Here is a 1,139,171-nt window from a genome sequence, read left to right as displayed (position 1 = left end):
CTTTCTGCATATTGCTGTTTTCTCATCTTCCCAGATAGATTCTCACTCGAAACAGGAAACTTATATATTACATTTTCTAATCTTTCTAATATCTTTAATAAGTGTCACAAACCAGTAAATATATTTGTTATTCTTGCAACTGTGACAAGCCACATAGTACAGTGACATTATTTTAGGTTATCAGTAAATGGTGCAAAATAAAAATGGTGCAATTATTTTTTTCCTGCATTTAACCCACAGTAAAACGTAAAGGTGTGTTCTCAAAGTTATTCTGTAGAAATGGATAACTTTCCGATTGGTAGGAGTTTGACCGCTGTGGCCCTCACTGATCCCGAGCATCGGAGCTACCAGCTGAATGGAGCAAAGTTCAATCATGTGCACTAATGCTTCATTCATTCTTAATGGGAGCACTGGAGATTGCTGAGCTCTGTGCTTGGCTGATCTTCAGTGCTCCTATTAGAATGAATGGAGAGGCAGTGCGCATGATTGACCTCCGCTTCATTCATCTGGGTCTGGTTCTCAGAATCGGAGGGAGCCACCAAGGTCGAACTCCCTGCAATCGGAAAGTTATTCTCTGCATGCTGCATGTTTACAAACCTTGGTTGCTATCAAAGAGGTATTGATGGTTCTCTGAGGAAAGTTCTGCCGCGCTGAATGCACTTGGGCAAATCATCAAGATCCGTTGATGGCAGCTACTGTGTAGTCACCGACCAATGACGTCCCCAATGTGCTCGATGGGAGACAAGCCCAGAGACGCTGCAGGCCATAGTAGCAGGTGTAGGGCTCTTAGATTACTAACAGTAACTTGAGCAACATGTGTCCTGTAGTTGTGTTAAAAACGACTCAAGAGACACTTTGGAGAAATGGCCGCACCACTGGCTCCAAGTTTAATCTATTCTGTACTGCAAGTGAAATTGGATGTCACATCCGAAGCCTAAGACATCAGGCAGTGTCTACACAGACCACCAAAAGACGTTTGCACGACACTGGGTTACAAGCCAGACATCCGGCTACAGGTGTCCATTGACCTCACGACAGTGCTCTCAAAGGCACTAATGGTGCAGAGCAAGACGGCAGTGGAGGCTGGAATGGAGGTTTATCCTCTTCAGCGATGAGTCCTGCTTTTGTCTTGGATTCAATGATAGATTGAAATTGGTCTGGAGACCACATGGTCAACGTCATAATGAGTACTTCACGAGGAAATGTCACACCAGTCCTGGTATTATGGTAGGGGTGTCTTAATGTCCAGTAGCCGGACCTCTCTAGTCGTCATTTCAGGTACATTAACCGCTCAACGCTACATTGATTTGCTTGAGGAACCAGTGTTACTGTCATTTCTCCAATGTGTCCCATGTGCCGTTTTTCAAAAAGATAATGCCAGACTGCATGTTGCTCGTGCTACTGGGAGCAGTCTACTTGGGCTATCCCTGCTACCATGGTGTAGCGTCTCAAGACTTGTCTCTCATTGACCACTTCCAATTTTTTATTCTTCTCATATCACTAACATGTCTATCGATCCTGTGATTTTCAGAACTCCATGACTTTTCCTTCTTGATGTTGCAATTTCAATGCTGATAAAGCTATATGTGTGTGTATATTTGTGCCTACTGTAATATCCATGTGCATATGTAGGTGAGACATAATGGACCGGGGGCCCACACATACGGCCTCCCTTTGATGCATAATAAAGTGTATGACACTTACCTGGAGTAGTCATTTAATCTGCAGCCAACTGTTCCGTCATTGGTGCGTCTCATAGTAACATAACATAGTAACATAGTTTGTAAAGCCGAATAAAGACTTGCGTCCATCAAGTTCGACCTGTTAGTTCTGTAATTGCTAAAGTTGATCCAGAGGAGGGCAAAAACCCCAAATGATTTGGCCAATCTTCACCTGAGGAAAAATTCCCTCCCGACTCTGAAACCAGCAGTCAGAATAAATCCCTGTATCAACCTACTATTTTATTTTATTTTTAAGTATATGCTGAAATCTGCCTGGTATCTAGAAATGCATCCAGTCCCCGCTTGAACTGGTGTAGTGAATCCGACATTACCGTCTCCTCACTCAGTAAATTCCATATTCTCACTGCTCTTACCGTAAAGAACCCCTTCCTATGCTGGTGCTGAAACCTTTTCTCTTCCAGTCTTAGTGAATGCCCTCTTGTTACCGTAATATCCTTCCTTTTGAACAAATCTCGGGCAAGATCTCTATACTGTCCCCTAACATATTTGTACACATTTATTATGTCCCCCCTCAACCTTCTCTTTTCCAAGCTGAATAGTCTTAGTTTTGCCAACCTCCCTGGGTATTGCAGTCCCTCCATTCCCTTTATTAATTTTGTTGCCCTCCTTTGTACCTTTTCAAGCTCATTTATATCCTTTCTATATATTGGGGCCCATAACTGAGCACAGTATTCCAAGTGTGGTCTGACCAGTGCTTTGTACAGTGGAAGAACAATGTTCTCATCCTTTGCAGCTATACCTCTTCTGATACATCCCATTACCCTGTTTGCCCTTACAGCAGCGGCCTGACTTTGGGCACTCCAATTTAGTTTGCTATCAATTAAGATGCCCAAGTCCTTCTCCATCTCTGAATTCCCCAATGATTTCCCATTCAGTGAGTACTGGTGACTTCCATTTTTCCTTCCCATATGTATGACCTTACATTTCTCCTCGTTAAACCTCATTTGCCATTTAATGCTCCACCTACCCAGCTTATCCAAATCCCTCTGTAGGTCTGCACTGTCCTCTTTTGTATTAATTGTTTTACATAACTTTGTGTCATCTGCAAATATTGATATTTTACTATTTATCCCGTTGACTATGTCGTTAATAAAGATATTAAATAACATTGGGCCTAGTACAGACCCCTGTGGTACCCCACTAGTGACGCTTACCCAATCTGAGAATATTCCATTTATAACCACCCTCTACCTTCTATCCTTTAGCCAGTTAGCTACCCACTTGCAGACATTTTCCCCCAGCCCCATCATCTGACTGTTGGTGCCGGACAAACCCTTTAAGGAACACAATATATAACAAGGCACGGGTAACTTCATGACTCTTGTACAATGTGATTTTTACACAATTGTTAATTTAGCAATCTGTTGAAATAACAGTATTAAGTCCTCACATGGAGCCCCATTGTGATGAACGTGATTACTGCTAGTCTGGAACAAACTGCTCCTGTCAGAGATTAAGTAAACAGTATTTAGTGAAATTTTGGGATCTCAACTTTACTTACATCATTTGTACTAAACATATTGTATTATGATCCCAGAGGAACCATGTGGAACATGTGTCATGGTATGAAGGCAGATTACATCTGCTGGTGGTGACTTCACTGACACTAGACCTGGGAAGCAAAGAACACAAAGACCAGAGTCCTGCCCAGCTGATGGAACACTGGCACAATGCTTCACATGGACATATGTTTGTCAATAAAAGCTGTCGACTTTTCCTACATATCATTTATGCTATATTTTTTCCAGATGGATAGCATCATGAGGCCGAGTCCTATTATCCCCAATGGTATTAGAGGAATGTACACATTGGTCAGATACAGTAAGAAGCAGCGTTACTCCTTTGGCAGTGCAAGTAGTGAAGAAGTTAGCCAATATTTAGGGGAAGATAAAACTAAAATCAGCATTGGATCTCTGAAGTCTGTTACAGCAGCTTTTCTTTTGAGCGTGCCAAATTTTGTATAGAACCCTTCTTGACAGCTATGTTCACACTGAGTTTTTTAAGTATTTCGAGTTGATCCTCTTCAAAATCCTTCTCAAATTGTCTTAAAAATTTGGAAAACACTTAAAATTAATTTCTATGGGATAGCCACATTGTTCATATGAGCTTTTTTCTATCCTGAAGAGTTTTTGAAAAATGCCTGGTGGAAAAAAGAAAGTGCATGTCACTTCTTTGAAGAGGATCCTGAAGGAATCTGTCCAATCTAAAGGCTGCAAAGAACACTTTAAAGAAAAAAAAAAACCTTTCCAAAACTCTTCAAAACTCCTTCAGGAAACAGGAAAACTCTTCCGAAAACTGCCCAAAAGAGGAGAGTTTCCTCAAGCGGAAAGCTCATAGTTTTTTAACTCCTCAAAAAACTCTGTATGAATATATCCTAAGTGGGCTACCATAGAGGTTCTTATTCTATACTGAACTTTCATGAGATTCCAATTTTATAGTTTTTTTTTCTCCTTTAGAAGGAGTAATTTCAGGAGAGTATATCTTCTTACATTCATCAGATGGAGCCTGAGCAGTGAACAAAGACAATATGGCCAAGGTATTGGTTTAAGTGACCAGGTTAGATTTTGTTCTTGTAGATGCCAGTTAATATTAGATGCCTGTAGATAACCAGTGCTGTCACATTTAAAAGGACTGTCCCATTTTCCCATTTCAACTATTTTTAGTGGACTTCTCAGTGATGTATGGTATTTGTTGATCTGCTGCAGCAGTGACATCCCATTGACAGGAGTGCAGCCAATCACTGGGCTCAGCAGCTTGTGCCGTCTACATCATTGAACATATATAGCTTATAAATATAAATATAGCTTAAAGGAGACAAACCCTTAAAAGGGTTTGCTGGTACTTTAATTTGCTTGTACTTTATTCTGTTATGCAATTTTAAGATAAAATCCTGAATAATATGCTCCCACTAGTTGACTTCAGTGAGTCTCTGATCCATAATATTGTCTGCCTTCATATTCTACATAGCAAAAAAAAAGAAACCAGATGAATTTCATAAAAGTCAACTAAATCCATTGGGATATGATGTGCTTTCCTTTTAATTCGTTGAAATCATTTTTCTCAGTAATGCAAGACATGGGGCCAGTATGAACATATGAACACAGCTTAAGCATACCAATATTAAAGGGGTTGTCTCACAGCTACAACTTGTCAACTATCTACAGGATGGGTGATAAGCAGGGGCGGTTATAGGAAAAGTGGGGCCCCAAATGCTCACCTATTGCACCATCACACAGAAACATTTTGGCTGCATTTACATGCGCTGAGTTCAGGCCGTTAAACGAGTGCGATCGACAATATTGAAGTCGTTTGCTTGTTTCCCGGCCTCTTTACACCGGCTGAGGAAGAATAATGGCACAGAGCGATCAGTAGGAGATCAATCTGTCCCCATACATATCATGTTATCAGCAGCACATCTGCAGTTTTCTCCGGGTGATGTGCTGCTGAGAACAATGATTTACAGTGGGTACGGAAAGTATTCGGACCCCTTTAAATTTTTCACTCTTTGTTTCATTGCAGCCATTTTGTAAATTCTAAAAAGTTCATTTTTTTCTCATTAATGTACACTCTGCCACCCCATCTTGACTAGAACAAAAACAGAAATGTAGACAGTTTTGCAAATTTATTAAAAATGAAAACTGAAATATCACATGGTCATAAGTATTCAGACCCTTTGCTCAGTATTGAATAGAAGCACCCTTTTGAGCAAGTACAGTCATGAGTCTTCTTGGGAATGATGCAACAAGTTTTTCACACCTGGATTTGGGGATCCTCTGCCATTCTTCCTTGTAGATCCTCTCCGATTCCGTCAGGTTGGATGGTGAACGTTGGTGGACAGCCATTTTCAGGTCTCTCCAGAGATGCTCAATTGGGTTTAGGTCAGGGCTTTGGCTGGGCCAGTCAAGAATGGTCACAGAGTTGTTCTGAAGCCACTCTTTTGTTATTTTAGCTGTGTGCTTAGGGTCATTGTCTTATTGGAAGGTGAACCTTCGGCCAAGTCTGAGGTCCAGAGCACTCTAGAAGTGGTTTTCATCCAGGATATCTGTGTACTTGGCCGCATTCATGTTTCCTTCAATTACGACCAGTCGTCCTGTTCCTGCAGCTGAAAAACACCCCTATAGCATGATGCTGCCACCACCATGTTTCACTGTTGGAATTGTATTGGGCAGGTGATGAGCAGTGCCTGGTTTTCTCCACACATACCGCTTAGAACTTTTTGGTGATAATTCTATCTTCATCTCATTAGACCAGAGAATCTTATTTCTTATAGTCTGGGAGTCCTTCATGTGTTTTCGAGCAAACTCTATGTGGGCTTTCATATGTCTTGCACTGAGGAGAGGCTTCTGTCGGGCCACTCTGCCATAAAGGCCCACCTGGTGGAGGGCTGCAGTGATAGTTGACTTTGTGGAACTTTCTCCCATCTCCCTACTGCATCTCTGGAGCTCAGCCACAGTGATCTTGGGGTTCTTCTTTACCTCTCTCACCAAGGCTCTTCTCCCATGATTGCTCAGTTTGGCTGGACGGCCAGGTCTAGGAAGACTTCTGGTGGTCCCAAACTTCTTCCATTTAAGGATTATGGAGGCCACTGTGCTCTAAGGAACCTTGAGTAATGCAGAAATTCTTTTGTAACCTTGGCCAGATCTGTGCCTTGCCACAATTCTGTCTCTGAGCTACTTCGGCAGTTCCTTTGAGCTCATGATTCTCATTTGGTCTGACATGCACTGTGAGCTGTGAGATCTTATATAGACAGGTGTGTGCCTTTCCAAATCAAGTCCTATCAGTTTAATTAAACACAATTGGACTCCAATGAAGGAGTAGAACCATCTCAAGGAGGATCACAAGGAAATGGACAGCATGTGACTTAAATATGAGTGTCTGAGCAAAGGGGCTGAATACTTATGACCATGTGATATTGCAGTTTTTCTTTTTTAATAAATTTGCAAACATTTCTACATTTCTGTTTTTTTCAGTCAAGATGGGGTGCAGAGTGTACTTTAATGAGGAAAAAATGAACTTTTTAGAGTTTACCAAATGGCTACAATTAAACAAAGAGTGAAAAATTTAAAGGGGTCTGAATACTTTCCGTACCCACTGTATGTTCCAGCATAAACAGTTAAATCACTCGATGGATAGGCAGCATTTTGCTTGTTTAGTTTAATGTATCCCATAGTCCTCCATATAGTATAATGTGCCCCATAGTCTTCCATATTGTATAATGCACCCCCCATAGTCTTCCATATTGTATAGTGCACACCCCATAGTATAATGTACAGTCCTTCATACAGTATAATGCACACGTGATACTTAGTCCTCAATATAGTAGAATGCATCCCATAGTCCTCCATATAGTATAATGCTCTCTCCATAGTATATTGCACCCCATAGTCCTTCATATAGTATAATTCATTCCCCATAGTCCTCTATACAGTATAATGCAGCCCCCATATAATACACAGCCTATAGTCCTTGATAGTATAATGCAGCCCCCATATAGTATAATGTAGCCCCATATAATATAATAAAATGTAGCCCCCAAATAGTATAATGTAGCCCCATATAATATAATGTAGCCCTCATATACTGTAGTATAATGTAGCCTCCATATAATATAATGTAGCAAAACAGTCCTGCATTATTATGGCCACCATGTACTCACCGATATATATACTAGCTATTGAACCCGTTCTACTCCCCCGTGGCGAGCATTTTTTATTGGTATATGGTCCCCCATCCTTTTATGTGCTTCCCCCATCCTCTTATGTGCTGTCACCATCCTGCGCCCCCATCCTGGTATTTGTGCTGCCCCCATCCTGGTATTTGTGCTGCCCCCATCCTGGTATTTGTGCTGCCCCTTTCCTGGTATTTGTGCTACCCAATCCTGTTCCACCATAGTGTTATTTGCTGCCCCCATCCTATCCTGGTATGCATGGCCCCCTCATCCCCAATCCTGGTATGTATAGCCCCCTCTTCCCCATCCTGGTATGCATGGAACTCCTCATCCCCAAATCCTGGTATGCATGACACCCTTCATCTCCCAATCCTGGTATGTATGGTACCCCCTCATCCCTATCCTGGTATGCATGGTGCCCCCTCATCTTAGTATGCATGGTACCCCCTCATCTCTATCCTGGTATGCATGGTACCCCTCATCCGTATCCTGGTATGCATGGCAACCCCTCATCCCTCAATCCTGGTATGCATGGCACCCCTCATCCCCCAATCCTGGTATGCATGGCACCCCTCATCCCCCAATCCTGGTATGCATGGCACCCCTCATCCCCCAATCCTGGTATGCATGGCACCCCTTATCCCCCAATCCTGGTATGCATGGCACCCCTTATCCCCCAATCCTGGTATGCATGGCACTCCTCATCCACCAATCCTGGTATGTATGGCACTCCTCATCCACCAATCCTGGTATGTATGGTACCCTCTCATCCGTATCCTGGTATGCATGGTGCCCCCTCATCCCTCATCTTAGTATGCATGGTACCACATCCCTCATCCTGGTATGCATGGTACCCCCTCATCCCTATCCTGGTATGCATAGTACCCCTCATCCGTATCCTGGTATGAATGGCTCCCCCTCATCCCTTTCCTGGTATGCATGGCACCCCTTCATACCTCATCCTGGTATGCATGGTACCCCATCCCTCATCCTGGTATGCATGGTACCCCATCCCTCATCCTGGTATGCATGGTACCCCATCCCTCATCCTGGTATGCATGGTACCCCATCCCTCATCCTGGTATGCATGGTACCCCATCCCTCATCCTGGTATGCATGGTACCCCATCCCTCATCCTGGTATGCATGGTACTCCCCAACCCTCATCCTGGTATGCATGGTACCCCCCATCCCTCATCCTGGTATGCATGGTACTCCCATCCCTCATCCTGGTATGCATGGTACCCCTCATCCCCAATCCTGGTATGCATGGTACCCCTCATCCCCAATCCTGGTGCATAGCACCCCCTCATCCCTTTCCTGGTATGCATGGCACCCCCTTCATCCCTCATCCTGGTATGCATGACACCCCCTTCATCCCTCATCCTGGTATGCATGGCACCCCTCATCCCCAATCCTGGTATGCATGGTACCCCTCATCCCTATCACGCTGCACACACACAAAAAAATAAACACTTATACTCACCTTTCTTCCCTGTGCTCCAGCGCTGCATCCCGTTCTGCCGGAGGCCGGGGGCGGTGTGTGGTGCCGGAGAAAGCGCATGCTTATACCGCGCTGTCCGGCGCCATTTTGCTGAAGACACTCTCCAAACGAGTATTCAGTAAAATGGAGCCGGATAGCGCGCTATATGCCGATTCTGACGCCTCACTCCTGCCCTGGTCTCCGGCTAGAACAGAGGCGCCGCAGCAACACTCCTCCCAGTCAGGTAAGCATGTACAGTACAGACCAAAAGTTTGGACACACCTTCTCATTTAAAGATTTTTCTGTATTTTCATGACTATGAAAATTGCACATTCACACTGAAGGCATCAAAACTATGAATTAACACATGTGGAATTATATAGTTAACAAAAAAGTGTGAAACAACTGAAAATATGTCTTATATTCTAGGTTCTTCAAAGTAGCCACCTTTTGCTTTGATGACTGCTTTGCACACTCTTGGCATTCTCTTGATAAGCTTCAAGAGGTAGTCACCGGAAATGGTTTTCACTTCACAGGTGTGCCCTGTCAGGTTTAATAAGTGGGATTTCTTGCCTTATAAATGGGGTTGGGACCATCAGTTGTGTTGTGCAGAAGTCTGGTGGATACACAGCTGATAGTCCTACTGAGTAGACTGTTAGAATTTGTATTATGGCAAGAAAAAAGCAGCTAAGTAAAGAAAAACGAGTGGCCATCATTACTTTAAGAAATGAAGGTCAGTCAGTGCGAAAAATTGGGCAAACTTTGAAAGTGTCCCCAAGTGCAGTTGCAAAAACCATCAAGAGCTACAAAGAAACTGGCTCACATGAGGACCGCCCCAGGAACGGAAGACCAAGAGTCATCTCTGCTTCTGAGGATAAGTTTATCTGAGTCACCAGCCTCAGAAATCGCAGGTTAACAGCAGCTCAGATTAGAGACGAGATCAATTGCACACAGAGTTCTAGCAGCAGACGCATCTCTACAACAACTGTTAAGAGGAGACTTTGTGCAGCAGGCCTTCATGGTAAAATAGCTGCTAGGAAACCACTGCTAAGGACAGGAAACAAGCAGAAGAGACTTGTTTGGGCTAAAGAACACAAGGAATGGACATTAGACCAGTGGAAATCTGTGCTTTGGTCTGATGAGTCTAAATTTGAGATCTTTGGTTCCAACCACCGTGTCTTTGTGTGACGCAGAAAAGGTGAACGGATGGACTCTACATGCCTGGTTCCCACCGTGAAGCATGGAGGAGGAGGTGTGATGGTGTGGGGGTGCTTTTCTGGTGACACTGTTGGGGATTTATTCAAAATTGAAGGCATACTGAACCAGCATGCCTACCACAGCATCTTGCAGCGGCATGCTATTCCATCCGGTTTGCGTTTAGTTGGACCATCATTTATTTTTCAACAGGACAATGACCCCAAACACACCTCCAGGCTGTGTAAGGGCTATTTGACCAAGCAGGAGAGTGATGGGGTGCTACGCCAGATGACCTGGCCTCCACAGTCACCAGATCTGAACCCAATCGAGATGGTTTGGGGTGAGCTGGACCGCAGAGTGAAGGCATAAGGGCCAACAAGTGCCAAGCATCTCTGGGAACTCCTTCAAGATTGTTGGAAGACCATTTCCGGTGACTACCTCTTGAAGCTCATCAAGAGAATGCCAACAGTGTGCAAAGCAGTCATCAAAGCAAAAGGTGGCTACTTTGAAGAACCTAGAATATAAGACATATTTTCAGTTGTTTCACACTTTTTTGTTAAGTATATAATTCCACATGTGTTAATTCATAGTTTTGATGCCTTCAGTGTGAATGTACAATTTTCATAGTCATGAAAATACAGAAAAATCTTTAAATGAGAAGGTGTGTCCAAACTTTTGGTCTGCACTGTAAGTATGGCGCCGGAGATCGCGGTATGCATACTGCGATCTCCGGCGCCATACACTCCTCTTACCTTTAACGGCTCGATGCGTACTTCTGTCTGGAGCTAGACTGCGCAGGAGCGTCGCGCTTGCGCAGTCTATAAAGGCTTCGGACAGAGGGATGCATCTGCGATTACATTATAGATAACATTCACCTCTCCTTGTTCCCCCGTTGCTCTGGTCTCTGCAGCTCCACTGCCCAGCACAGCGTGGGAGGAGTGTGGTGCCGGAGTACGCGCGTGCCCATACTGCACTGTCCGGCGCCATTTTGCTGAAACACTTTGCAAATGTGTATGCAGTAAAATGGAGCCGGATAGCGCGCCATGCGCCGATTCCAACGCCTCGCTCCTGCCCCGGTCTCCGGCCAGAACAGAGGCACCGCAGCAACACTCCCCCCTGTCAGGTAAGTATGTAAGTATGGTGCCGGAGATCGCGGTATGCGTTCAGTGTCTATGCATACCGCGATCTCCGGCGCCATACACTCCTCTTACCTGTAACGGCTCAATGCGCAGGAGCGTCGCGCTTGCGCAGTCTATAAAGGCTTCAGACAGAGGGATGCATCTGCGATTATATTATAGACTAGCTATTGAACCCGTTCTATGCCCAGGTGGCGAGCATTTTTATTGGTATATGGTCTCCCATGCTGGTATGTGCTGCCCGCCTCCTGTTATTTGTGCTGTCCCCATCATCCTATCCTGGTATGCATGGCACCCCTCACCCCCCAAACCTGGTGTGCGTGGCACCCCTCACCCCCCAAACCTGGTGTGCGTGGCACCCCTCACCCCCCAAACCTGGTGTGCGTGGCACCCCATCCCTCATCCCTATCCTGGTATGTATGGTATCCCTCATCCTTTTATGCATGGGCCCCTCACCCACATCCTGGTATGCATGGCACCCCATCCCTCATTCCTATCCAGGTATGTATGGTATCCCTCATCCTGGTATGCATGGGCCCCTCACCCACATCCTGGTATGCATGGCACCTTTCATCCCGATCCTGGTATGCATGGCACCTCTCATCCCGATCCTGGTATGCATGGCAGCCCTCATGCCCAATCCCGGTATGCATGGTACCCCTCATCGCCCCAATCCCGGTATGCATGGCACCCCTCATTGCCCCAATCCCGGTATGCATGGCACCCCTCATTGCCCCAATCCCGGTATGCATGGCACCCCTCATTGCCCCAATCCCGGTATGCATGGCACCCCTCATTGCCCCAATCCCGGTATGCATGGCACCCCTCATCGCCCCAATCCCGGTATGCATGGCACCCCTCATCGCCCCAATCCCGGTATGCATGGCACCCCTCATCGCCCCAATCCCGGTATGCATAGCACCCCTCATCGCCCCAATCCCGGTATGCATGGTACCCCTCACCCTGGTATGCATGGTCCCCTAACCCCCCAATCCTTGTATGCGTGGTCCCCTTACCCCCCAATCCTTGTACGCGTGGTCCCCTCATGACGTAATCCTTGTACGTGTGGTACCCCACAATCCTGGTATGCGTGGTCCCCTCACTCCCCAATCCTGGTATGCGTGGTCCCCTCACTCCCCAATCCTGGTATGCGTGGTCCCCTCACTCCCCAATCCTGGTATGCGTGGTCCCCTCACTCCCCAATCCTGGTATGCGTGGTCCCCTCACTCCCCAATCCTGGTATGCGTGGTCCCCTCACTCCCCAATCCTGGTATGCGTGGTCCCCTCACCACTTTCATACTGTACACACATACAAAAAAATAAACAGTTATACTCACCTTTCTTCTCTGTGCTCCAGCGCTGCTGCATCCTGTTCTGCCGGAGGCCGGGGGAGGAGTGCGGCGCCGGAGCACCGCGCTGTCCGGCGCCATTTTGCTGAAGACACACTGCAAATGTGTCTTCAGTAAAATGGCGCCGGATAGCGCTATGCGCATGCGCTGATCTGACGCCTCACTCCTGCCCCGGTCTCCGGTGAAGAGAGGCACCGTGGCAACACTCCTCCCAGTCAGGTAAGTATGCAAGTATGGCGCCGGAGATCACGGTATGTGTTCAGTGCCTGTAACGGCTGGATGTGTGATTCTGTCTGGAGCCAGACTGCGCGTCACGCATGCGCAGTCTATAAAGGCTTCAGACAGAGACACGCATCCCCCGTTATATTATAGATAATATTCACCTCTCCTTGCTCCCCCACTGCTCTGGTCTCTGCAGCACCACTGCCCAGCACAGCGTGGAACGATGAAGTGATGTCATGGGGACCACTGCGTCAGAGGTAGAGGGGGAATGTTGGGAGAGGGAGCGTCACATGATGCTCTCCTATCATTGCTTTCAACTGTATCGGCATATACGATGCCGATACAGTTGAATGTGGGAGAGGGGTGGGCCGGCGCCGAGCCCCCTTGACCCACAGCGGCCGCGTGGTGTGCCACTATTAGCGGCACGCCACTGGCTGGGAGCCCCTGGGAGAGATGGGCCCTAGGCAAATGCCTAGTCTGCCTGCCCCTAATGCCACCCCTGGTGATAAGTGATTGCTGGGGGCCTCCCCCGGTCATGAGAAAAAGGGTAAGTCCTATCTTCCTGTTTGAATACAGAAGTTTGTCATACAGCCCAAGTGTTTTTGCACATTTGATAGACACATTTCTTGCATAGAAGTAATTACTAGTTCCAATCAAATCTGAATGAAGGATATAAAGACATTGCTCTGTAGTAAAAGTGCATTCACACATTCGTCTGACATGTCCTAGTGCTGTCCGCTTTTTTGTTACCACTGTAAGGCAGCGCTACTTATTATCCTGGGGGATACTCGCTTCGCTGCGTCATTCAACTCACATATGATCAGCTTTCCGTTTTCCAACAATGCTCAGCAGTTTATTAACTCCATAAACCGTAGTTCACACACATCATAAACAGCTTATTTCCGGGTCCAACTCCGTGACCCGCCGACACACTGATAAAGTCCACGAGCCCAAGTGGCAGACTGGCCCACTTGGCTCTAATTACAGCCTTCCGCAAGGTAATACTAAACAATGTCCATGTAAATGTCCATAACACAAAAGTATTACCTTTTGCCGGCTTCAGCTGTAATAGTCCATTTCATACGCCACCACTGTGGCTCTACGACTTACCACACGTGGTCTCCAGCCGTTACTCCCGTCCAAGGCTTACTGGCATATTGCACATTTCATATCCAGGCTTCACCCTCCAGGACGCTTGTGTGGCACTCCGAGGCTTACTGGCATCCCCCACACTTTCACACAGTGATCCAGGCTTCATCTCCACCGGAGTCCACCAGGCCACTCCAGGCCTCACACGAGCGGTGTTCCCCCCACACACACACAGGTAACAGCCTCGTGCCCCTCACACAGTGCCCACACAGGAGCTCCTACACACCGGAACACACAGGGTTTATATATATACTGCAGCGCACACACACACACACACACACACACACACACACACAGATAGGACCTTAACTGTGTGCATAAGGACCTGTGTGATGTCACGGTCATGTGACCAGTCAGTTAAAGGGGAAGGTACATGGTCATTCAAACTACACTGAACCATTAAAGGGATGTCTGCTACATCACATATTCCCCCCCTCTGTTCAAACTTGTGGGGTTGAACACATAATATACACAAACAGTCTATATCCCACAGTTCACACTGAGACCATGCACTTGACCCTTGCGTTGTCCAGCCCCTGGAACATTCGTCATTGATATTAGCCCACTCCTTAGGGACCTACCATCTGTCAATGTCATCGACTCCGTCAAGTCACATTTCCGGGTCGTAAACTTGTCAGACTTTCCCCGCTCCCAGCGGCTCCCCCGCTCCCAGCGGTCAGTCGTAACCTTGTCAGGTCTCCCCCGCTCCCAGCAGTCAATACAACAGTGTGACTCTACATAGTTCCGTCCTCTATTGGGTCGATTGTATGGGCCACTCAACCCTGAGTCACTGGAGGTCTCACTACCTCCAAACCCACTCCCAGGACATCTTGAAAGGTCCCTAACCTCAGCTGTTCTGATATTTAGGGATCCCTTTCTCTGTCTGGTCTCACACTTTCTAGATGGCTGCCATCTTCTGCTGCTCAGATGATGCTCTCTATCCACTCGCAGTCTAGCGAGATTCAACTTTTCCACCTCTCGCAGGTAGGTCACTCGGTACTCCACCAGCATGCTCATATCTGCAAGACTTTCTTCCGTTCCTACAGCGTAGAACGACACCATGCCGTCTTCATCCGGCATCCAGTCCCGACGATCACGTTGACTGCTTACTTTTACCACACCAGACTTTTTCACCATCATCTGCATGGCTCGGCCATTTCTCCCAATGAGCTCTCTCACCAGAACACGAGGCACCCGGATGACCTCTTCTTGCAGACTGTGAGCCTTTCTCATCAGCTCTAGTTGTCTAGCGGCTTGCTCCGTCTTCAACCGGAGAAACCGCTTCGTGCTAATACATCGCCAATGTATGTCACTCAGGATCGCCACCCTCTTCACTGTGACTTCAGTCGTGGACAGGACCACTAGCTGTCTAGCCTCTGAGGTCAAGTACACCTTACAGGCTCCCACGGCCTTCTTAAACTCCTCATGCACGAACTCACTGGTGCATTCTTCCCTCAAGTCCTCTGGTACATCTGTGAGGCACTTGTACCGAGACGTTTCGGTCTCACCAGTGGTTTCCAGACGATCAACCAGCTCAGGTTTCAGGGACAACTGACTTCCAGCTTCTTCACCCTGGATGCTTCCCCTGAGCTGACTCACAGCTACAACTTCACAACTTTTCGTCTTGACCACCTCCACTTCACCTTTATCTTCCAACACCATACTCTTAGCTCTCCTCAGGTCCACCTTCTCATGGTCTAAGGGAGTATGTGCAACTTGTTTGCCTTTTCCCTTCTCCAGGGAGACCTCGTTCTCCACGTGACACTTTGCTAGGCGACCTTTGAGCTCTAAAACTTCTCCTTCCAGCTCAGTTACTCGCCTCTCAGCAGTCCATCTCTGAAGCTCTTCCTGCTTCAACTGCTCTTCCAGCAGCAGAGCTCTCTCAGACCTCTCCGTCTCCAATGCGCCCACTCGGCTCTCAATAGCCAGTCTCTCATGCTTCTCTTGCGTCCACTGGGCTTGTAACAACTCCTTGAGCTGCTTGATCTTGGCTCCGACATCCACAGAATCCTCCGAGCCCACATCACTCGAGGAGGTATTTGCTTCATACCTCCCATCACCAGCGGTCAACTCCTGGCCCTGGTTTGTGGCTTTTCTGATGGACTCCTCCATCTTCTCTCGCTCAGCTTCCATCTTGCTGACTGTTTCCTTAAGGTACGTCTCCGCCTTCTGGAGAGTATCACAGGACATCTGTAGCTCCTTCACCTGAGCTTCCAGATCTAGGGTCTTTCCCCGGAGATCATCATTCTCCTCACGGATATCTTGCAGAGTGGTCTCAACCACTTGGCACTCTTGCTCTGCATTCGCCTTATCCTCCTCTAGTTTTTCTTTAACTTTGAGGAGATCCTCATAATCTCTCTTAATCCGTTGCAGTTCCTCATTGAACTTTCCATACCTCTTTTCTGCCTCATGGTCATGAGCAGACACTTCAACTTTTATTGCCTCTTTCAGGGTGGATAGCTCCTGGTCTCGCTGGTACAGAGAGTCCTCCAGCCGCTCCTTCTCCTGCATTAGAGGCTTTACTTGGTCCTGGAACTGCTGCAGCTCCTTCATGAGTTCACTACACTCCTTCTTGGAGTCAGACAGTTCCCGGTTGAATTGTTCGCGCAGTCGTACTAGGCCTGGATCTCTTCCAGAACCTCCATCCTGCCGCGCCTCCTTCTCAAGCTTCAACTGCAAAACCTCTTCCTTGATTTTGCGGCGGTCCTCCTTAATTGCGTGAAACATCTTCTTCCACTGGACAACTTCCTCGTTGCTTCCCTTTAGATCTTGCTGTAAGTTCTTCACAACCTGGTATACCCTCTGCCGTTCAGACTCCAGGCTCCGCTGGTCTGAGGACACGTTCTCCAGGTACGTCACCTCCTCTTCTGCCTCTGAAGGAGGATCCACACTTGAAGCAATGGCACACACCATTACATTTTCTTTACTTTCACTTTCAGCAAAGAGTACAGGAACAACCTTTTTGCGGCCCCTGCGCCGTCTACGACGAGAGGTGGACTCTCTCCCCTCGTCTAGCCCCTCCTGACTGACCTCTCCTTCTACTTCCGTAGTGTCACCGTCAGCTTGGGGTCTGTGTCACTTCCCATGGTGTTGTGGACTACCAGGTCACCTCCCACTTTGACTTCACCCCCTTCCACTGGAGCTACCCCGTTATCAACGGTCACCTTGTCATTTTTAGGAGGTACCCACCCACAATCATCAACAATTTCCAGTTTTCTACACTCCATGCTCTTGTGAAAATCTGCCCCCTTTTTACACTCCGCCCCCTTTTTAACAACCACACCTGTAAGGGAATTTTTACAAAAAACATCAGCGACAGTCTTAGGACTCAGTTCACAAGATCTCTTACCACCTCCCCGGGCACTCTGGGACAACACGGGCGCCCCCGGAGAGTCCATAGAATGGTCCATTGCCGCCATTCTATACGGTGCCCACAGCTCCTGCGGTTCCCGCACCATGTCCAGTAAGAGTTTCTCAAATTCCTGCTCCGGTCCCAACCGGCCCCTCAAACGCTTATTAGCTCCAGACACCTCTGCTGCTTTGCTTACAGCCATCACGGTACACTGTTCACACTTGAACTTCACCGCTCTCCCCGAAAAAATTTTCGTGGCCCCGCCGAGCCACCGCAAAACAGGATTTGAGTGCGCCGTCAATCTTCGCAACCCCGCCGAGTTGCAGCAAGATGCTTTGAACTTCGTGAGCCCCGCCGAGCCACAGCAAACCAGGTTTGAGTGCGACGACGACCTTCACAACCCCGCCGAGTTGCAACCAGATGCTCCACCACACTCGTCGACCTGTACAGTTGCTCCCAGCAACCAGACTGCAATTGCCCCTAGCAACCAGACTGCAGAGTGCCCCTAGCAACCAGACTGCAGTTGCCCCTAGCAACCAGACTGCAGTTGCCCCTAGCAACCAGACTGCAGTTGCCCCTAGCAACCAGACTGCAGTTGCCCCTAGCAACCAGACTGCAGTTGCCCCTAGCAACCAGACTGCAGCTGTCAGAAATTCTCCACCACATGTAAGGCAGCGCTACTTATTATCCTGGGGGATACTCGCTTCGCTGCGTCAATCAACTCACATATGATCAGCTTTCCAACAATGCTCAGCAGTTTATTAACTCCATAAACCGTAGTTCACACACATCATAAACAGCTTATTTCCGGGTCCAACTCCGTGACCCGCCGACACACTGATAAAGTCCGCGAGCCCAAGTGGCAGACCGGCCCACTTGGCTCTAATTACAGCCTTCTGCAAGGTAATACTAAACAATGTCCATGTAAATGTCCATAACACAAAAGTATTACCTTTTGCCGGCTTCAGCTGTAATAGTCCATTTCATACGCCACCACTGTGGCTCTACAGCTTACCACACGTGGTCTCCAGCCGTTACTCCCGTCCAAGGCTTACTGGCATATTGCACATTTCATATCCAGGCTTCACCCTCCAGGACGCTTGTGTGGCACTCCGAGGCTTACTGGCATCCCCCACACTTTCACACAGTGATCCAGGCTTCACCTCCACCGGAGTCCACCAGGCCACTCCAGGCCTCACACGAGCGGTGTTCCCCCCACACACACAGGGAACAGCCTCGTGCCCCTCACACAGTGCCCACACAGGAGCTCCTACACACCGGAACACACCCACACAGGAACACACAGGGTTTATATATATACTGCAGCACACACACACACAGATAGGACCTTAACTGTGTGCATAAGGACCTGTGTGATGTCACGGTCATGTGACCAGTCAGTTAAAGGGGAAGGTACATGGTTATTCAAACTACACTGAACCATTAAAGGGATGTCTGCTACATCACACCACATTGACCCATAGTTTGCAGGGCACGTCAATCATTTATTGCATCCCCCCCGACTGCTGAGCCCCATTTAAGGGTCCCATTTTCTTTCTCCTTCCCTCCTGTTTTTTTTACCCGATGATCTTCTTCTTCCTCTTTATAAGCCCAGACCTTGCCTCTTTGTGTCTCTCTCCTCACAAGCGTGGGACTCGGAAGCTGCGTTGTCTGCTGGTGAGAGATGGCCAACGATTTGATTTCGGCAATAAGTGACAGGAACAGGAAGGAAGGTGATTCCTGTCTTATTGGTATTCTGGTTGAGCAGGACGCACCCCCTTCTGAGGTTCATATAAAGAAAATAGAGAAATCCTCCACCGATGGCAAATAGTTAAAAAATTCATCTTTATTGTAGAAAAATTAAAAGATAGAAACACTGGTGGCATCATGCGCACACTCCTGACCTGACCATGCCCCATTCTGCTCTCGCGGCGGCTACAACCCTCTCCTGTCCAAGGGGAAATGTAGCTCTGCTATTTTACACCACTGCGCTCTCCCCAAACATTCTGTCCCATCTTTCAGCCACTATGGGAGGCTAAGCCAGCAGCGGTTCCTCCTCTGTGGAGTAGCCTGCGTGTATAACACACGCTCCACACTCCAGGCACCTTCTATGCAATTCCCAACTCCTGCAGCCAGTGCACACAATTTAAAAAAAACTACTTTTAAGCCACCTCCACCACCCCCTACACAACCTCTACCTCCCCTACAAGTGCCAACTCAACCTCTTACTTTACTCATTCTGATTACAGTGCCCCCTAGTGGTCCTCTCATGCCATCTATATCCACTCCTCACGTCATGGCAGATGCTGGATACTCGGCCCTGACTCCGTGCCGCCATGGGTGTGGTAACCGCACCGCTGGGTCACTATCTACCTTGTCATCCTACAGTCCTGATCAGCGCTGACGTTCTGTTAGAGCTCACAGCAGGTGGAGCAGGCATTCATAAAACTGCTCCAGATCCTCCCGGCGAAGACGTCGATACAGATCCTCACGTTGGCGATCACCTTCGTCCTCGGATGGGTCAACAGATGTATTGGTTAGTCCATATAAGAGTTTGCTTCATAGGTCCAGGCGTCATCGCAGATCACCTGAAATATCTCCAGTCCGCGCTCACCCCAAAAGCGTGGTTTGTCCTGCGCAGACTGTTCTGGTTCATCCCGTTCCGTTCATTCTACAAGGTATCGGGAAGTACCAGTATTTGGCGGATGGTGCGGCCCTTAAAGTGCTATTGGGTCAGGGTGCTAATCTTCCCTCTGGCAAGAAAATTATGGTTAATCCTCTTTTACTAAGCCAAAATCCTCAAAAAGGATAGCATACACAAGGGCGTCTTTTTCCCTGCATTTCCCCCCTCGAGTCTCATTTAGATGACGAGACCGTTAACAAAATTTGGGCCAACGGTTATGTCGATATTTGGTCCCTCGTGTCACCTGACCAACATACAGTTGATAAAGAACGTTGAGCTTCAGATAGACCTTTTTGAACATAAACCGAAAGTTGCAAGGACCATGAAAGATTGGCTGCAAGCCTTTTTTGACATGGGTTGCGTTATGGGCCAAAAGCACCCAGAACGCTGTTCAGAAATGTTTATTTACATAGACATAATTTAGAACTCTTATAACTCAAGCGTTTATTAGGTGTCTAGCCCTACAGCCTCATTTGGGTTGGGGAGTTAAAGATACAGATGCATGGATTCGCCTCATGCTAGCCTTTCACGCAGTGGCCTCTAGTCCCACCGCCGACACAGTCAGCTCCTGTTGGCTGTTTAATGAGGGACACTGTTGTTTTTTCGGACCATGCAAATACAAGCATCGCTCTCTGTTTAGGCCCCCATGCAGCAGTCAAATGCCCTCGCCCTTCCCCAAAATTGCCAACAAAACCCCGCAATAAACCAGAGCCTAAGGACCCCAGTGAACGTAGCTGCGATGGGGCAAGGCTCGACCTCTACCCCAATAAGAAAGCAGGAGACCAATTACGCTTTGGTTTTAGGTAAGGTTTCTTCATCCCCTTCACTTTCAGTAGACAACCGTCGTAACCTGACATCAGCAAGGAATTTTCTACTAATGCTTTTGGAAAAAGTGCAAAAGGAGGTTTCCCTGGGTAGAATAGCAGGTCCATTTTCAATTCCCTCATTTTACAATTTACGCGTTTCCCCTTTAGGAATCGTTCCCAAAAAAGATCCCAGCAAGTTTTGTTTAATTCAGCACGTCTCCCACCCCAGGGGAGCATTGGTAAACTATGGCATTGCTAAAAGCGATGTGTCTGTAATGTACGTTTCCTTTTTCATCGGGCTATCACCTTGATTAGGGAGGCTGGCCCTGGGGCTTTAATGGCAAAATCCGATATTGAATCTGCCTTCCGCCTTTTGCCGGTTCATCTAGATTGTCATCACCTTTTTAGGTTGCTTCATAGATGGTTCTTATTATTATGACATCTGACACCCTATGGGTTGATCTATTTCTTGTTGTTATTTTGAGTTATTCGGTTCTTTTCTAGAGTGGTAGAGGAGAATTGGCGTGCACACAGTTGAGGCGAGGTGCAGGCGTAGTGGGTGAAAAATGCAGAAGTAATGCACGTGTTTCTATTAAACTCTTCCTTTGATTGTTCCACTCCTGATTTTGGTTTACAAATACTGATGAAATACTGAACATGGGCTTATACTCACACGCAGCTCTGCAGTGAGATCAGGAGAGCAGAGTGTATCCATTACACATTACACTGGTAACACCCCCTTTCATTTAAAATAAGCTCTGGAAGAAGATTCTCATGCAGATCTGTGTTTGGCCCAGAGTGCTGAACAGCTCATTTATATATTAGGAAAACTTGTATTTCTCCGGAATAAGACATCGGATGAAGATGTCGAGGTATCATTTTATTCAGCCCATATAGACGGCTTAGGAGATTCCCTTGAAACATAGATGAAAAATGTAAAACATATTTTGGACTTCAGAATTTCATCCATTTTTCATGCTCCATTGTCAAGTCAATGGATAAATATGAGTTCACACAGGCTACATGCTTCAGTTTTTAAATACAGATCACAAAAAACTAATGCAGCGTGGAGGCAAAACGTATAAAACATTTGAGAAAAACTACATTTGACTCTGATGTAAAAATAGATGTGAATGTGTAAATGTAGCCTTACAGTGTCATACAGTCATGGCCGAAAGTGTTGGCACCCTTGAAATTGTTCCACAAAATTAAGCATTTCTCCCAGAAAATTATTGCAAGTGCACGTTTTGTTATACACATGTTTATTTCCTTTATGTGTATTAGAACAACACAAAAAAACTGGGGAAAAAAGTAAATTGGACACAATTTCACACAACCCCCAAAATGTGGGTTCAAGCATGTGATGCTCATTCAAACTCACCTGTGGCAAGTAACAGGTATGGAAAATATGAAACTCACACCTGAAACCAGATAAAAAGGGGAGAAGTTGACCCAATCTCTGCATTGTGCATGGAGAACAGAAAGAGGAGGATAAGAGAACTGACTGAGGACTTGAGATCCAAAATTGTTGAAAAATATCAACAATCTCAATATTAAAAGTGCATCTCCAGAGATCTTGATGTTCCTTTGTCCACGGTGCGCAACATAATCAAGAAGTTTACATCCCATGGCAGTATAGCTAATCTCCTTGGATGTGGACGGCAAAGAAAAATTGATGAAAGGTTGAAATGCGTAATAGTCCGGATGGTGGATAAGCAGCCCCAATCAAGTTCCAAAGAAATTCAAACTGTCCTGCAGGCTCAGGGTGCATCAGTGTCAACGCGAGCTATCCGTTGTAGCATCGGCGTCTCTGCCTCCTGCCGGGCTGAGACGCCGTTCCCCCTCACCGCCGCAGTCCGGGTCCGGCGTCTTCCTGCTGCTGTGGCGGCACCGCGTGCAGCTTACTGGGCACTGTGCTTAGGGTGCGCGCGCTTCCTCCCTCTTTAAAGGGGCTGCGCGCGCTCCCACCCTCTTAAAGGGGCCGCACGTCGCTCTAAAGAGGCCCCGGCCAATGGTCGGAGGACTTCTCCTATATAAGGCACCTCCTCCAAAATGGAGGTGCCTGTGCAAGGTTGTTGTTCCGTGTGCTAACACTTGCTTCAGCCCTCAGGTCCCGCTGCCAGTCAGTCCTGCCCGCCAGTCTGTCTTACAGTCCAGCCCGCCAGTCTGTCTAATAGTTCGGTCCGCCAGTCTGCTAGTAACCTGCCGTGCCCGCCTGACTGCCTACCTGGAGCACCTGCCAGTTACCTGTCATGCCCGACTGGCTGCCTACCTGGAGCACCTGCCAGTTACCTGCCGTGCCTGCCAGCCTGCCTACCCAGGGCACCTGCCAGTTACCTGCCGTGCCCGCCAGCCTGCCTACCTGGAGCACCTGCTAGTTACCTGCCACGCCCGCCAGCCTGCCAAGCCGGAGCACCTGTCTGACTATCTGCAGTACCTGCCTGCTGATATACCCGGACCACCCGTCTGCCCTCCTGCCGTGCTCATCCGCTGTACCGGTCAGTTCCTATCATCTGACCCGTGGGAGTCACCTGCTTTCACACAAGGTCGATCCCAGAGTGGGACCTGGTTCTCCTGCCCGGTCCCTCCCTGGTTCACGAAGTCGACTAAGCCGCCATGTGGCCTGGGTCAGGCCGAGTAGGCACTTAGTCACGCCCCTCTGGTCCCTCCTTGCACCGAAGCACAGAGGTTCCACCACCCGGACCCGTAACAGTTTGCACAGGCCATGGAACCCGGTGGCCCCCAGGCTCCTTCGCTCTCTGACCTGTACCAAGAGGTCTCACGTCAGAGATCCCAACAGGAAACTATCCTGTCCAATATGCGGCCTGTCAACTCCCGCCTGGACACACTGTCCACCCCGTCTGTGTCCGTCTCTAGCTGAGCGGCACCTCAACTCAGTGGTGCTGTGGCTCCCGGCTTTGGACCCCAGCTCTCTGCACCTCCACGTTTTGGTGGTGACCCTGTCTTATGTCGGGGCTTCATAAATCAGTGCACGCTGCACTTTGAACTCCTGGCACACCAGTTCACCTCTGACCGGGCCAAAGTGGCGTTCATCATGTCTCACCTCACTGGGGAGGCATGGCATGGCTAAACCCTCTGTGGGAGAGAGGGGATCCCCTGGTGTCCGATCTTCCGGCTTTCCTCGCTGCCTTCCGGAAGGTCTTCGTTGAGCCTCGCCGAAAATCTTCTACTGCCTCCTCACTTCTCCGTGTCCGCCAAGGGAGTCTCACTGTGGGCCAGTATGCCATATGTTTCCGAACCTTCGCATCTGAACTTGCCTGGAACAACGAGGCCCTGGTGTCCGCCTTTTGGGAGGGTCTTTCCAGACGGATCAAGGATGAGCTAGCCGGTCGTGACATCCTTTCCACCCTGGACGACCTGGTGTTATTAGCTACCCGGATTGACATCCGATTTCTGGAACGTGCTAAGGAGACTACCCGGGAGAGAAGATTTCCGCGTCTCGCTCCAACATTCAAAAGGCCAGCCTCGCAACCAGCAATTCCCCAGGCATGTTCGCCTGTGCCAATGCAAATTGACCAAACCAAGATGGTCAAGTCTCACCTGGAGACGTGCCGAGCCAAGGGGAGTTGCTTCTACTGTGGCAGTATAGAGCATCTGATCCGTTCCTGCCTGGTGAGGCCGGGAAACTCCAGTGTCTAGGACCACTCGGAGAGGTCGTCCTAGGCAAGAGTAAATCCTCTCCGTCCTTCACTCTGTCTGTTTCTATTTCCAGTGGTGAGACCTGCTTCTTCGAGACTGCCCATCTGGATTCTGGAGCCGCTGGGAATCTCATTCAACAGGCTGTTGTGGAGCGGTATCAGATTCCTACCGTACGTCTGGCTGAACCGTTGGCGGTTGCCTCCGTGGATGGGAGGCTTCTTCTGGAAACCATCTTGCTTGTTACAGAGCCTGTATCCCTTCAGGTGGGGATGCTGCACTCGGAGAAGATCTCCTTTCATGTGCTGTCCGGTCTCTCTCACCCCCTCTTGCTTGGTCTACCCTGGTTACAAAGACATGAGCCCATCCTGAATTGGAGATCTGGTGAAGTGCTCCGTTGGGGTCAGGAATGCCATGAGTCCTGTCTGGTTCTGGTTCGTCCTGCTTGACCCCCGTCTACTCCGGCTAATCTACCTGGTCTGCCGGCACCCTACTGGTCCTATGCGGACGTCTTTGACAAAAATAAAGCGGAGACACTACCACCTCATAGGCCGTATGATTGCCCCATCGACCTGGCACCTGGTGCTTCTCCTCCCAGTGGGTGAATCTACCCCTTGTCGCTGGCTGAGACACGGGATATGTCTGAGTACATAGAAGAGAATCTTGCTAGGGGATTTATCCAGAAATCCACCTTTCCGGCTGGAGCAGGATTCTTCTTCGTCAAGAAGAAAGACGGCTCTCTATGTCCCTTTATCGATTACAGGGGCCTTAACCAGATTACCATCAAAAATAAGTACCCCCTGCCTCTCATCTCGGAGCTGTTTGACCGCTTTTAAAGGTGCGAAGATCTTCACCAAGCTCGATCTTCATGGGGCGTACAATTTGGTCTGGATCCGCCAGAGAGACGAGTGGAAGACGGCATTCAACGCCCGGGACGGTCACTACAAATACCGTGTGATGTCCTTTGGTCTCTGTAATGCTCCAGCCGTCTTCCAGGAGCTGGTTAACGACATCTTCCGTGATCTCCTGTATTCTTGCGTGGTGGTGTACCTGGACGATATGTTGGTTTTCTCTTCGTATCTGCCCTCACACCGGAGGGATGTTCGTCAGGTTCTGCTAAGGCTCCGGAAGAATCGCCTATATGCTAAATTCTAGAAATGCCTCTTTGAGCAGACTTCTCTGCCGTTCCTGGGCTATATTATCTCCGAGACTGGTCTGTGGATGGATCCCGAGAAGGTGTCTGCCGTCTTAAAGTGGCCCTGACCGGAGGGGTTGAAGGCGATTCAGCGATTCCTGGGCTTTGCAAACTATTACCGCCTCTTCATTCCTCATTTCTTGTAGCATTGGCGTCTCTGCCCCCTGACAGGCAGAGACGCCGTCCCCCTTACCGCCGCGCTCCCGGCCCGGCGTCTTCCGCCTCTCCTGCTGCTGCCGGCGCGTGCAGCTTCCTGGGCACTGTGCTTAGGGCGCGCGCGCTCCCTCCCTCTTAAAGGGGCCACGCGCGCCGTCCTAAGGAGTCCCCGGCCAATGGCCGGAGGACTTCTCATATAAAAGGCACCTCCTCCAAAATGGAGGTGCCGGTGCAAGGTTGCAACTTTGTGTTCTAAACTCTGCTTCAGCCCTCAGGTCCCGCTGCTAGTCTGACTACCAGTCCAGTCCGCCAGCCTGACTACCAGTCCAGTCCGCCAGCCTGACTACCAGTCCAGTCCGCCAGCCTGACGCCCAGTCCGCCAGCCTGACTACCAGTCCAGTCCGCCAGCCTGACTACCAGTCCAGTCCGACTACCTGTCTCCGCCAGCCAAGTACACCCTCCAGCCCGACGGTCTGCCTACGGTCCAAACCTGCCAGTCTGTCTATGGGTTAGGCTTGCCTGCCTACCCGGAGAACGTACCAGTTACCTACCGTGCCTACCAGCCAGCCTACCTGGAGGCTCCTGCCAGTTACCTGTGGTGTCTGCCAGTCCGTCTACCCGGATCACCCGTCAGCCTGCCTGCCATGCTCATCTGCTGTACCGGTCAGTCCCTGCCTTCTGACCCGTGGGAGTCACCTGCTCTCATACAAGGACTGGCCCAGAGTAGCACCTGGTCCCTCTGCTCGGTCCTTCCCTGGTTCACGGAGTCGATTGAGCCGCCGTGCGACCTTGGTCAGTCTGAGTTGATACCTAGTTACACCCCTCTGGTCCCTCCTTGCACCGCAGCACAGAGGTTCCACCACCCAGATCAGTAACAGTTTGCACGGGCCATGGAACCCGGTGGCCCCCAGGCTCCTTCGCTTGCTGACCTGTACCAGGAGGTTTCTCATCAGAGATCCCAACAGGAAACCATCCTGACCTACCTGCGGTCTGTCAACTCTCGCCTGGACACGCTGTCTGTTCCACCTGTGCCCGTCTCGAGCCGAGCGACACCCGCTCCGGCAGCGCCGCTGCCTACCAGTACCACGGCATCCAGCTCAGGATACAGGCTCTCTGCGCCTCCTTGTTTTGGGGGTAACCGCGTCTTATGTCGGTGTTTTCTGAACCAGTGCACGCTGCACTCTGAACTACTGGCACATCCGTTTCCCTCCGACTGGGCCAAGGTGGCGTTCATCATGTCTCACCTCACCGGGGAAGCATTGGCATGGCTAAACCCTCTATGGTAGAGAGGGGATTCCCTGGTGTCCGACCTTCCGGCTTTCCTCGCGGCCTTCCAGAGGGTCTTCGATGAGCCCAGACGAAGGACTTCTACTGCCTCCTCATTGCTCCGTCTCCGCCAAGGGAGTCGCACCATGGGCCAGTATGCCATACAGTTCCATACCCTCGCTTCTGAGCTTGCCTGGAACAACGAGGCCCTGGCGTCCACCTTCTGGGAGGGTCTTTCCGGTCGGATTAAGGACGAGCTAGCCGGCCGGGACATTCCTACCACCCTGGATGACCTGGTGTCACTAGCTACCCGGATTGACATCCGTTTCCTAGAACGTGCTAAGGAGACTACCCGGGAGAGAAGATTTCCTCGCCTTGCTCCTGTTTTCCAGAAACCTGCCTCCCAACCAGCAACTCCTCGGGCACGCTCGCCCGAACCCATGCAGATCGACCAGACCAAGATGGTCAAGTATTGCCAAGAAACACGCTGAGCCGAGGGGAGCTATTTCTACTGTGGTAGTAAGGAGAATCTGATCCGTTCCTGTCCGGTGAAGCCGGGAAACTCCAGTGTCTAGGACCACTTGGAGAGGTCGTCCTAGGCAAGAGTAAATCCTCTCCGTTCTTGACTTTATCCGTCTCTATTTCCTGTGGAGAGAACCGCTTCTTTGAAACCACCCACCTGGATTCCGGAGCCGCTGGGAATCTCATTTCCCAGTCCCTTGTAGAGAAGTATCAGATTCCTACCAAACCTCTGGCTGAACCATTGGCAGTCGCTTCCATGGATGGAAGACTCCTTCCGGTGACCATCTTGCTCGTCACTGAGCCCGTAACCCTTCAGGTGGGAATGCTGCACTCGGAGAGGATCTCCTTCCATGTGCTATCCAGACTCTCTCACTCACTTTTGCTAGGTCTACCCAGAGACATGAACCCGTTCTGAATTGGCAATCCGGTGAGGTGCTCCGTTGGTGGCAGGATTGCCATGAGACCTGCCTGGTTCTGGTTCGCCCGGTTCGACCTCCGTCTTCTCCGGCTAATTTACCTGGTCTACCGGCACCTTACTGGTCCTATGCAGATGTCTTTGACAAGAAGGAAGCAGAGACACTGCCACCTCATAGGCCATATGATTGCCCTATCGACCTGGTACCCGGTGCCACTCCACCCCGTGGGCGTATCTACCCTTTGCCGTTGGCCGAAACCTGGGCCATGTCGGAGTACATCGAAGAAAATCTGGTTGGGGATTCATCCAAAAATCTATCTCCCCGGCTGGAGCTGGATTCTTCCTCGTAAAAAGAAGCCCCTGTATCGATTATAGAGGACTCAACCTGATTACTATCAAAATAAATGCCCCCTGCCGCTCATCTCTGAGCTGTTCGACCGCCTTAAAGGCGCGAAGATCTTTACCAAGCTTGATCTTCGTGGGGCGTATAGCTTGGTCCGCATCCGCCATGGAGACGAGTGGAAGACTGCATTTAATACCTGAGACGGCCACTATGAATACCGTGTGATGCCCTTCGGCCTCTAATGCTCCCGCCATCTTCCAAGAACTAGTTAATGACATCTTCCGTAACCTCTTATATTCTTGCGTGGTGGTGTACCTGGATGACATCTTGGTCTTCTCTCCGGATCTTCCCACACACCGGAGGGATGTTCGTCAGGTCCAGCTTAGGCTCAGGCAGGATCACCTATACGCGAAATTTGAGAAATGCCTCTTCGAGCAGTCCTCTCTTCCGTTCCTGGGCTATATTATCTCTAAGACAGGTCTACGGATGGACCCCAAGAAGGTCTCTGCCGTCTTAAAGTGGCCCCGTCCGGAGGGGTTGAAGGCGATTCAGCGATTCCTGGGCTTCGCTAACTATTACCGTCTCTTCATCCCACATTTCTCTTCCCGGACTGCACCCATCTCTGCACTCACCCGTAAGGGAGCAAATCCAAAGGAATAGACGTCTGAAGCGGAGGAGGCCTTTCTTTCCTTAAAACAAGCCTTCTCTTCTGCCCTGGTGCTGCACCGTCTGGACTGCAACAAACATTTCTTTCTGGAGGTTGATGCTTCCTCTTCCGGAGCCGAATCGGTGCTCACCCAGGAATCTCCATCCGGGAGAATGGTAACCTGCGGCTTCTTCTCCAAGCTCTTCTCCTCGTCCGAGCGCAACTATTCCATAGGAGACCGAGAACTGCTAGCCATCAAATTGGCGCTGGAGGAGTGGCGTTACCTGCTTGAGGGGGCTCTGCACCCAGTGGTCATCTACACTGACCACAAAAACCTGGCATATCTACAGAATGCCCAAAGACTCAATCCGTGTCAGGCCCTGTGTTCTTTGTTCTTCTCCCGCTTCAACTTTACCCTAAATTACCGCCCTGCGGACAAGAACGTTAAAGCCGACGCCTTGTCCAGATCCTTCCTGTCTTCCGATCAAGAGGAGGAGCCTATGCATATCATCGATCCCTCCAAAGTAATGAATGTGGCTCCCTTGGACCTGTCTCATCTCCCACCCGGTAAGACGTTTGTAGCGGTCCCGGATCGTAAGAAGGTTCTTCACTGGGGTCATTCATCTAAACTAGCCGGCCATGCTGGCCAGAAGAAGACCTTCTTGCTCATTACTCGGCATTACTGGTGGCCTACCCTGCGCAAGGATGTGGTAGACTTCGTCACAGCCTGTTCGTCCTGTGCTGGCTACAAGGTTCCCAGACATCTTCCAGCCGGCCGTCTCCTACCTCTTCCCGTACCTGCTGCCCCGTGGCAACACATTGCTATGGACTTTATTACTGATCTCCCTGTTTCTGCCGGTTGTACTGTCATTTGGGTGGTCACTGACCGCTTTTCTAAAATGGCCCACTTTTTCCCTCTGCCTGGTCTCCCGTCTGCATCTGTGCTGGCTAAGGACTTCATCCATCACATCTTCCGTCTTCACGGCCTACCCCTCCACATTGTGTCTGATCGCGGGGTCCAGTTCACTTCGCGCTTCTGGAGAGCTACATGTAAGCTGCTGGATGTCACCCTGGATTCTCCTCTGCTTACCATCCACAGTCCAATGGCCAAGTGGAACGTATCAACCAGATCCTTACCAGCTTCCTCCGGCACTTCGTCAACGCTCACCATACCGATTGGGCAGAGCTCCTACCATGGGCCGAGTTCTCCTATAATAACCATGAGAGCGAATCTTCTTCCAAGTCCCCGTTCTTTGTGGTCTACTGTCAACATCCCCGGATTCCGTTTCCCGTCTCCGCTTCAGTGGACAACCCTGCCGCGGAGTCTCTGGTCAGCGAATTTTCCACCATTTGGGAGGACACTAGATCCGCACTTCTTCAATCCTCCGAGCAGATGAAGAGACATGCCGACAAGAGACGTCTGGACCCACCTCAATTCCGTCCGGGAGACAAGGTTTGGCTCTCCTCCAAACATGTTCATCTCAAAATACTCTCCTATAAGTTGGGTCCACGGTTCATCGGTCCATTTGAAGTCCTCAAGCAAATCAATCCAGTGGCCTACAAGTTAAAACTCTCGGCCACCTTACGGATTCCCAACTCCTTCCACTTATCTCTCCTCAAACCAGTTGTTCTTAATTATTTTTCTGACGATCCAGGTACCTCCCCAGCTCCGGTCTCCGCTGAGGACATCTATGAGGTAGAGAACATTCTGGCCACCAAGAGGGTAAGAGGAAAAACCTTTTTTCTGGTGGATTGAAAGGGGTTTGGCCCAGAGGAGAGAACTTGGGAACCCAGGTAGAACATCCTTAAAAAAATTTCTTTCAGGCCTAAAAAAGAGGTGGCGTAAAGGGGGGGGGGGGTTACTGTAGCATCAGCGTCTCTGCCCCCTGACAGGCAGAGACGCCTTCCCCCTTACCGCCGTGCTCCTGGCGTCTTCCGGCTCTCCTGCTGCTGCTGCCAGCGCGCGCAGCTTCCCGGGCACTGTACTTATGACGCGCGCGCTCCCTCCCTCTTAAAGGGGCCGTGTGCGCCACCCTAAGGAGTCCCCGGCCAATGGCCGGAGGACTTCTCATATTAAAGGCACCTCCTCCAAAATGGAGGTGCCCGTGCAAGTTTGTAGCTTTGTGTTCTAAACTCTGCTTCAGCCCTCAGGTCCCGCTGCTAGTCTGACTACCAGCCCTGTCCGCCAGCCTGACTACCAGTCCAGTCCGCCAGCCTGACTACCTGTCTCCGCCAGCCAAGTACACCCTCCAGCCCGACAGTCTGCCTACAGTCCAAACCCGCCAGTCTGTTTATGGGCTAGGCTTGCCTGCCTACCCGGAGAACGTACCAGTTACCTGCCGTGCCTACCAGCCAGCCTACCTGGAGGCTCCTGCCAGTTACCTGTGGTGTCTGCCAGTCCGTCTACCCAGATCACCCATCAGCCTGCCTGCCGTGCTCATCTGCTGTACCGGTCAGTCCCTGCCTTCTGACCCGTGGGAGTCACCTGCTCTCATACAAGGACTGGCCCAGAGTAGAACCTGGTCCCTCTGCTCGGTCCTTCCCTGGTTCACGGAGTCGATTGAGCCGCCGTGCGACCTTGGTCAGTCCAAGTTGATACCTAGTTACGCCCTCTGGTCCCTCCTTGCACCACAGCACAGAGGTTCCACCACCCAAATCCGCAACATTTCTCCTCCCGGACTGCTCCCATCTCCGCGCTCACCCGTAAAGGAGCAAATCCCAGGGAATGGACTTCCGAAGCGGAGAAGGCCTTTGTCTCCCTTAAACAAGCCTTCTCCTCCGCTCTTGTGCTGCACCGTCTGGATTGCAACAAGCAGTTCTTCCTGGAGGTTCATGCATCCTCCTCTGGAGCTGGAGCGGTGCTCACCCAGAAATCCTCATCCGGGAGAATGGTAACCTGTGGCTTCTTCTCCAAGCTCTTCTCCTCGTCCGAGCGCAACTACTCCATAGGAGATTGTGAGCAGCTGGCCATCAAATTAGTGCTGGAGGAGTGGCGCTACTTGCTGGAAGGGACTCTGCACCTGGTGGTCATCTACACTGACCACAAAAACCTCATTTATTTGCAGAATGCCCAAAGACTAAATCTGCGTCAGGCCAGGTGGTCTCTATTCTTTACCCGATTCTGCTTCACACTGCTTTACCGCCCGGCAGACAAGAACATTAAAGCTGACGCTCTATCCCGCTCATTCCTGTCTTCCAACCAAGAGGAGGGGCCTCTACATATCATTGACCCCTCCAAAGTAATGACTGTTGCTCCGTTTGACCTTTCTCATCATTCACCCGGTAAGACCTTTGTAGCAGTTCCGGATCGAAAGAAGATTCTACTCTGGGGCCATTCATCCAAACTAGCCGGTTACGCTGGCCAGAGGAAGACCTTTCTGCTCGTCGCCCGACATTACTGGTGGCCTTCCCTGCGCAAGGATGTTGCGGACTTTGTCGCGGCTTGATCCTCTTGTACTCATAATAAGGTTCCCAGGCACCTTCCATGCGGCTGTCTCCTTCCCCTTCCCGTGCCGTCCGCTCCGTGGCAACACATTGCAATGGACTTCATCATGGATCTCCCTGTTTCTGCCGGTTGTACTGTCATTTGGGTGGTAGCTGACCGCTTTTCAAAAATGGCCCACTTCATCCCTCTGCCTGGTCTTCTGTCTGCATCTGTGCTGGCTAAGGACTTCATCCATCACATCTTCCGTCTTCACGGCCTACCCCTCCACATTGTGTCTGATCGCGGAGTTCAGTTCACTTCGTGCTTCTGGAGAGCTACGTGCAAGCTGCTGGATGTCTCTTTGGATTTTTCTTCTGCTTATCATCCTTAGTCCAATGGTCAAGTGGAACGTATCAACCAGATTCTTACCAGCTTTCTTCGGCACTTTGTCAACGCTCACCATAACGATTGGGTTGAGCTCCTGCCCTTGGCCAAGTTCTCTTATAACAACCATGAGAGCGAGTCTTCTACTAAATCCCCGTTTTTTGTGGTCTACAGTTGACACCCCCGGAATCTGTTTCCCATCTCCTCTTCAGTGGACAATCCTGCCGCGGAGTCTCTAATCAGCGAATTTTCAGCTATTTGAGAAGACACTAGATCTGCACTTCTTCAGTCCTCCGAGCGGATGAAGAGACATGCTGATAAGAGACGTCTGGATCCGCCTCAATTCCATCCGGGAGACAAGGTCTGGCTTTCCTCCAAATATGTCCATCTCAAGATACCTTCTTATAAGTTGGGTCCGCGGTTCATCGGTCCATTCAAAGTTCTGAACTAAATCAATCCCGTGGCTTACAAGCTGAAACTCCCGGTCACCTTACGGATTCCCAACTCCTTTCATGTATCTCTCCTCAAACCAGTTGTCCTTAATTCCTTCTCTGACTATAGAGGTACCACTCCAGCTCCAGTCTCCGCTGAGGACGTCTTTGAGGTAGAAAACATTTTGGCCACCAAGAGGGTAAGAGGAAAGACTTTCTTTCTTGTCGACTGGAAGGGGTTTGGCACGGAGGAGAGGTCTTGGGAATCCAGGGAGAACATTCATGCCCCTCATCTTCTTAAAAAATTTATTGCGGGCCTTAAGAAGGGGGGCGTAAAGGGGGGGGGTACTGTAGCATCGGCGTCTCTGCCTCCTTCCGGGCAGAGACACCGTTCCCCTCACCGCCGTGGTCCTTGTCCCGCATCTCCCTGCACCCCTGTTGCTGTGGTGCGCACTGCGCAGCTTCACAGGCACTGTGCTTAGGGCGCGTGCGCCGTCCTAAAGAGTCCCCGGCCGATGGCCGGAGGACTTCTCCTATATAAGGCACCTCCTCCAAAATGGAGGTGCCTGTGCAAGGTTGTTGTTCCGTGTGCTAACACTTGCTTCAGCCCTCAGGTCCCGCTGCCAGTCAGTCCTGCCCGCCAGTCTGTCTTTCAGTCCAGCCCGCCAGTCTGTCTTACAGTCCAGCCCGCCAGTCTGTCTTACAGTTCAACCCGCCAGTCTGTCTAACAGTCCAGCCCGCCAGTCTGTCTAATAGTTCCGCCCGCCAGTCTGCCACTAACCTGCAGTGCCCGCCTGGCTGCCTACCTGGAGCACCTGCCAGTTACCTGCTGTGCTCGCCAGCCTGCCTACCCGGAGCACCTGCCAGTTACCTGCCATGCCTGCCAGCCTGCCTACCCGGAGCACCTGTCTGGCTATCCGCCTTGCCCGCCTGCTTGCCTACCGGAGCACCTGTCTGACTATCTGCCGTACCTGCTTGATGATCTACCCGGACCGCCTGTCTGCCCTCCTGCCGTGCTCATCAGCTGTACTGGTCAGTTCCTGTCATCTGACCCGTGGGAGTCACCTGCTTTCACACAAGGTCAGTGCCAGAGTGGCACTTGGTTCACCTGCCCGGTCCCTCCCTGGTTCACGGAGTCGACTAAGCCGCCGTGTGACCTGGGTCAAGCCGAGTAGGCACTTAGTCACGCCCCTCTGGTCCCTCCTTGCACCGAAGCACAGAGGTTCCACCACCCGGACCCGTAACATCCGTCCACATTTGAATGAAATGAAAAGCTATTGCAGAAGACCCTGGCACAGAGACATAAAAAAGCTAGACTGCAGTTGGCCAAAATGTACATGAGTAAGGCAAAATCCTTCTGTGAAAGCGTCTTGTGGATAGATGAGACCAAAACAGAGCCTTTTACTATAGCACATTAGTCAACTGTTTACCGAAAGCTAAATGAGGTCTACAAAGAAAAGAACACAGTACCTACAGTAAAACATGGTGAAGGTTCAAATATGTTTTGGGGTGGTTTGCTGCCTCTGGCACTGGGTGCCTTGACTGTGTGCAAGGCATCATGAAATCTGAAGATTACCAAAGGATTTTGGGTCGCAAAGCTGGGTTTGTGTCTTAGGTCATGGGTCTTCCAGCAGGACAATGATCCCAAACATACTTCAAGAAGCACCTAGGAATGGATGGAAACAAATGGTTGGAGAGTTCTGAAGTGGCCAGCAATGAGTCATGATCTAAATCCCATTGAACACCTGTGGATAGATCTTAAAATTGCTGTTGGGAGAAGGCACCCTTCAAATATGAGACCTGGAACAGTTTACAAAAGAAGAGCGGTCAAAAATTCCAGTTGAGAGGTGTAAGAAGCTTATTGATGGTTATAGGAAGTGATTGATTGCAGTTATTTATCCCAAAGAGTGTGCAACCAAATATTAAATTGAGAGTGCCAACAATTTTGTCTGGTTCATTTTTGGGGTTTTGTGTGAAATTATGTCCAATTTGCCTTTTTTCTAAGCTTTTTTATGCTGTTCCAATACACACAAAGGAAATAAAAATGTGTATAAAAAAAATGTGCAATTGCTATAACTTTTTGGGAGAAATACTTCATTTTCTGCCACAATTTCAAGGGTGCCAACACTTTTAGCGATTACGGTTTAAGTGACAAGAGCTTCACACTTTTGTAAAAGAGGCATTCAAAGTAAGCTGCAGATGTCCTAGATCAACAGCTTTACTAACTTGGACAACTTAGGTATGCAGACCCATCCTTACCAGAGTTGAATATATTGACCCCTTAGGGCATCGCATCCATCCGGATTGAGCCAAAGTGACGGGAGTCAATGCAGCCCGATCAGCCGTGCTGCTGTGGATCCCTGATCGGCTAACCTCTGCTGCAGCATGTACGACTTGGGGGGAGTACATGCTCTGTGTCTCCTTGGGGCCTTGTGGCAAATATACTACTATGTTTTATAGACCCTGACCGTTTTACAGCCGCAATGTTTATGCTGCCACCAGAGAACAGTCCCGGCAAGGTAAATTCAGTTCCAGTCCAAGGCCACACAGAATAGTGTAGTGCGACTTTAACCCCTCTTCATCAAGACTACTTTTTTTTTTCTTTCGCTTTAGTTTTTTGATCGTATTTTGAGTCGCAATATTTTTACAGATTTTTTTTTGGCAAGGAGATTCTGGCATTTGCTTTTACAACATTCACTGTCTAGTATATAAAAAATATATACTTTATAAAATTTGGATTTTTTTCAGATGAGGTGATAACCAACCATCATGTAAATTTTTTAATTTGTTTTATATAAAGGTAGGGAGAAGGTGGTGGTTTAAATTCAGATGTTTTTTTTTTCTTTCTTTTTTATGACTATTTTTACACATTGTAGTCTCCCTAGGGAACCTATAGCATCATCAGTGTAGCGGTATCACACTTACCTGCCACAGGAGATAGAGATGTTACATCTATCATTGTTGTGACTGCTGCAGTCAATCACTTGTCTCAGTGCTAAAACTTGAGTGCATGTGATATGAACAGTGAAGCAGTAATTGGCTGCAACAGTCACATGAATGATGGACGTCACGCCATTGCTGCAGGCCTAGCTGGGATCACTGAGATGGCAGGAGATTGAATAGGTGAGTAAAAGTTACTTTATTATTTTACCCCATTTCCTGCTCTTAGGCTGTTTTTTAAATCCCGGACAACGCCTTTAAATTAAACTTTCTGCCTAGACACTGAAGGGGACACAGCAGGGAGTAATTCCAATCCTAAATTGTTTTAAGAACATTGGCCCACACTCTATAGAGTTATTGTTGTTCATGTAAGTACAATGGAGTTAATATATGAGAAAGGAAAAAATGAAGCAATATACTTGGAATAGTTTTGTTTTCCAACACGTGGACTCTATTATGAACGTAAGACACTGGGATGACTCCGCCGTCCTTCTGCAGGATCACTGCCACCATCATTGAACACAATGTTTTGATTACACTGATTGTGTGACGGCATGAAGACTTCTAGTCCAAATGTAGAAGGACTGTGACACAATGGCAGAAAAAATGTGTTATTAATTTTATATCTAACAGGTTATCTGGTTTCACATGCAACAGATAGGGCTCAAATAACAATGAAGTATTCACCCTTGGCAATTGGGATCTCTGCCCCTGAAATTAGGGATGATGTATAGTTTCAATTTGGCACTAACATTATTTATCTAGAATCTATTAGTACACTCCTTTAAAGGGAACCTGTCACCAGAAAAAAACGCTATTAACCCGCAGATAAGGGGTTAATCTGCAGGTTAATAGCGTTATAATGCTGACATGTTAATGATGCGCAAATGATGAAAAAATGGAAACAACGTTTTCAAAATATCTCGATTTATTCAATATTGAGTATGAACGCCACCTACAGAAATACATGTAGTAGAGGCGAGAGAGCCTTTAAGAGAACTCTTACATGATGCTTCAAAGATGGAGAGAGACTGCCACCTGCTGGCCAGACACAGTCAAACGGAACCAACATATACAAGAGAAGTTGAAGGGAGAGAAGATTTAGACGCTGGACCCGGTCAGGTGACTTCCATGAAAGAGTTCCTGGAGATAAGAGGCCAGCACGCCAAGCCTGAGGAGTTTTTGGCGCCAAGCAGCAGAGAGGATCAAACGTGTTCGCTGCATGGTGAGAAGCCCCGCGTGGCGGGCCTAAGCCAGAGGCCTGTGAGGTGTCACAGCCGGGCGCCGGTGGAAGAGCTCCGGATCCCTTACAGATGTGACCCGAGTGCAGTGTCTGCTGCGGAGACTCGGAACCTGCTTGCGGTGCTGAGTGAGTTCGCGGAACCCGACGTCGCTCGCCGACAGACCAGGTCTGGACCCACCTACCCAAGGCTTGAAAGATTGCCTTCAACAGTCAAGCAGAGAGGAGTTGAGAGACGGCTGCACAAGGAAAGTCACGCCAGTGAAGGCAAAGGATCTAATTGAATTTGTCCAGAAAAGACTTTCGGCCTAGCGGGAATAACCGGTGACCCCCGCTAGGGCCATATGCAGAGTTAAAGAACTCACGTGGTGTCTCCCATGATTTAGGGCAACACATCACTTTGAGAGACTTCCTATTTTTCTAACATTTCAAATTACTGTTCATTACCCTTTTTGCTAATCCCTTGTCCAGAATACCTGTTTTATATATATATATATATATATATATATATAAACTGTTTATATTCATCTCTGACTGTTCTCACCTTGTGTCTCTGTGCATTGCATTCCGGCACCTGCATTACATTTGGTGTAGTCGGCAGGATGCAACATTCAGGCGCCGAGATGGCAGATCAGTCTGGAGCTGGGTCCGTCCGGAACCATATACCCCTGGGGGCTATGCTCAGTCATCTTCCTAAATTCACGGGGGATGGCATGTCACTGTGGGACTGGATAGAAAGACTGAGAAGTATGCTGCGTATGTACCCCCTCGATCCCCCAGCCCAGGCGGAACTGGCCCTCCTAACCCTTGATGGACAGGCCCTGCAGACTGTGATGTACCGCCCACCTGGGGACCGTGACACCGTAGACAAAGTTATAAAAATCCTAGAGGACATGCATGGTGACACCACAGATCTGGGACACTTGCGCCTACGGTTGTTTCAGCGGTTCCAAGGGGAAAATGAGACCATAAATCAGTATGTTAATGCATTACAGGAAGTGACGGCCCATATCACTAAGAATGCTCGAGATGGGAACCGAGGACTGGGACCATTGGATGAAGTGTTGCGTGACCAACTGATTGCTGGCTTGAAAGACCCTTCCCTGAGACAGATCTTGAAAGAGCGGCTGCGTTTGAGCCCTGATCTGGGCTTCCTGGAGGTAGGGGCTGAAGCTAGAGTCCTGGAGAAAGAAGTTCCTGTTCTCAAAGCCACAGTTAGAAGTCATGAGGCAATTACCCCTGGATTCACCAGCAAGGAGCCTGATTGGGTACGGGAGATACGTCAGGAAATTCGAGATATTCAGGGTGAGCTGAACACTATTAGAAAGGCCCCTGCTGCCTCCTTGCCAATGCATCCTACTGCCCCACGTGGGCGGAGACCAGAACGAGAAAGACGTTCCTACCAGGCTCCAACACGTCATGCACCCGACCTATCGGTAGAACGAAGACCAGAGTGTTGGACCTGCGGTGGTAGGGGGCATATCTCCAAAGACTGTCCAAACCGAGAAAGGAGGAGGCGGGGACAGCCGTTAAACTAAGATGCCCCACGGTTGTCGAGCATACCGTGGGGTCTCGAGCTTCAGAGAGTGGAAGAGGGAGCTCTGAAGACATTGTCTCCGAGAGGCCCATTATCTGGGCTGAATTTAATGGGCAGCGGATCTGCTGTCTAATGTACACCGGGTCTCAAGTGACCACTATGCCTGAGACGTACTTCCAAAGTCACTTTCCTGAAGTTGCTCGTTCCTGGCGGGAACCCACTGTCAAACTGGTGGCGGCTAATCAACTACCTATCCCAGTAGCGGGAGTAATATGGATGTCCGTTCGGGCATGTGGAAAGGACCTCGGTCGGAAAGGGATCGTACTGACCACAGGGCCCGGAGGCGATGGGCCCATTGTAACCCTGGGCATGAATGTGCTGAAGGAGGTCAGACAGTTCCTGGCTGAAGGCTGTAACAAAAACAACTGGACCTGCGCCACTCGAGACCCAGCTAACAGAGTATTCCAGCACCTCGTGCGGGTCAGTCAAATTCAAAAATTGCCCCCTACCTCTCAGTACCTTGGTAAGGTATCGATACCAACCGAAGCCACAATGACACTGCCAGTGGGACAGACTGTACTCACTTTACCGATGCTGGCACATGTGTCCTTAGAGGGCGTGGACATTCAAATTGAACCAATGGAGGGAGTGGAAGCGCCCTCTGGACTCCTGGTTGCTCGGACTCTGGCCACCGTGCGGCATGGTCGAGTGCCCGTGCGTTGCATCAATCTAAGTGGCACGAGCTTACAGTTGTTGCCCCGACAAGAGGTGGCGTGAGTGTGTATAATGCCAGAGGCCCTTACCCGAGCTGACGCTATAGGGCTGGCACCTGTGGAAGGAGAGCCATGGACCCTGGAGGTGTCCCTTAACAGCCAAGAGAATGGAAGAGAACCGTTGGCTGGGCGCCACCTCTTGGAGAAAATGGAGGCTAATCTTACTGAGTTTTCTGCTGGGCAAGTAAGGCAGATCGAACAACTTCTACAGCGATATCAGGGAGTGTTTGCACAACATGAAGACAATTTCGGGTGCACTCGGGACATTCAGCACGAAATACCCACCGGAAATACTGCTCCTATTCGAGAGAGATATCGGCAGATCCCGCCTCAGATGTACCAGGAGGTGAAAGAGCTGTTGGCCCACATGTTGCGGAACGGCGTGATCCGCGAGAGTCAGAGTCCTTGGGCGGCTCCTATCGTGCTGGTCCGGAAGAAGGATGGTACCCTAAGATTCTGTGTAGACTATCGGAAGCTGAATGCCTGTACAGTACGGGACTCCTATCCACTCCCCCGAATTGAAGAGTCTCTATCTGCGCTAGGAAGCGCCAAGTTCTTCTCTTCCCTCGACCTGGCCAGTGGCTATTGGCAGGTCTCAGTAGCTGAGAAGGATCGCCCGAAGACAGCTTTTGTTCTCCCTATGGGCCTGTTTGAGTTCAATTGGATGCCGTTCGGGCTAACAAATGCGCCGGGAACCTTCCAAAGACTGATGGAGAGATGCTTGGGGGACCTCAACTTTGAAGCCACTTTAATATATCTGGACGATATCATTATCTATTCCGCTACGTTTGAAGATCATCTCCGCCGACTGGAACAAGTGTTAGAACGGCTTCGGAGGCACAGCCTGAAGATTAAGCCTCGTAAGTGTCGTCTCTTCAAGCGGGAAATTGAATATCTGGGGCACACTGTGTCCAGTGAGGGAGTGCACCCCACTGCGGAGAAAGTAGCTGCCGTGCAGAAGTGGCCCACACCCGCCAATCTAAGAGAACTGAGGGCATTCCTGGGGCTCGCTGGATACTATCGCAGATTCATTAAAGACTTCGCTAAGATTGCGATCCCGCTCAATGAATTGCTGAGAGGAACGGCTGGGGGAGCCAAGCGGCAGCCCATTCAGTGGGGCCCACAACAAGAAGAGGCATTCCGAGCATTGAAAATGGCGCTAACGGATGCCCCAATTCTGGCCTACGCTGACTTTTCGCAGGCTTTCGTGTTGTACACTGATGGAAGCTTGCATGGACTGGGAGCAGTGCTGGCTCAAGTACAAGGAGGAAAAGAGCGGGTGATTGCGTATGCCAGCAGGTCGCTCCGCGATACGGAGAAGAATCCGGACAACTACAGTTCGTTCAAGCTGGAGCTACTGGCACTGGTGTGGCCCATGACCGAGAAATTTGCTGAGTACTTGTCGGGGTCAGAAGTGCAAGTGCGGACATATAACAACCCTTTGGCCCACTTGGAGAACGCCAAGCTGGGTGCGCTAGAGCAGCGGTGGGTCGCAAGAATGTCCAAATACCAGTATAAGATCGCCTATCGGTCCAAGGCCCTGGGCCGCTCAAGAGACGAGTGGATACATCTGCAACAATCCGACCCAGAGCTGTCAAAGCTGAGAGAATGCGTCGCCCTTGGTCAAAGACCCGACCAGGAAGCCAGGGCCGCTTCACTTCCAACTACCCTACAAATCCTAAGCCAGTGGGAGAGGCTCTTCCTGAAGGATGGCTTGCTGTGCCGAAGAATCCAGCTACCTTGAGAGTTTGATGTTACCTGGCAGGTAGTAGTTCCAGAGGCGCTGGTAACGCAGCTAGCCCAGGAGGCTCATAGAAGAGGTGCTCACTTCGGTGTGGAGAAGACCTTTCGGTGGTTGCAACGGCTGGTGTATTGGCCTCAACTGCGGCAAGAGGTCGAAGGGGTCTGCCGAACATGTCGCCAGTGTGAGTTGAACAAACCCCCGGAACAAAGGGCTCCCATTCAGGCCATCCGAACTTCTGCACCCTTGGAAGTCCTGATGATTGACTACCTGATGATCGGAACTTCATACAATGGTTACGGACACTGTTTGGTAATGACTGATCACTTTACCAAGTTCACAGTAGTGACGCCTACCAAAGACCAGACAGCAGAGGCCGCAGCTAAGGCCATCTGTCAGGATTTCATCCGGATTTATGGGTGTCCAAAGCGAATACATTCTGACCAAGGGGCCTGCTTCCAAGGACGAGTGATGGATGAACTATACCGTATCTATGGGATCGACCGATCCCGAACAATGCCTTACCACCCTCAAGGGAACGGCGCATGCGAGCGCTTCAACCAAACCCTGTTGCAAAGGTTGCGTACGCTGGAAGTGGACAAAAAGATGAAGTGGCCCGAATTTGTGTCCGAGCTGGTGTGGGTGTATAATAATCGAGTTCATGCGATTACTGGCTACACCCCTTACATGTTGCTGTTTGGAAGGAGTGGACGAGAAATTACTGAACTGGAGCTAGACTCAGAAAACTCCGGCCCGGGCAGTAGCCCGAGTATCTGGATTCGAGAGCATAAGCGCCGGCTTCATACGGTGAGAAGATTGGTCGCTCAGAAGTTTCAGGAAGTAGAGCATGCAGATCGGCCCCCGACCTCAGGTGGATCACTGCAGCCAGGAGACCGTGTGCTGGTAAGGGCCAAACGATTTGGGAGTAAACTGGACCATCGTTGGGAGGCGATACCATATCGGGTGGTGAAGAAGATTCACCCCGACAGCCCAGTCTACGAGGTCAGACCTGAAGGGGATGACGCCGCGACACCCAGGATGTTGCACCGTAACATGCTGCGACCTTGCTCTTCTGAAGCAGAGGCCTGTAACGAAGTTGGGCCTTCAAACGAATTGGCTGAGGTGCCGCATACAGGAACCTTGGGGGATGAAGAAGGATGGGCCACAATGCAGTTGGGCCCATCAGAACCGTCGATGCCAACCCCGAGTGGGACCCAGAATGAATCAAGAAGTGACTTGCAATCCCCAGTGGTTGATTCATCGGATATCCCGGAGTCACCTCCGTAGGCGGAGCCTCGCAGAACTGAGCGGGCTAATGCCGGAATTCCTCCTAACCGGTATGCTCAAGAAGAGTTTATCTGGTCTCAGATCCAACAGAAAACGTAGGAGTGTGCCCAACTCCTGTCTGAGCTTGCACTGCCTAGAAAGAGACGTCAATCCTGCAAGAAATTCACTCGCCCGAGGACTGGCAAACAAAAAGGAGGGAGAAATGTAGTAGAGGCGAGAGAGCCTTTAAGAGAACTCTTACATGATGCTTCAAAGATGGAGAGAGACTGCCACCTGCTGGCCAGACACAGTCAAACGGAACCAACATATACAAGAGAAGTTGAAGGGAGAGAAGATTTAGACGCTGGACCCGGTCAGGTGACTTCCAGGAAAGAGTTCCTGGAGATAAGAGGCCAGCGCGCCAAGCCTGAGGAGTTTTTGGCGCCAAGCAGCAGAGAGGATCAGACGTGTTCGCTGCGTGCTGAGAAGCCCGCGTGGTGGGCCTAAACCAGAGGCCTGTAAGGTGCCACAGCCGGGCGCCGGTGGAAGAGCTCCGGATCCCTTACAGATGTGAACCGAGTGCAGTGTCTGCTGCGGAGACTCGGAACCTGCTTGCGGTGCTGAGTGAGTTCGCGGAACCCGACGTCGCTCGCCGACAGACCAGGTCTGGACCCCCCTACCCAAGGCTTGAGAGATTGCCTTCAACAGTCAAGCAGAGAGGAGTTGAGAGACGGCTGCCCAAGGAAAGTCACGCCAGTGAAGGCAAAGGAGCTGCATACGTGAACAGGGCCTTCACTTCTAGTGTTGAGCCACCCCCGTAGTGTTCGGGTTCGGTTCGGTTCATCGAACACCGGGATGTTCGTGGAACTGTTCGTCGAACACCTTAGAACACCATCGAACACCGTTAAAACCAATGGCAGGCAAACAAAAACACATAGAAACACATAGAAAACACCTTCAAAGGTGTCCAAAAGCTGAAAAACTGCTCAGAAGACACTCTCTTTAAAAAAGCCGGCCGGCAATTCAGCAGCGGCATACACCGGTGTCTCTGAAGGATGACAAGCTGGATGGCAGCGCTCAGCTGTGATCCAGCCTGTCATCTCAATGCCATCCCAGCGTGGGAGAATTCTCCTGCTCAAGCGCTGAGCGCTGAGAATTTTCCCACGCTGTCAGTGACGTGCATGAGGTGAGCCGAGTTCATTGGACATGAACTCACCTCATGCACATCACTGACAGCGTGGGAAAATTCTCCTGCACTCACCGCATGCGCAGGAGAATTTTCCCACGCTGTCAGTGACGTGCATGAGGTGAGCTGAGTTCATTGGACATGACCTCGGCTCATCTTTATGCCGTCACAGCCAGACACTGAGAAGCGCAAGCATGCCTGCTCTTCTCAGTCTCTGCGGCATGGCAAGCTGGATGGCAGCGTTCTGCTGCGGTCCAGCATGTCACGTGAATGTAGCAGAACTGAAGCTGTCGTGGGAACCATGGAAAGGTAAGGATGATGTTGCTTTAGTATTTTACTTTTATTGCAGGAGATCGTTGGCTTCAGCTGGAATGGGCGTGATGGTAAGTATGGTTTAATTTAGAACAATAAAGAATTGTCTTTATTTCAATTAAAGGACTTTATTCTGGGTGTTTGTGTTTTTTTTTTAACTTTGACTATGGGGTTAGTAATGGGGGTGTCTTATAGACGCCTCTCCATTACTAACCTGGGCTTGAAGTCAGCTGGCATTATAAGCTGACATCAACCCCCGCCCTATTACCCCACTGCCACCGCTACAGGGCAGTGGGAAGAGCGAGGCTAAGTGCCAGAAGTGGCGCATCCTATGAATGCGCCATTTCTGGGGCGGCTGACGGCTGCTGTTTCTAGCCTGGAAGGGGGCCAATATTCATGGCACCCTTCCTGGGCTATTAATATCAGCCCCCAGCTGTCTGTCTAGCCTTTGCTAGCTATTAAAATAGGGGGGACCCCACGTCATTTTTTTGGGGGTCCCCCATTTTAATAGGTAGTAAAGGCTAGGTATTCAGCTGGGGGCTGATATTAGTAGCCTGGGAAGCTCCGTGGGTATTACCCTCTTCCCAGGCTTCAAACATCTGCCCCAGCCGTCTGCTTAACCTCCGCTAGAGACTAAAATTACAGGGAACCCCACGCCAATTTTTTTTTTAATAAATCCTTTATTTTAACACTAAATGACAAGTACAGTAATCAACACTATCACTGTACTTATATATGTGACTGACATGTTTCTATCTATCTATCTATCTATCTATCTATCTATCTATCTATCTATCTATCTAATCTATGTGTGATGCTCTATTCTTTCTGTTATAAATTGTCGGGTACCGATGCTGAATTGCCGGTCGGCTTTTTTAAAGAGACGGTGCATGAAAACACTAATATTTTTTTTAATAAATCCTTTAACACTAAATGACAAGTACAGTAACCAACACTGTCACTGTACTTCTTATATATGTGACTGACATGTTTCTATCTATCTAGTCTATGTGTGATGCTCTATTCTTTCGGTTCTAAATTGTCGGGTACCAGTGTATGCCGCTGTTGAATTGCCGGCTTTTCATGTTTCACTGTGAGCACTGTTCCCATCGATTTGGGCAACCACTGTAATGCCACAACCACCATGGCTGTGGAATTACAGTGAGTGGCAGACAATCCCTGCATGATTGGTGCTCTAAATAGCGCCAGACATGCAGGACACGCTTTTGGTGCATGAACAGTTATCGAACATAACCTCGAACAGCCGAATTTTTTTCAAATCATTCGCGTTCGTCGAACGACTTGAACACCGCCCAAAACAGCTCGAATTTGAGATAGGCGAACAGTTCTAGTCGAACACCGCTCATTTCTACTCACTTCTACTGTTTACTCACGGTACTGGGGCCAATTGGGTTTAGGTACTCAGGTTGGGAGGGGAACGGTTGGGGCTAAGGAAGCTCAACGTGATCTAATTGAATTTGTCCAGAAAAGACTTTCGGGCTAGCGGGAATAACCGGTGACCCCCACTAGGACCATATGCAGAGTTAAAGAACTCATGTGGTGTCTCCCATGATTTAGGGCAACACATCACTTTGAGAGACTTCCTATTTTTCTAACATTTCAAATTACTGTTCATTACCCTTTTTGCTAATCCCTTGTTCAGAATACCTGTTTTATATATATATATATATATATATATATATATATATATATATAAACTGTTTATATTCATCTCTGACTGTTCTCGCCTTGTGTCTCTGTGCGTTGCATTCCGGCACCTGCATTACATACACATACCTACATGCCTTGGAATGTCATGCTGAATTCACTTTAGGAAATGTAAATCATCATGATGCGCTCCTGACAGCTCCCCTTGCAATTGTTAATGGTGTCCCAGATATGCTCGATGAGAGACAAGTCCGGAGACGCTGCAGGCAATGGTTGTACATTTAAGCCAGGCAGGCTGCCTGCTGGCTGCACAAGCAACATGTGGCATGATGATGTTGTGCAAAGAAACAGCTCCTTGGACAGGTATGACATTCCCTTGTGCAGGCTACTTCATGGTTTTGCCATATATGGTCTCCAAACCAATCTCTGAATATCATTGTGTCCATGACAAAAGAGGGACTTATTGCTAAAGATTATGAACTTCCATTCTATCCTCCATTCCACCCTAAGGTCTCCATCTGGAGACCACATGGGCAATGCCAAGAAGAGACCTTCACGAGGGATACTAGTGTGGCGCCCCTGAGGGTTCAGTCGCCACAGGGGTACTGCACCTCAGATGAGGTGTGGTATCACCACTTCCAGGTAAGGATGGAGGACCCCACTTCACACTCAACACTACGCCACTCCTGTCCTGCAGGGGGCCTTAATGCACCAGGGTGCTGCCCCGTTCCGGGATAGAGGAGATGGGGGGAACCAAAGATAGGGGGAACCTAGTAGTGGGTGAGGGTGGAGGAAACACTTACAGTAAGCACTTATAGAATCATTTATAATAGGTGAACATCTTAAGTTCAAGGTCTTTTGATTGTGGTCTTCTGTCAGGGTCCAGCAAGAGTCTGTAGCTGGCTGAAGATTCACGATCCTCGTTCTCAGGCCTTGAGACGAGGAGCGGGTCAGAGTTAACCAGTGTCTCTGCCCGGTCAGGGTCCCGTTCTAAGAAGGCCTTGGAGGGGAGCAGAGGAGATAGGCTCCACAGGCAAAAGGATCCCAGGGGGATACGGATGGAGCGGAGTCGCCACCTGTATTCTTCACTCTGGCTTAGCCAGAGGGATTCCTGCTGCAAGAGGGGTGACCGGCCCCCGATATCTGACTGTGTACTTCACGTCACTGTTGGAAAAGCCCGGCGGCTTAGTGGATCCCAGGGGGAACACAAGCGGGAGGAGAAGGAGAAGGAGGAGAAGAAGGAGAGGAACACACCAACGGGGTCTTGACAGGTGCTCTTGATCTACCTGGGAAGTGTTGAACCCCCTTCCTGGTTGCTGCAGTACGCCGTGTGAAGCAGAGGGAAGCTTTGCGGCTAAAGTTCATCTAAAGTGAGTAAAACCTGGATGACTTCATTTACCGCCTCAGCTTGGTTATTCCCGCGCGGCACTGCACCCACCATCCATCCACACAGATCATCTAACCCTGCCCTGAGGCCTACTCCGCCTGTGGGGAGTAGTACCAACTGAGCTGCCAGAACATCAGCCTCAGGGGACTGTTGCAGCGCTGGTGGCCTTCACCAGAAACCACAGGTGGCGTAGTCGAACAACCACTCAACCAAAAGCCCATTTTTTTTATGTGACAGCCCTGGGCACGGACAGGGTCAAGGCCGCAACTGCATCCCCCCCAACATCTGCAAGGCCCGGCTCCGAGTATCCCCCATCTGCTCAGGGAGGGCGTCACACTAGGCTTAAGGCATCAAACAGTGTCTACACAAAGCATCAGAAGGCAATGAGTCCCGCTTTTGTCACAATGATAGCTGGAGTTTGTTCTGGAGACCACATAGGTAACACCATGAAGAGGCCTTTATGAGGGAAAATTACACTGGTCCTACTCCTGGGATTATGGTTCTGGGTGGCATAATGTATAGTAGCCATACCCCGCCTAGTCATCATTCCAGGTACAGTAACAGCTTGGTGTTACATTACTTTGGTGGTGAATCCAATGGTATGGATTTCTCCAGTGTCCCAGGAGCTGTTTTTTAACAAGACAACACCAGGCTGCATGTGGCTGGTGATACTATGAACAGTCTGCGTGGTCTAAATATGCTACGATGACCTACAGCATCTCCAGACTTGTCTCGCATTGAGCACATTTGAGACATCATTGACCGCCAACTGCAAGGAGAGCGGCTAGGAGCAGATCTTGATGATTTGCATGCCCAAGTGCATTTAGCATGGCAGAATATTCCCCAGACAACCATTAATTACCTCATTGATAGCTTGTAAAGCTGTGGATTTCTGTAAGTGGCACTCATACTCGATACTGAATAGATAGAGATGTTTTTCAAATTTTATTTCCATTTTACATATCATTAGCATATCTATCCATCCTGTGATTTCCATAATTAGGCAACTTTTCCTTCTTGGTGTTGCAATTTCAATGTTGAGGAGTGTATACATGTGCCTTATGTAATATGTGTGTATATGTGCATGTGTATAGGAGGGTGGAGCATTATGAACCAGGGGGCTGAGAAACACGGCTTGCACAAGGGCCCCACAACTTTTCCTTTTTGATGTTGCAATTTCAGTGTGGAGGAGTGTATGGAGCCGGTTGACTAGTTAGGCATAGTGATTAGATAGGGTTCATAAATTAAATTGGAACCTGTGCTGGTACAGTAAGGAGCCAGAACCCTTAGTTATTGGCCATTTGTCCATAGTACTGTCTGGTTTTTTAATCTATAGTAAAATACCAATAATTCCCCTTAAAGGAAACCTGTCATGTTCAAAACGCTATTAACCTGCAGATGGGTTAAGCTGCTGGTTAATAGCGTTCTGAAGCTGCCGGCGCCTGCATTAAGAGCCACGCTGCCAGGAGGAAATTAACTTTATTCCTCCCGGGGGCCTCGGGTTTTCCATCATAGGGATGGGCCGGCGCGCATTCAGTCACATAGTGAGTGGCAGCTGTAACCGCGCCCTTGGCACTGACTGACAGCGGGCTCAGCACTAGAGCAGTCAGTGCCAGGCACAATGCAGCAAACTGATCCTGTACAGTCCATTCTGGTGGTTTGGGCTCAGAGAAAAGTGTTGACTTGCTGTTCTTCTGTCATCTGACCACAGAGACCTGTGATGGGCTGCAGCAGTCAGGTGACTGAAACGGAACATCCGATGTATCTCTGATTCCAAATAACAGGGATCAGTGATCGTGTGCAGAAGCTATCATTTCCTATCCCAGTATAAGAGGGTGGACAAGCAGTCCTGTCCCGCTCAAGAAGACATCATGTCAAGTGTGTTAAAAAGTTATTTTGTGTGGTTAAAATGTATGCATATTATAACAAAGTATTTAGCCCTTTGGCCAGTGTGTGTTTCAGGTTCCTGCAGGGTTAACTGAAAGGCTGTCCCCAGAGAGTGGGGGAGGGCAGCCCTATAGGGGAACCAGTGGGAAGGTTTTAGGGATATAGGAAGTAAGTAGTCAGTGTTGGGAAGAAGGTGAAAGGAGGAAGACAGGTTTATCGGTTGTAGAACCACAAGGCTCAGCATGGAAAGGAACTAGTTACAGAGGCGGCAGGACATCACAGGCAAGTGGGGACCCCTGCAGAAAGGCGATCTTATAAGTTTTGGAAACTTATAGTCCGGTGGAAGAAGGAGACCTTAGAAAAGGTAGCACCTTGCTGTGAGTACTGAAACTGGGACCATTGTCTTAATGAGCGGCCGTGGGACTGACATAGGCAAAGACTCCGGGTATCAGTGTCATAGCGACACATCAGGACCCGCAGGACCATGCTCTTAGGAGATTAGGAGAATGCAGGCAATTCCAACTTCTCCCCATGCCCCGGCAGTACCTGTGGCCGGAAACAAAATGCAAACAGTAATTATGGGAATGGAGCTGGTGTATTGTGTAGAACAGGGTTCCCCAACTACAGTCCTCAAGGCCCACCTTACAGGTTGTAACATGTTGACATGTCTTTCTAGTAATGAGCTCATATTTATGACAGTGTAAATTTCTCCTGCAATGACTTAGTCCGGCCATTAGGGGTCAGCAAGAAACAAGTAAAGAAAAAGCCCAGGGATCTGTAAAAAAGCCCGGGAAAGAGAGATCCAGGAAGTCCTCTGAGAAGGCGACATGCGTCTGAATGCTGAGTGATGTTGGAGAGCTTGTACAGACTACAGCCAGACGGTGTGTCCAAGAAGAAGCTGTGACTTGTGAGTAACCGAGATATGTGACCAGTCACCAACTGTGTAGTCAGTTAGGGAAAGCTAGTTAGTGATTCCAGTAGTGCTGAGAACTGCCTGGTGTATATCACTGCTGATGGACTGATCAGGCTTGATCCAGAGATTGTGAAGGATCTGGTACTCTAAGACTCTGTGCACGTGGATACTAGTAAGGAGCCCTGTTGGGAACTACACTTTGGGACTGAGATTGATTCTAATTCCTGCTTACACCTGGATGTGCTGGAGAGCTTGGTGAGAAGGAGAAGCTGATCAAACCCCGTGGCCAGAGATCAGGGTCTAATTAAAGGTTTAGTTTGTTAACTGTTTGTATATGTATTAAGTCTGAGAGATTTCTCTTTGCTCTTGTAAAAAGAGAAACTGTACACTGTATAGGTAACGCGTTGGTTAAATATATGTGAGTGTTCTCTAAGGGGAAAACAAGGGTACCCATATCCCATTGTATTAGTGTGGGAGGGGGGTGTAAGGTTATATTCCTGGGAGGACCACGTGCCACGTCCGCGGTAACATCCTGGGTAGGCCCTGTACTGAATAAGGGTGGGAGCAGCATAGCCCAGGGGTAGTTTGGCTCATTCCCGCGAGATTGGCACTTGGGCTCTCTCGGGCTGCATCACTTGTATTTTGTGTTAGTGGCTGTTGTGGCCCATATTTTCTAGAATTGTTTAAACCTGTCATTTTTGTGACCAGTATAAAGAAAGTTATTTGCCACTATACGACATCGGAGTCATTCATAGCAGCGCCGTATCCCTCATACACATTCGACTGGCGTTCCGGTCGTTGCAAGGTCATGTTTTCAGGATTTCCTTAGTATTGCTCAGGTGATAATTGCATCACCTGCACAAGCAATAATCCCATCACCTGTGTAATACTAAGGAAACCCTGAAAACATGACCTGTTGGGGGGCCTTGAGGACTGGAGTTGGGGAACACTGGTGTAGAAGATGGAGAAGAAAGTTTAACCTGTTATCTCGTGTTCACCAATTTGGCCATGCATAAAATGGACATTGTAAAAACTGGTATGGCCTCATGATTGAAAGAATCAAAGTGAGTGATTCTTCACCAAATACATCAGATGGGACTGTGGTAGTAACAGACGCAGGAAAAATTTCGCACATGCACACCCACAACACTCAATTTCCTGTAACTGGCCCTGGCATGGAGAATGTGGCCCACTCACACGACTACCGCCGGGGGCCAGCTTACACCAGTATAGAGCATCCGATCGTTCTTTCCTGGATCCAAGAGGGTTAAAGGTGGGAGTATGCCTGATTTTTATTATTTTAAAGACCTCCTTGTGAATGTTTAAAGGTCGGACAACCCGTTTAACTGTTCTCTGAAAATACAAGCAGTTTGTATCTGTCAGCAGATAAAAATATCCTCCTTCGGTATATGTGTGTGGTGTTGATGTAAGTGTAAAAACCACAAGATTATATTTCTCTTTATTACTTTCCCTTTCTATATGTAAAATAATAAAATAGTATAAGGCTGTGTGCCCACGTAGCGTTTTTCAAGCGTTTATGCTGCGGAATTTCCGCAGCGGAAACGCTTGTAAAACGCTAGGTAATCCGCACCCCATGGTCCCCCAGGGGATTCCGCATGTTCTATGCACATGCTGCGGATTTTTCCGCAGCGCTTATGCTGCGTATAAAAATCCGCAGCATGTCACTTAATTTTGCGGAAGCGCAGCGGAACTCCCGCCATTGACTTGCATTGAGACGCACAGAAACCGCGACTGTACATTTTTACAAGCGGCTTCTATGCGTCTCTATGTGAGGATGGTACCCAGTTCTGGAGGAGAGGAGACTCTCATCCAGACCTGGGTACCATTGTACCTGTAAAAAAAGAATAAAATAAAAAATAAAGTTTATACTCACCTGTCCGGCGTCTTCTCTCTGAATGCCGGCAGCGCTGAAGGACCTTCGGTGACGTCACAGTCATGTGACCGCAGGCCCTTCACCGCTCTGTCTCGCGATATGCCGGCAGCCGGGAACTAGCCAGGAAGCAGCGCTGCAGCACACGCCGGGGCCTCGGGGGTGAGTATAGCTTTATTTGTTTTCATTTTTACGGTTCACACTGTATAAATCCATGCCGTTTGCATGGATTTATATAGTGTGACCTAGTTGTCAAGCACTTTCCAAGTGATGCTATCGCCTGGAAAGCGCTTGTCAATCTGCATGCGGAAACGCATGTGAACCCGCATGTGGATCCGCATGTATTCTGCAGGAAAAACGCATGCACAATCTGTATGCGTTTTTTTCTGCCAGGGAGATGCAGAAATGCTGCAGAAATTTTCTGCTTCATTTCTGCATCGTGGGCACATAGCCTAAAGCTGCATGTAGCCAGTGCTTTCAGATAGTGTCCTATTTCTACCCATTGTCTCCATTTCCACTGTTTGGGGGATCGTCTGCGCACTGTAGACATAATCTCATACACTATAGAAATATAGAGCTTCCACTTTATAATTTTCAGGAAGGACACTTTGCCAGAAATGTATTTTTTTTTTAGCATAACTATCTCCTGCCTTTGCCTAAAAAGACAGATTTCTGAGATCTGACTTATAAAACAACAGCAAATTAATGTTCAACTCAAACCAGATGTTTTTTCCTGTTTTCAGGGACGGTCATTGCCAGAGAAAAACAGACGGAGACTTTCAGATGTTATTGTAGGGAGTTAAACTCTGCAGATCGACATCTAGAAGCCGAAATAAAAATGATCCCTTTAAAGCGAAGGTGGAAAGGATGGATTTCTGTAGGTTTAGTGAGAATTTGGAAGCAGCTATTACACTGGAGAGACTGGACCTTCATGATGAATGATTATCTGCTGCAGATGGTGGAATATTCAGCTGCATCCGGTCAAATCTTAAGTAAAGACAGGTCACGTGACTCACAAATCTCTCAGATCTGCGCACACATTCGTTCTATAATAAATCTGCGCAGCTGTTAGCCAACACTCCTATTCTCACAGGTATCACTTCTATAGATAAATCCAAGAAATCCCAGATGAAAAATTACATGTTTAGAATGCAGATGATATAAATGTATGGTAAAAAGTGAGGGTGCCCGTAGAGACCAATCAGATAACAGCTGTAACTTATAAAGCTATCTGGAAAATTCATTGGTTGCTCTGGACACTTTATCCACGGAATTGTAAAGTCTGCTGGCAACAGCCACCAGGGGGAGCTCACTGCACATGATCTCATTGATTTGAATGGGAGCTGTATAAATATGTGCGGTGAGCTCCCCCTTGTGGTAACTGTAGGGACGCAGAATTGTATAATTGAATTCTTTCATTGCCTAAAAGTTGTATGTGAAGTTTAAGCAGTGTGAATGGAGAGCTGACCTTTACTAAGATATGATATGTAGTTAAACAACAGAAAAGGAATGTATAATCAAAAAGTGACCTAGTTTTTTGTGTTAAATGTATATTTTTTTCATTTGGCAATGTCTTTTATTTCATAGTCCAATCTGTATTACAAAAAAAGAAAGAAAGAAATCTTGCAATTTTCATACTGACTAATGGGACTATTCTTTCAGGAAGCGTTTTCAGAAGTCTCATTATCATCACAGGCAGGATTACAATGACAGGTAACACCTGTGTGCACAACTGATACAGGATCCAGATTTCACAATAGGCAATATCACAATTCCCCCTGCTCCTCCTTCCTTCACAATGAAGGATAAAATATAGGGCCTGAGTCAGTTCATTGCTGCTAATGTACATGTGCATTTCCTGAAATAATAGGAAGTATGAGTCTAGAATAGCTATAGCGGTCAGTGTAAAAATTGTAAGATTTCAATTTTTTTAATACAACTTGTGATATGAAAAATAAAAAGATACCAAAAATGGTTAAAAATTTAAATAAAAACCTTGATTTAAAGTATGTTATTTTTTATGTCATATTCCAATCCATGGTCAAACTGTATACATTATTAAATAGATCTCTTAGATTTGAAGAGGCCGGTGTACATACTTTGATAACCCATTGCAGAATGGCTGTACGATTCTCAAAATGCTAAATTTAATATTATGCAGGAAAAGTGTGACAAAAGATTATTAATCCACTTTTACATGGATTTTCAAAATAAGTACACCAGCATCATCAGGTCTAAGAGATCTACGGTACTTTATAATGTGTGCAGTTTATATTGTAAAACCTAGTGACAGATCTGCTTAAAAAAAATTCACTTGCACTGTTTATGGCGGGCACTTTATTGGGGGCACTCTATTATTGATGTTGGGGACACAGTAAATATTGCATTTCTTTTTTATATCTTTTAAGAATCCAACCTTAAGGATACAGATTTATGAATGAATATTACCCAAATGTTTAACAATTGATAATAATAATAATTATTATAATTCCCACACAATACATAGAATTAGCTTCCAGACTTCCTGAGGAAAACAAGAAAAAGGTTACACACAGAGTAAGGAGGTTATCAAGCAAGCGAAATGCAATTTTATGTTAAATAGTTATTTATCACATTTATACAGCTGTCATTTTCCAACTTGTTAGGACTATGTGTGCAGACTAGCTATGTTGCTGCCATCTAGTGGCCTTTTACTGGTATTGCCTACATTAGTAAGTTTTTATTTTTTATTTTAACAATTTCAATTAAGAGCTTAACCATTTACATTCAATATATCATCTTTGCAATCTATCTTCATTACCATTTTTTGTAAAATTTTATTAATAGGTCACTATTAATAGGTAATTAATATTTATCCAATACAAGAATTATTATATTATCAAGCAAGCAATGATTGACCAAAATATTTTAAACAATTACCCAAAACACCGGCCCCAACTCATCCCTATGCTTTTCACCAAGGCCAGCCTGGCACTGAAATTTTGCCTAAAAGTACTCATTTGCTATATGATTTAAATATGGTTGTGCTCTTCTGGGTTATGGCTGATCAGTGCATATCAAATTAAAAAATACAAGCTGCTGTAAACATGACTCTTGTGATCTACAGGGAAAACCTGAGTTGCATCATGTGGAATGTGAATTTCCCGCTTGAAAAATGTTCATTGTTTACTTTTGATTGGAGGCAGCTCCGTGGTTCTGTGAAATATAATACATGCCCCCCCCTGGAAATATATATCTATACATTGTGCCCCCTGTAATAAATAATTACATTAGAGGAGAGTAAACAGTCTTGCCTCTCCTGGCCAAGCTTGGCACCTGCAGAAAAATGGAGACAATGTAATGATCCAACTGTGCCACCTATTGATTTGGCACGTAATAAGTTCAGTTTTCAGGCCATGTGCATTTTTGGTCGTGGAATTGGGCCAAAACCACTAGGGAATCCTTATGCAAGCTAATTAAATGAGAATCCTGAAGTGCTGTGCACATGATCAGGAATTTTCCTTTGAGTATTTGCAGCGCATTTAAATCTGCAGCATGTCAATTCTTTGTGCGTTTTTTGCCGTGTTTTTGACCCATTGACTTCAATTGAGTCAGTCAAATCCACAGCAAGAACGCAGATATAAAAATGTTTGCGTATTTGACTGACTCAATTGAAGTCAATGGGTCAAACACGTGGCAAAAAATCACAAAGAATTAAGCACTGGTCACAGGCCTCGGTTGATGAGAGACTACTACTCCCATCAGCCTACGGCTGCTGCCGCTGATAACAGCAAGAGCAGGCGTGTCTGATGAGGGAAGTAGTCTCTCATCAGCCGGCACCTGTGACCCATGGTCAAGAAAAAAAAAAAGTTGAAATAAATATAAAAACACATTATACTCACCTAACACCAAATCCCTGATTCCCATGTTACCTGTAAAAAATCAAAAACACCATATACTCATCCTAACGCCTAATCCCCCACGTTACCTGTAAAAAAAACAAAACAAATAATAAACCACCACATCCTTCACCTGTCCACTGTAATCCAGAATGTCCCACGGCGATGTAAAATGGTCACATCGAGAGATGTGACTGCTCTACTCGGCAGCTGGCAATAAACTGACAGGAGCGTGATCACTCCCGCAATGTATAGCGCTGAGCTGCCATGAGTGAGGTCACAGGAGTTCATGAGCTCCGGTTATCTCACTTACAGCACCACCGTTGCATGAGAGGTCACCGGGATTCATCGTCTGATGAACTCTTGTGACCTCTCTCCCGGCAGCTCAGCGCTATACACTGGGGGAGTGATCATGCTCCTGTCAGATTTGATTTTATAGGGGGACTCTATGTAAATTTTTGGCTGTAATTTAGCCAGTGAAGGCTAACCAAACAGCTGTGAGCTGTTATTAGTAGTCAGGGAACATGTTGTCCTAATGACTCCTTCGTAGGCTAAAAATACCAGCCTTCAGCAGCCCCAGAAATGGCACTTCATATTTGTAGTGCCAATTCTGACGCTTAGCCCAGGCTCTTCCCTATGCCCTGATGCAGTTCCACTGGGGTAATAGGATTAGGTAATCGGATTAGGTGTCGCTGACACCTAACCCTAGATTTAGTAATGAAGAGGTGTCAGCCAGACACCCTCATTACTAAACCTGTAAGTAAAGAGTTAAATAAAAACACACACCGAAAATAAAACACTTTATTTGAAATAAAACAGACTCATTTTTTAGTCATTTAAATTAACCTAATATACTCAACACAGGTCCGATGGTAATCCAAGGTTTAAAGAGATGTCCCACATTTCTTTTTTCAAATATGTTTATTTAGCTCCAAAAAGTATTCATTGCTGTACAAAAACGCATCAAAAAACACATGTAAAAAACTCATGCAAAACGCACCAAAACCGCACGTTTTTCCCACAGTGTTTTTGCTGCCAAGAGATGCAGAAACCTTATAGAAATTTCTGCAATCGAATACTCCACGTGTGCACATACCCTTAAAGTCTATGTTATCAGAGACATACTTTTTCCCCTTGTATGATGCTGACCCATCATAAGCAGACAGCAAAACAGTTGAAAAAGCCTTCACAATACCTTAGAGCAGATTTCTCAGTGTGTGAGATGTAATGATCTCCTGGACTAGGCTCCTGCATGAGTCAGATGGGGGAGGGGCAGTGCAGCTGAGATTAGCTGTGTCACATTATAAACCCTTCTATCAGCTCTCCTTCTCTCACAGCACTGTCAGTTCGGCTGTGCTGCCCTTACCCCCATACTGCCTGTCCCAAGATGTGTCAGTCATCACACTTATGTCTGTGGTGCTCAACAAGCTCAACTTGTACTTGCTCTGCAAAGACATCAGAGCAGGGTCTCATTACATCTCACATAGGAGGAGCCTGCAACAGACAACTCATGTGTAGTGTTGAGCGATACCTTCCGATATCGGGAAATATCGGATCGGATTGGATCGGACCGATACCCAAAAAGTATCGGATATCGCCGATTCCTATACCGGAAACCAATGCAAGTCAATGGGACATAAATATCGGAATAAAAATAAACCCTTTCTTTCCTTGTAGGTTAATTCTACATGAAGGAAAACAACTAAGAATAATATAGAATGTATTACATGAAAAGCCGTCAATTCAGCAGCGGCATACACCGGTACCCAACAATTTAGAACAGAAAGAATAGAACATCACACATAGATTAGATTGATAGAAACATGTCAGTCACATATACAGTACAGACCAAAAATTTGGACACACCTTCTCATTTAAAGATTTTTCTGTATATTCATGACTTTGAAAATTGCACATTCACACTGAAGGCATCAAAACTATGAATTAACACATGTGGAATTATATACTTAACAAAAAAGTGTGAAACAACTGAAAATATGTCTTATATTCTAGGTTCTTCAAAGTAGCCACCTTTTGCTTTGATGACTGCTTTGCACACTGTTGGCATTCTCTTGATGAGCTTCAAGAGGTAGTCACCGGAAATGGTCTTCCAACAATCTTGAAGGAGTTCCCAGAGGTGCTTCGCACTTGTTGGCCCTTTTGCCTTCACTCTGTGGTCAAGCTCACCCGAAACCATCTCGATTGGGTTCAGGTCTGGTGACTGTGGAGGCCAGGTCATCTGGCGTAGCACCCCATCACTCTCCTTTTTGGTCAAATAGCCCTTACACATCCTGGAGGTGTGTTTGGGGTCATTGTCCTGTTGAAAAATAAATGATGGTCCAACTAAACGCAAACCGGATGGAATAGCATGCCGCTGCAAGATGCTGTGGTAGCCATGCTGGTTCAGTATGCCTTCAATTTTGAATAAATCCCCAATAGTGTCACCAGCAAAGCACCCCCACACCATCACACCTCCTCCTCCATGCTTCATGGTGGGAACCAGGCATGAAGAGTCCATCCGTTCACCTTTTCTACGTCGCACAAAGACACGATGGTTGGAACCAAAGATCTCAAATTTGGACTCATCAGACCAAAGCACAGAATTCCACTGGTCTAATGTCCATTCCTTGTGTTCTTTAACCCAAACAAGTCTCTTCTGCTTGTTACCTGTCCTTAGCAGTGGTTTCCTAGCAGCTATTTTACCATGAAGGCCTGCTGCACAAAGTCTCCTCTTAACAGTTGTTGAAGAGATGTGTCTGCTGCTAGAACTCTGTGTGGCATTGACCTGGTCTCTAATCTGAGCTGCTGTTAACCTGCGATTTCTGAGGCTGGTGACTCGGATAAACTTATCCTCAGAAGCAGAGGTGACTCTTGGTCTTCTTTTCCTGGGGCGGTCCTCATGTGAGCCAGTTCTTTGTAGCGCTTGATGGTTTTTGTAACTGCACTTGGGGACACTTTCAAAGTTTTCCCAATTTTTCGCACTGACTGACCTTCATTTCTTAAAGTAATTATGGCCATTCGTTTTTCTTTACTTAGCTGCTTTTTTCTTGCCAAAATACAAATTCTAACAGTCTATTCAGTAGGACTATCAGCTGTGTATCCACCTGACTTCTGCACAACACAACTGATGGACCCAACCCCATTCATAAGGCAAGAAATCCGAGTTATTAAACCTGACAGGGCACACCTGTGAAATGAAAACCATTTCCGGTGACTACCTCTTGAAGCTCATCAAGAGAATGCCAAGAGTGTGCAAGGCAGTCATCAAAGCAAAAGGTGGCTACTTTGAAGAACCTAGAATATAAGACAATTCTGGCACTTAGCCTCGCTCTTCCCACTGTCCTGTAGTGGTGGCAGTGGGGTAATAGAGTTGGGGTTGATGTCAGCTTATAATGCCAACTGACATCAAGCCCAGGTTAGTAATGGAGAGGTGTCTATAAGACACCCCCATTACTAACCCCATAGTCAAAGTTAAAAAAAAACACAAACACCCAGAATAAAGTCCTTTAATTGAAATAAAGACACAATTCTTTATTGTTCTAAATTAAACCATACTTACCATCATGCCCATTCCAGCTGAAGCCAACGATCTCCTGCAATAAAAGTAAAATAATAAAGCAACATCATCCTTACCTTTCCATGGTTCCCTCGACGGCTCCAGCTCTGCTACATTCACATGACAGGCTGGATCGCAGCCGAAAGCTGCCATCCAGCTTGCCATGCCACAGAGACTGAGAAGCGTGTGAGAGTGTGAAATGTGATAACTGTTATGATCTGCTACAGGGACTAAGGAAAGACAGGAGAACTGTCCCTACAATAGAACTAAACTAGAACCCTACGATGTAACGGGGAACCTGATCCTGCGATCAGACCCGCTAAAGTCCTCGGCTAGTCTGTACGAAGACCTATAGATGTGAGGGAGGGATCCCTACAAGAACTAGGGACTGGGATAAGTTGGACACCTCCTAGCAGAAATAGTAGCAGTCAAAGACAAACACACAACAAAAAGCATAGAGGTCAGAAGACCTAGCAAAACTAACAGAGAACGGCAACAGAGCACCAAGCTAGCTCAAGAGTAGTAAATACAATGAAGTCCAGCCAGGCCAGGAGGGCGGAGCCGGATTAAATAGGCAAAAATGGTTATGTGACCAGCAAACTAAAAAAAACCTAACAGGAGAGTTCTAACAGTACCCCCTCTTCTAAGAGGATCCTCCGGATCCCCTAGGCCCAGGCTTACCAGGAAACCTCCTGTGAAAAGCTCTGACAAGTCTGGAAGCAGAAACATCATCCGCCCTCACCCATGAGTTATCCTCAGGTCCGAAACCCTTCCAAGCGACGAGATACTGCAAACTCCCTCTATACCGTCTAGAATTTAGGATGCGGGAAATTTCATATTCCCCGTCCTCCACCACCGGAGGAACAGTGGCAGAGGCGTCACCATCCGACACATCAGCTTTTTTCAACAGAGAAACATGAAACACCGGGTTAATCTTCCAGGACGTAGGAACCTCCAACCTAACAGCAGATTGGTTAACTATCTGAAGCACCTTAAAGGGCCCTACGAACTTGGGACCCAATTTTTTAGAAGGAATCCTCAATCGCAGATTCTTAGAGGACAACCAAACCATGTCACCAACAGCAAACAAAACCTCTTGCCGTTTCCTATCAAAGTACCTCTTAGATTTTTTGTTAGCCTCCTGAAGATTACCACGCACATCTGTCCAAACTCTCTCCAAATCACCGGAAAAACTCTCCTCCTCAGGCACAGCCGAAACCAATTTGGAGAATGACCCAAAAGACGGATGTCTCCCAGAACAACAAAAAAAAGGCGAACACCCAGCAGAAGAGGATGTATGGTTGTTAAGAGCAAATTCAGCAAGTGGCAGAAACTCAGACCACCCCTCTTGATTGTCTGCCACAAAACAACGCAAGAACTGCTCAACATCCTGGTTCTTCCTTTCTGTCTGGCCATTAGACTCAGGATGATATCCGGATGAAAACGACAAATGAACTTCCAACCTGTCACAAAAGGCACGCCAAAAACGAGCCACGAACTGAGGTCCCCTATCAGAAACAATGTCAGTAGGAACACCATGTAGTCTGACAATTTCCTTGACAAAGGCCTTAGCGAGTGTCTTAGCGCAAGGCAGTTTGATGAAGGGAACCAAGTGACACATCTTGCTAAAACGGTCCACGACCACCCAGATGACCGTGAAACCTTCAGAGGGGGGAAGGTCAGTAATAAAGTCCATAGCCAGATGTGTCCAAGGTGCACTAGGAACCTCCAGAGGGCAAAGCAACCCCGCAGCAGGAGCATGCGAAGACTTGGATCTAGCACACACAGTACATTGGCGCACCCACTTAATGACTTCCTTCTGCCATCCAGGCCACCAAAAACTGCGACCCACAAGTCTCTTGGTCTCAGAAATTCCTGGATGACCTGCCAACCGAGACTCATGACACTCAACAAACAAATCTCTCCTAAAGGTCCTAGGCACAAACAACCTCCCATGGGGAGTGTTAGATGGGGCATTCTCCTGAGCTTTAAGAATCTCATCCTCCAAAACGGAGTCCAAAGCAGCAATCACAACACCTTCTTGTAAAATGCTCTCCTCTTCCTCCTCAACACCGACCATGGGAGAAAAGCTGCGAGACAAAGCATCCGCTTTAACATTCTTGGTACCCGGGATGTAAGTAACGGAAAAATTAAACCGCGAGAAAAAAAGTGCCCACCTAGCCTGACGGGCATTCAAGCGCTTGGCAGCATCAAGATAGATCAGATTTTTATGATCAGTGAAAACCTGAATGGGAAATTCAGCACCTTCCAAGAGGTGACGCCAGTGTTCAAATGCGAGTTTAATCGCCAGCAATTCCCAATTACCAATATCGTAATTAAGTTCAGGCTCAGAAAAATTTTTTGAAAAAAAGGCACAGGGATGTACTCCATCCTTGTTTTCCTGAGACAACACCGCACCGACCCCCACCGAAGAAGCATCAACCTCAACCAAAAACGGCTTAGTCACATCAGGCTGCATAAGGATGGGAGCAGAGGTGAACCTCTCCTTTAGAAACACAAAAGCTTCAATGGCCTCAGAAGTCCACTGAACCGCATTAGCACCTTTCCTGGTGAGATCGGTCAGCGGTTTGACAATAATAGAAAATTTTTTTATGAATTTTCTGTAATAATTGGCGAAACCCAAAAACCTCTGTATCGATTTCAAACCAATAGGCCTAGGCCATTCCTGCACAGCTTGAACTTTAACCGGGTCCATCTCAAAACCTTCACTGGAGATAATGTAGCCCAAAAAACTAATTCTCTGTACAGCGAACTCACATTTCTCCAGCTTAGCAAAAAGCGAATTGTCCATTAATAACTGTAATACCTCACGTACGCTCCGCCAATGAGACTCCAGATCAGGCGAATAAATCAGAATGTCATCCAAATACACAACCACATTTTTGCCGATTAAAGGTCTAAGGATGTCATTAATAAGATTCTGAAAAAATGCTGGAGCATTGGTAAGACCAAAAGGCATCACCAGATTCTCAAAATGACCCACAGGAGTGTTAAAAGCAGTCTTCCATTCATCACCCTCCTTCATGCGCAACAAATTGTATGCTCACCGGAGATCAATTTTAGAGAACCACTTGGCCCCCACTAACTGGTTAAATAAATCAGGAATCAATGGCAGTGGGTAAGGATTGCGTACAGTAATTTTATTAATCTCACGAAAGTCCAGACAAGGACGTAAACCGCCATCTTTTTTTTTTACAAAAAAAAATCCAACAGCCACAGGAGACTTGGAAGGCCTAATGTGACCGGCGGCCAAGCTTGTCTGTATGTATTCCTCCAAAGCCTTTCTCTCAGGAATAGTAAGATTAAGTAAACGACTTTTAGGAAGAGTCGCTCCAGGGACAAATTCAATGGTACAATCATAGTCTCTATGGGAAGGCAAAATTTGTGACTCCTCCTCAGAAAAAACTCTCCAAAAATCCTGAATAGGTACAGGTAATTCCCCTTTTTCCACCGCAGCAATACGTCCGTTACAACACTTGTCATAACACTTAGGGCTCCAGGACTTAATTGCATTGGTAGACCAATCCAGTACAGGATTGTGCAATTTTAACCAGGGTAACCCCAATATTACTGGAGAAGGCAAATTATCCAATACCACCAAATCCAAATTCTCTTGATGAATACCATTAATAGTGAGGGGAAATTCACAGACCTTATGAGTAACACTCTTCAAGGGAGAGCCATCAACAGAAACCACAGCAATAGGGGATGACAAAGTTTTAGGTTCTAATCTAAGTTTTTCCAAGAATCCCCCATCAATCACATTCAGAGTAGAACCACAATCCACAAATACCCGAAATTCAATTAATTCATCCTGAGCAGCGGTAGTAGCAGATAAGAATACTCCCTTAGAATTTAAACAGGCAATACGTGCATGACTGACCATTTTTTTTTCTTTCTTCATACGAAGCACACAGTTCTTAATAAAATGACCAGAATTTCCGCAATAGAAGCACAAGCCTTCAGAAAGCCTGCGGTCTTTTTCCTGAGAGCGGGGTGCCATCGCCCCAATCTCCATCGGCTCTCCATTGTCAGCACAGACCCTCTCAGGACTCGGAGCTGACATAGCAGAGGATTTGCTCTCATTAACCCTTGCACGCAGTCTCCTGTCCACCCGTATAGCTAATTGCATTGCCTCCTGCAAGTTTCCAGGTGTGGGATAAGCAATCAGTAAATCCTTAACCCTTTCACCTAGCCCTGCAAGAAACAAGCTTTTCAAAGCTGAATTGTTCCACCCCACCTGGGCAGACCACCGACGGAAGTGAGAACAATATTTTTCCACATTACCTGATCCCTGCCTCAAACGTCTCAATTCAGACTCAGCAGATGAGACACGATCAGGATCATCGTACAACAAACCCAAAGCAGAAAAAAAACTATCCACTGATCTAAAGCACGGATCACTAGGTTGGAGAGAGAAGGCCCATCCCTGAGGATCTTTGCGCAAAAGTGACATTATGAACCCTATGCGCTGTGATTCATCACCAGAGGATCCGGGTCTCAAACAAAAATACAATAAACAAGCATTTTTAAAAGAAAAAAAATCTTGTTGTTCGCCAAAAAATAAATCAGGCAGACGTACCTTAGGTTCCACAAAATGTGCTCCAGAACAGCTACTCACGTGTTGTTGGAGCTTGGCCACCTCCAGAGAGAGTCCCTGCAAGCGTTGAGCCAAATCTTGAACCGAGACCATGATGGAAAACTGGAGGTCTTTCCTTAGAGAAATTTTTTTTTTTTTCCTTTAGGGCTGGACTTACTGTTATGATCTGCTACAGGGACTAAGGAAAGACAGGAGAACTGTCCCTACAATAGAACTAAACTAGAACCCTACGATGTAACGGGGAACCTGATCCTGCGATCAGACCCGCTAAAGTCCTCGGCTAGTCTGTACGAAGACCTATAGATGTGAGGGAGGGATCCCTACAAGAACTAGGGACTGGGATAAGTTGGACACCTCCTAGCAGAAATAGTAGCAGTCAAAGACAAACACACAACAAAAAGCATAGCGGTCAGAAGACCTAGCAAAACTAACAGAGAACGGCAACAGAGCACCAAGCTAGCTCAAGAGTAGTAAATACAATGAAGTCCAGCCAGGCCAGGAGGACGGAGCCGGATTAAATAGGCAAAAATGGTCATGTGACCAGCAAACTAAAAAAAACCTAACAGGAGAGTTCTAACAATAACAGCAGGAGAGCACTAGGACCCTGTGACTTTTGCCTGGCTGGGCTCAGAGGAGGGGCAGTGCTAGAAACTGTGTGTATTCTAAGAGCGTCTGATGTGTGAGTCTAGACAGGAAGTCTGTGAGAAGGAGCTGCAAGAGGACGCTGTCTTTACACTCTTCCGTGTGGAGTTTGTTTACCCCTTTCTCTGTTTAAGGACAAGTGCTGAGCTGGGGAAGCTGTGTGGCTCTGTGGAGTTTTGTGGAAGTCCATGCTGAGTGGATTATAGACTTTATGCTGAAGGAGTCACGTGTCGAGCGATGAAAGGACTGAGTAATCCATTTCTGTGACTGAGCACGCGGTTGGTGTACTGGATAACAGTGAGAGACTTCGGGAGGAAAGAAGGTTTCTGGTGCCATTTCCACTGAGAAGATATTGACAAGACTTTGTGAAGAGATCTTCCCAGACCTTAATCTGAGGCTAGAGGACTAAAGTCCCCGGCGTGTGGGCTCGGCATCGGCCAACAAGACAAGGAATTTTTGCTGTTTTGTGAACTTTGTTTTTGTTTTGGCGCCAAAGTTTTCCGGGACTAGCTGCAGCCACCGTGATTCACAGGCCTGTGATAGACTGCATCTGAGGTTAATGGTACCATAACTTTAAGATATCCGGGTATTCTGATAATAAGGGTATAAGAGCAATTGATAGAGTTTCATGCATTATTATTGTTCATAGTGGTAGGATTGTATGCAGTGTGCCATCTCAGGGGGTCCCCATATACCGCCCTCACTAGACTGACACAGTGTTTAGGTAAAATTGTTCCAGATCTCTAGAATAATTCGCACAAGCTGGAAACCTTGAGATTGGCACATTGATTTGAGCTTTTGCTGATTGTGTGTATTTAGTAGAGACAGTGTCCCAGGCAGAACCTGAGACTGATTCTTTCAATACTGAATTTTAGTCTGATCCCTCTTTTAGTAAAGAAAGTGTTGTTTATTTCTGTCTCTGTCTCAGTTTGTGACTCACTGGATCTCTCTCGGACCTCCGGTCATTTCATTTTTGGCGTAGTCGGCAGGATCCAGTGCTTGTCATGGACGGAGGCGAGGGAAGAAATGACTCTGCCGCACCAGCAGCCCCCCCCGCTGGTAGCGGAACCCCTGGCAGCCGCGACGACTGTGGGAGGATATGTGCCGGTAGGAGCTTTACTCCAGCAAATGCCGAAATACGACGGGTGTAACATGCCGTTGCAGGATTGGGCTGAGAGGGTTCTGAGTGTGCTGCCGATGTGTAATCTGGCCCCCGCATTACGGGCAGAGTTGGCATTAAATGCACTAGAGGGCGACGCTAGGCGGATGGTAATGGTACGTCCTGAGTCAGAGAGGAGCACGTTAGAGAAAATCTTGGAGCTGTTAGAGGGGAGTTCAGGAGGCCGGGCTCGTGTGGCCCAGCTTCGTTCCTTGTTTTTCAATCGGCCCCAAAGGGAATGTGAGACTTTGATGCAGTACTCGAACATTTTACAGGAAACGTTGAATGAGGTGCAGCGACTTGACCCAGGGGCCATGGGGGCATTCCGAGAGGTAGACCGCTTACTCCGGGATCAATTCATAACGGGGTTAGCCAATAGACTCCTTCGAGACAAACTGATGGAGATGTCCTGAGCTACCCCGGAATTATCCTTCTTTCAGATTTATCGGGCCGCGGTGGAAAGGGAGGAGGAGTCTACTCTGGTGGCCGAGGGGGCAGTGGACAGTGCACAGCTGGAGGGAGGTCTGGCGCCAGTTTCAGGAGAGGGTGGACTGCTAAACGTTGCACAGGCTCTGCGTGCCGAACTGAAGGAGTTAAAGCTGGAGGTGTCTAAATTCAGAGCTGGGCCGGTCCCTACTCCTACGGAAGGGCCACCCGCCCCGTCCTCTGGAATGGTGGTTCCACAGTCTGCCAGGTCGCCCCCCTCGAATGATCCAAGTTCTCGTCCACGAGGAGCAGTCACCTGCTGGAGGTGTGGGCGTCGGGGACGCATCTCCCGGTACTGCCGGATGTCTGCAGCACCGGAGCCTCCTTCACCGGCGTTAAACTCCCAGCCGCTGCCATGAGAGGGCGAGCAGCAGCCGCCCACCCCCCACAAAGCCCTCGACGGGAAGAACAAGATTTGTTCGCATGCAGTCCAGTGCTGGAAGCAGAGTTTGAAGGGCGGAAGATGAGATGCTTGGTCGACACAGGATCCGAATGTACCATAATGCCCTTAGAGGTGTACGAAAGGCACTTCAGTCAACTCGTGGTTCCCGAGGACGGCCGAGTGATAAGGCTTACAGCCGCTAACAATGGCCAACTGAAGGTGAAGGGGATCGTGTGGATGCAACTGAAAATGTTTGGTCAAGAGCTGGGTCAGAAAGGGATAGTGCTAGTGGACCACCCTCCCAGAAGAGGGATGGAGGTGACGCTCGGAATGAACGTTCTGCGAGATTTAAATCATCAGATGTATGCCAGGGAAGGACCCCGATACTGGGCAAGTGCTACCCACCATCGACCCACCCAGAGAATGTTATACCGTCTAGTGCTGAGTTGCGATCTCCTGAAGAGTGCGGTCCCTGGGGGTCGGGTGGACCTGGTCCGAGTGCCATCGCGGACCACCATCTCACTAGCGACCCGGCATGAAAAACTCTTAATGTTACCGGTGGGGGCTGCGCAGAGACTAAATGGGCTTGAAGTACTCATCGAGCCAGCCCCAGAGAAGTCCTCGTTCGCCAAGGCGCATGTGGCCCGGTCTCTGGCGATTGTGAAGAATGGACGGGTGCCAGTCAAATGTATCAACGTTTTAGATGAGGCTGTTACAATTCTTGCTGGGACCATTCTGGCTGAATTGTTCGTGCCAGCAGGAAGGTGCCTGATAAGACAGTGTTTGAACTTTGCCCAGATGAACAGTCTTCCTGGACATTCGCGGTTGAAGTAGGCCAGACCGAATCTCCTACCGAAGAATGGAATGATCGTGTGATCATGGACCAGATGGGAGTGGATCGGGAGAAACTGACCCCCGTGCAATTGGAGCAGCTGGAGAAGGTCTTGTGGGAACGTCAAGAGACCTTTTTGCGACATGCGGAGGATTTCGGTTGTTCCCGAACGATTGAGCATGAGATTCCCACAGGGGATACTCCTCCTATTAGGGAACGTTATCGTCAAATCCCCCCAACACTCTATCAAGAGGTGAAGCCCATGGTGGCCAGTATGCTTGACAACCAAGTGATCCGAGAAAGCCAGAGCCCCTGGGCGGCCCCTGTGGTCTTGGTGCGGAAGAAGGATGGGACGCTTCGGTTTTGTGTGGACTATCGCAAATTGAATGCTCACACGGTGAGGGACGCATATCCATTACCTCGCATAGAAGAGTCTCTGTCGGCATTGGGTCGGGCCAAATATTTCTCGACGTTGGATTTAGCAAGTGGCTATTGGCAGGTACCAATGGCCGAAAAAGACCGAGCCAAGACGGCGTTTGTCCTACCAATGGGGCTCTTTGAATTCAACCGAATGCCCTTCGTGCTCACTAACGCCCCGGGAACTTTTCAGCGTCTGATGGAACATTGCTTAGGTGATCTGAATTTTGAATCAGTCCTGATATACTTAGATGACATCGTGGTGTTCGGGGCCACATTTGAAGACCATCTTGAGAAGTCACGTCAAGTTCTCCGGCGGCTCAGTTGTTATGGCCTAAAAATAAAACCAAAGAAGTGCCAACTGTTACAGAGTCAGATTGAGTATCTAGGTAAAGTGGTGACTCCGGACGGGATTCTGCCCGCGGCCAGTAAGGTCATGGTTGTGCAGGAGTGGCCACCCCCCCGTACCCTGCGAGAGGTTCGGGCCTTCTTAGGTTTAGCGGGGTACTATCGGCGATTTGTACCTAAGTTTTCACAAGTAGTGAGTCCCCTGAATGAGTTCTTAAGAGGGACGGCACAAGGCCCCCAAAATCGCCCCATCCCATGGGGACCCCAGCAGCGAAAGGCATTTGAGGAGGTGAAGGCCGCCCTAACGAGTGCTCCGTTGTTAGCGTATGCCCGGTTTGATTCCCCCTTCCTGTTATATACCGATGGCAGTCTGCATGGGCTGGGGGCAGTACTAGCACAAGTGCAGGATGGTCAGGAGCGAGTAATCGCCTATGGCAGCAGGTCTTTGAGAGACACTGAACACAACCCAGCTAACTACAGTTCGTTTCGCCTAGAGCTACTGGCCCTGGTGTGGGCGATGATGGAATGCTTTGCCGAGTATTTAACGGGAGCTGAGGTGCTGGTCATGACTGATAATAACCCTCTGGCTCACCTAGAAAACGCAAAGCTGGGAGCGTTGGAGCAGCGGTGGGTCGCTCGCCTTGCTAAGTTAAACTATCGAATTAAGTTTCGATCTGGGCGGGAAAACAGAAATGCGGATGCACTCTCAAGGGTGCCCCTTGGGTCCTCGGGGGAAAATGTTGATGACCAGCTGGAGGACACTGAAACCCCTGACTTGGGGCAGGTACCTATCTTTCGAAGTGTGGTACATTCAAGTGGGGTGGCGTCAGGGATGCCGTGTGTTCTGGGGAAAACACCCTCGGATTGGGCGAAGGACCAGAACGATTGCTCTGACATTGCACTAGTGAGCAGTTGGGTACAAAAAGGGGTCTGGCCACGTGCAGAGGAAAAGGCCCAGCTATCCGTGGAAGGAGTGAAACTACTGCGACAGTGGGATAAGTTGTGCGTGGAACAGGGCCTCTTGTAAAGTAAGGTGTACCTGCCATCTGAGCTGCAGCACCGGTACCAGCTAGTAATTCCTATAGGAATGGGCCCGGTGGTCGCTCGCGAGGCACATGAGAAGGGGGCCCACTTTGGGAGTGAAAAGACACTCCAGTGGCTACAGCGAGTCCTCTATTGTCCTGAATTGGGGGAGATGGTGACCGTGGCGTGTCGGCAGTGTTGGGTCTGTGGTCTCAGTAAGAGCCCTGAGCAGCGGGCGCCCACACAATCTATTAAGACTTCCGCTCCTTTAGAGCTGCTCATGATTGACTATGTCCTGATAGGATACTCAACGTCTGGGTATTCCTATTGCTTGGTAATGACAGACCACTTCACCAAGTATGCTGTAGCAGTGCCGACAAGAGATCAGACGGCGGAGTCGGCGGCTGAAGCCGTGTGTCAATATTTCATTCAGGTGTTTGGGTGTCCGCAAAGAATACACTCGGATCAAGGGGCATGTTTTCAGGGGGCATTGATGAAGGAGCTGTATCAGCTGTATGGTGTCGCACAGTCGAGAACGACACCTTACCATCCCCAAGGTAACGGAGCTTGTGAGCGCTTTAATCAGACTCTGTTGCAGATGTTGAGGACGTTGGAGGGTAAACAACAGGTACGCTGGCCTGAGTATCTTCCTGAATTGATGTGGGCCTACAATAATAGAGTGCACAGCACTACTGGCTACTCACCACACATGTTATTGTTCGGGAGGCCAGGGCAGGACATTGAGGATTTGAGCATGCCAGATCCCTCCTCCAATCCCCCTCGGACCGCATCAGAATGGGTTCGGGAACACCGGCGGCGATTGAGGGTGGTGTATCAGGTGGTGGGTGATCGACTCAGTCAGGTGACCCATAAGGACACGCGCCCCGTGCAAACCGAGCCTTTCTTCCCGGGGGATAGAGTGTTGGTGAGAATCAAACGACGGTTCGGAAAGCTGAGTGAACGGTGGGAGGCGACTCCGCACCTGGTAAAAAAACGACTGAGCCCTGAGATTCCAGTCTACGAGATTGAACCGGTGGGGACAGGGGGACCATCCCGTAATCTTCATCGTAACATGCTACAACGGTGCTGGTTTAAAGATGCCGTCCCCATTTCCCCGGAACCACAGGCAGTGTCCCGAGGGGTGGGCATCCCTAATACTCTTGAATTTGATGGTGGGTCTGTCTCCGCCCCTGCTTACTTGCCCCCTGCGACCGATCTGTTCCCATGTGGAGAGAGTATTGAGAATGTGGTATGTCCTACAGGGAGCGGGGAATCAGGTCAGTTACCTGATCCGTATGATGTGGCACAGGGCGCCACACCTCAGGAGGGAGCATCCTCATTGGCTCCCGTTGAAGAGACTTCTGCTCCCTCGGGAGCCGAGCCTGTTGGAGTGGGTCTCAGGAGAACTACTCGAGCTACGGCAGGTATACCACCACAACGCTATGCTCAAGACGACTTTGAGTGGGGAGGTGTGTCGAGGACGCCAACCTCTAGTGGGGTGGCATGTGAGAGTGTGAAATGTGATAAGAGCAGGAGAGCACTAGGACGCTGTGACTTTTGCCTGGCTGGGCTCAGAGGAGGGGCAGTGCTAGAAACTGTGTGTATTCTAAGAGCGTCTGATGTGTGAGTCTAGACAGGAAGTCTGTGAGAAGGAGCTGCAAGAGGACGCTGTCTTTACACTCTTCTGTGTGGAGTTTGTTTACCCCTTTCTCTGTTTAAGGACAAGTGCTGAGCTGGGGAAGCTGTGTGGCTCTGTGGAGTTTTGTGGAAGTCCATGCTGAGTGGATTATAGACTTTGTGCTGAAGGAGTCACTTGTCGAGCGATGAAGGGACTGAGTAATCCATTTCTGTGACTGAGCACGCGGTTGGTGTACTGGATAACAGTGAGAGACTTCAGGAGGAAAGAAGGTTTCTGGTGCCATTTCCACTGAGAAGATATTGACAAGACTTTGTGAAGAGATCTTCCCTGACCTTAATCTGAGGCTACAGGACTAAAGTCCCCGGCGTGTGGGCTCGGCATCGGCCAACAAGACAAGGAATTTTTGCTGTTTTGTGAACTTTGTTTTTGTTTTGGCGCCAAAGTTTTCCGGGACTAGCTGCAGCCACCGTGATTCACAGGCCTGTGATAGACTGCATCTGAGGTTAACGGTACCATAACTTTAAGATATCCGGGTATTCTGATAATAAGGGTATAAGAGCAATTGATAGAGTTTCATGCATTATTATTGTTCATAGTGGTAGGATTGTATGCAGTGTGCCATCTCAGGGGGTCCCCATATACCGCGCTCACTAGACTGACACAGTGTTTAGGTAAAATTGTTCCAGATCTCTAGAATAATTCGCACAAGCTGGAAACCTTGAGATTGGCACATTGATTTCAGCTTTTGCTGATTGTGTGTATTTAGTAGAGACAGTGTCCCAGGCAGAACCTGAGACTGATTCTTTCAATACTGAATTTTAGTCTGATCCCTCTTTTAGTAAAGAAAGTGTTGTTTATTTCTGTCTCTGTCTCAGTTTATGACTCACTGGATCTCTCTCGGACCTCCGGTCATTACAAGCGCAGGCATGCTTGCGCTCAGGGTCGGACTGGGGTGTCTGGGGCCCACAGGGAGGACTGACTCTAGGGGCCCACCTACAGCCATATGCAAATATCTGTTATCCGCTATCCCTGTTATAGTGGAGCATTGACTGGCGGCTCCTGCACATCTACTGTGCGACACTAACTGGGATGTACAATTACGGTAGTTTGCATTAAAGGGCTTCTTTGGTTAAAACAAGTTATCACCGATCCATGGGCTCTACAGGATAGGTGATAACTTATTGATCGCTTGGGTCCGAACATTGGAAAACGCACCTATCGGAAGAATGTGGAAGTTTTATCCCTGACAGGACACTTATCCCCATTTTAAAATGCAGTGACAGCTGGAACGTCTGACCGCAGCTCCATTCATTCTCTTGGGGGCTTCCAAAAAAGAGCAGCGCTCACAGCCACTGAGGGAATGAATGGATCGCATCTCACATGCCGATCCAGTCTAATGGGGAGAAAAGCTCCACATTCTGCCAATTGTGTCCCAGCAGTCAGACCCCCACCAATCAATATTATCACCGATGGAGAGGTGATTACTTGTTTTCACCGGAGAACCCCTGTAAGTGCATCTCTGCTGCTCTGGTCCAAGTATTTAATCTCTAAAGCCACGGCCCCACTATTAGTATTTGGTCAGTATCCGGTCAGTATTTTTTTTCAGGAGTGGGAGCCAAAACCAGGTGAGGAACAATCAGAGAAAAGGTAGAATAGAAACAAGTCACCAATTCTGCATTTATCACCCACTACTTGTTTTGGCAGCGACTCCTGAGAAAAAGTACTAACCAAATACTAATGGTGTGGCTGTGGCCTAATGAAAAAAAATATTTTCCTAGTTAATATCAGCAAGAACAAAATCACCGCCATACACAACACAGTTCACTATATCAACACCAATAATACCACATACAAAAGGGACAAATATCGCCACACCATGACCAGACCACATATTACCACCCCAAAGTGACCAAATACTACAATACTGATCATGAATACAAACCACAATACTAACAACACTGTTATTACCACCAGCGACATTATACACTGGCGCTCTGTATATAGTGTCAGTGTACAGGTAACACAGTGATCACCAGTGACATTATAAACAGCAGCTCTGTATATAGTGTACAGGTAATACAGTGGTCACCAGTGACATTATACACAGAAGCTCTGTATATAGTGTATACGTAATACAGTGACCACCAGTGACATACACAGGAGCTCTGTATATACTATATACACACGTGGTCAGAATTGTTGGTACCCCTCGTTTAGTGAAAGAAAAACCCACAATGGTCACAGAAATAACTTGAATCTGACAAAAGTAATAATAAATTAAAAATCTATGAAAATGAAGAAATGAAAGTCAGACATTGCTTTTCTGCTTCCACAGAATTTAAAAAAAAATTAAACTCATGAAATAGGCCTGGAAAGAAATTATGGTACCCCTGAAAATAATGTGACAAAAGGGACATGTTAAATCAAGTTGTGTCCACTAATTAGCATCACAGGTGTCTACAATCTTGTAATCAGTCAGTGGGCCTGTATATAGGGCTACAGATACTCACTGTGAGGTTTGGTGACATGGTGTGTACCACACTCAACATGGACCAGAGGAAGCAAAGGAAAGAGTTGTCTCAGGAGATTAGAAAGAAAATTATACAAAAGCATGTTAAAGGTAAAGGTTATAAGACCATCTCCAAGCAGCTTTATGTTCCTTTGACTACAGTGTCACATATTATTCAGAAACTTAAGATCCATGGGACTGTAGTCAACCTCCCTGGATGTGGCCGCAAGAGGAAAATTGATGACAAATCAAAGAGACGGATAATATGAATGGTAACAGAAGAGTCCAGGAAAACTTCTAAAGAGATTAAAGGTGAACTTCAAGCTCAAGGAACATCAGTGTCAGATCGTACTATCCATCATTGTTTGATCCAAAGTGGACTTCATGGGAGACGACCAAGGAGGGCACCATTGTTGAAAAAAAAATAATAATAAAAAAGCCAGACTGGAATTTGCCAAACTACATGTTGACAAGCCACAAAGCTTCTGGGAGAATGTACTATGGACAGATGAGACAAAAATGGAAGCTTTTGGCAAGGCACATCAGCTCTATGTTCACAGATGGAAAAATGAAGCATATCAAGAAAAGAACACTGTCCCTACTGTGAAACATGGGGGAGGCTGTTATGTTCTGGGGCTGCTCTGCTGCATCTGGCACAAGGTGTCTTGAATCTGTGCAGGGTACAATGAAATCTCAAGACTATCAAGGGATTATAGTGAGAAATGTGCTGCCCAGAGTCAGAAAGCTTGGTCTCAGTCGCAGGTCATGGGTCTTGCAACAGGATAATGACCCAAGAATGGCTAAGAGGAAAACATTGGACTATTCTGAAGTGGCCTTCTATGAGCACTGACCTAAATCCTATTGAGCATCTTTGGAAAGAGCTGAAACATGACGTCTGGAAAAGGCAACCTTCAAACACGAGACAACTGGAGCAGTTTGCTCATGAGGAGTGGGCAAAAATACCTGTCGAGAGGTGCAGAAGTCTCATTGACAGTTACAGGAATCCTTTGATTGCAGTGATTGCCTCAAAAGGTTGTTCAACAAAATATTAAGTTAAGAAGAACCATCATTTCTGTCCAGGCCTATTTCATGAGGTTAATTTTTTTTTAAATTCTGTGGAAGCAGAAAAGCAATGTCTGACTTTCATTTGTTCATTTTCAAAAATTTGTAATTTATCAGATTCAAGTTATTTGTGTGACCATTGTGGGTTTTTCTTTCATGAAACAAGGGGTACCAACAATTTTGACCACGTGTGTAGTGTAAGTGTACATGTAATACACTGACTCACCAGTGACGTCTCTAGGTGAAGTCCTTCATCTTCGCTTTTCTTCTTCATCAGGTACAGACGGCCATCACTTCTTCCAGCCAGGAATCGTCTCTGCAGAAAATAACACACAGTTACCAATAACTGATCTCTTCTAGAGAATATTCCCACTCCCCCCCCCCCCCGACTTCTACACTATACCAGTTGAAGAAAAAAAGCAACATAGTGCCATCCTGCACAGTAACAGGACTAGAGATGAGCGGTGTTCGACTAGAACTGTTCACCAATCTCAAATTCGAGCTGTTTTGGGCGGTGTTCGAGTTGTTCGACGAACCCGAACGATTTGCAAAAAATTTGGCTGTTCGAGGTTATGTTCGATAACTGTTCGTGCACCAAAAGCGTGTCCTGCATGTCTGGCGCTATTTAGAGCACCAATCATGCAGGGATTGTCTGCCACTCACTGTAATGCCACAGCCATGGTGGTTGTGGCATTACAGTGATTGCCCAAATCGATGGGAACAGTGCCAACAGTGAAACATGAAAAGCCAGCAATTCAGCAGCGGCATACACCGGTACCCGACAATTTAGAACCGAAAGAATAGAGCTTCACACATAGATTAGATAGATATAAACATGTCAGCCACATATATACGAAGTACAGTGAAAGTGCTGCTTACTGTACTTGTCATTTAGCGTAAAGGATTTATCAAAAAAAATAATAGTGTTTTCATGCACCGTCTCTTTAAAAAAGCCGGCCGGCAATTCAGCAGCGGTACCCGACAATTTATAACAGACAGAATAGAGCTTCACACATAGATTAGATAGATAGAAACATGTCAGCCACATATATATGAAGTACAGTGATAGTGTTGGTTACTGTACTTGTCATTTAGTATTAAAATAAAGGATTTATTATTAAAAAAATTGGCGTGGGGTTCCCCTTAATTTTAGGCTCTAGCGGAGGTTAAGCAGACGGCTGGGGCAGATGTTTGAAGCCTGGGAAGGGGGTAATACCCACGGAGCTTCCCAGGCTACTAATATCAGCCCCCAGCTGAATACATAGCCTTTACTAGCTATTAAAATGGGGGACACCCCAAAAAAAATGACGTGGGGTCCCCCCTAATTTAATAGCTAGCAAAGGCTAGGCAGACAGCTGGGGGCTGATATTAATAGCCCAGGAAGGGAGCCATGAATATTGGCCCTCTCCCAGGCTAGAAACACCAGCCGTCAGCCGCCCCAGAAATGGCGCATTCATAGGATGCGCCAATTCTGGCACTTAGCCTCGCTCTTCCACGCTGCCCTGGTGCGGTGGCAGGGGGTAATAGGGTTGGGGTTGATGTCAGCTTATAATGCCAGCTGACATCAAGCCCAGGTTAGTAATGGAGAGGCGTCTATAAGACACCCCCATTACTAACCCCATAGTCAAAGTTAAAAAAAACACAAACACCCAGAATAAAGTCCTTTAATTGAAATAAAGACACAATCCTTTATTGTTCTAAATTAAACCATACTTACCGTCACGCCCATTCCAGCTGAAGCCAACGATCTCCTGCAATAAAAGAAAAATAATAAAGCAACCTCATCCTTACCTTTCCATGGTTCCCACGACAGCTTCAGCTCTGCTACATCGAGATGACAGGCTGGACCGCAGCAGAACGCTGCCATCCAGCCTCTCATCCCGCAGACACTGAGAAGCGCAGGCTTGCTTGCGCTGCTCAGCGTCTCTCTGTGACGACATCCAGATGAGCCGAGTTCATGTCCAATGAACTCGGCTCACCTCATGCACGTCACTGACAGCGTGGGAAAATTCTCACGCTGAAGCGGTGAGTGCAGGAGAATTCTCCCACGCTGTCAGTGACGTGCATAAGGTGAGCTCATGTCCAATGAACTCAGCTCACCTCCTGCACGTCACTGACAGCGGGGGAGAATTCTCCTGCACTCAGCGCTTCAGTGTGAGAATTCTCCCACGCTGAAGCGCTGAGTGCAGGAGAATTTTCCCACGCTGTCAGTGACGTGCATGAGGTGAGCCGAGTTCATTGGACATTAACTCGGCTCATCTGGATGCCCTCACAGAGAGACACTGTGGAGCGCAAGCAAGCCTGCGCTTCTCAGTGTCTGCGGGATGAGAGGCTGGATGGCAGCGTTCTGCTGCGGTCCAGCCTGTCATCTCGATGTAGCAGAGCTGAAGCTGTCATGGGAACCATGGAAAGGTAAGGATGATGTTGCTTTATTATTTTTCTTTTATTTCAGGAGATCGTTGGCTTCAGCTGGAATGGGCGTGATGGTAAGTATGGTTTAATTTAGAACAATAAAGAATTGTGTGTTTATTTCAATTAAAGGACTTTTTTCTGGGTGTTGTGTTTTTTTTTAAATACTTTACTAGAAATTCATGGTGGTCATGTCTAATATTGGCGTGACCCCATGAATTTCGGGCTTAGGGCCAGCTGATAATGCCAAGCTGGCCCTAACCCCTTTATTACCCAGTGAGCCACCGCATCAGGGCCCTGGATGAGTTGGGTACAGCGCCAGAAGATGGCGCTTCTATGAACGCGCCATTTTCCGGGGTGGCTGCGGACTGCAATTTGCAGCGGGGGTGGCCCAGAAAGCTTGGGCCTCCCTGCGCTGCGGATTCCAGCCCCCAGCTGCCTAGTTGTACCTGGCTGGACACAAAAACAGGGCGAAGCCCCACGTCAATTTTCTTTAAATTATTTCATGAAATAATTAAGAAAAAAAGGGCTTCCCTATATTGTTGTGTCCGGCCAGGTACAAATAGGCAGCTGGTGGTTGGGGGCAGCCCGTTCCTGCCTGCTGTACCTGGCTGGACACAAATATAGTGCGAAGCCCCACGTCAATTTTTTTTAAATTATTTCATGAATTTCCTGAAATAATTTAAAAAAATTGAAGTGGGGCTTCGCACTATATTTGTGTCCAGCCAGGTACAGCAGGCAGGAACGGGCTGCCCCCAACCACCAGCTGCCTATTTGTACCTGGCCGGACACAACAATATAGGGAAGGCCTTTTTTTCTTAATTATTTCATGAATTTCATGAAATAATTAAAAAAAAAGTACGTGGGGCTTCGCCCTATTTTTGTGTCCAGCCAGGTACAACTAGGCAGCTGGGGGCTGGAATCTGCAGCGCAGGGAGGCCCAAGCTTTCTGGGCCCCCCCCCGCTACAAATTGCAGTCCGCAGCCACCCCGGAAAATGGCGCGTTCATAGAAGCGCCATCTTCTGGCGCTGTACCCAACTCATCCAGGGCCCTGGTGCGGTGGCTCACTGGGTAATAAAGGGGTTAGGGCCAGCTTGGTATTATCAGCTGGCCCCAAGCCCAAAATTCATGGGGTCACGCCAGTATTAGACATGACCGCCATGAATTTCTAGTAAAGTATTTAAAAAAAACACAACACCCAGAATAAAGTCCTTTAATTGAAATAAACACACAATTCTTTATTGTTCTAAATTAAACCATACTTACCATCACGCCCATTCCAGCTGAAGCCAACGATCTCCTGAAATAAAAGAAAAATAATAAAGCAACATCATCCTTACCTTTCCATGGTTCCCATGACAGCTTCAGCTCTGCTACATCGAGATGACTGGCTGGACCGCAGCAGAACGCTGCCATCCAGTCTGTCATCCCGCAGACACTGAGAAGCGCAGGCATGCTTGCGCTCCTCACTGTCTCGCTGTGACGGCATCCAGATGAGCCGAGGTCATGTCCAATGAACTCGGCTCACCTCATGCACGTCACTGACAGCGTGGGAAAATTCTCACGCTGAAGTGCTGAGTGCAGGAGAATTCTCCCACGCTGTCAGTGATGTGCATGAGGTGAGCTCATGTCCAATGAACTCAGCTCACCTCCTGCACGTCACTGACAGCGTGGGAAAATTCTCCTGCAATCAGCGCTTCAGCGTGAGAATTTTCCCACGCTGTCAGTGACGTGCATGAGGTGAGCCGAGTTCATTGGACATGAACTCGGCTCATCTGGATGTCGTCACAGAGAGACGCTGAGCAGCGCAAGCAAGCCTGCGCTTTTCAGTGTCTGCGGGATGACAGGCTGGATGGCAGCGTTCTGCTGCGGTCCAGCCTGTCATCTTGATGTAGCAGAGCTGAAGCTGTCGTGGGAACCATGGAAAGGTAAGGATGAGGTTGCTTTATTATTTTTCTTTTATTGCAGGAGATCGTTGGCTTCAGCTGGAATGGGCGTGATGGTAAGTATGGTTTAATTTAGAACAATAAAGGATTGTGTCTTTATTTCAATTAAAGGACTTTATTCTGGGTGTTTGTGTTTTTTTTAACTTTGACTATGGGGTTAGTAATGGGGGTGTCTTATAGACGCCTCTCCATTACTAACCTGGGCTTGATGTCAGCTGGCATTATAAGCTGACATCAACCCCAACCCTATTACCCCCTGCCACCGCACCAGGGCAGCGTGGAAGAGCGAGGCTAAGTGCCAGAATTGGCGCATCCTATGAATGCGCCATTTCTGGGGCGGCTGACGGCTGGTGTTTCTAGCCTGGGAGGGGGCCAATATTCATGGCTCCCTTCCTGGGCTATTAATATCAGCCCCCAGCTGTCTGCCTAGCCTTTGCTAGCTATTAAATTAGGGGGGACCCCACGTCATTTTTTTTGGGGGGTCCCCCATTTTAATAGCTAGTAAAGGCTATGTATTCAGCTGGGGGCTGATATTAGTAGCCTGGGAAGCTCCGTGGGTATTACCCCCTTCCCAGGCTTCAAACATCTGCCCCAGCCGTCTGCTTAACCTCCGCTAGAGCCTAAAATTAAGGGGAACCCCACGCCAATTTTTTTAATAATAAATCCTTTATTTTAATACTAAATGACAAGTACAGTAACCAACACTATCACTGTACTTCATATATATGTGACTGACATGTTTCTATCTATCTAATCTATGTGTGATGCTCTATCTTTCTGTTCTAAATTGTCGGGTACCGCTGCTGAATTGCCGGCCGGCTTTTTTAAAGAGACAGTGCATGAAAACACTATTATTTTTTTAAATAAATCCTTTACACTAAATGACAAGTACAGTAAGCAACACTATCACTGTACTTATTATATATGTGACTGACATGTTTCTATCTATCTAATCTATGTGTGAAGCTCTATTCTTTCTGTTCTAAATTGTCGGGTACAGATGCTGAATTGCCGGCCGGCTTTTTTAAAGAGACAGTGCATGAAAACACTAATATTTTTTTTAATAAATCCTTTACACTAAATGACAAGTGCAGTAACCAACACTGTCACTGTGCTTCTTATATGTGTGACTGACATGTTTCTATCTATCTAATCTATGTGTGATGCTCTATTCCTTCTTGTCTAAATTGTCGGGTACCGGTGTATGCCGCTGCTGAATTTGCCGGCCGGCTTTTTTAAAGAGAGTGTCTTCTGAGCAGTTTGTCAGCTTTTGGACACCTTTGCAGGTGTTTTCTATGTGTTTCTATGTGTTTTTGTTTGCCTGCCATTGGTTTTAACGGTGTTCGACGGTGTTCTAAGGTGTTCGACGAACAGTTCGACGAACAGTTCCTCGAACATCCCGGTGTTCGACGAACCGAACCGAACCCGAACACTACGGGGGTGGCTCAACACTAAACAGGACTCCTCTTTTGTCCCATCCCATGGAAAACAGTTTCCTAAAAAGTAAATTATATTACAGAAGTAATAATGTAATAATAATAATTGGAATCTAAAGTAATAATGTTCCCCACTGGCCACCATAAACTAATAAAGTATGTTCCTCAATCTGGCCCCCAAACAGTAATTAAGTCCCTTGTCCGGCCAGGCACCCCCATATGTCCCTTCTGGCCCCCATATGTCCAGGGTGGCCTCTCCATATATTTATCCTAGCCAACATGTATCGAGCCTGCCCTCCCCCCATATATCCATCCTAGCCCCCCATGTGGCCAGCCTGCCCCCCCCCACATATCCATCCTTGCCTCCATGTTTCCAGCCTGCACTCCCCATATATCCATCCTGGACTCCATGTATCCATCCTGACACCCCCCTGCATATATCCCTTCTGGCCCCCATTTGTCCAGTGTGACCCCTCCATATATTTATCCTAGCACACGTGTATAGAGCCTGCCCCCTCCCATATACCCATCCTAGCCCCCCATGTTTCCAGCCTGCCCCCCCCCACATATCCATCCTTGCCTCCATGTTTCCAGCCTGCCCCCCCATATATCCATCCTGGACTCCATGTGTCCAGCCTCTCCCCCATATATCCATCCTGCCCTTCCCTGCTGCATATATCCATCCTGACACCCCCCCATATATATCTATCCTGCCCCCCCATATATCCATCCTGGACTCCATGTGTTCAGCCTGCCCCACTCATATATCCACCCTGGTCTCCATGTGTCCTGCCTGCTCCCCCTACATATCCATCCTGGCCTCCATGTGTCCATCCCCCCCCCCATACATCCATCCTGGCCTCCATGTGTCCAGCCTGCTCCCCCATATATCCATCCTGGCCTCCATGAGTCCAGCCTGCTCCCCCTACATATCCATCCTGGCCTCCATGTGTCCAGCCTGCCTCCTCATATATCCATCCTGCCCTTACCCCCTGCATATATCCATCCTGACACCCCCCATATATCCAGCGTGCCCCTCCATATATTTATGTTAGCCTACGTGTATCGAGCCTGCCCCTCCACATATCCATCCTAGCCCCCCATGTGTCCAGCCTGCCTCCCCCCCATATATCCATCCTGGACTGCATGTGTTCAGCCTGCCCCCCCCATATATCCATCCTGGCCTCCATGTGTTCAGCCTGCCCCCCCCTCAAATATCCATCCTGGCCTCCATGTGTTCAGCCCCCCCCATAGATCCATTCTGGCCTCCATGTGTCCAGCTTGCCCCCTCCCATATATCCATCCTGGCCTCCATGAGTCCAGCCTGCCCCCCCATATATCCATCCTGGCCTCCTTGTGTCCAGCCTGCCCCCCCATATATCCGTCCTGGCCTCCATGTGTCCAGCATGCCCCCCCCTATATATCCATCCTGACATCCATGTGTCCATCCTGCCCCCTCCATATATCCATCCTGGCCTCCATGTGTCCAGCCTACTCCCCCATATCCATCCTGGCCTCCATGTATCCAGCCTGCCCCCCCATATATCCATCCTGGCCTCCATGTGTCCACCCTGCCCCCCCATATATCCATCCTGTCCTCCATATGTCCAGCCTGCCCCCCATATATCCATCCTGGCCTCCATGAGTCCAGCCTGCCCCCCCATATATCCATCCTCGCCTCCATGAGTCCAGCCTGCCCCCCCATATATCCATCCTGGCCTCCATGTGTCCAGCCTGCCCCCCCCCATATATCCGTCCTGGCCTCCATGTGTCCAGCATGCCCCCCCTATATCCATCCTGACCTCCATGTGTCCAGCCTGCCCCCCCATATATCCATCCTGGCCTCCATGTGTCCAGCCTGCCCCCCCATATATCCATCCTGGCCTCCATGTGTCCAGCCTGCCCTTCATATACCCATCCTGCCCACCCCCCTTTGCCTGGGTCCAGCCAGGGTCCCCCTTGTGTGTCCATCCAGGCCCCCCCCTTGTGTGTCCAGCCAGGGCTCCCCCTTGTGTGTCCAGCCAGGGCCTCCCCTTGTGTGTCCAGCCAAGGCCCCCCCTTGTATGTCCATCTGGGCCCCCCCTTAGTGTCCAGCCAGGGTTCCCCCTTGCGTGTCCAGCCAGGGCCCCCCTTGTGTATCCAGCCAGGGCTCCCGCCTCGTGTATCCAGACAGGGCTCCCCCCTCGTGTGTCCAGCTTGGCCCCCCCTCGTGTGTCCAACTTGGCCCCCCCTCGTGTGTCCAGCTTGGCCCCCCCTCGTGTGTCCAGCCAGGGTTCCCCCTCGTATGTCCAGCCGGGGTTCCCCCTCGTATGTCCATCTGGGCCCCCCCTTGTGTGTCCAGCCAGGGTTCCCCCCTTGTGTGTCCAGACAGGACCCCCCTGTTGTGTCCAACAGGGCCCCTCTTGTGGGTCCAGCCAGGGTTCCCCCCCTGTGTGTCCAGCCTGGACCCCCCCTTTTGTGACCAAGCCAGGGGCCCAGACCATTACACACACACACAAAACACACACACACCTCTTACCTTCCGGCGCTCCCGTGCGGTGTCCTCCTTCTCCTGAGTTGCGCGCCTCCTTCACAGCAGGCGCATGACGATGACGTCATACGCCGGCCGGCGACGAGAGACGCGCAGCTTCAGCTGCTTCACTGGGACGTGCGCCGCGGTGATTCAGGTAATGAACGCCGCGTGCGCGCGTCCCTGCATACACTGTGCCTGCGCTTTTAAAGGGCCCGTGCCCCTTAAAACCGCAGGATTTTTTTTTTGCTCTCTTCTCCCCATCTCCTCTGCAGCAGGGGGTGTGGCCCACCGGGAAAATTCCCGGTATCCCGCCAGCCCAGACCGACCCTGCTTGGGCTCTTCAGTGTCTCGCTGTGACGGCATCCAGATGAGCCGAGTTCATGTCCAATGAGCTCAGCTCACCTCATGCACGTCACTGACAGCGTGGGAAAATTCTCCTGCGCTCAGGAGAATTCTCCCACGCTGTCAGTGACGTGCATGAGGTGAGCTCATGTCCAATGAACTCAGCTCACCTCATGAACGTCACTGACAGCGTGGGAAAATTCTCCTGCGCTCAGCGCTTGAGCAGGAGAATTTTCCCACGCTGTCAGTGACGTGCATGAGGTGAGCTCATGTCCAATGAACTCAGCTCACCTCATGCACGTCACTGACAGCGTGGGAAAATTCTCCTGCTCTCAGCGCTTGAGCAGGAGAGTTTTCCCACGCTGTCAGTGACGTGCATGAGGTGAGCTGAGATCATTGGACATGACCTCGGCTCATCTTTATGCCGTCACAGCGAGACACTGAGGAGCGCAAGCATGCCTGCGCTTCTCAGTCTCAGCAGCATGGCAAGCTGGATGGCAGCTTTCGTCTGCGATCCAGCCTGTCATGTGAATGTAGCAGAGCTGAAGCTGTCGTGGGAACCATGGAAAGTTAAGGATGATGTTGCTTTATTATTTTACTTTTATTGCAGAAGACATTGGCTTCAGCTGGAATGGGCGTGATAGTAAGTATGGTTTAATTTAGAACATTAAAAAATTGTGTGTTTATTTCAATTAAAGGACTTTATTCTGGGTGTTTGTGTTTTTTTTTTTTAACTTTGACTATGGGGTTAGTAATGGGGGTGTCTTATAGACGCCTCTCCATTACCAACCTGGGCTTGATGTCAGCTGGCAATATAAGCTGACATCAACCCCAGCCCTATTACCCCACTGCCACCGCTACAGGGCAGTGGGAAGAGCGAGGCTAAGTGCCAGAAGTGGCGCATCCTATGAATGCGCCATTTCTGGGGCGGCTGACGGCTGGTGTTTCTAGCCTGGGAGGGGGCCAATATTCATGGCACCCTTCCTGGGCTATTAATATCAGCCCCCAGCTGTCTGCCTAGCCTTTGCTAGCTATTAAAATAGGGGGGACCCCACGTCATTTTTTTCGGGGGGTCCCCTATTTTAATAGCTAGTAAAGGCTAGGTATTCAGCTGGGGGCTGATATTAGTAGCCTGGGAAGCTCCGTGGGTATTATCCCCTTCCCAGGCTTCAAACATCTGCCCCAGCCGTCTGCTTAACCTCCGCTAGAGCCTAAAATTACGGGGAACCCCACGCCAATTTTTTTTTTAATAAATCCTTTATTTTAACACTAAATGACAAGTACAGTAATCAACACTATCACTGTACTTCTTATATATGTGACTGACATGTTTCTATCTATCTAATCTATGTGTGATGCTCTATTCTTTCTATTCTAAATTGTCCGGTACCGCTGCTGAATTGCCGGCCGGCTTTTTTAAAGAGATGGTGCATGAAAACATTATTATTTTTTTTAATTAATCCTTTACACTAAATGACAAGTACAGTAAGCAACACTCTCACTGTACTTCTTATATATGTGACTGACATGTTTCTATCTATCTAATCTATGTGTGATGCTCTATTCTTTCTGTTGTAAATTGTCGGGTACCGGTGTATGCCGCTGCTGAATTGCCGGCCGGCTTTTTTAAAGAGACGGTGCATGAAAACACTATTATTTTTTTTAACAAATCCTTTAACACTAAATGACAAGTACAGTAAGCTGAGCGCTGCCATCCAGCTTGTCATCCTTCAGAGACACTGCAGAGCGCAGGCATTATGGGAACTTCCGATTCCGGTATTCGATATTCTAAAAGTATCGGAACTCAGTATCGGAACTCCGATACTGCGAATATCGGTCGATACCCGATATTTCAGTATCGGAATGCTCAACACTACTCATGTGTGATGTAGTAACCGCTCTGATCTTCCTGCAGAGCGAGTACAAGTTGAGTTGCTTGAGCACAACAGACATAAGTGTGATTACATCTTACAGGCTGAGAAACTTGCTCTAAGCTATGGGGGGGCGTGCTCTGCTTATGATTGGTCAGCTTCATACAGGAAGAAGTACACGCCCCCAGTGAAAACTGTCTGATAACATCCACTTGAAATAAAAAAAGTCAACTCATTAGTGGCCAAATACTTTAATTGCTAATAGCTCCACAACGAAGAGGTGAAATTGAAAAAACAAAACAATTTATATAGCTCTGCGGCCACTATTACATCGTGTGTGTCCAGTTCAAATTGAAAAAATTGGTTGAAAGGTCCTCCATAAACATGGTCGGGATGAGCTTCTTCCTGAGTCTCAGAACCAGCTGTTATTTATAACAACATAGGAAAAGTGAGGAGGGCTAGCCTGATCCCACCCGTAACTACAAGTCTCAGCATAACATAGTAATAAATACACAGATGAGTCCCAGCATAAGCTAGCATTAAATAAATATACATTCACAGAGTGACATACTGAGGTGCTGTAAGTTTTATCATCATTACCTATCAATATATATAAATAAAGACACAATTAAGCTGTGATGAAATGCCGGCCGGTGGGTGCAGCTCTCTGGCGCCCCCTTACCTCTCAGGTGAGTCAAGGTACTGCACCTAGAGTAAGTAGTGCCAGGAAGCTGCTACCAGCGGGGGAAAACACGTTGGTGTGTTGTCCCTTACACGTCACCAATCCGTGACGCCACGATACAGGCACAGCTCTCTGGCGCCCCCTTGCCTCTCAGGTCAGTCAAGGTACTGCACCTAGAGGGAGTGGTTGCCGGAGAGGCCGTCCTGTAGCCCTCTGGGTATTTGAGGCCCTCTGCAGTGAGGGCGGTATATATATTTCCCTGGCTGCGCCAGTAATATATATCCACACCTCCAACCGTCACTGCCAGCGTTTCCGGACCAATGGATTCATATATGCAGAGTAAAGGATACAGCCCACGATTAATTTATGATTTAATCGATTATAAGAATACACTAGATTACAAGGCTATACAATTAACTATACAGCGGTATTTTGGCCAGAATAAAAGATATAACAATTAGGATTACAAAACACAGGAATAACAACGATAAATCAGTTACCGTTCTTGTGGTGCAAGGGAGGATCTGCTATCCCACAGGTTCAAGCTTAGTTGCAGTCATCCAGGCCTCAGTAGCACATGGCGAAGGTTCTCCTCCCACTCAGAGACCTGGACCCGACGTTAGGAGTTGTTCACATCATCTCCTGGGTCAAAAACTGAGGGGGTTTCTGGCTGTCGGCTATACTAAAGTCCTGTCACGCCCACTCTTGGTGATGTCAGTTTACTAAGCCCCGCCCCCCCTACCAATGCCAGTTTTGGCTCCATTTGAGAAAAGTACCCATAACTTTCCCTGGGGTGATCTCATCGTATCACCAGAGGTCTCGTCGTGATACTACTCTTCTGGGGAAGCCATTGACTGTAAACATGCCGCCCCTGGGATCTTGTATATCGTTCTTCTAAATATCTAGCTTTCCAGGGCCCGCATGGATTTATAAGTCCCATGATTGTGTCCGCGGGCACCTTCCCCACATGATACATTTTATTTGGGTTCCCTAACTTGTATCGTGTGGTTATGAATTGATAGTATGTCTGTAGCTTTTGGCGGCCATTTTCCACAAAGAAAGCACATGGTTCCTTGGGACAATGGAGAGGTTGGCAGGCTTGCACAAATGGTTTGCTTCTGGTTTCAAGTGACATCAAGGTGTTAATTACCCCCGAGGGTCTCACTGACTCTGTCCTGCTTGGACACAACAGAGCTGGCCCATCTATTTACCATATCAAAGAAGTTCCTTGAGACTGATCTCCAGAGGTGGGGGTGAATTGCTCTGTTTACCAGGGGCTGGAGAATTGTGACATGGTAGGAGCTGTGTGAGGGATTTTTAGAAATGACAATAGGGAATATCTTCAGGTATGACGTATCATACCTAAGATGGCGGCTAACTTTCATGACACCTCCCCCTATAAGATGACGTGAGGGGGTAACACATTCCTGTGTTCTCCCATGCGTCCTTCTGCACCCTCCCCTTGCCGGGATAACCCGTCAGCGTTATCGTGGTCACGGCCTCTTCTGTGGCGAATGGAGAAGTGATACTGCTGGAGAGCGAGGCTCCAGCGTAGCAACCTTCCATTCGACCCAGAGACCGTGTGTAACCAGCTGAGGGGGTTGTGGTCCGTCTCCATGGTGAAATGGCTCCCGTACAAGTAAGGCTGCAGACGCTGCAGGGCCCATACAATTGCCAGGCATTCCTTTTCCACCGTGGAGTAGGCCACCTCCAGTGACAGTAGCTTCCTGCTCAGGTACAAGACAGGATGTTCCTGGCCTGTCGTGTTGACCTGACTTAGCACAGCACCGAGGCCAAAGTCACTGGTGTCGGTCTGTACCACAAACGGCCGGTTGAAGTCGGCAGCTTGAAGTACAGGGGAGCTACTTAGAGCGGTCTTGAGTGCCCTGAAGGCTGTCTCACAGGCGACAGTCCAGTCGACTGCGACAGGCAGCTTCTTCTTGGTGAGGTCCGTCAGGGGCTTGACCAAGGTGCTATAGTGTGGAATGAACCTCCTGTAGTACCCGGCAGTCCCCAAGAAGGACAGCACCTGCTTTTTGGTCCTGGGGGTGGGCCAGGATGCGATGGCATACACTTTTCCAGGCTCTGGCTTCAGAACACCCCCGCCTACCCGGTGACCCAGGTAGAGGACCTCACTCATGTCCAGCTGGCACTTTTCCGGCTTGATGGTCAAGCCTGCCCGGTGGATCCGTCCGAGCACCTGCCGCGGGTGCTCTAGGTGATCCTCCCAGGTGGGACTGAAGACTGCAATATCGTCCAAGTATGCAGCCGCGTACCCTCCAAGTCCCTCAAGCAGCGTATTTACCATCCGCTGAAAAGTGGCAGGGGCATTCCTCATGCCGAATGGCATCACCGTGGACTCGTATATTCCAAAAGGGGTGATAAACGCAGAGCATTCCCTTGCCGCGGGGGTCAGGGGAATCTGCCAGTATCCCCGGCTCAGATCCATGATGTTCAGGTACTTGGCCCCAGCCATCGAGCAGGTCATCGATGCGTGGTATGGGAAACGCATCGGGGACCGTCACCGCGTTGAGCCCCCGGTAGTCCACGCAGAACCGCGTAGTTCGGTCCTTTTTAGGAACGAGGACTACAGGTGAGGCCCACGTGCTGTTGGATGCCTGGATCACCCCCAGCTTCAGCATCTCGTCTATCTCTTGGCGCAGGTTTTTCTGCACCTCAAAATGCCGGATCCGGGGGTGATCGCCGGTGACCACGTCGTGGACAGCCATCTCAGTCCTTCCGGGCAGGCTGCTGAACAGCTCCCGGAAGGAGTGCAGGGTGGCCTCCAGCTGGGACCATTGGTCCTCCGTGAGCTGGTGGCCAACCCTCACATCCTCGATGGATCCACCCGCCTTGGCTTGGGCGAGCAGATCCAGGAGGGTTTCTACCTCTCCCTCCTCGGGAAGGTTGCACACTGGGTGGGCATATGCTTCCCGCTCATGATGAGCCTTCATCATGTTCACGTGGAAGGCCTTCCGCCTTCCACGGGCGTGGTCCAGGGTGACCAGATAGGTGACGGCATTGAGTTTCTGGTGCACAAGGTATGGACCTTCCCAGGCTTCCTGAAGCTTGTTCTGTGGTAATGGGACCAGTACCCACACTTTTTGACCCACCTGGTAGATCCTCTCACAAGCATTCTGGTCTTACCACCGCTTCTGGTCGGCCTGGGCCTGGGCCATATTGTCCTGCACCAGCTTTGCCAAGGCCATCATCCTGTCCCGGTGGCGCGCGACATACTCGATGACCGACACCTCCGAGGTGGCTAAATCCCCTTCCCATGCTTCCTTCACCAGAGCCAGGGGTCCCCGTACACGTCGCCCGTGCAGGAGCTCAAAGGGGGAGAACCCCGTTGAGGCCTGCGGAGCCTCCCGGTAAGCAAATAGCAGGTGCGGGAGAAGACGTTCCCAGTCGCTCCCGTAGGAGTCGGCGAACATCTTAAGCATCTGTTTCAAGGTGCCATTGAACCGCTCACACAGGCCATTAGTCTGTGGGTGATACGGGCTGGCCACCAGGTGTTGCACCTGTATTTGCTTACATAGGGACTCCATCAGCTCCGACATGAACTGGGTCCCCTGATCGGTGAGCATTTCCTGGGGAAATCCTACTCTGGAGAAAATCTCCAATAAGGCAGTTGCCACTTTGTCGGCCTTAGTGGACGACAAAACTACCGCTTCCGGGTACCGGGTGGCGTAGTCTACTACAGTCAGTATGAAGCGTTTCCCGCGGGGGCCAGTGGGCAGGAGTCCCACGAGATCCACAGCCACCCTCGAGAAAGGCTCTCCAATGATTGGCAGAGGTATCAGTGGGGCTTTGGAACGCTGCCCCGACTTCCCCACCCTCTGACAGCTGACACACGACTTGCAGTAGGCCGTCACCTCGGCTCCCATCCCAGGCCAGTAGAAATGCTGAGCTATCCTGGCCTTGGTTTTAGCGATCCCCAGGTGTCCGGCCATCGGAATCTCGTGTGCGAGCCACAACAATTCCGCCCTGAACGGATAGGGTACCACTAACTGTCGGTCCCTGGGCCACGCCTCCGCTGAACCCTGCTGGACCGTCATCCGGTACAGCTGTCCCTGGTCCCAGACCACATGCTCACCGTCTGAGTCCTGGGGAGGCTGTGCCGCCCACTCCTTGAGCGCTTTCAGGCCGTCGTTGGCTTCCAACGCAGCCCGAAACTCCTGACTCGATGGGGCAAGAATCAAAGAAACTGCCACATCTTCCGTCAGCACCTCCGGACATGTCTCCTGGCCGCTGTCTGACCCATCTGCCATTTGGTCAGAAATGGGGAAGCCTTCGGACCTTTGCGGGGCTCCTTGGGCTCCGGTGCTCCCACTCCTGGTGACAGCGGCTATGACCGCTGTGACCGTGGGTAGTGCCCCCTTCCCCTCGGTTTCTGACGAAGCCGCCAGATCAGGAAGGCTTCCTAGGCCTGTCGACATCCCGGACGTGGGGATCTCCTGCTCTGGGGTCTTACCTGGCGGTTCCTCTCCTGGTACACCCCCACCCCCCATGGCTCGCTCCCCCCCTGCAGAGGCCCTAGACTCAGCGGCCTGGATTCTCCTGGAAGCCCTACACTGCTGGTAGCAACCTTCCTCTCCATCCCTGAGCCTCCCTCTACAGGATCCCGCCCCCCTCCTCCCTCACCGGAGAACAAGAGGTCCCTGTGCGCTGGCTGAGCACCTCTGGGGGCATCCTCACCTTCCTCACCTGCTCTCACTAACAACCCTGTTTGTGTTGTGTCTGTGTGTGGGTTACTCTCAGGTTCCACTCCCTCCTCCTCCGCAGGAGACACACTCCATACAACATTATTGGTGTTAGAAGCAGATAAATCAAGACATTCTGGGGGAGCCGAACTTGGGGGTTCAGTGGGTACATACTGCGACACTAGCCGCCCCAAGTCGGTCCCTAATAAAACGTTTGCGGGAATATTTGGTGTTACTCCCACCTCCCGCATCCCCCACCCGGCACCCCAATCCAAATACACCATGGCAAAGGGAAGTGCCAGCTCCACGCCTCCAATCCCGGAGACGGAAAGGGTCTTTCCCGGTACAAAGTCTTGAGCGGACACCACCTCAGGCCGTACCAGGATTCATTCAGCGCCAGTGTCCCGCAGTCCCATGACCGCAGAACGGCCTATGGTGACGGGTTGGATATTGTCCAGGGACCTACCACCACCCCCTCCCACACACAGAACATTGGGCACTCTCTGGGACTGGGATGGGGCCTTTTTGCGCTGAGGACACTCAGCCCTAAAGTGTACTGGCTTGTTGCAATGATTACAACGTCTTACGTCTGTTCCTTGCCTGGAGAGGGCAACAGGGGGATACACCCCTTGTGTTCTGGGGGCTGGGGAAACAGGGGCAGGAGTGGGCTTACCCCCTCTCCAGGTGCTGCTGGCAGACTTCTTCGGCTCAGGCGCCCTGTTATTGGCATACTCATCTGCCAGGGCGGCTGTAGCAGAAGCCCCCGTTGGTTTCCGGTCACTGAGGAACTGTCGGAGGTCCTCTGGGCGGTTCCACAAGAACTGCTCCCTGACGAATAGTTCCTGGACCTCCTGGCGGGTAGTAAGCGCTAGACCCGAGGTCCAGTGCTCTGCGGCTCTCAACAGCGCCCGCATATGATCGGTCCAGGTGTCCAGGCTCCGGAACTTCTGGCGGTACGACTCCGGAGTGAGGTTGTACTGCAGGATCAGGGCCTGCTTGATGCTGTTGTAGTCCTGTACCTCCCCGGCAGGTAAGTCCCCCAAGGCATGCAGGGACTTACCCCTCAAACGGGCGGTCAGGTATCTTGCCCACTGATCCCGGGCCAGATGGTGTTGAAGGCAGGTCCTTTTGAATGCCAACAGAAAGGAGTCCAGGTCTCCATCTTTCTCAAGTAGAGGGAAGTCCTTGGCTCGGACTATACAGGTCTTCGCCTCCTGCTGTGCTGGAGGTGCTGGAAGGAATCCACGCTGAGCCAGGTCCAGTTGATTCTTGTGCTCCGCATCTCGTTCTGCACACTCTGCAGCAGCTCGTTCTGCACGCTCCGCAGCTCGTTCTGCACGCTCCGCCTCTTCTATTCGCCGGTGTTCATCCATGAGGAGCCGAAAAGTGGCGGTGTCCCCAGACCGCTGACTGGCCAGGGCCGATTGCAGGAGGGCATCCATGCTGGACAGGCTGTGGTGGGCAGGTGGTGGGCAGTCCACTGCGGGACTGGATACTGGGGACTGGCTCCCTGAGGTGCCCGAGCTGAGCTCCTCCCCGCCATGAGTAACATTGTCCTCCCCTGCCTGCTCACCGACCAAAGCATTGGTGTTCTCCTTCAACCTGTTCCTGGTGCCTTCCGCCATCTTGGTAACCTTGGGTCACTGACACCGCTGCAACCCTGAGTTTGCACACACCTTGTTATAATTTTACTCTGACCGTCTAGTGTTGGGCTGACCTTAAGACTCCAGCAGTGGAAATTACCACTGGCAGTCTTTAGTGTCTGTGAGTAGGGATCCCACGTACACTATACTCTGCAATCCCACCGCTCTGCCACCAATGTGATGAAATGCCGGCTGGTGGGTGCAGCTCTCTCAGGTGAGTCAAGGTACTGCACCTAGAGTAAGTAGTGCCAGGAAGCTGCTACCAGCGGGGGAAAACACGGTGGTGTGTTGTCCCTTACACGTCACCAATCCGTGATGCCACGATACAGGCACAGCTCTCTGGCACCCCCTTGCCTCTGAGGTCAGTCAAGGTACTGCACCTAGAGGGAGTGGTCGCCGGAGAGGCCGTCCTGTAGCCCTCTGGGTATTTGAGGCCCTCTGCAGTGAGGGCGGTATATATATTTCCCTGGCTGCGCCAGTAATATATATCCACACATCCCCCAGATGGTATGCTGCCATCAGTTCTCGTTTGATACAAGCCCGGTCCGTTAATAGACTTGTATCGCGTCAGGAACCAACCCAGTAGCGTTTCAGCCAAGCGTTTCCGGACCAATGGATTCGTATATGCAGAGTAAAGGATACAGCCCACGATTAATTTATGATTTAATCGATTATAAGAATACACTAGATTACAAGGCTATACAATTAACTATACAGCGGTATTTTGGCCAGAATAAGAGATATAACAATTAGGATTACAAAACACAGGAATAACAACGATAAATCAGTTACCGTTCTTGGGTTGCAAGGGAGGATCTGCTATCCCACAGGTTCAAGCTTAGTTACAGTCGTCCAGGCCTCAGTAGCACATGGCGAAGGTGCTCCTCCCACTCAGAGACCTGGGCCCGACGTTAGGAGTTGTTCACATCATCTCCTGGGACAAAAACTGAGGGGGTTTCTGGCTGTCGGCTATACTAAAGTCCTGTCACGCCCACTCTTGGTGATGTCAGTTTACTAAGCCCCGCCCCCCTACCAATGTCAGTTTTGGCTCCATTTGAGAAAAGTAACCATAACTTTCCCTGGGGTGATCTCAACGTATCACCAGAGGTCTCGTCGTGATCCTACTCTTCTGGGGAAGCCATTGACTCTAAACATGCCTCCCCTGGGACCTTGTATATGGTTCTTCTAAATATCTAGCTTTCCAGGGCCCGCATGGATTTATAAGTCTCATGATTGTGTCCGCGGGCACCTTCCCCACATGATACATTTTATTTGGGTTCCCTAACTTGTATCGTGTGGTTATGAATTGATAGTATGTCTGTAGCTTTTGGTGGCCATTTTCCACAAAGAAAGCACATGGTTCCTTGGGACAATTGAGAGGTTGGCAAGTACCAAATAGAATGGCGGCAGTGGACCATTCTGTGAGTTCTCCGGGGGCGCCAATATTGTCCCAGAGTGCCCGGGGAGGTGGTAAGAGATGTTGTGAACTGGGTCCTAAGACTATCGCGTGTTTTTTTTTCAAAAACCCCCCTACAGGTGTGGATGTCCAAAAGGGGGCGGAGTCTCAAAGGGGGCAGATTTTCAAAAGAGTGTGGAGCATAGTAAACCAAAATTGGTTACTGGTTGTGGGTTGGTACCGCCTAAAAATGACAATTTGACCGTTGATAACGGGCTAGCTCCAGTAGAAGGGGTTGACGTCAAAGTGGGAGGTGACTTGTTGGTCCACAACACCATGGGGAGTGACACAGACCCCACAACTGACGGTGACACTACGAAAGTAGAAGGAGATTTCAGTCAGGAGGAGCTAGACGAGGTGAGAAAGGCCCCCTCTCGTCGTCGACGGCACAAGGGCCACAAAAAGTTGCTCCTGTAGCCTTTGCTGAAAGCGCAAATAAAAAAAACGTAATGCTGTGTGCTTTTATTTCGAGTGTGGATCCTTCTTTAGAAGCAGAAGAGGAGGTGACATTGCCAGTAGCAACCTCCGGTACAGTACTGAGACAGAAGGATCAGGATGCGACAGCCCTGAAAGAGGAGGCGGCCAGTCATGACCAAGAGCTGGAGCCTATCAGGCAGCAGTATAAGAGTGACGTGCAGCAACTAAGGAAACACCTGGAGAACGTGTCCTCAAACCAGCTGAGCCTGGAGTCTGAACGGCAGAAAATAAACCAGGTTGTGAGGAACTTACAGTGAGGACTGGAGGAAAGCAACAATTGGAAGGAAAAGTTCCAGAAAAGTAAAGAGGAGATTTTTCAGTTGGAGCTTGACAAAGATGAGCTGTGCGAGTTGAAAGATCGGTTCTCCCTGGTACACTTAGAGCTGATGCAGGTGAAGCAAAAGCTGGATGAGGGACTACACCAGAGGGATAGGGAGCTGTCTGCCTTAAAAGAGGCGCTGCAGGATGAAGTTTCTGGACGTGACCAAAACCTAGAACGACTGCGCGAACAGTTCAACCGGGAGCTGTGTGACTCCAAGAAGGAGTATGGTGAACTCATGAGGGAGCTGCAGCAATTCCAGGACCAAGTAAAGCCTCTAATGCAGGAGAAGGAGCGGCTGGTGGACTCTCTGTACCAGCGAGACCGGGAGCTATCCACCCTGAAAGAGGCAATAAAAGATGAAGTGTCTGGTCATGACCGTGAGGCAGAAAAGAGGCATGAAAAGTTCAATAGGGAACTGCAACAAATCAATAGAGACTATGAGGATCTCCTCAAGGTTAAGGAAAAACTAGAGGCTGATAAAACTGATGCAGAGCACATGCGCCAAGTGATTGAGACTACTCTACAGGACACCTGTGCTTAGAATGATGATCTCCGCATAAAGATCCCAGGTCTGGAAGCTCAGGTGAAGGAGCTGCAGACGTTCTGTGGTGATCTCCAGAGGGCAGAGATGTGCCTTAAGGATAGACTCTGCAGGATGGAGGAGTCCATCGAAAAAGGGAGGTACTGTTAGAACTCTCCTGTTAGGTTTTTTCTATTTTGCTGGTCACATGACCTTTTTGCCTATTTAATCCTGCTCCGCCCTTCTGGCCATGCTGGACTTCATTGTAATTTCTACTCTTAAGCTAGCCAGGTGCTTTGTAACCTTTCTCAGTCAGTTTAGCTAGGTATTTTGACCTTTATGTTCTATGTTGTGTGTTTGTCTTTTTACTGCTACAATTTCTGCTAGGAGGTGTCCATCTTTCTCCCAGTCCCTAGTTCTTGTAGGGATCCCTCCCTCACATCTATAGGTCTTCGTTCAGACTAGCTGAGGACTTTAGTGGGTCTGATCGCAGGATCAGGTTCCCCGTTACATCGCAGGGATCTAGCTTAGTTCTATTGTAGGGACAGATCTCCTGTCTTTCCTTAGTGCTTGTAGCCTATCATAACAGTTATGAAGCAAATGCCTCTTCGGATAATGCGAGCTTGGGTGATTCGGTGGATGTGAGAGCCGAGATCAAGGAACTCCAGGAGTCGCTACAAGCCCATTTGAAGCAAGAGAAGCTTGAGAGACTGGCTGTCGAGAGCTAAGTGGGCGCATTGGAGACAGAGAGCTCAGAGAAAATTCTGCTGATAAAGGAGCAGTTGAAGCCAGAAGAGCTTCAGAGATGGGCTGCTGAGAGGCAAATAGCTGAGCTAGAGAAAGAAATTGTCGAGCTCAAAGGTCACCTGGCAAAGTACCAATCAGTGAACGAGGCCTCCTTGGAGAAGGGCAAACAAGTTGCGCTCAGTCCTTTGGGCCATGAGAGGGTGGACCTGAGGAGAGCTGAGAGAGTGGTGAAAGAAAATAAGTATGAAATGAGAGTGGTCAAGGCGAGAATTCTTGAGTTCATAGCTGTGAGTCAGCTCAGGGGAAGCGTACAGAGTGAAGAAGCTGAAAGTCAGTTGTCCCTGAAACCTGAGCCAGATGATCATTTGGAGACCCCTGGTGAGACAGAAAACATCTCGGTGCAAGTGCCTCATAGATGTACCCGAAGATTTGAGAGAAGAATGTACCAGAGAGTCAGTGCACAAAGAGTTTAAGAAGGCCGTGGGAACCTGTAAGGTGTACTCGACCTCAGAAGCTAAACAGCTGGTGATCCTGTCCACAACCGAAGTCACAGTGAAGAGGGTGGCTATCCTAAGTGACATGCACTGGCGATGTATTCGCACGAAGCGGTTTGTCCGGTTGAAGACGGAACAAGCCATTAGACAACTGGAGCTTATGAAAAAAGCTCAAAGTCTGCGTGAAGAAGTCATCTGGGTGCTTCATGCTCTGATAAGAAAGCTCATTGGGAGAAATGGCCAAGCCATGCAAATGATGGTAAAGAAGTCTGGTGTGATGAAAGTAAGTAGTGTTGAGCCACCCCCGTAGTGTTCGAGTTCGGTTCGGTTCGTCGAACACCCGTGTGTTCGCCGAACTGTTCGTCGAACTGTTCGTCGAACACCTTCGAACACCGTTAAAACCAATGGCAGGCAAACAAAAACACATAGAAACACATAGAAAACACCTTCAAAGGTGTCCAAAAGCTGACAAACTGCTCAGAAGACACAACTAACACATGGAAAAGTGACAAGTACATATAGTCATGCGAAAAGAAAAGAGGTGGAGGAGTAAAAGGAGGGGGAGACACAGATATAGGCATGTCATGCCCTTCTAAAATCCAAAAAGTGAGAAGCCGAGACGGCCAGTCCGCTCCTGCCCGTGCCACCTCCGTGTCGCCGGGTTTGTGCCAGAGCCGCGGTGAACCCTGATGGCCAGCCCCCCTCTCCCAATACTGGTGCCTGTCCGCTGGTGGGTCGAGAGAGCCCCCCTGTGGTGGAGGCAGCTCTAAGCTTTTTAATTTAAATTGTCCCTCTAATTTGAATGAATACACTTTAAATCCATTTACAAGGATCTATTGGAGGGCAAGTCTCATGCCAGCAGCCGCGTAATTCCAGCTCCAGTAGCGTCCACTAAAGCTGCTGCAGTTAAAAAGCTTTTATAAGGATCGAGCTCGGCTGTCCACCGCAAGGCATCCTAGTGCCAGTCCCAGCCCCTATGCCTTGGGGTGCCTCCTGATGCTCTTCACTAAGTATCCCGTGGTCCCGAAGCATTTCCTTTGAAAAAATTAAGTGTCCAAACTACAGGTGGTGTAGCTTGCTTAACAGCCGGGATAATCCGCTGACTAGCAGACACTGCTACTAGGCACAAAGTATTTCCTGGGCTAGATGCAGTTAAAAATTTGTAAGTAGATACTCTCGTTGGATGCTGAGAAAGCATTCCATAGAGTCTCCTGGCACGCCATATATGATTCTCTTAAAAAGCTTGGGGTAGGGGTCTAGGGGACCCTTTTATAGCCAAAATCATGGCCCTGTATCACAATACGTCACCTAGGCTGAAGATAAATGGAACTGTAGCACCGAGGGCTCGGTTGCTACAGACGTATTGCACCTCACCCAGAGGTGTGATATCTCACTCTCAGATAAGGATGGAGTGTGGATCAGGACCCGACACCTGCATGCATTACACCACATTGCCGTGGGGCAGGGCGACCAATATGCCCCTGAGATGGGCACGACAGTCCCTGTCCCTGGCTGGAGTGGGGGGAGGGAACACTGAGGAAGGGGAACCCTGCAGTGCAGGAGCAGGCAGGAAGCAGTTCCTGGGTGCATTGAGAAGGGAGTATAAAAGGTGGGCACCATCTTAGTTCAGTGCAGAGAAGTCTGAGCAGAAGTGGCAGGGAGCAGGGGCTCTGCATGAGCTCTGCTCCGGAGGCGGGCCTAGTAACAGAGGCCCAGGCCTGCAAGAGGGAGAAGGAAGGAAGAGGAGCGGAGAAGGCTCCAGGAACGAGGAATGAAGGGATCCCAGGGGTGCGGACGGGCGAGTCGCCACCGCACGCCCGAATCCACCTGCGTGGAGGGGTCAGGCCAAAGGGGGAGACCGGTCCCCGAACTAGTGGAGGCAGGAAACGACCCTCAGCTAGAAACCGGAGGCTCTGACATTTTATGTGGCGCAGCCCCTTGCTCCACCCGCTAGGAAGGCACCACATAGGGTCAGGGAAACTGGCGCCAAGTTTACCAAGAGGAGGCCCGAGGCAGCCGGACAGAAGTGTTGGTAAGAAAGGCCAGACAAAGGACACACAAAGGGGGTCCTGTGAAGCGCTCCAAAGTTATCTGGGAGTTGTCTGAGCCCCTCACCTGGTGAGCACAGTACGACGTGGGCAGCCGTTACCTGCAGACGTGGTCTGGATAATAAGAACTGTGAGTAAAGGCCCTGAACTGCATCACTGACTCCGTGTCGTTACTGCTGCTGCCCTGCACCATCACCCCCATCCTCCGCATACACTGCCCTGAGGCTATACTCCTCCCGTGGGGAGTTATGCTACGCTCTGCTGCACCCACAACACCAGCCTTAGCGGTCTGCCCTGTAGCGGCGGTTCACTCTGACCGCAATCCACGGGTGGCGTAGTCGGACATTTAAACATCAAAACCACATAAATAGTTCCGCCACTGGTTTGACCGCCCTGAGCCACGGAACCGGATCGCCGCCACGAAGACTACAACCACCAGCATCCACCAAAAAGTGTCCGGCTCCGGGTGTCCCAAGGCCCAGGGGGTGCGTCAGAACATTTTCATCACCTTTCACAATCACCAATGGGACAAGGCAGGGATGTCCTCTGTCCCCTCTCTTATACATCCTAGTGACGGAGCACCTGCTCTCATCAATTCGCCATAACCCCAATATTAGGTGGATTGAGGTGGGAGGCACCGAGTACAAGTGCTCTCTATTTGCTGATGATGTCCTAGTATATATCACTCAATCACATATATCCATCCCTGCTGTTATGGCTGAAATAGATCACTTTGTTACATGGTAAAATTTTAAAATCAATGCAGCGAAGTCTGAGGCCCTCGATGTCTCCCTCCCTAAATCCATATAGGATTCCATCCAGTCCAACTTTCCCTTTGCCTGGCCCTCACAGGGTATCAAATACTTAGGAATTCCTATTCATAGAGACCTCTCCCATCTATGTTATCTTAATTTTGGGCCCTTTATTGAACAATTCCATACAGACCACGGTTGGCAAGTTAGAACTGTAAGATTCACTACGTGAACCACTGGTGTTTTGTGGAAAAGCACATGTACACCGCGTTCCAAATTATTATGCAAAAAGTGTTTAGGAGTGATAAGGGAAGAATTTGTTTGTTTGTCAGTTAAATTCATTGATGGTGATGTGTGTCAGGGCTCTTTATATCACTGTAAGCAATTGCAGACACCTGTGCTAATTAGTTTGGCAGGTGTGTCCAATGAAAGGCAAGACTACTTAAGAAGGCTCTCTCACATTATTAAGCAGCCTACATTTTCTGCCAAAATGGGAAAGAAAAAGGATGTGTCGGCTGCTGAGAAGCAACAAATTGTGGAGTGTTTAGGTCAAGGCATGACTACAATCAACATTGTGCGATGATCAGGATGAAGTGTCTTGGCAATCAAGAAGTATGTAGCTGATTCACAGTACACACGTGTGCGTGCTGATAAGGGCAAATTGAGGACTCTTTCCTACAGGCAATTACGTCAGGTTGAAACAGCAGCGGCAAAAAAGCCTTGTCATAGCAGCAGACAAGTTTTTGAAGCTGCTTGTGCCTCCAATGTCCCCCGAACAACAAGATGCAGGGTCCTTCAGAGGTTTGCAGCTGTGCATATGCCATCCTGTCGACCTCCTCTATCCACTTCACACAAGCAGAAACGGCTCCAGTGGGCCAAACATTACATGAAGACTGATTTCAAAACTGTTTTGTTCACGGATGAGTGCCGTGCAGCGCTCGATGGTCCAGATGAATGGAGTGGAGGATGGCTGGTTGATGGACACCCCACGCAAACACGGCTACAGCGCTAACAAGGAGGAGGTGGAGTAATGTTTTGGGCTGGAATCATGGGGAGAGAGATTGTCGGCCCCTTTAGGATCCCTGAAGGCGCTAAAGATGAACTCCATAATGTATGTGGATTTTCTCAAACAGCACTTCCTGCCATGGTTCAAGAAGAAGAACCGTGTATTTCACAGCAAGATCATTTTTCTGCATGATAATGCACCATCTCATGCTGCACATAAAACATCTGCATCTCTGGCTGATATGGGCATAAAAGGGGACAAACTTATGGTGTGACCCCCATGCTCCCCTGACCTCTACCCCATTCAGAACCTTTGGAGCATCATTAAAAGGAGTGTCTATGATGGCGGGAGGCAGTTCACATCTAAGCAACAGCTCTGGGAGGGTATTCTGTCCTCATGCAAAACAATTGAAGCAGAAACCATCCAAAACCTGACAAATTCAATGGACGAGAGAGTTCAGAAGCTCCTTTCGAACAAGGGGTCCTATGTGAAAATGTAACATCACCTAGAATAAAGTTTTGAGTTGAAAACTGTTTGATTTCAGTTTTTAACAACCTGCTAATGCTTATAATTTCAAAAATGACCATTTTTTTGGTCTTTATTAAAATGAAAAGGTTGATCGAAAAGTTTGGGGGATCTAAGAGTGTGGCAACCCAGTAGTCATGATTACTTCGAATTCTGACAATATGAGGGTCATGCTGCAGGTAGTGCAGCAAGAAGGCACTTATGTGTCTTGCGCATCTCGGAGCCCCAAAATTATTTTCCGGGCTAGATGCAGCTAAAAATTATTTTTAATTTTAAATCTGGTGAAGCTTATTATAGATGGCCTAATAGGATCAGTGCTGCACACTGCTACAAAGCCCAAATTATTTTCCAGTCAAGATACAGATAAACATGATTAGTAATTTGAAAGCTTAAAACGGTTGGTAGGGTGATTTTAACCAATCATCAAGCTTTTACTCTCCCCAGGATGACACAGGGGTAGAAAAGTCGTTTCGGATCCATGATTTGTTCATCTTTATGAACGTGAGTCTGTCTACATTATCAGTGGAGAGCCGCGTGCGCTTATCTGTCAGCACACCACCAGCAGCGCTGAACACACGTTCAGACAGAACGCTGGCTGCGGGGCATGACAAGATCTCCAAGGCGTAAGTGGCTAGCTCCGGCCATTTATCCAGATTGGAAGCCCAAAAAGAGCAAGGGTCCAGTGACACAGTCGTGGCTTCAATGTTTACTTGGAGATACTCCTGTACCATCGTCTCTAGGCGTTGACTATGTGTCAGACTTCTTGTCTCCTGTGGCCTTGCAAAGGATGGGCTAAAAAAGTGGTGAAATGATTCCGCAAAATTGATGTTACCAGCAGATACTGTGGTTCTGTTACGGTTTGAGTGCTGAACACTTGACGGTCCCACGGTTGGCAAGTTGGAACTGTGAGATTCACTACGTGCACCACTGGTATTTTGTGGAAAAGCACATGTAAGATTCTGCAACAGTCTCTGCTGATACTCCTGCATGCGTGCATCCCTTTCTATGGCAGGAATAATTTCTGCAAATTTACTTTTGTACCGGGGATCTAACAGTGTGGCAACCCAGTAGTCAGGATTATTTCTAATTCTCACAATTCGAGGGTCATGTTGCAGGTAGTGCAGCAAGAAGGCACTCATGTGTGTTGCGCATCCAGGAGCACCAAGTCCCTGTTGTGTTGGTGGCGAGGTAACAATCATGCTTCCTTCCTCTGTCCTCTCCCCCCAACCTCGCACAACAGAAATGTGATCAAGGTCTCCCTCATCTGATGAGTCTTCCATCAGTTCGTCCTCCACTTCTTCCTGGGCTCCTGCACCTTCCTCACTAGTTTGGCTGCTACCATGCGCCCTGGTAAAACCATCTCCCCCACCCTCACATGCCTGCCGCCTTGGTGCTGCCGACCGTCTGGACCTTGCAGATGTTAGCCCTTCCGCATACAACTCCTCCTCCTCTACTTCCTCCACCTCCTCTTGTGCCACCACCTGACTCCGAATTCTGTTTAACATGTGCTCCAGCATGTAAATCACCGGAATAGTCATGCTGATAATGGCATCGTCAGCACTAAACATCTTCGTCGCCATTTCAAAACTGTGCAGAAGGGTGCATAGGTTCCTGATCTGAGACCACTCCTCCAGCGTGATTTGCCCCACCTCTGAATCTCGTTGGCCCAGGCTATACGTCAGAACGTATTGCACCAGGGCTTGTCGGTGCTGCCACAGTCGCTGCAACATGTGCAGAGTTGAATTCCACCGGGTAGGCACATCGCATTTTAGCCGGTGAAGTGGCAGGCCCAACGACTTCTGTAGAGATGTAAGTCGCTGAGCTGCGGGATGCGAACGGCGGAAGTGAGCACACAGCGACCGTGCCCTCTGCAGAAGGCCATCTAGTCTGGGATAGTGGGTTAAAAATTGCTGGACAACCAGGTTCAACACGTGAGCCATACAAGGCACGTGTGTGACATTGCCCCGGCGAAGGGCCGCACCCAGGTTTGCAGCATTGTCGCACACGGCCTTCCCTGGTTTCAGGTCCAGTGGAGACAACCATTCATGAAATTGGTTCTCCAGAGCTGACCACAACTCCTCAGCTGTGTGACTCACATTTCCCAGACATTTCAATGTAAAAACCGCCTGATGACGTTGAGCCCTACTGCCAGCATAGTAAGGAGGTGTGCAGGATCCCTTCTGTGCAGTTAGAAAGCTTGTGGCATGACCAGACAGGCTTTGGGTGCAGGTGGAAGACCGAGAGGAGGTTGAGGAGGCAGAAGCAGTGGAGGAACTTTGACATAAAGAGGATTGACGCACAACTCGTGGGGACGGCAAGACTTGGACAGCAGCCCCTTGTCCTGCTGTCACCATAGTTACCCAGTGCCCAGTCAGCGACATGTAACGCCCCTGTCCATGCCTACTCGTCCAAGTGTCTGTGGTGAAATGCACCCTGTCACACACAGAGTTTCTCAAAGAAGCGGTGATGTTGTGTGCGACATGCTGGTGGAGCGCAGGCACACCTTTCTTTGAGAAGTAGTGCCGACTGGGCATCTGGTACTGGGGCACTGCGACGGACATAAGGTCTCGAAAATCCTCTGTGTCCACCAGGCGGAAAGGCAGCATTTCTGTAGCCAAGAGCTTGCAGATGGTGAAATTCAACCTCTTAGCTTTCTCATGGCTAGGAGGAAATGGTCTTTTACTTGTCCACATCTGAGGGACCGAGGGCTGGCTATTGTGCTTAGACGGGGTTGATAAGGGTGTCCCCGGCAAACTGCCGGTCTGTGAGGAAGATGCAGGCGGACATGTTAGGTTGCCTTGATCCAAAGGTGGTGCTATCGATGTCGGACAGCGCTCAACACCAGCTGGTGTTACCACCTCCAAAGAAAATGATGACCTGCCAATCACGCTGGCTGTTGCGGGTAAAGAGGTGGCAGGTCTGCGCCCCAAAACAGGTGTGACTGCTGTCCCCCCAGTCACAGAGGATGAAGAGGCCGCGGATGCACAAGATATGGCAGACGGTGATTGGCCCGGCCGGCTAGGCCGCATTGTAGCACACTGAGCTTCCCACTGCAACTTATGCTTCATGTCCATGTGCCGGTTCATGCATGAAGTACTCAAACTATGTATTTTTTGGCCTCTACTTAGCTTTTGCTGACAAATGTTACAGATAACACGAGTTGGGTCATCTTTATCGATCTGAAAAAATGCCCAGGCTATGCAAGGCTTAGCACCCATGCGACCTGAAGAGCCACCACGACTTGTGGTGAGAGGCAGAGTTGTGTTTGAGGATGCAGTTGTTGACGTGCTTCCAGTACTACGTCTCTGTCCAGGAAGGCGCAACCTGACCTCGTCGTCACTAGCATCTTCCTCCACCTCCTCTGCTGACCTCATCTCTTGGCTGACTGTGGGTTGACAGTAAGTGGGATCTCCGACCTCATCATCATCACCCTGTGCGTTATCACACCCGTCGTCCTCAGAGCCAACCTGTTCCTGCCCTGACAAAAAACTAAAGTTGTCGCTCCAATCAGGTATTTGAGTCTTATCATCGTCTTTCTCATTGTCTCCACCAACAGGAGTTACAGTTTGGGAATGAGGGTCTACATTATGGTCAGAACCTTCTGCGTCTGGTCCTGGATCCGACTCATAAAGATTCTGGGCATCAGTGCAGATCATTTCCTCGTCTGGATTCACAGAAGCGCTGGAGTCGACCTCTGATTCCCAGGCTATAGTATGAGTAAACAGCTCTGCAGACTCAACCATCTGTTCTACCTCATACTCAGACGGGCAGCTGGAGATTTGGGAGCTGTGAGGAAGCAAGTGCGATTTGGGTGACACCTTTGAGGACTGGAGTATTTGTGATGTTGAAGTTGATGTGGAGGAGAGCCCACTTAAAGGAGCACTTGATATCCGTTGAAGCACCTGCTGTTTTTGTGCCTCATCTGGAATTTGTAGCGATTGGCGTGGCCGTAAGAAAGGGATCTTATCACATTGTCCGCTAAAAGAAGTAGACATTTTAGTTTGGCTGGAAGATGGTCTTTCTTCTGCACCTACCCCACGGACACAACCTTTTTTCCCCTTCCCAACACGCCTATTCCCCTTTCCACCAGCAGCAGGCCTTTTTCCACTCATTTTGGTGGTTAACTAATTCACAACTCTGGAGTTGTTTGCACAAAAAAACAATGGATGGTAACCGAGCAGAGCTGAGTGGCCAAACTGTGGTATTAGGCCAAAACTATTGGCTGGGCTAGATGCAGAAAAAAATTATTTTTAATTTGCAACCTGATGGAGGTCAGTATAGATGGACTAATAGACCAAGTCCCACACACTGCTAGAAGCCCAAATATTTTTTCAGAGCTAGATGCAGAAAAAAATTATTTTTAATTTGCAACCTGATGGAGGTCAGTATAGATGGACTAATAGACCAAGTCCCACACACTGCTAGAAGCCCAAATATTTTTTCAGAGCTAGATGCAGAAAAAAATTATTTTTAATTTGCAACCTGATGGAGGTCAGTATAGATGGACTAATAGAACAAGTCCCACACGCTGCTAGAAGCCCAAATATTTTTTCAGAGATAAATGAAGAAAAAAATTATTTTTAATTTGCAACCTGATGGAGGTCAGTATAGATGGACTAATAGAACAAGTCCCACACGCTGCTAGAAGCCCAAATATTTTTTCAGAGATAAATGAAGAAAAAAATTATTTTTAATTTGCAACCTGATGGAGGTCAGTATAGATGGACTAATAGACCAAGTCCCACACACTGCTAGAAGCCCAAATATTTTTTCAGAGCTAGATGCAGAAAAAAATTATTTTTAATTTGCAACCTGATGGAGGTCAGTATAGATGGACTAATAGACCAAGTCCCACACACTGCTAGAAGCCCAAATATTTTTTCAGAGCTAGATGCAGAAAAAAATTATTTTTAATTTGCAACCTGATGGAGGTCAGTATAGATGGACTAATAGAACAAGTCCCACACGCTGCTAGAAGCCCAAATATTTTTTCAGAGATAAATGAAGAAAAAAATTATTTTTAATTTGCAACCTGATGGAGGTCAGTATAGATGGACTAATAGACCAAGTCCCACACACTGCTAGAAGCCCAAATATTTTTTCAGAGCTAGATGCAGAAAAAAATTATTTTTAATTTGCAACCTGATGGAGGTCAGTATAGATGGACTAATAGACCAAGTCCCACACACTGCTAGAAGCCCAAATATTTTTTCAGAGCTAGATGCAGAAAAAAATTATTTTTAATTTGCAACCTGATGGAGGTCAGTATAGATGGACTAATAGAACAAGTCCCACACGCTGCTAGAAGCCCAAATATTTTTTCAGAGATAAATGAAGAAAAAAATTATTTTTAATTTGCAACCTGATGGAGGTCAGTATAGATGGACTAATAGACCAAGTCCCACACACTGCTAGAAGCCCAAATATTTTTTCAGAGCTAGATGCAGAAAAAAATTATTTTTAATTTGCAACCTGATGGAGGTCAGTATAGATGGACTAATAGACCAAGTCCCACACACTGCTAGAAGCCCAAATATTTTTTCAGAGCTAGATGCAGAAAAAAATTATTTTTAATTTGCAACCTGATGGAGGTCAGTATAGATGGACTAATAGACCAAGTCCCACACACTGCTAGAAGCCCAAATATTTTTTCAGAGATAAATGAAGAAAAAAATTATTTTTAATTTGCAACCTGATGGAGGTCAGTATAGATGGACTAATAGACCAAGTCCCACACACTGCTAGAAGCCCAAATATTTTTTCAGAGCTAGATGCAGAAAAAAAATATTTTTAATTTGCAACCTGATGGAGGTCAGTATAGATGGACTAATAGACCAAGTCCCACACACTGCTAGAAGCCCAAATATTTTTTCAGAGCTAGATGCAGAAAAAAATTATTTTTAATTTGCAACCTGATGGAGGTCAGTATAGATGGACTAATAGACCAAGTCCCACACACTGCTAGAAGCCCAAATATTTTTTCAGAGCTAGATGCAGAAAAAAAATATTTTTAATTTGCAACCTGATGGAGGTCAGTATAGATGGACTAATAGAACAAGTCCCACACGCTGCTAGAAGCCCAAATATTTTTTCAGAGATAAATGAAGAAAAAAATTATTTTTAATTTGCAACCTGATGGAGGTCAGTATAGATGGACTAATAGACCAAGTCCCACACACTGCTAGAAGCCCAAATATTTTTTCAGAGCTAGATGCAGAAAAAAATTATTTTTAATTTGCAACCTGATGGAGGTCAGTATAGATGGACTAATAGACCAAGTCCCACACACTGCTAGAAGCCCAAATATTTTTTCAGAGCTAGATGCAGAAAAAAATTATTTTTAATTTGCAACCTGATGGAGGTCAGTATAGATGGACTAATAGACCAAGTCCCACACACCGCTAGAAGCCCAAATATTTTTTCAGAGCTAGATGCAGAAAAAAATTATATTCAGTTTGCAACCTGATGGAGGTCAGTATAGATGGACTAATAGAATGATGCTATGCCCAAAAGATTTTACTTCACTAGGTGCAGTAAAAAAATTGGTATTCTATACACAGGTGGTATATCTTGCAACACAGATAGGCTACTCCACTGACTAACACACTCTGCAATAGGCCAAAAAGGATTAGCTTTGCTAGATTCAGCCAAATGCTGTGAAAAAAACTTGCACAGCACTGGCACAGACCTGCCTGGCAAAAACTGATAGGAACTGATGTAACCTAGTCCTGAAAAGGACTCCAATTACAATTAGTCTTTACTCCCACAATCTATCTATTTAAGAGCACAGACCTGCCTGATAAAAGTCGTAGGAAATGCTGTAACCTAGTCCTTAAAAGGACTGCAATCACAACTATTCCCTACTCCCAAGCTATCTGTATATTTGTGCGAAAATTGGCTTGAAATTAACAAGGTATAGCGCACACAGCAACAGCGGTGCCGTCTAACACGCAGCTGCAGCAGTGAGAAAATGGTGGCGACGGGGAAAATGGCTTGGTCTTATAGGGCAAGGACATGTGACATACACTGCCAATCACACATGCCCTTGCTTGTGTGAAAAAAAGCACTTCGCTCCGTGTGTGCGCTGCTGATAGGCTGACAGATTGCACCTCCCCACTGCAAATGCGGGAAAGAGAAAAAAAAATGGAGATCTTCATTGTTCCTGCAGAGATCCATCCCCTGCCCCTCCCCCCGCCCCGCTGTACACTCAAACTGCGTATTAACATTAATTTTCATCATTACTGAGAAAAAATCCAGTTATGATTTTGGTGCACGAACAGTTATCGAACATAACCTCGAACAGCCGAATTTTTCTCAAATTGTTCGTGTTCGCCGACCGGCTCGAACACCGCCCAAAACAGCTCGAATTTGAGATTGGCGAACAGTTCGAGTAGAACAACGCTCATCTCTAAAAGTAAGTAGTCCACGTGATCATCAGGACTGGATACCAGATGAATACGGCATGATGTCATTCTCCGCTATAGGAAAGGAAGAAAATCTTGCATATATACGCATGCTGATGGAGTACCGAGTGACCTACCTGCGAGAGGTAGAACAGTTGAATCTCGCCAGACTGCGAATGGAAAGACAGCATCGTCTGAGCAGCAGAATATGGCAGCCGTCTATAAATTGTGAGACCAGGCAGAGAAAGGGCCCTTCAAATAATAGGACGGCTACAGTAGAAGTTAGAGACCTTTCAAGAAGTCCTGAGGATAGTGGGCGTGGGTTTAGAGGTAGTGAGACCTCCAGTAACTCAGGTCTGAGAGGCCCATACAAACGACCCAATAGAGTACGGGACAGCACGAAGTCAGACCTGACCGTAGATACAAGGGCAAGTAAGTCACACTGCTGTAGTGATCGCTGGGAGCGGGGGAGGTCTGACAAGGTTACGACTGACCGCTGGGAGCGGGGGAGGTCTGACAAGGTTACTACTCGGAAATGTGACTTGACGAAGTTAGTGACAATGACAGATGGTAGGTCCCTAAGGAATGGGATAATGTCGATGACTAATGTTCCAGGGGCTGAGCAGCGCAATTGTCAAGTACATGGTCTCTGTGTGAACCGTGGGTTATAATGTGTTTGTGTATGCTATGTGTTCAACTCGACAAGTTTGAACAGAGGGGGGGATATGCAATGCAGCGGCTTGCTGCATTGCTAGAATGTCCAGGGGGTGTGCTCTAGGTGACCATTTACTTCCCCCTCAGGTGACTGATCACGTGACTGTGACATCATCACAGGTCCTGTGTGCACAAAAGGATATATAACCCTGTTAGTTTTGAAACAGAGAGAGAAAGAGTGGCCTGGTGAGGCCTAGAGAGAGAGGCCTGGTGAAGCCTGGAAGGCAGAGGCTGGATCCCTGGTGTTTGAGATACCAGTAGCCTTGGAGGGCGAGAGGCCTGGTCCCTGTGTGGGACTCCACTAGCCTGGAAGGCAGAGGCTGGATCCCCCTGTGTTTGAGATACCAGTGGTCTTGGAAGGTACGTGGCCAGGTGGCCCTATCTGGGAAGCCTTAAAGCCACAGCTGTGGCAGAACCGAGCTGACTGAAGCAGCTATGACCCGGCAAAGGTAAAAACGCTGCTTGATGTGGACATTGATATTGTTACCTTGCTGAAGGCTGTATCTGGAGCCAAGTGGGCATGTCTGTCACAAGAAAGGCTCTGGGATATTATGTGTAACATGTCGGCGAGCCACTGAGATGGACTATGTTATGAGCGGTTTATGAGATGTAATAAACTGCTGGACTGTGAATTACCGGAAAAACGTTGCATGTGTGCTTTAATTGACCCGGTGAAGCGAGTGCCCCCAGCATGATGAATAGCGCTACCTTACAATATATATACACATATGACTCGCCCCCTGGGCCGTGGGGCACTCGGATCCGGGCAATAGGGAATGATGGGAGTAGTAGTGGCAACCCGGTTCCGTGGCTCAGGGTGGTCAGGCCAGTGGTAGTCCGTTATGTGCTATTGATTATGTCCGACTACGCCACCCGTGGATTGCGGTTGTTAGGAACCGCCGCTGCAGGGCAGACCGCTGGGGCTGATGATGTATGCAGCTGGGATGATGTGACTACCCACGGGAAGAGTGCGGCCCCAGGGCAGTGTAGTGGATGATGGGAGTGATGGTGGTGAGAGTCCCAGTACCGGTAGTGCCGGAGGAGCGAAAAAGCACACAGACAACGTACTGCAGTCCAGGGTCTTTACTCACGGTTAATATCCAAGTCACTTCTGCAGGGAATGACTGCCCGAGCCGTGCTGCGTCCACCAGGTGAGGGGCTCGGTCAACTCCCAGGCAGTTCAGGAGCATGGCACAGGACCCTCTTTAATCCTTTCTCTGGCCTGCCTCACCAGTGACCCACTTTTGTCCAGCTGCCGCGGACTTGTGCGGGTAAACGTGGGCCCCGTCCTCCGCTGTCCTATATGGTGCCTTCCTAGCAGGTTTGATGATGTGTCGCACCAATAAATGATCACGACGACCGGTCTTTGGCTGAGGGTAGTTTCTCCTCCACCAACTTGGGATCCGGTACCCTTAATCTGCCTGACCCTTCACCCTGGATTCTCGTGGGTTCTTAGGGTCCCTTCCACCTTCTTGCTCCTGAGCCCTTCTGTTTCTCTCTCTCTTCTCCTTCTTTCCTGTTCTGTCTTCTCCTCCTTCCCTTGGCCTCTTCTCCGGGCCCACTTCTCCTTCTCCTCTCAGGCTCCGGCCTCTTCTCTAGGCCTGCCTCTGGAGCAGCACTCAGCCTGAGCTGCTGCTCCCTGTCAGCTCTCCTCTCCTCACAGACTGAACACTGTTCTAAGATGGTGCCCACCATTTATACCTCCCTCTGACCATGAGCCCAGGTGACCAGCAACCAATGAGCTCCTATCTACGCTCAGGAACCAACCCCCTATCTGCCCCTACAGCACTGGGTGTTCCACCCCCCTCCCCACTCCAGGCAGGGACATAGTCGGTCGTGCCTGCACTTCTGTCTAGTGGGAGCACCGTTGAGCTGTCCCTCGGAAATGGGGTGTGTGTGCTGTATGCAGCTAACTGAGCCCTGGTCCATACTCCATCCTTACCCGGGAGTGGAATATCACACCTCTGGACTGAGGTGCAATACCCCTGTAGCGGCCGAACCCTCGGGGCGCTACATTCCCCCCTGGTAAAGCACAGCACGTCCTCGGGCTGGAAAAGAGCAAAAACAGTTAATTACAGGACATGCAAAACTTTTTCAATAACCTTCTACATCAGAAACGGACGACATTGTTCAATTCCCTTTATGGGAAACACTTTTCTTTGTTATTGTTAATACTACCGGAACTCTTTTATCATATAAAACATCATATAAAACATTTGCATTATCACCTAGCAGCATATAAAACTTTCTCATGTAAAACATTTTCAAATACGGCATATTCTTGTATCCTGGCCGGGGTGCAACTTGCGACCAGATGTTCTTTCTTCTTAAAGGTGCAACAGTCCAGTAAACTTGTCTTGAGGTAGACGTTGCGGTTTTTATATAAAACCAGTAGGGGGCGCTTTAGGAAGCGCAACTATATACAAGGGATTGGCCGTTCCCAGTCCTCGGCCGGTTGAAAAGGGGGAATGGCTGCTCACAGTCCTCAGCCAGTTTACTTAGGGGTTAGGGCAACAGTCAAACAGTCCTATATCAGTCCCAACGGAGACCACACTCAATTTGAAACAGTCCCACACAGTTCTCTGTACCCTGACGGGTAACTATGTACAATTCCACTTTACCGTTCACTGGTAACGGTGTCCTCCTGATGCTCCTTCTTCCTCATGATCTTCAGGCCCGTCCGGGCCCTCCTGGTACTCAGAGTCCGAGTAGTGCTGCTCCTCCTCCTCTACTACTCTGTGGACGTGGAGGGCGTACCATCCCTTCATGCCTTGGTGTCGGGTGTAAGACACCACATCCCCTGGAAACAGATCTCGCCCTCGATGACCCTCCGGCAGGTGGCTCTCCACATCTCTCCTCGTCACGAACACATCGCTGATGGTCTCAGGGTCTCGGATGAAACCGCAGCCATGTTCCATGTGAAATTTCACGACAGTCCCGGTGACTCGGGGACCGCGGGCAGCTCGGGGATCTCGTCGGGCCTTCATCTTCTGCTCCGCACTTTGGGCCTGCAGCTTCTCCTGTTTCATGCGCCGCTCCCGCTGCTCCCTCTCGAACACCTCCAGCTGTTGGCGGCAGTACTCCCGTCGACGGGCGGCGTACGGGGGCGCTAGGCCTTGCGACCGGGCCTGCGATTGTGGTCTGCTGATCACGCCCGGGGTCAGAGGGCACGGCGTGGGGCGGGGCTCGCTGGTGGTGTCGATGGCCTGGGAACCGGTTGGTAGCGGTGGAGGCACGGTGTTGATGGCGGGTTCAGGTACGTTGGGCTCCGCAACAGGGTGCAGGGGCAGGTCGGCGGCCCCAGGGTTCGGGGTAGGGGCGTCTCCGTTACCTGCCTCTGCTGTCGTGGCCTCCTCCGCGGCGTCGTCCTCGGCCTCCGCTCTGCTTTCACTGCCCTCGGTGGCTGGTGTGCCGCTGGATGTCGACGGCGCCTCTTGCTGCAGGATCACGGCCCGCCGGGCCGTTTCTTCTTTCCACCCGGCAATCACGTCCCGCTGTGCCCGGACCATCCTCCGGTCCAGCTCCTCCAGCGCAGCCCGCACATACTCGGGGTCTTCCTTGGGGAGGTGTGCTAGCAGCTCCGTGAAGCTGCATGGGGATTCGGCCTGCAGCAGGCCACGCGCCAGGGCGCTGGAGCTGGTTCCTGTCTCTATCTTTGGGTGTGGCCTGGCCAGACTGATCCAGACCACGCCCTGCCCCACAGTTTTCTTCTCTTCCCACCCCCATTGGGGGTGGTCCCAGGGCAACTTGGTGACAATCACTTTCAGGGGCAGCGCCCCCACCTTGATGGACATCTCCACAGCCGTGCTCAGGGCTGTTGGGGGAGTGCTCTTTCTTTGGCGCCATTCTGGGACCTGGCCCACGATGGGAGGTGGCTTCCTGTTGTCTTTTGGCGTGCACATTATGGCGCTCGTTCTTCTGGGGCGGGCGCCATCTTTCGTACAATAAAACAGTCTTTTTTCAGGCGCGCAATACCCGCTTGTGGCGGGTGGGTAACGATCCTGCCGACTACGCCAAAGCTGACTCGCCCCCTGGGCCGTGGGGCACTCGGATCCGGGCAATAGGGAACGATGGGAGTAGTAGTGGCAACCCGGTTCCGTGGCTCAGGGTGGTCAGGCCAGTGGTAGTCCGTTATGTGCTATTGATTATGTCCGACTACGCCACCCGTGGATTGCGGTTGTTAGGAACCGCCGCTGCAGGGCAGACCGCTGGGGCTGATGATGTATGCAGCTGGGATGATGTGACTCCCCACGGGAAGAGTGCGGCCCCAGGGCAGTGTAGTGGATGGTGGGAGTGATGGTGGTGAGAGTCCCAGTACCGGTAGTGCCGGAGGAGCGAAAAAGCACACAGACAACGTACTGCAGTCCAGGGTCTTTACTCACGGTTAATATCCAAGTCACTTCTGCAGGGAATGACTGCCCGAGCCGTGCTGCGTCCACCAGGTGAGGGACTCGGTCAACTCCCAGGCAGTTCAGGAGCATGGCACAGGACCCCCTTTAATCCTTTCTCTGGCCTGCCTCACCAGTGACCCACTTTTGTCCAGCTGCCGCGGACTTGTGCGAGTAAACGTGGGCCCCGTCCTCCGCTGTCCTATATGGTGCCTTCCTAGCAGGTTTGATGAGGTGTCGCACCAATAAATGATCACGACGACCGGTCTTTGGCTGAGGGTAGTTTCTCCTCCACCAACTTGGGATCCGGTACCCTTAATCTGCCTGACCCTTCACCCTGGATTCTCGTGGGTTCTTAGGGTCCCTTCCACCTTCTTGCTCCTGAGCCCTTCTGTTTCTCTCTCTCTTCTCCTTCTTTCCTGTTCTGTCTTCTCCTCCTTCCCTTGGCCTCTTCTCCGGGCCCACTTCTCCTTCTCTTCTCAGGCTCCGGCCTCTTCTCTAGGCCTGCCTCTGGAGCAGCACTCAGCCTGAGCTGCTGCTCCCTGTCAGCTCTCCTCTCCTCACAGACTGAACACTGTTCTAAGATGGTGCCCACCTTTTATACCTCCCTCTGACCATGAGCCCAGGTGACCAGCAACCAATGAGCTCCTATCTACGCTCAGGAACCAACCCCCTATCTGCCCCTACAGCACTGGGTGTTCCACCCCCCTCCCCACTCCAGGCAGGGACATAGTCGGTCGTGCCTGCACTTCTGTCTAGTGGGAGCACCGTTGAGCTGTCCCTCGGAAATGGGGTGTGTGTGCTGTATGCAGCTAACTGAGCCCTGGTCCATACTCCATCCTTACCCGGGAGTGGAATATCACACCTCTGGACTGAGGTGCAATACCCCTGTAGCGGCCGAACCCTCGGGGCGCTACACATACAGTGGGTATGGGAAGTATTCAGACCCCTTTAAATTTTTCACTCTTTGTTTCATTTTTTCTCATTAATGTACACTCTGCACCCCATCTTGACTGAAAAAAAACAGAAATGTAGACATTTTTGCAAATTTATTAAAAAAGTAAAACTGAAATATCACATGGTCATAAGTATTCAGACCCTTTGCTCAGACACTCATATTTAAGTCACATGCTGTCCATTTCCTTGTGATCCTCTTTGAAATGGTTCGACTCCTTCATTAGAGTCCAGCTGTGTTTAATTAAACTGATAGGACTTGGCACACACCTGTCTATATAAGACCTCGCAGCTCACAGTACATGTCAGACCAAATGAGCATCATGAGCTCAAAGGAACTGCCCAAGGAGCTCAGAGACAGAATTGTGGCAAGGCACAGATCTGGCCAAGGTTACAAAATAATTTCTGCATTACTCAAGGTTCCTAAAAGCACAGTGGCCTCCATAGTCCTTAAATGGAAGAAGTTTGGGACCACTAGAGGTCTTCCTAGCCCTGGCCATCCAGCCAAACTGAGCAATCGTGGGAGAAGAGCCTTGGTGAGAGAGGTAAAGAAGAACCCCCAAGATCACTGTGGTTGAGCTCCAGAGATGCAGTAGGGAGATGGGAGAAAGTTCCACAAAGTCAACTATCACTGCAGCCCTCCACCAGTCAGGCCTTTATGGCAGAGTGGCCCGACGGAAGCCTCTCCTCAGTGCAAGACATATGAAAGCCCGCATAGAGTTTGCTCAAAAACACATAAAGGACTCCCAGACTACGAGAAATAAGATTCTCTGGTCTGATGAGACGAAGATCGAACTTTTTGGTGATAATTAAGTGGTATGTGTGGAGAAAACCAGGCACTGCTCATCACCTGTCCAATACAATCCTAACAGTGAAACATGGTGGGGGCAGCATCATGCTATGGGGGTGTTTTTCAGCTGCAGAGACAGGCCGACTGGTTGTAATTGAAGGAAACATGAATGTGGCCAAGTACACAGATATCCTGGATGAAAACCTCTTCCAGAGTGCTCTGGACCTCAAACTTGGCCGAAGGTTCACCTTCCAACAAGACAATGACCCTAAGCATACAGCTAAAGTAACAAAGGAGTGGCTTCAGAACAACTCTCTGACCATTCTTGACTGGCCCAGCCAGAGCCCTGACCTAAACCCAATTGAGCATCTCTGGAGAGACCTGAAAATGGCTGTCCACCAACGTTCACCAACCAACCTGACAGAACTGGAGAGGATCTGCCAAGAAGAATGGCAGAGGATCCCCAAATCCAGTTGTGAAAAACTTGTTGCATCATTCCCAAAAAGACTCATGGCTGTACTAGCTCAAAAGGGTGCTTCTACTCAATACTGAGCAAAGGGTCTGAATATTTATGACCATGTGGTATTTAAGTTTTTCTTTTTTAATAAATGTAAAAATAAATGCAAAAATTTCTACATTTCTGTTTTTTTTTCAGTCAAGATGGGGTGCAGAGTGTACATAAATGAGAAAAAAATGAACTTTTTAGAATTTACCAAATGGCTGCAATGAAACAGAGTGAAAAATTTAAAGGGGTCTGAATACTTTCCGTATCCACTGTATGTATGTGAATATATATATATATATATATATATATATATACACTGTGTGCATAATTATTAGGCAAATGAGTGTTTTGATCAAATGATACTTTTTATACATGTTGTCCTACTCCAAGCTGCATAGGCTTGAGAGCCAACTCCCAATTAAGTAAATCTGGTGATGTGCATATTTGTAATGAGGAGGGGTGTTGACTAATGACATCAAAACCCTATATAAGGTGTGCTTAATTATTAGGCAACTTCCTTTCCTTTGGCAAAATGGGTCAGAAGAGAGATTTGACGGGCTCTGAAAAGTCAAAAATTCTGAGATGTCTTGCAGAGGGATGCAGCAGTCTTGAAATTTCCAAACTTTTGAAGCGTGATCACCGAACAATCAAGCGTTTCATGGCAAATAGCCAACAGGGTTGCAAGAAGCGTGTTGGCCAAAAAAGGCCCAAAATAGCTGCCCATGAATTGAGGAAAATCAAGCGTGAAGCTGCCAAGATGCCATTCGCCACCAGTTTTACCATATTTCATAGCTGCAACGTTACTGGAGTATCAAAAAGCCCAAGGTGTGCGCTACTCAGGGACATGGCCAAGGTAAGGAAGGCTGAAAAACGACCACCTTTGAACAAGAAACATAAGATAAAACGTCAAGAATGGGCCAAGAAATATCTTAAGACTGATTTTTCAAAGGTTTTATGGACTGATGAAATGAGAGTGACTCTTGATGGGCCAGATGGATGGGCCAGAGGCTGGATCAGTAAAGGGCAGAGAGCTCCACTCCGACTCAGACACTAGCAAGGTGGAGGTGGGGTACTGGTATGGGCTGGTATCATCAAAGATGAACTTGTGGGACCTTTTCGGGTTGAGGATGGAGTGAAGCTCAACTCCCAGACCTACTGCCAGTTTCTAGAAGACAACTTCTTCAAGCAGTGGTACAGGAAAAAGTCGGTATCGTTCAAGAAAAACATGATTTTCATGCAGGACAATGCTCCATCACATGCATCCAACTACTCCACAGCATGGCTGGCCAGGAAAGGTCTAAAAGAAGAAAAAATATTGACATGGCCCCCTTGTTCACCTGATCTGAACCCCATAGAGAACCTGTGGTCCATCATAAAATGTGAGATCTAAAGTGAGGGAAAACAGTACACCTCTCAGAACAGTGTCAGGCTGCGGTGGCTGCTGCACGCAATGTTGATCGAAAACAGATCAAGCAACTGACAGAATCTATGGATGGAAGGCTGTTGAGTGTCATCATAAAGAAAGGGGGCTATATTGATCAGTAATTTTTTTGGTTTTGGTTTTTGCATGTCAGAAATGTTTATTTCTAAATTTTGTGCACTGATATTGGTTTACCTGGTGAAAATAAACAAGTGAGATGGGATAATATATATGGTTTTTATTAAGTTGCCTAATAATTCGGCACAGTAATAGTTACCTGCACAAACAGATATCCTCCTAAGATAGCCAAATCTAAAAAAATACCCACTCCAATTTCCAAAAATATTAAGCTTGGATAGTTATGAGTCTTTTGGGTTGATTGAGAACATAGTTTTTCATCAATAATAAAAATAATCCTCTAAAATACAACTTGCCTAATAATTCTGCACACATTGTATATATATGCACACATGTTAGGCTTAGGGATGGAAGCAAGTAAAGCACAGAAGGTGGAGCACACCAAACATAGAAGTCTAGAGACTCAACTCAGAGACATCAGTGTGTGTGCCAATGGGCCTTAAATCTGTCTAGGGAGGTGATGTCATTGATCCACATGAGGCAACCTTCCAAACCCAACGTGTAGCACAACAGAGGGTAGGAGACTCAGCAGAAGGCAGTGAAGCCCGGGATACTGGTGACAGGTGTGTAACTAATATATACTCCACAGAGTATCATTGCCACCACAACCCCCCCACTCAGCATAATGTTCTCCACAGCCCACCACCACTCAGTATGATGTCACCCACAGCCCACCATCCACTCAGTATGATGGCCTCATAATGCTCCACTTAGAATGATATCCCCAATCTACTCCCCAATCAATATGATGTCCAATAAAGCCCACCCCCCACTTAGTATTATGTCCTCCACTGCCACCCCACTCAATATGATGTCCCCACAGCCCACCCCCCACTCAATACGAGTGTCCGCACAGGTACTGACATTTAAAAAAAGAAAATAACCACTACATACCTCGCCCCATTCCCCCGGCGTGCTGCACCTGTCTATGCAGTGTGAGTACTGATGCTTTGCACAGCAGGGGCGATGTAGTGAGGTCATTGCACCTGCAGTGTACTAAGCTTCAGACTCCCAAGCGCTGGCTGAAAGGCAGATCATAGAGCCTACGGCTTCATGATCCACCGTTCTATTCAATGGTATCCGCATCCTGAGGATGCGGATGCTGCTGAGATCATGATGATGGACAAGTGGAAAGGCCAGGTGTGAAGTGTCAATGGGGCCCATAGTGACCGCATGGTCTGCTGCTATTGGCGGTACGCCTTGCTTCTACTGTATGTACTGTATCAGTGACTTGCCTGCAGCAGTGTCCTGGACAGGATGTCATGCTGAGAGTGTGTGTAAAGCTGGGAGAGGAGTGGGAGGGATATATTGTGATTGTCCTGAGGAAGAAGCCTGTATACTTCGAAAGGCGTTGACTAAATAAACCAATTGTACTCGAATTGGCATCCCTCATGCTTTCTACACGGCAGCGCAGAATTGACCCATTTGTTTCTCCATTACCTGCACTAAAGTTTCCAACTTGACTTTTTTTATTTTTTCTGGACAGCTTATTAAAAAATAATGGACAGACAATATTTTTATTGACACATTGATACATGTCTGCAGCCAGGGCAGGACTGGGACAAAAAAACAGCCCTGGCACACAAACCCCACCAGCACATACTTTAACACTCCCCAGCCCCTCAACACTCTTTTATAGGAGTTTTTTAAAGAGCCACATGTGAATGGCGCTGCAGTGCACATGATCAACCACAGCTCCATTTACATGGTGCTCTTCAGAGCTCTGGTTCTCTGGATTGTGGGTGGTCCCAATAGTCAGATCCCCAGCGATTGAAAAGTTATCTCCTATCCAGAAGATAGGTGATAACTTCTAAATTTAGGATAACCCATTTAAACCGGTTTTCCAAGATTTAGTTTTATGTGCCCATAGGAATATAGAAAGTAATAAACCAATATTGACACTCCCGAAAAACAGGAGAAGTAGTACTGTACAGTGTATATACAGAATAATACAAATACTGAGAATTACACCCAGTATACAGGACAGAAGAAGTGGTACTGTGCAGTGTATATATACAAGACAGGAGAAGTGATACTGAGCAGTGTATATATACTGGACAGGGGAAGTGGCCACAATTATTTTCAAGCACTCCCTTAAGGCTATGTTCACACATCATGTTTTTTCTTGGCATCAATTTTCTGCAGCAAAACCTGATCTTCAAGGGCATTTTGTTCAGGGTTTTTCTTGCAGTTTTCTTCTGTCTCTTTTTATGCATATACATAAATTTCTGTGAAAAAAGAACCCCATTTTATTTTGGCATCAAAAACGCTGATGCAAATTTTGATGCGTTTTTGATGCATTTTTTTCAGCGTTTTTGTCACCACCCATTATGTCTTATGGGTGAAAAAACGCTGAAAAAAACGTTGAAAAAATGCTGAAAGAAGTGACATGCTCTATTTTCCAAAAAAACATGCTAGGTACAAAATCCTGAACAAAAAAAAAAACATGATGTGTTAACAGAGAATTCTGGTTTCTAATAGACTTTACTGGTACTGCAAAAGGCACCTGCAAATTTGCATAAAAAACTGCATAAAAAAATGCTGAAAAAACCATGATGTGTGAACATAGCCTAACTGTGTTGGGTATGGAGTTCACTAGAACTTCACAGACTGCCACTGGAATCCTCTTCCACTCCTCCATGACGACATCATGTAGTTAGTGGATGTTAGAGACCTTGCGCTGCTCCACCTTCCATTTGAGGATGCCCCACAGATACTCAATAAGGTTTAGGTGTGAGATGTGTGTCGACTCACCAGGGTGGTATAAATCTGTATACCTGTGTCCACATCAGTATAATACTGTACCTTCATAGTTCACAACTGTCCCATTTTACGCTGGACTGTCCCGCTTTGAGGGCTCAGTCCCGCGTCCCGTCACGGCTCAACTGTTCTCCCGGCTGTGGAGGGTGGTGGGGCGGGTTGCGTCAGTGGAACAGTGGGCACACATAGTAGCCGGCAGCTGTAGCTACCACGTGTGCCCGCTGCTAAAGAAAATGAATATTCATCCTCCTTAATAGCGCACACTGTCAATCGCAGCTGCTGGCTTCCTGCTGCGGCTCTGTGATCCTGTGTGCCCGCTATTAGAGAGAATGAATATTCACTCTTCTCCACTCCCATGAGCGTGGAGAAGAGTGAATATGCATTTTCTTTAATAGCGGGCACAGAGGAGTGCTGAGCTGCGGCTGTGATTGACAGTGCCCACTATTAAAGAAAATGCATATTCACTCATCTCCACGCACATAGTCCTGGTGTGGAGAGGAGTGAATATCCCCGCAGCTCACCTCGGCGTCTAAGGGCGCAGGCAGTGATGTCATGCGCTGCTCAGATGCTGAGATCAGCTACTGACTGACAGGACGCAGCGCTGGAGCAGAAGGGAGGAAGGAAGGTGAGCAGAAGTGTTTATTTTTTTCATGTGTGCAGTGATGGGGGACCATGTATACCAGGATAGGGGGACCATGCATATCAAGATTGGGGATGAGGGGGCCATGCATACCAGGATTGGGGATGAGGGGCCCATGCATACCAGGATTGGAGATGAGGGGCCCATGCATACCAGGATTGGGTTTGAGGTTTGAGGGGGCCATGTATGCCAGGATTGGGTTTGACGGGGCAATGCATACCAGGATTGGGTTGAGGGGGCAATACATAGCAGGATTGGGTCTGAGGGGGCCATGCATAGCAGGATTGGGTCTGAGGGGGCCATGCATAGCAAGATTGGGGATGAGGGGGCCATGCATACCAGGATTGGGGATGAGGGGGCCATGCATACCAAGATTGGGGATGAGGGGGCCATGTGTAGCACCCCGAGGGTTCGGACGCTACAGGGGTATTGCACCTCTGCCAGAGGTGTGATATTCCACTCCCGGGTAAGGATGGCGTATGGACCAGGGCTCAGTTAGCTGCATGCATCGCACACACCCCATTTCCGGGGGACAGCTTAACGGTGCTCCCATTTATACAGTAATGCAGGCACGACAGACCATGTCCCTGGCTGGAGTGGGGAGGGGGGAGGAAAACCCAGTGATGTAGGAGCAGAAGGGGACGGTTTCTGAGCATAGGTAAGAGCTCATTGGGTGCTGGTCACCTGAGCTCACACTCAGAGGGGAGGTATAAAAGGTGGGCACCATCTTAGTTCTGGGTGCAGAAAGAGAAGTTCAGTGGAGAGGTGACAGGGGGCAGAGGCTCTGTAGGAGCTCTGCTCAGAGGCAGGCCTAGAGAAAAGGCCGGAGCCTGGGAGGAGAAGGAGAAGTAGGCCTGGAGAAGAGGCCGAAGGAAGGAGGAGAAGAAGGAACAGGAAAGAAGGAGGAGTGACAGAGAAACAGAAGGGCTCAGAAACAAGAAGGCAGAAGGGACCCTAAGGACCCAGGAAATTACGGGTGAAGGGTCAGGCAAGAAAAGGGTACCGGATCCCAAGTTGGTGGAGGCAAATAATCCTCAGCCAAGAACCGGAGGTCGTGATCATCACTTGGTGCGACCCCCTGCTAAACCTTGCTAGGAAGGCACCATATAGGATAGCGGGAAACGGGGCCCACGTTTACCCGCATAGATCCGCGGCAGCTGGACAAAAGCTTGGTCACTGGTGGGGCATGAGCCAGAGGAAGGATAGAAGGGAGTTCTGTGCCCTACTCCTGAATTGCCTGGGTTTGGCCGAGCCCCTCACCTGGTGGACGCAGCACGGCTCGGGCAGTCATTGCTGGCCGAAGTGACTTGGAATATACGAACTGTGAGTAAAAGACCCTGGACTGCAACACGTTGTCTTTGCATTTCTTGCCGCGCCAGCACTACCGGTGCTGGGACGCCCTGTACTACCATCCCCACCATTTACGCTCACTGCCCTGGGGCTACACTCTTCCCGTGGAGAGTTACACTACCTCAGCTGCACACACCATCAGCCTCAGTGGACTGCCTTGCTGCGGCGGTTCATGATAGCCGCAATCCACGGGTGGCATAGTCGGACATTACCTAAAACATATAAAAGACTGCCACTGGTCTGACCACTCTAAGCCACGGGACCGGGTCGCCACTACTACTCCCAGCATTGCCCTGAAGCCCGGTCTCGAGTGCCCCACGGCCCAGGGGGCGAGTCACATGCATACCAGGATTGGGTTTGAGGGGGCCATGCACACCAGGATTGGGTCTGAGGGGGCCATGCATACCAGGAATGGGGATGAGGGCCGTCTGCTGAATACCCCTCATTACCAGCACCCCTCTGACAACTCCTCCTGCCAGGGGAGAAAGAAATGTTAAATGGGCGTGACCAAAATTTGCCATCACCTATCCCTCTTTCTCTTCTTCATAACTTGGGAGGTATGTGAAGTGACCGCGGGCAAGGCCGCGCATTGGTATCTATGATCTGGCCCAGCAAGATCCCCACACACAGACTCTACCTTGATAACCGTATCTTTACTCGTATACATTTTTAACACAGCAAAGAAAAACAATAAATGACAACCGTAAATATGCACAGTAATAACGTGTACTGATAAGCTGACCCTCACTGTCCCTACTCACACGTTACCAGTCCTTTACTCCAGAAGGATGTGTCCCCCGTCGCAGGCCTGTCTGTCTTTGCAGGAAGGCGTCCCAGCCGGAAAAAAAAACAGGAACAGCAGAATTCGCGGAAAGAAAGGAAGGTATACTTCGGCCTCTCGCCAGAGGTCCCGCTTACAGTCTCTCTGATCCGGATAGAAGCTCTGGTGGGTCCCCTTATGTAGTCCACACTCCAGTAGCAGGGAGTGTAACAGCTGAATCCTTCAGCAGTGCAGAAGCTGGGGAAGGCTCCGAGGATATGGTGTCAGATAGAAGAAATCACGTTGAGAGTCTCTCCTGCGCCACACACGAGGGCCTGCACACCGTCCTGGCTCTTTTCACAGACCACAGCAGACTCTTCGCGCACTTTTTCCTGCTTCCCACTTTGGTCACGTGACTCTCTAGGGCGGGACACAGGAGGCTCAGTCTTTTTCTGTCATCACACCCTGCGTAGGTGCAACCTCTGGCCACAAGGTGGCAACATCATCCTGCGTAATCACTTCTGTAACAGGCTCTATATCAATTATCACAGAACAGCCAGAGTCGGCCAGCTCACTACATATGTACCTGTGATAAACAGATTTGGTCATCTGCAGTACTGATGTTATTCGGTCACAAGATGTCGCAGTTGCCTAGGCATTACTGAAAGACTGTGAGATGCATGTAAAATGTCAGAGGTGGGGCTACAATCTCAGGTGATGTGAAACATAGGAAGAGGAAATGCGGGCATCCTAAGGGCAGTCTGCAGTTATTGAGAACAGGAAGAGGATGTGCCGGAGGGGAATACAACGACATCCTCTCGTGGAAGCATCCCACAGAGACTGGATCCCACCGAGACAAGAGCAGCGGCAGATTGGAGCTGATCATGTCCGTGACCAGAACCTGTCCAGATGTGAGGAGGTTTCTGCCAGGAATGCTGCTGAGAGACATAAAAGGCCAGGACCTAGCGTGAGAAGTGTTGGATGCCTCTGAGGAGTTAAGCCACAGTCATCAACGGTACCGTTCACCTGCTGAAGGGGCACCGCATCGGTCCGTATACACCGATTGTCTGGAGCAGCCCCAGGTTGGTAAGAAATCAAAGGCCCACTGTGTCACCACAGTTGGTAACCGTGCATGCACCTCACTATGGTTTGGCGCCAAAATACTCAAAACTCAGATAAGGCCTGTAGTTAGATAGCCATATTGACTGTAACACGGTAATTGCCAAAATCAGCATCCGGAACTTCCGGATTCGCAGTCACTTTTCCTTCTTGTTTCGTAATTGAGAATCCCAATTCACACCTAGGTGCCGACATGGCACGCAATGGACTTCAGACCAAACTTGAACTTCTTTTTGTTTCAGGAGAGAGTTCCTGAGGAACACTATAGTACAGAATAATTGTTTAACCTCTATAGACTTTGTTTACAGCTAAACAGTAGTGTTGAGCGAGCGTGCTCGTTTAACCCTTTAAACGAGCATGCTCAGGTGCTCGCCGAGTAGTTTTATCATGCTAGGCATCTGTGTTTGAGCTGCTGTGGCTGCATGTGTCACGGCTGTTAGTCAGTTGTGACACCTACAGGGATTGCCTGTTTGTTAGACAGCTGTGACACATGCAGCCACGGCGGCTCAAACATAGATGCCTAGCACGCTGAAATTACTCGGCGAGCACCCGAGCATGTTCGTTTAAAGCGTTAAACGAGCACACTCGCTCAACACTACTAAACAGCCGTCACAGTTGATTAACTGTTAGGGTATTCTTCGTATAGCGTATAGTTGAGAACGGACTATTCCTCTGAGTTCATTGAAGTCACTTCGGGATGGGATAGGGATATTTGGTTGGGGGACAGAGGTAATCGCCAGCTTATGAAAATCTCGCTCATTCGTGTTGCTCATTTTGGCAGCGTCACTGAAGGCAGGTGTACACTTCTTGGCTTCAAAGGCATATTGTGCATGACGGGAAACCATCTGAACTTCTGGTCATGCGCAGTGTGCCTCTGCAGCTGTGAAGCATACACCTGGCTTCAGTGACGCTGCCAAAATGAGCGTCGCGCATGAGTGAGATTTGCATAAGCTGGCGCTGATGCCGCTCGTGCAAATTGTGTTATCACTAGACGGAGGCCCGATACTATCGCATTGGGAGGGCGGTAATGTCACGATGGGGGCAGGCTTTTCAGCGTTGAGAATTTCTCCCCCCATGTGCTCACCCACCTATCCACTCTCTTTTTCCCCCATGTGCTGACTTCTGTGCTCTCTTTTTGACCTGTCTACACCATGTGCTATCCCCCTTGTCTGCTGTCTCTCTCCTTCCTGTGCTGTGTTCTCCCCTCATGGGCTGTCCAGTTTCAGCTTTCTCTCTCCCCCATCTGCTGTCTTCTCCTCTCATGTGATCTCTTCTTTGACCTGTGTACCCCATGTGCTCTCCCCCTTGTCTGCTCTCTCTCTCTCTCCACCCCTGTGCTGTCTTCTTCCCTCATGTGTTCTCTCATTTGAGCTGTCTCCCCCCTGTGTGTCCTCTTTCGTATGTGTACTAACCCCTCCCCCTGTGTTAAAATGAAAGAAAAGTAGGTAAAGGTAACATTTTATTAACATGGAAAAATTTATGACAAAGGTGCTTTAATTTACATTGTATCTGTAGCACCCTGAGGATTCGGCTGCTACAGGGGTATTGCACCTCAGCCAGAGGTGTGATATTCCACTCCCGGGTAAGGATGGAGTGTGGAACTGAGCTCAGTTAGCTGCATGCACTACACACATCCCATTTCCGAGGAACAGACCGATGGTACTCCCACTAGAGAAATGTGCAGGTACGACAGTGTCTGTTCCTGGCTGGAGTGGGAGGGGGGTGGAACATCCCAGTAGTGTAGGGGCAGATAGGGGGAGCAGTCTGGGTAATGCTAGGAGCTCATTGGGTGCTGGTCACCTGAGCTCACACATAGAGGGAGTATTTAAGGTGGGCACCATCTTAGATCAGGGTCAGTCTGTCAGAGTTGAGTCAGAGAAGCAGAGCAGAGGAGAAGAGCAGCTCCAAGGCCAAGAGAGAGAGAGGAGAAAGAAAGACCCAGAGGGGGAGAAAGAAGGAACTCCAAGAGCCCAAATTAGACCAGAGGGTGAAGAGTTGGCAACAGGGTACCGGATCCCAAGCTGGCAGAGGCTACAGCACACCTTAGCCAGGAACCGGAGGTCGTGGGCAGGATCGATCTGCCACGATCACCCACTAAATCCACCCGGAAGGCAGACCAGGAATAGGGTCAGGGAACCCAGAGACAAGGGTTTACCACCAAGAGGCCCGAGGGAGCCGGACATAGGTGGATCCCTGGTGGGGAAGGCCAGAGAAGAGGACAGGACAGAAAGGGAGCTCAGGACCACGCTCCAGAATCACCTGGGGGTTGGCCGAGTCCAGGACCTGGTGGACGCAGCACGGCTCGGGTGGTCACTCAAGGCCGGAGTGACCAGAACAACTGCAGTAAGTAAACAAACCCTGAACTGCACAGCCCGACTCTGAGTCTCATTTCCATCCCCGCTGCACCACCACAACCCCCATCCTCTGCAACTGACCCCCTGAGGCTATACCCCTCCCGTTGGGGGTTATACTACCTAAGCTGCACATACATCACCAGCCTCAGCGGACCCTGCTGCAGCGGTGGCCGTATTGACCGCAATTCAACGGGTGGCGTAGTCGACACAAAAGAACATCTAGTAACATCATAAGGACTGCCACACACTGAGCTTGACACCCTGGGCACGGACCGGGTCACAGCCACTCGGAGACTACAACCCCCATCTGATCCGGCTCCGGGTATCCCCAACAACACTGGCCCAGGGGGCGCGTCAACTTCACATATGGACAAAACGTACGTACGGCATATACAGAGTGTGTGTGTGTGGTGCGTACGGTGTATACAGTGTGTGTGTGTGGTACGTACGGCATATACAGCGTGTGCGTTGCATACAGCATATACAGTGTGTGTGTGTGGTGTGTACGGCGTATACAGTGTGTGTGCGGTGCGTATACAGGGTGTGTGTGGTGCATACAGCGTATACAGTGTGCGTGTGTGTGTGTGGTGCATATACAGTGTGTGGTGCGTACAGCGTATACAGTGTGTGTGTGTGTATGGCGTATACAGTGTGTGTGTGTGTACGGCGTATACAGTGTGTTTGTGTGTATAGGTGTGGTGTGTACGGCGTATACAGTGTGTGTGTGTGTGTGTGTGTGTGTACGGGGTATACAGTGTGTTTGTGGGTATAGGTGTGGTGTGTACGGCGTATACAGTGTGTGTGTGTGTGTGGGTACGGCGTATACAGTGTGTGTGTGTGGTGCATACGGCGTATACAGTGAGTGTGTGTGTGTGGTGCGACTGTGTTCTGCTGGTGGTACCGCGCAAGAATCAGCTGAAGATCAGCTGATGAGCCCCGGTGAGCTCTCACTGCCATCACACTGGAAACCCTTCTTCTGAAGGTTCCCACGGTGAGGTCACGTGAGCAATCAGCTGATCGCTGAGGTCACTGCAGGTCCTGGCAGCTCAGTACACTGCGGGGAAGCGAGCCTGCTCCCTGCAGTATACCGCTGCACGCCGGGAGGAGTGGTTCGCCACCAGGGACCAGGAGGACACCGGGGGGCGCCGGACAGGTGAGTAAAAGGTTTTTAGTTTTACTTTATTTTTTTATTTTTTATACACCGCGTGGTAACCGGCTTGGTTGGGAAGACTACTGCATCTCCCAGCCACGCCGCTCCCTCTGTTATCAGTGAGAGCATGAGACAAGTTGTAGTCCTCCTCTCCAACCCGGGTACCACCCGCACCGCGTTACCGCCGCAAATTTGCGCCCATTGACTTTAATTGAAACGAAGCAAATCCACATCTACCTGCGTGTTTGCTGCGGTTCAATGCAAGTCAATGGGCGTGAATTTGCGGCGGAAACACCCTTAAAATGGTCATGCTGCGTTTTTTAAGGCAATGTGAATCCGGAACGGAAATTTCCGCATCATGTGCACAGCACATCCGGATTAGCATTGCTATGCCTGGCAGACCTATTAACAAGCATGATGTTATAGATCAGGGGGAGCTGAGCAGATTGATATATGATTTTGTGAGAAAAGATTCAGTATAACCTTATAACCAGTAAGGCATACTGATAGGGAAAGTAGATTGTGAGCCCCAATGGGGACAGCGATGATAATGTATGTAAAGCGCTGCAGAATATGTTGGAGCTATATAAAAATAAAGATTATTATTATTATTATTATTTTTGGTAAATAATCGCTCTACAATACAAAATACCAGAATTTCCATTTCTTTTAATGATCACCTTTTTGTTTTGCAGCAGTGACATCTAGTGGCATTATATCATATTACACAGTGAGATACAAGTAATCTTTTTCTAAAACGCATCATGATATCGTAAAAAGTAGAAATTTCACTATTTGTAATGTTCACAAATTCCAAACAAAAATGATAATTTTATTTTTGTAGTATTTGTTCTGAGAGGTTACTCGTTAATGCGTGAAAGCAGACATAGTGGAGCTGAGTTTTTCCTTCTACATGCTCTGTCTCCTATGCTCGGTAGTAGTTTCACTCATACAAGTACCCTTTATGTGCTATAAATATTTTTTACATTAAAGTTTTTTTTCTTCCTGTATCAATGTTTTCTTGACACATAAATTGGATATTAAATAAAACATAGATTGTGTGGGGGTCCTGTGAACAGCGTTTTTTTTGTCCATACAGCAAGACCTGCATTAATTGGAATAAATAGGAGTTTCAGAATGTGACCACAGCTCTCACTTACATCATCTGTTGTAGAAGAGAGTAAACCTGTCTTCGGTCCCTGGTGCTCTGTTCAGTGCCTCTACAAGGCTGCCTCCACCCAATAGTCCCATCTGAGCATTTTTCTCAGGACTGTAGAAAATTGAGTTATGAGCAGATAGTGATATCTTCATATTGTAAATCTGTTTTAGTTAAACCTATGACATGGAGAAATAGATTTTTAATAATGTAGTGCCATTATTAAGAGAAAGATTGTTGGTGAAGTATAGAGAAAAAATTGTACTGATTTTTTATCTGCTGCACGTAAATGTTAAATGCAAAATTCTCAGCTAATTAAACTGCTACTCCTGTACATAGCTGGTTATGGTACTGCTTTTCAACTGGAACAGAAAGTTGCTCTTGTCTCTGTTATCTTCTATACCTCCTTAATCTCATAGTAGACCAGTATTAGAAGTATCAGCAAGGATGGGCAGAGATATAGATTAAATAGCATATTAGAGTATGGAGAGGGAACACAGTACCTAAGTCTTCAGGGAAGGCAGCTCATATAGGATATACTGTATTAGTCCACGTTCACATGTTCAGTATTTGGGCAGTATTTTACATCAGTATTTGTAAGTCAAAAACAGGAGTGGGAGAAAAATACAGAAGTGGTGACGTGTTAGTATTATACTTTTCCTCTGATTGTTGCACTCCTGATTTTGGCTTACAAATACTGATGTAAAATACTGCCCAAATACTGAACATGTGAACATAGCCTTAGAGTGAAGATAGGAAAGGGAGCACACAGGGCAGCCTGCAATTTGATAGGCAGCGTATCAATGCAGAGAGAGCAAAAGCATCAAAAGTTGAACCTGCAGCTATAGGGAGTAGGAAATCACACATTCATCAACATTAGTGTCTTTCAGCATAAGGCCACATTCACACGTTCAGTATTTGTCAGTATTTGATGTCTATAAGATGCCCCTATTACTAACCCCATAGTCAAATTGTAATAAACACACAAACACCCAGAATAAAGTGCTTTGTTTGAAATAATAACACAGACTCCTTTATTGAATCTAAATTTACCAAAAACCCTTATACTCAGTTTTATGCCCAATCCATTGAAGCCCATGTTACCTGTAAAAGATTTAAAAAAATAAACAACCATATTCCTCACCTGTCCCCGATGAGAAGATAATAATCCATTTGTTCATAGACGACTCTATATCTGCTACATCTACTTGGCATGCTGAACACTGGCATGATGCAAGCATTCAGCATATCAAGCAGCAGAGACACTGAGCTACGCGTGCTCAGTGCTTTTTTTTTTTTTTACGGTGATGGGTATGAGCCCTTAGAATGATATACTATAATATATTTACAGATTTATGTTTTTTATTACTTATACATAATATACACTATTACAAACTAGCTTGATTGATAGCTAAAACTTAAAAGACTACTTACAGAGTTTCTTATTCAATGATAAGCATAGGCTTTTATAAGAGAGACTCTGGACTAAGATTTTTTTTCTTTACTGTCATTTAACTGCCTTTTGTCATGTGTTATACCTACCCCTGCACTATGCATAACACGGCATTCTTACATATGAGATTCATGTATTTGTTTTATTCATTTTTTTTTGTGGATAAATCACATACCCCTTTTTAATCTTCATCTATTAGCATGTTCACATGTCGATTTTTTTGATGATCTGCAAGTAAAATGGAAACATTTCCTAGTTTGGTTCCATTTGCAGACTGAACTATTCAAAAGAATGTGTGAACGTGTTGCTCATTCAAACATTGTTTTTTTTGCCTACGAGTTCTATCTGTTTTTCATGAATAGCACTTTTACCTATTATAGTGTGTGGGGCAATTCACATGTCTATGTATTTTTGCGGGCCAAGAAGTTTTCAGAAAATCATGGAGACCTCGGATGACATTTCTTGTGCTGTCTCTTTCTCATTGACTGTTTGGTTGGAAAAGCTTGAGAAACTTCTGTCATTTGTTTTTTTCATACAAGATAACCTGAAGTACAGTGGCTTGCAAAAGAATTCACCTCCTTGTCTTCCCAGTACGAACAAAGTTTTCCTGGACCTCCTTTTTCAAGTATGTTCTTGACTAGCACCCGACTTCTTGGTGTCAATTCTGCTCCATAACATTTTCGATCATAGTACTCCTTACTCTTTCTCTGACCTTGCGTAACCACTTTGGACGCTATGTTGTATGCCTCTGTCATCCGTTCCTTCCATTTCCGAACGTACGCCGGATACGTTTTGTAAGTCTCTGACACCGGAGTATTGAACATGATGTCAATTGGAAGTCTTGGTGATCGTCCATACAATAGGAAGAAAGGTGAGTAACTGGTTGCATTGCTCTTTGTACAGTTATAGGCATGTACCACTTTTGACAGAGAACTCTTTCAGTCTTTCTTCTCATCAGCTGTTAAAGTGCGCAACATCGACAATAATGTCCGGTTAAAACGTTCCACTTGTCCATTACCCTCTGGGTGAAGGGGCGTTGTGTGGGATCTTTGAATTCTACAGTACGTTCCTAACTTGGCAAAGAGCTGGTTCTCAAATTCACTTCCTTGGTCGTGGTGTAACCTCGAAGGGAACCCAAACTTCAAAGCAAAATCATTGAAGATCTTCTCTACCGCTGTTCAACCAAATTTATTGGTGGTGGCATATGCTTGCGCAAATCGAGTAAAATGGTCCATCACCACCAATATGTATTTGTAACCGCCCTTGCACATCTCAAGATGTTGAAAGTCTATTGAGACCATCTCAAACTGGTACATAGTTTGGATGTTGCCCATAGGTGCCCGGGTTGATGTGTTGGGACGTTTATCTTTCAGACACCCACACTCCCTGTTCACGTACCTCTCAATATCTCTCTGCATGTACGGCCAGAAGAAAAGTTCACGGATCAAGTTTGTTGTCCTTTCCACTCCCAGGTGTCCCATGTTTTCATGGAGTTCTTTGAAGACCAACCTATGGAATACTCTGGGTAGTACCAACTGCCGGTTTTGTCCTCCTTTACGATACAGGATACCATCTTCACTGAGGTAGAGCTTCGCCCATTCTCTAACTAAAACAGATACTGCTGGTGACTCATTATCTCTCTCCCTTTTACTTGGAAACCGATTTTGGTCCACATAAGGTATTATTCGGCCAATTATTTGATCTTCCCGTGTACTCTACGGATTGTTCCTTTTGGTAGTTGTTGAATGGACAGGGGGTGATCTTGTTCTTTTGCTTTTACAGTGGTTTCCACTGTCAACGGACACCACAATGGTGTGTCTTCCTTTTGATGAGCCTGTACTGCCGGTAGTGCTCTCAATAGCTTCCAGACTGACTTCCTCCAAGCATTCTTGCACGAACTTTTCAGGCTCTAGTGGCATTCTCGACAAACTGTCAGCATCCACATTGTATTTTCCTGGCCTGTATTTGATACTGAAATTGAAGTCAGCTAGTTTGGCTACCCATCTCTGAACTGTTGCATTCAGTTTGGCTGTAGTGAGGACATAGGTCAAAGGGTTGTTGTCGGTTTATACCTCAAACTCTTTGCTGTAATAGAGATAATCTCTAAATCGTTCACAGATAGCCTATTTCAATGCCAGGAACTCCAATTTTCCAGAATGTAGATGGTAATTCTTCTCGGCGTCTGTCAAGGTTCTGGAACCCTAACCAATGACTCTCAATTTCCCATGTTGATACTGATACAGGGCAGCTCCCAGTACAACTTGAGAAGAATCACAATGAAGAACAAATGGTAAGCTGAAATCAGGATATCCAAAGATGGGTGGTTTTATCAGGAAATCCACTAGTTCTTCCAATGCCTCCTGGTGATCTGCTGTCCAGAGAATGGGCTGCAGGGACGATACAGCGTTGTTTCTTTTAAGCCTGGTCGTGCCCGCTTTCTTCTTTTTCTCCATGGTTGTTGTTGACTCTGTTGTCCTCCCCAAGAGGAGGTATAGTGGGGTGGCAATTCTGGAAAAGTTCTGGATGTAAGTACGGTAGTAGGAGAGGAATCCTAAGATCTGCCTCAACTCCCGGACAGTAGAAGGCTGTTTGTCTTTTAAGGCCAGTACCGGAGCGATTTCTGCTGAGACCATGGTATATCCTTCTCCGGACACAATTTTCCCCAGAAATCAGACTTGCCTTTTGAACAGTTCACACTTCTTTGGGGTCAACTTAACTCCGTGTTGTTGATAGCGCTGGAGTACAGTCCTCACGTGTTCAACATGCTCTCGGAAGGTGTTGCTGTGTACCACATTGTCATCCAAGGACGGCTGGCAGATATCGTCCATCAATCATTCTAAACATGTCTCTATACTCCTCTGGAATTCTGCTGGAGTTGAACTGAGCCCAAACGGTATGCGGATCCACTCATATAATCCCCACGGTGTGATAAATGCTGTCAAGGATCTACTGGACTCTTGAACAAACCCTTGGTGGTATGCTTTAACCTGATCGAGGACACAGAACCAGATACTTTCTGATAGGCTATCCAGCATATCTTGGATCTTTGGTATCGGGTGTCGATCAAGTACTGACTTTTGGTTTAGTTCCCAGTAATCACAACAGAGTCTCAACATACCGCCCTTCTTCCTAACACAGACAATAGGAGAGGAATAAGATGACTTTGACTTTTGGATCCAACCTCTGTTGATGAAATCTTGTAAATACTCTTTCACTTCACGGTGCAATGGTTTTGGCACAGACATGTAACTTCTTGTTACTGGGGTCGTGTCTTTCAAATTGATTTTCAAATGCAACGACGGGATACAGCCTATATCAGAGTCATCTTTGGAGAATGCATGACACTCTTCTCCCAGCATCTGTTTTGCTACTGCTAGATCTTCAGCACACAAGTGTTCCAGGGGTATTGGGGGATCCCAGGACCCTGAGGTGGGTATCGCGATTTCCTCCCCTGGGCAACTTCTGTTCCTTGATGGGGAGACTGAATTCACTGTAGACCCCTGGGCTGGTCTCAGACAGGCTGGATATACAGCTTTAACGGTTTTGATGTGACCTAACACAGTCTTTTGATCCAGTCTAATTTCATGTTTCATGGTGTTCATTACCTGTACTGTCCTAAGAGTTCTTTTAGCAACTGAAGGCAGGTATGTGTCAGGTAGTTCCTTCTCCATTCTTAATTTAAAAAGCTCGCTTGGGCTCCTTTGTCCCAAAGTGCTTTTACCAGGAGTCCATCTAGCTGGCACTGTATAAAACACCTTTCATGGATTAGGCTGATGAGGCTATCTTTAATGACCAAGGAATTCTCCTCCCAGAAGTACATCGTTTGACCTCCGCATTGGGCATTAAGTAACTGGTGCCCCTGTCTCTCTTGCAGCTATCGTAGATGGGAACACACTTGGGGATAGTGCTGATGCAGTCATTTTACCTCATGTGCTGTTCTGGGGGTTGGTGAGATTTGGATTTGCTTCTGGGGCCTCCTCCATGTCGCGGTTACCTATCGCTCCGCACTGGCAACCTCCTGTCTTTTAACCCAAATGACTATGACCATTGGCATTCCTTGGCATAATGTCCTTCCTCACCACATCTTAAACAGTGGACTCATACCACACTCTGATTTGATGAACGACATTCCCCACAAGCTGGGTAACTTTTGTTTTGGAACCCACTCCTGGGTCTGAGAGATACTGATTCTGGCCTAGAATGAATCAACTTTTTCACCTCAATCAACTCAGCTTGCAGCTCTCCTATTACTTCTTCCCAGTCAGCGCTGGCTGTCTTCTTTTTTGCTGGTGGTTTAAGGTTCCCTCTTGGCGGTGGTACTGGAGGGTCTCCATGATGATCTTCGGACTGGCCACTGGGGGCCTCTAACTTCAGCTGACTCATTTTGGTGATTTTAGGAGCAACGCCTTTCTTTAACTTCTGTTCGCTCTCTGACTTCAAACTAGCTGCCTCATTCATTTTTTTCAATAAGGACTTCATCCAGAATGCCAGAATCTTCTAGGTACAGTTTCAGCTGTAACTTAATATCTTTGCTGATTAACCCCGTTCCCAACGATCTCAAGAACTTCTGGAGTAACCCAGCATCAAACTTCTCCTCTGCCCCTGCATCTCTGGATGCGAACAACAGTCTATCCTTAAGTTCAATCACTCTGAACAAGAAACTTTGGGGTGATTCATTATTGTTCTGTGAGATGTTAATGAGTCAGTGGGACAATTCTGAAGTACTCTCTTCTTTGTAGTGCCCTTTTAAAATCATCTTCATCTGTGGTAGGGTCAATTGACTTTTCATTTCTAGCATACTACAAAGGTTCAGTCCTGGGCTGATCGCTTTCACCACCCCCTCAGCAATCTCATCTGGCTGGTAGCCTTTCTGTAATCCTGCATCGATCTGGTGCAACAAGTTCATATAAGACAGTTTCTTTTTCTGCTCACACTCTCCAATTTGTCCCAGGATCTTGAAATCTTTCCTTATGGTGATTTGTGGTGTTAGAGAAGACTGTCTTACTGATTTATCTAACCCGAGCAGGTTAAAGGTTCTGTCAGAGGCTGTCACACGTTCAGAGGTTTTGGTAGAGTTCTGCATGGCTGTTGTTAAGGCTTTGAATTGTTCTTTCAATTCCTATAGTTCTGTCTGCGGAGGGAGATTCTTTATATGTTCTGCTACTGCTCTCAATTCTTCACAGGTTAACTGAAGAAGCAGCTCACTGATTCTGTCCATTTATATTTCCACATCCATTGCTGCTAGTGAGTTCTCTTTAGGGCTGGTCCCCTTTAACTGGTGTAGTAGAATTGAGTTGAAGTGCCATGCTGCTGTATTTTTCAGTCACTTTGCCTCTTCTGCCTCTACACGCTAATTACCGCTCAGGATCCCCATACGGGCCACCAATGTTACGTGCACGCCGCTAGGCTTAGATAGGTGCGAGACAGGTCTCATGAATTCTTGGAATCCTGGAGAACCATTACTCAGGGCGACCATACATTGCAGCTTTCTCAGGCATAAGATGTATTCACTTGCTGTCCCAGACACACTTGACAAAGTCCTCATGAACAGGTGAACAGTAGAGATTAATGTAGAAGCAGGCCAGTACAAATCATTAGCCTCTTAAAGCTTCAGGCTTCAATAACAGCAACAGTCTTTTTAGCAGAACACTTCTATGCAAAGGCATATTAATGAACACAGCATTCATTACAGCACAGTGAGATGGAGGAGTGGGGAAGGTTTTCTGAGGATCCCTTCCAGTCCTTATTTTCTTGCCGGATGATAGACTTTCTCAACAACTGACCTTTGCCCAGCTTCACTCTTTACTGGGATAGTTCCCTTGCCTGAACTTCTGTAAGAGACAGATCACACACCACTTCTTCCTTTTGCTGCTGCCAGAAGAGTAAACAAGTTCCCCCTCGATCCCCCTGGGGCTCTGCTATCCACTCCCTGTCTCCTGTGACTGTGTTAACCCCTCTAGTTGCTGGATGCTTCGGAAGCAAACCACTTCCTGTCTCCTGTAATTGTGTTAACTCTTCTAGTTTCTGGATGCTTTTGAAGCAACAGTACTACTTTTACCTGTCACAAATATATACACACATTTTATTAAACTCCACAAAGGCTGCAACACTATTAAGTAAGAGGCACCACTAGCCAAACAACACCATGAAGACCAAGGAGATCTCCAAACAAGACAGGGACAAAGTTGTTGAGAAGTACAAGTCTGGGTTGGGTTATAAAAATATACCCAATCTCTGATGATCGAGATAATCAAATACATTATAATCAAATAGAAAGAATGTGGTACCACAATAAACCTGCCAAGAGAAGGCCACCCACCAAAACTCTTAGCCTGTGCAAGGAGGGCTTTAATCAGAGAGGTAGCACAGAGACCAAAGATAACCCTGAGGAGCTGCAGCGTTCCCAAGCAGAGACTGGAGTATCTGTCCATACGACCACAATAAGCCATACACTTCATAGAGGTGGCCTTTATAGAAATGTGGGCAGAAAAAAAGCCTTTACTTACACACAAAAATTGTAAAGCTCGTTTTGAGTTTGCCAAAAGACATGTGGGAGACTTCCCAAATGTATGGAAGAAGGTGCTGTGGTCAGATGAGACCAAAATTGAACTTTTTGGCCACCAAGGTAAACACTATGTGTGGCACCAAATACACACCTCATCACCCCAAGAACACCATCCCCAAAGTGAAACATGGTGGCAGCAGCATCATGCTATGGGGATGTTTTTCGGCAGCAGGGACAGGGAAAATAATGCGAGTGGAGGGGAAGATGGATGGTGCGAAATACAGGGATTTTCTTGAGCAAAACCTGCTTCAGTTTGTCAGTGAATTGAGACTGGGATGGAGGTTCACCTTCCAACAAGACAATGACCCAAAGCATACTGCTAAAGCAACACTCGAGTGGTTTAAGGGGAAACATGTATATGTTTTGGAGTGGCCTAGTCAAAGCACAGACCTTAATACAATTGAGGTCAGACTTGAATATTGCTGTGCACCAGAGGAAACCATCTAACTTTAAGGAGCTGGAGCAGTATTGCCATGAGAAATGGGCAAAAATCCCAGTGGCAAGATGTGGAAAGCTCATAGTGACTTATCCAAAGCAACTTGCTGCTGTAATTGTCGCAAAAGGAGGCTGTAGAAAGTACTTACTTTAGGGGAGTGAATAGTTATGCACACTGAAATTTTCAGTTATTTTGTCCTATTTGTTATTTACTTCACAATAAAAAGAAAACCAAATGTTCACAGTTGTAAGTATGTTCTCTACATGAACTGATGCAAACTCTCAAAAAAAAGTGAAATTCCTGGTAGCAAAAGGTAGGTAGCAAATCACAAAAAATGCCAAGGGAGGTGAATACTTTCGCAAGCTACGGTAACTCTGACCAAACTCTGATGGTGAAAACTAACACACTGACCAAGCTCTGATGAAAAATTGGATCAAAAACACTGATGAAACTCAGACGGCTTTTTGCGTTCAAGAAAAATGGCTGAAATCTGAATGTGCCCTAAAAAATGGTGAATATTTGAAAAGAAGTAAAAAACAGAGATGCGGAGCAACAACAGATAGAAATTGAATTGAGTAAACTGCTGAAAAGTGGCCCTTTTTGTGTACAAGAAAATAAACTAACCTGTGGATTCAGGTTTGCACATAATTCAAGTTGTCCCTTTACCTGATTTTGGGTTCATTCACATGTTTGATTATTCCACGTATGAGAAAACCCAACTGATTATTCTGATCAGACTTTGATCACAGCGTGGTCTGAGTGTCATCTGTTTTTCTCATATGTGGAGAAATTTTAAAAAAAGGTTCTCCACTTTCTCCATTCTGACAGTCCATGAAAATCGGACCGCACTCAGATGTTATCGGAGTGTGGTCCAGTTTTTTACGGACCGATTGACTTGCATGGTCCATTTTGATCAGACCCTCAGATCAAAATCGGACATGTCCGCGATTTTCACGGCCATGTGAATGGCCCCATGGACATGGATGGAAACATGAAAAACACAGATAGCACTTGTATGTGAAAATTGGACCCTTGCTCTTTTCTGACCCCCATGTATCTACACAACCTGCACTTACTGTATGTCTGTCCCTGTCTGTCCTGGTCTGTTTCTTTCTGTCCCTGTCTGGCTTAGCTTTATTTCCATGAACACTACCAAAGTTACCTCTGTATAAATTACAGAGAGTCAGAGCTCAGTTACATGTTAATTAAGGGTGAATTAGAGCGAAGATTTACACAGTTGCACCATGACGAACCCAATTATGTTTTCATTGACACTAGCAGGTTTTTAATCAATAAAAGACAAGACACTCATAAGACAGGAAGAAATTATCTAAATGTCCTGGCGCCTTAAAGGCCGGGACCTTATTGCTGCAGAGAAAGATTCTGGGGACACGGAGAGAAATAACGTGAAAAGAGCAGACTGGTGACATTGTCTGTGTGGTGTAATGGAGGAAGACATTAATCAGACACCAGTTTATTGGTTCATTTGGACATTTAAGAAAAAATAATCTGTAACCTTTGTACAGTAACGAAGAATGGAAGTAATGAAGGTGAGCGAAACTGACAGTGTAAGCGGAGCAATGCAGAGGCCACATGATGAAACCAAGTCAACGCCTGCATCATCCTGACCTATAGACTCTCCTGCCGCAGATTCATTACAGAATAACGCTGTTCTTATATCTGACTATTTCTATCATATGCTTTCCCCAGTAGAACATTTGCAAAAAAAAAAGTATTATCAAAATTACTACAGAAAAAAAATAAGAATAGCAGCAGGCCATCTCTTTTAGATCGGTGGTGGTATGATCATACTATTATGTACTGAAATTAGGTACCAGAGGGCAGTAGCCATGGACGAGCTGCTGCTCCATGTTGCCCCGGCACTTTACAGGAAAAGATGGGTCCTGGCTGGGCGTTGATGTTGCACCCGTGCAGGGCACCTGTGGCCGATGGAGTTGGACGGCCAGGACCGTAGGTGTTAAGTTTCAATAAAGGAGACTTCTGTGCTATCTCACAGTCTTTAATGAACGGTGACTTGATAAGGGTTATGTGCAAGGGGTAGTGGATACAAAATCTTTTATACTTTCCTTTCACAGTGTAAAGCATTTTCACACACACACATGGTTTCCTTCCACTGTAGCCTACTTCAGGGCCGGTGAAACACACTGTTCACCCTACTACGTCACAGCCCAGCTTGTCGCCATAGTCCTGATCAGCAGGTCTCTCTACCTACTCAGCGGCTCCATGTCCTATTTCTTCCACTTCTGGCGCCCTGAATCTACTGCTCGGGACCACCCACTAATCCTGCAAACACAGTCCTGTTTAGGTCCGTTACCTTCGGCGTTTAGCAAGCTCAGGGTTTCTCATGACATGTTTTCCTATCCAAGGACCCCTTTAAGGTTTAAGACCACTCTGTCTATTCAGTCAGTTCCAGGTCTATCTATTCCCTTGTCCCTTAGTCTCCTTTTCTCTTAGTAGTTCACCCAAACAGCAGCACTGCTCACAAACACTTCCTACTTCAACTTAAACTTGTCCCTATCTCTATCTATAGGAAGTGGTCTCTTTTCCTAACAATAAGCCCCTCCCACTATGGGCTAGTCCGAACGTTAACTCTATCCTTACCCTAACATTACTTATCTAACTACAGTCACTACCTATATTACCTATCTTATGTCCTATGCCCTAAACCAGGGTTCCCCAACTCCAGTCCTCAAGACCCACCAACAGGTCATGTTTTCAGGATTTCCTTAGTATTGCACAGTGATCATTCCATCACCTGCACAGGCAATAAGTCCATCACCTGTTCAATACTAAGGAAATCTTGAAAACATGATCTGTTGGTGGGTCTTGAAGACTGGAGTTGGGGAACCCTGCCCTAAACTATATATTACCCCACACTGTACACTACTAATATTACTTATAGACTATACATTATACAGGGAAACATCACAATATGTACAAAGACGCAAGTTATAATACACATTACACAATACAACGTGATTGGTGTCTTAAGGGGTAGGAACACAACAGTCCAGTCTACACCCCTTACACACACGTTATAGGGGTTTTCCCATGAAGAAAAGTTAATTTTAATCAATAGATCTTGGAATAATAATGTCCACAATTGGATGTGCTTAAATAATATGTTCCTGTGCCGAGAGAATTTTATAAATGTTCCTTTGTGTAATGGCTGTGTATGACCGTGTATCGAATAAGAATAAAATCATAAAAGCCATATACTCACCTGTCCTAAGTGTCCCCCACTGTAATCCTCTGACCGTTGATGCTGAGGAGCCGGGGAGAATGAAGCGCTGCAGCTGTAACACAGGTACTTTAGATGCAGTGGCACAGAAACACAGAGCAGCCAGTACAGGGTTAATAAACAAGGGAGATTTACTGTAACAGGGTCAATCTCCATGCAGGGAGTAACAGGGGAAATATGGGGAAATATGGGGACAACAAGGGGAGTAGCAGGTAACAGACTATAAACGACAATTCACAGCTTGGCTAGATGTAGCAGAGTCGACACGGTTGTAATTGGCAGTTTTACACTTAGCTGACTTGTTCCCAACAAGGCAGATGCCGACTGATGCCAGTGTTGTTTTTTTCTGGCTTCCCCACCTAAACAATGCTCCGTCTTCTGACGGCAGCGGGCAGTCTCCGGTTTGACCCGCTGAGCCCCTAGTCCATAACACTGCACCTCACTTGCTCGGCTCCACATCTTCTGGCGGCAGTGGGCGGTCTCTGGTTTGACCCGCTGAGCCCCTAGTCCATAACACTGCACCTCACTTGCTTGGCTCCACGGACCCTGCATCTCTTCTTCCTCTAGTCGGGCTTGACTCCCGCTGTCAACTGCCTGCTTTCCCGCTCAAAACTCCTTTTTCTCCCTCTTCCTAGACACGCTTCCAGCTCCCCAGTCACCTGAACCATGAGCTCTGGCTCTGGACACGCCCCCAGATTCCCGGTCAACTGACTCCTGTGCTCACAGTCTGACTTCCCCCTGCAACCAGAGGCACGGCCCCGGCAGTTCCGGATCCCTTGTTCTGAAAGTACTTACACCCCGTTCTTCCCCTTTACACAGCGAGCGGGCCCCGGAGCTGCTCTGAGCTCAGGAGCCGTGTCCTGTCACTCAGTAACCTCCGCTAAGTGCAGGGCTCCATTTCCTGGAGCGGCTCATTCTCCCCAGCTCCTTGGTGTCAGCGGTCAGAGGATTACAGCGGGAGACATCTCCAGACAGGTGAGTATAAGGATTTTATTATTTTATTCTTATTCTTACACATGGACACTGCAGGAGCAGACTACTACTCCCAACATTGTCCCTTGCTCGTTCTGATCACAGCGAGAGAGAAGGACAATGAGGAGGGCAGTGTTCAGCACTCGGCACGTGGAACAGCGATAATTGTACACTGATTCTCAGGTGCCCGTATGTGTCACACTGATGACACACGAATGTCATCCGTGTGTGTTCAGCGTGGGATATTCTACGTGTGGAGCACATGGACACACGGTCCGTGGAAACACACTGACGTGCACAGACCCATTCATTTGAATGGGTTTGCATTAGTGATGAGCGAGCATGCTCGCTACTGCTCAGGGCTTGCCCGAGCATCTCACTGCCCGAGATGCTCGGCGCTCGCCGAGTATTTCCGGGGTTGCTCGGCGGGAGCTCGAGTCTCCTCCCTGCATGTTTGGCGTTCTTTACAGAGCCAATGAACATGCAGGGATTGCCTGCCACTCACTGTAATGCCGCAGCCATGTTTGTTGTGGCATTACAGTGATTGGCTGGCCGCACAGCGTCATCAGGTCTATATCAGACCTGGCGCCACCCTGCTCGTCACAGTCACTCCGGAATCAGACTGTTAAGATCTGCAACAAGTACTAAGGAAAGATAGGGGAAAGCTGTCCCTACAGTAAGACTAAGCTGAATCCCTACGATGTAGCGGGCTGCCTGTTCCTAGCAAACAGACCCGCCTTTGTCTTCGGCTAGTCTGAACGAAGACCTATAGCATAAGGGGAGGGGTCCCTAAAAGAACTAAGGACTGGGACAAAAATGGTACACCTCCTAAACAGAGAAGTTGTTGCAGAACTCAAAAAGACAAACTGACAAAAGGTACTAGAGGTCCCAGAAGGAACAAGCGAACTGACAGAGAAAGGCACCGAAGCACCTGGCTGGAGAAACAGTCAAACACTGAAGTCCAGCACAGCCAAAAGGGCGGAGCTGGAATATAAAGGCAGATGGTCACATGACCGCAAAACACAAGATGGAAAAAAAACAAACAGGAGGGTTCTAACAATACCCCCTCTTTTAAGAGGATCCTCCGGATCCTCCAGGCCCAGGCCTATTCGGAAACCTCTTGTGGAAAGCTTTAACAAGCCTAGGAGCAGAGACATCATCCGTCCTTACCCAGGAGTTGTCTTCGGGACCGAAAACCTTCCAGGAGACAAGATACTGTAATCTCCCTCAATGTCATCTAGAATTCAAGATACGAGAAATTTCATATTCGCCGTCTTCCACCACAGGAGGAACTGTGACAGTGGCATCCCTATCTGACACATCAGCCTTTTTCAACAAGGAAACATGAAACACAGGATTAATCTTCCAGGAAGTAGGGACATCCAACCTAACCGCAGACGAGTTAACAACCTGAAGCACTTTAAATGGACCCACAAACTTAGGACCCAGTTTTTTAGAGGGAATCCTCAACCGCAGGTTCTTCGAGGACAACCAAACCATGTCACCCACAGTAAACAAAACCTCCTTACATTTCCTGTCAAAATACTTCTTGGACTTCTTGTTAGCCTTTTGAAGGTTGCAACGTACATTAGTCCAAACTCTCTCCAAATCACCGGAAAAATTCTCCTCCTCCGGCACCGCCGACCCCAATTTGGGGAACGAACCAAAAGACGGATGTCTCCCAGTACAACAAAAAAAAGGAGAACATCCAGCAGAGGAGGATGAATGATTGTTAAGAGCAAATTCCGCGAGAGGCAGAAACTCAGACCACACCTCTTGATTGTTCGCCATAAAACAACGCAAAAACTGTTCTACATCCTGGTTCTTTCTTTGAGTCTGTCCATTAGACTCAGGATGATACCCAGACGAAAATGACAAATGGACTCCCAACCTGTCACAAAAAGCATGCCAAAAGCGAGCCACAAACGGAGGTCCTCTATCAGAAACAATATCCGTGGGAACGCCATGAAGCTTGACAATCTCCTTAACAAACGCCTTAGTGAGTGTCTTGGCGCAGGGCAACTTAATGAATGGAACCAAATGACACATCTTACTAAAACGGTCCATGACCACCCAGATGACAGTAAAACCCTCGGACAGAGGAAGATCAGTAATAAAATCCATTGTGAGATGCGTCCAAGGCGCACTAGGAACCTCCAGAGGGCATAGCAACCCCGCAGCAGGAGTATGTGAAGCCTTTGACCTAGCACACACAGTACATTGACGCACCCACTTGATGACTTCTTTCTGCCATCCAGGTCACCAAAAACTGCGACTGATAAGTCTCTTAGTCTCAGAAATTCCTGGATGACCTGCCAACTGAGACTCATGACACTTCACAAACAAATCTCTCCTAAAGGTTCTAGGCACGAACAACCTCCCATGGGGAGTGTTAGATGGGGCATCATCTTGAGCTTTCAGAATCCCATCCTCCAAAACGAAGTCCAATGCCGCCACCACAACTCCTTTCTGTAAAATGCTCTCCTCCTCCTCGGCACCGACCGTAGGAGAGAAGCTGCAAGATAAAGCATCGGCTTTAACATTCTTACTACCAGGGATATAGGTAACAGAAAAATGAAACCGAGAAAAAAAAAGTGCCCACCTAGCTTGACGGGCATTCAAGCGCTTGGCAGCATCCAGATAGATCAAATTCTTATGATCTGTGAAAACCTGAATATGAAATCGAGCGCCTTCCAAAAAATAACGCCAATGTTCAAACGTGAGTTTAATAGCCAGGAACTCCCGATTTCCAACATCATAATTCATCGACCTCGACCAAAAAAGGCTTGGTCTCATCAGGCTGCATAAGGATAGGGGCAGAACTGAACCTCTCTTTGAGATACTTAAACGCTTCAATGGCCTCAGTAGTCCACTGGACCGTATTCGCACCTTTCATGGTGAGATCGGTTAGAGGTTTAACAATTACAGAAAAATTCTTAATGAATTTCCTGTAATAATTGGCAAAACCCAAAAATCTCTGTATAGATTTCAAACCAGTAGGCCTAGGCCATTCCTGCACAGCCTGAACCTTCACAGGGTCCATCTCAAAGCCCTCGCTGGAGACAATGTAGCCCAGAAAACTAATTTTCTGTACAGCGAACTCACATTTCTCCAGCTTAGCAAAGAGTGAATTATCACTCAATAACTGCAAAACTTCACGTACACTCTGCCAATGGGACTCTAGATCTGGTGAATAAATCAAAATGTCATCCAAATACACAACCACATTCTTACCAATCAAAGGTCTCAGGATGTCATTAATAAGGTTCTAAAAAAATACAGGTGCATTGGTAGGCCCAAAAGGCATCGCCAGATTCTCAAAATGACCTACCGGAGTGTTAAGAGCAGTTTTCCATTCATCACCCTCCTTCACTCGTAACAAATTGTATGCCCCCCAGAGATCAATTTTAGAGAACCACTTGGCCCTCACTAACTGGTTAAACATGTCAGGAATTAACGGCAATGGGTAGGAATTGTGTACGGTAATCTTATTAATTTCACGAAAATCCAGACATGGACGTAAACCCCTGTTTTTTTTTTTAACAAAGAAAAATCCAACTGCCACAGGCGACTTAGAAGGTCTAATGTGACCAGCAGCCAGGCTAGTCTGTATGTATTCCTCCAAGGTCTTTCTTTCAGGGATAGTCAGATTAAACAAGCGACTCTTGGGAGAGTAGCTCCCAGAACAAACTCAATGGCGCAATCATAATCCCTATGAGGAGGAACTTGCGACTCCTCCGAAAAAAACCTCCAAAAATCTTGAATAGGTACCGGTAATTCCCATTTTTCCACAGTCGCAATGCGACCATTGCAACATTTATCATAGCACTTCGGACTCCAAGACTTAATCACATTAGTAGACCAGTCCAGTAAAGGATTGTGCAGTTTTAACCAAGGCAATCCTAGAACAACCGGAGAGGGTAAATTATCTAATACAACCAAGTCCAAAATTTCTTGGTGAACTCAATTGATAGTGAAGGGAAATGCAGCAACCTTGTGAGTAATACATTTCAAGGGAGTGTTATCAATAGCAATCACAGAAATAGGTGATGACAAAGGTTTGGATTTCAATTTAAGTTTTTCCAAAAACCCTTTATCAATCACATTAAGTGTTGAACCACAATCCACAAATACCTGAAATTCAATCAAATATCCCTGCAAAGTAGTACTCCCAGAAAGAAATACTCCTGCAGAGCGTAAACAAGCAATACGGGCGTACCTGACCTTTTTTTTTCTTTACTTAAACGAAGTTCACAATACTTAATCAAATGGTCAGCTTTACCACAATAAAGACACAATCCTTCAGCGAACCTCCGGTCTCTTTCCTGACAGCGGAGTGACATTGCCCCAACATCCATCGGTTCTCCGCCGTCTGAGCAGATTTTCTGTGGACTAGGACCTGACATTACAGGAGTCTTTACCTCATTCAGCCTGAACCTCAGCCTCCTGTCCACACGAACAGCTGATTGCATGGCATCCTGCAGAGTCTCGGGTGCAGGAAATGCAATTAGCAGATCCTTAACCATTTCACTCAGACCAGCAAGAAATAAACATTTCAGAGCAGGATCATTCCATAAGACTTCTGAAGCCCATCGTCTGAAGTGTGTGCAATAATTTTCAACATCACCTGACCCCTGATTCAAACGCCTGAGTTCTGCCTGAGCAGATGAGATTCTATCAGTATCGTCATATAATAGACCCATAGCAGAAAAGAAATGTTCTACAGATCTTAAGCATGGATCATTAGGTTGGAGAGAAAAGGCCCACCCCTGTGGTTCATTGCGCAAAAGTGACATAATAAAACCAATGCGCTGTGATTCATTCCCAGAGGACCTTGGTCTCAAACGAAAATATAACAAACAAGCATTTTTAAAGGAAAAAAAATCTTGCTGTTTACCATAAAAAACATCAGGCAGTCCTACCTTGGGTTCCACAAAATGCGCTCCAGAACAGCTACTCACGTGTTGCTGCAGATCGGCCACCTCCAGAGACAATCCCTGCAAGCGTTGAGCCAAATCCTGGACGGAAACCATACTGATCCCCGAATTTCTTTCCTTTTAGATTTTTGGGCTGGACTTATTGTTATGATCTGCAACAAGTGCTAAGGAAAGATAAGGGAAAACTGTCCCTACAGTAAGACTAAGCTGAATCCCTACGATGTAGCGGGCTGCCTGTTCCTAGTGAACAGACCCGCCTTTGTCCTCGGCTAGTCTAAACGAAGACCTATAGCATAAGGGGAGGGGTCCCTAAAAGAACTAAGGACTGGGACAAAAATGGGACACCTCCTAAACAGAGAAGTTGTTGTAGAACACAAAAAGACAAACTGACAAAAAGGTACTAGAGGTCCCAGAAGGACCAAGCGAATTGACAGAGAAAGGCACCTGGCTTGAGAAACAGTCAAACACTGAAGTCCAGCACAGCCAAAAGGGCGGAGCTGGAATATAAAGGCAGATGGTCACATGACCGCAAAACACAAGATGGAAAAAAAACAAACAGGAGGGTTCTAACAGTACCCCCTCTTTTAAGAGGATCCTCTGGATCCTCCAGGCCCAGGCTTATTCGGAAACCTCTTGTGGAAAGCTTTAACAAGCCTAGGAGCAGAGACATCATCCGTCCTTACCCAGGAGTTGTCTTCGGGACCGAAAACCTTCCTGGAGACAAGATACTGTAATCTCCCTCAATGCCATCTAGAATTCAAGATACGAGAAATTTCATATTCGCCGTCTTCCACCACAGGAGGAACTGTGACAGTGGCATCCCTATCTGACACATCAGCCTTTTTCAACAAGGAAACATGAAGCACAGGATTAATCTTCCAGGAAGTAGGGACATCCAACCTAACCGCAGACGAGTTAACAACGTGAAGCACTTTAAATGGACCCACAAACTTAGGACCCAGTTTTTTAGAGGGAATCCTCAACCGCAGGTTCTTCAAGGACAACCAAACCATGTCACCCACAGTAAACAAAACCTCCTTACATTTCCTGTCAAAATACTTCTTGGACTTCTTGTTAGCCTTTTGAAGGTTGCAACGTACATTAGTCCAAATTCTCTCCAAATCACCGGAAAAATTCTCCTCCTCCGGCACCGCTGACCCCAATTTGGAGAACGAACCAAAAGACGGATGTCTCCCAGTACAACAAAAAAAAGGAGAACATCCAGCAGAGGAGGATGTATGATTGTTAAGAGCAAATTCCGTGAGAGGCAGAAACTCAGACCACACCTCTTGATTGTTCGCCACAAAACAACGCAAAAACTGTTCTACATCCTGGTTCTTTCTTTGAGTCTGTCCATTAGACTCAGGATGATACCCAGACGAAAATGACAAATGGACTCCCAACCTGTCACAAAAAGCATGCCAAAAGCGAGCCACAAATGGAGGTCCTCTATCAGAAACAATATCCATGGGAACGCCATGAAGCTTGACAATCTCCTTAACAAACGCCTTAGCAAGTGTCTTGGCACAGGGCAACTTAATGAATGGAACCAAATGACACATCTTACTAAAACGGTCCATGACCACCCAGATGACAGTAAAACCCTCGGACAGAGGAAGATCAGTAATAAAATCCATTGTGAGATGCGTCCAAGGCGCACTAGGAACCTCCAGAGGGCAAAGCAACCCCGCAGCAGGAGTATGTGAAGCCTTTGACCTAGCACACACAGTACATTGACGCACCCACTTGATGACTTCTTTCTGCCATCCAGGTCACCAAAAACTGCGACTGATAGAATCATAGAATCATAGAATCATAGAATGGTAGAGTTGGAAGGGACCTCCTGGGTCATCTGGTCCAACCCCCTGCTCAAAGCAGGATTCACTAGATCATCTCAGACAGATGTCTGTCCAGCCTCTGTTTGAAGACGTCCATTGAAGGGGAACTCACCACCTCTCGTGGCAGCCTGTTCCACTCATTAATCACCCTAACTGTCAAAAAGTTTTTTCTAATATCTAATCTGTGTCTCCTCCCATTTAGTTTCATCCCATTGCTTCTAGTCTTTCCTTGTGCAAATGAGAAAGTCTCTTAGTCTCAGAAATTCCTGGATGACCTGCCAACTGAGACTCATGACACTCCACAAACAAATCTCTCCTAAAGGTTCTAGGCACGAACAACCTCCCATGGGGAGTGTTAGATGGGGCATCATCTTGAGCTTTCAGAATCCCATCCTCCAAAACGAAGTCCAATGCCGCCACCACAACTCCTTTCTGTAAAATGCTCTCCTCCTCCTCGGCACCGACCGTAGGAGAGAAGCCGCAAGATAAAGCATCGGCTTTAACATTCTTACTACCAGGGATATAGGTAACAGAAAAATGAAACCGAGAAAAAAAAGTGCCCACCTAGCTTGACGGGCGTTCAAGCGCTTGGCAGCATCCAGATAGATCAAATTCTTATGATCTGTGAAAACCTGAATAGGAAATCGAGCGCCTTCCAAAAAATAACGCCAATGTTCAAACGTGAGTTTAATAGCCAGCAACTCCCGATTTCCAACATCATAATTCATCGACCTCGACCAAAAAAGGCTTGGTCTCATCAGGCTGCATAAGGATAGGGGCAGAACTGAACCTCTCTTTGAGATACTTAAACGCTTCAATGGCCTCAGTAGTCCACTGGACCGTATTCACACCTTTCCTGGTGAGATCGGTTAGAGGTTTAACAATTACAGAAAAATTCTTAATGAATTTCCTGTAATAATTGGCAAAACCCAAAAATCTCTGTATAGATTTCAAACCAATAGGCCTAGGCCATTCCTGCACAGCCTGAACCTTCACAGGGTCCATCTCAAAGCCCTCGCTGGAGACAATGTAGCCCAGAAAACTAATTTTATGTACAGTGAACTCACATTTCTCCAGCTTAGCAAAGAGTGAATTATCACTCAATAACTGCAAAACTTCACGTACACTCTGCCAATGGGACTCTAGATCTGGAGAATAAATCAAAATGTCATCCAAATACACAACCACATTCTTACCAATCAAAGGACTCAGGATGTCATTAATAAGGTTCTAAAAAAATACAGGTGCATTGGTAGGCCCAAAAGGCATCGCCAGATTCTCAAAATGACCTACCGGAGTGTTAAGAGCAGTTTTCCATTCATCACCCTCCTTCACTCGTAACAAATTGTATGCCCCCCAGAGATCAATTTTAGGGAACCACTTGGCCCCCACTAACTGGTTAAACATGTCAGGAATTAACGGCAATGGGTAAGAATTGCGTACGGTAATCTTATTAATTTCACGAAAATCCAGACATGGACGTAAACCCCTGGTTTTTTTTTTAACAAAAAAAAATCAAACTGCCAAAGGCGACTTTGAAGGTCTAATGTGACCAGCAGCCAGGCTAGTCTGTATGTATTCCTCCAAGGTCTTTCTTTCAGGGATAGTCAGATTAAACAAGCGGCTCTTGGGAGAGTAGCTCCCGGAACAAACTCAATGGCGCAATCATAATCCCTATGAGGAGGAACTTGCGACTCCTCCGAAAAAAACCTCCAAAAATCTTGAATAGGTACCGGTAATTCCCATTTTTCCACAGCCGCAATGCGACCATTACAACATTTATCATAGCACTTCGGACTCCAAGACTTAATCACATTAGTAGACCAGTCCAGTAAAGGATTGTGCAGTTTTAACCAAGGCAATCCTAGAACAACCGGAGAGGGTAAATTATCTAATACAACCAAGTCCAAAATTTCTTGGTGAACTCAATTGATAGTGAGGGGAAATGCAGCAACCTTGTGAGTAATACATTTCAAGGGAGTGTTATCAATAGCAATCACAGAAATAGGTGATGACAAAGGTTTGGATTTCAATTTAAGTTTTTCCAAAAACCCTTTATCAATCACATTAAGTGTTGAACCACAATCCACAAATACCTGAAATTCAATCAAATCTCCCTATAAAGTAGTACTCCCAGAAAGAAATACTCCTGCAGAGCGTAAACAAGCAATACGGGCGTACCTGACCTTTTTTTTTCTTTACTTAAACGAAGTTCACAATACTTAATCAAATGGTCAGCTTTGCCACAATAAAGACACAATCCCTCAGCGAACCTCCGGTCTCTTTCCTGACAGCGGAGTGACATTGCCCCAACATCCATCGGTTCTCCGCCGTCTGAGCAGATTTTCTGTGGACTAGGACCTGACATTACAGGAGTCTTTACCTCATTCAGCCTGAACCTCAGCCTCCTGTCCACACGAACAGCTGATTGCATGGCATCCTGCAGAGTCTCGGGTACAGGGAATGCAATTAGCAGATCCTTAACCATTTCACTCAGACCAGCAAGAAATAAACATTTCAGAGCAGGATCATTCCATAAGACTTCTGAAGCCCATCGTGTGAAGTGTGTGCAATAATTTTCAACATCACCTGACCCCTGATTCAAACGCCTGAGTTCTGCCTGAGCAGATGAGATTCTATCAGTATCGTCATATAATAGACCCATAGCAGAAAAGAAATGTTCTACAGATCTTAAGCATGGATCATTAGGTTGGAGAGAAAAGGCCCACCCCTGTGGTTCATTGCGCAAAAGTGACATAATAAAACCAATGCGCTGTGATTCATTCCCAGAGGACCTTGGTCTCAAACGAAAATATAACAAACAAGCATTTTTAAAGGAAAAAAAATCTTGCTGTTTACCATAAAAAACATCAGGCAGTCCTACCTTGGGTTCCACAAAATGCGCTCCAGAACAGCTACTCACGTGTTGCTGCAGATCGGCCACCTCCAGAGACAATCCCTGCAAGCGTTGAGCCAAATCCTGGACGGAAACCATACTGATCCCCGAATTTCTTTCCTTTTAGATTTTTGGGCTGGACTTATTGTTATGATCTGCAACAAGTGCTAAGGAAAGATAAGGGAAAACTGTCCCTACAGTAAGACTAAGCTGAATCCCTACGATGTAGCGGGCTGCCTGTTCCTAGTGAACAGACCCGCCTTTGTCCTCGGCTAGTCTAAACGAAGACCTATAGCATAAGGGGAGGGGTCCCTAAAAGAACTAAGGACTGGGACAAAAATGGGACACCTCCTAAACAGAGAAGTTGTTGTAGAACACAAAAAGACAAACTGACAAAAAGGTACTAGAGGTCCCAGAAGGACCAAGCGAATTGACAGAGAAAGGCACCTGGCTTGAGAAACAGTCAAACACTGAAGTCCAGCACAGCCAAAAGGGCGGAGCTGGAATATAAAGGCAGATGGTCACATGACCGCAAAACACAAGATGGAAAAAAAACAAACAGGAGGGTTCTAACAGTACCCCCTCTTTTAAGAGGATCCTCTGGATCCTCCAGGCCCAGGCTTATTCGGAAACCTCTTGTGGAAAGCTTTAACAAGCCTAGGAGCAGAGACATCATCCGTCCTTACCCAGGAGTTGTCTTCGGGACCGAAAACCTTCCTGGAGACAAGATACTGTAATCTCCCTCAATGCCATCTAGAATTCAAGATACGAGAAATTTCATATTCGCCGTCTTCCACCACAGGAGGAACTGTGACAGTGGCATCCCTATCTGACACATCAGCCTTTTTCAACAAGGAAACATGAAGCACAGGATTAATCTTCCAGGAAGTAGGGACATCCAACCTAACCGCAGACGAGTTAACAACGTGAAGCACTTTAAATGGACCCACAAACTTAGGACCCAGTTTTTTAGAGGGAATCCTCAACCGCAGGTTCTTCAAGGACAACCAAACCATGTCACCCACAGTAAACAAAACCTCCTTACATTTCCTGTCAAAATACTTCTTGGACTTCTTGTTAGCCTTTTGAAGGTTGCAACGTACATTAGTCCAAATTCTCTCCAAATCACCGGAAAAATTCTCCTCCTCCGGCACCGCTGACCCCAATTTGGAGAACGAACCAAAAGACGGATGTCTCCCAGTACAACAAAAAAAAGGAGAACATCCAGCAGAGGAGGATGTATGATTGTTAAGAGCAAATTCCGTGAGAGGCAGAAACTCAGACCACACCTCTTGATTGTTCGCCACAAAACAACGCAAAAACTGTTCTACATCCTGGTTCTTTCTTTGAGTCTGTCCATTAGACTCAGGATGATACCCAGACGAAAATGACAAATGGACTCCCAACCTGTCACAAAAAGCATGCCAAAAGCGAGCCACAAATGGAGGTCCTCTATCAGAAACAATATCCGTGGGAACGCCATGAAGCTTGACAATCTCCTTAACAAACGCCTTAGCAAGTGTCTTGGCACAGGGCAACTTAATGAATGGAACCAAATGACACATCTTACTAAAACGGTCCATGACCACCCAGATGACAGTAAAACCCTCGGACAGAGGAAGATCAGTAATAAAATCCATTGTGAGATGCGTCCAAGGCGCACTAGGAACCTCCAGAGGGCAAAGCAACCCCGCAGCAGGAGTATGTGAAGCCTTTGACCTAGCACACACAGTACATTGACGCACCCACTTGATGACTTCTTTCTGCCATCCAGGTCACCAAAAACTGCGACTGATAGAATCATAGAATCATAGAATCATAGAATGGTAGAGTTGGAAGGGACCTCCTGGGTCATCTGGTCCAACCCCCTGCTCAAAGCAGGATTCACTAGATCATCTCAGACAGATGTCTGTCCAGCCTCTGTTTGAAGACGTCCATTGAAGGGGAACTCACCACCTCTCGTGGCAGCCTGTTCCACTCATTAATCACCCTAACTGTCAAAAAGTTTTTTCTAATATCTAATCTGTGTCTCCTCCCATTTAGTTTCATCCCATTGCTTCTAGTCTTTCCTTGTGCAAATGAGAAAGTCTCTTAGTCTCAGAAATTCCTGGATGACCTGCCAACTGAGACTCATGACACTCCACAAACAAATCTCTCCTAAAGGTTCTAGGCACGAACAACCTCCCATGGGGAGTGTTAGATGGGGCATCATCTTGAGCTTTCAGAATCCCATCCTCCAAAACGAAGTCCAATGCCGCCACCACAACTCCTTTCTGTAAAATGCTCTCCTCCTCCTCGGCACCGACCGTAGGAGAGAAGCCGCAAGATAAAGCATCGGCTTTAACATTCTTACTACCAGGGATATAGGTAACAGAAAAATGAAACCGAGAAAAAAAAGTGCCCACCTAGCTTGACGGGCGTTCAAGCGCTTGGCAGCATCCAGATAGATCAAATTCTTATGATCTGTGAAAACCTGAATAGGAAATCGAGCGCCTTCCAAAAAATAACGCCAATGTTCAAACGTGAGTTTAATAGCCAGCAACTCCCGATTTCCAACATCATAATTCATCGACCTCGACCAAAAAAGGCTTGGTCTCATCAGGCTGCATAAGGATAGGGGCAGAACTGAACCTCTCTTTGAGATACTTAAACGCTTCAATGGCCTCAGTAGTCCACTGGACCGTATTCACACCTTTCCTGGTGAGATCGGTTAGAGGTTTAACAATTACAGAAAAATTCTTAATGAATTTCCTGTAATAATTGGCAAAACCCAAAAATCTCTGTATAGATTTCAAACCAATAGGCCTAGGCCATTCCTGCACAGCCTGAACCTTCACAGGGTCCATCTCAAAGCCCTCGCTGGAGACAATGTAGCCCAGAAAACTAATTTTATGTACAGTGAACTCACATTTCTCCAGCTTAGCAAAGAGTGAATTATCACTCAATAACTGCAAAACTTCACGTACACTCTGCCAATGGGACTCTAGATCTGGAGAATAAATCAAAATGTCATCCAAATACACAACCACATTCTTACCAATCAAAGGACTCAGGATGTCATTAATAAGGTTCTAAAAAAATACAGGTGCATTGGTAGGCCCAAAAGGCATCGCCAGATTCTCAAAATGACCTACCGGAGTGTTAAGAGCAGTTTTCGATTCATCACCCTCCTTCACTCGTAACAAATTGTATGCCCCCCAGAGATCAATTTTAGGGAACCACTTGGCCCCCACTAACTGGTTAAACATGTCAGGAATTAACGGCAATGGGTAGGAATTGCGTACGGTAATCTTATTAATTTCACGAAAATCCAGACATGGACGTAAACCCCTGGTTTTTTTTTTAACAAAAAAAAATCAAACTGCCAAAGGCGACTTTGAAGGTCTAATGTGACCAGCAGCCAGGCTAGTCTGTATGTATTCCTCCAAGGTCTTTCTTTCAGGGATAGTCAGATTAAACAAGCGGCTCTTGGGAGAGTAGCTCCCGGAACAAACTCAATGGCGCAATCATAATCCCTATGAGGAGGAACTTGCGACTCCTCCGAAAAAAACCTCCAAAAATCTTGAATAGGTACCGGTAATTCCCATTTTTCCACAGCCGCAATGCGACCATTACAACATTTATCATAGCACTTCGGACTCCAAGACTTAATCACATTAGTAGACCAGTCCAGTAAAGGATTGTGCAGTTTTAACCAAGGCAATCCTAGAACAACCGGAGAGGGTAAATTATCTAATACAACCAAGTCCAAAATTTCTTGGTGAACTCAATTGATAGTGAGGGGAAATGCAGCAACCTTGTGAGTAATACATTTCAAGGGAGTGTTATCAATAGCAATCACAGAAATAGGTGATGACAAAGGTTTGGATTTCAATTTAAGTTTTTCCAAAAACCCTTTATCAATCACATTAAGTGTTGAACCACAATCCACAAATACCTGAAATTCAATCAAATCTCCCTATAAAGTAGTACTCCCAGAAAGAAATACTCCTGCAGAGCGTAAACAAGCAATACGGGCGTACCTGACCTTTTTTTTTCTTTACTTAAACGAAGTTCACAATACTTAATCAAATGGTCAGCTTTGCCACAATAAAGACACAATCCCTCAGCGAACCTCCGGTCTCTTTCCTGACAGCGGAGTGACATTGCCCCAACATCCATCGGTTCTCCGCCGTCTGAGCAGATTTTCTGTGGACTAGGACCTGACATTACAGGAGTCTTTACCTCATTCAGCCTGAACCTCAGCCTCCTGTCCACACGAACAGCTGATTGCATGGCATCCTGCAGAGTCTCGGGTACAGGGAATGCAATTAGCAGATCCTTAACCATTTCACTCAGACCAGCAAGAAATAAACATTTCAGAGCAGGATCATTCCATAAGACTTCTGAAGCCCATCGTGTGAAGTGTGTGCAATAATTTTCAACATCACCTGACCCCTGATTCAAACGCCTGAGTTCTGCCTGAGCAGATGAGATTCTATCAGTATCATCATATAATAGACCCATAGCAGAAAAAAAATCTTCTACAGATCTTAAGCATGGATCATTAGGTTGGAGAGAAAAGGCCCACCCCTGTGGTTCATTGCGCAAAAGTGACATAATAAAACCAATGCGCTGTGATTCATTCCCAGAGGACCTTGGTCTCAAATGAAAATATAACAAACAAGCATTTTTAAAGGAAAAAAAATCTTGCTGTTTACCATAAAAAACATCAGGCAGTCCTACCTTGGGTTCCACAAAATGCGCTCCAGAACAGCTACTCACGTGTTGCTGCAGATCGGCCACCTCCAGAGACAATCCCTGCAAGCGTTGAGCCAAATCCTGGACGGAAACCATACTGATCCCCCAATTTCTTTCCTTTTAGTTTTTTGGGCTGGACTTACTGTTATGATCTGCAACAAGTGCTAAGGAAAGATAAGGGAAAACTGTCCCTACAGTAAGACTAAGCTGAATCCCTTCGATGTAGCGGGCTGCCTGTTCCTAGTGAACAGACCCACCTTTGTCCTCGGCTAGTCTGAACGAAGACCTATAGCATAAGGGGAGGGGTCCCTAAAAGAACTAAGGACTGGGACAAAAATGGGACACCTCCTAAACAGAGAAGTTGTTGCAGAACACAAAAAGACAAACTGACAAAAAGGTACTAGAGGTCCCAGAAGGACCAAGCGAATTGACAGAGAAAGGCACCTGGCTTGAGAAACAGTCAAACACTGAAGTCCAGCACAGCCACAAGGGCGGAGCTGAAATATAAAGGCAGATAGTCACGTGACCACAAAACGCAAGATGGAAAAAAAGCAAACAGGAGGGTTCTAACACAGACAGTGTAGGGAGATGTGCTGCTGAGCTAGGGAGAGACTTGCTTGTTTCTAGTTACTGTAGGTGCACCAAACTATATTAGAGGTACATATCCATCTCAACAAACAGTCCTTCTGAGGACTAATCCATCTGCACTGATATCAGGCAGGCAGTGTATATCGGCAGGCAGGCAGGGTATACAGCAGACTGCAGTGCACATAGCACAAGAGGCTTCATTAAAGTTTTGTCTGCTGCTGCTGTTAAATATTTCTAGAAAAAGGCCCAGGTCTCAGGAGCCAGGAATAATTTTTGTTTGGATCTTAAGCCTCATTATTTGCTTAAAAAGCAATCCAGAGAATACCGTTTTTCTGTGCCATTTGCTTGTTGGCACTGCAGAATACAGCCATGTCCTTTCCATATTACAGCGCTAAAAATCCAGCTGTTTAAAACTGTGGTTGGTCCGTCACATGGATCACATATAATTGCACTGAAAATTCTGCCATTTCTGGCCTCCATTAAAAATTTGTTTCAGTGTGCCAGTGAAGCAATTGACACCAGTTTGCTGTTCAAAATAGTTAACTACAGGCCAGGTATTTAAAACTGTGGTTTGTCCATCACACGGATCACATATACGTTTTCAGAAAATACTGCTATTTCTGGCCTCCATTAAAAATTTGTTTAAGTGTGTCAGTGAAGCAATTGACACCAGTTTGCTGTTCAAAATAGTTACCTACAGGCCAGGTATTTAAAACTGTGATTTGTCCGTCACACGGACCGGGAAAGTCCACCTAATCACGGACACATGAACAAATGCTTGTGGGCAGGGACGGTGCATCTCGCTGACGGCACACTGGGTTAACATAGTGGAAGCCAGGACCCAGTCGGACCTTGGGACTGAACACGTCCACCAGATGCCAAGGATTGCAGGCCCTAGGTCAATCAGGGTTGCCCCCACAGTCTACAGCTCCTGCACCTCATCCTCCTCAGCCTCCTCCTCCTCTTCAGCTTCCATCTCCGAAATGACCACATCAGTCACAAGCAGGAAGCACGGCAGCACTGCCTCTGCCAAGCGGCAACAGGCTGTGTTGAAGCTAATATACTTAGGTGACAAACCGCACAATGCTGAAGAGTTGTGGACAGCTCTGAAAGAGGAGGCAGATCTGTGGCTCCCACCGCTGAACCTACAGCCAGGCATGGTCGTGTGTGACAAATGTCGGAACCTGGTGGCGGCTCTGAGACGAGGCGAGCTCACACACATACCATGCCTGGCCCATGTGCTCAAACTCGTGGCTCAGCAATTTCTCAAATTCTACCCGGAGCTGCCGGATCTGCTTTTTAAAGTACGCCGCCTGCGTACCCAGGAGGAAGAACAGGAGCTAGTTTCATGCGCTATAGACGGTACTACCTGTACAACTGTCATACGGTCTGTTCAGCATGGATGGCCTGAGGACAGAGAGGAGGAGGAGAGCATGGTCACTCATCATCTTGGTGAGGACACGGAAGTCTTGCCTGTTAGCAGTCTGGAACGCATGGCTGAGTTTATGTTACGCTGCCTTTCCCATGACCCTCGCATTCTAAAAATTTTGGGTAACAGTCATTACTGCTTGGTGACACTTCTAGACCCACGCTACAAGGAGAACTTTATATCTCTTATTCCTGAGGCAGACAGGTCTACAAAAATGGGGTAGCACCAGAAGGCCCCTGTTGCGGAGCTATTAAAAAAATTCCCATCTGAAAACGCTGGCGGCAGAGGTCATAGCTCGTTGGACAACCAAGGACTAGAGGCGAGAGAGACACAACTCCAATCCAGCAGAGGCAGAGGAACACTGTCAAAGTTCTGGGACAGTTTTCCCAGCCCCTCCCATCACACAAGCCATGAGGCGTGGGGTACTCTCACAAGGAGTGCAAAGTCTGGGAAGATGCTGAGGGAGTACCTTGCCGACCGTACCAACGTCCTCCTTGATTCCTCTGTGCTTTACAATTTTTGGTTATCTAAGGTGGATATGAGAAATTAACTGGCTATCTACGCGTTGGAGGTCCTGTCCTGCCCTGCCGCTAGCGTTTTATCAGAGCGGGTTTTTAGTGCCGCTGGCGGAATTATAACTGATAAGTGCATCCGCCTGTCAACTGAAAATGCTGACAGGCTGACTCTTATAAAAATGAACAAGGGCTGTATTGGGCCAGACTTCTCAACACCACCGAATGATAGCAGCGTAACATAGACTTAAATCCAGTGTCTTTTTTTGGGAGGTGTATTCCCATACATCTTTTCACACCCACACATGGGTATACGCTTCCTGATTTTCGCTATTTGCTCTTGTCCTCCTCCTTCTCCTCATCCTCCACCACCATATCACCAGGGTGACCGTGGTCCGTGATGCGACACCCACACAAATTTTTTAAAGGGTATTTATGATGCCCGTAAAAAATTTTTTTATACAGTATGTTCATGTATACCTCCCAGGGGTAAATATATGTCAGCCGATACACTTAGTGCATGTGCATTACAAGTATAGGAGACCCGCTCCTTTCTAATGTGAACATTTTTTTATGAGGCCCTCTAAGTCTCTTCCAAGGGGAATTGGAGTGCCTCCCAATTTTTTGCAGCCCTTGCATTCACTGCATAGGCCAACACTATGGGAGACCCACTTCCTAATAATGGGAACATTTTTTCATGAGGCCCTCTACGTCTCTTCCAAGGGGCATTGGAGTGCCTCCCAATTTTTGGCAGCCCTTGCATTCACTGCATAGGCCAACACTATGGGAGGCCCTCTCCTTTCTAATGGGAATTTGTCATTACTGTGACCCTGCTCTATGTGTCTTTAAATTGTTAGTGGGGTTTTTCCTAAATTTGGTCAGCCCTTGGACTCACTGCATACCCTATAACTGAATAGCAGACCCTCTCCTTTCTACTGGGAACATGCAGTCATAGCATGGGCATTACCACTATAGGAGACCTCCTTTATAATGGGAACATTTTTTTTACTGAGACCCTCCTCTATGTCTCTTCAAAGGGGTATTGGGTTGCGTCTGAATTTTTGGCAGCCCTCAACCTCAATGTAATCACATTGTTCATCTACTGGACCTCCTCCTCCATCTCCGAAATGACCACATCAGTCACAAGCTGAAAGCACTGCAGCACTTCCTTGGCCAAGCGGCAACAGGCTGTGCTGAAGATAACATGCTTAATGCTTAAGTGACAAACCGCCCAGCGCTGCAGAGTTGTTGAAAGCTGTAACACAGCAGCCTGATCTGTGGCTCTCACCGCTGAACATACAGCCAGGCATGGTCGTGTGTGACAATGGGCGGAACCTGGTGACAGAGAAATGACAGCCGGAGTAGGTACGGTTTCCCTCTATGCCAGTCCTTTCACTGAGCTAAAGAATATGGCTGTGGTGAAATACAACTCTCACTGAGAAGCTGCTTCAGATTGAAAAACATTGGGCCCACCAGAGGATTTGATTCTGAGGGCTCACCTTTCTTCCCCGCTCAAGAGTCCCATAGCAGCTGCAAAGTTAGCGCTATCATGAACTCTCCTGATGTAGAAGCCAGGGCACACCAGATGATTCTCTGGTGGGACCCTCCAACCCTGCCGAGAAGCAGTCCTGGCTAAGGAAAGTGTGTGGGAAGGTTCCCGGACACTCTATGGCTGCTTTTTTACTGAGATGGAAACCCACGCAAACACGGGGAGAACATACAAAATCCTTGCAGATGTTCCCAGCGCTGCAATGCTTCAGTGCTAACCACTGATCCAATGTGCTGCCGTTCATCCTCTGATATCTAACAGGCTGGAGAAACTTGCATCTACTGCCACTCTATCTTCAGCTCCTTTGTGAGAAACTAATGTATTTGGGCAGCTACTCAGTCTACCAAATACAATTCCTGAGAAGGAAATTGGAGATGGCTTCGCTACTGGTACTGCAGGCAGAGCTAATACCATGGCGTCATACCATAGTTTACTGGAAATATTCCAGGCTGGTAGGAGTCAAGCAGATTCTCACAGAAACGTACCAGCAGTAATGTTCTGGGATCCGCGCTTGTAGAAGGCGGAGACGATACCAGGAGAAATAGTAGTGGCTGGTGACCGAGTATGGACACCCGGCCGCCGCCGACATGAGGTTGTGAAAAGCTTCCCCCTCCACGAGCCTAAAAGGCCACATTTCAAGTGCAAGCAGCTGCCAAGAAATCTGGCAATTTAGTATTGCGGTCTGTCGGTGGGTGGGTGGCTGGCTGCATACTTGCGCTTGCATTCCAATTAACAGAAAACTAAGCAGATGGTGGCCTCTATCATCATCATGGCCTCACCTCAGCACTATGAACTCTCCTGAAGTAGAAGCCAGGGCCCACCAGAGGAGTCTCCGGTTCTCTGGTGGGACTGTCCAACCCTGCCGATAAGCAGCCCTGGCTAAGAAAAGTGTGTGGGAAGGTTTCCAGACACTTTATGGCTGCTTTTTTAATGTGGATTGGGCGTGCTTATGCATATTATTTCTCATTGGCCATTGCCCAACTCTGTAGTCATGAAATTAAAGGTGCAAAGAAAGATATTTGTATGTTGAAGCACCACCGTCAAGTGCGAGCTGATGTTGGACGGGCTGCCATTGCTTCTGCATCAAGCTGCATTAGAGGACTTCCTGGGAGAAATGACACCCAGAGTAGATACTGTGGCTGTGGTGAAATACAACTCTCAGCAAAAAAAAGCTGTGGACTGGCTCCGTACCGTCCCTGGCCACATTCACCTGTCCACGTGTTTGTGGTTAGGTGGTCCTTCCCCATAAGTGCACTGGGGAGGGCACGGGTAATGTTGTGGGACCCGTGCTTGTGGAAGGCGGAGATAATACCAGGAGAAATAATGGCAGCTGGGGACCGAGTATGGACACCCGGCCGCCGCCGGCAAGAGGTTGTGAAAAGCTTCCGCCTCCACGAGCCTAAAAGGCCAATTATCAAGTGAAAGCAGCTTTAGAGGACTTCCTGGGAGAAATGACAGCTGGAGTAGATGTGGTTTCCCAAGTCCTTTCACCAAGCTAAAGAATATGGCTGAGGTGAAATACAACTCTGAGCAAAAAAAACTGTGGACTGGCTCCATACCATCCCTTGCCACATTCACTTGTCCACGTGTTTGTACGTAGGCGGTCCTTCCCAGTAAGTTCACTGGGGAGGGCACGGGTAATGCTATAGGACTTGTGCTTGTGGAAGACGGAGACGACACTGGGACAAATAGTGTCGGCTGGGGACCGAGTATGGACACCCAGTCGCCACCGCCATAAGATTGTGGACTGCTTCCACCTCCACGAGTCTAAAAGGCCACATTTCAAGTGCAAGTGTGTCACCCTGGCCTGGATGCCACAAGTGTAATTAAAGCTGTGTCTGAGAGCAAGGGGGAGGTTCTCTAGTCAGGGGAACATTAGCATGCAATGCCTCCTGTCTCAGGCCAGTAGGGGGAGCTGGCTGCCCCTATAAAAGCTGGTGCTGGGGGCAGGGTTAGGGAGAACTTGATGGCCTGTCTCAGCACTGAGACTTGTCCCAGAGCAGAGCAGGGACAGACAGTTGCACTGCACCTAAGAGGAAGTATGGCAGGAGGAGAGCCACAAGCCAGAGACAAGAGGCGAAGAGAGCCTGTCTTGGCAGAGAAAGGACTTAATTTACCAGACTTTGGTGTCTGAGGCTGGAAGGATTCCACATTCTCCAGCAGATAACCAGTCCGCAGGGGACTGTATATTCCTTGGCCTAAGAAGCCTGGAGGCCCTGCCACAACAGAAGGGACCAGCAAAGCCGTACAAGGCTGGGAGCAGAAAGGAACCCACGTCGCAGGCCATACAGGCGAGAATACACGGAAAGCTCGGAAACGTGGGCTGTTACCCTATAACGAGGAGATAGCCAGAAGGAGCGCAGAAAGCACGGTAGGCCTACACCCTCACCCTGACCAGGGCCAATTTCCCCGTTGCTCTCAGACATCCAGGTCCCCTCCTAGCTGGGACTGTTTGTGGGTCAATTTACCTGTTCTAGTAAAGACCCTGGACTGCAACCTGTTGTCTGCGTGCTCCTTGCTCCTCCAGCACTATCGGCACCGGGACTCTCACTACCATCACTCCCACCATCCACCACACTGCCCTGGGGCCGCACTCTTCCCGTGGGGAGTCACACCATCCCAGCTGCATATATCATCAGCCCCAGCGGTCTGCCCTGCAGCGGCGGTTCCTAATGACCGCAAATCCACGGGTGGCGTAGTCGGACATAATCAATAGCACATAACGGACTACCACTGGCCTGACCACCCTGAGCCACGGAACCGGGTTGCCACTACTACCCCCATCGCTCCCTATTGCCCGGATCCGAGTGCCCCACGGCTCAGGGGGCGAGTCAGCTTTGGCGTAGTCGGCAGGATTTCGTGCCCGCAACCACCGGGTACTGCGTGCCTGAAAAAAGACTTTTGTAACTTACCTGTGGCGAAGTTTCCCGCCGTCCGGAGTCGTTTCCCGCCATCCGAAGCCGATTCCCGCCATCAGACGCCATCTTGGACCGTTTCCCGCCATCTTCTGCCATCTTCCCGCCATCCGCAGCTGTTTCCCGCCATCGGACGCCATCTTCAGGATGCCGCGCAGGAAGAAGAGGGGCGTGGACGTCAAAACCGCGCGAGATCCGAAGCTCCGCCCCACGCACCGACGCTGCGCAAGGTCCTGGAAGGGAGAGAGAGCGACGCTGACGACATCAGGACGCGACGCCAGGTCCTCGTCCATAGCAGCAGCAGCAGCGGAGCCACGGCCTACAGAAGAGGATCGTCGGAAGGTAGGCCACGCTTAACTAGGGGGGAGGAAGATGTCGGACACAGAGGCGCCCACTACCACCAACGCAGCTGCAGCAGCGGTGATGCCCTTTTCCTTGCCCTACATCCCTGGAGCGGCCTGGCTGCCCAAATACTCAGGGGAGCCCCATGCCCTAACTGACTTTAAAGAAAGGCTGTACAGTTTGTTCCAGGTTTACCCCCTGACAGAGGAACAGAAGGTCAGCATATTGACAGGGCAGTTAACTGGCGCAGCCCAAAGGGAGGTAAAATCATGGCCCACTGAGGAGAAAAGGACTGTGAAGGGTATTCTGGCCCGGCTGCGGGGTACCTTTGACACACGTACCTCCGCTGAGATTAAAATGAGGTTCTATGGATGTAAGCAGCGGGCACAGGACAGCATCAGAGACTATGCCCTAAATCTGCAGGAAGCCTTGAGGGCTATTCAACAAACTGACCCTGGCAGTGTGCAGGAAACGGATAAGCTGCTAACAGAACAATTCATAGAAGGTCTGCTGTCTAGAGCCCACAGGGCCCAACTGCGCCTCATGTTCTTTCAGAACCCTGACCTGACCTTTGCCCAATTTAAGGACAGAGCCATAAGGGTGCTCCGTGAATCTGCAACCAGTGGCGCTATAAACCCCCGGCGCCCTACTCTCACCTACCACCAGGAGGCGGCGCCCTCCTCTATGGACCCCGTGGGGGCTGATGCACAGGCCCTGAACCAAGCCCCGTCGAAAGACCTGCACCACCAAGTCCAGGAGCTGACCAGGAGCGTCGCGGCGTTGACCAGGACCGTCCAGGCGTTGCAAGTGGACCCGTCAAGACCCATCGAGCTGGCTTCAAGTCCGGAGGATGTCCCGTGGCGTCGACAGAGGAGGATCCCGTCGTTCCGAGGGAGGCCTACAGACCGCTACGCAGAGGATGGACAGCCCATTTGCCGTCGATGCAACCAGCCCGGACACATTTCCAGGTACTGTAATTTAAACGGGTCCAACCTGGGGCAGAGGGCCAACCCCCAGGCATAAGATCACCAGGCCCTTACAATTGGCGTAATAAGTACGTTGGGGGGCGCCCGGTTTTACCCGTGGTGCTGGACGGTATCCCCATGAGCGCCTTGCTGGATACTGGGTCACAAGTAACCACTATCCCTTATGTACTTTTTAAGCAGTATTGGACTGATGCTGATATCACACGGTATCCAGACAGTAACTTGAGCATCATCGCCAGTAATGGCTTACCCGTGCCGCAGATGGGGTTCAAGGAGATGAGCATTAAAATTGGTAAAGTTGAACTGCCGGCACAGGGAGTAATTATTGTGGACATTGACCGTCGTGAAAGTCACCCTAAAATAACTGTGGGTACTAATGTAATTGAAAATTGTCTTTCAGAGGTAATTGTAATTCTACAACAGGTGGCGGTGAATGCTAGTTCCACCCAACAGAGAGTCCTCAACAAGGAGATAAAAGCCCTGATGAGACGGCAGCCGGTAGAACTGTCTGGTGGTGAGATCGGTAGCGTAAGACTGAGTGACCCATTCCCCATTTCCATGCCTCCCAAAAGTGAAATGATGATCTGGTGTCGGACTGCAATCGGGTTGAGAGGTAGAGACTACCAAGCCATGGTAGAACCTGTGTACTCGGACAGCAGGCCCACCATTTTGACAGCCCGGGGGGTGGTTGATGTCCGTCATGGGAGGGTGCCCGTCCGCATCCTCAACATTGGGGAGAGGGAAGTACACTTACCCAGGTACGCTACACTCGCCAAACTGTTTGTCGTCGAACACAAAGCTATCAGGGCCGTAGAACCCTTGCCTCCATCTCCACAGGCGGAGGGTAATGGCTCCCAGAAACAAAAGGAGGACTGGTGCCAGAAACTCCATGTGGGTGCTGACTCCACTCCCCTGCACCAAAAACAAGGAGTCTACCGGGTGGTACAGGAGTACGAGAGAGTCTTTAGTAAGCACCCGCTAGACTTCGGCAGAGTAAAGGGGATAGAACACCACATCCCCACCGGGAGCCACCCACCAATAAAAGAGAGGCACAGACCTGTACTCCCTGCACATTATCAGAACGCAAAGGGCATGCTAAGAGAGATGAAAGAAGCTGGGGTTATTAGAGACAGCTGTAGCCCCTGGGCAGCCCCCTTGGTTCTGGTCAAAAAGAAAGACGGCACCATGAGAATGTGCGTGGACTATAGACAAATCAACCGTATCACCCACAAAGACGCATATCCGCTGCCTAGAATAGAGGAGTCTTTAGCCGCACTAAAATCTGCTAACTTCTTTTCTACTTTGGACCTTACTAGCGGGTACTGGCAGGTTCCTGTGGCAGAGGCTGACAAGGAGAAGACCGCCTTCACCACCCCGATGGGACTGAGCGAATTCAACTGCATGCCTTTCGGGCTCTGCAACGCACCAGGGACCTTCCAGCGGCTGATGGAATGCTGTCTAGGGCACCGAAACTTCGAGACGGTCCTCCTTTACCTGGACGACGTGATCGTCTATTCGAAGACCTACGAGGACCATCTGAAGCACCTGGCCGAGGTGTTCGAAGCCCTGGCAGGCTATGGCCTGAAGGTGAAACCATCGAAGTGTCACCTGCTGAAACCAAAGGTCCAGTACCTAGGGCACGTGGTAAGTGCGGAAGGAGTAGCCCCCGACCCTGACAAGGTCACGGCAATCAAGAGCTGGCCAAGCCCCTCGAACATCAAGGAGGTGAGACAGTTTCTCGGGTTGGTAGGCTACTACCGTAGGTTCATCCCTGGTTTCACTAAGATGGCAGCTCCTATGCAGGACCTCCTGATCGGACAGTCTAAGTCCCGAAGTCAAAAGCCACCCTTCAAGTGGGATAAACCGGAAGAGGAGTCCTTCCGCCAGCTAAAGATGGCCCTCACGGGGGATGAGATCCTGGCCTACCCTGATTACGGCCAGCCTTTCATTCTCCACACAGATGCCAGTAATGTGGGACTGGGAGCCGTACTGTCCCAAAACCAACAGGGCAGAGAACGGGTGATCGCATACGCCAGACGGAAGCTGAGGCCCACCGAGAGGAACCCGGAGAATTACAGCTCCTTCAAGCTAGAATTCTTGGCGGTGGTGTGGGCCATGACGGAATGCTTCAAGCATTACCTGGCCTCCGCAAAGTTCACCGTGTACACGGACAACAACCCGTTGACACACCTGGACAATGCAAGACTGGGTGCCCTAGAACAGCGGTGGATGGCCCGTCTCTCCAACTATGACTTCGTGATCAAGTACCGGGCAGGCAAAACCAATGCCAACGCGGATGCCCTGTCAAGGATGCCTCACTTACCTGAAGGTGACGAAGACCCAGAAGAGCTGGAGGAGGTAGAACTCCCCGCGTTTCACCGGTATGGAGCCGCTCAACACTCTCACCGTGTGAAGGAGGAGGATCTAACAACCGTGATGATCAATCCCCTACCTCACCACAGCTGGGCCGAGACCCAAGATAGTGACCCTGCCATCCGCCTGGTGAAAGATCTGTTGACCCAGTAAGACGCCCGCTTAGATCCAGATGCCCCAGAGGAAGCCAAGCAGCTATGGAAGGAGAAGAGCAAGCTGTTCCTCTACGAAGGCAAGTTGTGCAGAAGGATTGTCAACCACCGGACGCACGAGCTGACCTGGCAAGTCGTGGTTCCAAGGCGGGATGCAGCTATGGTCCTGGGGGCTTACCATGACAGAGCGGGACACTTTGGTTGGAAGAAACTGGAGTTCCTACTAAGAGGAAGGTTCTTTTGGGTCGGCATGAGAGGAGCTGTAGAAAAATGGTGCAGAGACTGTGGCCCTTGTCACCTAAGGAGGAAGGACCGTGCCAGCCAGAAGACACCCTTGAGGCCCATCGTCACCACGCAGCCTCTTGAGCTGGTAGCTCTGGACCATGTCAAATTGGCTCCCAGCCGGTCAGGATACATCTATGCCCTGACAATCGTGGACCACTATTCCCGTTTTCTAGTGGTGGTCTCGGTAAAGGACTTGACAGCCCAAATAGCGGCCAGAGCCTTCCAGCAATACTTCTGCCATCCACACGGGTATCCGGAACAGGTCCTGACAGACCAGGGTCCAGCGTTCGAGGCTGAAATCTTCCAGGAGTTCTGCAACCTCTAGGGCTGTAAGAAAATTCGTACAACGCCTTACCATCCACAAACCAACGGGATGTGTGAGAAGATGAACAATATAGTTATCGAACTCCTGAAGACGTTGCCCCTGGAGGAACGCAGCCTGTGGCCAGAAAAACTGCTGGACCTGATAGACCTATACAACAATATCCCGGTGAATGCTACAAACTGCACCCCGGCTTACCTGATGCGAGCTAGACCAGGTAAGCTGCCCGTAGACCTGGAGATGGGAGTCCTAATACCTGAGGACACCTCCCTGGATGCGGACTGGGATACGGAAAGGCAACTGCAGTACAAGAAGGTACAGGAGAGTGTGGAGAAGAGCCTGGCCCAGGTGAGAGAGAGGCAAGAAAAACTCTTCAATCAACACGCCCCTGCTGGTCCCCTAGAACCTGGTGAGCAAGTCCTAAAGCGGAAGAGAAGGCTACATAAGTTGGACGACCAGTGGGAAAGGGAACCCTACACCGTACTGCAGTCTGACCACGACAACCCAAAGGTGTGCGTAATCACCAAGGACGGAGGAGAAACCACTAGTGTCGTCTCCAGAGACCACCTCAAAAGATGCCCCGAGCAACTCCGTAGTGCAGAAGAAGATCAGAGTGACCTTGAACCCGCAGAGGACAAGGAAGAAATGATCAGCACCGTTCTCGGAGAGTTCCCTCAGTCCTGGACTCGCATAAATGATGCCATAGTGGTACCCGTCCTGCATTTCCTGCAACCGGCACAGCAACAACCAACACCAGAGCCGGAAGGTGAAGAGGAGCAAGCGGTTCCAGAGGCAGAAGAGCCTGTATCAGCAGCCCAGGAGAGTCAACCCTCTGCTGACAGTGAGCCTGCCATGCCTGCGGTAAGCCAAAGGACCCGCAGACAGCTGCCTGCCCTACCTGTACACCCAGCTGGTAGCTGTACCCCTAACGCTAGTGGGGAAAGCCAGGTTGGTCCACCACCAGACAGTGGGCTACGTAGGTCAACCAGGAGCACAAAGGGACAGATACCCGCTCGCTGGAAAATATAGAGTGTATTAAAATTGTAAATAACCCTGTTGCCAAAAGTTACATGCATGTTTGGTAATTCTGTGTTTCAGTTTCTTGCAGCTACCGTAAGGACTCAAAGGTTATGGACTTTTTATAACCGGGACCTTGTATGGACTGCGTTCGGAGCCTAACCCAGGAATGAACTAAGACTGTAAAGGACTTGGGGTAGGACAGACCCCCACCTGGTTAAGGCTCCCCGTTGTGCTGGTGATATGGACACCTGGTCACAGACCACACTGTGACCTAAAGAACTCAATTTGTGCGTCACTTTCCTGATAATGTTTTATGGTTATGCATGTTATTCTTTATTTACTGTTTAGTCCCGGAGTACTAAATTTTACTAGGGGGGAATGTGTCACCCTGGCCTGGATGCCACAAGTGTAATTAAAGTTGTGTCTGAGTGCAAGGGGGAGGTTCTCTAGTCAGGGGAACATTAGCATGCAATGCCTCCTGTCTCAGGCCAGTAGGGGGAGCTGGCTGCCCCTATAAAAGCTGGTGCTGGGGGCAGGGTTAGGGAGAACTTGATGGCCTGTCTCAGCACTGAGACTTGTCCCAGAGCAGAGCAGGGACAGACAGTTGCACTGCACCTAAGAGGAAGTGTGGCAGGAGGAGAGCCACAAGCCAGAGACAAGAGGCGAAGAGAGCCTGTCTTGGCAGAGAAAGGACTTAATTTACCAGACTTTGGTGTCTGAGGCTGGAAGGATTCCACATTCTCCAGCAGATAACCAGTCCGCAGGGGACTGTATATTCCTTGGCCTAAGAAGCCTGGAGGCCCTGCCACAACAGAAGGGACCAGCAAAGCCGTACAAGGCTGGGAGCAGAAAGGAACCCACGTCGCAGGCCATACAGGCGAGAATACACGGAAAGCTCGGAAACGTGGGCTGTTACCCTATAACGAGGAGATAGCCAGAAGGAGCGCAGAAAGCACGGTAGGCCTACACCCTCACCCTGACTAGGGCCAATTTCCCCGTTGCTCTCAGATATCCAGGTCCCCTCCTAGCTGGGACTGTTTGTGGGTCAATTTACCTGTTCTAGTAAAGACCCTGGACTGCAACCTGTTGTCTGCGTGCTCCTTGCTCCTCCAGCACTATCGGCACCGGGACTCTCACTACCATCACTCCCACCATCCACCACACTGCCCTGGGGCCGCACTCTTCCCGTGGAGAGTCACACCATCCCAGCTGCATATATCATCAGCCCCAGCGGTCTGCCCTGCAGCGGCGGTTCCTAATGACCGCAAATCCACGGGTGGCGTAGTCGGACATAATCAATAGCACATAACGGACTACCACTGGCCTGACCACCCTGAGCCACAGAACCAGGTTGCCACTACTACCCCCATCGCTCCCTATTGCCCGGATCCGAGTGCCCCACGGCCCAGGGGGCGAGTCACAAGCAGCTGTCAAAAATTGGGCAGTATAGTATTTTAGCCTGTGGGTGGGTGGCTGGCTGCATACTTGCACTTGTATTCCAAGGAATGGGGTAGGGACAACTGAACGCTGCACTGGGACAAGGACGTGGACAGTGATTGTTGCAAGTCTGTAACGACAGGTGCACTGCTGGAGGCATCTTTGCATGCGCCTAGGATCACTTATGATGGGCACACTTTTAGGCAGTGACCTGAGATGCTTCCAGGCGTCTCCCCCATGCGGTTCCCATGCATTTTCAGCATGATATGCACGTGTCTGATGATGTCTCACACACCACATGGCCAGATAAGGTTGTAAAATGCTAAAATGACCTTTCCCAGTGAATGCATTTGTCTTGGTTGAAAGCAATGCAAAAGTGAAAAAATGCATCAAAAACGCTACGTGTGAACATAGCCCAAGGTGTGGAGGAGTATTTTTGTTTTTGGTTATTTATTTTGCCTTATATACAAGTCATTACCCTGGAAAGGATGTTCCTTAACATATTTCCCAGGAAAATCCATTTGTTTTTGTATGTTTTATTGTGGGTCCGTAAAAGTGGTGTAATACCTCTGACAACGTTGTTGACAGCAGTAACCTGGGAGTCAGAAATGCTTCCAGGGGTCTTCCCCATGCTGTTCTCATGTCATTTGAGCACTGTTTCCATCAATTTGGGCAATTTTTAGGCCCTCTGCAGACCGCCGGGGGGGAGCTGCCTGAAAAAAGCTCGAGTTTCCCATAGACTTACATTGGGCTCGTTGCTCGGGTCGAGCACCAGAGTATTCCAATTTGCTCGACCTGAGCATCGAGCACCCGAGCATTTTAGTGCTCACCCATCACTAGTCTGCATGTGTCATTGTCTCCAGTACATGTGGAAACTGTCATCACACGTACTGGACACACTGACGTGTGAAAGAGCCCTAACTCCTTCCTAATTTGAGACATACAAGTGTCACTCATCGGGGGTGCGGGCGTATGAAGCTGGCTCCAGAGATTGTTATTTCTTCTATACAGTCATGGCCGAAAATGTTGGCACCCTTGAAATTGTTGCAGAAAATAAAGTATTTATCCCAGAAAATGATTGCAATAACACATGTTTTGTTATACACATATTTATTTCCTTTGTATGTATTGGGAGAAATACTTCATTTTCTGGGACAATTTCAAGGGTGCCAACACTTTTGTCCATGACTGTATACTACAAAACTGCAGTATTGTACAGTAAAAGCAATGAGACTTCACTGTAGTACTAAAAAAAATAAAGTAAAAATGTTTTTAAATACATAAATAAAAAATCTATAAACGTTTGAATCACCCACCTTTTCCATGTTCAAAAATAAATAAAAAGAATTAACATATTTGCATCCATAAAAGTCCAATCTATGAAAATGTAAAAATAATTAACCTGTATGGTAAATCCCGTAAAGAGAAAACAAAAATGAACACCAAGATTGATGTTTTTTGGTCACTGCACCGGCACAAAAATGTAAATAAAAAGCAATCAAAATGTCATATGTATTTTAAAATGATATCAATAAAAATGTAATCTCACCGTAAAAAAAAAATCAATCCTCACACAGCTCCATGGATGGAAACATAAAAAAATGGTGACAACATTTTTTTTATTTTTTTTTTAAAGTTCAGATTTTTTGCAACCACTAAGATAGAAAAAGCTATATGAATTTGATATCTATGTAATCGTACTGACCTGGAGAATCATGTTTCCATGTAATTTTTTTTACCGCACTTTAAACACTGTAAAACTAAACCTAAAGAACATTGGTGAAATTACTTTTTTTTGTCATTTCTCTGCACTTCGTTTTTTCCCCAGGCTTTCAGTATATTATATGGTAAAGTTAATGGTGCCTTTCAAAACTACAAATTGTCCAGCAAAAACAAGTCCTATGTTTAAGAAAAAATAAAAAAGGTATAACCCTTGGAATAAGGGTAAGAAAAAAGCAAAAAAATTAAAAGTCACTCGGTCATTAAGGAGTACATTTATTTTGATTATATATTTAGAAGCCATTACAAATATCAGTCCAAACATTGCATATTTTCAACTTAAACCCAATATGTAAAAGTAAGCCAAAGAATTTAAAAATCTATAAAAATTCATATACTCATACAAATCAGTCTAAGGTCACGATTTATTTTACATTGTTATCTATAGACTGTGCAGTAGAAAACTGTTGTAAATGAAAAGGTTCACGTAACCAATTCTTCCAGCTCAGAACAGCCGGCAGTGTGTGATCAGCATCAACAATTCATTTTACTGGAAAGAAGATCTGTATTTATAAAAAAAAAGCCACAGGGGGGCGTTGTTGTATGAGCCAAAACCATATATGAGCATTCAGCGTTGAAATGAGGTTTGGTCGGCTGACTTCACTGTTCGCTGTTCAGGTTCACACTGACAGCTCATGAGTTTAGGTGATATATCAGTTTTGCTTTAAATAATAATAAAGGAATGTAAATGTAATAAGAGGAGCCTGTTATTTTATTACTCCTTTTCATCACTTCAAAGCTCCCATGGAAGCATTGTGGTTGTACTTTGCAACAAATAGGAATATATTTAAAGAATATGTTCCCGAGCATTATGGAAAGTATGAATACGCCTGGTTTTGCTTTGTTACCCAGCTTGGATTAATTGTAATGCAGTAATATATGGTTCTGCAACTACATTTATTAATAATAGCTACAAAATAATCATTATTTCGTTACCAATGTTCTGTATATAAGCAGGAAAGAATAATAGTTTTAACACTTGAGACTGGGGCGTAGGTTCACCTTTCAGCAGGACAACGACCCTAAATATACTACCAGAGCTGCAATGGATAGTTTAGATCAAAGCATAGTCATGTGTGTGAATGGCCCAAAATCCAGACCTAAATCCCATTGAGAATCCGTGGCAAGACTTGAAAATTGCTGTTCATCAACATCTCCATCCAATCTCACTGAGCTAGAGCGAGTGTGCAAAGAAGAATGGGGACAAATTTAAGCCTCTAGATGTGCAAAGCCGGTAGAGACATACCCCAAAAGACTTACAGCAGTAATTGCAGTGAAAGGTGGTCCTACAAAGTATTGACTGAATACAAATGCACATCACGATTTTCAGATTTATATTTTTAAAATGTTTAGAAAACCATTCGAAAATCATATGTCATTTCCATTACACTTCGTAAATACTTGCTACTTTGTGTTGGTACAGTATATCACATAAAATCCCAATAAAATACATTTAAGTTTGTGGGTGTAACGTGAAAAAATGTGAAAAACTTCATGGGGTATGAATATTTTTTCAAGGCTCTGTAAGTATCTGGAGACTAAAATGATTATTTGATGCTAATACAAGCCTTATTAAACTAGGAAACCTTTATTTGGAGATCAGCACCTTTCCATATTACCTAGCATGACCTGCCCCTAACTTCTTCGCTCCTGCTACTAAAATAGGCTTTATATTGGGCTGCAAAACATTCTTCAGCTCACATTGCACCACCCTCATAAAGTGGAGGTGGGTAAGAACCTATTGCCAAAATACGTACAGTACAGACCAAAAGTTTGGACACACCTTCTCATTTAAAGATTTTTCTGTATTTTCATGACTTTGAAAATTGCACTTTCACACTGAAGGCATCAAAACTATGAATTAACACATGTGGAATTATATACTTAACAAAAAAGTGTGAAACAATTGAAAATACAGTATGTCTTATATTCTAGGTTCTTCACCTTTTGCTTTGATGACTGCTTTGCACACTCTTGGCATTCTCTTGATGAGCTTCAAGAGGTAGTCACCGGAAATGGTTTTCACTTCACAGGTGTGACCTGTCAGGTTTAATAAGTGGGATTTCTTGCCTTATAAATGGGGTTGGGACCATCAGTTGTCTTGTGCAGAAGTCAGATGGATACACAGCTGATAGTCCTACTGAATAGACTGTTAGCTGCTTTTTTCTTGCCATAATACAAATTCTAAAAAAACGAGTGGCCATCATTACTTTAAGAAATGAAGGTCAGTCAGTCCGAAAATTTGGGCAAACTTTGAAAGTGTCCCCAAGTGCAGTTACAAAAACCATCAAGCGCTACAAAGAAACTGGCTCAGATGAGGACCGCCCCAGGAAAGGAAGACCAAGAGTCACCTCTGCTTCTGAGGATAAGTTTATCCGAGTCACCAGCCTCAGAAATCGCAGGTTAACAGCAGCTCAGATTAGAGACCAGGTCAATGCCACACAGAGTTCTAGCAGGAGACACATCTCTACAACAACTGTTAAGAGGAGACTTTGTGCAGCAGGCCTTCATGGTAAAATAGATGCTAGGAAACCACTGCTAAGGACAGGCAAAAAGCAGAAGAGACTTGTTTGGGCTAAAGAACACAAGGAATGGACATTAGACCAGTGGAAATCTGTGCTTTGGTCTGATGAGTCCAAATTTGAGATCTTTGGTTCCAACCACCGTGTCTTTGTGCGACGCAGAAATGGTGAACGGATGGACTCTACATGCCTGGTTCCCATTGTGAAGCATGGAGGAGGAGGTGTGATGGTGTGGGGGTGCTTTGCTGGTGACACTGTTGGGGATTTATTCAAAATTGAATACATACTGAACCAGCATGGCTACCACAGCATCTTGCAGCGGCATGCTATTCCATCCGGTTTGCGTTTAGTTGGACCATCATTTATTTTTCAACAGGACAATGACCCCAAACACACCTCCAGGCTGTGTAAGGGCTATTTGACCAAGAAGGAGAGTGATGGGGTGCTACGCCAGATGACCTGGCCTCCACAGTCACCAGACCTGAACCCAATCGAGATGGTTGGGGTGAGCTGGACCGCAGAGTGAAGGCAAAAGAGCCAACAAGTGCTAAGCATCTCTGGGAACTCCTTCAAGATTGTTGGAAGACCATTTCCGGTGACTACCTCTTGAAGCTCATCAAGAGAATGCCAAGAGTGTGCAAAGCAGTCATCAAAGCAAAAGGTGGCTACTTTGAAGAACCTAGAATATAAGACATATTTTCAGTTGTTTCACACTTTTTTGTTAAGTATATAATTCCACATGTGTTAATTCATAGTTTTGATGCCTTCAGTGTGAATGTACAATTCTCATAGTCATGAAAATACAGAAAAATCTTTAAATGAGAAGGTGCGTCCAAACTTTTGGTCTGTACTTTGTTTGCCAGCATGTCCTAATTTAGCAAATGCTCGCTTTTGTGTACTATGCTGAGATCATAAATGTCTGTACTCTCTTGGTATACTTTGGCATTTGTATGGTAGTATTTTTCTAAACATTCTGTACTGGTATTTTACCACTGTATGGCTGTATTGTAGGCAGGTATTCTTTCAGCATTAAAAGGTGTCATTTGTCAGACTATTTCCTTATTCAAAAGCATTGTGCTTCATTATCACATGTTACTATTTGAATTTCTGATTTTATATTTTGAAAAAGGGGATCAGATTAAAAAAAATGCTTTAGTCAAAAGAGCAGCAGGTAGGAGTATATGTGTGTGGGGGCAGGGATGGGTGGCAGAGGGGGCGCTATTTTCCAAGTCTGATCTGACTGGTGCACCAAAACCTTGTCTCGGCCCTGAGGGGACCGACCCAGCAGTTGTACCCCCATTGATCAGCAAATTATCACCTATCTTATGGTAAGGTTAAAAATAAATAGCCAGTTTAGGTCCAGGTTATTTTAGGTCTCCAAGGTCAGAAGTACTGTAGCCAGTGATGTTTTAGTACCACTGTTCGGTCCTTGGAAAGGGACCTATTCATCAAGACTGGTATTGTATGCGCTGGTCTTGATGAGGGGGCATGATGGAGTCAGATGCTTCTGATTCATGAAGAGGTATGCGCCTCTTCATGAATTAGGAGAGTCAGAGGGGCGGTGTACACCTCAGTGTGCGTCTCTCTACAAATGCTACTCCAGCCCCTGCTAGAAGAAGATTTGTGGTGTAATGAAGACTGCCGCTTGTCATGAATTTGCTGAGCGTCAGTCGCCACGCTTTCATCCTGTCCTAGCTTTGCCCATTTCGAGGGAGCTGTTAGAAAATAGCATGAAGGTGCCAAAGGTTGCAAAAATTAGGATCAACTACGAGTTACACCTAAATTTTGCAAATGTTCAAAGCTTTTATGTCAGAATACCAGAGTGAAAGCTTGGATGAGTCCGGCCCTAAGTTTTTTAAAATTGTCATTCTATGTTCCGGTCCAGAAAAGTCCTTTCACACAGGTGTGTCCAGCTTATTCCTTATATTGTTGCTCTGTAGATTTATCCTGGTTTGTAGTTTCCGTTTAGTTTCCCTATTGCAGGCTCCTTCAAGGCACCATGTACAACACATTGTAGTTTGTACATGAGAAGAAATCAGTCATTTTATACAGTGGGACAAAGTCACTAGCAAAGTGCTGGAGTGGGGGTATGTTTCACTAAGGCTATTAGCTTCAGTGATTTCAAACCCAGAAGTTTTGTTCCAGCACACTAAGTGTTGTGGGGGTTTAAGAAGCCATTTTAAGGGCTGGGTTTTTGAGAACAACCATAGAGCGGGTAGGAGGTTGTTCTCATATCTCCACCCCAGGGTGTGGTCTGGGGTTTAAATAGACAGCCTGCTGAGGCATTTGGTGTTCAGTATGTCTGGAGAGACTAACTCCAGAGAGGTGATGTTGTGCTAGCCTGAATCATTTGCTAAACCCTGAGCAGGTGGATCCCCGCTTCCAAAAGGACTGTGCTTTGTGTTGCCACTTTGTTTTATTTTTCCTGTTTTGAACAAAGGGCGGTGTTTACTTTGATGGACTCTATGTTGGTTTATGCTTCATTCTAATAAACCAGCAAGAAAATTAAAGAGACAGCGTTCCTGTGTCCACCTCCATTTGCAGCTGAGTGAGCTGATCTACCACAACATCTATATATACACAATATGGGTCAACACACTGCGATTAATGAATATATTATTTTGTAAACGACGGTTACATGTGGCACACTTGTCATACAAATTTTTGGACCTTTCATATCAGTGAATGGAGAGAGACACGCTTGTGCGGCTCTCTCCTGCCACTGTGGCTGAGGCAACAGTTGGAACTCGTTATTGGGGGAGCCCAATTCCAGAGATAGAGACAGGTCCCAGAGTTGGATTCCTGCATCTATTAGACATTTAAAGAAGCACTACCATTAAGTTTTTAATCATTAAATGTGTATATATGTGTAAGTATTGTAGTGTGATTGTATTAATAAATACTCACCTATCACTGCACTCTCCGGTGTGCAGCATCGTTCTGCTACTCTTCTCAATGACATCACCGCAGTTGCGATTAGCCGGCTCGTTCTATGCTCTATGTGTGAGCTGGAAATCTCTTTTACAATGAAAGCCTATGGAGTCTCGTTCTGATGCTCTATAGGCTTACATTGTAAAAGTCACGTCTGAGTCATGCGGAGTGCAGCGTGACCTGGAGAGTCTGAAGAGCAGTGACGTCACTGAGTAGTGAAGAAGAACAGCGGAGACATCAGCTGTAGGTGAGTTTATCAATACACTCACACTATATTACATGCACATGTACACAGGTTTAATGAATAAAAAACTTAATGGGAGTGCTTGTTTAAGGCCACGGCCCCACTATCAGTATTTGGTCAGTATTCGGTCAGTATTTTTTCTCAAGAGTGGGAGCAAAAACCAGGTGAGGAACAATCAGAGAAAAGGTATAATAGAAACAAGTCACCAATTCTGCATTTATCACCCACTCCTGGTTTTGGCTCCCACTCCTGAGAAAAAATACTGAACAAATACTGACCAAATACTGATAGTGGAGCCGTGGCCTTAGGCATATTCTGCGGATATGTCATTATTGTCAGTCATGAGACAACCTCTTTAACTTCTACTGACATGTTTTAAACATAGAAAGCAAGTTGTGGTAATGGTGTAATCTCTGTGGTGCCACTAGAGCACAATGGTGTCTACAGGTGCCAATAGCTGAGGAGCCACGTACTGGGAGTCTGAGAGCCACGTGTGGCACCTGACCTACTGGTTGGTTAACTAATAGGCACAAACATGACAAGAATGGATATTTATGGAGAAAGGCTTTCAGTGCTTTAAAGGGGTTGTCCAGTTTGGAGACAATTTTCCGCACTTTAAGCTGACAAATTCTACAGAGTAAGAATTGGAAAAGACCTACTAACATAAACCCTGTACAGCTGCATGAAGAAGCTGTGGGCAAATGGGATTTATTCACACCTTAAAATAAAACTAAAGGCGCATTTACTCTGGCGGGAAGAAGCATTCCTAGGAAAGCTTGTTTCCTGATTGTCGTCTTTTGTCGTCTTTTCTAAATAGGCTGCAAATCACCCAACGAACAGCATTTTGAAGGTTGTTTAAAGATCATCATTCTTGGCAGCACAATATCCTGCTGAGGACAATGATATTCTATAGTATGTGCATAAAATACTTGTATTGATGATTGTTCTGTGAGAGTTAGTGCAAATTGATTGCAGGACACAGTTGAATCACCAATGTCAGTAATCTGTAGCCATTGGACAGGAGCCCTAGAAACCAACTTCTACCTCCCGGCATCTGCAGCTCTTCTTTTTATTAGCCATCCTGGCACAACGTGATATGTACATTATGCTGCAACAATGACGTCTCGCCTGGCCGAAGAAGAAGAGCCACATATTCCAGGAGACATAAGGCAGTTCTCAGGACTTCTGTCCTTCCGGCCACAGACTGCCGACATAACTGATGGACTGGGACCTGCTAAACGAGTCACATCACCTCTTTACTGTGCGCATGGAAGTACAAAGGTCGGCCAGTATAAAGAGGCTATTAAATAACCACCAATCAGTTTGCATGTAGCGCGTCCACGGTCAGACGCTATTAGCCATAGTAAATGTAATGTGCTTCCCACTGCCTATAAGAATATATGCAAATGAGTACAATTTCATTCATCATTTCCATAGCTCACAATTACCAGTTGATTGGCAGTAATACATTTTAGGCAAGGGTTACATGGCGGCATGTGTCGGGTGCCAGTTACATTGTACGTTTCATTGCAAGATAGAATATAACGATTTCTTATAGTGTTATGTTGCTATTTTAACTTAACACAATTGCGAAATAGAGATACAAATGTACAAATATCTCCAAATGTACCGGATTTTCCATTTTTATTTATTACAGGAAAATAAAGGAGATGACACAAAGTTATATTTATAATATTGGTTGTTTTATTACTTCCTTAATTATTCTACTTATAAATTTGAGGTTCTTAGTGCACATTTTGATCAAATTGTGCAAGCCCATCTGCCAACGACAAGGCGACCTCATCAGATGGGGTCCTACACTAACAGACTAACCAAATTTTTGTGTTTATTCTATTCTTATTATCATCAAAATCCTTTCATTACTATTGCAATATTATTATACTTATTATTGTTATTATTACTCTAGTACTATGGGATCCCTAGAATTAAAGCTGTTGATCGACAAGAAAGCAAAAACCCCTGGACACATTAAGCCAATTTGTGTCAAAGGGAAAAATTCCTTCTTGACCCGGGAAAAAGCGATCAGTCATAAAACCCGGATCAAACCTGCTTATGGCTAATAATGTACTATGCTATTATTATACTATTTCTAATAATGCAATACTGTTATAATTTATATTCTTATTATATTACTACCACTATTTTTTAAAAATATTTATTTCTATTTTTTTAACTTACTGTTACTAATTTTATGATTATTGTTACTAATATCTCTATTATTTCTCTATTTACTATTAATTAGATCCCTATTCCTAATGCTATTGATAAAGAAGGCAAAAAAGCCCTAGACGCTTTTGACCAATTCATGTCACAGGGGAAAAATTCCTTCTTGACCCCGGGAAAAGGAGATCAGTCCTAGAACCCTGGATCAAATCCCCTATTAATTTTGTACTAATTATTAATTATTATAATTATTATAATTATTACTCTAGGTGCTGTTGTTTTATTATTATTACTATTATTTGTTATTTTTAATTTGCTGCTATTTTACTGATATTATTATTATATTACTAATACTCTACTGTTGGATTATTGCTATTTTATTATTACCAATATTGCTAACATTTGTATTGATATTTTACAAAACTCTAAATTAGATCCTGAATCCTAAATTTGTTGATCCTGAAGAAGCCAAAAAACCCAGACACATTAGGCTAATTGGTGTCACAGCGGAAAAATTCCTTCTTAATCCCGGGAAAAGGTGATCAGTCCTAGAACCCTGGATCAAATTTCCTAATACCTATTCAAATTTTAATAAATATTATTAATATTTTATTTTTAACATATTTTATAATTTTTATTACTTTACTAATGATGAAATGATTACTGTTTTATGATCACTAATATTACACTTTATACTATATTATATTACTATTCCACTAGTGATAATTCTCTTATAACCTTCCTAATACCTAGGTCCTTATTCCTAAAGCTTTTGATCCAGAAGAAGGCAAAAACCTCATTGACACATTCAGCCAATTGGTGTCTCAGAGGGAAAATTCCTTCTTGACCCTGGGAAAAGGCGATCAGTCCTAGAACCCTGGATCACACCTGCTGATATTATTTTTATTCTATCATTGTTATACAATTAATGTTATAGTTACTGCCCTTACCAGAATATTACATATAGTATATTTCTACTCCTAATATTATAAAAGTCTTTATAATGCATCTACTACATTTTTAACATTTTTTAATCTAATAATTACTACTTTATATCTATTATTTTAATTATTATTAGATTTGATGCTATTGATGTTACTACAGCTGGAATGTTGATTCCATAGAGTCCATCAGCGTCTCATTGGCTTGAGGAGGATGGTCCAGATGATATTCCTCCTTCCTCTGAGGTGGGTGTTGACGTACTGGAGGATGGACTGCTGACGGATCTTGTCTCTTCGCACCGGCTGGTTCTGAACTCTTCTGGCCCACTTGCTGTTCTTTTGCACAACTTCTTCTTTCACTTCTGATACCTTCTCATCTTCTTTCTCCTCAGTGTCTTCTGCTTCATCTTCTTCAAGCTCTTTTACCTCCCGATACTACATTGCTTTCTTGGATATCTTCATTTCCTCTTCTGTCGGCAGCTCTGGCGTCATTGATGTTGGCTCAGGTTTTTTTCCTTCCAAAGGATATGGTAGATATTTCTTGTGAGCTTCAGGGTTGGTTGGCATGAGGCGCTAAGAAAAGAATAGATTCAGTCAGTTGTCTAATGAGACATTCCTTTACATCTATGGACAGAACATGGACGACATAATATGCGGTTTGATCAGTGACCTCCATCTTGAAGATCGGTGGAATCTGGTACAATAGATGAGGAGTAGTTGTTCTCTCTCCTCATCTATGCTGGGGTAAGCTGGAAAGAAAATACAAGCAAATAAAGGGATCAATCACACAATGTCCAGAGGCATCAAATCATTAAAATTACAGGAAAATTCCTTTAACCCAACATCAACGTGATCTGATAGATTCTGTATGATTCCCATCATAGAAAAGAATACAATCTATCGAAAACTATTTTCTAATTTACTTCCTGCTCAATCTACATTGTGTTGCAATTCTGTGCTGGAATAATAGATGTTCTGGATTATCAAATGCTGGATTGAAGGAATGGAACTATATTTTCAGATTAACTGGGAATTATTTTTATTTAAAAAATTATATCACACGAGAAGTGTCCATGTCCGAAGACACATTCCTGGCGGAGGTAGACGTCCTAAAGAAAACAGAATCTGGTGAGTGTCCACTTATCACTCATCAGGGATGGAGAATGGGACAAGGGGTCCGGTTATAATGAAGCGCTGACCCCCGGAGATCTGCTGCTTGCTGCCATCCTGTATATATCGTCTTCTGTAGAAGCCATAGGAAAATCTGTGAATCCAAAAATAATTTAGTCACAGATCTGATCAAGACACAAACACTGCAGCTTTTCACACATATTCATAGTGAATGTCCCCCCCCCCGATATTGGACACCCATTACACTCTTACATGTAGGCAATATGACCACATGGAGCATAGCCTTCACAATGTGCTTGTAGAGTCTCCTCATAGTAGAGGCACCAGTATAGGTAATACCACATGCAAAACATGGTGCACTGGATTGTACTGTGCCCTGTGAAGCTATATGGCATACAGGTATTTTTATGCTCTACATGCACATAAGTACAGGTAACGCCCCAAAAATTACAGCCAAATAGGCCTCATTAACAGCTCATAAAGCCTAACCCCATTAACAGTTCCAGAACACTAATCCCATTGACATTAGTGAAAAAAAATGTCCCTCAATAAATAATACTAGCAGCAGAGTGTCCTGTGTAGCCTAATGATACACTTCTGCTTTCCTGTGGCCACTAGGGAGAGTATAGCAGCAGATATACTGTATATTATGCTGATAGCTCCCCCTAGTGGCGGGTGAAAAAAATCTGTTGTGCCAGATTGCCTGCTCTTCCTGGTGTTCTCTCCTATTTTAAATTTAGGTGAAAGGATAAAATCATCAGCAGATTCCAGATAGCATGAATGAAGCTTCAGGGAGATGAGATAAATCAGTGTCAGTTACATCAGATGATGGGATGGGAGCACTCACCAGCATTCATCTTCACTGGTCACTGTCCTGTAACAGACTGAGGATGATTGACAGTTTGTCTTTTTCAAACTCAAATCCAGCGATCCTATTGGCTGCTGACCATGTAGCACACAGAATTTAAAGGTACAGGATGCTCTAATTTCTCTGCAGTGTATTTCATATACACGTTCTGTAAATCTGCTTAGAATATGAAGCTGTGGAGATAATCTGGGGGCACAGCTTTACTTTTCCATAAAGAGGAATTGAAATTTCATTAAATATCATATTAACACATTAGGGACCCGATTCATTAAAGGGAATGTGCCATAAAAAATGTTTTTCAACAATTGAAAGAATGTAAACTTTTAATGTTTTATTTTTATTTTTTTAATATTAACATTTGCTTTTAATGGAGTTAAATATGAAAAATAATTTAAAAAGTTTTGATGTTTTCCACTTTTAAACACCAGGGGGAGCAGCTGCTGAAAATTAACATTTGTTTTTAATCTCATTAAATATGAAAAATAATTTAAAAAGTTTGGTGTTCTCCACTTTTAAACAACCATTGGGAGCAGCTGCTGAAATTTTGCCATTAAAACTATAGTACTGCTAGTTCACATTATGACTGCAGTAAAAGTGGGCGGGATCTGCTCACATGTGTGTGATGTCACTCCTCCCCTCCCCTTTTGGGTGTTTGCAAAAGGATAAGGGAGGATGGAGTTTTGGGATCACAGTGAGGAGCCATTTTTTTGCTGACTGCAAAGCGATACTGACATGTCGACAGAGTCACCGAGGATGGCTGATAGCTGGTGCTGCTCACTGTATCACACGCTGGGGTTAGATACGCTGAGTGTAACACATGCTGGGATTAGGTACAGGGCTCAGTGTAGTTAAACAAAATATGTCCATTGGATACATTATATCAAATAGCCAATTCAACCATTATACAACCATACAACAGAAAATAATAAAAGGAGTTTCTATAGCTAAAAGTTATACGGTATTGAAATCACATATGTAATAAACAGAGTGATACAATAAAAGCAGGATGACTACAAAAAGTGTTTTAGCAACTACACAGTACATATGTTTAGTATGAAAGATAGGTGCATTGATATGAGTGCACAAGTCAAATGAATAAAGAATAGTAGAAACAATGGTCAGCGTACAAAATGAGTACCAAGCACAGAACATATCAACACTGATCCATAGATTAACATAAATTCACATTTGTATTTGGCAGTGCGCTCTTACCCATCATAAATATGTTTGTTGCACAGGTGTGATACCCTGACGTACATTTCGCGTACATAGATGTGGCTTCCTCACGGAAGTGTCGTCATACACGGCAGATGCTGGCTATATTACACAGCCGGCATCTGTGACTTACAGTTAAACAAATAATTGCATTCATAATAATTTGTTTTTTCAAAATATAAAATGAATTAAGCATCAATTAAACTCGGTAAGGCTATGTGCACACGTTGAGTATTTGCTGCAGATTTTTCTACTGCAAAAAAAAACAGTGTATTGGCATGAATATCGCTGCATGAAATACACACACAGGATGTGCATGAGGTTTTCGAAATCTCATTCACTTTGCTGGTACTGTAACAAGCTGTGTTTTCCTGTAGCAAAAATGCACAGAAAAATGTGTCAAAAATGCAGCATGTGAACAAGCCCTAAGGACTCGTTCGCTAGCTGCATTTCTGCAGCACTTTTATTTCTGTGCGTCTTTGCATGCGCAAAAAACGCTGCACTTTAAAGTCCCAGCATAATGAATGAGATTTCTGAAATCTGATACACATGCTGCTTATTTTGTTATTTCGTATTTTAACCGTTAAAGCCTTCCAACATTTTTGCAGAGTTTTTAACCCATTCAAATAAATGCATAAAAAACGCAACAAAATGCAAGTTAAAACGCATCGAATAAAAGCGAAAAGACATAAATGCAATGGTCAGAGAATGTTGTTATTGTGTATTTTGGTGCGGACACTTGCAGAAAATATGCGGATATAAAGCAGCAGAAAAACCACAGCATTTATTCTACGTGTGAACACGGTCTTATTCACATGTCAGTATTTTGCATCAGTGTTTGTAAGCCAAAACCAGGAGTGAAATTTAAGGAGAAAAACTATTATTGAAAGATTCGCACCTGTTCTGTGCTTTGGAGACACTCCTGGTTTTAGTATACAAATACTGATGAAATACTGAACAAAAATACTAATGTGTGAATAAAGCCTTAGGCTACGTTCCCAGGATAAGATTTTGGTGACTTTTTACCCTGCGTATTTTTGAAAAAATGCAAGCAACATATTTTAATGGATGAAGAAATAATACAGAAAATCTGCAACATCAAAAACTCCAAAAACTCACCAAAAGCTCATTGTGGGAACGTAGCATTATATAGATTTATCTTGTATCTCCCTTTCCACCTGCTCTGCCTGTGTGTCAGTGAAGTCCGCTGTGAAAACGCACTGCTAATTGAATTCTACTCTATTTTACAAAAATCTACATTCGCCATAATACTTATTTTTTTGCAATTCGCTTCCTTGCCGACCTTACAAAATGGTGCCTGATGGCCGCCCTTTTTATGGACCATAATGGGCTATCAAAAACGTAAAATAAATCTTTATACTCACCTTACCGTTAACTTCTCCGGCCCCTCTGCTACTTAACACTAGACTTCCCATCCTCGCCGCATCTTCTGATCCCTCACCTCTTGTGCTAGAATCTTCATCCCAAGCTGTGCTGGGATTTTCGGGTTTTATGGGGTCCAGGAGGGGTCTGAACATGCACGAAGTTCACGAAGGTCACGGCACACATTTTGATTTTATGACACCGTAACCTCCTGCTCGGTTGCGCAGAACCCTCCGGGCCTCACAAAAGCCAAATGTATCGCACACCTGGAGATGCTCTAAGATTCCAGCATGAGCTGGGGAGGGATCAGAAGATGAGGTGAGGAATGGAGTGGCCAAAGAAGTGAGTGGTGAGGTGAGTATAAGGATTTTTTCCACATATTACACACATTTTACTCTGAGGTCTGAAGAGACCACAGAGCATAATAAGAGACATTGAATTCATGGAGAATAACTTCTCCACCAATCGAATTTCCTGGGAAAAACCAAACAGACAAATTAGAATTTTGCCTGATCCGCTCATCTCTTCTCACAACATAAATGGACATATACATGAGTTTGTTTTCATTGAGTTTTTGTTAGGAATTTTCAGCCTTAAAATTTCAGGAAAAAAAAATTGTAACTATATATAACATGATGGCTGTTTCCAAGCAGAAGCTGCCAGAAGAGTGTGTTTTTTTAGCTCCACGGTTTCGAAGCCTGAAGCTGTTTAAAGAAGTTACGAGAGACGGAATATGTGCACAGCAATGTCCTTTCTACATTGCTATGCAGATGTTAATTTTTCTTATGCTATTTTAACACTTTTTCAGGTGGGTTCCAGGTAGAATCCACCTGAAAAAGATGTTGTGTGCACTTACTCTAAGACAGGGGTGAACAACCTACAGTTCGGGGGCCACCTGCGGCCCACAATGCCATTCTGTGTTACTTTCAGTTACTCCCCTGTATTCAGTAACTCTCATAAACTATGGGGATAGCTGCGCTTATTGTAGGGTCATCTTGACTTCTTTTTTCCTGAAATGCTAAAAAGGGGAGCAGAGGACCCTCTTTGTCTACAATAGCGGACCCCCACTTTTTAGATTATGGCATATAGTAATATCGATATATTCAGGTGCTTCTCACAAAATTAGAAAATCAAATTAGAATTACAAATTAGAATATCAAATTAGAATTACAAAATTGGCTGTAAGCCATAATCATCAACATTAACAGAAATAAACACTTGAAGTAGATCACTCTGTTAGTAATGACTCTATAATATATGAGTTTCACTTTTAGTATTGAAGAACTGAAATGAATTAACTTTTTGATGATATTCTAATTTTGTGAGAAGCACCTGTACCTCAGATCAAAATGCCCCTTCACATTTTATGTGGCCTTGGGAGTGGTACATTCACAATATTTGTCACTAGGACCAAAAAAAGTTTAAAGGGCAGGACTGGCCGATAGTTAATACTGCATCCCAAAACACCCTATATAGAGATCCCTGGGTAGGTGCACAAATTACTGATTAGCTGCTGACTCCTTCAGATTATATTCTGCCACGATATGTGAGACTCTGCGAATCTTTAACTCTATGATGAAGATAACAGACCTGTTTATGAAAATAATCTCTTGCTTATGAGATCTGGAACATAGATACAATGGGTAGCAGGAATAATGCTTATGCTTTTCATTTGAACAGTAAGACAGAGGTTCACACTTGATGGTTATGGACGACGGCACATTACTTGTGTAGAACGTTGCAAAGGAATACCATGATACGCTGAAGACCTCCATCTTTCCAGTACAGGGCAATCCTGATCGATGTGTTGCGCTGTGACCACTGCACCCAATGTGTGGCGCCCCTGAGGGTTCAGTCGCCACAGGGGTACTGCACCTCAGCTTGAGGTGTGCTATCTCCTGTTCCAGGTAAGGATGGAGCATCACTCAGGACCCCACTTCACCACTCAACACTACACCACTCCTGTCCTGTAGGGGGTCTAAATGCACCAGGGTGCTGCCCCAGCTCGGGATAGAGGAGATGGGGGGGAACCAAAGATAGGGGGAACCTAGTAGTGGGTGAGGGTGGAGGACACACTTTTAGGAAGCACATATTGGTTGATATATAATCCACGGCCATCTTAAGTTCAAGGTCTTTTGATTGTGGTCTTCTGTCAGTGAGTAAAGACCCGGATGACTTCATTCACCGCCTCCGCTTGTTTATTCCTGCACCCACCATACCTTCCACATAGTCCTCCAACCCACTGCCCTGAGGCCTACTCCGCCTGTGGGGAGTAGTACCAAGTGTGCTGCCGGAACACTGGCCTCAGAGGACTGTTGCAGCGCTGGTGGCCTTCACCAGAGACCACAGGTGGCGTAGTCGAACAACCACTCATCCAAAAGCCCATTATTTTAATGTGACAGCCCTGGGCACGGAACGGGTCGAGGCCACGACTGCATCCCCGCAACACTGACCCGGCTCCGAGTAACCCCACCGCTCAGGGAGGGCGAGGTGTCACAAATGCTACACATTGTGGACTGTGTAATGGAGCTCTCCCAGCTACCACCTTACAGATGTGCCCCAGCCTGGCTGATCCTGTATATATTCACAAAGACCTCCAAGTCTGGCTAACACTGAGACTTGCTTAATATTCACTTCCAGTAGGTGCCCCAACTTGACTGCTATGAGGAGAAACTGCTGCCACTGTTACTTGCTTGTTCAAAATGTGCTACCTTGCAGTTCTGCACTTTGCACACACCAAATTATGACCAGAACTGACTCAGGGTGCCCTTTCTTCTCTGTAGCTCTACTTTGACTCTTATAAAAACTGGAACTAACCCATAGTGCCCATTTACTAATCCCAAACTGTGGGCTGGCCTTAAAGTTAACCCTGTCACCCCTGACAAACAGGAAACCGCAGCCTACATGAGGATAAAACACACAATAATAAACAGGTCACATTCGATATAATGACAGGGGTCTTCAGAGAGGGTGTTCAACATCTTCTCCACCTTTACACCCCTCCCTTTAATAATTGCCTTCCTCAGCAATTCAAGACCTGTAAGAACTGGTTAGTATTACACACTATAAAATACAGTCATAACTGAAGTCTTGAAATATCTGAACATTTTTTCCAAGGATTGCTGGTATTAGCACTGCACCTAGTGCTTCTAGGTTAAGAACACTGGAAGACAGATTAAACAGTCCAGAACCTGGCTTTACAGTTCCATGCTGAGGGTATCAGACCCTCCCCGCTGCGCCGGAGCATGCAATCCAGCAGAAAGAAGTGCAACAGGCACAACACAACAAAAACAAAAAATAAAAGTACAGCTCATCTGACTCTTCCAGGCCTATCTTCGGCCTCGAGAGTTGATCAGGAAAATCCCTTACAGATTTGTTTCTTGCAAAACAACATTCCAGGCATTACGGCCATGAGGGTAGAAAAAACAACAGTCCTTATAACAAAGGCGCTTCTGCCTTCAACTCCTTTTCTGAGCGCCGTTCCAGGCTCAGAAACCGGTGAATCCTCACAGTGTACAGTGCGTGCGCTGGGGGGATTTGGAAGTCTGCAGTCACACAGATTGATAACGTCTGCGTGACAGTGTGGCAAATCAGGGATGTTCGTGGTGACGCGCCCCCTGGGCTGTGGGGTACCCGGTGCCGGGCCGGTAGATACTGGGGAATGTCACAGTGGCGGTGACCCGGTCCGTGACCCAGGGCAGTCAATAAAAAGGGGTTATTGATATAGGATTTATAGTGATTGTATAAAGTTCATGACGCCACATGTAGTATGCGGCTAAGGGAGCCGCCGCTGCGGAGCAGTCCTCTGGAGCCGATGTTACTGCAGCAGGGATGGTGTGGCTCTCCAAAGGTAGAGCTTAGCTCCAGGGCAGTGCAGATGTAACAGGTTGTGCTGGGCATTGTAGTGCAGGGAGGTGATGGTGCAGGCAATAATCACAGAGACAATAAATTGCAGTCCTCCTTTACTCACGTTTGTTGCAGTCCAAGTTACAGGTACCACAGTAACTTCCCCCGTCGTGCTGTGCTTACTCAGAGAGGGGTTCAGTCCACCCCCAGATATCTCCGGAGTACTTAGCAGGACCCCCTTCTGTGTCTTCTCTCTGGCCGTCTCCCTGCACCTCAAACCAAGTGTCCCAATCCAGTACCTGTGGGCCTTGTCGGGCGACGTCTGTTCCGTCCCCTGGGTCCTCTATAGCTACCTTCTTGGTGAGACTGATATGACTGTTGGCTACAGGACATGAAATACTGCAGCCTCCGGTTTCTAGTTAAGGCATAAAGTCTTCCGCTAGTTGAGGGACCAGTCCCCTTTGTGTGGCCTGACCCCTCCACCTCCTGGTAGATTCAGGCGTACGGGTGGCCTCCAGCACTGCCCGTACCCCTGGGGTCCCTTCTTCCATTCCTGGAGCCCTTCCTGCTCCCTCTCCTTTTTCTTCAGTCTTGGGCCTCTCCTCAGGCCCTCTGCCTGAGCAGAGCTCCTGCAGAGCCCTGCTCCACTCCTCTCACTATAGACTGTTCTCTCTCTCCTCAGACTGAACTCACTAAACAAGATGGCTTCTCTATTTATACCTTCCTCTCATGTGCTCCCTTAAGCTACTTCCTCCACCCACACCCACTACATAGTTCCTGCCCCCCAGCTAGGGACCCGGGACTGTGCTCTCCCTTAGGAGCAATCTTGCCCTACCCCCACTGCGGGTATGTGTTGGATGCAGGTGTTAGGGTCCTGAGCTGTACTCCTTCCTTACCAGAGAGTGAGATACCACATCTCTGGGTGAGATGCAGTACCTCTGTGGCGACCGAACCCTCAGGGGCGCCACAGTGGGCGGAGCCAATTTTTTGGCGCGAGCAAGCCGGAACCCCGAACACGAACCCGAATTTGAAATGACGAACAAATTCGCTCAACACTACTCATAAGGAGGAGAATGTCCTTGTTTCTTATAGTTATGAATTGTGTTCTTTATAATAAGGAAAATAATCTGGCATTGGGGGTCATTATATATCTATTCCAACTGTAAAACTATACAGCTTATCCTGTTGATATATTTGCATCGAAGTTAATATGGCGCAACATATTGACATAATATCCTGGTATGTTAGAGGTATGGGAGATAAAACCAAGAGGTGCTCAATATTTAATTGGCTCCATCAATTTCAACCAGCAGTAATATGCATATCAGAGCAGGGCTGTAGAGTCGATAAGCCAAATCTCCGACTCCTCAATTTCCATGACACCGACTCCAACTCCGACTCCACGACTCCGACTCCTTCATACATGGCTCATATTTAAGTGATAAATTTACTGTACATATTCATCTCAGCTAAAAGTCTAGACCCTTAGATCAGGAATAGGACAGACATTTATAGGACATTTCATAACTTTCCCAAATTCTTATGAAAAAATATTCCCCACAAAATGCATTAAACTACTGTACCCAATATATTATATATTTTAGGAGTCGGAGTTGGTCCATTTTATACAGACTCCAACTCCACCAAAATGGGCTCTGACTCCGACTCCACGACTCCCGACTCCACAGCCTTGTATCAGAGACACATATGGTTTGAGATGTCGTCCATTGGCTACATCGGACATGGATGGGGAATGTTTACCATTCTGTATATTCGACACATGCCAGAGGTGTTAGTGTTATGGTCCACAAAAACATTCCTTTTTCTTGTAAAAAAAACACAAAATAGATTCTGAGGGATGTTTTGTAGCATTACTATGTACACTATATGGGATTTGATATTAGTAGCTTTATATATTCTACCACCCTATTCTGGAGATTTTATGAAGAAAATACTATTCTTTATATCAAAGCAGCCAAATGTTTCTACTCTTATAATTGGAGATTTTAATAACTATTTACATCCTCATTGGGATAACCTTCATAATCATACAATTCCAATATCAGCGACCCCTACGTCATTCTATGGGCTGTCATCTGAGGCGGGTCTGATAGACTTATGGCGTATCAAACATCCGAATGAGGAACAATTCTCTTACTTCTCATCTTCACACCACTCTATGTCCCGTATAGATCTGGCAGTGGGATCTGAGCCCATGTTGAATCTTGGGATGGAGGTTAACTATTTATCACGTAGCATCTCTGACCATTCACCTATTCAAGTGAGACTTGTGGTTTCTCTGGAGAATCCTAAGATGGGAGGCTAATAGCATGTTAATCCGTTCTGGGTCCATCTTATTGCTAATGCTACAAACACCGATATTGTAGATTTTCTGGCTATTAATGAAGGTTCTGCATCAAAACATATAATATGAGATGCTATGAAGGCATACATAAGGGGATTGTATATTAATGAGATTAGTCAAAGGAAAACTAAGATGAGGAAAATAACACAAGAACTGCAAAAAAGAGTAGAGGACACGGAGGGTATATACAGTGGTGGCCAAAAGTATTGGCACCCCTGCAATTCTGTCAGATAATACTCAGTTTCTTCCTGAAAATGATTGCAATCACAAATTCTTTGGTATTATTATCTTCATTTAATTTGTCTTCAATGAAAAAACACAAAAAGAATTGTCCTAAAGCCAAATTGGATACAATTCCACACCAAACCTAAAAAAGGGGGTGGACAAAAGTATTGGCACTGTTTGAAAAATCATGTGATGCTTCTCTAATTCGTGTAATTAACAGCACCTGTAACTTACCTGTGGCACCTTACAGGTGTTGGCAATAACTAAATCACACTTGCAGCCAGTTAACATGGATTAAAGTTGACTCAACCTCTGTCCTGTGTCCTTGTGTGTACCACATTGAGCATGGAGAAAAGAAAGAAGACCAAAGAACTGTCTGAGGACTTGAGAAACCAAATTGTGAGGAAGCATGAGCAATCTCAAGGCTACAAGTCCATCTCCAAAGACCTGAATGTTCCTGTGTCTTCCGTGCGCATGTGTCATCAAGAAGTTAAAAGCCCATGGCACTGTGGCTAACCTCCCTAGATGTGGACGGAAAATAAAAATTGACGAGAGATTTCAACGCAAGATTGTGCGGATGGTGGATAAAGAACCTCGACTAACATCCAAACAAGTTCAAGCTGCCCTGCAGTCCGAGGGTACAACAGTGTCAACCCATACTATCCGTCTGCATCTGAATGAAAAGGGACTGTATGGTAGGATACCCAGGAAGACCACACTTCTTACCCCGAGACATAAAAAAGCCAGGCTGGAGTTTGCCAAAACTTACCTGAGAAAGCCTAAAACGTTTTGGAAGAATGTTCTCTGGTCAGATGAGACAAAAGTAGAGCTTTTTGGGAAAAAGCATCAACATAGAGTGTACAGGAAAAAAAAAGAGGCATTCAAAGAAAAGAACATGGTCCCTACAGTCAAACATGGCGGAGGTTCCCTGATGTTTTGGGGTTGCTTTGCTGCCTCTGGCACTGGACTGCTTGACCGTGTGCATGGCATTATGAAGTCTGAAGACTACCAACAAATTTTGCAGCATAATGTAGGGCCCAGTGTAAGAAAGCTGGGTCTCCCTCAGAGGTCATGGGTCTTCCAGCAGGACAATGACACAAAACACACTTCCAAAAGCACTATAAAATGGTTTGAGAGAAAGCACTGGAGACTTCTAAGGTGGCCAGCAATGAGTCCAGACCTGAATCCCATAGAACACCTGTGGAGAGATCTCAAAATGGCAGTTTGGAGAAGGCACCCTTCAAATATCAGGGACCTGGAGCAGTTTGCCAAAGAAGAATGGTCTACAATTCCAGCAGAGCATTGTAAGAAACTCATTGATGGTTACTGGAAGCGGTTGTTCGCAGTTATTTTGGCTAAAGGTTGCGCAACCAAGTATTAGGCTGAGGGTGCCAATACTTTTGTCTGGCCCATTTTTGGAGTTTTGTGTGAAATGATCAATGATTTGATTTTTGCTTCATTCTCTTGTGTTTTTTTCTTTGCAAGCAAATTAAATGAAGATAATAATACCAAAGAATTTGTGATTGCAGGAAGAAACTGAGTATTATCTGACAGAATTGCAGGGGTGCCTATACTATTGGCCACCACTGTATATGTCATTTCGCCACCTGAAATGAATAGAAACAGTTGGGAACAGGCTCAGCAATCATTAGATGATCATTTGATGTCTTCGACTACTCAGAAGACAGAAGCAAAAATATTTTGTAGAGGGAGAGAGCGCTGGTTATTTGTTGGCAACCATAGTAAGGGCACAAAGTGATCCAACACGTATAACTAGCCTAATATCTGAATCCGGAGAGGTGCAGAATAATGACATCTTAATTATGCAGGAATAGCTATTATTTAGGTGCATCTCACTAAATTAGAATATCATCAAAAAGTTAATTTATTTCAGTTCTTCAATACAAAAAGTGAAACTCATATATTATATAGAGTCATTACAGAGTGATCTATTTCAAGTGTTTATTTCTGTTAATGGTGATGATTATGGCTTACAGCCAATGAAAACACAAAAGTCATTATCTCAGTAAATTAGAATACTTTATAACAACAGCTTGAAAAATGTTTCTAAAATCCAAAATGTCGGCCTCCTGAAATGTATGTTCAGTAAATGCACTCAATACTTGGTCGGGGCTCCTTTTGCATCAAAATCTTCATGGTTGGGGACAATCAGATATCAGTATTTAGATAAATGGACATTTGGTTTTACAAAATACAAAATGGCCCTCTCCAATGTGTGTACTAGAGGCTGAGAAAACTTATGCAAAAAAGGGGAAAAAAACAATACACACTCTTGCTTTAATATGTAAGGGTTGGGACAGGGGGAAAGAAGTACTAAGTATTAAAAACTGTACTAACTTCACTCCAATATGGAATAATCCACTCCTACAGGGAACTGTACAAACTTACTGAGTTCTCTTATTGGGAGAATAAGTGCATATACTGTATTTAATAAGACATATATTCCATCAGGTGGTATTTAAGAGTTTTGAACAACTATGTTTGGAATTTAACATAACACACAGTTTTTTATCAATACTTGCAGCTTCGCCATGCTTGTACAATACAAATTAAAGAATTAAACTTGAAGTTAGATAATTTTATTATAGATACAATTATATCTGCTAACGTTACAAGAGAATTAATATCCAAAACATATAAGCATTTACTGCTATTGTATCTATTTAAATTCACAATATATGCTAAATCCAAATGGGAAGCAGACTTTGGGCCTATATCAGATGGTAGAGAAATTAACCGGCACTGCAAAAATTATGTTAAAGAGTCTTGTGCAATACACCAACACATGAGTCTAAAGTATAAGCAAAGGGGAAAAGTAGGTGTATATACAGCACCAGAGACCCATGAAAAGAATAAGACAAGACTTGTGAAATACCAAGAAATGGAATAAGCTTAATTAATATATACAAAACAACACTGGAAAATCTTAAAAACAGATAAAAACAAAAAGCAAGAGCATACTTTTTGTAGAAAATCAGAAAATGTCTCCAAAACAAAAAATAACGAGTAAGACAAATACAATCTCCCTACTAGCCCAATAATGGAATAAAAAATGGTATTTGGAACAGGGATGCTATATAGAAAGTAACATAAAGCCTATGCATATATGGAATACTTAAATAATTGAATATAAAATATCATAGAAAACAAATGAACATAGGAATAGTTCAATGCACTATTGATCTGGTGAGGTATCACTATAGTAATATTATATACATGCATACAAGTGAAGTATCAAGAAACAATAATACATCATAAAAAGTCATAGAACCCACCAGGTCAGCAACCCATTGAGGGCTGTAGGGAGAGAGTCTGGGACCTCATGTGTTACCCCTGATGAAGTCACACTTTGTGGCATAATGTGCATGTATTTAGCTAATAAATATAAAATTAAAAGGGCTAGTGTTATTAGTAGTGAAGGGGGTCAATATCCATGCCCTCTTCCCAGTCTATTGATATCAGCCAACAGCTGTCTTCTTAGCCTTTGCTGGTTATTAAAAATTTTCTTGTGGGGTCCCCCCCTGCTGTGAGCTGTTATTAATAAGCTGGGAAGATCCATGGATAGTGGCCCCTTCCCAGAGTAATAACATCAGCCCCCAGCGGTCTGCTTTCCCTTAGCTGGTTAGTAAAAATAAGGGGCATCCCATGCATTTTTTTTAAAAAATAAATTATTTATTTAATAAGTTTAAAAAGGCTAAACATCCTTTAGTGCCACATGAAAGGCAATAAACGGTGCTAGTTTATTATACGTAGGGGTCTTGTCATTAAATGTCTACAGGACTATCCTATTTATTCTATCTCATATCTATCTATCCCATATCTATCTATCTATCTATCTATCTATCTATCTATCTATCTATCTATCTATCTATCTATCTGTATATAATATTGCTTTATTACTTAGAAAACTAGCTTTAAATAACAGAGAATTCCAGTATATAAAAGCTGATGTTAAAAAAGCATTGCAAATGGATTGCAGTCGCATGTCATATGGATGCTACTTTATCTTTATTTTAACAAACGCGGGAAACAATTTTGTGTCATCTACTGATACATAAGTATAAGGTTCCACAGGTGAACATAGACAGAAAAGGGCCTCTGTGCAAGAATAATATAAGGGACCTTTGCAGGTCAATAGCTCATCATAATTGTGACATGCAGAAGTAGTGCTGTTGCTTCCAAAGCATCCAGCAACTGTTACAAATAACACAAGCACAGGAGGCAGGAAGTGTTGTGCTTTAGAAGCATCCAGCAACTAGAGGGGTTAACATAGTCACAGGAGAGAGGGAGTGTTTTAGCAGAGTCCCATGGGGATTGAGGGGAACTTGTTATTGTAGTCTGGCTGAAGCCGAAGAGAAAGGTAGTGTGTTATCTGTATCTGACAGAAGGCAACTGCACAGGATTCAGATCAGGAGAGAAACTAAACACAGGTCAGATAAACTCCCTGAACTAACAGTGCAGAGTATTATCGGGCAGGAAGATAAGGACTGGAAGGAATTGTGTCACAGGGATCATCTCCCTCATCAAACCCTCCCCCTCTCCATCTTCATGCAGGATAAAGAATGCTGTGTACTATTGTGTCCTTGTGAAGGAAAAGCCTGTGGTTGTATATGCATAGAAGTGTGCTGCTAAGAGATCTAATCTATGCTGAATTATGCTACTGAAGAGACTGTAATATTGTGCCTTGTGAAGAAACTACTGTATTGTTACTGGAGCCGGTTGCTCAAGAAACTCAGACTGTACTGTAATGAAGATTGTTGCTGTAATATCCCTGAATTGCACTGACCATGCTTCAGATTAAATTCCACTGTTAAACTGTTGAAAAAGACTTTTGTGGGATGTGTCTGGTCAGCATTTGAATCTGTCGTGTGCCTGAGAGAAGCTGCCGCCTATGGTCGTCCTGAGTAACGGTTCCCCAAGGATTCCAAAGAATTCATGAAACCTGTCTCGCCATATCTGAACCAAGCGGCGTGCGTGTAACATTGGTGGCCCATACGGGAAATCCTGAGTGGCCCCTATGGGGAATTAGCATGTAGAGGGAGAAGAGGAAAAGTGTCTGGAAAAACACAGCAGCACAGCACCTCAATTCAACTCTGCTACACCAGTTAAAGGGGACCAGCCCTAAAGAAAACTCACTAGCAGCAATGGCTGTGGAAATACAAATGGACAGAATTAGTGAGCTGCTTCTTCAGTTAACCTGTGAAGAATTGAGAACAGTAGCAGAACATATAAAGATGTCAAAAGAACAGATTTCTAAAGCACACAACTGCAGGCAACTGTTAGCTGCAATTAATGCAAAAATGGATAAGCTGGGGGAGAAAGAAGCTGAAGACGTCATGAGGACGTTCCTCCAGGAGCTAACACAGTTTCTAACCAGGTTGAAGTTGGAGGATGGAGGGGCGGCACCAATTACCAAAAGAGGGAATCTCCGTCCACAGACAGAACTATAGGAATTGAAAGAACAATTCAAAGCCCTAACAACAGCCCTGCAGGAATGGGTGACAGACTCAGACAGAATCTTTACCGTGCTCAGGTTAGATAAATCAGGAAGACAGTCCTCTCTAACACCACAAATCACCATAGGGAAAGAATTCAAGATTTACTGGGACAGATTGGAGAGTGTGAACAGAAAGAGGAACTGTCTTATATGAACTTGTTGCACAAGATCGATGCAGGCTTACAGAAAGTCTACCAGCCAGATGAGATCGTCAATCCCAGGACTGAACCTCCATAGTATGCTGGAAATGAAGAGTCAATTGACCTTGCAACAGCTGAAGATGATTTTAAAAGGGCACTATAAAGAAGAGAATACTTCAGAATTGTTCCACAGACTCATTAACCTCTCACTGAAAAATAATGAATCACCCCAAAGTTTCTTGTTCAAAGCAATTGAACTGAAGGATAGACTGTCTGCATCCAGAGATGTAGAAGCGGAGGAGAAGTTTGATGCTGCACTAGTCCAGAAGAAGTTCTTGAGATCATTGGGAGCAGGGTTAATCAGCAAAGACATCAAGTTGCAGCTGAAACAGTACCTAGAAGATTCTGGCATTCTGGACGAAGTTCAAATTGAAAAAATGAATGAGGCACCTAGTTTGGAATCAGAGAGCGAACAGAAGTTAAAGAAAGGCTCTGCTCCTAAAATCACCAAAATGACTCAGCTGAAGTTGGAGACCCCCAGTGGCCAGTCCAAAGATCATCATGGAGACCCTCCAGTACCACCTCCGAGAGGGAACCTTAAATCACCAACAAAAGAGAGTACCGCCAGCGCTAACTGGGAGGAAGTAATAGGAGAACTGCGAGCTGAGTTGATTGAGGTGAAAAAGTAGATTCGTTCCAGGCCAGAACCTGTATCCCTTAGACCCGGGAGTGGGTTCCAAAACAGAAGATACCCGGCTTGTGAAGCGTGCCATTCATCAAATCAGAGTACGGTGTGTGTCCACTGTCTAAGATGTAGTGAGGAAGGACATTATGCCAAGGAATGCCAATGGTCATGGTCGTTTAGGTTAAAAGACAGGAGGTTGTCAGTGCGGGGCGACTGGTAACCGCGACACGGAGGAGGCCCCAGAAATCCATATCTCACCAAACCCCAGAACGGTGCATGAGGTAAAACGGCTGTGTCTGTACTATCCTCAAGTGTGTTCCCGTCTACAACAGCTGCAAGAGAGACAGGGGTATCAGTTACTTAATGCCCAGTGTGGAGGTCAAACTATGCACTCCTGGTAGGAGGATTCCTCGGTCAGTAAAGATAGCCTCATCAGCCTAATCGGTGAAAGGTGCTTTATACAGTGCCAGCTAGATGGACACCTGGTAAAAGCACTGTGGGACACAGGAGCCCCAGCGAGCCTTTTAAATGAAGAATGGAGAAGGTGCTACCTGCCACATACCTGCCTAAAAGAACTCTTAGGACCAGTGGAATTCCGCGGCAAAGCTGTTAATCTGACCGAAATTCCTTTCATAGGCTGGGTGGAAGTGACTTTCCAACTGAGGGCCACAAAGAACAGCAACACCTTTGAGCTTTTGGTACCTTTTCTCGTGACCAGTGATCAGAACGTGGCAGAGGATCTTATCCTAGGTTATAATGTAATCAGTGAGGTCATCACGAAACACAAGTCAACAGGTCACGGACGCTGGTGGTGGATGCAATTGTCACATCACTTGCGTACCCAACGCCATGGCGGAAAATGTGATTGATAGAGTAAAGAAAACACAGAATACAATGGACCTAAAAGAAGTCAAGGTAGGCTGGGGCCCAACCATCATCCCTGCAAACCAAATGGTGAGGGTGAGGTGTGGAGTCCGGGTAGAACCGGGAAGAAAAGTCCAGAAAAGACTGTTCGTGCCAAAAGACTCCTCAGAACTTCCGGAAGGCCTAGATCAAGGTGAGACTGTGCTTACGATTCCTACTGGTGAGTTTGCTAGAGTGACAGTACTGGTGATGAATAGTGATGGGCGAGCACTAAAATGCTTGGGTGCTCGATGCTCGGGACGAGCACATTGGAATACTCAGGTGCTCGACTCGAGCAACGAGCCCAATGTAAGTCTATGGGAAACTCAAGCATTTTTCAGGCGGCTTCCCCTGGCGGTCTGCAGAGGGCCTAAAAATTGCCCAAATTGATGGGAACAGTGCTCAAATGACATGGGAACAGCAGGGGGGAGACCCCTGGAAGCATTTCTGACTCCCAGGTCACTTCTGTCAACAATGTTGTCAGAGGTATTACGCCACTTTTACGGACTCACAATAAAACATACAAAAACGAAACCAAAATGGATTTTCCTGGGAAATATGTTAAGGGACATCCTTTCCAGGGTAATGACTTGTATATAAAGCAAAATAAATAACCAAAAACAAAAGTACTCCTCCACACCTTAGGCTATGTTCACACTTAGTGTTTTTGATGTGTTTTTGCACTTTTGCATTGCTTTCAACCGTGACAAATGCATTCACCAGAAAATGTCATTTTAATATTTTACAACCTTATCTGGCCATGTGGTGTGTGAGATATCATCAGACACATCGTGTTTCATTTATGAAGGAGGGACTCTGAAAGTCACAAATCCTATTTTTATAGGGCCATCAGGTGGCCTTTACAATTCTTAAAGGGCCAGCAGTCATCCCTCACTATTCTTAGAGAGCCATCAGCCAGCTATGTTTTATTGTTCCTATTAATAAAGAGTGGGTCTCCTATACTGTTATTGCGTATGCAGTAAGTGGCAGGGCTGCCCAAAATTTGGACGCACCCCAATACCACTTTGAAAATTTGGACGAACCCCAATACCCCTTTGAAGAGACTTAGAGGAGGGCCTCCTGAAAACAATGTTCCCATTATTAGGAAGTAGGTCTCCCATTGTGTTTGCCTATCCAGTGAATGCAAGGGTTGCCAAAAATTTGAAGGCACTCCAATGCCCCTTGGAAGAGACATGAAGGTCAGAAGGCCTCCTGAAAACATTGTTCCCATTATTAGGAAGTGGGTCTCCCATTGTGTTTGCCTATACAATGAATGCAAGGGTTGCCAAAAATTTGGAGGCACTCCAATGCCCCTTGGAAGAGATGTAGAGGAGGGCCTCCTGAAATTTTTTTTCCCATTATTAGGAAGTGGGTCTCCCATAGTGTTGGCCTATGCAGTGAATGCAAGGGCTGCCAAAAATTGGTAGGCACTCCAAGGCCCCTTGGAAGAAACGTAGAGGAGGACCTCATAAAAAAATGTTCCCATTAGAAACGAACGGGTCTCCAATACTTGTAATGCCCATGCACTAAGTGTATGGGCTGACAAACATTTTCCCTGGGGTGGGAGGGGGGGTTAACATGAACATACTGTATAAAAATTTTTTTTATGGGCATCATAAACACCCTTTAAAAAAATTATGTGGATGTTGCATCACAGACCACGGTCACCCTGGTGATATGGTGGTGGAGGATGAGGAGAAGGAGGAGGACAAGAGCAAATAACCAAAATCAGGAAGCGTATACCCATGTGTGGGTGTGAAGAGGTGCATGGGAATACACCTCCCAAAAAAAAGACACTGGATTTGAGTTTATGTTACCCTGCTATCATTCGGTGGTGTTGAGAAGTCTGGCCCAATCCAGCCCTTGTTCATTTTTATAAGAGTCAGCCTGTCAGCATTTTCAGTTGACAGGCGGATGCGCTTATCAGTTATAATTCCACCAGCGGCACTAAAAACCCGCTATGATAAAACGCTAGCGGCAGGGCAGGCCAGGACGTCCAAGGTGTAGAAAGCCAGTTCATTCCACATATCCAGCTTTGATACCCAATAATTATAAGGCACAGAGGAACCACGGAGGACGTTGGTACGGTCGGCTAGGTACTCCCTCAGCATCTTCCCAAACTTTGCACTCCTTGTAAGAGTACCCCGCGCCTCAGGGCCTGTGCGATGGGAGGGGCTGACAAAATTCTCCCAGAACTTTGACAGTGTTCCCCTGCCTTTGCTGGATCGTATTTGTGTCTCTCTCGCCTGTACTTCTTGGTTGTTCAACGAACTGTGACCTCTGCCGCCAGCGTTTTCAGATGGGAATTTTTTTAATAGTTCCGCAACAAGGGCCTTTTGGTACTGCCCCATTTTTGTAGACCTCTCTGCCTCAGGAATAAGAGATATAAAGTTCTCCTTGTAGCGTGGGTCTAGAAGTGTCACCAACCAGTAATGACTGGCACCCAAAATTTTGAGAACGCGAGGGTCATGGGAAAGGCAGCCTAACATAAACTCAGCGTGCCTGACTGCTAACAGGCAAGACTTCCATGTCCTCACCAAGAGGACGACTGACCATGCTCTCTTTCTCCTCCTCTCTGTCCTCAGTCCATCCACGCTGAACAGACGGTATGACAGTTGTGCAGGTAGTACCATCTATAGCGCATGAAACTAGCTCCTGTTCTTCCTCTCTTCCTCATTGTCGCACAATTCACGTTGGGATGAGATGAGGCTGGGCTGTGTGTAATCACCCTGTATGGTTCCTTGCTCCACCTCATTGTGCTCCACCTGCAATGCATCCACTTTGATTGTGAGCAGAGAGCGTTTCAGAACACAGCGAAGCGGGATGGTGACGCTAATTATGGCGTCATCGCTGCTCACCATCTTGGTGGAGTCCTCAAAGTTTTGGAGGATGGTACATATGTCTGACATCTATGTCTACTCCTGAGGTCTTATGTGTGGAGTCTGAACTGAATACCGACGGCCGTGTTGATGCTGGTACTCAACAACTGCCCTCTTCTAATCACAAATCCTTCCCAACATCTGCAGTGTAGAGTTAGAACGCGTGGGGACATCACAAACCAGTCTGTGAGCCGGAAGCTGCAAACGCTGCTGAAACACGGCAAGGGTGGTGGAAGCTGTAGGTGACTTTCTAAAATGGTAACACAGGCGGCGTACTTTAACAAGCAGATGCAGCAGCTCCGGGTAGGATTTGAGAAATCGCTGAATCACGAGGTTAAGCATATGGGCCAGGCATGGTACGTGTGTGAGCTCGCCTAGCCTCAGAGCTGCCACCAGGTTCCATCCATTGTCACACATGACCATGCCTGGCTGTAGGTTCAGCAGTGTGACCCACAGATCTGCCTGTTCTTTCAGAGCTGTCCACAACTCTTCAGCATTGTGCGTTTTGTCACTTAAGCATATTAGCTTCAGCACAGCCTGTTACCGTGCAGTGCTGCAGTGCTTCCAGCTTGTGACTGATGTGGTCTTTTCGGAGATTGAGGCTGAAGAGGAGGAGGCTGAGGAGGATGAGGTGCAGGAGCTGTAGACGGTGGGGGCAACCCTGATTGACCTAGGGCCCGCAATCCTTGGCGTCAAGAGGACGTGTTCCGTCCCAAGGTCCGACTGGGTCCCGGCTTCCACAACGTTAACCCAGTGTGCCATCAGCGAGATGTACCGTCCCTGCACACAAGCACTTGTCCACGTGTCCGTGGTTAGGTGGACTTTCCCGGTAACTGCGTTGTTGAGGGCACGGCTAATGTTTAGGGACACGTGCTTGTGTAATGCGGGGACAGCACATCGGGAGAAATAGTGGCTGCTGGGGATCGAGTACCAAGGGAAGGCCACCGCCGTCAGGTTGCGGAATGCTTCTGTCTCCATGAGCCTAAAAGGCAACATTTCGAGCACAAGCAGTCGTGAAATGTGGGAATTTAGTAGTGTGGCCTGTGGGGCGTTGGCTGCGTATTTGGGCTTGCGCTCCAAGGACTGGGGTATGGACAACTGAAAGCTGTGCTGGGACAAGGGCATGGACATGCTTACTGATGCTGCTACTTGAGAGTGTGCAACGACAGATGCAGGGCAGGAGGCATCTTCGCATGCACCATGGACAGGGTATTGGCTTGCATGCACAACAGCGGAAGAAGCAGTGGTGCCATCCGCAGACACTGTTAATGGACCCTGGGGTTCGGCCCACAAAGTCGGGTGCTTTGCTGCCATGTGCCATATCATGCTGGTGGTGGTCAGACTGGTCGTTTTGCCACCCCTGCTGATGCTGGCCTGGCAGGTGGTGCAAATGGCCTTTTGGGGTTATCGACAGAGTCTTTAAAAAACAACCAGACTCGGGAAAGGCCTAACAGTTGTACTGGCAACTTCCTTCGTGTTGGTGTTATGGGGAATGGTTGCCTGCCTTCTGTCTGCGGCCACCACACTGCTTCTTCCTGCCTGTTGGGGTGCTCTGCCTCCCTCCCCCTTTGTGCTGCTGTCCTCACTCTGCATGTCTTCCTGCCATGTTGGGTCAGTTACTATATCATCCACCACCTCGTCTTCCACTTCCGCACCCTGGTCCTCCTCCTGACTTTCTGGCAATTGTGTCTCATCATCGTCCACCTCTTGTGACACTTTCCCACTGTCGCCTTCGTGTGATCGTGGCTGCTCAAATATTTGGGCATCGCTATATGCGATCTCCTCTTGCCCCGCTTCAAGTGGACCGGACAAGAGGCCTGAATCTATAAATGGAAAAGTGAACAGCTCTTCGGAGTGTCCAAGTGTGGGATCAGTTGTCTCCGGGCACTTGGCATGGTGGGAGGAAGGAGGATCAGGGTGAGGAATATGCAGTCCAGACTCACGGCTACTGAGACTTGACCGTGTGGAAGACAGGGTGGTGGTGGTAAAGTGACTGGAAGCATTATCCGCTATCCAACCAACAACTTTTTGACACTGCTCTGGGTTCAATAGTGGTGTGCTGCGGTTCCCTAGGAATTGGGGCAGGAAGGTCGGGCGAGAAGATGTGGGTGTTTGTTGTGGCACAATTTCAGCTTGCCCTCGGCCTCGGCCTCTGCATGCACCATCACCATCACCATCATGTCCAGTTCCCTGTCCCTTGGGATGCGCCTTGCCCATTTTAAATGGAGGACAATATCTTCCACGCTCACTACAAATGGCTGAATTTGGCGCGAAGTTATATGTAATCCGTGTGACGGAGAAACCACAGTTTAAAAATACCTGGCCTGTAGGTAACTATTTTGAACAGCAAACCGGTGTCAAAAACTTTGCTGACACACTGAAAAAAAATTAGAATGGAGGCCAGAAGTAGGCAGAATTTTCAGAAAACGTATATGTGATCCGTGTGACGGAGAAACCACAGTTTTAAATACCTGGCCTGCAGGTAACTATTTTAAACAGCAAACCGGTGTCAAAAACTTTGCTGACACACTGAAAAATAATTAGAATGGAGGCCAGAAATGGCAGAATTTTCAGAAAACTTATATGTGATCATGTGTGACGGACAAACCACAGTTTTAAATACTTGGCCTGTAGGTAACTATTTTGAACAGCAAAACGGTGTCAAAAACTTTGCTGACACACTGAAAAATAATTTGAATGGGGGCCAAAAATGGCAGTATTTTCAGCACAATTATATGTGATCCGTATGACGGACCAACCACAATTTTAAATAGCTGGATTTTTAGCTCTGTAATATGGAAAGGACGTGGCTGTATTCTGCTGTGCCAACAAGCAAATGGCACAGAAAAACGGTGTTCTCTGGATTGCTTTTTAAGCAAATAATGAGGATTAAGATCCAAAAAATATTATTCCTGGCCCCTGAGACCTGGGCCTATTTCTAGAAATATCTAACAGCAGCAGAAGGCAGAACTGGATTGGAGCCTCTTGTGCTATATGCACTGCAGTCTGCTATATACATTGCCTGCCTATATACACTGCCTGCCTGATATCTCTGCAGATAGATTAGTCCTCAGAAGGACTTTTTGTTGAGATGGATATGTGTAATGTACTTGTTTTCTCCCTACACTACCTAATACACAACCACATCTCTCCCTAGCTCAGCAGCAGCACTGCCTACACTGTCTGATTGCGGAGTAGACTGACGAGCACAGCGTCGCCAGGTCTGATATAGACCAGATGACACTGTGCGACCAGCCAATCACTGTAATGCCACAACCAGCATGGCTGCGGCATGACAGTGAGTGGCAGGCAATCCCTGCATGTTGATTTGCGCTCTAAAGAACGCCAAACATGCAGGGAGGGGACCCAAGCATCCGCCTGAGCATCTCGCAAGTACTCTGTGAGCTCCGAGCATCTCGAGTACTGAGATGCTCAGGCGAGTACCGAGTACTTGCGAGTATGCTTGCTCATCACTAGTGATGAATACTACGAGACACGAAATTAGACTCAATCCAAAAACTGTGTTAGGTCACATTAAAACAGTATATCCAGCTAGTGTAAGACCCGCCCAGGGGTCTACTGTGAATTCAGTCTCCCCACCAAGGAACAGGAGTTGCCCAGGGGAGGAAATTGCACGACCCACCTCAGGGTCCTGAGATCTCCCAGTATCCCTGCAACACTTTGTGCCGAAACCATTACACAGTGAAGTGAAAGAGTATTTACAAGACCTAATCAACAGAGGTTGGGTCCAAAAGTTGAAGTCATCTTATTCCACTCCTATTGTTTGTGTTAGGAAGAAGGACGGTATGTTGGGACTCTGCTGTGATTACCGGGAACTAAACCGAAAGTCAGTACCTGATCTGCACCCGATACCAAAGATTCAAGATATGCTGGATAGCCTATCAGTAAGTACCTGGTTCTCTGTCCTCGATCAGGGTAAAGCATACCATCAAGGGTTTGTTAAAGAGTCCAGTAGACTCTTGACAGCATTCATCACACCGTGGGGGTTATATGAGTGGATCCGCATACTGTTTGGGCTCAGTTCAGCTCCAGCAGAATTTCAGAGGAGCATGGAGACCTGTTTGGAAGGATTAAGGGTCGATATCTGCCAGTCGTACTTGGATGACAATGTGGTACACAGCAAAACCTTCCGGGAGCATGTTGAACATGTAAGGACCGTATTACAGCGGTATCAACTACACGGAGTTAAGTTGACCCCAAAGAAGTGTGAACTGTTCAAAAGGCAAGTCCGATTTCTAGGGAAAATTGTGTCCAGAGAAGGATATACCATGGACCCAGCAGAAATTGCTCCGATACTGGCCTTAAAAGGCAAGTGGCCCTCTACTGTCGGGAAGTTGAGGATGATCTTAGAATTCCTCTCCTACTATCGTACTTATGTTCGGAACTTCTCCAGGATTGCCACCCCGCTATACCTCCTCTTGGGGACGATGACAGAGTCAACAACACCCACAGAGAAAAAGAAGAACGCGGGTAGGACCGGGCTTAAAAGAATCAACGCCGTTTCATCCCAACAGCCCATTCTCTGGACAGCAGACCACCAGGAGGTATTGGAAGAACTAGTAGACTACCTGGTAAAACCACCCATCTTGGGATATCCTGATTTCAACTTAACATTTGTTCTTCATTGTGAAGCTTCTCAAGTTGGACTGGGAGCTGCCCTGTATCAGCATCAAGATGGAAAATTGAGAGTCATCGGTTACGGTTCAAGAACGTTGACAGAAGCCGAGAAGAATTACCATCTACATTCCGCAAAATTGTTCCTGGCATTGAAATGGGCTATCTGTGAACGATTTAGAGATTATCTCTACTACAGCAAAGAGTTTGAGGTATACACTGACAACAACCCTTTTACCTATGTCCTCACTACAGCCAAACTGAATGCAACGGGTCAGAGATGTGTCGCTGAACTAGCTGATTTCAATTTCAGCATCAAATACAGGCCAGGAAATTGCAATGCGGATGCTGACGGATTGTCGAGAATGCCGCTAGAGCCTGAGGAGTTCATGCAAGAGTGCTTGGAGGAAGTCAGTCTGGAAGCACTTGAGAGCACTACCCAAGCAGTGCAAGCTTATCAAGAGGAAGACACACCATTGTGGTGTCCGTTGACAGTGGAAACCACCATAAAAGTGAAAGAACAAGATCACCCCCTATCCATTCAACAACTACCAAAAGGAAAATACCATAGAGCACAACGGGAAGATCAGATAATTGGTAGAATACTACTTTATGTGGACCAAAATCGGTTTCCAAGTAAACATGAGAGAGATAATGAGTCACCAGCAGTATTTGATTTAGTTAAAGACTAGACGAAGCTCTACCTCAGTGAAGATGGTATCCTGTATCGTAAAGGGGGGCAAAACCGACAGTTGGTACTACCCAGAGTATTTTGTAGGTTGGTCTTCAAAGAACTCCATGAAAACATAGGACACCTGGGAGTGGAAAGGACAACCAACTTGATCCGTGAACGTTTCTTCTGGCTGTACATGCAGAGAGATACTGAGAGGTACGTTACCAGGGAGTGTGCGTGTCTGAAAGATAACCATCCAAAACAAATCAACCCAGGCACCTATGGCCAACATTCAAACTACGTATCTGTTTGAGATGGTCTCAATAGACTTTCCACATCTCGAGACGTGCAAGGGTGGTTATGAATACATATTGGTGGTGATGGACCATTTTACTTGATTTGTCCAAGCATATGCCACCACCAATAAGGCTGGTCGAACAGCAGCAGGGAAGATCTTCAATGATTTTGCTTTGACGTTTGGGTTCCCTACGAGGTTACACCACGACCAAGGAAGAAAATTTGAGAACCAGCTCTTTGCCAAGTTAGGAAAGTACTGTAGAATTCAGAGATCTCACACAACGCCTTATCACCCAGAGGGTAATGGACAAATGGAACGTTTTAACCAGACATTATTGTCGATGTTGCACACTTTAACAGCTGACGAGAAGAAAGACTGGAAGAGTTCTCTGTCAAAAGTGGTACATGCCTATAACTGTACAAAGAGCAATGCAACGGGTTACTCACCCTTCTTCCTATTGTATGGACGATCGCCAAGACTGACTATTGACATCATGTTTGATACTCCGGTGTCAGAGACTTACAGAACGTATCCTGAGTACGTTCGGAAATGCAAGGAACAGATGGCAGAGGCATACAACATAGTGTCCAAAGTGGTTACGCAAGGGCAGAGCAAGAGTAAGGAGTACTATGATCAAAAATATTATGGAGCAGAATTGGCACTGGGAAGCCAGGTACTAGTCAATAACGTATGTGAGAAAGGTGGTCCAAGAAAACTTCATTCGTACTGGGAAGACAAGGTGTATGTGGTCGTAAAGAGGAAAGCCGATGACAGTCCAGTGTATGAAATCCGATTGGAAAGAGGGGACAAGAAAACCAGAATAGTCCATCGGAATTTATTACTACCCTGTGATTATCTCCCACCACAACAAGACTTCCCAGAAGCAGACTGACATCGACTGAGATCGACTAAGGGTGAATACTGAAGCTCCGGTGGTGAATAGTGACCTTGAAAGTTTCGATGAGAAAGAGCACACTGTTGTATTTCTCGGACTGGCAAGGAGAGGGGCGTACAATCCTCAAGAGAATGAACTAAGTCCCGAGGCTCCAGAGTTTGTACCAAGGAGTACAGATGAAGTCCAATTCAGATCTGATGATCGAACGCCGGTCACTGAAGAGACCGATCGACACTTAGGAGTAGCAGAATTACCTGACCAGGTGGAAACGGATGATTCAAGAGAAGTACAGGAACTTACAGCGGCAGTTTCAAGATCATCTAAGGAAGTACAAGAAATGAGTGCGGCAGAAGAAACTCCTGTAACCGAAGAACCCGTGGTATCTGAGGAACAACCCATCAGGAGGATGTCGACTCGAGAAGTGAGGAGGTCCGTGATGCTGACGTATGAGACACTTGGAGAACCATGTCAAGTGCCAAGGACTGTCAACTAGAAACAGGTATCTCTGCCTGCGGACCAGGTAAGCCCACTTGAGTGGTATTCACCACCGAGAGACAGTATGGACAATGTTACCTGGTGGAAAGACTTGTTTTGGCCTAGTGAGAGAGAGCTCATTGAAGACGTATGAAAAGCTCCAGTGGAAGAGATGCTGATTGTTTTAATTGTTTATTTTTTACAGGAGTCCTACAAGAAAAAAGTCATAAGAATATGTTGTTATCAATGTTTATAAATGTTATACCAATTGACAATGACAAATTTATATATATAGTTACTAAGCTTTCACCACTGTCTCAGAATTGGTCAGATTGACCAATTAGGATGAATGTTGAGGACGACATTCAAAAAGGAGGGAAGAGTGTGACATGTAGAAGTAGTGCTTTTGCTTCCACAACATCCAGCTACTGTTACAAATAACACAAGCACAGGAGACAGGAAGTGTTGTGCTTCAGAAGCATCCAGCAACTAGAGGGGTTAACACAGTCACAGGAGGGAGGGAGTGTTTTAGCTGAGCCCTAGGGGGATTGTGGGGAACTTGCTATTGTTGTCTGGCTGAAGCCTAAGAGAAAGGTAGTGTGTTATCTCTAGTTGACAGAAGGCAACTGAACAGGATACAGATCAGGAGAGAAACTAAACACAGGTCAGATAAACTCCCTGAAGTAACAGTGCAGAGTATCATCAGGCAGGAAGATAAGGACTGGAAGGAATTGTGTCACAGGGAACATCTCCCTCATCAAACCCTCCCCCATACATCTCCATGCAGGATAAAGAATGCTGTGCACTATTGTGTCCTAGCTTGTGGTTGTGTATGCATAGAAGTGTGCTGCTAAGAGATCTAATCTATGCTGAATTATGCTACTGAAGAGACTGTAATACTGTGCCTTGTGAAGAAACTACTGTATTGTTACTGAAGCCGGTTGCTCAAGAATCTCAGACTGTACTGTAATGAAGATTGTTGCAGTAATATCCCTGAATTGCACTGGCCGTGCTTCAAATTAAATTCCACTGTTAAACTGTTGAAAAAGACTTTTGTGAGATGTGTCTGGTCAGCAATTGAATCTATCGTGTGCCTGAGAGAAGCTGCCGCCTATGGTCGCCCTGAGTAACGGTTCACCCAGGATTCCAAAGAATTCATGAAACCCGTCTCGCCCTATCTGAACCTAGCGGAATGCGTGTAACATAATGCACAATTCCACCTGTTTTGGAAGTGGAAATGGGCCGCCTTATCTCATGAGCTTCTCATGAGCTGTGCGGATGCACAGTTTGCATCAATGATATGTCTGCCCCTGATTCTCTTTCTGCACTTGTCAGTGCTGCCTTCACAGACTGTACAATGCTCTTGTCCACAAAATGGCTGCTGATGGAGAAGCGTGTGACCAGGCCAGTCCATCAGCCTTCTCCATTCGAAAAATGATTCCTGTGGGAAAAACTTTTTTTGGAGGAATCTGACGCACAAGTCTAGTCACTTGCTCTACCGCCAGTAGCCATTTCCTGATCAGGAGCACTGTGCTGTCTGTCAGGAAAGCTGCACTAACAGGTGTAGGAGGAGAACTTGTAATTCTTATATATTAGGCAAGAAAAACAAAATCTATAATATAACCGGGGATGCGTGTCTCTGTCTGAAGCCTTTATAGACTGTGCATACGCGATGCGCAGTCTGGCTCCAGACAGAAGCACGCATCCAGCCTTTACAGGTAAGAGGAATGTATGGCGCCAGAGATCGCGGTATGTGTAGGCACTGAACGCATAACGCGATCTCCGGCGCCATACTTACATACTTACCTGACCGGGAGGAGCGTTGCAGTGGCGCCTCTCTTCGCCGGAGACCGGGGCAGGAGTGAGGTGTCGGATCGGCGCATGCGCATAGCGCTATCCGGCGCCATTTTACTGAAGACACGTTTGCAGTGTCTTCAGCAAAATGGCGCCGGACAGCGCGGTGCTCCGGCGTCGCACTCCTCCCCCGGCCTCTGGCAGAACAGGACGCAGCAGCGCTGGAGCACAGGGAAGAAAGGTGAGTATAACTGTTTATTTTTTTGTATGTGTGCACAGCGTGAAAGAGGTGAGGGGACCACACATACCAGGATTGGGTGGTGAGGGGGTCACACATACCAGGATTGTGGAGTGAGGGGACCATGCATACCAGGATTGGGGAGTGAGGGGACCATGCATATTAGGATTGTGGGGTGAGGGTACCATGCATACCAGGATTGGGGATGAGGGGTACCACACATACCAGGATTGGGGGGGTGAGGAGACCATGCATACCAGGATGAGGGGTACCACACATACCATTATTGGGGGATGAGGGGACCATGCATACCAGGATTGGGGGGTGAGAGGACCATGCATGCCAGGATTGGGGGGTGAGGGGACCATGCATACCTGAATTGGGAGGTGAGGGAGCCATACATACCAGGATTGGGGGGTGAGGGGACCCGGCATACCAGGATTGGGGGATGAGGGGACCATGCATACCAGGATTGGGGATGAGGTGTACCATGCATACCAGGATAAGGATGAGGGGTGCCATGCATACTAGGATGAGGGATTGGGTGCCATGCATACCAGGTTTCTAGGATGAGGAGGTCATACATACCAGAATTGGGATGAGGGGTGCCATGCATACCAAGATGAGGGGTACCATACATACCAGAATAGGGATGAGGGGTGCCATGCATACCAGGATGAGGGATACCATACATACCAGGATAGGGATGAGGGGTACCATGTATACCAGGATTGGGGATGAGGGGCCCATGCATACCAGGACAGGGATGAAGAGTGCCATGCATACTAGGATGGGGGTGAGGGAGCCATGCATACCAGGATTGGGGATGACAAAGCCATGCATACCAGGATTGGGGATGAGGGGTGCCATGCATACCTGGATTGGGGATGAGGGAGCCATGCATACCAGGATTGGGGATGAGGGGTGCCATGCATACCAAGATTGGGGATGAGGGGTGCCATACATACCAGGATTGGGGATGAGGGAGCCATGCATACCAGGATTGGGGATGAGGGGTGCCATGCATACCGGGATTGGGGATAAGGGGTGCCATGCATACCGGGATTGGGGATGAGGGATGCCATGCATACCGGGATTGGGGATCAGGGAGCCATGCATACCGGGATTTGGGGATGAGGGGTGCCATGCATCCCGGGATTGGGGATCAGGGAGCCATGCATACCGGGATTGGGGATGAGTGGTGCCATGCATGCCGGGATTGGGGATGAGGGAGCCATGCATACCGGGATTGGGGATGAGGGGTGCCATGCATACCGGGATTGGGGATGAGGGGTGCCATGTATACCGGGATTGGGGATGAGGGGTGCCATGCATACCGGGATTGGGGATGAGGGGTGCCATGCATACCGGAATTGGGGATGAAGGAGCCATGCATACCAGGATTGGGGAGTGAGGGGACCATGCATATTAGGATTGTGGGGTGAGGGTACCATGCATACCAGGATTGGGGATGAGGGGTACCACACATACCAGGATTGGGGGGGTGAGAGGACCATGCATACCAGGATGAGGGGTGCCACACATACCATTATTGGGGGATGAGGGGACCATGCATACCAGGATTGGGGGGTGAGAGGACCATGCATGCCAGGATTGGGGGGTGAGGGGACCATGCATACCTGGATTGGGAGGTGAGGGAGCCATACATACCAGGATTGGGGGGTGAGGGGACCCGGCATACCAGGATTGGGGGATGAGGGGACCATGCATACCAGGATTGGGGATGAGGTGTACCATGCATACCAGGATAAGGATGAGGGGTGCCATGCATACTAGGATGAGGGATTGGGTGCCATGCATACCAGGTTTCTAGGATGAGGAGGTCATACATACCAGAATTGGGATGAGGGGTGCCATGCATACCAAGATGAGGGGTACCATACATACCAGAATAGGGATGAGGGGTGCCATGCATACCAGGATGAGGGGTGCCATACATACCAGGATAGGGATGAGGGGTACCATGTATACCAGGATTGGGGATGAGGGGCCCATGCATACCAGGACAGGGATGAAGAGTGCCATGCACACTAGGATGGGGGTGAGGGAGCCATGCATACCAGGATTGGGGATGACAAAGCCATGCATACCAGGATTGGGGATGAGGGGTGCCATGCATACCTGGATTGGGGATGAGGGAGCCATGCATACCAGGATTGGGGATGAGGGGTGCCATGCATACCAGGATTGGGGATGAAGGAGCCATGCATACAAGGATTGGGGATGAGGGGTGCCATGCATACCTGGATTGGGGATGAGGGAGCCATGCATACCAGGATTGGGGATGAGGGGTGCCATGCATACCAGAATTGGGGATGAGGGGTGCCATGCATACCAGGATTGGGGATGAAGGAGCCATGCATACAAGGATTGGGGATGAGGGGTGCCATGCATACCAGGATTGGGGATGAGGGGTGCCATGCATACCAGGATTGGGGATGAGGGGTGCCATGCATACCGGGATTGGGGATGAGGGGTGCCATGCATACCGGGATTGGGGATGAGGGGTGCCATGCATACCAAGATTGGGGATGAGGGGTGCCATACATACCAGGATTGGGGATGAGGGAGCCATGCATACCAGGATTGGGGATGAGGGGTGCCATGCATACCGGGATTGGGGATAAGGGGTGCCATGCATACCGGGATTGGGGATAAGGGGTGCCATGCATACCGGGATTGGGGATGAGGGATGCCATGCATACCGGGATTGGGGATCAGGGAGCCATGCATACCGGGATTTGGGGATGAGGGGTGCCATGCATCCTGGGATTGGGGATCAGGGAGCCATGCATACCGGGATTGGGGATGAGTGGTGCCATGCATGCCGGGATTGGGGATGAGGGAGCCATGCATACCGGGATTGGGGATGAGGGGTGCCATGCATACCGGGATTGGGGATGAGGGTGCCATGTATACCGGGATTGGGGATGAGGGGTGCCATGCATACCGGGATTGGGGATGAGGGGTGCCATGCATACCGGGATTGGGGATGAAGGAGCCATGCATACCAGGATTGGGGATGAGGGGTGACATGCACACCGGGATTGGTGATGAAGGAGCCATGCATACCGGGATTGGGGATGAGGGCTGCCATGTATACTGGGATTGGGGATGAGGGGTGTCATGCATACCGGGATTGGGGATGAGGGGTGCCATGCATACCGGGATTGGGGATGAAGGAGCCATGCATACCGGGATTGGGGATGAGGGGTGCCATACATACTGGGATTGGGGATGAGGGAGCCATGCATACCGGGATTGGGGATGAGGGGTGCCATGCATACCGGGATTGGGGATGAGGGGTGCCATGAATACCGGGATTAGGGATAAGGGGTGCCATGCATACCGGGATTGGGGATGAGGGGTGCCATGCATACCGGGATTCGGATGATGGGCCATGAATACCAGGATAGGGATGAGGAGTTCCATGCATACCAGGATTCGGAGAGGGGCCATGCATACCAGGATGGGGATGAGGGGTGCTATGCATACCAGGATGTGGGTGAGGGGCCCATGCATACCAGGATGAGGGATACTATACATACCAGGATAGGGATGAGGGATGTGGTACCATGCATACCAGGATAGGGATGAGGAGTACGACACATACCAGGATTGGGGATGAGGGGTGTCACGCATACCAGGATTGGGGATGAGGGACGCCATGCCTTCCAGGATTGGGGTTGAGGGGTGCCATGCATACCAGGATTGGGGATGAGGGGTGCCATGCATACTGAGATTGGGAGTGAGGGGTGCCATGCATATCAGGATAGGGATGAGGGGTGCTATGCATACCAAGATGGGGATGAGGGGTGCCATGCATACCAGGATAGGATGATGGGGACAGGATGGGGCAGCACAAATACCAGGAGGGGGCAGCACATACCAGCATGGGAGACCATATACCAATAAAAATGCTCGCCACCCGGGCGTAGAACGGGTTCAATAGCTAGTTCTTATATATCTGGGCAAGAAAAATGAAAATGACATCTACAGAATGGGAGAAATAGAATAACAGCACATGTTAAAAAGACTTGGGTATGCTAATAGATCACAGACTACACACATGAGTCAACAGTGTGATGCAGCAGCAAAAACGGAAAACACAGTTCTGGGATGTATTAGGAGAAGCTTAGAGTATAGATCACGTGAAATAATTATCCCCCTCTACTCCTCCTTGATCAGACCTCACCTGGAATACAATGTCCAGTCCTGGGCACCACATTTTAAAAAAGACATAAAAGAACTGAGCAAGTTCAGAGAAGATCTACCAGGATGGTGAGCGGACTGCAAAGTATGTCCTACAAGGAACGGTTAAAGGATCTGGGAATGTTTAGCTTGCAAAAAAGAAGGCTAAGAGGTGTATTAATAGCTGTCTACAAATATCTGAAGGGATATCACAGTATAGAGGGATCATCCTTATTCTCATTTGCACACGGAAACATGAAAAGCAATGGAATGAAACTGAAAGGGAGAAGATACAGATTAGATATTAGAAAAAACTTTTTGACAGTGAGGGTGATCAATGAGTGGAACTGGCTTCCATGAGAGGTGGTGAGTTCTCCTTCAATGGAAGTCTTCATACAGAGGCTGGACAGACATCTGTCTGAGATGGTTTAGTGAGATCTGCATTGAGTTCGACACGATAACACTGGAGGTCCCTTCCATCTCTAACATTCTATGATTCTGTATCAGTAAGTGCCACAAAATCATGTCCCCAACACATTTGGTAAAATGAAGATAAACTGGTCAACTCGTTTTAGCAAATTTAGCAATAAGTACTTATATTGTGGCCAAAAGACTGTAAGTTGAGTAGATACAGTTGAAACCAGAAGTTTACATACACTGTATATAAAAAGATACATATGCATGTTTTTTATCAATATCTGACATGAAATCAGAATAAACCTTTTGTGTTTTAGGTCAATTAGGATTACCATTATTTTTAATATTTGCCAAATGCCAGAATAATGAGAAAGAGAATGTTTTAAGGCATTTTTATTACACAGACACTGGGGCTGGATCATATACATCACATAAGAGATATTGCGACTGCTGCCTTCACCATTGGGATGGGAGCACATAGCAAGCTAACTCCGCAGGCACTGACCATTGTCATGATGTAATTATTCATGGTATGCACCACTTAGTAGTGAATGCTATGTGCGTGTGCTTGCAGTGTAAGGAGGAATTAAATAGTCGGTGGCCTGAGCATTGCAGGTTTGACTATTATTATATTCCGTAACCTTCATGCATGGACTGGTGGGTAGTCGGCAGGTGCCTCTACTTGTGACAAGTAGCTCTTGTACTACGCAGATAGTGGCCGCAGTCATAGGCGGATTATAATGAGGGCAATCCGGGCGACTGCCCGGGGCCCCGAGCCTGCAGGGGGCCCGCGGCTCCGGGCGGGGTGTCTAATGCCGGATTGCCCTCATGATATGTGCGGGCCGCCGCGGCACATACCGGTAGCAGTGGCGGGAGGGGGGGCCCCGGACCGCTCCCCCAGCAGCGGCCGCCGCTACTTCTTCATCGGCCGGGCCAGCACTGCAGCAGTTAACTTCCCTGTGCTGGCCCGGCCGCGTCACTGCTAGGAGACACGGCCCTGTGGCGGCCGTGTCTCCTAGCTGTGATGTCACGCAGTGCGCGCCCGGCCTGAACTGCTGCAACGGAGAAGTCAGAGCAGGCAGGAAGAATGGAGCCGGGGGATGGTGAGTCTGTGTGTGTATGTGTATGTGTGTGTGTGTATGTGTGTGTGTGTGTGTATGTGTGTGTGTATGTGTGTGTATGTGTGTGTGTGTTATGTATGTATGTGTGTGTATGTGTGCGTGTAGGCAGATATCATTGTGTGCTGTCTGTTTATATGTATTTTTGTGTTTCAAATGTGTTTATGCGTGTATGTATATGTCTGTATATGTTTGTGTGTGTGCGTGACTGCATGCGTGACTGCGTGCGGCCTCCTGCTGAGTATAGTTGGCGCCGTGCAGCCTCCTGCTGTCTCTGGGGGGGGGGCAACGTGCGGCCTCCCACTATGTATAGATGGCGCCGTGCGGCCTCCCACTATGTATAGATGGCGCCGTGCGGCCCCCCGCTGTGTATAGATGGCGCCGTGCGGCCCCCTGCTGTGTATAGATGGCGCCGTGCGGCCCCCTGCTGTGTATAGATGGTGCCGTGCGGCCCCCTGCTGTGTATAGATGGCACCGTGCGGCCCCCTGCTGTGTATACATGGCACCGTGCGGCCCCCTGCTGTGTATAGATGGCGCCGTGCGGCCCCCTGCTGTGTATAGATGGTGCCGTGCGGCCCCCTGCTGTGTATAGATGGCACCGTGCGGCCCCCTGCTGTGTATAGATGGCGCCGTGCGGCCCCCTGCTGTGTATAGTTGGCGCCGTGCGGCCCCCTGCTGTGTATACATGGCGCCGTGCGGCCTCCTGCTGTGTATAGATGGCGCCATGCGGCCTCCTGCTGTGTATATATGGCTACGTGCGGCCTCCTGCTGTGTATAGATGGCGCCGTGCGGCCCCCTGCTGTGTATACATGGCGCCGTGCGGCCTCCTGCTGTGTATAGATGGCGCCATGCGGCCTCCTGCTGTGTATATATGGCTACGTGCGGCCTCCTGCTGAGTATATATGGTGCCGTGCGGCCCCCTGCTGTGTATAGATGGCACCGTGCGGCCCCCTGCTGTGTATACATGGCACCGTGCGGCCCCCTGCTGTGTATAGATGGCGCCGTGCGGCCCCCTGCTGTGTATAGATGGTGCCGTGCGGCCCCCTGCTGTGTATAGATGGTGCCGTGCGGCCCCCTGCTGTGTATAGATGGCACCGTGCGGCCCCCTGCTGTGTATACATGGCACCGTGCGGCCCCCTGCTGTGTATAGATGGCGCCGTGCGGCCCCCTGCTGTGTATAGATGGTGCCGTGCGGCCCCCTGCTGTGTATAGATGGCACCGTGCGGCCCCCTGCTGTGTATAGATGGCGCCGTGCGGCCCCCTGCTGTGTATAGATGGCGCCGTGCGGCCCCCTGCTGTGTATACATGGCGCCGTGCGGCCTCCTGCTGTGTATAGATGGCGCCATGCGGCCTCCTGCTGTGTATATATGGCTACGTGCGGCCTCCTGCTGTGTATAGATGGCGCCGTGCGGCCCCCTGCTGTGTATACATGGCGCCGTGCGGCCTCCTGTTGTGTATAGATGGCGCCATGCGGCCTCCTGCTGTGTATATATGGCTACGTGCGGCCTCCTGCTGTGTATAGATGGTGCCGTGCGGCCCCCTGCTGTGTATAGATGGCACCGTGCGGCCCCCTGCTGTGTATACATGGCACCGTGCGGCCCCCTGCTGTGTATAGATGGCGCCGTGCGGCCCCCTGCTGTGTATAGATGGTGCCGTGCGGCCCCCTGCTGTGTATAGATGGCACCGTGCGGCCCCCTGCTGTGTATAGATGGCGCCGTGCGGCCCCCTGCTGTGTATAGATGGCGCCGTGCGGCCCCCTGCTGTGTATACATGGCACCGTGCGGCCCCCTGCTGTGTATAGATGGCGCCGTGCGGCCCCCTGCTGTGTATAGATGGCGCCGTGCGGCCCCCTGCTGTGTATAGATGGCGCCGTGCGGCCCCCTGCTGTGTATACATGGCGCCGTGCGGCCTCCTGCTGTGTATAGATGGCGCCATGCGGCCTCCTGCTGTGTATATATGGCTACGTGCGGCCTCCTGCTGAGTATATATGGTGCCGTGCGGCCTCCTGCTGTCTCTGGGGGGGCTCCATGCGGCCTCCCGCTGTGTATAGATGGCGCCGTGCGGCCTCCTGCTGTGTATAGATGGCTACGTGCGGCCTCCTGCTGTGTATAGATGGTGCCGTGCGGCCTCCTGCTGTCTCTGGGGGGGGCGCCGTGCGGCCTCCTGCTGTGTATAGATGGCACCGTGCAGCCTCCTGCTGTGTATAGATGGCGCCGTGCGGCCTCCCGCTGTGTATAGATGGCGCCGTGCGGCCTCCTGCTGTGTATATATGGCTACGTGCGGCCTCCTGCTGAGTATATATGGTGCCGTGCGGCCTCCTGCTGTCTCTGGGGGGGGCGCAGTGCTGCCTCCCGCTGTGTATAGATGGCGCCGTGCAGCCTCCTGCTGTGTATAGATGGCGCCGTGCGGCCTCCCGCTGTGTATAGATGGCTACATGCGGCCTCCCGCTGTGTATAGATGGCACCGTGCAGCCTCCCGCTGTGTATAGATGGCTACGTGTGCTCAATATTGAGTCATACAATTAATTTAAGGCTATGTGCCCACTATACAGAAATGTTCCGGATTTTTTTTGAGCGTTTCTGCATCTCCCTGGCAGAAAAAACGCATGCGGATTTTACATGCGGATTGTACATGCGGATTTTACATGCGGATTGTACATGCGTTTTCCTGCCAGGGACATGCGGATGTGAAGCATTCTTCACTTGCATTTCCGCATGTGGGTTGACAAGCACTTTCCAAGCGATTTTAGCATCACTTAGAAAGTGCTTGACAACTTGAGTACCGTAAAAGAATGGTAAAAAATAAAAAATATATACTTACCTTCTGATGGCCTGCCGACGTCAGCGGTCGCGTGACCCGTCACATGACTAAATGACGTCATAGCAGGTCCTTTTCAGACCATCGCGAGCTGCCGGCAAACCAGGACGCATTGGATAAAGACACCGGGGGCCATCAGAAGGTAAGTATAATATTTATCTTTTATTTTATTCTTTTTTTACAGGTTCTATGGTACCCGGGTCCGGAGGAGAGTGTCCTGTCCTCCACACCCGGGTACCATCCGCACATTGAAACGCATGGATTCCGCATCTACAGATGCAGGGATGCGGATTCCATGCGTTCTAATGCAAGTCAATGGCGGCGAAAACGCCACGCTTCCGCAAAATAATTGGTAATGCTGCGGATTTTTCCGCAATGACATGGGGGGAACATGGCAGACCTTCTACCAAGCGGTTTTTAAGCGTTTCTGCAGCGGAATTGCCGCTGCGGAAACGCTTAAAAAACGCATAGTGGGCACACAGCCTAAAAAAAAATATTATAATTAATATTGTGCCAAATTAATTTCACGTGAACTATTACATGATCTATCACAGGGGATCATGTGACATGTCACGTGATAAATCAGGTGTAGGTGTGTGTGTGTGTGGGGGGAGGGGGGGGCGCGCCTTCTAAACTGCCCGGGGCCCTTGCTACTCTTAATCCACCCCTGGCCCCAGTTCTGAACCTTCAGGCACTATTCTGGCTCTATAACTAATCTGTGAGTGTGGGGCTCTTGCGACAGCGTTTCTATGGTTGTCTGTATTGAACCAGTACTCACATGAAGTGATTTCATCAGATATCTTCAATTCGACTGCAGAAGCATGGATGAAGATTCAAGAAGAAGTTTTATTTTCAAGCTGAAATCTTCTTCTATGCACAATAGTAGTAGCTGCAGAAGCTGCAGTAGCAGTAGGTAAAAAGACAATTCTGAACCAGAGCTCTACAGAAATATGAACCTCAGGCGAAGATGGATGACAAACAATGGGGAAGAAAGGAGGGGTTACTTACATCAGAGCTTTGCTACAGGGAAAGAGACAGGACAAACTTCTAAAAGACAAACTGATTCCATAGCAGTGTAACAGCAACAATACAATACTGTATGATTCCCAAGTTGTGGGACATGACAGGCACTCTCCTAAAGGTCAATCTAATGGTCAATCTGCCTTGGGCACTCGCTATGCCTCTATATTTTTCAACTCAGAAATGTACTTATTGCATGTCCACAAATTTTCCTTTTCCCCTTTGCATATACAACTCTGTAAAAACAAGCACAGTGTTCACCAATATACTTTGTGACATAATGGAACTTGATGGACTGCTCCTGTTTTTAAATGTCTTCAATTTAGTATGGGACAGATAGAAATTTGAGTCCTGAGGTTTTGGCAACTGTCTGAGAATTGAGTTTATCCATAAGAGAATGGAAAGGGTGTGTTAGACAGGATCACTCTAGGATTAGTCTGGACCATTCATTGATGCATTTGCTCTCAGATGCCCAATAAATTGCATGGCACGTCATGTCTATCAGATGGTTTTAAGGCCCCCAGTTTGATTGTTTAATACGCATCACTTTTCTTTACAACATGGAAGCATTGCATAAAAAGCTCTTACTCCGTATAGATTTTAAAGTGAAGCAAAAACATTACCGTGTCTGATCAATGCTTTAGTGTGGAGGGATATTAATTATTATGTGTCCCTAAAGAGTTTACTTTTCCACTGACATATTAAAACATATTAAAACAGCAACGCTCAATGCTTGCGCACGGCTGGGCGTGAAGCAAAACTGCGGCCAACGTGACAGATGTAATTTATTTTAACCCAGCAGCTGGGAGGCCATGATAAATACTTCAGCACCTCATCACTCTGACGGAGAGCAAACCAAAAGAAAGGACATTGCTGACCCTCTGAATATAAAACATAACAAATCAAGAAGTATTTACAGGATATTAAATAAAACCTTCTTTTGATGTCATCGTTTTTCTTTTCTTAATTGGCTGCTCACCTTATGGCCTGCTCTATATTTCTAATTTCATACAATCAGTAACTCAGGTACATTGAGGTCCTTTAAGCATCACACAGAATCAATACACAGGATATTACAGAGGATCTGTCAGCTCCATTAACATGTTTATTTAAGAGAATACTTGTACTGTTCATTCAATTTTGGATAATCTCCTCTTAGAACTTTTAAGTTTTTATATTCCTCTGCAGAACTTTATAAATAAATTGACAACTAGGTGGTACTAGTTGGGGGTTTTGAGGGATCTCATCGGTCTGATCATTACTGATCAGCAAGTAACTTGTAATTTGAGAATAACTTAAAGTGAACCTGAAGCTGATATATGCTGCCCAATCCACATATGTGATCATACAGCCAGCATGTATCAGACACTGGATGTACGATCACAGCCAGGTATGTTTGACTCTGAAAAGCTGCGGCGTTTCAGAGAAAAATATATTTTAAAAGCCACTGAGGTCTGAGCTGCAATGGAGGCTAGTCGGACAGGTGGGTCGGCCATATTTTGAAAGCTATAATTTTTCCATATTTTGGCCAATAGAGTCATGTGAGGGCTTGTTTTTTGCAGGACGAGCTGACGTTTTTATTGGCACCATTTTATGGCAAATGACATCTTTTGATCACTTTCTATTCTGAATTTTGGGAGGAATGAACAAAAAACAGCAACTCAGGAGTTGTTTGTTGGGGATTTTTTTTATGCCGTTCCCCGTGTGCCCACAGCAGCCAGAGATGCAGATGTGTTATGTGCAGCATGAGATGGGGCATTATCATGCATGAAAATGATCTTGCTGCGGAATGCACGGTTCTTCTTCTTGAACCATGGCAGGAAGTGCTGTTTGAGAAACTCAACATACATTATGGAGTTCATCTTTACCCCTTCAGGGATCCTAAAAGGGCCGACAATCTCTCTCCCCATGATTCCAGCCCAAAACATTACTCCACCTCCTCCTTGTTGGCGCCGTAGCCGTGTTTGCATGGGGTGTCCATCAACCAGCCATCCTCCACTCCATCCATCTGGACCATCGAGATCATTTCATGCATGATAATGCCCCGTCTCATGCTGCACATAACACATCTGCATCTCTGGCTGCTGTGGGCATAAAAGGGGACAAACTTATGGTGTGGCCCCCATGCTCCCCTGACCTCAACCCCATTGAGAACCTCTGAAGCATCATCAAAAGGAGTGTCTATGATGGTGGGAGGCAGTTCACATCTAAGCAACAGCTCTGGGAGGGTATTCTGTCCTCATGCAAAACAATTGAAGCAGAAACCATCCAAAACCTGACAAATTCAATGAATGAGAGAGTTCAGAAGCTCCTTTCGAACAAGGGGTCCTATGTGCAAATGTAACATCACCTAGAATAAAGTTTTGAGTTGAAAACTGCTTGATTTCAGTTTGTAATAACCTGCTAATGCTTATAATTTTAAAAATGACCTTTTTTTGTTCTTTATTAAAATGAAAAGGTTGAAAATTCTGCTGTGCATAATAATTTGGAACATGCATTTTGAGTGCAGTTTGAGTGTTTTATTTATTTTTTTAAAATATACTGTTATCATAGGCAGTTTGTACTAAAACCTTTCAATTGTACTCTAATAGTTATTTGACTGGAAAATTACAATGACTGCAATTCATATAGGTAATTTGGGAAAATCTGAGAAAATATTATTTGCATAATAATTTGGAACACAGTGTACTTATCATCTTTTGTATATTGTGAACTCATGATAAAATTTGTTGTAGGACAAATCCTTTAACTTTTTTCAGTTTTCAAGCTTGTTTATATCCATAGACCATATACTTTTTCAGATAATATGCTGTTCGCACACACACATTGATAACACGTGACATTTTTCACTGCTTTTGCACTACAATTTTGTGACATTTTATTGTCTTAAATGCTTAAAGCACCACTTCAGTGTTTTTTTTAATTTTACTGCTGGAGTGGTGCTTAAAATCCAAGTCCCCTGCCCTCTGTCTGATACTCACCTTCTTGGAGCGAGAGGTAGGTCACTAAATCAATGTAAGTCTATGAGAGCCTCATTCCGGCTCTTATATGTTTGCATTGAGAGCTTGTAACGTAGCTTCTGACTTCTGGCCAGTCAGAAGATGCGCTCACAAGATAGCGCTGTGGGACCGGAGCGGTGCCAAAAATGGTGAAGACACTGGAGGTCGAGTATATGACTGGGGACAGGGGACTCATTTAAAGAACCACTCCAGCGCTGAAAAAAAAAAAAACACTGGAGTGATGCTTTAAGCCAAATTTACACCATTTTTAGTACCTACTTCTAATCCTTTTGCTATGAAGGACATATTTATAATTGTATTTCTACATAAAAATTGCAAAAAGCTGCATATTCTAGACAGGTCATAGATGTAATAATTCCATAAAGCATGGAATGAATACATTTATGTTGCAACTATTTTAAATATTCAGAAAAGTCACAATTGATGAAAAATTTTACACTAACATGCAAACTTGACTTATTCTGTGCTTTTCTAGCATTAGGAAGTGAACATTTTTTTACATGAAAAAAAAGACGCAATTTGTGCAAAACAAATGATGTATTGAGCTTGCGACATTTGATACATTGGTCTCCTGCTCTAATCCAAGATTGTGAAGTGTACTACCATGCTTAAAAAGTTGCGCTGGTGTAATTTGTGCCAAATTTTTCATTAAGGTGATACATATGATAAATATAAAGCAATGAATTTAAATGGATTACTCTAAAGATTTTCTGAAAATTACTCCATGTTTGATAAATGTGGCCAAAATATATTAGAAAGTTACAAAAGTTTTCATAAGACAAAAACTTTATATAAAACTGAAAACGCCTTTATTCCTTAAATACCAAAGTGCAAAGGTCATAGGGACAGCTATGTACAGAATTATATATTTTTTTATTTGACCCAACTGGATTCCATTTAGATGCCTGGTTTATTTTATGGCTTATTTTCTGTCTTACTCTTTGACTAATTCTTTGAAGTGGCCGTAACTATAGAATGACTCACTCTGATATTATGTTAAACACTTAACTGAATACCTAAAATGAGGTATAATTGTATATTTTGGCAAATTACTATTATTACTGTTGCATGTGGTCATACTTTACTATGTCTTTTCCCAACTCTTAAGATGTTCAAAAAGAAATGTATCATCAAAATGTTATTTGGTGATTCTTGTATGACCCATTGGAGTGTAATTAGTCTTGTTTTACCTATGACTGTTGCCTTTGCACCTTTTGCTACTACTGGTACCAGATGAAATTGTGTAAAAATGGACCGTGTCTTTGTATAGTAAATGTAGTATAAACTGTGATTCTTGTTACACCATAAAAGAAACATGTTGAAGGACAACCAGCAGTTTTTTTCCCTATGTACTGAAGAATACTTTCATAAAGGAATAAAGGGGTATTCCCATCTCCAAGACCCTATCCCAAAATGTAGTAGGTGTAATAATAATCATAATATTAGCAAATACCTCAAACTAGAAATGTATAGTTCTTCTGATTTGCTATATCACTTACCCCATGTGCAGGGCATTGCAGTAGCTTAGATATCCATGGTTACGACCACTAACAACTAACTAACTGTCACTATGTGAGTAACCGTAACCATGGATATCTAAGCTACTGCAATGCCCTGCACATGGGGTAAGCAGCAAATCAGAAGAACTATACTACATTTCTAATTTTATTATTATTACACCTACTACATTTTGGGATAGGATCTTGGAGATGGGAATACCACTTCAAGCCCTAAGGCTGGTTTCACACATCCATATTTTATGGTCTGAGTAGGGACCACGATGTATGGACTGTCCATGGGTCTCCAGATCCATTCTCAACAGCTTTATAAGCATTTATGAGCTTGTTAACTTTGGGTTAGGTAACCTATGGGTAGTCCATGTTCAGACTGTGATATTGGCCTAAGCGATTGTTTAGACTGAGTTTTCTGGAGGCTGAAAATCCAAAAAGTTTGTCAAGCAAAATCCACTTCAGTAAACCGTTTTTTTAAAGAGTTTATTTTCTTCACACCGTGTTTTGCAGCTTTTCAACTTGATACTCTAAAATTTGAAGCAGATTCCCCATCCTTTATTGAGCTGCTCTTCTCTCAAACTTTTTTCTCTTGTCTGAGAGAAATAAGAAGACAGCAGCCCAATAATGGCTGCTTACTGGCTGCAATGCTCACGTGGCATCATAATGCCATGCAAACCTTATCAGTCCCAGGGAGTATGTGTTTTCTTTTAAAATGAAGCAGGGGACAGCTTCATTTAAAAAGGGGTTGTCCAGTTAGTGGACAACGCCTCTAATTTTTATATTTCTCATCCCAAATTTACCAGGTCACAAAAAGCCCTAGCGATATGAAGGCTAATCTTGCTGCATCCTAAAAGTGGGGATCTATCGACAGTAGTGGTGAATTGTAAATGTTCTGATCTAGCTAATTCATAAAAGTTTGTCCTTATTAGGAGATTAAAGGTTTTGACCTGGTCCAATAAATTCATTGGCTACTTTTTAAAAGCATTGGCACAGCATTATTAATACTGTCTAATTCTCAGACAGTGCAAACCTACATTAGCCAATCTTAAAATGCATCAGTTTATCACCAAGGTTGATGCTGTTTATTAAATCTAGCGCACCTTTAGACGTCTAATCCAGGGATCTCAAACTAAAATGGGGTCCAGTGCTACTTAGAAAATTCCCGATAGGGCATGGGGTGCATTGTTAAATTTAGACTTGGGCTACACAGCGACTTTGGCCACGACTGAGGCATATACCTCATAATAGATCAAGTGCATCTTAAAAGGGGTGTTTGCCTTCAGTCTTGGACAGCAGTTAGATTTCTGGCTTAAGTAACGTCACCCATTCTGCTCAGCTTCACCCATTTTGATAGGGTCATGAAAATGCAAAAAGCCGCAACATTTTTGAGCAACTTAGTGTTGTACAAAAATGTTGCGGCTTTCAGAACAGATTTACACCAGAATTCTGGCATAATGGCTTTAATGAATTGGGAGGGACCTATGTACTTCCTTAACTTACCAGTTTAACATGATTAATCAAAACTTTTTAACTTTTTTTTTTTTCATTCTGGCTGCACAGCATTTGTCAGAGACCAATTGTTTGGCTTAATACCATGGAGCTCATTCATGCACATCTGTTCCCTCTGACTTCCGGTCACTCCACCCTCCGTAATACCTTCCAGTCATGTCCTGCCTCAGTAAGTCACCAGGAAGGAAAACCATTTTTTCACTAGTGGGAGTCACTGCAAGACGTAAGAACCTGTTTCATAGCAGTCTGTGTTGCTGTTGCCAAGTGTTTGGGAACCCTGGCGTAGTCTAAGTTTACACCACCTATTAGGCTGTGTGCACACGATACGTTTTTAATGCGTTTCCGCAGCGTTTTTGCAGCTGCGGAAACGCATTAAAAACGCATGGTAGAAGGGCAGCAATGTTCCCCAATGATAATCCGCATGTGCTGTGCACTTGCTGCGGAAATTTCTGCTGTGGATTATCATTGCGGAAAAAAACGCAGCACTACCAATTATTTTGCAGAAGTGCTGCGTCCTCGCCGCCATTGACTTGCATTAGACCGCAGGTATTACGCATCACTGTATATGTAGTTGCGTATTCCATGCGTTCTAATGTGCGGATGGTACCCGGGTGTAGAGGAGAGGAGAGTCTCCTCCACACCCAGGTACCATTAAAAAATCTGTAAAAAAATAATAAAACAAAAAATAAATGTATACTTACCTTCTGTCGGCCTGCGCACCGCTCCTGCTTGGTTCCCGGCACTTTGCAGTGAGTTGAAGGACCTGCGCTGACGTCAGAGTCATGTGACGGGTCACACGACGGTGAAGTCGGCAGGTCTTTCAATTCACTGTTGCCGGCAAAGGAGAACGGAGTGAGCGGGACACCGGGGGCCATCGGAGGGTAAGTATACATTTATTTTTTTATTTTTACCACTCTCTCGGGTCAAACTATATAAATCCATGCTGTTTGCATGGATTTATATAGTGTGACCTAGTTGTCACAAGCACTTTCCAAGTGATGCTAATCGCTTGGAAAGTGCTTTTCAATCCACATGCGGAAATGTCAGTGGGTAACCGCTCCATTTCCGCATGTCCCTGGCAGGAAAACGCATGTAAAATCCTCATGTACAATCCGCATGTACAATCCGCATGCGTTTTTTTCTGCCAGGGAGATGCAGAAACGCTCAGGAAAAAATCCTGAGCATTTCTGCATTGTGGGCACATAGCCTTAGGCTGAGTTCACACGATGCGTATTTCATGCGTTTCCGCGGCGTTTTTGCAGTTGCGTAAATGCCGCGGAAACGCATGAAAAACGCATGGTAGAAGGGAAGCAATGTTCCCCAATGGAAATCCGCATGTGCTGTGCCCATGATGCGGATTTTTCCGCAGCGTTAACGCTGCGGTCAAAAATCCGCAGCATGTCAATTAATTTTGCGGAAACGCGGCGATTTCGCCGCCATTGACTTGCATTAGAACGCGCCAATTCCGCAAGACAGCATTTGTACTTGCGTTATTGGCGCGTTCTAATATGCGGATGGTACCCGGGTGTGGAGGAGAGGAGAGTCTCATCCACACCCAGGTACCATTAAAAAAGCTGTAAAAAAAGAATAAAATAAAAAATAAATGTATTCTTACCTTCTGTCGGCCCGCGCAGCGCTCCCGCTTGGTTCCTGGCACTTGCAGTGAGTTGTAGGACCTGCGGTGACGTCAGAGTCATGTGACGGGTCACGTGACGCTGACGTCGGCAGGTCTTTCAATTCAAAGTTGCCGGCAGCCGGGAACTTTGTAAAGCAGGACAGCGCGGGCCATCAGAGGTAAGTATATACACTCTCTCGGGTCACACTATATAAATCCATGCTGTTTGCATGGATTTATATAGTGTGACCTAGTTGTCAAGCACTTTCCAGGTGATGCTAAAATCGCCTGGAAAGCGCTTGTCAATCTGCATGCGGAAACGCATGTCAATCTGCATGTGGATCCGCATGTATTCTGCAGGAAAAACGCATGCACAATCTGCATGCATTTTTTCTGCCAGGGAGATGCAGAAATGATGCAGAAATTTTCTGCTTCATTTCTGCATCGTGTGCACATACCCTTAGTCTGCTTACCTTGTGGCAAATATTTGAGTCAAAATTAGCTGCAATTTTTGGCACACAGAGTTGCATGCTACTCCACAGTCCTTTCCAGCAAGGGCCTCTTTTCAGACAAGGTGCATAAAGTGCACATATAATGAACAAGTCATGAAAAATAGTTTTTGCAAAAATTGTACCAGAATTCTGGTGCGTTCAGCTTGATAAATCTCCCTACTGTGCTAATTTATAGAAAACTACTACTGTCAGGGAGCCAATAACCTTTCACATCTGATTGATTAGCACTTTGGTAGATAAAATCGCTCCCATTTTTTACCTTCTGTCCCTGTAAAAGTGATATAGCGGGAGATGATAAACAGCAAATAATAGTGATGCCTTTAACACGGATCTGACTTCTAAAGATTATTCTGAACCTCTTATTAGCCACTTGATATCTGCACGTTAATATCTTCCACTATTCACATATTCAGTAATATCATAGCTGCTGTGCTTTTCCAGTAAATGTGGACATTGTAGACTTGATTTAAGTCTCTTTTTACAAACAGCTTGAAATATGAGTTATAAAATAATCGTCTTCAGTTCCACTTGAGAATTTCCAGTGAAACGACTGCACTTTCCTCTCTATCCTGACTTCTGTAAATTCTAATGGAAGAATTAATGTCTTCATTTTCCATCATAAAAGGTGCATCTGCATCAAAATGTCAGAGGATATATTAAATGTTGCTCCTGTTTCAAGGAAACATATGTATCCATTCATTTAAAAGGGAGTAATTTTCCCAGGCAAGAATGTGGAATGTGGAATACACCAGACTTAACTATCACTTGGTATTAGTGCCAAACACAACAAAATACTTTTTTTTTTCACTTTATGGAGGTAATGAACAGTCTGAAGACAGAAATCATTTATTTCAGTTTGATCTGTAAGCTGCAGCTGTACGGCTTGCTATATTCACAGCATATGCTGTTTCACTCAAAGGGCACTTCCAGCCACAAATGATATTAACATCAGCCCTATCTATGAACATTCATCTGCAAATAATAAAATACAAGACAATTCCTACAATATGTCAACAACGACATTACGGTATTGTAAAACATCATGGATTATTGGATGGTCATCGAAGAATATATACAGGCATGGACAAAATTGTTGGTACTCTTCACGTTAAAGTAAGAAAAACTGACAATGGTCACTGAAATAACTTGAAACTGAGAAAAGTAATTTTCAATTTAAATTTACTGAATATCAAAAAATGAAAATCAGACATTGCTTTTGAATTGTGGTTAAAAAAATACAAAAACTAAACTAATGAAAGTGTCATGGACTAAAATGATAGCCTTGTACTTGATATTTTGCTGCACTTCCTTTTGAGGCAATCACTGCAAACGATTTCTGTAACTGTCAATGAGACTTCTGCACCTGTTCGCAGGTATTTTGGCCCACTCCTCATGAACAAACTGCTCCATGGAGTCTGGAGGTGCCTTCTCCAGACTGCATGTTTGAGATCCTTCCACAGATGTTCAATAGGATTTAGATCAGGGCTCAAAGAAGGCCACTTCAGAGTTGTTCAATTCTTTGATCTTAGCCATTCTTGGATGTTTTTAGTTGTGTTTTGGATAATTTTCCTGTTGGAGAACCCATGAACTGCAAGTCAGACCAAGATTTTTGACACTGGGCAGCACATTTTGCTGGAGAATAACTTGATTGTCTTGAAATTTCAGTGTACCCTGCACAGATTCAAGATACCCTGTGCCAGATACAGCAAAGCAGACCCAAAACATAACAGAGCATCCTCCATGCTTTACAATAGGTACAATTTTTTTTTCTTTGTATGCTTTATTTTTGCATCTGTGAACATAGAGCTGATGTGACTTGCCAAAAAGCTCCAGTTTTGTCTCATCTGTCCATAGAATATTCTCCCAGAAGCTGTGTGGCTTGTCAATATACATTTTGGTAAATTCTAGTCTCACTTTTTTATGATAGGCTTTCAATAGTAGATTCCTCCTTGGTCGTCTTCCATGAAGACCAAGTTGGCCAAGCCACAATGTACGGTGTGATCTGACACTGATGTATATTGACCTTGGAGTTCACCTCTAATCTCTTTGGAAGTTGTTCTGGACTCTTTGGTTACAATTTGTATTATCTGTCTCTTCAATTTGTCATCAATTTTCCTCTTTTGTCCATGGAGGTTGACTACAGTCCCAAAAACCCTAAATTTATGAATAATATGTGCAACTGTAGTAACAGGAACAGCATGATGTTTGGAGATGGTCTTATAGCCTGTACAATTAACATATTTGTCAATAATTTTCTTTCTAATCTCCTTAGACAATGCCATCCTTTGCTTTCTTTGGTCATGTTCAGTGTGTTAGTCACCATGATTTCAAACAGCACAGTGACTACTTTTCAGACTTCAAACAGGCAGACTGATTGATTACAAGTTTGTAGACACCTGTAATGCTAATTTCAATACACACCTTAGTTTAACATATCCCTAAGGTCAAATTATTTTCAATGTTTTCTATGGGTGCGATAATTTTTGTCCAAGACATTTTCATTAGTATTGTTTTTTTTAATTTCTGCAGAACCACAATTCAAAAGCAATGTTTGATTTTGATAATTTGAAATAGAAACTTAATTTTGATACTTTCAAGAAATTTTAGTGACCATTGTGGGTATTTCTTACGTTAATAGAACATCTGTACTGTATAATATGCATTTGTAAGGGTAGAGTCCCTTGGAAGAGACAGCTAAAGATATAGTGTGGAGACACGGGGGTCATTGGGTGCTCTTGTCCGCTGGCCCGACTGTCTTTAGAAAGACCGCATGGACCAGGGTTCATCCCACTAAACACCCACACTCCTTCCTTGTGGGCAGTATACTGCTCAGAAAACACAAGGTGAGGGTAAAACAGTGTGGCAATACTTTATTGAACCACCAACAGATAATAACATATAGCACAGTTCCAGCAAATACACAAGATGGTGCAAATTACAGAGTCTCACCCTTTCGCTGACTCGCCGGGATTAGAGAAGCTGTGACTTCAGGGCTTCCAAGGCCAACTACCACCACCAGCGGCACCCTGATTTTGGTGGGCACCCACAGAAAGGTGGTAACAACAAGCTTAGGAAGCTGACAGTCCATTGAGGTATGTGACCAGGTGACCGGAGGGTCCCAACCTGGCTTCTCCGAACGTCTCCATGGGGCCAGGTGATTAGAGGGTCCCAACCTGGCTTCTCTGAAAGTATCAATGAGGGCAGGTGACCGGAGGGTTCCAACCTGACTTCCCCAAACATCTCCATGGGTTCAGTGATGGGCAATTAAGCAAATCTGTATTCTTATAGCTAGGGCCATGGTCCCTTAGGCTGGCATCCTGTACAATGTCAAATCTGTGTCCCTCTTGATGGAGCCATAGTGTCCTGGTTGCTGTTATGTAGAGTCTCCTTGCAGAAGGATAGCTATCCCTTTTTATACCCACATCTGTGGTTCAGGCCATCATCAAAAGGTCAGGGGGAAGGTGGGATGAGATTAACTCTCATTGTTTGAGTATGCAATCAATCTGCATAGTTTGGCCTTCACTATTTTTCAGGTCAACAAGCTACAAGGACTTATACAATGGGTAATCAACATATTATCAAACATCGATTGTTCAATGACTCTGTGTCCCTATCCTCCAAAGATAGCAACACAATCACCTGTAGGAGCAGAAATAATAGATAAACAGCAGCCATTAAACAATTTACAAAAATCAATTCAAGAGTCAACTTTCAGATAACAGTAAATGTTTCTTGACCCACCAAAGAAAAACACATAAACTCAAGAGTCAATGTTCAGACTCATATGAACAATAGTCTATGTCTCCTGGCTTACTGAAAATATATGTCTGGCATAATTAAGATTAAATGCTGTGCTATCACATATACCTAAAGGATTTGACCATTCTCAGTTTATTTTACCAAATGTGTTGGGGACATAATTTTGTAGCACTTCCTAATATAAAAGTATTACAATTTCTCTTCCTATACTTGTTAGTGTCACCTTCCTCACAGACTGCACAACTCTTCTGTCCACAAAATTACAACAGATAGAAGAGCATCTGACAAGTCCTGTCCATGAGCCTCCTCCAATAGAAATATACTTCACATGAGAAAGCTGTTTTTCAATTGGACGACGCTGATGGATAAGTCTGGTCACATGCTTCTCCATCCACAGCCATTTTGAGAAGTAGTTTGTAAGGAAGACTGTACTAACAAGTACAGGAGGGGAACCCACTTAATTAGTAAGTATGGCATCTATGCAACAAATAGAAAAATGAATAGCAGCACTCACCAAGACCTTTGGCTAAAAAGTCCTTTATTTCATAGTATTCTGGACAATCAGATGCAGCGGTCTATCTGAGGTGCAGTGGATACATGCGGGGAGACGAGAGGACGACGGCCGTTTCGCGTCTTACAAACGCTTCTACTGGTCCAACAAGCCGTAGAAGCGTTTGTAAGATGCGAAATGGCCGTTGTCCTCTCGTCTCCCCGCATGTCTCCCCTGCATCTCAGATAGACCGCTGCATCTGATTGTTGCTTCCAGTATACCAGACCAGAGAGGTGATGTATTTTGCTGACGCTAGCTTCGATATGAGTTTTTCGCGGAGTATCAGATACGCGTAATTTTTTGCCCCTTCCTTCGAAATCACCTTTCAGTGGACTTCGGGGACTCTATACAGCTTTTGGTTCACCCGCACATGTGGTTCCATCAGAACTCCTTGTGCATCAACCTGTGTACGTCTTGGTAACTCCGAAAATAGGTCCCGGTTCCACTGAAGTAGTTCTCAGCACTGTTGTTTCTGGGCCGGTGACAGTGTCTCTGCCGCTGTGACATCCTCAGTGTCCCCTTCTGACTGATCCAGCCCACATGGAGGTTCAACGGGATCCCTCTGTTGCCTTGCCTTGATGGATATCGGCATGCAAGGATTTTGGAAGAGAGAGATGGTAGCCGTTAACTGGCAGGTGGGACAGGACTTGCAATATCTTAGGATTTCACTGTGACATCTAGGCCAATAGAACCTCTGCATGACTCGTTCTTGAGTTTTGTCAACCCCCAGATGATCACCTAAGACATGTGAATGGGTTCTATCCAACACCCTTTGTCTATAGGGTGCTGGTACCAACAACTACTCCACTATCTCCTCCCTCACTTTATTAAATCGGTACAATAAGTCCCGAACTCACATAAAATAGGGAAACCTGGTGTCAGCCCCTGACTCCTGTGCTATGCCCTTTATGATGGTTACCTTATTGAATGCTTCTTTTAGCGAAAGGTCTCTACGTTGGGTGAACCTCAAATTTTCTCTGGTCACCCCTATCTCAGGAATGTCTGCCTCAGGGAATACTACTTTCTCCTCTTTTCCCATTACACAGAAGGGAAACTTGTCAGACTCTGGGGTTGGTAAGGCTTTTTTAGGGCCAATCCGTTACTTACCTGAGTCTCTGCCCCTCCCCCACAAGTCCCAAAACAACACAAAGTCCCGGCCTATGATGATTGGGTACACTGGTGGACACAGACAGAAGAGGGCCCCTGTGCAAGATCAATATATGGGCCCTTTGTAGTCCAATAAGTCATCATAATGCACAATTCCACATGCTTTGGAGGATAAAGTGGACCCCCTTAGCTCTTGGGCCCCTGTGCGACTGCACATGTTGCACCAATGGTATGTCCGCCCCTGATTGGGTGCAACAAATACTGGACCACACTGACCTCATGGGACTCAGTACCTCGGGCCATCTCAATGACCACTCTGGCCACCGAGTAGTTTTTAGCATCCTCATGAATGCAGTGGATGCCCACCTTCTTCCCAGGGATCAACTGGAGAGGGAGCGTGTCACTGAGGAGGGTCTCCAAACTCCCTGAGTCTAATAGTCCAGTCATTTGCTGGCCATTCACTTTGACAGGACTAGTTTGAGGCCCCTTGCCAGGTGGACACTCCACACTGCAAGCTGGAAATGCGTAGAATGAACACCGGCGTCCCATGCTGCAATACATTTGCTCGGTGGTCAGGGGACAATGGGCAGCTATATGACCTAGACCGTGACATCTCCAACAAATGACATTCCCTGATGAGGGCCTTGGCATGACGTCTGCTTTGGATGCCCCACCCCTTTTTTAACCTCTGGCCCCCAGTATGGAATGGGTTGCCTCCCCACAGACCTGTCGACCCCCTGATATCTTTCGACCAGTCTGACCAAGTCATCGGCATTCTGGGGATCTCCCTGGGCAACCCAAGTCTGCATCGGGCTCGGAAGGGAGTCCCCGAACCGGTCCATTACAACTCGCTCCACCATCTGCGCTGGGGTAGAGGACCCATTGTGCCCTGACATACATTGTCACCCCCAAGCCCGCCAAAATTTCTGTTTTCAATTTTTCATTTTCTTTGGTGTCCCATAAAGCCAAATCATAGTAGGTCTTTTGTGGCTCTCTGTTGTCATATGGTGCCAGGACTTCCGCCCACTGCTCTGGTGGGAGTTTCTCTGTTTCGGCAACCCTTTCAAAAACGGTTAAAAAGGCCTCTATGTCATCACCAGGGGTCATTTTCTGTAAGACTCTCCTCACCGCCTTCTGGACAGAATAATCATCAGCTGACAATGGCGTCGGAGCCGCTGCCATGCCACGGACTGCCTCTGTGAGTAAATCAACCTTCTGCTGCTATTGTCGACTCTGTTGCTGGTACTGTTGGAGCTGCTGCTGGTGCTGTTGCTGTTGGAGCTGCGGCTGGAGCTGTTGGAGCTACTGCTGGTGCTGTTGCAGCTGTTGCATAAGCAGCTTACTAATCTCCTGTTGTGCCAGCTGTTGCTGCTGCAGCTGCTCCTGTTGCTTCTGCAGTTTTTGCTGTTGGAGCTGCTGCTGCTCCCTAAGCTGTTGCTGCTGCTGCTCCTGTAGCTGCTGGAGCTTCTGCTGCAGTTGCTCCCTTTGCTGCTGGAGCTGCTCCTGTTGCTCCTGGTGCTGCTGCAGGTGTTGCAGCTGCTGCTGGTGTTGGCTTTGGACCAGGTGTTAGATCAGTTCCTCCATTTTGTCTGACCGTTGTTCTATGCTCACCGCCGCCTTCACCCAGGACATGTAGTGTGTCCACAGCCATCACACTTGCTTCCTGGGGATCTTGTCCGCACTTCTAACACCAACTGTGGTAGATCGACTCACTTGGTTGCACATAGAGGTACACAGGAACACTCTTCTGCTGAGTTTATTAAGAGCACTTGCATAAACTACAGCAATATTAGCAAAAACAAACATGGCCTAACAGGCAAAACAAAACATAACCATAACGTATGGCACAGTCCTTGTTGCTACCTGTAACTACCCTCTTCCGGAACAAAACAACCCAAGGTTTAGCTTTCAGTAACATGCACACCACAGCTCCAGAGCTTGTGCCTCCAGGCTCTCCCCACACCAAATGCTCTGAAAGGCTATGATTTTATCCACTGAGTTCTTCCCTTTCTACAGGTGTTTAATCAACCTAGCACTAAGATGGCTGATTAACCCACTCGTGTGCTGGAACCTTTTTCCTATGTATTATCACTGCAGCTATTAATCTCAGTGCTACATATCTCCCCTTCAGTACTTTGCCAGTGACTTTGTCAGATTAGTTAACGCTATTTTGATCAAAAGCATAAAAGCCATGCAACCACGACGAGGTTAACCCATCGGGACGGTCCTAGCCTGTCTAATATTAAAACTTTACCATGTGTCAGCCGACCTCAATGTGAATGAGGGAAGAGCAGGACAGGTAGACACCCATCCATGGGAAGTTTTTTTTTTCTTTAGCATTTCTTTAGCATTTGCAACTTTTCATGCTAGAAAGTTGCAAAAACTGGTTAAAGACAAAAACAAAAAATATGTATTCACCTTTTTGCACGAAATGTTCATTCCATGAAAAGTCACAGACATGTGAACAGCCTCATTCAATATTATAGATACACGTGCTATCCATCAAAAACACGGATAGCACTCGCACTCAAAAAGCCGATGTATGTATAAGGTGGCCGAAAGAGGTAGTCATGATCGAGCTGCTGTCCTATTACGCTCAGGCACTTTACAAGAAAACCGTGTCCCAGTCCCAGTGTGCTGTCAGGTGTGCGGTGCATCACACTCACTTGTAGGCTACAGGCCTACGCTGTCTCCAGGCCTCCATTCTCAGGAGCTGCCGAACACTACATAGGGGACACCAAGTTCATTTCAACAAGCAGAAGTTTACTGGACAGTTCAAGTTCACAAGATTGTAACATGTGGGATAGGGCACAACACTTCTTTTTCCTTATTTCCTTAGTACAACACATCTTCAGCTCTACCATCCGTTCCTGCTGCACTATGCCTATGCCCACTGGCCCTGTTAGCCCCATGGATTTCCTGTCCAGGTCCGCAGTGCACCCAGGATCCGTCACCCTCCCTTCACATGGTTCCACTCCCTCTCCCCCGGAGCCAGAGGACACAAGGCGCTCTTTAGCACCCATGCCAGCTCCTGAGCTCCTGACGTTGCTGAAATGTCCACACAGGATTCTAGTATGGCCTCCTACTTCTCCGAATGGTAGGTACATGCTGGCCCTAGCAGCCCACTGCACTTGAACTTGACCTTGTAACTGTACTTCCCTAACTGAGTCACTACAAGGAAGTGCCTGCTTTTCACTGGAATTAAGCCCCTCCCACTGTGGGCTCGTCCCTAACATTAACTTTATCTTATACTACACCTTAAGCTAACTACAGTTACTATCCTATAATAGTATCTACTAAGCCTATTCTTGCCTTATGTCCTATCCTTAAACTGTGCACTATCACCATGTGCTATACCGCTGCCACGAACTATGTATATTATACTTCACATTACTATATCAACAGTACTTTTACAACCCCATATCACAGTACATAGTTCACATTTTAAATGACACTACATATATACAAAACGCATGTCATTATCCACATTACACGATTGTTGTCTTCAGGGGCAGGAACCGGACAATACAGTCCACACTTTTACATATGAATGATTCCTTATGCAGATATTCTCAAATTCTCACCTGTAAGAGTTCTTGAGGACTGTAGTTCAGAATTTCTGATATAATGCATTGCTAAAGGACTTTCCTATAGAAATTTCATATACAGCATCAATATAGACTTGGCAGGTGTTTCAGGCTGTAAATAGTTTGTCTAACTTTCATATGTGCTATCTAATAGACAGGGTCAACTGCTTTCACTTTGGAGGATCGTGATTCATAGAAAGCAAGAACAACATCAAATTTGATGTTGCTGTACTGGTACTTAATTGTAGAATCAAGTTGACATGTTTTCTTATTTTTATTTTTTCGTAAAAGTAAAAACCTTAGAAACAAAACCCCATTGAAAACTACAACTCGTCCCTCAATAACAAGCCTTTATATCGGTGTTTAATTGGAAAAATATAAAAAAAAGATGGCTTGAAAAAGCACGGGAATAAAAAGACAGAAAAAGAAAAAAAAATGGTTGTTTCCTTACAGGCTTAATGAGCTAGTTTTTATTGTTCTGTCATAGGGTATACCATAATTGTACGTGTCCTGTTACACAGTGCATGATATATTAGTTTTATATATTAGGCGTGTGCAATAAATCTATTCCATATAAAAGTTTTACAATATATATATATATATATATATATATATATATATATATATATATATATATAGATGAGAGAGAAATGAAGAATAATTTAATATGCAAAGAACTCTTCTAGCAGGAATCACCATATCCCTGTTAATGATAGCCATTGCTATTAAATAAGAAGTCTGGTCACTTTCGCTGTACTGGGTCCTGAAGCTACAACATGAATATTCCTTGTTTTTTGTGATTATTTTTTTATCTGTCCTGTGCAGACTACACATTTCCAGCCCCTGCAGCCGTCGATTTACACTGGATCATTTACCCATCTGTAATTATTTATGTGAAGCAATAATCAGAGCCCGCATTGCTTTTCAGCAAGTCTTCAGAACATGAAGAGGTCCAGTGTCTTGTCTGTAGTAATATATAGCTGAGTACTTCATAGTAGTCTTGTGATGTGTTATTTTTATACTAATGACATCTTCAGGGTGATGTGACACCGCTGGTGTCCTAGGATTGTGCCGGGGCTCTTTTTCCGAATGCTTGAGTTTTTTATATTCTAAATATGACATGTGCTACAATATAATTCAAAAAGTAGAGAGTAGAGGTCTTAGTAGCGTGATTTAAGCTACTTGCATAATTAGCTAATGAATTATATTAACTATTTATAACTCAATATATATTTTAAATATAATATATACCATTTTCATTATTGATGACTCATATGTGAATGCATAATTCAAAGAATAAATTATATGTACGGTATATTAAAAATTATATTTCATTGTACTTCATCACAAGTGCTATTACCAATCGTTCACTAATTTATTATAAAGCAAAGTTCCCATGCCACATTAGTAACGTTACTGACGTCACCGCTCATCATAATCGCCGGGTGTCATGTAGCGCAGTCGGAGACGGAACTGGCTGCTGCTCAAAGCCTATGCAACCTCAGAACCAGGCTCCACAGCCTCTGATCATCGGAATCGATTAACGTCGTGAGAAGCGCTGGTCTACACTGGACCTGCGTGGGAACTTTACTTTCTAATAAATTGGTGAACGATGGACAGTCTCTTATTTTTGTTTTTCTCTTTTTTTGTTTTCAGGTTTCCATTTGTAGACTAGGTCGGATTCCCTGGACTACATCGGACCGCATGGCTTTTTTTTTTTTTAAATAAATTGATGAATCAGGAAAAGAGTTGGGGAGTGTTTTTTAAAATAAAATATTTTTTGTGTGGGTGTTTTTTTGTTTTTACTTACTGGGTTAGTAATTGCAGTGTCTGACAGACACCTCTCCATTACTAACACTAGGGCTTGATGCATGCTGTATTTTTGGACAATTCACAGCTGACACCAACCCCAACTACCATTATCCCGATTGCCAATTCACCAGGGCAATCGGGAAGAGGCAAGGCGAAGCGTTAGAATTGGCGCATTTAATGTGATGCGCCACTTCTGGGACGGCTGTGGGCTGGTATTTCTAGGCTTGATAGGGCCCAATGACTATGGACCTTCTCAGCCTGATAGCATAAGCCCGCAGCTGTCTGCTTTACCTTTGCTGGTTATCAAAAATAGGGGGGAACCCACATACATTTTTGAAATGATTTATTAGGTTAAACAAGGCTAAACACCCTTTAGTGCCACATGTCGTTACTGAAGGGTGCAAGCTTATTATATTTAGGGGGCTTATGAAATTATATATCTGCAGGATATCTATCTATCTTTCTATACATCTATATAATATCTATCTATCTATTTATTATACAGTATATCTATTAGATATCTAATATCGTTATATCATCTATCTATGTTTATATAAGATTGCTTTATTATTTATGACAACTGGATTTAATTTACATTGAATATTATTATAGTCTGTAAAAGATGATGTTAAAGGGAACCTGTCACACTATTAACCTGCAGATATGGGGTTAATCTGCAGGTTAATTGTGTTATCAACCTGCCTGGCACCTGCACATACCCGAACATTGCGGGGAGAAAATTAACTTTATTCTCCATGGCAGCATTCAGGTTTCAGTCACAGGGCGGCGCCCTCGCAGGTTCAGTACATGCGCGCCGGCAAGTCAAGAATATGTAAAGGCCGAATGAATATTCACCCCTTTGCCTGCCCAAAATCCCACCCACCCCACCTGGCCGACATCACTGATTGCGTGCAGTCAGGGCTGGCGTCACCACAAGGCGCATCTGGGTAAGTGCCGGGGCCCACTTGCCGTCGAGGACTCTGCGCCGGCATCCATTTTCCAAACCGGGGGCGGGCTGGGCCAGGGGGCAGGGGCCCGGGTCGCTCCCCCAGCAGCTGTGCAGGGCCTTTTGTTTAATCTTTGGGGCTGCTTGATGGTGATCACTTTAACAGACATGGCTGCATCCAGTGCATTGTGCGGCTGTGTCTGCTATTAGTGACATGGCCGGGCCGGCACAGAATCATAGTTAAAGGTGCATTGCCGGTTCAGCCACGTCACTACTAGCAGACACAGCCACACAGTGCACTGCGCGCGGTCATGTCAAAGTGACGGCCATCAAGTAGTGCGTCCTGCACAGCTACATGCCAGAGGAGCTGGATGGGAGACAATGCGGGATGAGGTGAGTGAGGCTTGCTGCCAGCTTTCCCATATTTAAAAATATTTCTAATGTGTCTGTATGTCTATGAGTGTGCATGTATGATGTGTATGACTGTGTATGTATTTATGTCTGTTTATATGTATTTTTGTGAATTTGTCTTCAAATATTTGTGTGTATGTTTGTGTATGTGCGTGTACATATCTCCTTACCGTGTGCAAGCATGTGTGTGCATGTCTGTGTGTGTTCATGTCTGTGTGTGCACTCATGTCTGCGTACTGTGTGTGTGCCTGCCTGCTTACTGTATATGTGCATGTCTGCATATTGTATGTGTGTGCATGTCTGCATATTGTTTGCGTGCATGTCTGTGTATTGTATGTGTGCATGTCTGTGTACTGTATGCATGCATGTCTGTGACCTCTGTGTGCATTTCTGCGTATGTGTGCATGTCTGTGAACTGTATGTGTGCATGTCTGTGTACTGTACATGTGCATGTCTGCGTATTGCATGCGTGCATGTCTGCGTATATATTCATGTCTGTGTACTGTATGTGTGCATGTCTTTGTACTCTATATGTGCATGTCTGCGTACTGTATGTGTGCATGTCCGCATACTGTATGTGTGCGTGTCTGCTTACTGTATGTATGCATGTATACACATTGTGTGTGCATGTCTGTATATTATATGTGTGCATGTCTGCATATGTGTGCGTTTCTGTGTACTTTATGTGTACATGTCTGAGTATTGTATGTGTGCATGTCTGCATATTGCGCGTGTGCATGTCTGCGTACAGTATGTGTGCGTGTCTGCATACTGTATGTGTGCATGTCTGCTTACTGTATGTGTGCATGTCTGCGTACTGTATGTGTGCATGTCTGCGTACTGTATGTGTGCATGTCTGCTTACTGTATGTGTGCATGTCTGTTTACTGTATGTGTGCATGTCTGCATGGTGTATGTATGCATTTCTGCATTTGTGTGTGCATGTTTGCGTACTGTATGTGTGTATTTATGCGTAGTGTATGTGCATGTCTGCAAAAGTGTATGTGTGCATGTCTGCATATGTGTGTGCATGTTTGCGTACTGTATGTGTGCATGTCTGCGTATTGTGTGTGTGCATAACTGTGTACTGTATGTATGCATGTCTGTGTATGTGTGCATGTCTGTGTGCCGTATGTGTGCATGTCTACATACTGTATGTGTGCATGTCTGCGCATGGTATGTGTGCATGTCTGCATATTGTGTGTGCATGTCTGTGTACTGCATGTGTGCATGTCTGTATATGTGTGCCTGTCTGCCTACTGTATGTGTACATGTCTGCGTACTGTATATGTGCATGTCTGCATACTGTATGTGTGCTTGTCTGCCTACTGTGTGTGCATGTCTGTGTAGTGTCTGTGTGCATGTCTGTGTAGTGTCTGTGTGCATGTCTGCATATTGTATGTGTGCATGTCTGCACATTGCGTGTGTGCATATCTGCATATAGTGTGTGTGCCTGTCTGTGTACTGTGTGTGTGCATGTCTATATAAGGGTGTGCATGTCTGCGTACGGTGTATGTGCATGTCTGTGTAGTGTTTGTGTGCATATCTGCATAGTGTTTGTGTGCATATCTGCGTATTGCGTTTGTGCATGTCTGCATATTGTGTGTGTGCATGTCTGCGTACTGTATGTGTGCATGCCTGCATATGTGCATACATTTCTGCGTACTGTGTGTGCATACCTGCATAGTCTATGTGTGCCTGTCTGTGTAGTGTTAGACTACGCAGACATGCACACAAACACTACACAGACAGGCACACATACACTACGCAGACATGCACACACACAGTACACAGAAATGCATGCACATTTGCAGACATGCCCACATACAGTACGCAGACATGCACACAAACACTACACAGACATGCACACAAACACTACACAGACATGCATACATACACTACACATACATGCACACACACAGTATGCAGACATGCACACCCCTATACAGACATGCACACATACAGTACACAGACATGCACACACGCAATATGCAGATATGCACACACACAATGCGCAGACAAGCGCACATACAATACGCAGGCATGCACACAGACACTACACAGACATGCACACACACAGTAGGCAGACATGCACACATACAGTATGCAGACATGCACACATACAGTATGCAGACATGCACACGTACAGTACACAGACATGCACACATACAGTAGGCAGACATGCACATATATACAGACATGCACACATGCAGTACACAGACATGCAAACACACAATATGCAGACATGCACACATACCATATGCAGACATGCACACATACAGTACGTAGACATGCACACATACGGCACACAGACATGAACACATACAGTATGCAGACATGCACACATAAACTACGCAGACATGCACACAATGTGCGCATGTCTGTGTACTGTATGTGTGCATGTCTGCATGTCTGTGCACTGTATGTTTGCAAGTCTGCGTACTGTGTGTGTGCATGTCTGCATATGTGAAGGATGAGAGGGCAGGCTGAGCCCGGTGTTGTATACCTATATTTCTCTGCTGTATCATCATGAATCGTGGTATGTGTTAAAGGGGCCCACTGAGACTCTTTCGCCCCGGGCCCACAAAAACCTGGAGCCAACCTTGTGTGCAGTCTGTCTGGCATATTACTTGCCCGAGGATCGCATAGCAATGCTCGGACAGGCCGTATGCTCTCATGACATTAGCATGACAGCATGTATTTCTATGCGATGCAGCATACGGCATACAGTAGTCTGACTGAATCAGTGCAGAGGGGTCAGTGGGATTATGGGCGGGGACAAAAAATTTGTCCAGGGCTTACAGCAACACAATGGGGCAATGTACAGTAATAAAGGTTACATATCCTAAAAGGGCTGCCCAAGCCCTCTTTTAGGATGCTATTAGTATACAATACAAAAATCACCTGACAGATTCCCTTTAAGTTATAGCTGAGACCAGACTGTCATGGCCAGGAGTGCCCCCCCGGGCATTTAACCCCCTAAATACCAAAATCGATATTAATCACGACATTTAGGAGGCTGGGAGAGGAGTCTCTCCCTCCCTTCCGAACAGTGCCCCCGCAAAATTATCACAAGTGTCCGATAGTTGCAATGGCAAACTGAAGTCGTCATGATGACCTGCAAGCCTGTTAGACCATGCTAAGAGCATGGTCTAAGAGGCGTTCTGTCAGTGTAGTACTGACAGTTATAATGAATTGCAGTGCTGGTGCATTGCAATATTGGGATCCATTTCCTCCTGTTACCCTTGTGAAAATGAAAAATTTGGGACTAAAGCAACATTTCTGCTGGAAAAATTTATTTTTTCGACTCAACGTTATAAACTTCTATGAAGCACCTATGGGTTCAAGGTGCTCACCACACCTCTAGATAAGTTCATTTAGGGTGTAGTTTCTAAAATGGGGTCACCTGTGGGGGGGTTTTGATTATTTAGGCACATCAGGAACTCTTCAAGCACAACATGGTGTCCGCTATCTATTCCAGACAATTTTGCATTTCAAAAGTCACATGGTGCTCCTTCCCTTCCAGGCCCTGCCATGCGCCCAAACAGTAATTTTACACCACATATAGGGTATCTGTGTACTCAGGAGAAATTTCACAACAAATTTTATGGTCCATTTTCTCCTGTTACCCTTGTGAAAATGAAAAATTTGGTGCAAAACCAACATTTTTGTGGGAAAAAGTAAAATTTTAATTTTTTCCTTTCACATTGCCTTAATACCTGTGAAGCACCGGAAAGGTTAATATTCTTATTAAATGTGGTTTTGAGCCCTTTGAGGGGTGCAATTTTTTAAATAATGTCACTTTTGGGTATTTTCTGCCATTCTGCTTTGTTTTGTAAATTTTGTTGAAACAATTTGAATTTGCTGATTAACTTTTAACTTTTCTAACTTCCTAACAAAATGAAAAATTGTTTTAAAAAATTGTGCTGATGTAAAGTAGACATGTGGTAAATGTTATTTATTAATTTTTTTTGTGTAACATAATTCTCTTGTTTAAAGGCATAAAAATTAAAAGTTTGAATGTTGTGAAACTTTTACAATTTTTGCCCAATTTTCAATATTTTCACAAATAAACATGAAAAATATAATCAACAGTGTGTCATGAAAAAAATCAAAATTGTAAAATTTGGCCTGGTCAGGAGGGTAAAATCAGGCTTGGGGGTGAACGGGTTAATAGCAAAACATCTAAATATGTTATAAATTCATGTTCGTTGACTATCTGTAGTATTACATAAATACATTTATAAACATCCAAAATGAGGCAAAAATATCTTTATTTTGAGTGCTTTATTATATTGGAATTGCAGTGGATATTAACATTTGTACAAATGTTCATTTTTTTTAATCTACAAAAAGATGCAAAAACTGAAGAATTGTAATCATTTCTGCAACAATGAGTTTCCAAAGTTAAAATAAAAAAATACAAAAAAAAATAAAACATACAAAGTATAGCATAACATAAGAAATGCTTCAGAAATTATTTACACATATGGTACCAAATGTTTCTGCTTCCGGTAAGGAAGCTGGTTACTATACAAGAAATGCTGTTGTACACAAAGCAAAACAAAAATAAAATACAATTTTATACAGCACCTTTTGCAGTTATTTATTGACACAGTATTAGAGAAACTACAATTTTTGTTTGTATTTGTCATCTGCACTCAATGGGGGCAGCCATTTATACATTGAATGTTAATGGTTGCCTCCAGTGACTCAAAATGACTAGTAAGTGCCACTCTTGGTCCAGAGGATATTGAGATAAATACTAAAGTCAAAGCCTATCAGAATAATAGTAACTCAACTTCTAACACTTATTTCTGTCAATGTTTGATTGATCATTCAATAAATATATATTTTTAAGTATAAACTTGGCTCTACTGAAGCATGTAAAGTAATACCGAATCTTGTTTACATCATCAAAACTGATGTTTCTTATGGTTCTAAGATCTAACTTCCACTTCAGGAGACATTGTGCAATTTCAGCAAACCGTAACATCCCTGTAATTAATTATACGATTATTTTAAATAACTGACATCATTCATTATCATCCCTGTATGAATGCAGGCCAAGACTGAAAAAGGAAATGCTTCTTGTGATGTCAAGCCACTGTATAATCACTGTAGTTCATTGATTAGGAGAGACGTAAAATAACATTAAAATGGCATAAATTAAAGGATTTATAGATTTCAAATGGCAAAATATTCAACTAGTAAAATTATTAAAAACCATGGCTGATTTTGGTCAGTCATCATTACAACAAATACAACTAGCGCCTAATTTTCTATTTTGGGAAAAATGGCCCAGGTCATATCATGCAGCTATCATGCATTGTATAAATTAAAGAAAAAGCTTATTCCCCTAAAAACAATAAAATAGGCCACATTTCAAGTGCCCGATCCTTCTCCCCTGTCGGGAAAACCCCATACACATTGGTTGGTTGTTCAAAATTATTGTTAGGCCAGCTTTCATCTCACGTGTACATTTTATTCATCTTGAACATAGGGTATTGATCGTTATGTCAAAAGTAGAACAAGCAAGACTATAACTGTAGGAGGACAGAACATTGCTTGAGCTGCAATGATTAAAAAGCTAAATATATAAGTACATTGTTTCAGATATCTCTCATGTATATGAACATTAAAAATAATATAGTCTTAGACAGTCAATGGGTGAGAAAAAAAAAAATCTAAATTAATTAGGTACTTTTTTTAACTACCGTATATGTTCTAATTTAGGAGCATAATCCCAAAAAAATTAAGATGGACAAAGATAGCTGTCAGAAGAGTTTTCATTCAGCAGACAGCTTTCTCTCCCTAGTCTTCTCGGTTCGGCCGAGTGTTCATGTGTTTTCAACATGGAGAGAAAAGAAAGCTGCTGCCCCTGTAAATAAAAAAATAGGGCAGATTTCAACTGCCTGATCCTTCTTTCCCCTAATATCATCTATCAGGGGAGAGTCAGAAGACCACTATAGACATTGGATGGTTGTCCAAAGTCATTGTGTTAGGCCAACTTTCATCTCGTGTATGGGAGGGCCTTTAAGAAGGACTGACATCTAAAATCGAATAGTACTCCATAGTTTATAAAGCTAGCCAGATATACATGTATAGATCAATTACTGGCTATAGTTTAGAGATACAGGTAAGGCTACCACAGCTCAAATAATACGGTTCAATGAGTCCTACAATGTAACAATTTTAAGTATCCTTATATTGAAAATAAATACTCAGAATATCCTGAATGTAACAGTGCTATAAAGCAACATGAAGGTCTAGAAGCATACAATACCAATGGCCACTGGCTCTAAGGCAAATTTTGGGCTATAAAATATCTTTTAAAATATTGCATAATTTTAGAACAAAATTCTACATTATTGTTTTTGGAGTTATTTAGGAGGCACATATGGTCGGAAACAGGAACTAAAGAGGACTGAAATCTTGTGAAGCAGCAGAACACATAACTAATAAAGATATGAATATCTTCTCGGTCAGCGTGGTTAAAATTCACACAAAACTCTCTTTCACCTTTCATTGCAATGTATCTTTCAGCATATATCTTTTCTAATATAAAGCTGTATTGAGATATAAATGAGTCTCACTATTGATGGAGGGGGGCTGGAGGGCGCCATTATACACTTATCCACAAACTGTTCAAAGTTATCAAAGAATTATTCCATAGCATAACTATAATTTCATATATTTTAGTTATCTTTCCCAAAATTATAACTTTAAGAAGAAAACAGGTGTTTGTACTATTCTATGGTTCATTAATATCTCATTATATATAAGCAGAAAGAAGGTACTTTGATGAAATTGTTCTGCATGTGTAAAAGCCAAAAATTCTGTTTTATGAGCCGTAATCAGGTAAGTATTCATACAGTATAGTTATGACTAATATCCTAACAAGGTCCCAAAATATCAGATATTGCTATTTTTTAAATACTATGGTGTAGGTAATCTGCTCAACATTGAATTAGGGCTTATTCAGACGTCAGTGATTTTTCTTGCGTGCAAAAATGGTGCGAGTTTCATAAGTGTTTGTGATTAGATTTTCATCAAAGTTTGACCAGTGTCAGTTTTTACCATCAGAGTTTCATCGGTCTTCTTGCATAAAAAAAATGTTGGAGGTTTCTGCTATCAATCAGTCCATGAAAAATGGACAGCACATGTATGACATCCAAGTGTGATTTGAATTGGCGAGCCTGATCCATGACTCGTCTCAATATCGGACATGTCTCCTATGTTTTGTGTGGACCCCTCAGTCCGCTAAAAAATACACAGACATATAAACAACCCCATGGACTATAACAAGTGCAACTTCTATCCATGAAAAACATGGATAGAACTCGTATATAAAAAACACTAACCTCTGAATGAGCCCGTAGGCTGCCAGAACGCAATATATTTGTCACCTTCCACCGAATATGACTCATTTTAAGGGCAGATGCAGACGAGCGTATTTTCGGTCCAAGGGCGATCCGAAAAAACATCAGATTGCACCAATCAGACCAATCTTAGTCTATGGGGCTGTGCACATTTCCAATTTTTCAAACACTGTCCGAGGCAAAAAACTCTGCATGCGCGAGTTTGATCCGATATTTGGATCAAGTCAATGAATGCGTGGGAAACATTGCACTGCACTCAGATGACACCTGAGCGCAGTCTGACTTCTGCAGTCTCACAGAATGGAGAAGATGGAGACATTTTTTTCTATATCTGCTCCGCCTCCTAGAGAATCGGATCACACTATGTTCACACTCTGGTCAAGCTCTGGTCAGAGTTTGATCAGAGGGTGATTTGCCCGAATCTCTCAGATGAGAGTATCTACGGCCGTCTGCACCTGACCTAACTTTTGCAAAACTATGTTAAATAAAAAAAAGTTTTGCAGGTGTTGTCCCAGAATAGAGGTTGATGATATAGCATTAATATCTGATTGGGATAAGTCAAGAGGTCCAATTACTGTGACCTTGTCAGTTGCTAGCAAGAGTAGTGGTAATTCTGCTAGGAAGCACCATGACACTCTGCTGCTTCAGTCTATATGAATGTCACAAAGATGACCCATCATATTTAATGGCATTATAGGGAATAGTCGTTAATTATTAGCATTTTTTAATTTTTCAAATATTTAAAAAAAATTATTCTACCTGATCAGGAATATCTTTAAATTAGAACTACCCACAGATGCAAAATAAATTTCTTCATTCTTTCTTCTTGCCAAGTAAATATGCCAAGTAGCGTAATCCATTCACAGATAAATGAGGGGATTATTTTAATGTAGCCACTACAGATTTAGAAGGTTTACTGTCATGGCTGGCACCATGAGGATAAGGATGTTCTCATTGTATGTTTGACATTTAATAAGAGCTTTCGGGAGTGACCGTACTTTATGTGCTGTCTGTAAACTAGAATTCCTGCATAGCATTATACAGTCTTAGTGATATAGTCTTTCGGAGGCATAAAGCTTGATACTGGCTACAATTCTAATGTATGCCAAAACATAGCAGATCCAGCGCTCACATCTAGCAGAACACTTAGGCTGGAGGGATAAGGGGAATAATCTGCTCCTGTTCCAGCCCACACAGACTTAGTATCTCATGAATATGTCTTCTTTCACCAGTTACACAGGATACAAGCCTTTATTTAACTCATTGAGTGCTTCCTAGATGGCTACTATTCCCAACTGCTGTATTAGAAACATATTATTAAAAATATTAACGTAAGATAACACAATAGTAACAATTATGATGATCATTGTATATAAGCACCATTAAAATCCAACCAATGTTCTTGGGTCAGTGAAATGTATTCCAGCTGGTGGTACTATAACATACTATTTGCACTATTGGAACTAGGGATGTCATAGTACTACTGCAAATTGTATAAGTGAAAAAAGTTATCAGTGAAAGCTATCGCTAGAGAAATAGCTATATCATTTAAAGCACCACTCCGTTATTTATGAATGATGGAGTTAAAGGGAACCAGTCACCTCTAGAAATGTTGTTTACCTGCAGATACAAAGGTAATCTGCACGTATATAGCGTTTAAACCATGAGTAGCTGCCTTACTGGATCAGCGGCTACAAGAAGAACATGAAGTTATATTCTCCCTGCAGCGGCTTGCTTCCAATCATTGAGTTTCAGGGAGCCGTTACAACAACTGCTCACTACACAGTAACTGATATTGATTGACAGCTTTCTATGCAGTGTGTATGTGTAATGTGGGCTGTCAATCTGTGTACCACAGAGTGATTACAGCGTGCTCCCTGACTGTAACAGCCCTGTTTCGAAAATTGCCCACTGAGACTCATGTCCTGGCTATATCTCCAGCCAAACCATACCACTGAATCTGTATCATTTATATATATATATATATATATATATATATATATATATATATATATATATATAAATGCCATTAACCTATGATATTTGTGACTTTATTGTGATATCTTATCAAAATATTTTATTATTATTTTATTATTCAATGTGTTGTTCTCAATTTTATTTTAGTATATGTATATATATGTCTAGTATGTGGAGAGGGAAAAATGTGGGAATACAACCAGATGGGTGATTTGTTTCAAGAGAACTATTAATCTTTACATCCTTAAAGTCAAGTTTACACAGAGTTACAATGTGTTTCATAACTCAGGTGAAGGTATCAGTTTACTAATCCTGCTTTGTCAAGCAGCTACATAAAGGTTAAGAAAGTGAACAGCCATTATTCAGAGCTCCAGACACATTCCATTTCCTATCTTTATAAGCAGGCCTCATTAATCTTTGCTGAGCAGTAATTATATTGATCTGTTAATTTAATAACTCCCCACCAAATTCTTGTCTTCCTCATATGCTAATATTTCATATTCACATTAAGTAAAAGCTGATATTTATTGTAAAGCTCTAATCTCTGGAGATATTTAAAATCCCATGTTAAAACGTACCTGTAAGGAGATTTTTTTTAAAGGGATTCTGACATCTGATACATGCTGCCCGATGCACAGGCAAAATATACAGGACTGAAGCCATGTATGCTCAACTCTAAAGCGCTGAGGGTTTCCAGAGAAGATCATAGTTTAAAAGGCGTCCGGTGACCAAGCCTGGGTCCCTAGTTGAGCAGTCTGGTCCTTGGTAGCTTCTCCTTGCCCACTGTCAATGTCTGATAGGTCTCGCCCTGTACACACCCACAGGGAGATACTGGTCTCCTGGGGAGTGGGTGGGGAGAAGCCGCCGAGGACCAGACTTCTCACCTAGTCACTTGTGCGGCTCGGTCCCGAGCCAACTTCTAAAATATGTTTTTTTCTGAAACCCCAGTTTCAGGTCACCTCAGTGACACAAAATAAATAGGAGGGACAGACATATTTTTTTCCATTTCAATAGCTATAGCAAAACAAGAGAAAGGACAATGCCGAAAATCATACAGACAAGAAGCCATCACTCCAGTTCCTCACAAATCTCAAAACACAAAACATTTTCATCACAGTAAAATCAATAATATATTTTTTTATTTGTTCGATTAAAGGTGCAAACATTTATGTATCACTGTCACCCATGAGACCAACATGTCTCCTGTCATGTAATTCCAAGATAATAGTACGTCTTATGTATAAAAATTTGCACATGCAGTAAAACCAATCAGGTCCCAGCTACTATTTATCAGTGCAGTTAGAATGAAAGCTGTCCCCTGATTGGTTGTTATGGTCACCTTTTGCACCTTATTAATAAATCCCCATTGTTGTAAAGTCTCCTAGGCTCCTGTCACAAATATGGCAGGTACATAAAAAGGTGTTGCCTACAATAATCAGCTAGAATGTCTTTCTATACTCTCTAGTTACAGTTTCAAAGCCCTAATCTAGCTAATATTGTGAAAATTGGATTTTTTTTCTTGTTCTATATCTTCATCTATAGGTGCTAATGAATTAACAGTCTCAGGCCGTGATTTGTAACTTGTATTGAATCAAAAAGTTTATACTATAGGTAAAAGACAGTATTAGTATTTTAGTACACCTCTACATCACTATGTAACTTCTTTTCTGGTTATTAAAACGATAACTAAATCTTGCTAATGATCTGAATCAAAGGGGTTCTTTAGAAATAGAAAAAAAAATAACCATAGGAAATGTCATTGTAAATGCATACTCATTTTGCCTAAGGAGGTAAGTAGAATTAAAATGGCCTCCATCTTGTGATACTGACAGAAACCTATACTAGAATGTTATCTCCAGTTTTAGGTCAGATAGACAGGGTGGCCAGCAGTGTGAGCAGCCTCTTCTTACCTCAGCACCCCTGGTATCTCCAGTATTAGATCAGACAGCGTGGACAGCAGTGTAAGCAGCCTCTTCTTACCTTAGAACTCCTGGTATCTCCAGTATTAGATCAGATATACAGGGAGGACAGCAGTGTGAGCAGCCTCTTCCTACCTCAGCACTCCTGATATCTAAAGTATTAGATCAGGCAGACATGGTGGACAGCAGTATGGGCAGCCTCTTCTTACTTCAGCACTCCTGATATCTAAAGTATTAGATCAGGCAGACATGGTGGACAGCAGTGTGAGCAGCCTCTTCTTACTTCAGCACTTCTGATATCTAAAGTATTAGATCAGGCAGACATGGTGGACAGCAGTGTGAGCAGCCTCTTCTTACTTCAGCACTCCTGATATCTCCAGTATTAGATCAGAAAATCCACTTGGAGTAACACATAAGGAGAGAAAGACAGGGCTTCCTGTTGCACAAGCTCACAGTCAAACATCTTTTAACATTCTAGGAGAGGTTTTGGTCAGTCAGTATAACAAAGCAGAGGCCATTTAATTATATAGTTATTCCCTTTTATAGTAATTACCTCCCTAGAGTGTGATTTGCTAATTACAGGTATTTCAATATTTATTTTTCATGACATTTACTTTTGTTATTCATTTTTTTTATATTACCGGCCTTTAAAGGTAGAAAAAAAGATATAAGCAACCACAGACTGGTTGTCATGGCTAAGGTTACAAGCAATGAACAATTTTAGATATCTTGATGACATACAATACTGAATCCTTTTAAAATATGGCTTACACTGAAAATCTTACATAAAACATTAATGGGACAGTCTATATTGACTATGTGTATGTATTATTTATTGAACCATCACTAGTATTCAGATTCATCACCCATATATCGTGCCTGTACCCCTAACATGATGCAAAATTGGAACAATTCAGACAATACACATTTATAACAGGTGGCAAACATACAAAATGGCTTTTTCTTCCTATATAATAATGCCTCTATTGATGGTTATACATATGAGAAATATTCTCTGTGCCAACCTGGTGCAAAAGAATTGCAAGTTTCTATAGAGGACACACATTTTCATAGACATTGCAAATAGCTCAAAAAATAATGCAAGTTCTTGGAGTCTACAGTTGTAGTTTGCACTAGGTTACCACCAAATACTTTCTTAGGCAATATGCACACGATGTCTTTTTCAAAAAATGTTCAAAGGGAATGCATATATTCAGGTTTTTTAATGTCTTCTAACCACTTAAGATTTATAAAAATGCCAAGCAGTTAAAAGAAGTCACATGTCCATCCTTCCTGCATTTTCCGCTAGGAAGATACTCTTTATTTTACAATACAAGTCAATGGGAAAGCTCAAGAGATGCCAGGAAGACGCCTGGGCATTTTATTTAGCTTTTTGCCATGTTTTTAGATACAAAAAAAGTTCATTATTCATTATTCAATGGAGTGAAAAAAACAACAACTGGAAAATGATAGTAAAAAAGACTTCACAAAAACAATGGAATGACCCTTTAAAAAACGCTGCCTGAAAAAAGTGTCCAGGAAATGACCGAAAAAATGACACAAGACGCTTCAGGTAAAAAACCCTTTTTTTGATCGTCTTCTGCTTGAAAAACTGGTTGGGTTCACCTGAGTTTAAAAGACATCATGTGCATATAGCATACGGTGTATGTACACAGAGTCTTTTTGCTGAGTTTACGAAGCAGAAACTGAGTGGATCTCCAAGTTTTTGAGCAGATTTGAGATTTGGAGGAGGATTTAAAGATTTTCAGCTCAATTTCTACTCAGTTTCTGCTCTAAAAACTCCTTGAAAAACTCTGTGTGCACATAACCTAAGAAATGACAGTTTATTATGAGTATTGGTTGATCCAGACTCCATCTTATGCACTTATAGTAGTGGAATTGGACTAGTATTGCATCTCTCACTGACAAAATGACCAAAGCACAAAATGATATTGCAATTAGTACAAAACAAAGTTTTACCAAAGTGCTCATTGATTCATATTTTTCCATCACACTCCACTCTCTGCTCTCCAAACATTTCCCAGAATACTCAGTTTGTTCTGCACAGGAAAGTGACCCATATTGGTGGTCATAATCAGATTAGGTAGCCGATTAGTGCCAGGCAGTCACAGAAATAAGAATAATTCCTGAATAATGTCACTATGGAGCTGAAAAGTGGCAAATCTTGGGCATAAATGTTAAGTAGATGCAAAAATCCAAGCATGTAGTACATTTCTCAAATGAGAGTCATAAGATTAAACATGATCAATGGAAACCTGAGTTAAGTTGTTGGTTTGAAACACATGGGTGATTTATTATGGGCTTAAAGGGGTATTCTCATCTTCAAGATCCTATCTCAATATGTAGGAGGTGTAATAATAATAATATCAGCAAATACCTCCAATTAGAAATGTAGTATAGTTTTTCTGATTGGCTCTGTCTCTTTCCTCATGTTCAGGCATTGCAGAACCTTAGGTATCCATGGTTACAACCAGTAGCAACTAGCTGTCACTATATCAGTGGTCGTAACCATGGATACCTAAGGTCCTGCAATGCCTGCACATGAAGAAAGAGAAAAAGCAAATCAGCAGAACTATACTATATTTCCAATTGGAGGTATTTTCTAATATTATTATTATTATTACACCTACTACATATTGGGATATGATCTTGGAGATTGGAATACCCCTTTAAGTTTCAGGCTCACAATGTCTCTGCTGTGCTCTGTGTAGTGATACAGTTTCTATCATCCAGGAAAAAAAACAGACTTTCTAATGCCACCTATTGGTAATAGCTATGTTCTATGTCAATGCCCAAGCCTAGTAGGAGCCTTGCTATATGTCTGGGGATATTTATTCAAACTAGATTCTTCTCTAGAATAAAAAAAAGACAACCATTGACATTCAGTGGCTTTGGGGTTCTCGTTTCTCATCAGTGGATTGGCCTTTGACAGAGGTCTTGGGGGTAAAGTTTCTCCCCATGGAGTATGTGAGCTGGCATAGGAAGAACTTTAAACCAGGCAATATTCCCTGAGAAAAAGGTATGGGAAGTTAGCTGGCAGTCTTTACAGGGAGAAACAGTACACCCTAGACCTGTGCATGGATGGAGTCACCCCATTCATTTACAAAGTAAATGGGCGAATTTCAGGCGGCTATGAATTGGCCATTTAAAGACCAGGAAGACTTAAGTCAAAAGGATGGTTTTCATAGCACATACTGCTGTCTGAACTACAGGACACAAAATATTGTGTAGACCAAGCCTATAATATAATATTCTGTTTTTTGCCATTTTTCTGTCTCCAAGAGATTATGCTGGAAATTAGGCTCTGTTTACATCTGTGTAATGGTTTCTGTTTGTAATGGATACTGCAACGCAGTGCCAGATCATCACACAATGGACACTATCAATTCCAAATGACCCCCCATGAATTATAATAGGGTTGACTACGTTCCACTGAGAAGTCCATATTTTTATTGAAAAAGAAAAAGCTGGAAAAGTGTTTTCCCATAAAAAAACATATGTCACCTATCAGTAGGATACATCATATAAGGTCGGTGGGGACAGACTACTGGGATCCCCACCAATCACGAAAACGGGTGTCTATAAGTTCTCTTTGTGAATGCAGCATTAGTGAGCATGTGCGACCACCTCTCCATTCAATACCTATAGGATTGGTGGTTGCACATGCTCACTAAAGCTGTATTCTTACAAGGGACCATGAAACTACAGATCTTAGTATGGGAAAAGGATCAGCAGCCAAAACCTCATGGATCACACATTTATCATCTGTTATACTGATATGTGATAAATGATTATGGAACAACTCACTTAAATTCAACAACATCTGTAATAGAGCCTCTGATCTAGATGGAAACATAACCTTAATAAATACTTTCCAATAAGGTTCTGTTCTTATCTGCATTTTGGATTCTGTATTTGGATCAAGGTATCCAAATACATAAGCAGCAATGGAGGCATCCAACACCAATGTAAGCGAAGCCTTAAGTACTGGTTGGAATCATAAATCATCACTCCCATGTACAACAGTATACAATTATTTATTAGACAAAATCACCAGCAATACATGACTAGCGCTTGCATATACAGATGTAGCAGTGCTGAATTTGTAATTTATTTTTTAACTCTTTGGGGCTGTTTTCGTACTACATCGTGATAAGATAGAACAGTAGGTTTAGCTACAGTCCCATTAAAATCACAGGTAAAATATCATAATGTCACGACGAGAAGAGCCAAATGACAAACTAAGCTCTGCTATTTCTGTAGTACATTTCTATGTAACACAGACACACACTCGACTTTCTGAGGTGAAATGGGCTTTTGAGCTGAAGATCAAGACATAAAAAAGTATATACATATTGTGCAAATCACATGAACTGCAATTAAAGGTGCTTGGTCCATATGGCGGCAAGTATGGGGATATATATATAATTGCTATGGCCTTTTGGTTTGGTGTTCCCGCAAACATGATTAACACTCATCGCCGCCTGTGACTGCAAGTGAAGGTCAACAGTCTTAAACGCACTGTTAATTGTAAATGCTATGCAATGGCAAACTGTATAGCAGTACAGACTGACACGAGTCAGCTTGTTGGTTTAGCATAAAAAACAGACATGCCTGAGCCACAAGGTATACATATGTCAAACTGTCAAGCTACAAAATTGAGAAAACTCAGACGCATATAGAACAGCTGAACCTTATTTTTTTTCCTTTTGATTAAAAAAAAAAATAGAAAAAAATGCAACTGTATTTTAACTGAGGAAACAGAACCAAACCATAAAGCTCGATTCCAATCAAAGGTAACATAAAATGCGATGCTTGTGTTACCATTAGTGCTTATGTTCATATAATTTCACTTATGTTCTCTCCATTAAAAAAAAAAAAAAGAAAAAAAAATCTAACTAAATTAGCACCCTGGGGCATTTTAAAGGTATAGAATTTTTTATTTTTTTTTACACACGGTGTACTAATATATATGCTCCATTTTTATAAAAGGCTATCTGATTTCCCATAAAATATAGAAAAGCAATAAAAAAGAAAGCATTGGACTAAACGATTTAAAAGTAAATGCTTGCTTAAAAATATATATGCATATATATATATATATATATATTTATATATAATGTATAAAAAGGCCTGTACATTGTTTTGGTTGACTGGGTTAAATTAAAGAAAGTACAGTGCACGCTAGACCTGGACTCGGGTTGTGATGGGTGCATAACGGTTCTACACACTATACATTGAATTTTGAAAATATTTTAAAATAAAGATCAGACTTTTTATAGACAAGATTTTCGTGGTAAATAGTTTCAGACTAATGGTACCGGACAGTGCTATTATCATAGGGTAAATAGTGAAACAAAATTAAGGCAAATTGGTTTTCCTTTGCTTCTGGTGGGATGAATGAGAAAAAAATATTGAAGACTGCACCTTTTTTTAATTTCCCTCTATTATGTAACGTGGAAAGTCTTCAGGCAACAATCTCATGCATGGAGACTGTATGGAAGCTCATGCATGGAGACTGTATAGAAGCACGTAAAGTTCTTTGGGCTCTGCACTACAGGAACAGTAGGCACTCTATGCACCGGGGTATGGTGCTCTGCCCAGGACCAAAGACTAGCTCAGTAATACTACTGTATACCCAATGGACATAGTATTGCTAAGCTGTTCTCCAGCATGCTCTCCAAAGTGCTTTAAAGGGAACATATCACCATGAAATGCAGTCCAATCTGCAGGCAACATGTCATACAACATGGGGAGCGGAGCAGATTGATATATAGTTTTGTGACAAAGGATTCAGTATAATCTGTGTTTTCATCAGTTAAATCTCTGCTCTTTCAGGTATTTTTGGTCCAGGGGGCAGTCCTACCAGTGATTGACAACTGTCTCTCTCACACTTATACAAAGACAGCTATCAGTCATTGGTAGGACCTCCCCCTGGACCGAAAATCCCAGAAAGACCAGAGGTTTAAATGATGAAAACACAGAATATACTGAATCTTTTCTCACACAATTATATAATGATCTACTCAGCTCCTCCTGCATGAAGCCTACGGATTGGACTGCATTTTCATGTCAGGTTTCCTTTATTGCCATCTCGTGCATTATTTACGATATTCCTAAAAAACTAAAACCAACAAAAACTCATGGAGCCCCATATATAAAATGTCCTATTCACCCATAGCAACCAACAAAATTAATCGTTTACCTTCTGAATTTCAGTCAGAAAATGAAAGGTGGATTCTAATTGCTATGGACAAGAAGGTCCATGTTTTCTAAGGTCATTTTGATGTATTGTTTTGGGAACCAATCAGACGTTAGATTTTTGGTAAATTGTTCTGTAAATTCATTGTTGGTTGGGTGCTACAATGAATCTCCCACTATTGTATGATGAAAGGTACTAGAACTCTAACAGAAGTTTTGAGAACATATGAAGGCAGTAGATTGCAGTCCCAATAATTCATATAGGCCTGGACATTCAAGATGGCTTCTCATATATGAAATAATAGACAGAAAGAGGTGAATTATTTATTAAAGGGAACCTGCCAGTTAACCTGGCTGTAACTACACCCCTAATGCTTAGTTACAGAGAGGAATAAACTTAATTTCCTCCTGGCAGCGGGGCTCTCAGTGCAGGCTATGCATTGTGTCAGAACACTATTAACCTGCAGATTAACCTCATATGGTTAATAGCATTATTTTACAAGACAGTTTCCCTTTAAAATACATGATAGGACAGATTTATCAACACTATTTCGAGCCTTATATGACAGCTTCATGTAGGGAATGAATACAAAGACAAGATTTCTTTTTGAGAGAGGATTCAAGTAGAAGATTTCCTCAAAAAGATTGGAATCAAAATTGAAAAGTTTACTTGAGTCTCTAAATAGACCAAACTCCTGGATAAATATGGCGCACACCACCACTGTTAGTTTTTATATATCTTCTAAGCCAGGTTTTCATAAACAAATCGCTGATAAATCTGTCCCAAAGGGCCTTGTTCTTGAGAAAAAAAAACCTTGCTGCTCATACCAACCAACAATCAAATTCAGCTTCTTAATTGCCCGGGAAACATGGACTCGGACTGGTTGCTATGGGCAATAAGATCAGGTTTTCATGCAACACAATTTACATCCATGATGCCCATGATTTTATATAGATAACAATTATCTATAATTTTTTATTAGCAATATAATTAATATACCTGTAATATTAATTCTGAAATGTAAAGAATAGCTTACTGGAAATGTAACAGATTGTGTTGTAATTGCTTGAAACAATGCTACATGTAAAAAGGGTTCAACTACCCATAAAATGTGCAAATGGTCATTTTGTGGTGCAAATAAATATTTGATTATTTTATAAAAAATTCTGATTCCAATTTTATTGGACATATCCTCCTAAGTATTGGATCTGCTCCACAAAATGGCTACTTGTACTCTGATAAATTAAATTGTATATTATATTAGTTTGGTGCAACCCCCAAATTTGGTCTTTGAGCAGAAATGGCTGTTAACCTTTTTTTATATATTTTTTTAAAGAACAAATGGTTCAGGCGACTATGTAGTACAATGAGAAAAATGAAACAAAAAAACAAAACAAATGTAGCTATGTACATATATGCGGCAGTTCATAAACTAATACATTGTACCAGAACACTGAGAAAGCATCACGCATTTCCCAAAACTGCATGATAATAATGTAATAAATCCCTTTTCTTAGACATAAAAAGACAAAACAATGAATACTATAAAAAAGGGTAGGTATGGTCTTTCAATGAATGAAGAGACTTCCAGGTTTCAAATAAAGTTGAAAAAAGTTCATAAAAATGGAAGATCTGATTTAATACCAAACTCCCGGAGGCAGTTCTTGAACCCATTGTCTCAGAGAATGGGATTTATGTCTGTTCTGTGGTTGGCAAGAGGGTTTAGAGAGGAGCTTCCAACCATATCACTGACTGAAGAGGAAGTCGTAATGGTGTTATGCTGGATCACTTGCTGCTGGGAGCAGGCAGGAACTGGGCTCTCGGGTGGGCTGTTCTCAGGACCTGGGTAAGACATTGGCACAATATTTTATTATAATTTACTGCATACTATAAAAACACTCTAAATAAATTAGAATAACAGGCTGAAGCTTGTCACATGAGCAGCACAGTTTATTATAATGTATTGACTCTTATTACAGATGAGCCGATGAGCAGTGGTGAGCTCATGGAAAGCCCAGTATACAGTACCCTCAATGCAGTCTCAGTCAGAGGCCTTGGTTGCTAGTGAAACTCCGACTATAGGCTGAAGTTTTGAGTGGGTCAGAAGCCCCAGAGGCAGAGTCTTCCTCCTTCAAATTTGCAGGATTACAGCAATTGTGACCAATGTGAATTATTACTAAACTAGGAATGAGTGGGTACAGTAACCATATCGAGTATATTGCAAAGCAACATATTAGTAAGTGCCATCACATACAAAAGGGAATATGGCACACTTATATGATGGAAGCAAAAAATTGGCACTTGTGTTAAGCAAAATGGGACCTAGGTCTAGTGACCACATCCGTACTGCATTGCAAGCTTCCTTCCACCGGCCAGCGTCCTGGGCACCTCTTCTGATCAGTATGCTCCCGCGATGTCAGTAGATTATCAGAAAAGGCGCACAGGATACCAACAGGTAGTAAGGACATTGTAGCGCTCTGCTCCAGCGGCCACAGACTAACAACATGGCTGCTGGACCAAGGACCTGTAAATCGTTTTGCTCGACTCAAATGCCATCAAAATGAGTTGCCATTCTATTTTTCACCTAAAAGTATAAATATCAGAACTTCTAGACCCATGAAAATCTTGGACAAGCACTGAGTGTTTAATCCGGAGCTCAACATCAAAGTATTATAAAGGAACATCTTAGATATTGTAATTAAAATAAACATTGTCACGATCAGGAGTATGTTTGGTATCTGTGTTGTATGTGTGAAGTGCATTACTATCTTTACTACATAATATTCTTTGACTGTGACTCATAAAAGCTGATTCAGGGTTTTTTAAAAATACACTTAATCAAGGAAAGTGTTATATATTACATAATAAATCCATGTGGTGTATTGTCGACACTTAAAATAAATGCAGTTCAACCCGTTTATAATATTCATCTGCATGATACAGAGATTGAAAGCAATTAGTTCAATTATATAAATATTCCTAATCTCTGTAATGCTAGATATTATATCTGCAAATAATTCCTATGGAGTATAGGGTGCTATAATAATAGCATAAGACACAAAGTCCTCTCTGTATGACTATATAATAATAATAATAATAATAATAATAATATCAACTATATAAATTCCTGTGTAAAATATAATATAATGTAATATGGCTATATAGTAACTGTTTTTGTCTGCCATCTAAAGGATAGCTCCGACCCTTTTAGCATTTGTTTATGCGTTAAAATCTTTGGGAGTATCAGTATATACGCCTGGAGATTTTTCCAATGTATATGCCAACAGTGCACCACAGACACACTGTGTATCATGTCTTAGTTCTGCTTTGGGAACAAGTTCTGAAACATTAGATGCTGTAATGAATATCAGATGCCTACTTTATATATACACCGAGGAGGCTAAAACTCGCTAGAACTTATTACATACCAAATCTCCATATCCTGGAGCAATTAGTACAGTACATTCACTATTCCAGAGGTAAACAATCAACTGAATTACAGAACAAGACTATATTAGAACATTTAAAATCTTAGAACTGCATGTTTATGTAGAGGTAACCTTCATAACACACATATATTTTCATTCATTTTATAATACTGTATAATAAATAATACATTTAATAATATAAAAACAACAGCACATATACAAATGACTAAATATATATAAATATAATTAGCCTAGGCTCTGTTTGCTTTAGTATTATGTTAATGAATAGATTTGTAAATGGAAAGAAACTGCACAACTGTAAATATACAAAGGAAAAGTACTTAACGATCAAAAATTTTCACTTGCTCGTAAGCAACAGAGAGCAGATTGGCACATCGTTATTAGCAGCAGAGCATGCGTAGAAAGTGTCAGTTTCTAATATATTACTAAGGGCAAATTCAGATGACTATAAAACAAAGTTCGAGTACACCCCACAATGTCCGGACCTGCCGCAGGTCTTCTGACCCGAACTCAACAGCCTTATATATGCCAATGAGGTGGTTAGGTGACCCATGGCCGGTACTTGGAACGTGTTTCATGGACACCTGATTTTGGGCTTAGGAATAACTAATAAAATAGTAGACAATATACTTTCTCCCCTTGAAAACAATTTTAATCAAGGAACTACAGACTAGCGAAAATGTATGGTTAATTAATTTTACGTTGTCATTAATTATACTTAATACATTTAGGCCACTTTATAATGTATCTGCAGCAATTTTGCAAAGTAAGGTTTATTCTTAAGTCACAGTCATGTCGTGTTTCTTCTGTGATCTATACAAAGTTTTTTTAATTACATTTTGCAACGATCATGGTAAAAAACTGTGATTTGACGACAATGTGCAATAGGCCTTCACAGCTTTGACCCGCAGCTTGCTCTGAAATGCTTTTAGGTTATTTCAATTAAATGTACGTGGGTTTTTTAAAACTATCCACATGTATCGATCTGTGTGCTATAAGACTTTTAGATTTTTAATACTCATTTCAAATCTGCAACCGATCCGCAACGTCAGAGTGTTTAAAAAATACAATTCTTCACTTTGATTCTTTTAGACCGCTTCATTTTAAGTTTGAATGTGACTTTGACAAACGGTATATCCTATGGAGTATTATGTTCAAGGATTATAAATATTAATGCCTTTTCAATTTAGGGTTAATGTATCTGTTATAGTTTTCATTCCCTGTAGTTACAACATTGCCTATAATGGGTATGAGAGCAATCAGACCAAGAATTTATAAAGGATATATGCTGTATCTTTAAAAGAAACTGAACTTACCATGCACTGGGCAGCTTTTGAGTAGCAGTACTCATCCTGCATAAAATGGAAAATTCATTTTAAATGCTTTAAGCAGCTCTCCTGCACCTTTGCTTGTTACCTTAAATAAAGCTTGCAAGAAGGCCAAAGATGACTGGTGATTGGCAAACTGCTGTGAAAATATTGTGCTAATATATGTGTGAAAGCCATTATGTAGTTATAAGACAGACATACACTAAGAGGTATTATAGAAATGTAGTTCTAAAAGCAAGAACAATTAAAGAACTCTTTGCTGTTAAAGGACCTCTCAGGCGATTTTATTTATTGTCCACGCTGTTAGCAATCAGTAATGTGTGTGTAGAGCGTGTACTTACATACTAGTTGGCTGTCGTCTTCTGCCATATTCAACGCCGCTCTGGCATCACCTGCCGTCTCTCACAGCATCTTCTCAATTTTAAGTCTACAAGACTCAAAACAAGGTTTTCCTGGCCACACAGAAGACGCTGTGTAAGATGTCAGATCACAAATGTGGTCACGTGAGGCCAAAGCAGACGAGAGCGGCGTTGAAAACGATAGAAGACAGCAAGAAAAAAAATCTCCAAAGTGCTCCTTTATGGCGTGCTAAAAGATAAGTATGGAACTGTTCACACATTCAGTATTTGGTCAGTATTTCACATCAGTATTTGTAAGCCAAAACCAGGAGTGGGTGATAAATGCAGAAGTGGTGACGTGTTTCTATTATACTTTTCCTCTGGTTGTTCCACTCCTGGTTTCGTCTTACAAATACTGACCAAATACTGAAAGTGTGAACGTGGCCTTAAAGTCCCAGTATGACATGCCTGTGGCTGGAACAGTCCACTACGCCACACAGTAAAGTAGTAAAAGTAACAGCAGACATGTTAACAGATAGGGCATCTATTATAGCCATCAGAGTTGTCACTGAATTTTCCCAGAGTCCAATTTCAAGAGGATCCGTCACTTGTCAAAATCATATACTGAATATATTTTTTTCCTGGTGGAAATGCCACTGTTCTCTTAAATCTGACATTGTTTTTATTTTGTTCCTTCACCACACTATTCCTGAGATATGGTTCCCTTTTCCTTATATAAATCTACTTTCAGCCCAGTGGGTGTGGTCCTTAAAGAAGGACTCCCATTAAATTTTTTATGGGAAAAATCTCTGTGTGATATGTAGTGTAGTGTAGTTTACTATATTAATATAGCCATAATCACTGGTGACCAATGCCACTCTGGTCCTCTTCAGAGTCATGTGGCTGAAGTTCCGACTCTCTGGATCACACAGGTCTCTATGTGTGAGCTGGAAGTTGGTATTACAATGTAATTCTATGGAGCATCAGAACAAGGCTTCATGGGTTTATATTGTTAGGCTATGTGCACATGATGCGTTTTTTATGCATTTTTGATGTAGTAAATCCGAGCTGAATTGGCCCCAAAACCGCATTGCAAACCTTATCCCAGCATTTTCTATGACAATTTGCAAGATCTGTGCACATGATAAGGAATTTTCCTGACTGATTTTCATGTGCGTTAAAAGAAGCAGCATGTCCATTCTTTGTGCGTTTTTGACTGCATTTTTCCTATACAATGCATTGGAAAAAACGCATTGCAGATCTGCAGGCAAAAACGCATCAAAAACGCATGAAAAAGCATCAAAAATGCGTTTTTGTTGCCAAGAGGTGCAGAACCTTGCAGAAACTCTGCAGAAATTTCTGCAAGCAAATACTGATCGTGTGCACATAACCTAACAGCAACGTCTGGCTCACACATAAACCACAGTGTAAGTCAGCAAGTCAGAAGATGACCGGAGCAGCGCTGGAAACTGGAGAAGACAGCTATATATTAATTGTATGTATATTAATATAACTACACTACACTGCATATACATTTACAGAATTTAGCCATAACAATTTTAACGGGAGTGCTTGTATAACTCTTCTCTATGAGCGTCTTCTTGAGGACCAAGCCAAGTTGATTAAAAAAAAACTGGGTTTATATTCAGACAGAGGGGGCTATAACTCAAGAATGGAGAGTTAAAAGTCAAAGCTGTGTCATTATGCACCAAAACTAACTTAGAATCTGAATCAATTATGAGTTTTATGTCAATGATGTTTTATATCCCAACCCTGCGAATTTCGTGTATATACGTTTTCCCAGTTAGGTCTGCACATAAATATATCTGCAGACACAATATATGTACTATCTATCCATCAAATCTGTCTTTGTAACAGAATACAGAGTTATATTAGAAGTTAAAATTATATCCATTTTGCAAAACTGTCAGTAAAACTGTTATCTATGAGTAATCAATTACATTGTAGCTTTCATCATTCAGAGCAGTGCACAAACTGAAAGCTCCTCTGTTGTGGGTCACTATGGGTAACAAGACCAGTTTTTCAATTAAATAGGTATCAATAGTTACTGCCAATTAATTGTGTGCTTGTTTCTACAAAAAAAACTGGAGACCCAATTTAGCTGCTTTAGGCTACATTCCCACAATGAGTTTTTGGTGATTTTTTTATGCTGTGTATCTTCGCTGCACAAAAGGCATAGTGTCCTATAGTTCCAACAAAGTGGATGGGATTTTTTAAATCTTATGCCAACTGTCATATTTTAAGCCACATTCACATGGTCAGTATTTGGTCAGTATTTTACATCAGTATCTGTAAGCCAAAACCAGGGGTGGAACTGTATGATCAAAACTTCACCAAAAACTCATCATGGAAACATAGCCTAAACAGAACCTATTATGTTGAACATATCGTATATACTGAATGCCAGGAGCATGTTATAGAAAAGGAGGAGTTGAGTTGATTATTATAGAGGTTGGTGGGATAAGGTTTAGCATAATCTGTATTTATTGAAATACTTGCTTAACTCTGGATTTAGCAGTCAAGGGTGTTGTCCAAGCAGTGAATCTCAATCTTCCCTGTTTAAAGAAGCACTCCCACTAACTTTTTTATTCAGTAAATATGTGTATACATGCATATAATGTAGTGTGAGTGTGTTACTATACTCACCTACTATTGCCTGTCCAGTGCAGTTCTTCTTTGCTTCTGGTGGGGTCACACTCCTCTCTTCGATACCTGGAAGTACCTTTTACAATGAAAGCCTATAGAGCATCAGAACGAGACTCCATAGGCTTTCACTGTAAAAGAGATTTCCGGATCACGCATAGAGCATAGAACGAGCCAGCTAGTCACAATTGGGGTGACGTCACTCAGAAGCAGAGAAGAACGGCGCTGGACACCGGAGAGAACAGCAGCTGGTGAGTATATTAATACACTCATACTACATTACATGCATGTATACACACATTTACTGAATAAAAAAGTGAGTGCATGTTCTTCTTTAAGTCCGATTTCACACATCCGCAAATCACACAAGTCTGAGTACGAACCGCAGTATCCAGACTTGCAGTGGGTTTCCTTACCTGAACTCAACAGCCTCATATATGCCTACGAGGCTGTGACGTTCGGGTCAGGAGACCTCTCACTTCCTCCAGGGAGAGTGAAGACAGCACTGATTGTCCTCAGGGATCTTTTGACATAACAATGTTACGCGATCACCAGAAGAGCTAGTGCCAACATCGCTGGAACGACGCTGGCAATGGAAATTAGTATAAGTGTTATTATTATGAGGGGGAAACATTACGATAAAAAAGGGGTTGTCCGAGTAGTGGACAACTACTTTAAGGTCTGGACTTGGATTGTGCTTTGCGAATATGTGAAACCAGTTTAAGTGTGTATACAGAGACTGCTGTTAGTGAGTGATTTGTACTACTACCTTGACTTAAATATTCAGAATGAGTAGGAATTTCCAACAAACCTGTATATTCATCTGCTCAGTGCCCCCTAGCTCTATAATATGCTGCCCATCTTAAATGGGTGCATGATTGGGTTTTTTTTCAAACTTTTTTCCAACTTTTTCATATAAACATACACAATACATAAGGATACACTGAACAAGAATATGAATAGCTTCAGAATTATGGAATGTATTATTCACTTGGGTCCACTGAACACGGAGCTGATTTAATGACTGACTGATCTAACGATTGACTGTTAGTAATTTAGCAAAATAACTTTTCTATTTATGTGCATGATAATGAATTCCATACAATCAATGGCAAAGGGAATAGAGAGAGCACCGACTATAAGCAGTTAGATAGACACATGTTTGTGATGTCATGCTTTGACATTCTTGCACAGAAAGCAGGAAAGCAGATTAAAGAATTAGAAAAATAAATTGTCAGATTTACACTTTGCAGTAGGTTGATTTCAGATGGTCATAATTTGGCCCCATTTTACCATCTGTACAATGGCCACAATACCTTTTGCAATGCTACTGAAGCTATACCTAGATGGCTTGCTGTTTTTGGAAAAAAGCAGACCCTTTATCAAATTATGGACAGACCCTTTAAGTTATGCAATATTTTTACAAAGTTACTCAAATTTTGATACAGATTTGAAAAACTTTAAAGTGGTGTTCAAAGATGGACATATACATTAATCTAGCACTTCCTGATGACACATTATCAGCTGTATTAGCATCCTACGGTAATAATATTAGAAATGCCTTACTGATGCTTCAAAAGCTGGTTTGCATTAAGCTGTAATGCTTTATGTTTTGCACTAAGTAGTGACAATATCCCAGGCCATATTTTGGTATTAGGATCACATTGAAGGTTACAAATTAAGACCCCCTGCACTTTGCGAAATTCACTTTAATTACACTGTTAGAATTGGAGAAGGCAATAGCATGCAGTTTTTTGGGGTAGAGGCACAGTTTTATCAAAGTAACCTGTATTTTTGGAGATTGCAGTATTATCCCATCACCTTGAGCTATTATACAAATATTGTACACCACATGCCATCCACAGCACATATTCAGAATTAACACTTCCTACTTCACCATTTGCGTCTGCGTGCGCCAAAGTTACTGCCAGTATTTTCTGATAGCATATGAAAAAGATGTACTGCAGACATAACAGAGGTTACTTGTCATAGAAAATAATTTTATTACACATTGGACCAGACATTACTTGCGGCCTTCTAAACTAGCAGCAAAGGACCGTTCACGTTGAGGTCTAATATAAGTCAGTGGCTTGGAATTAGATTTGATTTCTGTTAAAGCTAGGAGTTATTCCCATATTAAAGGTTTTAGTTAACATTAAGGTTGCGTTGGGAGTTTTTTAGAATGGAGTTAGGGATCTGTTCTAGATGTATGGTGGTCATGCTCCTTGCTTTATCTAAGGTCTCATACACACAGCAAAGCAATATGCAGGAGGCATTAAATTGACACACAGCGTTCTGCGATCTGTTGTACAAAATTTCATGTGCACTCCATAGGGATCCCCATTTTGCTGATACCTCTGTGATATTATGGAACATGTCATTTTTCTATTTGATACAGTCCATAACTGGGAAATACTCTGCAGAGATAATATGATCCAGTACTTACTCAAGTATCCTTGTGATTCTTTCTGCATGGCAGTTATTGGACAGTCTTTATGTGTTAGCAATAGCTGTTTGAGTTGTGCTACCTCGTTTTTCAACATGGACACCTCATTCTGGAAAAGAACAAAACAAAAATTACTCAAAAATAGTAAAAAGTGTTTCCTTTCTCTGGCTCACTCAGGACAACTGTAAAATAACAGACACAATCCACAAACAGATATTTTTTCTAATCTCATAAACCCTTCAAGACTATGGGGGAAATTTATTAAAGACTTTGTCCCAGAATAATGGTGTAAAAAAAAATCTCAGATTTTGGTGAACTCCTATTTTGTGCCAAAATTTTTAACTTGTAATTTTCACCACTATTTTTCAAATTGAAGTGGCATAATATGGGGATTGGCTTCCCACAGAACAAAAAAATTACTATTTACACTATAGATTATTCACATTTTACTCCAGCAGGCTTTTGAGTAAGACTGGCTTATGAAAAGCTAAATAAAGTCTAAATAATTATTGCTTTAGTCTCAATGGTTTGGATTTATCGAACGCAAAGAAAATGTGGTAGAAGTTGAAGGCTACAACTCAGATATTTGCGGTGGATGACCTGCAAATCTGCACATGGATGAGCCTTATGGAAATGCAGTTGATGCACACATTTATTAAGCTTATCGGATTAAATCAGTCTAATTTTGACGCTTATCTTATACTGAACAACCTGCCTTTGTGGATTTTAAAATCTACAGCTGATTCATTTTTCTGCACAATTTTTTTCAGCTACATGTGAACATGTGAAAGACATATAAAATACTCTGCTTATTTTTTTAACAGCTAAATAACAAGAAAAAACCTATGCATAATTAATTACATGATCTTGAACGTGTGAATATGGCCTTAGGAAAGTGATATATCCTTGAGTAGTAATAGGGTATTAAATATTTGCATATTATACTTATATGTTTCTTCAGCCATTCAAAAACTATAAGCCACAGCATGTTCCACCAAACCTTTATTGTTTTGTAACAGAAAATTGTCTGCAATTTTTGCAGTTTGTCATCTGTATTATACATCCTCCCTTTATAAAATAATTGTACAAGTAAAACATTGAAAAGGTTATCTTTTTAGATTTTGAGAAATAGAGATATTTTTTAAGCACTTACTATAAGCTGTATTTATGAATGAGTCACACTTAATTTAATTCTGAAGCCCCAGTTCACTAACAGTTTCATGTGACAAAAATTGGCATTGGGTTTTCTTAAATGGAAAACTGGTGCAAATGCATTCACATATCTGCAGCATTCCCAATTAAACCACCACAGTTCATGTGTAACAACATGTCAGATCATCTAGTACATGTTCATACTAAAAAAACACTTAAATGACCAAATAATGTTTTTAAAGATTAATTAAATAGTAACTAAACTTTTTTATTTATTCATTGATCACTTTGCAAAGTTATGAATATTTGAGATATACTTTATTTCCTTATTTTACTTCCTTTTCTCCCAAAAATTAGTGCTGAAAGTGCTGTTTCAACTGCCTTGTTCATGAACTTAGAGTAGCTGATTTGAAGTGCCGGTGTATCAAATATCTATGCTCCATGGTGACCTTCTCTTCTCTCCTACCCCTTGCTTAGATAGGGAGAGTTTTTGTAAATAGCGTCTAAGAATGGGGGAAGAGCTGTATAGATATCTGCTAGTCTTGCTGTTCAGTCATCTACTCTAAGTGCATGAACAAGGCAGTTGAAACGGCACTTTCAGCGTGGATTATGGGTGAAAAGAAAGCAAAATAAGGTAATGGAATATATCAGAAAGATTCATAACTTTGGAAACAATGATAACTAAAAAAGTTTAATGCAAAAAAGAGGTGCACAGGTACATCAAATAATAAAAAAATCTTCAAGCTTTATTCCAAATACATATCATTAAAAATCCATAAAAGGATGATGTGGTACATGAACCGCTCTATGAGCTCTATGACTAAGGGCGCAGAAGGCGCCAGAAACGCGTCAGAGCGGTTCCTGTACCACATCATCCTTGTATGGATTTTTAAAGATATGTATTTGGAATAAAGCTTGAAGATTTTTTATTATTGGATGTGCCTGTCCACCTCTTTGCATTGGATATTTCTGGTCGGCCAGCAGCACTCCGGATAATAAATGGCACTCCGGATAATAAAGACAGGTGTTTTATAAAATGTGAACATGATGGAAATTTTCTCTTCTGTTTTTATAAAAAAACGTTTAGTTACTCTTTAAAGGAACATATATTATTAGTCAGATAGTGAGATAATTATAAGGTTTTGAAATTAACTCAGCATACAATAAGAATGTATAATAAATTATAGCTTAGAATGTAGATAGACATATGATAAATGTCTGAGGCATACAAACAAATTTTATGTTTTGACTTGAAAAATACCTGTATCTTAATAAAATGAAAATATAAACTTGGCAAAGGAAATGGTTAATTCCATTGAATTAAAAAAATAAATAAAGAAGCACACCCATCCAAATGTGTATCCTTTTAATATATTGCAATTATCATATTATATAGCATTGTGTACTTACAATTGCTCATTTTACCTTTCTACCCAGCTAATTCTTCTGTTTTCCATTAGGTCTATGACATCACATGGTTAAAAACTGACTAGCTGAATCCTTCGAAGCTCTATGCAGAAACAGGAGGTCAATTTGTTCTGCACAAGTTATCAGTCACTGCAAAGGTCTATTGCAGGGGGAGGAGCAGAGGAGTTGGGTCAAGAGTTGAAGAGGGGGATGATAAATGCAATGACACAAGACTTCTTGTTTCTACATAGAGCAGAGAAAAGCGAATAATTAACTGGGTAGAAAGGTAAAATGAGCAATTGTAAGTACACAGTGTTATATAATATGATGACTGTAATAAATTAAGAGGATAAAGACATTGATGGAAGTGCTTCTTTAACAAGGGTAATTTTTTTTATAGAATATGTATAAAACTTATAAAAATGTGTTAGCTGCCTTCCTGTGGTGGTAAGGTGTTTTTGTGGAGTCACCTTTTAATTTAATTTGAAGGTTTTACTGAGAGATTTATTTTCCTAAAGTATGAAGAATACATGTTTTCCAGGATTTATTAAAAGTTAAACTTACCAACCAATGACTTACATATCAGTTGATGTCTGGAGTTTGGCCCTGCTCTACAATGTATACATCTGTCACTGGTATTTCATGGGTTACTGGGATCTCCCTGGTATCATACAGCCAAGCTCCTGAACAACTAATAGGATCAGATTGCATGAGTCAGATTTCAACTCAGATTGCATGAGTTTACCACCTGGATGCTGTAGAAACTCTATGAAGAAGTCCCGTACAATTCCAGTCCTTAGATGTTTGGATGCACCCATTGATGGGTGCCTAAAGGATGCCATGGTAGCCTGGAGTCCTAACAAAAGCTCCCATGTATGTTATAATTATATGTCCATTATGTCATGAAGCATGGTCTAATATATTGTTTGACAATCATAGAAAATCTATGTCGTTGTTGGTTACAGCCCAGACGTGAGCACCAATTTACAATCTGCATCTACCTGTGAAGGTCATCACCATGTTATGCTTATAGTAGATCCTAGGTTGGGCTACAGGTAAAAAGTTCTTTCCAATCTATTCTCATCCACTTGGCAGATTGTTTTTGTATTAGTAAGTGGTGTCATGGTTTAATGTAGACATATTGCAGGTGCATATGGCAATGGTTAATGCTTTTAACCTTTCACCTTTAACTACACAGAATCAAAAGAAGTGAAGATACTATCTCTGCCTGTAGCATGCTGTTGATATAGCTCCATCCAGGTTATATGTTTTTAACCTTCAGGTAAACTGTGACTCTGCAACCCTTGAGAAAAAGGCAAAACATCTAACAACGTGCCAACTTGAGAATTAAGACTAAGTTCCAGTTCCCTGTAATTGGACATATGTGTATATTTAATAGCGGGATAAATCTTAAACTATTGCTCATTAAATCGTGGCTGCATGATTACCCTATGACTGTTTTCCCACAGCTAAATTCTTTTATGGCTCTTCTCTGTGCCGACCTTGCATGCACCATCTTATTCTACAAATAGAAGTGAAGTTTCCGACATACAGTCTTCTGTTGTTGCTGCCCCTCCCTATGAAGAAGACATCCACAATATCTAGAAGTCTGGGTGAAGGATGGATTTAAGAGTGAATACTTCCTTCTGGTCTACATTTCTGCCTAAAGCTCGCCGTACACATGAGAGCACAGTCAGCTGGACCCATTGGTTTTGTCAGTCTAGCTGACTATAGTATTTGTGTGTGGGTCTCTCATAAGATGTCAGGGGTAAGAAGGATCAGACAACCCAAATTTTAATGCCCCATCCTTTGTAATAAAAAAAATCCTAGCTTTAATACTATGAATTTGTTCAAATAGTTAGTTCATCTAGTGCAAATTTTATAAAAGCAATCAAATATAAATAACCGTAGCTCAATTTTCAAAACCCAAGTAGAATCTCTTGCCGCAGATCAATGAATGTACAGTAATCTAATGAATAAAACTAGAAAAAAACAAACAAATTGCCACACCATATTTTAAATAAATTTGTTATCTTGACTTTTTAAAAAAAAAAACTTTTTTGCTAAGTATTTTTTTTTTTATTTAATTTGGAAATCTTGTAATTTTCACACTAACCACTGACATATGCATAGTGCATAGTGAAAATGGGAGTGGTAGTCTAAGTCTGTGAATAATATCCCAAAAATTCCAGTGATATACTGTGAATTGATTGGTGATATACAGCACCTCAATAACAGCATTTATTCTTTCGTTATTCACTTCTCTATCCTAATTTAGCTACTAAAAAAAAATCCTGAAACCAAGGCTTGTGTGTCACAGAAAGTGTGTTTCACACATTGTGAGACATGCAAGCTACAATATTTTTCTTTTAACCCTTTTCTGAAATCCTCCGTACATGTACGGTGCAAGTTGGTAGCAAGTGTATCGAGCAGGCACATGGGGTCCTATAGATGGCAGGTAATGGCTGTGTGTTACAGCCAGGACCTGCTTCTAACAACCACCGCCTGTATACTGTTAATGCCACTGTCAAACTGACAGCGGAATTAGCTGTGTGCTGCCATGAGAGCTCATCATTCTAATTGTCTATTGGCACACCCCTGATGTGACGTGATTTTTACTATATGGAACAATACTGTGGTATTACTGTATATAGCACAAGCAATCAGATGATCGCAGCTTCAAGTCCCCTAAGGGACAGTTGTATCACCTACTTTTATAAATGCTCTCTGTGTAAGGTATATAGTTGTAGGATTTCTTAGCTTAGTTTCTTAGCATATTGACATGTTTCTATATATTTTTTCATATTTGCCTCGTTCTTGCATTAACAAAGCGGATAGTTTTTGCTAAATATGGGGAGAAGTCACTTTGGCGTCACAAAGGCGAAACTTGACTACCATGGTAAGGAAAACCTACAACCTTTATTTTGGCTAAAGAATAGGAGATCAGGACAAGAGTTTGGCTCCACCAATATACTGTAATAGGTGTGCATCATATCTTACCCAGTAGTTGTAAGGGAAGAGGCAATCTATGCCTTTTGCAGTCCCAATGATTTGGAGAGAGCCAACCGATCACACTACCAATTGCTATTCTGCAAGGTGCCCCCCATTAGTAAAGGAATTTCAAGGAAGAAGAAGTGGAGTTTACAGTATCCAAACATTCCATCTACAATACGCTCAGTACCACATACAGATGAACTTCTGGTTCTAAAGGCACCAGAAACATTTTCAGTTGAGTCAAGTGAGGAAGAAGAGGGTGCTTATTGTCATAAAGCATCTTCCTCTCACAACCCAGACTTTCTGTCAGCAACCTCAACTGAACCACAACTTATAACACAAAGTGAACTGAACGATTTTATTAGAGATCTGGATCTGCCCAAGAGTAAGGCTGAGCTCTTAGGTTCCAGGCTGCAGCAGTGAAATCTCCGAGAGGGCAATGTTTGGATTTCTTTGTTCCACAACCGTGATAAAGATCTTGTCCAATACTTCTTCATAGAGGGTGATCTTGTGGCATGCAAAAACATCAACAGTTTAATGGAAGCTCTAAAGATAAGTCATAATCCAGAGGAAAGGAAGCTCTTCTTTGATTTGTCCAAAACAAGCCTAAAAGCCGTCTTGCTGCATAATGGCAATGTGCTACCTTCAATTCCAGTTGATAATGCAGTCCACAAGAAAGAAACTTATGACAGCATGAAACAACTGTTGAATTGCCTGAAATATGACCAACACTTGTGGCCCCTCTGTGGTGACTTAAAGGTGGTTGCCCTGGTTGGTCTCCAGGGTGGATACACAAAGTACTGCTACTTTCTGTGTCAGTGGGATAGTCATGCAAGAGAATATCACAACAAAAAAAGAGACTGGCTTCTTCGACATTCCCTTCAACCAGGGAGTAAAATGTCCTGCATTTAGCCCTTGTAACACATACGATTTTGTTACCACCATTGCATATCAAGTTGGGCCTAATGAAGAACTTTGTAAAGGCAATGGATAAAAGTGCAAAAGCATTCAAATATCTCATTGATAAATTTCCAAGGTTGAGTGAAGCAAAGATAAAGGAATGAGTCTTTATTTGACCTCAGATTCGTAAGCTTCTTCAAGATGAGAAGTTTCTCCGTTTGTTGCAGGGCAAAGAAAAGGCTGCATGGATAGCATTCGCATTAGTGGTAACTCATTTTTTTGGAAACTCAAGAGCAGATAACTATGAAGAGTTGGTGGAAAATCTCAAAACATATAAGGATCTTGGCTATAACATGTCCTTAAAGATTAATTTCTTACATTCACTTTTAGACTTCTTTCCACCAAACCGCGGAGCAGTGAGCGACGAGTGTGGTGAGAGATTTCACCAAGATATTGCGGCTATGGAGAAAAGATATCAAAGAAAATCAAATCCATCAATGCTTGCAGATTAGTGTTGGATAATTGTAAGACATGATCCAATGCAGGAGTACAAGAGACAAGCAAAAAGGAGTTGTTACTGAATGAGGAACAAATTTTGTAGTGCAATTTCTGTAACTGATTATAATTCGCAATAGTGTTTAGAGATGTTTTAGTAATTTGAATTGTTGCTAAGTTTCCTCTAAATAAATATCAGAAAATTGGCATAACAAAATATTTTGCATACTTATATTTGGAAAAATAATAATGTTTCAAAGCACTGAAACTTTTATGCATTAATATGTAGCAGTAAAAGGAAAGCTCTTTGATATCATAGAACAAGAGCCAACTAAACATTTTCATTGTCAGAATGGAATTCAAGATCATTAAGAAATGGATTGTTTCATAACTGAACCTGACAACTTTTGAAAATATGTAGAACAGTGTTATCCATTTTCCATTAGTCCGATGGGTTGAGGTCACTTGGACATTAAAAAGTCTATGCTTGTGCTAAAGAGCTCAAAAAGGGGTTCAATACATTCCTAGGAGACCACTGAGTAATATACACATATTTTCCAGGCAATTAAAGGCTCTACAGTATTGTGATTTAAAGGTAATAAGCAAATTTTGTGGGGGAGGGGTGGCGGAAATTCTTCAAAGCTGGTAAATTTGAATTTCAAATGATCTGCTCATCTCTACTGTCTACCCAAGACTTTTGGCGTGGAATATATGGTCAATCCAAGGTTTGGTGAATGATTACTCCTCTCATCCATCCTACCTTTTACTAAGGCAGCTGTGATAATTTCTTTTAATGGACTGAGATTTTACTGTGTGCTCTCAAACACTGGTCCAATACAATCGACAGTACAAAAAAATACATTTTAGAATAAAAACATATCATTAATAAAACATTTTTAATTCTTTACTACCTAAAAATAGCAATCATTCTTAGGTCAATATGAAATCTATTTAAGTATTTCTCAATTGATATATTTGGAAATAAGAACTTGATTGTAGTTCCATACAACCATCATATATTAGCAGACTGAAATAATAGAAGACGGATTAATTCCTTTACAAGTTTATGCTTTTTTTCAGGAATTAATTTAAAAGAAAGGGACATAAAGTTTAATACATCAATATCCTTAATAACTTGTGCTGGAGAAATGTTATATTTAAAAAAGGAAAAATAGAGTTATGTTATGTATAGACTAGACCTGTGGGCTTATTTCAATAAATCTTAATGAAGCTTTTACTTATGCAGAAAGTTCACTTTGGCATCCTTGGACATGGGTTGTTTTCATAAGAGAACCTCAATCATTTTTGAGGGCAGATTATGTCTGTGTTTTCATTATTAATCTAATGTGTCTTGCTTTACAGGCAGGTTGTGTATGATGGAGTGGTACAGAAAACGCTTGGGCTATAAACACTGGCTCTCTGAGGTTGTACAGTACACACCTGAAGCTGCATGTTTGTCTGGGTGAGTTCCTCTGCTTTCTTTTCCAGTGACATCACCCAGACCTTCCTTTTCTGTCTGCACCGGGTGGCAGCTGCTCGGTTCCTTTCCAGAAACTTTCGCCGCCTCTCGTCTGGATCCTCATCCACCACCCTCCTGCGTCGGCCTCCCGTGGGCTGAGGGGGCTGTATTGTCTGAGTGGGCTGCATTTGCTGTGCTGCTGGTGAGAGCTGGAGAAAGAAGAAAAGCTAATTGACTCCCATGCTACTAAAAACAGACATGTAAAATGTGGTGTTAGAAATGTCAGCCAAAACATAATTCAAGTGACAGCTTTAATTTTCATAAATTCATGTGGATAAATAAATTATCTGTCAAAAATATTAAGAAAAGGGTATTAGAAAAAAGTCTGCACACATTTTTACACAGGAACAAGGAGAAATATACCTTGATGGGCCTTGGTGCAAAATCTGTAACAGGGCCCTCACCTACCATGTGATATTCACAAAACTTGTGTCTTCTGATGTGCCTCAGGGGCCTCTAGGTATGAAGCTTGGGTACAACTGCTATATTTGCGACCCTTACAGCTACGCCTCTGCACCCTAGGTGGTGAACTGACCATTTTTAACTAGGGCAGAGCTCAGTGGCAAGAGGGAGTCTTTAGAAACTCAAATAAATCAACCTCTTTTTCAAGTTTGAGCAGAACCTACAAAAAGACGGTGCTCTATATTATTGTGAAAAGTGTATTGGAACTATAGTGGGTGGCAATCCTTTTATTGCTCAGGGGAAGAGATCTATCTACTTCTAAGCACAACAGATTTTTTTTAAATAGTTTCTAAGAAAATGCTCTTTGCTTTCACTAATGATGGGTTCTTCCTTTTCTTCGGGCCTTCACCACTCTTGAAATATGACTTTTTACCATAAACGAAGTGCACGTAATGACTGCAGAACAGAGATTTTAATCTGTATGATTTTTACAGGTATAATTATCTGACAGGCCACTTTTATACAAAACAAGAAAACTAAGTCTCCAATGTCTATGACTTCTGCAAGCAACCCTAGATGCCCATCTATTCTTATCTAAGTTTTATTGAAAGTCCTCTTCTAGATAACCTACCCACCACCATATTTGATCCATATTCCTGCTTACATATGAACTCTACACAAAGTAATGGGTACCAGCTGACATTTCAATAAGAATTTCTTTTAGCTTTCACCATTCCTCTTTTCATGGACTTCAAAACCAGCAAAAGTATTCACTGTAATTAAAACCCTCTCCTTTGGGTTATTGTCTAACATGTCTTAGTCTATATAACTGTCCGTTCACATTTGACGGACCAATTTGAATTTTGTCCTCATGCATCTTCTGATCCCCTCCGCTCATGTTGAAGTCCTCCACAAATGCGCAGAAGGTTGTGACATCATGAGCCATGACCTTGCGATCTCATGCACAAAACTGTTCTGGTCCTCATCAGAACTGGAAATACTGGCTCAGTGTAAGAGGCTTGGGGATCAGAAGATGTGATGAGGACCCCACAAATGATGGTGAGGAGCAGAGGGGCCAGAGAGGTGAGCAGTAAGGTTAAGAATAAAGATCTTTTTATTTTATTTAACCTTTTGATGGATTTTTTTAACCTTTTTATTTTTTTAACTTCTACTGATCAAAAAAATGGCCACCAGAGTGGAAGCAAATTACAAAAAATATGCAGTTTGAATTTTGGTGAATGCAAATTTTCAAGTAGAATTCAATTTCAATTTTTGAGTAGAATTCAATTCCACTCTAATTAATTTGCTCATCTCTAATAGTGAGTACTGGGCTTTCCATTAGCTATAAGAAGCCCATGTCTATAGGGAGTCCCACAGGTTACTTATGGTTAGGGCTAGATGAATTATTCCTGTAATGGCTGTCACGGTAGTAGCTAAAAAAGACTTTTAGTTGTTCTGCACTTTATCATATCTTGTAAAAATATTGGCTACCTAGTGAGAGTTGGTTTAGTTGCTAATAAATTTACTCTAGCTCATAAAAAATAAAAGGAAGGAATACTGGCACTGCTAACACACCCTCCAGGAATGCATACAGGCAAACATTAATTGCAGATTACCAGATATAGTGGTGCTCAGCTTGAGATAAACAGTACAAAATTGTGAGCAAAAAACAATGAAAAGCTAAATGAGAGTGGCACTCACCACTGGTACGTGAAAAAAGCAGCACTTTATTGCAGTCGTCGCATGAGCAAAGGAGACATAATAAGGTAAGTAAGCAACAACTGTTTCACCTAAACTATGCTTCATCCGGCTAATTACAACATAGAATACACACTCCTTTTATACTCTATTCCCAATGCTATGTGCAGGAAATAAAAAAAAAAAAAGAAAACTAGTATTGGAAGTAAAGTACAGGGTGGGCCATTTATATGGATACACCTAAATTAAATGGGAATGGTTGGTGATATCAACTTCCTGTTTGTGGCACATTAGTATATGGGAGGGGGAAAACTTTTCCAGATGGGTGGTGATCATGACGGCCATTTTGAAGTTGGCCATTTTGGATCCAACTTTATTTTTTTCAATGGGAAGAGGGTCATGTGACACATCAAACTTATTGAGAATTTCATAAGAAAAACAATTGTGTGCTTGGTTTTAACGTAACTTTATTTTTTCATGAGTTTTTTCCAAGTTTATGACCACTTATAAAATGTGTTCAAAGTGCTGCCCATTGTGTTGAATTGTCAATGCAACCCTCTTCTCCCACTCTCGACACACTGATAGCAACACCGCAGAAGAAATGCTAGCACAGGCTTCCAGTATCCGTTGTTTCAGATGCTGCACATCTCGTATCTTGATGGTATGGTGTGGTATATGGGGTACAAAGATAGTGGGGCCATTCTTCATCAATGGAAACCTCAATGCCACTGGATATCTGAAATTGCTACATGATGTGTTGCCCTCTTTATGCACTGAAGATGGCACGTTCCCTGAGTATTTCCAACAAGATGGTGCACCATCACATTATGGGTGTTAGGTCCGAGCATTCCTACATGAACAGTTTCCTGGAAAGTGGATTGGTCGTTGTGGGCCAGTTGAATGGCCACCAAGGTTTCCCGATCTGACCCCTTAGACTTTTATCTTTGGGGTCATCTGAAGGCAATTGTCTATGCTGTGAAGATACGAGATGTGCAGCATCTGAAACAACAGATACTGGAAGCCTGTGCTAGCATTTCTTCTGCGGTGTTGCTATCAGTGTGTCAAGAGTGGGAGAAGAGGGTTGCATTGACAATCCAACACAATGGGCAGCACTTTGAACACATTTTATAAGTGGTCATAAACTTGTAAAAATCTCATGAAATAATAAAGTTACGTTAAAACCAAGCACACAATTGTTTTTCTTATGAAATTCTCAATAAGTTTGATGTGTCACATGACCATCTTCCCATTGAAAAAAATAAAGTTGGATCCAAAATGTCCGACTTCACAATGGCCGCCATGGTCACCACCCATCTGGAAAAGTTTTCCCCCTCCCATATACTAATGTGCCACAAACAGGAAGTTGATATCACCAAACATTCCCATTTAATTTAGGTATATCCATATAAATGGCCCACCCTGTATAAAAGGGGTGCGTATTCTACATTGTAATTAGCCAGAAGAAGCGTAGTTTGTGCGAAACAGCTGTCGTTTACTTACCTCTTTATGTCTCCTCTCCTCATGTGATGACCACAATAAAGTGCTGCTTTTTTCAAGTACCAGTGGTGAGTGCTACTCTCATTTAGCTTTTCATGCTTTTTCGCTCATAAATTTATTTTAAGCAGTGGAGAACGGGAAATATCTTTGTCCCTCTGCGTATTGTCATTGACTTATATCTATAGATAAAGAAAGCTGTTTAATTAAAAAAATATATTAATAATTACCTTTAAGCAATTTGTTAACATGTCAATGGTGGCATACATTTTATTTGCATTTTTTGATGTTACAGCGGTTCTTGATATTTTGTTTCTTCTGCTCGTATTCAAGTTTCCAATATTATTTTTTTCTTATTCAAAGCTTAATAATTAAAATAAAGAGTATTTCAAGGACAATTTGAAAAAATATCTTGTGAAACCAGGATAAATATCCTCAGTCATTGTAATATGTGGATTTCGTTGTGCATTTTTGAGCAGGGGACATGTAAACCTTCAGTATACCTAGAATCCACTGCAATTTTTGAATGCTTTTTATGATTGGGTTATATAACACCCCATCCACTTGTATTGTTGAATGCTTTGTTGTGGAAATTCAGAGAACATTCTGCAAACAAAATTCTGCCCAAATTCATCATTTGCGATTTTAGGCTATGTGCCCACGATGCAGAAATGAAGCAGAAAATTTCTGCAGCATTTCTGCATCTCCCTGGCAGAAAAAAAGCATGCAGATTGTACATGCGTTTTTCCTGCAGAATACATTCAGATTCACATGCGGATTCACATGCGTTTCCGCATGCAGATTGACAAGCGCTTTCCAGGCGATAGCATCACTTGGAAAGTGCTTGACAACTAGGTCACACTGTATAAATCCATGCAAACAGCATGGATTTATACAGTGTGAACCGTAAAAATTAAAACAAATAAAGCTATACTCACCCCCGAGGCCCCGGCGTGTGCAGCAGCGCTCGTTCCTGTCTGGTTTCTGGATGCCGGCATATCGCGAGACAGAGCGGTGAAGGGCCTGCGGTCACACCCCTGGAACGCAGCCGCCACGGGAGGTGAGTATAGGTGTTTTTATTTTATCAGGGCCAAAGATTTAGATTAAGAAGGGATTGTCCTAGGGGTTGTCCTAGTAGTGGACAACCCCTTTAAGACTGATGTGTCTAATCAGGTCACATAGATCTCACTGCCGACACCTACTGTGATCACAAGTGCAGGGGGAGAAGAACAGAGCTGTGTGTCATTACATGCAACATTCCGCATTATTCCCCAATGCTTGGGATAGATGCCGAGTAGTGTATGTAATGACACACAGCTCTGTTCCCCTCCCCCTGCACTCATAATGTCAGTAATCACCAGCAGTAAGGTCTATGCAAGTTGGTAAGATACAATTGTCTTACCAAATCCTATTCTAATCATCTCTGGGGATGTTTTCTTCTTTTTTTCCCCCTCTGCATGTTGCTGCCTCTTTATGATTGGGCAACATCACGCAGGGGAAAAAGTAACCCCCTCCCCCAGAGAGGAAACTCTGTTTACGCTTTGGTTATAAGGTAAATGTGCAAATAAACTTTACTAACTAATATCTCTGCAATGGAGATGAGAAATTAAAAAAAAAACTAAAAAATTGTTTTATTCAGATCTTCAGCCACTTTATCATGATGTGGCCAGATAAGCATGTAAAAAACGGCGAAAGGTAGGGTATGAACACTGATGTATCCAAGAACTTAATACATGCTGGTTATCTGTCAATTTTATAATTTAGTAGCTTACATGGAATCATGACAGAATAAACTAGTACAAATACCACACTTTGCTGAAGTCATCTATAGTGAGGAAAAAAAATGGAGAGACTGAAATAATTGATAAGCAATTGACTGGGGCATTGTGCATTGTAAACAGAGCAATGACAATATTTTTCCTTGCAAAGGGGCACTCAAGAAAAGAAAACTATTTTAGGAAATTGTTGTTTATGCCGTCTCCTAATACATTTATATAAGTTCACCAAAGGAATGCTTACAATATATTCTCCTGCCTCGGAGGGCATTATATTATGTTTACTTGCCTGCAGATACAATATAACATTTCTCAACGGCTATAGATACTAAATCACAAATCACGCTGTAGTGTTAACCTCTTATCGCACATCTTCACTGCTGGCAAGAGTTCAAAGGCACAACCACTACCTTTTAAATTATTTCTGACATGCAGCCTCTGGTAAGGAAAAGATTTGTAATGGGGCTTTTACATTGACTAGATTCTCATTGATCAAAGTGCCATTACATAATGTTCACGCTGCTCATAATTTAAGGAGAGCCTAAACCTGTAAAGCTAAGTGCTGCCCTTGGGTCTCTGACAAGGTGCGTGCTACTAAGATGGCACATGAGTGGCATGCAGATTTACAGTCACTAGAGATCATGCGATCAGTATGCAGCAGATTAAAATAATGACTAAAATAAAATAATTTGATAGGGCAGCATGGTGTCACGATGGTTAGCACTGTTACCTTGTCTTGGGTTCAAATCCTACTAGGTAGGATTATGACTATTTTTCAATATTTAAGTAATTATCAAGGAAGATAGATAAAGTGACATTTAATCAACAGCTCAAAAAATATATGTTAGTTGGTACCTACATGAGGTCTCACAGTTGCCATTTTCCTTAGATCATACTACTTTGCGGTTTTCTAGTTTAGCTCCATTACAGCAGAGCTGTGATCTGTGACTATAACTTTGCTACAGAGCCTACAAGTGTGAAGCACCACCCCCTGCTTATGATTGGTTGAAACTGCAGTGCAGGATTAGTCTGAACCAATGAGGAGACAGGTGGAGTGCTTCAGACTACCTAACACTTGTAACTAAACTGTAGTCAAATATCACAGCTCTGCCCTAATACAACTGAGCTTAAAACAGCAAAAGGAGCAACATTTGTGAAAAAACAATAAGTCTGCTTAAAGAGTGTCTTACACAGGCCTTCAGAAAATAACTTGCAACTATGGTGTGACAAAAATGATAAGTAGCATCCTCAGGCTAAAATCCAGTGGGGCACATTTATAACTAGTATTATAGAAAGAATTATTTAAGGCCCCATCCTAATCATGTGCGGCAAATCTGTTCTCCCATACACCTTTTTTTGAACCAAGGATAAAAGTGACTATTTTTTTTAACTTTTGGCTTGCATATTGTATAACAACAACAAGATCTAGAACATTTTCTTAATTAAAGTGGATGTTTGATTTTTTGTCAATCACATTTCTTTGAAGTTAGCAGGATAATTAGCTGATCATAAAGTATCCAAATACTGAGACACCCACTGATCTGCAGTTATCCATAAGGAGAACTTGGCAGAGTGTTTTATAGTCCTGCAGCAACACGACAGGTGAAATTCTTACAACACTCCACTACCCTAACTCAGCTACTAGTTTTGCCATGAATGCCTAAGGATAATGCCCCTAAAGATCCCCATATACTTTTTCTGCCAAGTTTCATGTCATTTGCACTTCCTGCGCCCTGGCATCAACTCTGCTGTCACAGCCATCACTTTCTCTTCAGAATCCTTTGCTCTCTTCTGACTAAATTTCCCATCAGCCCTTGTAATTTCACCTAAACCTCTCCCACTCCTCTCTCAGCTTCACATAAAGCTTCAACATAATGCCCTGTCCAGGACACTGTTCCAGGAAGTTATTGATACATATATTCTCTGTAACACAAAGCACTTGAACACCAGCCATGCCAATAAAAATTATCCCCTGATCCCCCTTACTGATTAATCAAGTTCTGCTGTAATAGGATGGATAGTAAGAGAGAGATGTATGAACGTATGTATATAGTTGATGGAATACAGCAGGGTGTATCTATATTACTCAGGGTATAGAGCAATATACACATATACAAGTATAAGTGTCCTGCTGTACATATACAGATAAGCGAGAGCTCTGGAGGGAGAAATAGGCAGGGAGATGGGAGAACTGTGTGCAGCCATATGTGCTGAAGTAGTGAGTGAGCTCTGCTGAATAGAGCCCCGCCAACTTACACAGCATGAAAGTCACATGACAATGATGTCACGCCAGATTGTCAGATTCCTGAGCCAGGGAGAATCTGATGTGACATCACAGGAAGTCAGAGGATTCTCAGCCAGAGATCACGTGACCAGGGAAGCAGCTCAGGTTTATAGAAGGATTTGGAAAAGCAAAGGATTTATAAAAAAAAGCTTATTAATGGCAGCTAGGTGACATGCAAATACTTATGAAGTAGTGGCCAACCCCTTTAAAATAAATGGTTTGTCTATGTGATGTGCCTGGTCCTCCAAAAGAATATATGTTACAATTTTCTACAGTTAGGTTCATACATATTTGGACAGAGACAACATTTTTCTAATTTTGGTTCTAGACATTACCACAATGAATTTTAAACAAAACAATTCAGATGCAGTTGAAGTTCAGACTTTCAGCTTTCATTTGAGGGTATCCACATTAAAATTGGATGAAGGGTTTAGGAGTTTCAGCTCCTTAACATGTGCCACCCTGTTTTTAAAGGGACCAAAAGTAATTGGACAGATTAAATAATTGTAAATAAAATGTTCATTTCTAGTACTTGGTTGAAAACCCTTTGTTGGCAATGACTGCCTGAAGTCTTGAACTCGTGGACATCACCAAACGCTGTGTTTCCTCCTTTTTGATGCTCTGCCAGGCCTTCACTGCGGTGGTTTTCAGTTGCTGTTTGTTTGTGGGCCTTTCTGTCTGAAGTTTAGTCTTTAACAAGTGAAATGCATGCTCAATTGGGTTGAGATCAGGTGACTGACTTGGCCATTCAAGAATATTCCACTTCTTTGCTTTAATAAACTCCTGGGTTGCTTTGACTTTATGTTTTGGGTCATTGTCCATCTGTAGTATGAAACGACGACCAATCAGTTTGGCTGCATTTGGCTAGATCTGAGCACACAATATGGCTCTGAATACATCAGAATTCATTCGGCTGCTTCTGTCCTGTGTCACATCATCAATAAACACTAGTGACCCATGGCCACTGGCAGACATGCATGCCCAAGCCATCACACTGCCTCCGCCATGTTTTACAGATGATGTGGTATGCTTTGGATCATGAGCTGTACCATGCCTCCACCATACTTTTCTCTTTCCATCATTCTGGTAGAGGTTGATCTTGGTTTCATCTGTCCAAAGAATGTTCTTCCAGAACTGTGCTGGCTTTTTTAGATGTTTTTTTAGCAAAGTCCAGTCTAGCCTTTTTATTCTTGATGCTTATGAGTGGCTTGCACCATGTAGTGAACCCTCTGTATTTACTTTCATGCAGTCTTCTCTTTATGGTAGATTTGGATATTGATACGCCTACCTCCTGGAGAGTGTTGTTCACTTGGTTGGCTGCTGTGAAGGGGTTTCTCTTCACCATGGAGATTATTCTGCGATCATCCACCACTGTTGTCTTCCGTGGGCGCCCAGGTCTTTTTGCATTGATGAGTTCACCAGTGCTTTCTTTCTTTCTCAGGATGTACCAAACTGTAGATTTTGCCACTCCTAATATTGTAGCAATTTCTCGGATGCTTTTTTTCTGTTTTTGCAGCTTAAGGATGGCTTGTTTCACCTGCATGGAGAGCTCCTTTGACCGCATGTTTACTTCACAGCAAAACCTTCCAAATGCAAGCACCACACCTCAAATCAACTCCAGGCCTTTTATCTGCTTAATTGAGAATGACATAACAAAGAGATTGCCCATACCTGTCCATGAAATAGCCTTGGAGTCAATTGTCCAATTACTTTTGGTCCCTTTAAAAACAGGGTGGCACATGTTAAGGAGCTGAAACTCCTAAACCCTTCATCCAATTTTAATGTGGATACCCTCAAGTGATAGCTGAAAGTCTGAACTTCAACTGCATCTGAATTGTTTTGTTTAAAATTCATTGTGGTAATGTCTAGAAGCAAAATTAGAAAAATGTTGTCTCTGTCCAAATATATATGGACCTAACTGTAGCTGCTCTCTGACCCAGCTATTAGACGAGGGTCCTGAGCAGGATACACAAATCACTGGTTATTTGAAAATAGGGTTCCTAAACTAGACACCCCCTGGTGACATCACAGAACATCTGAAAACCTTACAGTTTTTTTTTTATATATAACTCCCCTGCAAATCCTGCAAGTTTTTTTTAATTCTAAAAATGAAAATAGTGAAATTGTAATAAACATGGCACAGGTAACGCTGCCTCTCATCACCTTACACTGCTGTTTTCTCTCCTTTCTCATGTCTGTAGCACAGCCTGTTTATTGGAAAGCTGCACCTGTAACGGCTGTTCTGATTTTTATCTTTTTTGGTAATGAGCTTTGTAAATGAATAGGCTCAAAGAGCAAATTTTTACTTTTCAGCATGGCTGTCACATAAAAGACAGTCTGTTAATTTGTACACAGAGTATAGCACAACATTTTCGAGACTTAGGAGCTCTGTAATTTATGTGTCTGCAGCCTTGTTTGTAACACATCTGCTGTCTGACTAGAATTTCAGCCAAAAAGGTTTTCCTTCTTAATGTATTTACTGCACAGATGAGCATTTATGAGGTTGATTTAAACACCTCTACTTAGCACATATATAGCAGGCTGCACCCCCAGACAACAAGTGTACACTAGACACCAGGGGCTTGCAGCATCTGAAAGCAGTCTTGTATTTTCCTTCAATGGTTACTTAAAGGAAAATACAGCAATTTGGAGCATAATTGCTGTCTCCTGACGTCAAAAATGGGTAATTATTCATCAAGTATGTTTTTGGTTTGGGACAATTGTTTTTTCCTGTAGAAAGAAGTCACGTGTATTTTGGAGCAATCTGTTTAAAGCGTCCTTCAGTCAAGCACCTGCGAAGATGAGGCAATTCACTAACTTGTCAATGATATATTAGCATCTCTATGTTATTTCTTAACTATGCTTGAGTGTGGATATGAGTTTTTACCTGCTGTGAACCCATAATGCACGGTCTATCCTGACACTGGTATAGTATATTACACCCAAAGAAACAAGGGCATTAAAGGGGTTTCCCCACAAACGAAAGTTGATTTTAATCAATAGATCTTGGAATAATAATAATTTCTACCATTGGATATGTTTAAATAAAATGTCCCTGTGCTGAGACAATGTTATAAATGTTCCCCTTTGTAAATGGCGACCATGCAGGAACATGGTCTGATCATACCACAGCTACTGGGCAGGGGAGGACGCAAAAGAGTATACAGACATTACAGCAGGGGATCACAGCTGATTCTTTCTTTGAGAGAAAACATTTCCCTGCCTGTTTTTAAACATTTTTTTACTTCAAAGAAAGAATCAGCTGTGATCCCGTACTGTAATGTCTGTAGACTCTTTTCCTTCCTCCTCTGCCCAGGAGCTGTGATATGATCAGACCATGTTCCTGTACGGTCAGACACAGCCATTACACAGTACACAGCAGGGGCACATTTATAAGATTATCTCAGCACAGGAACATTTTATTTAAACACATCCAATTAAATAGGATGAGACTCACCCACTGAAGTCTATGGGTGCGTGAAAAAAGTCAGATGCCACAGTATAGCCTCTGATTTTAAAGATACATTGCCATTCTGTAACATAGGAAACTGTAAATGGTCCTGTAAATGGTTAATAGCTGCTGTAAAAGAAACAAAAACGGATTGTATATGGACTTTCTTATACAGTTGTGTGAACTTTCCCTTTCCCTAATAATAATTTTCATTTACTTTAGATGCTTTAATTACAAAAAAAACCTGCATCCTTATAAAACAAAACTATAGCAAAAGCCTAGTTTGATTAAAGTTTTTTTTTGTTATAAATAATAATAGCATCTGGAAAATTGTCTTTAGCCTGGATTTACATTAACGGTTTTCTAAAACATAAATGAATAAATAAATAAATCAAAATTTTTTGGAATATTTCACGGCATTCTTACATTGCCTATGTTACCTTGAAGTCGATATAATAAGAAAAAAAACACTGCATATAATGTATTTTTATTTGTGGCTTTTTTTGTGGACAAGTGAGTCAAAATGTGGCATGTTTTTTAGTGCCATATTGCAACGCTCCTATAAACATCAATAGTTTCTTTCCGCCTGTGTTTAAAATTGAATTGTGTACGTTTCTGTGGGGTTTTTCCACATCACAAATCTTCTAGAGAAATCTGCGAATCACATTATCTTTGAACCATGATTTGTAATATTAAAAATGCCTCAGAAAATGTCACAAATAAAATCTTATTTTTTATATAAATAAAAGCAGTAACACAAAAAGTAAGATACAATTTCAACAAATGCTACAAATGTGACACTTAAAAAGGTTCTGTCACAAGGTCAAAAGTGTCTAGTTCTTACTCTTAGGCTATGTTCACACATCATGTTTTTTTCAGTGTTTTTTATGCAGATTTTCAGTTGCGTTTTGCAGTACCAGCAAAGTCTTTGAGATTTCAGAAATCTCATGCACACATCATGTTTTTTTTTTGTTCAGGATTTTGTGCTTTGCATGGTCACTTCTTTCACTGTTTTTTCAGCGTTTTTTCATCCATTGGAAGTAATGGTTGGTGAAAAAATTGCTGAAAAGACACACCAAAAACGCAGGTGTCAAATTGTCAGTGTTTTTTCAGCGTTTTTTGTCGCTAAACCAGAATGAGATATTTTTTTTCACTGAACTTTATATACATGCATAACAGAGACAAAAGGACAGTGAAAAAAATGCTGAAAAAAAGCAGCAAAAACGCACAAAAAAAAAAGCAATACCTAATAGCCTTAGGCCTTGTTCACACGTTCAGTATTTGGTTAGTATTTTACATGAGTATTTGTAAGCCAAAATCAGGAGTGGAACAATCAGAGGAAAAGTATAATAGAAACACGTCACCACTTCTGTATTTATCACCCACTCCTGGATTTGGCTTACAAATACTGATTTAAAATACTGACTAAATACTGAACGTGTGAATGTAGCCTTATTTTGATACTCTGGGAGCATGTCTTTAGGCTGCTCTGCAATATTACCCTGAGAGCAACACCCTTGTAGTTAAAAAAATAAAAATTTGCATATTGGGAGCACTAGATAAAAAGGCCCATACAGTGGGGGAAAAAAGTATTTAGTCAGCCACCAATTCTGCAAGTTCTCCCACTTAAAAAGATGAGAGAGACCTATGATGTCAATTACAGGCCTCTCTCATCTTTTTAAGTGGGAGAACTTGCAGAATTGGTGGCTGACTAAATACTTTTTTTCCCCACTGTGTGTCTGAGATTGTGTTGGCCAAAACAAAGACAGAAAATGGAAGCAGAATAGCAAGTAGAAGAAATAAAATAGAAGCAAGAAATAGCTACTTCTGACCTGGTCAAGGGTCTTCTTTAAGTTACATTTAAAGAAATGCTGGTGTTTCAAAATTCTTTCTGCATATCAGAACACCAGACAATAACACTGTTTCCAGTGCTGGATTCACAGTAACACTGCTCATTACTAAGGTATGTTGCTTCTATGGGTGTGCTATATAGAGATAGAGGTGGAGGGTCTCATCATATCTATTTGTACTGTGTATTAGACCTCATAGCAATTTGTTTTTACTTAATTTGGAGCTGAGTAAAATCTGTGAATACAATGTGGGGCCTGCACAGGGGACAACTGATGGAAAATGTAGAATACAAAGTCATATAATGGTCAGAAATATTGTTATTACTCATGTACACAAACGGCAGCATATTCTGAAATGTCAAATATCAAAAAAAGATAGAAGGCACTCACCGGTTCATGTAAAAACGTACTTCTTTATTGTTGCATTAAAATCACAAGAAGCTGGGGGATACACGTGTAAGACCTGTGCCAACGATGGCCGTTTTGCGCCTATGAGCGCTTCCACGTGTCAAGCATACCGCAAAACGGTCGTCGTCGGCACAGGTGTTACACGTGTATCCCCCAGCTTGTTGTGATTTTAATGCAACAATAAAGAAGTACGTTTTTACATGAACCGGTGAGTGCCTTCTATCTTTTTTTGATATTTTACATGGACTTGCACACTTGTATAGAAGTTAATGCACCCGGTTCGTATGGGATAGGTGCTTGGTCCTGCTCTAATGAGCAAGATTACGAAAGCAAAAGTGCCGCCTTTCCGATCTACTTTGGACTTTATTCTGAAATGTCACATGAAATGTGAGGTATACTTTAAAGCCTATAGTGGACATCAAACTTGCAAATTTAAACTATATATACAACTGAATTAAACAATGTTAGCTTTTGGTTCTTTCCTACGTATTGCAACTATATGACATTTTATACCTACATTTATAATACAATTAATGTATAGTATGTATGTAAGGTGTTTTTGAGTGATTCATTTTGTGATATATCTTGATAATAGTCAGACTTTTTTTTCAGAGACCCTGATTCCAGCTGTGTCGATTTGATAAAATTATTGTTTTATCTGCTGCACATGTACTAGTACTTGTACTACTAACCCTGCTCACACCACTGATTTACAGCTTTCTGTGTATACTGTGCATAGGTAGAAAACTGAGGTGTAGGTGGAGCTATGGAGCTCATGAATATGGAGGACTACATAGCAGGAAACTTACTAGTCCTCTAGTGATAACTCCTGCTGATAAAACAGGGATTTTACCATAACTACCACAAACTGCCCAGTAAGTGACATATTGCTGGAATCAGGTTCTCTGTCTCTACATCATGCTGCTGTCAGATTAGCGGTGTGTATGGTCGATCACCACTCAATTCACAAATAAGGGACTGATGGATAGGCTATCTCTGTCAGTACTATATATGTGCATGGAGCAATGGTTGAACGTGTACATTATTGCCTCATTCATAAAGAGGATTTGAGCCTGTATTCTCGGGATCAGTGCAACAGGTTCATATATTTATCACCCATCCTGTAGAACGGTTATTAATATATTTAGTGGGAAAACCCTTTTAGGTTACCCTTAGTGTTGGCTGCAAGTAGCCAGAATGTGATTTTTGTTGAATTCTATGCAGAGGCTGTAGTGATCTGTATCAAAAAATGGTAAAGTCACCAATATAAAGATTTGTGAAAAAGTCAATCAGCACAGAATGTTGTGACTAATATGTCTAGGTTCTCTCAAAAACAGGTGCAGATTCACTTAAAAATTGGTGCAATGAAAAATTTTGTAATAAAAGGTTTATTAAAGGTTGTTCATCCACATGATTGCATGTAGAACACAAGCACTTTATCCATAAATCACTACTTAAAAATAATTAGAAATTACAATTTTTTAAGTCAAATTTCAATATGAACTTGCTTCCGTGCTTATGACATTTTAATTTCTAGATCCATTTTCAATGTTAAAGTTCTATCAGCAGTATCTCACATTATTTTAGTCAACTTCTCTAACATCCACATCATCATTTTTTACATTAATGTATCCATCATATTTATGACAATGAGTGACTGCAATAATACACAGAAGAGGGAAATTTATGGACACTGACCTGTGCTTGTCCGCCACTGTGCAGGGGGGCATGTGGTGACGTCTGGTGGTGTGACTGATGTGGGTGCAGATGTGAATGAGAGTGATGATGAGGATGTCCTTGGTGATGAGGTTGAGAATGGGGATGATGTGCTTGCTGCTGGTGCTGCTGATGAGAGTATGGGTGATGTTGCGTCAGGTTTTGATGCTGATGAGGATGAGAGTGCATATGATGATGTGGAGTCTGTTCCTGTCGGGAGCTCATCATTTCCATCATGTGTCCCATTGAATTCATATTTCCATTAGATATAGATCCAGGGTGATGGGATAAAGCTGCTTTTAATCTCTGTAGAGATAAAAAAAATATGACTGAATAATTATAACTAACATAATTATAGAAATATATGAATATACAAATCCAGCAGAACGAGCTTAATATGTTTCAAGTAGCAACACTTTGTTCAATTGTCCTATTGCCAGGGATATAAGTTAAAGGACTAACAAGTCATGTACTATAGGTACTGGGTGACATAAGAGGCCCCAATGAGAAACTGATAGACCTGGGAAAAAACTATTTCATACAAATGACTGATACACAACTCCATTTATGAAAATATTTTAGTCTTTTTGCTGTGTTTTTGATAAAAATAAGCCAAAAATAATGCAAAATTTCTTTACGCCACTGTTGTAACTGTAGGCAAAAAAATCTGCTTATGTGAGCTGCTGAAGTATATAGTTACATAGTTACAATATATGTACCCATTACCATTCATGCAAATCCATTTTCTTCAATCAATTTGCGGTGCCTGCAATTTCTCTTATGTAATGGCAGCTCAACCAATTCAATCAAGAGATTTATTACTCAAAGTTAAAATCTAGTGGAGGAGTTAAAGCAATCTATCCACGATAAACTGTATAGCCCCTTAATGAGATGACTACTGTACTTGCATTCTAAACAGTCTGTGTTTATAAAATGTAACCTGAATGTGAACCGGGGGCCTGGAAAACCCTAATCTGTAAAGTGACTGATTGCTGATCTCTCAACGTGCTCCATATGTTCAATATTATGTTAGAATAATGACCTCAAATTACATTGATACACTCTGCCAAAACATTAGAGCTCTGTATTGCTTCTCGCAGGCTAATTATAGAGTAGATATTCTCCTCTGTAATATTAAATTACATTACCTAGCAATGCTGAAGACCACCATACCTGACATTACTTAAAAGGCTTATATGTAAACTCGCTGATATTTGTGTAAATACATTTCTATTAGATTTTCATACATAAATGAACTTAACATTAGGTTTACTTAAAGGTGCATAAAATCTGATAGTAACACAAAGATGCAATAATTTTATAACATTAGGGATGTGTATGGAAGAATGTATCAGTCTATACACAAAACATAAAAATGGACTTGGAGGCAAGAGACTGGTCACTTATAACAAAGACGAGAAAAGATGAAAAAATATTCTGAAGAACCACTAAAGGTGTTTAAAGGTATTTTTGATGACAAGAATAACAGTACAGACAGCACTATACTTGCCTTAAAAAATAATGAACTTTCAAAAGAAAGAGCATAATGCAAATGTAAGCAGAGCCTAAGGCCTTATTTGGATGTTAAAGAAGTTGTCCACTACTTGGACAACTCCTTGTCATCCCCTATGTTTGGCCCCGATATAATAATAAAGCATATATTCAACTCCTGTGCCAGCGCCGTTCCCACGGTGTGGGCACTTCCTCTCTGTGGGGCTACCATGGTGTTGTTGTGACATGTGATGCCGGAGCCCAATCATCACTGGCGTCACTGTCTCCGCCTCCTGTCGAATTCAACATGAAGAGGAAGTCAGAGATCAGCTGCAGCCCAGACTTCCTCTTCATGTTCGATTTGTCTGAAGGCAGAGACAGTGACGCCAGCGCTGATTGGGCGCCGGTGTCACAACATCACGGGAGCCCCGGGACCGGGAGTCCTGAGATCGCTGGAACGGCACCAGCACGGGAGGTAAGTATAAGCTTTTTTATTTTATTGGAGCCAAACATTTAGTTCAAGAAGGGGTTGCCCAAGTAGTGGACAACCCCCTTAATGTTTCTCATCCATGTACTGTCTGTGTTTTCCTAGAATGTCCTAGTCTTATTTGATTTGAAGTGCATGGCTCCTCAAAAATGATGGTCAGCACACTGCACATGTATGTTATCAGTGTGTGTTAATTTTTCACATACTGGTTGCTTGGAGATGCTTAAAATACCTCCAGTTTGGCTTCACAGGAATTGGCTGAAAAATTGATTAAATATGGATGGTAAAAAATGGATACGCAGAATGCAAATGGAAGAAAAACAGTCCAACACATGGGTGGAAAACTGATTTTTTTCTGCAGATGTCAAACATACACGCTAGTGTGTATAATGGCCAACTTCTAGAGTAGACACTAGAGACGATCGAATCTAACAATATTCAAATTCACCAAGCTGATTTTACAGGGAAATTTGATTTGCAGAGAAGATAGTCTCTATAAATTGAATGTTTCTTAATATGCTCTGTGGTTTATGAAGACTCCAGGTGACAACAGGTGTAGGATGACATTTTTTTTAAATTAATACCGTCACTACTAACCTATCCCTCCATTCCCACAGCTTTCCGCCATGTCCTCCATATCTCTGATTTTCTCTCGTTGCGCGCATTCTTTTCGGCCTCGTCACTCAAGGCCTGTTTTTTTGGCTTGACTAGGCCTTGGACGTCACTGCACGCCGAGCTGTCACTTGAGCGACGCTCATGTGACGTCAAAGGCCTTTTTGAGGCAAATGACCTGGCCTGGAGTGAAGAGGCTGAAAAGAATGCCATAGGAGAAGGGGAAAAGAAGAGATGTGGAGGACCGGATGGCGGGCAAAAGGGGCAAAGATTATTATTATTTTTTTAATCATCTGCTGGCCTTCTGCGTTTCAGCAAAGTAGTGTCTGGCTATTTTGCTGAATTTGTGCAGAGCGAGTTGCAAAAAATCTCTATTTTGGTAAATAACTTTTTTTTGTAAAATTTGAGGAGATTCAATTTCAATTAAATAAATTTGCTAATCTCTTGTAGATACAGTATGTCTTGTCCTTTTACCAACATCCAATGTCATTTTCTATTCTAATTTTTTTCTGTTATTTTTTAATAAATATGGTTCCACAATTGAGAATGACATAAATAAATGTTTGATCTTAATACATGCGCTTGTAGTAATTGCCAGTTGTTGCAGTGCAGAGTTGTAGAATATAAATTGTTCCATTCTTATAATTGTTTTTACAGAAATACAGTAATCATTTTGGATAGAAAAAAATCATGATGTATGCCAACTTCAGTACTTGTAAAAGCAATTAAAACTGTTTTTATGGCAAGTATCGAATGTCACCTTGAATCTTTTTAAGCACTGACTAGTATGTAATAGATGTTAACTGCAAAACCATTTTTTTCCTGATTCCACAGTTTATGGACTATGCTTTGGCCAGGAGACTAACATTTATCTTTCTATATGCAATTTCCTGAGGTGGTTTGCAAAAAATAGCAATTCCACACCATGTTGTTATTATAAGAGGAGATGTGGCATTGATAACTAGAGAACTCCTAGAATGCCCAGTGCGGGTCTAAACAATGCTGTAGGAACCTCAAAAATAACAAAGTATAGAGTTTTCATATATATATTTTTTTTTATCCAGGAGTTGATAAAAATCTACTTTCAATTGACTACTGTCTCGGACTTAAAAAAAATGCTGCAAAAATCTGCCAGAGAAGTCATAGGGGAGAGGAGCATTGTGCTTTTTTATTATTTTTATTTACTACAACTAAAGAAAAAATAAAAATTATGCCAAGGCAGAAATAACCAACTCAATGTATGGAAATATCAAACGTTTATCAAATATAATGTTAAGAACAATGGGGGCAGACAATCCTGAAAAGCCGACAAAAGTTAAAATGGGTGAGCTGGTGTGGGAAACCCCCACTACACTTACTGCAAATCATACATATAGTAAATCATATAAACAGATGAGAAAAACATGTATATGGATTATTATTCCACAGTATAAAGGAATGTATACATACACCTAAAGTCACAGAGAGGTTCACCGTGACGTGGTAGTGGGTTTCATACAGTCTGATCAGAATGATAAACTAAGCACCTCATGTTCAGTTTTGTGAACTTTTTCCTAGCGCCATTATATTAATGTATGATTTTTGGATGTGCGGTCCATGTGTTATTTTCTACAGTTCTTTAATATAATTAATGAGTACCCTCATCGCAGTCAGGGTGCGCGCGTATGGAGCAGTCTCAGGATATGTGCCCGCTCCATACAAAACAGATGGTGACTGTAATATATAGCTGGCATCTGCCTGTAAAAGCAGTGCTAACCGTGATCACTGCCATTTAACTGTTTAAATACCGATGTAAATCTTTGCCAGCTGCACATAAATGGTAAGTATACATGAAAAAGGGGTGCACCAAACACCAATTAGGTAATAACGGGTTCTATATCCTGCATTGTAAAGACAATGAATGACAAGAAAAGAAAAAGAGAACAATGCAAAAAATGGATATGCACACCAAAGTATAAACAAATATAATCAAAAATACAAACTTTATTAGTGTGCACTGACACTAACATACTAATAACAATTAAAAACAGAGACCAAAGACCATAATATAGACCATATCCAAAGAATCACCGGATCACAACAATGTAAGATATGTATAATGGTGATTACAACATGGATCAAAATCAGTCCAACCCCACAATGTGATGTATAATGATGGATCACCATATACCCTAGACAATAAGTGTCAAGTTTTTTATCCGTTTTTTGCATTGTTCCCTTTTTCTTTTCTTGTCATTAGCTGCACATAAATAGCGCAATTGCCGATGCTCATGCTCTTCGGTACCCACTGACCTCCACAACACAATAGCAGGGGACCAATGGTTTACTATGGTAGATGAGGGCCTGTAGAAGGCTCCTGTCGCCGCCAACTTTATGCTCCTCTGAAGCTACAATCTATGCTTCAAAGGAGACTGTGAAGTTTCCAAAGTCTTAAAAAAGCACAGTGGGCAGATTTCCATAAATCCCATCAAGTTTGCTGGAACTGTAAGAGGCTGCATTTTTTGAGCTGTGAAAATAGGCAGAGTCAAAAACTCATCAGAAACTCGTGGGAACCTATGTTTTGGGAGTGTAAAATACTGGGTTTATACTGGAAGAATACTCTGGCTTTGCTACATAGGGTGTTTGGGATAAGGTTTCAGGCAGACCCTAAGACATGCGTGTTGGGACACTTGGGTGAGTCAGCGGATCTCGAATCTCCATTAGCTATTGGTGTGACACGCATACTGTACCAGGCCCGTAAGTTAATCGCAATGCATTGGTTGGATCCCCACCTCCCATCAATAAATGAACTAATAAACAGAATAAATAATTACATATGGCTGGAAAAGGGTGTCTATAGAAAAAGAAAAGCAATAGGGAAATTTTTAAAAATCTGATGACCCTGGTTAGATGTTCTTGGCCTTTTGTCTGGTGTGTTGTTGCAAGACAGAATGTGGCAATTGATGGTGTCAGGATAGTTCATTCCAATAACACTTAGGAATCGACAAAATAATAAGAAAAGGGTCACAATGATTAAGCTGACTCCGGTGTGATATGGTCCTGGAATTCTTTGTGATATACTGATTTATTTAAATGGTTTAAATTGGTGCATTACTGGGGGGGGAGGGAAGGTAGCTCTTTTCTTAAGTTTAGTTTTTTAATAAATGTATAGAATAAAGGAAAATAAGGCAGACTATATAAAAGGTTGAAAATGTAATTAAACGCTAAAGTGATAAGGTGCATATGGGATATGTACATATGTATATGCAAGATATTGTTTTATATATGACGTGTAAAACGAATGTTACATATCCTATATGTTCAATAAAAAAAATTGAATTAATAACAAAAAGAAACTCACGGGAACTTAACCTTAAGTTGATAAATCTTCTGCACCGCAAAACTGTAATAAGTTTCCTGGGGGTAACCTAAAACCTGTCTATTCATTTTAATACAATCCTTCATGTTTTCTGTTATACAAAAATTGCAAAATAGATATTTTTGAATAGTTTTAGCCTTGTAAGATAAGGGATAAAATCAGATATGAAGTGTTAAGTTGTTTGAGCTACATTAGGTGGGGGACCCTGAAGTAATGACAATGGCAGAATATATGTAATAAGCATTCCTGTCACTATGTATTACAATCAAGCATACTGAGAACCATATAAAAAACCTGACACGCAGCTGGTTTAAGTCAAGGGGGGTGATTTGAATTAGGTCTGTGTAGCTCAGAAACTCCCAGCACTCACTCCCTAGTGGAAGGGTGGTCCAGCTGCCTTGGAAATAAATTGCGTTAAAAAAAACCTTCTATTTACCTCTCCCAGTCCCCATAGTGCTACTCTCACTCAGCTGCAATCGAAACTAGGCGAAAGCACACAAATACTTTAGTGACAAACTATAGGACATGAGATAAGAATTTGTATTCTTATGCAATGTTTTGTCATGGAAATAAGTAAATAGATTGATCAAAAAGTTTCATACTAATAAAAAGTTTTTTTTTTATCCTTGATGAAATGTTAGTTTAAGGTTACATTCACTGAGTTTTTGCAGTATTTTATCAGACTTGTAACAAACATATTTGTTGTGCTTGTTTTTCTATACATAAATACTTTCTATTTATTTGTGATTGTTTTTCTTTCTTTTTTTTTAAAATCAAATCATTCTTATTGAAAAACTTCAAATGTAGTTTTTCCATCTTTCAAATAACATGAATGACATAATAATTCCATAGTTAAAACATAGACAAAGTATCAGAACTGCAATTCCCTAACCCACCCTAAACCCAAATCCCAACATTCCAGAGAGGACCGCCTATTGGAAAATGTCTGAAAAAAATACCAAACCTAGAACATGTGCGGGAGTTAAAAAATGAATTAAAAGTGTGAAACAACATCACAACTAAAGCATGCTGCAGGACTCAAAAATTGACCAAAAGTGAGAAAGATTAGGCCACAAAAAATGTCATTGTTTGCGGTGTCATATCTTGGTGACTGAAAAGAAGTGGCCGTAGTGTTTTTACTGCTAAAGGATGCAGCCAAAAATCACCAGAATATATGGTGCAAAAATGGCAGGATTTTTGCATAAAAAATAACTGGATGTGAAACTACTCTTCGGGTATGTACTCGTGAGCCATTTTCACTGAGTACCTCCTGCATCGAAAATGCTGTAGCGGATTCAGTACGGTTACATGGGTTGTCAATATCAGATTCTTGGACAACCTATTTAAGATGCAACTTTCACTATTTGCATTGCAATGGTGAAATCCATTGTAGCATCCGTCGCGCCGATTTATTTACACAATGGATATTCTTTGCAGCAAAGTGTGCCATTTTTTTTTTTAAAAAAAGATCAGCTACTGCAATACGCAGTGGATTTTGTGACCTCCATTTGCAGCATATGCCCAATGTGCTCATACCCTTAAATCACCAAAAATAATAATTAAATACAATTCATAAAAAAAAAATTACAAATTTATCCATTGTATGCATTTCTGTTTGGAAAGAAAAACTGAATTCACAAAGCAACAGCTGCAAAAAATATATAATTTATTTATTTAGATTTTTTAAAAAAAATATTTTATATAGATGCAAACATATAAAGTTTTTTTTTTGGGGGGTATCCCGTATTACAGGAGGGAAAATATCTCCATAACATGGCACTATATAGCGGCCTCATATGTCACCAACTGGTATATATTGTGTGTAGACTTTAGGCACAAGGGCAGTGTTCTGTATATATTGTCACCAGTTTTCTTTTAAAAGAAGGAATAAAACATATCTGATGTTTTTAACGAGTTGGCAAATAAGTTAAATCTAAAAACTTAAAACTTAAAATCTAAATCTTAAAACTTATTTTCAGTATTTTTTTTAATTTACAGTCAATGTCTGAATTGTTCATATAGAAATGTGTGCCCCAGAGACATCAGTTTGTGAGGGACGGGCGTCCTTAGAAGCTGGATGTCCATTATCACATATCTCTACATGAACCATCAAGGTCTTACTATAATGGAGCTTCTGCAAATTAAATACATTTACAAAAGCGTTATTGCTTTCTTTTTAGCGAGATCAATTGCTTTCTCTGTTTAGAACTCACCAAACCCATCAAGGATAAAATAAATTGTTTGCATTTAGTCCACCAGCAAGGGAATTGACTTTATTTGTTTTAATTGTAAAAATCTGTTCTATTTAAGTGAGGAAAAGAAAAAAAAACCTAAGTGGTGATGCCGAGAGTGAATGTGCTTTGGTTTATTTCAACTCACACTGGGACTATATGAAAAAGTGATAGATTACATTTTTTATGTCTGCTTTCTTGGCTTGTAATGTGTGTAATTTGTAGGTCTAATTTAAAAAAAAATGCAATAAAATCTTGAAAAAAAAGATGTTAGAGTTACTTGTATTGCACTGAATTGGCAAGTATTAAATGTAATGTGTTTGGTGCTTCGATAACATTAGAACAGAAGAGAAAAATAATGTCCCTTGTCAAATGGTACATTCCGGCGAATAGCTAATTTCACCTCCTGGAATTTGCAATGTGGCCACATCATTTTGGATTGGTGGGGAAGCTGATGGTTTCCTAATACAACACTTTAGTTAGCAACACAAAACATAACAAAACACTGCCACAAGTGAAATCCCTATGCAGGCAATGGTCCAGGATGAGAACAGTGATTCCCAAATCTAGGCAAGCCGTGTGCATTTAAATGGAGCCACACACGCTTCCAATAATCTACGGGATGGAAGTGTTTTGCAGCCTTCAATTCTTTAGCCCTGCATATGACTACAATATGATTCTCCTGGGAGTAATCTATACTCACTGGGGAAGGGATGCTGAAACAGAACTTTTGCAAGGAGACCTGTACTGAAAGCTGCAGAGTAGTTGCAAACACATTTCTACTACTATTATTTTATTTCTTTTAGTTATTTATTTTAGTTATTATATTATATTTATTATATTTTTTATGCATATTATTTTTTAATAAAAAAACAAAGTATATTAATAAGAAAAAATAATTATTCAGCACAAAGGACTTGTGGAGAATAAGAGGAAAAATGGATGCACCACACACAACCAACAAACAGGTGTGGTGCTAGATCTAGAATGAAGTTGCCATGTTTTTCTAATCTTGCTACGAATAAAACTCCATTATGAATGATATTTTACAAAAATACACAGACTATGTTAAAAGTTAAGTAACTTTGTAAATTGTCTGCTTTACGTAGACTTTGTATACATCTACGTTGGAGCATTTCAAAGGAGGCTTAGTCGTAGATTCTGTCATTTCTGTAGAAGACATAGACACCATGGCAGAAATCAGATGGACCTGTTTATAGTCAATGGGGTCCATTGGCAATGGTTTGTGTCCATCATTTGACTGATCCATCTTCTGCATGAATTTTGTTTTTCTGTTCCTAAGGATTTCCTAATGCAGATGAGAACAAAGCCTTATTTTGGGCTATTATGACATGAATGTTAATAAAATAGGTGGCGCTATAGAGTTCAAAACCTCTACCTCTCTGAAGACTCAATTTGCATACTAAATTTCCCAGAGGAGCATTGCACGGCGAATAAGCCTCATTACCTTGGCATGCCAGAGCCGGTATGTCACTCTCCACAAGGAGAAACGTTACCCCTTAGATAATAAAAAATTAGGCATTCTTTTGGACTCCTACCAGACAGAAGTGCTTTGTGGGAGCTCATAGAACAGACAGTAGCTATGATCTAATTCTGGCCATACACATAACATAACTGTTGGCCAAACATTCATTTGGTAGACATCTCTCCTGACTCCTCCATAAACATGAGTGTTTATGTGTTTTCAACAGGGGAAAGAAGCAAACAAAAGGATCGGCTATTGAAATTCCACTGTACCAATCCTTTTCTAAACCGACAACATTTGTTGGGGCAGAGTCCAGTGGCCCCCATACATATCAGTTGGCTATGTGGTACTTCAAAAATTTCCAGGTTCAGCCAACTTTCATCTATCTGTTTGGGGATTTAACAATAGGATGGAGCTTAACCATTTATTGAAGACACAAAATTATCAGAAGAAGTATTATAATATTTTCTTATGAATGGAGAATACAACATGAAATAATTTCATACAGTAAAGCTAAGTATGGCCTTAGGTTCATGAAAGAGGGGCAGAGGAGAAACTAACACGAGACCCTTCCACTTTGGCTAGTAAAATTGGGCACTATAACGTGGGCTCATTTTGGTCTTTGCTATGTGACCCTCTTTCTTCCGGGCAAGCCTCTGTATACAATATACAGCTTCTTCTGCTTATTAAGGTTAAGGAGATGAGAAAGCCTTTTAACAGTTTCGGGGTCATGCATAATATTGAATGGGAGTGTATTATATAATGTATATTAGGCCATAAATGCAAGTAATGGCCACTATTTGTCATCCTGGCATATTTCTAGGGATTGTAATACTAAGATCTGATGTTCTAAATAACAAGTGTCAAACATATTATTCATCACTACTTACCTTTTAATTATAAGTCTGTTGCAAAATAATCTTTAGAGATTTAGGGAATGGCTTTTGTTCACGTTACCCCCCCTCCCTCCTCTGCTTCTTTCCTATTATAATTTGAGGAACTGTTTACAGTAGAACCTTCTTGGCTATCCTACAGATGCTGAAAATGAACAGCTAAGGTTAGGTTAAACATAGTGTACGCCATTCAGTATCCAACAACTATATATGGCATATGAAGCTAGAAATAATACTCAGCTTCTATATAAGCATAACTGTACATGTTAAAAAGCAATAATTACAAAGGAATCACTAATGTGCAAGACAAGCTTCTTATAAATCCTAGCAAGAGGAGGCTGACAGCTGCTTGGCATAAAGCAAGGTAGACTATGAGAAAGTAGACACTGTAGAACTGAACTAATGAACCACATCTTAAGAATTTTGGTAACAAGTATTTGATATGTATAATCCACAGCCTAGCATCAGAAAGAACCTGGCACAAAATCAGGTGATCAATAAGTGCCATAGTATTTCACTACGGACGAGAGACTTAATATTCCCATTATGAGCAAGGCTAAGTCAGGTCTTTCACAATAGCATTTCTCTGTGAGATCAAGCCAAAACAGCAGGAGAGTAGCAGTCATTCTAACATGTGCAAGCGGCAGAAACTTTGAAGAAAGTAGTGAGAATTAACTTCTAAATGTTCCATAAGACTACGCTGGGAAAGAAGGAATTTTACAATTCATTCCACCAAAAGAATAACTGAGGACACAAGAACTTTCAGAGTGTTTTGATTTTAAATGAAGAGAGACTTTTTAGAAACTGTATATTAAAATATATAGTTACAATAAATGCAATTACTGATAAATAGAGAATTAGAAGAGGTTCCATATTATGTTTCAGTCATTCTGATATATAATTTATTTTATAGTCTTGGATTATGGTTCTGACTATGATGACAGTTAATATTGGCGTGGGTAGAGTATTTTTTTTTTTATACATTTTTGAAGCATATTATACCCCTCAAGAAGTAATTTACTTTTTTTTTTAGAATTTTTCAGTACTCCACTCAACTTCGGGCATCCATAGGAACCCCACTCATCAGTCACCGTAAAAGCTGATCTGGGTATGATTAAGACCCAGCAGCCCTGCCATGTTGGGGGGTACCTGGTGATCATGTTATCGTCATGCCCAATAGGGGGCATACTTACTTTGGGTCCCCAGCTATCTCTGATGATTAGGAAACCAACATGGTTTTGCTAGATTCCAGAACACTATACATTTATTCCCTTCACCCCAAGCCAGTTTTCACCTTCTTGACAAGGCCAATTTTTTCAATTCTGAAGTGTGTCACTTTATGAGGTAATAACTCTGGAACATTTCATCATATCCCAGTGATTCTGAGACTGTTTTTTGTGAGATGTTGTACTTCATGTTAGTGGTAAATATTGGTCGATATTTTTGCATTTGTTTATGAAAATAATCGAAATTTTGACAAAATAATTGAAAATTTAGCAGTTTTGAAAACTTTAAATTTTAATGTTCTTAAACTAGTTATACCAATGAAATTTACTAAACAATTTTTTTACAGACCACATCCCTTTTGAAGTGACTTTGAGGACCCTATGTGACATAAAATACCTAAAAGTGACACAATTTTCAAAACTGCACCCCTCAAAGTGCTCAAAACCACATTCAAGAAGTTTATTAACCTTTTAGGGGCTTCACCAGAATTAAAGCAATGTTTTACTTTTTCTCAGCATAATATTGATTTAGCTCCAAATTTTGCATTTTTAAAATTGTAACAGGAGGAAATGGCCCATACAATTTGTTGTGAAATTTCTCCTGAGTACATCGATATCCCATATGTGGTAGAAAAATACTATTTGGGTGCATGGCAGGGCTTGAAAAGTGAAAAATTGGCTAGACTAGATAGCCGACGCCATGTTGCGTTTACAGAGCCCCTGATGTATCAATACAGCATAAACCCCCACAAGTGACCCCATTATGGAAACTAGACCTCTTGAGGAATTCATATAGTGGTGTAGTAAGCATTTTTAACCCTAAGGCGATTCACAGAATTGTATAACAGCTGGCTGAGTAAATGGAAAATGACCATTCTTTCCACTAAAATGGTGCTTTAGCCCCAAGTTTTTAATTTTCAAAAGGGATAATAGGAGAAAATGAACCATACAATTTGTTACGCAATTTCTCCTGAATACACTAATATAATTTCAGCAAAGGAGGTCAATTTATGTAGATTAAAAATTAAGTGTAAAATTTAGTTTGTGTATGATACACAGGAGCATGTGCCAGTGATCGTGTAAAGCCATGTGTACTCATTTTCTGGACCCAGAGGTACCATTGCTAGCAGTGAAACTCTCTAGGTATTTGGATACTGGACACCTTACACCCCTCGAAAAGAGGCTTATAGTTTGAAAAAAAAACTTTAAAACTTATTGACAGTAGACTCCAGTTAGATGTAGATATAACATAGAATCTGTGTGGGGTGAAAAACTTGGACGTATTTAATCACCTGCTTTGAATAAAACTTGAAATTTCATATTTGCAATATAAGCATTGTTTCATTGTTAGTCATTTTCTAATTATGTTCCCATTCATTTGTAATGTGATATGAAATATATGAATTTTCTTACACTTCAGAAATTGCACAACTGTGTTCTGTCTAATGATAGCAATGGAAGGAAATTCATTAAAAAGAATTATAGACCACAAGCAAAAACTGACAAGACTAAAGTCAACTCATCTTCACATGCATTTACATACATTTTCCACAGTGTTTATTATACACACACAATTCAATCTATTGATTAAAATGGATTGTGAGCTTTCAACCGGGATTCCTTTTGAGGTTGACTTTTGTGGGAAAACTTCACATACAATAGAATTCATTGATCACAAATTTTGCCTTTAGGCAAGTAACATCCAAAATCAAGATAAATTGGGCCAAAATAAGTTTGGGCCTAGCCCTGAACATGAGAGAACATAACAAGTGTCTTTGTTCAGGAGATCATTTGTATTGTATGTGAGAGGTTATTATTATTATTTTAAACCTAAGGCAGGAATTCATTATTTCAAGTGTTTAGAGTTTTGGGATCTTTTTCTTTTCACAGTATTGTATAGGATCATTGTAAAGATTTTACTAACAAGCTCCGTGACATCCAGTAAAGGACAAATTAATGTGTTATTATATCCTGATCTTGATACCTTCAAAGTAGATCCAAAAATTTACACAGAAGGTCTGAGCCTAGCTTACATGTCATCCTTAATTCCAAGACTTTCATCAACAAAAAAAAAAAATCAAAAATATATATAAAAAATAAAAAATATGTAGCACTAATGCCTTATATTCATAGATGATCAATGATGTTCTCAGGCACATCAGAACACAAAGACCCCAATTCATTAAGATTGGCATCTCCTACACCAGTTTTAATGAGGGACATGCAGGAATAAAATGTACCGAATTCATTAAAAGTGAATGAATTAGTAGAATCTTATTAGTGTCTGGAGGAACATTTCTAGCATAAGAAACTCTTACACTTTTGCTGAATTTGATGGGCGGTCATAGGCATGCCCCAGCACCTCCCCAGCTCTGCCCATTTTGTTCGACTTGATTGAAAGCAGCATGAAACCGCCAAAAGATGCAAAAAAGTCAATTTTTTCTAGGTGCTCTGCTTGTATATCATTAGGTTCTATGATGTTGATTTAAAAGTCTTGATGGGAGTGTTGTCCATAGGCTTTTCACAAAGTGTCCATCGCTGAGATCCTCAGCAATTAGCTGTAATCAGTGCAGCATCCAGAAGCTACTTTTTAGTTCTTCTTCTGCGCCACCTCTTGGAAAATATAGAATAATATAGTGCTCACTCATATCAGTGGGTTAATTGCAGAATGTTTTTGGTCTTCTAGAGAGGGAGACACTTTTTGCAGTTACACTAACAAATAAGGATGATCATCAGAAGACCGCTGTATATAAACTCTGTATGTCTCAATCGAAATCAACTTCTTAAACCAGACAACTACAGATGAGCGAATCGATTTATAGCAAGTTAAATTAGTTATGAATTTCCAAGAAAATTCTAATTTGCCAAAACCAGAATTTTTCGCTATTAGATTTGTATGAATTTTAGTAAAATGGAGGCTGTCTGGATTCTGAGGTGCCTACTTATACTCACCTCTCCTTCCCATACCTCTTCAGCTGCTGCTGGTCATCCAATGACTGCTCTGTATTCTGTCTTCTATATTTTTCTGTTCTGGGCCTCAGGTGCTGGTGTTCAGAACTAGACCCCATCCGTTCAAGTGAAATGCGAAACATGTCATTGATGTCAATGATGTGCCACCCAGATTACGGCATGGGGCCTACTGAAGAATGGCAGCTCTGGAGGCCTGGAAACAGAAGAAGACAGAAGATAGAAGACAGAAGAGCTGAACAAAGAAGTGGTGGTAGCGGGAGAGATTTGGGGAGGGCAAAGGAGAGGTGAATAGAACAATTTTGTTACCCATTCCTTATTCAGAGCAAATCAGATTTCCTTTTATAACCAATCAATTGAGTAGGAAAAGGTCTCCAAATAGTAGGCTATCATATGCAGTCCTTTCTTATTAAAATGCAATATTTTATTAATAATCATTAAATCAGAACAACAAAACACACAAAAAAATCCAAAACATTGGTAGATACTAACACTGGATTGTAAAAACCTCAACATAATAAAATGCTTGTACTTAGCCTCTACCTACCAGCGGAGGTTGGCACCCTATGGAAATGAAGTGGTGCCCCTGCTGCTCAGCGGCTATCCCTACAACAATGCCCTGGTGTGACCTTATAAACTTAATACACTCAAATGTGACAGCAATTATTAGAGGTGTATATGAGATCAATGAATACCGTTGTTTATATGGGTTTATTTACATATTTATTTAGGGTGATATATATATATATATATATATATATATATGTATATATATATATATCCTTTCCAATCCAGAAAATATATACACAATAAAAAAGATACTGATAATAGAAAGTACTACCTTACTCTAACAAGCTCAAACCCTACCTACCAGCGGAGGTTGGCATCCTAGATAAACGACATTCGTGGTTGTCTCTGGTTTGCCCTATAGTGTCCTGGAACCAGCAACCCTGTTCAGACAACTAATGTACCAGAAGGGCCATATGTACCTCTATTTCCAACATAAATACATTGATGACATATTGAATGTAGGGTAAAATGTAGTACTCATCTAGATATGTCCAGGGGAGGAGTCCTGAGGAGATAATTAGCATATTCCCACTGCATTTTGGGGTAAGTGAAGAGTCTCCGCGAGCTCAAAGAACACTGGATTTTGGCTGTTGGAGCTGAAAAGAGGACATTGGTAAACCAGGGGAGGAGTCCTGAGGAGATAATTTGCATATTCCCACTGCATTTTGGGGTAAGTGAAGAGTCTCCGTGAGCTCAAAGAACACTGGATTTTGGCTGTTGGAGCTGAAAAGAGGACATTGGTAAACCAGGGGAGGACTCCGGAGGAGATAATTTGCATATTCTCACTGCATTTTGGGGTAAGTGAAGAGTCTCAGCGAGCTCAAAGAACACTGGATTTTGGCTGTTGGAGCTGAAAAGAGGACATCGGTAAACCAGGGGAGGAGTCCTGAGGAGATAATTTGCATATCCCCACTGCATTTTGGGGTAAGTGAAGAGTCTCCGCGAGCTCAAAGAACACTGGATTTTGGCTGTTGGAGCTGAAAAGAGGACATCGGTAAACCAGGGGAGGACTCCGGAGGAGATAATTTGCATATTCTCACTGCATTTTGGGGTAAGTGAAGAGTCTCAGCGAGCTCAAAGAACACTGGATTTTGGCTGTTGGAGCTGAAAAGAGGACATCGGTAAACCAGGGGAGGAGTCCTGAGGAGATAATTTGCATATTCCCACTGCATTTTGGGGTAAGTGAAGAGTCTCAGCGAGCTCAAAGAACACTGGATTTTGGCTGTTGGAGCTGAAAAGAGGACATCGGTAAACCAGGGGAGGAGTCCTGAGGAGATAATTTGCATATTCCCACTGCATTTTGGGGTAAGTGAAGAGTCTCCACGAGCTCAAAGAACACTGGATTTTGGCTGTTGGAGCTGAAAAGAGGACATCGGTAAACTGCGCGCCGGTAGGCGCGCGCATTTTGAAGCTTTTTTTTTAAGCTTTTTTCACTGTTTTCAGAACATTAACAATAAGAACATGGAAGAGTCCAGGAGCCATTTGGTGAGCTGCATATCCTGCTACATGTTCAAAGACTTGCCAGTGGAAAAGCCAAACTTCACATGCCAGAAATGCAAGCTTGTGTACCTGTTGGAGGAAAAGTTGCGAAATCTAGAAGAGAGGTTAACTACCTTGAAAATCATTAAGGAAGGTGAAGAGTTCTTAGACAGAGCAGAATTATCTCTTCATGATTCAGAAAGAGAAGAAATTCGAACTGCACCTGACGAAACCGAGGAATGGAAGCATGTGACCCACAGAAGCAGGAGGATCGAGAGGCAGTCAGCACCCATACTGCTCAGGAACCAGTACCAGGCTCTCACGCAGGAGAACCATGAAGAAATACAGCAAAATAAGACTTTGCCAGCAATGAATAACCTTGTAAGCCCTCAGAATCCTCCTGGATGGAGAAAGAAGAATGTTGTGAAGAAAAAACGGAGAGTGGTGGTCATGGGGGATTCCCTGTTAAGAGGAACAGAGGCCGCTATCTGCAGACCAGACATAACCTCAAGAGAAATGTGCTGTCTTCCAGGAGCAAAAATTAAAGATGTGTCTGACAGGATATCAAGACTCTTCAGACCTACAGATCACTACCCATTCCTGCTAATACATGTGGGGACAAATGACACCGCAAGAAAGGACCTGGAAACCATCTGCAGTGACTTTGAAGACTTAGGCAAGAAAGTGAAAGAATTGGGAGCGCAGGTGGTCTTCTCATCCATCCTCCCAGTGGATGGCCATTGAACAATGAGGTGGAATAAGATTCTACAGGTGAACAACTGGCTACGTCGATGGTGCCGTCAACAAGGATTTGGATTTCTGGATCACGGAATGAATTACCTATACGATGGACTACTTGCTAGAGATGGGGTGCACCTTACGAAGACTGGAAAACATGTATTTGGAAGTCGCCTTGCTACACTCATCAGAAGAGCTTTAAACTAGAACAATGTGGGAAGGGAAGCAAAAGGCCAGAAAAAGCCATACAGCTGACAAATACTATTGAGATCTCTGCTACTGGAAGTGGAAAGGAAGAACAAAGACAAAACAATTTAAATAATAAAAATATGGGAGGAAGAGAAACCAATCACAAACTAAAATGTTTTTATACAAATGCACAAAGCATGGGCAACAAACAAGGAGAATTGGAACTACTAATGCAGGAAAAGGGATATGATGTCATTGGAATCACTGAAACTTGGTGGGACGATACACATGATTGGAATAAAAGTCTAAAAGGATACAACTTATTTGCAAGAAACAGACTTGATAAACGAGGAGGAGGTGTTGCATTGTATGTTAGAAAAGCGTATATCTGTACAGAGATTGAAGCTTCAGAGACTGGGAGTTCTGTGGAAACTGTTTCGGTAAGAATACAAGGAGAGAACAACGGAAAGGACACCATTGTAGGCATTTACTACAGGCCACCTGGGCAAGCTGAAGATATGGATGAACTCTTTATGTATCAAATGACCAAGTTCTCCAAAAAATATGACGTAGTGGTCATGGGAGATTTCAACTATCCAGACATTTGTTGGGAATCTCTCTCAAGTAAAACTAACAGGTCAAGCAAATTCTTATCCTCTCTTGCTGACAACTTTATCTTCCAAAAGGTAGGGGAGAAAACAAGGGGATCTGCTACTTTGGATCTAATCCTTATAAACAGGGAGGAAATGGTTGAGGAGGTAAAGGTGGCTGGAACCCAGGGAGGCAGCGATCATGCTATTATAGAATTTTGGATAACTAGAGGAGGAAGACATGTGAAGACTCAAACTTCAAGGTTAGATTTTAGAAAGGCAGATTTTAAGAGACTCAGAAAGAGAATACGAGGGATCCAATGGCTGGATGTCCTTAAGGACAAAAATGTCCAGGAAGGATGGGAAATTTTTAAAAATGAGATTCTCAAAGCACAATCGTTAACAATCCCGAAAAGTAGGAAGAATGGGAAGCATTTAAGGAAACCAGGATGGATGAACACAGAACTTAAACACATGCTAAAAAGAAAGAAAGAAATGTTTATTAAATGGAAAGAGGGAGGCATATCTAAAGAAGATTATAATGCAGTCTGCAGATCCTGTAGGGCACGTATCAGGTTAGCTAAAGCTGACAATGAATTAAGGCTTGCAAGAGATGTCAAAAGCAATAAAAAAGGATTTTGGGGGTATGTCAAAAGTAAAAGAAAAGTCAAAGATGCTATAGGATTTTTACAGGATGAAAATGGAGAAATGGTAAGAGAGGATGTTGAGAAGGCCGAACTTTTTAATTCCTATTTTGCATCTGTTTTCTCTCAGAAAGAAAATGTAACATCAACTGATCTTCACTGTGCTTTTAAAAGAATAGAGGAATCCAAGTTATCTGTAAACAGAAAGATTGTGAGGGAATATTTAGCTAACATAAATGAGTTCAAGTCTCCAGGTCCAGATGAATTACACCCCAGAGTACTGAAGGAGATCGTAGAAGAAATTTTAGAACCACTCTCCATAATCTTTGAAAATTCTTGGAGAACATGAGAAGTCCCAGAAGACTGGAGAAGAGCAAATGTTGTTCCTATCTTCAAAAAGGGGAAGAAGGTGGACCCAGGGAACTATAGGCCGGTGAGTCTGACTTCTATACCAGGAAAGATCTTTGAACAAATTATTAAACAACATGTATGTAAGTACATGGATAAGAATGAAGTGATTAACCAGAGTCAGCATGGGTTTGTAACTAACAAGTCATGTCAGACTAACTTAATTTCCTTCTATGACAGAATCACTGACTGGGTGGATCAGGGAAATGCTGTAGATATAGTATATCTTGACTTCAGCAAAGCATTTGACAAAGTATCTCACACCATCCTTATTGGAAAAATGACCAAGTATGCAATGGACCAGGCAACTGTTAGGTGGATTCATAACTGGCTTAGTGATCGGACTCAAAGGGTGGTTGTAAATGGCTTCACATCCAGCTGGATGAATGTCTCAAGTGGGGTACCACAGGGCTCCGTCCTGGGACCTGTATTGTTCAACATCTTTATCAATGATTTAGATGAAGGAATTGAGGGTAAACTGATTAAATTTGCTGATGACACAAAGCTAGGAGGGATAGCTAATACTAGAGAAGAGAGAGAGAGGATTCAAAAAGACCTAAATAAACTGGAGCAGTGGGCAGCAACCAACAGAATGGTTTTTAACGGGGAAAAATGCAAAGTACTACATCTGGGCAATAAAAATGAAAAAAGCATATACAGAATGGGAGGAATAGAGCTAAGCAACAGTACATGTGAAAAAGACAGGTATACTAATAGATCATAGACTGAACATGAGTCAACAGTGTGATGCAGCAGCAAAAAAGGCAAATACAATTCTGGGATGTATTAACAGAAGCATACAGTCTAGATCACGTGAAGTCATTATCGGTCTTTACTCCTCTTTGGTCAGACCTCATCTGGAATACTGTGTACAGTTTTGGGCACCACATTTTAAAAAAGACATAGACAAACTGGAGCAAGTTCAGAGAAGAGCGACCAGAATGGTGACTGGTCTGCAAACCATGTCCTATGAGGAACGGTTGCAGGATTTGGGAATGTTTAGCTTGCAAAAAAGAAGACTGAGAGGAGACTTAATAGCTGTCTACAAATATGTCAAGGGCTGTCACATTGTAGAAGGATCATCTTTATTCTCATTTGCACAAGGAAAGACTAGAAGCAATGGGATGAAACTAAATGGGAGGAGACACAGATTAGATATTAGAAAAAACTTTTTGACAGTTAGGGTGATTAATGAGTGGGACAGGCTGCCACGAGAGGTGGTGAGTTCCCCTTCAATGGACGTCTTCAAACAGAGGCTGGACAGACATCTGTCTGAGATGATCTAGTGAATCCTGCTTTGAGCAGGGGGTTGGACCAGATGACCCAGGAGGTCCCTTCCAACTCTACCATTCTATGATTCTATGATTCTATGTCTTCCTATAAATGCCTCAACGCATACCACTGTGCGGATCATCAGGACGCTTGATAGAGTTATGTTAGTTTATGATATCCAATGTTGCTATATCTTCTATAGTGGGTCCTGTTTAAATATCCCACTTATTTAGACCACTTGCCAAACAATCTCAATGTTTCTGTTAGTAAGGGGGAAGAGCACATCCTGGATAATGCCAATGGCTGTCCCCTCGCCTATAGAGCGCCAGCACCATATTCCTGACGCTAGAGCTCCCTCTGGTTGTCTTGCGCATGTCCAGAAGTTGATGCGTGTCAAGTGTAGTGCGTGCCAGCATTCCACACTGGAGCGCACAGTATGGCTGGTAATTCAATGGACATGACCAGAAGTGTGTATTGCATTACAATGCGCATGTCATAATGCATTTTACACTGGAGCGCATAAAGAAAAGTGGTACAAAAAAAGGAATATGCACTCCAGCCTGGGGTGCACCCCGCTCTATGGCAATTCTTTACATTTGGGTAATGATAATAAACCCTGGAATTTTTATTACAAAAATAAACCCCCTCAAAACTTTTTGATTATTATATTATCCTTAATGAGGAAGGTGGATGAGACGAGAGGTATCAAATATGACAGTGGGACAGAGAGCACCCTTCTTTAATCCGAACACATGCACCAGTGACTATGGTGTCAAGTGAACACTAGTGAACTGGAGACATAGAATATAATAGATTAGGCTATATATATTTTGAAAAACCACAAAAAAAATGTGATTCCCAAAAAGGTGTAATAAAGTAGCTAATGGACAGAGATTCATTCAGATTACAGTCCAAAAAGAGGTTGTATTCACAAGAAGCAGGCATATGATATCTGCTCATTTAATCCATTTAATCCCTTTGGAGTCCATCCTGAATATCCATTCACTCTCCCCTTTAAGTATATTCTTGTCATGGTCACCTTGCCTGGCATTGGGTTCAACCACCTTTATTAGAGAGAAGGCGATTTCACCTATCTCACCATGGTGTACCCTATTAATATGTCTCGCTCTAGGGGTATCACATTCATTTTGTATATCCCCCAGATGTTTGCCTTTCCTATCCTGAACTCCCTTTTGGTTTTTCCTACATAGTCCAGAGGGCAGGAGCACGTGGCCATGTAGATTACACCTGCAGTTTTGCAGTTGGAGAAATCCCTCTGCTAGAACATTTTCCCCGTAGATGAGCCCGAGAAAGATTTATTTAGTCTCATCCATTTGCATGTGCAACAGTCCCCACATATAAAAAAAACACAAGTTTTTTTGTCCAGCCATGTACCTACAGATATTGGTTTTTTTATAATAACTATGCACTAAATGATCTCTAATGGAGCGTCCTCCCCTAAAAGTAATAGTGGGAGACTTCCCCACCACTCCTCTCAGGTCCGGATCTGTCCTCAGAACGTCCCAGTGCCTCCTGAATACATCAAAGATGCAGTCATGTTGGCTGTTAAATGTGCCTATGATCCTCGTGATCCCATCCGGATCTTGCTCTTTAATTCTTGATTGGTTTTGAAATTTCCTGAATGAATTTCCTAAATCTATTGAATTTGAATTTTGAGAGATTCACTCATCCCTACAGACAACCCATTATTGATAGCAATACACATAATTATAAGATATTATTTATAGCAAAATAAAATAATACTTTCATTCATTTAGGCCAATGAGCTATTAATAATGCTGTATAATTCTTTTCTTAAAATCCTTACTCATAAAAGAATCGCCAACATAATTAATATCGCACTATGAAAAGTATTCTTCTCCAAGAGGCAACATATTATCTCTACCTATAATTAACAACCTTATTATTTATAAACTGCATGAAAATGACAACCAAGACATGCTTCTCAGACCTTTATATTGAGGGAAGTCCATAATGATGGCTCATAAATTCTTAATTTTTGCACCATGTCTATATTGGACAATTGTGTGCAAATGGAGACTATAATTACCCATATAAATCAGCCTTGTGAAGTACTCAGAGGATTTCTTTCTACACTCTCCCTGGCAGCCCCAAGGGGATGTAATCACAGCTGTTCTCTTGTGTGGGATCTAATTGAAGGGCATGGCCTTACCAAATGGATTCATTAATTACTGTACCCAGATTCTCTGCGGACTTGTATCCACTAGGCGGAAAACTTAATCTTTAAGGGCCATAAGCGTTTTCCTTGAATGTTGCAGCACTTCTTATATATGATTTAACTCCTTACAGATGTTATAGTCCTAACCCAACACAATTCTGATTCTTAGACCTATTGAATCTCTTAAAAAAATAATGGTGTTTTCATGGAGACTGGACTTTGTAACAATAAAAATAATACTAATAATTATATAAATATGAAATATTATTATTAGCATTATTAGAAGCTATCCACTATAGGGACCATAGCGAAAAACATTCTTCTTATTAGATGATAAAAATATAGAAAGTTTTACATTTTATTTTTAATATTAAATGCCCTACCTACGCTTCTTATAGTGTCATTATATTTTAATTATCTAAAATAAAATCATTAATGTACATCGTATGCTAGGGTTTTAACGAAATATGCAAATTGGAATACATACATTGCCTTCTGCCAAATATATTTGGAATTGTCCCAAATTATGCATTGTGATTGGCTACCACATGGTTTCCAATTGTTAAGTGACAGTTAAGTGGGATAAATAGCATAAAAAGTCTGACACAGGAGGATTTCACATTTAGCCATAAGACATGAAGTGGCTGTTCATGGACAGCTGAGCAAACAGTTTGCTGAAGTTCTGCTTTGGACTTAGCCAAAGTTACACCCATAATTTCATCTATTAACAAAAACAAGTCAGCCGTCACTGTGCCCCCGCTATAAAAGGGCGGCCGGTTCTAGGCCTCAAATTATTGACTGTCACTCAACTACATGTCTAATGGATCAGGATTTTTTCTGGACCAAAGTTGCATTGATTTACTGTGGGCAGGTCTATGACGCACATTGCAGGGATCAAATAAGTGTGAAAGAATGCCAAGGATGTTTTTTGGCAACACCCTAGAAATGTCACCATATGAATAATGTCATCATTGGGAAGAAGTACTGAATCATATTAAGATGTAAATCTTTACGAGACCATAAAATTCTGTTACGATGGTCCTCTACAAGGCTGGCACAAGGGAAAGTATCAGGATCTTGTAACTATGTATGTTAGATTTTTCTGATATTTATGCTGAATGTATTGAGATTTTAGCCTTTGTAAATGCATGAGTAAATTCGGGTATTATCACTCAAGAGCTAGAAGGTCCATTTTACTAGTTTAAAATAGATTATTCTTTCCATATTCTGAACATGGTATTCACATTCTCCAAAAGGAGTGAGTCTGATAGGCGAAGATCCTGTAGGTCAATGTTTGACCCTTTAAAGGAAATCTGTTAGTAGGATCAACCATCCTAAGTCGTCTATATCGACATGTTGGTGATGGAAAGTTGAGTCAAATGATACCTTGATATCTATGATCTGATGTCCTATTCCAAAGAAATCCACATTTTTCTTATATGAGCTGTTAAGATCTATGGACAGGACACTGATCTCCTCGAGTGTCTGCCTCAAGAGCTTATTTTAAATGAAAGGAGGAATTACCAGTGTAAGACATGTAATAGCTAACACTTTGCTCTCATAATCACATATAGCTCTGCAGTAAGATCAGAACTAAAAGAGTTCAGCAGAGCTGACTATTTAAAACGTCAACTCGTCCCGCAAAAAACAAGCCCTTGCATGACTCTGTCAACAGAAATATATAAAAATTATAGCTCTCAAAATATGGCGATGCAAAAACTAGTTTTTGCAAAAAAAAAGAGTCTTTTAGTGTGTGACAGCTGTCAAACATAAAAACCTGATATAAATCTGGTATCGCTATAATCGCAACGACCCGAAGAATAAAGTCGTCTAATCACTTATACTACACGAGGAACGGCATAAAAAAATATAAAAGCAATTCTTCATCTGCTGTTGATCTGTTCATTCTGTCTCCCAAAGATCGCAGTAAGACTCATCTCACATTTATCCTGCACTGAGCGCTTACACCGGGGTTTCCGTGTAAATCTCTGAAATACGTGATTCAGATGGAATCCCCGACGAAAGATTCCCTATAATTAGGCAGATGGAGACACTGTGGACTCTGTCTGGCCTATGAAACCGCAGTGTCTGTCTATTTAGACATGCATAAAAGCGCGGTCAGCCACAGTTCTGTGTACCTCTGAAAAGAAGGACACCATTGAACAGAGGCCAGACAGAGTCCATATTAAGTCTGCTGCCTCATTATAGTGAAAGGATCCCTGAGGAGTTTCATCTGCATCATGTCATTCGAAGATTTAAGATGTAAGTGCTCAGCGTAGAGTATAGGATAAATTTGATCCAAAATATTATGTGAAATGTTCCCAATAAAAGCTTCAACTGAATCCACAAAAAAAGCAAGCCCTCACTCAGGTCTGTCATCTGTCAATGGAAATATAGGGGCTTCCACGTTACTCGTAGTACAAAGTCTCTCGAAAAGTGCTATAGCTTCCCACCCACCAAAAGAAATCCAGCGAATTCTGAGTTCCCAAATGCAAATGCCCCTCTCCTTTCTGAGCTCCACAGTGTGCCTAATCCACATTTAGCATCCATATGTCTGGCATTTCTGTAACGATGAGAGCCCACTTATTTTATGGGTGCATGTCTCCAGAAGCACAAGCTGGGCATAATGTATGAGCGCTACAATGTACTGGGTACTACAAAGGCAGTATGCAACTTTCATTCAGCAATATCCACTCCTGCTTGTTTCTGAAAAACACCTAAGGAGTCAAAATCATCTCTACACCTGCAGATAAATTCCTAAATGGGTGTAATTTTCAAAATGGGGTCACTGGAGAGGGGATTCTGCTCTTCTGGCACGTAGGAGCTGTGTATATGGAGTCTGCAAACTATTCTACTATAATTTGCTCTCCAAAGGTCATATAGTGCTCCTTCACTCCTGAGTCTTATCGTGTGGCTAAGCAGTACTAAACAGCCACATATGAGGTATTACCATGAGGTTCAGCAGAAATTGTGTGACAAATATAACTGCCATTTTTACCTATTTACCAGTGTGAAAATGTAAAATTTGGGACTAAAACTAAATTTTTGTAGTAAAAATGTTATTATTTTTTCTTTGCTGCCCAATAGTATAAAATTCTGTGACAGACTTGTGGTGTCAACATGATCGCTGCACCCTAAGATGAATTCATTGAGAGGTGTAGCTTCTAAAATGGGGTCAGTTATGGAGGGTTCTGCTTTTCTGGAACCTCAGGGGCTCTTCCAGTGGGTCATGGCATCCGCAAACCATAACTGCAAAATCTGAACTATAATATGGCGCTCCATCCCTTTTGCGCTTTCCAGGGTATTGGCGCACTCAGGAGATATTGCACAACAAACTGTCCATTTTTTTCCTATTAGCCGTTATAAAAATTAAAAATTTGGGGCTAAAACAACATTTTAGTTGTAAAAATGTAATTATTCTTCACCATCCAATGGTATAAAATTCTGTGAGGCACATGTGGTGTCAACATGCTCACTGCTAGAGATGAGCGTTGTTCTACTCGAACTGTTCGCCAATCTCAAATTCGAGCTGTTTTGGGCGGTGTTCGAGCCGTTCGGCGAACACGAACAATTTGAGAAAAATTCGGCTGTTCGAGGTTATGTTCGATAACTGTTCGTGCACCAAAATCATAACTGGATTTTTTCTCAGTAATGATGAAAATTAATGTTAATACGCAGTTTGAGTGTACAGCGGGGTGGGGGGAGGGGCAGAGGATGGATCTCTGCAGGAACAATGAAGATCTCCATTTTTTTTTTCTCTTTCCCGCATTTACAGTGGGGAGGTGCAATCTGTCAGCCTATCAGCAGCTCACACACGGAGCGAAGTGCTTTTTTTCACACAAGCAAGGGCATGTGTCATTGGCAGTGTATGTCACATGTCCTTGCCCTATAAGACCAAGCCATTTTCCCCATCGCCACCATTTTCTCACTGCTGCAGCTGCGTGTTAGACGGCACCGCTGTTGCTGTGTGCGCTATACCTTGTTAATTTCAAGCCAATTTTTGCACAAATCTACAGATAGCTTGGGAGTAGGGAATAGTTGTGATTGCAGTCCTTTTAAGGACTAGGTTACAGCATTTCCTACGACTTTTATCAGGCAGGTCTGTGCTCTTAAATAGATAGATTGTGGGAGTAAAGACTAATTGTAATTGGAGTCCTTTTCAGGACTAGGTTACATCAGTTCCTATAAGTTTTTGCCAGGCAGGTCTGTGCCAGTGCTGTGCAAGTTTTTTTCACAGCATTTGGCTGAATCTAGCAAAGCTAATCCTTTTTGGCCTATTGCAGAGTGTGTTAGTCAGTGGAGTAGCCTATCTGTGTTGCAAGATATACCACCTGTATATAGAATACCAATTTTTTTACTGCACCTAGTGAAGTAAAATCTTTTGGGCATAGCATCATTCTATTAGTCCATCTATACTGACCTCCATCAGGTTGCAAATTGAATATAATTTTTTTCTGCATCTAGCTCTGAAAAAATATTGGGCTTCTAGCTGTGTGTGGGACTTGTTGTATTAGTCCATCTATACTGACCTCCATCAGGTTGCAAACTGAATATATTTTTTTCTGCATCTACCTCTGAAAAAATATTGGGCTTCTAGCTGTGTGTGGGACTTGTTCTATTAATCCATCTATACAGACCTCCATCAGGTTGCAAACTGAATATATTTTTTTCTGCATCTACCTCTGAAAAAATATTGGGCTTCTAACTGTGTGTGGGAATTGTTGTATTAGTCCATCTATACTGACCTCCATCAGGTTGCAAACTGAATATATTTTTTTCTGCATCTACCTCTGAAAAAATATTGGGCTTCTAGCTGTGTGTGGGACTTGTTCTATTAATCCATCTATACAGACCTCCATCAGGTTGCAAACTGAATATATTTTTTTCTGCATCTACCTCTGAAAAAATATTGGGCTTCTAGCTGTGTGTGGGACTTGTTGTATTAGTCCATCTATACTGACCTCCATCAGGTTGCAAACTGAATATATTTTTTTCTGCATCTACCTCTGAAAAAATATTGGGCTTCTAGCTGTGTGTGGGACTTGTTCTATTAATCCATCTATACAGACCTCCATCAGGTTGCAAACTGAATATATTTTTTTCTACATCTACCTCTGAAAAAATATGTGGCCTTCTAGCAGTGTGTGGGACTTTCTCTATTAGTCCATCTATACTGACCTCCATCAGGTTGCAAACTGAATATAATTTTTTTCTGCATCTAGCTCTGAAAAAATATTTGGCCTTCTAGCAGTGTGTGGGACTTTCTCTATTAGTCCATCTATACTGACCTCCATCAGGTTGCAAATTAAAAATAATTTTTATCTGCATCTACAGTACCTCTGAAAAAATATTTGGGCTTCTAGCTGTGTGTGGGACTTGTTCTATTAGTCCATCTATACTGACCTCCATCAGGTTGCAAATTGAATATAATTTTTATCTGCATCTAGCTCTGAAAAAAATATTTGGCCTTCTAGCAGTGTGTGGGACTTTCTCTATTAGTCCATCTATACTGACCTCCATCAGGTTGCAAATTGAATATAATTTTTATCTGCATCTAGCTCTGAAAAAATATTTGGCCTTCTAGCAGTGTGTGGGACTTTCTCTATTAGTCCATCTATACTGACCTCCATCAGGTTGCAAATTAAAAATAATTTTTATCTGCATCTACCTCTGAAAAAATATTTGGGCTTCTAGCTGTGTGTGGGACTTGTTCTATTACTCCATCTATACTGACCTCCATCAGGTTGCAAACTGAATAGATTTTTTTCTGCATCTACCTCTGAAAAAATATTGGGCTTCTAGCTGTGTGTGGGACTTGTTGTATTAGTCCATCTATACTGACCTCCATCAGGTTGCAAATTAAAAATAATTTTTATCTGCATCTACAGTACCACTGAAAAAATATTTGGGCTTCTAGCTGTGTGTGGGACTTGTTCTATTAGTCCATCTATACTGACCTCCATCAGGTTGCAAATTGAATATAATTTTTATCTGCATCTAGCTCTGAAAAAATATTTGGCCTTCTAGCAGTGTGTGGGACTTTCTCTATTAGTCCATCTATACTGACCTCCATCAGGTTGCAAATTAAAAATAATTTTTATCTGCATCTAGCTCTGAAAAAATATTTGGCCTTCTAGCAGTGTGTGGGACTTTCTCTATTAGTCCATCTATACTGACCTCCATCAGGTTGCAAATTAAAAATAATTTTTATCTGCATCTACAGTACCTCTGAAAAAATATTTGGGCTTCTAGCTGTGTGTGCGACTTGTTCTATTAGTCCATCTATACTGACCTCCATCAGGTTGCAAATTGAATATAATTTTTATCTGCATCTAGCTCTGAAAAAATATTTGGCCTTCTAGCAGTGTGTGGGACTTTCTCTATTAGTCCATCTATACTGACCTCCATCAGGTTGCAAATTGAATATAATTTTTATCTGCATCTAGCTCTGAAAAAATATTTGGCCTTCTAGCAGTGTGTGGGACTTTCTCTATTAGTCCATCTATACTGACCTCCATCAGGTTGCAAATTAAAAATAATTTTTATCTGCATCTAGCTCTGAAAAAATATTTGGCCTTCTAGCAGTGTGTGGGACTTTCTCTATTAGTCCATCTATACTGACCTCCATCAGGTTGCAAATTAAAAATAATTTTTATCTGCATCTACAGTACCTCTGAAAAAATATTTGGGCTTCTAGCTGTGTGTGGGACTTGTTCTATTAGTCCATCTATACTGACCTCCATCAGGTTGCAAATTGAATATAATTTTTATCTGCATCTAGCTCTGAAAAAATATTTGGCCTTCTAGCAGTGTGTGGGACTTTCTCTATTAGTCCATCTATACTGACCTCCATCAGGTTGCAAATTGAATATAATTTTTATCTGCATCTAGCTCTGAAAAAATATTTGGCCTTCTAGCAGTGTGTGGGACTTTCTCTATTAGTCCATCTATACTGACCTCCATCAGGTTGCAAATTAAAAATAATTTTTATCTGCATCTAGCTCTGAAAAAATATTTGGGCTTCTAGCTGTGTGTGGGACTTGTTCTATTACTCCATCTATACTGACCTCCATCAGGTTGCAAACTGAATAGATTTTTTTCTGCATCTACCTCTGAAAAATATTGGGCTTCTAGCTGTGTGTGGGACTTGTTGTATTAGTCCATCTATACTGACCTCCATCAGGTTGCAAATTAAAAATAATTTTTATCTGCATCTACCTCTGAAAAAATATTTGGGCTTCTAGCTGTGTATGGGACTTGTTCTATTACTCCATCTATACTGACCTCCATCAGGTTGCAAACTGAATAGATTTTTTTCTGCATCTACCTCTGAAAAAATATTGGGCTTCTAGCTGTGTGTGGGACTTGTTGTATTAGTCCATCTATACTGACCTCCATCAGGTTGCAAATTAAAAATAATTTTTATCTGCATCTACAGTACCTCTGAAAAAATATTTGGGCTTCTAGCTGTGTGTGGGACTTGTTCTATTAGTCCATCTATACTGACCTCCATCAGGTTGCAAATTGAATATAATTTTTATCTGCATCTAGCTCTGAAAAAATATTTGGCCTTCTAGCAGTGTGTGGGACTTTCTCTATTAGTCCATCTATACTGACCTCCATCAGGTTGCAAATTAAAAATAATTTTTATCTGCATCTAGCTCTGAAAAAATATTTGGCCTTCTAGCAGTGTGTGGGACTTTCTCTATTAGTCCATCTATACTGACCTCCATCAGGTTGCAAATTAAAAATAATTTTTATCTGCATCTACAGTACCTCTGAAAAAATATTTGGGCTTCTAGCTGTGTGTGCGACTTGTTCTATTAGTGCATCTATACTGACCTCCATCAGGTTGCAAATTGAATATAATTTTTATCTGCATCTAGCTCTGAAAAAATATTTGGCCTTCTAGCAGTGTGTGGGACTTTCTCTATTAGTCCATCTATACTGACCTCCATCAGGTTGCAAATTGAATATAATTTTTATCTGCATCTAGCTCTGAAAAAATATTTGGCCTTCTAGCAGTGTGTGGGACTTTCTCTATTAGTCCATCTATACTGACCTCCATCAGGTTGCAAATTAAAAATAATTTTTATCTGCATCTACAGTACCTCTGAAAAAAATATTTGGGCTTCTAGCTGCGTGTGGGACTTGTTCTATTAGTCCATCTATACTGACCTCCATCAGGTTGCAAATTGAATATAATTTTTATCTGCATCTAGCTCTGAAAAAATATTTGGCCTTCTAGCAGTGTGTGGGACTTTCTCTATTAGTCCATCTATACTGACCTCCATCAGGTTGCAAATTGAATATAATTTTTATCTGCATCTAGCTCTGAAAAAATATTTGGCCTTCTAGCAGTGTGTGGGACTTTCTCTATTAGTCCATCTATACTGACCTCCATCAGGTTGCAAATTAAAAATAATTTTTATCTGCATCTAGCTCTGAAAAAATATTTGGGCTTCTAGCTGTGTGTGGGACTTGTTCTATTACTCCATCTATACTGACCTCCATCAGGTTGCAAACTGAATAGATTTTTTTCTGCATCTACCTCTGAAAAATATTGGGCTTCTAGCTGTGTGTGGGACTTGTTGTATTAGTCCATCTATACTGACCTCCATCAGGTTGCAAATTAAAAATAATTTTTATCTGCATCTACAGTACCTCTGAAAAAATATTTGGGCTTCTAGCTGTGTGTGGGACTTGTTCTATTAGTCCATCTATACTGACCTCCATCAGGTTGCAAATTGAATATAATTTTTATCTGCATCTAGCTCTGAAAAAATATTTGGCCTTCTAGCAGTGTGTGGGACTTTCTCTATTAGTCCATCTATACTGACCTCCATCAGGTTGCAAATTAAAAATAATTTTTATCTGCATCTAGCTCTGAAAAAATATTTGGCCTTCTAGCAGTGTGTGGGACTTTCTCTATTAGTCCATCTATACTGACCTCCATCAGGTTGCAAATTAAAAATAATTTTTATCTGCATCTACCTCTGAAAAAATATTTGGGCTTCTAGCTGTGTGTGGGACTTGTTCTATTAATCCATCTATACAGACCTCCATCAGGTTGCAAACTGAATATAATTTTTTTCTGCATCTAGCTCTGAAAAAATATTTGGCCTTCTAGCAGTGTGTGGGACTTGTTCTATTAGTCCACCTATACTGACCTCCATCAGGTTGCAAATTCAAAATAATTTTTTGTCTGCATCTAGCTCTGAAAAAATATTGGGCTTGTAGCTGTGTGTGGGACTTGTTCTATTAATCCATCTATACAGACCTCCATCAGGTTGCAAACTGAATAAAAATTTTTTCTGCATCTACCTCTGAAAAAATATTTGGGCTTCTAGCTGTGTGTGGGACTTGTTCTATTAGTCCATCTATACTGACCTCCATCAGGTTGCAAATTGAATATAATTTTTTTCTGCATCTAACCCAGCCAATAGTTTTGGCCTAATACCACAGTTTGGCCACTCAGCTCTGCTCGGTTCCCATCCATTGTTTTTTTGTGCAAACAACTCCAGAGTTGTGAATTAGTTAACCACTAAAATGAGTGGAAAAAGGCCTGCTGCTGGTGGAAAGGGGAATAGGCGTGTTGGGAAGGGGAAAAAGGTTGTGTCCGTGGGGTAGGTGTTAAAGCAACAGTAACATCTGCAGAAGAAAGACAATCTTCCAGCCAAACTAAAATGTCTACTTCTTTTAGCGGACAATGTGATAAGATCCCTTTCTTACGGCCACGCCAATCGCTACAAATTCCAGATGAGGCACAAAAACAGCAGGTGCTTCAACGGATATCAAGTGCTCCTTTAAGTGGGCTCTCCTCCACATCAACTTCAACATCACAAATACTCCAGTCCTCAAAGGTGTCACCCCAATCGCACTTGCTTCCTCACAGCTCCCAAATCTCCAGCTGCCCGTCTGAGTATAAGGTAGAACAGATGGTTGAGTCTGCAGAGCTGTTTACTCATACTATAGCCTGGGAATCAGAGGTCGACTCCAGCGCTTCTGTGAATCCAGACGAGGAAATGATCTGCACTGATGCCCAGAATCTTTATGAGTCGGATCCAGGACCAGACGTAGAAGGTTCTGACCATAATGTAGACCCTCATTCCCAAACTGTAACTCCTGTTGGTGGAGACAATGAGGAAGACGATGATAAGACTCAAATACCTGATTGGAGCGACAACTTTAGTTTTTTGTCAGGGCAGGAACAGGTTGGCTCTGAGGACGACGGGTGTGATAATGCACAGGGTGATGATGATGAGGTTGGAGATCCCACTTACTGTCAACCCACAGTCAGCCAAGAGATGAGGTCAGCAGAGGAGGTGGAGGAAGATGCTAGTGACGACGAGGTCAGGTTGCGCCTTCCTGGACAGAGACGTAGTACTGGAAGCACGTCAACAACTGCATCCTCAAACACAACTCTGCCTCTCACCACAAGTCGTGGTGGCTCTTCAGGTCGCATGGGTGCTAAGCCTTGCATAGCCTGGGCATTTTTTCAGATCGATAAAGATGACCCAACTCGTGTTATCTGTAACATTTGTCAGCAAAAGCTAAGTAGGGGCCAAAAAATACATAGTTTGAGTACTTCATGCATGAACCGGCACATGGACATGAAGCATAAGTTGCAGTGGGAAGCTCAGTGTGCTACAATGCGGCCTAGCCGGCCGGGCCAACCACCGTCTGCCATATCTTGTGCATCCGCGGCCTCTTCATCCTCTGTGACTGGGGGGACAGCAGTCACACCTGTTTTGGGGCGCAGACCTGCCACCTCTTTACCCGCAACAGCCAGCGTGATTGGCAGGTCATCATTTTCTTTGGAGGTGGTAACACCAGCTGGTGTTGAGCGCTGTCCGACATCGATAGCACCACCTTTGGATCAAGGCAACCTAACATGTCCGCCTGCATCTTCCTCACAGACCGGCAGTTTGCCGGGGACACCCTTATCAACCCCGTCTAAGCACAATAGCCAGCCCTCGGTCCCTCAGATGTGGACAAGTAAAAGACCATTTCCTCCTAGCCATGAGAAAGCTAAGAGGTTGAATTTCACCATCTGCAAGCTCTTGGCTACAGAAATGCTGCCTTTCCGCCTGGTGGACACAGAGGATTTTCGAGACCTTATGTCCGTCGCAGTGCCCCAGTACCAGATGCCCAGTTGGCACTACTTCTCAAAGAAAGGTGTGCCTGCGCTCCACCAGCATGTCGCACACAACATCACCGCTTCTTTGAGAAACTCTGTGTGTGACAGGGTGCATTTCACCACAGACACTTGGACGAGTAGGCATGGACAGGGGCGTTACATGTCGCTGACTGGGCACTGGGTAACTATGGTGACAGCAGGACAAGGGGCTGCTGTCCAAGTCTTGCCGTCCCCACGACTTGTGCGTCAATCCTCTTTATGTCAAAGTTCCTCCACTGCTTCTGCCTCCTCAACCTCCTCTCGGTCTTCCACCTGCACCCAAAGCCTGTCTGGTCATGCCACAAGCTTTCTAACTGCGCAGAAGGGATCCTGCACACCTCCTTACTATGCTGGCAGTAGGGCTCAACGTCATCAGGCGGTTTTTACATTGAAATGTCTGGGAAATGTGAGTCACACAGCTGAGGAGTTTTGGTCAGCTCTGGAGAACCAATTTCATGAATGGTTGTCTCCACTGGACCTGAAACCAGGGAAGGCCGTGTGCGACAATGCTGCAAACCTGGGTGCGGCCCTTCGCCGGGGCAATGTCACACACGTGCCTTGTATGGCTCACGTGTTGAACCTGGTTGTCCAGCAATTTTTAGCCCACTATCCCAGACTAGATGGCCTTCTGCAGAGGGCACGGTCGCTGTGTGCTCACTTCCGCCGTTCGCATCCCGCAGCTCAGCGACTTACATCTCTACAGAAGTCGTTGGGCCTGCCACTTCACCGGCTAAAATGCGATGTGCCTACCCGGTGGAATTCAACTCTGCACATGTTGCAGCGACTGTGGCAGCACCGACAAGCCCTGGTGCAATACGTTCTGACGTATAGCCTGGGCCAACGAGATCCAGAGGTGGGGCAAATCACGCTGGAGGAGTGGTCTCAGATCAGGGACCTATGCACCCTTCTGCACAGTTTTGAAATGGCGACGAAGATGTTTAGTGCTGATGATGCCATTATCAGCATGACTATTCCGGTGATTTACATGCTGGAGCACATGTTAAACAGAATTCGGAGTCAGGTGGTGGCACAAGAGGAGGTGGAGGAAGTAGAGGAGGAGGAGTTGTATGCGGAAGGGCTAACATCTGCAAGGTCCAGACGGTCGGCAGCACCAAGGCGGCAGGCATGTGAGGGTGGGGGAGATGGTTTTACCAGGGTGCATGGTAGCAGCCAAACTAGTGAGGAAGGTGCAGGAGCCCAGGAAGAAGTGGAGGACGAACTGATGGAAGACTCATCAGATGAGGGAGACCTTGATCACATTTCTGTTGTGCGAGGTTGGGGGGAGAGGACAGAGGAAGGAAGCATGATTGTTACCTCGCCACCAACACAACAGGGACTTGGTGCTCCTGGATGCGCAACACACATGAGTGCCTTCTTGCTGCACTACCTGCAACATGACCCTCGAATTGTGAGAATTAGAAATAATCCTGACTACTGGGTTGCCACACTGTTAGATCCCCGGTACAAAAGTAAATTTGCAGAAATTATTCCTGCCATAGAAAGGGATGCACGCATGCAGGAGTATCAGCAGAGACTGTTGCAGAATCTTACATGTGCTTTTCCACAAAATACCAGTGGTGCACGTAGTGAATCTCACAGTTCCAACTTGCCAACCGTGGGACCGTCAAGTGTTCAGCACTCAAACCGTAACAGAACCACAGTATCTGCTGGTAACATCAATTTTGCGGAATCATTTCACCACTTTTTTAGCCCATCCTTTGCAAGGCCACAGGAGACAAGAAGTCTGACACATAGTCAACGCCTAGAGACGATGGTACAGGAGTATCTCCAAGTAAACATTGAAGCCATGACTGTGTCACTGGACCCTTGCTCTTTTTGGGCTTCCAATCTGGATAAATGGCCGGAGCTAGCCACTTACGCCTTGGAGATCTTGTCATGCCCCGCAGCCAGCGTTCTGTCTGAACGTGTGTTCAGCGCTGCTGGTGGTGTGCTGACAGATAAGCGCACGCGGCTCTCCACTGATAATGTAGACAGACTCACGTTCATAAAGATGAACAAATCATGCATCCAAAACGACTTTTCTACCCCTGTGTCATCCTGGGGAGAGTAAAAGCTTGATGATTGGTTAAAATCACCCTACCAACCGTTTTAAGCTTTCAAATTACTAATCATGTTTATCTGTATCTTGGCTGGAAAATAATTTGGGCTTTGTAGCAGTGTGCAGCACTGATTCTATTAGGCCATCTATAATAAGCTCCACCAGATTTAAAATTACTAATCATGTTTATCTGTATCTTGACTGGAAAATAATTTGGGCTTTGTAGCAGTGTGCAGCACTGATCCTATTAGGCCATCTATACTAAAGCTTCACCAGATTTAAAATTAATAATAATTTTTAGCTGCATCTAGCCCGGAAAATAATTTTGGGGCTCCGAGATGCGCAAGACACATAAGTGCCTTCTTGCTGCACTATCTGCAGCATGACCCTCATATTGTCAGAATTCGAAGTAATCATGACTACTGGGTTGCCACACTCTTAGATCCCCCAAACTTTTCGATCAACCTTTTCATTTTAATAAAGACCAAAAAAATGGTCATTTTTGAAATTATAAGCATTAGCAGGTTATTAGAAACTGAAATCAAACAGTTTTCAACTCAAAACTTTATTCTAGGTGATGTTACATTTTCACATAGGACCCCTTGTTCGAAAGGAGCTTCTGAACTCTCTCGTCCATTGAATTTGTCAGGTTTTGGATGGTTTCTGCTTCAATTGTTTTGCATGAGGACAGAATACCCTCCCAGAGCTGTTGCTTAGATGTGAACTGCCTCCCGCCATCATAGACACTCCTTTTAATGATGCTCCAAAGGTTCTGAATGGGGTAGAGGTCAGGGGAGCATGGGGGTCACACCATAAGTTTGTCCCCTTTTATGCCCATATCAGCCAGAGATGCAGATGTTTTATGTGCAGCATGAGATGGTGCATTATCATGCAAAAAAATGATCTTGCTGTGAAATACATGGTTCTTCTTCTTGAACCATGGCAGGAAGTGCTGTTTGAGAAAATCCACATACATTATGGAGTTCATCTTTAGCGCCTTCAGGGATCCTAAAAGGGCCGACAATCTCTCTCCCCATGATTCCAGCCCAAAACATTACTCCACCTCCTCCTTGTTGGCGCTGTAGCCGTGTTTTCGTGGGGTGTCCATCAACCAGCCATCCTCCACTCCATCCATCTGGACCATCGAGCGCTGCACGGCACTCATCCGTGAACAAAACAGTTTTGAAATCAGCCTTCATGTAATGTTTGGCCCACTGGAGCCGTTTCTGCTTGTGTGAAGTGGATAGAGGAGGTCGACAGGATGGCGTATGCACAGCTGCAAACCTCTGAAGGACCCTGCATCTTGTTGTTCGGGGGACGTTGGAGGCACCAGCAGCTTCAAAAACTTGTCTGCTGCTATGACAAGGCTTTTTTGCCGCTGCTCTTTCAACCTGACGTAATTGCCTGTAGGAAAGAGTCCTCAATTTGCTCTTATCAGCACGCACACGTGTGTACTGTGAATCAGCTACATACTTCTTGATTGCCAAGACACTTCATCCTGATCATCGCACAATGTTGATTGTAGTCATGCCTTGACCTAAACACTCCACAATTTGTTGCTTCTCAGCAGCCGACACATCCTTTTTCTTTCCCATTTTGGCAGAAAATGTAGGCTGCTTAATAATGTGAGACAGCCTTCTTAAGTAGTCTTGCCTTTCATTGGACACACCTGCCAAACTAATTAGCACAGGTGTCTGCAATTGCTTACAGTAATATAAAGAGCCCTGACACACATCACCATCAATGAGTTTAACTGACAAACAAACAAATTCTTCCCTTATCACTCCTAAACACTTTTTGCATAATAATTTGGAACACAGTGTACATGTGCTTTTCCACAAAACACCAGTGGTTCACGTAGTGAATCTTACAGTTCTAACTTGCCAACCGTGGTCTGTATGGAGTTGTTCAATAAAGGGCCCAAAATTAAGATAACATAGATGGGAGAGGTCTCTATGAATAGGAATTCCTAAGTATTTGATACCCTGTGAGGGCCAGGCAAAGGGAAAGTTGGACTGGATGGAATCCTATATGGATTTGGGGAGGGAGACATCGAGGGCCTCAGACTTCGCTGCATTGATTTTAAAATTTGACCATGTAACAAAGTGATCTATTTCAGCCATAACAGCATGGATGGATATATGTGATTGAGTGATATATACTAGGACATCATCAGCAAATAGAGAGCACTTGTACTCGGTGCCTCCCACCTCAATCCACCTAATATTGGGGTTATGGCAAATTGATGAGAGCAGGTGCTCCGTCACTAGGATGTATAAGAGAGGGGACAGAGAACATCCCTGCCTTGTCCCATTGGTGATTGTGAAAGGTGATGAAAATGTTCTGACGCGCCCCCTGGGCCTTGGGACACCCGGAGCCGGACCCTTTTTGGTGGATGCTGGTGGTTGTAGTCTCCGTGGCGGCGACCCGGTTCCGTGGCTCAGGGCGGTCAGACCAGTGGCGGAACTATTTATGTGGTTTTGATGTTTAAATGTCCGACTACGCCACCCGTGGATTGCGGTCAGAGTGAACCGCCGCTCCAGGGCAGACCGCTGAGGCTGGTGTTGTGGGTGCAGCAGAGCGTAGCATAACTCCCCACGGGAGGAGTATAGCCTCAGGGCAGTGTATGCGGAGGATGGGGGTGATGGTGCAGGGCAGCAGCAGTAACGACACAGAGTCAGTGATGCAGTCCAGGGCCTTTACTCACAGTTCTTATTATCCAGACCACGTCTGCAGGTAACGGCTGCCCACGTCGTACTGTGCTCACCAGGTGAGGGGCTCAGACAACTCCCAGATAACTTTGGAGCGCTTCACAGGACCCCCTTTGTGTGTCCTTTGTCTGGCCTTTCTTACCAACCCTTCTGTCCGGCTGCCTCGGGCCTCCTCTTGGTAAACTTGGCGCCAGTTTCCCTGACCCTATGTGGTGCCTTCCTAGCGGGTGTAGCGAGGGGCTGCGCCACATAAAATGTCACAGCCTCCTGTTTCTAGCTGAGGGTCGTTTCCTGCCTCCACTAGTTTCGGGGACCGGTCTCCCCCTTTGGCCTGACCCCTCCACGCAGGTGGATTCGGGCGTGCGGTGGCGACTCGCCCGTCCGCACCCCTGGGATCCCTTCATTCCTCGTTCCTGGAGCCTTCTCCGCTCCTCTTCCTTCCTTCTCCCTCTTCCAGGCCTGGGCCTCTGTTACTAGGCCCGCCTCCGGAGCAGAGCTCATGCAGAGCCCCTGCTCCCTGCCACTTCTGCTCAGACTTCTCTGCACTGAACTAAGATGGTGCCCACCTTTTATATTCCCTTCTCAATGCACCCAGGAACTGCTTCCTCACTGCTCCTGCACTACAGGGTTCCCCTTCCTCAGTGTTCCCTCCCCCCACTCCAGCCAGGGACAGGGACTGTCGTGCCCATCTCAGGGGCATATTGGTCGCCCTGCCCCACGGCAATGTGGTGTAATGCATGCAGGTGTCGGGTCCTGATCCACACTACATCCTTACCTGAGAGTGAGATATTACACCTCTGGGTGAGGTGCAATACCTCTGTAGCAACCGAGCCCTCAGGGTGCTACAGTTCCATTTATCTTCAGCCTAGGTGACGTATTGCGATACAGGGCCGTGATTTTGGCTATAAAAGGGTCCCCTAGACCCCTACCCCAAGCTTTTTAAGAGAATCATATATGGCGTGCCAGGAGACTCTATGGAATGCTTTCTCAGCATCCAACGAGAGTATCTAATTACAAATATTTAACTGCATCTAGCCCAGGAAATACTTTGTGCCTAGTAGCAGTGTCTGCTAGTCAGCGGATTATCCCAGCTGTTAAGCAAGCTACACCACCTGTAGTTTGGACACTTAATTTTTTCAAAGGAAATGCTTCGGGACCACGGGATACTCAGTGAAGAGCATCAGGAGGCACCCCAAGGCATAGGGGCTGGGACTGGCAGTAGGATGCCTTGTGGTGGACAGCCGAGCTCGATCCTTATAAAAGCTTTTTAACTGCAGCAGCTTTAGTGGACGCTACTGGAGCTGGAATTACGCGGCTGCTGGCATGAGACTTGCCCTCCAATAGATCCTTGTAAATGGATTTAAAGTGTATTCATTCAAATTAGAGAGACAATTTAAATGAAAAAGCTTAGAGCTGCCTCCACCACAGGGGGGCTCGCTCGACCCACCAGCGGACAGGCACCAGTATTGGGAGAGGGGGGCTGGCCGTCAGGGTTCACCGCGGCTCTGGCACAAACCCGGCGACGCGGAGGTGGCATGGGCAGGAGCGGACTGAACGTGTCGGCTTCTCACTTTTTGGATTTTAGAAGGGCATGACATGCCTATATCTGTGTCTCCCCCTCCTTTTACTCCTCCACCTCTTTTCTTTTCGCATGACTATATGTACTTGTCACTTTTCCATGTGTTAGTTGTGTCTTCTGAGCAGTTTGTCAGCTTTTGGACACCTTTGAAGGTGTTTTCTATGTGTTTCTATGTGTTTTTGTTTGCCTGCCATTGGTTTTAACGGTGTTCAAAGGTGTTCGACGAACAGTTCGGCGAACACACGGGTGTTCGATGAACCGAACCGAACTCGAACACTACGGGGGTGTCTCAACACTACTCACTGCACCTCTAGATTGAGGGGTGTAGTTTATAAAATGGGGTCATTTATGAGGGGTTCTGCTGTTCTGCCACCTCAAGGACTCTACCAATGTGACATGGCACCCTCAAACCATTCCAGCAAAACCTGAACTCTAATATGGCGCTTCTTTTCTTCTGAGCTTTGCTCTTAGCCCCAAAAATTGTCGACCACATATGGGGTATTAATGTACTTAGGATAAATTGTGTAACAAATTGTACCATTTATTTTTTCATACCTAATATCCCTTTTAAATAAACTTGGGGCCAAAGCAACATTTTAGTGGAAAAAATGGTAATTTTCCATTTATTCAGCCTATTGTCATACAATCCTGTGACTCGCCTGAAAGTTAAAAATGCTCACTAGTCCCCTAGATGAATTCCTCGAGAGGTATAGTTTCCAAAATGGGGTCATTTATAGGGGTTCATGCTGATTTAGCATGTCAGGGGCATTTCAAATATGACATGCCATCCGCAATCTATTATAGACAAAACTGAGCTCCAAAATACAGTTGGAGCTCTTTCTCTTCCGAGCTATGCCTTCTGCCCAAACAGTAGTGTTCCACCACATATGGGGTATTGGCATACTCAGGAGAAATTGCACAACAAATTATATGGTCCATTTTTTCCTGTTACATGTATGAAAAAGAAAACCAACATTTTTGTGTGAAAAATTAATTTTTGCATTTTCATCGCTTAACATTATAAAATTCTGTGATGCACCTGTGGGTGCAAAGTGCACACTACACCTCTAGATAAGTTCCTTGAATTCCTTGAAGGTTGTAGTTTCCAAAATGGGGTCACTTATGGGGTTTTCTACTGTTTAGGCACATCAGGGGCTCTGCAAATGTGACATGGCATCCGCTATCTATTTCAGCCAATTTTGCGCTCCAAAAGTCAAATGGTGCTTCTTCCTTCCTGAACCCTGCCAGTCCATTTTCTCCTGTTACCCTTGTGAAAATGAAAATTTTGGGGGCTAAATCAACATTTTTGTGGGAAAAATTAAAATGCTCATATTTTTTCCTTCCCCATTGCCTTAATTCCTGTGAAGCACCTGAAGGGTTAATAAACTTCTTGAATGTGGTTTTGAGCACTTTGAGGAGTGCAATTTTTAGAATGGTGTCACTTTGGGGTATTTTCTGTCATATAGACCCCTCAAAGTCACTTCAAATGTGATGTGGTCCCTAAAAAAATTGGTTTTGTATATTTTGTTGGAAAATTGAGAAATTTCTGATAAACTTTTAACCCTTTTAACTTCCTAACAAAAAAAATATGTTTAAAAAAATGATGCTGATGTAAAGTAGACATGTAGTAAATGTTATTTATTAATTATTTTGTGTGATATAACATTCTGGGCATAAAAATGAAATGTTTGAAAATTGGGAAATTTTCAAAATTTTCGCAAAAATTCCAATATTTTCCCAAATAAACGCTAAAAATATTGGCCTTAAATTTTAAACTAACATGAAGTGCAATGTGTCACAAAAAACAATCTCAAAATCACTGGGATACGTTGAAGCGTTCCAGAGTTATTACTGCATAAAGTGACACTGGTCAGAATTGTAAAATTTGGCGTGCTGAGAAAGGCTCAGGGGTGAAGGGGTTAAAGAACTAAGAGCTAGGCGTGCATGTGTATGGGAATAGGGAGAGACAACTATTGTCCATTTGAGCATTAGGGCAACAGTTGAGATGACCAAAAAGTTTTGCCCTACCCTAGTCTGGAACTACTTCAATACTTCATTACAGCTGGACCAGGGAAGTGGGAACTTAATTGGCCAGCACTCGAATGCTGGCAAGTTAAGTGACTGTTTCGATTTCTAGGCCCCCTAGAAATGCCATGAGGTCGTTGAGTGACACACGTCATAGTGTGACATAAGGAATAGTGAATAGATTTAATACAATGTTATAACATCGTGGAGCCTAGTAATCACAATAGGCACTCAGGATGCTGGCAATTGTGTGCCAGCAGAGGGGTCTGCACTGCCCTGCTTCATGAAGTACCAAAGTGGACACTAGACCAGTGTAGCACAAATCTCTTTGCTCTTCTTTAGTTATCAGCTGTCTAATATTTAAAAGAGCTCTAGAGAATCTATTATTAGAACTTTGCATTGTGCATTCATTTATTCTTCTTCTTAGAAATTCATTAATAAATTGAAAACTGGGTGTTACCATTCCAATTTTCCTTATTAAAGGGGGTGTGGCCTTACTCATTATGGTACCGGCCTATTCGTACAAGAGTCCCAGACTACAGAAGGACACACTCCAATCTGGTCAAATGTGGCTTTGAATATATTAATACATTTTTGGAGGAAAAATCTAGACAATAACCCCGTTTTGTTACTTCATTAAAAAATACAAGTACTTATTAAAATAAGCAAATAGGTAGAGCAGATAGATTACTCTTCAAGTACCTTAAAGTAAACCTGTCAGCAATCCCCACCCCCTAAACCATTTATATGACTGTGTAGCCCATTATAAGATAAGCCATTAGGTCCCTTTATGGTGTAGCAGTGAGAAATTGCATTTTGAAGTTCAGTCTGAAAGTGCATTGGGGAGTGACAATTCACTTCCAGCTTCTCAGTCTCCACTGTATTCCTGCAGCAGTCTTCCCTGGCTGATTAACAGGTCATTTTCTCTGGTACACTGGCCACTGACCTGTCAATCAGCCAAGGAATGGGGAGGAGCTGTAAGTGCACTGTCACTCCCCGAATCACTTCCAAAAACAACTTCAAAATTTGATTTCTCGCTGCTGAAAAAGCACTTTGGGATTATAAAGGAATCAACTACCTTATCTTTTAAAGGTCTAAATATTCACTTACGGTAAATTGTTTGCAGACAAGTTCCCTGTAATCAAAGTTGTCAATCTTTCAGGTTTTGTTTTTCAATTCTATACCATTATAAATGAAATGTACTAAATGGCTGTAATTGATCAACACATAATTGGCATATCCGTTTAACATATTCATCCAGTCCAAAGCGTATAAGGGCATTGGTATCTATCAAATTCCAAGAAGCTTTAATACTAGATGTTCCATTTATGAATGAGTGTCAGTGTCAACAGATGGTGCTTGCGCATTTATCTGCTACAACACAGCAGATTTTACCTTTTCACAGGTCATAAGCCCAATTGTATCCTTCACAATGACAGAAGAAAGAGAGGCTTATACCGTGCATACACATGAGCAATATAGAAATGGTTTTGCTACATCTGATTACTTTAAGTATAGAGATAAATTCTTATCTGACAACCAAATGTGAGCACAGCTTCAGCATGTGTCACCTAGGGAAAGAATTTGTTTCTAAATCCTTTTCACTTAATTATACAGCAGCTATGTACTGAATAAAAAACTGAAAAAAACATCTCCCATGTTATATGATATGAAAAATTAAAATATACCAAATATACTGTATCACTGAAATGTAGACTTTTAGCTTAAATTCATTGTATAAAAATATTGCCTGTTTAAATAATTCCCTCCATATTCACAGGCTCAAAAGTAATTAGTCAATGAGTCTGGAGTTGATTACAAGTGTTGCACTTCGGCTCTTCATGGGAACGCTCAATAATTCTTCCAAACAGGTGTTAATTAGAGATGAACGAATCGATTTGAGACAAATCAAATTCACTTTGACTTTCACAGAAAATTAGAATTCAGCAGAACCATTATTTTTTTAGGATTTGATTCGATGGAATAAAGCAAAGTGGCCACCATTTTGCTTGATCCTTTTTAGATCCAGGAAGGTTTTAAAAAATAGAAAACATTATATTCACCTTGCCCCTCATCTCTCCTGATGCCACATCTCCCAGCCCATTTCTCTGCTGGCTTGCTTCTTCCCTCCCATACCAGTCTTTCCTTCCATCTTCTCTCTTCAAGGCCTCTGGTGATAGCTAGGCCTCAGGTGACATCATGTCACGATGCTGCATGAGACCTAGTGAGCACCAGAAGTGATGAAGAGTGAAGAAGACATAAAAGAAAGAAGCCCAAAGCCAGAAGAAGGAAAGGGTGGGGAACACTGATGACAGAACAGGTGTGGGGCGAGGTGAACATAATATTGTTTATTTTTTAACTTCATCGTTTATTAGGCTCTGGGGTCTGGAGAGACCTCAAAGCATAATAAGCAACTTTTAAGCGCAATTCAGTTCAAACAAAATAAATTTGACACAAATTGTATTTCCCGGCCAAATTCAAGCAAATCTGGCCAATGAAATTTGGTCAGATTCGCTCATCTCTAATGTTAAAAGGGTGGTCAGATACCTAAAATCAGTTCCATGGATTCAGAACATCTTTAGAGGTCGGTGATGAAGTAAAATATGGTAAGTGACTGCAGCATTGCCCCCGATGACATCCTGTTCCAGACGGGGTGATAGGTACTGCGGAGAAGTAAGTGCAGCCCCAGCCTCCTGATGATGTCTCATTTGAGAATCCTCACAAACGAAACGTTACAGGAAGTGAAGTAAAAAACACATTTAGGTATTAGTGACGCACCCCCTGGGCCAGTGCTGTTAGGGAATACCCGGAGCCGGATCAGATGGGGGTTGTAGTCTCCGAGTCGCTGTGACCCGGTCCGTGCCCAGGGTGTCAAGCTCAGTGTGTGGCAGTCCTACAGATGTTATTAGAGTTCTTTGTGTCGACTACGCCACCCGTTGATTTGCGGTCAAAAGGCCGCCGCTGCAGCAGGGTCCGCTGAGGCTGTTGGTATGTGTGCAGCTTTGGTAGTATAACCCCCAACGGGAGGGGTATAGCCTCAGGGGGTCAGCCGTGGAGGATGGTGGTTGTGAAGGTGCAGCAAGGAGACTCAGAGGCATAAAATGCAGTTCCAGGGTTTTACTTACTGGTGTTGCTCGGGTCACTGTGTACAGCAGTGACCACCCAAGCCGTGCTGCGTCCACCAGGTCCTGGACTCGGTCAACTCCCGGGCAATTCTTGAGTATGGTCCTGAGCTCCTTTCTGACTCTCCCTTCTTCTGGCCGTTCCCACCAGGGATCCACTTTTGGCCGGCTCCCTCGGGTCTCTTGGTGGTCAAGCCTCCTCTGGGCTCCCTGACCCTATGCTTGGTATGCCTTTCTAGTGGATTTGGTGAGGGTCGTGGCAGATCCTGCCCACGACCTCCGGTTCCTGGCTAAGGTGTGCTGTAGCCTCTGCCAGCTTGGGATCCGGTACCCTTTTGCCGACCCTTCACCCTTTTGTCCTTATTTTGGGATCTTGGGGTCCCCTCTGCGCCTCTGGGTCTCTCTTCCTTCTCCTCTGCTCTGCTTCTCAGGCTCTCAGACAGACTGTCTGACTGACAACTGACTGACCCTGATCTAAGATGGTGCCCACCTTATATACTCCCTCTATGTGTGAGCTCAGGTGACCAGCACCCAATGAGCTCCTAGCTTTACCCAGGCTGCTCCCCCTATCTGCCCCTACACTACTGGGATGTTCCACCCCCCTCCCACTCCAGCCAGGAACAGACACTGTCGTACCTGCACATTTCTCTAGTGGGAGTACCATCGGTCTGTTCCCCGGAAATGGGATGTGTGTAGTGCATGCAGCTAACTGAGCTCAGTTCCACACTCCATCCTTACCCGGGAGTGGAATACCACACCTCTGGGTTGAGGTGCAATACCCCTGTAGCAGCCGAATCCTCAGGGTGCTACATTCCCCCCTGGTAAATCACAGCACGTCCTCGGGCTGTAAGATATAAAAAACATCCAAAACATACAATTTTTTTTTTTTCATAAACATATAAAACAATATATATATATCATAAAACTTTTCATATAAAACTCCTCATTAGAAACATTCTTGTTCCTCCGGCCACGGTGCAACTTGTGACCGGGTAAAGTGCGACAGTCTCTTTTGGAAGAAAACAGTTTCCTATAAAACCGGTAGGGGGCACCTTAAAAAGCGCAACTATATACAAGGGGAATATGGCCGCTCTCAGTCCTCGGCCAGGTATTAGGAAAGGAATGACCGCTCTCAGTCCTCGGTCAGTGGGAATAGGGACACACGGGATTCAGTTCAATTGGCTGGTCCCAACGGGGACTATATTTTAACTAGAACAGTTCTTATACCCTGACGGGTAACTATGTACAGTCTCTCTCTACCGTACTTCAACGACGGCGTCCTCCTGCTCCTTCTTTAGATTCTTCAGACCCGTCCGGGTCCTCTTGCCCCTCCTCACACCGCAGCTCCTCCTCCGTCAGGCGATGCACATGGAGGGCGTAGGGTCCTTTGGCACACTTGTGCCGGGTGAAGGTGACCTCGTCCCCTACGTACAGGTCACGACCTCTGTGTCCCTCCGGCAGATGGCTTTCTACGTCTCTGCGGGTTACAAAGACGTCGCCGGGGGTATGATGGTCTCTAATAAAGCCCCATCCGTGCTGCATATTGAATTTTATCACAGTCCCGGTGGCACGGGGACCATGAGCTGCACGGGGTTTCCTCCTGGTCCGGCTCTTCTGCTCCGCGCTCCTTATCTGCATTTGCTGTTCCCGGACCCGCCTCTCTCTCCGCTCCCTCTCGAAGACTTCGAGCTGCTGGCGGCAGCACTCTGCACGCTCCGCTGCGGCCGCCCGAGTCTCCTGAGTGAACCCCATGAGGTCTTCTCCAGTGGGGTCCCACTCGAACTGTGCCTCCTCCAGCGGGGGCGAGGTCCTCTTTACGGGCTTCGGAGCCGGAATCACGGGCTCGCACATGGGCCTTGCTCTCTGGAGTTCCAGCTGAATGTACTCCTGGGGCCATATGAAGGGCTGCCCATCCGGGCACGTATGCTGGGCAAATAGATTTTCACCCAGGTGCGGCACTCTAGATGTTGAGGGCGCGTTGATGGTAGCGGCGCCCGGGTTAACCAGGCCTTGCGACCAGGCCTGGGGCACCTTAAAGGCAAAGGGCACCGTAAGAACGGCGGCGCCCTGGGTTATTCGGCCCTGCGACCAGGCCGGTGGCTCCGCGGAGGTAGGGGGCGCTGTTGGAATTGCGGCGCCCGGGGGTACTAGGCCTTGTGACCAGGCCGGTGGTATTTCCTGCTTTGCCGCGCTCAGGGTCGAAGCGCGTGACGTCACAGGGGTCGCGGCCGCGGCTTCCGGTTGAGGCCTAGTCTGCGGCGGTGACGATGCAGCGACGGGCACGGCAGGGGGAATTTCGGGCTCTGCGACGGGGAGCTGGGGCAGGCACGCGGTTTCCCGGCTCGGGGTAGAGACGTCCCCTTTACCTGCCTCCGTCCGTTCAGCTCCCTTCTCGGCGCCGTCTCCTGCCTTCATTCCTCCTGCGCCATCCTCAGAGGCGGTCTGTCTCCTCGTCTCAGGTGGCGTGCTCCGCTGACGGGTGCCGGTCTGCTGGGCCATCTCTCGGCTCCACTCCGCCAACGTCTCCCGCTGCACCCGGGCCATCCTCCGTGCGAGGCCCTCCAGCGCGGTCTGTGCACACTCCCGGTCTCGGGGGAGCTGTGCTAGGATCTCCAGCAGGCCTTCTGGAGTGGCGACCTGCAACAGGCTCCTGACCACTGGGTCGGTGCTGCCTGACTCTCCCTCCATCTCCGGGTACGCTCTCTCTGGACTCTCCTCCAGACGTCTTGTCTCCGGGTGCGCTCTCTCCAGACTCCTCCAGGCTGCACCCATCTTCGTTCTCTTGTTCTGTCTCCGCCCACATCGAGGGTGGTCCCGGGGCAACTTTGTGATTGTCAGTTCCAGGGGCAGTTCTCTTACGCTGATGGACACTTCCAGCATCACAGTCTCTGTTGGTGGGCGCGGTTTCCGCTTTTGGCGCCATTCTTCGACCTGGCCCACGATGGGAGGTGGCCTCTTGCCACCCTCTGGCACGCCCATAATGGCGTCCGCTCTTCCAAGGCGGGAAATCTTTGGAAATGGCGGGAATCGTCTCCCAGTGGCGGGAAACTCCATGGATGGCGGGAAAAAGCTGCAAATGGCGGACAACCGGCGGGAAACGACCTGTGATGGGGTCCGTTGGCGGGGACCCTCCGGAACCGGCGGGAGACTTCTTTTTGAGGTAACGGTGAACTTTTCTTCAGGCACGCAGTACCCGGTTGTTGCGGGCACGTTATCCTGCCGACTACGCCAAAGTTGACGCACCCCCTGGGCCAGTGCTGTTAGGGAATACCCGGAGCCGGATCAGATGGGGGTTGTAGTCTCCGAGTGGCTGTGACCCGGTCCGTGCCCAGGGTGTCAAGCTCAGTGTGTGGCAGTCCTACAGATGTTATTAGAGTTCTTTGTGTCGACTACGCCACCCGTTGATTTGCGGTCAAAAGGCCGCCGCTGCAGCAGGGTCCGCTGAGGCTGTTGGTATGTGTGCAGCTTTGGTAGTATAACCCCCAACGGGAGGGGTATAGCCTCAGGGGGTCAGCCGTGGAGGATGGTGGTTGTGAAGGTGCAGCAAGGAGACTCAGAGGCATAAAATGCAGTTCCAGGGTTTTACTTACTGGTGTTGCTCGGGTCACTGTGTACAGCAGTGACCACCCAAGCCGTGCTGCGTCCACCAGGTCCTGGACTCGGTCAACTCCCGGGCAATTCTTGAGTATGGTCCTGAGCTCCTTTCTGACTCTCCCTTCTTCTGGCCGTTCCCACCAGGGATCCACTTTTGGCCGGCTCCCTCGGGTCTCTTGGTGGTCAAGCCTCCTCTGGGCTCCCTGACCCTATGCTTGGTATGCCTTTCTAGTGGATTTGGTGAGGGTCGTGGCAGATCCTGCCCACGACCTCCGGTTCCTGGCTAAGGTGTGCTGTAGCCTCTGCCAGCTTGGGATCCGGTACCCTTTTGCCGACCCTTCACCCTTTTGTCCTTATTTTGGGATCTTGGGGTCCCCTCTGCGCCTCTGGGTCTCTCTTCCTTCTCCTCTGCTCTGCTTCTCAGGCTCTCAGACAGACTGTCTGACTGGCTGACTGACAACTGACTGACCCTGATCTAAGATGGTGCCCACCTTATATACTCCCTCTATGTGTGAGCTCAGGTGACCAGCACCCAATGAGCTCCTAGCTTTACCCAGGCTGCTCCCCCTATCTGCCCCTACACTACTGGGATGTTCCACCCCCCTCCCACTCCAGCCAGGAACAGACACTGTCGTACCTGCACATTTCTCTAGTGGGAGTACCATCGGTCTGTTCCCCGGAAATGGGATGTGTGTAGTGCATGCAGCTAACTGAGCTCAGTTCCACACTCCATCCTTACCCGGGAGTGGAATACCACACCTCTGGGTTGAGGTGCAATACCCCTGTAGCAGCCGAATCCTCAGGGTGCTACATTAGCAGTATAGGGAGAAGAGTAGGACGTTTTATAATAAAGCTAATTACAAAAGGATGTATATATGAGGCTGTAACATGAAAGGTGTGCATTAAAGTGGATGAATTGAAATAAACATAGAGTCTCAACCCAATTTAGCATTTATATTCAATGAAAGCAACACTCAAACTGAAGTCAGCTATAAAGTAAGGTAGAACAACTTGTAATTAATTCATGAAAATATAGTTGGAGACTTGAAAACTGGAGCAAAAAAAAGGTAAAGTAGTTTCTTATGACAGTCAAGCAGATTCCACCTCTTATTTTTCTAAAACCCTTTGGAAAATGAAAGTGTTATTGATTATCAGGGACAACTACTCTATTTCTCCTTTGACATATCTCCACTATAGTGTTTTAACAGTGACCCCCTAAGGCACGTCTTTTACAGGAAACTTTCAACAAATACCTGGAAATATGTTTTTTTTCCTTTAAAACATAAAATGTATTTAGTTTACTTTCATGTATTTGTTTAGTTTACTTTTGGGAATAGGATGGTTGTGCTTTGGGCAGAGCGGGGATTACTTTATGGGCATTTACACATTTGTACAGTGAGATCACACTAACAATCTCAGTTGCTGGCACAATCTTTGAAGAGATATACATGAAATGTGTTTTCTGTCCATTCATGACCAGCAGTATGCCTTTAAAGGTCACTGGAAACACACGACAGTATTTGCCAAGTTGGAATAACTGCTAGATGACCACGCAGTTGACTAAAAATGGATCTGAGCAGGAATTCTTAGCTATGTGAAGTCACACAGGCTTTATTAACATAACAAAGCAAAACCACAACGTTGTCACAGAGTTCAACTCAAGTCACTGTACAGCCCCGAGTGTGTGAGCGGATCTAGTCTGTGTTTCTGCAGTGTACAAAGGTTTATGTATGCCAAGGATTTTTCAATTTGGACAAAAAAATGTCCCACAGATTTCTCTGGAATTCTAATCATATTTGCAAATCTAGAAGAGATGCAAAATATTTAAAATTATTATAATGCCAGAGAAATATATTGTGCGTACAACACAAAATCCCCAAACCAGTTGGCAAACATAAAACTAACACAAATAAATATAGAAAAATCATATTTTTATGTACACTGTGATAAGCATGGGCTACATAGATTCAAGTTGTTACTCAACAGACACCAGAGCATAACCACCAGCATTTAAAGGGGTTTTCCCACAAACAAAAGTTCATTTTAATCAACAGATCTTGGAATAATAACAATTTCCACTATTGGATGTGTTTAAATAAAATGTTCCTGTACTGAGATAATATTATAAATGTGCCCCTGCTGTGTACTGTGTAATGGCTGTGTCTGACCGTGCAGGGACATGGTCTGATCATACCACATCTCCTGGGCAGGGGAGGAAGAAAAACAGAGGATACAGACAGGACAGCCAAGGATCGCAGATGATTCTCTTTGTGAGGTAAAGCATTTCACTGCTTGTTTTTAAAAAATGTTTTACCTCAAAGAAAGAATTATTTGTGATCTTGTGCTGTAATGTCTGTATCCTTTTTTTTCTCCTCCCCTGCCCAGAAGCTGTGGTATGATCAGACCATGTTCCTGTACGGTCAGACACAGCCATGACACAGTACACAGCAGGGGCACATTTATAAGATTATCTCAGGAACATTTTGTTTAAACACATCCAATTGTGGAATTATTATTATTTCAAGATCTATTGATTAAAATTAACTTTTGTTCATGGTAAAACCCATTTAATCCCTCTCTGACATTGTCAGTAATAGTACATCCCTGTGCCCTGGGCCTTATGGACAAGGTACGTACTATTATGACAATGCGATCATGCCCGCACACAGGCGATCGGCACCGGATGTCAGCTGATTCTAACAGCTGACACCTGGCACTCTGTGCCAGGAGCGGTGCCAGCATTTAGTGAGTGAGCAGGGGGATAGATGCCCCCCTGCTCTTGGGTCAGACACCCCGGGTCACCAGAGGACATCTGGGTCACCAGGCCCCAGCAAGTTACTTTGATCATGCGCAATGCATGATCAAAGTAACTTGTGTCTGCAGGGTTGACAGGTCATAATGTATAGCAGTGATCCTGCACAGTGGTTTCCCCCACACATGGGGTATCAGCGTGCTCAGGAGAAATTGCACCTCAAATTTTGTCATCCATTTTTTCCTGTTACCATAGCGAAAATAAATAAATTTGGGTGTAAAGTAACATTTTTGTGAAAAAGGTTAAATGTTCATTGTTTTCTTCCACATTCCAAAAATTCCTGTGAAGCACCTGAAGGGTTAATAAACTTCTTGAATGTGGTTTTGAGCACCTTGAGGGGTGCAGTTTTTAGAATGGTATCACTATTGGTTATTTTCTGTCATAAAGGCCCCTCAAAGTCACTTCAAATGTGATGTGGTCCCTAAAAAAATGGTTTTGTAAATTTTGTTGGAAAAATTAGAAATTGCTGGTCAACAAAAAATTTTCGTTCTAAAATTGTGCTGATGTAAAGTAGACATATGGGAAATGTTATTTATTAACTATTTTATGTGACATATCTCTCTAATTTAAGGGCATGACAATTCAAAGTTTGAAAATTTTTGGCAAATTTTAGATTTTTTCACAAAGTAACACAGGTCATATAGAAGAAATTTTACCATTATTATGAAGTACAATGTGTCACAAATAACAATCTCAGAATCAGTGGGATCCGTTGAAGCTTTCCAGAGTTATTATCTCAGAAAGTGACAGTGGTCAGAATTGTAAAAATTGGCCTGGTCATTAAAGTGCAAACCACCTTCGGGGTTATAGGGGTTAAATTCCAAATTGTGGATATATGCTCTGCCCCTATTCTCCCCAGGAACACCCTCAAACTGTCAGAAGTGACCCTATTTATGCAAAACTTAAATAAACCTTTATTTGGTATGAGTTGCAGGATGGATAATAATGGTACTGTTGGCAAGAATGTGACAGTACAAGGGTGCCAACAATAGGTCTTCACTGTTTCACAGGAAGGCAGATATGCCACCAGCACCTCTGGCCCAGTGCACAAAGACGTACGACCATTGGTTCTAGATTTTGCGTTGTGATTTCTAGTTATTTATCTAATTCATAACATGCTGGTTTTACAAATGTTTTTTAATTGGAGAAACCCTCTTTCAGCTTGTAGAACCATCAATGGCAAACAGTTGATTTTGCCATGGGATGCTGAAGTTATTCAGACATTTTTTTCTGCAGTGGTTGTAATAAACATCGGCTATGTGCATGTCATAAATGAATGGTTCAAATCCACCAGACCAGTTGCCTCTCTCACAAAGGGGCTCTCCAGTCTGGCTATGCTGTCTATTTATCTCTTTTCTATCTGCTCTCGGCACCGCATAAACTGATGACAGTGAATTGACGCTTGACAGCCAAGAAAAAGGCATAGTAGCTACTGATCTACCTTATAACATTTGATACCTTTCCACAGAGTTGTACCTGATGTCTTATCAAGATGTGATCCTTTTCTCTATAGCTGTTCTCACTAGCCATGTTCTTTTTTCTTGAAACAATATAAGTAAGCTATACAGCTATGGGCTGTCTTCATGAGACAACCTCTTTGAGAAGGGCAGGGAGAAACAGTAAGTTACTTATTGTCTCCATGAGATCACTAAAGTTTCCTTTAAAGGATGTATGTCAAGTTTTGACATTATCCCCTCCCCATAGGATAGGTGATAAATTCCCAGTCACTAGGGGTTCGGAACCCCACCAGTCTTGAGTCTTGAGTCTTGAATGTAGCAGAGGTTGAGCATGTGCACTTTCACTCTGTACATTCTGTATATGACTTCTGAAGAAAGTGGTGTTGGTGGTCAGACTGCCAGTGATCATGAAATTATATCCTGTCCTATGGATAAGGGATAACTTCTATTCTTATTGAAACCTTTTAATAACTAAACATACAGCAGGTTTTTTGCTATGTTGCTGGCACTTAATTGCCTGCAGATCGGTATAGGTCAGGGTCCTGAGACCCCCCACTGATCGCTTAGAAGTTACCCAAGAAGTGTGCAGCTAAGGCAACATAGGCTGACATCTGTTGCCTGAGTGTGCACATAGAGCAGAGTACAGATTCATTAGAAAGCCTCCTGTCACCTGAGCCGCACATTTCTTGGGGCATTTTTGAGTGATCTGTGCCCTCAGGACCTGGACCTCCACCAATCTGCATGCAATTAAAGTGCAACATAGATAAAATCTGCCGAAGGTCTAGTTACTCTTCGAACTCCGGGTGTAGGATGAAAAAAATATTGTATGGACTAGCGTTGAGCAAAGTCTGTTGTTACTGGACCATAACCTAGTGAACCTCCTTCTGCCTGCCGATATCCCTGACGCCTCTTCTGATTAGTAGCTCTGGCAAGAATGACGAGCTGGGCCTACTAATCAGATGAGGCTCTGGGGATACCACAAGGAGAAGAAGGTATGAAGGACTCTGTTTCAGCAGCCACAGACTGCCGACATAGCTGCTGGACAAGGGTCCTACCTATCTTTTTGGTCATCTCCAATATGGGCCATAAGAACTAAACCAGTTGTGCCACTAATTGTTTGCAAATTCAAATACATCTGAGTGATTACTAGGGGGGGAAAGAGGTTTTTTCCCCTGCCCAACGTCTTGCTTGGCTAAAGATAAATGAGGTGTACAGTGCATTGGTTGGCTAAAGATAAGCCAAGTGTGTCAGTCACAAAAGAACAGAGAAAGTATCTGTATGGGTGAGTGCACACCTCTAGGAGCATGTAAGCAGAACAGTCCTTGGATTGAGTGCCAACTTGTATCCAAGCACTAATTAAAACCTTCGCCTGGTACATGGGAATTAAAACAAAGGGAAGCATGAAGTTCAAAGAAGCTTGTAAAGAAGATGATTTTTGGCTTTTATCCCAGATACACAAGATCTACATTTTATGACTGGATCAGGTAAAAGAAAAATACATTTTTGTGGTAATAATTGTGTATTTTCCCCCCAATTAGTGATTTTTACTATGAAAGCCTGCAGATAGCCTTTGTTCTAACACATCAGGTAAATACTTTTAATATGCATTCTGAGGTTTTATTGATTATTCTTTTTTTTGGGGGAATGTATTTTTTGGAAATGTGTTACAATGGCCCATTATAGGTAACCGTAATAGGAGCAATAATGGCAATAATTGTATTAGCTACATAATTATAACGTAAAGTTCAAAAATGTTAGTATGTTTTATAGCATGTTAGTCTACTCCTAATATGCTCAGAAGCTGTAATTCGTGGAAATTCTTCATTCTTAGATCTCAGCAGTGTCGTCGTGATTTTATGCTGTGCTTACAATTTTTTACAGGGATTTGTGAGGGGTTGTTCACTTGAAGAATATCACTTTGAAGTTTCTTTGTATTTCTCAGACATATTATTCATACATCTGCTGTCATTTTTCAAATACTGTGTTCACAAAGAGTTTGAGACCCAAATAATATGTTTCTCAGGATTTCACAAGTAATTTTAAAGTTATTTTTTTTACTTTTATTGGAAAAATACTAGAGACAGACCTCTATATTTATTCCTTTACTATCGTGTTGCTAATAAAGTAGACTAAGTGTATAACAGCTGCATGGTTAGCATTGCTATTTTCCCCTGGGTTTTTTTTAGGCCATTTGCCCTTCTATAAAATTGTCCGTAGTCTGTAAGTGCTGAGTTGATGTAGAGAAAATGGACTGTAAGGTCCATTGGGGTTAGGGACTAATATAGGGTCAGTGACTAATAGATCTCAAGAATTTTATAGGCAATATCGAATGAATGGTTAATAAACATTATACTAAGAGGTATATATAGACAATTGGGTTACTCATTTTTTCAGCTTTAAAAACATCATTAAAACACTACTCCAGCATTTTTTTTTTATTTCAGCACTGGAGTGGTGGCACTAATGTAAGTTCCCAAAACCTAGTATTATACTTACCAGCCGCCACCTTCAGCTCTTGCCGGTGCTGCTCATGTCCAGTGCCACCATTTTGTGACTGCAACTTCTGACAGACCATAATTCAGAGGTAACGCTCTCAAGCTCTCAATGTAAGTCTATAAAAGTCTTGTTCTGGCCTCGTTATGACTTTCATAGACTTACATTGAGTTGTAAGTTCCAGATCGCTCCAGCAAATACTGGGGCAATCAGGTAGGTCACAAACTGCTGGAGACCGCAAGGAGAGGCGCCCATGAAGACCAGAGATGGTAAGTATAAGACTAGGGGCAGGGAACTTATATTAGTAGCACAACTCCAGCGTCGCAATAAAAAGAAACACTGGAGTGGTGCTTTAACCAGAAATATCATGTCTAGATAGCATTAGCCTGCGCTCACAATAATGTAGTATGCTTAACTATTTCAGCCCAGATAACAGAAAGCTTGCTGACCAAATAATAGATAGTGGAATCCATTATAGATTCTTTAAAAGTGGAGCAGAACTGAATGACAGAACACTGGCTCAAGCTTTGGAAAGTCAGGAAAAGCTTTAGTCAATGCTTCATGAGTATTATAACATGCATATGGCTTACATATGTCCCCCTTACTTAGGACAAAATGACTATTATCAGGGATAGCATTTCCTACCAGGACCGGGTACATACAGTGGGGAAAAAAAGTATTTAGTCAGCCACAAATTGTGCAAGTTCTCCCACTTTAAAAGATGAGAGAGGCCTGTAATTGACATCATAGGTAGACCTCAACTATAAGGGACAAAATGAGGAAACAAATCCTGAAAATCACATTGTCTGATTTAGAAATTTTTTTTTTTTCATTTTGGTGGAAAATAAGTATTTGGTCAATTACAAACAAGCAAGATTTCTGGCTCTCATAGACCTGTAACTTCTTCTTTAAGAGGCTCCTCTGTCCTCCACTCATTACCTGTAGTACTGGCACCTGTACAGTGTCCATTTTAGGACATGATCAGATATCAAAATCAAACATCAGAATGATGTCAGTTTGAGGCTAAATACCCTATCTGAGAACTGATTTTGATAAGTGATTCTGACAAGTGATTCTGACGAATGATTCTGACGAGTGATTCTGATGAGTGATTCTGACAAGTGATTTTGATGAGTGATTCTGACAAGTGATTCTGACAAGTGATTTTGACGAGTGATTTTGATGAGTGATTCTGACAAGTGATTCTGACAATTGACTTTGACGAGTGATTTTGATGAGTGATTCTGACAAGTAATTTTGATGAGTGATTCTGACAAGTGATTTTGACAAGGAATTTTGATGAGTGATTCTGACAAGTGATTCTGACAAGTGATTTTGACAAGTAATTTTGACAAGTGATTCTGACAAGTGATTTTGACGAGTGATTTTGATGAGTGATTCTGACAAGTGATTCTGACAAGTGATTTTGACGAGTGATTTTGATGAGTGATTCTGACAAGTGATTCTGACAATTGACTTTGACGAGTGATTTTGATGAGTGATTCTGACAAGTAATTTTGATGAGTGATTCTGACAAGTGATTTTGACAAGGAATTTTGATGAGTGATTCTGACAAGTGATTCTGACAAGTGATTTTGACAAGTAATTTTGACAAGTGATTCTGACAAGTGATTTTGACGAGTGATTTTGATGAGTGATTCTGACAAGTGATTCTGACAATTGACTTTGACGAGTGATTTTGATGAGTGATTCTGACAAGTAATTTTGATGAGTGATTCTGACAAGTGATTTTGACAAGGGATTTTGATGAGTGATTCTGACAAGTGATTCTGACAAGTGATTCTGACAAGTGATTTTGACAAGTGATTTTGATAAGTGATTCTGACGAGTGATTCTGACAAGTGATTTTGACCAGTGATTTTGACAAATGATTTTGACGAGTGATTTTGATGAGCGATTCTGACAAGTGATTCTGACAAGTGATTCTGACAGGTGATTCTGACAAGTGATTTTGATAAGTGATTCTGACGAGTGATTCTGACGAGTGATTTTGACGAGTGATTTTGATGAGCGATTCTGACGAGTGATTCTTACGAGTGATTCTGACGAGTGATTTTGACAAGTGATTCTGACAAGTGACTCTGACAAGTGACTTTTACAACTGTAATAAAAAAAAACTGTTCGCTGATGGGACTTGAACCCAAAATTCTGTGTCTCAAAACCAGTGCACTAACCACTGAGTTATAAACTCAGGTGTGAAAGCCTAATAGTTCTATTTGGTTATGATTTTCAGTGCAAACTTGTCTAAAACTCGGTACTTATGCACAGACTGCAAATGATGTTTGATTTTGATGTGTGAGTCTGATGTGTGACTTTCTTCAAACATCAGAATCACAATGACTTTTAGTTACCCTGAGTATTTTCATGTTTGATCTCATAAGACAAGAAAAGCTATCAGTTAGTATCATTTGACTGGATAGCACAATGGAAAGGCATCAGCCTCTGAAACTACAGTATTAAGAGTTCAAATCCTAATAGGAATAATTTTTTTTTTTATTATGACTGTTTAGCACACAAACTACAGGGGTGTTTTACTTTTAATATCTGACACTCTGATTATCATCCTGATATGTTAAGAGTTTCAGACACGCTGTCTATTTGCAAGGTAAATTACATAGCCAAAGTAAATTGTTTAATAGCCATAATAAAAAAAGAAATCTTATTCCTACCAGTATCTGAACTCTAACACTGTAGTTTCAAAGACTGATGCCTTACCATTGCACTATCCAGTCAAGTGATACTAACTGATAGCTTTTCTTGTCTTATGAGATCAACCATGAAAATACACAGGGTGACTAAAAGTCATTGTGATTCTGATGTTTGAAGAAACTCACACATCAAAATCAAACATCATTTGAATTTCGCTTGCTTGCAGTCTGTGCATCAGTCCCAATGAGTTTTAGACAAGTTTTCACTGAAAATCATATAACCAAATAGAACTCCTTGGTTTTCACAACTGAGTTGATAGCTCAGTGGTTAGTGCTCTGGTTTTGGAACACAGAATTTTGGGTTCAAGTCCCATTAGCGAACAGTTTTTTTTTATTATTACAGTTGTAAAAGTCACTTGTCAAAGTCACTTGTCAGAATCATTTGTCAGAATCACTTGTTAGAATTACTCATCAAAATCACTTGTCAGAATCACTCATCAAAATCACTTGTCAGAATCACTCGTGAAAATCACTTGTCAGAATCACTTGTCAGAATCACTCATCAAAATCAGTCGTCAGAATCACTTGTCAGAATCACTCATCAAAATCACTCGTCAAAATCACTTGTCAGAATCACTTATCAAAATCAGTTCTCAGACAGGGTATTTAGCCTCAAACTGACATCATTCTGATGTTTGATTTTGATATCTGATCATGTCCTAAAATGGACACTGTATTATTATTATTATTATTTATTATTATAGCACCATTTATTCCATGGCGCTTTACATGTTAAAAAGGGGTATAATACAAGAACAATTACTACAATCTTGAACACAATGTGACAGCGACTGGTACAGGAGGAGCGAGGACCCTGCCCGCGAGGGCTCACAATCTACAAGGGATGGGTGAGGATACAGTAGGTGAGGGTAGAGCTGGTCGTGCAGCGGTATTGGTGGAGCGGTGGGTACTGCAGGTTGTAGGCTTGTCGGAAGAGGTGGGTCTTCAGGTTCCTTTTGAAGGTTTCCACGGTAGGCGAGAGTCTGATACGTTGGGGTAGAGAGTTCCAGAGTAGGGTGGAAGCACGGGAGAAATCTTGTATGTGATTGTGGGAGGAGGAGATAAGAGGGGAGTAGAGCAGGAGATCTTGTGAGGATCGGAGGCTGCATGCAGGTATGTAACGGGAGACTAGGTCAGAGATATATGGAGGAGACAGGTTGTGAATGGCTTTGTATGTCATGGTTAGGGTTTTGAACTGGAGTCTCTGAGCAATGGGGAGCCAGTGAAGAGATTGACAGAGAAGAGAGGCCGGGGAATAGCAGGGGGACAGGTTGATTAGTCGAGCAGCAGAGTTTAGGATAGATTGGAAGGGTGCGAGAGTGTTAGAGGGGAGGCCACAGAGCAGGAGGTTGCAGTAGTCAAGGCGGGAGATGATGAGGGCGTGCACTAGTGTTTTTGCAGATTCATGGTTGAGGAATGTGCGGATCCGGGAGATATTTTTGAGTTGGAGTCGGCAGGAAGTGGAAAGGGCTTGGATATGTGGTTTGAAGAAGAGTTCAGAGTCCAGGGTTACCCCAAGGCAGCGAGCTTGAGGGACTGGGGAGAGTGGGCAGCCATTGACGTTGATAGATAGGTAAGATGGGGGGGTTGAATGAGATGGCGGAAAGATGATGAATTCTGTTTTGTCCATGTTAAGTTTTAGAAATCTGGCAGAGAAGAAGGATGAAATAGCAGATAGACACCTGTTTGAACTTGTTATCCGTATAAAAGACACCTGTCCGCAACCTCAAACAGTCACACTCCAAACTCCACTATGGTGAAGACCAAAGAGCTGTTGAAGGACATCAGAAACAAAATTGTAGCCCAGCACCAGGCTGGGAAGACTGAATCTGCAATAGGCAAGCAGCTTGGTGTGAAGAAATCAACTGTGGAAGCAATAATTAGAAAATGGAAGACATACAAGACCACTGATAATCTCCCTCGATCTGGCGCTCCACACAAGATCTCACCCCGTGGGGTCAAAATGATCTCAAGAACGGTGAGCAAAAATCCCAGAACCACATGGGGGGACCTAGTGAATGACCTGCAGAGAGCTGGGACCAACGTTACACAGGCTACCATCAGTAACACACTATGCCGCAAGGGACTCAGATCCTGCAGTGCCAGACGTGTCCTCCTGCTTAAGCTATTACATGTCCAGGCCGGTCTGAAGTTTGCTAGAGAGCATTGAATGATCCAGAAGAGTACTGGGAGAATGTCATATGGTCAGATGAAACCAAAGTAGAACTGTTTGGTAAAAACACAACTCGTCATGTTTGGAGGAGAAAGAATGTTGAGTTGCATCCAAAGAACACCATACCTACTGAGAAGCATGGGGGTGGCAACATCATGCTTTGGGGCTGTTTCTCTGCCAAAGGACCAGGGCGACTGATCCGTGTACATGAAAGAATGAATGGGGCCATGTATCGTGAGATTTTGAGTGCAAACCTCTTTCCATCAGCAAGGGCATTGAAGATGAAACATGGCTGGGTCTTTCAGCATGACAATGACCCCAAGCACAATGAAGGAGTGGCTTTGTAAGAAGCATTTCAAGGTCCTCGAGTGGCCTAGCCAGTCTCCAGATCTAAACCCTATAGAAAACCTTTGGAGGGAGTTGAGAGTCCGTGTTGCCCAGCAACAGCCCCAAAACATCACTACTCTAGAAGAGATCTGCATGGACGAATGGACCAACATACCAGCAACAGTGTGTGCCAACCTTGTGAAGATTTACAAAAAACGTTTGACCTCTGTATTTGCCAGCAAAGGATATATAACAAAGTATTAAGATGAACTTTTGTAAGTGACCAAATACTTATTTTCCACCAAAATTTGAAAAAAAATTCTTTCCAAATCAGACAATGTGATTTTCAGGATTTGTTTTCTCATTTAGTCTCATAGTTGAGGTCTACCTTTGATGTCAATTACAGGCCTCTCTCATCTTTTTAAGTGGAAGAACTTGCACAATTGGTGGCTGACTAAATACTTTTTTTTCCCCACTGTAAGGGGGCCCAAAAGTCCTTCTGCTACATAGGATGGCATCTGTAATTCTAAATGGAACGTGGTAAGTGAGGACCATATTATAGATTTTGCATCGAGGTCCAGATTATATATCTTGTATTGTAGAGGCCAAGCTAGGCAAGTTTTATAGTGTGCCATGGCCCAAAAGGACCATTCGGTGGGCGCTGCTTGCTACTTCTCTATTGTTTTCTTAACAATGTAGTTTACATACAACAATGCTACTAGAACATAACAGGTTGACTATCAGGCAGCCTATACTGATGATGAGGATTATGTCCTTTGTGCAGCTAAACTATATAGGATAAGAAATTTTGCACTGCCCGGGAGACTTTGATGAATGCTTCCCTATGTATTTTCTACTACTAGCAGACAGCAGCCCATGCACAGGGGAAAGCTGTAGATTCAGCTGTGTTCTAACACCACTCTCCCTCCACTAGTGACCTCATCCTCTTACAAAGATACCATTCATGCAGATGTGCTAGACGACAGCCTACAGTGCTTTCATTTAATCATGTAAACATGAACATTGAGACGCTTGGATGAAATAAAAGCCATATAACTCTTGTAAAGGTGTGTGGGTGTATGCACAATATTACCTTACATCATAGCAAGGCCGCAATATGGTTTTCTCTGCTTTGTCTACGTTAAATGGATAATAATTTGGTTCCCTTTTTGTTATCTCTTATTCCCAAATCAACTCTGCAGTTATGTACTGAGACAATGACAGAAAAAAAGATCATCTAGAATTTGGTTACATTTAAAGTAGGATTTTTTCCTTTTATTAGATTTACATGCTTATGACTATTTATACCAGACTGAGTAACTAATGATTATGATCTACTTTTCATTAAAGGGGTTGTACACGACTGGACAACTACTTATTCATAGCCCCCTAGTGCAGTATAGTACAAAAAGAACTTTATACTTACCTGCCAGAATGGTGCCGTTCCTCTGATCTCAGCGCTGTTCCCCTGGTGGTCAGTGTTTTTTCCACTCTGACGGAATAGTGAAAGCTGCAGCTGATCAGTAGTCACGGATCAGTTGCAGCGGTCACGTGACATCGTTTGCATCAGGTGACCGGTGGAGGACACAGCGCTGAAGTTGGAGGAATGTGAGTTAAGTATAGAGTTTTTTTTATTTCATGCTCACCCCTGGGGCTATTGATAAAGGGTTGTCCTGTAGTGGATGACCATTGTATATGTCAGCAGAGCTATTTACAAATTCAACAAAATGACAACTATACCCATGAGTATAGTAATAATTTCACCATATGAACAAAAGTAGTGTCTCATTGCAACCAGATAAAGTCTATCAAGTCTATTTGCCCATCAAGCAAGTCAAGTTTTAAGATTTTAATTAGTGGGTAAAAATTGACTCAGACTCTTCAAATACCCCAGTAAGAACCCCCCGCTAAATATCCTATTGTGTCCATGTGGTCATATCAAGGTTGTCTCTACTGCCCCATGTAGCCTATTTCGTAGCACTGTAAGATATTGATTTATGAAAAAAAATAAGTAAAATAAAACAACCATTACTCTTTAAAGGAGTTTTCCAAAGCCCCTTTTTCTTGGAAGAGTCCAAGGACAGTTAGCTGATTAAATGGTGTGTTTTTTCAAAACAAGGTAGTACTGTAACGCATGTCTGAGGCCACAGGCTCAAAAGGCTGCCTCGGACAGGCTTGACACAAGCCACTCCATCTGGCAGACTCTAGACAAATCCCAATACTCTTTAACCCCTGTACAGGGATCTGTTTTTACAATAGTACCCAGTGGAATGCTGCCATGGAAGGGCTGGCATTCGGAGGTAGGGTCAGAGCCAAGAGGTCACATCAAGGACTAAAAATCAGGAACTGTAGGAATAGTTAAGAAACAAGCCAGGGTCAAAACAGGAATACACTAAGCAAACCAGGAGAAGAAGACACACACCTAGCCAGGGAAATACTGAGCTATATCTGGCAGCTTCCAGAAGTAAGCTAGAAGCTTTAGTATGGTGTGGTGCTCTCCAGTTGGCTGGAGCAGGGAGTTGATAACTTCAGCTGGAAGCACACACACCCATACTGCCTGACTGGATGGCATTACAGATCCCAGCCACTCTAACCTTAGTGGCTGGACAACGCCTGCCATCCAGAGCTTCTGGTTCTGACATTTCTATCACCAGCGCCGCCCACAGAGTGAATACGACAGCGCCTGGCGACAGAAACAGAAGTTACAAGAGCAGGTTCTGGTGGAGATGTGACAATTACACCAATCTCGCTGAAATCAATAGGGTGTTTGGTAAAGTTATGAATATTTAGGGTTGCAAGGTCAAGAGATGTTCTTTATAGGCACTTTATCTATTTTGGTGGACAGATGAGGGCAATGAATTGGCTACCCCCTTAATATTTATTCAATTTCCATAAAGAGGATATGGTCATTCACATCAATCAAAGCTGTACGACGGCGATTAGGACTAGGGAGGAGGAACAGACACCACAGAGATGACGTCCATTAAACTGGACCATCCTCATTTAAGTACAGCGCAGGAGCATTTTAAATGGTATTTTGGGGGTATACAGGGGTCAAGAGATGATGGACAAGTTCATGGAATGCAGTACAGGAGCAGATAAACGTGGTGGAATTTGTTCAGAGACTCAAAAACTGGTGAGAAGTTCCCTTTAAGAACCAGACAACAGATGCCATAGTAGACTAATTTTAAAAAGAGCTTATTTAAAATTCCATGAAACATGTAAATGTCGCCACCATTCATACCAAACGTAGTGGCTGAGTTTGGTGAATGAACTGATATGATATGGATCATCTACGAGATAAATCTTTTTTACTAATCGAATTGCTGAGTGAGTGTACAGTACATGAGCTCATGTTCCATTTTAAACGTCCTTGTGTTCATTTTTCCCTCTTCACATTTCTGTTTTGGTAGTTGATGTGAATGAATATTTTCTTTACCAATGTTAGATAAACAGCTATCTCCAAATTCTGCCAAACATGATGTCATGTGTGATTTCCAAGCCAGATTCTTGTCCATGTGGAATGTTCTTCAGAAACATGTAAAAGTGTGTTTACCCTTGTGAAACATTTGGCAGATGCATTGAGCACCACTTCAGCTAGTTTTGGGGATATGGTACCCTTAGCAACCTGATAAACACTGTAACCCCAAGCGCACCATTGCTAACCCTAATCTCATAGTTGTTATCACTTAACATCTTGTTATGTAATACATGTTTGGTTGCCATAATAGTGATATTGCTGCAAGCTTATGAAAGCGATCATTACACCCATGTCCAGGTTCACAGTACGGGCTCCTATAAGTGATCAGTTACTCGGCTACTCAGCAGCTAGAATATTGCAACCAATGTAACACGGGCACATGGATAAATATAAGTCTCCTGTAAATAATATCCTCCTTAAGACTGCTTTGTACATAAGAAAATGATTCATAGAAGATAACATTTATTGGTCTATGCAGAGCAAAATCTAGACTTCACCAAGGGTAAAAGCGACAATGTACAGACTCATCCTGTAGTCAAATGCTGTTGGGGCTCCCCACTCCCCATGACACCCAGAATTTGAGACAAAGGCCTAGGTTGCCCCTCGGTAGCTATTCCCCAGGGGTATTGCATGAAGTCATTTTTCAACCAATAAAGCAGATTACAATGGAACTGAGTTGGGTTCATCCAATCAGTTTGAAAAAAAATCATGCACACTAAGGCCTTTCATCTGACCCTCAATCCAGTTTGAACTAATTTTTTTCTACTTTTTTTCAGAATATTTGTGTCCCCAGTTTGCCCAATAAGACCATGTTTAACCTCTCTTTTGCACTTGATGACATTTTAGTCGGAATGAAAACAAAATGGAATTACTTAGATGAAAAAATATATATTTTTAGTGCTGCTGTAATCTGATATTCAAAGAAGGATGAACTGCTGAATGACATGTTGGTCAGTGTCACCAGCTGCAGCCACATATATACATTTATTTTAAATAACTAGAAAAAGGCTTTTAAAAAAATGCAGAGCCTGGCAAAAAAATCTATACATGTAATATGCAGTGAAATTATTTTAAGTATCATAAAAACTAATCAAGGGTTATTTTGACCAGTAAACCAGTGTCCTATGTAGGAGCCATGTAGATTGGTCTTTGCCCAAATTCTGCGTGAGGCTGATGGGCTATCCTTGGTTACCGCAGGAAATCTAAGCATTATTAGAATTAACAGTATATACAGCCAACCAAAATTATGCTGCATGTGTAGTGAAGCTAAACTGATTATACAGTAGATTATGCAAGATTCAGTGTTAAAATCCTTTTTTATTATTATTATGCATTATAGAAAACTAAGCCAAAAATATTATTATTAACTACTGTATATACACCTTACCATACGCTACCATATATTCATTATACCAGTAATGAATAACATTGAATTATCACATTACAATGTTATTTGCCAAGAAGTAAAATATATTAGGCAGCTAGTGAACAGTCAATTCTTGAAGTTTTGTTGAAAGCAGGAAAATAGGCAAGAGTAAAAGACCCCATACATTGTTGATGGCTGTTGGCCGAACGATGGGTTGGCCTGCAGCTTTCTCTCCCGACTCTCCTATACACAGGAGCACTCGCACTGACGAGTATTCCACTTTTTTCTTTGTAGGAGCCGCTGCCAGACATTTCTTTTCAGCTGCTTATCTCAAGAGAACAAAAATATTGGCAGTCCAAAATTGGACATACCGGATATCTCCCCCAACAATCATCTGTTGATAGTGTCAGATGCAGCTAACTTTAGTCTACTGTGAATGGGCGCCTTCAGGATCTGAGTGACTTTGACAATGATCAAAGGGAGTGACCAATAACTCTCTGTTAAGATCCTACAGCAGAGCTATTTTAACATAAATAATGCTGGCTATTATTCAACTTGTCAGAACACAAAACACACCACAGCCCATATTTATGCTGACTATTGTCCACCAAACGTGCCAACAATGAGTCAGAACTGAACCGTAGAGAAATGGAAGAAGGTGGTCTGGTCTGAATCATGTTTTCTCTTACATCATGTGGAGGGCTCGGATCATGGGGGTTGCTTACATGGAGAAGAGATGGCATCAGAATGTACTATGGAAACATGAAAAGCAGGTGGAGACATTGTGATGATCTAGCCAATATTCTACTCCAAATCATGGGTCGTAACATTAATGTAGATGTTACTTTGACATGGACCACCTATGCAAATGTGAAGGTAGTTCAAGTACATCCCTTCATGGCAATGTATTTTTTAATGGCAGTGATCTCCCTCAGAAAGATAATGTGCATTGCAAGTTCAAGGTCAAGGTGTTAATATGGGCTCTCAATCTGATCCAGCAACTGTGGTATGTGCTGGAAAAATAAGTCTGATTTACGGAGGTACCTCCTTCTACCTTACTGGACTTTTGCATTTTCTAAGTTTATAAAAATTAAACTGCAGACACTTATGTTCATGAAAGCATTCTTACTTTGCAACAAATATGGAAAGCACAGGATTGATGGCATGAGGTCAGTAAAGAGGCCTTCATAGGGATATCTTACACTGGTCCTACTCCCAAGATTATGGTGTGGGGTGGCATAATGTATGGTAGCCAGCCCACTTTAGCCTTCAATTCACATACACTAACAGCTCGGGGTTATATTGGTACATTTGGTTGTGGAGCCAGTGCTACGACCATTTCTTCAAAGTATCCTAAAAGTCATTTTGAACACAAAAACCATCAGGTCACATCTTGCTGGTTCTACTGTGATCAGCGTGCATATTACTTAAATGTGCTACCATGGCCTATGGCATCTCTGGATTTGTCTCCCATTCAGAGCATCTGGGATATCATTGGTCAGCAATACAAAGGGAGCTGCCAGCAGTGGATCTTGAGGATTCGCCCAAGTGCATTCAGCGTGGCAGAACATTCCTCAGAAAACCATGTACCTCATTGACAGCAGCCAAGGCATGTAAGTGCAGGGTTTTCTGCTAGTGATGATCACTCAATATTCAATAAATTGAGATGTTGTGATATATTTGAAAATATTGTTTACATTTTTTTATCATTAACCTGTCTACGCTTTGCATTGACTAATCATCTTTTATATTATCATCTTTTCAATGAAGGTGGCTGGTATGCATAATAATACACTGCTCAAAAAAATAAAGGGAACACTCAAATAACACATCTTAGATCTGAATGAATGAAATATTCTCATTGAATACTTTGTTCTGTACAAAGTTGAATGTGCTGACAACAAAATCACACAAAAATCATCAATGGAAATCAAATTTATTAACCAATGGAGGCCTGGATTTGGAGTCACCCCCAAAATTACAGTGGAATAACACACTACAGGCTGATCCAACTTTGATGTAATGTCCTTAAACCAAGTCAAAATGAGGCTCAGTATTGTGTGTGGTCTCCACATGCCTGTATGACCTCCCAACAACGCCTGGACATGCTCCTGATGAGGTTGCGGATGGTCTCCTGTGGGATCTCCTCCCAGACCTGGACTAAAGCATCCACCAACTCCTGGACAGTCTGTGGTGCAACGTGATGTTGGTGGATGGAGCGAGACATGATGTCCCAGATGTGCTCAATCGGATTCAGGTCTGGGGAATGGGCGGGCCAGGTCATAGCTTCAATGCCTTCATCTTGCAGGAACTGCTGACACACTCCAGGCACATGAGGTCTGGCATTGTCCTGCATTAGGAGGAACCCAGGGCCAACCGCACCAGCATATTGTCTCACAAGGGGTCTGAGGATCTCATCTCGGTACCTAATGGCAGTCAGGCTACCTCTGGCGAGCACATAGAGGGTTATGCGGCCTTCCAAAGAAATGCCACCCCACACCATTACTGACCCACGGCCAAACCGGTCATGCTGAAGGATGTTGCAGGCAGCAGGTCTCTCCATGGCGTCTCCAGACTCTGTCACATCTGTCACATGTGCTCAGTGTGAACCTGCTTTCATCTGTGAAGAGCACAGGGCGCCAGTGGCAACTTTGCCAATCCTGGTGTTCTGGGCAAATGCCAAGGGTCCTGCACGGTGTTGGGCTGTGAGCACAACCCCCATCTGTGGACGTCAGGCCCTCATACCACGCTCATGGAGTCAGTTTCTAACCGTTGGTGCAGACACATGCACATTTGTGGCCTGCTGGAGGTCATTTTGCAGGGCTCTGGCAGTGCTCCTCCTGTTTCTCCTTGTACAAAGGTGGAGGTAGCGGTCCTGCTGCTGGGTTGTTGCCATCCTACAGCCCCCTCCACATCTCCTGGTGTACTGGCCTGTCTCCTGGTAGCGCCTCCAGCCTCTGGACACTACGCTGACAGACACAGCAAACCTACTTGCCACAGCTCGCATTGATGTGCCATCCTGGATGAGCTGCACTACCTGAGCAACTTCTGTGGGTTGTAGAATCCGTCTCATGCTACCACAAGTGTGAAAGCACAACCAACACTCAAAAGTGACCAAAACATCAGCCAGAAAGCATTGGTACTGAGATGTGATCTGTGTTCCCCACCTGCAGAACCACTCCTTTATTGAGGGTGTCTTGATAATTGCCAATAATTTCCATCTATTGTCTATTCCATTTGCACAACAGCATGTGAAATTGATGGTCAATCAGTGTTGCTTCCTAAGTGGACAGTTTGATTTCACAGAAGTTTGATTTACTTGGAGTTATATTCTGTTGTTTAAGTGTTCCCTTTATTTTTTTGAGCAGTGTATATGGTGCAACTGAAAATCTGCCACAGGAATCCTGATCTGCATAAAGGGGTGGTCTTCTCAAAGAGGGGGTTCTTTTGTATAGGTTTTTTTATATATATTTCCTGACATGGTCAAAGTATGCACATTGTTTTCTTCATGACCTGATTATTTTACACCAAATCCAGGATCTGAGCCAAAAATAACAAGAATTTAGATCAGCATTAATACTCCGGATTTAGAAGAAAGAATATCAAACTTACTTTTACATTAGGACACACAGCATAAGGTCACAAATAATGTTATTCTTACGCCCAGCTGCTGAACTGAAGCAAAATCCCTTCTACTTAATACCTCTACAGATCTCTTCGTTGTGAACTTTTTTAAGTTAATTTTCAAATATTGCAATGCTTGTTATTTACGGAGCTGCTATACATTCAGAAGACTGACAATGTGATATTAAATACTCATGTGTCAAAAAGATCAAATTTTTATTGCTTTGGCCAAATTAAAAAAAAATGTTGAGGAAAAAGTAGGTAATGTTTTTAAAAAAACTAAATAAGTATTAGTTACCTTTTAAAACCCCTGACACTTCAGCCCCACCTCTGTACTGATCCCCTTATGTTGGTGGCTAGATATTCTAGTATATAATTTGGCAGCTAGTCAATGATATTCTGTTGTGAAATTGTGGCACATGTGCACATTTTTCATTTTTGTTCTTTTACTATTTGGCACCATAGATGCATGCACCTTGTTATTTTGTACTGGTGTCATGCATTGCTGTCTTTGATTACAGAGCAAGTAGGAGGCTGATATTATTCCCTTTGCTCCTGATGCATGCCCAGTAGTGGCTATGCTACCCCGAACATGACATAGGAGACAGAGAGTAAGACCACTGCCCCAAAACCAGGAGTGGGTAATAAATGCAGAATTGGTGACTTGTTTCTATTATACTTTTTCTCTGATTGTTCCTCACCTGGTTTTGGCTCCCACTTCTGAGAAAAAATACTGACCGAATACTGACCATAGCATGGTGTCAATTTGCAAGATAATGAGGACCCTTGACGTGGGTTGCGAGCTTGTGTATATCATATTGATATTGACCAATACCTCATATATTATACATATTTTGCAAATTTTGCCATGTAGGGTACAGGAGTGCCCTTCAGTGGTGGCTGAATAATTTGGAGTTTCTGTCCTTTGGGATGTACTTATGGTATTGGCACCCCGCCTGATATAAAAGTAGGGGTGCTGGTAATAGGCTGTTATTCGGACAACAGTGCATCTCACGTAATGGTGTGAATGGCGCCCTATGCAAGCCTGTGTGCATTTTGGATACTAGGCAGCCACCCCACGGATGTTTGGTGGGTTAGCAAATGGTTATTTCATTAGTATTTTGCACCAGTGTTGCCCTCATGTGCAACGTGACAGATTCTTTTGAATGATATAGTGGATTGAGCTGCATGTTTTGGGGCCAGCACTGCCTTCACCTTATCATGGATGGCCTCTCAAGAACCTCAAGTTTTTTTTATGTTTTAACATTTCACTACTTTTATGTGGATTGTGTTTTTGATGTTTTAACATTTTGTCACTCTTTTGTGGATCATGTGTTATATGTGCTATATACCGTAACCATTACAGCGGACTGTTTTTTGCAATAATCGGTGCGCGTGTGCCCAAAATATAAAATGTCTATTCTTTATATTTATCATGTAGTCAAAGAGCTGATTTATGCAAGGTGGGTTTGTGATACAGTGGTCAGCATATCTCTCAGAAAACAAGCAATACTGTATAACAACTATAACTATATGAGCTCCACTCCCACAAAACCAGTTAAAATTGCACAGCTATGCTACTAATGTGTTTTTATTCGATATGTTTAAGTCAAAAGTCATCGTTTTGCACAGCATAATTAATGAACAGCTACAGAGCTGAGTGATGATGTGTGAAGTGAGTCTCGTTCATTTTGAGGTCTTAGCATGTAGCTGATTCGTTAACCAGACACAAACACCAAACTAGGCCGAGCGCGCTTCTGTTTTTCCTCAGCAGAAGGTCTTCAATTCACCTTGACGGCTATGAAAGCACAGTGTCATGCTGAAATGGAAACGCAATGCAATTTAGGAGGTGCAGAGTGTATAGGGAGGATGTTGGTCTGGCCATTGGAGAGAATTTTCCAGTCATGGTTGTTCCACATGGCTTTGGATCGGGAACCTGGGGTTGACAGTAAAGGTCATTTAAGAGGCAGGTCCAGCTGAATGTGACATTGGTCATAAATCCCTTAAAGAGCGGAGGCCGATTGAGCAAATATAACCTCAGGGTGTAAATATATCTAAAAAACTGTACTGCCATGATGGTATTTTAAACCCCAAATTAACAATGAAATTGGCAGTGGGTATCGACATTTGGTAGAGAAAAAGGTACCAAATTCCAGTAGCTTGAATCAACTTGAATAAATAAGCTATATTTTCTTATTTATTGGCAAATATATCTTAAAAAAATAATGATTGTATTCATTCTCCCTTAGCTAGAAACAAGTAGTTGCACATAAGAATTTCGGGAAGCCTTTAGAATTGCCTACAATACAGCTATATAATTTCTTATTGCCACCCTTTTTCTGTTGTGTCTGAAAAAGTATGGCCATAAACCAATAACATGGCCTCCTGAGAATTCTTTACTGAAAGGACTCATTTCAAAAGGCATTGCCATACTAATTACCTCATAAAGTATTTAGCTGTGTACCCACTGGGATAGTACTTACTAGTGCTAAAGCTGCTCTCTTATCCAGCTAATCAATTAATGTTCATTATCAGACCAAGAAAGGCCAAGCAGTAATGTGTAGAGGTTATAAAAAAAAAAAAAAGGAGTTGGGAAAAAAGGCACACAACACAAAGCACGGTTTACAGGGCAACATATTGCTGATTACAACGTTAATCAGCCACCGTGTTTATCTAAATCCATTTCTTTTAATGATCCTTTAATCTATTATGTATCCACAAAGGTGGTAAACTGCCCGGCCTGCGGCTTTGTAGCAAGTGCTATAGATCCTATTCTCAAGTTGTTTTTGTCACTGTCAATTGCCCAGAAAAATATATGTGGCACCCCAGGGGTCTGGTTTCCACAGTAACAGCAGTGTTATGTCTGAGAGCAGGTGGGAGGTCTCTTGGTCAGGAATCCTATGCATGCCACACCTCCTGCCCGGTCCTGGGAGGGGAAGGACTTCCCCTATATAAACCTGGGGCTGAGGCAGGGTTAGAGAAGAAGAGTAGAGAGAAGAAGAGAAGCAGTGATAGGAAAGAAAGATCAGGAGCTCTGTGGGAGTCGTGCTAAGAGGAGATCAGGGCTGGAAGCTGTAGAGCTCGCCCTGATTGAAGATTTCTTACCGGACCCGGAGTCCGAGGCTGTGGGGACTAACTCCTACCCAGCAGCAGAAACCGACCGGCAGGGGATTTCAGGTCCTCTGGCCCAGAAACCCGAAGGCTCGGTCACACGTTTGGGACCAGCACCGCCGTCGTGGAGCGGAAGCTACTAGAAGGCCCCGAGTCACCGGCCATACGGGTGAGCACCACACGGTACACTCAGGGACGTGGGCTACCTTTACCCGCCTCTAGCAAGGTAGCCAGAAGAGTACAATTAGTTGGGGAGGCCTACAACTCCGCCTGGCCAAGGGGGATCCCATCTGCTCAAGGACTGACCAGGCCCCGACCGCTAGCCAGTACTCCGGGAGGGTCTATCTTTGTCACCAGTAAAGACCCTGAACTACACCGTATCGTCTCTGAGTGATTCCTGCTACCCCCATCATCCACGTCGGCTGCCCTGAGGCCATACCCCTCCCGTTGGGGGTTATACCATCCACGCTGCACCATCCTCCCACCGGCCTCAGCGGTTTGCCCTGCAGCGGCAGCTCCATAGCTGCATTCAACGGGTGGCGTAGTCGTTCTACATCTACTGCTAATATACCGCCACTTAGTCTGACTCCCTGGGCACGGACCGGGTCACCGCCACGAGACTACTACCCCTATCAGATCCGGCTCCGGGTAGTCCCTGCGTGCGCAACGCTACATCACATAGGCCCAGGGCGCGTCATATACAGTGTTTATAATAAAATGAAATACAAAAACATCATCAAGATATCAATGTTGGCTATACAATATTTCCTTCCCTTGTTAGGCTGGTTACATACATCATAGTACAGACTGCCATGTGTAGACTGACCATAGATCTCCCGACCCGAACTGAACCTCATAAGCAAATATGACGTTTTTGAGATCAGATTGGGATAACTGTGGCAGATTCAGACATGGCGGTCCGTACTTGAACCTTGAATGCTTGAATGTCAGAAGAGTCAAACCAGCCTTACTATGGGAAGAGGGTGGCTTGGTCCCATAGATAAGCCGTTACTTTTTCTGTATCCCTAAGTAAGATCTATTCAGACATCATCCTATATAATCTTCAGTTCACCCACATATGGGTCACAGTTGCAACCATTCCACTCAGCCATTGTCACCCACATGTCTCCATCATGATATTAACCATGGGTGCAATCCTGGCAGTTAATTCACTGGGTCAATAATTTATGGAGCAACTTTCCCATATAGTGACATCTCGAGGATCAGGTGCTAGGTGGTGGTGTGTGCTTATTCCACCCACATATGCCTGTTGTAGCATATGTCTTATGCCTACTTTTCAGATTTCTATTTTAATTAAAAAAAAAATACAACATTAAGTTGTTGACTCCTGAAGAAAGTGTTTTATCCTACAGTATAAAATTAAAGGTAGCTTTTGATGACTTTTTAGAAGAAATGGTTTTGTGTGCACATGAAGAACAGCACTATTTCGAGACAATATATTAAATGAGTTCAGTACTAGGACAACCTCTTCTCAATCTAAGTGGTTTCCCCCTTTAAAATACTTATACTCACCTCCAGTACCAGCACCATTCCAGGGGTGTCAGCCCTCGCTCTCCTGTGGCTGTCGTGAGGTTGTTACGTCACGTGAGCCCTGCACCCAATCAGCGCCAGCTTCACTGTCTCCGCCTTCGGATGCATAAGTAATCAAGAGGAAGTGAGCGGCCAGCCGTAGCTCTGACTTCCTCTTGATTATTTATTCGTACAAAGGTGGGGACATTGAAGCTGGCACTGATTGGATGCAGGGCTCGCGTGACGTAGCAACCTCACATGAGCCCAGGGAGAGCGAATACTGATACCGCTGGAACAGAGTCGGCACAGACAAACACTCAGATTGACAATGGATTGCCCTAGTAGTGTACAACCTCTTTAATTGTAACCTGCTTTTATCAGCAGTTTTTCTCTCAGCAGGCTTCATCTCTAATTATCAGTTTTCCCTGAACTCAACTCTTGCGCGAGCCAAAGCTAGCTTCTAAGAGGGCTTAAACAATAGAGATGAGCGTTGTTCTACTCGAACTGTTCGCCAATCTCAAATTCGAGCTGTTTTGGGCGGTGTTCGAGCCGGTCGGCGAACACGAACAATTTGAGAAAAATTCGGCTGTTCGAGGTTATGTTCGATAACTGTTCGTGCACCAAAATCATAACTGGATTTTTTCTCAGTAATGATGAAAATTAATGTTAATACGCAGTTTGAGTGTACAGCGGGGCGGGGGGAGGGGCAGGGGATGGATCTCTGCAGGAACAATGAAGATCTCCATTTTTTTTTCTCTTTCCCGCATTTGCAGTGGGGAGGTGCAATCTGTCAGCCTATCAGCAGCGCACACACGGAGCGAAGTGCTTTTTTTCACACAAGCAAGGGCATGTGTGATTGGCAGTGTATGTCACATGTCCTTGCCCTATAAGACCAAGCCATTTTCCCCGTCGCCACCATTTTCTCACTGCTGCAGCTGCGTGTTAGACGGCACCGCTGTTGCTGTGTGCGCTATACCTTGTTAATTTCAAGCCAATTTTCGCACAAATATACAGATAGCTTGGGAGTAGGGAATAGTTGTGATTGCAGTCCTTTTAAGGACTAGGTTACAGCATTTCCTACGACTTTTATCAGGCAGGTCTGTGCTCTTAAATAGATAGATTGTGGGAGTAAAGACTAATTGTAATTGGAGTCCTTTTCAGGACTAGGTTACATCAGTTCCTATCAGTTTTTGCCAGGCAGGTCTGTGCCAGTGCTGTGCAAGTTTTTTTCACAGCATTTGGCTGAATCTAGCAAAGCTAATCCTTTTTGGCCTATTGCAGAGTGTGTTAGTCAGTGGAGTAGCCTATCTGTGTTGCAAGATATACCACCTGTGTATAGAATACCAATTTTTTTACTGCACCTAGTGAAGTAAAATCTTTTGGGCATAGCATCATTCTATTAGTCCATCTATACTGACCTCCATCAGGTTGCAAACTGAATATAATTTTTTTCTGCATCTAGCTCTGAAAAAATATTTGGGCTTCTAGCAGTGTGTGGGACTTGGTCTATTAGTCCATCTATACTGACCTCCATCAGGTTGCAAATTAAAAATAATTTTTTTCTTCATTTAGCTCTGAAAAAATATTTGGGCTTCTAGCAGCGTGTGGGACTTGTTCTATTAGTCCATCTATACTGACCTCCAACAGGTTGCAAATTAAAAATAATTTTTTTCTGCATCTAGCTCTGAAAAAATATTTGGGCTTCTAGCAGTGTGTGGGACTTGGTCTATTAGTCCATCTATACTGACCTCCATCAGGTTGCAAATTAAAAGTAATTTTTTTCTGCATCTAGCTCTGAAAAAATATTTGGGCTTCTAGCAGTGTGTGGGACTTGGTCTATTAGTCCATCTATACTGACCTCCATCAGGTTGCAAATTGAATAAAAAATTTTCTGCATCTAGCTCTGAAAAAATATTTGGGCTTCTAGTGGTGTGTGGGACTTGGTCTATTAGTCCATCTATACTGACCTCCATCAGGTTGCAAATTAAAAATAATTTTTTTCTGCATCTAGCTCTGAAAAAATATTTGGGCTTCTAGCAGTGTGTGGGACTTGGTCTATTAGTCCATCTATACTGACCTCCATCAGGTTGCAAATTAAAAATAATTTTTTTCTTCATTTAGCTCTGAAAAAATATTTGGGCTTCTAGCAGTGTGTGGGACTTGTTCTATTAGTCCTTCTATACTGACCTCCAGCAGGGTGCAAATTGAATATAATTTTTTTCTGCATCTAGCTCTGAAAAAATATTTGGGCTTCTAGCGGTGTGTGGGACTTGGTCTATTAGTCCATCTATACTGACCTCCATCAGGTTGCAAATTAAAAATAATTTTTTTCTGCATCTAGCTCTGAAAAAATATTTGGGCTTCTAGCAGTGTGTGGGACTTGGTCTATTAGTCCATCTATACTGACCTCCATCAGGTTGCAAATTAAAAATAATTTTTTTCTGCATCTAGCTCTGAAAAAATATTTGGGCTTCTAGCAGTGTGTGGGACTTGGTCTATTATTCCATCTATACTGACCTCCATCAGGTTGCAAATTGAATAAAAAAATTTTCTGCATCTAGCTCTGAAAAAATATTTGGGCTTCTAGCGGTGTGTGGGACTTGGTCTATTAGTCCATCTATACTGACCTCCATCAGGTTGCAAATTAAAAATAATTTTTTTCTGCATCTAACCCAGCCAATAGTTTTGGCCTAATACCACAGTTTGGCCACTCAGCTCTGCTCGGTTACCATCCATTGTTTTTTTGTGCAAACAACTCCAGAGTTGTGAATTAGTTAACCACCAAATGAGTGGAAAAAGGCCTGCTGCTGGTGGAAAGGGGAATAGGCGTGTTGGGAAGGGGAAAAAAGGTTGTGTCCGTGGGGTAGGTGCAGAAGAAAGACCATCTTCCAGCCAAACTAAAATGTCTACTTCTTTTAGCGGACAATGTGATAAGATCCCTTTCTTACGGCCACGCCAATCGCTACAAATTCCAGATGAGGCACAAAAACAGCAGGTGCTTCAACGGATATCAAGTGCTCCTTTAAGTGGGCTCTCCTCCACATCAACTTCAACATCACAAATACTCCAGTCCTCAAAGGTGTCACCCAAATCGCACTTGCTTCCTCACAGCTCCCAAATCTCCAGCTGCCCGTCTGAGTATGAGGTAGAACAGATGGTTGAGTCTGCAGAGCTGTTTACTCATACTATAGCCTGGGAATCAGAGGTCGACTCCAGCGCTTCTGTGAATCCAGACGAGGAAATGATCTGCACTGATGCCCAGAATCTTTATGAGTCGGATCCAGGACCAGACGCAGAAGGTTCTGACCATAATGTAGACCCTCATTCCCAAACTGTAACTCCTGTTGGTGGAGACAATGAGGAAGACGATGATAAGACTCAAATACCTGATTGGAGCGACAACTTTAGTTTTTTGTCAGGGCAGGAACAGGTTGGCTCTGAGGACGACGGGTGTGATAACGCACAGGGTGATGATGATGAGGTCGGAGATCCCACTTACTGTCAACCCACAGTCAGCCAAGAGATGAGGTCAGCAGAGGAGGTGGAGGAAGATGCTAGTGACGACGAGGTCAGGTTGCGCCTTCCTGGACAGAGACGTAGTACTGGAAGCACGTCAACAACTGCATCCTCAAACACAACTCTGCCTCTCACCACAAGTCGTGGTGGCTCTTCAGGTCGCATGGGTGCTAAGCCTTGCATAGCCTGGGCATTTTTTCAGATCGATAAAGATGACCCAACTCGTGTTATCTGTAACATTTGTCAGCAAAAGCTAAGTAGAGGCCAAAAAATACATAGTTTGAGTACTTCATGCATGAACCGGCACATGGACATGAAGCATAAGTTGCAGTGGGAAGCTCAGTGTGCTACAATGCGGTCTAGCCGGCCGGGCCAACCACCGTCTGCCATATCTTGTGCATCCGCGGCCTCTTCATCCTCTGTGACTGGGGGGACAGCAGTCACACCTGTTTTGGGGCGCAGACCTGCCACCTCTTTACCCGCAACAGCCAGCGTGATTGGCAGGTCATCATTTTCTTTGGAGGTGGTAACACCAGCTGGTCTTGAGCGCTGTCCGACATCGATAGCACCACCTTTGGATCAAGGCAACCTAACATGTCCGCCTGCATCTTCCTCACAGACCGGCAGTTTGCCGGGGACACCCTTATCAACCCCGTCTAAGCACAATAGCCAGCCCTCGGTCCCTCAGATGTGGACAAGTAAAAGACCATTTCCTCCTAGCCATGAGAAAGCTAAGAGGTTGAATTTCACCATCTGCAAGCTCTTGGCTACAGAAATGCTGCCTTTCCGCCTGGTGGACACAGAGGATTTTCGAGACCTTATGTCCGTCGCAGTGCCCCAGTACCAGATGCCCAGTCGGCACTACTTCTCAAAGAAAGGTGTGCCTGCGCTCCACCAGCATGTCGCACACAACATCACCGCTTCTTTGAGAAACTCTGTGTGTGACAGGGTGCATTTCACCACAGACACTTGGACGAGTAGGCATGGACAGGGGCGTTACATGTCGCTGACTGGGCACTGGGTAACTATGGTGACAGCAGGACAAGGGGCTGCTGTCCAAGTCTTGCCGTCCCCACGAGTTGTGCGTCAATCCTCTTTATGTCATTTTTCCTCCACTGCTTCTGCCTCCTCAACCTCCTCTCGGTCTTCCACCTGCACCCAAAGCCTGTCTGGTCATGCCACAAGCTTTCTAACTGCGCAGAAGGGATCCTGCACACCTCCTTACTATGCTGGCAGTAGGGCTCAACGTCATCAGGCGGTTTTTACATTGAAATGTCTGGGAAATGTGAGTCACACAGCTGAGGAGTTGTGGTCAGCTCTGGAGAACCAATTTCATGAATGGTTGTCTCCACTGGACCTGAAACCAGGGAAGGCCGTGTGCGACAATGCTGCAAACCTGGGTGCGGCCCTTCGCCGGGGCAATGTCACACACGTGCCTTGTATGGCTCACGTGTTGAACCTGGTTGTCCAGCAATTTTTAGCCCACTATCCCAGACTAGATGGCCTTCTGCAGAGGGCACGGTCGCTGTGTGCTCACTTCCGCCGTTCGCATCCCGCAGCTCAGCGACTTACATCTCTACAGAAGTCGTTGGGCCTGCCACTTCACCGGCTAAAATGCGATGTGCCTACCCGGTGGAATTCAACTCTGCACATGTTGCAGCGACTGTGGCAGCACCGACAAGCCCTGGTGCAATACGTTCTGACGTATAGCCTGGGCCAACGAGATTCAGAGGTGGGGCAAATCACGCTGGAGGAGTGGTCTCAGATCAGGGACCTATGCACCCTTCTGCACAGTTTTGAAATGGCGACGAAGATGTTTAGTGCTGACGATGCCATTATCAGCATGACTATTCCGGTGATTTACATGCTGGAGCACATGTTAAACAGAATTCGGAGTCAGGTGGTGGCACAAGAGGAGGTGGAGGAAGTAGAGGAGGAGGAGTTGTATGCGGAAGGGCTAACATCTGCAAGGTCCAGACGGTCGGCAGCACCAAGGCGGCAGGCATGTGAGGGTGGGGGAGATGATTTTACCAGGGCGCATGGTAGCAGCCAAACTAGTGAGGAAGGTGCAGGAGCCCAGGAAGAAGTGGAGGACGAACTGATGGAAGACTCATCAGATGAGGGAGACCTTGATCACATTTCTGTTGTGCGAGGTTGGGGGGAGAGGACAGAGGAAGGAAGCATGATTGCTACCTCGCCACCAACACAACAGGGACTTGGTGCTCCTGGATGCGCAACACACATGAGTGCCTTCTTGCTGCACTACCTGCAACATGACCCTCGAATTGTGAGAATTAGAAATAATCCTGACTACTGGGTTGCCACACTGTTAGATCCCCGGTACAAAAGTAAATTTGCAGAAATTATTCCTGCCATAGAAAGGGATGCACGCATGCAGGAGTATCAGCAGAGACTGTTGCAGAATCTTACATGTGCTTTTCCACAAAATACCAGTGGTGCACGTAGTGAATCTCACAGTTCCAACTTGCCAACCGTGGGACCGTCAAGTGTTCAGCACTCAAACCGTAACAGAACCACAGTATCTGCTGGTAACATCAATTTTGCGGAATCATTTCACCACTTTTTTAGCCCATCCTTTGCAAGGCCACAGGAGACAAGAAGTCTGACACATAGTCAACGCCTAGAGACGATGGTACAGGAGTATCTCCAAGTAAACATTGAAGCCACGACTGTGTCACTGGACCCTTGCTCTTTTTGGGCTTCCAATCTGGATAAATGGCCGGAGCTAGCCACTTACGCCTTGGAGATCTTGTCATGCCCCGCAGCCAGCGTTCTGTCTGAACGTGTGTTCAGCGCTGCTGGTGGTGTGCTGACAGATAAGCGCACGCGGCTCTCCACTGATAATGTAGACAGACTCACGTTCATAAAGATGAACAAATCATGGATCCGAAACGACTTTTCTACCCCTGTGTCATCCTGGGGAGAGTAAAAGCTTGATGATTGGTTAAAATCACCCTACCAACCGTTTTAAGCTTTCAAATTACTAATCATGTTTATCTGTATCTTGACTGGAAAATAATTTGGGCTTTGTAGCAGTGTGCAGCACTGATCCTATTAGGCCATCTATAATAAGCTTCACCAGATTTAAAATTAAAAATAATTTTTAGCTGCATCTAGCCCGGAAAATAATTTTGGGGCTCCGAGATGCGCAAGACACATAAGTGCCTTCTTGCTGCACTACCTGCAGCATGACCCTCATATTGTCAGAATTCGAAGTAATCATGACTACTGGGTTGCCACACTCTTAGATCCCCCAAACTTTTCGATCAACCTTTTCATTTTAATAAAGACCAAAAAAATGGTCATTTTTGAAATTATAAGCATTAGCAGGTTGTTAGAAACTGAAATCAAACAGTTTTCAACTCAAAACTTTATTCTAGGTGATGTTACATTTTCACATAGGACCCCTTGTTCGAAAGGAGCTTCTGAACTCTCTCGTCCATTGAATTTGTCAGGTTTTGGATGGTTTCTGCTTCAATTGTTTTGCATGAGGACAGAATACCCGCCCAGAGCTGTTGCTTAGATGTGAACTGCCTCCCGCCATCATAGACACTCCTTTTAATGATGCTCCAAAGGTTCTGAATGGGGTAGAGGTCAGGGGAGCATGGGGGTCACACCATAAGTTTGTCCCCTTTTATGCCCATATCAGCCAGAGATGCAGATGTTTTATGTGCAGCATGAGATGGTGCATTATCATGCAGAAAAATGATCTTGCTGTGAAATACACGGTTCTTCTTCTTGAACCATGGCAGGAAGTGCTGTTTGAGAAAATCCACATACATTATGGAGTTCATCTTTAGCGCCTTCAGGGATCCTAAAGGGGCCGACAATCTCTCTCCCCATGATTCCAGCCCAAAACATTACTCCACCTCCTCCTTGTTGGCGCTGTAGCCGTGTTTGCGTGGGGTGTCCATCAACCAGCCATCCTCCACTCCATTCATCTGGACCATCGAGCGCTGCACGGCACTCATCCGTGAACAAAACAGTTTTGAAATCAGTCTTCATGTAATGTTTGGCCCACTGGAGCCGTTTCTGCTTGTGTGAAGTGGATAGAGGAGGTCGACAGGATGGCATATGCACAGCTGCAAACCTCTGAAGGACCCTGCATCTTGTTGTTCGGGGGACGTTGGAGGCACAAGCAGCTTCAAAAACTTGTCTGCTGCTATGACAAGGCTTTTTTTCCGCTGCTGTTTCAACCTGACGTAATTGCCTGTAGGAAAGAGTCCTCAATTTGCCCTTATCAGCACGCACACGTGTGTACTGTGAATCAGCTACATACTTCTTGATTGCCAAGACACTTCATCCTGATCATCGCACAATGTTGATTGTAGTCATGCCTTGACCTAAACACTCCACAATTTGTTGCTTCTCAGCAGCCGACACATCCTTTTTCTTTCCCATTTTGGCAGAAAATGTAGGCTGCTTAATAATGTGAGAGAGCCTTCTTAAGTAGTCTTGCCTTTCATTGGACACACCTGCCAAACTAATTAGCACAGGTGTCTGCAATTGCTTACAGTGATATAAAGAGCCCTGACACACATCACCATCAATGAGTTTAACTGACAAACAAACAAATTCTTCCCTTATCACTCCTAAACACTTTTTGCATAATAATTTGGAACGCGGTGTACATGTGCTTTTCCACAAAACACCAGTGGTTCACGTAGTGAATCTTACAGTTCTAACTTGCCAACCGTGGTCTGTATGGAATTGTTCAATAAAGGGCCCAAAATTAAGATAACATAGATGGGAGAGGTCTCTATGAATAGGAATTCCTAAGTATTTGATACCCTGTGAGGGCCAGGCAAAGGGAAAGTTGGACTGGATGGAATCCTATATGGATTTAGGGAGGGAGACATCGAGGGCCTCAGACTTCGCTGCATTGATTTTAAAATTTTACCATGTAACAAAGTGATCTATTTCAGCCATAACAGCAGGGATGGATATATGTGATTGAGTGATATATACTAGGACATCATCAGCAAATAGAGAGCACTTGTACTCGGTGCCTCCCACCTCAATCCACCTAATATTGGGGTTATGGCGAATTGATGAGAGCAGGTGCTCCGTCACTAGGATGTATAAGAGAGGGGACAGAGGACATCCCTGCCTTGTCCCATTGGTGATTGTGAAAGGTGATGAAAATGTTCTGACGCACCCCCTGGGCCTTGGGACACCCGGAGCCGGACCCTTTTTGGTGGATGCTGGTGGTTGTAGTCTTCGTGGCGGCGATCCGGTTCCGTGGCTCAGGGCGGTCAAACCAGTGGCGGAACTATTTATGTGGTTTTGATGTTTAAATGTCCGACTACGCCACCCGTGGATTGCGGTCAGAGTGAACCGCCGCTACAGGGCAGACCGCTAAGGCTGGTGTTGTGGGTGCAGCAGAGCGTAGCATAACTCCCCACGGGAGGAGTATAGCCTCAGGGCAGTGTATGCGGAGGATGGGGGTGATGGTGCAGGGCAGCAGCAGTAACGACACGGAGTCAGTGATGCAGTTCAGGGCCTTTACTCACAGTTCTTATTATCCAGACCACGTCTGCAGGTAACGGCTGCCCACGTCGTACTGTGCTCACCAGGTGAGGGGCTCAGACAACTCCCAGATAACTTTGGAGCGCTTCACAGGACCCCCTTTGTGTGTCCTTTGTCTGGCCTTTCTTACCAACACTTCTGTCCGGCTGCCTCGGGCCTCCTCTTGGTAAACTTGGCGCCAGTTTCCCTGACCCTATGTGGTGCCTTCCTAGCGGGTGGAGCAAGGGGCTGCGCCACATAAAATGTCAGAGCCTCCGGTTTCTAGCTGAGGGTCGTTTCCTGCCTCCACTAGTTCGGGGACCGGTCTCCCCCTTTGGCCTGACCCCTCCACGCAGGTGGATTCGGGCGTGCGGTGGCGACTCGCCCGTCCGCACCCTTGGGATCCCTTCATTCCTCGTTCCTGGAGCCTTCTCCGCTCCTCTTCCTTCCTTCTCCCTCTTGCAGGCCTGGGCCTCTGTTACTAGGCCCGCCTCCGGAGCAGAGCTCATGCAGAGCCCCTGCTCCCTGCCACTTCTGCTCAGACTTCTCTGCACTGAACTAAGATGGTGCCCACCTTTTATACTCCCTTCTCAATGCACCCAGGAACTGCTTCCTCCCTGCTCCTGCACTGCAGGGTTCCCCTTCCTCAGTGTTCCCTCCCCCCACTCCAGCCAGGGACAGGGACTGTCGTGCCCATCTCAGGGGCATATTGGTCGCCCTGCCCCACGGCAATGTGGTGTAATGCATGCAGGTGTCGGGTCCTGATCCACACTCCATCCTTATCTGAGAGTGAGATATCACACCTCTGGGTGAGGTGCAATACGTCTGTAGCAACCGAGCCCTCGGTGCTACAGTTCCATTTATCTTCAGCCTAGGTGACGTATTGTGATACAGGGCCGTGATTTTGGCTATAAAAGGGTCCCCTAGACCCCTACCCCAAGCTTTTTAAGAGAATCATATATGGCGTGCCAGGAGACTCTATGGAATGCTTTCTCAGCATCCAACGAGAGTATCTACTTACAAATTTTTAACTGCATCTAGCCCAGGAAATACTTTGTGCCTAGTAGCAGTGTCTGCTAGTCAGCGGATTATCCCGGCTGTTAAGCAAGCTACACCACCTGTAGTTTGGACACTTAATTTTTTCAAAGGAAATGCTTCGGGACCACGGGATACTTAGTGAAGAGCATCAGGAGGCACCCCAAGGCATAGGGGCTGGGACTGGCACTAGGATGCCTTGCGGTGGACAGCCGAGCTCGATCCTTATAAAAGCTTTTTAACTGCAGCAGCTTTAGTGGACGCTACTGGAGCTGGAATTACGCGGCTGCTGGCATGAGACTTGACCTCCAATAGATCCTTGTAAATGGATTTAAAGTGTATTCATTCAAATTAGAGGGACAATTTAAATTAAAAAGCTTAGAGCTGCCTCCACCACAGGGGGGCTCTCTCGACCCACCAGCGGACAGGCACCAGTATTGGGAGAGGGGGGCTGGCCGTCAGGGTTCACCGCGGCTCTGGCACAAACCCGGCGACACGGAGGTGGCACGGGCAGGAGCGGACTGGCCGTCTCGGCTTCTCACTTTTTGGATTTTAGAAGGGCATGACATGCCTATATCTGTGTCTCCCCCTCCTTTTACTCCTCCACCTCTTTTCTTTTCGCATGACTATATGTACTTGTCACTTTTCCATGTGTTAGTTGTGTCTTCTGAGCAGTTTGTCAGCTTTTGGACACCTTTGAAGGTGTTTTCTATGTGTTTCTATGTGTTTTTGTTTGCCTGCCATTGGTTTTAACGGTGTTCGAAGGTGTTCGACGAACAGTTCGACGAACAGTTCGGCGAACACACGGGTGTTCGACGAACCGAACCGAACTCGAACACTACGGGGGTGGCTCAACACTATTAAACAATACTTATAAAAAAAGTGGAGATTCTGGTTCCCAATTACTCTTATACAGATAGTAGCAGCATCATGGAGGACATTATATAGCAGTATTGAGAAGTAGATGTGAATCCAGCACTGGGGTGAGACGATAAACATTTACTGGAAGCTGCAGCGTCTTTGTGTGCCTATGTCTCTCTTTCTCCCTCTCAAGATACTTTTTATGGAAAAAAAATGAAGCAATAGTTACAGTTTAAAAAAAGGTGACATTGGATTACTTTAGACTTGATCAAGAAGGCCTTTAAGAATACTTCTACAATGTGACAAAGCTTAGTGTAAGTATTTGAGTAGTATTAGCTGTAACCAAAGATAACATCTTTAAAATGTTTAGCTTAACACTCAATTTTCATTATTGTAGTGCTGCTCAGATACTTTGTTTCACTTTAATGTAAATGTTTTCTTTCTAGTGCTTGGACGTGCAGTACTATGTATTTATATGCTGTAATACTGACATTTTAACAGGTTTTATTGCTGGGTTAATAACGTTGGTTTCGTATTGTTTCCAAAGGGAAATTCCAAACTACTTAAGTCTGATTTTCTTTTATTCTTATTTTTATTTAACTAATATTTGATGCTGGAAAATGTAATATATTGTAGGTTAACCTGACTCAGATTTTTCAGATGCAAATGAATGACCACAGCCCTGAAAAAAAATATAAAGAAAAAATAGCTTAAGATTTTTGCATGAATATAGACACTGATCAGTCAGTTATCAAATAGGTGTTTGATAACATTGATTATCTTGTGATAATGGCAATTATCAAGGGGTAGTGCCGTTACTAACCCATGTCCACTGCTTAAAGCATTTACATGGGAACATTGGAACTAGAACATAGAGCAATGAAAGAAGGTAGCCTTGTCTGACCCTGCATGGGCTACCAGCATGCACTACAAAAAAAAGCTAGCATAGGCAGTGTGATACTCTGGGCAATGTTCTGGTGGGAGACATGGATCTTGACATCTACCTAAACATTGTTGCAGACCAAGTTCACCTTCATATGACAACAGTCACTAATGGCAGTGATCTTTTTCTACAGAATAGTGTGCCATGATTGATAAAAATGGTTTAAAGAACACAGAGAAACAAAAAGTTCTTGCAGTTGATTTTGGCTCCACATTTTCAGGATCTTAATCCCATTAGGCACATAAGGGATGTGGTAGACAAACAAGTCCGACTTATGGAGGACCTACTTCACAGCTTGCAAATCTGAAAGGAAACCTCATCTGATTCATACTGCCCGAACTATGGGCAGCATAAATCATTGCCTGGAAATCTCTAACCCAACATATCAGACTTTCGCCTATCTTGGAAACCGGCAAAAGGAACCTTAGGACCCACCTCTTCCGACAAGCCTACAACCTGCAGTAACCATCGCTCCACCATACCGCTACACGACCAGCTCTATCCTCACCTACTTTATCCTCACCCATTCCTTATAGACTGTGAGTCCTCGTGGGAAGGGTCCGCTCTCCTTCTGTAAAAGTCGGTTACTCATTTTGTTCAAGACTATTGTAATTGTTTTTGCTATGTATACCCCTTTTTTCACATGTAAAGCGAAATGAAATAAATGGCGCTATAATAACAAATAATAATAATTGCCTGGCTACACTATTGCAGCCATTTATATTTTACTCTGAAATGCTGTTCTGTTGTAAAGAAAGCGTACTTTGAAAAGCTGTTGGGGAATATATTTCAGTTGACTAGTTCAAGGCGGGTTTCCGGTGGCTTCTCCCTTCCCCAATTTGCTTGGACTGACAACTCTCTCCGTGTATGTAAATAGGGAGAGATCTGTCAGTCTTGTGGAGCAGGGCAGGGAGAAGACCTCAAGCTGGTCATCTGAGACATATAGTCCCTGACTGGCTTTTCAAAGTATGCTGACTCAAAAATGCCACAACATTTCAGAGTAAAACATACCTGGCTACAAAAACACAGGCAGTCTCTGATTCATGCTACCTGGTTTCCTTTAAAAAAAAATCTGCTGCTAAGGCCCTGGTGCCAGATACAACAGGACACCTTCAGAAGCCTTGTGAAGGCCATAATTCAACCCCTCAGAGCTCTTTAGACAGCATGAGAGGTAGCAACACAATAATAGGCAGAATAATATTTGGTTTTAATATTATAGTTAATCGATCTGTATATGATAATTATTTGTATATACAGTATATATACTTAGTAGCCTTGCTTTATCTTAACTCTGCAAATTGAAAGTGTTAATAAGCCAGTGTAACAGTGACTATACCTCATGCTTTCCATTCAAACATGTGATTTTTTTTTCCAAGCTAGGAAAATGTTAACACAATTTTTTCCAGATCTGTCAATTTGAAGAAGGCAACAGAAACTTGACAGCATCCTGCAAATACTTTGTGTGTAAATAGAATAGAGCTAACAAGAAAGTCTAGTAGCAGCAGGGTCTTAAAGGGAATCTGTTACCCCCGGGACGTATATAACCTATTAATATGGGCATACAGATGATAGAAATGTAAATGTAGTCCTACCTGTATGCCCCATATTAATGGTCTTGTTCTGAAATCTCATTTTATTTCCTTATGCTAATGGTTTCTTCCAGGCCCCAGGCCCCGGGGTGTAGGGGGCCATAATCCAGCGCCTGCGCCCTGTACTTCCTCTATGATCCGTACCTCTTCTTCTCTTCTGTAGGTTGAAGTCGTAGTGACTCGCCGGCGCCTGCGCAGAAGATTACGGAATACACTAGTCAGTGATCTTCTGCGCAGGCGCCGGTGAGTCACTACGACTTCAACCCACAGAAGAGAAGAAGAGGTACGGATCGTAGAGGGATTGCAGGGCGTAGGCGCAGGGTTACACGGCCGCATTGCATGTCACAGGGCACTGTGACATGCAGGGGAGGGGGCTGGCATTATGATGAAGAGAGGAGGTGTGGGGATTTCCTCTAGGCCCCCTATGCCCCAGGGCCTGAAAGAAATCATTAGCATAAGGAAATAAAATAAGATTTCACAACAACAAGACCATTGATATAAAGAATACAGGTAGGACTAGTTTAACATTTCTATCACCTGTATGCCCATATCAGTAGGTTATATACATCCCAGTGCTGACAGATTCCCATTAAAGTGTTTTCTAGGAATTTTCATAGACAGTTTATTATTACTATTTAGTTGTTTTTTTTAGATGTGGTGATGTATTCATACAAGTGGCTCCGCCTGATACAGTTTCTCAAACCATACTCTCAAAAGTGTGAATACATAGGTTTCATGCTCAATTGTCAAAAAGGTGTGTCCCGACACTCTCACATTGACGTGCCCCATTGACATGAGAAATGGTAACACCCAATTGTCAACTTATTCAGAAATTTGCAAGAAGATTGACAGAGGAACGGGACAATACAGAGTATAAGGCAAGAGCCTCCAGCATTGTTTTTCCTTTAAGAAAAGTATTCAGTAAAACAAACGTACGAGGAAAGCTTGCAGATCCTCTTTAAATTAAGTTTCAACATTTAAGAGGCTAAATTTATAGTCTGACATGACCAAACATGCATCAGAAAGCATTGCGTCTTCCTCTATGTTGTTGCTTTACATTTATACTTAAAGCATATCTCAACCCAACCCTTACACTAAGGTTTCATTGTAGAAATTTCAAATTTAATGAATGATGGAGCTTTAATCTGAGCTGATGAATGCAGCATGCTTTGATAAGGCTGAATTAACACATATGTGAAACATGGACAAAGCTTGGAATACAAAACCTGACCAACCGACAGGTATAATGGAGGTGGAATTGTGCATTATGATGAGCTATTGGACTGCAAAGGGCTCATACTGTATATTGTTCTTGCACATGGGTCCTCTTCTGTCTGTGTCCGTTACTGGGTGAGGATATTTGCCAATTGGACTGCTTACTCTGATTTGAGCATGGCCTTTATTTCACGGTGAGAAATAAACAGACGTGAGAAATCAGTTTATCTTAAAGGTTAACTATACTTTCATGTAACTTTTCAAAATAAGCTGTTATATGTGTGTGTACATTAGTGATAACACTACATTTGAACAATAGAAAACATCAGTTCTATCATTTTCAATTGACTCTTAGCTGGTGTATGGAGACTAGCTGCTCTATTGATCCCATACACTAAACACATAGAAAAAAGGATTCATACTCTCCTTTCCTTAGGTAGCACACACCGAAGCAGAAAAGGCATGGAGGAAATTATACAACAGTACTAAGCAGTGTAGCTGTGAATCCAACACTGGGATAATTTGCTAGAAAACTGTAGCACAATGTGTTTCCATTCTTGGGTCTGGCTCTACTCCTCTCTTTTCCTCCCCATAGAATTCAAAATTATCTGTAATCTGACACCCCTCTGTGTAGGCAGCCCGTCTGTTTTTTAGCGAGAAGGATTTGAGCTGTTTTTTCAGAGTGAAAGATGAGCTCAGGAGGAAGGGAGTAAAAGGAGAAATGGCTTTTAATTGGTGAAAGAAGCACATTTATCTGATGATATATTACAAAGTTTCTTACAATAACTTCAACCTGTTGAGTTAATTTGTACAAAGTTTGTTAAAGTATAGTGCCCATATAAAGAAATTGGTGGAGATCAACATTTCCTCTCCATGTCTGTGTTATGTATGGTGTCAGTCCTACTACTGAGAACTCATGGTCCTTGAAGGGGCAGAAGTGCTTGGCTCTGATTGTCCTTTTTTTCTACCGCAAACCTATCGTGTCCAAGCAGAAGGAGGGAATAGACAATCAGAGCGGAAGGGGCAAAGTCACTGGCGGACACAGACAGAAGAAGGCCACTGTGCAAAAGCAATATATGGGCCCTTTGCAGTCCCATAGCTCATCAATTCCCTCTGCTTTGGAGGTGGAAATGGGCCCTCTTAAATCTTGGGTCCCTGTGCGGTTGCTCAGGTTGCACCAATGATATGTCCGCCCCTGGGCAAAGTAATACATTTTACCCCTTTATTCCACGATTTAGTAAGGGTCCTGAACCCCACTGATCACAACTTTTGTCTTGTCAGAAGATTTTAAATAATAGTTTCCTTTTCAAATACAAATGTTTTCCCAGAACACAATCATATAATTAGTTATTACAATGGGCAATTTAACCTAATGATATAAAATAGCCTTTAGAAATCTGGAGGGAAAGCTAAATAGTACAATTAGGATCATAAAATAATTTATTTTATTGTATACATAAGAAGGAATCCCCATTTTAATTGTATGACCCTAAATAAGGTCTTTAAGTGCAATGATTATAATTACTGTCATTGGTAACAATGGGAATAATTTATGTATTAGACTACCACATGTGTTGGACATTTGATTTCTATGACAATACAAAAATATTTCTCCCTGGCCCGCTCTGAATAGAATACTGCAAATATTATGCACATCTGTTTATGACATTTTTCCCGAGTAGCTACACTTGTGCGCTGAACACAAAAGGCCCCGTACTTTCACGATCCAAACTATTTGCCGCTCGCTGATTGCTGCTGACAACCTTTCAACAATTCCTCAGTATACAAATACAGCCATGGTAACAAACTACTTACTCTACTCAGGATCTCTCCTCTCTGTTTCTCAAAAACAAAACAATTTCAAATCTCAAAATTAAAATCAAATGTGATGGGATCATTTTCCAAGTGTTCATATTTAGCCATGTTTCAGTATTTCTGTAGCATCATTTCAAAGGATTTTAGAATACAATATTAAGTGGAAAACACTGATTTCCTCCACTTATAGAGGTCAATGTCCCATGAAATCATAATTAACCCCTTCACCCCCCCCCCCCCCAAAAAAAAAATAATACAAAAAATGAAATGCCGCTATGGATAGTAAATAACTTAGTATTCTATATATAGTTTTAGGATCAAAGTAACATGAATTCATCCAGTTCATTTTAAAGTGATTTTCTCAAAATCGCAAGTTATTATCTATCTGTAACATATCTGTTAGATAGAGGATAAATTACTGATCACTGGAGGTCCAACTTCTGCGACCCCCAGAAATCCCAAGCAAAGGGCTCTGAGATCCCAAGAGCAGAAGTCTGTCTTGAATAAAGCAGAGGTGTGCATGCTTGATCTCACCCCATTCATTGTCATTGAGAATGCCAAAAAAAAGCCGATTACAACGTGGGCTAGATCCTGACTCTGTCTGCAGAACTCACTAGACTACGTGGTCTCTTCTCTATGAATACAACACAGTTTTTCAGGTTCTATCAATACCTATTATTTATTTTAGCAGCTGTTTCTCTAGCCCTGATGAATCATAAAGATGAATTATGTAATTGATTCATTTGTCAGCAATGTATATCTAAATATCAACTGTGTGAACAGAGCCCTATAGGATTTTTCAGTAAAAAAAATAAAATCCAAGCAGAGTGAACAGAGCCCTGTGGGATTGTGCAGGCTATGGAGATTGGGCAGGTTACTACTGCAGTAACGTATACATGATCAGAATCATCAGGGCTACATTTCATATACTCCAATCTGTAGCAATGAAAACAGCTTTGCTTTGTCTTACCATTTTGGCATCTGAGTGCATTGGAGGGACTTGAGTTGAAGCACAAGGATTGCTTATGTTGGGACCCTGCATCCCCATGATATTGGAGTTCATTGACATCTGTCTTTCCATCTGTGTGGGATATGAGAAAAACTGTGACATACACCCACTGAATCCATAATAAGAAAGTGTGAGATAGATAGACCCCTATTCACATTTGGATATTTAGTTTAAATAAAAACATATGAAAATGCATAAAGCATTTCATCCAAGCAGCATCCTGAATGGTCTTAGCTAGTCCACTGCCTGCTAAATCATAGATATTTGGCATTAAAGGGAAAGCAGATGTCATTAGCTAGTTGTGTTTTTGCTTTCTCCGATGTTATTTATTGTATAATATGGTAGATGATGTAAAACTGATTCTAATGCAAATGACTGATGTAAGATAAATTGTTCTAGTAAGTAATCATTAGAGTAAATATTTAGAAAGGAAAGTTCATGACATCTGGTCACTCATCTGTTCAGTAGATAGATCTATTTTGCAGCCTTTTGGGTCTCAGTCTGATCTACTGCATATACACACGTGGCCAAAATTGTTGATACCCCTCTTTTAATGAAAGAAAAACCCACAATGGTCACAGAAATAACTTGAATCTGACAAAAGTAATAATAAATTAAAAATCTATGAAAATGAACAAATGAAATTCAGTCATTGCTTTTCAGCCCTGCTTCCACAGAATTTAAAAAAAAATTAAACTCATGAAATAGGCCTGGACAGAAATGATGGGAGCCCTGAAAATAATGTGACAAAAGGAACATGTTTAATCAAATTGTGTCCAATAATTAGCATCACAGGTGTCTACAATCTTGTAATCAGTCAGTGGGCCTGTATATAGGGCTACAGATACTCACTGTGCTGTTTGGTGACATGGTGTGTACCACACTCAACATGGACCAGAGGAAGCAAAGGAAAGAGTTGTCTCAGGAGATTAGAAAGAAAATTATAGACAAGGATGTTAAAGTTAAAGGTTATAAGACCATCTCCAAGCAGCTTGATGTTCCTGTGACTACAATTGCACATATTATTCAGAAATTTAAGATCCATTTGACTGTAGCCAACCTCCCTGGACGTGGCCGCAGGAGGAAAATTGATGACAAATCAAAGAGACGGATAATACGAATGGTAACAAAAGAGCCCAGGATAACTTCTAAAGAGATTAAAGGTGAACTTCAAGCTCAAGGAACATCAGTGTCAGATCGCACCACCCGTTGTTGTTTGATCCAAAGTGGACTTCATGGGAGGCGACCAAGGAGAACACCATTGTTGAAAAAAAATCATAAAAAAGCCAGACTGGAATTTGCCAAACTACATGTTGACACGTCACAAAGCTTCTGGGAGAATGTCCTATGGACAGATGAGATAAAAATGGAAGTTTTTGGCAAGGCACACGGCTCTATGTTCACAGACAGAAAAATGAAGCATATCAATCATTTGATTGCAGTGATTGCCTCAAAAGGTTGTTCAACAAAATATTAAGTTAAGAGTACCACCATTTCTGTCCAGGCTTATTTCATGAGTTTAATTTTTTTTAAAAAATTCTGTGGAAGCAGGGTTGAAAAGCAATGTCTGACTTTTATTTGTTCATTTTCATAGATTTTTAATTTATTATTACTTTTGTCAGATTCAAGTTATTTCTGTGACCATTGTGGGTTTTTCTTTCATTAAACGAGGGGTACCAACAATTTTGACCACGTGTGTACATCAAGAGCCATTTGGGGGGTCTTTGTACTGCTTGTACTTGGGGGAAGCCTGCACACAGTCTTTTGGTACCAAGGCAAGTTGTCACTTCCTTAAAGGGGTTGTCCGGCCTTAGGCTACAAGTCTGCAGTCACTCAATGTGACTGCAGACTTGTGAATCCTTACATCACGCACACTGCATGCTGTGAGGATTCTCTGATGCAGACACTGGCACCGGGCGGTCATGTGACTGCAAGTATGTGATTTGCATAGTTCCGGCCACATTCCAACTAGACTTGTCCGGTCTTACTCAATACACTTGTATAAAGCAAGCCTGCACATATCTAGTCAGCATGTGACCACATGTATGCAAATCAAATACTTGCGGTCACCAGTCAACCACTCCCGATGCAGGCACTAGATAATCCTCACAGCGCGCAGGACGCACGATGTGAGGATTCATAAGTCTACAGTCACATAGAGTGACTACAGATTTGTAGCCTAAGGCCAGACAAACCCTTTAACTTGTGCTTAAAGGGGTATTCCTATCTCCAAGATCCTATCCCAATATGTAGTAGGTGTAATAATAATAATAATATTGGCAAATATCTCCAATTAGAAATGTAGAATAGTATTTTTGATTCTCTATGTCTCTTACCTCATGTGCAGGCATCGCAGGACCTTAGGTATCCATGGTTACGTCCACTGATAAAGTCACAGTGAGTTAGCTAGCTGCTAGTGGTCGCAACCGTGGATACCTAAGGTCCTGCAATGCCTGCACATGAGGTAAGAGAAATAGCGAATCAAAAATACTATACTACATTTCTAATTGGAGATATTTGCTAATATTATTATTATTACACCTACTACATATTGGGATAGGATCTTGGAGATGGGAATACCCCTTTAAGTACAGGGTAAATTCATAAATTGAATACGGCAAGTGGAATAATAAAGGATCTGTTTAGTAAATACTTTATGAAATTACAATTCTGGAGCACATCTTATCTTACAACTCTTTGTTTTATTGTTCCTCTGCTATTCCTCCTGGACATCTATGAATAAATTCACAACTTGATCTAGATGTTACTATTTTTTGAGTGTGTCCCACAACACTCCGGTATCGTCTAATCAGTGCTGACAGTTTCAGACCTTAAGGACACACATCTTTGACAAGGAGAATAATAACGCCTAGTCAATTTACGAATACATTTCTAGGGGGGAATATCATAAGAATAACACAAAGTAAAGTTCTAAAAAAATAGAACAAAAACTGTTTATGGTTTATCTGTACATAGGTACTTATTGATTGGAGTTCGAAAGCGATACGACTAGACAAGAAATCCATTAAAGTCCACATTACCAAGTTGTTGCCTTTTCTCTAAACGCTATAGAATTATATGATTGTGCCTGTTTTTATTCGGCCATAAAGCAGACAAATACAGCAACACTCGTTCATCTGTGCTTTAATTGAACAGAAATGAAACCTCTATTACAGGGGTGGGAAACCTGAGGCCTGAGGGCCATTTACGGCCCTCGATGACCTTTTTTCCAGCCCCCGTGCAGATTCCCAGGGACCACAGTGTTTGTTTGGGCCGACAGCTGTGTTTTGATGGCCACCGGACTTTCAATTTCTTCTTGCTCTGTGAGCACACGCACGCAATGTTCACTACTGAATGATGAGGCGCACGCAATAAAATATTACATCCTGACACCAGTGCCAGCGTCAGGACATACTTTGTGGGCGGAGTTAGGGAGGGATTTGTACGGCCCCCGAAGGATGGTGTAAATATGCAAATAGCCCTTGGTAGAAAGAAGGTTCCTCACCCCTGCTCTATGGAGTTTTACAATGATCTGTTTGGATAAGTTGAATTATTGGGGGGTCCCAGTGTTGTAGCTCTAATATTAGACTGGGTTATGAATGTCTAAAAGTTGTCTAGTGCTTCAACTTACTGACATTACTGCAGTTATAATAAGGCCCCTGACTGGTTTTCTTAGTTTACATTTATATTTACAAGGGCGGCTTGTAGGACTGTTAGGCTTGTTTGACCTTATAGACAGCTTATAGCTATAGTTATCTAAGTAAGCGTGACTATTTTTTAGCAGACAATACTTAATTTTGCCCTTGTGAATATATGTGGAATGTAAGAACATCAATAGGTATATACAGTTAGGCCCAGAAATATTTTAACAGTGACCGAATCTTTGTGATTTGGGCTATACATGTCACTATTTTTTATTTAAAATTAAACAACTGAGATGCAATTGAAGCATAGATTTTCAGATCTCCACCATTTTACAGAGGATGTGGTATGCTTTGGATCAAGAGCCGCTCCAAGCCTTCTCCATACTTTCTTCTTCCCATCATTCTGATACAGGTTGATCTCAGTTTCATCTATCCAAACAATGTTTTTCCAGAACTGGGCTTTACATATAGCAATGATGAAACTGGAAGCGGAACTGGAACTTCTTTGATCAGCGCTGATATCTGGAGATCGGGACACGGGGCTAATCTGCAGGTGAATAACGTTATGGAGGTGCCCGACCACAGTACTGAAAGTGCGGCACCCTGGAAAAATTAACTGATGCACTGACTGCATTAACCAGCTGTCAGTCAGTGCCGGGCTGTGCTTACAGCTGCCACTTTTAGTGCTGTGAACAGTAACTGTAATTGCCCGCCTGCATGACTGAAAGCCGGCAGATCCTGAGAGAAATAAAGGTTATTTTCTCCCTGGTGACACATTTTTCAGTACTGTGGTTGGGCACCTCGATAACACTTTTCACCTGCAGATAAGCCCTATATCTGCTGGTTAATAGCATTATTGACCTGACAGGTTCTGCTAAAGCCTTTAAAACTTTTGAAAACCCAACTCTTAAAAAAGTCTACAACCTTCAAAACCCTGCTGCCAATATAGTGCAATATAAACAGCTTTTAGCTTCACCTCCCTTCCTCTTTCCCTTGTAGATTGTAAGCCCTCATCTGCAGGGTCCGTTTTACCCACTCCACCAGTCTGTCGATCATTAGTGAGGTTCATTGCCCCCCCCCCATATTAACAATAGGTGAGTATATAATTTTTATTATTTTTTAACCTCTTCCCTGTCCTTTGTTTATTGTACTTTGGGGGCTGGAATGGACCTTAGAACACAATAAACATGTTTTTCAAGGCGCTTTCAATTCAGACTTATTCTATTTGGACTTAATCCAATCTGCAGGTGAATCTACCCAAAACAAATTTTAGGAGATTCGCTCATCTCTACCTATAATCTGTAATCTAACAAATGAGATCTATGAGACTAATTTAAAAAATTACTATGATTTCACATTTTTAAATAACATGTTATCAACGGAACATTTCCAAACAAGGTACAGACTTAAAAAGATTGTCTGGTCTAAAATGACAAGTTTGCAGTCACTCTATGTGACTGCAGACTTGTGAACCCTCCCGACGAACGCACTGCGCTCTGTGAGGATTCGCCGGTGTCAACGCCGGGAACGGCGGTCATGTGGAAACAAGTTTGCAATATACAAACTCCCGGCCAGAACCCCGACTAGACAAGTGTGTTGCGCAAGGCCGGAAGCAGTCTAGTCAGGCTCTAGCCGGGAGTATGCATATCGCTTACTTGCGGTCACGTTCCCGGCGCTGACACTGGTAAATCCTCATAGAGCACAGAACGTGAACTGTGAGGACTCACAAGTCTGCAGAGTGACTGCAGACTTATCTTTAAAGGGTTGTCAGGTGTGAAATGACATGTTCAGTCACAGCAATCACTTTAAGTATGTAAATTAAACTTTTTGTGGATGTGTACTACGGACCAGAATATTCAGCAGTGTAGATTCCCTTAGACTAATTTCGGATGATTGGGTATTGCGCATGTTCACTTTTGTAAATATATTGATCGAAGATGTCAGAACACAAGACATGGGATAACTTATTTTTCATCTACGCTTGAGCAGATAATAGAGTAAGTTAGAGAATCCCAGGGCTGTAACTACAACTGGGGCAGCCGGGGCACTGCCCCGGGGCCCCAACCACCCAAGGGGCCCCAAACTGATGGTAAAAAATTGTATTTTAATACTTTAATTTCTCATAAAATACCCAGCTCCTATATTCCTGTCAGACAATGTCACCCGGAGGACAGGAGAGACTATCATTTCAATAATTTCCAGGAGCTCTGCCAGCTGTCAATGAATGGAAACCTGCACTGGCCTAGAGAGTCTCATAGCACAAGATTTGTAACAATATGTTAGTCTGGAGATCACAGAGAGTTGGCAAGGCAGGCACAGTGCACAATGACTGTAACAAACTCTCAGCATCATTGAGAGGAGACAGTCTCAGCAGACACATATATCTCTGTGACAAACGGTGAGAAGCCCTGCTATTTAATAAACATATACAGTTATTTGAAAATTGTGCAATATTTGGAATTATTCACCTTATTAATTTTCCAAACATATTCATTGAATATTTAACTTCTAAAACTTGCATCATAAACAACAAAATCTATTAAAGGTCTTGTGGAACGTGGTGAAGCCTGTGTGTTGTATACAACAATGCGTAGCAGGCTTCACCACGTTTCGCACAACCTCTAGTGATTGAAATGTTGAGGGGCCCCACTATGAAGTTTTGCCCCGGGGCCCCGAAGTTTATAGTTACGGCACTGGAGAATCCCTAAAGAAATTAGATTTTATCACTTTACCACTAAAATAGCAGGTAAGTGACAGCTATAAGAAAAGTCTATGGCCAGTACTGCATTGAGAGGGCATTTAGATAGTCCCAATAATCTTTATCTTTTACAATGCTATGAGACTTTGAATGATGGCACGTCAGCATGGCTAAAAAAATGAACTTGGCTTCTTACTAGATATCAGAACTGAAGGTAAATAACGATAGAGAAAAGCAGCACTAATAGATAAGACAATAAATCTTTTCAGAAAAAGAGCCAAGAGCAAAGCATTTAGTACATTGTATAAACAATGTATATTTATTATAGAAGAAATTGCAGCTTTAAAAGCATGTGTTGAAACAGAACAGAAATTTATGGCATTTTCCCAAGGATGAAAATGGTATATTCTTTGCAAAGTAATCAGAACGTGAAGGTTTGTGATACATTTGATCATTACAGAAGGGTAAGTGCTGCCAGAATGTTACTAGAAGGAAGGCTCTGGGGGAAAGCAGAGGAGATCATATTTCTGGTCTCCTTGGCCCGCTGATGTGACAAGCAGGCTGGTTTAGCTTTACCGTATTTATCACAAATAGCCATCAACATGGCAGCGAAACAAACTCATTCTTATCAGTGGACAACTTTAGTGTTAAAAGCTTTTAAATGCATAATCCTTTTTATCACGTGCTCTAAGCTGTTACGGAAAAGGTCTTCACCAGTTATTTCGGTGCCTTGTAGTATCACATTATACTTCTTGAAAATGTTTTTGTTTTATAAGAAGGTTTTTTTTTTCCAGTCATGGTACATGGCTACATAATCTGCAAGTTGATAAACTGTCATGCCTTGCGAATCAGGCGTGTCAGCTAGCTTTACCGAGAGATACATCTGCACAGTGGAATTTGATAGCCCCAACAGAGGTCAACTTAGTGCTGATCTCTTTCGTGGTTTGTATAAAAAAAAAAACCCTGACATTTTTTTCTAAGTGCAAAAAGAGGGAGGGTGGAGGAAAACGTTGAAAAAAGGGAAAAATTAGTTCTCTCCCAACACGGCACGATATGTTTCGCATTTCCAGTAAGCATTCCAAAAATGATTTTGTTACCACAAAAGCCCCTTTGCTATTACTTAAAATTGACCAGACAAAGGATGGTTCCATGTTAATCAGCAAAAATGAAAGCAGGACACAATATGTGTGTGTGTTAAAAGAAGAACAAAGCCAGGCTGCTGCTATATGAAAAGGCTCCTGACCCCGTGGGGAAGTCTAATATAAATAATTGGTTTTCATTAAGAAGATGTTTCCGAGATTGGAGCAAGAATATATATATATCAAGAATAAAAAAAAAGATATTCTGGAGATTTAATCAAGAACAGAAGGGAATGTAAGAAGAATAATGTAAACAACTGAGAAGAAATATGGAAAACCAAGACTGGACAAAGAAAAGTATGAAGCAGTTACAAAGAATCACAAATGAAGGAGCCAAAAGTCTCTATCAATGGAATCGTTAGGTTCTGCAAACTCAATCCTTTAGTATGTCTAGGGTCACGTCTCGGCAATCACAACAATTACTGAGCTGCTTGTTCCTGTCCTCACAGTACAAAACGTCAAAATAGGGTTAGCCCCATTGACACTGAATTGAGAGGCAGAGCCCTCAGCAATCAATTATCACCTATCCTGTGAATACGTAATAAATGTACTTTGTGGTATAGTTTGGTTAATTGAATCCAATTTAGTTAATGTACTATGGATAAACTAGATCTTCAACAATCCATCTTCAAAAGTTAAATAAATACATAATATAGAGAAACCTCATAGCAAGATTGGGTCAACATTATTGTACAAGGCTTGTCTTTTCACTCTCTTGGGCCAGTTCCATAGTCCCATGTTTGAGAGCAGTGCAGTTAGTCTGGAGAAACCCAGTCACAAGGTAATGGAACCAACCAGGGCTTGGCCCCTTTCTTTAAAGTTCCATAGTACCAAATGGTTTCTTTCTATGGCATATACGTCATTATTGTATTTAATAGTGTATGCAAATAGCGTCTTCACAAAGCAAGAGAACAGGGTTACCTATTGGAGGTAGCAATCTTACAAATCAATATTGAACCTTTATAGAGTCATGCATGGTTGACCTCTCTCCCGACAATTTGTCGGCCGACAGTCCCATACACAGACCGTCGTCCAAACTCATCGATATCGGCGGGTTCAGTCAACATTAATTAGTCTATTGTGTATGGGGGCCCAAAGTCAAGTGGAAACAAATGAGCCCTCATCAAGGTAAAATAAAGCTGCCTGAGCCATTTATTGGAAGTAGTTACCCTAAAAGTCCAAAGATGGTTTAGCTTGTATCCTAAGTCATGTTGCCAGGCTTGTTAAAGGGTAGATACTTCCAAAAGGTGTCACTAGAGATACAGCTTTCTTTCACCTGGAAGAGAGCTAAGGCTAGAGACACATTTATACAGTGCAATCCACCGAGCATGTATGCCTGAATTGCAAAAAAACTATATTTAGATATATATGGATGCATTCCTATAGACTAAAACTGTGCAAATCATAGTGAAAAATATTATTCTTTTCACTACATTTTGTAAGGTTTTCCTCGTATTGATTTTTTTTGGGAATGTAAAAAAAACATAGTTGACCATTTTTTTTATCCCCCAAAAAAACAAAAACGTATAAAGAAGTATACATTTTTTCTCCATTATTGTCAATAGGAGGTGCATTGAAATGTAAAGCAGTTTCTTTCAATATATCTAAAATTAAAATTAAATACATTTTTAATTCATTTGATGAGAAAAAGGTTTACTCCTCTATACACACCATCTGCACCTCCCCACAGTTTGTCACTATCTAAACCAGTAAAAACTATCTGGAAAAAAATATCCTTTTTTCCAGTAAAAAACATATATAGATGCAGATGTTGTAATACTCCCTAAATCAATGAAAATATATTCTCCCATTGTTTATACATTCTGGATAGTACTGTATAGCTTTCTTCCACAGCAAAAAGAAACAAAAACAAAACAAAACAAAATACCCAAAACAATGACATGCCAACTAGTTCACATGATGTCTTACATTTAGTATACCGGGGTTGATATGCTGACAACTTATAAACGATACATTATAAATGAGATCTTAAAGGGGTTGTCCAGGCTTGGGTCTTAAGTCTGCAGTCACTCTATGTGACTGCAGACTTGTGAATCCTTACAGCGCGCAGTGTACTTGCTGTCAAGATTCTCCGATGGCAGAACTGGAAACGGGCAGTCATGTGACCTCATGTATGTGATTTACATTCTTCTGGACACATTTTTAGTAGACGTGTCTGGACTCGCTAAATTTACTTGTATTGAGTGAGGCTGTGCATGTCTAGTCGTCACGTAGCTGGTAGTGTTGAGCGAGTATGTTCTATTAACCCTTTCGCCGAATATGCTCGGGCCCAGCTCCGAGTATTTATAGCTGCTCGGTGATATGGTTGAATCGCTCCAGTGTGCATGATTTGCAACTGTTTGACAGTTTTATTACATGTGAGGAATGTCTATTTCTTACACATTCCTCACATGTAATAAAGCTGTCAAGCAGTTGCAAATCATGCACACGGCAGCGATTCAACCATATCACCGAGCAGCTATAAATACTCGGAGCTCGGCCCGAGCATACTCGGACAGAACATACTCGCTCAACCCTAGTAGCCGCAAGAATGCAAATTGCCTACTTGTGGTCACGCACCCGCCCCTCTGTCAGCGCTGGCACCAAAGCATCCTGACAGCAAGCACTCTGTGAGTTGTGAGGATTCACAAGTCTGCAGTCACATTGAGTAACTGCAGACTTGAGCCCCAAGCCTGGACATCCCCTTTAAATGGAATCTGTCATGTCGTACATGCAATCTGAACCATAGGCAGCATGGTATACAAAAGTTTGTTGTAAAAGATTCAGTATAATTTGTATTTTACTCTTTGAAATCCCTGGTGTTTGTAAGCATTGGAGTCCAGTAGGCGGTCCTACTCAGTGATTGATGCTTATCTTTATATGCACAGTTGTATAGGGAAGACTGTCAGTCACTGAATAGGACCGCCCACTGGACTCATACACATGCAAACATCAGGGCTTTCAGTGAATAAAATGCAATTTTTGCTAAAATGTTTCCTATAAAAACATATATCACCCGAATCAGTTCCTCCTGCTCTATAACATCTTGCCAGCAGATCGCATATTATTTTCAACATGAGAAGTTCCCTTTAAAATTTCCTAAGCAATTCCCTACGTCCTGTCATAGTTTATAAGCGAGATCTTTAGAATCACCATCATTAGTAAAGGCGAAAAATAACAGCAATTAACAGCGTTAATCTGGAGTAATAACTGAGCAGTGATGCTACATGATGAAATATCTGTTATTACTCTGCTGTTCTTAATACTTGTTTATTACCAGCCACCGAGGATCACGACTTATGTTTGATAACCCTATATTAACGTATACTGTACTCACAATTAAACTGTGTCTGCTAATACAGGAATTACATTACGACGTGTCCCAAACCTGAACCTTGATGCACATGTAGACATCACACAAGTTCAGACACGATTACCTATGTTTTGAATTCTTCTTTTTACCCAGATGTGCACGAAGTAAGTGAGTGTTTAGGAACATGATGGGAACAATGGACCACTCTAGTGGCCATATACCCTGAAGGAACCTACTGATACTTTACATACCCTACAGAGCACACTTTCCATTATTATCAGAGTATTTTTACAATATGCAAGTTGACATCCCCATTGCACAAAAATACAATTTTTTTTTCTTCTTTTCAGATAATTAATAATATATAGATATAGTAATTGTCCAACACTGCCGGAATTATCACAAACTACTACTGTAATCGAAATTCCAACAAATAGTTTGGTTAAAATAAAAGAAGGCTAAATAAAAAAATAGGTAGAAATTGATAAAACATGCTTTACATGACATTATATCTCACCACAGTAATATGATTCCTATCCTAATCATTGCAGATAAAATAATAACTCACAGGCATCAACACAGCAGAGGATCCAGGCATGGTGGGGTTGGGCAGCGTGCCAGGCATAGAGGCAGGCATGGGTTGTCGTTGTCTGTTGTGGAGATGCAGTAGTGAGGAAAGAGAGCCCGGGACAGGCCTAGACAGAACAGAAAGAAAACAGGCTAAGTATCACAGACAATATATAGAAGTGCTGTGCATTGTATCACATGTCAAACTCCCTCTTGAGATACCTGATATTTTGACCTACGTGCAGTGCCATAGCTCTCCCTATACACGCTCCATTCATTGCTCTCATATTATCACAGGACTATGGGTTATAATAATAGAGAACAGTTCTTCTAAGGCAGTCAGTGACCAATAACTTACACGTTACATTTTCCAGACTGCAAACAACCCAAGCCAAAAATCTGTAACATCTGATTTGTGTCCATTTCTTTTGTATTTTCCACATTTACACAATTTCAATATTGTAAAATACATTTATTGTGGAAGAGTCAATCAATACAATATTGCAACATAGAGTCATAAAGCAAAGAAATTACCATTCTAGCAAAAAAAAACCAGAAAGTTCATGTTTCAGAATATCTTCATTTATGATCATAGAAAAAGGCTAAAGTGAAGACATCAAATCCCTGCTATTACTACTGCGCGTGAGTCTGTCTGCACCAGTGTTCCCCAACTCCAATCCTCTAGATCCACCAACAGATCATGTTTTCAGGATTTCCATAATGTTTCACAGGTGATAATTCCATCATCTGTGCAATACATCCTGAAAACATGATCTATTGGCGACTCTAGAGGTTTGGAGTTGGGGAACATTGGTCTGCAGAATGCAAGCCTCCATCTACAGTAGCCTACATTCGGCCTTTCATCCCCAAAGGATGCTACTTGGAACTGGTCGGAAGGAACAGAAGGAATTGTTAATAAATGTATATTTTGCCTGTGGCACTACAATATAGTGTCTGGTGTACAGGACTCTGTTGCTGCACATAAAATCATCTGATTTGATTTCTTACTGAGACCTGTATTAGAAAACATATATAACTATTTTTTTATTACAGGGGAATCATAGAGGGCACGAACTTGGCAGCCTTGATCTCCAAGAAACCACTAAAAGACACTTTTTCTTAGCGTGGCACTATATTGGCACATTAGAAAACAATATAAAGAAGTCCTTAACATACTAAATGATATAGATTGAAGAAGTAAAATGAAATGCAATTTGGTATTACAAGCTATAAAGGATAACATTGTAATTCATCTGCAAAGATCTACAATCCTCTAACCAAACTGACACAAAGAGAAATAGATAGAAGCCTTAGGGTGCTCATTTGATGTTTCACCAACTGTAAACATTTCATATAATATCATGTGATGACAGAGCGCCTAGCATACCATAGCACAGAGTTCCCATGCAATGCCATTAGCAGCACATTAGCTACTTCTTTGACTACTATAAAAGGAACTAGGTTCTGTTCACATTTGCGTTGGAGGCTCCATTGCAAATTCCATTAAAGGGGATGTGTGATTTATCCTTTGCTAATGCATTTTTGTAACCAAAACCCCTTGTTACCTTTGGTCTCTGCTACAGATAAGCAAATTGACTCTAAATGAATAAAATTTGTTACAAATTTCCCCAAAAATCTGTATTCCAACAATTGTTTTCGGGATTCTATTTACGTAATCCAACCATTCTGAAAGTGTTAAAAAATAATAAAGTCTTAGACTCACTCCTTCTTGCCTTTCCTATACTTGTCCTATCGCTTCCTGATCCTCCAATCAGCTCTTCTCTGGTCTTCTCCCTTCGGTTCTACTGCCGAGTGATACTGCAGACTAGACCCCATGCATGTAGATGTCATGGATCGCATCCCATGTCATTGTTTGTGGTGCACACATATCACTAATATTTAGCATGAAACTTGCCCCATGTCACAGTTAGGCCTCCTCCCATGTTTGCATTTCCAGCACATTTTTTTCACGGATGCCACACATACCCATTATAATCTATGGTGCTATACACATACACATACCGTGCAAACCACACTGAGACATGTCCACATTTTACAAGCAGCACGGATGACAAGGTCTATTGGTCATACAGCACATGGATGGCATCCGTGTGTCAACCGTGTGCTGTACGTGTTTAACATTGCAAAGTATAGGAGAAGCTTTGGAATTTATTTTTCTTAAGCCATACAGGAAAAAAATGTATGGAACACTATTGACACACTGATGGCTCACTGATGGCACAATGATCAAAAACCCTGATGACAATGGTACCGTTTTTTTCGGGTACTGGTATTATACGGACATGTGAAAGTAGCCTTAATCACTGGCTTCACACAACAAAAGACCATGAGGGAGGAGAAGACCAAAGAGTAGCCAACTGGAGCACAGAGCTGGAAGAATTGAGATCGGACAAGTATAGGTAGGGACAATGAGAGGTGAGTAAAGAGTTTAATATTTTTAACCCCTTTTTGCCAAATGCAATGCAAATCAATCAAATGTATTCAATCCAAATCAAATATCTTATCCTGCCATCCCTCGAATTGAGCATATCTAGCTGAATCAAATTTGAGAAGATTTTGTAAACTTAAAGGAGAATTTTCAAGCTGTTGTTTGAGCATTTCAAAGTAATGCTGGGACAGCACTATGGCTCAGTGGTTAGCACTGTTGTTTTACAGTGTGGGGGCTAATCTCTGTGGAAACCAGATGTACACTATAAAAGATAAAAGTTGTCATTGCTGAATGAAAGATAGAAAAAGCAAGTTAATTGCAAATTTGTTTATTTTCATGCTGTCTAACAAATTAAAGCAATTTAAGAACTTGAGAATGCCCTTTTAAGTCCCTGCAGCTCCACATCTTCTTATTTGCTTGAAAAAGGAAAGAAAGTCAACAGACATGTATTTAATGGGAGATGATCGACTGCTCATTTCAATAGTCAAGACAATAGGCAATACACAGACAGAATAAGGGGCTGGATTAGCTATTAAAATAAACAGTCAGCCAGTCCACTTTCATACACAACAGTGTTGGGCGTAGAGCTGCTAGGACAGAAAGAGAATTGTGAAGATCAGTGGAGCTTTGTTACCAGAAGTACATTAGAAATATGGAATTGCAAAAAATATTTTTTTTTTATGTGGAAAACTCCATTACCTGAGTGTAACATACCTTAAAGGAGTATTATCAAGTTATTAAATTTCTGTACTTAGTTAGACAGCATAAAAATAAGCAAGTTTGCAATTGACTTTATTTTCTATCTGCTGTCATTCTCCTGGAATGAGAGCTTTTATCTTTCATATTGTACAGCTGGTTTCCATGGAGCTTGGTCTCTAGTGACTGCGCAGACTCTGGCAGAGGGTGCAGTAGTTACATTCCAGGAGAGAGGTTGACTCTTGGTGTCCCAGCCATCTCTCTCCAGCCCATTGATTTCTAAATAGCAGTTTTGTGCTTATCTCCCTTACCCTCCCACTTAACTTTTCATGAGCTGCTGTTATAAATGTAGAAAAATCACAAGCCTGCAGATTTCAGTGCATGTCTCCTAATCACTGTTCAAATGACCTGTTATCTCTACACATACAGTGTAATAATACAGTGATAACTGTGTAAATTCCAGAATAAACCACTGATAACTGAATGTGTTCCACAGAATATATTCTGAGCTTTATAGTTCTACTAATACTACAGTTCTGCTACTCACCAGAAATGTCACTCAAGGAGGAGAGCCCGCCCTGCCAGAAACCAGGAAGTAGGGAGATTGTAAGGAGACTGATTGGCTTTGAGTTGCTCAAGAAACATCTTGAGAATACCCCTCTAATCTCTTAAATAGCAATTTGGAATATATAAAATCATTCACCAAAATACCTACTGTAGCATTAGTTTAGGACAAGTGTTGCATTATACTATAAATGACAAGGAAAACATAGTCACTATATCAGTGTCCTGCTGTAATATTATGGACAGTACTGAGAGGTCTCATATATGTTGCCATACAATGAATATGGAATGAAATAAAGGCTACAGATATAATTTCAGAGCACACAGCTAACATACACAGATATTACCGAGCAAAGTATGGTAATTATCAAAGTTATAGTTCTCAATAAAAGAAATGTCCTCAAGCCAACTATACATTGTATAAGCCATTTACAGGGACTGTATTCTTAATCTCTTAATAAAACCATTATGTGTGATGGTACAAAGGGAATAATGATCTGCGGATATTTAAAATAGCTTCATGTATTGATGAATTAGATGAGGAGCAGATTAGGTGCCCGGGGGTATAGCCTGTATAATAAAATAAATGCATGTAATGGTTTTACAGGAAGTTTAAATTATTTCAATATGATCATTTTGGTTTTTGCCCACACATAGTAGAACATTACATGGCACATTAACCCTCCAAGCACTACACAGATCAGCATGGATATGGATATAAACTGAGTGTATATACAATGTGTGTGTATATACAGGTATATTTATTAAAATCTTATATAAATATCCATCTATTCCCCAAAAATTGGGGAATATTGAGGAGGAACTGATCTGGAACAATTCCAATCAACAACTAAAAAGTTTGGATGCTAATTTCAAAAAGTTTCATATAATAAAGGGAACGATAGTGTGAATTATTTGTCAGGCTCCTCACACTGGAAATCTGTTTGAGCCATCATTATGCCTGCTTTGGATGTCTGGAGGGGGCAAAATTGTCATATTACAGGTCACTTATTTATTTTATGACAATGGCTTAAAATCATGTTAACAAATTAAGTAATCTGCACTCCTGCAGAGATTTAAGCGGCTGTATATGTAGCTTTGAACTATAGTTAATGAAAGATTTTTTTAAAGAAAAGTACCCAGCTCTATTAGTTATACCAAACATGAAAACTAAAGATAAGTGAATCTTTTGAAATTCAGATTTGCCAGGTTAGATGACTTTCAGCAGGAAATTGCCCTGAAAAATATGTATATGACACTCTGAGGTCTCTTAGGATTGTATTCAACCCCTTTCAAGCTCTTTAACACAAACACAACCTTAGTAATCTTAAAGTGACCCTAATGTATATGGCTATGGATAAATGGGTGGTAACTAGTAACACAGTGACCCTGTTATCTCTCCCTATCTTACTCTGTATTAGTCACTTTTCCACAAACACTGATTTTCTTCGCAGTTGTGCTGTCACATACTGTCTGTACAATTTGTTCATGATGGCTTTCTCTCCCCATTTCTATGGCTAAGCTGTGATGGCCTCTCAATGTCCAGATTCACCTCAAAATGGCTGCTGCATTTCCAGTTTCTGCTTTTATACAGGCTATGATTTTCCTTTCTTATTGACTCCGCTGCACCGCGAGGCCGCGCCCGACTAGTGATGCAGCAGTCCAGTGGGTGTGGCTGACTAGAGGGCATGGCCTAGCTTCAGACAAGTGTATTGGCGCAGGTTGAAGCTAAGTGGATAGTGACACTTGGGACATTGTCGCCCCGTGGACTAAATGAGTCCCTCTCTTTTTCCTCCTTCTTGTGATGTTGGGTTTTTTCTGGTTAATTTTAATTCATACAATTACCCTCTCCTTGTTACCCTCACTGTGTCCGAGGGATATATTTGTCTAGTCTGGGGTTAATTTTTTTTTTTTTTTTCCGTTTTCCCTTTTTTTGTTTTTGTTTTGGTTTTCATTTAATTCTTGTTTTTAATTGTATACATTTTTCAGCTTTTTTTCAGATAATAACATAACTCCTCTCTTTGCACCTTATTGGATCAATCTTTATTTACTCCAAATGATTGTGTGATGCAGATGTTCCATAGAAATTAAGGATGGGATGACAGAAATATGGAAAAAGACAAAGAAAAGGGCTTGATGGACAAATTGTCATGGATATGGTGTCATGATATGAAATTCCCTGTTTAATTCCTGCTCTGTCTTTCCTGGTTCTGTGTATATGTAACTTCTATGCGTGCACTGTTGCCCTGGGACGTGGTGCGCATGCGCCGGCCTCCCTGCTGTTCGGCGCGCCTCCGGCTGTCTGTATGACGTCCGCGCACGGTCGGGCACCTCCGCTCTTTGAGCGGCGTGCCCGCGCGTGCGCGATGGTGTCTTGACGGCCTGGGGGCGTGGTCTGGCGCGGGTTACGGCGGGCGCATGCGCCAGCTTCGCGTCGCTAGGGCACCAGCGCACGCCCCCATCACACATGTGACCGGTCACGTGATCGCTCACGTGACCGGCACTAATGATTCAAAAAGGGTGCCTGCTTCCCATTATTTTCACCGCCCCTTGAGAAAGCGGCCGTAGTTGCCGCGAAACGCGCATCGGGGACGCACGTGGTTTGTCCTAAAGCCCACTGACTGCCCACCACCACCCCTGGTAAGAACAACATCTCCCCCACTGCCAATTTGAGTGACATGCCCTTTCTGGCACTTTATGTTAATATGCCTAAGAGGTCACTCTCCCCTCCTTTCATTTTGTAGGAGTGGGAGATTGGGGGAAGGGAGGGAATATGTGGAGATGCTCCTCTATCTGTCCAACTCTATAGTTTATATTAACATGCACGCTGCACCTTAATTGATGGGTCTGTCTTTGATGCTTGTTCTCTTTTTTCAGTATACTATAGTGCGCCACTAGGTGTTCAGTTTAACGACAGCTCTTCAATTTTGATATTCCATTGAGATAAATTATTGGCCTATTATTTATGCAATTTTCACTGTATTGGTTGAAAATCTTAGGTGCAGCGGTCTTTCTACTCTTATGGAAAAATCCTTTTTTCCAGTCATAAGAGTTGTGTCTATTTTTGATTAAGCATCTAATATTGAGGCAGGTCTGTTTGGGCTTATGTGGATATTTCATTGTCCACCTTGCTTTTCACTTGCTCTTTATTAATTTCCTTTTGTTTTTTGATTACAACTAGTGTTGAGCGATACCTTCCGATATCAGGAAATATCGTATCGGATTGGATCGGGCCGATACCCAAAAAGTATCGGATATCGCCGATTCCGATACCGGAAACCAATGCAAGTCAATGGGACACAAATATCGGAATGAAAATAAACCCTTTCTTTCCTTGTAGGTTAATTCTACATGAAGTAAAACAACTAAGAATAATGTAGAATGACATGAAAAGCCGGCAATTCATCAGCGGCATTCACCGGTACCCGACAATTTACAACAGAAAGAATAGAGCTTCACACATAGATTAGATAGATAGAAACATGTCAGTCACATATATATGAAGTACTGTGACAGTGTTGCTTACTGTACTTGTCATTTAGTGTAAAGGATTTATTAAAAAAAATATTAGTGTTTTCGTGCACCGTCTCTTTAAAAAAGCCGGCCGGCAATTCAGCAGCGGCACCCGACAATTTATAACAGACAGAATAGAGCTTCACACATAGATTAGATAGATAGAAACATGTCAGCCACATATATAAGAAGTACAGTGACAGTGTTGCTTACTGTACTTGTCATTTAGTGTAAAGGATTTATTTAAAAAAATAATAGTGTTTTCATGCACCGTCTCTTTAAGAAAGCCGGCCGGCAATTCAGCATCTGTACCCGACAATTTATAACAGAAAGATAGAGCATCACACATAGATTATATAGATAGAAACATGTCAGTCACATATCTATGAAGTACAGTGACAGTGTTGCTTACTGTACTTGTCATTTAGTGTAAAGGATTTATTTAAAAAAATAATAGTGTTTTCATGCACCGTCTCTTTAAGAAAGCCGGCCGGCAATTCAGCATCTGTACCCGACAATTTAGAATAGAAAGAATAGAGAATCACACATAGATTAGATAGATAGAAACATGTCAGTCACATATATATGAAGTACAGTGACAGTGTTGCTTACTGTACTTGTCATTTAGTGTTAAAATAAAGGATTTATTTAAAAAAAAATTGGCGTGGGGTTCCCCTTAATTTTAGGCTCTAGCGGAGGTTAAGCAGACAGCTGGGGCAAATGTTTGAAGCCTGGGAAGGGGGTAATACCCACGGAGCTTCCCAGGCTACTAATATCAGCCCCCAGCTGAATACCTAGCCTTTACTAGCTATTAAAATGGGGGAACCCCCCCCAAAAAATGACGTGGGGTCCCCCCTAATTTAATAGCTAGCAAAGGCTAGGCAGACAGCTGGGGGCTGATATTAATAGCCCAGGAAGGGTGCCATGAATATTGGCCCCCTCCCAGGCTAGAAACACCAGCCGTCAGCCGCCCCAGAAATGGCGCATCCATAGGATGCGCCAATTCTGGCACTTAGCCTCGCTCTTCCACGCTGCCCTGGTGCGGTGGCAGGGGGTAATAGGGTTGGGGTTGATGTCAGCTTATAATGCCAGCTGACATCAAGCCCAGGTTAGTAATGGAGAGGCGTCTATAAGACACCACCATTACTAACCCCATAGTCAAAGTTAAAAGAAAACACAAACACCCAGAATAAAGTCCTTTAATTGAAATAAAGACACAATTCTTTATTGTTCTAAATTAAACCATACTTACCATCACGCCCATTCCAGCTGAAGCAAACGATCTCCTGCAATAAAAGTAAAATAATAAAGCAACCTCATCCTTACCTTTCCATGGTTCCCACGACAGCTTCAGCTCTGCTACATCGAGATGACAGGCTGGACCGCAGCAGAACGCTGCCATCCAGCCTGTCATCCCGCAGACACTGAGAAGCGCAGGCATGCTTGCGCTCCTCAGTGTCTCTCTGTGACGTCATCCAGATGAGCCGAGTTCATGTCCAATGAACTCAGCTCACCTCATGCACGTCACTGACAGCGTGGGAAAATTCTCCTGCACTCAGCGCTTCAGCGTGAGAATTCTCCCACGCTGTCAGTGACATACATGAGGTGAGGTCATGTCCAATGAACTCAGCTCACCTCATGCACGTCACTGACAGCGTGGGAAAATTCTCACGCTGAAGTGCTGAGTGCAGGAGAATTTTCCCACGCTGTCAGTGACGTACATGAGGTGAGCTGAGTTCATTGGACATGACCTCGGCTCATCTGGATGCCGTCACAGCCAGACACTGAGGAGTGGAAGTATGCCTGCGCTTCTCAGTGTCTGCGGGATGACAGGATGGATGGCAGCGTTCTGCTGCGGTCCAGCCTGTCATCTCGATGTAGCAGAGCTGAAGCTGTCGTGGGAGCCATGGAAAGGTAAGGATGATGTTGCTTTATTATTTTACTTTTATTGCAGGAGATCGTTGGCTTCAGCTGGAATGGGCGTGATGGTAAGTATGGTTTAATTTAGAACAATAAAGAATTGTGTGTTTATTTCAATTAAAGGACTTTTTTCTGGGTGTTGTGCTTTTTTAAATACTTTACTAGAAATTCATGGTGGTCATGTCTAATATTGGCGTGACCCCATGAATTTCGGGCTTAGGGCCAGCTGATAATGCCAAGCTGGCCTTAACCCCTTTATTACCCAGTGAGCCACCGCACCAGGGCCCTGGATGAGTTGGGTACAGCGCCAGAAGATGGCGCTTCTATGAACGCGCCATTTTCTGGGGCGGCTGCGGACTGCAATTTGCAGCGGGGGTGGCCCAGAAAGCTTGGGTCTCCCTGCGCTGCGGATTCCAGCCCCCAGTTGCCTAGTTGTATCTGGCTGGGCACAAAAATAGGGCGAAGCCCCACGCATTTTTTTTTAAAATTATTTCATGAAATTCATGGAATAATTAAGAAAAAAAGGGCTTCCCTATATTGTTGTGTCCAACCAGGTACAAATAGGCAGCTGGTGGTTGGGGGCAGCCCATTCCTTGCCTGCTGTACCTGGCTGGACACAAATATAGTGCGAAGCCCCACGTCAATTTTTTTTTAATTATTTCATGAAATTATTTTTTTAAAAAAGGGCTTCCCTATATTGTTGTGTCCGGCCAGGTACAAATAGGCAGCTGGTGGTTGGGGGCAGCCTGTTCCTGCCTGCTGTACCTGGCTGGACACAAATATAGGGCGAAGCCCCACGTCAATTTTTTTTTAAATAAATCCTTTATTTTAACACTAAATGACATTTGAGGAGTTAATAAAGATGCAGTCCCTAAATTATTATTTATTTTTTAATTAATTTTTCCCAAAACTTTTGACGTGGGCTTCGCCATATTTTTGTATGCCAGCCAGGTACAGCATCCAGCTTCTATGAACGCGCCATTTTCCGGGGTGGCTGCGGACTGCAATTTTCAGCCGGGGGGGGGGGGCAGAAAGCTTGGGCCTCCCTGCGCTGCAGATTCCATCCCCCAGCTGCCTAGTTGTACCTGGCTGGACACAAAAATAGGGAGAAGCTTCACGTATTTTTTTTTTTAAAATTATTTCATGAAATTCATGAAATAATTAAGAAAAAAAGGGCTTCCCTATATTGTTGTGTCCAACCAGGTACAAATAGGCAGCTGGTGGTTGGGGGCAGCCCGTTCCTGCCTGCTGTACCTGGCTGGACACAAATATAGTGCGAAGCCCCACGTCAATTTTTTTTAAATCATTTCAGGAAATTCATGAAATAATTAAAAAAAATTGATGTGGGGCTTCGCCCTATATTTGTGTCCAGTCAGGTACAGCAGGCAGGAACGGGCTGCCCCCAACCACCAGCTGCCTATTTGTACCTAGCCGGACACAACAATATATGGAAGCCCTTTTTTTCTTAATTATTCCATGAATTTCATGAATTTAAAAAAAAAAAACGTGGAGCTTCGCCCTATTTTTGTGTCCAGCCAGGTACAACTAGGCAGCTGGGGGCTGGAATCTGCAGCGCAGGGAGGCCCAAGCTTTCTGGGCCCCACCCGCTGCAAATTGCAGTCCGCAGCCGCCCCGGAAAATGGCGCGTTCATAGAAGCGCCATCTTCTGGCGCTGTACCCAACTCATCCAGGGCCCTGGTGCGGTGGCTCACTGGGTAATAAAGGGGTTAAGGCCAGCTTGGCATTATCAGCTGGCCCTAAGCCCGAAATTCATGGGGTCACGCCAATATTAGACATGACCACCATGAATTTCTAGTAAAGTATTTAAAAAAAACACAAACACCCAGAAAAAAGTCCTTTAATTGAAATAAACACACAATTCTTTATTGTTCTAAATTAAACCATACTTACCATCACGCCCATTCCAGATGAAGCCAACGATCTCCTGCAATAAAAGAAAAATAATAAAGCAACCTCATCCTTACCTTTCCATGGCTCCCACGACGGCTCCAGCTCTGCTACATCGAGATGACAGGCTGGACCGCAGCAGAACGCTGCCATCCAGCCTGTCATCCCGCAGACACTGAGAAGCGCAGGCATACTTCCACTCCTCAGTGTCTGGCTGTGACGGCATCCAGATGAGCCGACAATGAACTCGGCTCAACTCATGTACGTCACTGACAGCGTGGGAGAATTCTCCTGCACTCAGCGCTTCAGCGTGAGAATTTTCCCACGCTGTCAGTGACGTGCATGAGGTGAGGTCATGTCCAATGAACTCGGCGCACCTCATGCACGTCACTGACAGCGTGGGAAAATTCTCACGCTGAAGCGCTGAGTGCAGGAGAATTTTCCCACGCTGTCAGTGACGTGCATGAGGTGAGCTGAGTTCATTGGACATGACCTCGGCTCATCTGGATGCCGTCACAGCGAGACACTGAGGAGCGCAAGCATGCCTGCGCTTCTCAGTGTCTGCGGGATGACAGGCTGGATGGCAGCGTTCTGCTGCGGTCCAGCCTGTCATCTCGATGTAGCAGAGCTGAAGCTGTCATGGGAACCATGGAAAGGTAAGGATGAGGTTGCTTTATTATTTTACTTTTATTGCAGGAGATCGTTGGCTTCAGCTGGAATGGGCGTGACTGTAAGTATGGTTTAATTTAGAACAATAAAGATTTGTGTCTTTATTTCAATTAAAGGACTTTTTTCTGGGTGTTTGTGTTTTTTTTAAATACTTTACTAGAAATTCATGGTGGTCATGTCTAATATTGGCGTGACCCCATGAATTTCGGGCTTGGGGCCAGCTGATAATGCCAAGCTGGCCTTAACCCCTTTATTACCCAGTGAGCCACCGCACCAGGGCCCTGGATGAGTTGGGTACAGCGCCAGAAGATGGCGCTTCTATGAACGCGCCATTTTCCGGGGCGGCTGCGGACTGCAATTTGCAGCGGGTGGGGCCCAGAAAGCTTGGGCCTCCCTGCGCTGCGGATTCCAGCCCCCAGCTGCCTTGTTGTACCTGGCTGGACACAAAAATAGGGCGAAGCCCCACGTATTTTTTTTTTTAATTATTTCATGAAATTCATGGAATAATTAAGAAAAAAATGGCTTCCCTATATTGTTGTGTCCGGCTAGGTACAAATAGGCAGCTGGTGGTTGGGGGCAGCCCGTTCCTGCCTGCTGTACCTGACTGGACACAAATATAGGGCGAAGCCCCACATAATTTTTTTTTAATTATTTCATGAATTTCCTGAAATAATTAAAAAAAAATTGACGTGGGGCTTTGCACTATATTTGGGTCCAGCCAGGTACAGCAGGCAGGAATGGGCTGCCCCCAACCACCAGCTGCCTATTTGTACCTGGCCGGACACAACAATATAGGGAAGCCCTTTTTTTCTTAATTATTCCATGAATTTCATGAAATAATTAAAAAAAAAAAAACGTGGAGCTTCTCCCTATTTTTGTGTCCAGCCAGGTACAACTAGGCAGCTGGGGGATGGAATCTGCAGCGCAGGGAGGCCCAAGCTTTCTGCCCCCCGCTGAAAATTGCAGTCCGCAGCCGCCCCGGAAAATGGCGCGTTCATAGAAGCTGGATGCTGTACCTGGCTGGCATACAAAAATATGGCAAAGCCCACGTCAAAAGTTTTGGGAAAAATTAATTAAAAAATAAATAATAATTTAGGGACTGCATCTTTATTAACTCCTCAAATGTCATTTAGTGTTAAAATAATGGATTTATTTAAAAAAAAAATAGCGTTGGATCCCTCATAATTTTAGTCTCTAGCGGAGGTTAAGCAGACGGCTGGGGCAGATGTTTGAAGCCTGGGAAGGGGGTAAAACCCACGGAGCTTCCCAGGCTACTAATATCAGCCCCCAGCTGAATACCTAGCCTTTACTAGCTATTAAAATGGGGGACCCCCCCAAAAAAAATGACGTGGGGTCCCCCCTATTTTAATAGCTAGCAAAGGCTAGGCAGACAGCTGGGGGCTGATATTAATAGCCCAGGAAGGGTGCCATGAATATTGGCCCCCTCCCAGGCTAGAAACACCAGTCGTCAGCCGCCCCAGAAATGGCGCATCCATAGGATGCGCCAACTCTGGCACTTAGCCTCGCTCTTCCACGCTGCCCTGGTGCGGTGGCAGGGGGTAATAGTGGTGGGGTTCATGTCAGCGCCAGCTGCCATGAAGCCCAGATTAGTAATGATGGGCGTCTATAAGACACCCCCATTGCTAACCTACAAAGTGTTAAAAAGAAAAAACACACTACACCCAGAAAAAAATAATTTATTTGAAATAAAACACACAATTTTATTTAATTCTTAGTTTACTAAAAATAATAGTTACCTGTCCACGTTCCTGCGCTGATCTCCCATGCACAGCTGTCACATCTGGAGATGGTGACAGCTGTGCATGGCTGCTGTAAGCTCACGCTGCCGGGAACACGTCCGCTCCCGGCAGCAGGAGCCACTGACTGAGGTCACCGGAGTGCATTCAGTCAGCGCAGCTCCGGAGACCTCCTTTACGGCAGTGCTGTACCGTGGGAATTTCTCACGATACAGCAGGGCCGTAAAGCAGCTAACCGGAGCACCGCTGCCTTAACTCTGGTGAACCCTTACGGCCCCGTCATTCTAGCGGCGGCAGCGGTTCAGAGCGGTCACATTCTATGTGGCTGCTCTGAACTGGAGATCTTCGTGGGACACTCGTGGACTGCTACGGAGGGGTAAGGATAAGGTTGTGGTTTATTATTTTATATTTTATTACAGGAGATCGATGGCTTCGGGGAATTAGGTGTCTAGGTGAGTATAGGTGTAGTTTTTTATTTTTTACTTTATTTTAGGTGGCGATCGGCGGGGACAGGTAATGTATGAACTAATTTCTTTTAGGTAACCACTGGCCACCAATTACATGTATCTAACATTTATTGGGGACACAGTAGGGCAATTTAAATAGCAGGATCAGTCTGATGGGAACTACTGCTCCCATCGAGCTGATCCTGCTGGCACGAGTGGACGGGGGACACACATAGGCCGATGGGAGTAGTAGTGTCACATCGGCCTATGTCTGCCTGCACGCACAGACACCGCGCACACCCGCACAAATCGCACAGACACCGCGCACACCCGCACAAACATCGCGCACACACCCCGCACACACACCTCGCACACACACTAATCATGACGGGTCTGGGAGGTGAGGCTGACCTGTGCGGCCGTGGGAAAGTTCATGTGAGTTCATGCAGTCAAGCATGAACTCACATGAACCCTCTGAGGGCAACGCGGCGACTTCAAATGAACAGCTGATCGGCATCACCTGATACCTCAGCTGTTCATTTGAAATAACCGGCGGGAAAGCGCAGCACAGAACGGGAAAGCCGGCGGTGAAGTCTTTTCACTGCCGGCTTCCCCGCCCGGGTCCTTCACTCCCCGCTCCTTGGAGCTGCGCTCCCCGCCCGGTCCTAACTTACTATCGGGATGGGAGGTGGCGAGGGGAGCGGAGGATCGGGGTGGGAGGCTGCGGGGAAGCAGTATGGGGCTGTGTGATTGTTTAAAAGCCGGCGGCTTTATACCGCCCGCCGGCTTTTAAACAATCAGGAGAATTCTCCCCCGCTGGGATGGCATTCTGATGACAGGCTGGATCGCGCTGCCATCCAACTTGTCATCCTTCACAGACACTGCAGAGCGCAGGCATTATGGGAACTTCCGATTCCGGTATCCGATATTGTAAAAGTATCGGAATTAAGTATCGGAATTCCGATACCGCGAATATCGGCCGATACCCGATATTACAGTATCGGAATGCTCAACACTAATTACAACACTTGTCTTAACTGATTGTTAATAAAATATGTGTCTTTTTTTAAAAAACCATGATGACTCTGTTTTTCTCCTAGTAAAAAAAAGTGTATGGAGTGGGCCGCATCCACTGCAATTGCTCTGGCCGGGAGTATAACACATACATACCCTCCGGTCCCTGCTCAGAAACAGGCGAGTCTTCGCAGCACATAGTGCGTGAACTAGAGGGATTCATAAATCTGCAGTGACTGCAGACTTATCGATTTGGACCAGGCAACCCTTTTAAAATACTTATATATTGCTGTCTTTTCTGGGTTCCAGGATGACAATGCAAATCTTCTGTTCTATGTGACCTCAAATCAGACTATCAGGGGTTTATGTGTGGACCAGAAGTCACTTTCTAACAGTAGTCTATGTAGCTTCGTTCTTAGTCTCAAAGATTTATAATGGGAAAGCAGCGCTGCCCCACATAATAAACCCTGTGAAATCTGGCAAAGCAGAGGAGCAATCACATGGTCCAGAAGAGGACTGGAGCAGAGCTGGAAACCACAGAAAACAATGATTGGTAGGTATTTTACATTGTGTGGCCTATAATTATCCTTATGTCAGCTTGACACTCTCCCCATTAGTCCTCCAGTCAGAGACCTCTCACCTAGCCAAATCAGATCTCCTGCACTGATGAAGGGCAAACACATGTCTGCAAATGGAAATTCTGGTTTGGCTTCTTATCCTAAGTCATGCCGCAAGACTCGTTAAAGGGTCGATATTGACTTTTAGGATTGCTACGTCCAATAGGTGGCGCTAGCACTCAAGTCCTTTTCAACCCTGAAGAGGCTATTTGCTTACTTACACTACATGACACATATATTTAGGAGGAATTAGGAAATAAACATTTAGCTGGGAGAGCTTTGTTAACTAATTTTCAAATAAGTCCCCTTTACCTCCAGGCTATATTAATTATGATTCCTAATATCTTTTGTGATGGAGATCTTCTAGTGTCTCATTGAGAATATGCTACAAAAATACTGTGTTTTCAGGGCTGAATGGATCCATTAGTCCACAAGAACAAAGAATTCTTGACTCACGCTCGTAGACTACTATGGGTCCAAAGATCCAGCAGAAGTCAACGTCAAATGAAACTGCCTATGGAGCCACTCATTTGCAACTGGAGTCTATTTCATATGGCTTATTGCACAAATAACCTGTTGGACACGATGATCATAAGTCTATTGAGTATAATGATAAACAAGGTTTATGATACCATTAAAAGTGATTGTTCACTGTTCTGTATAGATGAGGGTCGGCCCACCAAATACTTTCCACTAACTGCCAAGAAACCACAAACCGACACAGATTTATTTTCAGCATAACCAACCAGAATATCTGAGTAAATGTATAAAAATCATCAAAATGACTAGGGATTACAATTTTTTGATAAATGTTGTCTGCTGTATCAAATTGTATCTTAATTTGACATGCAACATTGTTTTTATATAAATTATAGATGGAAATTCGTTAAGCACAATCATCTCTTAGTTTTCTTATACTTTATCCCTCTGCCTTTCCAATTCACATGTCCCATACTAATTTTGAGAACTCACCTCAATTCCTCAGGAATCTGCTTCCCAACAGTCATCATTCTCATGCCAGCTCCTATAAGAATTTTATCTTTAAATTGTCTAGACTACAGAAATGTTTCCAGATGCATATGTTCTCTTACACTTGTTTAGTAATACACTTTTACTCCTGCAGTTTTGCAAGTTTTACATTATTCGAAACAATTATTAATCCCCCGTGGATAGTAACTGAAACACTAATCTAATGTACAAGGAATGAATCAATACCAATATTCCATTTATACTGAATGCAGGTTAGCTGTACATTTACTATCCATTAAGAATGCAGCACCAGTGATGGCAAAACCTTAATTTTATTTTATATTGAATTGCTTTTTGTTATCAGAACCCCTCCCCAAATTAATAAACTGTCTGAAGGCAGACGTTATTAATTTCTGTTTATATAGCGCCACTATATTCTATAGCGCTGTATCAGTCCCAGCCCACAATGAGGCTCATAATCTTCCAAATATTTCAATTAATGGTGTCTTCTCAGTGTAAGAAAAAACTGGAGGAATGCCATGAAATCACGTGTTGAATGCACCACCTTTATGTAAATGCTGCCTTCGGTTGCATTTGAATGTAGGCCCTCAGTTCTACGAGTGAAAAATTGACATGAGAGGTATCACCAAGAATTGTACCTTGATTTTGGTGTTTAACCATAAAACTTGTGCCCTGGTTTAGAGGATAACCATTACACTTTACTGACTCATGTCGAAATGAACTTTTGACTAGTTAACCCAGCCATGTCTAAGGGGTAACATTTCTCCTTGTGGAGAGTGACATGTTAAGCATGGCAAGGTGAGGAGACTTTTTAAGCTGCAATACTCCTCTTGGAAATATGCAAATTGTCTCTTCAGAGAGGAAGAGAACTAGAACTCTAGTGCCACCTATAGGAAGTAGCAATCCTAAAAGTCAATATTGACTCTTTAACGAGCCTTGACACATGACTTAGGATAAAAGCCAGAACCAGAAACTCAATTTGCAGACCATGTCTGCATCTTTCACTCAGCATCCTAGAACTGGGAGTTGAATTCAAGGGTCACACACAGATTCATACCTGGATTCAGATTGTGTGGTTCAAGCACCAAGAACAGTCAGATATTTCATATAGGCACCACTGACCACAGGAGCATGGCAGGAATTATTCTGTGTCCATTAAGTTTTGGAGCGATGAGCTCCAACTACGGAACAACGTCGGGATGCATAGGTTACAGTTCATTCTTTAGATCTGCAGTGCATTTTGCTATGTTGAATGAAAATCTCAGTGATAAGTTCTAATCAAATTTAGTAAACTAATATAAAGCAGAGAACGTATTAAGCATCAAAGTTCAAGAACATATAAATAAACTATGCAGTTCACCACCAAAACCAGATTAACTTGCCACGATCCCAAATAAACACACTTTCCCAGGGGTCACCCTGCAGCCTTGTACAGGATAAAACAAAGCTCATTTTTCACAATGCCTGTGATTTAGTTGTGGTGTATAGGGAATCATAGGGCCTGGTCTGGTTCTATTATGTATGGGAAATTCTTTGATATATTTGATGCCCATTTACATGTTTTTCTGGAAAGAAAAGTAAAGGAGGGATTTCACTTTTTAGAAACAATTTATATGTTTTGGGGAAATTATACTATTTTTAGTGAAAAAGTAAAATAATCCTCTAACACAAAATACATTTGCACTGCTCAGTTCATAATTTCCCTACCATTTATTTCTTATCTTTCACTTTAAAGTGTTAAAAATAATATCCTTCAGATCTTCACTTATTTCTTTCTAAGTTGACATATGTAGGAAAACTCTGATCCTGGCCGCCTAACACTTTTTATATTGTGATCAAGAATGATTGCTGAATCACAGAGGTCCCAAGAGTGTCCTAAAATAATCCCTGTTTTGCACAAGCAGAAATGTATTATAATAAAGAAGTTCAAAAGTAAAAGTAGAGTTGTGGGGCAAAAATATAAAGTATTAGGTGAAAAACCAACGCACAAAATAAAATTAAATGAAATAAAGTTACAAATAATACATATACCATTTGAAAGGAAACCTGCAAAATAACGTCATCAAAGTAAAGTGAAATAATGATTACTTCCATACCTTTATATTATAAGTCAGTGTCTCCATTGTGTCGTAATCCATTGTCAAATTCTTACGTAAATGAGCTCGAAAGAGCATGGGCTTGGCCTGCAATTATGGCTCTCCGACCTCTCTCCTTCTTTTCCCTCCTAGTGTTGGCCTTCTGCCAGTGAGTGAAAGGTCACTCTTCTCTGTTACCTGCTCCCCAGCCAACATTTCATGCAGACGTTGTCATTTCAGGCACCCGAGTGAGATGTAGGCCAGGGAAGCAAGACACAGAGAAGAGTGACCTGTCAATCACTGGTAGAAGTCCGGCAGTAGGAGGAGAAAGAGGGAAAAAGGCCGGAGAGCTGTAAGCACAAGCCAAGCCCTTGCAAGCTTATTGGCATAAAAAGTCGCTGATGGATTACAAAACAACGGAGACATACAGTTGCATCTCACTAAATTAGAATATCATCAAAAAGTTAATTTATTTCAGTTCTTCAATACAAAAAGTGAAACTCATTATATAGAGTCATTACAAACAGAGTGATCTATTTCAAGTGTTTATTTCTGTTAATGGTGATGATTATGGCTTACAGCCAATGAAAACACAAAGGTCATTATCTCAGTAAATTAAAATAATTAACAAAAACATCTGCAAAGGCTTCTTCCTAAGCATTTAAAAAAGTCCCTTAGTCTGTTTCAGTAGGCTCCACAATCATGAGGAAGACTGCTGACTTGACAGATGTCCAGAAGGCAGTCATTGAAACACTCCACAAGGTCCCAGAGTCCGGAGGAAGAGTGGAGAGGCCACAATCCAAGCTGCTTGAGGGCTAGTGTGAAGTTTCCACAATCAGTGATGGTTTGGGGAGCCATGTCATCTGCTGGTGCAGGTCCACGGTGTTTTATCAAGACCAAAGTCAGCGGAGCCGTCTACCAGGAAATTTTAGAGCACTTCATGCTTCCCTCTGACGACAAGTTTTTGGAGATGGAAATTTCATTCTCCAGCAGGACTTGGCACCTGTCCACACTGCCAAAAGTACCAATACCTGGTTTACAAACAACAGTATCACTGTGCTTGATTGGCTAGCAAACTAGCCTGACCTTAACCTTGTCAAGAGGAAGATGAGAGACACCAGACCCAACAATGCAGATGAGATGAAGGCTTCTATTAAAGCAACCTGGGCTTCCATAACACCTCAGCAGTGCTACAGGCTGATCGCCTCCAACCACGCCACATTGATGCAGTAATTGATGAAAAAGGAACCCCGACCAAGTATTGAGTGCATTTACTGAACATACATTTCAGTAGGCCAACATTTGGATTTTAGAAACATTTTTCAAGCTGTTGTTATAAAGTATTCTAATTTACTGAGATAATGTACAGGGTGGGCCATTTATATGGATACACCTAAATTAAATGGGAATGGTTGGTGATATCAACTTCCTGTTTGTGGCACATTAGTATATGGGAGGGGGAAAACTTTTCCAGATGGGTGGTGACTATGGCGGCCATTTTGAAGTTGGCCATTTTGGATCCAACTTTATTCTTTTCAATGGGAAGTGGGTCATGTGACACATCAAACTTATTGAGAATTTCATAAGAAAAACAATGGTGTGCTTGGTTTTAATGTAATTTTATTCTTTCATGAGTTTTTTACAAGTTTATGAACACTTATAAAATGTGTTCAAAGTGCTGCCCATTGTGTTGGATTGTCAATGCAACCAGAATTCACAGCTCTGGCAGTGCTCCTCCTGTTCCTCCTTGCACAAAGGAGGAGGTAACGGTCCTGCTGCTGGGTTGTTGCCCTCCTATGGTTCCCTCCACATCTCCTGGTATCTGCTCCATGCTCTGGACACTGTGCTGACAGACACAGCTACCCTTCTTGCCATCCTGGATGAACTGCACTACCTGAGCAACTTCTGTGGGTTGTACTGTAGACACCGCCTCATGCTACTGTACCTCTAGGGGTGAGAGCAATGGCAAAATGAAAAAGTGACCAAAACAACAGCCAAAAAGGATGAGAACAGATAAATGGTCTGTGGTCACCACCTGCAGAACCATTCCTTTACAGGGGGTATCTTGCTAATTGCCGATCATTTCTACCAGTTGCCTGTTCAATTTGCACAACAGCAGGAGAAATTGATTCACAATCAGTGTTGCTTCATAACTAGACAGGTAGATTTCACAGAAGTGTTATTGACTTGGAGCTACATTGCGTTGTTTAAGGGTTCCCTTTATTTTTTTGACCAGTGTATATATACATACATATATATGTATTATGGGTTCTTATTTTCCTCTAATCTTTTTCAATACTTAAAAACCTACTCGAGGTCTATATACTGTATAAGTTCATGAATGAGCAGCGAGACCTGAACACTTTTCTTGGTTAGTAAATATGCACCTATTATCATATTTAACTGTGCTTCATATCTATATTGTCAAATGTGCAATTCATTCTGCAAATGAAAACAAAGCACGATCATGCACAGACTTGCTTGCCAGAGACTCAGATTTAAAGAGCAATAATATTCATTTTTATTACAATTTCCCTAAGGGAAAGTATTTTATTACAAAAAGGAAAGAAAAAAAGTCTTGAGCAAACTATGGGATATATATCGATGCATTGTTCTATCACTTAGCTAGTTCCTCGAGAGCTGAGCCTCTGCAGACAGATTACTTTTACCTGTGTACTTGTATAAACAGCATTCATGAAGTCACAGACTAGATAAGCCTTTCCTTCAATTAACATGTCAGCAATGACAGGTAGAACTTTCAGGCTCCTGCCTATAGTGATAAATATGGTAGTGCCCCGGACCTTGGCCTGCTGCTGTCAGATCAGTTAATCATAATGAAGTGTCCAGAATAAATTATAGTCTGATCTATTTGAGGCTTTGCTAGGAAAGAACCGCTCATGTGTTTAAGTCCAGGGCTGTCTAACTATTTCTTACAACATTTAAGCGCACCATGGGTCATAAAACTGAAACCGCAACACAATGACGTTCAAAACACCGTAAAGATCAATGACTGCAAGAGTGATCTGATCATTTATTTTTAATACAAGTAGTTTTTGCAATATGCCTACTATAATATAACAGTGGCGCTTGAAAGTCTGTGAACCCTTCAACATTTTCCCTAATTTTTGACCTAAAACTACATCAGATTTTCACACAAGTCCTAAAAGTAGATGAAGAGAGCCAAATCAAACAAGTAATTACATAATATTAGACTTTGTCATTTTTTTTAAATGAAGAAAATGGAGAAATTGACCTAAGGGTTCACAAACTTTCAAGCACCACTGTACATTATTCAGAAGTACTGTTATACCTACACTTCACACCTACAACAGTGTTTATTACATTCCATTCTAGATCCATAGGAATCAAGATGGAGTTGACCTTCCCTTTGCAGCTATAACAGATGTCACTCTTCTGGGAAGGCTTTCTACAAGAATTTGGAAGGTGCCTATTGGAACTTTTTCCCATTCATCCAGAAGAGCATTTGTGAGGTCAGAAGCTGATGTTGGATGAGACGGCCTTGCTCGCAATCTCCGTTATAGTTCATATCAAAGGTATTGGATATTGAGGTCACTCAAGATATTCTACACCAACCATTTCTCTATGGACCTTGCTTTTTCCTCTGGACCACAGTCATTCTAGAACAGAGAAGAGCCTTCCCCAAACTGTTACCACAGAAGTGGAAGTAAGAAGATTTTGGTAATGTGTTAGCCAATTGAAAGAAGATTCGTTGCTTTCAGTAAGAGAAACAAAATAATAATCTTGTAGATACGACTCATTTTACTGACTGACAAAAAATAAATAATGTTACAAAGCAAGATTTCAAGACTTGTAGGTCTTGCCATCAGGCATGGCATACCAGAGTAGCTATAGAAAATCATAAACTATATACAAACATGAGCGAAGACATGGTGAAGTAAATGGAAATTAAAAAAAAAACACAGGACTAACTCAACCTCATTCTGTATTTTTTTAATTGTCCATTTATTGTACCATGTCTCCACTCTATGTACAGCTATTTACCTATATACATTGGCTTGAAAAAGTATTCAGGTCCTATTAACATTCTCCATTTTTTCACGTTATACCCTCAAACTTAAATATTTTTTATTTGGATTTTATGTGATATACCAACACAAAGTAGATTGTATTTGTGAAGCGTAAAGGAAATGATACATGGCTTTCTAAATATTTTAAAAATATGAATCTGAAAATTCTGACTTGCATTTGAATTATAGATAGACTATATACAGTGGTGGCCAAAAGTATTGGCACCCCTGCAATTCTGTCAGATAATTCTCAGTTTCTTCCTGAAAATGATTGCAATCACAAATTCTTTGGTATTATTATCTTCATTTAATTTGCTTGCAAGGAAAAAACACAAAAGAGAATGAAGCAAAAATCAAATCATTGATCATTTCACACAAAACTCCAAAAATGGGCCAGACAAAAGTATTGGCACCCTCAGCCTAATACTTGGTTGCACAACCTTTAGCCAAAATAACTGCGAACAACCGCTTCCGGTAACCATCAATGAGTTTCTTACAATGCTCTGCTGGAATTGTAGACCATTCTTCTTTGGCAAACTGCTCCAGGTCCCTGATATTTGAAGGGTGCCTTCTCCAAACTGCCATTTTGAGATCTCTCCACAGGTGCTCTATGGGATTCAGGTCTGGACTCATTGCTGGCCACCTTAGAAGTCTCCAGTGCTTTCTCTCAAACCATTTTATAGTGCTTTTGGAAGTGTGTTTTAGGTCATTGTCCTGCTGGAAGACCCATGACCTCTGAGGGAGACCCAGCTTTCTCACACTGGGCCCTACATTATGCTGCAAAATTTGTTGGTAGTCTTCAGACTTCATAATGCCATGCACACGGTCAAGCAGTCCAGTGCCAGAGGCAGCAAAGCAACCCCAAAACATCAGGAAACCTCTGCCATGTTTGACTGTAGGGACCGTGTTCTTTTCTTTGAATGCCTCTTTTTTTTTCCTGTACACTCTATGTTGATGCTTTTTCCCAAAAATCTCTACTTTTGTCTCATCTGACCAGAGAACATTCTTCCAAAACGTTTTAGGCTTTCTCAGGTAAGTTTTGGTACACTCCAGCCTGGCTTTTTTATGTCTCGGTGTAAGAAGTGGGGTCTTCCTGGGTATCCTACCATACAGTCCCTTTTCATTCAGACGCCAACGGATAGTACGGGTTGACACTGTTGTACCCTCGGACTGCAGGGCATCTTGAACTTGTTTGGATGTTAGTCGAGGTTCTTTATCCACCATCCGCACAATCTTGCGTTGAAATCTCTCGTCAATTTTTCTTTTCCGTCCACATCTAGGGAGGTTAGCCACAGTGCCATGGGCTTTAAACTTCTTGATGACACTGCGCACTGAAGACACAGGAACATTCAGGTCTTTGGAGATGGACTTGTAGCCTTGAGATTGCTCATGCTTCCTCACAATTTGGTTTCTCAAGTCCTCAGACAGCTCTTTGGTCTTCATTCTTTTCTCCATGCTCAATGTGGTACACACAAGAACACTGGACAGAGGTTGAGTCAACTTTAATCCATGTTAACTGGCTGCAAGTGTGATTTAGTTATTGCCAACACCTGTTAGGTTCCACAGGTAAGTTACAGGTGCTGTTAATTACACGAATTAGAGAAGCATCACATGATTTTTCAAACAGTGCCAATACTTTTGTCCACCCCCTTTTTTAGGTTTGGTGTGGAATTATATCCAATTTGGCTTTAGGAAAATTCTTTTTGTGTTTTTTCATTGAAGACAAATTAAATGAAGATAATAATACCAAAGAATTTGTGATTGCAATAATTTTCAGGAAGAAACTGAGTATTATCTGACAGAATTGCAGGGGTGCCAATACTTTTGGCCACCACTGTACTTTTATAAGTAGTCTTGAAAACTTACATGATTTATTTTATTTGTGTAAGCCATTAAAATGTGTCATATCTACAACACAAGTTTGGAAGCATACAATTGTCCAAAATGTCTTGACATGCTGAAACTGTAAGATGTCCCTTCACTTGAATGAACTAAGACCAAGCCCTGAAAGACAACGGTAGCATTATGCCTTCTGCCCCAAACTTTAAGCCCCCGTCTCACATAGCGATCTCGCTAGCGAGATCGCTGCTGTGTCACGGTTTTGGAGACGCAACAGCGACCTCACCAGCGATGTCGCTATGTGTGACACTTTGCAGCGATCAGGCCCCTGCTGTGAGGTCGCTGATCGCTGCAAAGTGTCCTGGACCATTTTTTGGTCGTTGCCCTCCCGCTGGTCAGCACACATCGCTGTGTGTGACCAGCGGGAGCAGCGATCAGGCTGGTAACCATGATAAACATCGGGTTACTAGGGGCACACGCGCACCTAGTAACCCGTTGTTTATCATGGTTACCACTCTGCTACTGTGAGCTACACTTTAGCAGGCTGGTAACCATGGTAAACATCGTGTTACTAGGTGTGCGTGTGCCCCTAGTAACTCAATGTTTACCATGGTTACCAGCCTGCTCCTGCTTCAGCAGCAGGCTGGTAACCGGAGCAGGACATCGTGGAAAGATTCTTTCCACGATGTCGCTGCTCCCCTGATCGTTGGTGAGCCTGCCTGTTTGACATCTCACCAGCGACCACATAGCGACGCAGCAACAATCCCTGACAGGTGGTATCATTGTCGGGATCGTTGCAGCGTCGCTAAGTGTGACGGGGCCTTTACACTTGGCACAATGTGGTCAAGGAGGTAATGATCTTCTGGCAAATGCCAAATCCAGACTTGTCCATCAGACTGCCAGATAGAGGAGTGTGATTTATCACGTGGCAGAACAAATTTTCACTGGAGCAAAAAGATTTCCTGGCTCCCAGACCAGAACACTGCTTATCTTATGCTACCGGGAGTATCACAGCACCTCTTCTGATTAGTAGGACCTCATGCATCATGAATGCTGACATTGCTGGGCCCACTAATCAGAGGAGGAGCAGGAAAGCGGCCTCAGACTACCTATGTGGGTGCTGGACCAGGGTCCGACAAATCTTTTTGCTTGGCTCTAATTTCCTGAGCTCCAAAATCCAGTGGCATAATTCTTTACGCCATTCTATCTGATGATTGGCATTGTGTTTGGTGATATAAGACTTACATGCAGCAGCTCAGCCATGGAAACCCATGCCATGAAGCTTTTGCTGCATTTTTTGCTCTGATGATAAAGCCAAAAGAGGTTTCAGCTCTACAGTTATTGAATCGGTAGAGTTGACTTTTATGCCCTATGCACCTCAGTGCTGTAATTTTATGGGATCTTCACTTCATGGCTGAGTTTCTGTGGTTCTGCTTTTCAATAATACCACTCACAGCTGATCGTGGCACGGATGAAAACCCTGAATTTAGTGATTAAGATGGGTCCAAATACTTTTGTTCATATAATCTAAGCAAGTGCAAAGAGGGTTGGTTTCTGCTATTGTTTTTTTTTAAAAGGTGTTTGCTTATTCCGTCTGCCCTATTGACTGGATACACATATAGCTCTCTATGGTCTCATATACCTACCTAATACCTAAAATACCTAAGACCAACAATCAACATCTACATTTTAACAGAATATAGACGTTAAGGCTATGTGCCACCGATGCATAAATGAAGCAGAAATTTTCCTGAGCATTTCTGCATCTCCTTGGCAGAAAAACGCATGCGGTTTTTACATGCGTTTTTTTACGCGTTTTTGCATGCGTATTTGCCATGCGTTTTTCCAATGCATTGTATGGGCAAATAAGCATGTAGAAACGCACAAGAATTGGTCATGTCCATATTTTTTTTGCGAGTAAGGCTGTGTGCCCACGTAGCGTTTTTCAAGCGTATATGCTGCGGAATTTCCGCAGCGTAAACGCTTGAAAAACGCATGTATATCCGCACCCCATGGTCCCCAATGGCATTCCGCAATGTCAATGCCCATGCTGCGGATTTTTCCGCAGCGTATATGCTGCGGTCAAAAATCCGCAGCATGTTCATTAATTTTGCGGAAGCGCAGCGGAATCAATGTGCGGATGGTACCCAAGTCTGGATGAGAGGAGACTCTCATCCAGACCTGGGTACCAAAGAATCTGTAAAAAAAAGAATAAAATAAAGTTTATACTTATCTTCTGATGTTTTCCCTCCGTCGCGCTGTTGTCTGAAGGACCTGCCACGTCATTGAGTCATGTGACCCACCACATGACTCACTGACGTCACCGCAGGTCCTGCACACAACAGCGTGAGCCGCTCAAAACTCCGGACGGGGCAGAGAATGCATCAGAAGGTGAGTATAAAGTTTATTTTTTTATTTTTTACCATTCTGAACAAGTTGTCAAGCACTTTTCCAAGTGATGCTTGGAGAAGGGCTTGATAACCCGCATACGGAAATGCATGCAAAGACGCCTCACAAACGCTTCTACCTGGCGGGAAAACCGCATGTAATATCCGCATGCGATTTTTCCGCCAGGGAGAAGCGTAAAAAATATGCTTCAGGTCCGCAACGTGGGCACATAGCCAAAAAGGCTATGTGCCCACGTAGCAGATTTGATGCAGAGAGTTTTTGCCTCTCTCTGGCAGAAAAAAACCCATGCAGATTTACATGCGTTTTTTCTGCCAGAGAGAAGCGTTTTTTCAGTGTTTTCGCATGCGTTTTTTCAAGCAGCTTTCCAAGCGATTTTGAGCATCACTTGGAAAAGTGCTTGACAAGTTGGTCACACAATATAAATCCATGCAACCGGCATGGATTTATAATGTGTGAACAACTGATGCTTTAAATGCAGCATCTATAGTAAAAAAAGAGAATTAAAACGTTAAAAAAAACCTGTATACTCACCTCTCCGGTCTTCTCCCGGCCGCGTTCTCTCTCTTCGGCATCCCGCAGTGTTCTGTCAGGACCTGCGGTGACGTCATTTAGTCAGCTGATGGTCACGCGACCATCACCTGACCGCCGACGTCAGTGGTCGCGTGACCATCAGGTGACTAAATTACGTCACCGCAGGTCCTGACAGTACACCGCGGGACGCCAAGGAGAGAGGACGTGGCCGGGAGCAGACCGGGGGCCGCCGGAGAGGTGAATATACAGGTTTTGTTTATTTTTAACTTTTTTATTTCAATGTTCCTCAATATCCGCGAATTTGCAGCGTAATCGCGGTAGAAATGGTCATGCTGCGTTTTGCAATGCAATGCGAATTCGGCGCGCAAATTAGCGCATCATGTGCACAGCACATCCGAATTCACATTGCTTTGCATGGCAGACTGTTTTACAAGCGTTTTCGCGGCATTTTTGCAGCCGTAAAAATGCCACAAAAACGCTACAAAAACGCTACGTGGGCACATAACCTAAAATCTGCACAGAAAAAATCCTGACCATGTGCACAGAACTTGCAGAATGTCATAGGAAGTCATGGGATAAGGTATGCAATGCGTTTCTGGAGCGTTTACGCACTGCAAATACGCACCAAAAATGCATCGTGGGCACACAGCCTAACGCATCAATTCTACCATATTTACGAAATCTAGATTAATTATTTTCTATTATATTTTGCTTATATTTTATTTTACAAAACAGCTTCTTTGTCAGACTACATCGATCAAAGGGGTTGTCTCATCTGGTTAACTGGAAAAAAAAATCCAAAGTGCTTGTAAAATCAAGCACTTTTGCAACTTACTTCTTATGAAAAACCCTCTCTATTCTGAAGAACAGAGAGACTTTTCTTTTTATAGTCTAGAGCTCATTGCCTAGGTTAGCAGCCATTTCTGTAGGCCATCAGTGCTGGGTGGTCTCCTAGGCAAGAAGCTTACAAGAGCTGCACTGGAGCTGTCCAGATCACTGGATCCGCTCATTTTAAGTGGCCCTGTACTCCTCCGATTCTGCAGATGCAAAACTGCCTCTGCTTGCAACATCTGTGAGTGTACAGCTCAGGCCCACAGCTCTGCCATGCCGCTGGGGTGAACTGTCAGTCTGTCAGGAGTACACTTTGGCAAGCAGGGAGCTAGTGCGCTCCTGAAGACTGAACATGGGACCAATCTGATAAACATCATTAAAGGGACAAACATTTAACCCCTTCACGACATCCGCCGTACAAGTAAGGAGCAAGACGGAAGCGAGTTCGCCCCACAAGCGGCAGGTGATGGCTGTGTATTACAGCTAGGACCTGCCGCTAACAATGGCGGGTGGAACGGTACTCCGCCCGTGATTGTTAACCTGTTAAATGCCACTGTCAATCTCTGATAGTGGCATTTAACACGCGCCAAAATGCGTGCACGTCATTCTCTATACCCACTGGCATGCCTGTGATGTGATCGCGGGTCGCCAATGGGTTATCAATGATGACCCCTGTGCTTGTCATTGCAGAAAATCTAGACAGTTATATAAGCTATATCTAGGCCTTATGGACTGGGCATGAGAATATCGGCTCCAGCTTGAACCTCGCTGTGCTATATGACATCCATTGTAATTCTCACCAGTATCGATAGAGCAGATATTTTGCACTGCATTCCATGAAGGTTGCTTTCAACATTCACTAAAAAACTAAGGATTTGAAAATAATAGCAGAAATTTCTTGCTAAGAAACAAATACTGCAGAATAAATGCTGTCTTTAATACATTTTTTTCTGAGATTTTCTTCCTTTTTTTCTGAAATGTTTTTCCATTTAGAAATAATAAATGAAATAGAGATGAGTAAAATGTCCAAACACACTCAGATGCACCCGTACCCATATTCTTGGTGTTTTGATAAACTATACTACACATCTTTGGAAAATAAAGGCAGAGTGATTTCTTGTTAGCACTGAATCCTAAACCGCTGATTACAATCTGAAGACCAGTGAAAGACATTTTAGGATAGATACATTAGGGGCATGATAAGTTGACAACAAAGGAACCATAGTGGCTTTTTCACAGTATCAGATAATCTTCACAAAACAATCTAGAAGCTTTAGAAGATAGCATCTGCGGCTCTTCACTGCTCTAGGGGTGTGTTGATGGAATTATTAGGAGTCTCGCCAGTGAAAGCAGATGTTTACATGAAAGTTTAGTTTTCCATCTTCAATGATTATCCGAAAACCAACATCAAACCACAAACCATATAAAAATCTACTGGAGGAGATTAGAACGACTACAATCTTCTCTGAGCATTTGAAGTGACAACTCTGTAACTTGAATCGGACATGGTTTTCTCAATAACTGAGAGTTTTCTACATTTGCTTTCCTTTACTTCATACAGAAACAATATATTTACATATCTCCTTTAAGTGCTTATTTGCAAATGGGAAGTGTTGGACCATGTGCACACGTTGAGTATTTTGTCGGTATTTTACATGAGTATTTGTAAGCCAAAACCAGGAGTGGAACAATCAGAGGAAAAGTATAATAGAAACACGTCACCACTAGTGTTGAGCCACCCCCGTAGTGTTCGAGTTCGGTTCGGTTCGTCGAACACCCGTGTGTTCGCCGAACTGTTCGTCGAACTGTTCGTCGAACACCTTCGAACACCGTTAAAACCAATGGCAGGCAAACAAAAACACATAGAAACACATAGAAAACACCTTCAAAGGTGTCCAAAAGCTGACAAACTGCTCAGAAGACACAACTAACACATGGAAAAGTGACAAGTACATATAGTCATGAGAAAAGAAAAGAGGTGGAGGAGTAAAAGGAGGGGGAGACACAGATATAGGCATGTCATGCCCTTCTAAAATCCAAAAAGTGAGAAGCCGACACGTTCAGTCCGCTCCTGCCCGTGCCACCTCCGTGTCGCCGGGTTTGTGCCAGAGCTGCGGTGAACCCTGACGGCCAGCCCCCCTCTCCCAATACTGGTGCCTGTCCGCTGGTGGGTCGAGCGAGCCCCCCTGTGGTGGAGGCAGCTCTAAGCTTTTTAATTTAAATTGTCTCTCTAATTTGAATGAATACACTTTAAATCCATTTACAAGGATCTATTGGAGGGCAAGTCTCATGCCAGCAGCCGCGTAATTCCAGCACCAGTAGCGTCCACTAAAGCTGCTGCAGTTAAAAAGCTTTTATAAGGATCGAGCTCGGCTGTCCACCGCAAGGCATCCTACTGCCAGTCCCAGCCCCTATGCCTTGGGGTGCCTCCTGATGCTCTTCACTGAGTATCCCGTGGTCCCGAAGCATTTCCTTTGAAAAAATTAAGTGTCCAAACTACAGGTGGTGTAGCTTGCTTAACAGCCGGGATAATCCGCTGACTAGCAGACACTGCTACTAGGCACAAAGTATTTCCTGGGCTAGATGCAGTTAAAAATTTGTAATTAGATACTCTCGTTGGATGCTGAGAAAGCATTCCATAGAGTCTCCTGGCACGCCATATATGATTCTCTTAAAAAGCTTGGGGTAGGGGTCTAGGGGACCCTTTTATAGCCAAAATCACGGCCCTGTATCGCAATACGTCACCTAGGCTGAAGATTAATGGAACTGTAGCACCCTGAGGGCTCGGTTGCTACAGAGGTATTGCACCTCACCCAGAGGTGTGATATCTCACTCTCAGGTAAGGATGGAGTGTGGATCAGGACCCGACACCTGCATGCATTACACCACATTGCCGTGGGGCAGGGCGACCAATATGCCCCTGAGATGGGCACGACAGTCCCTGTCCCTGGCTGGAGTGGGGGGAGGGAACACTGAGGAAGGGGAACCCTGTAGTGCAGGAGCAGGGAGGAAGCAGTTCCTGGGTGCATTGAGAAGGGAGTATAAAAGGTGGGCACCATCTTAGTTCAGTGCAGAGAAGTCTGAGCAGAAGTGGCAGGGAGCAGGGGCTCTGCATGAGCTCTGCTCCGGAGGCTGGCCTAGTAACAGAGGCCCAGGCCTGGAAGAGGGAGAAGGAAGGAAGAGGAGCGGAGAAGGCTCCAAGAACGAGGAACGAAGGGATCCCAGGGGTGCGGACGGGCGAGTCGCCACCGCACGCCCGAATCCACTAGCATGGAGGGGTCAGGCCAAAGGGGGAGACCGGTCCCCGAAACTAGTGGAGGCAGGAAACGACCCTCAGCTAGAAACCGGAGGCTGTGACATTTTATGTGGCGCAGCCCCTCGCTACACCCGCTAGGAGGGCAGCACATAGGGTCAGGGAAACTGGCGCCAAGTTTACCAAGAGGAGGCCCGAGGCAGCCGGACAGAAGGGTTGGTAAGAAAGGCCAGACAAAGGACACACAAAGGGGGTCCTGTGAAGCGCTCCAAAGTTATCTGGGAGTTGTCTGAGCCCCTCACCTGGTGAGCACAGTACGACGTGGGCAGCCATTACCTGCAGACGTGGTCTGGATAATAAGAACTGTGAGTAAAGGCCCTGGACTGCATCACTGACTCCGTGTCGTTACTGCTGCTGCCCTGCACCATCACCCCCATCCTCCGCATACACTGCCCTGAGGCTATACTCCTCCCGTGGGGAGTTATGCTACGCTCTGCTGCACCCACAACACCAGCCTCAGCGGTCTGCCCTGCAGCGGCGGTTCACTCTGACCGCAATCCACGGGTGGCGTAGTCGGACATTTAAACATCAAAACCACATAAATAGTTCCGCCACTGGTTTGACCACCCTGAGCCACGGAACCGGGTCGCCGCCACGAAGACTACAACCACCAGCATCCACCAAAAAGGGTCCGGCTCCGGGTGTCCCAAGGCCCAGGGGGTGCATCAGAACATTTTCATCACCTTTCACAATCACCAATGGGACAAGGCAGGGATGTCCTCTGTCCCCTCTCTCATACATCCTAGTGACGGAGCACCTGCTCTCATCAATTCGCCATAACCCCAATATTAGGTGGATTGAGGTGGGAGGCACCGAGTACAAGTGCTCTCTATTTGCTGATGATGTTCTAGTATATATCACTCAATCACATATATCCATCCATGCTGTTATGGCTGAAATAGATCACTTTGTTACATGGTAAAATTTTAAAATCAATGCAGCGAAGTCTGAGGCCCTCAATGTCTCCCTCCCCAAATCCATATAGGATTCCATCCAGTCCAACTTTCCCTTTGCCTGGCCCTCACAGGGTATCAAATACTTAGGAATTCCTATTCATAGAGACCTCTCCCATCTATGTTATCTTAATTTTGGGCCCTTTATTGAACAACTCCATACAGACCACGGTTGGCAAGTTAGAACTGTAAGATTCACTACGTGAACCACTGGTGTTTTGTGGAAAAGCACATGTACACTGTGTTCCAAATTATTATGCAAAAAGTGTTTAGGAGTGATAAGGGAAGAATTTGTTTGTTTGTCAGTTAAACTCATTGATGGTGATGTGTGTCAGGGCTCTTTATATCACTGTAAGCAATTGCAGACACCTGTGCTAATTAGTTTGGCAGGTGTGTCCAATGAAAGGCAAGACTACTTAAGAAGGCTGTCTCACATTATTAAGCAGCCTACATTTTCTGCCAAAATGGGAAAGAAAAAGGATGTGTCGGCTGCTGAGAAGCAACAAATTGTGGAGTGTTTAGGTCAAGGCATGACTACAATCAACATTGTGCGATGATCAGGATGAAGTGTCTTGGCAATCAAGAAGTATGTAGCTGATTCACAGTACACACGTGTGCGTGCTGATAAGGGCAAATTGAGGACTCTTTCCTACAGGCAATTACGTCAGGTTAAAAGAGCAGCGGCAAAAAAGCCTTGTCATAGCAGCAGACAATTTTTGAAGCTGCTGGTGCCTCCAACGTCCCCCGAACAACAAGATGCAGGGTCCTTCTGAGGTTTGCAGCTGTGCATATGCCATCCTGTCGACCTCCTCTATCCACTTCACACAAGCAGAAACGGCTCCAGTGGGCCAAACATTACATGAAGACTGATTTCAAAACTGTTTTGTTCACGGATGAGTGCCGTGTAGCGCTCGATGGTCCAGATGGATGGAGTGGAGGATGGCTGGTTGATGGACACCCCACGCAAACACAGCTACAGCGCCAACAAGGAGGAGGTGGAGTAATGTTTTGGGCTGGAATCATAGGGAGAGAGATTGTCGGCCCCTTTAGGATCCCTGAAGGTGCTAAAGATGAACTCCATAATGTATGTGGATTTTCTCAAACAGCACTTCCTGCCATGGTTCAAGAAGAAGAACCATGTATTTCACAGCAAGATCATTTTTTTGCATGATAATGCACCATCTCATGCTGCACATAAAACATCTGCATCTCTGGCTGATATGGGCATAAAAGGGGACAAACTTATGGTGTGACCCCCATGCTCCCCTGACCTCTACCCCATTCAGAACCTCTGGAGCATCATCAAAAGGAGTGTCTATGATGGCGGGAGGCAGTTCACATCTAAGCAACAGCTCTGGGAGGGTATTCTGTCCTCATGCAAAACAATTGAAGCAGAAACCATCCAAAACCTGACAAATTCAATGGACGAGAGAGTTCAGAAGCTCCTTTCGAACAAGGGGTCCTATGTGAAAATGTAACATCACCTAGAATAAAGTTTTGAGTTGAAAACTGTTTGATTTCAGTTTCTAATAACCTGCTAATGCTTATAATTTCAAAAATGACCATTTTTTTGGTCTTTATTAAAATGAAAAGGTTGATCGAAAAGTTTGGGGGATCTAAGAGTGTGGCAACCCAGTAGTCATGATTACTTCGAATTCTGACAATATGAGGGTCATGTTGCAGGTAGTGCAGCAAGAAGGCACTTATGTGTCTTGCGCATCTCGGAGCCCCAAAATTATTTTCCGGGCTAGATGCAGCTACAAATTATTATTAATTTTAAATCTGGTGGAGCTTAGTATAGATGGGCTAATAGGATCAGTGCTGCACACTGCTACAAAGCCCAAATTATTTTCCAGTCAAGATACAGATAAACATGATTAGTAATTTGAAAGCTTAAAACGGTTGGTAGGGTGATTTTAACCAATCATCAAGCTTTTACTCTCCCCAGGATGACACAGGGGTAGAAAAGTCGTTTCGGATCCATGATTTGTTCATCTTTATGAACGTGAGTCTGTCTACATTATCAGTGGAGACCCGCGTGCGCTTATCTGTCAGCACACCACCAGCAGCGCTGAACACACGTTCAGACAGAACGCTGGCTGCGGGGCATGACAAGATCTCCAAGGCGTAAGTGGCTAGCTCCGGCCATTTATCCAGATTGGAAGCCCAAAAAGAGCAAGGGTCCAGTGACACAGTCATGGCTTCAAAGTTTACTTGGAGATACTCCTGTACCATCGTCTCTAGGCGTTGACTATGTGTCAGACTTCTTGTCTCCTGTGGCCTTGCAAAGGATGGGCTAAAAAAGTGGTGAAATGATTCCGCAAAATTGATGTTACCAGCAGATACTGTGGTTCTGTTACGGTTTGAGTGCTGAACACTTGACGGTCCCACGGTTGGCAAGTTGGAACTGTGAGATTCACTACGTGCACCACTGGTGTTTTGTGGAAAAGCACATGTAAGATTCTGCAACAGTCTCTGCTGATACTCCTGCATGCGTGCATCCCTTTCTATGGCAGGAATAATTTCTGCAAATTTACTTTTGTACCGGGGATCTAACAGTGTGGCAACCCAGTAGTCAGGATTATTTCTAATTCTCACAATTCGAGGGTCATGTTGCAGGTAGTGCAGCAAGAAGGCACTCATGTGTGTTGCGCATCCAGGAGCACCAAGTCCCTGTTGTGTTGGTGGCGAGGTAACAATCATGCTTCCTTCCTCTGTCCTCTCCCCCCAACCTCGCACAACAGAAATGTGATCAAGGTCTCCCTCATCTGATGAGTCTTCCATCAGTTCGTCCTCCACTTCTTCCTGGGCTCCTGCACCTTCCTCACTAGTTTGGCTGCTACCATGCGCCCTGGTAAAACCATCTCCCCCACCCTCACATGCCTGCCGCCTTGGTGCTGCCGACCGTCTGGACCTTGCAGATGTTAGCCCTTCCGCATACAACTCCTCCTCCTCTACTTCCTCCACCTCATCTTGTGCCACCACCTGACTCCGAATTCTGTTTAACATGTGCTCCAGCATGTAAATCACCGGAATAGTCATGCTGATAATGGCATCGTCAGCACTAAACATCTTCGGCGCCATTTCAAAACTGTGCAGAAGGGTGCATAGGTCCCTGATCTGAGACCACTCCTCCAGCGTGATTTGCCCCACTTCCGGATCTCGTTGGCCCAGGCTATACGTCAGAACGTATTGCACCAGGGCTTGTCGGTGCTGCCACAGTCGCTGCAACATGTGCAGAGTTGAATTCCACCGGGTAGGCACATCGCATTTTAGCCGGTGAAGTGGCAGGCCCAACGACTTCTGTAGAGATGTAAGTCGCTGAGCTGCGGGATGCGAACGGCGGAAGTGAGCACACAGCGACCGTGCCCTCTGCAGAAGGCCATCTAGTCTGGGATAGTGGGCTAAAAATTGCTGGACAACCAGGTTCAACACGTGAGCCATACAAGGCACGTGTGTGACATTGCCCCGGTGAAGGGCCGCACCCAGGTTTGCAGCATTGTCGCACACGGCCTTCCCTGGTTTCAGGTCCAGTGGAGACAACCATTCATGAAATTGGTTCTCCAGAGCTGACCACAACTCCTCAGCTGTGTGACTCACATTTCCCAGACATTTCAAAATAAAAACCGCCTGATGACGTTGAGCCCTACTGCCAGCATAGTAAGGAGGTGTGCAGGATCCCTTCTGCGCAGTTAGAAAGCTTGTGGCATGACCAGACAGGCTTTGGGTGCAGGTGGAAGACCGAGAGGAGGTTGAGGAGGCAGAAGCAGTGGAGGAACTTTGACATAAAGAGGATTGACGCACAACTCGTGGGGACGGCAAGACTTGGACAGCAGCCCCTTGTCCTGCTGTCACCATAGTTACCCAGTGCCCAGTCAGCGACATGTAACGCCCCTGTCCATGCCTACTCGTCCAAGTGTCTGTGGTGAAATGCACCCTGTCACACACAGAGTTTCACAAAGAAGCGGTGATGTTGTGTGCGACATGCTGGTGGAGCGCAGGCACACCTTTCTTTGAGAAGTAGTGCCGACTGGGCATCTGGTACTGGGGCACTGCGACGGACATAAGGTCTCGAAAATCCTCTGTGTCCACCAGGCGGAAAGGCAGCATTTCCGTAGCCAAGAGCTTGCATATGGTGAAATTCAACCTCTTAGCTTTCTCATGGCTAGGAGGAAATGGTCTTTTACTTGTCCACATCTGAGGGACCGAGGGCTGGCTATTGTGCTTAGACGGGGTTGATAAGGGTGTCCCCGGCAAACTGCCGGTCTGTGAGGAAGATGCAGGCGGACATGTTAGGTTGCCTTGATCCAATGGTGGTGCTATCGATGTCGGACAGCGCTCAACACCAGCTGGTGTTACCACCTCCAAAGAAAATGATGACCTGCCAATCACGCTGGCTGTTGCGGGTAAAGAGGTGGCAGGTCTGCGCCCCAAAACAGGTGTGACTGCTGTCCCCCCAGTCACAGAGGATGAAGAGGCCGCGGATGCACAAGATATGGCAGACGGTGGTTGGCCCGGCCGGCTAGGCTGCATTGTAGCACACTGAGCTTCCCACTGCAACTTATGCTTCATGTCCATGTGCCGGTTCATGCATGAAGTACTCAAACTATGTATTTTTTGGCCTCTACTTAGCTTTTGTTGACAAATGTTACAGATAACACGAGTTGGGTCATCTTTATCGATCTGAAAAAAAGCCCAGGCTATGCAAGGCTTAGCACCCATGCGACCTGAAGAGCCACCACGACTTGTGGTGAGAGGCAGAGTTGTGTTTGAGGATGCAGTTGTTGACGTGCTTCCAGTACTACGTCTCTGTCCAGGAAGGCGCAACCTGACCTCGTCGTCACTAGCATCTTCCTCCACCTCCTCTGCTGACCTCATCTCTTGGCTGACTGTGGGTTGACAGTAAGTGGGATCTCCAACGTCATCATCATCACCCTGTGCGTTATCACACCCGTCGTCCTCAGAGCCAACCTGTTCCTGCCCTGACAAAAAACTAAAGTTGTCGCTCCAATCAGGTATTTGAGTCTCATCATCGTCTTCCTCATTGTCTCCACCAACAGGAGTTACAGTTTGGGAATGAGGGTCTACATTATGGTCAGAACCTTCTGCGTCTGGTCCTGGATCCGATTCATAAAGATTCTGGGCATCAGTGCAGATCATTTCCTCGTCTGGATTCACAGAAGCGCTGGAGTCGACCTCTGATTCCCAGGCTATAGTATGAGTAAACAGCTCTGCAGACTCAACCATCTGTTCTACCTCATACTCAGACGGGCAGCTGGAGATTTGGGAGCTGTGAGGAAGCAAGTGCGATTGGGGTGACACCTTTGAGGACTGGAGTATTTGTGATGTTGAAGTTGATGTGGAGGAGAGCCCACTTAAAGGAGCACTTGATATCCGTTGAAGCACCTGCTGTTTTTGTGCCTTATCTGGAATTTGTAGCGATTGGCGTGGCCGTAAGAAAGGGATCTTATCACATTGTCCGCTAAAAGAAGTAGACATTTTAGTTTGGCTGGAAGATGGTCTTTCTTCTGCAGATGTTACTGTTGCTTTAACACCTACCCCACGGACACAACCTTTTTTCCCCTTCCCAACACGCCTATTCCCCTTTCCACCAGCAGCAGGCCTTTTTCCACTCATTTTGGTGGTTAACAAATTCACAACTCTGGAGTTGTTTGCACAAAAAAACAATGGATGGGAACCGAGCAGAGCTGAGTGGCCAAACTGTGGTATTAGGCCAAAACTATTGGCTGGGTTAGATGCAGAAAAAAATTATATTCAATTTGCAACCTGATGGAGGTCAGTATAGATGGACTAATAGAGAAAGTCCCACACACAGCTAGAAGCCCAAATATTTTTTCAGAGGTAGATGCAGAAAAAAAATATATTCAGTTTGCAACCTGATGGAGGTCAGTATAGATGGACTAATAGAGAAAGTCCCACACACTGCTAGAAGGCCAAATATTTTTTCAGAGGTAGATGCAGAAAAAAATTATATTCAGTTTGCAACCTGATGGAGGTCAGTATAGATGGACTAATAGAACAAGTCCCACACACAGCTAGAAGCCCAAATATTTTTTCAGAGGTAGATGCAGATAAAAATTATTTTTAATTTGCAACCTGATGGAGGTCAGTATAGATGGACTAATAGAACAAGTTCCACACACAGCTAGAAGCCCAAATATTTTTTCAGAGGTAGATGCAGAAAAAAATTATATTCAGTTTGCAACCTGATGGAGGTCTGTATAGATGGATTAATAGAACAAGTCCCACACACAGCTAGAAGCCCAATATTTTTTCAGAGGTAGATGCAGAAAAAAAAAATATTCAGTTTGCAACCTGATGGAGGTCAGTATAGATGGACTAATAGAGAAAGTCCCACACACTGCTAGAAGGTCAAATATTTTTTCAGAGCTAGATGCAGAAAAAAATTATATTCAGTTTGCAACCTGATGGAGGTCAGTATAGATGGACTAATAGAATGATGCTATGCCCAAAAGATTTTACTTCACTAGGTGCAGTAAAAAAATTGGTATTCTATACACAGGTGGTATATCGTGCAACACAGATAGGCTACTCCACTGACTAACACACTCTGCAATAGGCCAAAAAGGATTAGCTTTGCTAGATTCAGCCAAATGCTGTGAAAAAAACTTGCACAGCACTGGCACAGACCTGCCTGGCAAAAACTGATAGGAACTGATGTAACCTAGTCCTGAAAAGGACTGCAATTACAATTAGTCTTTACTCCCACAATCTATCTATTTAAGAGCACAGACCTGCCTGATAAAAGTCGTAGGAAATGCTGTAACCTAGTCCTTAAAAGGACTGCAATCACAACTATTCCCTACTCCCAAGCTATCTGTAGATTTGTGCGAAAATTGGCTTGAAATTAACAAGGTATAGCGCACACAGCAACAGCGGTGCCGTCTAACACGCAGCTGCAGCAGTGAGAAAATGGTGGCGACGGGGAAAATGGCTTGGTCTTATAGGGCAAGGACATGTGACATACACTGCCAATGACACATGCCCTTGCTTGTGTGAAAAAAGCACTTCGCTCCGTGTGTGCGCTGCTGATAGGCTGACAGATTGCACCTCCCCACTGTAAATGCGGGAAAGAGAAAAAAAAATGGAGTTCTTCATTATTCCTGCAGAGATCCATCCCCTGCCCCTCCCCCCACCCCGCTGTACACTCAAACTGCGTATTAACATTAATTTTCATCATTACTGAGAAAAAATCCAGTTATGATTTTGGTGCACGAACAGTTATCGAACATAACCTCGAACAGCCGAATTTTTCTCAAATCGTTCGTGTTCGCCGTACGGCTCGAACACCGACCAAAACAGCTCGAATTTGAGATTGGCGAACAGTTCGAGTAGAACAACGCTCATCTCTAGTCACCACTTCTGTATTTTTTATCCGTTCAAGGTTTTGGCTTACAAATACTGATGTAAAATACTGAACGTGGCCTTAAAGGGGATTTCCAGCATTAGATAAATTGGTCTGCTATATAGAAACAGCACGACACTTGTCCATGAGCTGTGTTTAGTATTGCAGCTCATCTCATGAGCTGATGGCCGACCACTCTTACGTCTCATAGCGATGTCTCCAGATTCTCCCATAAACATTATCATTTTGCCTTGCCAAGTATTCATGTGTTTGCAAAAGAGGGGAGTAGGGAAAGTCACTGTCACATGGTTCTGGTAGTGGATACTCTCCTGGAGAGTGAAAGGTTGGAGCGTTAAAATTTAAACTGTAAGACCCTTATCTCCCCCAACAACATCTGTCAGATCAGAGTTGTGAGGCCCCCATACACAATATAGACTGTCGGCGTGTTTTCATAACTTTAGTCTAATGTGTTTGAGTCCCTTAATGCCATATACAGCCCATTGAGAAGAATAGCGATATTTCTGGAAAAAGAGACGAAACAAAAAATATCCCAAATAAGCACTCTTAGGCAAAAAAGCAAAATAAAGGATAAAGATTAAGAAATGTGAACTATACAATATTTTTATTTTACATAAATCATTAAAATCCACAAAGCAAATCTTCAAATAGTGCTAAATTGGTTTGTAAAGTAGGAAATGGACAATTATGAGATGCTGGTTGTGTACAGAGTCCCTGTGGCCATGTACTATAAAGTTGTAAAGAATCCTTCTTTTACAATGCATAATGGAAAAGTTCTCCTGTCCAACCCAATTTTTATTGGATGTATCAATATATATATTTTAATTGACTAAATAAAGATTTTTTCCAGATTTTAAACTGGAGCTGGATCAACTTTTTCTTCTGTGCAAGTTCATACCATGTTTGGCAGGGATGGGATTCTGCGATCCAATACTGGACTACAATTGAACTATTTCACAGGATGAGCTGAAAAAAAACCTCTTTTTGTCTATTACTAGGTTTTCACTACCTAATCTGAGTGTAACATAATGTAGAGGCAGAGACCCTGATTCCAGCGATGTGTAACTTACTGAGCACCTTGATGTAGTTTTTATAAAATTATTGTTTTATCAGCATGAGATTATCACTAGAGGATTACTTGGCCTGCTGCCAGATAGTCCAACTTCTCCCCCCTCTAATGATTGGTAATTTGTTGCCTCTGCACAGGTTACATGCGAAGCTGCCAATCAGTGATGTGGGTGGGATTATACAGAGCATTCAGAGAACTGGTAGATCTGCAGCAGATAAAACAGTTTTTAATCAAAACCGCAGTGACACATCGCTGGAATCGGGGTCTCTGTCCCTACATCATTGTGCTCTCAGATTAGGTAGCAGAGACCTGGTGACAGACTCCCTTTAAAGTCCACAGAACTAAATCATCTTTGGAAAACTTAATATTGCCAACCTATCTGATAAAATAGTTGAAGAAATATCTGAAGAAATCAGCTGTATAGTGGTGAATAAAAATTGATAAAAGTTCAATATCCCAAAAAAAGTTATATATAAAGTTGCAAATGCAATGAAATATAAGTTCTGACAACACAGGTATTAATCCAGAATTGCAGCGCTGCTAGCTTCCATCTATATATCATACTTGACATCAATGTAACCGTATAATGGAATTGTAATCTCTTTTCTAACCAAAAATGATGATGTGAATATTGCTCTGTATATTTATAATGAGACCTGAGACGGATTAAAGTAAACGTTAATGCTTCTCTTAAAATTATACCAGTCACCTGGGAATACCCATTAGACATTCTCCGAGTACTTAAAATATCCCCACATTTAATGTAAAAAGAGTCACTGTATTCTTAAGGCGAGTCAGCTTCTTGTAAGTAACTGTAGCGAACGTGTTAATGACCACAGCAAGCAAGTTCCATCATTACTGAGATTCATTACTTAATTATAAGGAAGCATAATAATAAATTAGACCTTGTTCAACCAGGTGCCTTCTGGTTTACTTTCCACAACTTTCAACTATTTTTATTTTCTATCAAGAAATCATAACGAGAGGGAAAATATGAAGAGTAGCTTTTTATCAAAAGTAAGAAACCTATAAAACGAATTAAGTAAATGTACTCTTAATAAACTTGTCGTGTCTGTGCCGTTATGTTTTCGTTATCATTGCACTGGAAGTGACATCAATGTGTGCACTATGTCAGTGCTATCAAAGTATCGTGTATATTATCCTTGTGGTGTGACTTTACTGTTTGCATTATTCATGGACCCCGTTGTGAACATTCACTTTTTTAATATTACTCCCTTAGTCATATGGCATATGAAACACTGCCAGAAGAGCACGAATGGGACATGGCAAATAGTACATAATGGCCTTGGGAACGGTAGCTTAAATGATAGAGGTTATCCTGAGAGGAGTAAGAACAGTCTGAGAAAGACAGTTCACAACTTCTCAGGGTATACAACAGCAGCCGATATAGGTCAATCAGCAGAATCCTGACATTACTCCTCTCTTTCAAGAGCAGCCTTCAGACAATGCTTGACTTGATATATTTGGATATCTTTGGTGAAATTCTTTCCGCAGTCGGGCAGCATTGATATTGTTTAGCAGGAATTATCCTCAGAGCCATACTCTTGCAATTTTATTAAATATTGCAACCAGTTTCTCGATATCCTTGAGTCCAGGAACTTTTTTCTAGAATAATGTTCTTGTCCAGCCACGTTAATAAAATCAGAGGGAGGTACTTGTAGGTGACGTCTTCAAAAAGGATTTAGAACAACAGTTTTCAGTAAGGAAATGTGAAATACTGGATGTATTCTAATTGTCCTGGGAATTTTAAGCCAAAAAGTTACTGAACTTACATCTTGAAAGGACCATTAAATTTTTGCCCTTGTTTTGGTGAAGGTACGTGCATGAAGTTTCAAGATCTTGGAGGAAAGCCACATTTAATCTCCCATTTGAAAGCTTGAAGAAGGTCTGTAAGATTTATCTCCTATGTCCTTAAATTTCTCCTGGGCAATACTTAATGTGTCTTTCAACCTTTTCTGATTCCACTGGTGATTGTTTTCTGTCTGTTACTGCAGGGATAGAAGGAATTATTGTATAAAAATACCACCACACCATAGAAAGCAAATCAACCCTGCTATCCTGAAGATGGTAAATGTAGCACCGGAGATATCACACTTAGGTTTGGTATGCACGTTCAGGTTGACTAGGAGACTACGGATGAAGTGCAAATGACAATCTGACAACAAGGTACAATGCCACACAGAATTTTTTCTAGAATATTGATGTAAACTGTACTCCACTCTCAGAGACAACTGGATTTGGCATTCCATGAAGACGAAACACATTCCGAATTACAAGATCAGCAGTTTCTCTAGCAGAAGGTAGACCGCTGCAAGGAATAAAAAGGGCTGCCAATAAACCATTACTAAAGTGGACCTCTAAATCAACTGAAAAGTCCATAAATACAGACCCCCAAGGATGTGATGGAATTGACAAAAGCTGCATTAGTCGTATTGTTGATCTTAGGGGACCATCTTGCATGGCACAGGTGCTATAAGAAGAAGCATATTCGTTTATATTTTTTTGATAAAATGCATATTTCTCCAGCTTAATACAGAGTTGATGTTTTCTTAGATGCTCCAAAAGAGTTTTCACATGATTCTGATGATCCTCTGTACAATTAGAAAAGATTACCATACCATTCAGATAAATGACCACAAAATGACCATAAATTGATCTAGCAAGTTTCTGAAAATGTCCTTAACAAAATTATTGAATGTTTCAAGAGCACTGCAAAGTCCAAAAGACATGACTAAATACTCGTAATGTCCATAATATTAACTAAATACTGTTTCCCATTCATCATCTGCTGATATATGCACCTTGAAGATCCAATTTAGTGAACATCTTTGCATGATGAACTCTGTCTGATAATTTTTGGATCAATGGAAGTGTAACTTAAAGTAACTTAAAGGGAATCTGTCACTGGGTTTTTACTACCTCATCTGAGAGCAGCATAATGTAGGAAAAGAGACCCTGATTCCAATGATGTATCACTTAGTTTACTGGGTGCAGTAGTTGTGACACAGAGTTTTTAGATGTAGCATTTAGCAGAGCTTAGAAAGCTGCCCCAGCCTACACCACCCCTTTCTGTGTACAATGTCTATTGACAGTGAGCTGCTTATTAGAGGGCTGGGCGTGGTCAGTCTAGCAGTTGCATGAGCAGAAGTCCTGGCAGCGATAATGTCCTGGTGATAAAACCTTCATTGTAACCAACAGCACATAGCCTACTAAGTGACACATCTCTGAATTCATTATTTCAAACCCAACATAATGCGGTCCTCAGATTAAATTGAAAAAACCTGCTGACAGATTCCCTTTAATTCTCTGAAATCAACACAGGCTCTTTAAAAAACATCTTTATTTTTGTCAAAACATATAGGAGCATCTACTACTGATGATGGACAAATAAACCCTTTGGCTAAATTTTCATCAATGTATTCTTTGCAAGCTTTTAATTTCTGCCCTGCCAATGGGTATACAGTATTCTTCCGAAAAGTATAGCAACAGTTCAATTGGACAATCATAGAGTACATATGGAGGAGGTTTGTAATAATTTTTCTTGTCACATACATCAGCAAATTCTTCATATACAGGTGGCAATTTAAAAGATGCTTCAAGTTTTTTGTGAAGTAATTTTAGTAAAGTCTGTGGGAGTGGACAACCAGCAGAATAGACATTTGGTTTCACAGTCAGTTATTTGTGGGGTTTTGAACCATGACTTTCAACCATGTCAATCTCAGGAAGACTGAAAAATGTGGAGACAAAATGAACAAGAATGAGAAATCCTCATGGTAATCACGGCCCATAATTGTCTCCAGAGGTTCAGTCTCTTGATTAACCTGGGCCTGGGCTTAGTTTGGATCCATCTATAGTTTCCATTATAATAGATGAAAATCTCTCTTGAAATTTCAGTACATGTTTTTTAGCAAAAGAAATGTCCAAAAAAATGTACAATTGCTCCTGAGTCCACAGTGGAAGGGTTGGATATCCAGTGAGATTCAACTTGAAACTTGTTAGGTACACAGTAATGAGAGTCTTCATTTTTTCTCTTTTAACATTGGGTGCAATGGAGGAAATTGATGGATAACTTTATTCATTGGTGACACTGGTTCAGACAAAACTGATTCTTCATCAGCAAGGTTGGGATCTGCTACTGTCGCCATTGTTCTACATAGTCAACTTTGACAAATCATGAGTAAGTGATCAGATTTTCCATAATAGAACCACTGATTTTCCAGAAGCCGTCGCTGTCTTCTATCAGCACTTTCATATTTTAATAAGCCATTAACCTGCCTATGTTTAACTGACAATACATGAACATTTTTTGTTTCAAAGTCTTTAGCATCGGTGATTTGAGAAGATAAAAAATGCTTCTGCTGATGCCTTACGTTTATTGTCATCAAATACTTGGCACCGGGCTGCTAGGAAAGTTTCCAAATCATCAAGCCAAGTATCATGAGATTTAATAAAAGGACTTGCCCAGGCTATAGCTTTATGTGTCTGTAGCGTAATGATACACAGCACTTTTGGGTTTACAGAAGGAAAGTCAGCAGAGTTTGCAAGTATAGCCTGTACTGGTTGATGAATCCACAGGATTTGTCATGATCTCCATTGAACCTCAAAGGTGGGAGCGGAAGTGTAGTATGATGGGTCGAAGCTGTACCACAATTTTGTAAATCCAAGATCTGCTCTGATTGCTGAGTCATCTTATTAACGCTGTGGACGTTACGTCAGTGCCGCAGCCAATATTGGACACTGAGAGCAATGATGGAGACTCAGCGCTTGACCCAGGAATGGTGAGTAATGTGTGGTTTGTTTTTCTTAGAATAAATTGTGCGTGTCACCAAGATTCTCTAAGAGGGGACAACCCTTTTAATGATTCAAGGTACCCCATAAGCACGTTTTAAAGGGGTTTGCCATTCTTCTCAGTAGAATAAGACTTCACTTTGTTAATGGTGGGGATCTGGGGGTCCGACCTTAAAGATCCATAAAGAATAATTCAGGATGCAGCACTAGTATACCGTACTATAGTCCTGCGTCCCTTTTATTGCGGTTGGCTGGGCTGCAATTACCTGTACATTCAGGTGGCTGGGAGCTCAGCTGTACAGGGAAAACTGAGGAGAAACAGCGGTATACAAGTATCACATTCTCTTCGTTGTTGGGATTGGTGGGGGTCCTAGAGGTCGGACTCCCACAATAACAAAGCTATATGCCATTACTTTATAAAATGAGAAAACTTCTTTAACTTTTTATTAATCCTTCACTGCAATAAATCCTACTCTATGGGCCTGATTCATCAAAGATTTTATGTCAGACTTCTGACATAAAAGTTTTGAAAAGTTGCAAAATTTAGGAGCAACTTGTAGTGTTTTTATGCCAGTTTCTCCCAGCTCTGCCAAAATGGGTAAAGCTGGAGCAGGACTGGAGCATAGCAACCTCTGCTCATCACATTCATGACAAGCGGCAGCGTTCACTATGCCACAAATCTTACTCTAGTAAGGTCTGGAGTAGGATTTATGACGAGGTGCACATCACTTATCCGCCACTCCTGATTGATGAAGAGGTATATGTATCTTCAACAATCAGGAGTGTCTAACTCCAGCATATCTCCTCATCAATTCTGGCATAAGCAATGCCGGTTTTAATGAATTGGGACTTACAGTACAGACCAAAAGTTTGGACACACCTTCTCATTTAAAGATTTTTCTGTATTTTCATGACTATGAAATTTGTACATTCACACTGAAGGCATCAAAACTATGAATTAACACATGTGGAATTATATAGTTAACAAAAAAGTGTGAAACAACTGAAAATATGTCTTATATTCTAGGTTCTTCAAAGTAGTCACCTTTTGCTTTGATGACTGCTTTGCACACTCTTGGCATTCTCTTGATGAGCTTCAAGAGGTAGTCACCGGAAATAGTTTTCACTTCACAGGTGTGCCCTGTCAGGTTTAATAAGTGGGATTTCTAGCCTTATAAATGGGGTTGGGACCATCAGTTTGTGTTGTGCAGAAGTCTGTTGGATACACGGCTGATAGTCCTACTGAATAGATTGTTAGAATTTGTATTATGGCAAGAAAAAAGCAGCTAAGTAAAGAAAAACGAGCGGCCATCATTACTTTAAAAAATGAAGGTGTCAGTCCGAAAAATTGGGCAAACTTTGAAAGTGTCCCCAAGTGCAGTTGCAAAAACTATCAAGTGCTACAAAGAAACTGGCTCACATGAGGACCGCCCCAGAAAAGGAAGACCAAGAGTCACCTCTGCTTCTGAGGATAAGTTTATCCGAGTCACTCACCAGCCTCAGAAATCGCAGGTTAACAGCAGCTCAGATTAGAGACCAGGTCAATGCCAAACAGTGTTCTAGCAGCAGACACATCTCTTCAACAACTGTTAAGAGGAGACTTTGTGCAGCAGGCCTTCATGGTAAAATAGCTGCTAGGAAACCACTGCTAAGGACAAGCAACAAGCAGATGAGACTTGTTTGAGCTAAAGAACACAAGGAATGGAAATTAGACCAGTGGAAATCTGTGCTTTGGTCTGATGAGTCCAAATTTGAGATCTTTGGTTCCAACCACCGTGTCTTTGTGCGACCCAGAAAAGGTGAACGGATGGACTCTACATGCCTGGTTCCCACTGTGAAGCATGGAGGAGGTGTGATGGTGTGGGGGTGCTTTGCTGGTGAAACTGTTGGGGATTTATTCAAAATTGAAGGCATACTGAACCAGCATGGCTACCATAGAATCTTGCAGCGGCATGCTATTCCATCCGGTTTGCGTTTAGTTGGACCATCATTTAATTTTCAATAGGACAATGACGCCAAGCACACCTCCAGGCTGTGTAAGGGCTATTTGACCAAGGAGTAGAGTGATGGGGTGCTACGCCAGATGACCTGGCCTCCACAGTCACCAGACCTGAACCCAATCGAGATGGTTAGGGGTGAGCTGGACCACAGAGTGAAGGCAAAAGGTCCAACAAGTGCTAAGCATCTCTGGGAACTCCTTCAAGATTGTTGGAAGACCTTTTCTGGTGACTACCTCTTGAAGCTCATCAAGAGAATGCCAAGAATGTGCAAAGCAGTCATCAAAGCAAAAGGTGGCTACTTTGAAGAACCTAGAATATAAGACATATTTTCAGTTGTTTCACACTTTTTTGTTAAGTATATAATTCCACATGTGTTAATTCATAGTTTTGATGCCTTCAGTGTGAATGTACAATTTTCATAGTCATGAAAATACAGAAAAATCTATAAATGAGAAGGTGTGTCCAAACTTTTGGTCTGTACTGTATATGTATACTGCAAATTTCCATGAACTTTGAAAGATAGGTACATTTACTATAAATGACTTTCAAAGAAAAAAAAATAACCATATGTCTATTGTCTCTTTATGCAAAATGTTTGATTTGTGCCCATTTACATGAAATATTAATAAAAGCAATTTGAAATATATGTGACCCAAGCCGGTGTCACTTGGTATCAGTCAAACAACAGTTATCAGCATCTTGAATGACTAAACCTCAGCTCTGCTGAGACAATAAACCTCTCACCCCCAACCTTTATCTCACTGTCTGCCTGCTCTCTGTTGACTTATGTTTGAGGATACAGGCATATGTTTTAGGAAGAGATATAAGAAATAAGGGAAATATGCTGGGATTACTGTAAACTGCAAACTTCTGGCAAAATATTTAGGTTTCTTTTGGTCTGGAGCCAGAGGGTTTTTTTTTTTCTGGAAATGAACACCACATCTTTATTAAGTTATGCCTATCTATTTTATTGGAAACATACTTTACATACTTGGCCTGGCAATAGGAAGAAATATGATAATGCATTTCATAAGCTAAATAAATAAACAAGGACTAAGACATAAAGAAGCAGGTTGTTACATTGGAATTGTGTTTTCTAGTTAGATTATTTCAGATGAAACAAGGCAGAAAGAAAATTGCCTGTATTTTAGAGAGGGGCATATTTCCAATGATTAAAATGTATTAATTATTAAATATATATTAAACTTAAATCTGAAATAAAAATCATTTGTATGGTATTTTTTCAAAGTTCTAGGTTTTTATTAACTCAGGGCAAAGATTCTATTTTCTGCTCTCGTCCTAATTCGAAATATCCTGACAAAGGCAGAATGGTTTATACACAATCAGGACCCAGGACACATGCCCCATCTGTTACCCCTAGCTATGGCTCTGTATTGAGACTAAGAGCTTAAAGGGGTTGTCCACTACTTTAATATTATAGGCCACTGCAGCAAAGCAGATCTGGCCACCACCAGCTCCCACCAGTCTGATATTGATAACCTTTCCTAAGAATAGGCCATAAATATTAAAGTACCGTAGTACGTCCCCACAGAGGTGTAAATAGAAGATCATGGACCCCAATAGACAAACTGTAAGATCATATGTTATTTCTAGAACAGGCAGAGGAGCCATTGGTGTAACTAAGGCCTCTCTCCTTTCTCGTATAGCTACACCCCTGCTTAGGCAGCAATCGCACATATGTGTGAAGTGTCGGTGTGCTGCCCGATTTTTTATCGGAGAGCACACAGACCCATTGAGTATATCCTATTCTGATCCTCAAAAATGGATCAGAATAAGACATGCTGTAAGTTTAAAGAACTTCACTCTCAAATCCGTATTTTTAACTGATTTCGGAATAGATCTATTTAACTCAATGGGTCCATGTGCTGTCCAATAAAAAAATCTGTCCAATAAAAAAATCTGGCAGACCTTAGACACATCCTTATCATGTGGCCATAGTACACACTCTGCTATTGCATGAAATCAATACAAAGCTGTCCTGGGCGCATGAGCCTTAAAAAGTCTCTTAAGGCCCCCTATACATTTGCTACCTGTCAGCAAACAATGGCTCAGCTGACAGAAATGTCTCCCATGACTCCCCCATACACAGTAACATTCAGCTCGGCCAAGCATTCTAGTCTTCTCTACGGAAGAGCTGATGCCAGATTTCTCTGACATATAACAAAAGGATTGGTCATTGGAGTTCCCAACATGCCGATCCTTTTCTCCCCAGACATCATTTATTGGGGGAGAGTCAGGAGGCCCCATACACATTAGACTATTGGCCAGTGTCAGAAGGTTCGGATGACTTTAGTCTAATGTGTATAAGGACCTTTAATATGAACTTCCAGGAAACCTTTGTCCCTGTCTGACCTACAAATATACCACTTTTCTAGTGTCCATAACTGGAATAATTAGATAAGAGATTTGTTACATTTTTCTTGCAGGAGATGACTGATACATGAATGACCCTACACTCATACAGCATTTTCTTGAATATATTATCAACATATTTCTTAGCCGAAAAACATTTTAACTCCATGTTTTCTCAACTGGTATTGTGTATACAGAATTCTTAATCCTGGGATTTTCTAATATGTAAATGCCCCCTTTCCCCTTATTCATGGTGGTATGTAACCTCAACTTTACTGAAAATGTCTATTGATTATCATAAGTAAGTAGCATATGGAGGACTGATTAAGGACGGATTATCAGGTGGTTTACATAGGGTTCATTTGACAAGGATGTCAACTTTTTTTGTGAGAGTACTTAGTACCACAACATATTTCATGATTTCACAGTTTCTGTCTGTCTGTCCCTAAAACATCTCATATATATATCGTTGATGAGGAATTAAACAGAAAAGAGGAAAAGTTACAGGATCTGTAATGTTTCACTCGAAGTCTTTGGGGACTTCATATTCCGAAGTACGTGTTATAAATGCTCTGGATTGAAAAGGATATACGTATTTCAATTGATAGCTTCAGCTGTACATCTGTACATGTATTATTAAATTCATAATATTCTCTTACAGGAAATTTGTCAGTAGGTTTTTGATATATAATCTGAGAGCATCATGATGTAGGGACAGAGACCCCGATTCCAGCAATGTATCACTTACTGGGCTGGTTGCTGCAGTTTCAATAAAATCAGTGTTTTATAAGCAGAAGCTTATCACTAGAAGACTACTTGTCTCGAGCCATGTAGTCCTCCTGCTCTCTATAACCTTGCAACAATCACTGATTGATAGGTTTCTGTCAATGAGAAAATATCCTTCAGTAAATAAATAAATAGCAATAGTGCATGAAAAGAACAAAGAGTACTTAGTTAACATAATTTTGATCAAAACAACTTAAAAGCCACCACACTGCGTCATGGTGACCCAATTCGGGATGGTTCTAGCCTCTAGTATTAAAATCTTACCATATGTCAAATTATGTAAATGTTTATAAGGGCCGAGCAGGGGTGTGGGAAGTGTTATACAAGGCTCAGCATGCTGAGCACTGCTAAATCTGCAGGAAAGAAAACAGGGATTTTATCAAAACTGCTCCAGGTAGCTCAGATAGCATGCTGCTCTTAGATAACAAAGCAAAACCTTTTCATGGATTTCCTTTAAATCAATGAGTCCCAGAGTTACCGTAATTTCTAACATATGATGAAGTTTACAGCAGTTACTTTCTTTTTTATTTTCTTCTGTACTGTTTGCCTCTGAGTGTGAACTTGGCATTGGTCAATGAACGTTACTGCATACAGACGCCCGCACTTTATCCTTGAAAAGAACATTCACTTTATCCAGAAACTGTTGTACGTTAATGTTCCTTCAACATTTGGTATTTCTGTACCAACTAAAAACAGAATTTAAGGAAATATCTTTGCAGAGATGACCTTCAGACTATAGACGGATCCGTTAGTAAACCATTAAACTAATTACAAAATATTTAAGAGAGAATATAAAGGGACCTTGTTCCACAGAGGAGCACAGTTCCTGCAGCTTAGTAAACATGCCGGGGAAGAACGTCATTGACTCATTGATCCCCAGCAACAATCAGTGGACAGAATTCCTCTTTTGCTATAGAGAAATTTTCAGTGCATGGTAGGATCGCTGACCACTGCCTGGTTAGACATGAAATAATGAGGGATATATAATGTGTCATGCAATAATCTGCGGTCCCCCCAAAAAAAATTTGCATATTTTTGTCCCATTCCTTTTACTTGGTATTATATCAGTGTAAGCCAGAGATGTCAAACTCAAACACACAGAGGGCCAAAATGAAAAATTGGACAAAATTGCAGGCCAACCAGTATAGAGAATAAAGGGCCCCACAAAGTTTTCCATACAGAATAATGGGCCTCACATAGTTCTCCATACAGAATTATGGGCTCCACATAGTCCCCAATACAGAATAATGGCCCCACATAGTCCTCCATGCAGAATATTGGCCGCACATAGTCCTCCATACAGAATAAAAGGCCCCACATAGTCCTCCATGCAGAATAATGGCCCCACATAGTCCTTCATACAGAATAATGGGCCCTACATAGTCCTCCATACAGAATAATGGGCCCCACATAGTTCTCCATACAGAATAATGGGCCCCACATAGTTCTCCATACAGAATAATAAGCCCCACATAGTCCACCATACAGTATAATGGCCCACATAGTCCTCCATACAGAATAATGAGCCCCACATAGTCCTCCATACAGAATAAAAGGCCCCACATAGTCCTCCACACAGAATAATGGCCCCACATAGTCCTCCATACAGAATAATGGGCCCCACATAGTCCTCCATACAGAATAATGGGCCCCACATAGTCCTCCATACAGTATAATGGCCCCACATAGTCCCTCATACAGTATAATGGCCCACATAGTCCTCCATACAGAATAATGGCCCCACATAGTGCTCCATACAGAATAATAGGCCCCACATAGTCCACCATACAGTATAATGGCCCACATAGTCCTCCATACAGAATAATGAGCCCCACATAGTCTTCCATACAGAATAATGGGCCCCACATAGTTCTCCATACAGAATAATAGGCCCCACATAGTCCACCATACAGTATAATGGCCCACATAGTCCTCCATACAGAATAATGAGCCCTAAATAGTCCTCCATACAGAATAAAAGGCCCCACATAGTCCTCCATGCAGAATAATGGCCCCACATAGTCCTCCATACAGAATAATGGGCCCCACATAGTTCTCCATACAGAATAATGGGCCCCACATAGTCCTCCATACAGTATAATGGCCCCACATAGTCCCTCATACAGTATAATGGCCCACATAGTCCTCCATACAGAATAATGGCCCCACATAGTGCTCCATACAGAATAATGAGCCACACATAGTTCTCCATAGAGAATAATAGGCCCCACATAGTCCACCATACAGTATAATGGCCCACATAGTCCTCCATACAGAATAATGAGCCCTACATAGTCCTCCATACAGAATAAAAGGCCCCACATAGTCCTCCATGCAGAATAATGGCCCCACATAGTCCTCCACACAGAATAATGGGCCCCACATAGTCCTCCATACAGAATAATGGGCTCCACATAGTCCTCCATACAGTATAATGGCCCCACATAGTCCCTCATACAGTATAATGGCCCACATAGTCCACCATACAGTATAATGGCCCACATAGTCCTCCATACAGAATAATGAGCCCCACATAGTCCTCCATACAGAATAATGAGCTCCACATAGTCCTCCATATAGAATAATGGACCCCACATAGTTCTCCATAGAGAATAATAGGCCCCACATAGTCCACCATACAGTATAATGGCCCACATAGTGCTCCATACAGAATAATGAGCCCCACATAGTCCTCCATACAGAATAATGGGCCCCACATAGTTCTCCATGCAGAATAATAGGCCCCACATAGTCCTCCATACAGAATAATGGCCCCACATAGTCCTCCATACAGAATAATAGGCCCTACATAGTTCTCCATACAGAATAATAGGCCCCACATAGTCCACCATACAGTATAATGGCCCACATAGTCCTCCATACAGAATAATGAGCCCTAAATAGTCCTCCATACAGAATAAAAGGCCCCACATAGTCCTCCATGCAGAATAATGGCCCCACATAGTCCTCCATACAGAATAATGGGCCCCACATAGTTCTCCATACAGAATAATGGGCCCCACATAGTCCTCCATACAGTATAATGGCCCCACATAGTCCCTCATACAGTATAATGGCCCACATAGTCCTCCATACAGAATAATGGCCCCACATAGTGCTCCATACAGAATAATGAGCCACACATAGTCTTCCATACAGAATAATGGGCCCCACATAGTTCTCCATACAGAATAATAGGCCCCACATAGTCCACCATACAGTATAATGGCCCACATAGTCCTCCATACAGAATAATGAGCCCTACATAGTCCTCCATACAGAATAAAAGGCCCCACATAGTCCTCCATGCAGAATAATGGCCCCACATAGTTCTCCACACAGAATAATGGGCCCCACATAGTCCTCCATACAGAATAATGGGCCCCACATAGTCCTCCATACAGTATAATGGCCCCACATATTCCCTCATACAGTATAATGGCCCACATAGTCCACCATACAGTATAATGGCCCACATAGTCCCCAATACAGAATAATGAGCCCCACATAGTCCTCCATACAGAATAATGAGCTCCACATAGTCCTCCATATAGAATAATGGACCCCACATAGTTCTCCATAGAGAATAATAGGCCCCACATAGTCCACCATACAGTATAATGGCCCACATAGTGCTCCATACAGAATAATGAGCCCCACATAGTCCTCCATACAGAATAATGGGCCCCACATAGTTCTCCATGCAGAATAATAGGCCCCACATAGTCCTCCATACAGAATAATGGCCCCACATAGTCCTCCATACAGAATAATAGGCCCTACATAGTTCTCCATACAGAATAATAGGCCCCACATAGTCCACCATACAGTATAATGGCCCACATAGTCCTCCATACAGAATAATGAGCCCCACATAGTCCTCCATACAGAACAATGGGCCCCACATAGTCCTCCATACAGTATAATGGCCCCACATAGTCCATCATACAGTATAATGGCCCACATAGTCCTCCATACAGAATAATGGCCCCACATAGTGCTCCATACAGAATAATAGGCCCCACATAGTCCACCATACAGTATAATGGCCCACATAGTCCTCCATACAGAATAATGAGCCCCACATAGTCCTCCATACAGAATAATGGGCCCCACATAGCTCTCCATACAGAATAATAGGCCCCACATAGTCCACCATACAGTATAATGGCCCACATAGTCCTCCATACAGAATAATGAGCCCTACATAGTCCTCCATACAGAATAAAAGGCCCCACATAGTCCTCCATGCAGAATAATGGCCCCACATAGTCCTCCATACAGAATAATGGGCCCCACATAGTCCTCCATACAGAATAATGGGCCCCACATAGTTCTCCATACAGTATAATGGCCCCACATAGTCCCTCATACAGTATAATGGCCCACATAGTCCTCCATACAGAATAATGGCCCCACATAGTGCTCCATACAGAATAATAGGCCCCACATAGTCCACCATACAGTATAATGGCCCACATAGTCCTCCATACAGAATAATGAGCCCCACATAGTCCTCCATACAGAATAATGGGCCCCACATAGTTCTCCACACAGAATAATAGGCCCCACATAGTCCACCATACAGTATAATGGCCCACATAGTCCACCATACAGAATAATGAGCTCCACATAGTCCTCCATATAGAATAATGGGCCCCACATAGTTCTCCATACAGAATAATAGGCCCCACATAGTCCACCATACAGTATAATGGCCCACATAGTCCTCCATACAGAATAATGAGCCCCATATAGTCCTCCATACAGAATAATGGGCCCCACATAGTTCTCCATGCAGAATAATAGGCCCCACATAGTCCTACATGCAGAATAATGGCCCCACATAGTCCTCCATACAGAATAATAAGCCCTACATAGTTATCCAAACAGAATAATAGGCCCCACATAGTCCACCATACAGTATAATGGCCCACATAGTCCTCCTTACAGAATAATGAGCCCCACATAGTCCTCCATACAGAATAATGGGCCCCACATAGTCCCCCATACAGAATAATGGCCCCACACAGTCCTCCATACAGAATAATGAGCCCCACATAGTTCTCCATACAGAATAATGGCCTCACACAGTCCTCCATACAGAATAATGGGCCCCACATAGTCATCCATACAGAATAATGGGCCTCACATAGTGCTCCATACAGAATAATAGGCCCCACATAGTCCACCATACAGTATAATGGCCCACATAGTCCTCCTTACAGAATAATGAGCCCCACATAGTCCTCCATACAGAATAATGGGCCCCACATAGTCCTCCATACAGAATAATGGCCCCACATAGTCCTCCATACAGAATAATGGGCCCCATATAGTCCTCCATACAGAATAATGGCCCCACATAGTCCTCCATACAGAATAATGGCCCCACATAGGGTTGGTGGTTCTGGTGTCATAGGCCAAATAAAACCACCCTGCGAGCCAGATTTGGCCGACGGGCCAGAGTTTGACATGTGTGGTGTAACCAGAGGAGAGACATTTCCAAATCTGAGAAAGGAAGACAGAGTCCATTGCATTTGCTTTTTGTTCTATCATGTTTGTGGAATCTGAACTAATATACTGTATTAGCCAATTGCATTATCGGCAATTTCCTAGTTTGTAATTATTATTAGACTCTTATATGTCAGCAGAATATATATGCCTTCTGACTGTCTAACTGAGAAGTAAATGGACACATTCCAAGTCTAAGTGCTTCCCTAATAAATACATGTAAAATTCGCCAAAAATTTTAAACCAGTCTTTTTTTAATTTTGCCTTGGATAAGTACATTTTTATATACATTTGAGTATTAGGCCAGGTAATTTTCAATAGTATTCATACATATTTTTCTGCATATAATTTTACAGACCAGGACTAAGTATAAGTATGTGACCACATATTGTAAAGTACATGAGTCTACATGTACCTTTCTGCTCAAATGAACTTTAAAGTAATTACTTGCTCGGTAAAGTTGAACTATTTTATCCTAAATAATTTTCTATAGGTTCGTGAGTTGGAAAAATCAGGGTTCTCATATGTCATTGATCTAATTATGTTGCTTCTTCACTTCATATTGATATATTAAGGCTCCTATTAAGTACTGCCAGTTTTCCATAATTTTATTTGCCAACCAAAGTTTCCCAGACATTACTCTAAATGACCTTTACAAACTTCTCATGGGCTTCTTTTCATAGGTGTGAGTAGTACATTTTACACTTTATAAAAGGTATGTCTGGAAAGGTAGAGGAAATGCTCTTATGCCAACACTTTTAGAATTTAAAGGGGCTTTAAATTTGTTTTTATAAAAAATGTTAAATCTACTGTCCCTGTCAGTCTTTGCTTACTTTGCTGCAGTAGTCACGTCCTGTACATCCAAGTTACTTAGCCAACCAACACTTGGCCATAGCTGTGATGCCAGCGAGTAAAGACCGCTCAGGCTGCAAGGGAATTAGTTGGCAATTATTGTTTTTTTTATTGCTGTGTACTGTATAATGGCTGTGTCTGACTGTACAGGAACATGGTCTGATCATACCACAGCTCCTGGGCAGGGAAGGAAGCAAAAGAGTATACAGACATTACAGCACAGGATCACAGCTGATTCTTTTTGTGAGACAAAACATTTCCCTGCCTGTTTTTAAGCAATGTTTAACCTCAAAGAAAGAATTATTTGCTATCTAGTTCTGTCCTGTCTGTATATTCTCTTTTGCTTCCTCCCCTGCCCAGGAGCTGTGGTATGATCAGACCATGTTCCTGCACGGTCAGACACAGCCATTACACAGTACACAGCAGGGGCACATTTATAAGATTATCTCAGCACAGGAACATTTTTTTTTACACGTCCAATTGTGGAAATGATTTTTATTCCAGGATCTATTGATTAAAATGTTGATTAAAATTAACTTTGTTCATGGGAAAATCCTTTTAAGCAACCGCTGGTAGGTAAGTATTTATTTTTTTATAACCTGCGCTCAGTAATAAAGCTTTTTACAGTAGTGGATAACCACTTTAAAGAGACCCTTCACTTGAGTGTCGTTAAAAAACTAGTGGCCAAAAAATGGAATACTTTTAAAACAACAAACACAGATAGTAATCACCCTCCCCTAGTCCAGTGCTGGCCCTCCTCGACTGATATGGTCTCTGGCTGCAGCAGTGACATCATGACTACAACATACGTCACCGCTTCTGTCAATCACTGAGCTCAGCAGCTCGGTTGATGTAGACAGCATGAGCTGCTGAGCTTAGTGATTGGCTACATCGATGATGTGAACTGTAGTTGTGACTTCACCTCTGCAGCCAATATACAGAGACCGAGCGATATGTCCATCTATGTATCAACTGTAGACAGCTTTGTGCATTCCACGCATCTGTATGTAGAAAACCAAATTGCATATTTTAGACCTAAACCAATAGATGAGACTTAAGCTTTACAACACAGACAGCATACAGAGAAGACTAATGCAATGAAAAATTACACCTCGAGTAAAAAAGCATAATGTGTTTCACGTGTTCTTAATATATCATGTGCATAATATTGGTCATAAGCTTAGATCCACATAGCTCAATTTTACATTGCTGTCTCAAAGGTACACCCATAACCAGCCAAAAAACAATGGGCCGTAAATCATTTGATACATAGCTAAAAAGAAAGTGTCAGTCGGCCATAGAACTTGTGCACATCAGCAGTTTATTTCCTCTGTTTTCAGCTGATTGTGAGTAGATGTTGAAAGGATCTGCATTACACAACTTTTCTGAAGTATACTTGTTAATGATCCAATGATGTAGTAATACACACTACTAGTGCTGGGCTATCCAGACAACCATGCGTATCTGCTGAGCGCACAAAATAAGGGCTCGTTCACACAAGCGAATACATTGGTCGATGTTTGATCAAATAGCACTCTACCCAATGTTATACTATGGGGCAGTTTTTTTCTCATGCTGAGAAAAAAAATCGCAGCATGTGATTTGACTGCGAAAATCGGATCACGTGAACCCATTTAAGCCTATGGGTGTGTATGAAGCATCGGACTGCACTCGAATGTCATCTGAGTGCAGTCTAATTTACGTGGGCACAGAGAATGGAGAAGATGGAGAAATTAAATTCTCTACCTCCTCCGCACCTGTGATATGGTTCTTTCATGCAAGAGCATCGTATCACAGTAAGATGACCGAGCCAAGTGTCATTACCATAACCATCCGAGTCTCTCAAAAGAGAGACTCATAGCTCATGTGACCACAGGCTAACTGCGATACTCTGATTGGTTTCATCAGACTGGTGAGGTGCCACATTATTTAGTTATTTGAAACCATACCAAGGTCATCACATCACAAGCTGACCACATACGTACACTACATGACAACCCCTTCCTGGATCTGACACTATATGATGCCGAGTACTCAGCCTGAAAGAATCGGACCACTTTTAACACCCATATAGAAACCAGGATGGTCAAAAGCTCTGTAACAGCTACTATTCAGATGTTCCCTTAAAGCAGTCATTGCTTTCAATGAGACAAATGAAGCCTTACATTGAATTTGTCCGGTTTGACCTCCTTTCTATCAGAATCAATGCTTTTTTTTGTCAGCAACAATAGAGCACGCAACCAAACTATTCTGTCCAACAACAAAAAATGGACATTGATGGAAGATAGTCAAACAGAGGAGAAATCGAACAGCTAATGGGACAGCTCACGACACCTGTATAGATAACATCCCGGGTGCACGGCAGCCTGAGCAGGCATGAAGGTAAAATCCAAACAGAAGAAAAGTCATCACTCCGTCCTCCTAGAATCAATTCTTTATTAAAGTTACGCGTGCAAAAATGACAGTAGAAAAGATATCAAACCATCTGACGCGTTTCGGAATACAATTCCTCAATCAAGGAGGACAGGGTGCCAACTTTTCTTCGGTTTAAACAGGAGAAAGTTTCATATTTTAGACTTTATTTGTCTCATTGAAGTTAATAGCTAGATGGATGACCCCAAAAATGGAGACATGTTCTACTTTGGTCCGATTTGAATACTAAACGCTTCTTTTCTAAAGAATGTCTGCATTTCTAGCAGTCAGCCCATGAATGCCATCCATGCTGCATCTGACGCGCCCCTGGGCCTGCTGTGTCGTGCGGCATCGCGCGCACGGGGGCTTACCCGGAGCCGGATCAGATGGGGGTAGTAGTCTCGTGGCGGTGACCCGGTCCGTGCCCAGGGAGTCAAACTGAGCGGCAGTCTATGGCAGTAGATGTTAACTTGATCGACTACGCCACCCGTTGAGTGCGGCTTTGAAGCCGCCGCTGCAGAACAGTCCACTGAGGCCAGGTGTATAAGGATGTGCAGCGTGGTGGTATAACCCCCAACGGGAGGGGTATGGCCTCAGGGCAGCAGGTGTAGATGATGAGGGTTGTGACGGTGCAGTAAGAAGAGTTAGAGTCAGGAGATGCAGTTTCAGGGTTTTTACTCACTGGTGTTCTCTCAGTCACTCTGGCCTTGAGTGACCACCCGAGCCGTGCTGCGTCCACCAGGTCCTGGACTCGGCTAACCCCCAGACAGTTCCGGAGCGTGGTCCTGAGCTCCCTTCTCTCTCTCTGTCTCTGGCCGTTCCCACCAGGGATCCACCTTTGGCCGGCTCCCTCGGATCTCTTGGTGGTCAAACCTCCTCTGGGTTCCCTGACCCTATACTTGGTGTGCCTTTCTGGTGGATTTGGTGAGGGTCGTGGCAAAACTTGACCACGACCTCCGGTTCCTGGTTAAGGGTTACTTCTGCCTCTGCCAGCTTGGGATCCGGTGCCCTTTTCTGCCAACCCTTCACCCTTTTGGCTTAATTCTGGGATCTTAGGGTTCCCTCTGTCTCTGCTTCTCTGGGCCTTTCTTCCTCCTCTCTCTTCACTGCAGGCTTGGCCCTGGAGCTGGGCCCAGCCGGAGCCACAGCTCCCTGTCAGCCCTCCTGGCTGAGCTCTCCCTCAGCTTCTCCTCAGGCTCTCTGACCCTGTTCCTAAGATGGTGCCCACCATATATACTCCCTCTATGTGTGAGCCCAGGTGACTAGCACCCAATGAGCTCCTAGCTTTACCAAGAGTACTCCCCCTATCTGCCCCTACACTACTGGGATGTTCCACCCCCCCTCCCACTCCAGCCAGGGACAGACGCTGTCGTACCTGCACATTTACTTGGTGGGAGTACCGTAGTTCTGTCCCCCGGAAATGGGATGTATGTAGTGCATGCAGCCTACTGAGCTCAGTCCCACACTCCATCCTTACCCGGGAGTGGAATACCACACATCTGGGTCGAGGTGCAATACCCCTGTAGCAGCCGAGTCCTCAGGGTGCTACATTCCCCCCTGGTAAATCACAGCACGTCCTCGGGCTGTAAAAGAATAAGATATCCAAAAACATACAATTTTTTTTTTCAAAACATACAAGAACATATCAAACATTAAACATTATCAGATTTAAACAAGATAAACTTTTTCTTTCATATAAAACTCTTTCATAATAATGTTCTTCGAGTTACTGGCCACTGTGCGCTTGTGACCAGGTAGAAGTACAACAGTCAGTTCAAGAAAAAACAGTTTTCCTATAAAACCAGTAGGGGGCGCCTTAGAAAGCGCAACTATATACAAGGGGAGGTGGCCGCTCTCAGTCCTCGGCCAGTGGGGAATAGGGGAATGGCTGCTCACAGTCCTCAGCCTGTTAAGGGATAGGGGACACACGGGTTTAAGTTCACACTTGTCCCAACGGGGAACATATTTAAATTAGCAGCAGTTCTTATACCCTTACGGGTAACTATGTACAGTTCTTTTTTACCGTACTCTAATAACGGCGTCCTCCTGATGCTTCCTCCCTGTATTCTTTAGACCCGTCCGGGTCCTCTTGCTCCTCCTGACACCTCAGCTCTTCCTCCGTCAACCGGTGTACATGAAGGGCATAGGGTCCTTTGGCACATTGGTGCCGGGTAAAGGTGACCTCATCACCCAGGTATAGGTCACGACCTCTGTGTCCCTCCGGCAGGTGGGACTCGACATCCCTGCGGGTCACGAAGACGTCGCCGGGGGTGCGGTGATCCCGGATGAAGCCCCAACCATGCTGCAGTTGGAATTTAATTACAGTCCCGGTGGCACGGGGACCGTGGGCTGCACGGGGGTTCCGTCGGGTCCGGCTCTTCTGTTCTGCACTTTGCACTTGCAGCCGCTCCTCGCGGACCCGCCTCTCTCGTCGTTCCCGGTCGAAAACCTCTAATTGCTGCCGGCAGCACTCTGCTCGCTGGGCTGCGGCCGCCCGGGTCTCTTGAGTGAACCCGATGAGGTCTCCTCCAGTGGGGTCCCACGCAAACTGCGCTTCCTCCAACGAGAGTGGGGTGATCTTGGCGGGCGCCGGAGCCGGGATCAGGGGCTCATCCAGGGGTCTTTCTTTCCGGAGTCGGGGATGGTAGTACTCCGGTGACCACTCAAAGGGCTGCCCATCCGGGCAAATATGCTGGGCTAACAAGTCTTCACCCAGGTGCGGCACTGTGGAGGTTGAGGGCGCGGTGGTGGTAGCGGCGCCCGGGTTCACCAGGCCTTGCGACCAGGCCTGGGGCACCCTGAAGGTGAAGGGCACCGTGAAGACGGCGGCGCCCGGGTGTACTTGACTTTGCGACCAGGCCGGTGGCTCGGCAGAGGGCACTGTTGGTACTGCGGCGCCCGGGGGTACTCGGCCCTGCGACCAGGCCGGTGGCGTCTCCTGCTTGGCCGCGCTCAGGGTTGAGGCGCGTGACGTCACAAGAGGCGTGGCCGCGGCTCCTGCTTGAGGCCTAGTCTGGAGCGGTAGCGGTGCGGCAACGGGCACGATCGGTGGGATTTCGGGCTCTGCGACGGGGAGCGGGGGTAGGCTTACGGTGGCCGGGCTTGGGGTAGTGACGTCCCCTTTACTTGCCTCCGTCTCTTCAGCTCCCTCTGCGGCGTCGTCTCCGGCCTCCGTCCCTTCTGCATCCTCTTCAGGGGCAGGCGTGCTCCTCGTTGCGGGTGGTGTGCTTCGCTGGCGGGTTCCAGCCTGCTGGGCCATCTCCCGGCTCCACTCCGTCAGCGTTTCTCGCTGCACCTGGGCCATCCTCCGTGCGAGGCCCTCCAGCGCGGTCTGTGCACGCTCCCGGTCTCGGGGGAGCTGTGCCAGGATCTCCACCAGGTCTTGTGGAGTGGTAGCTTGCAACAGGCTCCTGACCACAGGGTCGGTGCTGCCTGACTCTCCCTCCATCTCCGGGTACGGCTTCTCCAGACTCCCCCAGGCTGCACCCATCTTCTCTGTTTTGTCCTGTATCCGCCCCCCTTGAGGGCGGTCCTGGGGCAACTTGGTGATTGTCAGTTCCAGGGGCAGACCCCCCACGCTGATGGACATCTCAATCATTGCAGTCTCTGCTGGTGGGGGCGGTCTTCGTTTTTGGCGCCATTCTTGGTCCTGGCCCACGATGGGAGGTGGCCTCTTGCCACCCTCTGGCACGCCCATAATGGCGTCCGCTCTGCCAGGGCGGGAAATCTTCTCAGATGGCGGGAACCGCTTCCCAATGGCGGGAAACTCTGTGGATGGCGGGAAAAGACTGCAGATGGCGGGCAAACGGCGGGAAACGATCCGAGATGGCGTCCGATGGCGGGGACCCTCCGGAATTGGCGGGAGACTTCTTTTTACGGTAAATATGAACTTTTCTTCAGGCACGCAGTACCCGGTGGTTGCGGGCACGTTATCCTGCCGACTACGCCAAAAGTTGACGCGCCCCTGGGCCTGCTGTGTCGTGCGGCATCGCGCGCACGGGGGCTTACCCGGAGCCGGATCAGATGGGGGTAGTAGTCTCGTGGCGGTGACCCGGTCCGTGCCCAGGGAGTCAAACTGAGCGGCAGTCTATGGCAGTAGATGTTAACTTGATCGACTACGCCACCCGTTGAGTGCGGCTTTGAAGCCGCCGCTGCAGAACAGTCCACTGAGGCCAGGTGTATAAGGATGTGCAGCGTGGTGGTATAACCCCCAACGGGAGGGGTATGGCCTCAGGGCAGCAGGTGTAGATGATGAGGGTTGTGACGGTGCAGTAAGAAGAGTCAGAGTCAGGAGATGCAGTTTCAGGGTTTTTACTCACTGGTGTTCTCTCAGTCACTCTGGCCTTGAGTGACCACCCGAGCCGTGCTGCGTCCACCAGGTCCTGGACTCGGCTAACCCCCAGGCAGTTCCGGAGTGTGGTCCTGAGCTCCCTTCTCTCTCTCTGTCTCTGGCAGTTCCCACCAGGGATCCACCTTTGTCCGGCTCCCTCGGGTCTCTTGGTGGTCAAACCTCCTCTGGGTTCCCTGACCCTATACTTGGTGTGCCTTTCTGGTGGATTTGGTGAGGGTCGTGGCAAAACTTGACCACGACCTCCGGTTCCTGGTTAAGGGTTACTTCTGCCTCTGCCAGCTTGGGATCCGGTGCCCTTTTCTGCCAACCCTTCACCCTTTTGGCTTAATTCTGGGATCTTAGGGTTCCCTCTGTCTCTGTTTCTCTGGGCCTTTCTTCCTCCTCTCTCTTCACTGCAGGCTTGGCCCTGGAGCTGGGCCCAGCCGGAGCCACAGCTCCCTGTCAGCCCTCCTGGCTGAGCTCTCCCTCAGCTTCTCCTCAGGCTCTCTGACCCTGTTCCTAAGATGGTGCCCACCATATATACTCCCTCTATGTGTGAGCCCAGGTGACTAGCACCCAATGAGCTCCTAGCTTTACTCAGAGTACTCCCCCTATCTGCCCCTACACTACTGGGATGTTCCACCCCCCCTCCCACTCCAGCCAGGGACAGACGCTGTCGTACCTGCACATTTACTTGGTGGGAGTACCGTAGTTCTGTCCCCCGGAAATGGGATGTATGTAGTGCATGCAGCCTACTGAGCTCAGTCCCACACTCCATCCTTACCCGGGAGTGGAATACCACACATCTGGGTCGAGGTGCAATACCCCTGTAGCAGCCGAGTCCTCAGGGTGCTACACATCCATGTGCGGTCTATTGTAACACTAGGACTATATCATGACTATATCAGAATGCATTAACAATTAGCAATATGCAAGATCATCACGGCCTCAATACACTCCCTAGTCCTAGAGAATTAGTCATTAGTCACATTACTATTATTTGTCATTGGTGACCTTCTACCGCTTCCTCTTTTCATATGGTCACATATGTTGCGATGTCTGTTGGTGAGATAATTGTGAATACGGTGGCACTGCACGCCTTACCCTAGTGGGGTATCTGAAAAAAATTATCTGCAAGACCAGGTTTCTACTTATTGGAACCTTTATGCATTTTGAACTTATTTATGTGGTGTGTGTTAATTTCTGGTGGCTTATTGTGTACATATTGTGTACAGAGCCAAGGCAGACATATCATTGGTATAATCAGGGACCCAAGAGATAAAGAGGCCCACTTCCACCGCTAAAGCAAGTGGAATTGTACGTTATGATGAGTTATTGGACTGCAAAGGGATCATATACTTGTTCTGGCACATCGGACCCAATTCTGTCTCTGTCCACCCCTGGTAAAGAGTTGTGTATAACTGTGAAAAGGGTTAAAAAACTCACTGTCAAGTACCTGATTTTGGCAGCCAGAGTTAATGATGGGGGACATTCTCATTTGTATCCTCTTGTAATTAGATGGCGCACAGAACAGAAAAATAGAAAAATCAAATTCCTTCTCTTTCTGGAGGACCAGATATTAAACGAAGAGTATTGTGAAAGGTGCACCATGTAACGTTCCGTTTGACCTGTAGTAGTGCTGCAACGCAAATGATCACTTTTTAGGTGCTCCCACACACATGTGATCACTGTAATTCCAGCTGCAGGAAACCATGTGATTACTTTATTTTCCCGAGACACTTCATAGGCAGGTTTCACACGTTCATGAAACATGGTCTGTGCTTCAATCTGACTGCTGAGTCTCCTGACCTGAGCGAACTGCCGCAGAGGCTTATAGGAGGCAGGTAATTCAGGTCAGGAAACCTGGGGGATGGGCAGAGTATTATGATTCGAGCATGTTACGTTTACATGGACCATGTGTCACGGGTGTGTCAGATATGACAGACAGTCGCCAAGATCTCTTCATTTGGCATTACAGACACCTTTTTACATCTGTCTCACTCTAGCACCCAGAGGCTACCTCTTTCCTGCTAATTGACACCCTGGCCTATGCGTTTAAATACTTGTTGCTACTGGCAGGTGCCAGTGATATTCACATGACCCCTTGCGAAGACTTGGATCTGTTGCAAACTTCCTCTCTGGTGCTAAGAGGCCGTGTGTGTAATCTCTCTGAAGTCGGCTCAAGCTAAGTTACTTCCCCTGTGTCTGTCTCCCCTTGCTGTCTTTAGTTGTTAGTGGGGACTGACTAGCACTCATCCCCCATTCCCTCGCCAGGGCCTAGCTCTAGGGAGATACAACATTTTAGGTTCCTGATCGGCGATTGGTGAGAAACCAATATAGGGACGGTAGGGAAGACAGGGTGATATCAGATCAGACTAGGAGGTCTCCACCCCCTCTTTCCTTAGTGTTTGGACTCCCTCCCCCTCATCCCTTCATGTTGCACTTTGTCTTTCCTACACTGTACGTGACACCATGTACACATGGCCTAATAAGAAGGGATTATCCAAAGCACACAACCCCTTTGAAGGCATACACTTGTGGTTTGTTCTAGGCACAATGTTGGTGCAACCACGTGAGGAACAGATATGGTATCTTGGAGCAAAATTGGCCAAGACCAGTGCTAGTTGTATATGTACAACAATGAACTATGACAAGTTGTAGCATGAAACTGAATATGAACTTGTCTTGCAGAAGTTTGGAAAAGGAGGATGGAAATCCATAACAAGAGAATGATTACCGGTAATATTGGGGGCTACTCGTCTTCAAAGCAAAAGATGAACAATTCATGAAAAAAAAGGAAGGAAATGTAAGGAAACCCCTTGTATACATTATTCTGCTCAGGACGGCTTACCCAGAGCTTGTGACCTCAGCTGACCGGTCTTCTAGGTATAGTGTGTACAGTGCACATTACAGGCATGCCTCCACTGTTTTATGTATTGCTTGAATGCAACCAAGTATTTTACTACTGGAAATCCTGTATGACGTATCCAAACAAATGCTTGGTTATAAAGTAATACTAGAAATAACGTCCGGGAAGTTTATTAAACAAAATCTACATTTTTTTGTATAGTAAATGGGTAGGCGCTGCTCATAAAATGATTCAGCCATAACTCTTTATATATAATAAAAAGTATGTTGTATAAATAGTTTAACGTATAAGTAAAATGATTAAATGTCATATAAATCTTAATTGTAAAATCTGGAAAGTTAATAGAATATTCAGCTCACTTTAAATGTAGCAGAGCTGAGTTTATTGTTTAGATCGTTAGGCCTGCGTCCTCGGTAGGATGGTAAGATGATGTGCTTGGGCTAACGCTACGATAAACTACGTTCTGCCATATATGACTAATTAACTCGGCTACATCAGTATATGCGACTTGTGTAGAACTTTTTTGTAACCTTCAGAAAAGAAAAAAATAATGAAGCCTTGTAAGCAGTCAGCCTTAAGTTTAATGGGTTGTTAAACAACCTCCAACACATGTCTACTTTCACACTCCATTCAGTGCAATAGATACATGAAGTGTACAGTACTTGTAGTGGAGATTTCATTCACGTGCTAACAAAGAACACATTTGAAATGCTCGTAAAAGTTTCCAGGACTTATGATTTTAGCAGATTTTTATTATTAATTTAAATTGTCTGGCGAGTGTGTATTTTAAGTCTATTATGGTCATTAAGGGATAGGTTCCGTCGCTACATGGACTATAAAGGAAAATAAAGGGATTTCTAGCCTCCCCCTACAATAAACCACACTTACAAACATTGCAGGAAATTCTTATTAACAATATATCCTAACTTAATATTTCTTAGGCTTCATATCACTATTTTTCAAAACATTAAAAAAAAATTCCCTGCGTTAATATGAAGTAAATGAAAAATCTGGGCTTTTAACAAACTATTATATATCCAACTATATACCGTATGATATTTTTATTCCTATATGTTATCTAAATCACAAGTTCGGGGATTAAAAGCAAAGTGGCTATGTATATACATACGTATATATATATATATATATATATATATATATATATATATATATAATATATATATAAATACAGACATATTATATACTGCTGTCATTCAATAATACAGAATTTTTATAGATTTTATTATTTAAATACTCTTCTATTACGTAGTCCATTTTCTTATGAGAATATTATATGTAAAATGAACCTGTAGATATACTGATAGGGAATGTACATTGTGAGCCCCAATGGGGACAGCGATGATAATCTGTGTAAAGCGCTGTGGAATATGTTAGCGCTATATAAAAATAAAGATTATTATTATTATTTATTTAATGCCTAATTAGAAGTGTGTTGGGTTTATGCCAGGATTCGTCTTTGCTACAATTTAGTATTTTATTTGTATTTACAGCATATTCTATACATTTCTAAAAGTCTTACAGAGCATATTCATGACCAATTAATAATCCCCCAGCAATACACAATCCCCATTTACAAGGTATAATAATTTTATCAAGGGACACCATATTTCTCAGTGCTTTTGTCAAGAGAAGGAATATAAACCCCAAACAATGAATGAACTACGTCTGTATTCCTCTTTTTTCTTCTTGTTTTGATTAATATTTATTAGAATTTTATATATATTTTTTCTTTTTGAATCTATTACTACAGAGTATTACCAATAATACACCATGTGACTTATATTCTTGTGACACTTTATGTTCCAGGTATAATTTTAGGCTAAGTTACCATGGGGCATGTTTTTTATGCTGCAGATTTTCAGCAGCAATTTCTGCACTACTGAGCTCGTTTAGGTTACTTGTGTTGTTTTACATAAATGTTTTTTTTCTGCTGCGTCCTTTTTTGATAGATGAAGTTTTAATTAAAACTAGTTTACTTTTGAAACTTCCTGTAACTTTGGTAAAACCTTATAGGTAAAGGCGTGTGCGGATTTTTACTGCATTTTTATTGCAGTGGAAGCGCAATATCAATGCATATTCGTTTTTTATCTGCGCCTCATTTAAAGGCTGTGGGGAAAATCTGCAAATAAAATTCACAGCAATAAAAAATAATGAGATTGATGTAAATCTCATCAAGTTTGCTGAAACCTGAATACGCTGCGTTTTTTTTTTTGTACATGCAAATATAAAGCGGAAAAATGCACCATATACCCACCATGGGGGCTTATACTTTTTATGCACAGCTGTATTATAACAATTTCATACAGTAGAATGTTCATTGAAATTAAACACATTCACTTGTGAATCAACGAGTGGATCTAGAATACTACAAGTCTGGAATTTTGACAAGTCTTAATTCTGCTGTATCTGATGATTATAGTCATTTACACTTAGAATGTCAAGACCTTAAGATATTCCTATCAATGTACGATACAAGAAAATGACTGTAGCACATGTATTAGTCCAAGGACTTTTGTATCTTACACTTTGTATCTGTTTCCAGTGCATCTGAACAGGTTTCTGCAGCAGACAGTGCCATGACAGTGACCCTGCCAGCAGAATCGTGAGCAATGAATGAGGCACTTGCCTATCTGTCAATCAATACACTTCCTTCTCTACAAGTTGTGCTCTTGTCAGGCCAACAAGACATCTCACAGATGAGCTTCAAGGAATTCAGCCACTGTCTGTAGAAACCACTTCATTGTATTTCCCACCAAGCCCAGATTTGCTGTGAACTGCTGCGAATTCTCTTTAAATGACATTTTTACACTGATTTCCTTATACCAAACTGTTGAAAAGTACAGAAAAAAAAAAAGAAAGAACCTGATCAACAAGAAAGAAACAAGACACAGGATTGTCCTCCTGCCAGTTACAACAGGTTTTATATAGCACATCTAGAGCTTAACCTGTTCATTTCTATAGATATAGCAGAGCAGTTAATTCTCCGGAGTTGCACCACTTATAACTTTCCGAATTTTGATAATATAGTAGATTACGTCACAACGAGATGCGACTACAACTGACCATCTCAGTTATGTTCAATCTGTACATTGATTAAGTATACAAAATGACTTCCTCATTCTCCAACACATGTTAATAATTTCCATTATTCCCATTCATGGAATGGATTGGCGTCACCGGTGATAATTGTTTTAATAGTCAAATAGGGATTATAGCAGATTACGTCTGCATGAATTAAATACCAGCCACCAAATTAGTACCTAGACTGCGCACTGATAGTATAGTAATAGAAGTGTACAATGTGTATTGCTGGCTGCTGTTTACTACTCAGGTGAGTCATTGTTTTGCAGAAGAAAAGTTCCTTCTCAGTTTGTGAAAACTAAATTCCAAGATTATAATGGAGGAACTGTAAAGCAATCCGAGAGTGGAAACTCGAGATCGCATTGTCACTGTAAGATTAGCGCACTCTCAGGATGTCTCTGGTGAATTGAGGCTCCGTCCAATAAATACAAATGATCGCTAAATCTTTTGCAGAAAGGTCATTTTCTAATTAACTAGTTAAACTTTCACCTTCTCCCCCTCCTTGACTTTCGGAGAAGGTGCACAGCTTTCTCAACTATTTAATCTTTCCAATTGTGGCAGAAAATAATTTGCAGCTGTGATAACATCCCCAATCTTTTTTTTTCCAAACCAACAGTATAACCTGGCTTTTCCTTATAACAGATAAAAGAAGGAGTCTGTGAATAATTAGTGATGGCAGGCTAAAGCCAGTTCATGTTCTTCATACTGATAATAAACTATAGCCCCCAGGAGAACAGGTAACTACTTTGTAACTCTGACCCTTTTCACTCTCACATTACTTAACTGGGCTAGGAAGCCAACATTACATCACTTACTAAGCATTGGTCCCTTCTCATTAACCCACTAATGACTACTCATCTCTTGGTTGGAATGTACAACTTCTACGCTGTGCTGCTCAGTCAACGCTCTACCTCCTCCTCCTGCTGCTTCTGTCCTTCAACAATAAAGAAACTCCTTACAAAGTGCCCACAGAAATGTCACTGGAGGCATACGGCGCATACATAGGCATGTTCTCAACTATACAAGAAAAATATTCATAAATGAAAAAAAAAAAGAAAAATGAGCAACTAACCTCATGGACATCACTGATTCTGTATTCCCTGCTGAGGAGCAGAACACGAGAGCCCTGGAATGAGTGTATGTAGAACCAGAGCCAAAGCTTAACTAGCCTGTGTGAGTCATATCCTTCCCATTTGATTCCCCTCCAGATGGTGATGTAATGCTCTGGCCCTCTCTCTCACTCTCTCTCAGTGCACACACCACCCCTCCTTCTCATTTTAGCTCAGTGCTGGTGAAGTCACCATTTAATTCTGGCAGAGCTGCAACGAAAAAAACTTCAACGTAACCAAAACAGCCCAAGGCGAAGTTCCAAACTTGGTGGTGCAATTGCCATTGGAAACTAGATAAACATTAGACGAAACAGTGCCACAAAAGCCAAACAGCTGTCAAAAGCATCACATTAAGAAAGTCAATTCTATAGGAAGGAGATTTGTATATTTACACCTGCAAACAGCTTGAGAAGTGACCATCAGCCTGCGAATCATGATGAAGGTTACTACTGTCAATGTCACATATAGGCTTACTTTAAATATTTGTCACATAGTTATTTTTTTAATCAATGTCACATATAGGCTTACTTTGAATATTTGTCACATAGTTATTTTTTAATCAATGTCACATATAGGCTTACTTTAAATATTTGTCACATAGTTATTTTTTTAATCAATGTCACATATAGGCTTACTTTGAATATTTGTCACATAGTTATTTTTTATTTTTTTTATTATTAGTACTCTATTGAAAGGCCATCAGTTAAAAAATAAGATTATTTTACTTTATTTAAAATTTTACATTTAGAGTGATAAATAGGCTTAAGATTGGCACTACAGGTCACATGTAAGGTACTACCACCAGAAAGGTGCAAAAATCAAACTGTTTCCAACTTTTTGCAACTTTCTTGTAAGTTGCAAAGTGACCACAATCACCTGCTGCGTTGTAGCAGCGGCATAGAGTGATCTAGATCCATGCGACCGATGTCATGACCAAGGTAGCCGTGTGGCCCCAGCCTAGAAGAGTTCTCTGAGCTGTATTTAAATAATGCACTTTCATTGTGTGATGAAAAGTTAACTTTTTGCTTCAAGATAATTGATAAATGGAAAAAATCCCTGTTTTCATCTAAAAGCTCAATTGACCATACTATGAGGCTCCATTCCCTGACAGCAAGAAGAGTTCATAAAACTGTAGTATTGCAAACTTTTTTTATTACAATTTAAATTTTCATTGTGATTTGACTTTGTTAACACAAAGCTGTAAAACAAGTATCTACGACATTGTATAAATCTTTCAAAAATGTAAAACAAATATATAATAAATACATGTATTTTTAAGTTTTTTTAAATAGGTAGGTGTAATTATTATATTAGTTAATATAAATCTACCAAACTCCCATAACCTGGGTCAATAAGTGCTGAATTAGGAGTTTACAACAAGAAATTCTAAGGTAAAGTAATTTATGATAATATTGTAGGAATGAGCGGGCCCATGGATGTTCGGGTTCATCAGGTTCAGCCAAACTTAAGTTCAAAGTTTGGATCGGGTACAAAAACTTGACCTGAACTTGACTCCGAACCCGAACCCCCCAGAAGCCAATGGGGACCCGAACTTTGATGCTGTAAAATGGCTTAAAAATGTTCATAGTAAGGGCTAGGGGGCTGCAAAAGCAAGCAAAATGGAAGTAAGAGCAGGAAAATTGTACTGCAAACAAATATGGATATGGAAATTACTTAAAAGAAAGTGCTGTACTTGTTAATAAATAAATGAAAAATAACAATGCGGGGTCCCCTTATTTTTAATAACCAGCGAAGGGAAAGCAGACAGCTGTGAGCTGGTCTATTATGCTAGGAAGGGGCCAATATCCATGGACCTTCCTAGACTATTAATATCAAACCTCAGCTGTTTCCTTTGCCTTTGTTGATTATTAAAAATGGGGTGACCCTAAAAAAAATGATTTGGGGTCCCCCTAATTTTAATAACCATTTAAGGCAAAGCAGACAGAAGGGGGCTGATCTTAATAGGCTTGAAAGGTCAATGGATATTTGCCCCTTCCCAGCGTAATAAGACCAGCCCTCAGCTGCCCCAGAAATGGCGCATCCATTAAATGAGCCAATTCTGGCGCTTAGCCTCGGCTCTTCCCAATTGTCCTGTTATGGGGCAATTGAGGTAATAGTTTTTGGGGTTGATGTAATGGAGAGGCTTCTAACCCCATATGTAAAAATAGAAAGACTCACACAGAGGAAAAAAAAGTTTATATGAATAACATTCCCTGGTTTACCCATTTTATCACAGCAGCTCCGACATAATCCATTGTGGTTCCCACGGCGTCCAGCTATTCTCTCCTGCAAGCTATGGAGCGTCGTTCTGAGAATGATGCTCCATAGGTCACTCCCAATCATGTCTCACGGGTGATGACATTATTGAAGTCTTAAACCATGAGACATGACCAGGAGTGACCTGTGGAGCCACAGCTCCATAGGTCACACCTGGTCATGTCTCATGGGCGATATCGTTACTGACATCATTGCTCATGAGACATGACCACGAGTAACCGACGCTCCATAGGTTGCAGGAGAAGTCGTGGTAAACCACAAATAATTACGTCGGAGCTGCAGGGATTATTTTTTAATAATGAACGGGTAAACCAGGGAATGTGTGGGGGAGTTTTTATTCAAATAAACTTTTTTTTCCTATGTATTTTTATTTTTAAATATGGGGTTAGTAATAAGTGTGTCTGATAGAAACCGCTCCATTACTAATCCCTGGGCTTGATGCCAGCTGACATTACACAGCTGACATCAACCCCAAAAACAATTACCCCACTTGCCACCGCACCAGGGCAATCAGGAAAAGCCAAAGCTAAGCGCCAGAATTGGCGCATCTAATGGATGCGCCATTTCTGGGGCAGCTGAGGGATGGTTTTATTAGGCTGGGAAGGGGCCAATATCCATGGACCATCCTAGCCTAATAATATCAGCCCCTAGCTGTCTGCTTTGCCTTAGCTGGTTATAAAAAATAGAGGGGACCCACATCATTTTTTTTAGGGTTCCCAGCAAAGGTAAAGCAGACAGCTGGGGGCTGATATTAATAGGCTTGGAAGGTCCATGAATATTGGCCCATTCCCAGCATCCCAGCATAATAAGATCAGCTCACAGCTGTCTGCTTTCCCATGGCTGGTTATTAAAAATAGGGGGGACCCCATGTCTTTTTTTTTTATTATTTATTTATTTTACATTGACCCAATGCTAGTCAAAGCACAATGGTAGCACCATCCATGATCCGGCGGTTATACAGGCCTATTATGGGTGGCTCAGCCAATCACAGCCATGCCAATATATGGCATAGCTGTGATGGCTGAGGAAATGCCCACAGCCTAAAAGCTTGCTGATTGGCTGTGCTGCAGCCTTTCAACAAACTTTATTCAGCACTGAATTAGAACAGTAAAACGGACTTCTGGAAAAAAGTCTGTGTTCGGAGTTCGGCACCAGACACTAGCTATCTGGTATGAACCCTGAACTTTAAAGTTCGGGTTCGCTCATCCCTAGTAATATGTAGATGATGATAATTTATTAGGATAACCAAACCACTGGGTACCATATTGAAGCAGTTTTTCTTTAAAGTAATCAACACAAAGCCACAATATTTATCAGTAATTAGAAAAATTACTCCAAAACAACAACATTGAAAATAAAAAACACAAAATGGTAGATGTACAACCCCTATCCCAAAAAATATGGGGACCCTGGGTAAAAAGTAAAGACAACCAGAAACAATGATTTGGAAATCACTTATAGCCATATTTTATTCACAACAGAACACAGATCAGAAGTTGAAAGTTAGACATATTTCCATTTAATTTGAAAAAAAAAGAACTCATTGAAAAATTGACAGCAGCAAAACAGCTCAAAAAAGTTGGGATAGGGTTAACAAAAGACTGAAAAGGTAAGTGGTTCTAATGGAAAACATCTAGTGGGTCAATTTTCAAGTCACATGACTGTATAAAAAGAGCATGATAGAGAGGCAGAGTCTCTCAGAGGCAAAGCTATTCAGATTTACCAATGTGTGAAAAACTGCATCTAAAAATTGTTGAACAATTTCAGAAAAATGTTTCTCAATGTAAAATTTCAAAGACTTTGAATATTTCACCATCTACAGTACAAAATATCATCAGAAGATTCAGAGATTTCAGAAAAATCCATGTGCACAAGTGACAAGGCTGATGGTCAGTATTGGATGCTCATGGTCTACTGGCACTCAGGTTGCATTACAATAAACAGGCATGATTCAGTTGTGCAAATCATTGCATGAGCTCAGGAATACTTTCAGAAATCATTGTCTGTGAACACGTAAAATCCACTAATGAAAATTAAAGTTCTATCATGCAAAGAAGAAGCCATATATCAACATGATTCAGAAACACTTCTGTCTTCTCTGGGCAAAAGCTAATTTAAGGCTGTGTGCCCACTATGCGTTTTTTAAGCGTTTCCGCAGCGGTAAAAACGCTGCAGAAACGCTTAAAAAATGCATGGTAGAGGCCTGTCATGTTCCCCAATGATAATCCGCATGTGCTGTGCACATGCTGCGGAAATTTCCGCTGCGGATTATCATTGCGGAAAAAAACGCAGCACTACCAATTATTTTGCGGAAGAGCTGCGTTTTCGCCGCCATTGACTTGCATTGGAACGCATGGATTACGCATCACTGTATATGTAGATGTGCATTCCATGCGTTCTAATGTGCGGATGGTACCCAGGTCTAGAGAAGAGGAGACTCTCCTCCGGACCCGGGTACCACAGAACCTGTAAAAAAAAAGAATAAAATAAAAAATAAATATATACTTACCTTCTGGCGGCCCGCGGTGAGCTCCTCCTTTCATGCCGGCAGTTCACGATGGACTAAAGGACCTGCGCTGACGTCACAGTCATGTGACGGGCCACACGACGCTGACGTCGGCAGGTCCTTCAGTGTACCGTTGCCGGCAAGGGAGAACGGAGGGAAGCAAGACACCGGGGGCCATCAGAGGGTAAGTATATTTTTATTTTTTGACATTCTCTCGGGTCACACTATATAAATCCATGCTGTTTGCATGCATTTATATAGTGTGACCTAGTTGTCACAAGCACTTTCCAAGTGATGCTAATCGCTTGGAAAGTGGTTGTCAATCCGCATGCGGAAATGTCAGTGAACAACGCTCCATGCGTTTTTTTCTGCCAGGGAGATGCAGAAACACTCAGGAAAAAATCCTGAGCATTTCTGCATCGTGGGCACATAGCCTAAAATAGACTGAGACAAAATGGAAAAATGTTTTAAGGTCAGCTGAATCAAATTTTTAAATTCTTCATGGAAACCACAGACGCCGTGTCCTGCAGACTCAAGAGTAAAGAGACCATCCAGTTTTTTATCAGTGCCCAGTTCAAAACCATACATCTCTGATGATATGGGGTTACACTAGTGCCTATGACACTGGCAGCTTACACATCTTGAAAGGCACTATCAATGCTGAGCAATACATTGAGGTTTTAGAACAACATATGCTCTATCCACAGAACATCTTTTTCAGGAAAGGCCTTGCATATTTCAGCAAAACAATACTAAACCACTTACTACATCCATCACAATACCATGGCTTTACAGAAGAAGAGTTTGGGTGATTAAATGGCTGCCTGTAGTCCAGACCTTTCACCAATAGAAAACATTTGACGCATTATGAAACGAAAAATCCGGCAAAGAAGACTAGTGAGCAGCTAGAATCCTGCATTAGAGAAGAATGGGACAACACTCCTGTCCCAAAACTCCATCAATTGATGGACATTTACAGGCTGTTGTAAAAAGAATGGATACTACACTCTGGTAGATATGGCCCTGTACCAACTTTTTGAGATGTGTAGCTGCCATCAGTTTCTCAATTAGTTAAATTTTTCATATGAAATGGAAAAATGTCTCATTTTCACCTTCTGATATGTGGTCTATTGTGAATAAAGTATGGCTATAAGGGATTTCCACATCATTACATTCTGTTTTTCTCTACATTTTATACAGCATCCCAACTTTTTTGGAATTGGGGTTGTAAATGTTCTCTCATTGCAATACAAGCATAGTTATTCAGGATATTGTAATAAAGCGATTATTGACAATGCCTTATTAAATGTAATGCCTTCCTACTTCATATAAAAATGCCTCTCACCTAAAAACTCATCTTGAAGTAACATTCATCAGTTTACACATTTTTCTCTTTTTCAGTTATTACACATTGACACAATTACAGCAATCTGCTTTATTTTGTTTTCTGCTACTTGTTTAATGTCTTATTTATTTTCTTTTCATATATCATTATGTTCTTATTATAACAGTATTAGTATTATTACTACAATGATATGTTTTTATGCATTCACTGTTGATGCACATTAGGATTAACTAGGGTTAACTAGGGTTAATTAGGATTCATTTCTGTTGTTGACCCTATCACATAATGTTTCAAAATGACCCCTGAGGAAGCCACGTGTAGTGTGGTGATACGTGTGGGGAACCTATATACCCCTTACTCTCAAAGTTTCTTTGGTCTCATATGGTATCATATGGTAATCCTTGCATGATTACATTTTATTGCCTGATGCTGGAACTATTTGCTTTCTTGCAGAGCATTGCCAATAATACTTGTGGTAAGAAGACTCACTCGGCTGCTTCCAGAAGTAGACACAGGAACGTTTTCGTCTGCAGGTTTATTTACAACAGCATAAAGCACTGCAGGTTCCACAAAATAAACACAGCCTTGCTGGCATAACAGTAGAACAAAAGATAAACTATACAACAGTCCATATGTACGCAAGATTCGCCCTCTTAAGTTGCAGCACATTTCAGCTCCTCCTGAGCTGAAGTTCCACACAGCCCGGAGACTTCCTTCTCCAAACTCACAACACAGAAAAAAAAAAGTGACTGAGCATTTAACTTGCCTGGCCTCACCTTGAGGTGGAGATATGGTGAATGACTTCCCACCCTTCTCAATGTCATTCACAAAAAAACACTCCCTTTTAAAATGGTGGTTTAACACTCAACACATAACATGCTGGAGGAAATTTGTAGGTTTAGTTCACTGAAGCTAGTAGCCGCAGTGAAACATATCTCCCCTCACATATATCACCAATGACTCTGTCACATACTCCATACTCAACTACTCTCTTTAGGGAGAGCAATCCCCTTACAGATATTGAAGCTCCAGGGGCCCATATTCTGTTCTTGAGCAGAGACCCTAATGCTGTCCGTATTCACTCCAGATAATTGTATATGTATACACAAAACATTTTGTCAGCAGTGATTTCTTTCAGCATCGTTTATTGATCATGTTGCACAATTTTTTTATGAGGAAAATATTGATCGGCCAGATCTGAACAATAATATTTTTTTATTGTATAACATATAATGATAATATATAAGCCTATCTTAACCCCTTCCTCATTTGTGAAGTACTGTATATATCTATCACGGAGAGGGTGCAGGTCATTGGAGCCTCTGACTGCAGTGACCACAGCTAGCTCCAATTGCTGCTGTAACCACTTAAATGGTGCTGTCAATTTCTTACAGCGGGATTTAACTTGTGTGATCCTGATGGGACTTCTGTTCAGGCATCATGAGTGATGTGGTTGAGGGATACCAATGAGTTGCCATAGCAGCTAGGGGCTTTCTGAGGACTCAAGTTGTTGCCATCTTGGCACTCCCTTGAAGCCCAGCCAAAAGCTGGACTTCATAGGAGACCATGATTTTTACTATATACTGTCATGGCCGAAAATGTTGGCATCATTGAAACTGTTCTAGAAAATTAAGTATTTCTCCCAGAAAATTATTGCAATTACACATGTTTGGTTATACACATGTTTATTTCCTTTGTGTATATTGGAACACATAATAAGCTGAGAAAAAAAGGCAAATTGAATATAATTTCACACTAAACCTCAAAAACGGGCCAGACAAAATTGTTGGCACCTTCAACTTAATATTTGGTTACACACCCTACAATCAATCACTTCCTATAACCATCAGCAAGATTCTTACACCTCTCGACTGGAATTTTGGACCACTCATCTTTTGCAAACTGCTCCAGGTCTCATATTTTAAGGGTGCCTTCTCCCAACAGCAATTTTAAAATCTCTCCAAAGGTTTTCAATGGGATTTAGAACCAGACTCATTGCTGGACACTTCAGAACTGTCCAGCGCTTTGTTTCCATCCATTTCTGGGTGCTTCTTGAAGTATGTTTGGTGTCACTGTCCTGTTGGAAGACCCATGACCTAGGACGCAAACTCATCTTTCGAACACTCGGCACTACATTGCAACCCAAAATCTTTTGGTAATCTTCAGATTTCATGATACCTTGCACACAGTCAAAGCACCCAGTGCCAGAGGCAGCAAAACATTCCCAAAATATCTTTGAACCTCTACCATATTTGACTGTAGGTACTGTGTTTTTTTCTTTGTAGGCCTCATTATGTTTTCGGTAAACAGTAGAATGAAGTGGTTTACCAAAAAAGCTTTATCTTGGTCTCATCTGTCCACAACATGCTTTCCCAGAAAGATTTTGGCTTACGCACATACATTTTGGCAAAGTGCAGTCTAGCTTTTTTATATCTCTGTGTCAGCAGTGTGGTCTTTCTGGGTCTCCTGCCATAGCATTTAATTTCATTCAAATGTCGATGGATAGTTTGCGCTGACACTGATATACCCTGAGCCTGCAGCTTGAATTTCTTTGGAACTTGATTGGGGCTGCTTATCCACTATCCGGACTGGACTATTCTGTGTTGCAACCTTTCTCCAATTTTTCTCTGCCAACCATGCCAAGGGAGATTAACTACAGTGCCACAGATTGTAAACTTCTTGATTATGTTGTGCACTGTGGACAAACGAACATCAAGATCTCTGAAGACTGATTTGTAACCTTGAGATTGTTGCTATTTTTCAACAATTTTGGTTCTCAAGTCTTCAGAAAGTTCTCTTCTCCTCTTTCTGTTCTCCATGGCTAGTGTGGCACACACAGATACACAATGCAAACATTGAGACAACTTCTCCCCTTTTTTATCTGGCTTCAGGTGTGATTTTCATATTGCCCGCACCCTGCTGCAGGTCAGTTTCAATGAGCATTACATGCTTGAAACAAAGTTGTTTACCCACATTTTTGGAAAGGTGTCAACAATTTTGTCTGGCCCATTTATGGAGTTTAGTGTGAAATACTATCCAATTTGCCTTTTTTTCTCTGTCTTTTTTCGTGCGTTGTTGCAATTCACAAAACGGAAATAAACATGTGTATAACAAAACATGTAATTGCAATAATTTTCTGCTTTGAGCTCATGATTCTCATTTGGTCTGACATGCACTGTGAGCTGTGAGGTCTTATATAGACAGGTATGTGCCTTTCCAAATCGAGTCCTATCAGTTTAATTAAAAACAGCTGGACTCCAATGAAGGAGTAGAACCATCTCAAGGAGGATGACAAGGAAATCGACAGCATGTGACTTAAATATGAGTGTCTGAGCAAAGGGTCTGAATACTTATGACCATGTGATATTTCAGTTTTTCTTTTTTAATAAATTTGCAGAAATTTCTACATTTCTGTTTTTTTTCAGTCAAGATGGGGTGCTGAGTGTACTTTAGTGAGAAAAAAAATGAACTTTTTACAATTTACCAAATGGCCGCAATGAAACAAAGAGTGAAAAGTTGAAAGGGGTCTGAATACTTTCCGTACCCACTGTACTTCATTTTCTGTAACAATTTCAAGGGTGTCAACACTTTTGGCCATGTTTGTATCTTACAATGCTGCAGAATTGTAGTATATAGTGCAAGTGACCTACGATCATAGGTTCACCCTCATTTCCCGATCCAAAAAATAAACAAAAAAAAAAAATAGCATATTCTGTAGGAGCAAATCTATAAAAGTCAGTTAAAAATAAAAATAAATATTTAATTCATAAGGTAAATCCCATAAAAGAAAAAAATGAAACACCAACATGACGGAAGTTGCCAGTACAACTGTCAGGTCTTCCCGAGTCTGGTTATTTTTTAAAGACTCTGCAGTTAACCCCAAAAAGGCCATTTGCACCACCTGCCAGGCCAGCATCAGCAGGGGTAGCAAAACTAGCAGCCTGACCACCACCAGCATGATTAGGCACATAGCAGCAAAGCACCCGACTAAGTGGGCCAAACCCCAGGGTCCAGCAACAGTATCTGCGGATGACACCACTGCTTGTTCTGCTGTTGTGCGTGCATGCCATTCCCTGGCCATGGCGCATGCCATGATGCACCTGTTGTTGCACACTCTCAACTAGCACCATCAGCAAGCATGTCCACATCCTTGTCTCAGCGCAGCGTTTAGTTGTCCCTACCCCAGTCCTTGGAATGCAAGCGCAAATATGCAGCTAATGCCCCACAGGCCACACAACTACATTCACACATTTCGCGACTGGTTATGCTCAAAATGTTGCCTTTTAGGCTCGTGGAGACGGAAGCTTTCCGCACCCTGATGGCGGCAGCCATCCCTCAGTACTCGGTCCCCAGCTGCCACTATTTCTCCCGGTGTGCCGTCCCCGCATTAAACGAGCACGTGTCCCACAACATTAGACGTGCCCTCAACAACGAAGTTACTGCGAAAGTCCACCTAACCACGGACACGTGGAAAAAGTGCTTGTGGGCAGGGACGGTACATCTCGCTGACAGCACACTGGGTTAATGTAGTGGAAGCCGGGACCCAGCCGGACCTTGGGACAGAACACGTTCTCCTGACGCTGAGGATTGCGGGCCCTGGGTCAATCAGGGTTGCCCCCACATTCTACAGCTCCTGCACCTTCTCCTCCTCCTCTTCAGCCTCCATCTCCGAAATTACCATATCAGTCGCAAGCTGCAAGCACTGCAGCACTTGTGCGTTGTGCGGTTTGTCACCTAAGCATATTAGTTTCAGCACAGCCTGTTGCCGCTTGGCCCATGTGCTTAACCTCATGATTCAGCAGTTTCTCAAAACCTACCCGGATCTGTCGGATCTGTTTGTCAAAGTACGCACCTTGTGTGCCAATTTTAGAAAGTCAGCTACAGCTTCCGCTGCCATTGCTGTGCTTGAGCAGCGTTTGCAGCTTCCAGCTCACCGACTGATCTGCGATGTCCCCATGCATTGGAACTCTACATTGCAGATGTTGGGAAGGATTTGTGAGACGAAGAGGGCAGTTATTGACTACCAGCATCAACAAGGCAGTCGGTATTCAGGCCAGACTCCACACATAAGACCTCTGGAGTGGACATGGATATACCATCCTCCAAAACTTTGAGGACTCCACCAAGATGGTGAACGGTGATGATGCCATAATTAACGTCACCATCCCGCTTCTCTGTCTTCTGAAATGCTCTCTGCTCACAATTAAATAGGATGCATTGCAGGCAGAGCACGATGAGATGGAGCAAGGAACCATACAGGGTGATTCCACTCAGCGCAGCCTCATCTCATACCAACGTGGATTGGGTGATAATGAGGAAGAGGAGGAGGAAGAACAGGAGCTAGTTTCCTGCACTATAGACGGTACTACCTGCGCAACTGTCATAACCATCTGGTCGGCGTGGATGGTTTGAGGACAGGGAGGAGGAGGAAGAGAAAGAGGAAGAGGAGCAGAGCATGGTCAGTGGTCTTCTTGGTGAGGACACCGAAGTCTTGCCTCTTTGCAGTCTGGCACACATGGCTGAATTTATGCTACGCTACCTTTCCTGTGACCCTGACATTGTCCAAATTTTGGGTGATACTCATTATTGGTTGGTGACACCTCTAGACCCACGCTACAAGGAGAACTTTCTGTCTCTTATTCCCTTGCAGGACAGGCCTAATAAAATGGTGCAGTACGAGAAGGCCCTTATTGCGGAATTTAAAAAATTCCCATCTGAAAAAACTGGTGACAGAGGTCACAGTTCGTTGGACAACCAAGGAGTACAGGCGAGAGAGAAACAAATGCAATCGAGCAGAGGCAGAGGAACACTGTCAAAGTTCTGGGACAGTTTTCTCAGACCCTCCCATCGCACAAGCCCTAATGCACAGGGTACTCTCTAAAGGAGGGAAAAGTTGCGGAAGATGCTGAGGGAGTACCTCGCCAACCGTACCAACGTCCTCCGTGATTCCTCTGTGCCTTATAATTATTGGGTATCCAAGCTGGACATGTGGAATGAACTGGCTCTCTACGCCTTGGAGGTCCAGGCCTGCCGTGCTGCTAGCGTTTTGTCAGAGCGGGTTTTTAGTAACGTCGGTGGAATTATAACTGATAAGCGCATCCGCCTGTCAACTGAAAATGCTGACAGGCTGACTCTTATAAAAATGAACAAGGGCTGGATTGGGTCAGACTTTTCAACACCACCGAATGATAGCAGCGTAACATAAACTCAAATACAGTGTCTTTTTTTTGGGAGGTCTAACTCTATTCCCATGCACCTCTGTCTTCACACCCAGACATGGGTATACGTTTCCTGATTTTGTCTATTTGTGCTTGTCCTCCTCCTTCTCTGTATTCTCATTCTCCACCACCAGATCATCACCATATGTACCATATCAACATATCTACGTCTCTTGCAAGGGGCATTGGAGCTTCTCCAAATTTTTGGCAGCCATTGCTTCACTGCATAGGCAGACAGTATGGGAGACACACTTCCTAATAATGAGAGCATTTTTGGCAGGAGGCCCTCTGACCTCTATGTATCTTGCAAGTGGCATTGGAGTTCCTTCATATTTTTGGCAGCCGTTGCTTCACTGCATAGGCAAACAGTATTGGAGATACACTTCCTAATAATGGGAGCATTTTTCGCAGGAGGCCCTCCAACCTCTACGTCTCTTGCAAGGGGCATTGGAGTTCCTCCAAATTTTTGCAGCCTTGCTTCACTGCATAGGCAAACAGTATGGGAGACACACTTCCTAATAATGAGAGTATTTTTTACAGGAGGCGCTCCAACCTCTAAGTCTCTTGCAAGGGGCATTGGAGTTCCTCGAAATTTTTGGCAGCTGTTGCAGTCACTGCATACGCAATAACAGTATAGGAGACCCACTTGTTAATAATGGGAACAACAAAGCATAGCCGACTGTTGGCCCTTTAAGAATAGTAAGGGTCGCCTGATGGCCCTATAAAAATAGTCTTTGTGACTTTCAGAGTCCCTCCATCATAAATGAAACAGGATGTGTCTGATGATGTGTCACACACCACATGGCCAGATAAGGTAGTAAAATGTTAAAATGACATTTAATGGTAAATGTTTTTTCACTGTTGAAAGCAATGCAAAAGTGCAAAAACGCATCAAAAACGCTACGTGTGAACATAGCCCAAGGTGTGGAGGAGCAATTTTGTTTCGGGTTATTTATTTTGCCTTATATACAAGTCATTACCCTGGAAAGGATGTTCCTTAACATATTTCCCAGGAAAATCCATTTTGGTTTCGTTTTTGTATGTTTTATCTTGTGAGTCCGTAAAAGTGGCGTAATACCTCTGACAACGTTGTTGACAGCAGTGACTTGGGAGTCAGAAATGCTTCCAGGGGTCTTCCCCATGCTGTTCCCATGTCATTTGAGCACTGTTCCCATCGATTTGGGCAATTTTTAGGCACTCTGCAGACCGCCGGGGGGAGCCGCCTGAAAAATGCTCGAGTTTCCCACAGACTTATATTGGGCTCGTTACTGGGTCCGAGCACTCAAGCATTCCAATTTGCTCGACTCGAACAACGAGTACCCAAACATTTTAGTGCTCGCTCATCACTAGTCATTTGTCCTAATGGGTAAACTGAAAAATATGATAGCAAAGTATAAATAGAAAATAAAACTAGAGATATATAAAAAATAAATGTATTGTCTGGTACTGTTTCCTTTAAGAAACCTTTAGCTGCAATGGGGATATTTGTAGGTCAAAAAATGTTTTGTGGGAAAAAGGCAGGTAAATAAGCTCTCCTTCTGGTGAAAGAAAGGTGGCCCTTTAGTACAGTCTATTGGAGGTGGTTACTCTACATGGCAGTGTCTGGTCTTACCACATGACTATGGTTATTAGCCAAAACATAAAAGAAAAAATAATAGAAACAAAAAAAGAAATAAAGAAAAAACAATAGAATTTAAAAGTTGATATGACCATATATACTAGAAAATAACAATAATAGTAATCAATGAATAACCTGGAGCAGTAGCACAAATGTAACACGAGCAATGGCAGCAGACTCAGAAGCTTAATATCATCATCATATTTAGGGACATAGGTTAAAAAGCTCGGCAAGAGGAGCGTTTAACCATACAGTATGTGTCATCACACTTTTCAGCTGTCCTGAGGACAATGATAAATCTCCATTTTCTTCTAGTTTATTGATGTGATTAAGTGAGGTCTGTTTATGGTCTAAGGCTCCAACACAGTGACAAGGCCATAAAAAACAGAGAATGAATGGCTGGAGAACATTTCTTCTGGTCTGACATGTAAAATATATATGTGTTTGTCTTCCTACGAGGGCACATTTAATTGAATTAGAAAATTGTAAGAACCTGCTAAAGTCAACTCCACTATATAGAAATGAGTTTTATTGCCAGGTGATGCCCCTTTTGTGAGCACATGTAGCAGATGCTATTGTCATACAAGCTGATTTAGGTTAGTAGAGATAATGATGTGGGGTTGAGCAGCCATAATTATTTCTGGCGCTGCTCTATATTGTATTTATATGACTTAAATACTGTGGAGTAGTCAAGGTTTTCATTGTCAAGTGATTTGTATTTAATTCTAACAATTAACTTCCAATATGTAATTCTTAAGACTATAAGTTTAATTAACACCATAACGTCATTATGAGTCCAGACTCGAAACCAGAAGATTATGGTCTGAATGAAAGTTTTATTCTGTGATCTCTCACTTGTTTCCTGTTAATGTAGTCATTTATAAATGTATTGTGTACCGATAAGGCAGACCGACCTCAATACAGCATATGATTCTTCAATACCATATATTAAAGAAGAATTCCAGCAAGGGAACACAAAGTCCCCAGCCCAGCCCAATACCACCTTAACTGGCACATCAATTTGTAACACACCAGATACTTAAAGGGTTTTTTAAACTAAATACTTTATCACCTATCCACAGGACAGGTAAGATGTATAATCGGAATGGAGGGTTCCGACCATTAGGAACCCAATGATCATAAGTACCGGAGTTCCATGGGACTGATGTTGCAGATCTGAGCTATTAGTCCCATAGAAGTGCATAGATTGGCTGTCATGCATGGTACCACTCCAAAACCATTGGAACCCCAATGATCATGAGTACGGGAGTTCAATGGGACTGATGATGCCACCTCAGCTGTCAGTCCCGTAGAAGGGCATAGATTGGTTATCACGCAGGGTTTCACTCCATTCACACAAGGAAGTATGGCACCATGGTTCTTTACTTATGTGGGGGTCCCATCTGTCAGACTTTTTTCTGATCTTATATTTATCACCTATCAAAAGGAAAACCTCCTTTAAACTGCTTAATACTTCATCCCCTTGTAGTGGCACTGCACTTGCTGAGATTAGCTTATTGCCATCGGACTCATCTAACCAAAAAGGGTGGTCCAAAACAGACAACTTCTATAGTGTAAAAAAAAAATCCAAATCTTTTCTCTGTTGCCTTCTTTCATGGTGCTCTAGGAGGATAAACTGCCTAATAAATTACTACACTGGGACCCTGTGGTTTCTCCTTTTTTGTAGGTGACATATATAAATAATTTGAGGCATTACGGCTGGAAATTAGCTACAGATTTTCATTCTGAATTTGCACATGGAATATCCACTGCATATTACAGTAGCAGAAAAGTGGATAGACATCTAAATCCAAATTATGGTACGTGAGAAAGTATCCTAAACATACACTATGCAAAAGCATGAATTTGGTAGTTGACAGCACAATAGCAGTGACCTAACAGACCCCATTGCACATTATACAGCTAGTGGACCCTTGCCTCAAGCTAGAAGAAGAACGGATTATCTCCACATGCACTGACAGTCAACTAATGACTGACTAGGCTCCGCTATCAAAAGACGTTGGACTTGTCCTAACCTGAAGGCCAGTTACCATTTGGGTTCATGTTTTGGCAGCAAAGTATATACTGCTGATTTAACACATATTCCAAGGTAGATGTCCAGGGAATAATTTATTTTCATATGGAATCACTCTCCATGATTAGTCAAGCTATATTGGCTCTATATCTGGTATAATAATAAAAGTCTGTTTTTACTGAGAATGCAAAGACTGCTCTGATTCTATAGCTCATGAACCTGCAAAAAGACCCTGCTTCCCACATGGGACACCAGCTGTTGAGGGGCAACCCCCCTCCATACAGAAGTCTCATTACTTGTGGAACCTTGAACAGTTTGATCAACACCCTCCTTATTTTTAATTGCAATCATAAAATGTTACAGAAACAGAAAATGAAACCTAATAAAAATATATAATAAGACAAAGAAGAGGGCCGTTACTAGAACTTTAAAGTAAGGTAAAAGAAAGATCCCATGTACGTTCCTAACAAATTGCCCTATGTTCTGCCGCATGTTTCATTATCGGCAGACAAACCGTTAATAATCAGAGACAGTCGGCTTCTGTCTGGCCCGTTTCTAAATAATACAGGTGTTAGCACTGTCAGGATACTGGATTTTATCTTAGCCCGCCTGCTGACCTTCCTTCATTTATCAGAAATATAAGTCAACATTGACGTGTTGCTGAATTATACAACAAAGACAAAACTTGGCGCCTTCATTGTGGTTATTAAATGTAATTTATTAAGCCAATATTTCACTTTGAGAAAGCCCCTTTCTTGAGGATTTAGCACTTTAACTCAATAAAGTACAAGCGAAGAGCCACTTTCAGCTTTTATTGCTAGTCAAGTCACTAAAACCAGAAAGATGTATGTGTAACCTCGTGTGCGACTTCAGTCAGAGTCAGTATTTGAAAAGTAAAGTATAGGTTACATTTGTTAACGTGGGTAATTAGGTCTAATAAACTTCCTCACAGAAAAGGTTGTGTCGTAAAATAGTCACTGTGTAAACCACATTGCAGACATGATTTGTATGTGATGGGAGAAGGTGGCTAGAACCCATGAATTTTTTTTTTTACTTTTTACTTATTTATTCCTCTATAAGCAAGTGTGTTAGGAAGCTGATAATATTTTCTTGCAAAATACAAGAATGGAGTAATATAATTATGAGCATCATTATAATTACAGATTAGCATATTTATTCTAGTGGAATTGAATTCTCCTTAAACAAACAAATAATATTCTCCAGAATGCAAAATTTGCTCAATCCACTCTGGAGAATTTAGAAAAATAGAGGCGAGTTTGTTGCCGTTTTACACTAAACCATAGAAGGCTAAAATAAATAATAAATTAAAAATGAATAACTCAATGTTCAGCTGTCCTGCCTCTCCCGCAGCCCACCGTCTGGTCCATCCGAGCCTCTTTTTTCTCCTTTCCATGTCGTGCATATCTTCTTTGACCTGCTTCCCTCTGAGGCAGACTTAGGCAAAGAGCGGCCCGCGGGCCACATCCAGCCCTGTGACTGTCCCCGTCTGGCCCACGGACCGAGACAGCCGTGGACTGAAAACAGTGGCCTACTGGCTGCACTGCGCCCTCCCCTGCCTGTCCATCGCCGCCACCGCCCACTGTCACCGCTATCTGCATCCTCATGACGCAGACAGCAGTGATTGCATTGGTGAAAGATGGTGCCGCCGGCCCCTTCTTCCACCAATCAGCGAGTGAGACAGCTGACGCAATGACGTCATGTCATTGCGTCAGCTCAGCTGAGCTGCACACTGGAGACAGGAGCAGAGGCACAGCGCCTGGGCAACAGGAACGGGAGCAAGGTGAGTGTGGTGTTTTTTTTTTATGGCTATGGGGGTCAGTTGCAGGACATGGGGAGGCAATGGGGGTCAGTTGCAGGACATGGGGAGGCTACGGGGGTCTGTGGCTGGACGTGAGGAGGCTACGGGGGTCTGTTGCAGGACATGGGATGGCTATGGGGGTCAGTTGCTGGACATGGGGAAGCTATGGGGGTCAGTTGCAGGATATGGGGAGGCTATGGGGGTCTCCTGCTGGACATTGGGAGGCTCTTACGGTATTTAGGGGACTGTGTGTGCTCAAATGGTATATAGGGGATGTCTGCATACTTAATTCTGCTCAATATTAAGTGATACAATTAATATTAATATAAAGTAATTATAATTAATATGTTAATATTAATATTGAGCAGAGTTAATTTTAGCCTATTGGTTCAGCCCTCCACAACAGTCACGATCTCTCATGTGGCCCCTCTGGAAAATGAATTGCCCACCCCTGCTCTGGGCCATGGCTTCGGACTCGTCTAGGCCTCTGATATGCCATGCCATTGTGTGTCTACCAATTAGCTGACAGGCTTTGGGCAACGCACATCACAATGTTGTGATGTCACGACATGCACCACATCAGCAAAGTGGAAAGGAACCTCAGAGGTCTAGTCGGCCTGAAGCCACTTCTAATAGTGAAGCAGGCCAAAGAAGATGTGTGTGGAGGAGAAAGGCAAAAATTAAAGGCAGAGGACAACCAGACAGAGGGTTGCAGCGGTGGTGGAATAGGTGAGTATGGGGTGAGTATTCTTTTGTCTACAGATTCAATTATCTCTAATTATAATACATTTATCATAACATCAGAAGTCATGTAATAATAAAACACAAAAATAATATAAGTGAAAAATAAAAACAAGGAATGCAGATACATTTAGCATGTACTAGTAGTGAAATTGTTGTTCTAGTGTGTGACATACTGTATCATTGGCAATGGTCTTTTTAGGCAATTTAGGACTGGGTTATTATATTTCCAGACCAGACACATTTTAGCTTTTATAGCAAATCTTATTTGTAACTTTTTTTTATCCTTTAACCTACAGTCCTGCTCATTGTTATTGGCACCCATGAAGTGTAAGTACATAATGTGAAATATCTCCTGAAAAAAATGAATCAACTGAAACAGTTTTTTGTATAGAGCCCATATGTTAAATACAAAAGAGCAAATGATAAACAATAATTTAAAACCAAAAACAATGGGAGGGAAAAAAAGAAAAACCTAAAGCTTGCTGTGACACTGGTATTGACACCCATCACATTAATTTAGCTTGTGGTAAATCACAAAATAGATTCTCCTGTAATTAATTATCAGTGCCCATATGACATGAATTAGCCAATGAATGATGACTTCAGTGTTTTAAAAAGCCACATGGTAGGCCCTGTTCCTTTGTCACAATGGTTAAGACAAAGGAGCTGTCAGAGGACATCAAAACTGCTATTATTAGCAAACACAAGACTTCCAAAGGGGATAAGGCCATCACCAAAGACCTTGGTATCTCAGTTTCAACTGTGCGCAATGTTATTAAGCTTGCCAAGCATGGAACCATCAAGAACCTCCCTGGACCTGGGGGAAAGAGGAAAATAGATAAGAGATGTCTTCGAAGGTTGGTGCGAATGGTGGAAAAAACACAACGTCAAACATCAAAAGACCTGACGGCCAACCTGGAACAGTCTGGAGTCAAGGTATCAACAAGTACCATATGCCGCACACTAAACCAAGCAGAGCTTTATAGGCGAAGGCCAAGGAAAAAAACATTGCTGAAGAAAAGACATAAAAAGGAATGACTGATCTTTGCTAAAGAGTACCTTGACAAACCACAAGCCTTCTGGGAAAATATTCTGTGGACAGATGAAACAAAATTAGAACTTTTTGGCAATGCAAAGCAACAGTTTGTTGACAGATCGAGCAATAAAGCTTAGAAGGAAAAGAACACCTTACCAACAGTTAAGCATGGTGGAGGATCCATAATGGTGTGTGGTTGCTTTGGTACGTCTGGTACTGGAGGTCTTGACCATATCATAGGAATCATAAAATCAGAGAATTATCAAGAGATTTTAGAGCGTAATGTCCTACCCAGTGTAAGAAAACTTGGTTTGAGTTGAAGATCATGGGTCCTCCAGCAAGACAATTACCTAAAGCACACATCCAAAAGTACACAGGAATGGTTGAAAAAGAAAAATTCGACTGTTTTAAAATGGCTAGCAATGAGTCCTGACCTCAATCCCATTGAAAATCTTTGGGGCGAGCTAAAATCTACCATTGAGAAAAAGAGGAGTGCCTTTATTGCTGCACATGCTGTTTATTCTGTTTCTTCTTTGAAACTGCAACATGGAAGTTGAAAAGCAATGTTTTATTGTTGTATTACTTTGGACCACTAATTAAAAAATCCTGAGGATATAACTTTGTAAATTTCCATTTATTTCTTAAGATTTTGTACAGTATATGAAAAAAATGAAGGGGTCCCAATAATGGTGAGCAGCACTGTAGCATAAAATAAATTATAATTGTATTTGCCATTATTTAATGTTAATTATTTTTAATATATTCTACGTAGAGTTTAGAGCTATTAATTCAGTGTCATTGCTGTTGCAAAAACAGGGAACACTCTTTGCTGTACTTTTATTAATTCGAAAAGACTGCTTCTGTATTTTCCCCAGGGTACTATGCATTCACAGTTGGTCGAGCAACTGGCTTAAAGCCGCGCAGAAAATATATGCTGTGGCGTGGGGTTTAAGTAACAGAGCCGCCGAAAGCACAGTGTCTATACAGCATAAAAGATAATTATTACTATAACCTGTAGATAAATTGTAAGAAGACACTAACAAGGCAAGTGAATCACATTTATGAATAGTGTCATAGAGAATTGTGCCAAATTTATTACAAGTGCATATGCAGCATAATATAGTTTCAAACAAAATTATTCAACCCCCATTGCAAATTAGGTTTATTAGCAAAATTTATAAACTTTCTGCTGTTTGCTATAAACCAGTCAAACAAGAACAATTTGAAAAGCTTAAAGGGTTGGTCCAGCACCTAAAATGTTTTTCTAAATATCTATCTTGACACCCAAACCATTTTTATTATGAAATATCCTACATTTCTCCCTATCCTGCTGATCCCTAAATGTGTTTTTTTTTTTTACTTCACTTCCTGTCACATTTGCTTAAAAGGAGTCTCAAAAAGCATCTGTCGCCCCTCCTGGAACAGGACGTCATCAGGGGTCATAGCTGCAGTTACTTACTATAGTTTCTGGAATCACCGCCCTCTAAAGATGCCCTAGATCCATGCTGAAGAAGTTGCGCCGCATCACCTTCTGTGAAACAAGAAGTAGTCAGGGGGTAGAGGTAGAAGCAGTGAGTGACACTGGTGTTGCTCCACAGATTCTAGTGCCACCCTCAAACAAATCATCCTCAGGGTCATGCAATTCAAACTTCTTTCAAAATCCCTTGATGGATCCTTGAAGGCATATGGTTCAATGATATGTTTGGAAGAGAAAGAATCAATGCTGAAAAGAACACCCTGCCTACAGTGAAGCATGGCAGTTGTTCAGTGATGCTCTGAGGCTGCTTTACATCCTCCTCTGCATTTGAAGAACAAGATGGATTCAATCAAGTATCAGGAAGTGTCAAGAAATCCTAGGAGAAAACATCATGCCTTCTGTGAGGAAGTTGAAGCTTGGGCATCATTGGATCATGATCCCAATGGTCCCTAACATACCTCAAGGTTCATCAAGGTTTGGTTTCTTCTGAAAAATTGGACTGGAAGAACTGGAAGATTCTGGAGTGACCATTACAGTTACCTGACTTGAGGTCCCTAGAAAATCGTTTGTGGGATTTGAAGAAGGCGGTTGCAGCTCTCAAACCCAAGAATATTAGTGAATATTGCCCATGAGGAACGGGATAAGTTTCCTCAGTAATGCTGCCAGGAGGGTGTGGCTGTGCATTATATTTGCAGCAGGTCATAACAGCCAAATGAGCTTTACTAAGTACTAAATACAATTCTCATGAACATGTTGAATAATTCTGAGACAGCAGTAGTAATTAATTGTGTGTAATTTTGTGTTGAATTTGGAGAAACCACTTGTGATATTAGTTTTGTTGAGTGATGTAAATTGTTATAATTTGATTGGTTTATTACAAGAACAGAAAGCTTGCACATTTTACTGATAATCCTAATTTGTAAGGGGAGTTGAATACTTTTCATTGCAGCTGTATTTTAGTGCTGAGCATATTATATACACATTTTATTTTTTTATTTTACTCACTTATATAGTGCTATTAAATCTACAGCGCTCTACAGACATCATCATCACTGTCCCCATTTGTTCATACAATCTAAATTCCCTATTAGTATGTCTTGGAGTATGTGAGGAAACCAAAGTATGTGGAGAAACATGGGGAGAACATAAAAACTCCTTTCAGATGTTGTTCTTGGTGGGGATTGCACCCAGGATCTCAGCACTGCAAGCCTACAGTGTTATCCACTGAGCCACCATACACATGTCTCAAAACAGAGCTGTGGGTTCAGTTGCTTTAACCTGTTGCTTAAGGCCCATTTAACAGTAAATTTTGTAGGAAATGTAGGATTAATTTCTTAGGCTTAATATGCAAAATAATTCATGACATACAATAAAAAATGTAATTGAATAAAATCACCACTAGAGATTATCATCTCTTTTGAAATTCAAATTCACCTAGTTACACAATTTTTTTTTTTAAATTCAATTTGCAACAAATCAATTAGTCATGAGTCACTTTCTGTGGGTAACATGGTGTCCAGATCCTGGGAAGCAGAGAATTAAGGTTCTGTTCCTCGAGTGATCACCCTATCCATCCATTCGACATAGTGGCAGCAAATGACACTGCTGGATGAAAGAACTGTATTGTTGAATTGTGATGTAGCTGAGGAACTGGCAATAGATTCTGCATCGCCAGAAGAATTATCCATTGTGAATATACTGTAAATTAAAATTTGGTTGAACTTGAGAAAATTACTTGGTAACATGATTCTCCATGCAGGATGATTATGGCAATATCAAACTTGTATAGTTTTTTTTTTAAAAAAAATGGTGAAAAAAATGTGGAAATGCGTAAAAAAAATTGCTTGTGTCGCCATTTTCTGAGACCCATGAGGTTGTCATTTTTCTGTCAATGGAGCTGTGTGAGGGCTTGTTTTTTGTGTGGCGAGCTGATGTTTTTATTGATACTATGTTGAACCAGATACAACATTTTATCGTAAATAAAGAAATAGGCATTTGAAGTTTGCTATATTTTTCTTCATAGTTAAATTTTTTTATTTTACTGTATTTTTTTTTTGTCCCCATGGGGACACTTATACTTTACACACTACATGCATTAATACCACTGTATTACTGTATATAGTAAAAAAAATCAAGGTCTTCTATTAACATCAGCCACATGCCTTCATAGAACTATTGTCAGAACAGGCATGGGGGTCTCCAGTAAACGCTGGCTGTCAGGACAACTCATTGGCACCATGTTTGCATTCGGCGGGCCAATGGGTTCTAGAATGACCCGATATTGGATGTACCAATCCAATGTCAGGACACGGTTAATATTGTCTCTTAAAGATGAATTCGACAGCAATAAGCAAAATCCATGTATCTCCTAATCTACTTGCTATTTCTTTCATAATGTACATTTCTAAAGTACAAGTAAAGAAATACTACCAGAGCCTTTTATGTTCCCAATTCTACACCGGTTTCTACCAGGAAACTTCACCTGAACTGAAAAAGTAATTATTTATTAAAAAATTGAGAATATTGTTAAAGAAAATTGCAATAACAGAATACCAAGAATATTTGTTTGCAAATTCACCACAGTTGCCTCCCACCCCAAAAAATGTATTTCTCTAAAAATGAGGAAGAAGCTGAGACCAAAAGAAAAAAAGGGAGTCACCAAAGACAATTTTTTTTTTATAATAGTTTTTACCCTTTATCTCCGTCCTTTCACAAGGTCCTATCACTAAAGTTCTCCCAACTCAAAAAATCATTTAACATTTGTGAAAAAAATGAAAATTTTGTTAATAAAAATTAATTAGTGCGATAAATAGGATATTTTTTTTGCTAAATTAGAACAATTTTTACCCTTTGTGCCCATCCTGCGCATGAGCCCAATCCTGCGTAGGTTCCTACCGGCAGAAGTCATCCCCAAAACCTTTTTTTTCTGCAAAAAAAATGAGGAAGAAGCTGAGACCTAAAGAAAAGTGTGGGTCATAGAAGCCCAACAATTTTTTTCTTACAACTTTTGACCTTTGTGCCCATCTGCAAGGGCAAATCTTGTTCAGGGCCTTACCTGGGGAATTCAGCCCATTTGCTAGCCCCCAAAATTAATTTCAGTAAAAATGAGGAGGACTTTTAGACATACCTAAATGTTTTGAATCATCAAAAAACAAACAATTTTGCTTTGAAAAAAAAAATTCTAATTGCCTCTAGAGAACTTCAACTCTAGTGCCACCTATTAGAAGTACCAATCCTAAAAATCAATAATAACCCTCTAATGAGCCTTGTCTTATAACTTAAGGATAAAATGAGCATAAAAGTCAAACCAGAATCTCTATTTGCAGATAGATGTCTCAGGGTGTTGCCCCTCCTCACTGCAAAGTAATAGATCTGATTTGGATGTATAAGATGGCTCTGACTAGGGTCTAATGGGTAACATATGGTAACATCTCTCCTTGTGAAGAGTGACATGCCTGACATGCCAGTGTAAAGAGACTTATAGGCCATGAAGTGAGCAATGCAGTTTTGAAAAAAAAAGTTAACATTTACAGCCCAGACCTGGCAGGAGCTCAGTTATGCACAAGGTCCTACTTGGAGTATTCACGCTGCCCAAAATATTTTGCTGCATTTCAGCTTTTTGATTGCTGTATCTGATAGACTGAATTGTTACATGCTGTATTACCGTGTCCAAGATACTGATTTTTCACCTACCATTATTGATCAACTATTCCATTTATTGAGCATATTATTTTATTAATTTGTATTCATGTTATAAGGGTTTGTGACCCAAAATATTGCAATCACAGGAATGTATAATGTTAAAAGCGGTGTGTCTTTTTGGATCTGGATAATATACAACAAAGGCATTTTTGAGGCATTTTTTTTCTAAGTGCACTGAAGAAGCAAAGGTTCCCAAAGATGATCTGCTGACCGGACATCAGCTCTGCTCTTTACTGCCGACTCCACCACCCTCACAATTATAAAGTTTGCAAAAAAGTTTAAGCACACTTATCCAAAATTATGGAATCAACCAAAAATACTAATAAAATAGGTATGTAAAATGAAAACGTGTATAATTTTTAACATTTCTTATCAATTTTATAACAATATTATACCCACTTCCCCAAAAAAAGGCCTAACCAAGAATGCTACGATGTTAGGTAGGTACACGCATGGAAAGTAAACTGCGGCACCATCTCGCAGAATTTTTGAGGGGTATACAGTTGCTAACATGGACTAGTAAAACCGGTATGCCAAAAGTAAACTGTGTGTATGATGTTTTATTAATTTATAATAATATTCTACCTGCCTCCTAAACAAAAAGTCATAATGAAGAATTTAAAAAGATTTACAAAAAAACAACAAAACTGAACACCCCTTTTTCCCCAAAAAAAGACAAGAAAAAAAGCCAGCACCTGCAACAGTCCACAGTCTCTGTGTAAAATTGGACTATTACAAGTGTGCAACAAAAATTAACATTTTTTGAAATATGTACATTTTATGAGGTAGACAGTGGCATTAAAATTTATGGAATGGTGGGAATTTTCTTTTGTCTTTTTAAAGAAATAGATGCAAAAAAGATGTTGCTTAAGGCTTGTCCATCTCACAAGCCAGGAAAGTACACTTTCTCACACAGACTAGTCTTAATTTCAGTATTTTAATACTTCTGAAGAAAAATAAGACTGAGGAGACTTAAACTGTCCTTCTTATCTATAGTGCATCGAGAGTAAAAAATTGGTGTTATCAGTATGCTGTACTGCATTATACACTGACGAGCAAAAGGGTAACAATTAGTGTTGAGCGAGTATGTTCTGTCCGAGTATGCTTGGGCCGAGCTCCGAGTATTTACAGCCGCTCGGTGATATGTTTGAATCGCTCCCGTGTGCACGATTTGCAACTGTTTGACAGCTTTATTACATGTGAGGAATGTGTAAGAAATAGACATTCCTCACATGTATTAAAACGGTCAAACAGTCGCAAATCATGCACACGGGAGAGATTCAACCATATCACCGAGCAGCTGTAAATACTCGGAGCTCGGCCCGAGCATACTCGGCGAAAGGGTTAACAGAACATACTCGCTCAACACTAGTAACAATGTTTTGAACTTTTGCCCTTCAAGCTCCATAACTCACAACCAATACTGTTTCGAACGTGAGACTACCATCATTTTATAGGCAATCATCTTGGCTATCTCATACATAAATCTGACTTGCAACTATTTAGCACATGATTAGTTATGTAGATTCTTGTCATGTCACTGCATTGTTACTGTTTTGCTCTTGGTGGAAAAATATTTTTCTTCCTGTATATTACAAAATACAACCTATTCTCACATTCCCTAATAGCTCAGTGTGTTATTAGGTTGATTCCCAAGTGAAAAGTCAGTGGTTTGAATCGAGGAGCAGTCATGAAGAAGATTTCCCAAGAAATGAGAAACATCATTGTAACGGGAGATAGTTATCCCATCTACAGATGTCCAATCTTCTTCTGTAGGCCCCTGACATGGAAAGACTTTTCTTACACTAGGATATATAAAATATGACTATCGCACAGTGTCTCCAAGATGAACTTTACTTTTATTCTCACAAGCAGGTTTTATAGAGAATCACACAGGCTATTTTTAGCACCCATTGTTCTCACCAGATAATACCCACAGTAGGCTCCCAGACAGCAGTTATACAACAACCCATTAATCAGCACATTGTCTGTTTGCCACTGCTAAGTGAGCACAGGAAGGTGGGGGCCAGGAGTGCTTCGGTCACATCACAAAATGTCCAACAATATGTGATCCACAATATTGACCCCACTTTATAACATTATGTCCCATTAGCTGCATAGGCACTACGACAACCCCCATGTGGCAAAATCTTGGAGTACGGGGTTGATCCGTCACAATCATTATCCAGCTCATCAATAGACATTATGAGGACGCCCTCGTGGCCGTGACTGATGTCATCTGAGTGCACTTCTCTGGCTGATTCAATCTTAACAACAAGCATTTTTTTTGGCGATCCATGCAAATCAAGTCTCCAATTGTTTGAACTGGCCAGAACCTGCGAATTTCATGAAATTCAACTCAAACTTTATTTGCAACTGATTGATTTGATCATCTCTGATCACCACTATTTCTAGATAAGTTACTGCTGACTGTAAATTTCATTACGACGAAACATATTGGTGGCACAGGCACAATAATTGCAATGATGGTAATGTTGGTTATGTTCATTTTTAATCACACTGTACGTAGGTTGGATAGTTGGTTGTAAAATACAACCATAACTAGACTAATATTTATAGACAGTCAGAAAAGGAGAAACTCTGTACCTTTAGGATAATGCCACAATAAGTCTTTTAGATGCCTTTATATATGTAACTACAGTTCTTTTAATTCATGTAAAAAGGTAAAATAGATTGATAATCTGCAATTTAAAAATCACCATGTTTAGAAAATTCTCACATAAAATAGCAGGACGTGAATAATTTCAAAATATTCTGGCATACTTCCACTTCTAGCAATATTCTCTATTGTCTACATACATGCACAGTTTGCTGAAGTGATTCCATTATTTTCAATTCATTTAGATGAAATTACAAAATACTATGTCAAAATTGACAAAACATTGATATAATTATATAGAAATCTTGAAGAGTATTATACTAAGGATAAACCAGTATGAAGAAGTCGTTTGACCAGATCTGCTAAATCAAGGCAATGGCTTTGAGAAAACAAAAGACTATAAAAAAGTCCATTCAATGTCAACTCAGGAAGACATACTTTCCCCATCTACTTCCTGTCACCAGCTAATGATAAGCAATATCCTGCATTTAAGGAACTTCAAGTCAATTAAAATGCCTATTGTGTCTACATGGCACTGCAGTATCTTCATGTCAGGTAGAACTTCAATCTACCATGAATACCAGCTTCTAGTATCTCTAATAAATCATAAAAAAACTTGAAGATTTTACATAGTTACATAGTTTGTAAAGCCGAATAAAGACTTGCGTCCATCAAGTTCAACCTGTTAGTTCTGTAATTGCTACAGTTGATCCAGAGGAGGGCAAAAACCCCAAATGATTTAGCCAATCTTCACCTGAGGAAAAATTCCCTCCCGACTCTGAAACCAGCAGTCAGAATAAATCCCTGTATCAACTTTCTATTTTATTCTATTTTTAAGTATATGCTGAAATCTGCCTGGTATCTAGAAATGCATCCAGTCCCCGCTTGAACTGGTTTAGTGAATCCGACATTACCGTCTCCTCACTCAGTGAATTCCATATTCTCACTGCTCTTACCGTAAAGAACCCCTTCCTATGCTGGTGCCGAAACCTTTTCTCTTCCAGTCGTAGTGAATGCCCTCTTGTTACCGTAATATCCCTCTTTTTGAACAAATCACTGGCAAGGTCTCTATACTGTCCCCTAACATATTTGTACACATTTATTATGTCCCCCTCAACCTTCTCTTTTCCAGGCTGAATAGTCCTAGCTTTGCCAACCTCTCTGGGTATTGCAGTCCCTACATTCCCTTTATTAATTTTGTTGCCCTCCTTTGTACCTTTTCAAGCTCATTTATATCCTTTCTATATATTGGGGCCCATAACTGAGCACAGTATTCCAAGTGTGGTCTGACCAGTGCTTTAAAATTTGAATTATCAGAGGAATCGCCTATGAAGACAGGTGGATACTCCATATATTTCTTTACGGTATTTGTGTTCCTCTGCAAACATTTTGTCAGAATTAGATTTTGGTCATGTAAATTGGTTGTCCACAGAATGAAAGAAAACCATCTTACAAGTGGTAGCTACTCTATAAGTAGAGATGAGCGTTGTTCTACTCGAACTGTTCGCCAATTTCAAATTCGAGCTGTTTTGGGCGGTGTTCGAGCCGTTCGGCGAACACGAACAATTTGAGAAAAATTCGGCTGTTCGAGGTTATGTTCGATAACTGTTCGTGCACCAAAATCATAACTGGATTTTTTCTCAGTAATGATGAAAATTAATGTTAATACGCAGTTTGAGTGTACAGCGGGGTGGGGGGAGGGGCAGGGGATGGATCTCTGCAGGAATAATGAAGATCTCCATTTTTTTTTCTCTTTCCCACATTTGCAGTGGGGAGGTGCAGTCTGTCAGCCTATCAGCAGCGCACACACGGAGCGAAATGCTGTTTTTCACACAAGCAATGTGTCATTGGCAGTGTATGTCACATGTCCTTGCCCTATAAGACCAAGCCATTTTCCCCGTCGCCACCATTTTCTCACTGCTGCAGCTGCGTGTTAGACGGCACCGCTGTTGCTGTGTGCGCTATACCTTGTTAATTTCAAGCCAATTTTCGCACAAATCTACAGATAGCTTGGGAGTAGGGAATAGTTGTGATTGCAGTCTTTTTAAGGACTAGGTTACAGCATTTCCTACGACTTTTATCAGGCAGGTCTGTGCTCTTAAATAGATAGATTGTGGGAGTAAAGGCTAATTGTAATTGCAGTCCTTTTCAGGACTAGGTTACATCAGTTCCTATCAGTTTTTGCCAGGCAGGTCTGTGCCAGTGCTGTGCAAGTTTTTTTTCACAGCATTTGGCTGAATCTAGCAAAGCTAATCCTTTTTGGCCTATTGCAGAGTGTGTTAGTCAGTGGAGTAGCCTATCTGTGTTGCAAGATATACCACCTGTGTATAGAATACCAATTTTTTTACTGCACCTAGTGAAGTAAAATCTTTTGGGCATAGCATCATTCTATTAGTCCATCTATACTGACCTCCATCAGGTTGCAAATTGAATATAATTTTTTTCTGCATCTAGCTCTGAAAAAATATTTGGGCTTCTAGCAGTGTGTGGGACTTGTTCTATTAATCCATCTATACTGACCTCCATCAGGTTGCAAACTGAATATATTTTTTTTCTGCATCTACCTCTGAAAAAATATTGGGCTTCTAGCTGTGTGTGGGACTTGCTCTATTAATTCATCTATACAGACCTCCATCAGGTTGCAAACTGAATATAATTTTTTTCTGCATCTAGCTCTGAAAAAATATTTGGCCTTCTAGCAGTGTGTGGGACTTTCTCTATTAGTCCATCTATACTGACCTCCATCAGGTTGCAAATTAAAAATAATTTTTATCTGCATCTAGCTCTGAAAAAATATTTGGCCTTCTAGCAGTGTGTGGGACTTTCTCTATTAGTCCATCTATACTGACCTCCATCAGGTTGCAAATTAAAAATAATTTTTATCTACATCTACCTCTGAAAAAATATTTGGGCTTCTAGCTGTGTGTGGGACTTGTTCTATTAGTCCATCTATACTGACCTCCATCAGGTTGCAAACTGAATATAATTTTTTTCTGCATCTAGCTCTGAAAAAATATTTGGCCTTCTAGCAGTGTGTGGGACTTTCTTTATGAGTCCATCTATACTGACCTCCATCAGGTTGCAAATTAAAAATATTTTTTATCTGCATCTACCTCTGAAAAAATATTTGGGCTTCTAGCTGTGTGTGGGACTTGTTCTATTAGTCCATCTATACTGACCTCCATCAGGTTGCAAACTGAATATAATTTTTTTCTGCATCTAGCTCTGAAAAAATATTTGGCCTTCTAGCAGTGTGTGGGACTTGTTCTATTAGTCCACCTATACTGACCTCCATCAGGTTGCAAATTCAAAATAATTTTTTGTCTGCATCTAGCTCTGAAAAAATATTTGGCCTTCTAGCAGTGTGTGGGACTTTCTCTATTAGTCCATCTATACTGACCTCCATCAGGTTGCAAACTGAATATATTTTTTTTCTGCATCTACCTCTGAAAAAATATTTGGGCTTCTAGCTGTGTGTGGGACTTGTTCTATTAGTCCATCTATACTGACCTCCATCAGGTTGCAAATCGAATATAATTTTTTTCTGCATCTAACCCAGCCAATAGTTTTGGCCTAATACCACAGTTTGGCCACTCAGCTCTGCTTGGCTCCCATCCATTGTTTTTTTGTGCAAACAACTCCAGAGTTGTGAATTAGTTAACCACCAAAATGAGTGGAAAAAGGCCTGCTGCTGGTGGAAAGGGGAATAGGCGTGTTGGGAAGGGGAAAAAAGGTTGTGTCCGTGGGGTAGGTGTTAAAGCAACAGTAACATCTGCAGAAGAAAGACCATCTTCCAGCCAAACTAAAATGTCTACTTCTTTTAGCGGACAATGTGATAAGATCCCTTTCTTACGGCCACGCCAATCGCTACAAATTCCAGATGAGGCACAAAAACAGCAGGTGCTTCAACGGATATCAAGTGCTCCTTTAAGTGGGCTCTCCTCCACATCAACTTCAACATCACAAATACTCCAGTCCTCAAAGGTGTCACCCCAATCGCACTTGCTTCCTCACAGCTCCCAAATCTCCAGCTGCCCGTCTGAGTATGAGGTAGAACAGATGGTTGAGTCTGCAGAGCTGTTTACTCATACTATAGCCTGGGAATCAGAGGTCGACTCCAGCGCTTCTGTGAATCCAGACGAGGAAATGATCTGCACTGATACCCAGAATCTTTATGAGTCGGATCCAGGACCAGACGCAGAAGGTTCTGACCATAATGTAGACCCTCATTCCCAAACTGTAACTCCTGTTGGTGGAGACAATGAGGAAGACGATGATGAGACTCAAATACCTGATTGGAGAGACAACTTTAGTTTTTTGTCAGGGCAGGAACAGGTTGGCTCTGAGGACGACGGGTGTGATAACGCACAGGGTGATGATGATGAGATTGGAGATCCCACTTACTGTCAACCCACAGTCAGCCAAGAGATGAGGTCAGCAGAGGAGGTGGAGGAAGATGCTAGTGACGACGAGGTCAGGTTGCGCCTTCCTGGACAGAGACGTAGTACTGGAAGCACGTCAACAACTGCATCCTCAAACACAACTCTGCCTCTCACCACAAGTCGTGGTGGCTCTTCAGGTCACATGGGTGCTAAGCCTTGCATAGCCTGGGCATTTTTTCAGATCGATAAAGATGACCCAACTCGTGTTATCTGTAACATTTGTCAGCAAAAGCTAAGTAGAGGCCAAAAAATACATAGTTTGAGTACTTCATGCATGAACCGGCACATGGACATGAAGCATAAGTTGCAGTGGGAAGCTCAGTGTGCTACAATGCGGCCTAGCCGGCCGGGCCAACCACCGTCTGCCATATCTTGTGCATCCGCGGCCTCTTCATCCTCTGTGACTGGGGGGACAGCAGTCACACCTGTTTTGGGGCGCAGACCTGCCACCTCTTTACCCGCAACAGCCAGCGTGATTGGCAGGTCATCATTTTCTTTGGAGGTGGTAACACCAGCTGGTGTTGAGCGCTGTCCGACATCGATAGCACCACCTTTGGATCAAGGCAACCTAACATGTCCGCCTGCATCTTCCTCACAGACCGGCAGTTTGCCGGGGACACCCTTATCAACCCCGTCTAAGCACAATAGCCAGCCCTCGGTCCCTCAGATGTGGACAAGTAAAAGACCATTTCCTCCTAGCCATGAGAAAGCTAAGAGGTTGAATTTCACCATCTGCAAGCTCTTGGCTACAGAAATGCTGCCTTTCCGCCTGGTGGACACAGAGGATTTTTGAGACCTTATGTCCGTCGCAGTGCCCCAGTACCAGATGCCCAGTCGGCACTACTTCTCAAAGAAAGGTGTGCCTGCGCTCCACCAGCATGTCGCACACAACATCACCGCTTCTTTGAGAAACTCTGTGTGTGACAGGGTGCATTTCACCACAGACACTTGGACGAGTAGGCATGGACAGGGGCGTTACATGTCGCTGACTGGGCACTGGGTAACTATGGTGACAGCAGGACAAGGGGCTGCTGTCCAAGTCTTGCCGTCCCCACGAGTTGTGCGTCAATCCTCTTTATGTCAAAGTTCCTCCACTGCTTCTGCCTCCTTAACCTCCTCTCGGTCTTCCACCTGCACCCAAAGCCTGTATGGTCATGCCACAAGCTTTCTAACTGCGCAGAAGGGATCCTGCACACCTCCTTACTATGCTGGCAGTAGGGCTCAACGTCATCAGGCGGTTTTTACTTTGAAATGTCTGGGAAATGTGAGTCACACAGCTGAGTAGTTGTGGTCAGCTCTGGAGAACCAATTTCATGAATGGTTGTCTCCACTGGACCTGAAACCAGGGAAGGCCGTGTGCGACAATGCTGCAAACCTGGGTGCGGCCCTTCGCCGGGGCAATGTCACACACATGCCTTGTATGGCTCACGTGTTGAACCTGGTTGTCCAGCAATTTTTAGCCCACTATCCCAGACTAGATGGCCTTCTGCAGAGGGCACGGTCGCTGTGTGCTCACTTCCGCCATTCGCATCCCGCAGCTCAGCGACTTACATCTCTACAGAAGTCGTTGGGCCTGCCACTTCACCGGCTAAAATGCGATGTGCCTACCCGGTGGAATTCAACTCTGCACATGTTGCAGCGACTGTGCCAGCACCGACAAGCCCTGGTGCAATACGTTCTGACGTATAGCCTGGGCCAACGAGATCCAGAGGTGGGGCAAATCACGCTGGAGGAGTGGTCTCAGATCAGGGACCTATGCACCCTTCTGCACAGTTTTGAAATGGCGACGAAGATGTTTAGTGCTGACAATGCCATTATCAGCATGACTATTCCGGTGATTTACATGCTGGAGCACATGTTAAACAGAATTCGGAGTCAGGTGGTGGCACAAGAGGAGGTGGAGGAAGTAGAGGAGGAGTTGTATGCGGAAGGGCTAACATCTGCAAGGTCCAGACGGTCGGCAGCACCAAGGCGGCAGGCATGTGAGGGTGGGGGAGATGGTTTTACCAGGGCGCATGGTAGCAGCCAAACTAGTGAGGAAGGTGCAGGAGCCCAGGAAGAAGTGGAGGACGAACTGATGGAAGACTCATCAGATGAGGGAGACCTTGATCACATTTCTGTTGTGCGAGGTTGGGGGGAGAGGACAGAGAAAGGAAGCATGATTGTTACCTCGCCACCAACACAACAGGGACTTGGTGCTCCTGTATGCGCAACACACATGAGTGCCTTCTTGCTGCACTACCTGCAACATGACCCTCGAATTGTGAGAATTAGAAATAATCCTGACTACTGGGTTGCCACACTGTTAGATCCCCGGTACAAAAGTAAATTTGCAGAAATTATTCCTGCCATAGAAAGGGATGCACGCATGCAGGAGTATCAGCAGAGACTGTTGCAGAATCTTACATGTGCTTTTCCACAAAACACCAGTGGTGCACGTAGTGAATCTCACAGTTCCAACTTGCCAACCGTGGGACCGTCAAGTGTTCAGCACTCAAACCATAACAGAACCACAGTATCTGCTGGTAACATCAATTTTGCGGAATCATTTCACCACTTTTTTAGCCCATCCTTTGCAAGGCCACAGGAGACAAGAAGTCTGACACATAGTCAACGCCTAGAGACGATGGTACAGGAGTATCTCCAAGTAAACATTGAAGCCATGACTGTGTCACTGGACCCTTGCTCTTTTTGGGCTTCCAATCTGGATAAATGGCCGGAGCTAGCCACTTACGCCTTGGAGATCTTGTCATGCCCCGCAGCCAGCGTTCTGTCTGAACGTGTGTTCAGCGCTGCTGGTGGTGTGCTGACAGATAAGCGCACGCGGCTCTCCACTGATAATATAGACAGACTCACGTTCATAAAGATGAACAAATCATGGATCCGAAATGACTTTTCTACCCCTGTGTCATCCTGGGGAGAGTAAAAGCTTGATGATTGGTTAAAATCACCCTACCAACCGTTTTAAGCTTTCAAGTTACTAATCATGTTTATCTGTATCTTGGCTGGAAAATAATTTGGGCTTTGTAGCAGTGTGCAGCACTGATTCTATTAGGCCATCTATACTAAGCTCCACCAGATTTAAAATTAATAATAATTTTTAGCTGCATCTAGCCCGGAAAATAATTTTGGGGCTCCGAGATGCGCAAGACGCATAAGTGCCTTCTTGCTGCACTACCTGCAACATGACCCTCATATTGTCAGAATTCGAAGTAATCATGACTACTGGGTTGCCACACTCTTAGATCCCCCAAACTTTTCATTTTAATAAAGACCAAAAAAATGGTCATTTTTGAAATTATAAGCATTAGTAGGTTATTAGAAACTGAAATCAAACAGTTTTCAACTCAAAACTTTATTCTAGGTGATGTTACATTTTCACATAGGACCCCTTGTTCGAAAGGAGCTTCTGAACACTCTCGTCCATTGAATTTGTCAGGTTTTGGATGGTTTCTGCTTCAATTGTTTTGCATGAGGACAGAATACCCTCCCAGAGCTGTTGCTTAGATGTGAACTGCCTCCCGCCATCATAGACACTCCTTTTGATGATGCTCCAGAGGTTCTGAATGGGGTAGAGGTCAGGGGAGCATGGGGGTCACACCATAAGTTTGTCCCCTTTTATGCCCATATCAGCCAGAGATGCAGATGTTTTATGTGCAGCATGAGATGGTGCATTATCATGCAAAAAAAATGATCTTGCTGTGAAATACATGGTTCTTCTTCTTGAACCATGGCAGGAAGTGCTGTTTGAGAAAATCCACATACATTATGGAGTTCATCTTTAGCGCCTTCAGGGATCCTAAAGGGGCCGACAATCTCTCTCCCCATGATTCCAGCCCAAAACATTACTCCACCTCCTCCTTGTTGGCGCTGTAGCCGTGTTTGCGTGGGGTGTCCATCAACCAGCCATCCTCCACTCCATCCATCTGGACCATCGAGCGCTGCACAGCACTCATCCGTGAACAAAACAGTTTTGAAATCAGTCTTCATGTAATGTTTAGCTCACTAGAGCCGTTTCTGCTTGTGTGAAGTGGATAGAGGAGGTCGACAGGATGGCGTATGCAAAGCTGCAAACCTCTGAAGGACCCTGCATCTTGTTGTTCGGGGGACGTTGGAGGCACCAGCAGCTTCAAAAACTTGTCTGCTGCTATGACAAGGCTTTTTTGCCGCTGCTCTTTTAACCTGACGTAATTGCCTGTAGGAAAGAGTCCTCAATTTGCCCTTATCAGCACGCACAAGTGTGTACTGTGAATCAGCTACATACTTCTTGATTGCCAAGACACTTCATCCTGATCATCGCACAATGTTGATTGTAGTCATGCCTTGACCTAAACACTCCACAATTTGTTGCTTCTCAGCAGCCGACACATCCTTTTTCTTTCCCATTTTGGCAGAAAATGTAGGCTGCTTAATAATGTGAGACAGCCTTCTTAAGTAGTCTTGCCTTTCATTGGACACACCTGCCAAACTAATTAGCACAGGTGTCTGCAATTGCTTACAGTGATATAAAGAGCCCTGACACACATCACCATCAATGAGTTTAACTGACAAACAAACAAATTCTTCCCTTATCACTCCTAAACACTTTTTGCATAATAATTTGGAACACAGTGTACATGTGCTTTTCCACAAAACACCAGTGGTTCACGTAGTGAATCTTACCGTTCTAACTTGCCAACCGTGGTCTGTATGGAGTTGTTCAATAAAGGGCCAAAAATTAAGATAACATAGATGGGAGAGGTCTCTATGAATAGGAATTCCTAAGTATTTGATACCCTGTGAGGGCCAGGCAAAGGGAAAGTTGGACTGGATGGAATCCTATATGGATTTGGGGAGGGAGACATCGAAGGCCTCAGACTTCGCTGCATTGATTTTAAAATCTGACCATGTAACAAAGTGATCTATTTCAGCCATAACAGCATGGATGGATATATGTGATTGAGTGATATATACTAGGACATCATCAGCAAATAGAGAGCACTTGTACTCGGTGCCTCCCACCTCAATCCACCTAATATTGGGGTTATGGCGAATTGATGAGAGCAGGTGCTCCGTCACTAGGATGTATAAGAGAGTGGACAGAGGACATCCCTGCCTTGTCCCATTGGTGATTGTGAAAGGTGATGAAAATGTTCTGATGCACCCCCTGGGCCTTGGGACACCCGGAGCCGGACCCTTTTTGGTGGATGCTGGTGGTTGTAGTCTTCGTGGCGGCGACCCGGTTCCGTGGCTCAGGGTGGTCAAACCAGTGGCGGAACTATTTATGTGGTTTTGATGTTTAAATGTTCGACTACGCCACCCGTGGATTGCGGTCAGAGTGAACCGCCGCTGCAGGGCAGACCGCTGAGGCTGGTGTTGTGGGTGCAGCAGAGCGTAGCATAACTCCCCACGGGAGGAGTATAGCCTCAGGGCAGTGTATGCGGAGGATGGGGGTGATGGTGCAGGGCAGCAGCAGTAACGACACGGAGTCAGTGATGCAGTCCAGGGCCTTTACTCACAGTTCTTATTATCCAGACCACGTCTGCAGGTAACGGCTGCCCACGTCGTACTGTGCTCACCAGGTGAGGGGCTCAGACAACTCCCAGATAACTTTGGAGCACTTCACAGGACCCCCTTTGTGTGTCCTTTGTCTGGCCTTTCTTACCAACCCTTCTGTCCGGCTGCCTCGGGCCTCCTCTTGGTAAACTTGGCGCCAGTTTCCCTGACCCTATGTGGTGCCTTCCTAGCGGGTGTAGCGAGGGGCTGCGCCACATAAAATGTCACAGCCTCCGGTTTCTAGCTGAGGGTCGTTTCCTGCCTCCACTAGTTTTGGGGACCGGTCTCCCCCTTTGGCCTGACCCCTCCACGCAGGTGGATTCGGGCGTGCGGTGGCGACTCGCCCGTCCGCACCCCTGGGATCCCTTCATTCCTCGTTCCTGGAGCCTTCTCCGCTCCTCTTCCTTCCTTCTCCCTCTTCCAGGCCTGGGCCTCTGTTACTAGGCCCACCTCCGGAGCAGAGCTCATGCAGAGCCCCTGCTCCCTGCCACTTCTGCTCAGACTTCTCTGCACTGAACTAAGATGGTGCCCACCTTTTATACTCCCTTCTCAATGCACCCAGGAACTGCTTCCTCCCTGCTCCTGCACTACAGGGTTCCCCTTCCTCAGTGTTCCCACCCCCCACTCCAGCCAGGGACAGGGACTGTCGTGCCCATCTCAGAGGCATATTGGTCGCCCTGCCCCACGGCAATGTGGTGTAATGCATGCAGGTGTCGGGTCCTGATCCACACTCCATCCTTACCTGAGAGTGAGATATCACACCTCTGGGTGAGGTGCAATACCTCTGTAGCAACCGAGCCCTCAGGGTGCTACAGTTCCATTTATCTTCAGCCTAGGTGACGTATTGTGATACAGGGCCGTGATTTTGGCTATAAAAGGGTCCCCTAGACACCTACCCCAAGCTTTTTAAGAGAATCATATATGGCGTGCCAGGAGACTCTATGGAATGCTTTCTCAGCATCCAACGAGAGTATCTAATTACAAATTTTTAACTGCATCTAGCCCAGGAAATACTTTGTGCCTAGTAGCAGTGTCTGCTAGTCAGCGGATTATCCCAGCTGTTAAGCAAGCTACACCACCTGTAGTTTGGACACTTAATTTTTTCAAAGGAAATGCTTCGGGACCACGGGATACTCAGTGAAGAGCATCAGGAGGCACCCCAAGGCATAGGGGCTGGGACTGGCAGTAGGATGCCTTGCGGTGGACAGCCGAGCTCGATCCTTATAAAAGCTTTTTAACTGCAGCAGCTTTAGTGGACGCTACTGGAGCTGGAATTACGCGGCTGCTGGCATGAGACTTGCCCTCCAATAGATCCTTGTAAATGGATTTAAAGTGTATTCATTCAAATTAGAGAGACAATTTAAATTTAAAAGCTTAGAGCTGCCTCCACCACAGAGGGGCTCGCTCGACCCACCAGCGGACAGGCACCAGTATTGGGAGAGGGGGGCTGGCCGTCAGGGTTCACCGCGGCTCTGGCACAAACCCGGCGACACGGAGGTGGCACGGGCAGGAGCGGACTGAACGTGTCGGCTTCTCACTTTTTGGATTTTAGAAGGGCATGACATGCCTATATCTGTGTCTCCCCCTCCTTTTACTCCTCCACCTCTTTTCTTTTCGCATGACTATATGTACTTGTCACTTTTCCATGTGTTAGTTGTGTCTTCTGAGCAGTTTGTCAGCTTTTGGACACCTTTGAAGGTGTTTTCTATGTGTTTCTATGTGTTTTTGTTTGCCTGCCATTGGTTTTAACGGTGTTCGAAGGTGTTCGACGAACAGTTCGGCGAACACACGGGTGTTCGACGAACCGAACCGAACTCGAACACTACGGGGGTGGCTCAACACTATCTATAAGTCAATATCTCACTCTTAAATGACCAGCAGTATTAGCCAAGAAACATAGTTTTGACTATGATCCCTGCTAATCAAATAGTTGGACATATGGACTTATAATGTAGCTACGTCTACTAGGTGGCACTTGCGAAAATGTTTTTTTTGTGGCTGTTCTCGGGGAGAGCTATTTAGCATACATTTTCCCCACAAGCACTAAACTATAGACCAGACTTTCCACAAATTTTGCTCAAACTAAACCCATCAGTTCTTACAAATAATGTATTCCTGGTTATCCAATGAGTGCCGCGTGGCAAACAATCACACCATTAGTAGCAGTTGCAATTTTGGAAATCTCATTTTAACTGTACAAACCATGCACTCATAGGATTAAAACTCCTCTCCATTTCTTAATGGCCATTGAGAGGTTAATAGCTAACAATTAACCAATTGTCGGTGGGTGTTTAGACCACTCTTATTGCCTGAGAGCAGGATTGGGAAAGCTAGACATATCTAATAATGTCCGCTTATCTTTCTTGCCTCCTGCAGTTGCCAAATATTCTAAGCATGACTTTTATTTAAAATAAGACAATTACTATGTTACTGATCATATTGTATGCAGTTTATTATATGATGTACTATGCATTCATAAGATAAAAAATAACATTTGCATTAATTAAAATCAAAAGGAAAGGGTCTGCCTAGAACCAAGCATACCTGAAAGAAGTGTATAACTTCCTTCTAAGACAGAAAACGACAGAATATGGGTCAAGAGCACATTTGCTTGATTTTAAGGGATTTTTCATATTTTGCATTTAAGTGTGACTATGAAATCTGACACACATTAGGGGGAAGTTCCAGGAGAAACTGCTCTCTCCAGGAGAAATGGGCTCACTCGCTTATCAATTGCTAGCTGTAGACATGGACTGAGAGAGGACAGGCAACTGCACAAGAACTAGCTCAAAAAATGTATCAGGGGTTCATTTTTAATAGCGTTGCGATGGAAGTTCCCAATAAGTATTCACAGAATGTATATTATTATTTTTAATTTTGAAAAATGCGTTTACCATCCAACTCTCTTATTGTATCCCATTTAACATTCTACCGTTATTAGCATTTCCGCTCTCTGATCGGAGCCACCCTAGACTTGGTTCCATGTGAACATTACTCTGCCAGCAGGTGCAGTGAGCTCTGTAGTTACTCAATTGCATCATAAACGTGCCCTTTCAGGACACACGGAAAAAGAAATCCAACAGCAATACACCAGGGAGATGATTTCAGGCTTAAATAAACCCTAATCACTCTCACATGCAAAGAAACAAGAGCTCGCTATTACATTTTTTTATTCAGAAAAGAAACATCTCAACCAAATTGACCATCCAGGTGGTTTCTTAAAAACATTTCTGTAAATTGTTTCCATCGAACCCTCTGGTTACAGACCACTGCAACCCCATGTGTTTTTATTCAGTCCTCAATCAACTTGGGTGTCCCATACTTCCAGAGCATAAAGAGAAGAGCAACCCTACCTTACCTAAAACCATACCATGATGATTATTGTACATCACAGATACACGGCCTCCACATAAATAACCAATAAGTATGGGGTTATTGTCTAAATGATCTTGTGGTTTATTTTTGATATGTCATTTAGATGTATTCTGTCAAGCGTTTTTGGTCTTAGAGAATTAAAAGCAAATAGAGTACATATACATTAATTTATTATTTGTATAAGATGTGCATACAGTTATGGCCGAATGTGTTGGCACCCTTGAAATTGTTCCTGAAAATGAAGTATTTCTCCCACAAAATTATTACAATTACACATGTTTTGTTATACACAAAAAAAGGAAAAAAAGGCAAATTGGACATAATTTCACACAAAGCCCCAAAAATGGGCCGGATGATATTGTTGCCACCCTCAACTTAATATTTGGTTGCACACCCTTTGGAATTAGAATAGAAGCATTGCTTCAATTAAACTATGGGACGTGATCATTAAATTGGTTGACCAGTTTTTGGCAACCCAACTTTAGCTTACCTCTAGGTAAATTTTAACAAGAATTTTGATAAGAAATAAGCACTGTGAATCTACTAATAAATGTAACCTGGAGAATAAAAAAATAAATAAAACCACTCATGATTGTTGAATAAAATTATTAATAAAGCCAAAGCCTAAAAGTGTTTCCTAATTCATGTCTGAATTATTGGACGTGTGAGCAAAATATGTGACAACATTTATCAATGACTAATGCTCAACATTGTTGTAAATGATTAAGTAATATGTTTTTATATTACCTGAATAATAAAATAAAAAAAAAAGGTTGTGTGTTTTTTTTAAATCCCAGTGATTAAATCCTAGTTTTTTAAATCCCTTTCAATATATCATCTTTTGTGATCTAAATTTGTTTTACATAGCAATCAAAAATTGAAAAAAAAATAGATGTAAAGACATCTTCTCTATGTGTCCCAGGAGACCATTTGTTCATGTCCTCTTTTTGCAGCCATAGATCAACTGACTGCAGAAGGATCCTCCCCCCTCTGCGCTGTCTGCAACTATGTCTCACTATTATTGTGTCGACAACAAAAGAATGAGCCAATTCTAAATGTTTACATTGCTTCCTATTTATTGTCGGCAGCATTATACTTTCTACAGTACTGCATGATGATGGCAAAACTTGATCAGCACAATAAATTACGTGTGTCTTTAAGTTTGTTGTGAAGAAAATTAAATATTCATCTGGTTTAAACTGCATAGGAAAGACCACAGGAGAATACAAAATGTACTTAGCATTATTACTAGAGGTCAAGATCAAAGTCCGGTATGAGAAGGAACAGTAATGTCCTGGTTTCCCTAAATCAATGCTGTCCTTCATACCAATGACATGTCACTTCTTGGTACAGCAAACCAGATCCAATTAAAGAAAGTAGCTTTTCAGACATGTTTCTTTTATTTTCATTTGTCGTTTCTTTCATAGCAGTAACATATTCCACAGCGCAGTATGGAGATATAATCAATCACTGTACCCAAACGCAGCTAGCAATCTTATTTCCTATTGCATACATACACCAACAAACCCCAACTTCAAAGGAAATCCTATTAGCCAGTCTGGATGGGAAAAGCAGTCAGGGATGAAACCAGAATCACCAGAGCGAATCCACCAAACATGTTGACTATCTAGGTGATGTCCTTGGTTGGAGTCAAAGGAAGGACCCCAGTAATGCAAAATCAATAGTACTGATCCACTCTCTTGCCGATTCTTAGTACAAGTTCTCACCCGCAAATTGCTATCATCAATATGTGCATCACCAAGCACTTGCCCCCCCTGCAAATGGGCAGATTTGCTATGTACCATTTGATACAATTGAAACCAATATGCTCTCATCTGCAAAATGGATGAAACTAGTACATGTTGCGTTGTTTTTCAACTTGGACCGAAGTTGGCCCTAGCACTTACATTGGTCCATCTGCCAAAAATATGCTGATCTGAACTCACATGTTAAGGGTTTTCCCCATCTCCACGTTTCATAACTGAGATGGGAATAACTCCTTCCAGTTCCAGCTATTGGAGGTAGTGTCAACGAAACAGACGAGAGATGTTTGCATAACTTCCATTCATTTCCATGGGAGTTAAGAAAAAAAGAGTAGCACGGTCGCTCTTGGTTTCTTCCCTATTACCACCTCCAATTGTTGGAGCCAAGAAAAGCTAAAATGGTAATAACCCTTTAAACTTGTTAAGGGATATGGAATGTATATAACAGCTTCCATAAATGAAGTGCTGCCTTGCAACGGGTATCAAGGTAAAAAGTGACATCACTGAAGCTTGATTGTGCTGCAGGGTAACAAACTTCAACTTGTTCACATGCCAGTCTACAAATTACTGGTGGCACAGTTTATTGAAATGCCACCAGCACTTTACCATTCAGGAAAAAAATAGATGCCAGTCCCCACTATTGGATATGGCTATATGTTGTTTTTTTTCCTCTAAATAATGAAAACAGACCAAAAACAATATCTTCTTTGTAATTAATGGGTTTGTAGCAAGCTTGAAAATGATCCCCTTTTCATATTATTGGAGATAACTTGCTGCAGAGTAGTACTCTTCTTTCTCCAGCAGTCCCCTAATCACTGAATGGAGTAGTGGTGCACATCCTAAACTGATCCATGAAAAAGGGGGCATTCTAGAGCCCAAGTCTTAGTATTGGAGGGGTGATCAGAAAATGATCACTTGTCCAATAGATAGGTGATAACTTGCTATCTTATTAAACCCCTTCACTGGCAGATGGATGAAGAAAGTTGTCATCAAGGGAGCATGAGTTGAAAAGGTGGTCCAAGATTAGACTTCTCCATTTTCAGCAATTCCTACTAGAGGAATTTTATTCTCTAAAATAAAACTTTTTTATAATATACTCAATTTGATAACGCCGACACGATCGGTGAGGTGACTATTAGCTGTTTTTTTGTACATGTTACATTTATTATGCTCTGGGGTCTATCCAAGCCTCAGAGCATAAGGAGGGACATTCAATTTGCGAGGAATAAATTTGCTGCAAATCGAATTTCCGTGTGATTTGGTGAATTCGAATCTCGACAGATCCACTCATTCCTGCCAATTCCATATGACATCTTACATTACTGAAATGGCTTCCATTCTGGTCTTCGGTAGAGCAGTCTCGTGATCCCCTCTGTCATGCTATTACCTGGATGTGCTGCCACCACCAGTCAACCAGTCACATGTTTTTGAAAGGTTCCTGCCTTAACCCATTTTGTTTTTTTTCTTAGTTAATTGCAAGTGACGCGCCCCCTGGGCCATATTCTTTAGGGGGAATATCCGGAGCCGGATCAGATGGGAGTTGTAGTCTTCCGAGTGGCTGTGACCCGGTCCGTGCCCAGGGTGTCAAACTCAGTTGTATGTGGCAGTCCTACAGATGTTAATAAGTTCTTAATGTCGACTACGCCACCCGTTGTATTGCGGTCACTATGGCCGCCGCTGCAGCAGGGTCCGCTGAGGCTGATGGTGTAGGTGCAGCTTTTGATGGTATAACCCCCAACGGGTGGGGTATAGCCTCAGGGGGTCAGGTGCAGAGGATGGGGGTTGTGGTGGTGCAGCATAGGTGTTAAATGAAGACAGAGTCGGGTTATGCAGTTTAGGGTATTTACTCACTGCTGATGTTCCGGTCACTCCAGCTTCAAGTGACCTCCCGAGCCGTGCTGCATCCACCAGGTCCTGGATCCAGCCAACCCCCAAGCAAGTCCGGAGCGTGACCCTGAGCTCTCCTTCTGTCCTTTCTCTGGCCGTCCCCACTAGTGATCCACCCAGGTCCAGCTCCCTCGGGCCTTCTGTTGGGAGACCCTTGGCCTTGGGTTCCCTGACCCTCCACGTGGTATGCCTTCGTGGTGGATGTGGTGGGTGACCGTGGCAGACGCTGCCCACGGCCTCCGGTCTCTGGCTGGGGTGTGTTTTTGCCCCCACCAGCTTGGGTTCCGGTACCCTGATGCCGACTCTTCACCCGAGGATTGGATTTGGGGTCTCAGAGTCCTCTCTTCTGTTTCCCCCTCTGGGTCTCTCTTTCTTTCTCCTCTCTCTCTCTCTTGGGCTGCTCTGCTCCTCTGCTTCTTACTCCTCTGCAAAGGCTGACAGACTGACCCTGTTCTTTGATGGTGCCCACCTTATATACACCCTCTATGTGTGAGCTCAGGTGACCAGCACCCAATGAGCTCCTATCTTTACCCAGGCTGCTCCCCCTATCTGCCCCTACACTACTTGGGATGTACCACCCCCCTCCCACTCCAGCCAGGAACAGACTCGGTCGTACCTGCACATTTCTAAGTGGGAGTACCGTCGGCCTGTTCCTCGGAAATGGGATGTATGTAGTGCATGCAGCCTACCGAGCTCAGTTCCACACTCCATCCTTACCCGGGAGTGGAATATCACACCTCTGGGTTGAGGTGCAATACCCCTGTAGCAGCCGAATCCTCAGGGTGCTACATTCCCCCCTGGTAAATCACAGCACGTCCTCGGGCTGTAAGACATAACACCAAAACATACAAATTTTTGCATAAACATATAAAACATATAAAACATTATATATATATAAACATTCTCGTCGCCTCTGGCTCCTCCTCCGGTCACTGTGCAACGTGTGACCGGGTAAAGTGCGACAGTCTCTCTGGAAAACTGGTTTTCCTATAAAACCGGTAGGGGGCGCTTTAAGACGCGCAACTATATACAGGGATATGGCCGCTCTCAGTCCTCGGCCAAGTATTGGGGAGGAACGACCGCTCTCAGTCCTCGGTCAGTGGGATTAAGGGAACAACGGGTAACAGTTCACACTTGCTGGTCCCAACGGGGACTATATTAGCAACAACAGTTTCAGTTTCAGTTTACGGTTTCAGTTTACTGTGCCCCGACGGGCAACTATATACAGCTTCTGCTTCGCTGTCCTTAGCGACGGCGTCCTCCTGCTCTTGCTTTTTGGTTACTTTTGGCTCTAGTTTCAGACCCGTCCGGGTCCTCTTGTTCTTCCTCCTCACACCGCAGCTCTTCCTCCGTCAGGCGATGCACATGGAGGGCGTAGGGACCTTTGGCACACTTGTGCCGGGTGAAGGTGACCTCGTCCCCGATGTAAAGGTCACGACCTCTGTGTCCCTCCGGTAGGTGGGACTCAACGTCTCTTCTGGTCACAAAGACGTCGCCTAGAGTGTGGTGGTCTTGGATGAAGCCCCACCCATGCTGCAGGTTAAACTTTATCACAGTCCCGGTGGTGCGGGGACTATGCGCTGCACGGGGGTCTCTCCTGGCCCGGCTCTTCTGCTCCGCGCTCCTTATTTGAGCTTGCTGTTCCCGGACCCGCCTCTCTCTCCGCTCCCTCTCGAAGTCCTCGAGCTGTTGGCGGCAGCACTCAGCACGCTCCGCTGCAGCTGCCCGAGTCTCTTGAGTGAACCCCATAAGATCTTCTCCGGTGGGGTCCCACTCAAACTGTGCTTCCGCTAGCGGGGGCGAGATCCTCTTTACGGGCTTTGGAGCCGGGATCAGGGGTTCATCCAGGGGTCTCTCTCTCCAGAGTCGGGGATGGTGGAACTCCGGTGGCCATATAAATGGCTGCCCATCCGGGCACGTATGCTGGGCGTACAGGTCCTCTCCCAGATGCGGCACTCTTGGTCTTATGGGCGCGGTGGTGGTGGCGCCCGGGTTGCCCGGGCCTTGCGGCCAGGCCTGGGGTATCTGGAAGGTAAAGGGCACCGTAAGGACGGCGGCGCCCTGGGCTACTTGGCCCTGCGACCAGGCCGGGGGCTCCGCGGAGGTAGGGGGCGCTGTTGGTATTGCAGCGCCCGGGGGTACTAGGCCTTGCGACCAGGCTGGTGGTACTTCCTGCTTGGTCACGCTCGGGGTCGAGGCGTGTGACGTCACAGGGGTCGCGGCTCCCGTTTGAGGCCTAGTCTGCGGCGGTGACGTTGCAGCGACGGGCACGGCAGGATAGACTTCGGGCTCTGCGACGGGGAGCTGGGGCAGGTACGCGGTTTCCCGGTTTGGGGTATAGACGTCCCCTTTACCTGCCTCCACTCGTTCGGCTCCCGTCTCGGCGCCGTCTCTGGCCTTCAGTCCTCCCGCACCATCCTCAGAGGCGGTCTGTCTCCTCATCTTGGGTGGCGTGCTCCGCTGACAGGTCTCGGTCTGCTGGGCCATCTCACGGCTCCACTCCGCCAACGTCTCTCGCTGCACCCGGGCCATCCTCCTTGCGAGGCCCTCCAGAGCGGTCTGTGCACACTCCCGGTCTCGGGGGAGCTGTGCTAGGACCTCCACTAGGCCTAGTGGGGTCGTTGTTTCCAGCAGGCTCCTGACCAACGGGTCGGTGCTGCTCTGCTCTCCTTCCGTTGTCTCCAGCAGGCTCCTGGCCAGCGGGCCGGTGCTGCTCTGCTCTCCCTCCTCTGTTTCTAGCAGGCTCCTGGCCAACGGGCCGGTGCTGCTCTGCTTTCTCGCCATCTCCGGGTAAGCTCCTCCGATATTCTTCTTCAGGCTTCTTGCCTCCGGGTGCGCTCGCTCTAGACTGCTCCAGGCGGCACCCATCTTTGTTCTCTCCTTTCGTCTCCTCCCACTTCGAGGGCGGTCCCGGGGCCACTTGGTGACTGTCAGCTCCAGGGGCTGTTCTTTCACGCTGACAGACACCTCTAGCATCACAGTCTCTGTTGGTGGGGGCGGTTTCCACTTTTGGCGCCATTTTCGGTCCTGGCCCACGATGGGAGGTGGCCTCTCGCCACCCTCTGGCACGCCCATAATGGCGTCCGCTCTTCCAAGGCGGGAAACCTTTGGAAATGGCGGGAATCGCTTCCCAGTGGCGGGAAACTCTGCAGATGGCGGGAAAACGCGGTTAATGGCGGACAACCGGCTGGAATCGACTGGTGATGGGGTCCGATGGCGGGGACCCTCCGGAACCGGCAGGAGACTTCTTTTTGAGGTAAACTCGTTCTTTTCTTCAGGCACGCAGTACCCGGTTGTTGCGGGCACGTAATCCTGCCGACTACGCCAAAGTTGACGCGCCCCCTGGGCCATATTCTTTAGGGGGAATATCCGGAGCCGGATCAGATGGGAGTTGTAGTCTTCCGAGTGGCTGTGACCCGGTCCGTGCCCAGGGTGTCAAACTCAGTTGTATGTGGCAGTCCTACAGATGTTAATAAGTTCTTAATGTCGACTACGCCACCCGTTGTATTGCGGTCACTATGGCCGCCGCTGCAGCAGGGTCCGCTGAGGCTGATGGTGTAGGTGCAGCTTTTGATGGTATAACCCCCAACGGGTGGGGTATAGCCTCAGGGGGTCAGGTGCAGAGGATGGGGGTTGTGGTGGTGCAGCATAGGTGTTAAATGAAGACAGAGTCGGGTTATGCAGTTTAGGGTATTTACTCACTGCTGATGTTCCGGTCACTCCAGCTTCAAGTGACCTCCCGAGCCGTGCTGCATCCACCAGGTCCTGGATCCAGCCAACCCCCAAGCAAGTCCGGAGCGTGACCCTGAGCTCTCCTTCTGTCCTTTCTCTGGCCGTCCCCACTAGTGATCCACCCAGGTCCAGCTCCCTCGGGCCTTCTGTTGGGAGACCCTTGGCCTTTGGTTCCCTGACCCTCCACGTGGTATGCCTTCGTGGTGGATGTGGTGGGTGACCGTGGCAGACGCTGCCCACGGCCTCCGGTCTCTGGCTGGGGTGTGTTTTTGCCCCCACCAGCTTGGGTTCCGGTACCCTGATGCCGACTCTTCACCCGAGGATTGGATTTGGGGTCTCAGAGTCCTCTCTTCTGTTTCCCCCTCTGGGTCTCTCTTTCTTTCTCCTCTCTCTCTCTCTTGGGCTGCTCTGCTCCTCTGCTTCTTACTCCTCTGCAAAGGCTGACAGACTGACCCTGTTCTTTGATGGTGCCCACCTTATATACACCCTCTATGTGTGAGCTCAGGTGACCAGCACCCAATGAGCTCCTATCTTTACCCAGGCTGCTCCCCCTATCTGCCCCTACACTACTTGGGATGTACCACCCCCCTCCCACTCCAGCCAGGAACAGACTCGGTCGTACCTGCACATTTCTAAGTGGGAGTACCGTCGGCCTGTTCCTCGGAAATGGGATGTATGTAGTGCATGCAGCCTACCGAGCTCAGTTCCACACTCCATCCTTACCCGGGAGTGGAATATCACACCTCTGGGTTGAGGTGCAATACCCCTGTAGCAGCCGAATCCTCAGGGTGCTACACAAGTGTATGGAACTAATAATTAATTTTGCAATTTGGTTTAATTCAACTGTGAATTTTTAATGAAACCTAATTAGAAAAATTATTTTTAGCCAAAAATACATGCAGTTAAAGGGAACCTGTCACCTGATTCATGCTGCCTAAACCATAGGCAGCATTAGTCACAGCCTGGCGCCAGAGCATTTCCGAGAAAATACATTTTAAAGATTTTAAAGATCATGGAGCATAGCAGCATTAGAGGAAGCACTGGGTAGCGCCAGACTAGTCTTGTCTCCAGCTTTGGTCCCCGACCGAATCTTTAAGCATATTTTTTCTGAAATGCTGAAGAGTTTCAGTGACATACAGTACAGACCAAAAGTTTGGACACACCTTCTCATTTAAAGATTTTTCTGTATTTTCATGACTATGAAAATTGTACATTCACACTGAAGGCATCAAAACTATGAATTAACACATGTGGAATTATATACTTAACAAAAAAGTGTGAAACAACTGAAAATATGTCTTATATTCTAGGTTCTTCAAAGTAGCCACCTTTTGCTTTGATGACTGCTTTGCACACTCTTGGCACTCTCTTGATGAGCTTCAAGGGGTAGTCACCGGAAATGGTCTTCCAACAATCTTGAAGGAGTTCCCAGAGATGCTTAGCACTTGTGGGCCCTTTTGCCTTCATTCTGCGGTCCAGCTCACCGCAAACCATCTCGATTGGGTTCAGGTCTGTTGACTGTGGAGGCCAGGTCATCTGGCGTAGCACCCCATCACTCTCCTTCTTGGTCAAATAGCCCTTACACAGCCTGGAGATGTGTTTGGGGTCATTGTCCTGTTGAAAAATAAATGATGGTCCAACTAAACGCAAACCGGATGGAATAGCATGCCGCTGCAAGATGCTGTGGTAGCCATTCTGTTTCAGTATGCCTTCAATTTTGAATAAATCCCCAACAGTGTCACCAGCAATGCACCCCCACACCATCACACCTCCTCCTCCATTCTTCACGGTGGGAACCAGGCATGTTGAGTCCATCCGTTTACCTTTTCTGCGTCGCACAAAGACACGGTGGTTGGAACTAAAGATCTCAAATTTGGACTCATCAGACCAAAGCACAGATTTCCACTGGTCTAATGTCTATTCCTTGTGTTCTTTAGCCCAAACAAGTCTCTTCTGCTTGTTGCCTGTCCTTAGCAGTGGTCCTAGCAGCTATTTTACCATGAAGGCCTGCTGCACAAAGTCTCCTCTTAACAGTTGTTGAAGAGATGTGTCTGCTGCTAGAACTTTGTGTGGCATTGACCTGGTCTCTAATCTGAACTGCTGTTAACCTGCAATTTCTGAGGCTGGTGACCCGGATAAACTTATCCTCAGAAGTAGAGGTGACTCTTGGTCTTCCTTTCCTGGGGCGGTCCTCATGTGAGCCAGTTTCTTTGTAGCGCTTGATGGTTTTTGCAACTGCACTTGGGGACACTTTCAAAGTTTTCCCAATTTTTCGGACTGACTGACCTTCATTTCTTAAAGTAATGATGGCCACTCGCTTTTCTTTACTTAGCTGCTTTTTTCTTTCCATAACACAAATTCTAACAGTCTATTCAGTAGGACTATCACCTGTGTATCCACCAGACTTCTGCACAACACAACTGATGGTCCCAACCCCATTTATAAGGCAAGAAATCCCACTTATTAAACCTGACAGGGCACACCTGTGAAGTGAAAACCATTTCCGGTGACTACCTCTTGAAGCTCATCAAGAGAATGCCAAGAGAGTGCAAAGCAGTCATCAAAGCAAAAGGTGGCTATTTTGAAGAACCTAGAATATAAGACATATTTTCAGTTGTTTCACACTTTTTTGTTAACTATATAATTCCACATGTGTTAATTCATAGTTTTGATGCCTTTAGTGTGAATGTACAATTTTCATAGTCATGAAAATACAGAAAAATCTTTAAATGAGAAGGTGTGTCCAAACTTTTGGTCTGTACTGTATATACCCGGCTGCAATTGTGCAACCAGACACTGATTAATTTTGCTTGCTGTTTGGGCAGGATGAATCAAATGACAAGTTCCTTTTAAGTAAGAAAAAAAGATTCCCCAAAAGGTGAACGACCCCTTTAATTGTAGGATAGTTATTTGATTTTATTTAAATAAGTTGATGATAAGAGGGGAGGATAAAAAATAGTGTATGCGGTGAGAAGCAAAGACTGCGCACACACTGTTTTTATTCTTGCTTTGCCAGCAGCAAGTCTGTAGGATCATGTAAGGCAGCTGAACACTTAATTTTTTATGGAGGTCATAAGGGAGCAAATTTATTTTACATGGGAGAGATGAGGGAGGTAGTTTTATTTAATGTAAGGGAGGGTGTGAGGATAGAAGCATGTCCATGTGGGAAGCATGCACAATACCGTATTCAGAATGTTGGCACTGCCTATGTGACGCCTTTTGCCGTCTGACAAGTATTTAACCACCGTGTTCTCTAAGCTGACATAACCGATAGGGTGAAAACTGACAATGACAAGTAAAATCATGCAGGGTCAGAATCCAGTCCTGTTTTCTTTCCAAATTCTTCAATACATTCTAATGCACTAAGCTGCAGGAAAGATGCGCCAAATAAAAGACAGACATACAGTACTTACAGTAAATACATTTTAGGAACAACTAGATAAAGTTTGGAAAATCTGCAACAGTGTATAGTAAAACATAAGCCATGCTACAGTAAAAATCTAAGAAGTAAAGTTTCTTCTTAAGGTAAGCACCAAAATGGTGTTAGGAGAATTATTGGCCATGCAATGTTCCCCGATAAATAAAATATGCAAAGAACTTTTCAACAGAGGAAGGGAACAGTGTCTCCAATACCACATAGTAGAGGTGGAAATCCTAGAAGTCAATATGGACCCTTTATGGAGTTTTGCCATGTGACTTAAGATAGCCAAACCAGTATCTCTTCAAAAAGAAAAAGACCTTCACGTACAGACAATTGTTTCAGGATTCTGTTCTTTGTCACTGTACTCTAGAAGATTGTTTGGCTGGGCAAGTGACCATCGATGGAAAATCTAAGGTTTCGTCTTAAGGAGAAGAGAGGAAATACAATATTTAAATCTATTCTTCACAGAGCAAAAGAAGAGTGTCTCTCGTATAGCCAACCAGTCTCTAACATTGCACTGACAAGGGGGAAGAACCCCAAAACAGCTGTCTTTTCCTTTTGGAAAATATACTGGCTTGGCTTTATATATAAAGCCATGTGGCAAGGCTCATTAAAGGGTCAATACTGACTTCTAGGATTGCTTTCTCCAATAGTTGGCACTAGAGACCCAGTTCTCTCCCTCTGTGAAGAGGCTATTTACATACTGTAAAAATCTGTGCTGACTTTAGGGCCTGCTGCAGATTTCCAAGTATGTGGCATGCTTTATAAATTCCAGATGTTTTTTAGATTTTTGTTGATATCATAGAGAAAAAAAAACGCCATGGTCTATTGGATGAAAGTAAAGAACCTCAGCACCGAAGAAGACAAGGGGTAGAAGTTCTTGATGCAATTAGTGTATTTCATTTTGATCCAACATGGGAGAAAAACAGGTAAGTTCCAACGTTTCGACTGACAATCGACTTTTTTGTCAAGGACATCTGTACATGAGATGAGCTGGAGGTTAAGGTAGATGATGCGGTTATGTGAAACCCGTGCCACCAAAAAATACACTAATTGCAGCAAGAACTGCTACCCTTTGTCTTTTTCAGTGCTGAGGTTTTTTTACTGCCATTAAGTCAGAACTCTAGTCCTTTCCTTGAGCCTGTTCACCTCCAGAGAAGTGTTGCCAGTCTTTTCTCTCATCATAGTCTATTGGATGTCATATAATAGAGACATCCTGCCATAATATGGTTCCCACTACTTTGAGATACAGCAGCATAATAGTGATTGAATTCTGTTTGCAGACATATAAGCTCTATGCACACTTGGTAAAACATTGCATGTACACCTGCTCGAATCTGCTTGTATGAACCTGGCATAAAGTTGATCTAAAAGATTTAGGATTTGCGGAAGAGTTCTGAAGTGTTGAGCCAATGACCATGGAATAATTGTAAAGGAACAATGTTACATATTGTGATTATTTTTAATTATTGAACTGAATTACGTGATGAAGAGATTAGGTACCGTAATTAATACCACAAAGTTTAAGTTGATTTCTTATATCTCCTTAGGTTAGCTTTTGAGGCAATAGCTGGCCATAAAATTAAATATTTTTTTCTCTACTAAAGTTTTAGAGGGACCACAAGGCACCAGTTGTGTATCAGGCTTTATTTGCAAAGCTCTATGAGAAGCCACCTATTAATGGAAGTTTCCCTATAAATCAATATCTTACCCTTTAAGAAGCCATGCAAGATATTAGTGAAGCCAGATAGGACTTGATTAAGTTTATTCCAGGGCACTCTGTCAACACAATAAAAACTGCATGGACTAATGTGTCTTCTGGCACAGGTTGACCAGTGAGCACAAGGATTTGTGATTGGCAATAATGGGCAGATTGTCCGTTCGATCATTCATGCAACCTGTGCAAAACCTGGAACTGCCCAGGTTGCCCCTATGTGGAGGAAACATCTTTCCACGTCTTTTGGGATTGCCACTTTGCACAGGGTCTATTGGATACCCTGAAACATGAACTCAAAGACTCTGTATCAAAGGGCAGCCTATCAAAAAACTTGGTACTTTATGGACTATTTGCTGGGGCCCATTCTGTAGGGTCATCTAGGAGGCCGGACGCCTTAAGTACAGTTTTAAGGATACTGTTTGACTTAGCAATAATGGCTCAGTCTGCAAAGAGAGAGCATGTCCATCCTGGTCTACAGCAGACTAATCCACAGCCTGCTCAGAGACTATTCCATCTTGGACAGTCTGGATGTGAATGAAGAAGAGGATTAAACCCAGGCACGTAACTATAATAGGTGCAGGGGTGTAATCGCACGCAGGCCCTGGAGAGTAGGGGGGCCCCAAAGCTCACTTTGCCCCACATAAAAAAGACTATGATTAAGACCTGTGTTAGTTGGGTGCCACATTGGAGATTTTGCATTGGGGCCCACAAACTTCAAGTTACATCACTGATTAAACCCCTTTTTCTCCCCTCTTTCCAACTAGTATATTGTTTCTCAATAAAGCTTTGTTAAGTGATTTGCTATAGTATTATGTAGGAAAGACTGTATAGTATGGGGAAATTAGAAATTATTAGTGATGAGCGAGTATGTTCTGTTAACCCTTTCGGCGAGCATGCTCGGGTGCTCGCCGAGTATCTTCAGCGTGCTCGGGTGTTATGTTTTAGTCACTCCGTGCTCATACTTTACGACTGTTTGACAGCTTTAATACATGTGAGGAATGCCTAAGAAACGGACATTCCTCACATGTATTAAAGCTGTCAAACAGTCGCAAATCATGAGCATGGAGTGACTAAAACATAACACCCGAGCACGCTGAAGATACTCAGAAAACACCCGAGCATGCTCGTAAATCTCGAGTAACGAGCATGCTCGCTCATCACTAGAAATTATATATTGTGTAAGGTAACCTGTGCTATGTATTGTACCCTTATACTATGTACGGTAAATGTTATTGTGATAGAGAAAAATTAAAATCCATAAAGACATCTCCAGAGAAGGGAAAAGAGCTGACACTTCAACCTCCATTGATGTAGGCCTTCACATTGAACATATGGTATTAATTAGACCTAAGAACAGAGGGACCAATTAAAACAAGGGAAATGAGAGAGATAACACTTCCATCTCCATTAAAGTAGGGACCTCATGCTGTAACCAGATAATTAAAGCAGGGAGATTTCCTGGGAATAAGACACAAAGTCTTAGATCCATATATTCAAAAGGCAGAGAAGTGGAAAATCTAACACCTTCAGAGGTAACTCTTGTTCTCTTCAAAGAAAAACTGGACAATTGCAGTTAGGCACTCTGTCTCCGGTGTCCAGATATGAATATTGGGGTGTACATCGATCTGATATTTATGGGAGATATATTTTCGGTGTCGTAGCAAAGGGACGAACAGATAGTATTCACTCACATCACTGTAAGGCCGGCAGAAACCGTCCAACTTCATAAAGATCCAATGGATCGTGCCATCCAGGTCATGTTTCATCTCTATGTAAAGATAAAATTGTGATAAGAAACATGACATCAATATCTACCGCCTGAGGCCTCCAGGGGTGAAGATATCCTGTAAGTTGGGGATCTCATAAAATTCTGCAACATCCCAAAATCAGCCCCCACATGAGCTCATCAAGGGGAGGTATGTGGGAGTAACTGTGATCTAATAAAAAGCAGTATTTAGGTTTGGGTCATTCGTCAGTCTTGGAAGGTACAGCTTGCTGTACTTCTGTCCATTTTCCTAAGGAGTACCTCCCTCTGCTAAACTCTGAGCCATTTCCATGATATCAGGTTTAGTAATTATCTTTCATTAATCCTTTTTATTTTATATAATTGTATATATCGTATTGTTTTGTTCCATTTTTTATCATCTTTGTATATTTTTTTTATAAACACTGCCTACCTTTCTGGATTAAATATATAAAATTTAATAGATCTGTTCCTCTTGCTCTGTAAACCGCACCACTGAAGTCATACGCTGCCTGTAACGGGTGTCTAACCTGTATAAACGATTGGTGGTGGCAGCTAGTAGTGGTTCCTTTTTTTCATTATTGTGGAGCTGGCAGTGACAGTACCAGGGTATATACATACAGTACATTCCATGCATTGGAATGGGAGGTGTATATACCATGCTCTTACTGTGTGTTTCCCAATATCGGCCTAGTAGTGGCAGCCGCGGCCTCGTCACTTGTCACTCAATTGCATAATTTTACTGATGATTGGAGGCAGTGCAGTTGCGTTCCAGTGACAGTTATTATGTATTGTGCGCTGCCTATTTGCTTGTGCTGTATCACAATACATTGTATTTTTGTGTTTTTCTGATTTTTAATAAACTATTTTCAAACACAATTAGTTCAGTGAGGTGCCCAAATGCAGATGGCTGTTTAAGCCAGCCAAACTCTTTCCTATACTAATGAGGGGCAAGTCCAACGAAACAGCTGTTTGGCTTGGCTAATGTCCCTAGCCATTAACATATATGAGAGCTACCTGCAATAAGTAGAATTTTTATTATATTTTATGTCTGAGAATTCAGTTTTTTCATATTCAAATCAATGAACTAAACTGACATTTTTTGTAAACCTCTTGGCATTGTATGTGAAGTACATTCCCCAATTTCTGATTACTTGGAGTAATTAGTGAATTGAGTACTTTTGCTTGTAAAACTTTTATAGCCACACTCTACATAATTTTTTTCTGAATTGAAGGGTTGCGTCTTTCTTTTGGACTCACTTCACTTCCACTAGATAATGAAAATGGAACAGAATATTTGTTTTCGCAAAGATAAAAGAAACCTTTCCGGGGAAGCTTCTAGAAGTTCTGCATACACAACAGACTTCGCTTTATGGTCTTGAAGTGTCAACCTGTCAAAGAGAGTGTCACTTGAGTATCATATCCTTTTGTTTTTCAGGAAGACCCTTTGTCTGGCTTTACTTCTAACATTTTAACATCTCTGAACTTGCAATCCAGGGATCACACTGTTAAAATTAATGCTTTGTAAGCTCATTGGATATCATGATTCATGATGTCAACCCTGTCTGCTGGGGCTTTATAGGAAATTATTTCACAAGTTCCACTCTTGGGTGTCAGTTAACATCCGAGTTTCTGGCCGCACTCAGTCAATGCAGATGATTTATTTTGTGACCTACATGTGTGGGTGGCAAGGCGTGGGTCCTATACTTAATATTTAGACGGAATGCCCAACTGTAACCCTATCAACTCATAGAGCAGAACATTTGAAACTTCTGTCAAAAACTTGAAAAAGCTTCTGTAGGAAAAGGGTTCAGCTCCAATAAAAATATTTTAAACGTATATGTTTATTTTATAATAACGTGTTTTTTTAAAAAATGTATAAATGTAACTTTCCTATTTCCAGGTAACTTTTCAATAAGGATATTATGAATTTTAGTGGCAAAGGTAACAAGTACTTAGTGGGGCTAGGGTGACACGACTGTATTTTGTCTGACTGGAGAAAATCAGTCCCATCACACTAATCACACTCTGATCAAACTCTGATCCGATTTTCTCGGATGAGAGGGAAGATGGAAAAAAATTCTCCAGCTTCTTCATTCTGTGAACCGCTGAAATCGGACTGCACTCAGATGTCATCCGAATGCAGTCCGATGTTTCCCACACACTCATTGAATTGCATGGCTGAGTGCAATACGAATATCGGATGCAAATCGAGCATGCTGCACGGCCCCATAGAATAACTTTGGTCCGAGTGCGTTCTGATGTTTTGTTGGATTGCACTCGGACTGAATCGGTCGTCTGCGCTAGCCCTAAATGTAGCAAGTTTTTACGCATTGACATGATATAATGAGAATTTGCTAATTCCTGGAGGTCCCACTACTGGGTGCCCCACCCTGCTCATCACCACTCCATTCATTGCCAGAGACAGCATATTATCAACTATTCACAGAATAGGACACTCAGCTAAGCTGGGACCCTTTAAGTTTAAAGATGCCCAGCTGACATGGGATTGGCTCAAACACACAACAAATACCAAAATAATGTATCAAAAACTGGTAAAGACAACCATAAAGCAAGAATTGGTATTGAGATGTAGTGGACAACTGTAGTTCATCCTGTCACTTGTCAAAAATATGTCATTATTTTATCTGCCATAAATGCAGATGTTCCCCATGAATTTGGCAATGTTTTTCTTTTTTTCCTTTGCCTCTCCATTCCTCTCTACCCTATATGTAAGTCTAGTCTTGTTAGCCAAGTGGCCGTGGTCTTCAGCTCTTATCTGTGGGCGTTTTCTTGAGGACCATGCCCAATAAACCAAAAAGACTAGATTTATATACAGGGAAGAGAGGGGCATATCTCAACTCAGGGACAAAAAGGTGCATACATACATATGTATCGAAATCCACAGGTCCTTTTTAATGCTGAACATAGTAACAAACTATTAAAAAAAACATGCTACAGTATATTTTTTAATTAATATTAAATTACAATTCATTTGAAAATAAAATATTATTTTGTAATGTAAATCTCATCAATAGTTCAGAAATTAATTTAGACAAATTGGAAGTCACAGATAATAAGTCAGGTATAGATCACCAGACATATGATACCTATATATGTAGCAGATCTGTTGCAGAAGTTTTTGCTCTAAAAATGTTTTCCATACAGATAAATGCCTTAATTTCTATTTGGCAAAAATATGGTTTTGCAACATGAATCTACCATATGTGAACATACTCCTCAAAATCTATAATAATGCTATCCCCACCATAGGCCATTTATAATAAAAGTGTCTTCTTATGTAGCAGATGGGCCAGTGATACCTTTTACACATTTATTATTTGAAACTTGATAGTAGATAGATTGCATAATTTGAGTCATGGGAAAAGACATTAAATACAATGGCTTCTATTTCCAATTGTACCAATGTCATAGTTTGTCAAGGAAGTAAGTACATTAAATGGCCACATTGGGAAACAGGCTGCCAACTCTTAGAAAGGTTTCTATGGATAGGCTTTGCACAAGCTACTTCGTTTAGTAGGTCCAAGGGGAAAACTAGCCTCCACTCTTTAACCTCTATATAGGGCTCTAAACTTATGCAGGATCCCCTGGGTTGCATCCACGGAGTGGCTGCTGGCTGGTGAAGTGGTTTGGCAGAGCATAGTCAGAATGTAGGGTCAGAACCGAGAGGTCACGATCAGAAACAAAGTTATAAGGCAGTAGGGAAGTCACAACACAAGCCCAGGTTAATGACGAAATAAACAGGCTAAGTCAGAGCGGTACAACAGGAGAAAAACAGAATAAGTATGACCTACAACTGGCAACTGGAAACAGATGGTTTGAGGTTTAAATAGTGTGCAGCCCTGCTCAATGCTCACAACAGGGAGCTAACGAGACAACAATGTAAAGGGGTTAACCCACAAGCTGTCTGGATAGCACCACAAGTCCCAGTATACTAAACAGAACTGCTCTGGTGTCACCTCGCGTAGTCTGACATGAAGGTGCGGCACTGACTAATCACAGAGGCAGAAATAAAAAGAGCGATTTCAGATATGGATGTTACACAATGCCCATCTGGCTGTCAACATTACCATGCAGTCTTGTATCCGCTTACATTAGGAATAGTCCCTTACTACCCGAGTTCTGCAGTATTTTAACATAAAGCCACAGCACTTTTTTATTTTGAAGGAAATTATCATAGTTTTAGCTAAGAGCAGCACATGAGAAAATCACCTTTATGGTCAACAAAGAAGCAGCTGCTTCCATGTGTATGTGAGTGAAGTATATTTCTGCTGTCAGACAGAAAACCATCCATCATGTCACAAAAATATTTAAACTGTTATGGTTTATTCCATATAGTTCAAAGTGTAGGGATGAGTGACAGGTGAAAATCTCCCCTGCTGACAGCCTCTACACTAATGCCCTCTGTTTTATTGCCTGCTTGCGAGTAAATAAGATCTTGGCTTGAATTAGTTTGCACATTTGGTTTCTTTATTCACTTTAAGGGGAAACATACCCTAAAACTTAGCTTTAATTCTGCTTTATGTTGCCGTAAATTCTTGTCACTAGTTATTATGGCGATACAATAAATCTCTAAATTTGCATCCAGCAATAACGTGAAGTGCTATCAAATATCCTATAAAGTTAAAAAGCACATTCAAATGTAATTCCGCTTCAAACAACATTTTGGACTCATGTATATGAGGAATTGAGTCACTTTGTCAGCATTTTTCTGCTTCAGTACTGAGTTCTTTTATGTCATTCCCTGTATTTACAGATGCAAGAACATTTCTGCTGATTGTCCTTGGAAATTGACAGACCTTTCCTGAAATATTACTCTCAGACATGCGACCAAACAACTAAAAGTTCTCATACACTTTCAATACCTGTTGGATGAATCAAATTCTCCCAATCACATGCACACTCCATTCAGACTGGGGACAGGGCAGTAGGCCAGGGGTGGGGAACCTCAGGCCTGGGGCCACTTACGGCCCTCGATAACCTTTTTTCTAGCCCCCGGGCAGATTCCTGGGGATCACAGTGCTTGGGCCGGCAGCTGTATTTTGATGGCCCCCGGCCTCTTTATTTCTTCTTGTTCTGTGAGCACACACATGCAGTGTTCACTGCTGAATGCTGAGGCGCGTGCAATGAAAGATTACGTCCTGACACCAGTGCCAGCGTTAGGGCATACTTTCTCGGTGGAGTTAGCGTACAATTTGTACGGCCCCCGAAGGATGGTATAAATATCCAAATGGCCCTTGGCAGAAAGAAGGTTCCTCACCCCTGAAGTAGACCAATGCTAGACACCTCTTGGTGGCTTAAGTTCATTGGGAACAGAAAGATCAGGTGTGAAATTCAATGTGTCTGATTACACTTCAACCAAACATCAGCTGCTGGAGAGATAGTAGGCCTTCATAATCATGAAATGGTCTCACGGTCCACCAAAATTGGCAGGTTTGGCAAGCTTTTAATTCTGTATCAATTCAGCTCCAATGATGCATCGATGTATGGTAATATAAGAATCCATCAGAGCTCAAGACCAAAACACAATTTAATATGCTATGGGTGCTATTTGCCCCCCCCAAAAGTCTTAAATGTCTGGCATCACATTTATTATACGTTTTAGACACTTACCGTGTCCTGTCTGAAAAGGAAAGAAGGTGATTGCAGCTCCCAAACCCAAGAATATTAGTGAACCGGAAGCCATTGCCCATTAAGAACGGGATGTTTCCTCAGTAATGCTGCCAGGAGACTGTGGCTGTGCATTATATTTGCAGCAGGTCATAACAGCCAAATGAGCTTTACTAAGTACTAAATACACTTCTCATGAAAAGGTTGAAGAAATTTGAGACAGCAGTAGTCATTAAAAGTGTGTAATTTTGTTTTGAATTTGGAGAAACCACTTGTGATATTAGTTTTGTTGAGCTACCGTATGTAAATTGCTCTAAAATTTTACTGATAATCCTAATTTGTAATGGGGGTAAAATACTTTCCATTGCAGCTGTATATTAGTGCTGAGCATATTATATAGATTTTTTTACTCACTTATATAGTGCTATTAATTCCACAGCACTTTACAGACATTATCATCACTGTCCCCATTAGGGCTCACAATCTAGATTCCCTATCAATGGGGGAGGAAACCCACACAAACATGGGGAGAACATACAAACTCCTTGCAGATGTTGTCCTTGATGGGATTCAAACCCAGGATCCCAGGCTGCAAAGCAACAGTCCTAACCACTGAGCCACCGTCTAACCAGAATAAACCATATTGCTCCTATCTCTTCTTTATTTCATTTGAGGCCTGTCTGGGCACATGGAGTAGTGAGTAATTAGAGTTAGAGACCATCATTATGAGGTTACATTGTTATGGTGGGATGAATTTTTCACCTTTTGGTAAAAAAAAATTAACTATGGACCCCACATTTTTATATATATCAGTAGTGAAGTTCATGTATTCATTAATCACTTACGCACTGTGTATGTATATGTTTGTATATTGGTTACAGCATATTTGTGAACTTGCATAATAATTGAATACTAAACGTGTGTGGGCCCTTTTTTTGTTTTTTTCCAGAATGAACCACAGTGATAAATTTGGCACAGTTTAAGACTGTCACGGCTAAGTTCATACTGTCTAAATATTAAGCAGGTTGAGTAAATCAGCACCAATGTTGATCATAGCCATTACATTATAGTGATGAAAAGTTTGCAATTTATTTTAGCTGCTAAATGTTTTGAGGTGATAAATATTTGTGGCTGGAATATTCCTTTAAAAGGAAACATATCATCAGATCTATACAGATTGTGATATGGAAAAAAAACATTGGCATTTTTTTTTTTTTTTTAAATATAATGCATTTAACACAAAAAATTGATTTGAACAATAGGTCATGTTCTGATGACCCATTCCCTTTCATATTTTCCAACCACAGATATAAATAATCCCACTATTCAATAATTGTTTGATATTTGTTGCTGTTATCACCTAGATACATACTGTACATTCAAAGGTGTGTAGATACTGTAAATGTCCAAAAAGTACACTTTCCACATCTTCACAAATACTGCTCATGTGAACTGTTCCCTATGTATTTTCCTTGGGTGATGGTGAGTTACACACTATGGCAGGAGCACCTGTAGATACTGTTAGTGGGTGAAAACAATTATTTTTAGAGATAAGTGAATATAACTACAATCTGCATTCGCCAAAATGCAGATCTTTTGTAATGGCTTGGCCACTATTTTGCTGAACCTTAAAGGGCCATCAAAAATGTAAAAATAAAAAAATACTTATGCCAACCTCACCACCGCTCACCTCTCCAGCCCCTCAGCTCCTCACCATCATTCGCCCAGTCCTCATTGCATCCCCTTACCACTGTGCGAGTGCTGAAACCCCAGTTGAGGACACACTGCACATCACGACATCATGACATTGTGACCTTACACGCGCTTGTGCAGAACCATGCCGATCCTCATCAAAGCCGGAAGTCCTGGCCTAGTGTGACGAGGCCCTGGGATTCAGCACTCGCGGCAAAGATCAGAAGATGTGACAATGGTTGGATGGGTGATGGTGAGGAGAGGAAGGGCCGGAGAGGTGAGCAGTGAGGTGAGTATGTGACACCCCAGGGGTCTGGTTGCCACAGTGATAGAGATATTACGTCTGAGAGCAGGTGGGAGGTCCTTTGGTCAGGGATCCTGTGCATGCCACACCTCCTGCCCAGTCTTGGGAGGGGAAGGACTTCCCCTATATAAACCTGGGGCTGAGGCAGGGTAGGGAGTTCTGAGAGGAGAAGACAGGGAGCAGAGCTGCTCTATGGGCTCTGCTCCACAGGCAGGCCCTGTCCAGGGGCCTGAGCCTGGAGTCCAGGAAGAGTAGAGACAAGAGCAGCATAGGAAGCAGCAGAGTCACAAGGAGTCAGGGGCTGGCAGCTAAAGAGCTCGCCCTGACTAAGAAGATTCTTTACCGGACCCGGAGTCCGAGGCTGTGGGGACTAACTTCTACCCAGCAGCAGAATCCGTCAGGCAGGGGATTTCAGGTCCCCTGGCCCAGAAGCCCGAAGGCCCGGTCACACGCGTGGGACCAGCACCGCCATCGTGGAGCGGAAGCCATTAGAAGGCCCCGAGTCACCGGCCATACGGGTGAGCACCACACGGTACACTCAGGGACGTGGGCTACTTACATCAGCTTCTAGCAAGGTAGCCAGAAGAGTACAGTCAGCTTGGGAGGCCTACAACTACGCCTGGCCAGGGGAGATCCCATCTGCTCAAGGACTGACCAGGCCCCGTTCGCTAGCAAGTACTCCGGGAGGGTCTATCGTTGTTACCAGTAAAGACCCTGAACGCTACCATACCGTCTCTGAGTGGTTCCTGCTACCCCCATCATCCACGTCGGCTGCCCTGAGGCCATACCCCTCCCGTTGGGGGTTATACTATCACGCTGCACCATCCTTCCACCGGCCTCAGCGGTCTGCCCTGCAGCAGCAGCCCCCTGGCTGCATTCAACGGGTGGCGTAGTCATCAACTATTTACTACTAATAGACTGCCGTCTAGTTTGACTCCCTGGGCACGGACCGGGTCACCGCCACGAGACTACAACCCTCCACTGATCCGGCTCCGGGTAGGCTCCCGCGCGCGCAGCGCAGCGCGACACAGGCCCAGGGGCGCGTCAAGTATAAGTACTTTTATTATTTTTTACATCTTACGTCTATCTTCTTCCCCTCCCGTCTGACTGATGAGATCTGATTGGGAGATGTACTGGTTGTCCCTCTTCCAGCCCCGGATTTGAGTGAAAATAATGGCACCTGCCATTCTTATTGGGTTATGAATCAAGAAGTAGGGAAAAATGTTTTTTTTTCTGCACAGCCAAGAACACCTATGATAATTTCAGAGAAAGAAGCAGGAATCAGGGTAAGGGAATGTGATTTATTGTTGACGCGTTTCAAAGTAAAGCAAACTTCTTCATCAGGACAAACTACAAGTGCATCAAGTAGCGGACAGCAGGTATGGAGATAGTGATTGAGAGACCCGTGATATATAAATGAGGACGTATCAGTAAGCAATATGTATCCCTCACTTTCTGGAATTTATATACAAATATGGATGATTTATGTCATTGAGGGGACATTTTTTAGTATGAACGAGACTCCATTTCCTACATTGTACAGCATGTGTATATATATGATTTTATTGTGATTTTAACATTTCTTTATTTGATAGCTTGATGGCTGCCAAGACATCTGGGGTGGGCTCGGAGGAGAGGAAGAGGTGGAGCCTATTCCAAATAGCGTATAAAAAGCTTAATGTGTCATCATTATGGGCAGCACGGTGGCTCAGTGGTTAACACTGTTGCTTTGCAGCGCTGGGGTCCTGGGTTCAAATCCCATCAAGGACAACATCTGTAAGGAGTTTGTATGTTCTCCCCGTGTTTGTGTGGGTTTCCTCCCACACTCCAAAGACATACTGATAGGGAATTTAGATTGTGTGCCCCAATGGGGACAGCAATGATGTCTGTAAAGCATTTTGGAATTAATGGTGCTATATAAGTGAATAAAATAAATTATATTGAAGCAGTATTTTATTATTGTAATTTTGACTTTAAAAAGGTAAAATATATCCGCAACGTTGACATGCTTCTTTATTGTTGCCATGTCATTTTAAGGATGGAATAAAAGATATGTTTTTCCACTTAAGAACTACATGCTGCCTTGGACATATTGAAATTCTATTGATTTTTTTGACTTGGTGGGAGGCCAAACCGAGTATGCACAGAAACGCAACAATGGTGAATGGGATTTTTCACTGGAGTACATGAATTCATTAAGAGTAAGGCACTGGAGTAGCATTTCCAGCTTATGAAACTCCGTGACTTTAATTAAATGGGTGGGCATAGCCATACCCCATACTGCCCTGGCTCCTCCCCAGTTGTGCCCATTTTGAGTGAGCTGACCAAATCTGGCATTAAAATGCCAAAAGTCACACAATTTTTGCCTAATTTTGCGTTGCGCAAAATTTGGAGATTCTTTTAAAGTGTTTTACAGGTAAACACTTTGATGAATCCACCACTTTGTGTCCCAACAAACAGATTAAAAATTATTTCGGTATCCCCCACATAATAGTTAGAACTGTCAACTACCACATGCTTGAGGATTGAAAAACGACACTCCATTCATTAAGGGATTAAGTATGCAACATTCATTTCAGAAGTCTACTATACATTGGTGGTAGACACAGTACTTACCAACCACCTCACTGGACCAATGGAAGCTTGTGACAAACTGAAAGAATTGTACCACTTTGTGAAGGAAAAGTTGTTGAATGTACAGAAAACATATTCACAATCCCTAGTGATATGGATGAACTTTAATGCATCCTTGTAAAATGCAGCCACGTGTAAAAAAAATGTGGTAAAATACATAGTAAAACATTTGATTGATGAAAGTGCTCTGGCCATTTAGGGTCTTTGGATCTCTTCTTTGCAGACAGCAACCTGACATGAACTAACAGCTGCATCCTCTTATAGAGAGTGTCCACTGTGACTGCAGCACATGATAGCGGGAGCATAAATTCAGCACTGCCACAGAATCTCCCTGTTTTCTCTGAGGACATGAGAGGATAGGAAAACGGAATACATATATGGGAGGCATCCAAAAAACACCAGGTGCTTTAAGAATTACTTGTCCTCGGGCAAACCGCAAGATGCTATAACTTAAGGTGTCAAAATAGAAGTATTTATAATTCGTGTTTATGATCAGAACTTAAATATGTTCCATGGAATTCTCTAAATATTTTTCAGTCATTCATTCATTTATCCATCCACTCATGTTCATTCATTCGTCCTTCTTCATTCTCATTACAATATTTCTCTTTCCTCTTCAAAACCCTACAGAAAGGTCAATCGAGCCTGTATATCTAGAACATGTGTGCAAAATGTTTAAAGCAAGCGTACCTATAATTTCAGGTGATATTTCAAAATAAGCAAATGTGTGTAGATGAGGAGCAACTATTTCAGGCCATTATTGTTCACTAGTCTTCTTCTTTGTAGGCTCCATCTCTAATTTCCAGTTCTCTCTGATCTAGTGGGTGGAGAGCAGCTGATTGGATGTCTCCTATTCACAGTATATCCAGAGAAAAGGATTCTTGCTTTTCTTTCTTTGCACAAAGACAGAAGCAGCAGCAGACATTATACATCAGTACTAACCTGTATAACTGTGAATCCAGCACTGGAGTAAAGTTTATTTGCTGAAAACTACAGCACAATCTGCCTGTGTCTTCCTGGTATTTCACTGTAATAAGTACTCCATACCACTCATTTCCATCCGCTCTCCACAGAGTATACTGGGCTGTAACCTGACACCTCACTATGCTGGCAGTCTATCTTGTTTTCACCAAAATAGATTTTAGCTGTTTTTACAGAGTGAATGATGACTTCAGAAGGTGGGGGATCAAGGGGAGAGAAAAAAAAGCAGATCTCTTTAATAAGATATATTACAAATGTTCTTGTATTTGCTTGTATTATTGATTTCTGTAACATTTGTTAGCATTCTCATATTTTTACTACTGAAAGGAGCTACAATGGACTTTGACACAGTAGTTCACATTTATCAAGCTTGTCTAAAAGAGAAACTGGTAAGTAGCACTGCGTATAGGTTACCAATTTTTGTTCTGAAGGGCTCAGTGGTGGGCATTGGTTCACCTCCTCATGGCCATTTTTCATAGGCCCATGTTTGAAGGGCACCTGTCTCCGGTCATAGAAAGCATTACTCTTATTCAGACATGTTTTTTTTAATACCAACATTGGCCATTGTCAATCATTAATATCTGGGTCATTATAAGGCTGAAGTTATTTTCATGTTATGTTAATATAAGGGAATTGTTGGAACAATGGTAGTATTGTTGAAAGCAGCTATTAAGTGAGCTCATGAAACCTAATAGGGATCACTAGACATATTTAGACAGAGCATACACTTAATGTAGTCCTCATTATGAATCTCAAAATACCCATCACATGTTGGGGCAAGACAGCTCCCCGGTGCAGCGGGTGATATTGTGTTTACAGGAATTACTGTGTATTTTCCAGCACCGTGTGTTGTTGCACAAGAATAAAAAGACCATAAAGGGTTTTAGAAAAAAACAAGTAAAGTTTTACAAAGAGTATCCAATTGTCAAGATGTCTTTGGGTCATAGGAAAGAAATATTGTGGCTGTTGCGGCAAGTAAAAAATTGTACATGTGTGCCGTTCTGGGCACATGGTACACAATGAGCAGCACTGACCATGTTGTACATAATACAAGACCTTATTATCTCCATGTGTCATACAGAAGAACGCGGTGATTAGTGTGTGCCACTACGCTGCCAGGAAATTCTGAGACACAGGGCGGGGGAAAAATCCAGCCCAGAACAAGATGTCACATGCAGTATTTAAAAACCCAAGTTACAAAAGTCAGAAGCAAAAAGGGTCTAACAACCGTGCTGCAAAAATACTCTAATGTCCCAGTACTCACCTCGCATGAATAACTGTTCCTTAATACATTCTTGTTATCAGAATGGTTTCATGTACAAGACATAGAGATCTGACAACAAAGAGGAGAAGCCTCAGAAAACGCAAAAGGAGCTGTATTATGACAGCCTGGGTCTGCTACTCCATAGACAGAACACTGGCTGCCAGAAACTGTCACTGTATTTGCAGGACGGTGGACATATTTCATGGTCAGTGCCATTGTCTGTGAGTTACATGCAGCCCTACATCCCTTTTTATTTCTTCACGTAACATGAATATTGTGCTAAAGTATATACTGTATATGTCGAGATGCTACATAGTGGAAACATACAGTCCGAACTGTAAGAATTTATGGCTTATCGTAGGTCTCTTTTTGGAGGACTACTCTTTTTGTGACCCACAAAGAAGAAGACAAACGGAAAAGAGTTGAAACGGAGTCCAGAAGTTCATCTTTTGGACTCTATTTTCCTCATTGAAGTAAATGGATATGTCAGGAGGCACATTCAAATCCTATTTTTGGAGCACTGTACAAGGTGACTGTAGCCTATGATGTCCCTAATTTCTTAACAAGACTATACCGCTTTAGCGGCTATGGGTTGGCATAATTTGCATTGGAATTTCTGGCATAACTGTAAAAATTCTGGGGTTTTTCGTCTCATTTTCTTCCGCTACATCCTAACCTCTTTTTTGGAAAAGTGACAGACAACTGGAAAAAATCTTTTAGAAAATGAATGAGGTGAAATTTGAAACTTTTTCTGCCACAATCAGCCCTTTATAAATGTTGTTGTTAATACACGACACTTAATACAGTTAAAAGCACCACTAGAGGGGCTGCAGTGCATATTACTTAAAGGGGTTGTCTACCAGCAGCAAACACTACTTATTGCTGATAAATTAGAAAAGGATTGAACTTGATTGTTCATTCTGACATGTTGGTGACATGAAGAGAGCTGCCTTTCTGAACCAGTTCAATAGCTAAGCCAACCCACTCCTAGATCGCCCCTGATTCAGAGAAGGGGCCTGGTTTTTCTATCATGGCACTGACAGTTTTTCAGACATTTTTCGGACATGCCTAACAAGTGTCTAGATAAAGTCCTTTAATCAGGCATCTGCTGGTACAGAAATTCTGATATGCATTAGTTGTGTTAAAGACTCATAAAATAATCTGTTTTCATTTTGGAATTTTCATTTTTCCTACCCTTCTTCCAAGAGCCACAACATTTTTATATTTGTGTCAACATTTTCATTTCAGGGCTGCTTTTTTGTGGTACAAATTATAGATTTGAATGACTCCATTCATTTTACCATAAAATGTACTGGTAAATGTGAAAAAAAAGTGCAGTGAAATTATGAAAAAAATAAAAAAAAAACTTAATTCTGAAATGATCTGATGGGTTTTAATTTTATGTTTTTTAATGTGTGGTAAAAGTGACCTGGTCACATGATTCTCTAGGTTAGTATGATTATGGGTTTCTTTCCTTTGCGTGGCGAGCTGATGTTTCTATTGGTATAATTTTGGGGTACATAAGATGTTTGAACCACTTTTGATTTGCATTTTTAGAGGAGGTACAGTAACTAAAAAAATGCAATTTTTGTTGCTTCAATTTTTTTTTTGCCAAGTAAATAACTGGAAATTTTAATAGATAGGACTTTATGGGTTTGCCCATATCAAATGTTTTTTTTTCAATTGGATGATGGAAAAATTATCAAAGTTGTTATTTTTTTTTATATTTTTAAAAACATATTTTTACTTTTTTTTTTATAGTTCCCTTAGGGGACTTGAACCCATGATTGCTTGATCAATTGTTCTATATACTGCAATGACAAAATATTCTTGTTGAAAAGCTGGTCTCGTATGAAGCTGGTCTTCACAGGAGTACCAGAAAGGCAGTCAGTAGGCCCCGACTGCCATGCAGTAGGTAGATTTGTAGCAGAAAATTCTGTGAAGAACCAATTTATCTGAATGCAGCTTGCAGAAATCCATGATCTTGGTGTAATAACAACCCCCAAACATTTTTGGAGCCAGTCTACCATGTATGAATAATTTCTCTTTGTCCTTCCATCTAAAACATATAATAAATTTAATGCTCTTCACTCATTCCGCAATCCGGGACACAATTTTGGCCACATACCTAAATACTTATAAGTATCATAAAGAAGTCCTTGATTTCCCTAATATTTGAAATGTACCTCAGACCTGTACTTGATGAGGGTTTGATGCCATCATGATTACTTATTTCAAAAACAGAATCCCATATTAAATTGTGGAGGAAGATGAAATATGAACATTGGTGACATTTTGGGGTTTCTGATACATGGGTTTCACCTAATTTGGCTCTGCATCTGAATAAATATCATCTCAGCAAATGTCACGCTGTTCAGAACATATTTATGTCTGTTCAGGATGACCAACGCAAGCTGACGAAACCTTCCAGCAGCCTGAAGAACGCTACCAATATTTTTCTAGGTAAAATAATTACTTTTTCCGCTGCCTATGTGATTTAAGGAATAAATATTTATACAAGCAAATGCGTATAAGATGTGAAATGGATGTAAATCACTATGTGTAATTACCTGTAATTTACATAATAAATTAGGAGATTGCATTCATTGGGTGATTGAAATGTTTCTATAGCAGAAATAGGTTTATTTATCCAATACTCAGTTTCACCAATAGATTGAAAAAAGCACAAAACCTTTAGGTAAAAATTGAAAATTTAATCATTTGCTGTCTGTAGGCTATCAATTTAGATTTAATACACATTGCCATATAACAGCTCTGTAAAATATTTGTTCTGGGCAGTGATATCACTCATATAGACTTCTATAGGGCTCAACTGCGTGTCCATATGCAACGTTTTTCATACAGAAGCACACAGACATTTTTATGACAGATTCCCTAGAAATCTGATAGATGTTTAATTAATGCTATAATATAAACGTATTCTGCCCTATAATTATTTTTTTGGACACCTTCTAAAACCTTTTTGAATTGATTTAAAGAAGAACTCCTCCCATCAAAGTTTTTATCCTGTTAATATATTGCAGTCATCATATTGTATAGCACTGTGTACTTACAATTGCTCATTTTGCCTTTCTACCCAGTTAATTCTTCTCTTTTCCTTTAGGTCTATGACATCACATGATTAAAACAGACTAGCTGAATCCTTCTATGCTCCATGTAGAAACATGAGGTCAATTTTCCCTGTACAAGGCATGAATCACTGCAAAAGTCTGTGGTGGGGGGGGGGGGCAGAGAGAGGAGCAGCTGGGTCAGGAGTTGAATGAGTCATGCAGGGACAAGAGACTTCCTTTTTCTACATAGAGCAGAGAAAAGACAATAATTAACCGAGTAGAAAGGCAAAATGAGCAATTGTAAGTACACAGTGCCATATAATATGATGATTGCATTATATTTAGAGGACATAACCTTTGATGGGAGTACTTCTTTAAGGCAGTAGTGTCCAACCAGAAGTTCATTGGGCAGAGGGTTTGCTATTAGGTAACATCTTTAAAGTCCTTCCCAAAGCATTTACTCCAGAATACAACTTAATTTCTTCAGTCATGCTGCTGCAAAAGTAGTATATGAAGGTATGATTCAGGAGGTTTGCAATTTATCTCTGTATGCAGCTTAGCATGGTCAACACTACTGGCAGTCTCCCTATTCTCCTGACCAAGGAAGTGCTGGTGGGCACCTTCACGGCAAAGCTCTGATGTGGGTGAGGCTTGAAGGTCCAATGCTTGCCTTAGAAAGTTGCTATCCTGCTTAGTCATCCTACAACAGTTTTAAACTTTGAGAGCAAGAATATCTGCGCTAAAGTTTAATATGTGTTCTTCAAAGTTTTTAGGCTAAGTTAAAATCTGCAATTGATAGGCAAAAGGGTTTGTTGGCTTCTGGTGTCAGATCCAGCACTGTCATTAATATTGTTGTGATGCTATGATGGAGCAGAAAATCAAATTTAATAAATTCTGATGTGAATGAAGCCTTAAGCACATTTGGATTTTTTTTTAATTATATTGAGCGAAACAGACATGGTTCAGAAAATGACACTAAGGTCACTTGCTAATTATCTTTCGTGTTGTTAATTATATTATCGTGATAATGCAATGTTACGCTGAAGAGATTCATGTACTGATGATTAATGCAGTAGATATTTCTAATTTATTACATTAATTTGATTGTACCTAAAATCACATATTTGACTATAAATCATAATAATCTTTCTTTCATAGGACATTTTTTGACAGATTGCAACATTTTCACATTCACAGATGCAAATTTAAGGTTTCTTTAAAGAAGTGTTGAATGTAGTATTTTACTGGCCATAGCCAGAGCCCCAAATTCAATGCTAACATTTTCCAGATGCATAGCTGCTGCTCTTGAGCCAGAAGTCTGCATAACTATAAGAAGTGCCAAGTTAAGATCGTATAGGAATATATAGCATATCAGGATACATCTGGTTACAAATTTTAATATACACTAGTATGTTTAGGAAAAATTAATTTTGAATCTTTCTTGAAAAATATGGTCCAAATATAGTTCATGGATGCAAAATGTATAAAAGAAAAAAGTGTAATAGAAAGATAACTACAGAAAGTACCACTACTTAAAGAGGTGGTCCACTACAATCATTATTCAATACATCAATTTAAACCACTGAAATAAGTATTTTTTCAAATACATTCTTTTTTTCATATATGCCTGTGAGCGGCGCTATCTCTGCTCGCTCAGTGCCGAGCAGAGATATCTATAGTTGTTATCATGCTCAAGTTGTACATTTTCATATAGTAACTTTTTCCGAATCTACTCAAAAAGCAATGTAATTTTTGAGAAACACATTGGGATTAAAGATGACCAAATCTGAAAGTATGGTTGGCTAACAATACTCTAAGGCAGGGGTAGGGAACCTTTTTTCTGCCGAGGGCCATTTGGATATTTATACCGTCCTTCGGGGGCCGTACAAATCACGTGCTAACTCTGCCCACAAAGTACGTCCTAAAGCTGGGGCTGGTGTTAGGACATAATCTTTCATTGCACGCGCCTCAGCGCTCAGTAGTGAACACTTCGTGCACATGCTCACAGAGCAAGAAGAAATTAAAGGGCCGGCAGACGTCAAAATACAGCTGCTAGCCCAAGCAGTGCTGTCCATTGGAATCTGCCTAGGGGCCGTATAAAAGGTCATTGAGGGCCACAAACGGCCCGCAGGCCTGAGGTTCCCCACTCCTGCTCTAAGGTATAAATTAGCTATTACAAAGCTGTATTTAATGCACACAAGACAATGAAGGTTAATATGGTAGAATGCACATACATATATCAGCCTCCATTTTCTTATATGAACGTGGTATGACCATTGCCAGGTTCAGACAAGAGCATACTAAATTATCTGTTTCACAGTCATTAAAAAAATCTTAATTTCTTACTGTCATCCATATGCCATCCATGTGTCTATTTTTTCCGTTTGTATAAACATTTTAATACATAATAAAGGTCAAAAAAAGTTTGTTACCATTATAACTGTAATGTATCTGTGAAAAATACATGACATACGGATGGAAATGTGATTGTGATCTACTTTTTATGTGCGAGTCTGATCTAGAAAATTGATCAAAGTAGTGGACGCTGCGATTTTTACATGCAGACCACCGGTGTGTGTAAAAACATTCATGTTAACTACCACATTGACTTTCATTGGTCCTTGTACTGTCCGTATGCTATCAGTTTTGCATACGGACATTTAATTTGTTCGTCTGAACAAACCATGAGTCCTAAAAATTCATATATTATACAAACATATAAGAAAAAACAACAGAGTTTCATCCAGAAGACTACATTTTTTTCTCACTTGTCATCCATGTACAATCTGTATACAGTCCGTTTCTTTTACAGCAGCAGCTATTAGTTATTTAGAATAACCGTTAACAGTTTCTTATGTTAAAGAATTGCAATGTATCCGTAAAACAACAGATGATATATGGATGTTCCGTATGGGATCCGTTTTTTTCTGTGCACCCGTAGACTTAAAGGGGCAAGTCTGACCTGACATACGGAAGAAACTAGTGCATGCTGCGATTTTTTTCAATTAAAAAAACTCTCATCTGAACAGCCCAAATTAATAACACTGTTACTAGTGCTATCCGAGGGCTGTCCATTTTTCACCGAAAATATGTTCACGTGAATCTACTCCGGCTGGATCATTTTTCAGGTGTCGTTCTCCTCTTCACTTTCGGCCCTTTAGTGCATATAAACAAATGCCACCGATAAAAATGAGGACCAAGACCTTGTTGTACTTTATTGCATTCATAAATAAAAATTATTTTGTCTCATGTTCTGTTTAATAAATCATTACATTTTCCCAAAGTAAAGCAACTGCAGTGGAGCAACTTTATATGGAACATAAGTATAATCAGAATACATTTCCCTCACTTTGCTCTTTTCAGAGAGTTTTGTTTCCTAAATATCCTCGTCTGCCACCTTTGCTAAACATTACCTTCTGGAAATAGATGTCCTTGTATCACAACGGAGCTAGCTGCTAAGCTCTACATGCAGAAGAAAATCGCCAACTTAATTTAATTAGCAGCCTTTGACCCAACACTAAACAGACTACATTTGTCTACATCAAATTACTCGATCTCACTTTCTTATAAAGTGTTCGCGGTTGACCAGTGGAAATATAATAGCGTTTTCACTTCAAATTTTGTAGGCTACAAGGATCAGGTTTCTTTTTTATAATATCCTATGGGGGCACGTGAGTTTTAGCACTTGACAGTTTAACATACCCCACAGTTACCCATTTAACTTCAAACTAACTGTCTGTGGGGAAATTAATATATGGCCGAATATTAAATGTGTTTAAATTAAATGGATATGAAAAGCTAAAACCTGGAGTATTTTATGTTTCTTCCTGCTGGTTTCCTTCTAGCAAAAGAACGTTTTACCGGAGGCCGAGGGGTACTTGTGTTCATTTGAAGCTGAAGCTTAAAAATATCTTAGCTTGCAAGTGCCAATCACAGTATATTAATAAAAGAATACTGTTAAAAGTCAGTCCAAGCTTAAGAAACGGCTCGTGAACATAATGCTCATCTATATCTAAGCTTAGGTTTTATTATTTTTCTGTTACTGCAAAGTTTCAATAAAAAAAAATGATGTAATGTAAAAAGTGAGGACCGACTAAAAACTGAACGCAGATGAAAACTATGTATTAAAAATACTTTTTTTGTGGTAAACACCTTCCCTGCAAATGTTATATGATGTTCATTTCTTTCTAGCTGCCAAGTAAGGCTTTGGCTACTTTCTTAGCAAGAATGATAAACTTTCTATTTTGGTCAGTAAAGATTTAGGCCAAACAGAGCAGTCGTGAGAGGGTTGTGTCACAGTGGCAACAAAAATGCAGCAACGGGAGCTGAAGGCTACATTTTTGATTGCTTGTTAAAAAATTACTTGTTTTGTAAGGATACAGCTATTTCACTTGTAAAGCTATGCCACTAATTGTGCACCGCCGCTCTATTTGGCCTAACTTTAAGGCTACGTTCACTCAGAGTTTTACCCTATGGTCTTTGGCACCGCCAGGCCTTAAGTCTGAAGCCTTGGAAAACAAGATTTTTGCTGACAGTGCCATTGACGGTAATGATGCAGTCAGAGTTATTGTGTGCTCTGTCAGACATCATTTTTGTCCATATACACCTATTTGAGGTGGGCTTCTAGACATGGTCGACTGCGCCTTGGAGCCTGCCTCAAGTAGGTATATAGTAAGGATCACTCCAATATAGGTGATATTCTTCATGTTAATTCTTTATTCATTACTCATCCACGAGTGCAAAATAACATGGCTGTCGGCCTTAAGTAGTAGAAGCAAGTAGATAATGCTGAGCCAGTAAATTTTTCAGCATATTACAGATCTTATGGCAGTAACTAAATGCTGTCAGTGATGTGATGTTTAATATAAAGTTTACTGTCCTACACTCTATTTTAACATATTTTGACTGACATGGCCTCAATTTCAAGGATACAACATTTTCAGGTACAGTTGTATACTTTATTAAATAGTAGTCAAAATACCATGACTTTTTGTAACCATCTTCCTAAGCAAATATATGATGGGCAATAGCCTACAATTCACTAAAATTCTTGAGTTTGTGTGTTGCACTCGTCTTCAAATTCTACCTTATGCTTCTGTGCCCTATCTGCTCCTATACAGCACTCTGCCTGACTGATTTTATCTTTTGCAATGTACATCAGTATAGCTGCAGTGTGGTTTTATATCATTAGCTGGTTCTAGCAGAGATCAACTGCCCCGCACTTCTCTACAACGGCAATGCAGAGCTATGTTTGTTGCCTGCTGCAGACAGATCAGTGATGTAAAGCTGAAAATCGTGCATTGTTGATGCATATAGCAGAAGATAGTCCTCTGCAATATGCATCAGCAGAGTGGTATTTGCAGTTTCACATCATTAAACTATTAACAGCAGCTAAAATAATTTCAACCCCTCTACACAGAGCCCCATACTGCAGTATATCTCATCTCTCAGCACCCTGTATGCAGCCACATAGAGAGGTTTTACTTTAGAAATGGGGCCATCCTAAGTGGGTACATATTGTTGAGGTGGGATGGCTTATACGCTTTTTCAATCAAAACAGTGTCAATTAAGTACCCCATGTTATTTACATGTACTATTAATATTTACTTATTTACTTACTGCAGGGTATCTATTAATTTTGTTTTTGTTCTAAGTTAAGTTTCTTAATGGCCATAGTGTGAATGTATACCTATGCATTACACTTATAATCAAAATGTGTTCCAGCTCATTTCATTGGTGTTGCTTAGGCTTTTTGTGCTTTGGGCATACAGGAGCGTTGCTCCACCTTTTTTTGGGCTGTGCATTTTGCTTGTGTATCTACCCACGGACTGGTGTTTCATCAGTCGGACCTGGGTCCTGCTCTGCCTGCATCTAATGAGGCCGGCTGACACATAAACAGGGTTTGCTTTAGGGAATGGACAATCTTAAGTGGATACACTTTGTTGCGATAGGATGGATTTATGCTTTTTTCATCAAAACAGTGTCAACTAAGTACCCTATCTTATTTACATGTACTATTACTATTTACTTACTGCAGGGTTTTTATTCATTTTGTTTTTACTCTTGATTATGTTTGTTAATGGCCAAAGTGTGAATGTGTACTTACGCATTACATTTATATCAACATGTGTTTGAGCTCATTTCTTTGGTGTTGCTTTGATTTTATTTTCTGCAATGTACATCAGTATAGCTGCATTATGGTTTTAAATCATTAGCCAGTTCTAGCAGAGATGAAGTGTCCCACACTTCTTCATAACGGCAGTGCAAAGATATGTTTGTTGTCTGCTGCAGACCTATCAGTGACGTGGAATTGAAAATTGTGTGCTGTTGATGAATATAGCAGAAGATAATCCTCTGCAATATGCATCAACAGTATGGTATTTGCAGTTTCACATCATTAAACTCTTAGGCTATGTGCCCACGTTGCAAAAATGAAGCAGAAAATTTCTGCATGTCCTTCCCCGGAAAAACGCTTGCGTAATTTGACAAGCGTTTTTCATGCGTTTATGATGCGTTTGGGACATGCGGAATTGCCTTGTGTTTTTTATTGCATTGACAAGGCAATTCCGCATGCGTAAACGCAAAATTAATGGACATGCTGCAGATTTTTGAGCGCATCAAAAATGCTGCGGAAAAATCCGCAGCATGGGCATTGAAATTGCGGCTTCTCATTGGGGACCATGGGGGACGGATTACCAAGCGTTTCACAAGTGTTTACGCTGCGTAAATTCCGCAGCATAAACGCTTGTAAAACACTACTTGGGCACATAGCCTTAGCAGCAGGTCAAACAAATCTCAGCCCCTGCGCACAGATCCCCATAGTGCAGTATATGTCGTCTCTCAGCACCCTGTACACAGCCCATCCTGACGTATATCTCTCCTTTCTGCTCCCTCTATTTAGAATCCATCTTGCAGTTTATCTCTTCTTTCTGTTTCCTCTATATACAAAGCCCCCTCCTGCAGTATATTTCTTATTTCTGTCCCCCTATATAAAGCCCACACTGCAGTATATTTTTCCTCCTGGAATGATAGGTCTCTTACTACAAGAGCACGCAACTAGAAATCTCTCAGTCACTGGCAGCGGGTGGGGAGAGGCATCCGAGATCTCACATGTTAACCTAGTCTCCTGCACAGCTCAGTCCCCAGCAGCTTTTAAACTATGTTTTACTCTGAAACACTGCAGCATTTCGGATTTAAACATATGTGACTAAAATAATACATCCAGTGTCAGAAACATGCTGCCCGTGGATCGGGCAGCATTTCTCCACTGCCAGGTTCCCTTCAAGAAATGTATTTTTGACCACCTGAAAATGTTTAAACCATTGACATTTATTATAAAGAGAGTGGTAGAAATTGTCACGTGATAATAAGCCAATTTAGTGGAGATGCTTTGCAAGTCATCTGTACAATGGTACACAGGATCTCAGCTCACTAAAGATGGGTGGATCGATTGGCTGGACTCTGGTCTATCTGCCAGGTTAGTGATCTATGGCAGCTGGATGGGAGCTTTGCGAATCTCTTATCTTCTGTGATTCCCAGTGCAGCTTTCCATTAATCGGTCTGGTGCAACGTAAAATGTGTGTCACGCCACAATGATGACGTTGTACCAGCAAGTTTAATGAAATCTGCGTCTGGGGATTCCCGAAGGTAAGAGATTCGCAAAAAGCTCCCGTCCAGCAGCCGGATACTACTTACCTGGCCCATGGATCGGAGGGTTGTGAATCCGTCAATTCATCTCTTGATAGAACACAAAGCTAGAGTAAGGAAACCAAGAAGTGTTCATTTTGTATCTATATAAGCTTCGAAATCATTTTAATTCGTTATATGGGTTGAAAATAATACATATCTATTCATTTTTAAAATGTTTATAAATTTAAATTAATTTTAGTTTTTTTCAATATATCCTATAGGAAATATCTGTTGAGTCTGTACACTTTTTGACCACTCTCTGCACTTATTGCACTACACATCTACATGTACTGATCCAACACTTACTTTTCATAGACCACATATTTCGAGCTGACATTTACAGGAAACAACCATAAAAAGTAAAATGTCTTCGGACATACGTACGTACAAGAAAAGCAATGAAAAAAAAAAGGTAGATGCTGCTCAAAACAGCAAGAGCTGTCAAATAAGCCACATGAAAAATATAAAAAAAAATAACTGGCTTGTAATGTGGTACAATAAAGAGAGCAAGCTGGAAACTGTGGGTTGTGGTGTCCGGATCCAAACCCAATGTTTGCCATGTGACAACCATCAAATCATTATTCAAACAAAGCTTGGTACACCAAATACCTTTGTATTATGGAAAACTAAATTGGGAGGGAGCTGCAGAGAGTGTCGTGAGTGCACAGAGAGTACAAATCGCACCTACAGCTTGTGAAACTCGAAAGCTTTTTCTTTTTTCTTGTGTTGGCAGTTGCCATTTATAAAGCGAAGTCTGAGCAGCCTGGATTCAAGCCAGAATGTCAATCTGAGACCCTCTGGCTGTGTTTATGTACATTAAACTTTAAAGGAGCTTTAGTGAACCTTTGTCAAAAGCATCACTGAGATATTATCTATGCCCGGGGTCCCCAGTGAGATGAAATGTGCACTTATTGATTAAAACAATTGCAGAGTAAAGGCTGCGATCCCTTATACCAACAAAGCATTTCTGAACCTTACATTCCAGCTCTTCTGAGATTACTCCCTTGCTTCAGCTAATATCTCTCTAGCATGGATTGCATTTATAACTAAGCATCATCATCATCATCAATATAATCATGCAGCGTGGACAGACATAGATCTTTCTGCACAATGTAATGGTGTCCAGTGTGTATTAATCAAAATTAAACAAGTTGTCTTGTTTAGGGGATTTGAGAAATTAGAGGAGGTCCCCTTTCACAACCTTCACCCATAAACCAGGGAGTAGGATTGAGTCTGGAGGACTTCACATATAATTGTAATGTTTGAAGCCAGATTTCTCTACAGATTACAGCTGATCGCAGAAAAATTGTTGGAGTCAAAAATAAAATAAAGGGGCCCTAAAGTGCACCATTATGGGTAGGATTCCCATTCTTTTGTATGGAAATTACGACAACTTCTCTAATGACAACAGCATGCGACAGGGCTATCATAGATTTATGGGCATATCCTGTGGATACCTCATATACAAAGCCTTCAAAAAAGTATTCATACCCCGTAAACTTTTCCACATTTTTTTACGTTACATACAAAAACGTAAATATATTTTATTGGAATTTAATGTGATATACCAACTCTAAGTAGCAAGTATTTGTGAAGTATAGCGGAAATTACATGGGTTTCTAAATATTTTAAAAATACAAATCTGACAATTGTGATGTGCATTTGTATTCAGCCCCTCCCCCCCGAGTCAATTTATGTTTTTATAATGTTTAGAAAACCATGTATCATTTACTTTACACTGCCTAGTAAGGTGCAGGTTCAACCCCCGAGGATTAGAATGCTGGTAACTTAAAGTGTTAGGCTATGTGCCCACGATGCAGAAATGCAGCATATTTTTTCCGCTTCTTCCTGGCAGGAAAAATGCATGCGGTTTTTACATACGTTTTTCCCGCCAGGTAGAAGCGTTTGTCAAGCGTTCTTCACATGCATTTCCGCATGCGGGTTGACAAGCGCTTTTCCAAGCGATTTTAGCATCACTTGGAAAAGTGCTTGACAGCTTGTTCACACTATATAAATCCATGCAGCCGGCATGGATTTATAGTAGTGTGACTAAGTTAGTTAAAAAAAGAAGAATAAGAATGGTAAAAAATAAAGATTATACTCACCTTCCGATGTCCTACTGGTGTTTTCTCCGCTGCGTCCGGTGTCTTGGGCGGCTCGCGGTGGTGTGAAGGACCTGTGGTGACGTCATTGAGTCATGTGACTGGTCACATGACTCAATGACATCATGGCAGGTCCTTCACAACAACGCGACCCATACAGCAGACCAGACAGAGGGGAGAAAACACCGGGAGGACATCGGAAGGTGAGTATAATCTGTATTTTTTATTTTAAATTCTTTTTTTTACAGTTTCTATGGTACCCAGGTCTAGATGAGAGTCTCCTCTCCTCCAGACCTGGGTACCATCCGCACATTGAACCGTGTGATATCCGCTTGTGCAGATGCAGTGATGCGGATGTCACGCGGTCCAATACAAGTCAATGGTGGCGATTACACTGCGTGTTCGCAAAATTAATGGACATGCTGCGTATTTTTCCGCAATGATAATCCGCAGCGGAAATTTCCGCAGCATGTGCACAGCACATGGGGATTGTCATTGGGGACCATGGGGCACATATTACCAAGCATTTTTTAAGCGTTTTCGCTGCGGAAATTCCGCGACTAAAACGCTTGAAAAACGCATAGTGGGCACGCAGCCTTAAGGACTTATAAGTGTTTAGAATGGGGCTATAATCAATGTATTAATATCATAGACAGTTATATATTTATGGATCTACAAAAAACAATTTCCAATGTGGATGTGACCAATGACATAATAGAGTTACTTAAAAGGAACTGGTCATCAGAAAAAAATGCTATTAACCTGCAGATATGCGATTAGTCTGCAGGTTAATAGTGTGATTAACTGTCCCAGGGGCTGCACTTAGCCGAACACTGCGGGGAGAAGATGAACTTTATTCTCCCCAGCAGCATTCAGTTTCAGTCACGGGGGCGGCACCAGCACGGTTTCAGTTACCGCTTCAGAGTGGCGGCTGTAACCACGCCCCTAGTTCTGACTGATAGCCGGCCCCAATGCAGAACTAGTGTCAGTCAAGTCTCATGGCGCGGTTAGTGCCACCGCTCTGTATACTTAGAGCAGTGGCTGAATCCATGCCAGCACCGCCACTATGACTTGAAGCTGACAAGTCACAGCGTTTGGCTACGTGCAGGCACCGGGCAGGTTGATATAATGCTAATAACTTGCAGATTAACCCCATATCTGCAGGTTAATAGCATTTTTCCTGGTTGCGTAAAAATATTCTGACTTTGGGCGTTTCACGTCAGTTTTGACCAGCATCACCAACATGAGCAGAGCTGGGGCGGGATGGGGCATGGTGAACCTTATGCCAAAAATCTAACTCTAGTATGTGGAATAACTGGAGTAGATTTGTGATGAGGCGCATGGAGGTGCACGTCACATTTAAGAAGCGCCTCTTAATAAATCAGGCATTTAACTCCACCACTCCCCCATATCTATACTGGCATGAACAACCCTGGTCTTGAAGAATCTGGGCCTGTGTACTTCTTTGAAACCTTTTTTGAATTAATCCAATTCATTTAAAATAAGAAAAAAATGAAGCAACTTCTCAATAGTAATGATAAAAAAAAATCCTGCTGTGTGTACAGCTGCTTTGCAGATTGATGTGTTTCCATAGATACAGACTACAAACAAATGTACAGACTGCAGCAGAACAATAATGTTTATTCTAGGAAACAGCATCTGAGGTCCATGAGTAGCAAAACAGGTAGGCACGGCCCTTCACGACTTACTCAGCACAGTCACTCTAAGCATGGGACTATACTGGAGAAGTTATTGTTAACTATAAACATCCCGCTAATTGAGGTTCAGTACGGAGCTCTTTCACACTGTGCTTCATAAACATAGATGTCACTGTCCGATAGTTGTTGTAAACTACTGTTACGCACACGCCCGGACTAACTGGCGTGAACGTGGTTAGTGATCCCACTGGACCATGAACCGAGGAGTGCCTGGAGGGGCGTGACAAAGTATCAACTCGGTCCGACCAAGGTCGCACGGCGGCTCAGTCTACTCCGTGAACCAGGGAGGAACCGAGCAGAGGGACCAGGTGCTACTCCAGGTCAGACCCCGGTCACAGCTGTTGACCCACACTGGGGAATGCAGGAACGGGCAGGCACAGATGGTATGCAGACAGGTGGGTACTGGCAGGCATGGCTGGTATGCAGACAGGCGGGTACTGGCAGGCACGGCTGGTATGCAGACAGACGGGTACTGGCAGGCACGGCTGGTATGCACACTGGCAGGTATGAACGCAGGCTGGATAGGGACCAGTACAGACTGGGATACAAGAACAGAGCCGTGGGTGTGGTAGACTAGCAGAGCAGAACCGCAGGTGCGGTGAACAAGCAGAGCAGAGCGAAACCGCAGGTGCGGTGAACAAACAGAGCAGAGCGAAACCGCAGGTGCGGTGAACAAGCAGAGCAGAGCGAAACTGCAGGTGCGGTGAACAAGCAGAGCAGAGCGAAACCGCAGGTGTGGTGAACAAGCAGAGCAGAGCGAAACCGCAGGTGCGCTGAACAAGCAGAGCAGAGCGAAAGCGCAGGTGCGGTGAACAAGCAGAGCAGAGCAAAACCGCAGGTGCGGTGAACAAGCAGAGCAGAGTGAAATCGCAGATGCGGTGGACAAGCAGAACTAGATACACACAAGGTACTTACAATGAAGTAGCAAGTGGACACAAAACTCACAAACAGAAGTACAGAGACAACGAGTTGGAGTTAGGTACAGGTTCAGACACTGCAGGAAAAGGGAAGGTTCGGACATAGAGACAAACAGGTAATGGGCTAGGACACAGTTCAGACAGGAACTGAACCAGGAACAAGATACAGGAACGAGCCTGGGAACTCAGCCCCCAGGGTGGCGGAAACAGACAAGAAGTCACAGATACAGGCAACAGGCCTGGGTATACAGCCCCCAGGGTGGCGGAACAGACTAGAAGTCACAGATACAGGCAACAGGCCTGGGTATACAGCCCCCAGGGTGGCGGAAACAGACAAGATACAGGACAGGACCTGGCAACTCAGTTGCAAGGAACACATTGAAAGAAAGTGTTGCTCAGGCACTCCATGCTGGATGGAGGGGGTTTAAATATCAAGTGACTCACAGCAATAGGCTGGGGAGGCATTAGGAGTGCGCACACAGTAACTATAAGAATCAGGCAGTAACCGTGCCGCCGCCCTAAGCAATCAGACAAGAGACATGCACACAGCAGATACTGGAGCAAAGTGTGCAGCCAGGACTGATAGGTAAGATGGCGGTCTTGCATGGTGGGAGGTGGTAAGCCATGCCAGCACGCCTCCAGGGATGTTACAACTACAAGTCTATAATACAAAGAAAAACACATAGGTTTACACAAACCCCATTATTTTACATACTTTATATTATTTCACCTTTTTTAACCAATATAAACAATCAGTCCGCCAAATAACTGAAGTAGCATAACGGAGTTGTCAAATGCATTTAAGGCTAATATTATTTGATGCAATTGATTATAATATTGTGATGTATAATGTCAGTGGCAGACATACCATTTGTGCAATCTGTACAGCTATACTTGGCCCCATGCAGTCAAAGTGCGCTTTCCATTGTTTATTAAATTGCACATGTAAAACTACATTAACCCCTTGGAGACCACTACCATGTATGGAGGAGCTGCGCAATCACTATATGTTAGGCAGCACCTAAGATCAGCGCTAGCGCTGAGCATAACGTTTAACCCCTTAAATGATGCTGACAAGCGTGAAAGCGGTATTCGAATGGCTTTAACACGACGCCCATCATCTCTGATGACCATTGGTCCCCCATGTGATATGATCACATGGTGCTGATGAACTGCCATGGCAGCTGATGGTTTACTAAAGGCCTTTAGGTTTATAATGTTACTACTCCTATGAAGTTCAACCTGTAGTTTCCAAATACACTGCCATAGATACGCTCTTTTGTAAAATACTTTTCTCTCCCAAATCCTTCTCTAACCTGAGCTGCGCCCTTGGTTACATGATCTCTGGCTGAGAATCCTCTGACTTCCTGTGATGTTATATCAGATTCTCCATGACTTTCTGACTCTTAAATCTGTGTGGGCGGGGCTCTATTCAGCAGAGCTCACTCACTGCCTCTGTTCATATAGCTGCAGACACAGCTCTGCCATCTCCCTGCAGATTTCTCCCTCCAGAGGTCATCCTTGTATCTGTATGTTATGCATCAAATGTATATGCAAAATATATATATGTATATATGTACAGTACAGACCAAAATTTTGGACACACCTTCTCATTTAAAGATTTTTCTGTATTTTCATGACTATGAAAATTGTACATTCACACTGAAGGCATCAAAACTATGAATTAACACATGTGGAATTATATACTTAATAAAAAAGTGTGAAACAACTGAAAATATGTCTTATATTCTAGGTTCTTCAAAGTAGCCACCTTTTGCTTTGATGACTGCTTTGCACGCTCTTCGCAGTCAGTCAGGGAGCAGAGTCTAGTTAGGAGCTCTGCTCCACAAGTAGGGCCTAGTGTTAGAGGCCCAGGAGGGGAGCAGAGGAGAAGGCTCCGATTTACCGAAGGGATCCTAGGGGGTACGGCGAGTGCAGGACGGCACCCGTACGCCCCGAATCTGTCAGAAGACAGAGGGATCGTAGGCCGCAAGAAGGGGACCGGCCTCTTGACCAGTCGTGTAACTTCAAGTCTCGGCTGAAAAAAACGCAGGCTTCTGGCTTTCATAGACCAGTTGCCACAGCCTTATTCTAATCCCCATGAGGGTCAAGCAGGTCCGGGAACTCCAGTAAGATAGGAGGGACTTCAGAGCACCCGAGCGGGATTGAGAGTGGGGAAGAGCAGGGCAGGAGGGAGAAGACCCAGCGTGAAGAAGGTCTAGCTAGGAACACGAGAAAGCAGGGTTCCGTCAGGTGCTCCTAATCTGCCTGAGGAAGAGCTGAACCCCGCTCTGGTGAGCGCAGCGCGACGTGGGAGGCTGGCACCCGTACAGTGCACCAGTGGAACTTTCATAAGAACTGTGAGTAAAGACTCGGATGACTGCACCGTACTGCCTCCGTCCATTATTTCGGCGGCTGCGCCATCTTTCCCTCCCTGCACTACAACGCCCAGCACAACCCTCGCTTTCTACACTGCCCTGAGGCCTGCTGCTCCACCTGTGGGGAGCCGTTCCATCACAAGCTGCCCTACCATCTGCCTCAGAGGACTGCTCCGGAGCGGCGGCTCCCTTTAGCCGCATTCCACAGGTGGCGTCACGAACACTTTACAAATCCCCTATAAATAATTCCCCTTTTGTTGACTGCCCTGGGCCACGGACCGGGCCAGCCACCGTGATATCCCCCATCGGCATCTAGAGGCCCGGCTGCCGAGTACCCCACGGCCCAGGGGGCGCGTCATCAACAGAAAAGTAAAAAAGTTATAGCTTTTAGAAGAAGAGGAAGAAAAAACGAAAGCACAAAAATGAAAAATCACCCAATCCTTATAAGGACAAAGAGGTTGTTCAGTGAGATAAAATGTTCCTTACTCTTGTCATTTTGTTACAGGAAAATATATCTTTGTAATGTCTTAGCCATTAGATATAGTATTTTGAATATTATTCTGCTTGATGAAGAGATCTGAATAGTCTCGAAAGCTTACTATTTGTTACCATCATTACAGTTAGGTATCAACCACTGAGGAATCTCAAAATTTGAATACTTTCTTAGCTCTTGTCAAAAATTGACTATTATGCTTTATTTCTGAATACTGCCCCTTTTCCCCAATTTGGTGACGTGATGAAAGAGGCTGAGTGTTTTTCTCAGTTCACTAGCTAAGCCCCCTTCTCTAACACATCTGATGCTATAACAGAGAAGGGGTGTGACTCTAGCTAAAAGAAGTGAAGCGTCCTCCTGTGTCAGAGCAAATACCGAAGTGGAAGTCTGAAATTGAGCAAAGGGCCAATGTTCAGAAAAAGTAGTTCAATGCAGTTTGTGGGGAATATTTTTTCATAAGAATTTGGGAAAGTTATGAAATGTCCTATAAATGTCTGTCCTATTCCTGATCTAAGGGTCTAGACTTTTAGCTGAGATGAATCTGTGCTACAGTAAATTTATCACTTAAACATGAGCCATGTATGAGGGAGTTGGAGTCGTGGAGTCGGAGTCGTGGAGTTTGAATCGGTGTCATGGAAATTGAGGAGTTGGAGTCGAAGGTTTGGCTTACCGACTCCACAGCCCTGCTGCAGACTGTCAACAAAGATCAGAGCAGTGGTGGAGAGGCATCACAGGAGCAGGATTGGATAACTACTAAGTTTGCTATTTTCAAGGAGTGCTAGCCGAGGGTCCTAAAAAAACAGAAAACCTCTTTAACAGCAAGTGGCCCAGATAAATGCCCTCCATCCTCGGATGGACCCACATTGATAAATTCAGCTCTACTTCATATGAGTATACTGCGCACAGTAAGGCTTGACATGATTCCTATCATAGATAGAGCTGTTCTCTGCATCACACTTAAATCTGTACTTTGACTTTCAGTAACAAATACAAGCTGCACAAATTTCCATTAAAATGTGGCACCTATAACCAGTGAGCTGCGTCTTTATTACCTGCTAGCCTAAAGCCTGAAGTAGGGAGGAAAAAAGTCCGTCTCATACATGCTGAATTCTCTTCAGCTCAATAGTTATGTTAATAACAGCTTTCCACATTCTATAATTCTTAATTGTGTCCTTAGGGACTACAAAAAGGAGGCAATGCTGTGCCCCTAACAGCTTATAATACAAGTGTACCTACCTTTACTGCTGGTAAACCTGAAAACTCCACAGGCTACAATTCTAATTTTGCAAATAAAACCATTTTTTTTCTCCCTTCTGTGTTTCTTGATCAACTTAAATCCCACAAGGACCTGACAGCCGGTTTATGTCAATGAGTTACAGTTATTGTTTTCAGATTTTCACTGCATAAACCCAGCGTACAACTTGAAACAAATGTTTTTAATAATAAACAGGAGGCTTCGAAAGTGGTTCCACCGTGACTATATTATTTTTTTCTTGAACAGTACAACGCTCATACTTGTTTTTGTAAAGAAATACTGATTGTGTGAAGTGACCGACCTCTTTTTACCATCTGGTCTGATAAAGGTTCAGTTATTCAATAGTTTTTTTGCAGCATATGCTATTTATTCTTTATTTTTAACACTGGGGGGATTGCTTTTTTTCCCTTCTATTTTTTGTTAATAGAAAGTATTTACTGCTTTCACCAGCTAATCCATCTTCCACATGCCCTATTAGGACATCATAGAAAAGACATCCCTAATCAGGACTACCTTCTACTAGCCAAGAGGGACATCTCGCCATTGCCACAGTACGTGGCACTATTACTGGGCTGCACTATGGTCCAGGGTTTGAATCCGACCAAGGACAACATCTGCTGTATGTTGTTACTATCTTTTCAAGAGTTTCCATTTGATTGATCATCAACTAACTGATCTCAGACTGTTGGAATATTCAAATGTTTAGATGGCCAAGAAGAAGATGGCAACAAGTTCCCTCCAGTTTTTTCTTTGCTAACTTTCTAAATTAACTTGCGTCTGCGTTCAGTGTTAAAGAGGTTATTGATAGTATTCTTGGTGGTCTAGCTTGGTTATGGGCTTACTAGATATTATCCCTGGTGCTCTAGAGGTTAATAAATTCCTAATGTTATTGGATGAATTAATGCCTTAATTATATCATCCGTAGTGGTCTAAATTAGTCTAGCTTTTAAAGGTAATATAGCTGTTTTGTTAGTTAATATCTAATACCCCTGGTGGCCTAGTGTGGATTTGGACATTAAAGTGAATCTGTCACTAGATTTCACAATACAAAATGCATAAATTATTAAATAAATCTTTTTATTTTTCTGCTGAGGCTGCTGTACTTACTGTCAGAGCAGCTGTATAACATGTTTTAAACCCAATCTCCCCCCACATAGCCTGATTGACAAATCCTCCTTGTCCCTTCTCCCTGTTGCTGTGCTGAGTTCTCATACTGCTCAGTACATGCTGCAGCTGTCAGTCAGGCTAGGAGGGAGGTCAGAAATTGAATACACTGGGAATCATAAGCAGTCACACGCTTTAGCTGGACTCAAAAAATGCTCACTTTAATATCAGGATTATGCAGCCATTCTGACATAAAGGTTCAAAGAAAGTACACTGGCATCATCAGGTTGGAGATCTATTTAGCATATCTATTCAGTTTGAATTGTCAGATCTGATGTCAGCTAAATTTTAATACCTAATTACAAGATTTTTTGTATCGGACAGATAGTTACTCATCTCTGCAGGCTCTAATCTGGTACAGTGACAGAAAGCTCCAGATAGTCAACCATTGTGAAGCTGATTGTGATGCAGGTTTTCCCTTCTTGCGCTGGTGGTAAATCTCAGAGCTCTTAGTACCCGAGCTAAGTGTGGCACCGTAGCCATAAGGCTATGTTCACACGTTGCATTTTTGTTGTATTTTTTTAATGCAAATTTTAAGCTGCATTTTACAGTACCAGCAAAAGCTATTAGATTTCAGAAATCTCATGCACACACATTGTTTTTTTCCTGACTGATTTGGAAAACTGCTGTGTTTTTGCAAACTGCAGCATGTCGCGTCTTTCAGCGTTTTTTCAAGTGCAAAAATTAATCAAAACGCTGCAAAAAAAGCAGGTATCAGGTTTTGCTGCGTTTTTGGTGGCAAAACCTTAAGGAAGTTGCATCATCTTTTTTTTTTGGGGGGGGGGGCACTAAACTTTATCAGCATCTACAAGAGACAAGAAAAACACATAAAAAAAAACACAGCAAAACCTGCTTTTTTGAAGCTGCTTCTTTACTGTCAAGAGAGCAGGCTTTGCCTACGGAAAAAAACGCAGCAAAAAAGCAACGTAGGAACATAGACTTAGATGGATACATAGAGATAAGCTGCTTATATCGTTCGCTCCGACACCACATCCAGTGCCTGATACACACAATCTTATACCCCGGGTGAGTGGAACATGTATGATATTGCATCCATTCTCATATTAGTGGGAAAAAAGGAGGGGAAATGTTTCTTACCTATAAAAAAAGCAATTGTTTGTATGTACTGTACTGAAAAGGAGAATAAACTCCTAAAAATCCATACAGTTTGTTACTAAATATCAATATATTATATATTACTGAAATTTGATAAATCATGACAACTGCTACGACTAAACACTGGAGAACCTTGATGTTTAGGATTGTGGGGCTCAAAAGGATTCAGAGTTTGGAGTAATTTTACAGCCTCGAGGTGATGTGTGCTGTCTGGGATACCTGTAGGCTTCTTTTTTATAATGGTATACGACAGAAGAGTAAAAAATATATGATTACACTGAAAGAAATATCAGTTGTGCCATTCACAAGTATTAAAAAAAGTATGTATATACAGTACAGACCAAAAGTTTGGACACACCTTCTCATTTAAAGATTTTTCTGTATTTTCATGACTATGAAAATTGTACATTCACACTGAAGGCATCAAAACTATGAATTAACACATGTGGAATTATATACTTAACAAAAAAGTGTGAAACAACTGAAAATATGTCTTAGAATCTAGGTTCTTCAAAGTAGCCACCTTTTGCTTTGATGACTGCTTTGCACACTCTTGGCATTCTCTTAATGAGCTTCAAGAGGTAGTCACCGGAAATGGTTTTCACTTAACAGGTGTGCCCTGTCAGGTTTAATAAGTGGGATTTCTTGCCTTATAAATGGGGTTGGGACCATCAGTTGGGCTGCGCAGAAGTCAGGTGGATACACAACTGATAGTCCTACTGAATAGACTGTTAGAATTTGTATTATGGCAAGAAAAAGCAGCTAAGTAAAGAAAAACGAGTGGCCATCATTACTTTAAGAAATGAAGGTCAGTCAGTCTGAAAAATTGGGCAGACTTTGAAAGTGTCCCCAAGTGCAGTTGCAAAAACCATCAAGCGCTACAAAGAAACTGGCTCACATGAGGACCGCCCCAGGAAAGGAAGACCAAGAGTCACCTCTGCTTCTGAGGATAAGTTTATCCGTGTCACCAGCCTCAGAAATTGCAGGTTAACAGCAGCTCAGATTAGAGACCAGGTCAATGCCACACAGAGTTTTAGCAGCAGACACATCTCTTCAACAACTGTTAAGAGGAGACTTTGTGCAGCAGGCCTTCATGGTAAAATAGCTGCTAGGAAACCACTGCTAAGGACAGGCAACAAGCAGAAGAGACTTGTTTGGGCTAAAGAACACAAGGAATGGACATTAGACGAGTGGAAATCTGTGCTTTGGTCTGATGAGTCCAAATTTGAGATCTTTGGTTCCAACCACCGTGTCTTTGTGCGACGCAGAAAAGGTGAACGGATGGACTCTACATGTCTGGTTCCCAACGTGAAGCATGGAGGAGGAGGTATGATGGTGTGGGGGTGCTTTACTGGTGACACTGTTGGGGATTTATTCAAAATTGAAGGCATACTGAACCAGCATGGCTACCACAGCATCTTGCAGTGGCATGCTATTCCATCCGGTTTGCGTTTAGTTGGACCATCATTTATTTTTCAACAGTACAATGACCCCAAACACACCTCCAGGCTGTGTAAGGGCTATTTCACCAAGAAGGAGAGTGATGGGGTGCTACGCCAGATGACCTGGCCTCCACAGTCACCAGACCTGAACCCAATCGAGATGATTTGGGGTGAGCTGGACCGCAGAGTGAAGGCAAAAGGGGAAGCTCCTTCAAGATTATTGGAAGACAATTTCCGGAGACTACCTCTTGAAGCTCATCAAGAGAATGCCAAGAGTGTGCAAAGCAGTCATCAAAGCAAAAGGTGGCTACTTTGAAGAACCTAGAATATAAGACATATTTTCAGTTGTTTCACACTTTTTTGTTAAGTATATAATTCCACATGTGTTAATTCATAGTTTTGATGCCTTCAGTGTGAATGTACAATTTTCATAGTCATGAAAATACAGAAAAATCTTTAAATGAGAAGGTGTGTCCAAACTTTTGGTCTGTACTATATATATATATATATATATATATATATATATACAGTATATATATGTGGAATCTAAACCGCGTAATGACTATTGCTCTACGTATTAAAAAGGTATCATTCTGTTTAGAAATCATCTGCATTTTGCATTAAAAAAATACATTAATTCCCCACTTTAATTTCTGTATCAATTCATGATAACGACGAGGAAATCCTACAGCCCCTTCAGTCTATATCCTGTGCTGCAAAATGGGATGTCTGCCTTTCTGTGAGTTCTCTGCCTTGTAAGATAAACCGAAGAAAGATAATAACACTAGAATAAACATAAGCTTTCAGACGGGAGCAAAAGAAGAAACACAGGCCAATTTGCGGTAGGAATACAGACTGGTGTGTCTAATGCTGGCGATACCATACTTTCACCACTGTTGGATGCTTAAATACATCAACTGCAGGCAAGGTTGCAGTTGCTTCCGGCTACTGGCACATATGGGAAAACGAATATTACTAATGACCTATGATAGCTGTGGGCCCATTTGGAAGTATGACACTTTAAGGTCTCCTTGAACTGTGTCCAACCCCTTTCAAGGTCTTTAATGCAAACAAAGCCTTAGTAATGTCCTCAACATATACAGTATGGCTATATATAAACAGATGGTAACTGGTGGTAACCAACAGTACTTTTTAGAACATATTACACTGTCAGACTTTTCTCTTTCTCACACACTAATCTTCATCTCTGTTGTGCTATCACACACAATGTCCAGTTTCTTATGGCTTTCTCTCACTATCTCTATGGCTAGGATGTGAACCAAGAAGTCCTCTCACTATCCACATTCACCAGAAAATGTCCTCTGCATTTACTGCTTCGGCTTTTATACAGGCTATGATAATCCCTCATAATAGCTGTGATGTGATACCTGCAAGGCGTTATGAGGAAGGCTGACCAGCCACATCCAAAGTCATGTGACCCTTCTAAGGCTAATGAAATCTTCTGCAATGTGTAAAATGGAAGTGGTCATTTTAGGCAATTTGCGCAAAGTGAATAACAAATTGTTCAAATTCGCTGGGTTCAACAAATTTCTAAATATTCAACAAATTTGACTCTTATCAAATCAATTTGCTCATCTTTATTGGATACAGTAAGCCAATAATACTGTAGCTGACACAGCATGTTTAAAGCCCTCAGAGCAGATTTTATATAGGTTATAAGATATACAAAACTGAAATAATGTAAAGCATTTTCAAGAACACTTCTTGTACTCTGCCATCTTCTCCTTTTTGACTTTGTGTCATCTCAGGACCTAAGCTGTAGCTTATTGCTAGGATATGCTATCATTTTGAAAATGTAGGGACTACAATACAGAGCTTTTCTCACCCACCTGACTGTGCAGGAAGCCTTTTCATACACAGGTTGGGTGTTTTCTTGTGCTAAAGGGAACTGTCATGTCTTTTTTGTCCCCCAAACTGCCATCAGAACCTTATTCAGATGCATTCCAGTAGTCTCCAATGGTGCCCTTAATAGTCTAAATCTGTGTACCAATTTGCATAAAAGGAGATATAATGTCTGATTGTGCCACCCTTTGCAAAAAGACAAACAAATTGGGCTTCTAAGGACCTTTGCAGACTGGTGGAACAAAACTGTTAGGTACTCATGGTAGTTTAAGGGACAGAAAAAGTCCAGACAGGTTGCTATTAAAGTGGTATTCCCATCTTTTCCACAAGATAAATGTATGGTAGATGTAGGTACCACCAATGGGCCTCACTTCAGTTTTGAGAGTGAGGCTCTGATACATGCCGATATCACACATCAGGGCCTCTTTTATAAGGGGTATTCCCATCTTATCTGCAGGATACGCTATAAATGTATGGTAGATTCAGGTACCACCAATGGGACCCACTTCATTCTCGAGAGCGAGGCCCTGATGCGTGCTGCGATCGGTGGAGTGTCAGTATCCCATACACATCAACAGCTTTTACCATTCCCTTGTATGTGACTTCCAACCACCTCTCCCCTGATTGATGTGCAGATGGGGCCCCATTCTTAGAGATAGATGCGGGTTCCTATTTTTTACGCTTAGTTCAAAGTTTAAATCCCTGTTATTGTTAAGATTTCACTAAGTGCTTTTTAATAACTCAAACCCAAGTGGAATTGCAATTTTGGCAAAAAAACATGTAATTATTCTGTTACCTTATTAGTTTATTTACGGGTGTAACACAACATGAAGTTATTTTACTACATACAAAAGGAATCTGGCTATTACTTCTTAGACAGCTCAAGCCTGTTCCCAAGCCTGATCTATGATCAGTTTTTTTGCCACCACTCAATGGAAAATTAAACAAAGTTTTCAAGCTTATTTCCTCAATTAGCCTAGGGAAAGATAATCCATGTAAAGTGAGAGATATAGATGTCGTCTTGTCAGTCAGCTCAAGGAAACACGCTGTATCAGAGTCCCACTGTGCCTAGACAGGAAGTGAGGGAAATACGAGGTTTTGACATCTGTTGACTGGCAGGTGATGTAAACCAGTATAGGTGTTTTTTATAAATATGTTTTTCCACTCTTAGTGTAAAAATGTCTGAATCATAGAGACAAATTATTTCTTTGATCAAGTTGTAGAGATCTACTATATATGGTTGATATATGTGTCTGCACCTTTATAGAACTGTTTAACATTGACTGTTCTCGAATACAAATACATGGAGTGACCAAATTGTTCCAATTTTACAGACTCATGCTAATTTCTACTTAACTCCTAGGAAATAAGGCCATATTTTGCTTTTTTATTCATTTTTCCTCATCACTTTCCAAGAGCTATAACATCTTTATACTTTTCCATCGACATAGTCATACAAGCACTTTTTTTTTTCTTGCAGGATGAGTTGTGGTTTTGAATGACACCATTCATTTTACTATGTAATGAAAAAAAATTCCATGTGGGTGGAATTTAAAAAAAAAAAACCTGCAATTCCACCTTCGTTTTTTTTTGCATTCTGTTTTTATGATGTTCACTTTGTGGTAAAAGTAAACTAGAATTATTATAATCAGAAAAAGAAGCAGCACATTCCCCAATCATATATTAATGGAAAGTGTGCAGGCCGCAGAGTACCCCGATCCAGAGCAACATTGAAAATTCAATAATAAGAAAAAACGCAGCACTTCAGCTTCATACAAGGTGTTATTCACCAGGAAAAGGGAGAAAAAGTCAGCTCACCACAGTTGCCTAATCCCCCCGGAGCACGTAATGATCGTCGCTGCCACCAACGATGATCAGAATGCGGTAGAAGTCCAACTTGACGGTATACAATCTTCACCTTTATTAGTATGAGATTAAAACATCTTCATTAGTCCATCGATAAGAACATCAACGTGTTTCTGGTGCACTCATGAGTAAGGGTGCAGACCAAAATCCAGCGAGTGAGGAGACTCCAGCGATGTGGTGTAATTAAAATTTCCATTTATTTGAAAGATGATATTTCCATAAAACATGCACTTACAAAAAGAGCCAATTCACACCATATGGGCAAATAGAGTAAAGAAAACGCTGCGCGTTTCGGCTTAGAAAAGCCTTAATCATGGTACATACATTGGAATACAAGCAGGGTATAAATACAAAAGAACGGCAAACTGACAAAGGAAATATTTTCTTGATAGCAATTCTGATTGTCTAACTAAATTATTTTTGGTAAATTCAGTGAAGTTCCTATTAAAACGTAACTTTTTCAGTTTTTGTGGAGTTTATTATCTCCAAAAACGAGGAGTTAGTATGGGTGGGAAATTTTCCCCTTTTGTAGCAAACATCACGATGGGATATTGGGAGGAAACAGTTCTCTTTGCAGATACCAATCCATTTTTGGAGAGGATTATATGGATAGGTAGATATATTGATGACCTCCTGTTGGTGTGGAATGGCAATGATAATGATGCAAAAGAATTTATTATCTTTTTGAATAATAATAATTTCAATCTTAAATTTACTTATAGTTATCAGGAAACCGAAATTAATTTTTTGGACGTCATGCTCTGCACCAACAATTTTAATTACACCACATCGCTGGAGTCTCCTCACTCGCTGGATTTTGGTCTGAAGTTGTGTTTAATGCAGCAGCCTGCTGCTATCTGAGCAGAAAGGAGGAAACACCGGGAAGGAGATTATAGGTGAGCGGACTTCATCCTTTTCTTTGTATGAGTAAGGGTGCAGCGTGCACCACAAACGTGTTGATGTGATGTTTTTATCGATGGACTAATGATGCATGTCAAGATGTTTTAATCTTATACTAAAAGCTGAAGATTTTATACCGTTAAATGGTATCTTATTACATAGCAGGTTTTAGCTATGTAATCTGAAGACAGCAGGAGATAGAGGCTGAAACACAGAATTCAGGGATGTGTCATTTGTCAAAATGAGTGCTGTTGTTTACTAACTGTGAAGGATTTATCACTAAGACATTAACATTACCAGACTACATTAGTCTAGCAATGCCCCCTCCCCCTGTGATAAGCATCTCACTGTCTATGGACTTTGTACACAGAGATCCTGGTGTGGGCGGGGTTAGATGTGCTGTGGGCGGGGTTAGCTTTCTCACCTGTGCTGAATTGCAAAATCTAAAAACTCCCATTGCGTCAGAATGGCTGCTACTGTAATCTAAGTGATACATCGTTGGATTCAGCTTCTCTTTGCCTACATTACGTTGCTCTCAGATGAGGTAGAAAAAACTTGCTGACAAATTCCCTTTAAGCTGGATTTCTCCGAGTACATTCCATGTTATTCACCAGGCCATGTCTCACCAATGACATGCAATACTCTATTCGTCCGATTCCGGTTTCCAGACCGGAAGTAGCAGAGCCAGAATCACAACAGAGGACTTGATAACCCACAGAGAGATGAGCTTACAGGAGCAGGGTAGGTAATAGGAGTGCATTACAAAATTGATTGTTAGAAAGAGGTAAGACATACTGTATGAAAGGGGGTGAAATTAGTAGTGGAAAACCTCTTTAAGTGGATAAATCATCCATAAATGTACAGAGGATGTCGCTAAGAGATTAAACCCTGACCTAAAAAATCATAGCACTCTGAAATAATTGGGCTGTGAGATACAATCTGAAACTTTAAGGGGTTGGATGACCATAAACAACATTTATTACTCGTTCACTGGATAGGCAATAAATGTATAAATATTGGGAGTCACCATTGATCATGAAAACAGGTTTTCCCATGCGAAGAGCAATGGTCAATCATGGGTACTGCGTCTCTAATCATGTCCTCACTAAATTAGAATATCATCAAAAGGTTAATTTATTTCAGTTCTTCAATACAAAAAGTGAAACTCATATATTATATAGAGTCATTACAGAGTGATCTATTTCAAGTGGTTATTTCTGTTAATATTGATGATTATGGCTTACAGCCAATGAAAACACAAAAGTCATTATCTCAGTAAAATAAAATAATTAACAAAAAACACCTGAAAAGGCTTCCTAAGCGTTTAAACAGGTCCCTTAGTCTGTTTCAGTAGGCTCCACAATCATGGGGAAGACTGATGACTTGACAGATGTCCAGAAGGCAGTCATTGACACACTCCACAAGGTCCCAGAATTCCAATTTTCATTTGGAAATCAAGGTCCCAGAGTCTGGAGGAAGAGTGGAGAGGCCACAATCCAAGCTGCTTGAGGTCTAGTGTGAAGTTTCCACAATCAGTGATGGTTTGGAGAGCCATGTCATCTGCTGGTGTAGGTCCATTGTGTTTTATCAAGACCAAAGTCAATACAGCCGTCTACCAGGAAATTTTAGAGCACTTCATGCTTCCCTCTGCCGACAAGCTTTTTGGAGATGGAAATTTCATTCTCCAGCAGGACTTGACACCTGTCCACACTGCCAAAAGTACCAATACCTGGTTTAAAAACAACATTATCACTGTGCTTGATTGGGCAGCAAACTCGCCTGACCTTAACCCCCTAGAGAATCTGACGCGCCCCTGGGCCTGTGTCGCGCTGCGTTGCGCAGGCTGGAGCTTACCCGGAGCCGGATCTGTTTAGGGTTGTAGTCTCGTGGCGGTGACCCGGTCCGTGCCCAGGGAGTCAAACTGGACGGCAGTCTGTTAGCGGTAGAAAATGGTTGATGACTACGCCACCCGTTGAATGCAGCCAGGGGGCTGCTGCTGCAGGGCAGACCGCTGAGGCCGGTGGAAGGATGGTGCAGCGTGATAGTATAACCCCCAACGGGAGGGGTATGGCCTCAGGGCAGCCGACGTGGATGATGGGGGTAGCAGGAACCACTCAGAGACGGTATGGTAGCGTTCAGGGTCTTTACTGGTAACAACGATAGACCCTCCCGGAGTACTTGCTAGCGAACGGGGCCTGGTCAGTCCTTGAGCAGATGGGATCTCCCCTGGCCAGGCGTAGTTGTAGGCCTCCCAAGCTGACTGTACTCTTCTGGCTACCTTGCTAGAAGCTGATGTAAGTAGCCCACGTCCCTGAGTGTACCGTGTGGTGCTCACCCGTATGGCCGGTGACTCGGGGCCTTCTAATGGCTTCCGCTCCACGATGGCGGTGCTGGTCCCACGCGTGTGACCGTGCCTTCGGGCTTCTGGGCCAGAGGACCTGAAATCCCCTGCCTGACGGATTCTGCTGCTGGGTAGAAGTTAGTCCCCACAGCCTCGGACTCCGGGTCCGGTAAAGAATCTTCTTAGTCAGGGCGAGCGCTGCAGCTGCCAGCCCCTGACTCCTTGGAACTCTGCTGCTTCCTATGCTGCTCTTGTCTCTACTCTTCCTGGACTCACTAACCCTGCCTCAGCCCCGGGTTTATACAGGGGAAGTTCTTCCCCTCCCAAGGCTGGGCAGGAGGTGTGGCATGCACAGGATCCCTGACCAAAGGACCTCCCACCTGCTCTCAGACGTAATATCTCTATCACTGTGACAACCAGACCCCTGGGGTGTCACACTCCCCCCTAGTGAAATTTAGTACTCCGGGACTAAACACTTTTTAGAAAAATATAACAAGGTATATCAAAGAACAATAAAATACAATAAGGAAACACAATAAGATGGTCACGGATGTCCGCAACCGGGTGCAGTCTTTGAAGAAAAGCAAAGGTGTCCATTTCACCAACACAGGGAGACGTAACCAGGTAGGGGTCTGTCCTACCCCGAGTCCTTAACAGTCTCTAGTCCATCCTGGGTTACGCTCCAACTATATACAAAGGATTCCCGGTAAATCCACCGAAGACTCCTAAAAACAACTAGAAACACAAAATTACACACAAGCAACAATAAACAGGTAAACATTGTAAAACAACTTAAACATTTAGATCCTCCAACGTGCGGGTAACTGGCCTCTAGTGGCCCTAGTGGACCTACGGAGCTGACTGTCTGGCCCTGAACTACAGGGTGTAGGAGCTGTCAAGGGTAAACTGGGCAGCTGTCTACCGGCTCTTTGTCTCACTAGGGGTACGGCAGGCTCACTATAAGCAGAGGGTGGATTCTCCTGTTCCGCTTGGGTGGAGTCTTCTGCCTCCTGGACCGGCTGCTCTTCCAGCTCTACCCGTTGCTCCGTAGGTTCTTGGGATGATGGTTGGAGGAAGGTGAGTACGGGTACCACAACTGCACCATTGACTTGAGTCCAAGACCGAGGGAAGTCCCCGAGCACGGTACTAACCATATCTTCCCTTTCTTCCACGGGTCGATGGTCTTCCTGTTCCTCCTCAGGGTTCCTCAGTTGTTCGGGGCACTTCTTCAGGTGGTCCCGGGATACAATGGCTGTGGTTTCCCCTCCGTCTTTACTGATGGTACAGACCTTCGGGTTCTCGTGGCTTGAGGGCAGTACGGTGTACGGGTCCTTCTCCCACTGGTCGTCCAACTTGTGGAGCCGTCTCTTCCTCTTCAAGACCTGCTCTCCGGGTACCAGGGGAACAGCGGGAGCATACTGGTTGTAAGTCTTCTCTTGTCTTTCCCTAGCCTGACAGAGACTTCGCTCCACGCTCTCCTGTACTTTCCGGTACTGCTGCTGCCTCTCTGTGTCCCAGTCTGTTTCTGGTGAAGTGTCCTCGGGCGTCAGGACTCCCATTTCCAGGTCAACAGGTAACTTACCAGGTCTTGCCCTCATTAGGTAAGCCGGGGTACAGTTGGTGGAACCTACCGGGATGTGGTTGTATAGGTCCACCAGATCGGGCAACTTCTCAGGCCACAGACTGCGTTCTTCCAGGGGCAACGTTTTTAGAAGATCCATTACCACCTGGTTCATTTTCTCACAAAGTCCATTAGTTTGCGGATGGTAGGGTGTCGTCCTTATCTTCCGGCAGCCATACAGATTGCAGAATTCCTGGAAGACCTCCGCTTCAAAGGCAGGTCCCTGGTCCGTCAGCACTTGGTCCGGGTACCCGTGTGGACGGCAAAAGTGCTGCTGGAAGGCTCTAGCTGCTGTTCGAGCCGTTAAGTCCTTGACGGGGACGACAACCAGAAACCGGGAGTAATGATCCACGATGGTTAACGCGTAGACGTAGCCACTTCTGCTGGGGGTCAGTTTTACATGATCCAAGGCTACCAGTTCCAACGGTTGCCGGGTGACGATGGACTGCAGGGGAGTCTTCTGGCTGGCCCGGTCCTTCCTTCTCAGATTGCACGGGCCACAGTCTCTGCACCACTTCTCGATGGTTCCCCTCATGCCTACCCAGTGGAACCGCTCGCGCAGCAGGAACTCCAGCTTTTTCCACCCGAAGTGTCCAGCTCCGTCGTGGTATGCCTCCATCACCATGGCTGCGTCTCTTCGTGGCACCACTACTTGCCAGAGTAGTTCATGCGTCCTGGAGTTAACCATTCTGCGGCACAACTTCCCCTTGTAAAGGAACAGTCGACTCTTCTCTGCCCATAGTTGTTTGGCTTCCTCTGGAGCGTCTGATTCCAGGCTAGCCTCCGGGCGAGTCAGCATCTCCTTCACCAGTCGGACGGCAGGGTCGCTGTCTTGCGTTTCAGCCCAGTTGTAGTGAGGTAAGGGGTTCAACGTAGCAGCCTGCTTACTCCTTACCCGGTGGGAATACTGGATAGTCCCATGACGGTGGAACGCAGGGAGTTCAACTTCTTCCAGTCCCTCCGGATCTTCTCCTCCGTCCGGCAGGTTGGGCATCCTGGACAGGGCGTCCGCGTTGGTATTGGAGCGCCCTGCCCGGTATTTAATTGTGAACTCGTAGTTGGACAGACGGGCCATCCACCTCTGCTCCAGGGCACCGAGTCTTGCCGTGTCCAGGTGTGTCAGCGGGTTGTTATCCGTGTATACGGTGAACCGGGAAGAAGCGAGGTAATGCTTAAAGCGCTCGGTGACTGCCCATACCACGGCCAGGAACTCTAGCTTAAATGAGCTATAATTCTCGGGATTCCTTTCGGTGGGTCGCAGTTTTCGGCTGGCATAGGCGATTACTCGCTCTTTCCCCTGCTGAATCTGGGACAGTACGGCTCCTAGCCCGACGTTACTGGCGTCGGTGTAGAGGATGAAGGGCTGGCTATAGTCCGGATACGCCAAGATTTCATCCCCCGTGAGGGCCATCTTCAGCTGGCGGAAGGACTCTTCCTCTAGCTCTTCCCATTTGAAGGGCGGCTTCTGGTTCTTGGCCTTCCGGGACTGGCCTATCAGGAGGTCCTGCATAGGCGCCGCCTTTTTGGTGAAACCGGGAATAAACCTTCGGTAGTAGCCTACCAACCCTAGGAACTGCCGCACTTCTTTTACGCTGGAAGGGCTTGGCCATCCTTTGATTGCGGTGATCTTATCGGGGTCGGGAGCCACTCCGTCAGCGCTCACCACGTGTCCCAGGTATTGCACCTTTGGTTTCAGGAGGTGACACTTGGAGGGTTTCACCTTTAGGCCGTAACTCGCCAGAGCTTCGAACACCTCCGCCAGGTGTTTCAGGTGGTCCTCATAAGTTTTGGAGTATACGATGACATCGTCCAGGTACAACAGGACCGTCTCGAAGTTTCTGTGGCCCAGACAGCACTCCATTAATCGTTGGAAGGTTCCTGGGGCGTTGCAGAGTCCGAACGGCATGCAGGTGAACTCGCTAAGTCCCATCGGGGTGGTGAATGCGGTCTTCTCCCGGTCCGCCTCTGCTACAGGAACCTGCCAGTACCCGCTAGTGAGATCCAAGGTAGAGAAGAAGTTAGCAGATCTTAAAGCAGCCAATGACTCCTCTATCCTTGGTAAGGGGTACGCATCCTTGTGTGTGATACGGTTGATTTTCCGGTAATCTACACACATCCTCATGGTGTTGTCTTTCTTTTTGACTAAAACTAGTGGGGCTGCCCAGGGGCTACAGCTATCCCGGATTACCCCAGCCTCCTTCATGTCTCTAAGCATCCCCTTGGCGTGTTGGTAATGTGCAGGGGGTACGGGTCGATACCTCTCTTTTATGGGAGGATGATCTCCCGTGGGGATGCGGTGTTCTACCCCCTTGACTCGCCCGAAGTCTAACGGGTGTTTACTAAACACTCTCTCATACTCTTGAACCACCCGATAGACTCCTTGTTTCTGGTGTGAGGGAGTGGAGTCAGTACCCAGATGTAGTTGCTGACACCAGTCCTCCATGTCTTTCTTAGAGCCGTTACCTTCCTCCGGGTGAGATGGAGGCAAGGGTTCCACAGATTGTATAGAATTTTGATTAGTGGTATATAATTTGGCTAGCGTGGCATACCGGGGCAGGTACACTTCCCTCTCCCCGATATTTATTATGCGAACGGGCACCCTCCCATGGCGTACATTGACCACCCCCCGTGCTGTCAAAATGGTGGGCCTACTGTCTGAGTAAACTGGTTCTACCATTGCCTGGTAATCTCTACCTCTCAGACCAATAGCTGCCCGGCACCAAATCATCATTTCACTTTTTGGGGGCATGGCAATAGGAAAAGGGTCACACATTCTTACGCTACCAATCTCACCGCCGGAGAGTTCCACTTGCTGCCGTTGCATCAGTGCCCGGATCTCTTTCTGGAGCACCCGCTGCTCGCCGGAGCTGGCATTCTTGGCAACCTGCTGTAAAAGGAAAATCACCTCTGCAAGACAATTTTCAATTACATTAGTTCCTAGAGTTATTTTTGGGTGACTCTCATGTTTGTCAATATCTACAATGATCAGTCCCTGTGCGGCCAGTTCGACTCTACCAATTTTGATGGTCACCTCTTTAAATCCGATCTGTGGCACGGGCTGACCATTGCTGGCGATGATACTCAAGTCGTCGTCAGGGTAGCGGGTAATATCCGAGTCATTCCAGTACTGCTTGAAGAGCACGTACGGGATGGTGGTGACCTGTGACCCGGTGTCCAGTAGGGCACTCATGGGAATGCCATCCAGTACCACAGGCAAGACTGGACGTCCTCCCACATATCTGTCGCGCCAGTTCGATGGGCCTGGTGATCTTTTTCCTGGGGGTTGGCCCTCTACCCCAGGTTGTGCCCGTTTAAAGAACAGTACCTTTCCATATGTCCGGGTTGATTGCAGCGGCGGCAGATGGGTCGTCCGTCCTCGCTGTATCGGTCACTGGGTCTTCCTCTGGCCGGTGGGGTCCTCCTTGGTCGACGCCACGGGATGTCCTCCGGTCCGGATGCCAGCTGGATCTTCCCTGGAGTGGAAACCTGTAAAGACTGCACAGTTCGGGTTAGCGCAGCAACGCTTTTAGCTAGCTCTTGGACCTGATGGTGTAGGTCTGGAGCCGGGTCATTGTCCAAAGCCTGCGCATCAGCTCCCACAGGCCCTGCTGACAAGGGCGCCGCCTCCTGGTAGTAAGTGGTAGTGGGGCGTCTGTGGGTCACAACGCCACCTGGTGCCGGTTCTCGGAGCACCCGGATGGCTCTGTCCTTGAACTGTGCAAATTCTAGATGAGGGTCCTGTAAGGCCATTGCCCGCAACTGGGTGCGGTGGGCATTGCAATATAAACCCTCTATAAATTGTTCGGTCAACAGCCTGTCCTCGTTTCCCACTCCATTAGGGTCGGTCTGCTTAATGGCCCTCAGGGCCTCTTGTAGGTTGAGTGCATAGTCCCTTATACTCTCATGCGCTCGCTGCTTGCACCCGTAGAATCTAAGTTTAATCTCGGCTGAGGTGCGGGTATCAAAGGTGTCCTTCAGCCGGGTTAGTATCCCTGCGACAGTCTTCCTCCCAGGTGGCCAGGATTTTACTTCCCTTTTGGCTGCCCCAGTTAGTTGGGCCACCAGGATGCTCACTTTTTGCTCTTCTGTGAGGGGGTACACCTGGAAGAGGCTATCCAGCTTTTCTCTAAAGTCATGCAGGGTATGTGACTCCCCTGAGTACTGGGGTAGCCAAGCTGCTCCCGGGATATAGGGCATGGTGAAGGGCATAACTGCAACAGCGGTAGCGCTGGCGGGGGTTGAGGCAGTGGAGCTCTCCTCCGTATCCGACATCTTCCTCCCCCCTAGTGGACCGTGGCCTACCTTGCGATGATCCTGTTCCGTAGGCCGCGGCTCCGCAGTGGATCGTCAGGGTTGAGGACCTTCCGTCGCGCTCCTGTGACGTCGGCGTCTGCTGGGCTCCTTCCAGGACCTTACGCAACGTCCGGACGTGAGGCGGGGCTTCAGTTCTCGCGCGCTTTCGGAGTCCACGCCCCTCTTCTTCCCGCGCGGCGTCCTCAAGATGGCGTCCAATGGCGGGAAAACTCCACGGATGGCGGGAAGAAGGCTGAAGATGGCGCCGGATGGCGGGAAACTTCACCGATGGCGGGAAGAAGGCTGAAGATGGCGCCGGATGGCGGGAATCTTCACCGATGGCGGGAATCTTCACCACTGGTAAGTTTGAACAGTCTTTGCTTTTCAGGCACGCAGTACCCGGTGGTTGCGGGCACGTGATCCTGCCGACTACGCCAAAGTTGACGCGCCCCTGGGCCTGTGTCGCGCTGCGTTGCGCAGGCTGGAGCTTACCCGGAGCCGGATCTGTTTAGGGTTGTAGTCTCGTGGCGGTGACCCGGTCCGTGCCCAGGGAGTCAAACTGGACGGCAGTCTGTTAGCGGTAGAAAATGGTTGATGACTACGCCACCCGTTGAATGCAGCCAGGGGGCTGCTGCTGCAGGGCAGACCGCTGAGGCCGGTGGAAGGATGGTGCAGCGTGATAGTATAACCCCCAACGGGAGGGGTATGGCCTCAGGGCAGCCGACGTGGATGATGGGGGTAGCAGGAACCACTCAGAGACGGTATGGTAGCGTTCAGGGTCTTTACTGGTAACAACGATAGACCCTCCCGGAGTACTTGCTAGCGAACGGGGCCTGGTCAGTCCTTGAGCAGATGGGATCTCCCCTGGCCAGGCGTAGTTGTAGGCCTCCCAAGCTGACTGTACTCTTCTGGCTACCTTGCTAGAAGCTGATGTAAGTAGCCCACGTCCCTGAGTGTACCGTGTGGTGCTCACCCGTATGGCCGGTGACTCGGGGCCTTCTAATGGCTTCCGCTCCACGATGGCGGTGCTGGTCCCACGCGTGTGACCGTGCCTTCGGGCTTCTGGGCCAGAGGACCTGAAATCCCCTGCCTGACGGATTCTGCTGCTGGGTAGAAGTTAGTCCCCACAGCCTCGGACTCCGGGTCCGGTAAAGAATCTTCTTAGTCAGGGCGAGCTCTGCAGCTGCCAGCCCCTGACTCCTCGTGACTCTGCTGCTTCCTATGCTGCTCTTGTCTCTACTCTTCCTGGACTCACTAACCCTGCCTCAGCCCCGGGTTTATACAGGGGAAGTTCTTCCCCTCCCAAGGCTGGGCAGGAGGTGTGGCATGCACAGGATCCCTGACCAAAGGACCTCCCACCTGCTCTCAGACGTAATATCTCTATCACTGTGACAACCAGACCCCTGGGGTGTCACAAATCTATCCGGTATTGTCAAGAGGAAGATTAGAGACACCAGACACAACAATGCAGACGAGATGAAGGCTGCTATCAAAGCAACCGGGGCTTCCATAACACCTCAGCAGTGCCAGAGGCTGATCGCCTCCATGCCACGCCGCATTGATGCAGTAATTGATGCAGAAGGAGCCCGGACCAAGTATTGAGTGCATTTACTGAACATACATTTCAGTAGGCCAACATTTCGGATTTTAAAAACATTTTTCAAGCTGGTGTTATAAAGTATTCTAATTTACTGAGATAATGACTTTTGTGTTTTCATTGGCTGTAAGCCATAATTACAAACATTAACAGAACTAAACACTTGAAATAGATCACTCTGTAATGACTCTATATAATATATGAGTTTCACTTTTTGTATTGAAGAACTGAAATAAATTAACTTTTTGATGATATTCACATCAAATGGGTAACATATGGGACCCTGTTCTCATGATTGATGGGGGTCTTAGGAGTGGTGGGATCCCCAGCGATCATACATTTATCACCCTTCGGCTAGATGCAGAAAACCATGTATTCTCTCATCCGAGAAAATCGGGTCGATTATGCAAAATACACTCTGATTAGAGTTTGATCAGAGTGTCCGCATAGTGTGTTCTGATTCTCTCGGATGAGGAGAAGTTGGAGAAACAAATTTCTTCATCTTCTCCATTCTATCAGTGCGTGGAAAACAGACTGCACTTAGATGTCATCTGAGTGCAGGCCAATATTTTCCACAGACTCATTGACTTGAATGACTGAGTGTGATCTGAATATCGGATCAAAGTCAGGCATTTAGCACGTTTTTTCTCAGACCGCTTTGGTCCGAGGAAAAAATCTGACAAGTGCACGAGCCCATAGAATAACATTGGTCTGAGTGAGATCCGATGTTTTGTGAGATCGCACTCGGACTGAAAATACAGCCATATGTATAAGCCCTTCTTGTGAATAGGTCATAAAAGTTGTTAATGGTCCAACTCATTTAAGGTAGAACAGATAACTTTGAATCCACTGTTGTTTCTAACAAACAGCTTGCAGGCGCCTTTATCTTACTAACTGCAGCCCTAACCATCTGGACCAGAAGAAGGTGATAGCAGTTAGGCAGGGGACAGTGTTTGTTGCTATCCCCTCTTCTAATGAATCTACTGGATACTTGAAAATAAAATTCCCCTCTTCACAAATGTCCACACAAATATTTATTTATATTTTACTCACTTATATAGCACCATTAATTCCACAGACATTATGGGCACTGTGCCCATTGGGGCTCACAATCTAGATTTCCTATCAATATGTCTTTGGAGTGTAGGAGGAAACTGGAAACCCATGCAAACACGGGGAGAACATACAAACACCCCATAAAATATGAAAGGGTTTCTCCATTATCTTTATATTGATGACTTATACTTAGCATAGGTCATCACTATCAGATTGACCAGCGTCCGACACACAGTACCCCCACAGTCAGCTATTTTTAGTGCCGACAGTGGCTGGATGTTAGTTGGACAGCACAGCTCTGTCAACTGTTTAGTGTTGGCCACTGCAGATCTGCTCCTATTTCAATGAATTTTCTAACTTTTTAACACTAGGACTAGAGGGGATGATACATTTTCCCCATTATTTACAGGAAGTCAAGCCCCTAAATCATGGAGGTGAACGTTTTTCTGCTAAGGACCATTTGGAAATTTCTGCAATCATTCGGGGGCCGCACAAAATTATCAACTTGAAAATTGCTGTGCTATATTTGGTCCAACAATTAACTCCTCCCTAATGCGATGGCTGGATCTGCTTCTCTTTGGTGCGGCTTTGATGTTAGGTGACAGTGAGCATGTTGTTTCTCACAACTGCTTTCCCATGTTTGCGTCGGTCTGGAGCACACATCACATAGGAGATGCTGGGACTGCTGTATATACATCACATAGGAGATGCTGAGACTGCTGTATATACATCACATAGGAGATGCTGGGATTGCTGTATATACATCACATAGGAGATGCTGGGACTGCTTAATATACATCACAGGATACACTGGGACTGCAGTATATACATCACAGGAGACACTGGGGTATATAAATCACTGGGAGGGCTGGGGACATAGACATCACTGGGGAGGGTTGGAGCATAGACATCACTAAGGAGGGCTGGGGGTCATAGACATCACTGGGAAGGGTTGGGGGGCATATATAACACTGGGGAGGGCTGGGGGTATAGATATCACTGGGGAGGGCTTAACAGACATCACTGGGGAGGCTGAGGGCATATATATCCCTGGGGAGCAGTGGGGGCATAGACATCACTGGGGAGGTCTGGGGGCATATACACCACTGGGGTGGCTGGGGGGCATATACATCACTAGGGAGCGCTAGGCGGCATATACATTACTGGGGAGGGCTGGGGCATAGACATCACTGGGAAAGGCTGGGGGCATAGACATCACTTGGAGCATAGACATCACTGGGGAGGGCTGGGGACATATATATCACTAGGGAAGCTGGGGGGTATAGACATTTCTGGGAGCATAGATGTCACTGGGGATGGCTGGGGGTCATATACTTCACTGGGAAGGGCTGGTGTCATATAGATAACTGGGGAGGGTTTAGGGCATAGACATCACTATGGACGCTGGAGGCATAGACATCACTGGGGAAGGCTGGGAGGCATACACATCACTAGGGAGGGTTCGGGGTATAAACATCACTGGGGTCTGGGTGCATGTACATCACTGGGAGGGCTGGGGCATCATAAACATCACTGTGGAGGACTGGGGGTCATATACATCACTGGGGGCTGGGGGTCATATACATCACTGGGGTCTGGATGCATATACATCACTTGGGAGGGCAGGGGGGCATAGATATCACTGGTGACAACAGGGCTGCCATTGCTCTCGTCATCTGTGGGACATGTGCGCATTGCGCGCTAACCCCGCTCACGAAGTACGTCCTCAGGTTGGCCCTGGCCAGCATGAGGACATAGTCCTTCAATGCATGTGTACGCAGTGTTCAGTAGTGAATACTGCGTGCATGTGCGTGCTCGCAGTGCAAGTGTGGATTTAAAGGGCCAACAGCAGGCAAAATGTAGCTGCTGGCCCGAGAACTGCGGTCCTAGGAAATCTGCAGGCTGGAGGTTCCCCACCCCTGCCCTACATCTAAGCATATTTTATATTTACAAAACAAAATAGGTTATTTCACCAGATTCTTCAGGATTGATGTTAGAATAGCACCCCCTGCTGTTTGTTCACTGTGACCACCCCTGTAAATGTTCTAAAATGGACAAGCATGCTTAGTCTTGATTTTAATAAACATTTATTATAAAATTTAAGTCTATGCAAGACTAAGAAAAACCCACAAAGAAGTGGAAATGGAACATCCATGTAGCAGTAATGTACTATATTTAGTAAATGATAACACATCAGTCTCTTCTGGGAGAATCATAGGAAACGACTTTAAAACAATATGTGACCAAAATTCCCTGAAGTCTTTTTTCTTCCACGAAAAACCTTTTACTTGCCCCGTAGCATCTCCTGATTGTGCTTTTACAGAGTCACAAGTTTGTGGTGAACAGCTCGAGCGCTTGAAGTTTAATGACAACACACTGCAGATTTTTACAAATGCTTTTTTTTTTTTTTCTTGAGACAGCAAGTTTTTTTGGAGATGAAAAGAATGTCTGCTCTTACATATTGTAATTAAATGCAATTGAACATGCCACTAGTGAGAGCTTGCAATTTGCTTTGAACTGCTTTTAAAGTAAGGCAGAAGAGAAATAAATAGTATTCATAGTGAACTCAGACGATGAATACAAAGTAACCGGGGTCATATGCAGAGCAGCGAGCGATCTGAACAGCACGTGCAAGCTCCACTCTTAAAGGCACAAAGCAATATGGCTGCAAACTGGGAGTCAAGTCTAAACTGAAGCACTTATGTATAAAAACATTGAGAAAATATTGCCGTATATTGTATAGCGCTATCAGTTGCAAGCTTGTATACGGTAATCCATAATAGCTTTTTAGGAAACACTGGTATTAATGAACACATGAACTCCACTATAGATACATACGTAAAAAACATGGCAAGTTTACCGTTTTGATCAAAATTGTGTAAGCCCACCCAATAAATGCAGGATTCCAATTTATGTTGATTTACATTGTGCACATATGTGTATATGACACACTGATGTAATATACTGTTTAGAGGGATGCTCCAGAACATTAACATTGATGGCTTATTCTTAGGATAGGTCATCAATGTCTGATCGGTGGGGATGCGATACCCGGCACCCTCACCGATCAGATGTTCACGATGTCGATGGCGGCTGCAACTGCTCAGTTACGGAGATGCACACCACAGGTCCATCGTTTGTGTAGTGGCCATGGCCGGGTACTCCAAATCCGCCACCTATTCACATCAATAGGGGGTGGTAGTGCAGTATCTGGCCGTGGCCACTATTCCGTGGACAGAGCTGTGCAGCTCCGCAACTGAGCAGTTCCAGCTGCCGCCGACACCAGGAACAGCTGTAAGGCGCCAGGTGTTGCACCCCCACTGATCAGACATTGATGACCAATCCTAAGGCCATCAATATTAAAGTCCTGGACAATCCCTTTAATTAAAACTTCCTAATTACTCCAAAAGAGATAAAGGAGGGACTGTACAAAAATTAACAAATTATCCACTAAAAAATGACCCCATGATTTTCAAAATAGCTTTTCCAATATAATCTCACGCTGCACAGATCTCTATATCGCCCTCTTCTGTAGGGGTTACTAAAAAGGCATCTTTGGTGTTTAGGAAATAATTACTTAGTAAGGCTATGTGCACACGATGCATATTTCATGCGTATCTTGTGCGGAAAATTCCGCAGCGTAAACGCATGAATTACGCATGTTAGCCTTCTGCCATGGTCCCCTATGGCATTCCGCAATTGTAATGCCCACGCTGCGGAATTTTCCACAGCGTTTTGTTGTACGGAAAATTCCGCAGCATGTTAATTCTTTGTGCGTTTACGCATGCGGAATTGGCATCTACAATGCAGTAGAAAACGCAAGGCAATTCCGCATGTGCAAAACGCGCGAATTACGCGCGAAAAACGCATGCCAAATTCCGCATGCATTTTCCAGGAAAAAGGACATGCGGAAATGAAGCGGAAATTTCCGCTTCAAATACGCATCGTGTGCACTTGGAATAAATCTCCTTTATGCCTGTGAACGTGTAGAGTAAACACGGCAGCCTTCTCTGTTATTGTGGCTTACAAATATTTATAACTTGCTTCTTTGGACTGTTTAGAAATGTTTCAGCTAGAAAGAAAAACATCTAATCAGCTAATGAGATAACTCGTGTAGTCAATAAAGGATACAGCACTTTTATCATATGTCCATCAGTGCATTAACAACAGTTCATTATAAATTTGATCTTATAACGGTGAAGCTAAATGCTGCAAGTCTGTAGTCAGTATAAAGCCGGGGTCACACCAGCGTATAACACGGCCGAATGCTATGCGATAAAACATTGACACAGTCATGTGCAGATTAGATGCGCTTTTAGTGCATTTCCAGTGAGGAAACATAGTAAAAATGCAAATACGTTTTTTATTTGCAGATTTTCCTCATTTTATTCAAGTCTATGGAGAAATTCCAGAAATAAAACACATATTTACAACAAGAGGAATTGACATGTGGATTTTAAAAACGCACCACAAGTCAGTTTGTAATGCGAATAAAAAGCACAGAGGACATGCACCATAAAAAACAAGGTAAATCATTTTTTGTGGGAACTTACCCTTAGGGTTCGCTCACACGAGCGAATAAATCGGGCGAGTGCAATCCGATAAAAAATCGGACTGCACTCAGACCAATGTTATACTATGAGGCAGTGGATGTCTCCATATTTTTTCTCAGCTGTATTTGGCATGAGGAAAAAATTGCAGCATGCTGAGATTTCACTCCAAAATCGGGCAGTGCAAGAAAAAAATCGCATGCCAGACGGACCATCGGTACGGCATCTGATTTTTATGGATACATTAGAATTCTGTAGCATAGAAAACTGTAAATGATTCTGTAAAAGATTAATAGCTGTTGAGTAAAAGAAACGGATTGCATACGGACTGCACATAGATGGCAAGTGAGAGAAAATCATCCCACTCTCCTGGACTTTTTATACGCCAGTGTGAGTGAACCCTTAGTGTATGTCACTGTGAGTTTTTTGGTGTGGATTTTCCTTGCTAAAAAATCTGTGTCTAAAAACTGCTTCTGAAACCACATGGATCTGGACCAGTTTTTATGCTGTTTGATGCTGTTTTTCATGTAGTGTTTTAATTATAATATGAGGTATGGCAATAGAGTGATTTTTTCACATTTGTCTGACAATAGCGTGACATAACATAACAAAACAGGCTAATAATACTAGTTTTTCCATGATTTACATGTAAAAAATGTACCAAAGAATTGACATGATGCTTTTTCTACCATGTAATGTGTTAAGAGTTGTGGGTAAAAATAAGCAATATGTGCACTATAGATGTGCGTTCCCATTCAAATCAATGGGAAGCTGATTGCAAACAGATTTGAAGCATTTTTTATGTTGATTTTGTTATGAAATCAGTGCCAAGAAGACTGAAAAAACTCTTTATGAACATAGTCTTAGGTCTTTTTCACATGTCATAGTTATTTTGCATACAAGAAAAAACAGACTGTTTTTCATCAGTGTGCTGGATCCATTCTTCATCCATTTTGGTACATGTGTACCATTGGTTAAATTTTTGTATACCATCAGTATGGCATCTGTTTTTCTCATATTTAAAGGAGTTTCCATTCTTGGGACAAAAGTCTGCATTCACTCTATGTGACTTCATACTGCTGAATTATGACAGCATGTGGTGCTATGACCTCATGTATGCGATTTGCATACATGCGGTCACCTGCCAACTAGACTTGTTTCCTATTGCACACTCACAGGCACCTGCCGTAGTAACAGTCAAGAAAGGGTTTTTGTCAGTGACCATTTTAATGTACTATAGAGATTAGCTGCCTTGACAAATGAGCGTGATTCACTAATTAAAGCGGTTTTCCATGCTAGACCAAATTTTTGGCAAGCCTTGTAGCATGCCGAATGTGTTAAAAAATTTTGCATGCGTGTGGTCACGTGCCGTGTAACTTCTCTTCCTGCATTTCTCAATGTTCATTTAGCGAAAGGAAATAAGTTATTCGTCACGTGACTGCAGCTATCACATACTTTCTTTCCAGTGGCCACAGCTTGAACCAGCAAGCAGAGCCAAATCCTAACAGTGCGCACCATAAACAATGTTAGGATTCAGCATGCACTAGTGATTGCCGAAAAATTTCACTACCTTGGAAAACCTCTTTGAACTTAGAAGTTTATTTAAAATTACATTTTGTTTTATTTTTTTTCTATTCCTGGAGAATCTGTTTAAGCAATTTTTGATACACGAAGCCCACTGTGTATATACATTCAAACCTTAAAATGCTTATTGAATTACATTAAGCAGTGTAAGTGGCAGAGGTAAGCACCAGGCTGAGCTTTTACAGTTACAGTGTGAACAAAGAACCTTGCTGTTTATTCACATTTTTCCCTATAAATTGTTTTCCTAAGCCCCTAATTATGCAATGTTTGATGTTTATGAGGTTCTGCAGAGCAAACAAACTTGTTTGTTACCAGGGAAACTTGCGCATTAAGGTCTTTCTAATGTAACGCTCACAGGCCATATTCTGGAACTGTACACAAGAACTGTACCTGTGGGCCCCATATAATGACAGATATATTGCCATGGAAATTTAGTAGATCTTGATTTACAGTTTGTATATACCTGTGCAGAAACAGCATACTGTTTTTGTCATTTAAAGCCTACATTTTAGGATAAATCTCCATAGGCCACAGTTTTGCACCTGGCTGCGAGTTGTGTTTGAACAATGGCCAAATACGTCTCTTGCAAGACATTTTGGATTGTGATTTATGAATAGGATTGGGTCCCATAGAGAACGCACCCATCACTTTTCACAATTTACCTATAGACTTGTAGCACTTGTCAACACAACCATGAACTCTCTGAAGAGAACTGATTTATCAAGAGTGATATAAATTGAACCTGTAAAGTACATAAAGGGTCCGAGACATAAAATGTCCTTTCTAAGTATCTATTTTTACACCCTGGAACGTTTTATTTGAGAAGATGCTCAAACAGGACATCATAGGAAGCTGTAGCTGCACTCACTTCCCCACAGCATTTATCGCCCCTCCTGGAAAAGGACGTTATCAGGGGGCAGCGATGCAGTTACTTACTACAGTTTCTTACATCGGCACCCTCTGAAGATGTCCTGCCTGGTGTGGGAGAGATGAGTGCAGGGCTGGCAATCTGCTTCTGTCCCCACTGCTTTGAACTGTGAAACAAGTGAGTGTCAACAGCGCTGCCCCACAGCTTCTAGAACCACCCTTCAAACAAATCGTCATCAGTGAGCAGTGTTAGAAGCTGTGGGGCAGCACCACTGCTATCTCCACCCCAACAATGTCTTGTTTCACAGTTATAAGATGCGACAATGAAGACAAAAGCAGAATGCTGGCACTGCACTCACCCCTCCCACAGCTTCTATCACCGTGGATCCAGGACATCTTCAGAGGACGGTGATGCAAAAAACTGTAGTAAGAAACTGCAGCCCCCTGAAGATGTACTGTTCCAGGAAGAGTGATAGACGCTGCAGGGAAGTGAGTGCAGCCCCAGCCTCATGCGATATCCCCTTTGAGACTCCTCTCAAATGAAACGTCACAGGAAGTGAAGTAAAAAAACACATTTATGGATTAGCAGGATAGGGAGAAGTGTAGGGTATTGTATAATAAAGCTAATCACAAAAGCGATTAGGGTATAAAAATAGATATTTAAAAAAAAAACATTTTAGTATTGAATCAATCCTTTCAATAGTTTCTCACAGGTTAAACTATTGTGCGCATTGCTGGCATTGTTATCAAATAAGCTATCCATGTTTGTAAAATCGTTCACCTCTCCTTAGGTAAGACCATAAATATTAGATTTGTGGGTGCCCAACTCTTGACACTCCCAAAGATCAGCTGTTTAAATGGGCTGTGGCATTTGGGCACGTGCTGTGAGATCTCTATGTGGGTGTGCTGAGCATCGTAGATTTGTACTATTTAAGGGTCAGCATAAATCGAACAGAAAAAAAATCATCCCATGATCCTTTGGTCATCAGAGAATATAACTGTTATCCCTTAGGAGTCCACAGAGACACCGCTCAGCAGTTTACAGGGCTTGCATAGATCTATATCCATGTGTCTCCATATACTTGATCACACTTTCAGTAGGAAAATTATAATGAACTGTCAACTGTTAGCTACAGTTGTGCTCAAAAGTTTACATACCCCGGCAGAATTTTTCCTTTCTTGGCCTTGTTTCAGAGACTATGAATGATAACAAAAAAACGTTTTCTCCACTCATGGTTATTGCTTGGGTGAAGCCATTTATTGTCAAACTACTCTATTTTCTCTTTTTAAAACTTAATGACAACCAAAAACATCCAAATGACCCTGATCAAAAGTTCACATACCCCAGTTCTTAATACCGTGAATTGCCCCCTCTAACATCAATGACAGCTTGAAGTCTTTTGTGGTAGTTGTAGATGATATTCTTCATTTTCTCAGATGGTAAAGCTGGCCATTCTTCTTGGCAAAAAGAATCCAGTTCCAGTAAATTCCGGTGTTGTCTAGCATGAACTGCGCGCTTGAGATCTCCCTAGAGTGGCTCAATGATATTGAGGTCAGGAGACTGAGATGGCTACTCCAGAACCTTCACTTTATTCTGCTGTAGCCAATGACAAGTCGACTTGGCCTTGTGTTTTGGATCGTTGTCATGTTGGAACGTCCAAGTACGTCCCATGCGCAGCTTCCGGGCTGATGAGTGCAAATTTGCCTCCAGTATTTGCTGATAATGTGCTGAATTCAACTTTTACCAAGTTTTCTGTGCCTTTGTAGCTCATACATCCCCAAAACATCAGTGATCCACCTCTGTGCTTTACTGTAGGAATGGTGTTCCTTTTATCATAGGCCTTGCTTGACCTCTCTCCAAATGTAACGTTTATGGTTGTGGCCAAAAAGTTTAATTTTGGTCTCATCACTCCAAATTACCTTGTTCCAGAAGTTTTGAGGCTTGTCTCTGTGCTGTTTGGTGTATTGTAGGCGAGATACTTTGTGGCATTTGCGCAGTAATGGCTTTCTTATGGCGACTCGACCATGCAGCCCATTTTTCTTCAAGTGCCTCCTTATTGTGCATTTTGAAACAGCCACACCGCTAGTTTTCAGAGAGTCCTGAATTTCAGCTGATGTTATTTGTGGGTTTTTCTTTGCATCTCAAACTATTTTCCTGGCAGTTGAACCAAAATTTTTGTTGGTCTACCTGACCATGGTTTGGTTTTTACAGAGCCCCTGATTTTCCATTTGTTAATCACAGTTTGAATGCTGCAGACTGGCATTATCAATTCCTTGGATATCTTTTTGAATCCCTTTCCTGTGTTATACAGTTCAACTACCTTTTCCCGTAGATCCATTGACAATTCTTTTGCTTTCCCCATGACTCACAATCCAGAAACGTCAGTGGCTGGATGAAAGATGCAAGAGTCTGTCTGGATCCCAGAAACTCACTCAGCTTTTATGCACATACACTGAAAACAAGCAAACAGGTCACCGGTGAGGATGTTACCTTTAGTAGCCATTCAAACCCATTTGTGTCAAATTCTGAGCATGGTATCAGGCCAAAATCACCAGGGTGTGTGAACTTTTGATCAGGGTCATTTGGATGTTTTTGGTTGTCATTAAGATTTATGAAGAGAAAACACAGTAGTTTGCCAATAAACCACCCAACCAATAACCATGAGTGGAGAAAAAGTTTTTTTGTTATCATTCATATTCTCTGAAATAAGACCAAGAAAGGAAAATTTTTGCTGCGGTATTTAAACTTTTGAGCACAACTGTATATCCAACAAAATTATAAACACTAAATTATAAAAGTTGAGACCTCACTGGGTGGTTGTCAGGACCAGCTCCAAGATTAAACAGCCCTCATTTCCAACCTCTTAAAGGGAACCTGTCATGTAAAATAATGCTATTAATCTGCAGATAAGAGGTTAATCTGCAGGTTAAAAGTGTTCTGACACAGTTCGGCGCCCGCACTGAGAGCCCCGCTGCTGGGAGGAAATGAACTTTATTCTTCCCAGCAGCTTTCAGCTTCCAGACATAGGGGTGGTGCCGGTGATATTTCAGTCATGACTCTCTGCAGCTGTGAAAGTGCCCCCTGCACTGACTGACAGCCGGACCTATTGATGAGCCATTGTCAGTTCTGATCACAGCTGTTAGACTCAATGTGCTGGCTGTGTCTATGCTGTGTGGAACAAGTTCAGTTTAAATGCCCACTTCTTAAAATGTGCACAGGGCCAAGTTGGCCACCAAGATGCAGTGGGCCCCAGCGCTTGCCTGAGTATGCTGAGTGCTGCCGCCAATCCTTATGGTTAATACATTGGGCAATACACAATCCTGGAAGATCACTCAAAACTGTGTCACCCATCACAGAGAGGTCACTGAATTTTAATCATGAAATGTTTTCTAGGTTGTTTCAATAGAATAATTTCTCACTTTAATGGACTGTAGATTAAATATATGTAAGCAAATATAAATAAAGTGATGAAAGATTTTTAAAATTAAGGCTCAAAATATATATATTTTTTTATTATCATTATTTTTTTCCCAAAAACAAATAATGAAGAATGAAGAAAATATTTCAGAACACAGAATTATCTTCATATATAGAAAGTCATGAGTGTATTTTTGACAAAGCACAGAAAATTTTCCATGAATAAAACCTGCTGCCTAGTGAACAAGACCCCAGTCAAGCTGCTGATTCCTACCAGACTTTATGAGTAATAATTACGCTAACTGGACTTTGGCTGATTAGCTGGTTATTAATCTTAATATAGTAGGCAGAAACTGAGGGAAAATTCTGAAACCCATCCAATTTAGCTAATAATAAAAATTAAATGTACATTTTCTATACATTCTTTTCATAACGTCACTTATGCACATACGGTAGTTATATTAAGACTCTGTAGAAAGTTGTAAGGGCCACTAGAAGGATTATACTGTGTCTACTTGAAGCTCCTATTATGCCATGTGAAGTCGGTGTTCTTCCCTAGCATTGCTTCTGAGAAAGAATATCTCCGTAATACGGCTCTGTAAGCTGCCCATACACATGAGATAAGTGAGCAATCAGCCAACAGCTATCTATCCCACCTCCCCCATGCATGTTCATGTGTTTTAAATGGACCGGGGAAAAAGCCGCTGACACACCTGTGCCAACGGTTGTCTCCCCAGGATTTGGTGTTCGAATTTCAATAGCGTCTGATTCCTTCATACATATCAAATGGTCGGGTACAGTCAAATTTTATGTAATATATGCAAAGGCCTTTACAGAGGCACCATATGGTGACTCACGGAGTGCCTAAAGTTCCATAAAACGCAGTTGTGTGCACTCTATGTGCCACTTTAAGCCTCTGTAACATGGATCTACCATGAGCATGACAGCTAAATGATTACTTTCCCATATTACATGCCAAAGCTTTGACCTCTGCTTCAGTCTATTTTCTATAGAAAACAAATCCTCAATGTCTCTGATTAACACTTAGGTTAGATATTATGGATGTTGGCCCCAATTCATCAAAGCATTTACGCCCAAAAAGTGGAGTAGAAGCTTTGAAAAGTTGCAAAATTTGGGAACAACTGTGCCAACATTTTGCAACTTTTGGTGTTTTCAAGACAGTTTCTACCAGCTCGGCAGAAGAGAATGAGGCTGGGGTGGGACAGGGGCACAACGGGGACGTGATGCCACAGCTCCTCTAATTCATGACAAACTGTGGCGCTTCCTACTCCAGAAATTTCACTCCAGTGTTAGATTTTTGGTGTGGTGCACGGAAGCGCATTCCACTCATCAGACGCTCAAGATTCAGAAGAGGGGTGCACCTTTTCATGAATCAGGAGCGTCTGACTCCACCAAGCCTCCTCATCAACACCGGCAAGAAAATCACCAGTCTTGAATTGATGAATCTGGATCTATATGTCCTAAATCTTTATTTCAAGATGAAATAATTTTATAATATACATATGAGAATTTGATGCCAAGCCAGAAGAGTCAAATGAAATATGGATATTGCGCCTACTCTCCCTGACAGATAAAATCACAGATAAACGAGGAACGGTTGGAGTATCAGCAGGTGGTCAAACATTTCTGAAGGTCTGGTCTTGAGGTAAAAACTAAAAGTGAAGTAGGGTTTCGATTTTCAGCATTTTTTCAAGGCTAGAATTACATTTTTTAGACAATAAAATAAAAATATAAAGAGTAAACATGTTATAAATGTATTTATCAGTCTGACGAAATGTCAGTGTTGTCAGAAGAGACATGAAATTACAGAAGACCGGATAAGTAAATTGTATCTTGCATAGTAATTATGTGAGATAAAGCTAAAATAATATCTTTATCTTGCATAAGACCTAAATAAAGTATTTGCTCATGTACTGTGTGGTACTTTAGTGCTTGTTCTTGCTTGCCCATGATGTCATTTATGAATGTGTCATCTGGCTCGCGGCTATTGTAAGTGAGATTGCATCACAGGTTAAAAAAATGAACAAACTTATCAGGCAAGCGCCCTTCATTCAGCAGGTGACTAGAACCACAATGCATTTACAGGAAAAAAAGAAAGAGCAGGCATGGCACGGAGGAGCAGTCACGTGCCTCATGTTTTCGTCTTGATGACGGATCGCTCATGTACCGTACTTTAATAAATTTATGTCTATGTTTCTCAAGATTATTTTACAGTTATTGCCTTTTATAGCTAACCCTTTAATTACTGCTATGCATTATACAACACACTGAGGGGAACTGATCATCATAAGAGGATTTTTTTAAAGGGAACCTGTCACCAGAAACAACGTTAATAACTTGCAGATATGCAGTTAATCTGCAGGATAATAGAGTTATTATGCTGCCCGGCGCCTGCAGGCAGCCGGATGCAGTGCGGAGAAAATGAAACCGCGCCCCCAACCCTGACTGTCACTCCCTCTGCATGAGAGCCGGCTGTCAGTCAGGGCTGGAGGCGCAGTTACAGCGGACACTCTGTATACTCAGAGAGGTGACTGAACCAGGGGCGCCGCCCCCATGACTGGATCTGAATGCTGGCAATGAGAATAAAGTTCATTTTCTCCCTTTGGCATTCGGCTGTGTGCAGGCGCCAGGCAGCATAATAACGTTGTTATCCTGCAGATTAACTGCATATCTGCAGGTTAATAGCATTATTTCTGGTGACAGGTTCCTTTTAAGTCAGTTTTGAATAATTTGTCTAGAACACATTTTCTACTTTTGTGCCACGCTCTACTGGAATAAGTTTGCTTCTTTTTACATTTGAAAACATCACAAATGATATAAATCTGGTTTAAACCTTGCTTGCAAATGTAAATACACTCCCATTACACCCAGTTTTGAAAATGACATAAAATAGCAAAAAACTTCAAAGTTTTTGGTAAAAAGTTGTGCGGCTAATTTTTTTAAAAGTTTTTAACATCCTGTAAAAAAAATTCTGGAAAAGCTCTCGCTTAATTCTTCAAATAATTATTATTAAAATCTATGGCTTAAAATACAATTAGGCATGGGCAGGTTGAGTAAATGGCTGTAAGACAGATCTGAAGACTATGGAGAGAGCAGGAGACTGGATTACTATCACTGTATTAGTACAGTACATACAGTCCATGATATGCGGTAATCTATGCCAGTAAACCCTCATGGTAGATATAAATTTGCTCTGTTTGTCACTAAGAGATACCGAAGTTATATTCGGAAGCTGCTCTGAAAAAAAAAGGTTTAATATTACCAAAGATATATTTTTTGAGGGAAAATAAAAAAAAAAAAAAATAAAGATATACCAAAGTTTTAAAAAAAGGAGTAGGCACATCTAAGTGAAAGAGAAAACTAATTGACAACTTCAAAGAAGACCTTACCCATATCACATAGGAAATATTCAGCGACAAACTAAATATTACAACAATTTAATGTAGGAAAAATCAAAATAATTTTCACAAAAAAATGATATTACATAAATGGTATGAGACAGAAAAATCTATGTCACAACGATGTAGGTTTAGTAAATAAAGTTAGAGCGGTGTAATCACCGCAAGCGCAAAATTGTTAAAAAGCATTTGATCATAAAGTGCCAATAAACTTAAAAGCTAAATACATAGTCCTCTTGCTGCCTGCTGCTTTGTACTGAAACTATAGGACTGGATCCACACACATATCTGTTGCAAACTTTTCAATTATTTATTTATAGTCACTGACAGTAGTGATTTCTGTGTTTTAACAGTACAGCCACAAGCAGTTAGGGGTATTCCCATCTCCAAGATCCTATTCAAATATGTAGTAGGTGTAATAATAATAATAATATTTGCAGATAACTCCAATTAGAAATATAGTATAGTTCTTCTGATTCGCTATGTTGCTTTCCCCATTGTAGTAGCTTGGGTATCCATGGCTACAGCCACTGATATAGTGACAGTTAGTTAGCTGTTAGTGGTCATAACCATGGTTACCTAAGCTACTGCAAATACCTGCACATGGGGAAAGTGACATAACAAATCAGAAGAACTATACTACATTTCTAAATGGAGGTATTTGCTAATATTATTATTAGTAAGTAAACAATTTCTATAACTTGTTTTGAGGAATAGAATAAGGTTCGCGTCGAGGCTTTCCTTTGAGGCTATTTATGGGATCTACATCCATGATTGCATCCATGATGTTCGTCTGAGATAAGTCTTTAAGTTCTTCTATTCTACTTTTTTTCCCTAATTGAGGAGGTTGCATCGAATTGTGATGCAACATAGTAGTAGGGCCATCTAGTGAGAGCCGTCGAGGAGCGGGGGCGCCATTTCGCCATCTTTACCTAGGGTGCCAACCTCCGCTGTCAGGCAGGGTATTTTTCATAGCCTTTATCATGGGGCCTGATTAGCTTGGATAGGGATGTTATAGACTTATCTATATTTTTTGTATGTGTTTTTGCACTAGATCACTTTGCACTTAATTACTTTGTTCTGAGGACACTCAACGTCCATTATTGCCAGTAGTGGGATTGTTATTTGTATTGATTGGACACAGCATTTGTTCCATGAGTTTTGATCTCACTATATAAGCATGCATAAGAATTGAGTGACCAGATATGGCTTTTTGTGTCCTCTAGGTTGGATATTTGTGTGTTAGTCCGTATTTTAAAATTATCTAATAAAGTATAGTTTTTTATTTTTTTTGAGGGTTCATGTTAACCTAATATTATTATTATTATTATCCCTACTACATATTGGGATAGGACCTCAGAGATGGGAATATCCCTTTGACTAACAAGTTCAGCTCTGCTACATCTGCAAAGTTACTACTCTTAAACCTCCTATTTACTTTTTTCATGTAAAGTGCTTACACTTTGTGATACTAAATGAAAAAGGACAGGTAACTACATGTTGCATGATAAGTATTGGTAGAGCAAATGAATGGAATATTTCTAATAGATCTAATACAAATGTGTGCTGGGCGATATTTCCACTGCAGGGATTTGGCTGGCTTGTAAATGTTGTGTAGGCGCCTGTCAGCTCTATGCTTTGAGCAGTGCATAGTCAACAAGGACTTGAACTTGCATAGCACGAATTTCCGCTGAACGCCCCAGCATGCGGCTAATCACTTTTGTTTCATATTAGAATATAAAGTCCAACTCACATTTTTTGAAGATTGCAGGCAACAAAGCAAACACATCATTCATCCCATTAAACAATAGTGCTCTGTTTTTCTTTACATCCGAAACAAAATTCTTTTGGATATAATGTTGTACCCAAGGATTAGATTTTAGGCCGCCTACAGGTCTTTGAACTTCTTCCATAAACATATAATTATTTCTTTTCTGTACAATGCACAATTGCTTGATATAACCCCAATGACAGGTCATTCTCCGACATTCAATTTATTGCTTGGTTATCCTCGGAGATTTTATATCACCATTAATGTTTCCTTTTAAAAACTTAAGCATACATTAAATTCTCGTAGAAGGTTTCCTTGTGTTTTCCTTGGAAAACCACTTTCTGTGGTATTTCATATTATACAAATCCCTCCACACTCCCCCTACTTTTTTAATACCTTGGGTGCTTGGGTACGTACAATGTTTCATCTGAAAAGACCCTTCCATCCGTTGTAAAATATTTTTCTTACTATTTGTCGACGGGATTACCTATTACCCTTAGGCATTCATACGATATAAATTGAAATAAAATGTTTTACAAAAAAGCCTTGCTACAATTATATCCAATTGTAGACCTGGCAGCAGTGGACAGGCAAACTTCTAGTCAAAACATCGGCTTTTCTGTTTCTCATAGGTTCGGAATGATTCTTGGTTCATTTTACTTTATAAAAAAAATAAAAAATGTATGAAGTAAAATACATACTGTCATTTAACCAGACATGTATAATGAATTCCAGGCATGCCACCAAATGTATATGTGTTTTAAATCCATAGGCTGAGAGTTTATACTTTAAATTGGTCATTAGTTTATGTGACTTCACTATAACATTTTCCTAGAAAATGGCTCAGCATGGCTGCTTGTTCTGCTCTGATGCAGATCAGTATATGATTTCCTACATAAATTTTGGGCTAATCAACAGAAATGAACACACCAAGATAAAGGGTACTGGAATTATGCTACAGTTGTCAATAAATGGTATATACAGTTCAGGCTAATCAAAGGGGTATTCCCATCTCCAAGATCCTCTCCTAATATGTAGTAGGGGTAGTAATAACAATAATAATAGCAAATACCTCCAATTTGAAATGTAGTATATTTCTTCTGATTAGCTATGTCGCTTACCCCATGTGCAGGGCATTGCAGTAGCTTAGGTATCCATGGTTATGACTACTCATATAGTGACAGTTAGCTGTTAGTGGTCATAACTATGGATACCTAAGCAAATTCAATGCCCTGCACATGCGGTAAGTGACATAGTGTATCAGAAAAACTATACTACATTTCTAATTTGAGGTATTTGCTAATATTATCATTATTACACCTACTACATATTGGTATTTGCTACTATTATTTTTATTACACCTACTACAAATTGGAATAGGATCGTGGAGATGGGAATACCCCTTTAAACTCTTCATATCAGAAAGGAGCTGATTATTTTCCAAAAAACAGTACCAGCTCAATGGACTATATTAGATATTGTATTCCAGTCCTGTTGACTTAAAGGAAATCTGTCACCACTGGCTTTCAGTCACGGTGGTAAGCATGAAGTGATAGCAGTCATCGCTCACTATAAGCTGAATGATGGCTGTAACTTTGATTGACAGCTCACTCTGCGCAGATGTGATGCAAAGCAGGTTGTCTATCAATTGCTGGGGTGTGCTTACAACCACCACTCACAGAATAGTGAGCAGGACTGTGAGCGAGGACTGTAGACCCAAGACTAAGAGACAGTGGCACCCAGGAGGAAATACGTTTATTTTCTCCCAGTACCCACACTTTTAGTAAGGCAGCCATGCAGCTTTGAAACAATATTTCCCTGCAGATTAACCTTATATCTGCAGGCAAAAAGTGTTTTCCCTGATAACAAGGATGAGCTACCCATGGATAGGGACAAAGCTGTTTCTGGAAAGTATTCTACCTGTATCAATAATCCATCCGACTCCTTTCACATATTACCAGATATAATAAGCTTTATAAAAAAATAGAAAATCTACAAATTTCTACAGAACACCAAAACATAATATCATGATTTATACCATTCTGCCACCGTTAGGCTACCATTGGGGCAGCACAGTGGCTCAGTGGTTAGCACTGCAGCCTTGCAGCACTGGGGTCCTGGGTTGAAATCCCACCAGGGACAACATCTGCAAGGAATTTGTATGTTCTCTCCGTGTTTGTGTGGGTTTTCTCCCACACTCCAAAGACATACTGATAGGGAATCTAGATTGTGGGCCCCAATGGGGACAGTGATGAGATGTCTGTAAAGCACTGAGGAATATGTTAGCGCTATATAAAAATAAAGATTATTTTTATTATTATGTGCACACAACATCTTTTTCTGGCTGGTCCACCCTGAAATACAACTGAAAAAATGCCCTAAAAATGTTCAAATGAGTGGATATATGCCTTGTATGTCAAAACAACTTGCTGTTCATATTGTTCAGACTTTTTTTTAGCATATTTTAACCACTTCATGTTTCAAAAGATGCAAAGAGTTTATGAAGTTACCTGACAATTCTTCTGTTGTCTTCTGTTTATGTCTATGTGGTGCCCAGAAAGATAGATGGAAGATGTCTGTCATTTTTTGTAACCTTTCAAAATCACAACAAAAAAACAACAACATTTCCTGAAGCAGGTTCCTCTTAAAAAACTTGACAGGTTCACCCAAATTTAAAAAATGTTGTGTGCACATCCCCTTAAAATGTAAGACTGCCAAACTAAACTATCCACTGTCCAAGGTGCTGAAACTTGGGGGTGGGGAATATAAACCACGATTACACATGGGGGTCCACCTTTAGGGTAACAATATTTTACTTGGTAACCCAAACTCATTCACATATGAACATTTGTATCATGGCATACCATAAAAATGAAAAGAAGCTTAGATGCTCCTAACTTACGATAAAGAAACCCCCACAATAAATAGAATTGAGCAATAAATATGTGCAGTTCACCATAAAAATCAAGAGTTCTTCAAGATCATGTATAGGAAACTATTCCTCATTTTCAACCTTTAGTGCTGATCAGGAAGACCCATTTTGTTAAATTTATACAAACATCTGGACCATGCTATTATCTGTAAAAGGTCTGCAAGACATGTTTGTTACAGTTCTCAAAATATGACCTTTCGTAAGGTAATCCACGGTTCATTGTGTTGTGTAGACGTTTTCATAAACAAGAAGCAGATGCTCGAACTACAGAACCTGAGAAGAACATGAAGCTCGAAGAAAAAAAACTATATTTTACAAAGCTGTTGCATGCGTTCTCTACTCTTTAGAAGTAAACTATTTTAAGTGACCATAGTTCCAGACAAATATTAAATAACCTTTTTATTTATCTTCAGCATTCTAGTTTCTGTTTAGCAGGAAAAAAGTATATCTCTTTATGTACAGGCCTGTAAAGTCTTCCACATTCAGCCTTTCATATTCTGATCACACAATTTTATCCTCAAGGGATTGACAAGCTATCAAAGTGGGCAGGTTGACCTGCATAGATAAAAATTATTGGTAGGGTCGGCCAGCCACCTAATGTGTATGGGCACCCCAACAACATCAACTATCGGGAGAATGGTGAATCAGGGAAAATAAGGGTAGGCCAGCTACCTAATATGTATGGGCACCCCAACAATATCAACTATCGGGAAAGTGGTGAATCAGGGAAAATAAGGGTCTGCCAGCTACCTAATGTGTAAGGGCACCCCAACAATATCAACTATCGGGAAAGTGGTGAATCAGGGAAAATAAGGGTCTGCCAGCTACCTAATGTGTATGGGCACCCCAACAATGTCAACTATCGGGAATGTGGTGAATCAGGGAAAATAAGGGTCTGCCAGCTACCTAATGTGTATGGGCACCCCAACAATATCAACTATCGAGAAAGTGGTGAATCAGGGAAAATAAGGGTCTGCCAGCTACCTAATGTGTATGGGCACCCCAACAATATCAACTATCGGGAAAGTGGTGAATCAGGGAAAATAAGGGTCTGCCAGCTACCTAATGTGTAAGGGCACCCCAACAATATCAACTATCGGGAAAGTGGTGAATCAGGGAAAATAAGGGTCTGCCAGCTACCTAATGTGTATGGGCACCCCAACAATGTCAACTATCGGGAATGTGGTGAATCAGGGAAAATAAGGGTCTGCCAGCTACCTAATGTGTATGGGCACCCCAACAATATCAACTATCGAGAAAGTGGTGAATCAGGGAAAATAAGGGTCTGCCAGCTACCTAATGTGTATGGGCACCCCAACAATATCAACTATTGGGAATGTGGTGAATCAGGGAAAATAAGGGTCTGTCAGCTACCTAATGTGTATGGGCACCCCAACAATATCAACTATCGGGAAAGTGGTGAATAAGGAAAAATAAGGGTCTGCTAGATACCTAATGTGTATGGGCACCCCAACAATATCAACTATCGGGAAAGTGGTGAATCAGGGAAAATAAGGGTCAGCCAGCTACCTAATGTGTATGGGCACCCCAACAATATCAACTATCGGGAGAGTGGCGAATGAGGGAAAATAATGGTCTGCCAGCTACAGTACAGACCAAAAGTTTGGACACACCTTCTCATTTAAAGATTTTTCTGTATTTTCATGACTATGAAAATTGTACATTCACACTGAAGGCATCAAAACTATGTTTTGTGGAATTATATACTTAACAAAAAAGTGTGAAACAACTGAAAATATGTCTTATATTCTAGGTTCTTCAAAGTAGCCACCTTTTGCTTTGATGACTACTTTGCACACTCTTGGCATTCTCTTGATGAGCTTCAAGTGGTAGTCACCGGAAATGGTCTTCCAACAATCTTAGCACTTGTTGGCCCTTTTGCCTTCACTCTGCGGTCCAGCTCACCCCAAACCATCTCGATTGGGTTCAGGTCTGGTGACTGTGGAGGCCAGGTCATCTGGCGTAGCACCCCATCACTCTCCTTCTTGGTGAAATAGCCCTTACACAGCCTGGAGGTGTGTTTGGGGTCATTGTCCTGTTGAAAAATAAATGATGGTCCAACTAAACGCAAACCAGATGGAATAGCATGCCGCTGTAAGATGCTGTGGTAGCCATGCTGGTTCAGTATGCCTTCAATTTTGAATAAATCCCCAACAGTGACACCAGCAAAGCACCCACACACCATCACACCTCCTCCTCCATGCTTCACAGTGGGAACCAGGCATGTAGAGTCCATCCGTTCACCTTTTCTGCGTCACACAAAGACACGGTGGTTGGAACCAAAGATCTCTTTAGCCCAAACAAGTCTCTTCTGCTTGTTGCCTGTCTTTATTAGTGGTTTCCTAGCAGCTATTTTACCATGAAGGCCTGCTGCACAAAGTCTCCTCTTAACAGTTGTTGTAGAGATCTGTCTGCTGCTAGAACTCTGTGTGGCATTGACCTGGTCTCTAATCTGAGCTGCTGTTAACCTGCAATTTCTGAGGCTGGTGACTCGGATAAACTTATTCTCAGAAGCAGAGGTGACTCTTGGTCTTCCTTTCCTGGGGCGGTCATCATGTGAGCCAGTTTCTTTGTAGCGCTTGATGGTTTTTGCAACTGCACTTGGGGACACTTTCAAAGTTTGCCCAATTTTTCTGACTGACTGACCTTCATTTCTTAAAGTAATGATGGCCACTCGTTTTTCTTTACTTAGCTGCTTTTTTCTTGCCATAATACAAATTCTAACAGTCTACTCAGTAGGACTATCAGCTGTGTATTCACCTGACTTCTGCACAACACAACTGATGGTCCCAACCCCATTTATAAGGCAAGAAATCCCACTTATTAAACCTGACAGGGCACACCTGTGAAGTGAAAATCATTTCCGGTGACTACCTCTTGAAGCTCATCAAGAGAATGCCAAGAGTGTGCAAAGCAGTCATCAAAGCAAAAGGTGGTTACTTTGAAGAACCTAGAAAATAAGACATATTTTCAGTTGTTTCACATTTTTTTGTTAAGTATATAATTCCACATGTGTTAATTCATAGTTTTGATGCCTTCAGTGTGAATGTACAATTTTCATAGTCATGAAAATACAGAAAAATCTTCAAATGAGAAGGTGTGTCCAAACTTTTGGTCTGTACTGTACCTAATGTGTATGGGCACCCCAACAATATCAACTATTGGGAAAGTGGTGAATCAGGGAAAATAAGCTGCTGCCAGGAGTTTCTGGCAGTGTTTTTTTGCCTTAGCTCATTGAAAAGAAATGATTACTTGACTAAATCAAGCGTTCATATGACTGAGGGAGTTAGGAGGGATAGCGTTTCACCGTCAACTATCTCACGTGTATGGTCACGTTTAGGTGGACTTGTGATTCTCAAGCTTATAACAAATATTTTCACTCTCAACGACACCTTACTCACATTTCTGCCACAAGAAAGCTTGTTGTAAAGGTGGTTTAAGAAACTATAATTTAACTGTGCTGAAATATGTCAGAAATGTTGGCTGATTTTCCAGGGATCTTTGGACAGACTGAACTCAGCTTACCTGTCAATGAGATAAGTCTTTCTATAGCTGTTTTGGGACACAAGGAACTCTAAGCTTTCTTGTAATCCTGCTTGGAAAATACTGATCAAGACAATGCTAAGAACACTTTTTTAGAGCATCTACTCCAAATCTGGTTATTGGGGATCACAGCCCACACTTAATGTCTAGACCAATTCCCATGAATTAGTCTCCAAAGATTTTATACTTTTATTAAAAAAAAAACCTGTGTTGTATTTTGCCATTTAAAATTCAATTTCATCCACAAATCTATCTACATTATTAGCCACAGATTTAGATTACATGTGTGTAACCTGAAAATGAATTAAAATAATTACATATGTAAAAATAATAAACACCAACAAAAAAAATAACACGAAAAATACAAATTTTCAATAGGAGGAGTATGAAGATTTCCCAAAAACTAAAACTAAAATATTACTCAATAGAAACATGAGTCAACATTAAAGGGTTAAAACAAACTAATATTTAGATAATCTTTTATCGGCTGAAATGAGAACACAGCTAATTTCTAAGGATGTCACAAGAAAATAACCACTCCTTAGCACTTACCAAGCTGATGGGTTCCATCAAGGAAATTAATCACACAAAGACAGACATTTCTGCTGGTCTGAAAATTTGTGTCCTTAAGATTTATGTGTGAGGTCCAGAGGAGACAACATTTGATAATTGGCAACATGAATTACAACAGAAAAGTAAAGATGAAAGAGAGGGGAATAAAAGGACCAATGCCTTCAGCTTTAAATGGTTTTGGCAAACCTCCAGCTACTAGCCCAGAACAAGGCTGACATTTAGCCCCGACGAGCAGCCATGTCTGTCACTCAGGTCAAAGATTCCTAGCACATGACGGATCTTAGCTGGATTTGGCAGTTAGAATTATACACCTCCCCATATGACCACCCCATAATCCCTAACAATATACCAACAGGTTCTGGGTTATGATTGTGCCAACACATACATTGGGTTTACTGCTCACCATTAACAGCTGCCTGCAGGGTACTAAAAGTATGGAAGGTTCTTGTAATAATTAAAGAAAACAGAAAAAATGAAGGTGAAGAGCGTATGACTTTGCGAGTTAGAGCAAAATACTTGCTAAATGATACTTGTCGATTGTCCAGTCTCATTTTTAGGGTTACGTAGTAGAAAATAGTGGTGAAAAGAGTGAAAATAAAGTTAACTTTATTTTAAATCACAATTTTACCCCTATTACAAAACAATAGCTCTGGTACAGATTTTACAAACTATTTTAAAAAATATAGGGGATTATAATGGGAAGCACTATAGGGAGTAAGTATGATATGGCATAGCGTAAGTCATTAGCAAATTCGATTATTTTGAGGAAGATCTTAACAAGTCTGAGATTACTCAAGAATAAAAGGGAATACAGTTATATGAAAAAGTTTGGGCACCCCTATTAATCTTAAGCTTAATGTTTTCTAAAAATTGGTGTTTTTGCAACAGCTATTTCAGTTTGATATATGTAATAACTGTTGGACACAGTAATGTTTCTGCCTTGAAATGAGGTTTATTGTACTAACAGAAAATGTGCAATCTGCATTCAAACAAAATTTGACAGGTGCATAAGTATGGGCACCCTTATTATTTTCTTGTTTTAAATACTCCTACCTACTTTTTACTGACTTACTAAAGCAATTTTTTTGTTTTTTTAACCTCATTGAGCTTTGAACTTCATAGCCAGGTGTATACAATCATGAGAAAAGCTACTTAAAGTGGCCACTTGCAAGTTGCTCTCCTGTTTGAATCTCCTCTGAAGAGTGGCATCATGGGCTCCTCAAAACAACTGTCAAATGATCTGAAAACAAAGATTATTCAACATAGTTGTTCAGGGGAAGGATACAAAAAACTGTCTCAAAGATTTAACCTGTCAGTTTCCACTGTGAGGAACATAGTAAGGAAATAGAAGAACACAGGGACAGTTCTTGTTAAGGCCAGAAGTGACAGGCCAAGAAAAACATCAGAAAGGCAGAGAAGAAGAATGGTGAGATCAGTCAAGGACAATCCTCAGATCACCTCCAGAGAGCTGCAGCATCAACTTGCTGCAGATGGTGTCACTGTGCATCGGTCAACTATACAACGCACTTTGCACAAGGAGAAGCTGTATGGGAGAGTGATGCGAAAGAAACCGTTTCTGCAAGCACGCCACAAACAGAGTCGGCTGAGGTATGCAAAAGCACATTTGGAGAAGCCAATTTCTTTTTGGAAGAAGGTCTTGTGGACTGATGAAACCAAGATTGAGTTGTTTGGTCATACAAAAAGGCGTTATGCATGGCGGCAAAAAAACACAGCATTCCAAGAAAAACACTTGCTACCCACAGTAAGATTTGGTGGAGGTTCCATCATGCTTTGGGGCTGTGTGGCCAATGCCGGCACCGGGAATCCTGTTAAAGTTGAGGGACGCATGGATTCCACTCAGTATCAGCAGATTCTTGACAATAATGTTCAAGAATCAGTAACAAAGTTGAAGTTACGCAGGGGATGGATCTTTCAGCAAGACAATGATCCAAAACACCGCTCCAAATCTACTCAGGCATTCATGCAGAGGAACAATTACAATGTTCTGGAATGGCCATCCCAGTCCCCAGACCTGAATATCATTGAACATCTGTGGGATCATTTGAAGAGGGCTGCCCATGCTCGGCAACCATCAAACTTAACTGAACTGGAATTGTTTTGTAAAGAGGAATGGTCAAAAATACCTTCATCCAGGATCCAGGAACTCATTAAAACCTACAGGAAGCGACTAGAGGCTGTTATTTTTGCAAAAGGAGGATCTACTAAATATTAATGTCACTTTTCTGGTGAGGTGCCCATACTTATGCACCTGTCAAATTTTGTTTGAATGCAGATTGCACATTTTCTGTTAGTACAATAAACCTCATTTCAAGGCAGAAACATTACTGTGTCCAACAGTTATTACATATATCAAACTGAAATAGCTGTTGCAAAAACACCAATTTTTATAAAACACTAAGCTTAAGATTAATTAAAACTTTTTCATATAACTGTATATCACCCACCTTGGTGAGAAGTATTGTAACCGGAATACTTTATACCGGTCTTAAAAAAAAAAAAAGTACACTGGTGTAAGAGGAGATTTATTAAGAGGTGCATGCCTCTAAATAAATCAGGGATATCTTTTGCTATGCATGTGCCAGAAAACCAAATCTACACCAGCTATTGGCACTATAAATAATGCCGAGAGAAATATATTTACCATATGTATTTGTTTTAAACAATAGGCCATTTTCTGAAAACACATTGTGCCCATATCAAAATTTGCATTTTTTTAAGTCACTTTTCTTTTTGTATCTTGTAGTATTTGTTGATATTTTTGTGTCAAATTTTTCAAAATGTGGTTCATGAATCTTGCAAAAAATTATGAATGCTCTTTATTTTTGTCTTTAAAGGGGTTGTCCAAGTTATGCGACTGCAGACTTCTGAACCCTCACAGCATGCACATTGCACGCTGTCAGGATTCTCCGATGCCAGTAGCGAAGCGGTCAGTCAACTGACCACAAATAGACATTTTGCGTGCTTGCATTCTTCCAGCCACATTCCGACTACATGTACGCAGCATCACTCAATACAAGAGAGTTGAGCGAGGGCAAGCACGTCTAGGTGGCACGTGACCGCCGGCACAAGAGAATCTTGACAGCGTGCGGTTTGCACACTGTGAGGATTCAGAAGTCTGCAGTCATGTTGAGTGACTGCAGACTTTTGTCCCAAACTTGAACAACCCCTTTAAACTTTTTTTGCAACTTGTAGTGCAAAAAGTAGCATATTCCGCCAAAATGTTGCAAAATTTGCAGCAAAGAAAATAAATAAATACATAAATTATGCATAAAATAATTCCAGGGGGAGGCTGGATTACAATTACACAAAATCTTTTTAAAAATCACAATTAATGAATCAGCCAAAAACATCTGGAAATCCCAAACTCCATCCCCAATGACGAACATAAAAGAAAAACAGGCAAACGCTTATAAAATAGACTTTAAAATATGCGCAAATGAAATGAAGAATAAGGCGCAAATGAAAAGCAGGTGAAATACTACAAAAACTATATAAAAAGACAACAATGCAACAATGAATTAGACCCATTATCTCCAAGCTTGCGATCAAGAGGCAAAGAAGACTGACAGTAGGAGTGTAAGTCAAGTAGTGCCATTATGTACTATAATGAAATACTGTGATTTAAGGGGTTGTTCAGACCCCTAATTACTAAAATACTATAAGCAGGTAATGTTGCAAAGAAAGTGATGGAGCTGGGACTCTGGGGGATAAATAGGTGAAAAAAGTTTTTTTTTATTTTAACATTGCCTGCTCTCAGTAAGTCCTTTCGGTATGCCCATTTTGCATTATTAATAGTATAAATGCTAGTAGTTGTAATTTTACAAATAGTTTTCTGCAAATCAAATATTTAAAATGAAATAACATCCCTATAATGTACGGATTAATAAATCCAGTAATAACACTAATGAATGCAGGCTAATGACCCTTTACCTAGTAATATGACAATTACTAGATATATGACCAATATCATTTTCAAGTGGATTCTGACCTGTAATATATTTCCAATTATTGATTTTCCACTAGTAGTAAAATGGGCAGGAGTATGTCCAGAAGTCATTGTAGAAATGAAATGACCAATAATATATGTATTCCCTGAGCTACGAGCATTTGACCTACATACGACCCATAGTTACGAAAGTAAGATGAAGAAAATAAGCAAAATATAAAAACTAATACTCTGAGGCCGTCCTGTCTTGCCCCAGGGGGGGGGATATAGGGCGATACTCGGTACCCGGGCCTTTACCTCCTTGGGATGTCACGGCAGTCGGCTCCTGGGCCCGTCCTCTGGGTCACTCTTTAAAAGGGGTTTTAGTGTACAGTTTGTCTCGTGACGCCACCTGTGGTTTCTGGTAATAGTTACCAGCGCTGCTGCAGACCTCCGGGGGTGATGGGATGGCAGCTGGGATGTTTCTGCTCCCCATAGGCGGAGCGGGCCCCCGGGGCAGAGTTGATAGATGGGATGCAGGACGTTGTGGCGTAGAAGGGACGATGGCGCGGCGGCAATAACCGACAGAGACAGTGAGTGCAGTCATCCGATTTTACTCACAGTTCTTTTTAGATTCCACAGGTACACTGTACAGGTTACTGTTTCTCGCGCCGCGCTGCATTCACCAAGCAGGGGTTCAGAAGTCCCTCCGGCAATTTGAGAGTACTTATCGGGACCCCCTTTCTATATGTTCCTTTCCTCAGCCGACTTTCCGTGCTGGGTCTCTCCCTCCTGCCCTGCGCCTCACAAACTGAGCCCCAAGATGGCGCCCTCGGATCCTTCAGGGACACCTGGAGTTCCCTGGTCCTACAAGGCTACCTTTCTTGGCTACTCGGATGCGAGTATGGCAACTGCACCATAAAAGTCAGAAGCCTCCGGTTTCCTATCCAAGGCTTGAAGTGACACGACTAGCCCAGGGACCGGTTCCCTTCTTGCGGCCTGGTCCCTCTGACACTTGACAGATTAGAGCGTACGGGTGGCTTCCAGCTCCTTCCATACCCCTGGGACCCCTTCAGTTACCGGAGCCTTCCTCCTCTGCTCCCCTCCTCTTCTCTCCTCCGCTGGGCCTCATTCACTAGGCCCACTCTGGAGCAGAGCTCCTGTTCCTCTCTCTCTGACTCGCTACTTCTCACTTCCTTTTTCTGTCTCTCTTTTTCACTAACTAAGATGGATCCCCTATTTATACTCCAAACAAATGCTCCCCTAAACTGCTTCCTCCACCCACACCCACTACTTGATTCCCCCTCACTCTGGTTCCCCCCACTCCAGCCAGGGACAGGGCTCAGCAGAACACAGTGCATCTTGCCCTTCCAGCCGGCCTGGAGCAGTGTAGTGTTGGATGCAGGTGTTGGGGTCCCGGGCTGTACCCTTTCCTTACCAGAGAGTGAGGCACCACGTATGCAGTACCTCTGTGGCGATTGAACCACAGTTCCACTGCTCGCTTCCTGCCATCAGTGTTGTAAGGTCATTATGTCGTGACATCAAGATCTGCGTTGCAACCTTATGACTAACAATGACGTCCAAGGCCTGGACGTGGCAGGAAGTCCTGGCCTATAGTGAAGAGGCTGGAGATGCAGTGGGCAACGGGGAAAGAAGAGATTCGGATAGAGGGCAGCGAGGTGGCTGGAAAGGCAAGTGATGAGGTGAGTACTTGTAAAAAAAGAAACAAACTAATACTCAACTCTCCTTCCACCCTGCCGACTACCGTCCGGTTCTCTTCTTTCCACTGTCACGCACACATCTTCGGCCTCTTTACTATAGGTCAGGACTTAGCGCCAAGTCCAGGCCTCAGATATCACTGCACGTCATAAGGTCACATACATCTTGATGTCATGACCTTACAGCATGCAGTCGTATACCCACCACTGATAAAGCTGTATTAAAACCACATATGTACATACATTATTCTGTTTCACATGCAAAAACATGTGTTGGGGCCACAATAAGTTTATGCTCATCTAAGTGTGGTTGGAGGTACACAGATAGTAATATATGGGTAGGGTGGATTTTTTTTCCACCAATGCAAAGGGTTTCGCTGCAGTGTTGGACCCATTAACAAAGTTCTGAAATATTTGAACACCAAAGATACTCTGAATATTTTTTTATTATAATTTTGAATAATGCAGTCACAGTGATTAGCCTGAAGAACCTGACAAGAGTGATGTCCATGGCTTTGGAGCTGTACACCTGTATCTCTCCTTCTCAGGCTCCACATCTTAGAAGGAAGAGAAGGACGGACAGCGTATATTGACACTTGCCACCAAGTTTCACAAAGAGGAACTAGGAGAAGCTGGAGGAAGGTGCCAGCAGCAGGCATCTCAGGAACCCTTCAAACCAAATTTATGGGTGTACACCTGCCACTAGTTAATTAAAATAAAGAGTGAGTGACTGTTTTGCTGCCCTATGGAATCTGGCCTATGCTGAGTTGTCGATGTTTTGACTGACAGCTCGGTCATCCAATCTTGTGATGGGCGTGCTGAGCTGTCGATACTTTGACAGCTCAGCTGTCCAATATGTGACTGGAATTTGCTGGGCTTTTCTGCAGGTGTTCTCTGTTCTGGAGATTGCCCAGCTACTTAACTGAGCTGTCTGCCCCGATCCCTGCCAGACGTAGTTTGTGCTTCCTGGTGAGGGTTTGCCTGACTCTGTTGTGCTGAGCTCTGATTCTCCGCTGCCTGTCACTTTGGACCGTGTTCTGACTATCCCTTCATCTTGGCCTTTTGCTTTGATCCGCTATTTCCTGGTACTTTGACCCCGAACCGTGATGTACACATATTTTATCCCAATCCTTTAGGGTATGTATATTAACTTTGAAGGAACTTGGTTTCTACCTTCCCATCTACTAAGCACTAATTCATATAACTAAGAAGCATCACAAAGCAGATGAAATGTGACCTGATAGATGATAGTCTTTCACACATTTATGGTACATGATGGAGTAAAATATATTTTGTGTGAATAAATATTCTTCTTACAACCATTAAAATCTAAAAATGGAGCCAAGGTAACCACGCACCTGTATAGATGCAGATGTAAAGGTGGAGCCTGCTCTATGTTGTTTCAGCTTTACATAGTATATTAGCAGTAACTGCTCTAGGCTATGAACCCAGGGTGAACAGGAGATGATAATCATCCTACAGCTATTTACACTCGGAGAAAGTTTATATCTGCCATTTATTGGCTTTTTGTTGGCAGTGTGTGATATGATTTGCAGCTCATATAAATTGATTTTCAGTGTTTTCCCCCTCAAAGTGCAAGAACACATTTGATTATAGGTTTACTTAAATATGAAATTTCTGCAGGCTATTGATAGTCAGAAGAAACATGTTGACTCTTCAACAGTTATTAAAAGCACAGGCAATACTGATTAAACTTACCTCATTAATGCATGTTAAATAAGGCTAAGATAAGAGCTGCAAACAAGCAATGAGTCACAAAGACCACAAGAGGTTACTTCCTCTACAATCACATCAATTCATTCTCATAAAATAAAAAGGAATCACGGGGACATCCTTTTAAGGGAACACATAAGGTATTCATGGGTAATGAACCAAAATAAATGTGTCAATACAGTAATTCTACATGAAGGCAACGTTGGAAGCAACTTATGTTAACGGTAGACTCCTTAAAATGTAATAACTAAATGGAGAAAAAGATCTTCCAAGTAGAGTACTAGTAGAGCAGAATTTGTCATTTGCATAATTTATAATCCTTTTACATAGAGCTTCAGGTAAACTTACTGTAAAAACATGACAACTGTGAACATTTAATAGAAATGCAATAGCTTAATTGATACAGTACAATATAGCCAAAACCACTGCATAGTGATTAAAAACACTTAAAGGAAATCTCTCAGGTTTTTTTATACATAATCTGAGAGCAGCATAATGTAGTGGCAGAGACTCTAATTCCAGAGATGTGTCACTTACTGGGCTGCTTAGTGTAGTTTTCATAAAATCACTGCTTTATCGGCAGGAGACTATCACTAAAGGTGTTATGATACTAACGTAGTACTGCTGGAAACCAGGGGCCAAAGGAGCACAAGCAGGAACAGCAAGCCTTAGTAGAAATTCTTGTAGTTAGCAAAAGGAGTTGTAGGAAAAATTCGTACATATATGAGAACAATCTAGGTAAGAATGTTCAGGAGCTTAGAGACTGGAAACTAGGCGAACATCTAGACACAACACTAAAACAATGAGTGAAAGATCCATGCGGCTTTAAGTAGACCCAAACAGGAAACAAGATGGATCCCACAGGTTCAGAATCGGCCAAAAAGGGCAATTGCAGAACACAAGAGCAGCCTTCAGTGGTAAAGAGTGGGACTGCAGCACAATTATTAAGGTGAACAATAGCAGCCACTAGGGGTCAAACTGTAGAAGGACAACTGGAATCCTGACGAAAGGACTAGTAAACTTGCTGCCTGGTTGTCAAACCACATTCCCACTACTGATTAGCAGCTTCCTGCCTATGCACAGTGTATATGTAAAGCTGCCAATCAGTGGTGTGGGCGGGGTTATACAGGATTCAGCGTTCATAGAACTACTAGATCTGCAGCAGATAAAAGTTTTTAATCAAAACTGCCACCTACATCATGCATCTCAAATGGGGTAGAAATAAACTGGTAACAGATTCCCTTAAAAAAAATGCAATTAATAAGCAGACATGCAATAAATAATTAAATTCTGACTCTAATGATGAAAAGTCATGATATATACGGTATATATCAGACAGTATATAAAATGTACACAGATTTCCAAAGTCAAAATCGGAAATTGCACCCTATGAAAGATGTAAAAATATAGACTCTACTAATTGGACCAAATGCAAATATGCAAAAAGACCATGTTACTCTGAAAATTGAGTACTACAAGTACAACGTTAGCAATGTGGCGAGCAATCAAAGAGAGGGTTGGAAGGACAAGGAAGACCAATAAGAGGACGTGGAATAAGTTCCAATGCATATTGCTGTTAAAAAAAGGTCTTTTTAACAGCATGTGGGGCCTTTTACAAATGAAACATATTTTTTATAACTTAAACTGCACAATCAACCATAAGGTTAGAATTTTCAAGTAAATTACCAACAATCCACCATTAAATGGAATCTGCCACCAGGTTTTTGCCATCTAATCTGACAGCAGCATAATGTAGTGTAAGAGACCCTGATTACAGTGATGTTCCACTAACTGGGAAGCTTGATGTAGTTTTAAATCAGTGTTTTATCAGCAGGAGATTATCACTAGAGCACTAGTAATCCTACTGCCATGTAGTCATCCATGTTCATGAGCTCTGCTCTCACCACTGATTGGCAGCTTTCTGCCTATGCACAGAAAACTGTCAATCAAAGGTTTGGGTGGGGCTACACAAAGCTCAGTATTCAGAGACCTGGTATATATACAGCGGGCAAAACATAGATTTTATCAAAACTGCAGCAAGCTGCACAGTAAGTAACACATCACTGGAATCAGAGTCTCTGCCCCTTTGCTCTCAGAAGGGGTAGCAAAAAACTGATAACAGATTCCGTTTAAAGAAGTGCCTTCCGAAGAAGAGAATGTGATCAAGGGATGAAACATTAGCCTTTAGCTGCAGTGGATATAAAAAGTGTACACACCCCTTTTAAAATGCCAGGATGTTGTCACCAAGAATACTCATTTCAGAACTTTTTATACCCATAAAGTCACCCAAAATCTGTAAAAACCCATTGAAACACAAACTGAAATCATTTTGAGAGAGAAAATAGAAGTAACAAAACTAAAATAAAGTGGTTGCATAAGTGTGAACACCCTCTTATAACTGGGGATGTGGTTGCGTTCAGAATTAGCCAATCACTTATTGGATAATTCTGGCTGGAGTGAGGTTTCTGGGGTAGCGCACTTGCATTGCTTCATGAATCAGTAGCGTCTCTCTCCAAGATGCCCCCTTATTGGCGTGAACACTGCCAGTCTTGATGAATCAGGCCCTATAGCTCTGATAGTTTATGACTTTATTTTGTACTTTTTATCATCATATTAGTAAACAAAGAAGTTATGAAGAACAACCCACTCGCACTTACAGCCATACAACCAAACTGTTGAATAACAATGTTTTCCACTATACACAGCATCAGAAACACAGTAAAGCCATTCATACGCAGGATGGTGTATAAAGCATGTACCGATCTTTTGAAGGGTGTGAGGAAAAATGGTGTTATACGCATATGAAGCACATATGTGCAATAAAATTTTTTATTTACTTGGCCAAAGAGGAAAAGAAACATAATAATCACCATTTTATTCCATTAAGCACTGAAATAAGCATTTGCATTCACATTTACATGAAAGTAGCCTTGATATTCCATTTCTATAGATTGCTCCAGAAATACTGTTAAATACTAAAAGCCAATACAACTTAATGGGCTTTTGTGGGTAAAATCTACAACTTACTATAATAAAACGCCTCACCTTCTAAAGGATGGCAGGCGGCTTCTGTAATACGTTATAGACTGAAGCTCGGGTACAACACAGAGAAATAATCTTTCTAACAAGGCTGCCGTGCTGCAAACGTAAAACAGCATACTGTAGTTATTTCCAGTAAGCGATGGCTGTGGTATACAGCTGAAATCAGTCCAAAAGTATTGCAATGAACTGCCCTAGTGATCAATCAATCTAAAACAAAAAATTAATCTTTTTTAGTTAAATATTATAAAAACAAAACATAATAATGCTTAGAGAAATTTAAAAAACTACATAGTTGGTATCGCCCTCTCCATAAAAGTTAAAACTATCGAGATATCACATCATTAATTCTGCAAAGTGAACGGCATAAGAGAGAGAATTTTCAGTCACCGCCTCTAAAACTAGATAAAAAAGTTATCAAAAAGTTGCATGCTAGCCAAAATGATACCCATAAAATCTACAGCTCACTTCCACAAAAGAAAAGCCCTGACACAGTTCCTGTTAATCTCATGCCCGGACTGTTTGGCGTGAGCGTGGTTAGTGGTCCCACTGGGCCACGAACCGAGGAGTGCCTGGAGGGGCGTGACTAGGGGCCTCACCAGATCCGACTCCATGGTCTGAGGAGGGACGTAGGAGGTAGCCCAGGTGCTACTCCAGGTCAGACCCCAGTCACACAGCTGTTGACCCACATTGGGAAATGCAGGAACAGGCAGGCTTGACTGGTATGCAGACAGACGGGTACTGGCAGGCATGGCTGGTATGAAGACAGGCGGGTACTGGCAGGCATCGCTGGTATACAGAGAGGCCGGTACTGGCAGGTAGGTAAACAGACTGGATAGGGACCAATACAGACTGGGACACAGGAACAGATCCGCAGGTGCGGAGGGGAAGCGGAGCAGGGCAGAGCCGCAGGTGCAGAGGGCAAGCGGAGCAGAGCAGAGCCGCAGGTGTGGAGAACAAGCAGAGCAGAGCCGTAGGTGTGGAGGACAAGCAGAGCAGGGAAGAGCAGAGCCGCAGGTGCGGTAAACGAGCGGAGCAGGGCAGAGCAGAGCCGCAGGTGTGGAGGACAAGTGGAGCAGGGCAAAGCAGAGCAGAGCCGCAGGTGCGGAGGGAAAGCGGAGCAGAGCAGAGCCGCAGGTGTGGAGGCCAAGCGGAGGAGGGCAGAGCAGAGCCACAGGTGCAGAGGACAAGCAGGGCAGAGCAGAGCAGAGCCGCAGGTGCGGAGGACAAGTGGAGCAGGGTAGAGCAGAGCCGCAGGTGCGGAGGACAAGCGGAGCAGGGCAGAGCAGAGCCGCAGGTGAGGGCAGACAGGACAGGGCTCTGTTCACATGGAACAGACAAGGAAACACAGGAAGATAGCTAGAACACAGGATGCAGATAAGGAGGCAGGGAAATGGGAAAAGCAGAACCAGATACACACAAGGTACTTGCTATAAAGTAGCGAGTGGGCAAAAAACTCACAAACAGAAGTACAGAGACAATGAGTAGGAGTTAGGTACTGGTTCAGACACTGCAGGAAAAGGGAAGGATCGGTCATAGAGACAAACAGGTAACGGGCTAGGACACAGTTCAGACAGGAACTGACACAGGAACAAGCCTGGGCATTCAGCCCCCAGGGTGGTGGAAATAGACTAGAAGTCACAGATACAGGTAATGGGCCTCGGTACTCAGCCCCCAGGGTGGCGGAAACAGGCAAGATTCAGGACAGGACCAGGCAACTCACAGTTGGACAGAACACACTGTAAGAAAGTGTTGCTCAGGCACCTCCCACTGGGTGGAGGAGGTTTAAGTACCCAGTGACTCACAGCAATAGGCTGGGGACGCATTAGGACTGCGCACACTGTAACTTTAAGAATCAGGAAGTTCCAGCGCCGCCACCCTAAGCCATCAGACAAGAGACATGCACACAGCAAGAAGAGGAGCATAGTGCACAGCCTCGATTGGTAGGTAAGTTGATGGTCTTGCATGGTGGGAGATGGTAAGCCATGCCAGCACGCCGCCAGGGATGTTACAGTTCCATTAAATGGAACCTGTCACTAGGTTTTACCATTATAAACTACAGCCAATACAAGTCCCCAACCACCTCTGCATAGCCTAAAAAATACCTTATATGATTCCCCAATATAGCGTTGTCCAGTCCGCAGGGCATAGCAGACTTTGCTTCGACCGTTCCTCTCTCATCGCAATTCTTGTCCTCCTGCTTGCTTCATGAGGATGATGCATCTTATGTCATCCACACAGTGTCCTCCAATCGCGCTTCTGTGCAGGCGCACTTAGCCATACACTGCTTAAAGTAGAGTAGCGTACTATAATGTGTTACCAATGTGATGTGTAATGGCCGCTCTCTGGTCTCCTGATCTCACTGCAGAGCTGTGTGTGATTATATCTGACACATCTGCTGGTTCCTCTCAGCTCCAGCTTCTGACTCACAGACAGGGCTGCAATATTGTTGCAATACAGCAGAGCTGTGAGAGTTGCAGCTGATAATATGATAATGTGATAATGAGACAAAGTTCAGTTCTACTGTCCTGTGTTACTTACATGTCTCACATTGGTAACTCCTCCTTTTATTTAAGATAAGCTATGGAGGCGGAGTCTCCTGCAGATCAGTGTCCGCCTACAGTGATGAACAGCTCATTTATATATTAGAAAAACATGGATTTCTCTGGTATAAGACATCGGATTGCAAATATCAAGGTATGACCTACATGCCCATATAGACGGCTTAGGAGGGTTAATCATACAGACAGATCCCCTTTAAAAAAGTAACTGCAGTTTTTTGCATGCACTTTTTTTTTAGGCTGCACATAGAAGCCTCAAGAGAAAGAAAAGCTCCAAAAGCGAACAGTTCAGCAGCGTCTTTAGATGCACAGTTTAGATGCACAGTTTTCATGAAGTCCCATCAACTTTGCTCGGACAAGTAAACACTGCAGAATTTCTATGCAAAAAAGCAGCAGAAAAAAAGCAGCGTTCTCGCCACACTTTTCATGGGTTTAATGGAGAAAAAAACAATCACGCCATTTTTTTCTGCTCTTTACTAATCACCATAAATAATCTGATTGCAGCGTTGTTCGGGTTCTTATGATAACAGGGACACCAAATATGTCCATGTTATTTGCTGATTTGTGATGTTTTTATTATTTTTGAAAAAAGCGCATTAAAAATGACATTGTTGTAATTGTTTTTCATTATTTTTTATCAATTTTATAGGAAGTAAAAAATCTTACTTTTATTTTCCTTCTAGAATACAGCGACATAGAAATACACTGCTATATACAGATGTATCTCTATGAATCAGTATAATCTGCCTGTGGGTTCTGCGGACAAAAAGCAGCTTCAAGTGTAGAAAATACACTTGTCAGTGCATAACTTTAGCTGCTGCCTGTAATAACATAGGTTGTGGGTTCAATTCCCGGGGAGACCAGATCTCAAGAAAAAAAGGGGAATTCTTTAATTAATGCAAGTGTGTGAAGAGCAGAGATGCCGGCTCCGCCATCCAAGGATGAGGAGCTACTGGGCGATGAAGACGCCGGAAAGAAGACATTGCATGGAGAGAGTGAGTAGAAATCAGTACAAAGTCCTGACCTGCTGGGACAGCGGGACTGCTGTCTCAAATTGAGACAGCCCCTCTGAATCTGGGGCGGTTGGTAGCCATGCAACTCCATTAGTATCATTTGTAACTTATTGTCTTCTTCGGTAGGTCTTTATATATTTTATGAATATACACAAGAAGGGAAAAAAACTGCAGATTTCACACTTAGGAATGTCACTTTTTTCAGTTTCTATATTGCACTGGCCAACAGACAGAAGCTAAGTCCAATCCTCTAATATCCTTGACCTACTTTTTCCCATGGTTTATATACTTTCATTGGGAATTAAGTTATTCAAGCCTCTATGGAGTTCTAATGTAGCCAGGTCTGGCTGCTTAGAAGATGAATTCCTAAGACATATTTTTTGGATAACCAATTCAGTGGAATTGTATTTTATGGCTAGTCAGCTGATTATTAGGACTACACTAGTATTTAACTCACAAAGTGGTGATGATTTAAAAAAAAAAAAATACATTAAGTATAAATGTAATCTGACCAAAACTAAGAACCTCAAACTGCTGAAAGATAGGAAAAGCTAATTATGAGCTGGCTTTTTCTGTTGTCGTACTGGGATTTTTCTCATAGACTTCAGGCTTCGAGGTTTTAGCTTCAGTTGAGGTCAGTTTTACAGTGTATGAAAAAATGTTATTAAACCACAAATATTGTCAGTCAAATAAAGTAATAAAAACCTCAGGACGCACGGCTGAGGAATGTGACCAGAAATATGAGTTAATTATATTTTCTACATAATTGTGCCAACATAGTAAGACCACTATTACTTGTACAGCATGTATAATGCAGAAATAAACAGGACAAGGCCAGCACTCCTACAATATTCAATTCATGTGCAGGGCCATGTGGCTGTGGCCATTATATGGAAATATACACAAACAATATGCAACAGTTCTCACTCAGCAGTTAATGACTATTGGGACACATGTAATTGGTTAACATTTTTTGATCAGAAAATGTATAAGCCATCCACTGGCGACAAGGTGACTTCATTGGATGGACCTAACTCTTCTGACTCACTTCTTTATGTGCCTAACTAGGGCTCACATGACTGGAGAGGAGTATCTGACTTATTTTTACATGTTAAGCAATAGTAGAATTTATGCAATCATTAATTGCAGAGTACAGTTGCATAGTGTTTGTATGTCTCAATATACTGACCATGGCATATGTGCACATGCATGTTAATTTAAGTGCTTTCAAGAACTGCTGGTCTTATTCAATTTTTTTTATGCATTGTGCACTGGGTGGTGTGTGTCACATCTCCACCAGGACCTGTTCCTGCAACCTTTGCTTCTGTCTCCTGGTGCTGGTGATAGAAGAGATGCCGGAACCAGAAGCTCTGGACGGCACAGGCTCTGTCCAGCCACTAAGGTTAAGGTTATGGGTGTGTGTACTGTCCAGCTCCCTGTTCCAGCCTATTGGAAAGCACCACACCCTACTAAAGCTTCCAGCTTACTGCTGGGAGCTTCCAGATATAGCTTTGTGCTCCTCCAGTTAAGGTCTGTGGTTTCTGCTCCTGTGTAGTATATGCCTTTCCTGTTTTGACCTTGGCTTGTTTATTGACGTTTCTCCTGCCTGACAATTTTGTCCCTTTTTGATTCTGACCCAGCTACCAGACCATTCTCTTGCTCTGGTTTTCTCTTCCGGACATCAGCCGTTGTATGGAACCAATCCAGTGGACCCTATTATAATACAAGATCCATGTACAGGGGTTAAAGGGTGAAGCCCGGTGTTCTACTAGTATCTGCCAGATGGAGCGGCTTGCGCCAAGTCTGTCCAACATAGACTTTTTGGGCCTGTGGCCTCCTGGACTGTGTACCCCTATCCATCCATCTTTCTGTTGAATAGTGTTTGTATATATTACTTATATGTCCTGTAAATGTTGAAAAATTCGTATTAATAAACAATGAAAGATTAATTTGCACACAGTATTAAAAATAATATTTCAAATTTATGTAATGAAATGATTTTGGCTTGGCGTTTAAGCATGAGAAGAATGCAATCAATGCATTCAGAGGTGTAACTGGGGAAACCCCGGCAAGGTATATGCTCTATGTGCTGAGTTATAGGTGGAGAACCAACAAACAATTTTTAAGTGACCATAATATATAAATACGGGATAGTGCACCAAATTGACTCTTTTGACCTGCGGGATTGTTTAGATACCATAATTGTGCCGTAATCCATGCCATATTCCGTTTTGACATATAGTTTTCTTGATGTTTTATGATGGCTAATTTACTTGTGTTCATTTAGGTTTTATAATAATTCTGCGTGGGATCTGATCATTATTACAATTTTGAAAGACTATAAAAAAGATGTTTGAAGAGATTTTTTGATCGGATCCTAAATCGTATTTAATTATAAATCCTTAGGTTCCACATACAGCTAAATGGTGCCTTCATGAAGTGACATTTTCCACCAATACTTCTAAGGGCAGGCTACTCCAGTATAGAGCCATGCAAAAATAAATCTGAGAAATAATCAGAGTGCCTACAAAAAAATCAAAGGCTCTAGAGGTAAAACTAGTACCAAAACAGGCTGTACTCACTGCAATACAGTCGTGTACATGAGTCCTTGCAGCACTGATCAAAGTCTGACCATTTTACATGTAACAAACACAAATGTCCAATGTTAAATTGAATTCAGTTAGGATAGCAGCAATTTTTGTAAACTGACAATTATCTCACGAGAATATTTATACGTGGCAGATATGACAAGATGTATTTTGTATTATTTAGATCACATGCAGAAGAACATGAACGCAAATTAAGCCTCTGTTAAAATTGATAATTGATCAACAAAGTGTCGTTCAATGAGCTATTAAGGTATGAATGTAATAAACCTACTTGGTAAACATAATAATCAGCTCCGCTGAGGCTGCAGGTTTATTGTAATGGAAAGATGGGAAAAGGCCACTGCCAAGATGTCTGACAGTCGGCTGTCTCTTACAGGCACCTAAGCAACCCTTTTTTCCAATGACCTCTACAGTTACAGTAGAATCAGGACACCCTTAATCACATTAAAATTTGTCATGTTCATCCAAGTGTAATTTCAAGTATATGGACAGATTTAAAGGGGTTGTCCACTACTTGGACAACCCCTCCTCAACTATTATATTCTACAGTGGAAAATAAAAACAGCCTGTACTCACCTCCAGTGCCGGTGTTATTCCAGCGATGTGTGTGCCAGGTCTTCCAGGGCTTGGGTGATGTTGTTTTGCCACGTGAGTCCTGCAGCCATTCAGTGGCCACTGCACTCTTCGTTCCTTCGAACGTAACTGACAATCGGAACAAGTCAGTGAGCGGCCTCAGCTCACATTTCTTCCAGTTGTCAATTTCATCCAAAGGAAGGGGGTTTTCCAATCTCATGAACATTTTTACAAATAGCTGAACATGTTACAACAAATTTACTAAAGGAGCAATACTTGCCAAACCAATCTCTTGCTGCTCTCATGAGCCATGCAAAGCTAGATGGGGAAACAGAGGGGGCCAGCGCCTCAGTGACCAGTTACCGTATCTGGTTTCAGACCTTGTTTAAAATATATTTTCTCTGAAATGCCAGAACATTTCAGAATGAAACAGGGTATATGTAATAAGGTAGTGTGATACTAGTCACTACTCATGGACAAGCTGTGAGGCAGGGTAGTCAAATGTTCTGGGGTCAGATACCAAGACAGCACATTGTAAAATAAAGGGGAAAGGCAAAAGCGCAGTTAGGTCACGGTTCGAGGTCAGAATACCAGGAAGATAGCGGATCCAAGCAAAGGGGCTAGGCAAACTGATGGAAAGTACGAGGTCCAAGTTCAGGCAGCAACAAACTGAGCACAGAAATAAAAGGCAAACATGCACCACCGAGCAAATGCTATGACTAGCAGAGATCTGGGACTGACAGCTTAGCTAAGTAGCTGGGTAATCACTTAGAACAGGGAACACTTGAAGGAAGCTCAGCATCTCCCAGTCTCAGATTGGATGACTGAGCAGTCTATCAAAATACTGACAGCTCAGCACGCCCCTGCACTAGATTGGACGACTGAGCTGTCACTCCTTGCATCCAAGATACACTGAGCGGAGGAATGGTGACAGGTGGCCTATCCTTAATTCATGTTTGATTTTTACTATACTAATTACAACAAATATAGAGAGAACTAGGTTGTCTTGTGTTTGTTTTTTATAGTATCTTATAATGTATCTTATAGTATAGAGCTTAGAACAGCTAATCAGTGGGTATACTAATTGTTTCATTTCCTAATAATTTAATTGGGAAAAAATGAAATAAGAAAAGTGATCTACAATATGGTATACCCTGGTATACTTTAGGATAACTGCAGGCAGTCCACATTCTGCAGCCATAATATATGTTGTGAATATATAAGGCCAGTCTAAGTAAGGGAGCTTTCATACTGTGTTTTGGCACTCATTTGTTGGTCCTGTTGGGGCTTATGTCTGAATTCCCCACAAAACCAGATTCAGGCGTATACACCAAGAGGGCCATAGACTATAATGGTGCCGATAGAGTGAACGTGTGCTCTGCCGTGCATCATTTTCAGGCATGTACTGGATGCGGACACTCAGATGTAGTAAATTGTCAAAGCAAAACAAATTGCCCAATGTTCTCTGCTGCAAATCCAGGATTTATAAATGTTATCAATAAATCTACTAGAAGGCACTGACAGGCTTCATGGGGTTAACTGCATTTATCATTTGTAACTATTGCTAGATAATTCATCTCTTCCAACTATAAATATACTTCATTGAAGTTCTCAAGTCACCTGGGGCCGGTTGCATTACAAAGGCACAGAAAAATGCTTCTAATCTTCCATCATTTACCACAAAAAAAAATTAAGCAGTCTACGTGTTAAAGATGTAGAGGGTTTGAAATTGTGCAGATCTCCTGAACAGTTATGGCCAGCAATTAAAGGCCACGGAATAGGTGTCAGAAAAAGTACACCACTGCACTCCAGCGCACAACTAAATAGCGTGCTGTAAAAACAACACCTTTTAGGTCATATTAACCTTTTACATTCTACTTGCTGTTCTTAATGGCACATAAATACGCAATCAACAACATCTATAACAGAACATAGGACTCCAAACATCTAAGAATCAAAAGAAGACAACTGTGGTGGATGATCGCAGAATCCTTTCCATGATGAAGAAAAAACTCTTCACAACATCTACTCAAGTGAACAAAACTCTCAAGGAAGTAGGTGTTTCAGTATCTTAGCCTACCATAAGGAGAAGACTTTATGAGAGCAAATACAGAGGGTTCACCACGAGTTGCAAACCACTAATCAGCCTTAAAATAGAAAGGCCAAAATAGACATTGCCAAAAAAACATCTAAAGAAGACAGCTCCGTTCTGGAAAAGCATTCTTTGGATAGATGAAACTAAGATCAACCTTTACCAGAATGATGGGAAGAAGAAAGAATGGAGAAGACTTGGAACGGCTCATGATCCAAAGCACAGCCCATCCTCTGTAAAACATGGTGGATGCAGTGTGGTGGCATCAGCATGCATGGCTTCCAATGGAGATGGGTCACTAGTGTTTATTGATGATGTGACTGGAGACAGAAGCAGTCGGATGAATTCTAATGTGTACAGGGCGATACTTTCTGCTCAGAATCAACTGAATGCAGTAAGGTTGATTGGGCTGCGCTTCACAGTACAGATGGACAATGACCCAAAACATCCCTCAGAAGCAATCCAAGAGGTTTCTTTTAAGGCACAGAAGCGGAATATTCTGCAATGGCTGAGTCAATCACCAGATCTCAGCCCCCATCGAGCATGTCTTTCACATGCTTAAGAGAAATCTTAAGAGAGAAAGACCCACAAACAAGCAACAACTGAAGTCAGCTGCACTAAAGGCCTGGCAAAGCATCATAAAGGAGGAAACTCAGTGTTTTGTGACGTCCGTGTCTTCCAGACCTCAGGCAGTCATTGCTGCAAAAGATTCTGTACAAAGTATTCAAAATGAAGATTTTATTTATTGTAAAGTTAACTTGTCCAATTACTTATGAGACCCTGATATGAGGAGGCTTTGTAGATAAACAGTTGCAATTCCTAAACATTTCACAGGATATTTTTTTTCAACCCCTTCAATTAAACCTGAAAGTCTACACTTCAGTTGCATCTCAATTGTTTCATTGTAAATCCAAGGTAGAGGCATGCAAAGCCCAAATCACGAAGATTCGGTCACTTTCCAAATATTTCTGGACCTAACTGTAAGTACTATTATGGAGCAGAGTTTATAAATGAAACCAAAAGTGTAGACAGCAATGTCCTGGGTAGTCACACAGCTCATATCCAGCATGTATTACAGATAGCGACACTCACAAAAAATGAAAAATCTGATATTTGGATCAGGCTGAAAACTGCAAATCAGGAGGTCTGCAAATGAATGAAGGTATGGACATTGTAGACCAAAATGTATTGTGTTAACTGAGGATAAAGGTAATTGTAAAATAAAATGGATAATAAACAAATGAGTAGATTAAAGGATTTTTTAGAATTAAGATATTGTTGACTTATTCTACAGAGAAGTCATCAAAATCAGACTGCTGGGTGTTCAAAACCCAATTCCCCAACTGTTCAGCTGATACTTAGATACAGTGTATAGAGCTAGAACACCACAGCTCCATACACAGTGTAGTGGCCATTCTCAGGTACTGCAGCCCCGATCACATTTACATCAAAGTAAATTGAGTTGCTCTACCTCAGAACGGCCTCTACATAGTGTATGGTACATAAGTTATGACTCCATACACTGTGAACTTCCATCGGTTAGAATCCCAGGTATAATCTGATATTAATTGCCTCTCTGGAAAACAGGTCATCAATATCTTAGTCGTAGACTAATTAATGCAGTTGACTGATACAAATAATATATAAAATTAAGGCTATGTTTACACATTAGTCGTGATTTCCGTCTCTAACGTAAATCACAACATATAGCTGATTCTGTCACACAATGGATATCACTAGCTCCTATAGGACCATACTGACTTACAATAGAGATTGTCTGAATACCCCAAAATGTCTATTATTTAGGCCAAAAAACTGTGCAACACGTAGTGCTATTTTTAATAAAATGATAGAATTTACAACTGAGGCTCCAAACTTGTGCCTTCTATGCAGATGTGAGCAAAGACAAAAATGGGTTAATCTCCCTTCTTTGAATAGCAATGAAAGCACTTCACAAATGTATTTGTGGTAAGTTCCACATTTCCCCGATGTCAATCAAGGCACAGAAAAGTACAGTAATTTATATCTAATTTAATAGTTACCATATGTCTAATCTCCACATTTTGAAACAAATGTTCAGTGGGGGAGGGGTGAACACGACGCTAAATATTCTTAAACATTTAACTAACTTTAAAACTAAAACCAGAATAATTCTACATCAGGGAACATAAATATCATTCAGTCCAGCTCAAGCTCCACCAGATTATAACCGGCGATTCATTAGAGCAGGGGTAATGGTAATTACAGTTCAGTGAATGGATCTTTCCAGAGTTACCATTCAGATTTCTAAGATTATGGTCAGACTTTAGAAAGAATCAATGAAACCCGATTTTGGTAAATTTCACAGAGAACCTGAAAGCATAAAGTAACATAAACTCCACATGATAAAAAGTGGCACGAAGACAGTGCTTCGAACATTTTTCTTTAATTCATTGGCCTATAATCAAATATCTCCATTGCTTAATTTATACTTAGAAGGTGCTACTCCGTTAAGTAAAATGATCTTGTTTAGGATCCAAATTTTCAGCAATTCTCTATGAATGTTTGCATATAAGTAATTTCTAGATACATACAGTCATATGAAAAAGTTTGGGCACCCCTATTAATCTTAAGCTTAATGTTTTATAAAAATTGGTGTTTTTGCAACAGCTATTTCAGTTTGATATATGTAATAACTGTTGGACACAGTAATGTTTCTGCCGTGAAATGAGGTTTATTGTACTAACAGAAAATGTGCAATCTGCATTCAAACAAAATTTGACAGGTGCATAAGTATGGGCACCTCACCAGAAAAGTGACATTAATATTTAGTAGATCCTCCTTTTGCAAAAATAACAGCCTCTAGTCGCTTCCTGTAGCTTTTAATGAGTTCCTGGATCCTAGATGAAGGTATTTTTGACCACTCCTCTTTACAAAACAATTCCAGTTCAGTTAAGTTTGATGGTCGCTGAGCATGGACAGCCCTCTTCAAATGATCCCACAGATGTTCAATGATATTCAGGTCTGGGGACTGGGATGGCCATTCCAGAACATTGCAATTGTTCCTCTGCATAAATGCCTGAATAGATTTGGAGCGGTGTTTTGGATCATTGTCTTGCTGAAAGATCCATCCACTGCGTAACTTCAACTTTATCACTGATTCTTGAACATTATTGTCAAGAATCTGCTGATACTGAGTGGAATCCATGCGTCCCTCAACTTTAACAAGATTCCCAGTGCTAGCATTGACCACACAACCCCAAAGCATGATGGAACCTCCACCAAATTTTACTGTGGGTAGCAAGTGTTTTTCTTGGAGTGCTGTGTTTTTTTTGCCACCATGCATAACGCCTTTTTGTATGACCAAAAAACTCAGTCTTGGTTTCATCTGTCCACAGGACCTTCTTCCAAAAAGAAATTGGCTTCTCCAAATGTGCTTTTGCATACCTCAGCGGACTCTGTTTGTGGCATGCTTGCAGAAACGGCTTCTTTCGCATCACTCTCCCATACAGCTTCTCCTTGTGCAAAGTGCGTTGTATAGTTGACCGATGCACAGTGACACCATCTGCAGCAAGTTGATGCTGCAGCTCTCTGGAGGTGGTCTGAGGACTGTCCTTGACTGATCTCACCATTCTTCTTCTCTGCCTTTCTGATGTTTTTCTTGGCCTGCCACTTCTGGCCTTAACAAGAACTGTCACTGTGTTCTTCCATTTCCTTACTATGTTTCTCACAGTGGAAACTGACAGGTTAAATCTCTGAGCCAGCTTTTTGTATCCTTCCCCTGAACAATTATGTTGAATAATCTTTGTTTTCAGATCATTTGACAGTTTTTTTTGAGGAGCCCATGATGCCACTCTACAGAGGAAATTCAAACAGGAGAACAACTTGCAAAGTGGCCACTTTAAGTAGCTTTTCTCATGATTGCATACACCTGGCTATGAAGTTCAAAGCTTAATGAGGTTACAAAACCAAAAAAAGTGCTTTAGCAAGTCAGTAAAAAGTAGGTAGGTGTATTTAAAACAAGAAAATGATAAGGGTGCCCATACTTATGCACCTGTCAAATTTTGTTTGAATGCAGATTGCACATTTTCTGTTAGTACAATAAACCTCATTTCAAGGCAGAAACATTACTGTGTCCAACAGTTATTACATATATCAAACTGAAATAGCTGTTGCAAAAACACCAATTTTTATAAAACATTAAGCTTAAGATTAATAGGGGTGCCCAAACTTTTTCATATGACTGTATATATACCATACAGACCAAAAGTTTGGACACACCTTCTCATTTAAAGATTTTTCTGTATTTTCATGACTATGAAAATTGTACATTCACACTGAAGGCATCAAAACTATGAATTAACACATGTGGAATTATATACTTAACAAAAAAGTGTGAAACAACTGAAAATATGTCTTATATTCTAGGTTCTTCAAAGTAGCCACCTTTTGTTTTGATGACTGCTTTGCACACTCTTGGCATTCTCTTGATGAGCTTCAAGAGGTAGTCACCGGAAATGGTCTTCCAATAATCTTGAAGGAGTTCCCAGAGATGCTTAGCACTTGTTGGCCCTTTTGCCTTCACTCTGCGGTCCAGCTCACCCCAAACCATCTTGATTGGGTTCAGGTCTGGTGACTGTGGAGGCCAGGTCATCTGGCGTAGCACCCCATCACTCTCCTTCTTGGTCAAATAGCCCTTACACAGCCTGGAGGTGTGTTTAGGGTCATTGTCCTGTTGAAAAATAAATGATGGTCCAACTAAACGCAAACCGGATGGAATAGCATGCCACTGCAAGATGCTGTGGTAGCCATGCTGGTTCAGTATGCCTTCAATTTTGAATAAATCCCCAACAGTGTCACCAGCAAAGCACCCCCACACCATCATACCTCCTCCTTCATGCTTCACGTTGGGAACCAGGCATGTAAAGTCCATCCGTTCACCTTTTCTGCATCGCACAAAGACACGGTGGTTGGAACCAAAGATCTCAAATTTGGACTCATCAGACCAAAGCACAGATTTCCACTGGTCTAATGTCCATTCCTTGTGTTCTTTAGCCCAAACACGTCTCTTCTGCTTGTTGCCTGTCCTTAGCAGTGGTTTCCTAGCAGCTATTTTACCATGAAGGCCTGCTGCACAAAGTCTCCTCTTAACAGTTGTTGAAGAGATGTGTCTGCTGCTAAAACTCTGTGTGGCATTGACCTGGTCTCTAATCTGAGCTGCTGTTAACCTGCAATTTCTGAGGCTGGTGACTCGGATAAACTTATCCTCAGAAGCAGAGGTGACTCTTGGTCTTCCTTTCCGGGGGCGGTACTCATGTGAGCCAGTTTCTTTGTAGCGCTTGATGGTTTTTGCAACTGCACTTGGGGAGACTTTCAAAGTTTTCTCAATTTTTTCGCACTGACTGACCTTCATTTCTTAAAGTAATGATGGCCACTTGTTTTTCTTTACTTAGCTGCTTTTTTCTTGCCATAATACAAATTCTAACAGTCTATTCAGTAGGACTATTAGCTGTGTATCCACGAGACTTCTGCACAACACAACTTATGGTCCCAACCCCATTTGTAAGGCAAGAAATCCCACTTATTAAACCTGACAGGGCACACCTGTGAAGTGAAAACCATTTCCGGTGACTACCTCTTGAAGCTCATCAAGAGAATGCCAAGAGTGTGCAAAGCAGTCATCAAAGCAAAAGGTGGCTACTTTGAAGAACCTAGAATATAAGACATATTTTCAGTTGTTTCACACTTTTTTGTTAAGTATATAATTCCACATGTGTTAATTCATAGTTTTGATGCCTTCAGTGTGAATGTACAATTTTCATAGTCATGAAAATACAGAAAAATCTTTAAATAAGAAGGTGTGTCCAAACTTTTGGTCTGTACTGTACGTACATACACACAAATTTATGCAAGCTACACATACATACTGGTGGGTTCTCTGGTGGTGGCTGACCCTCTGAGGATCATTGGTGGCCTTGTATGAATCCCTTAATGCAGGGTTCCCCAACTCCAGTCCTCAAGGCCCACCAACAGGTCATGTTTTCAGGATTTCCTTAGTATTGCACAGGTGATGGAATTATTGCCTGTGCAGGTGATGCAATTATCACCTGTGTAATACTAAGGAAATCCTGAAAACATGACCTGTTGGTGGGCCTTGAGGACTGGAGTTGGGGAACCCTGCCTTAATGTCACCTAAGAGGTTTATACTACTGTAAACGCCACTACCTGCATGAGCATTACATAATAGGAGGGCCTAATAATAGTGTTGGCCACAATATTATGATTAGATATTGGAGATAAGAGAATCTTTTGAAATTCAAATTCACCAGCTTTGCCAAATTTTTCCCCAAAGTTTTGAATTATGGTGAATTATTGATTCATGGCAAATCGCAAGTACACCAATTGACGTGAAAGGACATGTGTCACCCTGAGGTCTCCTAGGACTTTCTCTTACCTCTTTCAAGCTCTTTTATGCAAACACGTAAAAGGACCTCAACCTATATGACTATGGCTAAACAGAACTGTTCTTCACTGTTGTGCTATCACGCACTATGACTAAGATTCAGCAAAGCAATTTTGACTGAACTCTGGCATAAATGGCTTTGAAAAGTAGCAAAATTTTAGGGCAATTCAGAGTTGTACAAAAATTTTGCAACTTTCATTGTTTTCATGACAGCTTCTCCCAGCTATGCCAAAATAGGTGTAGCTGGTGCAAAACAGGGGCGAGGTGGGGGGTGACACCATGGCTCATCTAATACATGACGAGCTGTGGCATTTCTAATGCCAGAAATCTTACTCCAGTCAGGGATTGGTATAAGACTTCTGGCATAGCACACAGAGGGACGTGCCACTTGTCAAATGCTCGTGGTTCATGAAGAGAAGTGCGCCTCTTCATAAATCAGGAGTGTCTGATGCCACCACATTCCCTCATTAAGACCGCTGTATGGATGTTGCACTTCATGCCTCGTTAAACAGGTTCAACAAATTTCAACAAATTAGACACAAATTCGATTAGCATCAAATCTATTTGCTCCTGTTAGATATGTTTGGTACCTGCTAGCATTGACCTCCAGAATACCTGAAGAGGACATGAAGAGATATTAAAGAATCAGACTATCAGAAAATTTAGATTAAAATCCAGCATGAGGCTATTTTTGTTCCATGGAATATAATGAAATTGAAAATATATCCACACACTACAGCAATTGAGTATCTGATCTTTTATTCATAGGATGCTTATGTTGCTTTAAAGTATGATGACTGCTATATTATCTGCATCTGTATCACTGGGGATGTGACAATGAGCACTAAAATTTACTCCAGGATTTATGCACATGAAGAATAGCAAAGTAAGTCACACAGGGAATGTTGCAAATGTATACAAAAGTGTCTAGAGATGCACCAAATTTATCATCCATCATGAGCTATTGTTCTAAACTTCCCCAGTAGGCAGCAGCGAGTGTTATTTTTTACGAGGTACCTCATATCCTCCTGGGTGAGAAATACCATTTTTTATATAGATAATTTTTACTCTAATAGGGTCACCCTATTGTGTGGGATTTCTTTCCCTCTAGAGTTCATCCTAAATTGATCTAAACTTGCTGCATTTTTGTCTGTCGAACCAAATTTTGCACCATCTTCAAATTTTGCATCAAAAGCATAAAACAGGATTTGTAAATCTTGCCACATTGTTATCTCTAACATGAAATATTGTGCATTATATAAGACTAAAACATATTCAGGGTTTAGTTGAAATTTTTATTCCAGGTGTGAATTTTTGACACTGCAGAATAGAAGTCAAGTATCTGTTGAATGTCACACATTCTTCATCAATCTGTAACAGGTGAGGAGTCGTCCATTAATGAAGTGAAAGAGCATTTTATGTTCTGTGATCAGATGTGGAGTTCACATAAGTGCGTAAAAAAATAACTCCACAGCACTCAATATGATCTATCTATCTATCTATCTATCTATCTATCTATCTATCTATCTATCTATCTATCTATCTATCTATCTATCTACAATATTCTAATGTTGTTTTAATAGTACATGAGACATTTGTGGGGCAGCTAAGATATTTTTTGAGTGGTTGCTCACAGAGTCTCGAAGGGTAACATAACGGCCCTGGCTGCAGGGTGCACAAATTAACAGCCAAAGCAAATATGGATAGACTGGATATTTAGTGTTAGAGGTTTTTGTCTAATTGTTTAATCAATACTTTTGCTAAAACATAAAATAAGTTGTACTGCCACATTATGTCCCATCCACAGGATATGCTATAAATGTATGATAGGTGCTAAGACCACCATCAAGTTTGAGAACAGGGCTTTATTTTGTGCCAATGTCAGTGAAGAGGTGGCCATGCTTACACCGCTCTTTCCAATGATTTGTATTAGAGTTCTGAAAATTGCCGCGCACGCATATGGATATGGTATAAATGTAGGAAATGATAATATCTCTTTGAAGGACCCTTTACAGGCAATAGGTTGGGTCATGATCTTCATAGACAATGTAACACACAGTAGGATTTTGTTGAGCTAGTGTCCTATCTGGAAAAATGTAATATCCTTCTCATAATCTGCATATTACATACTATTTATATTCACATGCATAAATAATTGTATTTCTTTTACTTATTTATTAGCAGTATTAATATATGCAAACGTGCAATACTGAGTACTCAACCTAGTCCACATCCTTCTTACCAAGGTGACCAGCAGAACACTACGGTGGTCAATCGTTTTTTGAAATTATTTAGACCCATGGATCGTGGGCGTCTGTGGCTCTGCTCTGTTTTCTATAGGCTGCTGGGAGTAAATTGGCACTTTACCTATTATAAACATACTTTTCCTAAAAGGTATGTGCACAATCATCTGTAGATCTTTTATGATAGGGACTTCTGGGGACAATTTAATGTATTTACTCAATTAACTTGCTTCACAGTAAATTAAATTATGTCAATGTGATTAAGATCAAGTTTCTGCTAAACCTAAGGGACATTCAGTGCTGAAATGCTGAAGCAGTAAGGCATGCGATGTCTGGATTAGCACATTACAGTTATGCGCCTAATAATAAGTTTTGTCACTGATGCACTTACTTCTATCCGAATTCTTATATTAAAGCACAAACTGTATTTTGCTGTTACTTTAAAGGTTCTGTATACAAATTACATATCTTTTACATTTAACCAGTGCAATACCAAGTCTATCAGATATGTTGACAAACCTGGGTAACGGAGTATGACAGGCCAGGCTTCATCACAAATCTATTTTTCAAAATTTGACATTTCACATATAGGACAACAGACTCCAAAGTTAATGTGGTCATTGTGCTTGTCTATACATATAGATATATTAGATATATATTGTCTACTATTGATTCATTTAAAAAAAGACTCTTTTAAGTTTCTATTCCTTGTTTCCCATCTGCTATTGGCTTGTCTTGCCCAAATTGAAAGTCCACCTTTGTGATCTACCTGTATGCAAGCTGGATCAGTGATAAAACGACCCACCCCACTTCTTGTGATCCATCTCGGTGTCTTTTCTGCTAGAGAAGAGAGATGGATTACACTTTACAACAGGCAGTGAACAGCAACTTAGATAAAATGAAGACACCTTCAGGAGTAAGAAATTTTTTTTTTTTAAAAATAAAGTGATTTAAAGATTGTCTTTTTATCACATTATCTATTAAAGGGAACCCGTCATGTAAAATAATGTTATTAATTGGCAGATATGGGGTTAGTCTGCAGGTTAATAACGTTCTGACACCGTGCGGCACCTTCACTGAAAGCCCCACTGCCAGGAGAAAATGAACTTTATTCCTCCTAGCAGAGTTCAGCTTCCAGCCATAGGGGTGGCACCAGCACAATTTCAGTCAATAGAATGTGTATAGAGAGCGGTGGCTGTAATCGTGCCTTCGGTACTGACTGACAGCTAGATCAGCATTAGGACCGACTGTCAGCCAGTGCTGAGGGCGCGATTACAGCCGATGTTCTCTATACACAGAGTGGTGGCTGAAACCGTGCCGGTGCCACCTCCATGACTGAAAGAGCGGGGCTGCCGGGGGGAATAAACTCATTTACTCCTGGCTGCAGGACTCTTAGTTCCAGCGTCGCACGGTGTCAGAACACTATTAACCTGCAGATTAACTCCATATCTGCAGGTTAATAGCATTATTTTACATGACAGGTTCCCTTTAAGTCTTAAAGTGCACTGACCATCAAAATGTAGTTTATTTAGATTTCTCTGTTAACCCTTTCAACTAAAAGTAGCAATCTGTGGTGCTTCCATTTGATAATCAACTTAGTTTATTATAAATTATTTATGGACCCCTTTTGTTTAGATTAATTTTTAGAGTAAGTGACAGTAAAATGACTTTTAATTGCAAAGAGGGGTCGCTCACTGGTCTATTCATTTTTCAAAGTGACATTAGTCTAGATACAATATTTCTTATATTTTCATGTATGGAGTGCCGAAGTTCTTTTTGCAATTGAGATTACTCTTTTCTTCAGAGCACCCGAATAGACCAGTGAGCGACCCCTCTCTTTTTTCTATTAATCATTTTTGGGATCCCGCTCCTGGAGCATTGTAGCAGGTACGTGTTCACACTATTAGAAGTTTGACAGCCTTTTTTCTGACCATGTGTCCCTCCCATTCAGTCACAGGTGGTTTTAACTAGCTCTACCAGCCCATACATTGTAGGTTAAAAGCCCAAGCAAAGACTTATTGTCCATACAGGCTTACAGCCCAAGAGTGGCATATCCAGTGGTAGCGTAGCGTAGTTTCCCATCATACGAAGGTGACCTTGTCGTGGTTGATGGGCACACATAAATTGGCCAAATTATGCGCAAAAAACCTTCATTTTTCAAAGTGACATTAGTCTAGATACAATATTTCTTATATTTTCATGTATGGAGTGCCGAAGTTCTTTTTGCAATTGAGATTACTCTTTTCTTCAGAGCACCCGAATAGACCAGTGAGCGACCCCTCTCTTTTTTCTATTAATCATTTTTGGGATCCCGCTCCTGGAGCATTGTAGCAGGTACGTGTTCACACTATTAGAAGTTTGACAGCCTTTTTTCTGACCATGTGTCCCTCCCATTCAGTCACAGGTGGTTTTAACTAGCTCTACCAGCCCATACATTGTAGGTTAAAAGCCCAAGCAAAGACTTATTGTCCATACAGGCTTACAGCCCAAGAGTGGCATATCCAGTGGTAGCGTAGCGTAGTGAGCGACCCCTCTCTTTTTTCTAGTAAAATGACTTTGCCATTTGTGCCAAGCTTATCAAATCTGTCAGAACCCAGTTACACAAGGTAATCTAGGAGACCCCAAAACATATGAGATGTATTTCTATGTACAAAATGCACATCATGTGTTTTATATCTGGGAAAGCTACATTTGGTTGATTGTGCTGCTTTTATTAGATAATCTGTAATATATAACACGTGAACCACAGAAACACGTTCAGTGGTGAACGCAGCTCAAATAACATAGAAACACTGCAATAATAAAATATGAATTAGGACTGATATTGAGTTTTGCCAATTTTTCCCTTTGTTCAGTAATTTGTTTGGTTTCCCTGCAACATTTCCAAAATGAAGTGCTGGAACTTTAAAGAGACAGTCAACAATTTTTGTCCAATTTGGACCCTTTATATGCCATAATTCTATTCTTTATCCATAGTAATGTTATCTCCCACAAGTAAATGGAGGAAGTGTTATGTAGTGTTCTGATTTAACCCCTTTTTACCCACACTATATTCAGCCTAAATGACCTGAAAATGTGATTTTTCACAAACTAGTCAAACAGCTATATATTATTATTTTTTAGATTTTTAAAACCATCTTTACAAAGAACTTTCAGAACTTTTGGCATTTAAAAGTTCATTTTACTTTCGGGCAACATGATTTCATTGGACAGATAATGTGCTAAAAAGGCAATCTGAAATGTAATGTGCCAAAAAGGCAATTTATGTTGTCCTTCCCCTGAAAAATAACTCTAAAGTATTGGCCACCAGGTGTTTTGATTCTATCCAACTTCATATCCACTGTCTAATAGTATCTAACAGTATCTAAGTGTAATCTGTCTATAGTATCCTAGACACCAAGACAAGATCTTTGATTCACAGAGGACTGAATTTTGGGAACCTCACCCATCCTGAGAATAAAGGGGACACAGCATGTTTGTTTCCCTTCACTATTTTCTCCTGCACAGTGGCCCTCAACTTTTTTACTTTTTTTTTTAATGAAAAGATAATTTGGGAGTCTTGATCATTTTATTATTTTCTATTTATATTCTCTGTTGAAACCTAGCCCAGGTCAAATCCTGCCCCCATTTCTTCTACTAGGGCAGAGACAGACTGCCGTATAACTCATGCGATGATACCATCGCACTGAACGGATTGACCGTTCAGTCTGCTCAGGTCAGGAGAGAAGATATCCAGTACGAGGTTTACGATGAGACCCTCGGACGAGAAATACGGCCATCTGTCTCTGCCCTAAAATAGACACGTGTAGCACCCTGAGGATTCGGCTGCTACAGGGGTATTGCACCTCAACCCAGAGGTGTGATATTCCACTCCCGGGTAAGGAAGGAGTGTGGAACTGAGCTCGGTAGGCTGCATGCACTACACACATCCCATTTCCGAGGAGCAGACCGACGGTACTCCCACTTAGAAATGTGCAGGTACGACCGAGTCTGTTCCTGGCTGGAGTGGGAGGGGGGTGGTACATCCCAAGTAGTGTAGGGGCAGATAGGGGGAGCAGCCTGGGTAAAGATAGGAGCTCATTGGGTGCTGGTCACCTGAGCTCACACATAGAGGGTGTATATAAGGTGGGCACCAACTAAGAACAGGGTCAGTTGCAGAGAGAAAGTCAGCGAGCAGAGGAGAAGAGAGACCCAGAGTGAGAGAGGAGAAGAGAGAGAGACCCAGAGGGGGAAACAGAAGAAAAGGACTCCAAGAACCCAACTTAAATCCCCGGGTGAAGAGTCGGCATCAGGGTACCGGAACCCAAGCTGGTGGGGGCAAAAACACTCCCCAGCCAGAGACCGGAGACCGTGGGCAGCGTTTGCCACGGTCACCCACCACATCCACCACGAAGGCATACCACGAGGAGGGTCAGGGAACCCAAGGCCAAGGGTCTCCCAACAGAAGGCCCGAGGGAGCTGGACCTGGGTGGATCAATAGTGGGGACGGCCAGAGAAAGGACAGAAGGAAAGCTCAGGGTCACGCTCCGGACTTATTTGGGAGTTGGCTGGATCCAGAACCTGGTGGACGCAGCACGGCTCGGGAGGTCACTCGAAGCTGGAGTGACCAGAACATCAGCAGTGAGTAAACATCCTAAACTGCATAACCCGACTCTGTCTCTGATTGCCGTCTACACTGCATCACCACAACTCCCATCCTCTGCACCTGATCCCCCTGAGGCTATACCCCACCCGTTGGGGGTTATATCACCAAAGCTGCACCTACACCACCAGCCTCAGCGGACCCTGCTGCAGCGGCGGCCACAGTGACCGCAACACAACGGGTGGCGTAGTCGACATTAAGAACTTAGTAACATCTGTAGGACTGCCACATACAACTCAGTTTGACACCCTGGGCACGGACCGGGTCACAGCCACTCGGAAGACTACAACTCCCATCTGATCCGGCTCCGGATATTCCCCCTAAAGAATATGGCCCAGGGGGCGCGTCAACTTTGGCGTAGTCGGCAGGATTACGTGCCCGCAACACCCGGGTACTGCGTGCCTGAAGGAAAGTGCAAGTTTACCTCAAGAAGAAGTCTCCTGCCGGTTCCGGAGGGTCCCCGCCATCGGACTCCATCACAGATCGATTCCCGCCGGGTGTCCGCCATTAACAACTTTTTCCCGCCATCTGCAGAGTTTCCCGCCACTGGGAAGCGATTCCCGCCATTTCCAAAGGTTTCCCGCCTTGGAAGAGCGGACGCCATTATGGGCGTGCCAGAGGGTGGCGAGAGGCCACCTCCCATCGTGGGCCAGGACCGAAAATGGCGCCAGGGGTGGAAACCGCCCCCACCAACAGAGACTGTGATGCTGGAGGTGTCTGTCAGCGTGGGAGAACCGCCCCTGGAGCTGGCGGTCGCCCAGTGGCCCCGGGACCGCCCTCGAAGTGGGAGGAGACGAAAGAAAAGAACGAAGATGGGTGCCGCCTGGAGCAGTCTGGAGCGAGCGCACCCGGAGGCAGGAAGCCTGGAGAGGAGTAGCAGAGAAGCTCACCCGGAGATGGCGAGAGAGCAGAGCAGCACCGGCCCGCTGGCCAGGAGCCTGCTGGAAGAAGAGCAGAGCAGCACCGACCCGTTGGTCAGGAGCCTGCTGGAAACCACGACCCCACTAGGCCTAGTGGAGGTCCTTGCACAGCTCCCCCGAGACCGGGAGTGTGCACAGACTGCCCTGGAGGGCCTCGCACGGAGGATGGCCCGGGTACAGCGAGAGACATTGGCGGAGTGGAGCCGAGAGATGGCCCAGCAAACCAAGACCCGGAGCACGCCAGCCAAGATGAGGAGACAGACCGCCTCTGAGGATGGCGCGGGAGGACCCAAGGCCGGAGACGGCGCCGAGAAGGGAGCCGAACGCATGGAGGCAGGTAAAGGGGACGTCTATACCCCAAACCGGGAAACCGCGTACCTGCCCCAGCTCCCCGTCGCAGAGCCCGAAAGTCCCCCTGCTGTGCCTGAAAACGCCATGTCACCGACGCAGACTAGGCCCCAACCGGAAGCCGCCGCCGCGACCCCTGTGACGCCATGCGCACCGACCCCGAGCGTGGCAAAACAGGAAGTAACACCAGCCTGGTCGCAGGGCCTAGAATTTCCGGGCGTCGCATCACCAACAGCGCCCCCTACCTCCGCGGAGCCTCCGGCCTGGCCGCAAGGCCAGGTAGCCCAGGGCGCCGCCGTCCTAACGGTGCCCTTCACCTTCCAGGTGCCCCAGGCCTGGCCGCAAGGCCTGGGCAACCCGGGCGCCACCACCACCGCGCCCGCACCCGTAAAACCAAGGGTGCCGCGTCTGGGAGAGGACTTGTTTGCCCAGCACACGTGGCCGGACGGGCAGCCTTTCATCTGGCCCCAGAAATATTATGAACTGGAGCACCAGAGGAGAGTTGGGGCCATGTGTGCACCCCTGATTCCGGCTCCGAAGCCCGTGATAAGGATCTCGCCCCCGCTTGAAGAGACCCAATTTGAGTGGGACCCCACCGGAGAAGACCTAATGGGGTTCACTCAGGAAACCAGGGCAGCTGCAGCGGAGCGTGCTGAGTGCTGCCGACAGCAGCTCGAGGAGTTTGCGAGGGAGCGGAGAGAGAGGCGGGTCCGGGAACAACAGGCCCAAATAAGGAGCGCCGAGCAGAAGAGCCGAACCAGGAGGGACCCCCGTGCAGCGCACAGTCCCCGCACCACCGGGACTGTAATTAAGTTCAATATGCAGCATGGGTGGGGCTTCATCAGAGACCACAACACCCCCGGCGACGTCTTTGTCACGCGCAGAGATGTGGAGTCCCATCTGCCGGAGGGGCACAGAGGTCGTGACCTTTATATCGGGGACGAGGTCACCTTTACCCGGCACAAGTGTGCCAAAGGACCTTACGCCCTCCATGTGCATCGCCTGACAGAGGAGGAGCTGCGATGTGAGGAGGAAGAGCAAGAGGATCCGGACGGGTCTGAAGCTGAGATCCCCAAAGAAGGAGCAGGAGGAAGACGTTGTTGAGTACAGCGGAGTAGGTGCTGTAAATAGTTACCCGATCGGGGTATAAAGAAACCGTTATTGCTAATATAGTCCCCGTTGGGACCAGATGAGTGAACTGTTTACCCGTTTACCTTAATCCCACAGGCTGAGGACTGTGAGCAGCCATTCCCTTTCCCTCCTTAACTGGCCGAGGACTGAGAGCGGCCATATCCTTGTATATAGTTGCGCGTCCTAAAGCGCCCCCTACTGGTTTTACTGTTAAATCATCTTAAAGAAAGGAACTGTCGCACTTTGCCCGGTCAACAGTTGCCCAGTGACCGGAGGAGGAACAAGAGACGACGAGAATGTTTAATGCTGCTAATTTATATGATGTTTTATATGTTTTATATGTTTATGAAAAAAAAAAAAAATGTATGTTTGTGGTGTTGTTTATGTCTTACAGCCCGAGGACGTGCTGTGATTTACCAGGGGGGAATGTAGCACCCTGAGGATTCGGCTGCTACAGGGGTATTGCACCTCAACCCAGAGGTGTGATATTCCACTCCCGGGTAAGGAAGGAGTGTGGAACTGAGCTCGGTAGGCTGCATGCACTACACACATCCCATTTCCGAGGAGCAGACCGACGGTACTCCCACTTAGAAATGTGCAGGTACGACCGAGTCTGTTCCTGGCTGGAGTGGGAGGGGGGTGGTACATCCCAAGTAGTGTAGGGGCAGATAGGGGGAGCAGCCTGGGTAAAGATAGGAGCTCATTGGGTGCTGGTCACCTGAGCTCACACATAGAGGGTGTATATAAGGTGGGCACCAACTAAGAACAGGGTCAGTTGCAGAGAGAAAGTCAGCGAGCAGAGGAGAAGAGAGACCCAGAGTGAGAGAGGAGAAGAGACAGAGACCCAGAGGGGGAAACAGAAGAAAAGGACTCCAAGAACCCAACTTAAATCCCCGGGTGAAGAGTCGGCATCAGGGTACCGGAACCCAAGCTGGTGGGGGCAAAAACACTCCCCAGCCAGAGACCGGAGACCGTGGGCAGCGTTTGCCACGGTCACCCACCACATCCACCACGAAGGCATACCACGAGGAGGGTCAGGGAACCCAAGGCCAAGGGTCTCCCAACAGAAGGCCCGAGGGAGCTGGACCTGGGTGGATCAATAGTGGGGACGGCCAGAGAAAGGACAGAAGGAAAGCTCAGGGTCACGCTCCGGACTTATTTGGGAGTTGGCTGGATCCAGAACCTGGTGGACGCAGCACGGCTCGGGAGGTCACTCGAAGCTGGAGTGACCAGAACATCAGCAGTGAGTAAACATCCTAAACTGCATAACCCGACTCTGTCTCTGATTGCCGTCTACACTGCATCACCACAACTCCCATCCTCTGCACCTGATCCCCCTGAGGCTATACCCCACCCGTTGGGGGTTATATCACCAAAGCTGCACCTACACCACCAGCCTCAGCGGACCCTGCTGCAGCGGCGGCCACAGTGACCGCAACACAACGGGTGGCGTAGTCGACATTAAGAACTTAGTAACATCTGTAGGACTGCCACATACAACTCAGTTTGACACCCTGGGCACGGACCGGGTCACAGCCACTCGGAAGACTACAACTCCCATCTGATCCGGCTCCGGATATTCCCCCTAAAGAATATGGCCCAGGGGGCGCGTCACACGCACTACAGTATATATTATGCTCTGCAGGCTGTAGGTGTCAGGCAGTGTACTGCAATGAGGCATGTGCAGGTTGGCCAATGGTGAGAGGCTACACTTATAAAGTGCACCAGAATGCACAAACACCATTCCGATTGGCTGCTGGCCAGTTATGACACCGTAGCAAAGCCAACACATCAGGGTGTGACCAGGATTAGAGACTGAAGGGCTCATGTGATGGGAGTGAGGGATTGTGATGCTGGGGAAAGGGAAAGAAGAACTTTTTACAAGCAGGACAGTGAGAATATGTGGTTATAAGAGAGATGGAGAATACAGGGGTCACTGATAAGAAGCAGTAGAGGAGGAGAAAGTACTGCTGAGAGGGCAAAGAAAGAACATGTCACGCTAAGGCCACATTCACACGTTCAGTATTTGGTCAGTATTTTACCTCAGTATTTGTAAGTCAAAACCAGGAGTGGGTGATAAATACAGAAGTGGTGACGTGTTTCTATTATACTTTTCCTCTGACTGTTCCACTCCTGGTTTTGACTTACAAATACTGATGTAAAATACTGACCAAATACTGAATGTGTGAACAAGGCCTAAGCATATAGAGGCTGTTGCTAAAAGGGGAAGCAAATAGGAAAATGAGCTGCACTAACAATGAGATATCATAGCTGCAGACGCATATTCCTTACTGGGATGTAGCTGGGCTGTATCCCTAACTGCACAGAAAATAGTGCAAGTGTTTAGTAGTTTCCTGGGGAAACAGAGACGCTGCACTGTGGGGACAATGCTTGCACAATTTTGTAATATAAAGACATAGCTGTAATGGCGGTGTAATACTGATTACATTGACACCTTTGGTGAAAAAATCCGCTTTGTTGTTCATCTTCTTTAATCACCATTTGAATTTTTCTGCTAATTCAGTTTCGGTGCACAGGGGCCGGACTGTACAGGGGGTCTTCTCCTCCCTGTCTGTGATTCCCCAGCCCCTCTTCCTGCTTCCAGTCTGTGACAGGTCAATGCTGAGATTTCATACAGAGGAGGCAGATCATTCACAGACTGGAGGCAGGCGGACGGGCCGGGAATCACAGACAGGGAGGAGAAGACCACCTGTACAGTCCAGCCCCTGTGCACCAAAATCTAATTGGAAGAAAACTTCAAATGGTGATTAAATAAGAACCACAAAACATATTTCTTCACTAAAGATATCAATGTAATCGGTATTACAGTGCCATTACAGTCGTGTCTTTACTTTACATTAAAGAATCGTGCTGACAGGTTCTCTTTAATTATATATAAGGATTTGTGACACTTATAGGAAAGTATATAGTACTATATAGGTCGTTATGTTCTTAAAGGGTTTTTCCCACGAACAAAAATTCATTTAAAAAATTGTGTGACCGTGTATGGAAAATACCACATCTCCTGGGCAGGGGAGGAAGCAAAAGACTATACAGACATTACAGCAGGGGATCACAGATGATTCTTTTTGTGAGGTAAAATATTGTTTAAAAACAGGCAGTGAAATGTTTTACCTCACAAAATGAATCCTCTGCAATCCCCTGCTGTAATGTCTCTATTGTCTTTTTCTTCCTCCCCTGCCCAGGAGATGTGGTATGTTCCATACATGGTCAGACACAGACAATTATTAAAATGAACTTTCGTTCGTGGGAAAACCCCTTTAAGCCATGTAATATCATGGCTACTATTACAAAGTTGTTTTATGCAATTGCATAGCTCTATTACAATATGCATGTGATTATTAGCATTTGATTACTGAATGGCACAGTTTTATATAGGCCCACATATATGTATATATATATATATATGTACAGTACAGACCAAAAGTTTGGACACACCTTCTCATTTAAAGATTTTTCTGTATTTTCATAACTATGAAAATTGTACATTCACACTGAAGGCATCAAAACTATGAATTAACACATGTGGAATTATATACTTAACAAAAAAGTGTGAAACAACTGAAAATATGTCTTATATTCTAGGTTCTTCAAAGTAGCCACCTTTTGCTTTGATGACTGCTTTGCACACTCTTGGCATTCTCTTGATGAGCTTCAAGAGGTAGTCACCGGAAATGGTTTTCACTTCACAGGTGTGCCCTGTCAGGTTTAATAAGTGGGATTTCTTGCCTTATAAATGGGGTTGGGACCATCAGTTGTGTTGTGCAGAAGTCTGGTGGATACACCGCTGATAGTCCTACTGAATAGACTGTTAGCTGTTTTTTTCTTGCCATAATACAAATTCTAAGTAAAGAAAAATGAGTGGCCATGATTACTTTAAGAAATGAAGGTTAATCAGTGCAAAAAATTGGGAAAACTTTGAATGTGTCCCCAAGTGCAGTTGCAAAAACCATCAAGCGCTACAAAGAAATTGGCTCACATGAGGACCGCCCCAGGAAAGGAAGACCAAGAGTCACCTCTGCTTCTGAGGATAAGTTTATCCGAGTCACCAGCCTCAGAAATCGCAGGTTAACAGCAGCTCAGATTAGAGACCAGGTCAATGCCACACAGAGTTCTAGCAGCAGACACATCTCTTCAACAACTGTTAAGAGGAGACTTTGTGCAGCAGGCCTTCATGGTAAAAGAGCTGCTAGGAAATCGCTACTAAGGACAGGCAACAAGCAGAAGAGACTTGTTTGGGCTAAAGAACACAAGGAATGGACATTAGACCAGTGGAAATCTGTGCTTTGGTCTGATGAGTCCAAATTTGAGATCTTTGGTTCCAACCACCGTGTCTTTGTGCGACGCAGAAAAGGTGAACGTATGGACTCTACATGCCTGGTTCCCACCGTGAAGCATGGAGGAGGAGGTGTGATGGTGTGAGGGTGCTTTGCTGGTGACACTGTTGGGGATTTATTCAAAATTGAAGGCATACTGAACCAGCATGGCTACCACAGCATCTTGCAGCGGGATGCTATTCCATCCGGTTTGCGTTTAGTTGGACCATCATTTATTTTTCAACAGGACAATGACCCCAAACACACCTCCAGGCTGTGCAAAGGGCTATTTGACCAAGAGGGAGAGTGATGGGGTGCTACGCCAGATGACCTGGCCTCCACAGTCACCAGACCTAAACCCAATCGAGATGGTTCGGGGTGAGCTGGACTGCAGAGTGAAGGCAAAAGGACCAACAAGTGGTAAGCATCTCTGGGAACTCCTTCAAGATTGTTGGAAGACCATTTCCGGTGACTACCTCTTGAAGCTCATCAAGAGAATGCCAAGAGTGTGCAAAGCAGTCATCAAAGCAAAAGGTGGCTACTTTGAAGAACCTAGAATATAAGACATATTTTCAGTTGTTTCACACTTTTTGTTAAGTATATAATTCCACATGTGTTAATTCATAGTTTTGATGCCTTCAGTGTGAATGTATAATTTTCATAGTCATGAAAATACAGAAAAATCTTTAAATGAGAAGGTGTGTCCAAACTTTTGGTCTGTACTGTATATATATATGTTTGCTGTGACTGTATTCATTATAATCCTGTTAGGGTATATGAGCTAAAACACAAAAATGGAAGTAATAGACGTTTTATAAATTACACTCTTTCTAGTGTAAATTATAGTAAATATATGCAATTCTCCTTCAGTAATTATTTTTAGAAAGTGCCATGCATTAAAGGAAAAAGTTGCAAATTATTGTTCAAATATGGCATGACCCATAACTTTTTTACATTTCTGGCATAGGGCAAATTATATATAATTCCCCCTATATTTTTATTAAAACTGACGATGTCATGTTTTGAACTGCTGACATCATCAAAACACAAGATGGGAAATCCCTGCATGGAAATCCCATAGATAAATATTTGTTGGAGATTTGGAAATTAGCCGATCTTTTCAAAAGAAAAAGAAACTATTTTTTTGGTATTATGTTATATGTCTAAACATTTTTCCGTGATGCTTCACGTAAATGATACCCCACCTTTGGCCCTAAGATTTATTCTCTGATTACATAAATATCAAAATGACTTTTATACAAGACCAAACATCAAATCTTTACAGTAAAGATAACGACTTTCATTTACAACCCACTCTCCTCCAGGCAAACCCCCGTTATGTGGAAGGAATCTCCTGTAGACTACTATAAAGCTTCAGAGGAAAACAGAGGCAGACATTGCACAATGACAACATTGGGAATATGGCAGTGTAGGTTTTGGCACAATATTCTATTTAATTTCAAAGAAGTGTGGGGATGTATCAAAACAAATTCAAGTTTAACATCTTGACCCCCTATGAGTTTTTTTTTCTTCTTGCAAGTACAGGGCAGTGTTTTAGATATTTTCCTTAAAAGGTCCCAGAAGAATTGTAAAACGCTCTGAAATTTAGTGAATTATGCACAACCAAAAACTCAACTTTAGCAAAAGGAAAAAAATAATTAAAATGATCTGACTTTTCCCCCTAAATTATTTAGTGAAAAGATCTTACTCAATATTTTCATATAACTGTTTTTTTCATATACCTAAATATATACATTTTTGTATTTTTTTTTTTTTTTTTTACATTTATACCGTATGTTTACATAAGGAACTGGCTGCTTTGTTAGGTGTCCCACAGACCTAAGCTGTGAGAAATCACCAACAGTTTCAAAACAGAGGAACTTAACCCGAGTTGATTGCAAGTTCATTCTCTTTTTATAACCCTCTGGCCACATGTGTGCAGTCAAGGACGGATTTCAAACCTGTGCCGTACCATGAACCCTAGGAAAATAAACCACATGAAACAAGCAGAAATTGACTCTATTGCCCAAGAGATTGTAGCGGAAATTGATCCAAATTTGTTCTAGTTTTTATGAATTTCATTTTCTAGACCTGTATTATGAATGTATATTCTGTATGGAAGTATTAATGCTGTGAGATTGTAGACTTCATAATAGATGGAAATAAACAGAATTATTTTATAGAGAAATTAGACAAATCCCAATAAACAACCAAAGTTAATTCATAAGGATATTTTAACTTGCGGCAAATAATAAATTCCTGATGTTTTTCTTATATCATTTCTGTCTGGCGCAGTAGGTATTATAATGGTACCACTGACTGGAAATACCATTTTAAGGAATAATTTAACTGAATGAAGATTTTACGCATGTGTTTCCAAATCCTCTGGAAAAATGTAATTGGAATAAAGCTTTTCAGTGAATGGATAATGTCATTTTTCCCCGTCGCCGGGTTAAAGCACACACTCATAAGCAATTATTTTATACAGCCACCTGTGGTATTTTTGGCAGCATTGTGCACCATGAGAATATGATGGAGTCTTGCTAGGACTGTTGGTCAGTCCGGGATCTGGCAATTTACTTTACTAACAAATAATCCATCTAACTAATTTATTATCACACCTCTGAGTATCACATCCAAAATAAGTCTTTCCAATAAAAAAAAACTCTGCTATGAAATTCCATGTATGTGGTACTAGATTTACATAAGAAACGTGTGGGAATTAGCTAAAGTTCAAATTTATTCAAGATTAAATTAAGGTATACTGGTCTGTCAGAATAAACTGTCCTATTATATGTGTGTACATGTGGAATAACATTATTTTTGGACATCATATCACTTGCATCCTGCATTGTTCACCAATTTTGCACTCTGCAGACTTTTTCTCTCTAATTTCCGTGTCTCTCTAGCTACTGGATAGAGACCAGCTGTCATAATTTCTCCCATACAAAGTACACAATACTAAGGGATTATTACTTTTTGTACCACGAGACCGAAGTAACAGGAAGATATTTTACAGCAGCACTGAGCTGTGTGGATGTGAATCTAGCATTAGAGTGAGATAAAGCTGTAGCTCCACGTGCCTTATACCTGCCTAGTCTCTCATGGTGTCGAGCGCTCATCACTCTTCCTCCCACTCCCCTTGCTAAAGAGTACAATAGGAGGTGTAACCTGACAATTCACTGTGGTGGCAGTCCATCTTGCTTTTACCAAAACCTGTTTTTTTTTTCAGAGTGAATTATGGGCTCAGGCGTCAGGGGGAAGGGAAAAAATGGTTCATAAGTGGAGAAAGAAGCACATTTTTATGTTAAGTTATAGTACAAAGTTAGTAACATATAGTACAAAGGATTCCTGCAAACAGATGATTTGATGATTTTCACATTTCTAAATAATTTGGTCATTTACATTCAGCAATGGTTGATACACCATAATTGCTATAGAAAATCAGGATTACAGTATAACAAATTCACCTTTGTATTTAAATTAAGGAACAGGAGAACTTTTTGAGGATCAAATCTAAAAAATACTCTACTGTTGAGGGCTCCAATTTGGTGTTAGGAATTTTCAGAAGTCATAAAAGTGTTTTCTAACAAGAAGGTATCCTGAGGTTCTAAATCTGCCTTGTAAAGTACTTTAAAGGTGTTGCCCACTTCTCAAACAATCCATTCTCAATTACTATATTTCCCTCATGTAAAATAATAACAGCCTGTGCTCACCTTCGCCATCGCTGGAATGGCGCATGGTCTCCTGGGGCTTGCGTGACATCGTTATGTCACATGAGCCCTGCAACCAATCAGCGGCCGTTTTACTCTCACTTCCTTTAGACAAAACGGACATCTGGAGAAAGGCGGAGAGCAGAAGCAGCTATTACTTCTTCTGGATCACTGGAACGACACCTGCACTAGACGTGAATACAGGCTTCTATTATTTTATATGAGGGAAATATAGTGCTTGAGAAGGGGTTCTCCAAGTAATAGACAACCCCTTTAAGCAATTCTAAACTTTCTGCATCTAATTGAAAACAACTGACATGCACAATGAATTTATTTTAGAATAACAATAATAATATACAATTTACCACTCATACAGCCCATAAGCAGCTCTATAGCAAGTGGATATAAATATATTGCCTGAACCGACACATTGTGATGTGTGATCATTTCCTATAGAAGGGATGTATAAGTGTATGCTAACACAGTTTTTATTTGTGTCTTTATGTGATTTTATGTGAAAATCCACTTTACTTTTAAAACTTCCAGTTTCTGAAAATTTGTTTCCAATGAGGGTTTGCAGAAAAAAAAGAGGCAACAAACCTTGTCACATCTGAAAATCTCATGAAAAACATATGGATTCCTGGTCTGGATCTCTCTTGAAAACCATGGTCAGGATTTTTCCGTCTCAAAAAAACTCAGTGTGAACATACCCTAAACTTAAGTTCCTATGAAGAATTTTTGACACTGCGTATATTCACTGCCCAAAAAATGCAGCGTATTACAGTTCCAGCAAAGTAAATGGAATTTATAGAGATCTCATGTCCACTGAGCTTTTTTTATGCTGCACAAACTGAGCTGCGGTGCGTGTCTGAAATCTGCAACATATACATTTCTCCTGGGTGGACGCTGAGTTTTATATGTGGATTTTCCCCATACACTTGCAGTAGATGTGCAATTAAATAAAGGCATGCACATTTAAAAAACACATGTAGTCAACGCATGACTGTATCAGTAAAGTTTGGTCAAAGCCAAATGCCAGGAAGTATCAAAAACAAAGCAGCTTTATTGAAAACTTGACATCCCAAAAAGAGACAAGAACCACAGCAGTAAAATGTATTAAATGTAGGAAACGCACTCAAAAACACAATGAAAAAAACTAATTTACGTAATAGGTTGCAGAATATCTGCATCATCAAAAGCTCAGCAAAACTCAGCCATGAGTTTTAGCACAGCCGCATGAACCTTATTCAGAAAGTCGTATGCTGTTTTCTTTGTAATATCTCTATAGTATAATTTACTTACTACCGTATTCTTATATATTGTAGAATAGCCACAAAGTAATCATGAAACAAGACATGCAGCTTTAGGCCACATTCACACGTTCAGTATTGGTCAGTATTTTACATCAGTATTTGTAAGCCAAAACCAGGAGTGGATGATAAATACAGAAGTGATGACGTGTTTCTATTATACTTTTCCTCTGATTGTTCCACTCCTGGTTTTGGCTTACAAATACTGATGGAAAATACTGACCAAATACTGAGTGTGTGAACGTGGACTTAGGCAAAAATGGCGTTCGTTTGTGATGTTTCTTCAGGCATTTTTCTTTTTATTGAAACCAAAAGGTATAGAACCAAAAAAGCCCGAGAGAGAGGCCGAACATAGTAAAATATAACAATTTTTATTGAGTCATATATACCTTCCATAACACCTCAGCAGTGCCACAGGCTGATCGCCTCCATGCCACGCCATATTGATGCAGTAATTGATGCAAAAGGAGCCCCGACCAAGTATTGAGTGCATTTACTGTACATACATTTCAGTAGGCCAACATTTCAGATTTTAAAAACATTTTTCAAGCTGTTATAAAGTATTCTAATTTACTGAGATAATGACTTTTGTGTTTTCATTGGCTGTAAGCCATAATCATCAACATTAACAGAAATAAACACTTGAAATAGATCACTCTGTTTGTAATGACTCTATAATATATGAGTTTCCCTTTTTGTATTGAAGAACTGAAATAAATTTACTTTTTGATGATATTCTAATTTAGTGAGAAGCACCGATATATGCATATGTTGGGAACACATACTGTTTTAGCGCCTTCTTCGTGGTTATTTCTTTTCCCACCCCCTTGCATGTTTTTTTAACTTAACTCAATAAAATGTGTTATATTTTACCATATTCGGCATCTCTTTCTGTCTTTTTTGGTTCTATACCTTTGGTTTCAGTATTTCATTTACCGATTGGTCAGTATAGTCCAATCTACACATGTATCCTGACTAGGAATCACTTATATATACGGCGATACACTTACTATTCCTTTCCTCAGGACTGATTGATTTTTCATCTCTTCATGTGTATTATAATTTTAGCAGTAACCATTAAGGCCAGGTGTTGGCTGTAAGTCAATAGGAAAATATGAAATATACTACAAACGCTACTTTCCTTTTTTTGGTGCAGTTTGATGCAATTTTGCTTTTTTAGTGTTTATTTCTAATTGTGGCATGTGGGAAGCGTTTTTTACAAATATACAAAAACTGAACAAAACATAAGTTTGTGTCAAGAAAGGATTTTCTTTAGCTTTTTTGTTGTAGCCGTAGCTTTGAAAGCAGTAATTTATTGTTCTCCTGGTACATTATTTTAAATGTATGTATATGCATAAAAAAAATCCCACAATGATTAACTGACTCTGAAACACATTTCCATGCTACAACTTTAATGAATATAAATCAGAGCAGAATATACTGTACTTATTTTTCATTTAATGCTGTGTCATTTGTTGCTACATAGCTGAGAATTTACAGAATACACTTCTAAACATATCCTCAACCAAACATGTGTTAAAATAGCCAAGGAAAGATCCGTCTTTTAATGCAGCCCCGCTGGAATAAGAAGTCTGCCAAACACAGACTTTCTTTATCCACCAGATCTGACTAAAACACCTGCTGAATGCAATATGTTGCACTCATAACCCCCTCCTTGCAAACAATAGCACACTTATCAACTTGAGTTATTTCAAAGTATTAACTGAAATATATATACAAAGCCTGGGCAAAAGTATGAGTATACACACCCAAACTAGTGGGTTCAGTCATTTTAGCCACAACTATCGCTAACAGGTGCACAAAATGAATCATGAAAATTATGTTGTCTCTCTAAACCAGGGATGTCAAACTAAAACACATGAAGGGCCAAAATGAAGAACTTGGACAGAGTCACGAGCCAACCAGTATACAGTATAATGGGCCCACATAGTCCTCCATACAAAATAATGGGCCCCACATAGTCCTCCATACAGAATGATGGGCCCCACATAGTCCTCCATACAAAATAATGGGCCCCACATAGTCCTCCATACAGAAAAATGGTCTCACATAGTCCTCCATACAGAATAATGGGCCCCACATAGTCCTCCATACAGAATAATATGCCCCACATAGTCCTCCATACAGAATAATGGCTCCACATAGTCCTCCATACAGAATAATGGGCCCCACATAGTCCTCCATACAGAATAATAGCCCCACATAGGGGTGGTGGTTCTGGTGTCGCGGGCAAAATATAACCACCCTGCGGGCCAGATGTGGCCCAAGGGGCAGAGTTTGACATGTGTGCCCTAGACAAACATTAATGGTAGTCTGGCTCAACTGTTCAATTCTCTCCACTACGTTTGAAGATACCTCTTGAAGATGCTAACAAAATGACTGCTCAATAGGTCCATGATAAACTGGATGTCCATAGCTGTACATAAGCCAGCGATTGCCAAGTGCAATGGTAAGCATTAGTTAGAGTCATCTGAAGTACAACCCACAAGAGCTGGGAAAATACTATGAACAGATGAATCCATACAACAGTCCTAATTTCGATAAGACAATCTCAGGAACTAGATCACAAAAAGGGACCAACCACATCCATTAGTGGGCATTTCCAAACATTTCTGAGGGTGGGGTCTAAATGTGCCAAATTTGGTAAGTATATGACTAATGGTTCATCTTAAATTCTAAAAGACAAATCTGGCCCAGCCTATCATTACTAGCCATATGAATATTGTCACCCCTAATGTCTGTTGACCACAGTTTCTCATAGTGATTGAGATCTGGTGAGTTTCCTGGCCATGGACCAACAATTTCAATGTTTTATTCAGGAAGCCACTTAGATTTCACTTTTACCTTGTGACATTGTGCTCTATCATGCTGTGAAATAGCACTGCTCATCGCCAAATTGCTCCTGTATCGTTGGGAGAAGTTGCTCTTGGGTGATGTTTAGATACCATTCTGTATTCATTGCAGTGTTCTTAGGCAAAATTGTGAGTGAGCCCCCTCCCTGGATAAAAGTAACCCCACATATAAATGGTCTCAGGTAGCTTAACTGTTTGCATGACATAGGACTTAGATTTTCGTCTCCTTTCTGAAGAAGCTTCATCAGAGAAAATAATTTTGCAGGAAAAACAGGTACTGGATGGCAGAGGACTAGGGTTAAGTTATTTTCTCTGTTGAAGCCCCCTTAAAACTGTTAAGGACATCTAGAAGAATGATTATACAGAGAAGAAAAGGTGAGTACTACTATTAGTCTGGTGTAATGCCAACAGTAAAGCATCCTGATCATTCATGTGGGATTGGTTTCATCCAAGTTAGTGAGCTCACTCACAATTTTGCCTAAGAACTGACGCGCCCCCTGGGACATATTCCTTTTTGAGGGGAATACCCGGCACCGGATCAGATGGGGGGTTGTAGTCTCCGAGCGGCTGTGACCCGGCCCGTGCCCAGGGCGTCAAACTCAGTGTTATGTGGCAGTCCTACAGATGTTATTAAGAGTTCTTTTGTGTCGACTACGCCACCCGTTGTGATGCGGTCACTGTGGCCGCCGCTGCAGCAGGGTCCGCTGAGGCTGATGGTGGGTGCGCAGCTTGGTGGGATAACCCCCAACGGGAGGGGTATAGCCTCAGGGAGGACAGGTGCAGAGGATGGGGGTTGTGGTGGTGCAGTGCAGACGGCAATGAAGACAGAGTCGGGTTGTGCAGTTAAGGGTGTTTACTTACTGCAGATGTTGTACTGGTCACTCCAGCTTCGAGTGACCACCCGAGCCGTGCTGCATCCACCAGGTCCTGGATCCAGCCAACCCCCAAACAAGTCCGGAGCGTGGCCCTGAGCTCTCCTTCTGTCCCGTTCTCTGGCCGTCCCCACCAGTGATCCACCTAGGTCCAGCTCCCTCGGGCCTTCTGTTGGGACACCCTTGGCCTTGGGTTCCCTGACCCTTCATGTGGTGTGCCTTCGGGGTGGATGTGATGGGTGACCGTGACAAACGCTGCCCACGGTCTCCGGTCTCTGGCTGGGGAGTGTTTTTACCCCCACCAGCTTGGGTTCCGGTACCCTGTGCCGACTCCTCACCCGGTGCTTTAATTTGGGTTCTTGGGTCCTCTCTGTTTTCCCCTCTGGGTACTCCTTCTCTGCTCCTCTCTCACTCAGGGTCTCTCTTCTCCCTTGCTGCAGGCTGACTTCCTCTCTGCTTGCTGTCTGCTCCTCTGCAGCTGTCTTGCTGTCTCCAACTGACTTGTTCTCTGCATCTCACCCTGATCTCTGATGGTGCCCACCTTATATACACCCTCTATGTGTGAGCTCAGGTGACCAGCACCCAATGAGCTCCTATCACTACCCAGACTGCACCCCCTATCTGCCCCTACACTACATGGGATGTACCACCCCCCCTCCCACTCCAGCCAGGAACAGACTCGGTCGTACCTGCACATTTCTAAGTGGGAGTACCGTCGGTCTGCTCCTCGGAAATGGGATGTGTGTAGTGCATGCAGCCTACCGAGCTCAGTTCCACACTCCATCCTTACCCGGGAGTGGAATATCACACCTCTGGGTTGAGGTGCAATACCCCTGTAGCAGCCGAATCCTCAGGGTGCTACATTCCCCCCTGGTAAATCACAGCACGTCCTCGGGCTGTAAAGACAAAACACCAAAACATACATTTTTTTTTTTTTTTTTAAACATATAAAATATATAAAACATTATATATATAAAACTTTCTCGTCGTCTCAGGCTCCTCCTCCGGTCACTGTGCAACGTGTGACCAGGTAAAGTGCGACAGTCTTTCTAGAAAAATGGTTTTCCTATAAAACCAGTAGGGGGCGCTTTAGGAAGCGCAACTATATACAGGGGAAGTTGGCCGCTCTCAGTCCTCGGCCAGGTAGAGGGAAGGGAATGGCTGCTCACAGTCCTCAGCCTGTGGGATTAAGGGTAAAACGGGTGAACAGTTCACTCCTGCTGGTCCCAACGGGGACTATATATATGTAGCAACAGTTTCTTTGGTACCCGGTCGGGTAACTATTTACATCTACTGCTCTGCCGCACTCAACGGCGTCTTCCTCCTGCTCTTTGCTTATAGCTGGTTGTAACTTCAGACCCGTCCGGGTCCTCTTGCTCCTTCTCCTCGCACCGCAACTCCTCCTCCGTCAGGCGGTGTACGTGGAGGGCGTAAGGTCCTTTGGCACACTTGTGCCGGGTGAAGGTGACCTCGTCCCCGATGTAGAGGTCACGACCTTTGTGCCCCTCCGGCAGATGGGACTCCACGTCTCTGCGCGTGACAAAGACGTCGCCGGGGGTGTTGTTGTCTCTGATGAAGCCCCACCCATGCTGCTGGTTGAACTTGATCACTGTCCCGATGGTGCGGGGACAATGCGCTGCACGGGGGTCCCTCCTGGTCCGGCTCTTCTGCTCGGCGCTCCGTATTTGGGCCTGTTGTTCCCGGACCCGCCTCTCTCTCCGCTCCCTTGCGAACTCTTCGAGCTGCTGTCGGCAACACTCAGCACGCTCCGCTGCAGCTGCCCTGGTTTCCTGAGTGAACCCCATTAGGTCTTCTCCGGTGGGGTCCCACTCAAATTGGGCTTCTTCCAGAGGAGGCGAGACCCGTGCCACGGGCTTCGGAGCCGGAATCAGGGGCTCACACAAGGGCCCTAGTCTCTGCTGCCGTTCCAGCTCATGGAATTCTTCGGGCCAGATGAAGGGCCGCCCGTCCGGCCATGTGAGCTGGCTGAACAAGTTCTCCCCCAGGTGTGGCACCCTTGGTTTTACGGGCGCGGGCGCGGTGGTGGTGGCGCCCGGGTTGCCCAGGCCTTGCGGCCAGGCCTGGGGCACCTGGAAGGTGAAGGGCACCGTTAGGACGGCGGCGCCCTGGGCTACCTGGCCTTGCGACCAGGCCGGAGGCTCCGCGGAGGTAGGGGGCGCTGTTGGTGATGCGGCGCCCGGGGGTACTAGGCCTTGCGACCAGGCTGGTGGTATTTCCTGCTTTGTCACGCTCCGGGTCGGGGCGCGTGACGTCACAGGGGTCGCTGCGGCGGCTTCCGGTCGGGGCCTAGTCCATAGCGGTGACATGGCGGCTACGGGCACAGCAGGGGGACTTTCGGGCTCTGCGACGGGGAGCTGGGGCAGGTGGGCGGTTTCCCGGCTTGGGGTATAGGCGTCCCCTTTACCTGCCTCCTTGCGTCCGGCTCCCTTCTCGGCGCCGTCTCCGACCATGGGTCCTCCCGCGCCATCCTCAGAGGCGGTTTGTTTCCTCTTCCAGGGTAACGTGCTCCGTTGACTGGTCTCAGCTTGCTGGGCCATCTCCCGGCTCCATTCCGCCAATATCTCGCGCTGTACCCGGGCCATCCTCCGTGCGAGGCCCTCCAGGGCAGTCTGTGCACACTCCCGGTCTCGGGGGAGCTGTGCAAGGACCTCCACTAGGCCTAGTGGGGTCGTGGTGTCTAGCAGGCTCCTGACCAACGGGTCGGTGCTGCTCTGCTCTTCTTCCAGCAGGCTCCTGGCCAGCGGGCCGGTGCTGCTCTGCTCTCCTTCCTCGGTCTCTAGCAGACTCCTGGCCAGCGGGCCGGTGCTGTTCTGCTTCCTCTCCATCTCCGGGTAAGCTCGCTCCAGACTCCTCGTTAGACTTCTTGTCTCCGGGTGCGCTCGCTCCAGACTGCTCCAGGCGGCACCCATCTTCGTTCTTTTCTTTCGTCTCCTCCCACTTCGAGGGCGGTCCCGGGGCAACTCGGTGACTGTCAGCTCCAGGGGGAGTTCTTTCACGCTGACAGACACCTCCAGCATCACAGTCTCTGTTGGTGGGGGCGGTTTCCACTTTTGGCGCCATTTTCTGTCCTGGCCCACGATGGGAGGCGGCCTCTTGCCCTCCTTTGGCACGCCCATAATGGCGTCCGCTGCTCTTCCAAGGCGGGAAATCTTCGGATTTGGCGGGAAGCGTCGCCCAGTGGCGGGAAACTCTGCAGATGGCGGGAACAAGCTGGAAATGGCGGACAATCGGCGGGAAACGACCTGTGATGGGGTCCGATGGCGTGGACCCTCCGGAACCGGCGGGAGACTTCTTTCTGAGGTAAACTTGCACTTTTCTTCAGGCACGCAGTACCCGGGTGTTGCGGGCACGTAATCCTGCCGACTACGCCAAAGTTGACGCGCCCCCTGGGACATATTCCTTTTTGAGGGGAATACCCGGCACCGGATCAGATGGGGGGTTGTAGTCTCCGAGCGGCTGTGACCCGGCCCGTGCCCAGGGCGTCAAACTCAGTGTTATGTGGCAGTCCTACAGATGTTATTAAGAGTTCTTTTGTGTCGACTACGCCACCCGTTGTGATGCGGTCACTGTGGCCGCCGCTGCAGCAGGGTCCGCTGAGGCTGATGGTGGGTGCGCAGCTTGGTGGGATAACCCCCAACGGGAGGGGTATAGCCTCAGGGAGGACAGGTGCAGAGGATGGGGGTTGTGGTGGTGCAGTGCAGACGGCAATGAAGACAGAGTCGGGTTGTGCAGTTAAGGGTGTTTACTTACTGCAGATGTTGTACTGGTCACTCCAGCTTCGAGTGACCACCCGAGCCGTGCTGCGTCCACCAGGTCCTGGATCCAGCCAACCCCCAAACAAGTCCGGAGCGTGGCCCTGAGCTCTCCTTCTGTCCCGTTCTCTGGCCGTCCCCACCAGTGATCCACCTAGGTCCAGCTCCCTCGGGCCTTCTGTTGGGACACCCTTGGCCTTGGGTTCCCTGACCCTTCATGTGGTGTGCCTTCGGGGTGGATGTGATGGGTGACCGTGACAAACGCTGCCCACGGTCTCCGGTCTCTGGCTGGGGAGTGTTTTTACCCCCACCAGCTTGGGTTCCGGTACCCTGTGCCGACTCCTCACCCGGTGCTTTAATTTGGGTTCTTGGGTCCTCTCTGTTTTCCCCTCTGGGTACTCCTTCTCTGCTCCTCTCTCACTCAGGGTCTCTCTTCTCCCTTGCTGCAGGCTGACTTCCTCTCTGCTTGCTGTCTGCTCCTCTGCAGCTGTCTTGCTGTCTCCAACTGACTTGTTCTCTGCATCTCACCCTGATCTCTGATGGTGCCCACCTTATATACACCCTCTATGTGTGAGCTCAGGTGACCAGCACCCAATGAGCTCCTATCACTACCCAGACTGCACCCCCTATCTGCCCCTACACTACATGGGATGTACCACCCCCCCCTCCCACTCCAGCCAGGAACAGACTCGGTCGTACCTGCACATTTCTAAGTGGGAGTACCGTCGGTCTGCTCCTCGGAAATGGGATGTGTGTAGTGCATGCAGCCTACCGAGCTCAGTTCCACACTCCATCCTTACCCGGGAGTGGAATATCACACCTCTGGGTTGAGGTGCAATACCCCTGTAGCAGCCGAATCCTCAGGGTGCTACAGAACACTGTCAAAAATAAAGAATGGTATCTAAACATCTTCCAAGAGCAACTTAATGATTGGTGATTTACAATTCTTTGTCCCGCATGAGGGAGCAGTATGTCACCAGGCAAAAGTGATAACTCCAGTGAATAAGTGTTGAAGTGATTACTCTAGCCCATGACTGGAGTAAGATTTGTGGTAACGTCACTTGTAACTTAGCGCCTCTTAATGAATCAGACGCCTCTTACTCCACAATACCTTCATTCAGACTGGTATGCATAATGCCAGTCTTAATGAATCTGGTATCTTCCCCTCATGCTTCAAACATGCCTCGATCACACCCATCCTCAAAAAGCCCTCCCATGACCCATCCTCTCTGACTAGCTATTGCCCCATATCACTTCTCCCCTATGCCTCAAAGCTACTAAAACAACACGTCCACCTTGAACTGTCCTCCCACCTCTCCTCATGCTCCCTTTTTGACCGCTTACAATATGGTTTCTGACCGCATCACTCCACTGAAACTGCCCTGACTAAAGTCACCAACGACCTACTAACCGCCAAATCCAAGCGACACTACTTTGTCCTCCTCCTCCTGGAACTATAATCTGCCTTTGACACAGTGGACCATTCTCTCTTACTACAGACTCTCTCATCTCTCGACATCTCAGACTTGGCCCTATCTTGAATCTCCTCATACCTAACAGACCAGGCATTCAGTATCTCCCACTCACACACCACTTCTTCATCTCGCCCCCTATCTGTCGGTGTCACCCAAGGTTCAGTCCTAGGGCCCCTGCTCTTCTCAAACTATACCTTTGGCCTGGGACAGCTCATAGAGTCACATGGCTTTCAGTATCACCTCTATGCTGATGACATACAGACCTACCTCTCTGGACCCGATATCTCCTCCATACTAACCAGAATCCCACAATGTATGTCCGCTATTTCGTCCTTCTTCTCTGACAGATTTCTAAAACTTAACATGGATAAAACAGAATTCATCATCTTTCTACCATCTCACTAAACCCCCCGTCTGAACTATCCACCATAGTCAATGGCTGCTCACTCTCCCCAGTCCCGCAAGCTCGCTGCCTCGGGGTAACCCTGGACTCTAATCTCTCCTACAAACCACATATCCAAGCCCTTTCCACTTCCTGCCGACTCCAACTCAAAAATATCTCCCGGATCCGCACATTCCTCAACCACAAATCTGCAAAAACACTAGTGCACGCCCTCATCATCTTCTACCTCGACTACTGCAACCTCCTGCTCTGTGGCCTCCCCTCTAACACTCTCACACTCCTCCAATCTATCCTAAGCTCTGCTGCCCGACTAATCCACCTGTCCCACTACTATTTCCCAGCCTCTCCTCTCTGTCAATCCCTTCACTGGCTCCCCTCTTATCTCCTCTTCCCACAATCGCATACAATATTTCTCCCGTGCATCCCCCCTACTCTAGAACTCTCTACCCCAGCACATCAGACTCTCGCCTACCATGGATATCTTCAAAAGGAACCTAAAGACCCACCTCTTCCAAGCCTACAAGCTGCAGTAACCACCGCTCTACCATACCGCTGCATGACCAGCTCTACCACGACCTACTGTATCCTCACCCATCCCTTGTAAATTGTGAGCCCTCGCGGGCAGGGATCTCTCTCTTCCTGTACGAGTTGCTGACTTATATTGTTCAAAATTATTGTAATTGCTTGTGCTTTGTATATCCCTTTCACATGTAAAGTGCCTTGGAATAAATGGTGCTATAATAATAAATAATAATTATAATAATCTGGGCCTAAGTGCTCGGCGACCCTGCTCTGTACTTTTACATGTTCTGCTACTTTCTCTACATTCTGGCTGGGTTGCTGTGGTTCCTGGCACCTCCACTCTTCATTAGTGATTGCTGAATATTTAGGTGGGAAGAAACTTCACCAACTGGCTCCATACAACAGTGGCATCCTATTACAGGACCACACTGGTATCAGTGGGCATCAGTGAGCTCTTTAAAATGATCCTTTCTTTCATAAATGTTTGCAAAAACAGACTACATGGTGACAGTCTGTGGCAATGGGACTGAATGAAAAACATGAATGCAGTAATTAAGACATATGTCCCAATTTTTTTGTCCATAAAGTGTAGCTCTGTATATCCCGAACAGCATGATAAGTCATATGCTTCCATACCACCCGCTTCTAATATAGTAATACTGATCCTCATATAGCATTGGCCCTACAAAATTAGACGCCCAATAGTCACTACAACTGCTGTAACCTTTATGGCACATGTAGCGCTGGCGTCCCTGCCCTCTGCTAGGCAGGGACGCTGCTCCCCTCACCGCTCTGCTCCGTGCCCGGCGTCCTCTCCCCGCTCTGCTGTCAGCGCGCGCTCCTTCCCGGCGTCCTCCTCCCGCTCTGCTCTCAGCGCGCGCTCCTTCCCGGCCCCTGTGCTTAGGGCGCACGCGCGCGCTCTCCCCTCCTCTTAAAGGGGCCGCGCGCGCCGTCCTAAGGAGTCCCCGGCCAATGGCCGGAGGACTTCATCATATATAAGGCACCTCCTCCAAAATGGAGGTGCCCGAGCAATGTTGTTTGCACCTGTGTCTCACCTGTGCTTCAGCCCTCAGGTCCCGTTGCCAGTTACCTGCCAGTTTCCTGCCAGTTTCCTGCTAGTTACCTGCCAGTTACCTGCCTGATTCCTGCCTGAATACTTGTTACCTGTCTGCCAGTCTGAGGTCCGACGGTCTGCCTTACTACTCCTGTCAGTCTGTCTAAAGGACCAGCCTGCCCGCTCACCTGGGAGCGCATATCAGCTACCTGCCTGCTTGCCTGAGGTCCGACGGTCTGCCTTACTACTCCGGTCAGTCTGTCTATGGACCAGCTTGCCCGCTCACCTGGGAGCGCTTCTCCGTTATCTGCCTGCTTGCCAGCCCGGAGGCTCCGTTGTCACATGCTGTGACCACCAGCTATCTCAGAGACTCTTGCCCGCTCACCTGGGAGCGCATCTCCGTTACCTGCCTGCTTGCCAGCCCGGAGGTCCCGTTGTCACGTGCGGTGACCACCAGCTATTCCAGAGACTCTTGCCCGTTCACCTGGGAGCGCTTCTCCGTTACCTACCTGCCTGCCAGCCCGGAGGTTCCGCCGTCACGTGCCGTGACCACCTGCTATTCCAGAGACTCTCGCTTGCTCACCTGGGAGCACACATCTACCATCTGCCTGCTAGCCTACCCGGAGGCTCTGCCATCACAGGTCGTACCTACCCCTTACCCAGAGACTGCCCTGATCACTTGCCGTAACTCCCTGTCCGTTCACCCAGAGACTGCCACCCGCTCCCTTACAAGGGCCGCCCCCTTGTATAGTAGCTCAGAGGTTCCGCCTCCCGGACCCGTTACAGCACACATGTCAAACTCTGGCCAGTGGGCCAAATCTGGCCTGCAGGGTGGTTATATTTGGCCCGTGACACCAGAACCACCACCCCTATGTGGGGCCATTATTCTGAATGGAGGACAATGTGCGGACAATTATACTGTATGGAGGATTATGTGAGGCCCATTATACTGTATGGAGGACTATGTGGGGCCCTTTATACTGTATGGAGTACTATTTGGGGACCATTATACTGTATGGAGGACTATGTGGGGCCTTTTATACTGTATGGAGGGCTATGTGGGGCCCATTATACTGTATGGAGGACTATGTGGGGCCTTTTATACTGTATGGAGGGCTATGTGGGGCCATTATACTGTATGGAGTACTATGTGGGGCCCTTATACTGTATGGATGACTATGTGGGGCCCATTATACTGTAAGGAGGACTATGTGGGGCCATTATACTGTATGAAGGACTATGTGGGGCCCATTATACTGTATAGAGGACTATGTGGGGGCCATTATACTGTATGGAGGACTATGGCAGGACCATTATACTGTATAAAGGACTATGTGGGGCCCATTATACTGTATGGAAGGCTATGTGGGGACCATTATACTGTATGGAGGGCTATGTGGGGCCATTATACTATATGGGGGACTATGGCGGGCCCATTATACTGTATAAAGGACTATGTGGGGCCCATCATACTGTATGGAGGGCTATGTGGGGACCATTATACTGTATAGTGGTTGGTCAGTGACTTTGTCTAAGTTCTTCATTTTGGTCCACTGTGTGTTTGAGTTTTACATCCATGCTATAGGCTTGTCACTTTTATACATGCATGTGCTGTGTGGACTTTAGGCACTGCAGTCTTGGCAGAAAATTGTGAGGTTTTATGAATGACATACTATTTATTAGAACCGTTATCTTCCTAGTGCATTGTGCTGAATAATATTCAATCCAGATTAACAACTAAACAGTAACTTTTGACATTCTCATCTATCCTACAATTTTTCCTGGAATGATCACTCATATGCTCTGCAAAAAATCTACATTGTATCGCAGGAAAAATATGAAGCCAGAAGAACACCACATCACTTTTTGTGCTGCATTTCCAGTTTGGGGCCCGGCCATGTGCTCATTGTACTCAGCATGGAATTCAAAATAAAGAATTCCCTATAAGAACAGTTTCCAGCTAATCTCTCAATGTTATTTCACTGCCAGGAGGCATTATGCTGCGAGCTTGGAAAACACCTGTGATCCCAGTAGTGTACCTACAGAACACACAAATTCTCACACTCATGAGTAATATACTAAGCGAGAGGAAACATAAAACAATTCAAAGCAACCCGTCCTCCCTACTCATTAGTAGAGATGAGCGGTGTTCGACTAGAACTGTTCGCCAATCTCAAATTCGAGCTGTTTTGGGCGGTGTTCGAGTTGTTCGACGAACCCGAACGATTTGCAAAAAATTCGGCTGTTCGAGGTTATGTTCGATAACTGTTCGTACACCAAAAGCGTGTCCTGCATGGATTGTCTGCCACTCACTGTAATGCCACAGCCATGGTGGTTGTGGCATTACAGTGATTGCCCAAATCGATGGGAACAGTGCCAACAGTGAAACATGAAAAGCCGGCAATTCAGCAGCGGCATACACCTGTACCCGACAATTTAGAACCGAAAGAATAGAGCTTCACACATAGATTAGATAGATATAAACATGTCAGCCACATATATACGAAGTACAGTGAAAGTGCTGCTTACTGTACTTGTCATTTAGCGTAAAGGATTTATCAAAAAAAATAATAGTGTTTTCATGCACCGTCTCTTTAAAAAAGCCGGCCGGCAATTCAGCAGCGGTACCCGACAATTTATAACAGACAGAATAGAGCTTCACACATAGATTAGATAGATAGAAACATGTCAGTCACATATATATGAAGTACAGTGATAGTGTTGGTTACTGTACTTGTCATTTAGTATTAAAATAAAGGATTTATTATTAAAAAAATTGGCGTGGGGTTCCCCTTAATTTTAGGCTCTAGCGGAGGTTAAGCAGACGGCTGGGGCAGATGTTTGAAGCCTGGGAAGGGGGTAATACCTACGGAGCTTCCCAGGCTACTAATATCAGCCCCCAGCTGAATACATAGCCTTTACTAGCTATTAAAATGGGGGACCCCCCAAAAAAAATGACGTGGGGTCCCCCCTAATTTAATAGCTAGCAAAGGCTAGGCAGACAGCTGGGGGCTGATATTAATAGCCCAGGAAGGGAGCCATGAATATTGGCCCCCTCCCAGGCTAGAAACACCAGCCGTCAGCCGCCCCAGAAATGGCGCATTCATAGGATGCGCCAATTCTGGCACTTAGCCTCGCTCTTCCACGCTGCCCTGGTGCGGTGGCAGGGGGTAATAGGGTTGGGGTTGATGTCAGCTTATAATGCCAGCTGACATCAAGCCCAGGTTAGTAATGGAGAGGCGTCTATAAGACACCCCCATTACTAACCCCATAGTCAAAGTTAAAAAAAACACAAACACCCAGAATAAAGTCCTTTAATTGAAATAAAGACACAATCCTTTATTGTTCTAAATTAAACCATACTTACCGTCACGCCCATTCCAGCTGAAGCCAACGATCTCCTGCAATAAAAGAAAAATAATAAAGCAACCTCATCCTTACCTTTCCATGGTTCCCACGACAGCTTCAGCTCTGCTACATCGAGATGACAGGCTGGACCGCAGCAGAACGCTGCCATCCAGCCTCTCATCCCGCAGACACTGAGAAGCGCAGGCTTGCTTGCGCTGCTCAGCGTCTCTCTGTGACGACATCCAGATGAGCCGAGTTCATGTCCAATGAACTCGGCTCACCTCATGCACGTCACTGACAGCGTGGGAAAATTCTCAAGCTGAAGCGCTGAGTGCAGGAGAATTTTCCCACGCTGTCAGTGACGTGCATAAGGTGAGCTCATGTCCAATGAACTCAGCTCACCTCTTGCACGTCACTGACAGCGTGGGAGAATTCTCCTGCACTCAGCGCTTCAGTGTGAGAATTCTCCCACGCTGAAGCGCTGAGTGCAGGAGAATTTTCCCACGCTGTCAGTGACGTGCATGAGGTGAGCCGAGTTCATTGGACATTAACTCGGCTCATCTGGATGCCCTCACAGAGAGACACTGTGGAGCGCAAGCAAGCCTGCGCTTCTCAGTGTCTGCGGGATGACAGACTGGATGGCAGCGTTCTGCTGCGGTCCAGCCTGTCATCTCGATGTAGCAGAGCTGAAGCTGTCATGGGAACCATGGAAAGGTAAGGATGATGTTGCTTTATTATTTTTCTTTTATTTCAGGAGATCGTTGGCTTCAGCTGGAATGGGCGTGATGGTAAGTATGGTTTAATTTAGAACAATAAAGAATTGTGTGTTTATTTCAATTAAAGGACTTTTTTCTGGGTGTTGTGTTTTTTTTAAATTCTTTACTAGAAATTCATGGTGGTCATGTCTAATATTGGCGTGACCCCATGAATTTCGGGCTTAGGGCCAGCTGATAATGCCAAGCTGGGCCTAACCCCTTTATTACCCAGTGAGCCACCGCATCAGGGCCCTGGATGAGTTGGGTACAGCGCCAGAAGATGGCGCTTCTATGAACGCGCCATTTTCCGGGGTGGCTGCGGACTGCAATTTGCAGCGGGGGTGGCCCAGAAAGCTTGGGCCTCCCTGCGCTGCGGATTCCAGCCCCCAGCTGCCTAGTTGTACCTGGCTGGACACAAAAACAGGGCGAAGCCCCACGTCAATTTTCTTTAAATTATTTCATGAAATAATTAAGAAAAAAGGGCTTCCCTATATTGTTGTGTCCGGCCAGGTACAAATAGGCAGCTGGTGGTTGGGGGCAGCCCGTTCCTGCCTGCTGTACCTGGCTGGACACAAATATAGTGCGAAGCCCCACATCAATTTTTTTAAAATTATTTCATGAATTTCCTGAAATAATTTAAAAAAATTTAAGTGGGGCTTCGCACTATATTTGTGTCCAGCCAGGTACAGCAGGCAGGAACGGGCTGCCCCCATCCACCAGCTGCCTATTTGTACCTGGCCGGACACAACAATATAGGGAACCCCTTTTTTTCTTAATTATTTCATGAATTTCATGAAATAATTAAAAAAAATTGAAGTGGGGCTTCGCACAATATTTGTGTCCAGCCAGGTACAGCAGACAGGAACGGGCTGCCCCCAACCACCAGCTGCCTATTTGTACCTGGCCGGACACAACAATATAGGGAAGGCCTTTTTTTCTTAATTATTTCATGAATTTCATGAAATAATTAAAAAAAAAGTACGTGGGGCTTCGCCCTATTTTTGTGTCCAGCCAGGTACAACTAGGCAGCTGGGGGCTGGAATCTGCAGCGCAGGGAGGCCCAAGCTTTCTGGGCCCCCCCCCGGTACAAATTGCAGTCCGCAGCCACCCCGGAAAATGGCGCGTTCATAGAAGCGCCATCTTCTGGCGCTGTACCCAACTCATCCAGGGCCCTGGTGCGGTGGCTCACTGGGTAATAAAGGGGTTAGGGCCAGCTTGGTATTATCAGCTGGCCCCAAGCCCAAATTTCATGGGGTCACGCCAGTATTAGACATGACCGCCATGAATTTCTAGTAAAGTATTTAAAAAAAACACAACACCCAGAATAAAGTCCTTTAATTGAAATAAAGACACAATTCTTTATTGTTCTAAATTAAACCATACTTACCATCACACCCATTCCAGCTGAAGCCAACGATCTCCTGCAATAAAAGAAAAATAATAAACCAACCTCATCCTTACCTTTCCATGGTTCCCACGACAGCTTCAGCTCTGCTACATCGAGATGACTGGCTGGACCGCAGCAGAACGCTGCCATCCAGTCTGTCATCCCGCAGACACTGAGAAGCGCAGGCATGCTTGCGCTCCTCACTGTCTCGCTGTGACGGCATCCAGATGAGCCGAGGTCATGTCCAATGAACTCGGCTCACCTCATGCACGTCACTGACAGCGTGGGAAAATTCTCACGCTGAAGTGCTGAGTGCAGGAGAATTCTCCCACGCTGTCAGTGATGTGCATGAGGTGAGCTCATGTCCAATGAACTCAGCTCACCTCCTGCACGTCACTGACAGCGTGGGAAAATTCTCCTGCAATCAGCGCTTCAGCGTGAGAATTTTCCCACGCTGTCAGTGACGTGAATGAGGTGAGCCGAGTTCATTGGACATGAACTCGGCTCATCTGGATGTCGTCACAGAGAGACGCTGAGCAGCGCAAGCAAGCCTGCGCTTCTCAGTGTCTGCGGGATGACAGGCTGGATGGCAGCGTTCTGCTGCGGTCCAGCCTGTCATCTCGATGTAGCAGAGCTGAAGCTGTCGTGGGAACCATGGAAAGGTAAGGATGAGGTTGCTTTATTATTTTTCTTTTATTGCAGGAGATCGTTGGCTTCAGCTGGAATGGGCGTGACGGTAAGTATGGTTTAATTTAGAACAATAAAGGACTGTGTCTTTATTTCAATTAAAGGACTTTATTCTGGGTGTTTGTGTTTTTTTTAACTTTGACTATGGGGTTAGTAATGGGGGTGTCTTATAGACGCCTCTCCATTACTAACCTGGGCTTGATGTCAGCTGGCATTATAAGCTGACATCAACCCCAACCCTATTACCCCCTGCCACCGCACCAGGGCAGCGTGGAAGAGCGAGGCTAAGTGCCAGAATTGGCGCATCCTATGAATGCGCCATTTCTGGGGCGGCTGACGGCTGGTGTTTCTAGCCTGGGAGGGGGCCAATATTCATGGCTCCCTTCCTGGGCTATTAATATCAGCCCCCAGCTGTCTGCCTAGCCTTTGCTAGCTATTAAATTAGGGGGGACCCCACGTCATTTTTTTGGGGGGGTCCCCCATTTTAATAGCTAGTAAAGGCTATGTATTCAGCTGGGGGCTGATATTAGTAGCCTGGGAAGCTCCGTGGGTATTACCCCCTTCCCAGGCTTCAAACATCTGCCCCAGCCGTCTGCTTAACCTCCGCTAGAGCCTAAAATTAAGGGGAACCCCACGCCAATTTTTTTAATAATAAATCCTTTATTTTAATACTAAATGACAAGTACAGTAACCAACACTATCACTGTACTTCATATATATGTGACTGACATGTTTCTATCTATCTAATCTATGTGTGATGCTCTATCTTTCTGTTCTAAATTGTCGGGTACCGCTGCTGAATTGCCGGCCGGCTTTTTTAAAGAGACAGTGCATGAAAACACTATTATTTTTTTAAATAAATCCTTTACACTAAATGACAAGTACAGTAAGCAACACTGTCACTGTACTTATTATATATGTGACTGACATGTTTCTATCTATCTAATCTATGTGTGAAGCTCTATTCTTTCTGTTCTAAATTGTCGGGTACAGATGCTGAATTGCCGGCCGGCTTTTTTAAAGAGACGGTGCATGAAAACACTAATATTTTTTTTAATAAATCCTTTACACTAAATGACAAGTGCAGTAACCAACACTGTCACTGTGCTTCTTATATGTGTGACTGACATGTTTCTATCTATCTAATCTATGTGTGATGCTCTATTCCTTCTTGTCTAAATTGTCGGGTACCGGTGTATGCCGCTGCTGAATTTGCCGGCCGGCTTTTTTAAAGAGAGTGTCTTCTGAGCAGTTTGTCAGCTTTTGGACACCTTTGCAGGTGTTTTCTATGTGTTTCTATGTGTTTTTGTTTGCCTGCCATTGGTTTTAACGGTGTTCGACGGTGTTCTAAGGTGTTCGACGAACAGTTCGACGAACAGTTCCTCGAACATCCCGGTGTTCGACGAACCGAACCGAACCCGAACACTACGGGGGTGGCTCAACACTACTCATTAGGCAGATACTTGTGTGTTCACCAGTGTCTGGTGCAGTGATATTAGAGTTTTTTATCTGCATTGCTCTATGAATACCAGTGCGCAGTGATTACTGGAGTGTCCCAGTATCTGTACTCCTGACATGCACACTGTCAGGACAGAAGATACAGTACACCATGCAAACGTATCAGTAATTAGATGAAGTGGACTCGAGAAGATACAATGTAACAACACATAATACATCACATACATCATAATGCTACATTCACACATCCGTTTCTGATTTTACTTAGGTCAAAAACAGAAATATTTTCTCCCGTGTCATATGTTTTGACTCCGTCTTGCATCTATGTTTTTCTCAACCATTTTTAAAAACTTAAGGCGGTTATCGGTCAATTAATGGATTAGTTAAAACTGATGGAAAATTAATTTTTTTCATTTTTTTCCTTTTTTGATGGATCCAAACATGTCTGATCAATAAAACATGCAAATAGGAAAAGCAATTCATTTATAAGAGAGACCTGTTATAAAATGGATGCATGAATAGTACCACTGTACACTGTGGTCCAGATGAGTGAAACGGATGTGTGAATGCAGCCTTAGTGTAATTACAAGTACAGTTATATGAAAAAGTTTGGGCACCCCTATTAATCTTAAGCTTAATGTTTTATAAAAATTGGTGTGTTTGCAACAGCTATTTCAGTTTGATCTATGTAATAACTGTTGGACACAGTAATGTTTCTGCCTTGAAATGAGGTTTATTGTACTAACAGAAAATGTGCAATCTGCATTCAAACAAAATTTGGTGAGGTGCATAAGTATGGGCACCTCACCAGAAAAGTGACATTAATATTTAGTAGATCCTCCTTTTGCAAAAATAACAGCCTCTAGTCGCTTCCTGTAGCTTTTAATGATTTCCTGGATCCTGGATGAAGGTATTTTTGACCATTCCTCTTTACAAAACAATTTCAGTTCAGTTAAGTTTGATGGTCGCCGAGCATGGACAGCCCTCTTCAAATGATCCCACAGATGTTCAATGATATTCAGGTCTGGGGACTGGGATGGCCATTCCAGAACATTGTAATTGTTCCTCTGCATGAATGCCTGAGTAGATTTGGAGCGGTGTTTTGGATCATTGTCTTGCTGAAAGATCCATCCCCTGCGTAACTTCAACTTTGTCACTGATTCTTGAACATTATTGTCAAGAATCTGCTGATACTGAGTGGAATCCATGCGTCCCTCAACTTTAACAAGATTCCGGGTGCCAGCATTGGCCACACAGCCCCAAAGCATGATGGAACCTCCACCAAATTTTACTGTGGGTAGCAAGTGTTTTTCTTGGAATGCTGTGTTTTTTTGCCGCCATGCATAACGCCTTTTTGTATGACCAAACAACTCAAACTTGGTTTCATCAGTCCAAAAAAGAAATTGGCTTCTCCAAATGTGCTTTTGCATACCTCAGCCGACTCTGTTTGTGGCGTGCTTGCAGAAACGGCTTCTTTCGCATCACTCTCCCATACAGCGTCTCCTTGTGCAAAGTGCGTTGTATAGTTGACCGATGCACAGTGACACCATCTGCAGCAAGTTGATGCTGCAGCTCTCTGGAGGTGGTCTGAGGATTGTCCTTGACTGATCTCACCATTCTTCTTCTCTGACTTTCTGATGTTTTTCTTGGCCTGCCACTTCTGGCCTTAACAAGAACTGTCCCTGTGTTCTTCCATTTCCTTACTATGTTCCTCACAGTGGAAACTGACAGGTTAAATCTCGGAGACAGCTTTTTGTATCCTTCCCCTGAACAACTATGTTGAATAATCTTTGTTTTTAGATCATTTGACAGTTGTTTTGAGGAGCCCATGATGCCACTAATTCAGAGGAGATTCAAACAGGAGGACAACTTGCAAGTGGCCACTTTAAGTAGCTTTTCTCATGATTGCATACACCTGGCTATGAAGTTCAAAGCTCAATGAGGTTACAAAACCAAAAAAGGGCTTTAGTAAGTCAGTAAAAAGTAGGTAGGAGTATTTAAAACAAGAAAATGATAAGGGTGCCCATACTTATGCACCTGTCAAATTTTGTTTGAAAGCAGATTGCACATTTTCTGTTAGTACAATAAACCTCATTTCAAGGCAGAAACATTACTGTGTCCAACAGTTATTACATAGATCAAACTGAAATATCTGTTGCAAAAACACCAATTTTTATAAAACATTAAGCTTAAGATTAATAAGAGTGCCCAAACTTTTTCATATAACTGTATGTTCTTCTAAGAGGTAGAAGAGGAGTTGATCTCCAAACATGTTAAGCTAGATTCACACCACATTGGAGCACTATGTGCATCATAATCAACTGTATGCCTATATAGTTCATCCAGTATGTTGTGTGAGTTTGTGCTCCACAATAAAGAATTGAAAAATGCACCTAGTGATGCCATGAACCCTTCTTGTGTACTGGTCCTTATGATGGATCAAAGAGGAACCCACGCTAAAATTACCTCGCCCCAGGCACACAGAAGCTATTTACTGTAGATATACCCATTGAATATCCATACATAATATGGCATCTGTTCTAGCATGCTATGATTCTGTTTGGATTCCATAGAATAAATCACTATGTGCTTCTGCATAAACTCATTAGCATATAGAGGCACACTGACTGTAACAGGCTCAGAACATGGGCCTTAAAGGGAACCTACTATTAGATTCATGCTGTTCAAACCACAGGCAGCATGAATCAGAGTCTGACTTTGCAGGTGTTACTCTGTAACGGTGTTGAAAAGCTATCCGGGGATTATAGGGCGAGACCTCACAAGACTGACGCGGTCCCTGGCCAGCTTCTCTCTGCTCTGCTTCAGTTGATTGACAAGTCTCATTCCATGTGTGTATATAGGGAAAGACCCGTCAATCAACTGGAGCATGTGAGGAGAGGCCGACTGGGGACGTCATCTGTCTAATCTGGTCTCTCCCTAAAGTCCCCAACTGGCTTTTCCAAGAATATTTACTCTAAAATGCCTCAGCATTTCAGACAAAAAACATGCCTGGCTATAAACGCACAGCTGGGCTAAGATTCTTCCTGCCTGTGGTTTGGGCAGCATGAATTTAATGAGAAGTTCCCTTTAAAGTGGTTTTCTGTGTCACTCACTTTCACATCAGGAGGTGTGTGGCGCCAACGCCGTGTCGGCAGGTGCTTACCAAGACCGTCCACATTCTGCTTGCGCCTTGGCATGCATCTGCTGACGTTGCGTCATGGAATGAAGCGCAGCTACTGATGTGACTAAAGTAAAATAGAAACATCTACTGTAAAATAAAATATCAGAGGGCTGCTCTGAGAAGAAGAAAATCCTCCTATGTATTAACATTTCTACTTTCAGGTTTCTACAAACAGTAAGAAGTTACTTTTGATTTCCAAATAAATGTGTATCATGAAATAATTGTTGCATTGTACGTAAAATTATGGTTGGGGAGCAAAACCTATACATATTTGTGTTAGTAATGGTTAAAGAGGCAGTAACACATTCCCAGACTATACTGCTTGTGTTTAGCAGCCTAAACAATAAAAGGCCACAGTGTGAATTCATTAACTATTCATACTGATAAAATGAGCTCTAATGACCTCTCTTTAGGCAGCCGCAGACGAGCATTGATAGACATGTAATGTTTGTTATGTTTCCGTGAACAGGATGTGGGAATGTTTTTGAGGTTCTACTTTCCAAAGTACAAAAAAAAATAGGGGGTTATGCACTTGTATTTCTGTAGCAATCATCGACCTATGCTCACTGTCCAAAGTGCATACGTACAGTCCTGAGATCCCCATCAATCTCTCAATCCAAACTTCAAGAGATCTTAGTTTATTCTCTGAGTTTAAGCACAAATTTGTATGTAAATACGTAGGGCCTGTACAATTCTATACTTACATTTAATGATAGTCTGGGATCTTTTGTCCTTTGGTTTAAATGATTGTCTCAGGAACCAGTCCCCTCACCCATCAATACTATTAAATAGTGACTATAAAATAACAAAAAAATTCTAAAAGTAAATCCCCCCATAACCTGAAAACTGCCACCATGTATCTATTCTCATGTTAACACTGCTTAACAAGCTCTTTGTAGGGTATAAGTGATTGCAGTATATGGCAAAAAAGAATGTAAAAAATCTGTTTTCAATACACTAATTAGGGCCAGACTAGTCGAGGAGGCGCTGGTCTCCCCAGACTAGTCATCCTACTAATCATGTTACCGCGCCCCAGTGCACATGCATGCGACTTCTCCATATCATGTCAGTGCACTGTGAAGCTGGGCAACATACATACTTTTTTTTCTATTTTCAGAAATAGGTTGCTAGGACCCCCCAACTATTAGAATACATTAATGCTGGGATCCTTCTGCTCTTAGCTCTAAGACATCTTTTTAAATCTCAGTTAAAGGCAACAGAGATCTGACAGCATAAGAAAATCGAGTGAAATGTCCTGGAAGATATACTATAACTGGCAGAGGCATACCGCAAATTTCCTCAGGTTACACGACCACTATGAGGCCCTTGAGCAGGGGAAATGTTGCAAAACAGCCCCACCTCCTACCTGGTGTCTGCCCACTGTCCCTGATACTGTATATGTACAGCAGACATTAGGGCATTAGTCTAGAATGGGCTCTCGTGCTCAGTCATCTCCATGCCCAGAAGGTGCCAGATGTTTTTCACAGCAGATACTTGTTGGTAATTGGAGCTAGCTCTGATTGCATAAGTTTAGATTGTGGTGAACAGCAATCATAGTATCTGAATTGTTAGACGGGGCCCTCCGTATCCCCCATGAGTCCCCGCTACATGAATGTGGGAACATAATGGGTTATTTAATGGTAACAAGGAAACCCGTGGGGCCCCCATTTTGGACCTTGTGATGTGGGGATTTCTATGAATGTCCCTAAAAACTAGAAGAAACAATTTGTCATGTTCCACAACTTTTTATGTAGATTATTTGTAACCTATTTAATGTGAAACCTATGCTTGAAGACAAGTAACTAGTTCAATGGTTATACAGATGTTTTATTACTCAAGCGTAAAAAATAACATTCTTGAAGAATTGCAATAATTCAAGAACTAACTGTGCTAGTATGGCTGTACAGTTGTGTATTATTGAACACATTTAGGACGACTATTCACATCTCCATGGTATTTGAAAGCACCATCTTGTTTCTGACCTGCATCATGCCCCGTATCTGCAATTAATGCTCACATGAAAATGGCATTTGATGGTTTGATGCAATAACAAAATGTAAGCTTTTACTGCTTGGAACCTGTTAAAACCTGACCTAATTACATGACATTCACTCAGTTACTAAAAGAAATGTGGAATAAAGGTAATGCAAAAAAACAATGCAAATTCAAACTATATTATCATTTTTCACATAAATGTCATGATCTTGAAAATATATCAGATATTACCTACAATAGGCTTTATACATGATATATTCTACTAGAGTTTACTAACAGGGGTCTAAAGAAGCAAAGATTAGAGGAGCCGCTGACTTGCAGGGTGTTTATACAGAAGAGCTGCTTTCCAGTTCTCCAGACTGTTTTACTCTTGTTCATAATCTGACCTTTTTTTTTTTTCAGGAGGGTTTTAAAACCAGAAGGTTACTCAAATAGTTTTCGTTTCTATTTGTTCCACTTGCACCATTGCAAAAAGAGCAGAGATTTGTGGGCTGTATTGCATCTAACGATACGATAAGAAAGCATCTTTAAAAACAACTGAAAAAGTGAGTGACCAAGCTTACGATTGCTTTGTTTCCAAATATATTTTGCCTTAAAGCTGGCCATACATATTAGACAGCTATTGGCTGAATGATGCTTCAGCCAACTGTACAGCCATCAAAGTGGACACTCCCATAGTCAGCAAGAGCTTCTGTGTTCTCTATCAGAAAGATGCTGACTGACATGTCAGCAGCTTATCTCCAGTGGAGCAATGCAATCAACATCACTCCCGACCATCATTCAATGGCGACCCAATATACCTCGAACAGTCGGCCGAACCTGTTGGTATTGGAGGGTTCAGTCGACATAAGTCTAGTGTGTAACTTGAGATTCAGAGACTTTGGATTCAGGGACCTTAAAAGAGAATGCCTTGTATTAATTTGCTGATTGTATTTGTTTGAGCACATTCCTGTTGTTTATCGGTGCAAACCTCATTAGTAAAATGAGCTCCACTATTGACAATGGCATTCAGTGTACATCTTGTTGCTTGTATAGAATCCTTTGAGGGTGCATATTGCTATGCTAGATGTGCGCATGTTGAGTGTTTGGAAGTTCTGATACTGGACACAAATGAACTTGCAAAACTTAGATTCATTGACAACATGGAAAGGAGTTTGCTGCTCGCTGAGCATGTGTTTGCTGGGGTAGATGTGGGGAAGAATGGTAGCATGGAGCTGCAGGAAGATGAGGCAGCTAGCTGGGTAACAGAACGTTGAGTGGAGGGAAGAGTGCCAGTGAGGCTAGTCCTGATCTGGCTTAACCCAATGAGTTTGCTAAGTTGGCAGATGATGAAGATGTTATTACAGACGTAGCATTGCTGCAGGAAGACATGTCCTGTGAAAGCAGAGGGAATGTTTTCTCCAATAAGGAGAAAAGGAATGCAGGGCAGGCCAGACAGGTGCTGGTAGGGGGATTCAATTATGGGAACAGATGGGAAAAACTATCACAAAGACAAATATGATTGAACGATGTGTTGTCTTCCTGGCGCTCGAGTTTGACACATCGTGGATCAGGTGGACAGATTACTGGGAGGTGATGGTGAGGACCTAGCAGTTGATTTTAAGGACTTAAGTCACAAGTTTAAGGAAAGAACCTCAAATGTAGTATTATATGAAATACTACTTGTACTATGTGCATACCAGAAAGGCAGTGAGATATTAGGGAGGTGGGTCAGGAATTGGTATAGGAAGGAGTGTTTTTGGTTCCTGGAGAACTGAGCAGATGTATATCAGTCCTATGGTAGGGAAGGACTGCACCTCAATGGGGAGGGTGCAGCTGTGCTGGGGGAAAGAATGACAAGACGGTTTAAGGAGTGTTTAAACTAGAGACTGGGACTAGGGATTTACTGTACAGGAGGGGAAGACAGTGTAGAAAGTAACCTGGGCCTAAGTAATAAAATTGGAGGTTGAAATGGGTGGAGGGCTTAGAACAGTCAATGCACTAAGAAAGAACACAGGTTCAGAAAAATACATAGTGCTTGTATGCCAGAAGCCTCACCAACAAGATGGAGGAATTAAAAGTTATAATGATGCAAGAGAATTATGATATAGTGGGGTTAACGGAGATATAGCTGGATGACAGCTATGACTGGACTGTTATTTCACAGGGCTAAAGTCTGTTCAAGGCTAAAGTCTGTTTGTTCATATGTAAAATCTTCCATAAAACCCACCCTGAATGATAATATACGTGAGACACATGAACATTTCAAGTCTCTGGGTGGAAATAAAGGAAGGGAGAAATGTGCAAAACTACGGAAATCCTGAAAACATGATCTGTTGGTGGACCTTAAGAACTGGAGTTGGGGAACACTAATCTAGAGTAAAGTTATTTGATTTCTCAATTTCTCAGCTTTTTTATACCACAAAATGCCACTGAATCATTTTATTTTTTAGATACATAAGATTCATGGAGAAACTTTGATGGATATTTTAACATTCCATTTTTTTGATTGATGATGTATCTATAACTGGGGCTGGTATGTTAGCCCCAGTTACAGGGGGAATACAGCCTAATAACATACATGGCCAAGCTGATACTGTTGTGCCATTTACAGCAGCCACTGCAGCCACCTAGCTCCTAGCTACCATGACGTAGCATGCAGCATGACCCTTTTCCTCAACTGTATATACAGACCACCATATTTATTGCATATGCAGTTATCAAATAAACCATTTCTGTCTCTCTATGGGAAGTCCATCCATCTGTAAAATCAGCTCCACACTCCTACTGCTGTGTAGACTTAGCAAGCACTTTCAGAAAAGTCCTTAAAGAGTCAAATATCAGTGACCAGTCAGAACCTTTCAGATATTCGCTGGACCATCATTAGTTAAAGGCAAACTTATGTCCCATCGCCAGGGTGTGCCATAAATTTGTAAAATTTGAGAATCCTATAACTGATACTTCTAACCATCAGGAAAACAAGGGTCCAAGCAAAGCTTTATGCTCTGTTTTCCCCCATGTAAACCCTTTTTAGACTTTGTTTGCACAGCAGGTGGGATTGTTGCAAAACCTAAAAACACTTGGCTCTTAGTGGGTACTCCTTCACTATAAGGGTTCTGGCAGTTAGACTCCCACTGATAAGTAAATAATGGCATATTCTGGGGAAAACACCTTTCAGCTACATACTCAGTCCCCCTTCATTGACATATTTCTTAATAATAATATACTTTTTGTAATTATATAATAATAATAATAATAATAATAATAATAATAATAAAAAAAGACCATTACTCCAGTCTAATGACATAAATTGGTTTACTGCCTTTATTACCTCGATTATTACTATTGCTAATGTAGTAATGAATAATATAAAATATAATAACAAAATACCAGTAATAATTGAATAGTAGTATAATAGTATAATATAATATATAGTATAATAAGAAAGCACATGGTTCAAAATCATTTTGTATCTGAATGAGCTTAACAGTGAGAAGATGAAGCTCCTCATTTTTATTAAAGCTGTATGAGTATTGAAAGCCGTCTAATAGAAAAGACAGATTTCTAGCAACAAAAATGACCAACTCCAAATCAAAAATCTCATAAAATCAATGAAAAGTCACATCTGTTTTTCCTCTCTGCAGAGCCGTAAGCCAGAGAAGAGACTGTAACAATTTTTCTACTAATACAAATGTGTAGACATAAATTGGCTGCACTGACTAGACAGCAGCAACTTAGAATATAATTAGGGGATTTATACTCCTTTCTGTAATGTAGCTTAACAAGCCTTTTCTCTACGTAATTATTATTTAGGTAGTTCTTACTCAAGGTCTGCCCGTTTGGGATTGAGATCTATCTTTTTCCATTTTCTCCATTTTTTCATTATTATTAGTAGATTTACATTTGAAGGATATAGTGGTTAGCTGCTTTTCTTTGCTAGCGGTTGAGGGTTTAGCACATTGTACACAATGGGACGAAAGGAATCCCTACCATATTACTAGACTTATATTGTAATGGTGAAATCTACAAGAACTGCTATTAAATGCTTCATAAGGCAAGAAAATAACAAGTGCAGTTAGTGAAACTTTCTGGGGAGGTTGCTTGGAAAATAATAGATTCTATGTGTGATTAACACATTAAAGTGCATCTGTTACTCTATTCACAAAGCAAGTTTCTAGCACGTCTGGCAGCTGAAAGATCCATCTTTGCATTTGGTAACTACTCAATAGAGAAAGGGAAGAAAATTTCCATATTTACCCGGGAACATAGGTAGCATGATACATTGCACTTTAGCGGCGCACTCAGTGGTCATCACAAGGTTTGTTGGTAAACTTTAACCATACTGACACAAAAATTCTCATTTCAATAAAGATTTACAGCCATTTTCACATGGTTTTTCAGAGTAAGTATATCAATCTCATTAGGTTGAAGAAATCTATTTCATATTGTACACAGTTTCTTTTGTGAACACTAGTGACACATCTGTTTTAACACAAGTTGAATGCAGTAAACTTGTAAACTTCCTCCGATGGTGGTTTCTGGAAACCAGAATTGTATCATATAGGTCTATGGCAAAACAGTTAAATCGAAAAGTTGTGTCATGAAATTAATCACCGTATCACTTGGGGTCTACTAAAGATGGATACCCACTTTAAACGTTTATCCAAATGATCACATGAGAGTAAATGCGCATGTAAACTAGAGCACATTATTACTATACACGTACATCATATTGAAGCAATTACCTAGGCAGTAGTGCAAAAAACATATCTAAGTCAGTACCTGTACTTTCCTCAGACCTTGCTCCTTGGCTGATATTTTAGTTCTTAGAGCAGAACTATGATTAGTGACTACAGCTTAGCTACAATGCCTACGGGGAGTATGCGGGAGTCTGGGGCACACCTCCTGCGACCATCTCCCCCCCCCCCTCTGAATCTTAGCCTTCTCTGATTGTTTGCTGGCTAGGTTTAAATACAACTCTATCACAAAGAGCAAAATGGAATCATTGCATGGATTTCTATGACAACAAGGAGGGATTTACTATAAAATACAGACTACTAAACCACCAGAGAAACAGAAGATTGATGCACATACTGATGTGGACAAAATTTTTGGTACCTTTCTGTTAAAGTCAGGAAAACCCACAATGGCCACTGAAATAACTTGAAACTGACAAAAGTAATTTTCAATTTAAATTACTTTTGTCAGTTTCAAGTTATTTCGGTGACCATTGTGGGTTTGTCTTAATGTAACATAAGGGTGCCAACAATTTTGTCTTTGTGTGTATACTGTGGCAAATGAGCCGTAAGTTGTAGTAAGTATGCCTTGCTAAATACACCAGTGGGAATTTCATATCCCGGTCTGCAGAAGTAAGATGGGTCTTCTTTATTAAAAAGCAGAAGTAGATTTGCACTACAATTTAAACCAATTTCTGGTGCAAATATTAGTAAATTAGTTCTGCCGTATGGGGGCCACGACCTTCTGCTAAAATCTGCCCTCTTTTTAGAAATGAAAATCCATATGTGCACACACATACATAAATAAAAGAAAAGCGTAATCAAACCATTGTGCTCCAGCTACATACAAATCATGCCAATCTTGCTGGTGTATTTTGCAGGGTTTGACTATGCTCCCATTTGTTTTGGATTTGATTTATTCACAGGCTTTTCACATTTTGACAAGAAAACACCTTATTAAACTAAGCAATGACTTTTCATAGCTTTCAGGCTGCAGTTTAACATTTTTACTCTATGTATGTGGCTTTATAATGCCCAGAGGTTTTATTTTAGAGAGGCGTTGCTTCCAGCTAATCCTACCCATAATTTCCCTTAATATTATGGTATTTTCCAGGATCCGTGGGTTTAATACAGTGTATAGTTACAAAGGCAAAGCATCAATGAAAATGTCCTTGAATAGTGAATGTGTGTGAGTGGACAGGAACACAAATGGGGAGAACGTTAAAAGGAAGGTGGAGGAGAAATACGGCAATATTCCCAGGAGAGTCCCATCTGTGAACACTTCACCACTCCCCAACGAAAGGAGCTCTGCGTGGGCACAGGTGGATCCCAGCCTCCTGCTGGAGCAGAGCTCAGCGCGTAGCCTGAAAGAAGACTTTCATTACAGTTGGCTGTTTGGATTGGAAAGAAGCCATCTCAAACATTTGCAGGTGGCTTGGCCATACTTTGACACTTAAATATTTGAGGCCGTGATAAAATCAGAATATTACTACAATATGGCGCTATACAAAATGTAATGTGCAATCCTTAATATGAAATGTATGTTAAAAGATCCATTCTCTGGAGACCACTAAGAAATTCACATTTGAAATTAGTATACTACTTATTCCCAAATGTTTTGGTTTTAATGTGTTTTGGGAGGGAATGGAAATGAAAGCGAGTCCGTCCAAGTTCTTTCGCCTTTCATGCTCATGTTACAACTGTTCGAGGCATACATTTTCAAAAGGCTCACATTTTTTATTTTTTGCTTATCCTCCTATGGCAAATAGGAAAACTCATAAGTCTCGTAGATTCATAATCCTGTTTGTAACAGCTCAGACAGGGTGAGGGAAAATAAAGGAAATTTTGACGTCATACATTCGGATGCTATCAAGAAACACTTTGATACCCATCAGTACCTACTCTCCTAAATATTTGTATCCTCATGTATCCTCATGTGGAAATAATATGTAAAATATTAAAGATGAAAATAAACCCTATGTAAAATCGGTTCACAATTTATCATGCATACAAAATACAAAAACATTTGTAGCTTAGTATGTCCAGGGCTAATCTGTCCAGCTAGAAGACTAGAAGATCCTCTGATGGGGCTAGCATCATGGCTGATAAAGGATAACAGCAACTCTTTAGTTGACAAAAGAAAAGATAACTTTTACTAGGGTTTTAGAGTATTATATGACTAGTCTGTGTGAGAATATGAGTAGCCAACATGATTAAAAAAAAGATACCAAGAAGACCGATATCATAGAAAAAAGGCTCTATGATTACAACTGTTGATGGTCCCTGAAAAAAGAATGTCTCATGGCAAAGATATGTTCTAAGAAATTGTATGTTGTACCTACATTAAACATTTTTCATATTTGCCACAAGACCTTCCTTTGGGAACCATCATCAGTTTCTGTTATGGTGTTTTTTTCCCATGGTATCTTTAAGAGACCATCAGCAGTTTCTTTCTATCTTCCAACTAATATGTCCCCATTCGACCAATAATTGGTTTCCAGTGTCGGCTAGATAGTCTTTTCCAGTGTTGGCTGGATAGTCTTTTCCAGCGCTGGCAGGATAGTTTTTTCCAGTTCATGCTGCAACAATTTGAGGCATACATTTTCAAAGACTCCTGCTTTAAGACCTCAGCATGGTAAGTTCACCGCCAAGCACCTATTCATACACAATTCTTTGACATCCACAATAAGTTGTTTTTTTCACTCTGTATGATAGGCATACTGATTTAGAGAGCACTGTCCTCCTTTTTTGCAATTCATTTTTGCAATGAAAGTCAGTATTTACTGGGTGTAGACCAAATCTTTTATTTGGTGTGCCCAATGAAGTTCCCAGTGTTTCCTTAGTTGTCTTCATAATGCAACAGCTACCTACAAGAGTACAAGGGTTCCAAACTGATATTCTTAGCACTCTAAATTGCCAAATGTACATCACACATCTTAAATCTATTATTATTTAGTATAAAATTCACCAAAAATGTAATAAAAATGCAAGCTAAAATGCAAACTAAAAGAGATAATCCTATAGAATTTTTATTTTAAACAGCCTAAAATTAAAATAATATATACATCAACCTTATTCAACCACATGGTTAGAAACATATCAAAAAGATCACGGTTTGCGAAGAAAATATATTTCGATTGTTAGAACATTATTTTTATTGTGTGCCTTAGTAATTTTTACTAAAACAAATTCTATAAAAGGTCAAACAATCTTTGAGTGTGGGCCAAAAAGATAACACATATCTTTTTTTATCCAAAGACATTTAAGCCATAAAAGGAACCTAGACTCCAAATGGAAATATTGCTGTACCAATTCTTGTCCATCATAGTCTAAAATATTCTTTACATCGGTCATAATATTAACAACTATAGATACATTCAGAAAAACTACAAGAAGCAAAATGAACAAAAAGCTTCCCTTGGCTGGTGTCCACAGTCGGGACCCGGTCTTTTGTCTGCCCTTAGTCACACAGAGGTCAACTTTGACGCATGGTAAGGTTTTTAATATTAGACAGAGTAGGACTATCCCGAACGGGTTCACCTTGTCGTGGTGGGATAGCTTTTATACTATTTTTGACCACAAACAGTGTTACTAAGAACCCTATTTTATTTAAATGCACTTGCTTTTTATTTGTTTACAGCAGGGTTTGTGTTCATTTTGCTTCTTGTAGGTTTTTCTGATTCATGGCCATTGTGAAACATGCATTTATGTGCTGCATGTATACAAACTTAAACCAAGCTCAAATTTTGTGTTTTTATAGATACATTCAATTGATATTCTAACAAACCATAAAGGGAACTGTAAAACCTTTAACAAAGAAGATAAGAATCGTCACCCTACCCAATCTGACGATTTGTAGAAGGTGCTTGTGTGATGACTGAGCTGGACTGGGGAGATGGCATTGCCTGCTGTATTACAACGCTTGTATCATGGTTTGGCAGTCTTGAATTTGATAGCTGGTGTGATGCAGGTCCACCCATGCCTCCAACCGAGTTATGTAGTGTGAGGTTCTGCAAGAAGAAGAGTAGGAAATTGCCGAACATTACTATTTTGTTCATTTCACCAGATCAAAATCTTCATCAATCCACTTAGGTCATTGTTACATAGTTACTTGATTTGAAAATAGACACATGTCCATCAAGTTTGACTTTTCTGAGACTTAGCTGTTGGATTTACAAGAAGGAGAAACAAAACTTTCTGATCAACTGGAACTAATTTACCAAATTTGGGGACAATTAATATTCCCTTCCTACTCCACTGGGAAGTACCACTTTTATAGAAGGAGACTTACACTGAATTTGGTTTGTGCTCTATTTGGAGTCAGGCAGATGATGCCTATATGTCAGTGAGGTAATATATCATACATAGAACGAGGATGGTTATGCACTATACCGGGGGCCAGGGAGATTGTACATAGAGTCGAACACAAAAAGCTCTATATGTGGAGTCAAGGTGATTCACTAAAGGTAAAGTCAGGGAGGAAATGTTCTATAAGTGGAGAAAGGAGCGTGATATGTTATATAGGTGGAGTCATGGAGGTAATATACTGGATACATTAAACAGGAATATCACGTTAATTATTAGAGAGGACAGGGAAAATCATGACCCGCCCATGTAGTCCCCAAAATATTACTAGAACAAAGGATTGAGTCAAATTAAGAGAAAATTATTATTTTTTTTACATTTTGTTTTTTTTTTCACATTAGCATCTTAGCTTCTGTTTACCACAGCCAACAACAAAGAGAAATCTATTTTTACACTGAAACCAGCAAATTATGATGTATCGCACTGCCTTTAATGGGGTCCATGTGGGATACGCATTTCTGATGGTAAGAATAGTGCAAAAGAATACAATTTTCTTGGCAAAATACCTGAAAGTCTAATGCAAAACCAAGAGTATTTCCATCTTGGCATATGGAATATCTTATCAGTTATTTATGGCATAAACTATGGAAATGCCATGAATGCATTAGGTAGTAATATCTTTTTAATAAGTGTAAAGGATATTTTGGTCCCTCTCAGGTATTACTATTTTTTCTATTTAATGACCTGACACCAAGAACACAAAAAATAATATTCCATGCTAGCATGAAATATCTATCAAAATACTACATGCTACGTGTGCACTATTAATCTTTACCAGAAATTTAGGAGCATGGAGAATGAGGAGGCGTAAATTTATTCTGGATTTTTGATAAATATAAAGGGACTTTTAAAAGACGGCCTGCTGTATATCCAGCCCCGCATTTTCAAACATTTGTTTTACGATTTAAGATGTATTTAACACCTCTGAAGGAGTAAGACTCAAAGCTATAACTGAACAGCATAAAACCAGTCGCACAAAGTAAAATAAATACACCTTTCAGTGTGGATGTCTTACGGCTTCAGCAGAGCTGGATTCAAACAAGAGTATTTGGAAGAAAAGTTCAAAGTGACAATATGAGAAATGGCAGGTCTCAAAATTATAAGTGCCGCATTAATAGGCTCAGGAAAAAATTTCCGTACACAGTACTTTATATAGAGCAGCTTGTACATACTACCTGTACCAAAAATAGCCGGCTTACGGTAAAGTGCGGTCGTGATAGCTCCACACACCTCATTACTTAGAACAGTTCATGGGTATTACCCAATCTTTTTTCTATAGGTGCTCTCTAGTAAGTCTCTACTGATATACCATGAACCCAAAAGATAGACAATAGAAATAGATGGCATGTCTCTAGAAATACTACCTGAAAGTGACTTTTTGTCCTCATTTCCCATCAGGCCTCTGGCCTACTATCGTTTCATTGACGATATTTTAATCATCTGGACGGGGTCTGAGCAACAGCTGAAGACGTTCCATGAACACTTTAATCGATTTCATCCCACCATCAACCTAACACTCAACTACTCCTGTACTGAAATTCACTTTTTGGACACCATCATCAAGCTACAGAACAATGAAATAGAGACATCCTTGTACCGGAAACCAACCGATCGTCCTACATACCTCAAATGGGACAGTTTCCATCCAAAGCACATAAAAAAACTCTATTGTTTACAGCCAAGCCATCAGATACAATCGGATATGTTCCAACCAGATGGATAGAGACAAACACTTTGATGGCCTCAGAAAGACCTTTTTGAAACAGGGCTACCATCCAAGAACAATTGAGAACCAGATTACAAGAGCCACCAGAATATCAAGGAATCATCTCCTACATTACAAAACCAAACAAGAAAACAACCGGGTGCCTCTAGTAGTCACCTACAATCCAAATCTGGAGGCGCTAAGAAGAGCTGCACGGAAACTACAACCCTTACTACAAAAAGATGCCCGATTACAATCCATATTTCCAGACCCCCCACTTCTGTGTTTCAGGCAGCCCCCAAATCTAAGAAGCATCATTGTCAGAAGCTCCCTGTCATCTCCACCAGCTACAGGTACCTTTCCTTGCAACCAGAAAAAATGTAAAACCTGTCCATGTATAACGACCACAGACAAGATAAAGATCCCCAATTCACATCAAGACTATAAGATCCCAGGTACGTTCAGCTGTATCACATCTAATGTAGTGTACTTAATTATATGTACCAAATGTCCAGCTAGGGGTCTTTATGTAGGGGAGACAGGGCAAAAACTTAGAACAAGGATGAATCATCATCACCACACAATAAAAGAAAAAAGAACAGATCTACCTGTAGCCAAGCATTTTTGTTCCCCTGATCACAGCATAAAAGATATGAAATTACTAGTATTAAAAGGTAACTTCAAATCTCAGAGAGAAAGAAGAATCTCAGAATATAAACTGATGACACCATCAGACAAAACTTTTGCCTAAAGTCCACACAACCCCTCCTCATATCTACTCAACCCTCCTCCTCCAAACCCCATTTCTCCACCATTACAGAAGGTCAAGTCTCCTCTTTACTCTCCAAATCACACCTCACCACCTGCGAACTTGACCCAATGCCATCCCACCTCATCACTAACCTTACCACAGTCTTCATCCCAACCCTAACCCACCTCTTCAATCTGTCACTAACAACCGGAGTCTTCCCCTCATATTTCAAACAAGCCGCAATCACACCCATCCTCAAAAAGCCCTCCCTTGACCCTTCCTCTCTGACTAGCTACCGCCCCATATCACTCCTCCCCTTTGCCTCAAAACTTCTAGAACAACATGTCCACCTTGAACTGTCCTCCCACCTCTCCTCCTGCTCCCTCTTCGACCGCCTGCAATCTGGCTTCCGACCGCATCACTCGACTGAAACTGCCCTGACCAAAGTCACCAACGACCTACTAAATGCCAAATCCAAGCAACACTACTCCATCCTCCTCCTTCTGGACCTGTCATCTGCCTTTGACACAGTGGACCATTCCCTCTTACTCCAGATTCTCTCATCTCTTGGCATCATGGACTTGGCTCTATCTTGGATCTCCTCATACTTAACAGACAGGACATTCAGCGTCTCCCACTCACGCACCACCTCCTCATCTCGCCCCCTATCTGTCGGTGTCCCCCAAGGTTCAGTTCTAGGACCTCTGCTCTTCTCCATCTACACCTTTGGCCTGGGACAGCTCATAGAGTCTCACGGTTTTCAGTATCACCTCTATGCTGACGACACACAGATGTACCTCTCTGGACCCGATATCTCCTCCCTACTAACCAGAATCCCACAATGTCTGTCCGCCATCTCATCCTTCTTCTCCGACAGATTTCTAAAACTCAACATGGATAAACCAGAGTTCATCATCTTTCCACCCTCTCATTCACATCCCCCATCCGACCTATCCATCAACGTCAATGGCTGTTCACTCTCCCCAGTCCCACAAGCTCGCTGCCTTGGAGTAACCCTGGACTCTAATCTCTCCTTCAAGCCACATATCCAAGCCCTTTCCACCTCCTGCCGACTCCAACTCAAAAACATCTCCCGGATCCGTGCATTCCTCAGCAAAGACTCTGCAAAAACACTAGTGCATGCCCTCATCATATCCCGCCTCGACTACTGCAACCTCCTGCTCCGTGGCCTCCCTTCCAACACTCTTGCGCCTCTCCAATCTATCCTAAACTCAGCTGTTCGACTAATCCACCTGTCCCCCCGCTATTCCCCGGCCTCTCCTCTCTGTCAATCCCTTCACTGGCTCCCGATTGCCCAGAGAATTCAGTTCAAAACCTTAACCATGGCATACAAAGCCATCCACAACCTGTCTCCCCCATACATCTGTGACCTAGTCTCCCGATACTTACCTGCACGCAACTTCCGATCCTCACAAGATCTCCTTCTCTACTCCCCTCTTATCTCCTCCTCCCACAATCGTATACAAGATTTCTCCCGTGCTTCCCCCCTACTCTGGAACTCTCTACCCCAACATATCAGACTCTCGCCGACCGTGGAAACTTTCAAAAGGAACCTGAAGACCTACCTCTTCCGACAAGCCTACAACCTGCAGTAAACACCACTGCACGACCAGCTCTACCCTCACCTACTGTATCCTCACCCATCCCTTCTAGAATGTGAGCCCTCGCGGGCAGGGTCCTCGCTCCTCCTGTACCAGTCGCTGACTCGTCTTGTTAAGATTATGTAAATGCTTTTGTTATGTATATCCCTATCACATGTAAAGCTCCATGGAATAAATGGCGCTATAATAATAAATAATAATAATAATAATAATGATGACCTTTAACACTTTCAGAGCAGGAATGAATGTGTTGCATGGATTTATGTCATTCTACATCAACTAAGGAATGTGCTCCTCAGACTCTCAGACCTGTGAGGTCATCACAACACTGGACACAGGACAATAAAAGCTTCACACTCCTTATCTATTAACTGCCAAAATATTTATAGCCAGAACTGTTTATTTCTTCCATAATAACTCTGCTTATCATCACCTGTCTTACCTATTGCATTTTTTTTCTCTTGTGTATCTTATTGTGTATAAATATGTGACTCTTCAGATTTTGTGTTATACTATGCCTGATGAAGAGACCTGAGTAGTCTCGAAAGCTTGCAATTTGTTACCATCTTTTCAGTTAGCCATTAAAAGGTATCAACCACTGAGGACTCTCAAATCTAAATATTTTTCTATCTACTGGCTAACACAGTACAAGAATATATATTTTCCCTATATATAGAAATACTACCAACATCTGATTACAGGGTATGGTCTGATCAGAAGTGATTGTGTGCCATTTAGCCTCCAGTGCGCCAATTTTTTATTAGCATATGTCACAAGTGCCTGATCGGACACCAGTGGTATAACTTGAATCTTTTGGGCCCCAATGCAAAATCTCCAGCTGAGTCCCTAACTATCGTGGGTCTTTAATAGTATTGGTCTCCTAATACGTGCCAAAGGGACTCTTTGGGCCCCTTAAACTCAGGTGTGACTGCAACCCCCCACCTATTATAGTTATGCCCCTACTGATCTGAATGATTGACATGATCATGCCAGTCGTGTAGCCATAAGGAAAAAAAACTAAGTAGAGCAAACAAAAGTGACATGTCACTTTCCTAAAGTTGCAAGTGATCCATGGCAGTAACTGTAGACAGACCTCCACAGATCAGTTATTGGTGGGATATCCTAGCAATACCCCCAAATGTCTGTATTGTCGGCACCTTGAAGGACATGATTCTCATGATATTATATCCTTTAATAGACCATATAATAGTATACAGTTGGGAAAATAAGCATTTGATACAATGCAGATTTTGCAAGTTTTGCCACCTACAAAGAATGGAGAGGTCTGTAATTTTTATCGTAGGTACACTTCAACACTTCAACAGAATCTAAAAAAAATCCAGAAAATCACATTTTATGATTTTTACATAATTAATTTGCATTTTATTGCATGAAATAAGTATTTGATACGATACAACAGATAAACAACTTAATATTTGGTAGAGAACCTTTGTTTGCAATTACAGAGGTCAATTGTTTCCTGTAGCTCTTGACCAAGTTTTCACACACTGCAGCAAAGATTTTGGCCCACTCCTCCATACAGATCTTCTCCAGATCTTTCAGGTTTTGGGGCTGTCGCTGGGTAACATTGAGTTTCATCTCCCTCCAAAGATTTTCTATGTGGGTCAGGTCTGGAGACTGGCTAGGCCACTCCAGGACCTTGAACTGCTTCTTACGGAACCACTGCTTAGTTGCTCTGGCTGTGTGTTTCCGGTCATTGTCATGCTGGAAGACCCAGCCATGACCCATCTGTAATTCTCTTACTGAGGGAAGGAGGTTGTTGGCCAAAATCTCGTAATACATGACACCATCCATCCTCTCTTCAATATGGTGCAGTCGTCCTGTCCCCTTTGCAGAAAAGCATCCCCATAGTTTGATGTTTCCCCCACCATGCTTCATGGTTGGGATGGTGTTCTTGGGCTTGTACTCATCCTTCTGCTTCCTCAAAACACGGAGAGTGGAGCTGATACCAAAATGTTCTATTTTGGTCTCAACTGACCACATGACCTTCTCCCATGCCTCCTCTGGATCATCCAGATGGTCATTGGCAAACTTCAAATTGGCCTAGACATGTGCTGGCGTGAGCAGGAGCATCTTGCGTGCCCTACGGGATTTTAATCCATGACGACGTAGTGTATTACTAACGGCAATGTTTGAGACCGTGGTCCCAGTACTCTTCAGGTCATTGACCAGGTCCTCCCATGTAGTTCTAGGCTGATTCATGACTTTTCTCAAAATCATCCTTACCCCACGAGGCGAGATCTTGCATGGAGCCCCAGACCAAGGAAGATCGACAGTCATCTTGTGTTTCTTCCATTTTTAATTATTGTGCCAACAGTTGTTGACTTTTCACAAAGCTGCTTGCCTTATGTACTGTAGCCCATCCCAGCCTTGTGCATGTCTATAATTTTGTCCCTGGTGTCCTTAGACAGCTCTTTGGTCTTGGCCATGATGGAGAGGTTGGAGTGTGATTGATTGAGTGTGTGGACAGGTGTCTTTATACAGGTAATGAGTTCAAACCGGGGGAATTAATATAGGTAATGAGTGCACAGTTGGAGGGCTTCTTAAAGAAAAACTAACAGGTCTGTGAGAGCCAGAATTTTGGTTGGTAGGTGATCATATACGTGTTTCATGCAATAAAAAGCAATTTAATTATCGTATATACTCGAGTATAAGCCGACACGAATATAAGTCGAGGCACCTAATTTTACCACTCAAAACTGGGAAAACTTATTGACTCGAGTATAATTCTAGGGTGGGAAATGCAGCAGCTACTGGTAAATTTCCCCATCCTGGTAAGCATTGCCCCCTCATCACCAATCCTGGTATGCATGGCCCCCTCATCCCAAATCCTGGTATGCATGGCCCCCTCATCCCCAATCCTGGTATGCAAGTCCCCCTCATCACCAATCCTGCTATGCATGGCCCCCTCATCACCACTCCTGGTATGCATGGCCCCCTCATCACCAATCCTGGTATGCATGGCTGCCTCATCACCAATCCTGGTATGCATGGCCCCCTCATCACCAATCCTGGTATGCATGGCCCCCTCATCACCACTCCTGGTATGCATGGCCCCCTCATCATCAATACTGGTATGCATGGCTGCCTCATCACCAATCCTGGTATGCATGGCCCCCTCATCACCACTCCTGCTATGCATGGCCCCCTCATCACCACTCCTGGTATGCATGGCCCCCTCATCACCAATCCTGGTATGCATGGCTGCCTCATCACCAATCCTGGTATGCATGGCCCCCTCATCACCAATCCTGGTATGCATGGCCCCCTCATCACCAATCCTGGTATGCATGTTCCCCCTATCCTGGTATACATGGCCCCCATCACTGCACACATGAAAAAAATAAACACTTCTACTCACCTTCCTTCCCTTTGCTCCAGGGCTGTGTCGTGTTCTGCCAGCAGCTGATCTCAGCTGATCTCAGCATCTGAGCAGCGCATGACGTCACTGTCATGCACCCTCAGGCACTGAGGTGAGTTGCGGGGATATTCACTCCTCTCCACGCTGGGACACCCATGGGAGTGGGGAGGAGTGAATATTCATACTCTCTAATAGTAGGCACAGAGGAACGCTGAGCCGCAGCAGGAATCCGGCAGCTGCGACTGATACTGCGCGCGCTATTAAAGAAAGTGAATATTCACTCCTCTCCACTCCCATGGACGTGGAGAAGAGTGAATATTCATTTGATTTAGCAGCGGCACACGTGGGCGCTGCAGCAGCTGGCTACTGCCTGTGCACCGCTCCTCTGCTGCCGCAACACCCCCCACCACCCTCCACAGATGGAATATACTATAATTAGTGTTGAGTGAGTATGAATTGTTAACCCCTTCAGCGAGCACGCTCGAGTGCTCGCTGAGTATTTGCGGTGTGCTTGGAATCGATGAAAGTGTCGCCGCGCCTGCATGTGTCACATCTGTCATACACCTGTGACACATGCAGGGATTGCCTGTTTGTCAGGAAATCCATGCATGTGTGTCACAGCTGTCTAACAGCCGTGACACTTGCAGCCGCGGCGACAGTAAAAGAAATGCCGAGCACGCCAAAATACTCAGCGAGCACCCGAGCGTGCTCGTTTAAAGAGTTAAATGAGAACGCTCGCTCATCACTAACTATAACATAAGTATATACTCGAGTATAAGCCGAGGGGGGCTTTTTCAGCATATAAATGTGCTGAAAAATTGGGCTTATACACGATTTTATTTTAAGATTCTGTCTCTCACAGTTGAAGTGTACCTACGATAAAAATTACAGACCTTTCCATTCTTTGTAGGTGGGAAAACTTGCAACATCAGTGTATCAAATGCTTATTTTCCCCACTGTATATTATAATTTTGGGAACCATTTTATTTAAAGGGGATGTCCAGCATTAGCATTAGTTCTATATTTTTTATTTACATTTTTTTTTAAAAGAAGCAGAAAAACAAGACTATACGATCTCTTCCAGGGAATTCAACATTTCTGGTTTCAATTGATTTAGTATTTTTTTTAGTTAGTAAAATTATATTAAAAGTATTAATGACTCCCCTTTTTCCCAGCGTATGGTCCTTCATTTAAAATAATGATTGGAGTTGGGCTAAAAGAACAAAGAGCATAACAAGCTGACTGTATATGTTCTGACATACACCTATACACCTGACCACATATAGTGTTCGTTCACACGACCGACCGTATTTGTGGTCAGAATACGGTCAGTGAAAAAATCGGATTGCACTCGGACCAATGTTATTCAATGGGACAGTACAGATGAGCGACTTGTTTCATTGACTAAATCTGCATGTGAAAAAAACGCAGCAAGCACTAGTTTCTTCCATAAATAGGATGAGACTCGCCTATTTAAGTCTATGGGTGCATGAAAAAAAATGGATGCCATTGCAATTCTGTAACATAGGAAGTCTAAATGGTCTTGTAAATGATTAATAGCTGCTGCTGTAAAAAAACGGATTGTACATGGACAGCACACGGATGACAAGTAAGAAAAAAATTGTTTTTTGGTTGAAACTTTGAACAATTTTTTTCTCCGATTGTTCCTCACCTGATTTTGGCTCCCACTCCTGAGAAAAAATACTGATCAAATACTGATAGTGGGGCCATGGCCTAAGTGTGAATCTTGCTTCTTATTTCTTTATGGAAAACAGTAGCATGCAAAATAGAAAGAAAAAAACTTTGCAGAAAGTTTATTACTCAGCAATGTCGGCAACAAGTGAGGTCTGTTGCAGATATTGACTTTCGCCATTGAGGTCAATGAGGAAAATTTGTAACACATCTGATTCACAGCAATAATAGTTCGGCTGTGGATTTACAATCTGCATTGCAGAATAATTTCCATAGCATATTTTTTTTTACCACAAATCCAGACAGAAAATGAAAAGCTTATACCCCACATGTGAACATATCATTAAAGAAGCTTATTTTATGACACTGCAATAGCAGAAATATGTTACTTATTGTCCCTGTTGAAACAAATGAATATAGTGCCCTGTGACTTTTAGTATTTCTATACAGAGCAACATGTCAAACTAATGAGATGATGAAGTCTGATGATTATGTTGTCTTCATTCACTGACATTATTGACCTGTTTGCTCCTCGCTGTAATCACCTTGCAGACAATCAATTTTTTGACTGCAGTAGAATTTCTTAGTGTTTTCCCCTTTCAATTCTGTCAGCCTAAGATGACCAATGTATATGTCATTTTCTAGTTAACCAAAGTCATCAACTTACCTATATACACTGATCAGCCATAACAATTAAATCATTTGCCATAAAGCCTCATTCACATTGGGCAGCATGGTGGCTCAGTGGTTAGCGCTGTTGCTTTGCAGCTCTGGGGTCCTGGGTTCAAATCCCACCAAGGACAACATCTGCAAGGAGTTTGTATGTTCTCCCTGTGTTTGTGCAGGTTTCCCCCATGTTCTCCAGTTTCCTCCCACACTCCAAAGACATACTGATAGGGAATGTAGATTCTGAGCCCCAATGGGGACAGTGACAATAATGTCTGTAAATTGTCAGAATTGTAAAGCGCTGCAGAATATGTTGGTGCTACATAAATAAAAAGATTATTATTATTCACATGTCCGCTTTCTACACACATGTTCAGTCATGTCTTTCACAGACAGTACATGTACCCATTATAATCTATATCACATGTCTGTGTTTTCTTGTGGACTAAGCTACAGACCCAAATCACTCGTACGAATCTATGGGTCCATGAAAATAATGGACGCAAGACTGATGCCATCCATGTGCTGTATGCTTTTAACATTGCAATGGATCACAGAAGCTTTGTAATTTTTTTTGGCATGCGAGTAAATCATTAATAGTAAAATCAGACACATTGCCAAAACACTGATGAAAATCTGATGCAACACACCGATCACAATTGGTAATTTTTTTTACGTGTGAGTCAAAAAAGCAAACATTAGAATGAGGCCTAATAATGAGCACTATGGTGATACGTAGCCTCATATACAGCAAGCGATCCTCGTCCTGTAAGGTAAGTAACAGACATGCACTTGGCCACCCACACAATGAAAAGAAAGTCATCAGACCAAGCTTCCTTCTTGCATTGCTGCTTGCTCAGTCCTGATGCATTTTGGTGGTAAACAAGGGCACTCTGAAGTGTGACGGCACAGTTTCATATGCAGCGAGCTGTGATGTACTCTGTTCTGATATCTTTCTTTAGTAGCCATCATTTTCAGACCAAACAGACTTCACTCTCCAAACCTCAATAGTGCTCGTGCACCAGTCATCCTTTTTTGGACTACTTTGGTAGATGCTAACTACTGCTAATTGGTAACCACAAGATATGATATGCTGTTTTGGATATTCTCTGACCCAATCGTGCAGCCATTATAATGTGATCCAGTGGTGTACCACCAATGGCGGCAGGACAGAATGGCAGCGGAGCTGCAGAGATCCGTCCTCTGCTTCCTGCCCGCCGCTTCCTCCCTCACACAGGCACGCGCTGCTTGATGACGTCATCATGCAGCGCGGGCCTGTGTGAGGGAGGAAACTGCAGACAACAAGGATGCTTGGCCTGTGGTGGTACGGGCAGAGAGGTAAGTGTTTTTTTTTACTTTTACTGAAACGCTGGGGAGAGCAATAATGGGGCTGATGGGGCTGGAGAGAGCAATGATGAGGCTGGGGAGAACAATGGTGGGGCTGGTGGGGCTGGGGAGAGCAATGGTGGGGCTGATGGGGTTGGGGAGAGCGCTGATGGGGCTGGGGAGAGCAATGGTGGGGCTGGGAAGAGCAGTGATGGGGCTGATGGGGCGGGGAGAGCAATGATGGGGATTAGTAGACCAATGACAGGGATGGGGAGAGCAATGACGGGTTGCTGGGAGAGAGCAATCATGGAGGTGCTGGGAGAGTAATGACAGGGTTGCTGGGAGAGAACAATGATTGGGGTGCTCGGAGAGAGCAATGACGGGGGTGCTGGGAGAGAGCAATGACGGGGGTGCTGGAAGAGAGCAATGATGGGGGTGCTGGGAGACAATAATGACGGGGTGCTGGGAGAGAGCAATGACGGGGGTGCAGGGAGAGAGCAATGACGGGGGTGCTGGGAGAGAGGAATGACAGGGGTGCTGGGAGAGAGCAATTACGAGGGTAATGGGAAAGCAATGACAGGGGTGCTGGAACAGAGCAATGTTGGGGGTGCTGGTAGAGAGCAATGACGGGAGGTGCTGGGACAGCAATGACGGGGGTGTTGGGAGAGAGCAATGATGGAGGTGCTGGGACAGAGCAATGATGGGGGTGCTTGTATATTTTCCGTGTGCACATAGCCTTACAGTTAATTGGGGAGAGTCACAGTGACTGAATAATTTATATTATTGGCAGGTGGAGATTATAGTTAATGGGGGGCACAGTGCTGCTTATCACTTTATATTTTGATTACTAAGTGGCGAACAGTATATTAATGGGGGGTTACAGATCTGTATTCAGGGGCGCAGTGCGGGGGAGACACATGTATATATACAATATATGTGACCTTGTTATTATCTAGGCTGGAGATCACCATGACAAGACGAATCGTGACTGGTAGATGTCGACATGAAGGTCTGAACAGATGGAGAAGAAGCAGCAGAAACCGACTCTGATCAGATGAGATGTGCGCGTTAAGTGCCTGGATGTAAATATTATTCTGTATCTGTGCTGTATGACTTGGAGTGATAATGTTACATGTAAAATCCCTTAGGCTGCATTCTCACATTTGTGTGAAATGTCAGATCTTTTTATCGGATGGTCCACGGACTTGTAGAGTTTTATAGATCCATTCACACATCCATGAAAATCACGGATCTGAGAATGAGATCTGTGAGGGTCAGAGAATGTCCTGTTCTGATCCGATTTTGAGGATTAGAATAGGACATGCTCAATGCATCTGTAAAACTGGGCAGCACACCGACACTGCACACAGATGCAGGAATGTAGCCGTATTATATATAGCACAGTCCCTTAGTACATAGTGTACTCACTTATTATGTATAGCATACGCCTTAGTATATAGTGTACTCACTTATTATGAATAGCGCCGTCCTTAGTTATATAGTTTCATCTTTTATTATGTATAACACCCTCCCTTATTACCTACCATCCTCTCTAGCTCTAGGGCTCACAATTGGGGGATCATACTGTGTTGCGGTCAGCAAACTTTGCCCTGGGAGTTGAGATGAGGTACAGTAGGGTCATTATACTGCGCATGTGGAGGAATTCACCATGGGGGTATCATACTGCGTTTGGGGGACACTTTTGTTGGTATCACACTTTAGGGGACAATGAAAGAGGGGCCTAGGACGTCAGCAGGAGGAAAATTACTATGTAAAGGATGGAAGGTTGTGTGATCTGCTCTTCTGTGACCCTGACAATTATTTATATTTTTTTGGGGTGGGGGGGCAATTTGAACTTCTGCTATGGGGCCCCATGAATCCTATGTACGCCCCTGATTTGATCCATGTTAAAGTCATGTACACCATTTTTGCTACTTCCAACACATCAACTTCAAGAACTGAATGCTCACTTGAGGCCTGATATATCCAATCAAACATCATTAATCTCTTCCCAGTTATCACTGATCCGGGTGCAGTATATTTGTTATGACCATTGCTGTCATATACAGGTGTATCTCAATGAATTAGAATATCATCAAAAAGTTAATTTATTTCAGTTCTTCAATACAAAAAGTGAAACTCATATATTATATATAGTCATTACAAACAGAGTGATCTATTTCAAATGTTTATTTCTGTTAATGTTTATGATTATGGCTTACAGCCAATGAAAACACAAAAGTCATTATCTCAGTAAATTGGAATAATTAACAAAAACACCTGCAAATGCTTCCTTAGCGTTTAAAAAGTTCCCTTTGTCTGTTTCAGTAGGCTCCACAATCATGGGGAAGACTGCTAACTTGACAGATGTCCAGAAGGTAGTCATTGACACACTCCACAAGGTCCCAGAGCTCCAATTTTCATTTGGAAATCAAGGTCCCAGAGTCTGGAGGAAGAGTGGAGAGGCCACAATCCAAGCTGCTTGAGGTCTAGTGTGAATTTTTGCACAATCAGTGATGGTTTGGGGAGCCATGTCATCTGCTGGTGTAGGTCCACTGTGCTTTATCAAGACCAAAGTCAGCGCAGCCGTCTACCAGGAAATTTTAGAGCACTTCATGCTTCCCTCTGCCGACAAGCTTCTTGGAAATGGAAATTTCATTCTTCAGCAGGACTTGGCACCTGTCCACACTGCCAAAAGTACCAATACCTGGTTTAAAAACAACATTATCACGGTGCTTGATTGGCCAGCAAACTCACCTGACCTTCACCCCATAGAGGATCTATCCGGTATTGTCAAGAGGAAGATGAGAGACATCAGACCCAACAATGCAGACGAGCTGAAGGCTGCTATCAAAGCAACCTGGGCTTCCATAACACCTCAGCAGTGCCACAGGCTGATCGCCTCCATGCCACGCCGCATTGATGCAGTAATTGATGCAAAAGGAGCGCCGACCAAGTATTGAGTGCATTTACTGAACATACATTTCAGTAGGACAGCATTTCAGACTTTTTGATGATATTCTAATTTAGTGAGATGCACCTGTATGTCAATTTGGAGCCTCCACAGAACAGGGGCTAAAAAATAGAAAGCAGCATTTTTCAAATTAAGTTTCATTTAAAAATAAAAATCTGTTGTCAAATAATTAATTTTCAGTAAGGTTACATTCCCACGATGAGTTTTTGTTATTTTCACTGCGCTAAAAATGCAGCATCTTATAGTTCCAGCAAAGTTGACGGGATTTATACAGATCTCGTGCCTCATGTGCTTTTTACGCAGTATAGGCTGACCTGTAGTGTATGTATGCAACCTGTATGCAACCTACTCCATTTCAATTTCTCTTGCAGGTATGTTGCATTTTATGTGCAAATTTTTCCATAGAATTGCATTGGATACAAAAAAACTGCAGGTAAAAAACACATTTATTTTTGTGCGTTTCCGCATTTGACTGTGTCAATAAAGTTTTGTCATAGCCAAATACCAGGAAGTATCAAAAACAAAGCAGCTTTATTTTTAACATTACATACCAAAAGGAGACAAAAACTTCAGTGTCAAAAACACAATAAAAATGTATATAACAATATACTTAATAGGTGAAGGAATGGTGCAGAAAACTGGCAACATTAAAAACTTATTTAATACTTTTTTGAGAACATAGTGTGAGGGTGGAGTGGATGGCGTTCCACTCCTCTGATGGCTCCTGACGTTTAAATGTATGAGAATGTATTTCACTGTTCTGTGTTTTATTGTTGTCCTCATGTGGCTCCAGTTCCTGTTTAGCTGGGTATCACAGGGTTAACTGTAGGGCCGGCCCATAGTGGTAAGTAGGATTGGGGATCTCTGGGTTAATTACACAGGAAGTAAAGTTAGTTAAGATCAAGGAAGGAAGACGTAAGGACACCCTCTGGTCAAGGTGATCATCACCTGGGGTGTGTGTGTGTGTGTGCAGAGGAAGTCAGCAGAGACAGCAGTGAAGGAGAGAAAAGGGAACATCTAAGAGGAACTACATCTGTTTCAGCTGAAAACTCCTAGCAGGCAAGTTGGGGAAGGAAAAAAATGATCAGTAACTTTGTTAGAGTCCCTAAGGGAAACAGAAAAGTGTCAGCCAGATCCTGGAAGTTGCAGGTCCGAGAAGAGACGAGTCAGCATGGCTGGGGGCACAGTTAGTAAAGGGGCAGCCACAGGCACTTTGTTTACATGGTTCCCCAAAAAAGTGGGCTAAAGATAGTGATCACTGAAAGACTCAGCTAAAGTGCCATTATAGCTAGGAAGATTGGAAGCCCCTACCTCTGTTCTGCATATTTCACCAACTGGGCCACTGAAGATGTGCGCTGGAGACATGTCACTGTTTTGTAACTTGAAGAACGATGTCTGCATCTCCTGCTGCTTTTTGTGTGCAATTACAACTGTTAGTAAAGTTGAGTTTGTTTTTATGAACTGGTGTGATTTCCCGTTCGTGGGGTCGCAGGGAATTGGAGTCGTGCATTGCGTGGTGGACCAGAGGAAGTGGGAAGTGTCCATCATGGTAACCAGAACACACACCCACACTGAAAACAAGCTCCCTTTTTCTGTAGCGAGCTAGGGCGTGGGAGATGAGTCCCTCGCCCACGGCTACCACCCTGAGCCTCGTTACAATAGTTTAAAGCAGACAAATCTGTTGATTTTTTAAAGGGTTGACTTTTGTACCCCAATGGGGTCAATTCATTTTACACCTAAAAACTGTTGTAAAAAGTTGAAAATGTTTGCATAACACACAGTTGTGCAAAAGTTTTGCAACTTTTGGTGCTTTTAAGCCATATCAAAAAATATCTTGAAAAATTGTTGGAGCTTAGATAAAGGACGTGGCCTAGCTCAGCCGGGCAGATTCGTTATCATTTACAACACGAAAGTGGCAAAAATTATAGCAGAAATGTACTCCTTCTAGTCTATGACTGGGTTACATTTCCTGATGCTTGAACATGGGCAGCCAAATGATGCCCGAAATTCATTAAAAGGCATAGATCATTTAATGAATTTCGAACATCTTGCTCCATCGTACTTTGGATCAATACTGGCGTACAAAATACCATTCTTGATGTATCCCCCCTGTCTATATATAGCATATATATAATTATTTATCTGTCTAGCTATATATAAAATATATGTACAGCATCCATCTACCTTATTTATTCACTTTACAGAATAAACTATGGCCACTCGCTTCTAGATTCTTTTTGTCTGAGCTTATGATATAATTCATGGCAGACTTTGCAAAGCCCCAGCTTTACATGAGAAATGCAAACAGTTCATGTAATAAAAACCAGCCAACATATTGAGACTGGCCACATTCCAAACACTTTATATGTTTTATTTCAACCAAATCTCAGCAATGAACTAAACAGTTACTGCAGTTTCTGTTGAGAATTCACCTTGGTATATAGAATATATATGCCTAGATATTGCTAACTTCATAAAGCATGTGTCTGTAATAGACTTCTCTCCTAAACGGAATCACATATTTAATTTCCAGAGTTAGACTTGCAAACTTTTATATGTAATATCTCTGCCCATCATTAATAGCTCTTATATCTTTAATAGACAATGAGGAATATTCATTCAGCTTTGTATATTATAGGTATAAAGGCCACTGTGCTCTTATTCAGAAATGTGACCGTCGTTTACTTTTTGTTCAGAAATTAATAGTACACATGAAAAAAAAATTTGTAACATACACTGTGTGCACAATTATTAGGCAATTAGTATTTTTCATGATTCATTTTATTATTAAACAACCACAGTGCTGTCTGTCAATCCAAAAAATTAAAAAAGGACATTTTTAATACAAGTATATTACAAAATAGCTTAGATTACGGCACTAAATAGATTGGGATTTAGAATGAAATTTAGTTTGACTTCGTACAACCCTTTAATAAACCTGAAACCTGAATATTTAAGAAAGTAAAAGTGAGGTTTTGATTTTCTTAGGAGAATATCAATGTGTGCAGAATTATTGGGCAACTAAATGAAAAATGAAAATTTTTCCATCTCAATTGTTTTTTTTTATCATCTGTGAAAGATAGAATAATAACCCAAAAAATTAAAATGTCCAAAAATACATTTCTGACATTTCAAAAAAATAACACTGACCAATATAGCCACCCTTTTTTTCAAGAACAGCCATAAGCCTGCCATCCATGGAGTCTGTCAGAGTCTGTATCTTTTGATGATCAAATCTTTGAGCAGCACCAACCACAGCCTCCCAGTCATTGTTCAGAGAGGTGTACTGTTTTCCTTCACTGTAAATTTTCCATTTAAGAAGGGCCCACAAGTTTTCCATAGGCTGCAGGTCAGGTAAGGAAGGAGCCATGTCATTATTCTTTCACTTTTAAAACCTTTACTGGCAGCCAAGCAGTGGAGTTCTGTAATGCATGTGATGGAGCACTGTCCTGCAAAATAATCATGGATTTTTTGAAAGTTGCAGATATTTTCTTGCACCACTAATTGAAGTAAACATCTGCTAAAAACTGGCAGTAGGTTTGGGTGTTGATTTTGATACCATCTTTAGTCCAAAAAATGTCCAACTAGTTCATCTTTAATAATACCAGCCCGTAGCAATACGCCATCTCCACCTTGTTGGAGTTTGAGTCAAAGTGGAGGTCTATGACCATTATTGATCCAACCATGGGCCCATCCATCTGGTCCGTCAAGAGTCACTTTCATCTCATCAGTCATAAAACCTTTGAAAAATATGTCTTCAGATATTTCTTGCTCCAGTCTTGATGCTTCCACTTCTGTACCTTGCTGAGTGGTGGTCAGGTTTCAGCCTTCCTTATCTTGGCCATGTCTCTGAGCACTGAACACCTTGTACGTGCTCAGAGAAGGTTGCAGTACTTTAATGACCATTATCCAAGCATATGTGCGACAATTATTTAAGGTTTATAACCTTAAAATACATGAAAATTGGAATAGAAAGCGCACTATTATGACTTGTTCCATGTAATAGCCTAATGATTATCCCATTTGTTTTAAAGGAAGTATGTTGGCTCAGTGGCTAGCACTATTGCTAAGCAGGATGGAGGTCCTGGATTCAAATCCAACCATGGCCAGTACCTGCATGGAGTATATATATTTTTCAATGTTTGTGTGGATTTCCTCCCACCATGTTTCTGCTTTGAATAAACTCCCACAACAACCAAACCAAAGACCCTTGTAAAGGAAGCGTAATCCATTTACAAAGAGTTGTTCAGAGTTCATGCCTCTAACAGGGACATAGTACTGATTGTCTAGAGGAAAAGCCTCAAACACAGTTCAGGGGAGGGAACCTTATTTTTTTTTACATGGAACACTACCAGCAAATAAGTATCCGTACATTTCTATCTGTCCTCATTGAGAGACAGTATAAGCCCACCCATCTTCTCAGCTATTGATGTGAGTGATGTCCGTAAAGCGCTGCAGAACATGTTTGCACCATATACGGTAAGCAAAAGGAAAAAAAATCATTGTACTTGCACTGATAAAGGAATATTAGTCTGAATTAATTAAATGTTCTAATTTAAAATACTTTAAATTTGGCACAATGATCTCCGTGTATGTGTCTTGGCCAATGATCTGTGAAACGGTGTCAAAAAGGGAAATTGGCAAACTTCTCAAGAAGTAACCCTAGTAATATGCTATAAACAGCTCGGTGCCAATACATCTGCCAAGCCACACCTTAGCTATAGTAGGCATGTAGTCAAGCCAATCTGTTTCGAACTATAACCTTAAGGCCAGTTTCAAGTATGGACTTGCAGTGGGTCTCCAGAATCAAAGTCAACAGCCTCATGTACCCCAACTCAGTCTGTACATTGTAGACTGTACTTGAACTGTGAAACAAGGTTGTGTGATACCAGTTTTAGACACAGTAAATGTACCATGGGCATGAAGTTGGAAACAATACAGCAACCTACAATTGTTGTCACTATCTTTGGTATACTATGCTGTCACGCTCCAGCTTCGACTACTGCAATCAAAACTCAGAGCGGTAGTTAAAATTATTTGTGATTAGTTACATTACTATTACCATAAGTGGTCTGCAACATCTGAAAACTCTTTATCTGGCTACAACCATCTTCTGTCTATATTTTTGGGCTCCCCATAGACTTCTTTATTTAGTTTGTGGTGTCTTCAAAGTGGAAGACGGCAGATGAATAGTCAGGTCAGGTCACTTCTTTTTACAGCGTTGTTTCATGTGCACATACCCTTCATTTCCTGCACTTCAGTATGATAGGGCTTATTCCACAGGGTTGCACGGTTGTTTTAGACCAGGGGTGGACAACCTGCAGGCTGTGATGCCCTTCTATGTGGCTCCCAGCCATCTTTGGCACCCCCTGAATTTATGACTCCTCTCTGTTCCATACTATGAGGCTCTCTCTATTATAGTTGTTTGTGAAATTATGAAATTCTTGACTGTTTACTGTATGTAATGATTATGCTAGGGCTGAGTGGGCTGAAAAAAAAACAATTTTAGATAATTCTAGATTTTAATCAATTTTTTTTTTGCTAAACTTAAGACCACCTAAGCTCTATCAATCCACTGTCTGTTCCCATAATATTTCTTCTTGTTTTCTCGACTACATAATGCTCACCTAGGGATGTCACTAAAGCGTAGAATATCTACATATGCCATTTAACCCATATTTTCACTTGTATAATAATTAGTTTGTACATTTAAAGACCCTTCTTTTCTGTCAACATAGTCATAGGAGGGTTTTTGTAGGATGACTTGTAGTTATCATAGTCGTGTGCACTGCCACACCATTCTAAATGGGGATAAACGTGACCTGTTCTTCTGATCGAGGAAGGTCCTAGAGGTTTGATCCACACTGTTCTCTGACTTATCATCTATACTGTGAATAGGTAATAACTTATCTCCTCTGGACTACCCCTTTAAGTATTATTGCGGCTCGTAGGGAAAGGTACAATGTAACAATACAGCAAATGGACAATTAAAGTCAGAGTGTCCCTGTTCTAGACTAACCATTGCCTACCCTTTTTGGTGTGACAGGATGGTGGATACAGAGATTATACATTATATTTTAGAAGATTATATGGACAAGAAATAGAATCCGATAGCTAGTCTTCTTCCCTTTCAATCAGTCATTTATTTTCAAATGGTAGGTGACTAATTGCATCTAATTCGGGGATATTATGAGCTTAGAATTATTAGGTGTCTTATCAGAATGAAGGCTTTAGAGATCTCTGAGTCTTCTATAATGAGTATCTACAATTACTACGGATACTACAGAGAGTAAAGCTATTATAGATACTTCTTGGACAAATAATCAGCAAAAATTGTGGGTAGCCTTATGGCAAATTCACAAAATTATCTACTGCTTCATCCATCTTTGTTGTCAAGATTAAACAAGTCCATCTTAATACAATGTGAATATTTCTGGTAGTAAGAAGCTTTCTCAACAATTAGGACCCCAAGAGTGTTTGATAAATGACCTCCATGCCTGTCCCATGCATTAGTATGGTCTAATAACTTAATTGCATGTTTATCTCTTGCCTGGAGGAGAAACTCAACAATGCTATCTTGTTCTGGGCAAGCTGAAACTCCTGTCCTGTCAATCACATTTGCCAGCAAGTTTAGAAGAGTCGTCCTGGCTCTGATTGAGTTATATCCATTGTCTAAAAAGCTAAATGCACTATTTCATCCTTGCAAAGCTCCATCCTCATTTCACAACATTATTGAATTACTATTTTTACTCCTGAATTTCCTCATGAATCACCCAAGAGAAAGGGGCTTCTGTAAATCAATGGTCTTCTGACATGGTCTATAACCTTCATCTCTGCCAAAATAATTAGGTAATGTCAAGGCATGATGCCTTTAAATGCATTGTCCTGTCAAAGTCCAAAAAACATGTCTTAATTTGATAATTAAGGGAGGGAAGGCAATAGACCCACATATCAGGCTCATCAATATAATAAATAAATTAATATTACAAGCCAAACATTGGGTGGAAACTTGCTACCATCCCCATATAATACTCTATGCTATGGAGCACTTTAGTTAATTAACTTTTTTTGTTTTGTTTTTTCATAACCAGGCAATTAATCAGTAATAATCGCTGACTACTCAAACAGTGACTACCATGTTGTTTGTAGTGACATCTTAGGGACAATATAGCTACAGGATTATTTTCACTTTTTTCACTGACCACAAACCTTAAAATTAGCTACTGTCTATCACTTACTACACTGTAAGCGCTGTTTTCTCGTTTCTTCCCTACTGGAAGGATGCTATGTGATCTGGAGCCTAATCATGTCCGCTCCAATCCTACAAATTCCTCTGCTATTCTGGGTGCCACTCAAGTCTGCCATGTTTCTGTTTCCATCTGCCTCCTTTACACAAAGCCACAAATAACTCCTCCAGCAAAATAATAGTTAATTCTTTCAGGTTTTTAACTCTGATGCCATGCAGATGTAATCACGATTTACTACTCAATTCAGCTAGATTCATTATTTACTTTTCTGTTTGTCAATGCACAGTTTACAGAACATGTCCTGTAGGCGATCCACTCTGGTTCTCTCTCTCCCTTTGACTCTGCCGCAAGTCAGCAAATTCTACTCCATTTCTAGTACTTTGCGATGCTATTTCCTAGTCAGTCCTATATTCCTGCCTTAACATTTTTGTGAAAAAAGGTGCCTCCTGTAGATGATGCTTGGCTTCTTTCTTGACCATGCTCTAGCCTTTGTCCTCAATCCAGCCTGTGCTGTGACCACCTGCCTGTGCTGTGACTTCCTAACTGTGACCACCTGTCTGTGCTGTGACCACCTACCTGTGCTGTGACCACCAGCATTTGCTCTTACCACCAGCCTGTGCTGTGACCACCTGACTATGATGTGACCACCTGTCTGTGCTGTGACCACCTGACTGTGCTGTGACCACCAGCCTGTGCTATGAACACTTGACTATGATGTGACCACCTGACTGTGCTGTGACCACCTGTCTGTGCTGTGACCACCAGCCTATGCTGTGACCACCTGACTGTGATGTGGCCACCTGTCTGTGCTGTGACCACCTGACTGTGCTGTGACCACCAGCCTGTGCTGTGACCACTTGACTATGATGTGACCACCTGTCTGTGCTGTGACCACCTGACTGTGCTGTGACCACCTGACTATGCTGTGATTACCTGCCTGTGCTATGACCACTTACCTGTGCTGTGACCACCTCCCTGTGCTGTGACCACCAGCCTGTGCTGTGACCACCTGACAACAATGTGACCACCTGTCTGTGCTATGACCACCTGACAGTGCTGTGACCACCTGTCTATGCCTGTGCTGTGACCACCTGTCTGTGCTGTGACCACCTGACTGTGCTGTGACCACCTGTCTATGCTGTGACCACCTGTCTGTGCTGTCACCACCTGACTGTACTGTGACCACCTGTCTATGCTGTGACCACCTGTCTGTGCTGTGACCACCTGACTGTGCTGTGACCACCTGACTGTGCTGTGACCACCTGTCTGTGCGGTGACCACCTGACTGTGCTGTGACCACCTGTCTGTGCTGTGACCACCTGACTGCGCTGTGACCACCTGTCTGTGTTGAGCTGAAGGTGCAAATAACTAGAATATAAATCAGTATCAAAGCCTGACTATACCTGCAAAACTAAATAAGAAGCCTTTTGATTTTAATGATCTCCGAACAAAAAAGATATAGAATCCATTGTTCTTTCCAGCCTGAAGAAGAGTCTTCATGGGACATGTTGAGCTTGTAATAACTATGTTCTACTTACTGTCATAAATCTACGGTATATAGTGAAATATGCGCTTATGTCATAACTGTTACACTTCAATAATCTATTGTATAATTCTTGGCAGCAATTACAGTGACTTGCAAAATGGTCAAAATTACAAAATGAAATAATCTGTGGTGTGCCATGAAGTCATATTCCCATACATCTTCTATCATGTCCTCTATTACTTCAGTTAAAGCTTAAAGAATATACGGTACTTGAAATCGAAGTCAACAGCCTCTTACTCAATATGTATTGTTTTTACACATCTTATGCTGTATACTGTTTGCACCTTTTATCCTGTAATCGTGGCAACTCTAAAATAATAATAATATTACATTTAGCAGGACAGTACAATTATGATGATACCACATACTGTAGTTTTATGCTTTACTACTTTTTTTGCAAACCGACCATTTTTTTCTTTTATTGCCATACAGTAAACGTCATACTGCAAACTTTTAATTTTTCCAGTACAGGAGCGGTGTTAAAGCTTGTTTTTTGTTGGGAGAGTTGAAGTTTTTATTGGTACCATTTTGAGTTCCATACAGATTTTTTTTTTATTTATTTTTTTGGTAGACATGATAACCAAAAAATATCAATCCAGTATTTTTGTAACGGTGTGGACTAGACAAATAATGCATTTGTTTTATAGAATGGATTGTTATGGCGTCTTTATCAATTAAGTACTTTTCTTATATACATTTTTTATTATACTAAAGCATGTTTTAAGGGAAACTGGGATTTGTTTGTATCTACAGTTGTATTCTTTTTTCAACATTGTATATGTTTTCTTATATATATTTAGGGAACTTGACAATGTCATTGACTTGATTACTGGAATTATACACTATGATACCACTATATTGCAGTGTATTACCGTATATGTTTGTTGGTGAAAAACTGTTTTCTGCAGGTCCTAATAGAAGCACAAAGAAGACAGAGGTGTGAAACTTAATTGGGTCTCTGGTCAGCAAACAAACCCATCAACACCATGGGATCCAGTCCCAGGATTATCAATAAGGTGAAATAGGCAGCCGCTTCACCTCTTTCTGACCACTTGTATACCACTGTCTGCATTGACCATGGCCTCTAAGGGTTGAAACAACTGCAATCTGAGTTTTCAATTCTGATCATTGCTGTAAAATGTCATTTGTAACATATATCATGTTGTATATATGGCGATAGGCACTGGGAGACTAGTTCACACATAAGATTTGTTGCAGAAATTTCTGAATTTCTGAATGGGGTTGTTTCGATACCATGTGCTTGGATTTTTTATAAATCCCACTCAATCAGATCTATGGGACAGAAGCAGAAAAATTATAGCGATCTGTTTAATTCTAGTTCAGATCTCCAGGACATATACATGTAAAGATGTATAGTCTTGGCAAAAAATTGACGTGGGGCTTCGCACTATATTTGTGTCCAGCCAGGTACAGCTGAAGCGCTGAGTGCAGGAGAATTTTCCCACGCTGTCAGTGACGTGCATGAGGTGAGCCGAGTTCATTATACATGAACTCGGCTCATCTGGATGCCGTCACAGAGAGACACTGAGGAGAGCAAGCAAGCCTGCGCTTCTCAGTGTCTGCGGGATGACAGGCTGGATGGCAGCGTTCTGCTGCGGTCCAGCCTGTCATCTCGATGTAGCAGAGCTGGAGCTGTCCTGGGAACCATGGAAAGGTAAGGATGAGGTTGCTTTATTATTTTTCTTTTATTGCAGGAGATCGTTGGCTTCAGCTGGAATGGGCGTGATGTTAAGTAGAGTTTAATTGAGAACAATAAAGAATTGTGTGTTTATTTCAATTAAAGGACTTTATTCTGGGTGTTTGTGTTTTTTTTTTTAACTTTGACTATGGGGTTAGTAATGGGGGTGTCTTATAGACGCCTCTCCATTACTAACCTGGGCTTGATGTCAGCTGGCATTATAAGCTGACATCAACCCCAACCCTATTACCCCACTGCCACCGCTACAGGGCAGTGGGAAGAGCGAGGCTAAGTGCCAGAATTGGCGCATCCTATGGATGCGCCATTTCTGGGGCGGCTGACGGCTGGTGTTTCTAGCCTGGGAGGGGGCCAATATTCATGGCACCCTTCCTGGGCTATTAATATCAGCCCCCAGCTGTCTGCCTAGCCTTTGCTAGCTATTAAATTAGGGGGGACCCCACGTCATTTTTTTGAGGGGGTCCCCCATTTTAATAGCTAGTAAAGGCTAGGTATTCAGCTGGGGGCTGATATTAGTAGCCTGGGAAGCTCCGTGGGTATTACCCCCTTCCCAGGCTTCAAACATCTGCCCCAGCCGTCTGCTTAACCTCCGCTAGAGACTAAAATTAAGGGGAAGCCCACGCCAATTTTTTTTTAAATAAATCCTTTATTTTAACACTAAATGACAAGTACAGTAATCAACACTGTCACTGTACTTCATATATATGTGACTGACATGTTTCTATCTATATAATCTATGTGCGATTCTCTATTCCTTCTATTCTAAATTGTCGGGTACAGATGCTGAATTGCCGGCCGGCTTTTTTAAAGAGACGGTGCATGAAAACAATATTATATTTTTAAATAAATCCTTTACACTAAATGACAAGTACAGTAAGCAACACTGTCACTGTACTTCATATATATGTGACTGACATGTTTCTATCTATCTATCTAATCTATGTGTGAAGCTCTATTCTGTCTGTTATAAATTGTCGGGTACCGCAGCTGAATTGCCGGTCGGCTTTTTTAAAGAGACGGTGCATGAAAACACAATTATTTTTTTAAATAAATCCTTTACACTAAATGACAAGTACAGTAAGCAACACTGTCACTGTACTTCATATATATGTGACTGACATGTTTCTATCTATCTAATCTATGTGTGAAGCTCTATTCTTTCTGTTGTAAATTGTCGGGTACCGGTGTATGCCGCTGATGAATTGCCGGCTTTTCGCGTAATACATTCTACATTATTCTTAGTTGTTTTACTTCATGTAGAATTAACCTACAAGGAAAGAAAGGGTTTATTTTCATTCCGATATTTGTGTCCCATTGACTTGCATTGGTTTCCTGTATCGGAATCGGCGATATCCGATACTTTTTGGGTATCGGTCCGATCCAATCCGATACGATATTTCCTGATATCGGAAGGTATCGCTCAACACTATCCTTAACATATTTCACAGGAAAGCACTTTCACTTTCGTTTTTGAACGTTTTATTTTGAGCCTGTAAAAGTGGCTTAATACCTCTGACCACGTTGTTGACAGCAGTGACCTAGGGGTCAGAAATGCTTCCTGGGGCGATCCCCATGCTGTCCCCATGTCATTTGAGCACTGTCACTATCGTTTTGGGCACTTGTTAGGCTTTTAAAAGAATGCCGGGGGTGCCACCGCAAAAATGCTCGAGTCTCCCATAGACTAACATTGGGCTCGTTGCTCGGGTCGAGCACCCGAGTATCACGGTGAGCTCGGCCCGAGCTTCGAGCACCCGAGCATTTTAGTGCTCGCTCAACACTAGTTAACACCTTTAGTGCCATCCACCATACATTAACACTCAATTGGCGGACTCTGTGTGTGGGAGAGGCTCAGAAACTGAATCCACTCCATACACTGTTACTTATCTTATATGTTACACAACAGGCACCCAATTGTAACTACTCACAAAAGTTTAACTTCTCAAATGCCACTGTCATTTGTGACACTTAAAAGGATACAAACATAGAGGCCATCCATTCTTCAGCCATCAGTCCTCCTGCAACATGTATGGTGTTATAACTCAGTCGCATATAAGATGAGCTTTAATGCAAAACACTGCATGTAGACAGGTGTGGCGCTGTTTTTGGAAGAAAGTAAGCAAAGTTTTCGAAACCTGGACAACCCCTTTAAGGCTGCTCTGTGCAAGTACTGTGCAAACCATGACAGCACCTTTATACTGATATCATAAAATGCACATTTTCTACAAATATGGCTTCTTTTTTCACCAGCACATGACCTCCCCAGTGACAGGACAACATGGTGAATAATTATTGCAGCTTGAACCTCATAAATATACAGTTATTATTTCCATGTCATTTTTTTCTACCATTTCCGTTCTTTGATAACAAGGAAATCAATATGGCAGCTGACGTTGGCCAAATATCTAGTCCCAGCTGAAAAACCTTGGTATCATTGGTACAATGTCAAACTTAAAGTAAGAATTTTACATCCATCACTATGTACCAATACTGCTGTCCTTCCACAACATTTCCGATTTAAAACTGGCAAGTGTATTGGACAGTCAAGGTTTCCTAAAGTGAATAGGAGAGGAAATTCAGCATTATTCCATGGCCTTGACTTATTTCCTCACTGTGTAAAGCATATTTTTCCCCAGGAAGATCACCGTTTCATAATCACATTGCTTTGGGTTCTTTATGGTCTTTCATCTATCAGCAGCATAAAGCACTAAATAAAATACTCAAGTGTTCCTGCTTGTACAGTTCACACCTGACATGCTCATATGAGCAATTGATCGTAATATGCATAATAATTATTTAATGGTATGTTCACACAGAAGCATTTTTATGTTTTTTTCTGGATGAAAATTTCTGGAAAAAATGGTTCAAAAAGTGTTTTTTTTAAATGTATGGTACTTTGCTTAACCCTCCGTCACATACAATATCGGTTCTAACTAGTGTTGAGTAGTGTTGAGCCACCCCCGTAGTGTTCGGGTTCGGTTCGGTTCGTCGAACACCGGGATGTTCGAGGAACTGTTCGTCGAACTGTTCGTCGAACACCTTAGAACACCGTCGAACACCGTTAAAACCAATGGCAGGCAAACAAAAACACATAGGAACACATAGAAAACACCTTCAAAGGTGTCCAAAAGCTGACAAACTGCTCAGAAGACGCTTTCTTTAAAAAAGCCGGCCGGCAATTCAGCAGCGGCATACACCGGTACCCGACAATTTAGACATGAAGGAATAGAGCATCACACATAGATTAGATAGATAGAAACATGTCAGTCACATATCTATGAAGTACAGTGACAGTGTTGCTTACTGTACTTGTCATTTAGTGTAAAGGATTTATTAAAAAATATAATAGTGTTTTCGTGCACCGTCTCTTTAAAAAAGCCGGCCGGCAATTCAGCATCTGTACCCGACAATTTATAACAGACAGAATAGAGCTTCACACATAGATTAGATAGATAGAAACATGTCAGTCACATATATATGAAGTACTGTGACAGTGTTGCTTACTGTACTTGTCATTTACTGCAAAGGATTTATTAAAAAAAATAATAGTGTTTTCATGCACCGTCTCTTTAAAAAAGCCGGCCGGCAATTCAGCATCTGTACCCGACAATTTATAACAGACAGAATAGAGCTTCACACATAGATTAGATAGATAGAAACATGTCAGTCACATATATAATAAGTACAGTGACAGTGTTGGTTACTGTACTTGTCATTTAGTATTAAAATAAAGGATTTATTATTAAAAAAAATTGGCGTGGGGTTCCCCGTAATTTTAGTCTCTAGCGGAGGTTAAGCAGACAGCTGGGGCAGATGTTTGAAGCCTGGGAAGGGGGTAATACCCACGGAGCTTCCCAGGCTACTAATATCAGCCCCCAGCTGAATACCTAGCCTTTACTAGCTATTAAAATGGAGGACCCCCCTCAAAAAAATGACGTGGGGTCCCCCCTAATTTAATAGCTAGCAAAGGCTAGGCAGACAGCTGGGGGCTGATATTAATAGCCCAGGAAGGGAGCCATGAATATTGGCCCCCTCCCAGGCTAGAAACACCAGCCGTCAGCCGCCCCAGAAATGGCGCATCCATAGGATGCGCCAATTCTGGCACTTAGCCTCGCTCTTCCACGCTGCCCTGGTGCGGTGGCAGGGGGTAATAGGGTTGGGGTTGATGTCAGCTTATAATGCCAGCTGTCATCAAGCCCAGGTTAGTAATGGAGAGGCGTCTATAAGACACCCCCATTACTAACCCCATAGTCAAAGTTAAAAAAAAAACACAAACACCCAGAATAAAGTCCTTTAATTGAAATAAAGACACAATTCTTTATTGTTCTAAATTAAACCATACTTACCATCACGCCCATTCCAGCTGAAGCCAACGATCTCCTGCAATAAAAGAAAAATAATAAAGCAACCTCATCCTTACCTTTCCATGGTTCCCACGACAGCTTCAGCTCTGCTACATCAAGATGACAGGCTGGACCGCAGCAGAACGCTGCCATCCAGCCTGTCATCCCGCAGACACTGAGAAGCGCAGGCATGCTTGCGCTCCTCAGTGTCTGACTGTGACGGCATCCAGATGAGCCGACAATGAACTCGGCTCACCTCATGTACGTCACTGACAGCGTGGGAAAATTCTCCTGCACTCAGCGCTTCAGCGTGAGAATTTTCCCACGCTGTCAGTGACGTGCATGAGGTGAGCCGAGTTCATTGGACATGACCTCGGCTCATCTGGATGCCGTCACAGCCAGACACTGAGTAGCGCAAGCAAGCCTGCGCTTCTCAGTGTCTGCGGGATGACAGGCTGGATGGCAGCGTTCTGCTGCGGTCCAACCTGTCATCTCGATGTAGCAGAGCTGAAGCTGTCGTGGGAGCCATGGAAAGGTAAGGATGATGTTGCTTTATTATTTTACTTTTATTGCAGGAGATCATTGGCTTCAGCTGGAATGGGCGTGGCGGTAAGTATGGTTTAATTTAGAACAATAAAGAATTGTGTGTTTATTTCAATTAAAGGACTTTTTCTGGGTGTTTGTGTTTTTTTTAAATACTTTACTAGAAATTCATGGTGGTCATGTCTAATATTGGCGTGACCCCATGAATTTCGGGCTTAGGGCCAGCTGATAATGCCAAGCTGGCCTTAACCCCTTTATTACCCAGTGAGCCACTGCACCAGGGCCCTGGATGAGTTGGGTACAGCGCCAGAAGATGGCGCTTCTATGAACGCGCCATTTTCCGGGGCAGCTGCGGACTGCAATTTGCAGCGGGTGGGGCCCAGAAAGCTTGGGCCTCCCTGCGCTGCAGATTCCAGCCCCCAGCTGCCTAGTTGTACCTGGCTGGACACAAAAATAGGGCGAAGCTCCACGTATTTTTTTTTTAAATTCATGAAATTCATGGAATAATTAAGAAAAAAAGGGCTTCCCTATATTGTTGTGTCCGGCTAGGTACAAATAGGCAGCTGGTGGTTGGGAGCAGCCCGTTCATGCCTGCTGTACCTGACTGGACACAAATATAGGGCGAAGCCCCACATCAATTTTTTTTTCATTATTTCATGAATTTGCTGAAATAATTTAAAAAAAATTGACGTGGGGCTTCGCCCTATATTTGTGTCCAGTCAGGTACAGCAGGCAGGAACGGGCTGCCCCCAACCACCAGCTGCCTATTTGTACCTGGCCAGACACAACAATATAGGGAAGCCCTTTTTTAAAAAAATTATTTCATGAAATAATTTAAAAAAAATTGACGTGGGGCTTCGCACTATATTTTTGTCCAGCCAGGTACAGCAGGCAGGGACGGGCTGCCCCCAACCACCAGCTGCCTATTTGTACCTGGTTGGACACAACAATATAGGGAAGCCCTTTTTTTCTTAATTATTCCATGAATTTCATGAAATAATTAAAAAAAAAATGCGTGGGGCTTCGCCCTATTTTTGTGCCCAGCCAGGTACAACTAGGCAGCTGGGAGCTGGAATCCGCAGCGCAGGGAGGCCCAAGCTTTCTGGGCCCCACCCGCTGCAAATTGCAGTCCGCAGCCGCCCCAGAAAATGGCGCGTTCATAGAAGCGCCATCTTCTGGCGCTGTACCCAACTCATCCAGGGCCCTGATGCGGTGGCTCACTGGGTAATAAAGGGGTTAAGGTCAGCTTGGCATTATCAGCTGGCCCTAAGCCCGAAATTCATGGGGTCACGCCAATATTAGACATGACCACCATGAATTTCTAGTAAAGTATTTAAAAAAAACACAAACACCCAGAAAAAAGTCCTTTAATTGAAATAAACACACAATTCTTTATTGTTCTAAATTAAACCATACTTACCGCCACGCCCATTCCAGCTGAAGCCAATGTCTTCTGCAATAAAAGTAAAATAATTAAGCAACCTCATCCTTACCTTTCCATGGTTCCCACGACAGCTTCAGCTCTGCTACATCGAGATGACAGGCTGGACCGCAGCAGAAAGCTGCCATCCAGCCTGTCATCCCGCGGACACTCAGAAGCGCAGGCATGCTTGCGCTCCTCAGTGTCTCGCTGTGATGGCATAAAGATGAGACAAGCTCATGTCCAATGAACTCGGCGCACCTCATGCACGTCACTGACAGCGTGGGAGAATTCTCCTGCACTCAGCACTTCAGCGTGAAAATTCTCCCACGCTGTCAGTGACGTACATGAGGTCAGCTGAGTTCATTGGACATGAATGAGCTCACCTCATGCACGTCACTGACAGCGTGGGAAAATTCTCACGCTGAAGCGCTGAGTGCAGGAGAATTTTCCCACGCTGTCAGTGACGTGCATGAGGTGAGCTCATTCATGTCCAATGATCTCAGCTCACCTCATGCACGTCACTGACAGCGTGGGAAAATTCTCCTGCACTCAGCGCTACAGCGTGAGAATTCTCCCACGCTGTCAGTGACTTGCATGAGGTGAGCTCATTCATGTCCAATGAACTCAGCTGACCTCATGCACGTCACTGACAGCGTGGGAGAATTCTCACGCTGAAGTGCTGAGTGCAGGAGAATTCTCCCACGCTGTCAGTGACGTGCATGAGGTGCGCCGAGTTCATTGGATATGAACTCGTCTCATCTTTATGCCGTCACAGCCAGACACTGCAGAGCGCAAGCATGCCTGCGCTTCTCAGTGTCTGCGGGATGACAGGCTGGATGGCAGCGTTCTGCTGCGGTCCAGCCTGTTATCTCGATGTAGCAGAGCTGAAGCTGTCGTGGGAACCATGGAAAGGTAAGGATGAGGTTGCTTTATTATTTTTCTTTTATTGCAGGAGATCGTTGGCTTCAGCTGGAATGGGCGTGACGGTAAGTATGGTTTAATTTAGAACAATAAAGGAATGTGTCTTTATTTCAATTAAAGGACTTTATTCTGGGTGTTTGTGTTTTCTTTTAACTTTGACTATGGGGTTAGTAATGGGGGTGTCTTATAGACGCCTCTCCATTACTAACCTGGGCTTGATGTCAGCTGGCATTATAAGCTGACATCAACCCCAACCCTATTACCCCCTGCCACCGCACCAGGGCAGCGTGGAAGAGCGAGGCTAAGTGCCAGAATTGGCGCATCCTATGGATGCGCCATTTCTGGGGCGGCTGACGGCTGGTGTTTCTAGCCTGGGAGGGGGCCAATATTCATGGCTCCCTTCCTGGGCTATTAATATCAGCCCCCAGCTGTCTGCCTAGCCTTTGCTAGCTATTAAATTAGGGGGGACCCCACGTCATTTTTTTGGGGGGGTCCTCCATTTTAATAGCTAGTAAAGGCTAGGTATTCAGCTGGGGGCTGATATTAGTAGCCTGGGAAGCTCCGTGGGTATTACCCCCTTCCCAGGCTTCAAACATCTGCCCCAGCTGTCTGCTTAACCTCCGCTAGAGACTAAAATTACGGGGAACCCCACGCCAATTTTTTTTAATAATAAATCCTTTATTTTAATACTAAATGACAAGTACAGTAACCAACACTGTCACTGTACTTCATATATGTGTGACTGACATGTTTCTATCTATCTAATCTATGTGTGAAGCTCTATTCTGTCTGTTATAAATTGTCGGGTACAGATGCTGAATTGCCGGCCGGCTTTTTTAAAGAGACAGTGCATGAAAACACTATTATTTTTTTTAATAAATCCTTTGCAGTAAATGACAAGTACAGTAAGCAACACTGTCACAGTACTTCATATATATGTGACTGACATGTTTCTATCTATCTAATCTATGTGTGAAGCTCTATTCTGTCTGTTCTAAATTGTCGGGTACCGCTGCTGAATTGCCGGCCGGCTTTTTTAAAGAGACGGTGCATGAAAACACTATTATTTTTTTTGATAAATCCTTTACACTAAATGACAAGTACAGTAAGCAACACTGTCACTGTACTTCATATATATGTGACTGACATGTTTCTATCTATCTAATCTATGTGTGAAGCTCTATTCTTTCTGTTCTAAATTGTCGGGTATCGGTGTATGCCGCTGCTGAATTGCCGGCTTTTCATGTTTCACTGTGAGCACTGTTCCCATCGATTTGGGCAATCACTGTAATGCCACAACCACCATGGCTGTGGCATTACAGTGAGTGGCAGACAATCCCTCCATGATTGGTGCTCTAAATAGCGCCAGACATGCAGGACACGCTTTTGGTGCACGAACAGTTATCGAACATAACCTCGAACAGCCGAATTTTTTGCAAATCGTTCGGGTTCGTCGAACAACTCGAACACCACCCAAAACAGCTCGAATTTGAGATTGGCGAACAGTTCTAGTCGAACACCGCTCATCTCTAGTGTTGAGCCACCCCCATAGTGTTCAAGTTCGGTTCGGTTCGTCGAACACCCGTGTGTTCGCCGAACTGTTCGTCGAACTGTTCGTCGAACACCTTCGAACACCGTTAAAACCAATGGCAGGCAAACAAAAACACATAGAAACACATAGAAAACACATTCAAAGGTGTCCAAAAGCTGACAAACTGCTCAGAAGACACAACTAACACATGGAAAAGTGACAAGTACATATAGTCATGCGAAAAGAAAAGAGGTGGAGGAGTAAAAGGAGGGGGAGACACAGATATAGGCATGTCATGCCCTTCTAAAATCCAAAAAGTGAGAAGCCGACACGGCCAGTCCGTTCCTGCCTGTGCCACCTCTGTGTCGCCGGGTTTGTGCCAGAGCCGCGGTGGACCCTGACGGCCAGCCCCCCTATCCCAATACTGGTGCCTGTCCGCCGGTGGGTCGAGGCCCCCCACGGTGGGGGGGGGAGTAACATCTGCAGAAGAAAGACCATCTTCCAGCCAAACTAAGATGTCGACTTCTTTTCGTGGACAATGTGATACGATCCCATTCTTACGGACACGCCCATCGCTACAAATTCTAGATGAGGCACAAAAACAGCAGGTGCTTCAACGGATATCAAGTGCTCCTTCAAGTGGGCTCTCCATCACCTCAATTTCAACATCACAAATACTCCAGTCCTCAGAGGTGTCACCCCAATCGCACTTGCTTTGTCACAGCTCCCAAGTCTCCAGCTGCCCGTCTGAGTATGGGGTAACACAGATGGCTGAGTCTGCCCAGCTGTTTACTCATACTATAGCCTGGGAAACGGAGGTCTGCTCCAGAGCTTCTGTTAATCCAGATGAGGAAATGACCTGATCCGATGCCCAGAATCTTTATAAGTTGGATCCAGGACCAGATGAAGAAGGTTCTGAGCATAATGTAGACCCTTGTTCCCAAACTGTAACTCCTGTTGGTGGAGACAATGATGAAGACGATGATGAGACTCAAATACCTGATTGGAGCGACAACTTGACTTTTCGGTCAGGGCAGGAAGAGGTTGGCTCTGAGGGCGACGGGTGTGATAACACACAGGGTGATGATGACGAGGTTGGAGATCCCACTTACTGTCAACCCACAGTCAGACAGTCGATGAGGTCAGCAGAGGAGGTGGAGGAGGATGTGACTAGCCCTGGGGATGGGGATGACTCGGTACCCGGGCATTTGCCTGGCCTTGGGGATGTCGCGGTGGTCGGCTCCCTGGCCCGTACCCTGGGGTCTCTCTTTAAAAGGGTGGATAATTGTTAATTTTATAAGAGTTCATGACGCCACCTGTGGTATCTGGTGACAAGCACCAGCGCTGCAGCAGTCCACTGAGGCCGGTGATAAGGCAGCTCGATGGTATAGCTCCCCACAGGTGGAGCTAGGTCTCAGGGCAGCGTATGCAGGGGGAATGCAGGACAGGCGAGACCCAGCTGGGTCAGAGCAAGAACGGGAACGGACACGGTAGTCACTTCAGTACCTTTTACTGGTGGAAATTCAGGCACATCCCGGAGCACTGTAGGGTGAAGGGTGCATATCAGGATCCTCCCCAATGAGCGGGTGTAGGGCCTCCTGTTTCTTGCCTCTGCGTAGTAAGTTTCTGACCTGCCTGGAGCTAGGCCTAACTTTGTCTCTGTCCTGCGCTGGTTGACCTTGTGGTAGGGCCTTCTCTTGGAGTTCACGCTCCCAGTATGCGGGGCCTAAGCGTCTCCTGGCTCTGTTACATATCAGCACCTTAGCGATCCTGGGACTTGTAGTTCTCCAGGGATTCCGGTTATGCCTTACTGGGTCATAGAGATACCGGTAAGCTCGGATCCTGTGTCCGGTAAATGCTTCGGGGTGAGCTGGTTAAGCTCCTCTGCCCCTTATGTACTAACTCGCCACTCGCCTTCGGCCTACTCGGGCCCTCAATAGGCTATACACACTAACGGCAGCTTGCCGCGCTTCACTGATCTTACGGCACCGGCACACCTTAAGCTCTATCTGGGCTCCCTGAATCTAGCAAGCAGGAGCCTCGTGCTCCACTGCTGAACTATTAACTGCGTTCTCTAGACTAGACTGAGCTCCACTGCAGACTGACCTCTCTTAGGCTTCTCTACTGCAGGAACTCTTCAGAGGAACTGAACTGCCTAGCTCCACCTTCCCTATTTATATCCCTAACGGGCTCCCTCTGCTGGTCTGAGGTGGAAGGTGGAGATGTGTGAATGTTTATGGGGGCCTCTTGTGGAGGATTCCATCAATGCACTCTTGTAGGATCTGTGATACCAAGCACAGCGGGGCATCACAGATGCTATTGACGACGAGGTTAGGTTGCGCCTTCCTGAACAGAGACGGAGTACTGGAAGCACGTCAACAACTGCATCCTCAACCACAACTCTGCCTCTGACCACAAGTCGTAGTGGCTCTTCAGGTCACATGGGCTCTAAGCCTTGCATAGCCTGGGCATTTATTCAGATCGATAAGGATGACCCAACTCGTGTAATCTGTAATATTTGTCAGCAAAAGCTAAGTAGAGGCCAAAAAATACATAGTTTGAGTACTTCATGCATGTACCGTCACATGGATATGAAGTATAAGTTGCAGTGGGAAGCTCACTGTGCTACAATGCGGCCTAGCCGGCTGGGCCAACCACCGTCTGCCCCATCTTGTGCATCCGCAGCCTCTTCATCCTCTGTGACTGGGGGGACAGCAGTCACACATGTTTTTGGACGCAGACCTGCCACCTCTTTACCCGCAACAGCCAGTGTGATTGGCAGGTCGTCAGTTCATTGGGAAGTGGAAACACCTGCTAGTGTTGAGCGCTCTCCGACATCGAGAGCACCACCTTTAGATCAAGGCAACCTAACATGTCCGCCTGCATCTTCCTCACGGACCGGCAGTTGCCGGGGACACCCAACTCAACACCGTCTAAGCACAACAGCCAGCCCTCGGTCCCTCAGATGTGGAAAAGTAAAAGACCATTTCCTCCTAGCAATGAGAAAGCTAAGAGGTTGAATTTCACCATCTGCAAGCTGTTGGCTACAGAAATGCTGCCTTTCCACCTGGAGGACACAGAGGATTTTCAAGACCTTATGTCCGTCACAGTGCCCCAGTATCAGATGCCCAGTCGGCACTACTTCTCAAAGAAAGGTGTGCCTGCGCTCCACTAGCATGTCGCACACAACATCACCGCTTCTTTGAGAAACTCTGTGTGTGACAGGGTGCACTTCACCACAGACACTTGGACGAGAAGGCATGGACAGGGGCGTTACATGTCGCTGACTGGGCACTGGGTAACTATGGTGACAGCAGGACAAGGGGCTGCTGTCCAAGTCTTACCGTCCCCACGAGTTGTGTGTTAATCCTCTTTATCTCGAACTTCCTCCACAGCTTCTGCCTCCTCAACCTCGTCTCGGTCCTCCACCTGCACCCAAAGCCTGTCTGGTAATGCCACCTGCTTTCTAACTGCGCAGAAGGAATCCTGCACACCTCCTTACTATGCTGGCAGCAGGGCTCAACGCATCAGTGTTTACTTTGAAATGTCTGGGAAATGTGAGTCACACAGCTGAGGAGTTTTGGTCAGCTCTGGAGACCCAGTTTCATGAAAGGTTGTCTCCACTGGACCTGCAACCAGGGAAGGCCATGTGCGACAATGCTGCAAACCTGGGTGCGGCACTTCGCCGGGGCAATGTCACACACGTGCCTTGTATGGCTCACGTGTTGAACCTGGTTGTCCAGCAATTTTTAGCCCACTATCCCGGACTAGATGGCCTTCTGCAGAGTGCACGGTCGCTGTGTGCTCACTTCCGCCGTTCGCATCCCGCAGTTCAACGACTTACATCTCTACAGAAGTCGTTGGGCCTGCCAGTTCACCGGCTGAAATGCGATGTGCCGACATGGTGGAATTCAACTCTGCACATGTTGCAGCGACTGTGGCAGCACCGACAAGCCCTGGTGCAATACGTTCTGACGTATAGCCTGGGCCAACGAGATCCAGAGGTGGGGCAAATCACGCTGGAGGAGTGGTCTCAGATCAGGGACCTATGCACCCTTCTGCACAGTCTTGAAATGGCGACGAAGATGTTTAGTGCTGACGATGCCATTATCAGCATGACTATTACGGTGATTTACATGCTGGAGCACATGGTAAACAGAATTCGGAGTCAGGTGGTGGGACAAGAGGAGGTGGAGGAAGTAGAGGAGGAGTCGTATGCGGAAGGGATAACATCTCCAAGGTCCAGACGGTTGGCAGCACCAAGGCGGCAGGCATGGGAGGGTGGGGGAGAGGGATTAACCAGGGCGCATGGTAGCAGCCAAACTGTTGAGGAAGGTGCAGGAGCCGAGGAAGAAGTGGAGGACGAACTGGCAATGGGCATGGAAGACTCATCAGATGAGGGAGACCTTGATCACATTTCTGTTGTGCGAGGTTGGAGGGAGAGGGCAGAGGAAGGAAGCATGATTCTTACCTCGCTACCAACACAACAAGGACTTGGTCCTTCTGGATGCGCAAGACACATGAGTGCCTTCTTGCTGCACTACCTGCAACATGACCCCCGGATTGTCAGAATTCGAAGTAATCCCGACTACTGGGTTGCCACACTCTTAGATCCCCGGTACAAAAGTATATTTGCCGAAATAATTCCTGCCATAAAAAGGTATTGACGAATGCAGGAGTATCTGTTGCAGAATCTTACATGTGCTTTTCCACAAAACACCAGTGGTGCACGTAGTGAATCTCACAGTTCTAACTTGCCAACGGTGGGACTGTCGAGTCTTCATCACTCAAACAGTAACAGTAACACAGTATCTGCTGGTAACAGCAATTTTGTGGAATCGTTTCACCACTTTTTTAGACCATCCTTTGCAAGGCCACAGGAGACAAGAAGTCTGACACATAGTCAATGCCTAGAGAGGATGGTACAGGAGAATCTCCAAGTGAACATCGAAGCCATGACTGTGTCACTGGACCCTTGCTCATTTTGGTATTCCAATCTTGAAAAATCACCGGAGCTCGCCACTCACGCCTTGGAGATCTTGTCATGCCATGCAGCCAGCGTTCTCTCTGAACGTGTGTTCAGCGCTGCTGGTGGTGTGCTGACAGATAAGCGCACGCGGCTGTCCACTGAGAATGTAGACAGACTCACGTTCATAAAGATGATCAAATCATGGATTCGCAAGGACATTTCTACCCCTGTGTCATCCTTGGGAGACTAAAAGCTTGGGGATTTGGTAAAATCACCTCACCAACCGTTTTAAGCAACAGTGGGGCAATTGATGCCACTTAACCCTAGAACGCATGACCATAAAAATCTACACTTTCACATACCTTGGCCCTTTAGGCCCGTGTGCAAATAACATGGAATAACTCAAACTCAAATGACAAACAACTATATACATGAAGAATACCTAGAGTTTCAAAATTCTAACTAAAGCAATCTTGCAGAAAATAGAAAACAATTAACTGGGCGGGCCTGCAAGGCCACAGGTATGCGTTCTAGGGTTAAGTGGTGTCTGTGCCACAATTTTGGGAGTCCCCTTGCTGTGTCTTACGTGACGTTGGCATCGTCAATTCCAGGTGGGTTGGGTCGCACCCCCCCCTTTTAACTGTAAGAAACTACATACACTATGGCTTGGGGTAACACAGATGGTTGAGTCTGAAGAGCTGTTTACTCAGAGGTCTGCTCCAAATCTTCAGTTTCTGCTAGTCAGCGTAGAATTTTTAACTACATCTAGCCTAGGCAATACTTTGGGCGTAGTAGCCCAGCTGCGAAGCAAGCTGCACCGCCTGTGTATCTAATAAGAATTTTTAAATTAATCTAGCCTAGGCAGACTGTGGGGACCCCCAACCAAACCCAGATGCTCAGCCCCCCTACCGCCCCCCTTTCATGGACAACCCAATAATGTAACTCTTACAACTGGATGGGTGAGGATCGGTCACAGCTTTATTAACTCTTTATACTCATTCCATTAGAAAGGCATTTTATTTCTAAAATAATTCAGCTTGTTGCAGCATGCCCTGGGTCCCCACTCCGGCAAGTTGGCCAACAAGTGTAACTCTCCAACATGTCCTTTCTATTTCCAGGCCACGGAGGATCCAGCGTACTCGTATGCAGGACTCTGACCCCCACCCATCACTCTTAACGCTTGTTCCACTCCGTCCTGGAGTCCTGACAGGAATATGTCCAGTCCAATATCTATTAAGTGAACACCGTCGGGCCGTATGAGGTCTGCTTTATCTCCTTCCAGTTGTCGGTGTCGTATCACTACACCGCCTCTGTCTCTTCTAAATTTTGCCATCCGAATATTTATTACCCGCCTTGTCCATTCGATGGCCGTGATGTCTCGCGCACCTTGCCATACCGCTATCGGCACAATCTCTGACCATACTATAGCTAATTTTGTGAAAAATTCTCTGAAGCGCTCAGTGTCTAGTTTCATTATTGCCATTAGTTATGCGCTCTTGTGATGACCTAGGTTGTTTCCCCCGGCCTGTATAACTAAGATGACCGGACCTCTTGCCTCTCTCCCTACCTTGATTACCTCTATTAGTACCTGTGGCCATAGCAGGCCTCTAATACCTCTCCAGTTGTAATATGTGTTATGAAACTCTAATTTCCTCCCGCCTGGGCGGACTTTCACCCTTTTTTGTGCCCAATATATATACGAGTGGCCTATCACTCACACTGTTGGCTTAGCGTCACCTGTAAAAGAAACAAACCACGTTAGGATAACAAGTCCAGTCTTATGTATCTCGCCAAACACGTGGATCGCCATCTCCCTATCCTCTGAACTTCCGTTTCTGACAGTCCTGCTCTTGCTGCTTCCGTGGCCGCACCTATGCGGAATGATTGTGTCCCGTAATCTTTGGGGTGGTTCCCTGCCGATGTTATGCATTTATTAAATATAGCTTGGAACAGGTATCTTGATAATGGCGTTCCATCAATGTGTGATACGAAGAAATTACTTTGTGATCTGATGGTTAGATATGTTTTTACTATTGTTACCCGACTCAGTGTACCGTTTGTGGGTTGTAGAAGTACCCAAGTACCCCTGCCCGCTGGAACCGTTTTCGATTGGTGTATGCGTACACGTATTGCATTATTGGCTATGACTACTTCCTGGTGTAATAAGCGTCCACTGGTGGTAATTTTGGATTGAGGGACTAATTTGCTTATACATAGCGCCCCGAAGAAGGCGATCACAAATGCAGTAGACATTAGTGTTGCTTCAAATTGTGAGTGTCATGTTAATGGTGTTAGGGATAAGATGTGAGAAATCAGTTTTAGTGACACGGGACGGGACGTCTACATTCCTGACTTGGCTGACCCCTTTTCCACCCTTTTATGGATTGTCTGATGATGAATCTTTGTCACATCTCCCCAATTCAGTAGTTGGAAGTGAAATGCTACTCCGGTCAAACACCGCTGCGCTGACGCCCCGGATATGCCCCTCATCATTAGCTGGTGGAGAAATTCTATGGTGACTTGTGATCTGGCTTGTTCACATTGGTCAACCCGTCTGCCTGCTACTAGTCGTGTCCACTCTTCCCATGCCTTACCGTATGCTTGCCACGTTGACGGGGCAACTGACGCTCTGATTAATGGCATCAACTATTCGCCACTAGATCCCATAGGGAGGGTGGGCAACTGTTGCCCGATGGGTGGGCGTTGTGGAAGAGCTCTGTGAAAATCTGCCAATTGAATTGTTATAAAGCGTTAGCAGCAGCTTTATACCCCTCAGCATAGTGGCTAGCGCGGACCCATACATTGTGTTTTAGGCACAGAAATACTAGCCTGTGTAGTAGGCCTAGCACTGGGAGAGATGATGATGCCATCTTATTAATGCAGTGCGCTAGGCTGGTGTTTTGTGTTATGAAGCGTATATTTTTGTTAGCCAGGCGTGCGCCCCATATTTCTATTGCTACCACTATTGGGAAAAATTATTTTCAGGGCTAGATGCAGCTAAAAATTATTATTAATTTCAAAGCTGGTGGAGCTTGGTATAGATGGCCTAATACAATGAGTCCCACACACTGCTAGAAGCCCAAATATTTTTTCAGAGGTAGATGCAGATAAAAATTATTTTTAATTTGCAACCTGATGGAGGTCAGTATAGATGGACTAATAGTGAAAGTCCCACACACTGCTAGAAGGCCAAATATTTTTTCAGAGCTAGATGCAGATAAAAATTATATTCAATTTGCAACCTGATGGAGGTCAGTATAGATGGACTAATAGAGAAAGTCCCACACACTGCTAGAAGGCCAAATATTTTTTCAGAGCTAGATGCAGATAAAAATTATATTCAATTTGCAACCTGATGGAGGTCAGTATAGATGGACTAATAGAACAAGTCCCACACACAGCTAGAAGCCCAAATATTTTTTCAGAGGTAGATGCAGATAAAAATTATATTCAATTTGCAACCTGATGGAGGTCAGTATAGATGGACTAATAGAACAAGTCCCACACACAGCTAGAAGCCCAAATATTTTTTCAGAGGTACTGTAGATGCAGATAAAAATTATTTTTAATTTGCAACCTGATGGAGGTCAGTATAGATGGACTAATAGAGAAAGTCCCACACACTGCTAGAAGGCCAAATATTTTTTCAGAGCTAGATGCAGAAAAAAATTATATTCAGTTTGCAACCTGATGGAGGTCAGTATAGATGGACTAATAGAGAAAGTCCCACACACTGCTAGAAGGCCACATATTTTTTCAGAGGTAGATGCAGAAAAAAATATATTCAGTTTGCAACCCGATGGAGGTCTGTATAGATGGATTAATAGAACAAGTCCCACACACAGCTAGAAGCCCAATATTTTTTCAGAGGTAGATGCAGAAAAAAATATATTCAGTTTGCAACCTGATGGAGGTCAGTATAGATGGACTAATACAACAAGTCCCACACACAGCTAGAAGCCCAATATTTTTTCAGAGCTAGATGCAGAAAAAAATTATATTCAATTTGCAACCTGATGGAGGTCAGTATAGATGGACTAATAGAATGATGCTATGCCCAAAAGATTTTACTTCACTAGGCGCAGTAAAAAAATTGGTATTCTATACACAGGTGGTATATCTTGCAACACAGATAGGCTACTCCACTGACTAACACACTCTGCAATAGGCCAAAAAGGATTAGCTTTGCTAGATTCAGCCAAATGCTGTGAAAAAAACTTGCACAGCACTGGCACAGACCTGCCTGGCAAAAACTGATAGGAACTGATGTAACCTAGTCCTGAAAAGGACTCCAATTACAATTAGTCTTTACTCCCACAACCTATCTATTTAAGAGCACAGACCTGCCTGATAAAAGTCGTAGGAAATGCTGTAACCTAGTCCTTAAAAGGACTGCAATCACAACTATTCCCTACTCCAAGCTATCTGTAGATTTGTGCGAAAATTGGCTTGAAATTAACAAGGTATAGCGCACACAGCAACAGCGGTGCCGTCTAACACGCAGCTGCAGCAGTGAGAAAATGGTGGCGACGGGGAAAATGGCTTGGTCTTATAGGGCAAGGACATGTGACATACACTGCCAATGACACATGCCCTTGCTTGTGTGAAAAAAAGCACTTCGCTCCATGTGTGCGCTGCTGATAGGCTGACAGATTGCACCTCCCCACTGTAAATGCGGGAAAGAGAAAAAAAAAATGGAGATCTTCATTGTTCCTGCAGAGATCCATCCCCTGCCCCTCCCCCCACCCCGCTGTACACTCAAACTGCGTATTAACATTAATTTTCATCATTACTGAGAAAAAATCCAGTTATGATTTTGGTGCACGAACAGTTATCGAACATAACCTCGAACAGCCGAATTTTTCTCAAATTGTTCGTGTTCGCCGAACGGCTCGAACACCGCCCAAAACAGCTCGAATTTGAGATTGGCGAACAGTTCGAGTAGAACAACGCTCATCTCTAGTTCTAACGAGTTCACATACAATGTGACTGTCAGGCGCAGGCTAGAAAAATACCTATAATATCTAATGTTTGCAATTTCAGTGCTCTAAAAGTGATCAGTGACCTTCATAGGGATGTAATAAAAGAGACTACACATAATCAGGTGTAAAAAAAACCCATTTACTTAACATAAAACTAATAACTCTGAAATACAAACATTTCAAAACTTCTGCCAAATAAAAGAGATGTGCCTGTCAGGCCTATTGTATGTGACGGAGGGTTAAATAGAGTCTGAATTCAAATTTCTAGCATTTTTTTCTCGCAGAAATGCCTCAAGGATTAACCTGTTACTTTTTTTTTCATATGTAAAAAAACAGCACCATAGGCACTTATATGTGTGTTTTTACAAAAAAATACAGTTGCATGTAAAAGTTTGGGAACCCCTGGTCAAAATTACTGTCATTGTGAACAGTTATGCAAATTGAAGATGAAATGATCTCTGAAAGGCCTAAAGTTAAAGATGACACATTTCCTTTGTATTTTAGGCAAAATATATATACAGTGGGTACGGAAAGTATTCAGACCCCTTTAAATTTTTCACTCATTGTTTCATTGCAGCCATTTGGTAAATTCTAAAAATTTCATTTTTTTTCTCATTAATGTACACTCTGCACCCCATCTTGACTGAAAAAAAAACAGAAATGTAGAAATTTTTGCAAATTTATTAAAAAAGAAAAACTGAAATATCACATGGTCATAAGTATTCAGACCATTTGCTCAGTATTGAGTAGAAGCACCTTTTTGAGCTAGTACAGCCATGAGTCTTCTTGGGAATGGTGCAACAAGTTTTTCACACCTGGATTTGGGGATCCTCTGCCATTCTTCCTTGGAGACCCTCTCCAGTTCTGTCAGGTTGGATGGTGAACGTTAGTGGACAGCCATTTTCAGGTCTCTCCAGAGATGCTCAATTGGGTTAAGGTCAGGGTTCTGGCGGGGCCAGTCAGGAATGATCACAGAGTTGTTCTGAAGCCACTCCTTTGTTATTTTAGCTGTGTGCTTAGGGTCATTGTCTTGTTGGAAGGTGAACCTTCGGCTAAGTCTGAGGTCCAGAGCACTCTGGAAGACATTTTTATCCTGGATATCTCTGTACTTGGCCCCATTCATGTTTCCTTCAATTGCAACCTTTTGTCCTGTCCCTGAAGCTGAAAAACACCCCCATAGCATGATGCTGCCACCACCATGTTTCACTTTTGGGATTGTATTGGGCAGATGATAAGCAGTGCCTAGTTTTCTCCACACATACCGCTTAGAATTATCACCAAAAAGTGGTCTCATCAGACCAGAGAATCTTATTTCTCATAGTCTGGGAGTCCTTCATGTGTTTTTGAGCAAACTCTATGCGGGCTTTCATATGTCTTGCATATTTTTTTGCCTAAAATTCAAAGGAAGTGTGTCATCTTTAACTTTAGCCCTTTTAGAGATCATTTCATCTTCTACTTGCTTAACTGTTCACAAAACAGTCATTTTAACCAGGGGTGCCCAAACTTTTACATGCCACTGTAGATAGGGAGCATATTCAAAAGGCAGAATCTGCTATAAAATCAATGTCAAAAACTCTAAGTGAACATATCCCAAGGAGCGTTTTTTTCTGCTTAAATTGATTCAGAAACGTTTTTTTTAAGTTGAAACACGCCAATAATTGACATATTGCTTTAGGTTACAGATAGTAAAAAAACAGGACTGGGTGCATCATATGTGTATTTTACTAATGAAAAGAATAGGAAGTATATTCAAAGGGTACGTTCATACTGAGTTTTGTTTGTTTGAAGCCTTTTTTGTTGCAGTTTTTAGTGAGTTTTTAATGTTTCTCCTTGCAGAGAGTGACTTTTAGGATTGCTAATTCCTATAGGTGGCACTATAGTTCTATTCCTCTTCCTCCCTGAAGAGACAATTTGCATATTTCCCAGAGTCTCCTCACCTTGACATTCTTAAAATGTCACTCTCCGCAAGGAGAAACGTTACCCCTTGTATCCCGGTCAGATGCCTGTCACCTAGCCAAACCAGATCTCGCAATTTGCACTGATGATGGGCATTACCCTGAAACACAGTGTCTGCAAATGGAGATTCTGGTTCTGGCTTTTATCCTAAGTCATGTGACAAGGCTCGTTAGAGAGTTGATATTGACTTTTAGGATTGCTATTTCCTATAGGTGGCACTAGAGTTCTAGTCCTCTTCCTCCCTGAAGAGACAATTTGTATAGTGAGTTTTTGGCACAGTTTCTGTACCTCAATGTTACGTTCCCACGATGAGCTTTTGATGTTGCCGACTTTCTGCACCATTTCTGCACCTATTAAGTAAATTAGGTTACTTGTATTTTTTTATTGCGTTTTTGGGTGCATTTTTTATAAAACTTTTTCCCTCTCTTTTTGACATGTTATGTTTTAAACAAAGCTGCTTTGTTTTTGATACTTCCTGGGATTTGTCTTTGACAAAACTTTATTGATACAGTCATGTGCGGAATACATGTTTTTTTTTTATGCATTTCCTCAGCAGAAATGCACTAAAAATGCATGTGTTTTTTTACCTGCAAATTTTTCACTTCTAATGCAAGTCTAGTGGGAAAATCCACACAGAACCTACAAGAGAAATTGACATGCTACGGATATAAACACACACCGCAGAGTAAAAAAGAAGCACAGTGGGCATGAGATTTCTATAAATCCTATCTACTCTGCTGGAACTGTAAGACGATGCATTTTTGACGCAGTGAATATACACAGCGTGAAAAACTGTCCAAAAACTCATCGTGGGCACAGCCTAAGAATTCATGTTTCTTTTTCCACATGGAAAAAACAGCAACCTTCCCTACATTACTATGCACAATACTCACCCCCCAGAGGATGCAGGCGAACACACCTGAAAATTATGCATGTCAGAGAACAGATTCACTCTGTCGCCACCATTATAGTCTATGGCCCCATTGGTGCATATGTCCGAATCCCATTTCGCGGGGGGTTTGGACGCAACCCTCGACTAGATCCACGAAGGTGGAGATTCCTGCATGCCCCTCATTAAGACTGGTGTACAAAACACCAGTCTTAATTAATTTGTACCTTTAAGGACCTTTATGTCATCTTCTAAAAAAGGAATTTTCTATGTAATATTATGATTTATAACAGGGCTCAATCATCCATACAATGTTCATGTTTCTCTGAGCGCATTCTAGTCCTGGGAAAGAATAGATGACATTATTATAAAACTGTGCTCGCCTTGACCATTTACACAAATGTGGTTCCTATTACAGAGTATGTAACCTGTTCCAGTTGGAGGCTTACTTTAAGCATGCAAAGGCTTGGATGAATGAAAACCAATCCATGTGTTCATGTTCATCTCCAGCAGTCATACAAGAGCCATATATTAACCACCTGTAGCAAAATTAATACATTATTCAACCTTAAATGTTTCGTATTTTCCACAGTAAAAAGCTTAGGCAAGGCATAAGTTGTTAGTTTTAACAATGGCATCTGGATATTCCCAAATCGATCTTCATAGTCTTCAGAAAAAAGCAGACAAAATGTATCAACCATCCATAAACTCACTCACCCAAAATCATCCCTCTGCCATTCCTCATTCATATTAAGTTTTTCTTTTCTTTTTTTTTTCATTTAAAGCATCTAGTCAATTTTTTACAGTGAAGAAAAAGCAAATATATAAAAAGACCTAGAAAAGTAATAAGGAATACACTATAACTGGTCTAAAAGGTATTGGTTTTACACATTGGACAATCCCTTGTACTTAAAAGGGTCCCTGACAATTGGCGATCACATAGTGTTTCACTACTGGGAACCCCATCAATCTCTTACAGGGGAGATGGAGCATTATAGAATACCTTTGCTAATCAATGGGTTGTCTGTATAATACAGAACAGGGCAGGTCCTCGAGAACAAGAGACACTGCTTGTAATCACTCCAACTGTAACAAACGTACTTGTCCCTGCTCCCACACTGGCTGCCTTCACTACCTGACTCAGCCACACAGACTGTGTGGGCAGCGCATACAGCTTGGGAGGAGGTGGTAAATCATGTACACTCGTCCACCTCTACCCCCCAACTCCAACTGCTTTGCCATCAACTCCTCTTGGAAGAAAGAAGTGGAATGTTTCCTTCTGCTGAAGCCATTAATAAATGAATACAAGTAAAATAAAATATGTTAAAAAAAAGGTTCTGCCGACTGGCCAATCACTAGCCAATGGCAAGCAGATTTAGTGGCTAATTGGACTCATGGTGTCCATTTAAATCTTTATAGTTTCCCGTCACTTGCCTGCTACTTCAATGGATGCTTTGGTGGGCTTACTATTTGATTGACTTTCTGTGTTCTGGCCCAGTTTCTGTGCCTTGATTACTCTTGAATATCTCTCAGATACCTCTCTGGTCTTCACCGTGAACTATTTGATACTCTTCTGCCTCACGTCTCTGTCTTGCTCCCTTGACTAAAACCCGACTTTTCCCCTGACTATGATACTTGGTATTTGTTTCTGTGAACCTCTTTCCCTTAACTCACTTCACAGGCCAGCAGCTACTGAGTGAACAGAATCGGGAGACTGTTGCCGTAAAGGATACATCTTTGAAGAGGAGTGAAAGGCTCGATACAGTCGTCCACTTGAGTCATGCCAAATGGAGTTGCTTGTACAAAGTCTGACTGTGAAAGTCAATTTTGAGTTGATGGATTCTTTACATTCACTCCAGACAAAAAAATGAAGATCCTGAATTCCTTACCAGGATATATGAAAATGGCAATAGTGCTAACTTCATGGATCCACTTTTTTTTTCTCCATAGGCAATATAATCAATGCATAGGAGTCAGCTAAAGCTGGGAAGAAACTAAGCAGCATCACACTTTGCAAGCACTACTGCTGTTTTATTCCAATGATCGGTGGGGTCCTAGAGGCCAGAATACTGCTGGAAAGACATAAATGGCCTGTCCTAGTAATAGATCACCATTGTCTATTCTGGAACAACCAATTAACGGAATTTTAGAGAGCTAATTAAAGGGAATCTGTCAGCAAGTTTTTGTTACCTTATCTGAGAGCAGTGTAAAGGCCCCGTCACACATAACGAGATCGCTAGCGAGATCGCTGATGAGTCACGGTTTGGTGACGCAATAGCGATCTCGCTAGCGATCTCGTTATGTCTGACAGGTAGCAACGATCAGGCCCCTGCTGTGAGATCGCTGATCGTTACAAAGCTTCCTGGACCATTCCTGGGTCGTTGCGCTCCCGCTGGGCAGTGTGCATCGCTGTATTTGACACCTTGTCAACGACCTCGCTAGCGATTCAGAACTGAGACACGTAGAGGTGCATAAATTGGACTTTTCTGCGTTCATCGTCCCCGATTGGTGGTCGCTACTGCGTCCTTGTTTTTTCAGATCCCACCAGCGTTCTCCGGCTGTGACTCTACTTTCAAGAAATCAGACATCTTTAGTGAGGTAGGTATTGTTTGGGGTCTCAAATGAGTTTCCATTTTTAATTCATTTATAGGACATCTACCAATTATCTGCTATCATTGCTCTTCAGGGAGGGAGGGCTTGGCTTCAATAGCGATCTCGTTAGCGATCTCGTTATGTGTGACGGGGCACCAGGACCGTTAAAATATTGGCAGCAGTTGTCGCGGCAGGTCTTCGCATCATGGGTGTTTCTGCCATGTCCCACTGGTTGAAGGCCTGCAATTGCAGGATCGTTTGCACGCCATTCACCGAGCTCCACTTCCCCATTGGCTCGGTCCACAGAGTCCACAAAGCCAGGCGGACAGTACGTAATTGCATCACGTCGACGAAGAAAGTTTTGAAGCGTGCAACAGGCCAAAAGAACAGAGTCTATTGATTTAAGCTTCATGTTAATTGGCGTGTGAAAAACTCTGAAGCGGTTGGCTACGACAGCGTGTCAGAAAACGTGCTGTGTGGGTGTGTGTGCACGAGACCCCTAAAATATCTGCCCATGCAAAAGCATATATATACAAATAGAAGCCAAGCCCTCCCTCCCTGAAGAGCAATGATAGCAGATAATTGGTAGATGTCCTATAAATGAATTAAAAATGGAAACTCATTTGAGACCCCAAACAATACCTACTTCGCTAAAGATGTCTGATTTGTTCAAAGTGGAGTCACAGCCGGAGAACGCTGGTGGGATCTGAAAAAACGAGGACGCAGTAGCGACCACCAATCGGGGACGATAAACGCAGAAAAGTCCAATTTATGCACCTCTACGTGTCTCAGCTCTGAATCGCTAGCGAGGTCGTTGACAAGGTGTCAAATACAGCGATGCACACTGCCCAGCGGGAGCGCAACGACCCAGGAATGGTCCAGGAAGCTTTGTAACGATCAGCGATCTCACAGCAGGGGCCTGATCGTTGCTACCTGTCAGACATGACGAGATCGCTATTGCGTCACCAAAACGTGACTCATCAGCGATCTCGCTAGCGATCTCGTTATGTGTGACAGGGCCTTAATGTAGGTAAAGGGAAGCTGAATCCAACAATGTATCACTTAGATTACTGGGTGCAGTTGTACTGACAAAATGAGAGCTTTTAGAATTAGAATGAAGCAGAGCTGAGAAAGCCAACCTCGCCCACACCAGGATCACTGTGTACAAAGTCCATAGACAGTGAGATGCTTAGCTGCTGGACTAGTCCGGCAATGTGAATCTCTTAGTGATAAATCCTTTACAGTTAGTAGACAACACCATGCATTTTGACAAGTGATACAACCCTTAATTCTGTATTTCAGCCTCTATCTCCTGCTGTCTTCAAATTACATAGCAAAAAACCTGCTGACAGATTCCCTATAAAGTACACAAGGATCAAAATTCCCAGAGTTGTCCATTGGGTATTTCTGTAAATTTTAGACCTGGTTTATTTTTAATTGAACTCAATGTTGAGAAAAAATGTTTTCATCATATTTTATTATCTATTCTTGTTCATGTGTCTATATGGAATTACGTTTTGCACTCTCTTAATTGTACTTTATTTGAAAGTTTCTGAAAATGGTGTATGAAAGCTAGTCGTGTTACTTTTTTGGGATAGATGAGTTAGAGCTCCTACCCTTTTGCTGTTTTCTTCTTCTTGTGCACTTCTAAATTCATGCTCCAAGTCAATGTCATTGAAGAGCCCCACTTCTTCACAGTTTTTCAAGAAACGAGTTGGAGTTGGTGTCTGGTCTGCGGAAGAACAAGTTTACAATGTAATGATTGTAATTACGTATAATAGAAAAAAATGCAAGTATATCTATCTAGACATATACTGTAATGGTGTGATAAATGTGATTTTCCATATTACTTTAGGATAATCTTTTTCTTATAAGTCAGTTATGGTTTGAAAGAGAAACAAATTCAGCTTTGTTTAATCACTATCACTATCTATCTATCTATCTATCTATCTATCTATCTACCACATGTACCGTATATACTATATTTCTTACTTATCTATCTCACGTCTATCTTAGAGTCATCTATTATGCAGACGCCAAAAGAAAACTTTATTCTTGGTCACGCTTATAAGGGGATCTGCAAGTATCCATACTCACCCCTTTCAAGTTATGTTATGTTGTATGATAATGCACAGTGTGTTTAATTGAAACTGAATTTTTTTATGTCTAATGTGGTGAATCTGTTAAATTTATGCAATAATATGCACAGAGCTCCTAGCGCTTAGAGTAGGAATTGGAACTGTTCATGGTTGATGACACCAGAAAAGACATCCTGCAGGAGGAGGCATCAGTCAGAGAGGGCCATAATTGGTTCTTTGCTAATATAGTGCCATCATATTTCATAGTGCTTTATAGACATTATCATCAATGTCCCCATTGGGGCTCACAATGTAAATTCCCTATCAGTATGTCTTTGGAGAAGGTAACTGAAGCAAACAAGGGGAGAACATACAAACTCCTTGCAGATGTTGTGTTTGGTGGGATTTGACCCCAGCGCTGCAAAGCAACAGTGCTAACCCCAGAGCCGACGTGTTGATTCTTACTTGACAGTGGCCAATAGGTGAAGTTGGAAGTGCATCCATAAAAGCGAGTGTTTTTGATCCTTATAGCTAATGTATGGACAGCAAGCGCATGTGAGACAGTAGGACCTACAGAGAGACTGGGCAGAGCTCTGGGTTGAGACAGCCAATAAGGACCATGCTTAAAAAGACCAGTATTGGTTGAAACATTGCATTTGATCTGGTGAATAAACACCCTCAGTTGTAACAAATATAAAGTGCTGGGATCATTGATCTTTTGGGGTGGACTCTATAAAGAAGTAAGGGGAGTCACTGAAATCTGGGTAGAAGTGGAATCGACAATAGAGCTTGTTTCCCAAGGCCTGATCGTATACCATTAGGCTATGTGCCCATGACCAGGATATAGCAGCATTTTAGATGCAGCATATTTTCGCTGCTTCCAAAATGCTGCGTTCCATCACGCAAGTAAATCCGCATGTGTTCATTGAACAATATGGATTTAACACATCCAATACATTCTATTGTGAAAATTTTGGTTGCGGAGTAGCGTCTCCGCAACAGAAATTGACATGCTGCGACTCGTAAACCAGCACCCCGGGTGAGTTTACACAGCATCAAATAGAAGCACAGTGGGCATGGGATTTCTATAAATACTATATATACTGTATAGAGCACGATGCGGGGCCCTTTATACTGTATGGAGGACTATGTGAGGCAATCATACTGTATGAAGGACTTTGTGGGGCCATTATTCTGTATGGAGGGTATGTGGGGTCATTATACTGTATGGAGCACTATGCGGGGCCCTTTATACTGTATGGATGACTATATGGAGCCATTATACTTTATGGAGCACTATGTGGGGCCATTATACTGTATGGATGACTATGTGGAGCCATTATACTATATGGAGCACTATGTGGGGCCATTATACTGTATGGAAGACTATGTGAGGCCATTATACTGTATGGAGCTGTATGGAGGACTATGTGGGGTCATTATACTGTATGGAGGACTATGTGAGGCCATTATACTGTATGGAGCTGTATGGAGGACTATGTGGGCCATTATACTGTATGGAGGACTATGTGAGGCCATTATACTGTATGGAGCACTATGTGAGGCCATTATACTGTATGGAGCACTATGTGGGGCCACTATACTGTATGGAGCACTATGTGGGACTATTATACTGTATGGAGCACGATGTGGGGCCATTATACTGTATGGATCACTATGTGAGGCCATTATACTGTATGGAGCACTATGTGGGACCATTATACTGTATGGAGGACTATGTGGGGTCATTATACTGTATGGAGCACTATGTGAGGCCATTATACTGTATGGAGCACTATGTGGGGCCATTATACTGTAAGGAGCACTATGTGGGGCGATTATACTGTATGGAGCACTATGTGGGGCCATTATACTGTATGCAGCATTATGTGGGGCCCATTATTCTGTTTGGAGCATTATGTAGGGCGATTATACTGTATGGAGGGCTGTGTGGGGATTACAGTTGGAGAATCATACTGTGATGGGGTCACTATTCTTTGTTGGGGGGATTGAGGGGGAGGGGTACAGTAGGGTCATCATACCTTGCATGTGGAGGGTATTCTGGAGGAATTCACAGTGGGAGTATCATACTGTGTTAGGGGGCTCTTTTGCTTGCATCATACTTTATTATCTGTGCTATTCAAGGTTTTTTATCTTTTGTTATTACATATTTAAATTAGACCATTGTATTATATGCTTTTTACTGCTCTTACATAACATATTACATTATTTCAATATTTTATCCTAAGATCTATTAATTAAAGTGTAGTTTGATCGTGGGACATCCCCTTTAAGTTTTCTTCCATATGAAAAAGTTAATCGTTATATTTGATAATAAGGAAAAACTTTCTCAATTGTAAGAATTTTTTTAATAAATATCTGACATCCCTGCAATAGAGGTACAAATTATTGGAGTGTGTTGCTGTATATGAATTAACAAACAATTAAGACTTTTTTATTCACATGGTAATTAGTAAAATTAGGAATAAGGGAGAAATGTAGACTACAGAACGACAATTCAATTTACACTTGGTTCACACAGGCTTTTTCTATCAAATTCCAACTGAGTTATGTGCAATTGCAAACTTGCAGAGAAAAAAATGTTTTGTTTTGTTATTTTTCATTTCAAATCCTTGTTAAAAAATAACCTAATAGTCAGCCACATCATTAAAAAAAAAAAAAAGTTAAATTTTTATTCTCTGAACATTTTACTTATGGGCTTGTTCTCATGCTCTCTAGCAGTAGCACATCATTCCCCAGCCTCTAGACTTCCAGACTGCCGGGGCGCTGGCTATCCTGTTTGAGGAACAGTTTAGGACAGCAGTGTCATTTTTCCGCTCGCCTGAACTGTGTGGGGTCCTTATGCTGTTATATGAGGCAGTATGAGGAAGCCTCGCCTTGTAGCACCAGAAGTACAGTGAGGCATGAAAGAGGTGGCCATAATTGGAAGTAAAGTGCAACCCAGTAATACCAGCCAGCCTCAGGGCAGCACTATACATGTTCGGCTATTGCTCCTAGAAGTGGTGGCCTGTCCCTTGGCAATAAGCTGTAGACAATTCAAAGTCCAATAGACTGATGGAGATAGCCAAGAACATTGCTCAGCTATCATCGCCACTACTGTAGACTTAGAATAGAGTTAATGCATCACCGCTGATCCATTCAAACTGGGACTTGGGGAACATATCCTCGCAATTTGTGGGGATCCCAATAATGGAATACCCAGTGATCAGCAACTTATAACCTATATACAGAAGTCCCCGAAATCTACCTGCCTATCATTCTGAATATAGATAGGTTTAGTAGTTGCAAACTGTAGGTACTCCTTTTATTTGATTGATTAATCCAAACTTGCCATAAATCCTGATAAGTGACCATTGTTTGGTATTTTAGCAGTATGGAGCATTCAGATCTGCAAAATACAAATTTCTGTAAAATACTGTAAAAATAACTACGTCTGATTTCTATAACAGCATCACTTAAAGAACTGTATCACATCTTTAAGTTTTACAGTTCCTCAAAGGGTTAAAATAGAATTCTGAAACAATAAGATTGGTATTTACTCTGGAAATAAATTATAATTAAATCTGCAAAACAAAAGCATAAAGTGAGAAAATAAAATGTGTTAAAATTAATCTGTTGTCAAAATGTAGGAGTGGAGAAAGAACAAAAATTGGGAAATAACAAATAGGAGCAAAATATATGCAAAATTATTCATAAAGTATTTCTATATCTGATGACACACTGTTCCAGTCACCTGAATGCTGCAGCCAATCACATGCTTCAGTGTTCCTGTCACATCCAGACTGTGTAGTCCTCACTTCCAACCATCGCTGACCACAACCTGCTCTGGATTTACATGAATGGCAGGAGGTGAGTATGCCTCCATTTGCCCGGGCAGATGCTGTGGGTTTCTGTGTGAATCCTTGAAGAACAAGATTTTGACGGGAACCTCGACAATGCCCTGACAGAGCCATGCCCTTCATGAAGCCGATGGAGTCATTATGGGCACTGTCTGTCTGTAATGCACATGTCCGGACTGACTGGCGTGTCCGTGATTAGTGATTCCACTGTGCCATGAACCGGAGAGTGCCTGGAGGGGCGTAACTAAGTATCTGCCCGATCCGACCAAGGTCGCACAACGGCATACTACGCCAGTGCACCAGGGAGGAACCGAGCAGAGGGACCAGGTGCCCCTCCAGGTAAGACCCCGGACACGGCTGTTGACCCACACCGGGAATACAGGAACAAGCAGGCTAGAGTGCAGGCTGAGTAGGGTCCAGTACAGACTGGGAGACGGGTTCAGAACCGCAGATGCGGTAATCAAGCAGAGCAAAGCGAAACAGCAGGTGCGGTAGACAAGGACGAGCAGAGCAAAACCGCAGATGCGGTACACAAGGCTGAGCAGAACGAAACCGCAGACGCGGTACACAAGGCTGAGCAGAGCAAAACCGCAGACGCGGTAGACAAGGCTGAGCAGAGCAAAACCGCAGACGCTTTAGACAAGGCTGAGCAGAGCAAAACCGCAGACGCGGTGGACAAGGATGAGCAGAGCAAAACCGCAGACGCTCTGGACAGGGCTGAGCAGAGCAAAACCGCAGACGCGGAAGACAAGGCTGAGCAGAGCGAAACCGCAGACGCGGTAGACAAGGCTGAGCAGAGCGAAACCGCAGACACGGTAGACAAGGCTGAGCAGAGCGAAACCGCAGACGCGGTAGACAAGGCTGAGCAGAGTGAAACCGCAGACGCGGTAGACAAGGCTGAGCAGAGTGAAACCGCAGACGCGGTAGACAAGGCTGAGCAGAGCAAAACCGCAGACGCGGTGGACAAGGCCGAGCAGAGCAAAACCGCAGACGTGGTGGACAAGGCTGAGCAGAGCAAAACCGCAGACGCGGTGGACAAGGCCGAGCAGAGCAAAACCGCAGACGTGGTGGACAGGGCTGAGCAAAGCAAAACCGCAAGTGCGGTGGGCAAGACTGAGCGGGCAGGAACCGCCGAAGCGGTAAGTAAGACAGGACAGAGATAAATCGCCGAAGCGGTAAATAAAGATAAAGCAAAGGGGACAGGACTCTGTTCACACGGAACAGACTGGAAAAGAAAGGCAGAACCAGAAACACACAAGGTACTTGCAAAGAAGTAGCGAAAGGACTCCAACTCACAAACGGAAGTACAATGACAACGAGTAGAAGTTAGGTGCAGGTTCAGACTCTACAGAAAAAGGGAGCAAATAGACATAAAGACAAAACAGGTAAGAAGCTAGGAGACAGTTCAGACAAGAACAGTAACTGCGACAAAATGCAGAAACGACCCTAGGTAAAGCCAAGTGCTGATTCAGACAGTGCAGAAAAAGGGAACAAACGGACATAAAGACAAAACAGGTAGGAAGCTAGGAGACAGTTCAGACAGGAACTGTACTGCAACAAATACAGGAGCGAGTCTGGGTATGCGGCCCCCAGAGGTCGAGACGAACAGGCTAGGAGCATGTTCAGACAGGCCTGGAAATACAGCCTCCAGGAAGACAGACAGACAGCTGGCTAGAGTACACAGACAGGACACAGTTCAGACACAGGAACTGATACCGCAAGGCAGAAAACATAGACAGGACCTGGCACATCAGTGACAAGAAGCCAACTGACAGAACAAGATGCTCAGGCATGGATTCCAAGGAGGAGCTGGTTTAAATACCAGATGACAGACAGCAATAGCCTGAGGACGCATTAGGGGTGTGTCTGCAGCAGCTACAAGAAACAGGAAGTTCAGCGGGCGTCGCCCTAAGCAGCCAGAGCAGAGCAAAGCAGACAGTATGGAAAAAAGCCAGAATGGCAGTCTGGACTGGAAATCAAGTGCGCGCTCTTGCACAGTGGTAGATGGACCACTATGCAAGGACACCGCCAGGTATGTTACAGTACCCCCCCCCTTACGCCCCCTCTTCTTCAGGCCTGCCAGAATCTTCCGCAGGGAATTTGAGGGCCAATCCTTCTCTTCAAGGAGATTACTTCTACTGTCCACAGGAAGAGACAAAACTGGTCTCATCTGGGTAGCTAGGATGCTACCTCCTATCCAGCCATCCTCAGCAACAGACGAAACGGGTGGAGTACCAGGAACAGCACACAAGGAAGTCTCTCTCCACTTATTATCAGGTAGCACCCCAGAGGGTTCAGGAGACAACTGGAAGTTATCCGCTGGGTTGGAGGGGTGCAGAGACTCGGGGGTAACCTCTCCTTCGGGATACATCTTGTCAAGCTCACAGGATGAAATGGGCGAGGTATCAGGTACAAGGTGTAGAAAAGTCACTGTCCCTTTGTTATCTGGTGGTACCCCGGAGGATTCAGGAAACAACTGGAGGTCCTCCGCCGGGTCGGAAGAGTGCAGAGACTCGGGGGTAACCTCTGCTTTGGAGTACACTAGGTCGGACTCACTGGACGAAGCGGGCGAGGTATCAGGTACAAAGTATAGGAAAGTCTCTGTCCATTCGCTACCACGTAGCACCCCGAAGGGTTCAGGAGACAACTGGAGGTCCTCCGCCTGGTCGGAGGGGAGTAGAGACTCGGGGGTAACCTCTGCTTCGGAGTACACTAGGTCGGACTCACTGGACGAAGCGGGCGAGGTATCAGGTACCAGGTGCAGGGAAGTCTCTCTCCATTTGTCATCAAGTGGTATCCCGGAGGATTCAGGAGGCAACAGCGGGTCCTCCACCAGGTTGTAGAGGTGCACGGACTCAGAGGTAATCACTGCTTCGGAGTACCCTTGGTCAGGCTCACCGAGTAAAGTGGGTGAAGTATCAGATACCGGGTGCAGGAAGTCCTCCTGTGTGGATTCTGGGTGGGCAGCAGTCTCTTCGGGCAGGAGAACTGGTGCGCTACCCACGCACATTACCCGTCGGGGCTGCTCCGGGATACTGGGAAGTAAAGCTTCAGCAGGGACTTCAAGGTTGGGGTCAGGAGGTCTTTAGGAGGACAGACCCAGGCGTGACGGATAACCTCTACGCCTAGCACGTCTGGATTGCCTCTTGAGGTTGGGAGAAGTATTCCGGAGAGCGTATTCATCCTGTATGGATTCTGGCTGGGCAGTAGTCTCTTCGGGCAGGAGGACTAGTGCGCTACCCACACACATTACCCATCGGGGCTGCTCCGGGATATTGGAAAGTGATGCTTCAGCAGGGGCTTCCGGGTTAGGGTCATCGAAGACCATTAGAAAGGCCACCAGGAAGGCCTGCAGGTCCAGGACGATAGGATCCTGTGCGTCCCAAAGGGGGGTGATCCATTTCAAGGCATCACCCGCTAGGTAAGACAACATGAATCCCACCTTAACCCGATCGGTGGGAAAATAAAGAGGGTAGAACTTGAAGTGTAGCATGCATTGCTCCACAAATGCACGACTCTGTCTTGGATCCCCATAGTACCGTGGTGGATCTGCAGGAACAGGTGCAGAAAGCTCCATCTGGACGGGTGCGTAATTCGCCTGGAACTCAGCTTGTAGCAAAAAAAAAAAATAATAATAAATTTCTTCTAGATGCACGTATTCACTGGAAAACGTCTCAGAGAGCGAAGGCCGTGGGGCTCAAAGGGAACCATGGCCTGAGCATGCTGTAATGCACACGCCCAGACTGACTGGCGTGTGCGTGATTAGTGATTCCACTGTGCCATGAACTGGAGAGTGCCTGGAGGGGCATAACTAAGTATCTGCCCGATCCGACCAAGGTCGCACGACGGCATACGACGCCAGTGCACCAGGGAGGAACCGAGCAGAGGGACCAGGTGCCACTCCAGGTCAGACCCCGGACACGGCTGTTGACCCACACCGGGGAATACAGGAACAGGCAGGCTAGAGTGCAGGCTGGGTAGGGTCCAGTACAGACTGGGAGACGGGTTCAGAGCCGCAGATGCGGTAATCAAGCAGAGCAAAGCGAAACAGCAGGTGCGGTAGACAAGGCCGAGAAGAGCAAAACCGCAGATGCGGTGGACAAGGCCAAGCAGAGCAAAACCACAGACGCGGTGGACAAGGCTTAGCAGAGCGAAACCGCAGACGCGGTGGACAGGGCTGAGCAGAGCAAAACCGCAGACGCGGTAGACAAGGCTGAGCAGATCGGAAACCGCAGACGCAGTAGACAAGGCTGAGCAGAGCGAAACCGCAGACGCGGTAGACAAGGCTGAGCAGAGCGAAACCGCAGACGCGGTAGACAAGGCTGAACAGAGCAAAACCGCAGACGCGGTAGACAAGGCTGAGCAGAACGAAACCGCAGACGCGGTAGACAAGGCTGAGCAGAGCAAAACCGCAGACGCGGTAGACAAGGCTGAACAGAGCGAAACCGCAGACGCGGTAGACAAGGCTGAGCAGAACGAAACCGCAGACGCGGTAGACAAGGCTGAGCAGAGTGAAACCACAGACGCGGTAGACAAGGCTGAGCAGAGCAAAACCGCAGACGCGGTAGACAAGGCTGAGCAGAGCAAAACCGCAGACGCGGTGGACAAGGCTGAGCAGAGCAAAACCGCAGACGCGGTAGACAAGGCTGAGCAGAGCGAAACCGCAGACGCGGTAGACAAGGCTGAGTAGAGTGAAACTGCAGACACGGTAGACAAGGCTGAGCAGAGCGAAACCGCAGACGCGGTAGACAAGGCTGGGCAGAGCGAAACCGCAGACGCGGTAGACAAGGCTGAGCAGAGCGAAACCACAGACGCGGTAGACAAGGCTGAGCAGAGTGAAACCGCAGACGTGGTAGACAAGGCTGAGCAGAGCAAAACTGCAGACGCGGTAGACAAGGTTGAGCAGAGCAAAACCGCAGACGCGGTGGACAAGGCCGAGCAGAACAAAACCGCAGACGCGGTGGACAAGGCTGAGCAGAGCAAAACGCAGACGCGGTGGACAAGGCCGAGCAGAGCAAAACCGCAAACGCGGTGGACAGGGCTGAGCAAAGCAAAACCGCAAGTGCGGTGGACAAGACTGAGCGGGCAGGAACCACCGAAGCGGTAAGTAAGACAGGACAGAGATAAATCGCCGAAGCGGTAAACAAAGAAAAAGCAAAGGGGACAGGACTCTGTTCACACGGAACAGACTGGAAAAGAAAGGCAGAACCAGAAACACACAAGGTACTTGCAAAGAAGTAGCGAAAGGACTCCAACTCACAAACGGAAGTACAATGACAATGAGTAGAAGTTAGGTGCAGGTTCAGACTCTACAGAAAAAGGGAGCAAATAGACATAAAGACAAAACAGGTAAGAAGCTAGGAGACAGTTCAGACAAGAACAGTAACTGCGAGAAAATGCAGGAACGACCCTAGGTAAAGTCAAGTGCTGATTCAGACACTGCAGAAAAAGGGAACAAACGGACATTAAGACAAAACAGGTAGGAAGCTAGGAGACAGTTCAGACAGGAACTGTACTGCAACAAATACAGGAGCGAGTCTGGGTATGCGGCCCCCAGAGGGCGAGACGAACAGGCTAGGAGCGTGTTCAGACAGGCCTGGAAATACAGCCTCCAGGAAGACAGACAGACAGCTGGCTAGAGTACACAGACAGGACACAGTTCAGACACGGGAACTGATACCACAAGGCAGAAAACATAGACAGGACCTGGCACATCAGTGACAAGAAGCCAACTGACAGAACAAGATGCTCAGGCATGGATTCCAAGGAGGATCTGGTTTAAATACCAGATGACAGACAGCAATAGGCTGAGGACGCATTAGGGGTGTGTCTGCAGCAGCTACAAGAAAAAGGAAGTTCAGCGGGTGTCACCCTAAGCAGCCTAAGCAGACAGTATGGAAAAAAGCCAGAATGGCAGTCTGGACTGGAAATCAAGTGCGCGCTCTTGCACAGTGGGAGATGGACCACTATGCAAGGACGCCACCAGGTATGTTACACTGTCCTTCTTATATGATAGTATTAATCTCTGTCAGACTTGGACAAACTATTGGTCTGTCACGTTTTTATGCATGTCTGAAAAAGACAAATACTGCTAGGATGGAGGTCAGTGTCCAAAGTGACTCGCCCGAATGCATTGAATTGAATGGCTCTGTCAAGCTTTGTTGCGGTTCCCTTTGGAATCCTGTGTTTCGAGGAGTCCAACGGAAGCCCTGAATTAATGTTCAGCGGAGAGCACCATATGTGTGTGAACCTAGCCTAACATTTTCCCTGATATCTGCATATGGGGCACTAAGAGTAGTACTGTACTGTTACCAACTGTAGCGTCGGTGTCCTTGCAAGCTTTCTCCCTCCCCCGGCAGGGACACCGACTCACACCGGCGCGACGCCCATCCTACGCCTACTCCTCCTTCCTCTGCTGTCTGAAATCTGCGCACGGCTCGCAGATCTCCGAGCACTGTGGTTAGGGAGTGTGCGCTCCCTGCCTCTTAAAGGGACAGCGCGCACCATCCTAAAGTGTCCTCAGCCAATAGCTGGGAGACATTTATTATTTAAGGCACTTCCACCTGTTGAGAGGTGCCTGAGCAAAGTGTTATGTCAGTAGTCTGCACGCTTGCAAGTTCCCTTTACCCACCAGTCAGTTTACCTGTCCTGTACCTGTCCGCCCGTACTAACCAAGCTTTCCTGTATTCCAGCTGTGCCCGCCAGCAGTTGTCTGCCTGCATATCAGCCGTGCCAGCCAGCACCTACCTGCCTGTATATCAGCCATGCCTGCCAACACCTGTCTGCCTGTACATCAGTCATGCCTGCCAGCTCCTGCCTGCTTGCATATCAGCCATGCCCGCCAGCACCTGCTTGTATACCAGCCGTGTCTGCCAGTACTTACCTGTCTGTATATCAGCCGTGCCTACCAGTACCTGCCTGCCTGTATACCAGCCGTGTCTGCCAGTACCTACCTGTCTGTATATCAGCCGTGCCTAAAAGAACCTGCCTGCCTGTATACCAGCTGTGTCTGCCTGTACCTGCCTGCCTGCATATCAGCCGTGCCTACCATTACCAACCTGCCTGTATACCAGATGTGTCTGCCAGTATTTGCATGCCTGTGTATCAGTCATGCCAGTCAGTATACCTGTCGTTCATGCTCGCACCCACCATGCCTGCCTGTAAATCTGCCATACCTGCCTTTACAGTTTCCTGCCCCTTTGGCGGGCAGATGGCGTGCAACTGAGTTCTGTCCTGGAGTAGCACCTGGCGTCCGTTTGGAGCCAAGTCTAACTCCACAATCATGGGCTAAGTGAAGAGTCGGGTGTTCACTTAGTCACGCCTCTCCATGCAATCCTCAGCCGGTTACACCATCCAACAGCAGGTCCATTAATAATGAAAAATACAGCAGCAGCCGACTCAGCTTTAGGGTACCAACAGGATGGAGAGTTGTGCAGGTTGAGAATAGATAGAGACGCTGCTGTAAATGTGAAAAGCCAAATATGTCTCTGTTGTAAACTCAGCAGAAGAGCTGGAAGAAGTTTTCATGATGGTTTGGGTCAGATAGAAAAGACATGAAAATTGAAGAACTCCATCAAAAAGAACATCAGCTGTAAGTTAATATCTATAACTGCGCTGTTATTTTTTTAATATATTTTGCAGGACTGTTAGTGTTTGGTGGTAATACCACTCTTGGTTTTTGTATAGTGATTTTTTTTCAGTAACAGCATTGTCATTTGCTGAGGTTCCCCTTTACCTACTATGATTGGGGTGCACCACTGTAGTTGCAAACATCGTTACCTAGGTTAGGACTCACTCAGATGTGTTTTCCCCTCCCCATTCCTCCATACTGAACTCCTAGCCTGTGCTCTGACCTTTGCTACCTATAGCTACATCACTGGGTAACATTACACTGTGCATGCTATCAAAACTTTCTATAAAAAGTCGTACCCATCCATTGGCAAAAAAAATCCAATATCAACTGTTCTCAATCTTTTTCTGATATGTGTCTACCACTATAATGAATGAAATTCCAACTTAGTCATTCATAAAAGATTTTGTCACTGAGCACCATTATGAGTTACATTTTATATCATGTTACCTGACAGCATGTTATCATTCTTTATTGAAGGAAACTTCAAAGTCATTTCATGCTTGTGCCTGTGAATCATCAGGTGATCCTCAGTGGGGAATCGCTGTAACACAGAAAACATACATGTGTAATAAATCCTTGGTAAAGGGTATCGATACAACACAAACTGAGCTGTCAAAGTAACAGGATCCATTAAAGACATCAAGGGTATGAATAAGTAACTAGACATTACTTGCAATGAGAGTTCACTCACATGACAATACTTTAAGAGATCTTGTCACCTCTCCTGGTGTGTCTTTTTCAGTAAATACCTGTATACTCCATCTCATTTCTAATAACTCTGCTTCATACTTTTCTGCTGTTATCTCTCCTAGAAATTTTTGAACAAATTGACATCTGGGTGTTACCATTCCCTGTGTCAATGGGGTGTATCCATATTGTGTCAACATTACTTGAATAATGTCAGACTGTATGTGGAAACCCCCCAACTAGTAACAACCAGTTGTCAATGTATCCATACATTTGCAAGAAAGACGCAAAAAACAACACAGTTTTAGGAAAAGAGAAGACATAGAGATGAGTGAATCGATTCGATGCAAATTGAATTCATGTTGAGTTTTAAGTAATTCACAGGTCTAGGAAAATTTGACTAATTTGTTATCCAATTCTCTTGAATCACCAAAACAATGCTCTCTGCCATTTTACATGTTGCAGAAGATTGCATCAGGCACAAAAAGCTGACATGAACGTGGGCACACAGGCTTCCCCATAAAGCCTTGCAGCTATCCTATCACATGGCATAGTGCAGTCAATGAATAGGAACTATCATAGCCTGTAAAAGAGCCAGGCAGGGAATGCCACAGCTATTTTAGGTTGGTTCAGGATAGTGAGAGGACATCAGAGCTTAATGTTAAGCAGTACAGATAGGAGGAGAAAGCCCTAAAACATGAGACAAGTAGACAAATTGTTATGTCTGTGTCTGAATCCTCTTTAAGGGCCTCAGCTACTTCTGCAAGGCGACGCCACGCTTGCACTGCCAACGTTGTTGGGGGATGTAGGTGCAGTTCTGTTTTACATTCATTTGGCTGGGACATGTGGTCCCTGCCAGACAGGGAATCTATTTTTATGCCAAGTTCACATGTCACAGTAATTATCTGTTTGTAATTGATCCAGTAAAAAAAAAACTGGAACAGTTTCAAACTTATGAAAAGCTGATGCACTTTAAAACTGATCCGTTCACATTGACTTCAATGGTTTAACAAATAAATCCAGCAGCAATCAGTTTTTTACCTCTAAAAGAGCTTCATCATAGTATAATGGTCTCAAAATTTTGGATCAATTCAAAGTGATGGGGAATCATGCGCAAGACCTGGCCCAATTGGTCAAAGATCTTGTATAGTGGGTTCAGCATCATGAAACCACCCAAGTCAAAGCGAAAACCATCACAGCACTTCCCTTGACAATTCTCAAACCCAAGGTGAAGCTACCTTTTCAGGTGACCGTAAAAATTTTTCACTTTTAGGGAAAGTTGTCGCCTATACTACAGGCACTGTCAAAACTGTATTTATCTGATTCTGAGAGCCAGTGTGTGGGACTCATTATTTCCCTATTGGAAGATGATCCCCAAGCGTTGTACTTCTCCCTACCTTCTGGTCCTTTATGATGAACCTGACCATATATCGTTAGCAGAAAGTAAAATAGCATCAGTTAAACTCTACTGAGTTTTGACACTGGTCCATGGACTCTCAATGAAATGATGAGGCCCTTTGCTATCACTTCCCTACTGGACTTTCTGAGCAAATCAGGGACACTGTAGTATAGTTTCCTCCTCCTAATTCCCTTGATTCAGCCATGTCCTTGGGATTCTGTCTTCATAGGCGGTTGCATGAACAGAGGCATGAGGGTGATATTGTACCTAGGAATCCTGAGAGTCAGCACATTTGTATTCTTTATCTGTGAATTTGTCAAAAGCTTTGCCCAGTTGTTTACCTGAAATATTTAGATTTTTTTCTGATGTCTTTTCTGTGTCTGAATCTGAAAAACTACCCCCACATAGGATATATGATTGGTATCAAACTACTGTCTTTAGTAGCTCACATATGTAAACCTCTAATTAAAAACATTACCTTTGTTAATCAATTATGAATTAAAATAGGACTAATGACATAAAAGACACACACTTGACAATACTAAAAAATGCATAGGTGGTGTAGATAATCCTGTATCCTTAAATTTACCCTATTAGATATCCTTTTCTAAAAACCTGCCTACACAACGGAGGTTGACACCCTGATAAAGCGACAATGGCTCCCCCGCTCCTAAGTGGCTCTCCTTTATGCCCTCATCAGTGCTAGCATAAATAATTAAACTGTTGTAGCCACAAGCAACAAACATTGTCTCATAATATAGCCAGAGGTCTGCGCTACCAAATATACCAACAAAGCAGTAGGAGACAAAGTGGGTTTAAATCAGAAAGGGGGAAGGAGAATCAAGCCAGGTATGTTACTGTGCAAATTGTATAGAAAGTATAGCTGGAAAGTACTAACTGCACCCTAATTTCGGACCTCTGCCTAACAGTGGAGGTTGGCACCCTATACAGGTGAAAAAGGTGCCCCTGCTCCATGGCGGATGTCCCTGGGATGCCCTACACTGCCCTAAGGAGGTACAGGTATTCAATATATGAAGATTAAACACACAACAAGTGATGTAACCAGACTAGATATGTTCTTAGTTGCAGATAAATTCATATAGTAGTGTCATTTTATATATAAAACATGATATTGTGGCGCCCCTGAGGGTTCAGTAGCCACAGGAGTACTGCACCTCAGATAGAGGTGTGGTATCTCCTCTCCCAGGTAAGGATGGAGCATCACCCAGGACCCCACTTCACCACTCATCACTACACCACTCCTGTCCTGTAGGGGGTCTAAATGCACCAGGGTGCTGCCCCGGCCCGGGATGGAGGAGATGGGGGGGAACCAAAGATAGGGGGAACCAAGTAGTGGGTGAGGGTGGAGGAAACACTTACAGGAAACACATACAGAATCATATATAATTCACGGCCATCTTAAGTTCAAGTTCTTTGATTGTGGTCTTCTGTCAGGGTCCAGCAAGAGTCTGCAGCTGGCTGAAGATTCACAGTCCTCGTTCTCTGGCCTTGAGACGAGGAGCGGGTCAAAGTTAACCAGTGTCTTTACCCGGTCAGGGTCCTGTCCTAAGAAGGCCTTGGAGGGGAGCAGAGGAGATAGGCTCCACAGGCAAAAGGATCCCAGGGGGATACGGACGGAGCTGAGTCGCCACCTGTATTCTTCACTCTGGCTTAGCCAGAGGGATTCCTGCTGCAAGAGGGGTGACCGGCCCCCAATATCTGACTGTGTACTTCACGTCACTGTTGGAAAAGCCCAGCGGCTTAGTGGATCCTAGGAAGGAACACAAGTGGGAGGAGAAAGGAAGGAGAGGAACACACCAGCGGGGTCTTGACAGGTGCTCCTGATCTACCTGGGAAATGTTGAGCCCCCTACCCGGTGGCCGCAGTACTCCGTGTGTAGCAGAGAGAAGCTTTGCGGCTGAAAGTTCATCTAAAGTGAGTAAAGACCCAGATGACTTCATTCACTGCCTCCGCTTGTTTATTCCTACGCCGCACTGCACCCACCAGTCCTCCACACTACTCATCCATCACTGCCCTGAGGCCTACTCCGCCTGTGGGGAGTAGTACCAACCGAGCTGCCAGATCACCAGCCTCAGAGGACTGTAGCAGCGCTGGCGGCCTTCACCAGAAACCACAGGTGGCGTAGTCGAGCAACCACTCATACAAAAGACCATTTTTTTTATGTGACAGCCCTGGGCACGGAACGGGTCAAGGCCACGACTGCATCACCTCCCCACGACATCTGCAAGACCCGGCTCCGAGTATCCCCCATCGCTCAGGGAGGGCGTCACAATATCAAAGTATAAAATTGGTTTGGGTAGAGAAATGGTACTTATCCAGACATGTCTAGAGTCATCTGCCTCAATGCATTTCACCTGTGGGCTCATCAGGAGGCCCGATAGTTAGATTCTAAATCATGATGTCCAGCTTTACCGTATTCCCAAGAATAAAATATATTGGGGCTGATTCATCAAGACCAATGTAGTGCAAGCTCACGCTACGCAAGTCTTGACAGAGTACACGGTCTCATCCATGTGGAGTGCGCTTTCATGCACTGCACCAGAAATGCTTCTCCAATCAGGACTGAAGTAGCATAAAAAATGGCATAATTTTTCATGAATCGGACAGATGAGCAGCAGGCATGGACACGCCTCATCCCACAACAGCTCTTCTCAAGCTTCACCCATTTTGGCCGAGCTGAAACTATGTAGTGTGGAAATGCCAAAAGTAGCAACATTTTTGCGCAACACTGGGCTGTGCAAAATTTTTTAACGTTTTTCTCCACTATTAAGGCGTAAACACTTTGATGAATCAGTTACATAATCTTTCTGGTACAAAACTTCAGGCCATGAAAGATATATATCAGACAGTCTGCAAAAAGGGATCATCAGAACTTCCATGCCATCATTAGATGCAGGTTTCTTTTTTGCTTGTTGAAAAAATATGGTGGTATAAGACTGTGTATTGACTACTGAGAACTTAACAAAATCACTGTAAATAATTAGTATCCTGTGCCACTCATCCTTGAGTGCTATAACCAATTGTTGGGAGTCCGTTTGTTCACCATGCTTGATCTCAGGGGGACTAATAATTTGATCTATATTAGAGAAGGAGATGAGTTGAAGAGAGCATTTAATACACCTGAGGGACAATCCAAGTATCTTGTGATGCCTTTTGGGCTAAGTAACGCTCCAGCTGTTTTCAAAATGTTGTTAATGAAATATTCAGATAGAAGTGGTCAATATGCGGTTGTCCATCTGTATGACATTTTGGTTTATTCACCTTATATTGAGACACCCATCCAGTATGTATGCACTTTACTCCAAATACACAGAGACATTGTTTTTATTTGCTAAACTTGAAAAGTGTGTTTTTCTAGTTCAGGAAGTAAAAGTCCTGGGTATATCTTGTCCACTAAAGGTTTTTGAATGGAATCCTCAAAGTCTAAGGTATTAAGAATTGCGTACAATCCAAATTTCTGAAAGCTTTGCAGCACTTTCTTGGTTTTTCATTTTACTAACATAAATTTATTAAAACATTTTTCCAAGATGGCCAAACCGCTGACTGACTTAACTAGGAGGGGTGCGGATGTGGCTGACTGAGAACCTGAGGCAGTTCATACCTTTATGGAGTTAAAGGAATGTTTCTCATCAGACCCTGTATTAGTTCTTTCTGATTTAGAACATCTTGTTGTAGTGGAGGGTGATGCCTCAGAGGCTGAAGTTGGAGCGGTATTATCACAAGATGCATTGTCTGTCACTCAGTTCTGACCGTTCGTGTGCCTTCTATTCAAATTTTCACATGCCGAGAGGAATTATGATATCAGTCATGCTGAAATGTTGACTGTCAAGTGAGTCTTTGAGCAATGGCACCACGTCCTGAAACTAAACCCTAGGAAAGTTAGGTGGGCTTTATTCTTTTACAGGTTTGATTTTGTGGTGAAATTTAGACCAGATACTAAAAAAGGTCAAAGCTGATGAACTCTCACAAACTTTCTGTCCTTCTCAAACCTCTCTGAACAAGTTTCCATTCTACCTGATGGTTTAATTGTGTCTTTTGTTTCATTAGCTCTTGTTGAGTAAATCCACAGAACTCAAGATTTAGCCCCTGGCAAAACTCTTACCCAAAAATTATTTGTTCCTTCTCAGTTTCTTCTGTGGGTAGTTCAAGAATCCCATGATTCAGAACTTGCATGTCATCTTGGAACTAACAATACTATCTAACGGTTATTCATGATTTTTTTCATGGCCAACCATAGTTCAGGACTGTAGGGAATATTTGATTACGGTATTTGTGAAATATGTGTCTCAACCAAAACACCCCAAAATTGTAATTTGGGTGTTGGTTGACAGACACAGGGACTAAGTGACACTGTTTGTGGAATCTAAGATACTTACCTTTCAAACGTTGTTTAAGTTATTCATCAAACACATTGTATGTCTGCATTTTATTTTGGAAAATATTGTTTTCGACCAGGAAACTCAGTTCATATCCAAATTCTGAAAGATTAATATTGAATTGTCCTTTTCATCTGCATACCAACAAGAAAATGCTAATCAGGCACTCGAACAATATTTTCGGTGTTATCCAACTGATCATCAGTCTAACTAGGTGGAACTTTTCTGTTTAGCTAAGTTTGCAATTACTAATCAATATAAAGAGTCCATTATAACTTTGTTCTTCTTGAATCTTGGGTGTCATCTTTGCTTCAGCTCTTTTTTGTCTTTCGAGATGGACAATCCAGAGCCTGATAAATCCGTGTATAGGTTGAAGCCTATCTGGTTTAATGTCAGAGAGAACTTGAGCAAGGCACATGGTACATAGATCTCTTCTGTTAATAAGAGATGCATGCGTGGGTTTAGCTTTGCTGTTAGGGACAAGATGTGGTTTTCCACTAAAATATCAAATGTATGGTTCCTTCTGTGAAGCTTTTGATCTTTGGGCAGAACCACTTTCAAATTTAACTCTCAGCAGCTACTTCTAGCTTCCAGTCATTGTTTGTTACAATCCTTGTCTGTTCCTTTGTCTAGTCCTTGTATCCTGCATCTCAAGGTATTAAGTTCACCTTGGCTCATCTTTTTGCTCACCCAACTGCCTTACGTTTCTGTCCTTGAGTTTGACCTCCTGCTAAAAATCTGGTTTGACAACCCTTCTTTGTGATAGCACATTCCAATGGGCAGCAGCCACTTCGTGGACGTAACCAGCGTAAGTCCAGTTCCCTGTACAGGAGTTAACGGGTGAAAGCCAGGACTCCCTTGGACCTGCTAAATGGAGTGGCTTGTAGAAAGCCTGCTCATGGAAACCCTACAAAGCACTGCCAGGCTACGATGAACAGAGCAAAATTACACAAATACTTAAGACAGTAATGTGTTGCACAAGTGCAGCAATGAAGAACATAAATTTAGCAGTTTGTGAATAATTCAGAAATGCAAATCAGGTAGCAAATCTCATGCTAGATGGTTCTCTGTCAACTGCAACTGGGCACTATCGCTTGTGGAACATTCTGTCTCCACTACATTTGAGCAATGTAACTAATGCTCCCTGTAATGTCAAAGAGGATATTCAGTGTGCCAGGTGATTTTGCATTCCCAATCAGACCGGATCGTCCACTGGAAGTGTGGAAAATCTCAAATTTGTCAACATGAATCAGGCATGAATCCATGCCAAGGCCTCTTCTGCCATAAGGCAAGATGAGCAACTCTCCTCTGGTACCGATCAAAAGGTGTCTCACAGGGGCTGGCAATTTGCTGCTCCCTGAGGTCCGTGCCTAAAAACTCAGCCTCAATAACAATGAAGCAGCAGTTTGGGATGTTTGAAATGAGCTCAGGACCTGAGCAGGCCAGGGTGTGGAACAGGCTCAGGAGCTAAGCCAGCTCCACATGTGCTAGAGACCTGCTATGTTACATAGCCAGAATATGTCACTAGCAGCAACGCTCAAAGCTGAGCTCTGATCATTGTTGTTAACCATTTAAATATTGCTGACAATCCCTAACGGCATCAATTAATAAGAGCGGTCACTGGTGTGTGCACGCACCTGCTCCCATAGACCACCTGATAAGCAAACCTGAGTTACCGATGGGTTGTGATGGCAGCTGGGGACCTGCTAAAGAATTAATTTAGCTCTCCTGTAAAGTTTAGCCACTGGCTAGGTGTCATAATAGAAGACCGTGATTTGTTCTATATATTCCATAAAAAGATTAGACCTTTTGCCTAATCTTTTTATGGAATGTACACTAATGAAACTAATGAACGTTCTCTGCGGTATTGACTCTCCCAAGTGCTCCTGTGCATTGTGTTTCCAGTGATTGCTGGCTGATAGGAAGGCGAGCTGAATAATTTTCTCTCCCTGTTTATGATGTGGTATTGCATAATAAAGAACAAGTGATCAGACCAGGTTATAGTCCCACAGGAGGATTAAAAAAATAGAATAAAAAATGAAAAATTTTTAAAACAAAAATAAAAAAATATATATCTAAAAATTCAAATCACTTGACTTTTTCTTTATTAAAAAAACAAGAAATTAAAGTCAATAAAAGTTCAGTCTATCAAAATATAAAACAAATTAACCTGTATGGTAAATGCAGTAGAGAGAAAAAAATCGAAATAACAAAATGACGTTTTTGGTCATGTTACTTCCCTAAAAAAATGCAATGAAAAGCTATTAAAACTTTATATGTTCTCCAAATTGATATTAATAAAAGCAGCAGTTAACCATGGAAAAAAAAAAAAACCCTCACTCAGCTCTATCATCAGAAAAACAAAAAAAACATTAGAGGTCTTTTAAAATGGTGACAAACCAAAATGTTTTTTTTACAAAGTTCTGGATATTTTTTTTCATTCCATAAATAGAAAAAAAATCTTTGCAAGTTTGGCGTTACTGTAATGATACTGACATAAAGAATCATGGGTCCAAATTATTTTTACAATCATAAGAATGACGTGAAAACAAAACCCAAAACCATTGGCAGAATTGTGTTTATTCACTGCAGGTTTATATTGTACTACGTGGAAGAGCGCCATATCAATTTTCATCTGCAGCTGGAAAGCTACAAGTGGCCCTGATTGGTATCTCTGCCTGTCCATCATGCTATATCTAAACTGTGATATGGTTGCTTTCAGTGCAGGCCCTACAAAGCCAGACATCTTCTTGCCAGTCCTTTCATATTCTATTCTGTGCAGTTGCTGCCACTGCCACAGGCAACAGACAGCCACACATCTCCTGCTTGTCTAATATGTTCTATAGCTATACTGTACTGCTGCTGGCATGGCTAACAATCATATTCTTTGCCGTGCTGTTGCTGTTACTTTTACAGGTGCTGCCAATAGACAGCCACACATCTCCTGCTTTCCATTGTGTTCCATATTTAGTCTGTATAGCTACTGGAAACCCTACTCTGTACAGTATAAATGAACCTGACAATGTTGCTAAAAAAAGGTTAATTTTTGCTTATCTTTTTAAGAAGCAATTGTTTCTTCCCTGCTCCCATAAAAAAAAAAACTGAATGTTAAACGCCATTGCTTCTTCATTTTCCAAACAGAATACCTGCTGCTGATCCCATAATAGGAATCATTTTAGGACAGCTTGTTAACAAGTCATTGCGTCTTCTCTTTCCAAACAGCAAACCCAGGAACAGGATAATTTTTGGAAGGTGTGTTAAAAAGCTAGAACTTCTTCATTTAAGAAACCTGCTGTTACTCCCCAAAGAATACTTTTTGGACCAAAACTTTCCAAAAAAGTATGCCACCTATACTTAAATACCAGCACGGCAATCATCTGCCGCCTAAAAGGTATAACTTTTAAAACATCTTTACATTTTAAAAAGCATAAAAAGTCTGTCAGTGCTGTGTGTTATTTAACAAGCTGTTGATTACCACTGGTTATCATCTGTTTAAGTGACGCCTCTACTCGAAAGCCCCTTTTTACCCTGGGAGATGGGGGACTCGGAGTCGGGTCCTTTGATGGAGAGTTGGGGTGCAGCCGTGGCCCGGACCCGCTCCGTGCCCAGGGCCGTCACAATTAAAAAAGGATGGTACGAGCTTATCCAGGTTGAGTGGCTGATTTCGACTACGCCACCTGTGGCACCTGGTGAAGGCCACCAGCGCCGCTGCAGTCCGCTGAGGCATGGTGGTATGGCGGCCATCGTTGTTACTACTCCCCACAGGCGGAGCAAGGCCTCAGGGCAGAGAGACAGGAGGACAGGGGTAGTAGTCTAGAAAGTCTGCATAGTGCAGTGTGGCGCAGAATAAAGAGTCCCTAGGCCATAGGGGTGAACTTCCAAGGCTTTACTCACATAAGAGATGGCAGAAGGAAGGCGACTCACTGCTCCTCGTGGAGTTCTGCGGTCACCAGGGTCGGGGATCCGACAACCTCCGAGTAAGTCCAGTGTTCGATCAGGACCCCGCACCAGAGTGTTCCTAAACTACAGACCGAGTCCTGTCCTGTCTGTGTGTGTAAATAGGCGGGGTCTCCCTCTGAACTCCTCTCAGAAAAAGGGCACGGGTGGCAGCTCCACTCCTTCCGTTAACCGGTGGGATCCTCAGGGCCTACCGGGATTTCCCGACCAGGACGTGGAGTAGCAAGGTCGGGTGTCGGGGGCCGGTACCCCTCTTGCAGCCGGACTCCCTCTGAATATATCAGGTTGGCGAGGACAGGTGGCGTACACCGCTCCGTCAGCATCCTCCCTGGGATCCATTTGCGGTGGAGCTACACTCTAAAGCTCCGGGCCTTCTTGGTCATGGTCCCTGACCGGGCTGAGACACACATTATCTGCAGCCTGCCCCTCGACCCAAGGCCAAGGTACGAGGGCTGTGTCTCCATCCGATGCAGGCCCACACAGGATCCGCGTCCAGGGTAGGAGGTCACAGTAGCACAGTCAAAGATCCATCAAAAGACATCAAAAGGACCAAGGGACAAAAGACCAAAGACCAAGATGGCTGTGTATTAAATATGAATTATTAAGTGTCACTAAAATGTGAGTCCTCCACCCTCACCCACTAAATGGTTCCCCTAACTCTTGGTTCCCCAGTCTCCCGATTCCAGTAGGGGTAGCACCTAGTGCATTCTAGCCCCCTCTGGTGGAGAAGTGTGGTGTTGGATGTGGAGGTTGGGTCCTGACCATCACACTGTTCTTACCTCAGAGGAGGAACACTACACTCCACTACAGAAGTGCAGCATCCCTGTGGAGGTCGAACCCTCAGGGTCGCCACATTTACCCAAAGCCGTATATGTTGAGGTCATGCACTGGAAAGATTCTCCGAGGCTTTTCCAAATACACTTCTTTTGAAAGAAACACAGTAAAATCAGGTCGGCACATGACCATAAATATTAAAATAGCATACATGTGGTCACATGATCACCCACTCAAGCAGTGAATACAGGGGAATTGTGATAGTGTGCGCATTGCACACTTTCACTGTTCGGAAGTCTGCAGTCAAAAAGAGTGACTTCAGACTTTTTATTATTTCAGACCAGAAAACTCTTTTAAAAATGTTATCTAGCAAAGCTAACCCTTATCATATCCCCAAAATAGGAGGTTACCCACTTAGAACTATGCTCTATGAGCCACTGTATAATTATGACTCCAGTTCTGGTCGACTTGAGTAGTCCATGTTATTCTTCCTAGAAATTTATGAGCAAATTAACAACGGTCACCAGTTAAATATCTATTTCCTTAGCAAACTAAGTTGATTGAGGTGAAAAATACTGATGTGGTAATATGAAAGGTGGTGATGACTGTGGCAAGGAGACTTAAGGAACCAGGCAAAAGACCCATAGTATGTGCCCTAAGTGCCTGATGCTGGCAGCACCCATGAGGATATGTATAGGTAAAAAAGACTATAATCATTCCATCAGGATGCTTTCTGATAGCTTACACTAAGAGGACACTGTGATTAGCTTACTCTTCTTTCACTAAACAGAATGCGTGCCCATTCAGCTGATCCAAGCCTGTATGTGTATGTGCTTTTTGGGAGAGAAATTACAGTTTGGTTGACAACTCTTTTAATGCATATGACCAGCTAACAACTTTGAAATTTACTCAAAATGAGGGAGACTCATTGAATATAATAGGTGACCAATGGATATCTGTAGCGAAGAGATCTCCATAAAAACTGAGTGTTGATCACAAGTTCTTCCACCGCTCATCAGTAATAAAAAAGTTCTCAATTATTAGGATGTTGATGATCTATACTAGAAATAGGTCTTCAATATCAGATGAGTGGAGGTCCAACATCTGGCATCCCCACTGATCAGCTGTTACCATCTCTAGAAGTGGACAAATGAAGGCAATGGAGAACACCACCACACTGTCATATATGTATAGGAGCTGATCTGCAGTACCCAACACCAGCCTCTAAACAGTGTGCTGTTGCTGTTCCGCCAGTACACTGCTTATATTCGGATGGCTTCCAGTGCTGATAACAGCTGATTTGTAGTGGTGCCGGGTGCCAGATTCACACAATCTATAACTGATGATCTACTGTAAGACTGGGTCAGACGGCCACCAATTGTTTCATCGGAGAGAATTGGGCCAAATATGCAAATGATGCTCTGATCAAATTCTGATCAGAGTTTGCTCACAGTGTTCACAGAGTGTGATCCGATTCTCTCGAATGTGGGAATCGGAGCACACTAAGAGGAGATGGAGAACAAAATTTCTCCATCTTCTCCATTGTGTCAGTGCATAGAAATTGGAGTCCAGTCCAATGATTTCCACACACTCATTGACTTGCATGGCTGAGTGCAATCCAATATTAGGATCAAACTCAGACATGCTGCGATATTTTCCTCGGCCCGCCTAGGTCCAAGTCAAAAAATTGGACATATGTGCAGTCCCATAGAATAACATTGGTATGAGTGTGATCAAATGTTTTGTTGGAACGCACTGGGACGGAAATTACGGTGGTGTGAGCGAGCCCTAAGGATAAGTCATCAATACCATAGAAGTGGAAAACAGCTTTAAGTTACTCAGAAGGATTTACAATCTGCATAAATCCCATAAATATACTTATCTTGTCAAATGCTGCATATTCATAAAAACATACTTTTAAATAATGTACATCCCTTATACAGGACACCTGCCAAAACTAAATCTAAAAATGATTCTTATGACGTTACCAACTAACACAGAATCATAAAAAATAAATAAACAGTATTGGCATCTAGAATAGGTTCCTGTGCATAAATCTGCCACATCTGCTTAGAGTAATTGTTTTGAATAGTGTTTATGCAATGCTAATCCCTTCTCCTGATGACCACAACAAATCATCCAGAGAAGAGGACATGCAAATACTCTGCAGTTCTGTGAGGTCACTATTGATTGGAAAACAATAGGCAAGAGCAGTCACTCAGCAGCACAATGGTCAATAGAAAGACAAGATATTTTCAGCTTCTCAAGTTAAACTGTGCATAGACAGAGACTGGAAGATGAATTTAAAGGGAACTGGTCATGTACAAAAATGCTATTAACCTGCAGATACAGGGTTAATCTGCAGGTTAATAGCGTTCAAAAGCTGCTTGGCGCCCACACTGAGAGAAATTAACTTTATTCCTCTCGGTAGCCTCGGTCTTTAAATCATTTCAGTCATAGGGGTGCGGCGGGTGTGGCTTTCGACACTGCTCAGTACATAAAGCAAGCTGTCAGTCAGTGCCGGGGCATGATTACAGCCGCCACTCACTATGCACTGAGCCATGACTAAAGTTGCCCCGGCCGCACCCCTATGACTGAAAGCCTGAGGCTGCCAGGAGGAATAAAATTTCTTCCCAGCAGCAGGGCTCTCAGTGCAGGCGCTGGAATAGCTTTAGAATGGTATTCACCTGCAGATTAATTCTATATCTGCAAGTTATTAGTGTTTTTTTTTACATAACATGTTCCCTGTGGAGCTGCAGGTAAGATATTACTTAAGTATTATTAAAAGGCATCATCCACCTTTGGGGACTTTTTTTCCTACTTAAAGGGAACCTGTCATGTCGTATCTACTACCTACACTGCCCCCATTGCTTTGTTAGTGATGCAATATGCATCACTAACAAGCTTTTTTCATTAAAATTTGTAGTGTTATAATGATTCTATAACATTTTATTACTCATATCCTACCTGCTCGTTTCAGTCATAGGGGTGTGATCCTCATATTCAGTCAGGGGCGGGTGCCGCATACAGTCACTGCTGGTGCCCCCCACGTATTTAGAATTTTCTCCCGGCGAGCGCTGATATTTGTAACTGTGCTATATTCTTTTTGATGCACAGTAACAGTGCGCTCCCTCACCGACTTTGATGAGAAGTAATGAGCCAGCAAGAGAGTGCACTATCAGTGCGCATTGTAAGGAGGTAACCTGGTGAGCAGAAAAAGCAGAGACCAGCCACGCTTCCAAAAGTGACGTTTCTTTTAGGGTAGGGACAGAGGCTGCGGCAGTGACTGAATCCTCGGCCCCTGATTGACAATTTACTTGAGTATCCTAGTATGCACTAGGGATTCTCAAACAAAATGTCATCAAACAGGAAGTTGGTAAAAAAAAATAAAGAAGTTAGATACAGTAGAGAGGGAACTGTAGGGGATTTTTAATTATAGTATATAAGAAAAGCAATTAGATTATTACATTAAATAGACAAATATTTAGAATTAAATTAGTGTTTGTTTTGGATCACATACACATCCTTTAAGTATTAAAAAAAGAAAAAAAAAAACAAAACAAATAATTACTGCAGTTGTAGATGTATAGTATATGTACTGTAGCCAGTAATGTGTCCAACTCTAACCACTGTATATTGGGTCAGTCCCTGACCTCTCTGTCAATTTGACAATTATTAATTTTCTCTTTTTAACTCTGGCATTGGCTCCACAAGACATTTGAAAGTGTCCAGAATTAACATTTTCAGTGATTTGTGCTACAGTAGCTCTTATGTGAGATTGGGCCAGATAGGCTAGCTTTAACTACTGGCACGTATCAGTAAGTATTGGGCACCTGTGATTGCTGGTTAACCAATTGCCCTTTCTTGGTCCACTTTTGTTAGATATCAAGCACTGCATACTGAGAATATAAAATATTCTTACAAAATGTGGCTCTGGTCAAAGTCGCTTAATCTGGAAAGTGAGTGGACGACACAGCTCAGAGCTTAGCCATGGAAATAGGGAGTGAAAGCCATAAAACAGTGAAAAACTTCTAAATATTCTGTGAGAAAACAAAGCAGTGAAGAACAATTACCATCTTTTTAACAATAGCCACATATGCTAACTCTTCACCACCTTGGGATTTTCCGTTTTTGTTTTCTCCTCCCCTTAGTCCCAGAGCCATAACTTTTTTAATTTTCCATCAATATGGGCAAGTCAGGGCTTGTTTTTTGTGGAACGAGTTGTACTTTTGAACGACATCATTGATTTTTACAATATCGGGTACTGGGAAATGGGAAAAAAATCCAAGTGTGGTGAAATTGCAAAAGAAGTGCAATTCCACAATTGTTTTTTTTTTGCTTACCATGTTCATTAAATACTAAAACTGACCTGCCATTATGATCCTCCAGGTCATTATGAGTTTGCAGATACCAAACATGTATAGGTTCTTTTTATTTAAGTGGTGAAAGAAAAAAATACAAAGTTTGTACAAAAAAAGAACACGCCATTTTCTGAGCCCCGCAGTGTCTCCATTTTTCGGGATCTGGGGCTGGGTGAGGGCTTATTTTTTGCAGCTGAGCTGATGCTTTTATTGATACCATTTTGTTCACCAATTATTGCATTTTACTCCAATGTTGCGACGACCAAAAAAACGTAATTCTGGCGTTTTGATTTTTTTTTTGCTCGTTACATTGTTTACCAATCAAATTAATTCTTTTTACATTTTGATAGATCAGACGATTCTGAATGCAGCGATTACCAAATATGTGTAGTTTTGATTTTTTTATTGTTTTATTTTGAAGGGGGGTGAACTTTTATATATATTTTTTTAAAATTAATATTTTGAAAAACATTTTTTTAAAACTTTTTACTTGCTTCAATAATCCCCTTAGGAGATTTGAAGCTGCAATCTTCTGAACACTTGTGCTACACATAGCAGGACTTCAGCTCTGCTGTATGTAGCAGAAATGATCATCTGCTATGAACGCCGGCCACTGGGCGGCGCTGATAGCAGATAAGCAATTACAAGCATAGTGGTATCCTGCAGGCCCCCTGTTGGCATGCCAATCCCCCTACAATCATGTGACAGGGGCACCAATGGGCGTGGTTTGTGATACACTTGTGATTGTGATTACGGTGCAATCATGTTAAATGCCACTGTCAGAGATTGATAGCGGCATTTAACATGTTAACAGCTGTGCGTGGATCGCAATTTCACATGCGGCTGTTAGGGGCACATGACAGCTGATCAGATCCGCTGTGATGTGCCTGAATAGATGCGGGCTCAGCACCGGAGCCCGCATCAAAGGGAGGGACACAACCTATGACGTATCTATACATTATAGGTCGTAAAGAGGTTAAGGTTCTTTTATTAGTATTAAGTCTATGAGTTTAAGAGCTTGAAAAGGGAGACCTCAATGTGTTTTCCATGTCTTTTCAGGGCCATTGGAGTAATTGTGATCTGCAGAGAATCAGATCACTGTGAATCAATTTTTTGAGAATGTTTGATAAAGCTGGCAAAGCAGAATTTCAAAAGATTCCCTCCTCTGTACACTTCACTTGTCACTGGTTTTGATATAATAACTTGCTCTTGATTACAGATACAGTGACCTTTGCAATAAAGAAAGCCTTTTGTAGATTACAATACAAAGCATTCTTGTAAGACAATCTTACCTGTGAGCAGCCAGGAGCATTGCACATAAAGGACCGGTCCTGCTCCAAGTTCATCTCTTATTCTTCATATATCTAGAATGAGAAATGGTGATAATTAGATACTCAGAAATCTTCTCACTTCACCAGTATCAGTTTATCATTTCAATATTATGAAGTAAATATTATTATTACAATAGCATATGCAATTTAATTTAAAAAAAACACAACTTACTTGCTTAAATTGCTATTTTTTTATGATTCATCTGTACAAATATTTTGTGAGGATTACCATATTTTTTTATTTATCTTACATTATTACCCTTCCAAATATCATCTGAATTTTTTAGGCATTTGTGATTTAAGACATGAATCAAACTCGTCAATGCAAGATAATAGGTCTGTGAAAAAAAAACGGATAGCGCTCAAATGCCATGTTTGTGTTATCTGAGTGCAAACGGTTTTTACTGTTTAATTGGTAACTTGAATTTTTTATGCATATGAGAAAAACAGATACTGCAGTACACTGTTGGTAAAAAAAAGACAAAAGCAACAATAATGGATGAATTTAAGATCCAGCACCCGATGAGAAATGGTCCATTTTTTATTGTATGCTGAATATTTTGTGGTGGATTTTTAAATTAATCTGCTTCAGAAACCACATTAAAAAACACTTCAAATACTCTTTGAATACTCTTCCTATTGATTTCAATGGGAAATGCATATTGTTGTTCAAACAATAAATTTTTACAAAACAGAAAAACTGTTTTGGAAAAACAGAAATGACTAGTCACTTTTTTAATGTGAATGTCTCATTGAATCCACTCTAAACTTGATAGTTTCAAATGAAAGGGCTGCAATAAATATGCATGGAAAAATAATGCTTCAAAAACCTCTTCAGAACCCGTAAAAACAAATAATAAAAGACAAAAACTGAATATACCCCAATAATGTAGTATTTATTTATATCCTGCAAAGCAGCTACTGTATTTGTTAATTATGACTTTCTTAGGCTGGGTTAACATATGACAATTGTTTCCACCCAGAAACAAAAAGTGATCGCTCACAGATATTAGTCATTGCTTTAAAGGGGTTGTCTGGTCTAAAAGGAAAAGTCTACAGTCACTCTGTGTTTCTGCAGACTTTTGAATCCACCCAGTGCATGCAGAACAGGAAGGGCTCGCTTCCACTTGCTATTAAATTGGACAAATGCAATCCAATTAAAAATCACATTGCATTCATACGAATTTAATCCTATGCTTGTGTTCTCAATGACTTTTCTTCTGTTATCCAATCGAATTGCGATAGGACAGGAAAAAAATGCATCAAACTGCAATTGAATTTGGATCGCACGCACCCACATAAGTCTATGGGTGCATGTGAAACATCGCACTGCACTCGGATATCACCCGAGTGGAATGCGATTCCCACCGACGCCAGCAACAAAGGAGATGGAGAAATTAATTTCTCCGTCTCCTCTGCAGCTGTGCTGCCATTCTCTCATTTGAGAGGATCAGAGTGCATTGCAGTGACACTCGGCTCACACTCACAGCAGAGCTCGAGCCGAGGGTCGTTAGCATATTGCATCGGATGTGGTTCGCTAGTGTGACTCCGGCCAAACAGCGGTAATGTACGAGATATGCATATTCCAGAGCAGAACCCATCTAGTGGGCACGGCTTCGCTCTATACAAGTTTCAAAGAAGCTCTCAATGGAAGAGAAACAGACCATCATAAAAGAAGAAATCCATCATAGAGAGCAGAAATGTTAGGAGTGGTCAAATCAACAGTTTGGTACATCTTGCAAAAAAAATGGCGGAGCTTGGGAACTCAATAGGCCTGGACGTCCATGGAAGACAACAGTGATGAATGATCGCAGAATCCTTTCCATGGTGTAGAAAAAATCCTTCCCAACATCCACTCAAGTGAAGAACATTTTCCTGGAAGTCAGTGTTTCATTACCTAAGTCTACCATAAAGAGAAGACTTCATGAGAGCAAAAACAGAGAGATCACCACAAGGTGCAAACCATTAATCAGCCTTAAAAATAGAAAATCCAGATTAGACTTTGCAAAAAAAAACATAAAAAAGCCACCCAGTTCTGGAAAAGCATTCTTTGATGAAACTAAGATTAACCTGTACCAGAATGATGGGAAGAAGAAAGTATGGAAAAGGCTTGGAACAGCTCATGATCCAAAGCACAGCACATCCTCTGTAAAACATGGTGGAGGCAATGTGATGGCATGGACATGCATGGCTTCCTATGGCACTAGGTCACTAGTGTTTGTTGATGATGTGACTGAAGACAGAAGCAATTGGATGAATTCTGAAGTGTACAGGGCGATACAGGGCTATACTCTCTGCTCAGATTCAACCAAATGCAGCAAGGTGGACTGGACAGCATTTCACAATACAGATGGACAATGACCCAAAACATACTGTGAAAGCAATCCAAAGAAGTGGAATAGTCTGCAGTGTCCGAGTCAATCACCAGATCTCAACCCCATCGAGCATGCATTTCACATGCTTAAAGGAAACCTGTCACGTGAAAAATGCAATTAACCTGCAGATATAGGGTTAATCTGCAGGTTAATAGCATTAATAATGGCACCGGCACTTAGACCCCTGCTGCATTACAGTCAGTACACAATGAATAGAGCTGTGCCGTTCAGGGTCCGTTCACTTTTTTTCTACCAACCAGGGTTATAAACAGCTTATTGGTGGGGTTCCAGGTGTTGGACTCCTATCAATCTTATATTGATGGCCCCCTGTATCCTAAATATGTCATCAATATCATAAGTAACTCATCAATTCAATACCCTTGAAAGGGTTACTTTACATTCAAATAACTTTTAAAAATAAGGTGACCTGTGTGGGTGCTTAAGGAATAACACAACAGTATACTATATCTAATCATTTTAAGATTTGAATACTGCATTTATACCAGGTTTCCCCTCTACAGACTCTTAAGCATAATTTTCTGATCCTTCTGAGCTGGTGGAGACTAACAGCTATGATCTCTCAGATACACTACACAGCACACATGGATGGATTCCTGCTCTTCTTTCTTACCACATAGATAGAAGCAGCAGCATTGAATATTACACAGCAGGGCTGATTTGTGTAACTGTGAATCCAGCTACAGTTTGAGGAAAAAGACTTGTTCAAAAGCTCAGCACAATCTTTTTGTGTCTCCTGCTCTCTGTATTCTCACTCTGCTTCTCAATCCTCCTCCCCCCTCCCCTCTCCATACAGTATAATAGGAGGTGTAACCCGGCACATCACTATGCGGGCAGCAAGACAGAGTTGAACTGTTTGTTTCAGAGTGAATGGTGAGCTCAGGAGGCAAAGGAAGAAGCGTCTCATAAGTGGAGAAAGAAACAGAATTCTCTGATAACATAATTACAAACTGTCTTATATTCACTTGTATTATTGGTTGAAACTTTGTTGAAAACACAGTTCCCATTTAACTATTTTAATGGAATTTAACTAGAATTTTAATTTAGTCTATGAAGCTGGCAGACTCTTGTCTGACTGATGTCAGGGGATAAATGAATTGCACAGGTTGGCAGCTATTCATATCCTTACACCTTCATAGAACTAACATTTGTGTTCAATGTGCAGCTATTAGGTGACTTTCATGCAACTTTTAAGCCTCCTCACATTCATACTTACGTCACTTGAAAGGCTTGTAAAGAAAACGCTTGTAAAGAAAAATGCTGGAAATTCATTACATTTTTTGAAAATGACAAAACAAAATAAGAGGGAGAAGCCCAATGAGGCATTTCTTACATTGTAATATGCATTTTTTTGGTGGTTTTGAAATTCCATCGTGAACGTTATGGTAAGAAAAAAAAAAAACAGAAAAGTACGCCATAACCATCTCTATTTGAATGTATTTGGCTTTCTCTGGCAATCGCATAGGTATGAAGAATGAAGCGGGAGTTGTGCATTACTGCTCCTTTCTAATGGGGATAAAAGTGCCTAGTTCTGGCGATTGGTACGGGTCCCAACAGTTGGACAGGCGTACTTGTACGACTTTTTTATTTTTTTTATTTTTCCACAATGCTCTACAAAATTTAAATGACAAAGTCAGATGGATTCAACTAACACTGATTTTAATGGTCGTTCATCTAGCTCAGGTGTGGGGAACTTTTTTATTTACCAAGGGCCATTTGGATATTTATACCATCATTCACGGGTCGTAGAAATTTACCAACTTAACAATTATCCTGCTATATTTGGTCAAACATTTAAATAACGAACCCTTCAAAGTTATGGCTAGAACTGCTTCTCTATATTGAGGCTGTGATGTTAAGTGGTATTGATAATGTTGCTACACACAACTGCTTTTCCAGGTTTGTGTCGGTCGATCTTGACACCAGTCAATTTTTTGTGATAAGTTTTGAAAAGAACTGATCTCTGTACTAAGCTGTTCCGAATAAAGCTGCATATTACACTGCATGTCTCCTCAAAATGGGAAATTCATCACTGCTCACATAACATTTATAGAACTCAAGCAGTGGGAGGTCTGCCGAATACATCACATTGGAGACACCAGAGACTGCTGTATACATTACACAGGAGACACTCAGACTGCCGTTTATACATTGCATAGGATACACTGAGACTGCTGTATATACATCACATGGGATACACTGAGACTGCTGTATACACATCATATAGGAGACACTGAGACTGCTGTATATACATTACATAAAGAGACTGAGACTGCTGTATATTACACATAGGATACAATGAGACTGCTGACTATACAACATATAGGAAACACTGAGGCCTCTGTATATATATATCACATAAGGTACTTTGAGACTGCTGGATATATATATAGTATTGCAAAGGAAAAACTGAGACTCTGCTGTAAACATCACATAAGACACAGAGACTGCTGTGTACATCACACAGGAGACACCGACATTGCTGTATTCATCATATAGGATACACTGAGACTGCTGTAAATACATCACACAGGATACACTGAGACTGCTGTAAATACATCATACAGGATACACTGAGACTGCTGTATATACATCATATAGGATACACTGAGACTGCCATACACATAACGTAGGATACACTGAGACTGCTGTATACATCACATAGGATATGCTGGACTCTTCTGTATATACATGACATGGGATACAGTGAAACTGCTGTATATACATCATATAGGATACACTGAGATTCACGCTACCTGCCAGTTGATTCAATCAGATTTCTGTTGCTTTTTTAGTTATGCTTTAGCCCTACTCTTAGCACCACTGGAATTTTAAGCATCAGGATGTTGAAAAATGTATTCACTCACAGCAAGCTAGAATAGTACTAGATAAATACAATAATAACAACATATCCATATCCAGAATTAGATGGTATAAGAGCTAAGCCATTCTGTACAGATAACATTTTAGTAAAGTATATGGGAAAATGGGACCATGCAGTTGAGTAAATTAACAAATAAATAGGACATGGTAGAAGGGATGGGAATGCAGAAAACTTTCAAGAGGCACCAGAAACAAGCCAACAATGATGAAATTGCATTAAATAGCTGATTGAGCGTTAAGTGGGACAATCCTGAAACCCATACTATATAGAACAGCACAAAGATCTTTTTCAGTTGATGTAGTACAAGTGTAAGATATCATGTAGCTCGCCAGCCTGACCTACAACATTTGACTTTAGCGAGCTTTTAAATGAAACACTTTTCCAGTTTAATTGAAACACTGTTTACTTTCTGATATACTTGTGTGTTTTTATTGCTTACCATTGTAGGATCTCTGCTTATTGTCAGTGAATGGGAATGACTTGTTAAAGGGGTTGTCTCATTATATTAAATGAGCAAAATTGCAAAGTGCTTGTAAAGTGCTTGTAAAAGCATGCAACTTTGCAAATTACTTGTGATTAAAAATCTTCTTCGCTCTCAAGAACAGATGGATTTTTAATTGTATTGTTTATTGCTCATTTCCTAAGTTGCCAGTGACTTCTGCTGTCTATCAGCATTAGCCAGTCTCCTAGGCAAGGAGAGCAGCGCTTAAAAGCTTTCCAAAAGAGCTTGTAAGCACTGTTATGAAGCTAATCAGATTGCTGGATATGCTGCAGAGGTAAAGCTGTCTTTATTATTATTATTGTTTGCAACATCAGAGATCTCACTATCAATCAAGAGAGCACCATCCGCCTGGCAAGCAGGAATTCAAGAGGCAGGTGTGCGCTTGTTCTAGAAAATGAACAAAAACCCTTTAAAAGGAACCTGTCAGGTCCCCATGGGCCTCCCAATACAATCATGCCCTTGATTTACCATCATGTATTGCCCTCACTCACATATGTAAATTATCTTTCACTAGCCTGACAAGTTGTTCCTTTTCTAGAACAGTCCAGCTTCACAGTTGTTAAGTGCACCCATCTTGGCATAATTGACACTCAACACACTGCCCACCACAAAATGTCTTCAGATATTGCAATTGTGCATTTACGCAACTTCTTTCCTTCCTGTACAGCTGCAATGTAGTGAAGTCTCCTCGGCTTCATCGGCTTCACTGTGCCTATCCATGGAGGAAAGAAGTTGCTTGAATGCACTTGTTTGCAATTGCTGAAGACATTCTGTGGGCAGTATGGAGAGAGTAAATTATGCTCAACCAAACTCTTCTAGTAAAGAAACATCTCATCGAAATAGACAAAGATAATTTGCATATGTGAATGAGAGCAATAAAAGCTATTTTTGGAATCTACAATTGTCCAAAATGTCTTGTGTGCTGAAGAATTAAAGGGAGCCTGCCATGTGAAAAAACTCACTCACCGGCACTCACTCACACTGCACCGGCCATGCCCTTGTGACTGAAAGCCAGAGGGTGCCAGCAAGAATAAAGTTTATTTCCTCCCTGCAGCAGGGATCTCAGGACACAGGCTGCTATTAACCTGCAGTTTAACCCCATATCTGCAGGCTAATAGCATTTTTTTCACATAACAGGTTCCCTTTAAGATATTCCTTCAATGGAACAAATGGATCCAAGTCAACTCTTGAAAAAGGAGCCCCAGAGCATTATATGTCATTCACCAAAATTTACAGTTGGCACAATATAGTCAGGCAGGTAATATTCTCCTAGCATCAGCCAAACCCAGATCCATCCATCAGACTCTCAGATAGAGAAGCCTACTTAACAAATGGTTAGCGAAGTGCTTGATTTTGGCTAGGTGCTTAATGTTATGAGTAGAGCAGACAAAGGAAAATTGGCACACCATTTCAGTTGTTCCACTTGTCACATATTATGTATAGGACTTCCAACTAGCCCATTGGCTGCGCAGGCAAAAGCTATTCCATAGAAAAAAATAGCTGGAGATTTCGTAAAAATTTCTTCATAACAGTGAACGCGTTTCGAAGGTGTTTGGTCTTAGTCGTAACATGACCAAGTAGGTTGAAATGGTTCAACAGTTATACTTGCTGTCCTGCCTTGTTTTTATTTTAATGGACTTTCAAATAAAATAAAGAAATTTTAATGGAGTTTCCAGCTATTTTTCTTATGTATTTGATTTTGTACGCCTTTGGCAATGGGTCTAAATACAATACCTAAATTAAATGATCAGTAGGTGTTTTCCCAATACTAATATATACTATATGGAAATAATTATTGGGAGACACCTATTAATCATTTAATTCAGGTTTTACATTCATACCCATTGCCAAAGGCATATAAAATCAAGTCCATAGAAAAAAATAGCTGGAACTCCGCTATAATTTCTTCATTTTATTAGAAAATCCATTAAAATAAAAGCAAGGCTGGATAGAAAGTATAACTTGTGATGCATTTCGACCTGCTTGGTCATGTTATGACTAAAACTGAACAGGTCGAAACACAAACAGTTATGAAGAAATTTTAAAGGAGTTTCAAACTATTTTTTTCTATGGACTTGATTTTAAAGGGGTATTCCCATCTCCAAGATATCATTCCACTATGCACCAGGTGTAGTAATAATAATATTAACAAATCCCTCCAATTAAAAATGTAGTATAGTTATTCTGATTCTTTATGTTGTTTACCCCATGTGCAGGACATTGCAGTAGCTTAGGTATCCATGGTTAAGACCACTTGTATAGTGACAGTTAGGTAGTTACTGGTCGCAACCATGGATACCTAAGCTACTGCAATGCCCTGCACGTGGGATAATCGACATAGAGAATCAGGAGAACTATACTACATTTCTAATTGGAGGGATTTGCTCAGAATTTTACTGGTCTATAATCCATCAGATAACGACCCACCGTTCACAATAATTGTGTAATGTGAATGGTTGAGTGACTGGACAATGTGCCCAAATACACTAATTTATCGTGCATTAAATTGTCGTTCAACCTTTGAAAATTGTGTAATGTAAAAGGAAATTGTTCAGCAATTTGACTGAAAAAAGGAGTGGAAATTCAAATCCAAAATAGGTATCACAGTGCTCAATGCTCGATGTTATGATCATTATTCAACCATTTCATTCGTGATTCTCGACTTGTATAAACACTTGTCTGACATCATTTGCTCGTCGTGAGTTATGATCGCATCATTCATCGTTTAAACGATCATCTCCTCATGTAAACCAACCAAAAGTGATCTCCCCCAGCATTAACTACCGTCTATACCCGGTCATAGAAAATATCCCCAACCGTTTTTTTAGGCTTAGCAGTCACTATGAAACATGGGACCCTGTTAAGAAAGTGCCCTGTGCGGAGCGGGATGAAGACAGAGGAAGGTGTTGGGTTATACGACTATGTAATTATAAACGTTGCTAAACCTGGTTTCATATGTTGATACTTCTGTTCTACCGATGTGTCTCCTTGAACTTCCATTAAGAAACACATGAATAATATAATACATTGTTCCTTCAAAGATCATGAATGTGAATGGAGGATTAAACCAGATATACTGTAAGACATCATAAAGAAAGGAATGGGGGAGCAGAAATATGATTGCCTTCAGCACTTATGTCCACTCCCTAATATTGAAATAGAAGCTCGGTTTTAAGGGTTTGGATTGTAGCAGTTAATACTTTGATAGACTGAGAGACAGCTATCTGATTGTATTCCTCATGACAAGAGAAAATGATTTGCCAAAAACTCTTACTGGTTTGACGCATTTAGCTCACTAATGCCAATGAGCAGATTTCCACTAAAATCATTCTTTATCCTCTAATCCCAATGATTTCAACCTTTACAGGCCGAAATCTTTAAAAGAGTCTATTATCCAAATTGTGTATAATCCTATTCATGTTTAAAGACGATTTTTACCAGTGTAGTGAGATTTTCAGTTTTTTACATATGACGTATGAGCTTTAAGCAGCATTTATATTTAATAAAAAAAACACTAAGGCTATATATAATTTTATTTGTGCTCTACTGATCATTTCTCTTATAAACTATAATGCCATTCCCAGAATGACCTACAGATGTAGCAGAGCTAAATTTAGTCAGTCGATAAATTTAGCTCTGGTACATTTGAATTTTAAAGCATGACCATAAAGTGCACCTGTGATCTGACAGTAATATTAAATGGGATATTAGATATCTGTCCTGCAAATTAAATATTTCATTAGCTAGAAGATGCTATTTAAGAGACTCTATGGGAGATTTCTAAAAATCAGCATCTTTCGTATGCAAGCAGGTCTGCTAATGTCAGTGTATGTGATGTTACATTGTGCCAACATTAGATCCTGCTGTACGGCAGCCTTTCCAGAAACTGTCAGTATTTATTACGGCTGGAGCTGGTCCGTAAACAGCTAACCAACACCGCAAAGGAATCTCATTGTTGAAAGTTACCATTCAGGAGAAGGATGCAAAAAATAATGTTTCAACAGCAAGATAAAAGGAGCTGTGAAAATATTTTTGGCAAGTACTGGGAGTGTACTGCTTTTGACAACAATGTCCAATATTCTTCAAATGTCTGACCTGTGGGGTAGAGTGGGAAGACAGAAGCCTTTTTTTTTTTTACAAAGAGAAACATCAAATCTTGGTTATCTTTTACCAAAAACTACATCAAGTCTGCCAAAAAGCATGTGGGAAAATGTTATTGTCTGATGAGACCAAGGTTGAACTTTTTGAACATAATTCCAAAAGTTATGTTTCAAGCAAGGTTTCAATCAAGGTCAAAACTGTGCATCACCAAAAGAACGCTATACCCACAGTAAAGCATGGTGGAGGCGACCTTATGCTTTGGGGCTGTTTTTTGGTAGCTGGAACTAGGGCATTTGTCAAGGTAGAGGGAATTATGAACAGTTCCAATTATCAGTCAATTCTTCAACAAAACCTTAAACCTTAAGAAGATCTCTGTTAAAAATCTGAAGATGAAAAGGATTTTCACTTTTCAGCACAACAACGACCCCAAGCATGCCTTCATAACAACAAAAGAATGGCTTTGCCAGAATAAGATAAAAGTTTTGGAATGGTCCAGCCAGAGCCCAGATCTGAATCCAATTGAAAATCTGCTGATTGACCTGAAGAGGGCACTACACATAGTAGATGCCCTCACAAAGATTGCCAATTCTAGATGTGCCATGCTCATAGACTCCTACCCAAAAAGACTGAATGCGGTCATAAATTCAAAGGGTACTTCAACAAAGTATTAGTGTAAGGGTGTGTATATTTATGCAATCACATTATTTTAGTTACCGTTTCTTTTTCCACCCGAAAAAGTTTCAGTTTGTTTTTCAATTGAATTGTACAGATTATGGGTTTCATTAATGGTAGAAAAATGTTCTGAAATGAGTCTTCTTGATTTTTTTTTACATTACAGAAACTTGACATTTTAACAGGGTTGTGTAGAGTATTTATATCCACCGTTTGCTGCTTAGTTCATCAGTATTAACAGCAGTAACAGTGCACATACATTGGGTCCATATCTAATATATGGTGTAAGTATACCTACTTCTGCATTTATCACCCACTCCTGGTTTTGGCTTACAAATACTGATGTAAAATACTGACCAAATACTGAAAGTGTGAACAAGGCCTTAGATATCTGAGAATGCATTAGTGAGCTGGTTTTGACGAAAGGGTGTGTGCTTTTATCTTTCTCTTCTCTGCGAATGTATTACCACAGACCGCATTAAAGCTAAATTGAACTGTGTGGTCATTAATCAATTAAGATGAAAAAGACAGATACAAGCATTACAAACCCCTTCTATCCAATTTTCGTCATTGCACTTTTGTTATTCCTCCCCTTCTTCCAAACTTTTTTATTTTCCCGTATGAGGGTTTGTTTTTTGCAGGATGAGATATAGTTTTGAATGCTGCCATTTGTTTTAACATTCATTGTACAGTAAAATAGGAAAAAAATTCCAAGTGTAGTGATATTGTGAAAAAAAATGTAGTTCCAGCATGTTTTTTGTTTTTACAGCGCACATTCTGTGGTTAAAATTATTCTGACTAATGATTCTGTGATGTCAGTACGATTATGACAATACCAAATTTATTTAGATTTTTTTTTTAATTTAAGTGGAAATAATTCAGAATTGTTAAATCATTTTTTTTGTTTGTGTCACCATTTTCTAAGACCCTTAATATTTATATTTTTCCCTTGATCGAGCAGTGTAAGGGCTTTTTTTCTGTGTGACAAGCTGATGGTTTCATTGAAGGGAACCTGTCACCAGAAAAAACGCTACTAATCTTCAGATATGGGGTTAATCTGCAGGTTAGTAGCGTTACCTGCCCGGCGCCTGCACTTAGCCGAAAGCTGCAGGGAGAAAACAAACTTTATTTCCCCCAGCATCATTCGGGTTTGTTACGGGGGCGGTGCCGGAGCGGGTTCAGTCACTGCTCTGAGTATACATAACGGTGGCTGTAACCGTGCCCCTGGCCCTGGCTGACAGCCGGCCCCAATGCAGAGCCAGTGTCAGTAAGGGCCAGGTTCAAACCCAGGCAATGCTGAGGGGAATAAAGTTCACTTTCTCCCCGCAGAGTTCGGCTAAGTGAAGGTGCTGGGCAGGTTAGTAACCCTATTAACCTGCAGATTAACCCCATATCTGCAAGTTAATGTTTTTTTTTCTGGTGACAGGTTCCCTTTAATGTCATTTTGGTGTAGATTAGAATTTTTGATCAGTTTTAATGCATTTTTTTAGGAAGGAGTGGTGACAGCAAAAACACAGTCAGATGTTTAGGTATTTTTCTCGTTATGATATTTACCAATCTGGTTATTTGATTTTACATTTTTATAGACTAGACTTTTATGAGTGCAGCAATACTAAATATGTTTATTTTTTTAATTTTTAATTTCTTTATTTTAATTGGGGGAAAGGGTGGTGATTTGAACTTTTATATACATATTTTTTAAAACATTTTTTTACTATATTTTTTTAGCCCCACAGAGGATTTGGACTGGCCATTATCTGATCACGTATACTATACTACTTGCTTACACGTATATTATATGCTGCAATACAGCAGTATATAGCTGAGCTTCAGAGTAGGACCAAGATGGCAGCAATGGGGCCTTCTGCAGGACCCCGGCTGCCATGGTGACCCATCGGCGCCCTACAATTACATCATGGGGCACCGATGTTAGTTGGTAAACTGGTGCACCTTAGAAATGGGGCATGATCTCCAATCACTGCACTGATCGGGCACCACCATAATTCCCAATGTAAATAATATGTGATTCTCTGTAATGGTCCCAAATGTCCATTTTGATGGTCTTGCCTAGATGTCTCTCTTCCAAATCCAGCATCATGACAGTCTATGAGTAGTGACTGGTAGCACAGCTCAGCCGCATTCATTAATAGAGCTGAGCTACAATACTTCAAACAGCCTTATTAATCTAATTCTGGAAAACCCTTGATAAGTAATCAACAGGAAGCGAGAGCTGCGTCTGGCCGCTTCCTGTTAATTAGTTATACGTCCAAAGGCAGGGAGAGCAATGCCGGCGCTGATTGGGAGCAGGGCTCACGTGTCATAATAACCTCATGTGAGCCCCGAGAACGTGAGTGTCGACACCGCTGGAACGGCGCCGACAGGGGAGGTGAGTATAGGTGTTTTTATTTTAACTGGAGAAAACATTCAGAGTGAGAAGTTGTTGTCCTAATAGTGGACATTCCCTTTAAAAAATACATTTAACACAAAAATACTGATTTAAACAAAACGTAATTTTTTAATTTCTGTACAGATCGTGTGAATATCTGCAGAGTGCTGCATACGGACCTGGAGATGACCTTTTTTAAGGAGTTGTATTAACCATTCCATTAATGATTTTTTGGTTCTGTATTGCTGGCTTGTATGGAGATTATTACGATGAGACATCATGATGTCATGTAAACACTGCTGTCTAGAATCCCTTGACCCTTAATATACCGTAGCAGCGCACAAATTGGAGCTTTATTGTTGTCTCTGATTGCTCCTTCATTACACAACACTTTGGCCTGGTCAGAAATTAAATACTTCAGTTTTACGACTGTGATAATGTAGTTAATAGAGCGATTTCTCCCTGTCCATAGCTGGTATTTCCTTCCCCTCTCGGCCGTCCACACACAGCCTCGCAACAATGTTTGTTTTCACAAATTCCAAATGGTAAACTCATTTGAATTCCACCGGTGGAGGAACGCCAGCTTTTTATGAGCAGCGACCGATTACAGGCTTATTAACCATTCAGAGATTACATCACAGAGAATAATTGTTGAGTGATTACATCAACGCTGGAGGATTGCAGCCCAGCAAACTTCTGGAATTTAGAGGAAAACTATTTGTCATCGTGTATTACATTCTCGGATAAAATATGCTGCTAAAACATTGCATTCAAATGACAATTTGCTTCTCTTGTCTTAGTTGTGAGGAGTTAACAGGAAGCTGGAAATGGAACCGCTTCAATGCTCTACGTATCCTGCCGTCAGCCATGTTTGTGAAGTCTAAAAAGCCTAACACGTATAATAATTCCTGTACTGCTAGTGACTCATGTTCTAGTGATGTCACTGATTAATAAGTGACATGTGCAATGCTAGACAAGTATCCTGTCTGTAGTAACCGGCAGGGCTCGTATTAGGGGAAGGTAAACTGAGCAATTGCTAAGAGTCCCCATTTATTAGTGGACCACTTGGGGGAGAACACCAAGATCAAACTAAAAGCACATTGTATTATTTATTGGGTACAATGTTATTATTTGAAGGCTGAGTTACTCTGTCTTATGGGAACAATAAGGCAGCATTATGTGTTTTTATTAAATAGGACCTCTTATTTGCCATGAATAAATGTAATTTTTGACTACCTGTTGTTGTTCCCCTAAATTTGACATTGTTTTTATTTTATTCGTGTGCCTCCCCATTCCAGATATATGGCCCCTCTTCCCTGTATAGAAATCTAGTATTTTTAGCCAAGGGGGTATGGCCATCAACTCTTCTCTACTGGAGTTTTCTTGTGGATCATGATCTCTTAGCTAAAAATTCTAGATGTACATACAAGGAAGAAGAGAGGGTCATATCTCAGGAATGGAAAGTCACAGGAACGCCAGATTCAGGAGAACAACAGCATTTACACAAAGTCATGAAATATTACATATTTATAAGAAGTGACAGGTACTCCTTAATGGAGCATTATTTGGATATTATTTGGATATTGCTTATTATTTGGGCACTATTTTCAGCCTGAGTATGGCAGTATTATTTTTGGCACTATATTGCAGTATAGCAGCATTATCTAAAAATGCAAAGTAGGTGGCTTTTTTTTGTCATTTTCTACTGCAAGAATGAATATAACCTAGTTTTTATTAACTATGTGTTACAAGACATATGTTTTTCAAAAAGCAGACTCCTGAGTGAAACAGTTGTCATTTGGCAGTAGATTTGTTCCAGTGTGCCAGAACTACCTTGGGCCCTGTGAGTTAGGACATGTAATACATTGTATGTCCGTACACTGAGGATTCATAAATGTGCAGTGTAATTTCTACTTTGCTGCCATCTACTGGTCAATGTATGCATATGACAGTTAGGTGATTAATCTCACAACAAGCTGCCATAGAAACGGCTGTAAGGAGCCCCCAGATCAGCTCTGACACACTTTCTGTGAGCTGGTACAAACCAGTCTATTCCTGTTTAGTCCAGGGAAGGAAGAGCAAGGACGCTCCACTGCTCCCTGAATCCATTGCAGTCCTCACTGAGGGGACATCATTCCCCACATAGTTGCCTCCATGAAGGCGTGAAGCCTCACACAGTCACTAGAGATAAGGCTGGACAAGTGCTCTCCTGTATACTTGTTTTCCTACGTGCATCTAGCCAGAACCAGTTCCGTTGTGTCTGCCACGCCACAAACTTTGTCCAACCTACCCCCTGCAATAGGAAGTGATAGAGCCAAAACCATGAGTACTTCCTCGCTGCTACTGTGTCGCCATGGGGGGCCAACCCGTGCAGGTATCTCCCTCAGTGTAGCATTACCTGAACTTTGCATAATATTTCCCCCAATAACAAGTGAAAAGCCACTCTGAGAGGTCCCATAGGAGCACTGTATTCACCTCTCTCCGTCAGTCCCATAGAAGCACTGTACATATCTCCGTCAGTCCCATAGAAGCACTGTACATATCTCCGTCAGTCCCATAGAAGCACTGTACATATCTCCCTCAGTCCCATAGAAGCACTATACATATCTCCCTCAGTCCCATAGAAGCACTATACATATCTCCCTCAGTCTCATAGAAGCACTGTACTCGCCTGTCTCCCTCCGTCCCATAGAAGCACTGTACTCACCTCTCTCCGTCAGTCCCATGGATGCACTGAACTCACCTATCTCCATCAGTCCCATAGAAGCACTGTACTCGCCTCTCTCCGTCATTCCCATAGAAGAATTGTACTCACCTATCTCCTTCAGTCTCATAGAAGTACTGTACATATCTCCGTTAGTCCCATAGAAGCACTGTACTCACCTATCTCCGTCAGTCCCACAAAGCACTATACATATCTCCGTCAGTCCCATAGAACCACTGTACTCACCTATCTCCTTCAGTCCCATAGAAGCACTGTACATATCTCTGTTAGTCCCATAGAAGCACTGTACTCACCTATCTCCTTCAGTCCCATAGAAGCACTGTATATATCTCCGTTAGTCCCATAGAAGCACTGTACTCACCTATCTCCGTCAGTCCTACGAAGCACTATACATATCTCCGTCAGTCCCATAGAACCACTGTACTCATCTATCTCCTTCAGTCCCATAGAAGCACTGCACATATCTCCGTTAGTCCCATAGAAGCACTGTACTCACCTATCTCCTTCAGTCCCATATAAGCACTGTACTCACCTATCTCCTTCAGTCCCATAGAAGCACTGTACATATCTCCGTTAGTCCCATAGAAGCACTGTACTCACCTATCTCCGTCAGTCCCATAGAAGCACTGTACTCACCTATTTCCATCAGTCCCTAGAAGCACTATACATATCTCTGTCAGTCCCATAGAAGCACTGTACTCTTTTCTCTCCATTAGTCCCATAGAAGCACTATACTCACCTATCTCCATCAGTCCCATAGAAGCCTTGTACTCACATCTCTCCGTCAGTCCCATAGAAGCACTGTACTCACCTATTTCCATCAGTCCCTAGAAGCACTATACATATCTCTGTCAGTCCCATAGAAGCACTGTACTCTTTTCTCTCCATTAGTCCCATAGAAGCACTATACTCACCTATCTCCATCAGTCCCATAGAAGCCCTGTACTCACATCTCTCCGTCAGTCCCATAGAAGCACTGTACTCACCTATCTTCCTCAGTCCCATAGAAGCACTATACTCGTCTATCTCCATCAGACCCACAGACTTTTAAAAGAGCAACATGCACATTACGGATACAATCCGTTCTATAGAAAAATAATTAAATTAGTTTATTCAAAGTCTCACCCCCTATAATTGTTACACATAATGATCTGCAGTATCCTTCAAAAAATTGTTTCTTTTGGTTGTGTTTAAAAGGTGGCTCAATGTTCTCAATGTCAACCCTTGAACACTTAATAGTAGTGTTGAGCCACCCCCGTAGTGTTCGAGTTCGGTTCGGTTCGTCGAACACCCGTGTGTTCGCCGAACTGTTCGTCGAACTGTTCGTCGAACACCTTCGAACACCGTTAAAACCAATGGCAGGCAAACAAAAACACATAGAAACACATAGAAAACACCTTCAAAGGTGTCCAAAAGCTGACAAACTGCTCAGAAGACACAACTAACACATGGAAAAGTGACAAGTACATATAGTCATGCGAAAAGAAAAGAGGTGGAGGAGTAAAAGGAGGGGGAGACACAGATATAGGCATGTCATGCCCTTCTAAAATGCAAAAAGTGAGAAGCCGAGACGGCCAGTCCGCTCCTGCCCGTGCCACCTCCGTGTCGCCGGGTTTGTGCCAGAGCCGCGGTGAACCCTGACGGCCAGCCCCCCTCTCCCAATACTGGTGCCTGTCCGCTGGTGGGTCGAGAGAGCCCCCCTGTGGTGGAGGCAGCTCTAAGCTTTTTAATTTAAATTGTCCCTCTAATTTGAATGAATACACTTTAAATCCATTTACAAGGATCTATTGGAGGGCAAGTCTCATGCCAGCAGCCGCGTAATTCCAGCTCCAGTAGCGTCCACTAAAGCTGCTGCAGTTAAAAAGCTTTTATAAGGATCGAGCTCGGCTGTCCACCGCAAGGCATCCTAGTGCCAGTCCCAGCCCCTATGCCTTGGGGTGCCTCCTGATGCTCTTCACTAAGTATCCCGTGGTCCCGAAGCATTTCCTTTGAAAAAATTAAGTGTCCAAACTACAGGTGGTGTAGCTTGCTTAACAGCCGGGATAATCCGCTGACTAGCAGACACTGCTACTAGGCACAAAGTATTTCCTGGGCTAGATGCAGTTAAAAATTTGTAAGTAGATACTCTCGTTGGATGCTGAGAAAGCATTCCATAGAGTCTCCTGGCACGCCATATATGATTCTCTTAAAAAGCTTGGGGTAGGGGTCTAGGGGACCCTTTTATAGCCAAAATCACGGCCCTGTATCACAATACGTCACCTAGGCTGAAGATAAATGGAACTGTAGCACCGAGGGCTCGGTTGCTACAGACGTATTGCACCTCACCCAGAGGTGTGATATCTCACTCTCAGATAAGGATGGAGTGTGGATCAGGACCCGACACCTGCATGCATTACACCACATTGCCGTGGGGCAGGGCGACCAATATGCCCCTGAGATGGGCACGACAGTCCCTGTCCCTGGCTGGAGTGGGGGGAGGGAACACTGAGGAAGGGGAACCCTGCAGTGCAGGAGCAGGGAGGAAGCAGTTCCTGGGTGCATTGAGAAGGGAGTATAAAAGGTAGGCACCATCTTAGTTCAGTGCAGAGAAGTCTGAGCAGAAGTGGCAGGGAGCAAGGGCTCTGCATGAGCTCTGCTCCGGAGGCAGGCCTAGTAACAGAGGCCCAGGCCTGCAAGAGGGAGAAGGAAGGAAGAGGAGCGGAGAAGGCTCCAGGAACGAGGAATGAAGGGATCCCAGGGGTGCGGACGGGCGAGTCGCCACCGCACGCCCGAATCCACCTGCGTGGAGGGGTCAGGCCAAAGGGGGAGACCGGTCCCCGAACTAGTGGAGGCAGGAAACGACCCTCAGCTAGAAACCGGAGGCTCTGACATTTTATGTGGCGCAGCCCCTTGCTCCACCCGCTAGGAAGGCACCACATAGGGTCAGGGAAACTGGCGCCAAGTTTACCAAGAGGAGGCCCGAGGCAGCCGGACAGAAGTGTTGGTAAGAAAGGCCAGACAAAGGACACACAAAGGGGGTCCTGTGAAGCGCTCCAAAGTTATCTGGGAGTTGTCTGAGCCCCTCACCTGGTGAGCACAGTACGACGTGGGCAGCCGTTACCTGCAGACGTGGTCTGGATAATAAGAACTGTGAGTAAAGACCCTGAACTGCATCACTGACTCCGTGTCGTTACTGCTGCTGCCCTGCACCATCACCCCCATCCTCCGCATACACTGCCCTGAGGCTATACTCCTCCCGTGGGGAGTTATGCTACGCTCTGCTGCACCCACAACACCAGCCTTAGCGGTCTGCCCTGTAGCGGCGGTTCACTCTGACCGCAATCCACGGGTGGCGTAGTCGGACATTTAAACATCAAAACCACATAAATAGTTCCGCCACTGGTTTGACCGCCCTGAGCCACGGAACCGGATCGCCGCCACGAAGACTACAACCACCAGCATCCACCAAAAAGGGTCCGGCTCCGGGTGTCCCAAGGCCCAGGGGGTGCGTCAGAACATTTTCATCACCTTTCACAATCACCAATGGGACAAGGCAGGGATGTCCTCTGTCCCCTCTCTTATACATCCTAGTGACGGAGCACCTGCTCTCATCAATTCGCCATAACCCCAATATTAGGTGGATTGAGGTGGGAGGCACCGAGTACAAGTGCTCTCTATTTGCTGATGATGTCCTAGTATATATCACTCAATCACATATATCCATCCCTGCTGTTATGGCTGAAATAGATCACTTTGTTACATGGTAAAATTTTAAAATCAATGCAGCGAAGTCTGAGGCCCTCGATGTCTCCCTCCCTAAATCCATATAGGATTCCATCCAGTCCAACTTTCCCTTTGCCTGGCCCTCACAGGGTATCAAATACTTAGGAATTCCTATTCATAGAGACCTCTCCCATCTATGTTATCTTAATTTTGGGCCCTTTATTGAACAATTCCATACAGACCACGGTTGGCAAGTTAGAACTGTAAGATTCACTACGTGAACCGCTGGTGTTTTGTGGAAAAGCACATGTACACCGCGTTCCAAATTATTATGCAAAAAGTGTTTAGGAGTGATAAGGGAAGAATTTGTTTGTTTGTCAGTTAAACTCATTGATGGTGATGTGTGTCAGGGCTCTTTATATCACTGTAAGCAATTGCAGACACCTGTGCTAATTAGTTTGGCAGGTGTGTCCAATGAAAGGCAAGACTACTTAAGAAGGCTCTCTCACATTATTAAGCAGCCTACATTTTCTGCCAAAATGGGAAAGAAAAAGGATGTGTCGGCTGCTGAGAAGCAACAAATTGTGGAGTGTTTAGGTCAAGGCATGACTACAATCAACATTGTGCGATGATCAGGATGAAGTGTCTTGGCAATCAAGAAGTATGTAGCTGATTCACAGTACACACGTGTGCGTGCTGATAAGGGCAAATTGAGGACTCTTTCCAACAGGCAATTACGTCAGGTTGAAAGAGCAGCGGCAAAAAAGCCTTGTCATAGCAGCAGACAAGTTTTTGAAGCTGCTTGTGCCTCCAACGTCCCCCGAACAACAAGATGCAGGGTCCTTCAGAGGTTTGCAGCTGTGCATACGCCATCCTGTCGACCTCCTCTATCCACTTCACACAAGCAGAAACGGCTCCAGTGGGCCAAACATTACATGAAGACTGATTTCAAAACTGTTTTGTTCACGGATGAGTGCCGTGCAGCGCTCGATGGTCCAGATGAATGGAGTGGAGGATGGCTGGTTGATGGACACCCCACGCAAACACGGCTACAGCGCCAACAAGGAGGAGGTGGAGTAATGTTTTGGGCTGGAATCATGGGGAGAGAGATTGTCGGCCCCTTTAGGATCCCTGAAGGCGCTAAAGATGAACTCCATAATGTATGTGGATTTTCTCAAACAGCACTTCCTGCCATGGTTCAAGAAGAAGAACCGTGTATTTCACAGCAAGATCATTTTTCTGCATGATAATGCACCATCTCATGCTGCACATAAAACATCTGCATCTCTGGCTGATATGGGCATAAAAGGGGACAAACTTATGGTGTGACCCCCATGCTCCCCTGACCTCTACCCCATTCAGAACCTTTGGAGCATCATTAAAAGGAGTGTCTATGATGGCGGGAGGCAGTTCACATCTAAGCAACAGCTCTGGGAGGGTATTCTGTCCTCATGCAAAACAATTGAAGCAGAAACCATCCAAAACCTGACAAATTCAATGGACGAGAGAGTTCAGAAGCTCCTTTCGAACAAGGGGTCCTATGTGAAAATGTAACATCACCTAGAATAAAGTTTTGAGTTGAAAACTGTTTGATTTCAGTTTCTAACAACCTGCTAATGCTTATAATTTCAAAAATGACCATTTTTTTGGTCTTTATTAAAATGAAAAGGTAGATCGAAAAGTTTGGGGGATCTAAGAGTGTGGCAACCCAGTAGTCATGATTACTTCGAATTCTGACAATATGAGGGTCATGCTGCAGGTAGTGCAGCAAGAAGGCACTTATGTGTCTTGCGCATCTCGGAGCCCCAAAATTATTTTCCGGGCTAGATGCAGCTAAAAATTATTTTTAATTTTAAATCTGGTGAAGCTTATTATAGATGGCCTAATAGGATCAGTGCTGCACACTGCTACAAAGCCCAAATTATTTTCCAGTCAAGATACAGATAAACATGATTAGTAATTTGAAAGCTTAAAACGGTTGGTAGGGTGATTTTAACCAATCATCAAGCTTTTACTCTCCCCAGGATGACACAGGGGTAGAAAAGTCGTTTCGGATCCATGATTTGTTCATCTTTATGAACGTGAGTCTGTCTACATTATCAGTGGAGAGCCGCGTGCGCTTATCTGTCAGCACACCACCAGCAGCGCTGAACACACGTTCAGACAGAACGCTGGCTGCGGGGCATGACAAGATCTCCAAGGCGTAAGTGGCTAGCTCCGGCCATTTATCCAGATTGGAAGCCCAAAAAGAGCAAGGGTCCAGTGACACAGTCGTGGCTTCAATGTTTGCTTGGAGATACTCCTGTACCATCGTCTCTAGGCGTTGACTATGTGTCAGACTTCTTGTCTCCTGTGGCCTTGCAAAGGATGGGCTAAAAAAGTGGTGAAATGATTCCCCAAAATTGATGTTACCAGCAGATACTGTGGTTCTGTTACGGTTTGAGTGCTGAACACTTGACGGTCCCACGGTTGGCAAGTTGGAACTGTGAGATTCACTACGTGCACCACTGGTATTTTGTGGAAAAGCACATGTAAGATTCTGCAACAGTCTCTGCTAATACTCCTGCATGCGTGCATCCCTTTCTATGGCAGGAATAATTTCTGCAAATTTACTTTTGTACCAGGGATCTAACAGTGTGGCAACCCAGTAGTCAGGATTATTTCTAATTCTCACAATTCGAGGGTTATGTTGCAGGTAGTGCAGCAAGAAGGCACTCATGTGTGTTGCGCATCCAGGAGCACCAAGTCCCTGTTGTGTTGGTGGCGAGGTAACAATCATGCTTCCTTCCTCTGTCCTCTCCCCCCAACCTCGCACAACAGAAATGTGATCAAGGTCTCCCTCATCTGATGAGTCTTCCATCAGTTCGTCCTCCACTTCTTCCTGGGCTCCTGCACCTTCCTCACTAGTTTGGCTGCTACCATGCGCCCTGGTAAAACCATCTCCCCCACCCTCACATGCCTGCCGCCTTGGTGCTGCCGACCTTCTGGACCTTGCAGATGTTAGCCCTTCCGCATACAACTCCTCCTCCTCTACTTCCTCCACCTCCTCTTGTGCCACCACCTGACTCCGAATTCTGTTTAACATGTGCTCCAGCATGTAAATCACCGGAATAGTCATGCTAATAATGGCATCGTCAGCACTAAACATCTTCGTCGCCATTTCAAAACTGTGCAGAAGGGTGCATAGGTCCCTGATCTGAGACCACTCCTCCAGCGTGATTTGCCCCACCTCTGAATCTCGTTGGCCCAGGCTATACGTCAGAACGTATTGCACCAGGGCTTGTCGGTGCTGCCACAGTCGCTGCAACATGTGCAGAGTTGAATTCCACCGGGTAGGCACATCGCATTTTAGCCGGTGAAGTGGCAGGCCCAACGACTTCTGTAGAGATGTAAGTCGCTGAGCTGCGGGATGCGAACGGCGGAAGTGAGCACACAGCGACCGTGCCCTCTGCAGAAGGCCATCTAGTCTGGGATAGTGGGCTAAAAATTGCTGGACAACCAGGTTCAACACGTGAGCCATACAAGGCACGTGTGTGACATTGCCCCGGCGAAGGGCCGCACCCAGGTTTGCAGCATTGTCGCACACGGCCTTCCCTGGTTTCAGGTCCAGTGGAGACAACCATTCATGAAATTGGTTCTCCAGAGCTGACCACAACTCCTCAGCTGTGTGACTCACATTTCCCAGACATTTCAATGTAAAAACCGCCTGATGACGTTGAGCCCTACTGCCAGCATAGTAAGGAGGTGTGCAGGATCCCTTCTGCGCAGTTAGAAAGCTTGTGGCATGACCAGACAGGCTTTGGGTGCAGGTGGAAGACCGAGAGGAGGTTGAGGAGGCAGAAGCAGTGGAGGAAAAATGACATAAAGAGGATTGACGCACAACTCGTGGGGACGGCAAGACTTGGACAGCAGCCCCTTGTCCTGCTGTCACCATAGTTACCCAGTGCCCAGTCAGCGACATGTAACGCCCCTGTCCATGCCTACTCGTCCAAGTGTCTGTGGTGAAATGCACCCTGTCACACACAGAGTTTCTCAAAGAAGCGGTGATGTTGTGTGCGACATGCTGGTGGAGCGCAGGCACACCTTTCTTTGAGAAGTAGTGCCGACTGGGCATCTGGTACTGGGGCACTGCGACGGACATAAGGTCTCGAAAATCCTCTGTGTCCACCAGGCGGAAAGGCAGCATTTCTGTAGCCAAGAGCTTGCAGATGGTGAAATTCAACCTCTTAGCTTTCTCATGGCTAGGAGGAAATAGTCTTTTACTTGTCCACATCTGAGGGACCGAGGGCTGGCTATTGTGCTTAGACGGGGTTGATAAGGGTGTCCCCGGCAAACTGGCGGTCTGTGAGGAAGATGCAGGCGGACATGTTAGGTTGCCTTGATCCAAAGGTGGTGCTATCGATGTCGGACAGCGCTCAAGACCAGCTGGTGTTACCACCTCCAAAGAAAATGATGACCTGCCAATCACACTGGCTGTTGCGGGTAAAGAGGTGGCAGGTCTGCGCCCCAAAACAGGTGTGACTGCTGTCCCCCCAGTCACAGAGGATGAAGAGGCTGCGGATGCACAAGATATGGCAGACGGTGGTTGGCCCGGCCGGCTAGACCGCATTGTAGCACACTGAGCTTCCCACTGCAACTTATGCTTCATGTCCATGTGCCGGTTCATGCATGAAGTACTCAAACTATGTATTTTTTGGCCTCTACTTAGCTTTTGCTGACAAATGTTACAGATAACACGAGTTGGGTCATCTTTATCGATCTGAAAAAATGCCCAGGCTATGCAAGGCTTAGCACCCATGCGACCTGAAGAGCCACCACGACTTGTGGTGAGAGGCAGAGTTGTGTTTGAGGATGCAGTTGTTGACGTGCTTCCAGTACTACGTCTCTGTCCAGGAAGGCGCAACCTGACCTCGTCGTCACTAGCATCTTCCTCCACCTCCTCTGCTGACCTCATCTCTTGGCTGACTGTGGGTTGACAGTAAGTGGGATCTCCGACCTCATCATCATCACCCTGTGCGTTATCACACCCGTCGTCCTCAGAGCCAACCTGTTCCTGCCCTGACAAAAAACTAAAGTTGTCGCTCCAATCAGGTATTTGAGTCTTATCATCGTCTTCCTCATTGTCTCCACCAACAGGAGTTACAGTTTGGGAATGAGGGTCTACATTATGGTCAGAACCTTCTGCGTCTGGTCCTGGATCCGACTCATAAAGATTCTGGGCATCAGTGCAGATCATTTCCTCGTCTGGATTCACAGAAGCGCTGGAGTCGACCTCTGATTCCCAGGCTATAGTATGAGTAAACAGCTCTGCAGACTCAACCATCTGTTCTACCTCATACTCAGACGGGCAGCTGGAGATTTGGGAGCTGTGAGGAAGCAAGTGCGATTTGGGTGACACCTTTGAGGACTGGAGTATTTGTGATGTTGAAGTTGATGTGGAGGAGAGCCCACTTAAAGGAGCACTTGATATCCGTTGAAGCACCTGCTGTTTTTGTGCCTCATCTGGAATTTGTAGCGATTGGCGTGGCCGTAAGAAAGGGATCTTATCACATTGTCCGCTAAAAGAAGTAGACATTTTAGTTTGGCTGGAAGATGGTCTTTCTTCTGCACCTACCCCACGGACACAACCTTTTTTCCCCTTCCCAACACGCCTATTCCCCTTTCCACCAGCAGCAGGCCTTTTTCCACTCATTTTGGTGGTTAACTAATTCACAACTCTGGAGTTGTTTGCACAAAAAAACAATGGATGGTAACCGAGCAGAGCTGAGTGGCCAAACTGTGGTATTAGGCCAAAACTATTGGCTGGGTTAGATGCAGAAAAAAATTATTTTTAATTTGCAACCTGATGGAGGTCAGTATAGATGGACTAATAGACCAAGTCCCACACACCGCTAGAAGCCCAAATATTTTTTCAGAGCTAGATGCAGAAATTTTTTTTATTCAATTTGCAACATGATGGAGGTCAGTATAGATGGACTAATAGACCAAGTCCCACACACTGCTAGAAGCCCAAATATTTTTTCAGAGCTAGATGCAGAAAAAAATTATTTTTAATTTGCAACCTGATGGAGGTCAGTATAGATGGACTAATAGACCAAGTCCCACACACCGCTAGAAGCCCAAATATTTTTTCAGAGCTAGATGCAGAAAAAAATTATTTTTAATTTGCAACCTGATGGAGGTCAGTATAGATGGACTAATAGACCAAGTCCCACACACCGCTAGAAGCCCAAATATTTTTTCAGAGCTAGATGCAGAAAAAAATTATATTCAATTTGCAACCTGCTGGAGGTCAGTATAGAAGGACTAATAGAACAAGTCCCACACACTGCTAGAAGCCCAAATATTTTTTCAGAGCTAAATGAAGAAAAAAATTATTTTTAATTTGCAACCTGATGGAGGTCAGTATAGAAAGACTAATAGACCAAGTCCCACACACTGCTAGAAGCCCAAATATTTTTTCAGAGCTAGATGCAGAAAAAAATTATTTTTAATTTGCAACCTGATGGAGGTCAGTATAGATGGACTAATAGACCAAGTCCCACACACTGCTAGAAGCCCAAATATTTTTTCAGAGCTAGATGCAGAAAAAAATTATATTCAGTTTGCAACCTGATGGAGGTCAGTATAGATGGACTAATAGAATGATGCTATGCCCAAAAGATTTTACTTCACTAGGTGCAGTAAAAAAATTGGTATTCTATACACAGGTGGTATATCTTGCAACACAGATAGGCTACTCCACTGACTAACACACTCTGCAATAGGCCAAAAAGGATTAGCTTTGCTAGATTCAGCCAAATGCTGTGAAAAAAACTTGCACAGCACTGGCACAGACCTGCCTGGCAAAAACTGATAGGAACTCATGTAACCTAGTCCTGAAAAGGACTGCAATTACAATTAGTCTTTACTCCCACAACCGATCTATTTAAGAGCACAGACCTGCCTGATAAAAGTCGTAGGAAATGCTGTAACCTAGTCCTTAAAAGGACTGCAATCACAACTATTCCCTACTCCCAAGCTATCTGTATATTTGTGCGAAAATTGGCTTGAAATTAACAAGGTATAGCGCACACAGCAACAGCGGTGCCGTCTAACACGCAGCTGCAGCAGTGAGAAAATGGTGGCGACGGGGAAAATGGCTTGGTCTTATAGGGCAAGGACATGTGACATACACTGCCAATCACACATGCCCTTGCTTGTGTGAAAAAAAGCACTTCGCTCCGTGTGTGCGCTGCTGATAGGCTGACAGATTGCACCTCCCCACTGCAAATGCGGGAAAGAGAAAAAAAAATGGAGATCTTCATTGTTCCTGCAGAGATCCATCCCCTGCCCCTCCCCCCGCCCCGCTGTACACTCAAACTGCGTATTAACATTAATTTTCATCATTACTGAGAAAAAATCCAGTTATGATTTTGGTGCACGAACAGTTATCGAACATAACCTCGAACAGCCGAATTTTTCTCAAATTGTTCGTGTTCGCCGACCGGCTCGAACACCGCCCAAAACAGCTCGAATTTGAGATTGGCGAACAGTTCGAGTAGAACAACGCTCATCTCTACTTAATAGCCGTTAAAATAGGATTTGGGTAACTTCAATATAGAAAAGCAATAAGGGCCCCACCGTTCCTTGGAACTCTCTCCAATTTACTTATTTGTAATTTGTGAAGAATATTTAATATTATTAATTAATTCATATTAATTCATATTTCCAGTTTATTTATTTATTTCACTCACTTACAGTACAGACCAAAAGTTTGGACACACCTTCTCATTTAAAGATTTTTCTGTATTTTCATGACTATGAAAATTGTACATTCACACTGAAGGCATCAAAACTATGAATTAACACATGTGGAATTATATACTTAACAAAAAAGTGTGAAACAACTGAAAATATGTCTTATATTCTAGGTTTTTTAAAGTAGCCACCTTTTGCTTTGATGACTGCTTTGCACACTCTTGATGAGCTTCAAGAGGTAGTCACCGGAAATGGTCTTCCAACAATCTTGAAGGAGTTCCCAGAGATGCTTAGTACTTGCTGGCCCTTTTGCCTTCACTCTGCGGTCCAGCTCACCCCAAACCATCTCGATTGGGTTCAGGTCTGGTGACTGTGGAGGCCAGGTCATCTGGTGTAGCACCCCGTCACTCTCCTTCTTGGTCAAATAGCCCTTACACAGCCTGAAGGCGTGTTTGGGGTCATTGTTCTGTTGAAAAATAATTGATGGTCCAACTAAACGCAAACCGGATGGAATAGCATGCCGCTGCAAGATGCTGTGGTAACCATGCTGGTTCAGTATGCCTTCAATTTTGAATAAATCCCCAACAGTGTCACCAGGAAAGCACCCCCACACCATCACACCTCCTCCTCCATGCTTCACAGTGGGAACCAGGCATGTAGAGTCCATCCGTTCACCTTTTCTGCATCGCACAAAGACACGGTGGTTGGAACCAAAGATCTCAAATTTGGTCTCATCAGACCAAAGCACAGATTTCCACTGGTCTAATGTCCATTCCTTGTGTTCTTTAGCCCAAAAAAGTCTCTTCTGCTTGTTGCCTGTCCTTAGCAGTGGTTTCCTAGCAGCTATTTTACCATGAAGGCCTGCTGCACAAAGTCTCCTCTTAACAGTTGTTGAAGAGATGTGTCTGCTGCTAGAACTCTGTGTGGCATTGACCTGGTTTCTAATCTGAGCTGCTGTTAACCTGCGATTTCTGAGGCTGGTGACTCGGATAAACTTATGCTCAGAAGCAGAGGTGACTCTTGGTCTTCCTTTCCTGGGGCGGTCCTCATGTGAGCCAGTTTCTTTGTAGCGCTTGATGGTTTTTGCAACTGCACTTGGGGACATTTTCAAATTTTTCCCAATTTTTCGCACTGACTGACCTTCATTTCTTAAAGTAATGATGGCCACTCGTTTTTCTTTACTTAGCTGCTTTTTTCTTGCCATAATACAAATTCTAACAGTCTATTCAGTAGAACTATCAGCTGTATATCCACCAGACTTCTGCACAACACAACTGATGATCCCAACCCTATTTATAAGGCAAGAAATCCCACTTATTAAACCTGACAGGGCACACCTGTGAAGTGAAAACCATTTCCAGTGACTACCTCTTGAAGCTCATCAAGAGATTGCCAAGAGTGTGCAAAGCAGTCATCAAAGCAAAAGGTGGCTACTTTGAAGAACCTAGAATGTAAGACATATTTTCAGTTGTTTCACACTTTTTTGTTAAGTATATAATTCCACATGTGTTAATTCATAGTTTTGATGCCTTCAGTGTGAATGTACAATTTTCATAGTCATGAAAATACAGAAAAATCTTTAAATGAGAAGGTGTGTCCAAACTTTTGGTCTGTACTGTATATAGCGCTATTAATTCCACAGCGCTTTACAGACATGTTGGGCACTGTCTCCATTGGGGCTCACAATCTAGATCCCCTATCAGTATGTCTTTGGAGTGTGGGAGGAAGCTGGAGAACCCAGACGAAACCCACGGAGAACATACAAACTCCTTGCAGATGTTGTCCTTGGTGGGATTTGAACCAAGGACCCAGCACTGCAAGGCTGCAGTGCTTTCCACTGAGCCAGATTACTTGCCATTACTTGACAGATTACAGACAACATTGAGCATCATTCACTGTTTTAGTTAAGTTTAAGTTTGTCGTGTAGGCACCACATTCACGAGCTATTGTGAGCGTGTTTGGTAAATCAACAGGTCCAAATATAAAGTTGCTCAAGAGAATTTTGGCTGCCTGGAATCAACTAGATAAAACCAAGCTTTTGGCTGGAATGGAAGATGTCATAGTTTAAACTGAGCTAAGTCCACTTAAGGAGTGTCTAGTTGAATTTTGCACCAACCAGCTTACACAATGCCATCCAAGAGATGATTACAATGAATTGTTAACACTGGCACTCCTGTTCCTTGGTTTGCCAGCAAACCCAGACGTACATATCAACACTTCAGGCGTCTACCATCGGTGATGGATGGCTTAAATGAACACTCAGAAGATCTTCATGTTTCGTCACCAATTTTGTTTAACTTTGACAGAGTTAAAAAATCTCCGGCAATTTTGCACTTTTACTGTCCGCTTATACTTGAAGGCTTGGAACCTCTGTCAGATCTCAGCCAGATCGCTGCAAAATGACTTGACATTACTGCAAGAACTTGTAGCACACAAAGGAATCAAGACCAGAAACAATCTATTCTCTGGTGTGTGGAGAAGCATCGCCATGACTATCCTGAACCAAATAAAGCGTGTTTCGTTAAAAAAAGGGAAACTACTGTAAAATTGTACATTTACTTTGCTGCAAGACATTTATTACAAGTTAGTTTTGTGATGATTGAGCCACCAGTAAACAATGTTTCAATGTTACGAAACTTTAAAGGGAGACCTTTAAACTTTAAACTTCCCAGGAGGGAGACCTAAAAATTTTCACAAAATTTTTTGGCCTGTCACCATTGCACATGGTCAACTGTTGCTCCATTCAAAAAGGGGACTCAGGATGCCATTCCTGTGATGATTACCCCAGCTATCAGAAGCTTATCCCCTAGTTTGCAGGTACGTAATAAGTTGTGATTGTGGGACAACACCTTTAAGTCCAGAGGAGAAAAATTAAGGCCCAAATTCATGAAGACCGCAATTTAATTTTGATAAGTTAACATGTAGGATTCAGATGCTCCTGATTCATTAAAAAGGTCCCTGTGCACCATACCCGAGATCTTACTGTCCCTGTCTGGAGTAAAACTTCTCGCATAATGAATTCCACAGTTCGTTGTGAATTAGAGGTGCTGTGGCACTGCTCCAACGTCCCAGCATACCTCCGCCCATTATGGCAAAGCTAAGAGAAACTGGTGTGAAAATGCCAAAACTGGCAAAATTTCTGCTCAACTCTATGTTGTGCCAAAATCTTGAGCCTTTTCAAAGCTATTTACACCAGAATTCTTCCAAAATTGTTTTATGAATAAGGGCCTAAATATGTAAACATATACTTTATGTATCTATGAACTCTGGGATATAAAAGAATGTTTCCATTCACTGACAGAAATCAGAGACAAAATAATGAAGAATTTAAAACTAAACTATTGTAGCAAAGTAGATTGTGTCACTTACTGTCTAAAGCCTCATTCACACACCCGTGAATCACGGTTCAAGTAAGGGCTGTGATTCATGGACCGGGCACGGGTCTCCTGTCTTGAATTTGACCGCCTCACAGGCATATATGATGCTGTGAAGCTTAGGTCGGGATATCCGTGGCCAGTCCATGAATCATGGCCTTATTTCAGACCGTAACGCACAGATGTGTGAATGAGGCTTTAGCTGCTATGTGTAACTCTACAAAGAAATCTAAACAGCACTTTACCTTAAGAAGCAATTGTTGACTGCATCTGAAACATATATACTCTGATATGAATAAAAAAAAGGAAACACATGTTATGGATCATAACCAGAGGAACAGATGGCGAGGCGTACCACTCGCTTTAAGTGATTTGAAAAATATTTGTATGACTAGTCTGGCATACTCTGTGGCATATTTATTATGACTACAGCCTACATAAACAGCCAGTGTTCGGGTGCCAGCAACAGCTACAGACTTGCTGCACTTCTAGACAGTGATGAGTTGAACAAATCATTTGTCATTCAGAGGTTTGGAAGGGTGAAGGGATGCGGGCGCTGTTCCCTGTGGCTGCAGTGCAGCAGGTAGTAGGACTGCCATGTCAGTCGTCAACTTAATAGCTTACACTAATAAAGGTAAAGTAATTTCTCCATCTCCTCCATTGCCGGAGTCCACTGGAATCGCACTGCACTTGGACGACATACAGTGGTGGCCAAAAGTATTGGCACCCCTGCAATTCTGTCAGATAATACTCAGTTTCTTCCTGAAAATGATTGCAATCACAAATTCTTTGGTATTATTATCTTCATTTAATTTGTCTTCAATGAAAAAACACAAAAAGAATTGTCCTAAAGCCAAATTGGATATAATTCCACACCAAACCTAAAAAAGGGGGTGGACAAAAGTATTGGCACTGTTTGAAAAATCATGTGATGCTTCTCTAATTCGTGTAATTAACAGCACCTGTAACTTACCTGTGGAACCTAACAGGTGTTGGCAATAACTAAATCACACTTGCAGCCAGTTAACATGGATTAAAGTTGACTCAACCTCTGTCCAGTGTTCTTGTGTGTACCACATTGAGCATGGAGAAAAGAAAGAAGACCAAAGAGCTGTCTGAGGACTTGAGAAACCAAATTGTGAGGAAGCATGAGCAATCTCAAGGCTACAAGTCCATCTCCAAAGACCTGAATGTTCCTGTGTCTTCAGTGCGCAGTGTCATCAAGAAGTTTAAAGCCCATGGCACTGTGGCTAACCTCCCTAGATGTGGACGGAAAAGAAAAATTGACGAGAGATTTCAACGCAAGATTGTGCGGATGGTGGATAAAGAACCTCGACTAACATCCAAACAAGTTCAAGCTGCCCTGCAGTCCGAGGGTACAACAGTGTCAACCCGTACTATCCGTCGGCGTCTGAATGAAAAGGGACTGTATGGTAGGATACCCAGGAAGACCCCACTTCTTATCCCGAGACATAAAAAAGCCATGCTGGAGTTTGCCAAAACTTACCTGAGAAAGCCTAAAACGTTTTGGAAGAATGTTCTCTGGTCAGATGAGACAAAAGTAGAGCTTTTTGGGAAAAAGCATCAACATAGAGTGTACAGGAATAAAAAAGAGGCATTCAAAGAAAACAAAACGGTCCCTACAGTCAAATATGGCGGAGGTTCCCTGATGTTTTGGGGTTTCTTTGCTGCCTCTGGCACTGGACTGCTTGACCGTGTGCATGGCATTATGAAGTCTGAAGACTACCAACAAATTTTGCAGCATAATGTAGGGCCCAGTGTGAGAAAGCTGTGTCTCCCTCAGAGGTCATGGGTCTTCCAGCAGGACAATGACCCAAAACACACTTCCAAAAGCACTATAAAATGGTTTGAGAGAAAGCACCGGAGACTTCTAAGGTGGCCAGCAATGAGTCCAGACCTGAATCCCATAGAACACCTGTGGCGAGAGCTCAAAATGGCAGTTTGGAGAAGGCACCCTTCAAATATCAGGGACCTGGAGCAGTTTGCCAAAGAAGAATGGTCTACAATTCCAGCAGAGCATTGTAAGAAACTCATTGATGGTTACCGGAAGCGGTTGTTCGCAGTTATTTTGGCTAAAGGTTGTGCAACCAAGTATTAGGCTGAGGGTGCCAATACTTTTGTCTGGCCCATTTTTGGAGTTTTGTGTGAAATGATCAATGATTTGATTTTTGCTTCATTCTCTTTTGTGTTTTTTCCTTGCAAGCAAATTAAATGAAGATAATAATACCAAAGAATTTGTGATTGCAATCATTTTCAGGAAGAAACTGAGTATTATCTGACAGAATTGCAGGGGTGCCAATACTTTTGGCCACCACTGTACAAGTGCAGTTCAATGTTTCCCATGCACCAAGAGACTTGTATGGGTGTGTGCAATCCGATTCTCAGATGCACTTGCAGCATCCTGCGAGTGTTTTCGGATGCCAAATTGGCATGAGAAAGTAATCACAGATCTACACTGCCCCATAGAATAACATTGGATTGAGTGCTATCCAATAAACATCAGATAGCACTTGGCCGTGTTATACGTAAGTGGTAGCAAGTCCTGAAGGTGATTTTCCTCAACATTTATGAAAAAAAAAAAACACCTCACAGTGAACATACTCATAGGCCTCGTTCAGACATTCATTCTTCACGTAGGTGTTCTATCCGTGGATTTCACAGATAGAAAATGTATCCATTATAATCTATGGAGCAGATTACATGTCTGTGTTTTTTTTGTGGACATTGCGCAAAGAAAAAACATGAATACGTCCGTTTTTAATTCAAGTCACAAATCAGAATTACCTATACAAGTCTATGGGTCGGTGAAAAACACTGACAGCACACGGATGGCATCACTGTCCGTGATTTCCATCGACCATGTGCTGTCTGTGATTAACATTCCAACTGATTGGAAATGATTTGCAATTTATTCATTTTTTTCCATGAAAATCACTGATGAAACACTAACGGTAAAAAGTGCAACACTGACAAGCTACCGAGAATCAGACCAAAAACACTGAAGAAACTCGGACGTTTTTTTTTGTGTACCTGAAAAATCACCGACTTCTTAATGATGCTTTAGACATGACAGAAAATAGCATTCCATGACAAGTTACATCCAGAATAAGAGTAACTGTAGTATAGTTGTAGCTGTAGGGTTTTCATGTTTTTCTTTTTAAAATGGCTTTATACCTAATAGTTACTTGGGAGGCTGACACCATGGGTATGATGACAGGACAATGTATATTATAATAAGGGGAAATGATACTAATGTACATATTTAGTTCTTCCATACAGCAAATGATTTTGTTTCAAGTTGATCCCAATAACACAACAATGAACTATGCAGTCAGAAAGGCTTCAATTAGTGGCTCCGTTAAGGCTATGTTTCCACGATGAGTATTTGCTGAGTTTTTAATGTTGCAGATTTTCTGCATCATTTCTGCACCTTTTATGCAAATTCGGTTACTTGAATTTTTTTCATTGCGTTCTTGAGTGCTTTATTATTAAGAGAAAAAGAAATCCAAACCTACAGGGCCCTGTGTGAAAAAGTGATTGCCCCCTAAACCTAATAACTGGTTGGGCCACCATTAACAGCAACTGCAATCAGGTGTTTGCGATAAATGGCAATGAGTCTTTTACAATGCTCTGGAGGAATTTTGGCCCATTCATCTTTGCAAACTTGTTGTAATTCAGCCACATTGGAGGGTTTCCGAGCATTAAATTCCTTTTTAAGGTCATGCCACAGAATCTCAATCGGATTAAGATCAGGACTTTGACTAGGCCACTCCAAAAGTCTTCATTTTGTTTATCTTAAGCCATTCAGAGGTGGACTTGCTGGTGTGTTCTGGATCATTGTCCTGCTGCATAATCCAAATGCGCTTCAGCTTGAGGTCAGGAACAGATGGCTGGACATTCTAATTCAGAATTTTTTGGTAGATAGCAGAATTCATGGTTCCATTTTCCATAACATGTCTTCTAGGTCCTGAAGCAGCAAAACAGCCCCAGACCATCACATTACCACCACCATATTTTACTGTTGGTATGATGTTCCTTTTCTGAATTGCTGTGTTACTTCTACATCAGATCTTATGGGACATACACCTTACAAAAAGTTCAACTTCTTTCTCGTCAGTCCACAGAGTATTCTCCCAAAAGTCTTGGCGATCATCAAGATGTTTTCTGGTCAAACTGAGATGAGCCATTATGTTCTTTTTGCTCAGCAGTAGTTTTTGTCTTGGAACTCTGCCATGCATGTTATTTTTGCCCACTCTCCTTCTTATGGTGGAGTCATGAACACTGACCTTAACTGAGGCAAGTGAGACCTGCAGTTCATTGGATGTTATTGCAGGGTCTTTTGTGACCTCTTCAATGAATCGTCGCTGCGCTCTTGGGATAATTTTGGTCGGCTGGTCACTCCTGGGAAGGTTCACCACTGTTCCATGTTTTTGTCATTTCTGGATAATGCCTTTCATTATGGTTCCCTGGACTCCGAAAGCTTTAGAAATGGCTTTATAACCTTTTCCAGACTGATAGATCTCAATTACTTTTTTTCTCATTTGTTGCTGAATTTCAGGATGTCTAGCTTTTGAGGATCTTTTGGTCTACTTCACTTTATAGGGCAGGTCCTATTTAAGTTCTTGATTGAGAACAGGTGTGGCAGTAATCAGGCCTGTGTGTGGCTAGGGAAATTGAACTCAGCTTCCCAAAGATGTGATAAACCACAGTTAATTTATGTTTTAAGGGGAAGGAGGGGCAATCACTTTTCAGGCAGGGCCCTGTAGGTTTGGATTTCTTTTTCCATTAATAATAAAGACCTTCATTTAATAACTGCATATTGTGCTTACTTGTGTTATGTTTTGTCTAATATTTAAATTTGTTCTGTGACCTGAAGCATTTAAGTGTGACAAATATGCAAAAGAATAAGAAATCAGGAAGGGGGCAAATACTTTTTCACACCCCTGTATATATCTATATAGATATGTAGATTTATATATATAGAAAGAGGGTTCTATCGCATATATATCTCAGCCTATCGTGGCGCTCATTGATCAGTGTATGTATATCTATATGTACAGTACATACCAAAAGTTTGGACACACCTTCTCATTTAAAGATTTTTCTGTATTTTCATGACTATGAAAATTGTACATTCACACTGAAGGCATCAAAACTATGAATTAACACATGTGTAATTATATACTTAACAAAAAAGTGTGAAACAACTGAAAATATGTCTTATATTCTAGGTTCTTCAAAGTAGCCACCTTCTTTTGCTTTGATGACTGCTTTGCACACTCTTGGCATTCTCTTGATAAGCTTCAAGAGGTAGTCACCGGAAATGGTCTTCTAACAATCTTGAAGGAGTTCCCAGAGATGCTTAGCACTTGTTGGCCCTTTTGTGTTCACTCTGCGGTCCAGCTCACCCCAAACTATCTCGATTGGGTTCAGGTCTGGTGACTGTGGAGGCCAGGTCATCTGGCGTAGCACCCCATCACTCTCCTTCTTGGTCAAATAGCCCTTACACAGCCTGGAGGTGTGTTTGGGGCCATTGTGTTGTTGAAAAAAAATGAGGGTCCAACTAAACGCAAGCCGGATGGAATAGCATGCCACTGCAAGACGCTGTGGTAGCCATGCTGGTTCAGCATGCCTTCAATTTTGAATAAATCCCCAACAGTGTCACCAGCAAAGCACCCCCACACCATCACACCTCCTCCTCCATGCTTCACGGTGGGAACCAGGCATGTAGAGTCCATCCGTTCACCTTTATTGCGTCGCACAAAGACACGGTGGTTGGAACCAAAGATCTCAAATTTGGACTCATCAGACCAAAGCACAGATTTCCACTGGTCTAATGTCCATTCCTTGTGTTCTTTAGCCCAAACAAGTCTCTTCTGCTTGTTGCCTGTCCTTAGCAGTGGTTTCCTAGCAGCTATTTTACCATGAAGGCCAGCTGCACAAAGTCTCCTCTTAACAGTTGTTGAAGAGATGTGTCTGCTGCTAGAACTCTGTGTGGCATTGACCTGGTCTCTAATCTGAGCTGCTGTTAACCTGCAATTTCTGAGGTTGGTGACTCGGATAAACTTATCCTCAGTAGCAGAGGTGACTCTTGCTCTTCCTTTCCTGGGGCGGTCCTCATGTGAGCCAGTTTCTTTGTAGCGCTTGATGGTTTTTGCAACTGCACTTGGGGACACTTTCAAAGTTTTCCCAGTTTTTCGGACTGACTGACCTTCATTTCTTTAAGTAATGATGGCCACTCATTTTTCTTTACTTAGCTGCTTTTTCCTTGGCATAATACAAATTCTAAGAGTCTATTCAGTAGGACTGTCAGCTGTGTATCCACCAGACTTCTGCACAACACAACTGATGGTCCCAACCCCATTTATAAGGCAATAAATCCCACTTATTAAACCTGACAGGGCACACTTGTGAAGTGAAAATTATTTCCGGTGACTACGTCTTGAAGATCATCAAGAGAATGCCAAGAGTGTGCAAAGCAGTCATCAAAGCAAAAGGTGGCTACTTGGAAGAACCTAAAATATAAGACATATTTTCAGTTGTTTCACACTTTTTTGTTAAGTATATAACTCCACATGTGTTAATTCATAGTTTTAATGCTTTCAGTGTGAATGTACAATTTTCATAGTCATAAAAATACAGAAAAATCTTTAAATGAGGTGTGTCCAAACTTTTGGTCTGTACTGTAGATATAAATATCTATGTATATAGAGAGAGGGATCTATCGCATATATCTCTCAGCCTATCATGACGCTCATTGATCAGTCTATATACAGTTATATGAAAACGTTTGGGCACCCCTATTAATCTTAAGCTTAATGTTTTATAAAAATTGGTGTTTTTGCAACAGCTATTTCAGTTTGATATATGTAATAACTGTTGGACACAGTAATGTTCCTGCCTTGAAATGAGGTTTATTGTACTAACAGAAAATGTGCAATCTGCATTCAAACAAAATTTGACAGGTGCATAAGTATGGGCACCTCACCAGAAAAGTGACATTAATATTTAGTAGATCCTCCTTTTGCAAAAATAACAGCCTCTAGTCACTTCCTGTAGCTTTTAATGATTTCCTGGATCCTGGATGAAGGTATTTTTGACCATTCCTCATTACAAAACAATTCCAGTTCAGTTAAGTTTGATGGTCGCCGAGCATGGACAGCCCTCTTCAAATGATCCCACAGATGTTCAATGATATTCAGGTCTGGGGACTGGGATGGCCATTCCAGAACATTGTAATTGTTCCTCTGCATGAATGCCTGAGTAGATTTGGAGCGGTGTTTTGGATCATTGTCTTGCTGAAAGATCCATCCCCTGCGTAACTTCAACTTTGTCACTGATTCTTGAACATTATTGTCAAGAATCTACTGATACTGAGTGTAATCCATGCGTCCCTCAACTTTAACAAGATTCCCGGTGCCGGCATTGGCCACACAGCCCCAAAGCATGATGGAACCTCCACCAAATTTTACTGTGGGTAGCAAGTGTTTTTCTTGGAATGCTGTGTTTTTTTGTCGCCATGCATAACGCCTTTTTGTATGACCAAACAACTCAATCTTGGTTTCATCAGTCCACAGGACCTTCTTCCAAAAAGAAATTGGCTTCTCCAAATGTTCTTTTGCATACCTTAGCCGACTCTGTTTGTGGCGTGCTTGCAGAAACGGCTTCTTTCGCATCACTCTCCCATACAGCTTCTCCTTGTGCAAAGTGCGTTGTATAGTTGACCGATGCACAGTGACACCATCTGCAGCAAGTTGATGCTGCAGCTCTCTGGAGGTGGTCTGAGGATTGTCCTTGACTGATCTCACCATTCTTCTTCTCTGCCTTTCTGATGTTTTTCTTGGCCTGCCACTTCTGGCCTTAACAAGAACTGTCCCTGTGTTCTTCCATTTCCTTACTATGTTCCTCACAGTGGAAACTGACAGGTTAAATCGCAGAGACAGCTTTTTGTATCCTTCCCCGGAACAACTATGTTGAATAATCTTTGTTTTCAGATCATTTGACAGTTGTTTTGAGGAGCCCATGATGCCACTCTTCAGAGGAGATTCAAACAGGGGAACAACTTGCAAGTGGCCACTTTAAGTAGCTTTTCTCATGATTGCATACACCTGGCTATGAAGTTCAAAGCTCAATGAGGTTACAAAACCCAAAAAAGTGCTTTAGTAAGTCAGTAAAAAGTAGGTAGGAGTATTTAAAACAAGAAAATGATAAGGGTGCCCATACTTATGCACCTGTCAAATTTTGTTTGAATGCAGATTGCACATTTTCTGTTAGTACAATAAACCTCATTTCAAGGCAGAAACATTACTGTGTCCAACAGTTATTACATATATCAAACTGAAGAAGCTGTTGCAAAAACACCAATTTTTAATAAAACATTAAGCTTAAGATTAATATGGGTGCCCAAACTTTTTTATATAACTGTATATCGATATAGATACAGTGCATTGGGAAAGTATTTGCCCCCCTTGAACTTTTCTACCTTTTTCTGGCTTCAAACAAAGATATAAAATTCTAATTTTTTGGGAAGGATCAAAAACAAGTGGGACACAATCGTGAAGTGGAACGATATTTATTGGATATTTTAAACTTTTTAAAAAAAATAAAAAATGAAAAGTGGGGCGTGCAATATTATTCGGCCCCCTTTACTTTAAGTGCAGCAAACTCACTCCAGAAGTTCAGTGAGGATCTCTGAATGATCCAATGTTGTCCTAAATGACTGGTAATGATAAATAGAATCCACCTGTGTGTAATCAAGTCTCCGTATAAATGCACCTGCTCTGTGATAGTCTCAGGGTTCAGTTTCAAGTGCAGAGAGCATCATGAAGACCAAGGAACACACCAGGCAGGTCCGAGATACTGTTGTGGCGAAGTTTAAAGCCGGGTTTTGGATACAAAAAGATTTCCCAAGTTTTAAACATCTCAAGGAGCACTGTGCAAGCTATCATATTGAAATGGAAGGAGTATCAGACCACTGCAAATCTACCAAGACCCGGCCATCCCTCTAAACTTTCATCTCGAACAAGGAGAAGACTGATCAGAGATGCAGCCAAAAGGCCCATGATCACTCTGGATGAACTGCAGAGATCTACAGCTGAGGTGGGAGAGTCTGTCCATAGGACAACAGTCAGTCGCACACTGCACAAATCTGGCCTTTATGGAAGAGTGGCAAGAAGAAAGCCATTTCTCAAAGATATCTATAAAAAGTCTTGTTTGAAGTTTGCCACAAGCCACCTGGGAGACACACCAAACATGTTGAATAAGGTGCTCTGGTCAGATGAAACCAAAATCGAACTTTTTGGCCACAATGCAAAACGATATGTTCGGCGTAAAAGCAACACAGCTCATCACCCTCAAAACACCATCCCCACTGTCAAACATGGTGGTGGCAGCATCATGGTTTGGGCCTGCTTTTCTTCAGCAGGGACAGGGAAGATGGTTAAAATTCATGGGAAGATGGACGGAGCCAAATACAGGACCATTTTGGAAGAAAACCTGTTGGAGTCTGCAAAAGACCTGAGACTGGGACGGAGATTTATCTTCCAACAAGACAACGATCCCAAACATAAAGCAAAATCTACAATGGAATGGTTCAAAAATAAACGTATCCAGGTGTTAGAATGGCCAAGTCAAAGTCCAGACCTGAATCCAATCGAGAATCTGTGGAAAGAGCTGAAAACTGCTGTTCACAAACGCTCTCCATTCAACCTCAATGAGCTCGAGCTGTTTTGCAAAGAAGAATGGGCAAGAATTTCAGCCTCTCGATGTGCAAAACTGATAAAGACATACCCCAAGCTACTTGCAGCTGTAATCGTAGCAAAAGGTGGGGCTACAAAGTATTAACTCAAGGGGGCCGAATAATATTGCACACCCCAGTTTTCATTTTTTAATTTGTTAAAAAAGTTTAAAATATTCAATAAATTTCGTTCCACTTCACGATTGTGTCCCACTTGTTGTTGATTCTTCCCAAAAAAATTTTAATTTTATATCTTTATGTTTGAAGCCAGAAATGTGGCAAAAGGTAGAAAAGTTCAAGGGGGCCAAATACTTTCACAATGCACTGTATATACATAGAGTGTTCTATCACATATATATATATATTTATTTATACATATATATGTCAGCCTATGAAAAATTCTGAAGTATCACACTGTTCACATTGATTAATGAGCGTTATGATAGGCTGAGATATAGATATATATATATATATATATATATATATATATATATATATATATATATAAAGAGCGATCTATCGCACATATATATATATAGAGAGAGAGAAAGAGAGATATGCATACACTGATCAATGAACATCACATTGATCAGTGCATGTCTCTCTCTCTCTCTCTCTCTCTCTCTCTATATATATAAATACACTGCTCAAAAAAATAAAGGGAACACTCAAATAACACATCCTAGATCTGAATGAATGAAATATTCTCATTGAATACTGTGTTCTGTACAAAGTTGAATGTGCTGACAACAAAATCATATAAAAATCATCAATGGAAATCAAATTTATTAACTAATGGAGGCCTAGATTTGGAGTCACCCCCAAAATTAAAGTGGAAAAACACACTACAGGCTGATCCAACTTTGATGTAATGTCCTTAAAACAAGTCAAAATGAGGCTCAATATTGTGTGTGGCCTCCACGTGCCTGTATGACCTCTCTACAACGCCTGGGCATGCTCCTGATGAGGTTGCGGATGGTCTCCTGTCTGATCTCCTCCCAGACCTGGACTAAAGCATCCGCCAACTCCTGGACAGTCTGTGATGCAACGTGACGTTGGTGGATGGAGCGAGACATGATGTCCCAGATGTGCTCAATCGGATTCAGGTCTGGGGAATGGGCGGGCCAGTCCATAGCTTCAATGCCTTCATCTTGCAGGAACTGCTGACACACTCCAGCCACATGAGGTCTGGCATTGTCCTGCATTAGGAGGAACCCAGGGCCAACTGCACCAGCATATGGTCTCACAAGGGGTCTGAGGATCTCATCTCTGTACCTAATGGCAGTCAGGCTACCTCTGGTGAGCACATGGAGGGCTGTGCGGCCCTCCAAAGAAATGCCACCCCACACCATTACTGACCCACTGCCAAACCAGTCATGCTGAAGGATGTTACAGGCAGCAGATCGCTCTCCACGGCATCTCCAGACTCTGTCACGTCTGTCACATGTGTTCAGTGTGAACCTGCTTTCATCTATGAAGAGCACAGGGCGCCAGTGGCGACTTTGCCAATCCTGGTGTTCTGTGGCAAATGCCAAGCGTCCTGCACGGTGTTGGGCTGTGAACGCAACCCCCATCTGTGGACGTCGGGCCCTCATACCACCCTCATGGAGTCGGTTTCTAACTGTTTGTGCAGACACATGCACATTTGTGGCCTGCTGGAGGTCATTTTGCAGGGCTCTGGCAGTGCTCCTCCTGTTCCTCCTTCCACAAAGGTGGAGGTAGCGGTCCTGCTGCTGGGTTGTTGCCCTTCTACGGCCCACTCCATGTCTCCTGGTGTACTGACCTGTCTCCTGGTAGCACCTCCAGCCTCTGGACACTTCGCTGACAGTCACAGCAAACCTTCTTGCCACAGCTCGCATTTATGTGCCATCCTGGAGGAGATCCCACAGGAGACCATCTGCAACCTCATCAGGAGCATGCCCAGGCGTTTTACGGAGGTCATACAGGCACGTGGAGGCCACACACAATACTGAGCCTCATTTTGACTTGTTTTAAGGACATTACATCAAAGTTAGATCAGCCAGTAGTGTGTTTTTCCACTTTAATTTTGGGGGTAACTCCAAATCCAGGCCTCCATTGGTTAATAAATTAGATTTCCATTGATGATTTTTATGTGATTTTGTTGTCAGCACATTCAACTTTGTACAGAACAAAGTATTCAATGAGAATATTTCATTCATTCAGATCTAGGATGTGTTATTTGAGTGTTCCCTTTATTTTTTTGAGCAGTGTATATATATGTGATAGATCCCTCTCTCTATACATATATCTCAGTTTATAGTCATGCTCATTGATCAGTGTGAACAGTGTGATACTTCAGAATTTTTCATACATAAATAGTGATATATGAAATTAGATTAAAATGTTTTAAAAATATGTTTAATATAAAAAGTTGTTTTAAACAATAGATCATATTCTGCTGATTTATTCCCTTTAAAGAGGATGAAGAGCATTATATCCATCAGTGGCTGATAATATTATAATACTAGTTTTGTTTTAACAATTTCCCCCTAAAAAACCCGACCACCTAGCTGTGGAAATGAGTTCTATGAATCCTGGGATAATATTTGCTGGATAGTTAGATCCTTTCCAACTATTTGAGTAAAGAGTCATAAGAAAAGAATAGAATGTGATCTCTTACACACTGGAAGAATGAATCTTTAACTAATAAAACAGCCAGGCATGCGGATTATTTTCTACAAGAGAACAATGTGATTTGTGACTGGTGATTCATGTCTCCGTTTTTTAAGGGGAAAACTCATCTTGAAATATCCGACTCTTTTACAACTTGTGCCCAACTCACCATAATCCATGGGTTTTAAAGCCCATCTGAATTGCTTATTTTGACTACACTTGCAAGTGTAGGTCAATAAAAAACATTACCTAGTCTGCAGAAGAGATTTTCGGAGCTGCCAGAAGGGATGCCAAGGCACGTATATGTTTGATTAGATCACTTGCAGAATGGGGTAAAGTAGAGGTGATGAAGGGTAAATCTGTGTGTTTGGCCAAGAAACTAGTGTCAGATGCATTTCTGAAATTCAAGCCAAATTTCAAAGTCCGGGGGAAATCCAAGTTGAAATGTGAGTAAAGCAGCAGTCTCTCACTACGTATGATATCATTGTGGGCATGGGCTCTAGGTAGATCATTCTACTATGTCTATACACTCTACCTTATGTCCACTAGGAAGAGCACATTTTCTCTTTAGGAAAATGATGGAAGGTCTAAGAAAATACAAGGATGTTGGCAAATATTGAATATGTTTATCTGCTGTGGTAGGACGACTCGCTCGGCCACTTCCGGAAGTAGACTCAGGAACCCGGGTTTCTTTGCAGGATTTATTAATAGCATAAAGCTCCGCACTACAGCAAAATAAACACAGCCTTACTTGGCAAAACAACAAAAGATAAACTGTAGCACAGTCCATATATGTGTGTGCGGGTCGCACACACAGGTTATGTCCAGCCTTCAGCTCCCTCCTGAGCTATGGCTGTCCAGTCTGGAGACCTTGCCTCTCCAAACACAACACACAGAAAAAAAAACAGGACTGAACATTTAAACGTTGCTCAGCCACACCCGGAGGTGTAGGTATGGGGAATGACGTCCCTCCCATCTCTATGTCATTCCCCTAAAACCATGCCCTTTAAGTGAGTTAACCCACCAGCATATAACATGCAAGCAGAAAGTCCATTGGTTTCAGTTCACACAGGCTAGCAACCTGTGCGACACATACCTTCCCTCATAAATTATACCAGTGACTCTGTCACACTGCCTATAAAAACAGTCATGGCCGAAAGTGTTGGCACACTTGAAATTGTTCCAGAAAATTAGGTATTTCTCCTAGAAAATTATTGCAGTTACACGTGTTTTGTTAAACACATGTTTATTTCCTTTGTGTGCATTGGAACAACACAAAAATGGAGCATGGAGAAGAGAAAGAGGAAAAGAGGACTGTCTAAGGACTCGAGAACCAAAATTGTTGAACAATATCAACAGTCTCAAGGTTACAAGTACACCTCGAGAGATCTTCATGTTCCTTTGTCCATTGTGCGCAGCATAATCAAGAAGTTTACAACCCATGGCACTGTAGCAAATCTCACTGGATGTGGACAGCAAAGAAAAATTGATGAAAGGTTGCAACGCAGGATAGTCCAGATAGTGGATAAGCAGCCCCACTCAAGTTCCTAATAAATTCAAGCTGTCCTGCAGGCTCAAGGTGCATCAGTGTCAACGCGAACTATCCGTCGATATTTGAATAAAATGAAGCGCTATGGCAGGAGACCCAGGAGGACCCCACGGCTGACACACAGACTTAAAAAAGCTAGATTGCAGTTTTCCAAAATGTAAGTCAAAATCCTTCTGGGAAAGCGTCTTGTGGACAGATGAGACCAAGATAAATCTTTTTGGTAAAGCACATCATTCTGTTTGCCAAAAACTAAATGAGGCCTACAAAGAAAACAACACAGTAAATATGATGGAGGTTCAAAGATGTTTTGGGGTTATTTTTCTGCCTCTGGCACTGGATGCCTTGACTGTGTGCAAAGCATCACGAAATCTGATAACTACCAAAGGATTTTGGGTCACAATGTAGTGCCCAGTGTCAGAAAGCTGGGTTTGCATCCTAGGTAGTGTTGAGCGAGTATGTTCTGTTCCGAGTATGCTCGGGCCGAGCTTCGAGTATTTACAGCTGCTCGGTGATGTGTTTGAATCGCTCCCGTGTGCATGATTTGCAACTGTTTGACAGCTTTATTACATGTGAGGAATGTGTAAGAAATAGACATTCCTCCCATGTAATAAAGCTGTCAAACAGTCGCAAATCATGCACACGGGAGCGATTCAAAAATATCACCGAGCAGCTGTAAATACTCGGAGCTCGGCCCGAGCATACTCGGAGAAAGGGTTAATAGAACATACTTGCTCAACACTAGTCCTAGGTCATGGGTCTTCCAGCAGGACAATGACCCCAAACATACTTCAAGAAGCACCCTGAATGTACCATGGATGTAAACAAAGTGCTGGAGAGTTCTGAAGTGGCCAGCAATGAGTACGGATCTAAATCCTATTGAACACCTGTGGAATTTAAAAAATAAAATTGCTGTTGGGAGAAGGCAGCTTTCCAATATGAGAGACCTGGAGAAGTTTGCAAAAGAAGAGTTGTCCAAAATTCCTGTTGAGAGGTGTAAGAAGCTTGTTGATGGTTATAGGAAGTGACTGATTGCAGTTATTTATTCCAAAGGGTGTGCAACCAGATATTAAGTTGAAGGTGCCAACAATTTTGTCCTGCCCATTTTTGGGGTTTTGTGTGAAATTATGTCCAATTTACCTTTTTTCTCAGTTTTTTCGTGTTGTTCCAATACACACAAAGGAAATAAACATGTGTATGACAAAACAGGTGTAACTGCAATAATTTTCTGTGAGAAATACTTAATTTTCTGGAACAATTTCACGGGTGCCAACACTTTTGACCATGACTGTATGCATGTACCATGGAGGCAATTCATGTGTATTATACGTGGCCCGTATATTTAAGGGCCAAATCCTGGCCGCCCCTATTTCTTTTATATTATGTGGTTAGAACCTGTGCAGGACAGCCCAACAAAAACACTCAATTATTAGGAATTGGCCCAAGGGTCATTGAATGGTAATGGGGCAAGTCATTAGGCCCTTCTAAGTAAAAACAGGAACTATAAAAAGGGACATCCTTTTTTTCTTAGCTATGGGGACAATTTTTTGTGCTATGACATGAACAGAAGTGAAGTCATGCCTTCCAAATCATTTATCAGAACAATTATCATAATTTGAGGATACTCTATAATACTATAATCTAGGAAGATGTGGCTAGCATGGACACCTGGGACACAAGCTGATTTTAACTATGGCAGTATCTGCCTGGATTACATATATTATGATCTCCATGTTTACTTTGTTTTACTCTGGTGACTCAAATTTCCTCCTATGCATCAAAACCATACCTAGCATGTTTTAATATATGAGAAAAAAACAGACTGTGACAGGTATACAGACCAGAGGAAATTCTCCTTACCACACTGCAAAATGCATACTATACATACTTAAAAAGGTTGTCCACTATTTGGGCAACTCCTTCTCAATCCCTATCTTTCCTTGCAAAATAATAACACCTATATTCATCTTCAGTGCCAGTGCCGTTCCAGCAGTGTCGGCACTGGCCCTCCCGAGAATCGCGTGACATTATGTCACTCAATCCATGTGGCTAGTCAGAGGCTGCTTCACAATCCCCATCTTCCGATGAATCACATACATCCGGAGGAGGTGAGAGCTGGAGCTGTCACTTCCTCCGGATATATGTGATTTGTCTGAAGGAGGGAAGAGTGAATCCAGCGCTAATTGGCCTCAGGGATCCCCAGGAGAGCCAATGCTGACACCGGTGGAATGGCACTGGACTGGAGATGAGTATGGGTGTTATTATTTTGCAGAAACACAGGGATTGAGAAAGTTTTATCTGAGTAGTGTACAACTCCTATAAGAGGTAGAAGTACAGATTCAACTGAAGTTCAAATACAACATCAGTAGCAGGAATTGATTTTGTCTGGACAGTGATACTGTTACAGTAACAGTTTAGGGTCTTACAGTATAGCAAATCAGCCTTTATAATCTAAAGCCCTGGTTATTGATTGTGAAAAAAAAGTCAATGCTACTCCCAGTCCACAATTTATAACAATCAGAGAGCTAAGTCACACAGAACCATCAAAATGCCCATTTGTCTGCATAAACAGCAAAAACCTATAATATGACACCTGGGCAATAATATAAAATATAACATTTATTATTGATGTATTAAAAACAATGAAAAATACATAAATATAATAAGGGAAGGAAAGCAACACAAACAAAGGTCGCCGGAATTTGTCAGCTATAGTACATGTAAAAATGTTCACTAATATTAAATTTAATCACGTGCTGCAAATATATAAAAGAGATCCGCACTGCAATAGATCATGTGAAGTTTACATAAGGTACAAAGTATAAGTGGATAGACTCACAGTGCAAAAATAGTCAATGAGGCAGCAAATTGTATAGTGAGACAGAGTATAAAGTAGATATAAATAACAGAGCTGTACTGACCCGTAAGACCTAGATCCAACGCGCGTTTCGCCTCGTTAAAGCCCAGGCAAAACGCGCGTTGGATCTAGGTCTTACGGGTCAGTACAGCTCTGTTATTTATATCTACTTTATACTCTGTCTCACTATACAATTTGCTGCCTCATTGACTATTTTTGCACTGTGAGTCTATCCACTTATACTTTGTACCTTATGTAAACTTCACATGATCTATTGCAGTGCGGATCTCTTTTATATATTTGCAGCACGTGATTAAATGTAATATTAGTGAACATTTTTACATGTACTATAGCTGACAAATCCCGGCGACCTTTGTTTGTGTTGCTTTCCTTCCCTTATTATATTTATGTATTTTTCATTGTTTTTAATACATCAATAATAAATGTTATATTTTATATATTATTGCCCAGGTGTCATATTATAGGTTTTCCCAGTCCACAATGACAAGATAGACTCCATGATGGAAATAAAATGCTATATTCTCCTTCATTAGATAGAAAAGTGTAAGGGTATGTGCACATGTTAAGGATTTGATGCAGACATCTCCTGGCCCGGGGAGGACGCAAAAGACAATACAGACAGGACAGAACAGGATCACAGCTGATTCCTTCTTTGAGGTAAAATATTGTTTAAAAACTAGCAGGGAAATGTTTTGCCTCACAAAAAGAATCAGCTGTGATCCTGTGCTGTAATGTCGGTATACTCTTTTGCTTCCTCCCTGCCCAGGAGCTGTGGTATGATCAGACCATGTCCCTGTACCGTCAGACGCAGCCATTACACAGTACACAGCAGGGGCACATTTATAAGATTATCTCAGCACAGGAACATTTTATTTAAACTCATCCAATTGTGGAAGCTATTATTATTCCAAGATCTATTGATTAAAATATACTTTTATTCGTGGGAAAACTCCTTTAATGTGTGAATGTACCCAAAGTGTTTCAAGGTCAAACTAATCTCTTTATCAGTACAACTTATCATCATACAAAATATACTGTTTCATTACTATTTATAAGCACAGGAAGGATTACAAATGGGATCAAACAATGAGATAATGTAATTAACCTACTTGGCCTTTTAAAATGACCAAGAGTCAAAACAATTGAATAATAGTAATCCTATATAGAAAAAGCTCTCATATATTATTGAATCAATATTTCTTTACTGTAACAATCATAAAGACAATACAATACAATAAATTCTTCACAATTAAAAATGCATGTGAAATGACAAGATGCAGAATAGATGAGAGAGTTTTTCCTATATAGGATTACCAGGATAATGCAATATAGGGTCTGATTTGGCGCATCACAGGTCATTTGTAAGATAGAGTAAAATTTCAAATTAAATAAAGTGACGAAATTCATATATTCTCTGCATAAGAGCTCAAATTAGTTTTGATAAAAATACACATGATAATTAATTAATAAATTAAAATGAAATCAACACTCAAAGTCGCTGGGGTATGAGTTACGGAGTCGGAGGTCATTTAAAAAAGTAACATGAACTTTAAAATAACATAATATTCCAACAGTAATTTCTACATTATAGATAGTCTAGTTGCCATTATCAGTCTGTGAGGTTTACCAACAGTAAATTATTGTAATTGTATTATTTTGGGGGACGGGGAGCAATTTTTTGTCTTTATGACACAAAATAAATGGATAACTAGTCAAAACTGTTAATCTACTGTAATTAAAACAAAACCACTGTGATCATTCTTGTATATTCACTGGTTCCAAGTCCTACATACAGCATGTAATTCAAGGTGTAGCACAAAAGAAAAACATGGTTGCTTTCCTTGAGAAACAGATCCACACCTGTCCATGGGTTGTGTCTGTTACAGCTTGATTTGAGGGCTCATGTAGGCGACTATTTTAATCGGACGAGCGCTATCCGTGTATTTTACAGCTAGCACTCTTGCCCATGTTATTCTGTGTGGCTGAGCACATATCCGATTTTTTCCCTGGACAGAGTGACCCGAGGAAAAAAAAAATTGCAGCATACACGATTTGCCGTAGAGAATCGGATGGCACTCGCCCATTCATGTCTATGTCATATACACTATCGTTCAAAAGTTTGGGGTCACCCAGACAATTTTGAGTTTTCCATGAAAACTTATACTTTTATTTATCAAATGAGTTGCAAAATGAATAGAAAATATAGTCCAGACATTGACAAGGTTAGAAATAATGATCTTTATTACAAAGAATAATTTTCTCCTTCAAACTTTGCTTTCGTCAAAGAATGCTCCCTTTGCAGCAATTACAGAATTGCAGACCTTTGGCATTCTCGCTGTTAATTTTCTGAAGTAATCTTGAGAAATTTCCCCCCATGCTTCCTGAAGCCCCTCCCACAAGTTGGATTGGCTTGATGGGCACTTTTTGCGTACCATACGGTCAAGCTGCTCCCACAACAGCTCAATGGGGTTGAGATCTGGTGACTGCACTGGCCACTCCATTACAGAAAGAATACCAGCTGCATGCTTCTTCCCTAAATAGTTCATGCACAATTTGGAGGTGTGCTTTGGGTCACTGTCCTGTTGTAGGATGAAATCGGCTCCAATCAAGCCTTGTCCACAGGGTATGGCATGGCGTTGCAAAATGGAGTGATAGCCTTCCTTATTCAAAATCCCATTTACCTTGTACAAATCTCCCACTTTACCAGCACCAAAGCAACCCCAGACCATCACATTACCTCCACCATGCTTGATAGCTGGCGTCAGGCACTCTTCCAGCATGTTTTCAATTGTTCTGCGTCTCACAAATGTTCTTCTGTGTGATCCAAACACTTCAAACTTTGATTCATCTGTCCATAAAACTTTTTTCCAATCTTCCTCTGTCCAATGTCTGTGTTCTTTTGTCCATATTAATCTTTTCCTTTTATTAGCCAGTCTCAGATATGGCTTTTTCTTTGCCACTTTGCCCTGAAGGCCAGCATCCCGGAGTCGCTTCTTAACTGTAGACGTTGACACTGGCATTTTGCGTGTACTATTTAATGAAGCTGCCAGTTGAGAAGCTGTGAGGCGTTGATTTCTCAAACTAGTAGAGACTCTATTGTACTTGTCTTGTTGCTCAGTTGTGCAGCGCGGCCTCCCACTTCTCTTTCTACTCTGGTTAGAGCCTGTTTGTGCTCTCCTCTGAGGGGAGTAGTACACACCGTTGTAGGAAATCATCAGTTTTTTGGCAATTTCTCACATGGAATAGCCTTCATTTCTTAGAACAAGAATAGACTGTCGAGTTTCACATGAAAGTTCTCTTTTTCTGGCCATTTTGAGAGTTTCAAAGAACAAACAAATGTAATGCTCCAGATTCTCAACTAGCTCAAAGGAAGGTCAATTTTATAGTTTCTCAAATCAGTCAAACCGTTTTCAGCTGGGCTAACATACTTGTGCAAGGGTTTTCTAGGGTTTTCTAAACATCCATTAGCCTTCTTACACAGTTAACAAACACAATGTACCATTAAAACAGTGGGAGTGGTGGTTGTTGGAAATGGGCCTCTATACACCTATGTAGATATTGCAATAAAAACAAGACGTTTGCAGCTAGAATAGTCATTTACCATATTAACAATGTATAGAGTGTATATCTGATTCATTTAATGTTAGCTTCATTGAGAAAAAAATGTGCTTTTCTTTAAAAAATAATGACATTTCTAAATGACCCCAAACTTTTGAACGGTAGTGTACATCATCCAAGTGCGTCCTACTTTCACGGACTGACATAATGGAGAAGCTTCTTTTTTTTTTATCCATCCCCCAAAAATCAGATCCTACTCTGATCAAACATTGATCAGAGTGTGATTAGCATAATTGCACCGATTTTCTGAGATGGAGAGAAAATGATCGCATGCACCTGCCCTAAAAGAAATCTACCCCAACCATCCCCCAACTGTTTATATGGTTATGTTTCTCTCTGAAAGATAATGTCATCCATACCTTTACTTATAAAATCCGTTGCTCCCTGAATGAAAAACGGTTATTTTAATTAATATGAAAATGAGGCTTATGTGCTCTGGGAGTTTCAAAGCACTTCCTAAGCCTCTGCCTCCCTTGTTCTATACTCTGCCCAGCCCCACCATCCACTATTACTAACAGGTCACTGGGAGCTCAGAGAGCAAAATGACTTTAATATCAGTTTGTGGAAGAAAGAGGATCAAGGACTTCCTTTTTGTGAATAGAGGGGAGCTACAGTGCCTCTCACAAGCTGACAGGTGTGGTATTGTTGTATAAAAAGCAGATATGTTTTGCTCATCTCACACAACTCCTTTAGGATGAAAGCAGAATGTGCACTGCCAAACTACGCACACCTGAAGTGGCCAATGTCGGTGGAACATGCAGCCATTGCCCACCATGGGTGTGGTACTGGACATTATATTCATGTAGTTCCTTATGTCTGTGGGTCTACTAGCCGAGTTCAGTCCTTCTTTACCCTTATCCATATGCATGTCACTTGATAAACGGTAAGGTTTTAATATTAGAGGTTAGGACCGTCCCGATTAGGGTCACCATGGTGTGGTGAGATGGCTTTTGCATTTTTTTAATCAAAATTATGTTAACTAAGTACCCTATATTACAGTATTTTCATGCATTATTGCTGTTTATTTATTTACTGCAGGGTATCTGTTTATTATGTTTCTGTCTTGGGTTTTGGGTGTGGTACAGCCTGCGTTTGGCTGTCTAGTTCAGCATGACTGCTAAGGCAATGATTGGCTGCAATGGCCACAATTTTAAGCCTACACATCGATCTTCAGCCCTTTCAAGAAGGAATTCTGTTGCACGGCTAAAAGGCAATGCTGGGATGGCAGTGTCTTCTTCGGCTAAGTGACACTTATTTTGTTATTTTCAACCTTTACCTAACTTTGCCACATTTTTGCTTTAACGGACCATCTCTTATGACTGGTTATGAAACACCACTCTTAGAAAACCTTTTCTAAAAGCTTTCTGGACCAAAGTTTAGCTTCTCTTGCATGCTTATTAACTGCCTACTACTAGAGGTCTAGGGAATCTGTTGCTAGGTTTTTACTACGTAATCTAAAAGCAGCAAGATATAGGGGCAGAGATCCTGATTCCAATGATGTATCATTCACTGGGCTGCTTAATATAGTTTTTATAAAAATCACTGTTTTATCAGCAGGAGATTATCACAACAGGACTAGTGAACCTGCTTCCAGAGAGTCTAACCACACCCCCAAAACTGATTGGCAGCTTTCTGTCTATGAACGGTGTACAACTGCCAACCAGTGGACGGGGTTTTACAAAGCTCAACATTCAGAGAACTGCTAGATCTGCAGCAGAGAAAACAGTTTTTAATAAAAAAAAAATTGAGTGATACATAAATGGAATCAGGGTCTCAGCATCTACTTCATGCTGCTCTCAGGTGGGGGAGCAAAAACATGGTGACAGATTCCCTTTAATATCAGGATTTGAGATTCAGTGGCATGTCAGTGTTAGCTCCACCTGAGAATTACGATTTACTAAATAGGCTAAGTGCCCACGATGCAGAAATGCTGCATATTTTTTCCTCCTCTCCTTGGCAGGAAAAACGTATGCGGATTTTACATGCGTTTTTCCTGCCAGGTAGAAGCGTTTGTCAACCGTTTTTGAATGCATTTCTGCATGCGGGTTATCAAGCGCTTTTCCAAGCGATTTTAGCATCACTTGGAAAAGTGGTTGACAACCTGGTCACACTATATAAATCCATGCAACCGGCATGGATTTATATAGTATGATCAAGTTAATAGTTAAAAAAAAGAATAAAAATGGTAAAAAATAAAAAATAAAGATTATACTCACCTTCTGATGGCCCCCGGTCTTTTCTCCGCTGCGTCCGGTCTCTTGTACGGCTCTCTGTGGTTTAAAAGGACCTTCCATTACGTCATTTAGTCATGTGACAGGTCACACGACTGCTGACGTCGGCGGTCGTGTGACCTGTCACATGACTAAATGACGTCATAGAAGGTCCTTTTAGACCATCGCGAGCCGTACAAGAGACCGGACGCATCGCTGAGGAGACTGGGGGCCATCGGAAGGTAAGTACAATCTTTATTTTTTATTTTAAATTCTTTTTTTAACAGGGTCTATGGTACCCGGGTCTGGAGGATAGTCTCCTCTTCTCCAGACCCGAGTACCATCTGCACATTGAATCGCTTAATATCCGCATGGGCACATGTAGTCATGTGGAGATTAAGCGATTCAATGCAAGTCAATGGCGGCAATTACGCTGCGTGTCCACAAAATTAATGGACATGCTGCATATTTTTCCACAATGATAATCCGCAGCGGAAATTTCCGCAGCATGTGCACAGCACATGCGGATTATCATTTGGGACCATGGGGCACGTATTACCAAGCGCTTTTAAGCTTTTTCGCTGTGGAAATTCCGCGGCAAAAACGCTTGAAAAACGCATAGTGGGCACACAGCCTTAAAAGGTATTTAAGAATATAAGTATAAATAAATTTTTTCTATTCTAAGCCCCTTTAATATGGCTTATGTGCATTTAAATCAGTTTCGGAAGACTTAGGGGAGATGGAAGGCTGTACAGGTATATTGCTGGCTTACTTTTATGCATAATTATGCCTCCAGTTTACCCCTTCCATAAACTTTGTACATGTTTGAGCAATATTTATGTCAATGTCCAATTTTGTAGACTACATTACTAGGCTTTTATTGATTTGGTATAGTAGTGCTGCCAGACAGCAGATCTGTTCAGTGACATTCCCATTAATCTGAATGGGGCTTTCAGAAATCTATGTAAACACAGCAGAAACATCCATTCCTCACTCAAATGTACAGAACATATTTTCAGCTACTTGTGAATATACCTTTACAATGTAATATTAACATTGTTGTGATACAGCCATTAATATAATTTGTGGTGCCTCAATTTTTTCATTACCGAGAAAAGAAGGGTTAAAAACGTCTTTGAAACAGTAGTGTAATATACGTCTGTGTTCTGCACTATTCGGTTTTAAATTATTAATACAATGAGATATAACATACTTTTTCTGAACACACATCTCGTGTTACATATCAGAGGAGGCATAGGAAAGCTGTCACGTCTCCAAGATATGTGTTAAGATAGAATTTCTGACTGTTATCTTAGAAGAACGAAGGAAGATATGGCTCGATAATATTTCTTTTCAAGCCTATCATCGATATATCATATTTTCCACAAAATAAATGGCCAAATGCGGAGCGGGAGAACCAGGCAACGTTGTTTATTGTTTGGCAGTATTATTTACGTATCCACAGCAAACTATGATGTCAGGAGAAATTCAAGTCTTTGTTGCAATAAATTAGAAATGTGGCTGGGTGGGTCAGTTTACTTAGAGCATAAAGAAACAAATCAAAGCTCACATAAAAAATTAAGGAACAGGCTGAAGAGTGCTCTTGTGGAGAGCCGAGAAAGAAAACAACTCCAGGATTGCAAATCAGATTGATTGCTACAACGGTATAGACTTGGGACGTATCAGCTGACTGTCTGACCTTTTCTTATGTAAAGAATTCATTTTAAAATAATGACTTTTAAATTGTCTTTTATAACAATTCATGTATACAGTGTTGGACTGGGATGGCAAAGACCCACCAGTAACATTGATTCTTGGGGCCCGCTGTTAAGATACATGCAAAAATAGCCTGACCCTAGTACACAGATCAAATTAACTTTTACTTCTATGCAATATTACTTTGGCTAACTTATTTTTAATAAACAATTAGATTATACCATTTTCTACAAATTATGAATCAAGTGTAATAGCACTAATCATTAGCACTCATTCACAGGGGCCTACCGGAGTATTCTCCTGTTCTCCTGTGGGCCAGTCCGATCCTGTATATTGTGTATATATATATATTACCTATGTTGCTCCTAGAAATGCTTTTCAGCCTTTTTTTCATAACATTAGTTCAGTTATCATTAATACTAAAAATATTCAGTAAAAGCAATGTATTTATAAATGACTACCCAAATGTGGGAAGAAGGAACATTTGATGACACCCCAATCAAGCCAATCACAGGCCTCGGTAGTCAGGTGACCAAAGAACAGGATGTCATCACTTCCTGTCCCAGGAAGACTAACTGAGCGCCTATGCCATGGGAATTAAGAGCCAGTGACTATACCTAGTTTTATCCTAGGGGATTGTGAATATATTTTTTGCTTTTTGAAAAATAGAGCATGTCACTTCTTTCAGCGTTTTTTTCAGCGTTTTTCACCCATTGGAAGTAATGGATAGTGAAAAAACGCTGAAAAAACCATGATGTGTGAACATAGCTATCAGGTTTTGCTGCGGTTTTAGTGAAAATAAGCAAGTAGAGCAGTATGTAAAACTCATTTATTTTTGTGATCTTGTCTTGGTCACTGAGATGATTGTTTGTATTAGGAGAGTTAAATTAAATTAGTGATGTGTACAGTGCAAACATTAGCTGAGCTACTTGTGAGATTGAACAATACCTATGGCCCAGTGAGGTGTGAAATTGCACAATGCCCTGTGCAACTGAATGGCAGATCATAGTGTGAAAGTGAATAGTGTCATACAAACTCAATGCATTGCAAGTGTCTAAACTATTCCTGAACAATTCACCTCTCCCACTATGGCAAAACCAGAATGAGATTTTTTTTTTCACAGAACTTTATGTACATGCATAAATAGAGACATAAGGACAGTGAAAAAACGCTGGAAAAAATGCACAAAAAATGCATAAAAAAACACAGCAAAACCTGCGTTTTTGACGCAGCTGATTTCCTGCCAGGGTTGGGTTTTGCTGCAGATTTGTGATGCTGAAAAAACCCAACATGTGTGAACATAGCCTAAAAGCGAAGATGAGGCAAGTAGGTGCCTTTTAGTGATTTGAGGGGGCATTTAGTGGGTGTAATGATGCCTACTACTTTAACTTTTAAATAAGATGTCCACGATTAAAAAATCATGGCTGCTTTCTTCGAAAAACAGTGCCCTACTTAAAAAAAAGCCAAATTGCATTGCCAGACATAGCACATAGACAGGTGTGGAACTATTTCTGGAAAATAGCAGCCATTTTATGTTTTTTCTTTTAATTAAGCGACCACTTTAAGTTTTTAAACTTTTAGCAAACTTCATATCCCATATTATGCTTAGTGCAATAATAGAGTTATGCTTAATGATGTCAGAGAATAGCAAAAAATCTGAATTAATCTCTGGGATCCTCCATCAATAGAATGCAAAACTTAGTAAAAATCTTTTTTATGAGACTTTAGACAAAAAACTGTTGAAATGAAGCTATGGCACTCATTGCTAAATAGCTTTTATGAATAACACATGATTAACGGGACGGATGTAGAAAATGTAAACCCCTGATTTTTAGGCCTTGCACAATGGTTTAACTAACTAAGAGTGAAATAGCCATATGCACAATGTCAGCTACAAAGGAAAAGCAGCCATCCCAGGGATAAATAATAATAAATAGTAATGGGCCATTGTTGCCTTTATCTTCCTGGTTAATATCAGCTACCAATTCATCACAATTCTCCAACAGCTATACCATTAGTAAACATAAGTGAGAGCCAATTCTTTTTATTTCTCGTGGGGAATCTGGTTTTAATACAGCAGCATAAATTTTCAGTCAACACCCAAGATCACCATGGAGAAGGCAGGGAGAAAACAGCAAAACTTTCTGCAGTCTGCGCTTTCCAAAGTGAACGCTGCTTTTGCTAGAACCCAGGTGGAAATACTGGATGCCGTCCAGTAGCTTAATCTGAAGCACAAAGACCAAGAAGTCAGTGGTACAGTATGGCAAGAAGTCCGCACCTTATCATGTGTCATACCACCTCTCTGTACTAAACTACAACACCCGCGTCATTAATCTATGACATACCTGGGCATCCTAGGGGTTGTAGTCCATGAACATCCCTACACACACAGCTATAAAAGTCATTGGCCCTATGTGCCCCCTTTCTAATATTCTTGCAATGGAAATGACTGCTCTGTCCTAGGGTTATGTAAAAGGTTTGCATTACCATATATCACTGAGTAAGCCCAGCCATAGGCAAAGCAGTGCTTTTATGTATGTACATTTTTATCAGAGCCACATTTCAGAGCTGGACTCCTACCTATCATACACTAGCAATAGTCTATAACTAAGGAAGGCGGAAATACCTCTTTAACTCCTTCCTCAATTTCCTATAGATGTACGGCATGGGTATAGCATAGGCTCAGGAGCTGAACCTACACCATGAGCAGGTGTATGTTATAACATAGCCAACATCCTGCTGTTATTGGAGGTAGCACCAATCCTAGCCATTTAACCGCCTATATGCTTTGGTCAATAGAAACTGCAGCACCTAAGAGGTTTTACAAAGGGCTCCCTCCATAACCCCACTGGAACTCAGTAATCCCTACACTGGCTGCAATGGCCCTCCTAACAAAGGTCCCTATGTCATGAACGGAAATACAGTACAGACCAAAAGTTTGGACACACCTTCTCATTTAAAGATTTTTCTGTATTTTCATGACTATGAAAATTGTACATTCACACTGAAGGCATCAAAACTATGAATTAACACATGTGGAATTATATACTTAACAAAAAAGTGTGAAACAACTGAAAATATGTCTTATATTCTAGGTTCTTCAAAGTAGTCACCTTTTGCTTTGATGACTGCTTTGCACACTCTTGGCATTCTCTTGATGAGCTTCAAGAGGTAGTCACCGGAAATGGTCTTCCAACAATCTTGAAGGAGCTCTCAGAGATGATTAGCACTTGTTGACCCTTTTGCCTTCACTCTGCGGTCCAGCTCACCCCAAACCATCTCGATTGGGTTCAGATCTGGTGACTGTGGAGGCCAGGTCATCTGGCGTAGCACCCCATCACTCTCCCTCTTGGTCAAATAGTCCTTACACAGCCTGGAGGTGTGTTTGGGGTCATTGTCCTGTTGAAAAATAAATGATGGTCCAACTAAACACAAACCGGATGGAATAGCATGCCGCTGCAAGATGCTGTGGTAGCCATGCTGGTTCAGTATGCCTTCAATTTTGAATAAATCCCCAACAGTGTCACCAGCAAAGCACCCCCACACCACCACACCTCCTCCTCCATGCTTTTTGTGGGAACCAGGCATGTAGAGTCCATCCGTTCACCTTTTCTGCGTCGCACAAAGACATGGTGGTTGGAACCAAAGATCTCAGATTTGGACTCATCAGACCAAAGCACAGATTTCCACTGGTCTAATGTCCATTCCTTGTGTTCTTTAGCCCAAACAAGTCTCTTCTGCTTGTTGCCTGTCTTTAGCAGTGGTTTCCTAGCAGCTATTTTACCATGAAGGCCTGCTGCACAAAGTCTCCTCTCAACAGTTGTTGAAGAGATGTGTCTGCTGCTAGAACTCTGTGTGGCATTGACCTGGTCTCTAATCTGAGCTGCTGTTAACCTGCGATTTCTGAGGCTGGTGACTCGGATAAACTTATCCTCAGAAGCAGAGGTGACTCTTGGTCTTCCTTTCCTGGGGCGGTCCTCATGTGAGCCAGTTTCTTTGTAGCGCTTGATAGTTTTTGCAGCTGCACTTGGGGACACTTTCAAAGTTTTCCCAATTTTTCGCACTGACTGACCTTCATTTCTTAAAGTAATGATGGCCACTCGTTTTTCTTTACTTAGCTGCTTTTTTCTTGCCATAACACAAATTCTAACAGTCTATTCAGTAGGACTATCAGCTGTGTATCCACCTGACTTCTGCACAACATAACTGATGGTCCCAACCCCATTTATAAGGAAAGAAATCCCACTTATTAAACCTGACAGGGCACACCCGTGAAGTGAAAACCATTTCCGGTGACTACCTCTTGAAGCTCATCAAAAGAATGCCAAGAGTGTGCAAAGCAGTCATCAAAGCAAAAGGTGGCTACTTTGAAGAACCTAGAATATAAGACATATTTTCAGTTGTTTCACACTTTTTTGTTAAGTATATAATTCCACATGTGTTAATTCATAGTTTTGATGCCTTCAGTGTGAATGTACAATTTTCATAGTCATGGAAATACAGAAAAATCTTTAAATGAGAAGGTGTGTCCAAACTTTTGGTCTGTACTGTATGTTAGGATCTGTAATGCCTTATAGACTGCATGTTAGTATATTACTCACAGGCATGACACACCGTAAGTAGTATATTGTATTATGTAAGTGATTGAACAATTGCATATTCAAGTCCCATCATGGGACTTACAGATTTAACAGTATCTTGACCTACGAGGCACGGTATGGCATTAATGTTGCACGCCTGCCTAGTTTACAATTGCGGCTACTTAGTTTCTTTCTAATAGCACCAAATAAACTTACAGAATGTAATGAATATTATTTTGAGCTCATCTGATGACCACACACCACATCAAAATGAATGTACAGAAAAACTGTGCAACAGTACAAAAATGATTTTTATCCCCAAATACACGCTCTTATGCCAACAAAAAATGTCCTCAGAGGTGGACAACCTATTTAAACGTGTGTATGGAAGTTCCAAACTAACTAACCCATGTTAATGCGTTGTTTTCTACAGAGTTCGTATAGGGCTTCAATTGATGGGCATGTGACCTCTACAGTGCCTCTATCTGTCAACTATTTAATACAGAGGCTTGTATAGGGGGTAGAAGAAGACGTCGAGTCAAGAAACCAGTTAATGTGATTTGCATTTTATCCTTATGGCCGGTTTGTGTCTCGGCTTTCCTAGAGGCAGTCCTCAGAGAATGTGGAGGGCTGGCCAATAGGGGAACCATTACAAGGCATAGGGATATTGTTTTGCATTACTCAGGGTAGTATATAGTTAACATCTTGGGATTAGCCCATACACTGGGAGGGGTTAGATCAGATGAGAAGGGGAAGCATTTCCTGCTTTAGTCAGTGGAGGAGAGTTCACTCAAGTTCAAAGTCTAGTGCTAGTGGAGTTCAGTCAGAACAAGTGCTAGACAGTGACAGTATTTGACAGATTCCAAGGTGAAAGGGTCCTGTCAGTGCCAAGTCTCCGAACAGTATGAGGAAACATCTGAAGCTTTGTGCAGATCCCGGAGCGGTCTCGGGCCTAGGGCCCAGAAGAGACATTGGGTGCCATGTCTCTGTTTCCCATGTGAAATAGATGCCGGTCGCGTCATAGTGAGAGGGGAAGATGGTGGATCTCAGAGAAGCTATTATGCTGGACAGAAGGTCACTGGTACCAACAGGAGCTGTTGAGGCATGGGGCACGTCGGGTAGAACAGAGCCAAGAACTGATAATACACTGGACAAAGGGAACATCATCTGTATGTACAAAAGATGCATGGAGAAGTATGCAAATTAGCTCTCTCAGAACAAGAAAATATCTCATAAGTATCACCTAGAAGAGGTAACCACACTTTAACTCAATGTCTGACTTTAATGAACATTTCAATAAAAATGCCAAGCCAGAAACTCCTCTACAGACAGCTGTTTCAGGGTGTTTACCACTCATCAGTATAGAGCAGAGTCTGGCTTGGCTGAGTGCTATGCCCTGGAGTCAATGCAAGGGAAGTACTGTAAGGAGGGTGTACAGCTCTGCAGTAAAGTACTCTGCTGTAAGCTACTCCTTGTTTCAAACCAGTTTTGATTATAGATTAAAATTAACTAGCGCTGGACCCAGGCGTAAACTTAATATGAGATGGAGTGAAAGGTATAAAATAAAATTCTTTCTTGATAAAATTGATTAAAACCCGATTGTAAAATAAAGTAAAACGGGAGTAATTTACATTAGGTATAGGGTTTAGTAGTAGTGGTAAAAGGCTGGTGGTCCACTGTAGAGCTTCTCAAAGTGGATCCACTAAGAATTGGCTTCTAGATCAGGGTGATTTTCCTGATAGCGAGGAGGAGAAGTGAATCAGAGGAGTCCAAGAAGGTTGTGGGTGACCCAGGGGGATGGTTCACTCTGAAAAGAGGTGTATAAAGTTTAGGAATAAAAAAGGGAATTGGTGATCGTCAATAAGAATAAGTATTTAAGGTATACCTGCTAAGTTGTCCCAAGACAGGTAGGTACATGTCCTGGTGGGATAGGAAAGAAGATGTGGTCTTTACAGAAAAGGTACAGCTGGCTCAGACGTATGTTTTGGTTCTTAATTAGTAAAAAGATCAATCTTAAAGAGAGAGACAAGAAAAGTTAAAGGAGTACAGAGTCTATGTTTAGGAAGTATAAGATGGTACAAGGTAAGTTCCCTGGACTCGATGTGTAGCTGGTATTATTGATCCTAAGTCTCTCTGTTGGAGGTAGATGTCCACATAGGTATGGAGTGGTCCAATGAAGACCTGAACGGAATAATCAATACAGAGTGGGTACCGTGGGGGAATATTATTTAGGAGTTGCCAATGTGATTTACTGGCTCTATGGACTATTTACCTCTTTTGTGTAGCTATATTATATAGGAGGCTGGTAAGGGTCTTTTGGATCGCGACGTGCCTTTACAGGAGTATTGGCTGTCTCTTAAGTGCCTCAGATTGAAAATTGGTAATATGTATATGTGAAGTGCTGGAATGTAAAATAGGAGAAATGTGGGTGATAGAGGCAAGGTCCGAAGTCTATACTGTGGGGAAAAAGAGAGCAGTGATACTCACAAGGACGTTGAGTCAATACAAAGAGTCGGCGTGTAGCGGGTCACGCGTGTAGCGGTATGCAGCTGACGGCAGAGCGCGGCAGGAGTAGCGGTGAAGATGGCAGAAAGATGTCCGCAGCTTCAGTCCCAGAGTGCCGCATGCCAGGTAGTAAGAAAGTGCTCCGCTGCGTCGCGCCGATTGAGGGTTTGTACTTACAGTTCTGTACTTGCAGGTCCAGGCGTGTTTTCAACAATACCGGTTAGAATGGTTGCAGGGTGCCGTGCTGTGTTACCGGAGGATGTAATCCTTAGGCTGATAGTTGCAGACGCTTAGAGGGGAGCAGTCTGTGTAGAAAGAGGGGAAGAAGCAAGAGTTGAGTCCCGGCCAGTGACTCAACACTCAGGGAGCTTCTTCTGAGCGTGTGGTAGAGGTAGGTCAGGAGGACCTGCAGGGAATACTGACACGTGACAGTCACGTGGTACAAGCTTGTACGGGTGCCTAGTTGGACCAAAACCCTACGCGTTTTGGAAACTAAGGACAGTTTCCTTCATCAGGCTAGGTCCATACTAGGCATAGGGTTCTTTATATAGGTCCAGTGGTGTATCATTTGTAATTAAAAAAGAAAAGGAAGTTGATTTGTAGATGGATAGATCCCATGATGACTTTATCGTTCATTCCAGAAAAGGGATTACTCGAATGGTGACTATTAGTTATTAAAAGCAAACAGTTCTATTTCAGAGTTTAAACCTCTGGGTTTCAAAGTGTTAAACTTGAATATCCAGCTGCTCTCTATCCTGGACATTTGTTTTATATAGTTACCCTGTCGCCAGTGTATGGGGACTATCTGTATGCCCGTTATTTGGATACCATTACATGACCCACCGTGTTTATCCGCAAAGTGTTTGGATAAGGGGTGATCTAAAAATTTCTTCCTGATGTTACAAAGATGTTCATATATTCTGATAGTCAGGGGGCGTATAGTGCGGCCTATATATAGTTTATTATATGGGCATCTTAGGCCGTAAATAACGCCCCTTGTAGTGCAAGTTAAGTGCAAGAAAGTTTAACTATCTTCCAAAAATTCATAAAAACCTTCAAAATCCACCTGGGAGACCCATCATTTCTGGTATCGAATGTCTAACCTCTAACCTCTCCAGATTTGCAGATACCCACCTACATGATGTGGTCCCACTCCTCCTGGCCTACCTCAAGGACACTAAACATGTCCTTCAATTACTTAACCACATTACCTGGCAAGACAATTACATCTTAGGGACGTTAGACATTACCTCACTATATACAGTGATTCAACATGATAAGGGATGCGAGGCTGCCACCTACTTTCTGAATAAGCATAACGCCAAGCCTACTGAACAAATCACCTTCCTCAGAGATTGTATGAGTTTTATTTTAACACATAATTATTTCAAATACGTGAAGAGCTACTGCACCCAGCAGTGGGGTACGGCCATGGGGACCAAGTTCGCACCTAATTATGCTAGTTTATACGTAGGAAGATGGGAAGAATCAAATATCTATACAGGGCTGGGACTACGCTCAAACCTGGTCCTCTGGCAACGTTTCATTGATGACATACTATTTATATGGTCCGGCGACAAAACCTCACTAAATGAATTAATAATAGATATTAATAAAAATAACTTTCACTTAGAATTCTCCTCCACTACTAGTACCCAACAAGTTAACTTTCTGGATCTTACTATCCGTATACAGGATCGAAAAATCTATACACGTTCCTATCACAAACCTACAGACTCTAATAGCTATATCAATGTACAGAGTTGTCATTTACCAAGCTGGCTATTAAACATACCAAAAGGGCAATTTATGAGGGTTCATCACAACTGCTCCAACCTTACTGATTTCGAGTTGGAAGCAGATACCCTTACAAAAAAAAATTCTGGCTAAAGGCTATGAAATTGAAATGCTAAAAAATGCTAGAGACAATATAAGAGAACTACCCAGAGGCTACCTCCTGGAAGACAAACCCTAGCAAATCGCTGCTCATGATCACCTTGACATTCCCATTATAACCTCGTACAACTCTAATACTAACATTCTAAGGAAAATAGTTAAAAAACACTGGCACCTCCTGAAGGAGGATAAAATCATAGACACTTTCTTACTACCTGGCACACGGCACTCTGGGACTGAAGCCGCGGACATCCTTCTGCCATATTCACCGCTACTCCTGCCGACAGTCAGGTGCATACCGCAGGAATCATCGTGACCCGCTACACGCCGACTCTTTGTATTGACTCAACGTCCTTGTGAGTATCACTGCTCTCTTTTTCCCCACAGTATAGACTTCGGACCTTGCCTCTATCACCCACATTTCTCCTATTTTACATTCCAGCACTTCAAGTCGTGAGGCGACCAGTTTCTAAGTGACCAGTACATATTACCAATTTTCAATCTGAGGCACTTTGGAGACAGACAATACTCCTGTAAAGGCACGTTGTGATCCAAAAGACCCTTACCAGCCTCCTGTATAATATAGCTACACAAAAGAGGTAAATAGTCCATAGAGCCAGTAAATCACATTGGCAACTCCTAAATAAGATTCCCCCACGGTACCCACTCTGTATTGATTATTCCGTTCAGGTCTTCATTGGACCACTCCATACCTATGTGGACATCTACCTCCAACAGAGAGACTTAGGATCAATAATACCAGCTACACATCGAGTCCAGGGAACTTACCTTGTACCATCTTATACTTCCTAAACATAGACTCTGTACTCCTTTAACTTTTCTTGTCTCTCTCTTTAAGATTGATCTTTTTACTAATTAAGAACCAAAACATACGTCTGAGCCAGCTGTACCACTTCTGTAAAGACCACAACTTCTTCCCTATCCCACCAGGACATCTACCTACCTATCTTGGGACAACTTAGCAGGTATACCTTAAAAACGTATTATTTTTGACGATCACCAATTCCCTTTTTTTTCCTAAACTTTATACACCTCTTTTCAGAGTGAACCATCCCCCTGGGTCACCCACAACCTTCTTGGACTCCTCTGATTCACTTCTCCTCCTCGATATCAGGAAAATCACCCTGATCTAGAAGCCAATTCTTAGTGGATCCACTTTGAGAAGCTCTACAGTGGACCACCAGCCTTTTACCACTACTACTAAACCCTATACCTAATATAAATTACTCCCGTTTTACTTTATTTTACAATCGGGTTTTAATCAATTTTATCAAGAAAGAATTTTATTTTATACCTTTCACTCCATCTCATATTAAGTTTACGCCTGGGTCCAGCGCTGGTTAATTTTAATCTAATTTTTTAACCCTTGACATACCGTGGTTTGTGTGTCCTATTTGCTGCAGGACCCTTCAGGCAGACCTACCAGCGCCACTGTTTTACTATTTACAGTTTTGAATATAGAAAACATATAGCAGCACCTGATTATTTAACTTATGTAGATGAATTCCAATTTATCTTTTTCTTTACAGATCTACTTTATAAATCTCCATAAATGAGTGTGATGACATTATGAATTTCAGTAAGATTTATGATGGTGTCAGATGAGAAATACCTTATTAATGGTGAAAAATAAACAAACCTTTGAGAAAAGTTTTAAAAAAAAGGTATTCCATTCCCTCAATAGAGTACATCTGCCAAGATTAAGGATGGGAAAGCAGATGTCTCACAAATGAAAAGCAAAAGGTATCAGAGACAGGCTTTAATTCCCAAGTAACATCCTTATAGTTTCCTGCTGTCACTAACATTGATCAAATACATGAAGGCATCACATCCCATAATGTTTGATTGGCACAAAACCAGTTCTTAAAAGCTGAAAGAACAACTATGATTCCTGATCATGTTATAAAGTCTAAACAGATACTTCTGGAAACATTCATGAATGTCACCTGAAGACAGTTACACATTATCCTTCATGGACTACATTTCTTTTTCAACTCTTTCCAATGACAATAGAAGTAATATGGACATTTGCTTCGAGAGCCAAACATGACGTCAGACAATTAAATCTCTAATTTGATTAGCTTGAATTTAAACTAGTTTAGATTGAAAGGGTTGTCCACTACTTGACAAACAGTTTTTAATAGCTTGAAAGGACAACATAATAGTACCATCAAGACCATCAAGACTTTTAATGTAGACAGTAACATGTAAAAAAAATCACTAATAATTCTTAAAATATATGTTTAGCATAAACACTTGATTTAAAGGATGAAGAAGAAAGCATGCTGTTTTACTTCAAACCTCGGAGCCGTGTTATATTTAGAACACACAAAATATATATAAAATCATTAACAGCATTTTGCATCATACCTTGTATTTAAATTCTTCACGTAAAGCGCACATTGTTGTAAACCTACCCAACATTATTAAATTATCATCATTAAAGGGGTTCTCCAGGAATATAAAAAAATAACGCACTAAAGCGAATGTCAATATACATACCGTATATACTCGAGTATAAGCTGACCCGAGTATAAGCCGAGGTACCTAATTTTACCGCAAAAAAACTGGGAAAACTTATTGACTCGAGTATAAGCTTAGGGTGGGAAATGCAGCAGCTACTGGTAAATTTCCCCATTCTGGTACGCATTGCTCCCTCATCCCCAATCCTGGTATGCATGGCCCCCTCATCCCCAATCCTGGTATATATGGCCCCTTTCATCCGCCAATCCCGGTATGCATGGTGGCCCCATCATCCCCCAATCCTGGTATGCATGGCCTCCTTATCCCCCAATCTTGGTATGCATGGCCCCATCATCCCCCAATCCTGGTATGTATGGCCCCATCATTGCACACATAAAAAAATAAACACTTATACTCACCTTCCTTCCTCACCTCTGCTCCAGCACTCTGTCCTGTCTGCCAGCAGCTCATGCCAGCATCTAAGCAGCGCATGGCATCACTTTTAATTAGAAAATCACAATTGTGTCTAGGGAGAAAATCATTAAAGAATTAAAATGGCTGCCATCATTTTATATCGATAGAAACATATCCTAGGATGATAAAAGGGCAGGTGACTGTGAGCATGTGCAGTAGGAAGCTCCTCTACTATGCCCTGGAGATACCTATACCATGTATTGTCACTCGGAAAGACAAGGTGGACTGCAGTGTGAGCAGCCTCTTCTTTCCTCAGCAACCCTGGTATCTCCAGTATTAGATCAGATAGACAGGGTGGACAGCAGTGTCAGCAGCCTCTTCTCTTCCTACATCAGAACCTCTGCCATCTCCAATATTAGATAAGAAAGACATCGTGGACAGCAGTGTGAGAAGCTTCTTTTTGCTTCAGCACCCCTGGTATCTCCAATATTAGATAAGAAAGATAGAAAGCAGTGTGAATAGCTGTGACGACACAGCTTTTCTTCTTAATTATGCCAGACATACTTTCTGTAAGCCAGGAGCAATATACCTTTATTTTTATGTTGACTTTTGAACCTGTGTTCTTCTTTGGCTGCTCAACACAGACTATTGTTCGTATAAACCTGAATGCTGATCACTTGATGTGATATTGGTAATTGATGAATGGCTGCTATTCACATCTTATATCAGCTCTTAAAACATATTGTCTGCCAGTTTTGCAATACAGGGGCTCTGAACAATGGATGTTTGCTAAGATACGTTAAATACCATTGTAGGGTGTTTGCCAGCCAACATTGGGGGGATGAGCTGTGGATATTTGAGCATTGTAAATTAATATCATAATCCCTGACCCTTGACCTGTGAATGATGGCTTGAAAGGACAAATGTGAACAATAAAAGGGGGGTCTCTGCGTCTGTTCAAAAAGACATTACAGGATGACAGCCTAAGGGACCAGAGCCCTGGCTGGAAAGATACAGAACTGATCTATTGACCATTTCTGAACTCTCAGAGGTGATTTGAAGAATCCAGGTTGGGACAATCAGGTCACCTGGCCACACATCTCATGACTCTAATCCCAGCAAGCCAGTTGAAGGGTGAGACTCTGTAACTTGCACCATCTCGTGTATTTGCTGGGACTGTTCTATATGTTAGTGATTGCTGGCGGTTCAATAAATTATTGCCACACTGTTTACCATCACCCTGTGTTGTCTGAGTAGTATTCTGTCCACGGAAGAACCCGTGTCCTCACAGCAGCCTCTTCTTATCTCAGCACCCCTTATATTTCCAGTATTAGATCAGAAAGACATGGTGAGCAACAATGTGAGCAGCCTACTTTTCTCTCAGCACCACTAGTGTTTCCAGTAATAGATTAGAAACACAGGGTGGACAGCAGTGTGAGTAGCCTCTTCTTTCCTCTGCACCCCTGGTATCACCAGTATTAGATCAGATAGACAGGATGGACAGCAGTGTGAGCATCCTCTTCTCTTCTTACATCAGGACCTCTGGCATCTCCAATATTAGATAAGAAAAACATGGTGGACAGCAGTGTGAGAAGCTTCTTTTTATCTCAACACCCCCAATATTTCCAGTATTAGATCAGAAAGACATGGAGGGCAGCAGTGTGAGAAGCCTATTCTTATCTCAGCACCACTAGTATTTCAAGTAATAGATTAGAAAGATGGGGTGGACAGTAGTGTGAGCAGTCTCTTCTTACCTTAGTATTCCTGGCATCTCCAGGATTCAATGCAAATATCCACTAGGGGCACATCTTCCTACACATGGATGGCGGGGCAGATCTTCTTACTGCACATACTCACAGCCACCTATTAATATCCTAGGACAAGTTTCTGTCAGTTTAACAAGGAGGTGGCCATTTTATTTCTATACCTCATTAGACAAAATGATTGTGATATGTTAATTAAAAGTATTTAGAAATGTATTTATAATGACATATCGTTTAGTTTTTTTCTATTCCCGGTGAACCTCTTTAATTGATGGGCCTGAAAACCTAAAGGAAATCTAACAGACTATCTAAGATGTATAATAAAAGGTCAGATTGCACTTTGTGGACCTGTAGCCAAAACCAATGTCATAAAAACTAGCTTGTGGCTGTGTTTTTAATTATATTTGCAAACATTAATGGAGGTTTCCAACATAATCAAACTCAAACTATTAATAACTGTTTATCCAAGGAAAGAAAAATGTGGTTCACTTAAAAATACAACATTTTCACAGCCTATTACTTCCTCCCAGAACCTGGCTTTGTTGACAGAAGCATGGATTTGTGTTCCGCAACTGTATGTGTCTATAAACAACTGAGCAAGTTCCAGACCAGGATCAGATGGGACTGAGCTAATATTAAAATGTTTCATTCATACTAATGGATAAATATTATAACCAGAATCAGATTTCTTTTAAAGTGGAACAAACAAAATAAAATGAAAACGATAATATACAGTACTTGTATTATTTTGTATAAAACTTGTACATTGATTATAATAGACATTAGATAACATGGACTGAAAGATCTTCATCTAAAATAAAAATGAATAACATATAAATGCAATATATGGAATAGTCTACATAAAAAAGAGTACGTCTGTAAATACATTACATTAATGCACCACTCCAGCGTTTTTTTTTTTATTGCAACACTGAAGTGGTGCAACTAATCTAAGTTCCCTGCCCCCAGTATTATACTTACTAGTCGCCGTCTTCCTCTCTTCTCGGCGCCATTCTGGTCGGCCTTCTACAGGTTGTGACCTGCCAGATCGCTCCAAAGTTTGCTGGGCAATCCGGAAGTCAATGTAACTCTATAAAAGCCAGAACAAAGCTAGAACGAGGCTCTCATAGACTTCCATTAACAGCTTGTGACCGTTACCCCTGAATTCCGGTAAGTAAGATGTTGCAGTCACAAGATGGTGTCGGGGGACAGCTGAAAACGGTGGTTGGTAAGTATAATACTAGGGTCAGTGAAGCTTAGATTAGCGATACTACTCCAACCCTGAAATAAAAAATAACTACTGGAGTAGTGCTTTAATTATCTTGCACCAAGTCCTCGTTGCTCACTCTAGGTTCTGTCTGAAGCTCAAAAAATGGCATACTGACGTACCCCCAATGGAGCCATAGACTTTAATTAGCAGTGTCCCAAACATGCATCTTAAAACTCTATTTAAGTTTTTTCTTTTGTGACGCCCATCTTTCAAGCTGGCAGAATAGCACAGTCGAATGTATATGAGGTGTGAAACAACACTTACAGCCAAGAGCTGCATTCACATTACTGCTTGTTGTCAGTGGAAACAGTCAGCAAGCCTGTTATCTGACATACTTCTTGCAGTTTAGTTGAATTCCTGTAATGTAGTGGAACAGTGAAGGATTAGATAAATGACGGATAAATAGGATGGGGCTTTTCAATTTCAAAATGTACAATCCTCTGTTATTACGAAAGTTAAGCCACCACCAGAGGTTAGCAGAGGCTCAATCCTCTCTCTGGTGAGAACACATACAGAGAACATGTTCAGTATATAGGGTGTTGGTGGAATATCAAGTTTGGCCAACAGCTTTTAAACCATGCCTGCCTGCCATCTCCCCTGACCTACTCATACACATGTATTGTTGGTTCATTTGAGCGTTCATGAGTTTTAAATAGCGACAAGGGAGTCATCCACTGTCAGATACCACAAAAGGATCTGCCTGATCCTTTTTTTCCATGAGGTAATATGTAAAGAGAGAGTTAGTCAGCCTCCATATACATTAGATATTGGGGTAGCCCTGATTAGATAGGAAGGTTCGGCCTCCTTGTCTGTAATGTGTAATGAGGCTCAATCTGTATGGCCTGTAAGGCAGTGGTGTTCACACCGTTCAGTAACTGATGCAGTGACCCAAGCAAGTCCAACATAAACAGCTTTTATTTCAGCAACTCACGGGTTAACAGAAAGTCCTCCGGTCCGCAGCCAGGTTAACAGAAAGTCCATACACAATGGTTGCTGTGGGCAATGGCCGCGCCGGGCCGCTCAGAGCCTGACGGGTGCAGAGCCTTCCCAAGCGTGGGTTCAGCTATACACAGTCCTGCCAAGCTTTCCTGCTATGCTCCTAGCAGGTCCCAACACTGAACACCACTAATCCTTAGTGCTGGGTTTTTAAAGGACCTGTGGCAAGAGCCACTGGAAAATCCGGGTTGGAGGGAGGAGGCCGCCCCACTGCCTTCCTGTAGCCTCCCCCAAGAAATGAAGGCCCTGCCGGGTTTTACTTAATCTGCCTTAGCCAGACCAGGTCATTGCTCACCTTCATTCCTGCATTGCAGCCGCAGCTGTGTCTGTGACTGCAATGCACTCCAATGGATTTAATAGGTCTCTGTACACATTCTGGGGAATATATAACGTCCCTCGTATACGATCCCTGTCACTGCCTCACAGGCCACATTAAGTCGTACCTATATCAGATGTACTGTGTTTAAGATTGCGCCTTCTAATAACCTGAGAAAACTTTGTGTAGCCAAGATTGGCACAAGATTTCAGCTCTATATACATACTACAATCATGGAGCCCTATATATACTTATGTGGTGGACTTATTTTGATACACTAGTCTCGTCTTATTGATTTTGTAATGATACATGATTGCTGAGCTATTTAATTGTATGCCTTCTATATGTATTCAATAAACTTTGTTTAATTTTATATGGATATTGACTCCATGATAAAAGCCGAATCAGAATCTTAATTTGTAGACACTGTGTTTTGATGTATTGCCCCTCGTCAGTGCAAAGTACGGGATCTAATTTGGCTGGGTGAGAGGCTAAGACTGGGATCTAAGGGGTAAGGTTTCTACTTGTGGAGAGTGACATGCCAGGTCTGGCACTCCAGTATGAGGAGGCTTAAATGCCTTGCATGCTCCTCCTCCTCTTTTGTTAGAGTGGCACATGGAGCAGCAGCATGGACATTAAAGGAGTGCAAGAAAAGTTTTATCCATCTTCGCTGTAGTTTCTGAGTCTGAGACTTCATCTCCGGCTGAATCATCCAGTCTTCGGCAACCTTCCTACAAACAAGAATTCTGTGTTAGGAGTGTCCGATGTGATATATTGAGGGGCCTACCATAGGCATTTGGTCATGTACATATTCTGAGAAATATGTTTTCTGTTTTGAAGATTTTGTCTTAAGATTTCAGCTCTGTAGCTTGCAGATTTGTGAATGCAGAGCTGGGTTACTGTATAACTTATATAGTAACAATTTTCTTGTTTGTAGAAAGGTTGCCGAAGACTGGATGATTCAGCCGGAGACAAAGTCTCAAACTCAGAAACTACAACGAAGATGTATAAAACTTTTTTTGCACTCCTTTAATGTCCAAGCAGGAGCTCCATGCGCCACTCTAACAAAGGAGGAGGAGGAGCATGCAAGGAATTTAAATCGCCTCATACTGGCATGCCAGACGTGGCATGTCACTCTCCACAAGGAGAAACCTTACCCCTTAGATCCCATTCTTAGCCTCTCACCTAGCCAAATCAGATCTTGTACTTTGCACTGACGAGGGGCAATACCCCAAAACACGGTGTCTGCAAATTGAGATTCTGATTATGCTTTTATCCTAAGTCATATTTCAAGACTCATTAAAGGGTCAATAATGACTTGTAGGATTGCTAATTCCAATAGGTGACACTAGAGTTCAAGTCCTCTTCATCTCTGAAGAGTAAATCTGCATACTCTAACAACGATAACTCATAGTAGGGGATGACATGATAAGTGATTGATCCTCTTTAGTATCCACCCTGCTTGACTTCACATAACAAATTGCACAGGATAATTATCTCCCTCAGCCTCTTCATAGATTAACCTGCTTCCAAGCACTTAGAGCATGATGAAATTCATTAAAGTCAATCCTAATTTCCTTCATCATCTAACAGTAGTTGACAGATGGGAGGCCAATATATGGGATAACTTGATGATCGTTGGTGGTCATAACCATCCTGAATGGAGAATAGGTGTGAATGCTCAGCTTCCACTCCATCTGTTGTCTTTGTCGATTACAGCACTTCGCTATTTCCAAATGACCCATAGAGAATGAATGGAGTGAAGAACAAGCATGTGTACATGTGCTTCATTCAGGATGGAGTTTCAGAGCCCCGTTCTCAGAGGTTCCAGAGCCCTGATGTTGGGATTGCTGGGGGTCCCAGTGGTTAGACTCTCAGCGATGATTAATGACGATAAATGATATTATGGGAATAACCCTTCAAGATCTTTAGTTCTATCATCAGTTCTACATTTTAGTAGCAACTACATATTATTAGCACACCATTTCCATGTTTCCTTCTCATTGTTTTTTTGTAGAATATTTTAGCTGCTAAAAAAATGTCATAATTTTCATGTGTTTTGAGTTGTGTTTTTTTATTTAGACATTTTTACCATGCTCTCTAGAGAAGCCTTGTAGGTAAACACATAAAATCTTCATTACAATTCTCAGTCATATTTTATATTCATCTATTATAGAGTTAGAGCAGTATACAATGCAACATTACAGCAAACATTTGCAAACAATTTAGCTAAATGTAGAGCCTTGAAGGCTATTATATTGTTTTACTGTGTTTGATCTTAACCCACAACTACTCCTCCCCCATAAAACAACAGCTCATGGCTATAACAAGGTATATGCCTTGCCGCTAGGAAAATGTACATTATCATAACACCAAATACAGTTTGGTAATATGGCTTTGGCTCTTGTACCAAGAGACATGTGTATTTAACAATATGTCAGTTATTAAACACTTCATTTCTAGCCGAAATTCTACTGTGAATATAAAGTCAGATAATGCTCACCTATTCAGCACCAGAAATATCCCACTTTTTTTAATTACTCATGATGGGGTCACAGACAGAGAGACCATTGACACACTATGGACTCACCAAAGAGGCCAAGTTGACATGAACTAGAGATGACCCAAGTTTTTGAAATTCAAGTTGGCCAGCTTCACCGAATTCTCACCCAAAATTAGATTTTTGTGCCGCTAATCTCAATATTGCAAATCCTCGAGTTGCCTGGAAAAGACATGTAATGTCTTTTCCAGGCAACATGAAACATGAAAGACGTTCTGAGGTCTCCTATGGCTTTATTGAACCCCTTAGATTTCTTTAAGGCAAATATGTTTGGAGAGAGAAATATTAAACTGCCCCTTTGTGTGCAGTGTGTCAAGAAAAAAAAAGGCTATTATTGAGGTGCTGTTACTGCAGTATATCACAGATCAAACTATTTCCAGTCACACTGACTCTGCAGGTCCAGCCTCTCCCCATCACTTGTATTTTTGTATTATTGTTCACAGAAGGAGACTACCACTCTCATTTTCAATATTTTATTCTGCATTGCAGAAGTACACCATGATCACATTTAGGCCTTTATGCCCTCTATCTGTAATGATGAGCTGTGCGCTCTGACATCCTATCTCTAGGCTGTAAAATCCTTAAATTGGTGCCATTTGACCGACCTTTATCTTTTATACTCGATGTGATACTTGTCCCTGATTTGTTGAGTTAGATCATGTAATGTGATAGCTGCAAGTCATTATGCAGAAGCCTGAGCAGCTGCACCTGACGTCATAAGTTGGAGGGGTTGGGGTAGTATCACCTGGGTTTGGCCCTCTATATTTCATCCTCAGTGATGTCCTTACCAATTATTGTCAGACAAAACAATTAAACAGTATGGTAACTGATTTATATAATCTAAGTTATTGATAAGCCATGAATACCAATAGCTGCTCCTCAACACAAGCCATGGTCCCAGTAAGCTCAGGAAACCCAAGTAGTGGTTGCTACATACTGTGACCTTAAAAGGGAAGCTGTCAGCAGGATTTCATCCCTCAAACTATTTATATGTGCATGTAGTTTTTTTAAAGACAAATCCAGCAATACCTTTACATGGCCAGTTCATTCCTCCATTCTTGAGAAATCAGTGTTTGAAATGATATGCAAATGGCTTTGGTAGATCTGAAGCCTCTGTCACTCCAGCTCTATCCCTAGCCCAGCACCACCTCCTCCTGTTCACTGATGGCTTCTTTGCCTGAAATCACACATAAATGGGGTTGTCATGCAAAGGAGGAGGCAGCGATGGGCGGGAAATAGATTTTGAAGCCTCGGTCACTCCAGATCTACCTCAAACCTTCAGTCTCATTTACAAATCAATTCAAATGCTGATTTCTCAGGAATGGAGGAACAGACTGGCCACGTAAAGGTATTGCTGGACTTGTCTTTTAAAGAGCTACATGCACATATAAATAGTTTGGAGTGTGAAATACTGCTGACAGATTCCCATTAAAAATGAGAGTAGCTATAAAGCTAAAAAGAGTGGTCTGTTTTAGACAACTCCTATTTCTATGGTCTTTTAGAATCATACGGTCTATTCTATATGGGTGAAATAGGGATTACCCTCTGGCTGGACAGATCATCTATTAAATAGAGCAAACTGGTGCATTGACTTCTGAGGGGATTCTGGCAGTTATATATACTACAAATGCACTATGGCTATGTTCATATGCAGAATTTTTTCTGTGTTTTTTTTCTACATCCAAAACATGATCTCTCTTGGCAAAAAAATATGCTGTGGTCAAAACAGCTCTTTTCTGGCATTTGTTGGTGTCTTCTGCTGCGCTTTTTTCCTTGTTATTGCGGCGTTTGGGGGTACTGATGACATGTGTGCTTTATCTACAGTACATGTTTAATAAAGTAAGTTTTATTCACCAAAAATGCTACAAAAACTTTTTTTGCACCGTTTTCACTTTCTCATTGCTTTCTATGGTTGAAAAACTACTGCAAGAACGCTGAAAGAATTGACATGCTGCAGTCATCCCTATTACATCAATTGCTGAATTTGTGTTTATCCAGGTTGCTGTGGGAATGTAACAAGTGGCCATATTTTTTATGTATTTTTATAATTAGTATTAAATTCCCCAATGCTCTTTTGGAATATAAATATCTACTTAAGTGCTAAACATTTTGTGAATTAATATTAAAATAATAGAGCTCTTCATTTTTCATACAGACAAAATACTGCTCCGAGCAACAAACTGGTAAAACAAAAGCCTACAACAAAAATATGCTGTAAACAGGCCAAACATAGATGTACTCTGCCAGCTTGACATATAGTAGCACTAATGTCTACTACCGTCTCTGTATTTAAAGGGACAGTTCAACATTTCAGCTCTCAGATGGCCGAAAATTATGCCTTTGGGCTAAAATACAGCTCTCAACGTGCCCAGAAAGAAGATAACTAAATTGTCAAATGGATTTTTAAAAGCCGCCTTTGTGGCCTAAAAAGAATATAGACTCCATTAAGGAGGCAGTTCATCAAAATAAAGTAGTTCCCAGTTACTGACTAGCCACAAATTACTGTCTGTGATCACTACATAACTGAGTGCAATGATCAAGAGAACAATAAAACGCTTTCTTTACAAGAGTGGAAAAATAAAATATAAAAGAGAAGCATAAAATGTTTATATGTTATTCCAACCATTGTACATGAGGCCAAACCCAGCTGTGCAAAATCTTCCATGAAATATAAAATACAGTTTCTAATAATTAGCATGTAATGAGATGTAGTGAAGTATAGAATCTGGCATTTCTAATATGTGTCATTGGCTACTTCAGTTGTTATAACAAGGCAACATGAATTTTACAAACTTTGATATCCCATATTTACCTAGATACATACAAATATGGCACGTAAATATTTAGTAAAATCAATAGGGTGGAGAAAGTTAAAAAGAAATTAATATATACTGTATTAAAGAGGACTTCTCACAATCAATACTTAAAGGGGTATTCTTATTTCCAAGATCCTATCCCTAAATGGATACCAATAATATTAATAAATACCTCCAATTAGAAATGTAGTATAGTTATTCTGATTAGCTGTGCCACTTACCCCATGTACAGAGCATTGCAGTAGTTTAGGAATCCATGGTTACGACCACTCATATAGTGACAGTTAGTTAGTCAGTTAGTTGTTAGTGGTCGTAACCATGGATATCTAAGCTACTGCAATGCCCTGCACATGGGGTAAGTGACATAGCGAATCAGGAGAACTATACTACATTTGTAATTGGAGGTATTTGCTAATATTATTATTACACCTAATTGGGATCAAATCTTGGAAATGGCAATAGAACTTTAGGTTACTACCTACAGTGGGTACGGAAAGTATTCAGACCCCTTTAAATTTTTCACTCTTTGTTTCATTGCAGCCATTTGGTAAATTCTAAAAATTATTTTTTTTTCTCATTAATGTACACTCTGCATCCCATCTTGACTGGAAAAAAACAGAAATGTAGAAATTTTTGCAAATTTCTTAAAAAAGAAAAACTGAAATATCACATGGTCACAAGTATTCAGACCCTTTGCTCAGACACTCATATTTAAGTCACCATCTGTCCATTTCCTTGTGATCCTCTTTGAGATGGTTCTACTTCTTCATTGGAGTCCAACTGTGTTCAATTAAACTGATAGGTCTTGATTTGGAAAGGCACACACCTGTCTATATAAGACCTCACAGCTCACAGTGCATGTCAGACCAAATGAGAATCATGAGCTCAAAGGAACTGCCCAAGGAGCTCGGAGACAGAATTGTGGCAAGGCACCGATCCGGCCAAGGCTACAAAAGAATTTCTGCATTACTCAAGGTTCCTAAGAGCACAGTGGCCTCCATAATCCTTGAATGGAAGAAGTATGGGACCACCAGAAGTCTTCCTAGACGTGGCCGTCCAGCCAAACTGAGCAACCGTGGGAGAAGAGCCTTGGTGAGAGGTAAATAAGAACCCCAAGATCACTGTGGCTGAGCTCCAGAGATGCAGTAGGGAGATAGGAGAAAGTTCCACAAAGTCAACTATCATTGCAACCCTCCACCAGTCGGGCCTTTATGGCAGAGTGGCCTGATGGAAGCCTCTCCTCAGTGCAAGACATATGAAAGCCCACATAGAGTTTTCTCAAAAACACATGAAGGACTCCCAGACTATGAGAAATAAGATGCTCTGGTCTGATGAAACGAAGATAGAACTTTTTGGTGATAATTCTAAGTGGTATGTGTGGAGAAAACCAGGCACTGCTCATCACCTGCCCAATACAATCCCAACAGTGAAACATGGCGGTGGCAGCATCATGCTATGGGGGTGTTTTTCAGCTGCAGGGACATGACGACTGGTTGCAATTGAAGGAAACATGAATGCGGCCAAGTACAGAGATATCCTGGATGAAAACCTCTTCCAGAGTGCTCTGGACCTCAGACTTGGCCGAAGGTTCACCTTCCAACAAGACAATGACCCTAAGCACACAGATAAAATAACAAAGGAGTGGCTTCAGAACAACTCTGTTACCATTCTTGACTGGCCCAGCCAGAGCCCTGACATAAACCCAATTGAGCATCTCTGGAGAGACCTGAAAATGGCTGTCCACCAACGTTCACCCTCCAACCTGACAGAACTGGAGAGGATCGGCAAGGAAGAATGGCAGAGGATCCCCAAATCCCGGTGTGAAAAACTTGTTGTATCATTCCCAAGAAGACTCATGGCTGTACTAGCTCAAAAGGGTGCTTCTACTCAATACTGAGCAAAGGGAATAAAAGACATTTCACAGCAACAAGACCTCTATTATGGGCCATACAGGTATGTATAGATTTACATTTCTATCACCTGTATGCCCATAGTAGAGGTCAGATAAGTGCCAGGGGGTGACAGATTCCCTTTAAACTCTCCATTGAATATATGGGCAGCATCATACAACTTAGAACTAGTATGGGCAGAACGGTGGCTCAGTGGTTAGCATTGCGTTTTTTGAGCGTATTTGGTGTGTTTTTTTCCACATGGAAATGGGCCAAAAACGCATTGTAATCCTTATCCCAGCATTTCCTATGAGGATTTGGAAAATCTGTGCACATGATCAGGAATTTTCCTGACAGAATTTCATGTGCGTTTAACTACAGTTATATGAAAAAGTTTGAACACCCCTATTAATCTTAAGCTTAATGTTTTATAAAAATTGGTGGTTTTGCAACAGCTATTTCAGTTTCATATATGTAATAACTGTTGGACACAGTAATGTTTCTGCCTTGAAATGAGGTTTATTGTACTAACAGAAAATGTGCAATCTGCATTCAAACAAAATTTGACAGGTGCATAAGTATGGGCACCCTTATCATTTTCTTGTTTTAAATACTCCTACCTACTTTTTACTGACTTACTAAAGCACTTTTTTTGGTTTTGTAACCTCATTGAGCTTTGAACTTCATAACCAGGTGTATGCAATCATGAGAAAAGCTACTTAAAGTGGCCACTTGCAAGTTGTTCTCCTGTTTGAATCTCCTCTGAAGAGTGGCATCATGGGCTCCTCAAAACAACTGTCAAATTATCTGAAAACAAAGATTATTCAACATAGTTGTTCAGGGGAAGGATACAAAAAGCTGTCTCAGAGATTTAACCTGTCAGTTTCCACTGTGAGGAACATAGTAAGGAAATGGAAGAAAACAGGGACAGTTCTTGTTAAGGCCAGAAGTGGCAGGCCAAGAAAAACATCAGAAAGGCAGAGAAGAAGAGTGGTGAGATCAGTCAAGGACAATCCTCAGACCACCTCCAGAGAGCTGCAGCATCAACTTGCTGCAGATGGTGTCACTGTGCATCGGTCAATTATACAACGCACTTTGCACAAGGAGAAGCTGTATGGGAGAGTGATGCGAAAGAAGCCGTTTCTGCAAGCACGCCACAAACAGAGTCGGCTGAGGTATGCAAAAGCACATTTGGAGAAGCCAATTTCTTTTTGGAAGAAGGTCCTGTGGACTGATGAAACCAAGATTGAGTTGTTTGGTCATACAAAAAGGCGTTATGCATGGCGGCAAAAAAACACAGCATTCCAAGAACAACACTTTCTACCCACAGTAAAATTTGGTGGAGGTTCCATCATGCTTTGGGGCTGTGTGGCCAATGCCGGCACCGGGAATCTTGTTAAAGTTGAGGGACGCATGGATTCCACTCAGTATCAGCAGATTCTTGACAATAATGTTCAAGAATCAGTGACAAAGTTGAAGTTACGCAGGGGATGGATCTTTCAGCAAGACAATGATCCAAAACATCGCTCCAAATCTACTCAGGCATTCATGCAGAGGAACAATTACAATGTTCTGGAATGGCCATCCCAGTCCTCAGACCTGAATATCATTGAACATCTGTGGGATCATTTGAAGAGGGCTGTCCATGCTCGGCGACCATCAAACTTAACTGAACTGGAATTGTTTTGTAAAGAGGAATGGTCAAAAATACCTTCATCCAGGATCCAGGAACTCATTAAAAGCTACAGGAAGCGACTAGAGGCTGTTATTTTTGCAAAAGGAGGATCTACTAAATATTAATGTCACTTTTCTGGTGAGGTGCCCATACTTATGCACCTGTCAAATTTTGTTTGAATGCAGATTGCACATTTTCTGTTAGTACAATAAACCTCATTTCAAGGCAGAAACATTACTGTGTCCAACAGTTATTACATATATTTAACTGAAATAGCTGTTGCAAAAACACCAATTTTTATAAAACATTAAGCTTAAGATTAATAGGGATGCCCAAACTTTTTCATATAACTGTATTTAACTATGCAGCATGTCAATTCTTTGTGCGGATTTGCCAGCGTTTTTCCTATACAATGCATTGGAAAAAACGAATGGCAAATACGCAGGCAAAAACGCAAAAAAAGCATCAAAAACGCGCGGAATTTCAGCAGCGTTTTTGCTGTCAAGAGGTGCAGAACCTTGCAGAAACGCTGCAGAAATTTCTGCAAGCAAATAGTGATCGTGCGCACATAACCTAACAGTGCATTGGGTCATTCACATGTGCATGATTTTCTTGCAGACTGAGCAGTCTGCGCAAAAACGCTGAGAAATGTCTGATACTGATCCAAGTGTTGAACCAAAACCAGAAATGCAATTTTATGGGTCCATGAAAAAAAACAGTGTTTGGATGCCATGTAAGCATGGTTCAATTTTCATGGACTGTTAGGTAAGAGATGGTAAAGATTCTTTTCCCACATACGAGAAAACTGATGATCCTTGAACAAACTCTGATGGAACACGAATGATACTCTGATGAAAATCTGGTAAATCCTGGTCCATTTTTCTTCTACATGAAAAAAGTGTCGTCTGAATGAGCTCTAAGGACCTACTTACAACACTTTTTAAAGTTTTTTTAAAACTGGGTTCATACACCTAGTTTGTAACACAGTTTTCAGTTTTATGCTAATTTAATATGCTCTGTAAAACCTAGTTTTAACTTTTTAGGCAGCTTTTGCCCCCAAATTTAAAATTAAGCCTTTGCAAAATATTTTTAACCCTTTAATTTTTGTTAAAGGCACTCTATCAGCACAGAATGACTCTTCAAACCAAGTACAGGCGCTTGGTACACCATGGTGTGGCCAAACACCTATTTGCTTTCTCTCTATCACCCCATACCGCTTCTTTGATTGACAGCTCTGGCTTTATACAGCCAGAAACGGGTGGAGAAGATAAGAAAATAAGCAGGTGGGATGATGCACTTAAATGTTTGGCGACACCAAGGGTGCACCGAGCGCCTGTACTTGGTTTGACGAGTCATTCTTAGTGGAGTCCCTTTAAGCTCATTAGGTTATGATGGACCTGGGGTTGACAATCAAAAACGCAGCTAATGTTTTTCAGATGTCAGAACGATGGAAAATATAACAGATAATTGTCTGATCACTTCCATTCCAGGTGCATTGGAAATCAAAGCATACTGGGCAATCTGTACAGTGGAGTGCAGACAACAAAAGGAAAATGTACAGTCTATTATACTCCTAAAAGATAATTTCTACCTTTTTTAAAAAGTCACTGTCCCTTTAACACAGATTATTTTATTTTCTATCAGTAACTGATGCCTCTTTTCTATTGTAAAAATAAAAAGTGTGTCCCTCTCTAGTTGTATTAGAGCAGAACTCATTGTGTTATAAATATAGTGTTGTAAACTCTCATAGGAAAGCAGAGTTTCTATAGCACGGCGTTTTAAACTTAGGTCTGTATTTTGTCTAAATTCTGAAGGTAATTAAATGCCAAAATTATATGCTGTGATCAGAAAAAAAAAGCTGGCTGCGTCTACTCCTTCAAGGTCTGATTATAACACAGCAGGATCACCTTACTCTGACTTCAGGGATAAATTACGGATCCTCTTTCACCATACACCTTACAGCAAGACATACACAATGCATTTCATGCCCCTTGATCAACTAAAATAGGAGGGAGAAAGCGTTCAACGAGGATAAAGCAATTTCTAAGTAATTGTAATAGTGAAAGGACTTGTGAAAAGTGTCTGTTAGTTCTGGTTATTCTACTTACACCTCATCATGGCCCAAGTGTGGCCAAAAATACAAGTATCTGTGCCTGCTGTATAGGTCACGATATTTGTTGTAATGTCACAGCATCACATTGCCGACACTGAGTCATCCATAAAGCAGCGAGCCATCACGTTCCCAGTCAGGGACTGTAAGGATGGAGGATTTATTTTGTAGGTGTAAAAATTCAGTAGTTCTAAGATATAAAAAATATAGTAAAGAGATTTTAGAAGTCACCCACTATATCATCAAACTAGAAGTTACAGTGAGAATTTAGCACAGCATTATTAATAAGGCATTTTAGTGATGTACGTTAATTTAGTGGACGGCACGGTGGCTCAGTGGTTAGCACTGTAGCTTTGCAGTGCTGGAGTCCTGGGTTCAAATCCCACCAAGAACAACATCTGCAAGGAGTTTGTAGGTTTTCCCTGTGTTTGTGTGGGTTTCCTCCAGGTTCTCTGGTTTGCTCTCACACTCCAAAGACATACTGATAGGGAATGTAGATTGTGAGCCCCAATGGGGACAGTGTAAAAGCACTGTGGAATTAATGGTGCTGTATAAGTGAGTAAATAGTAAAGGTGGGCACATATTCTACAGTACTATGCAAAATTGTCTCTGCAGTCAGGCTATGGGCACATGGGAGGGAAAGGCTTCCAACTAGAGATGAGTGAATATATTCGAGTGGAATCGAATTCTACTCTAATATTACAAAAATCTGCATTGACCAAAAGGAAGATTTTTTGGAATTTGCTGGCCAACATTTTTCTGAATTGTAAAAGGCCATCAAGAGGTTAAAAAAATACTTATACTTACCTTACCACTCGCCTCTGTGGCCACTCTGTCTTCACAGTCACATGGGTCTTCATCGCAACTTATTACCACTACCGAAAGCATGTGCGCAAAGTCATGGCGGTTGTGGTGACGTCATGAGCTGACGCGTGCTTGTGGAGAACCCTCCCGGGCTTCATCAGAGCCAGAATCACGGGCCTAGAGTGAGAAGTCCAGGGATTCAGTGCTCACAATGGTGATATGAAGATGGGGCGAGGACCAGACAAGAGGCAGTGAGGAGCAGAGGGGCCGGGGAGGTGAGTAGTGAGGTGAGTAAACGGAATTTTTTTTTGCCTCTTACATTTATTATGCTCTGGGGTCTAATAAGACCCCAAAGCATAATAACGCATATTAAATTTGTAGAGAATAACTACTCTGTGAATCGAATTTCTCAGAAAATCTCCGTGTACAGGTGAATGTTGTCTAATCCATTTATCTCTACTTTCCAATATACTAATCCACTCATCTCTACTTCCAATATATGTTAAATATATCCTTAATGTTCCATTCACCTAATTGACACCAAAAGCTCTCAAAAGGCCCTTCCCAGCATCCACCCTTTTCGGTAAACCTGGTCCTAAATCTATTGTGGCCAGAACCATCAGCAGATTCAGTTTGGCAATAATCAGAGAGAAGCTCTGCATATTGGCCAGCCAAGTCTTCAGACATTTCTGGTTATCATCTTCTGTGACTGTACCTACACGCCGTTGACCCCGCCTGACCATACCAATGCGTTGTTGATTCCACCAGTGGATGCTCTACTCTCGCAAATTGCTGTGCCTGCTGCAGTTGGAAATTTAGACTTATGCTATGGGGCCACATTATTTCTGTGTACCCTGTATCCATTGGGAGTGTTTATCGCCAAAGCAATTCTTAAAACTGCAGCCAATTAGGAACAGTGCACAAAAAGGGTATAATAATAACACCAGGGGGCGCAATAACAAACTTGTAACAGCAATATCTAGACAGGAAAGATTAAGAATATACAGCAAATAACAATAAAATTATGTTTTCTATGATCTAATAAAAATGAATTAAATTTTGAGACAACCCCTTTAAAGCTGGCCATTCAAGGGTTCCAAGAAAGAGGCCAAGTAGTCTATGCATTGAATTGGGTCATTTCTACCTCTGCATATTTATTTTAGTGGAGAAAGAGGAATAAGCCCTTGCTAAGCACTTGGGCCTTTTGCTGCTTATGGCAAGTGGATATACCAGTCTTCAACCATTTTCATCATGCCAATCCCACTGAAATAAATTTAGTTGACTTTTATTTAATATGTCTAACCATTTTTAGGTAGTGGTGAGACTGCATTAAATAATATAGTTTGGACATTATTTTGTTTATTAAACTACGTAGGTCCAGGATTCTATGAGGATATATTTATGACCATATCCTGGTAGTGATTACAGCTCTATTTTTTTCTTAGATACAACGCTACAAAACCCCTGCACAGACATAGCCTTAAATGATAAGGTTCTGACTGTTCGCAGTCACCATTAGAGGGAGCATTGGGAGTTACCTATTCAGTTCAATGTATAACAGTATGTAGTCAACATGCTCCCTCTAGTGGTGGCTTTGAGCAATATGATTTAAATTGTGTAACTTTATATAGAGGATTTGAAACTCTATATCAGAAAAAAACACTCTACCTGCTATAAAAATACTTTTAAAAATTAATTGATGCAGAATTATAGACTTTGAAATTATAAGAATGTATATTCATTGAAAAAGAGACCTATCAGCAGGTCAAAATTGGCCAGTTTTCACTCCTGGATTTTTCTTTTCCTGAGAATTTTTTTAATCTGTTCAGGAGATGTGGGCCTTTTTATTTAGTGCTAATTTTTATGTCCTTTATTAAAGGGTCCTTGCTCACAGGATTCTATGTGGGTATGTCTTTAGAATGCTCTGTATAATTACCCTGTGAGCCACACCCATTTGGAAAACACCATAAAAACTAGCACTAAAGAAAGGTCCATGCCTTTAGAAGTTTTTTTTTTTTTTTTAAAAAGCTAATTACTTAGGGGAGCAGTAGGTATAAAATAAGAGCAAAAAGTGGCCACTTTGACTGATCCTCTGTAAGGATATTTTTTTTCCTTATTTCACATTGAAGCTTTTATAGATCCAATAGTGAAAAACTGCTTGCCCAACAAAGAGACATCACAAAAGTTTTAACTGGTGATAAGGGTGATCTGTGACCCCCAAACATAGTATAAATGAAGGGGATGAAGAGTATAATAGACGGTTACCACCCAACAATATTTTCTCCGCAGAATGTCCCAAGACTGCTTAACACTGATTATTTTCAAAAGACATTTTGTGACCTGTAAGTATGAGAGGTCTATATAGGAATACCAGTTATATAATAACCATATGTTACACCGGCATGTGTATTCATGCCTCTTCTATCATCTCATACTACTATATAGTCAAATACTCTCCAAAATGGTGGAAGGGCTTACACAACAGCCTGCAAATCTTCATCTGGAGTCTTTCCCGTGTCATTAACGTCTGTTTCCAAGAACCAATGTCATACAAGCTATATATTGCCTTTGAAGACTGAATTATCTCATAAAAATGTCAATTGTGTAACTTTAACCTCTACTATTGAATCCGTATGTTCTAGCTTTATCATAGTAAGTATACCATGCAAACGGGATTCATCTCAGGAGCTTCCACCATCTTACCCTCTTCATCTTGACCCATACGTAAACTTTCTTGCAAAGAAGAGTGATGGCAATGCAATGCTAAACCCTAAAATGCACGAATATGTGCAAATATTGCATTTAAATGGAGATTCGCAACAGTAGTGTCATTAAAAGCATCCGTCGGATTGCCATTAGCAGTGCATGAAGCGAGCGTGCTATCAATGTGCTGACGCTGCACACTGGCAGCGACTGCCAAGTTTATATAAGTATTATTAGCAATGCTGTCATGATCAACACACTCTTCATGTTTGGCAGCAAGAAGCGACGTCCCTGATCAGGGGACATGGTGACTAGATGTCAGGACCGCGTTACTCCATATACAGCCGATCAGTTTTCCACATCCTTCAACAGCTGCATGAGTGTAACAGACTGATCTCCCACAATTAATTACCTGTGAATGTCGACAATGATGTGACCGGGAAAGACTCTGACGCCAGATGATTACTGGCCTACCACTGGAGCTGATATGCACAGTGCCCAGATTACCGAATACTTAGAATATGTCATAAATGTCGCCCACAGGTAATGTCAGACACGTACGACCTAGCACATACATTAAGGGAATTAAGAAAAATACTTTGGACGGGAGCTTTCCTTTAATTTGATGAGTTGGCTGCGGATGATGTATCCTACACCCTTTACATTATCAGGCCACTTTTAGTTCCATAGATGTATTGGAGAAGTTGGAACTTTTTTTTTCTGTTTGGGTATACCTTGAGTATTACAAAAAGTGGAAAATTACAAACTGTAATATACAGTAACAAGTAACCAGAGTCCCATAGCAGAACTGGCAGCAAATGATTTCACAACATGAGGTGGGCGGCAATGTCTATTTACCCTGGTAACTATGTCCATACTAAGTATTTTTCAATGTAATAATGGAAATGAAGAAAAATGATATGGGATGATATTGTACAATTACACGGAAGATGAAATTGTGCCAAGCATGTTATAGAAAGTCATATATAAAAAATAATCTTAGTTTTGATGATAGAGGGAGCAATGAGTCTATGTCATCCCAGTCAATTCACAGACTACAAGGGCAAGGGATAACTAATAGTGATGAGCGAGCGTGCTTGTTTAACCCTTTCACTGAGCATGCTCGGGTACTCTCCGAGTATCTTCGTCGTACTCGTATATTATGTTCGAGTCCCTACTTCTGCATGATTTACAGCTGTAAGACAGCCTGAACACATGTGGGGATTCCCTAACAAACAAGCAATCCCTGCATGTGTTGAAGCTGTCTTACAGCTGTAAATCATGCAGATTCAGGGACTCAAACATAATATACGAGTACAACGAATATACTTGGTAAGCATCCAAGCGTGTTCGGTGAAAGGGTTAAATGAGAACGCTCGCTCATCACTAATAACTACCAACAAAAATGACTTTTTTTCTGTCACCACTACTTAAAGAAGTTTTCTAGGACTATTTTACCATTGTACTACAGGCCTAATAACTAACAGGCTGCTGATCTCTGCCAGTGATCTCTGATCACTGACATCCTTTGGCAATGCAGTGGCTTCTGCTAACATCACTTACAAAAAGCAGCGGCTTCTCTTCCACTCTGCTTTGTTAAAGGGGCATCACTGCAGAAGTCATGCTGAATGGCAGTCGGCTCCCTGCTGTCTAACTGCGGGGAGCCAGCTAGCAATCAGCATGATGTCGGCAAGTCACGCCCCATCGACAAAGCAGCCAGGAAGATGAAGAGCTGCTCTGCTGATGTGGAGCAGATGAATCGCAGGCAGGAGCAGTCGGTAACAGCTCTGAGCCTGCGCCGGATAGAACAGGCATGTAGTTGCCTCTATTAGCAACTAACTGCCTGTTAGTTTTTAGGTCCATAATAAAAAAATAAAATAGTCCTGGACAACCCCTTTAAGTGGCTTACATGTAGGGAAGTTGTGACAGGAAGTTGCTATTCAACAGACTTTTATGATCTCTGCAAATTTATATAAAATAATGAGTGCAAAAGAAAGTAGCTTCAATATGTAGGCAGAACAAGCCGCAGAGCTCAGAGACTGGCTGCAGCGGTCATGTGTGCTATAGTTGTGACATCATTGCTGCAGCCAACAAATACAGACCGGAGCAGCAGTGAAGACGTATCAGTGGTGCAGAGGAGAATAACAAAGTTGTAACCCAAAAACCCATTTAATTGGTACTTACTTGGCTTTAGTTTTCATGTTTCCAAATTAGGGAAATTAGATTAAGGGTATGTACACACAGTGTCTTTTTCAGATGAATTTCACCTGGAACCTGCCTGAAAAAGTGCCCTAAAAAAGCTTAAATGACTGGATATATGCATTTCTATGTCAAAACAACTTGCTGTGCATATGCTCAGTCTTTTGTAACTTCTTTTAACCGCTTTAGGATTCAAAAGTCCTGAAGTAGCTAAAAGTAGCAAAGTGACACCGGCAAAGCCACATGAAAAACCACTAAAGAGACGACAAAGAGAATGCTTAAGGAAAAACACCACCAGGGTTTTCCTGAAGAGTCTTCTGCTTCAAAAACTATATGGGTACACCGGCATCTACAATACATCGTATGCATTATTCTAGTGCCCACTGAGAACATGGACACAAGCAAATAACCAAAATCCCCGTACAGTGGGAGGATGCATGTTGCCACTATATAAAAAATGAAAAAAAGATATAAAGATTATATACCAAAGGTTGCATTCACTGTTGAAGACAGACTCTATTATTTAAAGCACCACTCCAGCATTTTTCTTATTGCAGAGCCAGATTGGTGCAACTAATCTAAAGTTGTCTAATGCTTCCCCTAGCATTATATTTGTCTGCCACTGTCTTCAGCTGTTCCCGGCACCACTCCGGTCGATCTCCAGCAGTTTGTGACCTGCCAGATCGCTCTAGCATTTGCCAGAGAGCCTGAATGAGGCCAGAACGAGACTCTCATAGACTTACATTGAGAGCTTGTGACCGTTACCTTTGACTTTCGGTCAGTCAGAAATTGTGGTCACAAGATAGCTGCGCGGGACCGGAGCAGCAGCAGGAATAGCTGAAGACGGCAGCTGGTAAGTATAATGCTAGGGGCAGGGAACTTAAATTAATAGCATCACTCCAGCACTTTAAAAACAATTCATTTTAAATAGTAAAACAATGATTATTTAAATTTATTAATATAACTTATTGAAATTAGTTTAAATGTAACTGCTTTTTCATTTCTCCAGATACCAGATTTGGTCTTTTAGGCTAAGTGCCCACGATGCAGAATGCTGCATATTTTTTCCTCTTCTCCCTGGCAGGAAAAACGCATGCGGATTTTACATGCATTTTTCCTGCCAGGTAGAAGTGTTTGTCAAGCGTTTTTGCATGCATTTCTCCATGCGGGTTATCAAGCGCTTTTCCAAGCGATTTTAGCATCACTTGGAAAAGTGCTTGACAACTTGGTCACACTATATAAATCCATGCAACTGGCATGGATTTATATAGTGTGACCAAGTTAATAGTTAAAAAAAAGAATAAAAATGGTAAAAAATAAAAAATAAAGATTATACTTACCTTCTGATGGCCCCCGGTGTTTTCTCCTCTCCGTCCGGTCTGTTGTATGGGTCGCGGTGGTGTGAAAGGACCTGTGATGACGTCATTGAGTCATGTGACAGGTCACGCGACCACCGACGTCAGCGGTCGTATGACCTGTCACGTGACTAAATGACGTCATGTCAGGTTCTCACACCATCGCAACCCATACAACAGACCGGACGCATCGCTGAGGAGAACGGGGGCCATCAGAAGGTAAGTATAATCTTTATTTTTTATTTTAAATTCTTTTTTTAACAGGTTCTATGGTACCCGAGTCTGGAGGATAGTCTCCTCTTCTCCAGTCTCCTCTTCTCCAGACCCGGGTACCATCCGCACATAGAATCGCATAATATCCGTGTATGCAAATGTGCTGACACGGATAATATGCGTTTCAATGCAAGTCAATGGCGGCAATTACGCCATTAAAATTAATGGACATGCTGCGTATTTTTCCGCAATGATAATCAGCAGCGGAAATTTCCGCAGCATGTGCACAGCACATGCGGATTATCATTGGAGACCATGGGACACGTATTACCAAGCGCTTTTAAGCATTTTCGCTGCAGAAATTCTGCGGCAAAAACGTGTGAAAAACGCATAGTGGGCACGCAGCCTTAGGACCTTTGAACAAAACCTTACATATGTATATCAACAGGTGGACAACCTCAGCTCTTCTCTAGTGTAAGATTTATGAAATAACTACTTATCTTATACACAAGAGTAGATTTTTTAAGCCCCCTGCCACGTGCCTAAGTTGTAAACTTCACTTTAGCTGCATTCTTCCGTTGTGTTTCTGGCAGATGAAAGAGGCTTATAAGAGACATCTATATACTGTATGGCCCTGTGATTGCATGCAAATCGTGAATTATGGAAGGCTTTTATGTCATACGTGCAACTTTTTGATGTAGATAAAAAGCACTTAACCCACTTATGGGCATATTCATCAAACCGGGTTATGTTATCTCATAGGAGATAATGTCGCTTTATGCTGTTAATCTGAAGCAATGATTCATGAAAATATGTAAAACAGGTTACTGCTTGTGGCGTGGACCTCTGCAAAATAGCATTCCATAATGTTACATCCATATCCTCAAAGATATAGAATAAATAAGCATCTGGCTTATGTCTCCTGGTAAATGCTAATGACAGCAAGAAAATATTGGGATCCCCCCTCACCTCCATCTGCCAAGCAGATCTGAAAGTTTTCATTACCAGAATCGTTTCCTTGAACGGCAATATAAGGAAATCTATGGCTTAATTACCAGATATGTTCTGCAGAAAAAGTTTCGATTTCACTTTCAAGGACCATAGAGGAAAGTTGCTACGAGGAGACTTTTAAAGTCAATTTTAAAGTGTCTTTTTAAGTTACTTGGACAAAAATTATCTAAGTGTCACATTACGTTTTATAAATCTGATTAATCTTTAAATATAAAATTTATATCTAAAACTTTCTTTAGTTGTTTTATTTTTTTAATTCCTTTAATCCACCCCCCCCCCCAACATTGGAGTAGAATTGCATCTTTTCTTGCAACTTCTTAAAAAGTTGCAATTCATAATTCCCTCTTACAGCTCATTCACATAGTCAACTATGCTCACTTTGACGCCCATTTTTTTCACAATGGCAAGAGCAGTTTAAAATTAAATTGCAAAAAAAAATGCAAATTGCCTCTTTGGAGAGTAAGAGGATTAGAACTCTATAGCGTCGCCTGTTGGAAGCAGCAATCCTACAAGTCACTATCGACCATTTAACGAGTCAATATGACTTGGGATAAAAGCCAAATCAGAATCTCAATTTGTAGACATGGTGTTTCTGGGTATTGCCCCTCGTCAGTGCAAAATATGAGATCTGATTTGGCTAGGTGAGAGGCTCTGGACAGAGGTCTAAGGGGTAAGGTTTCTCCTTGTGGAAAGTGTCATACCGGCTCTGGCATGCCAATGTAAGGAGGCTTATTTGTCATGCAATGCTCCTCTTGGAAATTAAATATGTAAATTGCCTCTTCAGAGGTGACGCTATAGAGTTCTAGTCCTCTTCCTCTCTGAAGAGGCAATTTGCATATTTAATTTCCCAGAGGAACATTTCATGGTGATTAAGCCTCCTTAGATTGGCATGCCAGGACCAGCATGTCACTCTCCACAAAAAGAACCCCTTAGACGTAAAAAAAAAAAAACTGACACAAAGACCTCAATACATTTTCCCACATGTGCCTTGACTTTACCCAACCACTACAACCAGTACTTAAAATGTTGTTCACATTGCAGCTAATCATAATTTCTCATAGTCACTAGTTTGGGATATGAAATACCGGATTATTAATATACGTGAAGGCTGATATGTTGGTAGGTGAAGTTACAAAGGAAAGAGAGAACATGTTTTTGGAAGCTTTGGCTGTGCAGAATATCCATCTAATGTGTGAAATTAAGGGCATAGAAAGTGGTGTTTGATATTTTCCAGTTTTGCGGATGAAAATTATCAATTCGGATAAGACGTAAATGTTGGTATCAGATAAGCCAACCTTATTCAAGTAAGAGTGTAAACTAAATTTTAATGAAACCCACAATGCAACTTTTACTATGTGAGAGATGAATACCAGATGCTGGTGACAGGCAAAGGACAAGTTCTCTATTCTGCCCGATTAACTTTAGTAATTTCCTGAAGTCTACATTTCAGTGCAATAGGAAACTTATAGGGAAAAATACAGAGCGAGCGGCACTGAGTGAATCTGATCTGTTTAATACATCTTTTCTCATAAACCCTGATTTGTTTCCTGATGGTCCTCGTCCAGTGGGTGACAGCTGTCTAGAGGACATTGTCCTCTCCAGCAGTTCTCTCTGTGTGTTCCTCCGCCTGTGACATCACAGTTCCCTCCCTTAATTGAATAGTCCAGTGGTTAGTTTGTGACTTCCAGCAGACTGTGGTCTGGAGATTGCAGCCAAAGTTGGCTGTCACTTAGCCGTTAGGGACAGAGAGGCAATTTTATGCCATCCTCCCACAACATGGGCGTTTGCTGTCTAGTCTGGTAGAAAGAATGAAATATATTTACAACCTCTTTTAATCTTTCCTCCGGGACCTTTGAATACACATGTAGGATTTTTTAAATATTTGAGGAAGGACATTAAAAAGAACTAAAACCGGAATACATTTGGCCCGCGTCCTTTATTGCTTTTTATTTACACTATGAAATAGCCACAATTGATGAATAATGACTGAATGAAAATCTTTAATCCAAGCAAAAAAAGATGATTAAATTAAAAGCTCTGTGGCAGATTTATGAAAACTGTCTAAAAAAATCCCTGTCTTTGCCATTGCAAACAATTACAGCACAGCTTTAACTTTTCAGGAGCACAACCTGACTGTATTCATAGGGCCCTATTAACCTGACGTTTGCCAAAAGTATGCCAAGCAGACTTCTCTTCATCTATGGAATAACGTCGTTAATAATACTTAATCATACAGGGGCATCAGAAAGAAAACGACAGTATATGTTTTGGGGGATTTATTTTTACAGTGGAACCTTTTGAGTGACACATGTCTATAGAGAAGAATACATTAAAGCCTTCATTAGGAAGTGTAAGGTGCACATGACCGTATTTTCGGTCCGAGTGTGATCCAACAAACATAGTACTGAGACCAATGTTATTCTATGGGCCATGCATGTCTGATTTTTTATAGCATTTTTGCCATACATTTTAATGTTTTTTTTTACAGCATTTTTTACAAGTATCCCTAGTTGTATTTTTTTTATTTTCTGCCACTTACACCATGTGTATATCTGACCCTTTTTATGCTTCATGCCTATAGAGAAGCCTATAGGAAAACACAGGGGAAAAAATGCCATACTCAAAGCATGCACCACTTAGAAAAGAAAAATCATCATCAAAAACGCTACTTTTAAATTTAATTTTAAACTTTAACGTCTCGCTGATGAAAAACTTTGCTGTTAAAAACACCAACAAAATAAAAAACACTATGGGCCCCAATTCATCATTTGTGATAATTTGCAGTTTTCGTGATGTTTTTTGCACCAAATTCATCAAAATGTCAAAAGATGCATTTTGTGTATGTGTCTAAAATATCTGGATAAGCAAAGTTGTCAAGAACAAATCAAGAAAGACAAAAAAAGAAATACAACTTAACAAATATCTAAAAGCCTACAGAGAATAAGGCGCAAATACTAAAGAGCAAAAAATCCCAGAAAACTGGAGAAACAGCAATGATGAATCCAGTCTAAGGGGGTGTCTCACAAACTGATGATCGCTATGGTTTTACTTTTCTAACCCTCGGCATTAATCACCTAGGAAAGCCAGGACTTTGCATACATGGCCCCTGTGGTGGCTATAGGCCCTGAATGCCCATCTAGTCTCTTCACTGAATGCCGCTCTTGTCTCTAGACTCTGTTTAGTGTAGCTTAGAATGAGTGTGAGCTGTAATGCCAGACATAGACCACAGACAAGAGTTGTTTTGTTTTTTTGGGGAAAAAAGTATAACTTTTTCTAATCCTGGATGACATAGTTAATATCCAGCTTACTTGTGTCAATAAATCGTACAATGTTGCCATGTGTTGATAGTGTGAAGAATCCATCTGCTTCTGCTCAGCCACATAATACAGGCTGCTGTAATGGTATATCTGTCCGATCTGAGGTTATTTCGGTGTCATTACTTTTCCAAAGAAAGTCCAATATACATGTAATTAAAGGAGAAGACAAACTAATGTAAAATTATTTAGTAATTTGTTAAGTTTACTTTTCTGTGGCTTCCCATTTAGAAGTAGACCTGGTAAAGTTTTACAGTTTGGCACGAAACGCAGCTGGTAACAGAGGCCGTTAGTGTTGGTTCTGGCTGTTTTAATTTCAACAGTCTTTGGTTTCAAAGGCTCTAATCTATTAATAAATTGGAAATATGCTGATCCACAACTGAAAGCTTCTTTCATTGAGACTTGGAATTAGAAATCCTGTAGATTTAAACAGTAATATTCACTAGTAAACCGAGAAAATAAAAAGTCCTTCCATATTTGACGATGGTGTGATATACTTGAGTGTAATGCAAACTCATAAAAACAATTTTAGGCATCAATTCCTATTAAGCTCAAATCTATTTTCCACACAAAATTCAACACATTTCCCTAAAAGCCTCACTTACAATACAAATTTAACACATAATTTACAGTTCTTCATGGTCCTGCCTTTTTCCCATTGTCTTGCATGTTAATGCCTTGGAGCTAATTTTCTCGCTGTCTATACGGAGGTTTCAAAAATAATCATGTGAAGCAAAGAGATGCAGTCTGTTGTACAGCAGATATAACATCCTATGAGTACTACAGTACAAGTCTTGTATTCTGTGCTTGACGTCTCGCGCATGCATGCTTTGTCCTTCCCTCGTGGAGAAGATGCAGTGAGTCATGAGGATGTCAATCATGTCCAAGGGTCATGTAAAGATGGACTGCTCTCAGTAAAGAGACCCCTACCAGGACTAGTCAGGTTCATGTGCATATGTCGCGGATGGCATTAAAAGTTAATTTTTCTAATGAACAAAATCTTTTATCTTGGGTTTTAGAGACATTATTAAGAAGCTGGATTCAAAATCTGATCTGTGCTGGAGGCAATTTTACGAGATTTCAGAGACTTGACAGGTTTTCTTAATTTTTTTTCCAATTTCTAATTTAAGATTCAATTGTAAATAAATGTTCCTTATTTTCTCTAAATTAAAAGTGGACATAGGCTAAAAACTATTTTGTATTAGACCTGACATTTTTTTCCTCTGTGTTCACATCAGAGCCAACTGTTGGGAGGCATAAATCACTAGTATTTCATGACTAAGGCAAGGGTCATACCAGCATATATTCTTTCATCCAAGAGAATTGGGCCCATTATGCAAATCATACTCTGATCAAATTGTGATCAGAGTTCGATCACATTGTGCTCCGATCCTTTTGGATGAGAAGAAAATCTGACTGAACTCAGATCTTGTCCTACTAGAGCCTGATGTTTTCCACGTACTCATTGACTTGCATAGCCGAGTGCGATCCGATAACCATGGCGCTTTTTACAAGTGATGAAAAAATTGCATGGTAGACAGCAGCTTTAATTGGTTTCTGGCAAGTTTTTAACTTATCACCTATCCCTAGAAATGGAGATAATTTACTGATTGTTGTGGGTCCGAACAATGGGACCACCTTCGACCCCAAGGATGGGGCTTTGCAGATAATCTGAAAGAAACAGAGGTTAAGCATGTGCACCTCCACTGTACTCATTCTCTATAACCCTGCTGGAGATGGCTGCACTCATGCTTCTCCCACTTCAACCAAGTTATCATACTGAAAGTAAATTGTAAAATCATATTAAATGTATCAGATGAAATAAAACTTTAAATGTCTTAGAACATTAATTTCTTTAATGAAAAATATATGAATTTACCATAATGTAGTCACTACAGGATAAGCAACTATTTTGCAATATGAAAATTTGAAGCTGCCCACATTATTGTCTGGATGAAAGTAGAGTAATTAATCATTAACCTATTAGCATTCATTAGCTAATAAGTGTTACCAGATGTGTATGCATTCTGTCCATTAACTAAGGGAAATATCAGGTCCGATTCCTGATTAGCTCCCAGGACACCTGATAATTGCAACGGTATGACTGAAGATGGCTTCAGCACCGCTCACGGGAGACAAAAAAAATTACATAAATAAACTAGAATAAATTTGCTCTTCTGATTCAAATTTCTCTATCTGCATGATGATATTGTTTATTTTATTTGATTCGGATGACGCTATGTCAGTAATTGCTTTTGAGCTTACGTTAGACATTTCTATACCTTACTTTTATTCTTACTGCAGTTTAGTTCATATATACTATACATCATGAACATGTAAAAGATATTTAAACCATTTACATCCAAGACATAACAAAATAACCAATTCAGATACTTTACAATGGTCAGGGTCTTTTTTTTTTTCTCCATGTAATGTTACTTTTTGTAAAATCGGATTTTTAAGGCAGCCTAAAATAGGGAGTAGCTCCAGAGAAATTATATTGAGTTTGGTAAAAAATTATTATTTATAATAAAATTACTGTTTACCGACAATTAGAATTAATCATATGTACATAAATTTTGTTGTAGAAAATTCTCAGATTAGAAATATTAATAATTATTCTGCTCGAGCATTTTATATTGACAGTTATGTAGTGCGAACGATCATTTTTATTCGAAATAATTGTTTATGATATCGGGCGAGATAAATCCGCTTGTATAGGGCGAGATAAATCTGCTTGTATGCTCAATAATGCTGGTTTTACAACACCTTTTCATAATTATATTGGGGGCTTCAGCAGTTACTATTCTAAAAGGACAGATAGCACCAGTAAGGAGGTCACATAGAGTCCAAAGTTTCATATTTTGGACACCTTTTACCTTATTGAAGTCCATAGCTCCACCCGGGGCATGTCTGAATCCTGCTTTTTAGGGATACAGATGGAAGAGACATGAACAGCGATAATGATGTGATATGCCTCAGTCTTACACAGGTACATGGTTTATTACAAAAAACAGCTGATAATCGTACTGGAGCTGTAATGAGCTTTATACCTCCATGATCATCACATGAGCTGGTGACATTTTCATCTTCCACAAGTACACAAAGAGGTTTGCTATCGAAAAATTGTAAGCAGAAATTTTCAATTGCTAAATGCTATATTTGATCTGTGTGTCGCTGTAGGGACATTTAAAGAGGACCTGTCACCAGAACAAAAGGGCCAGTTTTTGCTCTTATTTTATTCTTGATGCTCCCTTGAGTATACCGTTTGTTTGCTTTTTTTTAAACCCACCATACAATTCCAGAGTTGTGAGCCTTTTTAATTCTATTGTGTTTACTGTAGGGGCGTGTCTTACAGTGTAATAATGAAAAGCAGCCTAAAGCCACACCCCCATATAATCCAGTGAGCCACACCCCCTTTTTAAAGACCACAAAATTTTGCACTAAATAAAAGTGTCCATATCTCTGAAACCGTCTGGCAGATTAAAAAAAAAAAGAAAAAAAGTGGCATACTCAGTGAAGCAGCAGTATTAGGGCTCGTGCAAACAGCTATTTTAATTGGATGAGCGCGACCTGTGGTTTTGACAGAATGCACTCATACTAATGTTATTCTATGGGGTCATGCACATGTCCGATTTTTTTCTTGGACCGCATTGTCTAAAAAAAAAATCGCAGCATGCACGATTTGCCTCTGAGATTCGGATGGCACTTGCCTATTCATGTCCGTGAAAAAAAAATCGGGCCACACTCGGATGACATAATGGAGAGGGTGCAGAAACTTTTCATTTTCTCTCTCTTCCTCTGAGAAAATTAGATCCCACTCTGATCACACTCTGATTAGCATAATCGGACCGATTTTCTTAGATGGAAAAAAAATGGTTGTCTGCACCTGCCCTTATTATGAAAGCAAAAACTGTCCCTTTTTGACCAGGTGACAGGCCCTCTTTAATGCTTGTCTGAGGACAGGACTGATGAAGAACTGCACAGGAACTATGTTGGAGTTATATACAGTACAAACCAAAAGTTTGGACACACCTTCTCATTTAAAGATTTTTCTGTATTTTCATGACTATGAAAATTGTACATTCACACTGAAGGCATCAAAACTATGAATTAACACATGTGTAATTATATACTTAACAAAAAAGTGTGAAACAACTGAAAATATGTCTTATATTCTAGGTTCTTCAAAGTAGCCACCTTTTGCTTTGATGACTGCTTTGCACCCTCTTGGCATTCTCTTGACGAGCTTCAAGAGGTAGTCACCGGAAATGGTCTTCCAACAATCTTGAAGGAGTTCCCAGAGATGCTTAGCACTTGTTGGCCCTTTTGCCTTCACTCTGCGGTCCAGCTCACCCCAAACCATCTCGATTGGGTTCAGGTCTGGTGACTGTGGAGGCCAGGTCATCTGGCGTAGCACCCCATCACTCTCATTCTTGGTCAAATTGCCCTTACACAGCCTGGAGGTGTGTTTGGGGTCATTGTCCTGTTGAAAAATAAATGATGGTCCAACTAAACGCAAACTGGATGGAATAGCATGCCGTTGCAAGATTCTGTGGTAGCCATGCTGGTTCAGTATGCCTTCAATTTTGAATAAATTTCCAACAGTGTCACCAGCAAAGCACCCCCACACCATCACACCTTCTCCTCCATGCTTCACGGTGGGAACCAGGCATGTAGAGTCCATCCGTTCACCTTTTCTGCGTCGCACAAAGACACGGTGGTTGGAACCAAAGATCTCAAATTTGGACTCATCAGACCAATGCACAGATTTCCACTGGTCTAATGTCCATTTCTTCTGTTCTTTAGCCCAAACAAGTCTCTTCTGCTTGTTGCCTGTCCTTAGCAGTGGTTTCCTAGCAGCTATTTTACCATGAAGGCCTGCTGCAAAAAGTCTCCTCTTAACAGTTGTTGAGATGTGTCTGCTGCTAGAACTCTGTGTGGCATTGACCTGGTCTCTAATCTGAGCTGCTGTTAACTTGTGATTTCTGAGGCTGGTGACTTGGATAAGCTTATCTTCAGAAGCAGAGGTGACTCTTGGTCTTCCTTTCTGGGGCGGTCCTCAAGTGAGCCAGTTTCTTTGTAGCACTTGATGGTTTTTGCAACTGCACTTGGGGACACTTTCAAAGTTTTCACAATTTTTCGCACTGACTGACCTTCATTTCTTAAAGAAATGATGGCCACTAGTTTTTCTTTACTTAGGTGCTTTTTTCTTGCTGTAATACAAATTCTAACAGTCTATTCAGTAGGACTATCAGCTGTGTATCCACCAGACTTCTGCACAACACAACTGATGGTCCCAACCCCATTTATAAGGCAAGAAATCCCACTTATTAAACCTGACAGGGCACACCTGTGAGGTGAAAACCATTTCCGGTGACTACCTCTTGAAGCTCATCAAGAGAATGCCAAGAGTGTGCAAAGCAGTCATCAAAGCAAAAGGTAGCTACTTTGAAGAACCTAGAATATAAGACATATTTTCAGTTGTTTCACACTTTTTTGTTAAGTATATAATTCCACATGTGTTAATTCATAGTTTTGATGCCTTCAGTGTGAATGTACAATTTTCATAGTCATGAAAATACAGAAAAATCTTTAAATGAGAAGGTGTGTCCAAACTTTTGGTCTGTACTGTAAGCAAAGTGGATAAATAAATAAGTTGATTAGCAGAGCAGTTAACCAGTTAAAGGTATATTTCGTAGAGAGAATTAAAATATATATAAAAATTAAAAAAATATATATATAAATAAAAAAATTATGCAGATAAAACCGCTTTTCTTTATTCAATAAAGCGCCTTTCCCAATTGTTAGGTCTTTCTCCTAAAAAAAAAAAAAAACAGTTTGTTAAAGGGGTTGGTCACTACTTTTTTGCTACTTTTTTTGATGGCCTATCCTTAGGATGGGCACCAATATCTGATTTGTGGGGCTGTGATACCCAGCACCCCCGCCGATCAGCTGTTACTGGCGGCTGCCAGAACACAGCAGCTCTGTCGTTTCTATAGTGGCCGTGGCTGGTTACTGCAGTTGGCATGGGCCATCAATTTAAAAAAAAGTAGTGGCCAATCACTTTAATTTTAGCTTAACAATTTGCATACAAAACTGTTACAATAGTTTAAATATCAATAATCGTACAGTAATAGTGGCATTCTAACACAATGGTTTTATCCGTACTCCCATCTAAATGACGAATGTTAAATGAAACTGTTAATTCTGATGGAGTTCTCCTCTAACGGTGAGAAGTGAGTATAATGCATAGTGGGGGAGACTACGCAGCCCCTATGGTGAAGTATTTTATATTAGCCATCAGCCGTGGTTTGTCAGGGGATCTAAGTGCTAATTAGTCTATTAAGCCTGATAGCTGTGTTTGTTTCGGTAAAACAATACTGCATTCATCTCTAAGTAATTCAGTATTTTATGGACCTTAACTGCTGCCACAGAAGGAAAACTGTGCATTTGCTTCGAGGTTTCAGCAGTTTCAAGGTTTGTAGATTTTTCCTGTTATTTATGGAGTGCGTCGGGTGTTTTTCTTGTATACATTTAATCAGCTAAAAGCCTTTTTTTCTGAGTTTTCCACTTAAACCATTTTCACCATCCCATAGACATTCAATGTTAATTCATAATCGACAGATCCCAACTAGTGATTCAATTCCCACCATGATAAATAGTCACTAGAGAGGACTATAAGGCAAATGGTATATATTACTGTTGGCTTCAGCGAGAACTCAGCTGGTGATCAAATGTACACCTATTGTTTGCTTCCCCCTAGATATAGAAATTATTTTTCAAAGTGAGTATATCTTCAATGACACCTACGCCTCTTCACTTAAAGGGTATTCCCATCTCCAAGATCCTAACCCAATATGTAGTAGGTGTAATAATAATAATATTAGCAAATACCTCCAATTAGAAATGTAGTATAGTTCTTCTGATTTGCTAGCCCATGTACAGCGCATTGCAGTAGCTTAGGTATCCATGATTACCACCACTGATATAGTGACAGTTACTTGTTAGTGGTCATAGATACCTAAGCTACTGCAATGCCCTGCACATAGTGAATCAGAAGAACTATACTACATTTCTAATTGGAGGTATTTGCTAATATTATTATTACACCTACTACATATTGGGATAGGATCTTGTAGATGGGAATGCCCCTTTAAGCCTATAAATGTAAGACGGACTGGAAGTAAGTGACCTTTGGTTTAAGAATTATCATGCATGAATTGTATTTTTAACTAAAATGTTGCTTGCCCATTATTATTTTGTGAATGATGATGAATGATGAATAAAAATTCCCTGTGCCATATCTGAAGTCTTTCGGTAATGTATTACTTTAAAGCATTAATTAAGGTTGTGTGTACCATAATGGCAGCTCATGTGATGCTATGAAGCCCTTTAAGACAGAGTGACAAATCGTTTTATTAGGCGGCAAGAACCTCAAGAACCTGAGCAGGACTCCTCTCCATAGAAACACGAAAAATAGGGTGGACCCAAGGGTCTCAGAAAAGGGATGAGGTGTAAGGGAGGAACAATAACAAGACCAGTCTGTGCCTAGTGGAAAATTCTCAGATGAATGGTGGTCCGAATTAAATTTTGCTATGTATGCCACTGAGAGTAAAAATGTATGTATAAATATAAAAATAATATTTTTTTCTTTGAATCTTAAATCGCTAATAGTTCATGAGTCTTGAACCCGATGGACCTATTTTCTGTGTTTTTTCATTGTTGAACTTTAAGAGCCATCATTTTTTTTTTATATTTTTACATAAATATTTCTGTATGAGGACTTGCTGGTTGAGTTGTATTACTCAATGGCATCAATGGTAAAATACAGCAATTCCCCACACAGCAATTAGTAAATAAGTATAGGGTTTATAACGTTTTCGTTGTTTTGTGCAATAAGAATATGTTTTATGAAAAAAAGCCAAAAACCAAACCCTTTTTTATTTTTTCCATCATCATATCCATGCTTGGTACTACTAGTGTGTGCTTTTTACTTAAATGAAATGAACTATACAGTGAAATGAAACATAATAATACCCTAATGTGTATAAATTTGACATACTTTCTTATAGATTGAGTGTTTCAGACTATCACTTAATTTCAACAAATATATATATACTTATTGGTCTACAGCTGACATGCAGACCTATATATCTACATGGTTATTGACTACATAATTTCATGGCATTGGTTTCCTGGCTGAATAGTAGCATGCAAGTGTTACATCACCAAGCGCAATGCCAAGCGTCAGAATGGTGTAAAGCACACACACCACTGGACTATCTTCTGCCATATGCATCAACAAAAGCGGCATTTGCAGTTTCACATCAATAATCTGTCAGTAGCAGGCATCAAACACAGCTCAGCCCTGTTTGTGTCAGCTCTGCAGTGCTCTGCTGTGCAGACAGAGCAGAGTGCAGGACAAATGATCTCTGCTGGAAACCAGTTAACAAATCAATGATGTAAGATGCACATACAGCTATGTTGATGTAGATGGCAGAAGATAAAATTGGACGTACAGGCTACGGAACCAGACTATACAGTGTACAGAAGAATAGAGTGTATTCTAAATGTAGAATACACTCTATGTCAGTGGTGGAGGCACAGCAGAGCTATACAGGAAAGAAGCGGAGAGAGACTGCCCTCACTGCACATGTTCAGCTAGGAGCATGGGAACTACATAAGGTGAATCCAATGGCAATTGGAGAATAAATAGAGCCTGGAAGGGCAGCCTTTAGGGTGGTGATATGTGCAAAGTAGGGCAGATTTAACAATGAGTTATACTGGCACAATTAACTATACATGTACATTATTGTAAGACCACATTATGATTTTGGGAGCACCCATTTAAGGGATTTCTGTTATGTGTTTATTTTGATCTATAATCCAGTCTATATGCTTTTATGCTAGCTAAAATATGTTTAAATACACTGGAAGTTAATTAGAATTATTTAAAAAAAATGTCTGTCAGACTGTACAAAACTGCTGACAACTCTAGATAGGAGAGGAGTAGAAATGTTAATACACAACTTTGAGTAGGGTTTTCGCAGCAGCCTGAATAAAAAAAGTATAGTTTTATTACACTGAGCACCATTCTGGGAATCTGGGAATACCGTCCCCTTTGCTCTTGAGTCATGGCTTTAGCATCTAAATAGAAGCCCTCTACAGCCATCAATCTGGAGCAGAGGGGAAGGGTTGTGCATTGCTCACTGCAAAAAGCTATGCAGAATGCCAAGTCAGCATAGGAAGAATCATAGACCATGCAATGATCCCCTGGGAATTTAGTTCTACAGATAGCCTCTTTAGAGAGGAATTGGACAGGTACTCTAGTGGCACCTATTGGAAGCAGCAATCTTAAAAATCAATAGCGACCCTTTTTACAGGGTCTAGCCACAAGTTTTAGGATAAGAAGTCAAACCAAAAATTTGTAGACATGCGTTTCAGGATGTTTGCCCCTCATCAGCGCAAAGCAGAACTGATTTGCATCTTCAGCGCTAGGGACTGCACAGATATTACTTTCCAGGGTAACACGTCTCGTATTGAAACTTTGATGAATGTTTCATTCATGCTGCTATGTGTTAATACCGATAAATGTCTCCTCTTTACAGCTGTTAGTAATTGTTAACAGACTCCCTTTAAGGCAAATCTATGACCAGGTAGGCAGACAGGCATATGGACAGAGAGCCACAGGGTCCTTTCAAAGCAAATAGAGCAATGTCAGATTAAACAAACCTTCTTATTATTAGTATTGAGTCATTTGATTTTAACTTACTATTTACCGAAAGCAGAATTCTTTTTCAGAAAAACTTAATTTTTATAAGTGAGATTCAAGCTATGTTCAGTTTTATCACTGCAGCTAATCCAGAATGACACATTAAATAACGTTACAAGAGGTGAAAATGTCTGACTGTGGTGTGTCTACAGGTTGTCTGGAGACAAGCGTTGCCATGGTAACAGACCACAAACAAACCTTGTGTAGTCTGGCCATGCAGTAACGCAATCTTGAAATTCATTAAGTCTTCTTTCTTACTCTTTTGAATGCATGTTACCAACAAGTAGGAGTCAGACGAATAAAAGAATGACTATATAATCCAACTAAACATAGCTTGTACCATGCATGCATGCGTCTGCAGAGAAGCCATAGACAAAAAAATAACAGAATTCATAACATGTCTTGCTGAGGATACAATGCATAGATAATACTGCTTTAGTTGACACTTCCCTCTTTACGTCCTATAAAATAAAAACTGTCAGGTTACCATCCTTACAACCATTTTTTCCTAAAATATGGGAGGCGTTTTGATTCTGTCACGTCTGAAGTCACAATCTATGCACTGATTTTTCAGCTTTGTGTACAAGACACGTTAAGAATCAGATCCTCCACCAGAATCATCATCACTAGAAACTAACTCGCACAGCAACAGCGCGGCCTCAGTAGACACGCCTGCAATGTATCTGTAGTTATTTAGCATTTTTTAAGCTTTTGGAGTTGCTATATTATATGTCAGAGTGACGCCGTTATGAGTCTTTTGGGATAAAATACTTCCAAGAATTTCGAAATAGCTTTTGTATTTTTCCCACTGGCGCTGTATACAAAGAAGGACATTAAAATGAGACAAACTAGACTTGTTGATAAGATGAATCACAGCTTGGGGAGAAGTCCAGAGGTAAAATGTTTCTGGGTCTTACGAGGCCAAAGACAAAAACCTGATATTGGACAGGGGACACATCTTATAAGATTAGTAATTCTATAATACAAGTTTCAGAAAATACTTTATTAGCAGAAATTTATGTAGGATTTCCTGTGTTTTTACAGAATTTGAGAGACTTTGTATTGTGCTCACATTGGCTCTGCAGACGACTAAAGGCCTGATTCATCTAAGCTTTGATGCCAGAATTCTGGTGTAAAAGTTTTAAAAAGTCACAAAATTTAAACGCAACTGGGAGTTGATGAACAACACAAGTCTTGATGAATTGAGGCCTTAACTTTTTAAGGCTGTTGGAAAGACACTTGTATTATCCATTATCAGCATGGGTTATGACTGTGTGACAGTATGCCATATCTATTTTCAAGAGAAATGCCTAAAAAGGAACTCCAACAGGCGACATAGTCACCAACCCGTATCATAAAGATGCCCATATACCTTCAATAGTTGTCTTGTGGCTGAGCATACCTGTGTGCTCAATAGCTGTATGGGAGTGAACTTCAACAAGGCACATCTATTGGCAGATAATCTCTCTAAGAACAAAGGATTGTGCATGTTGAAATTTAACATGCCCTTTGCCTCCATTATCTGTCTCAAAGGGAGGTTGGAACAACCCAATACACAATAAATGTTTTACCAGTTCCTTTGAAATTAGTGGGTTTAGACAAATTTGTCCTTATGTGTGTTGGCACTGTAACACTTGCAAACACTTCCTTTTTGTCCAGTAGTCTTAATAAACTGACAAATTCTGTTCTAACTGGCAACTCACATGTCAAGCAAGGACATATTGACCTCTATTGATTTTGGAGCTAATGGGGTGCCACTATTTATTGGGTACTCTCTCTAAATTACACGGTATAATTGTATATCCTAGCACTGATAATGGTGTTACCCGTTCTTCTTACCAGCAGCCCAGTAACCCAGCAGTCCTCCCAACTTTCTTTCTCAGCTAAAGATGTAAATGCTAAATGCTAAACCTTTAGAACTTTATGGAGACATTGAGGTCTACCAAAGGTAGCGATATCAGTGTTCTAGTCTAGACCACAGCCTACCATACAGGGGTTTCCTCCGGGTTCTCCGGTTTCCTCCCACACTCTAAAGACATACTGATAGGGGATCTAGATTGTGAGCCCCAATGGGGACAGTGATGATAATGTATGTAAAGCGCTGCGGAATATGTTGGTGCTATATATTTAAAATAAAGATTATTATTACAGCTCAAACAGAACACTACTAATTGTGGAGTCTGAAGACTTACGGTTAATAGGTTCTTTAAACATCTTCATACAGATATTGATCACTATTTCTGATTGCAAATGTACATTTTGGGTTCAGCTACGGGTACATACAGTCATGGCCAAAAGTATTGAGAATGAGACAAATAGTAATTTTTCCAAAGTTTACTGCTTCATTTTTTGTAATGGCAATTTGCATATACTCCTGAATGTCAAAGAGTGATCAGCTTAACAGCAATTACTGTACTTGCAAAGTCAATATTTGCCCAGAAAATGAACTTTAACCCCCAAAACACATTTCAACATCATTGCAGTCCTGCCTTAAAAGGAGCAGCTAACATCGTTTTAGTGATTGATCCATTAACACAGGTGTGGGTGTTGATGAGGACAGGGCTGGCGATCAATCAGTCATGATTAAGTAAGAATGACATCACTGGACACTTTAAAAGGAGGCTGGTTCTTGGTATCATTGTTTCTCTTCAGTTAACCATGGTTATCTCTAAAGAAACACGTGCAGCCATCATTGCACTGCACAAAAATGGCCTAACAGGGAAGAGTATCGCAGCTACAAAGATTGCACCTCAGTCAACAATCTATCGCATCATCAAGAACTTCAAGGAGAGAGCTTCCATTGTTGTCAAAAAGGCTCCAGGGCGCCCAAGAAAGACCAGCAAGCGCCAGGACCGTATCTTAAAACTGTTTCAGCTGCGGGATCGGACTACCAGCAGTGCCGAGCTTGCTCAGGAATGGCAGCAGGCTGGTGTGAGTGCTTCTGCACGCACTGTGAGGCGGAGACTCTTTGAGCAAGGGCTGGTTTCAAGGAGGGCAGCAAAGAAGCCACTTCTCTCCAGAAAAAACATCAGGGACCGACTGATATTCTGCAAAAGGTACAGGGAGTGGACTGCTGAGGACTGGGGCAAAGTCATTTTCTCTGATGAATCCCCTTTTCGATTGTTTGGGACATCTGGAAAACAGCTTATTCGGAGAAGAAGAGGTGAGCGCTACCACCAGTCTTGTCTCATGCCAACTGTAAAGCATCCTGAAACCATTCATGTGTGGGGTTGCTTCTCAGCCAAGGGAATCGGCTCACTCACAGTCTTGCCTAAAAACACAGCCATGAATAAAGAATGGTACCAGAATGTCCTCCAAGAGCAACTTCTCCCAACCGTCCAAGAGCAGTTTGGCGCCCAACAATGCCTTTTCCAGCATGATGGAGCACCTTGCCATAAAGCAAAGGTGATAACTAAATGGCTCATGGAACAAAACATAGAGATTTTGGGTCCATGGCCTGGAAACTCCCCAGATCTTAATCCCATTGAGAACTTGTGGTCAATCATCAAGAGACGGGTGGACAAACAAAAACCAACAAATTCTGGCAAAATGCAAGCATTGATTATGCAAGAATGGACTTCTATCAGTCAGGATTTGGTCCAAAAGTTGATTGAGAGCATGCCAGGGAGAATTACAGAGGTCTTGAAGAAGAAGGGGCAACACTGCAAATATTGACTTGCTGCATTAACTCATTCTAACTGTCAATATAACCTATTGGTACTCATAATATGATTGCAATTATATTTCTGTATGTGATATAAACATCAGACAAACACTAATAAAAACCAGAGGCCAGCAGATCACGTGAAAATATAATTTTGGTGTCATTCTCAAAACTTTTGGCCATGACTGTACAATCACATTTTATTGCGTACACTTAGATTGAAGTAAAAAGTGATTGTGAATTGCAGGCAACTTTCAAATGCAACTTCTATTATTCCTTACAGGGAAAATAGTTTGATGCAACGTTCTTCAGATTTGTGTTCATGTTAGAAGCAATCAAATAAGTAAAACACAGAGTTTGCCAACTTTACACTATTTATTATGTTTTTAACAGCAGATTTTATATCTTTACCATACAGCCTGTCAGTGCTTCCAGTTCTGCATCACAGAGTTGTCATAGGACATGTGTGCATAGTCATAATACTGGAGTGACCCACAACAAGATCCCGGTATTACAGTAACAATCAAACCCATCTAATACTGACAGTAGAGCGGATCATTCGTTCTTGAGGTTAATTACATTTTTTGAACTGCTTGTGCCTTCAATGATATAGCAACCATTCTACACCAAAAAGTGGGTTAAATGAGGATATGTCACCAGGTCAAAACTGTGCAGGTTTTATTTTATTCCTACTGGTTTTTTGACTATACTGTTTTTTTGTTCTTGTGTGTAATTTCTATGGTATTCACTATGAGGGCATTGTTTCTAGGATTCTTTGGGGATGATCCTTTAATATATTCTGTATAATCCCTCTGTGAGAAACGCACCATATCGAAAAAGACAATAAAAATTAGAATACTGGTTGCATGAAATAAAAAATCCCATGTCTCTGGAATCATATGGCAGATTTAAAAAAATTAATAAAATGTCAGGTGAGCAGAGGGAATAAAATAAAAAAACAAAAAACTGCCTACTTTTAACTTGGTGACAGGTCCGGGGGCCGGGCCAAAAGTATCATGTAATCATTTCTGCTGGTGGAGTCATAGTTCTCCAGCCAGGGGTGGACATCTCATTGGTGCCACCTGTACATCTGCACAGAACCCCAAGAATTAGGGGCCCCATCTACACCTCCAAAGCAGGTGGAATTGTGCATTATGTTGCGTTATTGGACAGTAAAGGGCCCATATTTTGTTCTTACACAGGGCCCTCTTCAGTCTGTGCCCACCACTGGTAGCCCCTAATAGCCTAATGATACCACCAAGGTTTTTGCCTTGCTGAGCACTGAGGGCTTGTTTTCCTCTTCACATTTGATTCTGAAATACTTACTACTACAATAATATCAATAACAACCAGATCATCATTTACTTCTAGAAAGCATACAATAACAATGATTAATATGGACTGTTTATGTGTGTCTGGCTGCTGACATTATGATGAAGATTAAATCAATTGGCATTCAATGGCTTTGAAAACAAATTAGAAGGCCATGGATGGAGGCTTTATTAAACTTTGCAGTATAAAATATGTGCAATATAATAAGTTAATGAATACAATTTGGCCTCTGATTCACCTGATTCTGATGCATACCCATACAATTTAACTAAAGGCGACTGAACCCGCCATTATTAGCAGGGGCCACCGACGGTCTAATGTGTATGGGGTCCTCTCTGATGTTGGGGGAGAAAAGGAACCAGCTTGTCCAATTTTGAGCTGCCAATCCATTTGTTCTCGTAGCAATAAACAAGTTGAGTATGGCAGCATTTCTTTTATAGATCATACAGGAACATTCAGCAGAGCGAGAGCTCCTTTGTATGGGAGTACAGGATAGATAGTGCCCCTCCGTGTGCTACACCATAAATCTCACTGCAGTCAGCTACTGGAGTGGGATATTTGGTGTATGGCACCCCACAGCTCGTCGTAAATTAGACGAATTGTGGTGTCTCACTTCTGCCTCGCCCTTGTCCTGCTCTAGCTCTGTCCATTTCATCAGAACAGGGAGAAACTGGCGGATGCCAAAAGTAGCAAAATTCAGGTGTAACTCCAAGTTGCGCCTAAACTTTACAGCTTTTTAAAGCTTTTACGCCAGAATTCTGGCTTGAAAGCTTTGATGAACTCGGCCCACAGCCTACACAACTTTTTTGTCTGGCCAAAAATATAAAAAAAATGGAAAGCAACAGGATCTACTTCCTTTTTTTACATTGAAGTCTGTGGGAAATAAATCACAATGGATGGTCATCCATTATGTTATCTGCTAACAGATCAATTTTTTAGCACAGTGCATGCCAGAATAGTAAAAGTGTTCAAATATTCCTCAAGTAGAAACTGACCTGTTACAAAAGGAATAAAAATGGACCCAAAACTCAAACTAAAATATCCGTTATATTCCGTATAGAATTTTTAAGATGAATCCGTTATAAATGGGTGACTTAATAGGGTTCACAAGTGAGGTTCTATATGCGTTGTGCATTTTCATAGTACAGCATAATCTATTCAGTTGAAGATTTACAAAACTCAATTCACATGCTGCAGAAAAATGTATGCAAATTAACACAAGTGGATTTTGCTGTAGATTTATAACCATTTCTAAAGATGAACTTTCCACTGTTAGTGAACAAAGCCTTAGGTCTCATGCACATGAGCGTATTGAAAATTAGTACCAGTTTCATGCTACTGTATATAGATCATTATACATCGGGTAATGTTATCCTCTAGGTGGCCCGTCTCTGTGCCACTTTTTTTCTGTGCCATATTTTTCCGCAAACATTTCTTTTATGCAGTCCAGAGCATGAAATAAAATATGGCATACCCCTTCAGATGCCATATAGAAGACGATTTTCGCCATAGAAGTTCAGAGTCTCTAACAAATAGGACCAGTGTACACAGATCCATGATGCACTTCCATATAGATACTGTAAGGCTATGTTCACACATTGCGTTTTTTCAGCGTTTATTTTTCTGCAGCAAAACCTGATCTCTTGGCAGGAAAGAAGCTGCTTAAAAAATGCAGGTTTTGGTGCGTTTTTTGGTGCGTTTTTTCAGGATCCCAAAGTTTAGCTTTGCTTCCACCATAGAATCATGACCACAGGCTAACAATGCAAGACATATGTGAAACTATATTAACCAGAATTTCAAATGTAACAGTGGGGGGAGGTGAATTGTTCAGGAATAGTTTTTCTAAGAAATTGGCAGTGCATTGAGTTTGTAGGACACTATTTTCAGACTATGGTCTGCCATTCAGTTGCTCAGGGCATTGTTCAATTTCACACCATCCTGGGCCACAGGTATTGTTCAATCTCACACCTAAGTGAGCCAATGTTTACACATCACAAATTTACTTAAACTGTTCTAATCCAAGCTGCCATATCAGGTGACCAAGACAAGATGGTAAAATCACAAAAATAAAGAGTTTCACATACTGCTTTTTTCACTAAAAACCCAGCAAAACCTGATAGCTATGTTCACACTAGCTGTTTTTTCACCACCCATTACTTTCAATCAGTGAAAAACGCTGAAAGACATGACATGCTTTATTCTGCAAAAAAAACATGCAAAGCACAAAATACTGATCAAACAAAAACCAAGGTGTGTGCACGAGATTTCTGGAATCTCATAGACTTTGCTGGTACTGTAAAATGCAGCTGAAAATGCGCATAAAAAAACGCTGAAAAAATGCAATGTGTGAACATGGCCTAAGTTTGTAATCCCAAAAAGTCAAATGGTTTAATGAGGGAAATAAAAAGAAAATAAATGATTTTATGTGTATATTATGTAATTTATTAACATGGAAGATGATTTTTCCATATGTATCTGTAAATATTTATCTATAGGAAGTGATTCCAAATGAGTTTCCGAAATGTTCAATCCCCTCCCCCATACCTGGTTGGAAAATTTCCAAAGTATAAATATAATGCATTTTTTAGAAACTTCTCAATCAGAACTTCTACATCTGGGAAAAGTTAGCCTGATCTTAATAACATGTATGGCAATTAGATTATTGATGAAGGTATAATGGCGCTGTTTATACACTATTGCACAAAAATATCCCTTGGAACATGATCATTACCATGAGACTAAGCCCAATTTAAACTAATGCATTCCAATAAGATTAATTTCTTCTGTTATTCCTTATGCTTTGTGTAAACCCAAACTTTTTAAATACCAGGGTGCGACCCTCTATGACTGTGAAGAGGTTAACTGGCAGATTTATGATGCTGACTTTACCTAATGAGCTGTTTAATTTATTGTGTAAAAGACTGCAACCGATGCAGTGCTGAGCCACGGTAACAAATTATACCACTAACGGCTAAATTATGTAGATTGCAACAGTAAACCAAGGCCACACGTTAACCCACCCGCTTCCGAATATTATTGCAAGTAAACAATCTTTGCAGGAAAAGAATTTCAAAAATAGCTTCAATTCTGTTATTCATCCTCCATATGTTACAGGCATATGCAAATAGCACCAAACAAGCCATTAAAAGTGATAATAACATAAACGTATACGGCGCACCTAATCCTAATATCACAAGAACAATATCTTTAAACCAATGTTTGCAAAGGGGAGAGGAGTTTTATAGTTTTCTTTAACATTCATGCCGTAGAGAAAACTCAAAACAGACGCAAAACCACATAAAGACGTAAATTTAATCAGCACGGGTTAAGAGCTAATTACAGGGTTAAAGTTTTCAAAACTTAAGCAGTCATTAATGATATAGCCATGTGGGCCAATCGTATTTTATAGAATTAATAGAAAACATTCTTGCAATTGAGATGGGAGAAGCGGTTTTGGGGTCATGTTTGCACGAGAAGCTTAAAACTTGTAAATGCATTAAAGGGATGTATAGTATTAATACATGAAGCACAGCAAACAATAAGCAGAACTTTCTCTGTACACCGGTATGGCTATGTGTGCAGGTGTACTGTGTGTGTGCATGGGCTCTGAGGCTGTCAGGCTTCACGTGTGCAGCTCGGATCAGTTTTGTGAACTGTTGTGCAGCACTAAAATAAGTTACACTTCACTCTCATATTCCAATTATTAAATTGCACAATACAAGAGAACATATATCACTGAAACACATAAAATATATACTGCTGGATAGATTGAAATTCTATTCACATCTGAATAAACTGTCAACCTATTAATCTATAAGTAATATCTTTAATGAGCGATCATTCTGAATTATTAACATTAGGCCCCCTGAAGGTTAAAAGATAGATATGATCCCGCCACCTCAGGCCCAGGATTAAATGGGTCATTTCCCCTTATAAACTGATCAGTTCTCATGAACGAAACCTGCGATCAGTTACAAAACTACTTCTTCCATCCGATCAGGCCGGTTTGTATATTCATTTTTCCAAGTAAGGCATATACAAATGACTGCTCTTAAAAAATGCACCGCTCCCCTGAACATTAACCAACAGGAATTATTTATTGGGATACACTAGAACAGTACTTGGGTGAGACATATGATCCCCTAACACTGTATCATTTACTGCATGAGACTGAATCAGCAAGAGTCCATATCTCAGAACATTTCATAGCAACCTGGGATTTTGGGACATTGAAAAAGTGTATTCTAAGCTTCTAACCGTATAATAGTCTTACAAAACAGTTTTCCAAGAATACAATTTACAGATTTCTTTACACTTCAATAGAACAATAAAATAGGGAGGAAAAAACACATAAAAATTATAAAAATAAAATCTGAAATAAATAAATAAACATAATATTTGCTTGATTTATGAATACATAAAGTATGGTATTCAGCAGTGGCGTAACTAGAAGCTCATGAGCCCTAGAGCAAAAGCTCCAACGGGGCTGCCAATTATTGCAAGTCTGGGCAGCACGGTGGCTCAGTGGTTAGCACTGCTGCCTTGTAGTTCTGGGGTCCTGGGTTCAAATCCCACCAAAGACAACATCTGCAAAGAGTTTGTATGTTCTCCCCATGTTTGAGTGGGTTTCCTCTGGGTTCTCTGGTTTCCTCCCACACTCCAAAGACATACTGATAGGGAATCTAGATTGTGAGCCCCAATGGGGACAGTGCTGATATTGTCTGAATTGTAAAGCGGTGCAGAATATGTTGGCGCTATATAAATAAAAAAATGTAAAAAAAAGATTATAACAAAAAAAAAGATTTAATAATATTGGCCTCTTCATATGGGCCAAAGGGACTTTTTGGTCCCCTTAGGTTTCAGGGTACCCCTGCACCTATTGTAGCTACATCCCTGGTAATCAGAGTACATAAGGGCCATTTTCATACTATGGTAATGAGCATACAGATAATTCATGGACGCCTTTCTTTCCCAATCCATATAATCATTCTGAAGTAACCAATAAATAAGGTGTAAAAGGCGCCATAGAGGAGCCCTGTCCTGTTACTTCATGTCACTGCAGTATAGGCCAGGGACTTAGCCAATGCCACCATCAGATCCAAAGAGATAAGTAGTGCAAGTCCTCCCTTTATACATTTGCTCCCTTTAGGATCAACTCCTGGTTTTGTCTATGAAGAAAAATGTGAACAGGGCCAAACAATGGCAAGCTTTTACATTTCCTATGCTTGTTACATCCAGGCATACACTATAGCGGAGGATTGTGATTTTTTTTTCGACTCACCATAGGAGCTCTGAGTTATAACCATGAACGTGAGTCAAGTCCCAATCATCACTCAAAGTTATTAGGTATTAAAAGTTAGGGACTACCACAACAACTTTTTATTTTATTTACTTGATTTTTCATTTATTATATCTTTTTTATTATTATTTAATTTTGCTCACTTATAGCGCCATTAATTCCACAGCACTTTACAGACATTATCATCACTGTCCCCATTGGGGCTCACAATCTAAATTCCCTATCAGTATGTCTTTGGAGTGTGGGAGGAAACCAGAGAACCCGGAGGAAACCCACACAAACACGGGAAGAACATACAAACTCCTTGCAGATGTTGTCCTTGGGGGGATTTGAACCCAGGACCCCAGCGCTGCAAAGCAACAGTGCTAACCACTGAGCCATATATTGATAAAATTCACGTTTTCATGTTTTTTTAGGAGTGAACGTGGGGATTGGTGGTGTATTTGTGTATTTTTTTTGATTTTCAAAATTGCCAAGTTAAAAAATAAAGAAAAACTTTTTAAAAGTCAAATAAATGTCCAGATTTCTTTGAGGTTTTTCAAATATATTGATCTGCAATATTTTTAGATGTGTCATGTACACATGAAGACATTCTACATAGCGTAATACATTTAGTGAGCATTAGCCATAAAGCTTATAGTGTAAAGCTGATGCGTACTATTAACATCATTTCTAATTCAAATAACAATTATGATCTTAGTTTCCTATTCTAATGTTAGGTAAGAGAAGGACGGACTGTCAGAAAAATCTGATATTGAACTACAAAAATATTAAGTAAGCAGCAGATTAATCCGTTTTACTCCAGGCCTTCTACACATTTTATGTATGGGCATGAAATTACCGAGAAAGTTCAATGTAACTGCAATTGTACATGATACTAGATTCTCCATTGACCAATAAGTGTTTAAAAAAAAAGTGGAAAATTCCCCTAAAAAATAGTTTTACTGTTAGGCCTGCTACAGAATCAACGCTGTAAGGACTGAAGGATATCAAGTAAGAATTCATATGACTGGACTGAGAGACCGGTCTGCAGTGTATAGCATCCATGAGACTGCGCCACATAGTAACAGAGTTGTGATCCTGCCTAAGAATTAAGAGATTCTATAAGTACTATATCTTCTAGTAGAATAGATAGAGAGATAGATAGATAGATGATAGATAGATAGATAGATGATAGATAATATATAGATAGATAAATAGTTGATAGAGGGATAGATAGATAGATAGATTGATAGATAGATAGATAGATAGTTAGATAGATAGATAGATAGATAGATAGATAGATAGATAGATAGATTCTTCTGTGAATTTCACTGCATTCTTTCCACCACTGGGAACGTACACGGAGGCTACATTCCCACAATGAATGCGTTTTTGATGTTGCAGATTTTTTCAGCATTTCGGCACCTGTTAGCTACGGTAATTTGGGTCACTTGCCGGTATTTTTCTTCATTTTTGTTTGCATTTTTTATCATGTTTTTTACGCTGCAGTTTTTGTCTCTTTTTGGTATGACATGTTTTAAATAAAGCTGCTTTGTTTTTGATACTTCCTGGTACTTTGACAAAACTATTGATATAGCTATGTGCGGATTACACGCATTTATAGTGTGTTTCTATAGTGGAAATGCACTAAAAACACAGTAATTTTTTATCTGTGGATTCTCCGCATTTAATGCAATTCTAAGGGGAAAATCTGCAAATAAAACTCAACACAAGAAAAATTATAATGTTGTCAGTGGACACAGAGTAAAAAAAAAAATGTCCATCCACTTTGCTGGAACTAAAAGACGCTGAATTTTTGCCAAAAAACATAGAGCCAAAATCGCACCAAATACCCATTGTGGAAATATCACCTTATAGGAAAATATGACAGAAAGTTTTTGAATCAAAACTTAACTTTATTTTACCTTCAGTTCTTGTGCAAGACGGGGGCAGTTCCCAAATGCACCACTTCATCTTGGGCTCCCCGACTTCTTAGTCTGGCCTAATCAAGCCCAGTAAACCTATGGTTAAACTTTTCACTTCCACCATATAAAGAAATCTAAAATGAAAACCATATACAGGTTGTTGTACACAATGAATGACCCAATCAGCAATATACGGGAGTAGTCTGTATGTTACCCTCGTAACATGTAAGCCTATATATATCTACTACAGAGGATAAAATGGTTCATTTAGACATGAACCACCTGACCTATAATGGACTGTCAGGTCGGAGCATTGGGCCAACGAAGGTTAAGGGCCTGTAATGTAACGAGGGCGAGCTGATTCTCTGACGCATTACCCCAGACGCTTCAAATAATACGTTTAATCACTTATCATTAATCAAACACTCCATCGCAGCTTTATACGTGACACGGCTTCTGTTCTAGATTAGAAACTGCAGATACATTATAGAGATTCAAAAGCGGCGTCTAGGCTTTATACCAGATCACTCTATGGCTCGATCTATCTCATATTGTACCTGTGTCTTTTTTTGCGTTGTTTTGGCTTCAATACCAATCCAGTTTATGAAGATGAACTTTCACTATTTTTTTTAAAGACCTCTATACTTTACAGTTTCCCTTTATACTCCATTGGCTCCACAGTGACTATATCTAGCCAATAATTCCTTTGTATAAATCAATGAAATAACAATTTTGCATTATTTGTAATCAGCAAAAGAAAAAACCCAGAAAATATTTATTCTATAAAATGAATTAGAAAATGGTCCCACTATTCAGACTTATGCCGAACACAGAGCACAAGGACAAATCAAAGCATTTAATGCCGGTCTAGTAACGCTCGTACCCGTCAGACAGCACGTCTACAGCTTTGGAAAGTTTCAGTTTTGTACAATCCATGCCTAACTTCTTAACTTTTCTATTAGTAACTAAGTGGCTTACATAACAGGTTTCCAATGCTACATGTGCCATCGATTAAGGTTACGAGATGTAACTAGAAATGTAGGAGATTACAAAATGCTTATATATTATGTAGTAGAAAAATATGTATATGCATGAAAGCGCATATCACATCTGCTGGAAACATACACGTTCAATGAGCTATTTAATATATATGTATATACACACATATATATATATATATATATATATATATATATATATATATATATACACATACATGTGTATACACATATATATAGATATATATATGCATATACATAATACATATATATATATACACATATACTATACATATAGATATACACACACACATACTGTACATATATATATATACATATATATATATATATATACACACACACATATACATATAGATGCAGTGCTTTAAACCATGTATATTATATATGTATATACACAGTTTACAGCACTGCGTATATATATATACTGTGTATGTGTGTATATATATATATATGTATATATATATATATATACATATGCTACAAACTGTACTGTCCACATACATTCACCTAGTAGCTACTATAAATTACACTTTTTGAGCATTTTATAGTGACCTAGCCATCTCATATATGTTATTCCAAAATCTACACTGACATTATATTTTAATATTAAAAATTCATTTTTTTAATTTTTTTTTTTGTCTTTCCAGCAAGTTTCACAATCCCTCTAACGTGTTAGTTTTCACCTTATTAATGCCAGTCCTGGTTGATCTCCCTTCTATCCTAGTGACCCTACAGACCTTTATGTCCCCCCCTTTTCTTCTCACGCTTTTGCTCCATTCATCTTTTGGGTGGGTGGAAGAAAAAGATCAATGGTTTGGGTCCATCATCATTTTTTCGCATAATGAAGCACCTCTTGTCTTTTCACCTTTGCTCGGGGTCGCACAGTAAAAGGTGAGATACAGAAGAACTTCACATAAAGTTTATGAACACATGAAAGGTGTGATCTTAATGTCCGACTGACAGGTCTTAATTACTGAAGTCTTGGCTGGTATGGCCTGAAGGAGCGTGCAGGAACTTGAGACTTAATCACTGTTATATGTAGAATTTATTATGATTAATGACTAAGAATGTATAGTTCGAAACGCGTCAACGTTTTTAATGTCCTTTATGCTTCTTGTAATTTCACTATGTAAATAAAATAATAACCGTGGGGCAGCGATACAGTGTGCTGCGGCTTTCTTAGTAATATTATATGTTGTTAATTCTTATTAATTACGATATGATTGTCCTGTTCCCATAAATTCATCCATCAGCCTGTAGGTTATACTAAGCAGCTATATCTCAAAATCAAAATTCCCACTAAGATACAATGTACAGAGCATTAAAAGAATCAGCACAGCACAAAACAAAGCTATCCAGTATGTTTAGGCAGTGTTTATCTGGGAGGCAGACTGCACTGTCAGCATATCTAACCCCTGAACCCTTCACTATCTGAAGCTGTTAATCATACCCTCTTCCTAGGCTGCAGAATGATGTAATGGCCCCACGTCCAGCATTATTCCCAGGGATGTCTGCGAGGAAAACATACAAATGCTGACACCTAACAACCAAATACGCACAAAGCCCACTCCAACGCAGGCGGCGAAACTCGTCATCATACAACGTGTAGGAGGTTGTGGCGGTCAATAGTGTAAAAAAATATATAAAAAGGAGAAAAACAAAAAGTGAGCTAATGCAAAATGTCTTATGGCCATTCTGTAAATAGATGCATAAGTAGCAAAAAAAAAAAAAAATACAGCTGTACTAAAGCAGAGCTGGATGAAGTAGCAGAGCTGAGTTTGTCACGTAAACCTGATACGCTGTCCAAACCGACAAAATCAGCTCAGCTACGTCTCGAATGGCATCACTGAGGAGTAGGGATCTCTACTATTGAATACTAATGAATTCATTTGTAATTTATAATATTAAGTTTTTTTTTTAAGGTGTTACGTTTTTTTTTTTTTTAAAGGAAAATGTCACGTGTTTTGAGTAATCGCAGCAGTTGGACTAACCTGACCGCAAAGTCTGAATAGACCCTTATAATAAAGTTGGATTGGGATTTGTAGAGATTATAATCTAATAAGAAATCCCGTATAATATAATGTATAGTATAATGTATAATATAATGTATAGTATAATATAATGTATAGTATAATGTATAATATAATGTATAGTATGTGTTTACAGCATAAGTTTGTGTCCTGGAGAGAACTACGTCCCCAAAATTCCAGGTCTACTTTCAATAAACCCAACTAAAGTCCTAGAAAATGATGCCATGACAGGTTTTAGCGTCCTCTCCTAATATAAGTGCCCCCCTCCCCTCTCACTGTTGGCCTGACAACCCTTGAACAATGCTGGGGTTATCTGTCCCTTATTTATTGTATTATTTTTCGGAGGCGATGGGGATGGCAGTGAAGTGTATTGTCTTGTATGTTGGTGATGGCACCAGCATATTAATGACTTGCTAATGACTAAACTGTAGTCCAGGATCCTTCTGAGCTGGGTAGAGAAAAAAAGAAAAGAAAAGTTTTTAAACTTTCACTTCCAGCAAACTTTTGGTGGCAAGTGATAGGAAGCGAGTGACACCACAGCTGGCGCCTTGTCCTGATCACCACTATTGGGGATGAGCAGCACACCCCTCCATCCACCTGATGTACTAACAACACAACTGTCACTGTCATCCTGAATGAAGATGCAAGAGATCAGTGGAATGAACTGTGAGCTTAACCCCTTCAGAGCCCTAGGCACAGTGACAACAGGCTATTGTATGAGGACACTCTGATGACACTTGGATGGTTGTCACAGCAGGTGTCAGATCTCACAACCTACTCATTAATAGAATACAAAACACAAGGTTTCATGGAGAATTCTACTGTCCCTTTAAATACACCATCTGATTCATAGACAAGTACCTAATGTAGAAAATAAATATTAATAAAAAAATATATTCTCATCCACTTACCCAACAAGTGTAGAAATATCTGAGGAGGCTGTGGGGTCTTGTATAGTTTGGGGTGAGGAGATGGAGGCGGCTGGGCTCCGCACGTCTCAGGTAAGAAGTGATAGAACTTTATTTGGCTGCAGCATGTACAGGGCAAACACTTGGAGCAGCAGCTAACTCTTCACAGACTTGCTTAAAGACTCTCGGCTTCTTTCTGGAGTGGGGAGTGACTTTCCCCCTGCATCACACATACACACACACATTTAAAGACACAGTGCCATGTACTACAAAAGAACCACGTTGGACTGAGGGAAGATTACAATACGTTCTATTTAGAGCCGCATTACATCATCCCCGGTGACGTCACGTGGGATTCCTGAACTTCTAAATCATAGCAGGGAGCGGGGGTGTGGCCGGGGCTGGCGGACACGCCCCCGTAGGCGAGAAGACACGCCCCCCCCCCCGGAGGAGAGCGCTCAGCTGTAGCTCTGCTGCTGGGCTGAGTCATGCGGGAGCCGGGGAGAAGGGAGAAAGCTGCGGGGACTGGCGGACGGGTTGCGGGACGGGCGGACTGACGGGCTGCGGACCGGTGTTCCGTGTGCGCCGCTTCTTGCTCCGGAGCTTGTAAAGACGCCGAGCGGCCGGGACAGTGTGCCTTGTACTGTGGAGGGAGGTGGGCAGGGCATGCTGGGATTTGTAGTTACACAACACGTAAAGTTCAAGAAATTAGAGGACCGACATAATCTGAGCAGGTGAAGATGAGAGTTGTAGTCATACGGCAGCTTTCAGCAGATAGAAGTGAGGACGGCCATAGGACGGTGTAGGCTGAGCCGGACATGCTGGGTCTTGTAATACTACCGCAAACAGAAAAAGAAGGTTATCGGTCTGTAATAGCTGAGCAGGACCTGCTGAGTCTTGTAGTACTACAGCGTGTGGCAATGCAGGAAGTAAGGGAGGGTATAGGTCTGTAATAGATGAGCAGGTTGTGATTGCTGGGTCTTCTAGTACTACAGCAATCAGCGAATAAGGACCTCTATAGGTCTGTAACAATCAAGCAGGCTGGGTCTTGTAGTACCTATTATCAAGACATAAGGAATTATGTGAGCAAGACATGCTCGGTCTAGTAGTACAGTATGTAGCAAGAAGGAAATAAGGAAAGGTATACTTCAGTATTGGCTCAGCAGGGCATGCTAGGTCTTGTAGTACTATACCAGGGCATGCTAGGTCTTGTAGTACTACACCAGGGCATGCTAGGTCTTGTAGTACTACACCAGGGCATGCTAGGTCTTGTAGTGCTACACCAGGGCATGCTAGGTCTTGTAGTGCTACACCAGGGCATGCTAGGTCTTGGAGTGCTACAGCAGGACATGCTAGGTCTTGGAGTGCTACAGCAGGGCATGCTAGGTCTTGGAGTGCTACACCAGGGCATGCTAGGTCTTGGAGTGCTACAGCAGGACATGCTAGGTCTTGGAGTGCTACAGCAGGACATGCTAGGTCTTGGAGTGCTACAGCAGGACATGCTAGGTCTTGTAGTACTACACCAGGGCATGCTAGGTCTTGTAGTACTACACCAGGGCATGCTAGGTCTTGTAGTGCTACACCAGGGCATGCTAGGTCTTGGAGTGCTACAGCAGGACATGCTAGGTCTTGGAGTGCTACAGCAGGACATGCTAGGTCTTGGAGTGCTACAGCAGGACATGCTAGGTCTTGGAGTACTACAGAAGGGCATGCTGAGATGTGCAGCGAATAGAACAAAGGATTTAGTTCAGTGTGAGCTATGCATGCTGGGCCTTGTAGTGCAACAGTTGATAGAAGGCAGGAAATAAGAAAACCATTGTGTATTGGCACTGTGCGCACATCGTACCGTGACTACTACCCAACTGTCTCCAAAAGACCCGACCTGCTGGACTTTTGGCTGCAGATCATTAGCCAGTAGCCACACTTGACTTTGACCTCATAGACCAGAATGTAAGTCGGTTATTTTTTTTTACAGCCAAATTGCAATTCATTAAATAGTCGTGTGACAGCAAGGTACAGACAAGTGTTCTGGTCGCCTGTAGCTCTGGTCTTAAACTGGAGGAGAATGCCGGTATGATGAGACTTGTAGTTGCACAAGCATCAGACTGGCTTTATTATTACACAGCAAACAGAAAAAACTAAGATCCTGATTAGTGTTGATCGAGCACTAAAATGCTCGAAGCTCGGGCCGAGCTCGCCGTGATACTCGGGTGCTCGACCCGAGCAACGAGCCCAATGTTAGTCTATGGGAGACCCGAGCATTTTTGGCGCGGCACCCCCGGCAGTCCTTTAAAAGCAAAACAAGTGCTCAAAGCGATAGTGACAGTGCTCAAATGACATGGGGACAGTATGGGGATCGCCCCAGGAAGCATTTCTGACCCCCAGGTCACTGCTGTCAGCAACGTGGTCAGAGGTATTAAGCCACTTTTAAGGGCTCACAATAAAACGTTCAAAAACGAAACTGAAACTGCTTTCCTGTGAAATATGTTAAGGAACTTCCTTTCCAGGGTAAAGACTTGTGTATAAGGTAAAATAAATACCCCCCCCCCAAAAACATACTCCTCCACACCTTGGGCTATGTTAACAAGTAGCATTTTTTATGCGTTTTTGCACTTTTGTATTGCTTTCAACCGTGACAAATGCATTCACCGGGAAATGTCATTTTAACATTTTACAACTTTATCTGGCCATGTGCTGTGTGACACATGCATACAGTGCTGAAAAGACATGGGAACAGCATGGGGAAGACCCATGGAAGCATCTCTGACACCCAGGTCACTGCCTAAAAGTGCGCCCATCAGAAGTCATCCTTGCCGCATCAGAAGATGCAGACTTGCAACTATCCCCGTGCAAGTTCTTGTCCCTGGGCACTGTTCAATTGTACCTCCCCCATTCCTTGCAATGCAAGCGCAAGTATGCAGCCTGCCACCCACCCACCCCCAGGCTGCAATACCATACTGCTTGCTTGCACTTGAAATTGGGCCTTTTAGGCATGTGGAGGCAGAATCTGGCCACCACGTCATGGCTGCGTTGGCCGTCTGGAATCCATACTCAGTCGCCCGGCGGCCGGGTGTCCACACACGGTCCCCAGCCGCCTGGGGGCAGCCGGGTGTCCATAAACGGTCCCCAGCCGCCCCTATTTCCCCCCACACACTTTTCTTAGCCCGGCCTGCTTTAGGGCAGCATTGGACGAGACCACCAGAGAACCAGACTCCTCCGGTGGGCCCAGGCTTCTCCATCAGGGGAGTTGAGAGTGCCAAGGTGAGGACCATGATGATGATGATACAAGTTAGCATTTGCTTTGTTTTCTTGGAATGCAAGCGCATGTATGTAGTAGCGGCTAGGCCTGAGGTGGTCAGCGTTTTGGCGCATATCCTACCTCCTCCGAGGATTGCTGGATATTTTCCTGCTACTATCCCAGTTCTGTGACTCCCGTTAAAACAAAGCTTCAGGTGATAAATGATGGATGAGGTAGTGGCAAAGGAGAAAGAGCAGGAGGAACAGGAACCATTCACATTAATATCAGGCCAGTCAACCACATATGTCTTGTAGGATATGTTTCTGTAACAAAAGGAGCTGTTCGGCTACACAGTTATAGGGCATACAGTGAGTGCAATGCCTACCAAAAATTTTGAGGCACTCCAATGCCCCTTGGAAATTATGAGGAACTTGCAATGCCCCTTACAAGAGCCATACAGTACAGCATATTACAAACCTAAGTCCCATTATTGAGGAGTGGGTCTCCCATAGTATTTGCTTATGCCTTCCAAGCAAAAGCTTCCAAAAATTAGAACGGACCAACTTGCAATGCCCCTTACAAGAGCCATGCAGTACAGCATATTACAAACATTATTCCCATTATTGGGGAGTGGGTCTCCCACAGTCTTTGCTTATGCCTTCCAAGCAAAAGCTGACAAAAATAAGGACGGAGGAACTTTCAATAATGGCAACACGGACCACGGTCACCCTGGTGGTATAGTGGTGGTGGAGGCTGAGGATAAGGAGAAGAACATAAAACAGCCAAAATGAGGAAGCGTATACCTATGTGTGGGTGTGAAGCGGTGCATGGGAATACACCTCTCGAAATAACACAGTGGATTTGACTTTGTTACTCTGCTGTCATTTGGTGGTGATGAGAAGTCTGGTCCAATCCAGCCCTTGTTCATTTTGATAAGGGTCAGCTTGTCAGCATTGTCAGTTGACAGGCGAGTGCGGTTATCAGTTATAATTCCCCCAGCGGCACTAAAAACACGCTCCGATAACACGCTAGCGGCAGGGCAGGCCAGGACCTCCAAGGCGTACAAAGCAAGTTCATTCCAAGTGTCCAGCTTGGATACCCAATAATTAAAAGACACAGAGGAATCACGGAGGACGCTGGTACGGTCGGCAAAGTACTCCCTCACCATCTTTTGAAACTTTCCACTCCTTGTGAGAGTACCCTGCACCTCAGGGTCTGTCCGAAGGGAGGGTCTGAGAAAACTGTCCCAGAACGTTGACAGTGTTCTCCTGCCTCTGCTGGATTGGAGTTGCCTCTCTCTCGCTTGTACGCTTTGGTTGGTCAACGAACTGTGACCTCTGCCGCTAGCGTGTTCAGATGGGAATTTTTTAACAGTTCTGCAGCAAGGGCCTTCTGGTACTGGCCCATTTTTGTAGACCTCTCCACCTCAGGAATAAGAGAGTGAAAGTTCTCCTTCTAGCGGGGGTCTACAAGTGTCACCAACCAGTAATGACTGTCACCCACCAGTAATGACTGTCACCCAACATTTTGACAATGCGAGGGTCACGGTTAAGGCAGCATAACATAAAGTCAGCCATGCGTGCTAGACTGGTAACGGGTAAGATTTCCGTGTCCTCACCAAGATGACGACTGACCATGCTCTCCTCCTCCTCCTCCTCCTCCCCCCTGTCCTCAGGCCACCCACGCTGAACCGACGGTATGACACTTGTACAGGTACTACCGTCTACAGTGCATGATAACCGCTCCTGTTCTTCCTCCTCCTCCTCCTCCTCTCCCTCATTGTCCCCCAATGCACGTTGGGATGAGATGAGGCTGGGCTGTGTGTAATCGCCCACTACGGCTTCTTGATCCATCTCATCATACTCTGGCTGCAATGCCTGCTCTTTAATTCTCTGCAGAGAGCGTTGCAAAAGATAGACAAGTGGGATGCTGACACTAATGATGGCATCATCGCCACTCACCATCTTGGTGGACTCCTCAAAGTTTGTCAGGATGGTACATATGTCAGACATCCAGGTCCACTCATGAGGTCTTATGTGTGGAGTCTGACCTGAATATCGACGGCCTTGTTGCAGGTGGTACTCCACAACTCTCTTCTGCTCACAAATCCTTTGCAACATGTGGAGGGTAGAGTTCCAACGTGTGGGGACATCACACACCAGTCGGTGTGCCGGAAGCTGCAAACGCTGCAGCAACACAGCAAGGGCGGCGGAAGCTGTAGCCGACTTGCGAAAATGAGCTGACAGACGGCGTACTTTGACGAGCAGATCTGGCAACTCGGGGTACGATTTAAGAAACCGCTGAACCACGAGGTTAAGCACATGAGCCAGGCATGGTACGTGTGTGATCTCGCCTCGCCTCAGAGCCGCCACCAGGTTACTGCCATTGTCACACACGACCATGCCTGGATGTAGGTTCAGCGGTCTCAGCCACAGATCCGCCTGCTCTTTCACAGCTGTCCACAACTCACAAGCAGTGTGAGGTTTATCACCTAAGCTTATGAGTTTCAGCACAGCCTGTTGCCACTTGGCGGAGGCAGTACTGCAGTGCTCCAGCTTGTAACTGATGTGGTGATATCTGAGATGGAGGCTGAACATGAGGAGGAGGAGGAGGAGGATGCGCAGGAGCTGTACACTGTGGGGGCAACTCTGACTGACATAGGGCCCGCAATCCTCTGTGTGGGGACGATGTGTTCCGTCCCAAGGTCCGACTGGGTCCCGGCTTCAACTATGTTTACCCAGTGTGCCGTCAGGGAGATGTACCGTCCCTGGCCACAAGCACTTGTCCACGTGTCTGTTGTCAGGTGGACTCTCCTGGTAACTGCATTGTTGAGGGCACGGCAGATGTTTTGGGACATGTGCTTGTGTAGTGCAGGGATGGCACACCAGGCAAAATAGTGTTGGCTGGGGACCGAGTACCGAGGGACGGCCACCGCCATAAGGTTGCGGAAGGATTCCGTCTCCACCAGCCTAAAAGGCAGCATTTCCAATGTAAGCAGTCGTGAAATGTGCGAATTTAGGACTGCGGCCTGCGGGGCGTTAGCTGCGAATTTCCGCTTTCGTTCAAAGGTCTGGTATATGGACAATTGAACGCTGCGGTGGGATGTGGACGTGGACGTTGATGCTGTTTCTTGAGAAACTGCCATAACAAGTGAAGACTGAGAGGAGGGGGCATCTTTACATGCAGTATGGACAGGGGATTGCCTTGCACACACAACAGGGGGTTCTATTGCACGCACAACAGCGGAAGAAGCAGTTGTGACACCCGCTGACACTGGTCGTGGACCCTGGGGTTCACCCCACAAAGTCGGGTGATTTGCTGCCATGTGCCTGATCATGCTGGTGGTGGTCAGGCTGGTAGTTTTGTCACCCCTGCTGATGCTGGCATGGCAGGTGGTACAAATGGCCTTTTTGGGGTTATCAGCAGAGTCTTTAAAAAAATTCCAGACTCTGGAAGACCTACCGCTTGTACTGGCAACGTCCCTCGTGTTGGTGTTACAGGGAACGGTTGCCTGCCTTCTGTCTGCGGCCACCACACTGCTTCTTCCTGCCTGTTGGGGTACTCTGCCTCCCTCCCCCTGTGTGCTGCTGGCCTCACTCTGCATGTCCTCCTGCCAGTTACTAGATCATCCACCACCTCCTCCACTTCCACTTGCGCACCACAATGCTCCTCCTCACTTCCTGGCAATTGTGTCTCGTCATCGTCCACCTCTTGTGACAAACTGCCAGCGTCGACTTCCTGTGGCCGTGGCTGTTCAAATATTTGGGCATCGCTACATGGGATCTCCTCTTCCACCACTTCAAGCGTAGCAGGCGAGGTGCACAAATATGGAAATGGACCAGTGAACAGCTCTTCAGAGTGTCCAAGTGTGGGATCAATTGCTGTCTGACGACACTCAGCATGGTGGGAGGAAGGAGCATCAGTGTGAGGAGGAGTATGCGGTCGAGATTCACGGCTACTAAGAGTTGACCGTGTGGAAGACAGACCGGAGGTGGTGGTGCCCAGGTAACTGGAAGTATTATCTGCTATCCAATTAATAACCTGTTCACACTGATCAGTTCTCAATACTGGTGTTGTTCTGTGCTTCCCTAGTAATTCGGTCAAGAAGTGGCTGTTGGTTGTGGCACATTTTCACCTTGGCCACGGCCCCGTCCTCTGCACGCATCATCACCAGAACGTCCAGTTCCACATCCCTTTCCTTGCCCAATGTAAAGGAAGTAAAATAGCTTACACTCGCACTATCAATGGAAAAAGGGTAATAAAAAGTAGATTAGAACCGTGGAAGAGGAAAACCACAGTTCTATTTCTCTGGCCTACACTCGACTCTTTTAAACAATCTGAACAATTAGGGAGAAACTATTACTGTTTTTCCTTACGGAAAAAATACCAAAACCTGAATAATAGAGATTTTTTACCGTGGAATGGCAAAGCCACAGTTATTGTTTACTGGTGTATACCAGACTTTTTAAAATATATAGATTTGCGGCTGAACAGTGAGCGACACACTCAAACAGTTTTTTTTTTAGATACCAAAGGCCCAAAACTGGATACTACACTGATTTTACCCGTTGAACTGCAAAACCACACTGGGATTTGTCAGGCGTACACCAGACTATTTTCAACAGATATATTTTTGTGTCAGAACACTCAGGAGACACTACTGTTTTTTTTTACAGCAAAAAATGCAAAAAGCAGGATAAGGCTGCGTGCACACAATGCGTTTTTCATGCGTTTCCGCTGCGGAATTTCCGCAGCGGAAACGCTTCAGAAACGCATGGTAATCCGCACCCCATGGTCCCCAATGGCATTCCGCAATGTCAATGCACATGCTGCGGATTTTTCCGCAGCGTTTCTGCAGCGCTCATAAATCCGCAGCATGTTCATTAATTTTGCGGAAGCGCCGCCATTGACTTGCATTGAGACGCATAATATCCGCGTCTGTACATTTGTACAAGTGGATAACATGCGTCTCAATGTGCGGATGGTACCCAGTTCTGGAGGAGAGAAGACTCTCATCCAGACCTGGGTACCATTGTACCTGTAAAAAAAAAGAATAAAATAAAAAATAAAGTTTATATTCACCTGTCCGGAGGCTTCTCTCTGCTTGCCGGCTTCTCCTTCCAGGACCTGAGATGACGTCGCGGTCATGTGACCGCAGGCTGTCTTGCGATGTGCCGGCAACCCGGAAGAAGCCAGGACGAGCGCTGCAGCACACGCCGGGGCATCGGGGGTGAGTATAGCTTTATTTTTTTTATTTTTACGGTCACACTGTATAAATCCATGCCGTTTGCATGGATTTATACAGTGTGACCTAGTTGTCAAGCACTTTCCAAGTGATGCTATCGCCTGGAAAGTGCTTGTCAGTCCGCATGCGGAAACACATGCGTTAACGCATGTGGATACGCATGTGAATCCGCATGTATTCCGCATGTATTCTTCAGGAAAAACGCATGCACAATCTGCATGCGTTTTTTCTGCCAGGGAGATGCAGAAATGCTGCAGAAATTTTCTGCTTCATTTCTGCATCGTGGGCACATAGCCTAATAGAGATTTTTTACCGTGGAACAGCAAAACCACAGTTTTAATTTACTGGTGTATACCAGACTTTTTAAAATATATAGATTTGCGGCTGAACAGTGAGCGACACACTCAAACAGTTTTTTTTTTTTAGATACCAAAGGCCCAAAACTGGATACTACACAGATTTTACCCGTTGAACTGCAAAACCACACTTCTGTTTCTGTGGCCTATACCAGACTCTTTTCAACAGATATATTTGTGTCTGCAAAATCAGAGACACACTTTTTTTTTTTTGGGGGGGGGGGGGCACCAATAGGTTAATAAGACGGGTATTTGTACAGTGTGTAGGAGAAAAAAAAAAAGAGGATTTAGATGAAAAAAAAGGATTTTTACTGGCCCCTGAGACCTGCAGCTAAGTCCAGCAATTTCAGAAACAGGAGCACACAGGACTGTAATGCAGCGTTTGCTGGTATAACCACTTCGTCTCCTATACAGCCTGCCTGCCTACCTGATATCTGGGATGGATATTAGTCCTGAGAAGGACTGTTTGTTTGATCTGGCAGCCTTTACAGACCCTACACTAACTATTTTGCAGTATAAATCTCTCCCTAGCTCAACAGCGCTGTCCCTACACTGTCTGATCCGGAGCGACTGTGTCCAATATGGCGGCGCCCGGTTTTAAATACTCGAGGTGACGCTGTGCGGCCAGCCAATCACTGTAATGCCCACAAACAACATGGCTGCGGCATTACAGTGACTGGCTGGCACTCCCTGCATGTTCATTGGCTCTGTAAAGAGCGCCAAACGTGCAGGGCGGAGACCCGAGCTCCCGCCCGAGTAACCCGGAAATGCTCGGTGCTCGCCAAACATCCCGAGTAGCGTGATGCTCGGGTGAGTACCGAGCAGTGTCAAGCATGCTCGCTCAACACTAATCCTGATTCATTAAGGCCAAGTTCACACGAGTGTATAAAAAAAATCATCCGATTTTCATCTAGAAGAAAAGGAGCGATTTATCATCTGTATTGTCATCAGTATGGCATTTGTTTTTATATGTCAGCAGTTATTATAATTGACAAGACCAAATACAGTCTATGTGAAAGAACTGCAATTTAGTCGTAAAAATCGGATTCTATACGGATGATGATCAGGTTCAGATCTTTTTTGCGCACCCACTGACTTGAATTGGTGAGTCACATCCTAAATACAGAAGAGAATGATGCACGTTGCAAGTTTTTCATGCGGACATTCAGTCCATTTAAAGAAACAGTCATCTGAACAGCCCTATTGAATAACATTGGTCAAAGTGCTGTCAGTTTTCTCCATAGACGGCACTCGGTCCAAAAATACAGTAATGTGGGCGTAGCCTAACATTTGTATTTTGCACGCGAGTCTTGATGAATGCTGCGCTGGACTAAAATGCATCAAATTCATTTAGAGGCGTCTGCTTAAATAAATAAATTTAAGTAGAAAGGCTGGAGAGAAAATAGTGCAACAAGGTCTTATCCGACAGACATTAAAATTAATAATAGCAGATTATGCCAACGTGAACCGAAGAATTGTGCGTTTTGAAGTGTTTAGCTGTTGTGGATCTATTGGTCTTCTGGTTTGGTTGTATGGTTTTCCTGAGGAAGAAGTGTACTATACTTTGAAACGCGTCGAATAAAACCGCTTGTCTATTAATTTTCTGGAAATTGGTGTTTTCAATAATCAGAAACGCGAACAGTTCCACAAATTTTCCTGGTCTTTTTCTTATCGAATTTGGCGCATATTTCTGCAAGTGAGCACCAGAGTAAGAAATGTCCTGCAGTCCTGACTAGGGTGCATTTTTGTCATAATTAAATCTGCTTTTGTGGAGTAAATTATGATAAATTTGTCAACCTTGCTCAGCCTCGCCCCCTCTGGTCTAAACGCTGTCTTTTGGTTGTTGTTTTTTTTCAAAAAGTTGGTGAAGCTGGCCGCGACTGGGGTAAAAAGCCAAAAGTCCCAACATTTTATTTGTGCAAAATTATGACATTGGTCCGCGTGCAATCCTATGTTTTGTCGGTCGCGCTCGGACCGAAAATACGGTCGTCTGCACTTTACTGTCATCACTCCACATTACAGCCTACAGTAATCCCAGGAACATTTCCACATGTATGATCAAAAATCCTTCAGACCGGGCATCAAAAGGAGGAAAGACTTTAATTTGTATCAATATAGATATGTCAGAGTTGTTCCAGGGAATGGGATTTAAAAATCCACAATTTGGGGATTTGATGCGTTATACCTGAATGAGTAAGTTATATCCTATCACTGATCACTAGGGATCTGAACACTGCACCCCCAGCGATCCTGAGGACTGTAGCCCAGGAACCGGACACTGCAGAGCCCAGTTTGGATTGTATTGGCGGTGTGTATACACTTGCAGAAGAAACCCTGCACAAAAATCACATTGCGTTTTTGGTCTCTTCAGTTTTGATGATCTGTTTTACTGTATGTGCATGCAAACATAGACTGGTATGTAGTGTGCACCTCTTAGACTTCGATTTTTAGGAAATCTTGTGTTTTGGATTTATATTTTTCTTATTTCTTGCAAAAAATGTAATAAAATGAATATGAAAATGTGTATCTAAGGCTGATGTGAATATAAACTTCATTACACCCTATATTGATGCATTACTAAAAAAAAAAAAAAAAAAAGCTACATAACGTTCACAATTTAGAAGAAAAAATATACAGTACAGACCAAAAGTTTGGACACACCTTCTCATTTAAAGATTTTTCTGTATTTTCATGACTATGAAAATTGTACATTCACACTGAAGGCATCAAAACTATGAATTAACACATGTGGAATTATATACTTAACAAAAAAGTGTGAAACAACTGAAAATATGTCTTATATTCTAGGTTCTTCAAAGTAGCCACCTTTTGCTTTGATGACTGCTTTGCACACTCTTGGCATTCTCTTGATGAGCTTCAAGAGGTAGTCACCGGAAATGGTTTTCACTTCACAGGTGTGCCCTGTCAGGTTTAATAAGTGGGATTTCTTGCCTTATAAATGGGGTTGGGACCATCAGTTGTGTTGTGCAGAAGTCTGGTGGATACACAGCTTATAGTCCTACTGAATAGACTGTTAGAATTTGTATTATGGCAAGAAAAAAGCAGCTAAGTAAAGAAAAACGAGTGGCCATCATTACTTTAAGAAATGAAGGTCAGTCAGTGTGAAAAATTGGGAAAACATTGAAAGTGTCCCCAAGTGCAGTTGCAAAAACATCAAGTGCTACAAAGAAACTGGTTCACATGAGGAACCCCCCAGGAAAGGAAGACCAAGAGTCACCTCTGCTTCTGAGGATAAGTTTATCTGAGTCACCAGCCTCAGAAATCGCAGGTTAACAGCAGCTCAGATTAGAGACCAGGTCAATGCCACACAGAGTTCTAGCAGCAGACACATCGCTACAACAACTGTCAAGAGGAGACTTTGCGCAGCAAGCCTTCATGGTAAAATAGCTGCTAGGAAACCACTGCTAAGGACAGGCAACAAGCAGAAGAGACAAGTTTGGGCTAAAGAACACAAGGAATGGACATTAGACCAGTGGAAATCTGTACTTTGGTCTGATGAGTCCAAATTTGAGATCTTTGGTTCCAACCACTGTGTATTTGTACGACGCGGAAAAGGTGAACGGATGGACTCTAAATGCCTGGTTCCCACCGTGAAGCATGGAGGAGGAGGTGTGATGGTGTGGGGGTGCTTTGCTGGTGACACTGTTGGGGATTTATTCAAAATTGAAGACATACTGAACAAGCATGGCTACCACAGCATCTTGCAGCGGCATGCTATTCCATCCGGTCTGCGATTAGTTGGTCCATCATTTATTTTTCAACAGGACAATGACCCCAAACACACCACCAGGCTGTGTAAGGGCTATTTGACCAAGTAGGAGAGTGATGGGGTGCTACGCCAGATGACCTGGCCTCCACAGTCACCAGACCTGAACCCAATCGAGATGGTTTGGAGTGAGCTCGACCACAGAGTGAAGGCAAAAGGGCCAACAAGTGCTAAGCATCTCTGGGAACTCCTTCAAGATTGTTGGAAGACCATTTCCGGTGACTACCTCTTGAAGCTCATCATGAGAATGCCAAGAGTGTGCAAAGCAGTCATCAAAGCAAAAGGTGGCTAGCTTGAAGAACCTAGAATATAAGACATATTTTCAGTTGTGTCACACTTTTTTGTTAAGTATATAATTCCACTTGTTTTAATTCATAGTTTTGATGCGTTCAGTGTGAATGTACAATTTTCATAGTCATGAAAATACAGAAAAATCTTTAAATGAGAAGGTGTGTCCAAACTTTTGGTCTGTACTGTATATTTTTTTCTTCTAAAATGTGCTTTAGCTATTCTAGAGTATTAAAACATAAAAAGGATGTAATTTTTTTGGTATTGTTTTAATTGTAATTAACCTTAGAATAAAGTTGAAGGGATTGTTTCCTTTCAATTAAACTTTTACCCTGGCTGCAGTTTGTAGAAAAACAAACCGCGCTGTACTCACCTTCAGCAGGTCCACCAGCAAGTGTCTATTGCTGTTTCCGGTGTCTGGCATTGGCTGCGGCGCTCATGTCCTTTTCATAGCACGGCAGCCATTCAGTGAGTTCAGCAACTTTGGCGTGGCATTACTGGGTAGACACAATGCCTCGTTCAGACTCTGAGCTCACTGATTGGCTGCTGTGCTGTCAACATGAAGTCTGCACCGCAGCCAATACCAGATATCGGGAACACCGGCAGAGACTCGCTAGTGAACCCGGGGAAGGTAAGTCCAGCTCTGTTTTTTTTTTTTTGTTCCATAGCAAACTGCCAAGGGAGAAATTATGTGGAATGAGGTGGATTTTTTATTGCTAGCGACACACTTGCGATAAACTGCAATGCCATTCGTGTGTGACTTGTCACAATTTTACAGCAAAATCAGTGCTCTAAAATAGTCATAGATAATTTGCACAGATGTTTTTTGCTGACCGATTTTTCTGCAAACTGCATTTTTGACACGTTTTTTGCATGCAATTTGGATGCATTTTTTCCCCATTCATTGGAATAGGTGAAAAACGCTGAAAGGATTGACATACTGCAGATTTGAATCTGCTTCAAATCTACAAGGAAAAAATAGAATTAGGTTTACCGGTAATTTGGTTTCTAAGAGCCTCCACGACCGCACCACAAGAGGTTGCCTCCCCATCCTAATAGGGACAGAAAACACAAAGAGGTTAAATAACCCCTCCCTGCCCTTTATCCTCAGAGTTTTTCTTAAAAACTACACAGTTATGAATGCTTCAAATATTTAACACCAAGGAATAATTATAAAGAACAGAAGGGTGGGAAACTACCCTAGCTGCTGTGGAGAGTCTTAGAAACCGAATTACCAGTAAGTCTAATTCTATTTTCTCTAATCCCCTCCACAACAGCACCACAAAGAATAACACTAGGGAGGGACGATTGCCTGCAGGACTTTCCTTCCAAAGGCTAAATCTTTACTTGACATCAAATATAATCAATAGTGCTTTGAGAAGGTATGGACTGTGGACCAAGTGGCGACTCTGCAGATCTGTTCAATGGAAGCACTAGCCATTTTGGCCCAGGAGGCAAACATGGCTCTTGCAGAATGAGCTTTCAGCGATTTTGGCTCTTGTATGATTCACAAATTGCTTTCTTAATCCAGTTCGCTAAAGTACTTTTTGAAATATTTTTCCCTTTATTAGGTCCACAGTACTGGATAAAGATATCTTGATCCTTCCTCCTGTTTGCTGTAGGTAGTAGAGGATAGCTCTCCGGACATCCAAAGAATGAACTTCTCTACCGTTTGTCAGATTTTGACAAAAGGAAGGGAGGACTATCTCCTGAGACATATAGAACTCTGTTGTCACCTTGGGCAAGAATTATCGGTCTAGGTGGAGCACCACCCTATCTAACAGAAACTTTAAATAGGGTTCCCTAATAGAGAGGGCATGGTGCTCCTTTATTCTCCTAACTGTTGTTATGGCTACTAGGAATGCTGCTTTTCAACATAGTTTATCTATACCAGGGACATTGGTTCAAAGGGAAGCATAGTCAGATCCCAAGATGCGATGGCACTGGATTTTTTGGGTGCATTCAAGATACTGCCGTCATAAATCTTCTTATCCATCGATGGTCCGCCAGATTTTGTTCACAATAGGTGCTTAAGGCCGACACCTGGACTTTAAGGGTACTAGGTTTTAAACCTCTTGACAATCAATCCTGAAAAAAATCCAATATTTTGGCTATGTCTGGAAAAAATCGATCCATAGGAATAGACCCATAACATAACCTGAAGGTTTTCCATATTTTACCATAGATGGCATTTGTAATTGGCTTCCTGCTCTTCTGGAGGGTTTTTATGACGCCCTCTGAGAGGCCCCTAGCTTTTAGGATTGAGGCTTCAGAAGCCAAGAAGCCAGACACAGACTCTGGGGTGCTGGATGATAGATCAGACCTTGATGTAGAAGGTCTTGGATCGGAAGAAGAACCAGTGGATCCTCCAACTTCAAGCTGTTTAATGTTCCAATCCAGGCCCTTTTTGGCCACAGAGGTGCTATAAGAATAGTCTTGACTTTCTCTGTTTTGATTTTTGTTGTAGCGTCCTTGGTAGTAAGGGAATCGGAGGAAATGCATAGGCTAACTTGAATTCCCAAGGATGGGCAAATGCATCTACTGTCGCCGAACCGTCGTTTGGATCCAGGGAAAAGTATAGTGTTAGAACTCTCCTGTTAGGTTTTTTTAGTTTGCTGGTCACATGACCATTTTTGCCTATTTTATCCGGCTCCGCCCTCCTGGCCTTGCTGGACTTCATTGTATTTACTACTCTTGAGCTAGCTTGGTGCTCTGTTGCCGTTCTCTGTTAGTTTTGCTAGGTCTTCTGACCTCTATGCTTTTTGTTGTGTGTTTGTCTTTGACTGCTACTATTTCTGCTAGGAGGTGTCCAACTTATCCCAGTCCCTAGTTCTTGTAGGGATCCCTCCCTCACATCTATAGGTCTTCGTACAGACTAGCCGAGGACTTTAGCGGGTCTGATCGCAGGATCAGGTTCCCCGTTACATCGTAGGGATCTAGTTTAGTTCTATTGTAGGGACAGATCTCCTGTCTTTCCTTAGTCCCTGTAGCAGATCATAACAGTAAGTCCAGCCATAAAAGAAAAAAAAAAAAATTTTCTCTAAGGAAAGACCTCCAGTTTTCCATCATGGTCTCGGTTCAAGATTTGGCTCAACGCTTGCAGGGACTCTCTCTGGAGGTGGCCAAGCTCCAACAACACGTGAGTAGCTGTTCTGGAGCACATTTGTGGAACCAAAGGTACGTCTGCCTGATTTATTTTTTGGCGAACAACAAGATTTTTTTTCTTTTAAAAATGCTTGTTTATTGTATTTTCGTTTGAGACCCGGATCCTCTGGTGATGAATCACAGCGCATAGGGTTCATAATGTCACTTTTGCGCAAAGATCCTCAGGGATGGGCCTTCTCTCTCCAACCTAGTGATCCGTGCTTTAGATCAGTGGATAGTTTTTTTTCTGCTTTGGGTTTGTTGTACGATGATCCTGATCGTGTCTCATCTGCTGAGTCTGAATTGAGACGTTTGAGGCAGGGATCAGGTAATGTGGAAAAATATTGTTCTCACTTCCGTCGGTGGTCTGCCCAGGTGGGGTGGAACGATTCAGCTTTGAAAAGCTTGTTTCTTGCAGGGCTAGGTGAAAGGGTTAAGGATTTACTGATTGCTTATCCCACACCTGGAAACTTGCAGGAGGCAATGCAATTAGCTATACGAGTGGACAGGAGACTGCGTGCAAGGGTTAATGAGAGCAAATCCTCTGCTATGTCAGCTCCGAGTCCTGAGAGGGTCTGTGCTGACAATGGAGAGCCGATGGAGATTGGGGCGATGGCACCCCGCTCTCAGGAAAAAGACCGCAGGCTTTCTGAAGGCTTGTGCTTCTATTGCGGAAATTCTGGTCATTTTATTAAGAACTGTGTGCTTCGTATGAAGAAAGAAAAAAAAATGGTCAGTCATGCACGTATTGCCTGTTTAAATTCTAAGGGAGTATTCCTATCTGCTACTACTGCTGCTCAGGATGAATTAATTGAATTTCGGGTTTTTGTGGATTGTGGTTCTACTCTGAATGTGATTGATGGGGGATTCTTGGAAAAACTTAGATTAGAACCTAAAACTTTGTCATCCCCTATTGCTGTGGTTTCTGTTGATGGCTCTCCCTTGAAGAGTGTTACTCATAAGGTCTGTGAATTTCCCCTCACTATTAATGGTATTCATCAAGAGAATTTGGATTTGGTGGTATTGGATAATTTGCCTTCTCCAGTAATATTGGGGTTACCCTGGTTAAAATTGCACAATCCTGTACTGGATTGGTCTACCAATGAAATTAAGTCCTGGAGCCCTAAGTGTTATGACAAGTGTTGTAACGGACGTATTGCTGTGGTGGAAAAAGGGGAATTACCTGTACCTATTCAGGATTTTTGGAGAGTTTTTTCTGAGGAGGAGTCACAAATTTTGCCTCCCCATAGAGACTATGATTGTACCATTGAATTTGTCCCTGGAGCGACTCTTCCTAAAAGTCGTTTATTTAATCTTACTATTCCTGAGAGAAAGGCTTTGGAGGAATACATACAGACAAGCTTGGCCGCCGGTCACATTAGGCCTTCCATGTCTCCTGTGGCTGTTTGTAAAAAAAAAAGATGGCGGTTTACGTCCTTGTCTGGACTTTCGTGAGATTAATAAAATTACTGTACGCAATCCTTACCCACTGCCATTGATTCCTGATTTATTTAACCAGTTAGTGGGGGCCAAGTGGTTCTCTAAAATTGATCTCCGGGGGGCATACAATTTGTTGCGCATGAAGGAGGGTGATGAATGGAAGACTGCTTTTAACACTCCTGTGGGTCATTTTGAAAATCTGGTGATGCCTTTTGGTCTTACCAATGCTCCAGCATTTTTTCAGAATCTTATTAATGACATCCTTAGACCTTTAATCGGCAAAAATGTGGTTGTGTATTTGGATGACATTCTGATTTATTCGCCTAATCTGGAGTCTCATTGGCGGAGCGTACGTGAGGTATTACAGTTATTAATGGACAATTCGCTTTTTGCTAAGCTGGAGAAATGTGAGTTCGCTGTACAGAGAATTAGTTTTTTGGGCTACATTATCTCCAGTGAAGGTTTTGAGATGGACCCGGTTAAAGTTCATGCTGTGCAGGAATGGCCTAGGCCTATTGGTTGGAAATCGATACAGAGGTTTTTGGGTTTCGCCAATTATTACAGAAAATTCATAAAAAAATTTTCTATTATTGTCAAACCGCTGACCGATCTCACCAGGAAAGGTGCTAATGCGGTTCAGTGGACTTCTGAGGCCATTGAAGCTTTTGTGTTTCTAAAGGAGAGGTTCAGCTCTGCTCCCATCCTTATGCAGCCTGATGTGACTAAGCCGTTTTTGGTTGAGGTTGATGCTTCTTCGGTGGGGGTCGGTGCGGTGTTGTCTCAGGAAAACAAGGATGGAGTACATCCCTGTGCCTTTTTTTCAAAAAAAATTTCTGAGACTGAACTTAATTACGATATTGGTAATCGGGAATTGCTGGCGATTAAACTTGCATTTGAACACTGGCGTCACCTCTTGGAAGGTGCTGAATTTCCCATTCAGGTTTTCACTGATCATAAAAATCTGATCTATCTTGATGCTGCCAAGCGCTTGAATGCCCGTCAGGCTAGGTGGGCACTTTTTTTCTCGCAGTTTAATTTTTCCGTTACTTACATCCCGGGTACCAAGAATGTTAAAGCGGATGCTTTGTCTCGCAGCTTTTCTCCCATGGTCGGTGTTGAGGAGGAAGAGGAGAGCATTTTACAAGAAGGTGTTGTGATTGCTGCTTTGGACTCCGTTTTGGAGGATGAGATTCTTAAAGCTCAGGAGAATGCCCCATCTAACACTCCCCATGGGAGGTTGTTTGTGCCTAGGACCTTTAGGAGAGATTTGTTTGTTGAGTGTCATGAGTCTCGGTTTGGCAGGTCATCCAGGAATTTCTGAGACCAAGAGACTTGTGGGTCGCAGTTTTTGGTGGCCTGGATGGCAGAAGGAAGTCATTAAGTGGGTGCGCCAATGTACTGTGTGTGCTAGATCCAAGTCTTCGCATGCTCCTGCTGTGGGGTTGCTTTGCCCTCTGGAGGTTCCTAGTGCACCTTGGACACATCTGGCTATGGACTTTATTACTGACCTTCCCCCCTCTGAAGGTTTCACGGTCATCTGGGTGGTCGTGGACTGTTTTAGCAAGATGTGTCACTTGGTTCCCTTCATCAAACTGCCTTGCGCTAAGACACTCGCTAAGGCCTTTGTCAAGGAAATTGTCAGACTACATGGTGTTCCTACTGACATTGTTTCTGATAGGGGACCTCAGTTCGTGGCTCGTTTTTGGCGTGCCTTTTGTGACAGGTTGGGAGTTCATTTGTCGTTTTCATCCGGATATCATCCTGAGTCTAATGGCCAGACAGAAAGGAAGAACCAGGATGTTGAGCAGTTCTTGCGTTGTTTTGTGGCAGACAATCAAGAGGGGTGGTCTGAGTTTCTGCCACTTGCTGAATTTGCTCTTAACAACCATACACCCTCTTCTGCTGGGTGTTCGCCTTTTTTTTTGTTGTTCTGGGAGACATCCGTCTTTTGGGTCATTCTCCAAATTGGTTTCGGCTGTGCCTGAGGAGGAGAGTTTTTCTTTTTGTTGTGTGTTTGTCTTTGACTGCTACTATTTCTGCTAGGAGGTGTCCAACTTATCCCAGTCCCTAGTTCTTGTAGGGATCCCTCCCTCACATCTATAGGTCTTCGTACAGACTAGCCGAGGACTTTAGCGGGTCTGATCGCAGGATCAGGTTCCCCGTTACATCGTAGGGATCTAGTTTAGTTCTATTGTAGGGACAGATCTCCTGTCTTTCCTTAGTCCCTGTAGCAGATCATAACATATAGTTTTAAATTTTGCGTTTTGATGATTTGCAAATAGGTCTATTTCTGAATAACCCCATATTCTGGTAATCATCTCAAAGATATCAGTATTCAGACTCCATTCGCCAGGATGTATGTCTGTCCTGCTTAGGAAGTCTGCTTGAATTTTGTCGGAGCCTCTTAGGTGGAGAGCTGATAAGGACTGGAGGTGATGATCTGCCCAAGAAAAGATTTGCGCTGAGATTGCCAGCAGATTCTCGTATTTTGTGCTCCCTTGATATCTCAGGTGAGCCACTGTTGTCAGAATAAACACTGACGTGGGTCCCATGAAGTAAAGATGTTCCTGTCTTGAGGACTTCCTCTACCGCTTTTAACTCTCTGAACTTTGAAGACTGACTGGCAATCTCTTGTGGCCAGATTTCCTGAAAGGTGACCTGGGAGACTTCAGTTCCTCAACCCGTCTTACTGGCATCCGTCATTACCGATGTTAGGGGATGCTGAATCCAAGGTGTTCTTTTTGCCGATTTCACCGACAGAGCCACCAGCTGAGGGATGCTTTTACCTGGTAGGGCTGGTGGGTTCTTCTGCTGAGTGAACCCGGAGATCTGTCCCAGCATGAAAGAATTACATTTTGAAGGATTCGTGTATGGGCCTGAGATCAAGGGACTGCTTGGATACAAGATTTCATGGACCCCAGGACCGACATTGTAAATTTTATAGAGACCGTCCTCTGGGTCCTCGGAGTATAGAGTCTGGATCTTATCTGTATCTGCTTGTTTTTTGGTAAGAAAGAGGTCTCTTCTTGTGAACCTAAGAGAATTCCCAGGAAAACCTTTCTGGTGAAAGGATTCAGGTCTGATTTCTGCCAACCTAGAGATGCCAGAATTTGGAGAGTTGTCTGTAGTTGCTCTTTGAGTCATGGAACACAGGGAGCCATTATTAAAAAATCGTCTTAGGCTATGTGCCCACGATGCAGAAATGCTCAGGATTTTTTCCTGAGCATTTCTGCATCTCCCTGGCAGAAAAAAACGCATGCGGATTGTACATGCGTTTTCCTGCCAGGGACATGCGGAAATGGAGCGTTATTCACTGACATTTCCGCATTTGCATATTGACAAGCGCTTTCCAAGCGATTAGCATCACTTGGGAAGTGCTTGTGACAACTAGGTCACACTATATAAATCCACGCAAACGGCATGGATTAATATACTGTGACCCGAGAGAGTGATTAAAAATAAAAAAATAAATATATACTTACCCTCCGATGGCCCGCCCTGGCTTGCTTCGCTCGGTGCCCGCAGAGGTGGATTGAAAGACTTGCCGATGTCAGCGTCGCGTGACCCGTCACATGACTCTGACGTCAGCGCAGGTCCTTCAATCCACTGCAAAGTGCCGGGAAGCAAGCAGGAGCGCAGCGCGGGCCGCCAGAAGGTAAGTATACATTTATTTTTTATTTTATTCTTTTTTTTACAGATTTTTTTAATGGTACCTGGGTGTGGATGAGACTCTCCTCTCATCTACACCCGGGTACCATCCGCACATTGGAACGCACCAATTACGCAAGTACAGATGCAGTCTTGTGGAATTGGTGCGTTCCAATGCAAGTCAATGGCGGCGAAAACGCAGCATTTCCGCAAAACAATTGGTAGTGCTGCGTTTTTTTTCGCAATGATAATCCGCAGCGGAAATTTCCGCAGCATGTGCACAGCACATGCGGATTATCATTGGGAAACATTGCTGCCCTTCTACCATGCGTTTTTAATGCATTTCTGCAGCGTTTCCGCAGCTGCAAAAACGCTGCAGAAGCGCATTAACAACGCATCGTGGGCACACAGCCTAAGTCGGGGATGATGCAAATCTCCTGCTTTCTTATGAACGCTACCACCTCGGCCATGATCTTTGTGAATATCGGAGAAGCTGAACAAATCCCGAAAGGAAGGACATTGAATTGGAAGTGAAGAACTTTCTGTCCTCGGAGTGACCGCAAATCTCAGGAATTTCCGATAAGCTGTATGTATGGAAACGTGGTAATATGCATCCTGTAGATTGACAGTCGCCATGACGAAGTCTTTTCCAAACAGCGGGACCATAGATCTTATAGACTCCTTTTTGAACTTTCTGTATGTAATATGGTGGTTCAAGAGTTCCAAATTTATGGTAATTCTGTAGGCTCCGCTTTTTTTTTTTATCAGGAATAGACAAGAAGAGTGACCTTGGCCCCGTTCCTTTTCTGGAACTGAAGAGCTCACTCCTGACTCTTGAAGGTCCTGGAGCCCCAAAATCTGGATTTCTTGTAATCTTGGGGATGACAGAGATGTTATTTCTAGCCTCTATGAGGGATAGGAGGAGAACTCGATCTTTGTCCCCACAATGACAATCCAGAATCCTTTGATCTGAAAAGATTTTTTGCCACTGTGAGAGAAAACCCAAAATTCTGCCTCCCAATCGCCTGGCGTCATTGCCTTTGTTGTCGCTGGTTCTGAAAAATATTCCTCCTTCTTCCTCCTTTGGAGTAACTCCAGCGTTCCGACTTCCCTTTACCTATGTACTGCAGGGTTTGTGCCTGTGATGGACAAAAGGATTTTTGGTTCGGGAAGCGATTTTCTTCCTATCAGATGCTTTTTCTAGTAGATCGTCCAGAGCTGGATCAAACACATGTTCTTGTCTGAAAGGAATGCAACAAAGTTTAAATTTGGTTACAATATCTCCGCCCCTCATTTTCAACCAGATTGTTCTCCTTGAGGTGTTTGATAAAAATGAAGATCTTGACGCTATCCTAAGCGATTTTGCTGAGACATCCGCTAGGAATGCCGTAGCTTTCCGTAGTAGACATAAAAAGGCCAGTTGTTCTTCCCTTGGAATACCATCACTGAGATGATCTTCAGGCTGATGTAACCAATGGAACATGGATCCCGCTGCACAGGTGGAAACGACATTCATCTTTAATGAAGCAACCAATGTCTCCGAAGACTTCCTCAATAAACTATCCATTTTCTAGTCCATGACTCCATGAGGAGTCTTAAAACGGTGAGGTCGTTTTCCTCGCCACTTTAGCTATTTAGATATCTACTTTAGGAATCTCGGACCAACATTTGGTTATATCCTCCTCTAGAGGAAATTTATCCTTCTTCACTCTCGGAATGCTTAGCCGCTTCTCTGTGAACTCCCATTCGTTTAGAATTAAGCTCTGTATGTTATCATGAATGGGGAATACCATTTTCCTCTTTTTTGCTGTCGATTGCGCCATAGAGAGTGATTGAGAAAAAGAGGCTAGGGAAGTCTGAATTTCCTGCTATACCAATCCTCTTATTTCCTCCATAAGAGAAGGCTGTTCTTTTATAATCTTCTCTGTACACCCCTGGCATAATGACCTTTTATGGGAAAATCGAAGCTTTTTTACTACAGATGACTAGTGATGAGCGAGCACTAAAATGCTTGGGTACTCGTTGCTTGGGTCGAGCAAATTGGAATACTCGGGTGCTCGACCCGAGCAACGAGCCCAATGTAAGTCTATGGGAAACTCGAGCATTTTTCAGGCGTCTCCCCCCGGCGGTCTGCAGAGGGCCTAAAAATTGCCCAAATTGATGGTAACAGTGCTCAAATTACATTGGAACAGCCTGGGGAAGACCCCCGGAAGCATCTCAGACTCTCAGATTACTGCTGTCAACAATGTGGTCAGAGTATTACGCCACTTTTACGGACTCACAATAAAACATACAAAAACGAAACCAAAATGGATTTTCCTGGGAAATATGTTAAGGAACATCCTTTCCAGGGTAATGACTTGTATATAAGGCAAAATAAATAACCAAAAACAAAAATACTCCTCCACACCTTGGACTATGTTCACACGTAGCATTTTTGATGCGTTTTTGCACTTTTGCATTGCTTTCAACCAAGACAAATTCATTCACCAGGAAATGTCATTTTAACATTTTACAACCTTATCTGGCCATGTGGTGTGTGACACATCATCAGACACATGCATACAGTGCTGAAAAGACATGGGAACAGCATGGGGAAGACCTCTGACTCCCAGGTCACTGCCTAAAAGTGTGCCCATCATAAGTGATCCTTGGCGCATGCGATGATGCCTCCCGCCATGCACCTATCGTTGCAGACGTTCAACAATCACCGTCCACATCCTTGTCCCACTGCAGCGTTCAGTTGTCCCTACCCCATTCCTTGGAATGCAAGCGCAAGTATGCAGGCAGCCACCCACAGGCTGCAATACTATACTGCCAAATTTTTGACAGCTGCTTGCACTTGAAATGTGGCCTTTTAGGCTCGTGGAGGCGGAAGCTTTTCATAACCTCATGCCGGCGGCCTTCCCCCACACTTTTCTTAGCCAGGGCTGCTTTTCGACAGGGTTGGACGTGCCCACCAGAGAATCGGAGACTCCTCCGGCAGGCCCTGGCTTCTCCTTCAGGAGAGTTCATAGTGCTGAGGTGAGGCCATGATGATGATAGAGGCTACCATCTGCTTAGTTTTCTGTTACTTGGAATGCAAGTGCAAGTATGCAGCCAGCCACCCACCCACAGGCCGCAACACTAAACTGCCAGATTTCTGGGCAGCTGCTTGCGCTTGAAATATGGCCTTTTAGGCTCGTGGAGGCAGAAGCTGTCCACAATCTTATGTCGACGGCGACCGGGTATCCATACTCGGTCCCCAGCCGCCATTATTTTTCCTGGTATCGTCTCTGCCTTCCACAAGCACGGGTCCCACAACATTACCCATGCCCTCCCCAGTGCACTTACTGGGAAGGACCGCCTAACCGCAAACACATGGACAGGTGAATGTGGCCAGGGACGGTACGGAGCCAGTCCACAACTTTTTTTGCTGAGAGTTGTATTTAGCTCGGTGAAAGGACTGGCATAGAGGGAAACCGTATCTACCCTGTGTGTCATTTCTCCCAGGAAGTCCTCTAAAGCTGCTTGCACTTGAAATGTGGCCTGAACATTACTGCTGGTACTTTTCTGTGGGAATTTGCTTGCCTCCTACCAGCCTGGAATATTTCCAGCAAACTATGATACGACGCCATGGTATTAGCACTGCCCCCAGTACCAGTAGCGAAGCCATCACCAATTTCCTTCTCAGGAATTTTATTTGGTAGACTGAGTGGCTGCCCAAATACATTTTCTCACAAAGCAGCTGAAGAAAGAGTGGCAGTAGGTGCAAGTTTCTCCAGCCTGTTAGATATTAGACGGTGAACGGCAGCACATTGGATCAGTGGTTAGCACTGAAGCCTTGCAGCGCTGGGATCCTGGGTTCAAATCCCAGCAAGGACAACATCTGCAAGGACTTTGTATGTTCTCCACACACTTTTCTTAGCCAGGACTGCTTCTTGGCAGGGTTGGACGGTCCCACCAGAGAATCCTCTGGTGTGCCTTGGCTTCTACCTCAGGAGAGTTCATGATAGCGCTAACTTTGCAGCTGCTATGGGGCTCTTGAGCGGGGGAGAAAGGTTAGCCCTCAGAATCAAATCTTCTGGTGGGCCCAATGTTTTTCAATCTGAAACAGCTTCTCAGTGGGAGTTGTATTTCACCACAGCCATATTCTTTAGCTCGGTGAAAGGACTGGCATAGAGGGAAACCGTATCTACCCCGGCAGTCATTTCTCCATCTCCAGGTTCTGCCCATTGTCACACACGACCATGCCTGGCTGTATGTTCAGCGCTGAGAACCACAGATCAGGCTGCTGTGTTACAGCTTTCAACAACTCTGCAGCGCTGGGCGGTTTGTCAATTAAGCATTAAGCATGTTATCTTCAGCACAGCCTGTTGCCGCTTGGCCAAGGCAGTGCTGCAGCGCTGTCAGCTTGTGACTGATGTGGTCATCTCGGAGATGGAGGAGGAGGTGCATGAGCTGAACAATGTGATTACATTGAGGTTAAATTGGTGACGCTGTTTTTTATACTAAAGAAAGATCCTATTGTTTTGTTTTTTTTACGTTATTTTTTAAGACAAATGCATTCACCGGGAAATGTCATTTTAACATTTTACAACCTTATCTGGCAATGTGGTGTGTGACACATCAGACACATCCTGTTTTATTTATGATGGAGGGACTCTGAAAGTCATAAAGCCAATTTTTATAGGGACATCAGACGGCCTTTACTATTCTTAAAAGGCCAGCAGGCTATTATTAGAGAACCATCAGTCGGCTATGCTTTGTTGTTCCCATTATGAACAAGTGGGTCTCCTATACTGTTATTGCGTAACCAGTGACTGCAAAGGCTGCCAAAAATGTGGACGCAACCCAATACCCCTTTGAAGAGACATAGAGAAGGGTCTCAGTAAAAAAAATGTTCCCATTATAAAGGAGCGGGTCTCCTATAGTGGTAATGCCCATGCTGTGACTGCAAGGGCTGCCAAAATTTGGGAAAAACCCCACTAAGAATTTAAAGACACATAGAGCAGGGCCACAGTAACAGGGTACGACATGTTCCCATTATAAAGGAAAGGGTCTGCTATACAGTTATAAGGTATGCAGTGAGTCCAACGGCTGACCAATTTTAGGAAAAACCCCACTAAGAATTTAAAGACACACAGAGCAGGGCCACAGCAACAAGGTACGACATGTTCCCATTAGAAAGGAGAGGGTCTGCTATACAGTTATAGGGTATGCAGTGAGTCCAACGGCTGACCAATTTTAGGAAAAACCCCACTAAGAATTTAAAGACACACAGAGCAGGGCCACAGTAACAAGGTACGACATGTTCCCATTCGAAAGGAGAGGGTCTGCTATACAGTTATAGGGGATGCAGTGAGTCCAATGGCTGACCAATTTTAGGAAAAACCCCACTAAGAATTTAAAGACACACGGAGCAGGGCCACAGTAGCAAGGTACGACATGTTCCCATTAGAAAGGAGAGGGTCTGCTATACAGTTATAGGGTATGCAGTGAGTCCAACGGCTGACCAATTTTAGGAACAACCCCACTAAGAATTTAAAGACACATAAAGCAGGGCCACAGTAACGATAAATTCCCATTAGAAAGGAGAGAGTCTGCCATAGTGTTGGCCTATGCAGTGAATGCAAGGGCTGCCAAAAATTTGGAGGCACTTCAATGACCCTTGGAAGAGACGTGGAGGAGGGCCTCATAAAAAAATGTTCCCATTAGAAAGGAGTGGGCCTCCTATACTTGTAATGCCCATGCACTAAGTGTATGGGCTGACAAACATTTACCCCTGGGGGGTATACATGAACATACTCTATAAAAATTTTTTTTTACTGGCATCATGAACACCCTTTAAAAAAATTATGTGGGTGTTGCATCACGGACCACGGTCACCCTGGTGATATGGTGGTGGAGGATGAGGAGAAGGAGGAGGACAAGAGCAAATAGCCAAAATCAGGAAGCGTATACCCATGTGTGGGTGTGAAAAGGTGCATGGGAATACACCTCCCAAGAAAAGACACTGGATTTGAGTTTATGTTACGCTGCTATCATTCGGTGGTGTTGAGAAGTCTGGCCCAATTCAGCCCTTGTTCATTTTTATAAGAGTCAGCCTGTCAGCATTTTCAGTTGACAGGCGGATGCGCTTATCAGTTATAATTCCACCAGTGGCACTAAAACCCGCTCTGATAAAACGCTGGCGGCAGGACAGGCCAGGACCTCCAAGGCATAGAGAGCCAGTTCATTCCACGTATCCAGCTTGGATACCCAATAATTATAAGGCACAGCGGAATCACGGAGGACGTTGGTACGGTCGGCAAGGTACTCCCTCAGCATCTTCCCAAACTTTGCACTCCTTGTGAAAGTACCTCGCGCCTCAGGGCTTGTGAAATGGGAAGGTCTGAGAAAACTCTCCCAGAACTTTGACAGTGTTCCCCTGCCTCTGCTGGATTTAAGTTGTGTCTCTCTCGCCTGTACGCCTTGGTTGTCCAACGAAGTGTGCCCTCTGCCGCCAGCGTTTTCAGATGGGAATTTTTTTACTAGTTCCGCAACAAGGGTCTTCTGGTACTGCCCCATTTTTGTACACCTGTCCGCCTCAGGAATAAGAGATATAAAGTTCTCCTTGTAGCGTGGGCCTAGAAGTGTCACCAACCAGTAATGACTGCCACCCAAAATTTTGAGAACGCGAGGGTCATGGGAACGGCAGCGTAACATAAACTCAGCCATGCTTGCCAGACTACTAACAGGCAAGACTTCTGTGTCCTCACCAAGAGGATGACTGACCATGCTCTCCTCCTCCTCTCTGTCCTCTGGCCATCCACGCTGAACAGACGGTATGACAGCTGTGCAGGTAGTACCGTCTATAGTGCATGAAACTAGCTCCTGTCCTTCCTCCTCCTCTTCCTCATTGTCACCCAATCCACATTGGGATGAGATGAGGCTTGGCTGTGTGTAATCACCCTGTATGGTTCCTTGCTCCATCTCATCGTGCTCCGCCTGCAATGCATCCTCTTTGATTGTGAGCAGAGAGTGTTTCAGAAGACAGAGAAGCGGGATGGTGACGCTAATTATGGCGTCATCACCGCTCACCATCTTGGTGGAGTCCTCAAAGTTTTGGAGGATGGTACATATGTCTGACATCCATGTCCACTCCTGAGGTCTTATGTGTGGAGTCTGAACTGAATACCGACTGCCTTGTTGATGCTGGTACTCAACAACTGCCCTCTTCTGCTCACAAATCCTTCCCAACATCTGCAGTGTAGAGTTCCAACGCGTGGGGACATCACACACCAGTCTGTGAGCAGGAAGCTGCAAACACTGCTGAAACACTGGAAGGGCGACGGAAGCTGTAGCTGACTTTCTAAAATGGGCGCACAGGCGGCGTACTTTAACAAGCAGATCCGGCAGCTCCGGGTAGGTTTTGAGAAACCGCTGAACCACGAGGTTAAGCACATGGGCCAGGCATGGTACTTGTGTGAGCTTGCCTCGCCTCAGAGCCGCCACAAGGTTCCGGTCATTGTCACACACGACCATGCCTGGCTGTAGGTTCAGCGGTGTGAGCCACAGATCTGCCTGCTCTTTCAGAGCTGTCCACAACTCTTCAGCATTTTGCAGTTTTTCACCTATGCATATTAGCTTCAGCACTGCCTGTTGCCGCTTGGCCGAGGCAGTGCTGCAGTGCTTCCAGCTTGCGACTGATGTGGTCATTTCGGAGATGGAGGCTGAAGAGGAGGAGGAGGAAGAGGTGCAGGAGCTGTAGACCGTGGGGGCTACCCTGATTGACCTAGGGCCCGGGAGGACGTGTTCCGTCCCAAGGTCCGACTGGGTCCCGGCTTCCACTATGTTAACCCAGTGTGCCGTCAGCGAGATGTACCGTCCCTGCCCACAAGCACTTGTCCACGTGTCCGTGGTTAGGTGGACTTTACCGGTAACTGCGTTGTTGAGAGCACGGCTAATGTTTTGGGACACGTGCTTGAGTAATGCGGGGATGGCACACCGGGAGAAATAGTGGCGGCTGGGGACCAAGTACCGAGTGACGGCCGCCGCCATCAGGTTGCGGAATGCTTTCGTCTCCACGAGCCTAAAAGGCAACATTTCGAGCGCAAACAGTCGTGAAATGTGAGAATTTAGTAATGTGGCCTGTGGGGCGTTGGCTGCATATTTGCGCTTGCGTTCCAAGGACTGGGGTATGGACAACTGAACGCTGCATTGGGACAAGGACATGGACGTGCTTCCTGATGCTGCTACTTGAGATTGTGCAGCGACAGGAGCAGGGCAGGAGGCATCTTCGCATGCACCATGGACAGGGGATTGGCTTGCATGCACAGCAGCGGAAGAAGCAATCGTGCCACGCGCAGACACTGTTCCTGGACCCTGGGGTTCGGCCCACAAAGTCGGGTGCTTTGCTGCCATGTGCCTGATCATGCTGGTGGTGGTCAGGCTGGTCGTTTTGCCACCCCTGCTGATGCTGGCTGGGCAGGTGTTGCAAATGGCCTTTTTGGGGTTATCGGCAGAGTCTTTAAAAAACAACCAGACTCGGAAAAACCTAACAGTTGTACTGGCAACTTTCTTCGTGTTGGTGTTACGGGGAATGGTTGCCTGCCTTCTGTCTGCGGCCACCACACTACTTCTTCCTGCCTGTTGGGGTGCTCTGCCTCCCTCCCCCTGTGTGCTGCTGTCCTCGCTCTGCATGTCCTCCTGCCAGGTTGGGTCAGTTACTATATCATCCACCACCTCGTCTTCCACTTCCGCACCCTGGTCCTCCTCCTGAGTTTCTGGCAATTGTGTCTCATCATCGTCGACCTCTTGTGACACTTTCCCACCGTCGCCTTCGTGTGACCGTGGCTGCTCAAATATTTGGGCATCGCTACACGCGATCTCCTCTTGCCCCGTTTCAAGTGGACCGGGCGAGAGGCCCGAATCTATAAATGGAAAAGTGAACAGCTCTTCAGAGTGTCCAAGTGTGGGATCAGTTGTCTCTGGGTACTCGGCATGGTGGGAGGAAGGAGGATCAGGGTGAGGAATATGCGGTCCAGACTCACGGCTACTGAGACTTGACCGTGTGGAAGACAGGGTGGTGGTGGTGGTGGCTAAGTGACTGGAAGCATTATCTGCTATCCAACCAACAACCTTTTGACACTGCTCTGGGTTCAATAGTGGTGTGCTGCGGTCCCCTGGAAATTGGGACAGGAAGGTCAAGCAAGAAGATGTGATTGTTTGTTGTGGCATAATTTCGGCTTGCCCACGGCCTTGTCCTCGGCCTCTGCATGCACCATTACCATCACGTCCAGTTCCCCGTCCCTTGCCACGTGCCTTGCCCATTTTAAATGGAGGACAGTATCTTCCACGTTCACTACAAATGACTGAGTTTGGAGCGAACTTATATGTGATCCGTGTGATGGAGAAAGCAGAGTTATAAATGCCTGGCCTGTAGGTAAGTAGTTTGACCAGCAAACTGCGGTGAATTGCTTCACTGACACACTGAAAGAAATTTTTAATGGAGGCCAGTAATGGCACTATTTTCTGACAACGTATATGTGATCCGTGTGACGAGAAAACAGAGTTTTAAATACCTGGCCTGTAGGTAAGTAGTTTGAACAGCAAACTGCAGTGAATTGCTTCACTGACACACTAAAGAAAATTTTTAATGGAGGCCAGAAATGGCAGTATTTTCTGACAACGTATATGTGATCCGTGTGATGGAGAAAACAGGGTTTTAAATACCTGGCCAGTAGGTAAGTAGTTTGAACAGCAAACCACGGTGAATTGCTTCACTGACACACTAAAGAAAATTTTTAATGAAGGTCAGAAATGGCAGTATTTTCTGACAACGTATATGTGATCTGTGTGACAGAGAAAACAGAGTTTTAAATACCTGGCCTGTAGGCAAGTAGTTTGAACAACAAACTGCGGTGAATTGCTTCACTGACACACTAAAGGAAATTTTTAATGGAGGCCAGAAATGACAGTATTTTCTGACAACGTATATGTGATCCGTGTGACGGAAAAAACAGGGTTTTAAATACCTGGCCTGTAGGTAAGTAGTTTGAACAGCAAACTGCGGTGAATTGCTTCACTGACACACTAAAGGAAATTTTTAATGGAGGCCAGAAATGGCAGTATTTTCTGACAACGTATATGTGATCTGTGTGACGGAGAAAACAGAGTTTTAACCCCTTTCCGACCAGGTCAGTAATAGTCCTCACCTGGTCGGAAAGGCCGGTTCAGCGAGTTCTCCGGAGCTGAGCCCGCACTGAACCAGGCACATGTCAGCTGATTCTTACAGCTGACATGTGCCCGCAACAACCACGGGTAGAATCGCGATCCACCCGCAGCTGTTAACATGTTAAATGCCGCTGTCAATCTCTGACAGCGGCATTTAACTCGCGCTTCCGGGAAGTGCGTCCTAAGCCTCGACCATCGGTGAACCCGTCACGTGATCGCGGGTCATCGAAGGGTGGGCATGACAACCCAGGGTCTGCAGCAGACGCCTGTGGTTGTCATGTCTCAATTGCTATGAGCGCCATCTAGTTCTCGGAGCTCATAGCAAGGGAGGATTTCTGCTGCATACAAGCGATCTGCTCATCGCCTGTATGCAGTAGAAGCAATCAGACAACTGCTGCTTCTAGTCTCCTATGGAGACTATTGAAGCATGCAGTAAGTGTAAAAAAAAATGTCTTTAAAAATATTAAAAAAATAAAAAAAATATAAAAGTTTAAATCACCCCCCTTTCGCCCCATTCAAAATAAAATAATTTAAAAAAAAACAAAACACATACACATATTTGGTATCGCCGCGTTCAGAATCGCCCGATCTATCAATATAAAAGAAGAATTAATCCGATCAGTAAACGGCGTAACGAGAAAAAAATTCTAAACGCCAGATTTAAGTTTTTTTGGTTGCTGCAACATTGCAATAAAATGCAATAACGGGCGATCAAAACATCGTATCTACCCCAAAATAGTATCAATAAAAACGACAGCCCGGCGTACAAAAAATAAGCCCTCACCCGGCCCCAGATCTCGAAAAATGGAGATGCTACGGGTCTTGGAAAATGGCGTCAGTTTTTTTTTTTTTTAGCAAATTTTGGATTTTTTTTTCACCACTTAAATAAAAAAGAACCTGTACATGTTTGGTGTCTACGAGCTCGTAATGACCTGGAGAATAATGATGGCAGGTCAGTTTTAGCAATCAGTGAACGTGGTAAAAAAAGGACCCAAAAAACAACTGTGGAATTGCATTTTTTTTGCAATTTCACAGCACTTGGAATTTTTTTCCCGTTTTCCAGCACACGATATGGTAAAACCAGTGATGGCATTTAAAAGTACAACTCGTCCCGCAAAAAATAAGCCCTCACACGGCCATATTTAATGAAAATTATAAAAGTTCTGGCTCTGGGAAGAAGGGGAGCAATTAATGAAAACACAAAAACAGAAATACCCATGGTCATTAAGGGGTTAAATACCTGGCCTGTAGGTAAGTAGTTTGAACAGCAAACCGCGGTGAATTGCTTCACTGACACACTAAAGAAAATTTTTAATGGAGGCCAGAAATGGCAGTATTTTCTGACAACGTATATGTGATCCGTGTGACGGAGAAAACAGGGTTTGAATACCTGGCCTGTAGGTAAGTAGTTTGAACAGCAAACTGCGGTGAATTGCTTCACTGACACACTAAAGGAAATTTTTAATGGAGGCCAGAAATGGCAGTATTTTCTGACAACGTATATGTGATCCGTGTGACAGAGAAAACAGGGTTTTACATACCTGGCCTGTAGGTAAGTAGTTTGAACAGCAAACTGCGGTGAATTGCTTCACTGACACACTAAAGGAAATTTTTAATGGAGGCCAGAAATGGCAGTATTTTCTGACAACGTATATCTGACCCGTGTGATGGAGAAAACAGGGTTTTAAATACCTGGCCTGTAGGTAAGTAGTTTGAGCAGCAAACTGCAGTGAATTGCTTCTCTGACACACTAAAGGAAATGTTTAATGGAGGCCAGAAATGGCAGTATTTTCTGACAACGTATATGTGATCTGTGTGATGGAGAAAACAGGGTTTTAAATACCTGGCCTGTAGGTAAGTAGTTTGAGCAGCAAACTGTGGTGAATTGCTTCACTTACACACTAAAGGAAATTTTTGATGGGGGCTAGAATTGGCAGTATTTTCTGACAACGTATATGTGATCTGTGTGACGGAGAAAACAGAGATTTAAATACCTGGCCTGTAGGTAAGTAGTTTGAGCAGCAAACTGCTGTGAATTGCTTCACTGACACACTAAAGGAAATTTTTAATGGAGGCCAGAAATGGCAGTATTTTCTGACAACGTATATGTGACCCTTGTGATGTTGAAAACAGGGTTTTAAATACCTGGCCTGTATGTAAGTAGTTTGAGCAGCAAACTGCAGTGAATTGCTTCACTGACACACTAAAGGAAATTTTTAATGGAGGCCAGAAATGGCAGTATTTTCTGACAACGTATATGTGACCCGTGTGATGGAGAAAACAGGGTTTTAAATACCTAGCCTGTAGGTAAGTGGTTTGAGCAGCAAACTGCAGTGAATTGCTTCACTGACACACTAAAGGAAATTTTTAATGGAGGCCAGAAATGGCAGTATTTTCTGACAACGTATATGTGACCCGTGTGATGGAGAAAACAGGGTTTTGAATACCTGGCCTGTAGTTAAGTAGTTTGAGCAGCAAACTGCAGTGAATTGCTTCTCTGACACACTAAAGGAAATTTTTAATGGAGGCCAGAAATTGCAGTATTTTCTGACAACGTATATGTGATCCGTGTGACGGAGAAAACAGGGTTTTAAATACCTGGCCTGTAGGTAAGTAGTTTGAGCAGCAAACTGCAGTGAATTGCTTCACTTACACACTAAAGGAAATTTTTAATGGAGGCCAGAAATGGCAGTATTTTCTGACAACGTATATGTGACCTGTTATGTTCTGCTACCAAAGCTAAGGAAAGAGAGGAGATCTGTCCCTACTATAAGACTCAGCTGAATCCCTACGATGTAACAGGGAACCTGATCCTGCGATCAGACCTGCTAAAGTCCTAATCTAGTCTGTACGGAGACCTATAGATGTGAGGAGGGAATCCCTACAAGTACTAAGGACTGGGAGGAATATGGGACACCTCCTAACAGAAATAGTAGCAGACAGACGAACAAACAAAATAGATAGAACATAGAGGTCCGTAGACCAAGCAAACTAACAGAGTTAGATACAGAGCACAGGCTAGCTAGAAAGTAGATATACAATGAAGTCCAGCAAAGCCAGAAGGGCGGAGCAGGATTAAATAGGCCAACAAGGTCATGTGACCAGCAAAGGAAAAAAAACCTAACAGCAAGGTTCTAACAGTACCCCCCCTTCTAAGAGGATCCTCCGGATCCCCTAGGACCAGGCTTATCAGGAAATCTCCTGTGAAACGCTCTGATAAGTCTGGACGCGGAAACATCATCTGACCTCACCCAAGAGTTATCCTCGGGTCCGAAACCTTTCCAGGCCACAAGATACTGCAAACTACCTCTATACCGTCTAGAGTCAAGGATGCGAGAAATTTCATATTCCCCGTCCTCCACCACCGGAGGAACAGAGGCAGAGGCGTCACCATCCGACACAACAGCTTTTTTTAACAGAGAGACATGAAAGACCGGATTAATTCTCCAGGAGGTAGGAACCTCCAACCTAACAGCAGATTGGTTGACAACCTGAAGCACCTTAAAGGGCCCTACAAACTTGGGACCCAATTTCTTAGAAGGAATCCTCAACCGCAGATTCCTAGAGGACAACCAAACCATGTCACCAACAGCGAACAAAACCTCCTGTCGTTTCCTATCAAAGTAGTCTTTAGATTTTCTGTTGGCCTCCTGAAGATTACCACGCACATCCGTCCAAACTCTTTCCAAATCACCGGAAAAATTCTCCTCCTCAGGCACGGCAGATCCCAACTTGGAGAACGACCCAAACGACGGATGTCTCCCAGAACAACAAAAAAAAGGCGAACAACCAGCAGAAGAAGATGTATGATTGTTCAGAGCAAATTCGGCAAGTGGCAGAAACTCAGACCACCCCTCTTGATTGTCTGCCACAAAACAACGCAAGAACTGCTCAACATCCTGGTTTTTCCTTTCTGTCTGGCCATTAGATTCAGGATGATATCCGGACGAAAACGACAAATGAATTCCCAACCTGTCACAAAAGGCACGCCAAAAACGAGCCACGAACTGAGGACCCCTATCAGAAACAATGTCAGTAGGAACGCCATGAAGTCTGACAATTTCCTTGACAAAGGCCTTAGCGAGAGTTTTAGCGCAGGGCAGTTTGACGAAGGGAACCAAGTGACACATCTTGCTAAAACGGTCCACGACCACCCAGATGACAGTAAAACCCTCAGAGGAGGGAAGGTCAGTTATAAAGTCCATAGCCAAATGTGTCCAAGGAGCACTGGGGACCTCCAAAGGACAAAGCAACCCCGCAGCAGGAGTATGTGAGGACTTAGATCTAGCACATATAGTACATTGGCGCACCCACTTAATGACTTCCTTCTGCCATCCAGGCCACCAAAAACTGCGACCCACCAGTCTCTTGGTCTCAGAGATTCCGGGATGACCTGCCAACCGAGATTCGTGACACTCAACAAACAAATCTCTCCTAAAGGTCCCAGGCACAAACAACCTCCCATGAGGAGTGTTAGATGGGGCATTCTCCTGAGCTTTAAGAATCTCATCTTCCAAAACGGAGTCTAAAGCAGCTATCACAACACCTTCTTGTAAAATGTTTTCCTCTTTCTCAGCACCGACTATGGGAGAAAAACTGCGAGACAAGGCATCCGCCTTAACATTCTTAGTACCAGGGATGTAAGTAACGGAGAAATTAAACCGCGAGAAAAACAGTGCCCACCTAGCCTGACGGGCATTCAGGCGCTTGGCAGCATCAAGATATATCAGATTTTTATGATCCGTAAGAACCTGAACGGGAAATTCCGCACCTTCCAAGAAGTGGCGCCAGTGTTCAAATGCGAGTTTAATAGCCAATAATTCCCGATTACCAATATCGTAATTCAGTTCAGTCTCCGAAAATTTTTTTGAAAAAAAGGCACAGGGATGTAATCCATCCCCGTTATCCTGAGACAATACTGCGCCAACCCCCACAGAGGAAGCATCAACCTCAACCAAAAACGGCCTAGTAACATCAGGCTGCATAAGGATGGGAGCAGAGGTGAACCTCTCCTTGAGATACACAAAAGCTTCAATGGCCTCAGAAGACCACTGAACCGCATCAGCACCTTTCCTGGTGAGATCAGTCAGAGGTTTGACAATACTAGAAAATTTTTTTATGAATTTTCTGTAGTAATTGGCGAAACCCAAAAACCTCTGTATCGATTTCAAACCAATAGGCCTAGGCCATTCCTGCACAGCCTGAACCTTAACCGGATCCATCTCAAAACCTTTGCTGGAGATAATGTAGCCCAAAAAACTAATTCTCTGTACAGCGAACTCACATTTCTCCAGCTTAGCAAAAAGCGAATTGTCCATTAATAACTGTAATACCTCACGCACGCTCCGCCAATGAGACTCCAGATCTGGCGAATAAATCAAAATGTCATCCAAATAAACAACCACATTTTTACCGATCAAAGGTATAAGGATGTCATTAATCAGATTCTGAAAAAATGCAGGAGCATTAGTAAGACCAAAAGGCATAACCAGATTCTCAAAATGACCCACAGGAGTGTTAAAAGCAGTCTTCCATTCATCACCCTCCTTCATGCGCAACAGATTGTATGCCCCCTTAAGGTCAATTTTAGAGAACCACTTGGCCCCCAATAACTGGTTAAACAAATCAGGAATCAATGGCAGTGGGTAAGGATTGCGTACCGTAATTTTGTTAATCTCACGAAAATCCAGACAAGGACGTAAACCGCCGTCCTTTTTTTTTACAAAAAAAAATCCAACCGCCACAGGAGACTTAGAGGGCCTAATGTGACCGGCGGCCAAACTTGTCTGTATGTATTCCTCCAAAGCCTTCCTCTCAGGAATGGTAAGGTTAAATAAACGACTTTTAGGAAGAGTCGCTCCAGGGACAAATTCAATAGAACAATCATAGTCTCTATGGGGAGGCAAAACCTGCGATTCCTTCTCAGAAAAAACTCTCCAAAAATCCTGAATAGGAACAGGCAATTCTCCCCTATCCAAAGCTGCAATACGTCCGTTACAGCACTTGTCATAACATTTATGGCTCCAGGATTTAATTTCACTGGTAGACCAATCCAGTACAGGATTGTGAAATTTTAACCAGGGCAAACCCAATATTACTGGAGAAGGCAAGTTATTCAACACTACCAAATCCAATTTCTCATGGTGAACACCATTAATAGTGAGAGGAAATTCACTGACCTTGAGAGTAATATTCTTCAAAGGGGAGCCATCCACAGAAACCACAGCAATGGGGGATGATAAAGGTTCAGGTTTTAAATTGAGTTTTTCCACGAATCCCCCATCAATTACATTCAGTGTAGACCCGCAATCAACAAACACCCGAAATTCCATTAATTTTTCCTGAGCAATCGTGGAAGCAGCTAAAAATATACCCTTGGAATTTAAACAGGCAATACGGGCGTGACTGACCATTTTTTTTTCTTTCTTCATACGAAGCTCACAGCCTTTAATCAAATGACCAGATTTTCCGCAATAGAAACACAAGCCTTCTGAAAAACGACGGTCTTTTTCTTGAGAGCGAGGTGCCACCGATCCAATCTCCATCGGTTCACCACTGTTAGTACACACATTATCATAACCAGAAACTGACATAGCAGAGGATTTGCTCTCATTAACCCTAGCACGCAGTCTTCTATCCACCCGTATAGCTAATTGCATAGCCTGTTGCAAATCCTCAGGTGTAGGATAAGCAATTAGCAGGTCTTTAACCCTTTCACTGAGCCCAGCAAGAAATAGACTTTTCAGAGCAGAATCGTTCCACCCTGTTTGAGTGGACCAACGACGAAAATGAGTACAATATTTTTCGACATTACCTGATCCTTGTTTTAAACGTCTCAACTCAGTCTCAGCTGATGCCACACGGTCAGGATCATCATATAATAGTCCTAAAGCAGAAAAAAAACTATCCACTGATCTGAAGCATGTATCACTAGGTTGCAAAGAAAAGGCCCACTCCTGAGGCTCTTTGCGCAAAAGTGACATTATGAACCCTACGCGCTGGGATTCATCCCCAGAGGACTTGGGTCTCAAACGAAAATACAATAAGCAAGCATTTTTAAATGAAAAAAATTCTCGATGTTCACCAAAAAATAAATCCGGCAAACATACCTTAGGCTCCAAGAAATATGCTCCAGGACAGTTACTCACGTGCTGACGGAGCTCGGCCACTTCCAGAGAGAGTCCCTGCAGGTGTTTAGCCAAATCCTGAACCGACACCATGATGGAACAAAAAAAAAAAAAAAAAAATCTTTCCTTAGAGAATTTGCAGGCTGGACTTACTGTTATGTTCTGCTACCAAAGCTAAGGAAAGAGAGGAGATCTGTCCCTACTATAAGACTCAGCTGAATCCCTACGATGTAACAGGGAACCTGATCCTGCGATCAGACCTGCTAAAGTCCTAATCTAGTCTGTACGGAGACCTATAGATGTGAGGAGGGAATCCCTACAAGTACTAAGGACTGGGAGGAATATGGGACACCTCCTAACAGAAATAGTAGCAGACAGACGAACAAACAAAATAGATAGAACATAGAGGTCCGTAGACCAAGCAAACTAACAGAGTTAGATACAGAGCACAGGCTAGCTAGAAAGTAGATATACAATGAAGTCCAGCAAAGCCAGAAGGGCGGAGCAGGATTAAATAGGCCAACAAGGTCATGTGACCAGCAAAGGAAAAAAAACCTAACAGCAAGGTTCTAACATGACCCGTGTGATGTTGAAAACAGGGTTTTAAATACCTGGCCTGTAGGTAAGTAGTTTGAGCAGCAAACTACAGTCAATTGCTTCACTGACACACTAAAGGAAATTTTTAATCGAGGCCAGAAATGGCAGTATTTTCTGACAACGTTTATGTGATCTGTGTGATGGAGAAAACAGGGTTTTAAATACCTGGCCTGTAGGTAATTAGTTTGAGCAGCAAACTGCGGTGAATTGCTTCACTTACACACTAAAGGAAATTTTTGATGGGGGCTAGAAATAGCAGTATTTTCTGACAACATATATGTGATCCGTGTGACGGAGAAAACAGAGTTTTAAATACCTAGCCTGTAGGTAAGTAGTTTGAACAGCAAACTGCGGTGAATTGCTTCACTGACACACTAAAGGAAATTTTTAATGGAGGTCAGAAATTGCAGTATTTTCTGACAACGTATATGTGATCCGTGTGACGGAGAAAACAGGGTTTTAAATACCTGGCCTGTAGGTAAGTAGTTTGAGCAGCAAACTGCAGTGAATTGCTTCACTTACACACTAAAGGAAATTTTTAATGGAGGCCAGAAATGGCAGTATTTTCTGACAATGTATATGTGACCCTTGTGATGTTGAAAACAGGGTTTTAAATACCTGGCCTGTAGGTAAGTAGTTTGAGCAGCAAACTGCAATGAATTGCTTCACTGACACACTAAAGGAAATTTTTAATGGAGGCCAGAAATGGCAGTATTTTCTGACAACGTTTATGTGATCCGTGTGATGGAGAAAACAGGGTTTTAAATACCTGGTCTGTAGGTAAGTAGTTTGAGTAGCAAACTGCGGTGAATTGCTTCACTTACACACTAAAGGAAATTTTTGATGGGGGCCAGAAATGGCAGTATTTTCTGACAACGTATATGTGATCCGTGTGACGGAGAAAACAGAGTTATAAATGCCTGGCCTGTAGTTAAGTAGTTTGAACAGCAAACTGCGGTGAATTGCTTCACTGACACACTAAAGGAAATTTTTAATGGAGGCAAGAAATGGCAGTATTTTCTGACAACATATTTGTGATCCATGTGACGGAGAAAACAGAGTTTTAAATACCTGGCCTGTAGGTAAGTAGTTTGAACAGCAAACTGCGGTGAATTGCTTCACTGACACACTAAAGGAAATTTTTAATGGAGGCAAGAAATGGCAGTATTTTCTGACAAAGTATATGTGATCCGTGTGACGGAGAAAACTGGGTTTTAAATACCTGGCCTGTAGGTAAGTGGTTTGAACAGCAAACTGCTGTGAATTGCTTCACTGACACATTAAAGGAAATTTTTAATGGAGGCCAGAAATGGCAGTATTTTCTGACAATGTATATGTGATCCGTTTGATGGAGAAAACACAGTTTTAAATAGCTGGATTTCTAGCGCTGTAATATGGAAAGGACCTGGCTGTATTCTGCAGTGCCATCAAGCAAATGGCACAGAAAAAACATGTTCTCTGGATTGCTTTTTAAGCAAATAATGAGGATTAAGATCCAAAGAAAAGTATTCCTGGCCCCTGAGACCTGGGCCTTTGTATAGAAATATCTAACAGCAGCAGAAGGCAGAATTGGAATGGAGCCTCTTGTGCTATATGCACTGCAGTCTGCTATAAACACTGCCTGCCTATACACCCTGCCTGCCTGATATCTCTGCAGATGGATTAGTTCTCAGAAGGACTGTTTGTTAAGATGGATATGTGTAATGTACGGTTTTCCTCCCTACACTACCTAATACACAATAAAATCTCTCCCTAACGTAGCAGCAGCTCTCCCTACACTGTCTGATCCGGAGTGACTGTGACAAGAATGGCGGCACCAGGTCTGATATATACCTGATGACGCTGTGCGGCCAGCCAATCACTGTAATGCCCACAACCAACATGGCTACGGCTTTACAGTGCATGTCAGGCAATCCCTGCATGTTCATTGGCTCTCTAAAGAGCGCCAAACATGCAAGGAGGGGACCCGAGTTCCCGCCCAAGCAATCTGGAAATACTCGGCGAGCGCCGAGCATCTCAAGCAGTGCGATGCCAGGGCGAGCACCGAGCAGTAGCGAGCATGCTCGCTCATCACTACAGATGACACATTTGCTGTTTGTAGCTTTCTCCCTCACTCTTGGTGCAGGATCTTTGTCCCCTTAAATCAAAAGAGTGGAGATGCCGTAAGTTCGGATCCAGATCCAAAAGAGTGGGAACTTACTCATACCAATAATATTCACTGGGCCTGGGTTCGCGCTGGGCTCTGCCGATGCTGATCTTAGGGAAACCACACCCCCTACAGAACAAAGTTTCCAGTCCTACCTTAGGGTGTCTTCCATCAGGGCCTCTTATAATGCAGTGACCGTGACCAAGCGTGACAGCATCCCATGGGATGAGACTCCTCTAGTTTTCAGGAATCCCCAGTGTAAGGGATCCTGCATAGATTCTGCAGCTCCAGCAGTCTGATTTCAAATCTCCCGCTCTGAAAACGCCATGCGTTCTACACTGGAATGCAACCAGAAGTGACATCACTCCCGAAGGACCCTGGCAGCTTCCAACACTTCACACACCGACATGGAAGGAAGGAGGAACAAGGCTGGGGAGCTTCAGGAGGACCCCAGCCTACCACCACTTAGCATTGCACTGGAGCGCAGGAGAATGGCGTGTTCCCAATCCTGAAGGATGCATGAGCAGCATGAGGTGGAAGGAGGAGCGAACAACTTCTGCAGCTCGGCTTAGTAAAGGTAGATAAACCTTGAGGTGAATGTTCACCGGTCACAACACCCACAGGAAACCACTTCATGTCCCTAGGGACAGGAAAAACACTGACCCTATAACATTCAGCAGGAATTTGCTGTGTTTTTTTTTCTTAGATCATGCCCCCATAACTGTGCTCTTAAAACTACCAGTGTTCATTCCATAACAATGGCAATGGATACTTAATACTTCTTTACGGAATGATCTAGTGATTTCATAAGATGTCAATCAATACCTAGATGCTTATTTTTCGCTAATATCTCGAGCACAGTAGACCTTTGCATATCGTTGGAAGCACATAAATGCGTTATTCGGGGAAAATTGGTAAAACACAGCACCCGGGCCCACATATCAGTAATCTACAAAACTGGCAAAGACTCTTCCAAATGCGCAAACTTCTGGCCAATTTCTCTTAATAACATAGATGTTAAACTATTCACCAAAATTTTTGCCAAGAGAATTTTACCATTTCTTTCAAACCTCATTCACCCAGATTAAGCTAGATTTATATCAAGGCGAGAAGCACGAGATAAAATGACCAAGGCTTTTAATCTCATTCATAGAACAAAATATAAAACAGATATTCTTATCCTCCTTTCAACCAATGCTGAGAAAGCATTGGATAAAGTAAACTGGAGGTTAATCAGAGAAACTGTACATTTTATTGAACTTAAAGGTAAATGCTAAACTGGACTACCACTCTCTACTCCTAGCCTTTGGCCAAAGTCCAGGTGAATGGTGTCCTTACAGAACAATTTCAGATTCTAAACTGGACCCATCAGGGTTGCCCCCTTTTGTCATTGAGTTCTATTCTCACAGCAGATCCATTCCTTCGTATGATTCTTTTAAAACCTGCTGTTACCAGTATCTGTACTAAAAGCTCTACCTACAAAGTAATATTAATTTACTGGATATGATGATAAACTCCTTGAGAGATGGTTTCAGTTTCAAATGGTGTAGTTCGATGATTAAATACCTTGGAGTGTTTCTCCCTAGCGATATTCACTCCATCTATCGGTTAACATTCCTAAACTAGTTAGAATCGTTTAGGACGACTGCTTCAGATGGTCCAAAGGGACATTTACATAGTTTGGCCAATGCACTATTTTTTAAAGATGAATATCCTGAAGTTACATTGTCATTCAAGCTCTTGCCATCAAAATCCTTTCATTTTTTGTTAAATCTCTGTCATCTATTTAGGATATGTTCATCTGGAAGAACAAGCCAGCAAGAATCAACACACTCTATTGTACAGATCGAAAAAAGACAACGAGAGATCAGTGTCCCAGACTATATGTCCTACTATATCACTTCACGCTTATCAAGAATAGAGAGGAGCGAATATGTTCAAAAACCATCTCCAATTTCAAATTCGGCACATATATGGCACATTCAGATTCGTGATCGGACACATGAGCATTTTTTCTTAAAATCTGCAAAAATCGGTAAAATTTGGTAAAAGTGCGGGAAATTATTGCCACTAAAGTATTTTTAGCACTTTGGCTAGGATAAGGGTGGTGTATATTGAGAGGGGGGGGGTTTGATGAGGGGAGGGCTTGGGAGAGCTCAGAGGAGTGACGTTCTTGTAATCTTTTTTTTTCCCCCTAACATTGTGTGCAAATTGCGGCTAGCCAATTAGGGCGCAGGAACCATCCACATTGTCCAGACACAAGGGCTTGTGCCATTGGCTGCTGAAATCACATGTCCCTCTCTATATAAAGAGCGGACATGTTGTTTTAGAATCATTTTGTGATTATATCAGGTCACAGAGGCTGCTGTTGACGCTGCTCCTGGATTCATTAGATATTGTAGCTAGTTAGATAGGCGGTTGCTTCTAAGTCAGATAGTTTAGATAGCTAGTGTCCTGTGTGGCTGTGAAATCGACCTTCCAGCAGATTTTTTTTTCTTGTGCCATTAGTGTGGTCCAGACAAAGACAGCAGGGCACATTTCATAGATGTCTGATGTGCACTGCTTCTATTGTGCTCCATGCACGAGTACACCTTTAAAAATCGTGATACAGTGATACAGCAACGTGATACAGCAAGCCATGGGCCAACTTGTGATTTTGTGGCGGTGAAATTCAGCTGTATGCCGAGCTCATGCACAGTAAAAAAAAAGGTTTTCTGTGACAAACGTGATACAGTGGGGTATATGCCACCTTGTCAATTTGTGGCTGTGAAATTCAGCTGTGTGCAGAGTAAAAAAAAAACTATTTTTTTCATTTGCTAGCAAGAGTAAAAAAAATATATATATTTTTTCTTTGACAAACGTGATACAATGCATCATATCTCACCTTGTCATTTTGTGGCAGTGAAATTCATCTGTGTGCAGAGTAAAAAAAAAATATATTTTTTCAGTTGCTACCAAGTTGCTATTTTTTTTTCTGTGACTAACCTGATGCATGATACAGTAGGGGAGATGTCAGTTTGAAATTGTTTGGAGCATATCTTCTATGTTATACAGACCTCATCCACACTAAAAAATACTTTCTTCAGTTACTAACATGATACAGTAGGGAAGATGTCAGTTTGAAATTGTTTGGAGCATATCTTCTATGTTATACAGGCCTCATACACACTAAAAAAATACTTTCTTCTCTTACTAACGTGATACAGTAGGGGACATCTCAGGGTGCCAAGGGAGGGTGGATTACAGCGATTGAGGGGGGCTGGTGATACCAGGTAAACTGTTAGTGAAGGTGCAAGAGCCGAAGAACAAATGGAGGAGGAAGAGGTGATGGACGAACAACTGTCAGGAGATGAAGAGGATAATCATCCCCTCTCTGTTGTTCGTGGTTGGCGGGAGGGGACGGAGGAAACAAGCATCAGAGTTACCCAGTCACCAACACAGCATGGGCTTGGACCTCATGAAAGAGCCTGACATATGAGTGCCTTCTTGCTGCACTATCTGCAACATGATCCCCGTATAGTTATGATTCAAAATAGTGCTGACTACTGGGTTGCAAGTCTGTTAGAGCCACGTTATAAGAGTAAATTTTGCCAGATGCTTCCCGCCCTGAAAAGGGACCCGCGAATGCTGGAGTATCGAAACACGCTTTTACACAACCTTAAGAGAGGTTTTCCCCAAGACAGCAGTGAGGCACACAGAGCGCATCCAGCTCTACACTTCCAACCTCCGGCACGTCAATTTGTCAACGCCAAAATATTAGCAGCAGCAGCAGTGTTAGTGGCAGAAGCAATTTCTGTGAGTCCTTTCACATATTTTTTAGACCAGCTCATGCACCAGCATAACAGAGTACAAGTCTGACACTTTGTGAACGACTGGAGAGGATGGTGCAGGAGTATCTAGAACTCAATATCATGCCCGGCAGCCAGCGTTCTGTCAGAACGTGTCTTCAGCACTGCTGGTGTTGTCCTGATGAATAAGTGCAGCTGTCCACTGAAAGTGTAGACTGCCTAACTTTCATCAAGATGAACAAGTCATGGATCTCCAAGGACTTTTGCACCCCAATCGCATACTGTACAGACTAGACGATGTTGTAGTTTTTAGTGTGCTGCATTGATCTCGCGTAATTGCAGTCTATGATATTTTAAGTGTGGCTTCTGTGCCTGCTGTTGCTGCAGATGTTAACACTCCTGGTTGGGTCTCCATCTGCTGGGTTGGCTGTAGTGGAAGAGGTGTCGGTCCCCATTATTCTATTTCTACTCTGGTTAAATTGATGCCACTTTGGTGGTGTCTGCCCCTAATTTTTTTAAAATTGAAGACTCCTGATTGGGTCTCCATCTGCTGGGTTGGCTGTAGTGGAAGAGGTGTCGGTCCTCATTATACTAGTTCTACTGTAGTGAAATTGATGCCACTTTGGTGGTGTCAGGCCCTAATTTTTGGAAATGTGGAGACTCCTGAATGGGTCTCCATCTGCTGGGTTGGCTGTAGTAGAAGAGGTGTTGATCCCCCTTATAATAGTAGTGATTCTAGTGAAATTAATTCTTTGGTGCAGATATTGTTCTTACAGGGGTACGCATGATACAGTCGAAATTGGTTTTCTTACTACTGTGGTATATAAAGCAGGATACATTTTATCTTTAAATTCTTTGGTGCAGATATTGTTCTCATGGGGTACATATTAGTGATGAGCGAGCACTACATGTGCTCAGCTTAGTGGTACAGCGGTTTCTCAAAACCTACCCATATCTGCCAGAGCTGCTTGTGAAAGTACGCTGGGTGTGTGCCCATTTCAGAAAGTCAACTGCAGCTTCCGCCACCCTGGCAGTGCTTCAGCAGCGTTTCCAGCTTCCAGATCACCGACTGGTGTGCAATGTCACCACACGTTGGAAATCAATGTTGCAGATGTTGAGAAGGATTTGTGAGCAGCAGAGGGTAGTTGTTGAGTACCAGCTACAACACGCCCGTTGGAATTCAGGTCAGCCTCCGCATATAAGAGCTCATGAGTGAGCATGAATCTCTGACATTTGTGCCATCCTCCATAACTTTGAGGACTCCACCAAGATGGCGAACGGCGATGACGCCATAATTAGTGTCACCATCCCGCTTCTCTGTCTACTGAAACGCTCGCTGCTCACAATTAAAGAGTAGGATTCTCCGGTTCACTGGTGGGCCCGTCCAATGCTGCCGAAAAGCAGCCATGGCTAAGAAAAGTCTGTGTGAACGCTGCCAAGAAGCAGCCCTGGCTAAGAAAAGTCTGTGTGAAGTCTCCCAGACACTTTATGGCTGCTTTTTTTTACTGAGCACTGGCTCCAGCAATCTTTAAGACTTAAGATCTGCAATCTGGCACCTTGGCAAAGCCCAATTCTGTTCTCCCTCTTGATATCCAACAAACAGGTCATGTTGGAGAAACTTGCACCTACTGCCACTCAGTGTCTTCAGCTCCTTTGTGAGAAACTAATTTTTGGGCAGCCAGTCTACCAAATAAAATTCCTGAGATAGAAATTGTGGATGGCTTTGATTCTGGTACTGGGTGCTAATACCAAACCATGGCGTGCCATAATTCACTGGATATTCCTGGATGGTTGGAGACAAGCTCATTCTACCAGAAAACTACCAGTGTCGCGTAACGACAAGGGGGATGCCAGGCGGACAGCACAACACACAGATGCAACGGAAGATAGAAGGGGAAGGAGGGCCCTAGTAGTAGGGAACAAGGGAAGGGACACCTTCTGACACCAACCTGTGTCTGTTCCTAAGCTCCCCTTTTGTCCCCAGACGGGTCCTTCTCCCCCATGCGCGGTCACGTGCCTAAGCCCTCGCTGGCCCTGGACTTAACCTGGCTAGTGCACAGGCCAGAGAGACACTGGTCTCACCACTACAATAGGACAACACAAGGAAGGTAAGACAAAAAATTGGAAGATAACAACATAAAATATACTTATGTCTCCAACAGAAAACTTCAATGCTGCAATAGCAACGAACACCTCAGCTTCTTTAGAGACGGGCTCCTTCAAAGAGGTCTGCATAGAATGAACTATAACCGGCGGTCAGCTGATGGATCTTATGGCTATTTAAAGGGAGGTGAGAGTGGCACCAACCAACATCAGCTAACCGTTAACAAAAGGCTGCCAGCAAGAGACTAACATTAACACTTGCTGGACCCAAAGGAAAAAACTACATTTAAATTACAGCATAACCAGAGCTGCCATGAATCTCCAAATTATTCGTGACAACCAGCAAGCTAAGGAGATGGTGGCCTCAATCATCATGAAGGAGTTTGCTTGTTTTCTAGGAGACTGACCACCGCTGCTGTCTACCTTGTCAACATTGTGTTGAAGCTTGATTGACCTAGGGCCCGCAATCCTCTGCGTCGGGAGGATGTGTTCCGTCCCAGGGTCCGACTGGGTCCCGGCTTCCACAATATTAACCCAGTATGCCGTCAGTGAGATGTACCATCCCTGGCCACAAGCACTTGTCCTCGTGTTTGTGGTTAGGCGGTCCTTCCCAGTAACTGCGTTGGTGAGGGTACAGGTAATGTTCTGGGACCCATTCTTGAATCAGGCAAGGACGGCACACCGGGAGAAATAGTGGTGGCTGGAGACCAAGTACCGAGGGATGGCCGCCGCCATGAGGTTGCGGAAAGCTTCTGCCTCCACGGGCCTAAAAGGCAACATTTCTAGTGCAAGCAAAAGAAATGTGTCAGTTTAGTATTGTGGCCTGTGGGTGGCTGCGTATTTGCGCTTGCGATCCAAGGACTGGGGTAGGGACAACTGAATGCTGACGGACAACTGAGGAATATGCCGACTCCAACTAAAAAAAATCTCCCGGATCCGCACATTCCTCAAATAAGAATCTGCAAAAACAATTGTGCATGCCCTCATCATCTCCCACCTCGACTACTGCAACCTCCTCTTCTGTGGCCTCCCTTCTAACATTCTCGCACCCCTCCAATCTATCCTAAATAGTGATGAGCGAGCATGTCTGTTACTCGAGATTTACGATCATGCTCGGGTGTTTTCCGAGTATTTGCGGCGTGCTCGAATGTTATGTTTGAGTCACTCCGTCTGCATGATTTGCGACTGTTTGACAGCTTTAATACATGTGAGGAATGCATTAAAGCTGTCGAACAGTTGTAAATCATGCACACGGAGTGACTGAAACATAACATTCGAGCACACCGCAAATACTCGGCGAGCACCTGAGCATGCTCACTGAAAGGGTTAACAGAACACGCTCGCTCATCACTAATCCTAAACTGTGCTGGCGGACTAATCCACCAGTCACCCCGCTATTCCCTGGCTTCTCCCCTCTGTCAATCCCTGCGTTGGCTCCCCGTTGCCCAGAAAGTCCAGTTGAAAAGCCTAACGTTGGCATACCAAGCTATTCAAAACCTGTCTCCTCCATGCATCTGTGACCTAGTCTCCCTGTACTTACCTGCGCGCAACCTCCCATCCTTACAAGATCTCCTTCTCTACTTCCCTCTTATCTCTTCTTGCCACAATCGCATACAAGATTTGTCCCATGCATCTCTCCTACTGTGGAACTCTTTCCCCCAACACATCAGACTCTCGCCTACTGTGGAAACCTTCAAAAGGAAGCTCAAGAAGACCTGCTTCTTCTGACAAGCATAAAATCTGCAGTGACCCTCGCTCCACCATACCACTGTACGAACAGCTGTACCCTCACCTACTGTATCCTCACCCATCCCTTGTAGATTGTGTGTGCGCCCTCCCACAGATTTTATGCTTGTCAGAAGAAGCAGGTCTTCTTCAGCTTCCTTTTGAAGGTTTCCACAGTAGGAGAGAGTCTAGGGGGCGTGGAACACCACTCTTGAAGCCAGACCAGTGTGAAAAGGTTGTTGGTTGGATAGCAGATAATGCTTCCAGTCAGTTTGCCACCACCACCCTGCATTCCACATGGTTCAGTCTCAGTAGCCATGAGTCTAGACCACATAATCCTCACCCTGATCATCTTTCCTCTCACCATGCTGAGTGCCCGGAGACAAGTGATCCCACACTTGGACACTCCGAAGAGCTGTTCACATTTCCATTTTTAGATCCTGGCACCTCGCCCTGGCTGCTTCAAGCGGGACATAAGGAGATTGCATGTAGCGATGCCCAAATATTTGAGCAGCCATGGTCACAAGAAGGTGAAAGTGGGAAACTGCAATTACTGTCTCAAGAGGTGGATGATGAAGAGACACACAATTGCTAGAAAATCAGGAGGAGGACCAGGGTGCGTACGTGGAGGTTGAGGTAGTGGACGATGAAGTCACGGACCCAACCTAGGAAGGTGACATGCATAGCGAGGACAGCAGTGCAGGGGGGGGGGAACCGTAGCACCATAACAGGCAGGAAGAAGCAGTTGGGTAGCCACAGACACAAGGCGAGCAACTCTTCCCCAGAACACCAACATGAGGGAAGTTGCCAGTCCAACTGTTTGGTCTTCCTGAGTCTGGCTCTTTTTTAAAGACTGTCCAGTTAACCCAAAAAAGGCCATTTGCAACATCTGCTTTGCCAGTGTCAGCAGGGACAGCAAAACTACCAGCCTGACCACCACTTGCATGCTCAGGCACATGACAGCAAAGCACCCAACTAGTTGGCCCGAATGCCAGGGTCCAGAAACAGTGTCTGCTGGTGACACCACTGCCTGTTCCACTGTTGTGCGTGCATGCCAATCCCCTGTCCATGACGCAGGCAAAGATACAGTACCTCCCACCCTGCACATGTCGTTGCACACTTGCAACCACCGTCAGCAACCACGTCCTTGTCCCAGTGCAGCGTTAAGTTGTCCCTACCCCAGTCCTTGGAATGCAAGTGCAAATATGCAGACACCCATTCACAGGCCACAATATTAAACTGCCACATTTCCAGATTGCTTGCACTGGAAATGTTGTGTTTTAGGCTTGTTGAGACGGAAGCTTTGCGCAACCTCATGGTGGTGGCCATCCCTCGGTACTTGGTCGGTGTGCTGTCCCCGCTTTATACAAGCACGAGTCCCAGAACATTACCCGTGCCCTCCCCAATGCAGTTACTGGGAAGGACCACCTAACCACGGACACGTGGACAAGTGCTTGTGGCCAGGGATGCCACATTTCACTGACGGCACACTGGGTTAATATTGTGGAAGCCGGGACTCAGATGGACTCTGGGACAGAACATGGGCTACCGACGCCAAGGATTGCGGGCCCTAGTTCAATCAGGGTTTCCCCCATGTTCTACAGCAGTTCCTGCACATCCTCCTCCTCTTCAGCCTCCATCTCCGAAACGACCACATCATTCACAAGCTGGAAGCACTGCAGCACTGCCTTGGCCAAGTGGCAACAGGCTCTGCTGAAGCTAATCTGCTGAGGCGACAAATCTTACACCGGTGCAGAGTTGTTGAAAGCTATAACAGAGCAGGCAGATCTGTGGCTCTCACCCCTGAACCTACAAACAGGCATGGTCATGTGTGACAATGGCCATAACCTGGTGGCGGCTCTGAAGCTTGGCAACCTCGCACACGTACCATGCCTGGCCCACGTGCTTACCTTAGTGGTTCAGCAGTTTCTCAAAACCTACCCAGATCTGCCAGAGCTGCTGTTGAAAGTACGCCATATGTGTGCCCATTTCCTAAAGTCAGCTTTTGATTATGCCGCCCTGGCAGTGCTTCAGCAGCGTTTGCAGTTTCCAGCTCACCAACTAGTGTGCGATGTCACCACGCGTTGGAACTCAACGTTGCTTATGTTGGCAAGGATTTGTGAGTAGCAGAGGGCAGTGGTTGAGTACCAGCTTCAACACGTCCGTCAGTATTCAGGTCAGCCTCCGCACATAAGAGCTGATGAGTGGACATGGATGTCTGAAATCTGAGTGGTTCTCCAAAACTTTGAGGACTCCACCAAGATGGTTAGCAGCGATGACACCATAATTAGCGTCACCATCCCGCTTCTCTGTCTGCTGAAACGCTCACTGCTCACAATTAAAGAGGAGGCTTTGCACGATGAGATGGAGCAAGGAACTATGTAGGGAGATACTACACAGCCCAGCCTCATCTCATCTTAATGCGGATTGGGTGATAATGAGAAGGAGGAGGAACAGGAGCTGGTTTCCTGCACTACAGACAGTACTACCCACACCACATTCATCCCGTCTGTTCAGCGTTGATGGCCTGAAGAGGGGGAGGAGAGGGAGGATGAGGAGTTGAACATGGACAGTTGTCCTCTTGGTGGGGATAGGGAAGTCTTTGCTGTTGGCAGTCTGGCATACATGGCTGAGTTTATGTTCCGCTTCTTTTCCTATGACCCTCACGTTGTATGCATTTTGGGCGACAGTAATTACTGGTTGGCCACACTTCTAGGCTCATGCTACAAGGAGAACTTTCTATCTCTCCTTCCCATGGCGGAGAGGTCTAATAAAATTTTGCAGTACCAGAAGGCCCTTGTTGAAGAATTATTAAACAAGTTCCCATCTGACAACGCTCGTGGCAGAGGTCACAGTTCCTTGGACTACCAAGGAGTACAGGCGAGGGAAACACAAACCAGATGCAGCAGAGGCAGGGGAACACTGTCAAAGATCTGGGACAGTTTTTGCTGACCCTCCCAGCACCCAGGCCCTGATGCGCTGGATACACTGACAAGTAGGGAAATGTTTTGGAGGATGCTGAAGGAGTACCTTGGCGACCGTATCGGCATTCTCCATGATTCCTCTGCGCCTTACAACTATTGGGTATCCAAGCTGGACACGTGGCATGAGCTGTCTCTCTATGCCTTGGAGGTCCTGGCCTTCCCTGCCGCTAGCGTTTTGTCAGATCGGGTTTTTAGTGCCGCTGGGGGTATTATAACTGATAGGCGCACCCGCCTGTCAACTGAAAATGCTGACAGGCTTACTCTTATCAAAATGAGCAAGGTCTGGATTGGCCCAGACTTCTCAACACCACCGGATGACAGCAGGGGAACATAAAGTCAAATGCAGTGTCTTGTTTTTTTTCTGGTCTATTTTCAGGCACCCCTTCACTCCCAGACATGGGTATACGCTTCAGGATTTTTTCTATTTTATGTCGTCCTCCTCTTTCTCCTTCTCCTCTCCACCACCATATCAACAGGGTGACCATCATGCAACACCCACATACATTTTTTAAGGGTGTTTATGATGCCCGTAGGAACAATTTTTAGAGGCCTACCTCTAATATTCCATGACATACCATATTTTTCAGACTATAAGGCTATGTGCCCACGATGCAGAAATGCTCAGGATTTTTTCCTGAGTGTTTCTGCATCTCCCTGGCAGAAAAAAACGCATGCGGATTGTACATGCGTTTTCCTGCCAGGGACATGCGGAAGTGAAGCGTTCTTCACTTGCATTTCCGCATGCGGGTTGACAAGCGCTTTCCAAACGATTTTAGCATCACTTGGAAAGTGCTTGTCAACTTGGTCACACTATATAAATCCATGCAAACGGCATGGATTTATATAGTGTGACCTAAAGAATGGTTAAAAATAAAAAATAAATCTATACTTATCTTCCGATGGCCCCCGCAGTCTCGATTCCCTCCGTCCCGGCTGTCGGCAGCGAAAGACTGAAGGACCTGCCGACGTCAGCGTCGCGTGACCCGTCACATGACTATGACGTCAGCGCAGGTCCTTCAGTCCATCGCTAGCTGCCGGCAAGCACAGACAAGGAGACCGGGGGCCGCCAGAAGGTAAATATAATCTTTATTTTTTATTTTATTCTTTTTTTCACAGTTTCTATGGCACCCGGGTCCGGAGGAGAGTCTCCTCTCCTCTAGACCTGGGTACCATCCGCACATTGGAACGCGTGCATTCCGCATGTCCTTATCTAGTGAAGCGGAATGCACGCGTTCTAATGCAAGTCAATGGCGGCGAAAACGCAGCACTTCTGCTAAATAATTGGTAGTGCTGCATTTTTTCCGCAATGATAATCCGCAGCGGAAATTTCCACAGCATGTGCACAGCACATGCGGATTATCATTGGGGACCATGGCAGGCCTTCTACCATGCGTTTTTTAAGCGTTTCTGCAGCGTTTTTGCCGCTGTGGAAACGCTTAAAAAACGCATCGTGGGCACACAGCCTAAGACTCACCGGACCATAAGACGCACCTAGGTTTTAGAAAAGGAAAATAGAAAAAAAAATGTAAGCAAAAAATGTGGTCATGATGCCCTGTTAAAGGGGAGAGTGTCTGCTGCTGACACTGTTATAGGGGTAATGTCCCCCAATTCTGTATCTATATCTCCCATCCTGGTATATATGGCCCCCTCTTTCCTGTTATACGTGGCCCTCATTCCCATCCTGATATGCATGGCACCCTAATCCCCCATCCTGGTATGCATGGCTCCCCTCATCCCTCTTCCTGGTATGTATGGCACCTTTCATCCTGGTATGTATGACCCCCCCTCACACCAATCCTGGTATGTATGGCACCTTCATCTCTCTTCCTGGTATGTATGGCACCTTCATTCCTCTTCCTGGTATGTATGGCCCCCTTTATCCCTCTTCTTGGTATGTATGGCACCTTCATCCCTCTTCCTGGTATGTATGGCACCTTCATCCCTCTTCCTGGTATGTATGACACCTTCATTCCTCTTCCTGGTATGTATGGCACTCTTCATCCCTGTATGTATGGCCCCTCTCATCCCTGTATGTATGGCACCCTTCATTCCTATATGTATGGCCCCCCTCATGCCTCATCCCTGTATGTATGGCCCCCCTCATCCTTGTATTATGGCCCCCCTCATCCCTCTTCCTGGTATGTATGGCACCCTTCATCCCTGTATGTATGCCCCCCTCATCCTGGTATGCTTGGCCCCCCCTGATCCCCGTCATGCTACACAGAAAAAAATAAACAAATATACTCACCTCCTCTCTCCTCCAGCGCTGTGTCCCTCTGCTGCCAATAGGGTTCACACTCTGCGAGCCGCGCATGGCGTAACTGCCATGCGCCCTCACACCGCGAGATGCTGTGCAGGAATAGTCACTGCTCCCCACGCCAGGACTGTGACTAGTCCGGCGTGGGGAGCAGTGACTATTCCGACACAGAGCGGGACACAGCGCTGGAGGAGAGAGGAGGTGAGTATAATTGTTTATTTTTTTTCTGTGCAGCGCGACGGGGTTCAGGGGGTGCCAAGCCAAGCATACCAGGATGAGGGGGGCCATACATACAGGCAGGGGTACCACCAGGAATTTCAGGGCCCCATACTAGCAAAAAATTTTTTGCCCCCCTTGAAACTCCGCCCAGGCTCCGCCTCCACCCCTCGAACCTTCCACAGTCCCACTGCCCACTCTTGCAAAAACTCCACATCTGCACCACATCCTCACCAATCACACATTAACAGTTCCCATTGAACACCATATCACATACTAAGCCAGCAGCTTTTGTTTTGGTCAAAAGATTTTATAAGCCACCACCACGACAAGGTAGACTCTCCTGGCCGGACCCTACTCTGCTCTAACCTATTAAACATTCCTTAAAATATCCAATACTCTTTTTAGGTATATTTTTCTTTTTTTCTTTAAGGGAATGTGTCACATACATTTTTTAAAATGACCAATAATATCACATACTAGGTACAAATACTGTCACACCATGACCAGACTAAATATTACCACCACATAGTGTTTGAATAATACCACATACAAGGGACAAATACCACCACACCATCACCAGACCACATATTACCACCACATAGTGACTGAATAATACCACATACAAGGGACAAATACCACCACACCATGACCAGATCACATATTACCACCACATAGTAACAGAATAATACCACATACAAGGAACAAATACCGCCACACCATCACCAGACAACATATCACCACCACATCGTAACCGAATATTACAATACTTATCATTCATAAAAAAAAAACACAATACTAAGTACCATTATACACAGGAGCTCTGTATATAGTGTCAGTGTACAAGTAATACATTGATCACCGGTGACATTATATACAGGAGCTCTGTATATAGTATATATTGTACAGGTGGTAAAGGGATCACCAGTGACCTTATACACAGGAGCTCTGTATATAGTGTCAGTATACAGATAATACAGTGATCACTGGTGACATACACAGGAGTGCTGTTTATAGTGTCAGCGTACTGTCAGAGTACAGGTAATGCAGTGAACACCACTGACATTATACACTGGAGCTGTGTGTATAGTGTATAGTGTACAGGTAATAAAGGTATCACCAGTGATATTATTCACAGGAGCTCTGTATGTAGTGTCAGTGTACAAGTAATACAGTGATCACTGGTGATATTATACACAGTAGCTCTGTATATAGTGTCAGTGTCGAGGTAATACCGTGATCATCAGTGATATTATACACAGGAGCTCTGTATATAGTGTCAGTGTACAGGTAATACAGAGATCACCAGTGACATTTTACACAGGAGATCTATACATAGTATATAGTGTATAGTGTCAGTGTACAGGTAACACACTGACTCACTGGTGAAGTCTCTAATTTGAAGATATTCATCTTCGCTTTTCATCCAGCGTAGACTGCCATCACTTCTTCCAGCCAGGACTCGTCTCTGCATAACATAATACAGTTATCTAGAGCACCGCTTCCAGAGCACATTCCCCAACTTCTACACTTCACAGCTGAATACAGACGTGCACCCACCATTAAGATATAATTAGTTATTATGCAACCCACCATTTCAAATATAAATTGTAATCCATCACTGTGCCCCCACTAACTATAAATAGCCGCTTTCCCCAACTAATAAATATATAATTTAATTAGCACCCAATTCATTACGTCACACTCCATCATCCTCAACGCCCCCAATCTGTACCTCCCCCGATTTATTAAATTTACATGCCCCCCTCCACCCCAATTCATTGTCATGTCATGTCCTCTTTCCTACCCTCTATTCATTATCAACTGCTCTCCCCCACATTCAATACTTCATTTACTCTCCGCCACCCTCAATTTATCATTATTTGCTGCCCCAACCCCGATTCATCATCATTTGCTCCCCCCCACCCTTGATTCATCAACTTTTACTGTCCCCCATGCCCCAGTGTCAATACATGATCATTTAATCCCCTCACCCTCAAAATTCATCATTATTTGCTTTCCCCACCCCCCATCTTCAATTCATTTGCTCCCCCCACCCCCCACATTCAATTCAATTACTGTTCTCCATCCCCCAACCTCACTTCATCATTTGTAGTCCCCTGTCCACCTCACTTCATCATTTGCAGTCCCCTGTCCCCCTTCCACTCTCACTTCATCATTTATAGTTTCCCCCCCTCACCCATTCAATTCATTATATAAAGAAAAAAAGGTTTTTATACTTACCTCACCTACAATCCCCTGCAGGCGCAACTCCGCTTCTGCTGTCCTGGCAACGGCCAGTGGTGCTCGTACATGACGGCGTATATGCGATGACGTCATCTCATACGCGCCATCACCTGACCAGAAGTCCGGAAAAGGCGGAGGGAGCTGGAGCTGCGCAGCCGTCAGGTACTTTGACGGCCGCGGAGCTCCGCGACCTGGCGCACAGCACTTTGTTACACTCTGGGGCCGGAGAGCAGAAGCACAAGAGGGGGCCCTGACTGGGCCGGGCCCCCTCTGCTTACCAGGCCCCATACAGCTGTAAGGCCATTAATGCCCTGATGGTGGCCCCGCATACAGGGATGAAGGGTGCCATACATACCAGGAAGAGGGATGAGGGGGGCCGTACATACAGGGATGAAGGGTGCCATACATACCAGTAGCCGCTTCAGGCACAGTGTGCTGGCTATTAAGGAAAATGAATATTCACTGCTCCCCACGCCCATGGGTGTGGGGAGCAGTGAATATTCATTTTCTTTAGTAGCAGGCACAGTGTAGGCTGTGCATATATACCTCCAGGGTAAATGTTTTTCAGCCCAACCAGTCTAGGAGACTCACTCCTTAATAACGGGAAAAAAATGTTTTACTGAGGCCCTCCACTTCGTCTCTTCAAAAGGGTTTTGTAGTGCGTCCTAATTTTTGGCAGCCCTTGCACTTACTGCATATGCAATAACAGTATAGGAGACTCACTCCTTAATAATTTTTAATACAATTTTTCTGAGGCCCTTCACTATGTCTCTTCAAAGTGGTATTGGAGTGAGTCCTAATTTTTGACAGCCCTTGCATTTACTGCATATGCAATAACAGTATAGGAGACCCACTCCTTAATAATGAGGAAGCCAATTCAAATTGATTCTATATTCTACAATATTACCTCTCTTATCTGCAATTCATGTACAGGTGAGCTATCGCACTATAGATAGCATATTAAACGCATCCAGACAGGAATGATTGCCTTATACTCCTTGCTGCTGCAACCAAACAAAAAAAAATCTATTCTATTCCCTATTGATACCGCTGTTACAATAGGGAATAGGAACAGGTGCTAGGTAGTGTTCATTGTTGTCGCATACATCTCTTCCACAGTGCATAACTTGATTGATTTTTTCGATTCACTCATTGACCGATTCTTAATTTTTAATGGTGATCTGTATTCACAAATTCATGAAAGCAGGGAGGGTTGCTTGCATTCCTTCACAGTTTGGTGCTGCCACATCCAAAAAAAACTCTTCGGGGCATGTTAAAATCTATTTTATATTCTACAATATTACCTCTCTTATCTGCAATTCCTGTACGGGTGAGCTATCGCACTAGAGATAGCGTATTACAGGCGTCTAGTCAGGGATTATTGCCTTATACTCCACGCTGCTGCAACCCAAAAAAAAATTATTTTCCTTATTGATACCGCTATTAGCTGCATTTACAATAGGGACAGGTGCTAGGTATCATCAGTTGGAAATGAGTGTTCATTGTCATCGCATACATCTCTTCCACAGTGCATAACTTGATTGATTTTTTCCATGCACTCATTGACTAATTCTTAATTTTTAACAGTAATCTGCAGTAATCTGTACTCACAAATTCATGAAAGCAGGCAGGGTTGCTTGCGTTCCTTCACAGTTTGGTGCTGCCACGTAAAAAAAAACAATATATACGAAAAAGAAAATTTGACCACCTGAGTAGAGATGAGCGTTGTTCTACTCGAACTGTTCGCCAATCTCAAATTCGAGCTGTTTTGGGCGGTGTTCGAGCCGTTCGGCGAACACGAACAATTTGAGAAAAATTCGGCTGTTCGAGGTTATGTTCTATAACTGTCCGTGCACCAAAATCATAACTGGATTTTTTCTCAGTAATGATGAAAATTAATGTTAATACGCAGTTTGAGTGTACAGCGGGGTGGGGGGAGGGGCAGGGGATGGATCTCTGCAGGAACAATGAAGATCTCCATTTTTTTTTTCTCTTTCCCGCATTTACAGTGGGGAGGTGCAATCTGTCAGCCTATCAGCAGCGCACACACGGAGCAAAGTGCTTTTTTTCACACAAGCAACGGCATGTGTCATTGGCAGTGTATGTCACATGTCCTTGCCCTATAAGACCAAGCCATTTTCCCCGTCGCCACCATTTTCTCACTGCTGCAGCTGCGTGTTAGACGGCACCGCTGTTGCTGTGTGCGCTATACCTTGTTAATTTCAAGCCAATTTTCGTACAAATCTACAGATAGCTTGGAAGTAGGGAATAGTTGTGATTGCAGTCCTTTTAAGGACTAGGTTACAGCATTTCCTGCGACTTTTATCAGGCAGGTCTGTGCTCTTAAATAGATAGATTGTGGGAGTAAAGACTAATTGTAATTGGAGTCCTTTTCAGGACTAGGTTACATCAGTTCCTATCAGTTTTTGCCAGGCAGGTCTGTGCCAGTGCTGTGCAAGTTTTTTTCACAGCATTTGGCTGAATCTAGCAAAGCTAATCCTTTTTGGCCTTTTGCAGAGTGTGTTAGTCAGTGGAGTAGCCTATCTGTGTTGCAAGATATACCACCTGTGTATAGAATACCAATTTTTTTACTGCACCTAGTGAAGTAAAATCTTTTGGGCATAGCATCATGCTATTAGTCCATCTATACTGACCTCCATCAGGTTGCAAATTAAATATAATTTTTTTCTGCATCTAGCTCTGAAAAAATATTGGGCTTCTAGCTGTGTGTGGGACTTGTTGTATTAGTCCATCTATACTGACCTCCATCAGGTTGCAAACTGAATATATTTTTTTCTGCATCTACTTCTGAAAAAATATTGGGCTTCTAGCTGTGTGTGGGACTTGTTCTATTAATCCATCTATACAGACCTCCATCAGGTTGCAAACTGAATATATTTTTTTCTGCATCTACCTCTGAAAAAATATTGGGATTCTAGCTGTGTGTGGGACTTGTATTAGTCCATCTATACTGACCTCCATCAGGTTGCAAATTGAATATAATTTTTATCTGCATCTACAGTACCTCTGAAAAAATATTTGGGCTTCTAGCTGTGTGTGGGACTTGTTCTATTAGTCCATCTATACTGACCTCCATCAGGTTGCAAATTGAATATAATTTTTATCTGCATCTAGCTCTGAAAAAATATTTGGCCTTCTAGCAGTGTGTGGGACTTTCTCTATTAGTCCATCTATACTGACCTCCATCAGGTTGCAAATTGAATATAATTTTTAGCAGCATCTAGCTCTGAAAAAATATTTGGCCTTCTAGCAGTGTGTGGGACTTTCTCTATTAGTCCATCTATACTGACCTCCATCAGGTTGCAAATTAAAAATAATTTTTATCTGCATCTACCTCTGAAAAAATATTTGGGCTTCTAGCGGTGTGTGGGACTTGTTCTATTACTCCATCTATACTGACCTCCATCGGGTTGCAAACTGAATATATTTTTTTCTGCATCTACCTCTGAAAAAATATTGGGCTTCTAGCTGTGTGTGGGACTTGTTGTATTAGTCCATCTATACTGACCTCCATCAGGTTGCAAATTAAAAATAATTTTTATCTGCATCTACAGTACCTCTGAAAAAATATTTGGGCTTCTAGCTGTGTGTGGGACTTGTTCTATTAGTCCATCTATACTGACCTCCATCAGGTTGAAATTGAATATAATTTTTATCTGCATCTAGCTCTGAAAAAATATTTGGCCTTCTAGCAGTGTGTGGGACTTTCTCTATTAGTCCATCTATACTGACCTCCATCAGGTTGCAAATTAAAAATAATTTTTATCTGCATCTAGCTCTGAAAAAATATTTGGGCTTCTAGCGGTGTGTGGGACTTGTTCTATTACTCCATCTATACTGACCTCCATCGGGTTGCAAACTGAATATATTTTTTTCTGCATCTACCTCTGAAAAAATATTGGGCTTCTAGCTGTGTGTGGGACTTGTTGTATTAGTCCATCTATACTGACCTCCATCAGGTTGCAAATTAAAAATAATTTTTATCTGCATCTACAGTACCTCTGAAAAAATATTTGGGCTTCTAGCTGTGTGTGGGACTTGTTCTATTAGTCCATCTATACTGACCTCCATCAGGTTGAAATTGAATATAATTTTTATCTGCATCTAGCTCTGAAAAAATATTTGGCCTTCTAGCAGTGTGTGGGACTTTCTCTATTAGTCCATCTATACTGACCTCCATCAGGTTGAAAATTAAAAATAATTTTTATCTGCATCTAGCTCTGAAAAAATATTTGGCCTTCTAGCAGTGTGTGGGACTTTCTCTATTAGTCCATCTATACTGACCTCCATCAGGTTGCAAACTGAATATATTTTTTTTCTGCATCTACCTCTGAAAAAATATTGGGCTTGTAGCTGTGTGTGGGACTTGTTCTATTAATCCATCTATACAGACCTCCATCAGGTTGCAAACTGAATACAATTTTTTTCTGCATCTACCTCTGAAAAAATATTTGGGCTTCTAGCTGTGTGTGGGACTTGTTCTATTAGTCCATCTATACTGACCTCCATCAGGTTGCAAATTGAATATAATTTTTTTCTGCATCTAACCCAGCCAATAGTTTTGGCCTAATACCACAGTTTGGCCACTCAGCTCTGCTCGGTTCCCATCCATTGTTTTTTTGTGCAAACAACTCCAGAGTTGTGAATTAGTTAACCACCAAAATGAGTGGAAAAAGGCCTGCTGCTGGTGGAAAGGGGAATAGGCGTGTTGGGAAGGGGAAAAAAGGTTGTGTCCGTGGGGTAGGTGTTAAAGCAACAGTAACATCTGCAGAAGAAAGACCATCTTCCAGCCAAACTAAAATGTCTACTTCTTTTAGCGGACAATGTGATAAGATCCCTTTCTTACGGCCACGCCAATCGCTACAAATTCCAGATGAGGCACAAAAACAGCAGGTGCTTCAACGGATATCAAGTGCTCCTTTAAGTGGGCTCTCCTCCACATCAACTTCAACATCACAAATACTCCAGTCCTCAAAGGTGTCACCCCAATCGCACTTGCTTCCTCACAGCTCCCAAATCTCCAGCTGCCCGTCTGAGTATGAGGTAGAACAGATGGTTGAGTCTGCAGAGCTGTTTACTCATACTATAGCCTGGGAATCAGAGGTCGATTCCAGCGCTTCTGTGAATCCAGACGAGGAAATGATCTGCACTGATGCCCAGAATCTTTATGAGTCGGATCCAGGACCAGACGCAGAAGGTTCTGACCATAATGTAGACCCTCATTCCCAAACTGTAACTCCTGTTGGTGGAGACAATGAGGAAGACGATGATAAGACTCCAATACCTGATTGGAGCGACAACTTTAGTTTTTTGTCAGGGCAGGAACAGGTTGGCTCTGAGGACGACGGGTGTGATAACGCACAGGGTGATGATGATAAGGTTGGAGATCCCACTTACTGTCAACCCACAGTCAGCCAAGAGATGAGGTCAGCAGAGGAGGTGGAGGAAGATGCTAGTGACGACGAGGTCAGGTTGCGCCTTCCTGGACAGAGACGTAGTACTGGAAGCACATCAACAACTGCATCCTCAAACACAACTCTGCCTCTCACCACAAGTCGTGGTGGCTCTTCAGGTCGCATGGGTGCTAAGCCTTGCATAGCCTGGGCATTTTTTCAGATCGATAAAGATGACCCAACTCGTGTTATCTGTAACATTTGTCAGCAAAAGCTAAGTAGAGGCCAAAAAATACATAGTTTGAGTACTTCATGCATGAACCGGCACATGGACATGAAGCATAAGTTGCAGTGGGAAGCTCAGTGTGCTACAATGCGGCCTAGCCGGCCGGGCCAACCACCGTCTGCCATATCTTGTGCATCCGCGGCCTCTTCATCCTCTGTGACTGGGGGGACAGCAGTCACACCTGTTTTGGGGCGCAGACCTGCCACCTCTTTACCCGCAACAGCCAGCGTGATTGGCAGGTCATCATTTTCTTTGGAGGTGGTAACACCAGCTGGTGTTGAGCGCTGTCCGACATCGATAGCACCACCTTTGGATCAAGGCAACCTAACATGTCCGCCTGCATCTTCCTCACAGACCGGCAGTTTGCCGGGGACACCCTTATCAACCCCGTCTAAGCACAATAGCCAGCCCTCGGTCCCTCAGATGTGGACAAGTAAAAGACCATTTCCTCCTAGCCATGAGAAAGCTAAGAGGTTGAATTTCACCATCTGCAAGCTCTTGGCTACAGAAATGCTGCCTTTCCGCCTGGTGGACACAGAGGATTTTCGAGACCTTATGTCCGTCGCAGTGCCCCAGTACCAGATGCCCAGTCGGCACTACTTCTCAAAGAAAGGTGTGCCTGCGCTCCACCAGCATGTCGCACATAACATCACCGCTTCTTTGAGAAACTCTGTGTGTGACAGGGTGCATTTCACCACAGACACTTGGACGAGTAGGCATGGACAGGGGCGTTACATGTCGCTGACTGGGCACTGGGTAACTATGGTGACAGCAGGACAAGGGGCTGCTGTCCAAGTCTTGCCGTCCCCACGAGTTGTGCGTCAATCCTCTTTATGTCAAAGTTCCTCCACTGCTTCTGCCTCCTCAACCTCCTCTCGGTCTTCCACCTGCACCCAAAGCCTGTCTGGTCATGCCACAAGCTTTCTAACTGCGCAGAAGGGATCCTGCACACCTCCTTACTATGCTGGCAGTAGGGCTCAACGTCATCAGGCGGTTTTTACATTGAAATGTCTGGGAAATGTGAGTCACACAGCTGAGGAGTTGTGGTCAGCTCTGGAGAACCAATTTCATGAATGGTTGTCTCCACTGGACCTGAAACCAGGGAAGGCCGTGTGCGACAATGCTGCAAACCTGGGTGCGGCCCTTCGCCGGGGCAATGTCACACACGTGCCTTGTATGGCTCACGTGTTGAACCTGGTTGTCCAGCAATTTTTAGCCCACTATCCCAGACTAGATGGCCTTCTGCAGAGGGCACGGTCGCTGTGTGCTCACTTCCGCCGTTCGCATCCCGCAGCTCAGCGACTTACATCTCTACAGAAGTCGTTGGGCCTGCCACTTCACCGGCTAAAATGCGATGTGCCTACCCGGTGGAATTCAACTCTGCACATGTTGCAGCGACTGTGGCAGCACCGACAAGCCCTGGTGCAATACGTTCTGACGTATAGCCTGGGCCAACGAGATCCAGAGGTGGGGCAAATCACGCTGGAGGAGTGGTCTCAGATCAGGGACCTATGCATCCTTCTGCACAGTTTTGAAATGGCGACGAAGATGTTTAGTGCTGACGATGCCATTATCAGCATGACTATTCCGGTGATTTACATGCTGGAGCACATGTTAAACAGAATTCGGAGTCAGGTGGTGGCACAAGAGGAGGTGGAGGAAGTAGAGGAGGAGGAGTTGTATGCGGAAGGGCTAACATCTGCAAGGTCCAGACGGTCGGCAGCACCAAGGCGGCAGGCATGTGAGGGTGGGGGAGATGGTTTTACCAGGGCGCATGGTAGCAGCCAAACTAGTGAGGAAGGTGCAGGAGCCCAGGAAGAAGTGGAGGACGAACTGATGGAAGACTCATCAGATGAGGGAGACCTTGATCACATTTCTGTTGTGCGAGGTTGGGGGGAGAGGACAGAGGAAGGAAGCATGATTGTTACCTCGCCACCAACACAACAGGGACTTGGTGCTCCTGGATGCGCAACACACATGAGTGCCTTCTTGCTGCACTACCTGCAACATGACCCTCGAATTGTGAGAATTAGAAATAATCCTGACTACTGGGTTGCCACACTGTTAGATCCCCGGTACAAAAGTAAATTTGCAGAAATTATTCCTGCCATAGAAAGGGATGCACGCATGCAGGAGTATCAGCAGAGACTGTTGCAGAATCTTACATGTGCTTTTCCACAAAATACCAGTGGTGCACGTAGTGAATCTCACAGTTCCAACTTGCCAACCGTGGGACCGTCAAGTGTTCAGCACTCAAACCGTAACAGAACCACAGTATCTGCTGGTAACATCAATTTTGCGGAATCATTTCACCACTTTTTTAGCCCATCCTTTGCAAGGCCACAGGAGACAAGAAGTCTGACACATAGTCAACGCCTAGAGACGATGATACAGGAGTATCTCCAAGTAAACATTGAAGCCATGACTGTGTCACTGGACCCTTGCTCTTTTTGGGCTTCCAATCTGGATAAATGGCCGGAGCTAGCCACTTACGCCTTGGAGATCTTGTCATGCCCCGCAGCCAGCGTTCTGTCTGAACGTGTGTTCAGCGCTGCTGGTGGTGTGCTGACAGATAAGCGCACGCGGCTCTCCACTGATAATGTAGACAGACTCACGTTCATAAAGATGAACAAATCATGGATCCGAAACGACTTTTCTACCCCTGTGTCATCCTGGGGAGAGTAAAAGCTTGATGATTGGTTAAAATCACCCTACCAACCGTTTTAAGCTTTCAAATTACTAATCATGTTTATCTGTATCTTGGCTGGAAAATAATTTGGGCTTTGTAGCAGTGTGTAGCACTGATTCTATTAGGCCATCTATAATAAGCTCCACCAGATTTAAAATTACTAATCATGTTTATCTGTATCTTGACTGGAAAATAATTTGGGCTTTGTAGCAGTGTGCAGCACTGATCCTATTAGGCCATCTATACTAAAGCTTCACCAGATTTAAAATTAATAATAATTTTTAGCTGCATCTAGCCCGGAAAATAATTTTGGGGCTCCGAGATGCGCAAGACACATAAGTGCCTTCTTGCTGCACTACCTGCAGCATGACCCTCATATTGTCAGAATTCGAAGTAATCATGACTACTGGGTTGCCACACTCTTAGATCCCCCAAACTTTTCGATCAACCTTTTCATTTTAATAAAGACCAAAAAAATGGTCATTTTTGAAATTATAAGCATTAGCAGGTTGTTAGAAACTGAAATCAAACAGTTTTCAACTCAAAACTTTATTCTAGGTGATGTTACATTTTCACATAGGACCCCTTGTTCGAAAGGAGCTTCTGAACTCTCTCGTCCATTGAATTTGTCAGGTTTTGGATGGTTTCTGCTTCAATTGTTTTTCATGAGGACAGAATACCCTCCCAGAGCTGTTGCTTAGATGTGAACTGCCTCCCGCCATCATAGACACTCCTTTTAATGATGCTCCAAAGGTTCTGAATGGGGTAGAGGTCAGGGGAGCATGGGGGTCACACCATAAGTTTGTCCCCTTTTATGCCCATATCAGCCAGAGATGCAGATGTTTTATGTGCAGCATGAGATGGTGCATTATCATGCAAAAAAATGATCTTGCTGTGAAATACACGGTTCTTCTTCTTGAACCATGGCAGGAAGTGCTGTTTGAGAAAATCCACATACATTATGGAGTTCATCTTTAGCGCCTTCAGGGATCCTAAAGGGGCCGACAATCTCTCTCCCCATGATTCCAGCCCAAAACATTACTCCACCTCCTCCTTGTTGGCGCTGTAGCCGTGTTTGCGTGGGGTGTCCATCAACCAGCCATCCTCCACTCCATCCATCTGGACCATCGAGCGCTGCACGGCACTCATCCGTGAACAAAACAGTTTTGAAATCAGTCTTCATGTAATGTTTGGCCCACTGGAGCCGTTTCTGCTTGTGTGAAGTGGATAGAGGAGGTCGACAGGATGGCGTATGCACAACTGCAAACCTCTGAAGGACCCTGCATCTTGTTGTTCGGGGGACGTTGGAGGCACCAGCAGCTTCAAAAACTTGTCTGCTGCTATGACAAGGCTTTTTTGCCGCTGCTCTTTCAACCTGACGTAATTGCCTGTAGGAAAGAGTCCTCAATTTGCCCTTATCAGCACGCACACGTGTGTACTGTGAATCAGCTACATACTTCTTGATTGCCAAGACACTTCATCCTGATCATCGCACAATGTTGATTGTAGTCATGCCTTGACCTAAACACTCCACAATTTGTTGCTTCTCAGCAGCCGACACATCCTTTTTCTTTCCCATTTTGGCAGAAAATGTAGGCTGCTTAATAATGTGAGACAGCCTTCTTAAGTAGTCTTGCCTTTCATTGGACACACCTGCCAAACTAATTAGCACAGGTGTCTGCAATTGCTTACAGTGATATAAAGAGCCCTGACACACATCACCATCAATGAGTTTAACTGACAAACAAACAAATTCTTCCCTTATCACTCCTAAACACTTTTTGCATAATAATTTGGAACACAGTGTACATGTGCTTTTCCACAAAACACCAGTGGTTCACGTAGTGAATCTTACAGTTCTAACTTGCCAACCGTGGTCTGTATGGAGTTGTTCAATAAAGGGCCCAAAATTAAGATAACATAGATGGGAGAGGTCTCTATGAATAGGAATTCCTAAGTATTTGATACCCTGTGAGGGCCAGGCAAAGGGAAAGTTGGACTGGATGGAATCCTATATGGATTTGGGGAGGGAGACATCGAGGGCCTCAGACTTCGCTGCATTGATTTTAAAATTTTACCATGTAACAAAGTGATCTATTTCAGCCATAACAGCATGGATGGATATATGTGATTGAGTGATATATACTAGGACATCATCAGCAAATAGAGAGCACTTGTACTCGGTGCCTCCCACCTCAATCCACCTAATATTGGGGTTATGGCGAATTGATGAGAGCAGGTGCTCCGTCACTAGGATGTATAAGAGAGGGGACAGAGAACATCCCTGCCTTGTCCCATTGGTGATTGTGAAAGGTGATGAAAATGTTCTGACGCGCCCCCTGGGCCTTGGGACACCCGGAGCCGGACCCTTTTTGGTGGATGCTGGTGGTTGTAGTCTCCGTGGCGGCGACCCGGTTCCGTGGCTCAGGGCGGTCAAACCAGTGGCGGAACTATTTATGTGGTTTTGATGTTTAAATGTCCGACTACGCCACCCGTGGATTGCGGTCAGAGTGAACCGCCGCTGCAGGGCAGACCGCTGAGGCTGGTGTTGTGGGTGCAGCAGAGCGTAGCATAACTCCCCACGGGAGGAGTATAGCCTCAGGGCAGTGTATGCGGAGGATGGGGGTGATGGTGCAGGGCAGCAGCAGTAACGACACGGAGTCAGTGATGCAGTCCAGGGCCTTTACTCACAGTTCTTATTATCCAGACCACGTCTGCAGGTAACGGCTGCCCACGTCGTACTGTGCTCACCAGGTGAGGGGCTCAGACAACTCCCAGATAACTTTGGAGCGCTTCACAGGACCCCCTTTGTGTGTCCTTTGTCTGGCCTTTCTTACCAACCCTTCTGTCCGGCTGCCTCGGGCCTCCTCTTGGTAAACTTGGCGCCAGTTTCCCTGACCCTATGTGGTGCCTTCCTAGCGGGTGTAGCGAGGGGCTGCGCCACATAAAATGTCACAGCCTCCTGTTTCTAGCTGAGGGTCGTTTACTGCCTCCACTAGTTTCGGGGACCGGTCTCCCCCTTTGGCCTGACCCCTCCACGCAGGTGGATTCGGGCGTGCGGTGGCGACTCGCCCGTCCGCACCCCTGGGATCCCTTCGTTCCTGGAGCCTTCTCCGCTCCTCTTCCTTCCTTCTCCCTCTTCCAGGCCTGGGCCTCTGTTACTAGGCCCGCCTCCGGAGCAGAGCTCATGCAGAGCCCCTGCTCCCTGCCACTTCTGCTCAGACTTCTCTGCACTGAACTAAGATGGTGCCCACCTTTTATACTCCCTTCTCAATGCACCCAGGAACTGCTTCCTCCCTGCTCCTGCACTACAGGGTTCCCCTTCCTCAGTGTTCCCTCCCCCCACTCCAGCCAGGGACAGGGACTGTCGTGCCCATCTCAGGGGCATATTGGTCGCCCTGCCCCACGGCAATGTGGTGTAATGCATGCAGGTGTCGGGTCCTGATCCACACTACATCCTTACCTGAGAGTGAGATATCACACCTCTGGGTGAGGTGCAATACCTCTGTAGCAACCGAGCCCTCAGGGTGCTACAGTTCCATTTATCTTCAGCCTAGGTGACGTATTGCGATACAGGGCCGTGATTTTGGCTATAAAAGGGTCCCCTAGACCCCTACCCCAAGCTTTTTAAGAGAATCATATATGGCGTGCCAGGAGACTCTATGGAATGCTTTCTCAGCATCCAACGAGAGTATCTAATTACAAATTTTTAACTGCATCTAGCCCAGGAAATACTTTGTGCCTAGTAGCAGTGTCTACTAGTCAGCGGATTATCCCGGCTGTTAAGCAAGCTACACCACCTGTAGTTTGGACACTTAATTTTTTCAAAGGAAATGCTTCGGGACCACGGGATACTCAGTGAAGAGCATAAGGAGGCACCCCAAGGCATAGGGGCTGGGACAGGCAGTAGGATGCCTTGCGGTGGACAGCCGAGCTCGATCCTTATAAAAGCTTTTTAACTACTGGAGCTGGAATTACGCGGCTGCTGGCATGAGACTTGCCCTCCAATAGATCCTTGTAAATGGATTTAAAGTGTATTCATTCAAATTAGAGAGACAATTTAAATTAAAAAGCTTAGAGCTGCCTCCACCACAGGGGGGCTCGCTCGACCCACCAGCGGACAGGCACCATTATTGGGAGAGGGGGGCTGGCCGTCAGGGTTCACCGCGGCTCTGGCACAAACCCGGCGACGCGGAGGTGGCACGGGCAGGAGCGGACTGAACGTGTCGGCTTCTCACTTTTTGCATTTTAGAAGGGCATGACATGCCTATATCTGTGTCTCCCCCTCCTTTTACTCCTCCACCTCTTTTCTTTTCGCATGACTATATGTACTTGTCACTTTTCCATGTGTTAGTTGTGTCTTCTGAGCAGTTTGTCAGCTTTTGGACACCTTTGAAGGTGTTTTCTATGTGTTTCTATGTGTTTTTGTTTGCCTGCCATTGGTTTTAACGGTGTTCGAAGGTGTTCGACGAACAGTTCGACGAACAGTTCGGCGAACACACGGGTGTTCGACGAACCGAACCGAACTCGAACACTACGGGGGTGGCTCAACACTACACCTGAGATGGATACGTTATATTGCAGTAGCAATATATGGCCAGGCAAAGAATAGCCGCCTGCTGGCCCACCAAGTTTCAAACTTTACAGTATTAATATGAAAAAGAAAATTTGCCCACCTCAGATGAATAAATTATATCGCAGTAACAGTATACAGCTATGCAAAGCATAGCCGACTTCTGGACTTCCAACAATAGTGAGGGCCGACTGCTGGCCCTCTAACAATAGTAATGACTGCCTGATGGCCTTCTAAAAATAGTGAGGGCCACCTGATGACCCTGTAAAAATACATTTTATGACTTTCAGAGTCCCTCCTTCATGAATGAAACAGGATGTGTCTGATCATGACTCACACACCACGTGGCCAGATAAGGTAGTAAAATGTCAAAATTACATTTACTTGTGAATGTATTTTTCATCGTTGAAAGCTATGCGAACGTGCAAAAACACTATGTGTGAACATAGCCCAAGGTGTGGAGGAACATTTTTGTTTTCTGTTCTTTATTTTGCCTTATATACAAGTCATTATCCTGGAAAGAATGTTTCTTAACATTTTTCAAGAAAAATCCATTTTATCGTCATTTTTGCATGTTTTATTGTCATAAAAGTGGCATAATACTCTGACATTGTTCACAGCAGCGACCTGGGATTCAGAGATGCTTCCAGGGTTTTCCATAGATTTTACCAATTTTTAGACCCCCTCCACACCTCTGGGGGGGGAGCTCTGGAAAAATGCTCAAGTTTCCCATTGACTTTCATTACGATTTGCTCGACCCGAGTAACGAGTACCCAAGCATTTTAGTGCTCGCTCATCACTACTGGGTTAGGTACCCAGTAAGATGTTCCGTAATATTTATAGATTTTTTTGTTATTGCTCTATTGCTTCTTTGTATCCATACGTTGTATTGGGGCTGGGTGCCCTCCTCTATATTGTTTTTTTCATATACTATAAATATAGAAGTAAAAACAAATGAACATTTAGAAGGACAGTGACAGAGTCACTGGTGTTATATGTGAGTGGAGATATGTTTCACTCCGGCTACTAGCCTTAATGAACTGAACCTACAACTTTTCTCCATCATGTTATATGTTGAGGGGTTAAATCATCATTGTGAAGGGAGTGTTTTTTTGTGAATGACATAGAGACGGGAGGGAAGTCATTCACCATATCTCCACCTCAGGGTGTGGCTGAGCAAGGTTAAATGCCCAGTCACTGTTTTTTTTCTTTTGTTGGGAGTTTGGAGAGATGAGTCTCCAGACTGTGGAACTTCAGCTCAGGAGGAGCTGAAATGTGCTGCAAATTGGTGCAGGCAAACCTGCACACATATAGACTGTGATATTTTTTGTCTTTGTTTTACCTTTATGCCAGCCAGTCTGAGTTTATTTTGCTGAAGTCTGCAGCGTTTTATGCTGATCTAATAAACCTGCAGACTAAACCGTTCCTGTGTCTACTTCCGACTGCAGTAGAGCGGGTCATCTTGCCACAGTTGGTGTGAGAGTGCGAGCAAGATTCCAGAAAAATGCGTACCTGCCACAGAGATCGGTGGATATCCTAAGTAAAGGCCGCCAGCCAGCCAGAGATGTCCGGCAGCATGGAGGAGCAACTCAAGCACCTGCTCCAGAGCCAACAACAGCAACATCAACAACACCTGCGGAGCCAGTAGAACACGCAGCAGCATCGGGAGCTTCTACACCAGCATAATTTTGATGCCTGCACAATAGTGGTTCTGCGGTATGTTACCATCTCTTTTACTTTGATCACTGTATCTATACTGTTATGGTTAAATATACAATTCATTGGCTACATTACAGCACTATTGTGTAGTAGTAGTATACTTTTAATAGGTACACTTACACTCTTACACTCATATGCAATCTTTTGGTCCCTCACAGTACGGAGGTGCTTTTTAACTATTATGTGTTTGTATATTTTAAAATAATAAAGTGTTGTGCTTGCTGAATCAATTCGGTCTTCTGTGCATATATAAGATTTGGACCGAATTATATGATATCTACCAGCAATAAGAGCAGCAGCAGCAGAGCCAGCAGGTACAGCAGGAGGCAAATAAACTTCTGATGCAGCAGATCCAACAGCAGCAACGGCATATGGACCTCCTAGCAGGGGAGATCCACAGAAGGGAAACCGCCCCTCCCCCAAGTCCAGGTGGTGTTTCATACGTCCGTAAGGCGGTAAAGCATGCTATGCAAAAGATGACTCCAGGGGATAATGTTCAGGCATTTCTGACTGTATTCGAAAGGGTAGCAGAGCGGGAAAAGCTACAACCGGAGCAGTGGGCGGAGGTGCTGGCCCCCTATTTAATGGGTGAACCCAAAAGGCATACAGGGTGCACAGGAGTATGCCAAATTAAAGACAGAGATATTGGCACACTCAGAAGTGACTATGTCTATCAAAGCACAAAGGGTCCACCACTGGGCGTATGCTGGCGACAAACCTCCTCACTCGCAGATGTTTAACTTGTACTAGTGATGAGCGAGCATGCTCGCTACTGGTCGGTGCTTGTCCGAGCATCTCACTGCTCGAGATGCTCGGCACTCGCCGAGTATTTCCGGGGTTGCTCAGAGGGAGCTCAGGTCTCCTTCCTGCATTTTTGGCGCTCTTTACAGAGCCAATGAACATGCAGGGATTGCCTGCCACTCTCTGTAATGCCGTAACCATGTTGGTTGTGGCATTGCATTGTTTGGCTGGCCGCACAGCGTCATCAGGTCTATATCAGACCTGGCGCTGCCATGCTCGTCACAGTCACTTCGGAATCAGACAGTGTAGGGAGAGGTGCTGCTGAGCTAGGGAGAGATTTGCTTGTTTCTAGTTAGAGTATGTGTACAAAACTATATTAGAGACACATATCCATCTCAACAAACAGTCCTTCTGAGGACTAATCCATCTACAGAGATATCAGTCAGACAGTGTATATAGGCAGGCAGGCAGGGTATATAGCAGACTGCAGTTCCCATAGTACAAGAGGCTCCATTCCAGTTTTATCTGCTGCTGCTAGATATTTCTAGAAATAGGCCCAGGTCTCAGGGGCCAGGAATCATTTTTTTGGATCTTAATCCTCATTATTTGCTTAAAAAGCAATCCAGAAAACACCGTTGTTCTGCACCATTTGCTTGTTGGCACTGCAGAATACAGCCAGGTCCTTTTCATATTACAGCACTAAAAATCCAGCTATTTAAAATTGTGGTTTGTCCGTCACATATAATTGCGCTGAAAATAAATTTCTGGCATCCATTAAAAATTTGTTTCATTGTGTCAGTGAAGCAATTGACACTAGTTTGCTGTTCAAAATAGTTACCTACAGGCCAGGTATTTAAAACTGTGGTTTCTCTGTCACACGGATTACATATACCATCGTTGCAAATTCAGCCATTTGTAGTGAGCGTGGAAGATATTGTCCTCCATTTAAAATGGGCAAGACGCGTGGCAAGGGACGGGGAACTGGACGTGATGGTGATGATTAGTGTTGAGCATTCCGATACTGAAATATCGGGTATCGGCCGATATTCGCGGTATCGGAATTCCGATACTTAATTCCGATACTTTTACAATATCGAATACCGGAATCGGAAGTTCCCATAATGCCTGCGCTCTGCAGTGTCTCCGAAGGATGACAAGCTGGGTGGCAGCGCTCAGCTGCGATCCAGCCTGTCATCAGAATGCCATCCCAGCGTGGGAGAATTCTCCTGATCGTTTAAAAGCCGGTGGGCGGTAAAAAGCCGCCGGCTTTTAAACAATCACACAGCCCCATACTGCTTCCCCGCAGCCTCCCACCCCGATCCTCCGCTCCCCTCGCCACCTCCCATCCTGATCGTAAGTTAGGACCGGGCGGGGAGCGCAGCACCAAGGAGCGGGGAGCGAAGGACCCGGGCGGGGAAGCCGGCAGTGAAAAGACTTCACCGCCGGCTTTCCCGTTCTGTGCTGCGCTTTCCCGCCGGTTATTTCAAATGAACAGCTGAGGTATCAGGTGATGCCGATCAGCTGTTCATTTGAAGTCGCCGCGGTGCCCTCGGAGGGTTCATGTGAGTTCATGCTTGACTGCATTGCATGAACTCACATGAACTTTCCCACGGTCGCACAGGTCAGCCACACCCCCCAGACCATCAGCCCGTGATGATTGGTGTGTGCGGGGTGTCTGTGCGATGTCTGCGGGTGTGCGCGGTGTCTGTGCGATGTCTGCGGGTGTGTGCGGTGTCTGTGCGATGTCTGCGGTTGTGCGCGGTGTCTGTGCGATGTCTGCGGGTGTGTGCGGTGTCTGTGCGATGTGTGCAGGTGTGTGCGTGCAGGCAGACATAGGCCGATGTGACACTACTACTCCCATCGGCCTATGTCTGTCCCCCGTACACTCGTGCCAGCAGGATCAGCTCGATGGGAGCAGTAGTTCCCATCAGCCTGATCCTGCTATTTAAATTGCCCTACTGTGTCCCCAATAAATTTTAAATACATGTCATTGGTGGCCAATGGTTGCCTACAATAAATTAGTTCATACATTACCTGTCCCCACCGATCGCCACCTAAAATAAAGTAAAAAATAAAAAACTACACCTATACTCACCTAGACACCTAATTCCCCGAAGCCATCGATCTCCTGTAATAAAATGTAAAATAATAAACCACAACCTTATCCTTACCCCTCCGTAGTAGTCCACGAGTGTCCCACGATGATCTCCAGTTCAGAGCAGCCACATAGAATGTGACCGCTCTGAACCGCTGCCGCCGCTAGAATGACGGGGCCGTAAAGCAGCCCCTTCACTGCATAAGCGGGTTCGCTGGAGTTCAGGCAGCGCTGCTCCGGTCAGCTCCTTTACGGCCCTGCTGTATCGTGAGAAATTCCCACGGTACAGCAGTGCCGTAAAGGAGGTCTCCGGAGCTGCGCTACCTGAATGCACTCCGGTGACCTCAGTCAGGGGCTCCCGCTGCCGGGAGCGGACGTGTTCCCGGCAGCGTGAGCTTACAGCAGCCATGCACAGCTGTCACCATCTCCAGATGTGACAGCTGTGCATGGGAGATCAGCGCAGGAACGTGGACAGGTAACTATTTTTTTTTAGTAAACTAAGAATTAAATAAAATGGTGTGTTTTATTTCAAATAAATTATTTTTTTCTGGGTGTAGTGTGTGTTTTTTCTTTTTAACACTTTGTAGGTTAGTAATGGGGGTGTCTTATAGACGCCCATCATTAATAACCTGGGCTTCATGGCAGCTGGCGCTGACATGAACCCCAGCCCTATTACCCCCTGCCACCGCACCAGGGCAGTGGGAAGAGCGAGGCTAAGTGCCAGAATTGGCGCATCCTATGGATGCGCCATTTCTGGGGCGGCTGACGGCTGGTGTTTCTAGCCTGGGAGGGGGCCAATATTCATGGCACCCTTCTTGGGCTATTAATATCAGCCCCCAGCTGTCTGCCTAGCCTTTGCTAGCTATTAAAATAGGGGGGACCCCACGTAATTTTTTTGGGGGGTCCCCCATTTTAATAGCTAGTAAAGGCTAGGTATTCAGCTGGGGGCTGATATTAGTAGTCTGGGAAGCTCCGTGGGTATTACCCCCTTCCCAGGCTTCAAACATCTGCCCCAGCCGTCTGCTTAACCTCCGCTAGAGACTAAAATTATGGGGGATCCCACGCCAATTTTTTTTTTAAATAAATCCTTTATTTTAACACTAAATAACATTTGAGGAGTTAATAAAGATGCAGTCCCTAAATTATTATTTATTTTTTAATTAATTTTTCCCAAAAATTCTGACGTGGGCTTTGCCATATTTTTGTATGCCAGCCAGGTACAGCATCCAGCTTCTATGAACGCGCCATTTTCCGGGGTGGCTGCGGACTGCAATTTGCAGCGGGGGGGGGGCCCAGAAAGCTTGGGTCTCCCTGCGCTGCAGATTCCATCCCCCAGCTGCCTAGTTGTACCTGGCTGGACACAAAAATAGGGAGAAGCCCCACGTATTTTTTTTTAAATTATTTCATGAAATTCATGAAATAATTAAGAAAAAAAGTGCTTCCCTATATTGTTGTGTCCGGCCAGGTACAAATAGGCAGTTGGTGGTTGGGGGCAGCCCCTTCCTGCCTGCTGTACCTGGCTGGACACAAATATAGTGCGAAGCCCCACGTCAATTTTTTTTTAATTTGATGCCGTCACATCATCATCTGGATGCCGTCACAGAGAGACACTGAGGAGCGCAAGCATGCCTGCGCTTCTCAGTGTCTGCGGGATGACAGGCTGGATGGCAGTGTTCTGCTGCGGTCCAGCCTGTCATCTCGATGTAGCAGAGCTGGAGCCATCGTGGGAACCATGGAAAGGTAAGGATGAGGTTGGTTTATTATTTTACTTTTATTGCAGGAGATCGTTGGCTTCAGCTGGAATGGGTGTCATGGTAAGTATGGTTTAATTTAGAACAATAAAGAATTGTGTCTTTATTTCAATTAAAGGAGTTTATTCTGGGTGTTTGAGTTTTTTTTTAACTTTGACTATGGGGTTAGTAATGGGGGTGTCTTATAGACGCCTCTCCATTACTAACCTGGGCTTGATGTCAGCTGGCATCAACCCCAGCCCTCTTACCCCACTGCCACCGCTACAGGGCAGTGGGAAGAGCGAGGCTAAGTGCCAGAATTGGCGCATCCTATGGATGCGCCATTTCTGGGGCGGCTGACGGCTGGTGTTTCTAGCCTGGGAGGGGGCCAATATTCATGGCTCCCTTCCTGGGCTATTAATATCAGCCCCCAGTTGTCTGCCTAGCCTTTGCTAGCTATTAAATTAGGGGGGACCCCACGTCATTTTTTTGGGGGGGTCCCCCATTTTAATAGCTAGTAAAGGCTAGGTATTCAGCTGGGGGCTCATATTAGTAGCCTGGGAAGCTCCGTGGGTATTACCCCCTTCCCAGACTTCAAACATCTGCCCCAGCTGTCTGCTTAACCTCCGCTAGAGACTAAAATTAAGGGGAACCCCACGCCAATTTTTTTTTAAAATAAATCCTTTGTTTTAACACTAAATGACAAGTACAGTAATCAACACTGTCACTGTACTTCATATATATGTGACTGACATGTTTCTATCTATCTAATCTATGTATGATTCTCTATTCCTTCTATTCTAAATTGTCGGGTACAGATGCTGAATTGCCGGCCGGCTTTCTTAAAGAGACGGTGCACGAAAACACTATTATTTTTTTAAATAAATCCTTTACACTAAATGACAAGTACAGTAAGCAACACTGTCACTGTACTTCATATATATGTGACTGACATGTTTCTATCTATCTAATCTATGTGTGAAGCTCTATTCTGTCTGTTATAAATTGTCGGGTACCGCTGCAGAATTGCTGGCCGGCTTTTTTAAAGAGACAGTGCATGAAAACACTATTATTTTTTTTAATAAATCCTTTACACTAAATGACAAGTACAGTAAGCAACACTGTCACTGTACTTCATATATATGTGTCTGACAGGTTTCTATCTATCTAATCTATGTGTGAAGCTCTATTCTTTCTGTTATAAATTGTCGGGTACCGGTGTATGCGCTGATGAATTGCCGGCTTTTCGCATAATACATTCTACATTATTCTTAGTTGTTTTACTTCATGTAGAATTAACCTACAAGGAAAGAAAGGGTTTATTTTCATTCCGATATTAGTGTCCCATTGACTTGCATTGGTTTCCGGTATCGGAATCGGCGATATCCGATACTTTTTGAGTATCGGTCCGATCCAATCCGATACGATATTTCCTGATATCGGAAGGTATCGCTCAACACTAGTGATGATACATGCAGAGGCCGAGGCCGTGGGCAAGCTGAAATTGAGCCACAACAAACACCAACATCTTCTCGCCCGACCTTCCTGTCCCAATTCCTAGGGGACCGCAGTACACCACTATTGAACCCAGAGCAGTGTCGAAAGGTTGTTGGTTGGATAGCGGAAAATGCTTCCAGTCACTTTTCCACTACCGCCACCACCACCCTGTCTTCCACACGGTCAAGTCTAAGTAGCCGTGAGTCTGGACTGCATATTCCTCACCCTGATCCTCCTTCCTCCCACCATGCCGTGTGCCCAGAGACAACTGATCCCACATTGGACACTCCGAAGAGCTGTTCACTTTTCCATTTATAGATTTGGGCCTCTCGCCTGGTCCACTTGAAGAGGGGCAAGAGGAGATTGCATGTAGCGATGCCCAAATATTTGAGCAGCCATGGTCACACGAAGGCAACGGTGGGAAAGTGTCACAAGAGGTGGACGATGATGAGACACAATTGTCAGAAAGTCAGGAGGAGGACCAGGGTGCGGAAGTGGAAGACAAGGTGGTGGATGATATAGTAACTGACCCTACCGGGCAGGAGGACATGCAGAGCGAGGACAGCAGCACACAGGGGGAGGGAGGCAGAGCACCCCAACAGGCAGGAAGAAGCAGTGTGGTGGCCGCAGACAGAAGGCAGGCAACCGTTCCCCGTAACACCAACACGAAGGAAGTTGCCAGTACAACTGTTATGTCTTCCCGAGTCTGGTTGTTTTTTAAAGACTCTGCCGATAACCCCAAAAAAGGTCATTTGCACCACCTGCCAGACCAGCATCAGCAGGGGTGGCAAAATGACCAGCCTGACCACCAGCAGCATGATCAGGCACATGGCAGCAAAGCACCCGACTTTGTGGGCCGAACCTCAGGGTCCAGGAACAGTGTCTGCGGGTGGCACCATTGCTTCTTCCGCTGTTGTGCATGCAAGCCAATCCCCTGTCCATGGTGCATACGAAGATGCCTCCTGCCCTGTTCCTGTCGTTGCACACTCTCAAGTAGCAGCATCAGGAAGCACGTCCACATCCTTGTCCCAGTTTCAGTTGTCTATACCCAAGTCCTTGGAATGCAAGCGAAATACGCAGTCAATGCCCCACAGGCCTCATTACTAAATTCCCACATTTCACGACTACTTGCACTCGAAATGTTGCCTTTTAGGCTCGTGGAGACTAAAGCATTCCGCAACCTGAATGGCGGCGGCCGTCCCTCGGTACTTGGTCCCCAGCCGCCACTATTTCTCCCGGTGTGCCGTCCCCGCCATTTCTCAAGCACGTGTCACAAAACATTAGCAGTGACCTCAACAACGCAGTTACTGGGAAAGTCCACCTAACCACGGACACGTGGACAAGTGCTTGTGGGCAGGGACGGTACATCTCGCTGACGGCACACTGGGTTAACATAGTGGAAGCCGGGACCCAGTCGGACCTTGGAACGGAACACGTCCTCTCGTCGCCAAGGATTGCAGGCCCTAGGTCAATTAGGGTTGCCCCCACAGTCTACAGATCTTGCACCTCATCCTCCTCAGCCTCCATCTCCGGAATGACCACATCAGTCACAAGCTGGAAGCACTGCAGCACTTCCTCGGCCAAGCGGCAACAGGCTGTTCTGAAGCTAATATGCTTAGGTGACAAACCGCACAATGCTAAAGAGTTGTGGACAGCTCTGAAAGAGCAGGCAGATCTGTGGCTCACACCGCTGAACCTACAGCCAGGCATGGTCGTGTGTGACAATGGCCGGCACCTAGTGGCGGCTCTGAGGCGAAGTGAGCTCACACACGTACCATGCCTGGCCCAGGTGCTTAACCTCGTGGTTCAGTGGGTTCTCAAATCCTACTCGGAGCTGCCGGATCTGCTTGTTAAAGTATACCACCTGTGTACTGATTTTAGAAAGTCACCTACAGTTTCCGCTGCCCTTGCCATGTTTCAGCAGCATTTGCAGCTTCCGGCTCACAGACTGATGTGTGATGTCCCCACGCTTTGGAACTCTACACTGCAGATGTTGGGAAGGATTTGTGGGCAGAAGAGGGCAGTTGTTGAGTACCAGCATCAAAAAGGCCGTCGGTATTCAGTTCAGACTCCACACATAAGACCTCGGGAGTGGACATGGATGTCAGACATATGTACCATCCTCCAAAACTTTGAGGACTCCACCAAGATGGTGAGCGGCGATGACGCCATAATTAGCACCACCATCCCGCTTCTCTGTCTTCTGAAATGCTCTCTGTTCACAATCAAAGAGGATGCATTGCAGGTGGAGCACGATGAGATGGAGCAAGGAACCATACAGGGTGATTACACACAGCCCAGCCTCATCTCATCCCAATGTGGATTGGGTGACAATGAGGAAGAGGAGGGTGAAGAACAGGAGCTAGTTTCATGCGCTATAGACGGTACTACCTGCACAACTGTCATAACGTCTGTTCAGTGTGGATGGCCAAAGGACAGAGAGGAGGAGGAGGAAAAGAGCATGGTCACTCATCCTCTTGGTAAGGACACGGAAGTATTGCCTGTTAGCAGTCTGGCACGCATGGCTGAGTTTATGTTACGCTGCCTTTCCCATGGCCCTCGCGTTCTCGAAATTTTGGGTGACAGTCATTACTGGTTGGTGACACTTCTAGACCCATGCTACAAGGAGAACTTGATATCTCTTATTCCTGAGGCGGACAGGTCTACAAAAATGGGGCTGTACCAGAAGACCCTTGTTGCAGAACTATTAAAAAAATTCCCATCTGAAAACGCTGGCGGCAGAGGTCATAGTTCGTTTGACAACCAAGGACTACAGGCATGAGAGACACAACTCCAATCCAGCAGAGGCAGGGAAACACTGTCAAAGTTCTGGGAGAATTTTCTCAGCCCCTCCCATCGCACAAGCCCTGAGGTGCGGGGTACTCTCACAAGGAGTGCAAAGTTTGGGAAGATGCTGAGGGAGTACCTTGCCGACCGTACCAACGTCCTCCGTGATTTCTCTGTGCCTTATAATTATTGGGTATCCAAGCTGGATACGTGGAATGAACTGGCTCTCTATGCCTTGGAGGTCCTGGCCTGCCCTGCCGCCAGCATTTTATCAGAGCGGGATTTTAGTGCCGCTGGTGGAATTATAACTGATAAGCGCATCTGCCTGTCAACTGAAAATCGTGACAAGCTGACTCTTATAAAAATGAACAAGGGCTGGATTGGGCCAGACTTCTCAACACCACCGAATGATAGCAGCGTAACATAAACTCAAATCCAGTGTCTTTTTTTGGGAGGTATATTCCCATTCACCTCTTCACACCCACATATGGGTATACGCTTCCTGATTTTGGCTATTTGCTCTTGTCCTCCTCCTTCTCCTCATCCTCCACCACCATATCACCAGAGTGACCGTGGTCTGTGATGCAACACCAACACCGTTTTTTTTAAAGGGTGTTTATGATGCCTGCAAAAAAATTTTTTATACAGTATGTTCATGTATACCCCCCAGGGGTAATTGTTTGTCAACCCATACACTTAGTGCATGGGCATTACAAGTATAGGAGACCCGCTCCTTTCTAATGGGAACATTCTTTATGAGGCCCTCCTCCACGTCTCTTCCATGGGGCATTAGAGTGCCTCACAATTTTTGGCAGCCCCTACATTCACTGCATAGGCAAACACAATGGGAGACCCACTTCCTAATAATGGTAACATTTTTTTTCAGGAGGCCCTCCTTTACGTCTCTTTCAAGGGGCATTGAATTCCCTTCAAATTTTTGGCAACCCTTGCATTCACTGCATAGGCAAACATAATGGGAGACCCACTTCCTAATAATGGGAACATTGTTTTCAGGAGGCCCTCCTCTAAGTCTCTTCAAAGGGGTATTGGGGTGTGTCCAAATTTTCAAAGTGGTATTGGGGTGCGTCCAAATTTTGGGCAACCCTGCCACTCACTGCATACGCATTAACAATATAGGACACCCACTCTTTAGTAATGGGAACAATAAAACATAGCCGGCTGATGGCCCTATAAAAATAGGCTTTGTGACTTTCAGAGTCCCTCCTTCATAAATGAAACTCGATGTGTCTGATGATATCTCACAAACCACATGGCCAGATAAGGTTGTAAAATGTTAAAATGACATTTCCTGGTGAATGCATTTGTCATGGTTGAAAGCAATGCAAAAGTGCAAAAACGCATCAATAACGCTAAGTGTGAACATAGCCCAAGGTGTGGAGGAGTATTTTTGTTTTTGGTTATTTATTTTGCTTTATATACAAGTCATTACCCTGGAAAGTATGTTCCTTAACATATTTCCCAGGAAAATCCATTTTGGTTTCGTTTTTGTATGTTTTATTGTGAGTCCGTAAAAGTGACGTAATACCTCTGACAACGTTCCGCTGTTGTGCATGCAAGCCAATCCCCTGTCCATGGTGTATGTGAAGATGCCTCCTGCCCTGCACCTGTCATTGCACACTCTAAAGTAGCAGCATCAGAAAGCACGTCCACGTCCTTGTCCCAGCGCAGCGTTCAGTTGTCCATACCCCAATGCTCGGTTCGAGCACCCGAGTATTCCAATGTGCTCGACCCGAGCATCGAGCACCCGAGCATTTTAGTGCTCGCCCATCACTACTTGCTACATCTAGTCCAGAAGTGGCTGCAGCCAGAGTCTTCCTCTCCTGCCCAGATGGTCGAGCGTGTGGTGATGGACAGGTTCATCCATTCCCTACCCAGGCCGCTGCAGACCTGGGTTGCCCAGGGCGACCCTCAGAACGCTGATGACCTCGTGGACCTCGTAGAGAGGTACTAAGTAGTCAAAAAATCCCTCGAGAAACCGGACATAGTCACTTCCCTGTGCTGGATTACCCAAGGGGGGCGGGCTCACCACATAAGGGGTCTAGAGTCACAAACGGGGGTCGTCTCAATCCCATTGAGGGCCCTGCAAAGACTGTTGTGAGAGATGTGGTATGTTGGCGGTGTCATAATCCTGGACACATAGCCGCCTGGTGCCATATGTCCCCTTAACCAATGCACTGCAGCCTAGGCCAGCGTTGTTCCTATTATTAAACACAAAAACACAATGAGTATAGCCACATGTAAGAGGAATTTCAGCAAGAAACAAATGGTCAATATAAAATACCCGTACAATAAAAATTGTGTGCTATATATACAAAATAAATGGCTGACCATTCGAATGAGAGCACAACAAACAAGTGAAGCACCGGACGTCGGATCTAAATATCAATATGACAATGAATGGGATGGATAAAAAACCTTTATTAAAGTGATGGTTATAGTGGCACTACAAGCACAAGGCAATTATATCCACCACTTGTATTGTTGGGGATAGGCATGTATACACCACTATTGGTTACAGATATTTACATGATGCCTGATATTTACATGATGCCTGATAATACACCATTTTGTACTTAGCAGTAGAGATGAGCGTTGTTCTACTCGAACTGTTCGCCAAGCTCAAATTCGAGCTGTTTTGGGCGGTGTTCGAGCCGTTCGGCGAACACGAACGATTTGAGAAAAATTCGGCTGTTCGAGGTTATGTTCGATAACTGTTCGTGCACGAAAATCATAACTGGATTTTTTCTCAGTAATGATGAAAATTAATGTTAATACGCAGTTTGAGTGTACAGCGGGGCGGGGGGAGGGGCAGGGGATGGATCTCTGCAGGAATAATGAAGATCTCCATTTTTTTTTCTCTTTCCCGCATTTGCAGTGTGGAGGTGCAGTCTGTCAGCCTATCAGCAGCGCACACACGGAGCGAACTGCTGTTTTTCACACAAGCAAGGGCATGTGTCATTGGCAGTGTATGTCACATGTCCTTGCCCTATAAGACCAAGCCATTTTCCCCGTCGCCACCATTTTCTCACTGCTGCAGCTGCGTGTTAGACGGCACCGCTGTTGCTGTGTGCGCTATACCTTGTTAATTTCAAGCCAATTTTCGCACAAATCTACAGATAGCTTGGGAGTAGGGAATAGTTGTGATTGCAGTCCTTTTAAGGACTAGGTTACAGCATTTCCTACGACTTTTATCAGGCAGGTCTGTGCTCTTAAATAGATAGATTGTGGGAGTAAAGACTAATTGTAATTGGAGTCCTTTTCAGGACTAGGTTACATCAGTTCCTATCAGTTTTTGCCAGGCAAGTCTGTGCCAGTGCTGTGCAAGTTTTTTTCACAGCATTTGGCTGAATCTAGCAAAGCTAATCCTTTTTGGCCTATTGCAGAGTGTGTTAGTCAGTGGAGTAGCCTATCTGTGTTGCAAGATATACCACCTGTGTATAGAATACCAATTTTTTTACTGCACCTAGTGAAGTAAAATCTTTTGGGCATAGCATCATTCTATTAGTCCATCTATACTGACCTCCATCAGGTTGCAAATTGAATATAATTTTTTTCTGCATCTAGCTCTGAAAAAATATTTGGGCTTCTAGCAGTGTGTGGGACTTGTTCTATTAGTCCATCTATACTGACCTCCATCAGGTTGCAAACTGAATATAATTTTTTTCTGCATCTAGCTCTGAAAAAATATTTGGCCTTCTAGCAGTGTGTGGGACTTTCTCTATTAGTCCATCTATACTGACCTCCATCAGGTTGCAAACTGAATATATTTTTTTTCTGCATCTACCTCTGAAAAAATATTGGGCTTCTAGCTGTGTGTGGGACTTGTTCTATTAATCCATCTATACAGACCTCCATCAGGTTGCAAACTGAATATATTTTTTTCTGCATCTAGCTCTGAAAAAATATTGGGCTTCTAGCTGTGTGTGGGACTTGTTCTATTAATCCATCTATACAGACCTCCATCAGGTTGCAAACTGAATATAATTTTTTTCTGCATCTAGCTCTGAAAAAATATTTGGCCTTCTAGTAGTGTGTGGGACTTTCTCTATTAGTCCATCTTTACTGACCTCCATCAGGTTGCAAATTAAAAATAATTTTTATCTGCATCTAGCTCTGAAAAAATATTTGGCCTTCTAGCAGTGTGTGGGACTTTCTCTATTAGTCCATCTATACTGACCTCCATCAGGTTGCAAATTAAAAATAATTTTTATCTGCATCTAGCTCTGAAAAAATATTTGGCCTTCTAGCTGTGTGTGGGACTTGTTCTATTAGTCCATCTATACTGACCTCCATCAGGTTGCAAACTGAATATAATTTTTTTCTGCATCTAGCTCTGAAAAAATATTTCGCCTTCTAGCAGTGTGTGGGACTTTCTCTATTAGTCCATCTATACTGACCTCCATCAGGTTGCAAATTAAAAATAATTTTTTTTCTGCATCTACCTCTGAAAAAATATTGGGCTTCTAGCTGTGTGTGGGACTTGTTCTATTAATCCATCTATTAATCCATCTATACAGACCTCCATCAGGTTGCAAACTGAATATAATTTTTTTCTGCATCTACCTCTGAAAAAATATTTGGGCTTCTAGCTGTGTGTGGGACTTGTTCTATTAGTCCATCTATACTGACCTCCATCAGGTTGCAAACTGAATATAATTTTTTTCTGCATCTAGCTCTGAAAAAATATTTGGCCTTCTAGCAGTGTGTGGGACTTGTTCTATTAGTCCACCTATACTGACCTCCATCAGGTTGCAAATTCAAAATAATTTTTTGTCTGCATCTAGCTCTGAAAAAATATTTGGCCTTCTAGCAGTGTCTGGGACTTTCTCTATTAGTCCATCTATACTGACCTCCATCAGGTTGCAAATCGAATATAATTTTTTTCTCCATCTAACCCAGCCAATAGTTTTGGCCTAATACCACAGTTTGGCCACTCAGCTCTGCTCGGTTCCCATCCATTGTTTTTTTGTGCAAACAACTCCAGAGTTGTGAATTAGTTAACCACCAAAATGAGTGGAAAAAGGGCTGCTGCTGGTGGAAAGGGGAATAGGCGTGTTGGGAAGGGGAAAAAAGGTTGTGTCCGTGGGGTAGGTGTTAAAGCAACTGTAACATCTGCAGAAGAAAGACCATCTTCCAGGCAAACTAAAATGTCTACTTCTTTTAGCGGACAATGTGATAAGATCCCTTTCTTACGGCCACGCCAATCGCTACAAATTCCAGATGAGGCACAAAAACAGCAGGTGCTTCAACGGATATCAAGTGCTCCTTTAAGTGGGCTCTCCTCCACATCAACTTCAACATCACAAATACTCCAGTCCTCAAAGATGTCACCCCAATCGCACTTGCTTCCTCACAGCTCCCAAATCTCCAGCTGCCCGTCTGAGTATGAGGTAGAACAGATGGTTGAGTCTGCAGAGCTGTTTACTCATACTATAGCCTGGGAATCAGAGGTCGACTCCAGCGCTTCTGTGAATCCAGACGAGGAAATGATCTGCACTGATGCCCAGAATCTTTTTGAGTCGGATCCAGGACCAGACGCAGAAGGTTCTGACCATAATGTAGACCCTCATTCCCAAACTGTAACTCCTGTTGGTGGAGACAATGAGGAAGACGATGATGAGACTCAAATACCTGATTGGAGCGACAACTTTAGTTTTTTGTCAGGGCAGGAACAGGTTGGCTCTGAGGACGACGGGTGTGATAACGCACAGGGTGATGATGATGAGGTTGGAGATCCCACTTACTGTCAACCCACAGTCAGCCAAGAGATGAGGTCAGCAGAGGAGGTGGAGGAAGATGCTAGTGACGACGAGGTCAGGTTGCGCCTTCCTGGACAGAGACGTAGTACTGGAAGCACGTCAACAACTGCATCCTCAAACACAACTCTGCCTCTCACCACAAGTCGTGGTGGCTCTTCAGGTCGCATGGGTGCTAAGCCTTGCATAGCCTGGGCATTTTTTCAGATCGATAAAGATGACCCAACTCGTGTTATCTGTAACATTTGTCAGCAAAAGCTAAGTAGAGGCCAAAAAATACATAGTTTGAGTACTTCATGCATGAACTGGCACATGGACATGAAGCATAAGTTGCAGTGGGAAGCTCAGTGTGCTACAATGCGGCCTAGCCGGCCGGGCCAACCACCGTCTGCCATATCTTGTGCATCCGCGGCCTCTTCATCCTCTGTGACTGGGGGGACAGCAGTCACACCTGTTTTGGGGCGCAGACCTGTCACCTCTTTACCCGCAACAGCCAGCGTGATTGGCAGGTCATCATTTTCTTAGGAGGTGGTAACACCAGTTGGTGTTGAGCGCTGTCCGACATCGATAGCACCACCTTTGGATCAAGGCAACCTACCATGTCCGCCTGCATCTTCCTCACAGACCGGCAGTTTGCCGGGGACACCCTTATCAACCCCGTCTAAGCACAATAGCCAGCCCTCGGTCCCTCAGATGTGGACAAGTAAAAGACCATTTCCTCCTAGCCATGAGAAAGCTAAGAGGTTGAATTTCACCATCTGCAAGCTCTTGGCTACAGAAATGCTGCCTTTCCACCTGGTGGACACAGAGGATTTTCGAGACCTTATGTCCGTCGCAGTGCCCCAGTACCAGATGCCCAGTCGGCACTACTTCTCAAAGAAAGGTGTGCCTGCGCTCCACCAGCATGTCGCACACAACATCACCGCTTCTTTGAGAAACTCTGTGTGTGACAGGGTGCATTTCACCACAGACACTTGGACGAGTAGGCATGGACAGGGGCGTTACATGTCGCTGACTGGGCACTGGGTAACTATGGTGACAGCAGGACAAGGGGCTGCTGTCCAAGTCTTGCCGTCCCCACGAGTTGTGCGTCAATCCTCTTTATGTCAAAGTTCCTCCACTGCTTCTGCCTCCTCAACCTCCTCTCGGTCTTCCACCTGCACCCAAAGCCTGTCTGGTCATGCCACAAGCTTTCTAACTGCGCAGAAGGGATCCTGCACACCTCCTTACTATGCTGGCAGTAGGGCTCAACGTCATCAGGCGGTTTTTACTTTGAAATGTCTGGGAAATGTGAGTCACACAGCTGAGGAGTTGTGGTCAGCTCTGGAGAACCAATTTCATGAATGGTTGTCTCCACTGGACCTGAAACCAGGGAAGGCCGTGTGCGACAATGCTGCAAACCTGGGTGCGGCCCTTCGCCGGGGCAATGTCACACACGTGCCTTGTATGGCTCACGTGTTGAACCTGGTTGTCCAGCAATTTTTAGCCCACTATCCCAGACTAGATGGCCTTCTGCAGAGGGCACGGTCGCTGTGTGCTCACTTCCGCCGTTCGCATCCCGCAGCTCAGCGACTTACATCTCTACAGAAGTCGTTGGGCCTGCCACTTCACCGGCTAAAATGCGATGTGCCTACCCGGTGGAATTCAACTCTGCACATGTTGCAGCGACTATGGCAGCACCGACAAGCCCTGGTGCAATACGTTCTGACGTATAGCCTGGGCCAACGAGATCCAGAGGTGGGGCAAATCATGCTGGAGGAGTGGTCTCAGATCAGGGACCTATGCCCCCTTCTGCACAGTTTTGAAATGGCGACGAAGATGTTTAGTGCTGACGATGCCATTATCAGCATGACTATTCCGGTGATTTACATGCTGGAGCACATGTTAAACAGAATTCGGAGTCAGGTGGTGGCACAAGAGGAGGTGGAGGAAGTAGAGGAGGAGGAGTTGTATGCGGAAGGGCTAACATCTGCAAGGTCCAGACGGTCGGCAGCACCAAGGCGGCAGGCATGTGAGGGTGGGGGAGATGGTTTTACCAGGGCGCATGGTAGCAGCCAAACTAGTGAGGAAGGTGCAGGAGCCCAGGAAGAAGTGGAGGACGAACTGATGGAAGACTCATCAGATGAGGGAGACCTTGATCACATTTCTGTTGTGCGAGGTTGGGGGGAGAGGACAGAGGAAGGAAGCATGATTGTTACCTCGCCACCAACACAACAGGGACTTGGTGCTCCTGGATGCGCAACACACATGAGTGCCTTCTTGCTGCACTACCTGCAACATGACCCTCGAATTGTGAGAATTAGAAATAATCCTGACTACTGGGTTGCCACACTGTTAGATCCCCGGTACAAAAGTAAATTTGCAGAAATTATTCCTGCCATAGAAAGGGATGCACGCATGCAGGAGTATCAGCAGAGACTGTTGCAGAATCTTACATGTGCTTTTCCACAAAACACCAGTGGTGCACGTAGTGAATCTCACAGTTCCAACTTGCCAACCGTGGGACCGTCAAGTGTTCAGCACTCAAACCGTAACAGAACCACAGTATCTGCTGGTAACATCAATTTTGCGGAATCATTTCACCACTTTTTTAGCCCATCCTTTGCAAGGCCACAGGAGACAAGAAGTCTGACACATAGTCAACGCCTAGAGACGATGGTACAGGAGTATCTCCAAGTAAACATTGAAGCCATGACTGTGTCACTGGACCCTTGCTCTTTTTGGGCTTCCAATCTGGATAAATGGCCGGAGCTAGCCACTTACGCCTTGGAGATCTTGTCATGCCCCGCAGCCAGCGTTCTGTCTGAACGTGTGTTCAGCGCTGCTGGTGGTGTGCTGACAGATAAGCGCACGCGGCTCTCCACTGATAATGTAGACAGACTCACGTTCATAAAGATGAACAAATCATGGATCCGAAACGACTTTTCTACCCCTGTGTCATCCTGGGGAGAGTAAAAGCTTGATGATTGGTTAAAATCACCCTACCAACCGTTTTAAGCTTTCAAATTACTAATCATGTTTATCTGTATCTTGGCTGGAAAATAATTTGGGCTTTGTAGCAGTGTGCAGCACTGATTCTATTAGGCCATCTATAATAAGCTCCATCAGATTTAAAATTACTAATCATGTTTATCTGTATCTTGGCTGGAAAATAATTTGGGATTTGTAGCAGTGTGCAGCACTGATCCTATTAGGCCATCTATACTAAGCTCCACCAGATTTAAAATTAATAATAATTTTTAGCTGCATCTAGCCCGGAAAATAATTTTGGGGCTCCGAGATGCGCAAGACACATAAGTGCCTTCTTGCTGCACTACCTGCAACATGACCCTCATATTGTCAGAATTCGAAGTAATCATGACTACTGGGTTGCCACACTCTTAGATCCCCCAAACTTTTCGATCAACCTTTTCATTTTAATAAAGACCAAACAAATGGTCATTTTTGAAATTATAAGCATTAGCAGGTTATTAGAAACTGAAATCAAACAGTTTTCAACTCAAAACTTTATTCTAGGTGATGTTACATTTTCACATAGGACCCCTTGTTCAAAAGGAGCTTCTGAACTCTCTCGTCCATTGAATTTGTCAGGTTTTGGATGGTTTCTGCTTCAATTGTTTTGCATGAGGACAGAATACCCTCCCAGAGGTGTTGCTTAGATGTGAACTGCCTCCCGCCATCATAAACACTCCTTTTGATGATGCTCCAGAGGTTCTGAATGGGGTAGAGGTCAGGGGAGCATGGGGGTCACACCATAAGTTTGTCCCCTTTTATGCCCATATCAGCCAGAGATGCAGATGTTTTATGTGCAGCATGAGATGGTGCATTATCATGCAAAAAAATGATCTTGCTGTGAAATACACGGTTCTTCTTCTTGAACCATGGCAGGAAGTGCTGTTTGAGAAAATCCACATACATTATGGAGTTCATCTTTAGCGCCTTCAGGGATCCTAAAGGGGCCGACAATCTCTCTCCCCATGATTCCAGCCCAAAACATTACTCCACCTCCTCCTTGTTGGCGCTGTAGCCGTGTTTGCGTGGGGTGTCCATCAACCAGCCATCCTCCACTCCATCCATCTGGACCATCGAGCGCTGCACGGCACTCATCCGTGAACAAAACAGTTTTGAAATCAGTCTTCATGTAATGTTTAGCCCACTGGAGCCGTTTCTGCTTGTGTGAAGTGGATAGAGGAGGTCGACAGGATGGCGTATGCACAGCTGCAAACCTCTGAAGGACCCTGCATCTTGTTGTTCGGGGGACGTTGGAGGCACCAGCAGCTTCAAAAACTTGTCTGCTGCTATGACAAGGCTTTTTTGCCGCTGCTCTTTTAACCTGACGTAATTGCCTGTAGGAAAGAGTCCTCAATTTGCCCTTATCAGCACGCACACGTGTGTACTGTGAATCAGCTACATACTTCTTGATTGCCAAGACACTTCATCCTGATCATCGCACAATGTTGATTGTAGTCATGCCTTGACCTAAACACTCCACAATTTGTTGCTTCTCAGCAGCCGACACATCCTTTTTCTTTCCCATTTTGGCAGAAAATGTAGGCTGCTTAATAATGTGAGACAGCCTTCTTAAGTAGTCTTGCCTTTCATTGGACACACCTGCCAAACTAATTAGCACAGGTGTCTGCAATTGCTTACAGTGATATAAAGAGCCCTGACACACATCACCATCAATGAGTTTAACTGACAAACAAACAAATTCTTCCCTTATCACTCCTAAACACTTTTTGCATAATAATTTGGAACACAGTGTACATGTGCTTTTCCACAAAACACCAGTGGTTCACGTAGTGAATCTTACAGTTCTAACTTGCCAACCGTGGTCTGTATGGAGTTGTTCAACAAAGGGCCCAAAATTAAGATAACATAGATGGGAGAGGTCTCTATGAATAGGAATTCCTAAGTATTTGATACCCTGTGAGGGCCAGGCAAAGGGAAAGTTGGACTGGATGGAATCCTATATGGATTTGGGGAGGGAGACATCGAGGGCCTCAGACTTCGCTGCATTGATTTTAAAATTTGACCATGTAACAAAGTGATCTATTTCAGCCATAACAGCATGGATGGATATATGTGATTGAGTGATATATACTAGGACATCATCAGCAAATAGAGAGCACTTGTACTCGGTGCCTCCCACCTCAATCCACCTAATATTGGGGTTATGGCGAATTGATGAGAGCAGGTGCTCCGTCACTAGGATGTATAAGAGAGGGGACAGATGACATCCCTGCCTTGTCCCATTGGTGATTGTGAAAGGTGATGAAAATGTTGTGATGCACCCCCTGGGCCTTGGGACACCCGGAGCCGGACCCTTTTTGGTGGATGCTGGTGGTTGTAGTCTTCGTGGCGGCGACCCGGTTCCGTGGCTCAGGGTGGTCAAACCAGTGGCGGAACTATTTATGTGGTTTTGATGTTTAAATGTCCGACTACGCCACCCGTGGATTGCGGTCAGAGTGAACCGCCGCTCCAGGGCAGACCGCTGAGGCTGGTGTTGTGGGTGCAGCAGAGCGTAGCATAACTCCCCACGGGAGGAGTATAGCCTCAGGGCAGTGTATGCGAAGGATGGGGGTGATGGTGCAGGGCAGCAGCAGTAACGACACGCAGTCAGTGATGCAGTCCAGGGCCTTTACTCACAGTTCTTATTATCCAGACCACGTCTGCAGGTAATGGCTGCCCACGTCGTACTGTGCTCACCAGGTGAGGGGCTCAGACAACTCCCAGATAACTTTGGAGCGCTTCACAGGACCCCCTTTGTGTGTCCTTTGTCTGGCCTTTCTTACCAACCCTTCTGTCCGGCTGCCTCGGGCCTCCTCTTGGTAAACTTGGCGCCAGTTTCCCTGACCCTATGTGGTGCCTTCCTAGCGGGTGTAGCGAGGGGCTGCGCCACATAAAATGTCAGAGCCTCCGGTTTCTAGCTGAGGGTCGTTTCCTGCCTCCACTAGTTTCGGGGACCGGTCTCCCCCTTTGGCCTGACCCCTCCATGCAGGTGGATTCGGGCGTGCGGTGGCGACTCGCCCGTCCGCACCCCTGGGATCCCTTCATTCCTCGTTCCTGGAGCCTTCTCCGCTCCTCTTCCTTCCCTCTCCCTCTTCCAGGCCTGGGCCTCTGTTACTAGGCCCGCCTCCGGAGCAGAGCTCATGCAGAGCCCCTGCTCCCTGCCACTTCTGCTCAGACTTCTCTGCACTGAACTAAGCTGGTGCCCACCTTTTATACTCCCTTCTCAATGCACCCAGTAACTGCTTCCTCCCTGCTCCTGCACTACAGGGTTCCCCTTCCTCAGTGTTCCCTCCCCCCACTCCAGCCAGGGACAGGGACTGTCGTGCCCATCTCAGAGGCATATTGGTCGCCCTGCCCCACGGCAATTTGGTGTAATGCATGCAGGTGTCGGGTCCTGATCCACACTCCATCCTTACCTGAGAGTGAGATATCACACCTCTGGGTGAGGTGCAATACCTCTGTAGCAACCGAGCCCTCAGGGTGCTACAGTTCCATTTATCTTCAGCCTAGGTGACGTATTGTGATACAGGGCCGTGATTTTGGCTATAAAAGGGTCCCCTAGACCCCTACCCCAAGCTTTTTAAGAAAATCATATATGGCGTGCCAGGAGACTCTATGGAATGCTTTCTCAGCATCCAACGAGAGTATCTAATTACAAATTTTTAACTGCATCTAGCCCAGGAAATACTTTGTGCCTAGTAGCAGTGTCTGCTAGTCAGCGGATTATCCCGGCTGTTAAGCAAGCTACACCACCTGTAGTTTGGACACTTAATTTTTTCAAAGGAAATGCTTCGGGACCACGGGATACTCAGTGAAGAGCATCAGGAGGCACCCCAAGGCATAGGGGCTGGGACTGGCAGCAGGATGCCTTGCGGTGGACAGCCGAGCTTTTTAACTGCAGCAGCTTTAGTGGACGCTACTGGAGCTGGAATTACGCGGCTGCTGGCATGAGACTTGCCCTCCAATAGATCCTTGTAAATGGATTTAAAGTGTATTCATTCAAATTAGAGAGACAATTTAAATTAAAAAGCTTTTGATGATGCTCCAGAGGTTCTCAATGGGGTTGAGGTCAGGGGAGCATGGGTGCCACACCATAAGTTTGTCCCCTTTTATGCCCATAGCAGCCAGAGATGCAGATGTGTTATGTGCAGCATGAGATGGGGCATTATCATGCATGAAAATGATCTTGCTGCGGAATGCACGGTTCTTCTTCTTGAACCTTGAAAGGAAGTGCTGTTTGAGAAACTCAACATACATTACATCTTTACCCCTTCAGGGATCCTAAAAGGGCCGACAATCTCTCTCCCCATGATTCCAGCCCAAAACATTACTCCACCTCCTCCTTGTTAGCGCCGTAGCCGTGTTTGCATGGGGTGTCCATCAACCAGCCATCCTCCACTCCATCCATCTGGACCATCGAGATCATTTCATGCATGATAATGCCCCGTCTCATGCTGCACATAACACATCTGCATCTCTGGCTGCTATGGGCATAAAAGGGGACAAACTTATGGTGTGGCACCCATGCTCCCCTGACCTCAACCCCATTGAGAACCTCTGGAGCATCATCAAAAGGAGTGTCTATGATGGCGGGAGGCAGTTCACATCTAAGCAACAGCTCTGGGAGGGTATTCTGTCCTCATGCAAAACAATTGGAAGCAGAAACCATCCAAAACCTGACAAATTCAATGGACGAGAGAGTTCAGAAGCTCCTTTCGAACAAGGGGTCCTATGTGCAAATGTATCATCACCTAGAATAAAGTTTTGAGTTGAAAACTGTTTGATTTCAGTTTGTAATAACCTGCTAATGCTTATAATTTCAAAAATGACCATTTTTTTGTTCTTTATTAAAATGAAAAGGTTGAAAACTCTGCTGTGCATAATAATTTGGAACATGCATTTTGAGTGCAGTTTGAGTTTTTTATTTTTTTTAAAATATACTGTTATCATAGGCAGTTTGTACAAAAACCTTTCAATTGTACTCTAATAGTTATTTGACTGGAAAATTACAATGACTGCAATTCATATAGGTAATTTGGGAAAATCTAAGAAAATATTATTTGCATAATAATTTGGAACACAGTGTAGATATGGCCCATTCACATGTTCTGGGGACACACCTGGGTGTTGAGAAGACTCAAGAGAGGATATTGAGGAGGTTTTATTGACCAGGGTGTTACCGGGAGATCCTAAACTATTGTAGGTCCTGCCCCATCTGCCAGATAACCGCCCCCTCTTCACACTTCCGTAGTCCTTTAATCCCACTACCTTTGAGAAGATAGCCATGGACCTAGCAGGGCCCTTAGTTAAATCTGCATGGGGCCACCAATACATCCTGGTGGTCATGGACTGTGCAACCCAGTACGCGGAAGCGGCACCACTAAAGAACTCGTCGAGTAGGAGCATAGCCCGGGAACTTGTCCATATATTTGCCAGGACCGGACTGCTGAAGGAGATACTAATGTACCAAGGCACCTCATTCATGAGCAAGGTAATGAAGGAGCTGTGTAAAGTCCTCCAGATTACCCAGCTGCAAACCTTCGTTTAACATCCGCAGACAGACGGCCTGGTGGAGCGCTTTAATAAAACCTTAAAAGCGATGCTCAAAAAAGTCGTAGAGAAGGATGGTCATGACTAGGACTACCTGCTACCGTTCCTGCTCTTCTCGGTAAGAGAGGTTCCACAAGCCTCTACTGGTTTCTCCCTGTTTGAGCTGCTGTATGGACAACATCCGCGAGGGCTCCTGGATATTGCCAAGGAAACCTGGGAAGCCGATGTCACTCCCCACCGGAGCATCATAGAACATGTCGCCCAGATGCAGGAGAGAATGGCAAAAGTGATGCCTATCGTGAAGGCGCATCTGCTCCAGGCACAAGAGGCCCAGGCAAGGGTCTATAACTGATCAGAAAGACTGAGGCAGTTCCAGCCTGGGGAGTGCTTTCTGGTGCTTATTCCCAATGTCGAGAGCAAGTTCCTGGCCAAGTGGCAAGGCCCGTATGAGGTCGTGGAGAAACTCAGCGAAGTGAACTACAAAGTCCACCAGCCTGGCTGAAGAAAGCCACACCAAGGGTACCATGTGAACTTGATCAAGCCATGGCGATATCGGGAATCGTGAGGGACTCCTTTTTTGGGAGCCAGCCCCAAATCCAAAGTCGAGGACGTCACAATAGCAGAGACTCTATAGCGGCGCAGAAGCAACAGTGTAGAGAGCTTCTGCAACGGAACTGTGACCTGTTCTCGGAGTCGGGGCGTATGCAGGTGGTCGAGCATGACGTGCTGACGGAAGCGCATGTTAAGGTAAACCTTAAGCCCTATAGGATTCCTGAAGCCCGCTGCGAGGTGATCTCAACCGAGGTGAAGAAGATGCTGGACCTCGGTGTGATAGAGGAATCAAAGAGCGAAAGGTCGAGTCCCATAGTTCTCGTGCCAAAGCCTGATCGGAAGTGGAGATTTTGTAATTACTACCGCAGCCTGAATGAGGTATCCAACTGTGATGCATACCCGATGCCCCATATCGATGAACTCATCGAGAGGCTTGGACCTGCGATGTATATTACCATCCTCGACTTGACAAAGGGCTACTGGCAGATCCCCATGTTGCTGAGGGCCAAGAAGAAGACGGCTTTCTCAATGCCTGATGGGTGTTTCAAATACACCCGAATGCCTTTCGGACTGCAGGGGGCCCCAGACACCTTCCGAAGGGCCATGGATCGTAAGAAGTATTCCGCAGCCTACCTTGATGACATTGTCTTCTTTAGCCCAGGCTGGGCTAGTCATCTGCCAAGGGTACAGGCAATTCTGGATGCTCTGAGAACGGCGGGATTTACTATAAATCCGAAAAAATGTGCCATTGGAAAGGAGGAGGCCAAGTACTTAGGCTATGTCATCGGGAGAGGCGAAATTAAGCCACAGGTCAATAAAATCGAGGCAATTCAAACCTGGTCGCAACCGCTCTCCAAGAAGCAGGTGACAGCGTTTCTTGGAGTCGTAGGATATTACCTGCAGTTTATTCAAAATTTTGCCATGATTGCCGCACCACTGATGGACCTTCTGAATGGCACCAAATCAACGATGGCGAAATGGACGGTTGAAACTGAGATGGCGTTCCAACAGCTGATGCTGGCGCTGTGTAAGCAGTCGGTCCTGGTCGCACCAGAGTTTACTAAAGAATTTGTGGTCCAGACAGACGCCTCAGAAGTTGACCTAGGAGCCGTGCTGTCCCAAGAGATAAATGGTGAAGAGCATCCCATCCTGTATATGAGCCGGAAGCTCTTGTCCTGCGAGAAAAATTATGCCATTGTGGAGAAAGAGTGCTTAGCTATAAAATGGGCCATGGACACACTAAGATATTACCGACTTGGCCGAAAGTTTAAACTGGTGTCAGACCATGCCCCTTTGAGATGGTTGAGGGAAAAGAAAGGTAAGAATGCCCAGGTAACTAGGTTCTTAGGTCTCCAAGACTTTAATTTTCATGTGGAGCATAGACCTGGAAGTTACACGCTAACGATGATGCCCTCTCCAGAATTCCCTATTTGGTGTCTGAAGTTGCCCAAACCCCCGGCATTGGGCAGAGGGGGGGAATATGTGACAGAGTCACTGGTGTTATATGTGAGGGGAGATATGTTTCACTACAGCTACTAACCTTAGTGAACTGAACCTACAACTTTTCTCCAGCATGTTATATGTTGGGGGATTAAATCACCATTGTGAAGGGAGTGTTATTTTGTGAATGACATAGAGACGGGAGAGAAGTCATTCACCATATCTCCACCCCAGGGTGTGGCTGAGCAAGGTTAAATGTGTTATGTTCTGCTACCAGAGCTAAGGAAAGAGAGGAGATCTGTCCCTACGATAGAACTCAGCTTAATCCCTACGATGTAACAGGGGACCTGATCCTGCGATCAGACCTGCTAAAGTCCTAAACTAGTCTGTACGGAGACCTATAGATGTAGGGAAGGAATCCCTACAAGTACTAAGGACTGGGAGGAAAATGGACACCTCCTAACAGAAATAGTAGCAGACAGACGAACAAACAAAATAAATAGAACATAGAGGTCCGTAGACCAAGCAAACTAACAGAGTTAGATACAGAGCACAGGCTAGCTAGAAAGTAGTTAAACAATGAAGTCCAGCAAAGCCAGAAGGGCGGAGCAGGATTAAATAGGCCAACAAGGTCATGTGACCAGCAAAGGAAAAAACCTAAGAGCAAGGTTCTAACAGTACCCCCCCTTCTAAGAGGATCCTCCGGATCCCCTAGGACCAGGCTTATCAGGAAATCTCCTGTGAAACGCTCTGATAAGTCTGGACGCGGAAACATCATCCGACCTCACCCAAGAGTTATCCTCGGGTCCGAAACCTTTCCAGGCCACAAGATACTGCAAACTACCTCTATACTGTCTAGAGTTAAGGATGCGAGAAATTTCATATTCCCCGTCCTCCACCACCGGAGGAACAGAGGCAGAGGCGTCACAATCCGATACAACAGCTTTTTTCAACAGAGAGACATGAAATACCGGATTAATTCTCCAGGAGGTAGGAACCTCCAACCTAACAGCAGATTGGTGGACAACCTGAAGCACCTTAAAGGGCCCTACAAACTTGGGACCCAATTTCTTAGAAGGAATCCTCAACCGCAGATTCCTAGAGGACAACCAAACCATGTCACCAACAGCGAACAAAACCTCCTGTCGTTTCCTATCAAAGTAGTCTTTAGATTTTCTGTTGGCCTCCTGAAGATTACCACGCACATCCGTCCAAACTCTCTCCAAATCACCGGAAAAATTCTCCTCCTCAGGCACGGCAGATCCCAACTTGGAGAACGACCCAAATGACGGATGTTTCCCAGAACAACAAAAAAAAGGCGAACAACCAGCAGAAGAAGAAGTATGATTGTTCAGAGCAAATTCAGCAAGTGGGAGAAACTCAGACCACCCCTCTTGATTGTCTGCCACAAAACAACGCAAGAACTGCTCAACATCCTGGTTTTTCCTTTCTGTCTGGCCATTAGATTCAGGATGATATCCGGACGAGAACGACAAATGAACTCCCAACCTGTCACAAAAGGCACGCCAAAAACGAGCCACGAACTGAGGACCCCTATCAGAAACAATGTCAGTAGGAACGCCATGAAGTCTGACAATTTCCTTGACAAAGGCCTTAGCGAGAGTTTTAGCGCAGGGCACTTTGACGAAGGGAACCAAGTGACACATCTTGCTAAAACGGTCCACGACCACCCAGATGACAGTAAAACCCTCAGAGGGGGGAAGGTCAGTTATAAAGTCCATAGCCAAATGTGTCCAAGGAGCACTGGGAACCTCCAAAGGACAAAGCAACCCCGCAGCAGGAGTATGTGAGGACTTAGATCTAGCACATATAGTACATTGGCGCACCCACTTAATGACTTCCTTCTGCCATCCAGGCCACCAAAAACTGCGACCCACCAGTCTCTTGGTCTCAGAGATTCCGGGATGACCTGCCAACCGAGATTCGTGACACTCAACAAACAAATCTCTCCTAAAGGTCCCAGGCACAAACAACCTCCCATGAGGAGTGTTAGATGGGGCATTCTCCTGTGCTTTAAGAATCTCATCTTCCAAAACGGAGTCCAAAGCAGCTATCACAACACCTTCTTGTAAAATGTTCTCCTCTTTCTCAGCACCGACTATGGGAGAAAAACTGCGAGACAAGGCATCCGCCTTAACATTCTTAGTACCAGGGATGTAAGTAACGGAGAAATTAAACCGCGAGAAAAACAGTGCCCACCTAGCCTGACGGGCATTCAGGCGCTTGGCAGCATCAAGATATATCAGATTTTTATGATCCGTAAGAACCTGAACGGGAAATTCCGCACCTTCCAAGAAGTGGCGCCAGTGTTCAAATGCGAGTTTAATAGCCAATAATTCCCGATTACCAATATCGTAATTCAGTTCAGTCTCCGAAAATTTTTTTGAAAAAAAGGCACAGGGATGTAATCCATCCCCGTTATCCTGAGACAATACTGCGCCAACCCCCACAGTGGAAGCATCAACCTCAACCAAAAACGGCTTAGTCACATCAGGCTGCATAAGGATGGGAGCAGAGGTGAACCTCTCCTTGAGATACACAAAAGCTTCAATGGCCTCAGAAGACCACTGAACCGCATCAGCACCTTTCCTGGTGAGATCGGTCAGAGGTTTGACAATACTAGAAAAATTTTTTATGAATTTTCTGTAATAATTGGCGAAACCCAAAAACCTCTGTATCGATTTCAAACCAATAGGCCTAGGCCATTCCTGTACAGCTTGAACTTTAACCGGGTCCATCTCAAAACCTTCGCTGGAGATAATGTAGCCCAAAAAACTAATTCTCTGTACAGCGAACTCACATTTCTCCAGCTTAGCAAAAAGCGAATTGTCCATTAATAACTGTAATACCTCACGTACGCTCCGCCAATGAGACTCCAGATCCGGCGAATAAATCAAAATGTCATCCAAATACACAACCACATTTTTGCCGATCAAAGGTCTAAGGATGTCATTAATAAGATTCTGAAAAAATGCAGGAGCATTAGTAAGACCAAAAGGCATAACCAGATTCTCAAAATGACCCACAGGAGTGTTAAAAGCAGTCTTCCATTCGTCAACCTCCTTCATGCGCAACAGATTGTATGCCCCCTTAAGGTCAATTTTAGAGAACCACTTGGCCCCCATTAACTGGTTAAACAGATCAGGAATCAATGGCAGTGGGTAAGGATTGCGTACAGTAATTTTGTTAATCTCACGAAAATCCAGACAAGGACGTAAACCGCCGTCCTTTTTTTTTCACAAAAAAAAATCCAACCGCCACAGGAGACTTAGAGGGCCTAATGTGACCGGCGGCCAAACTTGTCTGTATGTATTCCTCCAAAGCCTTTCTCTCAGGAATAGTAAGGTTAAATAAACGACTTTTAGGAAGAGTCGCTCCAGGGACAAATTCAATAGAACAATCATAGTCTCTATGGGGAGGCAAAACCTGCGATTCCTTCTCAGAAAAAACTCTCCAAAAATCCTGAATAGGAACAGGCAATTCTCCCCTATCCAAAGCTGCAATACGCCCGTTACAACACTTGTCATAACATTTATGGCTCCAGGATTTAATTTCACTGGTAGACCAATCCAGCACAGGATTGTGAAATTTTAACCAGGGCAATCCCAATATTACTGGAGAAGGCAAGTTATTCAACACTACCAAATCCAATTTCTCATGGTGAACACCATTAATAGTGAGAGGAAATTCACAGACCTTGAGAGTAATATTCTTCAAAGGGGAACCATCCACAGAAACCACAGCAATGGGGGATGATAAAGGTTCGGGTTTTAAATTGAGTCTTTCCAAGAATCCCCCATCAATAACATTCAGAGTAGACCCACAATCAACAAACACCCGAAATTCCATTAATCTTTCCTGAGCAATCATGGAAGCAGCTAAAAATACACCCTTGGAATTTAAACAGGCAATACGGGCATGACTGACCATTTTTTTTTCTTTCTTGATACGAAGCTCACAGTCTTTAATTAAATGACCAGATTTTCCGCAATAGAAACACAAGCCTTCAGAAAATCTGCAATCTTTTTCTTGAGAGCGAGGTGCCATCGCTCCAATCTCCATCGATTCACCACTGTTAGTACACACATTCTCATAACCAGAAACTGACATAGCAGAGGATTTGCTCTCATTAACCCTTGCACGCAGTCTCCTATCCACCCGTATAGCTAATTGCATAGCCTGTTGCAAATCTTCAGGTGTAGGATAACCAATTAGCAGGTCTTTAACCCTTTCACTGAGCCCAGCAAGAAATAGACTTTTCAGAGCAGAATCGTTCCACCCTGTTTGAGTAGACCATCGACGGAAATGAGTACAATATTTTTCCACATTACCTGATCCCTGTCTCAAACGTCTTAACTCTGTCTCAGCTGATGAGACACGGTCAGGATCATCATATAATAGTCCCAAAGCAGAAAAAAAACTATCCACTGATCTAAAGCATGTATCACTAGGTTGCAAAGAAAAGGCCCACTCCTGAGGCTCTTTGCGCAAAAGTGACATTATAAACCCTATGCGCTGGGAATCATCCCCAGAGGACTTGGGTCTCAAACGAAAATACAATAAGCAAGCATTTTTAAATGAAAAAAATTCTCGGTGTTCACCAAAAAATAAATCCGGCAAACGTACCTTAGGCTCCAAGAAATGTGCTCCAGGACAGTTACTCACGTGCTGACGGAGCTCAGTCACCTCCAAAGAGAGTCCCTGCAGGTGTTTAGCCAAATCCAGAACCGACACCATGATGAAACAGAAAAAAAAATCTTTCCTTAGAGCATTTGCTGGGCTGGACTTACTGTTATGTTCTGCTACCAGAGCTAAGGAAAGAGAGGAGATCTGTCCCTACGATAGAACTCAGCTTAATCCCTACGATGTAACAGGGGACCTGATCCTGCGATCAGACCTGCTAAAGTCCTAAACTAGTCTGTACAGAGACCTATAGATGTAGGGAAGGAATCCCTACAAGTACTAAGGACTGGGAGGAAAATGGACACCTCCTAACAGAAATAGTAGCAGACAGACGAACAAACAAAATAAATAGAACATAGAGGTCCGTAGACCAAGCAAACTAACAGAGTTAGATACAGAGCACAGGCTAGCTAGAAAGTAGTTAAACAATGAAGTCCAGCAAAGCCAGAAGGGCGGAGCAGGATTAAATAGGCCAACAAGGTCATGTGACCAGCAAAGGAAAAAACCTAAGAGCAAGGTTCTAACAAAATGCTCAGTCGCTGTTTTTTTTCTGTTGTTGGGAGTTTGGAGAGATGAGTCTCCAGACTGTGGAAGTTCAGCTCAGGAGGAGCTGAAATGTGCTGCAAATTGGTGCAGGCGAACCTTACACATATGGACTGTGTTATGCTTTGTCTGTTGTTTTACCTTTACTCCAGCAAGTCTGAGTTTATTTTGCTGAAGTCTGCTTGTTTTATGCTGATATAATAAACCTGCAGACGAAACCGTTCCTGTGTCTACTTCCGACTGCAGCAGAGCGAGTCATCTTGCCACAAGGACCAACAAAACCCTGTGGGAAAACTGAAAAGCTAAGTCTTTTACCATCCTTTGAGTTGTCAAATAGTGAAAACCGGTTATCCAGGACTATATTATTTTCTTTCTATCCGCCGAAGAACTAACAGGCAGATAGATGCTAACTATCTGCCTGTTCTGCCCAGTGCAGGTTTCTGCTGCCACAAATCCATCACAGACCATTCCTGCCAGCGATTCTGCAGCTTTCGCTAACGTCACGTTGGCAGAACAGTGGCTTCTCTTCCTCTGTTGACAGAGCATGACTGCCGACATCATGCTGATTAACAGCCAGCTCCCCGGCTGTCAATCAGCATGACATCAGCAGTCACGCCCCGTTGACAAAGCAGCCTGGAAGAAGAGCTGCTCTGTTGACATGGAGCAGCTGAATCGCTGGAATAAATGGTCAGTGATAGCTATTGTAGGGGGTGGCTGGGTGATGAAGACGTCGAGTCAAGATGAATTGCACAGTAAAAGTGAGTCTGTTAACCTGGATCTACGATCTCCTGTCTTGCTTGCGGTCGGTGTCTGTCCTGGTCCAAGGGACGGTGTAACAGTGAATACAGCAAATCCTCCATTGCAGCACACACTTCGGTCTCAGTCCTCAATAGTAGAGGGGACATTGGGCAAAGAAAAGATAGTTCCGGCACACAGCGTGATGGTAGTGGCCCTGGGTGCTCTCCTCTACACTATGAACTGGCGCAGGATAGAACAGGTAAGTAGTTGCTTACTTGTTAGCAACTTCCTGCCTGTCAGTTTTCAGTCCTGGATAACCTCTTTTAAGGTATGTTCACATGTATGGTTTTATTGTATTTTGGCCACTGCAGTTATTGACTGCATCACCAGGAGGTCACATTGTAGAAAATAGGATTTTTTTCTTTCAGTCAAGCTCATACAATTCTTTTGTAAAATTCTCAGAAGCACGTGCTCATTTTTTAATGCACAGAATATCCTATGCCCAGTTTTTCATAGTGCAGTTATGCCCCTTTTACTCAAATTGAAAAAAAGCACAGCATGCAAAACTGTATGTTAAAACCACAATCAGATTTACAGGTTGTTCTTCATGGTGGCTGTGTGGTTAGAAATAGGGTCTTGGTTTTGGAATCTAACCAGGGGAACACTCACATGAATTAAAGTGTTTCTCGTTTTACTCCTATTTTTTTTACTTTACTGTAAAATAATACTGATAGGTTAATTGGCTTCCTATGAAATATGCCCTAAAATAGTAAGTAAAATAGATAAACTGACTCATTAATAAATGCCATAATTTGCAATGTTTGCTTATGTATCATCATGAAAACAAAGTACAAAGTCATCTTATTTACTCCATCTTTTATAGCAGAATTAAGGTAAACTTAAAACAGATATTTCACCATTCTATGCTGCCCCAGTCAGATTGGCGAGGCTACTATACTAAAAGACACCGAAAAATATTTCTTACTAGCAGGCCAAGGTATTGCAGCAATGTCCAATTCACTTCAATAGGACAATACTGCTGTGCCTGAACTAGCTACTGCGAAAAGTACAGTGCAGATTTGTGTGCCAATATAAACATTAAGGAGGCTGCAAAGCTTCCACACATGCCATGGCCCCTCCCAACATATGTTCTGCAGAGGTGATGGCAGCAGAACGCAGATGCATCCAATCTTTATTGCTTTAAAGTCCATCAATTTTAAAAGACTAGAAGACCCCTCTGAACACCTTGATGCATTTAGCAATAGTGACTGCAGCATCTAAGTGATCAAAACAAAGGAGCTCCCTTTATCATCTTGTTGCCAAGCAATTAAGAGGATGCAAGTTAAATATGGCAGACAGTTTCTAAACTCCTTAACGGTGGATGTCAGGTGCTGTGTACGGGCCCACTCAATATACAGTATGTGTCGGTTGTGTTATATAGCTGGCAGCTAACCAGAGTTAGCTCCGATTTCTGCTGTTTAGCCTTTTAGGCTATATTCACACGTTGCGTTTTTGCTGTGTGTTTTTCCGCAGGCAAAACCTGCTCACTTGGCAGTAAAGAAAAAACTTCAAAAAAGCAAGCTTTGCTGAGTTTTTGCTGCTTTTTTTTTGCTGCATTTTTATTGTCTCTTGTGCATGCTGATAAAGTTTAGTGCCCACCAAACAAAGATGTTGCAACTTCCTTAGGTTTTTCTCCTAAAAACGCAGCAAAACCTCATACCTGAAATTTTTTTTTTGCACTACATGTTGCTTTCTATGGGTGAAAAAACGCTGCAAAAATACTGAAAAAATGCTGAAAGAAGTGACATGCTGCAGTTTGCAAAAACGCTGCAGTTTTCCAAATCAGTCAGGAAAAAAAAACGAATGTGTGTGCATGAGATACCTGAAATCTCATAGCTTTTGCTGGTTCTGAAAAACGCAGCTTAAAATTTGCATTAAAAAACAGCAAAAACGCAACATGTGGACATGGCCTTAGATGCAGCTGTTTGTCTGACAATGGCATTTAAACTGTTACAATTGGCATTAGCTGTTTAGGAGCTCACCAGACACCCACCCCCACTTCCTTCAATGCAACTGCAGAGTGCCGATGGTTTATTATGGCAGGCAAGTGACGCACCCCCTGGGACATATTCCTTTTTGAGGGGAATACCCGGCACCGGATCAGATGGGGGGTTGTAGTCTCCGAGCGGCTGTGACCCGGCCCGTGCCCAGGGCGTCAAGCTCAGTGTTATGTGGCAGTCCTACAGATGTTACTAAAGTTCTTTTGTGTCGACTACGCCACCCGTTGTATTGCGGTCACTATGGCCGCCGCTGCAGCAGGGTCCGCTGAGGCTGATGGTGTAGGTGCAGCTTTTGATGGTATAACCCCCAACGGGTGGGGTATAGCCTCAGGGGGTCAGGTGCAGAGGATGGGGGTTGTGGTGGTGCAGCATAGATGTTAAAGGAAGACAGAGTCGGGTTGTGCAGTTTAGGGTATTTACTCACTGCTGATGTTCCGGTCACTCCAGCTGCTAGTGACCACCCGAGCCGTGCTGCGTCCACCAGGTCCTGGATCCAGCCAACCCCCAAACAAGTCCGGAGCGTGGCCCTGAGCTCTCTTTCTGTCCCGTTCTCTGGCCGTCCCCACCAGTAATCCACCTAGGTCCAGCTCCCTCGGGCCTTCTGTTGGGACACCCTTGGCCCTGGGTTCCCTGACCCTTCATGTGGTGTGCCTTCGGGGTGGATGTGATGGGTGGCCGTGGCAGACGCTGCCCACGGCCTCCGGTCTCTGGCTGGGGTGTGTTTCTGCCCCCACCAGCTTGGGTTCCGGTACCCTGATGCCGGCTCTTCACCCGTTGTTTTAATTTGGGATCTTGGAGTCCTCTCTTCTGCTTCCCCCTCTGGGTCTCTCTTTCTCTGCTCCACTCTCTCTCTCTCTAGGGCTCTGCTCTGCTCCTCTTCCTGATTCTGACAGACTGACCCTGATTCTAGTTGGTGCCCACCTTATATACACCCTCTATGTGTGAGCTCAGGTGACCAGCACCCAATGAGCTCCTAACTTTACCCAGGCTGCTCCCCCTATCTGCCCCTACACTACATGGGATGTACCACCCCCCTCCCACTCCAGCCAGGAACAGACTCGGTCGTACCTGCACATTTCTAAGTGGGAGTACCGTCGGCCTGTTCCTCGGAAATGGGATGTATGTAGTGCATGCAGCCTACCGAGCTCAGTTCCACTCTCCATCCTTGCCCGGGAGTGGAATATCACACCTCTGGGTTGAGGTGCAATACCCCTGTAGCAGCCGAATCCTCAGGGTGCTACACAAGGGCCAACTAAAGTGTCCTGTCACTGCCATTCTTAATTTCCTTATATTATGCCATATTATAGCATTGTAGTAAGGGCTGAACTTGCGATCTGCCCATATGGGCAGATCACTTGTGGGCCATCCTGACAGAAGTCAAATTGAGCCACGTGCTCTTGCCTCCACCTCTCCCGGCCACTTTTAGTCCTGAGAGGTTGCACACAAGGTCCTGCTTTGTTGTCTGATGCTGGCCATGAGAGCATTCTGCTGCTGCCCAGTGATATATAGCCAAATATATAGCAGACATTTAGCAGCTGCCCAGTGATACAGAGTGTGGGTAAGGGGGAGACATGTGTGGTGCCCCTGAGGGTTCAGTCGCCACAGAGGTACTGCACCTCACCCAGAGGTGTGGTGTCTCCTTCTCTCAGGTAAGGAGGGAGTGCTGCCCGGAACCCCAACACCCACATTCAACACTACACTGCTCCAGGCCGGCAGGAGGGGCAAGATGCATGTGCACAGTGCTGAGCCCTGTCCCTGGCTGGAGTGGGGGGAACCCAGAGGTAGGGGGAACCAGTAGTGGGTGTGGGTGGAGGAAGCAGTTTAAGGGAGCACCATTACAGGAGGTATATAAAAAGGGAAGCCATCTTAGGGTGGCAGAACAGAATAGTCAGTCAGGGAGCAGAGTCTCTTTAGGAGCTCTGCTCCACAAGTGGGGCCTAGTGATAGAGGCCCAGGAGGGGAACAGAGGAGTGAGGCTCCGTTCTATTGAAGGGATCCCAGGGGGTACGACGAGTGCAGGACGGCACCCGTACGCCCCAAATCTGTCAGAAGACAGAGGGATCAGGCCGTAAGAAGGGGACCGGCACCTGGACCAGCCGTGTTACTCCAGGTCTCGGCTGGAAAAACCGGAGGCTTCTGGCTTTTATAGTTCAGTTGCCAAAGCCTCATTCTAGTCTCCGTGAGGGTCAAGCAGGTCCGGGAACTCCAATTTGCCCAGAGGGACTTCAGAGCACCCGAACGGAACTGTGAGTGGGGAAGTGCAGGGCAGGAGGGAGAAGACCCAGCGTGAAGTCGGTCTAGAGAGGAACATAAGAAAGCGGGGTTCCGTCAAGTGCTCCTAACCTACCTGAGGAAGAGCTGAACCCCCGGTCTGGTGAACGCAGCGCGACGTGGGAGTCTGTCACCCGCGCAGTGTATCAGTGAAACGTACATGAGAACTGTGAGTAAAGACTCGGATGACTGCACCGCACTGCCTCCGTCCATTATTTCAGCTGCGCCATCTTTCTCCCTGCACTACAACGCCCAACACAACCTGCATCATCCACACTGCCCTGTAGCTAGCTCTTCCTGTGGAGAGCCACACCATCCCTGCTGCCGTAACATCAGCTTCAGAGGACTGATCCGCAGCGGCGGCTCCCTTTAGCCGCATTCCACAGGTGGCGTCACGAACTTTATAAATCCCCTATAAATAGAAAAACACCCCTTTTTATTGACCGCCCTGGGTCACGGACCGGGCCAGCCACCGTGATATCCCCCACCAGCATCCATAGGCCCGGCTGCCGAGTACCCCACGGCTCTGGGGGCGCATCACATGGATGGAGGCTTTCACATTAATATATTCAGAAGGAATAGCTTATTGTAGTTAGTTGACTTGGTTATGTGGCTTAATGTTGGTGGCAGAGTATTCCATTTATATGATTCTTCAAGTAGGAGATGGTATATGATGAAGTAAGTAATCTTAAAGAGAATCTGTCGGCAGTAGTGTTGAGCGACCGTGCTCAGATAAGGTGTAATCTGTGCATTCCTTCGGCGTGCTCAAAAAATATGTTTGCATCGCCACGACTGCATGTGTTGCGGCTGTTAGATAGCCGCAACACATCTAGGGACTGGCTGCTTGTTAGGCACTCCCTGCATGTGTTGCGGCTGTCGAATGTGTCACCCTGGCCTGGATGCCACAAAATGTAATAAAGCTGTGTCTGAGAGCAAGGGGGTGGTTCTCTAGTCAGGGGAACATTAGCATGCAGTACCTCCTGTCTCAGGCCAGTAGGGGAAGCAGGCTGCCCCTATAAAAGCTGGTGCTGGGGGCAGGGTTAGGGAGAGCTGGACGACCTGTCTCAGGATTCAGGTCCCAGAGCAGAGAGGGACAGTTGTATTGCACCTAAGAGGAAGTGTGGCAGGAGAAGAGCCACAAGCCAGAGACAAGAGGCGAAGAGAGTCTGTCTTGGCAGATAACGGACTTAATTTACCAGACTTTGGTGTCTGAGGCTGGGAGGATTCCACATTCTCCAGCAGATAACCAGTCCGCAGGGGACTGTATATTCCTTGGCCTAAGAAGCCTGGAGGCCCTGCCACAACAGAAGGGACCAGCAAAGCCGTACAAGGCTGGGAGCAGAAAGGAACCCACGTCGCAGGTCATACAGGCGAGAATACACGGAAAGCTCGGAAACGTGGGCTGTTACCCTATAACGAGGAGATAGCCAGAAGGAGCACAGAAAGCACGATAGGCCTACACCCTCACCCTGACCAGGGCCAATTTCCCTGTTGCTCCCCGACATCCAGGTCCCCTCCTAGCTGGGACTGTTTGTGGGTCAGTTTACCTGTTCTAGTAAAGACCCTGGACTGCAACCTGTTGTCTGCGTGCTCCTTGCTCCTCCAGCACTATCAGCACTGGGACTCTCTCTACCATCACTCCCAACATCCATTATACTGCCCTGGGGCCGCACTCTTCCTGTGGGGAGTCACACTACCCTAGCTGCACACCTCATCAGCCCCAGCGGTCTGCATGCAGCGGCGGTTCCTAATAACCGCAATCCACGAGTGGCGTAGTCGGACATAATCATCAGCACATAACGGACTACCACTGGCCTGACCACCCTGAGCCACGGAACCGGGTTGCCACTACTACTCCCATCGTTCCCCTACTGCCCGAATCCGAGTGCCCCACGGCCCAGGGGGCGAGTCAGCTTTGGCGTAGTCGGCAGGATTGCAACCAACCCGCCACAAACGGGTATTGCGTGCCTAGAAAAGACTTTGCACTTACCTGAAAAGAGGTTTCCCGCCATCCGGAGCCGTTTCCCGCCATTTCCAGCCGTCTCCTGCCATCTTCCATCGGTTCCCGCCATCTTCAGCCGCTTTCCCGCCATCGGACGCCATCTTCAGGACGCCGCGCGGAAAGAAGAGGGGCGTGGATGCCGAAAGCGCGCGAGACCTGAAGCTCCGCTCCACGCACCGACGCTGCGCAAGGTCCTGGAAGGGAGAGAGAGCGACGCTGACGTCATCGGGACGCGACGCAAGGTCCTCGTCCAGAGCAGCAGCAGCGGAGCCGTGGCCTACAGAAGAGGATCGTCGGAAGGTAGGCCACGCTTAACTAGGGGGGAGGAAGATGTCGGACACAGAGGCGCCCACTACCACCAACGCAGCTGCAGCAGCGGTGATGCCCTTTTCCCTGCCCTACATCCCTGGAGCAGCCTGGCTGCCCAAGTACTCAGGGGAACCCCATGCCCTAACTGACTTTAAGGAAAGGCTGTACAGTTTGTTCCAAGTCTACCCCCTGACAGAGGAACAGAAGGTCAGCATACTAACAGGGCAGTTAACTGGCGCTGCCCAAAGGGAGGTAAAATCATGGCCCACTGAGGAGAAAAGGACTGTGAAGGGTATTCTGGCCCGGCTGCGAGGTACCTTTGACACACGTACCTCCGCTGAGATTAAAATGAGGTTCTATGGATGTAAGCAGCGGGCACAGGACAGCATCAGAGACTATGCCCTAAATCTGCAGGAAGCCTTGAGGGCTATTCAACAAACTGACCCTGGCAGTGTGCAGGAAACGGATAAGCTGCTAACAGAACAATTCATAGAAGGTCTGCTGTCTAGTGCCCACAGGGCCCAACTGCGCCTCATGTTCTTTCAGAACCCCGTCCTGACCTTTTCCCAATTTAAGGACAGGGCCATAAGGGTGCTCCGTGAATCTGCAACCAGTGGCGCTATAAACCCCCGGCGCCCTGCTCTCACCTACCACCAGGAGGCGGCGCCCTCCTCTATGGACTCCGTGGGGGCTGATGCACAGGCCCTGAACCAAGCCCCGTCGAAAGATCTGCACCACCAAGTCCAGGAGCTGACCAGGAGCGTCACGGCGTTGACCAGGACCGTCCAGGCAATACAAGTGGACCCGTCAAGACCCATCGAGCATGTCCCGTGGCGTCGACAGAGGAGGATCCCGTCGTTCCGAGGGAGGCCCACAGACCGCTATGCAGAGGATGGACAGCCCATTTGCCGTCGATGCAACCAGCCCGGACACATTTCCAGGTACTGTAATTTAAACGGGTCCAACCTGGGGCAGAGGGCCGACCCCCAGGCATAAGATCACCAGGCCCTTATAATTGGCGTGATAAGTACGTTGGGGGGCGCCCGGTTTTACCCGTGGTGCTGGACGGTATCCCCTTGCTGGATACCGGGTCGCAAGTAACCACTATCCCTTATGTACTTTTTAAGCAGTATTGGACTGATGCTGATATCACACGGTATCCAGACAGTAACTTGAGCATCATCGCCAGTAATGGCTTACCCGTGCCGCAGATGGGGTTCAAGGAGATGACCATTAAAATTGGTAAAGTTGAACTGCCGGCACAGGGAATAATTATTGTGGACATTGACCGTCGTGAAAGTCACCCTAAAATAACTGTGGGTACTAACGTGATTGAAAATTGTCTTTCAGAGGTAATTGTAATTCTACAACAGGTGGCGGTGAATGCTAGTTCCAGCCAACAGAGAGTCCTCAACAAGGAGATAAAAGCCCTGATGAGACGGCAGCAGGTAGAACTGTCTGGTGGTGAGATCGGTAGCGTAAGGTTGAGTGACCCATTCCCCATTTTCATGCCTCCCAAAAGTGAAATGATGATCTGGTGTCGGACTGCAATCGGGTTGAGAGGTAGAGACTACCAAGCCATGGTAGAACCCGTGTACTCAGACAGCAGGCCCACCATTTTGACAGCCCGGGGGGTGGTTGATGTCCGTCATGGGAGGGTGCCCGTCCGCATCCTCAACATTGGGGAGAGGGAAGTACACTTACCCAGGTACGCTACACTCGCCAAACTGTTTGTTGTCGAACACAAAGCCATCAGGGCCGTGGAACCCTTACCTCCATCTCCACTGGCGGAGGGTAATGGCTCCCAGAAACAAAAGGAGGACTGGTGCCAGAAACTCCATGTGGGTGCTGACTCCACTCCCCTGCACCAAAAACAAGGAGTCTACCGGGTGGTACAGGAGTATGAGAGAGTCTTTAGTAAGCACCCGCTAGACTTCGGCAGAGTAAAGGGGATAGAACACCACATCCCCACAGGGAGCCACCCACCAATAAAAGAGAGACACAGGCCTGTACCCCCTGCACATTATCAGAACGCCAAGGGCATGCTAAGAGAAATGAAAGAAGCTGGGGTCATTAGAGACAGCTGTAGCCCCTGGGCAGCCCCCTTGGTTCTGGTCAAAAAGAAAGACGGCACCATGAGAATGTGCGTGGACTATAGACAAATCAACCGTATCACCCACAAAGACGCATATCCGCTGCCTAGAATAGAAGAGTCTTTAGCCGCACTAAAATCAGCTAACTTCTTTTCTACTTTGGACCTTACTAGCGGGTACTGGCCGGTTCCTGTGGCAGAGGCTGACAAGGAGAAGACCGCCTTCACCACCCCGATGGGACTGAGCGAGTTCAACTGTATGCCTTTCGGGCTCTGCAACGCACCAGGGACCTTCCAGCGGCTGATGGAATGCTGTCTAGGGCACCGAAACTTCGAGACGGTCCTCCTTTACCTGGACGACGTGATCGTCTATTCAAAGACCTACGAGGACCATCTAAAGCACCTGGCCGAGGTGTTCGAAGCCCTGGCAGGCTACAGCCTGAAGGTGAAACCATCGAAGTGTCACCTGCTGAAACCGAAGGTCCAGTACCTAGGGCACGTGGTAAGTGCGGAAGGAGTAGCCCCCGACCCTGACAAGGTCACGGCAATCAAGAGCTGGCCAAGCCCCTTGAACATCAAAGAGGTGAGACAGTTCCTCGGGTTGGTAGGCTACTACCGAAGGTTCATCCCCGGGTTCACTAAGATGGCAGCTCCTATGCAGGACCTCCTGATTGGACAGTCTAAGTCCCGAAGTCAAAAGCCACCCTTCAAGTGGGATAAACCGGAAGAGGAGTCCTTCCGCCAGTTGAAGATGGCCCTCACGGGGGACGAGATCCTGGCCTACCCTGATTATGGCCAGCCTTTTATTCTCCACACGGACGCCAGTAATGTGGGACTGGGAGCCGTACTGTCCCAAAACCAACAGGGCAGAGAAAGGGTGATCGCGTACGCCAGCCGGAAGCTGAGGCCCACCGAGAGGAACCCGGAGAATTACAGCTCCTTCAAGCTAGAATTCTTGGCAGTGGTGTGGGCCGTAACGGAACGCTTCAAGCATTACCTGGCCTCCGCAAAGTTCACCGTGTACACGGACAACAACCCATTGACACACCTGGACAATGCAAGACTGGGTGCCCTAGAACAGCGGTGGATGGCCCGTCTCTCCAACTATGACTTCGTGATCAAGTACCGGGCAGGCAAAACCAATGCCAACGCTGACGCCCTATCGAGGATGCCTCACTTACCTGAAGGTGATGAAGACCCAGAAGAGCTGGAGGAGGTAGAACTCCCCGCGTTTCACCGGTATGGAGCCGCTCAATACTCCCACCGCGTGAAGGAGGAGGATCTAACAACCGTGATGATCAATCCCCTACCTCACCACAGCTGGGCCGAGACCCAAGATAGTGACCCTGCAGTCCACCTGGTGAAAGATCTGCTGACCCAGGAAGATGCCCGACTAGATCCGGATGCTCCAGAGGAAGCCAAGCAGCTATGGAAAGAGAAGCGCAAGCTGTTCCTCTACGAAGGCAAGCTGTGCAGAAGGATTGTCAACCACCGGACGCACGAGCTGACCTGGCAAGTCGTGGTCCCAAGGCGGGATGCAGCTATGGTCCTGGGGGCTTACCATGACAGAGCGGGGCACTTCGGTTGGAAGAAACTGGAGTTCCTGCTGAGAGGACGGTTCTTTTGGGTCGGCATGAGAGGAGCTGTAGAAAAATGGTGCAGAGACTGTGGCCCTTGTCACCTAAGGAGGAAGGACCGTGCCAGCCAGAAGACACCCTTGAGGCCCATCGTCACCACGCAGCCTCTTGAGCTGGTAGCTCTGGACCATGTCAAATTGGCTCCCAGCAAGTCAGGATACATCTATGCCCTGACAATCGTGGACCACTATTCCCGTTTTCTAGTGGTGGTCCCGGTAAAGGACTTGACAGCCCAAACAGCGGCCAGAGCCTTCCAGCAATACTTCTGCTGTACACACGGGTATCCGGAACAGGTCCTGACAGACCAGGGTCCAGCGTTCGAGGCTGAAATCTTCCAGGAGTTCTGCAACCTCTATGGCTGTAAGAAGATTCGGACAACGCCTTACCACCCACAAACCAACGGGATGTGTGAGAAGATGAACAATATAGTTATTGATCTCCTGAAGACGTTGCCCCTGGAGGAACGCAGCCTGTGGCCAGAAAAACTGCCGGACCTGATAGACTTATACAATCATATCCCGGTGAATGCTACCAACTGCACCCCGGCTTACCTGATGCGAGCCAGACCAGGCAAGCTGCCCGTAGACCTGGAGATGGGAGTCCTAACACCTGAGGACACCTCCCCGGATGCGGACTGGGATACGGAAAGGCAACTGCAGTACAAGAAGGTACAGGAGAGTGTGGAGAAGAGCCTGGCCCAGGTGAGAGAGAAGCAAGAAAAACTCTTCAACCAACACGTCCCTGCTGGTCCACTAGAACCTGGTGAGCAAGTCCTGAAGCGGAAGAGAAGGCTACATAAGTTGGACGACCAGTGGGAAAGGGAACCCTACACCGTACTGCAGTCTGATCACGACAACCCAAAGGTGTGCGTAATCACCAAGGACGGAGGAGAAACCACTAGTGTCGTCTCCAGAGACCACCTCAAAAGATGCCCCGAGCAACTCCGTAGTGCAGAAGAGGATCAGAGTGACCTTGAACCCGCAGAGGACATGGAAGAAATGATCAGCACCGTTCTCGGAGAGTTCCCTCAGTCCTGGACTCGCATAAATGATGCCATAGTGGTACCCATCCTGCATTTCCTGCAACCGGCACAGCAACAACCAACACCAGAGCCGGAAGGTGAAGAGGAGCAAGCAGTTCCAGAGGCAGAAGAGCCTGTACCAGCAGCCCAGGAGAGTCAACCCTCTGCTGACAGTGAGCCTGCCATGCCTGCGGTAAGCCAAAGGACCCGCAGACAGCTGCCTGCCCTACCTGTACACCCAGCTGGTAGCTGTACCCCTAACGCTAGTGGGGAAAGCCAGTCCACCACCAGACAGTGGGTTAAGGAGGTCAACCAGGAGCACAAAGGGGCAGATACCCGCTCGCTGGAAAATATAGAGTGTACTAAAAATTGTAAATAACCCTGTTGCCAAATGTTGAAATGTTTGCCAAGTTACATGCATGTTTGGTAACTCTGTATTTCAGTTTCTTGCAGCTACCGTAAGGACTCACAGGTTATGGACTTTTTATAACTGGGACCTTATATGGACTGCGTTCGGAGCCTAACCAAGGAATGAACTAAGACTGTAAAGGACTTGGGGTAGGACAGACCCCCACCTGGTTAAGGCTCCCCGTTGTATTGGTGATATGGACACCCGGTCACAGACCACACTGTGACCTTAAGAACTCAATCTGTGCGTCACATTCCTGATAATGTTTTATGGTCATGCATATTGTCTTTGTTTATTGTTTAGTCCCAGAGTACTAAATTTTACTAGGGGGGAATGTGTCACCCTGGCCTGCATGCCACAAAATGTAATAAAGCTGTGTCTGAGAGCAAGGGGGAGGTTCTCTAGTCAGGGGAACATTAGCATGCAGTACCTCCTGTCTCAGGCCAGTAGGGGGAGCAGGCTGCCCCTATAAAAGCTGGTGCTGGGGGCAGGGTTAGGGAGAGCTGGACGACCTGTCTCAGGATTCAGGTCCCAGAGCAGAGAGGGACAGTTGTATTGCACCTAAGAGGAAGTGTAGCAGGAGCAGAGCCACAAGCCAGAGACAAGAGGCGAAGAGAGCCTGTCTTGGCAGATAACGGACTTAATTTACCAGACTTTGGTGTCTGAGGCCGGGAGGATTCCACATTCTCCAGCAGATAACCAGTCCGCAGGGGACTGTATATTCCTTGGTCTAAGATGTCTGGAGGCCCTGCCACAACAGAAGGGACCAGCAAAGCCGTACAAGGCTGGGAGCAGAAAGGAACCCACGTCGCAGGTCATACAGGCGAGAATACACGGAAAGCTCGGAAACGTGGGTTGTTACCCTATAACGAGGAGATAGCCAGAAGGAGCACAGAAAGCACGGTAGGCCTACACCCTCACCCTGACCAGGGCCAATTTCCCCGTTGCTCTCAGACATCCAGGTCCCCTCCTAGCTGGGACTGTTTGTGGGTCAGTTTACCTGTTCTAGTAAAGACCCTGGACTGCAACCTGTTGTCTGCGTGCTCCTTGCTCCTTCAGCACTATCAGCACTGGGACTCTCACTACCATCACTCCCAACATCCATTATACTGCCCTGGGGCCGCACTCTTCCCGTGGGGAGTCACACTACCCTAGCTGCACACCTCATCAGCCCCAGCGGTCTGCATGCAGCGGCGGTTCCTAATAACCGCAATCCACAGGTGGCGTAGTCGGACATAATCATCAGCACATAACGGACTACCACTGGCCTGACCACCCTGAGCCACGGAACCGGGTTGCCACTACTACTCCCATCGTTCCCCTACTGCCCGGATCCGAGTGCCCCACGGCCCAGGGGGCGAGTCACAAACAGCAGCAAGACATGCAGCCGCGGCGAAGCAAACATATTTTCCGAGCACGCCGAAGACACTCTGTTAGCACACGAGCATGCACGGATCATGCCTTATCCGATCAGATTCGCTCAACACTAGTCAGCAGGTTTTTGCTACTTCATCTGAGAGCAGCATAATGTAGGTAAAGAGAAACTGAATCCAACGATGTATCACTTAGTTTACAAAGCCGTGCAGCCGTTCTGACACAATCCGAGTTTTTATATTTAGAATGAAGCAGAGGTGAGAAAGCTAACCCTGCCCACACCAGGATGTCTGTGTACAAAGTCCATACATAGTGAGGTGCTTATCACAGGAGGGGGCGTTTCCGGACTAAGATAGTCCAGCAATGTTAACCTGTTAGTGATAAATCCTTCACAGTTAGTAAACAACAGCACACATTTTGACAAGTGACACATCCCTGAATTCTGTGTTTCAGCCTCAATCTACTGCTGTCTTCAGATTACATAGCAAAAACCTGCTGACAGATTCCCTTTAACAATGTGACACTTTTGCTTTCATGTTTATTTATTTGACATGTGTAATGTGTATGACGTGTGTAATGTGTATGACGTGTGTAATGTGTATGACGTGTGTATTGTGCTTGTGTGCTCTTTTTTGACATGTGCACTGTGATTATAATTAGTGTTGAGCGAATTTGTTCGGCATTTCAATGTTATCTGCGTGACAGCGCGGCAAATCAGGGATGTTCGTGGACGGAGCCAATTTTTTGGCGCGAACAAGTCGAAACCCCGAACGTGAACACGAATTTGAAATGCCAAACATATTCGCTCAATACTAATTATAATAATAATAATTTTATTTCTATAGCACCAACATATTCCGCAGCACTTTACATTGTAGAGGGGGCTTGTACAGACAATAAAAGACATTACAGAATAACAATAATCACATAAATCAACAGATACCAGGAGGAGTGAGAGCCCTGCTCGCAAGCTTACAATCTATGAGGAAATAGGGGAGACACGAAAGGTGGATAGTAACAATTGCTTATAATTGTATGGTCAACCATCAATGTAATAAATAGGGTAATCACATAATGCTAAATGAACCAGTCACTAACCAGTATGTGAAAACGTACAGATACAGAAGTCTTTTAAGTACATGGGGGTGTGTGAACAGATGATACGAGGGTCTTGATTTGAAAGGAAATTTTGTATGGGAAAAAAGGGACAGTTAGATAAGTGAGGTGAGGCGATAGGCCTGTCTAAAGAAATGCGTTTTTAGGGCACGCTTAAAACTGTGGGTATTGTGTGACATGTGCACGGTGATTTTGTGCTATGTGTGCTGTGCTTGCATGCCATGTGCCCTCTGATTCTTTCATGTCTGACATGTGTGCGTAGTATTCTGTAATGAGTATCACTTGTGTCCGGTGTTTGTGATATGTGCAATGGGAGTGTGTTACATGTGTACCATGTACGCTGTGCTTGTGTGATGTGTATGACATGCACCCTGTGCTTGTGTGATGTATGACTTGAGTGCTGCACTTGTTTGCCATTTGAGCTGTGCTTGTGTAATGTGTGCTCTGTGCCTGTGTGCCGTGTGCACTTTAATTCTCTCATGTCTGAAGTTTTTACTGTGTGACGTGCAGGGCCGGTGTTAGTGGCAGGCAAACTAGGCATTTGAAAAAAGGAAGAGTGATGTTCCAGCTTCTAAAATCCAAAAATGTATTTAAACATCTTTAAAATTGTAGATGGTATAAAAAATTCATTTGACAGGGTACTTGGAAACGCGTTTCAAAACGCTCAAAGCGTCCTTTCTCAGAGCACCATGAGGCTGCATTATACTCTATCGATGGCCAATGGGAAGTGCATTATACTATATGTACTATATGGGGGCTGCATTATACTCTATGGAGCTGCATTATACTCTATCGAGGACTATGGCGAGTGCTTTATACTATATGTACTATATGGGGGCTGCATGGGCTGCATTATACTTTATCAAGGGCTATGGGAAGTGCATTATACTATATGTACTGTATGGGAGCTCCCAAAAATTGGAATCGAAAGTGATAAAAAAATGTCATATGCCTGAAAATGGTAACAGTAAAAACGTCAACTTGTCCCGCAAAAAACAAGCCCTTACATGCCTCTGTCGGCCGAAATATGGAAAAATTATAGCTCTCAGAATATGGTGATGTAAAAAGTAGTGTTTGAAAACAAAAAGCATTTTTGAGTGTGTGACAGCAGCCAAACGTAAAAACCCGATATAAATCTGGTATCTCTGTAATTGCACCGACCCGAAGAATAAAGTCGTCTAATCACTTATACTGCACAAGGAATTGCATAAAAAATAAATAAAACCAATACTTCACCTGCTGCGGATTTGTTCATTCTGCCTCCCAAAGATCGCAGTAAGGCTCGGCGCATATCTATCCTGAGCTTAGCACTTACATCGGGGTTTCTGTGTAAATCTCCGAAATACATGATTCAGATGGAACCCCCGGTGAAAGATTCCCTGTAATGAGGCAGATGGAGGCACCGTGGATGTGTGGCGCCCCGAGGGTTCGGTTGCCACAGGGATATTGCACCTCAACCAGAGGTGTGATATCCCACTCCCAGGTAAGGATGGAGTGTGGACCAGGGCTCAGTTAGCTGCATACACACATTCACCCCATTTCCGGGGGACAGCTCGACGGTGCTCCCATTTATGCAGGCACGACTGACTAGGCTCGACGGTGCTCCCATTTATGCAGGCACAACTGACCATGTCCCTGGCTGGAGTGGGGAGGGGGGAGAGAACCCAGTGATGTAGGAGCAGAAGGGGACGGTTTCTGGAGCATATGAAGGAGCTCACTGGGTGCAGGTCACCTGAGCTCAGACACAGAGAAGCAGATAAAAGGTGGGAGCCATCTTTAGTCATTTCAGAGAGAGAAGGAGTTCAGCCAGAGAGAGCTGACAGGGAGCAGAGGCTCTGTAGGAGCTCTGCTCAGAAGGCAGGCCTAGAGAAAAGGCCGGGGCCAGAGAGGAGAAGAGGAGAAGGAAGGAAAGAGGAGAGACAGAGGAGTAGAAAGGCTCCAGAAACAAGAAGGCAGAAGGGACCCTAAGAGAGCAGAACGGACAGCAACCGTTGCAAGCTCGCGTTATATCGGGTGAAGGGTCAGGCCGCAGAAGGGTACCGGATTCCCAAGTTAGTGGAGGTAAATCATCCCTCAGCCAAAAACCGGAGGTCGTGATCATCTATTGGTGCGACCCCCTGCTACACCCGCTAGGAAGGCACCACATAGGGTCAGGGAAACTGGCGCCAAGTTTTACCAGAGAACGCCCGAGGCAGCCGGACAGAAGCGTGGTCACTGGTGGGGCACGAGAGGCCAGAGAAAGGATAGAAGGGGGTCCTGTGCCATACTCCTGAATTGCCTGGGGGTTGACCGAGCCCCTCACCTGGTGGACACAGCACGGCTCGGGCAGTCATTGCTGACAGAAGTGACTTGGATATCAACTGTGAGTAAAAGGCCTGAACTGCACCATTGGACTCTGTGTGATTTATGCTGCGCCTGCACCATCACCCACAGCATCCGCCTACATTGCCCTGAGGCTACACTCTTCCCGTGCGGAGTTATTCTATCCCTGTGCTGCACACCAACAACAGCCTCAGCGGTCTGCCTTGCAGCGGCGGTCACCCCTGACCGCAATCCACGGGTGGCGTAGTCGGACATTCAAAACACTGATAAATAGACTGCCACAATTTGGTCTGACCACCCTGAGCCACGGGATTGGGTTGCCACTACTACCCCCATCAGCACCGTACACCAGAAGGCCCGGTTCCGGGTACCCCACGGCCCAGGGGGCGAGTCAGCTTTTGGCGTAGTCGGCAGGATTGTGACCAACCCGCCACAAATGGGTATTGCGTGCCTGAAAAAGACTTTATACTTACCTGAGTGAAGTTTCCCGCCTTTCGGGGCCGTTTCCCGCTATCTTCAGCCGTTTTCCCGCCATCGGACGCCATCTTCGGGACGCCGCGCGGGAAGAAGAGGGGCGTGGACATCAAAAGCGCACGAAGTCCGAAGCCCCGCCCCACACTCTGACGCCACACAAGGTCCTGGAAGGAGCCCAGCGAGCGCTGACGTCAGCAGCGCGCGACGCCAGGTCCTCAACGCAGACCATCGCCAGCGGAGTCGCGGCCTACAGAAGAGGATCGCCGGAAGGTAGGCCATGGTTAACCAGGGGGGAGGAAGACATCAGGAATGGAGGGAAAGATGGCGGACCGGCAGCGGATTAAGCTGCCCAGCATCGGAAGTGCCCCAGCCGTCGCGGGCCCCGACCAGCGCCAGGAGAAGACGCGTGACACAGGAGCGGTCGCGGGAGCAGGTATGAGGAGTCTCCCTGTCCCGGACGCTGCCAGCATCAGCCTGCTCCCAGGCCCCTTGGTGGAGCCGCCGATCCCGGGCGTCATCAACAGTGGCCCTCTCCAGGCCCGGTCGCAAGGCCTGATCTCCCCAGGCGCCTCCCAACCGCGTGCGCCCCCGGTCCCAAAGCCACCACCCCTTGGGACTGACCTGTACAGCCAGCTCGCCGAACCCGGTTATCCAGAGGACCCGGACGGGTCTGAAGAATATGATGAGGAGGAAGAAGGTGCGCAGGGAGGACACCGCTACTGAGGACTGGGAGCAGCCAAAGTAATGAACTATCTGGCCGAGGACTGGGAGCGGTCAATCTTGTACATAATTGCACTTCTTAAAGTGCCCCCTACTGGTTTAATAAGAGACCACAACAACAACTGACCTCAGAACAAAAACCCGTTAGAGGTGGCTGAAGACGAGGTCCAGCAGCTGGATCAGCTACGCCCTGAAGCCACCCCAGGGCCTTCGTTGAGGGTTTACGAACGGGTCCCTCGTGTTTGTGTTTATGTGTTTGCACGTACTAGAAAGATGGACAACTGGTTGCAAAGTACACTGTGACCAGTTAACCAAAGTTTTACATGAAGAATGTTTACAAGGAAAATGTTTTATATGTGATAGATGTGATTGTAAAAGTGAAAAGTTTTATAATGTTCTATATATGTGAAGAAAGTCTTAAAATAACTACTGAAAGAGAAAATGTGCCAGTAACGTTAAAGGAGAAGAATTGCCTCCCATAAAGGGATGAGTTATAATGGTTTATAATCTTATATGTGAATACATTCTAAAAACTGTTTCTGAATGGTCTTCTGCTTTGTTCCAGCCCGAGGACGTGCTGTGGTTTACCAGGGGGGAATGTGGCGCCCCGAGGGTTCGGTTGCCACAGGGGTATTGCACCTCAACCAGAGGTGTGATATGCCACTCCCAGGTAAGTATGGAGTGTGGACCAGGGCTCAGTTAGCTGCATACACACACTCACCCCATTTCCGGGGGACAGCTCGACGGTGCTCCCATTTATGCAGGCACAACTGACTAGGCTCGACGGTGCTCCCATTTATGCAGGCACAACTGACCATGTCTCTGGCTGGAGTGGGGAGGGGGGAGAGAACCCAGTGATGTAGGAGCAGAAGGGGATGGTTTCTGGAGCATATGAAGGAGCTCACTGGGTGCAGGTCACCTGAGCTCAGACACAGAGAAGCAGATAAAAGGTGGGAGCCATCTTTAGTCATTTCAGAGAGAGAAGGAGTTCAGCCAGAGAGAGCTGACAGGAAGCAACGGCTCTGTAGGAGCTCTGCTCAGAAGGCAAGCCTAGAGAAAAGGCCGGGGCCAGAGAGGAGAAGAGGAGAAGGAAGGAAAGAGGAGAGACAGAGGAGTAGAAAGGCTCCAGAAACAAGAAGGCAGAAGGGACCCTAAGAGAGCAGAACGGACAGCAACCGTTGCAAGCTCGCGTTATATCGGGTGAAGGGTCAGGCCGCAGAAGGGTACCGGATTCCCAAGTTGGTGGAGGTAAATCATCCCTCAGCCAAAAACCGGAGGTCGTGATCATCTATTGGTGCGACACCCTGCTACACCCGCTAGGAAGGCACCACATAGGGTCAGGGAAACTGGCGCCAAGTTTTACCAGAGAAGGCCCGAGGCAGCCGGACAGAAGCGTGGTCACTGGTGGGGCACGAGAGGCCAGAGAAAGGATAGAAGGTGGTCCTGTGCCATACTCCTGAATTGCCTGGGGGTTGACCGAGCCCCTCACCTGGTGGACACAGCACGGCTCGGGCAGTCATTGCTGACAGAAGTGACTTGGATATCAACTGTGAGTAAAAGGCCTGAACTGCACCATTGGACTCTGTGTGATTTATGCTGCGCCTGCACCATCACCCACAGCATCCGCCTACATTGCCCTGAGGCTACACTCTTCCCGTGGGGAGTTATTCTATCCCTGTGCTGCACACCAACAACAGCCTCAGCGGTCTGCCTTGCAGCGGCGGTCACCCCTGACCGCAATCCACGGGTGGCGTAGTCGGACATTCAAAACACTGATAAATAGACTGCCACAATTTGGTCTGACCACCCTGAGCCACGGGATCGGGTTGCCACTACTACCCCCATCAGCACCGTACACCAGAAGGCCCGGTTCCGGGTACCCCACGGCCCAGGGGGCGAGTCAGCTTTTGGCGTAGTCGGCAGGATTGTGACCAACCCGCCACAAATGGGTATTGCGTGCCTGAAAAAGACTTTATACTTACCTGACTGAAGTTTCCCGCCTTTCGGGGCCGTTTCCCGCTATCTTCAGCCGTTTTCCCGCCATCGGACGCCATCTTCGGGACGCCGCGCGGGAAGAAGAGGGGCGTGGACATCAAAAGCGCACGAAGTCCGAAGCCCCGCCCCACACTCTGACGCCACACAAGGTCCTGGAAGGAGCCCAGCGAGCGCTGACGTCAGCAGTGCGCGACGCCAGGTCCTCAACGCAGACCATCGCCAGCGGAGTCGCGGCCTACAGAAGAGGATCGCCGGAAGGTAGACCACGGTTAACCAGGGGGTAGGAAGACATCAGGAATGGAGGGAAAGATGGCGGACCGGCAGCGGATTAAGCTGCCCAGCATCGGAAGTGCCCCAGCCGTCGCGGGCCCCGACCAGCGCCAGGAGAAGACGCGTGACACAGGAGCGGTCGCGGGAGCAGGTAAGAGGAGTCTCCCTGTCCCGGACGCAGCCAGCATCAGCCTGCTCCCAGGCCCCTTGGTGGAGCCGCCGATCCCGGGCGTCATCAACAGTGGCCCTCTCCAGGCCCGGTCGCAAGGCCTGATCTCCCCAGGCGCCTCCCAACCGCGTGCGCCCCCGGTCCCAAAGCCACCACCCCTTGGGACTGACCTGTACAGCCAGCTCGCCGAACCCGGTTATCCAGAGGACCCGGACGGGTCTGAAGAATATGATGAGGAGGAAGAAGGTGCGCAGGGAGGACACCGCTACTGAGGACTGGGAGCAGCCAAAGTAATGAACTATCTGGCCGAGGACTGGGAGCGGTCAATCTTGTACATAATTGCACTTCTTAAAGTGCCCCCTACTGGTTTTATAAGAGACCACAACAACAACTGACCTCAGAACAAAAACCCGTTAGAGGTGGCTGAAGACGAGGTCCAGCAGCTGGATCAGCTACGCCCTGAAGCCACCCCAGGGCCTTCGTTGAGGGTTTACGAACGGGTCCCTCGTGTTTGTGTTTATGTGTTTGCACGTACTAGAAAGATGGACAACTGGTTGCAAAGTACACTGTGACCAGTTAACCAAAGTTTTACATGAAGAATGTTTACAAGGAAAATGTTTTATATGTGATAGATGTGATTGTAAAAGTGAAAAGTTTTATAATGTTCTATATATGTGAAGAAAGTCTTAAAATAACTACTGAAAGAGAAAATGTGCCAGTAACGTTAAAGGAGAAGAATTGCCTCCCATAAAGGGATGAGTTATAATGGTTTATAATCTTATATGTGAATACATTCTAAAAACTGTTTCTGAATGGTCTTCTGCTTTGTTCCAGCCCAAGGACGTGCTGTGGTTTACCAGGGGGGAATGTGGCGCCCCGAGGGTTCGGTTGCCACAGGGGTATTGCACCTCAACCAGAGGTGTGATATGCCACTCCCAGGTAAGTATGGAGTGTGGACCAGGGCTCAGTTAGCTGCATACACACACTCACCCCATTTCCGGGGGACAGCTCGACGGTGCTCCCATTTATGCAGGCACGACTGACTAGGCTCGACGGTGCTCCCATTTATGCAGGCACAACTGACCATGTCTCTGGCTGGAGTGGGGAGGGGGGAGAGAACCCAGTGATGTAGGAGCAGAAGGGGACCGTTTCTGGAGCATAGGAAGGAGGTCATTGGGTGCAGGTCACCTGAGCTCAGACACAGAGAAGCAGATAAAAGGTGGGAGCCATCTTTAGTCATTTCAGAGAGAGAAGGAGTTCAGCCAGAGAGAGCTGACAGGGAGCAGAAGCTCTGTAGGAGCTCTGCTCAGAAGGCAGGCCTAGAGAAAAGGCCAAGGCCAGAGAGGAGAAGAGGAGAAGGAAGGAAAGAGGAGAGACAGAGGAGTAGAAAGGCTCCAGAAACAAGAAGGCAGAAGGGACCCTAAGAGAGCAGAATGGACAGCAACCGTTGCAAGCCCGCGTTAAATCGGGTGAAGGGTCAGGCCGCAGAAGGGTACCGGATTCCCAAGTTGGTGGAGGTAAATCATCCCTCAGCCAAAAACCGGAGGTCGTGATCATCTATTGGTGCGACCCCCTGCTACACCCGCTAGGAAGGCACCACATAGGGTCAGGGAAACTGGCGCTAAGTTTTACCAGAGAAGGCTCGAGGCAGCCGGACAGAAACGTGGTCACTGGTGGGGCACGAGAGGCCAGAGAAAGGATAGAAGGGGGTCCTGTGCCATACTCCTGAATTGCCTGGGGGTTGACCGAGCCCCTCACCTGGTGACCGCAGCACGGCTTTGGCAGTCATTGCTGACAGAAGTGACTTGGATATCAACTGTGAGTAAAAGGCCTGAACTGCACCATTGGACTCTGTGTGATTTATGCTGCGCCTGCACCATCACCCACAGCATCTGCCTACATTGCCCTGAGGCTACACTCTTCCCGTGGGGAGTTATTCTATCCCTGTGCTGCACACCAACAACAGCCTCAGCGGTCTGCCTTGCAGCGGCGGTCACCCCTGACCACAATCCACGGGTGGTGTAGTCGGGCATTCAAAACACTGATAGACTGCCACAATTTGGTCTGACCACCCTGAGCCACGGGATCGGGTTGCCACTACTACCCCCATCAGCACCGTACACCAGAAGGCCCAGATCCGGGTACCCCACGACCTAGGGGGCGAGTCAGATGCCGTCTGGCCTGTGATCTCACACTGTCCGTCTTCTTATTAAGCGTGCATAAAAATGCCGGCGACCACAGTTTTGTGAACCTCTGAAAAAAAGCACAATGCTAAACAAAGGCCAGAGTAACTCTGCTGCCTCATTGTGTGTATTAGCCTGTATACTCTATACATACATTTAGTCCTTCCGGGGCTAATGTAGGTAATTTAAAAATCCAACAACTTTCTCTATTTATCAGCCTTTGATATCTATCTGTGAAGCTAATCGATATTTGTTCTATTATGGTAAGCTCTGTTAGTGGGATTTTTGTCATGTGCATGAAAAAAATACCTTGACAGCCCATGATCCATAACTCCATTTTTAATGTTTGACCTATGTTTATTCATCTTAAGATGTATTGGCATAATGGTCCGTCCCACATACTGCAATTTGCACTGACATTGTAGGACATAAATGACATATGAGCTTTGACAGTTTAAAAAACTTTTTATCGAAAAACACTACTGCGGTTGGTTTAATCAGTCTATTTGAGGATTATCATCTTTTTGCCTCTATTTAGTCACATTTCTACTATTCAATTTTCCACTGTATTTTTGTTTATTACTATTTTAGCTGCATTTGCATAATGGCACATATATAATTTATGTGACCCATGGATGCTTTGTATGTTTTTCATATTTTTGGCAAATGAGGACAAGTGTCACTGTTATCTTTTTTTTTGTTACAGGAAGGGATGGGTCATATTTTGTGTGGGCTAGATGAGTTTTTGTGCTTTGTAGTCTCAGCTTATACCTGATTGCAGCATATAGTACAAGTAATCAAACAACTACTGGTTTAAGTCCCCTTAGAGGGACTATAAAAGGTTAGTAAAAATAATTAAAAATAAAATAAATTATTAAAAAATCGGAGCAGTCCAAATCACCCAAGCCCCCCCCCTCCCCCCTTTACCAATCCAAATGTAAAGAAATTAAAAAAAAGAAAAGAAAATAAGAATATTTGGTATCGCTACATCTGTAAATAACTTATCTATCAAAATATAACATTGGTTAAGCCATATAGTAAACATTGTAAAATATGATTGAAAATGCTGGAATTGGAATTTTTCAGTCATCTAACCTCTCCCCCAAGAAATGGGATAAAAGCGATAAAACAGTTGTGTGTACCCCAAACTGGGTCATGACTAAAAATTACAGCTTGTCTGACAAAAGACAAGTATTTATACAGCTCCATTGAAGGAAGAATAAAAAGGTTATGAGCAGGGGTCCTCAAACTACGGCCCGCGGGCCACATGCGGCCTGCGGAGGATTTTTATCCGGCCCGCGGGGCTGTGGGCGGAGGAGAGCGGTGCCAGCGCCCGCCCTTCTCCCCCGCTTGCTCAGGGCCCCGGCAGGCGGATACTTACCTCTCCCCGTGCCTCCGCAGATCCGCTGTCTTCCTGCTTTGCACTCCCTGTGACATCTCAGGTCAGAGGGTGCGGTGACGTCTTTCCACCGCGCCCTCCCCTGAGCCGTCACAGGCAGCGCAGAGCGGGATGAGGCCGGCGACGCTGGAGTCCGGAATTGAGCAGCGGCAGCAGCAGGTGAGAAGTGAGGTGAGTATTGGATTTTTTTTTAATGTATGGAGGCATGGGACATAATTTTAGGGGTGACATCCTGCATGGGGCATTATATGGGGGGGTGACATCCTGCATGGGGCATTATATGGGGGAGTGACATGCTGCATGGGGCATTATATGGGGGTGACATCCAGCATGGGGCATTATATGGGGGGGTGACATCCTGAATGTGGCATTATAAAGACAGGGGAGTGATATCCTGCATGGGGCATTATATGGGGGGTGACATCCAGCATGGGGCATTATATGGGGGGGTGACATCCTGAATGGGGCATTATAAAGACAGGGGAGTGATATCCTGCATGGGGCATTATATGGGGGGGTGACATCCTGAATGGGGCATTATATGTGTGGGTGACATGCTGCATGGGGCATTATATGGGGGGTGACATCCAGCATGGGGCATTATATTTGGGGGTGACATCCTGAATGGGGCATTCTAAAGACAGGGGAGTGATATCCTGCATGGGGCATTATATGGGGGGGTGACATCCTGCATGGGGCATCATAAAGACAGGGGAGTGATATCTTGCATGGGGCATTATATGGTGGGACAAAGGGACATCCTGCATGGGGCATTATATGGGGGGTGACATCCTGCATGGGGCCTATGCTGCCTATTGGGGACATTTACCTGCCTATTGGGGACATTTACCTGCCTATTGGTGACCTATGCTACCTATTGGGGACATTTACCTGCCCATTGAGGACCTATGCTGCCTATTGGGGACATTTACCTGCCTATTGGGGACCTATGCTGCCTATTGGGGACATTTACCTGCCTATTGAGGACCTATGCTGCCTATTGAGGACATTTACCTGCCTATTGGGGACCTATGCTGCCTATTGGGGATATTTACCTGCCTATTGGGGACCTATGCTGCCTATTGGGGACATTTACCTGCCTATTGAAATACCGGTTGATTTAATTTTACTTGTTCTTCATTTTAAATATTGTATTTGTTCCTGTATTGTTTTTTTTACTTCAAAATAAGATATGTGCAGTGTGCATAGGAATTTGTTCATATTTTTTTTTAAAAACGATATTCCGGCCCTCCAATGGTCTGAGGGACAGTGAACTGGCCCCCTGTTTAAAATGTTTGAGGACCCCTGATTATGAGTCTCAGAAAATGGTTACACAAACCATTTTTTTAACAAAGTTCAGAATTTTTTAAGTATAAAAACAAATACAATTTAAGCTTAGCATTGTCATGATAATATGGACTTTGAGAATCAACATTTCACTCCACTTGGATTTTTTTTCCCCGTTTTTCAGTACACTGTATGGTTAATCAAATGGTGTAATTTAAAACTACAACACATCCTGCAAAAACCTTGGCCTCACTGTGAAAGAAAAAAAATATGGTTCTTGGAAGAAGAGGAGAAAAAAACAAAAGCGCAAAAAATTAAAACTTAAAGGGGTGGTCCGAAATGCAACTTAATTTTCATCCTAAATCCCTATATTTTAAAGTTGTAATCTGAACTGTTTTCTAATATACTTGAATTAAAAATTCCTTATCCTTCCCTAACTACACTAACTGCTTTTCTTTTCTTTTTTTTTACAACTTCCTTTTTAATGATGCTTCATTTGAGAATCCCAGTGTATGACGGGATTAAAGAATGTGTCTGTTGTATTTCAAATAAAGTGTTTTCTCTGTGTCTGTGTGTTTATTTAACTCTTTACTTTACTTTAATTAGGTTTGGTGATGAAAGGGTCTGATTGTCTGATTGACACCCTGTCATCACCAAACAAGAGTTAGGTGTCAGCTAATCCCATTCGCCCAATCTCATTAGCATTTCCATTCATGTAATTTATGTGGCAGCTGTGAGCTGCTATTTTTAGCCAAGGAAGGTGCCATTTGCAAACATGGTCCCTGGCCATTATTAACAACTCACAGCTGTTTCGTTAGCCGCTACGTCCCCCCGATCAGCACTCAGCAGCGCTTTGGACGTATTTTTGCTGCATCCAAAACGCAGTGTTCTAATGCCGCAATTTTGTTGTCGGTACATGTGAATCCACCGCTAGTTATGTGCGAGCATGCTCATTGCTCGAGATTTACGAGCATGCTCGGACGAGCACCTATTATTTTCAGCATGCTCGGGCGTTAAGTTTTCCTCGCTCCCTGAACATGATTTCTGTTTGACAGCTTTAATACACTGTGTGCAGAATTATTAGGCAAATGAGTATTTTGAACACATGATACTTTTTATACATGTTGTCCTACTCCAAGCTGCATAGGCTTGAGAGCCAACTCCCAATTAAGTAAATCTGGTGATGTACATCTCTGTAATGAGGAGGGGTGTTGACTAATGACATCAATACCCTATATAAGGTGTGCTTAATTATTAGGCAACTTCCTTTCTTTTGGCAAAATGGGTCAGAAGAGAGATTTGACGGGCTCTGAAAAGTCCAAAATTGTGAGATGTCTTGCAGAGGGATGCAGCAGTCTTGAAATTTCCAAACTTTTGAAGCGTGATCACCGAACAATCAAGCGTTTCATGGCAAATAGCCAACAGGGTTGCAAGAAGCGTGTTGGCCAAAAAAGGTGCAAAACAACTGCCCATGAATTGAGGAAAAGCGTGAAGCTGCCAAGATGCCATTCGCCACCAGTTTTGCCATATTTCAGAGCTGCAACATTACTGGAGTATCAAAAAGCACAAGGTGTGCGATACTCAGGGACATGGCCAAGGTAAGGAAGGCTGAAAAACAAACACCTTTGAACAAGAAACATAAGATAAAACGTCAAGAATGGGCCAAGAAATATCGTAAGACTGATTTTTCAAAGGTTTTATGGACTGATGAAATGAGAGTGACTCTTGATGGGCCAGATGGATGGGCCAGAGGCTGGATCAGTAAAGGGAAGAGAGCTCCACTCAGACTCAGACGCCAGCATGGTGGAGGTGGGGTACTGGTATGGGCTGGTATCATCAAAGATGAACTTGTGGGACCTTTTCGGGTTGAGGATGGAGTGAAGCTCAACTCCCAGACCTACTGCCAGTTTCTGGAAGACAACTTCTTCAAGCAGTAGTACAGGAAGAAGTTGGTATCATTCAAGAAAAACATGATTTTCATGCAGGACAATGCTCCATCACATGCATCCAACTACTCCACAGCGTGGCTGGCCAGTGAAGGTCTAAAAGAAGAAAAAATAATGACATGGCCCCCTTGTTCACCTGATCTGAACCCCATAGAGAACCTGTGGTCCATCATAAAATGTGAGATCTACAGGGAGGGAAAAGAGTACACCTCTCAGAACAGTGTCTGGGAGGCTGTGGTGGCTGCTGCACGCAATGTTGATCGAAAACAGATCAAGCAACTGACAATCCATGGATGGAAGGCTGTTGAGTGTCATCATAAAGAAAGGTGGCTATATTGATCACTAATTTTTTTGGTTTTTGTTTTTGCATGTCAGAAATGTTTATTTCTAAATTTTGTGCACTGATATTGGTTTACCTGGTGAAAATAAACAAGTGAGATGGGATTATATTTGGTTTTTATTAAGGTGCCTAATAATTTTGCACAGTAATAGTTACCTGCACAAACAGATATCCTCCTAAGATCTATACTAAATTTTTTTTATACCAAATCTAAAAAAACCCCACTCCAGCTTCCAAAAATATTAAGCTTGGATATTTATGAGTCTTTTGGGTTGATTGAGAGCATAGTTGTTGATCAATAATAAAAATAATCCTCTAAAATACAACTTGCCTGATAATTCTGCACACAATGTACAAGTGAGGAATGCCTGTTTTTCCAGCATCCCTCACATGTACACGCTCCCCGCAGTGTACCACCGGCCGCCGGGAGGACAACATCGCCGGAGACCAGTACCAGGAGGACACCGGGTGGCGCCGGACAGGTGAGTATAGTGTTTTTGTTTTAATTTTTACTTTTTTTTTTTTTACCAACGCAGGCACGTCGGCTCGGCAGAGCAGACTACTGCTCCCCCCAGCCGACCCGCTCTCGCTGTTATAAGCGGGAGCGGCGGTCGGATGAGAGGAGTAGTAGTCCTCCTCTCCCAACCCGCGTACCACCCGCAACGCGTTTCCGCCGCAAATTCATGCATATTGGCTTTAATTGAAACGCAGCAAACCAGCAGGTATAAATATTATACCTGCGGATTTGCTGCAGTTCAATTCAAGTCAATGGGCGCGAATTTGCGGCGGAAACGCTCGAACAATGGACATGCTGCGTTTTTTCCACAATGGTAATCCTAAGCGGAAATTTCCGCATCATGTGCACAGCACATCAGGATTACCATTGCAATAGCTGGCAGAGCATTTTTGATGCCTTTTCGTGGCATTTCCAAGCGGGAAAACCACCGCAAAAATGCATCAAAATGCTACGTCTGCACTTAACCTAACAGTGCGCTCTAGTGCCTGCTTGTTACTACTGATCTGAGGTGGCGAGAGCGCACTGTCTTTATGCACATCACAAGCATCATCAAAAAGAAAGTTATAAAAAAAGAAAAGCATTTAGATAGTATAGTTATGGAAGTATAAGGCTGTGTGCCCACGTAGCGTTTTTCAAGCGTTTATGCTGCGGAATTTCCGCAGCATAAACGCTTGTGAAACGCTAGGTAATCCGCACCCCATGGTCCCCAAGGGGATTCCGCATGTTCTATGCACATGCTGCGGATTTTTCCGCAGCGTTTATGCTGCGTACAAAAATCCGCAGCATGTCATTTAATTTTGCGGAAGCACAGCGGAACTCCCGCCATTGACTTGCATTGAGACGCATAGAAACCGCGACTGTACATTTTTACAAGCGGCTTCTATGCGTCTCTATGTGCGGATGGTACCCAGTTCTGGAGGAGAGAAGACTCTCATCCAGACCTGGGTACCATTGTACCTGTAAAAAAAAGAATAAAATAACAAATAAAGTTTATATTCACCTGTCCGGCGGCTTCTCTCTGAATGCCGGCATCGCTTGAGGACCTGCGGTGACGTCACAGTCATGTGACCGCAGGCCCTTCACCGCTCTGTCTCGCGAGATGCCGGCATCCAGGAGCCAGACAGGAAGCAGCGCTGCAGCCACGCCGGGGCCTCGGGGGTGAGTATAGCTTTATTTGTTTTCATTTTTACGGTTCACACTGTATAAATCCATGCTGTTTGCATGGATTTATACAGTGTGACCTAGTTGTCAAGCACTTTCCAAGTGATGCTATCGCCTGGAAAGCGCTTGTCAATCTGCATGCAGAAACGCATGTGAATCCGCATGTGGATCCGCATGTATTCTGCAGGAAAAACGCATGCACAATCTGTATGCGTTTTTTTCTGCCAGGGAGATGCAGAAATGCTGCAGAAATTTTCTGCTTCATTTCTGCATCGTGGGCACATAGCCTAATACCTGTGGCATTAACCCCTTAAGCCCCGCGGGTGGTTTGCACTTTAATGACCGGGCCAATTTTTACAATTCTGACCACTGTCACTTTATGAGGTAATTACTCTGGAACGCTTCAACGGATCCCCCTGATTCTGAGATTGTTTTTTCGCGACATATTGTACTTCATGATTGTGGAAAAATTTCTTCGATATCACTTGCGTTTATTTGTGAAAAAAACGGAAATTTGGCGAAAATTTTTAAAATTTCGCAATTTTCAAAATTTGAATTTTTAAGCCCTGAAATCAGAGCGATATGTCACACAAAAGAGTTAATAAATAACATTTCCCACATGTCTACTTTACATCAGCACAATTTTGGAACCAAAATTTTTTTTTGTTAGGGAGCTATAAGGGTTAAAATTTGACCAGCGATTTCTCATTTTTCCAACAAAATTTATAAAACCATTTTTTTAGGGACCACATCACATTTGAAGTCACTTTGAGAGGTCTTTATGGCAGAAAATACCCAAAAGTGACACCATTCTAAAAACTGCACCCCTCAAGGTGCTCAAAACCACATTCAAGAACTTTATTAACCCTTCAGGTGCTTCACAGGAATTTTTTGAATGTGGAAGAAAAAAATGAACATTTAACTTTTTTCACAAAAATGTTACTTTAGACCCAATTTTTTTTATTTTCACAGGGGTAACAAGAAAAAATGGACCCCAAAATTTGTTGTGCAATTTCCCCTGGGCACGCAGATACCCAATATTTGGGGAAGAAACACTGTTTGGGCGCACGGCAGGGCTCGGAAGGGAAGGAGCGCCATTTGACTTTTTGATTGTAAAATTTGCTTGAATAATTAGCGGACACCATGTTCTGTTTGGAGAGCCCCTGTGTGCCCAAACTTTGGAGCTCCCCCACAAGTGACCCCATTTTGGAAACTAGACCCCCCAAGGCACCTTTCTAGATGCATAGTGAGCACTTGGAACCCCCAGGTGCTTCACAAATTGATTCGTAAAAATGAAAAAGTGAAAAAAAAAACACTTTTTCATTTTTACGAATCAATTTGTGAAGCACCTAGGGGTTCCAAGTGCTCACTATGCATCTAGATAGGTGCCTTGGGGGGTCTAGTTTCCAAAATGGGGTCACTTGTGGGGGAGCTCCAATGTTTGGGCACACAGGGACTCTCTAAATGCAACATGGTATCCGCTAACAAATTGAATGGAAAATCGGCTCAAATTGTTAGCGGACACCACATTGCGTTTGGAGAGCCCCTCTGTGCCCAAACTTTGGAGCTCCCCCACAAGTGACCCCATTTTGGAAACTAGACCCCCCAAGGCACCTTTCTAGATGCATAGTGAGCACTTGGAACCCCAGGTGCTTCACAAATTGATTCATAAAAATGAAAAAGTGTTTTTTTTTTCACTTTTTAATTTTTACGAATCAATTTGTGAAGCACCTGGGGGTTCCAAGTGCTTACTATGCATCTAGATAGGTGACTTGGGGGGTCTAGTTTCCAAAATGGGGTCACTTGTGGGGGAGCTCCAAAGTTTGGGCACACAGGGACTCACTAAATGCAACATGGTATCCGCTAACAAATTGAATGGAAAATCGGCTCAAATTGTTAGCGGACACCACATTGCGTTTGGAGAGCCCCTCTGTGCCCAAACTTTGGAGCTCCCCCACAAGTGACCCCATTTTGGAAACTAGACCCCCCAAGGCACCTTTCTAGATGCATAGTGAGCACTTGGAACCCCCAGGTGCTTCACAAATTGATTCGTAAAAATGAAAAAGTGAAAAAAAAAACACTTTTTCATTTTTACGAATCAATTTGTGAAGCACCTAGGGGTTCCAAGTGCTCACTATGCATCTAGATAGGTGCCTTGGGGGGTCTAGTTTCCAAAATGGGGTCACTTGTGGGGGAGCTCCAATGTTTGGGCACACAGGGACTCTCTAAATGCAACATGGTATCCGCTAACAAATTGAATGGAAAATCGGCTCAAATTGTTAGCGGACACCACATTGCGTTTGGAGAGCCCCTCTGTGCCCAAACTTTGGAGCTCCCCCACAAGTGACCCCATTTTGGAAACTAGACCCCCCAAGGCACCTTTCTAGATGCATAGTGAGCACTTGGAACCCCAGGTGCTTCACAAATTGATTCATAAAAATGAAAAAGTGGTTTTTTTTTCACTTTTTCATTTTTACGAATCAATTTGTGAAGCACCTGGGGGTTCCAAGTGCTTACTATGCATCTAGATAGGTGCCTTGGGGGGTCTAGTTTCCAAAATAGGGTCACTTGTGGGGGAGCTCCAAAGTTTGGGCACAGAGGGGCTCTCCAAACGCAATGTGGTGTCCGCTAACAATTTGAGCCGATTTTCCATTCAATTTGTTAGCGGATACCATGTTGCATTTAGAGAGTCCCTGTGTGCCCAAACATTGGAGCTCCCCCACAAGTGACCCCATTTTGGAAACTAGACCCCCCAAGGCACCTTTCTAGATGCATAGTGAGCACTTGGAACCCCAGGTGCTTCACAAATTGATTCATAAAAATGAAAAAGTGTTTTTTTTTTTCACTTTTTCATTTTTACGAATCAATTTGTGAAGCACCTGGGGTTCCAAGTGCTTACTATGCATCTAGATAAGTGCCTTGGGGGGTCTAGTTTCCAAAATGGGGTCACTTGTGGGGGAGCTCCAATGTTTGGGCACACAGGGGCTCTCCAAACGCAACATGGCGTCCGCTAACAATTTGAGCCGATTTTCCATTCAATTTGTTAGCGGACACCATGTCGCGTTTGGAGAGCCCCTGATGTGCCTAAACAGTGGAGCTCCCCCACAAGTGTCCCCATTTTTGAAACTATACCCCTCAAGGATTTTATTAAGGTGTATAGTGAACATTTTGAACTCAGAGGTACGGCACAGAATTTGTTTACATTAGGTCATCATATTGAATAAGTTGTCATTATTCTTGAGCGCAAGTGCTCGCTACTTGAGTTTGCATCGGGTACTCAGGTATGCACCATGTACAGCGTGTGCTTGAGTGACATGCTCGAGTCCCTGCTCCGCATGTTTCACGGTTATTAGGCACCCAAAAAAAAACATGCGGGGATCGCTCGTGCATGGCAGGCAATCCCCGTAAAGTTTTTTGGCCGCGAAGCATATGGGGCAGAGACTCGAGCATGTCACTCAAATACCCACGATACTCAATGCATACCAGAGCACCCGATGCAAACTCAAGTAGCGAGCACTTGCTCTCAACACTAGTCACCATATCGTCATCTTTTTTTCTTACTTTTGAAAAAAATCCCAACCCCAGCCCTAGCCCTAGCACAACCCTAGCCCTAGCACAACCCTAGCCCTAGCACAACCCTAGCCCCAGCACAACCCTAGCCCCAGCACAAACCTAGCCCCAGCACAACCCTAGCCCCAAACCCAGCCCTAACCCTAGCCCAATCCTAACCCAAGAGTTTATTTTTGACGCCGTTCCTTGTGCGGTATAAGTGATTAGACGACTTTATTCTTCGGGTCGGTGTGATTACAGCAATGCCAGAATCATATGGGGTTTTTATGACAGACAGCTGTCACACACTAAAAGACGCATTTTTTGTAAAATCTAGTTTTTGCATCGCCATATTTTGAGAGCTATAATTTTTCCAGATTTTGGCAGACAGTCATGTGACGGCTCGTTTTTTGCGGGATGACTTGACGTTGTTATTGGTGCCATTTTCAGGCACGTGACATTTTTTGATCGCTTTCTATTCCGATTTTTGGGAGGCAGAATAAACAAAAACCAACAATTCAGGAATTGTTTTTTTTTTTTTTTTTTTATTCTGTTCCGCGTGTGGTAAAATTGATGAGGTAGCTTTATTCTTCGGGTCAGTACGTTTACAGCGGTACCACATTTGTATAATTTTTCTATGTTTTGGCGCTTATACACAATAAAAGCTATTTTATAGAAAAAAATATTTTTTAGCATCGCTTTATTCTGAGAGCTGAAACTTTTTTATTTTTCGGCTGATGGAGCTGTATGGCAGCTTGTTTTTTGTGGGACGAGATGACATTTTCAGCGGTATCATTTTTATTTATATGCGTCTTTTTGATCGCGTGTTATTCCACTTTTTGTTTGGCGGTATGGTGATAAAGCATTGTTTTTTGCTGCGTTTTTTTTTTTTTTTTTTACCGTGTTCACTGAAGGGGTTAACTAGTGGGACAGTTTTATAGGTCAGGCTGTTCCGGACGCGGCGATACCAAATATGTGTACTTTTATTGTTTTTTTTTTGTTTTTTTTATAATAATATTTATTGATGGGTACATTATATTTTTATTTTTGGTGTATTATTTTTTTTATTTTTTTATAATATTTTTGCACATTTTTTTTTTTTTTTTCCACTTTCAGACAGTTTGTACACCTTATTACTTTGTCCCACTCTGGGACTTTCACTTTTTTTTTTCTGATCGCCTGCATGGCATAGGAATGGAGCACCATCCCTATGCCATGCAGGCTGTCAGAAGTGCACAGTGTTAAGATTGCTTGGAGATGCACTGCGCATGTCCAAGCAATCTTCCTGCTCTCTGGTGACCCGGATGTTGTCATGACGACATCGGGTCGTCATGGCAACACCTGGGAAGCCGCTGCAGTCTGCGCTGGAAGCCGGAAGAGGAGGTGAGTATCGCCGATCACCTCCCCTTGCCCCCGCAATGCCGCGATCGATTTCGATCGACTTCGATCGCAGCATAGCGGGGGTTAATGTGCTGGGAGCGGTGCAGGACCGCTCCCTGCACATAGTACCGGGTGTCAGCTGTGACAATCAGCTGACACCCGGCGGCGATCGCGCCCACACAGCCTGTGTGCGCGCGCGATCGCCATGACGTACTAATACGGGTCTGGCTCTTAAGTCCCAGGGCACAGACGCGTATTAGTACGTCAAATGTTATTAAGGGGTTAAATAGGCGTTTAGGATGAAAATTCATTTATATTTCGGACCACCCCTTAAACCTGTCAGAAAGTGTTTAAGAAAGACGTTCATATTTAGTGCATAGCTTATACAGTAGGTAAAGTTTTACCTAAAGAGCTAGGCGGAATGATATGTAGGTTTGTGAGGAAATATTCAGTATAACTTAACTTTGATTAATTCACATCCCTGCTTATTTTGGGCTCAAAGGTCCAGTGGACAGTTCTAATCAGTGACTTTTACCACAAACCTATATGTCAATAAGCTCCAAAGGTTAAGATCCCACAGAAAGACAAAATACGTATACTGTATACCACATGTGTAAGAAATGCAAAAATATGGCAGAATTCCTTTTTTATTACATGGTGTTAGTAAATAATACAACTTTTCCCATAAAGAAAAAGTGTATAAAAGTGAAAGCAAAATAGTTATGACTGTTGGAAAGAAGTAAGGCAAATTGGAAGACTTCTCTGCATTCCCAAGGCCAGATTTGGCTGCAACCTTAAGGAATTTAAGATCTATTGCACAAAAAATCTTGACACTATGTACTGTATATGGTTTTTCACATGATAATTGAAATCTCCAATGAAGGAGTAGAACCATCTCAAGGAGGATCACAAGGAAATAGACAGCATGTGACTTAAATATGAGGTCTGGGCAAAGGATCTGAATACTTATGACCATGTGATATTTCAGTTTTTCTTTTTTAATAAATTTGCAAAATGTTCTAAATTTCTGTTTTTTTCAGTCAAGATGGGGTGCAGAGTGTACATTAATGAGAAAAAAAAATAACTTTTTAGAATTTACCAAATGGCTGCAATGAAACAAAGAGTGAAAAATTTAAATGGGTCTGAATACTTTCCGTACCTACTGTACATGTGAAATGTCTATTCACTTTTCTGTCCCGGTGGGAGGGTTGTTTGAATGACTCATTAAGGACACACAGCAATGTGAAGAAACTCTGGACCTGATTATTGACAATGTTTGCTCTAAAATTCTAGAATAAAATGCCTTGAAATGTAGCAAAACTAAGTTGCATAAAAATCGTGCAACTTTTCTTTCTACCCCAGTATCAGCCAGCTGCACTAAAGTGAGCTGAGTATGGGTGGGATGAAACGTGGTAAAACTGGAGTAACTGCTGACCGGCGGCAGTGTTCATACTGTAATTTGTCCTGGCCAGAAGAAACACTGTTTGCCAATATATAGATGACTTTCTAAATGCTCATTTTTCAACCATGCTTGGTACAATACAAAGTGTCTCTTAACTTAGACTGAATAATCCATTTAATGATGTCATTGTCCGACAAATTCATGAAAAATTGTGAAATACCTTACACCAGAAATGTTAGTCCATTCCCTGACTGGAGTAACATTCTTGGTGCAGGCGCATGCCAGTTGTAAGGTGCCGTGTGACGCTTAAAGAATTAGGTGCTTCTTACTCCAGCTCTGTCTTCAGTAAGACTGGCATGGACATTGCCAGTTTTAAAGGGGTGATCCCGTCTAAAACGACAAGTCTGAAGTCAATCTATGTGTATTGCATTCAGTGCCGGAAAGAGTCTTAGTAGGATATTGGATAGAATTATATATATCACATACTTCCGGTCACGTGACTGCTGCTCCTGGCACTGACACCAGAGAGTCCTCACAGCATGCAGTACACGCTATCTGAGGATTCACAAGTCTGCAGTCACATAGAGTGACTGCAGATTTGTCATTTTAGACCTTACGATCACATTAATGAATTAGGCCCTCTGTGTGCTAAAGGTATATGTCAGGGTTTCACAGAGACGACACCGGGGAGATCACACAATATCTCACCGTTGCCATCACTCTGTCCAGATTTCATCCAGGATTCGCGAGCACACGAACCCGACTACTCACTGCGAAGCTATCGGCAAGCGAGCAGAAGGCGTATGGCGTCACACCTCCGGATTCCAACACATGGAATATGTGCATGCGCCCCGTACGGTTATTGGCAGCTTCACGATAGCCCAATTATTATTATTTGCTGCCACCAGCGGCCGAGTTTGAAATATAATACAGGCCTGGCCAGATGCCTGCATTCTGGTAACGTATGGCTTCGGGGTAGGGAATGATTACAGGACAAAAGAAACAGCACTATTAAATTTTATATTTAATCCAAAAGGGAGGCAGTGTTATGAAAAATATACAAAGATTTTACAAAGGGGACAATTCAGTGCAGAATATACAGTTACAGAAAATAAACAGGATTAAAGAGGAAACTTACTCTATACACTTCGCAGGGACGACCCAGTATAAGTGGAGGGGAGATACTCCGCTTGATTAGACTGTTATCGAACAGGATCCATTGCTATACTAAATATATACTCCCGGGAAAGAATGCTACTATAACCTCAGCAGATTCTTTTATGCCTAAGGGGAGACCTGCCCATACCCCCCTGGGATGACATCACGTGGGCTGGTCTCCAGCCTTCATATTTTTTTAAGATATTTTTTTTTTGTGATAACTTATCATTGGTTGATCATAGAGGCCCGAAAGTGATACTATATTTTCCGTTATAATTTTACCTTTCTTTAGAGACCACAAATGGTGTAGCTGCGATCCGTTATTCTTGTAATTACGCGCCATAGCCCCCCGGAGGGGCTTACAGCAATGGGAAAATATCCATATTGTTCCCTAGCTGACCCTGTCACTAAAAATATAGGTCCTATTATTATCGGAATTATGGAACTTACAATATTCACTATTTCGTATCGGTGCCCAAAAGTCTGTGAGACCTCTGTTAAATTCCCATTGAAGTCCTGGGAATAGAACTTCCTCAGCTACATGTAAATTGTCGCAAGTCTGTGTCTAATTATCCCCGGCCTCTGCCAGGGGGAAATACACTCGCATTTTAAGTGGGTTGGTAGCACCTTCTCTGCCAGCATTTGTTTACAAGTCACTTCTGCTGTAGGTGATAATTTGCAGATTGTCAGCTCTTCTCTGGTGACAAATGGTGGATAAGGGAGGGGTGAAGAGGGGTTTGGGAGAAATTGTTAATATCTCACTGACAGTATACTGCTAGAAAATATCACCGTAATATACCATATGAAAAACCCCTGTGTATTTCAATATAACTTCAGACGATTTAGAACTGTATTTACAGTCATGTGTATAAGGCATTAGTGTTGTCTATAATTTTTTATAGGCTGGGTTTATATAGAGCTGTTAGATGTGCTTTAATTTTTTTCTCAAAATTGAAGCTATTGATGTTCTTAATGGGATAATCCCTTTGAAGGGGTGGTATACTATTAGCCTCTTATCAATGCCTCATCAAAAAAAAATTAGATTCACTTTTCAGACCAGCCTTGTTCCTCTATAGTCAGTTCTGCATCCCCAGCTAGTCTGTTGGTATCATTAACTTGCAGAGGCATTACATGAGCCCTGCAGCCAATCAGCGGCCACTGATCGGCTGCAGTTTTCAAACTGTAATTTGTCCCACCCGGAAGAAACACTGTTCGCCAGTATGTAGGTGAATTTCTAAATGCCCATTTTTCAACCATGCTTAGTACAATACAAAGTGTCTATAAACTTAGACCGAATAATCCATTTAATGATGTAATTGCCAACTGCAAAGTACTTGAGAGTCCACACTGTGCAGTGTTTAATGTCCACAAATGAATTCCGCCAACAAACAAGGGTCTTGGGTTTTAATCATACTAAGCAGTGGAACTTCAGCGAGCCGTATACTGATGAGGAATATCGTATTACATGTTCCAAGGGCATACATGAATCCTCTATGGGTTTAGCTGCAGGTATTTACATTGTAAACTGAGTAACACTTCATATTTTCTGACACTAATTACGCTAACTGCTTTGTAACTACAAAGAAACTGGAATTCCTATTTTAAATTAATGACCTTTGGAATCCACAAGAAAGTAGTCACTTTAAATGTTTTCCAAGCAGCCCTTGTGCTTAAGAGAGGCATTTATGTGACTTATGCGTAGTTACTGTATTTTCCCAATATGATTAATCCCCATATCAGGTCAGATAATGAGGCTGTAAACTGGTAATATTAGCTTGTGTTCATACTGTACAGATTTAAAAATCACACTACAGTCTTCAACTATTTCTTTTATTTTTATTTTCAGCTCTAGGTCAGATAATTAACCCTTTCATGACTGGGCTATTTTCTTTTTGTTCTTGTTTTTGATTTTTATTTTTTGTTTTTTCCTCCCCTTTTTCCAAGAGCCATAACTTTTTTCCATCCACATAGGCATATGAGAGCTTGTTTTTGCCAGACGAGTTGTACCTTTGAATGACACCATTTATTTTATAATGTGATGAACTGGAAAGTGGGAAAAAAAATTCCAAGTGCGTTGAAATTGCAAAAAAAAAGTGCATTACAACTTTTGTGGTAAAACTGACTTAGCAATATGATTCTCCAGGTCAGTATGATTATGCAAATACCAAACATGCATAGTTGTTGTTTTTTTATTAAGTGGAGAAAAAAAATCAGAAATTTGCAAAAGAAACAAAATTTGCTTTTGTCGCTATTTTCCAAGACTCGTAACATTTTCAATTTTTGGGATACAGGGCTGTGTGAGGACTTATTTTTTGCACCCTGAGCTGATGTTTTTACTGATACCATATTAGTGAAAATACAATGTTTTGATGGCCTGTATTTTATTGCAATTTTGTGGTGGCAAAAAACCCCATACTTCTGGTGTTTTTTTATTTTTCTTCTTACGCTATTTACTGATTAGATTAATTTATATTTTGATAGATCAGACTTTTCTCAATGCAGCGATACCAAATTTGTATATTTTTTATTTTTTTTAATAGTTTTATTTTTAATGGGAAAATAGGACGGTGATTTGAACTTTTTGTATTTTTTTTCATATTTATTTTTAAAACATTTTTTTCTCACTATTTGCTTTACTTGTTAGTCCCCTCTGGAGATCTGAAGCTGCAATCATCTAATCTCTTGTACTATACATAATACTGCTTCAGTACTGCATTGTATAGCAAAAATCACAATCTATAAACGCTGGCTTTCACAAGAGAATCGTAATGACGAATCTTCAACAGATCACCAGCTGTCATGGCAACCCATCGGCGACCTGCAATCACACCACGGGCTTGTTGATGGGTGTGCGGAATGACGCGCCCCCTGCCGACACTTGTTAAGTGCCACTGTCAGAGATTGACAGCATCATTTAACATGTTAACAGCTCCTAAAGCTGTTAGAGGAAGATGATGGCAGATTAAATCAGCCATCATCTGCCGAGAAAGTTGCGTGTTTGGCTTGTGAGCCCGCATGAAAGGCTGGAACACGACATATGACATACCTGTACATCATATGTCGTGAAGTGTTTAATAATAATATTAATTGGCTGACTGACCTTAGTGGATTTTGAGAATTCCTAGTAGAGAATATTCCAGCCTCTGTTAACAAAAATATTAGAAATAAAATGTTCTGCAGTTTGAGTTTTGCAATTGTTTCAGAATACTAAAGTAGTAGTTTCCATTTTCATTAGTTTGTTAGTTTATTAGTTTCATTCCATTTCATTCTAGGACATTTTCATTAGTTTGTTTTTAGAAAAATGTTTCTGTTTGACCACAATTCAAAAGCAATGTCTAATTTTCGTTAGTTGATATTCAGTAAATTTAAATTGAAAATTACTTTTGCCAGTTTCAAGTTATTCCAGTGACATTGTGGGTTTTTCATACTTTCAGCGCTCACTCAGACATCTGATTTTCACGTACGAGTGCTATCTGTGTTTTTCACGGATAGCACCCATATGTGTGATATTCTATGGATTTTTCTCAGTCTGCGGAAAATCACGGAACATGTCCAATTTTAATCCAAGGGGGTCGGATCAAAATCGGCAATGCAAGTCAGTGGGCCCATGACAAAACAGATGACATCCGAGTGTGGACCGATTTTCACGGACTGGCAAATAGGAAAAGGTGGAGAAACTTTTTTTTTTTTTAATTTCTCCACGTATGAGAAAAATGGATGACACTCAGATCACACTGTTCAAACTCTGATCCAAATGTGATTAAAATAATGGGTCTGATTTTCTCGTATGTCAGAAAAACTGACGTCTGAATGAGGCTTAACAGAAGAGTACCAGCGATTTTGTCCACATGTGCATATCAATTTGGTATGGCTGATAAAACAATAAGGTTTAAAATCTATAAATTGAAAATAGCATCACACAGGGAACAACAACTGCAGACCAGATGGGCAAAGTGCATGTAAGGGTACAGGGTATTCAGTGTTAAGGGGCTAAGAGTTCACAATTTACAGAAGCATGTAAAGGTGACTGATCAGGTCCTAAATCTTGACCTCAGATATCATGTATCAGAAAACATGAAAGGTTGATATGATAAGGTGAAACCGAACACTGCGGTAAAGTGGCCTCATTAGAAGTATCCTGCAAGGTTGAGAAATATTAGTTTCTACTTTGTGCTATATTTCTGGTTACGTTATACGTAAATTTTTAAGCAATGTAAACTGACTCAAATGCTTTACAAAAATACTAAATAAGTCATCCTATAAAATAACATTTATTTTTCCTTACTGAGACATGGCATTATATACGGTAGGTCTCTCCCAGTGAACATTACAGTTTAGTTTTCTGATGCCATACACACATGATAGATCCAATTCCATGGGATGCCAGTGAACCTATATACAGTCATGAAAAAAAGTACATTCTCTTTGAATTCTTTGGTTTTACATATTAGAACACAACAAAATAAAACATCTGGTCTCAGAAGGTCTTAAAATCAGGTAAATGATGAAAACAACAACACATGACAAATTAAACTGCGTCATTCATTAGTTAACAAAAGCAGTGTATAAAAAAATAAGTACACCCTTACTGCTTCCATTGGAATTAAGAGGGTAAGTAGCAGTCATGTGCTGCTAATCAAATGCCCTTGATTTATTGCTCATTAGCAAGTGTGACCAACTTTATAAAAGCAGAAGTTTTGGCAGTTTGATGGTCAGGAGCATTCAGGCATGTGTTAAAACCATGACAAGGAGAAAAGACATCAGCAATGGTCTGAGGGAAGCAATTGTTGCTGGGTAGAGTTGTAAGGTAATTTCCAAACAATTTGTAGTCTATCATTCTACAGTGAGAAAGATTATTCACAAGAAGAAAACAATTAAGACAAATTGATAATCTTCCCAGGAAAGTCACCCCAAAGTCTGATCACAGAATGCAAAAAAGGAGCATGGACAGCACCTCCAAAAATCATACATTTGATCTAATGCCTCTCGGCAAAAATATATGTAACTGAACATTAAATTCTTAGTTTAACATTCTGATCAGACTGTATGAAGCCCACTGCCACGTCACGGCAAACCTCGTAGTGGGTCCTAACATTTCCTACCTGAACGGGAGCGGAGCCGTGCGCCAACCACCGCCACAGCGACAATGCACCAGCAGGGCGGGTGGCCTGGTGCCTCACAGCACCCATGCTGCAAGATCGAGCCCCCATGACTCCAGGCCACGCCGCCCCACAAGCGCAAAACCACAGCAACAATGGCCGACACACAGCACCAACACCACAAGAAAGGAGCATTGTGACTCACCATCGTCAAGCTCTCAAATGAGAGCAAAAATAGGCTAGACCCTAGCATGAGACTGCAAAGAGGGTCTAGCCTATTTTTGCTCTCATTTGAGAGCTTGAGGAAGGTGAGTCACAATGCTCCTTTCTTGTGGTGCAGTGTGTCGGCCATTGTTGCTGTGGTTTTGTGTTTGTGGAGCGGCGTGGCCTGGAGTCAAGGGGACTCGGTCTTGTGGCATGGGTGCTGTGAGGCACCAGGCTGCCCGACCTGCTGGTGCATTGTCGCTGTGGCGGTGGTTGGCGTACGGCTCCGCTCCCATTCTGGTAGGAAATGTTAGGACCCACTACGAGGTTTGCCGTGACGCGGCAGTGGGCTTCATACAGTCTGATCAGAATGTTAAACTAAGAACCTCATGTTCAGTTACATATATTTTTGCCAAGAGGCCTTAGATCAAATGTATGATTTTTGGATGTGCGGTCCATGCTCCTTTTTTTGCATTACATATTCTTTCCCCTTTCTTGGACCAGCACTCCTCCCATTTGGCACAGGTGATTTTAATTAGCAGGAGACTGCAAAGAGGGTCTAGCCTATTTTTGCTCTCATTTGAGAGCTTGAGGAAGGTGAGTCACAATGCTCCTTTCTTGTGGTATTGGTGCAGTGTGTTGGCCATTGTTGCTGTGGTTTTGTGCTTGTGGGGCGGCGTGGCCTGGAGTCATGGGGACTCGGTCTTGCAGCATGGGTGCTGTGAGGCACCGGGCCGCCCGCCCTGCTGGTGCATTGTCGCTGTGACGGTGGTTGGCGCACGGCTCCGCTCCCTTTCAGGTAGGAAATGTTAGGACCCACTACGAGGTTTGCCGTGACGTGGCAGTGGGCTTCATACAGTCTGATCAGAATGTTAAACTAAGAACCTCATGTTCAGTTACATATATTTTTACTGAGAGGCATTAGATCAAATGTATGATTTTTGGAGGTGCGGTCCATGCTCCTTTTTTTCAGATCATAGAATGCTCAGAGAAATTCGAAAAAACCCAAGAGCTACAGCTCAGACTCTAATTTCCTCATTTACCATGTTGCGAGGCAAAAAATTAAGAAAAAATTGTTGTGGTGGGCGCTGTCACAATGAAAACAAGGATGAGAAGGTGCAGAAAAACAACAAACATTTATTAAAAGACAACACATTTCAAAATTGATCTTATTTCTTCCTCAGGCTATCATACAAAGAAGTTTATAAAATAACTTATAAAGGAAGCCGTGATTCAAGGAAATTACATGTCCCACCTACTGGTGAGTATAAACACCCGGACACATGATAGAACAACATATGGATAGTTTATAATCATAATACAAATAAATAATAATTTTAATACAATACAATTTTAATACAATAATACAAATAAAGAATAGAAGATTATATACCGTATATAATCTCTAGATGAAAAAGTAAATAATTGTGAATGAAATTTAAAAAAAAAATCCCCAAATTTTTTTTAAAATGGCTATTTCATTTAACTCCTCAGGGGACAAAGTGCTTAGCTTGAAAATTCAAAAGGATCCTCTATTAACCAACCTCGTAAAACAATATGGATGAGATTCAGGGATTTGTTCTATTATTTTCAATCTTAATCAAGAGCAATCTTTATTGTGCGTAGAACAAAAATGTTTAGACAAACCATTAAAATCCCATTTTTTGTGTTGTGTCTGTGTTTATTCATCCTTTTCCTAATGATCTGGATAGTTCTTCCTACATATTGTAAATTGCAACTACTGCAGTTTAAAAATTGTCTCATTAAAAATCTCACCTGTCACTAGACAATCAAAGCTATTGCTCTTATGTGTTAACATTCTGCAACACAAACACTTCAATACTACAATAGCTATAGATCATAAGGATAATTATTGAATAACCATTAGTGCCAAACCTATATATGGGTAAAAGTGCAAGTATATAAATGTTTATGTTTGCATACTATACAATAAAAAGTCCAAGAAGAATATAAATATCAAATTCATTGCAGCTTAAGCATGGTAAATAAATAGTTACCCCAAATCAATCAGCAAGCACCTGGCGCAGGTATTTCAAAACTGAAGTACTAAAAGTTCCTCCATAAAATCTAAAGGTGAGTAAATGCACACTGCCACACTGAGGTGCTGCAGGTCCCAGCATAGACTGAATAACTCTACTGTAGAAACAACGCTCTACTATCCTAGGGCTAAGAAAAAGGCTGGTCAAAATGTCAGGCAGTACAGGAGGGCAGCACTGGGGCTCTTCTATGGCACAGCATATCCGTCCTAGTGCTGATCTTGCAACATTTTGACAAAAGTGTCAAGGAGGAGCTTCAGCAAGAAGCTGCCAGCGAGGCGAAAGGGACTCTGCATAGCCTGACTGATGGAGGGATGATGTAGCAGAGGAGGAGTCCAGACTACATACAGTATACTGTAAAGGGTCATTTACAACTGCAAGATAATCGTGAACTAGCATTGTTAAAAACACTCAACTTGTCAAACAGGCTGCCTATCACCTAATGAACGAGCAAAACACTCATTCATCAGGTAAAATGATCTCTTTTGCACAGCATAAAAGATCTTCGCTCTCTGTGGTGCATTGTTGTGTGTAAACAGGACTCACACTGCCGAGAACAATGGTAGCCTATGCACACTCAGCAATCTAGTATAGATCACTCAGTGTCCACGATTTGCTTTGGTCTGCATGTGTAAACAGTCATTTAAACGACTGCCAATAAGTAAAAATGTACCGATTGGCGGTCGTATAGTGCTGCCTGTCGGACCATGTAAACAGACCTTAAATCTAGGACCGGTGTCATTAAGACTGTCACTGTGCATTCTAGTCTTAATGAAGTGACCATTGGAGTAAGATGCGCCTAAACCATTAAGAGTTGAATGCCACTTAATGAATTAGGTCCATCATGTAAGTGGTGTGCACCTCCACCAGAAATGTTATTCCAGATGAACTTGCAAATATTTCTGGTGTAATTGACGTCAATGAAGTAACCTTAATTTTGATGAATTTGATGGGAGGCCTTTGCCACTCTCTACCTCGCTCCAGCTGTACCCACTTTGGCAGAGCTGGCCAGAACTGGCATAACATGCCAAAAGTCTCAAAATTTTGTGACCTTTCAAGGTGTTTTATGCCAGAATTCTAATGGAAACACCTTGAAGAATCGGACCCTTAGTCTCTTCCTCATAGCCAGCTTTGGGGCATCATATGCTTAGGATGATTTATTTGCAGCTGCAACATTAATGTAATAAAGTATGTCCCACACTACACTACTCATTACAGTAAGCACCACAGTAATAAAAATATACAATTCATTTTCATGAAAACTGGTCCCCAATCCAGATGACACATGTCCATATAATGCGCTTTCTCCAGCGGTGAGCGGTATGGAGAGTGAGCTTGTAATAAAAATATTAAAACTGCACATAAGCACAGATGTGCAGAAGCAGTAATCCAAAAGCTTGTTTATCAGTTTCTTATTCTGAATTCCCCCCACACACAAAATCTCACGTGCCGTTTATGGTACTGTTGTTCTGCTGTGTTGCAATGGAGCTTTCAGGTTCCTTCAGACATTTGGGTGACTGCATCTTCCACACCTTTTTTAGATAAACCCTTAACATCAGGATATGTTCACATGTAGCAGATTTGTTGCAGAAATATCTGTAGCAGACAATCATTTCCATTCATCCAAATTGGGTCGCTTCAGCAAGCACTAGTATGAAAAATATAAAAAACACAGAAATTTCTAAAACAAATCTGCCGCAGGTGAATTTACCCTTAGTGTTCATCACAGCGAGCACTTAATAAACTGAACGTTAATCCCACAAAAATTCTTTAATTCCTATTGATAATAAAATTTTTCATAGATTACCAAAATCTAGTTAGTATATTCCAAAAATAACTGTCTTCACTCTTAGTCTACATTTTCTCGTGTGAGCAGTTTTACCGCCTTGAAATTTACTTTGCAGAATTATTAATACTTCCTAAACATCCCTCAAAAACCACAAAAGTTCAAATGTTGATACAGTAGCTAATTATGCTAAATGATTCTCCCCCAGCAAAAGTGAGTGAATATAAAGCTTCAAGTTAGCAAGTGATGACCACCGAGTAATCCCTTAATCTCCAGTTTGTTTTTAGATGTCTTTACAGTATGCTAACGATTTTATATTCTAAGCCGTAATAACCAAACTAACAAACAACGCACTGCTCCTTCTCTGGGCATTATATTTTATAGGCTCATTTGCTGAAATAAGTAACCATTCATTAAATTGTATAAAATGCTTAAATTATTTTGTTTTTGCAAAATAACGTAAAATCTACAGAAGGGCCGTCCCGAAATTAATATTTATTTAATTTTCTCTATTAAAAAAAAACTAATTTTCTATTTAAATCTTTAAAATATTTAGATACTGTTGTCTTGTACTTACTATGGCACCCCCTTGGGTTCTTTTAATTCCATCAAACAGCATCTACTTTATGATTTAAATTCTGGTGGACACATACAGTTAGGTCCATATGTATTTGGAAAGAGACAACATTTCATGGACTGGTGTGGGCAATTCCTTCGGTATGTCATTCTCAATTAAGCAGATAAAAGGCCTGGAGTTGATTTGAGGTGTGGTGCTTGCATTTGGTAGGTTTTGCTGTGAAGTAAACATGTGGTCAAAGGAGCTCTCCATGCAGGTAAAACAAGCCATCCTTAAGCTGCAAAAACAGAAAAAACCCATCCGAGAAATTGCTACAATATTAGGAGTGGCAAAATCTACAGTTTGGTACATCCTGAGAAAGAAAGAAAGCACTGGTGAACTCATCAATGCAAAAAGACCTGGGCACCCACAGAAGACAACAGTGGTGGATGATCGCAGAATAATCTCCATGGTGAAGAGAAATACCTTCACAACAGCCAACCAAGTGAACAACACTCTCCAGGAGGTAGGCGTATCAATCTCCAAATCTACCATAAAGAGAAGACTGCATGAAAGTAAATACAGAGGGTTCACTGCACGGTGCAAGCCACTCATAAGCATCAAGAATAAAAAGGCTAGACTTGACTTTGCTAAAAAAACATCTAAAAAAGCCATCACAGTTCTGGAAGAACATTCTTTGGACAGATGAAACCAAGATCAACCTCTACCAGAATGATGGAAAGAGAAAAGTATGGCGAAGGCGTGGTACAGCTCATGATCCAAAGCATACCACATCATCTGTAAAACACGGCGGAGGCAGTGTGATGGCTTGGGCATGCATGGCTGCCAGTGGCACTGGGTCACTAATGTTTATTGATGATGTGACACAGGACAGAAGCAGCCGAATGAATTCTGGTGTATTCAGAGCCCTACTGTGTGCTCAGATCCAGCCAAATGCAGCCAAACTGATTGGTCGTCGTTTCGTACTACAGATGGACAATGACCCAAAACATAAAACCAAAGCAACCCAGGAGTTTATTAAAGCAAAGAAGTGGAATATTCTTGAATGGCCAAGTCAGTCACCTTATCTCAACCCAATTGAGCATGCATTTCACTTGTTAAAGACTAAACTTCAGACAGAAAGGCCCACAAACAAACAGCAACTGAAAACCACCGCAGTGAAGGCCTGGCAGAGCATCAAAAAGGAGGAAACACAGCGTCTGGTGATGTCCATGAGTTCAAGACTTCAGGCAGTCATTGCCAACAAAGGGTTTTCAACCAAGTACTAGAAATGAACATTTTATTTACAATTATTTAATCTGTCCAATTACTTTTGGTCCCTTTAAAAACAGGGTGGCACATGTTAAGGAGCTGAAACTCTTAAACCCTTCATCCAATTTTAATGTGGATACCCTCAAATGAAAGCTGAAAGTCTGAACTTCAATTGCATCTGAATTGTTTTGTTTAAAATTCATTGTGGTAATGTCTAGAACCAAAATTAGAAAAATGTTGTCTCTATCCAAATATATATGGACCTAACTGTATGTACAGTAGCCAGAGGTGTAGCTAGGGGTTCAGCTCATGGGGGTTGAAACCCTAAACAGGTGACCATGTTTACAACTATGGTAGCGCACCCTAATCGTGGATCTAGGGGAACCTCAGCAGATGGACGTGCTGTTACCGAAAATAAATCACTATAAAAAGACAAACACCAATATTACTGACATAATGTGACCATTTAGTGGTAGATACCAGTCCTGCAGAAAACAGAAGAGATTACAGAAGAGTTCTAGATAGTGACTCACAGATGCCAAGACTCGTCTGCCGACTGTACAACAAAGACACATATGACTTCTTAAATTTCGAGCACCATCTCCCCATCCTATACCCAACCTGCAAAAACTCCTCATTTTGTGCACGTCACCCCAATTCGTGCAGGTGTCACCCCAATTCTGAGCCACTGCTGCTATATTTTTCTCTATTACTGGTTCTGCTGTCTGGCACAAAAACAGTGCTCCTTTTAGTGTCCTACCTAATAATGCCCACCACTGTGTCCCTTACAAAGTAAAATGTATCCTTTGTGCCCTCTAGATTTTAACATTTCACCTTAGAAAATATTAATGTCCTGTGCAAGTGGTCTAGAAAATAGTGCCTACAAAGTAATAATACTCTGAGTTCATCTTTGATGGTCATAATACCCTGAGTGTAACGGTGCTGTTGTCTGATAACCTGGGACCTGGGGCTCCTATTCTCTCCCTAACACTAGGGTTGCCCTATCTATCACTGTTCCCCAGGTTACTTCAGATGGTGAAGATGCTGGGGCCTCGTACCCTGCTGTTCTCTGGAATCAGCCCTTATCTGTCTCCTCCCCCACACAGGGAAGTGGGGAGGAATAGCGTATGTACAGCTCTGGCAAAAATTAAGAGACCACTGCAAAATTTTCAGTTTCTTTGATTTTTCTCTTTATAGGTATATTTTTGAGTAAAATGTACATTGTTGTTTTAGTCTATAAACTACTGACAACATGTCTCTGAAATTCAAAGCTAATTTTTTTTTATTTATTTGCAGCAAATGATAAAGCGTCAAAATACTAAAAAAGAAACAGTGCTTTCAGACCTCAAATTACTCATGTTTTAACTCTGACACAGTTTAGAAATCAATATTTGGTGGACTAACCATGATTTTTAATCACAGCTTTCATGCGTCTTGGCATGCTTTCCACTAGTCTTTCCATGCTTTCCAATAGAAAACTGTTCAGTGGTCTCTTAATTTTTGGCAGAGCGGTATATACACAAACCAGACAAACAAGGAAAGCATGTACAGGGACAAATGAAAATACCAAACACACAAAATATGCACTCACAGATAACAGCGGGAAACACCGAAGGGATTAGGAAGGTAAACAAAAATAGAAGAGGATGACACTATACACACAACCAAAACTCAAAGCAACAGAAAAACTCTCCTTAAATGCCTCAACCAAACACCAACTCCTCCACTCCACTCCACTCCTCACCAGGCTGTACAAGACATAACACTGGCAATCCCAGATAGCCAGAGCTGAGACTATATAGGAGAGGGGAGTGGCTGATGCTGCTCAGCTGAGAACTTCCAAATAGAAGCTACAGAGACTCAAAGCTGAGCAGATTAACTCCTGCACTGCTGAAAAAAAATAGTACCATTTAATATGAGGGAGAAGTGCTTCTATTCAATGCAGGAGTATATGAACTCAGACGCTGCGGTCTTCTGACTCCTGTCTGTCATGGTAAACCTGTGACACTGAGTCTTCCTATAACAATAACGCTTCTTAAGTGCCCATTTGATATTTAAAAAGTCCAACAGCTCCCGTTTACACAGCATGGTGGGCCCACAGCTCTCCTATATAGAGTCAGATGTCCCCACAACTCCCTATACACAGTATGATGACCCCACAGCTTTTCTGTACACAGTATAAAGTCCCCACAGCTCCCATATACACAATATGAAGTCGCTACAGCTCAGTTATACACAGTATGATGTCCCTACAGCTACCCTATACACAATATAATGCACCCCACACTGTATGATGGCCTCAACAATAGTACCCACCTGTATAATGACCCCCAAATTAGTCCCCTGATTTCAGCGCTGCAGAGAATAACAGACACTAAGAATGAGAGCAGCATCAGAGACTGAGTGCTAGACCCAGGGATTTCCCAGATGGAAAACACCTTTAATGGAATAATCTAAATATTTTGTTGATTTCACTTGTAAGATCTAGATATAGGAGCTTTTTTTCCACTTGAAAAAAACAAATTTATTTGTGTGCTTAAACATTAGTATAATATTACTAGATATAGTAGTTCTTATACAGTTTTTAAACAGCTGGAAGTAAACAGGTTTACAAATCCTGTATTTCCTTGTAAGAACCAATTACACATTGTGTTGTAAGGAAATGTACATGATGTATTTTGGCTCTCTCATGCTCTCCAACATTTGGAAATCTTAAATATGTACAACCTGTCAAACCATCAAATAATAAAAACTAGAAATGTCACACATGCTTTCCTGAGCCATGTCTACAACTGTATGTGTTCTCAGAAGTGTCCCCGACATCCATACTGCCATAATGGGGTAGCTGCCAGAGTTGGCCCCATAACATTATACTGTATATGCCACAGATGCTACCATATTAGTGTGCTTTCCACATTTGGCACAATGAGGAATTTTCAGTGTTGTAGTTGTGCTCCAGATGAAGAGTCATAGATTGGAGACCAGTTGTTTTCATTGTTTCTTATTCCAGAATACATGGGAAGCTTCCAAATAAGGCGACAGAATGCGCCCCACGTAGAGAGGATATAGAAGAGAGAAGTATGGACCTTTCCATTATACTTTCTTTTCATTAGGATCCACTCTTGCATTAGTCAAGAAAGCATTAAAGACTGTATGAAACTTTTGTATGTGATCTTGGTACATTTCAACGTTTCTCATAAAGGAAAGAATTATAGGATTACATTTCTTGAAATGATATTACACACCGAAATTACTTTCCTGGCATAGAAGCAAAAATTAAAACAGTATTTTATAAACTATTGGCTAATTTTAATCTCTTCCTGAAAAAAATCACTTTTAAAGAGTGTTCACATGAGTAACCTATTGCACGGATTCTATATGTGGCCTTTGCATTGTCCAACATGCTCCATTGGGGAACAAAGGTGCAAAAATATTCTCACCTACAATACTTCCATACATATGGAGAGAAATTCATCATGAGGGAATTTTTGAAGTCAGTTTTGCCTGCAGCTGCGTTGTTTTATATTTGCATTAAATTTCTCAACATATTACGCAATGTTTGATAAATTTGGCACATCTTTAGAGACATTTCTAGAGATGTTACTCTCTTTTTTACGTCTATTCCCTACTGGAGTGAGAATTTTTTGGGAGACTTTTAAAATCTCTCAGTTCATAAATTTTGCTTCAAGGGACTGCCCACCTTTTGGGGTCAAAGTCACTTTTTCTATTGGGTTTCATTTAAAATTTTTGCACCATTTGGCTTTTATAAGCTTGTCGTGTCCCGGCACATTCAACTTTAATGTGGTCTGTGGTCATAAATCAGCTGAGATTATCTAAAATAAAAAACTCAAACTGCCTGTCAGATCATCATAGCAGACTGACTGATGGAGTCTCAGGTAAGTCATTCTGCAGCCAGCAATAAACAGTACGAAACAGAGCCTATAGAAATCGAACGTTGCAAAATTTTTAATTGAACCAAACTGCAAAAAATATTTTTAGCCTAATTACATGCATTTAAGTAAGAAAATAAATTATCTCCAAAGGTGGAAGACCCCAATAAGCCTATTTATCTAGCTAACCACATCCACTTTGCCACCCAATTTTCAGTATGACATAGAGGGTTGGAAAATTGGAAAAAGTCAGAACAAGTTCCTTGAAAAGAATCTGCAACAAAATTGCAAATTTATCAAAGTTGTAGCATAGCATAGCTCAGGACCAAATGAAGCTATAGTATTGCTTAGTACCTGGTATTTGGGTTTACACACACCCCATAGTTATCATGACAGTTAGCATGGAAGGTAATCCCACTTTCTAATGTGCAGCAATGAAGGCAAAAAACAACGTACATTTATGTACTAATTTGTATATTTATAAACCCTGCATTCATATAAAGATCCTTTCTTTTAATTAAAAAGGGGATAGCGATTGACTTTACAATTTATAAACAATGATGTGTTTATTCTCGCATGGGCATTCCAACGAGAAGCGAGCCTGCGAAAAACGCTATAAAATGAAAAAAAAAAGTCAAAACAAAATGTTGAGCTAACTATCTAAAAGTTTTAAGAGGTAATAATTGAACGTTTTTTTGCTCCATGAAAATGTTGTGAAATAAAACACACCTGACTCTGGCGTGAAGACTGAATAGCTCTATTACTTGTTCCATATTTAAGTGGGATCGTTTGTGAAAACACATGTACATCTGGTCTGAAAAAATAAAACACAGCCACTTTGTGGATTGCGTAACAGAATTTATGGCTTTAAGATTAGCACCGTATCGGAAAATGAACCCTGTGTTACCTGAAACACTCCGTTCAATTTAATTTGCCTCTGTAGTATCATGGCAGCGAGGATGAGGGTCATAAAACGATAACAAGAAATACAAATACAGATTGATTTGAAAAGAGTTTGGAATGTTTGTTTTTTTTCAAGTCATGACGATTCTAGAGTGGTAGTTACGTCAATCATTTTAGATCGCTCCTACAACTAGATTAGAGAAATTCTCGGAAATAGCATGAGTCTAAATATAGTTATAGCAGCTGCTTCTGGGGGACCTATGTCGAATGGATCCGTGGGCAGTCCTAGTAGAAGGTGAGGGTTTTTCTAACTTTGCTATTTGGCCTTTAAATACCAGCTGCACCCATTTCTGTAAATTACTATAGAAGCAGTTCTAAATTTGGATTTTAAAGAGAACCTGTCATTAGGATTATCCATGTTAAACTAAAGCTATGGGCATAATGTCACTGTCATAGTGATTGAATAGATACCTTCCGTGAAGAATTCCACAGCCTGATTTTTGTTAAATCATCATAATACATTTTGGTTTCCTAATCTCTTCATGCATTGGGGCAGGGCTGTAGGTAGGGTCTTGGGCTCTAACATGGCCCCTCCACTGCCTCATGTGTATTTATCTTCTTCCTCATTTAAATTTTGTACTGGCGCCATCCTAGTTGTGAGCGGTGCTTGCTCAGATTGATCTGTTGGCGGGCCTCAGGAAAATGGCGCAGGTGGCAGTGCGTGCTCAGAATGATATTCTCAATCATCACAGAGCCGAGATCTAAATCTTCACCTGCGCCACCACCGGCGGCATTTTCCTGAAGCTCACTACCAAATCAATCTGCACATGTGCCGCCACCAGTACCATTCTCCTGAAGCCCTTCAACCAGTTCAATCTGGGCAAGCACCGCCCACAGCTAGGATGGCACCAGCTCAATATTTAAATGAGGAAGAAGATAAAGACACTAGAGGCCGCGGAGCAGCCGTGGCAGAGCCGAAGACCCTACCCTCAGTCCCGCTCCACAGTCCCACCCCACAGTCCTTCCCTGATGCACAGAGAAATTAGGAAAACAATATTTATAATGATGATTTAACAAAAATCAGCCTGCAGATTTCTTCAAGGTATCTATTAAATCAGTATGACAGTGACATGATGTTCATACCTTTAGTTTAACATGAATAATCCTGATGACAGGTTCTCTTTAACTGCTTCCCAACCGTACATAAACGTCGGCGCTGGCTGGGCTTTGTGCAGCGCCGACGTTTATGAACGGTCGGTGGTCCCGCAGCCTTCAGGACCCCCAGGGTCCTGCAAGCACTGCGGGTGCGGTTCAGAGCGACAGCTCTGACAGGGGACATCATCAGGACCTGATTGGATCAGGTCCCAATGATGTTAACCCTTTGCTATCTTCTATATGCCACGATCTATAGTGATCGCGGCATATAGAAGATAGTGAGAGGAGAGGGGGTCGTCTACTTACCTCTCCGACGGCCCCCTGATGACTTCCAGGACCTGCCGTTGTTATGGCAGCTGGAAGTCACATGACCGCCTCCAGATCTGCCATATATGGTGTTCTGCTGAGCTCAGGCTTTCAGCTGAGTCCAGCAGGAGACAGACAGAGTGAAACTGTCAGCGAAATTCTCATGCAATGTAATACATGTCTATTACATTGCATGAGAACAGTGATTAGAAAAATAAAAATTAATGTCCCATACAGGACTAAGTAAAAATGTAAAAAAAATCTAAAAAATGTTTTCAAACTGTTAAAAAAATCACAAAATAAATAAAAATAAATAAATAAAATATTAAACCAATAAATCCGTATATTTATGCAAAAACAAAAAAAGTACACATATTTGGTATCGCCGCGTCCGAAACAACCCGATCTATAAAACTGTCATACTAATTAACTCCTTCTGTGCACACGGTAATACAAATAAATAAAAAACGGAGCAAAAAACTATGCTTTTTCATCATATCGCCAAACAAAAAGTGGAAAAAAATGCGATCAAAAAGAAAAATGGAAATAAAAATGGTACAGCTGAAAACGTCATCTTGTTCCACAAAAAAAGCCGCCATACAGCTCCATCAGCCAAAAAATAAAAAAGTTATAGTTCTCTGAATAAAGCGATGCAAAAAAAATATTTTTTCAATAAAATTGTTTTAGTGTGTAAAAGCGTCAAAACATAAAAAAATATACAGTAAGTGTAGAATCGCTGTAAACGTACTGACCCGAAGAATAATGCTGCCTTATCACTTATACCACAGGCAGAACGGCATAAAAAAAAACTCAAAAAACAATTCCTGAATACTTGGTTTTTGTTAACTTTACCTCCCAAAAAACGGGATAGAAAGCGATCAAAAAATGTCACATACCCAAAAATGGTACCAATAAAAATGTTAACTCGTCCCGCAAAAAACAAGCCGTCACATGACTCTGTCGGCCGAAATATGGAAAAATTATAGCTCTCAAAATATGGCGATGCAAAAACTAGATTTGGCAAAAAAAGCGTCTCTTAATGTGTGACAGCTGTCAGTCATAAAAACCCGATATAAATCTGGTATCTCTGTACTCGCACCGACCCGAAGAATAAAGTAATCTCATCACTTATACCGCATGAGGTAAATAAAACCAATTCTTCACCTGCTACTGATTTGACGGAAGATTCCCTGTAATGAGGCAGATATAGGGCACTGTGGATGCCATCTGTGTTAGGAGGGCGGTTGCAGACAACTTTATTTTAATGGAACGCAACCAACCCCGGGGTCCGCGATGCAGCCTGGAGGACTGCTGCCGAACACTTTCCGGGTAGAAAGGCAAGCGACAACTTAAATGTTAAACCCTTCCGTGTTTCTTCACACAGGAACAGGTAAAGCGGTAAGCTCTATCTCCGTTAACTGCACGGAGGGAGAGCGACTGGCGACGCACCTATCAACAATCTTAGCCCTTCGTGTTAATGCACACGGAAGGGTAAGACGGTTCGCACAATCTCCAAGAACCGCAGGGAGACGTGCGACCGTGGGAGAAGCAGTAGCCCTGTCTTTGATACAGGTGCTACGCTATGGGGTTTGGCACTAGTATAACGGTTCACACAATCTCCAAGAACCGCAGGGAGACGTGTGACCGTGGGAGAAGGAGTAGCCCTGTCTTCGATACAGGCGCTACGCTATAGGAGTTGGCGCTAGCGTGCGGGTGTGATTCCCGTCGGGTATTCGAGCACTCAGCCGGCGTGCTACCTGACTGAGCAAACCCGCTCTATGTAGCTCACAGGCGGAACAGACTTTTTCTGACCTGCCTAACTAAAGCTATGGCTCTACGAGGAGCCCAAGAGAAAGCGTGCACACCACAAACAGCCAGCTCAAATGATCTGAGCGCGTTTCCATCTTTGTGAGCGGGCCTTTTAAAGACTAAGCCCTGCCCACTGACGCGCCATTGGTGACGTTACCCGTGGACCAATCAGGCGGTGCCAGGTCACCGGGTCAGGTGGGTGCCAACCCACCAATCATGATCCGCCAGGTCATGGACATGCTCAGTGCGGAAAATCCTGGACTTAGATTCCACAAGCCTTGACTCCCTCTGCAACCCAGGCTTAACATTGCTAGGCACAACTACCTGGGAGACAAACAGTGCTCGTGGGCCAGCTAGGCGTTGGGGCTGACAGTGATGCTGAGTAGCATCAGCCCTGGCTGGACAGAAATGGGAGACCAAATAAGGTCCTGGACCCATTTCGAATCCAGCACCAGACCGACACCTAACAATCTGGTCTGTGATCCCACAATGTCATTTTTTTTAGGCGTGCATAAAAGTGCGGTTGGCCACAGTTTTGTGCACTTCTGAAAAAAAGGACACTGCTAAACAGAGGCCAGACGGAGTCCAGAGTAACTCTGCTGTCTCATTATAGTGAATGGATCCTGCAGGGGTTTCATCTGAATTACATCACTTGGAAATTTAGATGGAAACCCCGATGTAAGTGCTCAGCCTAGCGCGCCGGATAAATGTTACGTAAAATGTTCCCAATAAAAGCTTCAACTCGATCCTCAAAAAAAGCTAGTCCCCACTCAGGTCCGTCATCTGTTAAAAATATAAGGGACTTCCAAGTTACTGGTAGCAGAAAGGCTCTGGAAAAAGCTAAATGGCCCTTGTCCCCCCAAAAGAAATTCAGAAAATGTTGTGTTCCCAAATCCAAATGCCTAATCTACAATAATTTGTTCTCCAATTGTCAAATAGCGCTCCCAGATTTCGCCGCATGGCTAAGCGGTACGATACAGCCACATATAGGGTATTGCCACTTTTAGAAGAAATTGTGTTACACATTTCGGCACCATTTTTACCCATTGCCCTGTGCGAAAATGTAAAATCTGAGGGTAAAATATTTTTTGTGGTAAAAATACAATTATGTTTTCTTCACTGCCCAATGGTATAAATTTAAAAATTAAAAAATACTCACTACTTCCCTAGATGAATTCCTTGAGTTTACAAAATGGGGTCACTTGTGGGGGTTTCTGCTGTTTCGGCATGTCAGCGACTCTTCAAATGTGACATGGTGTCTGCAACCTATCCCAGTCAACATAGCGCTCCTTTCTCTTCCGAACCCTGCCGTACACCAAAGCAGTGGTTTTCCCCCACATATGGGGTATCGGCGTACTCAGGAGAAATTGCACAACAAATTTCATGGTGCAATTTCTCCTGTTATCCTTATGATAATGCAAAATTAGGGGATGAAAAACATTTTTTGTGGGAAAAATGTGAAAATGTAATTTTTACGGCTCAATATTCTAAACTTCTGTGAAGCACCTGGGGGTGTAAGGTGCTCACCAGACATCTAGATAAGTTCCATAAGGGGTCTAGTTTCCAAAATGGTGTCATTTTTGGGGGGGTTTCCACTGTTTAGACACATCAGGGGCTCTCCAAATGCAACATGGCGTCCGCTAATTATTCAAGCAAATTTTACATTCAAAAAGTCAAATGGCGCTCTTTCCCTTCCAAACCCTGCCATGCGCCCAAACTGTGGTTTTCCTCCACATATGGGGTATCGGCGTGTTCAGGAGAAATTGCACAACAAATTTCATGGTGCAATTTATCCAATTACCCTTATGATAATGCAAAATTAGGGGATGAAAAACATTTTTTGTGGGAAAAATGTGAAAATTTTATTTTTATGACTCAATATTCTAAACTTCTGTGAAGCACCTGGGGGTGTAAGGTGCTCACCAGACATCTAGATAAGTTCCCTAAGGGGTCTAGTTTCCAAAATGGTGTCACTTGTGGGGGGTTTCCACTGTTTAGGCACATCAGGAGCTCTCCAAATGCAACATGGCGTCTGCTATTTATTCAAACAAATTTTACATTCAAAGTCTAATGGCGCTCCTTCCCTTCCGAACCCTGCAGTGCGCCCAAACAGTGGTTTCCCTCACATATGGGGTATCAGCGCGCTAATGAGAAATTGCACTACAAATTGTGTATTCCATTTTTTCCTGTTACCCTTGTGAAAATAAAAAAATTGGGTCTAAAGTAACATTTTTGTGAAAAAAAAGTTAAATGTTCATTGTTTTCTTCCACATTCCAAAAATTCCCGTGAAACACCTGAAGGGTTAATAAACTTCTTGAATTTGGTTTTGAGCACCTTGATGGGTGCAGTTTTTAAAATGGTGTCACTTTTGGGTATTTTCTGTCATAAAGGCCCCTCAAAGTCACTTCAAATAAGATGTGGTCCCTAAAAAAATGTTTTTGTAAATTTTGTTGGAAAAATGAGAAATCGCTGGTCAACTTTTAACCCATATAGCTTCCTAACAAAAAAAAATTTGGGTTCCAAAATTGTGCTGTTGTAAAGTAGACATGTGGGAAATGTTATTTATTAACTATTTTGTGTGACATATCTCTCTGATTTAAGGGCATGAAAATTAAAAATGTGAAAATTGCAAAATTTTCAAAATTTTCGCCAAATTTCCGATTTTTTCACAAATAAACGCAAGTGATATTGAAGAAATTTTACCACTATCTTGAAGTACAATATGTCACATAAAACAATCTCAGAATCATGGGAATCCAGAGTAATTACTTCATAAAGTGACAGTGGTCAGAATTGAAAAAATTGGCCTGGTCACGAAGGCAAAAACAGGCTCTGGCGCGAAGTGGTTAAGGACCAAAAGATTTCTTTTGCTTTTCCAAATTCCAACTGCTAAGTTTTGTTTTTACACTAACACAGCTTTATGAGGACTAATTGTTGGATAAACTGTACAAACCAGTGATTAAACGTGCTAAAATACTTTCATTGTAAAATCTTCAGAAATGTCCCAATTCCAATGTCTTCAAAGCTTCACTTCCACTGTTATTCTGATTCAGGCTGGAAGCTTTCCTTATCCTCTCTGTGTCATTGATGTGAGTGAAGAAGGTTTGCTGTCTAGCTCATTTTATTAGCAGCAGTTGTGTCCTTCGTGGTTATGAAGGGTCTATGCTATATGTGTGCAAGTGTTTACAACCATGGGTTGTGATGTGGATTGCAGTCTGTCAAGGTTATTGCTAGCATTGCCCAACATTGCTTTCTTCTAAGTTTCTGCATCAGCTATGATGAATTGAGCCTGACAGACTGCCCCTTCAGTAGTTTCTCTGAGACACACAGAAGGAGCAGGTAGCTCCCTATGTCAAAAACAACAGTTGAGGTGGAGTTCCCAAAACCACCAGATTGGAGCTGAAATTGTGACATCCATAAAGATTTTACAATTATACTATGTTTGTTCAAGTATATTACATTTGTGAACCAATAAAACAAAATGTTTTTATTGTTAGACAACCCCTTTGTATTAATCAAAATACCAAGACAGGTTATCAAACTTAGGTTATTCAGTCTAGAAAAAAGAAGGCTTAGGGGGTGATCTTATGACAACGTGTGAGAAGGAGATGTATGGACATTGCTGCGGTATCAGCCTCCAGCCACAAGAAGTCTCTGTTGCCTCTAAAAGTAACTCTATAGTGAACTTGATGGTGTGTAAGTCTGCAAAATCAAGTAGTGAAGAGAGGAAGGACAGTGTGGTGCTGCATCTTAAAAGCTCGGTGTGTGCAGCTTGCTGGGAGCGTAACAGACCTTTGAGTGAAGGTGAAGCCTTGCCTGTGACTCTGGCCAAAGAGAAAGAATTACCTTGGGGAGATGACTACAGTTGGATGCAGAGTTGGATTTCCCCCAGGGCATCTGAGTGACGTAAAGAGCCTTCTGCTAGTCTGACAGACTGAAAACTGTGCTCCTGTGACAAGGTCAGGAACCTCTCCTCAGTCTCCCAGCTAAGTGCCTGATCAGACAATCAGACACCTTCTTCAGAGATCACTTAACAGCTGGTAAGTCCTGAGCTCAGGCATCACCACAGGGATCCCGGTGAATGCATGCATGCAAATAACAGGAAGAGTTTGGCACCAAACACAGGTTCTCAATTAAAGACATTAGTTGTAGGCAGGTTTGGGTGAACCTTAGCTAGAGACTCCCACCAGTGGTGAGCTGGGGTATAGATAGAATAACAGTATTGTAAATGTAGAATGTTGTTAAGTTTGTGAACTTTTGCGCTGCAGGGGGCCGCCTAGTGCACCCATCTGATTACATAATTTCTCTGGGTAACACTCGCTTACCGCACTAGGCGGAACCACTGGTTAGGCAAATTATAGTTCATCGTGTAGTACATCCTGGTCCTGTCAGTTGTGCAGCACAGGGGTCACAGCTGTCATAGCTGGGTGTGTGTGAAGTGTGCGCACCGATCCTGGCTTGCGTCCGATTTGATGCTCTGTTCCTGCTCTACACCAATGGGAGCCTGTATGGTTTGGGAGCAGTGTTGTCGCAGGTACAAGATGCCCGGGAGAGAGTGAACGCATATGGAAGCTGTTCCCTAAAAGAACAGAGCGTAACTCCACAAATCTTTCATGCTAGAGCTGCTGACCTTGGTTTGGGCTGTGACCGAACGATTTGTGGAGTACTTAATGGGGGGCTGAAGTGGTAGTCATGACGGATAACAATCCACTGGCCCACCTGGAGAACGCCAAACTGGGAGTGCTGGAGCAGAGGTGGATGGCACGGATGACTAAGTTCAACTATCATATCAAGTTCCGATCAGGAAGGGAGAATGGAAACGCAGACGCACTATCTCGGGTTCCAATGGGGCCACCGGCGGGGAGTATCGATGATGGACTGGAGGACACTGAGGCGCCTGACCTGGGCCGACTGCCTGTCTTTCGGAGCGTGGTACATTCAAGTGGGTTAGCCTCTGGAATGCCTACAGTGCTCGGAAAAACTACTGCAGATTGGGAGCAGGCCCAGGATGAAAACAGAGATGTGAGGTGCGTGAAACCCTGGATCAAGGCTTATGTATGGCTCCGGTCAGAGGAGCGGGAGAGATTGTCCCCGGAAGGTGAAAAACTTCTGCGTCAATGGGATAAGCTGAATGTGGTGCAAGGTCTCTTATGTCATCAGATTTACCTACCCTCAGAGTTGCAGCACTGCCAACAGGTGGTGATTCCCATGTTGTTGGGTCCAGTTGCCACTCGAAAAGCCCATGAGAGAGGGGCTCATTTCAGGAGCGATAAGACTTATAACTGGCTACGGAGAATGATATATTGCCCGGACCTAGAGAAGATGGTAGTTGAAGCGTGTCGAAAATGCGGAGCGTGTGGGCTGAGCAAGAGTCTGGAAGAGCAAGTGTTATGATCTGCAACAAGTACTAAGGAAAGAAAGGGGAAAGCTATCCCTACAGTAAGACTAAGCTGAATCCATATGATGTAGCGGGCTGCCTGTTCCTTGCTAACAGACCCACCTTAGTCCTCGGCTAGTCTGAACGAAGACCTATAGCATAAAGGAAGGGGTCCCTAAAAGAAGTAAGGACTTGAGCAAAAATGGGACACCTCCTGAACAGAGAAGGTTGTTGCAGAACACAAAAAGATAAACTGACAGAAAGGTACTAGAGGTCCCAGAAGGACCAAGCAAACTGACAGAGATAGGCACAGAAGCACCTGGCTAGCAACACAGTCAAACAACACTGAAGTCCAGCACAGCCAAAAGGGCGGAGCTGGAATATATAGGCAGGTGGTCACGTGACCGCAAAACACAAGATGGAAAAAGCAAACAGGAGGGTTCTAACAGTACCCCCTCTTTTATGAGGATCCTCCAGATCCTCCAGGTCCAGGCCTATCTGGAAACCTCTTGTGGAAAGCTCTAACAAGCCTAGGAGCAGAGACATCATCCGCCCTTACCCAGGAGTTATCTTCGGGACCGAAACCCTTCCCGGAGATGAGATACTGTAATCTCCCTCTATGCCATCTAGAATTCAAGATACGAGAAATTTCATATTCGCCGTCTTCCACCACAGGAGGAACTGTGACAGTGGTATCCCTATCTGATACATCAGCCTTTTTCAACAAGGAAACATGAAACACAGGATTAATCTTCCAGGAAGTAGGGACATCCAACCAAACCGCAGACGGGTTAACAACCTGAAGCACTTTAAATGGACCCACAAACTTAGGACCCAGTTTTTTAGAGGGAATCCTCAACCGCAAGTTCCTTGAGGACAACCAAACCATGTCACCCACAGTAAACAAAATCTCCTTACGTTTCCTACCAAAATACTTCTTGGACTTCTTGTTGGCCTCTTGAAGGTTGCAACATACATTAGTCCAAACTCTCTCCAAATCACCAGAAAAATTCTCCTCCTCTGGCATCGCCGCCCCCAATTTGGAGAATGAACCAAAAGACAGATGTCTCCCAGTTCAACAACAAAAAAAGGAGAACACCCAGCTGAGGAGGATGTATGATTGTTAAGAGCAAATTCTGCGAGAGGCAGAAACTCAGACCACACCTCTTGATTGTCCGCCACAAAACAACGCAAAAACTGTTCTACATCCTGGTTCTTTCGTTCAGTCTGTCCATTAGACTCAGGATGATACCCAGACGAAAATGACAAATGAACTCCCAACCTGTCACAAAAGGCATGCCAAAAGCGAGCCACAAACTGAGGTCCTCTTTCAGAAACAATATCCGAGGGAACGCCATGAGGCTTGACAATCTCCTTAACAAACACCTTAGCGAGTGTCTTGGCGCAGGGCAACTTAATGAATTGAACCAAATGACACATCTGACTAAAATGGTCCATGACCACCCAGATGACAGTAAAACCCTCGGATACAGGCAGATCAGTAATAAAAATCCATTGTGAGATGCGTCCAAGGCGCACTAGGAACCTCCAGAGGGCAAAGCAACACCGCAGCAGGAGTATGTGAAGCCTTTGACCTAGCACACACAGTACATTGACGCACCCACTTGATGACTTCTTTCTGCCATCCAGGCCACCAAAAACTGTGACTGATACGTCTTAGTCTCAGAAATTCCTGGATGACCTGCCAACCGAGATTCATGACACTCCACAAACAAATCTCTCCTAAAGGTTCTAGACACGAACAACCTCCATGGGGAGTGTTAGATGGAGCATCATCTTGAGCTTTCAGAATCCCATTCTCCAAAACGGAGTCCAATGCCACAACCACAACTCCTTTCTGTAAAATGCTCTCCTCCTCCTTGGCACCAACTGTAGGAGAGAAGCTGCGAGATAAAGCATCGGCTTTAACATTCTTAGTACCAGGGATATAGGTAACAGAAAAATGAAAACGAGAAAAAAAAAGTGCCCACCTAGCTTGACGGGCATTCAAGCACTTGGCAGCATCCAGATAGATCAAATTCTTATGATCTGTGAAAACCTGAATAGGAAATCTAGCGCCTTCCAAAAAATGATGCCAATGTTCAAACGCGAGTTTAATAGCCAGCAACTCCCGATTTCCAACATCATAATGCCGTACGGTTTCCAAAATTTTTTTCGAAAAGAAGGCACAAGGATTTACTCCATCCCTGTTCTCCTAAGACAAAACTGCTCCGACCCCCACCGATGAAGCATCGACCTTGACCAAAAACGGCTTGGTCTCATCGGGCTGCATAAGGATAGGGGCAGAACTGAACCTCTCTTTGAGATACTTAAATGCTTCAATGGCCTCAGTAGTCCACTGGACCGTATTCGCACCTTTCCTGGTGAGATCGGTTAGAGGCTTAACAATTACAGAAAAATTCTTAATGAATTTCCTGTAATAATTGGCAAAACCCAAAAATCTCTGTATAGATTTCAAACCAATAGGCCTAGGCCATTCCTGCACAGCCTGAACCTTCACTGGGTTCATCTCAAAGCCCTTGCTGGAGACAATGTAGCCCAAAAAACTAATTTTCTGCACAGCGAACTCACATTTCTCCAGCTTAACAAAGAGTGAATTATCACTCAATAACTGCAAAACTTCACGTACACTCTGCCAATGGGTCTCCAGATCCGGCGAATAAATCAAAATGTCATCCAAATACACAACCACATTCTTACCAATCAAAGGTCTCAGGATGTCATTAATAAGGTTCTGAAAAAATGCAGGTGCATTGGTAAGACCAAAAGGCATCACCAGATTCTCAAAATGACCTACCGGAGTGTTAAAAGCAGTTTTCCATTCATCACCCTCCTTCACTCGTAACAAATTGTATGCCTCCTGGAGATCAATCTTAGAGAACCACTTGGCCCCCACTAACTGGTTAAACAAGTCAGGAATTAACGGCAATTGGTTGGAATTGCGTAAGGTATTCTTATTAATTTCACGAAAATCCAGACATGGACTTAAATCCCCATCCTTTTTTTTAGCAAAAAAAAATCCAACTGCCACAGGCGACTTAGAAGGTCTAATGTGACCAGCAGCCAGGCTAGTCTGTATGTACTCCTCCAAGGCCTCTCTTTCAGTGATAGTCAGATTAAACAAGCGACTCTTGGGGAGAGTAGCTCCTGGAACAAACTCAATGGCGCAATCATAATCCCTATGAGGAGGTAAAAATTGCGACTCCTCCTCTGAAAAAAACCTCCAAAAATCTTGAATAGGTACAGGTAATTCCCCTTTTTCCACAGCCGCAATGCGACCATTACAACATTTATCATAGCACTTCGGACTCCAAGACTTTATGATATTAGTAGACCAGTCCAGCAAAGGATTGTGCAGTTTTAACCAAGGCAATCCTAGAACGACCGGAGAGGGTAAATTATTTAATACAACCAAGTCCAAAATTTGTTGGTGAAGTCCATTGATAATGAGGGGAAATGCACCAATCTTGTGAGTAATACATTTCAAGGGAGTGTTATCAATTGCAATCACAGAAATAGGTGATGACAAAGGTTTGGATTTCAATTTAAGTTTTTCCAAAAACCCTTTATCAATCACATTAAGTGTTGAACCACAATCCACAAATACTGTACCTGAAATTCAATCAAATTTTCCTGCAAAGTAGTACTCCCTGAAAGAAATACTCCTGCAGAGCGTAAACAAGCTATACGGGCGTACCTGACCTTTTTTTTTTCTTTACTTAAACGAAGCTCACAAAACGTAATCAAATGGTCCAGCACAACACTGAAGTCCAGCACAGCCAAAAGGGCGGAGCTGGAATGTATAGGCAGATGGTCATGTGACCGCAAAACACAAGATGGAAAAAACAAACAGGAGGGGTCTAACAGCGAGCTCCCGTTCAGACCATCTGTACATCCGCTCCGTTGGAGATACTCATGATAGACTATGTACAAATAGGGTACTCTAGTTTGGGACACTCGTATTGTTTGGTGATGACTGCTCATTTCACTAAATACGCAGTGGCGGTACCTACCAGAGACCAGACCGCAGAATCAGCCTCAGCCTATGTCGCCACTTCATTCAAGTGTTTGGGGTCCAAGGCGGATTCATTCTGATCATGGAGCGTGCTTCCAGGGTGCCTGAATGAAGGAACTTTATCGCCTTTATGGTATTGAACAGTCTAGGACGACGCCCTATCATCCGCAAGGCAACGGAGCATGTAAACGTTTCAACCGCACCCTCCTGCAAATGCTGCAGAACCTGGAGAATGATCAAAAAGCGCACTGGCCTGAGTACCTACCTGAACTGATGTGGGTCTATAACAATCGGGTCCACAACACGACAGGGTACTTGCCCCACCTGCTGATGTTCGGGAGGGCAGGCAGGGAGATTGAAGATCTACGCATGCCTTATCCCATGGCGGACCTTTCTCGGTCCACTACCACCTGGGCCGAGGAGCATCGGCGACGCCTGAGAACGGTACACAGGGTGGTGGGTGAATGGTTGAGACAGGTGACCTATCATGATCCAAGACCAATGCAGCAGGAAGTGTTTGCCCCAGGGGAAAGAGTGTTTGTCCAAGTGAAAAAACGGTCCGGGAAGTTCGATGATAGGTGGGAGGCGGTGCCATATGTGATAAAAAGGAGAGTAGGCGCCATTATCCCTGTGTATGAGGTGGAACCGGTTGGAACTGGTGGGCCTATGAGAAATCTCCATCACAACATGTTGTGACGGTGTCAATTTAGAGAGCTGACTATTGCGACTGTGACTCCTGAACCTGAGCCGAGGGAAGTGAACCCGCCCATGGATGCTGATGGGTGGGCCGCATCAGCTCCCTTGTAAACGAGAGCCCCTTTTGTTGTAATAATGCCCTCCAGAGAGACTGTTTCACAACCTGTGGCTCCCCCCAGAGACAACATGCAGGAAGAAATGACTGCCCCTGCTCAACCTATGACTGCCCCCAGCATTAATGCACCAGGGGAGTCGACAGCCCCAGTCCTGCGAAGGACCACTCGGACTACCGCGGGCATATCGCCACAACGCTATGCGCAAGACGACTTCATCTGGGAAGGTGTGTCGAGGACGCCAACATCTAGTGGGGTGGCATGTGAGAAGGAGATGTGTGGACATTGCTGCTGTATCAGCCTCCGGCCACAAGACGTCTATGTTGTCTATAAAAGTGACTCTATGGAGAACTTGATGGTGTGTGAGTCTGCAAAAACAAGTAGTGAAGAGAGAAAGGACAGTGTGGTGCTGCATCCTAAGAGATCTGTGTGTGCAGCATGCTGGGAGCGTAACAGACCTTTGAGTGAAGATGAAGCCTTGCCTGTGACTCTGGCCAAAGAGAAAGAATCACCTTGGGGGGACGACTATGGTTGGATGCAGAGTTAGATTCCCCCCAGGGCATCTGAGTGACGTGAAGGGCCTTCTGCTAGTCTGACAGACTGAAAACTGCGGTCCTGTGACAAGGTCAGGACCCTCTCCTCAGTCTCCCAGCTAAGTGCCCGATCAGACAATCAGACAGCTTCTTCAGAGAACAGTTAATGGCCAGTAAGTCCTGAGCTCAGGCATTACCACACGTATCCCGGTGAATGCATGTGACTCGACCCCTGGGCCGCGTGGGCACGTGTGTGGGATACCCGGAGCCAGGTCTCTGGGGGTTGCTGTGGGTTGTAGTCACCGTGGCGGCGACCTGGTCCCGTGGCTCAGGGTGGTCAAATCAGTGGCAGTCTATTTGTAAGGTTTTAAGTTAATTGTCCGACTACGCCACCCGTGGATTGCAGTCAGTGCGGACCGCCGCTGCAAGGCCGACCGCTGGGGCTGATGGTGTATGCAGCTGAGGTAGTGTAACTCCCCACGGGAAGAGTGTAGCCCCAGGGCAGTGTAGTATATGGTGGGGGTGATGGTGCGGGCGTCCCAGCACTAGTAGTGCTGTATGCGGTGAGAAAGCACAGAGACAAGGTGTTGCAGTTCAGGTTCTTTACTCACAGTTCTCATCCAGGTCACTTGTGCACAGATAGGACCGCCCGAGCCGTGCTGCGTCCACCAGGCAGGGGGCTCGATCAACCCCCAGGTAATTCCAGAGTGTGGCACAGGACTCCCTTCTATTCCTTTCTCTGGCCGTGCCCCACCAGTGACACTACTTTTGTCCAGCTGCCTCGGGTCTTCTCTTGGGAGGCTGGATGTCCACTTCCCTGACCCTATGTGGTGTGCCTTTCTAGTAGGTGTAGTGAGGGGTCGCACCAAGATATGATCACGACAGCCGGTCCTTGGCTGAGGATTAGTCGCCTCCACCAACTTGGGATCCGGTACCCTGTTCTGCCAACCCGTCACCCGCAATCTCCTGGGCCTTTGGGGTTCCTTCTGCCTTCGTGTCTCTGGGCCTCTCTTGGTGTTCTGTTCCTTCTTACTTTCCTTTCTGTTCCTTTCTGTTTCCGTTCCTCTCCTATGGCTCTGGCCTCCACTCCAGGCCTGCCTCGTGGAGCTGGGCCCAGACTGAGCCACCGCTCCCTGTCAGCCCTCTCTGGCTGAACTCCTTCTCTCCTCCAACTCTCTGCACTGACTTCTTCTCTTTCAGTGCTGGCTGGGCCTCACAGGCTAGGCCCGCCTCCGGAGCAGAGCTCCACAGAGGCCCTGCTCTGTCACTTCCTCTCTCAGACTGAACATTGATCTAAGATGGTGCCCACCTTATATACCTCCCTCTCTGTGTATGAGCCCAGGTGACTTGCAACCAATGGGCTCCTTCGTATGCCCAGAAACCGTCCCCTCCTGCTCCTACATCACTGGGTTTTCCTCCCCCCTCCCCACTCCAGCCAGGAACAGATTCTGTCGTGCCTGCATTACTGTACTAATGGGAGCACCGTTGAGCTGTCCCCCGGAAATGGGGTGTGTGTGATGCATGCAGCTAACCGAGCCCTGGTCCACACACCATCCTTACCCGGGAGTGGGATATCACACCTCTGGTTGAGGTGCAATACCCCAGTAGCGACCGAACCCTCGGGGCGCTACACATGCATGCAAATAGTAGGAAGAGTTTGGCACCAAACACAGGTTCTCAATTAAAGACATTAGTTGTAGGCAGGTTTGGGAGAACCTTAGCTAGAGACTCCCCCCCAGTGGTGAGCTGGTGTATAGGTAGAATAACAGTATTGTAAATGTAGAATGTTGTTAAGTTTGTGAACTTTTGCGTTGCAACCTCTGCAGGCCTAATGCACCCATCTGATTACATCATTTTTCTATCTAACACTTGGTTACCGCACTAGGCGGAACCACTGGTTAGGCACATTATAGTTCATCTTGTAGTACATCTTGGTCCTGTCAGTTGTGCAGCACAGGGGGCCCAGCAGTCATAGCTGGGTGTGTGTGAAGTTTGTTTTCTTTTCGTACGTTGCCGAGGCAACCCAGTTTTTGTTGTAAGTAAAAAGTGGTTCCCTAACAAAGTATCTGCTAGTATACTTTGTCCTCGGCCCGCTGTATTCTGAGAGAGACCTCCCGGTACACTGTCTACAAACGTACAAATATACACTGCTCAAAAAAATAAAGGGAACACTCAAATAAGATCCTAAATCTGAATAAATGAAATATTCTCATTGAATACTTTGTTCTGTACAAAGTTGAATGTGCTGACAACAAAATCACACAAAAATAATCAATGGAAATCAAATTTATTAACCAATGGAGGCCTGGATTTGGAGTCACCCCCAAAATTAAAGTGGAAAAACACACTACAGGCTGATCCAACTTTGATGTAATGTACTTTAAACAAGTCAAAATCAGGCTCAGTATTGTGTGTGGCCTCCTTGTGCCTGTATGACCTCTCTACAATGCCTGGGCATGCTCCTGATGAGGTTGCGGATGGTCTCCTGTGGGATCTCCTCCCAGACCTGGACTAAAGCATCCGCCAACTCCTGAACAGTCTGTGGTGCAACGTGACGTTGGTGGATGGAGCGAGACATAATGTCCCAGATGTGTTCAATCGGATTCAGGTCTGGGGAACGGGCGGGCCAGTCCATAGCTTCAATGTCTTCTTCTTGCAGAAACTGCTGACTCACTCCAGCCACATGAGGTCTGGCATTGTCCTGCATTAGGAGGAACCCAGGGCCAACCGCACCAGCATATGGTCTCACAAGGGGTCTGAGGGTCTCATCTCGGTACCTAATGGCAGTCAGGCTACCACTGGCAAACACATGGAGGGCTGTGCGGCCCTCCAAAGAAATGCCACCCCACACCATTACTGACCCACTGGCAAATCGGTCATGCTGAAAGATGTTGCAGGCAGCAGATTGCTCTCCACGGCGTCTCCAGACTCTGTCACGTCTGTCACATGTGCTCAGTGTGAACCTGCTTTCATCTGTGAAGAGCACAGGGCACCAGTGACAGCTTTGCCAATCCTGGTATTCTGTGGCAAATGCCAAGCGTCCTGCATGGTGTTAGGCTGTGAGCACAACCCCCATCTGTGGACGTCGGGCCCTCATACCAAGCTCATGGAGTCGGTTTCTAACCGTTTGTGCAGACACATGCACATTTGTGGCCTGCTGGAGGTCATTTTGCAGGGCTCTGGCAGTGCTCCTCCTGTTCCTCCATGCACAAAGGCGGAGGTAGCGGTCCTGCTGCTGGGTTGTTGCCCTCCTACGGCCCCCTCCACATCTCCTGGTGTACTGGCCTGTCTCCTGGTAGCGCCTCCAGCCTCTGGACACTATGCTGACAGACGCAGCAAACCTTATTGCCACAACTCGCATTGATGTGCCATCCTGGATGAGCTGCACTACCTGAGGAACTTCTGTGGGTTGTAGAGTCCGTCTCATGCTACCACGAGTGTGAAAGCACAACCAACATTCAAAAGTGACCAAAACATCAGCCAGAAAGCATTGGTACTGAGATGTGGTCTGTGGTCCCCACCTGCAAAACCACTCCTTTATTGAGAGTGTCTTGATAATTGCCAATAATTTCCATCTATTGTCTATTCCATTTGCACAACAGCATGTGAAATTGATTGTCAATCAGTGTTGCTTCCTAAGTGGACAGTTTGATTTCACAGAAGTTTGATTTACTTGAAGTTATATTCTGTTGTTTAAGTGTTCCCTTTATATTTTTGAGCAGTGTATGATTAAACAATGCAAAGATCTTTCTAATGATCTTTTTACACCTAGGCTTGCGACGGTGACAAGGGGTCATCTCCTACGCCTAGAGCATACATGTCAAACTCTGGTCCGTGGGCCAAATCTAGCCCGCAGAGTGGTTTTATTTGGCCCTCGACACCAGAACCACCAACCCTATGTGGGGACATTATTCTGTATGGAGATCTATGTGGTGCCCATAATATTGTATGGAAAACTATGTGGGCCCCATTATTCTGTATGGAGGACTTTGTGGGGCCCATTATTCTGTATGGAGGACTTTGTGGGGCCCATTATACTGTATACTGGTTGGCTCGCAACTTTGTCCAAGTTTTTCATTTTGGCCCTCTATGTGTTTGAGTTTGACATCTCTGCTCTAGAGGAAAGAAGGTTCAATCATAATCACAGATGGCGATTCTTCACTACTAAGAGCCGTGAGACTATGGAACTCTCTGCCACATGATTTTGTAATATTTGATTCACTACAGAGGTACAAGGAGGGTCTGGATGGCTTTCTTGATAAATATAATATTACAGGTTATGGACACTAGATTTTGTCATGGGGCATTGATCCAGGGAACCAGTCTGATGTTGTATGTGGAGTCGGGAATTAATTTTTCCTCTAATATGGAGCTATTAGCATTTGCCTCATGGGATTTTGGCCTTCCTCTGAATCAACATTTTGGGCTAAAGGTTGTACTCACTGGACTTACGTCTACCTTCAACCTTAAAAACTAAAAATTATAAAAACTGAAAAAACAGTGCAAAATGTAAAAAAATTCACAGGTTTTATGGCATTTGCCTCTGACCTTAAAATATTTTACATATAGTGTCGGTCAAGAGTTTGGACACACCTGTTCATGCAATGATTTTACTTGTTCTTATTGAAATGTGCACAATTTAGATTCAGACTGAAGGAAACTAAACCACAAAGGAACATATATGGAAACAAGGAGTAAAGAAACACATATGAAACAAACCAGAATTTATGTTTAACCTTTGAGTCCTCAAAGTAACCCTCTTCTACTCTGATGACATCTTTATACCCCACCCCGGCATTCTCTGAGCAGGGTTACCAACCATCTAGAAATACCAGGTCAGTCCATAAAACTAGGGCACGTTCTTGCCCTGTCTGCAAATATTTTTTTCAGGCGTCTGTGATTTTTTTGAAACTGAATAAATTTATACAGATTATTTTGACTGTAATTATCATGATTTTTCAGTAAACAGTGAATGTAACTAATGTCTTCATATCCGAATTATGAGCTCTAGACATGCATCACTTATAATTGTGGCGCTGAGTCACTTCTCACGGACAAACTGTGAGTCGAGAGAGTTAAGGAGTCCGAGGTCAAAAGCCAGTAGGGTACGTCATAAACAGAGGGAAGAGACAAACGCATAGTCAGATAACAGTCCGAAATCAATATACCAGGAGGATAGCGGATCAGAGCAAAGTGGTTAAATAGATGGATGATCAGAACGAGGTCCAAGGTCAGGCAACAAAAGATCATCAAGCAAAACACAAGCCACAGAGAAAACCAAACACACTTAGCTACGTCTGGCAGAGGTCTGGGACTAACAGCTTAGATAAGTAGCAGGGCAATTACCTGGGAAAATGAACACCTGGAAACAGTCCAGCACCTCCCAGTCTCAGATTGGACGGCCGAGCCCTCAATCAAAACACTGATAGCTCAGAATTCCCCTGCACCAGACTGGACACTGAGCTGTCAATCCAAGTACTGACAGCTTCAGCATGCCCCTGTACCAGATTGGACGACTGAGCTGTCAGTAACTGCATCCCAGACACACTGAGGGGTGGATTCGTGACAATAATCATATTGATTTATTATGGTTTTACAAAGTGTCCATAAAAAATATTGTCTGTCCATGAGTTTTTTGATAAGCTATCCAGAAAAAATAAAAAGTCAAGTTTACCATCTTGTATCTCAGGCAGCTTCATCAAGTAGTCACCTGAAATGGCTTTTCAGCAGTCTTGAAGCAGTTCCCTGCTGAACACTTCTTGACTGGTTTGCCTTAACTATGCAGTCAATTTCATCCCAAACTATCTTCAGTTGGGTTGAGGTCGAGTGATTATGGAGGCCATGTCATCTGATGCAGCACTCCATCATACTCCTTCTTTGTCACATAGCCTGGAGGTATGTTTTGGATCATTGTTCTGAGTACAGCATGAGACCCAGAAGTGGCTGCTGCTCCATACACTGAAAGACGGAGACAGGGATCATCGTGGGACCTCCAGGTGGACTATGGCGGACCAGCGTGGAGCCTTCATGAGGACTACGGCAGACTGGTGTGGGGTTTTTCTTTTTTAATAAATGGGTGAAAAAGGGAAATTGTTCTGGAGTTTTTCTCAAATAAAGATTTTTTTTGTGTGTGTTTATTTTTTTTGACTACTGGGTTACTAACCATTACTAACCCGTGGGTTTGATGTCAGCGCCAGCTGCTGACATCAATCCCACAATCCCATTACCCCAATTGCCACTGCACCAGGGCATTCGGGAACAGCCGAGGCTAAGCACCAGATTTGGCACATTAATAAATGCGCCATTTCTGGGGCGACTGAGGGCTGGTGCTATTAGGCTGGAAAGGGGCCAATATCCACTGCCCTTCCCCACCTATTAATATCAGCCCCCAGCTGTCTGCTTTGCTTTAGCTGGTTATTAAAAATAGGGGGACCCCACTTCATTTTTTTAGGGTCCCTTCATTTTTAATAACCAGCAATGGCAAAGCAGACAGTTGGGGGGCTGATATTAATAGGCTGGGAAGGTCCATGTATATTGCCACATTCCCAGAATAATAAGACCAGCACATAGATGTCTGCTTTCCCTTGGCTGGTTATTAAAAATAGAGGGGACCCCATGTAGTTTTTATTAAATATTTATTTATTTCACACTGTACCTGGCTTGAGTAGCATTGCCACTTTTGATCTGGCAGTTATACAGGTCGGGTCATGGCTGGCGCCGGCCAATCGCAGTCATGCGAATACTTGGCATGGCTGTGATGGCTCCGGAAGTGCCCATAGCTTAATGCTTGATGATTGGCAGCGCTGCAGCCTTTCAACAAGCTTTATTAAGCATCCAAACAGTAACACGGACTTCCGGAAGAAGTCCGTGTTCGGAGTTCATCACCGAACACTAGGTGTCCGGTACGAACCCTGAACTTTACAGCTGTGATCTGTGTAAAAATTGTATACTTTGAGGATTCTAAGTTTTCCACATATTCTGGTTTCTTTCACACGTGTTACTTTCCTCCTTGTTTTATATGTGTTCCTTCATTGTTTTGCTGCCGTCAGTTTTCCTATTCCAATAAGAATAAGGAACACTATTGAGTGAACTGGTGTGTCCAGAATTTTGACTAGTACTGTAGTACTGTATTTATGGTAAATATTGTTACAGTCATTTGGTTACCACATATGTGAACTATTGTTTGATATAATGCATTATTGTATTTTTTTTTAAAAGAACCTGTCAGGAAGAATTTCTACCTTAAACTAAAGGCATTGTAAGAGTAAGAGATCTATACAAAAAAAGTTGATTTTTTTTTAAATTGTGATTCGTTTTGTTCCATCAATCTGGATAAAGAGTCCAATTGATGGATCAAAACATGTTGCAATTACAAATAAAATCAACCTTTTCATGAAGATCTCATTTGAAGCCACGAATGCCAGCACTGCCAGCTAACATCCGACAGTTTTTCATTTTTTACTTCCTATGAAGATTACACTCACATACATAGATTTGTAATTATGAGGGTCATCTGAATAGGACTTGCCGAAATTCATGTTGCCAGTCACAGTCTATATAACCTTGTTATATATACCTTGTCATAATATTTGATCAGAAATATAAGGGTATGTTCTAATAGTTTTTCTAGGTGGATTTTCAACTGTGTGAACATAACCTTAGAGTAATGACTGGTTTGCAGAAAAAACTGAGCAGACTGCAAAATCAGAATATTTACTTTCATGGAGGAAAAAATAGTTTTTGAAGAGATTTTGTGACGACATTTCTACTGATTGAATTCACGTTTGAGTGTCTTTATAGAACTTTTTAGCTTTAATTAAGACTGTCACATCCAATATGCCTTTTCCCTCCATATATAAGGTCAAACATTGCAAACCCATTAGAGTATGTTCTAACTTTGATTTTTAGAAGAAATTCTTTGTAAGCAAAGTACCACATAGTGAATTATAATATACACTGACAGCATCAATGCGCAAATCTCTGCAGATCGGCATATAGATGCATTGAAATTCTTGTTATAGCAGTTTATTATTAGAGATCTTTGGAGTATTCTTGGCGCTGGTTTGTACATTAAATGATTTCATATGGTGCTCCACTTGACATGTTTAATATGCAGTTTCATTTAGTGACAAGAGCAAAAAGTCAGCTCTATATAGACATTTCACAACATTTCATTAAATATATTTTGTTAATAAATTGACACAGAAGAAAAAATTGGGAGTGTCATTGCATTGTGATGGGATAATATCGGCCTCCTGCTTTGAAAATAAGTGCCCCAGTTTTTGCCTTAGCATCTTTTATTCCGCAAATACCACAGCAGGAGTCCATTAAGTTGTCACTGGTCTCTCTTCAGCCGGTATTATCTCTGAATTCTTCCAGGTGTGGGATTTGGCTCCATGTCAATAAATTCAATGTCCAAGTGGTTGGAACATTGCACATTGTATTCTAACCATAAACTCATAGAAAATGTAAAAGTATACCTAAAACAAGCTTATCAGTTTCAGGGGGAAATAATATCATGTTCTCAATGATACAAAAAAAACACAAGGAAATGATTGTTAATTTCTTAAACACAGAAATAGTGTTTGGAGTCATTTCAGAGATTTCTTCAGTTTTCCCTATTGAGAAATATTTAAAGGATTATTGAGGGATAGGTTAGGTAGGAAAGGCTTTATTGACTAAGAGTAATCCCATACTTAGTATGTTGGAAAGTTTCATGGAGAATTCCAACCAGACAATGCAAAAAAAAAAGTTATTGACTTTGTGCCAAAGTGCAAAATAATGAGAATTTTCTCTGTCTATATTTTAATGCCACATAATGCATTCTAATTTTTCCATCATCTCTGATGTGGCTCTGTCAGTTTCATAGTGCTCCATTGAATGCCTTTAATGTAAGTTGCTTGTAGGAGGGAATTGGGTACCAAAAAGAGATGCCATACAGTGGCACACATCAAAGGCTCTCGAATGCTTTTATCCAACCTAATGTTCAGATGCCCACTTGATTTTTTAAGATCATAGCAGTTTTATAATTTCTCATCAAAATGTGATAGACTGGGGCAGGGGTATATAGACAAGGCAATGATGCATTGGTAACAACTCTGCACAGTGATGGCACAGTAAATACATACAAGAGGCACAGGTCATGCAACAAGACTCCTCAAATGTAAAGAGACTTGGTGGTTACAAAAAGACATGGGCATCAGTTCTTCAAGACTGGCAATTTTCTTACTGGTCTTGATGAGGAGGCGAGGTACTGTAGAGTCAGATGGACCTGATCCATTAAGAAGTGCATGCCTCTTAATGAATGAGGAGCTTATGACGAGTAGCGAGCTCCTCTGTGCCCTACGCCAGAAATCTTACTCCAGTCCAGGAGGCCCACTTAAAAGGGAATTGAACAAGAAGGGATTGTATCAGAAGAACATTAGTGAACAGTTATCTACGGTGAAAGGAAGCTCAATTGTGCATATTGAAAGGAAGCAATGGTCACCACATTGGAACTTAAATTCTCCTATGGGGAGCAGTGGACTTTCAAGATTCTAATGAGAAGTCGTACCGACGCCTCTCAAGCAGTGGGTCAGTTGGGAACTGAGAGTATGTGGGAGCGGCCATAGCATTACACCTCGACCCGTGCAGCCCTTTCATGGGAAGATGAAGTCTCCCATAATCATTTGCAGAATTGTCATGAGATGCAAAAGTGTGAACTGCAATGGAACCAAAGTGTTGTTAAATGTAACCGAGAAGTGCTCATGTCTGCTTAATGCAAGAGAAACATTTGTGAAGAAATTTGCCTATTATCTGATGTGCATAGTTCTTAACAAGTTCATGTTCAGTAAAAAGAAGTTTATTTTTGGACTTTGGTCTCCCTCAATTCTTTCTATAACATCAGATCCTGACCTGCCAGATATAGCGGCCCCATGCAGTCATGACGTATCGCCCATGTAACGAGCACACACACACAGCCAGGACCCCCATTTTCATGTAGCATGCCAGAGCTTAGAAGAGGAGTACCTCACCCATGGCTACTGCTCCCCCTTCAACTTCCCTTGCACATCTTGGTTCCGCTTGACTGTGCCCGACCAGCAGATGGCAATCTCTCTCCATCTTTGAAGCATCCTGTAAGAATTCTCTTAAAGGCTCTCTTGCCTCTACTACATTCCTCCCTCCTTTTTGTTCGCCAGTCCTCGGGCGAGTGGATTTCTTGCGGGATTGATGTCTCTTTCCAGGCAGTGCAAGTTCAGACCGGAGATGGGCACACTCCTCCGTTTTCTGTAGGATGGGCCGACAAACGAGGTCTGGACCCCCCTATCCATGGCTCGAGAGACAGCCTCCAACGGCCATGAAGAGAGGAGTTGGAAGACCGCTGCGCCAGGAAAGTCACGCCAGTGAAAGCAGAGGAGCTGCATACGTGAACAGGGCCGTCACTTCTACTGTTCACTCACGGTACCGGGGCCAGTTGGGTTTAGGTACTCAGGTTGGGAGAGGAACGGTTGGGGCGGAAGAAGCTAAACGTGATTTAATTGACTTTGTCCGGAAAAGACTTTCGGCCTAGCGGGAATAACCGGTGACCCCCGCTGGGGCCATATACAGAGTTAAAGAACCGACTTGGTGACTCCCATGATTGGGTGCACCACACTACCTTTGAGAGACTTCGTATTTTGTTAATATTTCAAATTACCGTTCATTACCCCTGTTGCCATTCCCTTGTTCAGAATACCTGTTATATCTATATATAAACTGTTCATATTCATTTCTGACTGTCCTCGCCTTGTGTCTCTGTGTGTTGCATTCCGGCACCTGCATTACACCAGGGTACTGGCAAGGCATTTTTTTAGTTATTATAAAACTACTTTCATGGCACAGAAAACTTCTAATTAGAGCACCCTGCTGCGGCCTATGAGTCAAAATAGTGCAGGCATGTCACCCTAGTACATCACCTTTGCCCTTCTCAAATAAAACTGAATACTTTTTTTGGTAGCGCTTGCTCACACTAACGTATTAAAAATCGGTTCCATTCTCATCCAGAAAAGTTAGATGAGTGGAATCCGTATGGTTTACCTTTTGTCATGCAAGTGTGCGATTTTTTTCTTGGTTCGTATCCATATGTGATCTATATGCCATGCGTATGCAATCTGAATGCAATGCGTTTTTAATATCTTTTACATGCTGGATATTAGGCCCTTCACAGCATAGAAATACCAGACCTCAGTCGCCCCAGAAGTGGAGCATCACATGAGATGCTCCAATTCTGTCTCTTCGCATTTGCTCTTCCCGATTACCCTGATGCGTTGGCAATCGGGGTAAAGGGACTTGGGTTGACATCAGCTGTGAAATGTCCAAAACACAGCTGAAATCAAGCGGATGGGGGCTGGTATTTTTAGGCTGGAGAAGGCCCAATAACCAGGGACCTTCGCTGCCTGATAATATCAACTCACAGCTGTCTGTTTTACCTTTGCTAGTTTCCCAAAATAAGGGCAGACCCACGTCGCTTTTTTTTCATTTATTTATTTATTAGGTTAAACAAGCATAAAAAACTGTACAATAAACTCCACATGAAAGGCACTAAGGCCATGACCCCACTATCAGTACAGTATGTGATCAGTATTCGATCAGTATTTTTTCTCAGAAGTGGGAGCCAAAACCAGGTGAGGAACAATCAGAGATAAGGTATAATAGAAACAAGTCACCAATTCTGCATTTATCACCCACTCCTGGTTTTGGCTCCCACTCCTGAGAAAAAATACTGACCAAATACTGATAGTTGGGCCGTGCCCTAAAGGGTTCAATTTTATAATATGTAGGGGGGTTGTGCAATAATATATCTGCAGGATATCTATCTATCTATCTATCTATCTATCTATCTATCTATCTATCTACCTATCTATACATATATATATATAATCTGTCTATAATCTACTGATCTATCTATTTAATATCTTTCTATCATCTATATTTTTATATACACTGTGTTCCAAATTATTATGCAAATAATATTTTCTTCGATTTTCCCAAATTACCCATATGAATTGCAGTCATTGTAATTTTCCAGTCAAATAACTATTAGAGTACAATTGAAAGGTTTTTGTACAAGCTGCCTATGATAACAGTATATTTTTAAAAAAATAAAACACTCAAACTGCACTCAAAATGCATGTTCCAAATTATTATGCACAGCAGAGTTTTCAACCTTTTCATTTTAATAAAGAACAAAAAAATGGTCATTTTTGAAATTATAAGCATTAGCAGGTTATTACAAACTGAAATCAAACAGTTTTCAACTCAAAACTTTATTCTAGGTGATGTTACATTTGCACATAGGACCCCTTGTTCGAAAGGAGCTTCTGAACTCTCTCGTCCATTGAATTTGTCAGGTTTTGGATGGTTTCTGCTTTAATTGTTTTGCATGAGGACATAATACCCTCCCAGAGCTGTTGCTTAGATGTGAACTGCCTCCCGCCATCATAGACACTCCTTTTGATGATGCTCCAGAGGTTCTCAATGGGGTTGAGGTCAGGGGAGCATGGGTGCCACACCATAAGTTTGTCCCCTTTTATGCCCATAGCAGCCAGAGATGCAGATGTGTTATGTGCAGCATGAGACGGGACATTATCATGCATGAAATGATCTCGATGGTCCAGATGGATGGAGTGGAGGATGGCTGGTTGATGGACACCCCATGCAAACACGGCCACGGACCTAACAAAGAGGAGGTGGAGTAATATTTTGGGCTGGAATCATGGGGAGAGAGATTGTCAGCCCTTTTAGGATCCCTGAAGGGGTAAAGATGAACTCCATAATGTATGTTGAGTTTCTCAAACACCACTTCCTTCCAGGGTTCAAGAAGAAGAACCGTGCATTCCGCAGTAAGATCATTTTCATGCATGATAATGCCCCGTCTCATGCTGCACATAACACATCTGCATCTCTGGCTGCTATGGGCATAAAAGGGGACAAACTTATGGTGTGGCACCCATGCTCCCCTGACCTCAACCCCATTGAGAACCTCTGGAGCATCATAAAAAGGAGTGTCTATGATGGCGGGAGGCAGTTCACATCCAAGCAACAGCTCTGGGAGGGTATTCTGTCCTCATGCAAAACAATTGAAGCAGAATCCATCCAAAACTGACAAATTCAATGGACGAGAGAGTTCAGAAGCTCCTTTCGAACAAGCGATCCTATGTGCAAATATAACATCACCTAGAATAAAGTTTTGAGTTGAAAACTGTTTGATTTCAGTTTGTAATAACCTGCTAATGCTTATAATTTCAAAAATGACCATTTTTTTGTTCTTTATTAAAATGAAAAGGTTGAAAACTCTGCTGTGCATAATAATTTGGAACATGCATTTTGAGTGCAGTTTGAGTGTTTTATTTTTTTAAAAATATACTGTTATCATAGGCAGTTTGTACAAAAACCTTTCAATTGTACTCTAATAGTTATTTGACTAGAAAATTACAATGACTGCAATTCATATAGGTAATTTGGGAAAATCTGAGAAAATATTATTTGCATAATAATTTGGAACACAGTGTAAGGTTTTTTTCTTGTTGCAAGGAGGGTTCTGACTGTTAATTTTGTGTGCTTGGCTGATGCAATTTCCTGTTTCCTTTGAGATATGTGCTTAAAAATCGGACACCATATGCATGGTCCATGTGCCGTCCATTTTTTTTCTCACATTTATATGCTTGCATTGGCGAGTCTTGTCTGATTTTCGCGTCCATATGCAGCATGCTGAGATTTTTTCCTCATGACGAATACAGGTGAGAAAAAAATAGATCTGCACTGCCTCATTGAATAACATTGGTGCGAGTGCAACCTGATTTTTTATCGGATTGCACTTATCCGATTTATACACAAGTGTGAGCAAGCCCTAACCCTTAAAGGGGTGTTCCTATCTCCAAAATCCTATCCCAGTATGTAGTAGATGTAGTAATAATAATAATAATATTAGCAAATGCATACAATTAGAAATGTAGTATAGTATTTTTGATTTGCTATGTCTCTTTCCTCATGTGAAGGCATTGCAGGACCTTATCCATGGATAAGCCACTGATATAGTGACAGTTAGTTAGCTAGCTGCTAGTGGTTGTAACCGTGGATACCTAAGGTCCTGTATTGCCTGCATATGAGGTAAGTGACATAGCAAATCAAAATAACTATACTACATTTCTAATTGTAGGTATTTGCTAATATTATTATTATTACACCTTCTACATATTGGGATAGGATCTTGGAGATGGGAATACCCCTTTAAGATAACTGACCACTCTTCTAGTGATGAACTAACGCCTTTCGGATGTTTAGCAAAGCATCACTAATGAATAAAAAATGCTCTATGTTTGTTGAAAAAGTAAAAGCAAGCAAAGCCCTGACCTAAATTATTCCAGAACTGCAAAGCTGAACAAGTTGTTGATGTATTGCACTAAAGATGAATAACAGTGACCACTGAAGCAGCCAGCAACATTTGGCTTAGCTTCCCCTTATTAAATCCTAAGATGTACCCTCACGTTGCTTGCTGAAACTTTATAGGGCCTTGGTTTTTATGCACTTGCAACTCCCACCACTGGCTGTTTACACAAGGAGGGGAACATCTGTTCTGGTACTTTTCATTTTTTATGTTGTATTATTGTAAGTACTTTTTGTTTAGCACATTCAACCCAATGAGATTTATTGATTCGATGACCGGGCAAAGCAATAAAATAAAATGCATGTATTCCAATATTAAACAAGCAATTTAAAAATTCTGAATAGTTATTCTAGTAGCAGTCTTGTGGATTTTCTCCAATAGGAATAATTGTAAAAAAAAAAAAAAAAATTCAATGCAGAAATCTTTTAAATATCAAAAAGTAGGTATATAAATACCCCTAACAAATGAACCTAAAGAAAATTGTAAGGCCTAATTAAAAAGGAAAGTATCATAACAGATAGCAATAAGATAAAGAGGGAGCCCCTTACTGTGCCCCCGATGTGAACCTGCACAAGACACCCCCTCACCACCTGTCCTGCACTAAACAAAGAAGAAAGCTGTTAGTTTCTAAAGCTCCAGGTGCTTGTGTCCTTGAGTGGAGGTCACAGTGGGGACTCCTCTCCTCCCTGTATACTTACATCTATGGCCAAAAGTTGTAAAAGGGCATTCAGCTATTCTATAATTGTTTTCCGCTATGAAACCAATATATTCTACCATGAAATTATGGGTTGAAATATAAAAATAACTTTGGGGGCAAAGGGAGTGATTATTTACGCAGTTAATCTTAATTAAAGGGGATGTCCAATTTGTATAAAATTTTAAACTGCGCTAAAGTGCACCATGTAACTCTATCAAACAAATGGCACAATAAGTCTGAATATATAATGTAGATAGGTGTAAGGATGAATATCCTACCTAAGTTTGATAAAGGTCCAACTTGTGACAATACCCCAGAGAAGTCCAATGTGCCGATAATCCTATTTCCAATAAGAGGAAGGAGAGAAGATATTCGCTCATCAGCTGTTGGCTTCCTGGTAATGTATATGGACAATAGGCATACGTAGTCTGTGGATGATGGGCTTTCAAGGTTCCTATGCAGTGCTCTGGTCCACACTGACGAGGGGCAGTACCCCGAAACACAGTGTCTGCAATTTGAGATTCTGGTTTTAGCTTTTTATCCTAAGTCATGTGACAAGGCTCATTAGAGAGTCGATATTGACTTTTAGGATTGCTACTTCCTATAGGTGGCACTAGAGTTCTAGTCCTCTTCCTCTCTGAAGAGACAATTTGCATATTTCCCAGAGGAGCATTACGGCTTAAAAGTCTCCTCACCTTGGCATGTCAGGCTTGACAAGTCATTCTCTGCAAGGAGAAACATTATCTCTTGGATCCTGTATAGGAATCTCACACGCCTATTATCCATATACCAGGAAGCCGACAAGCGAATATCTTCTCTCCCTCCTCTTATTGTAAATTGGATTATCAGCATATTTGACTTCTCTGGGGTATTGTCACAAGTTGCCCCTTTATCAAACTTAGGATATACATCCTTACACCTATCTACAGTATGTATTCAGGATTATTGTGCCATTTGTTTGATAGAGTTGTATGGTGCAGTGGTGCACTTTAGCACAGTTTGCAATTTTATATTTATTTTTTCATTTTGATTACTGGCAAGTTTTAGCAGATAGCTTATTCCTATGGGTGGAAGCGCCAGTATTTTTTTTTTATATATATAACTTGATGTTCAATTTGGTCAACAAGGACTTCATCCCCAACAATTTATATTTTCGTGAGCTGTATTCATCCCACATTTACTGAAGTTATGTCAATGCTTTAGCAATGTAATATGCCGAGGTGCCAGGTCTATCGGTGTCTGTTATTCTTCTCTGAGAGATCATTTTTTCCCGATCTGCCTTTATGACATCCATATGCCCTATTCACAGAAAACCCTTCTAATCTCTACACATTTACTGTAATTAATGAATACATGAACTTCACTAGTGCAGTAAATGTTAAAAACTTAAAGGACTTGCCAACTACTTTTTATTATCCCCCCAATGTATTCAGCCGGTGCCCATAGGGGTTTTTGTAATTACCTTCTGCTGTCCTTATCAATGGCTGCTCACAGGCATCATGTGACCCCCGGCTGCAGCCGGCTCTGACATCCGCTGAAGTCACGTCAAGTTCCGGGTGTGACTCAGTGCTGCGCGCCACGGTGGATGCTGGGCTGTGGGCGGGTTACCCGGCGCGTCACACCCAGCATCCACTGCGCGCTTTCTCTCTCCTCATTCATTGGGAAAGAGCGCGTTGGGTAACCCCACCCACAGCCCCGCATCCACTGCGGGGACCGCGTCACTGATGTCACGCCTCACTTGACGTGACATCAGCGGGGGTCACATGCTGCCTGTGAGCGGCCTGCAAAAAGGACAGCAGATGATAACTAGAAAAACACTTATGGGCACCGGCTGAATACATTGGGGGGATAATAAAAAGTTGTAGACCACTTCTTTAAGGTACTTAGTTAACATTTAATGATTAAAACTGTTAGTTCTGTGCAATATGTACACTATCACAGCAGGACTGGTGGGAACCACATTTATTATTTTATCTAATTGTCTGCTGTAAGGAAAATTGCATTAATTTGTAAAGTTGCCTAATGAAGGGGCCTCTGTGCTCCAAAAGCTTGCAAATATAATTTGCTTTTTAACCAATAAAGTTATTATTATTCCTAGAATATTTTTGGCTTTTTTACACAAAAAGTATTTACATAGATTATTCTGGCTAACCACAATACAGCAATATAATTTTTTATTGTACATAATTGAAAATCACAAAAAAACCTTTTTAGTGATGCATTACAATATATTCACACAACAGATTTGTTGCAGACATTACTGTGACTCAAAATAAGTTCTATTCATCTCAATGAGGTTTTTCCAGTTGGATTTCAGGAACAGTGGCCAATACTACTAAAATCTACATTATAATATGAGGAGATACCCTCAAAAAAACAAGAATTACTTATTTAAAATATTTTTATTCTAGATAACATCTTAAAACATTAATCCCCTTCACAATACTCTCCTTTAGATGATATGGACTTGTCCCAATGGTTTTTCCACTGTTCGAAACATTTTTTATATTCTCCTGAACTAATGCTGCTAAGTGTAATTGCTTCTAGCTATTTTTTCTTAACCTCTTCAATGTCCTGAAAGCGCTTTTCCTTTAGATTTTTCTTCATTCTTGGGAATAAGAAAAAGTTGCAGGGGGCTTTTTTTCAAAAGTTATCACAGGGGATGAATCTTGGTGTTACGCCTATGATCCTGAAACAAAGCAGCAGTCCAGCCAGTGGAAGACCACTTCATCACTAAGACCAAAAAAAGCACGGCAAGTGAAATCAAATTTGAAGTCCATAATAGTTTCTGAAAGTGCTGAAGCGATTGTGTGAGGCAGCGAGAAAAAAAATGACCTGAATTGTGGCGATCGGGGGACTGACTGCTTCATCATCACAACACGCCTGCCCACACAGCGTTGAAAATCGACCAGTTTTTGGTGACAAACGGCATGACAACAGTTTCTCAACCCCCTTACTCGCCTGACCTAGCCCCCTGCAACTTCTTATTCCCAAGAATGAAGAAAAACCTAAAGGGAAAACATTTTCAGGACGTTGAAGAGGTTAAGAAAAAATAGCTGGAGGCACTTAACAATATTAGTTCAGAAGAATGCAAAAAATGTTTTGAATAGTGGAAAAACCATTGGGACAAGTGCATATTATCTAACGGACAGTATTTTGAAGGGGATTAATGTTTTCAAGATGTTACCTTGAATAAAAAAAATTTAAGTAAGTAATTCTTTTTTTGGGGGTGATTATATCCTTAGAAATCTTTTTATTGTAATCAATATAATGTGAGGATGACAGTGGATTTTTTTTTTGTATGAAAATACTGTGTTTTCTTTGGCAATTCTACAGACAGACTTTGGCTTTGACTCAATAGAAAAATATGAAAAGGAAACTACACAGGGTACATTTTTGGGGCATTTTTTCACAGTTTAGGTTTGTTCATTCAGTCTTTTGCATCTCTCCAAAAGCAGCAAGCTCTTTTTATGCATTCACCTAAGAATATATACTGTATGTTCATGTACAGTTCACATTATACGGAGCTGTATAACCAACTGATGGATCCACAAGACAAAAAAAATTCAGGTTGGAATTGGATGAGCACAAAATTCGTTCTTAAGAGACAAGGGGTAGATAATCCAACACTCAAACTCCAGAAATTAAAGAACCAGTATGTGTGAAGAGTTCTTAGTCATGTGATGCCATGACCAAGAACCGTTCACACATATTGGTTTAAAAGCAAAGGGAAATGTTAGTTGTTTTGTCAGACTGTCCTGAAATAATGAAGATTCTGTCACTGTCCAAATATTTCTGGACCGGACTGTATGCTTTTCTGGATGAATGGACAAAAATTCCCACCGACACTGCAAAAACTTGTAGAAATTCTTCACAGAAAAATGATAGCTGTTATAGCTGCAAACGGGGAATCAACCCCATATTAGTGCCCATATATTTAGAATTGGATGTCATAAAATATCCTGTAGGTGTAATGTGGAGGTGTCCCGATAATGAATCAAGTAATTGCAGTTTATTTAAATCCCATATATACCTGGAAACAATTAATAAGATAATATAGAAAGTTGTAGTTTTGTCTGCGATTTCTATTTCTCCATCACTATGTGAGTATTTACTGAGCACATATATTTTATGTCTCAGCTATTTACACACGTGGTCTGGGAAGAAGCTAGAATGGGGCTATGACAGAAAGAGAGTGCAAGCCTGACATTTATAATATAGTACTCTGATAGGCAACGCATTTCAAGTCATGTCTTCCAGTGTCCTTGTTCCCGCTAGCTCTGTGTATAGTGTGCCGGTGATATTTTGTTTAACCTTAGTTAACACTGATGTATTGGCCATTTTCGCTTTCAGTGCGAGGTTTGTTTTCAATCATTGAGTCTCCGCTCACGCTGAGTACACCTGGCATAAGGCTCTCTATTCATGAATACATTCTTGCTAATGTGAAAATGATATGGTTAATGACCCTCCATTGATTGCAGCATTTCATGAACGACTCTTGCACTTTGAAGATCATTCTGTACATTTATAAAAGGTTTAGCAAAGTTATAAAAAGACAACTTTGACTTTTTGTTAGCACTTTTTTAAACATCTAGATATAAAAATCTCAATTACATTTTGCATTCCAAAATAGCATGTGTTTTAGGGCTTTAGGGCTTCCTGCAGATATTCTGGCAAAAAAGACAGAATTTATGCAACCTTTATTGCTACGTTTTTCTTTACATTTCAGCCATATATGTATATATTTGTGTTCCATGTTGCCTAGTCACTGACAGTTATTGATATATTTGGATAATTTTTGAATAAGCTGTATTCGCTTTGTGATTTAAAGGGAAACTTTACTTTCAAATAACTTTTCAGAATAAAAGGTTCAAGAATTCGGCACGTCCATCCGGAAGTATTAAAAATAATTGGTCTTTATTTGGAAACCATTAAAAGGAAACAAACATGTTCATTTCCTTTTTGATGGATTCCAAATAAAGACCAATTCTTTTTAATACTTCCGGATGGACGTACCGAATTCTTCAACCTTTTGTTATGAACCTGCTGGGCTACACCTGCAGAATTCAAGGCACCCACTGTTATTTATCTTAGCTACAATACCAGCGAAGGTGTTGAGCACTCTCTTTTTTCTCCTATACTTAACTTTTCAGAATAGGCTGTCATGTGAGTATAGGTATAATTACACTATTTTGGGCAGTTATATGGCTTGTATCCTGAAGTTTCACCAGTTTTCGCCTTTGCAGGCTCAACCTTTTAATTTGCAACTGAATCTGAGCTGGTAGAAAAATATCTGCTATAATGTCTCCCCTACACATCATTGCACACAGAGGTATTCCTGCTTTTTACTTATTAGTTAGCACATAGAAGTGTGGTGCCCCTGAGGGTTCAGTCGCCACAGAGGTACTGCACCTCATCCCGAGGTGTGGTGTCTCCCTTCTCTCAGATAAGATGGGAGTGCTGCACGGAACCCCAAAACACCTGCATCCAACACCACACTGCTCCAGGCCGGCTGGAAGGGCAACATGCAGAGCGCAGCTGCTGAGCCCTGACACTGGCTAGAGTAGTGGGGAACCCAAAGTTAGGGGGAACCAATAGTGGATGTGGGTGGAGGAAGCAGATACAGGAAGCACTTATACAGTAGGTATATAATGGGAAGCCATATTTGGAGTACAAGTCAGTTTGTCAGTTTGTGAGGGCTGTTCAGAGGAACAGTCCGGGAGCAGAGGCTCAGTTAGAGCTCTGCTCCACAAGTTAGGGCCCAGGATAGAGGCCCCAGAGGGGAGCAGGGAGTAGGCTCCATTCTACAAGAGGATCACAGGGTGTACGGCGCGTGCAGGACGGCACCCGTACGCCCCGCTCATGCCAGGTGTCAGGAGGGATCGGTTGCTTCATTCAAATCCCCAGGGGGTCAGGTTCGTCCCGGATCCGAAGTACAGGAAGGACTTCAGCATACCCGAGCGGGATTGAGAGTGGGCAGCGTAGGGCAGCGGTGAGAGGGACCAAGTGTGAAGACGGTCAAAGTAGGAACACGAGAAAGTGGGGTTCCGCCAGGCATTCCTAAGCTGGTTGAAGAAGGACTGAACCCCTGCCCGGTGAACGCAGCGGGACGAGGGAGGCCGTCACCTATAAAGTGCACTTGTGAATTGCCTAAGAACTGTAATTAAAACCTTGGACGACTCCATTGAACAGCCTCTGCCTGTTTCTTCACCGGCGCCATTAATCCTCACCGCACTACAACGTCCAGCGCACCTTCCATCTATTTTTAACTGCCCTGAGGCCCGCTCCGCCTGTGGGGAGCCGTACCATCTTTAGCTGCCCTGACATCTGCCTCAGAGGACTGTTGCAGCGCTGGTGATCCTCACCAGACACCACAGGTGGCGTCACAAACTCTTTGAACATTAACTAATAGTCGGTATCCCCTTTTGTGCACTGACCGCCCTGGGCCAGCCACCGTGATAACCCCAGTGATCTGCCACCGGCCCCTGGGGGCGAGTCAGAAGCAGCAGCAGCACGGAGGAAATTACACTGTTGTGTAGACGTGAAACCAGATTGGGGTAAAAGACATGTAAAAAATCTCAGCACAATCTTTTTTTGTCTCCCCTTGCCCGTTTTTTTTTGTTGTACTTCTTACTCCACTAATAAGTGGGTGGACAATTAGCCCAAAGGTCAAAAAAAGGCTTTAAAAGGATTAATACACATCAGAATCTTTTGTATATGTTAAACTCACCTGGTGAGGTGGATCCACAAAGCCACTGATCAGAGTGCACACACGGATGCTGAGAGTTAGCTCAGCAGGCTATCAGGCAAGTGATACAATGAGGACTCCGATAACTGGCAATGCAAACAGTTGACAATCTGACAAAGCAGGACACGCTGTAAGCCACATTATCAGGAAGACAGAAATAGGAAGATGGAAGGTTTGAAGCAAGTACAGAAGTTTAGGATGTTCACTGCAAATATTGGGTTAACCCCTTTCTGATGTGAGGTGTAATAATACGTCCATGTGAGCTGGGCCTTAATGACCAGGTACGTATTATTACGTCTCAGCGATCGCGCCCGCGCAGAGGCTGTGGGGGCAAGATTACCGCAGGGTGTCAGCTGATTCTGACAGCTGACACCCGGCACTCAGTGCCAGGAGCAGTGCCTGCAACGCTCCCTGCACTTTAACCCCCTAAATGCTGCGATCACAGCATTTAGCGAGCGCACACAGGGACAGAAGCCCCTCTGCTCCTGGATCGGATACCCTGCGACTTCATCCGGGGCGTCCCGATCGTTGCCACAGTGACCCGATGTCGTCATGATGAGCAAGCAAGTTAGTTTGATCATACGCAGGATTCAGCTCTTCTTACTAGTTCCAGCAGTCATCACATGGCCATTTCACTCATATGCAATTTTCATACATACGGTCATGTGACAACTAGCTTTTTTTCCTGGTTCTTCACTGAACATTGAGAGAATTAGGAAGAGCACTTAGTTGGCACGTGACTGTAAATATGCAAATCGCTTATTAATAACTCGTCACATGATCACTGCTAAAACCGTTTGGGATGGGGGGGGGGCATTAAACTGAATTCTTGCCCAGGGTTCTGGAAAACCTACATACACCTCTGTGCCGGGCCACTTGTGAAACCCAACGTGGAGCACACCATAGAGCAGCGGACATAGGAGCCCTGCCAAGCTAGACAGTTGCATAACAGTATCCCCATTTTAGAGCCCCTCCCAGATGAGTCAGAATTAGACAAAAGAGGATGTTTAGCATGAAATTTCTTGAGCAGTATTGGGCCTTTGATGTCCTTTTTAGTCACCCGGCATCTCTCTACAGGACCATAAGCATTATTACAGTCCAGAACTAGGATGATTTTATACTCCATGTCTGTATCAGATGCAGAAGAAGGAACTGTTTTGACTGTTGGAAATAATTTGTTGAGGACCAGAGGATGACTCTTACTTGGAGAGTTGGAAAATAAAGAGATAGAAGCAAGAATACATTCAAGTTCAGTTTCCTGAGACGGTGTGTCTTCAGAGGCATCAAAAGAGGTTAAAGGATCTGGATAGGGCAACAGCCCTGTGGTTCTTTTGACCCATGCTTGGATAAGACATCTGCAAAGTTGTGATAGGAAGTGGCAATATTAGAGGCTGTGGATGTAGGGTCTCTGACAAGGTACTATACGCGGCATTTTGAAGAACTTGTGAAAACAAGATGATCCCCACTGGGGGATCTTGTTGAAAGACTAGTCAATGACCAGATCATTTAGCAGTAGCTAAGCACATATAGATCAGAAAGTGGCAAAACTAAAAAAGAAATGTCCTCCATGTGCAGTGCACCAATCTGAATTGTTACTTTCATTGTTCAGAATTGGATACTACCACCTGAAATTGTTGAACCATTCAAGAAGGCTAGCTTCAGGGGCACCTGCAAAGAAAATAAAGGATTTTTCAGTCTATAAAATTCTCTGTTGCTCCAGAATTGATAAGTGCTTGTCCCATTCCCATGAACACAAAGGAACTGAAAAAAAATGTACATAGACATTAAGTAATTTATCTTGGAAAGAGTTAATCCTAGGCCTACGTTCTTCTTTGCCTATGGCCTGAAGTTCTCCCTTTTTGGCCTTGAGTTTGGAACAATTTGTGCAATAATGATCACTGTCACCACAATACAAAGTCCGCAAGTAAGGCGACAGGATCTTTTAGTTGGCGATATTCTGTTCAACCAATCTCCATGGGTTCCAGTTGAGGCATTCTGGGAGGAGATTTTACAGACATTCCAGGATGTGACACGTGGGAATCAAGCGTTTTTTCCTTAGACTGTTCTTTAAAACTCAAATCTACTCAGGTGGCAAGGGAAATCAATTCGTCAAGGGATGACGGCATAACTCTATCAGCAAGTTCATCCTTGACCCGGCTGGACAGGCCAGCAAAAAAGACAGCCAGGAAAGCGTCAATGTTCTAGGGTGCAGAACTGGGTGGCATAATGTCCCACAAAGTTAGTTCCTCGTGTTAGCCGCAATATTAAATCAGCTGTAGAGTGGACACAACCCACTTCGTCAAATTCTTTATGTAGGGCAGATACGAAGGATGGTAGGGAATGCATCATAGGGTTATCCTGCACCCACAATGGTGCAGCCCACGCCAAAGCATCACCAGACAGCAAAGAAAAAATGTATGCCACTTTAGTCTGCTCAAAACAATTGCTGTGGACATAACTCAAAGTGTACGATGCATTGGTTCTCAAAACCCCGACACACCTTAGGATTGCCATTAAAACATGTATGAGTAGGAAAATGTGGAAATGTTTCCCAAGCAGTATGTGGCAGGTGAATATTTGGGTTGACAGGTATTCAGGAGCTGGTGGTGGAACTACAGGAGTCTGAGGCAGTGCGTCAATACAAGCTGAGAGGTCCTGCACAGTCTACATAAGCTCCCGTTTACTAATGGCAAGTTGGCTTAGAAAAGTGTCAAAGTTGGGCACATAACACAATTGCACAAAAACGACTTTTTATTTTTCTGACAAATTTTGAAGAGTGACAATATAATTCGGCAAGGTTTGGTAAGAATGGATAGGGTCACCACTGATTCAAGATATTTACTATAATTGAAGGCAGAAATTCTTGTAAACTAAATCACAAATCTAATCAAATTTAAAATTCCAGCACAAAATTTATTAAAAATCTTTCACCTCTTAATACATTTCGTGCATTTTACTTCACCTTACTTTGGTTTAATACTGGGTAAAGAAATGCTAATCTTAGTAAGTTTCCCAAATGAGTGCCACTGATAAAGCTGCACCAAGGTAAAAAGCCAAAACACATGTACATTCTCACACAACCTCACAAAAGTACTCGGAATTTTTATTGTACTTTTTTTCTTATACGTGGGGAACCATAACAAAAACAGGTTAACCTCTTGTATTTTTTTACATGCCTATTTGTTGTACATTTGGCCTTTGCAGTCATATATAAGAAACTGACCCTAAACCCTCACACCTTATAACATTAAAGTAAACATGCACAGCCTAACCTCAAGTAACTTTATGATAACTTCTGTAAAGCTGGTTTTCATCACTACGAATCTGAATGAAATTAATGGGGTATTAAAAGGACTATAATTCATAAACATTTTGTTCCTTCCAGTTATGGTATGTTTTCCATATGTCCCCCTGCAATTACAGCTCAACCAGTTAATTATGAGGCAGAAAAGACTGTTCTCAAAGTGAAAAGTAACTGTTTTCTAACCCATGCGTTTACTGAATGTTGGGTCATAGAAATTTATTTGTATGTTTCCGAAACACTAAAGAAAAAAAGCACATATAACTAAAAACTTTAATTAGTATATTTAACATATATTTTAGATTTCCATAAACTTACCATAGCCTTGTTACCATTGCAGATAAATTCCATGTATAGCTTTTAACAATCTGTAGTTAGTAACTATTATGATACTGTCATATAAATGTTTTACGCATTTTAATTGGTGACTAGATTTTTTTTTCTATTATTTTTGATGTTATATGTTGGATTCTTTATAACCTTCACAGAGGTACAGTACAGACCAAAAGTTTGGACACACCTTCTCATTTAAAGATTTTTCTGTATTTTCATGACTGTGAAAATTGTACATTCACACTGAAGGCATCAAAACTATGAATTAACATGTGTGGAATTATATACTTAACAAAAAAGTGTGAAACAACTGAAAATATGTCTTATATTCTAGGTTCTTCAAAGTAGCCACCTTTTGCTTTGATGACTGCTTTGAACACTCTTGGCATTCTCTTGATGAGCTTCAAGAGGTAGTCACCGGAAATGGTCTTCCAACAATCTTGAAGGAATTCCCAGAGATGCTTAGCACTTGTTGGCCCTTTTGCCTTCACTCTGCGGTCCAGCTCACCCCAAACCATCTTGATTGGGTTCAGGTCTGGTAACTGTGGAGGCCAGGTCATCTGGCATAGCATCCCATCACTCTCCTCCTTGGTCAAATAGCCCTTACACAGCCTAGAAGTGTGTTTGGGGTCATTGTCCTGTTGAAAAATAAATCATGGTCCAACTAAACGCAAACCGGATGGAATAGCATGCCGCTGCAAGATGCTGTGGTAGCCTTGCTGGTTCAGTATGCCTTCAATTTTGAATAAATCCCTAACAGTGTCACCAGCAAAGCACCCCCACAGCATCACACCTCCTCCTCCATGCTTCACGGTGGGAACCAGGCATGTAGAGTCCATCCGTTCACCTTTTCTGCGTCGCACAAAGACACAGTGGTTGGAACCAAAGATATCAAATTTGGACTCATCAGACCAAAGCACAGATTTCCACTGGTCTAATGTCCATTCCTTGTGTCGTTTAGCCCAAACAAGTCTCTTCTGCTTGTTGCCTGTCCTTAGCAGTGGATTCCTAGCAGCTATTTTACCATGAAGGCCTGCTGCACAAAGTCTCCTCTTAACAGTTGTTGTAGAGATGTGTCTGCTGCTAGAACTCTGTGTGGCATTGACCTGGTCACTAATCTGAGCTGCTGTTAACCTGCTATTTCTGAGGCTGGTGACTCGGATAAACTTATCCTCAGAAGCAGAGATGACTCTTGGTCTTCCTTTCCTGGGGCGGTCCTCTTGTGAGCCAGTTTCTTTGTAGCGCTTGATGGTTTTTGCAACTGCACTTGGGGACACTTTCAAAGTTTGCCCAATTTTTTGCATTGACTGACCTTCATTTCTTAAAGTAATGATGGCCTCTCGTTTTTCTTTACATAGCTGCTTTTTTCTTGCCATAATACACATTCTAACAGTCTATTCAGTAGGACTTGCGAAAAGGAAAGAAAGGGCGCATGTGTAGACTTACAGGGCTATTTAAATAATTTAAAAAGTGCCAGTACACTCACCTGTGATGGTTGTGTACGTCTACACAACCAAGATTAAGCGTGTGATTAATGAGGCTCCGGGTCGCCTCTATTTGTAGTAACGTCCTGTTGGTGTTTGCCTCGCAACTCCGTGCTCCTCAAGTGGTCACACGATCCTGCTGGACCAGATACCACGTCACCGCAGGTCCTCAGTAGTTTAACCCGGTGGCTGGATAACCGCAGGTCCTCGCACATCCAAATATGCCCAGCTGCTCCTGCCGCTTTGGCTCCGTATGGAGATATATCACAAGTAAACAATGGTGCAGCGGTCTCAGGAAGCGCCAAAGCTGTCATTGTAACATTCTCCTTTACCCCACCTGATGAAGACGGCTTAGACCGTTGAAACGCGTTGTGGCAGTGGTATTGGAGGAAGAATAAAAGTCGGTTGACATCTATTAAATTGTCCAGTATTCCTTTGGCGCTCCCTGAGACCGCTGCACCATTGTTTACTTATTCAGTAGGACTATCAGCTGTGTATCCACCAGACTTCTGCACAACACAACTGATGGTCCCAACCCCATTTATAAGGCAAGAAATCCCACTTATTAAACCTGACAGGGCACACCTGTGAAGTGAAAACCATTTCTGGTGACTACCTCTTGAAGCTTATCAAGAGAATGCCAAGAGTGTGCAAAGCAGTCATCAAACCAAAAGGTGGCTACTTTGAAGAACCTAGAACGTAAGACATATTTTCAGTTGTTTCACACTTTTTTGTTAAGTATATAATTCCACATGTGTTAATTCATAGTTTTGATGCCTTCAGTGTGTAAGTACAATTTTCATAGCCATGAAAATATAGAAAAATCTTTAAATGAGAAGGTGTGTCCAAACTTTTGTTCTGTACTGTATATATGTGATCATGTGCAATTTTTAATACATTTTATATACACCTTTGATTCTTTTGTTTTATAGATTTATATAACCTGTTGTTTGGATGCCTTGGAGTGTGGTGATTTTTGCTGTAGGCTACTCTAGATGGCCATTTGAAAAATTGCACTTAATCTTCAGCTTTAAGAGAATTTATCAAATGGTTTATTATTAGTGATGAGCGAGTATGTTCGGTTAACTCTTTCGGCGAGTATGCTCGGGCAAGTACCGAGTATCTTCAGCGTACTCGGTGATATGTTTGAATCACTCCCGTGTGCATGATTTGCGACTGTTTGACAGCTTAAATACATGTGAGGAATGCTTAAGAAATAAGCATTCCTCACATGTATTAAAGCTGTCAAACAGTCTCAAATCATGCACACAGGAGTGATTCAAACATATCACCGAGTACGCTTAAGATACTCGGTACTCGCCCGAGCATACTTGCCGAAAGAGTTAACCGAACATACTCGCTCATCACTACTTATTATTTAAAGAACCACTCTAGTGTTTTTTTAATTGATCCCAGTGTTAGTCATCAGTAGTGTGCACACATTACTGATTGCTAACAAATGGGTGATATAAAAAAAACTGCCCGAGTTGTCCTTTAAATCCGGTTTTTATTATCAATCGAGATACATGTATTTTTTTTATTTACTTTTTTTAAGATGAATTAAAAATCTTGAAATATTCCAGTTCTCACACTGGACCAGTCACAATCGGCTGGCATATCCTGTTTTCTACAGTTTACTTATTAGCTTTGCTGTATAGACTGGAGCACAATCAGCAGACTGTGGGGGATTTCATAACAGCTTTATTATACCACTGGAGCTCTAGACAATGCAGAATGGTAACTGAAAAGAGCAAACATGATAGTAAGTGTGTGATCCAGGTATATAGTAATATAAAAAGTCTACACACCCCTGTTAAAATGCCAGTTTTTTGTCATGTATATAAATCATATCAGGAAGTATAATTTCAGAATTTTTTTCCACCTTTATGTCACCCAGAATCTGTACAAATCCATTCAGAAACAAACTGAAATAAGGATGATGAGGAAAATAAAAAACTAAAATAATGTGGTTGCATAAATGCAAATACCCTCTTATATTTGGGGATGTGTTTGCGTTCAGAATAACCCCAGATAAAGTTTATCTATTCTAATAGGATTTTACTGATTTTTTTCTTTGTTGCATTTTATCGCAAAAGGCATAGTCTGTAAACAGCTTACAACATAGCAAAGGTATCTCAGTGTTGAAAGTTACATCAGGTGAAGGGGCAAATAAATTTCCAAAGCATTAGATATACCATGGAACACTGAAGGCGGTCATCCAGAAGTGGCTTAAATTTGGCACAACAGTGACGTTACCTAGAACAGAACTTCCTCAAAAATTTATAAAAAGGCAAGAAGAAATATTGCTCCGGGGGGCTGACAAGAGGACTGTAGCAACATTAAATAGCTGCAAGAATTTCTGGCAAGTACTGGTTGTGTACTGCATGTGACAAGAATTTCCTGTATACTTCATATGACTGGCCTGTGGGGTAGGGTGGCAAGACGAAAACCTTTTGTTACAAAGAATAACATCCAAGCCCGGCTATGTTTTGTTAAAATGGTTTAGCTTGGTGCAAAGCAATCACTGCACATGACCAAAAGAACACCATACCCTACAGTGAAGCATAGTTGGAGGTAGCATTATGCTTTGGGGCTGTTTTTCAGCAACTGGCGGCTGGAACTTTAGCCAAGGTGAAGGCAATTGTGAACAGTTTCAAATATCGATGAAGAGGAATTTCATCTTTCAGCACGATAACGACCCTAAGCATACTTCCAAATCAACAAAAAAATTTCTTCGCCGGAAGAAGATTAATGTTTTGGAATGGCCAAGCCAGAATCCAATTAAAAATCCGTGGGTGACCTGAAGAGGGCGCTGTACACAGGAGATGCCCTCGCAATCTGATAGATTTGGAGTGCTACTGCAAGGAGGAGTGGGCAAAGATTGCCAATTCTAGATGTTCCATGCATGCTACCCAAAAAAGACTGAATTCTGTCACACCATTACATTTTTTTCTTTTTCCTGCCAACCTGCCTGTCCATATTGATACTGTAGCTTAGTAGTTCTAAGCTTATTGTGGTTTTGCCCAAAAATAAAACAAAGTTTCTGCCCATGATAGGTCAAAATAGTTGGCTCAATTGTTCACCAGCTAATCAAGCTACTCACACAACATAAGTGTAAATCAGCGCCTCCCAACATACTGTTCTAAGGGCAGGAAGATTATCAATAGATAGAGGGCCCTGAATAATGCAATTCTGGTGAATACGACAACCCAGTTCCTAGGTCGACCGGTCAACCGTGGGTCTCCTGATGAAAACCAACAGCCTAATATATGCCTATGAGGCATGATTGGCATTATTGGGCAGGATTTAATGTGAATCTAACCTAAATGTAATAGCATTCGTGAACAAGAAAAAAAAACATTAAAAAAAAATTACATTTTTTCTGAAAAATACTGTGTGAATCCATCCTAAAGGGATATTATGTCTTGAGTTGTTTTTTTTTTTTTTTACAATAAAATATATGTATCTCTTCACCTATCATCTGATGTTGGTCCATATACCTGTTTCACTTGTGTTGCTTTTATCTATTATTTCTAAATGCTATAATATGTACGAGGCCTAATAGTGCTTACAATGAATCCACCACACTTTAATGGGTTAAATCTTACTTTTAGTTCACTGGTTTGACATCCGTGTGCAATTAATTGTATTTTCTAAATATCAGTGAGCAATATATAGGATGAAAATGAACTATTCTTTACAGCCGATAGCCTGTAGCTCACTTTTATGAATTGAATTAAAACTGCATACTAATGTTTTTTCAGGTTTATGTTTACAAAAAAAAAATATTTTTCCAACAATTATCTAAAAATTGGTTAATCACGACAAGATAACTGATCAAAGACCTTGCAAATGTGACTCAGTTGGAGCAGCTGGTGTTTAGCAGTCCAATGTGTCAGATACCAAGGAAACGAAAAAAACAGGAAATATCAACCACAACTCGAGAGAGCATTACTGCGATGAATTTGTACTCAACTGATTCTCACAATGATTTGCAGATGTCTACTTCAGAGTGTAGCCAAACTAGCATTGGCTTCAGCCATCCCAACCTTGATGTAAAGCTGACCTGATGGGGTGATTAGGTGGGGATCGATCATCAGTGCTATAGCTCCCTCTGCTTCCATACAGTACATGGAGCTGTTGAAGAAATGATTTGTAGGATTATTTACTATGTTTCACATACAGTACACAGTGATTTATTATGCGTTCTTTCCTTTGCATTTTATTTCCTAGGACAGTTATATCTATAACGTATCCATTAATCAGCAAGGTGTGATGATGAGCAGTATATACATTTCTTCTTTATTTTTGTGTTGTGTAGAATACTATAATTGTAAATCTTGGAGATGGATAAAGAATGGACTTTCATGTCCACACTTTTTCAGATATCAAAAGGTCTAAAGCACTTACTAATCTTGAGTCAATTCTTCTTTATTTGAACATTAAAACAGCTTCAGCATAAGGTCTAGAGCGGGCTCCTTTATTCTAATTCAGCAAGAAGATCATTTTGCATCACATGTGTTGCTTCATTCAAACACCTGAAGAATCGTGTGTGAGGCGAAACGGCCGTAGTGCTGAAACGGATAAAGAAGCCTTCTCCAGCCTATATGCTCGAGAAGCTTTAGTGTTCAAATAAAGACGTTTCTAGATATTTGGACAGTATCATTTAATGAATCACTGAGCACCAGAACTTGAATAGCTACACCAACTCTCCGCTTTCTTCTGCTGTATTATTCTATTAACCAAGTGTATTACCATCTAGTTTACTATTTGAAGAATAGACATTCAGTTCTTTTTATGTATTTGCCAGGTTTGTGAGAACTTCGCAGGGTTTGGCCAGAAAGATTTAAGAAATGTTATCTGCATGTTTTCTGCGTGACAGTGTGGCAAATCAAGGATGTTTATGGGCAGAGCCAATTTTTTGGTGCGAACAAGCCGGAACCCCGAACATGAACCCGAATTTGAAATGGCGAACAAATTAGCTCAACACTAGTCCTGGGTTCAAATTCCATCAAGGACAACATCTGCAAGGAGTCTGTATGTTCTCCCTGTGTTTGTGTGGGTTTCCTCCGGGTTCTCCGGTTTCCTCCCACACTCCAAAGACATACTGATAGGGAATTTAGATTGTGAGCCCCAATGGGGACAGTGCCGATAATGTCTGTAAGTTGTCTGAATTGTAAAGCGCTGCGGAATATGTTGGCTCTATATAAATAAAAACATTATTATTATGATCACAAATGAAGCAAACGAAGAGTTGGTATGTTTTTAAACATAGATAGTATAATGGCACATAAAATGTATCAAACAACATGAACCACTTTGCATTGCCAAAAAAATTAGACAGGATTAGTAAATCTGCCCCATTGTGTGTTTTACTTCTGACAGTCTAGTCTGGAATGCTCTAGATTGTCTGGAACATCTTATGAGCATCTTGGTATATATATATATGTGATTATGGGACCTGCCATGTTCTGTTCATTGTGTTTTGATATAGCTAAAAAAAGAAAAACTGTCTCCTGATTTGTAGACCAATTACTACAATGTCAGATGTCACCTAGAATAAAATGTCAGCTATCGCTCACACGTGCGAGAGAAAACACCAGCTGTGTTTCCATATTGATAGCTTCCAGATTATCACCTAAGTATTCTGAGGCGTTATACAATGTAGAACAGCCTGCCTGGCCATTTCAGTTTCTTCTCTTAACTCCTATGAGAAGGGCGTAAACAGCATCTGACATTGAGATTTCAGGCAAGACAAGGGAGGTGACATTGTTCTTTCTAGAGACTGAAGCTTACCTAATTAATCATTGTTTTAGGTGGAAAGGTTCAGTTGGTTGACATACAATGAATTTTATTCTTGGAACATCTGCTAGAACCCCCCCCCGAAACAATGAAGTACAAGTATCACAAGTCATATAGACAAACATCAAGGTCAAAAGCTGCATTTTAGACTATCCATTTTTCTTTTTCATTTATTTTTTTACAGTTGTCTGAAATTAATTAATTAATTAGGTAATCCACTGATGTGGATGAGGCTATGTTCACATCACGTTTTACCCTACGTTCAGTGTCTCCATTAAGGCTTACATCCGAACCCCTGCAAAAAGAGATTCGGGCGTATGAGCTGACGGAGCCATTGACTATAATGATACAGACGGAATCACAGTGTGCTCTGTGATACATCATCTTGGACCTCATAGGCATAGTTGAGGTGGACAGGAAGACGTAGTAGTCAATGGCCCTGTGAGCGCATCCGCATTATTCCGTTTTTTGGGGGTTCGAACATAAGCCCCGACAGAGACACTAAACATAGGTTAAAATGTAAAAGGTAAAAAGATAAAATGTGATGTGAAGCCTGTCCAAGTTTATAAATTAAGTAGTCCACATGAGTATGGGAGCTACTGCATCTACTTGAATATATCAATGCTGAACATGCCCATCAGATCAAGTCCTGGGTCTATTTTTTCTCTAGTGTGTTCTCTACTGTGTTCTCCAGTACAAGTCAATGTTGTGTAATTTCAGATTTCATTTAAAACCTTAATTTTTAGGAATGCAGAAAACATTTTGGTCAGGTCTCGATTCTTAAGACAACTACACAATTTAGAGAGCCTAATGTCAGCAAAACCCACTGATATTGATGGGTTTTCCCGACAGTCTGTGTAAGTGGGCCACAGACAGAATTTTGTAAGTATTGATAAAGATCCAGCATGTCCAAATTCGGATTGTTGATCCTTTTGTTTTCTAAGGGACTAGCCACCACCAGAGAGATTTTACAGCTGCTCTGTCACAAAGAACACAAGAGATCGACAGAGCGAACGCTCCTATGTATGGTAGAGTTGGGTGAGATAGTTGGCGGCCAAACGATGGGGCAAACCATTGTTCAGCCAACAGCTGTATTGGGGGGCTTAAAAGGCCCACTTTCCTATGCAAAATACGGTGGTTTATTCACTGTCATTTTAAATTGCAGTTTATTGCATAGCGTAAAAAAGCAACAGGTCATCTTTAATAATTCACAATGACTAAAATAGTCTTTATAGAATATTTAGATCAATCTACATTTTATTTAATAAAAAAAAAAAAGGAGAAGATCTCAGCATATCATTGCAAAAGATATTTTATTAAACATGTATAGAAGAATAGGTATAACAGCCAGACAAGTTGTGGGTAAAAGATGACTAATAGGGAACACACTAATACTCAAATATAAGTACTCAATATCAGTTAGCCTTATAATAGAATTGCACGCTAGCCCAAGGCAAAATATCAATCTAAGATGGTGGAAGCCGTTAAAGTGCTATATATATAATGTAATACAGGCAATCCACTTACATCATGATATGATGTTTTCAGCGTGCGCATGGACGGATGCCTGCCAAGTGGCTGGCTATCCGCCCACCTTTTGGTAGTTATTATGTGGCTTTTTTCTATATTACTAATTTTATTTAATAACTAGCAAAATAACCACGGCTTCTCTCGCAGAAAATGGTATGATAAATTGTTGGTTATGTTTGCTAAGATTAAATTGTTAGTTTCACCCTGAAGTTGACATCTTCAGTGTTTAAACAACATTTTTTCAACTCTTCTTTTTTTTTTCGTTAGTTTGGCGTTAACAGCTGTTTATTGTTACAAATTTGTTGCAACACTGAAGCGAACAACAACTACTTTTTGAACTAATTTTTATTAAATATTAAAATTTATTCTACTTTCAGAAACACATAAAAAAAATTAAGAAGGGGACAGCATAATGCAACCCTTCACCTCCCCTTCGCCCAGCGTAACCTATCCGTGGTTAACGGACAAAGGAGTAAGTTGATTTACAGATACACAGCTGTCTATTGTAGTGCTTTTTTGTAAACCTTCAGGTGCATATATGGAAAGATTTTTGGGGTTACTCACCCTAGAGCAAGCAACATAGAGTTGACCATGTGAAAAACACGGGCTCTCCCAATTAATGCCGACTACTAAAAGTGATTGACCTTGTGCTTTTTTTAATCTCAGGTATAGCTTCACAACGTCGATCAGCTTGCACCTGTTCATCTCCCAAAAAGTACATTTGAAAAAATGTTGGGTCTTCATTTGCTATAGGAAGCATAGAACCTATTTTGTGATAAATTTGGCTCTGGACTTTAAAAATTGGCATAAATCCTGCTTACTTGAGTCCAGCTGTCGTACCAAAGGATGTCATCTGGAAAGATGAATTGTATCTCCTAATACTTTGCAAAAAATGCTTGGACTCTGGAGATGTTCCCAACATGTATGAAAGAAGTGGTTAAGGAGGTGGACTTAAAAGTGGCAAACGGACTTTGCCATTTGAGCAGCACATACCAAGCGATTCCAAGTTAAACTTTTTTGCTTGACAATGTTCACATATTACGTCCATTTTGCTTATTATGACTTTAAGATGTGACCTATAGTCCTTAGGTCCTAGTGAAATGCTTCCAAACTCAAGTCGGCCTGCCTATGTCTTTGCATAAGTTGCATATATCTTATGCGGTCATTTTGATGGCATTCATCCTTTTGTTCAGATGTTTCGGGATCCCTTGATTCAGCCGGTCTCATCTGATTCGCCTGAAGACAACGTTCCCGTTGTTCAGACGTTTCAGCTGCCTTTGATTCAGCCTGTCTCATCCGTTTCCTTTTAAGCCAGGACTCCCGTTGTTCACTTGTCTCAGCTGTTTGGGAAAGTTTTGCTTTCTTAGCTTTTGGATTAGCTTGCCCAATAAATGGTAGGTTTTTGGGCGGCATTTTAAAAAACAGTCCTTAGTATTATGACCCTTAGTAATCACCTCAAGCTGATCAGAGATCTAATAGGTGAATATATATATATATAAAGCAGAACATGTACAGTACAGACCAAAAGTTTGGACACACCTTCTCATTTAAAGATTTTTCTGTATTTTCATAACTATGAAAATTGTATATTCACACTGAAGGAATCAAAACTATGAATTAACACATGTGGAATTATATACTTAACAAAAAAGTGTGAAACAACTGAAAATATGTCTCAAATCTCAGCTATGAAAACTGCCTCCGGAAAAACCAGTACCGGAGATATCTGTGTCTGTGTGCACCTGTGTGATACACATGTGGCATACGCATGGCAACCGTGTGCCATGCGTGTGCCATGCGTATGCCAGGATCACACGTACCAGCACTTGAGAATCAGCGGTACAGTTAGCGCTGTCCCCAAGCGCCAGGTGCTAAACGCTTCCCTCATCATTGTTCCCTACTGAGGGACAATGATGAGAATAGTATTCTGCTCATGCTGTGTCCTCGTGTAAAAATAAGAATAAAATAAAAAAAATCCTTATATTCACCTTTCTGAAGATGTCCCCATGCTGTAATCCACCTGACCACTCATGCCGAGGAGCTGGGGAGAATGTCTCGCTCCAGTGAGCGGGCCCCAGACCTCCACTGAGGTCACTAAGTGACAGGACACCGCTGAGCCCAACGTTGGTCAAGGGCCCACTTAGTCTTATTTTTACACCAAGACACAGTGGGAGCAGAATACTACTCTCACCATTGTCCCTTGCTCGCGCTGATCGCAGCGCCAGCAGGGGACAATGATGAGGGCAGTGTTCAGCACCCGTCACTTGAGAACAGCGCTAACTGTACGCTGATTCCCCGGCGCCAGTACGTGTCACACTGATGACACACCGATGTCATCTGTGTGTCATCACTGTGCATGCGTGTGGGATGTTTTGTGGCCCGTGCAGCGCGAAAAAAATGGACATGTCAACGTGTTTTGCCCACAGACACATGGTCCGTGGAAACACACTGACATGTGCTCAGACCCATTCATTTGAATGGGTCTACCTGTGTCAGTGTCTCCGGTACGTGTGAAAACTGTCACCACATATACTGGAGACACTGACTTGTGAAAGAGGCCTCACAGACAGACTGTTCTATTTGTCCATAGCAACCAATCAGACCTCAGCTTTCACTTTACCTCAGCAGCTTCAATGCTGAAAGCTGCTTTCCGGATGTTATAAGCAACCAGAACGATCTCTTTGAGAGGCAATTTTCATAAAGGAGGCCATGGTTGCTTCTGCAACAGCCGTTGCTAAAATGACAAGCTTTAGAGCAACTTATCAGGTCGCCCACCTTAGCGGCTATATGATTGCTGCCCCTTCAAGAGCGACTCTTTGGGCCCTGTCACTTCAATTCTTTAAGATGCTTTGGGTAAAAACTGTTGTTTTGCTTTCAATACACAGAAACCCATTTTTTTCCTTTGTTTCTCTAGAACCTAAATTCGGGGGGCCAAATCTCTTGGAGGAAAGAGAGGGAAGATTTTGAGTTTTAATGTTCACAGTATTTTTAGTCTGGTATTAAAGAAGGGCCGTGCAAAATGTCACTCAAATTGGGTGAAAAATGTGGTTTTGTAGTCAACGGAAACCACACACAGATTTTCTGCTTTATATATATAGTTTAATAATAAGAAAAACAATGTAAAGCTATATGAAATTATATGCAAAGTAAAATATATTATGCCCATATAAGACATAGTTACATACTTACATAGTTAATACTGTTGAAAAAAGACAAATGTCCATCAAGTTCAACTGAGGGATATACAATATTTATATTTATTTACCGTAGTGACTAAAATGTTAATATTCTCCCACTAAAATGCATTGATAATAAAAGATATGATGCAGTCCTTTAGTATGGACCATTTCATTAGAGGTTTAACTATCCAATTGAGCACATAACTCAATTTTTTTTACTAAGGTCCCCATTTGCAAACCTCATAGCCTCATGTGAACATGTGGGTAACGTGGTTCAATAGTACATCGTATCCATCGGCTGGTTGACCACTTCACCCTATAAAACTGCTCATATACAGTACTAGAGCCATTAACACTGCTAGGTCACTTGGATGATTCACTACCTAAGAAAATGAATAACCATGCTACGTAACTAATTACTTTTTTATTATTGCCTAAAATTTAATAATTTTCAAAAAATTAATATTTCTTTGTAGAAGTCTTTTGCAGTTTGCACCTGCTAGTTTTGGCTAAAAGAGGCAAAGCTGGATAATGTTGATGTCCTTCAAAGTAATTGCAGGAAATCTGTTGTTAGGAGACAATGAATCCTATAAATAGCATTTATTAAGAAAATGAGTTGAAAAAGTACATTTGTCTATAACTATAAATTTCAGCTGACCCAGAAGGACTCAAAAAGAGCAATGGAAAGTATAGGGTTAGGCCAAATTCACACACAGAATTATTCACACACAGCAGTTTCTTCTGGTATTTATGTCAAAGCCAAAAATGCTGCAGCCAGATGTTTGCTACAGGAATATATGAATATCTGTGCACTTTAGTATGGATCAATAATAAAAAGCTGTTTATCATTAAAACAAATGAACCATTTGTACCTAATAACAATTGTCAGAGCCAGGATGTAAGTGGAAACCTAGGGGTCCATTGGGGGCGCAATATTGTACAAATGGGTGTTAGATTGTAGGTTTAAGGGTTCTTTTAGTTTATGAAGTAAATACTAAACTTTCAACCATTATTTAATTTATATAGGTCCTTTAATTGCATTCAGATTGGTGGGGGTCCGGGTCCTGACTGAGTCCTCCACCGATCACTCAAAAAACCGCTGATCTTAGGAGGCAGGAGATGTCTCCAGATCCTGCCTAAGCAAGCTCATAGGGTGGAGTATGGATTCATACTCCGCTCGAGCTGCACACTTCTCAGCAGTCTTTTGAGAGACTGGTGTGGGACTCAGAACCCGTACCCCCACCAATCTGCGTGCAATTAAAACATCTAAAAAGTATTTAACAAAAATTTGGTTAAAGGGAATCTGTCACCACTTTGGAGTCATTAGACCTCTACTATGGGCATACAGGGTATAGAAAAGTAAATCTGCGCAATAGAAACCTGCGGCGCAGTGCACATAGAGATGGGTACAAGATGAAGCAAAGCGCACTCTGTGAGCGGCACTTTGCGCATGCCCGGGAAGTCAGGGAGCACAGTGCACGTCACAGGGCCCTGTGATGTGCAGGGGAGGGGGGGGGGAATATGATAATTAAGCATACACATGGGGATTTAGGGGAATAATAAGCACATAGGCGTGGATTGCTTGGCGTCCCCCGGACACCAAGCCTGTACAAAATAGAATTGATTAAAGCACTTTTCTCTGCAATCAAACCTCTACTATGGGCCACACAGGTATGTATAGATTCACTTTTCTATACCCTGTATGGCCGTAGTAGAGGTCTGATAACTCCAAAGTGGTGACAGATTCCCTTTAAAAGTTTAGTTACTCTTTAATTAAGTTAATGATTGTTCTTGTCCCAGCTGTAATTGTGGAAAAGGTGTGTTCAAAAACAGTGGCATATGAAAAAATGATTGTAAAGAGGGAAATATCCCAGTAATGACTTGTCAAATCACTGATTCAAAAACTGTCCTGTCTCAAGGTAAGAACTAATTTGGAATCATACAGCTTAATTTCTTTACTTGTAGCTGCAAAGAGTAACCTTATGCTCTGAAAGAATCACAGAAAGAATATATTAAATCATAGAGGAATACACATGTATACAGTGGGTGAAATAAGTATTGAACAAGTCACCAATGTTCTAAGTAAATATATATTTCTAAAGGTGCTATTGACATGAAATTCTCACCAGATGTCAGTAACAACCCATCCAATCCACAGAGCCAAAAAATAAAACCATAGTTGTCTCTAAATTAAGTTATGTGTGTATTATGGCATCCAAAGAGTTCAATTTTGGTCTCATCTGACCAGACTATATTCTCCCAGTATTTAACAAGCTTGTCTAAATGTTATTGAGCAAACTTTAAACTCACTTGAACATGCTTTTTGCTCAGCAATGGAGTCTTTCGTGTTGAGCTTGCATACAGGTCATGGAGGTTGAGTGCATTATTTATGGTTTACTTTGAAACAGAAGTACAGAGACAACGAGTTGGAGTTAGGTGCAGGTTCAGACACTGCAGGAAAAGGAAAGGATCGGACATAGAGACAAACAGGTAACGGGCTAGGACACAGTTCAGACAGGAACTGAACCTGGAACAAGATACAGGAACGAGCCTGCTTACTCAGCCCCCAGGGAGGCGGAAAAAGACTAGAAGTCACAGATACAGGTAACGGGCCAGGGTATTCAGCCCCCAGGGTGGTGGAAACAGACAAGATACGGGACAGGACCTGGCAACTCAGTTGCACAGAACACACTGAAAGAAAGTGTTGCTCAGGCACCTCCTACTGGGTGGAGGGGGTTCAAGTATCCAGTGACTCACAGCAATAGGCTGGGGATGCATTAGGACTGCGCACACGGTAACTTTAAGAAACAGGAAGCAACAGCGCCGCCACCCTAAGCAATCAGACAAGAGACATGTGTGTCACCCCAGGCCTGGATGCCACAAATATTTATGGCTGTGTCTGAAAGCAGGAGGGAGGTTCCCTGGTCAGGGACCATTAGCATGCAGCACCTCCTGTCCCAGGCCAGTAGGGGGAGCAGGCTGCCCCTATAAAAGCTGGAACTGGGGCAGGGTTAGAGAGACCAGAACCCACATCTGAAGTGTCCAGAAGGGTTCTCAGAGAAGAGGGACAGGTCAGCAGCAGCTGAGGAGTCCATGAGGCAGAGGAGAAACTGCAAGCCAGGGACAGAGGCGACGAGAGCCGGTCCTGGCTGAGAGAAGCACACAACCGGACATTGGGGTCCGAGGCTGTCAGGGTTGCAAGCCCAGCAGCAGAGAACCAACCCGCGAGGGATTTCAGGTCCCTTGGCCTAAGAAGCCTGGAGGCTCCGCCACACAGAGGGACCAGTACAACATGGAGAAGGAAAAGGTACACAAGGCCCGAGTCGCAAGCCATACAGGCAAAGTACACGGTCAGCTCAGGGACGTGGGCTATTACACCACGAAAAGGGGGATAGTCAGCAAGAGCATAGAGAGAGAACGGTAGGCCTACACACTCACCCTGACCAGTGGGGCTCGCCCGAATGCTCTCAGATACCCAGGCCCACTCCTAACCGGTACTCCTGTTGGGTCAGTAATAACATCTGCAATAAAGACCCTGGACTGCTTGACGCAGACTCTGAACTTTTACTATTGCAGCCTGCACTATCACCCCCAGCATTCACCTACACTGCCCTGAGGCTACACTCTTCCCGTGGGGAGTTGTCCTACCCCTGTGCTGCACACCAACACCAGCCTCAGCGGTCTGCCCTGCAGCGGCGGTTTTCTCTGACCGCAATCCACAGGTGGCGTAGTCGGACATTCCCAAATCTATAAATAGACTGCCACAGCATTTGGTCTGACCACCCTGAGCCACGGGATCGGGTTGCCACTACTACTCCCAGCATCGCACAAAAGCCCGATTGCGGGTGCCCCACGGCCCAGGGGGTGAGTCACATGCACACAGCAAGTAATGGAGCAAAGTGTGCAGCCTGGACTGATAGGTAAGTTGGCGGTCTTGCATGGTGGGAGATGGTAAGCCATGCCAGCACGCCGCCAGGGATGTTACAAATACAAACTGTAACAAAGTGTCACAATCTGGCACTAAGATATAGGTCACTCATTTACCCCTCTCAGAGATACCAGATCTAATGTATTAGGATAAGACTAAACATATGTACAGTAAAGTGGTTTTAAACTGATCTTTGAAACTTTGTCAGACAAGGCGGACTTCCAGCACAGTGATGTGTCATGTAACAAAGCCCATTATACTCTATGGAGAGAGGAGGGGGGGGGGAGTGATGGGCAGGGAGAGGCAACAGGCAGAGAGAGACACACAGAATGATCGGGCTGAGTGTTCCAACAGGTTTTTTGCCTCAAACAAGAGCTGGATTCATATCTACACTGATCACTACTGCTGTGTAATGTCCTCCATCCTGCTACTGCTTTTCTCTTTGTCTGAAAAAGAAAAGAAGAGCTTGAATCCCTTTCTGTGTACTGTTCTGTGTATGAGAGAAATCACAGCATCTAGTCCCAGTCTCCTCACACCAGCTAGGAGTGGATTGTATATTATAGATAGAGCATGTAGAAGACAAAACTTGAGAAAATGCAGTATACAAGTAATATAGTGGCCATATATAATATTATTCCTCATGACCACACATAGGACAGTTTATTTGAAAACTTACTTGAAAGTATGGTTACCCTTCCCTATATATTTAGAAACCGATGATTGCTTAAAGTGAATATCCACCACTGAATATCATTAAATTTGGGCTGACTCGTATCTTTATAGTGATTAGAGCTTTGTTTTTCTGATACAGAGTTCCAACTCCTGCCACTAGAGGGAACTAGAGTCAACTGCATACATAGATCTAAATGATAAACCAGTGTGCTCCTACGTAGTGGTATATAGTGGCTGTAGTGGCATTTACAGGTGGCCAGCATCTTACATCTTTGTTTCATGTCTACTCAGCAGATTTAAAACATTGCATTAAGAAAACATATATCCTGCCACAATGTCAATGCCTCCTCATATTAATAAAACAGGATAATATAAAAATAAAATTAGATTTCTTCACCTGGTTCAAGTTCCTGGAATCCTACTATATTGTCAGGAAAATCCACATTTTATCATCTTCTGACATATCACAAGTTACATGGGGATAATATAAGGGGACAGTTATCCACTAAAGTTGCTGGTCAGTTCTGACTAGGTAGTTTCTCCTTTCTCTGATTAAGTCATTTTCAGGGCAAAAGCCAAGGAGCTGTATCATATAAATGCCTTACGGTTTGAAAATCATCCAAAAAATGTTTGCATTTTTTCCAACAAACAGAGGCTGTGTTCAGATTATGGCCCCCGGTGATTTACACTTTCAGTTTACATGCTGCAATCTACTCCTAGCAACACGCTTGACAAGTAATAAACCTTAATATAAGCCTATTGTGATATAATATTGGCTTCAAATGTCCTAGAAATTTCTTAGAAATCTATAGCCAAAATGTGTTGTATATGACAAGAGCAATGTGGACAGCTTCAAATGAAATTATGAAAGTCATGTTATTGTGGTAAATCCCTTATGGCCACTTCATAAATGAGGGGAGCTCAAGTATCATGCTAGGAGTTTAAAAAGTATGCAGACTGAAAATGAAGTAGTGCAAAGAGCATCTCTCAATGTTGAGGACTTAACAGGTCCATGCATTACTTGTACAGCCTTGGGTGCATGTTGGCTCAGTGGTTAGCACTGTTTCTTTGGAGTGCTATCACACGCGTACTCAAAATAGCAGATCTTACATATATTAGTGAGTCCTCAACTCTAGATATACATAATATCTGTAAAGGAGCCTAGAAAAAGGCCCAGACAACCAGAGTATTTTTTAGACAAAATATTTTATTTAACAATAAAAAGACGGTAACCACTACACCCCAGTACAAAGTGCAAAATGCAAATAAATTGCCTATGTATATTTAGTAGCTGTAGTTGAACAATATTTTTACTTGTATCTTCTCCCCGTGGGTTTCTTCTGGGTTCTCCGGTTTCCTCCCACACTACAAAGACATACTGATAGGGAATGTATATTGGGGACAGTCAGTGTCGGACTTTGGTGCCAAGGGCCCCACTTTTCAACTACATGCAAATGTGACATTATCATCAATCACAAATGTATATAACAATGAACTGGATAGATTGTTAAATGAATAAGATGCTCCTTTATCTGTACATAGTGATTCAAGCATATTGTGCCAAGTACTGCTCATATAGGAGGGTGGTGGCCCACTCCTGCACAGGGCCCACCGGAGAATTCTCCTGTTCTCTAGTGTTGAGTGAACATGCTCGACACTGCTCGGTACTCGCCCGAGCATCACGCTACTCGGGATGTTCGGCGAGCACCGAGCATTTCCGGGTTACTCGGGCGGGAACTCCGGTCTCCGCCCTGCATGTTTGGCGCTCTTTACAGAGCCAATGAACATGCAGGGATTGCCAGCCAGTCACTGTAATGCCGCAGCCATGTTGGTTGTGGGCATTACAGTGATTGGCTGGCCGCACAGCGTCACCTCGAGTATTTAAAACCGGGCGCTGCCATCATGGACGCAGTCGCTCCGGATCAGACAGTGTAGGGACAGCGCTGCTGATTTAGGGAGAGATATAAACTGCAAAATAGTTAGTGTAGGGTCTGTAAAGGCTGCCAGATCAAACAAACAGTCCTTTTCAGGACTAATATCCATCCCAGATATCAGGCAGGCAGGCTGTATAGGAGACGCAGTGGTTACACCAGCAAACGCTGAATTACAGTCCTGTGTGCTGCTCCTGTTGCTGAAATTGCTGGACTTAGCTCCAGGTCTCAGGGGACAGGAAAAATCCTTTTTTTTTTCATCTAAATCCACTTTTTTTTTTCCTCCTTCACACTGTACAAATACCCGTCTTATTAACCTTTTGGTGTCCCCCCCCCCCCCAAAAAAAAGCGTGTCTCTGATTTTTCAGACACAAATATATCTGTTGAAAATAGTCAGGTGTAGGCTAGAGAAACAGAAGTGTTGTTTTGCACTTCCACGGTTCAAACTCTGTATTATCCACTTTTGGGCCAGTTGTATCTAAAAAAACAACAGTTTGAGTGTGTCGCTCACTGTTCAGCCGCAAATATATCTATTTAAAAAAGTCTGGTATACCCCAGTAAACAATAACTGTGGTTTTGCCATCCCACGGTAAAAATCGCTATTATTCAGGTTTTGGTATATTTTCTGTAAAGAAAAACAGTAGTGTCTCCAGACTGTTGTGACACAAAAATATATCTGTTGAAAATAGTCTGGTGTAGGCTCGACAAATCCCAGTGTGGTTTTGCAGTTCCACGGGTCAAATCTCTGTACTATCCAGTTTTGGGCCTTTGGTATCTAAAAAAACACAGTTTGAGTGTGTCACTCACTGTTCAGGCGCAAATCTATATATTTAAAAAAGTCTGGTATACCCCAGTAAACAATAACTGTTGTTTTGCCATCCCACGGTAAAAAATCTCTATTATTCAGGTTTTGGTATATTTTCCGTAAAGAAAAACAGTAGTGTCTCCAGACTGTTGTGACACAAAAATATATCTGTTGAAAATAGTCTGGTGTAGGCTCGACAAATCCCAGTGTGGTTTTGCAGTTCCACAGGTCAAATCTCTGTACTATCCAGTTTTGGGCCTTTGGTATCTAAAAAAAAAACAGTTTGAGTGTGTCGCTCACTGTTCAGCCGCAAATCTATATATTTAAAAAAGTCTGGTATACCCCAGTAAACAATAACTGTGGTTTTGCCATCCCACGGTAAAAAATCTCTATTATTCAGGTTTTGGTATATTTTCCGTAAAGAAAAACAGTAGTGTCTCCTGACTGTTGTGACACAACAAAATATATCTGTTGAAAATAGTCTGGCGTAGGCTCGACAAATCCCAGTGTGGTTTTGCAGTTCCACGGGTCAAATCTCTGTACTATCCAGTTTTGGGCCTTTGGTATCTAAAAAAAAAAACAGCTTGAGTGTGTCGCTCACTGTTCAGCCGCAAATCTATATATTTAAAAAAGTCTGGTATACCCCAGTAAACAATAACTGTGGTTTTGCCATCCCACGGTAAAAAATCTCTATTATTCAGGTTTTGATATATTTTCCGTAAAGAAAAACAGTAGTGTCTCCTGACTGTTGTGACACAAAAATATATCTGTTGAAAATAGTCTGGTGTAGGCTCGACAAATCCCAGTGTGGTTTTGCAGTTCCACGGGACAAATCTCTGTACTATCCAGTTTTGGGCCTTTGGTATCTAAAAAAAAAACAGTTTGAGTGTGTCGCTCACTGTTCAGCCGCAAATCTATATATTTAAAAAAGTCTGGTATACCCCAGTAAACAATAACTGTGGTTTTGCCATCCCACGGTAAAAATCTCTATTATTCAGGTTTTGGTATTTTTTATGTAAAGAAAAACAGTAGTGTCTCCTGACTGTTGTGACACAAAAATATATCTGTTGAAAATAGTCTGGTGTAGGCCCGACAAATCCCAGTGTGGTTTTGCAGTTCCACAGGTCAAATCTCTGTACTATCCAGTTTTGGGCCTTTGGTATCTAAAAAAACACAGTTTGAGTGTGTCGCTCACTGTTCAGCCGCAAATCTATATATTTAAAAAAGTCTGGTATACCCCAGTAAACAATAACTGTGGTTTTGCCATCCCACGGTAAAAAATCTCTATTATTCAGGTTTTGGTATTTTTTACGTAAAGAAAAACAGTAATATTTTCTCTCTGATTGTTCATATTGTTTAAAAGAGTTGAGTGTAGGCCAGAGAAATAGAACTGTGGTTTTCCTCTTCCACGGTTCTAATCTACTTTTTATTACCCTTTTTCCATTGATAGTGCAAGTGTAAGCTATTTTACTTCCTTTACAATGGGCAAGGCGCGTGGCAAGGGACGTGGAAGTGGACGTTCTGGTGATGATTCGTGCAGAGGACGGGGCCGTGGCCAAGGTGAAAATGTGCCACAACCAACAGCCACATCTTCTCGCTCCCACTTCTTGACCGAATTACTAGGGAAGCACAGAACAACACCAGTATTGAGAACTGATCAGTGTGAACAGGTTATTAATTGGATAGCAGATAATGCTTCCAGTTACCTGGGCACCACCACCTCCGGTCTGTCTTCCACACGGTCAACTCTTGATAGCCGTGAGTCTCGACCGCATATTCCTCCTCACCCTGATGCTCCTTCCTCCCACCATGCCGAGTGTCGTCAGACAGCAATTGATCCCACACTTGGACACTCTGAAGAGCTGTTCACTGGTCCATTTCCATATTTGTGCCCCTCGCCTGATACGCTTGAAGTGGTGGAAGAGGAGATCCCATGTAGTGATGCCCAAATATTTGAACAGCCACGGCCACAGGAAGTCGACGCTGGCAATTTGTCAAAAGAGGTGGACGATGACGAGACACAATTGCCAGGAAGTGAGGAGGAGCATCGTGGTGCGCAAGTTGAAGAGGAGGAGGTGGTGGATGATCTAGTAACTGATCCAACGTGGCAGGAGGACATGCAGAGTGAGGCCAGCAGAACAAAGGGGGAGGAAGGCAGAGTACCCCAACAGGCAGGAAGAAGCAGTGTGGTGGCCGCAGACAGAAGGCGAGCAACCGTTCCCCGTAACACCAACACGAGGGACGTTGCCAGTACAAGCGGTAGGTCTTCCAGAGTCTGGAATTTTTTTAAAGACTCTGCTGATAACCCCAAAAAGGCCATATGTTCCACCTGCCATGCCAGCATCAGCAGGGGTGACAAAACTACCAGCCTGACCGCCACCAGCATGATCAGGCACATGGCAGCAAAGCACCCGACTTTGTGGGGCGAAACCCAGGGTCCACGACCAGTGTCAGCGGGTGTCACCACTGCTTCTTCCACTGTTGTGCGTGCAATAGAACCCCTGTTGTGTGTGCAAGGCAATCCCCTGTCCATACTGCATGTAAAGATGCCCCCTCCTCTCAGTCTTCACTTGTTATGGCAGTTTCTCAAGAAACAGCATCAACGTCCACGTCCACGTCCCACCGCAGCGTTCAATTGTCCATATCCCAGACCTTTGAACGAAAGCGGAAATTCGCAGCTAACGCCCCACAGGCCACAGTCCTAAATTCGCACATTTCACAACTGCTTGCGTTGGAAGTGCTGCCTTTTTGGCTGGTGGAGACGGAATCCTTCTGCAATCTTATGGCGGTGGCCGTCCCTCGGTAATCAGTCCCCAGCCGACACTATTTTGCCCGGTGTGCCATCCCCGCACTACACAAGCACGTGTCCCAAAGCATCTGCCGTGCCCTCAACAACGCAGTTACTGGGAGAGTACACCTGACAACGGACACGTGGACAAGTGCTTCTGGCCAGGGACGGTACATCTCTCTGACGGCACACTGGGTAAATATAGTGGAAGCCGGGACCCAGTCGGACCTTGGGACGGAACACGTCCTCTCCACACCGAGGATTGCGGGCCCTATGTCAGTCATAGTTGCCCCCACAGTGTATAGCTCCTGCGCATCATCCTAATCCTCCTCCTCCTCATGTTCAGCCTCCATCTCAGATATCACCACATCAGTTACAAGCTGGAAGCACTGCAGTACTGCCTCCGCCAAGCGGCAACAGGCTGTGCTGAAACTTATAAGCTTAGGTGATAAACCTCACACTGCTTGTGAGTTGTGGACAGCTGTGAAAGAGCAGGCAGATCTGTGGCTGAGACCGCTAAACCTACATCCCTGCATGGTAGTGAGTGACAATGGTCGTAACCTGGTGGCGGCTCTGAGGCGAGGTGAGATCACACACGTACCATGCCTGGCTCATGTGCTTAACCTCGTGGTTCAGCGGTTTCTTAAATCGTACCCCGAGTTGCCAGATCTGCTCGTGAAAGTACGCCGCCTGTCAGCTCATTTTCGCAAGTCGGCTACAGCTTCCGCCGCCCTTGCTGTGTTGCAGCAGCGTTTGCAGCTTCCGGCACACCGACTGGTGTGTGATGTCTCCACACGTTGGAACTCTACCCTCCACATGTTGCAAAGGATTTGTGAGCAGAAGAGAGCAGTTGTGGAGTACCAGCTGCAACAAGGCCGTTGATATTCAGGTCAGACTCCACACATAAGACCTCAGGAGTGGACCTGGATGTCTGACATATGTACCATCCTGACAAACTTTGAGGAGGCCACCAAGATGGTGAGTGGCGATGACGCCATCATTAGTGTCAGCATCCCACTTGTCTGTCTTTTGCAACGCTCTCTGCAGAGAATTAAAGAGGAGGCATTGCAGCCAGAGTATGATGAGATGGATCAAGAAGCCGCAGTGGGCGATTACACACAGCCCAGCCTCATCTCATCCCAACGTGCATTGGGGGACAATGAGGGAGAGGAGGAGGTGGAGGAAGAACAGGAGCTGCTATCATGCGCTGTAGACGGTAGTACCTGTACAAGTGTCATACCGTCGGTTCAGCGTGGGTGGCCTGAGGACAGGGGGGAGGAGGAGGAGGAGGAGGAGGAGAGCAAGGTCAGTCGTCATCTTGGTGAGGACACGGAAATCTTGCCCGTTACCAGTCTGGCACGCATGGCTGACTTTATGTTACGCTGCCTTAACCGTGACCCTCACGTTGTCAAAATGTTGGGTGACAGTTATTACTGGTTGGTGACACTTTTAGACCCCCGTTACAAGGAGAACTTTCACTCTCTTATTCCTGAGGTGGAGAGGTCTACAAAAATGGGGCAGTACCAGAAGGCCCTTGCTGCAGAACTCTTAAAAAAATTCCCATCTGAACACGCTAGCGGCAGAGGTCACAGTTCGTTGTCCAACCAAGGTGTACAGGCGAGAGAGATGCAACTCCAATCCAGCAGAGGCAGGGGAACACTGTCAACGTTCTGGGACAGATTTCTGACACCCGCCCAGCTTACAGGCCCTGAGGCGCGGGGTACTCTCACAAGGAATGGAAAGTTTCAAAAGATGGTGAGGGAGTACCTTGCCGACCGTACCAGCGTCCTCCTTGATTCCTCTGTGCCTTTTAATTATTGGGTATCCAAGCTGGAAACTTGGAATGAGCTCGCTGTGTATGCCTTGGAGGTCCTGGCCTGCCCTGCCGCTAGCGTGTTATCGGAGCGTGTTTTTAGTGCCGCTGGGGGAATTATAACTGATAAGCGCACTCGCCTGTCAACTGACAATGCTGACAAGCTGACCCTTATCAAAATGAACAAGGGCTGGATTGGGCCAGACTTCTCATCACCACCAAATGACAGCAGAGTAGCATAAAGTCAAATCCACTGTGTTATTTCGGTAGGTGTATTCACATGCACCGCTTCACACCCACACATGGGTATACGCTTCCTCATTTCGGCTGTTTTATGTTCTTCTCCTTATCCTCAGCCTACACCACCACTACACCACCAGGGTGCCAGCATTGCAAGTTCCTCCGTCCTTATTTTTGTCAGCTTTTGCTTGGAAGGCATAAGCAACGACTGTGGGAGACCCACTCCCCAATAATGGGACTTATGTTTGTAATATACTGTACTGCATGGCTCTTGTAAGGGGCATTGCAAGTTGCTCCGTCCTAATTTTTGGAAGCTTTTGCTTGGAAGGCATAAGCAAATCCTATGGGAGACCCACTCCCCAATAATGGGACTTATGTTTGTAATATGCTGTACTGCATGGTTCTTGTAAGGGGCATTGCAAGTTGCTCCGTCCTAATTTTTGGAAGCTTTTGCTTGGAAGGCATAAGCAAATCCTATGGGAGACCCACTCCCCAATAATGGGACTTATGTTTGTAATATGCTGTACTGCATGGCTCTTGTAAGGGGCATTGCAAGTTGCTCCGTCCTAATTTTTGGAAGCTTTTGCTTGGAAGGCATAAGCAAATCCTATGGGAGACCCACTCCCCAATAATGGGACTTATGTTTGTAATATGCTGCACTGCATGGTTCTTGTAAGGGGCATTGCAAGTTGCTCCGTCCTAATTTTTGGAAGCTTTTGCTTGGAAGGCATAAGCAAATACTAAGGGAGACCCACTCCCCAATAATGGGACTTATGTTTGTAATATGCTGTACTGCATGGCTCTTGTAAGGGGTATTGCAAGTTGCTCCGTCCTAATTTTTGGCAGCTTTTGCTTGCAAGGCATAAGCAAATCCTTTGGGAGACCCACTCCCCAATAATGGGACTTACGTTTGTAGTATGTTGTACTGCATGGCTCTTGTAAGGGGCATTGCAAGTTGCTCCGTCCTAATTTTTGGAGGCTTTTGCTTGGAAGGCATAACCAAATACTATGGGAGACCCAATCCCCAATAATGGGACTTATGTTTGTAATATGCTGTACTGCATGGTTCTTGTAAGGGGCATTGCAAGTTGCTCCGTCCTAATTTTTGGAAGCTTTTGCTTGGAAGGCATAAGCAAATCCTATGGGAGACCCACTCCCCAATAATGGGACTTATGTTTGTAATATGCTGTACTGCATGGCTCTTGTAAGGGGCATTGCAAGTTGCTCCGTCCTAATTTTTGGAAGCTTTTGCTTGGAAGGCATAAGCAAATCCTATGGGAGACTCACTCCCCAATAATGGGACTTATGTTTGTAATATGCTGTACTGAATGGCTCTTGTAAGGGGCATTGCAAGTTGCTCCATCCTAGTTTTTGGAAGCTTTTGCTTGGAAGGCATAAGCAAATCCTATGGGAGACCCACTCCTCAATAATGGGACTTATGTTTGTAATATGCTGTACTGAATGGCTCTTGTAAGGGGCATTGCAGTTCCTCATAATTTTTAGAAAGCCTTTCATTCACTGCTTAGGCCAACAGTGCACAGGAGACCCAGTTGCTATAAATGGAAAAAAAGGTTTAGTTAAGGCCCTCTGACCTCCATGTCATTTCCAAGGGGCATTGGAGTGCCTCGAAATTTTTGGTAGGCATTGCACTCACTGTATGCCCTATAACTGTGTAGCCGAACCGCTCCTTTTGTTACAGAAACATATCCTACAAGACATATCTGGTTGACTGGCCTGATATTGATGTGAATGGTCCCTGTTCCTTCTGCTCTTTCTCCTTTGCCACTACCTCATCCCTCATTTATCACCAGAAGCTTTGTTTTAACGGGAGTCATAGAACTTGGATAGTAGCAGGAAAACATCCAGCAATCCTCGGAGGAGGTAGGATATGCGCCAAAATACTGACCACCTCAGGCCTAGCCACTACTACATACATGCGCTTGCATTCCAACAAAACAAAGCAGATGCTAATGTGACGCCCTGCTGTGCATGGAGTCACAGACCAAAGGGGGGTGCATTTCAGGTTTTCTCCACAAGAGGCCCTCAGAGCATTCACACACCTCCACCCTACCTCAGAACCACCAGAGGGAGCCCTTTAGTGAATATATAAAGGAGGGTGGAGGCAGGAAGAGGGAGAGTTCAGTCAGTTGTCTAAGGAGTGAGTCCAGTCAGGAGTCTCTGCTGAGACACAGAAGGTTAGTGACTCAGCAGGTTTCTGCTGAGAGGAGTTGTTTGGAGTCTGCTGCAAGCAGCTCAGAGAGAGACAGCTAGGAGCGTTGCCGACGCTCTAAAGAGCGGCAGAAGAGGCAGCCAGCTTACTGCCAGTGTGTATAGCCTAGTGAGGGCCCAGAGTAGGCCGAAGGCTAGTGGAACAGTAGCATCGGGGACCGAGGAGCTTCATAAGCTCGCCCCAGAAATATACCGGACACCGGCTCCGAGTCTGCAGAGCAGTATACCCTCTGTGGAAAACAACCGGATCTTTCCTGGAAGACTTCAGGTCTCAGGATAGCCCAGGAGCTGACACGTAACAGGACCAGGAGGCACGGAGGCTCCGCCATACCAGGAGCGTGCTCTTCAGCAAAAGGCCCTAACACCAGGTCAGCCGGCGCAACACAAGGACTAAGTTAGGCCTAGTTTCAGACAGGCCATAAACAACACAAGCGGCAAGGATACAGGAGGCCCTATACCTGCTCACTAGGGAGAGACCTGCAGTGCACCCCTCACCCTACAGTGCTCCGGGCGGTACCGCAACTCCACCAGTAAAAAGGTACTGAAGCCAAACGTGAGTGTGTCTCCCATTTTTTTTCCTTGGACCCGGCTGGGTCACCGCCATATAGTGCACCTTACCGAACACCTGTGGGGAGCTACCCCATCATAGCTGCCGTAACATCGGCCTCAGTGGACTGCCGCAGCGCTGGTGGTCCTCACCAGACACCACAGGTGGCGTCACGAACTTTCATTTTCCATTTAACCCCTTTTTTTTAAGAGAGACCCCAGGGTACGGGCCCGGGAGCCGACCACCGCGACATCCCCCAAGGCCAGGCATTAAGGCCCGGGCGCCGAGTAGTCCCCATCCCCTGGGTGCCACATCTCTCTAACTGGCATCACGAACAGGATTGCGTGCCCGCGGCAACAGAAGGAGTTGTGCCCGTTGCCACCGGGTACTGTGCGCCTTAAGAAACTGTAAAAAAACTCACAGTGGTGAAGCTTTTCCCGCCATTTTCTGGAGTTTCCCGCCATTGGCCGCCATCTTTCCGGTCGCCATGCGAGAAGAAGGGCATAACCGCGGGAAAACTAGAGGGCTTAACCGCTGAAAGCGCGCGAAGTCGAGGACACTCCCCACGCACTGACGCAGCGTCAGGTCCTGGCAGGAAGCCCAAGCGAACGCTCTGACGTGGAACGTAAGCGACGCAAGGTCCTATCAGAAGACCTCCGCCTGCGGAGCTGCGGCCTACAGAAGGAAGGTAGGCCACGGTTCACTAGGGGGGTGCCAAGATGTTGCAGCAACAGCCCGACGTCGCTGACCAGGCTGACAGCCCCGATGATGCGCCCGCAGCCGCCGCCGCGCAAGACGGAGCAGCCGCCCCATTACCAGGGCCTGTAGCCCCTATTGCACCATTGACTTTACCGTACATGCCTGGAGCAAAGTGGCTCCCCCAGTACAACGGCAAGCCGGACACCCTGTCCTTATTCAAGCGCAAAATATGCAGCATCCTGGACATGTATTCTATGACCGGCAAACAAAGAGCTGCAGTAGTTGTGGGACAATTGACTGGTGCTGCAGAGAGAGAAGTAGAGACTTGGTCGGCCACAGACCAGGAATCAGTGTCCACAATTTTCAAAAAGTTACAGACTGCCTTTGAGGACCACACTGAGGCAGACCTCCGGATGAGGTTCTACCAATGCTCTCAGAAGCCGGAGGACAGCGTTCGGGACTATGCCTGCCGTTTACAGGTGGCCCTGCGAGCTCTAAAACAGGTTAGTCCAATTAGCATAACCAATGAGAGTAAAGTGATAAAAGAACAATTTGTCCGGGGGCTGAGGTCCCAAGCGGAGAGCAAGACTGTGCGTTGGTGGTCCTTGGACCATCCAGATGCTACCTTCGACACCCTTAAGGACATGGCTATCAAGGGACTGCAACCCCTGGAGACGGCAGATACGTCTATCCAGCGTTACCAGGGTGGGGCCACTCCAACGCCAGCAGCACCCACCTTTTCCCCGCTGGCTGCTGAAGCCAAAGTGCAGGCAGCGCCCCCTACTGAGCTGGACTGTCTGCGCTCAGAAGTGTGCCAGCTGACCAAAAACCTGGCCACTGTGATGAGTGCCCTGCAACTATGGACTGAGCCAGAGACGGAAGGAAAGATCCTGCTAGCCGACTGCCCTGAGGATGTCCCCTGGATGAACTGGAGGAGAAGGAGGACATCGCCACCCCGGAGGAGGACATCGCCACCCCGGAGGAGGACAACACCACCCCCAGGAAGGACCAACAACCAGCGCCATCCTCACCAAGAGTTCGTCTGCCACCGCTGCCAGAAGGCAGGTCACACAGTGCACCAGTGTCCTTTAAACGAGCAAACCCTGGGTCCGAGGGCTAGCACCCAGGAATAGACTCAGCAGGCCCCTCAGACTGGCACCGCAGGTTCGTGGAAGGAAGACCTTTCCTATCCATCATACTTGACGGCATTGCGATACCTGCCCTGCTGGACACCGGATCCCAGGTAACAATCATACCTGATATCCTCTATAGCAAATACTGGTCCATGGACAGTCTCCAACCCCCAAACCCAGACTTTTCAATATATGCCTCTCACGGCCTCCCTCTTGACCTACTCGGGGTTAAGAATGTAGCAGTAAAAGTGGGGAGAGTGGAGTTAAAGGACCAGGGACTCATTGTAGTGAAGACTGTCAATGAGGAAAATGGACTGAATATGGTACTAGGCACTAACATTGTTGGTAACTGTTTGGAGGAGGTTGTGTTTTTACTCCAACAGCTCACTGACGTTGCCAGACCAGGGCAGAGGAGAGCGATCCAGAAGGAGAACCGAGCCCTGATGTACCAGCAGCAAGCACAGCTGACCGGCGGTGAGATTGGTAACGTGCGGGTAACTGACCCGATACCCATTGTAATTCCCCCAATGAGTGAAATGCTTATCTGGTGTAGAGCAGCAATAGGTCTTAAAGGACAGAGCTACCAGGCGGTAGTAGAACCCCTTAGCTCAGAGCACAGACCTACACTCTTAACCGCCAGGGGGGTAGTAGATGTACGCAATGGGAGGGTGCCCGTCCGTCTTCTTAACTATGGGGAAGACAAGGTTAAATTACCACGTTATGCCACTATTGCCAAACTCTACACTGTAAATAATAACTCTATTCACACGGCGGAGTCCTTAACCTCCCCAGACCAAGTGGAGGATAATGACCCTACAACACAGGAGGGGGATTGGTGTCAACAGCTCCACGTTGGGACAGACACCACTCCTGCCCACCAGAAACAGGGAGTACACCGGGTGGTTCAGGAATACGAGCAGGTATTCAGCAAACACCCGCTTGACTTTGGGAGGATTAAGGGGGTACAACATCACATCCCCACAGGCAACCATCCCCCCATCAAGGAACGGTACAGAACTATACCTCCAGCACACTACCAGAAAGCCAAGGAGATGTTGCATGACATGAAGAAGGCAGGGGTAGTAAGGGATAGTTGTAGTCCCTGGGCAGCTCCCCTAGTTCTAGTCAGGAAGAAGGTTGGAAGCATGAGAATGTGCGTAGATTACCGTCAAGTAAATCGCATTACACATAAAGATGCATACCCTTTACCATGTATTGAGGAATCCCTGGCTGCCTTGAAGTCTGCAAATTACTTTTCCACCCTTGACCTCACTAGTGGGTACTGGCAAGTAGCTGTGGCTGAGGAGGATCTGGAGAAGACGGCCTTCACCACCCCGATGGGACTCTGCGAGTTCAACAGTATGCCGTTTGGACTCTGCAATGCCCCCGGAACGTTCCAGAGATTGATGGAGTGCTGCCTGGGACACTGCAACTTCGAGACTGTGTTATTATACCTGGATGACGTAATTGTGTACTCCAAGACGTATGAGGACCACTTGAAGCACCTCGCGGAGGTATTTGAGTCACTGTCCCAGTATGGGATGAAGTTGAAGCCCTCCAAGTGCCACCTGCTCAAGAAGAAGGTACAGTACCTGGGACACATTGTCAGTCCAGAAGGGGTAGCACCAGACCCGGAGAAGGCCGGAGCCAAAGAACCTCAAGGAGGTGCGTCAGTTCCTGGGACTGATAGGATACTACCGGAAGTTTGTAAAAGATTACACCAAGAGAGCAGCACCTCTGCAAGACCACCTGGTAGGACAGTCCCCCAAGGGCAGAAATCCCCCGTTCCACTGGGGTAAAGAACAGGCTGAATCATTTCAAGAAATGAAGGAGATCCTGACAGGTGATGAGATCCTAGCCTACCCTGACTACAGCCAACCGTTCCTGCTGTAAACTGATGCCAGCAATGAAGGATTGGGAGCTGTCCTAAGTCAGACGCAGAATGGCCAGGAGAAAGTCATCGCGTATGCAAGCAGGAATCTCCGCCCGACCGAGAGGAACCCAGAGAACTATAGCAGCTTCAAGTTGGAGTTTTTGGCCTTGGTCTGGGCCATTACAGAAAGGTTCAAGCACTACCTAGCCTCCAGCAAGTTCACTGCCTACACTGACAGTAACCCCTTAACTCATCTTGAAACAGCCAAGCTGGGAGCCCTGGAACAACGATGGATGGCTCGGCTGTCAGACTACCAATTCACCATAAAGTACCGGGCGGGCCGCAAGAACGCCAACGCCGATGCCCTGTCCAGGATGCCTCACCAGTCAGACACAGAAGAAGAAGTGGATGACCTGGAAGAGGTTGAACTACCTGCCTTCCACCGGAATGGGATGACCCACGAGCTACGAGCCTCCAGGAGGCAACGCGGTAAGACGTTAAACCCCTTGCCTCACCACAGCTGGAAAGAGACCCAGGACAGCGACCCGGTTGTCAGCCATATCAAGGAACTGATAACCCAAGAAGGTTCCTCCCTGGAGAAGGATGCATCTCTCCAAGCAAAACAGCTGTGGAATGAAAGAAGCCGGCTGTTTATCTACCGTGAGAAGTTGTGCCGGAGGTACGTTAATCCCAAAACCCACGAGATGGTGTGGCAGATAGTGGTCCCCAAGACGGACATCCAGATGGTGTTGGAGGCCTACCACGATCAAGCGGGGCACTTTGGCTGGAAAAAGCTAGAGACCCTGTTGAAGTGCCGATTCTACTGGGTGGGGATGCGCAGCTCCATTGAGAGGTGGTGCAGAGACTGTGGACCCTGTGGCCTCAGAAGAAGAGACTACAGCAGCCAGAAGGCACCTCTGCAACCCATCAAGACGACTCGCCCTTTGGAGATCGTGGCCCTGAACCATGTCAAGTTGTCACCTAGTCGGTCAGGATACTCCTATGCCCTGACCATGGTGGATCACTACTCCAGGTTCCTGGTGGTCGCCCCTGTCAAAGACCTGACAGCAGAGACAGCAGCCAAGACGTTTCAAGTGTACTTCTGCAGACCCCATGGATACCCTGAGCAGGTACTGACTGACCAAGGCCCGGCCTTTGAGGCTGAATTGTTCAAAGAGTTCTGCCATCTCTACGGGTGTAAAAAGATCAGAACTACACCATATCACCCACAAACAAACGGTCTCTGCGAAAAGATGAACAACATCATCATCGACCTGCTAAAGACCATACCACTTGAGGAGAGAAACCAGTGGCCAGACCTACTACCTGATTTAGTGGATCTGTATAATCACATACCAGTAAGCTCCACTAATTGCACTCCGGCATATCTAATGCGGGCAAGACCAGGGAAGTTGCCCATGGACCTGGAGCTTGGTGTGGTAGAACCTGAAGCTGATGCAACCACTGAGGACTGGGACACAGCCAGACAGGAGCAGTACAGAAGAGTACAAGCCTGTGTCGAAGACAGTCTCACTCGGGTGAGGGATAAACAAGAGGCGCAATACAACAGAAGTGCACCAGCAGAACCCTTCACACCAGGAAAAGTGGTATTGAAAAGGAAGCGGAGGAACCACAAGCTTGATGACCAGTGGGAGAGAGAACCCTACACTGTGTTGAATTCAAGGTTTGACAACAGGAAGACGTGTTTGATCAGCAAAGATGGAGGGAGAACCACTGCAACAGTATCTCGGGACCATCTAAAGTTGTGTCCGGATCTGCTAAAACCCCAAGAAGAAGTGCCCCTCATCATCCAGGAGGAACCTGAAGAAGCAGTAATCCATACTGACTTAGTTGACTTCCCGGCAGATTGGCCTCAAATAGGAGGAGCGGTGATCGTCCCAGTACTCCACTTCTTCCAGCAACCAGAAAACTCTCTACAGCAAGTTTGACCTGTAAGTGCTGCTGAAGAGCCAGCTCAAGAAGGATCTCCGGCTGGAGCAGAGCAAGAAGGCCCAGCCAATGGTACACTTGCCAGTCCCATAGAGAGGTTAAGGCAATTTTACAACTTACCCACACGAAGGGTAGACAGGGTAACTGATGATACAGACATTGATACCCCACAGACCACTGCATTACGCACATCAGTACGCAGCACGAGAGGTAAACCCCCTGCTAGGTACATTGAATAAAATAGTACAATTTCTGAGAATGTAGATAGTTACCCCTGAGGTATTTTATATTATACTATGTATTGTATTAATGTGTGTAACTTATATTTCTTCCCTTTGAATGGACAATTCAAGTGATATGGACACTTTAACCCTAACCTGTTTATTCCTTATATATGAACTCTGAGGCTGAGGACTTTGTGCAGCCAAAGATTTTCTTTGTAAATATTTGCGCTCCCTGGAGTGCCCCTTTGAGCAACCTCTCCGGAAGAGACTTGGACTTTCTGGTTGCTCACTGCCTACTGCTTTTGCAATGTATATATATATATTTTTATTCATGTTTTGTTACGCAGTGTTCAAGTGTTCTAACCTCCCATAAAGGGAAGCTTGTTATTTCTATTGTTTACAAAATGTGCTTCAGCCCGGGAGTGCTGACTTTAACTAGGGGGGAATGTGACGCCCTGCTGTGCATGGAGTCACAGACCAAAGGGGGGTGCATTTCAGGTTTTCTCCACAAGAGGCCCTCAGAGCATTCACACACCTCCACCCTACCTCAGAACCACCAGAGGGAGCCCTTTAGTGAATATATAAAGGAGGGTGGAGGCAGGAAGAGGGAGAGTTCAGTCAGTTGTCTAAGGAGTGAGTCCAGTCAGGAGTCTCTGCTGAGACACAGAAGGTTAGTGACTCAGCAGGTTTCTGCTGAGAGGAGTTGTTTGGAGTCTGCTGCAAGCCGCTCAGAGAGAGACAGCTAGGAGCGTTACCAAACACCGCTGCCCTGAGGCCTAGCTCCACCTGTGGGGAGCTACCCCATCATAGCTGCTGTAACACCGGCCTCAGTGGACTGCTGCAGCGCTGGTGGTCCTCACCAGACACCACAGGTGGCGTCACGAACTTTCATTTTCCATTTAACCCCCTTTTTTTTTAAGAGAGACCCCAGGGTACGGGCCCGGGAGCCGACCACCGCGACATCCCCCAAGGCCAGGCATTAATGCCCGGGCGCCGAGTAGTCCCCATCCCCTGGGTGCCACACTAACTTCTATCATCCTCATCATGCTCCTCACCTTGGCACTCTCAACTCCCCTGATGGAGAAGCCAGGGCCCACCGGAGGAGTCTGGTTCTCTGGTGGGCTTGGCCAATGCTGCCCTAAAGCAGGCCAGGTTAAGAAAAGTGTGGGAAAGGTTACCGGGACAAATAGGGGTGGCTGGGGACCAAGTATGGACACCCGGCCACCCCCTGGAGGCTGGGGAGCAAGCGGGGACATCCGGCCACCGGGCAGCTGGGGACTGAGTATGAATACCAGGCCGCCGACGCAGCCATGGCGTGGTGGCCAGATTCCGCCTCCACATGCCTAAAAGGCCCAATTTAAAGTGAAAGCAAGCAGTATGGTATTGCAGCCTGTAGGTGGGTGGGTGGCAGGCTGCATACTTCCGCTTGCATTGCAAGGAATGGGAGAGGTACAATTGAACACTGCCCTGGGACAAGGACTTGAATGGGGATAGTTGCAAGTCTGCAACGACAGGTGCAGGGTGGGAGGCATCTTCACATGTACCATGAACAGGGGTTTGGCATGCACACACTACAGCAGAATAGGCTCTCCTTCCCACTAAATGCACTGGAGAGGGCAAAGGTAATGTTTTGGTATACGCGCTTAATCTTATGTATAAGGCACACCAGGACAAATAGGGGCGGCTGGGGACTGAGCATGGATACCTCGCTGCCGAAGCAGCCATGAGGTAGTGGCCAGCTTCGGCCTCCTCCAAACTAAAAGGCCCCATTTCAAGTGCAAGCTAGCAGTATGGCATTGCAGTCTGGGGGTGGGTGGGTGGCAGGCTGCACACTTACACTTGCATTAAAAGAAAACAAAGCAGATGCTAACTTCTGTCATCATCATCATGCTCCTCACCTTGGCACTCTCAACTCCCCTGATGGAGAAGCCAGGGCCCACCGGAGGAGTCTAGTTCTCTGGTGGGCTCGTCCAATGCTGCCCTAAAGCAGGCCGGGCTAAGAAAAGTGTGTGGGGGGATGTTCCAAGGAGAAATAGGGGCGGCTGGGGACCGTTTATGGACACCCGGCTGCCCCCAGGCGGCTGGGAACCGTGTGTGGACACCCGGCCGCGGGGCGGCTGGGGACCGAGCATGGACACCCGGCCGCCGGGCAGCTGGGGACTGAGTATGGATTCCAGGCCGCCAACGCAGCCATAACGTGGTGGCCAGATTCCGCCTACACATGCCTAAAAGGCCCAATTTCAAGTGCAAGCAAGCAAGCAGTATAGTATTGCAGCCTGGGGGTGGGTGGGTGGCAGGCTGCATACTTGCACTTGTATTGCAAGGAATGGGGAGGTACAATTGAACACTGCCCTGGGACTAGAACTTGCACGGGGATAGTTGCAAATCTGCATCTTCTGATGCGGCAAGGATCACTTATGATGGGCACACTTTTAGACAGTGACCTGGGTGTCAGAGATGCTTCCAGGGGTCTTCCCCATGCTGTTCCCATGTCTTTTCAGCACTTTATGCATGTGTCACACAGCACATGGCCAGATAAGGTTGTAAAATGTTAAAATGACATTTCCCGGTGAATGCATTTGTCACAGTTGACAGCAATACAAAAGTGCAAAAACGCATAAAAAATGCTACTTGTGAACATAGCCCAAGGTGTGGAGGAGTATTTTTTTTTTGGTTATTTATTTTACCTTATACACAAGTCTTTACCCTGGAAAAGAAAGTCCTTAACATATTTCACAGGAAAAAAGTTTCAGTTTCGTTTTTGAACGTTTTATTGTGAGCCCGTAAAAGTGGCTTAATACCTCTGACCACGTTGTTGACAGCAGTGACCTGGGGGTCAGAAATGCTTCCTGAGGCGATCCCCATGCTGTCCTCATGTCATTTGAGCACTGTCACTATCATTTTGGGCACTTGTTAGGCTTTTAAAAGACTGCCGGGGGTGCCACCGCAAAAATGCTTGAGTCTCCCATAGACTAACATTGGGCTCGTTGCTCGGGTCGAGCACCCGAGTATCACGGCGAGCTCGGCCCGAGCTTCGAGCACCCGAGCATTTTAGTGCTCGATCAACACTACTGTTCTCCTGTGGGCCAGTCCAAGCCTCGGGACAGTAATGATGATGTATGTAAAGCGCTGTGGAATCAATGGCGCTATATAAGCAAAAATGAATAAATGAACTCAGGTCTAATGGGTAACATTTCTCCTTGTGGAGAGTGACATACTGGCTCTGGCATGCCAAGGTAAGGAGGCTTATTCGCCATGCAACGCACCTCTGGGAAATTTAGTATTCAAATTGCCTCTTCAGAGAGGTAGAGGACTAGAACTCTATAGTGCCACTTGCTGGAAGCAGCAATCCTACAAGTTAGAATCGACCCTTTAATGAGTCTTGCAATGTGACTTAGGATAAAAGACAAATCAGAATCTCATTTTGCAGACACGTTGTAAATTGAGATTCTGATTCGACTTTTTTCCACGTGGCCACAAGGAGGAGTTTTCCCCAAGTGCTGCATGTGTTCTCAGTCTCTTGATGCAAAAATTGAGAGAGCATAATGCATGTAAAATTAACCTAATTTTCATTTTAAAAATGAAATCAATAAATAAAACAGTAAAGCAGATTGTGAAATGTTTTAATTACTATCTACTGTTATAATACTTGGCTACATACAAACGTGGTCAAAATTGTTTGTACCCCTCGTTTATTGAAAGAAAAACCCACAAGGGTCACAGAAATAACGTGAATCTGACAAAAGTAATAATAAATTAAAAATCAATGAAAATTAACAAATGAAAGTCAGACATTGCTTTTCAACCCTACTTCCACAGAATTTTAAAAAAAATTAAACTCATGAAATAGGCCTGGACAGAAATGATGGTACTCTTAACTTAATATTTTGTTGAACAACCTTTTGAGGCAATCACTGCAATCAAACGATTCCTGTAACTGTCAATGAGACTTCTGCACCTCTCGACAGGTATTTTGGCCCACTCCTCATGAGCAAACTCCTCAAGTTGTCTCGTGTTTGAAGGTTGCCTTTTCCAGATGGCATGTTTCAGCTCTTTCCAAAGATGCTCAATAGGATTTAGGTCAGGGCTCATAGAAGGCCACTTCAGAATAGTCCAATGTTTTCCTGTTAGCCATTCATAGGTGTTTTTAGCTGTGCATTTTGGGTCATTATCCTGTTGCAAGACCCATGACCAGCGACTGAGACCAAGCTTTCTGACACTGGGCAGCACATTTCTCTCTAGAATCCCTTGATAGTCTTGAGATTTCATTGTACCCTGCACAGATTCAAGACACCCTGTGCCAGATGCAGCAAAGCAACCCCAGAACATAACAGAGCCTCCTCCATGTTTCACAGTAGTGACAGTGTTCTTTTCTTGATATGCTTCATTTTTCCGTCTGTGAACATAGAGCTGATGTGCCTTGCCAAAAACTTCCATTTTTGTCTCATCTGTCCATAGGACATTCTCCTGGAAACGTTGTGGCTTGTCAACATGTAGTTTGGCAAATTCCAGTCTGGCATTTTTATGATTTTTTTTCAACAATGGTGTTCTCCTTGGTCGTCTCCCATGAAGTCCACATTGGATCAAACAATGACAGATGGTGCGATCTGACACTGATGTTCCTTGAGCTTGAAGATCACCTTTAATCTCTTTAGAAATTTTCATGGGCTCTTCTGTTACCATTTGTATTATCCGTCTCTTTGATTTGTCATCAATTTTCCTCCTGCGGCTATGTCCAGGGAGGTTGGCTACAGTCCCATGGATCTTAAATTTCTGAATTATATGTGCAATTGTAGTCACAGGAACATCAAGCTGCTTGGAGATGGTCTTATAACCTTTACCTTTAACATGCTTGTCTATAATTTTCTTTCTAATCTCATGAGACAACTCTTCCCTTTGCTTCCTCTGGTCCATGTTGAGTGTGGTACACACAATGTCACCAAACAGCACAGTGAGTATCTGTAGTTCTATATACAGGCCCACTGACTGATTACAAGATTGTAGACACCTGTGATGCTAATTAGTGGACATAACTTGATTTAGCATGTCCCTTTTGTCACATTATTTTCAGAGGTACCATCATTTCTGTCCAGGCCTATTTCATAAGTTTAATTTTTTTTTAAATTCTGTGGAAGCAGGGTTGAAAAGCAATGTCTGACTTTCATTTATTCATTTTCATAGATTTTTAATTTATTATTACTTTTGTCAGATTCAAGTTATTTATTTGACCATTGTGGGTTTTTCTTTCATTAAACGAGGGGTACTAACAATTTTGACCATGTGTGTAAATACTCTGGAACCATGTTTGGGTTATTCAGTGCTATGTGATTTTCAGCAGCTGTATTCTACCAAAGCTCATTTTCTAACATGGTAGAAAAAAATCGTATACATTGAAATACATTTTGCAGCTAGTTGGCATAGGCTGAATAGATCTAGTTGCACGTGGCTTCCACATGTGAAGACGAGAAGACCTCAAAGATCTCAAGACATGATCAAAAATTGAATACCTAATAAATAATGTAAAAATGAAAGTCTGATTACAAAATTTGTCAAATAGTATTGAAATTAGAACATCACAAATATGTTTTTTTTAAAGGGAATGTGACATGAGCAAATTACATATTAATCTGACCCCATGCTCCTGCAGGCTATTGAATTATAATAATCATTTGTTTCAAGAAAAACTGTGCGATTAGCTGTTGTGGCATAGTTATAAAGTGCGTTACTTTTTTAAGAAGACACCAAACTAAAAACATTCTGCAATAATGATAATAATATTATTTCCATAGTGTCCATTAAAGCCAGAAATATTTTACACAGAAAAACATGAGACACTGCAACTAACATCTGATTACATTTACAATGGTTAATAATAAAAAACAGCAAGAATATATATACGCTGCTCAAAAAAATAAAGGGAACACTTAAACAACAGAATATACAGTGCCTACAAGTAGTATTCAACCCCCTGCAGATTTAGCTGGTTTGATAAGATGCAAATAAGTTAGAGCCTTCAAACTGCAAACGAGAGTAGGTTTTATGAACAGAAGCATAAATCTTACAAACCAAAAAGTTATGTTGCTCAGTTGAATTTTATTAAATTTTAAACATAAAAGTGTGGGTCAATTATTATACAACCCCTATGTTTAATATTTTGTGGAATAACCCTTGTTTGCAATTACAGCTAATAATCGTCTTTTATAAGACCTGATCAGGCCGGCACAGGTCTGTGGAGTTATCTTGGCCCACTCCTCCATGCAGATCTTCTCCAAGTTATCTAGGTTCTTTGGGTGTCTCATGTGGACTTTATTCTTGAGCTCCTTTCACAAGTTTTCAATTGGGTTAAGGTCAGGAGACTGACTAGGCCACTCCAACACCTTGACTTTTTCCCTCTTGAACCAGGCCTTGGTTTTCTTGGCTGTGTGCTTTGGGTCGTTGTCTTGTTGGAAGATGAAATTACGACCCATCTTAAGATCCTTGATGGAGGAGCGGAGGTTATTGGCCAAAATCTCCAGGTAGGCCGTGCTATCCATCTTCCCATGGATGCGGACCAGATGGCCAGGCCCCTTGGCAGAGAAACAGCCCCACAGCATGATGCTGCCACCACCATGCTTGACTGTAGGGATGGTATTCTTGGGGTCGTATGCAGTGCCATCCAGTCTCCAAACGTCACGTGTGTGGTTGGCACCAAAGATCTCGATCTTGGTCTCATCAGACCATAGAACCTTGAACCAGTCTGTCTCAGAGTCCTCCAAGTGATCATGAGCAAACTGTAGACGAGCCTTGACATGACACTTTGAAAGTAAAGGTACCTTACGGGCTCGTCTGGAACGGAGACCATTGCGGTGGAGTACGTTACTTATGGTATTGACTGAAACCAATGTCCCCACTGCCATGAGATCTTCCCGGAGCTCCTTCCTTGTTGTCCTTGGGTTAGCCTTGACTCTTCGGACAAGCCTGGCCTCGGCACGGGAGGACACTTTCAAAGGCTGTCCTGGCCGTGGAAGGCTAACAGTAGTTCCATAAGCCTTCCACTTACGGATGACCCTTGTGACCCTCCACGATCTTGTCTCTGATGGCCTTGGAATGCTCCTTTGTCTTTCCCATGTTGACCATGTCTGAGTGCTGTTCACAAGTTTTGGGAGGGTCTTAAATAGTCAGAAAAGGCTGGCAAAAGAGATCTTTAATCCACACATGTGAAGCTCATTATTCTTGGTGCCTGAACTACTTCTTAATACTTTAGGGGGACCAAACAGAATTCTTGTGGTTTGAGGGGTTGAATAATAAATGACACTCTGAATTAACTTTTTACGTTTAAAAAAAAAAAAAAAAAAAAAAAATTTGCTGCAGTGCATTTCCCACTTCCAGGCTGATCTACAGTACAAATGTCACAATGCCAAGTTAATTCCGCATGTGTCAACCAGCTAAATCTGCAAGGGGTTGAATACTACTTGTAGGCACTGTAACTGCAAGTAAATCAAACTTCTGTGAAATCAAACTGTCAACTTAGGAAGCAACACTGATTGACAATCAATTTCACATGCTGTTGTGCAAATGGAATAGACAATAGTTGGAAATTATTGGCAATTATCAAGACACACTCAATAAAGGAGTGGTTCTGCAAGTGGGGACCACAGACCACATCTCAGTACCAATGCTTTCTGGCTGATGTTTTGGTCACTTTTGAATGTTGGTTGTGCTTTCACACTCGTGGTAGCATGAGACGGACTCTACAGCCCACAGAAGTTGCTCAGTTAGTGAAGCTCATCCAGGATGGCACATCAGTGCAAGCTGTGGCAAGAAGGTTTGCTGTGTCTGTCAGCGTAGTGTCCCGAGGCTGGAGGTGCTACCCGGAGACAGGTATGTGTCTGCACAAACGGTTAGAAACTGACTCCATGAGGGTGGTATGAGGGCCCAACGTCCACAGATGGGTGTTGTGCTCACAGCCCAACACCATGCAGGACACTTGGCATTTGCCACAGAACACCAGGATTGGCAAAGTCGCCACTGGCGCCCTGTGCTCTTCACAGATGAAAGCAGGTTTACACTGAGCACATGTGACAGATGTGACAGAGTCTGGAGACGCCGTGGAGAGAGATCTGCTGCCTGCAACATCCTTCAGCATGACCGGTTTGGCAGTGGGTCAGTAATGGTGTGGGGTGGCATTTCTTTGGCGGGCCGCACAGCCCTCCATGTGCTCGCCAGAGGTAGCCTGATTGGCATTAGGTACCGAGATGAGATCCTCAGACCCCTTGTGAGACCATATGCTGGTGCGGTTGGCCCTTGGTTCCTCCTAATGCAGGACAATGCCAGACCTCATGTGGCTGGAGTGTGTCAGCAGTTCCTGCAAGATGAAGGCATTGAAGCTATGGACTGGCCCGCCCGTTCCCCAGACCTGAATCTGATTGAGCACATCTGGGATATCATGTCTAGCTCCATCCACCAACGTCACGTTGCACCACAGACTGTCCAGGAGTTGGCGGATGCTTTAGTCCAGGTCTGGGAGGAGATCCTACAGAAGACCATCTGCAACCTCATCAGGAGCATGCCCAGGCATTGTAGGGAGGTCATACAGGAACGTGGAGGCCACACACAATACTGAGCCTCATTTTGACTTGTTTTAAGGACATTACATCAAAGTTGGATCAGCCTGTAGTGTGTTTTTCCACTTTAATTTTAGGGGTGACTCCAAATCCAGGCCTCCATTGATTAATAAATTTGATTTCCATTGATGATTTTTGTGTGATTTTGTTGTCAGCACATTCAACTTTGTACAGAACAAAGTATTCAATGAGAATATTTCATTCATTCAGATCTGGGATGTGTTATTTGAGTGTTCCCTTTATTTTTTTGAGCAGTGTATATATATATATATGTATATACATATTTTCGCTGCATAAATGAGTACACCCCCAACAATTTTGTCAGAATACCTTTAATTTCCTTTCACAATCAAGATTTTCTATGGATCCCATGCTACAAAATACTTTGACAAATGTAGGCCCCTGATTGCAAACAAGATTTTTTATTTTGCACACCCAGAAAAATAGTTTTTCTAATAAATTCATTCTATGCCATGTTGCAAATATGAGTACACCCCAATGAAAGTCTTAGGAGCAAAGCTAAAGTTTAGACTACAAAATTCTAATTTACAAGAGTTCAACCACAGATAATTCTTATTATTCATTAATCAGATGTGAGCAGACAGCTGAATATAAAAGGGTGTTACCTAACAAAGAAAACCCCTTCCCATTCCCTGCTGTCGGCAATGGCACCACATGGAAGAGAAATGTGACAAGAACGGAGAATGAAAATGATTTCTTCACACAAGAAAGGCTACAAGAAGATCAGTAATGTTTTACTTATTAGTCAGGAAACTATCAAAAAGTGATAAATGAAATAAATAAACGAAAAAGCAACTGCAACCATCTCACAGAGACATCAAGGCCAATTACGGGAGTTAACATCTTATCAAGAGCGTCTTCTGATGAGAAGGGTCGAAATAAATCGACTTACACTGCAGATATCTAAAAAGTAGACAGCCAAACTGGGATGAGTCTTTTCCCTGACACAATACGTATGGCGTACACTGTAGGGGGTAATGGCATTCGTGGGTGTCATCCACAAAGGAAGCCTATGTACAAAAAAGCCCACCTACAATTTTCCAGAGACCATATTGAAAAATATGAAGACTACTGAGACTCTATATTCTGCAGTGATGAGACCAAGATAAATGTTTTTTCGAACCTATGCTTTAAAACTGTATGGTGTCGCAAAGGTGAGGAGTACAAAGAAAAATCCATGGTACCTACTGTGAAACATGGTGGTGGCAGTGTCTTTATATGGGGCTGCATGAGTGCTACTGGTGTCGGGGAGCTACATTTCATTGATGGTATCATGAATTCCCAGATCTACTGTTATATAATGAAAGAGAAGATGCTGCCATCACTCCGTGCCCTGGGTAGACATGCTCTTTTCCAACATGACAATGATTCTAAACAAATCTAAGGCAATTGTTGCATTTCTGAAGAAAATGGTATAAGTGATTCAGTGGCCAAGTATTTCTACTGATCTGTACCCAATCGAACACCTATGGGGAATTCTGAAGAGACAAGTTGTCATCACTCTCCATCCAGAATCCAGGCTCTAAATAAGTTGTGCTTGAAGAATGGAAAAAGATGTTGCAATTAGTGTTGAGCGAGCACTAAAATGCTCGGGTGCTCGAAGCTCGGGCCGAGCTCGCCGTGATACTCGGGTGCTCGACCCGAGCAACGAGCCCAATGTTAGTCTATGGGAGACTCGAGCATTTTTGCGGTGGCACCCCCGGCAGTCTTTTAAAAGCCTAACAAGTGCCCAAAACGATAGTGACAGTGCTCAAAAGACATGGGGACAGCATGGGGATCGCCCCAGGAAGCATTTCTGACCCCCAGGTCACTGCTGTCAATAACGTTGTCAGAGGTATTAAGCCACTTTTACGGGCTCACAATAAAACGTTCAAAAACGAAACTGAAACTTTTTTCCTGTGAAATATGTTAAGGAACATCCTTTCCAGGGAAAAGACTTGTGTATAAGTTAAAATAAATGACCAAAAACAAAAATACTCCTCCCCACCTTCGGCTATGTTCACAAGTAGCATTTTTTATGCGTTTTTGCACTTTTGTAATGCTTTCAACTATGACAAATGCATTCATCGAGAAATGTCATTTTAACATTTTACAACCTTATCTGGCCATGTGCTGTGTGACACATGCATGAAGTGCTGAAAAGACATGGGAACAGCATGGGGAAGACCCCTGGAAGCATCTCTGACTCCCAGGTCACTGTCTAAAAGTGTGCCCATCATAAGTGATCCTTGCCGCATCAGAAGACGCAGACTTGCAACTATCCCCATGCAAGTTCTTGTCCCAGGGCAGTGTTCAATTGTACCTCCCCCATTCCTTGCAATGCAAGCACAAGTATGCAGCCTGCCACCCACCCACCCCCAGGCTGCAATACCATACTGATTGCTTGCTTGAACTTGAAATTGGGCCTTTTAGGCATGTGTAGGCGGAATCTGGCCACCACGTCATGGCTGTGTTGGCGGCCTGGAATCCATACTCAGTCCCCAGCTGCCCGGCGGCCGGGTGTCCATACTCGGTACCCAGCCGCCCCGCGGCCGGGTGTCCACACACGGTCCCCAGCCGCCTGGGGGCAGCCGGGTGTCCATAAACGGTCCCCAGCCGCCCCTATTTCTCCTTGGAACATCCCCCCACACACTTTTCTTAGCCCGGCCTGCTTTAGGCAGCATTGGACGAGCCCACCAGAGAACCAGACTCCTCCGGTGGGCCCTGACTTCTCCATCGGTGGAGTTGAGAGTGCCAAGGTGAGGAGCATGATGTTGATGACAGAAGTTAGCATCTGCTATGTTTTCTTTTAATGCAAGTGTAAGTGTGCAGCCTGCCACCCACCCACCCCCAGACTGCAATGCCATACTGCTAGCTTGCACTTGAAATGGGGCCTTTTAGTTTGGAGGAGGCCGAAGCTGGCCACTACCTCATGGCTGCTTCGGCAGCGAGGTATCCATACTCAGTCCTAGAGATGAGCGTTGTTCTACTCGAACTGTTCGCCAATCTCAAATTCGAGCTGTTTTGGGCGGTGTTCGAGCCGGTCGGCGAACACGAACAATTTGAGAAAAATTCGGCTGTTCGAGGTTATGTTCGATAACTGTTCGTGCACCAAAATCATAACTGGCTTTTTCTCAGTAATGATGAAAATTAATGTTAATACGCAGTTTGAGTGTACAGCGGGGCGGGGGGAGGGGCAGGGGATGGATCTCTGCAGGAACAATGAAGATCTCCATTTTTTTTTCTCTTTCCCGCATTTGCAGTGGGGAGGTGCAATCTGTCAGCCTATCAGCAGCGCACACACGGAGCGAAGTGCTTTTTTTCACACAAGCAAGGGCATGTGTGATTGGCAGTGTATGTCACATGTCCTTGCCCTATAAGACCAAGCCATTTTCCCCGTCGCCACCATTTTCTCACTGCTGCAGCTGCGTGTTAGACGGCACCGCTGTTGCTGTGTGCGCTATACCTTGTTAATTTCAAGCCAATTTTCGCACAAATATACAGATAGCTTGGGAGTAGGGAATAGTTGTGATTGCAGTCCTTTTAAGGACTAGGTTACAGCATTTCCTACGACTTTTATCAAGCAGGTCTGTGCTCTTAAATAGATAGATTGTGGGAGTAAAGACTAATTGTAATTGGAGTCCTTTTCAGGACTAGGTTACATCAGTTCCTATCAGTTTTTGCCAGGCAGGTCTGTGCCAGTGCTGTGCAAGTTTTTTTCACAGCATTTGGCTGAATCTAGCAAAGCTAATCCTTTTTGGCCTATTGCAGAGTGTGTTAGTCAGTGGAGTAGCCTATCTGTGTTGCAAGATATACCACCTGTGTATAGAATACCAATTTTTTTACTGCACCTAGTGAAGTAAAATCTTTTGGGCATAGCATCATTCTATTAGTCCATCTATACTGACCTCCATCAGGTTGCAAATTAAAAATAATTTTTTTCTGCATCTAGCTCTGAAAAAATATTTGGGCTTCTAGCAGTGTGTGGGACTTGGTCTATTAGTCCATCTATACTGACCTCCATCAGGTTGCAAATTAAAAATAATTTTTTTCTTCATTTATCTCTGAAAAAATATTTGGGCTTCTAGCAGCGTGTGGGACTTGTTCTATTAGTCCATCTATACTGACCTCCATCAGGTTGCAAAATAAAAATAATTTTTTTCTGCATCTAGCTCTGAAAAAATATTTGGGCTTCTAGCTGTGTGTGGGACTTGGTCTATTAGTCCATCTATACTGACCTCCATCAGGTTGCAAATTAAAAATAATTTTTTTCTGCATCTAGCTCTGAAAAAATATTTGGGCTTCTAGCAGTGTGTGGGACTTGGTCTATTAGTCCATCTATACTGACCTCCATCAGGTTGCAAATTGAATAAAAAAATTTTCTGCATCTAGCTCTGAAAAAATATTTGGGCTTCTAGCGGTGTGTGGGACTTGGTCTATTAGTCCATCTATACTGACCTCCATCAGGTTGCAAATTAAAAATAATTTTTTTCTGCATCTAGCTCTGAAAAAATATTTGGGCTTCTAGCAGTGTGTGGGACTTGGTCTATTAGTCCATCTATACTGACCTCCATCAGGTTGCAAATTAAAAATAATTTTTTTCTTCATTTAGCTCTGAAAAAATATTTGGGCTTCTAGCAGTGTGTGGGACTTGTTCTATTAGTCCTTCTATACTGACCTCCAGCAGGTTGCAAATTGAATATAATTTTTTTCTGCATCTAGCTCTGAAAAAATATTTGGGCTTCTAGCGGTGTGTGGGACTTGGTCTATTAGTCCATCTATACTGACCTCCATCAGGTTGCAAATTAAAAATAATTTTTTTCTGCATCTAGCTCTGAAAAAATATTTGGGCTTCTAGCAGTGTGTGGGACTTGGTCTATTAGTCCATCTATACTGACCTCCATCAGGTTGCAAATTAAAAATAATTTTTTTCTTCATTTAGCTCTGAAAAAATATTTGGGCTTCTAGCAGTGTGTGGGACTTGTTCTATTAGTCCTTCTATACTGACCTCCAGCAGGTTGCAAATTGAATATAATTTTTTTCTGCATCTAGCTCTGAAAAAATATTTGGGCTTCTAGCGGTGTGTGGGACTTGGTCTATTAGTCCATCTATACTGACCTCCATCAGGTTGCAAATTAAAAATAATTTTTTTCTGCATCTAGCTCTGAAAAAATATTTGGGCTTCTAGCAGTGTGTGGGACTTGGTCTATTAGTCCATCTATACTGACCTCCATCAGGTTGCAAATTAAAAATAATTTTTTTCTTCATTTATCTCTGAAAAAATATTTGGGCTTCTAGCAGCGTGTGGGACTTGTTCTATTAGTCCATCTATACTGACCTCCATCAGGTTGCAAATTAAAAATAATTTTTTTCTGCATCTAGCTCTGAAAAAATATTTGGGCTTCTAGCAGTGTGTGGGACTTGGTCTATTAGTCCATCTATACTGACCTCCATCAGGTTGCAAATTAAAAATAATTTTTTTCTGCATCTAGCTCTGAAAAAATATTTGGGCTTCTAGCAGTGTGTGGGACTTGGTCTATTAGTCCATCTATACTGACCTCCATCAGGTTGCAAATTAAAAATAATTTTTTTCTGCATCTAGCTCTGAAAAAATATTTGGGCTTCTAGCAGTGTGTGGGACTTGGTCTATTAGTCCATCTATACTGACCTCCATCAGGTTGCAAATTGAATAAAAAAATTTTCTGCATCTAGCTCTGAAAAAATATTTGGGCTTCTAGCGGTGTGTGGGACTGGGTCTATTAGTCCATCTATACTGACCTCCATCAGGTTGCAAATTAAAAATAATTTTTTTCTGCATCTAACCCAGCCAATAGTTTTGGCCTAATACCACAGTTTGGCCACTCAGCTCTGCTCGGTTACCATCCATTGTTTTTTTGTGCAAACAACTCCAGAGTTGTGAATTAGTTAACCACCAAAATGAGTGGAAAAAGGCCTGCTGCTGGTGGAAAGGGGAATAGGCGTGTTGGGAAGGGGAAAAAAGGTTGTGTCCGTGGGGTAGGTGCAGAAGAAAGACCATCTTCCAGCCAAACTAAAATGTCTACTTCTTTTAGCGGACAATGTGATAAGATCCCTTTCTTATGGCCACGCCAATCGCTACAAATTCCAGATGAGGCACAAAAACAGCAGGTGCTTCAACGGATATCAAGTGCTCCTTTAAGTGGGCTCTCCTCCACATCAACTTCAACATCACAAATACTCCAGTCCTCAAAGGTGTCACCCAAATCGCACTTGCTTCCTCACAGCTCCCAAATCTCCAGCTGCCCGTCTGAGTATGAGGTAGAACAGATGGTTGAGTCTGCAGAGCTGTTTACTCATACTATAGCCTGGGAATCAGAGGTCGACTCCAGCGCTTCTGTGAATCCAGACGAGGAAATGATCTGCACTGATGCCCAGAATCTTTATGAGTCGGATCCAGGACCAGACGCAGAAGGTTCTGACCATAATGTAGACCCTCATTCCCAAACTGTAACTCCTGTTGGTGGAGACAATGAGGAAGACGATGATAAGACTCAAATACCTGATTGAAGCGACAACTTTAGTTTTTTGTCAGGGCAGGAACAGGTTGGCTCTGAGGACGACGGGTGTGATAACGCACAGGGTGATGATGATGAGGTCGGAGATCCCACTTACTGTCAACCCACAGTCAGCCAAGAGATGAGGTCAGCAGAGGAGGTGGAGGAAGATGCTAGTGACGACGAGGTCAGGTTGCGCCTTCCTGGACAGAGACGTAGTACTGGAAGCACGTCAACAACTGCATCCTCAAACACAACTCTGCCTCTCACCACAAGTCGTGGTGGCTCTTCAGGTCGCATGGGTGCTAAGCCTTGCATAGCCTGGGCATTTTTTCAGATCGATAAAGATGACCCAACTCGTGTTATCTGTAACATTTGTCAGCAAAAGCTAAGTAGAGGCCAAAAAATACATAGTTTGAGTACTTCATGCATGAACCGGCACATGGACATGAAGCATAAGTTGCAGTGGGAAGCTCAGTGTGCTACAATGCGGCCTAGCCGGCCGGGCCAACCACCGTCTGCCATATCTTGTGCATCCGCGGCCTCTTCATCCTCTGTGACTGGGGGGACAGCAGTCACACCTGTTTTGGGGCGCAGACCTGCCACCTCTTTACCCGCAACAGCCAGCGTGATTGGCAGGTCATCATTTTCTTTGGAGGTGGTAACACCAGCTGGTCTTGAGCGCTGTCCGACATCGATAGCACCACCTTTGGATCAAGGCAACCTAACATGTCCGCCTGCATCTTCCTCACAGACCGGCAGTTTGCCGGGGACACCCTTATCAACCCCGTCTAAGCACAATAGCCAGCCCTCGGTCCCTCAGATGTGGACAAGTAAAAGACCATTTCCTCCTAGCCATGAGAAAGCTAAGAGGTTGAATTTCACCATCTGCAAGCTCTTGGCTACAGAAATGCTGCCTTTCCGCCTGGTGGACACAGAGGATTTTCGAGACCTTATGTCCGTCGCAGTGCCCCAGTACCAGATGCCCAGTCGGCACTACTTCTCAAAGAAAGGTGTGCCTGCGCTCCACCAGCATGTCGCACACAACATCACCGCTTCTTTGAGAAACTCTGTGTGTGACAGGGTGCATTTCACCACAGACACTTGGACGAGTAGGCATGGACAGGGGCGTTACATGTCGCTGACTGGGCACTGGGTAACTATGGTGACAGCAGGACAAGGGGCTGCTGTCCAAGTCTTGCCGTCCCCACGAGTTGTGCGTCAATCCTCTTTATGTTAAAGTTCCTCCACTGCTTCTGCCTCCTCAACCTCCTCTCGGTCTTCCACCTGCACCCAAAGCCTGTCTGGTCATGCCACAAGCTTTCTAACTGCGCAGAAGGGATCCTGCACAACTCCTTACTATGCTGGCAGTAGGGCTCAACGTCATCAGGCGGTTTTTACATTGAAATGTCTGGGAAATGTGAGTCACACAGCTGAGGAGTTGTGGTCAGCTCTGGAGAACCAATTTCATGAATGGTTGTCTCCACTGGACCTGAAACCAGGGAAGGCCGTGTGCGACAATGCTGCAAACCTGGGTGCGGCCCTTCGCCGGGGCAATGTCACACACGTGCCTTGTATGGCTCACGTGTTGAACCTGGTTGTCCAGCAATTTTTAGCCCACTATCCCAGACTAGATGGCCTTCTGCAGAGGGCACGGTCGCTGTGTGCTCACTTCCGCCGTTCGCATCCCGCAGCTCAGCGACTTACATCTCTACAGAAGTCGTTGGGCCTGCCACTTCACCGGCTAAAATGCGATGTGCCTACCCGGTGGAATTCAACTCTGCACATGTTGCAGCGACTGTGGCAGCACCGACAAGCCCTGGTGCAATACGTTCTGACGTATAGCCTGGGCCAACGAGATTCAGAGGTGGGGCAAATCACGCTGGAGGAGTGGTCTCAGATCAGGGACCTATGCACCCTTCTGCACAGTTTTGAAATGGCGACGAAGATGTTTAGTGCTGACGATGCCATTATCAGCATGACTATTCCGGTGATTTACATGCTGGAGCACATGTTAAACAGAATTCGGAGTCAGGTGGTGGCACAAGAGGAGGTGGAGGAAGTAGAGGAGGAGGAGTTGTATGCGGAAGGGCTAACATCTGCAAGGTCCAGACGGTCGGCAGCACCAAGGCGGCAGGCATGTGAGGGTGGGGGAGATGATTTTACCAGGGCGCATGGTAGCAGCCAAACTAGTGAGGAAGGTGCAGGAGCCCAGGAAGAAGTGGAGGACGAACTGATGGAAGACTCATCAGATGAGGGAGACCTTGATCACATTTCTGTTGTGCGAGGTTGGGGGGAGAGGACAGAGGAAGGAAGCATGATTGTTACCTCGCCACCAACACAACAGGGACTTGGTGCTCCTGGATGCGCACCACACATGAGTGCCTTCTTGCTGCACTACCTGCAACATGACCCTCGAATTGTGAGAATTAGAAATAATCCTGACTACTGGGTTGCCACACTGTTAGATCCCCGGTACAAAAGTAAATTTGCAGAAATTATTCCTGCCATAGAAAGGGATGCACGCCTGCAGGAGTATCAGCAGAGACTGTTGCAGAATCTTACATGTGCTTTTCCACAAAATACCAGTGGTGCACGTAGTGAATCTCACAGTTCCAACTTGCCAACCGTGGGACCGTCAAGTGTTCAGCACTCAAACCGTAACAGAACCACAGTATCTGCTGGTAACATCAATTTTGCGGAATCATTTCACCACTTTTTTAGCCCATCCTTTGCAAGGCCACAGGAGACAAGAAGTCTGACACATAGTCAACGCCTAGAGACGATGGTACAGGAGTATCTCCAAGTAAACATTGAAGCCACGACTGTGTCACTGGACCCTTGCTCTTTTTGGGCTTCCAATCTGGATAAATGGCCGGAGCTAGCCACTTACGCCTTGGAGATCTTGTCATGCCCCGCAGCCAGCGTTCTGTCTGAACATGTGTTCAGCGCTGCTGGTGGTGTGCTGACAGATAAGCGCACGCGGCTCTCCACTGATAATGTAGACAGACTCACGTTCATAAAGATGAACAAATCATGGATCCGAAACGACTTTTCTACCCCTGTGTCATCCTGGGGAGAGTAAAAGCTTGATGATTGGTTAAAATCACCCTACCAACCGTTTTAAGCTTTCAAATTACTAATCATGTTTATCTGTATCTTGACTGGAAAATAATTTGGGCTTTGTAGCAGTGTGCAGCACTGATCCTATTAGGCCATCTATAATAAGCTTCACCAGATTTAAAATTAAAAATAATTTTTAGCTGCATCTAGCCCGGAAAATAATTTTGGGGCTCCGAGATGCGCACGACACATAAGTGCCTTCTTGCTGCACTACCTGCAGCATGACCCTCATATTGTCAGAATTCGAAGTAATCATGACTACTGGGTTGCCACACTCTTAGATCCCCCAAACTTTTCGATCAACCTTTTCATTTTAATAAAGACCAAAAAAATGGTCATTTTTGAAATTATAAGCATTAGCAGGTTGTTAGAAACTGAAATCAAACAGTTTTCAACTCAAAACTTTATTCTAGGTGATGTTACATTTTCACATAGGACCCCTTGTTCGAAAGGAGCTTCTGAACTCTCTCGTCCATTGAATTTGTCAGGTTTTGGATGGTTTCTGCTTCAATTGTTTTGCATGAGGACAGAATACCCTCCCAGAGCTGTTGCTTAGATGTGAACTGCCTCCCGCCATCATAGACACTCCTTTTAATGATGCTCCAAAGGTTCTGAATGGGGTAGAGGTCAGGGGAGCATGGGGGTCACACCATAAGTTTGTCCCCTTTTATGCCCATATCAGCCAGAGATGCAGATGTTTTATGTGCAGCATGAGATGGTGCATTATCATGCAGAAAAATGATCTTGCTGTGAAATACACGGTTCTTCTTCTTGAACCATGGCAGGAAGTGCTGTTTGAGAAAATCCACATACATTATGGAGTTCATCTTTAGCGCCTTCAGGGATCCTAAAGGGGCCGACAATCTCTCTCCCCATGATTCCAGCCCAAAACATTACTCCAACTCCTCCTTGTTGGCGCTGTAGCCGTGTTTGCGTGGGGTGTCCATCAACCAGCCATCCTCCACTCCATTCATCTGGACCATCGAGCGCTGCACGGCACTCATCCGTGAACAAAACAGTTTTGAAATCAGTCTTCATGTAATGTTTGGCCCACTGGAGCCGTTTCTGCTTGTGTGAAGTACATAGAGGAGGTCGACAGGATGGCGTATGCACAGCTGCAAACCTCTGAAGGACCCTGCATCTTGTTGTTCGGGGGACGTTGGAGGCACAAGCAGCTTCAAAAACTTGTCTGCTGCTATGACAAGGCTTTTTTGCCGCTGCTCTTTCAACCTGACGTAATTGCCTGTAGGAAAGAGTCCTCAATTTGCCCTTATCAGCACGCACACGTGTGTACTGTGAATCAGCTACATACTTCTTGATTGCCAAGACACTTCATCCTGATCATCGCACAATGTTGATTGTAGTCATGCCTTGACCTAAACACTCCACAATTTGTTGCTTCTCAGCAGCCGACACATCCTTTTTCTTTCCCATTTTGGCAGAAAATGTAGGCTGCTTAATAATGTGAGAGAGCCTTCTTAAGTAGTCTTGCCTTTCATTGGACACACCTGCCAAACTAATTAGCACAGGTGTCTGCAATTGCTTACAGTGATATAAAGAGCCCTGACACACATCACCATCAATGAGTTTAACTGACAAACAAACAAATTCTTCCCTTATCACTCCTAAACACTTTTTGCATAATAATTTGGAACGCGGTGTACATGTGCTTTTCCACAAAACACCAGTGGTTCACGTAGTGAATCTTACAGTTCTAACTTGCCAACCGTGGTCTGTATGGAATTGTTCAATAAAGGGCCCAAAATTAAGATAACATAGATGGGAGAGGTCTCTATGAATAGGAATTCCTAAGTATTTGATACCCTGTGAGGGCCAGGCAAAGGGAAAGTTGGACTGGATGGAATCCTATATGGATTTAGGGAGGGAGACATCGAGGGCCTCAGACTTCGCTGCATTGATTTTAAAATTTTACCATGTAACAAAGTGATCTATTTCAGCCATAACAGCAGGGATGGATATATGTGATTGAGTGATATATACTAGGACATCATCAGCAAATAGAGAGCACTTGTACTCGGTGCCTCCCACCTCAATCCACCTAATATTGGGGTTATGGCGAATTGATGAGAGCAGGTGCTCCGTCACTAGGATGTATAAGAGAGGGGACAGAGGACATCCCTGCCTTGTCCCATTGGTGATTGTGAAAGGTGATGAAAATGTTCTGACGCACCCCCTGGGCCTTGGGACACCAGGAGCCGGACCCTTTTTGGTGGATGCTGGTGGTTGTAGTCTTCGTGGCGGCGATCCGGTTCCGTGGCTCAGGGCGGTCAAACCAGTGGCGGAACTATTTATGTGGTTTTGATGTTTAAATGTCCGACTACGCCACCCGTGGATTGCGGTCAGAGTGAACCGCCGCTACAGGGCAGACCGCTAAGGCTGGTCTTGTGGGTGCAGCAGAGCGTAGCATAACTCCCCACGGGAGGAGTATAGCCTCAGGGCAGTGTATGCGGAGGATGGGGGTGATGGTGCAGGGCAGCAGCAGTAACGACACGGAGTCAGTGATGCAGTTCAGGGCCTTTACTCACAGTTCTTATTATCCAGACCACGTCTGCAGGTAACGGCTGCCCACGTCGTACTGTGCTCACCAGGTGAGGGGCTCAGACAACTCCCAGATAACTTTGGAGCGCTTCACAGGACCCCCTTTGTGTGTCCTTTGTCTGGCCTTTCTTATCAACACTTCTGTCCGGCTGCCTCGGGCCTCCTCTTGGTAAACTTGGCGCCAGTTTCCCTGACCCTATGTGGTGCCTTCCTAGCGGGTGGAGCAAGGGGCTGCGCCACATAAAATGTCAGAGCCTCCGGTTTCTAGCTGAGGGTCGTTTCCTGCCTCCACTAGTTCGGGGACCGGTCTCCCCCTTTGGCCTGACCCCTCCACGCAGGTGGATTCGGGCGTGCGGTGGCGACTCGCCCGTCCGCACCCCTGGGATCCCTTCATTCCTCGTTCCTGGAGCCTTCTCCGCTCCTCTTCCTTCCTTCTCCCTCTTGCAGGCCTGGGCCTCTGTTACTAGGCCCGCCTCCGGAGCAGAGCTCATGCAGAGCCCCTGCTCCCTGCCACTTCTGCTCAGACTTCTCTGCACTGAACTAAGATGGTGCCCACCTTTTATACTCCCTTCTCAATGCACCCAGGAACTGCTTCCTCCCTGCTCCTGCACTGCAGGGTTCCCCTTCCTCAGTGTTCCCTCCCCCCACTCCAGCCAGGGACAGGGACTGTCGTGCCCATCTCAGGGGCATATTGGTCGCCCTGCCCCACGGCAATGTGGTGTAATGCATGCAGGTGTCGGGTCCTGATCCACACTCCATCCTTATCTGAGAGTGAGATATCACACCTCTGGGTGAGGTGCAATACGTCTGTAGCAACCGAGCCCTCGGTGCTACAGTTCCATTTATCTTCAGCCTAGGTGACGTATTGTGATACAGGGCCGTGATTTTGGCTATAAAAGGGTCCCCTAGACCCCTACCCCAAGCTTTTTAAGAGAATCATATATGGCGTGCCAGGAGACTCTATGGAATGCTTTCTCAGCATCCAACGAGAGTATCTACTTACAAATTTTTAACTGCATCTAGCCCAGGAAATACTTTGTGCCTAGTAGCAGTGTCTGCTAGTCAGCGGATTATCCCGGCTGTTAAGCAAGCTACACCACCTGTAGTTTGGACACTTAATTTTTTCAAAGGAAATGCTTCGGGACCACGGGATACTCAGTGAAGAGCATCAGGAGGCACCCCAAGGCATAGGGGCTGGGACTGGCACTAGGATGCCTTGCGGTGGACAGCCGAGCTCGATCCTTATAAAAGCTTTTTAACTGCAGCAGCTTTAGTGGACGCTACTGGAGCTGGAATTACGCGGCTGCTGGCATGAGACTTGCCCTCCAATAGATCCTTGTAAATGGATTTAAAGTGTATTCATTCAAATTAGAGGGACAATTTAAATTAAAAAGCTTAGAGCTGCCTCCACCACAGGGGGGCTCTCTCGACCCACCAGCGGACAGGCACCAGTATTGGGAGAGGGGGGCTGGCCGTCAGGGTTCACCGCGGCTCTGGCACAAACCCGGCGACACGGAGGTGGCACGGGCAGGAGCGGACTGGCCGTCTCGGCTTCTCACTTTTTGGATTTTAGAAGGGCATGACATGCCTATATCTGTGTCTCCCCCTCCTTTTACTCCTCCACCTCTTTTCTTTTCGCATGACTATATGTACTTGTCACTTTTCCATGTGTTAGTTGTGTCTTCTGAGCAGTTTGTCAGCTTTTGGACACCTTTGAAGGTGTATTCTATGTGTTTCTATGTGTTTTTGTTTGCCTGCCATTGGTTTTAACGGTGTTCAAAGGTGTTCGACGAACAGTTCGACGAACAGTTCGGCGAACACACGGGTGTTCGACGAACCGAACCGAACTCGAACACTACGGGGGTGGCTCAACACTACTCAGTCCCCAGCCGCCCCTATTTGTCCTGGTGTGCCTTATACATAAGATTAAGCGCGTATACCAAAACATTACCTGTGCCCTCCCCAGTGCATTTAGTGGGAAGGAGAGCCTATTCCGCTGTAGTGTGTGCATGCCAAACCCCTGTTCATGGTACATGCGAAGATGCCTCCCATCTTGCACCTGTCGTTGCAGACTTGCAACTATCCCGATTCAAGTCCTTGTCCCAGGGCAGTGTTCAATTGTACCTCTCCCATTCCTTGCAATGCAAGCGGAAGTGTGCAGCCTGCCACCCACCCACCCCCAGGCTGCAATACCATACTGCTTGCTTGCACTTTAAATTGGGCCTTTTAGGCATGTGGAGGCGGAATCTGGCCACCACGCCATGGCTGTGTCGGCGGCCTGGTATCCATACTCAGTCCCCAGCCGCCTGGTGGCCGGGTGTCCCCGCTTGCTCCCCAGCCTCCAGGGGGTGGCCGGGTGTCCATACTCGGTCCCCAGCCACCCCTATTTGTCCCGGTAACCTTTCCCACACTTTTCTTAGCCTGGCCTGCTTTAGGGCAGCATTGGCCGAGCACACCAGACTATCAGACTCCTCCGGTGGGCTCTGGCTTCTCCATCAGGGGAGTTGAGAGTGCCAAGGTGAGGAGCATGATGAGGATGATAGAAGTTAGCATCTGCTTTGTTTTGTTGTAACGCAAGAGCATGTATGTAGTAGCGGCTAGGCCTGAGGTGGTCAGCGTTTTGGCGCATATCCTACCTCCTCCGAGGATTGCTGGATGTTTTCCTGCTACTATCCAAGTTCTATGACTCCCGTTAAAACAAAGCTTCAGGTGATAAATGATGGATTAGGTAGTGGCAAAGGAGAAAGAGCAGGAGGAACAGGGACCATTCACATCAATATCAGGCCAGTCAACCAGATATGTCTTGTAGGATATGTTTCTGTAACAAAAGGAGCGGTTCGGCTACACAGTTATAGGGCATACAGTGAGTGCAATGCCTACCAAAAATTTCAAGGCACTCCAATGCCCCTTGGAAATGACATGGAGGTCAGAGGGCGTTAACTAAACCTTTTTTTCCATTTATAGCAACTGGGTCTCCTGTGCACTGTTGGCCTAAGCAGTGAATGGAAGGCTTTCCAAAAATTATGAAGAACTGCAATGCCCCTTACAAGAGCCATGTGTGGCACCCCAGGGGTCTGGTCACCACAGTAATAGAGATATTACGTCGGAGAGCAAGTGGGAGGTTTCATGGTCAGGATCCCTTAAACATGCAACATCCTCCTGCCCCAGTCCTGGGAGGGGAGAATTCTGCCCTTATAAACTGGATCTGGGGCGGGGTTGAGTGAGTCAGAGAGCAGAGAACAGTCAGAGTCAGAGTGAGAGCAAGGGAAAGTAACAGCAAGGAGCTCTGTAGGAGCTAGGAGCTAAAGACCAGGGGCTGGAAGCTGAGCAGAGCTCGCCCTGGCAGAAGACAATAGGAACCGGACACAGGAGTCCAAGGCTGTGAGGACTTATATATCCAGCAGCAGAAACCAGCCGGCAGGGGATTTCAGGTCCTCTGGCCATAGAAGCCCAGAGGCTCAGTCACAAGCAAGGGACCAGCACCGCCGTAGTGGAGCGGAGGCTAACAGAAGTCCCCAAGTCACCAGCCATAAGGGTGAGCACTACACGGTACACTCAGGGACGTGGGCTACTTCTACCCGCTTACAGCAAGTAGCCAGGAAGAGTGCAGACAGATGGGGAGGCCTACAGCTCCACCTGGCCAGGGGAACTCCTGCTAGCTCACAGACTGACCAGGCCTCTTATGCTAGCCAGTACTCCCAGGAGGGTCTACCTTATAATCATCAGTAAAGACCCTGAACTGCACTGCAAAGACTCTGAGTCATTCCTGCTGCGCTCGTGCACCATCACCCCCATCATCCACACTCACTGCCCTGAGGCTATACTCCTCCCGTGGGGAGTTATCCCATTCTCTGCTGCGCACACAACACCAGCCTCAGCGGTCTGCCTCGCAGTGGTGGTACTCCCTGACCGCAATCCACGGGTGGCGCAGTCGGACAATTAACCTCAAAACCTAAGAAAGACTGCCACTGGTTTGACCAGCCTGAGCCACGGGACCGGGTCACCGCCACGGAGACTACAGACCCCAGAGACCCGACACCGGGTATCCCACACACGTGTACACAAGGCCCAGGGGGCGCGTCACATGCAGTACAGCATATTACAAACATAAGTCCCATTATTGGGGAGTGGGTGTCCCATAGTATTTGCTTATGCCTTGCAAGCAAAAGCTGCCAAAAATTAGGACGGAGCAACTTGCAATGCCCCTTACAAGAGCCATGCAGTACAGCATATTACAAACATAAGTCCCATTATTGGGGAGTGGGTCTCCCATAGTATTTGCTTATGCTTTCCAAGCAAAAGCTGCCAAAAATTAGGACGGAGCAACTTGCAATGCCCCTTACAAGAGCCATGCGGTACAGCATATTACAAACCTAAGTCCCATTATTGGGGAGTGGGTGTCCCATAGTATTTGCTTATGACTTGCAAGCAAAAGCTGCCAAAAATTAGGACGGAGCAACTTGCAATGCCCCTTACAAGAGCCATGCAGTACAGCATATTACAAACATAAGTCCCATTATTGGGGAGTGGGTGTCCCATAGTATTTGCTTATGCTTTCCAAGCAAAAGCTGCCAAAAATTAGGACGGACCAACTTGCAATGCCCCTTACAAGAGCCATGCAGTACAGCATATTACAAACATAAGTCCCATTATTGGGGAGTGGGTCTCCCATAGTATTTGCTTATGCCTTCCAAGCAAAAGCTGTCAATGTTATGTTCTGCTACCAAAGCTAAGGAAAGAGAGGAGATCTGTCCCTACTATAAGACTCAGCTGAATCCCTACGATGTAACAGGGAACCTGATCCTGCGATCAGACCTGCTAAAGTCCTAATCTAGTCTGTACGGAGACCTATAGATGTGAGGAGGGAATCCCTACAAGTACTAAGGACTGGGAGGAATATGGGACACCTCCTAACAGAAATAGTAGCAGACAGACGAACAAACAAAATAGATAGAACATAGAGGTCCGTAGACCAAGCAAACTAACAGAGTTAGATACAGAGCACAGGCTAGCTAGAAAGTAGATATACAATGAAGTCCAGCAAAGCCAGAAGGGCGGAGCAGGATTAAATAGGCCAACAAGGTCATGTGACCAGCAAAGGAAAAAAAACCTAACAGCAAGGTTCTAACAGTACCCCCCCTTCTAAGAGGATCCTCCGGATCCCCTAGGACCAGGCTTATCAGGAAATCTCCTGTGAAACGCTCTGATAAGTCTGGACGCGGAAACATCATTTGACCTCACCCAAGAGTTATCCTCGGGTCCGAAACCTTTCCAGGCCACAAGATACTGCAAACTACCTCTATACCGTCTAGAGTCAAGGATGCGAGAAATTTCATATTCCCCGTCCTCCACCACCGGAGGAACAGAGGCAGAGGCGTCACCATCCGACACAACAGCTTTTTTTAACAGAGAGACATGAAAGACCGGATTAATTCTCCAGGAGGTAGGAACCTCCAACCTAACAGCAGATTGGTTGACAACCTGAAGCACCTTAAAGGGCCCTACAAACTTGGGACCCAATTTCTTAGAAGGAATCCTCAACCGCAGATTCCTAGAGGACAACCAAACCATGTCACCAACAGCGAACAAAACCTCCTGTCGTTTCCTATCAAAGTAGTCTTTAGATTTTCTGTTGGCCTCCTGAAGATTACCACGCACATCCGTCCAAACTCTTTCCAAATCACCGGAAAAATTCTCCTCCTCAGGCACGGCAGATCCCAACTTGGAGAACGACCCAAACGACGGATGTCTCCCAGAACAACAAAAAAAAGGCGAACAACCAGCAGAAGAAGATGTATGATTGTTCAGAGCAAATTCGGCAAGTGGCAGAAACTCAGACCACCCCTCTTGATTGTCTGCCACAAAACAACGCAAGAACTGCTCAACATCCTGGTTTTTCCTTTCTGTCTGGCCATTAGATTCAGGATGATATCCGGACGAAAACGACAAATGAATTCCCAACCTGTCACAAAAGGCACGCCAAAAACGAGCCACGAACTGAGGACCCCTATCAGAAACAATGTCAGTAGGAACGCCATGAAGTCTGACAATTTCCTTGACAAAGGCCTTAGCGAGAGTTTTAGCGCAGGGCAGTTTGACGAAGGGAACCAAGTGACACATCTTGCTAAAACGGTCCATGACCACCCAGATGACAGTAAAACCCTCAGAGGAGGGAAGGTCAGTTATAAAGTCCATAGCCAAATGTGTCCAAGGAGCACTGGGGACCTCCAAAGGACAAAGCAACCCCGCAGCAGGAGTATGTGAGGACTTAGATCTAGCACATATAGTACATTGGCGCACCCACTTAATGACTTCCTTCTGCCACCCAGGCCACCAAAAACTGCGACCCACCAGTCTCTTGGTCTCAGAGATTCCGGGATGACCTGCCAACCGAGATTCGTGACACTCAACAAACAAATCTCTCCTAAAGGTCCCAGGCACAAACAACCTCCCATGAGGAGTGTTAGATGGGGCATTCTCCTGAGCTTTAAGAATCTCATCTTCCAAAACGGAGTCTAAAGCAGCTATCACAACACCTTCTTGTAAAATGTTTTCCTCTTTCTCAGCACCGACTATGGGAGAAAAACTGCGAGACAAGGCATCCGCCTTAACATTCTTAGTACCAGGGATGTAAGTAACGGAGAAATTAAACCGCGAGAAAAACAGTGCCCACCTAGCCTGACGGGCATTCAGGCGCTTGGCAGCATCAAGATATATCAGATTTTTATGATCCGTAAGAACCTGAACGGGAAATTCCGCACCTTCCAAGAAGTGGCGCCAGTGTTCAAATGCGAGTTTAATAGCCAATAATTCCCGATTACCAATATCGTAATTCAGTTCAGTCTCCGAAAATTTTTTTGAAAAAAAGGCACAGGGATGTAATCCATCCCCGTTATCCTGAGACAATACTGCGCCAACCCCCACAGAGGAAGCATCAACCTCAACCAAAAACGGCCTAGTAACATCAGGCTGCATAAGGATGGGAGCAGAGGTGAACCTCTCCTTGAGATACACAAAAGCTTCAATGGCCTCAGAAGACCACTGAACCGCATCAGCACCTTTCCTGGTGAGATCAGTCAGAGGTTTGACAATACTAGAAAATTTTTTTATGAATTTTCTGTAGTAATTGGCGAAACCCAAAAACCTCTGTATCGATTTCAAACCAATAGGCCTAGGCCATTCCTGCACAGCCTGAACCTTAACCGGATCCATCTCAAAACCTTTGCTGGAGATAATGTAGCCCAAAAAACTAATTCTCTGTACAGCGAACTCACATTTCTCCAGCTTAGCAAAAAGCGAATTGTCCATTAATAACTGTAATACCTCACGCACGCTCCGCCAATGAGACTCCAGATCTGGCGAATAAATCAAAATGTCATCCAAATACACAACCACATTTTTACCGATCAAAGGTCTAAGGATGTCATTAATCAGATTCTGAAAAAATGCAGGAGCATTAGTAAGACCAAAAGGCATAACCAGATTCTCAAAATGACCCACAGGAGTGTTAAAAGCAGTCTTCCATTCATCACCCTCCTTCATGCGCAACAGATTGTATGCCCCCTTAAGGTCAATTTTAGAGAACCACTTGGCCCCCAATAACTGGTTAAACAGATCAGGAATCAATGGCAGTGGGTAAGGATTGCGTACCGTAATTTTGTTAATCTCACGAAAATCCAGACAAGGACGTAAACCGCCGTCCTTTTTTTTTACAAAAAAAAATCCAACCGCCACAGGAGACTTAGAGGGCCTAATGTGACCGGCGGCCAAACTTGTCTGTATGTATTCCTCCAAAGCCTTCCTCTCAGGAATGGTAAGGTTAAATAAACGACTTTTAGGAAGAGTCGCTCCAGGGACAAATTCAATAGAACAATCATAGTCTCTATGGGGAGGCAAAACCTGCGATTCCTTCTCAGAAAAAACTCTCCAAAAATCCTGAATAGGAACAGGCAATTCTCCCCTATCCAAAGCTGCAATACGCCTGTTACAACACTTGTCATAACATTTATGGCTCCAGGATTTAATTTCACTGGTAGACCAATCCAGTACAGGATTGTGAAATTTTAACCAGGGCAAACCCAATATTACTGGAGAAGGCAAGTTATTCAACACTACCAAATCCAATTTCTCATGGTGAACACCATTAATAGTGAGAGGAAATTCACTGACCTTGAGAGTAATATTCTTCAAAGGGGAGCCATCCACAGAAACCACAGCAATGGGGGATGATAAAGGTTCAGGTTTTAAATTGAGTTTTTCCACGAATCCCCCATCAATTACATTCAGTGTAGACCCGCAATCAACAAACACCCGAAATTCCATTAATTTTTCCTGAGCAATCGTGGAAGCAGCTAAAAATATACCCTTGGAATTTAAACAGGCAATACGGGCGTGACTGACCATTTTTTTTTCTTTCTTCATACGAAGCTCACAGCCTTTAATCAAATGACCAGATTTTCCGCAATAGAAACACAAGCCTTCTGAAAAACGACGGTCTTTTTCTTGAGAGCGAGGTGCCACCGATCCAATCTCCATCGGTTCACCACTGTTAGTACACACATTATCATAACCAGAAACTGACATAGCAGAGGATTTGCTCTCATTAACCCTAGCACGCAGTCTTCTATCCACCCGTATAGCTAATTGCATAGCCTGTTGCAAATCCTCAGGTGTAGGATAAGCAATTAGCAGGTCTTTAACCCTTTCACTGAGCCCAGCAAGAAATAGACTTTTCAGAGCAGAATCGTTCCACCCTGTTTGAGTGGACCAACGACGAAAATGAGTACAATATTTTTCGACATTACCTGATCCTTGTTTTAAACGTCTCAACTCAGTCTCAGCTGATGCCACACGGTCAGGATCATCATATAATAGTCCTAAAGCAGAAAAAAAACTATCCACTGATCTGAAGCATGTATCACTAGGTTGCAAAGAAAAGGCCCACTCCTGAGGCTCTTTGCGCAAAAGTGACATTATGAACCCTACGCGCTGGGATTCATCCCCAGAGGACTTGGGTCTCAAACGAAAATACAATAAGCAAGCATTTTTAAATGAAAAAAATTCTCGATGTTCACCAAAAAATAAATCCGGCAAACATACCTTAGGCTCCAAGAAATATGCTCCAGGACAGTTACTCACGTGCTGACGGAGCTCGGCCACTTCCAGAGAGAGTCCCTGCAGGTGTTTAGCCAAATCCTGAACCGACACCATGATGGAACAAAAAAAAAAAAAAAAAAATCTTTCCTTAGAGAATTTGCAGGCTGGACTTACTGTTATGTTCTGCTACCAAAGCTAAGGAAAGAGAGGAGATCTGTCCCTACTATAAGACTCAGCTGAATCCCTACGATGTAACAGGGAACCTGATCCTGCGATCAGACCTGCTAAAGTCCTAATCTAGTCTGTACGGAGACCTATAGATGTGAGGAGGGAATCCCTACAAGTACTAAGGACTGGGAGGAATATGGGACACCTCCTAACAGAAATAGTAGCAGACAGACGAACAAACAAAATAGATAGAACATAGAGGTCCGTAGACCAAGCAAACTAACAGAGTTAGATACAGAGCACAGGCTAGCTAGAAAGTAGATATACAATGAAGTCCAGCAAAGCCAGAAGGGCGGAGCAGGATTAAATAGGCCAACAAGGTCATGTGACCAGCAAAGGAAAAAAAACCTAACAGCAAGGTTCTAACAGTCAAAAATTAGGACGGAGCAACTTGCAATGCCCCTTACAAGAGCCATGCAGTACAGCATATTACAAACATAAGTCCCATTATTGGGGAGTGGGTGTCCCATAGTATTTGCTTATGCTTTCCAAGCAAAAGCTGCCAAAAATTAGGACGGAGCAACTTGCAATGCCCCTTACAAGAGCCATGCGGTACAGCATATTACAAACATAAGTCCCATTATTGGGGAGTGGGTGTCCAATAGCATTTGCTTATGCCTTGCAAGCAAAAGCTGCCAAAAATTAGGACGGAGCAACTTGCAATGCCCCTTACAAGAGCCATGCAGTACAGCATATTACAAACATAAGTCCCATTATTGGGGAGTGGGTGTCCCATAGTATTTGCTTATGCCTTGCAAGCAAAAGCTGCCAAAAATAAGGACGGAGGAACTTGCAATGCTGGCACCATGGTGGTATAGTGGTGGTGGAGGCTGAGGATAAGGAGAAGATAAAACAGCCGAAACGAGGAAGCGTATATCCATGTGTGGGTGTGAAGCGGTGCATGTGAATACACCTCCCGAAATAACACAGTGGATTTGACTTTATGTTACTCTGCTGTCATTTGGTGGTGATGAGAAGTCTGGCCCAATCCAGCCCTTGTTCATTTTGATAAGGGTCAGCTTGTCAGCATTGTCAGTTGACAGGTGAGTGCGCTTATCAGTTATAATTCCCCCAGCGGCACTAAAAACACGCTCCGATAACACGCTAGCGGCAGGGCAGGCCAGGACCTCCAAGGCGTACAGAGCGAGTTCATTCCAAGTGTCCAGCTTGGATACCCAATAATTAAAAGGCACAGAGGAATCACAGAGGACGCTGGTACGGTCGGCAAGGTACTCCTTCACCATCTTTTGAAACTTTCCACTCCTTGTGAGAGTACCCCGCGCCTCAGGGCCTGTAAGCTGGGCGAGTGTCAGAAAACTGTCCCAGAACGTTGACAGTGTTCCCCTGCCTCTGCTGGATTGGAGTTGCATCTCTCTCGCCTGTACGCCTTGGTTGGGCAACGAACTGTGACCTCTGCCGCTAGCGTGTTCAGATGGGAATTTTTTTAAGAGTTCTGCAGCAAGGGCCTTCTGGTACTGCCCCATTTTTGTAGACCTCTCCACCTCAGGAATAAGAGAGTGAAAGTTCTCCTTGTAGCGGGGGTCTACAAGTGTCACCAACCAGTAATGACTGTCACCCAACATTTTGACAACGCGAGGGTCACGGTTAAGGCAGCGTAACATAAAGTCAGCCATGCGTGCCAGACTGGTAACGGACAAGATTTCCGTGTCCTCACCAAGATGACGACTGACCATGCTCTCCTCCTCCTCCTCTTCCTCCATCCCCCTGTCCTCAGGCCACCCACGTTGAACCGACGGTATGACACTTGTACAGGTACTACCGTTTACAACGCATGATAGCAGCTCCAGTTCTTCCTCCTCCTCCTCCTCCTCCTCTCCCTCATTGTCCCCCAATGCACGTTGGGATGAGATGAGGCTGGGCTGTGTGTAATCGTCCGCTATGGCTTCTTCATCCAACTCATCATACTATGGCTGCAATGCCTCCTCTTTAATTCTCTGCAGAGAGCGTTGCAAAAGACAGACAAGTGGGATGCTGACACTAATGATGGCATCATCACCACTCACCATCTTGGTGGCCTCCTCAAAGTTTGTCAGGATGGTACATATGTCAGACATCCAGGTCCACTCCTGAGGTCTTATATGTGGAGTCTGACCAGAATATCGACGGCCTTGTTGCAGCTGGTACTCCACAACTGCTCTCTTCTGCTCACAAATCCTTTGCAACATGTGGAGGGTAGAGTTCCAACGTGTGGGGACATCACACACCAGTCGGTGTGCCGGAAGCTGCAAACGCTGCTGCAACACAGCAAGGGCGGCGGAAGCTGTAGCCGACTTGCGAAAATGAGCTGACAGGCGGCGTACTTTCACGAGCAGATCTGGCAACTCGGGGTACGATTTAAGAAAACGCTGAACCACGAGGTTAAGCACATGAGCCAGGCATGGTACGTGTGTGATCTCACCTCGCCTCAAAGCCGCCACCAGGTTACGGCCATTGTCACACACGACCATGCCGGGATGTAGGTTCAGCGGTCTCAGCCACAGATCTGCCTGCTCTTTCACAGCTGTCCACAATTCACAAGCAGTGTGAGGTTTATCACCTAAGCTTATGAGTTTCAGCACAGCCTGTTGCCGCTTGGCGGAAGTAGTACTGCAATGCTTCCAGCTTGTAACTGATGTTGTGATATCTGAGATGGAGGCTGAACATGAGGAGGAGGAGGAGGATGCGCAGGAGCTGTACTCTGTGGGGGCAACTCTGACTGACATAGGGCCCGCAATCCTCGGTGTGGGGAGGATGTGTTCCGTCCCAAGATCCGACTGGGTCCCGGCTTAAACTATGTTTACCCAGTGTGCCGTCAGAGAGATGTACCGTCCCTGGCCACAAGCACTTGTCCACGTGTCCGTTGTCAGGTGGACTCTCCCAGTAACTGCGTTGTTGAGGGCACGGCAGATGTTTTGGGACACGTGCTTGTGTAGAGCGGGGATGGCACACCGGGCAAAATAGTGTCGGAAGGATTCCGTCTCCACCAGCCTAAAAGGCAGCATTTCCAATGCAAGCAGTCGTGAAATGTGCGAATTTAGGACTGTGGCCTGTGGGGCGTTAGCTGCGAATTTCCGCTTTCGTTCAAAGGTCTGGGATATGGACAATTGAACGCTGCGGTGGGACGTGGACGTGGACGTTGATGCTGTTTCTTGAGAAACTGCCATAACAAGTGAAGACTGAGAGGAGGGGGCATCTTTACATGCAGTATGGACAGGGGATTGCCTTGCACACACAACAGGGGTTCTATTGCACGCACAACAGTGGAAGAAGCAGTGGTGACACCCGCTGACACTGGTCGTGGACCCTGTGTTTCGCCCCACAAAGTCGGGTGCTTTGCTGCCATGTGCCTGATCATGTTGGTGGTGGACAGGCTGGTAGTTTTGTCGCCCCTGCTGATGCTGGCATGGCAGGTGGAACATATGGCCTTTTTGGGGTTATCAGCAGAGTCTTTAAAAAAATTCCAGACTCTGGAAGACCTACCGCTTGTACTGGCAACGTCCCTCGTGTTGGTGTTACGGGAAACGGTTGCCTGCCTTCTGTCTGCGGCCACCACACTGCTTCTTCCTGCCTGTTGGGGTACTCTGCCTCCCTCCCCCTGTGTGCTGCTGGCCTCACTCTGCATGTCCTCCTTCCACGTTGGGTCAGTTACTAGATCATCCACCACCTCCTCCTCTTCCACTTGCGCACCATGATCCTCCTCCTCACTTCCTGGCAATTGTGTCTCGTCATCGTCCACCTCTTGTGACAGATTGCCAACGTCAACTTCCTGTGGCCGTGGCTATTCAAATATTTGGGCATCGCAACATGGAATCTCATCTTCCACCACTTCAAGTGTATAAGGCGAGGGGCCCAAATATGGAAATGGACCAGTGAACAGCTCTTCAGAGTGTCCAAGTGTGGGATCACGTGCTGTCTAACGACACTCGGCATGGTGGGAGGAAGGAGCATCAGGGTGAGGAGGAGTATGTGGTCGAGACTCACGGGTACTAATAGTTGACCGTGTGGAAGACAGACCGGAGGTGGTGGTGCCCAGGTAACTGGAAGTATTATCTGCTATCCAATTAATAACCTGTTTACACTGATCAGTTCTCAATACTGGTGTTGTTCTGTGCTTCCCTAGTAATTCGGTCAAGAAGTGGGAGCGAGAAGATGTGGCTGTTGGTTGTGGCACATTTTCACCTTGGCCACGAACCATCACCAGAACGTCCACTTCCACGTCCCTTGCCACGCGCCTTGCCCATTGTAAATGAAGTAAAATAGCTTACACTTGCACTATCAATGGAAAAAGGGTAATAAAGAGTAGATTAGAACCGTGGAAGAGGAAAACCACAGTTATTGTTTACTGGGGTATACCACACTTTTTTAAATAGAGATATTTGCGGCTGAACAGTGAGCGACACACTCAAACTGCTTTTTTTTTAGATACCAAAGGCCCAAAACTGGATAGTACAGCGATTTGACCCGTGGAACTGCAAAACCACACTGGGATGTCGGGCCTACACAAGACTATTTTCAACAGATATATTTTTGTGTCACAACAGTCAGGAGACACTACTGTTTTTCTTTACGGAAAAAACTACTAAAAGCTGAATAATAGAGATTTTTTATCGTGGGATGGCAAAACCACAGTTATTGTTAACTGGGGTATACCACACTTTTTTAAATAGAGATATTTGCGGCTGAACAGTGAGCGACACACTCAAACTGCTTTTTTTTTAGATACCAAAGGCCCAAAACTGGATAGTACAGCGATTTGACCCGTGGAACTGCGAAACCACACTTGGATGTCGGGCCTACACAAGACTATGTTCAACAGATATATTTTTGTGTCACAACAGTCAGGAGACACTACTGTTTTTCTTTACGGAAAAAAATACCAAAAGCTGAATAATAGAGATTTTTTACCGTGGGATGGCAAAACCACAGTTATTGTTTACTGGGGTATACCACACTTTTTTAAATAGAGATATTTGTGGCTGAACAGTGAGCGACACACTCAAACTGTTTTTTTTTTAGATACAAATGGCCCAAAATGGATAATACAGAGGTTTGAACCGTGGAAGTGCAAAACAACACTTCTGTTTCTCTAGCCTACACCAGACTATTTTCAACAGTTATATTTGTGTCTGAAAAATCAGAGACACGCTTTTTTTGGGGGGGGGGGGACACACCAAAAGGTTAATAAGATGAGTATTTGTACAGTGTGAAGGAGGAAAAAAAAGGAGGATTTAGATGAAAACAAAAGGATTTTTCCTGGCCCCCGACACCTGGTGCTAAGTCCAGCAATTTCAGCAACAGGAGCACACAGGACTGTAATGCAGCGTTTGCTGGTATAACCACTGTGTCTCCTATACAGCCTGCCTGCCTGGTATCTGGGATGGATATTAGTCCTGAAAAGGACTGTTTGTTTGTTCTGGCAGCCTTTACAGACCCTACACTAACTATTTCGCAGTTTATATCTCTCCCTAAATCAGCAGCGCTGTCCCTACACTGTCTAATCCGGAGCGACTGTGTCCAAGATGGCGGCGCCCGGTTTTAAATACTCGAGGTGACGCTGTGCGGCCAGCCAATCACTGTAATGCCCACAACCAACATGACTGCAGCATTACAGTGACTGGCTGGCAATCCCTGCATGTTCATTGGCTCTGTAAAGTGCGCCAAACATGCAGGGCGGAGACCCGAGCTCTCGCACGAGTAACCCGGAAATGCTCCGTGCTCGCCGAACATCCAGAGTAGCGTGATGCTCGGGCGAGTACCGAGCAGTGTCGAGCATGTTCGCTCAACACTAGTTGCAATATTTCACCAACTTGCTCATTCCATGCCTGGAAGCCTTGGTGCTGTCCTTAAAAATCATGAAGATCATACAAAATACTAGATGTAGTTGTTTTTGATGTGGGGTGTGTTCATTTTTGCATTGTTGTTATGAAAGTTATATTATTAACCTTACTTTCATGTTATGGGGTAAAAATATGTTCTATGAAACTTAGTCTTGTCAAAATTTTGGAAATTCTTCTTTATTCAGAGGTTGATTGAAATCTTACATTTCAAAAGCAGTGTATTCATTTATGCTGATCACTGAATATATGTATGTGCATATATATATATATATATATATATATATATATATATATATACACGCATGTATATTAGATATATATGTTTTCAGCATAAATATACATATCTTGACCTTCACTGATTATAATGAACAAGCCATAACCCTAACAAGCTAATTAATGTCTGAAACCTTGGTCAAAGTTATCTGAGCATACAAATCTCCAAGGGTGTCCAAACTTTTGCATCTGCTCACTTTTTTGTAAATTTGAAAATGTAAAGAATGACTATACATATATATATACAAAGTAAATGTGTCTCCTTTAACTTTAGCCCTTTTAGAGATCATTTCTTCTTCAGCTTGCTTAACTGTTCACAATAATAGGAATTCTGATCAGGGGTGCTCAAGCTTTTACCTAACACTGTATATATATGTATATATGTATATATATATATATATATATATATATATATATATATATACATATATATATATATATATAAATTATATATATACAGTATATGATTGTTTATAGTCAGTCTGTAGCCGACGCAATTTAATTTGAAGATTTTATGTAGGTTACATAGTTGATGTTCACTTTAGACATCAAGAGGTTAAGTGGGAGCTTAACTTTAGTATTGCAAATACTTGAAACATCATTTTCCAAATCCCAGATGTGATGAGAAAAGGCTCTAGGTGGAGCTGTAGCTAAACATTTTTTGGCTTTTTCGGTTCTCCAGAGAGCAGTCACATACTTGGCCTGTGCTCATTTACAGTCTAAAGCACAATACAACAATGCTACAAAACTAAACACAACTACATCATGATATTAGCCATGTGTTCTTCATAACTGTATGCCAGCAATCTCAACTGTGTTTATAGAAGCAACAATGGATAACCATACCTTCCAACTTTTGAAGAATAAAAAGAGGGACAGATGCTGTGCCGCGGCAAATTTTTGTCATGCCCCTGGTCACACCCCAATACACGCCCATTTACAATTTCTTTCTCTCTTGGCAGGAGGAAATGTCAGAGGGGCGCTGGTAGTGAGGGACATTCAGCAGACACTTGAGACTGCAGGGCATAGATCCTATTCCGGGACTGTCTGCTCAATCGGAGATAGTTGGGACTAGAGATAAGTTGATCAATTCACAGGACTCTGGTCCAGCGTCCAGGCCTGGCGGCTCGACGGAGACCGCAAATCTCTTACCTTCTGATGTCCCCGGTGTGGCTTTTGATTACCCAGGGCTGGAGCGACGTCATCTGTGTGTCCTCCTCATCTTTAGGTGGGACCTGTGGGTTATTTTTTGTTCCTTCATTGATAGTCGGAGCCGCCAGAACTTTCTCATCTTTATGTAGCTTCACTATATGATATCTGACTTTTTGTCGTCTGTAAGGCCGTGTTCACACTTTGCAGAAATACTGTGTTTTTGTTTTCTGCAGGATCCACACCAAACTACAGAATAACAATCTTCTCTGGTTATCGCTGCATTTTTTTATGTCTTTTCCCCCTTATTTGATGCGTTTTGGTGCAGATGTGAAGCCCCGGGTTTAATGTGTTTCTTTATAGTACAGAAAAGCTTAGATTCTGCACTTCAAAAGGTAAAGGAGTTTTTTACAGTCGTTTTTTTTAGGCTCCACATAGAAGACAAGAAAAAAAAAAAGCACCAAAACCGCACTATTCAGCAGCGTCTTTAGACCACAGGGGCGCAGTTTTCATGAAATCACATCCACTTTGCTTGGACAGTTAAACACAGCAGAATTTCTGTGCAATAAAATAGCAGAAAAAATTCAACATTTACGCTACATATGAATATGGCCTAAATGTCCAAGCAAAGTGGATGTGATTCATGAAATATCTTCCTTCTATGGTCTGAAGATGCTGCTGAACTGTGCGGTTTTGGTGCATTTTTTCTTTATAAACTTCTGAAACAAAAGTTGCATTTTTAACCCCTTTACAACCCAAGGTGGTTTGCATGATAATGACCAGGCCAATTTTAACAATTCTGACCACTGTCACTTTATGAGGTAATTACTCTGGAACGCTTCAACGGATCCCCCTGATTCTGAGTTTGTTTTTTCGTGACATATTGTACTTCATGATTGTGGTAAAATTTCTTCGATATCACTTGCGTTTATTTGTGAAATAAATGGAAATTTGGCGAAAATTTAGCAATTTTCAAAATTTGAATTTTTATGCCCTTAAATCAGAGAGATATGTCACACAAAATAGTTAATAAATAACATTTCTCACATGTCTACTTTACATCAGCACAATTTTGGAACAACATTTTTTTTGTTATGGAGCTATAAGGGTTAAAAGTTGACCAGCGATTTCTCATTTTTCCAACAAAATTTACAAAACCATTTTTCTAGGGACCACATCACATTTGAAGTCACTTTGAGAGGTCTTTATGACAGAAAATACGCAAAACTGACAACATTCTAAAAACTGCACCCCTCAAGGTGCTCAAAACCACATTCAAGAACTTTATTAACCCTTCAGGTGCTTCACAGGAATTTTTAGAATGTGGAAGAAAAAAATGAACATTTAACTTTTTTCACAAAAATGTTACTTTAGACCCAATTTTTTTTATTTTTACAGGGGTAACAGGAAAAAATGGACCCCAAAATTTATTGTGCAATTTCCCCTGGGCATGCAGATACCCCATATGTGGGGAAAAACCACTGTTTGGGCGCACGGCAGGGCTTGGAAGGGAAGGAGCGCCATTTGAATTTTCGATTGTAAAATTTGCTTGAATAATTAGCGGACGCCATGTTGCGTTTGGAGAGCCCCTGATGTGCCTAAACAGTGGAAACCCCCCACAAGTGACCCCATTTTGGAAACTAGACCCCCCTGGGAACTTATCTAGATGGGTGGTGAGCATTTTGAACCCCCAGGTGCTTCACAAATTAATCCGTAAAAATGAAAAAGTATTTTTTTTCCACTTTTTCATTTTTACGAATCAATTTGTGAAGCACCTGGGGGTTCCAATTGCTCACTATGCATCTAGATAGGTGCCTTTGGGGGTCTAGTTTCCCAAATGGGGCCACTTGTGGGGAAGCTCCAATGTTTAGGCACACAGGGGCTCTCCAAACTCAACATGGTGTCCGCTAACAAATTGAATGGAAAATCGGCTCAAATTGTTAGCGGACACCATGTTGCGTTTGGAGAGCCCCTGTGTGCCTAAACATTGGAGCTCCCCCACAAGTGACCCCATTTTAGAAACTAGACCCCCCAAGGCACCTATCTAGATGCATAGTGAGCACTTGGAACCCCCAGGTGCTTCACAAATTGATTCTTAAAAATGAAAAAGTGGGAAAAAAAACACTTTTTTATTTTTACGGATTAATTTGTGAAGCACCTGGGGGTTCCAAGTGCTCACTATGCTTCTAGATAGGTGCCTTGGGGGGTCTAGTTTCCAAAATGGGGTCACTTGTGGGGGAGCTCCAATGTTTAGGCACACAGGGGCTCTCCAAACACGACATGGTGTCCGCTAACAAATTGGAACCATGTCGCGTTTGGAGAGCCCCTGTGTGTCTAAATATTGGAGCTCCCCCACAAGTGACCCCATTTTGGAAACTAGACCCCCCAAGGCACCAATTTAGATGCATAGTGAGCACTTGGATCCCCCAGGTGCTTCACAAATTGATTCTTAAAAATGAAAAAGTATTTTTTTTCCACTTTTTCATTTTTACGAATCAATTTGTGAAGCACCTGGGGGTTCCAAGTGCTCACTATGCATCTAGATAGGTGCCTTGTGGGGTCTAGTTTCCAAAATGGGGTCACTTGTGGGGGAGCTCCAATGTTTAGGCACACAGGGGCTCTCCAAACGCAACATGGTATCCGCTAACAATTTGAGACGATTTTCCATTCAATTTGTTAGTGGACACCATGCCGCGTTTGGAGGGCCCCTGTGTGCCTAAACAGTTGAAACACCCACAAGTGACCCCATTTTGGAAACTAGACCCCTCAAGGATTTTATCAAGGGGTATAGTGAACATTTTGAGCCCAGAGGTACGACACAGAATTTGATAACATTAGGTCATCATATTGAATAAGTTGTCATTAGTCTTGAGCGCAAGTGCTCGCTACTTGAGTTTGCATCGGGTACTCAGGTATGCACCATGTACTGCGTGTGCTCGAGTAACATGTTCGAGTCCCTGCCCCGCATGTTTCACGGTTATTAGACACCCAAAAAAAAACATGCGGGGATCGCTCGTGCATGGCAGGCAATCCCCGCAAAGTTTTTTTGGCAGTGAAGCATATGGGGCGGAGACTCGAGCATGTCACTCAAATACCCACGATACTCAATGCATACCAGAGCACCCGATACAAACTCAAGTAGCGAGCACTTGCGCTCAACACTAGTCGCCATATCGTCATCTTTTTTTCTTACTTTTGAAAAAAATCACAACCCCATCACAACCCCAACGCCAGCCCTAACCCTAGCCCAACCCTAACCCTAGCCCAACCCTAACCCTAGCACAACCCTAACCCAAGAGTTTATTTTTTACGCCGTTCATCATGCGATATAAGTGATTAGACGACTTTATTCTTCGGGTCGGTGCGATCACAGTGATACCAGAATCATATGGGGTTTTTATAATTGACAGCTGTCACACACTAAAAGACGCATTTTTTGTAAAATCTAGTTTTTGCATCGCCATATTTTGAGAGCTATAATTTTTCCATATTTTGGCAGACAGAGTCATGTGATGGCTTGTTTTTTGCGGGATGAGTTGACGTTTTTATTGGTGCCATTTTCAGGCACATGACATTTTTTTATCGCTTTCTATTTCGATTTTTGGGAGGCAGAATAAACAAAAAACCCCAATTCAGGAATTGTTTTTTTTTTTTTTTTTTTATTCTGTTCCACGTGTGGTAAAATTGATAAGGGAGCTTTATTCTTCGGGTTAGTACGTTTACAGCGGTACCACATTTATATTGTTTTTCTATGTTTTGGCGCTTTTACACAATAAAAGCTATTTTATAGAAAAAATTATTTTTTTGCATAGCTTTATTCTGAGAGCTATAACTTTTTGATTTTTCGGATGATGGAGCAGTATAGCAGCTTGTTTTTTGTGGGATAAGATGACGTTTTCAGCGGTACCATTTTTATTTATATTCGTCTTTTTGATCGCGTGTTATTCCATTTTTTGTTTGGCGGTATGGTGATAAAGCATTGTTTTTTGCTTCGTTTTTTATAATTTTTTTTTACCGTGTTCACTGAAGGGGTTAACTAGTGGGACAGTTTTATAGGTCAGGTCGTTCCGGACGCGGCGATACCAAATATGTGTACTTTTATTGTTTGTTTACTTTTTTTTCATAATAATATTTATTGATGGGTACATTATATTTTTATTTTTGGTGGATTATTTTTTTTATTTATTTTTTAATATTTTTACAATTTTTTTTTTTTTTTTTTCACTTTCTGAGAGTTTTTTACACTTTTTTACTTTGTCCCACTCTGGGACTTTA

At 43.6% G+C, this 1,139,171-nt stretch overlaps 1 protein-coding gene across 4 annotated transcripts; it reads right to left on the bottom strand.

Annotated features, from left to right (window-relative positions):
* Nucleotides 1-257,300: 257,300 nt before the first annotated feature.
* CREB5 (cAMP responsive element binding protein 5) lies at nucleotides 257,301-870,733 on the bottom strand. 4 transcript variants are annotated; one of them, XM_073677917.1, is made up of 12 exons: nucleotides 870,453-870,733; nucleotides 750,766-750,837; nucleotides 734,346-734,439; nucleotides 721,944-722,059; nucleotides 671,029-671,198; nucleotides 394,069-394,195; nucleotides 382,668-382,778; nucleotides 290,964-291,287; nucleotides 275,825-276,052; nucleotides 267,437-267,545; nucleotides 261,977-262,012; nucleotides 258,917-259,053 (listed from the first exon to the last, which is right to left on the bottom strand). In XM_073677917.1, the coding sequence occupies exons 2-11, from the start codon at nucleotides 750,817-750,819 to the stop codon at nucleotides 262,008-262,010; spliced, it is 1,338 nt and encodes a 445-aa protein (XP_073534018.1). In that variant the 5' UTR covers nucleotides 750,820-750,837; nucleotides 870,453-870,733; the 3' UTR covers nucleotides 258,917-259,053; nucleotides 261,977-262,007. The 4 variants fall into 4 exon arrangements, with proteins under 4 accessions (XP_073534015.1, XP_073534017.1, XP_073534019.1 ...); XM_073677914.1 differs by lacking the exon at nucleotides 261,977-262,012 and having other exon boundaries at nucleotides 257,301-259,053; XM_073677916.1 differs by lacking the exons at nucleotides 261,977-262,012; nucleotides 382,668-382,778 and having other exon boundaries at nucleotides 257,301-259,053.
* Between the last annotated feature and the right edge of the window lie 268,438 nt (nucleotides 870,734-1,139,171).

The sequence above is a fragment of the Phyllobates terribilis genome, unplaced genomic scaffold (genome assembly GCF_046119375.1).
Source record: "Phyllobates terribilis strain yellow unplaced genomic scaffold, ASM4611937v1 Scaffold_4__5_contigs__length_816908805, whole genome shotgun sequence".
Classification (NCBI taxonomy): domain Eukaryota; kingdom Metazoa; phylum Chordata; class Amphibia; order Anura; family Dendrobatidae; genus Phyllobates; species Phyllobates terribilis.
The sequence above is the reverse complement of the archived record's forward strand: the minus strand, read 5'-3'. Positions and strand labels throughout refer to the sequence as shown.

Coding starts and splice junctions, on each gene's coding strand:
- CREB5 (XM_073677914.1), bottom strand. CDS start 750,819: ATGAACTTGGAGCAGGACCGGTCCTTTATGTGCAATGCTCCTGGCTGC. Junction 671,199..721,943: donor AAGAAGAAAACAGCAAAAGG/GTAGGAGCTCTA, acceptor TTCTTCTTGCAG/AACCTCACACTACATAACTC. Junction 382,779..394,068: donor CCTCTGCTGTGTTGATGCCT/GTGAGTTATTAT, acceptor TATCCCACACAG/ATGGAAAGACAGATGTCAAT.